Source organism: Mus musculus, chromosome 2, assembly GCF_000001635.26.
Source record: "Mus musculus strain C57BL/6J chromosome 2, GRCm38.p6 C57BL/6J".
NCBI classification, from domain to species: domain Eukaryota; kingdom Metazoa; phylum Chordata; class Mammalia; order Rodentia; family Muridae; genus Mus; species Mus musculus.
The window spans coordinates 37,368,074-38,462,021 of record NC_000068.7 but is presented as its reverse complement, the minus strand read 5'-3'; the positions used below and the strand labels follow the sequence as shown (position 1 = coordinate 38,462,021).

At 42.0% G+C, this 1,093,948-nt stretch overlaps 9 protein-coding genes, 3 long non-coding RNA genes, 2 other non-coding genes and 2 pseudogenes across 77 annotated transcripts; 10 read left to right on the top strand and 6 right to left on the bottom strand.

Annotated features, from left to right (window-relative positions):
• Positions 1–92,284: 92,284 nt before the first annotated feature.
• Positions 92,285–122,751, bottom strand: Lhx2 (LIM homeobox protein 2). Of its 8 annotated transcripts, none has more exons than NM_001290646.1 (5): positions 122,217–122,741; positions 108,509–108,711; positions 107,170–107,573; positions 101,919–102,124; positions 92,285–93,180 (listed from the first exon to the last, which is right to left on the bottom strand). In NM_001290646.1, exons 2-5 carry the CDS (start codon positions 108,706–108,708, stop codon positions 92,893–92,895), a joined length of 1,098 nt encoding a protein of 365 aa, NP_001277575.1. In that variant the 5' UTR covers positions 108,709–108,711; positions 122,217–122,741; the 3' UTR covers positions 92,285–92,892. The 8 variants fall into 8 exon arrangements, with proteins under 8 accessions (NP_001277575.1, NP_034840.1, XP_006497797.1 ...); NM_010710.4 differs by lacking the exon at positions 122,217–122,741 and adding an exon at positions 110,129–110,714; XM_006497734.2 differs by having other exon boundaries at positions 92,286–93,180; positions 107,170–107,597; positions 122,217–122,751.
• Positions 93,177–101,694, top strand: Gm13584. The gene is made up of 2 exons (XR_003953793.1): positions 93,177–98,399; positions 101,084–101,694. It is a non-coding gene; the product is annotated as a predicted gene 13584 (long non-coding RNA).
• Gm27197 lies at positions 111,282–115,716 on the top strand. 2 transcript variants are annotated; one of them, XR_003953792.1, is made up of 2 exons: positions 111,282–113,803; positions 114,285–115,716. It is a non-coding gene; the product is annotated as a predicted gene 27197 (long non-coding RNA). The 2 variants fall into 2 exon arrangements; XR_374289.3 differs by having other exon boundaries at positions 111,282–114,155.
• Positions 122,752–122,811: 60 nt separating the features above from the next.
• Positions 122,812–126,751, top strand: Gm46736. Of its 2 annotated transcripts, none has more exons than XR_001783286.2 (3): positions 122,812–122,973; positions 124,694–124,803; positions 125,603–126,751. It is a non-coding gene; the product is annotated as a predicted gene, 46736 (long non-coding RNA). The 2 variants fall into 2 exon arrangements; XR_001783285.2 differs by having other exon boundaries at positions 125,600–126,751.
• A 47,860-nt stretch (positions 126,752–174,611) lies between these two features.
• Dennd1a (DENN/MADD domain containing 1A) lies at positions 174,612–663,032 on the top strand. 20 transcript variants are annotated; one of them, XM_030250084.1, is made up of 26 exons: positions 174,789–174,909; positions 218,550–218,620; positions 302,172–302,215; positions 325,047–325,096; positions 327,579–327,693; positions 335,374–335,493; positions 413,228–413,297; positions 418,603–418,683; positions 422,817–422,870; positions 440,556–440,666; positions 458,548–458,648; positions 478,917–478,962; positions 489,127–489,290; positions 500,280–500,381; positions 525,278–525,403; positions 603,550–603,654; positions 603,917–604,004; positions 605,866–605,906; positions 607,958–608,029; positions 609,570–609,626; positions 617,114–617,245; positions 639,417–639,473; positions 645,018–645,106; positions 656,822–656,950; positions 659,749–660,007; positions 660,772–663,029. In XM_030250084.1, exons 14-26 carry the CDS (start codon positions 500,292–500,294, stop codon positions 661,984–661,986), a joined length of 2,460 nt encoding a protein of 819 aa, XP_030105944.1. In that variant the 5' UTR covers positions 174,789–174,909; positions 218,550–218,620; positions 302,172–302,215; positions 325,047–325,096; positions 327,579–327,693; positions 335,374–335,493; positions 413,228–413,297; positions 418,603–418,683; positions 422,817–422,870; positions 440,556–440,666; positions 458,548–458,648; positions 478,917–478,962; positions 489,127–489,290; positions 500,280–500,291; the 3' UTR covers positions 661,987–663,029. The 20 variants fall into 20 exon arrangements, with proteins under 20 accessions (XP_006498061.1, XP_006498066.1, XP_006498064.1 ...); XM_030250071.1 differs by lacking the exon at positions 489,127–489,290; XM_006497998.4 differs by lacking the exons at positions 327,579–327,693; positions 489,127–489,290 and having other exon boundaries at positions 174,612–174,909.
• Crb2 (crumbs family member 2) lies at positions 662,919–685,797 on the bottom strand. Of its 4 annotated transcripts, NM_001163566.1 has the most exons (13): positions 685,576–685,773; positions 678,499–678,822; positions 675,388–675,583; positions 675,165–675,304; positions 674,573–674,758; positions 674,250–674,363; positions 671,022–671,894; positions 670,431–670,936; positions 669,803–669,968; positions 668,155–668,923; positions 667,376–667,492; positions 666,521–666,647; positions 662,919–665,574 (listed from the first exon to the last, which is right to left on the bottom strand). In NM_001163566.1, exons 1-13 carry the CDS (start codon positions 685,679–685,681, stop codon positions 665,350–665,352), a joined length of 3,849 nt encoding a protein of 1,282 aa, NP_001157038.1. In that variant the 5' UTR covers positions 685,682–685,773; the 3' UTR covers positions 662,919–665,349. The 4 variants fall into 4 exon arrangements, 1 of the variants encoding a protein (NP_001157038.1); XR_866013.1 differs by lacking the exons at positions 662,919–665,574; positions 666,521–666,647; positions 667,376–667,492 and adding exons at positions 669,042–669,126; positions 669,280–669,399 and having other exon boundaries at positions 668,833–668,923; positions 685,576–685,797; XR_866014.1 differs by lacking the exons at positions 662,919–665,574; positions 666,521–666,647; positions 667,376–667,492 and adding an exon at positions 669,280–669,399 and having other exon boundaries at positions 668,499–668,923; positions 685,576–685,797.
• Positions 685,798–758,143: 72,346 nt separating this feature from the next.
• Positions 758,144–892,154, top strand: Strbp (spermatid perinuclear RNA binding protein). Of its 23 annotated transcripts, none has more exons than XR_866011.3 (20): positions 758,659–758,830; positions 814,737–814,906; positions 816,331–816,551; positions 821,006–821,171; positions 826,454–826,598; positions 834,496–834,587; positions 835,445–835,540; positions 836,733–836,844; positions 837,432–837,529; positions 837,738–837,849; positions 858,008–858,100; positions 858,888–859,087; positions 861,119–861,277; positions 862,767–862,901; positions 865,178–865,318; positions 871,242–871,365; positions 875,468–875,512; positions 880,318–880,421; positions 881,216–881,349; positions 882,554–884,543. XR_866011.3 is itself a non-coding variant. In XM_011239044.3 (20 exons), exons 3-19 carry the CDS (start codon positions 814,904–814,906, stop codon positions 880,410–880,412), a joined length of 2,037 nt encoding a protein of 678 aa, XP_011237346.1. In that variant the 5' UTR covers positions 800,842–801,892; positions 804,283–804,409; positions 814,737–814,903; the 3' UTR covers positions 880,413–880,421; positions 881,216–884,543. The 23 variants fall into 23 exon arrangements, 13 of the variants coding, with proteins under 13 accessions (XP_011237347.1, NP_001366243.1, XP_011237345.1 ...); XR_866010.3 differs by having other exon boundaries at positions 882,273–884,543; XR_866009.3 differs by having other exon boundaries at positions 882,220–884,543.
• On the top strand, positions 773,738–773,821 carry Mir5128 (microRNA 5128). The gene has a single exon (NR_039590.1). It is a non-coding gene; the product is annotated as a microRNA 5128 (primary transcript).
• Gm13543 (predicted gene 13543) lies at positions 789,019–790,092 on the bottom strand (annotated as a pseudogene).
• On the bottom strand, positions 888,602–1,018,759 carry Rabgap1 (RAB GTPase activating protein 1). Of its 9 annotated transcripts, none has more exons than XM_006497995.4 (26): positions 1,018,566–1,018,746; positions 992,446–992,506; positions 989,508–989,727; positions 988,239–988,443; positions 986,556–986,730; positions 978,137–978,294; positions 974,846–974,956; positions 974,444–974,510; positions 972,189–972,291; positions 969,943–970,112; positions 966,265–966,439; positions 959,061–959,154; positions 952,944–953,094; positions 929,393–929,506; positions 924,646–924,720; positions 921,480–921,605; positions 920,846–920,989; positions 919,344–919,385; positions 918,791–918,919; positions 906,224–906,316; positions 905,716–905,826; positions 901,443–901,547; positions 900,570–900,653; positions 900,059–900,130; positions 898,389–898,586; positions 888,602–897,257 (listed from the first exon to the last, which is right to left on the bottom strand). In XM_006497995.4, exons 1-26 carry the CDS (start codon positions 1,018,598–1,018,600, stop codon positions 897,135–897,137), a joined length of 3,141 nt encoding a protein of 1,046 aa, XP_006498058.1. In that variant the 5' UTR covers positions 1,018,601–1,018,746; the 3' UTR covers positions 888,602–897,134. The 9 variants fall into 9 exon arrangements, 8 of the variants coding, with proteins under 8 accessions (XP_006498058.1, NP_666233.2, NP_001349885.1 ...); NR_156419.1 differs by having other exon boundaries at positions 895,585–897,257; positions 906,224–906,542; positions 992,446–992,645; positions 1,018,566–1,018,737; NM_146121.2 differs by having other exon boundaries at positions 895,585–897,257; positions 992,446–992,645; positions 1,018,566–1,018,737.
• Positions 942,741–945,396, bottom strand: Gpr21 (G protein-coupled receptor 21). The gene is made up of 2 exons (NM_177383.4): positions 945,323–945,396; positions 942,741–944,963 (listed from the first exon to the last, which is right to left on the bottom strand). Exon 2 carries the CDS (start codon positions 944,576–944,578, stop codon positions 943,529–943,531), a length of 1,050 nt encoding a protein of 349 aa, NP_796357.1. The 5' UTR covers positions 944,579–944,963; positions 945,323–945,396; the 3' UTR covers positions 942,741–943,528.
• On the bottom strand, positions 972,578–973,347 carry Gm17893 (predicted gene, 17893; annotated as a pseudogene).
• Positions 1,018,760–1,018,849: 90 nt separating the features above from the next.
• Zbtb26 (zinc finger and BTB domain containing 26) lies at positions 1,018,850–1,029,854 on the top strand. The gene is made up of 2 exons (NM_199025.3): positions 1,018,850–1,019,335; positions 1,025,023–1,029,854. The coding sequence occupies exon 2, from the start codon at positions 1,025,033–1,025,035 to the stop codon at positions 1,026,353–1,026,355; it is 1,323 nt and encodes a 440-aa protein (NP_950190.2). The 5' UTR covers positions 1,018,850–1,019,335; positions 1,025,023–1,025,032; the 3' UTR covers positions 1,026,356–1,029,854.
• A 1,248-nt stretch (positions 1,029,855–1,031,102) lies between these two features.
• On the top strand, positions 1,031,103–1,036,522 carry Zbtb6 (zinc finger and BTB domain containing 6). Its single transcript, NM_146253.5, has 2 exons — positions 1,031,103–1,031,213; positions 1,032,099–1,036,522. Exon 2 carries the CDS (start codon positions 1,032,108–1,032,110, stop codon positions 1,033,377–1,033,379), a length of 1,272 nt encoding a protein of 423 aa, NP_666365.1. The 5' UTR covers positions 1,031,103–1,031,213; positions 1,032,099–1,032,107; the 3' UTR covers positions 1,033,380–1,036,522.
• A 1,129-nt stretch (positions 1,036,523–1,037,651) lies between these two features.
• On the top strand, positions 1,037,652–1,093,161 carry Rc3h2 (ring finger and CCCH-type zinc finger domains 2). Of its 3 annotated transcripts, none has more exons than NM_001290642.1 (22): positions 1,039,119–1,039,255; positions 1,042,555–1,042,590; positions 1,047,210–1,047,506; positions 1,050,765–1,050,882; positions 1,052,355–1,052,588; positions 1,056,603–1,056,778; positions 1,061,293–1,061,493; positions 1,062,069–1,062,201; positions 1,062,317–1,062,435; positions 1,063,666–1,063,778; positions 1,072,132–1,072,437; positions 1,076,562–1,076,776; positions 1,078,806–1,079,239; positions 1,079,985–1,080,152; positions 1,083,018–1,083,164; positions 1,083,501–1,083,714; positions 1,084,087–1,084,171; positions 1,084,586–1,084,667; positions 1,084,754–1,084,888; positions 1,085,026–1,085,133; positions 1,085,232–1,085,361; positions 1,086,594–1,091,953. In NM_001290642.1, exons 3-22 carry the CDS (start codon positions 1,047,276–1,047,278, stop codon positions 1,086,620–1,086,622), a joined length of 3,378 nt encoding a protein of 1,125 aa, NP_001277571.1. In that variant the 5' UTR covers positions 1,039,119–1,039,255; positions 1,042,555–1,042,590; positions 1,047,210–1,047,275; the 3' UTR covers positions 1,086,623–1,091,953. The 3 variants fall into 3 exon arrangements, with proteins under 3 accessions (XP_006498187.1, NP_001277571.1, NP_001094061.1); NM_001100591.1 differs by having other exon boundaries at positions 1,085,232–1,085,380; XM_006498124.4 differs by lacking the exon at positions 1,042,555–1,042,590 and having other exon boundaries at positions 1,037,652–1,039,255; positions 1,085,232–1,085,380; positions 1,086,594–1,093,161.
• On the top strand, positions 1,061,894–1,061,961 carry Snord90 (small nucleolar RNA, C/D box 90). Its single transcript, NR_028535.1, has one exon. It is a non-coding gene; the product is annotated as a small nucleolar RNA, C/D box 90 (small nucleolar RNA).
• Positions 1,093,162–1,093,948: the final 787 nt, after the last annotated feature.

The window sequence follows — 1,093,948 nt, the reverse complement described above, 5'->3', positions numbered from 1 at the left end:
TGGGCGGGCTCATGCCACGCTGGAACACTGACACTGGGAGTTGTAAGTTGTGCCTGCTCCTCCACAGTGCTGGGTATTTTATGATGTTGAGATAGTTTATGGACAGATGAAAAGACTGCTCAGAAGGGACACGTAGATTGAACATAAATAGGGGTTGACAAGAAGATCCCTCTATGAAGACAGGAAGTGAGTTTAGAAAAAAAATATGCAGAGGTAGAGGTAAGGATATCCCAGGGACATGGTGGATGTGACCACCATGGAAAAACTGGTGACCTATGCTTCTGGGAACAGTGCTCTGCACAGGTAGCCATGGGCTTCCATCATTGCCACCCCCATTGTTAGAATGTGTGCTTTGATAGGTGATGTGTCTGCAATAGGAAAGGATGTATCCTAGGTAAGACTGGATCTTTTGCCAGATGTGCTGGGACACCCCGTAGTCCCAGCACTTGGGAGGTATAAGCAGGAGGATCAGGAGTTCAGGACCATCGCTGGCTACATAGCAAGTTCTTGAATGGCCAGGGTAAGAGTTTCCACACAGGCTTCTGACATTTTAATCTTCTGACCAATAAAACCAATCATCTCACTGGATTCTAGCACCTCCCCTGTGACTACAACACATGGAGAAGATACACTATACAGAGAGACAGAGAGGACAGGAAACAGGACCCTGGTAAACTGTTTGAGGGCTTGGAAGGGAATGGTCTTCCTCCCAGGGAGGTCTTTAGGCTTTTGGGTTAAGCTGGAACTCAGAGAAGATTCCAGGTAGATATGCAGGTGCACAGAAACAGGGGGACCAAGGAAGGTGGGGGCTCAGATCCCCAGCACCTTCCAGCAGCCCAAGCCCCTTCTCCAGTCCTCCTCACAGCTCTAGCTCCTGGCAGGGGCTGCTGCTAGATTCCCCATGCAGCCGTGACACGGGGCTGTAGCTAAAACATTGGTCTGGCAGTTTTCCCTCTTTAAGTTGAAGTGTGATGTTGGCAGGCAGTGGGCTGTGGTGGCAGGCTGCCAGCGAGAGCATGTGTTGGAAATGCTTGTTCCACGTTGCAGCAATCTGGGGCTCCCCTACCCACAAACTGCTCCAGAGCCAGCCAGCCATGGGGGCCAGAACCTGTCACTGATAAGAAACAGCCACTGAGATCAAGGGGTTGAGGGCACATAGGGGCTTCAAGGACCGGGACAGACAGACCTGAATAGAGATGGAGTCACAGAGAAAGAAACAGGGGCCACGCTCTGGACAGAGAGATGCAGGTAGCTAAAGATACATATAGCACAGAGAACTGAGGTCAGAGATCCAAAGAGGACCCAGGAGTGACAGAATCTCAAAAGGATAAACACAGGATGGCAGAGGATACCCATTGTCCCAGATCCTTAGGAGGCTAGAGCAGAAGGAGTTCAAAGCCAGACTGGCCAGCAGCATAGGGAGACTCCATCTGAGGGGGCGGGGAAGGCAAGTGGATGACTGGATAAAAGACTGGTACACAGTCCTGTCTGAATCTCTAATTACTGTAGAAAAAAGAAACATGTGGGCCCACAAGATGGCTCAGTGGATAAAGGTGCTTGCTGCCAAGACTGGTGGCTTGAATTTTACCCCTGGGACTCACGTGGTAAAAGGAGAGCACCAACTCCCCTAAGTTGTCCTATGATATGAACACCAAACACTCATTATGCTACACACAGCCCCCCTCCAACACACACAAGTAAATAAATAATTGTACATCTAAACAAGTTTTTAAAGAAAAAAATGCATGTACTTATATATTCAGAGTTGTTGTTTTTTTTTTAAAAAGCAAAAACTAAGAAACAAGAGAGGAGTTTGCACTAAGTCAGAGACTTTATGAATTCCCTGAAAGATGGAAGTAAGTAAACTTGTCAGGGCATCTACAATCTATAACACAGGAGAGGAAAGACCCTGTGCTTAGTGAGGCTGGTTTCAGGACTGCCCAAGACCAGAGTGGACAGGACCAGGCCTATCAGGCACAGCAGAGGAGCCCAGAGCCATCCTGAGCATGAACAAGCAGAAGCTGCACTTGTAAATCACCAGATCAGTGAGAGGAAGCACTAGTTCTGAAAGGTGGGGCTGGGCCCCGGGGTAGCCAGTGGTCCACGAGGAAACAGGATGGAGATCACCATCCACACACAGCACCGGTGGCACTCTTTCACTGTGACTGCCAGAGACAAGCCCTCATGGTCCATAGCATCTTTCAGTGATAGACAGATAGGGGAAGAAAACCAAGAATGGTCAACCACTTGAAAGGGAGGCATCAGATTAAGCAAACACAAAGCCCTAGACCCATTGACGTGGTTTGTGTCGTGGTCCCACGCACTCATATATTTGAATGTTTGGTTCCCAGTTGGTGTTTAAAATGGTGTCTCTTCATAGCAATAGAACAGTAACTAAGACACCCATTAAGAGGGCAAATATAACTATAATGAAGCCCTGGTTTCCATCCCTAGCACTGTGTAAAACATGTGCAGGGATGACAGCCACTGCACTCCTGTTATCCCAGAGCTTGGGAGGTAGAAGGAGGAGGATCAAGGTCACCCTCTGCTCCATAGTGAGTTTAAGACCAGTCTGGACCTTGTCTCCAAAATGAAAAAGAGAAAGCAAACATGAGCTGGGGACTTTAAAGTAGAATAATTATTAACCTGGGAGACTGGAGAAGAAAGTGTTCCCATAATCTCAGAATGGGCTGTTATGAAATAAATCTTAAGTGATCTTGGAAATATATATATTGGAGACAGGGTTTCTTTGTGTAGCTCGAGCTGTCCTGGAACTCCCTCTGTAGACCAGGCTGGCCTCAAACTCAGAGATCAACCTGCCTCTGCCTCCCAAGTGCTGGAATTAAAGGTGTGCACCACCACCACCCAGCATAATCTTGGAAATTGAAAATAAGTGCTCAAATGTGAAACGCAGCACTTTAGCTAAATAGTAAGATAAATAGAGCTAAAGAGAAAGTTGGAAAAAATGTCAAGGTCTACAGCTCTGTGCTCTTTCAGGTGTGGGTTAGAAAACATGTGCATGTGTCAGGAGGGAAGCAGGAGGGTTCATTACAGACTGACTATGAGAGGAAAACATAGGGAACACCCAGTCTTAATAATCCAAAAGAGGGTAGATTAATTAATCACGGTTTGACCATGTTACGGAGTCCTATGTAACAGGTAATACGAATGACCAGGGACAAATGTACTCTCAGGAATGACCTAACAATGTGGAAATTGTCCTCTGATCTCCATACTATGCCACAGCATGCATATGTGCACACATATGAAAATTATAACATTGTTATTAAATAAAAATAAAGCAAGAATTAAAAAAAATGAAGAGGGGTGTGTCTAAGATGTATTAAGGATCTTTACAATGTGATGATAAGACAAGAAAACCAACAAATATGATCAATACATTTGAGGAGAAATTTCACAGAAGATGTATAAATGGTTACAGTTACATAAAAGATGGTCAGCCTTTAGTATCAGTTTATAAATACAATTAAAATGATAAGGACATGCCATGATACAGTAAATCTAAAAACAAAAAACAAAAACAAAAAAACTGACAACACCAAGTGCTGGCAAAGACATGGAGTGACTGGAACTCTCATAGGTTGCTGATGGGAAGGTAAAATTGTGACGTGGCCAGTAAGGTCATCTTTACTCAGTTAAACTACACTTATCCTACAGCACAGCCATTCTATTCCAGGAACTTACCCAAGAGAAACAGAGCATCTGTCCACACGAGTGTGGGTAGCAAATGTTCATGGTTACACATAACCCCCATTAGAAAGCAAACAAGATGTCCACCAGCTTATGAATGAAAAAATGAATTACTCTATGGTCACAACTGAAGTTACTGCTCACCAAAAAAAGTAGCAGAATCATAGACATAAAGATGTGCTTGGGGGCTGGAGAGATGGCTCAGTGGTTAAGAGCACTGTCTGCTCTTCCAAAGGTCATGAGTTCAATTCCCACCAACCTCATGGTGGCTCACAACCATCTGTAATTGGACCTGATGCCCTCTTCTGGTGTGCCAACAACAAGATGCTCATATGCATTAAATAAATCTTAATAAAAAATTTTTTTTAAAAAGATGTGTTTGAATCTCAAAACTATGCTGAATGAAAATAATTGAACATAAAAGACAATGTATTTGTATGGTTTTGTTTATAAAAAATTCTAGAAAAGGCAAAACTATAGTGACACAAAACAATGTTTATCCAAGGCCAGAGGAGTGGGGGACTGACAAGGAGCAGAATCAACTTGCAGTGATGGAGTGGCTTTGTGCTTTGATTGTGATAGTTTCACAATTTCATACAAGCATCAGATTCTTCCAATGTCATTAAGAGCAAAGAACCCCATTGTAGTCAAACTACGTCTTAGCAAAAAAGATTTAGGGAAGAGGTGTTTGTTTTCTCACACACACTCTTGCTATGTCCCTGGGGCCGCAGTCTCCCAAGTGCCAGGCTTATAGATGTGTGTGGTGATTTGAGTATGCCTAGGACAGGGAGTGACACTATTTGGAGTGTGGCCTTGTTGGAGTAGGTGTGCCACTGTGGGTGTGGGCTTGGGTTTTAAAATCCCCATCCTAGCTTCCTTGAAGCCAATCTTCTCCCAGCAGTCTTCAGATGAAGATCTTTCAGTTCTGCCTGCACTATGCCTGCCTGGATGCTGCCGTGCTCCCATCTTGATAATAATGGACTGAACCTCTGAACCTGTAAGCCAGCCCCAATTAAATGTTGTCCTTATAAGAGTCGCCTTGGTCATAGTGTCTGTTCACAGCAGTAAAACCCTAACTAAGAGAATGTGCATTACATCTTGCTGAAGAGGTACTTTGAAAACCACAAATCACTCCAGGCAGTGTCACTTATGTCTTCAATCTTAGCACGGGAGGCAGAGGCAGGCAGATCTCTGTGAGTTCGAGGCCAGCCTGGTCTACAGAGTAAATTCCAGGACAGCCAGGGCTGCACATAGAAACTCTTGTCTTGAAGAAACAAAAACAAAAACAAAAAACAACAACAAAAACACCCCCCTCCACACACACAAATCACAAATGCGACACAGCTGTTTCTCTTGGTGGGGTGAAGTTCTGAATGGAGAGATGGGGACACAAAACTTCCATTTTATTGAAAACACATTGGACAACCAGAGACCTGCCGGCCACCAAGCCTTGCAGTGCAGGTTAGGGAGGACTCCCAGAGGCCTGCCTGCCTCCATACCACACAGTGCAGACAAATGAGGTCACACAGAGGCCTGACAGCTGCATGCATCACCCACAGCGGAAGCCACTACAGTGTGCAAGGATGTGTTGGACAGATGGGAGAGAAACAGAAGTGGAACCGTTTGGACATTATGAAGAGATGGGACTGGAGACTCAAGGGTAAAGAGGAGTAGCCTGTTCTGCCACCTGAGGCCATGGTGAAATCCCAGCCCATGAAGTTGTTGAGGGCCATGTCTGGGTCTGTGGCCACGCAGCTGGAGGGGTCTGTGTCCAAGTCTGTGGCTCAGGTTACCACTAAAGGTCATGTGGATGTCTCTGGTCTGGGCTGCCACCTGGGAGCACATTGATATCCAGGGGGTGTGCAGAGCTGGCCCTGCCCCTCACTGGCTGCAGCTTTCAGGAGAGCTGGCTCCATGTCTTACCAGTGCAACACTCTGGAGGGTAGGCCCCACACCTTGACTGGGCACACAGTAGAGCTGGCTCTGGTGGCATGGGTGTGGGTGAGCTGGCCCTGAGGTCATGAGAGCTGACCCTGCCCCTTACCGGCTGCAGCATTGTGTGAGGGTGTAGGAGAGATGGCAAGCTCACCAACTCAGCTACCACCCAGGCCTAGATCCAGGGCTTTGAGTTGGCCCACCCCAACATCTACCCCACCTATGAACTGCTGGAGCTTGTGAAGGGGCCAGTCCTGCAGACCCAAAGCTGCAGGATCTCCATGACACAGGGCAACACAGGTGTCTGAGAAGAGTCTGGATTAGGATTCAGAACTGATAGTGTAGCAAAAGCCAAAGGCCTTAAACCAGACCAATGACTCATTGCAATGGACATTTGCAAGTAAAGATGTATAGACAAAAGATATACAGTGACACACTACTACAGCTTCCACAACTAGATGTTTTTAATGCTTTGTGGGAAGTTTTTGTTTGTTTGTTTGTTTGCTTTTTTATTTTTATTTTTTGAGGAAAAGGCTACAAGGGCAGAGAAGATACTAAGAGATGGGGAGATGAGTGAGATTGGGGCACATGGTGTGAAAACCACAAAGAAGTAATAAAATGTTTCCTTTAAAAAAAGCACACGCCTGGGCATATACCCAGAAGATGTTCCAACATGTAATAAGGACACATGCTCCACTATGTTCATAGCAGTGTTATTTATAATAGCCAGAAGCTAGAAAGAACCCAGATATCCCTCAATAGAGGAATGGATACAGAAAATGTGGTACATTTACACAATGGAGTACTACTCAGCTATTAAAAACAATGAATTTATGAAATTCTTAGGCAAATGGATGAACTAGAAAATATCATCCTGAGTGAGGTAATCCAATCATAAAAGAACACACATGGTATACACTCACTGGTAAGTGGTTATTAGCCCAGAAGCTCAGAATACCCAAGATACAATTCAGAGATCACATGAAGCTCAAGAAGAAAGAAGAACAAAGTGTGGATACTTTGGTCATTCTTTGAAGGGGAAACAAAATACCAATGGGAGGAGATACAGAGACAAAATGTGGAGCAGAGACTGAAGGAAAAGCCATCCAGAGACTGCCCCACCTGGGGATCCATCCCATATGCAGTTACCAAACCCAGACACTATTGTGGATGCCAACAAGAGCTTGCTGACAGGAGCCTGATGTAGCTGTCTCCTGAGAGGCTCTGCCAGTGGATGGGTGGATGTTCTCAGCCAATCACTGGATTGAGCACAGGGTCCCCAATAGAGGAGCTAGAGAAAAGACCCCAGGAGCTGAAGGGGTTTGCAGCCCCATAGGAGGAACAACAATATGAATCAACCAGTACCTCCAGAGCTCCCAGGGACTAAACCACCAATCAAAGAGCACACATGGTGGGACTCATGGCTCCAGCTACATATGTAGCAGAGGATGGCCTTGTCGATCATTAAGGGGAGGAGAGGTCCTTGGTGCTGTGAAGGCTCTAAACCCCAGTGTAGGGGAAGCCAGGACCAGGAAGCAAGAGTGGGTGGGTTAGTGAGCAGAGGGAGCAGGGAGAGGATAGGGGATTTTTGGAGGGGAAACTAGGAAAGGGGATAACATTTGAAATGTAAATAAAGAAAACATCTAATAGAAATTATTTATTTAAAAAAAAGGCACATTGGCTCCTGAAAAGACAGATAGGAGGGGTTGGAGAGCTGGCTCGGCAAGAAAGAACATTTGTTGCTCTTGCAGAGAACCTGGGTGTCAGGGGCGGTTCTGATGCTTTGATTGGGAATGTGCGTATGTATGCTTAAGGTCCTCTTCTCCAGTGCTTTCTTCCTTGATTAATAAAGCGGCCCATAGCTGGGTGGAAGATGCAGGACTTCCAGGTCCCCGCAGGCAGGCTAGGAGACACAAGACGAGGAAAGAGGATTAGCCATGGTTTGGAGGGAGTCACCAGCCATGTGAGATCTTGGGTGTAGTGGCCATTGGCCTCTTCCCCAGGTGGGTGATTAGATCCACAACTAAACTCAGGGCAGATGTAGGATGTTGAGCAAGGAGTGAAGGAAAAGGCATGCTAGCCACCAGAGGCTTAGAAGAGACCAGCTGCTAAGCCATAAGGCAGGTTAAAAATGAGCTCTGTGTGTGTGTGTGTGTGTGTGTGTGTGTGTGTGTGTGTGTGTGTGTGTGTGTGTCTTTCATCTGTGGATCCAAGGGAACAGGGGCAGTGGCTGGTAGCGTGGTCCACCCAAGAGTTTAAAGCAGGAATTACACGCTCCATCTGGGCATGGGCTAGTGTTTCCCATTAAGACTTTTGTTTCTTTTGTTTTCCGAGACAAGGTTTCTCTGTGTGGCCCTGGCTGTCCTGGAACTTGCTCTGTAGCCTTGAGCTCAGAGGTCTACCTGCCTCTGACTCCTGAGTGCCAGAATTAAAAATGTGTGCCATCACTGCCTGGTAGCATTAAGATTTAAAAAAAAAAAAAAAATCTGGGGTTATATAGGAAGTTGAGTGGTTGAGCCAGAAACTTCTGGAAGAGAAGGGTTAAAATTCATAGTTTCATTGTGCTTATAGGGAGGGGACTCTTAGAATAATTGATTCTCACCACATAAAGATTAAAGATCTAAGCCCAAATTCCAATGGAGAGAATTCAGTCAGTCATTCTGTGCTGAGGAGATACAGGTTGTCTTTTCTTTCCATCGGAGAAGCCCGTGAGGGCCAGACCCATCCAACAGGCAGGAAGCCCTAACCCAGCTCCATCCCTGAACATGCTGAAGCAATCCAGTTCCCCATCCCATCTCTCTACCATGGGTTTGGGCAAATCTTTATCCGTCTATGTGTGACATATCTTAGATTGGATTAATAATCTATAAAAAAGGCATTTGAAACAACCCACGGGGGCTGGTGAGATGGCTCAGTGGGTAAGAGCACCCGACTGCTCTTCCGAAGGTCCGAAGTTCAAATCCCAGTAACCACATGGTGGCTCACAACCATCCGTAATGAGATCTGACGCCCTCTTCTGGTGCGTCTGAAGACAGCTACAGTGTACTTATAATAATAAATAAATAAATCTTTTTTTAAAAAAAAAGAAACAACCCACAGATGAGTGACACTTGGAATGACAAGATGATAATGTCACGATAATGAATGAATATTATTATATAAAAATCATAGAAATGGTGGACAAAATGAAAGTTTTCCACAAATATTTAAAATTTCTAAGCATAATGGCATGAAAATAAGAATATGTACAAAATATTGTGAAAGATAAAAGAAGTCAGAAAACTTTCAAACTTTTAGAGGCTGGGGGTCTAGTTCAGTGGTATAACACTTGCTTAACATGGGTACAGTCCCTGGGTTCAATGCCTGCTGTTTCAAAAGCAAAAACAACAACCCTCCCTCTTTAGTGGGATAGTAACAGTCTACATGCTGCTAAAAGAATATGAAATGACGCAGTGCCCAGTTCACAAGCCCCAGAAGACCATGAAGGAGCCAATTCAAATGCAATTGCACTAGGGTCTTGCTATTTAAGCTCAAGCATGGACTCACGCTGACCCTAACACAGCAGGACAGAAAGGTGAAGCCTGCGCCCAGTTTCATGCAAGCATTTATAGAGGTAAGCAAAGAAGCAAGGGGGTTCTAGCCTGGCACATATCTGACTGGGAGGCTATTATGGAATTTTTTTGCCCTTTAAAATGCCAGGGGCAGTTTACTGGGGAGTAACCTGGAAACTGATACTAGATGACGGCTTGTTGGTTAACTCGAGTTCAGCCTTAGGTCAGGTTCTCAAAGATGGAGTCTGAACCCAGGATCTGGTCTCTCAATAGGAATGGTCAGAAGAAAATATTCATATAGGTACAACTGTGTGTAATCATAGTTCTATAAAGAGAGAAAATAGTGTAGGAGCAATAACTAAGGAGATTATAGGGGCTGGAGAGATGGTTTTGTGAGACCCCGACTTAGAGCGTTTCTCCCTGGAAGGTAAAGCCCCTGGATGTTCTCCAAACTTGTTTTCCCTGATCTTTAAAAGTACAGCTAGAAAAAAAGCTCTTTGTTCTCTATAGCCAGCAAAAAGTCTTTTTGTTTCTATACTGTACAACCAGAGATGCCTGCCTTCCTGTGCCGAGGACACGGAGATAAAAATTCAGAAAGAACTCACTCCCCACTCCTGCCTTGTAAATTTCACCAAGGACACCCGGAAGAGAAGAACTCTTCCCAACTTCTCCCAACTCCTCAGCTAGCTGTTAAAAGCCCCCTACTGTCACCGCTCGGGGGTCGAACTCCCTTGCTCTGCAAGGCGCGAGGGGTTCCTCCTCAGCTAGCTGATAATAAAACCTCTTACAGCTTGCATCAGGTGTGGTTTTCTCTCAAGATGTTGGGGTGTTGGCCAGCTCATCCTGGGACTTGAGCGGAAGCCCAGCATGGGGGGGGGGGGTCTTACAGTTTCATCAGTAAAGTGCCTGGCAGGAGCTTGGATTCACAACACCATGCAAAGAGCCAGGTATGAGAGTGAACCGGAAATTATGAGCTATGGGATGCCTTGAGACCTTCTCTCAAAAAATAAGGTGGGGGTGTCAAGAGGCACGTGATAGTGCTTTCTGGCCTACACACACACACACACACACACACACACACACACACACACATACACACACACATACACACACACACACACACACACACACACACACACATACACACACACACACATATATACACACACACACTAGCATCCAAAGACAAGGGCTGAGGGTTTTTGTTGTTGTTATTGCTTTTGGGTTGTTTTTTCTTTTTTTTTTTTTCAAAACTGTTGAAGAGAGTACCTCAAGACAGGAGCTTCATTAAACTTCAGGGTGGAGCACTTGCTCAGAACGGCAGTTAGAGGACTTTTTAGTGGAAACCTCCAAAACCAGAAGATAGAGCAATGAGAATTCTAAACCAGCCTGACGAGCTAGAGTGCCACACAAGGCAAAAATACCCTTCAAAACTTAAATCAAAGTGACAGCATTTCAGGGGCAAGCTGGGGTGACACACACTTTTAATCCCAGCACTCAGGAGGCAGACGTGGGAGGAGCTCTGTGAGTTTGAGGCCAACCTAGTCTACAGAGCAAGTTCTAAGACAGCTGGGGCTACACAGAGAAATCGTTTCTCAAAACAAACAACAAAACAGGAAATAGATACAAGTTGAAAAGTTTCATTGTCAGCAGTCTTTCAGCTATACTTCCTTGCCAGGCATGGTAGTGAAGGCACACCTTTAATCTCAGCACTTGGAAGGGAAGCAGATCTGTGATCTCTGTGAGTTCAAGGCCAGCTTGGTTTGTGTAGTGAGTTCCAGGACAGCCAGAGCTGCAGAGACCCTGTCTGAAACAACACAACAGTCCCTCAATCTGGAAAATGGTCCTAGCTGGGTGCTTGGGACTATGCAGTAGAATGCAGGAAACTGGACAGTATGTTTAATTTGTCTGGAACAACAACATTATACATGTAGTGTGGGGGTTGGAACATCTGTAAAAGGAAAATATATGGCCATGCCACCACAAAGTTCAGATGTGGAAGTGGAGTTAAAGCCTTGTAAGCTCACTGAATGTTCCAGGGAGAGGCTAAAAGGACTGAGACCCGCAGCTGTGGGACAGTATCACATGGCCTAACAGTCATGAGTCAGATTCCCAGAAATATAAGAGAAAGAAGAAAAGAGCTGCAAGAAGCACTTGAAGAGATAATGGCTGGGAATTGCCTCCAAATGAATAAAAGACAAGAAAGAAGAAATCATCGATCCAAGGAGCTCAGATGACAGCAAAGAAAAATACTGAAAGGAAGGAAGGGAAGGGGAGAGGAGAAGGGGGGAAGAGTGAGAGAGAGAGAGAGAGAGAGAGAGAGAGAGAGAGAGAAGGCTAGAGAGAAAAAGAGTAGGAGAGAGGAGAGGAGAAGAGAGGAGGGGAGAAGGGGAGGGGAAGGGGTAGGGAGAGAGGGAAGGAGAGAGGAGAGAGAGTAGGGTTGGGGAAATGGTCACTGAGTGCTTGCAGTCTGGATGTAAGAATCTGAGTTTTAATCTCCAGCCCCCACATTAAGAAGCGTGTTCTCTCCTTCTGTCCTGAGGGTCTTCAGGCTTGGCAGCAGTGGCTTTACACACTGGATCATCTCACTGGCCCTCACAAACTTATTTTCAAGATAGACTTAATGTGTAGCCCTGGCTAGCCTAGAACTCACTTTGTAGACCAAGCTGGCCTCAAAGTCATAGAGACCCCCCCTGCTTCTGACTGTGTCTGAACTAACATAGTTTTTAAATTCTCTGGATGTGTGTATGTATGCTTCTGTATGTTGGGATGTGGATACACATTTATGCTACATGTAAGGGACAACCTTGGATATTAGTGTAAAGCTAGTATTGTGTGTGGGTGGGCTGTGACAGGAGGGTCAGTGGGCCTTTCCGGCTGCTGGTCTAGCTCTAGTTTCAGTGAAAGGCCCCGTCTGAAGGGAGTCAGGTGGACAGGATAAAGCAGGACACCCAGCACTCTCCTTGGGTGTGTAATAGCACACATGTACACACAAAAAATAAAAACACACAAAAACTGTCATATTCAAACTGCTCACAATTAAAGATGAAAAGAAAACCTTGAATCATAGAGGCAACCAGAGATAAAAGCCATTTTACACATAGAGGTACAAAGATGAGGACCACAGACTTCTCAGCAGAAATGACACAAGACAGAGCCCCGAGTGTCATCTCTTTCAAAGTATTAGGGGGTATTAGGGGGAATACCTGTCAACTCAGAGTGATCTACCTAGTGAGAATATCATCCAAACATTCAGGAGACCTAATGATGTTTCTATTCAGAAAACTTATTACCCATACATTTCACACTAAAGACACAGTATAAGTGCTTAGGGAGAAGAAATTACAGGCAACCTATATCTACAGTAAGAGATAAGAATGGAAATAGTGTCAATTAGAGTAAAGAGAAAATGCAATGTACTGTAGGTTTACACTGCTTGTATATTTGACAAAATAATACAGAGAACGAGAAGTCTGCTGCAGTGTGAACTTTGTACTGTACACGAAGCAATATAATTGTTACTGTTCTCAAGATGCCCGAGAGAATAAGGTAATGAGTGGGTGGGACTATTTATTTTGGCTCATACTTTCAGAGAGTTTACTCTATGGTCACGGTCACAGGACGGCATAGGGGCAGGAGTGTGTTCGGTCAATGATGGGGTCTGCTTACCTCAAGACAACAAGAAGCAGAATAAGGCATAGAGGAGGCAGGGATAAGGCACTCCCTACAGACTCATATTCTCTAGTGATCTAACAAATTCCCCCAGTGATATCCTACCTCCTAAAGTTTCTAGAACCTCCCCAATATCTCTACCTCATGGACACCAAGCCCCTAACACATGATCATCTTGGAGAGATGTCACATCAAGGCTTAAACAATCCCAGCACTTGGGAGGCAGAGGCAGGCGGATTTCTGAATTCGAGGCCAGCGTGGCCTACAAAGTGAGTTCCAGGACAGCCAGAGCTATACAGAGAAACCCTGTCTCGAAAAACAAACAAACAAACAAACAAACAAACAAAAACAAAACAAAACAAAAAAAAAGAAAATAGATAGCTAGCAATCAAACATATACAATGTAAGATACGGCAGACAAGGCTGGAGAGATGGCTTAGTGGTCAAGAGCACTGACTGCTCTTCCAGAGGTCCTGAGTTCAATTCCCAGCACCCACATGGTAGCTCACAACCATCTATAAAGGGATTTGATGCTCACTTCTGGTGTGCAGGTGTACATGCAGCAGAGCACTCAACACATACAATAAATAAGCTGGCAAACAAACAAAATGATAGGACAAACATCAAATGTTTTTCTAAAAACCCATAAGGTACTAGGGAGGTGGCTCTGTGGGTAAAAGCGCTTGCCTAGCAAATATGAGGGTCTAGGATCAAATCCTGAGGACCCGTGTAAAAGCTGAATACATAGTGTGAGCACCTGCAATCCAGCATCCAAGGGTGAGATGGGAAGCAGAGACAGGGGGATCCCCAGAAGCTCACAGACCAGCAAGCCTGGCCTGTGCAGTGGGAAAAAACCAACAAAGAGAACCTGACTCAGACAAGGTGAAAGGCAAAGCTAATATCCAAGGTTGTCCCGTACATGTATGCTGTAGCATAAATGTGTACCCACATCCCAACATACAGAAGCATTCATACACACATCCAGAGAATTTAAAAACTATGTTAGTTCAGACACAGTCAGAAGCAGGGGGGTCTCTATGACTTTGAGGCCAGCTTGGTCTACAAAGTGAGTTCTAGGCTAGCCAGGGCTACACATTAAGACTGTCTTGAAAATAAGTTTATGAGGGCCAATGAGATGACCCAGTGTGCAAAACCACTGCTGCCAAGCCTGAAGACCCTCAAGACAGAAGGAGAGAACCCATCTCTGCAAGTTGCCCTCTGGCCTCTACACATGCACCCAGGCATATGCACACGTATACACACATACATATGCACTGTGATGGCTACCCACAGTTGTCAAATTGACCTTGACTACATCTGGAATTAACCCAAGTAGCTGGGTACATCTGTAGGGTGGGAGCCTTTTTTTCCATTTATTTATATTCATTCATTCATTCATTCATTCATTCACTTTACATTCTGATCTCAGCCCCCCCCCCCCAGGGAGTGTTTTTTAATTACTTAAGGTGGGAAAATACATCTTTAATCTGGGCCACACATTCTCTTGGCAGCCTATATAAGGACAAGGAAGAAGGAAGATTTGTTCTTTGCCTGCTTGCTCTCCCTCTCAGTAGCAAGTCCATTTCTTTCTTTCTTTCTTCCTTTCTTCCTTTCTTTCTTTCTTTCTTTCTTTCTTTCTTTCTTTCTTTCTTTCTTTCTTCCTTCCTTCCTTCCTTCCTTCCTTCCTTCCTTCCTTCCTTCTTTCTTTCTTTCTTTCTTTCTTTCTTTTTTTTTTTTGGTTTTTCGAGACAGGGTTTCTCTGTATAGCCCTGGCTGTCCTGGAACTCACTTTGTAGACCAGGCTGGCCTCAAACTCAGAAATCCGCCTGCCTCTGCCTCCTGAGTGCTGGGATTAAAGGTGTGTACTACCACGGCCGGCTGCAAGTCCATTTCTTACTGGCATTAGAGCATACTTCTTTGGGATTCAAGTGTATGCTGAAGACCAACTGAAACACCTAGCCTCATGGGCTAAACAACTATAGGACTCTTGAACTTCTATTGGTATACAAACATTATTGGACTAGCTGTGCCATAGCCTGTTAGCCACTCTAATTTTTATATAAAATAAGATAGCTAGCAAAATGCTGTATTTTAATTAGACTGTTTCAATATTCTCATTAAGGCACACAGTCTAAACCATGTAAAAGTTGTTGGGCCACATTTTTAAAAGCTGCAAGACCAACTACACTCTATCTGCCAGAAATCCACTTTAAGCCAGGGAGAATAATGGGAAAAGATATGCTGCACAGATTCTAATGAAAGAACACTAGAGTCACTGAGTTACTGCTCTCTTATTCAAGGTTACTATTTCTGTGATGAAGCGCCATGACCAAAGCAACTTGGGGAGGAAAGGGTTTATTTGACTTTTCATTGAACATCATTGTCCAGTGTATAAGGAAGTCAGGGCAGGAACCTGGAGGCAGGAGCTGTGGATGAGTGCTGCTTACTGACTTGCTCCTGCTGGCTTACTATGACAACTTTCTGATAGAACCCAGGATCCAGGGATGGTACCATCCACAATGGGCTGGGCTCTCACACTTCAATCAGTAAATAAGAAAATGCCCTACAGGCTTGCCTACAGCCAGACCTTTTGGAGGCAATTTCTCAAAAAAGGTTCCCTCTTCTCAAATGACTTTAGTTTGTGTCAAGTTGATGTAAAACTATCCAGCACATTGTCAAATAGACCAGAACAAGAGAAATTACCTTAAGAAGAATGTCACATAAGGATAAGGGAGTCAACTCACCAAAAACACATAATGCATACTTAGGAATTAAAAATTACACAAGGCAAATTTTAGTAGAATTTTAAAGAACTAAGTAGACAGTCCACCACAATTAGACTTGGAGATTTCAACATTTTCTTAAAAATTGGTAGACAAGAGAGAGAAAGAGGGAGGAAGGGGGTAGGTGGATGTGGGGATGAGGCCAGGCATAACAAACCTATCTATATGGCCTAGCCGGCCATCACTGGAAAGAGAGGCCCATTGGACACGCAAACTGTATATGCCCCAGTACAGGGGAACGCCAGGGCCAAAAAAATGGGAATGGGTGGGTAGGGAAGTGGGGGGGAGGGTATGGGGGACTTTTGGGATAGCATTGGAAATGTAATTGAGGAAAATATGTAATAAAAATATTAAAAAAAAAAACAAAACAAAAAACAAACCTATCTATAATCCCAGCAGCTAGGCGGGGGTGAGGGGAGTGGGGGGAGGGGGAATCACAGGTTTCAGGTCAGCATAGGAAACCCTGGGCTACATAGTAAGACCTTGTCTCAAAAAGTAAATCACAAAGATTATAGATAGCACTATCAACAGACTTGTTCTAATCCTAATTGAATTGTGAAGCTTTTTGTACTTGTTTTGGTTTTGTTTGTTTGTTTGTTTGTTTGTTTTTCAAAAGAGGGGTTTCTCTTTGTAGCCTGGATTGTCCTGGAACTAGCTCTGTAGACCAGGCTGGCCTGAAATTCAAAGAGATCTGCCTGCCTCTGCCTCCCAAGTGCTGAGGGTGGAAGAGGTGCAGCACCACTTCCCTGGTTGTTTTGTTATTGTTGTCTGTTTGTTTGAGTCTCACTGTGCAGCCCTGGCTAGCCTTGCTGTGTAGACCAGGCTGGCCTCTAATTGGTTTTTAAAGGCTATCCCTCCTAGCACCAGACCAATATACATTCTTTTCAAAAAACCAACTTACTAAATTTAAATAAGTAAATTTATACAAAGTGTCTTGTTAGAGTACAATAGAATCAAAGGAAAAATCATTAGCAGCAGGCTAGGAGGAGATCTGCAGAAGTCTGTTTTCTCCTTTCACTATGTGAATTCTGGGGATCAAACACCCGTTATCAGGGTTTGCCCACTGAGCCATCTTACCAGCCCTTAATTTGCTCCTTGTCAGGGAAAGACAATGCCCCAACTAGACACCTCTCACCAGTGCCAGTAATGGACTACATCTAGTTGAGTCATTGGCCAAAGAGTGCCTGTGAAAACACCTAAACATCTCTGCTGGGTGTTGCCAGAACTGTTTGTTGCTCTCCACTAACTGATGGCAATACCCTATTGCTGAACACAACACTTATTGAACACAGAGAAACCTATCTGGTACCTAGACTTAAAGCCTTCACCCCTACTGACTAGTGTTCACGGTACTGGAAGGTACTCTGTGTGCTACCAGAGGAGAAAGTCAACCATCAACCCAGCTACAAATCCTGCTGTCTATAACAGTGACCTGCCTGCAAGATACACTAGTACAATAGTGGCACAAATATTGTGAGAGTGACTGATCACTCTCTGACTGGATTCAAGGCCCACTCTACAAGAAGAACCATTGCCTGACACTGCTTGGGTAATCAAGAACCTGAGACTGGATAGGTCATGGTTTTAAGGGAAAATTAAATACTATTGTTCTGCTAAAGGATTTCAACAATCAAATGACCCCTAATGATGTTCTGCTATACTCATAGGGTGGTAGTGCTCAGCCATCATCAAAGATGCCTCCTCTTGTAGTAGATGGGAACTAACACAGAGACCCAACACCTGAACAGAGTGCAAAAGATTAAGAGATTTTTGAGCACTCATACCTAAATGGGATGTCTTCAACAAAACACTTCCCCTGGGGCTCAGGAAGCTATGCAGAAGAGGAGATGGAATGATTACTGTAAGGGCCAGAGGGAGAGATGACTCCAAGGAAACAGGTCTTCCAGACACAACAGACTGACACACACATGAACTCATAGAGACTATGGTAGCATGCACAGGTTCAAGTCAGTCAGGGTTCCAATGTTGGGAAGGGAGAGTGGACAAGGGTTCCCACCCCTAACCAAGAAGGTACCTGCAGTTCATACCCTCTTACAGAGAAAATAATTAGTTTTCTCAATTGAAGTCCCAATGGGTATATTAATCATATAAGGCAGGCCTCATGGCCAACACAAAATGAACTCAATCGTATTTTTATAGACCTGTTGTTTAATATGGGCTTTTTTTCTGTTTAATTGGTCTTTTGCTTGTATACTATGATGCCTTGTTTTGTGGGTTTTTTTGTGTGTTTCTTTTTTTGAGGGGGAGCATGTCTGGATTTTTTGTTTGTTTGTTTGTTTGTTTGCTGGTTTGTGTTCTAAAGAGAGAGAAGAAAAGACGTGAGTGGAGAGAATCTGGTAAAAGTTAGAGACAGGGAAAAAGCATGGTAAGAATATATCGTATGATAAAAAATATTTTTTCCCAATTAAAAAATGTTGCTTCTTGTCAGGGATTTTGCCACCACAAGGAAAGATGTAACTAACATAGAGCTAACTGAATAGTTATGTGGAGCTGATGGCATCAAATACTTACATCAAAACAGAAGACTAAACAGCATATTAATGATCTAAGCTCCCAACTTAACAAAGAGAAAAAGAGGATCAAGTTAAATGCAAATCAAATAGATGGAGAGAAGAAATGTATGAACGGAAGGCAATAAAGCTGCAGACAGAAATTGATCAGACGTAAGTACAGGCAGGCCTTCGTAAAGATCATTAGCAGTCATCAATTTCTACCCAAAATGGCCCAGACTAGGAGAGAAGACACAGTTACATCAGTAATGAAAGATATGCTAAGAATTCAGATAAGGACATTTGACAAACAAACTGGTCTACGATTTCAACCCCTTAACTAAATGGATAAATTCTTTGAAAGACACCAACCATCAAAACTCTCTTAAGAGATACAAAGCATGCTGAGTCCTATGTTTGTTGAGGAAATGGAATTCGTAGTTTAAAACTCAAAAATAAAGTTGTACATGTGAAGCCAATGTTGAGTCATCTTGATCCTCTCTGACAGGGACTTGGGGGCTGCCTCTCCCTTGCCTGCACTGGAAGTGACAGACACTCCTTTCTGGAGAAAGACAGTTCCAGAGCCTCAAGTTTATATACATGCTTCATGAGCAATGTTCACCTCTCAGTTACTTATCAGACATACAAAGACTAACCCAAGAAGATACACAAGCAGGCTAAACAGGTTACATTTCTACCAATGGCTGAGTGGTTCACTTTCTTGTTGAACCAATCAAGGAAAAAATTTTTTTCTGAATATATATATATTTTTCTGAATATATATATATTCAGAGTATATATACATATACTCTGAAAGTACTGGGAAGTATTCAGAAGGAGGCAGAAGAAATTGGAAAGGAATTGAAGTTGTAGAGAAACAGAGACAGACAGACAGACAGACAAAGAGAAGGAACTGAGTAACTTTTTTCATTTCAACAGCTTTGCCTGAAAGCAGAGCCCAGTCAGCACTTTGTGGAGTTACTGAAATTTACACAGAACACTCAGGCTTGGGATTGGGGCACTGGTTCTGTCAGTAGCATACAGGCAGCACATGCATGAGGACCTGATCCCACTTTCCTGGCATCCATGTAAAAGCCAGGTGTTGTTACTCACATCTGAAAGCCTCATCCTGAGGGAGGCACAGGAAGATAAACTGATCCTGAGAGGTCACTGGCCAATCAGTCCAGTCAGTCAGTGAGCTGGGCTCATGAGAGACCTTGCCTCGAAAGATAAGGTGGAGAGGAATGTCAGAAGACACCTGGCATCAACCTCCAGATGCACACCCACGTGCACACACCTGCATCCACACATATGCACTCACACATGGTACATGCACACAACAACAACAACAAAGAAAACCCAGACTTACTTAAGAACTAAAAGACAGTTTCCACAGCAGTGGAAATTGAGAAAACTTCCAAGGAAAACAGAGACAGACAGGTGGAAGTCCCCTCCCTTGATCCCCTCCCCACTTCTGAGTATAAACTTTGTCCCAATCTCTAGATGACCTCCGGACCTCATAATTATTTTAAAAGTTTCAAGGAACTTATATAGGGCTAGAAAAATTACATAAGTCTCAGCTGCTGCCTACAGAAAAGACAATCTATAGTTTGGGTTTAGATTTAGCCAAAGAAATGCTGCCTTTAAAGACCAACACTTGAGCTGGTGTTGCATACCTTTAATCCTAGCACTGGGGAGGCTGAGGCAGGGGGATCTTTCAGTTTGAGGTCAGCCTGGTCTACAAATCAAGGTCCAGGACATTGAGGTCTACACAGAATAAAATGTAAACAAACAAACAAACGCAACAAAAGGGGCTCAACAGCACTTGCTGCTCTTGCAGAGGACCCAAGTTCAATTCCCAGCACCCACAGTCCCAGGGTCTGATGCCCTCTACTGACTTATGCAGGCACCAGGCATGCATGTGATGCACATACATACATGTGACATGCATGCAGGCAAAACATTCATCCACATAAAATAGATAAATCAAAGAATAAAAACAGCCACAACAACAACTAGAGTGTGGTGGCGCATGGCTTCCATCCCAGCACCCAGGAGGCAGAGGCTAGCAGATCTCTGAGAGTTCCAGGCAGCCAGGGTCTCCTAATCAGACCTTGCTCAAAACAAAACAAACAACAATGGAGTCTGTAGGACTGCCCCCTAGTTAGACTGTTGCTACCACACCTGGTTACTTGAGTGTGCCCCTCAGGGCCCACATGGTGGAAGGAGACAACTAAGTCTTATAAGCTGTTCACTCTACACAGGCACCTGGGCCTGTAACCCCAGCTCTGCAACACAAACACATAAACACAATTCAAAATGTAATAAACAAGTTAGTAAAGAGGCTGGAGAGATGGCTCAGCGGTTGAGAGCACTGACTGCTCTTCCAGAGGTCCTGAGTTCAATTCCCTGCAACCACATGGTGGCTCACAACCGTCTGTAATGGGATCTGATGCCCTCTTCTGGTGTGTCTGAAGACAGCTACAGTGTACTCATATAAAATAAATAAATAAATAAATAAATAAATCTTTAAAAACAAAGTAAATAAATGGAAATGATATATAGATATGGGGAAATTCATAAAAGTTTTATATTATCAAATGAAAGCTAATAGACGAGGGAAACTCATAGCATATAGAACAGGATATTAATAATTAATACATACAAGTACATTAAGAACGAGCCAGCAGAGAAATGAGGGGAATACAAATATTAAATAAGGAAGAAACAAATAATAAAAATAAGATCTCCCCAAAGTTGTCAGTAATCATAGAGCTTAGAATTAAAATAATACTCAATGTGAGTTCCAGGACAGCCCAAGCTAATAGTGAGACCCTGTCTTGAAAAAAACCAAAATAAAATACTCAATGTTATTTTTGTCCCCATATTGAAGAAAATGTAAAATAATACCCATTGGTGGTTAGACTATGAAGAGAACAGTTTCTTTCATTTATGATGGCAGGTTTGTGAAGTTTAGAAAGTATTTTTGCATGGCAATGTGTATTTAAATGTTCATATTCTTCAAGCAATTCAAAATTCAACTCTGTCCTCTGAGCATGGTATGGCCATTGCCACCTTGAAATCAGAAAGGCTATGGAATCAACCACGGGAGACCATCACAAGACAGGGCCCCTTAACATTCTCTGGCCCAAGATCTCAGCCACTCACTCCTTGTACCACCCCACAACTGCATGTAATCCTACCCCAGTTGCATGGTCTTGGACATTCAGAGTACACAGGAGGGAGACGGTTGATTGAAGTTGCATCTCCAGAGATGGAGCTTTTGTAAATAATCATCCATGCTTGGGCAGGGTTGAGACCCCCTGTGAGTAGCCCCCCTCCCCCAGGGCCCCTGTAAGTAATCCCAAAAAATTCATTGGTTCCACTAGCTGGACTTTAATGATATTGTTTCTTTGGTCTATTGGTGCTTATTTGGGGTAAACAGATATTTCTTTATGTCTCCCAAGGAAAAGTCATGCAACTAAATTAGAAGTTTTCAGTATTGAGGGATGTTGGAAAAAGGGGAGGCAGGGGGCACTTAGGGAAGACTCAGCATGGGACTGAGCAGACAAATGGAAACATTGGGGGTGGGGCACAAATCAGAGTCCCAGAGTACTCTGGCATTTAGTTTTGGTCTGGATGGCATCAGCATTCCTAGGGTCTGAACCTTAGATCTACATAAACGAAGACATATGGAGGATTCCAGCTTCTGGGGCTGAGGCGGATAGGCAAACAAGATTAAAGCAAGACTGCTCTTTATAATGTGAGACCCTAAGAGAGAAGAAAACCAAACCGAGACTCAAGTCCAAGGTCTTGGTTGGTGGATTATGACTCAGAAAGCCGAAGAATGGAACAGACGTCACACAGTGGAAGATAACAAAGAACTATCCGCAAACAAGGCACAGTTCCTCGGTGTTCCAACAACACACATTGCAGACGAAACCTGAAATATAAGTAATTAGGATTCCTGAAGGAATTGGGTGCTTATCTAGGTACAATTGCAGGTATCCTGAGGTCTACACAAGAACTGACAAATGTCCAGCAGACGTCTGACAGCTTACTCATTTTCCACCCATGGCAGACATAATCAATCAATCTTGAACTCTTAGAGAAACATTCCTTATAGCTGCAGCAAAATAATCAACGAAAAGAACTTAAGGAAGGGTGGGTCACCAGGGTTTAAATTTAAAGGCACAAGCCTTTAATCCCAGAACTTGGGAGGCAGAGGCAGGCAGATTTCTGAGTTCAAGGCCAGCCTGGTCTACAAAGTGAGTTCCAGGACAGCCAGGGCTATACAGAGAAACCCTGTCTCGAAAAAAACAAGAAAAACAACAACAACAACAACTGAGAATCAGAGATGTATAGAACCACAGGAGAAAGGCTTTGCCGAAATCCATGATGGCTCTTCAAATCAGGATACCACAAAACTGGGCCCTTCGGCATCTGGGCACAGTGAATTAAAAGATCCTGAAAAAGCCAGGTGGTGATGGCGCACACCTTTAGGCCTAGCACTCAAGAGGCAGAGGCAGGAAGATATCTGAGTTGGAGACCACCTTGGCCTACAGAGCAAGCTCCAGGAAAGCCAGGGGCTACATAAAGAAACTCCGTCTTCGAAAAAAAGAAAAAAAAAATGGAAAAAAAAATAACAACCAAAAAACATAAATAAATCTTATTGAAATTTTCCTGAAAAGTTTCTGAAGCAAATTCCCTCTGACCTTCTTCGGTCCTCCCATACTTTGTTCCTCTTCCTCCCTCAAAATGAGTCATAGAAACCAGAATTCCTCTCCTCAGGGTAGGCCATAGAAAAGAACACCTGCCCCACCCAAAGCCCTCACACCTAGAAAAAGCACTGTCCTTTCTCCCTGGAAGGCTCTCATTCTAGAGGGTTCCTGCCCCATTCCTAGGAGGAAAGAATGCTAAAGCCACGTAGGAATATTTGAGCAGAGGCCATGACAGGTTCCCTCCCAACGCTGTCTGTAAACATGCAATCCTGCTGTTCAACCTTGCTCATTTCTGTGTGGCTATCCATTGCTTACCACACCTGATCATAAAACCAGTTTTCTGAAGGCTCCCACGTCACAGGAAACTGTTTGTTTTTTTTTTTTTTTAAGTGTTCTTTTTCTCTTGCTAATTTATCTTCTTTTACAGGGCTGCCTGGTGTGAGAATAGGACCAGAGCCTCCAGTACTTTATTTCAAAATTTCAATTAACCCTATATCATTAGCTTTTATTATGTTAGGAATTCTACATAAAAATCAAGCCAGGCACGATGATATATCCCCGTATTCCTAAAATTTGAGGGGCAGAGAGGGGCAGGATGGTCTCTGTGAGTTCAAGGCCGGCCTGATCTACGTAATAAGTTCCAGGGCAGCCAGGCTACAGTTAAGACCCTGTCTCAGAAAAAAAACAAAAACAAGTCATCTTCACTGGTTGACAGCACAGCTCAGGGATGGGTGAAATATAATCTTTTGATCATTCTCATTGTTTTTGTGTTGCTTTAATTCTTTCTTTATGAAGTCATAGCAAGGGTATATTTGAAGAGACTGGTATGAATATTTCTGCGAGTTTTCTTTTTTTATGTTTATAGCAGCTTTATTTATTTATTTATTTTTAATTTTTTAAAAATATTTTTATTAGGTATTTTCCTCATTTACATTTCCAATGCTATCACAAAAGTCCCCCATACCCTCCCCTCCCCCAACTCCCCTATCCACCCACTCCCACTTTTTGGCCCTGGCATTCCCCTGTACTGAGGCATATAAAGTTTGCAAGTCCAATGGGCCTCTCTTTCCACTGATGGCCGACTAGGCCATCTTTTGATACATATGCAGCTAGAGTCAAGAGCTCCGGGGTACTGGTTCATAACGTTGTTCTACCTATAGGGTTGCAGATCCCTTTAGTTCCTTGGATACTTTCTCTAGCTCCTCCATTGGGGGCCCTGTGACCCATCCAATAGCTGACTGTGAGCATCCACTTCTGTGTTTGCTAGGCCCTGGCATAGTCTCACAAAAGAGAGCTATATCTGGGTCCTTTCAGCAAAATCTTGCTAGTGTGTGCAATGGTGTCAGCGTTTGGAAGCTGATTATGGGATGGATCCCCGGACATGGCAGTCTCTAGATGGTCCATCCTTTCGTCTCAGCTCCAAACTTTGTCTCTGTATCTGCAAGTTTTCTTAAGATGTAAGAAACAAGAGATGTGTTGTTTAAGAACCTGACCTCATCTAATCTCCTTTGAGGACACTATGCCATTTACCCCCTCTCTTCAGCTTGATGGTAGAGAGCTCCATGCATCCGCCCTAAGCTACAAGTACAAGTTAGGGGATAGGACAAGCTGGGCAGCAAAGCCTAGAAAACAACTACTCGTGACAGATGAGGGAGGCAAAGGCCTTTCCTGAAGACATTTAGGCATTTGTGCCTCCTTGTCTCTTCTGTGTCCCTATGGGGTGGTTTCTAAACAGTGGCCAAAGGACTTCCAGTCTCTCATTTGATTTCATTCTGCAAGAAAGGAAAGGGAAAGGAGGGAGTGGGCAGGAAATTTTGTTTAGGGCAAATGAAGTGAATGTTAGCCCCTCTGGATCCATGCTGAATTGGCTCTGCCTCCAGGGACCTGACCTGGATGGATTTGCTTGCTTTCCATCCAGCTCAGTCCATTAGTAAGAGAGCAGAGAGTGGAGAAAAGAATTTCACTGTCTCATTTTCCAACTTGCCTTTGCTGGAGTGGCCTTGTCAATCTCACCGGGTGAGAGTATGACCAGTACCACAATTTCTGAGCCAAATTGGAAGCAAGCTCTGTTAAATATTGGCCAGGATGATGGACACTGGGCATGTCGTCTATACCCAAGATTCCTAGAGTATGGCACTCATTAAGTCAGAGGCTTAAGAAGTCTAAACCTACAAGAGTGTGTGCTTCCTACCTTCATCCACTCAGGAGCAAGCATACATCCTGTCGCACTTCCTGCCTACGTACCTCCCACTGATGTGTGATTATGCATACCCTGTGCAGTTGGAACAACCAAGCTTGTTTACTGAAGTGAAAACATATGGCTTGTTATTTTACATGAACAATATAGCCCCTAGCATTCCAGGAAGTTACCTGTCCTTTAAGCACGTGGGGCTTACAGGTTAAAGGCATTTTTGTTTTATAGATCTCTCAAGCACAGTAATTTAAACTTAAAACATAACTTTAGCCCTCACAGCCTGCGTCCCTTTTTTTAAAGGCTCCATCTCTGCTCTGACTCCGGCATTCTCCGCATTCATCCAGATTTCTTTCTCTGGCTCAGAGGGTGAAGGGAGGGCAGTGGCTCCTCACGGCACCAGCATGTGGAAGTTAGAGAACACATCTTGGGGGTTAGGTATATCCTACCACTATGTGGGTCCCAGGAATCAAACTCAGAATATCAAGTTTGGCAATAGGTACTTTTACCTTCTAAGCTATCTGGCCAAGCCTATCCAGGCTCCTGCACCCTCCTTTCTTCCTTCCCCCAGTCCCTGCCTGCAATCATTTCTGGCTCCACAATTACCCAATGTTTGACAGGTTATAGGTTTAAAAACACAGCTCCCCCAGCACACGCGTGCACGCACGCACACGTGCACGCACGCACGCGCGCACACAGACACACACAAAACTAGTCTTGCTTCAGACATCAACTGCAACTTTGGGGTTCCTTGGGATGTCCTCATTTTGACCATCTGGTAACAAATTGGGGAATTTCCACTTCTCCCTCACAGAGAACTCAGCATAACCTCAGTATGTATGACCACCAAGAAGATGCAAAGCAGAACTATCTAAAGAAGAAGCCAGGAGGATATTGTAAGCTTCCTTCTCCAGGAGGGACTTGTGGTCCTCTCACCACATAAACCTGTGATAATAAGCATGGCCCTGCCAACCAGGGAAGTTCATCTGAGTTAGTGTCTTAGTTAGGGCTTTACTGCTGTGAACAGATACCATGACCAAGGCAACTCTTGTAAAGATGACATTTAATTGGAGCTGGCTTACAGGTTCATAGGTTCAGTCTATTATCATCAAGGCAGGAACATTGCAGCATCCAGGCAGGCATGGTGCAGGAAGAGCTGAAAGTTACACATCTTCATCTGAAGGCTGCTAGCAGAATACTGACTTCCAGGTAGCCAGGAAGAGGGTCTTAAAGCCCACACCCACAATGACACACCTACTCCAACAAAGCCACACCCACTCCAACAAAGCCACACCTCTAAATAGTTCCACTCTCTGGGCCCAGCATATACAAACCATCACAGTCAGCATCCACATTTTATTTGGGTTTCATCAAACAGCGCTGCTTATGGAATTTTGAACCCCACATCTGTCCCCAGATGCTTACACTTTCTGGCATGCTATCCTCCATCCTGAGGCACTAATTAGCATATACAATCTAGAAGTTCTGAGTCAGTTCCTTCTGCGGGAACAATCCGGTGAGGACCAAGAAGCCTGTGTCCCTTTTGAAAAGGGAGTTTATTGCCTTAATAAAGATGCCCCCCCCCCGCCGCCAATCAAGGAGTCCTAGGTTGTTTCTGCTCAAAGGCCATATCAGCACTCAGGAGGTGGGAAGGAGGAACAGAGAAAGGGCTCCTCTTGTCCAGCCTGATGACTTGAATTGGACGTCCATGAGCCACATGGCAGAAGGAGAGAACCAGGCAGTTTCTGGTCCTCTGACTTCCAAATGCTCATTTCCCAGGAATTTGTATGAGCACACACACACACACACACACACACACACACACACACACACACACACACAAAATAAATATAATTAAAAATTAAAAATAAAAACCATAAAGCTTAAGGAAGGAAAGAACACAAGGCACCTCATGTGCTTTTTGTAGAGATCCACAAGTCCTCTAGCACCCACGTTAAAACCCAGGCACTCCAGCAGGCAAATGTGACCCCAGAACTATAGAAACAGACAGATCTCTAAGACTTCCTCTAAATTCAGTGAAACGAACCACAGAAGCCATTGTTCTTATTGTCCCTGTGTCACATGAACTATAGACTATAAACTATTAGAGTATAAACCTTTTGAGGTACAAGTCATATGCAAATGGAGCCATGTCCAAATTAAGGACGGGAGCCCTGGTGGCCCTTCACCCTCCCTAGTCATTCTGAGCAGAGAGAAAGGTGGCCAGGGTCCGTGTGCCTGTCATTGGAAGGCTTTCTCGTGGGTATCTGCCTGTCTCACAGTGACTTCCTTCTCTTCAAACCTCCTCCCCACCCAGACTCAAGCCATCTTCCCAGACTCAGGCTACAGGTTCTGATGGTAGACAGTCTAATTTCATCAGAGAACCATCTTCAAAGACACGAAGGACACCATCAATTAGTGATTGCAAGTGATTCCAGCCTGAACTCAGACTTCATGATGCTGGGAAGGGATCCAGATTAGAATCCAGAATGATGTCTCCTTAACCCGACCCTGATCCTGATCGCTATGCCCTCATGCCTGCCCTGGCCAACCACCTTCCCCATACCCAGCCCCCCTCATCTCACTCTCATTCCTTACTCCCCAGCTCTTCATCTGGCAGCCCCCCTCAGCCTCTTGACTCTCCCCCTCCTTCTCCCTTTCAGCTCATGTCTATTCCACTCTTTAAAAGATTTCTTTTATTTACTTTTTAAGGTTATAATAGAATCACATCATTTTTACCTTCCCTTTTCTCCCTCCAAACCATCTCATATACCCCGCTTTGCTGCTCTCTCTCTCTCTCTCTCTCTCTCTCTCTCTCTGTGTGTGTGTGTGTGTGTGTGTGTGTGTGTGTGTGTGTGTATAGTGTCACTTGTGTATATGTTTTCAGGACTGACCATTTGGTATTAGATAATCAATTAACGTGCTCTTCTGCGAGGAAGAGTATTATAGGCTATTGCTATGGCTCTTGGTTGCCCCCTATAGGTAGAAAGGACGTGTCTGTTCTGAAGACACTATGCACTTCAGACATAGGTCCCAGGGTCCCCTGAGCTGGATCTGACCTGAAAGCTCCCTCCCTAATGTCTCCTTTTCATGGCACTAGAAGACTCCATTCAAGCTTTTAAAGGAGGGAGGCAATCAAAAGACCTACCCAGCTATGACACCTATGAATCACAACAATAACTAGTACAATAACCCTAAGGGTACAGTAGTGGCATGCATACCTTGGCAATACCCAACAGCTCCCAAATTAGACTTAAGACCTACTCAACAAGAGGGAAATCATGCCTGGTACTAGAAACTTAGCCAACTGCCCAAGGCTAGGGAAGTCATGGATCTTAAAGGAGAACCTAAAACTGGCATTTTATTAAACCAGCATAATTCACAACTACACATTTAATATTTGTCTAAATATTTATATTTGGTAAGTATAAATATACCCACAGATGAGTATAGACCTTACTCCTCATCAAAAAATCTTCTCTTTGCAATAGACTGAGAGACCACTTCGGAAAACCACGGCCAGTCAAAATTCAGAGTTCAGAGCCTAGTCCCAACTGATACCACTGTTCTTTTCTTAATTCATCACAGCTCAAGGTCTCAGAACAAGACTGGGAATGATGGACAGAGAGTTGGTAGGGTAAGAAACACACATGACATTGAATGACTAAAAAAAATACAGGCCCTGCGTGTATAGCAGGGACCTAGTATATCAGCCCTAGACCTTCATTTTGTTATCTTTGTAGTCATTCAAGACTATCTCAGCATGCCATTACCATATTCATCCCCAGCTCTTACGGAACTCCTGGAGACATGGGTGAAGGAGCATACACACCCAAACAAATACACCTGAATGCACATGTTCACACTCAGACATGGAGTTCCCAACAATGCATGCCTTGTGCCCTGCTTGAAGAGCTTCATTAAAGCACTGGGATTAGCCCAGTACTCCCTCCCCTGGTGGCCCTCCACAGCCACTGACTGGACTCTAGGCTCCCAGTACCATGGATTGTCCTTGCCTGAGCCCTTTACCCCATCCTGAACACTTTTATGGCTCCTTCCTGAACTCAGCTATGCCACCAAGCTCTGCTGGGACCTTGTTATTTTCACAGCTGCAAGGGCAAACTCCCAGAGCGAAGGGAAGATTTTGTGAAGGGATTGTGTGCCTAATAACCTAAGCCACTGCCAGCCCAGATCTCCAGAGGCAAAGTCCCAGTCTTCACTGAGTGGTGACATTGGTCAGACATGGCCAATCCTGGCTCCCATCAGGGGGACCTTCCTTAGCCAGCAACACCATGCTACTGCCACCCCTTTGTCCCTTTGGGTTAGGAGGCATCTTGGCCTGGCCTTGGGCTGTGTACCAGGAAAGGTTCCTAAACTATCAGCTCCAGAAAGGGGGTTTTGCCCCAGCAGCACTGCAGACAGGGCTCTGAAATGTTCTTTTAATACTCCTCCCATCCCACCCACAGGGCAGGGAGCTGCAGGGTTCCGCCCATCTGTGCTGGTCACTAGTCATAAGATTTGTGATGGGGGAAAAGAGGTATCACAGGACCAAAGGGCCCAGGAAGCAGGGAAGGGAAGAGAGAGGGGGCAAAGATGAATGTGGCAATCAGAGAAAAAGGGGCAAGAGTAGTGAGTGATTCATCATGAGCAGTGTCTCCTGTCAGATGTCAGGACCAGGGAAGGTCACCTCCTGAGGCCACCTTTGCCGTCTTGATTCCTCAAGACCTCATGATACCATTCCCAAAATCTTCCAAGAGAGCTGAGGGTGTCTCAGGCTCACACTACAAGCTCACATCCCCTCTTACCATCTGACCTTTGGTACAAAGGCACAGAAGGACATCAGAGGTTCCCCTTCTAAAGCCCCTCTCTAGTTTTCTCACTCCTCATTCCTGACCCCGTTCTCCTAAGCCCCTGGACCCTTACCAAAAGCTCTAGACAAAGCTGGCACTTCCAAGTCCTTGATTGTGCAAGGAGTATCCCCCAGGAAGGCCAGAGGCAGCTCCTGTAGCCCAGAGCCTGGAGAACACCTTCAAGGGCTCCCTCAACACACCCACCCTTGCCAGGCTGCAGAGCTGGTATGCTGTTGATTTCCACACAAATAACTCATTATTTCATGTTCCAGACCAGAAAGCCCCACACGTGGAGTTAATTCCCATCCTGACAGAGGGCCAGTGCCAGCCAGAACTGGGAGGTTTGCTCAATACCCCCTGGGCACCACTGTTTCCATCACGGGGTTAATTAGTCCCCAGGAGCCCCTGGCCTAGGGAGGCTGTTCAGACTGGGAGGCTAGAGACTCAAATCTGTTTCTGCCTCAGACTGTATGTCCACCAGACACGGACTATGTAACACCCCCCTCGGTTTTCCCATCTGCAAAACATGCAAGTGAATCCGTGTGATCTCCAAAGTACTTCCCGGGCTTGAGGTTCCCATGACATGCTGTGATTTCCCAGCAAACTGCCTATTACAGACCAGGAGGACTGTCCAAGTCATGGTGACATTTATAGTCCTCTGCAGCATTGCCTGGTAGCACTGGAAAGTGGTCCTTGACATCTGACGACTTTGATGACCAAGCAGAGCAGTCTACAGCATCCTTTGACCTTTACAGGAACCCATGATACCCTGTGGCATTCTTTGACATTCCAAAGCATCTTATGACATTCCTCAGCATCCAGCTTCCCTCTGTGCCATTCCAGCTACGGTGTTCGTGACATTCTGTGACAATCTTCATTCCTATCATATGGACTTGTTCTGCTTCCAAGGAGCCCCCATGACATGACTGGAACAGCTATATCTCTACCCAATGCACCCTGAATCTCTCCCACCTGAGGTATATGACGTTTGTGGATAGACATCCTTGAGCTTGGCTATACAGGTTCTTTGGGGGGACTTTGTGGGCCAATTTCTCCAGCAATAGAAATCTCCTATTTCACACCTGAAGAAACCACCCTTTGCCCCTCACTGACACTAAAATAGTTTAAGAATGGTTCCTTCCTTTGGCATGTGTGTGTGTGTGTGTATGTCTCCAAAGCAATAGTTTAAGCATACCAGATATTTAAAATTCTTTGGCCTATGGGAATGGCAATCTTACATAGTTTGACTTAGTATAAAGGAAGTGGGCCCGGAAGTCAGACAGTCCCAGGGACAAACTGTAACCTGTTACCTGTGAACTGGGACACCCTTGCCAGGCCTCCCTTGCTGCAGCCCTAAATGCAGACAGGTATAACTTCATCAAGTCGTGGCAGAGGATACAGTGAGTCAGGGCAGGAGATTTCTCCAGGATGGGGAATAGGGCACAAGAAAGACTTCATGGTCTTCCTCCCCTAGGGCAATTGCTCGAAACAGCTTGGTGAAAAGGAGGAACTGGGTTTGGGTCTCAGGCCCACTCTCTCCTCGATATGGGTCCCTGAGAACAGGATTCTCTTCTGTGGGCCTCAGTTCTCCCATCTATCAAATGGGTAGCAAACAGGTCCTCTAGCTTTGCTAACCTGGACTTCTCGGGCTGGGAGACACAGGAAAGCTTGAGGTTTGGGTGTAAACCATAGTAGGTAAAGCCAGGACACTAGTGAACAGGTTAACACTTCGACCGGTGAGGTCAGGTCAAACCTGACAAAGAGCCACAGTAAAACAGAGTGGCTACGTACAACAGAGTGTAAGGCTCTCTGCCACTGGGTTTCAGGAGAGCAGTACCAAGGTTCTTTAGCCAGAGAGGCAAAGAGACAGGACCTAGTTGTCTGTACCCTTTCAAGTCCCCTGTGGCCCCCAAGTGGCAAGAAGGATTCGAGCCCCTGTAAAAACCTTAAGAGATTTCGCCCCCTAGTGACCAGGATCGGACATTGCAGCTCAGGGCTCCCAGCCCTGGAAGGTGGCCAACTCTGGTCCTGTTAACTTGCCAATTGACCTCTGCAGAGAAAACCCTAAGAAGCAGAGTTTGGGAAGCAGGAGGGATTTGAGGGCTGGAGGTTGTTAAGGATGCTTCATTAATTTCATGGACAAATATTAAGCACCTACTGTGTGCTGGGCAGCATGCTAGTCTTTGGGACCCATTGTTGAATAAGACAGTCACACAGCCCAAGGCTTATTAGCTGGCTGAGGCCCTACTATGTGCCAGGGTTTTAACTCCTGATACTCTTCACAACCACCATGAGAGGTGAAAAATTATAATCTGCATTTTAGGAGGGAAACTGAGGCTTGTGGCTGTTAAAAAGCAGAGCTCCAATTCTGAACTAGATCTAGGTGATTTCAGACTTGAACATCTATCTCATGAGTTCTGTAGTGGAAAGAGCTTGTGGTAGTCATCTCCTCTGGGAAGTGAGGCCAGTGAGGTGCCTGGTGGGTGAAAGGTAAAGGTGTTCTGAGCTCCGTGTCTTCTAACAGCTGAGGACCAGATGCTCTCCGGGAGACAGGACCTGAGATCCGGGATCCTGGCATAACTCTCACTGGCGTGGATTCCTTTGTCTATGCTCGCACCTTTGTTTGCTCTGCTTCCAGGTCAGGCCACATCATGGCCTCCTTAGTCCAGTAACACGGCGCCAGCTCCTGGATAGTGGCAATGGCAGGCCATATCTTGGGTGGGACACCAGGCCCAAACTGGGCTATAGGGTCACCGTGAGCAATGAGCTTGCAGGCAGGACTCTGTGAGTGCTTGTGTGGTTGACAGTGATACTTGATCATTGAGAAGCTCACCATGGGTAGCTGACTTTGTATGTGCTGGGTTGACATGGGGCGGGTCACAGTGAGCAGGGCTGGGTGTGCAGGCTGAGAGTCTGCATAACTCCGACTATGCTGATGACCCTGGGAGAGGAGGCTAATTGTGCAGGTGGCCTTGAAAAGTAAGAGGCCAGAAAATAAATAAATGCCACAGCCCACAGGAGCCTCCCTCCCTCCTAAGGTAACTCAGGTCTCAGGTCCTTCTTTCCTGAGCTCCCTATCAGTCTCTCTCTCTCTCTCTCTCTCTCTCTCTCTCTCTCTCTCTCTCTCTCTGTGTGTGTGTGTGTGTGTCTGTGTGTGTGTGTCTGTGTGTGTGTCTGTGTGTGTGTAGGGATGGACGCAGGGCTTTGCACATATTTTACCAGAGCTCTTTCCATTCAGCTCCGTTCCAGTTTTAAAAGGGAGAATGGTGTCTGGGATTGTAGCTCAGTTGGTAGGGTGCTTTTCCCAGCTTGTCCTGGGTCCGATCCCAAGCACCACATTGGCATATTGGCTCATGCCTGTAATCCCAGACTCCAAAGGGTAGAGGCAAGAGGATCAGAAGTTCAATGTCAAAGGGAGGCAGAAAGATTGTGATTGCTGAAGGACAGAGGCAAGCTCTGTGAAATATCATCTTTTGGATATTATGTGGCAGATAGGGTCACACAGGAGCTGTGGCTACCTGCACACACATACACCACAAATACGTATACAAACAAGGAATTAAATGCATACATACATACATATATCACCCATGTAGGAGGTTGGGAAGATGTAAGTATAAATTGTATACATGCATGAGACTGCTAAAAATTAAATGCAAGGAAAAAATGTCAAGGTCATCCTTGGCTACATAGTGAGTTCAAGGTCAAGTCCAGGCTACATCTCAGAAAATATAATATAAAGTAATAATAAATAAGAGAGCATGCTCGTGCACATATTACTTTGGGAAAGACCTGAAACAGGGCTGGAGGTGGCTCAGCGAGCATGAGCACTTGCTGTTAATGCAACAGACGTGAATGCAGTTCCCAGCACCCACATGGCAGCTCACAACCATCTGTAGCTCCAGTTCCAGAGGATCTGATGCCCTCTTCTGACCTCCACAGGCACCAGGCACGCAAGTATGCACATACATATATGCAAGCAAAACACATAAAATGAATAATTTTTTAAATTTTTAAAAAATAATTTAAACAAATGTGATTAATTATTTGTTGCTACTCTAAATGATCCAACCACACGTGACTCTTACCCTCTCCCTTTGGTAAGTCTGGATTTTTTTTTTCTTTGCTTTGTTGGGAATGAAAAACATAGCCCTTTATCACATGCTAGACAGGCTCTACCACTGAATTCTTTACCCAGGTGCCTTTTAACTCTCAAAATTCTCTCAAAAGGCAATTCATGCCAGAAAGTGTTACCTACCCAAGCTGACTAGGCCACAGAGTGTTCACAACCGGATGAGACACTTTAGTCTTCTGCATTTTGTACGTAGGGAAACCCAGACTCAAGAGATGTGCCTGACCTCTCTCTCACTTCTTCTATAAGTCTCTATTTCTTAAACATTGATCAATAAAACCTCCCCAGGAGCAGTTAGTATTTTTAGTTAATCTGGGACACTTCCAGACATTAAAATGTGCACATGTGTGTCTATGTGTGCATGTCTGTGCACATGTGTGTTCTGTGTGTGCACACGTGTGTCTGTCTGTGTGTGCATGTGTGTGCACATATGTGTAGTGCATACGTGTGTGAATGTACACGTGTGTGCTCTCATAATTCAAAAAACAATTTGTAGGCATTGCTTCTCTCTTTCTAACAAGTGAATACTGGGTTGAACTCAGGCCTTCAGGTTTGGTGGTAAATGCCTTCACCCAGTGAGCCATCTCAGTGCCTCGACATTTCTTGCCTATGTATATACGTGTGTGTTTCACAGAGACACAACTGTTAACATATATCATGGCCTGGAAATGGGGATAGAGTTTGCCAGTCATTCTGTCTTCCGTAGTTCACTGCCTCCAAGACAACCAGACAGACAGAAGCCAGACTGTGAGATGACTCAGTCCATCGCTCACACCATATCCCACTGGCCATGGGGAACTTTACTGGCAGCACAGGTGGGAATGCACGCTGCACAGTTTTCATTGCATTTGTTTATTTTGCAGTGCTGAGGACCAAACGCAGGCCTTTGCATTTTATGCCAGGAAGCACACAGCAGCTTCTATTGACAGTATAATGCGGCTTCCCCTTCTCTCTTCCTTTTAAACTTTCTAAATTTTTTCCATGCAATATATTTTGATCATGTTTCTCTTTTCTCTCCCAATTTCTCCCTGGTCCTCCCTACCTCCTTCCCATCTTACTTTATATTCATTTTTTTCTACTCTCTTTAAAAGCAAGCAAGAAAAAAAAAACATAAAGAAACACAGTTACACACTAAGGACCCTACCAAAACCACAGAAATGGAAATCAAAATAAACAAGCAAAAGACCAGCAATGAAAAAAAAAAATCCCAAACAAAGCAAAATGAGACAAAAGGTCTACAGAAATGCTGTTGTGTATTGAGTTCGTTTTGTGTTGAGCAAATATTCCGCATAGGGCATTTCCTTGTTTAATGGCTCTCCTCACTGCACAGTCCAGATCTGCCACATGCTGCCCATCAGGTCGCCTCTGAATGACGTTCAACCTGCTTCTGAATGCTTTCATGCTCTGCATCCAGTGCTAGTACTCTTATAAGTCAGATTTCTCAAAGTCAGACTGCTAGGATGGAGAATATAGTTTATATCTTGATGATGAGTGCTTAAACATGTGTGTGTGTGTGTGTGTGTGTGTGTGATACAATTTACATTCCAACCAACAACAGCATGTAGACAGGCTCATGCCCCACCTTCTTCCCATTGCTGAAGAGTATGTGTTGTGGTTTGTTTGTTTGTTTTTATAAATTTGTCCAACAAAATATAGTTTTCCACATTTTTATTGTTACTAGAGGGGTTAAGCTGTACCCGTTTGCTCCATTTATAATATTCTTTTGAAACAGCTGACTACTTCCTAGCTCAAATCATTACTGAGTTGTCATTGCACTCTCCTCGCCTTGGGATGGTTGTGCTGTTATTTTTTATTTATTTGTGGGAACTCTTTATGTAGTACAGATAATAATTTCAGTCCATAGCATAATACGTAGATAATTACTTCTGATGAGCTTGTTTGTCTTTTAGGTCTGACTCCTCTCACTGCTTGGAATCTTATTATTTTTAAGATTTATTTATTTAGTCTATGTATGTGAGTACACTGTCTTTATGCACACCAGAAGAGGGCATCAGATCCCACTCCAGATGGTTCTGAGCCACCATGTGGTTGCTGGGAATTGAACTCAGGACCTCTGGAAGAGCAGTCAGTGCTCTTACCCACTGAGCCATCTCTCCAGCCCAGGAATCTAAGAATCTAATTATTTTTATAGAGTTGAATTGCTGGTCATTTGCTTGATTTCTTCTGGGCTTGGTGTCTTTCTTGTATAAATCCTTCACAGAGCAAAGTCTCCTTCAGTAACCCCGAGTCTCACTTTCTGAATATTGTCTGATACTGTAATTTAAGGTCTGTAGCCTTCACTGAACCTAGTTCACCCATTCACCCTCCTTGCACAAGAGAGGTGCAACATCCCAGAAGACAGAATCTGGGAGCCTCCCCTCATTTCCTGCAGTACACACTGATGTATTTGGAACAAAACAAGCTGAACTCTTAGGAGCAGTTCCCCTTGGAGGATGAAGAGCTTCTTCAGAGCCCAGGGGAGCCCAGGAGGAGTGACTTGTTGACCCAGGGCTACCTGGGCTCCAGAGGAGAAGCTTGGGAGGCGATAGCAGCTTCCTTTAAACTGCTGACATGAATCACCCCACAGAAAACACCTGCAAACGCTCTAAAGAGTTACACACATCCACATGGACACGTGCCCAAGTGTTCTTGTGTGCACATGTCAAGATGCTCATACGAAGCACAGGCACACACATGTGGGCACAAATACATGGATGTATGCACACGAATGTCAGGATGAATACAGGCTCATCAAAGATCGCAGTGCTCCCTGTGCATGCACACTCCCCAGACACTGTGCACTGGCTTGGTCAGGCCCAGCAGGAAGTGGAGGTCGCATTCAAGCGCAAGGTCAGGGCCAAGTGACCAGGGAGAGAGCAGGCTGAGAGAGCCAGAAGTCCATAATGAAGCCGGGGGTGGGGGGTTGGGGGTTGGGGTGGGGTTGGGGTAGTGGCTAGCAGTGGCTCAGGGCAGCCCTTGCACAGAACGACCAGAAGGCTGACAGATGTGCTCCTCAGAGCGAGCCTGGAGAAATACTGATCTACTGAGATGAGTTCGGATGTGCAGAATCACATAGTGCAGCCTGCAGAAGTGCCCAGCGCGCTCCTACCCGAGTGAGTGCATAGCGCACAGACCTATGCACACAGCCCCTCTGTGCCAGCCCGTACATACACGTACACGTACAAACACACAGAGAGACACAATAAGCTGGGCCTGAAGCGATGTGCTAAGCAGCCTGGCCAAGCCTGAGCTCCTTGATCCCCACCCCCCTCCGTCCCCTCCCCCACAGCCAGCCCAGAGCCCAGCTCCTGAGCTGAGTTCTTTGTTACTCTCACCAAAGACTAAATCCCAGTAGGACAATGGGCCGACAAGGCCAGCACAAATCACCATCCCCTGCTCTTCGAGGGCCCCAACTGCTTGAGTGACAGCTGAATCAGATCCGGATTGGGCGGGGCGCGGGGGGGGGGCGGGGAGAGAAGAGGAGGCTCTCCTTCAGGCAAGCCCCCAGCCGCAGAGCTGGGAGGTCTCCTTTGCAAACCCCTTCCCCCCACTTCCCACCCACTTTCCTAAGGCGTACGGGGCCTTCAAGGCCTGGCAGCTGGGTCTCAGACTCTCCATTCGCCCTTACTCCTTCCTCACTGGTACACCCCAGCGTCATTACATCTTACCTTCCTAACCACTGCCAGGGCCCTGGCCAGGCCTCCTCTTCTCTTTTCTGGTCTCTGCCAGGGACTGTTTCCCAGAAGCCAGATCCTCCCACCTGGAGGAACCTTTCTGGAGCGTGATTCAAATCAGTTTTTCTCCAGCTTAAGAACCTTCAGTGGTTCCCCAAACCCCCTCAGACAGTCTTGAGCTCCGCTACCCTCGCGAGGCACCATCTGACCACTGGCCCCATTCCCAGCTTCCCCTGGCTCAACCAGAACAGCGGTCCAATGCTAAATCTCCCAGGCTCCCGTGGGCCTCTGCTCTGCAGCTCTCTGCTGGGAACCTTTCCCCACTGCACTAGGGACTTTTCTGAGACTGTGAGGTAAGACCAGGTGTTTTCCTTCCAACCAGCCCATAGTGGGCCGTGTTTGTGTAAAATAAAATAAAAACGAGCTGCTAGAGCAAAAAGTGAATTTAGTACAACGATGCTCACCCACCTGAGACCAGTATAGCAGTTTTCTGTGGCCTTAACCCTTTCCTCACCACAGGAGCCAGCAATCACACTCAGAGATGTTTAACCAGAGGATGCAAGCAAAGCTGATGAAACATGTGTATGTTTGGTGTCTTCATAATTGTCCAAACTGTAAAGGACTTACATAGCCTTCATGGTGGGCAGACATATGGTGCTGTATCTACACACACTGTCTTAGCATGCCATGGCAAGAACTGCAGACATGCATGATGTGGCCACATCTCCAGTGCACTGTACCAAGTGAAACATCCCAGCAAAGCCCCAGGCCCACCTCTGTGGACCCTCCCCTCCCCTCTCCTCCCACCTCCTAGGGCACAGCACTGGGCCTTTCATTCTTGCTTGCCCAGCATCCCTAACCCAAAAATCTGAAGTCCAAAGTGCTCCCAAGTGGGGAAATGTTCACACTTGACTTCATGTGATATCTCACAGACAAAAGGCAGGTATGCCAAAAACATTCTGTAAAATTGCTTCCCCAAAGCTCCAAAGTATTTGGTCCAAAGCATTTCAGATAAAAGATGCTTACGCTTGTATGACGTCAGGGCTGGGGGTGGGACAGATACAGGTTGGTGGAGACAAGATGCAAAGTTGGGATGGGTGACTCATGGTAAGAAGCAAGAAGGATGTTTAGTGGGTGATGAGCACCCGTGCATGGATTTGCTAGGGGCTGCGTGACACCTCACGGTTAAACGCTAGTTCTCTGCTCTCCTCCCACTGGGTTACCGCTATTCTACTTCTGTCTATGATGTGACCATTGTAGGTTTCTTACCTGACTGAAGCCATACCATGCTGACCCTTTCGGGTCCAACTTCTTTCCTTTAACGAAGTGCTTTCAAAGGGTGTGCATAAGAATGACATGGCTTCACTCTTTTCCAAGGCTAAATGTTATCCCCTAAGCACACTGTGTGTATCCTGTCTGTCTATACTGGGACATCTGGATGGTTTCTACATCATGGATACTGCTGTGAACATTGGTGACAAACACAGCCCTGCTTCTTTAAAAATCAACAAACAAAAGAACGTCACCTGTCAATTTGCTAAACATTTACTCTCAGTTTCATTATCCATCTCTCTGGAGTGGCGCAGCAAGCCCTATCTTCACCTTCCCTGAACCTACAGAGTGGATTTCCTCTCCCTTTCAGGCATCCTCCCCAAGCCTTGGGCTATGTCACATCTGCATAGAATGTTCAGAATGCATCACTCCCAAACAGGAAGAATTCTGAGTGTTGTTTAACTGTAGCACTGGGTTGGGTGAGGCCAGAGAGGATGTACAGCTCAGGGCAAGCCCCTCACAGCTGATGAACCAGACAGGGTGAGGGGGCTTGAGCACCCCCGCAGCTGGTTCCAGGGCCATGTTCTCTGCTGTAGGATGTGTGCATATAGCCCGTGTCCTCTGGAGTGAGGGCAGGAGTCAGGGCTTGCCCCCTCTGCTGTCTTATGCTCCTAAGAGTTCTTCTGGCTCATACAGATGTCCACCCCCACTTCAAAGGCAGAGATATTCAGTCAAGAATAGCCAATTTCTGTGTACGTGTGTCCGCACCTGAGACAGATACACAGATAGACCATGATGATCAAGAGATTATGTTCCTATGTTCACATGAATGCATGTGTATGCCACGTTATGTGTTACTTGTGAATGGAGGGCTCACTGTACGTGTGGGACCATGAAAGGTAGCCTGATTCCCAGTTGAGCTAAGGCTAGAAACCCCAGAGACCCTGAAGGGATGGTAGCAGTAGCAGTCTAATCTCCAGTAGAAGTCCTTCTGCACTCCCAGCCACAACCTGTCAAGCCAAAGACTCTCAAGGGACATGCCCCAGCTCCCCCTTCCCCTGACCCTGGCTTCAGGCTAGATTCAGCCTGCAGGGGCTGGGGGCTACTCCTCTTTTCTCAGCTCTTCCATGACTTCCAGTGGTGCCTGGATGTCCAAGACCCTGAGAACCAGACGCCCCGGCCGGCTGCCCAGTGCCTCAGACTGGGCTTTCCCACCTCCAGAGCAGTGTCCCAGGGCTTCCTACAGTTCAACACCTGCCCCAGCACCTGCATGGGGTAAGCCCGCCCCTGTGGCAGAGCAGACACAGGACCCCATAACCCTACGTATGTGCATGAGTGTGTGTGTGTGTGTGTGTGTTTCAGATTTTTTTAAAAATCAAGTTTTGAGTTATAAATAATCTCATTCAAACACCAGGGGTTAAAAGTGTAAACACATACACAATTAATTAAATGCTGAATTAAAGTCAGGACTGCACATATGTTTATACTTAAACACACAAGCGTATACACTCTGCCCAAGGCTGGACCATAAACACGTGCTAGAAACACACATGAACAGCTGCAACAAGCAGTCATTGCCAACATTTGTGATGTGTATCCCATGATTACTGCCTGTTCCATTCTAAGTTCTTTTTGTTTTTCGACACAGGGTTTCTCTGTGTAGCCCTGGCTGTCCTGAAACTCACTTTGTAGACCAGGCTGGCCTTAAACTCAGAGATTCACCTGCCTGCCAAGTGCTAGGATTAAAGGCATGCTGCCTGCCTCTAAGTTATCGCACACACACTTAGGATGAGTGTTTAATTTCCAGTGTTGTTATACAGACAAGGAAAACTAGTCTCACAGAAGTGACCTACCCCAGGTCTCAAAGCAGGGAAGTGGATGAACTGGGACTTGAACTTCCACAGGTGCAAGTCTAGATTCAAAGTGGGTAAGCGTTAGACTCTTCACTAATGTACAGTCATATCCATCGCGTGCTCACGAGTTTACACACAGCTCACATGTACTGACACATACAGATGCACATTCAGATAGTAACTTGTACACAGACATATGACACGTAAACACCTAGGCATAACAGTGGGCTCACGGTGTCAGCTTTGTGCAGTTGGGCACACTGGACTTACTGACATGAATGTATATGGAGTTACATTTTATCACCATCTGGGTCCTGACACAGACTAGCCCAGTTGTCAGGTAAGGGCGTGGGTGTTGGACAGTGCTGTGCTAAGCCCTGCCAGCTGGTGGCTCAGCTCCTCCAGGGACAGGCTGATGCCTTCAACTCCCACCCAATGAGTAAGCAGAGCTACCCTTGGGGCCAGCATCACAAAGCCCCACACCTGGGCCCCTCCCAGGAGAGACGGAGCACAGGAAACCTCCAGGTGGCTGCCTTTGTGGATCTCCCCAGCTGAGGTTCAAGTACCTCCCTAACCACAGGTGTGGCTGGGGAAGAGAAACCATACCCCGCTTCAGTTTCCATCTATCCCCACAAGACACCTGCCCCTCTGCACACATAGAGCATGGAGCAGGATTACCTACCCAGCCAGTGAGCTGACAGGCCTCCGGCTCCTGGTGGAAAGTTGAGCAAGCTCCTACCAGGTAGGCAATTCAGGTGCAGCCAGAGGCAGCAGTGCAGAGCTCTAGGAGGGAAGAAATACCATTCACGGGACTTCAGTTGATTACAAAAGACAGTAAAGTGACCAAAGCCCCTGTTGAGGGGTGCTTTCTGCCATCCAAGATGAGGTCTTCCTGGGCAGCAGGGTGAGCTTAGGACCCAGAGAATACAGACACTCAGCACTCATGTGGACAGATACAGCTACCTAAGACTCCAAAAAAGTAGCATTTATTTCAATCTACCCTGTGCTTTATGGCTGCAACTGGTGTGACCCCTAATTCTAGGGCATGGAGAGGATGCTCCACAGACCCTCTGCTCAGCTCCCAGTTCAGGCCTCTGGACTACTCTGGTCCTTTGCAAAGGCCTGAGTGTAAGGCCTGATGGAAGAGTTCAACCTAATGTGCTTTCTATTGCTGTGATATTTGGTGTGGGCGTGGGGTAAGTGCCACGGGCCTTTGAATGATGGATCACAATCCAGATTTAAGGAAAATCAAGGCAAGAATTCAAGGAAGGAATTAAAGCAGCGCTTTGAGAAAATGCTACTTAATGGCTTGCTCCTCGTGGCTTGCTAAGCCTGCTTTCTTTCTCTTCCTTCTTTTTTTTGCAGGGTGGGGGCAGGAATTTAATCAAACAAGCCAAATCCCATGTCATCATCTGACTCCTTCTTGTCCACAACAGGCAGCAAAAGCCAGCCTGCTTTCCTATACAACCCAGGACCACCTAGCTGCCCAGGAATGGCAGTGCCCACAGTGAGCTAGGCCCTCCCATATCAATAATCAATCAAGAAAATGGCCACTTACAGCCCCTTTCTCAACTGAGGTTCCCTCTTCTCAGATGACCCAGACTTGAGTCAGGTTGACAAAAACCAAACTAAACCAAAACCAAAACTAGCTAGCACAGTTAAGAAAGACACTGGCTCTGTCCTGCTTTGGCTCTGTTCTCAGACCTGGGATAAGTCCCCTTCCATGAGTATCAGTTAGGAAAGGGATGATGCAGCTACCTCAGGAGAGTTCCTGACAAGGTTGTGATGTAGATTACATGAGGAAGTATCTAGAAATGGTCAAGTGCCACTGAGTCAAGACTTTAAAAATGGATGCATAGGGCTGAACTTAGCTCAGTTGGTGGGGAGCTTGTGCAGCTTGCACTGAGCCCTGGCCTCTACCTCCTAGCACTGCATAAACCAACAATGGTGGTGCACATCTGTAGTTCCAGCACTTGGAGGATGGAGGCAGGAAGATCCTTAGCTACACAGTGAGCTCAAGGCCATCCTGTGCTACATGAGAAAAAACGTTGGGTTTTGTTTTACTTTATTTTACTTTTTATTTTTTATTTTCTGTGGGAATGAATCTAGACTTCCAAGATTTCCTAAGTCAGGCCTGAGCTTACCTCTTCAAGCCTCATCTTGCCTGCAGAGAGGGTGGTACCCTTGGCTGTGTATCTCAAGGAGCAGATGGTATGAGACATCTGTTGGGAAGCCCACTGAGGTGGAGCTGAGCCTGTGAAGCCTCTGAGGTAGTTCTGGTTGGGCCAGAGCTGCTGGGTCGGCTCATTCTGTCCATCGGTCTGTCCAGACAGCCTACGTACTCTACTTCTCCAACCACAGTGCTGCTCAAAGCTAGAAGTGTAATTCGGGGACCCTGCTCACAGCACTAACAGCTTTCAAGCCAGCTCCTCACTTGATGTGGCCCAGTATTGCCTGTGCTTGTGACAGTTTTGGAGATGTTCAACGTGGTCTTCCCGCCAAGTGAGACAAGAGAATGGGAGGACCTTGGGGGGACATGTGGAGGAAACATGGAAGGAGGACTAAATCACTACCCAGATAATCACAGATTCACATTCTGTCTCAATCTGGGGGCGGGGAGGATAGACAAGATGTTCTCTGTCACCTATCTTTGCATCTGTAAAATAGAAAGAATTGGCCAGACAGTGGTAGCACACATCTTAATCCTAGAGCTCATGAAGAAGAGAAAGGTGGATTTCTTGAGTTCAAGGCTAGTCTGGTCTACAGAGTGAGTTCCAGGACAGCTAGGGCTACACGGTCTCAGAGAAAACAAACAAACAAACAAACAAGCAAAACAAAACAAAAAAGTGGTGGAGGATAATTGTGCCCACAGCACAGGCCTACTGGTTGTAGTGAATGAGATGATACACCTGCAGCACAGGACTGGTGCCAACACGCCCCAGATATATTAGACCAGAGCAGGATCATACCATCTCTAGACCCAGCACCCAGGACAGCTCCCCAGCCACAGCTGTTTGGTTGCTGTCCGTGGTTCTGATTCAAACTCATTTCCATTTGAGTGCTCGCCTAGCACACATAAAATCCTGGGTTAGATACCTGGTACTATATAAACCAGATGCAATAGTGCTTGCTTGCAACCCAAGATCTTGACACTAGACAGGAGAATCCGAAATTCAAAGCCTTCCTCAGCTACATAGCAAATGAGAGGCCAACCAGGTGACAGAAAACCAGTCTTTAAGAAAAAAAAAAAAAATACACTTTCTCTCATTCTCTAAGTTCAGAATCTTGGTGACTTGGTGACATTCTCAGATCGATAGCGGTGAGCTCAGAGCATTTAAAACATTCCCCCTAAGCATTTGTCAACAAGCCTAAAGTGCAGTTGAAGGATGAAGGCTGCAGGTCCCCATGGTATGTTGATATGCTGTTCTTTCTCTGCACCACCACTCTCATCCCCACCGAGTGTTGTTTGTAATGGTTCAAGAGCTTCAGCGTGGCACTCAGACTTACAATTAAAGAAAAGGACAAACTGCAGTGGCATTTACCTAACCACCAATAGATACATTGTAACTAACCACCAATAGATACATTGTACCTCCCATTCCTTTAGTCTCAAGCTACTGCCCAAAACCCCAAGTATTTTCAACAGCACCTCAAAAACTCTCCCATTTTTCCATTCTTCCAGTTTCTTCATTTCTTATCATATGTAAAAAGAATGGTCAGGGTTATCAAACCCTCAGTTCTACTCATACAACTGGGCAGGGACGAAGTTAAAGTCACAGGGAGTCCCAACATGCTCTCAGCAGGAAGTCAGGTACACAGGTTGCAGGAAGAAAGCATCTGACTTGGCTTTGAATCCTGCACATCTTCCACCAGTTCCGAGGTTTGGGAGCTTCTCTGAGCCTGAGTTTCCTTACCTAGGAATACAGTGCCTAAGTTTATTCTCAGCACCCATAACAGGTGGCTCCTATCCACCTGTAACCCTGGCTTCACGGGATCCTCTCTCTCTTTCTCTCTCTCTCTCTCTCTCTCTCTCTCTCTCTCTCTCTCTCTCACACACACACACACACACAGAAATAAAAAATTTTAAATACCTACAGAGGTTAATATTTCCTATCAATATGAATTTACTGGTAGGACCTAAAGTGAAGGTGCTTCTGAAAACGTTTAGCAATGTCTCAAAAATGCTCCATAAAGTGGCAACATAGTTGCTGTCATCATCGTCATTGTCATTATCATCACCATCATCATCACTGTCATTATTTTCGACATCCAAGTCTCTCTAGGGAGACATGAATTCCTATTAAATCAGTTCTATCCTCCTCAATATTGGGGTTCTCCTGAAGGGCCTGGCCTCCCTCCATTCCTGTGGCCTCTTATATTGCCCCCAAACACCAGCTCCCTCTCCACTCTATCTTTTGTCACTGTAGCAATCACCCCAACCCCATACTTGTTAATTCCTGTGTGGTTTGAGTCTACATCTTCAGAATTTTCAGTGAGGAACACAGTTAATTGAGACACAGATCTCATTGGAATCCCAAGTTGGTCCTCAGTTGCCACGGTCCCTTCTGCAAGACACCAGATCTCTCTAACCTCCTTTCCTCATATGTAAAATGGCAATGATAAATCCACCCCCCTCATGAGAAGGTCACAGAGAGCAACAGAAAAACTACCCAGAGATCTTAGATGCACATTCTCAGTACCCATCACTTGTCAGTCCGAGTTGTCCCGTTTCTGCTGTCCTTCCCTTGGGTTGCCCTTCTTCTTTGAATTGTGAGAGCATAGAGCATTATACCCAAACCTACTATCTCCTCTCTGCAAGCAGATTGTACTGGATCATAGGGAATCCATTTGATGCACTCTCATCTGTTGGGAAAACATGTATGCAATGTGTCCTGCAGAACCCAAAGCCTACTGTCTAGGACAGTTTATCTCTTGACCTGAGTTGAGATCTTTGATGGACTATTCAAAAGCCCTTACAGTGGGGGTGGTGTGTGTGAGTGTGTGAGTGTGTGAGTGTGTGTGTGTGTGTGTGTGTGTGTGTGTGTGTGTGTGTATGTAAGAGTATGTATGCACAAGATGGGACAAGGCGAGTCACATTATTGTGGCTCTGTGAAAGTATACGTACAATAGTGTAGTTAAGGACATGTGAATACATGTGTGTATGGGTTATATGTCTGTGTGCAGCTACTGGACACAATGGCAGCCTATGAGCTAAGAGCAGGTTTGGAGGGTCTCCAGCAGCCCACAGATTGCTGGTTGCTGGCACCTGCCACTCTGTGCAATGTCTTCTACCTATCCATAGTCATGCTTTGGTGGTTCACAGTCCTGCTCCCTTGGGGTTTTTCATCTGAATTAGGCAGGGTATTATGAGCAGGCGGCCAGGCACACCAATCGAACTGGGTGGTAAGCTATTTAAGAAAGTTTTCCAATATATTTTATGAGTTGAGCCCACTTGCTCACAGTGAGTGCTTAATTACCAATAACTCGTGTCTTTTCATTGAAGCTGCCCTCGAGAATCCACATTTTGACAATGCAGGATTAGTCATTAATTCCCATTAATTTGAAAGCAATACAACTTTTTTTTGCAACATCCCATAATTCAGACTTATCACTAATTCACAAACACACTCCCATTAATCCAAACCAGGAAAGTTCTATTATTTAACAGCAATATATACTATGCTCAAGGGAAATAATGGCAAGGTCACTAGTTACAATTCAACAACAATAACATGACATCATAAAGATCTCTTTATCAGAATAGAGTGGAGTGGAACTTTTGCATGTGCCCACAACTCCAGGGTGGGTTTTTTCCCCAAAGCCCTATTGTCTCATAGGACTCCTGTAGCAGAACAGGGTACTGATTGCCATTGGCCAAGGAGATGGTCATGAGGTGAAATGACAGCAAGCAAAGCTCACAGAGTGAGCTAGTGAACTAGAAAAAGCAGACAGTTAAATCCAAAGGGCATAGTTGAGGTTTGTCTCAATGCCTGTACAATACCTACATTCTTGTGCTTGGTTTGATCCTCAGAACAGCAAATAAATGAAAGAAAAGAACCACGGCATGGAATCTCTACAGTCTTGGTTTCTCAAAAGCTGGAAGCAAGTGTCACCCTTGGCTGTAGAAACAGGAAAGATGTCTCAGTTTGTCATCCCAACTACCGTGGGATATTGTTTTAGAGATAGCAAGGGCCAGGCCAGGAGGCTGCTTAACAACCTGTTTCTTTCCTGCTTCTCAGTGCTTCCATCTGTCCTCAGACATATCCTCCAGGCTTGGTGCTGGGAGATATTCAGGCTTTGTCTGCATTCTATGACCTGATAGTCTAAGGAAGGAAGGGGAGTCATAATACAGTTATCCTGACCAGACTGATTTGTGGGGTAGAGAGCAGCGCAAGGGATTGTGTGAGCCATGGAAATGGTGGTTGATATAGTGCTTGGAGTAGGTATTAGGAAAGGGGGGTGTTCATATTGAGAGGAGCCAGCTAGGGCAGGTGTTGTAGACTGTCCTGTGTCCTCCCGAGCTCCATAAGTCTAAGCCCTATCTCTGTTATCCTGGAATGTGGCCCTATTTAGAGATAGGGCCTCTAAAAGGTAATTAGTTAAAATGAGATCATTTTGGTGATGCCAGCCACCATATAGGAAAATATTTTAGTATGAGCACTTACAGAGTGAAAAGACACAGGCAGCAATGACTATCTGTGAGCTCGAGAAGAGACCGGGACAGTTCTTCCCTCAAGGGAATTGTCCTGCTGACAACTTGATCTCGGAGGTCCACTCTTCAGGATGGTGTGGAGGCAAAGCTGTTGTTTAAGCCTTCTTTGTAATGCTGCATTTGCTGAGTAGTTTTATGTCAACCTGATACAAGTTAGGATCACTGGAGAGGAGGAGAAAATGCTTCCATAAAATCAGGCTGAAGGCAAGCCTTGAAGGCATTTTCTTAATTAGTGGTTGACGGGGAAGGGTCCAGCCCAGTGTGGGTAAGGCCACTGCTGGGCTGGTGGTCCTGGATTCTATAAGAAAGTAGCCTGAGCAAGTCACAGGGAGTAAGCTAGTAAGCGGCACCCCTCCATGGCCTCTGCATCAGCTCCTGCCTCCAGGTTCCTCTGAGTCCCTGTCCTGACTTCCTTCACTGATGAATGGTAATGTGGAAGTATAAAATGAATAAACCTTTTCCTCTACAGGTTGCTTTGGTCATGGTGTTTCACCACAGCAATAGTGACCTGACTTAATAGTGCTCCTGGCACCCTGAGACAGACACAGGATGGAGCCTGGCCTTCTAGAGAGTTGCAAGTCCTCAGCTGTCTATATGGGTACCCCTTGGTTAGGGCAGAGGGGCTAGACTGTGGAGTACAGCGTTAGAAGACGAGAACTGGACTTTTCATGCTGAGGAATATAGTTTTTCTTCATATTTTATCATTAAAAAATAAGCAAGAGAGAAACAGATCTCTGAATGTAGGTGAGTCCCTTCAATAAAATGCTGTTTCCATAAGACCACAGCTGAATTTTAGGAATGGCTCCCTGTGGCTTCTGTGGTAGAGAAGAACACAGCAGATAAACACAAGCAAGCTAACAGATCTAGATTTGAATCTTAGCATTTCATTCATTCATTCATTCATTCATTTATTCACTCAATTAGCTAACTAATACTTACATTGCATCTACCGTGTGCTGCACAATTCTGAACACTGGGAGTGTATCAGTTCCCCAAAAAAGGATCTCTCATTTTCCGGGAGCTGTTCATGCTAGTCAGTCAGCAGAATGAAGGCAGGGTCAGCTGATGAGGCAGGGACCATGACGGTGTTGGCTGAACAGGCTCTTCACAGCTTTTCAATCCCTTCCAGAGAGCAGAGTTTAAGGATCCAGAAGCCACAGTTGATGAATTTGACCAGGATGCCCTCGGAGTGGTGGGGATGAAGGTACAAAAGGGATAAGCTGAAGGATGAACAGGAGAGAGGGGTCTCTACCACCTAGGCCTGCTGAGAATGAGATGCATAGATGAGGGGTTATCCGAAGGTATTTCCCCCCACCCATTGTGTCTGAATGCCGATATGTGGAGCAGAGGGAAAAGGGAAGCCAAGAAAGGATGCATGGTAACGGTGATGGGAGGTTCTGGGGGCACCCCGGGGTTAAAACCAGCTCAAAGAGGAGCCGAGCACGTGCTCTGTGCAGGGCAGTCCAGGAGCCAGCTCAGGCAGAAAGGTTCCAGAGCAGGGTTGAGGGAAAGGGGCTGACTGAAAACAGCAGCTGTGTGAACTTTCTGGACTTGTGTTAGATACTTCCAAACCATTAGCAGCTTAAAGCCTGCTGCTATGAGGACATTTCACCACAGAGGTCGTCGCGACTGTTCTGCACAAGGGCTGCTGTCTAGGGAGCCGACCGCTGCTGCTGTGCTCAGTGAATTAAGAAGGTGAGGTCATTGGCTGAGTGTGTGTGTGAGAGAGAGAGAGGGGGAGAGAGGGGGGGGGGGAAGACAGTGGTGTCTTGGAAGGTCAGGAAATGGTCCTCTTGCCCTGAAAACATTCCAAGTTGTCTGGCAGTTGAGAGTCAATGTCCTAGACAAGTTATAAGTCCTGAACCACCTTGTGCCTGTTTGCACATTTGGGTCCAACTTTGGGAGGTTAAAGGAACATGAAATATACCATGGCTTTCTCTGGAGGTGAGGACAGCAACCTAAAAGAAGGAGCTGTGCTCTGGGTCTTGGGTTGGCAGAAAAAGAAAGCGCCTCAACCAGCTTTTGCTTTTAACTCTTGGAGAGCTTGGCTAAGGCCCTCCTGCCCCAGTATGGTACAGCCACACTCCTCTGTAAACCAGGATGAGCCACTCCAGGGACCCATTACCCCAACTTCCCTCATCTACATATTTATCACGATACAGCAACTGCATAATTTGAGGTGACTATTAAAAACAGTCCAATGTGTTGTGTGATTTTTTTTGCATTCCTGGGTAAAGAAAAATTACTGCAAGAAGGTGGTTAATTATTTCAAAAGACAAATTCCATGAAATAAAATAAAAATAGACTCGTTGTCCAGAAAGAATGTGAGAAAACACAGGAGCCATGCAGAGAGCTCCCCCCATAAATAAAAAGTATGAAATAAAATACTGTATTTTCAAATAGTTGGTGTGTGAGGAGGGACAGGTTCCCTTTGAGTCCCTGTCACCTGATGAGTGCACAGACAAGGGAAGAGAGCCAGAGTTCCTGTTACCTGAGGCTGTGGGGTGCTTGCTTAGGAGTTATAGGAAGCCCAGGGCCTCACCCATTCATTCTTCCTAAATTTGTCAACCAGGAAAGTCACTAACTGAAGGTTCTATGAGTGAAGGGAGGGAGGGTGACAGGAGTCATTCCTTAGAAAAGGCAGCTTCAGGCCTCACCCCCATGTTAAGGAAGTGGGGAGCCAGGTTTCCAGAGATGGAGTGTTCAAAGCAGTTGAGACATCTGTGGTGTGGATTTCAGTTCACTGACCTGTGTCCTATGGTATGACTTGAGTCCTTGCTATTTTAATTCCTCCATTAGGAAACCCTCTCGGCTCATTCCTCAGCATCATGTGTCCTTACAGTTGGCTGTCCTATACTGCTGCACGAGCTCTCTGTGTCTGATTTTATGTCTCCTTCTCCAGCAGTCTTTCTAAGTATATGCTGACCAAATCAACTGGATGATGGGTCGTCAGTAGAGAAGCTCTGGTTATCAGCATGAATTTTCTTTATGGGATGAATGTGTAGATATTGAGTAGACTTGCTTGCTCCTCCTACAGGTAGGGCTAGAATGACACCCCAGTTTATCTTCTTACCCACGGGGCAGCCTCCAGTGGCTTAGAGATCAGTCTGTATTGACCATATTGTAATTGTGTCTATAGCAAGTGCTATGTGCTGGTGCAATGAGACAGGAGTCACTGCTTGGGTAAAGGGTGGCAAGAGCCAGGGGAAGCTTACTCCCAGTAGGGGTAGAGCCCCTGTAAGAGGTCAGAGATCCTGCACAAAGGAAGACATCTTTGTGGGCTTGCTTGGGACCCAGAGGAGGCAGGGGTGGGGAGGGGAGGGGCTTCAGAAGTTCTGCCCCCAAAGGAGACACAGTGATCTATGGTGTCAATGAGAAGGGGCTCCAGATGCAGAGTCCACAGGGGTTCTTGCTGCAGCCAAGAGGGGAGACCACACTAAGTTCAGATGACTGAAGCCTGGTTCACGCCACAGCCCTGAATGCGTTGATGGTTGGCGGGTGGTATAAGGAGATGATAGTGCCAGAGATCTGTGCTGTGCCCAGCAGCCATGGGCAGGGGAGAGGGAGCAGGCAAGGTGACAAGGAAATGATCAATGTAGGCTTCACCAGATAGAGTAAAATGACAGAGATACTTTGAGGGGCAGAAGGCAGAGGGCAGAGGCAAAAAGGAGGACAGATCTTGCTGCTGTCAGGATGGAGGTGTTTATGGTCCCTTGACAGGAAGGGCCAGGTGACCTCAGAATGGAGAAGGCACTGGAGCCCGCACAGGGCTGAACAGTTCAGAAAAGCGGGATTAGTTTATGATTGGATCACATGGTTCTCTCTCTATGTGATTTGTTGAATGAGAGAGAAAGGTTAGGCGTGTTAGGGCATGCCCTAAAGTTTACATGTCTCTTGGGTGTGGACATGGCAGATTGAACTGGTAAGGACAGAAGAGGGGACTCAGCGTTTCCCTCCAGTCCCTGTAGATGAGTATGTGTGAGGATGACTAAATCCTATCCTACCGACCAGGGATTTGTGCAGGCGGTCCACTGTGGGCGTGCAAGAAACACACACAGCCCTGCCACAAGACTGGGGGAGCTGATCTGAGGGGTACTGCCTAGTGTGGAGGGGAAACAGATCTACAAGGAGGTGTCTCCTATTTGAAGAAAAGAAAGCTGGTAGGTCTTGGAGGTGTTTTGCGACTGAGACAGCTTGTAGGCAGGCACACATCAGCACATTTGTGGTTAGGGGAAGTGCTGAGTACGTAGAGGTGCTGCATGTCTGAAGCAGAATGGGCCCCATGTGTGCTTGTATGTGGGTGGAGAACATACATTGGCAAGTGTTGTGTGAGTGTGTGTATATATGTGTGTGTGTGTCTATGCCTCTGTGTGTAGACAAACATTTTGAGTGTCTAGTAGTGGCTGTGAGCAGGATGGTGAGAGCTACGGAGAATAACTTTTCAAGAGTGTGTGAATCCTTCCAAGGGTGAGTGTTTGTAGAAGTTGACATATGTGAGTGTACAGACTGGAACTCTGCCTGTTCAGCACTGTAACACGTTGGCAAGTCCTTAACCCTTCTCTGCCTCAGTTTCCTCCCCAATGGAGTGGAGATAATTTGTGTTATCTCGGTAGGTTGTTGTGAGGAGTCAATGGCGTTGTGCATGCCCAGCACTTAGAAGAGGACAAGTCCCTTGCTGGGTACTGTTGTCTTCTGCTGGTTTTCCTACTCAGGTAAATTTGCATCTAGGAGCAGTCACAGTTCTGTTTCTGCATAAGTGGAAGGCCACAGGTCCCAAGTGGGTGATCCCTCGCTACCCCAAGGGAAAAAGGCAAACTGCAACCCAAAGCTGAACCCAAGCCAGCTTCCCAGCCAATGGCACATAGCCCCTTCCCCATGCCCACTGGGAGTCTGGAGTCTGGGGTTCCAGGAACCACCCTGCCCTTCTGCTGTGCCTCCACATACACAAAGGACTGACAAGAGAGGGGGATGTTGAAGTCAGACCAGCCAAGGGACCAATCCCTCCCACTCTGCAACCTGACAGCTGTGGCCCAATTAAAATCAACAGTTCACAGGTGTTCATGTAATGACTCACGCACTGGCGCTCCACTCCCTTTAGGGCTCTTTTTAAAAAATTTAGAGCTCTTTAAATTTTATTCACCCACAACATCAAACCCGGGGAGGAAGTAATAAAAGGGGAGGGGGCAGCACTGCACACGCATGTGTGGTACACGCTTGATCGCTCATAGGCACACATGCAACAACCTTGGCCACATCAACACATGCTTTTGTGGGTATCTACAAACCCAAAACACCCACCCCAGGCACTCACTTGAAAATACATCCAAACGCTCATCTCAAATGACTGCTCACCCAGCCTGGCTGACACACACCTTGCTCACGTTGGCCCTGACCATAGTGGTTACCATTTGACCACAAGCTCAGTGGCCTAAGACAATTCCCACTTTGACCCCACAGTTTTCATGGGTCCCAAGCCCCTGTATGAGGTCTTGGGAAGCTGAGTCAGGGTGCCCACTTCATGTCCATCCAGAGGCTCTACTGGGGAAAATCCATGCCAAGCTTCCTCTGGTCATTGGCAGAGTGCAGAGCTTTGAAGTTTTGGGGACTAGTGGCCCCAGTACTGCAGGCTGAGAACCATCACAGCCTCTTACACAGCTACCCTCCTCTGCAGAGCCACTTCATAAAACCAACAGGAAGAATTTCCCTGGTTTCACTAGCGAGATAGATTTGTAAATATGTGCCTATGTGTACCTTCATAGATGGATGTATGCCTGTGCCTATGTGTGTATATATAGGCATGTGTATAGATGTGTGCTCATATGTACATGTGCATTCACCCTCACGACTATAAAGTAGACATGTATGCTGTGTGTATGCATGCAAATAGATGTATGGTATATTCGAATATGTCATCTTTATGCATGTATGTTTACATATATATATTTATGTGTATGAATGTATACTCTTTTACCTGTGTGCAGATACATGTGTCTTTATGTGCATGAGTATTACATAAGTACCTATGCATGCATGTGTGTATATTTTATGCGTCCATGTGCATATGCATGTAGATATATATGTACATGCATGCATATGCATGTGAATATATACAAATGTGTATACCTGTGTGCATATACATGTGCACTTGCATGTGCCTGTGCATGTGTAGCCACGTGTGCCTATTCAGTTTGTACAGAGCCATTGAAGTGTCCACTTCCAATTTGTGCATGTCACCACATGTTTGCCTTACTTCAGTAATGAGCTTTGAGATACAAAGAGAATGCCTAATGCCTGGCTTGCTGCAGACACACAGCAGCCATGCTGTAAAACAGACCTTCTTCTTCCTGATGAATACACTCCTCCGTGAACACACGGGAAGAACACAGACGCTCTGTCCTCTGTGCGCTTCATCCTTCCTTTTAACAGTGGGGATCTGGGTTGTGTCTCCTTCCCCAGACACACCCGAAAGCCTCTTGCATTCATTCTAAGCGTCTTGCACGGGATTGGCTTCACCCCAGCCTTCGAGCCTCCAAAGCCATGCTCCCACCTTCCTCGGTTCTCCACAGTCCTTCCTAATGATGCCGTTTCTTCCACTGCGGCTGAATGTGGCAGTAGCCTGGGGTGTGTGTACTGATGTCCCCCTGCTCTCTCCTTCTTTCTCGGCCCCTCACACCTGTACCGTCAGGATTGCTTGCAGAGAGCCTGCTATTCCTTGCGTGCTGCAGCTAAATAATAAGCCTCCGCTTTCTGTAGATTCTTTGACATCCACTCTCCACAGGAGCATAAGCAATGGAGTCCAGGTGCTGTGGGGTGGTGGGCACTGTGGTGTGGGAGATGTGCAGGGAGCTATCTACACAAGGACTTACCAGGCCTCCTGGGATACAACCTGGTAATGAACGCTGAAATGGCTTGCTGGGCCCTGGCCAACCAGGACTCACTTTTGGATTAAAAATACAGAGGCTGCCTATGTTCTGCCCTGTGGAAGAAGTGATGCACAGCCTCTGGCTCTGAGACTGGGGGACAATGGCAGTGAGAGGGGAGGGAAGATCCATGGTTGTTGAAAAACCACATAGTGGACATCTTAAGCTTCACAGGCAAAATGATCCATCAAAGAATAGGTCTGGTGTTCAAACAAAGCCATATGCACAAGCCAGGTGTAGCTTGCCAAACTCTGATGAGGAAGGGAGCTCAGCCCAGCAGATCTTAATGTGATGACAGGACTGCTTGGTCATTTCACGAAATTGGGTCCCACACTGTCCATTGTGACTGTGTGTGAACATGAGTGAGTTTCAGATCCTCCCCCTCTTCAGGGGAAAGGGAGGCAGTAGAGCCACATGTGGGTCTTCTCGAGGGTCCTGCTCATCACAGTCCACAGCAACAACTCCCAGGTAATGAACAGGGCTTGTCTAGACTGTTCCGTTCCCCATCATCATCATCATCTTGTCTCACCTCTTCTGCCTGCCTTCTTCAGTATTGGTCTCCATACTTCTCGCCTGACTCTGCAGTGGCTTCTCCTGCCCTCCATTCTTCTGTGCATCACCATGGGAACCACCTTTCCTAAATCCCACCACACCATGCTTCCAGAACCTTCCACAGCTCTGCAGGGCCTGGAAGCCCACACTCCTTGGTTAAGTGCAACTGATGCTATTTTGTTACTTGCATCTCTCGTTTCTGGGGTTTGTGTTTTTTTCCTTCTGGAGAACTTTTTCCTGCCCCCAGCATGAACACAAGACATAGGCACACATCTATACACATGCCTTCCAGTCACAGGGTTATATCATGCCACTGTTTATTGGTCCAGAGATGATTAGATGCTAAAGCTGGCCTAGTCGGAGGCTGTGCTGGTTAACTTTTGCCAACTTGATACAAACTAAAGTCACCTGGGAAGAGGAAGCCTCGACTGAGGAATCTCCTCCATTAGATGGACTGTGGGCATGTCTGTGGGGCATTTGATTGATTAATAATTAATATAGGAGGGTCCAGACCACTGTGGATAGTGTCACACTCAGGCAGGTGGTCCTGGGTTGTATTAGTAACCAAGCTGAGCAAGTCACAGAGAACAAGCCAGTTCTAAGCTATGCTCCTAACACCATGACCAAAGCAGGCTGGGAAGAGTTTATTTCATCTAAGGGTAACAGTCCATCATCAAGGGAAGCAAGGGCAGGAACTCAAGCTGAAACCTGGAGGAAGGGATTAAAGCAGAGACCGTGGAGGAATGCTGCTTACTGGCTTGCTCTGTAAGAGGTCTTCTTAGACTGATCATCCTGATTCAGGGGAAGACAAGGCCAGGTAACAGATAGACAAATGTGGCAGACCTGAAGTCCAGAGGCAAGTGTAGGGTGTAGGACACAGAACATCTACGGGGATAGCTGAGGGGTAAGCCTTATTCCCTCACATAAGCACCCACATTTCACCACCACCATCAGCCAGCCAAGCTTTGATACTCTCACACAATCATTTCCCAGGAGGCTCAAGTTACTAGAAGCCAGGGGTGAAGCTGCCCATATCTAGCTGACAGTCAGTGCCTTTACCCTTAGTAGTCAGAACATTAACCCTTTACTAACTGGAGGAGAGAGAGACACAGATGTCTCAGAGGCAGACCAAGCTGTCCTAGCATCAGAGGTAGCAGTGAGTGGAGTTAGCTACTATTTGCCAACAGAACAGAAGTGTCCCAATAGCTTGTGATGCCACCTAAAGTAAGCCCAGTTGACCTCAGGGCCACCTGTGCATCCAGAACCTATTTTCTCTAAACCACATGCGTCTAAGTTCACTTGTGCTGCCATAACACAAGGCCATAGGCCAGCATGGCTCAACATTTGGAACTTTCCATCCTCTGTTCCGGAGGCTGGGACATCTGTGGTCAAGGTACTAGTCATCTGAGTCCCGAGGGAGGGCTCCTTTCCTGGGGTGTAGACAGATGCCTTTTGGCTATTTTTGTATGCCCTCACATCATGATAAAAGGGGAAGCAGAGAGCCTGGTGGCAGTGGTGGCGCACACCTTTGATCCCAGGGCTTGGGAGGCAGAAGCAGGCAAATCTGTGAGTTCAAGGTCAGCCTGGTCTACAGAGCACATTCCAGGACAGCCAGGGCTATTAAAAAACAACAACAACAACAAATCAAAACAAACAAACAAACAAACAAACAAAAATCAACCCTGTCTCCAGACAAAACAAAAAAGAAGAGAGTGCGAATTCTTCTCTTCTACCCTATGACTTGTTTTTCCCAAAGTTTCATTCTCCATATAGGGTCAAACAGGGCATAAGAACTTCAGTACATGAGCTGGGGAGGACAAAATATCAATGTACCATTAACACTTATTAAACAAACAGTGCCAGCTTTGAGCCAGGCACTGTGGTGGTTGGGGGGTCAGTGGTGTCAGTGGCAGAGTCACTGACAGACCCCTTCATGCAGCCTTAATGGCTGGCCACCATTCTCTTGGCATGCCATTCTCTTCTTTGTCTTCTCTGATGGGTTCAAATCACACCACCCTTTGAACTGCCCCTGGCAGAAACCCTCCTACACCTCCAGTCTGTGGACACACCTCCATCCCCTGTGCTCCATTTATTTCTATTCCAATCTGCTCATAGTCACCTTATCCTGGTCTTTCAGAACCTACCCAGGCCCACAGGTCTGTAGTTCCATAGATCTGTGTGTCTGTCCCCCTTTCACCCAGCCACACATAGAACAGAAGCTTAAAGAACTGGGATGGTGGCAGGGTTATCTCCATGTTTCCAGGCAGCTGCTGGCCTTGGGTGCTACACACAGAAGGGGCATTACCCACCCTCTTCACTGGTTGTCTGAGAGTAGAGGAATATGTGAAATGAGTGATGGTCCCACGGAGCCAAGTCAACCACACCTCCCCAATCCCAGCATGCTTCTCCATTCCCTGCATCCACTCCCGACTCAGTCCTGCTCAAGCTTCTGACTTCACCTAGAATCTCCAGTGACGCTGATATGTCCACTCTACTGCCTCTGGGCCTTTGCACACACCGGTCCCTTTGCCTGCAGCACTCTCTCCAGCACCCCTCCCCCTTCCTTTGACTAAAGCTTAGCCTGTTCCGAGAAGGCTGCCCTAAATCCCCAAAGTCTGGTCCTTTGGTTCCCCGCACCCCTCTGTGAGCTTCCATAGGTCCCTGTACTTCTCGAATGGTATTTATCATTGTCACCATCTGCTTAATTGTCTGTGCCTCTCATAAGAGCCGCACAGACAGCAGCTGCCACCAACTGGTGTGACATGGTGCCCCCAGGAACTCTCCCAGTACCCAGATGCTGGGCTCTAGTGTGGTCCACACACCAGCAACAGCATCACCCAAGGGCTTGTTAGAGATACGGGTGCTTAGCAACCCTGCTCTTCCACCTACTTTGTGTGATATTCTTTAACAAATCCCAGGGGACCACTCCGCACATAAAAGTCTGAGAGCCGCTTATCTAGGTCAGTGATTCTCAGACTCAATTTCACATTGAAGTCACCTGGGAGATTTCAAAAATCTCCCCATGTCTGGATCCTGGGCGGACAGACCTGGAGTGCTTAATCTGACTGAATTGCTGAAAGTACTCCACCCCAAATAACATGCAGCAGGCCTTAAAAACAAGACAAGAACCTAGCCTTAGTAAAATTCTATTGAATGGATGAGGCAGTTTTGTTAAGCATTTTACATGTTCCCAATGTGAATGAGGACTGTTCCCATTGCTCAGATGAGGCAAGGTGAGGCTTGAGGTTGTGTTAAGAATCGCTGAACATAAACAGCAGAGCTCAAATCCCTTTCCTGGACAGGGGCAGAGTCCTTAGGAATCAAGCTGGGCTCTACCCTGGCTCCTCCTCCTTCAACAGAGAGAAGCCCTTGCAGACACAAGGGAAAACAAGTCCCTTGGGGCCCTCAGAGGCAAAAACACACATAAATAAAACTTGAACCCCAGTGCCCGCCGTGAAGATTAGGCATATATTTATAAAAATCCTCTGAGCCACGGTTCTTCAGTTTCACGTTTCATTTACGGAGAACGCAAATAGCTTGGGCAGGAGTCTCTGGAATCCAGACAGCTTCAGGTTCCGCAGCATCTGTGCCACAGGCAGCGCAGGAGGCACCGGGATAATTTTAGCAGAATGTGTTATAAACAAGATCTGCAGAACAGCGCGGCGGGCTGAGTTTTGAAAACTTAGGATTCTAAATGTATAAATTGTTTGGAACATTTAACATCTAGTCATTAAGCAGTCACCCTCTTGCCCTCCGCTTCCAGCGAGAGGCTTGCTGCACGGTAGCTTCCAACTGACACTCCCTCCCCAACTATGAAAGAAGGACCAGCAGGCGGTGAGACACACACATGTACACACTCACCTTGCACGCCCACAGGCACCCATGTGCGCACACAAACACACACATGAACACACATGCGATTACAGGCACCTATGTGTGTACACACCATGCTCACAGGTACTACGTGAACACACACTCTTGGTAACAGGTATATACACACATACAACAGATGCCCATGTGCACACACAGGGTGTTCACAGGCACCCTTGTGGCTCATACACTCACACACACTCATGCTCACAGGCATCTATGAGTTTACACACATATTCTCACACACTTGTAGAAAGAAGCCTCCATACCATGCTCATAGGCACTCCCTACACACTCACGCACTCACACTTACTCACACATTTCTTCACACTCACACATTATTCCTCAGAAGACAGAGCCACACAGAGGCAAAACACCCCCTCACTGATGTCCTGTAAAGAATGTTTCTTGGGAACTGAGGAATTTTTTCTTTTCCAACTGAATTCTTTAAAACCAGTCTTACACCTCAGATTCCACATATTTATTTGTCTAGGATGGAGGAAAAGAACTCGGGCGGGGGAAGCAGGCCCTGGAGTCACATCATAAGCTAGCTGGGTAAAAACTGTGCCCAGTCCCCTTTACAGGAGAGAAAACAGAGGCTGAGGGAGGCTGTTATTAAGTGTGTGTCCCCAAAGTAGAGAGCTGTCAAAGGCAGAGGGGAGATTCGACAGACGGGTGTGGTTACATGGCAGCACTTGACAACCAGGAATCATGGTGGCCCTACAAGGCTTCCATCGCTATGCTGGTGTTCTCCTTCCTGTCAGTTATAATCTTTGATTCTTTTATCTTAAGATGGAGTCTTGAATGTAGTTTGCCCGAAGCTCACTATGTGACTCAGACTGAATTTGAACTCATGACAGTTTTCCTGCCTCAGCCTCCTGAGTTCTGGATCACAGGATCGAGCTACCACACTGGCTAAATGATCCCTTTTGAATGGTGTGTGTGTAGGTGTGGGTGTGTGTGTGGGATGTGTGTGGTGTGGTGTGGTGGAGGTGTGTGAGGGGGATGTGGTGTGTTCCTGCACGCATGCGCGTGCATGTGTGTGTGTGTGTGTGTGTGTGTGGTGTGGGGGAGTAGGGTGGGGTGTGTGTGTGTGGTGTGGTGTGTTTGTATGGTAAGGGGGGTAGGTGGGGTGTGTGTGTGGTATGTGTGGTGGTGGTGGTGGTGGTGTGTGTGTGTGTGTGTGTGTGTGTGTGTGCTGCAGTACAGGCATTGAGGCCAGAGGACAATTTGCATGAGTCAGTTCTTTCCTTTCACCATATGGGTCCCAAGATCAGAATCAATCATCACTGAGCCATCTTTAATGCACACTTTACTATATTTTCAAACTTTTAAAATGTCTCATCCCTCCTCCAGTCAAATTACCAGATCCTCAGAAATTTCCCTTCCACCTCCTTTCTCTCTCCAGACAGACGGTTCACTAACCTGTTCTCAGTGTCTGTAACCCTGGGAATTAAAGGCACTATAGTCTTGGATTGGATCTGACATTCCAGGGCCAATTTTATTCTTTCTTGATTGACTTATTTTGCTAGCATGATTCTTAATTCTCTCTCTCTCTCTCTCTCTCTCTCTCTCTCTCTCTCTCTCTCTCTGTGCATGCATGCGTGTGTGCTAGGGTAGGGGGCCATGCATTCATTAGTTACTTCTTCATCATTGTGAGCAAAACACCTGGCAGACACACGTGAGAGTCATAGTTTCAGAGTGGTTGTTTGTCACAGTGTGGCATGGTGGGGCCACACCAGTCATGTTGGCTGGAACAGTAGAGGCTCTTTATATCTAAATACAGAAGACAGAAAGGAGACTAGGAATAACCTTTAAGACGTAGGTCCACCCCTAATAACCTCTTTGCACTGTATAGACCCTGCTAAAGGCCCACAGCATCCGCATACAGCACTCAAAATAAGAGCCTGCAGGGGACACAGCAGAAGCTAATGTCACAGGCCAGACAGAAATTGGGTTCTGTAAACTGTTGAATCTTTAAAAATACCCCCTGATGGGCGTGGTGGCACATACCATTAATCCCAGCACTGGGGAGGCAGAAGCAGGCAGATCTCTGTGAGTTTGAGGCCAGCCTGGTGTTCTGAGTAGAAAGGCTGTGGTAGCGTGATTCTGGTTCTGTGTCGGTAGACTGAGCTTTCTCTCTGAATGGCATTTGGATCTTTTTACCTGGCTATTTCATGATGTGTCTAAATGAGTATGTGCTGGGTACTTGGTGGCTCCCCTATGTAAACATCCAGTAAGACTGCTGCTGCTGTTTTTGTTTGTTTCTGTCTATCCCCTCGCTCCCTTTAATTCCCCTTGTCTGTTCTAGGACTTGGGGTGGTGCATAAAGATCTCAACCTTCAGTAAATTTTCTAGTTCTTTTTCATCTAGCTCTGTGTTCTAGAAGGTATGTTCCATAACCCTACATGTGTACATGAGTGTGTGTGTGTGTTATCGTGTATTGTGTTTGTGTTTGCTTGTTTGGGGCACACAATTGTGTGCATGTGGAGGACTGAGGTCAATGTTGAGATTTTTTTCCCTTGATCTTGCCTCTATCTTATACTTTGAGTTGGGGGTCTTTCACTCAAACACAGATCTTCCTAATTTAGCTTGTTTGATAGCTATGCAACCCAAGATCTCTTGCATCCATCCTTCAAGGCTGGAATTCCAGGCAGACCATCACATCTTCTCATCATTCATGCAGGTGCTGAAGATCCAAACTCAAGTCTGCTTACTTTAGCCACTGAGCCATCTCTGCAGTTTCCAATGCTAATTTTAATCCTCCAATATTATCTCTGTCCCATGAATTACTTATTTCTGTGTAAAGCTATCTTTATTCTTTGCTGCCCTTGTATTAGCTTTGTCTGGCAGTGAACCCCAGGAATCCTCCTGTCCCCTCTTGCTCAGGGCTGAGATTACAGATGTGCACATACAAACCTGGCTTTTTTTTACATGGATGCTGGAAATCCAAAGTCAGGTCCTGATGTTGGCATGGCAAACACTTTACCAAGTAAACCATTTCAAGCTCCAACAGTTTTAAGTAAATTTAAGAAGGGTCCTGATTACAATCTTGTTAGAAACTGTGTTTAAAAGACGACTTTTCTTTGCTTTCTGTATCCATTTCTCCTTTGAATGAGGTAGAGTGGGCACCTTGCCCTTCCTTCATGTCAGAACTACCTACCTGAACGAATCTCAGAGGTTGTGTTTCTTGCTCAAGAATGCACAATCGGTACCTTCCAGGGAAATTTTAAGTACTAAGCAGGGCTAAGGATATGGTGAAATCCAGACAGGCTCAGGAGACAGAGTGCTCTGAATAGACACTTCTATTCAGAACACAGATGGCCAACAGTTTACAGAAACCTCCTTGCCTTCACAGAAATGTAAGTTCAAACAACAATGAGATACCAGCCCAGTTAAGAACAGCCATTATTAAAAAATGCTGCCTGGGTGTGGTGACACAGGCCCTTAGTACCAACACTCAGAAGGCAGAGTTGGGCAGATCTCTATGAGTTTGAGGCCAGCCTGGTCTATATAGCGAGTTCCCACCTAGCCGGGGCTAGCAAAGGCTACATAATGAGACCCTGTCTCAAAGAAAAAAAAATTGGTGGGGATGTGAGGGGAAGAACGATTTGTACACCTATGAGGACATTGGTACAGACACTATGGACAGTACTACAGAAATAGAAGTACCATGTGATGCAGCCACCCAGCTACTGATTTTGGTGCCAGCAGATCGGAGAGATGCCAGCACACCTGTGTTCAATATTGCTCTGTTCACAATGGCAAAGATCCAGAATCAGTCTAGATGCCATCAATGGATAAGTGAATAAAGAAAACATGTAGGTGTGATGAAACATCATTAGCTATATAAAAAAAAAAAGATGTTCTGTCATTTGCAGCAAATGTGCAGAACCGGAAGATATTATGTCACATGAAGAAAGTCAGTAAGTCAGATACAGAAAGACAAAATATTCTCCCTCATGTGTGGAGGCACTGTCAGGAGTGGTGATTCCTGGTGCTGGGAAGGTGGGGGAGGTAGAGAGATGTTAGACAATAGATCACAAAGCACAGACAAGAGGCTCAAGTTTCAGCCTCTATGGCAGGCACATTGGGGCAATTACAGTTCACAGTGACCTGCTACTGACTGAGGAGTCATGTTGGAGACAGACAGGTCCCAGCCCCTGATGTGATGATGACACAGCCGTTGTTGGAGTATCACACCCTTCCCCATAACATGAACACTTAAATAGTAATTACTAGTAACAATTGAAATTTAAAACTTTAAGGATATGAAACGGAAGAAAGTATTTGTAATCTTATATTTCACAAAGGGTATGTTTCCAAAATGTATTTTTAAAAATGCTTCACTCAAAAATGGAAAGTCAAAGATTGGGTAAACAATTTGAATAGACATATTTTCGTGGAAAACTCACATGCCAGGTGTGGTAGAACACACCTGTCACCCAGCACTGGGGACACTGAATCGTGAGGACCAGCAGCTTGAGACTAGCCTAAGATGCATAGCAAGTGTCCGGCCATCCTGAATGACATGTCGTTGGGGTTTGTTTGTTTGCTTGTTTTTGCTTTTGTTTTGTTTTTAAAAGAAAACAATGACAAAAAAAAATGCAAAAGTGGGGTTTGAACATGGGTGCCTGTAATGCTACTACTTAGAAGATGGAGTCAGGAAGATAAGGAATTCCAGGTCATCCTCCTCTACACAGTCAGTTTTAGGCTAGCCTTAGATACAAAATATCAAACAAAATGAAACAAACAAACAACTGATTTAAAACAAACCAGCAAGGGCCAACGGGTAATAATTCAAAAGGATTTTTTTTTTTCATCAAAAGAAAGAGAAAAATTGGGCAGAAGTTAAAACAAAGCATGACACTTTCCTTCATGTCACCTCTTCACTGTGATCCAGTGCGAAGGGAGGACCCGGCCTGGTGAGAAGCAGTGACATCACCAGAGAGGACCGTGGCCTAAGGAAGAGAGCAGAGCCAGGACCAAGCTGTGAGTTCTCCCAACAGCTGCCTGTCCTTTAGAGCTACATAGGTCTTAAAGGAGAACCCCGGCTCCTCCAGGCTGAAGAGGACACCATCGGCTGTGGAGAAGCCCCACCCCTTGCTCACACCCACTCACCCCAGCCTCCCAAGAACAGGCCCTGCTTATAATCATAGCTACGTGTCATGAAAGGCAGCAGGAAAAAAATTATTATGAAAAACCTTAAGATACACAAAAATAGGATAGCATAATGAATCCCCGTGCCCTAGTTTTCACCACGGTGGTAGTTTTGCCAGTCTTGCTTCCTTTTTGAACCCCCACATCACCATGTGCTTACAATGCAGCACTGAACCCTCACAGCAAGCCTGTGCGGTATACCACTCTCCCATTTAGCTCCAGTAACTGAGACCTTCAGTCATTTGCCTGAGGAAGTCCAGCATTGTTAGAAGTCAAACACAGGTCTGCCTGATTCCAGGTCCTGTGCTTCTGTACCGTCCTCAGCAAACGAAGAGTGGTGAAGGATGATCAGAGCCCACACCCGGAAGCGCCAGACCTTGCCTGGCTCTCCTGTCACCCCGCAGTCAGAGGTGGGGCCAGACAGCCATCTTGGAATGTGTATTGATCCAGGGAGACCGGATATAGTGGAGCCTGGAGTGCTACCACCTCAGGCTTGACCTTGAGGGAGCCTCCTTTCATCACATGGGAATGAGACTGTACCTCAAGGGGTCAATGGAGAGTTTCAATGACATAAGTGAGGAAGGTGCCTGGCACACAGTAGTGCTCCACAAATGGCAGCCACGAGTTCATTGTCTAAGGTCAGGAACCGCATGTTGACTTTTTTTTGGGGGGGGGGGTACGTTGTGGAATCAAAGCTGAGGAGCTGGGCAGAGGAGAAACAGCAAAACCCAATAGCTTGGTTACAGTAGAGCTAACTAGAAGCCCAATGCTGGACTGGCTTCAGGTCCCAGCATGAGAGAGAGAGAGAGAGAGAGAGAGAGAGAGAGAGAATGAACAAGAGTGAGAGAGAGAACAAGAGTAAGAGAGAGAGGAGAGGAGAGGGAAAAGGGAGAGGGGAGAGGAGGGAGACAGACAAGAGAGAGACACACATACACAGAGAGACACAGAGAGAAGACTTTCTCCTCCTCCTCCTCCTCCTCCTCCTCCTCCTCCTCCTCCTCCTCCTCCTCCTCCTTCTTCTTTGTAATGTCTCAATAGCTGTAACATCACAGGGAGAGACTGGGTGTTTCCATGGGGCTCCACAGCAGGATGGAATAGTGATACGTAAAAAGTGTCTGCCAGCCGCAAGTCCAACATGGGCTGGCCCTAGGACTTACTCTGACAAACAGGAGACAGGAAGCTAAGGCATAAGTCATCTTCAGCTTCTGTTGCTTCATCCCCACAATGTTCCATGTTATAGCCAGGCCTGTGTTGTGGAACCAGAGGACTGTTCATGCTGAGCCAGGCCCAGCCCACAGCATACTCACCGACAACCTCATGCAGTCCCACAGGTCTCAAAGCATGGCAGAAGCCACCTAGCCAGCCCATGGGAGCCACTAGGTATCTAACACTTCTTGTTTGAATGACATGGGAACCGAGGGGCTCAGTACAGGTAATCCATATACCTAGAAGGTGGCAGGAGCAATGGGGTCTGGATTTAGCTCAAGCTATTCTCGCACAGGGTATCACCTCTACCATTCAATCTTCACATAAGCCAAGACTGACAGGGTAGTTCAGTAGGCATCTCTCAGAAGAGAGAGAGAGAGAGAGAGCGCTGATATCTTTAGGGCTGGAGTTTCTCTCCATCCTGTGCAGAACCCCCATCTGAGTGTGGTAGTGGCATGGTTCTGAATGCAGAATGTGAGTGGTCTCAATAATCTGTGTATGTCACCTGGGTGTGTCTGTGTCTGTGACCCTATGGCATATTACCATAATACCATGGTAATGTAGCCTCTGGTGATTTATGTTTATGGGGTATGTGTGTGTAGGGGGGGGGGGTGTCATGATGGCATGTGTTTATGTGAGAAATATGTAGAGTGTGCATCAGGGATACATATGTGAGGTGTGAAGTCTGTTCTGGTCTGTACCAGGGGTATGGTGTATGTGGAAGTCTGTGGGTGTTGAGTATATAGGGTGTGGTATGCACCTTTCAGATGTGCATGTATGAAGTATATGGTTTATATTGTGTGTTTGTGTATGGGTGTATTATGTGAGATATATGACTCATGTGTGTGTATCTGCATATGTGTGAGATGGGGGGTAGGCAGTGTAGGTGGGTGTTGAGGGTGTTGAGTGTGGAGAGATGTGTTGCGTACTGTGTTGCTGTGTATGGTGTGTATGCTTGTGTTGATATGTGTTTGTGTAAGGGATGTGGTGTATATGGAGGTCCTTGAGTGTTGAATGTGAGAGGGTGTGGCTTGAACTGTGTGTATATGTGTGATGTGTATGTGTGGGGTGTGGGGCTCATGTTAGTATGTGTGTGAGGGGTGTCGTACACGTGGAAGTCTCCAAGAAATGAATGTAAAAGGGTGGAGCATGCATGGTTCACGTTGGTGTGTGAGGTGTTTATGGCTTGAAGCATCGTGTGTGCAACAAGAGAGGAGCCCCGCTGACTGATGGTCTCGGGCGAGTGTTCGTTCCTTGCATCCCAGAATCTTGCTGACACTGATCTGGGCCTGGGAACGTCTTTCCTGAATAAACATGATGTCATTTCCATTCCATTCAGCCTGCGCCGGGACAGCTGCTGTCAGCATCACTGAGGGAAATGCCACCTCGGCCCTGACAGCTGCCACTTGGCACACTTTGTAGAAAGCTTCTCTGGGAAGAAAAAAAAAAAAAAAAAAAAAAAAAACCCCAGCCAGTCATGCAGATGCTATTTAAAGTATGTTGCATCCTGATGAGCCTCGTGGAAGAAGCTAAGTACGCTGAGGGACTGTGGAACCTGGGCTGGGCAGGGAGGTGGGGAGCAAGGCACATGCTCATAGGTCGGGGGGAAAGCTGTCCCTACCTCCCATTTTACAGATGAGCAAACTAGAGTTGAGAGAGGGCAGGGGCTTGTCTGGGACCAAAGAGTAGGTCTCTGACAGAGCACATGGGCAGAGTGTGATGACCAAGACCTTTAAGTCGAACAGAACTTGCTACCAATGGAGAAACTTAGACCCAAAATGGAGGGAAGGTTGGCCCAAGGCCATGCAGATCGCCTCAAAGCTGGGGTAGGAGCTGCTCCATCATCTTAAACACGTGGACATCCTCTGTCTTGTATACAACAGGCGCTAAGCAGGTGCAGATGATGTGATAGTTCATCTTCATGGCCAGCAGACTGGATTTGGAATTGCTTAGGAGACACACTTCTGTGTCTGTCTCTGAGGGATTTTTCAGAAGGTTTGATGGAGGCGGGAAGACCCATGCGGGTGGCTCCATTCTTTGGACCAGGGTCCTGGGCTGAATAGAAAGGAAGCCTCAGCAGTGAGAATGGTTACTGACACAGATGGCTCCTTTATGGTGGCTGTCCCCTGCCATGGCACCAGAGTGCACATCTGCCATCAAATTCAGTGCAGGATTCAGTAAAGTTGGTGAGACAGGGAGCACCTCCTTCTATAACAGGCTGCGTGTGAGATAGCTTCGAACTGTGGGCTAGTGTAGGTGTCTGAGTATGCTTCAGGTGAGCCCAGCTAACTTGACAAATCTCTTTGGCAAAATATCTCAGAAAATACCTTGAGAGAGGAAGGATTTATCTTGGCTCAGTTACAGTTGGGTAACTTGCTCCATTGTTTCATGAGGATAGCACATTGCTATGAACGCCCCTGCTCCCTCCCCATAGCCTGGGACTCAAAGGGAGTGTGACTACAACATTGGGAAGGGGCCTGTGTGTCTTATAAATTTCAGCTGATTTACAGCTTCTTGAATCTGACTAGCCTGCCTCCTCCCTCAGGGTGGATGGTGGGTGGTAGGTGGTGGAATGTTTCAATTCGGAGGAAATTGCTACCAGACAAACACCATGGCAGAAGGGCCAGAGCGAGGGAAAGCTGCTTGCGTCCTGGACACCAGGTACAGAGAGACAGAGAGAAGACCCAGGAGCAAAGTATGTCCTTCAGAAGCAAGGTACCAATGACTGTCCTCCCACCAGTACCTCCCAACCTTGATCATCTATCTGTGGATCTGGCCAACCATGGGATTAGATGAGTAATCACCTATTGGTGAAGCTGTTTTCACCTCAGTGTTTAACCAAATCTCCCGAGTTAGCTGCATTCCTTCCGTACATTTGATTTTCGTAGAAGGTCCATTCTCTGCCTGTCAAACTCCTATCCATCCTTCAAGACCCTACTTCAGTATCAGCTTGTTGATGCGATGGAGCAGATAATTTATGGCTCTGGACATTCCTTGTTGTCACACTAGTGGGTTCTAGTTCCAGGGGAGCCAAATGGAGGAACATTCCTGGTGTGGTTCTGAGTTTTGGGCCTAACTAAGAAGGCCTCCCTCTTTGGATTTATAGACTTCAGCCTGTGAGCTTCTCTTGACTCAGTGGACCAACTAAACTCTCAGCTCATGGCCTGCTTGTGTATGTCAGATGCCAAAAGCACAAACTTGTGGATCCCAGGATTGAACTCGGGTTCCCAGGTTTGGCTGTAGTACCTTCACCTGCTGAGGCATTTAGCCGCCCCTCTGTACGCTTTTTTTGTTAACAGGCTGGGTGACTCAGGGGGATAAGTACACAGAGCTCTTCTGCTGCAAGAGACAACACAAAGGCTGTCTCCAACAAAAACACACATATGTGTACACACACACGTACACGCAAGCAAGCTGGGCTAGTGTGTTTCTCAGCAGTAGCAGACTTGTCTGGTGTCTTTAAGGTCCTGGATTTAATTTCCAGCACCAAACTTTTAGATGGTATGGTCTGGAACCTCCATTTAACTAACCTCTTAAAAAGTCTCCTACCTGTCATGCTGTGATGGAAGATCAAGAAATAATACAATCATCTTGTTTAAAACTATGACAAAGCCCTCCCTCTTCCAGCTGTGTATTTGCATGAGACCAGATGTTTTGCACAGAGTTCAATCAACAGTTTATCACAGCAGACTAAAGACCAGAGCCAGCAAGAGGATCTAGCTTTCTTCCTCACAAGCTTCAAAAATGAAATGAAAACACATTTCTCTTTAAATTTTTCTTTTGGAAACAATCATTTTAATAAAGATTATGTTGGGCTTTTAAAATATTTATTTAATTTCATGTTTATGTGTGTGTGCATGCCTGTAGTTTATGTGTGTATCATGTGTGTGCAGTAGCCCTCAGAAGTAAAAACAGGGCACTGTACCCCGAGCCCTGGAGTCTCAGATAGTGCGAGCTGCCATGTGGGTGCTGGGAACCCAACCTGGGTCTTCTGCAAGAGCAGCCAGTGCTAATCATTGCGCTATCTCTCCAGCCCCAAGTTCTTGTTTGTATTTTTCTTCATTTGCTACTACTGGAGGGTGAAGGCCATGACACAGCACATGTGTGAAGGTCAGAAGGCAACTGCATGGCATTCATGTCTCCTTTCACCTCTACAGGGACAGGTCAGGCTCATGTAGCAAGCTCTCTTTCCAGACCAAGATTCTGTTTTTATGTGAACAGCTAATGGGTTCTTTGTCTTCTTAAAAATAACTCAGTAAATGCTTTGAGTTTTAACTTTCATGTTTTATAGTAAATATCACTTAGCTAATAATGAATCCACTAAGCAATATTAATAGACACTGATTCATAACCATTTTAATACTACAAAGGGGGTCCAACGACCAAATATGTGCACTCTACCTAGTGGAGATTATTGTCCACACTTTCCAGGCAGGGTAACCAGGCTCAGGGAGGCAAAGTGACTTTTCACCTGTCATCTATATCTGAGCTCAGCTGCAGACTCCACAGCCCCCACTGGTCACCGTCATTCCATCAGAGTTGGGATCTGACGTGGCAGTTTTCCGAGAGTTTCTACCTTCATCTCTGCCCTGCCTTCCCCACAGCTGGGTGAGGCTGGCAAACAGTCTGTCTGACCGCACAGGGCTCAGAGAAGGGCAACATCATTCCCCAAGGTCCAGCTGGAACGAGCAAAGCTGGAATCTGAAGTAGGCTGGCCTAAGTGTGGAATTTGCCTCTTCCCAGCATGCTCTGAGGAACCTGTGTATGTCTGCGCCACCAGTCCTTAGTCAGGCTCTTGAGAGGATGACAGCTGCAGGTTGTCCTATAATAACTACTCCATCTGTATTTTGTAATATGTAGTCAGCTGGTTTCCATGTCTTATATGGAGCTGGGAGCACGTCCTATATCCCTGGAGTAAACACTGTATCTCTGATGTTAGAACAACAGGTTGCTAAGATTTAAGCAAAATCGTTCAGTTACACTTGGTGATTGATTCTTTTGGGAGATGATCTAGAGAGGCAGAGTAGACAGGTCAGGGGGAAAGAAGAAGGAAGCTGATGAGGGCACCTCTCAGGGGCGACCCTGCAGGCAACTGAGGCAGGACTTCATTTGTAGTCTATGGTGGGGCTGCTTGGAGCAGGCTTCAGAGAAGCTGGGCTGATGAACAAGGAGGCTGCTAGGTTTACCCACTCATACCTTCCAAGGCTCGATACTTCCAGGAACCCACAGCTTCCTACCCTCTGCACGAGGCCCAGCTTGCTTTGAGACACCACCATAGGTGAAGAGATCCAGGAAGCCCCTACCTGGGAGGAACCTTTCTGGAGGTAGCCTTGGGAGAGGGAGATGAGTTAGGAGCTTGCAGCCCATGCATAGCCCTCAGACACACTTTCCATAGTCAGCCGACAAACCCTCGATGTCCCTCCCATTAAAGCCAAGACTCCATCCTGGGCACTGGAGCCTCAGAAGTGAGAGAAAGCAGTATTGCAAAGACCATGTAATAAACGGGGCATTTACCATTACCTCAGCCACACAGCAGACAGCCCTCGAGTCTGATGACAGGTAACAAGTATTGTCTCTGTACTCAACACACTGTGGCCAGGCTGGGCTCTCCTAGGCTCCTCTGGGACTGCTTGGATTTGGCTCTTGTTTTAGGTAAAGTCCATGTCTGCTCCACATGACTCTCATTTTAAGAACAGTGGGTACCCAGGGCTGTTGCAATGAAGGATGGCAGGTGCTCAAGCGATCAAGGTAAAACACACAAATGACTTTGCAACTCTGCTTTTTCATGGAGAAGTTATCACTGGTTGAAATGAGCCCCATCCAGTGGCAATGGATGCTCTATGGCTTCCCTGAGAGGACTGACCAATCTGGAAGTAGCAGATATGATGCTATTACAGAGAAAATGAAGAGTCAGAGGCTACAATCCTACTTTCTAGAGACTAGGAGCAAGATGGGCTCTGGGCCCAGGGAGTGTGACTGATTCTCAAAAATGGAGGTGAGGCAACTGAATGTGGTGGTTCACACTCTTAATCCTAGCATAAAGGAGGCAGAAACTAGCCTGGCCTACATACCAAAACCCAGGCCAGCCAGGGCTACATAGTAAGAACCTGTCTTATAAAACAAACAAAATGTGGGAATCGGAAAATCCTGCCTTCTGATTATTGTCACCACCGCAGAGATTAGAGAATACTTGTGACACCATTAGGACACAGAGGACAAGACACAATCATGGGCCTCCTGACTGAGTGTGAATCCTGATGGCCACTCTCTGAGCCTCCATCATCCCCACTGGATGAGGCAGACATGGAACAGTGTCACTCTGCCAGTCTCCTGCCACCACTCTGCAGCCTTGGGCCAGTCCTTTAACATCTCCATGCATCACACACATAGAGCAAGATCTAACTTAACTACCTTGACTCACTACAGCTGGCTCATCAGTGTGGTGCCTGACCTGCAGTAAAGCACTCAGCGTACAGTGATGTGTGCATGCACAGCTGTGTGATGCTGGCACGTTTTATTAGCCATGTACATCTCATCTTTCCAAAAAAAAAAAACCTCACTAAGGTATGTTTTGCACATTGTAAAATTCACAAACTTTGAGTATAAAAGTTAGTGAATATTAATAATTTTTCCCAGTAGCACCAACCCTTAGTTTTAGATGACTTCAACATACTTAAGATTTCTCAGGCCTTTTTACTATTGATCCTTTTTCTCACCTTCAGCCTCAGGTGACTAATTAGGGGTCCAATTGGGAGCAGTTAGCCATGTAATATGCTGTCTCAATATCTATATCTTTTGTGGAAACTTCTTACAAATCCAATAGTATATCAGCCAGCACCCTTTACTTAGCATGACACTGTTATAGCTCAGCCTTCAAGCAATGGGAATCTTGGGTCCTCTTCATGGCTAAGTAATATTCCATTGTGTGGCTATATCATTATATTTTGTCTATCCATTCATAGTGATGGCTATTTCCAGGTTTAGGAATTATAAACAATGCTGTTTATAATCATCACAGGAACCTTTGTATAAAAAATGCTTTCTTTCATCTTGGGTGACGACACCAAGGAGTGGCTGAATCATATGGTAGCTTTTTTTGTTAAACTTTTCTAAAAAATTATTTTGTCTATTATTATTGTTGTTGTTGCTAGAAGTAGTAATAGTAATGTATATATGAGAGAGAGAGAGAGAATAATGTATGCCTGAGAGAGCATGGTTGAATACGTGCCACATACTTGTGGAGGTCAAAAGACAATTCTAGGGAGTTGGTGCTCTCCTTCTATTTCAGGTTCCAGGATTTGAACTCAGGACATCAGGCTTGTAAAGCAGGTACATTTACTTTCTGAGTCATAACTCTCAGCCCTGTGTTGAACTTTTGGAGAAACTGCTTTCCAGAGTGGCTTGCACTAGTTTGCAGTCTTCCGAAGTGTCTGAGGGTCCTGCCTCCCCTTGTCCCAACACCCACTCTTCTCTGAAGTGCTGTCTCATCTCAGGTTTGTTTGTGTTAACGACTAATGACTAGATGACAAACCTTTCACGTGCCTATCAAGAGTCTCTTACTTTAGAGATGAGGAAAGAGCCAATAGCGTGCTATCATGAAGGCTACAGGAAGGGAAAACATCTCAGGGATGAACATTGAGGTGCCTAGATGGAGGGATCCAATTAGGGGCAGTTAGCCATATATAGCCATGGGTGTGAGGCTGGCTTAACACAGCACTGTCTGAGCTCAGTCAAGGCTGTGAGACCCACCTCTCAGGCCTCTGTAGGAACCAGGGGCTCATTCCATAGTCTCCAGAAGGCCACCTGACCCTGGTTAGAATGATCCCATCCCTACATATATGTGCCACATGCAATGTAGTAATCAAGAGCTCTGGCTTAGCTAGACATCACACCAATAAGTCACTGGGACCCAAGGGCAAGAGGAAGATCTGTTCCTACCTGCAAGAACCCCCTATAGCACAGGGAATCAGCCCTTGTAGGCCAGAGCTATGACAGTATATTTAGAGGACTTGGGTGTAGGTTGGTAGACCTCTTAGTTGGGATGGCTAAAGCTCTAAGTTCAATCCCCAACATTTTGAAAACAACCAACCAAACAGCAAGTAGATGGTGGGTACAAAGGACTTGGGGTGCAAGGCAGCATGGAGGATCCTTGTGTATTGGGCAGAGCCCTAAGTGGTTTCTGATGGTCTCAGCAGCCTTGTGACCTAAATCCAGCAGAAGATATTGACACTGTCCCACTGGACTCACGGCTATTCTCTAGTCACAAGCCCAAACACTCTGACCCTGCCCAGAAATACCTATGGTTAGAGCTTCTGGAACCTTCCCCACCGAACCTTTCTTCCCACCGACTGAGCTGTGCTACCAGAATCAGTGAAGTCTGTAGCCAACCAGCGCTGGCTGTGTTGTCTGAATTGTTGTAATTACATCATTTAGCTAGATAAAACACAAAGAAATGAACCCTGTATAACAAAAGGAATGTGTTGAGAAGAACTAAATCGAGTGCTTTGGAAAATTTGCAATAAGGACGGATTGCTAAAAATAAATCTGTTCGCTTGGGTTCGGGAGAGATTTGGGGTGGGAGGGAAGGATAACTTTTCAGGATTCCAAATTCCAATTGTTGCAACATATTCTTGTATGCAGCTCACAGGAGGAAGGATTGCCACACTGTGTGGAGCAGTCTACACACACAGACAGAGCCAGACCCTAGCCAAAACCCTTTAGCCTACAGTGATGGCTTTGGCCTACGCACTGGCTGAACGTTAGAATAAGCATTCTGGGCGCCTGTAAGTCTGGTCCTTTTTGTTGTTGTTTGTTTCTTCATTTGTATTTAAAGACTAGGCTGGCCCTGAATTCACAGAGATCTGCCTGCCTCTGCCAGTGCTGGGATTAAAGGCCTGCACTGCCAATGCCTGGCTCCTTTCCCTGAGCCCTTCCTTACTACTCTTGATTCCCTAGGCAAGTGCCCGGAACCTGTCAGGCAGCTGATGGGCTGGCTCTGCTGGGTTACTATGATGAATGTGAATGATGGCAAGCTGTGTGTTGAGTACATGATAGTGAGTCTGGGCGGGGAAAATGTGTGTGAGGTCGTGTTCAGATGCCTCCCTGGTCTCTCTGGCAGGGCTCCATCTCCACAGCTCTTTGCAGATAGATCTAAATAATCCCTGAGCATTACCACAGAGATCTGTACTCTGAGGAAGAGGCTGAACATGGCTGTGAGACCCCTATGATAGGCACGTGAAAGGTTTGTCATCTAGTCATTAGTCGTTAACACAAACAAACCTGAGATGAGACAGCACTTCAGAGAAGAGTGGGTGTTGGGACAAGGGGAGGCAGGAACCTCAGCACCGACCTTGCTCACCCTTCGACTTCTAAAGGCCCTGGTGATCCCAGGCCCTGCTCTTCAACACCCCAGAGGCTGTCCACACAGGCACCACCCATCTCTCCCCCTGTCCTGGGGCAATGGTGCACCAAGATCCTACTCTTCAGCTTTCCCATAGGCCAGAAAGGACCTGGAGTTGAGTGAAGCAGGGTAGGGCCCTGACTGAAGCCACCTGGCTTTACACTGTCATCAGGCACCTGGAATCCATGTCTGCTCTAAGGCTCCATCTACTCACCTGGGAGGTGGGAATGACAGCATCCACATTGAGAAATGCAGGAAAAGCTCACCTGGGGCCATACCACTTGTTCTGACCTTTAGCTCTGTGTATGTTTGGATATGTGACAAAACTATTCTAGTCTGTGTACCCTGCCCCAGTGAGAAAATAGTACCTATTTCACAGGAATACTGGATGAGCTAAGTATGTGAAGTAGTTACAACATAGCTCACAAGCAGCATCGGTACTGTGTGGAGGAGTTATTACATTTATTGTCATTTTCTTGTTTGAATTCTCAAGGTTTGCATTAGGCACAGGGTTCACCAGACCCTCCAAGCCTGGAGAGAAGGTGGCATAGGTACAGCCTATCAGCAGATGGGCTAGAGGGTCCTCACTCCCACTTTCCAGATGGGGTAACTGAGAGCTTCCAGGGGTCACTCCTACCAAGAGGCTAAGGTCCCAGAACATCTAAATCAGAGGGACCTTGAGGGCTGGGCCACTCCAGGGATGGGTCTATCTCTCCAAGGCCACAGTGGCTGTTCAGCACGGACCTCTGGGAACGCATGATCTTGAGTTGCTCAGAAAGAAAGGTGGATAGTGCCTGAAGAAGGACACCTGAGGTTGGCCTCCAGCCTTTACAGGCATGTGCATGCATACCTGCACACTCTCGCAGAGATGGCCATGATCAGTCAGAGAGCTCTCCTGCTCTGCTTTTCCTTTGTTTTTGTTGCTGTTTTGGAGCCAGAGTCTCCCTGTGAAGCCCTGGTAGAACTCCCTATGTAGACTGGGCTGGCCTTGAGTTCATAGAGATCTGCCTGCCTCTGACCCCTGGATTGCTGGGATTAAGGGTGTGTGCCTCCACACCTAGCTAGTCTACTTTTTCAAATCTAGAAACAATGTAGATATTTTCTGTGTGTGTTTTTAATTTTGGGATCAATAGTGTGATTTTATACTTATCATCTTTCAACTCATAGTTCTTTCCTAAGGTGGTGCTAACGAAGAATCCCAAATTGAACAGCTTCAACCCCAGCGCTGAGTTCTTTCATAGTTCAGGAGGTTAGAGGTCAGTTGCTAAGGTCAGTGGTAAGCGGGGGTCAGCCTCCCTCTGAGACTCAAGGCAGAATCCTTCCCGGTCTCTTCTACCATCCAGCAGCTATCAGAGCTGTGTCCCTTGACGATCTCTGCCTTTGGTGCTGTGTGGCATTTCCTCTGTCCATATCTGTGTCCAGATAGCCTGCTTCTTATAAGGACAGCAGTCATAATGACCAGCTAGTTTCTCTCCTCATGGCCTCTCACCTGAAAGGAGACAATTTCCAAATACAGCCACATCTACAGATACCTATAGTTAGAACTTCAACGTATGGAATAGTGTGTGTGTGTGTGTGTGTGTGTGTGTGTGTGTGTGTGTGTGTGTAGTGCATGTACATGCATGTGTGGACGTTCACTCTCATGTGCACCCTCTCAGAGGACAGAGCATGTTGTCAAGCACCGTTCTCTGTTATTCTCACTGCCTTGAGGCAGGTCTCACACTAACAGGAAGCTTGCCATTTCAGCCAGCCTGGCCGATGAGCTCTGCCACCTCCACCCTCTGATGCTGGGGTTATATAGGTTTGTGCAGCCGTGCCTGGCTTTTCTGTTGGTGCTGAGGATTTGAACTCAGAATCTCATGCTTTCCAAGCAGGCGCTCTTACCAACCCCAGCACACAACCCTTTTAAAATTCAAAATTAAGAGCCAGGTAAGTCAGCCAGTGAGTAAGACTGACGGTTATACAATCTTGATAACCGAGTTCCAGCCCCAGAACCTGTGTAAAGGTGAAGAGGAGAACCAATTCCTGGCCTCTGAGATCTTGGCAGCTGACAGCTAACCTGTCCTATGATCCCCACACATTAGCCAAGGCACATGTGTACCCCCCCCCCTACACACACAAACTGAATTTTAAAAGAAAATAAGAGTTTGTGTCGGTGGCATACACCTCTAATCCCAATACTTGAGAGGTAGAGGCAGGAGGACTAGAAGTTCAAGATCAGCCTCGCTACCTAGTGAATTAGAAGCCAGTTGGGCTATATAAGACTCTGTCTCAATAAAACTAAAAACCAAAACAAACAAAAGCCCTAAGTGTGGTGGTACATACATGCCTATGATCCCAGCACTCGGAGGGCAGAAGGAACTGGGTCTCCATGATCTCCAGGCCACCTTAGACACTTGTGTGAAGATCAGAAGACACCCCATGAAGTTAGTTCTTGTCATAAATCACGTGTATGATGTAACACAGGGACTGATTTTAGTTCCTGTAGGGAAAGCTGCTTGTCAAAATGTTGTTTTTCAACAGTCCATCTCCCACCCAAAGGCTTTTTTTTTTTTAGGCATAAAATGATTGTTTTCCAGGTTACTCTCAAATTCCTGAACTCAGGAGATTCTTCTGCCTCCATCTTCTGAGTGCTGGAATGGCCCCTAGAGATACATAATGCTGCATCATTTCCCATGGGCACCCTGGGTAACCTGGTCTATATTCTAGTGGTTCATATGCACACTAGCAGTGTGCCAGGCTCGATTCATCAACCAGGCTCTGCGTATGAGCCAGTCTATTTCCCAGGTCAAACTCCATCCCTGTTGTAGCTTAAATTGCTCCTAACCAATTTGTTTTGTTTTTTGTTTTTGTTTGTTTGTTTGTTTTTGTTTTTCGAAACAGGGTTTCTCTATGTAGCTGTGGCTGTCCTGGAACTCACTTTGTAGACCAGGCTGGCCTCAAACTCAGAAATCTGCCTGCTTCTGCCTCCCAAGTGCTGGGATTAAAGATGTGTGCCACCACCACCTGGCACTTCTAACCAATTTTAAAATCAGGTTAGCAGATTTAATAAGCAACATCATTGGAAGTGAACTGTATTGATTTTATGAGTATGTGGCGAAGGATGGTCTTGAATTTGTGATCCTTCTGCCTCAACTCCCACAGTTCTGTGATTTCAGGTGCGCCACCATGCCTGGTTTTATTCGGTGTTAAGGATTGAACCCAGGATCTTATGCATGGAGCTATCAACTGAGCTACATCCCCAGCCCTGCCTTTATTGCTTTCTTGAATATGTGTGTGTGTGTGTGTGTGTGTGTGTGTGTGTGTTTTGTGATGTATATGTGTATATCTGTAAGTATCTGTGCTTGTGTGTCTATGTGTGTGTGTGTGTGTGTGTGTGTGTGTTTGCATGGTGTGTGAGTGTGTGTGGTATACGTGTGTACGTGTGTGTGTATGTGTTTTTATGTCAATGTGTATCTATGTGTGTATGTGAGTGTGTGAGTGTATATCTATGTGATATATATGTGTTTGTGTGTCTCTGTGTGTGTGGTGTATGTTTGTGTGTATATCTGTGGTATATATTTTTATATCTATGTGTGCCTATGTGTGCATGTGAATGTGTATATGTGTGTGTTTATCACTTGTATTTACATTTTCTCCATAGCATGAGCACACAGTTTTGGTCAGTCACTGCTAAACTCTGACAGTTTTCACATCCCATCTTATTTTAGTAGGGTGACATTTTCTCATCAGTCGCTGCTGGGAAATAAGCATGCTGTGGATTTTCTATGTTGATCTCATAGCCCCACTTCCAGAGGATTTCCTCACTCTCCAGTCACCAGGAGGAGCTTTGAATGTGGTCATTTGCAGGGTCTCAGGGAAAGATGCAGTGAAGGCTAGATATGTAGAATATGGGCTAGGCAGCTGGCAGACCAGTCTGGGTTCAAATATACTCATGTGCCATGTACTAGCTGGGGAAGTTACTCAACCTAAGATAGTGCTCATGCCCAGTCTACCCTGCACTGCTGCAAGAGTCTCAGGAGGAGACGACTCAAGTCAAGCTCCCTATGTAGTGTCTGCTGTCATGTAAGAGCTCCCCTGGTGCTGCACTGGGCATGAAACTGGGCATAGTGTAATCTTGAGATAAAGGCAGGAGGTTTAGACATTCAAGGCCATCCTAAGCTCAAGGCCATCTAGAGACACAAGAGACTTTATCTCAATACAAAATTAAACACATAGGACATGAACAAACCCAAATTATCATCTCTGTTGTTGTTACTACAAGCCACATGGCTCCCAGCCAGCAAGCTGTGGTTGTTGACTGTTCATTTGAACACATGGTAGGGGCATCTGCATATGCCTGTGACATTGCCCTCTGTTCCTGTGACCTGAATGTTCTGAGGATTCCATGGTCCCAGAGATGGACCACACCAAACATACTTTCCAAACTGCTCATGCAGCTTCTTGCCCCTGGTGGGGAAACAGTCAAATGGACAGGTAGGAACCTAATAATGTTTGTGTGATGACTCACTTCGTTACACTCAAGTCACCTGTGTACACAGGGCCCAGTTCAGTGCCTAGAGACCACAGTGGGTGGTTAAGAGGAGGGTGGGAAGGCAGGAGATGAAATCAGGGCTTCTGACCTCCATGGGAAAGGGACCAGAAGTGCCCTGGAGAAGGCGCTTTAGAGCTCATGCACATTTAGTCACATTGATTTTTACAAATGTGTAACCAAGCTGGGCGTAGTGGTGCACGCCTTTAATCCCAGCACTCAGGAGGCAGAGGCAGGCAGATTTCTGAATTCGAGGCCAAGCCTGGTCTACAAAGTGAGTTCCAGGACAGCCAGAGCTACACAGAGAAACCCTGTCTCGAACCACCCCCCCCCCAAAAATGTGTAACCAAAGTAGTAAGTACCTGCTCTTTCTAAACATATACATGACCCAGCAATTCAAAGTTGAATATAGGCCCAAGGTATAAATGCATGAAACCACCATAAGACCTGATACACACGGTCACTGAAGCCTTGTTCAAAGTGATCCTATGGTTTGAATGACAATGGCCCCCATAGGTTCATATGTTTGTTTTGTTTTTCAGTTGACTGGCTGTTTGGGAAGGATAAGGAAGTGTGGTCCTGTTGAAGGAGGTGTGTCACTAGGGTGGCCTTTGAGGTTTTAGAAGTCCACGTCAGACCCAGTCTCACTCTCTATAACTGCTGCTGTGTATCAGGATTATAAATTCTTAGCTACTGCTCCAGCACCGTGCCTACCCACCTGCCACCATGTTCCTTGTCATGGTGATCATGAATTAACCCTCTAAAACTGAAAGCAAGCCAACATATAGACCTTTCTTTTCTAAGTTGTCTTGGTCACGGTGTCTCTTCACAGCAATAAAAAAGTAACTAACACAGGTCCCGAACTGGAAGTAACTTAAACACCCACAGGAAAAGACTAGATAAAAGACTTGTAGTGGGCTTCTATAATGAAGTATTATATAGCAACGAAATGGAAATGATCTATCACAGTAGCAAGAGCATCCATGTAAGGGACCCCACCATTCCTGTTCACTTAGGAGTACTCACTGTGTAATTCCACAAATACAAAGTTCAAGAAGAGGTGTGCTGGAACCACCTGTGATCTCAGTTTGGGAAGTGTAAAGGCAGGGTTATGAACCTACAGTCTCAGGTATTTGTGTGTGTGTCCACTTGTTTGCACCACTAGAAAGAAAAAAAAAAAGATATATATGGTTGAGAGGAAGCCAGATAGCCACCTACGGAGAAATAGCCAAATCCCAGCCTCACACCATACAACAGAACAAACTCTGGAATAAAGACAATGAGAATTTGTTTTTAAAGCCATTCCTGTGGTGAACTCTTATTTTATTTTATTTTATTTTATTTTATTTTATTTTATTTTATTTTATTTTATTTTTGTTTTTCCAGACAGGTTTTCTCTGTGTGGCTCTGATTGCCATGAAACTCACTCTGTAGACCAGGCTGGCCTCGAACTCTAGTGATCCTCCTGCCTCTGCCTCCTGAATGCTAAGATTAAAAGCTTGCACTACCGCTGTCAGCTTTCTTTTTTCTTTTTTTTTCCTGAAGTCCTTTGGAAAATGAATTTCAAACAAAACTCTGAATCTATAAATGAAAAGATGGATACGTTTAGCCACATAAAATTATTTCTATTTCCACAAGAGAAAATGATATAAACAAAGTCAAAAGGCACATACATTACAGACATATCATATGTTATTGACAAAAGGCTGCTATCTCTGTTATTTTAAGAGCTCCTACGTATTGGGGGGGGGGGAATGACAACCTAATTAAAAAGATAGGCAGAGGAGATAGACAAACAGTTCCCAGGAAAGGAAACGTAAATGATTCTTAGTCAGATGAAAACACGGTCAACCTCCCTTGTAGCAGGAGAGAAGAGATTACAGCTCTGAGATACCATTTTCTATCTAACAGATTGACAAAGATCAGAAAGTTTGATAACACGCTGTGTTGGCACGGGTGTGGGAGAGAAGCATTTCCATTCATTGTAAGTGGGAGGGAACACTGGGGCACCCTCCCGGAGGAGAGATTTGGCAATATCTGAGTAAATTAAAAATCTGCATACCCTTTAACCCACAATTTTCATCTCTAGGAATCCACCATGCAAATATCCCCATACATACACAGTTCGCTGTCCTAATGCAGATCATTTGCCACAGTTCTGCTTATGCTAACAGTCTGGAAGCAGCCTGGTTCCTCACCCACAGGGAGCTAGTGAAGGGCGCATATTCAACTGTCTATTCAGTGGAATAATATACACTGGTTTAAAGGAACAGAGGAGTTTTTAATTTCCTATATGGAAAAATCTCTATGGCAAAGCTCAGAGTCGTGCACACTGAACAAAAGCCCTGTGTGAAGGGTGTCTGTGGAAAGATCTTGATAAGGAAACTGATAGGAAAAGCTCTGGGTATCTGCATAGACTATGTGTATAGTAGTCATGGGGGAAGTAGGGGAATATAACTTTAAAAATGCAAAGTGAGTGTACGGGTGTGTGGGGGTGGTGGGGAGATAGGGAAGTTGAGGGGAGGGGGAGGGACAGAGGTGGGGAGGGCTGAGTTGTCTCAGCAGATAAAGGTGCTTGCCATCTTAGCCCCCACCTGATGGGAGGTAGGTACAGACTCTGGAAAGTTGTCCTCTGACCACCATATGCACTCAGATGGGGTCTCTCTCTCTCTCTCTCTCTCTCTCTCTCTCTCTCTCACACACACACACACACACACACACACACACATACACACACACAAATGTAGTTCTAAAAATTAAGAAAAACACAGGGTAAACTGTTTTTCAGCTGAGATGTGTAAGTCTAATTCCAGCTCCCCTGGGTCTTTTGGAGAAATTACTTCAACTTCAACGTCACCATCTGTAAAATGGGAATAATAATATGCCCTTGATTCAAAGATACCTTGGAGAAGGGGTTGGAAAGAGGCAAAAGTTTAAAAACTGGGAACTTTAGGATGGGCATGTTCATGGTCTATAATGACTTTTCTATGATTTTGAAAAGTTTTCTAAACAAAACACGTTTTTTGTTTTCTTTGTGGGTTTCTTTTTTATTGCTGCTCTGGTCTTCACTATCAGATACCAATCTGCTCCCCAACCCCCATGCCCCACTAAGAAGGAGTGCAGAGCAGGTGAGCTGGTGGCTGGCCATCTGGCCGTCTCTCTAGGACATGCTCTTCATTGCGGGCAGGTGAAGAGGTTTTCCTTGCAGGACAGGACAGTGGAATCGCAAGATGAAGGTGGGGTCCCCCAAGTGGGTGTGGGGAAGGGGACCTTGCTCTCCCTCCTGAGTGCTGGTGGCCTGTGTCTGGGCACGCAGGATACCCCTACACTGGCTGAGACCCGATCAGATAGGGCGCCTCCCCCGCGCTGGCAGCCCTGGGAGGCGGCGGGGAGTTTACGTAAGCCGCTTGTTGATGGAAAAACAACGCACTGGCTCGGTGGTAGGCGGTTCCTGGCTTGCTTTGAGGAAGCCCCAGGGGGTACTCAGCAGGCCACAGCACACACACCCCTTCGCCTCTCCGCCCCCCACCCTCCGTCTCTGGGTTCGGCCGGTCGAGGAGTAGGGGCTACATCCAGGCTGCAAGAGCGGCTCTCGGGGTTCATCTAAATCCAGGCCACCCTGCAGGTGTCATCTGATATTTCACCCTGGACCTAGGTGCCCGACCCAGTTATCCTGCTGCAAGCCCAGCCCTGCTTGGGGCAGCGGGGGTGAGAGCTGTGGGAACCCCGAGTGAGCCAAGAGGAAAGTGGGGGGCCGTCATAGTTACACCTGGAGCCTCCTTTCCTGGTTCTAGAAGCCAAGGAGAGCCAGGCCAGGCCCGCAGTTTTGCAGGGGCACTTCTCAGTTCCCTCCTGGCTTTGGCAGAAGGCGTGTGGATGACCAGAGTTCCGGTCCAGCTCAGCTAGCTGCGTAGCCTTGTGGGCTCGGACCCAAAGTTCTTTATCTGGAAAACCAGGTTGATGTTACTTGTACTAAACAAGTTTTCAGAATTACATGAAACATTCTGAGGATTAAAAGAGATGACTACAAAGCCCTTAAATCACACCCAACTGTGTCTAGCACACTAGCACGTGTCACTGTAGATATAGATTGTGTGTGTGTGTAGGGGTGTGTGTCACACCTGCCCCTTCCACTCCAACTCAGACATTTGCTTTTCAGGTGGCTTCTCTCAAATCTCTGCCCTGGCTCGGGTGTCCAGTGTCCTTCATTCACAAGTCTACATTAGTTCCCTCTGCGCCCTATACCTAGAGTACCTAGAAGTGGATGAATTTCCGATACTGTACTCTAGGGGGCACAAGCCAGGAAGGGAGGGAGAGCAACATGTGGGTAATGTTAAATACCCTTCTTAAGGATCTGGACAGAATCAAATAAGTGATTCATGGGGAAACCCTTTCTTGGCTCAGAGAGTTGTACCAACCAGTTAGGAACTGCCCGGTCAATGCTACAAACAGGAACCATTTGAGACCAAACTTTGTATCAGGCTAGAGTCAAGGCTCAGCTTGGGCAGTCCTTTTTAAGAGACTGTTTCAAATAGATCAGTCTGTTACTTCATCATCAAGTGAAGATAACAAGACCTACCATCTAGGTGGCCACAAGGCACCAAGGAGATCCCCAAATAGGAGCTACTGTTAAACTTAATTTCTTTTTTTTTAATTTTAAAGATTTTTAAAATTTGATATATATGGGTGTTTTTGCCCGCTTGTATGTGCACCACATGTGTGCAGTGCCCAGGGGCCCAGGATTAGGCTTTGGATCTTCTGGACCTGGAGTTATAGACGGTTATTCATCTGTGTGTGGGTACTGGGTACTGAACCTTAAACTCTAGAAAAATAATAGCCTGTACTTTTAACTGCTGAACCATCTCTCCAGCCTTTCTACTCCTACCCGCATTTTGAGACAAGGTCTTACTATGTAACCCTGGCTTGGCCTGGAATTCACAATGTAGACCAGGCTGACCTCAGAGTACCACCTGCCTTTGCCTCCTACGTGCTGGGATTAGAGCCATGAGCCACCACACCTGGCTTGACTATTTATATATATATATATATATATATATATATATATATATATATATATATAATAATTTGTTGTTTTAAAGCAGAGGAAACTGAGGCAAAGCAATGTTAAGCAACTTGCCCAAATGTCACAGAGCTGGGAAGCAGGCTGTCCGAGACCCTAATATTGGGTCTCCTAGCCTTCCAGAGCCCGTATACAGCGCCCAACAGGGGCTCAAAGTCAGGCCTCAGCAAACAGTAGCGGTGAACATGCTCCTATTAGTACATTCTGTTGGTATCATCCTGATCTCAATTACTCATCTATCCCTCCTCAGAACAGGACAAGCTGGAGCACTTTGGGTCTGGGTGAGCGCCAGCCAAGAGCTGGCGCCGGAGCCCCAAATTCAGGCAGGAGCTGTGCTTCCTCATCCCACCCATGAAGAGTCATCTGAAGGCTGGTGTGGGCAAGTGAGTCCACTACCCAGACTGGTCCCTTGCTGAGCAGGAATGTCACACACCTCTCTGCAGCCTGGTGATGGACATTCCCTCACCTCCCCAAGAAGAGCAGGGCCAGGAGAGGGAGGCAGGGCAGACACTGGGCCTTTTGTGTACTTCTCTCTGCAGAGCCCAGCCCTGAAACCTGTCCCCACCCCTTCTCCAGACTGGGCAGAGGGTGCCCAGGGCCCTTCTGGGAGAGGAAAGAATTCAGGCTGAGACCTGGAGGCTGAGCAGGGATCTGCTCGGTGACCTCTGCCCAAGGGTCCTTAAACTCTACCCTGTAAACCTTGATTTCTCATCTTTCAAAGGAAACTTGAAGTGCTAAACATGGAAGGGAGGTGGGGGAGGGGGACGACGAGGGTGATCCTCGGGCAGGGCAGGGGATCAGCTAGCCGTATGCTGTGTGGAAGGTGATAATGGTGGTCACCCCTCCTTGCCGTCAATACACTAACCCCCACCCAGTATGCCATGAACAGGTAGTGTCCTGTGGCCCATACAGACCTGAGTAGTCAGCCGGAATCAACACCGACTTGACAGATGATGAGCCCAGATTCAGGAACACACTGGACCCAAACACATACAAACACTCTTGCACTTTGGTGTGCTTTATCACAAACATGCTCCTAGATGTGGAAACACACACCGGACACACACACATCATATGTATATGCATATGCATCTCTGCAAATGCAAGCAGCCCTGCACACTAAGCAACACACACACACACACACACACACACACACACACTGCTCAGCAGGGAGACTACTAATAGCAGAGTATCCCACAGGCCAAGGATAATAACTTGCAGCTCTCCATCCCTCCCATTTTTGGGGTGTCCCTCACACTGGGGTCCAGAAAAGCTCTGCCCAAAGGCTTGGAGAAGGGGTCTAAAAGTTAGGCAGACATGTGGAAATCTGTGTGCCAGTCCAGACGCCCTGGGTTTGGCACTCTCTCAGCTCTCCACTTCACCTATTGCAGAAGTTGGTACACTCAGGCACTTAACCATGATCCATGATCACTCCAGGTTTGCTGATGACAGTACCCTCAGCCTGGAAAGGGTCTCCTGTTTCTGATGTCTCTGGGGGATTTCACCCTGAGACCTTCCTTAGGCTACCAAGGAAGAGGAGAAACTAGAGACTCGGGGCAATGCCGAGGTGCACCGCCAGGGGGCGCTCTCTGCCCGGCTGCGACGCTCCCAGGCAGGACCCCAGGTCCCACCTCCGATGCCTGCGGCTCTTGTCTCCCTAGGGAGCTGACCTGTCTGTTGGCAGTCGCCCCCGCAGGATGTCTGCGCTCCTCACTCCGCCGGATCCCACCTCTGCTCCGGCTTCCGCCCCCTCCCCAGTCCCTAGGGCCTTGCCTCCTGGGATAGCTCCAAGACAGGCAGCCACCCTCTCTGCCGGAACAGCCCCAAAGCCCCACCCTGCCCCCTAACCCCCAACCCCCAGGCTCTATCTGAGAACCACCAAGGCCATGCCCCTGCGGGACTGCCTCCCACACCTCTCTCTCGGTGGAGCAAAGACACATAAAGGAGTACTAGCTGACAGATGGCAAACAAAACAGCCTTTGCTCCAAGGCAAGAGCCTGTCCAGGCTACAGGCTCTCCACAAAATGCTGTGGCTGTGAGTTACACTCTACAGGGGCCACAAACTATGAAGCAGGTGTTATTACCTGACACCACCCCATTACAGATTCTAGAAGCTCGGAGAGGTGGGTGTTTGTCCAGAATCTGCAGTAGATTCTGGTTCCAATGCTGTAAGGACTGCTCTCTGACACTGGATGCCCCAGCTTTAGGACATGTCTATTAAGGATCTGCCATGTGCCAGGCACTGTACTGGGTACAAAGAAGAAGGATGTGGAATTTTGAACCTTTCAGCAGCTGGAAGGAGAGTTGAGTTACATCTGTGGACTTGTCCTCACATGCCAATTAGATGCTCCTGGCTGTGCTATGCTGGCCACACAGGGCTGGCTGGTGGACATTGGCTGATCTGAAGTGGAGTCAAGTCAAAAAACAGTCACTGTGTTTAGAAGCAAAGAGATATGCTAAGCAGGGGAGTTTCGGGGGGGTATGTGCATATTTGGGCTGGAGTTTGGAGAACAGGACCCCAGGGCAGAGCCCACCCAGTGTGCAACAGTCTGGCACACCTGGCTGGCTTCATGCCCAGAGACTGGTGCAGGTCCCAAGTCCTGCATCAGATATATGGGCAGGGACTGACTGTCAAAGAGCCACCAATGCCAGCCTATGACCACCTCACTCAGGAGGGGTAGGAGACACAGAAGAGTGCCTCCCACATCTGCTTGGGAGTCTCTGGGGTGGGGGTGGAATGGACCTATACTTGATGTCTTAAAGGTACTGAAACTTCAAGTCCCAAGTCTGTGGACCCTGTTCCCTTCTGCCTGCTCTTCCCAAGTTTTCTCCCACTGGATGGAGGGTCGTGTGACCCCATCTGCCCAGGCATGATCCTACTCCCTGTCTTCCACCTCCTCTTACAGCTAGATAATTTCCTCTTACTGAGCAAGCCATGAGGAGCAAGCCAGTAAGCAGCACCCCTCCATGGCCTCTGCATCAGCTCCTGCCTCCAGGTTCCAGGCCTGCTTGAGTTCCTACCCTGACTTCCTTCAGTGCTGGAGTCTGTCGTGTAAACCAAATAAACCTTTCCTACCCAACTTGCTTTTTTTTTTATTTTTTGGTCAAGGTGTTTCATCACAGCAATAGTAACCCTAACTAGGACTTCTACCGGACTCTGAAATCCCCCTTTGACTCCACCCACTCAACCCCTCCTGACCTGACTTGACTCAGTATTCACACATTCTTGGTACTCTTAAAATAATGGCCCAAGCATGCTGCCACGTTTCCTGCCTCACCTCCCACCATCTTGGCCTTCCATATGAAAACTCCAGACACGCAGTGCCTTGAACTCTCTGGATCTCGGGGCCTTTGCACACGCAGTTGCTCCTTTCTTCTACTTGCAGAGTCACTTTCACTCTTTTATCCAACTTGTGAGTGGGTCTTTATGCCAAAATGTTATCCCTTGTCTGGCCTGCGTGCTGCCATGGTTACCCATGGGCATCAGCACATTGTTCAATAGATGTTTTGGGAGCCCTTTGAGCCAAGTTTGCTTTGCAGATGTGAAAAGACTCCTTCCTTGGGGTCTGTGAGATATCTTTGGCTAGGCTTCTCCACAGGAAGGGATGAAGGGCCGGTTAGAACACATATTTGTTGTCTTCTTGTTTCCAGGGCTGGCTTTGAACTTCCTGTGGAGGGTGACCTTTAGCTCCAGATCCTCTTGGCTCTTCCTCATGAATTCTGTGCTTACAGGCATCCACCCATGTCTAGGGATTGAACCCAGGGCTTGGTACATGCTAGGTCAGCGCTCTACCAATTGAGCTGCATTCCCACTCTGACCATTTGGGAAATCTGCAAGAGTGGCAGGAGAGCTTGAACCCTTCCTCTGCACCCTCCTGCAGACCCCAGCCACCTTAAACACTGCAGTCTGCTGCTGCTGCTGCCTGATCTTGCAACTCAAAAAGTCCTCCATTCCTCCTGAGAAGGCAGCCTCTTACAGCTCTCCACTTTCTCAGAAACCCATCTCCTGCTCCTCCGGTACATCCTCCACTTCTGCAAGATGCCAGAAGGGGTTTGAACTGCCCATGTGCTGCAGCACGGTAGCTGGTATGGGGTGGGGGGGTGTTTGGATTCATCTGAGCTGTGAGTATCCCATGGAGCCTATGCTGGGTGATACTGCTCAGCCGGTCAGGTTGACCCTGGCTGGTTAGGTCGACTGGCTGTTGCTTCATTTGTCTCCCAGATAGCCCAGGAGCCCAAAGGAGACACTGTAAGTCAGATCTTCTCTGTCTGGGTCCACACTCACTGGGACAAGGGGAGAACGAAGACATATAGAGAGATGGAAGCTGGACTACTGCCCAGGGAACTGCCCTAGCTTCCTGTGTTTTCCCTGTTTCACTTGCTCTCCATCTCAACAGTCACCAGAACTTCCCAATATGAGTGAGGTACCACCCATGAGTGAGCAACCCACCGTTCAAGGTCTTCATAATCCATCTGCTGTCCTCTCTGAGCTGGACTCCCATCTCCACTGTGACCTCTCTAGGACTTAGACAACCTTCAATAGAGAAGGTTCGTAGTATTCCCTCACAGAGAAATTCTTTAGAAATATTGCCACTACAGTTGAAGGAACTAAGGCCAGAGTAGCTAAGTGCCTCATCATGGCCCTCAAGGCTAAGAAGATTGCAGAAGAGCTTGCCCAGGACCTCCGTACTCTGTGGACAGGGAGTAGCAGAGTGGGATAGGCTTATGATGGAGAGAGACTGCTTGTGCTATGCCTCTGTATAGATCTCAGGACAAGGGGGAACCCCATTTTCACCAAGTGTGTGATCAGCAGCCAGAGTGCCACCTGCTTTTCCTGTCTCTTCCTTGCTCTGACATAGGTTCCACTTCCTTATTCTCTATGTATCTCTTCAACTGCCCTAAGAGACTCATGTCTCCTGGTTCATCCCTCAGAATGGCCTCCTTCAGCCTCTGAGCCTGTGCTAGGATCTCCCTCCATTTCCAAGTCTACCTTTCTCTGTCCCAATCTTTTTGTCTCCCTGTCTTTTTCTGTCACTCCTACTCTATCTTTTCAGTGTGGTGTCATTTCTCTGCCTAATGCCCATGTGTGTGTCTCTTCCCTGCCTTCTGCCCGGCATCTCTGTCTCTATATATGTCTGTCATTGTCTTTCTGTCCTAGTATCCCTGCTGGTCACCCTCCCCACCTCTTTGATTCTGGATCTAGAGAGAGAAACTCCTCCCACACCTCACTCCAGGGTCCCCCCATCTCTGGCCCAGTAGCAGACCTGACTTCTAAACCTGCTCCTGTAGCAGGGCGGGGGACCCCGGGGCACCATTCCCAGGCCCTCTCCATCTGGGTGGCAGTGCTGACAGATGAGATAGTAATCAGGCTCAGCTCTGCCCAGGCCTGAGCAAGGGGCACCACAGGGCTATGCGGGGGTGTCTGGGTACTGCTCACATTCACGTGTGTGCACGTCTGAGGCTGAGTGCACGTCCCCCCATGTGGGGTGGTCTGATGTCTGGCTGAGTCTACACGGGAGCGTCTGGGCCTGTTTATGTCTGTCTACAGGCATCTGGCCTGAGTCTCCGTGAGGTGCTGTCTGGGTAGAAACATCTTAGCTGGTGGGTCTGTCCCTCTAGGGTCCCCTGACAATGTGCTTGGGTATGTATGTGTTTCTGGGGTTGATTGGAGTCCTTGTGTTTGTGTGGCCATCCATTAGCAGGCCCTCGGCTGCCATCCTCATGTGGTCCTAGTAGAGAATGCACAGGTGAAAAAAAAAAAAAAAAGGTGATGTCCCTTGCTGCTCTCCTCTCTTGCTTGCATGTGTAACTATGAATGCAGCGTCTGCTTAAGTCTGAAGCTTGGGATCTGGGCCTGGTTATGGGACCTCAAGCAAGTGAACTAATCTTACTAAGTCTCCTTTGTTGATCAAAACCAGATTAAAATTAATCTCAAGGGTTGGAGAGATGACTCAGTACTTAAAAGCACGGGTTGTTCTTCTAGGGGACTAGGGTTCAATTCTCAGCACCCACAGGGCAGCTCACAGCCATCTAGTCCCAGGGGATCTAACACCTCTTCTGACCTTTGTGAACATCGAGCATGCACGTGTTGCACAGACATATATGCAGGCAAACTACACACGCACATGCTTTAGATATTTTTAATATTTTTTAATGATTTAAAAAAAAAAACAAAACCTCAAGTGTGAGTTGTGGGAATGAGTGCTACCAGGGTGCTTCCCTAGCAGGTCGGGGAGGGACCAGGAGAAACTCAGGGTGTAATAACATCCCATGTTTTGGCTTAGGTGGCAGCATCATGGGTGTGTGCACATGGAAATCATTAATCAATCTCTTTTGTTCAGGTACGTACATGTTACACTTCTAGAAGCCTCCCCAAACTTTACCAGGCTCCTATTTGCTGAATCTTAAATGATGGTAATGATAGTGATATGTGTGCATTTGGTTTCTTAAAAATATGTCCGAACAGTTCAGGCTGGGCTTCTAGCACTCAGCCCAGGCCTGCCTCATTGCCCCCTGCCTCCACTCCTTTCTATGATGGCCGAAGAAGGAAAGAGAGAGACCCCAGACCTGCTCAGTCTGCCCTAGCCACCATGTCCCTCTGGGTCTTCCAATCTATGGGTTACTGCCGGCATGTCAGGGGTGACTGCTGGCATCCAGAGAGTCAGCAAGAGGAATGAGCCTGAGAAGCACTCATCTGGCCCACCTGCAGGTATTCTGAAGTCCCAGGTAAGAAGTGCCTGGATACACAATATCAACTCCGCTCTCCTTCTCCTCCTCTTCCATCAGCTACATTCAATAAAAGACACTGAGCAGCCACACATACCACACCTTGAATATCCTTTCTTTGTCCTCACCCCTTAATTGTATCTTACAGCAGAAGAAACCAAAACGGTAAGGGGCAGAATAGCCTTCCTGGCTCAGTGGTCCAGATTCAGGTTTGCTTGATCTGGCTCCAAAGCTCCATCCTTTTGGTTGTCTCCTCTCTGGATTCTTAGTAGAGAAACTAAATTCACTTGCTTTCTTTTCCTCCTGAAGAAATTTTGTAAAGATGTTATTTTTTTATCTTTATTAGATTTAGCTTGAGTTTTGTGTGCATCTGAGCCATGTGTGTGCTTGGTGCTGGTCTGAGGTCAGAAGAGGGCATCAGATCCTCTGGAACTGGAGTTATGGATGGCTGTGATCCACCACATGGGTGCTGGGAATCAAATTCAGGTCCTCTTGCAAGAGCAACATACACTCTAAACCACGGATTCATCTCAATCCCCTTCACTATTTTAAGATATGCGTGTGTGCATGTGCATGCATGTGTGTGTGTGTGTGTGTGTGTGTGTGTGTGTGTGTGTAAATGTTCTCATGAGTCTAGGTTCCTAGGAAGGGTAGAAGCATTGGATTTCCTGGAACTGGAGTTACAGGTGTTTGTACACTACATGATGTAGACGCTGGGAATTGAACTCAGGTCTTCAGGAACAGCAAGTGCTTTTAACCACTGAACCATCACCTCTCCATCTATAGGAGAAATGTAAAAAAAAAAAAAAAAAAATCTGTGTGTATGTGAGAGAGAGAGAGAGAGAGAGAGATTAGGAAAACTGGGGCTTAGGTTGCTCTTGAATGACAGCATAGACTTCTTCCAGGGAAAAGCTGCACATTTTCAAGAGGCCCCTTGCAGCACAGAGTGTATTCTCAGCCCTGCCAAGGGCAGAAGAGATAGGTGTGAGGGCCTCTGACCTCCACATATCAAACATGCGAACCAGAATGAACAAATGCATGCATGAATGAACAAAAGGCAGCTAACACACACACAACACACACACACTTGCCTCTTTCTGCTGTTAATGCTTCAAGTGCAAGACCTGGATGCCTGTGGATTGCCATCAACCATCCCTAACCCCGGCACAGAGAAATGGCCTCGAGAACATTTGGTAGGCAGGCAAATACCCTGGAATTGGTCTCTGAGCTTCAGAAAACACTCACCTCATACACTAGATAGTACCAGCACTGAGTCTTTTCGATAAGTGATTTTATTACTGGTTAGGTTTTACAAATTCTGATATCCGAACAGACTTCCACCTTAAAATTCTAAAACAAGAAAGCGACCGTTGGAGGGGATTTGATTTTTTTTTCCTTATTTTTTTTTCCTTTTTCTTTTTAGGACTATTCAAAGTAACAAACATTTTTTGTTTTTTCCTTTTTTACATTTTGCTCTGGTCATAAATATACAGAGAGAAAAAGAGGGAGAGGAAAAAAAACGAACAATTCATCCAAAGTATGAAGATAAAACAGTATTCCTAAGGCACGTGGCAGTCTTTGAAAATACGGAAGCTCTCAGCCAACTTAAATTATTTGTTGTTTTCCTCGCTCAGTCCACAAAACTGTACAGGGACACAAATGTTGTGTTGCAGATATATCTCCCAAGTAATTCCTCAGCACACACCGCTGCGTTAGCCCGACGCACAATTCTTTTTTCCCTCTGTTTCCAGGCGAGATCCTAAAACGTGGTTAGTTAGTTGCTCAAACCTCTATTTTTAAAATACACTTGGAATTCAACTAAAGATAATTTCTTTTTTAAAGAAATCGTGGGGGCTCGGGGAGAAGGGGGTGGCGAGTCATTAGAAAAGGTTGGTAAGAGTCGTTTGTGAAGGGCTGTGGGGCTCGTGGCCCTCCAGGTTGCCAGGCACAGAAGTTAAGACTGACGTCACAGTCGGCAGGGTGGGGCTAGTCAAGTCTGTGAGGGTTGTAGGCGTGCTGGAGGGGCTGAGCGAGGCGTTGGACAGCTCCGAGGCGGGCCCTGACGGCGTCCCTGTCTGCAGCGTGGCATCTGACGTCTTGTCCACGCCCGTGTTTTCCTGCCGTAAAAGGTTGCGCCTGAACTTGGCCCGGGCATTCTGAAACCAGACCTGTGTGGAACGACAGGGGAGGACTGGTTATGGGAAGGCGGAGACCGACAAGGGAAACACCGACAAAGGGAAAGCTGCAGCTCATTGATGCTCAACTCAGTTCAACCTGGCCTTAGCAGGAGGTCTAGAGAGCCCATGCCACATTCTCTTCACAAAAGTAAAATAAAGTTTTAGTTTCTCTGGTGGCTATGACCGGGTTACCTTCCTACCAGGTCACTTGCCGTGGTGCTGAGACTGAGGCCTTGAAAATGACACTACATTGAGGCCAATGTAGAAAGGACAGCAGAGACTTGAAGATTTTGCAAGAAAGAAAGAAAGATTGAGATCATAGTGAGAAAAACATTTTGGATGTGTTGGATTAAACAATAAATATTAAAATTTATTTTATCGGTTCCCTTGTGCTTTTTTTCATTGTAACCACTAAAACTGTTAAAATATGTGACTTTCGTCACATCTGTCATTGAAAACAAAAACCAGACAAATTTGGGCCACAGACAATTGAAAGCTTGGGGTGGACAGTATGTCCCACAAGATCATATGAGTACAATTTTTCTTCTTTGTAATGTTTGATGGTGAGTGTCCATAAATACTACAATGTCATGAAGAACATGAGAATGAATGAATCAGTTATGAATAGGAAGGCAGCGGTCAGAAGCCCACTTCTTGCTCTCAGCCGGAGAAGCACTGAAGTGCAGAGAATACCAGAGAGACAGTCTGAAGGATTACTTTTTCTGGGGCACATCACACACATGCACACCGAGATACATCACACTCCTAGCTACACCCACATGCACACCCACACACATCCCTGTTCATCAGTAAAGATGTGCACAGAACTCATCCCCATTCCCCCGAGCCCTCTCTCCACAGCAGAGACTTTGTGGTACGAAGAAGCCCATGCAGTGCTAAAGAAAATCCAGGGCACTATTGGGGACTGGGTAGTTATTCCTCCCAAAGGAAAAAAGTCCAAAAGGCAAGGCCCCTCCACTTCCTTCTGCGTAAGAGAGCCCCTGGCCAGACGCTTCCCCATAAAACAGAGTGCCTTGGGGATTCTGAAGACTCCAGGCTGTCCAGCTGCGTGTTTCCAGATGTGTCTACATCTGCCTGTCTTCCCAGTGTCTCTGGCAGGGGTGGGATGGGCCAGCTCTTGACTTCACCCTCCCCTCAGGACCACCCCAGCTGCAAGAAGCCTATGGCCTCAAGCCCCCCTTCAGATGTCCTGACACAATTTGGGCTCAATTAGGAGCTCAGTCTGGCAGGCAGGAAAGAGATGTTCCCCATGAAATAGGGAACAAAGCTCACTCCCTGGAACACTGATCCCCTCAAGGAGAAAGCACATTTCTCCAGCTCTGTGCCTAAAGGAAGCTTATCAGTCCTTTGCCGGGCTAACAGATGAGTGTGAAGCTTCAAAGACCACCCTCAGCACTGCCCATCTAGGACAGTCAGGTCCTTCCCGGCTGGCTCTAGAGTCTGCAGTGGGAGACCCTGTTCATCTGGCCTAGCGGGTAGCTGGGGATGGATGCAGACAGGCCTAAGGACGAGGACATGACTTCCTCAGTCTCATGAAGGTCACCAGAGCCTGCCTGCTGCTCCCCAGCCTCTGTGCTGGCCAGTGCATGTGGGCGGGAGCTGGAGTGGAGGAGCCCTTTGGGTCCCGGGAGTGCGTTCACTGTTCATCCTCAGGGGCCCCAGGACCTTAGGAAGGCTGGAAGCCCTAAGCTGCCGCCTGTTAGCTATTTCCCAGGCGTTGCCCCAACAGCTCATGTGTAAACAATGACACCATCTTCACAGCTGCGATTCTCAGCTTTATAGGATCCCAGGCACTAGGAATCTGCTCAGTGGAAATCTAAAGTCAACTCTAAACCTGGCTATTCGGTATAGCCCCTCCGTGTGAAACTTTACCAAAATCATAAGCATTTCAAAAAGTCCCCTCCCTAAAGAATATTGGGGGCAGGGACTCTGTGCAACCCTAGGGATATGACCGAGAAGGTAAAAATTAAATGTTGGTAATATGCATGATGCCACAGCTGAGGGTCAAACTCTAGAAATGGTGCCCTGCTAACATGTGACTTGTGTTGTGTCAGGTACTTTGCCACCCTGTACCATCCCTGGTTAACGCCCCTGGTGAGCCGGTCACATGGTTTCTATTATTAGCTCCACTTTATAGATTTAAAAGTTACATACTCATGATCATACAGAGGCTATGCTGATTGAAAGCAGGACTGTTTGCCATAGAAATGCCCATGCTCTCCCAACCACGCGGCCCTGAGTAGGTCAGCAAGTAAACAGGTGAATGAATGGAAGAGCAAATGATCAAAGCAGCTTGGGCAGTAGAAAGCGCACAGAACGTATCGTCTAGGCCTGCCTCTGCCGCTGACCAGCCAAGTGAACTTTGGCCAGTCCCTTTCCTCTGAGCCTGTTTCCTATTTATACAAAAAAGAAGGCTGGAGCCCAGTCTCTGTGGCTTCTTGGGGTTCACATGGGCTGGGATCCCAGGGCAACTGTGATTAGCATACAAATGATCTGTTCTATCTACCCATCCTCCTAAAGCCAGAGCCCTGGCTGGTCAGCTGCCCCAAGCTCCACTCTACACGCAGAGTTCCAGGGTTATATTTTTGGGACAGTGGGGACAAGTGCAGACATAGAATCATCAGGGCACAGCTAACACCGGGCCTCTCCGAGCCAGTGTCTTAGCCTGGCACAGCATGGATCCTGCTAAGTCCCGGGAGAGTGAAGATACACCATCATGGTGTGGCCCTTGTCTAGGCTCCAACAGTCTAGGAGCTGTTTTTTTAGGCTGGCTAACCTCTTTTCTTGATCACTTTCATTGAGAAGGCTGGGAGAGACAGGCATAATGGCACATGCCTGCAACCCCAGCACTCGGAAGACAAAAGCAAGGAGATGGCAAGATCATGAGCTCTAGGTCAGCTTGGCTGACAAAAACGAGGCCCGATGGAACCCCCAACAAATCTCCCGGAACACTAAAGAAGCCATCCAAAAGGCCACCACCCCTCGTACCCAAAGATGCTGACTGTGACATTTCTTAGCACTTCAATGGTTATGTCCAATGTCAACCAGATAGGCTGTGGAAGCATGACCCCGCAGCTCAACCAAGTCCTGGGGGGAAACGTCTTCCAACAAAAAGAGAAGGGACAAAAAATTATAGCACCCGAGGAAAGAGGATTGCCATGAGTTTGAGGCCAGCCTGAGGTACAGGAGGAGAAACGAAGCTCCTCCCCCAGATCTGGGGATCTAGATCAGTGTATGGAGCACTTGACTAGCACATACTAAATCCTGAGCTGGATCTCCAGCACAGCATAGACCCAACAGGGTAGCACGTGTCCAGATAAGTGGAGGAAGGAGGACCAGGACTTCAAGGTCATCCCAGGCTACCTATCATGCTCAAGGTCATTCTACAACGTGTCTCAAAAGAACCAAAAACCCTGCTTTAGAAATAAATACCAGGGGGCTGGTGAGATGGCTCAGTGGGTAAGAGCACCCAACTGCTCTTCCGAAGGTCCAGAGTTCAAATCCCAGCAACCACATGGTGGCTCACAACCATCTGTAACGAAATCTGACGCCCTCTTCTGGTGTGTCTGAAGACAGCTACAGTGTACTTACATATAATAAATAAATAAATCTTTAAAAAAAAAAAAAATAAATAAATAAATACCAACAACTCAATCACAGCCTCTGCTGTTACAATTCATGAAGAAGGTATTAACGGTGGCCGTTATCACTCTGTAGTTAAGCCAGGCTCTGGCCCAGCAGACCTCTAAGCGTTGGGTCCTGTAATAATCCTGCGGGGTAGGCCTACATATTAGTGCCAGAGCCAGAGGTCGGCAGAACTGACACATAGATCCTTTAAGCCCCTTCTTTGCCCCTGCCTACTTAGCTTCAAACTTAGAAATCACTGGGCCTGTGTTCTCAACAGTGACAATTCTCCGTATTTGTCTTAAGGATCTGAATAATGGTTCTATTATTTTGTGATCTAAAAAAAGGGGGGGGGTTAATTCAGAGTTTGGAGAGATGTGTCAGCAGGTAGGAGCACTGACAGCTCCAGTTCCAGAGGCTCTGGTATCCTTACACAGACATCCATGCAGGCAAAACATCAATACATGTAAAAATAAATCTTTTTTCATACTTTTTTTTCCCCAAAGAACTAAAAATAGTGAGCACTGGGTAGAACAGAAGAGCTCTTAGTTTCAGCTCCAGGTCTGTCACTGAATTGCTGTGACACGTTGGGAAATCTCTCCACCTCTCTGGGCTGATGTTCCGTCTCCTGCACAGCTCCGTGGAAGAACACTTGCTTAGCGTGTGCAAGGTCCTGGCTTGGATCCCCGTGACCATAAGAAACGAAACAAAAGATTCAAGGCCTGTCATCTGTGAAACTCCCTGCCAGTGTATTTACATCTGGCCTCAAGTTGTCTAAAGCCAGGCAGGACAATGACCATCTTGTAAGTGGGAACCAGAGCCTCAGGGAAATGAAGTCATTCACCTGTCCTTCAGGGAAGTCTTTGCTACTGCCTGCACCAGCTCAGATTCCCACTCCACATTCTTACTGCACCTCTCTGAATTCTCTCCTGGGCTAATGACAACTATCTAGTGATGGGGAAAATGTTTTTGAGACATTGGCACTTAAAATGTTCTTTTAAAGTGACACCAGGAATCCCTGCAGAGACTTTACCTACACAGGATCAATCAGCTGACCACCCCTCAGGAAGCCCAGGGCATCTGCATGTCCTCCAAGAACAAGAGGCATGGATGTGGTTAGGAGTCCACACACAGTGGCAAGGCATGTCATAACAAACCTCTGTTGAGGAAGCCACTGTGACTCCTCCAGGTCACCTTTCCCAACACTGGACCATGAGTGTTGTGGCTGTAATGTGCTGGTGGTGACAAATGGAATTTTTGACGTGATGAAAGCTTTGCTATGTATTGCCGGAACCCTCCTGCTCTGTCTTCTGCATTCTGCAGCTGGGTCCAAGTGACAATCCCGCGCTTTGAAAGATCCCTGGACTCAAGAACAGTCTGGGCTTAACTCCTGGCTTCATTACTAACTGTAAACCAAAGCTCACTGAACCTCAGTTTCCCCAACTATAAAATAAGGGGGGGGAGGATGTTGAAATCCCTACCAAAGACACAATGCTATGTGACATTAACATACGTGCATGGATCCAATCACATCATTTCATTTTCTCCTTTTGATATCCAGTAAGGTAAGTGCCAGGGTTATCATTATTGTTATTACTGTTATTTGAGACAGGGGCTCACATAGTCGAGGCTGGTTTTGAACTCACTTGAATTGATTCTCCTGTCTCTGTCTACTGAATACTAGAGTAACAGATGTGCTCGACCACATGCAGCTTACAGAATGCTGGGGATCACACCTGGGGGATCACTCCTGGGGCTTCCTGCATGCTATGTAAGCACTCTACCAACTGTGCCACAGCTAAGGCCACCGAAGCTTGGAGCCGTTAACACCAAAGACTTTTCCGAGTGGGAGTGGGAGAGCTAAACTAGGACCTCATTGCAGCAGCCTCCAGATTCCAACAGAGATGCTGTACCCCCTGGCCTACAATGTTGGTGGGGCTCACACTGTATATACGGAATACAACATAGGGCCACCATTCTCCCTCACGCACATCATGCATTGCCCAGTTCTGGGAACACAACTCAGTTTCAATGCCCTTTGTCCTGCAAACCCCCTGAAGGATTGAGGCGAACCATGACCATGACCGTGGGAGAAAAGCGTTAGGGAACATGAAAGGATCTAGTACCACTAAGCTGGTGAACTGACTCTGGAATCATTTTATCTGTTTTTATTTTGTAACATAGCTTTGTTTGTTCGTGGTGCTGGTGATCTACCCAGGGCTGTGTATAATATGTTAATTCCTCTCCCAGACCAGGTTCTTAACTATGCAACCTACCTACTCAGGGTCAGAAAGGAGCACCAAACCTTAGGGCAGGTAACTCAGGGGGGATTTCAACTAGTCCATCACCTTCCAAAGACACATTAACAATTGTCTCACTGCAAATCACCCCCAGCCTAGGTTCCCAAGATGTTCCATTGACAGTCAGGCAATGAGAAGCAAGTCCTACCCTGACCATGCCTGGCTCTATAACCCACAACGAACCATTTTATCTTGCTAAGTCTTAAAAACCTCCTCAGCTGCCAGGTGGTAGTGTACACACCTTTGGTCCCAGTGCCTGAGAGTTCGAGGGGATCTCTGAGAGTTCGAGGCCAGCCTGGTCTACACAGCAAATTCCAGTACAACCAGGGCTACCTAGAGAAACCCTGTCTTGAAAAACAAAAACAAATCTAAATGTTCTCAACTGTAAAACAGGCAGGAAAAGATTAAGGTGAGGTAGCTACATGGTTAAATAGATGCTTTGCAGTCATCACCAGTCAGGCTCTTAGGAAAGAAAAAATGATTTGTGTAGAGGAGATGGAGAGAGGTGTGGAATGAAGAGAGACCCTATCCCAAGCTACAGGCCCCAAGTGATGCTTACACTCTTGAGAACTCCAGCCTGGGTTGGCTCAGCGGAGAGGGTACTCTGCCCATTGGCTGGACAGTTGCCAGCAAAGTGTGGCTTTGGGCAGGCCATCATTTGAGCCTTCATGTGCTCATCTGCACTGTGGGGAGGGAAGTCCTAACCCTTGATGTGGAGAGCCTGGCCCATTCCATCACTATCCCGAACTAATTACCCCAAGGAGAAACTGATTGTTATGTAGCTGTCTCTAACCAACAGATGAGTTTCTTCTGGGTCAGGACCAGTTCATATATAAGTGCCCTAAAGCCTGGTTCCAAGAGATAGGCAGATAAAAGAATAAGAGAGAGCTAAGCTGGAAATCGTACATGTTTCTAAGCCAGGAAACCCTACCTCCTGCCTCCAAAGAAGCAGGCTCAGACTCTTCTGTATCATGACTATTAAGACTGAACCGTGAGTTTAATCGCAATAGCTGGGAGAGAGATGTGCCCTAATTGGGGGCCTTTTTACAAATGGGAAAGCCATGGCTCAGAGAAGGTAACTGATCTGTCCAAGACACACAGCAGGTAAAATAAACCACGGGGTCATTTGTGAGCCCAGGTTTTCTGAACTCCAGATCTCCCCCACTTCTCAGCATCCCAGAAGGCATCTGGAAAGAGAGTGAAGCTACTAACCAGAGAAAAGTACTAAGTCCTCACTCAGTCCAGGCTATGCCGAACTAAAGGAGAAGCTCTGGGGGGTGCGTAGCAGGAGGTCTCCAAGGAGAGTGGGGACCCCAAGAAACGAAAAGTTTGAACGAACTGACCAGAGTAACTTAAACACTGACCACAGCAGTGTGCCTGCCCCACCCCACCCCCCACCCCACCCGCGCTACCCCAGAGTCCAGGCCAGAAGAACCGAAGGCTACCTAGCACAGACCAAATAGTGAGGGGCAGACTCAAAGAGAGGCGCAGCAACATGCCATTGGATCTCCCTTACCTCCCTTGATACATCACCAGTCGCTGAAGGGATGCCTAGAGACTTCCCAGGTGCCCACCTGGTAGGCTCTACCACCATCTGAAGATCTCTGAGGTCGTCACCCTCGCTCCAGCCAAAGTTGGTCACACCCTGTCACCACCCCATTAAGTTTTGTTTTGCTTTCTGACAGTCACTGAAACTTCCTGAAGAGAGGCTATGCAACTCTTCTGATTTGCCACTCACTTATCTTTCAATATCCAGGACCTGTCCTAGCTGTGACACAGTGAGGCTGCATAGTTTCTCATATTTTCTTTTGTTTGGGGTTTTGGTTAAACTTCTACTGGAGCGGGGAGGTTCTGCCTTGTATGATGGGGAAACTTAAGCTCTAACAACCAGGACTGTTCATCCCAGTTAATCACATAACAAACTAACTTAATGTTATTTTTTTAACTAGCATCCGCCGAGCACAGAGTATCAAGTTGTCACCCACATCACCTCAGTAGCACCTCCCATCAGTGGCACGGCTGGGTGAGTCTTGGTGCATTTCACATATTGTAAACTGAAGCTCAGGATGCAGATGCAGATGAGGTTTGTCATCTAGCGCTATCAATGAGTACCAGAAAAGCAGAAAGTTTGAAATTTGCTGTCCCAACATGGTGCCTCAAGTGTGGGCCTGAGGCTAGAGTTTTCAACATCTTTGGGGGGTGTGGAAATCCCATGAAAGTTCCAGATCCTGTCTAGCACACCACACCATCTCCAACCCTTGTTTCCTATAAAGTCTGGGAGGCAGACAACATAAAACAAACAAACCAACGAACGAACAACAACTCAGGAGATAAGTCAGAACTGCCAGAAGAAATTCCAAGAAAGGGAAGGATGACATGGGGGCAAATGGACAGAGGAACAACTTATGGCACTGAAAGTCCCATGGGTGGGGACAGAGCAGGAGGGCTCTGGATTCATCTGAAACACTTGGGCCTCTTAAAACATGAGCACGTTGGAGAGTCATTTGAGTAAAAGATGATAACTAAGAATGGTTTACCACCAGGAGAAAAAAAAAAAAAAGTCAAGTATGGAGACAGAGGACCACACAAAGAGAAAAAAAATGAGGATGAAAACTGGAAATATGGGATGGCAGGCAAAAAGGCTGACATTCTAAGACAAACTACAAAGGGATAAAAAGAAGGCAAAGGCAGACAGGCAGAAGGTTCTTCCAAAAGTCCTGGTCCATGTGAGATTCAGCCTCAGGACTTGGCAGCTACAGATGCCCCCACCCTGGCCCAGCTGACCTGGAGGACTCTCTTGGTGAGGCCGGTCTTTTGCGCAAGCTGCTTCAAGTCCTTGGCATCGGGATTGTGGTTAATGGCAAAGTAAGACTTCATTGTCCGAAGCTGGTGGTGCTTGAAGGAGGTGCGCATGCGCTTTGTCTTTTGGCTGCTGGGGTAGGGCTGGTCACGATCCAGGTGTTCAGCATCGTTCTCGTTACAGCTAAGCGCTGGGAAAGGGACGCAGAAGCAGCAGGTGAATTTCCTGACTCTGCGTGGTCGCCAAGTCCACACCACCCACTGACAAACACATCTAGTCCGGGAACCCGGTTATGTGCACTCACAATGCTGAGATGGTAATAATATCCCCATTTTAGATATGGAGAAAATGAAGCTCACTGAAAATGGGACCTGTCTAGGAAGCAGTGGATTGAACCTTGGAAAACAAAACGAAACACCCAGAAGCCATCATGTCGCAAGAATAATTTCAAGAGCAGCAGTGGAGTCTTTTTGGATGCCAGAGGCTGCACTAAATGTCTTTCTCCTTACTCTTTTACGTGTATTTATTTTGTGTGGGGGTGGGGAAAGGGGTTCTGGGGATTGAACTCAAGTCTGCAAACTTGGCAGCAAGCCCCTTGACCCACTGAACTAGCTTGCCGGCCCCTAAAAGGCGTTCTTTGCAAGCACACAGCTGCTGGACAGTTAAAGCAACTCTTTTTACAGATGTTGAGACACAAAGGGAAGGCAGCAAGCCAGGCTCTGACAGCAGTGTGGGCCTGCCATCCGTGGTCCTGCGCTCTTTTGTTTCCCAAGTTACTCTCCAAGAAAAACCCTACCGCCTCTATCTCCCTTTAGCAGTCAGTGAACGCTGGCACCCAGAAGTTACTGACAGCCTCGATTTCATTCCGCTTTCATCAACACTCCCTCCCCGAAGGACCCAGTGGGCTCCAGGGCCCCCAGCGCCAGGTCTACAGCTGGGAATTGCATTTTGTAGTTTTTGTCTTCAGCACTGTCCTGTGAGCTGCTTCCCAGGTTTGCAGAAGAAGCAAATGGAGTTCAGGGAAGCTATAAGAAGCTTATCCATCCTCGGGAGAGAGAGCAGTCTGTAGACTGTAGACTGGGAGGGAAAGAAGTTGGAGGAAGATTGCAACTTATCTTTGACTCCCACCTTAGGCTCTGGCTTTATGTCTGTCCCACCACTAAGGTTCCCGTTTTAGAGGAAGAAAATAAAGCCAAGGAAAGGAAGCCACTCTCACACTCTGGTAAAGGCTGAGCCCTGAGTCAACACTGGAGCCCCCCTCCTGTTTCCTGCTACAACGCCTCTGGGAGAGGCGAGAAAGCCTGACTCTTTAGGGAGTCTATCCCCATCCCAAGGGGTTTTACTAGGGTTTGTGGAGGAGTCATGGTTGGGAAAGGGTTAGAAACTTTGGGTGTCAATAACTGCTCAGCTGAAGAGGACATGCATCCCAATCACCCCATCTTTACAGACTGAAAGGTATCTTTCAACATAGTCCATGCCTAGAAATAGAGGTGCCAAAATTAGCAAATAAATGTAAACAGTGCCCAGTTAGATTTGATTTTCTGATAAACAACAGATCATTTTTTTTTACCATCAACCATCACATGTCTCAAAAGATTGCACGGACCCAAAGGAAACTAAAATTTTATCTAACATTTATATGCTGCTTAGGATACTTTTAAAATTTTGCCCAAAATTCAGAATTAAGTGGCTATCCCGACACCACTACTTAGAAAGCCCTCTCTGGGGACCCCCCCTTACCCTTACCCAAAAGCCACTGCCTCAATGGTTCCTACTTCAAAACCTGAGCTGTAAATCAGGAACGACCTTATATCAGTTTGTATCCACGTGTACCAAAGCATCCAGATACCCCATCCAGAACATTCAGCGTGAAGAATTTAAAGGGGGATCAGACTACCACTCCTGAGAGCCAGCAGCACTAAACAGCACAGGGAATGGACCCTCCTCTTTCTCCCAGCCCCCAGTTCTGCCGGGTTGGGGCAGGCCTCCCCCAGGGGGAATCTCTGGGCTCATCCCTCTGCCCAGCCCCCACCTGGGCCTCACTGCTGTTAATGAGCTCCGTGGGGACCCTGGCGCCCTGTAGGCCCAAGGGAGGTGCCCTGAGAGCGGCCTACTATGGGGGAAGGTGGTACCGAGGAGGAGTGGGGGTGGGAGAGACGACAGAGGTAGAAAGCTAGAGAACTGGCAACCAGGAGAACGGGAAAGCGGGGTGGGGGCAGTGGGGGGGGGAAAGGGAGCTGAATGGAGAGTATGGAGAGTCTCGGAAATAAAGGGGATGTGTGGTGGGGAGTCCTCGTGACAGAACTAATCCTGGGCTCAAGGAGACAAGGACCCTATGGAGAAGACTTTTCCAAACGTCTACTGGCTAGGAAGTCGAGCCAGGAGGAAAGAGCTTGGGAGCCCTAGGTGACCCGGCCGAGGCCCCGCCGGGCGGGCGTGAAGGCCGGGGTTGCAGCTGGAGCTGGACCTGGAGGAGCCAGGATGGTGGAGGAGGCGCCGATACCCAGACCCCCCTCACTCGCGCCCCTAAAGCCCGGGGCCGTGTGGGGATTCCCCAAGATCAGTTCTGGGGAGGAGCGAGGGGGCTGAGAGAAGTGGGGAGGACCAGGGCTTTCTCCCCCCCCTTTTCCTCTCAATTAGGCCGATTCAATGGAGCTAAAGAGCTCGTAAAATCATGAATAATTTACTCGTGATCTGTTATTAACCCATCGGGTTTCGAGCTCTTGTCGCTGGGACTGAACCTGTAATCAAATCTGACTTCGCCTCATTTTACTAAAGACGAGACTGTAGGTTCAATTGTCTAAATAATGGATTGGAATCAAATCAGTAATTACGCAGCCAGGCACACACACACACACACACACACACACACACACACACACACACACACACACACAAAGCTGGGGCTCAGGGAGGCCGAGCCGGCCAGCCGATCTCCTCAAGACTCCCGCGGCTGTGGCGCGCAAATAGCTCCGCAAAGTGCATGTCCGGGGCCCCTCGCGGGCTCCGACCACCGATCATGAGCCCCAAGCTGACCTGCAGCCCCGCTCGGGTTTCGGGGAGATTTGCATCCTGCCTCTGGAGCGAGGTCAGCGCGCCAAGACCAGAGGGTCCGTGGGAGGCGGGCGGCCACAGCTCTCGCCCCGGAAGAACTTTACGACCCTAAGACCTGAGGCCTGGGTCACTCTTCCAGAAGCCCCGGGCCCAGGGACACCCACACCCACACACCCGCTACTCCCCTTCCTACCAAGCGTCCAGATCTACCTCCCTCGATAGGACAGCCCTCCCCCTCCCCCGCGCCCCCAGCCGATTTGCAAAGTGTCCGTGTGTCTGGCCCCTGGGTACAGGGCGCTTACACACGCAAACTGGTGTCCTCGCAATCCGAAGCCTTCTTCCACGAGCACGCACACAGAGCCCACAGCCTCACGCTCAACTCTCTGGGTCCCATGTTCCAACCCCAGATATCCCAAGGCCCACAGTGCAGCCATTTCTCTCCTGCGGGCGCTGGGAGGTGAAGGAGGAGGCGGAAAGAAAGATCTAGGGAAGTCTGGCTACGCCGGGCAAACAACTTAGTCCCGGGAGCCCCGAAAAACTGAGCCGCACAGCTACTGCCTGTGGGCCCGAGCGCCGTTCCTCCCAGGACTGAGTCCAGGCGGGATAAGGCCGAGACCCACACACGCAATTGGAGCAGACAAACCGAGAAACACAGAGGCGGAAAGAACAGAACAGAAAAGACTGGAATGAGTGTGGGGCCCAAAGAGAAAAATGAGGTAGCAGAGGGGCCTCTCCGGAACTCAGCTACCAGCCACATCTTCCCGCTGCCTCCTGGGAAGGACAAGACTGATCAACAAAAAGCAAAAATAAATCCCGAAACCTCTCACCCTCTTTTTGCTCAGTCACAAACCGGGTGCCAACCTGGTGCGTCCAAGAAAACTCCCTACACACCAGATACCCGGGAGCAGACCCCACCTCACCTCTTTCTTAAGGAAGCTGACCCAGCTGATAAATAAGAGGCCACTTGGTTTGGGGAGAAATGGGCCTGGACCGAATCTACTGTATTTTAAGGCTAGTGGGTGAGCTCTAAGGAACGTTATCTTTAGTAGTACTTTTGCCAAATTTTAAATCGCTGAACCAACCACCACTTTATCACTTATCCAACCGGGGGTTGCATTTTTCCCTTCCCTAGTAGGTCCCAGGACCCTCTATCCCGAAATTTCGTTGGACCGAAAAAGGACCTCCTCTACTAGCCCACATTTCCCTTCGCATGCAGTTCAGACTATTTAAAATCCTAAAGAACCTAATTTCTGCTTTGACCCATAGCCGATCTACAACCTTGGTTTGTTTTGGTTTTCCAACCCCCCCCCCCCCATCTTGTGATTTACCCTAGGGGGAAAAGGAGAAGAAAAAAAAATTGAGCATCGGATTTGTTGTTACAAACTTAAGAGAGGAAACGACTACAAATAAACTAAACTAAACTAAAAAGCCAGGCGAGTCCTAAACCTTTCCTGGCCCTGCAGACTTCGGGCAGATGTTGCTGGGCCTCAGAACCTTCGCAACTGTTCAGAGCCAGGATGGTGTGGGAGTCCGCTGGAAAGCCCCCCGGACGACAAAGAAATGCGAATTGAGCCCCTCACAGCCTACTGTGAGGACCCTCCAGCTCCAGTGTCTTTGGTAGAGCTGCTTGCTAGGAGGGGAAGGGAAATCCCCGAGACCTGGAGGTGCCGGGTGCCTGAAGATCCGGCTGGACAGAAGGACCCATAGCCCTTGCTAGTAACAGATCCAAGCCTGTGGCCCTGGGGACATTCCATATAACCGGGCTGCAAGCCAAACCCAATGGTGCTCTCGGCCACTGCCAACCTTTTCTCTTGGGACCCTCGCTGCCTAGAGCTGTTGGTCTCCCCACCCTCGGCCACTCCGAGCCTGTTTGGTGTCGGCACCGCCTTTCTCCCCCGCACAACCCCCTCCCCCCCGCACTTTCTGCACAGCAAAGCCGGTGAGGCAAACCAAAGGCAACTCCAAAATACAATTTCTCAGCGACAAGGTCCTGCACCTGGATCACCAATGAACTAATGCATTCTCTCCTAATGCTTGCTTCAACCGAAGGAGCACGGACTGGAAGCCAGAGTGCTAAAGCCCTTTCTATCAGAACACTGGTGCGTAGGTACCCACTGTACAACAAGCACACTGAAATCTTTCCCGCGACACCGCCAAGGCTTCAGACGGTCTTGCACTCACCGGCGTTGTAAGCTGCCAGATCTGCCCCGGGTCCTGGACTCTTGCGCTTTCTCGGCCTCCCCTTTTGCACAGTGCCCACGCCGTTGTAGTAGGGAAGACCCAGCGGATTAGCCCCGGCTGAGCCCAATCCTGCACTCTTAGCTGCTGCGGCTGCGGCTGCCGCCGCTGCCACGTCGGCATGGTTAAAGTGTGCTGGGTATTCGCCCTGCAGCAGAGCCTCGAAGTGCAAGCGGCAATAGACCAGGCTGTCCTTCATGCCGAAATGGTCGCCGGTCGTCAGCATCTTGTTACACGTTGTGCATGTGAAGCAGTTGAGGTGATAAACCAAGTCCCGAGCGCGCATCACCATCTCTGAGGCCGAGATGCCCAGGTGGCAGCGGGCGCAGCGCTGCACAGAGAACCGCCTGTGGGGACCATGGAGGGAGGGGCTGTGGGGACAAATGGTTGGGTATCCCCCCCATATCCCTATACCCCTCCTCCAGGTGCTGTTGCTGTCACTGGGGAGTGGGGTGGGGTCCCCTCCTCAAGACAGACAGCCTGGACTCCAGTTAGAGGGTTAGTGAGGAGGGAACTAGATTTTAACCCAGGCCTGGCCCTGCCTGAAATAGTTTTCCTTAGCCATCTTCACACCCACAGGAAAGTCTACTTTATTCAGGATCTGAGCAAGTCTTAAGAAAGACTTTACTTAGAATGGGGAGCAACTCCCTCACTTACCCCTTCCTCAACCTTTGCCCCTTCCCTCTAGACCAGCACCTGGGAATTCTACACACCGCTGTAATTTGGAAGAAACAGAGATGGGAAAAGAGAGAAATAGAGATAGAGACACACAGAGAGAATCTATAAATAGACCCTAACTCTAAGGCTGGGGAAGAGAAAGACGACCGTGGCCCTTACTTTTTAACCCTGGCCACCTTTTACTATAGGCCTCACCCCCAACCCCAAAGACCCCAAGCTGCTGAACTATTCTAGCTCCCCCTCCAATGTGCTCTCACGTCAGCCAGGCTGCCAGAGTTTGGGGTGTCTTATTTCTGTCTCCTCTGGTTGAGTCAAGAAACTTCAAAAGGGAAAGTAGCATGAAGACCCCACCCACCCAGGCTGACTTTTTAAGCACCCTAAACTCAGAAAGGAGGGTAACATTGGTTTTTCTGTTCCTACACTTCATGATTCTTTCCAAGGGTGCCCCGAATTGCTAATTTAGAAAGTTGTCACCAAATTTTGGTGGGTGCTGGCTTGGAGAAGAAGGGTCTTGGGTGGGGCAACCTGGACTGGGAGTGAAAGCCAAGGAGGTGGAAGGTGTGGGTCCCTGAAGGCCAATGGGCAGGGTCTGGGTAGGATCTACCTGTAGTAGTCTTCTTTGCAGTAGATGCTGCCATCCTTGCTGAAGCAGGTGAGTTCCGACTCCAGGTTGAGCTTGCATTCACAGCACTTGAGGCAGCGCATGTGCCATTGCTTGTCTACTGCCAGCAGGTAGTAGCGGTCAGAGATCTTGCCCCCACAGCCAGCACACAACGCTGCCCGGTCACTGCTGATGGACGGCATGGTCTACAAAAGGAGAAAGACAGAACACTGCCATAAGGGACAGCCTACAGCTATGCTCCCACCAAGAAAACTCTCCCTGAGCTCCTTCCCTGGCCCTGGTTATATCTGAATCCGCCTAGAGGACGGTCTAACTGGGCAGCCCATTTTCTCCATCTACCAGGCCCAAGCTGCACAGCTCAGCTCCAGGCAACCACCGAGCCAAGCCGCTGCAGCAACACTTTACAGTTCTAAGTTGTTCTCAGGCCTTAGGTCTCCCTATTCCTGCCCTCGTGCCCTTGCCCCAGGATATCCTCACAGCGGTTAAGTATTGGGACAGAGGGGTCTCTTCCCCCAAGCTCTCCAAGGGAATTCCTCAAAGTGTTTATTAAAGGTGCTGGGCCTCAGAAAAGAACCAAGACAGTAAAGTAAGGTGAGTATTAAAAGTCTTCCTCCACCGGTACTCCTCTTCAGAGGCAGCAGGGTTCCTGGCCCCAAGCCTCAGTAGCCTCTTGATCCTTAGACCAAAGGTTCAGCCCAGGGCAAGTCCAGCAACTTCTGGTTCCCGCTTGGGTCTTGCGAGTAGGTTAAGTGGGATACAGGGCGACCTTCCAGGAGGGTGCAAGGCAGGCCCATGTGAAATTTTTTTCCTAATAAAACTGAGCAGCGGAGGTTTATCCGGAAAGAAAGGCTTAGGGGAAACCCGGAGGTCACGGAGCTGTGGCTCTAGAAGGGAGAAACTCGGGCCAGGCTTCCCACCTCCTCGGTCTCTAAAGGTCACTGCAGCCGCTGCTTAGGCAGCGTCTGCTAGTCTGGCCCCGGGGGAGGCTATTTGGGGCCGGGACAGCAGAGCCAGGTACAGAGAACCTAATGGAGTCTCCTTCCGCAGAAGCCAGGCCGGTGACTGAACTCCGAACCATTGCCTGGCCAAATCTAGCCAGTTAGGAACACGGGTCACGATCAACGGAAAGTGCTGGCCCAGATGTCGCAGGGCCCTGAAACTGAGCTAAGGAGAGAATCCCAGACTGCCAGAAGACTGAAAGCGATTCAAACCAGCTAGGGCTTCCACCGGTTCTCCCTTTTCCCGAGGCGTCGGCGCCAGCACCAGGAGCAAAGTAGTGGAGAGTCAGGTCTGTGGACCGGAGCGCCTCCGGGAGCGGAGAGAAGAGAGTGGCCTCCACTTCCACTCCCCTTCCACTTCTAGAACAACGTTCTCCTCCACCCTCGCAGTCCAGATCTGGGTTTCAACCTTGACTCCCTCCTCCTCTCTAGCAGCTGAGTTTCCCCTGAGTCTGGTGCCCCGGGCCTTGCACCCTGTCCGAGGATTCCCCAGCCTTGGTCCCGTGCGTCTCGGAGGACTCTACCTAAAGTTCGGGGAACAGAGGCGCTGGCTGGCCCCGCCAGGTCCCAGCTCTCAGCCCCAACTCCACAGCCGCGCGCCTACCGTCTCCGTGTCGCCGCGGTCGATGGCGGAGCTGATGGCCGGAGCCTCGCTCTTGGCCCTGCGGTCCATCTCGTCGATGACCCCGTGCACCTCGGGGCCCGACAGACTGTGGAACAGCATCGCGGCGGGACCGGGGATGCGGCTGCCCCGAGGAAGGGCTTGCCCCCCGCCTCAGCTGCCTGGCGCTCCCGGCGTTAACCGGCCCAGTGCATCGCCACCGCGGCCCCGGCCCCGCCCGAGCTCGGCTGCGCCCCCAGGCTGGGCTCCGGGCCGCGGGCGCCTGCGGGCCAGGACGCCTCCCGCCGAGGCGTGGGGGCAGCTACATCGCGGGGCGCCTGGACGGCGGCGCCGAAGCCAGGGTCACAAGGGCAGGGGGTGAGGTGGGGGCGGGAGACCAGGGCAGAGGTCGGCGCCCGCTGTGGGCGCTTTCACGCCGCAGGCATCGCTAGCTGGGTTCTGGCGCCCAGGGCGCAAATCAGGGGCGCAAACTCTGCCCCAGGCGGCGGTGGCTGCAGTCGGGGTTCACCCAGGAACAGCTAGGTGCCCGCGGCGGCCCAGATGCCTGCACGTCTCTTCCCCCCGGGGTGTGTTCCCAACCAAAGGCGAACTGGAGTAGGGGGTCTCCGCGAAGCCTGCGAGCTGAGCCGAGCCACTGGGAGAATTGAAGAGGAGGAGGAGGAAGAGGAGGAGGAGGCGGCGGCGGAGGAGGTGGAGGAGGAGGAAAAAGGAGGAGGAGCAGAGTGGGAGGAGGAGCCGACGGCCGCGGGCCCAGCCGCGCGCAACGCTACCCAAGCGCGCGCCGAGCTCAGCCTCGGCTCTGCAGTCCGCGCCAGCGCAAGCCTCCGCGCCTTTTCTACAGCCGCGCCTGACATCACGTCCTGCCGCCGTGCCATTGGCCGCCCGCCGCCCCAGGCCTTGGCAGCGCGTGCTCCGGGAAGGCGGGAGACCCAAAGGGAGGGGAAAGGCTAGAGGAGGAGAGGAGCGGAGAGAGGAGGTGGTGGGAGCTGGTGGGCGAGGCTGGAGGAGGAGGCGCAAGGGAGGGAGAAGGGAGAGCGCGGGGTTTGGAGTTTTCTAGGCTGCGAACAGTTTCCTGTGTTTCTTCAGGAAGAAAAATTAAACCTTTCCTGGAGTCTCTGTCCTAAAAAAGCGCTGCCAAAGGATGCTTGAGGAAGTCTCCATTCTCCCCCTTGGCCTCTGGAACCTGGGGTTGAGGAGGGGCAGAGAAGACAGACCAGGAGTACTGTTTCAAGAGCCTTCGGCTGCTTCCCGCCCATCTGGGCTTCGGTCTGGGGCGCTACTCTCTGCGCTGCGTTTAGCAGCGCAGCCCTCCCGGGGACCAGGCGCAAGTGCCACCAGAGCAATGACTCCCAAGGGTAGCGGGCCGGCCAGCATATCCTCTCTTCAAGTGAGCTAGGGACTATACTGCCAGGCGTGTAGCTCCTGGATTTCTCCAAAGCTCTGCAGTCTGGAGGCATGTCTTTAGGAACTCAGAAAAAGAAACAAGGAGTCCATAGCTCTCTCCCATGTACGTGCAGTGTGATCCGGAGACAGTGACTCAACCTCCTTTACAATGTTTGACTTTCTCAAAGGGAAACAAGAAGGCCCCCTCCTTTTAGGTGTTTGGGTGTGATGAAAGAAATGAGTGGAAAATATATAGAGCATAGTAGGCACTCAGCGAATTTCTTAATCGCTCCCTCTTTTTCTTTTCCTATTTGGATCTTCTCACTCCGGGATATACTTGGCAGTTCTTAAAGACCAGAGGCCTATTCTCTTCCTTCCTATGGGGTACTCCATCCCACTAGCTCTCCCACTCTGGACCCACCCTGCCACCTGGTTGCACAAGAACTAACAATAACATGGCCTGCCCAGCAAATCCCAACTGCCAGCCCTGAGTCTCGTGGCTGAACCCGGGGCAATGGCTAGGTGTCTGGTGGAACAGGAAGGGATTCGGGAAGAAGAAAAAAAGAAAAGAAAATGTGATTTGGGGTGAAAAAGAAAAAGGGCAAGACAGTTACTGAAACTCCTTTCTAGGTCCGTTTTACAAGTTGCTTTCTTTCCATGTGATAGTGGGGAGAAATGAAGTCTGAAATGTCTGCTTGCCTGGCACAATTAAAGGGAAGCCAGGACCTCTGTAGTTTATCTCACAGGACACACAGTTGAGGCAGCATGAAGTCATACTTTTTACATAGTGTACATAACTTTTGCTCACAAGTAGGTGTTGCACTGGTGTTGCCTAAGCTCGTGCCCATGTGTGAAAATGTTCATGCTCGTCTCTTTTTGGCAAAAATACAGCCAGCACGAATTTTATCTTTGTTAATAACCAGCACAACAGTACAGGAGGTATACAGGTGGGCATCATACGGAGGAGGCATCTGAACATCCAGGACTAACACTTGTGTGCTAAGGCGAGCCTACTTGATCTTCTGTGAGCTCCTATCAGGTGTATTTGCAAAAACTCTTTAAGTTATGCATGTGTATGTACACACTGCATGTGTAAAGATGCTCTAACTTTAGGGAGAGACCATCAATCTAAAGACAGGCATGTGCATGTGCAACCACACAGACAGTCCTTCAGTGCCCACATAGACGCTGGCCCACGATCAACTCTAGGAATATATTAGCACGTTATACTGGGGTATCTGGGACAGTTTTGTGGGGTTTTTTCTTTTCTCAAAGAAAGTAGGAAATGAAAATTGAATCTGGGAGTCACCAGTGTTGGTCTGGAGGTTGTTCAAGGGGCAGGAAACTTTGTAGGAAGCCTGGGGTGATGTCCTTGGTGCTGGCTGGACTCAAGGGGCTGCCTTCAGAGCTGGGGAGGGGATACTTGGTGATTCTTGTTAAAAGCTGCCCAGAGGGTAGGGAATTATACCCATAAAGAGATGTACACCACTCGGTACCCACCTCTCTGACCGGCAGTCCCCACCCATCCTTGGCCTCAACTTTCCGGCTGTTGGGATCCCCATGGGGCACTTCTCTATTTATTCCTCGCATCTGGTTAGGACGCAATAGTGTCTATTGGAGGCTCAAGCTCATATCCCGCCGCGGGGAGGCATCTGGGCACCCCGGCCCAGGGTTCAGAGGCCGCTAAGTTTGTTAATCATTGGGAGACGTCGCTTTGCCCTGTCCTGGGAGACTAGGCAAGGCGAGGAACAGGCTGTAAACACAGATCCTGACACGTGAGTGACATTTACACAGTGCGAGGAAACGCAGCCTAGAGAAATGCAGGGGGGTGGGGTGGGGATGGGGTGAGGATCAGGCTAGGACAGGTAACTGAAACATTCACAAATGTCCTCGACCCTCTCCCCCTGTCAGGGGTAAAGCACCCTCAGTTCCGGGTACCCTGTGTTTTGTGGAAGGTGACAGGTGAACGGGATTCAGGTCTGGCCACTGCAGCCACTGCCTACCTCCCTACCATCTGCTTCCCCGCAGACTAGCAGACCCGCCGCATAATGAGGTAGCAGCCTCCAGCCGGCCACCGTGACTAACTCAGAACAAAAGCGCGCCTCCACGCCTTCTCCAACAAAAGGGCCACCAGCCCTGGCGCTCCCCGAAGGCTGCGGGGCTCCCGGCTGCCGGCTGCGGAGATGCCGCGCGCAAACTTCCCGGGGCTCCCGGGGCAGGCGGCGCCACCCGGCCGGGGCCGCGGAGGGAGGAAGCGCCCAGCCCAGGGAGAAAGTGAGGCCAGGCTGGAGGAGGGGAGAAGGGGGGAGGAGGGCGCCGGCCGCAGCGGAACCAGGGTGATTGATCTGCGCGCTGTTCCCGGCGCTCTGTCCCGTTATTAGAGCGGCCAAAGCAGGGCCACGCAAATACCCTCGGAATCGCCAACTAATTGACGCTGCAGGCAACTATTTCATTGTGCGCGCTGGTTTTATGTCTTCATAGCCGGTGATTGACAAGGTGTAATTAGTCATCTCACTCGGTGATAAACATGGGCACCCTCCTCCCGCGGCATCAGGCCGAGTGTACCAGCAGAGGAAGCGATAGTTGACGCTGATATACCATTAAATCAAAATGAAGACGTTCAGAAGTGTGTGTTTGCTGTGACGCTCTCGTGGTTTATTTCTCAAATACGGCACCAACAGATTTACTTGATTTGCAAGTTAACTACAACATTAACTGGTTTTATTTATTTTGCCTCTTTCCTTCCTCTTCCTAGGCAGGGATGTTACTCTTGGAGTATGTGAAGACAGTTTGCTTTTTGACAAGCGAGCAAGCGGGCGCCCAGATTTCTACAGCCTTTGGAGTCTCCCCGGAGGGAAAGGCAGATAGAACAAACCTCGGACTGGGGAGCCATCCTGGAAGGGCTCTGCGCAGGGGAACCGCCCCACCCTTTGGCCCCAGACTCTCCTGCCTGGGGCTCCGGTGGTACTACTAAAGGATTGCCTCAAGCTCTGAGGATGAAGCTGGGGTTTAGGGTTCCGGAAACCTCTCGAATAACAACTGTGGGGGAGAAAGAGACTCTGCCAACATTTCTTCCTGGCCTCACAACGGAAAGGACTGTTTTCTTAAAGCTGTTGACTTCAGTCACAGAGCCAGTGGCCCACCACTATTTCCCCTGTCCCCCGCGTAAAGCATAACTTCTCTGTGTTTGCTTGTACCGTTCAGCAAATTACATTCCTTGCTTATATAAATATTCTCTCTCTCTCTCTCTCTCTCTCTCTCTCTCTCTGTGTGTGTGTGTGTGTGTGTGTGTGTGTGTGTTGTTACTGTTACTGATGCTGGTTACTCATTTCAGAAACCTGGGTGCTTACATTTTAAGTGGGAAGAGGCCTGATCTGTTATGAGAGCATCAACTGAACAAAGCCACCAGCATCTGAAAATCCGTCTCCAGGTTACCCCATGTGCCCCCAGGAGACCCCACTGGGGAATGGTTCCTGCACTTTTGCCTTCTTTCTAACCTGTTTCTTTCCTATAGAGCAGAAAAATGAAATGATTTTCCCCCACCAGGAAAAGGAATGTGGGGAGGAGACAGCACTAGGAGAAGCTGGGGTGAGGGTCACAGAGACAGTCAAGGAGCCCTGCATCTTCAGGGAGGACTGTCTTCACCCCACAAGGCTTGCGGGCCTTGTTTGGACAAGGGAAGGCTGCTTTATATTGATGAGAGAGGTTTTCTGCAGCAGCAAATGTGCTCAGGCATGGCTCTTTCACTATGAAATCTGTTCATTGTTTTGGTCATACCATACAGAGATCTGCTGATCACCAGTATTGACAGTACAAGTCAGTGGGACCTTCATTATTTCCAAGAGGAGTCCCGTGTCTGTGACACTAGAACAGAGAAGTAGCTTGGCCCATGGCAGGCAGACAGGAGCCCAATTCCTCCTCCTCTTCTCCCTGCAGCGATCTGAACAATTCGGAAAAAAAAAAATGCCTCCCTGGGCGTCAGCTGAGAAGGTTGGGGAACTAACCAGGGCTCCGCTCTCTCTCTCTCTAGGGCCCTGTTAAATGCACTGAACTTAAAATGAAACACGAAGTGTGAATTTCAGGTTTGAACATGATGCATCGGGAAATGTGAAGGTTGGCAGCCCTTTCCTCCCTCCTGCCTTTCGGTAGCAGGTATTAATATTGTATTAAATGTTATGAGAAAGTAAGGGCTGTGGAGAGGAATGTGCTCAGATGCAATTTTGTCAAGGTTTTTATCTGTGATTATGGTTCCAGATGTAGAAACTCCCGGAGGAGAGAAATGAGGGGCTGCTGGCATGTGACATGTGTTTTAAGGTGTTTGGCAGTGTTTCTCAAAGTGGTGACAAAATGTTCAATTTTATTACAGGGAATTGGTAAAAGGAATATGAATTCTAGGTCAGAGATTATTCACCTTCAGCAAAAACAATTTACCATTATTGATTAGGGTGTGGAAAGTTTGTATCTGGACCCTCCTCAAATCACATTGTCAACAATATAAATCTGTCAGATCAAATTATTCTTAAAGAACAATCGCAACAAAATACACAATAGCTAATTGCATTCTCCTCCTTCCTCCAGCTAATTTCCACAAAAAGGTACACACTGCCCTGGAATGGAAAGTGAATATTACAACAAGAGGCCTTGCATTTCTTATGCTACAAGGACACCTTGTATCTAGAGGGTCAGTTCTTTTTAACTTAGCCAGTCCTAAAAAGGACATTTTGCAACCCCTGCTTTCAGTCTTTCAGATTAAAGACAGCAATAAATTTTCCCACATAGGAAAACTTAGTTTCTTAAATAAGAATCAGGAAGATTCTGTAGGAGGAAGTAGGGATGGTGGTGATGGGAGAGGAAGTAGAAAAACCACCAGGTGGCTGACATCTCTTTTAATTGCATACATTTGATACTGGAAAATTTTCCCACCAGTCTTTCTTTATTCAAAGGCATCTCCACTATCCTTCTCAGAATGCAAGACACCCTAAACTCCATTTTGAACACAAGTTTCTCTAATAAATCTTTTATGAGCTTCACATACACCAGCATTAATAGATTGAGGTGCCCAGCTATGGCTCACTAGCCTGAAGGTGGGTTTGGTAACTACTTCCATAGAAGAGAAAGAGGTTTTGCCTCAAGATTCTGGATTTTTTAAAAAATTTCTCCCAGGATCCCCTACCAAAGGCCAAAAGACTGCACCCACTTACAGACCCTACTGCTAGTTATAAATCATCCCACACCTAGCACATCCATTCAAACCCATCCTTTCTGTCATCCTAACCAAGGGACACTGCTTTGTGCTCTCCAGCCTTGATATGATTTTACCATCACAGATCATACCAGGCTTCAACTCAAATTACACCTTCCTCGGGAGTCCAGAAGCTTCCTCTCTTTAGTGTAGGTTCAGGTACATTTCCAACCTTCCAACAGGAATAGTGAGTTTGGGAGAGAAATAGTCATCATGACCATCATCTCATCCAGGGCTCTTAGCAAAAGACCTGTAAGTATCCCCAGTCCAACTTTTCCCTGGGTCTGATTGGCAAATCTTTATTGCTATCCAGGGAAGTTGCCATTGTCTCTTTAGGTGAGAAATGAGTCATTTCCCACAGATGCTTCAGCTAAAGCCCAGCCTCTAGGCACCCCCTCCCCCAACATTTTTTTTAATTCTTCCATTAATTAAAACAACTAATGTCCCATTGATTATCTTTGCATGAATGGAAATCATTAGAGCCCTTGCAGGTATATGGGAAATTCTGTTTGCTTAAGTATTCACACTTTGATTTCCTATAGACTCATTTTTTCTCAAGCATAAAGAGATTCAAACAAAACAAAACAAAAACAAATCTCTGACACTTTGCAATGAAATATGAAAACTAGTCTTCAATGAGCTTGTGGGGATCTCTGGCAGGAAGAGGTATTCAGATGGCCCCGTACTATCACTGACGTTGACCCTCCAATAAAGGGGTCCTAGACAGTTAAGGCAGACATTGGTAGGTTGGCAGACTCAGGTTTTTAATTTGTGCTTGTTTGGAGTCATACAAGCTCTTCCAAATTGACTTTCAAACAACTGTATCAGCCCTCAAAAGTGAATAAGAAAAAAAAAAGGAAGAGGAGGAGGAAGAGAGGAAGAGGAGGAAGGGGAGGAGGAGGAAGGGGAGGAGGAGGAGGAGGAGGGGAGGGGGTGGGGTAAAGGCACTGGACAATTGGATCTGTTTGAAACTTCCCAATCAGTTGACCAGTTCAGCTTGCATCCATTTCTGTGGGCAGCCATAATTAGAGCGATCTATTTTGCATTTACTTCTCTGTGCAAGCACTACATTACCCACTCTTCCCTTGCTTATTAAACAGTGCCACCTGCACCAGACTCAACAAAGATCTTCCATCAGTCAGGCCCAGCTAAGGTCCCAGACCATATATTACCATTAACTGAAGCTTGGCTGAATAGTTGATGACAAGTAAAAGCAGTTTCTGGGACCTGTTTTTGAACAACCTTTTCAGCAAAAAATTATGAATTCCTCAAATTGTCATCTTTTATAAACCCATTTTATTTTCTCTATATAGTAACTTAAACAGCAATTAGCAAGTTGTTTAATTAATGTACTATCCCCTGCATGTCACCAAGGTGCCTCCAGCACACTTGTTCATAGGTACTAGCCAATGCGGTCAATATTTTGTCACTCAAAGCCTCTGAAGCTGACCACCTTGATAGCTCTAATGGTATAAAAAGGATCTGAAGAGCCCAATACAAGGCTAAGAAGCAAAGGGCAGTTTTTAGGAAACTAGCCAGGGAGAGTCTGAGTCTAGACAGAGGGACAGGCAGAAGAAAGTGAGGCAGGAACAGAGAGGGGAGAGGCAGAAAATGAATCTACATAGACATCAGTGGCTTAAGAAAGGCACAGGAAGTTTCCAGCAAACATGGGACCATTTCTGACATTCAGCTATGTTCTAACAAACTCGGCTTTCCAAAGCTGATGATTTACACATCTTTAAGAGCCTCAAACCTCACTGTGGCTTGTTCTTTTAAAAGCTTCCTGCTTTGTTCCAAATACTGCTTATCGTTGGCATTGTCAACAGCTCTGCATCTGGGAGAGATTAATTAAGTGATAGGTCAGACACAATAAGGTGAAAGGGCATGTCCACCCAATCAGAGCAGATTCATCCATTTCAGGATGGATCTACTTTTTTTCTTTTGAGAGAGAGAGGGGGGGGGGCAATTTTGGTTCCATCTCAAGGGAGGATTTGTCAATAGGGATGTCTGAGCTCCTCTGGTGAGGTGCACATAGCTGAAAAGAATGTTTTGCAAATAGAAAAATATCTAAAACTCTACATTCTGTCTTTTTAAGGTATTGAAATAAATCTCAACTATCAATTCTGTCTGTATGCTTAAGTTTCACAATCTGCGTGAGAGGTGATTTTCCTGAATATGAGTCTCTTACAAAATAGCTAATTGGATGGTTATGAATAAGATTGCTATTAACAATAAAAATTTAAAAGTTCACTTTCACTTCCTTCCCCCCCCACCCCAGTGTCTGATGAAATGCAACTCCTTCATTTCAAGTTCACCTTTTAATTTCTAGAAGGAAAAATGAGAAAAGACATAGGAAAAGGAGCCAGAGAGATGGGGATGAAAGAAGGAAAAGGGAGGGGGTGTTTCTAGGTATCATGGACTAAATTTTCCAGACCAATTAGAGATTATCTTTAAACCTCTATCTTCCACCCCCTCCACACCTTCTAAATAGATCTTTAGATTAATGAGAAATTAGTTAATTGGGGGAAAGCCATGTGGCCAGTTAGCTTGGTTCCTAAGCAGAATGGGTGGAGGACTTTAGATCCTACCCCAAGAAATGGTTCCCTCTGCATCTCTTCAGTTGTGAATCAGCGTGGGTCAAAACTGGTTGCAAAATTGTGGTGTGTGTGTATGTGTGTGTGTGTGTGTGTGTGTGTGTGTGTGTGTGTGTGTGACAGATGAATGGCCATGCAGACAGATGTAAACTCTGAGCCTGTGAACAAGGCTGGGTCAAGTAAAGTGGTTGCTCTGGGAAGACTACAGATAAGATATTTGGAATATTTTTACATCGTTTTTTGAACATGTCTGCAATAAAATTCTCATTTTCTAAGGTCTTTCTTTCTTTCTTTTCAGATGGGTGTTAAACAGTGGTAGGGATGTTTTCAGTTGACCAGCCATTCATTTCTCTTTGCCAAAGAAACCAAATGCTAGTATCTTAGTTATCCAATTCTTTAAATCATCTGGGATCTATCTTTATTTCTAAAACTGAGCAGAAATACTTAACAGCCTGATCAATAACCATTGACCGTCAGCACACCTCGCCACCCTAACATGCACAGCTTGATCATGTATATTTGATCATTGAAAAATTCAAAGCATCTATTGCAGTATATCAAGCTTCCCATAAAATAGTCTGCCTGTGGTCTTAAAAAGAATGTGAGTTGTTCTCTCTCCTGCATTCATCTATCCATTCATTTACACACACACACACACACACACACACACACAGAGAGAGAGAGAGAGAGAGAGAGAGAGAGAGAGAGAGAGAGGAGGGAGAGGGAGAAAGAAACACACACACACACACACACACACACACACACACACACACACACACACACCTCCTTCCTGGAGAATTAATGCTCATATATTTGATGAAGAACAAGGTAATTGACTGCGAGACTGTACATCTGGGCAGCACTTCATATCCATTGCAATAATAAAATACTTTTTTCACATTTTAGCAGAAGAAAGGCTTACTTCTGCCCACAGATTCAGAGGACCCCAGAGTCTCTGTCTGCAAAGCCTTCTTGTTATAAATCCTGCCTTCCTCTTAAGTGATGGCACACACAATTGCACCAAGGGGCACTAAGTTTACTGTGCAAAAGCATTGCCAAAAAAAAAAAAAAATGCTGGTTTCTTCTCAAAGCTTTAGTATTAGTATGTGGTAGTATGAAATATATACATCTGGGTTCCTCAATACCCAATCTGCTTGGCAGCAAACTGGGGCAAGGGTCCAAGGACTTGTCCTGTAAAGGGTCACAGGTACAAAGTGCATTTTAGAATCCCAAGGGCTGGTTTCCTGAGCATGTACCACTATGATATAGGTTACCCCAAAAGGAACCAGTTATATAGAATTTTCTCATATCCAGGGCTCAAAGAACTGATTCTAAGTTTCTCCATAAGGGAACCTACAGACCCATTCAAATAACTCTAGAGATCTGATCCAAAAAATACATCTGGTAAACCTACTCCAAGTTCCCAGCACAAGTCCTTAGAACCTTAACCCCAGAGACCACCCCTACCCCCAGCTAGGAAAAAAAAATTACCTGCAGAACCTCCCATCTCCGGAGTCCCCTGTCCTGTATTGCACACTGTGCCCAGCACAAATTATTCGGGGGCCCTTCCTTCTAAAAGCAGCAGCATCTGGGCCAAGGCTCCCTCCTTTAAAGGAGGAGGACTTCATATGATAATACGTGTAATATGATATGGAATGACAGAATGCATGACAGTTGCCCATAATACAGAGAAGTCAGTCAAAGGACAGAGGGGACATTTGGATAATTACCATCCATTGGCTAGTCAATCACTCGAACAGAGAGAAACTGCACAAAACCCACAATGGAGTTGGGAAACAAAAGAGACCCGAGCCAGACTCAGGATTAACCGGTCTAAAGCGATCTAAATGCTTTTGTGTCTGAAGAACTGAGGCTCCCGGGTTGCTCCCCCCTCATCCCAGGGAACTAATTGCGGGGATCAGAGTTAAGGCTTTCTCCCTCCTTTCCTATTTCTCTTTGTAGACTGCTCACCACGCAGTGAAAAACAAATGATTTCTCTCTGTGTGTTCATTAAAGTACTTTAAAGTTAAGGAGGTGCAGGAGGAAAGCGAGATGTGACCCCCTGTTCAGAGGCTGAGAGTCTTCTACCATGGAAGATGCTAAAATAGTCTCCCTTAGCCTTAATTCTTTGTTCGAGGGTAAGGTCTTTCCTTCTTGCCCCTTGGAAACAAATACTCATGCACCTGACTGGGACTGGGCAGCTGTCTTCGCTCTGGCAGAGATGGACTTGTGGTACCCAGCTTTGAGTGAGAAGTATCTCTGCGTTGCCTCCACACCAGTAAAAACACCAGGTCTCCTGTCCTGAGTTAAAGAACTGCACATAATTAAGTGGGGGAAAGGGACAACAGAAAAGCTCCTTCAATGGGAGGGTGCTACTGGACTTCGATGGTTGTAAATTGTGGGTAGAGAGAAAATCTTTGTAAATTGAGGAGTGAGAAAGAGGGAACAACCTCTTCTAAATTGAAAGAGAAAATAGGCTTGTTTGGGAAGACGAATAGAAACCTATTTCTTGTTCAGGAAAAGGGGATGAAATGGGATGATTCCTCTAAAGAGACATCAGGAAATGATGTTTAGAGACTGAAAGAGGATAGTGAGAGAGAATTCCTTAAAAGAAATGGATACTAGAACTCCGTATCCAAAAGCCAGACTCTCCTCGCCCAGGACTGGAAGACTGGTAACTATTACCCAGTTCCTTCTAGGGTCTCAATCCACAATTCATCTCATATCCCTGACCGGCCCTTGCAAGTTCCAGGCTGGGTGGCAGCCGCAGCTTCAGTGACGACCTGCGGGTGCCCGCGGTGGCCCAGCCCCGTGCCCTACGCGCAGCCCTCCCAGTCCCGGCGCCTCTTACCTTCGTGAGCCCTCGGCAGCGGGTGTGGCCGGCTCTGCGGGCGGCCCCGGGCCAGGGCCAGGGCGCAGGGGGCAGCGGTGCGGGACTGGGGGGCAGCAGCAGGGTGAACGCTGGAGGGGCTGGCACGGTGCCCTGAGGAGGGGACGGGGCGGATGGCAGCCCTGGGGCCTGGCGATGCCCGCAGGGGGCCGGGGAGGGGCGCCGGGGCGCGGGTCGGGGGACCAGGGGCTCCCTCCTGGGGCCAGTAGGGCGCTCCAGCCTGAGGGGCCGGCCCGGGAGTCCGGGCCGCTCAGGGATCGGAGTGGCTGCTGGCTCGCCTGAGCTGACAAATCAATCAGGGTCCGTGGAGTCCCGGGAGTTGCCACCCTGACTGCGGCACGCGGTCCCCGTGAGCCCCGAGCTGCCAGCTGACGGTCGCCTCCAGTGGGCTAGGGCCGGCCGCGGTCATTAGGCTGCGGGCGCGGGCGGGGGCGGCCGGGCTGGCGGGAGCGCCGGGAGGAGGCGACCGCGCCGCAGCGTCCTGGCCTGGGCGCCCCGCCCGCCGCCGTCCCGCGCCCGCTGGGCTCCTCGCTGCCACCCACCCCCGCCCCCGCTCCCGCCCCGTCACTGGCTTCGCCCGCTCCGCTCCCCGTTTGGCTCGGCCCGCCCCCCTCCGTCTCCCTCCATCCCCGGTGTCTGTCGATCTTCTTGTCTGCTGTCCTCCCCGGATCCCTCCCTGCGTCTCCAGCTCTTCCTTGCTGCGCCTCTCTTTCCCAAGGTGGGGCTGCCTCTCTTACCCCTCGCTCCTCGCTCATTCTCACCATTTTCTCCCTCCCTCTCATTTCTACGCCCCCCCCCCCCCGCCCCGTCGGTCCCCTGCCACTCACTACCCCTTTTTCCCTCTGCTCAGAAAGATTGGTTGTTCTTTCCTATTCCTGTTTGAAGCAGAGGTCCCCAGAATTCAACTCAAGTCGTTTCCCTGCCCTGGGACTTCGGACAAGTCACACACCCCCTACCCCGTTGCAGTTTCATTATCTTTAATACAGGCTAATAAATAAGGAAGGTTGTGAAGCAGGGTATGGAAGCAGGATGTGCCAGTGGCTCTGGATCCCCTTCTGAACCTCACACATTTGCAAATGCAGCAGCCACAGTGGCAGCTGCTTGGCGACCAAGGCACCCTGAGACCAATTTAGCAGGGAGTGTCAAGGGTGATTTCTTCTGGGGTCTCCAAAGCCTCTCCTGAATCGTGACTGTGGTTTCTTAATGCCTACTCCAGATTTTGGTTGGGCACAGTCCAGAGCTGGGTCTGATATCCCAGGTGGTCACCTGCTGGATTTTCCTTACTAGGCCCCATGATTGGCTTTTAAGCACCAAGAGGTGTTTCCTAGACTGAGTCTTCAGAGTCAAACAGTAGTGAGTTCAAGATCACTTACTTGGGCAGGAAACACCACTCCAAGCTTGCTTCTTGGGTCTAGGAAATAGAAACAATTGCCAGTTTTCCTTTCAGAGTTGTGAGTTAGATTATTCGTGGTTTGTCTAAAGTGTCAGTCCATGGAGGTTTCCACTCTGCCCTAGCTTTTATTCAGGTTCTTTGGGAGAGACGGCAATTCACAAGCAGGGATGGTTTCTGCTTTATGCCCTGGCTTCTAGTTGGGGAGGCAGGCTGACATGCAGGGATACTGCATATCATGATAGCAGATGAGTGTGGTGAGATCAAGTATTCTGGGAAAGTGGTTTGGAAGTGGGATGGGATCAGGAAGGACTTTCTCAAGGTGTGATCATAAAAGCAGAGACCTGAGGGGGTAGAGTAGAATGTAGTCAACTAGAAGGGGTTACTAAAGGAATGGGGGAAAGCTGTGGAATGCGCAGAGACAGAATCGCCAAGGCCAGAATGCCCCCAGCGAGACTGGGGTGTGTGGGAGGAGAATGGGGCTGAAGAAGTGATCCAGGCTGAGGGGGCAGGCCCAATGCATCTGTAGAACTCTGGACCTCAGTGGTGGGAACTACTCATATTAATCTACCAGTTCAGTCACGGTTTCATGTTTCTGTACTGGAAGAAGCCAGGTCTAGGCAAAGACATACTTTTGCCTTTAGTCTTTCTAGTTCTCCACCGGCCTATCTCAAACACTCTCTATCTCAAGGTGCCACCACTTTCTCTACCCAAGTGACCATCCTAAGAGTACATATTCAGGGTTAGTTCTCTGTGTCATCAAGTCAGGCACATAGGAGCTGTACCAATGGCCAGGGATCCTCTGCTGTGTGCCAGGCTATGCATTGGCCATTGTTCCTGCACTCACAAAAACAATTATAGACACTTTGGAACACAGGACATCTATGAGGAAGTCTCATAGAGTGCTTGAGACTGGAAGTTATCTGAGGGTAAGCCTGTCTTGAGAATTGGTTTACTTACCAGAGAGTAGCACACACCCAGTGCAAGGCAGACACTCAGTAACACCTACTGGGAGGATGGAAACAAAATAAAGCTTCCTTCCATTCAGAGCGTTGAGAGAAGAAAGCAGAACTCAAATGAGCCCCGGAGCAGGAGACCTGTGGAGAAGCAAGCAGCAGGCAGAAAGGTCTATAGAGTTCTGGAGCTCTTCTGTGCCAGGTAAGTAGGTGTCAGGCACTTTCCTGCAGTAACCTGCCGGTCTTCAAGTCGTCCCTGCCTCTTGGGCACGGTTACCATCCCTTTTCTGATAAACGGCTAGGGTCCAGAAAGGTGAACCCCCCTGGCCCAGAGTCACACGGCCTGTTCTAGGGTTTGAACTCGGGCCTGCTGGTTCTTTTTCCGCTAAAAGGAAGAAGCAAAGAAAGAGAAGGCAGAGCGAAGAAGGAGACAGCTGAGAACAAAAGAAGGGCGGTGGTAAAGGAGTTAGCTCCTTTAGCAAGTAATTTTTCAACTTAAAAACAATTCCCATTTCCCAGCCCTGCGGAGGCAGGCACGGCGGATCTGAGGCAAGGCCGGCCCTCTGACTCGCAGGAGCCTGCCGAGGGGCCCGCGAGCTGCTTCAAAGCCGGCCTCTCCGGCACAGGCGCTTTTAAACTTCACACGGGGAAACTTTCCAGGGCTGACTTTCTGCACTTTGTTTCCAAATCAAGAGATGGGGAAGTCCCTCTCAGCCCAGCGGGGAGGAGAGCTCACTTGCCCTGGGGTCTGGGCTTTGGAGGGACTCCCCAGGCTGGGTGACCTGGCCCTCCCCGTACACACAGATGGGGGCGGGGACCTGTCCCCTGCTTATAGTGGTCTCCAGAAGGGAATCAGGATGTGGACTGCCCTTGGTTTCTTAGTGGGTGATAGGGCCTCTTTTCCCCCGCCCCACATCTGCTTCTTCCTAGTTTCCCCTAGAAACAAAGTGGGACCTTCTTAGGAGGATCATAATATTCTGCGTGTTTTTTTTTCTCAGCAGCAGCTTCAAAACCGGGATCAGTCTGTCATCTTCTGATCCTCATGTCCAGAGGCAGCAAGGGTCTTTCTAACCCTCAGCTTCTTCTGATTTTTGGAATCCAGATTTGGTTTTTGGATGTTCATCAAGAGGCTGGCTCCGTGAATTTTAATTAAGCTGTCTCCCCCCCCCCATTTATTACTAATACACTCCTCTTAACTATGATTTATTTGTTAAACAAAGCACCATAAGCCGTCACTTATTCATCTTAATTTCAACAAAATTAAAGTAGTCGCTGTTAGATTGCACCTAATTGCACTTGCAATGAAAAGAACGGAGATGTTAATCAAAATAAATTGAAGATAAACAATAAAATCATTACATCTTGCGACGGTAAGTGTAACTAATCAGTTTTGACTCGAAGCGACTGAACAGGAATAATGAATGTGCCACCGAAGGCTGGTTCATTAAGAGAAGCCACAGAGACCTGGTCCTTGGGGCAACAGACAGACACCCTGCCAATGTGGCCCTAAGGGTTCTTGCCCCCTGGTTGGGCAAAGGGGCTCTAAGGAGCAATGGGAGCTAGTGGGTAGCTCTCAGGAGGGATGTCATGGGTAGAAGGGCTCAGAAGCTGCCCTGCCACAGAAGGATTCTCTCATTCTGTTAAGGCAGCAAGAAATCCCGTGCTCATTCCTGGACATGCCAGGTAACCATGAAAAGAGCAAGTTGAGTTGAGAGACAGACAGACAACAGCTCTGCCAAGGACACAGAGAAAGACACACCCCAGGGGATGTAGTAGAGAAGAAGGACAGGCAGATGGAGTCTAGGAGAAAGAAAGAAATGGAAATAGAAAGGACCATGAGAAGAAAGAGAAACTGAGGCATCCCCTGTACTCCCTGGGAGTGAGGGGAGGAAAGAAGCAGGTGGCTCTGCACAAATGGAGGCAAATGGAGACAGAGCTCAGGAAGTCTCAAAATCCCAGAGTCCTCAGGAGTCCAGGCAGGCACCTGACTTCTGGGGATGAGACCACAGAGGGATGCTAAGGATCCCTAAGTGAAGAGACAGGAGCATATACCTCACAGAGGCCCTATACTGGGGCCTTTCCTCAAGGCATGTGGATATGACAGCAGAACCAGAGAGAGGCCAGCTTGCATTGAAAACCCCCTATGTTGCCTTGACCACACCCTTTTTTCAGTCCCCAGAAGTTGAAAAGTGGAAAACTCTAAAGATGCAGACACCTCCTCTGAGACTGCAAACAGACAGAGGAGCCAACCTGAAAAACATTAAATTTTTTTTTGGTTCTGTGTGGGTGCTGGGGTCAAACCAAGGCCTTGTATATGCTAGGCAACACTCTACCAATGCACCACACACATTGTTTTGTCTTTTAAATATCTAACTTGTGCTTAGCCTTGAGCTTTTCATAGGAAATACACTGAAGAATTAGCTCTAGTGTTGCTGTGCCCTAGTTTCCTCATCTTTAAGTCACATTTAATAATAGAAGTGACTGCATATGCTTACCATAAGGATCTATCTATCTAGTGTCTATCTATCTATAGGGCCTTGCTATGTAGCTCGGTCTGGCCTCATCCTCACAATCCTTCATTCTTCTAAATACAGACAGGGTAACAGACATATGTCATCATGTCCAGCTTAAAAGAGTTCATGTTGGGGCTGGTGAGATGGCTCAGTGGGTAAGAGCACCCGACTGCTCTTCCGAAGGTCAGAAGTTCAAATCCCAGCAACCACATGGTGGCTCACAACCATCCGTAATGAGATCTGACTCCCTCTTCTGGTGTGTCTGAAGACAGCTACAGTGTACTTACATATAATAAATAAATAAATCTTTAAAAAAAAAAAAAAAAAAAAAAAAAAAAAAAAAAAAAGAGTTCATGTTTGCAAAGGCTCAGAATGGTGTTCAGCTTTTGGAATAGGCTTTATATGTTTGTTAAATAAACTTAAGTGAATTCATGCTTTGCTGGGGCATGATTCAGCAGAGAAAATTGGTCCTGAACAGTGAGTTCAGTCCAACAAGCAAGGGTCATAATAGATGAATTTCAGGATGTTTTGAGGCCCAGCATGGAGATGAATACTCCTGTCAAGTAAATTCTGGAAGAAGTCAAAATTAGATAAGGGTAAAGGGAAGGAGAAAGGAAAAAAAAAAAGGTAGGCAAAAGTACCTATGTGGACAAATGGCAAGACACAGCTTGGGAGATTGAGCAAAATTGAAGTGGCAGTTGAGTAGAGATGGGGAACTTGTATCATGATCCTTTTACTAAAGAACATCGGAGAACATGGGGGGGGGGAACACAGTTGGTTGTTTTTAAACTTTATTATTTTTAATATTGCTTCCAATGCATTTGTTATACCTAAAAGTGAGAAGTGTGACCTTTTTGTATGAGGTTTTACTCCTTCCCTCCTTTCCTCCCTCAGTCCACATGCTTTTGATAGAGGCAAGTCCTCCATGATATGGGAGGGAACATGCGACCCAAGCCAATCAGTGCATCCCACTCTAGTGGCTACAGTGATTGGAGAAGGGATGATAATTCTACCCAATGGGAGCTGATCCAGGGTTTGGGCTTGAGGACCTGGGAGAGGTCTTTAATCCTTTCTGCGGGTCTCTAATCTGACAGGATTTAGGCTTTGGGGCTGCTGTCACAATCTCAGGACCATGGGGATTCTGAGACCAAAGCCAGCGCAGCAGAAGGCTTCGCCACGGAGCAAAAGGAGCCCCAGTGACATCGTTTGAGCCCCAGATCCAGCCAAGATGAAGGCAGCTCTAGCCCCTGGCCCTTTTAGTTTCACGAGCCAATAAATTCCTTTTTGTTCAAGCCAGTTTGGGTTAGGTTTTCTGTCACTTGGAACAGACGTCCAGGCTTCTGACAAGAATGATACAAGGTCGTGTGTTTTAGTAACATGACTCTGGCAGCCACTGCTAGGTACAGGAGCCTAAAGGAGCAAGCTTTGAGGCCACCTCCAAAGAGGGCTTATGACAAAGGGCAGGCAGAGCAGGAGACTGTCACAGTTTATCACCATAATGTGAGGCTCAAAACAATGGAAATGATTTTTTTTTCTTGTTTGGGGTGTGTCCAAATGCTTCCCCACCCCCAGCCCCACCCCCAGCCCCACCCCCACACAACTAGGGCTCACGAGCAGTGCTTTGCTACAGATCCATTCCCAAGGGAGGATTATTTCCTCCCATCTTCCCTTTCTTTTTCTGTGTGGTACTGGGGTCAAAGCTCAAAGAGCTACCACTATGCTATACTCCCAGATCTTGGTTCTTTCTGTATAGCTCAGGATGATCTGGAACTGAAGCTCCTCCTGTCTCACCGTCCTGAGCGTTCAGGGGAGAGTTTACCTATTTAATTTTGATAACCTGGCCTCGGACTTGCTATGCTTCAGATGATGACCTTGAACTCTCCTAGCTCTAACTCCTGAGCTCTGAAATTACAGGTGTGTGCTTCCATGCCCAGTATATGGGATGCTGGGAATTGAACTCAGAGCTGTGTATGCTAGGCAAGCACTCTATCAACTGAGCTGTATCCCTAGCCCCAAGAGTGGGTTCTTTAAAAATAATTTCTCTTTCAGCTTCTGCAGATCGCAGGTGAAGCTTGTCGCTGAATAACTTCTATGTCTGCTTCCTCCCTCACATGACATCCACACCCTGCATCTGTGTCTATCTCTGATAAGGATACTGGTTATCAGTTTTCTGGTTTACTTGTATAATACAGGATGATCCTATCTCAAGGTCTTAACTTAATTATATCTGCAATGGTTCAGGGAGCAATTCTGACTCAAAGAAACAGGCAGAAGTCAGTAGAAGAGGATATTCAGTGTTCTCTTCTAGTCTCCATGCATATATATATATATATATATATATATATATATATATATATATATATATACTCATAAAGATACACACACATATCAATCAATCAATCAATCAGTTTTTAAAATGCATGTTTAATTTCCCATGTGGAACTCAGAATAAAGATAGGAATTTTAAGTTTTTATTTTATTATTTTTTGAGATTATAATATAATTACATCATTTCTCTGTTCATTTTCCTACCTCCAAACTCTCTCTCCCATGTATCCTTCCCTGGTCTCTTTCAAATACATGGCTTCTTTTTCTTTAATTGTTTTACACACACACACACACACACACACACACACACACACACTTCCCCCTCAATATATAAATGCAACCTGTTCAGTCTGTAAATGTTACTTGTATCCTGTTTTCAGGGCTAACCATTTAGTATTTGACAACCAATTGGTGTTCTTTTCTCTGTGGAAGAATATTTCTTCTGCTCTTAACATTACTTAGTTCCCGTGGCCTTTTGTCTAGAGTTGTGGCCTCATGAGTTTTCCCCCTTCCACATTAACATATCTGTTGACATCATCCTTGTTCAGGTCATGTCTAAGCATCCATGTTGGTGAGACTCTATGGTGTAGCTTCTGACATTTCTAGGAGACTCAAACTCCCTGTTTCTCCTTATCTTACAATCTTTCCTTCTCTTCCACAATGACTCTTGAGCCTTAGGTATAGGAGTTGTGAAGGAATTGTATCAGTTGGGACTGGACTCCACAACTCTGTATTTTGACCAATTGTGGTTTTCTGTGATGGTCACCATCTGTTGCAAAGAATAATGCTTTAGTTTACATCTGTTTATTGTGTGTAAGTGTGTGTGTGGGGGGGCACAGGTATAGAAGTAAGACAACAGCTTGAGGGATGTGGTTCTCTTCTTTCACCATGTGGGAGTCTAGGATTGATCTTAAGTCTTCAGGCTTGAAGGCAAGGGCCTTCACTCTCTGCCCCATCTTGACAGCCCAAGGATAGGAACTTTAAGTGAAGATAGACTTTAGAGAGGGGAAGAGTTTGTCTTGATCAGCCTAGAATCTTCACTGCTATCAGCCAGGCCTCTGTGAAATGTCCTTCAACCTTGGGTATTGAGTCTCGACTTCCCTCAGTCTTTGTACATAGCCAGCTTCTGATCCTAAGCATGACAGGTGAACTTGCTGACATTTGCTCTGCGCCAGGCAAACAGCTCAGGGATTTCATGCATCAGCTCACCTTTACTCTCTTTTCTTTCTTTCTTTCTTTTTTTTTTTTTTTTTTTTTTTGTGGCTTTTCGAGATAGGGTTTCTCTGTGTAGCCCTGGCTGTCCTGGAACTCACTCTGTAGACCTGGCTGGCGTCGAACTCAGAAATCTGCCTGCCTCTGCCTCCCAAGTGCTAGGATTAAAGGTGTGCGCCACCACGCCTGGCCAGCTCAGCTTTTCTACTCAGAGTTGGCTACTGTTCCCTTTTACAGGTATGGAAACTGAGGCTCTGAGGGAGAAGTGGCTTTCTTAAACTTGTAACTGTCAAACCCAGCCTCAAGCCCACATATCTCTGATTTCAAAGCCCATGCTTATACCTAAGATACCAGTCAGCTGGGAGCAGCCTTTGGGGGTTCTGCAGTGGACATAGAAAGATGTCCTTGGGCTGGATCCTCAGAGTTAGCAGCAGACAGAGGTGGTCATTAGAGATGCAGTGCTCTAAAGAAGGGCTTCTGAGATGCTTTCTTTTCTTTACGCCTGAGGGAAAAAATTAACTAAAAGCAATTTACATTGACTTATTTACTTAATTTATTTTGTGTGTGTATGTACATGCAAGTGTATGTCTGTTCTCTCTCTCCACCATGGGAGTCTTGGTGACCAAACTCAGGTTGTCAGGCTTAGTGCCAAGCGAGCACCTTTAACTGAGCCAACTCACTGGCCCTCACCTGAGAAACTTTTAGGGGATCTCAGGTATATAGATATATGCATAGGTGTCTAAGTCAAATGCCAACTGATAAAAAAGCATGACACACTTATGTTAAAAGTTCTTTGAGATATACATACATATATATATATTATTTATTACAAATGAAAGCAGAATTGCATGTATGCATATGCTTGTTTATTTTTACTTAAAAATCAATTCTTAGCTGAGTATTTGATACAGCAGAATGTAAAGCAGTTTCAACATTTTCAGAGTTAATTTATATATATATATATATATATATATATATATATATATATTTTTTTTTTTTTTTTTTTTTTTTTCAAGACAGGGTTTCTCTGTGTAGCCCTGGCTGTCCTGGAACTCACTTTGTAGGCCAGGCTGACCTCAAACTCAGAAATCCACCTGCCTCTGCCTCCCAAGTGCTGGGATTAAAGACGTGCGCCACCACCACCCGGCTTAATATTTTGATTTTATAATTGTTGGTGCTGAGAACATAAGCACACAGCAAAATGACAGAAGTATCTTTAAGGTCACTTCAGAAATTACTGGAAATTCTGTCCTAATTCCAAGTCAAATTTCACTGAATGAGTGTGTGTATGTGTGTGTGTGTGTGCGCGGGTGTGGGTGTGTTGTATCTTTAAAGAGGCCAGAGGTTGGTCTTGGTGTCTTCTTCAATTACTCTCCATATTACTAGTGATTAATTAATTAATTAATTATATGTGTATGAGTGTTTTGCTTACATAAATGCTTGTGTACCACATGCATGCCTAGGGCCCAGAGAAGCATAGAAAAGGGCATCAGAAGAACATCTGGAACTTTCATGTGGGTTTTAAGAACCGAACCTGGGTCTTCAGGAAGAGAAGGCAGTATTCTTTTTTTTTTCTTTTTTTTTTTCTTTTTAAGATTTATTTATCTTATGTATATGAGTACACTTCAGCTGTTCTCAGACACACCAGAAGAGGGCATCAGATCCCATTACAGATGGTTGTGAGCCACCATGTGGTTGCTGGGAGTTGAACTCAGGACCTCTGGAAGAGCAGTCAGTGTTCTTAACCGGCTGAGCCATCTCTCCAGCCCCAGCTAATAGTCTTAACCACTGAATCATTTCTCCAGTTTTAGTTTTTGGTATGAAATCTCTCACTGAACCTAGACCTCACCAACCAGCTTGGCTGCCTGGCCAGGGAGCTCTTGGGATTTGCCTGTCTCCATCCCCAGTGCTGAAGTTACAGGTACACATGGCCAGGCCTTGCTTTTTACATGCACGATGATGATTTGAATTCAGGTCCTCATGCTTGCAAACAACTGTTCTTACCCACTGATTACTCTCCCCATCCCTCAAATAGAAATCTTTTTACAAAAACTGTTGCTTTAAAGAGTCTTTGTGTATGTGTATGAGTGCTTTTGAGGTCAGAAAAGGATTGTAGATCCTAAGGAGCTGGAATTACATACAGTTGAGAAGCAACATATTGAGTTCTGGGAACCAAACCCAAGTTATCTGTACAAGCAACAATGCTCTTAATGGCTAAGATACCTCTCAAACTTCATTTGTTTTTTTGTTTTGAGACAGGGTCTCACTATGTTGTCCAGACTGATCTGGGGCTCAGTATGCAGACCAAGTATGTTGAACTCTGTCTTTACATCTTGAGTATTGGAATTAAAGGCATGTGCACATTCTAACATTCTAATGCAATACAAACCAAAGATATACCAAATTGATGCTTTTATGCTGAGAATTGATGTTAGGAAAGTATCAGAAGTTTTTGTTTTCCATAATTAACCACTTATGTTTCTAACTATGCATATTATAATAATAACACTGCAATGGGTAACATACACTCTTCTCAGGTCTGAGCTCTTGCATGGTATGATTGCATACACAAGGAAAAAGCTATAGAAATCCACTTTCCATTCCCATGGGGCACTGCTCACTGAGTCATTACAGATCTTTATGGTGACTCTCTCTGGTAAAGGCCATCAGGAATGGACCCCTGCCTTCCCTTCAGTAGCATCTCATCTATCCTTTGCACCTCTGTCCCCAGCTCTGCCAACCACTGCATCTTCCTCATTCAGTCCTTGCCTCTGAGCCTCCTCTACAAATCCACCACCATCTTGGTTGCCTGTTCACTTCTCAGGCCTTGGACCCTGATGAACAGCATTGCTTAGGAGAAATCTTCCCTGACTTTGGTGTGGCCAATTTAAGTTCTACCAGGCTCATTCCAAAACTGGCCTTTGAGACCCACAGAGCACATCTGGGCACTCCATGATACTTTTATAAAGACATCCTCGGGAATAGCTGGGGGTATCATCACCCGTGTAGACATGGCTGCCCAAGGCAAGGGCATCAAGGCCTCTGTCCACACATCAAAGATGCCCATCCTTGGTCTGTTTTATGGCTGAGATGCCTGCGGAGCCATCCTTTCTGTCACCAGGATTGTCTGCCCTCCAGCTCACAGGGAGGTGAAGTCACACTGGGCTCAGTTTTGAGGAATGATGTGTCAGTTCCTCCCAGCACTGTACATGCACTTAACCTCACCTTTGTCCTCTGTGCTGTCACACTTAGTTTGTAATAACCATGTCCGTCACCCAAAGCTTTAACTTCTGTGCAGCTCCCTTACTAGGGGCCTCCCTTGGAGTGGCTCTCTTTGCCACACTATGAGGTGCACACTATTGTCAGGTCACAGGCGAAGAAACTGAGGCCCAGGTCACATCATTTGTCAAAGTCATCTTTGGGCTGGGAACTAGGGGTTTGATACTTCCTATAACCAAAGTCTCTCTTCTCTGCCATAGACTGCTAAGGAACTGCCCATAGACACTGGGACAAAGTCCAGGAGCCCTAAGATGGTTCTGTGGCTCCTGTATGATAGTGTCTCACGATATCTGTGGTACTCAACCACCTGAGGGCTTTGCATTTGGAGGAACCATAGCCATTGATTCCATTTATCTTGCACATATACTCTCTGTCCTGCCTTATACAATTAATGAACTCTGATGTAGTCTTTTTTCTCTCCCTTTGGATGGTGCTGGGGACTAAACCAGGCTCTCACACATGCTAGGCAAGTGCTCTACCATGACTTGTACCCTCAGCCTCCTTTAAAAAAATCTTTTAAAATTATGTGCACTTTCATGTGTGTCTGTGTGTAGGTTTGTATATGTATGTATGCAGGTACCTATAGAGGCCAGATACATTGGATTCCCTGGAACTGAAGTGACAGGGGTTATGAGCTACCTTATATGTGTGCTGGGAACTGAACTCAGGTCCCCTGGAAGAGAAGACTGTGCTCATAACCACTAAGCTATCTCTCCAACCCTCTTAACAACTGTCGTGTCCCCTCCCCCCCAGGGTTTCACTATGTTGCCCAGGCTTGCCTAGAACTTTTTATTCCAGACTGGCCTTAACTTTTAATCTTCCTGCTTCAGCTTCCCAAGTAGCTGGGATCACAATTCTGCCACAAGAGTCCCAGCCTCTGTCCATTCTTCAACATCTAGAGAAACTGGTTACATCACTTTTAATTGGACAACTGCCGTGCATAGGTATGCATGGGCACATGTGTTCTTTCATGTTGCAGTGTGTTACATGTCTACAATGAAACGCCGCAAACCTCTCCTTCAGGTGGCCAGAGAGCACTTTGTTTGGGAGCAAAGAGAACCTCTGGATTCGGCTCTTCCAGCTCCTCCTCACACCAAACCTGGCTCAGGGCCAGCCCTGCCCACTCTGTTCAGGTGAAGCATTCCTTCCAACATTCAGAATCAGGATGGGTGTTCCTCCCTGGTCTGCCTTTGAGGAGAAGGCAGGAGTGTCCACATTGAGGCTGGCTGGGCAGACAAAGACTTCAAAGGCTTCCCTTTTAATTGCTGGCTGTCAGGCAGCTAGGAGGCCAAGGGGCCAGAGGCAAGGTGAGGTACAACAGGGAGTGGACAGCCATGACTAGGCTGGGAGGGGGGTGCTAGCCTCTCTAGCTGGAGCAGAGCATGTACAGCTTTTCTTTAGCTCTGGGGAGCATGTGAGAACTCTACAATGGTAAGGTGCAGAAGAGTCTCCCTTGGTTCTTTAGCACCCGGGATGGGACTAGATGGACTAGGTCTCTGAACTCTCTTGTTCCCTAAAATGTCTTCCTTGCAACGTGAGAACAGTCCACCACCCGTCCCCTTCTGCTGGCTCCCTGTTTTCAAAAGACAAGTTGAAAGCTAAAGAATAAAAGAAAGCAAAATGCAACCACCTCCAACACACATATCCTTTGACGTGACATTTTTTTTTTCCTTTTAGGAATGTGCTCCATAGTTGGGAGGAGACTCAAGCATACATGGATCCATCCAGCAGTTACGTTGTCCTTTAGCAGTTATGTTGTCCTTTAGATGCTTGTGGGAAATGATCTGTTGAAATCCAGCGAGTTCCAGGCACTGAATGGGGCTCTGAGATAGTCTTTTCAAAAAACACACATGACCCCTTGAGTCCCTCTAGAAATTATAGAGTCAGTAGGAGAAAAGGATCTTGAATAGCCATTTATGGAACTCCTTAGCTGAAATTACATTAAGTATTTTAAGTGAAGTATTTGAGGTGAAGGTCAAATGACTTTCTAGTGGGAGAGCTGGTGAGATGGCTCAGTGCTTAAGAGGACTTGTTCTTATGGAGGACTCTGGTTGGTTCCCAGCTCCAACATATCAGCTAACTCCAGCTCCAGAGGATCAGGCCCCTACTCTGGCCTCAACAGAGGCACTGTAGGCATATGGTGCAGAAACACACATGCATGCAAAAATAGTCATAAATAAAATAAAATAAAAATAAATAAATCTTGAGGGAAAAAAATCCTTCTAATGGTACTCATTGCCAGAAAAAATTAGGCAGTATCCCAAATATTCACCCGAAGAGGAATGGTGAGAATCTCTTATATGATGGGTTAGTGTGTGCTATTGAAAATGATGAAGTAAGGCTGCGGATGCAGCTCAGGACTGGAGGATTTGCCTAACATAGAAGCCCTAGACACCCAGTACTTCAAAAAGCAAAAGCCACCAGGCATGGTACCTTACACCTTTAATCCCAGTACTCAGGAAGCAGAGGCAGGCAGATCTCTGAGAGTTCAAGGCCAGCCTGGTCTAAGGAACTAGTTCTAGGACAGCTAAGGCTACACAGAGAAACCCTGTCTGGAAAAACAAAACAAAACATAACAAAACAAACAACAAAAAGCAAAAGCTAACCACCAACAACAAAAGGCTCAGGGGCTTTTGGAGATGGCAAGGTACCTGCTTCACAATCTTGAGAATTTGGCTCAGGCTCTGTAAAAAGCTAGGTGTTGTGAAGTGAACCTGTCTAGTGCTGGAGAGACAGAGACAGGAGGATCTCAAGGTTTGCTGGCCTGCCAGTCTGGTCAAATTGGTGAGTTCTGGGTTCAGTGAGAAACCCTGTCAAGCACACACACACACACAGATGATTTTTAGATTCTCTTAAACTAAAAGAGGCAGGTTATGTTATCATGATGTGAAAGACATCCTCAATATAGCATTAGATTTTTTTTTTTAAAAAAAGCAAGGTGTGTTCTGTGCTTGAATACTAACAAGCAGTATGATTTTTGTGTGCATTATTAATATTTTCATAGCAAAAGACTGGGAGAATATGTCCCATATTGTTAGCAGCTGTTATTTTGGGGGAGGGCAATACCTGTGACTTTTATTTTTTAAACATTCCAATAACATTAGAATGGTTAAAAATAGGCATGTATTACCTTGGTATAGAGGGGGAAAAGGTATTGGGGGAAAATATGCCGATTTATTTCTTCTGGTCCTAGGCAGAGAGGAAATCAAGCAAGTTTCCCCCCACTGAGTCAAGACCTCAGCCCTATAGATTGTTGTTGCAGTTTCCATAGTATGGTATGCACACTCTGTATGTGTATTCTGGGGCACATGGCATGTCGTGCATGTGGAGGTCAGTGGACAAGTTGGTGGAGTCAGTTCTCTCTATCCACCTTTCTTGGGTTCTGAGGATCAAACTCAGGTTGTCAGGTTTGCTTGGCAAGAGCTTTTATCTGTTGAGTCATCTAGATGACCCTCATAAGACCCTGCTTTGAAATGGCTATCTTTAATAGAGTCTTAACATGGGTCCTGTCTTCTTCCTTTCCTCTCTTCTTCATTCCCATCTCTCTTTCTCTCTCTTTCTTTCCTTCCTTCCTTGCTTTTCATGTAGCCCAGGATAGCCTTGAACTTACTTTGTAGCCAAGGAGGGTCTTGTACTTCAGATTCTTTTGCTGGGGTTACATGCCTGAGACACCCACACCCTACTTGAGATGCTTTTCCTCCTCCTCCTCTTCTTCCTCCTCCTCCTCTTCTTCCTCCTCCTCCTCCCCCTCCTCCTCCTTCTCCTCCCCCCCCTCCTCCTTCCTTTTCTTGGTTATTCAATACAGGGTTTCTCTGTGTAGTCCTGAATGTCCAGGAACATACTCCATAGACCAGGCTAGCCTCAAATTCAATGATCTGCCTGCCTCTCTCTGTCTCCTGAGTGCTGGAATTAAAGGTGTTTGACATGCTATTAGGTCTTCCTTCTTACAGACAATCCCCAACCAGGGCTAGAATTTCATAAGAGAAAAAAAAATCATGGTAAGTAGGGAATAGAAATGCTAGCATGGTACACTGTGAAGTTTGGTGTCCTGCCCTTCCCTTTAGCTGGCGACTTGGGTAGGTCAGAGGCTTCAGTCTCTGCCTTCAGAAAGGACACACTTCTTCCCCCCACAGGGCTGTTTTCTACTTTAGAATTCTTTTGGAAAGCAACTATGTGGTGGTTCTAAACAGAGGGAATGCTTTTGCCAGACCTGGAAGCATCATATGGAATTGTTGGAAGAGGAGAAATAATTTTGCTCTTGGCTCTTTTCTCAGAGACGTGAAGTTTGCTTATATCATCTACCTAGGAAAAGCCAGTAACACGTCTGCTTGCCGATAAGCAGCAGTGATTTCTTCGAGCTTCCCTTGGCAGCACCCGCCCCCCCCCAACTACCCACCCCCGTCAAGAGACAGCATCAGGGGTTGTTGACTGAGTAAATGAACGGCCCACTTCCACCCAGAGTTTCTTTCAGCATCTTAAGGTGTGAAGCTCAGTTGAATAATTCACTGAACACAATCCACATCTCACTCCTCAAATAGACTTGGTAGGATTGATTGTGAAATGCCAGCAGGCACGCTTCACATCTAACGCCTGAGCTAAGGGAAAAGTCAGCAAGGTTGGCTCAAGCTATGCACCAGTTTACAATAGCTGACATGCTATTCATGGCTGCAGTTTGAAGGACAGGGCAGAAAGTGAAAGCCCTTAAGGCAGGTACTGGCCTTAAGGTGGGGGTTGGTGGGGGGGGGGAGAGATTATAGGACATAGCTAGCCTTGACTCTCAGACTCTTTCTAAGATACTGAGGCATGTTGGATCCTCAGGGCTAAGACAGTGAGAAAGTAAAGGTCTGGTACACCCAAGGTGGGGTTCTAGGTCCAAAGCAGTGTAATAAACAGGTGAGAGATGGTGGGTGTTGCGGGGTGGGGGGTGGGTGGGGCTGCAGCATGAACTGAAATCTGGCAAGCCATGAAGCCAGGAAGTAAAGTGGTCAGTTTATCCACAGCAGGAGTTCAGCCAGCCTCTACAGCTCAAGATCTGGTCTATCACAGATGATTAAGCCACAGTTGCTTGTGGTATTATTAAGTTGTGTTCTATGGAAGCTAGGAGAGACTTGGACCTATACTGATTCTCAGGATATTATCCGCAGGTCCTGGCTTCAGTGGTGAGTTCCAAAAATTGGGATTCTCTAGAGAAACTCAAATAACAAGGTACAGCAGCAGGCTTGCTGCAATACACATAAAGTGCTACTGCGAGCTTGCTGTGTGCCTGCCTGCCAGACACTGTGGGAAGTCCTTTACTTGTAGTGGCTCACACTTCCCCACAGAACAGTGGGGAGACTCAGTCCCACCTGAGGGTAAGGTGCCCACCATCACATCATGAAGGGGGATGCCTACCCAGGGCCACTCGAGAAGACAAGAATGACACTGCTCACAAGGATCTGACTTTCAGCCAAACCTTTAACATTATCTTGGGGGAAACCTTCCAGGTCCCCAGGGTAAATACCAGAACTTTGTGTTACATGCGAGGAAAGCAGCCCCAAAGTGCAGTAACATGCCACACTCACACATTCAAAAGGCAGTGCTGCAGGAGGGAGCCTGGAGCCTGCTGGGAGTCAGAAGCTGATTTGGAGACCTTCCTAACTAGGACAGCATTTTGAAAACTGAGCAGAAGGGCCACTGGGGACTGCCACACTCCCCTAGACACAAGGGTACCAGATGAGTGATATGGCTACTTCTGAACCTCACCTGCCAGAGTGGTGGGTTGTGTCCCTCCTCTAGACCCCAACACTGGTCAAGTTTAAGCAGCCACCTGGCAGCTAAGATTACATCCTCGGGCCAGAGTGGCCAGTTTAGGCTGCCTCTTCCAGAGCTCTGAAGGTCTACATAGAGAGAGGTGTGTATGTCTCAGGTACTGGCTCCCATGGTTCTCAGAGAGAGGCAAGTACTCCTTATGGATTCCCTGCTACTCCTTCCTGCTCCTATTTTAGCTTCAAGCTGTAGGGATCATTTGAAAACACAACTGGATGCTTACACACTGTGGAGAGGGCCTCAGTAACCCCCTTATCTCTGAAGACCAAGGTCTTGGTGTTTAGCTTCACATTTGACTTTCTGATGTGACCCCCTTCTTGCCTTCCTCTCTAGCCCCACTTCGTATCCCTCCTCCAAACAACACACACACATACTATACACACATTCCACACAAACACCCCCCATATACACACACATAGCCACACATACACTTGTCTCATGTATCCCACACATACATTATATACACACAACAGCCACACACACCACACACATACACCATATACATACCACACACACACACATACCACACTCCACACACACACACACACACACTGCCACAGTCATATTGAATACAGGTTCCTGGATATGATATGCTCTTTATAAGCATCTAAGTCTTTCCACCCGTTTCTTCTTTTGTATATAGAGTGTCCTGTCTTTATTCTTGCTTGTCTAGACCCTACTGTCTTTCATGCTGATCCTCCAGCTCAGTCCTGGAAATACCTCTTGGTCTAGGCTTGCCTAAACCAAACTGGAATTACATGTCTACATGGTGTTCAGCTCAGCTCCCACCATGACACATGTCAGACTGCATCAGCGGTACCTTGCTATCTGTCTCCCTTATTAGACTAGCAGCCTCCTGTCTCAGGCTATGCCTTGCCTGCCTCACCTCTGCCTCTCTGAACTCAGGCAGGTCTTGCACTGGGCAAGTTGGGGCTGGCCAGTGGTGGTTGAGTGACTGGGTGAAAGATTAGAAAGAATCACACATGTTCTCCACTCTCTCCTCTGCCTCTCTTTTCCAGACCGTACAGCTGGCAGCAGGGGGTTAAACATGGAGATGCTCTAATGTCTCAGGAGCATGAGGACCAGGTGAAAACAAATGGTTACCAGCCTGCCTCACCACATCCGCCAGGCTCCTGCCTGTTCTTGCCACCACAGATGGTCTCCAAGCCTGTCTGGGGAAACGGCTCAGCTGAGGAAGATTCTTAGGGGCTAAGAGCTCAGAGGGTGTGGATGATTGCCCCTCCCCCCCGTGCATGTAAGAGAGAGACAGAGGCAGACAGACAGACAGACAGTCAGACAGACAGACACATACACACACATACACACACACAGAGAAAGAGAGAGAGAGAGAGAGAGAGTGAGAGAGAGAGAGAGAGAACTACATGCCTAAATGGTGCTCTGCCCCAATCACATCACTGTACATGTCAGGCTGGATTGTGGGTGCTTTGCTGTCTTTGTTATTAGACCAGGAGCCCCTGTCTCAGGCTGGACCTTCTCTGCCTCACTTCTGCTTCCCTGAGCTCATCCAGTGTATTGAGAAAGGGAAGCAAGGCAGGGAATGGGAACATGTTTTCTCTGGGAAGAGTCAATATTCTTGTTCTCTATGATGTGTGTACTTTACTGCCTGCATGTTGTACTACAAACAAAAGTTTAGTTAGAGCCAGACCTTGTGGTACAGGCCTCATTGAGAAACAAAGGCAGGAGAATCGAAAGTTCAAGACTTGCCTTGGCTATAGACAAGGACATGAATTTGGATGTCCAGCACCACATAACTGTAGGGCCTGGTGGCAGGGGCTTGTAATCTCAGTGCTGGGGAACTTGTTTTGATGGCTAGTCAGTTCAGGTTCAGTGAGGAGCCTCATCTTAGGAAGTAGGGTGGAGAGCAAAAGAGAAAGACACGGGACAGAGATACTCTGGCCTCCACACATGCACAGTAAGTGTGCGCTCCTCTGCCACACTCACATGTACACATGCATATTAAACAGCAGTAGGAATAATAATTAATAATAACACTAAGGGCTGGGGATGTAGCTCAGCACAGAACAATACTGCCTGGGGTGCATGAGGCCCCAGGTTCACCTCTTCCTCCCATATTTAAAACCAAACATCTAGGCAAAAAGGAAAGAAAACACCAATTTAAAAAAGAGGACTTGAATAAACATGTCTTCCCAAAAGATCTACAAAACACAGAAAAATAACAAATTTTCTGGTGAAACTATGGAGAAATTGGTGGAGTAGTGGTATATTTTGAGCTTGGGTTCATCCTGGGCTACATAGTGAGACCTTTGTCTCAGAAAATAAAACAGAATATGGTATTTAGTCCTTTCTATGTTTTATAAACTCAATGTTTCGAATTTTAAGAAACATCCTGTCCTAAGTATGGTACACATAAGAACTCACACGGGGGTGTTAATTCTTTCTAATTGGGAGGGGCAGAAGAAAAGGAAGGTGAGGCTGGCCACAGTTCAGCTTGACTCTCCAACCAGGGTGTGGATTAGCTTCAGGGACAAGGCAGGGCAGAACATTCCAGTTGGCTCAAGCAGGACTAAAAAGAGATAGAGATTAGAGAGACGGAAGTGCTCAGTAGAGCAGTGGGGAGGGACCATAGCACCCAAGACTGGGAATTGGGCAAACACCAAATCCCCTGTGGCCCTGCACACATGAGTTCCATCTGTCTTGCAGGCAATGTGGAGCCCTGGGTTCTAGCAGGGGAAGGATTGGGTCAGATGACCACTCTAGGGAGGCTCAGGTGAGTGAGATGCCACCCTTCCAAGCCATGTTGCTGAAATCGGAGCGATTCTGCCTGCAGCCTCCCCCAATCCACCCAGACCACACATGGAAATGAGATTGCTTTGGCACAGTTTGCCTGGCACCACTCAACTTCTAGAGAAATGTATCTGTAAGAATCGATCATGTTGTGGCAGGAAACCAACGAGGAAGCAGGCAAGTGTGGCTTTGAGGAGTCGGTAAACAAGCTTCTGTGGGCAACCTCCAACCACGATTTCCATTGCTGCCCCATGGCTTCCGGAGTGGGCCCGGCAGCCAGGCCTGGCCGAGGAAGGGCTCGTGGCTCAGCTGCTCTTGGTCCCGACTCCATGAAGGCTGTCACACGCTTTCGGCACCCATGTGCAGCCCAAACACACTGTTCACTTCTCAAGTTGGTTTCAGACTTTGCTCTTTTTATTCCTGTTTTTCATTTAGAATTTTTTTTTTGGCTGGTTCAAGTTCGAAAGGCAATTTCAACACTGAGATTGAAGGCAGCAAACAGAGCCTGCAAAAGAGCAGTGGGTGTATGCTTGCTGGTGTTGGTTTTAGGGAGGCACATCCATGCATTTAGTTTATCAGCTAGTCCTTGGTTTATGGGAATTGAATTTTTAGGACGTCTGCTCACTCGGGTCAACTCCTTGCTCGCTCTGGCCCAAAGATTTATTTATTATTATATATAAGTACACTGTAGCTGACTTCAGACACACCAGAAGAGGGCATCAGATCTTATTACGGGTGGTCTTGAGCCACCATGTAGTTGCTGGGATTTGAACTCATGACCTTCGGAACAGCAGTCAGTGCTCTTATCCACTAGAGCCATCTCGCCAGCCCCCTTCACTTCTGTTATACCTTCAATGTGACACAAGATAGGTATTCAATAAGTAAAACCTGGACCAAAATGATTGTCATAAAGATCACCTGAAATGTTGTGTAGAAAAGAGCTTTTGAAATGCTCAGTGTGAGTGTGGAAATATATGCTGTTCTTATTTATTGTTATTTAAATAAAGTTAATGTATAATACCAATAAAGTCAACCATATTTAAATAGTGATAACACCAGGGCTTGGATTTTGTCTGTATCTCCAGGTTTCTCCTCCTTCCAGGGCCTGCTTTGCCATCAGGAAATACTTTCTGAAGATTAATCGAGAAGGTCTGGTTTGGGGTTGGGGAATATGGGACCTGCCTGCCAGGCTGAGGTGGGGCAGTTTAATTGTCCCTTTTGTGTCAAGTGTCCAAGGGTCATTCACCATCCAAAAGTCTCCCCTGGGCTACCTTGGCCTATAAAACCTAGGTAATGCTGTGTACCCAGCTCACTTAGGTGTTGTGAAGATTAATTATGGCTTGTAAAGGGCTTTGAAGATGAAAAGTCCTTGTTATGAAAATAAATGGCTTCAGACACAAGCTTTCTTCAAGCCTTTAGTGCCTTCTATCCAAGGACCCTGGGTGAGTTCAGAGGTGAGGGTAGCCTCACCCCCACCCTCACAAGAAGCAAAACTTAGACACAGGCTTCTTCTGAAGATGCAGTGCCTCATTGCTGCTTGTTTTCATTTTGAACTCCTGATGGATTTTCTAGCTAGGTGAATTAAGCTGGTTCAAAATACATTAAACGGATTCAGCAATGGAGCGGTGAAATGTATTTCCCGTACTGAACTTTTTGCTGTCAAATTTAATTATTCAAATTGGTTTTTAAAATTGGGTTACTCCCTTCCCTGTGCCTTCCCAGATGTAGAGGCATTTAAAAGTGGAGAGCTATGAACCAAATGGGCATTGGAAACTGGCCATGAGTTCTGGTGCTAGCTCAGTCAGTCCTTTACCAGCTTTGGACTTCAGTTCCCCAATCTGTCAACTGAGGATAACGATAAGTCACTAGGATGTCATCTCCACTTGGTAAGTAAGGACTCTGATACAAGATGGGGAATGTGGTCATACTTATTCAGAGGTTGGTGATGTGCCAGGATTTGAACCTGGATCTGGGAGCTGGTGAGGAGGCTCAGCGGGTAGATTCACTTGTAGAACAAACCTGGTGACTTGAGTTCAATCTCCAGAACCCATGTAAGGATGGAGGAAAGAACCATACTACGAAATTGTCCTCTGGCCTCTATCTGCATGTTGTGGCAAAAGTGCCCCTGTCCCAATAAAATAACAACTTTAAAACCTGGATTTGCCTCACTGTACTCTGGCAACCTACATAATGTCCTTATCTCTGAATAGAAGCTGGGTTTGATCTATCTATCTATCTATCTATCTATCTATCTATCTATCTATCTATCTATCCATCTATCTATCTATCTACCTACCTATCTATCTAGTTTTCTTCTTTTAAACGTGTGCATGTGTGCGAGTACATATATTTATGTGCAAGCACATGGAGACCTGAAAATCACATTCTGGTATCTTCCTTGATGTTTCTTTACTTTGTGTATTGAAGCAGAATCTCTAATTTGAACCCAGACTATACCAATCCAACTAGTGTAAGCTGTCTGGCTTGTTGCAGAGATCCCCTGTCTCTTCCAACGGTTGGGATTACAGGCAGCTGCTACACCTGCTTGGCTTTCAATAGGTCATAGGGACCTGAAGCTCTTAGTCCTCTTGCTTGTGTGACAAGCACTGCATCTACCAAGCCATTTCCCCAACCTGAAGATTATTTCCTTTTTTCTTGCTTTGTTTTTGTTTTTTGAGACAGGGTTTACTTTCTCCCAGACTGACTTCAAACTTGATATCTAGCCAAAATGAACTTGAACTCCCATTTCCACTGGGATTACAGGAGTGATACTATGCCATTAATGGCATGTTGTGGATAGAACCTTATGCATGATAGACACTCTAACAACTGAGATACACCCCCAATCCCTGTCTTCCCTGTAAGCATGTCCTCTTACACTACAGCACGGGACCAAAATGTCTTGGTGGCTTTCAAGGTCTCCAGACCCTTGGGGACCTTCTACATTTAAAGGGGGTAGGGCTAAGCTCAGCAGCCTCCCTTCATTCCTATCAAGGTCAGCCTCGATAGATCCCTCCTTTTTCCATACAACTTTCTATCCTTCTTTCAACCAAACATTTATAGAGCTCCCACTATGCCTAAAACACAGGTTAATCACAATAGCCCATCTGACATTTAATATCCATCAGGCACTTACTTTCTGGGCATCACCTCATCTAACCCTCACAGTGTTAACTCTGAGGCAAAAACATTGATGCCATCACCATTTTGGATGCAAAGAAAAAGACCTTCAGGGTGAAAACAAGTGCCAAAATACAGAATGGAACCCCAATTTTCTGGATGCCGTCACAGGACCTTCCCTAAGACACCATACTTTTTCCTAGACAGCATATACAACAATATATTCATTCCTATTATCTCCAGCCCTTAGCCCAGAATACAGTGATGCTCAATAAATGTTTGCTGTTGAAGACACATTTAAAGCACTAGAAAATTGCTAATCTGTGTCTAAATGATACAGTGTTGGCAAAAGGATTTTCATTTATGCCTGACTTTTGCGTTAGACAGGGGAGGTTGATTTTACCATTCTCCTTCAAATAAAATTTGTAACAATAAACAGCATTATTTGGGGCCACAGAAAGACTAAGATGTGGAAATTAGATAAGACTCCAAAGTAAATTCACAGAGAAGACACAACACTCAACAGAGCTGCAGGGCAGAGACACGTCTGTCTGGTTGGAAAAAAAAAAAAAAAAAAACAAAAAAAACTCAGATCTTACAAAGCGCTGAAGCTTAAGCCAAGATCATATGCCTAGCACATGTTTTCTGAGAACACTCACATCACTTACACGGTTGGTGTGAGGTTTCAGATAGTAAGATTATGAGAAAGCAAAGCAAGATGTGAGAGGGAGAGATGGACAGAGAACAAAGTAAGTTCAGTCTTGTCACCACTTCCCTCAAGCACAGCTCCCTTCCCAGAAATCTCCCAAAGGCCCAACCTGCCAGCTTGACTCCATCTTAGATGGTGCAGCTGTGGCTGGGAGCCATGCTCTAAAGAAGCAGAGCTGGTTCAAGGCTGGACTCAGTTGCATCCAGTGTGCGCCTTTAGATAAATGTGCTTGCTCTCGTTGCCCGCACTGGTGTAACCACAGGCTTGTGAGGGTGACAGATCCATTACTTTTCAGGCTTCCTTTTAGAACTGTAGGAGGTAAACATTTTAATCATTGTTAAGTTCAGCTATTGCACAGGTTAGATAGAGTGAGCAAGATTTTGCTATAATACAAGCAACCGATACCTTAAGCTGTTCACACAAGGAGCTTACTTCTCACTCCTGTTTGTGTTCATTGTAGTCACAAATGAATTCTGGCTGAGGGAGTAATACCACCTTGTGTGTGGCCATTGTGTCCAATGGGCAAGGGTAGTCTGCATGGTCCTCCAGTGAAAGGAGGGATTTTTGCTTGGACGCAGCCCATGCCACTTTAAAATTTTTATTTATGTATCTATTCTTTGAGGATTTCATGTGTACATAATGCACTTTGATCATATCCATCCGCACCCCCATCCTCCCTTGCATCTCCCTTTCAACCTCATATCTTCTTTTTTCCGGCTAGTGTTGTTTGTATCCATTGCATATCTATGACAAAGGCATGTCACACAACCTCTCCAAGTACTAAAAGGCCAAGAAGTGCAGCCTTACCGTGTTTCTAGAATATTCAGAAATACTTGTTTTATAAATGATATTTGCCATTCATGGAACAATGCCCTCAGAAATCCCCTAAAGCAAAGATTGTAGTGTGTTTGTGTATGTGTGTGTGTACGACTTTCATGAGTGTACATGAGTGTATGTGGGTTAGCATGCTGTATATGTGTGTGGCTAGATGCCAATGTCAGAGGACATTCTTTGGAAGCTATACACCTTATTTTTGAGACAGAGTCTCTTATTTGGCAATTAGTCCAGGCTGACCTCCCTGGTACTGGGATCACAAACGTATGCTGTCTATATCCGCGTTTCAACATGGTTCTGAGGATCAAACATGAGCTTATGAAACAGGAACCTGTGTTTTCAGTTTATTTTTCAAACAATCTGATACTAAGAGGTATAATGTGACTTGTCTGGGTAATGAAAAGATGGTATGGTCAGAGTTGTTATCTCTGAGCTGTGTTTCTGCAGCTGGGCAGGTGTCAGATATAGAAGAAAAAAAAACTACATTGCTGAAGAACTAGCATTAACTGAGCCCTTCCTGTGCATTTTGCCTTTGCCATCTCTGTTATGTATAAGGGATCTTTTCCAAATTAGTAATAAAAGACCTGAGGCTTATGGGTTCAACAATTTCCTAGGGTCCACAACAGAGGTAACACTTGAACTCAAGAATTTCTGGGTCTGAATTTTCCATTTAATATTTTTCTTTCATTTCTTTTTTATTATTTATCACCCATTGTTATACTATGGCCCTGAATAGTGGGAGGCAGAGTGTGTGTGAGTGTGGGTATTAGTTAGATTGTAGCTGGGTTTGAATCTGTACCCTGCTGTTTATTGTGTCTTACTTTCTAAGCCTACCACCTATGGCTGACAACTGAACTATCTCTTAGGGTTGCTGTACAGAATAAATGGGGTCATCATTATGATAAAAATAATTACTTACATTTAAAAGAAATTAACTAGGTCTAGCGCTCAGAGCTTTATCTGCACAGCTGGTCCTCCCCCACCTCCCGCATTCATTTACTTTGGATGTTTAGGTTGCAGGCAACACAAAGAGATCTTCCCAGCTTTCCCTAAGGTTAGGACTGGGTATTATAATCAAAGCACATTTACCCAAAGAAATTAAGATTGGTATGATACCACATCTAAATTATACTTGTTGTGTTTCATCTCTTGTCCCACTAACATCTTCCTTTTCTGTTCCAAGGCTCAATCTGAATTGCAACACTGCATCTGGCTGTCATATCTCCTTGGTCTCTTCCTTTTTTTCTTTTCTTAGCAGTGGTGAACCCAGAGCCATCTTCCTCTGAGTATGCCAAGCAAACCCCGTTGCTGAGCCACGCCCTCCCTGATGATCTACTTTTATTTCCATTTACTGTTGAGGAAAACTGATGCTCAAGTGATTAAGTCATACAGAGTTAGAATTCAGCTCCAGCCCCGGCTGACTCAAAGCCCAAGGCTTTACCACTGGTAAAGAAATGATCAGCAAAAAAGCCAGTGTTGGAAGGAAGAGCAGCACACAGAGAGTAAGAGGCTCTTGCGGGAGACACTGGCACACAGAGAACTGGCTCTGCCGCTTTAGAATACTAACTCAGCAGGATCTTCTCCCACCTCAGCCAAGCCCAGGTAATCTGTTTTGAGAGGAGAGCACAACTGGGGAAGCATGTGGGGGAAGGCAAACTAAGCTCAGGCTTAGACACTGGCAGAACGGCTTCTTGGAGAGTCAGGCCATAGTAGCTGCTCCTTGGCAGCAAAGCCAGATCCAGCATCCTGAGCCAGGTTGGGGGTTCAGTAGCACTGGGCATCAAGACAGGACGAGAATCCACTTAACAAGGGCTTCCAGCAGCTCAGTGCCCTGAGCACACAGCAGAGCCATTGTAACCAAACCAACTACTGAATATTGACCTTATTAATACTCAGCATGCCTTATTCTGCAAGCCTGTCATTTTACTGTCCAAACTCCAGGGAGAGAGAGAGAAATAAGAACTAGAAGGAGATAAGGCAGGGAAAGCACACACCTATAACCATAGCATTTGGGATGTTGAGGCTGGAGGATTGTCTCAAATTCAAGGCCAGCCAGGGCTGTATAGCAAGATCTGGTCACCACCACCACCAAACAACAACAACAAAAACCACCACAACAAAACAAAAGCCACAAACAGGTTCTTTAGCTACTTTTCCTGTAGCGACCACCCCCTCATCAAAGAAACCTCTCTTTATATCAAATGTTGACCAACTCAGAAAACACACAGCTGAATACAGTGGATCAGGGGAAGCTCAGCCCCAACGGTCACATGTATACTACAGATCCATGATTCAGGAAACATTGAAGAAGAGTGGTGCAGAAAGATTGTAAGAGCCAGAATACCAGGAAGTCAGGTGTGAAACAGTCTTGACTAGAAACGGCTGCGTAAAGAACACTAAACAATGGCAATATTTATAGACATGCTAATGTGGAATTGGGGAAATCTGGACAAAGAAGCCCAGAGAACTAATGACTACTGGGAGAAGGAGAAATGGTCTCTTCTAGGGATGGGCCACTTGCTGGTTGTCGAATTCAGAGTGGTCAGCCTCGAAACAACACACTACACATGCAGTTGATGAAAGTGGATTTAGTGGGTTGTACATATTTTTTTTATTTTTTTAAACTTTTTATTAATTCTCTGTGAATTTCACATCATGTACCCCAATTCCATTCATCTTCCTGTCCCTCCATGTCTGCCCCCTGCCCCTGCAACCTCCCCACAATGGAAAACCAAAACCAAACCAAACCAAAACCTCACTGTAGAAGTTGCAGCATGTCACAGTGTTGTCACACAGTGTCACCCTTTTGCCCAAACAGCTTTCCTTGGAAATGATCATGACAGTGAGTCATTGGTCTGGTTCAAGGCCTCTGGCTACACTATCAATACTGAATCCTCACAAGGATATCTGCATATCCTGTTCTTCTTCAGGGTCTCTCAGTATATCCTGATATACTCTTCTCAGATATCCTGTTCTAGCCCTGTGTCATGGAGCTCCTGCAGCTTTGAATCTTTAGGACCACCAGCTCTTGCACAGGCTCCAGCAGTTCATAGATGGAGGAGATATTGGGATGGGCCAAATCAAAGCCCTGGGTCTTGGCCTGGGTGGTATCTTAGCTGGTCAGCCTGCTAACTCCCCTGCATTCATGTCATCAGGACAAGCTCTCCTGTACCCACATCACCAGGGTCATCTCTCCTGCGCTACTCCAGGGAGGGTTGAGGCTAACTCTGCACAGTCCTCAAACATCAACACAACCCCAAGCAGCAGCTCAGATCAGGGACATCTGTATGATATTTGGTGATAACATGGGCCACAGACACTAGTACAGACAGACACAACCCCCGTCTCCCAAGTTTCTGCAGGGCTACACAACTAGACATGGCCCTTGGCAGCAGCGCCGGTCAGGACCTCACCATAACTTCAGGTGGCTGTGTAGGCTACTCACATCAGGCTGTTCCTCACTACCCTGGAGTCTCCAGTTCCATCTCTCTCCACTGTACACACACTGTTATATTTCTTGTACACACACTGTTCTATTTCTCTTTCCCATATCTCCACCACATATTACTTATCTTAGTGGCACTTGGGCCTCTGAGTGTCTTCTGCCCTGCCCATGCCTGGTGGCAGGCAGGGGTCATCTGGGGTGTGCTTTAGTAGGTTGTGTTTATATATTGTGAACACACACAGCCATATATGTGTATGTATATGTATCAATAATAATCAAAGGAAAAGAGGCTATCAACTTGAGAGTGAAGGAAGGAGACATGGAAGGAGTATGTGTTGAAAGGGCTAAGGGGAAGCAAGGGAGGGTTTTTTATTTCAATTAAAATATATAAAAATGTAAATTAATTAAAAGCAAAGCAAAACAAAACAAAAACATATAAACTACATGCAGGGCTAGAGAAATCGCCCCATTGATAATGTGCTATCCTGGCAAGCACAAAGCTCTGAGTTCCACCCTGGAATCCATGCTTAAAACCAGTGGGTTATGGAGCCCAGGGATCGGCTTTGTATGTAGGGGTACTCACTATCAAACCTGATGACCTGGGAGTTTATCCCAGGGACCATGTGGGGTGGAACAAGAGACTGACTCCCACAGGTATCCCCTGTCATGGCTCATAGGTGCCTCATCCCCAGTAAATAAATTTTAAAACATTTTTAAAAAATAGTGGGTGTGGTAGAATTCATTTGTAATCCCAGTACTATGGAAGCAGAGACAGAGGGAACCCTGGGTTTGCTGCCCAGCCAGTCTAGCCTACTTGGCAAAGTCTTGCTCACTGAGAGACCCTGCCTGCAAAACAAGGTGGGGCCAGTGAGATGGCTCAGCAGGTTTTAATAAAAATGTAGGGGTTTAGTTCAATGTCCATTCAGAGAGGAAAGACTCATTTTCCACAAGTTATCCTTTGACCTCAAAACACACATACAGGTGCACTTACACACATACACGCACATGCACACGAGAAACACACACACACACACACACACACACACACACACACACACACACACACACACACAGAGAGAGAGAGAGAGAGAGAGAGAGAGAGAGAGAGAGAGAGAGAGAGAATAAATGTGTGACAAATCTATTCATCTGAAATTTATCTCAATTTTATAGCTGAGTCAAATTCATTGCAAGCATCTCACAGGATTAACTAATATATGAAAATTTCCCTGTCTCTTCTCTCTTCTAGCACCAATTTTGACTTAAATATCTACAAATAACAGACACAGACATATGCACATTCACATGTACACACCTTACACAGACACTCACAGACAGACACTCATATGCACACATCACACAGACACAAAGAAACAGACACAGACACAGAGAAACACAGACACACACACTGAAACACACACACACAGAAACAAACACACACACACATAGACACATAGAAACAAACACAAAGACACACACAGAGACACATATACAGACACACATGCACACATCCACACATTACACTGACACACACACACAGAAACACAGACACAGGTACACACATGCACACACACACATGCACAGAGCAAGAGGGAAAAGCATAAGAGACCTCCTCAGCAGAGGAGAGGTCAGGCTAACTTCAGAAGGGCCACAGCATCTTCTCTCTTCAGACCTCTGTTGAGTTGTCTGTGGCAGGAAGGCTTCTCTTCCCTTGCAGAGTGCCTACCTACCAGGTCCATGGTTTATGTAGACTGAACAAAGCCTAGCCTGGAGCTGCCCTGGGCTTTCTATACACTTTACCTCAAATCATTCTTCCCATTAGCTTATGAGCTTGGTTCTCAAACAAGTACTGCCAACAGCATCAGCATCCACTAGTGCCTTCTTAGAGATGTATGTCCCCATCCCAGACCAGCAGACACAAATTGTGTGGCCCAGCAGCCTGAATTTACCAAGATCTCCAGGTCATTCTAATGGTACCTCTAGTCTGCCAGTTGCTGCCACGTGTGTAAACTGCCTTTTCTTTAGGAAATTGAGGCCCAGAGAAAGGAAGTGACTTCTCCAAGACCCTAGGATTCTGTGTCCTTCGAATATTGCAACTGGTTAAGTATTTATTCTTCTTACTAGACAATGAGCCCTCATCAGGGTCCAAGACTGATTTGTATTTATTTCACTTTCTACTTTTAAGTTAATTACTTAAAACATGTTGTGCATATGTGTACGTTCATGTACATGTGGTTTTAAGTACATATGTGCTCACACGTGTGCATACCTGTGGAAGTCAACCTCAGTTGAAGGATTTCTATAAGATGCATCCACTTTCTTACCACATCTCTATCTATCTATCTATCTATCTATCTATCTATCTATCTATCTATCTATCTATCTATCTATCTACCTACCTACCCATCCATCCATCCATCCATCCATCCATCCATCCATCCATCCATCCATCCATTATCTATGTATCTATCCATCTATTTTTACCTGTGTATGGGGCATACCATAAGTGCCACACCACCCTGTGAGTCCTGTGGATTTAACTCAGATCACTAGGCTTGGCAGGGAACACCTTTACCCCCTGAGCCACCTTGGTGGTTTCTATCTACCTTATCTTCTGACTGGATGATCATTGATCTTTGCCACTCCAGCTGTGGAATGAGTGTATATCACAATGCCTGGCTTTTAAAATGTGGGTTCTGAGGTCTGAACTTGGGTCTGTGGCTGAGTTTTCTTGCCGACTCTCCTTTCTATCATGTAGGTCAAGCCTTATGTACAAAGACCCTGTGACCTCTGCTGACTGGGTGAAAAAAAATCACAAATGTCACTTAAGATTTGGCCCAGATGATTTGTCAGTTCAGATGAGAAAAAAGTCCTAAGTAGATACTGGAGCTGGGAGCCAGGAAATAGTTAACAATATGAAAAATTAAAAGAAAAATCGTCTACTAGTTGTGAGACTTTCAAATAATGAGAAGTCAACACAATTAGACAAGGCATTAACTTCTTGTGCAGACTGCCAGCTGTCATTCTTCTTGACTAGCTCAGATCAAAGGAACGTATTTTATCTTCTAAGTTATTAGACATGACAGGGCCATTAAGTGGAGATATTGTCATAAGAAATATGTTGCTTGCTTTGAAAATAAACATCTCACCTTTGCTTCTTTTTCTCGGTGAAAGCTGAAAGAAATCAAACTATTTAACTTGGGACTTTCCAACACACTGTACCCTAAACAGCTTTTCCAGGATTTCAGCCGCTGCCCTTCCTCCATTCCCAAGATAACTATGCAAATTGGAACTCTGGGACCAGGGCTTCAAAAGCTGTTTGTTGGCCTTGCTTTCCTTACTCGAACTCAAATGAGATGCTTTCCCAAGCTTGCTTCATAGGGAGACAGATGTGTCTCAACCAGATAGAGCATGGCTGTACACACACACACACACACACACACCCCTTCATGGAGGTCAGAGAACATCTTGTGGCGGTCACTTCTCTCCTTCTACTATAGGAGGTCCCAGGGACTGAACTCAGGTCTCCAGACTTGCATAGCAAGCACATTTACCAGCTGCCTCCTCAAGGTGGATTTCTGTCTACCATTTTTACAAATGTAGACTCAGTTCAGAGAGAGCATTCCAGGCAGCCCCAGGATTCTCCATCTTCTACTCCCTTCCTTATTCCATCTGCTTCTATCACAGCCATACTGGCTAGGGCACACCAAGGCTCACGCTTGCTCCTGCACCTTCAAGCCTGCTCTTCTGGAATGTTCTCCCCTCAGATGCCTCATCGTTTCTTCCTTCTACTTAAATGCAACCTCCTCAGAAAGCCCTCCCTTGAACATGTGACCTAAGTCACCCCTAAGAACCCCTGCCCACCTTGTCTTTACTCTGAGTTAGCTGGACCACAAGCTGAAATGATTCTGTCTTGTTTTGACTAACATTTACTCATTTATCAATAGCCCGTCCAAAGCTAAAGAGGCAGAGGTTTGTGTCATTCTTAGGACTGTGCTAACCCCTGGGGAGTTAAGATTTATAATTGAAATAAAATCTACCTGACCTGAGATGAACCATTTAAAAGTATACATTTAGTGAAATGTACTACATTGGCCCTGCTGCATAACCATTGCTTCTTAGTCCAAAAGCATTACTACCTCCACAGGTGAGGCCTTGCACCCACGAAGCAATTGTCTTCCCTATTCTTACTACCCCCTCATTCTTTCCTGCCCTAATGCCTGGTACACACTGTGCATTAATATTCTTTCTTTCTCTCTGGATTTTTTCCACTCTGGACATTTCATGCAAATAGAATCATATAATCAATACACGACCATTCAGTCTGGTTTATTCAACTAAGCATGATATATATGAGGTTCTTCTGTAGTATAGCACATATCTGTACTTAGGTCTTTTTATAGAAGGTTAATGTTCCATATATATGCACATCAGCTAATGGGAATGTTTCCATATTTTGGATTCTATGAGTGTTGCTGATAAGAACATTTGTATGTAAGTGATTGTTTGGATTCCTGTTTCCAACTATCTGGGGGATACATGTATATGTACAAAATTACTGGGTCATATGATAATTCTATGCTTACACACAAGAACTTTTAAATAAATATTTGTATAATGAATGAGCCATACCAACTTCCTAAGAAGAACAGGGTCTGACTATCTCTGGACATCCTGAGGTCTCATCAATTTCAGGACAATATCCTGCCTTGAGTGTAACACAGGTGTCCAATGAGATTGAGACCTATCACTAAGATACAATCACTATTTTCTGCATTTATTTATATTTTGAGACAGGTTCTCATGTATCCCAAGCCTTGAATTCTTTGAATAGCCAGAGATGACCTTGAATTTATGATCCTCCTTTGTTGACCTCCTGAGTGCTAGGATTATAGGCATACATCTATCACCCCTAGTTTATGAAGTGCTGAAGAGTAAACCTAGGGCTTTGTGCATACTAGGCAATGACTCTATCAACTGAGCCACATTCCCAGGACTCCTTTGTATGTTTATTTTGTTCCCATCATTGATCGTCAATTTCAGGCAGATTCTCTGAGAAGAAATGATTGTACCAAAGATCAAAGCTTGTAAAATGTGGTCCAGCATCTATACTATATTGCTGTCTGGAGAGACTGTACAGAATGTTCATCAGCAGTCTTGAGAGTGTCTAGACTTGGTCTATATTGTTCTAAGTAGTGGCCATTGCCTTACATTTGTTGAGTGTTTCTTGCATTGTTTCAAGCTAGGTAGTTAGGTGTGTCCTTGTTTTATTTGTGTTTTGTTTTGTTTTTAGTGTTGGGTATTGTTCTAGTTAGCTTTAATTGTCAACTTGACAAAACCTAGAGTCATCTGAGAGGGAAACCATGATCTAGGCATTGTCTAAATCAGATTGGCCCATGAGTGATTGTAATGACTATTACCTGATGGCCAGTGCCATCTTTAGGCAGATGGTCCTGGGCTGTATGAGAAGTCAAGCAAAGTACAAGCCTTCTAAGTGAGCCAGGAAGTACTGTGCCCCATAGTTTTTGCTTTAAATTCCAGCCTTGACTTTTGTCAGGGATGAACTATGACCTGAAAGTGTAAGCCAATTAAGTCCTTTCCTCCCCTAAGGTGCTTTTGCCCAGTGTGTTATGATAACAATACAAAGGACTAAAGTAGGTTTCAACTCAAAGGCCTTGAGCACACTTAACATGCACTCTGGCTATATCCATGGTCCTAGGACTATTTATTAGTTTTCCTTCTTTGTTTTCCCTCTCCTTGGACCTTTTTCCCAATTGTAGGTTTTAGCCCAGCATTCTTGGGGGTGAGGGTCTTTTTTCCTTTTGAATAATGGATTCTGCATGAGCCTGAAAAATACTCCAGCTATCTAGTATCCCTGTACTTAAATAGGTAATACAGCCTCCTGGAAATGAGGCTAAATTAGTTCTTCCAAAGTAAATGCCCATTGGGAAAATGAGTTCCTATGTCTGAGCAGCCTCAGGCTTGCCTTCCTAGGGAGACATGTCAGAATGTGTCATACTTGGCAGTAAATGAAGGTTGGGTGGTTTATTACTGCTATTAGTGATCATTTGTATGTGGCTGGAGATATGCAATGATTCCACAATGACTAGAGGAAGCAGGAGCAGAGGGCAATGTTTCAACCCTGAAGCGTCACCTTACCTTGATTTGTAGATAAGATTGGGTACCCACAGGAACCAGTTGGATTCTTACAAGCTGAGAAGGTCTCACTGGCTAGTTAGAATGAGTTAGAAGAAGGGAGCAAAGAATGAGTTTCTAAGTCCCTATGTGTGTCCAGCATCACTCAGATTGGATTCCATTCATTCTTCAAAGTAATCTTAGCATTGAAGGACTTTTACCTTCATTTCCAACTCTAAGGATCACAGTGTACACTGGATGTATTCTCCCACATGTCCTGAGTTTCTCGAGGTATATGTGGGAGAGATCAGCCAGCTCTGAACATAGGGTAGGGACTCATGAACAGGTGGGGGCTAGAAAGAAGGAGCCAAGGGTCCTATTGCCTCTGCTCTGGAATCTTGTCTGACTTGGGAGTTGGGCTGAGTATATGGAATCAAGCAGGCCTGAGTTCAAGATCTTTGACCCATAAGGCTGGATGAGTTTCTCTTCTCTTTCTAAGTCCCATTTTTCTTCTATAAGTCAGGTTTTAAAACCACTGACTCCCAGTGGTCCATGGGAAGAGTAAAGGAAATCGTGTTTGCACCATGTCTGGTGCATTGAAGGTGATGACAGACACTGCGTCACTACCAGAAAGGGGTGAGGAGGGACAAGGGATGGGAGGTATGTTGGGTGCTGTCATCCATAGTCATTCAAAATTATAGTGCCTTAAGATTGGGGAGGTGCTCAGCAGCTAAAGTGCTTGCACAAGTGTGTGGACTAGAGTTCAGAATGCCAGAATCCATGTGAAAGACAGATGGGCGTGCTGGCACATTGTAACTTCCATACTCGGAAGGTAAAGACCAGGGGATCCCCTGAGCGAGCCAGCTAGCCAGAAGAGCTGTACAGAAGAGCTGTGGATTCAGTTGAGGAACCCTACCTAAATGAAAAAGGTGGTGAGAAATTGAGGAAGACTCCCACTGAACACTAGTTCCAGGTCTCCACACACATGCACACTAATACATTGATCACATACATGGGAGCACACATATCACACACATACACATGAGAAAAAAGTTTTTGATACTTTAGTTTCTGTCTGTAAAAGGGAGATAGATGATCAAGTGCCTTCCTTGTGAGGTGAGAGGACTGGATGAGTTAATACAAGCAACAGGTTTAGGAAATGTCTCAGAGTACTGACCAAGTTCCTTGCACATCTCTGCTAACAACAGTGCCTTATCCCTTTTGCCTTGGCATGCATATGGAGGTAAGTCAGAAGGCAAGTTTGAGTGTTGTCCTTGCCTTGTTAAGAGACTGGATTGTCTCCTGTTTTGCCACTGCGTATATCAATCAAACTGGCCTAAAAACTTCTGGGAATTCTCTTGTTTCTGCTTCCCATTCTACTGTAGGAGCACCAGAGTAACACTCATAGCATCATTGGACCTGGCCTTGGGTGGCTTCTGGGGATCTGAACTCAGGTCCTTACACCTGCCTAGCAAGCACTTTTATCTACAAAGCCATATTCCTAACTGCTCCTGTATTCCTTTGGGTCTCAATTTCCAAAGAAAGCTAAAGGGTCCCATGTCATATAAAACTATTTTTGGGGGTGAGGGGTGGGGGGACAGGATCTCTCTATTCTGTAGCCCTAGCTATCTTGGAACTTGCTATGCAGACCAGGCTGGCCTTGTCTGTTTCTGCTGAGTATCTTCCACTATTGCTCTTTGCCTTATTCTTTTATGACAGGGCCATTTACTGAACTGGAGCTATCTATTGCATCCAGGCTGTCTGGCCAATAAGCTCTCAAAGATCTGTCAGTCTCTGCTTCCCCACACTGGGGACCATGCCCAGCTTTTTACATAGGTGCTAAGGTTTTACACTCAGATCCTCAGGTCCTCATGCTAGCAAGTGCTTTTACTCACTGAGCAACCTCAGTCCCTATCCTATTCATGAATAGTACCCTCAAGAGAAATGGGCAGAAGTGGAAGCTTTCTGAGGACAGTGATGGAATATAAAGTAAATTCAATTTTGGTTAGGTGTAATTTAAAAGACCCTGGCTTCTTCCTGAGCTGCTAAGATAAGCAGCAGGGATTTGGTTTCAGGGCCAACTTAAGAAGAAAGACAACAGGGCTGGAGAGATGGCTCAGCAGTTAAGAGTTTGTTACTCTTCCAGAATTCAGTTCCCAGCACCCATGCTGGGTGGCTCACAACTGCCTGCAAATCACCTCTAGGGAATCTGATAGCTTGTTTTAGATTTTGTGTGCTTCCACATGTGCACATACACATAACTAAAAATACAACACATCTCTTAAAAAGGCAATTTTCTCACCTATTTCTTTTGTGCTGGCTTCCTGGGTCTTTGCTGGGTCCAGGGAAGAGATCGGCAGGGACCATCACTTGTTCCCTGGCCATGCCTATTCTGTACTTCGGTCTGGAGTTCTATCCTGTCTGTTAGGTCTGATCCTGACTCTTTGCCTTCACATTTGAAGAATCTCTGTGTCTTCTTCTCTCTCTCTCTCTCTCTCTCTCTCTCTCTCTCTCTTTCTTTCTTTCTTTCTTTCTCTTTCTTTCTCTTCTCTCCTTCCTTCCTTCCTTCCTTCCTTCCTTCTCTCTCTCTCTCTCTCTTTTTCTTTTCTTTTCTTTTTTTAAGATTTATTTATATATTATATGTAAGTACATTGTAGCTGTCTTCAGACACTACAGAAGAGGGAGTCAGATCTCGTTACGGATGGTTGTGAGCCACCATGTGGTTGCTGGGATTTGAACTCAGGACCTTTGGAAGAGCAGTCGGGTGCTCTTACCCACTGAGCCATCTCACCAGCCCTCTCTCTCTTTTTCTTAAAGTTTTATTTTACAAATTTTCTGTGTGTCTGTGTGTGAGATTGAGCACATGTGTAAATTTACAGGAGAACTTTGGATATCAATACCTTGTTCGAGACAGGGTCTCTGGTTTGCCACTGAACACACGTCAGCTGGCTTGAAAGCTCCCAGGTATTCTCCTGTCTTAACTTTGCATCTTGTTGCAGGAATGCTGGGAGTGTAACTGAGAGCTACCAGGGCTGGCTTTATGTGGATTCTGTGGAATGAACTCAGGCCCTCATGCCTACTTGGCAAACACTTTACCCACTGAGATCCTGTGTACCTTTGTTTTCTACAAAGCACAGTCTCTTTCCCAGGAGGAAGAGCCCTGTCTCTTCCCAGGCTGGAGCCCTTGGCTTGTTCTTGCCAGCCAGCTGTCTTATGCTCAGTTGCCCTCCTCCCCCAGACCCCAGGAGTGCTCAGCATTCTTCCTGAGAGGCCCTGCTAGCTAGGCCTAGTGGGATCCTGTGGCACCAAACTCCCAAGCTGACTGCAGACATTTGTGCTGTCAACAGAATTGCAGAAAATGCAATCCGTGTTGTTAATGAGCAGCTTGTTTGGGTAAACAAACCAGGTGAGGTGAAAAAAGTGACACTCTCCAGCAGGAAACACGGGCGAACACTAACCAGATGGAGAGCCACACATTTCTGCACGCTTCCTAGTCTACAGGCTCTGAGCAGCAGGAAGGGACATTCCTGTAGTGTGTGTGCGAGCTGGGACTGCACACCTCCTGTCTGATCTGGCACTTCTTTTCTAGGTATAAGAGCCACCTGTACCAGGATCACCCTGAGTCTGACTCTGTGCCTCATGCCCTGTCCAGCCTTCACTTCATTTATCATCAGTCTTCACAGCACTGTGCAAGCTATGTGTGACAGCTGGGGAAATTGAGGCTTGGAGATGAGAAAGAGCCTTGCTCAAAATCAGCTTGGTGGTCTTGGACCCACATCATCCTAATTCTTTAAGACCACGATTGCACCAATATTTTAGAATCTTTTGCCCTCCTCTCTGCCTTCAAGCCCCTCTTCATGTAATGAAAGTCCCAGTGGCTGCTGCTCACAATTTCCTCTTTGAGACTATGGTTTTGAGGAATGTTTGGACTTTCTCCACAGAAGGAGTCCTTGCCTAACTGGCCAGGATGATATAGCTTTCTAGAAAATTGTGCATAAGAACTCTATGTCCTGTGTGCATATGCACATGTGTGCATGTTCTCATGTGCACACGTGCATGCTTATCTTTGGAAAACCAGTAACTTAGAGGTATTCACAAGTCACCTCATAATAAGCTGACTATGCAATATATACAGTTAGCTGCTATCTTCCAGGATAATAACACACACATACAAACAGAGATAAGGCGACATTGTACAAACATGACTGACTTGGGTAACTGCCATGGTTAAGTTTATTACCATGCAGACAGGGTCAGGAAAAGGGAGGCTCCAGCTGTAAGCTCAAACACACATGTTTCTGGCTCTCTCTGTCCACATTGTTCAAGAAAAAAAGGAAAAATACATCACATTCATATGTTAAAATGCCATGAGTTATTTCCTCTTTAGCTTTCAAGGGTGAAGAGTCCATTAAATTGTCATCAGTCACATAATCAGAAGTTGGGACAGACAGTTTGGTTTGAACTATCCAGAGCACACATGTTTTGCCCTTCTCTAGTGTCTGCGTGAATTTTGCCCTGGAAGCGGGACTCAATTACTCTGACACTGGGTAGAGAGGCTCGCTGTGAATGCAGCCACCATTCGTTACTGAGCCTTTTACAAGGATTCTGTCTTCTTCACTACAAGAAAACTCAGCCTTGGAGATGCATCCCAGAATCCAAGCATGAAACATGCTGGGGTTTGAACTACAATCTTTCTGGTCCTAAGCTCTGGGTTTTTCAACTACTATATTATCGTATTTTTCCTGTTTCTAAGCAATATCACTTTTCTTGTTTGTTTGTTATTTTTTGAGATGGACTTTTGCTAGGCAGCCTGGGATGACCTTGAACTTCATGATCCTTCTTCCTCAGCCTCCCAAGTGTGCATCACCATGCCCTGGCTGTCTTCCGGCTTTCCAGGGGCCACATGTACCCTGTAAGACCTCAAGGATGATCTCATTTGTCTTCAGAGAAACCCTACAGGGTAAATGCCTCTTGTTAACAGCTGAAAGCCTAATGCTTGGGAAACAGGAAGAGACTTGCCCCAAGTCCCCCAGCTCCGATGTGGCAGGTGTGGGTGAAGGAAGGGAGCTTGTTTTCCACTCTGCCACCCAGCTAGTGACACAAGCCCAGCGGCAGCGGGGCATCCACAGGCAGCACCTTTGCTGAATTCAGAAGATCTTCACTGAGCAGTTTGGTTCCTTTCAAGTAGGTGGAAGCCTTTCCTTTGAATGAACCAATTATGTTAAAAAAAAAGCAAAAATAATTTATGCGTATTAGCTAATGAGGATGTTGTTCAGGATATTTTTAGCTGTAGAGGGAGGGAGAGGGAGGGGAGGGAGGGAGGGAGAGAGGGAGGGAAGGAGAGAGAGGGAGAGGGAGAGGGAGGGAGGGAGGGCGGGAGGGGGGGGGGAATATGAATGTGGAGAGTTTGAGTTTGAAAGCTCTGTATAAATTACTTTGGAAGAGGCTGCCTGAGAATCGGCACAGGCCCATTTCTTACCCCTTTTGGCTGCATGTAAGGGATGGGGGTAGATTATATTCTTTCCTGCAAATGTGTGACAATGTGTATACGGTACCAACCTCTCAAGAGTATTATAAAAACTGAAACTGGCTTTTCTGTAGGCATTTAGAGGTTTGTAAAAGCAGGATACTTCTATTCATTAGACCCAGAAGCCCTGAAAAAAAAAATCATGCAAACTGATAGGTCCAATTCTTCACACCCACTTCAAGGATACTGAGAAACAGCTTGATGTATGAATACCCCAAATGTACCACATTTCTGAATGATGTCACTTTTAAGAAGCAGCTCGTAGGTGCTTATAAGGTGGTACTGTCAGTAAAATGCTTTCTGTGTAAACCTAAAGACCTGAGTTTGATTCTCAGCACTCACATAAAAATGTTGGCTATGGTAGTATATGCCTGTAATCCCAGCACTGGGAAAGTAGAGATGAGAGGAGCCCTCAGGCTTGTGGGCCAGGCAGTCTAGCTGAGTTGGTGAGCTCTACGTTCATGAGAAAATATCTCAAAATATATGGTAGAAAATAATTGAGGAAGACACTTGACATCTATTCTAGCCTCCATATGCATACACAAGAGCACATGCATACACATACAAACACATAACATGTTTCACGCAAAGAAGCAATGTGTATCAATTTGGTGCCATAATGGTAGAGGCAGTGGGAATATCTAGGCCAATAGTGTATTGATGACTAAAAAAACCGCTGAATTTTTGCCGAATTTGCAAAGTGGTGTTGACTTTAAAAGTTTACATGTAGGTCATTGGACTATCCAGGAGAACAGAGAACCCAAGAGGCACCATTTAGAAAATGGAAGGTGGTCAGTTACAAGATAGAAGATTAATTATTGGGTATATCAGGTAGAAATGGAAACAGCCTTAAGTCAGGGGGTTCTAGAACATCTGACAAATATAATCAATAACCAAAGTAGGTTGAGGAATGTCAAGTCTGGCTGGGAAGCCTATACATAGCCAATCCTCAGGCTGCAGTGAGAACAGTGTGGAAGAAAGAATGTCTGTCAGAGGAGGAAACAGGTGAGCCCAGGGACAAGGAAGGAACAAGCTAGGAACTCAGGGGTTCTCTTACATGGTGTTCAGTGTGAGCCATCAGGGATAAGCAAGGCAAGTAAAGGGGCCACACCAGGCAAGATCCTGGACTATATCTAACCCATACAAACCTTTATAATAGCCATTACCCAGCATCAAGCACACAGTGAATCCTTGGGGAATTTCTGCTGAGTGACAGGACCAGAAAAAGGCCTGTGCAGGAAACAAGAAAGTTTCTCAGCACAGAGCCTGACACATAGGAGAGAACTGGCAAATGGGTGAATGGTTTTTGACAGTTAGCCAGTTCTCTCTGGCTTTTCTTAGATTTGGCTTTTGTTCATTGATTGGTTGTTAAAAAGAGAATATATAGCCACTATGACTGAGCCATCACAAAATGCAAGGTTAATTTACTCCACATGTAGTAATACATTTAATTATTATAGTGACCCACTGAGGAAGGTACTGTTGTCTACACTTTGCAAATAAGTTACAGAATGTTTAACAGTTTTTCCAAGATTCTACACAGAGCCAGGAAGTCTGGCTCCAAAACCTATCCTCTTAGTTTCTCTAATAGCAATCAGTTTAAATCCATGGATAGGCAGTTGAAAACACTGCCAGAAAATTACATTTGCTATTTATTCTCAGAGTATGTATATGTATATATACATACTATGTCAATATATATATATATATATGTATATATGTCATATATGACATATATGTCATTCTATATACATATACTTCTCTCTCTCTCTCTCTCTCTCTCTCTCTCTCTCTCACACACACACACACACACACACACACACGATTGAACTCAGAGCTTCACATGTGCTAAGCATAGACAACCAATGAGCTATATATTGTTCACTATTCAATGATCTTAACACTAGGATCCTATCAAGTTTGTTGTTGTTGTTGTTGTTGTTTTGTTTGCTTTGCTTTCTCATTGTGTAGCTCTGGCCTAGAACTCACTGTGTACATCAGCTGGCCTTCAATCAGATCTGCCTGCCTCTGTCTTTAGGATGTTGAGATTAAAGGCATGAGCCACCACAAGATCTTTGCCTGTTTTTAAACACCACAGAGATTGCTTGGGTCTTTCTTTGTATATGGCCAGAAGTCCTGACCAGGGTGCCCCCTGCTCTCCAAATCTGTCACTATTGATTTACTATGGTCAACTAGATTACCTTGCAAATGCTCAATGGCTTACATCTCTCCCACTTCTCAATAGTAAAGGAGGGTTGTAGTCTTGCTTCAAAGGTGAAGATGGTGCTACAGAGTGTTTGACTGAGCTCAAAAACCAGCTGGATGTGATGGTGCATGCCTTTAATCCTGCACTGAAAGACACGGGCAGGCTGATCTTTGTGGGTTTGAAGCCAGCCTGGTCTACGAGTTCTAGGATAGTCAGAGGTAGACACACACACACACACACACACACACTAAATAAATAAATAAATAAATAAATAAATAAATAAATAAATAAATAAATGGCAAAGATCTCCATTCTAGGCTGGCAATGTGTCGTAGTGGAAACAGTTGGCTTGATGATCTGAGTTGAATTCCTGGGGCCCACATGGTAGAAGAAGAGAACTGACTTCTACAAGTGTTCTCTCATCTCCACAAATGTGCTATGGCATGCATACATGTTCTTCCCACTTACCCCCTCAGCCAACAAATAAATGCGGTATTGGGGGAGGGAGAGGAAAGGGGGGGGAGAGGAAAGAGGGGGTGAGAAAGAGAGAGAGAGAGGAGTCACCACCTTTTACTTGATACAAAAGATTTACTCACAATGACAAAAGACCTAAATGTAAGATCTAAAACAACTCAATTCTCAGAAGAAAACAGGAGAGAAACTTCTTGATACTAGATTTGGCAGTGATTTATTGAATATGACTACAAAGGCATAGACAAGAAAAGAAAAAATAAATTGGACTACATCAAGTTCTTAAAAATAAAAGTGGTTTTCTTTTTGGTATTTTATAAAGGACTCTGTTAAAAAGTCAACCCATAGAATGAGAGAAAATACTTGCAAGCCATGTATGTCATAAGAGGGTCTTTCATATTCAGAATATAAGAAACTCTCTTATAGCTCAAACACAAAGCAAAACAGTAGCTTGGTTGGTAGAGTGCTTGTCATTTTATGTACAATAGCATGTTAGAAGCCTTAGGTTTAAACCAGCACCACATTAATGAGGTATGGTTGTACATGCCTGTGAGCCTAGCACAGGGCAATTCATGAGGCGAGTGGTTCTTTGTGAGTTTGAGGTCCGTTTGGGTGCCATGAGACTCTGTCTCAGAAAAAGATAACACAAAGAAACCTAGCACAACCATATTAACAAATGAGCAAAGGACTGGAATAGTCATTTCTTTCTCCAAAGATGATATATTTACAAATGGCCAATAAATACATAAAAGATGCTCAATATTACTAGTAGCAGAGAAGTGTGAATCAGAATCACAATGAGGTACCCAATTCACATAGTCTAGGAAACTCATACATGTAAAATAGAAGTGGCAAGGACTAGAGAGTATGTGAAAACATTCCAACTTTGGCGCACTGTTAAATGGTTCAACGGTTACGGCAAACAATATGCTAGTTCCTCAAAAAGTTAAAAATAGAATTATCATATGATCCAGAAATTTCACTTCTGGGTATATAACCAAAATAACTGAATGTGAGGCCCACCGACAGATTCATGAATAAATACAATGTGATGTATGCACACAGTGAAATTCTACTCAGCTTTAAGAAAGGACATGCTGACAGGATAACTGAACCTGGGAGACACTGTGCCAAGTGAAACACACCAGTCACTTACTTGATCATACAGAAGAAAAGACCCGCTCATAAAGGTACAAAGTATAAAAATGTTTAGTGGGTACAGAGTTTCTGTTTGGGGAGATGAAGAAAGTTTTGGAGATGTAGGGTACTGATGTTTGCATCAGTTCAAAAGCACCAAAAACTACTGAATGGCACACTTAAAAGTGACTAAGTCAAACACTTTTTAACAACAGTCAGTCAATTTACCACAATTAAAAAGGCATAAAAGTAAAAATAAACAAATGCACTAATTTATTCGTGCATGTGTGTGTGTGTGTGTGTGTGTGTGTGTGTGTGTGTAGACATCAGACAACTTAGCGGAGTCAGTTCTCTCTTTCAACCATGTTTCTTCTACCATGTAGGGATCTCAGGGGTTGAACTTAGGTTGTCAGGCTTAGCAGTAGCTACATTTGCCCTCTGATGCATTTTGCCAGCACCTCCAATGCAGTAATCCAATATACTAAGCCCAAATTTAGTAGTTTTGAAACAGATTCTCATGTATCATTAGAGAATGGGTATGTGCTACCACACCCAATTTTAAGTGGTGCTGGGGAATCAAACCTAGGACCTTTTACTTAATAGGTAAGCACTCTATCAACTGAACTATTTCCCACACCCTTGATTGGTGTGTGTGTGTGTGGGGGACATGCATATATGGTTGCCAGATTGGGAGGAGAGTGACTACTAGTGGGGATGCAGTTTCTTTGGGTGGGTGGAGAAAGTATATGTGCCACAGTGTGTTTGTGAAAGCCAGAAGACAACTTCTGGAAATTGGTTCTTTCATTCCACCATGAGTTCTGGAGATCAAACTTAGGTCAGGCTTCTGTGGTAAACAGTAAGCCCAAACTTAAGAAAGCAGTTTTCAAATTTTGTTCTATGGACTTGTTCTTAGGATAAGTGCCTCAAAATGAGGGATTTGAGGCCATTTATTTACACATTCAATAAATATTTATTGGCCACTGCATGCATTCTGAGATTGGTATTCAATGTTGAGATCTGGATATTGACAAAGTTAACGTGGTGCTTGTCTTTAGCAATTAGAAAATTTAGTAGAAATAACATTCTTTTTGGTTGAATACCAAATATACAGCAAGAAGCTCATATATTTTCACCAATTCATCTTTACAAGGTGGGAATCCCCTTGATAAAGAAGAAATCAAGGCTTAGAGAATTTAAGAAACTTCTTTCAAGCTTATTCAACTAGCAGGGTCTTCTTGATTCCTGAACCTATCCCTTGAGCTACTGGTATACCTGTCTGTGTTCTCATTCTAGGAGAGTCACAGTGTATTTAGCTAAACACAAAAGGCAGAGAAATTCTAAAATTAAGAAACCCACTAAACTAGTTATGATTGTGCATTTCACAAGCTCCTTTTGTGGGGAGGGGAGCAGCACCCCTATTAATGAGCTATGGATTCTTTCTGCAGAATAGAATCACAACACCCAAGAGAATTGAAAACATATGTCTACACAAAACTGTGTACACAAATGTTCACAGCAGCATTAATTACCCATAATATATATATATATATAAAAAACCTACCCAAAACAAAACAGAAAACAACCCAAATGTCCATCTACAATATGTGGATCAATAAAATGTGTCATGGCCAGCCAAAAGACATTATTTGACAACAAAGAAGAATTACTCACCCATGCCATGACACAGATGGATCTTGAAAACCTTACACGAAGTGCAAGAGGCTGCAGACCATGTGATTCTACCTGCTCAATGTATCTGGAATAGACCCCTCCATAGAGGCAGGATGTAGACCCTTGGTTGCCAGATTGGGAGGCGAGTGACTACTCGTGGGGATGTGGTTTCTTTGGGTGGGTGGAGAAAGTCTTCTATAATTAGGTATGATGAGAGATTAAACTAAAATCCACTGATATGCACATTTTCCAGTGATGATTTTGTTTCTTCTTTTGAGACAAAGTCTCAATGTGCCATCCAGGCTGGCCTCAGACTTACAGCAATTCTCTGGCTTCAGCTTAAGTGCTAGAATTATAGGTGTCAGCCACTATATCCAGCTTAAAGTGATATATTTGATGATGCATTAACTACTACATCAGATTTAAAAAAAACAATGTACTTGAAACAACAGACCACAGAGCCCTGACTCATAGACCGTTTATTCTGCCACTTAGTGCTGTATAATTATGGTGCATGGTAGCTGCTCTGCTAACTAATACAGCTACCTAAGTTCTAAGTAGAAAACCAAAAGGAATGGTGGTGGTTTGAGGCAAGCTTGGACACTTTGGTGCGTCAGAGTATCAGTGCAGGAAGATTCACTATGCTCTGGACTTTTATTTTAACAACAGACTGGAAGGCAAAGTTTCCAGTCCTCTTCTCACTGGAATTTTTTTTTTTTACTCATTTTACAACTTGCTCACTGCCCCTCCTACTGGTTACCTCCTTCCACAACCCTTTCCCCCATCTGCCCTCCCATTCTCCACTGAGAGGATGGAGCCCCCCTCTCCTTGTGTGTCCCCCTACTCTGGCACTCCAAGTCTCTGCGGGGTTAGGTGCATCCTCTCCCACTGAGGCCAGACAAGGCAGCCCAGCTAGAAGAACACATCCTATGAACAGGCAACATCTTTTAAGATATCTTCAGCTCCAGCTGTTCAGGACAAACATGAAGACCAAGCTGCACATCTGCTACATATGTGCAGGGGTATCTAGGCACAGCCTATATATGTTCTTTGGTTGGTGGTTCAGTTTTTGAAAGCCCCAAGGATCCAGGTTAGATGACTCTGTTGGTCTTCCTGTAGAGTTCCTATCTCCTTCAGGGCCCACAATCCTTCCTCCTACTCTTCCATGAGTCCCCAAGCTTCATCCAGTGTTTGGCTATGGGTCTCTGCATCCATCTGAGTCAGCTGCAAGATGGAGCCTCTCAGAGGACAGTCATGCCAGACTCCTGTCTGCAAGCATAACAGATCATCACTGATAGTATGGGTGCTTGCCCATGGGATAGGTCTCAAGTTGGGCCTGTTATTGGTCCACTGCCCCCTCAGTTTCTGCTCCATCTCCCTTCCCTGCATTTCTTGTAGATAAATTTACAAACCTTTTGTGAGTGGGTTGGTGTCTTTATGACTTCATTCCCCAATATCACCTGTCCCTTCTCACACCTGATCCTGACACCCCATCCCCTTAAGTTAGACTCCAACCACCCAAATAACCCAATTAAAATGGGGTACAGAGCTAAACAGAGAATTTTCAACAGATGAATCTCAAATGGCTGAGAAACACTTAAAGAAATGTTCAAAGTCCTTAGTCATCAGGGAAATGCAAATATCAAAACAACTCTGAGATTCCATCTTACATTGGTTAGAATGGCTAGATAAAAAACTCAAGTGAAAGCACATGCTGGTGAGGATGTGGAGCAAGAGGAACATTCCTCCATTGCTGGCAGGACTGCAAACTTGTTCAACCACTGTAGAAATAAATTTGGTGGTCTCCAAGAAAACTGGGAATAGTTCTACCTCAAGACACATCTATGCCACTCTTGGGCATTACCCAAAAGATGCTCTACCATCCCACAAAGACATTTGCTCAACTATGTTCATAGAAACTTTATTCGTAATAGCCAGAAACAAGAAACAACCTAGATGTCCCTCAACTGAAGAATGGATAAAGAAAATGTGTTACTTTCAGCTATTAAATGGAACACTATTCAGCTATTAAAAACAAAGACATAATGAATTTTGCAAGCAAATGGACTTGAGAATACCATCCTGAGTGAGGTAACTCAGACTCAAAAGGACATGCATGGTATGTACTCACATGTAAGTGAATATTAGCCATAAAATACAGGATACCAATGCTACACTCTACAGACCCAAGAAGCTAAACAAGAAGGAAGCCCAAGCAGGGATGCTTGAATCTCACTTAGAAGGGGGTATAAAATAGTCATGGGAGGCAGACAGAGGGAGGGAATGGGGAGGAGAATGGGGGCATTCACTGGAAGATTTTAATTCTGACAATTGATTATGCCATGTACTTGGCAGGGAGATCTCATTTTATGTGAATGACATCAGATAAATGAATCATAGATTCATAGATTGTGGCCTGATCCTTCTGCTTTGAGTGTGAGGAAATAGACTTGGAAAAATGCAGTGTCCTGTCCAATGTCATGAAACTAAATGTAGCCAACACTGGTTGTCTTGCAATATTTGCCCTCCCCTTGTTTCTCAGAAATGCTAATCCTGCCTTTAGCTGTGCACATGACTGTCTGGAATGAAGCCCATATTTCCCAGTAAGATGAGGTTTCATGACTAAGTTTTGGGCTAAGTGGTGTGAGCACATGTGAGTGGCGTGGGAAATATGTTTATAGGTCAGAGTTTGGGGAGGATGTGTTCTTGCTTCTGGGTTGCAAACTGACATCTGCAAGTTCAAGTAGCCAGCCTGGACAACGAAGTGGAAGATGTGTTTGTAAATCAGAAAGAGAGCAGCAAGATGGAATTCTAGAGCTTTGATGATAGGGAATTCTAGAACTTTGATGATAGGGAATTGTCATCTTAGTTCTGCAATTTTCATTTCCACTCTTTACTCCATTTCTTTACAGGAAAGAGAAACCAGTTTCTATTTTTGTTTCAGTTACTGTTATTTCTGATTTTTATCCTTTACAGTTGAGTTGAGTTGAAACTGACAGAGTATAAACAGTAAAGGACGGTTAGGGATTTTGGATTCCTGAACCCAAGTACAGAACTATTATGTTTATCTCTATGTGAGCATGTGTCCATATTTATGTGTATGCTGGAGCACATGTTTTTGTGTGTGTTTGTGTGTGTGTGTAGGTTAAAGGGAAACCTCAGATGGCATTCCTCAGGCACCATCCACCTTTTCCTTGAGGCAAGGTCTAGAACTTACATAGCTCTAGGGAACAGCCTCTTTCTGCCTTTCCAGTACTGGGATTACATGTACATAACTATGCCCGACTCCCCCCCGCCCCCCTCCTTTAAACATGGATTCTGGCAATCAAACTCAGGTTCTCATGCAAAGAGAACTAATTGAACTCTCTTCACAATCCTTATTATGCTTACTATTATTAATAACTAACAAATGTGAGGGCTAGGGATATACTAGGACTAGAGTGCTTACAAACACAAGGCCCTACGTTTATCTCCCAGCAATGCAAACAAACAAAGGAAGATAAACATTAAGCTGTGCTAAGAGTTTGTACATACTAGTTGCCAATATTTTTTGGGTGCTTACTACATGCTAGTCATTAATTTAATTTTCATGTTCACTATAGGATATTATCATCTCTCACATTTTAGAAAGAACTGAGATAGAACTTGTCCAAGCTCACATATGTTCTAAGAGGTAGATGTGAGATTTGAACCCAGGCAGCCTGGTTCCAGGTTCTGCAGTGTTAGATCCTACATTACCATCTGTCTTATGATTTCAGCTCCTCCTCATCCTCTCTTCCCATTTTACAGAGGAGGAAGTGGAAACAGATTATTGCCCAATCTTTTGGTTAAATTCACAGTGCGGCAACCGGCATTACAGACCAGATTCCTACTCCCACTCTATGTTCTTTCCCTGGACCACCCTGCTGTCTAGAGGCCACCTGGGCAGATACATAAGCCCCACCCTTTGCCTCCCCTTCCAACATACAACACACATATATACACACACGCAACCACCCAGTAGGCATTCAGACATTTATACACACACGCAACCACCCAGTAGGCATTCAGACATTTTTGTGGCCAGGCTGGCTACAACCTTCTTTGAAAAGCAGCCAGCTTTTGCCCTCCACCAAATAACTTTGTTTTATTTATAGTCTCCTGCACAGAGCTTTTGAACTGACTGCTCATTCCAGAGAAGATCTTGATAACAACTGCTCCTTGGAGAGGTTTCATAGAAAACAAGGTGAGTAAACACATGGAGCCCTTGCCTGTCTAGCAGAACATTGCTCCTGGGGGTGTTTACAAGTCTGTGTTGGTGTCTGGGTGCAAAGACTTTGAATTCAAAATGGCAGTTTGGACATTTCATTTTTTGTTTTTTAATTCAAAAAGGTTCACCCTTTACCTTCAACAACCTCAAGGCATAGACAAAAGGGAGATGGTGTTTTTATCCAGGAGGTAACTCCCAAATAGGAGTTTTTTTTACTATTTATTGTATTTTCTTTGTTCCCTGCCTGGCTGTTAGCCTAGGATGTTACTGTAGTGACTGAGATGAGTGGGGTGGGGAGCACTTTATGGATTTATAAAGGTTACAATGGTGGAAGGGATGAACAACATTTCAGAAGAGAAAATTGAAAGAGGCAAGGAAGAAAGAGAAAAGGCCCAGGACCAAAAGGGACCCGCAGGCTGGTAGCATCTTCTGACTAGTGTCCAAAAGTACCACCTCAAGAGTGTCTAGGTCTATCATGTGACTGGAATTATTAACACTGATGTTGACCCCCTTGGCTTCACTTGCCGTCACTTGTATCACCTGGGGAATATGCCTCAATTTCCTTTTTGCCAGTGGAAGGAAAATTTCCAGGACCACCATGAGGATTGGCATGAGCCAGGCCTGGGGAATACTATGCCTAATTCATAGAGGGCATGCACTTGTGCCTTCACTAAATGGATCTGTCATTATTGCTTCTGTTGTGGCCTCCAGGCCTAGAAGACATGAAACTGCAGTTCATGAAAGTGAGTCTCTCTGGGGCCTGGCAGGGACAGGTAGCAGGTTGATATTCCTGGCTCTCAAATATTTTCTTTTTTTGTTAATTTCTGCCAGGGACTGTTGTGATCAGAGTACTGGAGTCCTCATAATGACCAATAAAGGAAGGAGGGGCCCTTGCTGAGCCACCCTTCAGTACCTCTATTAGTCCTGCTTTCCTTGTGATGAAATATCTGATTAAAGTAAGTGAAGCAAGCCAAGGGCAGGTGTGGTGGTGCATGCCTTTCAGGCCAGCAGCACTCAAGAAATAGAGGCAGGCATGTCTCTGTGTTTGTCTGAGCCAACCTAGGCTGGGTAACTGGATAGTGTCGCAAAAACAAAACAAAACAAACAAAACAAAAACAAAAACAAAAAACCCCCCAACTCAACCCAACCCAACCCAACCAAACAAAACCAAAAACCCCCAAACAAACACAAAAACATCCCAAAATAAAAAACAATGTAGGGTTTAATTTGGCTCACAGTTTGAGGGTACAGTACAGTTTAACATGGTAGAAGGAGAAGACATGGCAGCAGAAAAGTGAGGCTGCTAGTCACAATGACTGAATCCAGTCAGAAAGCACAGAGAGAGATGAATGCTGCCTTCCCCGTTCATTTAAGCCAGCCCATGGAAGAGGCCACCCTCCTGAATTAAACTAATCTGGAAACTCCCTCAGATATTTCCAGAATTTTCTCACCTAGGTGATTGGTTATAGAATCTGGTCCTCACAGCAAAATAGCCACCATCTTCACATCAGCTGTGCCTGCTTGCAGAAGGTCATCAGGAGCAGGCCTGTTGGCTGTTAACAGTTTCTCAGAGGGGACTCCACCCGGTTCTCCCAGCCATTTGTATGCAATCTACTCTAATTGCACATTCCTCTGGGCCCAGGGAGGTGCTGTAGTACACAGATTGTAGTAGTTTATAGGAGGTTAACTAAAGAAAACTGTATATATGTCTACAGGAAGCTTTCGGTCATAGAAGGGTAGGTTTTTGTTTTTGTTTTTCAAGACAGGGTTTCACTGTGTAGCCCTGGCTCTCTTGGAACTAGTTCTGTAGACCAGGCTGGCCTCAAATTCACAGAGATCCACTAGCCTCCCCTACTCAAATGCTGGGATTAAAGAGTCTTGGGGGGAGGGGGGCGGGAACACGGACAACGACGACGATGATGGTGTGCACTTTCCAGTGCAGCTGCTTTGGAGTCACCCACACTCCTGTAAGCAACCCCCACTCATGCTTTCTAAGAAAGTCCAATAAAGTCATTGGTTCCACAGGTTAAACATTTGGACTAACTCACCCTCAGCACCTGGCATGCAGTTCTATGATACCCCATTTCCTGGGATGGGCCGGCTTTTCTCCCAAGCTCCTACTTATGGAGGTATTAAAAAAACAAAACCAAAAACAAAACCAAAAAAACAAACAAAAAAACCAACTCTTTAAAGCTAAACATCCATGGTCTGTGAACTTCAGTTTTCAAATTCGGGAAACCAGAACCCTGAAGCCTGACTCAGTGAAACTGGAGTCATTGTGAGTTCCTGAGAGGGGAGGACAACTGTTTCCTCCAATTCAGACACCCCCCTCCCCGAATTTTAGCCTGTCAAAAATTCTCCACTTGAGGAGTGGACGAAGGCTTCTTTAGTGGCCTCTGGGGACACGATGGAAGTTCCTTCAGGTCGCTTTGGGTGGATTCTGATGAAAAGCAGTGGGACAAAGGTCCCTAGGTCTCTTCTCAGAGAAGCCACAGACCTTTCGGGTAGACCACTGTCCTGCTGCGCGCTTCCCGCCCCCCGGGGCCACCCTCACGCGAGTGGACTACACTTCCCAGCAGCCCCCGCGGTCAGCGGCGCGGGCGGGAGGGGGCGGCGGTGTGAGAGACGGAGGGGGCGGCGCGCGCCGGGTACGCGCGCGGGCGACCATGGCGCTCGCCCGGCTGGAGCGAGTACTTTAACCCCGGGAGGCGACAGCAGCTGCGGCGGCCGGGGAGCGAGCCTCGAGCGGGCGGGCCCCTGCCTGAGGGAAGGGAGGAAGGGGCGGGGAGAGCTCCTGAGGGAGGCCTGTCGGCCGCGGGCGGGCGGGCAGTGCAGTGCAGCGCAGCACCGAGCGGGGCCCGCGGGTCCATGAGGAGGCCCCGGGACCATGGGCTCCAGGATCAAGTGAGTGCGGCCGGGCGGAGCCGGGCGCGGGGGAGGCGAGGCTGGGCTAGAGCTGCAGGCCGTGGGCCGCGCTTGGGGGACTTGTTGCCCAGACCGGAGGGGCGCCCCGCGTGGAGGCGTCAAGCGGGGAGGGGGACGGTTGCCATGGTGATGCGGGAAGGCTCGGGGACGGGGTGCGTGTGGGGTGGAGGGGCGCGGATGATCAGATGCCCCCTCCTCACCTGAGGGCGGGAACTGCTGACGCGGTGGCTCCCTAGGCGGGATGTACAGAGCCCCAGAAAACTGTCAGACTGCTGCTGGGAGAGGGGAGGTCTCCGGAAGCAAGTCTTCATAAGGGTGTGTTTGGGGGCGACCCCGAGAGTTGGCAGGTCCTGAGAGGTTGCAGCCTGTCTGCGTGAGGCCTGTAATCATTCCAGAAGTGGTGTGAGGTTCTTAGAGGGAGGGGGCTTCTGGGACATTTAAGGCCTGGATGGCCTGCCTGCACAGGAAGGCGCTTTGCCTTTGCTGACTCTTCCTCTTATCTGAGTCTGCACACAAGCCAGGGCCAAAGGCTATGAAGGAAGACACCTTTAGCTGTCACTGAGCACCTGATTTTGAAAAGGTTTTGCAATCCAGTCAGGCACATTCCCTTACTCCTTCTTCATTTGCTTGGAGCCCCTGGTTGAGGCTTCGTTTTCTCGTGAAAATGCTGATACTTGTAACTTAAGTACCCACCGAAACATTAGAAGTTGTCTTTGGGAATTACAACTTTTCTGTGGTCCAATTTGGGTGTTGTTGCCTTGGTCTCTATCTCCCCTCCCAGCTAAGACCAATTCTGGCCACTCCCTTCCTCAGCCCTAGGACTCAGATGCTTACTCTCTTTCTCTCTCTCTCTCTAATCATTAGCAAATGCTCACTTTTTCTCTATGACTAATAGAATTGCTTAAGGACATTGAAAAACAAAGTTGACAGCATAGGCTTTTCTGGAAAACAGCATTCATAAGACACCATAAACCCTCTTATAGGAAAGTCCGTGGAATGTGATTATTTCAGCATTTTGAGAATTGTACTAGGGAAGTTTGAAAGAGGAAGGGCCTCAAGGGCAAAAAATCTAATAATTATTCAAACATTGCATCGCATGTCCAAGTGATGCACATGCAGTGTGACCCTTGCCCAGCTGTTCAGTCTCTTCAGCGGTTAGAGTTCTCATTTACAAAAGGTGTCTTGTAAGTTTTGCAGAAATCCTGTGACACCTGCTGAATGACATTAGAAAAGTTTGCTCATGAAAATGGATGTGGAAGCATAAGAAGACCTTTATTTTATTTTTATAGAAAAGGGAGAAGGTTAGAATATAACACAAGAGTTTGAGAATCTGGGGAGGTAAAGTGATTTAGTTTGTGAACTATTGGGGTTAAAAAAGGAGTTCCAGGCTAAATTCCCCCCTTCAGGTAAGAGTTGTGAACTTGGACTTTCAACAGCATGTAGAAACACTTTCTGGAAGTCACCTCAGAGTTGCAGAGAAAGCACTAGGATGTGTCTTAACTTTCTTGTTCCAGAGAAGTTCAGAGACTTGTTGGACTGGAGGCATCAAGTATTCGAGTGAACATTAAAATAGAACAAGTTCAGATTATGTGTTCTCACTCTTGACAGTAGCAGGTTGACAAGTTTGTTTTGTAAGTGTGTTTGGTGGAATGCATCACTGTACTATCTGAGCACTTGAGTAAGGGAATTTACCAAAGCATGAAATTGCATTAAGTGTGAAATTAGTATGAAGAATGGCCTTATTAATCTTCAAACTAGACTGCTCAGTGGTTAAAAGAAAAAAAAGAAAAAGGTCTGGGAAATATGTTAGCCTGTGGTGAGATTGAAAGAGAATATGAAAATAGGAGTTATGAAAATTAGTTGTGACTATAGCAAGTGTTAATTGTGCAGTTTCTGTTCATAGCTAGGAGTATGGATGGACAGGAGATAAGGGGATAATCAATTTAGGTACCGCCCTTGTCGTTGGAGAAAACAGCTTTGGTTGCTACTGGCCATTCTGTCAGGCAGAACAGAAGGTGGTCAGGGTATTTATTTGGCTGAAGTGAAAGCTAAGTGTGCAGGCCCCTTTGAGTAAGTAGGTAGTAGGTTGTTGGGGGGCAGACTGAGCATTCTCTAGACCTTTCTTTCTTTTGCTTATCTCTGATGTCTTGTGCCATTATAAGGGCAATGTAGATCAGATCTGGGTTCAAATTCCAGCTCTTTCTCATGCTATGTGTTTTTTGTTTGTTTGTTTGTTTGTTTTTTGTTTGTTTGTTTTTTCTGAGACAGGGTTTCTCTGTATAGCCCTGGCTGTCCTGGAACTCACTTTGTAGATCAGGTTGGCCTCTAACACAGAAATCTGCCTGCCTCTGCCTCCCAAGTGCTGGGATTAAAGTATGCCACCACCGCCTGGCTCTCATGATATGAAACAGTGTATCCAAACAGTGAATCTGGATTTTCCTAAAGTAGAAGGGGCCTGAAGGATTGTTATGAGCAGTTAACACAGGATCATTGTGATTGCCAGGCCCATATTAGGAACTTAGTGTTTTACACCTTCTTGTCAAATGATTAAAGAATATCTGATGTATTTTATGCCAGAAATGTCAGAGAAAGGCACGCACGTTTCAGGTAACAGAGAACAAGGTTTTAAGGGCCAAGGGTTAAGATTGATTTAACACTGTCACAATATTAAAAAATAAAAATGGATTAAAAAACAATACTGTGCATAATTGTGAAGCTGGTGTCTGCAGTATGATGAGTGATAAAATGTGTATTATTAGATTCAGGAGGTGATTTCCCATTTGTTCAGGGTGGGACGCTGGGGCTGCTGGAGCAGTGTCTGTGCTGGCACCATGGTAATGTTTAATGTGAATCATTTTCTAAAACACAACTGTCCACTGGTACTACTTATTAATTGCAGTTTTCACTTGAGAGAGCAGGAGTCCACACATTTAAGGTCAGATAGATGTTAGTTCCCTACCAGCTCTCTGCACCCCCATCCTAGGTCAGGTGCCTCTCTGTTTTTGTAACCACATTAGGATGGTAGTGCTAAGTTTTGTTCCTCAGTTTGCTTATATTAAGTGAGACACAAACTTCTTGAGAGCAAGGACAATCAGATTTGCTTTTTAGTTCCCTGTGAACTGGTTCATGATTGTCTAGGAAGAATTTATGAGCTGTGTTTAATAGATAGAATCTGAATTAAGATGCTTAGACATTAAATTCTCAGATTGAAATGTATATAGAATTAAAAAAGAGCAATTCGCTATTAGAACTCTTAAAAGTTTTTGTATTTAATAAGTATAAGGCAGATTGGGCAGAACATTACTTATTTTTACTGACAAGAGTTTGTTTAGTCTGTGTTCATTTTAAATAATGACACATTGTTTTGAATCAAAGCAAATATCTAAAGTGACAAAAGGAAAGAGGTCACCCATATTCAGGTGACTCACTGGAAATGTAAACATTCAGCCCAAGCAGAGATTGTCTAGCGGCATAAAAGGAGTGGTGCTGAGTGACATCTTGGACAGGTATATTTTAATCTTATTTAGTGTTTCAGTGATCCCCGTGGAGTGGAATGTGGTTAATATGAGGCACTTTAACTGATAATGCAGATGCACAGCAGGAAATCATGAGGCAGTTTAATATTGCTTGTGGTGACATCCTAGAAATTGCTTCCAGGCACCAAGTCCAGGAAGTGGGTTATAAGTAATGGAAGGAAGTGTTTTAAGTGAGTTTGAAGAGACCTGACATTAATGGATTCTGAGAAAAGCATACTTTGAGGTTTGAAGGCATAGGAACAGGGTAGGCCAACAGCTTTGGCCTTGTGGTGGTCTGCATTAGCCCTTATGCTATTCTGCTGTCCCCATCAGATCGACCTTGAGGTTGGTATTGGAGGAATCCATTAATTCATTTACTCTCTTACTACACAACCAGGAAGTGTCAAGCACACATTAAGCATTTAATAAATGTTAGCTGTTAACAGTTATAGTAGTATTGTGCCTGACAGTGTGCCAAGTACTAGAGGTACAAAAATGAAAAAATTTTCTTTTGCCCTAAGGCTTTCTAAAGTAGTAGGCACAAGTACAAAATATATGTACACTGCCTCTTCCTCTTCTCCCTCAAGCCCTAGGCATAATTGAACATAATTGCTATGGTATCAGGGCTACCAGTAATGACTAGGTGGTGAGACTGGGTGTGGGAAGAAGTGTCAAGAGAGGGTGGCTTTGGGGAGAGAATGCTTTAGTTGCAAGATGAATAGGGCCCTAAAAGGGTAAGGGTGGTGGTGGTAGCTGTGATATCAACCAAGATGGTACATATGAGGACAGGCCTATTAGGGAAATAAAAATATTATTTAAATGTGAGGAACTGTGTTAGCATCTGGGATTATAGTGTGTGGGGGTGACATATGGTTCTGTTTGTTTGTTTGTGCTTTGAGTATTCTGTGTATTTCTGGCTGTCCTGTTCTGTAGACCAGGCTGGCTTTGAACTCACAGAGATCTGCCTACCTCTGCTTCTGGAGTGCTGGGATTAAAGGCATGTGCCACCATGCCTGGCAGGTAGATGGATCTTGTTTTGTGGTACTGGCAGACTGGTGGGTCTGATAGGTAAATTGAGTAAATTCACATAAAGTAATGTGGATGTGTTGAAAAGCAGTCCAGATGCTGAGTGAGGAAGATGCCAAGTGGCTGTCCTAGTTTGGATAGAGTGGTGGGGGAATAACCTTACTGTAGAGATGATGCTTGAATTTAGAATTAAAGGATGAAGAGGTATTAGTCATAGTCATAGTCATAAGTTTGGGCAAGAAATTATTTCAAGCAGAGGGTAAAGCAAGAGAACCCTGGGGAAGATTTTAGAAGCTGATGATGTAAAAAGGGGTTTAGGTGAGGTCAGAATGAGAGCATGATTAATACTATCACACTTATTAATTTATTTTTGAGGCAGGATCTCTCTGTGTACTCCTGGCTGGCCTGGAACTCTTTGTAGATCAGCCTGGTTGTGAACTCATAGACGTCCAATTGCATCTGCATCCTGGTGCTGGGAATAAAAGTGTGCAGCACTCTAGGTCTTATAAAATCTTTTAAACTAAATTTCTTTTTTTTTTTTTTTTTTTTTTTTTAGTATGTCTATCGAGTCATGAGTAAACACCATGCTATAATTCTTCAGCATTCTATTACCCTAGAAAGAAACAGTAGCAGTCACTCCTCATTCTTTCACACTCTTCCAACCCTAGGTAATCAATCTAATTTCATTTACTATAGATTTACTTGTTCTGGGCATTTCATATACATGAAATAATACCTAAGCCTTTGTGTATATAGCTACGTTTCCTTTGTATAATTGTTTCCAGGATTATTGTAGTTTCTTTGTGGGTAAAATTTCTTTTATTTGTTTGTTTGGAAACAGGGTTTCTCTTGTAGCCCTGGCTGACCTGGAACGTCCTCTGTAGACAAGCTGTAACTCACATAAATCCACCTGCCTCTGCCTCTGGAGTGCTGGGATTGAAGGTGTACGCCACCACTGCCTGGATTTTAACTATTTATTTATTTATTTATTTATTTATTTATTTATTTATATTTCAACACAGAGTTTCTCTGTGTAGCCTTTGCTGTAACTCTTTAGACCAGGCTGTCCTGTGGCTCATATTCCATTGTGTACATGTATCACATTTTACTCCTTCTTTCATCAGTTATTAGGTGTTTTGGCTAATTTTCCTTTTTCACTGCTAAAATGTTAATATGAACATCTAGTATGAGCCTGTGCTTCATCTCTTCTGAGTATTTATACTTCAGTAGAATTGCTAGGTTTTATTTGATAACTCTTAAAATAATTTTCCAAAGCAGTTGTGCCACCTGATGTAAATTGGTATCTCCATGTGGCTCTGATTTAATCCAGATTGAATCTGTAGAAAACATAGGGTCAAAGCAGAAAAGATAGGTTTCTCAGAAGAGGCTGAGGCTTGAACTGAAAGAAAGGGAAGACTTGGAGAAAGAAGGGGGTTCTTAAAGGAAGAGTAATGGAAATCCTATGGCTTGAAAGTGGACATGAACCCATCTCATTGTTGTCAAGCATAGAGAAACAGCCTTGCTTCTTTTTAAAAGGTGAACAGCTTGTTTGCTTGTTTGTTTGCTTGCTTCCTTACATCCTTCCTTCCTTCTTTCCTTCCTTCCTTCCTCACTAGGAGTTGAGATGTGACTTTTCTTGTGCTTTCCCCATCTAATGCCTCTCCCCTTTCCAGTACAGTGCTTCCATCTCAGCCCCAGTAGATGTTAGAAGGACCTGGAATGGTGAAAGATAAAGTCTTCTCAGAGATTGGGCTTTCTGTTACTAGAGCCTGGAGTCAGCCTGTTGAATTTTTATGAATTTTTGAACAGTGTGTTTGTATTATTCTGTGCTTCCAGTCTGAGCTCTTACAGTCAGGAAGGTTGAAACAGGGAAGATAAATGTTTTTATTCAGGCTGTTAAATCTGAATGAGTTCCTAGCTGGAATGCTGGTTGCAGTTTCAAAGGTTAACCTTTTTTTTTTTCCATGGCCCTTGGAGAATTAATCCCTGGATTTGCAACATCCTTTTTGCTTAGGAGAACTTTGTTGGAACTTGGAAAGATAAATAAGGAAGAAACAACCAGCCAACCAACCAACCAACCAACCAGAGTTGATCTCTGTTACTCTTACTGAGTTTATTCATTCCAGGCACAGTCATGTGTCACACAGGACATTTTGAATAAGGACTGATGGATCTGATACACAATAAAATACTATAGTAGCTTTTCTGATGGTCAAATATTACCCAACAACACATTTCTCCAGAATATATTTCCATTAAGCATTTAACTATTGAGAAGAAACTAGATTCTTTTCTTTTGCTTTTTGTTTTTTTGAGTCAGGGTTTCTCTATGTAGTCATGGCTGTCCCTGGAACTCATTTTAATTTTGTAGACCTTGAACTCAGATGAAATCCACCTGCCTCTGCCACCTGAGTGCTGAGATTAAAGGTGTGTGCCACTACCACTAAATACCAGATTTAAAAAAAAAAAAAAAAACATGTTCCAAATAAAAGCAGGAAAGAATTATGTTTAGGATGTATTTGTTCCTGTTGAAAAGACAGATGACATTCCAAGAATTTGTCTGTTAGGTTATATTCCATTTAGTTAAATACACATCAGCAGCTGTCATGAGCAATGGCATTCCAGACTTTGCAAAAGTCAGAGGGAGATAAAAAGCATAGCTGAAATACAGGGAGGACATGATTTTCTCACACACACACACACACACACACACACACACACACACACACACACACACACACACACAGATTACAGGATGTGGACTTGAAAAAAAATAGGCTTGTGCAATTGAATTCAGTGAGCACTGCAATGGGATCTTGCTGGGGCTTTTAAGTAGACTACTAGCAGCAGCAGACTAGAGTGCAGTGGCCAAACAGTGGCATCCCTGGGTTGTGCAAGGTGATCCATTGGAACATGGGGAAAAGACTTAGTTTAATGATAACTTTAAGGACTTCTGTACTTTCTAATTTATTGATGTAACTATAAACCATTAGAGTATATATGGATATGTGTAAAGTGTGTTGCTTAGTTTTTACTGACAGGAATGTGTGTGGGAAAAGGAATGCTGAAGGATTGTGGAAGGAACTATGCAATAGTTTATGTTGCAGGAGATGAAGGCCTGATCTGAGGTTTTGGTATTGAAAAGAAAAGAATGGGTTTCAGAGAAATTTTAGGTAGATGTGACAGGAGGTTGTAGACTCTAGAAATGAGTGAAGATGATCTAGTAAACTTAGCTAAGTTATATTTTAAATAAGATGTTCATAAGGTGAGGATCCGTGTACGATGTATTTACATTTGGGAGAAGGTGTTTTGGTCTGCAGTGAGGATTTTTGTTTGTTTGTTTTGTTTTGTTTATGTGTAACCCTGGCTGTACTGGAGCTCATTCTGCAAATCAGGTTGGCCTTGAACAGAGATTCATCTGCCTCTGTCTCCCTGGTGCTGGGGTTAAAGGTGCTCACCACTACCATCTGGGGAAAGGGAAAGAACTTTTAAGAGCCCCATGGTGAAGGCATGAGCTCTGCTAGACAAGTAAGACTTAAAGTGGGCAAGAAGGAAATCTATCCCTGGCAATTTTAGAAAGAGAAAGCAACAGAAAGAAACCGTTTTTGAACTTGTTAGCCTTAGGAAAGGTTTCCTGGATGTTGCATTGATATTGCTTAGGCCTTGTGAATAAACAGACAGAAGGAAATTGGTCTAGAGTAAGTGCTGTTTGAGTCCTAGCTGAGTTTGTACTCCAGGGTGTGAGTGAGGCTGGAATAAGGGGTATAATGCTGAAGCAGCAACCCCTTCCCCAAATGTGTATATGACATAGCCAGCTTGTATACTGTCTCCCAAATTCTGAGTCTCTCTTCTAACTCCTCCCCCCTGGTGTGTGTGTGTGTGTATAAGTGTATAATTTGTAAAAGAAAGTGAATATGTCATGTAAAGAGCTGTGAGGATCAAAAGATGTCTGTAGCCCTCAGCAGAGATGTAATTATCTAGATAGCTATCAGGAGTATTGATTGTTGAGGAAAAAGCATGCTGACATGGAAAATCTGAAGTTTAAAATGGTTGAAAGAAAGCAAATACATATATGTATATCAATCAATGTATTTTTTTTTTGAAAAACATATTTACTTTAGTTAGTGAGACAGTTAAGATGCATGGTATATTTTCCTGGATTTATTTGAAGCCCTGAGACCCACTATCTGCAAATGATTCTTCTTCTGTTAGCTGGGGAAGTCAGATGAACATTTAAATAGTCAGAATTGCAATACTTTAGAACATTTTATGTTCTCATAAATACTGGGCATTTTTATTCCATTTTCTAAAAGACATCAATAATTTATATTTTATTTTAGCTGGTATCAATGTTCAGTCATTTCCCATGGTACTTATATTTCCAATATATAACCATTTAAAAATGGTTATATATTGGAAAATAAACATTTGTAAAAATAGTGCAGCATAATGAGCTCCCAAATCACTCTCATTACTCAGTTTCAACCCATTAATTTATAGCTTTAGTTTCATTAATAGGTAATGGTTTATAATTCCCTCTGCTACCTTCTAGTGTCCTGGATTATTCTGAATCAAATTCCAAATGACAAATTTCATTCTTAAATATTTCCCTGTCCCTGGAAGATCTGAAAGATCTTTTTAAACAATAATGCCACACCTAAAATATCTAGAAGAGTTCTTTAGTATTATTAAATACCTATTCAACATTTCATGATTTTTTGGCTTAAAATGTTTAGTTTATTAGGAGTTTGTGTGTGATGTATGGGTACATCATGGGTGATACGACATGTGTGTGTAAGTCAGAGGACAACTTTGTAGAGTTGGTTTTCTCCTTGCATCTGTGGGTCCTAGGAATAGAACTCAATGCTCAGACTTGTTCAGATAGCAAGCACCTTTATTTACTGTTCTATCTTGACCATCTCCCCATTTAAAGAAAAAAAAAAAAAACAGATTTGTTTGAATACACTGATGTCATTACACTGTATCTGGTTGGTATTTCATAAATCTTTTTTCCTTTTTGCAATTTCTTTTTGTTTTTGTTTTTTATGAGATAGCCCTAGCTATCTTAGAAATCACTATGTAGACTAGGCTGGCCCTGAGTTCATAGAGATCTGCCTGCCTCTGCTTCTCAAGTGCTAGGATTTGAGGTGTATGCCACTATTCCTGGCTTTGCAATTTAGTTCTTACAGAAAAATTAACTATTGGTTCTATGTAATTTCCATTAAATCCTCATGGATTATTTAATATGTTCCTGTATCTTTGATACTTCCTATAACTTGGTAATTAGAATGAGTTATTTGCTGAAATTCAAGTTTCTTTTCTTGGCAAGAATACATACGTGGCAATGGGCTTCTACCAGGCGGCACATGGTAGGTTTCTGGTTCACTCTCCTGGTTTAACTGGCTAGAGTGGTCAAATACCATAGTTTGTTTCTGTTATATCTTCTTCTGTTAGTTGGACTGCTTGAATGCTTCTATAAAGAAAACCTTTTCCATATCAATCTTTCAATGCCATAACATACAGTTCTCACCAGAAATACAGGATGGATGTTTGCTTTCCTTTATGAATCTTCATACAGATTCTTTGAATTTTTAGAAGGCAATTTTTTTATTGGGGGGGTGTCACTTTAAATGCACTTATGTAATTGTATTTGGCCCCCCAAGCTATCACAGTTATTATCTTTGCTGATGTTGAATTTGTCCCTTTTTTGGTTATTTATTGGGAGTTTCAAGTAAATGCTTGGAGTCCTTTTGACAGGGTCCTAGGAGTTTCTGAGAGTTTTTTGCTTTTGTCATAAGATGTTCTAGGGTCATTTTAAGTGTTTCTTGCTCTAGATCTGTATTCTCTTGGGAGTTCTACCTACCTACTTATGGCGGAAAATGGCCTTAGTAATCTTGATTTGGGCTTTAGGAGTTTAATTTTTCATGTGGGAAGGCTTGCTATTATGTCAGTTGTTATTTCTAGGGTTTTCCAGAAGTCAAAACTAGGAGACAGACAGACAGAGTGTGTGTACTTAAAGATGAACTATAATATTCTGGCATGGTGCTGTACACTTTTTAAAAAGCCCAGCTCTTGAGAGGCTGAAACAAAAGACTTTTTGAGTTTCTGGCTAGTCTGAGCTACATAGTGAGGCCTGCCTTGACAATAGAAGTGTGAATTGTTTGCTATGCTCATATCAATCTTTCCCATTTCCAGATACAGCAGGTTTTTTTGTTTGTTTGTTTTTTTTTTTACCTTCATCACCCTTACAGCTCAGATTCCCAAACTGTGCTCAAAGACTTAATTTCTCACAAGTCTTTGGCTTTTTCCATAATGCCCAGGCTATTCAGCAGCACCAGCTTTGCCTCTAGCAGCTGGACTGCTGAAACTATTTATTATTATTTTAATACTATTTATTATTGTTGTGCATGTGTCCATGGGCTTGTGTGCCACAATGTTCATTTGGAGGTCAGAAGACAACTTTGTGGAGTTTGAGCTCATCTTCTACCTTTATGTGGGTTCCAGGAACTGAACCCAGGTGGCCAGGCTTACAAATCATGTTCTTTTACCTGCTGAGCCATCTCTCTTGGAACTGGCATTACAAGTGGTTGTAAACTGCTCAGTATTGGTGTTGGGAACTGAACTTGAGTCCTATGAAGCTTGTTAACTGCTCTTAATCACTGTGCTATCTCTGGACTATTATTTATTATTATAGATTTACGCTTATTCGCCTCCCGCTTGCCCACCCAGGAAGGGAGAGGGAGAGAGAAAAAGTAAAAGAAAGTGAGGTAGTCAAGTCCCATGGTGCATATATGGAGGTCAGAGAAAAGCTCTTGGGAATTGGTTCACTCTTTTTACCTTGTTTTTGAGTAGGGTCTCTAGTCCTTTCTGCCACTGCACTGTATAGGTAAGCTTTCAGCCAATGCAGTTGAGGCCTCCTGTTTCACTATACTGAGTACTGGGGCTAGGATTACAAATGCAGCCACCGTTTAGTTTTTTACATAGGTAGTTTAGGAAGTACTTTTAACCACTGAGTCATCTTGAAGGCTCATTATTATTTAATTTGGTAGGTTTTTGTTTGTTTTGGTCCATGGTTATAAAGAATGTATAGTCAAATTACTTCTTTGTGGTTGTGTCACCAACTTGAAATATAGTTGGCTTTAAACAGTTTTAATCTTTTGGGGAGTTGCTTTTTTACATTTTTAAGCTTAAGTATAATTTTATTAGAGTTTAAAAGAATAACCCTAGGGCAGGCAAGCTGTAAATCTTAGCACCCGCCCAAGGAGGAAGATGGAGAAGACATCCACATAGTGGAAGTGGGAGATAGATAGCTTCAGAGAAAAAGAGAAATCAAGAGGTTCCGGCCAGCACTGCAAAGAAAAAGAGAAAAAGAAGAGAAACAGAAAGTAAAGCTTCTGAGTTAGAAAGGTGGGCAGACCTAACAGAGCTATATGCTGCAGCTCTATAAGGAACTGCTGGAATTGCTTTTAAAAGACAATTGAACTTGTTTTTACCATCACATATAATATAGCTTCAAAGATAAAGCTACAGAAGAGGTATATTCTTAAAAGTATCCTTGCTCTGTACTCCTTTGCTTCTCCTCTCCATAGGTAACTAGTTCGATTTTAGACTTTTATTTGTCATTCCACTAAAAGTAGATACAAAAGGCAAACATGATGTATATTCATGCATTTTCATGCCAGGCCTTCAAGTGAGTAGTAGTAGCATTCTGCTTTTGATTTTTTTCTCTTCCTATAAAGAGATGGCTCTTAGCAGTGCGTAGAAACCACCCTTCCTTCTCTATACACAGCATAGTATTCCCTTAAGTAGGTGGACCGTGGTTTATTCACCCTGTCTCAAAAGATGGGTGCTTAAGTTACAAATGTTGCAGAATTAAATACTCTTGAGTACAATATGTGTATTGTACATTTTAGGATGGAATAGTGGGTCAAATGAAAGTTTAGGGCTGATAGTATTATAACTAATTGGTGAAACTTGGGTAGCATGCCCAAAACTTTTGGTTTGGTCTCCAGTGCTGGAAGAAAAACAGTAAGTCAATTTTGTAATTTTGCTAGATGTTCTTCTCCATATGATTTGTGTTAGTTCACACGGTCACAGGAAAGTGCTGTTAAGCTTATAGCTTTGTCAACACAATGTATTTGTCACACATTAAAAGGCGTTTTGATTGGGCTGGGGATATAACTCAGTAGAGTGCTAGCCTGGCATGGGTTTGATCCTCAGCATGGCACAGAACAGGTGCTCTGATGTGTATTTTTAATCCTAGTACTAAATAGATTAAGGCAGGAAGATCAGAAGTTCAAGGTCATCTTCTGCTATATAGTGAGTTGGAGGCCTGTTGGGACATCCTGAGAATGTCTAAAAAATTTTTTTTTTAATTTATTTTTTTAATTAGGTATTTTCTTCATTTACATTTCAAATACTATCCCAAAAGTCCCCCAGCCCCCCCCCCCATTCACCCACTCCCATTTCTTGCCCCTGGCGTTCCCCGTACTGAGGTATATAAAGTTTGCAAGACCAAGGGGCCTCTCTTCCCAATGATGGCCGACTAAGCCATCTTCTGATACATATGCAGCTAGAGACACGAGCTCTGGGGGTACTGGTTAGTTCATATTGTTGTTCCACCTATAGGGTTGCAGACCCCTTTAGCTCCTTGGGTACTTTCTCTAGCTCCTCCATTGGGGGCCCTGTGTTCCATCCAGTAGCTGACTGTGAGCATCCACTTCTGTGTTTGCCAGGCCCCGGCAGAGTCTCACAAATGACATCTATATCAGGGTCCTTTCAGCAAAATCTTGCAGGTGTATGCAATTAAAAAAAATTTAAATCAGTTTTAAGTACACAAAATCAAATCTTTTATACGTTCATAAAGAACAAGCCCTTTACCCTGCTCTTTTCCAGTCCTATTTGGAGATAAACTCTGTTAACCAATCCTATTTTTAGTTGTGTTGATTCACCCCTAACCCTAGATAAATCTGTCTGTTAATTAATCTTAGACAGTAACTACTGATTCCCTAAGATGAAAATTGAGTGCCTTTATAGTGCCTCTTTGTATTTTGTTTTCCTTCCTTCCTTTTTCCTTTCCTTCCTTCTTCCCTTTTCCCTCCTTCCCTTTTCCCTCCTTCCTTTTTCTTTTTTAAAGATTTATTTATTTATTATATGTAAATACACTGTAGCTGTCTTCAGACACTCCAGAAAAGGGCATCTGATCTCATTACAGATGGTTGTGAGCCACCATGTGGTTGCTGGGATTTGAACTCAGGACCTCTGGAAGAGCAGCCAGTGCTCTTAACTGCTGAGCCATCTCTCCAGCCCTCTTTCTTCTTTTCTTTTCTCTTCTCTACTTTTCTTTCTTTCTTTCTTTTTTTTTTTTCTTCTTTTGTCCTAAGAATTGAACCGAGAACCTTCAGGAACCATATTATCCCAGCCTTTGCTGTTTTCTATATTATGTTAATTATGCTATTGGGTAATTATACTTAAAACCTCTTTATTGTTTCTGAATCAGTGTTTTTTTTTGTTTTTTTGGTTTTTTTTTTTTTTAATTTAGTAATTTGTAAGGCAGGGAGAAGTATTACCCAGGCTTACTGGTCTACATTCTGTAAGCTAGACTTATACTTTATGTGATAACTTGATTTTTAAAATGTATTTATTTATTTTAGTGTTTTGAGACAGGATTTCACTTATATAGCCCAGATTAGCCTTGTATTTATGATCCTCCTGCCTCTGCCTCATGAGTGTTGAAATCATAGGAATGTGCCATTATTTAAGTTTTGGTGTATGACCAGAGCCAAGTTTTCAATGCTTCATCTTTGTTTTAACTCTAGAAATAGAATGTTTGTTGTGAATATTTAAAAATAAGAATTTAATTCTATTAGGGTATATAGGGCATTAGGATAATTTTTTTTTCCCTGTTTGGAGAAGAATGTTAACATTAGGGCCTAGTGAACTTTTTTTTTATAGTTCATCCAGAATTTAACATTATCTTAATTCTACCTTTATTATTAGCTTCATGTCTATATTTAAACAGTTTTGCATTTATTTGTGCAAGACAGTAAAGTCTGCCATTTCTTTGGAGATCTTTGTTTCCTAAAATAGTATTCTTTTTCTTCCTTTCCTCTTCCTGGATTTTCTAGTCTACCTTTTTCTGTTTTCTTTTTTTTTGCTCCTTACATTATTTGCTTTTATCATATCCTTTTTAACTCAAACGTGAAATGGTTCTTGAGTGAGTCTGGGCATAGTAGTGCACACTTTTAATGTCAGCACTCCAGAGGCATAGCCTGTTCTGTTTCAGAAAGGGGGGGGGGAGAGACACAGAGAGAGAGAGAGAGAGGGAGAGAGGGAGGGAGGGAGAGAGGGAAAGGGAGAGAGGGAGAGAGGGAGAAACAGAGAGAGACAGAGAGAGACAGAGAGAGGCACAGAGAGACACAGAGAGACAGACAGAGATTGATTGATTTTTGGAAGTTCCTCCCCTTGCCTTCTAGGGTCCCCTCCCCTGCTCTCTCTTTCAGTCTTATAGTCATCTGTATTGCAATCCTGGCAGGCCTTTGTCACTACTTTACTGAGTTGATTCCATTATCTCCTAGTCCCTGGGCTATCATTTTTTTGGTTTAATTTGCCTACTGGAACACAAGTTCAAGTTGTAGGAAACACTGCAAAAGCAAGCCTGTAGGAGTGCTTAAAAAGTAAACTGAGTTCTTGACAACAGCTAACAAATGCCTTCATTCTCAACCTTGATTAGTAATTTATATGGGCATGGATGAATTTCCCCTCAACTTTACCTTTGGGGATGTAGAGTACTTGCAAGGTACCCAGCACCACATACACACACACACACACACACACACACACACACACACGCGCACACACACACAAATAAGAATGCCAGGAGATATGGGCCATAGGGGAAGGAAGGGTATAAAGCATTTGAGATTTCCTGGAGCAAATGACTGTGTTAAGTGTCATGTTACTGTCCATGGGGAACTTTTAGAGTTAAAAGTTTTTGGGCCCATGTTCACTGAGTTGTGATATTTAGGTGGGTACCTAGCTGCTTCCAGAGCAGAGCTAGCAGAGGAATGTCTGAATGAAGTACTCAATTAAAAAGAAACAATTTCTATCTGAAAAAAAAAAAAAGTTGGACCTGAAGCTCATGAGCAGGATGAGAACTGTGCTGGTAGTTTTATATGAATTTGACACAAGCTAAACTCACCTGAGAGGAGGGAGCCTCAATTGAGAAATGCTTCTGTAAGATCATGCTGTAGGCAAGCTGTTAGGGCATTTTCCTAATTAGTGATTGGTAGAGGAGGGCCTGGTCCATTGTGGATGGTGCCATCCCTGGGCTGGTGTTTCAGGGTTCTATAAGAAAGCAGGCTGAGCAGATCAAGTGGAGGAAACCAGTAAGCAGCACTTCACCATGGCTTCTGTACCAGTTCCTGCCTCCAGGTTCCTGCCCTGTTTGAGTTCCTCTTCGTGCCTTGGATGATGAACTATGGCATGGAAGTATAAGCCTCCCCAATTTGCTTTTGGTCATGTTTGATCACAGCAATAGAAACCCAAACAGGAACTGAAGATAGTTTGGGAATCAGTTTTCCCGTGATGGGTAGGGACCAAAGGGACTTTAGGACTCTTTAATTGGCAGATAGAGGGGTGGGAGGAAGGGCAAACTTGTTATATATAGAGGACATCTTAAAAGACATCATATCTTTTATTTTTTTAGTTTTTCTAGACAGGGTTTCTCTGTGTCGTACTGGCTGTCCTGGAATTCTTTCTGTGGATCAGGATGGCCTCAAACTCAGATCTGCCTTTCTCTGCCTCCTGAGTGCTGAGATTAAAGAATTGTGCCATTAGGGCTGGAGAGATGGCTCAGTGGTTAAGAGCACTGACTGCTTTTCCAGAGGTCCTGAGTTCAATTCCCAGCTAACACTTGGAGCCTCACAACCATCTGTAATGGAATCTGATGTCCTCTTCTGGTGTGTCTGAAGAAAGCGACAGTGTACTCATATAAAATCAATCAATCAATTAATCAATCTTTAAAAAAGAAAAGAATTGTGCCATCATGCCTGGCTGATGTTGACTTTTTAAAACATTTATAATATTTATGTGTGTTGTATGTGTGCATGTGCACTTGCCACGGTATATGTGTAGTGGTCAGAGGTCAGATTTTCTAGATTTTTCTTCTTTCACTATGTAGGTTTTGGAGATCAAACTCAAGTAAGTCATTAGGCTTATCATAAAATGTCTTTATCTACTGAGTCATCTCACTATCTTTGGGTTTCATTTATTTATATATTAGAGACAGGGTATCACTTTGTAGCTCAGTTAGACCTGGAATTTACTTTGTAGACTAGTCTGGCCTCAGACTCAAAGAGATCCACCTGCCTCTGCTTTGAAAGTTCTGGGATTAAAGGTGTGCGTCTTAACATATAACCCTGGGTTTTGTTTTTAAGAACATTAAATTAGGAATCTATATACAATTTTAACTCATTCTATTTGTGTCTGTCATAGTTCCATATGACTTAACCTTAAATCATTTGGTTTTAGCAATTCTCTTTGGGATTATAAATATGTCTTTTGTTTTTGTTTTTGATTGTGTTATGCTGTATCTGTGCAGTAAATACTGGGGATTAACAGAGAATGGTGATCTAGAACATGCTCGTCCAGGTTATTTTGATTGTTTTGACCAGAATATAAAACCCAGCCACTCGTCCACTCATCACTGAAAGTTACTTCTGTCTACCTGTCTGCTGGTTGGCACTACAGGATTGTGTAGTTAGAGTCTGGAATTAAGGAGGAAGAAATTTATGGTGTCCTGGTGGCCTACTTCTTAGTATTTTCTCAAGTAAATTGGACTGACCTTCTACCTTGGTCTGACTTCTTCATAGGAAAAGTTTCACATTGCACAGGCAAGAACAATTTAGCAGAATATAAGTTGGAAATTATTAGTTCAGTGTTGCTTAAGCATGCTCAGGTGGTGGAATATCTCAGCGTCATGGTATTCTGTGGAATGCTATGAAATATTTATACTTTAAACTTCAAACTACATTTTCTCTCTAAATGAGATGCTATTTTATATTGTATTTCAGAATAGAGAGGAACAGGTGAGGATGGGTTAGGAACAACTTATAGTAAGAAAAATTTAAATTATCTTACCTTATTTTAAAATGCAAATTGGAAAAGGGCCATTTTGGACCTTAATCTATCTTTAAAACCTCCAGCACTTCTGGAAAGTTTATTGGAGAATCATTAAATTAATTGACTGTGGGAGAGGGACAAGAAGCTGGAATAAATGAAGACAGACCACACCTTCCCATTGGTAAGCTATTAAATGCTGTTCTCTGAGCACAACTGCCATTATCATTTTCACCAGAAGCATCTGTGACTACTCAAGAGTGCCTCTTGAGCTTGGGCATATTAACCCTGTCTCATAGGAGGAGTTAGGTCAGACCCTCACCTGAGAAGTCTCTGCCAGCTTTATATATACTTCTATTCTACCTACATGTGGTCTTGTGGTCTCATGAGATGCCAGCCTATACAGAGGGTAGAAGATTAACTGAAGTAAAGAATCCATGCATCTAAGGAGAAGTCGTTATCCATGCTGGGTTGAGACCCATATTGGTATGGCTGCTTTCAAGTCACCCATGTTCTGTAAGAAAGCCCAGGAAATTTACTGGTTCCCAAAGTTGGACTTTGGTAGACTTGTATACCTATTGTTGGTCCCCTATCTCAGGGGGTATCAGCATTTGTTTATTTCTTTCCATAGAAACTAATAAGTGAGAAAGAAGAACTGGCCTTGATCCAGAGGGATAGATTTGGTTGAGTGTAAGTGATGATATTCTAGGAAAGATCTACAACATACAGTTAGAAAATAGTTTGGGGCCTGCCACATAGTAAGGCTGTTAATAAATGTTGGCTGCCACTGTTGTGCCACTGTTCTTGGGTAGAGAGGTAGATATTTAGAAATTATTGGCATGGTTAAAAGAGCTGAATTTGTGAGAATTATTTTAAGACTGAGTAGAGCAAAGTGAGGTTCAAGGTTTGAATCGAGGGTAAGGGACAGATTTTAATAGTTTGTGTGCTTAATGGAAGTAGGAATCTAACAAGGGTAACTTAGTTTCATGGTGGTTTGTTGATGTCCTTTGAGGAGATAGTTTTGATGGTAGGTGCTCATTTATTTACTAAATCAATGCAGAAAGCATTGTCTTTGATACCTCCCTCCCCCCGTTTATCCCCTCTGCTATTCTAAACTACTGCTAAATTTAATTTTAAAAAAGATTTATTTTCATATGTATGTATGTATGTATGTATGTATGTATGTATGAATGTATCCACTGAGGCCAGAAGAGGACATTGGATCATCTGGAGCTGGAGGTGGTTGTAAGCTGCCCAATGTAGGTGCTGGGAACTGAAGTCCAGTTTTCTTGTAAGGTCAGCAAGTATTCTTAACCACTGGGCTATCTCTTCAGCCTCAAATTTACATTAAGTAAATATAAAATGTAAGTATAAGAGAATAATTTGGGCCATATCAAAAATAAGATCTTTTGCTTTTCAAAATATGCCATTAAAATAATGAAAAGAACAAACAGATTTCTAAAAATCTCACATATTTTCTTAGCTCTTACAATTTTTACTGCTTCCTTCATATATAACATTTGATGGCTATGACTTGCTAAGATCAACAATCCAAGATCTGAATAGACATAATTAAGGGAGCGTGTTATGGCAAATAAACACATGAAAAACTTCTCAGTATCACTGTTTATTAGGAAAATGCCAATTAAAAGTTCAATGAGAGAGTGTGCACACTCATGATATGATGACAAAAATGAAGAAGGACTGGCAATTTCATTAGTGAAGATGTAGCAGACAATGAGCCCTAATATGGTTCACTACATTCAGAGGTGAGATCTGGAGTTGAATTTCCAACTGTGCTCTTTCCTCAGCCCTCAGTTTTGGTCATGGCACACAGTGTTGGATGTTTTTTAGCCCTGTTCAGTGGTACCCTCATGCATCCTCTTGTCTGTACCTATAGTCTGTGAGTCGAGCGCAGGAGGAGAAGATGCATTTCCTCTCCTTGGAGAGAAGGTCCTTCTCTGCAAGACCTGTTTCTCTCCTCTCCGTGCATTGCAGTTAGCTGGCCTCACAGTTTTGGGGCTGATTTGATTTCATCTTGTGGGATAATGGAGAAAGAGTGGCCAGTTCACCATTGCTTCATTGGACTGAGTTGAAGTCGTCTACCCCAGACAGTCTGCTACTGTTTACTTTCTAGGTTTTATGAATTTTACCCTGGTCTTACTGATACATAGCTGTGGGCACAGGTGGGATGTGCCTATGACATTTACCTGAAACACAAGTATATTAATTTCTTTTAAAAAATCTTGCAATGTAGTCATTGGACTGCCCCAGGATGTGATTGTGTTGTTATGGAAAATGATCATCTACTTCCCAACAAACAACTCTGGGAAGGTGGGAACCTGGAAAGGTAGATAAGACATTTAAAGCAGTTGTTGGTTGTTCACCATGCCTTTCTCTCCTTGGGAATAGTGATAAATCTTATGCTACATGAACCTTTTTGCCTCCCCTCACCCCCTTCAGGTAGGCTTTTACTAAGTTGTCCAAACTGGCCTCCAGTTCCCAGATCTTCCTGCCTCAGCTTTTTAAGTAGTAGGCTTATAGGCATGCAATGCCATACTCTGTCCCTTTCGTGGCTTTTATTTTTATGCTTTCTCATTCTGAGCCCTATTTAATATAATTTCTTCAGATTCACTAATTCTCTCTCTCTGATTGTATCTTTTCTGTAGCCATTTGGTTGAAACATTTTTTTTTTTTGAGTTATTCTTAATTTGAGAAGCTTTTTGTTTTGGTTTTATTTGGTTATGTCATAGTTTATTACTCTTTGCCCATTTCAGTCTCTTATTTCTTTAAGCTAACTAAAAATCCCATTTCCATATCCAATAATCCTAGTACCTGAAGGTTTGATTCAGTCTCCTTTTATTTTTGAGCCTCTTATTGATGGTATTGTTCTTTATTATTATTATTATTATTATTATTATCATTACATATATATATATATGTATACATGTATGTATGTAATAGTGGCCACTTTTAGTTGAGCAGTACTTCAAATTAAGTTTTGGGTGGAGGGATTTTCGTTTGTTTTTGACCATTTTGTAGCAGTCTTGTAGCTAGCAGGAATATTTTCTTTCTGAGTGTCACATTTTGAGACTAGTGGTTTTTATTTCAGTTCTTGAGATACATGCACATGGGATTCTTTCTAATCAGTTTCACAGTCCCTGTTTAAATGGTAGAAAAGAATTCTTAGTTATACTTTGTACCAGGACTAGTGACTTTTGCACTGCTATGAAGTAGTACCTGACAGAAGTGATTATTGAAGAAGGAAAGATTGGCCTTGGCTTGTCATTTCAGAGGCCCTCAGTCTGGTGTGGTGAGGAGTGCATGATGCAGCAGCTCAGGTCATAGCAGCTGAGCATATGAAGGAGGCTGTTCACGTTATGGAGGACCAAGAAGCAGGGAGAAGAGGAGGAGGCCCATGCTCTGCTGGCTTTCTTCTTTTCCCTTTTTACCTCATCTGTGTCCTTAGCCTAGTGGGTAGTACTACCTACATGCAGGGCAGATCTTTTTTCCCAGTTAATTCTCTCAGCTCTTGCATCAGCTGTTCTTAACCTTTGGGGTTGAACAACCCTTTCACAGGTGTCACCTAAGACCATCAGCAAACACAGACATTTACATTACAATTTATAACAGTAACAAAATTATAGTTATGAAGTAGCAACAAAAGTAATTTTATTGCAGGGAGTCACCACAACATGAAGAACTGTATTAAAGAAACACAGCATTGGGAAGGTCTTGGGTGAGTCTAAATCCAGTCAAACTGACAGTGAAAATTAACTATTACCAACTTAGGTTGAATCTCAGTTTTGTTGGTATTCCTTGGAGCCTCATCAGAGGAGGAGAATGAAGCTTGCTTTGGATTGAATAACATCTGCTAGCTAGTTTAAGTTAGGTTCCCCTCCCCCCACCCCCTGGTCAACTTGACCCAAGCTAGAATCATCTTGGAAGCAGAAACCATAACTGAGAAAATGCTTCCCTCAACTTGGCCTGTAGGCAAGCCAGCTAGCAGTATTCCTCTGTGGACTCTGTTTCAGTTTTTGTCTCTAGATTCCTGCCTTGAGTTCTTGCATTGACTTCTCTTCAAGCTATAAGAAGAAACAAACCCTTTTCTCTCCAAGTTGAAGCCCAATTAAAACAATACCTTTTGGGAACAGACTAGTCTTTATATTTTGACTATCTTACTATATTCATTCTCCTCTTCGTTCTTCTGAATCTTCCTCATTTCTTGCAAGATCCTCAATATACCTGAGAAGATAGGAAACTGAGGAGATGGGGAAAATCCATTATATATGGTTGTTTCCTATGGGGTCAGAGGGTACTTAATACTGGCAGATTGACACATTTGCAGCTGTAGGTTTTCCAATTTACAGTCAGGTTGATTTAGGTTCTGTTCATTAGCTTCTTCATGGCACCCACATCTTCATGGGGATCCATAGCTATGGGCACCCACATCTTCATGGGCATCCACAGCTATGGGCACCCACATCTTCATGGGCATCCACAGCTATGGGCACCCACATCTTCATGGGCATCCACAGCTATGGGCACCCACATCTTCATGGGCATCCACAGCTATGGGGACCCACATCTTCATGGGCATCCACAGCTATGGGCACCCACATCTTCATGGGCATCCACAGCTATGGGCACCCACATCTTCATGGGCATCCACAGCTATGGGGACCCACATCTTCATGGGCATCCACAGCTATGGGCACCCACATCTTCATGGGGATCCACAGTTTTGCTCATAATCTTCTCCCTCTTAAAATGTCTACTTCATGTTCCATCTCTTCAGGATGCTTCTGTTGAGTGCTTGCAAAGTTTGTATCAATAGAAACTTGAAAATAGCCGGACATGGTGGCTCACACCTTTAATCCCAGCACTTGGGAGGCTGAGACAGGCGGGTTTCTGAGTTTGAGGCCAGCCTGGTCTACAAAGTGAGTTCCAGGGCAGCCAGGGCTACAACAGAGAAACCCTGTCTCGAAAAAACCAAACCAAACCAAACCAAACAAAAACTTGAAAATAGAATCATGCAAAAACAATTATCTCCTGTCATCAACATTTTTGAAAAGAAATTATATATTTTTTAAATATTACAAGGGCAGGAGAAAGATGTCAGATTTAGCAGGGGTTTTATAATTGAATTAAATACTTCATGTAGAAAACACTCTGTACTGTTCATTTTCCGCATTTTGTTGCAGACCATGAAGGACCTTGTTCCTTCAGTGTAGACTGTCCATAGATAACTAGGACCATGGACTTCAATTGGAATGATATCTTCAGTTTGCAAACCCACAGCATTTGGTTTTACCAATTACTTAGACCCCAGTTGTGTATTTTCTTATGACAGTACTCACAGTTGCCTGTTTTCTTTCATATTTTATTATGTTTTGTCTCCTTGACTGGTCTGTAAGCTCCTTAGAAGCTATTATCTGTATGTATTTAGATTACTCATAAGTATGTGTTGAATGAGTTAAATTTAGATGCTTCGGATGATAGCTGAAACCTAGAAATATTTATAGAGTGCATGGTTGAGTGTATCACAGCTCTGAATATTGTTTATTTCTCCAGGAAAAAGAAGTTTTAGTATGAATCATGGATTGCTTACTCATTGTTCTCCTCAGGGAATTTCATTCGGTTAACAAACTTACTGAGTGCTTGTTAAAAGCCAGTCCTTTTGTTAGGGGCTTGGGAATACAGGGATAAAGCAAAGCAAGATTGCCAGTCTAGTGGATAATATTACATATGTACATGTAAGTAGGTAGCATAGCATACCACCTGGGAAGCTATATCATAAAGCTTTGAAAACGAGCCTGGTGAGGATGTGGAGAGAGCAACTGGGTTTTGTAAGGGAGTCAAGAGAAGCCTCCAGAGAGGAGGAGGCATTTGTTATCCGCTTACCAACTCATTCAGCAAATCTCTTTTAAGTGTCTTCAACTTGGCAAACAGTGGTCTAGATGCATCCTGAAAAAGATACTGTTAAGAGAGAAGATATTTGAGGCAGGAAAACTGATCAAAATCATTCACTTTGAAGGAAGTTTTATGTTTGAGCTTGTACTACCTCTTTAGAGGCAAGCTACTGTTTTCATTTCTATAGGACAGTGAATGTATATGTACATATGTGTGTGCAGGTGTGTTTGTAGTGTGTGTGCATGTGGAGATCAGAGGTTGATGCTGCTAATTCTTTTCTATTGCTCTTTGCCTTGTTTTTTTTTTTTTTTTTGTTTTTTTTTTTTTGTTTTTTTTTTTGTTTTTTTTTTTTTTTTTGAGATAGGGCTTCTCATTAAGCCTGGAGTGCTTGTTAAAAGACTGTTCTTTTGTTAGGGGCTTGGGATACAGGGATAAAGCAAAGCCAGGTTTGCTAACATTGCTAACATTGAGCTAGTCTTTCTCAAATAGCTTAATAGGTAGTAATGCAGGCACAAGGCACGTGAGCGAGTTAGACCTGATGGGACTCAAAATGACTATGGCAGGGGTGGTAGGCAGATAAGATTGAAGGTCTCTGAGGATGAACTGCAAATAGTCTTGCATATCATGCTTTGATTATTATTTTTTCTTGTTCTTAGACTTCTGAATACGTTGGGATTTTATGCTTTTGCCTTTGGTTTTTATATTGTGTGGTGACATCGTAGGCTGTAGCATGTCAGGAGCCTGGATTTTGGAGCCAATGGCCTGGATTCTAGTTCCAGTGGCCTTACACTTGATCCTAACTGACCTATACCCTACTTTTCCATCAGTATAATTGATAATAAACACACCTGCCTTGTATATTTGCTTTGTTTTCTGTTCGTTATGCTCTTTGAACCTTTTGGATTTGAGTCTATGGAATATTTAGTCTGAGGAAGTCATAGTTGGTAGTATGCTTGGCTAGCATCTGTTTCTTAGTCACTGTTCTGTTGCTGTGAAGTGACAGCATGACCAAGGTAACTCTTATAAAAGAAAGCATTTAATTGGGGGCTGACTTAAAGTTTCAAAGGCATGAAGCATAGGGGAAGGCTGATAAGGTACTAGAGAAGTAGGTGAGAGCTACATTCTGATCTGCAAGCAGAGAGAGAAAACTGGACCTGGCATGGGCTCCCCACCTATTTATTTAAAACACACACACACACACACACACACCCCTATTTATTTAAAACACGCACGTACATATATCTTACATAATATATCCTGTTAATTGTTTCCTATCCCTCTACTCCTGCAAGTTCCCCCTACCTCCTTCCCCTCCCATCTGGATTCTTTTCTGTCTTTTATAGACAAGGACATTCTTCTAAGAGATAATAAAATAAAGAAAAATAAAGTAAGAAAAAAATCTGTCACATCAGTGTTGGACAAGATAAGTCAACTGAAGGAAAAGAGCCCAAGAGAAGGTGCAAGAAGCAGAGACCCACTTTTTCCACACACTCAGGAATCCTATAAAATCACTAAACTGGAAGCCATAATATATATGTAGAGCTACAGACTCATGCAGGCCTGTGCATGCAACTTGAGTTTCTGAGTTTATGTGAACTTTGCTCATGTTGATTTAAAGGGCCTTATTTTTTTGGTGTCCTGGCATGGGCTTTTAAAACCTCAAAGGCCATGCCCAGTGACACACTTTTTTCCAACAAGGCCATACCTACTCCAAAAAGGCTATAACCCCTAATCCTTCTAATTCTATCAAAGAGTTCCTTCTACTCCTTGGTGACCAAACATTTAAATATATGAGCCTATGGGGGACTGTTCTTATTCAGACCAGCACAATTATGAAGCCTTGGATTCAATCAGCACCTTATAAGCTGGGCATGATGGTGTGTGTCTATAATCCTAACCCTTGGAAGGTAGAGGAAAAAGATGTGAAGTTCAAGGTGTTTGGTGGCTGGAGAGATGGCTCAGTGGTTAAGAGCACTAACTGCCTTCCAGAGATTCTGAGTTCAATTCCTAGTGACCACATGGTGGCCCACAACCATCTGTAAGGGAATCCAATGTCCTCTTCTGGTATGTCTGAAGACATCTACAGTGTACTCATATAAATGAAATAAATAAGAATGCTTGTTTTTTGTTTTTTTTTTTAAAGGTGTTTGGTGGCTATATAGTGAGTTTGAGGTGAGCCTGGGCCACATGAGAACCTGTCTCAAAAAAACCAAAATAACAAAAACCAAACTAAAACAAAAAAAACCACCAGTGAAAAAACCCACACCACCACCAGCAGCACCATAACAAAAACCATTTAGACATGGAAAATAAAAGAAGTTCTGTTTAGCTGGACTTTTACTAGTTAGGAACTTGGGAAGTTAGCATTTATTTATTTATTTATTTATTTTGCTATTTTTTTTTTAATTAGGTATTTTCTTCGTTTACATTTTCAATGCTATCCCAAAGGTTCCCCCATACCCCCCCCCCCCCCAAATCCCCTATCCACCCACTGCCCCTTTTTGGCCCTGGCGTTCCCCTGTACTGGGGCATATAAAGTTTGCAAGTCCAATGGGCCTCTCTTTGCAGTGATGACCGACTAGGCCATCTTTTGATACATATGCAGCTAAAGACAAGAGCTCCCGGGTACTGGTTAGTTCATATTGTTGTTCCACCTATAGGGTTGCAGTTCCCTTTAGCTCCTTGGGTAATTTCTCTAGCTCCTCCATTAGGGGCCGTGTGACCCATCCAATAGCTGACTGTGATCATCCACTTCTGTGTTTGCTAGGCCCCGGCATAGTCTCACAAGAGAGAGCTATATCTGGGTCCTTTCAGCAAAATCTTGCTAGTGTATGCAATGGTGTCAGCATTTGGAAGCTGATTATGGGGAAGTTAGCATTTAAATTGACCTAAATCATGAATCTTCATAATAATGCCTTGAATGTTACTTAATATTTTACAAGTAGGTAAAAGATTTAGAATAATAGAGTACTCTCCTTAGAGTTGAGGACATTGGATTCTATAGAGAGGAGTCCTTCAGACCATGTTCTAGACAGGTAGCACCTGTCCACATTTAGACTTGTTAGCCTGCCCAGAACCAAGGCAAACATTTTCCACCATTCTAACCTGCATTCCTTCAGCTGTACCTCCTGCTGCTTTTGTCGCAACTCTCCTCTGAAGGATTTCTTTGCAAGTTTGTCTTGTTTTCTAAGTTGAGCTTGAAGGTCTTTGGATTTGGACTAAGATTGCCTTATTTGTACCAGTAGGATTGAATAGCTGTGGCTAAATACTGTATCGGAGTAAAGCTAGAACAGGGAATGAAATGAAAAGTAAAAATATTACAAGTTAAAAATGAGTATTTTGTGATCAACTTAGATGAGTGAGCAGACCTACTGTAGCTGAAGATTTTATTGAAAATTAAGATTCTCAGGCTGGAGAGATGACTCAGTGGTTAAGAGCACTGACTGCTCTTCCAAAGGTCCTGAGTTCAAATTCCAGCAACCACATGGTGGCTCACAACCATCCGTAACGAGATCTGACACCCTCTTCTGGAGGGTCTGAAGACAGCTACAGTGTTCTTACATATAATAAATAAATAAATCTTAAAAAAAAAAAGAAAATTAAGATTCCCTCTTCCCTTTTGTCAACATTTTTGGAGGCAATACTTGAGTAGGTATCTAGAAAGGGTCATGGAGCATTGATATGGAAACACTCTGGAGTTGAGGTTGTACAATCACTTAGCATCCCCACAGCTCCTAGACCCCTCTTTGGGTCTCTCAGAAAACAGAGACTCAATTTGGCTTTCTCCTCTCCCTCCATTCCCATGTGCTCTCTCTGCTTCACGTTGTGTCCCATGGCTCCCCTGTCAGTTTTAAACACTTATTTAACAAAGAGTGTCTCAAACTTGGCTGGTAATGCACAGCATTTGGGGGGGGTTCTTAACAGTTTTCTAGGCCTCCCTTCAGAGCCTCTGCATCAGAGTCATTGGAACCCAGGCATCTTCAGTCTCTTAAGTGTCCCAGGTGGTCCATGAAGGCAGCTCTCAGATCTGAGCTCCAGAACCAGTCCTGGGGCCCCCTCATCTCTGAGACTCAGATGGACTCTTTTGGAGTCTCACATATTCTTAACCCAATTTGATGGTGTAGACTTTTGGATACCTTTAGGGAAGGAGCAGTAGGAAGAACTCTCCAAAGATTAGACAGAAATGGAAGAACAGTAGACAGGCAAAGAGGAATGAAATAACCTCAACCTTAATATCAAAGTCTTGTATACTGTGTGGTCTGTAGAGATAAGCTTATTTCTCTTCCTCCCTTCACCTTTTCCCCACTTCCCTTTCCTTTCTTCCTAAGCTCTCCAGTGTAATAAAAGGGATTTCCTTGTGCTGTTCCCAATTACAGAACAGATTCAGTCTTTTAACTTTAACTGTAATATTAACTGCAGTGTCCTTTTGGTGGTGGTGTTTTTAATTTCTGTTTTATGTGTATGAGTGTTTTGCTTGCATATATGACTGTATACCATGTACACTCCTAGTGCCCACAGAAGCCAAAAGAGGATGTTGGATCTTTTGGAACTGGAGTTACAGATGGTTGTGAATTGCCATATGGGTGCTAGGAACTGAACCCAGGTTCTCTGGAAAAATAGCCAGTGTTCTTATCTGCTGAACTTTTTCTCCAGCTTCAAACAAAGGTTTTTGTTAGATGTCCTTTATCAGGATGAGGAATGTTTCTTTTAGGTTTTTAAAGTTTTAAAAATTGTGGTGTTGATTTTTGTCAAATGCTTTTTCCTGCATTTGGACTGTGCAATCATGACCAAATTTAGAATTTTTCATTATTCTTTCCTTCAGATGCTTTTTTCCCTTTTCACTTCACCTTTCTTGTTTGGAGAGTCCAGTATGGTAGGTGGTATGCAGTTGACTCGTGGGTCAGTGTAAGGTTTTGCTTACCCTTAAGTCTCCTCTCCCTGTTCTCACTTCATTTTAGATAGGTTTTGTTGTTACATTCTTTATTTTTCCGAGGCAGGGTCTTCCTTTGTGGCTTAAGTTGGGCTTAGCTTACTATATAGCCCAGCCTTAACTCCTGGCCATCTTTTCCCTTAGCCTCTTGAGTGTGGGGATTGCAAAACATGCATTTTCATGCCCAGCAGCTTGTTGCATTTTAAGTTCACTAGTCTTTTCTTCTGTAGTGTTTAATTTGCCGTTAATTCTACTTAGTACATTTTTCAGGGTTGAATGTTCGGCCTTATTTGTATGAATTAAGTGCTCTACCACTGAGCTGATTCTCTAGCCCATCTCTTTTCTTTATATTTTACTTTGAGACAAAGTCTCACCAAATTGTTTGGAGTAATCTTTAATTCTTGAGCTTTCAATGTTTCATCTTTCTAAGGCATTAATATGATAGAACCATTAGTCATGCTTTAATTTTTTTTAAACTCAAGAAATTTAGGTTAGACCAATTTAGTTTTGAATCTTCTACATCTTAAGGTTTTTTTTTAAATAGGTAGGATGAAGTTATTAGTAACTATTTGAAAGTTATTTCTGCTAGTTCTAATTGATATATTTGTTATAAGTTGTATTTTTCCAATTTATTGAATGCCCTAAAGGTTTTGATTGAATGTCTGTTGCTGTATATTTTATCTTGTTGAGTGCTGGTTCTTTTAATATTCTTTTAAAATATTTATTATTATTATTATTATTATTATTATTATTATTATTATTATTATTATTATTATTTGTGTATGTGCATTGGGAACAGGTACCTAAGGGGAACATGGGTGTCAGATCCCTCTGGAGCTGAAATTAAAAGTGGTTGTGAGCTGCCTAATGAAGGTGCTGGGAGATGAACTCAGGTTCTCTCTAAGAGTAGCACATGTCTTTAACATCTGAGTCATCTCTCTAGTTCCTGAGTCTTCCTGACCTGGGTCCTCAGTTCTCTGGGAGGTTTGACTGCTCACTTCTGAAGGCCTTTACAATTGCCTTCAGGTAATGACATTATGGTTTTTGAAGGGAGTATATACATATATATTTCTTGAAAATAAAAATCAGTAGAAGTAGGGATTTCAAAAGTGTATGCAGTTGCCCAAACTTGTAGAGCTGTGCAGTTATAGTATGTGTATTCTGGTGTGTGCACACTAGAATAGGTACAGCTGTGTAGCTGCAATTGCATAGTGTAGGCATCAAGTTAATTTAATAAAAAGAGGATGGTGTCTGATACTCACACTGCTTGGACTCTAATCTCTGTCTTTTGCAAGCTAGGGGGCAGCCTTTTTTTTTTTTTTTTTAAACTTTGTTGTATTTCAGTGGCCTCTCCTATAAAGTGAGAATAAATATGATGAACTCTTTAGTGGGGTTACTAGGAAGAGTAAAGATAATATAGAGGTGCTTACAACAATACCTGATATATAGTCATACTTAACTCTTAACAAGGGCTAGAAACTTTTTGCTCTTGTGTAGATTATCCACCATTATTAACGGGACTAATGGTGATATACCTCCCTTCATATGATTGGCTTAAGGCTAAAGATAGACTGTGGAAGCCATCAGTGAAACAAGTAGTTTGTATTGCACATTTTTCTAAGTAGCTTTGTGAACACCTGAAAATAGTATGTCAGATACTTTACTCTAGGAACACATTTTTGGGGAGGTAGTGAAGCTTTTGGTGACCTGTCAGTGGCATCTGCTTCTCCCTGCTGCCTGCTTGTCCAGGCCTCTCCAGTATCACTGCTCTAAACATTACTGAGGAGTTTGGGGATAGGTAGCATGATGTGGCAGAAAGATATAGATTTTAGTCTGAACATCAGCCTTTTGTTGGAGTTCTGCTTCTCCTTATACCCAGTTTCCCTTACTGTACAACAGAGAAAATGATAGGTGCAAATACCTATCAGGCTTTGGCAGTCAGCATCAGAAGCCCATGGCTCCCAAGTTAAGCATGCAGTGCTGTACAGATACATTGCTCTTGACTCGGGGCTAGAAGCTGAGTCTCCAGACCATTGATTTTCTTACATTGCTTTTGTTCAGTATTTTTTTCCTTTGTAGAGGAATGACTTTCTTTTAGTTTTGGTAAAATGTGAATTTTTTTCTCTTGTGCCACAGTCTATCTCTTGATCTTAAAAGTCAGTTTGCTGAATCCCTAGACTAATGTTTCTGTTTAGTTTCTTCTTCATTCTCTGGGTTGCATTTAGTAATAGTATTTGAAAGTATAAGTTTGAAATATACAATAATGTATAGATTCACTTACAAGAACTATCATTGGTAAGGAGAAGAGATTTATTTATTTTTGTTTTTGATTAGAGAGACAGGGTGGGGGAGGGAAAGAACACTTTTTTCCTTTTCTTTTAATTAATTTATTTTTTAACACCTCATATTTTATTCCTCCCCACCCTCAAACCCCCCCCCCCCAGCCACTGTTCCACATCCCATACCTCCTCCCTACCCTGCTGTCTCCATGTGGATGTTCCCACCCCCGACCCCACCTGACCTCTAAACTCCCTGGGGCCTCCAGTCTCTTGAGGGTTAGGTGCATCATGTCTGAATGAACACAGACCTGGCAGTCCTCTACTGTATGTATGTTGGGGGCCTCATATCAGCTGGTGTATGCTGCTTGGTTGGTGATCCATTGTTTGAGAGATCTCGGGAGTCCAGATTAATTAAGACTGCTGGTTCTCTTACAAGATCACCCTTCTCCTCAGCTTCTTTTAGCCTTCCCTAATTCAACAACAGGGGTCAGCTGCCTCTGTTCTTTGGTTGGGTCCAAATATTTGCATCTGACTCTTTCATCTATTTGTTGGGTCTTTCGGAGGGCATGATAGATCCCTTTTTGTGAGCGCTCCATAGCCTCAGTGTCAAGCCTTGGGACCTCCCCTTGAGCTGGATCCCACTTTGGGCCTGTCGCTGGACCTTCGTTTCCTCAGGCACCTCTCCATTTTCATCCCTGTAATTCTTTCAGACAGGAACAATTATGTGTCAGAGTTGTGACTGTGGGAAGGCAACCCCATCCCTTACTTGTTGCCCTGTCTTTCTGCTGGAGGTGGGCTCTACAAGTTCCATCTCTTCAATGTAGGGCATTTCATCTAAGGTCCCTTTGAGTCCTGAGAGTTTCTCACCTCCCAGATCTCTGGTGCATTTTGGAGGGTCCCCTCAACCTCCTATTTCCTGAGGTTGCCTATTTCCATTCTTTCTGCTGGCCTCAGGACTTCAGTCCTTTTTCCTCATGCAATACCAGGTCAGGTTCTCCCCCGACCTTTCCCTCCCAGGTCCCTCCCTCTCCACTCGTGATTGCTTTCTTCTCCCTCCCAAGTGGGACTGAGGTGTCCTCATTTGGGCTCTTCAGCTTGTTGACCTTTTTGAGTTCTGTGGACTGTATCTTGGGTATTCTGTACTTTAAAAAAATTTTTATTGGCTAATATCCACTTATTAGTGAGTATATACCATGCATGTCTGGAAAGAACACTTTTTTGAAGTCATAGGATGACTCTAGGGAGTGGCTGCTTTCCTGCCATTTTGTTTTTAGGCAAGGTTTCTCTTGTTTCTGGGTACTATAGGCTGGCTGGCACATGAGTTTCCAGGCTAGTCTTCTGTCTTCGCCTTCCATGTCAAAATAGGAGTTGGGGTTACAGATGCACATGGCTGCATTTGGCATTTTTAAATGAAGGTTTTGGAAAAATTGAACTTTTTTATGTAGGTTCAGTTGCCAGGATGGCCCAACAGAATTATTTTTTACAAATAATAGCTTTTATACCAATTTAGTATGTAAAACACTTTATCTTTCCTCTTCTCTTCTCTTCTCTTCTCTTCTCTTCTCTTCTCTTCTCTTCTCTTCTCTTCTCTTCTTTCTTTCTTTCTTTCTTTCTTTCTTTCTTTCTTTTTCTTGATTTTTGTTTTTTGAGATAGGATCTCCACATAGCTCTGGCTGTCTTGGAACCCACTCTGTAGACCAAGCTGGCCTCTAAGTCACAGAGGTCCACCTACCTCCCAAGTGCTGGGATTAAAGGCATACTCTGCTATACCTGGCTACTTTCTCATTTTTTTTCTTTTTTTGTTTTTGTTTTTGTTTTCTAGACAGGGTTTCTCTGTGTAGTAGCCCTGGCTGTCTTGGAACTCACTTTGTAGTCCAGGCTGGCCTCAAACTCAGAAATCCGCCTGCCTCTGCCTTCCAAGTGCTGGGATTAAAGGCGTGCACCACCACCATCTGGCTTACTTTCTCATTTTTCTGGTTTGTTATCCTTGAAAGAATTTTTCTGAAGAGCAGGGCAGATGTCACCTCTGGATAGAGAGGAAACTGAATGATAAGATGATTTGTACCAATTGCATTGCAAGTGAGGAATCTAGCTGTAATTTTGAACTCAAGCTTTGTGATATTTTGTAATTAAACCACAGATTAATATCATGAGAAAATCCTTTAAGCAGGTCAAGGAAATTAGTATTAATGAAGGTTCCTGTTAAAAAGACTTTTTTTTTAAACGATTAAGATGTAGAGAAAAGTTGTGAATATAAAATATAGAAGTTTTTAACAGAGAAAAGCACTAGTTTAGAGTGATGTGCAAAAGTGGTGCCCCAGCAACTCTGAATACTTCAGGTGCTTGGTCTTTTAAGCAAGATCAGTGTCCTGTGTAACAACAGTGCAACAGTAGAATCAGTACTACACCTAATCCTTAGACCCTACTCAAATTTCAGTAATTGTCCCAAAGATACCCTTGATATCCAGTTCAGACTGACACCTTACAGCCTTTAGCTATAATGTCTCCTTTTTTTTCCTTCAGCGGGAAGAGACCTTGCTTCTTTCCTTGGTTTTCAGAAGACACCTTGAAGATTACAGACTGGATTTTTTTAAAAAAAGATTCTTCTGCTTGAATTTTTATCAGGCTAATTGTCTCTGCCAGGACTGCCCCACAAGCCTGGCTCTGCCCCTCTCATTGCATCCAAAGACTTTGCCTAATTACCAGTATCTGTCACTTTGATGACTTTATTTAGGTTGGTTTTTATTTTTATTTTTTTTTTTCACCAAGTTTTACCTTGAAAAGTCACTTTTTTTTTTTTTTTTGTATTCAGTGTTTTGTGGGGTGATACTTGGAAACAATATCAATGCCTGAATTTTCACTTAAACTTACAACTCCTTCATTTATATCAATATGGTTTTCTGTTGTATCTAGTAGGTTGGACTTTGTTATTAAGGATATCATTATTGATTTTGATACTTAATTTGCCCCAAGTTTGACCAATGGAAGCCCTTTCAGCTTCTGTCCTTTTTGATATATCTTTGCCATTCTTTGAACTCTGCTTTCTGGTACAATAAGATATTCCAAGTTCATCTTGTGCTTTGTTTCTCCAGTCCTGCAATCAACTATGTCTCTGAAGAGCTTCCTGGTCCTTTTTAGATTGTATTTAGAAGCCAGTGTTTTGGTACACAGTGTGCTCATTCTACTGGGGTATTGATCCTCTTAGGCTGTCTCAGTAGATAGAGCCAAGAAATACATGGCTGTTAAAAATCATTTACAGTTCATTTTTATAACCTAACTATATATATTTATATAGAGAGAATATGTTGAGTACTAAATATATTGACTAAGACATATATCTATATCTATCTATCTTGAATATTAAGTATATTGACTAAGACATACATCTATATCTATCTCCTTGTATCTATCTGTCTGTCTGTCTGTTTGCCTGCCTGCCTGCCTGCCTGCCTGCCTGTCTTAGTGTTTCTATTGCTGCAACAAAACACCATGGCTAAAAAGCCAGTTGGGGAGGAACGGGTTTATTTGGCTTACATTTCCAGATTGTAATCCATCATTGGAGGACATCTGAAAAGGAACTCAAGCAGGGCTGGAACCTGGAGGCAGGAGCTGATGCTGAGGCCCTTAGAGAGGTACTGGCTTGCATCTTACAGCTTGCTTGCTTAGCCTGTCTTCTTCTTTTTTTTTTTTTTTTTTGGTTTTTCGAGACAGGGTTTCTCTGTGTAGCCCTGGCTGTTCTGGAACTCACTCTGTAGACCAGGCTGGCCTCGAACTCAGAAATCCACCTGCCTCTGCCTCCCGAGGGACTAAAGGTGTGCGCCACCACGCCCGGCTCATCCTGTCTTCTTATAGAATCCAAGACTACAAAGCTACAATGGGCTGGGCTCTCCCTCATTGATCACTAATTGAGAAAATGCTTTACAGTTGGAACTCATGTAGGCATTTCCCCAACTGATGCTCCATTCTCTGTAGTGAACTCTAGCTTGTGTCAAATTAACATACAAAACCAGCCTGTATGTACATAAAATACATGCTTGTGTGCATTCATGCCTGAATATGTTCATGCCTGTATGTATATATACATGCCATGGCACAGATGTGGTCAGAAGACTACTTAATGGAATCTGTTTTCTCTTTCTGTTTTTACTTGTGTTCTGTGGATTGAACGCACATCATCAGGCCATGTATAGCAAGTGCTTTTATCTGCTGGGCCATCTCACTGACTCCAGTTTTTACATTTTTAAAGGGCAAATGTATTTATTGGTAGTGAAATACTGTCTTTGCATATGCTGATACTACTGTTGATATGCCTAAATTATCCATGGAATCTTGGCCTGTGAAAGAATTTGTGAACACTGTGTGGAGCTCTGCACATTTTCTGAGGGATGCTCAGCTTCTGGGCCCCTGTTTGGAATGCAGCTGGACTCCTCTAGTCACCCTGGTAGCATTGAGTGGTGAAAGACTCTTTCCTTAGTGATATATGGAAGGTGAAGCTTGTAACTCCTTTTATAGCAGTACCTATGTATCTTTATTAATGTGATCTTGAGAATATTATTAGAAATGAAGAGTGAAGTGTAAAGTCCTAAAATGGCTTGTTTGTGTAATTGTACAACTAAGTTAATCACTTTTAACAAGTCTCAACAATGACTGCATTCTCCTAGGGAGGTGTTAACTTGTTATGGGGTAGAAAGCACCCTTTGATACAGCATTTTCAGCCTGGAAAAACGGCTTTAATTTTAGAGTCCACTGAAACAAATGGAGACTTGTTGGGAATATTAACACTACCTTTTTCTTGTTTGTTTAGTTTAACAGGATCAGTGTTTATTAGGTGATGTTTGCTAGCAAGCTCTGATGTGTATACCATTTCTGTTGACCATGTTATCAATGTTCAGACAGTGCCAGTTGGTATGAGTTTCATACCTTGGCTCTTCACGTCTCAGTTTGTAAGAAGCACTGTGTCAAAATGGCTTGGAGTTGTTAAAGGCAGTGACATGAGAGCTCTGAATAGTGCATTTTAGGGTTGTTCACTTAAAAGAACAAGGGCTCAGCACTGTGGCCCAGACACATTTTCTGAGGAGTTAGTGTAACATTTTTCTGTTAACCTCCTAATATGTTCTAATTGAAGGAAAGCAGATCTTAATTGAAAGCTGATGATCCCGCAGAATGATCAATATAGCATGATGCTTTCTTTGGGTAGAGTGTAGTAGGGAAACAACCAGTAAATTATCCTGCTGCGTGAATCTTGTCAACGTTTTTGTCTGTCTGGTGGCTTCAAGTTGATCATATGTAGTCATTCTGAGACCATGGTCCTGAGCACTGAGCAAGGGTCTTCCTGTGAATCACTGAGAACTATCTTTACTGGAGAGGTAGTGAATAGAATGTTGTCTTGACTTAATTCTTGTCTTCATTCTCCCAGAAGCAAGAACTGAACAGACTTCTGTCAAACACATTTTAGCTGTTTGTGTCTGTCACTTTCTGGTGTGTAAGAGCTGTAGTTGTTGTCAGCAGGTGTGATTTATTGATACTTTTGACTCCAAAGGAAAACATCTTTAAAGAGTAATAGGTGAGAGCAGTGAGCTCTGTAAATTACTTCTTGTCAGAGAAAGAGAGGGTAGAAAGTACTTGTCAGGCTGGACGAAAACTCATTCAGGAAATATTTATTGTGCCAGTTGTCAGACCAGGGTTATGAGTGCCCTCAAGGAGCTACCAGTCTGTTGGGGTGGACAGATGCTTAATCGAGACACCACGGTGTTTCTCAACCTTAGATGCACTTTGGAATAAACTAAAGAGTTAAAAAGAATTTGGATGCTGGACTGGAGGAATGGCTCAGCAGTTAAGAGCACTGACTGTTCTTCCAGAGGTCCTGAGTTCAATTCCCAACAACCACATGGTGGCTCACAACCATCTGTAATGGAATCTGATGCCCTTTTCTGGTGTGTCTGAAGACAGCTACACTGTACTCATATAAATGATTATAAAAAAATTGCACATGCTTGGGATTTTTGTGGTTTAAGGCAGAGAGGTTCTCAAGCTGTGGGTTTTGAATCTATTTTGGAATTGTCGAATGACCCTTTATGTATCCTGATATGTATCCTGCATATCAGATATTTACATTATAGTTCATAACAGCAGCAAAATTACAGTTACGAAGTAGCATTGAAAATAATTTTATGATTGGGATCATCACAGCATGAGGAACTATATTTAAGGGTCATGGCATTAGGAAGCTTGAGAACCATAGGTCTATGTACCGTACATCATGGGCATCAAGATTCTTAAAACTCTCTAGGTAGCCATAATTGTATCCAGGTTGAATTCAATAAGAGCCTGGAGAGTGGGAAGCACAGTACAGAGGAGGGGCACTTAAACTTGGCAGAAAACTTCAAGGCATAAGGAGTGTCTTAGTTAGGGTTTCTATTGCTGTGTTGAAACATCATGACCAAAGCAACTTGGGAGAGGAAAGGGTTTATTTGGCTTGCATTTCCACATCACTGTTCACCACTGAAGGAAGTCAGGGCTGGAATTCAAACAGGGCAGACACCCGGAGTCAGGAACTGATGCAGAGGACATGGAGGAGTGCTGTTAACTGGCTTGCGTCACATGGTTTGCTCAGCCTACTTTCTTATAGAACCCAGGACCACCAGCCCAGGGGTGACACCAGCCACCATGGGCTGTGTCCTCCTCCACCAATTACTAATTAAGAAAATACCCTACTGGTTTGCCTCAACCAGATCTTATGGAGGCATTTTCTCAATTGAGGCTCCATCCCTGCCAGTGACTCTAGCTTGTGTCAAGTTGACATAAAACTAGCCATCATAGGAGACTTGAGCTGAAGTTTGAGATTAGAAACTTCTTGAAAGGCTGAGAAGATAGGTCCTTGTTGAAGGGAAGAGCAGCTGAGTAATTTAGGACAGGCAAGTGCCTGGTGCCTTATGTGTCAGTTCCATGGTCTTTTGCTGTTTCCTTGCCTTGTCTTTAGCATTTGTGCTATTTGTGGGCCTTAGTGGTTCTAATCTCCAATCCAGGGCTAAATGTAACCTATATTAGGAGTTGTAGAAAATTATTTGTGGTCCTGCAAAAGCACTGTTTATGATCACAGAATCCAAGAAATATTTAGTAAATGATGGTCGTTGTACAGTAATAATACTATTACTAGAATCGGAACATGGTTTGATAGAGACATCCTGGTTCTTTATGGCTAGAATTTACGGTGCAACACCATAGGATATGCTAGTGAGTGGCAAAGAATATGTTTGGCAGGCAGAGTCCCAGATGAGGGCACGTATAAGAGTAAAAGGCAATTAATAATGGGGCATCATGGCAGAACCAGGACATTTCCATGGTAATATGCTAAGATGTATCACAAAGGGCTCTGGGAAAACTTGGGTCCATATTGGAAAATTGGCTCTGAACATGGTATTCTCAGCATCATTACGTGTTCTAAATTAGCAGTGAGTGTTAATAGGACAGAAATAGGATTTTCAGCTTCTTTAGCCAAGTAGTTAAAAATACTGAGTGTCTTGAAGAGTGTTGGAGGAATAAGCGGTCTCAAGGTGCTCTCAGATCCTGTGCAAGTTGCTATGGCCTTTATTGTTTACAGGTTTAATGAGAAAATTAAGAAAGGATTGCTTGGCCACTTGCATTTAGAGGAGGCACTTTTTAATTTACTTTTTGATTTGCAGAGAAATAAAAAAATGTCTCCATCTGCACTGGCTTCATTGGCCCTTAAAATAACTTATGTATATTTGTTATGTTATGTAACCTGTCACAACATTAGTCACCACTTCTTCCATAAGGCAACATGTAAACCATCATGGGTAAGCATGACTAGAGCTTATAATTATAGACCAGTTTGTTCTTAGCATTTTAGTCAGCTTCTGCTTTCTTTCTTTTGAGAGAGAGAGAGAGAGAGAAAGAGAGAGAGAGAGAGAGACAGACAGACAGACAGACAGACACACACACACAGAGACAGAGACAGACAGACAACACTGGCTGGCTGACTGATTGACTGGCTGACAGGCTGGCTGTTATAATCTTTGGCTCCACACAGTAGAACTCTGCCTGCTGAGCTAAGAATCTTAGGCTTATTACTTAATCCATTGGAGTGAGGGGAGGAGGGAGAGACAGAAAGGCAGGAATACTCACTCCCTCTTTCTCTCTCTCTCTCTCTCTCTCTCTCTCTCTCTTTCTTTCTACTTGTATTCTTGGGATACTTGTTTCTACAAATGACCTTTTTCTTTGAAACATACCTTTCATTAGAAAAATAACATTGAAAGGTACTGAGATGTACTCTATTCATTTTATGTACAATTTAGTAGTATACACTAAATTATTTGGGAGAATTCCAGTTGACTGGATCAGTGGTTCTAAAATATGGTCACAAGTCAAGTAGAACTGCTATGAGCTACTGGCTACTTGTTAGGAAGATTCTGGGAGGAAGAAGTCTGTCTTTTAATTAGTCCTCTAATTAATTGTAGTCCATACTAAAGATTGAAGCATGTGGACCTGGATGATCATACCTTTCATTTCTTTTAGACTCCTGGAAGACTAGTTTCCACTTCCTTTGTCCCTTACAAATATCTACGTGGTTAGGTATGGAGGAAACACTACCTGACATGAGAGACCATACCCTGTTCTTCAGCAGCTTATGTGTAGAAGAGGAAAGCTAACCATAACCAGTGTTGAGACTGGTATAATGTGGAGAATTAAATTAGGTGCTGGACAGTGTGATGGAGTTGGTCTTTCTGAGTAGGGTTTTGAGTGACAGAAAGAATCACTATGTGAAAATTTCTGTGAAGGGTCTTAACATAGGGGTGAGTGAGCGGCAGAAGACCAGTGTGCCTGGGTCTAGTGAGCCAGAAGAAAGAAATCAGATAGGTATGCAGAGGCCAGATCATGTAGGCTCTGCCTCCCCTTTGTCTTTAACTCTATTTTAAAAAATTATGGCAATATACATAAAATAAAAATGTTTATTCTAACCATTTAAAAGTGCTCAGTTCAATGGCATTAGATGCATCTGTATTGTTCTGCATCCATCTGGCACTAGAATTTGAAGTTTGTGGGGTTTGTGTATGTGGAATGCTTTGGATACATTTAGCATGAAGGGCTGACATGGTCTGAATTTTAGAATGAACGGACCGCTGCATGAAAAATAGAGGTATAATCATATGGAGGAAAGAATGGAAGTAGGGAGACTGTCAGGAGAGTAATGCATTAACTGTGGGTACCACGAAGCACACTGCTCTGGATTTTTATTTACTTAATTTTTTGGAGTATGTGTGTGCTGGAGCAGAACATAGAGGCATGGGTCCACTAAGCTAAATGTTAATTTCCACTCAGCTATTAAAAAGAATGAATTATGAAATTCCTAGGCAAATGGATGGACCTGAAGGGCATCATCCTGAGTGAGATAACCCAGTCATAAAAGAACTCACATGATATGTGCTCACTGATAAGTGGATATTAGCCCAGAAACTTAGAATACCCAAGATATAAGATACAATTTGCAAAACACATGAAACTCAAGAAGAACAAAGACCAAAGTGTGGACACTTTGCCCCTTCTTAGAATTGGGAACAAAACACCCATGGAAAGAGTTACAGAGACAAAGTTTGGAGCTGAGACGAAAGGATGGACCATCTAGAGACTGCCATATCCGGGGATCTATCCCATAATCAGCCTCCAAACCCTGACACCATTGCATACACTAGCAAGATTTTGCTGAAAGGACCCTGATATAGCTGTCTCTTGTGAGGCTATGCGGGGGCCTAGCAAACACAGAAATGGATGCTCACAGTCAGCTATTGGATGGAACACAGGGCCCCCAATGGAGGAGGTAGAGAAAGTACCCAAGGAGCTGAAGGGGTCTGCAACCCTATAGGTGGAACAACAATATGAACTAACCAGTACCCCGGAGCTCTTGTCTCTAGCTGCATATGTATCAGAAGATGGCCTAGTTGGCCATCATTGGAAAGAGAGGCCCCTCGGTCTTGCAAACTTTATATGCCTCAGTACAGGGGAATGCCAGGGCCAAGAAGTGGGAGAGGGTAAGTAGGAGAGTGGTGGGGGGGCATGGGGGACTTTTGGGATAGCATTGGAAATGTAAATGAAGAAAATACCTAATTTAAAAAATGTTAATTTCCCAACTCACCTGGATACATTTTGGTAGTAGAATCTGATAGCAGCAAGCAGAGCTGGCTGACTAGTTGGCAATGACATATAAAGAGGTCAGAGAAAGTAAGTTTTGTTGGTTTGGATAGCTGGTAGAGTTCAGGAGGTAGAATTTTGGGAAATAAAAACATATGTTAAATTAAAATGTGTTTGAGGTGTCTAAGCATAAGTGTTGAGTAGGCTTAAGAAATCTGGAATCAGGGAAGAAGTCAGGTTGAAGATAGGATTTAGGGGCTTGCCAGCATTTGCTCAGTAATTAAAGCCCTGAGACTGAATGAGATCATCTAGGTAATGAGTATAGACAGCAGAGTCTTGATCAGGTTCAAGAGTGAGTTCAGCAGAGAAGCACCAGTAAGAAAGGCAGAGAACCATCAGAGGGGATCTCCTGGAACGGAAAGGAAGAATATGTTTGAAGGAGGAAGGCAATTGATCAGCTGTTCCAAAGCTGCTTGGAGGATAAGGCAAGCACTCAGAACTGTGCATTTTAATGCAGATGCATGTGTAAGTCTTTGGTGTCCACGGCAAGTTATTGCAGTGATACAATGGTTTTCTGCTGTCTGCTTGAAATATGTTCCAGGAAGAAAGACGGACCAGAAGCAATGAGAACAGCTAGTTAGGGCTTCCTTTCCTTAGAGTAGGCCTGTACAAATGTGCTGTGACACAGGTTAAGGCGTGGTTTGTAATTGTTTCAGAATTTGAATGTAGCACTTTCACATGCTCATCATTTTAATTTTAATAACATCTAAAAACAAGTTGAAGAAGTGGAAATGAAGTTAAAAAAATGTGTGGAAGCTCTGAAGAGTATCCACAGGGACCTAGGGCTGCTTAGAACACATTTTTACTTTATTTTATTTTTTGAAACAGGGTCTCTATGTATCCCTGGCTGTCCTAGAACTTACTATGCAGACCAAGCTGACCTCGAACTCACAGAGATCCTCCCGATTAAAAGGGTGTGCCACTACTTCCAGCTTTGTGCAAAAGTACATCTTGAAATCTGTTTTAATCCAGAAAAACAATGTTCTGAGATGAAATCCAGCCATTTGTCAAAGAAAGGTTTTTAGGTGGCAATCTTCCTAATGCTTTTCACATTCTACCATCTACTGTTTGTGACAGAAAAGCACCCCTTTTGTCAAATGCTCTACCTTGAGGTTTCTGACTGGAAGGGATGTTTCCGTGTGGTATTTCATATACATTTTGGTGCCAATTTTAAAGGTCATTTCTACCCTTTTGGTGGTGGTGGGGAAAGCAAGCTTTTTAAGCCCTAAAGACTTAAGTTTACTTTATTATTTTTCATTTTTTTAAGTAAGATGATCTGATTTAGTATCTTATTTTTTGGTAACTATATTTAACAAAATATATTTAAATACCTTGAATTTTAGAACAGTCAACTCTCTCTACTCAAGGCACTTATTTAAAGCTAAAGCTTCAGGTTTTTTTTTATAGCGAAAAACTGATCTTTCACAAATTAGAAAACATTTTTCTTTCTACTACAGAAATAGAGCAAGCATTACCTTATTTTCTTGACTCTTAAGATGCTACTATTTATATGATGGATGGTTATTTTATGAGTTACTAAGAAAAATGTTACCATTTACAATGGCAACTGTTTACAGTGGGCTGAGGATGTGAAAGTATCAGGGACCAAAGGTCATTGTCTAGTCAATGAAACATGGACAACCAGCTAAGGGAGGCAGATAAGTTCTTTAGACTGTATTTCATTAGGCCCCTCACTTGCACAGTGAGAGTGACAGCCCCACACCTTACAGTGCCACATTAAGGATTGCATGAGATAAAATTTATCTCATGTAGGAAATGTAGGTTTTTCTGGGAACATTCTAAGTATTTCTTTGGTTTAAATTTAGGCCCTTAGATATTATTAAATAACTTAGAAAAGTTCATATTTGAGCTTTATTGTCAGGTTTCAAATATAGTTTACTTAGGTATTTATCACTGTGCCTGGTTTGCTAAATGATTTTTATTCAGTCTGGAAGTAGTTATCTTTTTGTTATAGCAGAAAAGATAATAAAACCATACATTTTTATAAAGCAGAACTAACAACTATAAACATTCTGGTAGTGCTCTGGTCTTCCATGAGTTTATTATGAATGCTCATGACATTAAAAAGGTAAAGGAATATAATAGTAAGCATTCATACACATGCTATTGCCAATGCAGGCAAATGATGTCTTAAATTTAGATTAACTTCTCACGTTCAGAATAGTCTAGTGAGGTGATTGTTTCTCTAGTTTGGTATTCCAAAGCTGTATTAGTAACACACCATTTTTTGTCATATGTGTGCTTTATCTAGTAATGTAGCAAAGTGTGCTGCTTTTAACTGTTGTTGCTTTGAGCTGAATTTCCTCAGAAATTCTCCCTACAGCTTTGGAGATGCGGTAGAAGTTAGAAATGACACAGGTTAAGTCATAGTCATGGTTAACTTACTATGTCCAGACATTGTGTCCAGATTACTGCTGTGTATTTTCTTAAAGTTTCACAGTGCTTGGGGATAGCTATTTTTATCTTGTATGCTATGAAGGTTGTGGCCCAGAAGTTAAATACCCTGCCCAAACTTTCACAGCTATTCAATTGAAATCTACTTCACACCGAATTCCATATGTTTTGCATAATGTTGCCTCAATCAGTAATCATGATATGTTTCCTTTGTAGGCAAAACCCAGAGACTACATTTGAAGTGTATGTGGAAGTGGCTTATCCTAGGACAGGTGGCACTCTTTCAGGTACTCATTCATTTAATTATGATAATGATATGTGTCTTCATTGTATGGAATAGCTGTACACAGCAGAAAATAGATGAATAATGTGATGTCTTTAAGTTTTTTCTAAGTGTCTTTCATTGTTTCTCATACTCATGTCATCCTGGAAAGGTGGGAGAATAAAAAGCACAGTGAATACTTTGGGATCCACTGCTTTAGCAGGCTTGAAATATGGCTTTATTTATTTTTATCATTGAGTGTTGGTTTGCATCTATCACGGATGCTTGGAAACCAACTTATTAGGCCTTGCTAATGAGCAATGCAATTTAATGGAATTAGACTGCAGGACTCAAATTAATAGAAAGGGAATTCTTTGCCATTAAACTGCTCAAAATAGACTGAATTTAGCAAAACTGTTGATAAAAGAAGGTTGGAGACTAGTTAGAGGAAACTCCTCTGGCCCTAGCATTTATTCTATTTCCTAAGTGCCCTAAACAGTGGGGTCTCAGATGAGGTTACAACGTCTTGTACAGCTGTGTACATCACTTCTTCTTTTTTTATTTTTGCTTTTTCAGGATAGGGTTTCTCTATAGCCCTGGATGTCCTGGAACCCATTCTGTAGACCAGACTGGCCTCAAACTCAGAGATCTGCCTGGCTCTGTCTACCAAGTGCTGGGATTAAAGGCGTGTGCCACCACTGCCCAGCTCGTGCAGATCACTTCTTGCCCTAAAATCCTTTCACTTAGTGAGAAAACTAATGTTGTACCTTTTTTCTTGGTGCCATTTGCCGAATGTTAGGAGCTCTTGGTCCTTGCACCCAAACATTTGTGTCTATTATTTGATGTTTAGGGAGAGTAAATTTACTTGGATTAGAAATTTGAAGTAATAACTTATGGCTTTAATTGACTTTATTATGCCTTTGGTACTGTTTTCTATTGCCTTATTCTCATTAGATTTTTTTTCATTAGATTCTTATATACATAGTGACTTTTGATCAAAGCTCTTTATTCTGTTATACATATGCTATCATCTGTCAACACTTACAATGTAATCCTTAAAGATAGTTGAGAAAGTCCTATTGAGAAATTAGAATCTCAGGTGTAAAGCAGGCCATAGAGCACTGTGTGGAATAGCTGGGATTCTTGTTTAAATTCCACTTTATACTGCTAAGTTACCTTCTTGAGGGCAGTACTTGTGTTGCATGCGTCTCTCCACGTTTTCTGCAGGGCTTTGCATGGCATCACTGGTATTTATTAAAATGAAGGATTTCCCTCCATGTGAAGTAGATTACAAATTTATGCTTGTTTGGAAGTAGAAAGTTAAGATCCTTGTTAAGCCATGTTTTATTGTACAGGGAGAGTACTGAATTTAGAAGCAATAATCAGGTGTGCATTGCAGCTACTTCTCTGTAGGAGGGCCTCATTCAGTACCCATTTGATGCCAGCTGTGACCTTACAGATAAATTCAAGGATGAACGTTTTATTATATCTGTAGTTAATTTTCCCTCTTCAGTGTTGTGGAATTTTCCCTAAAGTTAAATTTTATTTTTTGAAAGATGAAAAAAAAAAAGAAAGCCACAAAGTGAGCTGGAAGAATAAGCATCGAAGCCTTTATCCTGTCTGCTATTATAGCTGTCTGGGTACAGAGCCTAGCAAAGTTACAAAAGGAGACCTGTAGACCACATATCAAAATATTGCAGTATTTAAAGGATGTGTAGCTGGGCATCGTGGTGCTTGCTTGTAATCCTGGCACGTGGGAGGTGAACCCATTATTTTGAAAATATTTTGAAGTTACCAGAGCAGTTTGCTGCATGTGCCCTTTCTTAGAGCCCATTATTACCATTGTGTTACAGTTGCTTTGTCACTACATAAGCAATCTTTGTTGCAGATGTGGCTCTTTACCCCTAAATTTTTCAAGGGTAGATATTGTAAGAATAAGGACATTTTCTTTTATACTTCTAGTCCAGTTGTTGAAATAAGAAAATTTAACATTGATTTAACGTTAGTTGTTATATTTAAATTGAATCGATTGTTTCAAGAATGTTCTTTATGACATTTTCCCTTCTGATCCAGAATCTAGTACATGTTTATGGAAGCCGATAGTTTTATGTTTGAAATGTTGTAGAATAGTTTTGTAGCTATATTCATCTTCTCTAATGACGTGTCAAAAATATAGGCCTTTTGTTTCATCCCTGTATTTGTATCCATTTGACTGTGTCTTCATGGTTACACCCAGGTTGTGTGTTGGTGATTTTTTCCCTCCGTGTATCTTATCAGCAAGTGTATGATAGCTATCCTATTATTTGTATTAAAAAATGTATAAAACTTACAAGTGTGGGTTAACAAAATAACACAAATGACTACATGACTGTTATTCAGGTTAAGAATGTTGTGTGTTTTTTGCCAAACCTAGTCTTGGCAACAAAGATCCCTGCCCCTATCTTATGCTATGCCTTAGGAGTTCCATGTTGGCTCTCCTTTCATATTGCCACTTTAGGAGGAGCACAAAGTTACTGGGCCTATAAAGCATGCCATTTGATGCTTGAACCATTTCACCCTAGACAGTTCTGGGAGAATTTAAGATCTTAGGATTCCTTACCCAAATGGATTTGAGCTCCTTTCCAGAGCCTGTATGAGTCTGTTCTGTAGGATCTGTCCTCCTGAGGGTGACCTGTGCTGCTAGTGTACTCACCCCAAGGCCTTAGGGTGCTCCTACATGGGGAGTGGGAACAGGACAGATAATAGGTATAGCAGAACTTGGGGTTGGGTAATTTTGTATTTGTGTGAAAGCTCCCTTGCTGTGTGGGATCTGGAAGGGGCTGTGGGTAGTCAGCCAATTGCTAGTCTTTTCTCTGCTACTACTTTTCTGCATCAAATGCTAAGCAGGTAAAAAATGCACACTGTGTCTCACTTTTTAGTTAGTTCTAAAGGTATATTTATCATGGTAGGAGGTAAAATATATCTAATAGTTGTAAGCTTGATTTATAACTTTTTGCTTTTTTAAAAATGGTTTTTGTTTTTTGTTTAGGTTTCTGGGCTGGCCTTAAATTCATTCTGTAGCTGAGGATGACCTTGAACTTAGGTTCTCCTGCATCTACTTTCCAAGCACTGGGATTATAGACATGTACTACCATACCCAGATAGCTGACTTAAAGGCATATTTAGATCTATGGTCTGTAGATCTTTTTTGTATCTTTGCTAGATCTGTAAATGTTAGAGATGGCCTTAGTCATACCCTAGAGCTCCCTTCCTTCCTTTCTTTAGAGGTGACCACCATCGTTCTATGAGAGTCATTCCTTTGTTGTGTTCATAAGTTTTATTACATGTGTATGACTCCCTGAAAAAATAATTTAATTGTGCCTGTTTCTTAATTCTATAGACATAGAATTATTCTTTATGTAGTTTTGTTATGTTTTTGCTCAGTTATGTTTATAAGGACCCTTCGTGTTACATGTCACTGCAGTCACTTACTTTTATCATTGTGATATTTATAGAGCTGTACTCCAGTTTTTCTGTTGCCACTGTTATTACTGGTGCTGAGGATCAAATCTTGGGCCTTGAACATGCAAGGCAAGCATTCTGCCACTGAGCTCTTAGACACACACACACACACACACACACACACACACACACACACACACACACACACACACACAAGTGTAGCTGAATTCTTTAGTTACACTTTTCTCTACTTAAAACAGTTCTTGCCGGGAGGTGGTGGCGCACGCCTTTAATCCCAGCACTCGGGAGGCAGAGGCAGGCGAATTTCTGAGTTCGAGGCCAGCCTGATCTACAGAGTGAGTTCCAGGACAGCCAGGGCTACACAGAGAAACTCTGTCTTGAAAAACAAAACAAAAAACAAAAACAAAAACAAAAAAACCCCAAAAAACCCAAAAACCAGTTCTTAAAGTAATAAGATATTTTAACGTGTTCCTTAAAAATCAGCTAATATTACAAAAATGAGAAAGAATAGAAATATCATTATCTTTAAAGACAGGCCTTTTTTCCATCAGTGAAGATCTTTTACTGATAAGTGTGCTGTGCGCTGAGAAATGGAAAGAGGCATGTGGTTTGTCAGTACTGTATAGAAGCTACATCAAGAACCTTAACACTGCAGGGATGGGTATCTTCCTAAGGCTGTACAGAGCTTGAGTTGGAAATGAACATGTGCTTTGTGGAAATTTGTCAGATTTCCTTTTGCTGTTCCTAGTGAGTGAACTATAGCTGAATATATGACTTCAGACACCTTTGCTCCTTCTACAACTTTCTTGTTGATAGTTCTTTGTGTATTTTCTTTTTTTTTTTTCTTTTTTCTTTTTGTTCTGTTGCTATTTTAGGCATTAATTTGGCTGTTTTAGATGATTGCAAGGAATCTACCTTTGTTCCTCAGATCTGCATCTCTGTGTTTCCGGGCAAACTTACATATAAACCTTACATTGCACAGTGCTAGTGTCTGGGCCTAATCTTCTCTTTGAAGTTTGTTTGCACCCCCCTGGAGGGATTAAATCCCTGCTGTGAGAAGGTGGGCTAAAAAGCACTGCGACCACTTTAATGGGTCTTTAATTGAAAGGTTTAGTATACATTTGTTCTATAAATGTCTGTGAGAGTTCAATTCTTACAATTTTTGCTTACATTGTCATAGATTTTTGTTGTAAATAAAAAAATGTATATAGTAAAATTTTTCTCAAGGCATTTAATATTTACTGGCAGATTATTCTGGTGTATGTGTTTTGACTGTTCATCTTTAAAACTTTAGCATCTTGTTTAGCTTGTATAAAATTTTTTTAATTTTTGAAAGGTTATAAAGACCATTTAATAATAGCTGTCATTAATATTTTGGTATACTTGTTTCTTTATAATCTGTGTGTGTGTGTATGTAGATAAAGTAAATAACCATTTTTCTAAACTTCTCCTATATATGTATTTTTGTTTCCTTCGATTAAGGCTTTCTTAAAAATTATTAATAAATTAATAATTAATTTGTGAAACCATTTTAGTTGTTATAAGTTATTGTACCAATTGTCTACTTACAATTAAATCTTTATGTGCTTCTAGGGTTCTTTTGTAAATGATAGCATTTTTGTGTATAAAGCTTGTCATTTGGGCACCAGATTTTGACCTTTTAAACAGAAGGTGAAATCCAGTCATGATAATGATAATGATAATAATTCCTGCTTTTGGGATCATTGGCGTGCACTGTGCAGTATGGTGAGGAGTTCAAGGTCTTCCCTTGGTTGTATAGTGACACCAGCCTGGGTTACATGAGATCCTGACTCCAAACCACAGAGTCAAAAAACCCCAAATAAAACACTAACAAATAAAACTCTAAACAACCTACTCCCTTAAAATTGGTATGTTTTGAGTAGATTTTTGGTATATTTTGTTATATATTTTTAATGCTTTCTAATTGGCCAGTTTGCTGGAAAACTCATACTTCCATAAGGCTTCCAAGATAGGCATCCCACACTGCAGAAGCACCCAACACTGAATTTAGGCTCTCTTGCAAGAAATAATCAGCTTATCCCATGATCAGATGGTGCTGGGCATGCAGAAGCTCTGGAATGCATTTCCACACAAGTGTCTCATTACAGTTGGCCTTTCTGAGCCTGCTGCAGGCACTCTGCCTGGGTAGATGGCTTAGAGTTGGGAGAGTGGCAGTATCAGGTTTTTTAGGGCTACCCAGCAGATCAGCTTCCTTTTGCGTGCACTCCCTCTGCAGCATTTGTAATGTATTAGCCCAATGGCCACTTTTTAAAAAGATGAGGGTGACAAAGTTGAGAAACTGTTGGGATTTTGTGAAAGCAGTGTTAGTCACAATGCTTTGGGAAGCTGACTTGTTCAGTTACCCAGGTGTTAGGCAGCAACCCTAAGAAAAAAATTCTTCATTAAAAGTTGCTCACATTTTTGTTTGAGCAACTTTGTGAAGAACACTGAGACTTTGTCAACTTAATGATTTTGAGAAACAGGTCTATGATTTAGAACTTCAGCTTTCATTGCACCATGATTGTGGTCTTGGAGTCACATCTGAATCTGTGCTGACAACAGATGCTCCATATTATTAGAGATTAAAAAAGAAAGTTGAGAGGCTGGAGCAATGGATCAGCAGTGTCTCAGGGTTTCTATTGCTGTGATGAAACACCATAACCAAAGCAACTTGGAGACAGAAGGGTTTATTTCGGCAAAAAGCTTACAGTTCAACAGCACAGTGCATCACTGAAGGAAGTCAGAGCAGGAACTCAAACATGGCAGGAACCTGGAGGCAGGAGCTGATTGAGGTAGGAGCCATGGCGAGTACTGTTTACTTACTGGCTTTCTCAGCCTGCTTCCTTATAGGATCTCCTGCCCAGAGGGGGCACCACCCACAATGTGTTGCCCCCCACCCCCCATCAATCATTAATTAAGAAAGTGTACTCTATGAAAATACCCATGAGAGGAGATACAGAGACAAAGTTTGGAGCAAAAACTGAAGGAAAGGCCATCTAGTGACTATTCTACCTGGGGATCCATCCCATATATAGGTCCTAGTTTTTAATTAGAAAATATCTAATTAAAAAATCCAGGAAAAAAAAAAAGAAAAAAAGAAAGTGCACTATAGACTTGCTTACAGGCTAGTTTTATGGAGGCGTTCCTTTCAATTGAGGTTCCCTCTAGTCAGGGTGTAAGATCATAGATACTCTTCCAGAAGACTCAGGTTTGGTGCTTAGCACCCATATAGGTTGTTTGCACCCATATAGGTTGTTCACAACCATCAGAGGATCTGACCCATATACCTCAACATAATTAAAATTAATGAAGATAAAAGAAAAACCCATAAGGGACTCGATGTGGTGGCACACACTTTTAATCCCAGCACTCAGGTGGCAGAGGCAGGTGCAGGTGGATCTCTTAAGGTCAAGGGCAGCCTGGTCTACAGAGTAAGTTCCTAGACAGCTAGGGCTACACAGGGAAACCCTGTCTCAAATAGAAAAACAGACACAAAACATCCCCCCCTTCTCCATCCCCCCCCCCGCCCCCCGCCAAAAAAACAAAAACAAAAACAAAAAAGCCCAACAGCAACAAAAATCACAAGGAAAGAAAGTTAAACTGTGCTATCTGGTATATATGGGCACTGTGAGAACATGGAAGACTTTTGTTGGTGTGCTTTTGTTTTTTTTGTCTTTGTTTTTCTGAGACTGCGTTTTGTTGTGTAGCTTTATCCTGGAACTCCCTATGAGGATTATGCTGGACTTGCATTTGTGTTGATCTTGGAGTGCTGGAATTATAAGCATGCACCCACAATGCCTAGCATGTGGGCTCTCTTTTCAGAATCGAGTTTTATTTTAGTTTAAAATATTCTTGAGGGAGATCATCTAAAATTACTCTCATATTCTTGCATTAACAGCAGAGTGAACCCAGCAAACCTAAAGAATGGTAGTAATATAGCTGTCTTTTAAGCTCTTATTCTAGTCATTTTTTTCAATATAGTTTTCTGTATGCATGTGTGTGTTCGTGTGTGTATTGAAGCCAGAGATCAGTATCATTGTTGATTACTCTCTAATTTATTTTTTAAGCCACAGACCTCCCACTGAACCTGGAGCTTATCAAATTGACTAGATTGGTGGACCAGGGCGGGGGGCTCTGTCTCTACAGGGCTGGGGTTATAGATATGCACTTCTGTACCCAGTTATTATGTGGGTGTATGCTTCTGTGTTAGGAACTTTATCCACTGAGCCATCTCCCTAGCTACTAAGTTTTCTTTAATCTTAAATTCTCTAAACTGGTCCTAGGTTTGAGAAATTAAGATGAATTTGCACAGTCTGGGCAACCTCCCAGTTGTAGATCATGTGTTTAACTTCATCTGAATGGCAATTTCCTTACAGTAGCTGCCTAATGGCACATGTACATGCAGTGGTTAGGGAAATCAGAAGATTTTATTTTATTTATTTTATTTTTTTCTATTAGGTATTTTCCTCATTTACATTTTCAATGCTATCCCAAAGGTCCCCCATACCCACCCCCCCAATCCCCTACCCACCCACTCCCCCTTTTTGGCCCTGGCGTTCCCCTGTACTGGGGCATATAAAGTTTGCAAGTCCAATGGGCCTCTCTTTGCAGTGATGGCCCACTAGGCCATCTTTTGATACATATGCAGCTAGAGACAAGAGCTCCGGGGTACTGGTTAGTTCATATTGTTGTTCCACCTATAGGGTTGCAGTTCCCATTAGCTCCTTGGGTAATTTCTCTAGCTCCTCCATTGGGGGCCGTGTGACCCATCCAATAGCTGACTGTGATCATCCACTTCTGTGTTTGCTAGGCCCCGGCATAGTCTCACAAGAGAGAGCTATATCTGGGTCCTTTCAGCAAAATCTTGCTAGTGTATGCAATGGTATCAGCATTTGGAAGCTGATTATGGGATGGATCCCTGCATATTGCAATCACTAGATGGTCCATCCTTTCGTCACAGCTCCAAATTTTGTCTCTGTAACTCCTTCCATGGGTGTTTTGTTCCCATTTCTAAGAAAGGGTAAAGTGTCCACACTTTGGTCTTCGTTCTTCTTGAATTTCATGCGTTTGGCAAGTTGTATCTTATATCTTGGGTATCCTAAGTTTCTGGGCTAATATCCACTTATCAGTGAGTACATATTGTGCGAGTTCCTTTGTGATTGGGTTACCTCACTCAGGATGATACCCTCCAGGTCCATCCATTTGCCTAGGAATTTCATAAATTCATTCTTTTTAATAGCTGATTAGTATTCCATTGTGTAAATGTACCACATTTTCTGTATCCATTCCTCTGTTGAGGGGCATCTGGATTCTTTCCAGCTTCTGGCTATTATAAACAAGGCTGCTATGAACATAGTGGAGCATGTGTCCTTCTTACCGGTTGGGACATCTTCTGGATATATGCCCAGGAGAGGTATTGTGGGATCCTCCGGTAGTACTATGTCCAATTTTCTGAGGAACCGCCAGACTGATTTCCAGAGTGGTTGTACAAGCTTGCAATCCCACCAACAATGGAGGAGTGTTCCCCTTTCTCCACATCCTCGCCAGCATCTGCTGTCACCTGAGTTTTTGATCTTAGCCATTCTGACTGGAGTGAAGTGGAATCTCAGGGTTGTTTTGATTTGCATTTCTCTGATGATTAAGGATGTTGAACATTTTTTCAGGTGTTTCTCTGCCATTCGGTATTCCTCAGGTGAGAATTCTTTGTTCAGCTCTGAGCCCCATTTTTTAATGGGGTTATTTGATTTTCTGGAGTCCACCTTCTTGAGTTCTTTATATATATTGAATATTAGTCCCCTATCCGATTTGGGATAGGTAAAGATCCTTTCCCAATCTGTTGGTGGCCTTTTTGATTTTAATGTGGGGAAGAGAAACCAGGCTTGTCGAAAATCGTTAGAGAAAAAGCTTTATTCATGATGGACAAAGACATTTTACTTTTTCTGGCAAGTTTCTTAGTCTCATAGTCAGATCAAATTATTATTCACTCAAAGATTGATTACTTAAAACGTTTATTCAAAGGTTGGTCCATGGTGGTACTCGCCTTTAATCCCAGCACTCAGGAGACAGAGGTAGGCACAACTTTGTAGATTTGAGGCCAGTCTGGTCTACAGTGTGAGTTCCAGGACAGCCAAGGCTTTGAAGAGAAACTGTCTTGAAAAACAACAAAACAGAATCAAAACCAAAAAACCAAAAACATTTCTTTAACTTTTTTCCCAGTTAAGTACACTTGACATGGTAGTTAGGAAAAGTTTCGTTTGGGTCTGGGGAAATGGCTCAGCTGGTAAAGTACTTGCTGCTTAAGCATGGCCATGAGTTCCATTTCTAGCACTCATGGGAAAGGAAAACCTGAGTGTTGTAGTATGCTTTTGTTTTCCACTGGGAAGGTGGAGGCAGGTGGAACCCTAGGGCCTGCTTACCAGCCAGTATAGTCTAATCTATCCTAATCTACCCTGTCTCCAAAAGGAAACAAAGGTGTACAGTTTAGGAGGAATATCATTTGAGGTCAACTCCTGGACTACAGGCCTTGCATCTCCCTCAGCAACAAAAGAAAGCATTAAACAAAAACAGGCAAGTCTTGTTTGTGGTATAGTCTAGAACCTCTCTCTGAGCTGTTTTGTTGTTTGTTTGTTTTGTTTTGAGATAGGATTGCACTTTCCAAGTGCTGAGATTGTAGGTGTTCATGTGTGACCACAGCTACTTATCACTGTAGTTCTAAAACTGGTTTATAGAGTCAGGGGAAATGTTGAGCATTGCAGTGCTGTCCTGTTTCTGTTTTAAGATGGCTACAATAATGCTTTCTTCTTTAAGCTAACGTTGAGCTTAATAGTTTATAATAATAAATTGGTTGCCAAGCGTGCAATGAAATAAGCATAATCTCAAATTATATAGGTCCAAAATAGGGCCACACAAGGATAGACATTACTTCTTTGCTTGATCCTTGTAGTTCAGTCTTTAGCAGAAGGAGAGACACTCAGCCTAGGAAGTGACCTGTCCAATGATGGCTTGAATTCTAGTTTGAATATATTCTTTAAGAAATTATAAATGCTGTGATAGAAATAATATATTACATATGCATGTATGTATGCATACATTTTAGAGAATAAATGAAAACACATGTATTTGCCACTCAGCTTAAGAAATAGAACATTTGGAGCCAGGCGTGGTGGTGCACGCCTTTAATCCCAGCACTCGGGAGGCAGAGGCAGGTGGATTTCTGAGTTCGAGGCCAGCCTGGTCTACAGAGTGAGTTCCAGGATCAGCCAGGACTATACAGAGAAACCCTGTCTCGGAAAAAAAAAAAAGAAAAAAAAAAAAGGAAAAAAAAAGTTAAAGAAATAGAACATTTTGTGCCTCCCTCAATTTGCTTTTCTCTATCAAGATCACATTTTGAATTTTGCATTAATTGTATATCTGTGCTTGGAGCTGGTGCTTTTTATTGTATTGTTGCTACTTCAAATTACTCCTATTGAGGGAGTTTGAACTGCTGTTCTTGGGAAGAAACAGAAAATGAGCCTTGCCTTTCCTTTCCTTTCCTTTCCTTTCCTTTCCTTTCCTTTCCTTTCCTTTCCTTTCCTTTCCTTTCCTTTCCTTTCCTTTCCTCCTCCCTCCCTTTCTTTCTATTTTTAATGATATATTTTATGTATATGAGTACACTGTCCCTGTCTTCAGTCACACCAGAAGAGAGCATCAGATCCCGTTACAGATGGTTGTGAACCATCACATGGTTGCTGGGAATTGAATTCAGGACCTCTGGAAGAGCAGAAGTGCTCTAACCTCTGAGCCATCTTTCCAGCCCTATTTTCTTTTCTTAATTAATGCTTACTTTTTGGGAAGCAGATTCCAGACTTTTTTTTCTTGTTAGTAAAGTATGCATTTTAGGGGCCATCTAGGCCAAGAGATGCCAAGAGCATCTTAAATTATTCCCTTTATTCACAACAATGGCCTTTCTTGCTGTCTTTGTGATTTACAGTATCAGGTCTTGGGACTTTAGGTGGGCCAGGAGTACAAGTGTTAAAACCCATGTAAGCAAGGAGGTGTTGAAATAAATTTTTTAATAGATTTCTATGTGTTTGTTTTTGAGGTGGTTTGTTTGTTTGTTTGTTTTAATATTTTCTCAGCTATAAAAGGGAATACAAAGAGCACTTGCTCCATGCAATTGAGGGGTTAATGAGAGTGTACATTTCATAGGACATGGAGAGTTCTTTATCAACGTGAACTGTTATTTTAAGTTATTTGTGTTTAAGGCAGTAGTTCATATCTCAGTACTCCGCTATTCAGCAACTGTTATCAGTGAGACCTAGCTGGAGAATAGCAATGAAATAAAAGTAGCTTAAGTGGATTTCTGAATCTTTGCATTTAAACTCAAGCCTTTTATTCATAGAAATGCCCTTAGCTTATGCCCTAAGTGTTCTTGTATACCCTAAACATTTGTTTGTACTAGGTTTCTCATCACAGTTATTGATCATGCTCAAACTTATTGTTTTATTCAGGAGTCTTTTATTAGAAGTGGCAGAACTCAGATTAAATCAGTCTCTAGTATAAAAGGGAGTCTATTAGTGCTCTATACAGACAAATCCAGTGGTGAAAATGTCTTCAGATTTCCCCAGATCTAGGCCTTCTATTTGTGCTTTCAGAGATTTGCCTCCTTAATCTGCTCTTGGTCATCTTTATTGAGTCCCTATGCTACCTATGATAAAGTTATCTATGAAGAAATTCCAACCTACATACCAATACTTTAATCACCCACATGATAAAAGAGCATCTTATAGGGTTTTGAGCCATCATTTCAGGTGTAACACATATCAATATCTGAGTTGAACTAACCAGTTGGTAGGTAACCTTAGGGAGAAAAATCATTGTTTAATTTGCTTTTTAAAAACTACCTATATCCAGCCATGGTGGTGGATACTTAAATCCCAGCTCTTGGGATGCTAAGACAGATGGATCTCTGTGAGTTGGAGGCCAGCCTGGTCTACAAAGCAAGTTCCAGGACAACCAGGACTGTTATATAGAGACACCCTGACTCAAAAAACAAAAACAAAAAGCTACCCATGTTTCTCTGTTGGCAACATTGCAAAGAAAACTTGAGACTGTCTACTTAATATATTGAGAGCCAGGTCTGTGATTTGTAGCAGGTCCCATTTGGGTCATGTACTCACCTTTGAACCACATTTAAAGTTTTTTTTTTTTTTTTTAAACAACAACAACAACATCTCTCATTGTTGCCTTGGCTGTCTTGGAATATGTTATATAGATCAGGCTGGCCTCAAAGTCATAGAGATCTGCATGTGTCTTCCAAAGGTGTGTGCCACCACATCTGGCTAAGGGGGTTTTAATCTGGTGATTGGTATGAGTGTGTACATGTACATGCCCATATATACACATGGGCATGGTGGCAATTCAATGCCATTTGGATGCCATGGATTTCCTTCAAAGAAAGTCTGGTGAAGGGAGGAATGAATGTTAGGCAGCTAAAAGAGATGTCTGTTTCAGCAATGAAGAAAATGTGTATTCAAAATATGCTTTGCAAAGAGCAGCAAGCTGTTTAGTTTGGAAAGATTTTCAACCCAAATAATTAAGGTATGGTTTCAGGGTTTAGAAATGTGAATCTTCAACGGAGTTGTCCCATGATTCTAGCATGTGGGAGGCTGCAGCAGGAGAGATACTGGTTTGATGACTGCATAGTGAGATCCTGTCTAAAAAGAAACAAGGTTGCTTTTCAACTTCCTTGAAAGCCATCATGTAAGGCAGGTTTCCATGACTATCCATGACCAAAATCAGCTGCCATTGAACTCTGATCCCCTGTCCTGTACACATCCCTCCAGACTCGGCCCGTGCTGGACTGTAGATTAGCAGCTGTGCTAGCTACACATCCCCTCCAGACTCGGCCCGTGCTGGACTGTAGATTAGCAGCTGTGCTAGCTCTGTAGAACAGATCCAGAACTTGCGTTTTAGATGCATAGAAGGCTTACAACAACAACAACAACAACAACAACAACAACAACAACAACAACAACAACACCAGAAACCTTTAGGAAATGATATTATTGCCTTTGAACTTTTGGTGCTATTTCACAATGTATTTGCATTCCTTCTTTATGTTGAAGACGGTCTGTTCAAGGCTTTGATTAGAAGCAGCAAGCTTTGCGAAAAGATCACCATGGGCCTACTTTGTCCAGCAGGAGGCTTTAATAACTTCCTCCCTAGATCTAGGTCCCCCCCCCCAACCCCCATTTAGTATGTTCTCACATAGTAGAAATTTTTGCTATCATGAACCTCACTTGAAGAGAGAATATAGATGGATTCTGCCTTTGTTATAAGGCAGAATGAAGGTACTATGAAGCTTTGAGGATAATCTGTACTAAAAACAATGTAATGGTAACTCTGTAGGTTTTGAAATCATAAGTCTTGAGTTCAGATTTGTTTTTTTGCCACTCACCAATTATTTGACATTGAGAAAGTTATTTAAAATGAATGCCAGAGCTGGGCGTTGGTGGCGTACGCCTTTTATCCCAGCACTCGGGAGGCAGAGGCAGGCGGATTTCTGAGTTTGAAGCCAGCCTGGTCTACAGAGTGAGTTCCAGGACAGCCAGGGCTACACAGAGAAACCCTGTCTCGAAAAACAACAACAACAACAACAACAACAACAACAACAACAACAACAACAACAGCCCTCCAAAAAAGGCATGCTTCATCATGCCTTGTTTTAAAAAAAAAAATGAATGCCAGATTGTCATTATTGAAATGTGACTTATATCTTTCTACTTGACATTTTTTTTAAACTTTGTATTGATTTTTTTGTGAGTTTCACATCATGCACCCCAATCCTGCTTATCTCCCAGTCCCTCCATATCTGCCCTTGCAACCTCTTCTTCTCTCAAAACAAAACAAAAAAATAAAACATCTTGCTGTGGAAGTTGTGGTGTGTCACAGTGTGTCACACAGTATATACCAAACAGCTTTACTCCCAAATATTGATTGTAGTGAGTCATTGGTCTTGTTCAAGGCCCCTGGCTTCTGTTATACTATCAATACTGGATCCTTGCTGGAACCCCTTTTGGATATCCTGTTGTTCTGTATCATGGAGATCCTTCAGCTTTTGTTCTGCAGGACCTGCCTCTTCATAGATGGGGTTCATGTTGGAGTGGGTCAACTCAAAGCCCTAGATCTGGTCCTAGATGGTATCTGAGTTGGTCAGCCCACCACTTCTCCCACACCCATGCCACCAGGGCCAGGTATCCAGCACTACTCAGATGAGGGACATGGCTTGTTCACCCTGAGTACCACAGTTGGCAAGGGGCAGGGCCAGCTCTCCCATGCTGCACAGGTGATGGGCCGGCTTTCTCAAATGCTGCAATTGGTGAGGGTCAGAGCCAGCTCAGCTTAGCCCTCAGATATTAACATGGCTCCAGGTGGCAGCACAAACATCAATATAAGCCCCTGCTCTGGTAGGGCTATGGAACCAGATATGGCCCTTGGTGGCAACATGGGTCTGGACATCACCATGGTCTCAGGTGGCAGCACAGGCTACTCTAATGCTGTTTCTCACAGGCCTTTGGGTCTCTAGTTTTGTATCTCTTCACAGTTCACAAACTATTCTGCTTCTCTTTCTCTTCCATCTCTCCACCACATACTTGTGCATTGAGGTGGGCAGGCCTCTAGTTATCTTCTGCCCACTTTTCCCACCTTGGTGGCAGGTTGGCCTCACTTTTTTTTTTTTTTTTTAAATTTGAGATAGTATGTACTAAAATGGCTAACATGGAAACTAGTATAGATTAGATATTCTTGTACAGACTTACTTTGCAATATCCAATTTAAAAAAGTTAAAAAAAACCCCAAAAGCCCAAAACCCTCTTCACAACCAAACTTCAGCAGTTGTAATAAAGAGATTAAACCTTCCTTTTGATAGAATTTCTTTTTGAAAGGGTTCAAATATTAGAATTATTTGTGTGAAAGGCATGATGGAGAGAGAAAACTTCGTGGGTTTCAGATAACAGAGGACTAATTCTGAGCTCTGTGTATAATAATCAGCCTCTGGATTTTCCCTTACATTTGTGTGTCACATTTAAACTTTAACAAGAACTGTGTGAGCCTTTATTACCAGTGTTCTTATTCACACTATCTACCTATGAGAAGACCCAGATGCCAAGAAAGTAAACTGGTGTTAGAGACTTATTAAAATAGTCCTTTCCTGGAATGTGGTCCCTAGTTGGTATATGGTTAGCCCAGTTGTATTCTGAGAAGTAATGATCACTGATATTCAGAATGATGGAAGTAGCTTTTTGAACATCAAAGGAAATCTCTATTAGTTTATTTGGGTGTACTTAAAAAAGAAAAAGTGACATGAATATTTGGAAAGATTTTTCTACACAGGCTGAAATGAAGAATTAGTTTTTCTCATAGTCTCCAATGAAGTTGAAAATCAGCAATCATTTAGTTTATCTTCTGTTCCTACTTAAATATTTTGGTTAATAGAAGACACCCCACCCCCCAAAGCCCCTCAAGAATATTATTGGCAAAATCTGATTGGGAATGTGTTTTCTAGAGGAGGTTGGCTGGGTTGCTTTAGAGTATTTGATTTCGAGCAAATGATTTAAGCTCTCTTCTTGTACAGTGGTTTTCAATCTGTGGGTCATGATTTAAGCTCTTTCTAGTTCAGGGGTTCTCAAATGACACTTTCACAGAGGTCGCATATCAGATATCCTGTATGTCAGATATTTGCATTACAGTTTATAACAGTAGCAAAATTACAGTTGTAAAGTAGCAATGAAAATAATTCTGTGGTTGGGGGAGAGGTTACCACAGCATAAGGAACTATATTAAAAAGGGTTAGGAAGGTTGAGAACCTTAGACCGCTTTAGTCCCTAGACTGTAAAATGGACATGGTGACAGTATCTTATAGTGTTTGTTCTAAGAATTAATTATGAGAAAACAAACCCCCCACAAAACATATGGCAGAACACCTCTTATTTTGACAAAGTGTGTTAGATTTGGCTTGATCCTTCAGACTAGACAAGGAGAGGTTACCAGGGATGTGAGCTAAGAAAGCATCGCCTGTCCTATGGTGGCCTCTGACTTCACCCTTTGGAGGCTGGGCTCTGGGATGACTAAGGAGATCCAGGGCTAGGACTCTGGAGAGGCTTCAGTAAGTTTCTTTCTTGCCTTTAACAGCCCCAGCACAACCATTTTAGGCTTGTAAAAGGATCCTTTTTCCTGGGGTACACGCCTTTAATGGAGATGGGGGTAAAGTTTATTTGGGCTCCTCTGGATCTACTACAGAACCAGTGCTCAGCTAAATAAAGCCATCTAGGGAGTCTTGATCAGGCTCATTTTCTCTGCCAGTTAAAGAATTAAAAGGTGGGAAAAAATTTTCAAGAGCAACAGGTAGCAGCAGAGAAATCTGAAAAACCAGCAGACAGAATCAGCAGTTGAAGAATTTATTGAGTGTAAGGAAACACACACATGCAGCAGGCACACAGAGAAAAAGACTCTTCACAGCAGAGGGGACACTCTGCAAGCCAAAAGCTCCAATCTCTTCTCAAGGGGTTTCAGCCTCTGAAGTGTCCCCTTCCTCTAATGTAGGGTTGGTCATTTTGAAGATAGATAGGATGCTGATTGGCCATCAGCTCTTCTGTGGCATGTTCTGACCAGACCTTAAACTTGTCCATCAGCAGGAGCCTGCAGGTGGGAGAGAAAAGCCAACAAAGCTTTTGTTTTAAGCTGCCAGGCTTATGTCTCAAGTCAGGAGGGTTAATATGAAACTAGCCATTTTGGAAATTTGCCACCTCTTCTCAACTCCTCTCTTCCTATTTCTGCCTAATTCCTAGTCTCTCATGTAGATCCATTCATTGTAAGTCATATAAAACTGACCTCTGCCACATGTTCCCTTATTTTGGAAGACTTAAAAATTGATCACAGGGGAGACATCTCTGTTAGTAAAGTGCTTGCATTGAGGACCTGAGTTTAATCTCAGAATTTACATAAGAGAGGCTTGCCATTGTGATAAATACTTGTAATCCCAGTGCTGGGGAGGTGGAGACAAGTTGATCTCTGATACTCACTGACCAGCCATTCTAGCCAAGTCAGTGAGTTCTAGTCCAATGAGAGACCCTGTTTCAAATACAAGATGAATGGTGTCTGAGAAAGAACATCTGTGGTTGCATACAAGTGCATGCCTACACATAGGCATTTATACGAACATATATTCATACACATAAAAGATCACAATGAATCCATTTGGAAATATTTTATTATAATAATATTATGTGGGTACTGTTCTAGGTGGGTCCTAGAACATCTTTTTATGCCATTATGATACAGCTAAGATCAGCTGTGAAGAAGAAATCCTAATTGAGAAAATGGCTCTATAGGATTGACCTGTAAGCAAATCTGAGAGTGATGTTCTTGATTGATGGTTGATGTGGATGGCTCACTATGGGCAGTTCTACTCCTGGGCTGTTTAAGAAATCAGGCTTAGCAAAACCTGAGAAGCAAGCCAGTATGCAGCATTTCTCCATGGTCTCTGCTTCAGTTCCCACCACTGGGTTCCTGCTTTAATCTCTGCCCTGACTTCCTTAAGTAAACCCCTTTCTTCCCAAATTGCTTATGCTCAGAGTACTTTATCACAATAATAGATAACGAAACTAAGACACAGGGGGGGAAATGTTTGCAGAGGTGTGGGGCAATAGGTATTTGTTTTTATTAATCAGATATGACTTTGAATCAGGTTTTGATTGAAGGAGTGACCCTGTTCATTCAGGCATAGTCTGAGAATGTCAGCTCCTTAGGGCAGATTGCTTTCTTTGTCTCACTAGTGTATCCCCAGCATTTAGAGCATGGATTGGCACCTAGTAGGTACTTAGGACATGTTTGTTGGTTCATTGAGTTGACGTCATTGGAGCTGAACACAAAGAACCTGGATAGTTCTGTGAGCCCTTGCACTTTTATTGTTTATAAATATTTCATTTTCAGTAGGCTGAATGGTTGCTTCATTTATTGTATTCTCTTTTTTTAATGGATAGATTAGGGAGGGAGGGTATCTATGTGAAGCATGTGTTCTGATGTGGGCTTTTCTCCAACAGTTTTTCTAGAAGACACTATTCTGTCTTTTCTATGAGCAGATGTGCTTAGGATAAAAAGTTTAAAGGCAGGCATGCTTACATTTGTCCTACAGGAGAGGAATGCCTTTCCCCTCTGTTTAATACATGTGTCCATCAGACTTTCCAGAGGACAATGAGGCATTTACCAACCCTGCACAGCAGCCTGTGTTTCTTACATTATAGACTTGTTTCTGCCACCTCTGGGAAACAGCCTGGTGGTCTGGCATCATGGAAATTTGTGTCACTAAAAGCTATTTCCCTATCCTATCTTGTAGTAAAGCAGCCATTGTAATGGTTTGTATCTGCAAGTTCAACGGCTAGCCAGGGGGTGGGAGGGTGGGGGTCTACCCTTGGGAAGATATGCTTTCTCCTTTTATTTATTTATTTATTTATTTATTTATTTATTTTTAGTTTTCTCTTTGCAAAGATAAACTTGATAATGTTATCTTGTAGGGCTGCCTGAAGATTCAGTAGGGCACTAAGCAAGTAATTCACAGTGCCTAGTTAGTTTTCTTTACTCCCTTGTCAGATGAAATCATTGTTCTTCACTCTTCAGTCTCTTGACACAAAAGTACAGCTGTATCATTTTTCACAGCTTGGAGGATTATAAGGTTTGAAACTCTTGGTTTCAAGGGCTTTTTTGTTCATATATTTCCAATGGCATGGGGAAACTATTTTTTTTTAAAAGCTCCGTATACTTAATTAAAAAGGTTTCCAGAGTTTGATCTCAAAGTTAGTGCCTTTAGAGAGAGAGAGAGAGAGAGAGAGAGAGAGAGACTGATAGAGATGACTGTGTGGTAACAGAGATATTTTAGCCTGGTTTTGTAACTTCAGCTTGCTATGTGAGGTGCCAGAAGTTATTTCTCCCTGGGGAGTGCCTCTTTCAACAGTTTGTGAAGGCTGTGTAAATTCTCACTGTGTTCAAGGAAGATAGTAATACAGTTTAGTACAACCAAAGTTTTTATTTTATTTTTTTCAAGTTGTTAGAAACCAAAATGCGATTGCAGTGGGCAACTTGTCAGCACACTGGAGCTTAACAAGTGTCTGAAGGATTAGTAAAGGAAATGCAGTTTACTCTGCAGCTTTTATGACAAAGAATTTAAAAGGTTTTGCTCTAAGCCCCACCATGTGTTTCTTCCTTTTCTCCAAAATATACCTCTAGGTTGAAAAGCAAGATGAATCTCTCCGGGAGAAACTATTAACTCTGAGGGAGTTTATCATTGTTAGAGAGGCAGCCGGGCATTTCCATTTGAATCCCCTCTTGTGCCCTAATCTTGTCCTAGAGGTTGGTAAAGAGTTTAAGTACTTCCTACTTTGTGTTTGTGTCCTTGTAGTGCCACCTTAATTTTCTTGGGACCATAAATTTTCTAATTCGGAAGTAAGTAAACTTTTGGAACCCTGCACCCTTGGCTATGCTTGGAAATACTTAATTGCTGCCGGTCTTCTAAGCAGGGGCATTGGCCAGAGTTGTCTGTTTTAACAGTAGCTGCTACTCCATTAAAAATGTTACAAAGACAAAATGTGGCAGAAAGTTTGAAAAAGAGGTAGAGTATCATCACTTTCCCATCTCTAAGCTTGATTATTCCTGTGTTAAGTAGCTGTTATTGGTGTACAGTTCATATAAGGAAGAATTAGATCTTAATGTTTATCATGAAACCTTATAATTTGTTTGCTGCAGAAGAGTTTTAGTCTCAGCAGATGGTTCCCTATGATTCCCTATCAAGTTCTGTGCCTTTTGAAATGAGACAGATTTATATTTCTTAAATTTGTTGACATTTTTTGGCATTTTTTTTTTTTTTTTTTTGTTGCTTTTGGGGGAGGGAAGTGGGCAGGTGGAGAGGAAGTTAGCTGAGTAAAAAGAAGGCTGAAGTAGCTATGCAAAGGTAAGTTATATTCCACATGACAGTGTTTTCTCCAGTCATACCCATAACAAACCTTAATGTGTGGCTCCTCCCCCCACAATTGGTTTATTTACATGTACATTTGTGTGTGCTTGCCTGCATGCCATCATGTGAATGTGGAGGTCAGAGTGCATTTTGTAGGCGTTAGTTCTCTCCTTCCACCATGTGGGTTTGTGAGGTCCGGGATCAGGAACTCTGATTTTCAGGTTTGGTGACAAGTGTCTTCACCCACTGAGCCATTTTGTCTGCTCACATAAGACAAAGCAAAGCAAAAAGTATTATAAAAAGTAAATTAAAGTAGCAGTATTAGGGGGTTGGAGAGATGGATCAGCCCTGGCTGCTCTTGTAGGGAACCTAGGTTTGATTCCAAGCATCCACATGATGGCTCATAATTGTCTGTAACTCCAGTCCTGGGGGGATCTGACACCCCCTTCTGGTTTTCTCAGGCACCAGGCATTCAAGTGGTACAGACAAACATGCAAGCAAAATATCCACATACATAAAAGTAAATCAAAACATAACAGCATACTAATATTTTAAAAGCAGTTATATCATAATTGTTTGGCTGCATTTAATGCTTGCTTCTTGTTTCCTCCTTATTTTATAATGAGGAATATTTCTGCTGATGGAGTATTTAGGTCATGTTAGTCTAAAGAGAATAGAAGGCACTTACCTAGAGACCTGATGATGGAGAAAAGTCTTTGTACTGCTATCATGTTTTGCTATGGTCTGGGCCCAGGGCTGGACTTGGGCAGTAGCTGTGAGAGAGATAAAGTGTTCCTGGTGAAGGTTTGCTTCTGGGGTGAGGGAATGCCATTCAAATCCATCCAAAGAGACTGGGTATAAATGATGCTTACACCACACTTGCTGGATCTATAGTTTCATTACATCCAATATTTCTATGTAAGTATTTTTGAAACAGCATCTTTCTGTCTGTTTAAGTCACACTGATCTGGAGCTCATCATGATCGTCTTGACTCAGCTTCCCTAGTGTTAGAGCTATAGCCCTATATTACCATGTCTAGCTTTCCAGAGTTCTATTTTTTTGTTTTTGTTTTTGTTTCCAAGACAGGAGTTCTTTTTAACAAACCAAAAAAAAAAATTAAAAATTAAGATTTGTAAGTTAGAGCCAGTGGAGTAGCTTGTGTTTCTTAGAGATTGAGACAGAATTTTTTCTTTTGCTGAAAGGGCCTGTGTAGTGCAGTACTTGGTTGAAAACACTTTGCCTGGCATTTGCACTGGGCATATTTGGAGAAGAAAGCCTCCCTACATTGTGCATTTTAAAAAGTGTTTGTAAGTGTGCTTAGAAAATGGCAGCATGTATTGGTCTTGGCTGTCAATGTCTGCTGCTCCTGACTGTGTTTAACCAGAAAGGGAAACTCAGAGTAGAAAAAGTCTCACTCCCAAGATTTTACAAGAAAACCCTTCTTTGTTGAGTTATATATATATATTTTAAAGGAGCTTGACATCTTCATCAAGTTCACAGTGGGCTTGCTTTGTTTGCTTTCTCTTGAATGCTTGATAAGATTTTTCTTCTATTGTTTTGTGCAGCAAGAACAGATCTTTCCCTGGCTGGGGTGGGTTTTTTGTAAATCCACAATATGGTCATTGTCTGGTGGTGAATAATTGTGGCTGCTTTTTGTACAACCAGAACTAAGGCTTTGGCTGTGAACAGATTCCTTCTTAGCGTGAAAAGGGACTAATCCATGTAAATACAGCCCCAAAATAAAGCTTTACAGAAAAAGGGGAAGGCCGCTAAGCAGGAGGGCACAGGTCAGCAATTTAACCTTTAACCTAACAAATAAGAAGCATGAAAGTTCCAGAATTGGTTTACAAAAGAAAGCTCCTGTGATCTGTCAGTTTTTCTTTTCAGGAGGGGGCTGGGGGAGAGATCTGACTGACAGCTAGTGCCTTTTAACTGCAGTCTGAAATTAACTGCTAAATCGAAACTTGAATATTTGAGGGAGAAGTTTTCTTAAAGAAATGAAGGTGGCAGAATAGACTATATAAGCCTCAGCCAGGGCCTTGCGTGGGATTTTAGCCTGGAAGTAGGGTGAAAAGCTTAGGACTGGACTGTTGTTAGGATCCTCCATCCAAGATTGTCAGTCTGTGATCTGACCCTTATGTCAAATTAGACATGAACTTTGCAGTTTCAGGCCAGATGAAACTCTTTCCCCTTTTATTGTAGTATCACTGATATCCTTTGTAGATTCTTCAGGCTTCCATAAATTAATTGCAGCTTTTACCAAGGATGTAAGAGCTTCTTGTAAATGAAATGAATTTGTTTTCTACAGAAGGGCCTTCTTGAGATTTCAGTGTCTATAGCTGTCACAACCTGGTGGATTTTGAGACTCAGTGTAGTGTGTAGCTGTGAGGCAGAAGATACAGGCATGTGCTCAACCACTGTTCTTTAACTCTCTGAGCAGACCTAGTTGAGACTGAGCTGCAGAAAGTGGGTAAATTTTTATCAGACACTGAATTAAGGAGATCAGAAACTGTGGCAAAGAAAGGACTGCTTCATCTCCTATACAGACTAGGAAGTGAGGTTTGTGCTAAGGGGTAATTTTTACTTTAATGCTGTTTTACCTATTTATAAACTTTGCAAACAGTTTGTATTTATTTAATCACAACAGGTAATCTTGCTAATGAGTGTTAGTTTTTGCTGAAAGCATAAAGCTTCTGAAATCGGAGGTTCCATCTCACTGTGAAGAATTTTTGTAACTGGTAAAAACTTTAATTACTTAGACTTATTCAGATTAAGAGAAACAATGAACTAATGACTTTAAAGTAGGCTCCTCATAGATGAGTAAGAATAGTAATTACACTGTGTTATTTATTCCCTTGTAGAACCAAAGGCCCAGGGATGAGACTGAGTTCTCCAGTTGTCTTTAAAGGAGTTGTTTTCAGCTTATTTGATGCTGTTTAATAGAGTTTTCTCATGTTGTGGTGACTCCTAGCCATAAGATTATTTTTGTTGTTACTTTCAGAACTATAGTTTTGCTACTGTAATGAATTGTAAATATATGATATACAGGATATTTGGCATACACCCCCATGAAAGAGTTGTTTAGTCCCCAAGGGGTTATGACTCACAGATTGAGAACCACAGCCTTAGAGCATTGGTATTAGTTAACACTTGTTTCTCCTAAGGTGCTTATAGGACTCGCTCAGTTTCCGCAGACATCAGAGAAACTCCATAAAGCTGACCTGTAGAATGTGTCAGAGTGCAGTGGCTTCTCTCATTTTGCTCCTGTATATATCCTCTCTTTCCTTGCTAGGTCCCATAGCCTCCAATTTGGCCTTTCTGCATTTTCTGATCTATTCTTAATGGTGCTGTCTGTCTGTCAGTCTGTCTGTCTCTTTTCTTGAGACAGGGTTTCTCTGTATAGCTCTGGCTGTCCTAGAACTTACTCTGTAGACCAGGCTGGCCTCTAACTCAGAAAGCTGCCTGCTTCTGCCTCTCAAGTTCTGGGATTAAAGCTATGCACTACCACTGCCTGGCATGTTCAGTCTTTAAAACACACAGCTAAAAACACGTTTTCCTTCTTTATACATTTCTGTGGTCCTCTGTCATCTAGGCTAATGTCCAGCTTGCCACAAAGTTTTCTGTGATCCAATCCCGAATGTGTCTGACTTTATCTCAGCCATTTCTGACTCACCAAAAAATGTATTTTTCAACATGTTTCAACCAAATTTTGTGCTTGTTTTAGTTATACATTACATTTGGAAGCTATAAGAGGCTAATATTTCTAATATGGGGCATGTAGTATTGATGTTTTTGAAATTGTTAATGTTTGTATGGGCTTCATACTATGTTCTCTTATTTAATCCTCACAGCAACCTTGCAAGACATTGGACAGTGTTTTCTGAGAAGTACTCAATGAATATCTGAATTAGTAGATGTCTTAGTTAGGGTTCTATTGCTGTGAAGAGACACCATGACCAAGGCAACTCTTACAAAGGAAAACATTTAATTAGGGCTGGCTTACAGTTGCAGAGGCTTAGCTCATTTTTGTCATGGCAGGAAGCATGGCAGCATGCAGGCAGACATAGGGCTGGACAAGGAGCTGAGAGTTCTACATCTTGATCTGCAGGCAGCAGAAGCAAATGTGTCCACCTGGATATAGCTTGAGCATATATAAGACCTCAGAGCCTGCCTACACAGTGATACACTTCCTCCACAAAGCAACACCTATTCCAACAAGGCCACACCAACTAAAAGTGCCACACCTTTGGCCAAGCCTTCAAACACAGTAGTCTATGGGGGCCATTACATATTCAAACAACCACACTGGATGAATAAATGAATAAGTGGACTGTGGAGTAAAAAAAAAAAAACCTGGATGCCTATTCAGTTCTTGTGCTTACTAGATATGATTTTCATTAGTAATCTATCATCTCTGAACCTATTTGCTAACCTCTGAATTTAGGTCGGTTCCCTGTTTATCTTACTAGACAGTATGAGGACTGAGTGAAATGATACATAGTAGATAAAACTGTTTTCAAATTACTATAAACTCTATGCAAATACTATTGTTTATATTATTTACTTAATCCAGGTTCTATAAGCAAAGAAGAAAAAAAAAAAAAAACCACTTGTAGGTACCAGCATACCAGCATATTTTTATAACTGGGAGAACACCAGAACTGTTTCATTTATATAATGTTGATGTTTATGTCTTCTGTGATAGAAGACAGAAAATGCCATGCTCTTGTTTTATTATTGGTAGTGAAGGGAAATGCTGTGATGTAGAGAGATGCTCAGGTGTAATGTCTGGCAGGGCCATGTGCTCTTTGTGAGCCACAGAAGGTTGTTTGATGTACTGTTGTTGCTGTGCCCCGTGTGTACTTGCTGCCTGTTAGCTGCTTCTTATAGCCTTCCATTGTCCCCACTCTTCTACTTTACTCGTGGATCCTTTTCTGTTATATTTTTACCCAGACATATTTTTGTAAGCTATCAGACTGTTTATGTTGAGAGCTTGGTTACCTGTGGGTTTCTCTTAACCTAATAGTCTCACTGTTGCTCAGTGATCTTTTGTCCAGACCCCAAATGCTAGCGTTGGGTCCTTGGCCCTGCCAGCAGCTGTTTCTGCATGTCCCACTGGTACCTCAAGTAGAATGTAACACACACACACAGAGTGTTTTTCTTTACATTTTATTTATCTGGCTTTAGATTTAATGTTTCCTTTTCAATTCAGGTCACTTGTTGAGTTGTTGAAGTTATTGTTTGAATAAATTGTAGTACTCAGTTTGTTATAGTTTTGGTCATCAGGAGCCAGTGTTTAGGAAAGTGGTTCTTAACCTTCTTAATGTTTCAAGCTCTTTAATATAGCTCCTCATGTGGTGACCTCCTTGCTACTTCGTAACTGTAATTTTGCTACTGTTTTGAATCATTATTCAGATATCTGATATGTGACCCATGTAAAAGGGTTGTTCAACCTCCAAAGGGGTCAATGACCCACATGTTGAGAACTGCTGGTTTAGAAAGTTGTGATTTTAAATCTGCCCTTGTTATTGTTTGAGTGTACTTTTTTGCTTTCTGGCACAATTGCTGTTTGCTTATCTTTTCCTTAGCCCTAAAACCTGTCGTTTCTTCAAGAAGCTTAAGGCCCCAAATTTGGATACAAGCTATCTGTTGTTTGGGTGTGACCCTTCCTAGGCCATCTTGGTAGACAGAGGTAGGAGGCAGATGATGTGTATTTGGACTTTCCAAGTTGATCCCTGCCTCTCTTACTTAGATCTGACATTCAGATGTTCCCTGTATGAAAAGTCTCCCTACACTGTCCCTAAACTATTCAGATTCTGTGACACTTTATACTGGAGTAATATTTAATGTGCATGCTTTTTCAGATTGCTTTGAAACCTTGTATCTGGCAACTGCTTCTTATGGGTGTCCACTTCTTGGTTGGGCTTTGATTATCCACACTGGATCACTCTCCCTGAGTAAACATTTCTGTCATTCTCAAACTATGGAACACCCTATATTAGATTACTGCTTGAGCCCAGGAACCCTCCTCACACCACTTGGATTCTTCTCCATTTTGGCACATTTTTTAAAAAAAATATTTTTTATTATTACGTATTTTCCTCAATTACATTTAGAATGCTATCCCAAAAGTCCCCCATACCCCCCCCCCCCACTTCCCTACCCACCCACTCCCATTTTTTGGCCCTGGCATTCCCCTGTACTGGGGCATATAAAGTTTGCGTGTCCAATGGGCCTCTCTTTCCAGTGATGGCTGACTAGGCCATCTTCTGCTACATATACAGCTAGAGTCAAGAGCTCTGGGGTACTGGTTAGTTCATAATGTTGTTGCACCTACAGGGTTGCAAATCTCTTTAGCTCCTTGGATACTTTCTCTAGCTCCTCCATTGGAGGCCCAGTGTTCCATCCAATAGCTGACTGTGAGCATCCACTTATGTATTTGCTAGGCCCCGGCCTAGTCTCACAAGAGACAGCTATATCAGGGTCCGTTCAGCCAACACTTGCTAGTGTATGCAATGGTGTCATCGTTTGGAGGCTAATTATGGGATGGATCCCTGGATATGGCAGTCTCTAGATGGTCCATCCTTTTGTTTCAGCTCCAAACTTTGTCTCTGTAACTCCTTCCATGGGTGGTTGTTTCCATTTCTAAGAAGGGGCAAAGTGTCCACACTTTGGTCTTCGTTCTTCTTCAGTTTCATGTGTTTTGCAAATTGTATCTTATATCTCAGGTATACTAAGTTTCTGGGCTAATATCCACTTATCAGTGAGTACATATCATTTGAGTTCTTTTGTGATTGTGTTACCTCACTCAGGATGATGCCCTCCAGGTCCATCCATTTGCCTAGGAATTTCATAAATTCATTCTTTTTAAAAGCTGAGTAGTACTCCATTGTGTAAATGTACTACATTTTTTGTATCCATTCCTCTGTTGAGGGCCATCTGGTTTCTTTCCAGCTTCTGGCTATTATAAATAAGGCTGCTATGAACATAGTGGAGCATGTGTCCTTCTTACCGGTTGGGACCTCTTCTGGATATATGCCCAGGAGAGATATTGTGGGATCCTCCGGTAGTACTATGTACAATTTTCTGAGGAACCGCCAGACTGATTTTCAGAGTGGTTGTACAAGCTTGCAATCCCACCAACAATGGAGGAGTGTTCCTCTTTCTCCACATCCTCGCCAGCATCTGCTGTCACCTGAATTTTTGATCTTAGCTATTCTGACTGGTGTGAGATGGAATCTCAGGGTAGTTTTGATTTGCATTTCCCTGATGATTAAGGATGCTGAGCATTTTTTCAGGTGCTTCTTAGCCATTCGGTATTCCTCAGGTGAAAATTCTTTGTTTAGCTCTGAGCCCCATTTTTTAATGGGGTTATTTGATTTTCTGGAGTCCACCTTCTTGAGTTCTTTATATATATTGGATATTAGTCCCCTATCTGATTTAGGATAGGTAAAGATCCTTTCCCAATCTGTTGGTGGCCTTTTTGTCTTATTGACGGTGTCTTTTGCCTTACAGAAGCTTTGCAGTTTCATGAGGTCCCATTTGTCAATTCTCGATCTTACAGCACAAGCCATTGCTGTTCTATTCAGGAATTTTCCCCCTGTGCCCATATCTTCGAGGCTTTTCCCTACTTTCTCCTCTATAAGTTTCAGTGTCTCTGGTTTTATGTGAAGTTCCTTGATCCGCTTAGATTTGACCTTAGTACAAGGAGATAGGAATGGATCGATTCACATTCTTCTACATGTTAACAACCAGTTGTGCCAGCACCATTTTTTGAAAATGCTGTCTTTCTTCCACTGGATGGTTTTAGCTCCCTTGTTGAAGATCAAGTGACCATAGGTGTGTGGGTTCATTTCTGGGTCTTCAATTCCATTCCATTGGTCTACTTGTCTGTCAGTATACCAGTACCGTGCAGTTTTCATCACAATTGCTCTGTAGTACAGCTTTAGGTCAGGCATGGTGATTCCACCAGAGGTTCTTTTATCCTTGAGAAGAGTTTTTGCTATCCTAGGTTTTTTGTTATTCCAGATGAATTTGCAGATTGCTCTTTCTAATTCGTTGAAGAATTGAGTTGGAATTTTGATGGGGATTGCATTGAATCTGTAGATTGCTTTTGGCAAGATAGCCATTTTTACAATGTTGATCCTGCCAATCCATGAGCATGGGAGATCTTTCCATCTTCTGAGATCTTCTTTAATTTCTTTCTTCAGAGACTTGAAGTTCTTATCATACAGATCTTTTACTTCCTTAGTTAGAGTCACGCCAAGATATTTTATATTATTTGTGACTATTGAGAAGGGTGTTGTTTCCCTAATTTCTTTCTCAGCCTGTTTATTCTTTGTGTAGAGAAAGCATGTTGGCACTTCTTATGTAAACACTGTGTTCTCCTCTGAACCACAGTGGCTATTTCTTGCGATCTGTGAACATGTACCTCGACTTTAGGATTAAATTATCTGTTAGGAAGAGGAGGAGAAATTAATTTCCTGGACTTTTTTTTTTTAAATGCGCAACTTTATTGCTTTTACTTTAGTTCTGGTATTCCTTATTCTTCCTTTAACAGCTGCCACTTAATTAATTTCCTTTGTCTAGATACATCTTCTACCATGCTTTCAGATTGTGTTTGAAATAGATGTAATTGTGCTGTCCTCTGCGTAACCCTGATAATACAGCGTAATACTTCTTACATGGCACTCAAGGCCTTTTGCAGCTTAGCTGACCTCTCTTCCCTGTCCTGTTGCTGACCTTGTGCTCTAGATCAGTCACTTCAGGCTCTTTGTCTCCCCATCTCGGCTCCTGATTTTTCTCTTTCCTGTTATCTTCCTGCTTCGATTTCATCATCAACTGAAATTCAGGTAAGATGCCACCTCTTACCTTTTTCAGTCTAACCTTGTCTTCTGTATCTGCCATTTTGAATCGCTTTGTTACATACCTGCTGTCTTTGAATCTTGCTGTTTGAATTCTTCCATATGGGCTAACTTATCCTATAGGTAGCTAGCTAAATAAGAAGACATTTGGCTGGCAAGATGGCTCAGTGGGTAAAGACACTTGCTCCTAAGTCTGATGACCTGAGTTTGAGCTCTGGGACCAAAATGGTGGAAAGACTAGAGAAGAGAAGCAACTCCTGAACGTTGTCCTATGACTTCTACACCCATGCCGTAGTATGTCCCCCATCCTGAGTTAATAATCTAATTTAAAAAGAGACATTTAAAGATACTTCTATTTTAGAGAATTCTCATTCAGTGGGGTCTGTTGGTCTTCATAAGTAATGTAGTGTTACTATGTATGGTCTCATTTACAGAGAACTGCAGGTTATAACTGCCATTTTAAAGGGAATTTCACCGGTCAGTCACTCTATGGCTGCAAGCACTTTCTGAGTGACTCTAGGGATTTACTTTTGTTTTTTTTTTTGTTTTTTTTTTTTATAGTATGGTAAAAAAGAAATTTAGATTGTATTATGTATTCATTCATGTACTACTCAGGGTTCTCTAGAAGAACAGGAATGATAGAATGAATATTTTTTGAAAAGGGATTTATTAGATTGGCTTACATGTTATGGTTTGGATTGTCCAGCAATGGTCACTTTCAGTCAGGAGAGACTGAGAACCTAGCAGCTGCTCAGTCTGAGACTCAGTGCTTCAGCAGCCCCACTCTGGCACTGTGGGCTTGGAGGATTCCTGGAGATCGATTGGTGGCAGAAGAAGCTGAGTTCTGCTATCAGTGGAGCTGTCAGCAGAAGTGGCAGAGGTGGAAGCAGATTAGATGAACTTGCAAACAAGACATGAAGATAAGCAGGCAAAAAGCAAAAGCTTTTTCCCTAAACCTTGTATCTGGGTTGATGCTGGAAGGTGACACCCACATTTAAGATGAAGCTTCCCATTTCAATTAACCTAATTAAGAACATACCTCACAGATGTGCCCAGAGACTTGTCTCTTATTTGATTCCAGATCTAGTCAAGTTGACAACCAAGATTAACCATGACAGTTCATTACCTTCTATTTCCCATCTGCTATGTTTATTACCACTGGGCGGTTGCAATTCCCAGGACCATCCAAGTACCTATGTTAAAAACACCAAGAGACCAAAAAGGAGAGAGAAAGTGATCAGGCAGCTAGTAGTTGCTTCCATTGATTAAATCAGTGGCTTGCTTGGATGAACTTTTTTGTTTTGAATTCTGAACATTTGTTTGTTGTTTGGATTCTGAACATTTTGAATTTTATTTTATATTTTAAGATCTCAGGTAAAATATTAAGCCTCTGATCTAATAATGTACAGTAGCTCTCTGCAGAAGAGCATAATTAATCAGTTCAGAGTAGAAGATTTGGTTGAGAGCTGAGGTGAAACTTAACCTGTCACCTGTTAAGAGCAACTGGAAATGTTGATTCCTCAGCTGAGAATGATCAGGCTAAAGTCCTGACATCATAAAAACTGAAAAATTGAGTTGTTGCAGAGTATTTGTTTCTCCTAACATTTCTTGTTTTAGATAACATGAGCCACTTTTTTTTTTTTTTTACGTCAAGTCTTTTATTTTTTTCACTTTCTGATTTTTTTTTTCCATTTTTTATTAGGTATTTAGCTCATTTACATTTCCAATGCTATACCAAAAGTCCCCCATAGCCACCCACCCCCACTCCCCTACCCACCCACTCCCCTTTTTTGGCCCTGGCGTTCCCCTGTACTGGGGCATATAAAGTTTGCGTGTCCAATGGGCCTCTCTTTCCAGTGATGGCCGACTAGGCCATCTTTTGATACATATGCAGCTAAAGTCAAGAGCTCCGGGGTACTGGTTAGTTCATAATGTTGTTCCACCTATAGGGTTGCAGATCCCTTTAGCTTCTTGGGTACTTTCTCTAGCTCCTTCATTGGGGGCCATGTGATCCATCCAATAGCCGACTGTGAGCATCCACTTCTATGTTTGCTAGGCCCAGGCCACTTTCTAAAAGTGATCATGTATACTTATGTGTTTTCCATGAAAATATATGGGAAGTAGCTCATTTAGGAACATTATAATAATTATTGAAAGGTATGCTTTTTAATCTGAGAAATGTTTTAGCTCAGTGACTTTTTTTTTTATATACTGACATTTTATAGAGGTGTTATCATTATTGCTATCCTGTCATGATCTAAAATGGGCATAGTTTGGATATGAAGTATCACCACAAAGATTCATATATTGAATGAAGCCTTGGTGTCTGCGGGGAGATGCACTCACTGAGTAATGACTGGATCAGGAAGACTATGAGCTCAACAATGGAAGCATCCATTTGCGGTTCAGTACTTGGATAACATTATTGTGAAGTAGTGGAAACTTGAGAGTAGGCTGATTTGGAGGAAGTAGGTCACTGGGGCAGTCCCTTAAGAGATATACTTTGTCCCCAGCTTCCTCTTCCTGTGGCTCTCTTTTACCTCAGTGTTCTCAGTACAATAATGTTCTCATCATCACAGGAACATGCCAAGGAGCTACCTACCAACCAAAAATTAGAATCTTTGAAATGAACTATTAGGCAAAATGCATGTTTTCACATTTTTAAGTTGTGAATTGTTTACATTAGGAATTTTGTCATAGTGACAGAAGGCTATCACGGAAAATTGGTCCTGAAGAAATGGGGCTGTTATGACTACTTGATCCTATGGTTCAGAGCCTTTGGAAGCTATGTGGTCAGAAATCTGAAAATTTAGGAGAGTCAACCTAGAAAAGATCTAGAATTCTGTGAGTGGAGCTTAACAGGCTAATCTTGTGAGAGTTACGAAGACCAGAAAGGTCATAGGAACTAGGAGTAAAGGTTGTGCTCAAGAAGTTTTGGAGCCGGGCGTGGTGGCACACGCCTTTAATCCCAGCACGAGGGAGGCAGAGGCAGGCGGATTTCTGAGTTCGAGGTCAACCTGGTCTACAGAGTGAGTTCCAGGACAGCCAGGGCTACACAGAGAAACCCTGTCTCGAAAAACCAAAAAAAAAAAAAGAAGTAGTTTTGGATGGTGACCAGGATTCTTGGTATTTGGACTGTAGGCCCCTGCTTACTTTCTGGCACAGTAATTGTCTACATTTTGTTCATTCCCAAACCCTTCTTGGGAGGTTAAGTTTGTGATGATAAACATGAAGCTAGAAGTTTCAAGTTAGTCTTCTGTGTAGGCTGTTGCATGTATATTACTGGCTGATTTTAGCCAATATAGCAAGACTGAGGAGCACAGAGATTTGAAAACCTTGCAGTTTAGCTAGAAAGAAGAACATTTAAAGTTGTGGACAAGGAGAGGATGGTTGTTAAGAGGGATTAAAGCTGCCTAAGAAGGCAGTTGCAGTGCACTGGGATAGGAGGAAAGATGCCTTGAGGCAGTTTCAGGAGTCAGGAAGGGTCCTCAGGAATCTACAGCTATAAATGCCCTTTAAAGACTTCCCCCCCCCCCCCCCGCCCCCCAGACAGGGTTTCTCTGTGTAGCCCTGGCTGTCCTGGAACTCACTCTGTAGACCAGGCTGGCCTCGAACTCAGAAATCTACCTGCCTCTGCCTCCCGAGTGCTGGGATTAAAGGCGTGTGCTACCATGCCTGGCTTTTGGTTTTGTTTCATTTTGTTTTTTTGTTTTTGTTTGTGGAGAGAACACTGCAGGAGGCACCTGCCTTTTCTGAGCTACCTAGGAAGTTAGATTCATTTCACTATGTTTAACCACTTAGGCACTCAGGAAGCTGCTACAGCCATGGAGCAAGGGTGGATACTGTGCCAGTTGATGACAGACTTTGTATTACCTGTGTGGTACTAGGCTTGCAGCCATTTATAATGCAAAACATTAAGGTCGTGAAAGTTCCATTTAGATTTAAAAGAAAGCCTTGGAGGCCAGGTAGTAGATAGCAGAGGCAGAATGCCCAGTGGGCAGTCCCTGAGACAGTAATACATGAAGCCAAAGATTCAGTGAAGTCTTCAAGAAATTAGAGATACCTGGAATATGGGACATCATCTTGAGGAAAGCTGTGAATAGCAAGAGGAGCCAGCACAAGAGAGAGGCCATGTGGGTTGCAGACATAGTACCTATCCATTTGTATCTTACACTCTACCACCAAGTGCTTCAAATAGTACCCACCTTGGAGCATAGGATTCAGTGTTTGTCCTACTTTTCATACTCTTGCACTGGTCTCGTTTTCCTTTCTGTTCCCCTTTCTTCCCTTTTAGATTGGGATTATTCACTCTGTAGCATTGTATTTGGGGCGTTTATAAGTTGTTGACTTTTCTAGTGGCTCATAGCTAAGAATTCATACTAACCTTCACAAGAGACTTTGGCCATGAACTGCTAAATAGTATTTAACTTAAAATTTGGGGAAACTTAAAAAAAAACAACTAAAGGCAATTTTCATTGTGAGATGACTAAGACCTTTGGAGGTTAGGGAAGATTGTTATAGATTAGATGTTGTGGAGCTTCCTTCCCAAAGTTCATGTGTTGAAGGTGTGCTTCCCAGCTGATGAAGCCAATCATTAGGAGTCTGGTATAATCCATTGATAGATTATTCATTTTATTTTATATTTTGTGTTGGAAATGATAGGAAGTGGGGTGGAATTACTTAGAGGAAGTTGATGTCTGAGGATGTGTTCAGGAAAAAGATTTGTGCTGCTTCCCTATATACTAACTTACCCTCCCTGCTTACTGGCTACCACAAAGTGAGCAACTCCTCTTCCACAGAGCTCCTGCCACCATGATGTTCTGTTTTATTCAGACACAAAGCAATAAAGCCTGCCAGTGCTGAAGTTCCACAAAATCATCAAAGTATACTTACCACTTTTATGTTGTAAATTATTTATGCCAAGGCTTATGAAAGACTGATTAACCCAAGCATTAAATATTTACACTGTTAAAATGAAATCCCTTAAGATTTTATAGAAAGGTTTGTTTCTTAAAATCTGAGTATTGGGTAGAATGAGTTAGATAAAGTTCATAATTTTCTATTTAAGGTTTGTTTTGTTTCTGTTTTCCTATAAAAGTATTGTTTAAAATGAAATATTTTCCCCTTCCTTTCTGCTCTTTTGCACAATAGTCATGGAATCAAATCATGACTATGGTAGTTATTGGTTATTTTTAATAAAAAATATTGATCCTTAGGATTTTTTTTTTTAAAGCCAGTTTAATTCTGCTTAATGAATGGTTTTGGGTTGTGTCTTAGCTGCTGTGAAGAGACACCATGACCAAGACAACTCTTATCAAAGGAAACATTTAACTGGGGCTTGTTTATAGTTCAGCGGCTTCATCATCATGGAGGGGAGCATGGTGCTGGAGAAGTACCAGAAAGTTCTACATTCTAATCTGCAGGCAACAGGAAGAGAGATTGGGTCTGGTATGGGCTTTTGAAACTTCAGAGCCCACTCCAATGACATCCTTCCTTCAACAAGGCCATAACTCCTAATCCTTCTCAAACAGTGCCACTCTGATGACTAAGCATTCAAAAAATATATGTGCCAGTGGGGGCCATTTATTTCAAACTACCACAGGTTGTACTATGCAGTTTTTGGTCTATTTGTTTGTTTGCTTTATTTGTTTGCTTGTTTTTCTAGACAGGGTTGGTTTCTCTGTGTAGCCTTGGCTGTCCTAGAACTTGTTTTATAGACCAGGCTGGTCTCAAATGCAAGATCTGCTTGTTTCTGTCTCCTGACTAAAGGTTGTACACCACCACTGCCTGGCTGGTTAACATTTTCTTAATAGTGTCATCTGAAACACAAACTTTTTAATTCTAGTGAAGTGTATTTTATTTAAGTTTTCTTTTGCTATTTGTATTTTGTATCTGAGAAATCAGTCTCCATCCCAAAGTTTGGAAGACTTAATCCTATGTTTTTCTCAAAGACTCTTAAAATTGTGGTGCTTATATTTTTGGGCCATAATTCATTTTGAATTGATTTTCATGTATGCTGTGAAGGAAGCAAATATGCTTGGTGCTGTGCCTGTACTCATAAAGCTTGGAGGCTGAGGAGAGAGGATCTTCTCAAGTTGAGGACTGCCTGGGCTACATAATGAGTTCTATACTAGCTTAGTCTGCAGTGTGAGACTTCCTGTTTCACATCCCTCCTGTCTACCCTGAAGAAAGAGTCTCAGACATTCTTTTGCATGTGAATATACATTTGCCATAATACTATCTGTTGGAAAGACTGTTTTTCCGCCATTGAGTTATTTTGACTTTTTTTTGTTAAAAACAAAAACAACCAATTGATAATTATAATGAGAATGCCTCAATCTTTCTGGGCTCAGTCCTGTTTATGTCTTTTTACTGCTACTACATTGTCTTCATTACTTTGTCTTTGTAGTAAATTAGGAAATTGATTTATGTGAATTCTTATGTTCTTTTCAAGATTGTTGGGCTATTTCCATACAGACTTTGACATCAGTTTGCCAGTTTCTACAAAGGTCACCTAGACTTCAGTAGGGGTAATAGAAAGTGTGGGTCTGCCGGGTGTGGTGGCGCACACCTTTAATCCCAGCACTCAGGAGGCAGAGGCAGGTGGATTTCTGAGTTCGAGGCCAGCCTGGTCTACAGAGTGAGTTCCAGGACAGCCAAGGCTACACAGAGAAACCCTGTCTCGAAAAACAAACAAACAAACAAACAAACAAACAAACAAACAGGAAAGTGTGGGTCTGTTTCAGAAGCACTGCACCTTAGCCATGGTCACTCTGTGAGTGGGTAACTGTAGGATATTTTTCAACAGACTTAGGTAGCCTTTTTTTTTTCTATTGTGTTTGTTTTTAGAATAGAAGATTTACCATGGTATATATTAAATTTATGTTTCTTTTTTGATGTTATTTTAGTTGGAATTTAAATTAAATTTAAATGTTTCCTTTTTTATTTGCTGATGTATAGAAATGTGCTTGATTATATATTTATTCTTTATCCTGCAACCTCACTGAATTAGTTTACTAGTTCTAACTGGCCTTGTGGGTAAAGCTTTTTGTAGGTATTGTTTGTTGAAGTTACTCATTGATTTGTAGCATTAAGTACATGATATAGACTTTGTGAAATGCCTCTCTGTGTCTATTGAGATTTTGTTTATCCTCTTGATGTGGTTTAGTAATCATTTCTCAATTTTAACCGAACCTTGCATTCTTAGGATGAAGGTTACTTGTCATCGTGTATTATCCTCCTTATGACTTGCTAGGTTTTGTTTGCTGGTATATTGTTGAGAGTTAATTGTATTTATTATTAATCCCACCAGGAGAGAGTAAGACCATTACCACAATTTGAGCCAAATTTGGAGCAATTTTGATTTTATTGGATTTTATTGGGGTGCACCCAAGAGCTGGCCAGGGATTGCTTCCTAAGTTCAGTTGAAGAGAAAAGTCCCAAAATCATTTCTTGGGCTCCTTTTAAAGAGTGAAATCATGAGTAGTTGCAAAGCAGGTTTATAGAAGAAAGATAATAGGGCAGTAAGCAAAATCAGAAAAATCTCAAGGAAAAAAACCTTACTGAATGGTTTTTATGTGATTAGGAGGGGGAGGGAGGGGGAGGGAGGGTAGGGTGTTCTCAGAACACGTCAAGGTCATGGCTTGGGGCAGGTCAGGCTCCAGGAAACCTACTTAAATTGGGCAACTCAGCTCTTAACAGTAAATGGAAACTTATTTTTAACAATATAGCATAATGGTTCCTGCCTTCAAAATGGAGTTATGCAGGTTCTGTAGCTCACTGTCAGTCAGTCTAATATTGGCTTTACTGATGAACTGGGAAGTTATTCTTTTCTGAGTTTTGAAGGCATTTACAATGAATTCTTCAAATGTTTGCTGTACAGTCTAGGAAGTTTTCGGGTTAGTAATACAATTTCTTTGTTCTATGTCAGTTCAGATTTTTATTTCTTCTTGAGTCAGTTTCAGTAGTTTGTTCAGTTCATTTAACTTATTTTTTTGGAATCATTTATTAATTTATAATCTTTAACTATGTAAGTTTAGTTTTTATGGTTTCTTTGACATTTCTGTTGCAGTTTGCACTCAGCCACTGTGAGCTGACTGTCGTTTCTAGAAGCTGTTGTTGTGTTTAAATTGCCTTTTTCTCTTACTCTATTTCAGGAATTGCTGTTTGTTGTCAAGATAATTTTTCTTATATTGGCGTGCCTGATTGTCCAAGTAGACTAAGTCTGTCTTTCCTTTGATTTTTCAATAAATTCCTATATCTCTCCATTTCCTTTGTCTTTTAAAGGGGTTGCTTAGGAAATTCACTTCCTTGCCCCTAATGGGCACACAGTTCAAATTGTTTTTTAGGAGACACATGCTGAATAAATGGGGTACCCACACCGTTCCTCTGAACTCTCTAGCCACTCTGATGCTTCAGAGGCATCTGAAATCAAAATGTCTGTGTCCGTTAATCCCAGATCTGGCCCCTTCTAATATTCATCACATTAAAAAACAAAAACCCGCCACCATTCTGTTAACTGAAATCTATTGCCTTTATTGTGGTGACCTGCCTTCCTGTTCTCTCTTCACAGTCAGCGTTACAGAAGAATTCGACTGACTTATCTTAATGTCTTTCAGACATTCCTCCCATGTCAGCTAGCATCCTACTGATACTGTTGCTACTTTTTTTTTTTTTTTTTTTTTTAAATCAGTTTTCTTAGGTCTTATCTTAGCTATCACCTCTTCCAGGAAACCTTCCCAGCTCACCGAAGTAAACTTGTTGTCTACTGTTTGCTCTTACAGAACTGACTTTGTCTTGTAATTAACTCATTTGTGTGGTCATCAGTTAATCTGAGCTTTTCTAATGGATTTTAAGCCCTGTAAAGATATGGGCCTCTCACTACGTTCTTAACTTTGCTGTAAGTAGTGGTGTAGGAAGATGTAATGCATATTTATGGAATAACTGAAGCAGGGACAATGAAATACTTTATGTGGGAATGCCTTTAAAATGAAAATTGCCAGAGAAACATTTGTTATTCCTGTCTCTTAACATTTAAACTGATTATTTTATTGAATTGATAGGTTTGTTGGTTTGTTTGGGTGAAAAGAAATGCCAAATATTTGTGTTGTTTAAGGACTGGTGCCCTTATTTTGTATTAGACATTGTTTATTGAGATTGTAGAGCTGGTGTAACAGTAACCACTGCAGGGCAAAGTCTCTCTGGAAACTACCAGAATACGTTCTTGGTAATTATCACGTCTGGGTTAAGATTTTACTTAGCACAAAATGGGTTGCAGAAATCATTGTGTATTTTCAAGTCAAGGTGATGACTTTCTTCAAGATAGAGCAGAGATGAAATAGCTCCTACATTTGTTATTCTGAATGGAGCCTTGGGAGGAAATTCCAAGCAGCAGAATGCCACTTAACATTCTGCATGTTATTTTGCTCTTTAGTAGTGTAATTGTAAAATGAGGCAATAAAACTGGAGAGGATATAATATTTATACCTGTGCAGGCAGTTCACATGATAAAATGTCACTTGGGACTGTTTACTCCATACTGGTTATTTGGATAAGCCCCACCTGCCTGGTGACAGGAGGTGCCGAGTGTTGCATAAATCTTGGAAGAAAGGTTAGGGTTAATATAGTAAATTTTGCAGCAGGAAAGAGAATGCATCATATGTGGTAATAATAATGGCTACTATCTAAGTATGGCTTTTGCACCAGCACTTCCCTAGGCCTCTGGGGACCAGAGGGACAGAAAAGGAGAGAATATTTTGGACCTTCTTTGCATCAGTGGTCCCACTGAACACTTCATTCATAACAACTCTACCAGGTAGGTATTGTCTCTCCCTTGCTCTGTGTACGCATGAGCGTGTATGAACTGCTTCTTGCTTTTTTCTGTAAAAATATTCTGATGACCTCATTGGAGTTCTGTTATAATTATCATGTTTAAACTTTGGTGCATTTTTTTTAAGCTTGGGTTTTTTTTTTTAAAGACAAAAAAAAAATTAATGAGAAGAGACAAAGAGACATCAAAGAGCTTTTCCTTCTGATTGCTGTGTTAGAACTTTTGCCTGAAAATAGGTTACATTCCTTCTGTTTTCAGCTGAATCCTCATTAACTTTACATTTTAATGATGTCCAGGGCAAATTATACCATTTATGGTCAGCACCTTAAAGGGATGCTTAAAGGAGACTTAATTTTTTTTTTAAGAATGGTGGATATATTTATTCCAGGAATATAAATTGATCCTGGGTTCTTAAAAATATAAATAGGGTGACAAAATGGAGTTATTTTCTATTTCCATGTATTAAAATAACATAATTCTGAAGTAATTACTTTAATCTTAAGTAGATTAACCTTTGAAAAACTTACTTATAATGTTGGGGAGTATTTAGCTAGAACCATAGTCCTACATTTATCTTTGAAAATAGTTCTGGTTTCTTATTTACTTAGATTTAAATTGAAGTTTACTGCTTAGTTTCAGAAATAATTCATAGACAGTACATGCTCAATAGGAATAATGAAGGAACCTCTTCCAGTTGTGGAAAAAGCAAGGGTGATTGAAATTCTAATATGTTGATAGATAGCATGTATTTGCACAAGAACGAGGGAATATGCTGAAGGTAGAACTTTTCACAGGCATCTACATTATTTGATTTAGAAGAGCAATATGAACTGTAGAGCCGAGTTTTCATCATATGCTTTGAATGCTCAATGACTAGATGACAAATCAGAATAAAATGTCACATTGTGTCAGATATTGTTTTTTTTTTCCTCAGCAATTAGTTGGTAAAGCAGAGTAAGGAAAATTTGACCTATTGAGTGAGGAAACTGTAATTATGAGAGTGTCTACCCAATACCAGGTGCTTTATAAAGTGGGCTGTAGTCCATTTTTTTCCTTGGCTTTTAATGTGCCAAGTTGAATCCTTCTGTGTGCTGGACAGTGGTTTAATATCTTGGTTAAGTTGTCTTGGATGCAAGTAGTGCAGTTTCAATGAAACTACCTTAAGAAGGCTAGGGTTGGAGGTGGAGGGGTCCATTGTACAGTAGAGGACAGGGAGCAGAATGCAGTGGACTTCATGAGGACAGACTGTACCTGGAGCATTACCAGCCAGGAGGACCCTTTGATTTCTGTTTTCCTGGCTTTCTTTGCTGAATAGTTGGTTCAAAGTTGTGTCTATGCCATCTTTCAAGCGTGACTTCCTACTACCAGTAGACAACTTCCTGTGTCTATTTCCAGTGCTCTTTGTGGTCATTCAAGTGCTGTGGGCATAAGAATAAACATAAAAATGATAACTTTTACCTAATATGTTAAAGACATTATGAAAATCTCTATCAATAGCCTTTAATATTTACAAATTGAAGAACCAGTGGGAGGGTTTGGGTGATGCCCTTAAGGGCAGTTGGCATGATTTTATTTTGGAATGGATTTTCTTTTTAGGTAGTATGCTAAATAGTTGGCAGAAATACTTTATATATAGCTTTAGGAGCTGTAGTCTTTGGTTTGGTCCATTATGCCTAATGACTCTTGGAATAGATGTTATCAACATCTTTGTTTTTAATAACCAGTAAAGTACTGGTGGAGCCTGCAGTCAACTCACCAGTATGTGTTATATTATTGCTTTTCTTGTCTCTATGGTTTAATATTCTGGTTTCTGTTATCTGCAGTTACCTGCAGCCTCAAATACTAGTGTTTGTCACTTTCAAGGGAAAGGGACCATATTTGTGTGACTTTATATTATGTTGGTATACCTGTTCTATTGTTCTATTAGCTATTAATCTGTTACTGTCTCTAGTTTGTAAGTTAAACTTAAAAAGATTATTTATTCATTTATTATGTATTCATTCATCTATATTCTATCTTATCTGTCTATCTATTTATTCATGTGTGACTACTGTATGTACAGGTACCTGTGGAAGCCAGAAGAGAACATTGAGCTCTCTTGGAGCCAGAGTTACAGGGGGTTGCAGGTACTGGGAACCAAACTTAAGTCTTTCACATGAGTAATGGGTGTTCTTAGTTACTGAACCATTGTTCCAGCCTCTTGTTAATTTTTATCATAAGTAATTGTACATGCACACACACACACACACACACACACACACACACACACATATATATATATATATATATATATATAGAGAGAGAGAGAGAGAGAGAGAGAGAGACCGAGAAACAGACAGACAGACAGGCAGATCCTCCCACCCCCAGTGACAGTCTAAGTCTCTCTATTAATAAAAAAGGAATAGTGTATTAAAATGAGTTCAAGGAGTAGATGAGTGCTAAATTAACCTTTGTTGACTTTTTCTATATATATAGATAGTATACAACATATAAATACATGTGATTACATGTATTTGGTTGTAGTTTTTTTCTTATTTCCTAGGCCCATTGGAGATGATGGAAATAGTACAGAATGAGGCACTGATAATAAGTTCCCCCAAGGCAATACAGGTAGTAAGTAATGGATTCTAGGTTTTATATTGTTCTTTCAAGAGAACATACCTATATCTCCAAAGATAATGGCTCAGTGTTATTTCTAGAATGTTCAGATTCTAAGTTGGAACAAGATTTTTTGTTTTTTCCTTTAGTTGCTTTGGTAAAAAGTGCATGTTGTAGTTCAGGTGCTGGTATTAGTAAGAGGCTGTGTGAGTTAGCTTTTGCTTATTACTATTATCATTCTTATGTTAAAGTGAGATTATTAATGGGCTCACCCTAGAAGCTTGGCTTGTGGAAGGAAATAAAGTGCAGTCTTCCACCTGCTCTTTTTTGTAATGCAAATTAGATAATTGCTAAGAGGAAACTTGTCAGAAGAATTTAGTTGGATTGGTTTGTGAGTTTTGCTTGCATACCATCATGCCTGAAGTCAAAGCAGACCAAGTGTTCTTCCTGGCCATTGCAGTTAAGCAGGCTTTCCTGCTTTCTTAAGTTTATCCTTCTTTTAGATGTCTTTACTGAGCTTCTGGCTGTGAGGATTGGAATAGAAGAGATATCAGTAGAATCTGATTGCAGCTTTTAAAAATGTAATTAAAATAATTTTAAAGTTAGTATGTTTTTTCCAATTTTCAGAAAAACTACTTATATATAATATTTTAATTTACATATTTTAAAAAGTTTTTCTTTTATGAGTATTTGATTGTGTATATATTTTGCTGTTTTGTTTTGTTTTTGTTTTTGTTTTTGTTTTTTGAGACAGGGTTTCTCTGTATAGCCCTGGCTGTCCTGGAACTCACTTTGTAGACCAGGCTGGCCTCGAACTCAGAAATTTGCCTGCCTCTGCCTCCCAAGTGCTGGGATTAAAGGCGTGTGCCACCACTGCCCGGCGATTGCACATATATGAACTGTGTGTGTGTGTGTGCTTGGTGCCTAGTTCCTGCACAGGCTGGAAGAGGTTGTTGGATTGTCTGGAACTGGAGTGGGTGCTGAGAACCAAAGCAGGATCCTCTGCAGGAGCAGATAGTGCTCTTATGTTGAGCCAGTTCTTCAGCCCCATTATTACACTATTTTGAAGAAGTTTTCACCTTTAAGTTGACCTTTTTTTGCTTTTCTGGAAGGATGCTTAATCGTTTGGGGGAACAAAGTGGGTACTAATTGTGCTTTTGTTGAGCAATGAGATCCTGTTGTCTGTGCATGTAGGTGACTTACATCCCTTAGGTCAGTTTCATGGAATATGGAAACTGGCCCCAGCGAGTTCATAGTCTGTCTTAGGACCAAGACTTCAACTCTAATCCCCACAACATGCTCCTTTCTTATGTTCAATTTTCTCATCAATAATATGGAATTAACTTCACCTGCCTATTTTATTATTTTCAGAATTTAACTGTATAAGAAATTTAATGTTATGAAGTGTTCAAAGTGCTTTAAAAATATGTAGTAAAGGAACTGCAGAACATTACAGAAATATTACTGTAGCCTGCTTTATGTAGTAAATATTCTGAAACATCATTATAGCAAATTAGCCACTGTAGTGAACTGAAAGGAAGCTGCTTTTGGAAAAATGCGGTCAATTTTGTAACATAAGTACTCCTACTCTATTTGTAATATAGTATTAGGATTTCCTTAAAAGGCTATCTCTGCTTAAAAATTTTGTTACTTGCAATAGTATTTTATTGTTTTCTCAATCTTGAACAGTATATGATATTAAGCCATTTAAAACATTTTGTAATATAAAATATTAAAAACTTAGACTTAAATTATAATGCGTTTTACCTCTGACTTCTTAGATATATTTCTTGTGGTATTTTAATGAATATTATCTTTCCTTTCTCCTCCTCCTTCTCTTTCAGAAGCTACTAGGCCTTTTTTAAAAACCATACCTTTTCTTTTCCTAGTTATTTTGAAAAAAACCAAACAAACCGTATATGCTTGTTTTTTCTGTATAGGTTACTAAAATCCAGTAAATAAAACACCCTTACTCATGAATTTTATATGAACCTTGCTCTACTGTTAACCTGCATATATTTTAGACTTGTTAATTTGTCTTAGGTGTCTTGTAGAATTGTACAATTGACACATGAGTGCTTATGAACATAGGACCTTGGACAAAGATGGACAGATAGTACAAACTTTTATATAATTGTCATTAAATTTCAGGTTCAGGAAAAAACCAAAAAACAGTGTTGTACTTGAAACAACATAACTGTTTGGAAATCTAGTGAGAAGTAATAATAAGTACTGAACAGCTACTGTGTGTCAGGCAGCCGGCTGGCCACTTCACACAGTCTTTTAACCCTCAGTATTCTATGAAGTACATTCTGTCTACCTGTCTAACTGGTGAAGGTTCAGAAGATTTCTCTTAACCGCACTAGGCTTGGTAGCTGAAGTTCTTTCCCATTTTATTTCTTTTTGTTGTTGTTGTTTTTTAGAAGGGTGTCTCATTTGTGACCCAGGCTAGTCTGGAACTCTGTAGCCCAGTTTGTCTCAGCCTAATGCTGTGACCCTTTGATACAGTTCCTCATGTTGCAGTGATCCTCAACCATAATTATTTTTGTTGCTTCTTTATAACTATAATTTTGCTACTGTTACAAATCATAATGTAACTATTTGATGTTCAGGATATCTGATATGTGACCTCTCTGAAATAATTGTTTGACCCCCAAGGGGGTCATGACCCATAGGTTGATAACTGCTGCTCTAGACCAAGGTGGCTTCAGACTTGCAATGATACCCTTTCTCAGTCTTCTGAATGCCTACATTCTTGGTGTGTTGCCATGTTTATATTTTACATTCATAGAAGCTCTGAGACATTTAAAGGCAGAATATATTTGATGGGAAGTTAATTATTCTATTTTATTGCCCTACACCTCACCTACTCCCTACTCCCTGCCACTATAATGAGTGAAGTGTCATGGAGGATTTTTTTTAATAGAAAGATTATTAGATTCCACCTCCCTTCTTTTGTTTAAATTAAGATGAAAGTTCAAAGATATCCAAGAAAAAGAATGAGAGCAATAAGTAGTTTGTGATTTTTGACTTTGTTTAGATGCAACACAAGTAAGATCATATTTGTCTTACAATGCCTGGCATATTACATATAGTGTAGTAACTTCAAGGTTCACCCAGTATCTTAGGGTTTCTATTGCTGTCTGAAGAGATACCACACTAAAGCAAAAAAAAAAATTGTGTGAAAAACAAACATGTATTTGAGGCTGACTTACAATTACAGAGTCCATTATTGTAAGGCTGGAAGCATAGCAGCCTGCAGGCAGACATGGTGCTAGAGAAGGAGCGGAGAGTTCTACATTCAGATTGGCAGGCAGGAAGGGAGAGAGACTCCAGGCTTTGTTTGATTTTCTGAGCCTCAAAGCCCTCTTCCAACTTGTCCTCCAACAAAGACCACACCCACTCTAGTAAGACCACACCTCCTATAATGCCACTCCCTGTGAGCCTATGGGGCCATTTCCATTCAAACCACCACACCCATTTTTATATGTCAGAATCCCTCTGCCCTTTAAAAAAGAAAAAATAAAAATAAAAAGAGCAGTATTTCATTGTATATATAATACCAGGGAAATTGGGGTACTCTCTTGAGATTCTTAGTGCGATTAAAACAATTTAAGGAAGGATGCAAACAGAAGCTCAAGGAAAAATTATTAAGAGTTTAAAAAAAAACACACACACAGGGCAGGACAGCTGTGAATCTCTTCAGTTAGCTGGAGGAGGAGAATGAATGAGAGAAAGAAAAGCCATGTCATTTAAGCCAGTATAGAGGTCAGATCCATGGAACACAAGCAGCTACATGGCAGGGAGGGGAGCTTTAGAGTATACTTAGGTTTTCATCAGCATCCAAAAGAAAGACAGAAAAATTTAAAAGTTGTGCTTTTCTGACTCCGGGTTCAAAAGGTGAGCAGACCCTCATAGTGACTCCTAAGGACAGTACTGGTGGGGTGGGAATTTTGGGAAGGAAAAGTACACTATCATTAAAGAAGAATATTTTTGCCTCTTTCTTCAGTGAGAAAGTGAGCTCATCTCCCTGGGGTGATTGATCCCATGGCCAGGTGATTTGATTAACTGGGTTTAACTGGAGCGTCAGATCTCTACATAGGCCAGAGATTCTTTTTTTTTTTAAGCAGAAATTTCCCTTCCTTTATATCTCTAGCATATAAAATCCATATTTTAAGATCCATTTCTCCCTCAGTGGGCACTTCATTTGTTTCTTGTGAATAGCTGTGACGAACTTGGGCGTGCAGGCTAACCTCCCTTCCACCCTCTCGGTCTTTGACATGCTGGTCTTAGACTTGTGAAGATCTTCTTGTCTCAGCCTCTCAAACACTGGGATTGTTAAGTGTGCACTACCATGCCTGGCTGCAAACATCTTTTGAAGATTCCTTTGGCTATATATCCCAGTGTGGGATTACTAGATCATATGATAGCAACTTTGTTTTTCTGAGGAACATTTGTGTTGTTTTCTAAAATGGCGTCCTAATTTGCAGTATACCAACAGCTTGCCAGGGTTCTCTTTTCAGCCATTAACTTTGAGTTTGTGTTGAATTTGTGTGTTGTGGGGGTGGTGAGGGTGCTTGGCCTTTCAAAGATGCCTTCAAGGTGCAGCAGATGCCCTCTTCCCATCACTGTGCTTGTGGAATCAGAGCTTTCTTTTATCATTTTGTTGCCACATGTATATGTGGAAAATCAGTTGCATTGTAAAAATTCTTACTTCCTGGAAACTAGAAATGCATCCAGCAGTGTCCCTGCCCTGACACTTCCTTTTCGTTATTTCTAAATGGTAGCGCCGTTCCCCGGGCATTCCAGGCATTCATCTGGCTAGGATTCCTGTTTCACATTTTCTGTTTGCTGCGTTTTCTCCTGTCTTATTTTACTTCTTTGTCCTGATTAGTTCACAGAGTATAATGGCAGGGACATTTGCGCTTTTTTTCTCCAGTTATTCTAGAGGGAGAGTGAGCCAGTGATAAGAGCTGTTTATATCCTAAGCAGTTGATTTGTAATTAATGTTGCCTGGGCTCTCGCATGTTGGCAGAATTGGTAACAGCTTGTAGTATTTGTATTTTTTTTAAAAATTCTTTTCTTTTTGGTATTTTGACAATGTCATTCATATCTCATGAAAAAATACCTCAGACTTAAAGGTTAAGTGTGCTAAAACATGGATGGACAAGGAAGGAAGGAGACCCGGTGCTGCCTAGAGACCTTGATCTTTTGCCAAAGTATTTAAACAATTTAGTGTTTTGGTTTCCTAGCTCCAAGCTGCTTCTCAAATCCCTGGCTAATTAATCCAGTTAATGCTTTGTAGACTTGCTATATGCAGTGCTTTGGCTTGCTGCTCTATCACTGAGGAGTCCGTTTTGTTTTACTGAGTAAACCCAAGCAAGCAGGTCTAAACTTCTTTGGGTGCAGTGCTGCCCAGGAGGCTTGTGGATGCATGCAATTTTAAGCCTTCATATGTGTGGCTCTATGTACAAATATGGATATTCCTTACAATTTATAGTCTTTAGGTTCAGAATTTAAAGGTTAAAGAAATGGTGTAAAATAAAAATTACAAATAGAAAATAGGTATTTTGCATGGGACCAAAAGACCCAATCCATAGACTGAATGGCCTATCTACTACTTACTGTGTGATTTGTGTAAAATCTTCTAAACCTTAACTTTTCTAAGTCTTAGTTTTCATATGTATGAAATGGGGAAAGTAGTTCTATCTTATGGTTTGTGTGGATAGAGAAAATTTAAACGCAAGTGCTCAGTGCAGGCTAAAACTTAGCAAATGACAAATGCGTTGTAAGTCTGTGGAGATCTGCATGTGTTCAATACTTTGGTTTCTTTTGGTGTTTGCTAAATTTTGGAGTAGATAATGCCTTTATCTTTTTTTTTTCCCCTTGGTAAAGGAACTTTAAATATCTCAATTTGCGTTAAGGGTATAAAAATTAAGTGCTTATTCTATAACAGTAGTGATAAAACACAAATAGATGCATTTGGTTTGAATATTGGTTTTAGAATCATGGTTATGAGTTGTCAATAATAATGATCTTTTTTAAGACTGAAGGGTAAATTGTGTTTGTGTGTGAGCACATGTGTACCACTACCATGTGGAGGTCAGGGGATAAGTTGTCAGCTTCCCTTCTCTTTCTCACCATGTGGATTCCTGGATCTAACTGAAGTTTCCAGCCTTGGTAGCAGGCACCTCTGCCCTTTGGGACAACTCATAGGCCCTATTTGTTTTTAATTTGTGTTTTGTTTTTCCCTCTAGTTAAATAGTTAAACTCAATCTCAGACTATTTAATGCAAATGAAACTGATAATATTCCCTGCTAACTCCTTTCTGAAAGCATCTTTTATTGTTACAGATAGCGGGGAGTGATCTGGGGAGTAACAAAGCAGCCTGAGGATTCTTTTCAGAGACTTCTTTTTTGGCAAAGCCAGGATTCTTGACTGCCACAGAAAGGAATTGCAGGAGGAGTCAGTATGAAGTAGAATTGGAGTTTATTAAGATGAGATTTTAGGAACTGTTGAGATAGCAGGTAAAATGCTTGTTATGCAAGCCCAGTGACCTGAGTTTGCTTCGCAGAACACCGACTGAAAGGAGAGAACTGTGGCACAGAAGTGCCTGCATTCACTTACATAGCACACAGTAATAAATAAATGTTAATGAAAATGAAATTTTTAATGTGCAGTTAAGCACAAAGGTTAATAGAAAGAGAAGTTTTCAGAGAAAGTAAGACACACTCAAGCATGGTATGTGCTTCCCAGAGAAATTATCTTGTCTTCATCTTTGCCTTATGAACCTCAAAATTACTGAAGAATCTCCTCACCCCTGGTTTCTCCTTTCTCAATAAATGAGGTTACAGGATGGCCCTAGAGGTGCTTTGCATAGGATTTCAATCTGATAAGATAAAATGAGGAACACTCAGGCAGTGCAAGGGAGTTAAGACATGTCTTGCTGTAAATGTTATTTCTTAGGAGAGGCCTAAAAAGTCTTTGCAAGTGTGCAGCTGGAAAGAGAGAAACACCACATACACTTAGGTCTTCAGTATGCTTCATTGCTATTTTAATATTTCTTATTTGAAACATCTCTCTACAAAAAGGAGTATTATCTCTGTGTGGACAATCTTCAAGCTAATGTGGTTAATTGTGCTTGAATTCTTGAGTCAGCTGGTGAGAAGCTTCCATTAGACTTGGGTGAGGGACTTTTTTTTTTTTTTCCTCCTATAACCCCCGAATTTCCCCTGGTTTTCTGTTTATTTACTTATTTATTTTAGGACAGGGTTGCATTACATAGTCCTAGCTGACCTGAAACTCATAGAGATCCACCTATCTCTGACTCCTGAGTGCTGGGATTAATGTACACCACCATGCTTGGCTCATCTCATTACAATTTCTAAATTCAGAATATATCTTGGTGATTAGGAATTACCAGGCCCAGATTTTGATTGTTAAAGGGAATTTTACCACCAGCTCTATTCCAAAGGAACTGATGTACTAAAACATTTAACATTCTTCGTTTTACTTTTATTTTTGGAGACAGGGTCTCACTGCATAGTAGCTCTGCCTGTTCTGGAACTCAGTTTGTAGGCCTGGCTGGTCTTGAATTCACAGATGCCTGCCTCTGCCTCCCATTTACTGAGATTAAAGTTGTACATCACCATGTCTAGCTTTAAAAAAAAATATAGCTAATAACTTTTTGTTTATGAATTTAAAATATAAATATACCTATAAAATAAAACACAGGAGCAAACATGCAGACAAATAAAGATATCACTTAACCTAATGATATAAAAAAATTAAAACATTAGTGGATTCCCATTCAGGCCAAGGAGTAGAATATTGCTAAGCATCTTAAAACCTTACTGCTTCTTCTTCCCTTTTAGTAGCCTCTAAGTTCTCTTTAAAAAACAACTAGTCTTTGTTTTCAGAGTTTAACTTTTTACTGAACATACTACAAAAAAAGATTTATAGTGTAAAGGACCAATGCCCACATCATCATCAGACTCCTCCAATTTTTTTTTTTTTTTCCTTTGCTTCTACTTTGTTCCCCTCAGCTGCTGCAATAGCATGGAGGGGGCAGGACACTTTCTAAAGCAAATAAGGCTCCCAGCATTGACTTTGCCAACAAACTGGGCCCAAAAGGTTCAGCATTGACACTAGCTGCCTTAACAAGGGCAGTGATCTTATTCTCTGTGATGGTCACCATGTCATCATGCACAGTGAGAGCAGGATAGATGACAGGGAATCTAGAAGATGGAGGCCATGGTGTGGTCTGCCTGTGGTGCTGGGTGCTAGATGAAGTGAGACAGTCACTCAGGCATGCATGGGCTTTGGCTTAATTGGAAGAAGAGTGGACCTTGGGGAGGAGCTGAGGAAAAGCTGTGTTATCTTGACTTCAATAGCATCTAGGAGTTTTGCCTGTTTTTGAACACATATAAAAGGAATTATATAGTTTTGTAAATTAAGTCATGGATATTTTAAATGTTTTGGTTCCTGTTGTTGAAGATTGTATTTATGAGGTCATCTATGTGTGTACCTCTTCCTTACTCATCTTCAGTATATGTCACAATTTGAGTGTACCACAGTTGATCTAAAGAGAGCTTTTTATGAATATTTCTGGGGAGTATATCTTTGAGTTACGTATGTTCATATGAGTGAAATTACTGAGTCCTAGTGTACGTGTATATTTAACTTGAGCATAGATTGCCAAGCTGTTTTCCACTGTGGTTGGACCAGTTTGCATTCCCATCTGCTGTGTGTGAATGCCTCTTGCTCCATGTCCTCACTAGTACTCTATTAAAAATCTTTTCAGGACTGGGTGCATACACACTGCAGTGGTAGAGCAGGCATGAGGCCTCAGGTTTGATTCCCAGAACAAAAGATGAAACAAAGGATTTCAATTTTTTTGTCTTCTTGGTGAATATGCGTGGTTTTCATTTAGTTTTTAATTACATTTTATTGTCATTAATGAAGTTGACATCTTTAAATGTACTTGTTGATTATATGTGCCACTATGCCATATATCTTAAAACTTAAATTCCTTTTTGTCTCTGTCAAATTCCGTATCAGTTAACCAACAATAATGTCTTCTCCCTATCCTAACTACAAAACTCTATATGTAAGTTCAACTTTTCTTTTTCCCATCAAAGTTTGAACTCAGGGCCTTACAGATTGAAACCAAGTGTTCTACTCCAGCTGAAGTTTAACTTTAAAAAATATCTATAAGTGAGTTCATGTGGTGTTTTAGTTTCTGTACCTGGCTTATTTCCTCTAACACAGTGTTCATCCATATTGTGTCAGATGTCAGAATTTCCTCCTCTGTCTCCTCTTTTTTTAAACTTAGAAATTTTATTCCTTCTCTTCCTTCCCCTCTTCTGGGTGTGTGTATGTTCATGACAAGACTAGCCTTGAACTTCATTTTTTAGGAGCTCACTTTATCTAGCACCCAGCACCACAGGCAGACCACACCATGACCTCTATCTCCTAGATTCCTGTCATCTATCCTGCTCTCACTTGTGGGTCTCTCACTGGGATCTGGGGCTCACTGTTGAGCCACTGTATTTCTTTTTGTTGAATATTATTTTGTACGGTGCATTCCAAGTCTCAGCTCATACCTTTAACATAACCACTGTCTTAGTTGTACAGTAGTCACTATTTTGTGTTTGGTCCAGCCCAGTCTCAGCTTGCACCTTTAACATAACCACTGTCTTAATTGTCACTTTTTTGTGCTTGCCATTTTCTCATTTAAATGCCTTCACAGAGGATAGTGCATTTGTTCTCATTTGGATGTTAGGATATCTTTTAAAATTTCTTTTAATTTGGAAGCTGCACTGGTTGGTTTGTGCATCAACTTGACACAGGCTGGGCTTATCACAGAGATCCAGCTGTGGGGCATTTTCTCAATTAGGGACCAAGGGGGAAAGGCCCCTTGTGGGTGGTGCCATCCCTGGGCTGGTAGTCTTGGGTTTTATAAAAAAGCAAACTGAGCAAGCCAGGGAAAGCAAGCCAGTAAGTAACATCCCTCCATGGCCTCTGCATCAGCTCCTGCTTCCTGTCCTGTGTGAGTTCCTGCCCTGACTTCCTTTGGTGAGGAATATCAATGTGAATGTGTAAGCTGAATAAATCCCTTCCTCCCCAACTTGTTTCTTGGTCATGATGTTTTGTGCAGGAATAGAAACCCTGACTAAGACAGAAGCTTACCCATCTCCTTTTTCTTGTTAAATTTGAGTCATGTGGAGGTAAATACTGAAGAAGGTAGGAGGAGGTTAAAAGGGCATGTAACCGTATACAAGTTGTTTTTATCATTCTGTCCCATGAATGAGAAAAGTGAGCAGTTATGCCCCATAAGGCTCATCACGTAAGATTCTTGACCTCTCAGGGTTGCCTCTTTTCTTTCCAAGGTTCTTTTTGAAGTGAGACTTACATGATCTGCTGTCAAACAAAATAGGTTGATTTCTTTTGCGGTAGGTGTAAGTCAGGAAAGTGATATCCTGAGGCTTGTTGATTGCTTTGGAAAACTTTTATCCCTCCTGCCCCCTAAGAAAGGATTTCTTTGTGTAGCCCTGACTGTCCTGGAACTTATTCTGTAGACCAGACTGGCCTGGAACTTGTGGAGATCTACCTGCCTCTGCTTCCCAAGTGCTGAGATTAAAGGCATGAACTGGAACTAACTAAGGAAGAGAAATTCAGTTTCTATGCCTTGTCCTGGGTCAGGAGGAAGAAAGGAGAGCAATAAGGAAAGGAAGATGGATGCAGGTCAGAGAGGACCTTGACTTATTAGCTTTTTTTTTTTTTTTTTTTTTTTTTTTTGGTTGTATTTGATGCCACTAAATTGAACTCTTTCTGGGTCTGTTTTTTTCATGTCTATGAGGCTTTTTAATTTTTAGTCTTCTTGTTTTTGTCCTTGTTTGCTAGGTTATCTTTTATTTCATGCAAATTATTGTATATTGAAAAGTATAAATATATTTTAAGGCCTTTAAGGCCTAGGGGGTAATATCCTTCTTTAGAGAGGATTTTATTTGGCTTTTATGCTGTTTGTTATACTAAAAATCTCCATCTCCCCCTCCATCTCCCACTTTTATCTCCTGCTTCCATCTCCCCCTCCATCTCTCTATCTCCCTTTTCCAATTTCCCTTTTACTCCCCACTCCTTTTCTCCCACCCTTATTTTGCCTTCTCCTTCCCTTCACCCTCCCTACCTTTCTCCCCTCTCCCTTCTCAGGAATTTATAGACAAGCCATCTCTGAGGTTTGTGTGTTTCCATTTTGTCTCTCTCATAATTTTGAGCGACCAAAACTTTGACCACTGGGACCTCCTCTATTTTGGACCTTATTAAATAAAGTTTTGTCCTTTTTACCTTTTTTGGTAGATTCTTTTCTGGCTTTATAGAATTTTACACTTAAAAATGCTTTGCTATTCTTGAACAGTTTTTTCTTTATTCATTTGTTCTATTTTTAGAAATGTTAATACCAATATAAATCATGGTTTCTCTTCACTGGGAATGGAAATCTAGCTAGAATTAACACTCATTCTATGAGAAAGATAATATTATCTCAATTCCTTATAAAGCAACTAATACCTAAATGGTTAATCGAATTGCCCAAAGGTCATAAGAAAATCTATTTTCTTAGGCACCCTGATTTGAGCCTTCTCTTTCTGAGTTTGGGCTTTGAGATAACAAGTATCCTTTCATTTTATGGCAGGTACACAGAAAAATATAAGAGTGATAGAGGCCAAAGAGGGCATCATGTGGGTGTTTCTGTGTAATATAGACTTTTGAAAACCTGTAATTTATATTTATGAATAATTGTGTGTGAATTCTCTTCTAATAATTTGTTGAGTCATGGAAATATTTCTCTTTCTCTTTAACTTTTTCTTTTGAGATAGTGTCTTATTATGTATGCTTGTCTGTGTTGGTACTGACTGTGTAGCTCAGATAGCTTTGAATTCATGACAATTCTCCTGCCTTAGTCTCCTGTGTTCTATGCCCAAATCTTTTTTCTAGTATTTGGCATGAATTATAAGAGATTTTTTTCACAATGTCTAAAACCATTTTTTATTACATTAAAAGATTATTTGTTTTTCCTCTCCCCCTCCCCCCTCCCCGTGTGTGTGTGTGTGTGTGTGTGTGTGTGTGTATGTGTGTGTGTGTGTGAGAGAGAGAGAGAGAGAGAGAGAGAGAGAGAGAGAGAGAGAGAGAGAATATGAATGAATGAGAATATGGACAAGTGTGTAGAGATTAGAGAGCTAGGTTTCTTTCCTTCTACCGTGTGTGGATATGTGGATACTGGAGATCAAATTCAGGTTGTCAGGCTTGATAACAAGCACTTTATCTGCTGAGCCATCTCACCAAGAGTTTGGGGAGATCTTTATGTGCCTGCATATTTATTACATACATTTTAATCCATGATATATGGTTGATCAGTTTTGCTAGAATTATGAAGTTGTCTCCCAGCTTCTAGTCATGAAATCATTGCCATAGTTACTCTACTTTGCAGCCTGTTTGTGCACTGCTTTGGAGCATCAACAGTTTGAGAGGGGAGTTTTTAAATTTTAATTTTCATGATGCTAAGGATCAATCCAAGGTGTTGTACATGCAAGCTTGTTACAAGGTAAGTCCTTGCCACTGACCTATAGCCCCAGCCTTTTAACTCAATCCACCAGTCAAATCCATTTCCTTCCCTCCCTCCTTCTCCCCCTCCTTCTTTCCCATCTTCCCTTCCCTTGTTCTATCCCTCCTTCCTCCTTTATTGGTGGTGGTGCTAGGGTTTGAACCTAGGGGTTCCTGAGTGGTAAAAAAGCATTTGTCACAATACCACCTCCTAGTCCGAGCTCTTGAATTCTCAAAATATCTTTTGATATGCTTCCAGCAAAGACAGAATAGTTGGTGTTTGAGCCTTATAGCTGACAGTAGTGAAATGCTTGTGTTAAAGTTGCAGGATTCTGGGGACAGATGGGGCAGAGTGGAGAAGAGAAATAGCCAGATGGGAGCTCAGGGGAAGTGGTACTTTGAACCATGTAAGTGGGACAAAAGGTAAAAGGTGTAAATGTTCAGGAGAGCATTGAGAGGCTTCAAAGGCCATGAGACTGTAGGGTGAAGAAGGGTTTGATAGTGTAGCTGGGGAGGAAGCTAAAGGAAAGGAGGGAGTTGGGGCCAAGAGTCGGGGAGGAGAACATGTAGAGAGGTTAGAAAAACCCTTCTCAGTCATACATGTGAGAATATGATTTTAGAATCTATAGATTATCCTTGAATCTTCAGTGTTAGCTAACTTTCTCTGTGTTATGCTGCTTTATAAACTAAACAAAAGGGGGAAAAAAAGCTAACCAAAAGGTCTACTCTAGAAATCCTAGTAGTCAAGAAAAACAAGTTTGTTACTTCCTTCTGGTATGTATCTTTTGGTTTTGTCTGTGCTCATTGTCAGCTCAGCCCTCATTTAGAGACCGTGCTAAAACAATCCTCATGTAGGAATTGCCTTTCTCTTGGATTTTAAAACTTTGCATGAGAATTGGCATGGGCCATTTATATTCACTTTTTAAAAAAATATATTTTATTTATTTATTTATTTATTTATTTATTTATTTATTTATTTTTGGTGCTGTTGTCCTCTTAGAGAACACGGAAAACTCATGCTGACCACATTTTTCTTTCTAGTCAAGGCATTACACATATGCACTCATTGAGAATTAGATAAAATTCATCATTTCTCCTATAGTTAGTTGGAAATTGGGAAGCATCTTACAATAGATAAAATCTTAAAATTGCTGTGAGCCAGGCAGTTCAATGTTGTGAGGTTATTGCCTCAAAGTGGGCAAACTTGTCTGTCTGTCCTGGTAGTATGATTGGACAGCTGCAAACTGACATTTTAGGATCATTGATAAGTGAATGTGAGTCTAAAATATCAACTGAAGATTCTGTTGACAACCTCTAGCCTTTGTCACAGACGACCATTTGCAGCTTGGTACAAAGTCTTGGAGACAATAGTGGAGTTTTTGATCTTTCCTGTTGTTGCTTTAAAATATAAAACGTGTCACTAGTGCTGTCTGTGGCAAAGCCTGGGATGTGCAGAAAACCGGAGGAGATTTGGAGTATGAAGACATTTTAGGAATGCTTTTATTTTTATGTTTATATTAGAGTGTATATAAATTCTTTTCTAAATTTTATTTGTTAATTTTACTCAGTAAGAAATTATTGTGTCTAAATTTAACTGCTGCTTTTTTGTTTTCTAATGAGACTAAGCAAGCATTTTATTCTCTCTCTCTCTTTCTCTCTCTCTCTCTCTCTCTCTCTCTCTCTCTCTCTCTCTGTCTATCTATCTGTGTCTGCCTGTCTCTGACTGCCTTTTCTGCCTCAGTGTTGGAATTACAAGCACACCCACACTCTGTTTTGTTCCTTGGGTTCTGTGAATCGAACTCAGGTCTTCATGTATGTGCAACAAGTACTTCACCACTGAGCTGCCTAAGCCTCCAACATTTTCTGTCACTGGTATTTTAGATTCTATGAAATATGGTCACTTGCTTCTTGTACACTTAAAAATGTTGAGGCAAAGTATGGTGGTATAAACCTTTAATCCCAGAACTCAGGATGCAGAGGTAGGTGGATCTCTGAGTTTGAAATTAGCCTGGTCTATTTAAAGTGTTCAGGCCAGCCAGGACCACATAGATCTTGTCTCAAGAAAGCAAGCAAGCAAGCAAGCAAGCAAGCAAGCAAGCAAGCAAGCAAGCAAGCAAGCAAACAAACAAACATGCAAATAAAAAAAGTGGAAGTATTTATTTGGCAAATGGAGCTCAGGTTTCTTTGTTATGTTGTCTTATAATACATACCTGGGATTGCCTTTCTACTCTCTTTATTCTTTCTGGCTTTAAGAAAAATTTATAAAAGATAAATCAGTAATGCTTTTTGCTCTTGAAATCTCATTCCTTCAAAGGGCATTGTTGGGTCTTTGTGTCTACTAATCTACTTGTATTATTTATTTGACTTGTTTTTTCGCCTGTGTCATGGTATGCATGTGGAGGTCAGTGGACAACCCTCACTGGTTGGGGCTCTTCTGCCACCTGGTGGGATCCAGGGATTGAGCTCAGACCCAAGGGCAAGCTCTATCTGCTGAGCTGTCTTGCTTGCCTCTTTGTATTCTTTCTAATTAGTTAACCACATGGAGAAAGCCCCTTCTTGAGATGTACAAGTTCCTGAAAATATCAGCTGAGACAGAAACTCATGGTAGAACTTTCAACATTTCGCCTTCATTCTTAATCTTGTCAGCTCTGAAGCTACTAGTGTTTAAAAAGAACACTTTAAATATATTGTAAAAGAAATATTATGTATCTCATTGATAATTTTCAAGTCTGAAGACTGATTAGAGAATAATGAGATATACAATTTATTCATAGTGTGTTCATTAAACAACTTCTGAGGCTTTGTGCTAAAGCCTATTTGAGAGATGTATGGAGCAACACTCTGCTTTCAGAAGCACTTGAGTCTGCCAGTGGCCAGCACCTGAGAGCTCAGATACTGGCCTTCCTACTCAGATGTGATACTCTCGAGGGCGAGGGCTTACGTTCTGAACCTGAGAAGACTGACTTTAAATTCTGGTACTTCTACCACTTAATGTCTTCCTGTGTGGACTCTTGTTTTTTATTGCTGAGCTATCCTGAGTCCATGACTTGACACATAGTAAGTACTTTGTCAGCCTCTGTAATTCATCTCACCCCTCCAGGCTTCAGTCTCTTCAGTAGTTATTGTAAGAGCCATCATATGTGGGTTTTCAGTAAATGTGACCCTTTGCAGTGGGGATTCCCCTTTACTACCATAGCAATCACTGTGCTTACCTGGGTGTTGTGAAAGAATTTTGATTGTGGTACCATGTAAACATGGCTTGGTTGCAGTTCACTCTTAGCCATTTATTAGATGTGTCCAGTGACTGTAACTTTAATTTTTTTTAAAGTTTACTTTTAATGATGTTTATTAAATGCTTTAATCTCTCTTTTGGCTCATTGCCCATCAGGAATAGTGAAAAAGAAAGAATATGGGGGAAGTGGACCTGTTTAGAAAGGGCTTTTTTTCCCCCCTTTTTTTTTTAAAGGCTTCTTTATTTATTTTATGTATATGAGTACACTGTAGCTGTACAGTGAGCCATCAGAGGTTGTGAGCCATCATGTGGTTGCTGGGAATTGAACTCTGGACCTCTTCTCGCTCCTGTCCAAAGATTTATTTATTTATTATATATAAGTACACTGTAGCTGTTTTCAGACACACCAGAAGAGGGTGTCAGATCTCATTACCGATGGTTGTGAGCCACTGTGTGGTTGCTGGGATTTGAACTCAGAACTTTTGGCAGAGCAGTTACTGCTCTTAACCGGCTGAGCCATCTCTCCCTCCCCTAGAAAGAGTTTCTTTGGAGCAAATCTTATCTTTGTTGTCAGAAAATCAGCAGTTCAGTTCAGCAGCCCCTGAATCTATTTCCACTTTATGGATATATCAGCTGTTCAGCAGTAGTCAGGAGAGCAAACATGAATGAATCAGCAGCAGTGGCAGTACCTAGCAGAGACAGCCAGGCCTCAGCCTTGGCACGAGTCAGCAATAGGGACCCTGAGGGATGCCAGGAGAAGTTCTCCACTGTGCCTCTCACAGGGAAGCAAAGATCAGGGAAGACTCGAGACCCACAAGCATTGCACAGCTAGTTCTATGAGCAGTACAAGCTCAGCCTCCACCACTGTCCATTGAGTCCTGTTTATCCCCTCCAAAGATCATGTGTCCTTCATGGGTCTTGCCTCAGCACGTCTCTCTCAGCTAATATCACTCTGCCGATCAGCCTGAGGCCTGGGAATCAGTCACAAACTGCAGCACACCACCAGAGCTTTTTGGTGCATTATTTTCTGTGGAGTCCTGACAAATGGAGCTCAATTATGTAATGTAAGGCGGACCAAAACATGGGTGTCGTTTTGTCGTTAGCGAAGAATCCTTTATCATGAGTCTTTTCACCCGTGTATGCTTCAGGAAAACACTCCTTCATGTGTTTACCCCAGCAAAACACCATTCAACTCAACTGACTTTCCAAAGAACTTCTACTTCAAGTGACTTCTGATGTCCTTGCTGAATTTCCTCATGAACACCTCAGACTCAGCTAAACTTCGCTCCTTCTATATTCTGCTTGTGTTAAGTAGCATAACCAGATATCTGGCCTTTTGCTCACAATTTTGAAGATTACAATCTGTAATTGTTTGGCACTGTGGCAAGGTGGCACATTGTGGGAGTATATGGTGGAACAATTTGCAGAAGAGAGAAAGAGGAAGGATTCAGACCCTTAAGACCTGAATCCTTTACAATGCTTCTTTACAATGCTCCACATCTTAAAAGTTGTGCCACCTGGGGACCAAGACTGGGAGACATTTTAAGAGCCCAGTTATACCCCAGTTTTAAGTTTTTTTGTATTGCATTCTGGGAGCTGAGCTACGTTATCATCATCTTCCTCATGTCCCACCCTCCAGCCTCTGCTGTCCTGTCTCAGGCTTGTACTTTCCAGCACCATTGCCATTAGCTGTACTGTTTCTCACACTGCTGTGGGCTTTTTACTAACTCTGCTTCCTGCTTGCTCAATTTGAGTTTGTTTCCTACAGAGTCCCTACTGTTTTCCTCTCCTGGATAAACATCTGTGGCTCCCATTTACAACTGAATGAAAGCCAGAGTCTTTATTTTGCCCTTGAAGGCATGGTTTGGAACTAGCAGCCTTCTTCAGCCTGATTCTACTACTAGCTCCCCAGTATATAGTGAGAGATATATTGATCTTTTAAAAATCTTATCTGACAAAAGTTTCCTTCGCAAAGCTGCTACTTTCTTAGCCATTGCTGTTTCCTCTGCACAGTTAGTTTTTGCCTACTTTTGTTTATTCCATTTCTTTGTATCCTTGAGGTCTGTGACCCTGTGACAACTCCTTCAGGAAAACTCTAGCCTTCAGAGAGACCACAGACTTTGCTAAGACATGCTATGCGTCTCCATTTTTTTTGCACTTACTTCCCAGTCAATGTCTTCATGTGGATTCAGTTTATGGCTGAGCTGTTCTGACTGCTTAGCACAGAAGTTGACACTGAGTAAATACTTCGTAAATATTGGTTAAAGGGATGAATAGATAAATGAATATCACTTGCTCTATGAGGTTAGTGTGAGAGTAACATTGGAGCATAGATGGAAACTTACAGGGGTTTACGGCATGAGTTTACTGATTTTTTTCTTTTTTGGGCAGGGGTTTCATCTTTATTTCCCCCTGTACATATGAAACTATTGATTATGGCCCACTAGTTGGCAGTTTACTATATCTAAATGAATTTTAGCACATTTTAAAATGTGGGTAATAGCATAAAAATCAACTTGAAACCCACTTTCTTGACTTACACATAGCATGGGCTAGTGCAGTCTTTGGACAACACTGTTTAAGTAAGGGCAGTGAAGTGAGCTAAAGCTTGCTTCTAAAGAAATATAATTTTGCTCTTGCTCTAGTACCCTTCTTTCTTATAAATGCCATGTATGAAGTCTTTTGAAATAATTGCTTTACCTTCTTTTACAGACACAGTCTATTTCTAACCCAAAATAATTTTCACTTTTTTGCTTATGTGCCAACAGCACTTTCCTTTCTAATACCTTGAAAACTTATCTGCAGTATTGTTGAATTTAGTGTGGGGACATCTGTCTTATGTATACTATGTGATGATGGTGTTAATATTATATTGTATCTGTCACAATGAAACTCTAATAGTTTAAATTATTGCTCTTATTAACTTTTATCATTTTTCATAGGGTCTTGGTCTTAAGTATTATTAGTTTGATAAACTCAGATGCTATACAGATACACAAATACCCAGATTATACACAAGGTTCTCTAAAGCTAGACCCATACAAAAGGAAGACAAAGCATTTAAGGATTAAGACAATAGTATTTACCATTGTATTGGTTCTGTAACTAATTTCATTTTTTAGTGAATGTTTTATATTAATTTGATAAACATTTGTGTAACTAAGATTTTCTTTTTTAAAGCTAGTGTGGTCAATTCAAAACCTTTGATGCTGTTGACTTTCTCAGTATTAACCATTGTTTTATAAGACGGTCTCCAAGGATGCATAAATTATGATAATAGAAGCTAAGGCAGGTCTGGAGCTGGTGGTGGTTGCTGCTGTGTTATTGTGTCCACTGGGATGGCACTTTGTGTGCTTGTCCTCTGTGTATTGTTGGGAAAGGAGCTGAGTTCTGTCCCTCACAAAGCTGGAGACAGCAGTGAATTATAAAAGGCACAGAGAGCAATCCTGCTAAGTAGTTTGTTTGGAACTCTTAGACTTGATGGTGAGCTCATGAAAGCTTAAGTAGTCCTTTCCATATAGCTACTCTGTTTTGTTGGTGTTAGTGACAAATGCTCAAATAAAACAGTTCTCTGTAATCCACCATAAAGAAAGATATGGCCAAATCACAGAGTGCAGTTTTCATGTCTTATTACTGAGTTTTATGAGACATTGCAGACTGATCAATAACAGATGCTATTGTCTTAGAGTAAGAACCAAATGATAATTTCTTATTAGCTGTTATTTTTTTAAATAAGTATTGTATTGTATTGGAAAATTATAATGAAATTTAATTTGAAAAAATGGAATGTAATACAAAAATTTCTCAACATTGAGATACTTCCAATAATCTTATTTTATCTATATTTCAATCTGTTTATATATAAGAGAATACTTTTCCTGAAGAATTTAAAAGGAATTGTATTTTTAGGTAAGCTACACATTATCAAGTTAATTGAAAAGTATAGAAAATTACCTAAATTAATATTCATAGCAGAATTTGATAAGTTACTTAAATATCATTTCTGAAGGATCGCCTGCTCTGATGGCTTTGTTTGTTATCATGCATATCTTTGCAGACAATGCCTATGTTATCCAGGGAATTCTGAAATGCCCTTTCTTGTTCTTCTTCATTGTACAAGGCCGTTGTAACAAAATATGAAAAATATTATATATATACCATAAATGTGATATATATATTATATACATCACAAATGTTTTATTTTTATTTTTTCAAGACAGTGTTTCTCTGTGTAGCTTTGGCTGTCCTGGGACTCACTCTATAGACCAGGATGGCTCAAACTCGTAGAGATTGGCCTGCTTCTGCCTCCTAAGTGCTCCAATTAAAGGCATGGCCACTATGGCCCCACAATATATATTTTGAGTATTCAATACTATTGTACTACTCAATTGATTTATACCGGCAAAAGATTATCACCATAAAGTATGGAAAACAACAAAAACAACAACATTATCAACAACAACAACAACAACAACAACAAAATCTTTGGTGACTTCACATAATTGTTTAACAATTTTTCCTGTTTGTGGTTTTTTTGGGCTTCCCTTGACAGTTCTATTCCATGCAGTGTTGGGTCGGTAAGTTATTCATCAGAAACTGGTATGTGGAAGATGGTTCCACTTGGGTGCTTCTTGTGTGCCATGGTGCATGTGTAAACAGTACCATCTTGATGGGTCTCTAGTAGTCTATGTGTTCTTTCTTCATTCAGAAGTCCATGGCATCAAGTTTCTAAAAAGACAGAAAGAGAAACTGTCAGTTGCTAATGGCTTAGGCTGAGAAGAGACCCAGTATGATTTCTTCTGCAGTCTATTGTTCAGAACCAATCAGAGCCCATCCTATTAAAGAAGAAGGGGTGTAAACTCCTTAGTCTGATGAGACAAGGGGCATGTGATAAAACTAGCTGGTGATATCTTTGGAGATACTGCACTGTAGTAGCTAATGCCTTGGGGCCCCTGTGTGCTGTTGCCCTTCTCATCGTGTCTTTTGAGGTTAAGTAGCCAAGTCACTGTGTTACCTGAGTCCACAGCATTCAGCTTCTGAATTTTGGATTATAACTTGCAAGAAATTTTTGATAGTTTTACTCAAACATTTGTTTGTGCTTTGTTGTCATGGTAAGAGTTAAAGATAGTGGAAGTATCCGTGTGTGTTATTGTGAGTACATATATGCATGTGTTTGTGTAGTGAATATTTTTTGTTTTTAAGAGATGGATATTATATAATAGTGGTTTTTAAAATTTTTTAAATGGCAGTCTCTAGATGGTCCATCCTTTCGTCTCAGCTCTAAACTGTGTCTCTGTAACTCCTTCCATGGGTGTTTTGTTCCCAATTCTAAGAAGGGGCAAAGTGTCCACACTTTGGTCTTCATTCTTCTTGAGTTTCATGTGTTTAGCAAATTGTATTTTATATCTTGGGTATTCTAAGTTTCTGGGCTAATATCCACTTATTAGTGAGTACATATCATGTGAGTTCTTTTGTGATTGGGTTATCTCACTCAGGATGATGCCCTCCAGGTCCATCCATTTGCCTAGGAATTTCATAAATTCATTCTTTTTAATAGCTGAGTAGTACTCCATTGTGTAAATGTACCACATTTTCTGTGTCCATTCCTCTGTTGAGGGGCATCTGGTTTCTTTCCAGCTTCTGGCTATTATAAATAAGGCTGCTATGAACATAGTGGAGCATGTGTCCTTCTTACTGGTTGGGACCTCTTCTGGATATATGCCCAGGAGAGGTATTATGGGATCCTCCGGTAGTACTATGTCCAATTTTCTGAGGAACCGCCAGACTGATTTCCAGAGTGGTTGTACAAGCTTGCAATCCCACCAACAATGGAGGAGTGTTCCCCTTTCTCCACATCCTCGCCAGCATCTGCTGTCACCTGAGTTTTTGATCTTAGCCATTCTGACTGGAGTGAAGTGGAATCTCAGGGTTGTTTTGATTTGCATTTCCCTGATGATTAAGGATGCTGAGCATTTTTTCAGGTGCTTCTCAGCCATTCGGTATTCCTCAGGTGAGAATTTTTTGTTTAGCTCTGAGCCCCATTTTTTAATGGGGTTATTTGATTTTCTGGAGTCCACCTTCTTGAGTTCTTTATATATATTGGATATTAGTCCCCTATCTGATTTAGGATAGGTAAAGATCCTTTCCCAATCTGTTGGTGGCCTTTTTTGTCTTATTGACGGTGTCTTTTGCCTTGCAGAAGCTTTGCAGTTTCATGAGGTCCCATTTGTCAATTCTCGATCTTACAACACAAGCCATTGCTGTTCTATTCAGGAATTTTCCCCCTGTACCCATATCTTCGAGGCTTTTCCCTACTTTCTCCTCTATAAGTTTCAGTGTCTCTGGTTTTATGTGGAGTTCCTTAATCCACTTAGATTTGACCTTAATACAAGGAGATAGGAATGGATCAATTTGCATTCTTCTACATGATAACAACCAGTTGTGCCAGCACCATTTGTTGAAAATGCTGTCTTTTTTCCACTGGATGGTTTTTGCTCCCTTGTCAAAGATCAAGTGACCATAGGTGTGTGGGTTCATTTCTGGGTCTTCAATTCTATTCCATTGGTCTACTTGTCTGTTGCTATACCAGTACCATGCAGTTTTTATCACAATTGCTCTGTAGTACAGCTTTATCCCATAATCAGCCTCCAAACGCTGACACCATTGCATACACTAGCAAGATTTTGCTGAAAGGACCCAGATATAGCTGTCTCTTGTGAGACTATGCTGGGGACCTAGCAAACACAGAAGTGGATGCTCACAGTCAGCTAATGGATGGATCATAGGGCTCCCAATGGAGGAGCTAGAGAAAGTACCCAAGGAGCTAAAGGGATCTGCAACCCTATTGGTGGAACAACAATATGAACTAACCAGTACCCCGGAGCTCGTGTCTTTAGCTGCATTTGTATCAGAAGATGGCCTAGTAGGCCATCAGTGGAAAGAGAGGCCCATTGGTCGTGCAAACTTTTATCTGCCTCAGTACAAGGGAACACCAGGGCCAAGAAGTGGGAGTGGGTGGGTGGGGGAGTGGTGGGCGACTTTTGGGATAGCATTGGAAATGTAAATGAAATAAATACCTAATAAAAAATAAAATTAAAAAAATAAAAATTTTAAAATGGAGAAATAATTTCAGTAGATGGCTGTTAAATATCATTCTGACATAACCTAAAACTCTAATGTACATGACAGATACTTGGTGAACCTGTTAAAGCTGGACCCCAAGTCCAGAGTTTAGGTAGTGCTGTAAGCTTAATAATTTATTAAAGTCTTATAGACTTTTTGGGCAATGCCAACTCTGCTGGCTTAGGGCTCACAATTTGGGAAGATCTGTGATATGATTTTTAATGGCTTTATTACAGTTTTTTATGTAGATGTATCATTATTTAGTCACTTTATTCTAAGACAGGTTGTGTAAATACTTTTGCTATTGTAAACAGTATTCTAATGACCATCATTATATGCACATGTATTAGCATTTCTTTATAGCATATTTCTAGAATTTGAATTACCTGGTCAAAGGGTCAGCACATTCTTAGGACCTTTAGTGTGCAATGCTGAATTATGTTCTAGAAGATTGTACACATTATATTTCTCCTAAAAGGTGAAACAAGTCAACATCACAATGTTTTTCAAGAAGATTTTCAGAGGGGACTCTGAAAATAGCTTAACATTAAAATAAGTACACTGACTTATGAAAGTTATTAGATTGTGAAGGCAGTAGTCATTTGAATATAAAATTATATTAAAAATCTGGAGTTGGTGATATGGCTTAAAAGGTACCTAGTGACATGAATTCAATTCCTACATGGTGGAAGGAGAGAACCAACTTATTTAAGTTGTCCTTTGACCTCCACACTTAAGCTGTGGCATGTTTATGTGCATGCACAAGCATGCATGTACACACATACACCCTCCCCACCACACACACAGTGTAAAAATCTGACCCAAACTTATATTTTAGTTTTACTATGGATGTGGATAATTAGCACTAAGTCACAACTATTCAGATAAGAGGATCTTCTTCCTTAACCCCCAAGTATGTGCATGGCCAGGCCAGGCTAGCCAGGCTGTTCAGTATTGTAACCTTAGTGCTGAAATCCCACTACAATCTTAGGTTTTCTGTTGCTTTTTGTATACAGTTTTATAGCAGAGCAATTTTAGGGAAGGTGATAGCAGCCCCTAATCATAAGGGACCAAGACTGGATATGAATCTTGTTCCTAAAAGTTGGATAGTGACATTGGAGACCATCTTGTCTTTAAGACATCAGTGCTGTTATCCCTGGGATGATCATAGTAAGTTGGAGTTTAAGAAGAGGTTGGATAATTCTGGGTACAGCACTGTTCTCTTGTCAGAGTCCATGCAATTCTGCTAAGAATGGCCTTCTTTCAGCTTTGAGAGAGGACCCCAGGAAAGATCAGTTAGCTATTTATAGATTGTCTCATGCTAAGGGCCAGGACCAAGGTGTAGTTTAGTGATAGTGTGTTTGCCTAGCATGAATTAGGTCCCGAGAGTTTGATCCCTTAGTAACACAAAAACACGACATACAACTTCAGAGATATAATTTTGGCCCTGAAAAGATGAATGAGTGGAACTGATGATACTACACTGTAAGTTTAGAACGCTTTGTTTTTTGTCTTGACATGTCCACTCTGTTCCCTTCACTTTTCTACTGGGTTTTGGGAGGATTTCATGAATTCTAAAGCATACTTAAAAAACTACAAAAGTGCTATTTCTAAACTCAAAGTTACATGATATTTGACTGTTGAAATGAGCCAGCTGTGATGGTGAATGCCTTTATTTTCAGCACTTGAAGGCGGAGACAGGCAGATCATTGTGAATTCAAGGCCAGCAAATTCTAGGACTGTCAGGGCTATGTAGAGAGACCCTAAGGGCAGTGTTGGAGGCCAGATAATTTTCTTCTGCTTCAGATTGTTTTCTGATATTTTTTATGAACTTAGACATTCTTAGTTTTAGAAGGATATTATACAAATTTGTAATGTGGCATTTAGCTTCTTTGTCTAGTCCATAAAGCCTATGGTGGGTAGGGTGAAGGGAACTTGATGCAGATTAAGTCCCGGACTTCAGAGTCATACAAAATTGGAATTTAGTCTTAGTTCTGTCCCTTAATAGCTGGATAACTAAGGAGAAAACAATTAACCTCTAAGTGGGATGACTTCAGCTCTAAGTTAGGGATGATGGTTGCCAATGTAGGAGTGACTATAAAGATGGAAAAGGAATATTACTATATTACTATATTCCTTTGGGGTCCAGTGCCACCAAAGTCTTTTCTCTTCCTTTTTTCTTTGAACAGATGGGCCTAACATTCCTGTTGTTGAGTTATAGCAGTTTTGGTTTTAGTATATGTACAAATAGCTATGTTGCCCTGAAAAGCTAAATTATAGTTATGCTTTCATGTCCTCCCAGTTTAAGGATTTTATATAATAAGGCAGAGTAAGGTCTGTTAGTAAATGTAATTTAATAAGGTAAAACTGTACCTTTTCCTCTCTTTTTTGGAGGCAGGAGAGAGTGTGTTGTATTAGAAGTTATTCCTGATCTTCAGAACAAAGATCGTTTGCCATGGCTTGCTTTTCTGTCATCTCCAAACTGGGTCTGTACAGTGTGCTACAGTTTTTTATAGTCATGTGAATTTATTGAGACAGTTATGTGGTCAAATGTGCTTGGAGGGGTGGTGTTGGACTTTACACATTTGCTGATTATCTAGTTAGGAATTCTGCTTATGCTGGTCCATGATTCCTGCTGATTGAAAAACAGAAGGTACATCTGGAGGCAGTGATTAGATCGTATAAAATCAGTTGCTTTGACACTGCAGGGGAGCAAATAATATCTTGAAGGAATATTTTCAAACAATATAGCTGCTTATAGTATTTTTGTTATTAAGGTTCTCTTTTATTTGAACCCTCACTTTGATTATTATTTAATCTCCTGCCTAGCCATAATCTTTTTTTTTTTTCAGTAACAGGAATTGGTCTTTTATAGGTTAGATTAGTTTTAGTTTTAATTTTAATGAAGACTGTTAGTGTTAGGACTTCCTTTAAGGAATTTTAATGTGTTTGCTTTCAGTAAAGTTGCATCATTGTTAGAGTCACAAAACTATCATACAGTGAATAATATGTAATTGATCAGTTTTTAAAGTATGTTATTCCTATTGATGTTAAACTAGGTAATGCATCTTTAGCTTTCCTTTCATTTGTTTTAAGGTAGCATCACTTGGTCACAGAAAAGTAGTGTGCATTGTTTTGATAATAAAGAAGCTGTTGTCTGAGGGTTGATTGTTTGAATTGTGTGAATTGGGGAGTGGTGTTTTTTTAGCATGACACTTTGGGAACTGCTGCTTGGTTAGGATACTTTTGTTCCAAGATCTCTTTGAGTCAGTTCCTATTAAAAGTGAAATGTGACAAGCTTGTATAACAATGAAAATTTATGAACAATACAATACTTGGGTTATTATTGTATGGCTTTGAGGAAACCTCATACTGTGTCTAGTTGAATTTATTATGCTTAATGAAGTTTTGAAACCAAAGAATACCTTTTTTGTTTACTTGACCATTGAGTTTACATTCTTTAGTGTTTGTAACTACACTATAAAGTATGCAAAATGCTGAAAATTTGCAGCCTGGGAGATAATTATACAGTAGTTGCCCTATACCATTTTCAGAGAATGCCATTAAAAATGATACTCTCTATGAGTTAAGTTCCAGTAAATAGCTGGAGTAGGAAGGGTAAAAATAGTAAATTAACATTTGCTTTCATTAATAGTCTCTGTGAATTTTTAGAATAGAACTGATCGCAGTAAATTTATTTGGTAAATTATCAATGTCCCTATTATGAACCTCCTTAAAAATACCTGATAGGATTGTATTCAGAAGTGTATCATTAATTTAAAATGCCGTGCTGTTTCTTTTTAAAGAGAACAAAGAATTGGAATATGGCTGCTTTATATGAGTTATGTAAATTATCATGGTAAATGTAACACTGTAAAAAGGATCTGTAGAGTAGTACTACACACGATATTTATCATGAATTGTGAAATAATTTTTGTTGGCTTCTACAGGTATACCTCTCTGAGTCCAGTTCAGTAATGATCACAGTGGCAACTGTGAGATATTTCTTTCCCTTACCACTGTAGCTATTAGGAAAAACACACACCAGGTAGTCCTTTCTAATATAAGCTTTGGAAAGACATGGCAAGCTGGTGTGTGGGGTGGTGGATTTTGAGGGCTAGGTAAAAGTTTTGTTTTGTGTCCTTGTGAAACCTGGTATTTAGCTACAAAGGAAAGCTGGAGGTGCCTGGCTCCCTGGATTTTGTGTAGCTTCTTTTATTTGCCAGATGATCTGGTATCTATTTGGAGCTACTGTACTTTTTTGTTGTATAAAGATGAATCATCTCTTTTCATACCCCCTGTCCCCCACATGTGATAAAAATCAACCCAGTATATTCTTTTTTATAACTAGATATACTTGTCATATTTAAGTGATATTAAGAAATATAAATTCCCCTTTTTGAACTTACATAATTAACCAAGTTATACTGAAGCTCACAGCTACTCATAGATTTACAGCAAGGTTGTCAGTGCAATTGCATGCTTGTCCCAGCCCCAGTCCCATAAAGGGACAGGTGAAAAGCTGTGTTTAACAATGTTCAGGCTTTGGCCCAGGAAGGAAAACAAAGTGAGGCTGGGCACAGAAGTAGAGGATGTGTATTAAGGGATAGTTTTAATAATGGACTGTAAGTTGGTGAAGGAAGGCAGCATGGACCTGAACAGATGAAAGCAGTGGGGAGATTGAGAGTGTACACTCATGTGGGATTGAGGGGCATTGAGACAGAGAAGGTGGTTGGGCATGCTAGGCACTGAGACATTTGCAACAGGAGCCTTGAGGGTTTTAGTGCAGCAGTGTGGTAACATTTAAAGTATGGGGCCCTATTATTAGCTCCTTTCTAGTTGTTGTGATAAAAGATGAGAAAACAAAAGAAAAGAGGGGTTATTTTGACACACAGGATTAGAAAATTTACATTATGGAGGTGGTTACATATAGTAGAGGTAGTTCACATCATGATGGACAGGAAGCCCAGAGAAAAGAGAGGCAGCAACTAGACAGGAGCAGTTACAAACTTAAAAAGCACACATACATTTATCCTAGTTCTGTAGATAGGGCCACCTTGTGAATTTTCCAGAACTTTCTCATAAGAGGATCAGTAGCCATGAACCAAGTGAAGCATTTAACACATGATCCTGAGTGGGATACTTCATTTTCAGCATACCCAAGTGAGTAGATGAGGTTGAATGAGGACAAGATTGTGGGGAGGGAAGCCAGGGAATGAAAAGTCCTAGAATTTGAATGGATTGTAAGCCAATGGCAGTGATGGGAAGTGTGTCAGAGTGAGAGTCTACAGGTTCTGGGGAGTAGGGCTGGCCTTGGAATTAGTATATGATACAAAACAGTAGTGTGGGGTATAGTCTGAGGAGCTGAGGGCAAAGGCTTGAGTTTGGAGAGTAAGACAGAATAGCTAGAAGTGGCAACAAGAGGACATATACTTTACCGCTAGGCCAGTGGGAGGAGAGTAGAGAATGAATTTCCATAGAAATTTCTCCTAAAGTAGACATCATTGGATAGCAGTAAGAATAAGGAGGACATCTCTGGAGAAGTGGCTAGAAAGTTGTGGATGCTGGGCCTTGAAAGGGTCAGTCAGGAACACTGTATGTGAGTAGGCCACATGCTTATTATACACTCATATGTATGTGATCATGCTGTATGCTTACATAAGCTTATGTTTTGGCAGCCATATTTAAAATCTATTGTACTTTTGATTGTGGACACAGTTCTTTGTGTTTAGATTTTTAAAAAGGTGTTAGTGTGGTTAAATGCTGACATGTATAAGCACATATCTATACCTTGTGATAGCATAGTTTGAAAGGCTCTGATTTGGAGGGTGAGGAAGAGAAGAAAGATGCCAATATTTTCTCTTTTTTTAAATAGATATTTTCTTCATTTATATTTCAAATGCTATCCCCAAAGCCCCCTATACCCTCCCCCCACCCTGCTCCACAACCCACTCACTCTTGCTTCCTGGCCCTGGCATTCCTCTGTACTGGGGCATATGATCTTTGCAATACCAGTGGCCTCACCTCCCATTGATGGCAGACTAGGCCATCCTTTGCTACATATGCAACTAGAGACACAAGCTCTGGGGGATACTGGTTAGTTCATATCGTTGTTCCTCCTATAGGGCTGCAAGCCCCTTTAGCTCCTTGGATACTTTCTCTAACTCCTTCATTAGGGGCCCTGTGTTCCATCCAATAGATGACTGAGCATTCACTTCTGTATATGGCAGGCATTGGCATAAACTCACAAGAGAGAGCTATGTCAGGATCCTGTCAGCAAAATCTTTCTGGCATATGCAATAGTGCCTGGGTTTGGTGGTTGTATATGGGATGGATCCCCGGGTGGGGCAGTCTCTGGATGGTCTTTCCTTCCTTCTTAGCTCCAAACTTTATCTCTGAAACTCCGTCCATGGGTATTTTGTTCCCCATTCTAAGAAGGAACAAAGTATTCACACTTTGGTCTTCCTTCTTCTTGAGTTTCATGTGTTTTGCAAATTGTATCTTGGATATTCTAAGTTTCTGGGCTATTATCTGCTTATCAGTGAGTACATACCATGTGAGTTCTTTTGTGATTGGATTACCTTACTCAGGATGATATCTTCCAGATGCATCCATTTGTCTAAGAATTTCATGAATTCATTGTTCTTAATTGCTGAGTAGTACTCCATTGTGTAAATGTACCACATTTTCTGTAACCATTCCTCTGTTGAGGGACAACTGGGTTCTTTCCAGCTTCTGGCTATTATAAATAAGGCTGCTATGAACATAGTGGGTCATGTGTCCTTATTACAAGTTGGAACATCTTCTGGGTATATGCCCAGGAGAGGAATTGCTGGATCTTCCGGTAGTACTATGCTCAATTTTCTGAGGAACCATCAGACTGATTTCCAGAGTGGTTGTACAAGCTTGCTATCCCACCAGCAATGGAGGAGTGTCCCTCTTTCTCCACATCCTCGCCAGCACACCTGAATTTTTGATCCTAGCCATTCTGACTGGTGTGAGGTGGAATCTCAGGGTTGTTTTGATTTGCATTTCCCTGATGATTAAGGATGCTGAAGGTGCTTCTCAGCCATTCTATATTCCTCAGTTGAGAATTTTTTGTTTAGTTCTGAGCCCCATTTTTTAATAGGGTTATTTGATTTTCTGGAGTCCATCTTCTTGAGTTCTTTATATATATTGGATATTAGTCCCCTATCTGATTTAGGATTGGTAAAAATCCTTTTCCAATCTGTTGGTGGTCTTTTTGTCTTATTGACAGTGTCTTTTGCCTTACAGAAGCTTTGCAATTTTATGAGGTCCCATTTGTCAATTCTCGATCTTACAGCACAAGCCATTACAGTTCTGTTTAGGAATTTTTCTTCTGTGCCCATATCTTGGAGGCTTTTCCCCACTTTCTCCTCTATAAGCTTCAGTGTCTCTGGTTTTATGTGGAGTTCCTTGATCCACGTTGACTTGACTTTAGTACAAGGAGATAAGAATGGAATGAAGCCACAACATACCCAAACTTATGGGACACAATGAAAGCATTCCTAAGAAGAAAACTCATAGCTCTGAGTGTCTCCAAAAAGAAACTAGAGAGAGCATACATGAGCAGCTTGACAGCAAACCTAAAAGTTCTAGAACAAAAGGAAGCAAACTCACCCAAGAGGAGTAGAAGACACCAAATAATCAAACTCAGGGCTGAAATCAACCAAATAGAAACAAAAAGAACTGTTCAAAGAATCAACCATACCAGAAGCTGGTTCTTTGAGAAAATCAACAAGATAGATAAACCCTTAGCCAGACTAACTAGAGGGCACAGGGACAATATCCTAATTAACAAAATCAGAAATGAAAAGGGAGACATAACAACAGAACCTGAGGAAATCCAAAACACCATCAGATCCTACTACAAAAGACTATACTCAACAAAACTGGAAAACCTGGATGAAATGGATAAATTTCTAGACAGATACCAGGTGCCAAAGTTAAATCAGGATCAGATTAATGATCTAAACAGTCCCATATCCCCTAAAGAAATAGAAGCAGTCATTAATAGTCTCCCAACCAAAAAAAGCCCAGGACCAGATGGGTTTAGTGCAGAATTCTATCAGACCTTCAAAGAAGACCTAATTCCAGTTCTCCTCAAACTATTCCACAAAATAGAAACAGAAGGTACTCTACCCTATTCATTCTATGAGGCCACAATTACTCTGATACCTAAACCACATAAAGACCCAACAAAGATAGAGAACTTCAGACCAATTTCCCTTATGAATATTGATGCAAAAATACTCAATAAAGTTCTTGCTAACCCAATCCAAGAACATATTAAAACTATCATCCATCATGATCAAGTAGGCTTCATTACAGGGATGCAGGGATGGTTTAATATTTGGAAATCCATCACTGTAATCTACTATATAAACAATATTTTCTAGGAAACGAAATTGATTTAGCTCATTAGGGATTGATAGTTAAGAAACAGAAGTTGGGTGGGTTGCTCATAATTCTAAACTGTTGGTGACAATTTAAAAAAATGTTCATTTATTTTAAATGTTTTGGTGTTTTGTCTGCATGTATGTCTGTGAATTACTTGCATGCCGTATTCACAGATGAGAGTGTCATATCCCCTGGCAGATGGTTATGAGTTGCCACGTGGGTGCTGGGAATCAAACTTAAGTCCTCTAAAGAACAGCCAATATCTGTTACTCCTGAGCCATCCTTTTAATTCCTCATAGTAACAGTTTCATAGCAGAAAGGTCATGAAGCATGTGAATAGGAGTATAGGTCTTTAAATTTTTGTTGTTGTTTTGTTTGTTGGTTTTGAGACAGGTTCTCTCTATGTAGACCTAGGGGCCTGGAATTTTCTATGTAGATAAAACTGATTTACATGCCTTTGCCTACTGTTAAGGGCCTAGGTCACCATGAATGGTTAAAAAGTTTAAGATAGAACTCTATTATGCAATAATTCTAGTGGACATATACCCAATAGCAGTAAAAGCAGTCACTGGACAGATGATTGCACATCTAAGTTTATAGTGTGTTATATACAACATCAAAAGGAAAATAACCCAAGCTCCAAGATGGGATAGGAGGCAGACAATATGCCTACAGATGCAGAGTAGTTTTCATTTTTAAAAGGAAAACAATTGTTACTTATAAGACAGACTTTAAAGTCATTAGGCCACATTAAACATACCATTGCAAAAGAACAAATACTGCATGATTCCATTTACATGGGCTGCCTAATCATATTAATTAATAGAGGTACAAAGTCAAATGAGAAGAAGGAATAAAAAGTGGTGGTGGTGTACACCTTTAATCCCAGTACCCAGGAAACAGAGATAGGAGAGGTAGGTGGGAATCTCTGAGTTTAAGGCCAGCCTGGTCTACAGAGTGAGTTGCAGGACAGCCAAGGCTATACACAGAGAAACCCTGTCTCAAAAAATATAACAACAACAAGCAAACAAAGAGACAACACACACACACACACACACACACAAATACAGAAAAGAAAAGAAAAGAAAAGAAAAGAAAAGAAAAGAAAAAGGAAGAGGTGGTAGTTAATGGGTTCAGAGCTTCTGCTGGAAAAGGTGAAACATTCTGGAGATAAGTGGTAACTGTTGAAGCAGCAGTGAGTGTACTCAGTGTATGGTACAGGCACAGTGAAGAGTCTTGGAACTGTAAATTTTATGTTACATATATTTTAGTATAAAAACCTGTGGTTAGGTATCCATTCTCTGATGGTACAGCTAGGGGTAGGCAATAGTTTTCCCAGGGACAGAGAATCCCTCCATTAAGAAGTTTGTTCCACTTTGGCTTTTTGAGACGGTCTCACCAACTACCTTGGCTGGCCTGGAGCTCTCTATGTACCCAAGCCTGCCGTAAACTCTTACCCTCCTTCCTTAGTCTCCCGAGTGCTTGGATTGCAGGTGAGTCACTGTGTCTAAGAATATCTTGGTGACAGCTCTGCTCTCAGGGATAACACCTTTTATTATTTACCTTGTGTGCACTAGTTTAGTCCAGTCTCTCAGGTTCTCAGTGTTATTTAGAGGTCCTTGGAAATATTTCCTTGAGTCAGAAAACCATTTTTTAAACTCCCCTTTGGTTTGTTTGTTTATAGCAAAAAGATTTCCCATTGATGATACAAGAAGAACCTCTAACTTTCAAAAATTCTTCTAAGTTTTGTACACGAATCCATATCTCTTAACTATTGTATTTGTTATAACTGAATGCTAACTATTTTGCAATCATTTTCTTTATATTATGAACTTGGCAAAGGAGTCGAGGTAGAGGGATTGGAAAGCTCTCATTCATAGTCTGCTAAGGCCTGTTCCATGACAACATGTTGTTGTTATTTGTCCAGATGTATTCTTATTGTTGAGTCACAATAATGATGAGAAGACAGATCAACAGGAGGATGTAAATAAATAAAGCCAAAGAAGAAAGCTAGCGATGGATTCTTTGGTGTTTGACAGGCCTTGGCCGAATCCTGCCTATGTTACTTAGTTGTTGATTTGCTCCCAGTGAGCTTCATAGTTTGCATTTTTAAGTAGATACTTTTCTTTCTTTTTTCTTTTTTAAACTTTGCAGGGCCATTTTCATTAAACAAGGTTAAACTGCTGAAGTTACATAAAATAATAAAATAATAAAAAATAATAAAAGTTTAGTTGGTGTGCCTCACCCAGTAAATGGTAGCTAGTGGGGTTATAGTTGTTCTGCAAATGTTTTGAGTGGGATTCTGTTTCTAAAACTGAGTTTGTAAACTCATAAAGCAAAGAAATGAACAGAAAGAGCCTTCAGTTTAAAAAGATTCACCTCAGGGTTTCTGAAAATCAGTGTAGTCCCTAGTGCATGATGTTTACAGATCATTAGCAAACAGATGCCAGGAGGCAAATAAATGGTGGCTTGAAGATCTGCAATCACTGAACATAGAGAAACCCGGTTCTTAGACAGTTATAACTTTCTAGGTAAGTATTAGAAGGCAATGGGAACATTTTTAATTAGGTTTATAAAATTTTACTTCAGGAACACCCTTATTTCCAATATGAGGTACACCTATACGTCTATAGTCATCTCATTTATAGTGCTTGCTTATTTCTCCTTTGGGGTTAACAATATCCCAGCAATTAATATTTATTGTGTTTTTACCACATGCCAACATGATCTTAGGAAGCACATGGCAGTCAAAGGCTTTTCTTCAATTGGATGTTTTGAAATAGGCCTTTTTATCCACTTGAAGAGACAGGGTATTTAATTAGCTTATTCTTTTCTATTCTATTTGTTGTTTATTTGTAACAGAAGAGATTTTTGTGGGAAACAAGCTAAGTAAAGCATGGGACCTGACTCCATGACATATTTTGGCTCTGTTCTGTTCAGAATGAGGGTGGTGCATTATGGCCTTGACTATTGATCTAGATCTAGACTCCCCTACTTCTCTGTCTCTCTTCCAAGAAGACTTTGCTCTTCTCTTTTGGACAAGGCTCCATGCCTCTAGGCTAATCTCTGCTTTAGCTCTTGGTCAGCTCCAAGGCAGCTACTTGTTAAGTACTGTGTTCTCCATTTATGCTCTTTTAAATTTAAACTCTTGGGGGGCTTGTTCATCACCTGGGCTGGGTGTGTAGCATTTGTACCTCAAATGCATACTGACTTTTAAATGTTGGCCAAGTTAGTTTAAAACCCTAGACAAACTTATTGCTTTCTTTATAATAAAACTGACACGATAGTTCCCAAGGATAACTTTGTTATGAAAGTAAAAAACAGAAATTTTGTATAACACACCTGTCATAGTGCTACTGACATATAGCTGGTAGTCCATCAGTAGTTTTGAATAAATAATAGTCTCATTTTCCCCACACAATCACAGATATTATATATCTATAAAATATGTAATAATGCCACCTTTGGTGTATAAAAGGCACAGCTATAATGTAAGTCTAAAATAGTTACATAAACATAAAAATGCGATATTCAAAAAGGACAGGATAGGGCCAAGGCTGTGTAGAGGACTTGGTTTGCATGCCTGAGGCCCCAGGTTCTAGTCTCAATTCTGCAGAGAACAACATCAAGCTATGATAAAATAAATTGTAACTCATGGGAAAACTCCCATGAAATTGAGATTGTAACTATTTAAAAAGGTGATATCTATCTAAATGTGTTATTGATCAACTTTATAGATCTTGGAAATTAGCTTCAAACTCTGAACTAAATAACAGAAATTATAACTTTGTATGTAAATGACTGGGTTGAAAACTGGGGTATAGTAAGGGAAATGGTAACATTTAACTGAGAACATCCCTTTGTGCATATGTGGTGTAAATTTTAAGGATCTGAGTTATATTCCTTTTGTAAGTGAAATTAGTTATGTGACACATTTTAAGTTATCAGTAACTGGGGAAGTTAAAATATTTTCACCTTCTGTAGACAGCAAGATGAATTCTTTGGATTTTGCTCTATGATGTCAAAGGACGCATTATTTGCAGAGCAGCTGATGCATTTAGGACTTGTTGATTCACTTAATTGGTAACTGTACTACATTCATAACTCCAACAGCTGAAAACAATAGGTTAGTGTCTGCTGTTTATGCACTAATAGCCACGGCGGAGCAGAGTATGTCGGAAGAGCAGAGTCTGTTAGTCTGAGGAGGAATCCGCACATGAATGCACTATTGCTAATCACAGAGGTGGGTTTTCTGTTCTTCATTGAGAAGCACTGTTTGTCTTTTTTTCTTTTCTTTTCTCTTCTCTTTCTCTTTTTCTTTTTCTTTCTCTCTCTCTCTTTTTTTAATATATGTCAGTGGCCAAGTATGTTGTGTCTATGTAATTAGACTGACTGCTGTGAAATAGTATGTAATTGAATTTGAAATTTTAGTGCTGAGAGGAAATGCTTCCTAGAAATGAGTCATGGTTGAAATCAGCTCAGTGTTTTTATGTCTTTCAGTTTTCATGTTTTAGAGCAAAAAGTGAATACATACAGTAGGTGATAAAAATTTTTTAGGGGACAATTCCATTGGGATATAGAAACCAATAAATGTTCATTTGAAGAAATTAGAGATACTGTACTTCTCATTAGTGGGCTATTTATTTATTTATTTCTTCTGAGTTTTTAGGATCAAATTTCCATTTTAGGACTAGTAATTTTTAAATTAAAACATAAAAATATGACAAACTCTTCCTGTTTCATTGTCAAGAAAAGGAACACTGATTTTTTTTATTGAATATTTTCTTTATTCACATTTCAAATGGGAAAACTGATTTTTAAACTATGTAAAGTATTTAAAATATTCCTTTTAAAATTTGACTTTATAAATAGGTAAGATTTAACTATGATAGAAGTGAGTGCATTCCTAGAATAATTATGTTCACTTAAAATGCTAAACCAACAATTTGAGTATTTTATGGTTATAAAGTAAACATAGTAAGTTTTTGTAGCTTTAATAGGTTTAATGAGAATATCCATCTTTGAAGCTTTCTATTTGTGTCAGTCTAGTTTATAATCACACTGTCAGGAAACTTTTAGCTTCCCATTATAGAAGGAATTCTTGAACATAAAATTTACCTCTAAATTGTTTAGAGAAAGGTTGAACTGATCCTCAAAAGCTCTTACAATTTTTTGGACTATTTTCTTAGCCTACAGTTTTGGTGTATAAAATTGGAAAATACCATTAGATAAAGAACAGTGGAGTGTATGATTACTCTGTTTGCAGCAGATTCCCATCTTCTCATCTGGAAAATTAAATCTGATTACAGCTTGGATTAGCATTTATGGTTGTAGGAGAGAAAGATAGTATCTTAAACTCCATGAAATCGAGCAATGAGATTATATGGCTGATAGTTTATGTTTAAACCCTGACTTTTAAAGGGCAGGCCTTTCTAATTATAGGAATCAAAGGTGTTGAGTAGTTTGTCTTTTCTTGCCTAAGACATCCTAGAGACAAAGATTGGATAGCTCAGTAGGCATTAGATCTAAATTTTCCTGCCTTGACCCCTGGTATGTTAAAAGTGAAAGCAGTGCAAGCTCCGCCCGAGTGAACTGCCACGAGAGCAGCTTCTTTCAGAGGCCTCCAGAGAGCCCCAGTTATGGAAGTTGGTGACAGTTAGTTAGTATACAGTTTTTATACACTTCATACAAATTGTGATGGCATATTTTTCAATAATTGATTTGAAAGTATGCCATGCCTTCTTCAAATGTAGTCAGCCATGGGTGAGGGACAGAGAACCAGAAATAATTTGTGTGGGTGTGTGTTTACGTACTAGTTACCAATGTGCAAATGAGACCTCATATATAACCACAGCATTTTTATGATTTATTTTGTATTTTTGTTGTAAAAACTCTGTCTACCAGGTTTTCTAGGAACTTTAAGCCTAAGGCAAATGCAAGGGTTTGGGAGCTGTATAAAATAATTTATAGCACCTTTCCATTGAGTCTTGCCCAAACTCTTATTCTATTAATTAAACATCCTGTGGCAATCTGGTATATCTTATTAAATATTTAAAAGTATGTACAGTTGGAGACTAGAAAACATAGGTTGAGACTGAAGAAGGCCAGTCTTTTCTTTCTGGAGCTCTCTGTTTTCAGCACAGCCATGTTCTCTGCTGGAACGAATTTGTATTGCTGAGAGTCCTACACTATGACAGTGTTGTCTTGTGGCCTTTACAAAAATGGTATTATTGTGGAGACAGACCTGTAGTGCCCATACTGCTTCGAGAAGGCAGTGTCCTTCACACTGTTGTGACAGGGAACCTTGTCAGGAGCCTCTTATAGACCTTTTTGGTTAAAAGATGTGTGGGCTCTTATCAGATGGTCTATATTGTTGACAAGGTATTTTAAATACAGAAGTAAAATAAATTAATTGAAAAGTGTTTTCCTGCTGGGTATGGTGGTGTATGCCTAAAGCACTCAGGAGGCAGAGGCAGGAGGGTCTCTATGATTTTGAGGTCAGCCTGGGCTACATTGTGAGTTCTAAGACAGCCTGGAACCCTGTCTCAGAACAACAATAAAAAAAGAAAAGTGTTTACTTGGGAGATAATATAATTGATTTTTAAATTTGAATCAGAAGAAAGTTGTCAAGACAGGAGGTTAAAGAAAAGTGTATGTTGTTTTGTTCTTAATTTTCTGTCTGACAGACATTACTCAGGGAATAGGATGACGTGTACTTCTTACTGTTCATATGGCCACCTGCATCAGCACATTGTTGGTTTGTGCTCTTCTGTGGCGATACTCTGACCTGAAGATTTTCTCATTAAGAGTTAGCTAGTTTGTGAAACTGCATTTGGTGCTGTGTTTCTGAGTGAAAAGGTATTTTGGAACATTAGAAATTATAGTGCTAGATGGTGGATTTAAAAAATGTATATGTAAATATCAGACTGATGCTGTTTTCCAGTGTGCATTATTTTCCATATAAATATATAGAACATTTCATAAAATGATCCCAGACCATTTAAAACTCAAAGAAATGCAGCTGACGCAATGAAATACATAGAGTACTTGTAAAAACATACAGACATGCATGTGGATTGCTGCCAGACAGAAAATTTAAAGGCGGTTTGCTTAACTGCAGGGTGCTATGTTTTGTATGTGCCATGCTGAAAGTGTTAGTAAGGCGGGGTGTTGTGTTTCCTGAGAAAAGCAGATTGTCTTTGGACCTTTGTAACTCACATGTTTCCAATGTCAGTATTTTGGTGACATTATGGCATCCTGATCAACTCAATGTTAAAAAACATTGCAGCCTCTTGTGCAGAATAGATGTTTTAAGACAAACAAATTGTTTGCAGTCTCTGTCTTAAGTTTTACAAAATGGCTTTCATAGTTTTATCAGCTATCACACTGGATCTTTGAACTAATTCAATGGAATGTTATAGATTGGACTTTGGTTTTAAAAAGCATTGGCTTAAAAAAAAGTATTGTTTTAGAGAATGTTAAGGACCCGTGAAGTTTGCTTTCTGTAAACCTCTGGGGCCTTAAAGAATACCAAACAAAAGTCTCATGCTTGAATTGTAGTAAACAATAGTGGGTGTATTGTCCTGGAACATTGTTCTGTTACAATCTGGGACTTTCACTTTAGGCATGGCCTTGGACCAGATGCTGCCAACTGTTGAAGCAATGTTTGCTGTAATGTGCTTGGGATGCCTTCTTACGCGCTGGCTTGGCATGTTCATTTCTAGTGTGTGAAACTCTTCCATCTATTTTCTTTTCTTAATCCCAGTCTACTATATATATGAAAAAACATTTAAAATGTTAATTTAAAGTAATGGATTTCTTATTAATATTGTTTCTTATTACTAGAGGTTTAAAATAGAGATTTAAGGACTTTGTCTAACATATAAACAAGAAAGTTTGAAGAATATACCACAAATTTTGATTTCTATTGCTTATCCTTTCACAAGATGGTGGTAAAAAAATAAAGCTTTTATTTCTGCTGGTATTTTATGATTCCCAAGAAGCATAAATTACCTTAACAAAGATGGCATGCTAGTAAAGATCCAATAATGCAGTCATATGAATGAATTTTTCTGGTTGAAGAATTACGTTAACCACATTGCATTTGGGAGAAAAGGAGCAAGTTGTGGGTGACTCTGGCTTTCCTGCCTTCTGGTTGGTTGTGCCTCTTAGTGACACTGAGCTGCTGCTTTTGGGTTTGTTACTAGACACACATCAGGGAGTTTTGTTTGTTTCAGGGGACAGTAGTCATTGTGCTGCTGCTGCTGCTCTTCCTCTTCCTCCTCCTCTTCTTCCTTCTCCTTTTCTTCCTCCTCTTTCTCCTCCTCTTTCTCCTCCTCCTCCTTTTAAAGCTCTGCCAACCACCAGGTTTCTTGGGCTGTCTGTCACATCTTGCTGCTAACTTTTCTTTGTTAGACGCACATAGTTTGAACATGTATAGATCTGAAATACTCCAATATCAGATGTTGGCATTTTAGGTTAAGAATGTTCAACCCATAAAGTCAATACAAATAGTTCAAAAATATGAAAACCTCACAGATCTTTATCACTCTGGTAAATTTAGACTTTGCCTGCCAGCTTAGCTAGTGCCCTCTGACCTCTTATCTTGGGAGAGCAGAATTCTGCCTAGGTCAAGCCTGCAGGCTGAAGACAGGCAATGCTTTTGCTCCCTGGCTCAGGAGGGGAACTCCCAATGGTGCTGCAGGGAACATTACTCTAGAACTCTCCAGCTCACAACCTAGACACACCATTAGTCTCAGTAGTTGAAGGCCAAAGTAAGGAGAGAAGGTGATTTTCACTTGTCTTTTTTAAAATTTCATTTTTAATTTTATTTTTGATATTATAATTTAATTACATTATTTTCTCATTCCCTTTTCTTCCTCCAAACTTTCCCATATACCCTTCCTTGCTCTCTTTCAAATTCATGGACTCTTTTTCACTAACTGTTTATATGTATATGCACACATACTACACACACACACGTGTGTGTATGTATATATGTATGTATATATATACCTAAATATAACCTGCACAGTCTGTATTATGTTCCTTGTGTATGTTTTCAGGACTCATCACTTAGCATTGGATAACCAGTTGCCTGTGCTCTTCCCTGTGGAAGACTTTCCCCCCTTCCAGCATTCCTTAGTTGTGTATAATTCTTTGGTAGGATTGAGACCTTGTGGTCTTCCCCCATTCACTTTGGCATGCCTATTGGTTGTTGTACATGTTCAGCTCATGTTTAGGTAGTCATGTTGGTGAGACTTTATGGGTGTACTCTGAGATTATTGTTAAAGGTGAGATCACCAAACATTATAGACGATTTCCCAAATATATACACTGTTCTGTTCCCTGGTCCCTTGTAGCATATCTCCGAGAAGCCAAATCTTTTTCTTTTCTCTTCTTTTTTTAATTATGTGTTTATTACACACAGACACAGACACAGACACACACACACACACACACACACACACACACACACACACACACACACACACTGTAGCTATCTTCAGACATACCAGAAGAGAGTATCGGATCTCATTGCAGATGGTTGTGATCCACTATGTGGTTGCTGGGAATTGAACTCAGGACCTCTGGAAGAGCAGTTGAGCGCTCTTAACTGCTGAGGCATTGCTCCAGCCCGAAATCTTTTTCTTACTGAAAAGCTTACATGCTTTCCTAATGGGTTGTAGTTGGAATGCTATTAACTGTTACATGGTATATGTCTGTGTTGACTTAACAGACTTAGCGCTGTCTTACAGTTACAACCTAAGAATGAAGTGGCCCCTTTAGTAACTACAGAGGTGGTCAGAAGAGAGATTTTCACCTTTATATTTTTATACTTTCTACCCAAGTCTAATTATGTCACTTCTTATAATATTTGATTTTATATTGACAGACCAAAAGTGCTGGTTTTGTTTTGAAAGAAACTTCCTAGTTGTGGCATTGTTTTCATAAGCACTCGGGGAAGAATATGTTTTATTTTCTGAAGTGCTGACTTTTACATTTGTTCCTTGAAAAAATTCTTCCCTTGCTGTCCTTTTCTCCCGAGTCTGTCTGGTACTTAAGGTTTATCAGGCCAACATCTGTAATGATGAAAAGGAGGCTGCTATTAGAGAAGAAAAGTCAAGCAGGTTTAAGACTCATTTTTCTTTGGAAAAAATATTGAAGGCAATTTGCAGCTGGCAAAATTTTCACATTAGGTAATAGTCTAAAGTTAACAGAAGCATCAGGCCTTTAAATTTTTTCTTTTTTGTATTTCTGGAGGAGGGCAGTGGGAGTGCCTTGCTGAGGCCTTCCTTGTGCTCATCAACATAGCAGCCTCAGCTGCCCCCCTTGGATCCCCTGCCAGGGCTGCTATCATCTTCTGATCAAATATTAATGTGTGATCCTCTGCTTGCTCACTAATCCAAAGCCAATTAATATTATCTGTCAATTATTTACAGATCCTGAGGTGCAGAGGCAATTCCCAGAGGACTACAGTGACCAGGTTTGGAATGCGTAATTAATTTTTTACATGACAAAATTTATTTCAGAGTTGTTCAACATATTATTACTGTTCTTTTTAACTGAAAGAGATAAATGAAGTTTTAGGAAGGAATAGAAATGGTAATTAGGAACCAAAGACAAAAAGTAAAGCACAGTGAAGTGGGATTGAAAATATTAATGCTAAATTTGGGGTGTTTCCTTCAGAGGGCTATGTATAGCAACTAAGCAAGAGATACCATGTCAGGTGTGTTGCTGCCTATGGGTTAGTAGGAAATTCTTTCAGAGCTGCCCGTAAACTGGTGTTTTTTTGTTTTTGTTTTTAAATATACTGTTTAAGTAGTCAAGCAGTCTGACCAAAAAGGGGGGAAGGATTATAATGATTTGCAGTAGAGGTGACACTGTCTGTTGTCATCCTGGAATAAAAAGGTATTTGTAGGGAGAAAGTAGCACTGCCCAAGAGAGGGAGTATTGATGCTACCCCAGGTGTTCCTTCACTTTTCAAAGTTCCAGCTCTTTGCAAACAACAACAGTGCTGATGGTCTCATATCTCTCTTCTTTTTATAGCTCGTTCCAGGTTATACATCGATTCTCCATTTTCTACCCCAAGGAATACTGAAAGCACTTTGTAGCTTTGTTTGGCTCTTTGCATTTTTAGTTCAAATTTGCAATTTGACATACTTTTTAAATATTAAAAAAAAGCATCATTAACAACAATGCTATCACACTTTATCTTTGACAACTTTATCTGAGCTTTCACACAAGCACAATATTGTACACAAAGCTTGTTCCTAATGCATTCATTCAAGGTTTTCTGTTACTAGTCCTTGATTGAGGGTAAATATCATAGGAAAGAACCATTCAGGGCAATGGTAGTATCTTTGTATTGTGGCCTGTCATAGAGAGAGCTTAAGGTGATAAGAATCTAGGAGAGCTGATCTGGTTTACTTTGTGTCTGACCTCAAGATTAAAATAAGATTTAAAAAATAAATTAAAATCTTACCTCACCTCTCCTTCATCTTCTACTAGTAGAGTTAAATTTTTAATTATGCTTGAAGTTGCTATGAGATTGTCCTTTCAATTAAATAATACAATCCAAAGATTATAGGACTTTAATACAACTACTGAACATCTTTCTTTAAGTAATTAGCTATAGGTTGAAAAACTATTGTTTGTAATTCACTGATGGTCATAGCTCTTAAGAAAATGATTGTTCTTAAATCTTTTAAGTAGTAAATAACGTTCATGATCCCTGATCTGCATTTTGCAGGGAGAGACTGTTCTGTAGGAGAAAGCTTAGAGTGACATGATGGTTTTTTAAGTACATAACTTTAGAGATTGCATAGGTAATAAGTTTGTAACAAAATTCTAGAAAATAGAGGTCAAACAAAAGTAAAGCTTAAGAAGCATAAAGAAAATACAAACCATTCCAGTATTTTACTACTCAGAAGAAACTACTGGAACAAATCAGGAGTTTTAGCATCTGTGTTCATTTCTCCTGAGTGCATGTGTGTATTCATCATGTGTCTGAGGAGGGTGTGTGTGTGTATGTGCTATCCTTGCATATGAGTCTAGAGAAATCTAGATTGTTTTCTGCACTGCCATTGTATGTGGAGTCTAGTTGGCTAATGTGATGTTAACTGTGTAGTAAATTTAGTCCTTTACTCTTGTCAATAGATGGCCTTACACACATTTCCTGTATGATTAAAATTATAGTAAGCATTTATGAAGTAATAGTTGTGGTTATCTTTAAAGGGGCTCACAGGATAGAGGTATCTGGCTCCTTTGTTTGAAGGAGTGACACAGTGTTGGATCTGAGATCCAGACCTGTGGGATAAGGGAAACCTACAAGAATATACACAAGATCGTGTTGTTTCGCATCTTCTCAAACTTTTAAGATGTATACTTTCCCTTCTTGACCCCAAACAACTCAGGAAATGAGACATTTCTACTTGGTTTTTGAAGATATTATTTTCAACTTTCCAAAAATGTACTTGAGGTATCATATCTACTATGAAAGAGAATGAAGAATGCTTATTTTTATTTGCCTTTAAAATCATTATATTCTAAATTCATAAGCTTTGTTTACATTATCATTTGTTTGAGTATACCAAATTATGTCTCTCCTGTATACTGTTCAGATTATCTGTCTCTCCCATATACCATTATAAAAGATTCTTGGAAATATTTCTATTATGTGTAAACTTTAACTACAGCATTTCAGATATTAAAACATTTACATTGTAGTCCTTAAGGAACATTTAAGATAATGCTCCATCCAATATAGTGCTTATTACTGTGTGGGTGGAAGTGAACACTCTGGTTCCCTCCTCCCCAAACTCTCTCCCTCCAGTTTTCTCTCCTCATTCGCCTAAACTACCATAGCTTGTTTTTACATATAGTGTATTTTCCATGTTCCCTCACACTTGATCAGAGACGCTGGCTGATGCTAGATGTTTTATTCTGTGTGTTCTTTGTACCTTACAGTAAAAGAATCTGTCACAAATTATTGTGCCTCACTGCTTTAGAAACTGAGAAAAAAGGGAGGTTAGATTGACATCTGTGACTGAATAATGATGACCAGCCTTTTGGCTCTCCTTGAGCCACAAAGCTAGCACTGCCTTTAGAGTGGAAAAAGAAGTAAGAAGAAAGGGGAGGGATAAAAGAGAGTTACAAATCTGTGGTCTCAGAGATGTATTACTGTTGGGCCAGTTGTCTGCATGGTATGATAATCCATTTTGATCTTCTCTGTCTTAATTGTCTGCTAAAGACAAATGGGCAGTAAAAGTTCATCAGTTTCATCTTTTGCTCCTCGTTTAGAAGCAGAATAAATGATCCATCACTATAGAGGAAGCCTTTCTTTCTGTCACGGAAGTAATGCAGACCCAACACGTTTTATTAAAATGTTTTCCCCTCATTATTTCGGTCCTCTCAGCTCTGATAGATCTTACTGTTTCATAAAAAATGTAATCTGAAATGTAAATAAGGGTCTTGATACAGAAAGAAGAAGTAATGAGCAGCCTGAGCCACATTTTAGGGCTCTTGATTGTAATTACTGACAAAGTGATTTCTCTGTGCCCCATTTTTTTTCTTCTTTAACTTGTCTGTGACACAGTCAGACCACAATGACATCTATGGTTTAAAACCATTAAATCACTGCAGCATTCAATATTTCACTAAAAGTCTAGTAAGCCGGCTATTTTTAAGCCTGAAAATAGAGGCTTTGTTAATTCCTGGAAGATGTGTACCCTCTATATATTTTTTTAAAAGAGCAAAACAAACAACGAAAATCGGGATAAGCAAGGGCTTTTCAGAGTTCCTGTTACTTACTCATCTGTTTTTGCTCAAGCTCAGTAGTTTAAATACTAAACTATCAACAGTGGTAGGCTTCTGACTTGAAAAGGATCTCATAGTTCTAACAGCTTATTGTGAGATGAAAATTATCTCTCTCATAAATATATAATAAAATAAGCAATTTTTGAAGAGTTAGGTTATGAAATTGAGGATGGACTTGGGCTCACTTTGGGCTATGGGGAAAGTCTCTTCTTTTCACCCTTCAACAATTAGCAGAGTAATGCAGCTCTCTCGGTTCTCAAAGATAGCACGCCAGTCAGACACAGGAAGTAAGAGAAGCCAGGAGTGGTTTTGAATCATGATTAAAACTATAGTTCTATAGTCAACCAGGTGCAGGTTTTTACTTTTGTCATTTTGTTTACTCTATTCATTTCTAATTATGGAAAGAATTGGTAAAACTTTGTTGTCTTAGAACCATTTTAGTGAATACTAATTGAATTAAGGGTAAAACAATAGTTAAATTTACATGTTTGCAAACAGTTGCTACTCTCTTCAAAAGCCCATTATTGGCTTTAAAACAATACATATTTATTCCAGATTAAAAACTGGTAATAGTTATTGATAGATGGCATAAAATATTATGAAATAAATAGTAACCTATCTGATATTTTCATAAGGAGCATTGTACTATATCAAGTGAAACAGGCATTACATTGATTTTAAAGCACACTAGTCACAATATGATTATTTCTTATCATAAAACATATAATTATTTTGTTCTCATAATTTTGCACTTTTTATAAGCCCATTTGTTCTAACAGTGACAATCAGATTTGAGGATGCTAGAAGTTTCTTTTAGCAAGTGCACATATACATTTTGATGAAATAGTATCAGAGTATCCTGCAAAAAACGCGGTCTATGCACACCTGCCTACTCCCATATCTACAGATTGCTAATAGAGTCACAGGTAATTTTTCTTTCCACTGGCCCCAAAACACAGGCTATAATGAAACCAGTAATTTTTATGCATTTATAGAAACTATAAAAAATTTATGGAAATCTTTATATAGAAACTAACAATGTTTCTTGTACAACTTGTGTAAGCAGTATAGAAACATGGTGCACTGGGAAGATAAAATGGTGCTCTTCCTTTTGTGGTTTCATATGACCCAGGTGATTTCAAAATTTCACAATCGACAAGCAAATTAAAAAAATAAATATCAATACTAAAAACTACAAATATTCTACATAATTTGGGCTAATTGTGATGGAAATAGTGATATTTAAAGTAGCATGCAGTTGCTTAAATATGGATTTTTATGTTTGTATTATAGATATGCTGTAAAGAAAACATTTCCTAAATTGCTAATTATCCACAGATAACCTTGGTAAATTGATTAGAAGATTCTGATTAGAGATATAGAAGTGATAGTATTTAAATGAGCATTTCTACTTGGCTACTGATGATTGCTTCATTCTTTTGATGTGGTCAACATATGAAAAGTTTCATGTTACTTTGCTTCAAATATTTATAGATAAAATAGATAAAGCATTCTGTTGCAGAATTTCTTATATATTGACTGAGTGAATAATCCTATTTAATAAGAAAATTATATATGTAATCCACATGTCCTACAATTTTTACTAAAAAGGTAGCCCTGTTTTACTTTATATAATACTATGTATAATTCTTACACAAAATACAAAACAAAGGACATTATCTGACTTGTCTTGTTATTATCAGGCAGGCAAACATGGAGAAGAGGGCCCTCATCTGTTACAGTCATAAGTAGAGGCTGAGGTTGGAACTGAGATATGGGCTTTGTGACACACACAGAAGAAGGAATTAGACTTGGCCATACCTCATTTCTCTGGAAACTCCAGAACTTCTTTGCTTTTGCAAAGTTCTTCTTCAGCCTGGAGGCTCTTAAGCTACAGCCCACTGATGCAGTCTACTCAGATTTGGTTCACTTTGAATTTTGAGTTTCATGTGATCTTGGAAACTTACCTTTTTTTTTTTTTTTTTTTAAATCAGCGCACTTAGTATTGCTTTTAATTAAGACATTTAAAAATAAAATTAATAATACAAAATAAAATAAAATTAATTCTTGGTGATCTCCTCTTCTCCCTTCTGGGCCCCCTTGCTTTCCTCTTGCCTTCCTGCCCACTTCCCTCCATGGCTTCATTTTCATGTTTGAAAACTTTCTCTCTGTCCGTCTGTGACCAGGATCTCACTGATTGGTCTTATACTTGTCTGCCTTCCATATAGCTGGAAATGGCAAGTGTTTTATGGCACTTGGCACCACAGAATAGAATCAGGATGCATTTGCATTTCATTCATAGGATTTGCTTAAGTGATGGTGAAGTAGATTAAGCTTTAAAACAATTCAACATCCCAGTCTTTTTTTTTTAAAATAAAGATTTATTTATTTATTTTATGTATATGGGTACATTGTAGTTGTCCTCAGAAACACCAGAAGAGAGCATCAGACCCCATTGCAGATGGTTGTGAGCCACCGTGTGGTTGCTGGGAATTGAATTCAGGACCTCTGGAAGAGCAGTTAGTACTCTTAACTACCGAGCCATCTCCCCAGCCCCCACAACAGCCAAGTCTTAACATTAATGTAGTAATAAGGAACTACCCTTTCTGCCTTTTCCTCCTTATTGATGTTTTTTGATGGTAAAAGCCAGTCTAGGAGAGTAGGTTTGATTTGTACAGAGATTGGTAAATTTGTAGAGCATGGGCCAGAAACTATGTAAGGAGGGAGAAAGAAAAGAGCATAGACTATAGCTCTGGTCAGTAGTAGGCTGTACAAGTAACTTATGGCTAGAGTGCACTGATACTCATGGAACAGTGGCCTGGTCAGAATACTATCGGAGAATCATCAAGAGTGGTACAGAGAAGCTCACGTGGAAAATCTTAGAGAGCTACCCTAAAGAAATACCATGATTTAGACCCATGTTACATATGTGCTTTCTAAGATTGGCTGTTGACTTATGGGGCTTTTAACTAAATACTCCAGTCACTTTTCATAGATCTGAATCTACATCTATATCAGCTGCTATCTGTCCTTCCTTCCTTCCTATCCCATCTATCCCATCTATCCCATCCATCCATCCATCCATCCATCCATCCATCCATCCATCCACCCATCCATCAATGTGATTTCTTAGAGTAGGGTAGGATAGGGTAGCCCTGGCTGCTCTGGAGCTCACTTGCTGGGGATTAAAGGAGTGCATGACCACACCCAACTCTGTACTCTTTTTTTTAAAAAAAGATTTATTTATTTATTATACGTAAATAGCTGTCTTCAGACACTCCAGAAGAGGGCATCAGATTTCGTTACGGATGGTTGTGAGCCACCATGTGGTTGCTGGGATTTGAACTCGGGACCTTTGGAAGAGCACCAACTCTATACTCTTATAAGTAGTTAGACTATTTTGTGAAAATTGAGGTACTGTTTTTACTACTTTGGCTTTAGTTGGATGAAATGCAACATTAATCAAGCTTCAGATATTGTCATATATTCTAAGATTCCAACTGTAACTATACCAAGGAAATATGAGTTAAGATGATGAAGATGAAAATGGAGGAAGAAACCACCACAGTGAGAACTACCACAGTACAAAACCAAATAGATAGATAGATAGATAGATAGATAGATAGATAGATAGATAGAATGAATGGTTGAACGAAGAATGAAAGTAAATAAAAAGTAATTTGGCGTTCTGGCACTGTAGGTGGAATTGCAATTTTTGTATGCACAAATATAAATTCTTAATCCCTTCAACCTGAGAGGGGTTGTAAACCTAATAGCTATAAAAGTGCCTTGCTGCAGTTTTCTTGGAACAGGGTATTGGGTCCCATGCTTGTACATAATGAAACTGTTTTAGTATGTTGTATTGCAGCTCTTGAAACAATTCATTGGCTTGAGGATGGATGCATGTATGGTCCATATATGATTTATTCATTAATTTATTTGTTGAGGCAGAGTTTTGCCTTGTAGTCAGGTTCTCTTCGAAGTTGTGGCCCTTTGCCTCATTCTGGGATTATAGCCATGCCATCATGTAATCCTTACTTATGTATTGTTAATAGAAGTGTTGTTTTGTTTTTATTCTCCCCCCCCCCCGACCAAAAAACATTAAAATGTTAGTGTTGTGGCTGGATAGATAGCTTGATGTTTAAAAGCATTGGCTGCTCTTCCAGAGGACCCAGGTTCAATTACCAGCAAACATATGGAAGTTTACAGCTCTTTGTTCTAGGGGAGCCAGTGTCCTCTTCTAGACTCTATAGAAACCAGGCACCCACATGGTACACAGACGTAAATGCAGACAAAATATCTATACACATAAAATAATAAAAATAAAGCAAACCCAGCCAGGGCTATACAGAGAAACCCTGTCTCGGAAAACCAAAAAACAAACAAAAAAAAAAAAACCTAAAAAACAAACAAAAAAACAGCAAACTTTTAAAAATTTAAGTGTCTGAGGTTACTTTAGAGATGGTTGGCCATATTTTTAGCAAATTACCCAATAATATTATCAGTGAGCTAAGTCTAGTTTTTGATGAATTTTAAATTAAATAATTAAATTACTTATATTAATTTGTTTTGAGTATGTGTGCTTGTGTGGGAAGGCTACAAGACAACTTATGGCAATCGGTTCTATCCACTATGTGGGCACTATAGATGGAGGAGCATAGGTAGGCCTGCTTGACAGCAAGTGTCTTTATTGGCTGCAACAATTCCCTGGCCCTGCTTTTGAGAGTGTTTCTAGGCATAGAAATGGCTATGGACAGTGTTAGACTGGGGAGGGGCTTGGTGAATAGTATCACCTATGTGAGTGCTGAAGCGTGAGAATGATAATTACGAACATGTACATTGGATGCAGGCTATGTTTGAGGTTAAAGCTCAGCTCTGCCATTTACATGTTGAGATTTCACTTCCTCCCTTGTAAACTAGAGATTGGCACAGTAAAGACCTTACTGGATCTGGGTCAGGATTAAGTGAATAAAAGTTCATTGGTGGCACACGCCTTTAATCCCAGCACTTGATTAGGGAGGCAGAGGCAGGCAAATTTCTGAGTTCCAGGACAGCCAGGGCTACACAGAAATCCTGTCTTGAGCCACCCTCCCCCGCCAAAAAAAATTCATGAAGTGGAAACAGAACCAGAAAAGAAAACAACCTGGTGTCTAATTGTAACCAGCAATTGCAGATTCTCTATTGTTATTAGAAGTAGATTTAAGGTGGCAAGCTAATGTTGGATGCTTTTATAATTTGCTGAGGCTGAGTATGATAGATACCCTTTGCTTCTAGATTTCCAGATCCATCTATGGAAGGATCTGGAAAAGTCCTCCTTGATAAACCTATACTGTTCAGAATGAACTTTGAAGTCATAAAGGAGATCACAAGTTATTTGCCAAGGAAAGAAAGAATGGGGAACCATCCTTGCATATTTATGTACTGAGATGTACTAAAAATGTAAAAGCTTTTAAAATGGTGACAAAGGGGTTTCAAGTAGTTTAAACTTTTTATTGAAGTTATAAAATCTATATGTCAAGGCTCTGGTGCTGAAAACCTCAGAAATTTAGTAATAGGTCCCACTATCCTTGTAAATGAGCCTTTTTGGTTGTATATGGTCTTTGTATTACTAGGGTACCTTTCATTTTGAAATGGTTATATGTAGTACGGTAAAGATTCCTCTGGCCATTATAATTTCTAACTAACTTCAGCCAGTTTCAGATTTCAAATGTGACATAATAACAAGTCCAGACTGTGGGCATGGCATAGGGCTTGGTGAGTGGAAATGAAAGGAATTTATAAAAATATTGAGATTGTTTCTTTTGTGTGTGTATGTGGTACTAGAAATCATACATAGTGTTGTCTTTGAAGAAAATTTTATTTATCAAGGATTATTTATTACCTATCAACCTTGGCAAACATGAGACATAATGTTTCACATTGCTTTTATCTATTAAGTCATCTTACACAGCTCACCTACCTGGCAAATACTGACTCATTTTTAAAGGTGGTGATTTACAAGTCACCTCTTTAGTATCTCTAGAGTACTTTCCTTTTGCCATGATTGTATTTCTTTTACTTAAGTAAAATTATTTTATGTGCATGGATATTTTACCCACATGTATATCTGTATACCATGTGCCTGGTGCTAAAAAAGTGCATAAAAAGTGCTGGACTTCCTGAAACTGGAGTTACAGAAGGTTGTGAGCTACCATGTGGGTTCTTGGAATTGAAGGGTAGCCAATGATCTTAATTGCTAAGACAATTCTCTATTCCCTGCCTTGTCTCTATTTCTATCAGAAGACCCAAAACTTGCCTGTGTAACTTCCTCCTCCAGACAGGAAGCTAGGATGCCTACCTGCTTTATATTCATGGCTCTTGGATTGTGGTACTGTGCATGTATGTTAAGATAAAATTTTTTATAATAATAATAGACAACTAAATAGTATCCACACTGTGACCCATCAGTCTAAAATTTAAGCAAGATAGGACAAATAAAAAATTTATGAAATCTCCATTTGTGCCAGGCAGTGGTGGCTCACGCCTTAAATCCCAGCACTTGGGAGGCAGAGACAGGTGTATTTCTGGGTTGAAGGCCAGCCTGGTCTACAGAGTGAGTTTCAGGACAGCTAGGGCTACACAGAGAAACCCTGTCTTGGAAAAAAAAAAAAAAAAAGAAATCTCGAAATCTCCATTTGTAACACAAGGGAAATAAAACACAGAGAAGTTTTTTTTTTTTTTAAATTTAATTTACTCAGTTAGTTAGCTATTAATAATTATTTACTTTTTTCAATTTTTTTATTAGATATTTTCTTCATTACATTTCAAATGCTATCCCGAAAGTCCACTGTACCTTCCCTCCGCCCTGCTCCCCTACCCACCCACTCCCACTTCTTGGCCCTTCGTTCCCCTGTACTGGGACATATAAAGTTTGCAAGACCAAGGGGCCTCTCTTCCCAGTGATGGCCGACTAGGCCATCTTCTGCTACATATGCAGCTAGAGACACGGACTCTGGGAGTACTGGTTAGTTCATATTGTTGTTTTACCTATCGAGTTGCAGACCCCTTCAGCTCCTTGGGTACTTTCTCTAGCTCCTCCACCGGGGACCCTGTGTTCCATCCAATAGATGACTGTGAGCATCCACTTCTGTATTTGCCAGGCACTGGCATAGCCTCACATGAGACAACTATAACAGGGTCCTGTTAGCAAAATCTTGCTGGCATGTGCAATAGTGTCTGCGTTTGGTGGCTGATTATGGGACGGATTCCCCGCCCCCCCCCCCCCCTGTGGGGTAGTCTCTGGATGGTCTATCCTTTTGTCTTAGCTCCAAATTGTCTCTGTAACTCCTTCCATGGGTATTTTGTTCCCTATTCTAAGAAGGGGCGAAGTATCCACATGTTGGTCTTCCTTCTTCTTGATTTTTGTGTGTTTTGCAAATTGTATCTTGAGTATTCTAAGTTTCTGGGTAATATCCAGTTATCAGTGAGTCAGTTAATATGCACTCACTGATAAGAAGAGAAGATTTTGATGCTCCATATGAAGGTGATGATATCTGAAATTGTATTAAGACCTAGAATGCAAAGAAATAATTTAGATGATGAGCCTGACATCAGGTGATTGAAAACTAAGCTTTCCAACATTCTTTTTCAGTTTCTCATCTCAAGTCAGCTAGGTGAACTAGTCACTCTATCTTTGTCTTCCAGACAAGCTATTCTCTCTTTCTTTTAACTCTGGTATACCACAGCATGTAACCTAAAACTTGTAAGCATCCTAGGCTATTTATTACACGGAAACACAAGTATGGTAGAGGAGTAAGTTTGCTCCTTTGTAAGACCCTTTAGCATAAATCTTTAATTCCACAGTTGCAACTAGAAAGTAAGGTAGGTGACAGGCTTTAGCTTCAGTGAGCATGCTGTAGCTATCTTATGTATTTGAAACTGGGGAGACAGAATGCTAATCAAGGTATGAGATGCACAGTGCCTTCTGTTCCTCCACCAGTCTATATGAAGCTAATTTTATTCATGTTCAAGGTCGAATTCATCTACAAGAGGATAACTTCTTTATGGGATTAGTAATAGACTCATTGAACATAGGTAGAACTTTTAATATAGGATCTGAGTCTCAGTTTCTTTGTAGTAGCCACTTACATACCTCCCAAAAAACAAATAACCACTGGCATATGAGAAAAAAAAAAAACCAAAGTTTAGATATGCTGGTTCCATACTCAGATAAAATTTATACTTTATACCAGTATAATCTTTGAAATTATCTATATAATCCATATTCTTAGACATGAGTGATAAACAATATAAACTACTAATACACATATTGGCTTGAATAGTCTTCTCCATTTATTTCATTTTTGATGTCATGTATAAATTTTAACTTTTAACACTTGATTTTCTAGTAAATTCAAGTCTCTGGATTTGCAGCTATATTCACTGATTGTTATAGTAACTCAAGAGACAGGAAGTGCCTAGAGCCTGTATGGGCTGAGAATGGGTCTGAGTTGAAAAGTTATGTGTAGGTGGGATGCAAAAGGCCCTACACTCTCCAGTGAGTCCCAGTGCATGAGGTCAACACTACCTTCCAGGACATAGGATCCCTTGGGCTGTGACCTGTGCCAACCCATCCGTTTGTTTTTACATTCCCTCTTTTCTTGCCAGGCTTCCTGAAAGCTCATGTCCTGGGATCTCTTGCTCAGTAGCCTTTGCTCCTGCTGCTGCTCTTGCCTCCCTCTTTCTATGTCTTCCCCATTCTTGCCTTGTGAATTTCTGCTCACTCCTTGAGCTTCTCTCACTCTGTCACTTTCTGAGAAGTTATTCATGACCCTTATGTCTAAATTCAGATATGAAAATCAGAATATACATAAACTTTGCTGTTTTGTTTAGAGCTTTCCATTCTTTTCTCTCAGCTCCTGTGCAGTTTAAATGATCTATCCATGCATTTATTTCATTAGCCTCTCTCTTCAGTTAGATCTTACATTCCATGTGGATAAGGGTCACACCATACCTGGTGTCTGTCTCATTCCTAGTTTGTAGCACATTGTTTGCTACTAAATAACCTGTTCAGCAACATGCTTAAGTGATACACTTAGGAAAATATTGCCATTTCTTTCTAAGATGGTCTTAAAGTAGATCTGACCTGATTTTAGGGGCTGCTTTACTCTCTGCCATATTTTCAAACACTTTTAAAGGTTTCGGGGACCTTAAGGTGTTTCTTCATAAGTTATCTTGAAATCCAACAGCCATGGTGAGTGTTTGAATCTTAGTCACACAAATAGATCATCTACCCCCAGAAAGAATCAGTGGTACTCCAAGAACCTTTCTTGTTCAGATGGAATGGGTCAGAGTTGTATAGGTGGTAAGCCTGGATCTTTGACATGTTGAAATTGGGCCTAGAACTGGGGAGGCTTTCCAGAACAGAGGACTGAGCCTACTAATTTACCTGTGGAAGCTACAGCGTAGGTAGAGGAGGCTGCAAAGAGGGAAGAAAGTGAAAGTCCCAGGAAATGGATTAAATGGAAAAGGGTTTGAGAGGGGTCCAAGAAGTAGGCTGTCCACTTTCTTCATCTAACAGAACATTGGACAAGTAATGGAATAGGACAGAGTAGTGAGTGGGGCATTAGGAAAACAGTTCCCCTCCTCTAATGCTGCTTCAGAAGTAATTACAAACAGAATGAATCTCAAGTGGAAAGACGGTGACAAATTCATAGACTGTGGAATTGTTGGCTTAGAAAAGCCATGGACCTCACTTGGGGATTGTGAAGGAAAGGAGGAAATGCTTTTATGATAGGTCCAGCCACAAAACATTTGTGAATGCTAGGTGTTGAAAAAGAATCTTACAGTTTTGTTGTATATTTTAAGAAGTTTTCTGATTTAAAGGCCTTTAGTAGACATTTGGCCACTTAGCAACTGTCACATGTGATTGCCGGTTCACCATGGAACCAGTATGGTTAACAATGTCCTTTTACCTCCTAGGAAAGTGCTTCTCAGCTTTTCTAATGCTGTGACCCTGTAATACAATTCTCATGTTGTGGTAACTAACTGTTCACTATAAAATGAATTCATTGCTATTTCATAACTATAATTTTGTTACTGTTTGACTCATTATGTATATCTGATATGCAGGATATGTGACCCCTGTGAAAGGATTATTTGATCCCCAAAGAGGTCATGACCCACAGGTTAATAATCATTGTCTTAGGGTTTCTAGAGTTTGGGATACTGCTGAGTCTTTGTAATATTAGTTCTCATTATCTCTCTCTCTCCTGTTTTCTTTTTTCACCCTCCTCCTCCTCTTGTTCTTCTTTTTCCTCTTTCTCCTCATTCGCCTCTTCAGTTTTGTATGGCTGGCATTTTACTCAGGTTTGCTCACTGTAGTCAGCTGGTCAGATTCTGACTAGAAACCTGGCACTAGTGTTTTCAGTAATACTTTTTTTAAAAAAAAATGTGTATGTTGGAGTGATTAGGTGGGTAGGTGTGTTGGCAGTGGTGTTTTGAGACAGTGCCTCACTGTGTAGCTTAGTTTTGTTTTGTTTTGTTTTGTTTTGTTTTTTCTCAAGTTTGCGATCCTTGTGCCTCGGCTTCCTGAGTACTAGGGTTGCAAGTGTGTACTACCACGCCTGGCTGTGGGAATGTGCTGGTGCTGCTTTTTTTTTTTTTTTAATGTCACTTTCAAATTACGTTATTGTTTTCCTTTTGACCCTTTTTAGTAGTTTTAAAAGTAGACTATGTGCTAGAAAGTGTAACTGATCCCAAGCCCTGGGATATTTGCTGCAGGCTTTTAGAGAAAAAGTGGTATGTTCTTAAACAGATCTTTATGTTGTAAGTTATCCAAGAAATGAAGCCCATGACAATGAGCTTTAGAATAGCTTCAGTACTTAGGGCTTCTCTTTGAAATAGTGACCTAAGCTGCTGACTCCTGAGAATACATGATGATGAGTGAAAGATTTGATTGAAAGCTGCCTTGTGTGAGTTGACATTGTAAGGGAAAAGGACTTACAAACATTATGGGTCACAGAAAAAAATCTAGAAAATGTTCTAGAAAAGCCTTTGCTGGTCGCAAGCAGCCACAGGTAATTGCTAGTTTGTGTGTGTTGAAACTAAAGTAAATTAAACATATATATGAGGTTGAATTATTTTCTTATATTTTGCTAGCCTTTTGAAGAGATTAAAAAAGTGTAAAATATTGAATGCTAGATTTTAGGAAACCTCTTACATAGTTTTCTTATTTTGCTAGTGTTTCATATCACCTGCCTTCTGTCTCAGTAACAGAATGCCATCAGTGTGTTCTGACTGTAAGTTTCCTCAGTCCTAACTCCTCCTCCTGTCCTCCTTTCATTATAAGATTGGAGAAATATTAGTTGTGAAATAGAGATGGCTGTGCAGTGGAACCCTGTTTAATCATTCCTAAATAATACTCTTTCCAAAGCAGGTCTAATATTTACACTTTGATTCCTGTTTTCTGCTTGCAGTGTTTGTTGATGGTATCTTTCTAACATTCCCTGGCACTGGATAAATAAAGACTGCTATTTCCTTTTCAACATTTTCAGCTATTATCCTCATGTAAGAGCTAATAAGTGGAGGTTAGGTGAATACTAAACCATGATCCTGTCTATCAGAATAAGCTAGGAGCCTTGATTAACATGCCTTGTTAACTGATAGGTTCAGTTCCATACTGGTAGTGCTAGAATAATTTGTATAAACCAAGCAGTACAGATTCCTTATTTTAGCACTAAGACTTACAAAGGCTTCTTTTAGCAGCCTTTAATTTTGTACTTATGTATGTGACATAGCCTGTGGCTGTGATAGCTACTGTGAATCTGCAGTTGTTTGGGGATGAAAGGAGGAGGCAGCTGGAAACTCGGTAGCTACATCTAGCTGTCTACCTAGAGAAGGCCTTGATTTCAAGTTTATCCAAACAAGCTCGACTAATCCCAACTATCTAGGGGGATCCACTGTCAAAACAAGCAGCGTGGCCCTGAGGCAAACACAGCCATACAGAAATGAAGGCTGGGGCTTCCAATACTCTGATGACTGCATACTGGAGGCTTTTTTCCCCCCTGAAAGAGGGTAAGAGAGGTAGAATTTGCATAATGCCTTTTCATTGGAAACTTTTGGAAAGCTGACAGACCCCCAGCTTATAGATCTGTAGCCACAATACAGAGTCTATAGGAGAATCCTTGAATGACCTAACCATATTGAAAGGAAATATAAAAGCGTCCAAGTATAGCCAAGTGAGAGAGGAAAAGAGGCCGATGCATTGTCTAACATCTGCTGCACTTCTCGTTAGTTTTGTTCTTTGCTATTCTATGTGGACTTTGGAGAAGCCTAAGACAGCCTAACATGAATCCTATAATCTTCCTTCTGAATATTTATGTAGCGTGCCAGCTTCTAAGCTGTCCTTTGCGTTTTTCTACTTCCCCCTCATTTTCATGCTCTCAAATGAGGCCAACATTTCAAAAGCTAAATAAATGTTTGTGAATGTTTATAAAAGATTTGCATAAATTTGTCCTTGTCTGACAAAGATCACTTTTTTCTTATGCCAGTTCTGAAAAAAAAAAAAATTTTTTTTTAAAGGTTTTGGTGCTTGTCTTGACAACAAAGTCCCACATCCCAGAACAATGATTGCTGATTAAGTGGGTATGCAATTGTGGCTGAATAGGCTTTCAAGATACTGGGTTAAAAGACCCATCATCTGAAGGCTGAATTATAGAATTTAGAAAATGTTATCAGAGGTACACATTTAAATAGATTTTTATGGTACCATATCATTAGATAAGACAAAGAGTTCTTATGAGTTAAAAGAAAAGTATAACCGCCTATGGTTTAAGAAATTGTCCTGTATAAATTTTAATAATTAGAATGTTTCATTAACTTGGAATATCACCTCTCTTATGTTTGAACATGTTTAAAAATAATCTTTAGACCTTGAAGCATTTTTTTTTTTGGAGGCTGTAAATCTCCCAGCGGTATATGTGAATATGGGTACTGGGGTGGTGATCAGAGGGAGTTTAGTAGGCAGTCTTTTATGACATCTGAATGTTCAATCATACCTTGAGAAAATACAAACTCTATGAAATATGTGTCAGCGTTTAATTATAGGACATCCACACACACAGCACCCAGACACTTGTGCCACCAGTGTGTTTTCTGAACTCATTTATCTTTTAAAATTAGAATAGGTTTTGAGGGGTGGCAGGGGAAGTTGTGGGGAGAGGCGCTAATTTAGTTCCAAGGTATTGGAAGATTGGCAGCAGAGAGAGGTAACAGGCAGCTCTGTTCATCTCTTGGTTGTATTGGTGTAGAGGTTTAAGTTGTCATTAAGGCACAAACTAGAGCCACTTCTCTGACACAGTTTTTATCACATCTGCTAGGCTTGTGTCCCAAGAGGAGACGTGGGGAGCAGTGAATTCAGCATGGGCCCATTATCGACTGCTTTTTCGTGTGTTGTAAAAGGAGTGAGACCTCAGGGAGGCTTGGAGCCTCCTCCCGTGTAATGTCCAAGTCAGATTTGAAGGACTGGTGGCAGGAAAGCTTTGGCCTTGGGGTGTGAATTCTAAGAAATAGAGGCACAATTAAGTTTAAAAAATTCAAGGACTTTGAGCTTGATAATGAAAGATTTTTTTTTCTAGACTAATGTGAGCAGAAAAGATGCCCATCTGTGCACATTTTTGTGTGCATTTAAAATATTTAAAAGCTGACAGCTTTTAATATGCTTACAAAATAGTATTTTATCAGTGCTCTTTTTCCTTCATTTCTCTCTCTCTCTCTCTCTCTCTCTCTCTCTCTCTCTCTCTCTCTCTCTCTCTCTCTCTCTCTCTCTCTCTTTCTCTCTCTCTCTCTTTCTTCCTTTCTCTAAATAGTATTTTCCTGAGGGCAAATAACTTCTTGGGGGAAATTGTGTTTGTAGTTTTACTGCATCTACCCTGTTGCTTTGGTATTTGCTGACTTGAGACCTTTTCCCTTTCCTTTTAGAATTGTTGGTAACACACTTGCTCAGATAACAGGAATATAAATGATTAAGGAAACGATCAAGCTAAAACAGTTTAGAAGGGTAAAGTGAAGTCTATTTCTGTACCACTGATGTCACAAAATGTGAATTGTATGAAATGGTAACCAAATCATTTGTTTACTTTGGAACTGTTTGACACCAGCCCTAAAAATTGTATTGGCATTTGGCACAGGCCTCTCTGGTTTTTAACTCTTTGCTGTGGAGTTTAAAGTTGGTTAGATAAACTTTTGAAATCGAGGATGCTCTTTAACACTGTGACCACAGAATAACTGTCTGCAGGGGTTAGTTGGATGAAAGGAAAGATGTTAAACTAAATTTGTTTTTTTAAAAAACATGGATTTTTTTTTTTTACTTTGAACTTGAGGTCATACACTATTGTGCAAACGTGGATCTTTAAAAGTCTTTGATAGTGTATGTAAAAAGTTAACATATGTTTAGAATATTAGGAAGGTCATTCTCTGGTAGAGTACTCACTTGAAATGCCAAGGCTATGGGCTTGGTCCCAGCATGAATTTAAAAAAAAGATTATATGAAAGAAATTGCATGATACACTTATAGGTTATGATGAATTTACTTGATTCTAATGTTATCTTTACATTACCACATTGATTCTAATGTTAGGTATAATTCAAAATTACATGTATTGCTAAAAACTAAAATTTATAAAAAGTAAGCTGGGAGTAAATATTGAATATTCCTAAAAGAGAACATTAGCACAGCGCATTTGAGCAGTGTTGCTAAAAACTGACCTGGCTTTCATGTTCATGTTGAAAGACCATTCTGTGAAACCCCTTATTCAAAGCCTCTTTTTCTCACTGGGAGATGAAAAATAAGAGATTTTAACCATGGTATGGATCTTGAATTTAATTTGATGCTTCTATTGAAAAATAAAATTTTATTTACTGATTTTACAGTTAGGAAACTTGTGATTAACATCCTTGAACTTTATGCTAATTAAGCTTCCAGGAGCCTCTGCTTTACTGTTCTTAATCATAAACACTAAAAACCTTTGTTAGCTTTTCCTTGGAGTCCCTGGCCTTAGCTTGAAATGGCCTAAAGTACAAATCCTGTTAGCTTTTTGTATGTTTGGATCATGTGTGCTCTGTAACTTTCAGCTTGGGTTTTTCCCGTGCCGTCAGTGATGCTGCTCTTGCTTGGAGGAGTGGGAAGGTCGGCTTTTCCTCACGCGTCTAAAAACCAATCTGAACACAGTATGCTAGGAATTTGAGCTTCTCTTTTCCTCATGTACCTATGATTTTGAAATTAACAAACAAATTAAATATAAAGCTGAGGAAATGTTCTCCCACTGGCTGCCTTCCTTTTTATCCTCTCTCCCCCAAGGTAAATGGTCAGCTGCTCTGTAAGCTTTTAGGATGCCCTGAAAGGCTAATTGTAGTTTTATATATTTTAAAATACATTTATTTATTCACAATACTTCTTAGATGTTTTCTTGCACATCTTTCCCCCTCCCTTCTTTTAATTATGGGGGCTATGCCTCATTTCAGTGTACTTTACTGACAGACACTGTAAGGTCAGCTGGCACATTTGTCCTTCAGAGGGTAGTTACTTGTGGGGTATGTATGTCTGTGTCTGACTGCTGTTTTCATCTGCGAAATAGAAGTTATTTTTGTTTATAGGTTTCATTGAAGATGAAAACAAAGTATTTGGCTTAGGAAAGGATGTCTGTTACAGGATTACCCATATCCCTTCAAAGCCTACATTTAGAGAGACACGGTGAAACTTCATGATTAACAGTCTCAGATAAATTCATTGAGTTTGGTCTTCAAAGCTTTACTCCCACATAGGACTCTATAATAGATATTATAAATATAAAACTTTACTTAGTTCTTCAGAGAATGTCTCAGTGTTGGAACATACCCCTCTTTCTCTACAGTGAGGAAAATTCTCTTGATGGGCTTTCTGACCTAAGGTGAGATTTTCCATTAGGTAAGATGAACCCAGAGTGGACCAAGATTAGCCCTGAGTTCATTTCTGATTTCCGTTGCCTTGGCTGTGTTGACTTGGTCTCCTGGTGGACAGAGCTTTGTGGAGGTTGCTTTCCTGCTCCCATACAGCTGGCTGCTTAATATATGCATAACTGAAAGGGTTGTGTGACTGCTCCCCTCCCCGCTCCTGCTTCTTCTCACATGAAAACTCATATATTTCTTTAGAAAGAAAAGCATTTTGAAAATTGCCTATTTCATAAATTGTCTGGTGACACAAAGAGGTTGACTGCTATTTTCTTGTCTCATTTATTTTGAAAACTTTGCTACCAAACTCACCTTAATCAATGAGCTCAGTGTTGTCTCCAATAAGTTATGTGTTGGATCTATTGATTGGGAGGGATTTTAGAAAACCCATCTGGGGTTTATAATGTCAGCAGTGTTTTGATTATGAAAAGAGTTGGAACCTGGGGACATGGAACCAGGTGGCGAATGTCCTAAAGCCAGTGGTGACACGGTGTACTGGTTCCCTCCTGGGATCTAGTTCATGCCCTGCACTTTAGCTGTGGTGACTAGCTACTATAGATTCTTATTTATTTATTTATTTATTTATTTATTTATTTATTTATTTATGCTCATTAAAATGTTAAAAATCAAACTGTATATTAAAAAGATTTATGAAAATATAAACTTGGGAATTGATCTAGAGAACCTGCACACAGTCCTCCCCACCCCCGCCTTTGCAATGAGGTCGTTTACATTTCATCCACTGCCCTGCATTTCTGAGATCCCCTTTATGTTACAGGAGTGGAGGCTGAGCTGAGGCTGGCTGGCTGAAAAAGCTTGTGAGGGGGAGAAAAACAGCAAAATTGACATCTACAAACCAAGTTCCCTAGCCAAACATAGTTGTTGAGAGAAAGGGGGGTTGGTAACTGGTCGATGATTATTTCCTCAGTAAAATTAGTGTTGAAAGATTCTGGTTTACTCTGCAATAACTAGAAGGCTCAAAAAATATTCAAATCAGGGTTTTATTCCCCCCTCCTTTGGAGAGTGGTCTTTCCATATCTGAATAATTGTGTTTTTCTTTGGACAAAGAGGATAAGGTAACTGAATATTTATATATAATGCAAGCATCAGAATGCAGAAAATTGGTTTATTTTGGCAGCTTTTATTTACAAAGAACATTGGTTGTTTTCCTTTCTTGTCTTTCTCTCCCCAAACTCAGAAGTAGATATTTAGTTCTGATTGAAATCATGTGATTATGCCTATTACCAGATAGATGCTCATTTTGCCCCTCTGACAGCACACTACCATCTTGTTTGACTTAAATTGAAATATCAAGCTCTTGTGGCATCACAAACATGAAGAAACATACGGTAATATGCAAACACGAAGCCTGCATTTTCCCTACATACCCTCTTTCCTCTTACCCTACTACTTTGTTGTATAGAAAGGAGAGTTTGTGGGAGGTGGGTTATACTCAGCCTATACTGGTCATTTCCATATTTGTTCTAATATTATTTGTCAGTTAAGTTCATGTTTGGTTATTACTTTTGACATAAGAAAGTGGCAAGTAGTTTCTATATTGTAGTGAGTAATAAGTTGGGCATATTCGATTTCTTTGACTCTGCTGTAGAGCACAATGCTTTCTTGTAGCCATGGGGGTCCTTTCTTTCAAAAATCTTTTGAGGTCTTTTGCCAGAGCAACTCCAGCATAGAGTAGAGAAGTGCTTTCTGTACCTGAAACTTTTGAGGAGTAAAAGATGGCTGCCTTTGTAGCTGCTGATGTTGGCAATGAATGAACACATGGTATTTTAAAAGAATGTGTATTAAGTTAAAATATGCCTTTTGGTGTCATGGTATCATGGGAGTTTTGTATGTGGCTAATTTATTTTTATAATTCCATTAAAATGGGTGTTTTATACAGTCTCTTTTCCAGCATCTGACTGATAATAATATGTACAGAGAAGCTGATCCCTATATAATGCTCTATTTTAGCTACACATTACTGGATTAAAACCACAATAGGTAGACTACTGAATGCCTCCAAGAATGTCCAGTTGGTAGGTAATTCCTCTCAAAATATGCTTATATTCTTAGCTACTTTTTCAGACATTAATGTTTTATGGCATGCCTTAACAGTGCTTTGATGTATGTAGACCCAATCCAAGATGAAATTAAAACTAGGATATGCGTAGTTGAACTGTGTTGGCAGAACACACACTGCAGAGCAAGTCAATGTGATTTCTGCTTCACTGAGTGGGTTATTAGATTGATGTGGTTTATTTCTTGAATGATAGAACTGGTTTTAAAAATAAATGAAGCGAGAAACATCAATTCAGTTAGCATTGATAATTCATTATTATTGGTTAGAAAAGTGCTACATTTGTAAACTGATCTTTAATTTATCACTTGGGTTAGTATTTGCAACAGGCAGGATTGTTTTAATTTGAACCAGTTTCCCAGTGACGCCCCCCCTCCCCAAAGTGTTCTTCATTTTGTCTTAAGGTTGGGATTTTAAATAGTTAAAAACAAAATCAGATTCATGAAAGGAATACTTTTTAAAAATATATAACTTTTATGACACTGGTCAGTGACCTTATGTTAAATACCAACTGTAGGCTGTTCAAGCCTGTGGTCAAATTAAGTCAAGCTATAGAAAATTCTATGAAGGGAGTAATAGTTATTACTTGTATATGTGGTTAGCTGTGCTTGTGTGTGTGTGTGTAAATCGTGTCTATTATGAAAAGTTCCCCACCCATGTTGTGTTACATGTCCCAGTGTTCTCCTCTTAATGTAAGAGCACTGTCTTTTATAAATAAGTTTTCGAGATGCTGCTATTCTTGTGCCTTTTCCTGAAGAGTGTGTTTGCCTTGATGTGCCTCAGCATTTGTAAAAACACTTTCATGCCTTTCAAACAGGTAAGTATGTCTAATTAAGATAATGATATTTTACTAAAAACAGTGGTCATAGTTTAATTCCAAAATTCCTATATGACAACTTCTTGATAAAGCAACCAAATGAAGTTTTAAACTCTAAAAATGAAGTTAAAAATTTCCAGGAACAATTATCTTCAAGTTGGCTTTCTACTCTGCTATAATTTGGCCTATTGAAGCTGGGAAGCCTTGTCTAATCCTGGCCCCCTCTGTTCCTAGGTAACAGGCAAAAACAGTGCCAGCAACAGCGGCCCTGCCAGGCCAAACCCATGTGGCTCAGTGTTATTCACTCTGATCCATATGGTCAGGCTGGAGATGGTCCCTGGAGGGGTGTTAACACGCGGCAACCCAAGCACCTCCCTCCCCTCGGAGCTTTCCTGCATGGCTCCTGCTGCTTGCCCATGTGTGATTCTTGATTAATTTTTCATTTTTAATGAAGTTTGATCATGTTTATTATTTCTCATGATTGACTGCCTGGTACTCCTTCCGTGTAATTGATAAAGCACATATTTCTTCATCTGTCTCCTCTTTCTTAACGGTAAAGTTGCTAGATGGTGTTCTGTGATTAATGTTAGATTTATTGGTCCCAATAGATGTTTAAATTATCTCTCTTTCTTTCCACAGGAAGTTCTACAGACTTTGACCAAGTTTTGTTTTCCCTTCTATGTGGACAGGTAGTGTCAGATTTTCAAACTTTATTAGTCAAAAAAAAAAAAAGAGTAGTAGTAATAAACCTGCTATAGAAAATAAAAGCCATGCCATTCTTAACATTCTGTCTGTTTAACCATGATTTAACGTACCTCTGCTCCAAGGAGAGTTGCAATATTCTCCTTTCTTGGGAATTTTATTGATACTATCAAAACCAAAAACAATCAAACAAGCAAATAAAACAAAACTTAGAGCTGTGTTTGTGAGATGTGTTTTGTGTGGCACCAACTTTTTGATTTTGGTTATCAGACGTAAACTATGATTAAGAATGGTTGGTATATAATGCAATACTGTTGAATTTGCATTTAAATATTAAGTATATTTGGCTTAAACAAATAACCTATGACTGTCTGGCTTTATGGTTTGTTAACTCTTGGTTTCAGCTCTGAATTTAAATAGATGTGGACCTATCTTGTTAAGAAGCATTTTGGTACTTAAAAGATTTGTTGCTAGGTAGTTTTACATTTGGTTTAAGTGACTGAAGATAGTGTCTCTGGGGAATTGGCATTTTCTATAGGCATGAATACTAAAACAAATACAACTCCTAAGCAGTCCTTAGTATTCATAGTTTTAGTATTCACAAGGAGTGATTTATGGGGAAAGGTACAAATTTAAGAACTCTGGGATAACTGAAATGTGATGAGGCTCGTTTTTTTGTAAATAATCCAGGGCAGGGCACAATGGCAACATTTTAAAAAAAACTTAATTTTAACTTCCTTTAATTGTAACCTTTTAATGTTAACAAAATGGCAAGGTGATGACCTTTATTTTATTTTCAAGAACTGTTTGCTGTAGTCTCCATTCCAGTGAAGCATTATTTTTGTGATCATTTGTCTAGTTTTTGTCTCGTTTTGTTTTTTTCTTGGGAAATTGAACTGAGACTGTATGTACATTATGTCCCCCCCCCCCAATCCCACTTTTAGAGTTATCGAGCTTGTAGAAAATGCATAAATTATAACTAATAAATTTCATAACATATTCCAAGAAAGTTGTATAAGTGTAAGCCTTCTTTAGGAAGATTCTATGGTGTATGTGTAGCTTCCACAAGTAAGGCATGATCTAAAGGGTCTGAGTGGTTTAGAGAGCATGCGGAGAGAATGCTACTGAGTTCATTTCTATATGTTGTAAGGCCAGTATCCTGGTTCATTTGGCATAAATGAAGCCTAAGAGTGGTGTGGGATGAGACTTAGTAGCCACAGGAGTCCTGAAAGCAGCTCTGGAATGCTGCCAGCCACTCAGCATCAGTGTACTCCCTGCTTCTCACGTGTGGATTTTAAGCCAATCAGCCATTGCAGTGCTTTCAGACTTAGAGCTTTTAAAACCCAGCACCAGCATGTTTTAGTAGCAGGTCCCTGCTCAGAACAGAATAGCCTTGATTTTAAGAGGGTCTGTCTTTGTAATGAGAGTCTCTTCTCCCCTCCGTATCCTAGAGCATGCATGCATATATATATGCATGCATATATATATATATATATATATATATATAATAGCAAGAAGTATAGAGTATTGTTGAGAGATGTTCAATACAAATTTTGTATTTATGTGTATGAGTCAGGAACATATAAAATTTCTAGACACCTAAGAACTGTATTACAAATTATGAAAAACCACAGTTATACAAATTAATGTAGCTAGACATTTAACAAAATATATAAGAAGACATCTTGATAGGACTGTTTGTTAGAATGGTGATTTTCTTGGATAAGTGTTCTTTAATTAACTTTGTAAACTAATATTAGGCGACACTTCCCACTGAAATGTAGTATGTACATGAGTACATACAAATACATAGCTCTCATTTATTCTGCACATACCATCCTAATTACCTGATCATCTGGATGATTTTGTTCTGAAATAGAATAAAAGTAGCACCCCTTCAGGGATAGTTCTGAAATATCTTCCCCCTCTCTGTCTTTCTGTCTCTTTTTTGTTACCTGTAACATTGGAGGTTTCCTTACTGTTACCGGAAAACTACTTTTCTTGTAAAACACATCTGTGCAAATCACTCATACAAGTGGTGCTCTTTATTTTTTTCTTTTGCAACATTATTTTGATATTCAATATGCAATAGTTTGTCTTAATATTGTATTATATTCCTTAAAATGACTTCTACAGATGCTTCAAAAAAGCAAAATAAAAAATATCCCACTTTATTTGGGAGATTGTATTTTCTCTTCTTTTGTACCTCTTAGGTTGACATACTTTAATATAGAAGAGATCATCACAATTAGACTCATTTATGAGAAATACAGAGGTTTTGATGTCAGGTTTTTTTTTTTAATTAGTTGTTAGCAGTGTCAAATAAATGAACCCAAATTCTGAGGTCTACAAGTGTGCTCAGGTCTATGGAACTGATTGACTTAGCGGATAGAGCAGCATGGGCGAGAGATGAGCAGTGCCTGGGTAATGGCTCTTCCTGATCTCTGCTTCTGTGTCTTTCTACCTTAGGGAACAGCCATGCAACCTTCTGACACTCTATTCTGTACCAAGAGTGGGACTTGCACAGTCATCATCAAATCTCCTGTCAGCACTGATGTCTTGCCATCTCTTGTGCTGTTTTAAGGTTGTTCTCTCTGAAACTAGGACTTATCAAAAATAATAATGCTGGTAGCTCTGTAGAAGAGAGCCTTTCTCATGTATTACCTCATTTTATCATCTGGCTGTAAGAGAGAAGAGCAACAACGTGTTCTTCATTTGAAATTGTCTGAGTGTGGAGGATTATGACTCATCCAATGTCCTATTAGGCTTATAATCTGTCCTAAATTTCATCTCCCACTAGACTACCTTGTAGAGAAAGAGTAGTCACCAAAAATAGAGAGAGTAGGGGGTGGGGGAAAGGAAGAAAAATTAGCTCTGAGTGCCTGATTCTAGTCAAGTGCTTCCCTGACTGGTTACTCCTTCCCCTACTCTTTCAGCAGTGGCCAGATTTCCACCTGTTATGTAATCAAATGCTTATTCAGGACAGGTCCCATTGTGTTGAGGTAGATGCAGAATATAGAAATGGTCTCAAATTTGAAGCTCTTTGCTCTGTGCATTTCCCAGTTTTAATTCAAGACATTCTGTAAAGGCATTTTAAACACTGTTTGAAAGGATGGGGTGGTAACAGAAGAGTAACATGCTCACAGAGGACTTGTTGTAGTGGGTGAGACTTGTGTTGAGTCTGCCAGGCCAGTAAGAAGTAGGTATGGAGAAAAGTGAGCCTAACACCCCATATGCACCACAGAGCAAAGCAGAGGAGAAAACCCTGAGTGAGCCTGGAGATGTACAGCCAGAGCAGATGGAGCCTGCTGGGGAGGCTGCCATGTACCATGAGAGACTAGGGACGGGAGGCTCTTAAGAATGCGACTACAGGGTCTGAGAGTGCAGCATCTGCCTAGGACATTCCATTTTACAGGAGAGAGGTCAAGATCCATCATAACCACAGTCACAGTGCTGGGGAAGGAATTCATTCCTGCCCAGGTTTCTTTCTACCCACTACTGTCTTCAAGCCCTTGGTGCCAGAGGAGTAAAGTAACCACTGAGTCCTTGCATTGTCTCAAGAAGGGTTCACTGTTAGTGCTGAAAGCACTTTCTCAGAGGATGTGAGAGGCATGCCTCTGTTCTATAGTCACCAACGACAGGCGTACAAAATGAAATGACACCATTTTGTGGTTTTGGATGCAGCCACAAATGCAGAGAGGCTCAGCTACTACTTGACACTTGAACTGGTATCTGCTATCTGCTGGGCGCTGTGTACAGTGTTCTTATGTTGAAACATAAGCTATTTATATTGTCACCATGCTTGATGTTCTGCATGTGAGCAGCAAAGGCCCAGCTAGGTTCACATATGTGCTGTGTTCAAGGTTCTGCTTTTACTTTGTGGAGGAAACTGTTTTTCAAGCCCCTCATTTTGCTGCTACCTCTAATTCTACATTTTTTTTCCTCCTTACCATACTGCAGCCATTAACTAACACAGCATAAAGTAATTTATTTTGAAAACAATATATAGAAACAACATGTAGAAAAGTAGAAAATTTAGGTAACTGAAGAAATGGCTCCCCCATAGGTACAGTGTTGTCTTGGTTAGTGCATTAGTGTAGACCTTCATGTATTTCTGTTTCTGTTTCATATGTTTGTTCTGCTGGATTTTAGTCCTTTAGTGTAAATGGTAGATTGAGTTGTGGCTTATGGTCACTTCCACAGCATTAGAGAGTAGCATGGCTATTGGCCCTGCTGACAGGGTGTGGGGTGGCCTAACGAGCAATGCCCTTGGGATGTTCCCCTTGACATGTCACATCCAGGAGGGAGGCAAATGACTCCTGTCCTTTGAGCTAGGTTCTCTATAGTTCCTCTAGTTTTGATATGTTTAAATTTTGTGGTTAGTGATAATTTAATTTGTCAGACTTAGGTAGATAAGGTCTGGGCAGATCTTTGTTTTTTCTTAGAAATGTCTGGTGGTTTTCTTGAGCAGATAAGGGCTACACTCTTTCTAGCAGTTGGTAAATTTATTGCTCCTGTCCAGAACTCTTGGGAGGGTGCTGTTCTCAACACTTGGTCTTCTGAGCAGGGATGATAAAAAGCTTGAGGCTCTGGCAAATGCAACATGTGTATATATAGGAAAGTTTTGTGGTCCACAAACTCCAGGACAGGATAGTTTGGTAGTAGACAGCTAGCTATTCAGGTGATTCTAAGTAAGCTACAGTGGGCAAGAGTGACAGTGTTTTAGTTCGGGCCATGCATTTTATAATTATACTAGTCTAGGTAGTTTTCATTGTGTACTATGTGCTAGTTGCTCTGTATTCTTGATTTATAAACCTTAAAATCACTTTGCAGTGTGATGGTTGATTTTTACAGAAGAGATCAGAGATATACAGTAGCTTGTCCTTACACAGTTTATGCATAGAAGATCTTATATAAAACACAGCTCTCACTATTTTGTCTTCTCTCTTCTGTGTTATTCTCAGTGGCTTAAAATCAACTTTTGGTATTTCTCATCCCAAAGCAGTACGGGCCTTTGACTCACCTCACCCAATTACTGTCTGGTTCTGTAGTGCTTGCAAAAATCCTCTATAACAGCTAACTTGCTCCTCAGCCCCATTCAGCTTCTCCTGCTTTTTGTCTTTCAGCTATAACTGTTCTTATCATGGCCACCCAAGGCCTTCTTATCACTCACAGAGATAGACATTTTCCTTTCCCATCTTGATATATCAGGACAGGTGACCTTCCCTTCTGTTTGTTCTGCCTGGAGGTAGTTTCTTTTTCCTTTTATGGTCCCTTTTCCATCTACTGCTCAACTGATATTTCTGTAAATGAGTCCTAGATACTCTTCTGTCTCTCTGAGTTATTTTACTCATCATTTCTGTAGTGTTCAGTATTACCTGTGTTCAAATGACTTCTGAATATTTGCCTCCAACTCAAACATTTTTGTGGCTTTCCTAACTAGTATGTTCAACTCTGTGCTTGACGTTGTTTTAGAAATTTGAGATGAGTGCTTTTCTTTTGATTAGAAGTATTAAGTAGCCTTTTATTACTCCAAACACCCACCGCATCCACATTCACCCAAAAGAGGTAATATCTAATATGACTCATGTTTGAGGTATTCTGCATGGCCTGGTTCTCAATTTATGTAGCAACGCATGTGATGCTACTGATCGTCTTTTGTGCTTTAGGGTGACCCCCATATGCTTTTCTTTCCTACACGTGCCCAGTTCCTTTCAACTCCAAAGATCTTTGCATAGCTTTTTCCTTTGCTGGAAATACCCAGTTTCTTGAGCCTGGTGTGGCCATTCCATCTCAGCCTTTGAGTCAGTGTTGACATCTCTGAGAAGCTGCTGTCCAATTTGATAGTCAGCCATGTGAGTTATAAGGTTTTTGTTTTTGTTGTTTAGCATATATTTCCAGCACATACTATATCACCCTGTGTAGTTGTAGTTCAGTATGTAAAATGGGTAAGCTTAAAGTAAGTCTGACATGTAAAAATCTCATTTCTTACTGAATGACTGGACTCACTCACACTTTGTCTCCACATACTTCATGCTGTTCTTGCAACTCTGATACTAAACAAAATAGGGTGAGAAGGACCTTGAACAGCTGATGAGCATTAATAGAGTAGCATGACAGTTACAATCTGGGCTTCGTTCTTGATCTGTTCCCTTGTTTTGTACATTCTAAGTGTGGGAGGAGTACCTAAGGGTGATCCGGGTCCTGGTCAGCTAGGCTTATTTTTGCTGGTGTTCAAATATGCTTTCTGGAGCTTAATGAGATGCACAGTCCATTTGCCAAGACAACTTTGCATTCTTATCATAATTTAGTTCCTTAACCCGAGGTGAGACTTCTAGGGGAGGGCTGGCCTAGTGTTTAGAGCAGCATGGCAGGATGGAAAGGACATTGAACCACAATGTGGCTTGGATTTTTGACCTAGTCCTAATTACTTTGAAAACCAAAACAAAACCCTAAGCCTCAGTTTTCCCACCCATAAAACAAGAAAATTGGATCAGTGGTTCCTATGGTTCCTTTAGCTTTAATCATTGGGAAGTCTCTGATTCTTGTAGAAATTACAGATGCTAATATTAAAAGGAAACGAATTGTAGTTTTTGAGGAAGCAGACCCCCTAGTCATTTTTTATGAAAAACAGTGAATACTTTCCTAGACTACCACAGTTAGCGGAGCGAGTGATACATTCCCTGGAGATTCAGAACCCTTCAAGTTAACCTCTGTTTGACTGCCCCTGACAGATTTAGTTTCTTGGATGTTGTCCAAGGGGAGAGAAAAAAATTGAGTCTACTGCTTTTGTGTTCTTGATGACCTGTACTTCAACTCTTCTAGGAATTAAAAAGGTGACTTGATTGAGAATAATAAGTGTCTCCTTCTAAATTGCAACATCCCATAAAGAATCATTCATTTTAATGCAAACTTGAATCATTTGGTCCCCCAGAGGACTGCTCAGGTGTTAAAAAGCTGAATTGGTCAGGGAGTCTCTGTAAATCATGACCTTCCTGTGAATTTTATCTTCAATAAGTTAAAGCAGCTTGCCTCCTACCTTTTATTAATTATTTCTACTAAGGATTGGCCTTTTAAGATAAATGATTATCCCACTGATTCCTAAAACATACTTTGGGTTGAGTGATAGCTCCTCACGATTATTCCATGTATAGAAACTGAGTTGCTGAAAGCTGTTTTTAAGGAACTTGCTAAGTTAAGGGCCAGGTAGAGGTAACTGGGCTGGGCTTTGTATCAAGCTGATCAGTAATGAATCTTTCTTTGATCTTATAGTGTGGTCATGCATACTTTTTTAAAGACCATTTTTTTTTTTTCCATTTTTTATTAGGTATTTAGCTCATTTACATTTCCAATGCTATACCAAAAGTCCCCCTTACCCACCCACCCCCACTCCCCTACCCACCCACTCCCCCCCTTTGGCCCTGGCGTTCCCCTGTACCGGGGCACACAAAGTCTGCGTGTCCAATGGGCCTCTCTTTCCAGTGATGGCCGACTAGGCCATCTTTTGATACATATGCAGCTAGAGTCAAGAGCTCAGGGGTACTGGTTAGTTCATAATGTTGTTCCACCTATAGGGTTGAAGATCCCTTTAGCTCCTTGGGTACTTTCTCTAGCTCCTCCATTGGGAGCCCTGTGATCCATCCATTAGCTGACTGTGAGCATCCACTTCTGTGTTTGCTAGGCCCCGGCATAGTCTCACAAGAGACAGCTACATCTGGGTCCTTTCGATAAAATCTTGCTAGTATATGCAATGGTGTCAGCGTTTGGATGCTGATTATGGGGTGGATCCCTGGATATGGCAGTCTCTACATGGTCCATCCTTTCATCTCAGCTCCAAACTTTGTTTCTGTAACTCCTTCCATGGGTGTTTTGTTCCCACTTCTAAGGAGGGGCATAGTGTCCACACTTCAGTCTTCATTTTTCTTGAGTTTCATGTGTTTAGGAAATTGTATCTTATATCGTGGGTATCCTAGGTTTTGGGCTAGTATCCACTTATCAGTGAGTACATATTGTGTGAGGTCCTTTGTGATTGTGTTACCTCACTCAGGATGATGCTCTCCAGGTCCATCCATTTGGCTAGGAATTAAAGACCATTTTTTAATGGTAGTGAGAAGAGTAGGAAATTAATGGAAGCCAATTTGCAGGTCAAGTCGTTTTCATACTGGGTCCTTTTCCTAGAGATCGTTTTTTGTTTTGTTTTTTAGTCCTACCAATAGCCTTCTTTTCTAGTTTTCATTTTGCACATTCTAGGAATAACATCAAGTCTCAAAAGCAAAATAATGAATCACATTTGGTAGGATCACATAGTAACAGTTCACAAAAACGTGACCTTATTTGTATCTTGGACTTTTCTAAACCTGTTGCATTAAGTATTTTAATAAAAACAGGCTTCCCCTCCCCCACTGAGGCTCACTTTTCTCCTGGATCACTTTAATTATGTGAGCTAGAATCTTGTTTCTCACACATCTTCACTTTTCAACCTTGTTAAAATTAATCATATAATCCCCCTTTAAAACATAGTATTAAATCACCATAGTAACACCGTTTCCAAGCTTTACAGATAAAACATAACAGCCATAAGAAGGGAGCATTTGGTGTCCCCCTGACAGCTCTATAACTTTTATGGAAATGTGTTCCTTCCCCTAGCTGTAAGGTGGGGGATAGCATTACTTACACCTGCTTTATTACCACATGGCTTTGAAATTGTCACCTTGTTTTTTTCACCCCCCTAGTTAAATAAGGAGAGTGGAACACTTCCTTGTCTTTCTGGGCCTTTTTCCTGTGCTTGAAGCACTCTCCAAGCAGGTAGACTTGTTTCCTTAAATATAACTAGGCAAGGCCCTTGACCTTTGTGCTGGGATACCTTAAAAATCTCTTTAATTTTACTTTTCTTTTGTGTCTTGTATGAGGGAGCTTTATAAAGTCAGTCTATTCTATATTTGAAATTTTAATTCATAGCCCACCCAAAGACAATATAGTCTTGTTTTTGAAAAAGGCCTGTTAAGAAATGTTTTCTCATTTCTACTGACAATTGGTAACTTGGCATCAGTTTGAATATTTTAACAAAGTCAGTGTCTTATCAACTTGAGTATACTTTGAAAAATATAGTATATGTGTGATCCGTACAAGTTGCTGAATTCCATGGTTTAATTCACTGCCAAATTCTAAAATATTAGTGTAAACTTATATATTAGAGTTTGGAATAAATGTTTTACATTTTTTAAAAAAGTGATATACTGGATAACTGGTAAATGGATTTTTAAAAATGTGTATTTTGAAGCATTTGTAACCTAAAGAGTTTTAGATTATTCTGGTTGCTAGTATTCTTTTAAATTGTTTACTAGATAGTTTCTGCTTTACATTGTTTTTATATGTAGTTGGCTTATTTTATACTGATGCAAGAATTTTTGCCTGTTTAATAGCTTGAAACATTGCTTTAATTTGTTAACTTGCTTAACATTTTGGTATTCCTGCCCTCTAAGATAATATGTTCCTCAAAGTTCAGAAAGTGTCAAAGGTTCAAGGGGACATAGCCTTTTCCCCTTTCCTTTCCAGTATTTATGATGCTCTTCTTAGAACTCACTGGGCCTGACTCAGTTCCCAAACTACTCTTGAGGTTTTTGGGTTTTTTTGTTTTTGTTTTTGTTTTTTCTGAATAAAAAGGGGACATTGCTGAAATTCCAAACTCATCTTAGGGATAGATGAAATGATACATTAAACATTTGACTGAAGCTGGTGCATAGTAGACACTGTAATACCTCTGGTGTTGTGAACTGGTGCTGTGGCCATGGGAGTCACAGCAAGGCTTAAAAAAAAACAGCGTTTTGCCAGTCACCAAGTTGTATCTTAGGCAGCACTTGTCCCAGCTCTCATCTTCTATAAAAAAATGAGGTAGATAGAGTGCCTCTTTTAACATTGATGGCTGATTCACCTAGGTACCTGGGGCCCGAATTCTATCAGGCACATTGGAAAGTAGTGATGATTTTGATTTTTGGGGGACATTAGAGCAGACTCCTTTCTCTCCTTATATTCTTCCCCCTCCTTTCCTCTCTCCTTTTCCTCCATCCCCTTCTGTCCTTGCTTCCTCTCTCCCTTTCCTTTCCCTCCACTTTCTTGTCTGCTCCCTTGAAGTGTGTAAAATTTTAGCTCATTTACAAAGTTCCACAAAGGAAATGTAACAGGTTCAATGACTTGTGGTGATTAGATACTTTATCTGGAAACTTAGCACACATTCATCTCTCCCTTTGTTCTGTCTTCTCTACAGCCTCACAGTTAGCCAAGTTGGCCAGAACTTCACATTTGTGCTCACTGACATTGACAGCAAACAGAGATTCGGGTTCTGCCGCTTATCTTCAGGAGCCAAGAGCTGCTTCTGTATCTTAAGGTAAGGGAGAAGTGCCTCAGCCGTTGGCTGGTTCTTTGAAACAGTTGTCAGCTTTTGCATAGTCTTTCTGTAATTAAGTTTTCCAGCTGTTGTTTTGGTATCCTATCTGTTCCCCACAAGTCACTGGACTTGGGGAGAAGGACTTTGTGGTGTTACTCTTGCACTTGAGGCCCTGCAGATAATTGTATTTATTTATTTGCATCGCATCCCTTGGGTGGGAAGGGCTCATTGCTCCTTAGTGGTATGCAGAAACTGGAGAGTTGTCAGGGCTTCAGTCCCTCCTACTGTTATCTGGAGCTGTCAGAAATTAGTCTGTTAGGCTTCCCTGTGGACATTTTGTGTATGTAAGATTATTAATAAAGTATGTGTCTAGCTCAGGACAACCTGCAGGCGCTGATTGTGTGCTCCTTGGAGTAGCATACTTGCCCTCTTTGGGTCATTGTCTGAATAACTTCCCAATCTGGCTACCTCTGTAGAAGTTCCAGAAAAGTGCAGAAGTGTGAGAAGACATCTTCAGGCCTTCTGAAATCCCCTTGAACACCAGAGCCACACTTGCTTAATGCTCTGTTTCCTCTTGTTAGAGGGGTAAGGCATTCTGGGGTGGGAGGATGTGTGGAAATCCGATTTTGGAGCTGCTGGCTCTGTGGGCTCCTGCTGGGCGCCTCCTGAGGGGGAGGTAAAGGCATCCCACGCACTCTCTCCTCCTCTCTCCTCTCCTCTCCATCTGCCTCTCTTAAGTAGGTGTTACAGGGCTTTCTCTCTCTCTCTCTCTCTCTCTCTCTCTCTCTCTCTCTCTCTCTCTCTCTCTCTCTCTCTCTCTCTGTTGTGGAACAGCCAGTATGGGCATCAGAGAGGCATCCATGACACAACCCTGGCCCCATGCTTGGGCCCAGCCAGAGGTAAAAGGCCAGGCTCTATGTGGATTCTAGAAGGAGCATTTCTCTTCTGTAATAGTCTGCACTTTGTTCACCTTCTCACTGAGTAAAGGACCTCCCAACATATCTCACTCCCCAAAGCCACACACCAAACTAGGACAAAAGGGCCCAATTTATGAGGTTTCTTTGCTCCTGTCAGCCTGGTCCACAGCTCTACATTTCTCTACAAAGATCTCAGTGTTTTTCTTCCTAGCTAGTGAAGTCAACTTCTTAGCATTTCTGGTTTGGGGACCAGAGTCTTCAGGATGGGTGTTTTTTTTTTTCCCCCAAACGTCTGGGAATGGACAACCATTTATTTAAAACTGTGAATTTAATATTCCAAGAGTGTGGCTTAGTGTTGTAGGGCTTGCCTATATGCATAGGCCCTGTGCTTGATCCCCAGCATCACCACCAAAAATAAACAAATAGGTATATCAGTAAGTGTATGTGCCTTTGATTCTGGTGTTCAGTTTTATATGTCCACTATGGATTTTGTGTTTGAGAGAAGCCAGGTATGATGGCTATTTTTGGTTGTCAACTTGACTATATCTGGAATTAACTATAACCCGAATGGCAAGACACAACTGTGAGAGTTTTTCTTAATTAAATCTTTTGAAGTGGGGTCTCACTTCCACTCTGGATATTTGAGGTGGGAAGACACACTTTAAATCTGGACCACACCTTCTGCTGTAAGCCCAGATAAAGGACACAGAAGAAGGAAGCTCTCTTTTTACAGCTTGCTCAAGTTCATTCCTTTACTGGCATCTACTTCTTCCAGGATTCTGCAATATACTGAGGACCAGCTGAGACATCCAGCCTTGTAGACTGAACAACTACTGGATTCTTAGACCTTAGACAGCCATTGTTGGGCTTATTCTCTGGACTACTTCCTTTAAGTCATTCTACTAAATTCCCCTTTCTCTATATATTCACCCTGACCAATACAGATTGTGGTACCAGCATCAGAAGTGTAAGGTTGAATTTTTTTAATTATCTGGAACAGATTTTCCAATTTGCCAACACCTACAGATACTAAAGCCCCCAGTTACTGAAACCTTTCCTGGGAGCTCAGAGAGTACTGAAAGCCCATGCTGTGAACTGTTTTACAAACTTAAGGATCCAAATTCACCGAATTCACCAAATGTCCTGATTCACCAAATGTGAGAGGCAGTGGTATTCCAAACAGTATTGCTTCTGAGCAAAGAACTCACTTCACAACCAGAGAAGTGCAGCAGCACTGGTCTTAACTGTGTTCCCCATCATCCTGAAGCAACTGGCCTGATAGAAAGACGGAATCAGCTTTTAAAAACACGTTTACAGCACCAAGTAGGTGGCAGAAGCCTGAAGGGCTTAGGGAAGGTTCTCCAGAAGTCTTTGAATAAGCAATCTAGCATATGGTATGGTTTCTTTCATAACCATAATCCATAGGTCCAGAAATTAGGGGGTGGGAAAGGCAGTAGTACTTACTAGAAAATGCTTGCCTTCTATGCTGTGACCTTTTAAGTTCTGCTGGCCTAGAAGTTTTGGTTCTGGAGGAGGGAGTAGTGCTCTCACCAAGAGACACTACGAATGGTCTATCAAACTGGAAGCTCAGACTTTTCCTTGGCCAGTTACGGCGGCTTCTGATATCCTTAGGCCAAGACATGAAGGAAGGAATAACACTGTTAGGAGGTATGATTAGTCCAGGTTACCAAGGGGAAATTATATTGCTTCTCCATAATGGAGGTAAGAAGAATTCTGGCTGGCATGTAGGAGATCCTATAGAGCTTCTCTTGGTGCTACCATGTTCTGTGATTAAAGTCAATGGGAAACTACAGCAGCCTACTCCAGGCAGGATGACAATGAGCACAGACCTTTCAGGAATGAAGTTATCAGTCAGTCCTCCAGGCAGTGACTTAGCTAAGACCTGCTAAGTTGCTTGCTGAGAGTGGAAGAAATACAGAATGGGTAGTGGAGGGAGGTAGTTATAAATACCAGCTAAGGCCACATGATCAATTGTAGAAAGAAGATTGCAATTTACATTAGTGTTTTTGTTGTATTTTGTTAAGATGTTTTTGTACAGAAAGAAAAACAGTTTGTGTTTTCTTTCAAAAATTTTATTAGATAATGTAAGGTCAATTAAGAGAATATTTGTGTTTACTATATTTAAGTTTGAGATACCAAAAGATTGTCCCTCAAGGGTCATTGTCATCTATTCTAATTTTATAATGCATTTATTGTTATAAAAAGGGATAGTTTTTTTTTATCATGTTAGGCATAATTATGACCTCATTAAATATATGAGTTTATGTTTGTATATCAGCTAGTTATATCATGTTTGGAGTAATTATGACGTGGTTATTGCTTTTGATTGGAAATTAAACATGAAATAAGGATAAGTTGACAAGAGGTAGACTTGTGATGGCTATTTTTGGTTGTCACCTTGACTATGTCTGAAATTAACTAAAACCCAAATGTCTGGGTATACTTTGGAGGCTCCCCCCAATTAAATTATTAGAACTGGAGTCCCACTTTTAATCCAGATCTTTGAGGTGGGAAGATTCACCTTTAATGTGGGCCATGTCCTCTTCTGGCAGCCTATATAAATATCACAAAAGAAAGAAGCTTGCTTTCTTTGCCTGCTTACTCTTGCCCTCACTAGCAAAGTCTGTTCCTTCACTGGCATTAGACCCAACTTCTTCAGGATTCCAGTGTGTACTGAAGACCAGCTGAGACATCTTCATGGACTGAACAACTACTGGACTCGACCTTCTGTTGCTTGACAACCATTGTTGAATTAGCTGGATCATAGCCTGTGTGCGTGTGTGCGCACGCGTGCGCTCCCACACATACATACATACACACACACACACACACACACACATACACACACACACACTCATTCTATAAGTTCTCTCCTTCTAGAGAACCCAGACTAATTCATTAAATGAGCAGCTTCTTATGCTGTTGTTATTTATTTACAATGAAACTGGCAGCAATTGTTTTATTTTCTTGCTTAGAACCTTTGAGAAAAATATGGTGGTATAATCCATTGATTTGCAAGTCTTTAGCTGAATACTTACTATATTATCTGTTTCTGCTTTGAAAGGCTTCCAGACTAGCTAGGGATACGGATGACCATAAGTTGTATGCAATATATAATACATAGTGTTCCCAAGGTCTAGTGTCTCTGTTCTGTTGAATTTCTAGTGCCAACAAACCACAACTGTGGTTAAGAATGGTACTTTAAAATATTTTTATTATTTATTTTATGTATACACATATGTATATAATTGTAGATACAGGTCATATGGCATCTTGTAGGAATCAGTTCTCTTATTTCACTATATGGGTTCCAGGAATCAAACTTAGGTCATCAAGCTTGACAGCAAGTGCCTTAACTTGCTGAGCTACCTTACTAGCCAGTAAACGTCTTGGGTGCAAAAGGGTATGGCATGAAAAGAGAGCTCAATGTTTAAGAGTGTGTACTGCTCTTGCATAAAACAAAGCTTTCATTTCCTGCATCCATGACAGGAGTTCCCAAATATTTTTAACTCCAGCTTCAGGGAAATGTGATGCCTATGGCCTCAGAGGTATCTGCACTCATATGCTTATACCTGTTAAAAGATATATACACATATTTTAAAACAAATGTTACAAACAAGTCACTAAAAATGTGTGTGTGTTGTTTGCATAGTGTATGTACTTGTTTGTATGTGTACATGCAGTTGGTTCAGACATATGTGTACACATGCCTGTGTAGACCAGAGGTCAATTTGAGCCTTTTCCTGGATTGCTTTTCTGTATTTTTTGTTTTGGGTTTTTAAGATAGGGTCTCTCATCAAATCTGGAGCTTATTGCCTCTCAAGGCTAGGGGGACAAGGATTCACCTATTTCTGTCCCCCAAGTGCTAAGATTATAGAAGGTTTCTGCTTTTCTGGGAATCCAAATTCTGGTTCTTGTGTTCTTACAACTGGCATTTTGTCAATTTTGCTCCCCCCCCCCCCCCCGCCCCAAAAAACAAACGATCTTATGTGAATTTGGAAGGTGTTTTTTAAGGAATTTAATGAAAGTAGGAAAATGACCATGCAGTCTATATAAAGGGTAGCACTTCCTCTATGTTGATTTGAGAACATTGCTAAATTGAGACTAGCATATAAAATGGAAGATCTGCTGTTAGTACCATGTCCAGTGGAGACTGGAGAGGGTTGCCTAAAGACAGAGGCTACGGTTTGTGGCTAGCTCAAATATTAGTCTTATCCCTGTTGCTATTTTCTTTGAGTAAGCCTGATGTCCAGGCACTGGTTACAGTGTGCCAAGTGCTGTGACTCAAATATGTGCATTAGCCATTTTTACTTTGAACTTCCATTCTTCTCCTGAGGGATGCCACTCCCAGTAATGGTAGCTGTGTGGACATAGCCTCTACTGTAGGTAAATTTTGCTTCTTAGGATTTCTTCCTATCTGGCTGCTCTCCCAGTCTTACTTATTATACTTTGGGTACCTGTGAGCCATTGCATCTCCTCACCTTCACATGTCTCTCATCTTCCCAGAGTAGTCTTCCCTGGGCAAAGGTCATTGTTACTTCCTCTGGACACACCTTTCCATCTTTACCTACTGAAGTCATCTGTTTATAATCCTTGATTTCCCTTTATCTTTTTCCGGTTGTATAGTCAATTCTTCATAGGTAAAGACTATGTCTTAATCAACTGTGTATCTCCAACCTGTAGAGTAATACTTGACTGAGATAGTTTATCTGCCATTCAGAAAAGAGAGGTGCATCTAGAAAAAAAAAAGAGAGTAATCAAGACTTGAAATGAAAGGATGGGTCTAATTATTTAATAGAATAAAAGTAAAATATTTGCTGGTGCAAGTGAAGTTCCTATTACTAAAGTTATTTTATACTAATTACAACTTAAAGCAGGTAAGTGCTCCTTTGAGACTTCCAGAGATTAATTTTTGAATATAGAGGAGAAAGATAGCTATTAGAAAATAAACTTTACTAGATTTACTTTTAGTTTTTCTTTCCTTACTAAAATGTACCCAGGAAGGTTGAGAATTTCTATTCTTTGATTTTTGAGATAGAATCTTATTATATATAGCTTGTGCTTATTAAAAAAAAAACTTGAAATATTCAGTTGATTTTGAAAGAAATGTAATTTTCCTGGAGTGTGAACAAGTTTCATTAATGCCCAGCTACTGTTCCATCAAATTCATTATATCCTGCCATGTTTACTAGTTCTTACCACAAAAGAATAGATGATAGTTAATATGAAATTTCTGGGGTTTTTGTTTGGTTTGGTTTGGTTTGGTTGGTTTTGGTTTGTTTTCAGGACACAGTTTCTCTGTGTAGACCTGGAACTCACTCTGTAGAACAGGCTAACTGCCCTCGAACTCAGAGATTTTGCCTAATGCTAGGATTAAAGGCATGCACCAGCACCACCCACTGTTAATACTAAATTTCAAATATCAACTTTGAGAACTGTTATGAGTCAGTCTGTTGTTCTTCATTATGAGGTCACAAAAGTTATTGTAATGTTTTTAGATTATGCCATTTGGGTATGCTACATTACAAATACAGATCTCAGAAATCTTTTGAAGTTATTAAACAAAATAACCTGGAATTGCAATTAGTCATGGCCCCAAATTTCCCAACTGCCACATCCCTTATTAATGCTAGAACTATAACAAAATGTGCTATTTCTAACCAAGTTCTGCTTTGTAGCCTACAGAAAGAATGCAAGAGCTCTAAGTCATGAGGTTGTTTAGAGTGGAGGAGAGAGATGTCATATAAGCATTCCATTTCTTTAGCCTTCATAAAAAGGACCTTATAGACAGTTGTCTTTTTTTTTTTCAATTTTTTTATTAGCTATTGTCTTCATTTACGTTGCAAATGCTATCCCGAAAGTCCCCTATACCCTCGCCTGCCCTGCTCCCCTACCCACCCACTCCCACTTCTTGGCTCTGGCATTCCCCTGTACGGGGGCATATAAAGTTTGCAAGACCAAGGGGCCTCTCTTCCCAATGATGGCTGACTAGGCCATCTTCTGCTACATATGCAGCTAGAGACATGAGCTCCGGGGGTACTGGTTAGTTCGTATTGTTGTTCCACCTATAGGGTTGCAGACCCCTTCAGCTCCTTGGGTACTTTCTCTAGCTCCTCCATTGGGGGCCCTGTGTTCCATCCAATAGATGACTGTGAGCATCCACTTCTGTATTTGCCAGGCACTGGCATAGCCTCACATGAGACAACTATAACAGGGTCCTGTTAGCAAAATCTTGCTGGCATGTACAATAGTGTCTGCATTTGGTGTCTGATTATGGGATGGATCCCCGGGTGGGGTAGTCTCTGGATGGTCCATCCTTTCCTCTTAGCTCTCAACTTTGTAACACCTTCCATGGGTATTTTGTTCCCTATTCTAAGGAGGAATGAAGTATCCACATGTTGGTCTTCCTTCTTCTTGATTTTCTTATGTTTTGCAAATTGTATCTTAGGTATTCTAAGTTTCTGGGCTAATAACCAATTAATCAGTGAGTGCATATCATGTGACTTCTTTTGTGATTGGGTTGCCTCACTCAGGATGATATCCTCCAGATACATCCATTTGCCCAAGAATTTCATATATTCATTGGGTTTTTTTGTTTGTTTGTTTGTTTTTTGTTTTGTTTTTTCGAGACGGGGTTTCTCTGTGTAGTCCTGGCTGTCCTGGAACTCACTCTGTAGACCAGGCTGGCTTCGAACTCAGAAATCCGCCTGCCTCTGCCTCCCAAGTGCTGGGATTAAAGGTGTGCACCACCAGGCCTGGCTTAATTCATTGTTTTTAATAGCTGAGTAGTACTCCATTGTGTAAATGTAACACATTTTCTGTATCCATTCCTCTGTTGAGGGACAACTGGGTTCTTTCCAGCTTCTGGCTATTATAAATAAGGCTGCTATGAACATAGTGGAGCATGTGTCCTTATTACCACTTGGAACATCTTCTGGGTATATGCCCAGGAGAGGTATTTCTGGATCTTCTGGTAGTACTATGTCCAATTTTCTGAGGAACCACCAGACTGATTTCCAGAGTGGTTGTACAAGCTTGCAATCCCACCAACAATGGAGGAGTGTTTCCTCTTTCTCCACATCCTCGCCAGCATCTGCTGTCACCTGAATTTTTGATCTTAGCCATTCTGACTGGTGTGAGGTGGAATCTCAGGGTTGTTTTGATTTGCATTTCCCTGATGATTAAGGATGTTGAACATTTTTTCAAATGCTTCTCAGCCCTTCAGTATTCCTCAGTTGAGAATTCTTTGTTTAGCTCTACCCCATTTTTTAATGGGGTTATTTGAATTTCTGGAGTCCAGCTTCTTGAGCTCTTTGTATATATTGGATATTAGTCCCCTATAAGATTTAGGATTGGTAAAAATTCTTTCCCAATCTGTTGGTGGCCTTTTTGTCCTATTGACAGTATCTTTTGCCTTACAGAAGCTTTGCAATTTTATGAGGTCCCATTTGTCGATTCTTGATCTTACATCACAAGCCATTGCTGTTCTGTTCAGGAATTTTTCCCCTGTGCCCATATCTTGGAGGCTTTTCCCCACTTTCTCCTCTATAAGTTTCAGTGTCTCTGGTTTTATGTAGAGGTCTTTGATCCACTTAGACTTGAGTTTTGTACAAGGAGATAAGAATGGATCAGTTCGCATTCTTCTACATGATAACCACTAGATGTGCCAGCGCCATTTGTTGAAAATTCTTTTTTCCACTGGATGGTTTTAGCTTCTTTATAGACCGTTTTCTTAATTATATTTATAAATCTTATTTCAGCTTTTTGAGAAAAAACTCAACTAATTGTCCTTATCCCCAAATAAAACTGCTTGGAACTTTGTATAAATTTTGGGAAGAAATAATCTTTTTTAAAAATTTAAAGGTGTGTGTGTGTGTCTGTCTATGTGTGTGTGTGTCTGTGTGTTGTGGTGTGTGATTCCATATGCAGGTAACCATAGAGGGATAATATGTCAGATCTACTGGAGTTGGAGTTGCAAGTGGGTTTGAGCTGGCCAGTAGGTGTTGAGGAACTTAACCCCTGTGCCTCTGCAAGAGCAACAAGTGCTCTTAGTCAGAGCCACTTCTTCAGCCCCAGAAACAACCCCTTTTATTAAGGGATCATCTCAGATAGTTTTAGTTTAGATCTTTATTCGGGTAAGTATCTGAGAATGAATTCGTATCTGGCAGGAACCATCCATAATACTTGGTCTTTGCTCTTTCTTTATGTCAAACTGCTCAGAGGTCTGTCTACAGGTCCCATTTAAAAACCTCACATTTGCCCAAAATTTTGTTATTACAAAATGAAAGCAGTAAGTACTTCTCAGCGTTTACGAAATTCTAAAGTGATTATGTCTTTAAATACAATTATACTAACTGGGAGATTCCGAATTTTTCTCCCAATTCAGTTCTGCATTTCTTTCTACCTAAGGGAAAGGATTATGTTGAAAATATATTATTTAATGTGTGTGTGTTTATGCAGAGTGCTTTTGGGTCACAAATTAGACAGTGTTCATTTCTAAGTGTTGCTAATGGAATTTGGTTAAACCCAGGGAGTAGATAGGAGAAAAGCTTCTTACCAGTGAGAAGTGGCATGTAAGGCCCTGAAAAACGTGTGTATCTACACGAAAGAACTAAGCTCATCAGTTCATAACTGAAAAATCTGACTGCAAATGCTGGTAGAACATCACTAAGATTTGAAGCCTCTTCTGTATCCCAGCTTTTAGACTTAGTGCTTTGGAGTACAATCAGATTGAGGGTTGAGGTGGGCATTTCAACTGCTGCTGTTTGTTCAAGGTAATTCTGAATATGATGCTGTGTGTCACTTTGGGAATAATACCTTGATTTCCACAGGACTTCTCATCCCTGCTCCTGAGTCCCCATTGGTGTCAGGTTGTCCTCTTCTGTGGATGGACTTATGAACCTGAGTAGTGCTTCGTGGAATCTGCTTCCATCAACAGTTTGTTCTACCTGAATGGCAGAAATGGCCATGGTCTCCATACTCTTTGGTATTGAGCTCAGATTTTGTTTTTGATTTTTTTAACCATAAACCTTGTAAAGTTCAGTTTGCACAGAGAGAAACTCTAGAGGTAGCATGGAGTCTGACTTTCAGCTTTGGTTCTGTCTTCTAGCTGTTTCCGTGTTCTTTAAACAACAGGTACAGTCAAGGAAAAAGGTGAAGGGGGACCATTGCCTTAGGTGCAGTGGCAGACATTCTTTTGGGTTCTGTGAGAGATGTTTCAGTTTAAAACAAGTGTTTGAAGCTAGGGAAGAAAGCTGTAGAGACAGGTCCCAGATTTTTACCTTGAAAGCAGGTGCTGCTGGAATATCTAGAAGCAGATGGAATCTCCAGTTTAAGCTATTTATGGTTGTCTTGCCCGAGGGTACTCTACTCTATAAAATATATAGCCTGATGGTTTAGGGTAGTTTGGGCATCAAAGCTGAGAGACCTCAGCTTTTCTGCCCAGTGCCCTAAAGGAAATCTTAGACACCTAGGTGTTTCAGTCTGTTCAACAGAGGGCTTTCCCCTCTCCTTTAGCGTTTCTGTTTCTCTCTCCAGCTATGTGATTTCTTCTGTCATTCTTTCCTTAAAAGTAAAATGCACACCATGCTGTTGTTGTTTTCTGGATGATCATTCAGGAGAAAGGAGCCCTGTTGGCATGGCAGGTTAATAATTTCACTGGCTATGAGGCCTGAAACATAATTTTTATCAGTGTACAATCCCTGGGATTGCCTGCAGTTGCTCTTGTCTCTACACCAGGGCCCTTCTTTGGCCCTCAGGATTTTTAAACAATTCACGGTGATGGGTTCTGAGCAGATCACCACTTTGTTGGACACATGACTTCCTTATTTTAATTAATAGGACAATGAAGTGGTTGAGAGTGGTATGCATTTTCCCTATATAGATGCCTACACACTTAGAACATAATCCCCTAGGGAGTCACAACTCACCAGCAGTAACAAGCTGTACAGTTTAAAAAGAAAATCACCTTTGAAGAGAAGAAAGAAAAGTAAATAAAAAGCAGCCTTCTTTCCCAGTGACCTGCTATTGAAGCAGGAGTCTGTATGGTGAGAAAGACAGATGTGCCTTCTGATGTGGGAGCAGCAGTAGCTGGCATTGGCAGCCAGCCTTAGGCCATCTCTTCCTCCTTCCCCAGCCTTCTCTCAGGTGACCAAAGCCCAGAGTCATGAGGAATTGGAACTTCAAGTCTTTTGCTAGCAAAAGAGTTCATTTCTGAGATGGAACACACTGCAGAGAAATGAGAAATTGCTACTCCTTTGCTCTTACTGTATTTCCTTGGTGCGGCCAAAGTCTACAAGGCAGCAAGGAGCAGCTGAACTCCAGGGGGCAGCTTTATTTCTTCTCTGCCTTATCTTTGCTTTTGGCTGGACAAGAGGTAGAAGTGGCTTAATCTATGCAGTACACGTAAAATCACCCTTTGTGACCAAGCTGCACTCTTAAGGGCAAGGCATTCTTGCAAATGCAGAGCAGGTCTAGATTTAGATTGTCTGTTTGAACCCTTAGTGATTAGTTTGAGAAGCAATAAGGAAGTCTGGTGTCTCCTGGAGGATGAAAATGTTAGACCTCTCTTCCAGTGTACATTGCACTGTCTGAAGCTGAAAATTTTATAGTTCTAACATTCAACTGTGAACTATTTATTTTTATGAGATTTTATTATTTTTGTTTATAGGAAAAATCTATTCAACTATTTTTCAAGTTAGCATGCAAACTATTAGCTAATCTTGAAAATGAGAAACAATTTGTAGCTTTTGAAAACAATGAATATAAAACTACAGAACATTTTAGATAAATAAAGTAGGAAATAACCAGCTTAATTTACTTTCCGGGATTTTACTCTTTTTAGAGCAAATTGTGCTTTGCAGTATGGAGAATAATGTAGCATATGCCCATTCTAATTGTACCCTGGTCCATATTACATTAGGAAAGACAACATGTTTTCTTAAGGTCTTATTAAAAACTCGAGAAATTTAAAATATTGAAGAGAAAACAATAGCCTATATTAATGTTCTCAGTGGAAATTAAATAGGGTTTTCTTTTCATAGGACTTGAAACTATCAACAATCTCAGGCCAAAGGAAGGATGTTGTTCTTTAACTTAGTTCCTAAGTGTTGGACTACCAGAGAGTGACATCTAACCCTTTCTTATAACATCAAGCAATATTAATTGCAGAATTAATCCAGGGTGGCATCATTTATGGTTTCTAATCAATTCTGTTTTAGATGCCTTTGAAGTAAAGTGGGTGAAGCTGTATAGTAGGATTAATTGTCCTATTCATATATTCAGCCTATTATTTTAAATATATATTTATATGTGTGTATGTGTATATGCCCAAAATATATTTAAAAAATGTTTAGCTCTAAAATACTTGATTTAAAAAAAATTTAAAGTTAGAAAAAAAAATCCTTGGATGCCTGGCTCTGACAGTGGGCCAAACTATTTAGGAAAGAAAACAAACTACAACAACATGGATAAATCTCAAAAGTGAGGGGAGAGTGATGGAGACAGCTCAGGAAGTAAAAACACTTTCTGTGCAAGCCTGAGACCTGAGTTCAACCCCCAGAACTCTCATAATAACCAGGATGCATGTGTAGGGTCTTGGCAAGGCAATCATTGGTTCCTCACAACACCACTTACAGCAGTAGTGACTAACAGGTTAGAGCAATTGTATTCTTTTTGTCACGTCATAAATGAGATGTGTATGGGCTTATGTGCCATCAAGTGCCCATGAGCCTGATAACAGCAGCCTGAAAAGGACACTTGATAGCACCTAAATTTGTTGGTCAATATATACAATAGTCCAGTGTTCCTATATAAACAGAAATATTCAGTTAAAACCTTTAAGTTTCTTCCCACTTTTGGGAATATATTCTAGGAAAATATATTCTAGAACTATATTTACAAGCAAGGCTTGAATTGTGCTCTGACTGTATGTCATAGTTTTTATGTCATTTGTATTATACATAATTTATCAACATTTTTGTAAGGGCATATAGCATAGTGTATAGAATAAAAATTAAAATTTACAAGCATAGAATTATAGAATTAGATAGTTATATTAGATACCATGAACTATTACATTTGTTGTAGATGGTTCTTTGATGACATGGAAAACATTTAGGGTGTAATTGCTATATAGAAAAGAGGAAGCAAGAGACAGATTTTTATATATGATATGATCTCTATTTTATAAAGCAATATATAAGAAAAATGGCTTGGATCATTGAGCATTAACCATGAGTGGGCTGCAGCGATGGCTTAGTGTTTATGAGCACTTGCTGCTCTTGCAGAGAGCCTGGGTTTGGTTCTGAGCATAAACATGGAAGCTTATAATTATCTGTAACTCTAGTTTTAAGGGCTCCCATGCCATCTTCGGACCTCTGTGTGCACTGCATGTACATGGTGCACTTACATATATGTAAACAGAACACCTACACACATAAAATAAAAATAATTAAGTATTAACAGTGGGCGTAGTTAGGTAATTTCTTGAGCATTTGAAAAAAAATTTTCTTTGGGTTTCTTTAAGAAAATAGCTGTTCTGGGAGTTTCCATTTGTTCATCTTGATCTAAGCACTCATTTTATCATAGTTTACAAATTTTTAACTTAGAAAAATTGCGTTTTCAATGCATGTCACCATTCTAAGTTCAGAATGTCAGGGAAGGGAAGCAGCACAGTGATACACGGTGCTGTTTCCCCTTAAGTCCGTAGAAGAGATTTGACCTTGCGGATCCACTTGGCTTTACATTTTCCACCTTGCTAGCTCTCAAACCATGAGCAAGTCACATCACTTCCTAAGCCTCAGTTTTATTTATGGACACATGTCAGACACATTATATGGTGTATCTTTGGTGCTCAAACTCATGTGGTCTTACAAGATTTAAAGCTGCTATCATTATAAAATGTGTTGTTGCTGCAAAGCATCTTTTGCCAGAGGTGGTGGTGAGGGTGTTGCCCACAAATTGCAGTAAAATATCATATTGATTTCAATAAGCATTTGGTTTCAGATATGTTCAAAGTTCATCTGCATTGTGGAATCATTCTGCAGTTGCAGTGGCAGTGTTCAGCATCTGCCCTTTTCATTGTCATCATTCTCTACCCACCTGACTGACCTTTTAATTTTCTTAGAAGTTTGTGTCTTGTTTGTGTAAAATGACGAGGAGCCTGTTCCCAATATGTGCCTCAAACCTGCTTTTTTATGGCCTCAGGATCTCTGTCAATAACCCGCTTTATGTTTTCAAAAACTGAGCCCCCGGGGAGCTGTCTGCACTGTTCAGTGTGATCCAGCTGAATTCCTTCCCTTCCCCACTCAAACCCTTTGATTTGCCAGGTTTTTGTTCATCCACCCTAAGGATGGTCTGAGATTACAAGTATGGCCTCTCTTGTGGTGAGAAGTGAGAATTGTTTTTAATTGAGCAGAAACATGTGGAGGGATCAGGAATATCTCAAGGGATTACAGAAAAATTTCAAATTTGTACTATGTACAGCTTGTGTTTAGAACAGGGTCTGCTGGGAATAAATGTTAGTTAGTGTGGCCTGTGACCTTAAAAACTGTTGACATGGACTTCAGCCAGAAACTAGCCACAGACCTCCTTTGTTAAACTCATTCACAGCCCCTTGAAAATTCTAGTCAGTGGAAGTTGCCAGCTCCAATCTAAGCACAGCCTTTTTTTTTTTTTTTCTTTTTTCCCATGCTTTGGAAACAGAGGATGCCCCTTAACCAGCAAGCCTTCTTTAATAGGACTACATGGCCTAAACGCAATTGGAATTGACAACTTCCTGGCTTGGGTTTGCCAACTGGCAGTGCTGGAAGGCTGAGGGGACAACAGCATTGGGGCGCTGTGCACTTGTGTTTATGTGTGTGCAGAGGAGACTGAACTCCAGGGCAGTGTGATAGCCGTTCACTCCAGAAGCAATGCTGTGGCCCTAATTGAACGTGTCTTTCAAGTGTTCTGGCTGGGACCAACACATCGGAGTTATCTTGAGATATTAATTTCTTGTTGAAGACAAGAAAGAAGCGGGAGGGCAGGAGGCAGCCTTTTCTTCTCTCATGGATGATGTCATCTTGTCAATGCTGGAGCAAATCCTCTGGTGTTGGGTTGCTCCAGTGTTTGGGGTCATCCCCATATCCCATTCACAATGCAGCTCTACGTGACAAAGTTGAGCTTCCCTCAAGCTAAAAGGGCAACCAGATATTTTTTCATTTTCTTCCCTTACTGAGGAAACTGATGAGCGAAATAGGTTAAGCAATTTCTCCTGTCAAAGGGACAAAAATAGGCCTTACATACAGAGGAGACAAGAAACAAATACCTCCTCTGGTTCTTCTCTGTGATTCAGAAGATTATATTGTCTTCAGCTGGTAGTTGATTTCAGTATTGTTGAGATGCTGATGGTGAACCAGGAGGCTGTTTTAGCTATCTGTTATCATCTTGAGGTACCATAAAGATGGTTGATACTTCTTCTTATCAGTGTGTGAAAGTTTGGTTGTTGGAGTAGAATATTTGTTTACATTATGGTGTTGAAATTGTTATTATTTTTTAGCAATTCTGCAACAGACTTAATACTTCAAAAAGCTGCTGAGGTTTGGCATGATTTCAGCCAGGCATGTGTGATGAGAAAACAGGGATGTCACATGGGCCCAGGAATATGGAAACTTTGCAAGGAAGAAATGATAGGATTTTCTAGGAGGGCACAAAAACTTACTTGCAAGAGAGAGAACCTGGAAAAGTACAACCCCCCAAATTAGGTACTTTCAAAATGAGGCTATTTTGCTAAGATAACTTATTTCCATGTCAGTATTTACCTACTCATATACACATGCACAGATAAATGCTGCACACATGCTTGTGTATGTGGAATTTCTCTTCCTCTACCTTAAAACACATTTTTCATAGAATGTAGCTGACACTATTGTGTTTAATTACCTGACAGTCTATAAAGAGAGAGAGCTTTTAGTTTTAGCCAAACTAGATTCAGTTCTGACTTATGTATCAATTTATCATACTGTAATTCATAAATACAAATAATTATGTGCCAGTTAAAACTAAGTTCTGATTTATTAGTTATCTATCACATCTCACCTCTTGACTTGTCTAATCTTCATTTCCCCATATCTGTAAAATAAAGATATTGAGACCTACTTTGTAAAGTCATTCACATATATGTAATATGTAATGATGTTATATAATAACGTAATTTAGGGGTTAGCAGTTTTTTTTTCTAATAACAAACTTAATAATTTTATGTGCTTTTCTCCTGGTCTTCCATCAAAAGAAATCATAAGAAAAGGTCTGATGCAATTGCTTCCTCTACAACTCCTGTCTTTCAGGCAAAACAGTTATTTTGTAGGCTAGTTGAGAGGGATGGGAAGCAGCTTGGTGATGTTGTTGAATCCTTGTTTTGTTTTTCCTTTGTATTGTGCTGGGAGTAAATTAGATTGTCAGTAAAATCATTAAATGGGTAGGTGGTTAAGAAAGCCTGGTTTTCTTCTTTCCTCTCTCTTCTGACAGTGAGAGGAGCACAGCCTCAGAGCATTAGCAGGCAGAGATTATTGCAGACATCTCAGAACCGTGCTGAGGTCTCCTTTGCCCAGATTTTACTGTGCGTGCTCATGTTCTTACACAAACATAGTTCTTGTTTTTTAAAGAATTTATTGTAAAATTCTCACATGGGGGAGCTGCTGATTGATTCTGTTGGGTTTTATGGCCTAAGTGCCATTTGGAATGTTGGTTTCACCCTTGATGTTTTGTTGAGAAGCAAATTCTCTGAAGCCCGTTTTCGGTCATAACATGGGATTAAGAATATGTTCTGGATTAGGTGGAAGAGGGTGAAGAACTCTGGTATGTACAAGAGGGAAGATTATTTGTTAGATTTTATATTATTGAAACAGTCTCCACTAAGATTTTTCAGGGTGAGGACATACCATCTCTTTCTAAAGATTTCTCTCCTAATGCTACTTCATTTTCTAAACTTTCATTAATGGCTCTCTGCAGCTGAAGCAAATATATGAGATCTTTCTTATGCTTTCCTCCAGCTGGGAATGTCTTTCATACATCAAAGTCAGATACAAGCCTATTATTAAAAGATAGTGTGAGTTCGTCATCTCAGAAGAGTGGAACCAAAAACCTGAAAGAACTTTCAGCTACATGTCCTATCAAAGCTGGCCTGAGATTTTTTTTTTCTTTCTATGAGTGACCACATTTCTTTCTCAGTTTGTCCCTCCCAGGTGCTTTCAAATCTGCTTTCTCTCTTAGTTTTATTTATATCCAGTAATTTTCTTTGCTCAGAGGTTAATTGTGTAAGTTAGGAAAGATAAATGCTTTAACTTTAAGTTTTAATAAGGAAACCCAGAATCCTGACAATTAGGACAAAAGCTGGGACCTTGTTACTTGCTTCTCTTACCTTTTCCCATAGTGCTTGCTCAGTATCAACAAGGTAATTATTTGAAACAGGTTAGTTCTGAAAATATGATGGAGTTCTTTTCCTAACTACTGAAGAAAAGCAATGTTGACATCAGAGGAAAGTTGGGTTGGGTCCTTAAAAACATTTTGTTCTTAAAAACACTTCTGGATCCTGGTGAAGACTACGTATTATGTTCTGGCTAAAAGCTCAGTTGGCTGTTTAGAGCATGCATGTATACAAAAGTACACATGAGTATGCTATAGGAAAGCTTTGTAGGCGCCATCATTTCAGTAAGCACCCCAGAGAGTCCACAGTAAGTCTTGCAGTAGTATTTACTTTTCTTACTTTGGTCAGTTTCAAGCTCTGTGTTAGTATTTTCTAGCCAAAGGTGAAAGTTGTCCCCAGATAAATATTGGAATGGTCTGCCAACCAAATCCCAGGCAACCCAGTGAATTACTCTCTTTGATAGTAGAAAGGTTCAGTTCAAGTTGCTCTGAATGGCATTTGACTATAAAACAACAGCCTTAACAAAAGTTGCTGGTGTTTTTCAAATGGTTTCTTACCCGTGGCCAAAGTTCCTTTGGCACTTAAAGATATAAGACTTATTCCATTAATGCACTGAGTGAAGATTTTGGAGCATTGCAGTGCTATTGACTGGTGAAAGGGGGAAGAGTAAAGCACACAAATGTGTTGAAAAATGCCTGAAATAAAAAAACGAAAAACAACAAAACAAATAAAAAACATCACTACATGCATGCACTCGTACAGACACACACGTGCCCACACATACCCAGAAGCTGTTGATTCAGCAGTTTCTCATTCTTTGCGGCTATAGGGACAGGTTTTATTTATCTATCTATCTATTTATTTTAAATTCTCTTGTGCTGTGTAGATGGAAGATGGCGCTTGATGTAATCTGGCCCAGATGCCAGCACTGTGCAGACTTGTGATGATTATTATCTTCAGGTTTTACTTAATTATAGTTCTTGACTGATTTTGCTATTTTGAATCTGTACTGAACAAATGTACATTAATTTATATATGTCCTAAATTTAACTTCATTTTGTCTATTAATCTTAAAGTCCTCTTACCAAATTCTGGTTTTGAGTCCCCTGGTGGCTGTTAAGATGGTCAGGGTTTTGCATTCTGGATATTGTTTCTCGTTTCAATTTCTTATTCTTCTGGGAAGTTTTCTCAGCTGAACATGTTGAACTAGTAGGCTCTTAAATGGTTTTTGACAGGATTTTTTCATATAACTTTCTCAGAAAGGTATTTGCGTTTGTTGGTACCAGTGGATCGGAATGCAAGTGATAAAATGTGAATAGCATTTCTCACCTGTGCTCTCATCACTCCTTCTGAGGCATGGGTTGCTGTGAGAGGCAGGTATATTCAAGAGTATTGTTTTCAAAATGTTTCATAAAGCGAGAGTTACTTGTGATTTATGCTCATTCACTGTCTGCCTCCTTTGAAGTGCTGCTGATGGCTGCAAAATCCTTTGGGAAGAATGGGGTTTGAAATGTTCTTCTGCGGGTAGAGCAAGTGAGTGAGACCTTCAGTTGTTATATAATACTATTTTAAAGATCAAGGGATGCACTTGAAAATCTTTGATTCTGTTATGTCCATACCCACTTCCCCAAACTCAACTTGGATTTTTTTTTAAGTAAAAATAATTTGAACTATCCAGTTACATAGTTAGTTATCTTTTAAGGACCAGATTCGACTCAAATTAAGAGACAAAAATCTAAAACCTTTTTTCATATTAGATGTTAAAAATAATTCTAATCTAGCACAAAAATAATTGTAACTCTGGAAGGGTTACTATACTCCACTAGCTAACCAAATGAAACAATAAAACTTTTGTCTAAAACTATTTGAGTTGATATCCTGTAATTGACTTTAAGGTTGCTGATTTCATGGCATTGATGATCAGTAAAGGCAGGGACCATTGGCATCAAAGTGTTTCGCAAGAAAGATTTGGGGCTTGAAGACTTGGTCTAAGTCCTATGTGCTCTGCTAATCAAATGATACTAAGTGTGGCGCCTGACTTGATCAACTACAAGACTATACATGAGGAAATTGGACTGATATTTGTAAAACATTCAAATCAAAGCCATCTTATGAAGGTCCAGTGAGCTTATTAGGCCCTTATTGCCATAATTCATGTTTCTTGACTATTTCCTTTCTTATTTCCATGAGTATGTTTGTAATTAATGATAAGGAAGCTAGGATAAGTTTTGTGCTGTCTTCCTAATGCACAACCATACCATCAATTTAAATTGCTTTTGATTGTTAGCATTTTTGTGACCTCACTTGTTTTTCAACATAGATAAGGCCCCTGTTATCTTCTCTTTCCTCTTAGCTATCCGTCCAGTCTTCAGAGCACTCAGGATTTTTTCCTTGCATCATTATAGAATAGTGTAACCTGGCCTCCTGAGCTAGCCAGCTACCAGGTCAGCAGTGGAGAGATTCCAGTGTCACCGCACTCAGCCTAGTGAGCTATATGACTTCAGGGGTACACTGAGTTTCCTCCCTCTGTAAGTTCCAAGTCTTCCACACCTGTGACTCAGCTCTCAAACACTCCAGAAAAGCTTTTCAAATTATTGGTGTCTTTGCATCATTAAATGGCCTCATTAACTGAACTGCTATTAGTGGAGAAAGTTCAATCTCATGGAAGTAGCTAGTTCCATGATTTTGGTTTTATTAAGGTACGGATCTTCTGATGATTTGGAAGTCTTGGTTGATGATAAAAACTTTGAAAATAATATGTGGCCTCGAAGAATTATTTAAAATATATATTATAAATGACCATAGTAGAAAAGGGGATACTTTGATTTTTTTTACCAGATAGTTAATATTGGAAAGTTCACCAGCCTTTTAAGTGAATGCCATTTGTTCCTTGTGAGGGGTCAGGTCCCATCTCTTCTTTTCCTAGCTACTACTGCATAAGCACATCCTCACTTTCCTGGACTTTTGTTTCCAATCTTTTTAAAAAAAAAATTGAGGATAGTAATGTATCCCGCAAGGAACTGTTTTGAGGGACAAATAATAGCATGATGTTGCCTCACAGCAATCCATCCTAGCACAGGTTTTGTAATCTAATAAGACAAATAAAATAAAAGTAATACTTTTTCCGTGCTTTATTCCCAAGGCTCTTTTGGAGTGTTGTAGTATCAAGTACTAAGGTAGAACTTTTCATGATGGAAGCTAGTGGTATTTAGAGGAGTGCTTCTGTGCATTTGTGCACATTCCTCCCTTCAGTAGCTCTTCCAGGGACACATAGCTTTGTTTTATAGAAAGGAAAGGAAGGGTGGGCATGGAGGCAAACACTTACAGCTCTAGCACTTAGGAATCGGAGACGGAAGAATCACAACTTCTAGACCACTGTTAGCTACATAGAGAACCTGTCTCATAAAACCCAGCAAAACAATTAGCAGGAGGGTGTATCATGGAATAGGCATTACTTATTTGTCAGTACTTGAAGTTAGCTCTGACTCTAGAATTCATATTTTTCCTCCCATATATACTTCTCCATCTGGGTGCTGGCAGGTGTTGAGTATGAAAGTGTAGACTCCAAGAAGTCAGTGGCATATGGAACATCAACTTTTTCCACATTTACCTGGCACAGGATCTGAAGACAGGCACACAAGTTTCAATTAGCTATAATGTTGACCCTTGATAAGGAAATGTAGATGAGGGTGCCAAGAGGGCAGGATCCCACTCAGCTAAGCTTCTGACTTGTGAAAGAGCCTAGGAGTTTTCTGCTGCTAGAAATCAACTGAATTTAAAAATAAAAATGCTGCTTATATCAAGGGAGACAGGGCCCATTCCAGGTGATGGCCAAACTTTGCAGTGTCATCCACGTGGTTCTGCCTTTAGATGCAACAGTAAAGGTGTCATGGATTCTTCCTTCATAGTTTTAAAAAGTCATTGAAACTAGGGAGAGAGAGTGTGGCAACAGAGTTCATGTGGGAAGACCCTGAGAGGGTTACAGGCCTTGAAAGCCCATGGTGTAAAGCTATGAAAGGAAAGCCTGGGTTGCAGTGGAGACCCCAAGATATTGGAGATGCCAGAGATATGTGATATTTGCTGTGGAGAGACCTGTAGACAGGGAGTGGAACCAGCCCAAGAGAGAGAGATATGTTATAGGCAGCAAAGGTGCCTACAAAGGAGGCATCTAAATGCTTTGACAATGGATATTGACCTCTTGGATTTGGAATTTATCTTTCTGGATTTGGTTTTGGTTTAATTTAGTGTTTCCCTATGTGACCTATCCTCTTGTTTAGAATGGTAATGTATATTTTGTGCCATTATGTGGTGAATATATATAATTTATTTTCTGACTTTATGAGGTCTACAATTAAGAAATTGCCTTGAGAGCTGAGAGGGCTTGCAGCCCCATGGAGGGAGCAACAATGTCAACCAGCCAGACCCCCCGGAGCTCCTGAGGACTGGACCACCAACCTAAGGGTACACATGGAGAGAGCCATGGCTCTGGGCGTATATGTGTCAGAGGATGGCCTTGTTGAACATCGATGGGAGGAGAGGCCCTTGGGCCTGAGGATTCTCAATGTCCCAGTCAGTGTAGGGGAATGCCATGGCAGGGAGACAGGAGTGTGTGTGTGTGTGTGTGGGGGGGGGGGGGGCAATCTCATAGAGGCAGTGGGAGCGGGGATGGGATACAGGGTTTCTGAAGGGGAGACCTGGAAAGGGGAAAACATTCAAAATGTAAATAAAGAAAATATCCAAGAAAGAAGGAAAGCAAAGGAAAGGAAGGAAGAAAAGAAAAGAAAAGAAAAGAGGAAAGGAAAGGAAAAAGGAAAGAAAAGAGAAGAAAAGAAGAGAAAAGAAAAGAAAAAAGAAAAGAAAAAAAATGCACACACAAAAGAAATTGCCTTTAGGCTCAGAAGAGACTTTGGACTTTTAAACAGTGTTGAGACTGTTGAAGATTATGGGGACTTTAAAAGTTGAACTAAGTGCATTTTGCATTATGATATAGCCATGGATCAATGTGGTCAGAGAGTGGAATGCAATGATTTGAATGAGAAATGTCCTCCCTAGGCTCAGGCATATGAACACTTGGTGCTCATTTGTTGGCACCGGTTGGAGAAGTTATAGGGAGATGCTAGAAAAGTAAGTTACTAGGAGAGGCTTTGGGAGGTTAGATGCCTCATACCACTTCCACTTGCTCATTCAGCTCTCTGCTTGCTGTAGAAGACCCGAGTTCTTGGTTTCCTACTCCTCCTACCCTGTGCCTGCCACTCGCAATCATACTTCTCCACCATGATGAATTCTTAATACTCTGGAACCATAATCCCAAATAAACTCTAATAAAGCTCAAGATATTTTACCACAGCAACAGAAAAGTAACTAAAATGAAAAATGGTGGGCATGCTTGGTGCTATGGTGTGTTTATAGAGGTCATAGGATAACTTCCAGGGGTTTGTTCTTGCCTTCCTCAGTGTATTACAGGAATCAAACTCAGGTTACCAGACTTGTTGGTGAGCACCATCACTGGCTGAGCCATAGCAGTGTCTATCAATCTTAATTTTTGTAAAATAAATCTCCAGGATCTGTTTGCCTAACTCTAGATCACAATGACTGTTGCATTTTATTTCCTAAAAGTTTTGTCATCTTATGCTTTACTTGTAGAACTTAGCTTCATTCTAATGTGGTTTTGATAGTTTTTTGCTTGTTTAGCTTTGCCTGTCCTGTAGCTTGCTATTTAGATTAGGCTGGCCTCAAACTCACAGAGATCCACTTGCCTCTGAGCTAGAATTAAAGTTGTGTACTAACATGTATGTCACCATACCTGTCTCTATAGTTTTTTTGTTTTGTCTTATCTTTTTTATTTGATTGATTTTTAAAGATGTATGAAGTATAAGTTGAGTTATTCTTCTCCCCCACATATACACATGGGAGAATAACTCTCTCTCTCTCTCTCTCTCTCTCTCTCTCTCTCTCTCTCTCTGTCTCTCTCTCTCACACACACACACACACACTCTACTTGAAAAGATTCCTCTCTTAAATAATCTTTGCACTTTTGGAAATTGACTCTGTGGAAGTCTGTTTCAGGGCCTTCCTATTCCATGATCCTTTGTGTCTATCACTATCAGACAGATTAGCAGGGCTTATAACAAGTCTTGAAATCAGATAGCATGAGTTTTCTAGCAGGATTTTTTCAAAACTGTCATCTAGTTCTTTTGCTTTCTATAAATATTTTTTCTCTTCTACTTCTATCCTGGAGGCATCTAGATTGATATTGGGATAAATGTATACATCAACTGGAGAAAGTTGTTGTACCGGTTTTTCAGTCTTCCTCTTCTAAGAGCATACATAGTACATCTGCCCATGTGTTCTTTGATTCTTTCTTTAGTGTTTGTGGGTTTTGGTGTACACCTGTTTTGTTAGATTTATAGCAAGGTTTCTTTCCTAGTTCTTTGCATTTTCTTTGGCTTGCCAGTGTAAATCATATAATTGAGAACCTGAATGCTGAGTTTTCATTGTGTTTTGTTCTACCTTTGCAATTTTTTTCCCCTGATGGTGTTTTTCTCCTATCATTTGGAAGGTCTTTGGCAAGAAAAAGATTGTTTCTTGATGTTTGTTCTTCTTTGAGTCATCATCTGTTTGTGATCTCACAGCCCTTGCACCATTTTGTAATTATGATGTCAAAAGCAAACAGCTTCAAAGGATGCAGCCCGGTAGATGTGAAATCTTGTCTGGGCAGGAGCTGGTCAGAAAGCCTGTGCTTTCCTCCTTCCTTCACTGGTGTCAGGGCCTCAGCACTGCTTTCTTTTCCTTTGTGTATGGGAATGACATTCAGTTTCTCTTCTAAAAATCTAGCCTGAACTACGAATTAAAATTAACTTCTATTTGATAGAAACGAAGTTGCATCATAAACATGCAAGGAACTTCAATGTTTTCTGCTTTTAACTTTAGACAATCAAATAACTAAGAAGTTTTGGGAAAAATAAGAGCAGCTGTTACCCTCATTAGATTCCCTCCAGTGGTTTTGTACCAGCCCATCTGTATTTTATTGCTGTGTACCTCACTCACTTGGAGCACAGCATGCCTAATACTTTTAGCATTCACCATCCTACTCAGTTCTTGTGACAACTGGGTAAATGACAGATGACAATGCAGAGTTCAGTGATCTGAGGTTCTGTGGCTGCTCTGTTGGCAGGACTTGAACACAGATCCTCAGTGCTGATCCCTGGACCTTTTTATTTTGTCCTCTAAGACTGTTTCCAACTTTATTAGCTCATGGAACATTTTGGGGGGTGGGGGTGGGGTGATGAAATACATTTTCAAATCTGTAAAAATTTCTTGGAGCTGTCTCCTCAAAATTGCTTTGAATGTCCTTATAAAGTTTTACAGGCACTAAGTGTTTTCAAAGGTCTGTTTCTATGGTCTCTCTGGATAATCTATATTGTGGGACCTGGAGAGATGGCTTATTGGTTAAGAGCACTTGTTTCTCTTGTGGAGGACCTGGGTTCAGTTTCCCAGCACCAGCTTACAAGTACCAGTAGCCAGTTCCAGGGAATATGATGGTTTCTTCTGATTTCTACCATTTGCACAGAATGCACACAAGCATTCTTGTCTGTGAACACACACAGAACAGATACTGTATTTATAAATTGCGCGCACACACACACACACACACACAAATATGCAGGTAAAACATTTATACATAAAACAAGTAAATCTTAAAATCTCTTCACTTGCTCTCTATTTTTTTTTTTTTTTGATATTCCTTATTGGCTGTTGGGCACAAATTTATTACTGCCTATCTTGAGTGCTTGTACCTGGGTAATTGCCAAAGCCAGAGGCTCTTCCTTCTGCTATCATTATTCCTTCATGTTCATAAGATAGAGACAGGCACATAGATTCTGTGAGCTTCTTCAGATTTAGATTTAATTTTAGGTAAGTTACTACTGAGCTGTCTTGGCTCTTTGTGTAATGGGATTCCTGATGATAGCAGCTACCCTATATCATTTCAAAACAAGAACTAAGCCACTGATAAAGACTAGTCATTAGTAACAACTTGAAGTTTTTATTGCACAAATATGTGTGGATGGGCCACACTTGAGCCAGGCCTCATATACAGAGATGGACTCATGAAGGAACATTGTACCACAGCGCAAACTTTGAAGTTGAAGTCTGCATTCACTCATAAGAAATCAGATTTTGGGCTGGAGAGATGGATCAGTTATTAAAGGCTAGGCTCACAACCAAAAATATAAGAAATCAAATTTTGCTGAAAATTAGTTTAAGCAAAAAATAGCAACTACATTTGGCTGTACAGTATTTCCTGCTTGCTAAATGCCCTGCCTAACTTTCCTTTTGTTATTTGTCATTTACCTGCAAGAAACCAGTTTTAAGCGATCACATAATTGCTCAAGTAAAAAAATCAACCTGAAGATGTACATGGCATAATTTGTGACTGGATTAAGTTATTCCCCCTTTGAAGTTGGCCACAGCCTAAAAGCACAAGTTGTTTACAAAGGAACCCATCGATTCTCCTTCTTTCTCTGGAAGCATCCGAGCAGTGAGACCCCGCACAGTCTGTTTGGCACAGTGGTGGCTCTCAGCTGGCCAGGCCCTCCTGCTGCTGAGCAGAGGATGCACCAGAGCTGGTTTGTGGCAGGGAACAGCCCACCTGCAGATCTGCTTGTGCTTAACTGGGGCCTTGCGACCGCGCACTACTACAGCCTGCTGTTTCAGTTGCAATATCTTTCCCTTAATATTTTCCATCTGGCCAACAATGACCTATAAAGACAGACACAAACCAGGATTTGAGTTATGAGGAGAGCGATGCTGAACCACTTCCAAAGCACACTGTAGAGCCTGTGGTCTAGGAAGCTGCCTTTGCATGCTGGAGAGAAGCAGACTTTTTTTCCCCAGGTCAGTTTGCAAAGCATTGTCACATCAGAGACCTGGGCTTTAAAGCTTTCAAGCATTTTAAAAGGCTTTGTAAAATCTGTCTGTGAATATCACTGAATGTTAGCATTTAACTCACAATTACACTACTGATAGTGAAGATTTTGAACAAGAATATAATGAGGGTCACAAGAGTGTTTCATATTCAACTTCTAAATTTTCAGTTCTAGCTGAAGCTTTGACAATTAGGCTTATGGCATAATTGGTGTCTTGTACTGAGAGGTCCTGCAATGGCAGGTATGTTTGATGGTAAAAGTAAAAGTGGGTTGAAATTGTGACTTCCGTAAGAATTTCCTGAAGATGGATTTGTTCCTAGCTTTTTTTTTTTCCAGCCATTTTAAATGGTAATCTATAAAGCTAATTTTATGCTTCTAAATTATTAAAAACCCATTGAAAATACTAGTCAAAATCTGAATTTCAAGTTTGGGTTTTGACAGTTTTGTCAAAGGCCTTGGGGATGATCTCTGTTTATCTGCTGTTTGGTTGTTGGGGGGCGGGTTATTGTTGTTCTCCTCAGGCTTTTAGTTGTTAGACTGTCCTTTAGAGGAAAGAGCAAACTGTACCTCTCCTGGTAGAGTACTACCTGCTCTCTAAGAGAATAGGATCCAGATTCTGAGCACCGAAGCACAGGCTCTGCAGCCTTGGGAGCTCTGCTACTCAGTCCTCAAGTCCATGCTGCCCCCCTCCGCCCCTCTCCAGTCTGTAGCCTCCCTTTTGTTTTGAATAAACCCAGCCTCTTGGAAGGAAGCTTGGGAGATGTTCTTGGTTTTGTTTTGTTTTTGTTTTTCTGTTTTATGATTTTGTGTTCCCCCTTCTTCCCTGCTTCTCCTCCCTGTCCACCCTTTCCTCCCTACTCCTCCTCCCTGATCATGCCTGGTGGTTGACTCTTTGTATCAGAGTTGAAGTCACATTTGGCCTGGAGCCAGCCACATTGAGCACACACTGTTTGCTTTTCAGTGCCATTAAAGAGTGAAATTCCTACTTCAGGCTCATTAGGAAATTTAGGTGTGCTAGTTTAGAGGTTGATTAGATATTCCACAGGTGTGCACTCTTGGATCCTCCCTCTTTTGGTCTGTCTTGATGAATGGGGCTCGTTTTATAGTGTGGCTGAATTATATCTGAGGGCTAAGATGAGAAATGCAGGTTAATTAGAAGAGCCCAATTGACTCTAAAAAATGGGAGTGGGTACCAAGTGCTAAGAATACAAAGCCTAGACTAGTCCAGTGCCTTTAAGAATAATGAACTAAGGAAAACCTGGAATTTTCTTAGTATTTTGACCAGAAGCAAAGGTCATACTAGAGTAGATTTGATGTTAGATAATAGTCTGTTTATCAGGAATGGCAAATCATCAGGTCAGTAACTGTTGCCTGCATTCTACCTTGAGCCTAGCTGCAGTTAACAGTGGAGATAAAGAGATAAGTTGTGGATTATAGGAGCTATGATCAAACCAGTGATCTGAACATGTTAAAACTTGAATGCTTGTAAAAGCCTGAAGCCCTGCTGGGAGGAAGTATGCCTCACTTAGTAATGGTGGGAGGTGAGACCTCAAGGGCTACTAAGAGGATTCCCCAACATGGCTGGCAAATTGGAACAGAGATGATGATAAGGAAAATCACTCTGGGTAGGTTAGATAGCACAGGCCTATAACCAGGAGAGCCCAGAGTTTCTGCAGTGTCAAGCCATTCAGTCCCTGAACTGAGGGAGGAGGTTAAGAGCCCCCCCCCCCCTTCCTAAGATCAAGGATTTCACATGCTGTGGACATGGACTTGTAGCTTGATTCAGAAGTCAGTGAAGAACAGTCTGGGAAATCACCAGTCAGAGAGTGTCATAGTCATATTTACGTGTTACTACTTTGGTGACAGTTTTAGGACCCAGTTATAAGTGAGGTAAGAAGCCATGGGATCAAGATAAAGAGGAGAAGACATACCAGTGTGGAGAGAGAGAGAAGCCCAGCAAGTTTGCTATTTGAAGTGGAATCTGTACATTTGGAAGGAGAATCACCCCCTGATTTTTGTACTTAAATCCCTTTTAAATGCTCATGGAATATTTGATGGGAGGATGAGTGCTCTTTCTTTTAAGTGATAGTAGCTGCTGCTTCTTGTAATTGCATTTTGCCTGAGGTAACGCTGGGTTGTTGGTGTCCCTCATGTATGAGCTCTCAAACAGCAGACTAAAGCAGCATACTTGAATCCTGGGTGGCAACAGGATTTCAAACATCTCCATAGATAAGCGAGAGTCATCTGTAAATAATCATGGCTCAGCATAGCAGAAAACGTTGACAGTGATGAAGTTGACTTCCCAAGGTTCTTCTGAAAAGCATTTGAATGTATTATAAATAGCCTCATAGTCAGAAAAGTGAGTGTTTGTCTGTAGTTGCTGGGCCTTGTGAAAAGAATGGGTTTCCGTTAATGAAAGGATCAGAGAGCGATTCTTCTGATCCTTTGCTAGACAGAACTGAGGCCCCTACTTTGATTATATTTGAAGTTGCAGGCCATTAATGAGAACACTTTAGCTGGTCTCAGACCAATCTTTCTTACTCTTCTCTTTACCTTTGTTCATTTGGGGCTCCCCTTTGCCCCCTCAGCAGGCACAGCCCCTCCTCCATTGAAGAGTAAGGGCCTTTTCCCTTAGATTTCAGGCTGAGACAGCTGCCTCTTCTGTCCCTTTGCCCCTGTCTCTCTCTTGTTTTCTTCAAGACTTAGCTGGTGGGTGAAGAAAACGGTTTTTCCCCTCTTGCCAATCCATTACACCTTCCTGTTGGAATACATGATGTTATGGAGCTATGTTTAAATGTAGTAGATGTACTCTTCAAAGAAACTTTGTGGTTTTAATTGACAGTCGTGGCATAGTACAAAACAGAGTAATTGTCTATTTTCAGCATGGAAATTAAATTAGGGCAAGCCTTTAATTATGAGCGGTAGCTGTTACTGAGGCCATGCGGCAGAATGAATAGGGAGCAAGCTTCACAGATAGGATTCAAGGGCTGGCTTCCTCACTTAATATTTGAACCAAGCCTCATTCCTTTTAATTTTTTTAAGTGAATTTAAGATAATTTAAGATGATAGCTATTTAAGGAAGGGCTTTGTGCTTTGATACCTGCATTGAACCTGACAGCAGATATCTTCCTGATCAGCATCCACCAGTGACAGTATGTTCATGACAGGACTGAGGAAGAAGGCTTAGAGTCCAGAACAGACTTTGAACTCTGGTCTAGGAAAGCTCAAGATGTTATGTAGCACTAGTGGGGAGCTCAGTGGAGTGGGAAGCTTAGCTATTGGTCCTGAGTCCTTTTCACTGCCACCTGAACTTGTTTTTGAAAAGTATTTTTCTTTCCTACTACCCCCCCCCCCAAAAAAAAAAAAAGCTAGTTCTATGGGCAATCTAGTTTGGTCCCAAATTTTGACTATTCTGTGGTGTTTCCACAGCAGAAGGGCACACAGAAAGGAGCCACTGTCACGGTCTGGTAGGTCTGGCTCATCAGAGGAACAAAATGCAAGCATACCTTCCCCTGTATGAACCTGCAGGAGGCTGTAGTTTCTGCCATGAGTATGGAAAGGATGTCAGGACTTCAGCCAGTACTGCAACTATCATCACATTATTTTGTTGCTGCTCAGTGGAGCTAAGAAAGCTTAAGAACATTACCATCTGGGCAGAGCCAACCAATGGTGAACTGTGAACTGCTTACCAACTTAACAGAAACTCTTGCTACCTCATTCATTAATTAGGCCTTTATGGCACACCTTCTCTGTGTTGCTTGGCAACCATAATAGCAGTCATTAAATTCTGTCATTTTATATTAACCCTTTGGCCCTGGGTGGATTGGGAGCCCCCACCTTAACACTAATGCATTTTACATTAGTACATCTACCTGGGAAATCTCATTCCCTTGACACCTTCAGCTGCAAAGAGCAAATAGCCAGAGTCCAAAACCAGAAGAATTTCCTTTTTTCCTTCACATTAGTGTGTGTGCTTTTAAGGCATTTATAAAATGTATCTGTCAGGATGGAGACCATTCCCCAATCTGCTGACAGACAGACATAATATATACTCAGCAACATGAAAAGACAGCTAGCATCCCAGAGAAACAGGAGCTGACTGTGACTTCTTTGGGCTCTGGAGGAAGGGCTGCTGTGAAAACCAGATGGAAGAGTTGTTAAGAAAACTGCCTCTGTAGCTGCTCTGCAAAAATTTGGACTATGCATGCTGGAGGGACAGGGGCCATTTCAGCAACACACTTCCAACATTTAAGTGAGGCAGGGAGGACTGAACCATGTATTCTGGCAAAAGCTAGTGGACAACTAGAGTTCTCCCCAGGCAGTCTCTGAGAAACTGTAAAGGCTTCCTATAGTGGTCCCCTCATCCATGAGGCTACTCAAAATTACGTTAGTGTAAACAATGTAAAAATCCAAAATTAAAATGGGACCTAGATATATAATGGTGTCATGACCCCCTTTTATGATATGGACTAAGATTTTGAAGTGTCAGTGATACAATTCAGCCTTACAGAAATATTTATATTTTTCTTAATGGAAGAAAATAGGAAGGTAGATTTTGCTAGACTGTGTAGGATTGAATCTCCATCCTACCCAGAAGCTGTGATTTTGGACAGTGGCTCTCTTTTTGAAAGCCTTAGGTTTATTATTATCCTTTATAGCAGTTTTACAGATAAAATGAGCCCCTGTTTAATATGCATCACCTAGTCAACATCTGGCCCATAGTATAGACTTTATTCATTGGACAGGCAAATAGTAGGTCTACTACTGTTGCTATCAGGAAGCCTTCTGCTCTAACAATTTTACAGTCAGGTTTAATATCTGATCCCCATTTGTCCTTCAGTATGCCAGGAAGGCCCAGAGAAACTTCTTACCGGGATATGGTTGCTCATACCATAATCCCAATACAGAAAGCTGAGGCAAGAGGACTGGAAGTTCAAGACTGCCTGGGCTTCACACTGAGAGCTCAAAACAAAACAAATAAGGGAGGCATTACTTTCCCAAGGTATTTGACAAGATCTGAGAGCATGCAGTCACTCATCTACAGGTCTTGTGTCTCTCCATGAATCATTCTACATGGCATTGTGCGGCACTGCTGAGTTTCCTGATGGATGAAGTAACCAGTATTTAGCCTTAGAATAATTTGGATAGTAATTGTGCCTGGCAAAGGAAAAGAGTAGTCATGTTCATTCACTCAGGCAAAGTTATATTGCACTAGACTTGCAAGCCAGCTTATACATTACTACTGACAGCTTGTGTGAGTATTGTAAGGTAGCTGGCCTTGTGGTTTATTGAGCTTAAATAAACATTTATCTCTCTCTCTCTGTCCCATCAAGCATGCATGCATCTAGGATCTTAAGTGGCTTCTGTTTGTTAACAAAACTTCCCTGGGAGAACTCAAAAAGGCAATTAGTCTTGTTCTTTGGAGCAGTGCCTCCACTGTATTAGATTTCACTGTATGCAAGCTTAAATGATAACCCAGAAGCAAGCTGTACCATGATCCAATTTGATATTTAGTTTTGATTTTATTAGTAGTTGTCTTTAATGGATGTCTTGTCATGTAGGTTTCCTGATTATTAGTAATTTAAATTGAATGAGAATGAAATGAAACCACAGGCGTGAAACTGATGGACTGTGGCTGCAGCAGTCTGCAGCTTTCAAGGCAGCCATAATGCCGGCAGGCTCCCACACTCCCCCTCCCTTTTAAGGCTTTGAACACCCTTTCTGCTAATGCTGAGGATGAGAGCTTAATACTGTTGCTATCTGGGAACCTTTAAAAGCAAATGGGCATTGTGAGTGTTCCTTCCTCTTTGAAGGTAAGTGTTGTCCATGTGCTCACTCTCTACTTGATCAGCTCAAATTTGACCCAGGAGTAGAGATCTGTGAAGATGCTAACTGAAAAACAATGATTGCAGAAGTAATTTTCCTTGCCCTTATGTGTGCTTTCCTACCACTCTCAAGGATTGCTGGCCTGGTCTTGAGAAAAAGGACAGCCAAAAATGTGCTTTTTTCTGTGGGCTCTGTGGAGTAGCCAGGATCATATACCAGGCTTAGACCCAGCATGGTCCAGAGCAGCACAAGTCCCACAGCTGCTAGGTCCAGATAAGAGCTTTCATTCTCTGAGCACCTTGGTCTTAGTATTATTGGTTTGTGTAAGTGCTGAGATACTGGACACCTTCAGTTAGGTTTAATTTAAATCAAACAAACAAACTTGAAAGAAAGTAATTTTAGGTCACTTACTAAATGTCTACTAATAATCAAGCATGTGTTTGTTTGTTACCTGCTCTGTTCAGGCATTGATGTGGATGAGTGATGAAAGAATGACTGAACGGAGGAATAATTGAAAGGGAGCTGTGCTTTCTTTCTGTCTTTCTGACCAAGACAGTTTTTATGTGTAAGCTTTAGAATTTCCAACCAGTGTGATACACTGCTAGCCCCGGTGTTGAAGCTGTAGAGCCACTTCTTACAGAAACTTTTTTACTCTTATTTCTCTTGCTAATCCATAAAGTATACATTTTGAGCAAAATTTATTTTTTAATTCATTGAAAATTCAATGAAATCTTTTATAAGAAAATATTTGCTTCTGACTTTTTTGTGTGTGAAGGAACCATGCAGTCTATGTGCAGTGTAGTGTCCTCCCATCACCCATTCTTAGATAGCTACATTCATCCCCAGAGTGGGAAAGTGTCTGAAACTGCCACTTTTCTCATGCCAGAGCTCTTCCGCTCTCTTGTAAGTAGGGCCAACTCTGAAAGTGTTACTCCCCCATGCCACAGACTGGTGATAGACAGGGTGGCCTGGAGGGAACCATCTGCATACCTTCTCAGTGTCCTCTGCTGCTCAGGCTGGCGTCTATGATCAAGGCCAGCTTCAATGCAGGAGGACACTTGCCCCAGCCTACTAGAATGACTTGGAGTGACCTGCAGAATGTCGAGGTACTGCTTGCCACCAGTTATCCTTCATTCTAAAATGCTCCTGTATTGCTTCTCCTTAAATTGATCACTTTCAGGACACCTGCAGAGCAAGATGCATTTAATTTTACACATTAATTTTTAAGTCTTACTAAACTTCTGAATGGCTGTGTTGTGTACCACTGTGTGGGTTATGCAGTACTAGTCCTGTGATCAAATGAAAAGGTACCTTGGCAAAGGCTGGCAGGTGTAGAGCCACAGCTGTTGAGCTCTGCTTTCCATGAACTGGGTGAGCCTCCATGAACTCTTCATCTGCCTAAACACAACTGCCCCTTGATAATAAAGTTATCCACAATCACTCTCTCCAATGTTAGAATTAAATACAGCATGTAGTGACTAGTGGGGTAGTGTGCTTGCATAGTCTAGGTTTTTTTTTTTTTAATCTTACTTTATCTCTTCATTTCAAAATGTCTTTAAATGCAGTTTAAAATGACCCACTGAGGAGTTTATGTTAGGGACCGATGAAAAGCCTGCAGTCACACTCTTCCCTCCATAGTCGCCATGGAGAGATGGAAATGCTGTTCTGAGCTGACCTGAACCAGTGGTCCTGGGCTCTAATCTCTTGATTCCCAGATGACAGCAGATGTCTCTTTAGTGATTCCAGGTGTTCAGAACAGAGTACAATCTCTTATCTGACACAGCCACAGCGACTCCTTAGAGTTCTTTCATATTACCTCTTTATAACATTTGAAGGATCAGGATTTCTTGACAGCTGCTGGAATGCTAACTCCCCACTTAAAGGGACTCTGCTTCAAGTCCTCAGGTGATCTGTGGACTTTCATGCTGTACTGTTTGATTCATGCCCACATACCAAATAGTTTTAATATGTTCTCTTTTTTCATTAAACAGATTTTGTCATGTCCAAGAGACTTCCTGCTGGCAGCAGCTCTAACTCTTTCTTGCCATGCAGGCATTGCCTGCCCCTTGTTAACTCTGCATATGTCCCTTCAGAATATCCCCACTGACTTCTTCTTGGTATCAAGATAGAGGCAGCTTTCCCTGCCTCCTTCAGAAAGCAGCACTTCTTTCATAATTTCTGGAGTGGTGTGCCCATTTTTGCTTTGAGGGGATTTCTTATTGGTCAGACCTGAGCTTCACTGTTATAATAGGAGCTGAAGTATTTAGCTAGACCTTTCTGCCAAATTAAATGTTAGAAATGTTGAAGGCAGAGTAGGATAGTTACAAAAACGAACTGATGAATAATCTCAACTCTGCATTTCAATATCCTTTTGATTTGGGGCTAATAAGTTAGTCATCTGACTTTTCTTACAGCATGCTGCATTTAATTTTGTTCTGTTAAATCCTTTTCTAAACCCAGTTTAAAAAATGCAACATTACCTCTGTTACATAGAAGTCAGGGGAGATACACATCTGTGTATATACATATCTAGTGTATGGTGCAAGTAGGTATCATCATGGATGCAGTACTAGTTAATAGTTATGATTTTCTTACCTTGTATCAGCCTCCATTCTTAATTTTAAAACTCTAAAAATATTTACTGAGTGTGTATACATGGGGGAGGGGCATGGGTATACAACACTGTACGTGTAGAAGCCTGTACAATTTAAAGGAGTTGGTTCTCACCTTTTATCATGTGGAATCCAAGGATGGAACTCAAATTAGTAGCTTAGCAGTAACCTCTTTTGCCCATTGATCCATCTTGCCAGGCTTCAGGAGCCATTCTAAATGCTCCAAATACACTTAGCTTTTTTAAGCTCACCACAAGTCTGTGACGTCGGGACAGTTATATCTCTAGCTTGTAAATGGATGAACATAAGCACAGAGGGATTAATTTACAAAAGAATGAAACTAGAATAAGGATGCTAATGGTCTGGCCCACAGTGTTTGGGTTTCTGATTATATTTAACACTTCATGATTATATTGTTTAAAAGTTGAGGCCATGTCTGTCTGATGGTTTCCATTTTCTTAATGAGTAAGTGTTAGAATACTGAGTTGGAAAGAAAGTGTATGGAGACCAGAAGTTTGAATAGACAGAAGATTTAAAATACTTATGGAGAGTAGCAAAAAAGAAGGGCTGGGTGGCATTGAAACCTTAGTTGATATGGTAAACAGTAGTCGAGGAATTTTTAGAAATATATCTCTGTGGAGTTTCCCCCCAGCCGTGTGCAACAGTCTAAAGGCAGGCACAGAGAAGGTGAATAGTTAGAGCTTTTTACAGTCAGCCATGCTCATGCATGAAAGGAAGAGAAACCTGGGCCTTTAGTCTTGGTGTGAGTCATAGGACTAGCTGGGAAGCAGGAGTGAATCAAGGGCTAAGGACAGGTGGAGTAGGAGTAGGAGTTATAAGATGAACCACACATTTGGCTCAGAGTTCAAGAGTCTTAAGCAGTGGTTTCAGAGGCAAAGCAGACTTGGTAATGGCGGTCAAGTGTAGACTAAAGGATGAGGTGGAAGAGATACAGTAAACAGGTAGGTTGCTGACATACATGAAAGGCCAGGTGTTAGTCTTTGCCCCTCTTCAGTATGCATGAAGTATTTCTGCTTTGCACCACATAGTATTTCCTAGTAGTAGTGGAGTTGGAAGACATTGCTGAGTTTGTATGTGAAAATGTATATATATTTAATTTTAATTGGCAGAATGATATGTATTTGTGATATAATGTGTAATATTCTGATAAATTATAAATTATGTTATAAAATTGTCAAGTAATTTGACTTGTGAATATTAATACATATTTGTCGATTCCTTGTGTGTAAACATTCTCAAATTCATACTCAGAGGGAGAGAGAGTTTCTTCCAAGATATTTTAGTTTGATTTATATGTAGTACAGGTTGCCCTCACCACTACATACAAATGACTAGAACTTGTTAAAAACTCAAACCAAGTTAGTATGATGCTGAAGTTTTTTTCAGTGAGCCTTCATTAGCTGACTCAAGAGTACAGCTGCGCTTGGATTTTCTTTTCTTGGCTGGAAAGTGACTAGAAAAGATTCCCTAGAGATAGTTTTGTTGAACTCAACCTCACATTTTGGCATGCAGGCTCTGACAGTGATTTCCCAATTAATTGATTGCTTCCTAAAGCTGAACAGAAAGCTTTTAAAATTCTTATTATATAGTGCCTTGTTAGATATCTGGTTGATGGTATAAAAGTACAGACTGGGATAAACAAAAATCTCTCATACCAAAATACCCTGTTTTTTTTTTTTAAAGAATTGTTTCTTTTATGTATATGCATACAGCTCTCTTCAGACACACCAGAAAGGATATCAGACCCCATTACAGATGGTTGTGAGCCACCATGTGGTTTCTGGGACTTGAACTCAGGACCTCTGGAAGAGCAGTCAGTGCCAGTGTTCTTAACCACTGAGCCATCTCCCCAGCCCCCCGCCCCCAAAACCCTGTTGCTGTCTTTTCCTACTTTTGTATATTGTGATATGTGCTTTTTAAACTTGGAACTGGAGACATGACTCAGTGGCTAAGAGCACTTGGTGCTCTTGCTGGGGACCTGGGTTTGGTTCCCAGCACCAACACAGTGGCTCACAATTGTCAATAACTCAAGCTCCACAGAAATTAACACGTTCTTCTGGCCACTGTGGGTCCAGGTATGCATGTGGTAGTATGTAGACATACATGAAAGCAAATTACTCATCCACATGAATAAAATAAGTGAAGAGAAATAACAAATGGCAGAGCCTGCGTATCACTGACATCGTTGAATGACGATGTTGGCAGTGCTTTGGCAGCCTTGGTGTACTGAGATTTGTGTGGCGGGATGAAAAGAGAATTAACTAGGAAGTCAGAAAGTTCATATTCTGATATTAGACCCACCAAACAGTTGCTAAAATTTTCTAAACCTTTCTAAGTGTCAGTTTTGTTTTTTTTTTAATCAATAGTGGCAATCCTTAATTTATATCCTGACTAGTTTAGGCAAATGTCTGGCACAAGTGATTACTGAAAAAAAAAGGTAAATTTTGTCTTTTTAATACCTCCACCGTATCCACCCCCCGTTGTTCCAGTACATTTTTAGATCATTTGCTCTGAGGGAAGTATTCGTTTTCCATGTTTCCTAGAAACTCTAAGTGTCAGTTCACCATACATTTTCCAATTTTCATGAGTGTGCATAGCTTTTGGGAGATAACACTTCAGGTCATAGAGTTGTATTTGCCAGAATTGAGGTTATGACTAGGTGTTGTTGAGGAGCAGGTATGCATATATCTTATGCATGAATTTACACATAAGATTTAAAACGTTTTAATTCTAGACAAAGGTATTTGCAGAAATTAAACAGGGACATGGGGAAGTGGAGATGGGAATGTGTGAAGAGTACGAGTAGGAGCCTTTGGCTCTCTGAGGTCAATTTCAGAATATAATGAAGCTGACTCAATGGCAGCTATGTGCAGAGACTCAAGGAATTTAAGGCTAGGAATTTGTGATGAAAATGGATCCCAGTGAGAGTTAGTCCTTGATCTTTATGAGAATCACACCTGAAGGGCATGAGAGTGGAACACATACCTTCTTCTTGGAGACTGGGACATTGGTGCTCAGACAGGGCAAGAGGAAAGTTGGAAAGAGAAGTCCTGTAAGCTGAGTTGGCTTCACGTAGAGGAGCTACTGAGCTGGCAGGAGACCTGTGTGCTCAGTTAAGCTTCTTCCTTCAAAGGGTTGCAGAAAGGCTAGCATTGCCACTCTCAGACACAGAACAGTTTGACCCCTTAGTCCTGCTGGGCTGTGGCATGGCAGCTTTTTCTATGTTGACCAGCTGGCTAAAGGTCAGTGCCACAGAACAGTAGGCAGCTTACTGACAGCCAACAGGGGCTGAGACTGGGCTAGTTGTCCTGGCACTTTAAGTTAATTTCAAGTTATATGTTTATTCCAGGGTCATTTATTTTCTGTGACATACTTGAAAGCAAACTGCCTGAGCCAGTGGCATCATGAAAAAACTTAGATGGTCATTTATTAACAATCCAGTTATTGAGTTAAAAGCCAGAACCTAGTTAAAAGTACAGCCCCATGGCCATTGAAAGTTCTTAAAGAGAAGACAACTGAAGGCGTCAGGAATTTTACTTCCCTCTGGTTTAAATTTCTTGTTCTAAATTATATAATAAGTATTTGTTCCTTACTCACCCAACTTCCTCTTGCCCAACTGAAAAGGTGCTACAAAGGAACAGAAGAAAGTCACGGATAACCCTACCATCTGGATGCAACTATGAGGCAGATCCTTGTTTTTTCACATGCTCACATTTTATACATGGTTGTTTAAAATTTATTTTTCAAGTCATGAATGTGTTTAGGCTCTGAAATAAGTACACAGCATACCAAAATATGAGAAACATTATTCATATTTTTCCTACACCAGAATTTAGATTTTAAGCACATCAACATTTTTTGTAAATAACTATAATAATATACATATTTAATTAAACAAATAATGGTAAATGCAAGTCTCCTTTAACCACTCCTTATCTCCAATCCTCCATCCATAAGACAACTGCATGATCTGAGTGTGGCTGGCGCATGTATGGGTATGTACACATGCTTGTACATGTGTGCAAATAGATATGGAGCCAAAGGCATGACATCGTGTATTTTCTTAGATTGGTCTGTTCCTTCTTTTTGAGACAGGGTCTTTCAGTGAACCCAGAACCAATCATTTCAGCTAGATTCCTTAAGCCAGTGGGCTCCAGGGATCTACTTGTCTTTGTGTATACAACTTCCCCAGTGCTGGGATTCACGTTGTACCTGTTTGTTTGTTTGTTTGTTTGTTTTTTTAACAGATTCTGGGAATCCAAACCCTTGTCTTCTTGGTTTTAAGGCAGGCATTCACTCACCAAATAATCTCTCCAGCCCCAGAAAAGAACTTTCATAAGTAAATAATTATAACATGTATTGCTTGATGCATATGTGAGAATCTAACTTATTTGTAAAGAAAGTTATAAAATGAATACTCAAAATCTGTTTATTTCTCAGCCTTTCTCGTCCATTTAATGGCAACACCATTAATGGTGTTAAAACCTTAAAGCTGCCCTAGACTTCTCTACTCTGCTCACACACTCTGGTTCCCACTCCACAGCCTCACTGTATACTTTCTACCTCCAGCATTAAGCTACTGATCCAAAACAACACCATTTGCTTTCTTTGTTGTTTTTTGCTTCTTTGTTTATTTGATACAGGGTTTCTCTGTGTATCCCTCGCTGTCCAGACACAGAGATCTGCCTATCTCTGCCTACTGAGTGCTAGTATTAAAGGTTTGTGGCACCACTGCCTGGCAATACCATTTCCTTATGGTGAGGTAGTGTTGTTAGTATTCCTATTCTAGTTTTAACCACTGTCCTGGTGGGCTTTAACTGTTAGCTTGACACATTATCTAGAGAGAGAATCTCAACTGAAGAATTCCCTAGATCATGGGGATTGTCTTGGTTATTAATTGATATATGAGGGCCCAGCCCACTGTAGGTGTCAACATTCCCTTGGCAAGTGGTCCCAAACTGTATAAGAAAGCTAGCTGAGTATAAGTCTGCCTGCTAACCAACAAATAGCATCTTCTATGATTCCTGTCCATTGCTGCTTTGGCTATGAAGTAAGTTCCATGGTCAGAAATAATGCTATGTAGAATAGCAAGCAGGCCTGCCTTTAAGTTCCTGCCTCATTGATGGACTGTGACCTGGAATTTAAGCCACATAAATCTTTGACTCCCCTAAGTTGCTTTTAATTAGAGTGTTTTATCACACCAACTGGAAGGAAATGAGAACAACCTCCTAGATGCATTTTCTTTCATTGGTGTTCTTCATCTGTAGCACAGAAAGGGCTTTTTATGATCTTTCTCCATTCTCCCAAGTAGGTTACATAAGCCAGTGTCATTTCAGCTCTGTAGGAGAGTAGCTGAGGCATCAGGCTTAGTTCTTCCCTTCTCTTACCTAACTATATTCTTTAATAGTATTCATTACTTGTAATTTATTCTTTGAAAATTCCATACGTGTATACAGTACGTTCCTTTTTTGTTTTGTTTTGCTTTGTTTTGTTTTGTTTTTCGAGACAGGGTTTCTCTGTATAGCCCTGGCTGTCCTGGATCTCACTCTGTAGACCTGGCTGGCCTCGAACTCAGAAATCCACCTGCCTCTGCCTCCTTAGCGCTGGGATTAAAGGCGTGCACCACCACACCTGGCTGGGCTTTCATTTCTTAAAGACTGTTTGAATTATGAGAATGGCATGGGATGGATCCCTGGGTGGGGTAGTCTCTGGATGGTCTTAGCTCCCAACTTTGTAACTCCTTCCATGGGTATTTTGTTCCCTATTCTAAGGAGGAATGAAGTATCCACATGTTGGTCTTCCTTCTTCTTGATTTTCTTATGTTTTGCAAATTGTATCTTAGGTATTCTAAGTTTCTCAGCTAATAACCAATTATCAGTGAGTGCATATCATGGGATTTCTTTTGTGATTGGGTTGCCTCACTCATGATGATATCCTCCAGATACATCCATTTGCCCAAGAATTTCATAAATTCATTGGGTTTTTGTTGTTGTTGTTGTTTTGTTTGTTTTTTGTTTGTGTTTTTGAGACAGGGTTTCTCTGTGTAGCCCTGGCTGTCCTGGAACTCACTCTGTAGACCAGGCTGGCTTGCCTGCCTCTGCCTCCCAAGTGCTGGGATTAAAGGTGTGCACCACCACGCTCGGCCTTTACAGTACATTCTTATTACTCAATTCCCACCTTCTCTTACCTCTCTTCCACACTTGTCCATTCCACTTCCCCCTGTAAGTCTCTTTCTCATGATCACATCTTTCTGTTTTGTTTTGTGGCATACAAAGTTTAACTAGGGCTTTAGACCCTATTTGTATGACCCTGATTTTGAAATGTATCTAGGAGCCTGGTTGAGTCACAGATAAGTACACAACTAAAGACTATGATTCTCCCACTGAATACATTGTAGCCAATCATTCAGCAAGGTGGGATAGGGTTCCCTAGCCCCTCCTCTTTCCATGTGTGATATTCAAGCCTAGTCTTGTGCAAATCTAGTGCAGCTACAACTACTGTGAGTTCATGCCTGCAGTGGCTGTGTTGGACCTTGAAGGTAGCATGTAGCAGTCTTTCTCCTTATCTTCTGACTCACATTCTTTCCATGCCTCTTCTGCAGCGCTCCCTGAGTAGAGAAGCTTTTACTTATCTCAGGTCACAAACTAGTGAATAGTTGAAGACTGACCTTTAACTTTTGATCATCCTGCCTTTAGCTCCCTAGTGCTGGGACTAACAGGTGTGTGCACTGGGCATTGAGCCGAGGGCTTTGTGCATGCTAGGCAAGCATGTAACTAAATGAACATACATGCCAGTCTCATTATCTACCTGTATTTAACAAGCATCTAGTTGTTTAAAAGTTCTTGGCTTCTCTTTGGAGAAATCTCTGCAGAACGAGGTCCTTCATTATCTGACCCTGTTTACCTCTTCCTATTTCTTGTCCCTGCTTCATTTTACTCACTGTCAGCTGGGCATACTGTGTTCTGTGTTCCATCTATCTAGATTCTCTTCTGGGTAACTAACTGTATGACTCTCTCCTCCACCTGGCTCTGCTCAAATATGAACTGGTTAGGAAAGCCTTCCAGACCACTCTACTTAGAATCAACCCTAGTCTCCCTTGTCTGGTTTATTTTTTAATATGCCATTTTCCCAGTGTTGTTACCTATAATTCCTGTCATCATTTCATTTGCTCCCCTTTACATAGGAAATTTGATGTCAGTATTAGCATCAACGAACCATAGCTCAACAATTATTTTCTTAGTCTTTCAAGGTCTTTATGGAGGAAAAATTATGTGCAATTAAGTATCTTTTACCCCAACCTACTATTTTTATTGATTCTTTGGGAATTTCATATCATCTACCCCATTTCACTCACTTCCCAGGAAAAAGAAAACACACACACACACACACACACACACACACACACACACACACACAAATCAACCAAACAAAAATAAAACAAGCCCAATTTGTATTGCCTTTATACTCACTGGAGCATGGTCAAACTCTCAGTGACTTTCCTCTTCAATAGATCTGAGTCCTTCCCTCCCACACTAATGCCAGAAGCCAAAAGTTTTGGAGAGCTAACTTTAACATCTATCACACTTTTTGAGTTGTCTTCAATGGCTTCCTGTTTAGGCTATTACTTGTTGTGGGGTGAGGTTGAGGGGGGAGTAGGGATCATCACAGAAGCCTTCCATGTCCCTCTTTCTCATCTGTGTACCTGCAGTCATCAATATCACTGCAAAAGTAGCTTCCTTGCACTTTATAGTTAGTGGGATCATGGATCATGGACTTCCACATGGTTTCTGGTGACAGCACAAACCAGAACATGGCCTCTGGCTTCAGTAGGCCCATAGATCCAGACAAGACCCTTGGAGGCAGCTTAGACCATGGATATCAACATGGCCTCAGGTGACAGCCTAGGCTACTCATATAAATATGGCCCTCAGTGCAGCAAAGCTAGAGAACATCACAAAGCTTCAGTCAGTGGCACAGACTGAGTATGTCCACATGGATCTTGGGCTACAGCATGGACTACAGATACCAACATGTTCTCCTGTAGCTTTACGAACCACAGTGGTCCTTTATAAGGAGGTCTAATCCTCTGTCACTGCTAAGAGCCAAGGTAATCCCACAGCCAGGTGGCTTGTTTAGGGGCTGAGTTTGTATAAGCTCCATGTGCTGCACAGCACCCCGTTGACCCCACTGGGCAACCACATGTTCTACAGTAGGCCTCTCAGCCCTCGGTCACACCTGCCACTGAGACATGTCTCTAGTTCTGCCTCTCTCCATAGTGCATGCACAGCTCTGCTATTCATCTTTCCCCCTGTCCATCAAACTCTGTCCATCATGGTGTCATCTGCCCTATGTGGGCCAGGGCAGGCAGCCAGGATGGGTCAGGTCAGCCTGGCTGACTTCTGCAGCCTGCCCAAATGGGGTTAGGCAGTCAGCCTGGCTGATTGGAAATACAAAATCTTAATTCTGTCATTTCTATATCTTGCCAAACAGGGAAGCCTTTGTGATACAAATCATTATCAAAAGATGAAGTGTTACTACCCCCCCCCACGTCCCCAGAATATTCCCTGTCTTCATTGTCCCTCTTGCATCTCTCCTGGCTTATAAATGAAATCATATGTATTCTTGTGCAAGGCTTCTTTACAGCCAGCATTTGTTTTGAGATGTACCTATGCTGTTGGGTTAACAGTTCCTTCTTTTATATTTCTGAATGTTAGTTCACTGCATGGTTACATTGCTGTTTATATTGTTCTTGTTGCATTTCCAGTTATTGATGGCTAAGGAGCAAAGCTTCTGTAAACTTTCTGATGCAAGGCTGTCTGCAGACATGCATTTTTATTCTTAGGTAAACCAAAATAAATTGCTACATCACATGATGGAACTTTTCTTGTCATTTTAAAGTTAGTGTATATTGTAGAAAATCCACTCCAGTATTCCCATGCCATTTATATATGGTACATTGTTGTCTATTTAACATTCTTATCAGTAGGGTTCGAGAGTTCCAGTTGCTCTGTACCTTTTGTGTTGATGGGTTTTATCTTAGAAATTCATTTTGTCTCATGGTGGTTTTAATTTACATTTCTCTGGTGACTAATGAACATTTTAAAAATATGTTTATTGGCACATGAAAAATCTGGTCCAATCTTTGATTATTTTTAGTGTTTGAGTTCTAGGTCTTTACAGTTGGGAAATACTTTCTTTCAGAATAGAAATTGCTTATTCATTCTCTTTTTCCTTTTTGTTTCTTAGGATTCATTTTTATTTTATATGGATGAGTGTTTTGTCTATATTTATGTTTGTGCACCATGTGTATGCCTAAAAACTCTGGAAGCTAGAAGAGAACATTGGTTTCTTTGAAACTGGAGTTACAGGCAGTTATGGGTGGCCTTTGAGTACCAGGAACTAAACTCAGGTTCTTTGCAACAGCAGCATATATTCATAACCACCCTGCAGCCCCATTTAGTTTCTTAATAGTGTCTTTTGATGAGCAGAACTTTTTAGGTTGATAAATTTTATCAGTATTATCCTTTTATGATTAATTTTGTTTTTGCTATAAGAAAACTTTGTCCATGTCTTGAAATATTTTCTTGTTTTATATTCTGCAAAATCTATATATAGGCCAAAAAACTATCTAAAACTAACATTTGCATTTGATATGAGGCAATATGTTCACTGTTTGGTTTGCAGTTCCTCAGTCTTTTTAATCCTCTTGTAAACACCTTTTCCTGATTGGATTGCTTTGGCTCCCTGGTACTGAATGTGTCCTATGGGTATAGCCTATGATATTTGTTAGTCCCTATACCTTGGTGTCTTTGTTATTGTGGCTTTAGAGTGAGAAATTACTTTTGGTCATATATATCTTCCTTCTATAGTTGTTTTTCAAGATTTAAAAAAAATAAACTATTTTTCTTATTTTGAGAGAGGGTATTTTACAGGTAGTTTAATTAGTTTCTGTAAAAATATCTGGGGAAATTTGGATTGAAATTGTATTGACCTCACACCTCAGTTTATAGAGAATATCAACAACACTGAGCATTTTAACCCCTGAACATGGTATCTATCCTCATTTATGGTGCCTTTACTCTTGTCAGCCTTTCTTCACCTACTGGTTGCATGTCTTCTGTCACTTATTTGTGGGTATTTTATTTTTTAACTATATAAATAGAAACTTTCTGGATATGGCAGTCTCTACATGGTCCATCCTTTCATCTCAGCTCCAAATTTTGTCTCTGTAACTCCTTCCGAGGGTGTTTTGTTCTCACTTCTAAGGAGGGGCATAGTGTCCACACTTCAGTCTTCATTTTTCTTGAGTTTCATGTGTTTAGGAAATTGTATCTTATATCTTGGGTATCCTAGGTTTTGGGCTAATATCCACTTATCAGTGAGTACATATTGTGTGAGTTCCTTTGTGAATGTGTTACCTCACTCAGGTTGATGCCCTCTAGGTCCATCCATTTGGCTAGGAATTTCATAAATTCATTCTTTTTAATAGCTGAGTAGTACTCCATTGTGTAGATGTACCACATTTTCTGTATCCATTCCTCTGTTGAGGGGCATCTGGGTTCTTTCCAGCTTCTGGCTATTATAAATAAGGCTGCTATGAACATAGTGGAGCATGTGTCCTTCTTACCAGTTGGGGCATCTTCTAGATATAAGATACAATTTCCTAAACACATGAAACTCAAGAAAAATGAAGACTGAAGTGTGGACACTATGCCCCTCCTTAGAAGTGGGAACAAAACACCTATGGAAGGAGTTACAGAGACAAAGTTTGGAGCTGAGATGAAAGGATGGACCATGTAGAGACTGCCATATCCAGGGATCCACCCTATAATCAGCATCCAAACGCTGACACCATTGCATACACTAGCAAGATTTTATCGAAAGGACCCAGATGTAGCTGTCTCTTGTGAGACTATGCCGGGGCCTAGCAAACACAGAAGTGGATGCTCACAGTCAGCTAATGGATGGATCACAGGGCTCCCAATGGAGGAGCTAGAGAAAGTACCCAAGGAGCTAAAGGGATCTGCAACTATAGGTGGAACAACATTATGAACTAACCAGTACCCCGGAGCTCTTGACTCTAGCTGCATATGTATCAAAAGATGGCCTAGTCGGCCATCACTGGAAAGAGAGGCCCATTGGACACGCCAACTTTATATGCCCCAGTACAGGGGAACGCCAGGGCCAAAAAGGGGGAGTGGGTGGGTAGGGGAGTGGGGGTGGGTGGGTATGGGGGACTTTTGGTATAGCATTGGAAATGTAAATGAGCTAAATACCTAATAAAAAATTAAAAAAAAAAAAAAGAAACTTTCCTTTCTATTGCTGTGTTTACAATTACTTCCTGTTGTATGCACAGTCAGTGTTTTGGTGTTGACCCTGTATCCTTGACCTTACTAATGTCAGTTATGAGTTCTACTTCCAAGATTCTCTGGGAAGTGTAAACAGTAATGCCTCCTGTGTGTGTGGTGATTTTTCCTTTTGGATTTTATGGTTCTCATTTCTATTTCTTTCCTGTTGCTGTGGATAGGCCCTTGAGCGCTATGTTGAATGCTGAACAGAAATGTGGAGAGCCAATATTTTTTTCTTGTTCCCAGTTGTAAAGAGAACAGCATCATAAGTGTAATAATATAAACTATAGATTGTTTTCCAGAAGTGCCCTTTAATTCGAAGTAGTTCTCTCCTGTCCTAGTTCACTGAGAAGGTTGTAAAATTCTAAGGAGGTTCTAGATGTTGGTACATCTGTTATAAACATTGCTTTCTTTCTTCTTGATTCTTAATGTTAACAGCCCATTTTTATAATGTCTTTTTTTTTATGTATTATCAGTCTTGGTGTATTTTAGAATTTTGTCTTCATTCCTGAGAGAGATGAGATAATATATCTTTTGTAATATTTTTGTCCTCTATTGTGACAAAGATTTTAAAATTTTGTCTTCCATATTTAAATTTTAATCCAGCTGGATTTTTTTTTTTTGTTGTTATGGCTAGTACACAGTTGGGATCCAGTTTTATTTATTTTGTTCCCACTTACATATTGAGTTCGGCTCTAACACATGTTCAGTATCCTCTCTTTCCCTTGGGTTTTCTTGGTGTTTTGTTTTGTTCTTGTGCCAACCCTGTCATATATCAAGTTTCCCTGTATGCCTGGGTCTTATTTCTGTCCTGTATTAGTTAATGTGTTTATCTCGGTGTCAATATCTTGTTGTGTTAATTAACTATAGTCCTTGTAGCTTTCAAGAAAGTTTTCCACCCTGTTTGTTCACATAATGTTTTAATTTTCTTGGTTTCTGCCTTCCTATACAAACTTAACTGCTGTTGACTTTCATCAAATCCAGGTTGACATTTTGATTGGACTTCACTGAGGTGAATCAACAGCTCTATGTTGAACATGGTATCAATTTATTTAAGTTTTATTTTGATGACATTTAAAATACTCCATAATGATCCATATCTTTAGCTCATTTTCCCCTTAAGAATGATTTTCTATAGATTCTGTAAGTATATTTTAAATTACATATTCTATTTTTCTTTTGTATAAAAATGAATTTGATTTAAAATATCAATCTTTGCCAACGTCCCTAATAAATTTTAGCAGTTTTTACACCTTTTGAATTTCATATAGAAAACTTCATGACTTCTAACTGGCTTTGTCTGTCTGTCCCTGTCTCTCTCTCTCTCTCTCTCTCTCTCTCTCTCTCTCTCTCCTCTATACCTTTCCTTCCTTGTCTGAACTGTCTGTGCTTTGGTGTCATTGCTGTGGTGGGCCTGAGAGATAGCTTAGTGAAGGCTGTTGCCTCCAAGCCTATCAGTCTTACCTCAGGTTCCAGGACCACTGTGTAGAAGGAGAGAAACAACTCCTGCAGGTTGGTTTTGTTTTGTTTTGTTTTGGACAGGGTCTCTCTGTGTGGCCCTGCAGATCAGATTGGTCTGCAGCTTATAGAGATCCACCTGCCTCTGCCTACCAAGTGCTGAGATTGGAAGAATGTACCACCATGTTTGGCTAAACAAATGCAATTATTTAAAATATTTGAAAAAGAAGGTGTTGAACTTTCTTATGTTGCTCCTAAGATAAAGCAAGTACTTTACCTCTGCTAAGACAGGTCAGAGGTGTTCTTCATTACTCAGAGGAGTTCCTTCCTGTTTGATTTTTTTGTTGTTGTTTGTTTGCCATAGATGTCTAATTGCTGCCCTTAAGCTGCTTCACTTATTCTCACTTGCTGTTTTTAATTTGGGATTTTGTCCTTTCCTCAGTGCTTTCTCTCTGATGTGGATTTTTTTTTTTTTAAATCTTGTATGAGATTTCTGGTCCAGTTATTCTAGACTCTCCTAGGCTGTTAATTCTTCATAGTCTGACTTGTTTCCTTCTGGTTTTATGTTCGTGAAGTCTGATTAGGATAGGTTAGACTTTTTTTTTTTTTTTTTTGCCTCTGAAGTATTTAATTTTCACCATGTAGCAAGTTTTTCAAGCTTATGGGACTGGAAACATGGTGCAGTGGCTAAAAGTGCTTGCTGCTCTAACATGAGAATCAGAATGTAGATCCTAGTGTCTGTGTCTATAGGTTCACAAGCATCATAACTCTAGGTAGAAGAACTCTGACACCTTCTTCTGGCCACAGAGAGCATCCACGTGCATATGCTCATGTGCACCTACACTCGAATAGGCATATACAAATTAAATAATTTAAAAATCCAAAAAAATGTGTGTGAACACAGTCTAGAATTTAATTGTAGTATTGGGAGAATTTTAAAAATTACCTCATCTTTGAATTTACACACACACACACACACACACACACACACACACATACATTATTAAACTACTGAAAAAGTAGGAAACCTTATCTTATAATATGGATGGCTCTGTGAGCTAATCAAGTTAAGTGAGATTAGTCAAGAACAGGTAGATAATTACCACATGCTATCACTCGTGGGAGAAAACAATATCCTAGAAGGAACATGTGGTATAGTGCTCACTATTGTCTAGAAGGGGAGGCTAGAGAGGGCTGAGAAAAATTATATAAAAGATGCCAAAACACAGTCAGATGGGGAGGGGGATTGCTCTGGTGTTCTGTAGCACACCTGGGTAATTCAGCCTATAACAATTTATGATATATTTCAAAAATAAATAGAGGACTAATGAAGATTTTAAAACATAAAATGACCCATGTTGGGTTTACAAGATGGCTCACATGGTAAAAGTACTTACCTCCAAGCTTGACAATTTGAGTTCAGTCCTCAGTAGAAGGAGAGAACTGAGTTTCATAAGCTGCCCTTAGATCCCACACATGTGTCATGGTACATCTCTGTGTGCAGACTTGCATGCATGAATAAATAAAGACAATTAAATTTTTAAATAAAGAAGAAATGATAGATGTTTGAGAACATGGGACTATTAATTACCAATTAACCAATTAGATAGCCAGTTACCAATTAAATAACCAATCATTTTATATTATATATACATTGAGTTATCAACAGTATTTCACAAATATTGTCATGTTGTGTTCAAAAAAGAGCTAAATAAATGAAGAGACACAGCACACCTTTGGAACCAAAGACTCACTGTTGTCAGATACACAATGGTCTGTATCACATGCCAGCATAGCTGGGTTGTGATGGTAAACGTAAATTTGTAAAAGGAGTAAACCAAACACTCGGGAGGATGAGACAAGAGGGTTGTAGTGAGTTGAAGGTCAATCTGAGCTATAGTACAAATAATCTATACAACACTCATTACCTAATTTAAAGTCTTACTATAGAGCCATAAACAAAAAATTGTGGTATCAGCACAAAGATAGATTCATCCAGCAGTAGGAATGAATAGATTAACCAAAACCACAAAAAATGTTTTAAAATGATGATGGCTAAAGTGAGAAGGCTCAGTGGGTAAAGGTGCTTGCCTCACAAGCCTAGCCACCTGAGTTCAAGCCCTGGAGTCCACTTAAAAGTGAAAAAGAAAGGACCAGCTGTTTACTGACCTCTCCTTGCTCTCTCAATGCCTGACCTCTTTTTTATTTATTGTTACATGCATATACATACATATATACATATACATATATATTCCTAAATATAACCTGCTCAGTCTGTATATGTTATTTGTGTGTGTGTGTGTGTATGTATGTGTATGTGTGTGTGTATGTATGTATGTATGTATGTATTTTTCAGACTGATCATTGGCATTGGATAACCAATTGGTGTACTCTTCCTTGGGGGAAGGAAGACTATTTCTCCCACTTTTAGCACTCCTTAGTTGCCTATATCTTCTTTGTGTACAATTAAGATCTGGCAGTTTTTACGCCATCTACTTTGGTGTGTATGTTGTTTTTATCCACATTTGGCTTATGTTTGGGTAGTAATGTTGTTGAGACTTTTTGGGTGTAGCTTCTGGGGTTGCTAGGAGACACATACTCACAGCAAACTCCCTAATTCTTTGACTGTCTTTCTGCCTGCTCTTTTTCAATGTTCCCTGAACCTTAGTTATGGGAGTTACTTTTAGATGTGCATTTTGATGAGTATGCATAGATTCTTAAAAAAAAATATTCAACAGTTGATATCCACAGCAAATAAATAAAACTGACTTTGAATAAATGTAATTTTTGATACTATAAGAAGAAAATCATTAGCTTTGTTTGTTTATTTACTTGTCTTTTGAGAAGCCCAGACTGGCCTTGAACCCAGTAATCCCTGTCTTACCTTCCTGAGTGCTGGAATTACAGGCATGCTCACATACTCAGTAAACCTAATTACTTTGAATAATTCCTTCAAAAGTAGAAATTCTGCTGTGTTTCCTTTTAGTTATTTGGTAAATATACATATGTACATACTTTAAAAGTCATGTTTATGATCATACACCTTTATTTGCTAACTTTTCTGTATATACTGATTTTCTCCCTTAGGACAGCTCCTCATTTTACCTAGGGACTATTGGAGTCATTAGGAACAGTGACTGCAGCTGCCGTTGATTACTTTCAGCCTGGAAACTGTATTGAACTTGTGATATTAACTGTACTGTTATGACAACCCTTTTGAGTAGATAACTCCATCTTATAGAAAAGAAAGCAAGGTTAAGTAACTTGCCAAGTTTGAACCTGTAGAACTTTGTTTTATAATATCTGCCCCCACAAGTCGCCCAAGATTCTAAGAAGTTGCTCATTTCTACCTCTTCTGTCCTGTCTGGCTTGGTAATGGCAAAGTTCGTTTCTCTTGGTCCTCAGGTGTTTGTGTTTCTCCTCTACATTCTTTTCTTTGGTTGGGAGTAGAGTGTCTGAAAAGTCCTCAGAGTTTGTGAAAAGCCGTTTCTGTGGGTCATGCCCTTTCCTTTTCAAGTTTAAGGGTCAGGTATTGTTGGTGTTGCCATGTCTCTCACTCCCCAGTCTTTGGGTTTTGTACTGAAGCTCCAGAAATCCTGGAAACTCATAACAGAAGGAAGGGGCAGAGAATAGGGAAGGGTAGAAGGAGAAAACTTGGAGGCTGATTGATAAGTTGAAGAGAATCTAGTAGGCTATATAATAAAAAGAACATATACCTTTAAATGAACTTTTCATCAGTTTCTCAGGCACAGAACCTCCTTTAGACATGGTGCAAGGAAGAAGAGGAATATGGAACCCAGGGCCGTGAAACAACTACATGTATGTGTAATTGCTTAATGGAAAACTGGAAATCTGGGAAACAACAATGCACTCTGCAAGCTGATCTTCATTGGGTTAGAATTTCAAGCTCTCTCTTAATGCAAAAGGAAAGACCCTTTTCTTGTCTGTAGAGGTTTAATTTCCTTCAGATAGAACAGGCCTGAACTGACATAATGTGGCAGTGTTTAGGAAGAGGTGGCCTTTACACGGCACTTTCTGAAGTCTCCTTGAGGTGACGCACAGGGTGCTGGCATAGAAGCTTCTCTCTCTCCGTGTTTTTTCCTTCTTTGTTTTCCAGTGTCCAGCCTACCTAACCTTGAGCAACTGACCCAGAGAAGATAGCCATAGTAATTTAGAGAGGAACACGTTCAGTCTTTGCCTCTTCTCTGTCTAATGAGTCCCTGTAAAAAATATATCAAAAGAAATTCTCATCTCAGAGTCCTCACATTTCAAAGTCGGCTGTATGTATTATAAGAACTGCTGATTCATTAGGAATGCTTCCTAATTCCAGTGCAACAGCTGCTTCTGGTTAGAACAAACTCCTGCTCTTTTGTGCCCTGTCCCTCTGAGGAGATCTTAAATTTTGGGCTTAAGATTTTCCTCTTGCTTCATTCAGCCTTTCTCTCCACTCTGATTTTGCCCCTTTATTATAGTGTTTTATTTTTCTCAGTATTCATGCAGCCTGAACAGCCTACTGTACCCGTACCTTACCTTTAAAATGGCTTTTTTTAAAAGATTACAAACACTAATAAAACTCTTGTGGTAATGCTTTTTGTTTGCATTCACAGTGACAGCGGAATATATTGTACAGCAATAAAGAAAAAAGTTGAGATGTGTTGTAGTCATGAATTCTAAGTGCAGTGATTTAAAGTACTGGGAACATTTCAAAAACTGCCATTGTCTGTTAAATGAAACCTCTGTATTAGCGTATCATAGCATGCTGTTATAATCACTTTCTTCCAAATACCAGCTTTTGAAAGAAACATGTATGTATGTATGTATATAAAATCTGCAATAGTGTAATTGAACAGCTCCGCAGAATAGGGAAATGAATGTAGCAATGTGCATTCAAATATGTCTCTTTGGTCTGTAATGAGCTGATTGAAGTTCACAGTAGTAAGACTTGCCATTTATTTTCTGATTTTATATTCTGGACCCAGACAAAAGTGCCTTAAAAAAAAAACTAACAGAAAAAGGTAGAAGAAAATTGTTCATAAAAATCAGAAAGCCTTTTGTGGAGACCACTAATGGATTTGGGGTTCTCATGGTCTTCATTCAGCTATCAATCTATAAAGTAGATGATCTTCTGCTGTCATCTTGTTAAATACACACACACACACACACACACACACACACACACATACATATATGGGGGGGCTGGAAATGTAACTGAATGGTAGAGTGCCTAGCATTTGCAAAGTTCAGGGTTCAGTTCCCAGTACTGTCTACTCCTAATAAAAGGTAATAAAAATGAAATAAAGTTTTCCTGTGTAACCATTTCAAATTTTAGAATTTTTGAATTTATTTATTTTAATTTTATGTGTGTAGATGTTTTGTCTGCATGCATATTTGTGTAGCACGTTTGTAGTGCCCACAGAAGCCAGAAAAAGAAGACATCAGATCCCCAGATCTGGAGTTACATACAAATGGTTGTCAGCCACCATGTGAGGCTGAGAACTGAACTTGGGTCTCTGGAAGAATAGCCAGTGCTCTTACCTGCTGAGCCAGCTCTGCAGCCCCTTCTTTTTATAACTGTTGACAACTTCTGTTGGTGGGGTAGGGAGCCTCCCATGTTCATGGGATCACACTCATGAGAGATCTTGGATGCCTATGCTTCTTCCTTCATAGAATTTGCTCAGTCATGACACTTGATGACTTGCAGGTCTGACTCCCCACTAGACACTGAGACTGGAGATTGTGTTTGATTTACCCACTTCCTTCAAAGGGTCTTACTACCAATACATGTTTGGTGACCAAATGAGTCATAGAAGTCTAAGACCTGTAGATGGCAGAGAAGTTATCAAACTGTGCAGAAGACTGAGATGAACAGATATCATTTCAAATCCTGGTTAGGACAAGGCTATGCAGATTCAATACAGAAGTAATTTTGAGCTTCAGGGCAGTTCTAGTCATTGAAGGAGACCCTTCAGTTCTTTCTCCTAGGAAGAGAACTTTCCTCCTTTTTTTACTTGGTGGGAGAAAGAGCAAGAATAGGAAGGAGATAGAGTAGTGTTAGAGAGCTGCCCCTCACTTGGGACAGTTGACTGTGAGCTTGTTTGGGTGTCCTTTAGATTCTGAGGATATGTTGCTTCAGGGAAGTCACTTATATTATCTGTGTTTATATTCCTTCTACAAAATGAGAACCAAACAATTTTGAGTAACTGGCTGACTCAGGGTTGGGTCTTAGCTAATTAGTTTAGTTAAGTACAATATATGTTATTTCTTCACTTAGAAAAGCATAAGGAAGCATTTGTAGTGTTAGCTTGCAAAAGTCATTCATTCCTTAATTCTGTTAATGTATGTGTGCTCACATCTTAAAACTTTTTTCTTTGCTTTTATTCTGTCTTTGAAATAAAATCTTTATCTTATGTTAAGTGCATAAATATTAATTTAGAAATTCCCCATTAGCTCAGCCTACTCTTCCTTTTAAATCTTAAAGAATATCCATATACTTGCAGCACTGAGCATTTTACAAGCATTTAAAAGCTGTTGCAAATATGGCTGGGCACCATTCTTTCTCCTGAGGGAGCAGCTAGGCATCACTACCCTAATAATCAAAGCAGAAGCTACCTATTTTTCAGTGCTTGATATATTCCTTGAACTGTAGCAGGTACTTTTGTGGTACTTTGCTTAACTTGTTCCAAACCTCCACCCTGTCAGGTAAACAGGAAGTCTGTCCTTTTGCAAAGGGAAGTGACTCTGGGGAAACCACCATTACCATACACACACAGGACTTCCACTGCTGTGCTGGTCTTAAGCCTTGTAGTCTCCCTAGTTCCAGACATGTACACCTTCTGTTCTGTCCTTTATCTGATCTCTCTTCTGCTCTCAGTTTAGAGTCCAGCCTGGAAGGTTCCTTAGAAGTGGACCCCCCACCCCCACCCTTTATACCCAAGATTCCTCCTTCTACTGCCATCTTCCCTCTCCAAAACCATCATATGGAGCAACATCCTCACCCACCCCACCAACCCCCATCCTGCACACACCCTAAGTGAGCCATTTGTAGCTTTTTGGATCTTTGTTATATCTTGTTCCCTCTAGATGGAAGTAACTTCTCATTCATCTAGCTTGCTTTGCAGATTTGGCTTCTCTCTCTTCCCTCAGGAAAAAAAGTGTCAGGGTTTACTGCAGACATCTCTACCAACCCTAAGGAAAGTCACTGAAAAACTTAGATATCAACTTCTGTTCTAGAGCTACAACTGATAGGAGCTGTTCAGGGAAAGAGCAGTAGGCTTGGGCATGCGCGATTATTAGAGCATCAGTTGCCATTTTTTTTCCATTTTTTATTAGGTATTTAGCTCATTTACATTTCCAATGCTATACCAAAAGTTCCCCATACCCACCCACCCCCACTCCCCTACCCACCCACTCCCCCTTTTTGGCCCTGGCGTTCCCCTGTACTGGGGCATATAAAGTTGGCGTGTCCAATGGGCCTCTCTTTCCAGTGATGGCCGACTAGGCCATCTTTTGATACATATGCAGCTAGAGTCAAGAGCTCCGGGGTACTGGTTAGTTCATAATGTTGTTCCACCTATAGTTGCAGATCCCTTTAGCTCCTTGGGTACTTTCTCTAGCTCCTCCATTGGGAGCCCTGTGATCCATCCATTAGCTGACTGTGAGCATCCACTTCTGTGTTTGCTAGGCCCCGGCATAGTCTCACAAGAGACAGCTACATCTGGGTCCTTTCGATAAAATCTTGCTAGTGTATGCAATGGTGTCAGCGTTTGGATGCTGATTATAGGGTGGATCCCTGGATATGGCAGTCTCTACATGGTCCATCCTTTCATCTCAGCTCCAAACTTTGTCTCTGTAACTCCTTCCATAGGTGTTTTGTTCCCACTTCTAAGGAGGGGCATAGTGTCCACACTTCAGTCTTCATTTTTCTTGAGTTTCATGTGTTTAGGAAATTGTATCTTATATCTAGAAGATGCCCCAACTGGTAAGAAGGACACATGCTCCACTATGTTCATAGCAGCCTTATTTATAATAGCCAGAAGCTGGAAAGAACCCAGATGCCCCTCAACAGAGGAATGGATACAGAAAATGTGGTACATCTACACAATGGAGTACTACTCAGCTATTAAAAAGAATCAGTTGCCATTTTATCTGGGGGCTTGTTTGGGAACTGGGTCATCACAGAAGTGAAGATACGTAATGAAGCAGGAAAACAGGCTTCCACTTTGCTCCCTTACAGCCTGCCTCCCCAACTCCAAGAAGAACACCAGTAGTTGGAAGCCTAGAGGAGTTTGTTTCAAGGAGGCTTTCTTTAAATTAATATAGTAATAAATAAAAACTGTTTGTTTATTGGTATTAGATTTTGAGTCCAGGGCATCTACCAGTGACCTTCACTGCCATCCAAAAAGTGATATGTATTTGTTCTAGGACACTGGGATAATATGAGAAAAAATTATACATAATACAGAGCCTGCTTTATATCTAAATATATTATTATTATTTTGTGTACTAAATACTTTTCTAGACAGAAATCTCATAACTCATTATAACCATTATTATTGTACACTTAGGATGCTTTCAATTGTGAGTAGCATGAGAAAAGGCTTTCCTTTTTAACTTTTAAAATACCATGTGCTCGGGACACAAACCATAGAAGATCTAGGGAAAAATGTGGGATAAAGAAAAGGTTTTCTATAGTTCATAGCCTTGAAATGAACACTAATAGTGTTTTATTTTGTCTTTCTGAGAGTGTGCATGCCTGTGTATAGTAAAGTGAGCATGGCTGTCTCCTCCTCCTCTTCTCCTTCCTCCTCCCCCTCTTCCTCTTCCTCCTCCTCTTCCTTCTCCTTCTATCTTTTCTTTTTCTATCTTATTTTATAGGTATTTTCTCACATGACTACAAAACAAGCCAAAACATAATTTCATGTTGCCTGGATTAAATACAATTTATTTAAATCTTCTCTTAGCATATGTTTAGATGTCTGTGTGTTTTATGATGATAAGAAATAGCTATTTATATAATATACTACCAAAAATTAAGTCATAAGATTTATGCAGATAAAATAAGGAAAATAAAGTTCCCAAAAGAAATAAAAAGGTTAAAATATACTCATTTTCTGGTCTTCATGTAAATTTTTGTAGTTACTCATGTTACTCATTAGAAGGCAACTGTCTTGCTCTTTCCTACTGTATGACTTTAAGAAATTATATTAGAGGATCTGGTTTCTGCCAAGAATTTTACTGACTGGGTATCCTTTTCCAAAGTTGGATTTTTAATGTTTCTTTTTCAAAGTTTGTAATTATAGTCATATCTTGAGAGGGTTTTATAATGTGAATTTTTGGCTTTTGTAATATTGCAAAGGTCTTCCCCTGGCTTCTAATAAACAACAATCCCTAAACATAAAAAAATCAGGATGGCTGAGTGGTGGAGCTTCTGTCATGGTTGCAGCAGAAAGTGACTAATGGCAATCTGGTATTGCACTTCTGATCACTATGTCCTGGATTCCCAATTCCTCTGGTGTTCAGGTCTGAGTTCATCTGTTCTGCTGAAGTGTGCAGTAGAGGAAAGTTCAGCTTCACCAAGTGGCTATTTTTAATTATGGTACAGGATGTATGGCTTTCTCCCTGTGGCTGCTTAGATTTCCCCAAGTATTGCACTTTTTGCCTCTTTTTGGACATTCCTAACTTTACCATAGCTCCACATGCAGAAACTTAGCCTTAGTGGTCATTTAGCACCTCTGCCCAGGAACCTGAATTATGTTAGGAAATGAATGAAAGATTGCTGCTAGACAATTTGTTCCATTTTTGCCAACAGCTTAAAAACACTAATGGAGTTAGTGTACTGTGTGTAAACTGTCCAGAGGACAATTGACTATAGTACTTCTTTGGAGAATGACTACCTGTTGGAATAGCAACTCATGGAGACTAAGTTGTTACCCTGATCTTTGAAGCCATGTGCTTTCAGCAAGTTACCTAGCTTTTCTATGCTCTACTTTCCTAAACCATTTTCTGGCATCTACTTGAAATCACTGAGTCAAATTCTAGATGATTTCCTGGCATTGGTAAATCCCTAAATTAACAGAAGTCCTTATGATATTTTAATCGCTTTGCTGTATCTTGAGCAGCACAGCAGCAAAGGTTCTTGGAGCTAGGATCTTGTCATGCTTGGACAGATTATGTTTTCTTATTCAAGATTACTGTGGAGAATTCTGCTTTCCTCTGCCCAGCACAGAATTGCTGCTACGAAATTGGGTAGAGGCAGAGGTTTTCTTCTGAGTAGCACAGTCTAACGGATGGGACGGATTGCTGTGGCCTAGGGAAACAAGAGAGAGTTTACCCGGCTTGCACAGGTTCTTCCTTTACTTTCCTTAAAACCTTCAGCTTTACTTACAGAAACACTATGAGAACTGTCTTAGTGAGAGAGCCATGCAGTCACCAGAAGTAACTGAGAGCAGACCAGCTTCCTGTCTGACTTTGTTGTCAACTCTCCTTGCTCAGGTCTGCCTTGTACCCAAAGGAGCCTTTGAACATGAGCTGTCTGGAGCAATCTCTGGCCTTATCACTTATTTTAATGTTTCTTGCACAGGGTCACTCTTGGATGTGGTGCTCTGGGCAGTCTCACCCCAGAGTGCTTCCCTTCCTTTATTTAACCTCTGACCTGTGAAAACAAGAGTTAATCAAGAGTTCTAAGGTAGCTAAGAGGAAGGGGAAGTGTTTGGTTACAAATTAAATATGAACAAGTCATAAGTCATAAATCCCCAGTAGTGCTACCCGTTGTGCGTCTCAAGTTGCATATGGCCCAGAGTGTTTGAGTTATAAATTCAAGTTCAGAGCCCTCTGATTGCTTGGGGGTAGGTGCTAGATTCATTTTCTCTTGGCTCCAAGCTTTTTGCCTTCCAAAACATTAGTTTTAATGGGCTAGCTACCTTCATACTTTGCCTTTTCACCTCATGCTTGCCTCTCTTTTCTCCCTTTACCTGCCTGCCTGCTTATGCTGATTGGTGTGCTGTTCTGTGAATTGAGACAGAAATGTTTCTCTGAAAGAAGTTAAGCATATGGAAAAAGTCGCCAAGGAAAGGCACTGAAGCATTGAACATAAATGGCTTTAAGAGACAGCTAGACACTTTTATAGAGAGATTTGCGATGGAATGAGAGAGCATTCAAGCAGAGATGTGGGTGCCGATGAAATAAATGAGTGCTGTTCATGGAAACTGGGTACCTTGTTTAATCTAATGCTTCCTTAAATGTCACCACAGCATGCACACAGAGCTTCATGCATTAGATTTAAGAAGACTACACAGCTTAAGAACCTGTGACATAAGCTATGGTCTTTCTACTAAGTTCTTGAAAATGTACATCTAGGTCACAACTTCAGGCACTGGAAACTTGAAATTCCCCCAAGATGTGCTCCCCCCACCCCCCGCATCTCCAATATAATGTGCACTCTAATTCCTAAAGCAAGGAAGAGTAGGGACATGACAGGTATCCCTGGGGCTGGCAAAGTAAGAAAACACACTGAATTGTTGGGAGGTAGCCAAAGTTGGGTTGCTCAAGGTACTTTATAGCTTCAGAGTTTTAGAGGCAAGCTTTGATTGTACCAGGGTGTTGCAGTGAGAATTGCAAGATAAGAATTCCATGTCTCATTTCAGTTTCACTACTCTTATGGAGCAAATAGGACTGAGAATACAAACTGGGCTAGTTTTGTGCTTTAATAGCCATACCATCATAAAAAAAGGTCATTCTGCTTCTGAGACTCAGTTTTATCTTCTGTAAAACAGGACAGTCCTCATACAGCTGCTACAACAAGTACTATATCAAGGCACCTAACACTTGATAAGTGTCTCCCTTCCCTATTAACTTTCACTTCTTCTAAAATGATGTCAAGTAGCATCTCCATGGGATAATTAGTTTTGTTACTACTAAAAGTAGGACAGAACTTCTTATGGAACTGTTTCTTGCCTTTGTCTTTTTTTCTGTTTTTTGTTCTAGTTGTAGAGAGAGAATATGTCTCTCTTAGGCTATGAAAACTTCAGTAAGGTGGGCCTGGCTTAGAACCTCACTGGACCATTATATTATATTATAGTTGTAATTTCAGCCATAAAGTCAGATGATCTGAATGGGGAAACTTGCAGGTGTGTGAGTACAGGAGTGGGCCGCCCCATAAACTCCTGGGAACATGATGAAAGGCCTGTGTGCTCACCCTCTCTGGACTCAGTGGAAATACCAAAACTTACAGCTTGCTGTCAGTGCAGGTGATGTTATTCCTAAGGTCTCCCAATAGCAGCATTCACCAGTGGAAACAGCAGCATGCCCTGTACTCTCTTCTAGAGCAATATCCCTCAATCACAGTCATACTATCTCAGGAAAGAAGACAACAGACACTCCCTCTAAAAGCACCAATTATTGAGTACCCATCAAGAGAGAAAGGAGCCTTGTTTCCAAAATCAAATCCAAGTGTATGTTTCAGCAGGTCTATATAAGCGCGGGTGTTTGACAGGAGGGGTGTGTGTGTGTGTGTGTGTGTGTGTGTGTGTGTGTGTGTGTGTGTGTGTCTGTTTGTCTGTTGTGAACACTCACTCCATAATACAAATTAATATTTGTACTCATTCAACACATACAATACATTTTCCTGTGCACATATAATAGCTATCACAATGGGATATTAATTATGGTCATAAATCAGAGATTCTGAGCTTAACTGGATACCATAATAAATTTACAATTCAAGATTAGCAGCTGTGAGCAAAGCAAAAGGATCAGGTTGGGCAGGACTGGCTTTGATCTCCCAAAGGGGGTGTGTTTTTTTCTTTGACTTTTGGTCTCATTAACAGTAAGAGTTGCAGCAATATCAGGGTGAAGGAAGTTAGTGCTGCTCCAAGCACAGCTGGAGATGTATTTCAACACTATACTCAGCCATATCATAGCTTCCAAACAGCCATTCAAGGATAGGTGTGGCATCCCCATTCCACAGATGGGGAAGGAGGAACACGCTTGGGCCACAACTTCCTGCTGTGCAGTTGGTAGAGTCACTTCTCTGGGAAAGCTTTTGAAATCTTTGCTCTGCCCCCTTGTGATCCTCTATCACTGTACTGACCCAGTGCTGCTGTATGCTCTGCTGGTGTGAGGTGTTCACACTGTGCAGAACACCAGTCACACACTAGAAAACATGTAACATGTGATGCTGGGCTGGAAACTGCTATTTCAAACTCCACAGAGGTCTTTACTGAAGCTGAAGTATTAGTTCAGGAAAGAGCTGTGTGCTTACCTCCTGGAGAGGAGTATGCACAGCTCAGTACTAAGGCTTGAGTTAGTAAACTTAGGCCAGCACCCATGATCCATTTCTGTTGTGCCTAAAGGTGAGAGTATTTTGGGGATGGATATGATGGGGAAGGAGGTTTGTCTTATGGAAGGTTCTTATGGGGCCCCACCCATCACCAGTCAGGAAGAAGGGAAAGGATGGAAGGTGGAGAAGTGGATAAGAGGAATCATGTCAGAGCTTTTCTCTTCAGTACATTTGGAGGAAAGAGCAGTAAAAAAATAAATGTACTGCCTACTACAGGATGCTTTAAGGGCTTGTCAGCACTTGCAAAATTAGGTTTCCAATAAGACAATGAGAAGAGGAATAATCGATGGGCTGATTTAGGGAAGGGGTAAGAAGTCTTTTGTAGCTATTCTTTGGCCTACTCTAAGCATATGCATCACCAATGTTCTAATTATTTGTCAGATTCCAACAAGCTTTTGGCATGTTTGGTTTTTAATCCTGGGTTATTTTCCTAACCAAAATGCAGCCTGCTAAGTTGGGGTCCCCATCTAAAAAGAGCAGACTGATTGTTATCCTCTGGTGCCAATAGTCCTGGCCTTTGTAGTGACTATAGCAATGATTGCTTTCTGTCACAGGAAGCTGTGTCATAGAATGTGTGGCATAGCCAAGCACACACAGAGTTGAACAGTTAAGTATTAATAGAGGAGTGAAAAAGACAAGCATGTAGAGTCAACTCTGGGGAGTCCTCATATAGGGAAGCCTGATACACCTTCATGTTCCTGGATTAAAATTTATCGAGTTAAACAGATAATACAAGTGCATAATAAAAATGGGGGGTGGATTTAGAATTTTATCTAGGAAGAATGGATCTAAGAGTTTGAAAATAAATTGACTTCAACAAAATCTAGTTTTTAATTTTAACAATGCTTTAATTCTTAGACAGAATAATTCATGAGTCAGATGGGTTTCTAAGGGAAGGGGTTGTGGTTTCTCTGCCTTGGTAACACTTCATGTTTTACTTGCATAGCATAACCAGAAAAGAACTCTTTTTTTTTTCTTTAAGTATTTGAGAATTTTCGTTTCCCAAAGGCTTCTCTTGTCCTTTGATATTGAAATCATTTCCTTTTGATGTAGCTGTTGTGTCACCATGCTTGTTTTTATCTTGTTTCTCTTGGTTGTTTGTTATCTGGGCTGGTGCTGCCAGGTCTTCATTTGTCAGCACTGAGCAGGTGTCCAGCTCTCTAAAGTGTCTCTGTGAAATTCTGCGTCCTGAGTGTGGGTTATGATTTACCCCATGGACAGCTGATGTCTGTCTGATTCAAACACTGACAGACACTAGCAGAGGATCAGGGGTAGATGCTCGGTCCCACAAGAAGGACAGAGTAGCAACTTCTGTTTGAGGTAGCCACATCTTGTTGAATTTTTTTTTTCTTCTTCTTATGATTCTGCTTTCTGATGCACTCTGCTTGACATAGGATGTATGACTCCTGTAGTGTGTGTGCATGAAGAACCCCTGACTCTGAAACCAGGACTCCAAAGAAAATTAAGATCATAGCTAAGATCAGCAAGAGCAATAATCAGGGAAGCCCAGGAGTGGTTTAAGCACTGGACTGGGCTCCTCTCATTGTATGTCAGCTCTGTAAGTTAGGTACTGATCCTTAAACTATGGCTGAATGTTGAGGACATACATTCAAGTATGCATACAGTTGTCAACAGTAAAGACTTTTGAACACCCAAAAATCAAACAGTAACTCAAGACCAAATGTGAAATGGATCTTAGTGTTTCTGGCCAGCTTGTCTATATCACACTGATCATCCGTCATGACACAGCCAGCAATGCTGTGGGGAGCACATCAGCTTAGACTCTGAGCTGTTAGGTCATGAACTGCAGGCTTTTCACTGTCTTTTCTTTTCTGCTCTTATTGGAACAGTGGCTTAGTTATATAAGGAAAGCAAATGCTTTTAATGCTTTCCTACCGTCAATAAGTATCAAATTAGCATATCATCAGATTGTATAGTATTAGAATATTTGATTTTACAAAATTGTTTGAACTGCTGCTATTTTGTACCAAGTATTTGTGTGAAGCAGCATTCTCCATGCTGACGATTATAAAGTAAAAATATTGATTACTCCATGCTGATGATTATAAAGTGAAAATTTGATTATAACAAAGCGATACCCTGTCTTAAAAAAACAAAAATAATGATAAACCCTGAAAATCATTAATGATACTCTATCTGTGGTATCAAATATTTAATCGGGATTTAATTTTTTATCTGAAAATAAGCAAATATGTCCATCTGATTAGAATGCAAATTTGCTTTTATATTTAGTAAATGGTAAAATTACAAGTTTACTAAAGAATAATTAAGGTGAATTTCTTTGTGATTTATTGTTAAATGTTTAGTTTGTACACCTATTTTGCACAGTGTTATGCCTAGGTCACATAGAAATTTCTCGGGCAAAAAATTAACTGTCAGTACAAAAGCTTAAACTATGATATGGCCAGACGGTGGTGGCACACACCTTTAATCTCTGTACTCAGGAAGCAGAGGCAGGCAAATCTCTGAGTTCAAGACCAACTTGGTCTACAGAGTGAGTTCTAGGACAGCTAGGGCTACACAGAGAAACCTTGTCAAGAAGGAAAGAGAAAGAAAGAGAGAGAGACTGACTTGGAGCAATGTGGCTGGTTGCATTCTTAATAAAATATTTTAAAATATGTGTAGGTGTGTGCCTATGTCTAGGCATATCCACATGTAACTACAGATATCCACTGAGTCTGGAAGGGAGTGTCAGATCCCTTGAAGCTGGAGTTGCAGGTGGTTGTGAGACACCTGAGTTGGAGGCTCAGGCACTCTAGAAAAGCAGCTAATGTTCCTAACCATTGGGCCATCTCTCAGCCCTGTTGCTTCTTTTTATTGATAAGGTCCTCAAGTCTTTGAGAACTATTCTCAAGTTGCCATAGCCATATGTCCAGTGCCCTGCCAGGAAGTTATTATTTCACTTTATCTTCCCATATAATATGCCCCAAGTATTTATTTGCTAAAATTTTACAATAAATTCTTTTTATTATTTTCTTCTAAACTAGAGCCAGGATATTTTACTGATCTTTTTCAAGTTTTAAGGATGACTGGATTATATTAGCTAAGGTTTTCATTTCAGGAAAGCAAGTCAGACAGTGGTTTTTCTAGAGCTGAGTTTACTAAGAGAGGTAGCCACTTTCTCCTGGTTTTAAATACTCATCCCTAGGATGTTACTTCTCTTTCCTTGTCCCGTTGGTCCCTCCCCATCTTAGTTGCTGAGTAACCAAGTAGCCATTAGTTTGGTCCTTCAGAGTCCAGCCCTGGATGCTCTCCAGCTTTCACAATTACCCTTGCTCCAGCCCTATTTATGAGAGGTATTTTTCTGTTTGTGCTGATCTTTGTGCCCATTGCTTCCAGCTTTCCCACCTCCCTGGGTCCCAGCTCACTCAGAGTCCAGCTGAAGCTCAGCCTCTCTGAGATGAAGTATAGCTTCCACAGCTGCCACTCAGTGTTCTCAGTGTGGCTGACTCTCTGGCCATGCTTTAAACTTTTCTTTTGCTTTTCAACTAAAGCCATTATGGTGTGCAGTCTAGATGATGTCTTCATACTCTTTCTGATAGAGGAAGACACTATTTTGAACGTACTGTTTTAAATACTAGCCAAACTTACACAAAAAATTGGAAGCTCAACACACAAGGCAGCCTTTTTCCTCCCCTGTTTGGGACATATGGTTAAAATAGTAATAAAGGCAAACATTTTAGTATGCATTTTAAAAAAATTTTTCTTCTACATAACTACATACCAATCATAAAAATGAAAATGTTAGTGAAATCCTTGGATTCACATTTTTAAGAAATCAAGTGAGAATTAACTTTGCAGTTATTAGTTATATCTGTGCTTTAGTCTGGCCCAGCTCCTCAATGTTTATCCACCTTTATGAACAGGACAGCAAGGCTCTTATATTGGAGAATAGCCGCCTGTGTGATATATCTAATGCTTCCTCAAGATAAGGCTCTGCTTCCCTGCCAAGAAGGTGATAAAGTTGTGCTGTTTTCTATGGCGTTCTGTCTGGTGACACACTATTTTGTACTTTTCTGTTATTTGATGAAGGTTGTAACCTTGGGGTTTTCCTTTCTGTTTCCCCTGTGATTTACAACTTGATTGTGAAGACTCTTCCAGACTATGCAAGTAGCCTCATCACTCAGCAAATGTTCTGTTTGTCATTTTTATCTGCCAGGACTCTGTATAATCCCTTTGTTAGTACGTGCTTTGATTGTCACAGATCCTGTCAGTAGGATTTCTTCACCAACTTTTGTGTCCTGTTGATATGTCCATACCACGAAGTAAACACAGCCTTGCTTGATATGGCTTAAAGCACTTCTTAGCTCTTGCCTTGGAAGCAGACATTTCTATAGAGAACCCTCATTCTTAATAAAGAATGCTATTTAGAAGAAACCAATATCTAGACCCTGAGAGTGCCCATTATAATAGAAACATTTCTTCCCACCGGCCTTTCCTGCCATTTACTCTACTATGTGTATATGAGTGTACGTACCTGTAATCTGATTGTGCACATTTATATTTATATTTCTGTATCTTAGCTATCTCTATGTGTCATGATTTCACAGCTGTATCTAGCCAGGATTCATTCTTACTTCTTCCCTAGCCATATTTCTAATTCACATATCTGGTATCAAGACCCTTGGTTTCTATTGCACGCTTAGCTACTTGATCATTCCCCTAGTATGTCACCAGGCTCCTGCTACATCTTCCCGCACAACTGCATTCCCTCACTGTATTTGGACCAACACTTTAAATGAAACTGCCACCTCCTCCTACCATAGACATCTTTCTCATCTCATTTGCACAATTCCTGGGTGTCCTGCACTGATGCCTTCCTGTCATCCTTCCCATACAGGGCTGCCTTCCAGATGATCTCTCTGCTCGCCTTGACTTTTCCCCACCATTTCTGTTGCTGCCATCACTTCTTTTTTTTTTTTTTTTTTTTTTTTTTTTTTTTTTTTTTTTTTCCATTTTTTATTAGGGATTTAGCTCATTTACATTTCCAATGCTATACCAAAAGTCCCCCTTACCCACCCACCCCCACTCCCCTACCCACCCACTCCCCCCCTTTGGCCCTGGCGTTCCCCTGTACCGGGGCACACAAAGTCTGCGTGTCCAATGGGCCTCTCTTTCCAGTGATGGCCGACTAGGCCATCTTTTGATACATATGCAGCTAGAGTCAAGAGCTCAGGGGTACTGGTTAGTTCATAATGTTGTTCCACCTATAGGGTTGAAGATCCCTTTAGCTCCTTGGGTACTTTCTCTAGCTCCTCCATTGGGAGCCCTGTGATCCATCCATTAGCTGACTGTGAGCATCCACTTCTGTGTTTGCTAGGCCCCGGCATAGTCTCACAAGAGACAGCTACATCTGGGTCCTTTCGATAAAATCTTGCTAGTATATGCAATGGTGTCAGCGTTTGGATGCTGATTATGGGGTGGATCCCTGGATATGGCAGTCTCTACATGGTCCATCCTTTCATCTCAGCTCCAAATTTTGTCTCTGTAACTCCTTCCGAGGGTGTTTTGTTCCCACTTCTAAGGAGGGGCATAGTGTCCACACTTCAGTCTTCATTTTTCTTGAGTTTCATGTGTTTAGGAAATTGTATCTTATATCGTGGGTATCCTAGGTTTTGGGCTAGTATCCACTTATCAGTGAGTACATATTGTGTGAGTTCCTTTGTGATTGTGTTACCTCACTCAGGATGATGCTCTCCAGGTCCATCCATTTGGCTAGGAATTTCATAAATTCATTCTTTTTAATAGCTGAGTAGTACTCCATTGTGTAGATGTACCACATTTTCTGTATCCATTCCTCTGTTGAGGGGCATCTGGGTTCTTTCCAGTTTCTGGCTATTATAAATAAGGCTGCTATGAACATAGTGGAGCATGTGTCCTTCTTACCAGTTGGGGCTTCTTCTGGATATATGCCCAGGAGAGGTATTGCTGGATCCTCCGGTAGTACTATGTCCAATTTTCTGAGGAACCGCCAGACTGATTTCCAGAGTGGTTGTACAAGCCTGCAATCCCACCAACAATGGAGGAGTGTTCCTCTTTCTCCACATCCTCGCCAGCATCTGCTGTCACCTGAATTTTTGATCTTAGCCATTCTCACTGGTGTGAGGTGGAATCTCAGGGTTGTTTTGATTTGCATTTCCCTGATGATTAAGGATGTTGAACATTTTTTCAGGTGCTTCTCTGCCATTCGGTATTCCTCAGGTGAGAATTCTTTGTTCAGTTCTGAGCCCCATTTTTTAAGGGGGTTATTTGATTTTCTGAGGTCCACCTTCTTGAGTTCTTTATATATGTTGGATATTAGTCCCCTATCTGATTTAGGATAGGTAAAGATCCTTTCCCAGTCTGTTGGTGGTCTTTTTGTCTTATAGACAGTGTCTTTTGACTTGCAGAAACTTTGGAGTTTCATTAGGTCCCATTTGTCAATTCTCGATCTTACAGCACAAGCCATTGCTGTTCTGTTCAGGAATTTTTCCCCTGTGCCCATATCTTCAAGGCTTTTCCCCACTTTCTCCTCTATAAGTTTCAGTGTCTCTGGTTTTATGTGAAGTTCCTTGATCCACTTAGATTTGACCTTAGTACAAGGAGATAAGTATGGATCGATTCGCATTCTTCTACATGATAACAACCAGTTGTGCCAGCACCAATTGTTGAAAATGCTGTCTTTCTTCCACTGGATGGTTTTGGCTCCCTTGTCGAAGATCAAGTGACCATAGGTGTGTGGGTTCATTTCTGGGTCTTCAATTCTATTCCATTGGTCCACTTGTCTGTCTCTATACCAGTACCATGCAGTTTTTATCACAATTGCTCTGTAGTAAAGCTTTAGGTCAGGCATGGTGATTCCACCAGAGGTTCTTTTATCCTTGAGAAGAGTTTTTGCTATCCTCGGTTTTTTGTTATTCCAGATGAATTTGCAAATTGCTCCTTCTAATTCGTTGAAGAATTGAGTTGGAATTTTAATGGGGATTGCATTGAATCTGTAGATTGCTTTTGGCAAGATAGCCATTTTTACAATGTTGGTCCTGCCAATCCATGAGCATGGGAGATCTTTCCATCTTCTGAGATCTTCTTTAATTTCTTTCTTCAGGGACTTGAAGTTTTTATCATACAGATCTTTCACTTCCTTCGTTAGAGTCACGCCGAGATATTTTATATTATTTGTGGCTATTGAGAAGGGTGTTGTTTCCCTAATTTCTTTCTCAGCCTGTTTATTCTTTGTGTAGAGAAAGGCCATTGACTTGTTTGAGTTAATTTTATATCCAGCTACTTCACCGAAGCTGTTTATCAGGTTTAGGAGTTCTCTGTTGGAATTTTTAGGGTCACTTATATATACTATCATATCATCTGCAAAAAGTGATATTTTGACTTCCTCTTTTCCAATTTGTATCCCCTTGATCTCCTTTTGTTGTCGAATTGCTCTGGCTAATACTTCAAGTACTATGTTGAAAAGGTAGGGAGAAAGTGGGCAGCCTTGTCTAGTCCCTGATTTTAGTGGGATTGCTTCCAGCTTCTCTCCATTTACTTTGATGTTGGCTACTGGTTTGCTGTAGATTGCTTTTATCATGTTTAGGTATTGGCCTTGAATTCCTGATCTTTCCAGAACTTTTATCATGAATGGGTGTTGGATCTTGTCAAATGCTTTTTCTGCATCTAACGAGATGATCATGTGGTTTTTGTCTTTGAGTTTGTTTATATAATGGATTACATTGATGGATTTTCGTATATTAAACCATCCCTGCATCCCTGGAATAAAACCTACTTGGTCAGGATGGATGATTGCTTTAATGTGTTCTTGGATTCGGTTAGCGAGAATTTTATTAAGGATTTTTGCATCGATGTTCATAAGAGAAATTGGTCTGAAGTTCTCTATCTTTGTTGGATCTTTCTGTGGTTTAGGTATCAGAGTAATAGTGGCTTCATAAAATGAGTTGGGTAGAATACCTTCTACTTCTATCTTGTGAAAAAGTTTGTGCAGAACTGGAGTTAGATCTTCTTTGAAGGTCTGATAGAACTCTGCACTAAACCCGTCTGGTCCTGGGCTTTTTTTGGCTGGGAGACTATTAATAACTGCTTCTATTTCTTTAGGGGATATGGGACTGTTTAGAAGGTCAACTTGATCCTGATTCAACTTTGGTACCTGGTATCTGTCCAGAAATTTGTCCATTTCGTCCAGGTTTTCCAGTTTTGTTGAGTATAGCCTTTTGTAGAAGGATCTGATGGTGTTTTGGATTTCTTCAGGATCTGTTGTTATGTCTCCCTTTTCATTTCTGATTTTGTTAATTAGGATTTTGTCCCTGTGCCCTTTAGTGAGTGTAGCTAAGGGTTTATCTATCTTGTTGATTTTCTCAAAGAACCAACTCCTCGTTTGGTTAATTCTTTGAATAGTTCTTCTTGTTTCCACTTGGTTGATTTCACCCCTGAGTTTGATTATTTCCTGCCGTCTACTCCTCTTGGGTGAATTTGCTTCCTTTTTTTCTAGAGCTTTTAGATGTGTTGTCAAGCTGCTAGTATGTGCTCTCTCCCGTTTTTTCTTGAAGGCACTCATAGCTATGAGTTTCCCTCTTAGAAATGCTTTCATTGTGTCCCAAAGGTTTGGGTACGTTGTGGCTTCATTTTCATTAAACTCTAAAAAGTCTTTAATTTCTTTCTTTATTCCTTCCTTGACCAAGGTATCATTGAGAAGAGTGTTGTTCAGTTTCCATGTGAATGTTGGCTTTCTGTTATTTATTTTGTTATTGAAGATCAGCCTTAGTGCATGGTGATCTGATAGGATACATGGGACAATTTCAATATTTTTGAATCTGTTGAGGCCTGATTTGTGACCTATTATGTGGTCAATTTTGGAGAAGGTACCATGAGGTGCTGAGAAGAAGGTATATCCTTTTGTTTTAGGATAAAATGTTCTGTAGATATCTGTCAGATCCATTTGTTTCATCACTTCTGTTAGTTTCAGTGTGTCCCTGTTTAGTTTCTGTTTCCATGATCTGTCCATTGGTGAAAGTGGTGTGTTGAAGTCTCCCACTATTATTGTGTGAGGCGCAATGTGTGCTTTGAGCTTTACTAAAGTTTCTTTAGTGAATGTGGCTGCTCTTGTATTTGGAGCATAGATATTCAGAATTGAGAGTTCCTCTTGGAGGATTTTACCTTTGATGAGAATGAAGTGTCCCTCCTTGTCTTTTTTGATGACTTTGGGTTGGAAGTCAATCTTATCAGATATTAGGATGGCTACTCCTGCTTGTTTCTTCATACCATTTGCTTGGAAAATTGTTTTCCAGCCTTTCATTCTGAGGTAGTGTCTATCTTTTTCTCTGAGATGAGTTTCCTGTAAGCAGCAAAATGTTGGGTCTTGTTTGTGTAGCCAGTTTGTTAGTCTATGTCTTTTTATTGGCGAGTTGAGACCATTGATGTTAAGAGATATTAAGGAAAAGTAATTGTTGCTTCCTGTTATTTTAGTTGTTAAAGGTGGCATTCTGTTCTTGTGGCTGTCTTCTTTTAGGTTTGTTGAGGGATTACCTTCTTGTTTTTTCTAGGGCGTTGTTCCCGTTCTTGTATTGGTTTTTTTTCTGTTATTATCCTTTGAAGGGCTGGATTCGTGGAGAGATAATGCGTGAATTTGGTTTTGTCGTGGAATACTTTGGTTTCTCCCTCTATGATAATTGAGAGTTTGGCTGGGTATAGTAGCCTGGGCTGTAGTTTGTGTTCTCTTAGTGTCTGTATAACATCTGTCCAGGCTCTTCTGGCTTTCATAGTCTCTGGTGAAAAATCTGGTGTAATTCTGATAGGCTTGCCTTTATATGTTACTTGACCTTTTTCCCTTACTGCTTTTAGTATTCTATCTTTATTTAGTGCATTTGATGTTCTGATTATTATGTGTCGGGAGGAATTTCTTTTCTGGTCCAGTCTATTTGGAGTTCTGTAGGCTTCTTGTATGTTCATATGCATCTCATTCTTTAGATTTGGGAAGTTTTCTTCAATAATTTTGTTGAAGATGTTTGCTGGACCTTTGAGTTGAAAATCTTCATTCTCATCCACTCCTATTATCCGTACGTTTGGTCTTCTTATTGTGTCCTGGATTTCCTGGATATTTTGAGTTAGGATCTTTTTGCATTTTCCATTTTCTTTGATTGTTGTGCCGATGTTCTCTATGGAATCTTCTGCACCTGAGATTCTCTCTTCCATCTCTTGTATTCTGTTGCTGATGCTCAAATCTATGGTTCCAGATTTCTTTCCTAGGGTTTCTATCTCTAGTGTTGCCTCGCTTTGAGTTTTCTTTATTGTGTCTACTTCCCTTTTTAGGTCTAGTATGGTTTTGTTCATTTCCATCACCTGTTTGTATGTTTTTTCCTCTTTTTCTGTAAGGACTTCTACCTGTTTGATTGTGTTTTCCTGTTTTTCTTTAAGGACTTGTAACTCTTTAGCAGTGTTCTCCTGTATTTCTTTAAGTGATTTATTAAAGTCCTTCTTGATGTCCTCTACCATCATCATGAGATATGCTTTTAAATCTTGGTCTAGGTTCTCAGGTGTGTTGGGGTTCCCTGGACTGGGCGAAGTGGGTGTGCTGGGTTCTGGTGATGGTGAGTGGTCTTGGTTCCTGTTAGTAAGATTCCTCCGTTTACCTTTCGCCATCTGGTAATCTCTGGAGTTAGTAGTTATAGTTGACTCTGTTTAGAGATTGTTCTTCTGGTGATTCTGTTACCGTCTATCAGCAGACCTGGGAGACAGATTCTCTCCTCTGAGTTTCAGTGCTCAGAGCACTCTCTGCTGGCAAGCTCTCTTACAGGGAAGGTGCGCAGATATCTTGTATTTGGACCTCCTCCTGGCCGAAGAAGAAGGCCCAAAACAGGACCTTTCTCAGACACTGTGTTGCTTTGGCAGTTCCCAGGTGGTACAGACTCTCACCTAAGCAGACTAAATTCCTAAGTTCCTTGGAGTCCCGGGACCAAGATGGCGACCGCTGCTGCTGTGGCTTAGGCCGCCTCCCCAGCCGGGTGGGCACCTGTCCTCCGGTCCGGAAGGTGGCCGGCTGTCCCCGGCCCACACAGGGTGCTGCCTCAGCGCCTCTGTGCTTCTGCCTGTTCCAGAAGTTGTCAGGTTCTCTGGCGCACCCTCTCACCTGTTCAGACTAATTTCCTAAGTTCGGCGGGTCTCGGACCAAGATGGCGACCGCTGCTGCTGTGGCTTACGCGCCTCCCCAGCCGGGCGGGCACCTGTCCTCCGGTCCGGACGGTGGCTGGCTGTCCCCGGCCCACAAAGGGTGCTGCCTCAGCGCCTCTGTGCTTCCGCCTGTTCCAGAAGCTGTCAGGTTCTCTGGCGCACCCTCTCACCTGTTCAGACTAATTTCCTAAGTTTGGCGGGTCCCGGACCAAGATGGCGACCGCTGCTGCTGTGGCTTAGGTCGCCTCCCCAGCCGGGCGGGCACCTGTCCTCTGGTCCGGAAGGTGGCCGGCTGTCCCCGGCCCACACAGGGTGCTGCCTCAGCGCCTCTGTGCTTCTGCCTGTTCCAGAAGCTGTCAGGTTCTCTGGCGCACCCTCTCACCTGTTCAGACTAATTTCCTAAGTTCGGCGGGTCCCGGACCAAGATGGCGACCGCTGCTGCTGTGGCTTAGGTCGCCTCCCCAGCCGGGCGGGCACCTGTCCTCTGGTCCGGAAGGTGGCCGGCTGTCCCCGGCCCACACAGGGTGCTGCCTCAGCGCCTCTGTGCTTCCGCCTGTTCCAGAAGCTGTCAGGTTCTCTGGCGCACCCTCTCACCTGTTCAGACTAATTTCCTAAGTTCGGCGGGTCCCGGACCAAGATGGCGACCGCTGCTGCTGTGGCTTAGGTCGCCTCCCCAGCCGGGCGGGCACCTGTCCTCTGGTCTGGAAGGTGGCCGGCTGTCCCCGGCCCACACAGGGTGCTGCCTCAGCGCCTCTGTGCTTCTTGCCATCACTTCTTTCCCTCTTGAACTCCAGGATCCTGCTACAGCTTTCATTCTCTACCTTAGGTGTTTAGCTGAATAAGTAGTACAGATATGTAATCCCATCACACACACACACACACACACACACACACACACACATCTCAGTAAGATGGCTAGCCTAACCATCATCCATTTAGTGAGGTGAGATCAGAGGACAGAGTCTGATCTCAGTTGGACTCAGTACCTGAGTTCAGCTCTGAAGTAAGCAGCTCATCAAGCTGACACATTGAAAAGTAGAAGGTTTTCATCCAGCCTGTGCTGACTCTCTGGCTACCTACTTTATGTTCATACGAACCATGGTTACTACACCATCAGGCCATTTAAGGACGATTGTGAATTGGGTTATTGTTAAAGTAGTTCCTGGAACATAGGGCTGGACTGCCTTCATGGGCCCACAGTGCTCATCTGGCTACATGGAGAGGTCTCTGTGGCAGTACTTCAGCTCCTTTAACTTTAAGATTTTCTGTGGATTCCCACAAAGCAGCATTTCCCCATTGACAGTTGGATCTAGATGTGAGGGCCAAGCTACCTGAACTGTGAGAGGAACTTGGAACCAGGCTGACAGCTGAGGCAGGTATCTCCCTGCAGCCTTTCCCTCTCTGCTGGTAGGGTCATGATAATGATCCATTAGGATTCTGTATCACTGCAAAGGCCTGAAATAACAGTGCTTGAGGATAGCTGGCTTCTCCCGCCTAGACATCTACTCTTGTGTTTCTTTCTTTTCTGGACCAGGACCATGTCCTTTTTATTATTTGCAATTTAGCCCTAGTGCTTGGACTGAGCCTACCACACTGTGTTCTCCTGCAGGGAGATGCAAGCATACCCCGACCTAAGAGTTTGGGGCCTTGGAGGTGACCAGGAAGGAGCTCTCTGATAGAGTGCTTGTTTCCTGTGTGGACTGGGAAGCACTGTTTACTCACTGCTGACAGACACACACAGGATGGAGTAGGGGCTCCATGTCTTCACCTGCAGCCTCTTGGTAGTGCAGCCGGGTGCAGCACTAATGAAGCAGGGTGGGAAGTGCCAGGTGACAGAGCTCAGCTGTGAATCATGGCCCCCTAGCTGGGAAGCTGAGACACTTTGAAGAAGACAGCTGCAGTTTGATTTCAAAACCCTAGCACTGCCATCCTAGACATTCATCTGTCAGCACACAGGGGACAACATGTGGGGAGCAGTTGTGCCTGGTCAGGCCAAACGAAAAAGAAGTGCTTGGCGTCCTGGGTAACTAACTACCAAGCAGTCCATGGCAAATGATCCTGCCTGCCTAGCCAAAGGAATTGGTTTGTTGAGGCAGAGGCTTGTAAAGTGGGCTGGCTCTGTGGGCCAGATGATCCTCACCAGGTGAGGATACTGAGGCTGCAGGGTACATGCTAGGCTCCAGCTATGAGTTGACTAGTTGTCCCAAACTACTTAGTATGCACTGTTTAAGTTCCAGCAGCTTGGAGAAGCAGGCTGCCCTGCTATACTGCCTCTTGCGTGTATTCATGAAAGGAGCTGAGCTTTGCTTGCCTCTGCTTGGGGCCTGCTTCCCCCTGCTTGCCCTTTCCTCTTTCCTGACTTCCAGTTACCTAGTGATATTACTTTCAGGAAAAGAAATATTTGTAACTGTTGCCTGAATTTGTTTACTAAGATTCCCCTAATCTGTGTGGTTTTCATGGGAGAGGGATTCCTTGTTCTACTCTAATGGCTTTTAGCTCATGGAGGTTTATTTAGCAGAAGAGGAAGAGAGCATGCTATCTAGTGCCTAATCCCCTTTGAATGTTTACATTGCTCCTCCAGAGCTAGTGCTGTGGAGAGTGGCAGCAGCCATTTGCTCTGGAAGAGTCCATATGTGGCTGCCAGAGATGATGGAAACATATTAACATAAGTGATAATGCTGTCATAGAAGTGAAAAGTTAAGTTGCTTATCAGTATATTTTGATAAGCTACTTAAATTTTACAGTAGCATGTTCTGGCTTCAGACAGACGTCACAGATAGGAGCTTGTGCACTTTATCTGTCCTCTCTATTACCTCTCACTTCATTTATTACCCTCAGTGATCCAGCAGTAATCTGTACAGGGTGCTGATCCCCTCTCCTGGGCAGGATGTCACATCTGGGTCCTGCCTTGGGTTCAGGCCTATCTATCAGTAAAAGACTCCATTTGCAGATGTGAGCAAGCCAGAGCAGCAGGCTTCTTTCATGCCTGCTCTCAGAAGTTTTGGGAAGGTTTCTGAGAGAACAAAGCCATTTAAAGTGTGTGGGGGTTGGTGGGGGCAGGGTATGCTTCTTGGGAGTGGGAAATAATTCTCACTAATTTTTCCATGGCACTAAAGGGCCCTTGCTGTCTTCTAGTCTTCATCTAAGTGTGTGTGTGTGTGTGTGTGTGTGTTTCCCAATAAACTCTGAACTCAGAGTGGCCACACTCCATTCTTGGTTTGGTGCTGAGGAAACCATGAAGGAAGTGTGCACCCTTCCCTCTGTCTGTATAGTCTGTTGAGAACACAACCGTGCTGTTAAGCGTTATGCTGTGGGAAGGACATTGTAATAGTATTGTATGCATGACCACCATGGAAGGAATTGGGGCACAAAAGTAGGTTCAAGAGGGCAAAAGGCTATTAGAAGAATGAGCAGAAATCAACTAGACTAGTTTATGAAGGCCAGAGGGAGAAAAGGGCCAAAAGTGTGCTGGCTTGGGCAGGCTCACAAATGCCTGGTATATCCATTGTAAAGCTGCATGTCTCTAGAAAACTGAGACAGTTGATCAAGATCCTGAGAAGAGAAAGCCGAAGAACCCTTTCTGAGAAGTGTAGACTGCTGTGGTCCTATAGCAATGGGATGGCATTGCAATAATTAAATGTGCTTTGCAGAATTGGGTTTGTTTTTGGGGTGGGGAGCTAGCCAGTTCATTTTATGCATTTCTTAGTAACAGGTTATCAGAATGGGAAAGAACAAAAGAGGGTGCTGGGAATCATATTGCTCCAGTGGGAGAGGCTCAAGCTTTCCAAAATTGCAGTTCCACATTCTGTCTTATGCCTCTGGGTTATGTGAACTCAGCTCAGGCATATGAAACAAGAGGTGTTTAGCTATGAATGTAAGCTAAGATGGGGGCCCCAGTGAGGTAAAACAAAACAAAACAAAACAAGACAGTCTGAGGCTTAGGAGACAGGGATTCTCAAACTTCTGGGTGTCCAGTTGCAGCTGGAAACCTTGTGGAGTTGGGAGCCGAGGCTGTGCATGCCTGTGACAAGCCTAGGGCCAGGGGTGAGGGGGAATTACTGACTTAGATCAGAGGTGAGTGCACAGGAACATGGAGGGGCCTTCTGCAGAAGAAGTGGCACAGCTCTGTATGACAAAGGCTTTCCCCCAGAGGTTCTTGATGAGGGAAACAGTTGTTGCTATTCCAAATTGTTTATTGATGGTGAAAATGGATGTGTACAACTTATTCAGGGTAGACCAGAGATTAAATATCTTTTGTAAGAAGGAGCGTTCGGGAAGGGAAGCTTATTGGCTAAACCCTCAGGATGGCCCATCTAGATACCTATTGGCATGGAGAACTCTGTGCTATATGACTTGTAGTCACAATCATCATGTGAGGTGTTGTGGTCACATGCTCTAGGACAGGGACCAGGTCGGGAGCAGATGAAACGCCTACCAGTCTCAGTTATGAGAATACTGGGGTTTCTGAATCCGTTTACCTTCTCAGTTTTTGTCTGGTGACAGGGTTCCACTTGGCCCATACAGAATCCCTTGTTATTCCCTGCTTTGGACACTTGATGTGGGGATTGAGAGGTCAGAGTCTGGGCATGATTGACAAAGCTAACAAGAGTGCAGAAGGCACTAGTGGGTTATCTCTTGGGCCTGTGGGAGGAGAGGGCTTGAGACCAGAGGTTCTGTGATATCTCGGCCTAGCCTCAGTCCTTTCCTTTCTCTTTTTTGGCTTTGTTCTTCACTTGGCTTCCCAGGTGGCCATCAGGCACTGAGTGTTGTACCAAACCTTCTTTAAGATGCCTCTTTGGGCTTTTTTTATGTTCTGGGTCTGGGCCCCACAGGTGCCCTTGCAGACCCATGCCTAGGTCCTTGCTGCTGGGTCACAAGGTCTCCAGGTCTGCTACACGCACTTGCCACTCTCTATCCCCTAGGGCATTCTTCATTTTGTATTTTTGGTAATCTGAGAGTTGAGTGCCAGGAAGGCAAGAAGGACTAGGGGAAGAAACCTCAGGCTACATCTTGTTGGCTGCCTGTGCAGCTTTGCCCTTTCTGGCCAGTCCCATCCAGACTTGCCGTTTTGAAAGGTCATTCTTATAGCCATACAGAGGGTGAATTTCAAGACTGAGCTTTAAGGCAGATCATCTTGTGAGTTGAGGAGAACAATATTCACAATGTGCTAGATGGCAGGGAAACAGAGTTATCCATTTATGCTGCAGCCAGTATAGCACAGGTGCAGTAGAGGCAAAAGGTCTGATATACTAACATGATTGGTTTTTGTAATGAGACATTTGGCAGAGGCCAACAATGGGCATGCTCTGCATTGCTATGTGTCCAGTCATGAGAAATAGAGTAGATGTGTTTCAGGAGGCTGTGGGAATGGTGGGAAAGTTCTGGCTACTGAAATATAGTGCCTGATTGCACTCCAGTTTGAATTTGTTCTCTGTGAACCAGGTCTAGTTTTGAGACACAGGAGTAATTCATAATGGACAATAAATGTTCAGCTTCACAAAGCAAAGGCATGTTTTTTTTTTTTAAAAAAAAAAAAGCCCAGAAATAATTAGCATTTAACCAGTTTGGATTTTAGCAGCCTTGGTTAGAATCTTTAGGATATAAAGAAAACCTGAAATGTTTTGGGCTAAGTCCTCATTTGAGTTTTTGACCTGCATACTAATACTTGTTATGTTTCTTTATTTTCCTCAGCTACCTCCCCTGGTTCGAGGTATTCTATAAGCTCCTTAACATCTTGGCAGATTACACGACGAAACGACAGGTATTTGCCTTTTTACAAAAATAAATTTTTTTAACAAGTAAACTTTAATTTTTATGATTATAAAAGTAGCATGTGTTTTATGTTTCACTAAAACTTTATGAAAAAAGTGATATATGCCTATCATAGAAAGGTTGGGAAATTCAGAAAATGGTGGAAAAGAAAATCAGCTCTTACCTAATATGCCTTATATCATCCATAAAATAAACATAGCTAAAATTTTTATTTTTTTCTAGCTTATTTGTTGTTTTTCCTTCTGAGATTAGGAAATAGCTAGGCTGCTCCTGTTCACAGTGTTAATGTCATATTTTCCTAACAACCCTGAGAGTTCACAATGTATGTCTGAATTGCTCATGCCATATAACAAATTACTTAATTGGCAGGTGACTTACCAGCTGCCTCAATCCCCATTTTGATAAAGCTTTGTGGTATTTTTATACTAATTTTTGTAAGGGTCTGAAATTTCTTCCACAGTTCTGCTATACCTTAATCAAGTTTGGAAGAAATGGTATGTTAACCTAAGCTCTCACCATCAGTAACAGGCTGTCTGTCTATATTTCTATTTAAGCTCATAGATTTGGGAAGTATTATCACAGAATCATTTCTTCCACACTATTGAAAATACTGGTTAAATATTTTTGTGGGCAACATTATATCCTATATCTTTGCTTACTAAAATGAGGCCTTGTAATTATTTGAGTTTTTGTTTTCATTATAAGAAGAAGTACAAAGAACTGGGGAGCTGACTTGGTGGAAGAGTGGTTGCTGTGCAAGCCTGGGAACCTTAGTTTAAAATCCTAGGAGAACTATGAGGGTCAGATGTAGCAATGTATGCACCTGTGTCCCCAGCAGTGTGGGTGCTAGAGGCAGGATCAGGCATGGTGGACATGGTAACTACCAGCCTAGGTCCAACTTCAATTGCAGACCCTGTTTCAAGAGAAAAAAAAAGTTAAGAGTAGGACACTCTGACCCCTGTGAGTGTAATGTATACTCATATGTGCAAACACACACACACACACACACACACACACACACACACACACAACCCCCTTATACATAGGCAGACACACAGAGAGGAGCATATAGAAAAAGAAGACCAACCACTCAAATCTTTGTATATAAAACATTTTCTTCAGTTTTTATTATTCCTCTATTAAGAGAATCCCAGATAGGCAGTTGTAAACTAAGTATTTATATGTTTGTTTGTTGTTGCATGTTGCTAGCTTGCCTAAGTTCTGGGAATAGGCCATGCTACCAGCCCCTACCCAGCTTCCCTTGAATCCATGGATAGAAGACATGCACACACAGTTATTCAATTTCAACTTGCCTTTGTTGGGCACTACTATATCCTACCTGGAAAAGTGTACCCTTAACACTATTCTTATTTCCATACCTCCCACCTTCCCTAAACTTTAGTTGCTAAGATACATCTAGTCCCTACCAAACATCCCTGACCACCCACCTATAGGAGCAGCTTCAAGCCCCCACTCTTCCCAAGACCTCACATAGCTGCTTGGCTTTTCTCTCTCCAAAGCATGGCGAACCTCCTCCCTGTCTCTTTTTCTCCAGGGACCCAGAAGTTCAGTCTACTCCTTTCACCCAACAGTCAGCCCATGGTTTCTTTACTGACAGATCAAGAGCCAATTGAGGAAGTGGACCATCAGATCCACCCCTACATTTGCTAAACTACTCTCCAAAAGATTTGCAATACAGCCGAGTCCCACACTGTCACTGATACCATTTGTTAAACTTGCCATTTGTTTGACTGTTAAAAATCTCACTGTTATTAGTGAATTGAATATTTGCCTGTGTATCTAAGTTCGAGTTCTTTTTTTTAAAGGGCAACTTTTAAGTTAAAGTGACATAGCATGATTATTAAATGTCTTTTCTTTCCATTTTTCTATAGAAGCCTAATTCTGAAAATGTTCTATTAAAAATTATTGTTCCGTATTTTTGATCTTTTTGTTTGTTTGTTTGTTTGGTTTTGTTTTTGTTTTTTTTGAGACAGGGTTTCTCTGTATAGCCCTGGCTGTCCTGGAACTCACTCTGTACACCAGGCTGGCCTCGAACTCAGAAATCCACCTGCCTCTGCCTCCCAAGTGCTGGGATTAAAGGCATGCGCCACCACTGCCCGGCCGTATTTTTGATCTTAAAGGGCCCCAAGTCAATGGTTGTGTTTTTTTGTTTTTGTTTTTGTTTTCTCCTTTCCTCTTTCACATATGTGTAATGTAGGCCCTCAGAAGGCCCACAGTGGGCACTTTTGTTACTTAGTCCTTTCTTTCTCATTTTACCCCAAATGCATTTTAGTCCACAACAAACAGAATTCTGATTTGCAGGGTTCCCTAGAACATACTTTAGAAAATGTCATTTGGGAAGGGGGATGTTGGAAAATGAGTGTATAATGGATAAATCTTTTCTTTGAGTGAGTTGTACTCACTGGCAAATGTATTCCAGAGGTCACAACAGATGGTAGGGATGGTTCATAGAAATAACTTCTCTCTTGTTTACCACACTCAGTGTGAAAGGGAGCATCAGGTCAAGAATTCTATCATAGAAGAACTGGTGTCTTTGATGAATGAGGTAGCAGGCTGCCTTGGGATCTGTTCATTGATTTCTGATGCACATTTAGCTTTGGTAAGGCATTCAGGTTTCCACTCAATTTGAAAGGTGTCTTTAATAAATAGAAGCATGTAATGCATCTCTAAACTGCAGACTGATTCATGCTTTTGTACCCCACATGTATATTCCATTCAGTGTTTAAACTGACAGTACAACCTACTATTCTTTTAAAAATGTATCTTAAAACGTGCATATATATATATATAATCCTAGCATTTGAGAGGCAGCTAGGAAGATCAGGATTCAAAACCATCCCTCCTACAGTGGACATTCAGGCAGCTAGCAGCTCACTTGCCCGTTAAGTTAGTTTGAAGCCATGAGACCTTGTCTCAAAACAATTAAAAAGGAAGGAAAGCTTAGGAAAGGAGACGTACAATAAGCTGAGCATAACCCTATGGGATCAGTGCTTCTGTCCTTTGGGCCTGGTGAGGCCCCTGCCTGATGCTGTATAGGAAGCTGAGATCAGTCACATGGCTTACGGTTTTTCCTGACCCATGATGCCTACAAAGTTTGTTCTGGCTAAAGGAATTATGATAACAGAGAGCAGACACTCTGTCTACAACTAGCTTGTTCAAAAAATATTGATTACCAAATTAGAACAGGGTGAAAAGAAGGGTTCAGTTGATTATGTACCTGGTCAACAAGCATGAGGACACTAGTTTGGATCGCCAGCACCCACGTAAGAGACAGGCGGGCAGCTTTTGCATCTAATCCTAGCACTCAGGGGAAGGGCAGGCAGATCTCTGGAACTCATTAGACATAAAACCTAGCTGAGTAAATGAGGTCTGAATTCACTGAGAGACCTTGTCTTACAAACTAAAATAGACAGCAATCTAGGAAGACATCTAACATTGGCCAATGACTTCCACATACACATGCACACATAAAAACACATACATGCAATTTATATCCATGGAAACAAACCCAGCATATTTGTTCCCTAAAATCTGCCTTCTCCCAATCAGAAGTGTTACAATTGTTGAATGAGCTAAAGCTTCTATTTGGGGAAGTTTATGTGTGACCATGAGAGTCACCAGGTATTATAGCCTAAGGTGGGGCATGAGCACTGGGTCCTGGCCACAGTGTTGTCAGATCCTTAATATGGCAGAAAGGGAATCTGCATGGAAGGGAGCGTCAAATCAAATACTGAAGGCATATGAAAGCTATGCACTTGAAGCAAAATAAATAAACACCTAGACTCAAAACTTGAGGGATTCCATAACATGTTTGCTACAAAATGCTTTTTAAATGCCTGTGTAGGAAGGTGCCCAGTAGAGATATGAGATGATATAGTCAAGTGGTAAGGACACATCATCAATAAAGGACAAGTTGAGATTCATGAAGAAATGTCTGACAGCTGAGACTCATTCTGCAAAATAGTTAAGGTCCTGTAGATCTAAGAAAGAGCTTTCTAGCAGAACTCAAGACTTACCCTGCTGAAGGCCACTCATGCCTCTAAACTGATTTGATTGCCATGAGAATATGCAGAGCACAGCTGGCACAACTGGACAGGATTAAATGGCACACTGTGCTGAGACATACACACTTCCTGGTTGTGATTAAACATGATTGTTCAGAGAAGAATGAGTGTGTGTGTGTGTGTGTGTGTGTGTGTGTGTGTGTGTGTGTGTGTGTGATACCAACAACTCACTCTCAAACAGTGGAAAAACTGAAAAGGCCTTGGTCTGTTTCTAAAATTGTTCTGTGGGTGTGAGACTGCTTCAGAGCAAAATTCACCCTGTGCACACATGTTCACACACCTGTGTCCTCTATGAAACTGGATTGTCAGAGCACAGACCTAAACAAGCTTGTAAGCTAGGTGCATCCATTTCATCTCAGGCACCTTGCCAGAGGCAGATAGGGCTGTGGACTTGGATACAGCAATCCTTCCTCCCTCTCTGGGCTGTGCAGCCTACTATCCAATGGGACACTAGAGCTTCACAGTTCAGACCTTCATTCTTCACACCTAAGTGTGTGGCTAGAAGGATCCAGTAGTGAGGACATGGCTGCCCATGTAAATGTAACCTTTTATTAGCACACAAGAATTCCCACAGAAAGAAGTGGCTTTTGGATCATTTTATAAGCACTGTTGTTTTGAGCATCTTAAAGGCGAATCTGTTTTGAGTCGAATAATTTGTGTTGCTTTGTATGTTGTTCAGCTGCTCAGTTTCCCTAATTAAAATGCACGGCTGCTGTCCTATATCACATGTTGGTGAACTTGCTTCATTTCTAACTTTCCATAATTGGAGGCTGCTACATGTACCCAGTGAACACTCAATAAAATTAATTGAGGGTAATGATGATGAAGACTAGATCCATGGTGTCAAAGTTATTTCTCCCAACCACCCCCGCCCTGGAAGCTCAGATTGTTTGCATTTAGAAGTTGTTGCTATGGAGTTGAAGGAATAGATTTGCTGAGAGCTTATGGTATATGATCCATAAAAGGTGGTCATGGTAGGTGTCTGACTGAATAGAAAATGTCAAACTTGATGTGGGAGGATCAGTTTGGCTCTTGTGTTTGAGCAGTGTCTTTTATCCAACTCTACTTGAATATCAAACCTATACTTGAATATACTTGAATATCAAACCTATTTTTGTCTTGGGGCCAGCATCTCCCACCTGTCTCTCTGTGGGTCTAGACCTCACCATAGGTCCAGCTTTTATTACTAGGACCCTTTCTTTCTTTCAGGAAAGTCAGTGGAATGAACTTCTTGAAACTCTGCACAGACTTCCCATCCCTGATCCTGGAGTGTCTGTTCACCTCAGTGTGGTAAGTGGGGCAAGTTCAAGGCAGGCTCAGGTATGGGATTCTTCCTTTCTCTGAGATTCACTGAAGAATAGATGCTTCCCAAATGACTAGTCATATCCTTAGTTAAAGATTCAAGGAATAGGATGGCTGGACCTATCAGCCTTGTCATCCCCTATTTTTGGCTACCTGTATTACCCTTTGTCACAGTTAAAGTCCATTCTGGACCTTCAGTCTTCAACACTGCCTCTCTTCTGTTTGCCTGTTAACTCATGCATCCTTCAGAACTATTCTGATTCTGTTTCCTCAGAAATCCTCCCCAAATTCTCAGGCTGAATTAGCCTTTCTTTTTGGCCCTTCCCCTTACATGATCCTGGAAACTTAATTCCTCTGGGAGTAAACTGGTTATCAGTCTCTATGCCATGAAGACAGAGGGAGAGTACTCAGTATAGTTCCTGGTCTACAGCACTCATTATTTAGTTGTTCAGTGCGGGGCAGTGGACATGGGGGAATAAAGGGAGTGGAAGAAAACCTGCATCCAGTCAGAGTTCCAGCGGGTGGATGAGGAAGACTGTCACACACTTTCCACACAGCCCCTGGTGGGTGTCTAGCTGTGGGAAGCCATGGAATACCAACTAGGCGGGGATTGGGCAAGGGGCAGTCCTAGGTAATAGGTTTTTGGTCTCAGGCATCCTAGACATGGCTGGACAACATGGAAGAGCTGAGAACAAAATGGGGGCCCCGGGGGCGGCTCTATCGGCCCCGGGGCCGAAGTGAGAGAAGGGGTGCTGGATGGTTCCCATGCAGGCAAGAGTCCTTGGTCCGGTCTGTGGCTGGAATGCTGGACCTTCTGGTGGGAGGTTAGACACAGCTAGTTATGGGAAAGCCTATCCCATCGTTCAAGCATAGCAGGCCTTGATGAGCAGAGACAGTCTGTGGTTTTAGAGCTTCATTGTAGAAAGGCAGGGGAAAAGACAGAAGGTAGAAAGAGAGGTCGGCCATGGCCACGTGGAGAGAGGGAGGAAGGGAGAGAAAAAAGGAGGTCTAGAGATGAGAGTAAGAAAGGTAAAGCCAAGCAGCTCCTTTTGTAATGGGCTTGTTGCTGTCAGGTAACTGGGGAGGAGCATACCTGGCTATAGTCAGGTAACTGTGGGGGTGAAATCTAGCCAGAATGCCAGAAGCTTGGGACATTGTCTGTGTGACTTATAGTCGCAGAATTATGGAGTTGGGGGCTCTGTGGTATCAAGCACCTGTCTCTGGGAATGTGGCTCGATGTTCCATTCCTTGAGTTTTCTACTGGGTTGCCAGAGCAAGCCTCATTCAACCAAAATAGGCTGCCTTTCACAGCCCCACAGTTTAGTATGCCACCTGATGGGAAATTTCTGTTCCAGTTGTCTATTTTGCTAGTGATTGAAGTGACTTAAATCAAGACCTTTAACTGTATGGGCTCAGCTTCCTTATCTGCCAAATAGGACATCAAAAGAGGTGTGTAGAATCTTTTCCATAATTCATTTACTAAATTCTTTATCTCTTAGTTGGAAGCTGCCATTGCCTTAATCAGAATTCTGTGGTGGACACCATTTGGCCAGGCACCTATTGTCATGCAGACCCGTCTTCCTATCACAGAGCCCTGGCAGATTAGAGAGTTTTCTCCTCCAGCTTCTCAAGAAGCAGTTACAGTACTGGTTTCAGGGATCAGGAAGGTGTCTGACTTCATAAGGAAAAGTAATGGGTTTTACCAGAATGGTATTAAAAGCCATAGTATTGCCAGTAATAATAACAATAACAATAACAAATCTATTTTAAGTTTCTAATTTATACTAATGTATACCTGTGATGTTCAAAATCGTTCCCAATGTAGGTATTAACATTCTCATGTCATAGAGGAAAGGTTTAGAGAGGAAAGGGCATGTATGTAAAGTCATGCAATTTACAAATGATGAACTAGCCTTTACAATGCTAAGGTAATAGGGAAAAGGAATGGACACAGGGAAGGAGGGAAGGAATTTACTTATGGAGGATTTGCTCTTAGGGAAGTAGAGGCTGCCTGAAAAGATGAGCAAGTGAGCTTTAGACCCAGTCATCACTGAAGCAGAGCAACCCTGCCTTTGTCTCAAGTCTTTTTTCTGAAACACTTGATGTCACTGCTTCAGCCTGTAATAGCATCCGACAGGTAGCTGTGGAGTAGCCAGGCTAGGTCACCAGCTGCCTGGGAGGAAGGGCCACTCCTTCCCCAAATGTCTGCACTGGCAGCATGCTGTCAGGCCTCAAGGACAAGCCAGCTCGGGCAGGAGGAACTATTGGGTGTGCAGCTGTTTCATTCCAGTGGATTCTAGGAATGTTTCTGACCTCCCCTGATCCCCAGCATTTCATGGGCAATGGAGCAAGACAGAATCTCAAAGGACAGCCTGGGGACTGGTTGGTTTGGAGTTATGCTGGCTCACTCTTTACAATCCACTGCATCTGTAAAGGCGGATGTCCCCCCTCTCCACTAGACATTCTTCTTCCCAAAATGCATTTCTGATTTGAAGGTCTGGTATTTCATTTGGAATAGAAATCCTAACATATTTGTGAAATGCCTTATAAAGATACAGCCTGGGCTTTGAATCTTTAACCACTTTCCACAATAGAATGTTTCTGTGTGTCTAATGTTAGGTGATTGAGTAAAGTAGAAATGCAAATTAACAGTTTGAATTATAATAATTGTAAAATAAAAATCCAGTTGTTAATCCTGGTGTGGTAGTGTATTCTGGAAGCAGAAGTAGGGAAGAATCAGTGCAAGCCCAAAGCCCAGTCTGGGCTATGTAGCAATTTCTAGACTAGCTGAAGCTACATAGTGAAACACTGTGTCAAAATCAATAAAATAGTAAGTAAGTAAAGTACCACTTTTTGGTAAGCTAAGTGCTTCATGTAGAAGTGTTTTCTCAGGTTATTGTGTATAAATGCAGAGACATAAAGAGTCTGTGGATACAGTGGATAGGGCCTGGGTATGGCATGACTGGCTCCAGCGTAGATCCTCCACATGTTCACTGATCTTAGACTATCTGCCTCTCTGAACATTAATCATGTCCATTTGTAATATGGAGATAATATCTATCTTCAAATTTTATTGTGGCAACTAGAAATGATGTTTATAAAGTATTTAATATAAAATTTTCCATAAGCAGGTGTTCAATAAATATCTTTTAAGTGTCAGACTAGCAGCTCATTATTACCATCATTGGCACAGCTTGTCTCCAGGACCTTTTATTTTAGAACGAAGATACGACTCACTTTTCAAGAAACCTACTTATTCTTCCATTACCCAGGAGTATAAGGGGTTGGGGGGGAGGTCCAGATTGGAACTTAGGCCATGGCTGAGCTGAACCTTTCTGCCCATGACCTTTCCTGGCCTTTCACAATCCATCTTTAATTGGCCAGCACAAGGCTCCTTCCAGTGCCACTTACCATTATCTTCTGAGCCTTTAACTGCAGCCAAGGAGGTGGCATTAGTTCAGCCAGTTTTCATTTAACTTGGAGATATGAGCTTGTTACAAACATGGAGATGTCTCATTGCAAGTCTTTGAAGTCAAGTCTTCAACCTCTCCCAGGCTTCATGACAATCGCACTGCAAGTGAGGAGCTTATTCTCCATTGGCAACCATCTGTAGCCCTTTCATGTGGCATGAGTAGCCTTTGGCTGGAACTGTCCTGAGCAGATTTTGATTACAGTATAGATTGATGTGACCTTAGATGCTAAAATGGAGTAGCAGGATTGGTTGGGATATCCTGTCACTTAATGAGTGATTGTAGTGTTATTTGGTTGCTAAGAGTCCTCTGCCTTATTGAACAGCAAACTATAGAACTGGCTACTTTCTTGTGTTCAGAAACTCACAAAATATCACATTGAGAATTTAGACTTACCCTTCTTTGATTCTTTTTTTTTTTTTTTTTCATTCATGTTCACAAGACATTCATTCTCCTGCTGATGAGTTAATGCTCCTAGCTTGGTCCAACATTAGCCTAAGCAGCTCTAATATGGATATTTTCTTACAACAGCCATGTGGCTTCCTCATCTGAGTAAGGAAGATGCTTTAGAACATTTACCTAAATTTGGAATAAAGTTCTAGTTAAAACATCTTGAAAAAAAATATGCAGCTCGTGTCTTTTCTTTTCCAGCATTCTTACTTCACTGTGCCTGATAGCAGAGAGCTTCCCAGCATACCTGAGAATGTGAGTACCTGGAAAATGACCACTACACTTATTTATTTACTGTTTATGTTTTTAAAAGAAAAGGGTATGTTTTCAAATGTAGTTACAGTGGATTGCTGAAACAAATATATATATATATATATATATATAAAACCCAATGGGTTATAATAGCAAAAACAAATTGAAAATATCTCCAAAGTATAGACACAAGGTTTTCTTCATATTTCTCAAAGTAATCACTTATTAATGGTTGATATGAATTTATTCTGTTCTTTCTAGGGCATACTAATATAGCTTTAAATTACCTATTAGAAAAGCATCTTAGCATTTTCACTGATAAGAATCATTGTTGTCTACTGCAAAAATCTCTATTTGAGGGAACTTAGGTGTTCCCTCACAATAGAGACTTAGATTCTCCTTTCTGTTATAAGATGGAATGTTCTTAGCAAAGAAATTCCCCTGTGAAAGTTTACAAAGGCAGGTGTTCAGAGTAGAACCACGCTTCTGTGCTCATGTCTCAAGAAGCTTGTAGTAAGTGAAGGAGGACAGTGCCTTCTAAGGGCTGAGAAGCAGCGAGCTAAATTGGCAGATCTGTTTGCCCTCTGAAGAAGCTGAGTGACATGTCTACGTTAGGACACAATATATTATTGTGATTATAAATTGTAAAATGTAGAATGGAGCCTAAAGCAGCCATCAGAGAGGCCTGTGGTGAAATATAAGTAGCATGAGATCAGCTCTCCTTAACTTCAGAAGACACAGTGCAGTGGGTTTGAGTGCATTCACCTCTCCTGCTCCTCAAAAGTTGTCATCTTTCAAAATTACAGTGTGTGGAAACCATCATTCTACTCTCTGACTGTGATTGTTGCCTACTTTCCAGCACCAAATATTCAGTGGAATTATAAGCTGTTTGTCCTTTTCTGCTGGCTTATTTCACTTAACATAATGCCTTTAAAGTTTACCTGTTTGTAGCAAGTGCCATAGTTCCTTTTCATTTAAAAAGATGTGATTAAAAGCACCCCAAAGAGGAAATTTCATAGTCTGGAATGCATTTGTAAGAACAATGAAGTTGAATTTGAGTTTGAGAAATCAAAAGGGCTGGGTATATAGCTCGGTGATCAGCACTTGCTTGATGTGTACAAGGGTCTAGTTTTCTATAAAGCACTATAGAAAAGCAGCTCAAGAAATTAGAAAAAGTAACAAAAAAAGTAGAAAAATAATTTATTGTTTAGGTTACAAACCAAGACTTTTTAAGGACTTACAAAGATGAATTAGGAGAGTCTGGAGGGGGGAAAGGGAAGGAGAAAAGTGACAAGATCAGATTGTAATCAAGATATATTAAAGTAAAACTTTAAAAGATAAGGAAACATCTCTAACACATTCGGAAAGTAAAAATTTTTCTAGAAAATTGTGGCTGAAGTTAAGATAAATGTAATATGGATAGAAAATGACTTGGAAAGATGAAAACATTGTCATCTCCATTCCTGTTTCTATAAGAAAACAGCAGTGTTTCATTTATTTTGTCAGCGTGTTCAAGATTTTAGTTGAGAGAGAGAGAGGGAGAGCTCAGATCACTTCATTTCAGAAGTGCTTCTCAAGCTTTGCCTTCCTTCTTTGTCGCCTCAGACAGTGCTGTCCAGAGCCCTGGGGTGCTCATGGATCCCTAGAGAGATAGATGGATGGGTAACCATGGTGCTGGTTGCCCGCTCTTCTGTTATTTAGATCTGGTTAATTTATCACTACTTAAATTGGGAGTTGGGTACTACTTGAGACCAAAAGATTCCTTTGATTTATTTAAAACAACAACAACAACAACAAAACACCCTAAGTTTAGAAGGTACAATTTAACAACACGCAGTGGGGAATATATTAACTGCACACCTCCAAAGATGCATCTTTATCTAATGATATATTAAAAATATTTGCGCATCTCATTCAAAATCCATCACAAAAAATCAACACAGAAGTGTATATTAAAAACAATGCAAACCCGATTGTGGCTCTTGTCCAACTTGTTGTAGGTGAGATCTTGGTTAACATCTTCCTCTTTCTTTGTTTTATTCCACCATTCTCAAGAATCATTTTCCAGAGACAGTATGTTGCTGGAGGCAACAGTTTTGAACTTGCATGATTACGTAGTGTAAGTGTGGAATTCTAGTTTGCAAAATAACTCTCCGTTCAGAAATATGAAGGCTAGCTTCTTTTTACTCTTGTAGCTTAGGAGTTTTGACCAATTTAATCCCTATTATCTTTTAAGATCTATTGGCTTCTAATATCCTGAAATTGAACCATGAGGTACCTTAATGGGCTCATTTTCACCCATTGTCCTGGGCATTGATCATCTTATCCACTATGAAAACTCACTCCTTATGCATACAAATATTTTCACACACTATTATTTTGTTTTACTTTGCTTTGTTATTCTCTCTCTCTCTCTCTCTCTCTCTCTCTATATATATATATATATATATATATATAATTTCTTTTCTTTTTACTGTTTTCCACATTTCTCTTTTAGACCAACCTCTACTTTATTCAACTATTTTTACATTCTGTAAAATTTTCTACTTTGGCCATCTTTTTTTTTAATTAGGTATTTTCCTCATTTACATTTCCAATGCTATCCCAAAAGTCCCCCATACCCACCCCCCACTCCCCTACCCACCCACTCCCCCTTTTTGTCACTGGCGTTCCCCTGTACTGGGGTATATAAAGTTTGCAAGTCCAATGTGCCTCTCTTTCCAGTTATGGCCGACTAGGCCATCTTTTGATACATATGCAGCTAGAGACAAGAACTCCAGGGTACTGTTTAGTTCATATTGTGGTTCCACCTATAGGGTTGCAGATCCCTTTAGCTCCTTGGGTACTTTCTCTACCTCCTCCATTGGGGACCCTGTGATCCATCCAATAGCTGACTGTGAGCATCCACTTCTGTGTTTGCTAGGTCCCGGCATAGTCTCACAAGAGACAGCTATATCTGGGTCCTTTCAGCAAAATCTTGCTAGTGTATGCAATGGTGTCAGTGTTGGAAGCTGATTATGGGATGGATCCCTGGATATGGCAATCACTAGATGGTCCATTCTTTGATCACAGCTCCAAATTTTGTCTCTGTAACTCCTTCCATGGGTGTTTTGTTCCTAATTCTAAGAAGGGGCAAAGTGTCCACACTTTGGTCTTCATTCTTCTTGAGTTTCATGCATTTAGCAACCTGTATCTTATATCTTGGGTATCCTAAGTTTCTGGGCTAATATCCACTTATCAGTGAGTACGTATCATATGAGTTCTTTTGTGATTGGGTTACCTCACTCAGGATGATGCCCTCCAGGTCCATCCATTTGCCTAGGAATTTCAGAAATCCATTCTTTTTAATAGCTGAGTAGTACTCCATTGTGTAAATGTACCACATTTTCTGTATCCATTCCTCTGTTGAGGGGCATCTGGGTTCTTTCCAGCTTCTGGCTATTATAAATAAGGCTGCTATGAACATAGTGGAGCATGTGTCCTTCTTACCGGTTGGGACATCTTCTGGATCTATGCCCAGGAGGGGTATTATGGGATCCTTCGGTAGTACTATGTCCAATTTTCTGAGAAACCGCCAGACTGATTTCCAGAGTGGTTGTACAAACTTGCAATCCCACCAACAATGGAGGAGTGTTCCTCTTTCTCCACATCCTTGCCAGCATCTGCTGTCACCTGAATTTTTGATCTTAGCCATTCTGACTGGTGTGAGATGGAATCTCAGGGTAGTTTTGATTTGCATTTCCCTGATGATTAAGGATGTTGAACATTTTTTCAGGTGCTTCTCTGCCATTCGGTATTCCTCAGGTGAGAATTCTTTTTTCAGCTCTGAGCCCCATTTTTTAATGGGGTTATTTGATTTTCTGGAGTCTACCTTCTTGAGTTCTTTATATATATTGGATATTAGTCCTCTATCCGATTTGGGATAGGTAAAGATCCTTTCCCAATCTGTTGGTGGTCTTTTTGTCTTATTGACGGTGTCTTTTGCCTTGCAGAAGCTTTGCAATTTTATGAGGTCCCATTTATCGATTTTCGATCTTACAGCACAAGCCATTGCTGTTCTATTCAGGAATTTTCCCCTGTACCCATATCTTCGAGGCTTTTCCCTACTTTCTCCTCTATAAGTTTCAGTGTCTCTGGTTTTATGTAAAGGTCTTTGATCCACTTAGACTTGAGTTTTGTACGAGGAGATAAGAATGGATCAATTCACATTCTTCTACATGATAACCGCCAGTTGTGCCAGCACCATTTGTTGAAAATGCTGTCTTTTTTCCACTGGATGGTTTTTGCTCCTTTGTCAAAGATCAAGTGACCATAGGTGTGTGCGTTCATCTCTGGGTCTTCAATTCTGTTCCATTGGTCTACTTGTCTCTCACTATACCAGTACCATGCAGTTTTTATCACAATTGCTCTGTAGTACAGCTTTAGGTCAGGCATGGTGATTCCACCAGAGGTTCTTTTATCCTTGAGAAGAGTTTTTGCTATCCTAGGTTTTTTGTTATTCCAGATGAATCTGCTGATTGCCCTTTCTAATTCGTTGAAGAATTGAGTTGGAATTTTGATGGGGATTTCATTGAAATCTGTAGATTACTTTTGGCAAGATAGCCATTTTTACTATTTTGATCCTGCCAATCCATGAGCATGGGAGGATCTTTCCATCTTCTGAGATCTTCTTTAATTTCTTTCTTCAGAGAGTTGAAGTTCTTATCATACAGATCTTTCACTTCCTTAGTTAGAGTCACGCCAAGGTATTTTATATTATTTGTGACTATTGAGAAGGGTGTTGTTTCCCTAATTTCTTTCTCAGCCTATTTATCCTTTGTGTACAGAAAGGCCATTGACTTATTTGAGTTAATTTTATATCAAGCTACTTCATTGAAGCTGTTTATCAGGCTTAGGAGTTCTCTGGTGGAATTTTTAGGGTCACTTATATATACTATCATATCATCTGCAAAAAGTGATATTTTGACTTCTTCCTTTCCAATTTGTATCCCCTTGATCTCCTTTTGTTGTCTAATTGCTCTGGCTAGGACTTCAAGTACAATGTTGAATAGGTAGGGCGAGAGTGGACAGCCTTGTCTACTCCCTGATTTTAGTGGGATTGCTTCCAGCTTCTCACCATTTACTTTGATGTTGGCTACTGGTTTGCTGTAGATTGCTTTTATCATGTTTAGGTATGGGCCTTGAATTTCTGATCTTTCCAAGACTTTTATCATGAATGGGTGTTGGATTTTGTCAAATGCTTTCTCAGCATCTAACGAGATGATCATGTGTTTTTTGTCTTTGAGTTTGTTTATATACTGGATTATGTTGATGGATTTCCATATATTGAACCATCCCTGCATCCCTGGGATGAAGCCTACTTGGTCAGGATAGATGATTGTTTTGATGTGTTCTTGGATTCAGTTAGTGAGAACGTTATTGAGGATTTTTGCATCGATATTCATAAGGGAAATTGGTCTGAAGTTCTCTATCTTTGTTGGGTCTTTTTGTGGTTTAGGTATCAGAGTAATTGTGGCTTCATAGAATGCTTTGTGTAGAGTACCTTCTGTTTATATTTTGTGGAATAGTTTGTGAAGAACTGGGATTAGATCTTCTTTGAAGGTCTGATAGAACTCTGCACTAAACCCATCTGGTCCTGGGCTTTTTTTGGTTGGGAGACTATTAATAACTGCTTCTATTTCTTTAGGGGATATAGGATTGTTTAGATCATTAACCTGATCTTGATTTAACTTTGGTACCTGGTATCTGTCTAGTAACTTGTCCATTTCATCCAGGTTCTCCAGTTTTGTTGAGTATAGCCTTTTGTAGAAGGATCTGATGGTGTTTTGGATTTCTTCACGGTCTGTTGTTATGTCTCCCTTTTCATTTCTGATTTTGTTAATTAGGATGCTTTCCCTGTGCCCTCTAGTGAGTCTGGCTAAGGGTTTTTCTATCTTGTTGATTTTCTCAAAGAACCAGCTCCTCGATTGGTTGATTCTTTGAATAGTTCTTCTTTGTTCCACTTAGTTGATTTCGCCCCTGAGTTTGATTATTTACTCCTCTTGGGTGAATTTGCTTCCTGTTGTTCTAGAGCTTTTCGGTGTGTTGTCAAGCTGCTAATGTGTGCTCTCTCTAGTTTCTTTTTGGAGGCACTCAGAGCTATGGGTTTTCCTCCTAGAAATGCTTTCATTGTGCCCCATAAGTTTGGGTATGTTGTGGCTTCATTTTTATTAAACTCCAAAAAGTCCTTAATTTCTTTCTTTATTCCTTCCTTGACCAAGGTATCATTGAGAAGAGTGTTGTTCAGTTTCCACGTGAATGTTGGCTTTCTATTATTTAGTTATTGAAGATCAGCCTTAGTCCATTGTGATCTGATAGGATGCATGGGACAATTTCAATATTTTTGTATATGTTGAGGCTTGTTTTGTGACCAATTATGTGTTCAATTTTGGAGAAGGTACCATGAGGTGCATAGAAGAAGGTATATCCTTTTGTTTTAGGATAAAATGTTCTGTAGATATCTGTCAGATCCATTTGTTTCATAACTTCTGTTAGTTTCACTGTGTCCCTGTTTAGTTTCTGTTTCCATGATCTGTCTATTGGTGAAAGAGGTGTGTTGAAGTCTCCCACTGTTATTGTGTGAGATGCAATATGTGCTTTGAACTTTACTAAAGTGTCTTTAATGAATGTGGCTGCCCTTGTATTTGGAGCATAGATATTCAGAATTGAGAGTTACTCTTGGAGGATTTTACCTTTCATGAGTATGAAGTGCCCCTCCTTGTCTTTTTTGATGACTTTGGGTTGGAAGTCGATTTTATTAAATATTAGAATGGCTACTCCAGCTTGTTTCTTCATACCATTTGCTTGGAAAATTGTTTTCCAGCCTTTCATTCTAAGGTAGTGTCTATCTTTTTCTCTGAGATGAGTTTCCTGTAAGCAGCAAAATGTTGGGTCTTGATTGTGTAGCCAGTTTGTTAGTCTATGTCTTTTTATTGGGGAGTTGAGTCCATTGATATTAAGGAAAAGTAATTTTTGCTTACTTTATTAATTAATTAAATTATTTATTTATTTATTAAGTAATTTATTTTTGTTGTTAAAGTTGGCATTCTGTTCTTGTGGCTGTCTTCTTTTAGGTTTGTTGAGGAATTACCTTCTTGATTTTTCTAGGGCGTGGTTTCCGTCCTTGTATTGGTTTTTTTCTATTATTATCCTTTGAAGGGCTGGATTCGTGGAAAGATAATGTGTGAATTTGGTTTTGTCGTGGAATACTTTGGTTTCTCCATCTATGGTAATTGAGAGTTTGGCTGGGTATAGTAGCCTGGGCTGGAATTTGCGTTCTCTTAGTGTCTGTATAACATCTGTCCAGGCTCTTCTAGCTTTCATAGTCTCTGGTGAAAAGTCTGGTGTAATTCTGATAGGCCTGCCTTTATATGTTACTTGACCTTTCTCCCTTGCTGCTTTTAATATTCTATCTTTATTTAGTGCATGTGTTGTTCTGATTATTATGTGTCAGGAGGAATTTCTTTTCTGGTCCAGTCTATTTGGAGTTCTTTAGGCTTCTTGTATGTTCATGGGCATCTCTTTCTTTAGATTTGGGAAGTTTTCTTCTATAATTTTGTTGAAGATATTTGCTGGTCCTTTGAGTTGAAAATCTTCATTCTCATCCACTCCTATTATCCGTAGTTTTGCTCTTCTCATTGTGTCCTGGATTTCCTGAATGTTTTGAGTTAGGATCTTTTTGCATTTTCCATTTTCTTTGATTGTGGTGCCGATGTTCTCTATCGAATCTTCTGCACCTGAGATACTCTCTTCCATATCTTGTATTCTCTTGCTGATGCTTGCGTCTATGGTTCCAGATTTCTTTCCTTGGGTTTCTTTCTCCAACGTTGCCTCACTTTGGGTTTTCTTTATTGTGTCTACTTCCCTTTTTAGGTCTTGGATGGTTTTATTCAATTCCATCACCTGTTTGGTTGTGTTTTCCTGCAATTCTTTAAGGGATTTTTGTGCTTCCTCTTTAATGTCTTCTTCCTGTTTAGCAGTGTTCTCCTGTATTTCTTTAAGTGAGTTATTAAAGTCCTTCTTGATGTCCTCTACCATCATCATGAGATATGCTTTTAAATCCAGGTCTAGCTTTTCAGGTGTGTTGGGGTGCTCTGGACTGGGCAAAGTGGGAGTGCTTGGTTCTGATGATGGTGAGTGGTCTTGGTTTCTGTTAGTAAGATTCTTAAGTTTACCTTTCGTCATCTGGTAATTTCTGGAGTGAGTTGTTATAGTTGTCCCTGTTTAGAGATTGTTCCTCTGGTGATTCTGTTACCCTCTATCAGCAGACCTGGTAGACAAGCTCTCTCCTCTGAGTTTCAGTGGTCAGAGCAGTCTCTGCAGGTAAGCTCTCCTCTTACAGGGAAGGTGCACAGTTATCTGGAGTTTGGACCTCCTCCTGGCCTAAGATGAAGGCCCAAAAGAGGACCTTTCACAGAAGCTGTGTTTCTTTGGCCTGTCACAGAAGGTGTTAGTTTCAGTAGTCCACACTCTCACCTGTGCAGACTACTTTCTGCGGAGTCCCGGAACCAAGATATCTCCCGTGGATTCTGAGGCTAAAGCCTCCTGTGCCGGGTGGACACCTGTCTTCTGGCCGGGAAGGTGGCCAGATGTCTGGAGCCTGAAAATGGCGCTGCCTCAGAAGCTCTGTGGCTCTCGCCTGTCCCAGAAACTGTTAGCTTCTGTAGTCCACACTCACACCTGTGCAGACTACTTTCTGTGGAGTCCCAGCAACTTTGACCATCTTACTGTTAATTTTTTTTATCTTTTCTGTGAGACTATAATTCCCAGATTTAAAAAACATTTTCTTTTTCCTCCTCTCCCTCCTGTACACACCAGCAACCATCCAAGTTCACAACCCTCCCAGTTCACAACCCTCCCTGCTCACAACCTTCCCAACACAGCCCTCCCTGCTCACAGCCCTCCCTGCTCACAGCCTTCCCAGCTCACAGCCCTCCCAACTCACAACCCTCCCAATGCAGCCCTCCCAGCTTACAGTCCTCCCAGTTCACAACCCTCCCTGCTCACAACTCTCCCAGCTCACCCTCCTGAGAAGCTGGTGCTACACAATCTGCATCACCACACCAGCTCCTTCACCATTCTCACACCACAGTCCTAGCTCCTGTCTTGTGAATCTCTTGTTGAGCTCTGGCTGACATGTGCCTTGTCACATTTTAAAGTAGGTACTGAACATCTCGCCCAAAGTAATATGCTCATCAGCAGAGCTTGACAGAGTACAGAGGTGGAGACTCTCACATATCATCAGAACCTTTTCCTTAGGGTTAGTCAGTTTTCTTCTGGAGAGTGAGTGTTTTATTACCAGTGCTAAGGAAGGTGAGTGGGTTATGAAATGACCACATGTGCTCTGGTTACCTTGGGTTCATCCCTTTTTTCTAATTAGTGCTTTTGGAACCATTCTCAGCTTTACCTGTTATCCCCAAGCCCTTCTTCCTCAGAGCTTCTAATCAGATTACTCCCTCTGGACAGGTGCAGGAAGCCAGCTGAGGAACTGGGGGCTGGAGAGAAAAAATTTGGGAATGAATCACTTGTGCCTGTTTCTAACCTTTGGAGGCTGAGCAGCTTCACTTCCTGTGCTTCCCTGCACTCTGTGTGTGAGCTGGGCTTGGTGCTTTTTGTCATGTCCACCCACCCACCTCACCCTTAGTCTCCAGCTTTTCCTTTATCCTCCATCAACTTTTATGCCACCTTGGCCCAGGTAATCTTTTGTTGTCTGTGTCTGTCTCTGGATTGGTTTTTTTGTTTGTTCGTTTGGTTGGTTGGTTGGGTTTCTTGTTTGTTTGTTTGTTTTGTTTTGTTTTAACATCCTTGGGTGTCACTTACTATATGGTGGTATCAGTCTCCTCCTTGGACTATCCTCTAAGCTTTGACAGCCTGCCCAGTGTGCCCTCAGACAAACCAGTTTATTAGTAACATCATTTTACCATTTTAGAAGACAGACGTATCTCTCCTATTCTTCAGGATTCCTAACTTTAAAAATGCGTTTACTTGACTTTTCCGGGAGGGTGGTGTCAGAGGAGAAGAGAGAAACTTGGAGTTTCTTATTGAGGAAACGCCTAGATGGATTGTCATGTTTCTTCTGTGCTAAATACTAACATGATCAGGTACTTAGATATAACTCATCTTTTTATTTTAAGGACCAAGACTTCCTTAAGAACTTGGTTTTTAAAGTAGCTGGAAGTTTGTATAATTTCTCAATTCTCAGCACCTTACCTGCTAAGGTTAGAGATATTTGTTTGAATGGTCTTCAGCTTTTTCAGATATTTGTTTGTAGGTCTTCAAATTTTCAAATATCTTTTTCAGATATTTGTTTGTAGGTCTTCAGACACCTACAGCTCCTGGCTGCACTGTGTGTCACCTCCTCTATCCCCACCATTTTTGAAATTTAGATTTTCTCTTCTGGTTTTTGCCTCTAATGAACTAATTCCCTATATACGACCCATTGTCTCCTAAATCCTCCTTTGCAAACCAGTAAAAGTCTGGTCTTGTTTGTTTCTAAGCAGAATAGTAGTACCAATCTGCCAGTCTCCTAACACACACCATTCCATTTTAATCCCTGCCAGCTACTCTGTGAGAGGTAGACATGAGCTCTATTTCACATGCACAGAGCCCAGCGCTCATAGGCTCTGGTTGCTAGCCTTAGTCTTCAGGTCAGCGGGGTGTAGCAACCCCTGTTCAGAAAGTTTGGCCCCCTAGGGTTGACTTGTGATATTCATGAGGAAAAAAAAAAGAAATGATATTTTATATCTGAAACACAACAAAGCAAGGAAGCTTTTACTCTAAGGAGACTGAACTTTTCTGAGACCAATTTGACACAGAATCACTATAGAGCTCTAGCCATGTTGAAATTTGCATTTTAATCTCTTGGTGATTTTTCAAGGATTAATTTAAAATGACTAAATTGCTGCATTGCAAATTGAAACAAGCAATAACCACAGGGTTGTTAATGTGATACAGTGTGCTGTCATGGATAGAACATGGATTTCAGAGACAGCCAGACACAGGGCCCCACCGGCCTGAGCCCTTGGGCTTCTTGTCTTCTTAGAACCTCAGCATTCTAATCTAATAAAGGGAAGTACAAAGAGCAGAAGTTTTAAATGGTAAGTTTCAAGGACAGTGCTGAGCACCACTAGAACTTTCTTTTTCTCCTCATTGTAGTTTTCCTGGAGATTCAGCCTCCTGAGGTCTCAGTATGACTGCAAGCTGAGGAATGTGATTCCCCATTGCTTGTCCTTTCTGGATGTTAGCTGACATTCTTGGCTGTACAAATTAATGTCTTCCCTCTCTGATATATGTCTTAGTGGCCCATGCCATCACTAGTGTGGTAAATAGAGTGTGGCGGCCCCGTACTTAACATAGAAGAGGTTTCTGCAGACACATTGATTGTCTCTGCTAAAGGACGATCTAAATTTAAGAAAGTAAGCAACTGAAGGACATATGCCCTTTAAAACATGAAATCTAACAACATTATGATTTCTGACGTCAGAGAAAGGTTAGTAGTATAAGTAATGAAGGAAGAGCTAGTACTTTTTTAATGCCCTTCAGTTCTGGTGGCTCAGACCAGACACCATTTGTTATTTCCTAAGCTCTTACACTAGACAGTGATGTGATTGTTAGACCCTTTGAAGAACAGGGAAACACAGAGTTGTAAATTCACTTATTTAGTAGCTGAGTGCAAAACCAGAATTCATACCTGGGTAGGTCTAAGCCCAGTATGGAGAGATGTTTCTACGTCAAGGTTTCAGTACCACCTGTATGTTCCTAAGAGATGATTAGTGTAAGCAATGTGATTAATTGCATGAATAGTTGGTTAGTGCCACTTGTCCTTTAAGGATGGAGGATTAATACCTGGAACTTGTAGATGCATGACTACATGCTACTAATGACTGACTGACTGGTTGGTTGGATGAATGCATGAACTAACTAAGTGCCAGACCCTGAGAGAGGAAAAAGAACAGCTCCTTACAGCTGGCTTTTGGGGCAGTTTGTCTACAAGTTGTTAATGAAAAGCAAATGTGGAAAATTAATTCTTTCCACTTTCAGCTCCTTGTTGAAGTTAATTCTCATTATTTCTCCAATTTCTTTGTAAAAATATTTTCTTGCTTTTCGCTGAAAAACGATTACTATGTAATTGCTCATCAGGGTTTTCTGTGTCTATCAAGATAACACATGTAGGAGTAAATTTTATGCAGTCAGTAATTAAATGAGCATAAATCTTTATAAATTTTAAACAAGTGACCTGCATTTAAGAAAAAGTCACAGATCATGGACAGATGTGTAGTAATAATTACATTGTAAGCTAACTGCATAAGAGATATTTTGTCTTGCACCCAGGTTTTGAAGTTTATTTTTGATTAATGGATAATCATATAGGCCTTAATTTGAAGTATTAAGCAAACCTGTCTTAATTATCTGGTCAGTGTCATACCAAGTAGCTAATGATGCGAGGAAAATGTTTAGCTGGATGGTTATATGCGACATTGCCCAGACTCCACTTTGTCAAAAGATGCACCATGCTCTAGAAAAGATTTATGAAGTTATCGTAGCTTTCACAAATAAACAAAGTTGAGATGGCAGAAGTGGACCTGTTATCAAATACTGAGATTGTTCCTACGAGTTGTTGGATCATTGTTTATTCTAATAGTCTTTTTCCTGTGCACAGAGGATAAAGCTGGCCTCGGTAGCTCTGCTTTCTGTTCTGTAATACACTTTTCTCATTTGACTGTTCAAATTAGTTTGCAGATTTTTTTCTTGGGCAGATTACTTTAGAACCCAAATTTGTAACCCCTTATAAGAATCTGGTACCACTGGTACCACTAAGATAACTTAATTTTTTTTAATTACTTAAAAGCTTAAGCTGTTTTCATATTGTAAAAGTTGGGCCTAATGACAAAGCATACGTGTACTCTCAGTTACTCAGAACACTTAGTTGGGAGGAAGCCTGAAGCTTAAGATCTGGGGACCAGTTTGAACGATGTAGCAAGACTCTGTCTCTCTTTAAAGAAAAAAGTCATATTGTAAAATATTTGAGTAAGAATTATTTTAGGACTTGAGACCCATTTACACAACCAAGCCTTTGACCCAGGAATCAGTCTCTAGAGTGAATGCAATGAGTCTTTATTCCTGTACGGAGATGGAGTCTCAGAGTCTAATCAAATGACAGACTGGGGCAGACTAACATCTGCTTTGAAGGCTCCAAGGAGTACCCAGCTTAGAGTCGGTTCTTTGGTTTGAGGATTATCTCATTTCCCTATGGTATTGAACCTAAGAAGCTTTCTCTCTAAGCCACACGATATCCCCTCCTGGGCCCAGCTCGTTCCAGCCCAACCCCCGACCTCCACCTGCTTCATAACCTCAGGCACGGAGCACAGTGAGTGTGAAGCCCCCAGACACTTAGGCTGGTGCTAGAGCAAACAGAGAGCAAGAAAGGAACAGCTCCTGGGAGGTGCTCCTTGGGGGCATGGGGTTTGCTAGGTGTTGCTCCCCTCTTTGTCTAGATTGAGACCTTTGCCAATGTCTTTTTTGTACAGATGAAAAATAGAAGCTAGGGGTTCAAGAACACGATGCAGCACGTACCTTCCAAAAATTCACCTTTCATGCTGCACTGTCTGGAGTCCCCCTTGGATCTGAATTCAGGCCAGACTGGCACTTTCATATGGATGGACTGCTGTCCATCCATACAGGGAATGGGAGAGGTGAACAGTGTATAATAAAGTCCAAGCAAAGAAAGGAGTTTTCTCAAGCCTAGAAATGCACTGGCACTAAAAAAAAAAACAAACCTAAGACCAGAGTGCAGAGCCCAGGAAACAGTCCTCTAAGCAGGTTGGTCCTCTTTTCCTGGCAGAAGTATTATTACCTGGTAGTAACTGGCACAGGATGAAGGGGTAGGTACTCAGGCTTACCCGTGATAGAGTTGCAGTGGTCCAAAGTTTCATGCTGAGGAAAAGGAAGCAGAAATACCATGTTCAACAGGAATGGTGGTTGTTTAGAAGGAGGGTTGACATTCAAACAAATAGAAATGTTTGGACAAACAGAAGGTGTGGTGCACAGAGCCTTGGAACCAAGGAGGCCATAGTGCCAAAGAGCCTTTCTTCCTTCCCTCTCCAAGTCTAATCCTGTGGTTAAGAGTGGTTTTGTGAGGGTTTTGTTTGTTTGTTTGTTTTAACATATATACGTAAAGTTTTCTTTTGAACTGATTACACATTTGGATTCTTTTCCACTTGGAGTATGGCAGTAACAAGATAAGTGGTTAATAGGTCCTAGGTCCTCCCATTTGCCTTCTTTTTTCCTGCTGTCATAGGCTTTGAGATTTTTGTTTTGTTTTGTTTTGTTTTATGTGTGTAGCTGTTTTGCATGTATGTAGTATGTGCATCACATATGTTCATGGTATCCACAGAGGCCCAAAGAGGGTATCTAATCCTCTATAACTGGAGTTACAGAAGTTAGTGAGCTTCCATGTGGATGCTAGGAATTGAACCTAGGTCCTGTGGAAGAGTAGCCAGTATTCTTAACTGCCTCGCCAGCCTCAAGGAGCTCTTTTTTTGAAACCCAAATGTGATCCTGTCCTTTTTTCTGTGGCCTTTCACTAGCACTGAGTCACCTATCTGACTCAGCCTGAGTTTCTGTCAGGTGCCTTTTTCTTCTTAATATACTGCACTGTCTCTGCTAGACCACTGACCCATGCCCTGCTTACCAGAGCTAAAGGACAGGTAGTCTTCAACCACTTGTTTCCTCTACATACGGATTTATTCTTTCATCAAACTGCGAGAGTGCTGGACTTTGTAATTTGTCCACAGGTACTCAGCCTAGTAGAAAAACATACTTAAATATGAGATAGGGACAAATTGCCATGGAAACACAAAGGAGCATTTGGCAGAGGAGTCCAGGAACCCTTCCAGGAGGAGGTGACACAAGGCTGATCTCCTCAAAGAAATGAACATGTTTAGAACAGAGAAGAGTATTCCGAGAGGAAGTAAAGGCCTGATGGGTGGGAATGATAGAGCAAGTCTGGGAAGTTGAGCTTTGCCATGGAGCTTAAGCTATTGGACACTTAACAACAAGAGGGAGATCCCTGTCTCCAAGGCACTTGTCGGAAACTAAGAGTGAGCCAGGACCCCCTCTGCCCTGCGAGTGCTCCCCTGTCCAAGAAGTTCCTCAGTTGGGGCCGTTGGCACTCCCTCCCACTCTGGCGGGTGGCATCCCAGAAGGAAAGAGGCAGGGGAGGAAGCAGATAAGAGAGACAGCTTCTGTTTAGACACAAATATCTTGGTGATCAGCACAGATGGGATGAGAAATACCAAAAAAAGTACATGACAGTTTAGAAAGAATTTGGCTAAATGTTACATATTTTTAACATACCTGTGTAGAGTTTTGGACCAAGCACCTGAGCCCCTCCAATCTCGACTGGTAATGGGGGCCTGCCTCAGTTGAGTGGTATTTTGTTTCAAAAACACACCCTTTCCCATCCACAAAAGTATCCTTGTAAATTTTTTTTCCTCCCACCAAAATAAGGCACAGGATTTGTCTCTGACGCTGTGTCTCCCTATTTGGACGGCAAGCTGTGTAACATATTTCTCCTCAGCGTGAAGCTTCTTGGCAGACTCTTGAGGCCACGTTTTGGTGGCTTCAGAGTTATCTTTGGATCTGTCAAAAGTGCTAATGGGCTTTCTGGCCTTCTTTAAGCTCCTCATTTCTATTTTCTTGTTACTTCTATCTTCTTCTAAAAGAAAAAAATCATATAATTCATCAGCATTTAAGCTCTCTCTGAAATGCTCAGCTGAGGGCCTTGTATTTTTGTTTGTGAGAACTGCTCTGCCGTGTCACTGTCTCAGGAACAAACCCCACCCTGACATCATTAACTCAGCGCTCCTCAGTCCACTGGGCAGAGAAATGCTTCTTGCCCAGTTTCATCAGACTTTAGTGCTCATTTTATTTTTTTCATCGAGTTTGTTAGGAGGCAAACTGGTATAGCCGTTAACAGATAACTTTTAGATTCAAGAGACCTGCTCTTGGCTCTGCCCTTTCTAACTGGGTGATCTTTATAAACAACTAAGGCTTTGTAAGCTTTTATTTCTCCATTGAGACATGGTAATACCTACCTAAAAGTTATTAGGAGGAAGAGAAAGAACATAGATAAAGCACACATTGCCTGGCATGTAAAGATTCTGCTATAAACAGGGCAACAATTGCCTAAGGGGCAGGTGAGGTCCCTCTTCTTTGCACATATATTTCCTCTTATTTTCCCCTACACTCAATACTTTATGAATGTGATATTTTAACTTACACTTTAAGGTATTATATATTTAAACCCTAAACTGAGTCTTCTGCTGTTCACTTATCATGTGACCCTTGTTATATTACATCACTTTTCTGTGCTTCTGTTTTACAACTTTAAATAGAGAAAGTGACATCTATGTACAAGGAATGGTTTTAGAGTTAAAGCAGGATGACCTGTGTAAAGCCTCATCATGGTAGATAGCGAATGAGCAATATCTAGGAGGGACAGTATAAGAGAGTGGTTAGTGTAGGGGAGAAAAGCTATCAATCCACTTGCTCTTTATTTGTGAAGTTTGGTGGTTAGCCCAATACTCTGGTCAAACAGTAATAAATCATGAGATAAACGCACATTCTTATCCTTAACCATAATATTGTGGAAAAGCACTTTATGGTATTTTGCATATAAAATTTACTGGTTTACTTAAATTATGGGTTGTAGATCTTTAATCGTGATAAACTGCCACTCGTGGCAACAGCTTACCTTCCCTCCTTTCATTTCCTGAGAGTTGCACTGTGCAGTATTGAAACCCTGTAACATTAAAGAAATTAGCGTATTCGTGTGTATTATTAATGTCAGGTGGACATAGAAAGGGTTGTAGAAATGAAATGTTATCCATTTCCCTGCTGAAATCTGAAGAGTTCTAATCCATAATGCTAATTAAAGGAATGAACCCCAGGATACAGGGAAAAACAAAAGCTGTTTAATACATTTTATTGTCACAACTTGCTGCTTATCTACATCTTCTCCCTTTTAAGGGAAATATTTGGGAGTTTAAGTCTTTGAAATTGCTTTCATTCTAGCAGAGCCAGTTTGGAAAGTGTATGCTCTGGATGCAAACAGTAAGGATGAGGCAGGCAATGCCCCACCTTTGTGCTAGGATCTACTGGGTAGTGACTGAAGCTTGGACACTTTCTTTTGCTAGGATACAGGGCAACATATGTTGGAAAAGTTCTAGGACCTTGGGTCCAAAGATGAGAGCAAAGTCCTGTCTTCATTGCTTATTAGATCAATTGATCTCCGAGAATCTTCCTCAGCCTTGGTCTCATCGTTTTTGAGATTGTAGGGTTCCTGTGCTTCTCATCCTTTGGAATGACATGAAAAGCAAACACAGTGCTATGTATGACGACCTCAAGTTGTAACCCATAATCACCACACAAAGATGCAGTTGCTTGGGCTGCTCATCTCCACGGCCTCTTTGAACTTTGCATTTCATGATTTCATACATGAGTGGATCTGGGGCTTCCAGGTAGAAAGTGTGGGACAGGAAGAAGAGCACATGCCTTCTGATTATTTGCTTTCTCCTGCTTTTATGAGATACTGTTCGTAATAAGAACAAACAAAATAAGCCACAAGCCTTGCTTTCTTCTTTTTCCTAGAGAAATCTGACAGAATATTTTGTGGCTGTGGATGTGAACAACATGTTGCATCTGTACGCCAGCATGCTGTATGAACGCCGGATCCTCATCATCTGCAGCAAGCTCAGTACAGTGAGTAGACCGTCTCGAGACGGCTTTGCAGTCATCTAATTTTAATTGAAGGATGTATCGGCAAGATTAAAGAAAATTTTAGGAAAATGAATCAGCCACATTCCCCTCATATGGTAATACATCATCGTCATTAATTATTCATGTCCCTTTACAGTGTCAAAGCCCATTTCATTTATTCTTACAGTCTCATGATCAATTATAAATAGTTTTGTGCCTATCTCCACATAAGCTTATTTTTGTCATTTCTTTAAAATGCCAGCACTATGTTCCATTGTAGTGATATAGCTATGATTTACTAAAGTCTTCTTCTCTTGGTGGCCATTTAAGTTGTTAATAGATAAACCCTCTAGTAGATGATACTGCAGCAAACATCTTTGAGCTCCCTGTTACTGAAACAGCCTACAAGTATATGGGGACTTTGTAAATAATATATATGTTAAGCAGTGGGATTTCTGGTCAAAGGCTTTGATAAGCACCAAGAATTGGGGGCTGCCAGATTGTTTCCCCAGAAGGCTGGGCCTGTGAACACTGAATGTTATCATCTGTATACAAGTGAACTACTTTCATTAACAGCCTTTGCTAGAATTGTCTGTGTCTTTGTATGTATTATCTGTGTGCTTGTGCTACCTTTTAATCTTGCAATAAAAATAGATGTAAAATGATATATTAAGTTTTAACTTTAATATCTTTGGTTAGAGGAAACTATTTTCCATTAATTTCCTCTGTGTATTTTGTTAATATCTTTTGCCATTTATCTTATGGGGGGTTGATGGTTTGTTCTGTTTTGTGGGTTTTGAAGAAATTGGGTGTGTGGTATGTGGTGTGTGTGTGTGTGTGTGCACGTGCGTGTGTCTCTGTGTGTATGTGTGTGTGTTTGTGTGTGTGTATGATTTGCATGTTTAGAAGTAAATGTGTATACATTTGTGTGCATGTAGAAGCTCAAGGATAATGCCAGGTGGCTTTGTCTACTTTATATTTTGAGGCCAAGTCTCTCATTGAACCTGGCACTTGAGGTTTTAGACATCTTGTTTACCCAAGGATTCCCTGTCTCGTCCTCCTGCCTACTGAGATTACTAGCAAGCCACCAACTTATCCAGCTTTTTTATGTGAGATCAGGAAATTTGAACTCTAGTCCTCACATTTAACATGGCAAGTGCTTTACCCACTGAGCCATCTCTCAGTCCCTGCTTTTGTCTGTTTGAGATAGGGTTTCTGCTTTATAATCCAGACTTGCCTTGATCTCACTATATAGTCCAAACTGACCCCAAACTCATGGCTGGCAATACTACTTCATCCTATGACTCAAGTGCCACCATGCTCAGACTGTTTTGGTTTGGTTTGGTTTTTTCTAAGTTAGAGTGAGTTCCTGTATTGTATTAATAATAACTTTTGTTGTATGTTTAACATAAATTTTCTTATTTACATTTTAATTTTTTTACCTGATGTCTTAGTCAGGGTTTCTATTCCTGCACAAACATCATGACCAAGAAGCAAGTTGGGGAGGAAAGGGTTTATTCAGCTTACACTTCCATACTGCTGTTTATCACCAAGGAAGTCAGGACTGGAACTCAAGCAGGTCAGGAAGCAGGAGCTGATGCAGAGGCCATAGAGGGATGTTCTTTACTGGCTTGCCTCCCCTGGCTTGCTCAGCCTGCTCTCTTATACAACCAAGACTACCGGCCCAGAGATGGTCCCACCCACAAGGGGCCTCTCCCCCTTGATCACTAATTGAGAAAATGCCTTACAGTTAGATCTCATGGAGACATTTCCCCAACTCCTTTCTCTGTGATAACTCCAGCTGTGTCAAGTTGACACAAAACTAGCCAGTACACCTGATAAGTATGGTTAATAATTTTATGAAAGTTCTCAGGTTCCAGAAGGTTAAAGTCACTTTATAGTAAATACTGATATTATTTCATCTAGTCACTGGTAGTAATTTAGTGAAACTGCTTTATTACATTTATCCACTTACTCAACTTGTTAGCATGTGTGAGTTAACATAAACCTGTGTTTAGAGGCCAGAGAACATGCTGTGTCTCTTTCTCAAGTTCTGTGCTTCTTCTTTTAAAGGAAAAAAAAATAGATTATTTATTTGTATTTATATGAGTACACTGTAGCTGTCTTCAGACAAACTAGAAGAGGGCATCAGGTCCCATTACAGATGGTTGTGAGCCACCATGTGGTTGCTGAGAATTGAACTTAGGACCTCTGGAAGACTACTGAGCCATTTCTCCAGTCCTTTTTTTCTTTTTCTTTTTCTTTTCTTTTCTTCTTTTTTCTTTTCTTTTTCTTTCTTTGAGACAGGATTTTTTTTTTCAAACCCAGAATCACAGGGTGATTCTAAAATTAGTTGGAAAAGCCAAAAGAAAGAGCCAAAATCATACTTGAAGAAAATGAATGGATTGTGATAGCTTTAGCTTGCTTTAGTAAAACTTTCTGTAAAGCTGTATGTACTGGTCTGCTGTGCTAGTGGTTACACTGGGAATGTAGGCAGGCTAATGGCACAGAATAGAGGCCCAGGAACAGCCCACAAGAATACAAGGGCTCTATAAATAACAAAGGAGGCACTGAACTGTCTGTCAAAACCAGGCAGACATGTCAGCAGTACTTGTCCACCTGTGGAAGGAAAAGAAGAGTGTCTATTTTACTTGTACAAAACTAAATTTCAAATGAATTAATGTTTAAATAGAACAAACCCAGCATACTGAAAAAGCTATCAATGTGGTACACCCTAGCCCATTTTCAGTATTCAGCTGGATTAGGGTCCAACAGTCTCTTCTCAGAATATCAAGTACTAAATACTGTGTTGGACACCATGTGGCCTTCTTTGCAACTGGACTCTGACCCACTCATTTATAGTAGATAAACGAATGGCTAAGACTGACTTCCAACAATGCTTTGGGTACAAGAGTGACAGCAGGCCACACTGGGTCTTGTCACCATTTTATTGTTAATCACTGAGTTAGGTGGCAGGTTTAGGTGGATTAAGTTTTCTTATTTAAAATTTATTTGTATGATGTACTTAATTTTATATGTGGTTCTATTTCAAGAACTTTTATCAGAAAAATAAGATGCCAAGCCTAAGGAATAGAAACAAATAGAATAGAAACCTGTACAAAGGTTAAAGAATCAATGATGTGGAGCTTGAGAAATGGCTCAGCAGTTAAGAGCACTGACTGCTCTTCCAGAGGTCTGGAATTCAAATCCCAGCATCCACATGGTGGCTCACAACCATCTGTAACGTGATCTGATGCCCTCTTCTGATGTGTCTGAAGACAGCTATGGTGTACTGATGTACCTTAAATAAATAAATCTTTTTTAAAAATCAATGATGCCTAAGATTTTATAGCTCTGGAAATGAGAAGATAATGAAGCAGTGTCTCAAACTTCTAACCCAGCATTCTGTACCCAACTAATAGAATTCAGAAGAGAGTCCAACTGCCTTTTCATACCTATCAACATCTGGTATCTGTAGTCTGTACTGTGCCTATCCTTGTGGGTGAACTGTCCTCTATAACCAGTCAGTCTGAATGTCCATGGACTTCGTCCCACAATGTATTTCAATAGTCAACATCAAACAAAAATAGACAAAAGTTCCTGATTTCCTGAAGCTTGCATTTGAGTAAAGGAGACCTTAAATCAGAATGTACACTACCTATAAAGGCCCAGTAGCTACTGAGAAGTACCCAGGAATGGAGAACAGAGGAGACAGTGGAGAGGAGTGAGGAAAGAGATCAGGATTTTCTCTGGCATGAGAAACGCCTTTTGAGAAGGTGCTTCTTAGTGCCTCGTTCTGCCTCCATGCCACCTTGAGGAAGTGCTCCAGCAGAGAAGCAAGAGCTTAGTTCTGCCCAGTCTTTGTTTCTCCTCTGCTTTCAAAAGTGCACACCAAAATGATACAGAGACTCCTAAACCATAATGACAAAACATGGTCAGGGAGGTGTCTCCTAAGGTAAAGGCACTTGCTGCCAAGGCTGATAACCTAAGGTCAGTCTTCAACACTCACGTGGTGGTGGTAGAAGGAAAGAACTTACTACTGCAAGTTGTTCTCCAACCTCCACATGCACATATGCATGCATGCACACACATATAAATGAAAAAAAAAGACAGATTCCTGTGAATCATATCCACTTCATCCCACTTATGTTCTTCCCTTTACACCTTTAATATTCTCCCCTTTAGAACAAAATTCCTTGAAAATCATCTATTTCCTGTCTAGTCTCTCTGCTCTTGTTCGTGCACCATTTTACTGGAGTAGTTTTGAGTGAGCAGTTGACCTCATTTTAGTAAAATTAAAATGAGTTAATACTTGCAAAGTCTTAGGACATGGTCTGCTATGTAGTATGTGTACGTGTTCATAAAATCAATAAATGCTTTAATGAGAGGTCAAATTTTAATATTTCAAATCAAAACCAAAAAAATGATGACTTAGAAATAAGATTAATTCTGTGTTGTGTGATTGAGTTAAGGGTAAGGAGAATCATCATTAAGCAGAATCATTGCTAAGGTTTCAAATGTGTGTTAATTTTACTTTTTTGTGGGTAGGGTTGTTTGGTTTTGTTTGTTTACAAATGGTTGACTGCAGCTGAGATCTGGGTTCTGTGGCTGGTGCTGAAACTACCCTCTTCTTGGGAGATGGGATTCTGCTCCCAGCCAGAAGGCATGCAGTAGCATCCAGGTTCTCTTCTGTATGTGGAGTCTTTGAGGTTGAAGGAGCTGAGCAGACAGGAGTTGGGTTCAAGCCTTTGGTCCTCTCCAGATTCAGCATTTGAATGAAGGTCTTGCCATTGTTGCCTCTGACTTCATCCAGCACAGCTTTTACTTACTCACTGATGAGGCAGATGTGAAGTCTGTTTTAGTCTGAGTTGTCCTGAGGACCCTCATGGGAGAACCTGATGTACCTATATTACCTCAACAAACCACGGTCTCTAGTTTGCCTGATAAGATATAGCTTAATGCTCTTCACAGCTATTGAGGATCTGAAAGATAAAGGTTACTGAGCACTCCAGAGTGCAACTTCTGTAATACAGACTATCTGAAGACAAACCCAGCACTGCTTAGTTCAGAGTCAGATAATGTGTATCCCAGGGTGTCCCGGTCAATAACGTTGTGATATTCTGTATAAGACAAATGTAAGTTTTTGTTCTCTTTGCCCAGTTAATGTTTATTGATTGTTTTCCTTTATAAATGATAAATAGGGAAGGCTTAGCTAAATCTTGTTCTCTGATTTCTTGGAACACAAGAATCCTATTTTTCTCCCATATTTTCACATCCAAGTTTAACTCATTGCTTTTTGGAAATACTGTGGACAGCTAATATATCAAAGATAGGAACATCTTAGAAATTATACCTTGTAATACCATCATTACTCCACGTATTTAGAATTATTTTATAGATTAGTCTGTTCATTTGGGAAGGTGAAAAAAAAAAACTTGCTTGAAGTCAATGTAATAGAGAGAAAGAAAGAAAGAGACGGAGACACAAAATAGATCGTGAAGCTCTGTGTAGGAGGAATTTTCTAGAAAAAAAAAGAAATAGTCAGAAACTATGGGTACAAGGGAATCTCAGCCCCTTCAGAATTCTTATTTTGCCACCAGGTTCTATTATTTGGGACCATTTTGTGTGGGAACCACCACTAGAACCAGATAATAGAATAGGTTGCTAAGTGCATCCACCCCACAAAGAAAATTAGAAAACTCTTATAAAAAGCCAAAATGATAAGAGCTGGTAGCCAAGGTGACTGGATGAACTGGTTGTACTAATCTAGATGAAGAGTAAGCCAGGCTACATAGCAATTAGAGGGTTTGTATAGCTCAGGGACTACTAGAGAAGGTCAGAGATGATATCTCCAGAATAAATGTCTACATCACCTTCATGTAGACCCACACACTCAGTATTTCGTAAAGCAAACCCTTGGCCTTTCTTAAGATACTTTTACATTAACCTTTCTGAGCCATATATTCAGTGTATGAAGTGCTATGTAACATACATTCTTGTGCATACTCATATGTCCACAGGTATATTTGCATGTGTGTATGTCTATGGCATCTGTGATTATCATATTCCCATTAGTTTTTGTAACAACCCCAGGAGCAACTTGGTTTCATTACCCTTTTGTACATAAAAATACTAACAACCAAAAAGTTGAAATGCCTTGTATAAGATGAGCTGAAGAGATAAAATTAAAAACCACTTCTTTTGGGAACAAGACCCTCTGGCTACCTCATACTGCTTCCTTGGTAACTCTCCACTTGTCATGAGTACCTCATGACACTTGTGCACCCAGAAAAATTCTTGGCTTGATTCCAATGACCATAGATCTGAGTGCGTGCTTGCTGTTGCCTTCACATGCACACAGCTAAGCTCTTCACTTCAGATTTCATAAGCAACAGCCCCCCCCCCCACACACACACACACACTACCACCATGTGCCCAGCTCAAATCTTGGCACAAGGGATGCACACCTCCCTCTCTTGGCCAATGCCCCTTCCTCTACCATTGTCAGTGCTTTGTTAGACTTCATGTCTGCCCAGTCTCCCCAGCTACCTTGATCAGAGTGTGGGGGTAGGACTCTGAGCCAGCACAATGGCTTCAGGGGCCATGGGCTGTACTTCTTCCAGCTTTCTGTTTCTTGACTGTAACTGCCCCCATTATAAGTTAGGGGTGCTAGAAGAACTTTCGAAACCCCAGACTCTCCAGCTAATTGATGTAAAGTCATATTTACTTCACTAAGGGATTTATTTAGACTATCCAGGGGATGGGTGAAGAAAGCACTATTCGATGGCAAATCAATTATGCAGTTGAGTTTCCACATGTAATTATGAATAGATCCCATATATAATTACATTAGTATGCATTAATGTAATTATAGTTTACAATTAAAATTTTTCTAGTATACCTCATTTAGAGAAAAGAAAAAAACTAACACAAAGCTATTTTTTCCGTTTCTTCTCAGCTAGACAAACACACATTTTCCCCAGAGAATGTAGGACTTGGGTAGGGTCTGTGTACTGATGCCCTGGACAAGTGGTAGGTGATAATTGTGTCTTGTCGCCACACCCCCAGCTTGGCCTTTGTAGATGTTTCAGTGTTCACGAGAAGTCCTGGATCCTTTCCCAACCTTGCCTGCCCCATCATACTCACTCATACAGACAGCAGTCCATTGTCTGTGCACACCATCTGCTCTGGTGACCTGAGAAAGGACAGTTTGTAGCTGAGACACATTTTCAGATTTGCTTTAATTTTCACTTCTTTTTGGAGGAACTCCACCTTAACATGGCTGTGTCAGCCCAGGCGGTGGCCAGGCATCTTACCAGCATGTGCAAAGCTTTCCTGGTTCTGCACGAGAACAAACTAATCCTGTTTGCTTATCTGTAGCCCTTGAAGCAAAGAAGAGAGTGGCAGTTTAAGGAGGTTTGAAACACTGGACTTGAGCCAGGGCCTCTTTGCCTGCACACTCCACTCTGCATGTTCCAGCCGTAGGAACAAACTGCATTATTTTGTTTCAAACTGTGCTCAAGGGAAGCCAAGACCTTGTAACTGGAAACTTCCCAAACAGTGAAGTCTAAGACTAAATTTAGTGTTCTATTTAAAAAATAAAATAAATCGAACATTTTGTTTGTTCATCTTTTATATGTTGAGAGAGGGGGTGGGGTTGAGATTAACCTAGTCACACTGACAACCTAAGAAGAGTATTCAAAGAAGTGAGAAGCAAGCTAATCCTTTTGGTGAAGAGGGAAATCCTTAACAAAATGTAATGAAGTGGCATGAAATACAGGCTCAGCAGCCAAACTCACGAGTAGCATAGCCTCTCTAATCTCCATTACATAAAATTTTATCGTGGCTCAGAGAATATGAAAAACCATTCAAAGTAAATGAAAGAAACCTCCACTGATAGGAAGCAGGAGAAAAGATTGCTATGTTTTATTTATGTCGGTTTTTAAAACATAAATATAATTCACTGCTTTTTGAACTGTATTCATTTAATTATGTGTAAGTTGGTTTTCTTCTGTTTACCTTGAACTGTAACTGGAGCAAGAAGAGCCTTGTGATGTCGAGGAGACTATAATACAATAGTGTGTTAGCAGTAGAGTGTGTGATTCTTTAATACAACCTCAGCCCACCCCAGTTGCCACACTGATTTTTATCCTCCTCTGTTGCCACTTCTGTAGTTGGAACAAACACTGAACACCTGCTTTGGACTAGACAGAGCATTCAGATTATAAGCAATTCCAAATACTGTTAGAAACACCCAGGATCCATGCTTAAAAAGCAGGTTCACAGACAGCATCTCCAAACACTTCAGTTCAAAAGGTCTAGTGAAGAACCCAGGATGTTTTATTTTGTTTTTCCAGATTTCCCTATTGATTGATATGCAACCAGATTTGGGTTCATGGAGCATACTGTTCTTCCCCTCAGGAACAATATTAATTTGTTGGTATTGTTGGTTATGTACCACTGGTTCATCTCCACTTAGAACTGTATAACTGAGATTGTACATGTTTGTTTAGAAAGCAGTCGTGAAGACAGACTAGCACTTAGTTCTTTGAGAGATCTTCTCTTTGTGAGTTTTGGTTGTGGCCTTGGCCAGTCTAGAGAAGGGCATCTCTAGGCATAATCCAGCTTCTCATAGTGCTGTGGAGGCTAGAGCAACCCACCATGTGACTCAGGATGCATTGGTGAAAATAGATCTAGAAGCAAGATAGGGATTTTTAGCCACTTCGTTAAAACATACCTAAAATTATATTACTTGAGCAATAGGGGCAATTTGCAGAATAAATATATTTTTTTCTGTGGTAGGGGTGGGGAGCAGTGTGTCTGTGTATGTACAGTTGTACTCACCTGAAAGTGTATGTGGTAACTAGAACCTGACACTGGGATGCCTTTTCTCAATCATTTCTCTACATTATTACTATTTGTTATTTTGAGACAATTTATCACTCAACCTGAATCTAGTTGTTTACACTAGGCTGGCTGACCAGTGAGCCCCAGGATCTTCCTGTCTTCAGCCCCCAGCTCTGGGTTGCAAGCATGTACTACCACACCCAGCTTTTTTATGTGTTCTAAAGCTCTAAATTCAAATGTTCAAGCTTATGCAACAATCTGTTTAGCCACTGAAATGTCTCCAGCCCTGGGTATTCTTTAGGTTTTAGCAGAAGAGATTATTTCTTATGACTTATAACTCATACCTCTACCCAAGAAACACAAATGGGCAATATTAAAATTACTTCCCTCTTAATATGTTTGAAAATCTCTAAATGGGGCCCACTTTGGCACACATCTCAAAGGCATTTGTTAAGGAAGCAACACTGAAGCACTTTGTACTATGTTAGTTGGACGAGGATTTATCATTTCCTCTGATGATTTTGAAAGTGGCATATATGGTCACTTTGGAGTGCTGGGAGACCAGGCCATGCACACAAGGATTTGTACAAACATAAGAGAAAATCACAGGTTTGCTTTTCTCCTAGCTTGTTGGCTACTGAATCTCCCAGCTAGGTGCCTCAGACAGTCCTGTGGGTAGAATCTTCCTACGAAAAAGGACAGCAGGGTTGGAGGAGAGAGAATCAGACTTTAAGTCAGGGTCATTATGTTCTGACACTGCCTGTCTCTGCCATATATTTAATCCCCTTACGCCATTTTTAGCCACTTGGCCATGGGCAAATTGACCTCTGACATCTCTCTGCTTCTTACTCTAAAAGTGGGACTGATAAGGGTTCATGATCATAGAAGAGGTAAAACCATAACCCAGCACTGATTATACACTATTCATTCTATGAATGCCACTTGTCACTGAATGTCATCTTTGTAGGCAGTGACCTATGACCTAACTTTCAGAGTCAAAGAAGGTGGTAGAGATCCTGGAACATTTTGCATGCTCTGTGTGTATGACTGATGGTGGTGACAGTGAAATCCTCAAGCCACAAAGAGTAATCATAACAACATGAAGGTTTTGTGTCTCCAGTCATGTCCTACAAGTCACTAAGTCACTGACTGAAGGGTCATTCAACAGAGCTTGAGTGGCCCAAGTAGCTGCTGTGTTCACATGGCTCACCTGGCCTCCTAAAGGAAGGAATATAAGCAGCCTCTCTGTCTTCATTCACACAGCTCAGAAAGCTCTGATGAGCCAATCTCTCCTGCTCGATGCTTGCCCTAGGCAGAATCAGGGATTCCTTCTATATATACTGACATACTTGAACCTCTATTATAGCACCTCTTTCATAATACTTTTGTGTTGAAGTTGATTGTTTGCATTTTGATCTTTCTCTGTCTATTTTAACTTGCTTGAGGGCATGGTGTGTACACATAGTGGATGCTCAGTAATTGTCTGATTAATGTAGATCAGAGCACAGAGGCAGCTTCATGAGAGTAGAGAGCATAAGCTGAGAAGCTGGCTTCCCAAGGTTCATATCCTAGCTCAGACCTGAGCTCTGTGACCATAGGCAAATTTTCTTACCTGCAAAATGGAGACATTAATATAACTCTTAGGGCTATTACGGGAGTTGAATGAGTTAAACACATGTAAAACACATTTCCCATGTAAACATAGTCATGAAAGTGGCTGGTTTGGGCTTTAGTCTTTTTGGGTTTGCTCTAACTTGCTAAGGTTGAGTTTGGGATTTGCTCCATAAGGGAGATTTTTCATCTATTCATGCAATGTTAGGAACTCACCACCCACCTCTCTCTTTTCCCACTGATAGTGCTTATGACTCCTAATTTAATTATGTTAGATTTCTTTTGGTGTGTGTTTGTTTGTTGAGACAGAGTGTTTCTGTGTAGTAGTCCTGGCTGTCCTGGCATTCACTATGTAGACTAGGCTGGCCTCAAACTCAGAAATCTGCCTGCCTCTGCCTTCTGAGTCCTGGAAGTAAAGGTGTGTGTGACCACACCAGCGTGCTAGGCTTTGAAGAAGAAAAAAAGGCATCATTAAAACACTGGTATAAACCTATTAGTTGAACATAAACTATAATCTTAAGAGGTTTGAAAGTAAATATAAATCCACTTAGACTCAGTGAGATGGCCACCTGATTTCTTCCTGAGTGCCAGCTTTGATTCGCTGATGACAGATGCACATTAGGAGGGATCCTGCAGCCATCTCCTTGTTCAGCAATGGCTGTCACAGGCACAGAATAGAGGTGCAACCACACACTTGCTATCTGTTTTTATATGGCTTTTTATTAATCATGCAACCTTGCCTTTTTCTTTTTCACCTTAAAGATGAAAAGAAGTGCTTTCCTCTCTTGTGGTAGCTTCTTCCCGACAACGTAGCTTACCTTGCTGTAGTTTCTGTCTCAGCTTTAGGAGCTAACACTTTTCTCTGGCAGTTTTCTTTGCTTTGATGTTTTGAAGTGTCAAATCTTGGCAGGAAAGCTTTTTACTCTGATTAATAACTTGCTCTAATTACTCTAGCTAGGAGGTAGCTATAAAAAGAAAATGGAAAGAGGAGGAATTAAGTGAGAAAGCTGCTGCTCCACTGGATCATGGCGTTCTCCGAGGCCTGACTCTACTTGACCACATTGGAATTTGTTTGGCTTTGGTTTTCCTTTCCCTAAAGATAATGGAGGAGGAGGAGAGCTAAGCTGAGTTCCACTAACCACAAGAGAAACTACTTGAAGAAAGATTTCTTCCCTTACTCATCTGAATAGGATCACTGCATCTCATCTTTTAAGCAGCGTTCTTTGCTCTTCTTGTCACACATTAGGTGTCTGTCTGAACTAGGGGAAGGCTGATTGACTTTAAAGCCAACTCTTCCACTCCTAATATAGTCAATACAAATGGAGCATAGTCAAACCACTTCTAATTTAACGTTTTTTCTTTACATGACAAGGTTTGCTCACAGAGTACCTGCAAACTTTTTGCTGATTCTATAGTAGAGTTCCCAGTTGAAAATAATTTGTAATTAAAAGCAAAAATCACAGAGCTGTTTGAGTCACAGCAACACTTATTTCCTGACAGCCACAAAGACTGTAAGTAAAGAACCTACTTCTCAAGCTGACAATGCTAATAAGTTCCCCAAGACACAACATTCTCTAAGCCATTGGACAAAGGATGAATCTTGTTGAAAAGCATGGACTTTAAAGTTACAAATCTGCAGCTCTTTCTCAATTCTTTATGTCATCAGTTTGTTTTTGTTTAAACCCAGAGGGGAAATCCAGATGCCTCTCGCCCTGTGAAGCAGGTGTCAGTCTGATTGTTTAACATTCTCAGCTCAAGGATGTGAAGAATGACTGCAACCATCTGATCCCTCTGTGCCAGCCTTTAGATCCTAGAGTCTCAATTCTTTCTCAAAAAATATGCAGTTTCCGGAAGTGATCTATTGAGCTACTGCAGCTTGCAAGAATGTTGGGTGACCTTGCCTAGCATTCTTCTTGACGTTAAGCCAGGACAGTCTCATGTTCCTCAAACACTTGACCCAGCACCTGCCCAGTGTCAGGCAACATAGGAAATAAGGAAACACTTTGAATATGGTCCCTGTCCTTGCGGAACTGCAGCTGAAGCCTTGTTCTGGGTCTTCTCCCACTATCACCTCCTGAGCTCTTCCAAGTGTTGAGGAGAGATGGGGTAGACATAGAGGAAGGTTGTGCTCCCCTCTGGAGTGAAAGGTGGCACTTCTTAGTTCAAGAGTTTGGGAGGGGGGGGTGTCCTTGTAGTAGCAAAGGTGAGAAACAGGCTTTGAAAATGGACCCTAGCTGATTTCTGCTTGGCCAAGCGAGATAGAGGAGGTGCATCCTTCATGTCAAAGGATGGACATTCCTCTAGGGCTAAAGCTACAAGGGCACACGAATCTTGCAGGCCAGCCTCTAACTTTTCATGTTAGGGAAATTAAGACCCATGAGAGGTAGTAGTTTCCTCAAATCAAAAAGACAGTTAGTGGAAGACTCCCTTTTAAGTGTTCAAGAAGGAGCATGGCAAAAAGCATGACATTCTGATTGGTATGTCCAGGCCTACGTGTAAACCTTTCCATGACTAGCAGTCATTACCTAGAATTCCTCTGGGGATTAAAGTCACAGTTAGTTAATTGATAATCCCCAGGAAGAGATTAGATATGTGGTTTTTTAAATGATTATTTTTCTAGTCCAATACTCCTATGCCTTAGGCATGTAATAAAGTTTTTCTGTTCTTTTTCTCATTTAAAAAGAAAAAGAATGATTACTGGTACTCTCTCCTAGATATTTGGCCATTTAACAGCAAGTCAGATGAGTATTTGAATAATTGGGTATTGCTGACAAGGATAGTATTCATACATTTTGGAATGCTCTGTACAGTGATGGCACCAGGTAGACACAAAGATGCTTTCTAATTTAATTTATGTGTTATAGAAATAGGAGCCATTATCATCTGACAGGACCTGTGTGAGAATCCCAATTCTGTCACATTGTCACCATGTGGCCTTGTGCTAGTTATTTCACCTTTGAGACTGTTTCCTGTCTATGAAGTGTGGTAGAGAGTGTGTCTGGGTACCTATGTGAGCATACCTCTAAAACAAGGCTTCCCATGAGCCTCCATCCTAATACTGTGCCTGCTGCATGTACTGCAGGGATTTTTCTTTTAGAATGGAGTCTTATTTTTAATCCTATATTATGGAATCAGATGAAACATTGGAATCTTATGACTTAACCATCAGTTTATCTACTATCTCTGAGAAATACCTTAAACTGAAAACACAAAAGAGCAGGCATGGCATCTTGTGCTTTTTTTCACCTGCATCATTGATCACTCCTCATTCATGTCCTACCCACATTGTTCTTTCTATTTTTCCCAGCCACACAGGAAACTAATGAAGCCAGATATAGAGCTCTAAGATATAACTGACCTTGTGCACCTTTAATTGAGGACAGAATTTGCTAAAGTGCCGCCACCACCCACCAGTGGTTACTTTACAGCCTGTGTCCTGGCTAGACTGGCTGCTGGCTGTATAATTTGTCTAGTTTTGTCTGGAGCCTTAGACTATTCAGCTGCTTCAGGGCAAAATCTTTTGGGGTGTCATTAAATGGGATTGATAATTGGCTTCTGATGAATATTCATTGTAACTAATGACTTTGGGCAAATTTTACACATACAATCTTTCTATTCTCCTACCAAGTGAGATATTTGATAGAATCATTTTCCTCAACTTACACTTCAATTAAATATTCACATACCCCTTTGTTGACTATACTCCTTATTGTATACTTTCATTACATTAAGAATTTATCCTCTATAGGAAATGAGTATAGTTCTTCAGACTCCTATATGTGGCTGGTGATACTATGTAGAACTCTGTATATCATATCTGGGTCAATGTAGATGTACGGAGACCCCATTGCAGTTAGCTTAGCCACTGTTGTTAACAATACACAGATTGAGTGTCACTTTATATTTTGGGAAACAGCCAAATAATCTTCTGCTTGGTTTGTTTGTTTTCTTAATCAAATGGGTGAATGTGTCTTACCCAAATTGTAGAGCTTTGGCCTTAGAAAATCTCTAATGAAATGATGAAACACCCTTAAAAGCTTGTAGGTTTGTCTGTTTGTTTTTAATGAAGTATAACTAGTTTAAAATCTTATCATTTAATCTGGTAGATTTATTTTGAGATTAAGGAGTTAAGTCAAAAATGTTGTCTAGAGCCAGGCACACACCTTTAATCCCAGTACTTGGAAAGCAGAGGCAGGCAGATTTCTGAATTTGAGGCTAGTCTGGTGTACAGAATGAGTTCTAGGATAGCCAGAGCTGCACAGAAAAACCCTGTCTCTGGGGCGGAGGTAGAGGTGGGATATTGTCTAAAGATAAGAATTGGCCTAAAGCAATTTAACAAATAAGAAACAGGGAATCCAGTCCCACGTCAAACAAAATCATCCTAGTGAATAACTTATGATAATTTCAAACATATTCATGTGATGATGTTACCTTAGTACTGAATAGGTTTTGCAGTGCATATATTGCAGTTCATCTATTTATTTAATGTACTGTAGAAATATAGCACAGGCATTTGATTAGATGGATGGATGGATGAACTGATAGGCAGACAGGTGGGTGGATGGGTAGATGGATGATTCAGTTTTTCCAAAAGTGGTATATTTGTATGTCTAAGCTTGTCCTTGTTTTGGAATGAGAGTTTGCTGAACTCCCGTTGTTAATGAAATTGTTAGACAGTGCCTAATATATAAGCTAAGCTACTGGCTATCTTCCCCCCCCCCCCCCGCCCAAGACAGGGTTTCTCTGTGTAGCCTTTGCTGTCCTGGAACTCACTCTGTAGACCAGGCTGGCCTCAAACTCAGAAATCTGCCTGCCTCTGCCTCCCAAGTGCTGGGATTAAAGGCGCACGCCACCATGCCTGGCTGTTACTGGCTATCTTTATGTTGTAAATATAGTCTAAATCAGAATCTGGTTGCTTGTCTGGTTTTTAATTTATTCAGGGTGCACACTGTGTTGACAAACACTTATATGCATGCAGTTGAGAAATGTGGAGATGAAAAAAGATAGGGCCTTTGTGTACATTGTAACTAGGGGACGAACTTCAGTAATTACAGTTCATTTAGTAACAGAGTCAAAGCAAGGCTACAGAGAAGAGAGGAAAGCTTGGTCAGGGGCCTAAGGGAAGAGTTTGCCAGCAGAACTAATCCCTGCAGGTTTGAGAGATGGGTAAAAGAGTGAGGGAAGGGAAGGAGTCCATCACTCCATTACTTCTGCAAATGGTATGTTCCAAGGGCAAGCTGGGGAGGCAGCTGAGTTTGGTTGAAGATGCTGCTTCATAGATAATCCAGATCTGGCACAGGCATTCTATTCTAGCTGTGCCCTAAAGGCTTGCGAGCAAGAAGTGATGTGACTGGACCTGCATGGAGCAAGGATGCTGGTTAAAGATGAGCAGGAGGACTGGTGCTCAGGACCACGGTAATCCTCCAGCCTGACTTGTGGATAGCATCTGAGTAAAGATGGTTTGTTCTCCAAACCACACCACCAACTATGTTTGTCCTTCCAAACTCTGGTGAAAATAGCCATGGCAATAATGTATCCTTACGCAGCTACAGAGAACCTACAGAATGGGATGGGTGATTGATCCTCAATGCCTATGAACAGCCCCCCAAGCTCCTTGGATCTACTCCCCACATGTACCTAATTTAAAGAATGGATTCTGAAGAGAACGGGTGAGGGGCAGAGTATCCTAACTTCAGTACACAGCTTTCACACTGTGAAGCATCAGCAGCGTATTCAGTTTAAAGCTGGTTGTGCTGTAGTAACCTGGATTCTTTTAAGTGGGTCTTGGCACATTACTCTTTCACCACATAAATGTCCTTCTGATGTCCTTCTGTCATCAAAGACCAGTTACTACCAGCTTAAAAAAAAAAAAAAAAAAAAAAAAAAAAAAAAAAAAAAAAAAAAGGACAGGCATCCTAAAACCCAAAGAAACAAAAGGAAAAAGATAGAAATAGGAGTTGTGGGCTGTTGTTACTTAGCTAGATCCCCTGGGTTGCATCCTATTCCTTTTGCCATATTGAATTTTACAGAGATTGTATTGCTTTTCATTACCTTTACCTATCTGTCTTTAATTGTATCAAATACTGCTTTTTTGACATCTCACACTCTTAAAAATAAAGACAAAGAATACTAAGCATGTTGTTGAAAGAAATGGGGAAGGATAAGCCTACAAACTAGAACAATTGATCAACTACTCGAAAGAAGTAAGTTCTCACTGCAGATCTAAAGCCCACATTAATTGCAGATGGATTCAGGAGTTAAATGCTTGCAAACATTTTGGAGGTCTTTCCTTGGACAAGGAGTGAGGCTCATCACAAGGAAGACCTTATCCATACAGTCATTCAAACCTCTACTCTCAGAAACTTGAGGAAAATGAAAGCCAACTTGTCAAAAACATCACATAAGTTGATGACCTTTACAAGTCCTCAATGCTTGCTTATAAATCAATTTAAATGATACCAGCATTCCTTTTAAAGGTCTGCAAAAAAAGGAAAGAAAGAGAGGGAAGCAGGGAGAGGGAGTAGGGGAGAGGGAGAAAGAGAGAGGAAGGAAGGAAGGAAGGAAGGAAGGAAGGAAGGAAGGAAGGAAGGGGCCATCTATGTAAGAAATAGATTCAGGAAACAAGCCAAAAACTATTTACCATTGCTAATCAGAGGAGTGAAAATAGTAAGATGGAAGTAAGTGTAAACTTGACTGCATTGCTTAGTTCTGGCAAAGCGCTCAGTTATACTGACACAAGTAGTCTCTTACCTTCCTCTGCCTGATAAACACTGTAGTATATCTGTAAGCTCTTCAATCATATATCCAAATACAAGTATGTAACTTGAGGATAGAAAGCAGGAAAATGGGTATGAAGAATACACTGGGGATAATGAAAGGGTGTGTTTCCTAAGACCATTTAAGGATATAGGAAAATGATATCAGGAAATAATGCCAAAATAAAAAGAGAAAAGCCATTATTTTTAGAGTTTTAATTTCACTAGAAAAGGAACTATAAGTATTTGCATTATAATAAACTAAAATGTTAATCTTCAAAAATGCTGATTCTTTTATCATATTCTTCTTTTTCTCAATTTTCTACTCTAAAATCTGCATGAGCTTTAAAACCTTTGTGTGTGTGTGTGTGTGTGTGTGTGTGTGTGTGTGTGTGTGTGTAGTCCTGAGGATTAGACTTGACTTCAGACATAGACATGCTAGGCAAAAGCTTCCACTGAGCTGCACATACCCCCACCCCCACCAGCCGTGCATTAGCTTTAAAATCAGGGGATAGGAACAACATGTTTTCAAGAGAAAGTCTGTTGCTTTGCATTGGGGTGGGCATGTCTGACGAGGAACTGTTTCTGCTGTGACTTTGAGTCCTTAACTTGAGTACAAGCCTCCCTCGACTCTGCCTTGTGGTCTGACTGTCTGCCCTTCTTTGTTGCAGTTGACGGCCTGCATCCACGGCTCAGCTGCCATGCTCTACCCTATGTACTGGCAGCATGTGTACATCCCTGTGCTGCCCCCACATCTGCTGGACTACTGCTGGTAAGGCTGCTGAGCGCCTGTCCTTCCTCATTCAGGAAGGGCCCACATATGTGAAGGCTTTAACTTGTAACTGCTGTGGGTTACAACAAATTAAAACCAGTCTTAAAGGTACAGGATGTGGAGTACCTGAGAGCAGCGCGCTTTATGTCATGGCGTTCTGACAGAGTCAAGAGAAAAATCTAATACTTTTAATACTTCTCTCTATAGAGAAGACAAAGCACCAAGAAATTGTGTGGGTTTTTTTTTCCCACTACAACATATTGGAACTGGTGACAGGATCAGGGATCCTCAAGGTCTCCCAGTTTCAGCCATGCCCTGGCATGTCCCACTAGACTTGCTTTTAGATGTGGTTTGGGCCTTCTGGGGTTTTGTTATTTTGTTTTTTATTTTTTCCTCTTTTTATTTCCCCGTGGCCTCTTGCTCCTGACTATTTTTGTTCATTTGTTTGTTTGTTTGTTTGTTTGTTTTATTTTACCTTTTTTGAGACAGAATTTGAGACTGTGTATCCTAAGCAATCGGCAAACTCACAGAATCTTCCTCCCTTCAGCTTCCTGGGTGTTGAGATTACCATGTGTCACCACACCCAGCTGTATAACCCTTTGAAGCTTTGTGAGGAATTCACTGTTGAGCATGGATTAGTGGAGGAAAGGAAAGAAGCAAGATGAAATTGTTCAGACACAATTATAATTTTTAGATAAAATGCCATATAGGGATGGGTGGCTCATGGGAGACTCTGCCTCTGAAGCACCCTCACTGCCATTGGAAGTGGGCCAGAAGAGATGGTCTATTTGGCTGACTTGGATCTGTTTTTCTTATGAATAATTTTTCTCTGTTGTAAGAGGCATTGGCTTGGAACAGCTCATGTTAGTAGATGTTGTAAAGGGAGTATAGTGCATACCTGGAAAAGGCCCTTGGTTGTCTTGCCAGAAATGGAGCTTCAGGGGAAAGAGTCCATTTTGGGGACCATAGCCCTTACTTGTAATCAAATACTTCATGAAATTAACCATTGATTCAGAATGGTAGAGGCCAGCAACCCTATGTTTGCTTTTCTTTAGTCCTTTCTGAAAAGGCTCATGTAAGTAGCCACCTTATGTCCTACAAGCCTTGAGGTATTCATGGTAAACCTGATTTGGATGTTTTAGGTTCAGCCTCTTTCCAAGAAGCCACAGGTATAACGATAAACTGGCCTACTTCTTTATATTGAGATCTTTCCGATCCTGGTGAATTTTCTTGTTCTTTCTTTCTCCAAGTTCCCTGCTAGATGTATGAATTATTAAAGACTAGATTGTTTCTTTTGTGGAGATAAGGGGTTGGGGGTAAGGGGATGTTGATACAGGGTTTCTCTGTGTAGCTCTAGCTGTCTTCGAACTCAGAATCTGCCTGCCTCTGCCTCTGTTCTAGGATTAAAGGCATGCAACACTATCAGCCCTGGCTTTTTTTTTTTTAATTTTTATTTATTTTTATGTGTATGCATGTTTGGTAAATGTATGGTAGTGTCCACAAAAGTCAGAAAAGAATATTGGATTCCCTGGAACTGGAATTACAGATGGTTGTGAGTCATCATGTGGGTGCTGAGGAATTGAACTCGGTCCTCTACAAGAGTGGCCAGTGTTCTTTATCACTGAGCCAATCATCAGGAATGGAGCCCACATTGTGTTTGCCCTGTCTTTTTACATTTTGCTGAATTTTGGAAATTGTTTTTCATTAAAGATTCCTTCTAGATACTCCTGGTCTGGATTCCATTTTTGATCCCTTGTGGAACAGGTAAGGGAGTATTATATGTTTTCAAACAGAAGGATCAATATACAAAGCCCTTGAAATAGTTTTACCTTATTTGGGGTCTCTGATTTCCTCGAATGTTTTCAGACCCCAGTGCCCCCTCAGCACCCCACTTTTAGGCAAGTCCTGTGTCTTCACCCTAGGAAACCATGTAGTGTCTTGCTGTCCCCACTAGCTACCCCTCTGCTCCAAGTCAAGGTGAGGGTCACTGGGCTCCTGTCCCTTTAACTGTGTCATGGTGCCAGAACCTCCATGTCCTTTGGTTCCTAGCCCAGCATCTAGGAACCTCCTTCACTGCCTTTTTGCTGTTGTCTGCTTATCTACAGTATATGTCACACATGTATGTTATTTAGACATCCTCAGCTCTTTTCTCCCGCTATCTCTGTAGCCCTTCCCACTTACTCTGAGCTCACACTGGTTGTGTTTATCATCTATACAGAGGTGACCAACCTCCTTCAGAGAGTCCATGAAATAGCACAAACAAGGCTGAGCTAACAGGACAACACCTTGTCTCAAGTTTATTACTGCTTGGCTACTCAGCTTAGAGAATGTGAATTTGCTTCTGCCCTTACCTAAAGGGGGCTTCCTCAAATCCTTTCCAAACACCTACTTATATAGAAGAACATTTTAACATGAAACACACTGTCAGGCACCCAACAGGATGATTCTTGACACCATGCAACCTTTTGAAAGCCCTTCCACTGCCCCCTTCTCCATCCTGCTTCTCATACCCTCTGAGTTGACTACAGCTTTGTCTGGATCTCCTTGTAACTACCTCTTTGTTGTCCTGTTCACTGACCCTACTAGATTTGCTTGCCTTCCTGCTTACACTGGACCTTCATGGAGGTCTCAGTGTGATGAATAGTTGTACTATATTTCAGACACCGGACAACACCTAGTTGAGGCCAAGATGTTAGTCTCCATCAGTAGGCACTCAGATGATCAGATGATGGGGTGTTGAAGATAGACATGATAAGGGAACACCTCAGCACCTCCCTATCTGCTCTTCCTTTGATAGATTCTGATGGGGAATTCTAAAGGTCACTGTAGGCAGGACCTTTAGAAAATGGTGTCAGCCATCCTGAACTTTCACTAATCCTCTACTCTTATTCCTGACTCCTTTACACCTATCATGGTCAGGCCAAAGATGAGGCTTCTTATTCATGTGAACCTGAGAGGGCAGGTGGCCTGCCTGAATTCCAAGGCTTTCCTGTCCTTGGGGGAAGGAGAAACAGTCTATCCAAAGAGTTTCCGATCTGCTTCCTGAACTTATCTGGAATACATCAGAATTTTTTTTCTCCCTTTTCTGCAATTCCCCTCCTCTCACTACAGAGGTGTGCAAGCCCTGGGTCCTCAGGCAGACCTTTGCTTGTCTTTTTTTGAGCTTCTAAACCAATTAGTTCTTCATTTTTCCATTGACAAGTACATCAGTGGAAAGAACATGTTTGTCATCTAGTAGTGCGTGTTGTCACTGTTTAGATGAAAGATTGTAGGACTGAACAGAAGATCAAAGAGAAGAGGACAGAGAAGTTGGAAGGAAAGAAAAAGCATAAGACACACCCAAGAAAGGGAAAGGGGAGGAAGAAAAGAGAGGGAAGGCTGAGGAAGGTAGGAGACAGCCTCACAGAGTGACCCCCAGCACGGTTACATGGAGAACCCCTCCCCCTTATATAACAGCCTCACAGACACAACATTGCTTACCACACATACAGACAGACAGACAGACAGACAGACACTTGCACGTACGCGCACACACTCTCTTTGGCACAGCCCTGAGTGTATTTAAAGACAACTCGGAGTCCTCCACAAAGAGCTGCCTGGAGTACTGAGTGCATGGGCTTTGGAGTTCAAGGATGGCAGGGCTCAGGAATTGAGAGTGTCCCTTTGCCAAAAAGTTCAACTTCAGCATTTCATTGTTTGCAAAGATTTGTTGCTAAATTACTAGCTATTTTAAAACTATCAGCTTAAGCTTTGTGTGGTAGCACACACTTATGTAATCTTAGTCCTCAGAAATCTGGGACAGAAGGTTTGCTTCAAATCCAAGGCTAGCCTGGGTTACATATTAAGTACCAAATCCTCCAAAGATTGCATAGCAAGACACACACACACACACACACACACACATACACACACACACACACATGTACACACCACCCTGCAGCTCTGTGATTCAAATCACAGAGAGGAAAAAAGTCTTCTGGTGACACTAGTGATGACAGCCTGGAGGCCCCAGTCACTGGACCATCTCTTTTACCTCTGTGATCACATTCCATTTTTCTTATAGCCCAGCATATAAATAGATATGATTAGCTCTACTTCACAGGTCATTAAACCAAGGCCCCAAATGGTTTAGTAACTTGTTCCAGAATATATACTCTGACCTGTGTGATTCCAATCTCAGGATCACAAGCAAGAACTATGCACATATATGTACACGTCCTAAAAGTCAGGTATAGTTGTGTACATGGAAAAACACCAAGATCTGCAAACGTATCAAAATATTTAACAATGACTTGTGATGGAGAAGAGATTATTTCAGCATGCTTTTTGTTATACTTTCTATTATTTCTATAATAAAGTGTAATTTTAAAAATTGAATGCTTTCTTTTGGAAAATAGTTAACATAGCTAGTTGTTCATTCTAGCCACTGCCTGTCCTGCCTTTTCATTCTGCCTTTTCAGTGAAGACTGTCCCCAGATCCTCTTTCCAATGCCATCTCTCACTTCAGAGTTGAAGAGTGTCATTGTCTGCTGAGCCACAGGCATGGTAGCAGCTCAATCTTGGAATAGAAGGCTTGCTGAGGAAGGGCGCTGAATCTTCCAGTTCAACTCCGCTTTGTGTGTGTGTGTGTAAATAGCTTTGTGATGAGTCCTCCTCGTGTTTATAGAATAGGTACCTTTTTCCTAGTCTTCTGTATTCACAAAGAAGTTCCTGACATCTGACCAAAGGTTGATTTCAGGCCAGTAGGGGTTGGCATCTGCTTGTAACTGTAAAATGTAAGTGTGATGAAAGGAAAGACCACAAAAGAAGAAGGCAGACCCCCACCCCCTAGTCAAGGCTTAAATTGATCACTTTAGTCTGATGTAACTGCTCTGGGCAGAAAGTAAAAATGTCATGAAAATGGAGTCAGTGTTAATTACTTTATTCTACTGAGATCCTTCCCTTGAAAGTCACCAGGTTAAGTTGAGTCCTTGGTGGCTAGAGCCAGCAGGGATAACTAGCATTTAAGCAAAGGGCTGGGAGCCCTCAACACGTAAATCTGAGGGAGGTTTGTTCCTCTGCAGATGATTTAAATGTTAAGTACATCCCCTTGCAGGGGATACACAAGTGGAATCTGAAAACTATTATCTCCTGTAGAAATGAACTCTCAATTTGCTCACTGCACAGGAAGGGCGGATTCTAGTCATTTTCACTGCCAGCAGGTGCCCTTTCTATGCATAATAGACTTCACAAGTGTAATTAACACATGAGGACCACTGCTGCCAGTTTTTCTTCAGGTGCATGCTGCTAGGAGTTTTCAGGACAACAGTGCTGGCCACACGAGCCTCTCTCATGGTGCTTGAAGATGAGATACTCATTGACCTCTAGACAAAGACATGTTAAATGGGGCTGAACCTATCCCCTGCTGTGAGCACCACAGGTCATGGTCCTAGGACTCCTGGGACCCCAAAGCTGTACCCAGCCTCTGGTTGAGCAGAAGCTAGAAGAGCAAAGCTGTAGTTTGCATGCAGTTAATAAATGAAAGGGTGATGCTGAGCACCCTGCAATTATGTGGAAGACTCTAATTGCACATTCACAAATACAACAACCAATTATCTGAGTTAACTTTAATTAGAGCTATAATCACAAATTTTAATTATCGGAATAAATCAGTTTAGTACAAATGGCTTCCCTTAAATATTTTCCAAATTAATTTTTTCCATGTCCCTTCCCCATTTTGACAAAGCAATGGAGTAGAGAGTACTTAGGATTTGAGCTCATCCAAATCTGGATTCAAATCTCAGTCTCATCTCTTATTTCACCTCTGATGCACACTGGCTTTTTCTGGGAAATGGGTACAATTTACCTATTTTGAGGAGTAGCTATGTGAGTTACAGGCATAGTTACCAGCTATTACAGGGCAGCTACATATTTATAGTGATTGCTCTTCTCACCATCACTTCAAACATAGGATATGAAGGTCTAGTTGACATCAAATGTTTCTCTTGCTTCTGCTGCCTCATGAGCTCAAGAGTCAAACTTTATAACTCCTTTTCTCTTTTACCCATGAGATTGTTTTTATTTTGACTTTTGTATTTAACTTGAGTTATTGTATGGTTGTTTTCATTTGCAGCTGTGGCATAAGAATGAAAAGAAAAGAAACAAAAGCAGATGGCAGAGAAAGCGGAAGGAGTAAGACATTTCCAGCCCTTATGAATATTTAAAAGCATGTGCTGCTGGTTCCTTTAGATCTGTGCCATTCCCCTGACTCTGAAAGTGAGAATGAGCATGTTTCCTACCTTAGCTGACTGCCTCTCTGAGTTTGGCCCATCCTGAAAAGCCTTCCATTGGGGACAAAAGGATTTACTTGCTGATGAGAGTCAGTACTGCTTTTCATAATCTTACTCACCATCTATGGAAAATGTGCGTGCGGTGAGCCCTTTCTAAACATCATCGTAAGTTTTCAGAATTGAGCTATAGGTTTTTAGCACCTTTGTATATGGGAGGAAATGGAGGTTCAGAGAGATTAAGACTGCATTACTCTCACTCATGGAAGGAATAATAGGGACTTCACTTGAAATCCAAGGCCTTCCCATGCCAATGATTTTCTTACTAGTGTCTGAGTGTCAGAACAAGTACAGCTATCACCAAGGTTTATGAAGAAGTTCATGTAGTCTTCTTGACATCGTACATTGTATTGTCATTATTTATTTATTTATGTTCATTCAACAATGTTTGTAGAGCACTTAATAAGTAGCAAGTACCATGCTGATTGGGTAGAAAGTAAAAAGTAAAATCCATGTGAGATTGCCTATGGGCTTAACTTTTCCTCCCTTTCCCCTTCAGAAGTAGCCCAAAATAAGTGCCACAAGCCAACCCTAAGCTGAACTTTTGTATTTGATATATTCTAGATGCTTGTTTACATACTTTAGTGATAAAATATTTGCAAGGCATAGAAAGACAGGTTCATCTTCCCACCCCAAAGGACAGCTAGGTCAAGAGCCAAGTTGCTAATACTTTCTAAGCTTATGATTGAACTGAAATGTCAAATGAGTGTGTAGGGGTCAGACAATTTCCTGGTATTGTAGAAGCTTTTCTTTGCCCCAGGGCAGAGGTGTACAAATTCTCTGAGAGATGCTGATTTGTGCTAGGCTCCCTACCTGGCCTGCAGGTGGATTCTGAATCAACCCCACCTGTGACTCTCCTATTCAATCCAGGAAATTTACCAAAAAACAAAACCCTGTTCAGTGCCTCTGACTGAAGGATGCACAGTCTGAGTGGGTGACAGGTCATCAGCCTACATATAGTAAAATAACATCCAGCAAATCATAACTGCATCTCTTCTAGCCATCATCATTGAGGCCATAAAATTTCACGGAGGAATAAATCAGTGTTCAACTAAGTGGAATAGTTCACAGTCTTGTTACCAAAGACAAAAATAGAATGAAAGGATGGTCTGGTGGTGGCCTCACAGTTCGGCTTTCACCAAAGCATTCCTGTTTACTACCTCCAAGGAGGCCAGACCCCTTAGACTTTCTATTTTGCTAAGGGGACAATAGTCATTACTACTAACACAATGGTTCTCTTCCCTAAACAATAGATTTTGTCTTTGTGTTAGTCAATACTATTCTGATGTCTCTATTGTTGAAATATACTTGTGTGTGTGTGTGTGTGTGTGTGTGGTGTGTGTATGTTTGAGGGAGTTGGGGAAAGAGACATCGCCAACAAAATCCAGTTGAGATTCATAGCTTGGTGCTGGACATGTATGGCTAAAAATTCCCTTCTGTATGTTCAATTCTTGGCCGTTTAGATTGTATTAAAGAATTTTATCATGTACACAAAAGCTATGTGTTTCCTTCTTGCATTAAGAACTCATAAATACTTACTGTGTACTTGGCACTGGGCATAGGAAGATAGGAGCTCATAAATAGTTTTGGATTTAAGAAGACACTACTTCACAAAAGGAATTGGGCATCCCAACAAGAGAGGGGGAATGGAGATTCGTGGCTGGTTTTGTTAAGGGGAGAAGTAGCCAGGGACTTAGAGGACCAGTCCTGTGCTCAGAGAGGCCTCAGATGTAAAGAGTCCACAGAGAAGTGATGAGGGGCAAGGAAAAAGATCAGAATTCCAGGTTAAGACATCCGAGGGAAGTTGGGTCTGTAGTGGCCTGATGGTCAAATAGTCTGCACACACACACACACACACACACACACACACACGTGTATTAGTTGAACAAAGGAAAATTATAGATTTCTAAGTAGATTTTCAACAATGATTTGACTGAACTTGACCCCAAGGTTTGAGTAGAGAGCCTGACTGGGAAAGCAGTCAAGACTGTAAATCAAAGTCCTGGGTCTAAATTGTGGTGATAACTGAGTATGTGCTACCTGAGCGTGTAGCTTCTCTAAGCCCCATTTTCTTCACCTCCAAAGCCTGGAATATAGTTAAATGTCTTCCTGCTCTACTCAAAGAATCTAATACCAAGTGGGCAAAAATAAGTTAGGTGCTAATAGTCGCCGAGCCCTCAACTAAAATACACCTCCACTTTCGTCATTGACACTAAAACACAACACCCCTGCAGCTCTCAGAGGACGCTTTTTGTACTTCCTGAGTAAACTGCCCTCTAGAAGGAAAATGAAGGGAGAAGACTGGGCTTTTATCTTTGCTATACATTCTTTGGATCTCAGTAACTAGTACCTTGTGGACTCTATAAGAAAACTGACTTTTCAATAATCCATTCAGGTTTTTTTTCCCCTGTCAAAATAGAACTTACATATCACAAAATTTACCCATTTGAAAATATGCAGTCAGTTTTCTTTCTGAGGACCCAGGTTTGGTTCACAGCATCCATATATTTGCTCACAACTACCTCTAAATCCATTTCTGGGGGCATCTGACTCCTTCTTCTGGCCCCCACAGGCTCCTGTGTACACAGGCACACACAAATAATACATAAATAAAACGTTTTTAAAAAGGAAACTTTTTATTACAGGAAAAGAAAGTATATAATTGAATGATTTACAGTATGTTTCAACTATCTCACTAGACTGTATAGATTTAATAGCTGTGTAGTTCTAATGTATGTAATATAACTGAAACCACTAATTCCAAATACAATCAATGTTAATTCTTTATTGCTATTAAAAAGTCAGTATATTCTTGTCATAATATTTTAATCTTTGGAAAGGATATACAGCAAAGAACAGTGCTGTACAGACATGATCAATCTGCAGCAGACCTTCAGCATGGCTCCTGCAGAACTGCCTGCATACACAGGTGTCTAGGGTACAGCAAGTCAGCCATCATCAGCTGTCATCAGCCTCAAAAGTATTACTTCTTGATGTTGCTAGAGTTTCAGTATATCTCTCTTGGTCCTTTCTTTTTGCAGAACCAACACTGGGTAACCAGTCTACTTTCATGAGCCCTGGCATTAATTTATTTATGAGAGCTCTTTTCTCATCACCAGTGGACCCCACCCCTAAACACTGCCACATTGAGTATGTAAGCCTTAACATGAGCTGGTGTGGAAACTCTTCTTCAGGCCATAGAGTTAGATAACACAGGAGCACACCTATCAGGCTTTGATGATAGAGCTCACTGGCTTTGAGCATTCCTGTAACCATCCCAGTGGTCTTGTGCTTCCTTATTAAACCTCTAGATGTGCCCTGCCAGACCATTTCCTAACCCCACCTGCTGCCCAGTGTCATGGAACAGCTAGCTCTAACTTACACTTATTTGCTTATGCTTAACCTGGTTTTCCAGTTTTCATGACATGCCCTGGTGTGCTTCTTCCTTCTCCATGGAACTGATGAGACACAATGTTGCAGTCTCTACAGCAAATCATTTGGGCAATCACTGTGAACAAAAGGAAGGCAGGAATCACAGACCAGGGAATAAGGGAACAAGGGATGCTTCTTCAGTGCATCAGTGCACTTTGTAACAGGGCTGTTTTATATACCTCTGTCCCCACAGTGATTAACACCGGGGACAATATCAGCAGTACTAGAATGGCTTTAGATTCGGAGTAACCTCAGGAATTGTAATGTCTCCCATAAACATTTCATCTGAGAAACTATGTTGCACAGGTCATTGGCTGGGAAGCATCCTGGCATTTGGGATGTCTCAGAGCTAAAAGAAAAAAACACAAAGAAAAAATCTGGTGCTTACCAGTTGCATTTGTGGTTTTTAGCATACATTTATATTTCTCCATAGATCCCTTTCTCTTATTTAACTTGTACCTTGTTCATTCCTGCATTTCTACCAGGTGTTCGTAGACTGCCATAACTACCATCAGAGACTTCTCTTTAGGAGCTAATTCTGACTGCCCTGGTTCCGATTGACTTCTCTGTGGCTGCAGAGAGCCCTGTCTCTTGACCTTTCTCTCCATGACTAACTTCTCCTGCTGCTGCAGTCTTAGCCATGGAGCTTTCCTGATGCTTTCTGTGTCCATTTGCTTTTGGTAGACTGAGGAGACACAAAGGGCAGAGTTTTCCAGGCTTTGGTGTAGATCTTGCATATTTTCATCTTGTAATGAACATTCATTCATTTATTTGGTTGGAACCACTGATATGGAACTCCCAAAAAGCTTCTCCACACACCCCCTGTGGGCCAGCCCCCAGGAACTGAAGAGGGGCACTGGTCTCCCTCTCTCCATTTTCATTGATCTGCTAGTGAAATGTGTGTGTCTTTCAACCTTTCAACCATCTTCAGCTCTGAGTTTGGCTCACTCTGAGCCTGCCTCCACAGTCAAGTTTCAGAGGCCCTTCACCTCCTCCTGCATGTAGAAGATAGACTCCCTTCTGCCTCCTTTTCCAACCTGGAATTGTTGATGAACTCCTCTTGGGGCCCCTCCTCTACACAAATCAGGGAGGCCCATGTTGAGAACCAAAAAGGAAGATCAATACCTTTATCCTCAGAAATCTTTCTAAAGCCATGGCATTTGTGCCAGTTCTACACTTCAAGCAGTATTCTATGCCTCTCTCCAGCTGTGACTTTTGCCAAGCTGCTTAACCTCTCTGATCCAGTTTCCTGTAATTTATGAGGACCAGCCTTTCATAGCTGCTGCAAAGAAGAAATGCAGTCTTCTTTGTATCTCTTGTCAAATACCAAACTTACCTCAAATCTCCTTGCAAGAGATGTGTATACTGATAGTAATGTGCTTATTTAATATGCTGCTAGCTCTAGGATACAAATAGACCAGAACTAGATGGATCTCTGTTCCTGTTCCTTTCCTCAGCCCAGGGTCATGCTCAACATATGCTAATTAGTTCGTTTAGTGAGACTGATAGGCACGTGAAAAGTACCACACAGTAGAGGCACAAAAAGAGTTCTTTTCCTTTTCCATTATCCAGAGATTAAAAATCAAGCCTATTGAGTGACTAGTAGTTCTATTCTGTTGTAGAATATATCAAAACCTATAGGTGCTCAAGTCCCATGTGTACTGTGGTGCATATGCGTACCTAGCCCTGCACATACTGTAAGCCATCTCTAGATTACTTATGGTACCTAATGTAGACATGTAAATAGTTCCTACTTTGTATTGTTGAGAAATGGTGGCAAGAAAAAAAGTATACAGTATAGAGGCAGGCATACCTAACTATACAGCACAGAACAACCCAAACAGTGCAAAGACCACAACAGACAGCGAGACCAGGGTCTATGAAGTGGTAGGAGGCCATGGCAGGCTGCCACACTTTTCCACCTGGATTCAGCAGTGCTAAGCTTACAGCAAATTCAAGTTTTGCTTTTTAGAAATTTCAAGAATTTTATTTTTAGAACATTTTTGATCCACATTTGGTTAAATCTTTGGATGTAGGACATGTGGACATGAGGACTGACTGTAGTTTATTTTTTCTTTGTGGCTTCTAAGCATCACCTTCTAATCCTGTTTACTTCTTTCTGTTGGCAGCCAGAGTGCTCAGAGCTCAATTTGTGGCCATCAGCAAGTATCACTACATGAAATCCTGTTACAAACATCACTGTGGCTTCTGTTGTTCTCTTGGCAGCTATTTTTCTTACTTTGGAGACTGTATTGAACATATTCCTATAAGTTGCTTTAGATAACTTTTTAGAACAAAAGAGAACATCAAGGTTCAGGAGATGGTTACCAGGTAAAATACTCGCCATCCACGCATGAAGACTAGAGTCCAGATTCCCAAATCCCACATAAATATCAGACAAGCCTGGAGGGACACCTGTAATTCCAGCCCCAAGGAGGCAAAACTAGGGAATCTCTGGATCAGGCTTATTGATCAAATTAGCCCAATTGGTAAGCTCTGGATTTCATTGAGAGATTCTGCCTAATGAATAAGGTAGAAAGCAATTGAGAAGGATGCCCAAGAGTATTCTTAGGCCTATACATACACATATACATGTGAACATATATACATATACGGTTACACATATGAAGGCAAGAGTAATAGTCAATTCTAGTTAGTAAGGTAACCTTTTGTTGTTGCTAAATGTAGCATAAGGGTTGAGTCATTCTTAACTAGTAAGAGACCATGGAAAATAAGGATTGGGATGGTATCACTGTTAATAGAGTGACTGGATGAATTTCTGAGAGTGCCTTTTAAGTCTATAAAACAGTAGTATCAGTTGGATGATCTGAGGATTCCCACACAGCCCTTGGTGTCCAGTGTGTGCAGAGCTTTTCAGCTGTCTTTGTTCTTCCTGTTCTCCACATGGCACCACTGTACACCTCAAAGAAACCAAGTCCTGTTTTCCTATTGCTGACATCAAGAGGAACATGCAGACTTGCATATTATGTGTCTGCAGTGAGGAGCCAGGCTCAAGCCTGTTACAGGGAAGGTGTGAGCACTAGGGTGATCTGAGGAGTGACCCCCTGTGGGACTTTAGACAAAAAGGGGGAACACAGGCCTGAGAGCTCAGAGGCCATTTGGGACTGGAGAGCTCCTATGATGAAAGGGCCTTGGAGAAAGGTGCATAGATGTGGCACCACCTCAGACAAGTGTCAGGGAGCAGGTAGGAGGAGGCCATCCTCCTGCTGCCTGCTTCTCTCTCTTAGTAATGCCAATATTTGTCTCCTGAAACATGATGAACTTGGATTACCCCAGAGTAGGTCGTGTGATTTTCAATCTGCAGCTATTACCTACATAACCTCAGCTTCCTGAGATAAGCCTTCCTGAAACCTAGCTTTCATGGTCCTTCACTATCATGAGGACTGTACGAGATACCACCAGGCTTCAGCCTCACACCAACTCGTGGCACACGTTCAGCTAATGGTGGTCAGGCCTTAGCCTCACACCGACTCACACCATACAGCCAGCTAATGTTGACTGCCCTTATATTTTGTGCTACTCTGACCACCATGGTAGCTTGAAGAGCCCTCACTCTGTCACTCTGAGCCAGAACTGTAGTGGTCTGTGTTCTTCAATAGGATGTGCTATAGTCTTTGTTTTGATCCTTTCCCTTTTTGTCCTTTTACCTCTCTTATAAACCAGGCCTCTTTATTTAGAGCAGAATTTAAAACTGTAAGGGAAGATGTGTTTATACTTTTGTTTCTTTTCAAGACAAAGAATGAGAAAGTGAGGCCTCTTTCAGGTCTTTCCTGAGGGCAGCCTCATGGGCTTCCATTTTCCTGAAAAGGGCTTTGAGAAGGAAGGCAGGATGACTCTAAGAGCAAAGATGACACATCACATAAGAAGGCGAAGCTCACTGCATGGTTTTATGGGGGTTGGACTGGGACAATGGGCTTCCCAAATCCCTGGGTCGCCCCAGGCTGTATTCCTACCTGATATCTAGGCAGACTTGCTCACCTTGGGTGGGCTTTCCTCCACAGCCACCCCTTCCCCATTGTCTAGGGAGCTGTGTGTTATGTTTGAGCAGCCAGTGTTCCTTTATTTCACCTGCCTCATTTCCAATTAGTAGCAGCTCACCTCAGGGGAACATAATTAAGAGGGCTCTGGTTATCTGGGGGAAAGGAATTAAACAAATTGTGGAAGTGCAGTGATAATGAATGGATAGCAGGACCATTAATAAGTCTTCAGTTTATATGAATGGCTGTTCCAGGAGAAAGGCTGTACCTAGATGAACTGTACTGACTGTCCCAGGCCAGAGTCCATACCAGGGGCAGGAGTGGAGAAGCCTCTCAGGTACCCACGTCTTCCCTTTAGGCCTCAGTACAGAGAAGGTGCTGCATGACATCATGAGCGAGTGCATCCTGGCTTGAGCTTCCAAACTGTGTGACCTTGGCAAGTTACTTCACCTTTCAGAGTGTTTCCTCAGCAAGAACGAGGATAATAGCACTATCTTGCAGAGTTGCCTTGAGAATTGTGTATGCAGTGCATGAAAGTGGCTGGATTATAGTCACTCAATAATATCAGTTCCTTTTCCCCCTTAGGATTCAAAATAAAGATACCTGTCAGGTAAAGGTCATTATATTGTCATTGCCTTGACACCAGCAACGAAGGAAAGAAAGAAGAAAGAGTAGAGTAGGCTGCGCTCTCCCAGAATATAACTAAGGAAGTCAGGTAGTGCAGTAATTCCCAGAGAACAAAGAGCCAGTGTAGACATCCCGTATTCTGCTATTCACAGATGAACAATGGCATCCCACAATCACTGTCAGGCACATAGCAGTTGTTACACAGTTGTCATGGCCTGCCTATACACGAACTTGGTCATAACTGCTAATATTATCAGACTTTAATTTAATTATAAGTGTTGTTGGTTTTGTATGTGTTGTGTTAATTGCTGTTTAAACTGTCTTCAAAATGGCAGTGAGATCTGCCTTGGAATTTAAAGACCTGTGAATGTTGCATATAAGCTGAATGTAGTTGACATTACTGAGGCAAGAGCATTTGTATTTGTGTTTTCTAAAAGAACAGCAAACAAGACAGGAAGATGCTCGTAGTGGTGGACTTTGGTTTTGTTTTGTTACTCAGTTACCCTAGAGAAACATGCACACTGATGACCTAAGTAAAGAAAATCACTCAGGTAAGTAGGCCCCCCAGTGTGGACATTTGTAGGAGTAAGTTGCCAAATTTATTTTTCCATATTTTTCTTTTAATATATGCCTAGGGGTGAGAAAGGAACATTTAAATGTCCCATTCTAAGTGGTCAGAAAGCAGCAAATCACTGATTTCTCCATTATATTAAAGAGAAAGGGCCTCTGTGAGAAAGTGACGTGCAACTCTACCGAACAGAGTGGAGTACACAGGTACCAAGAGTGTGTACCCAAAAGACAGGTGTGCAGAGGAAATAGTAGTTAGTATCTCCTGATACTCATGGAATATTCTCCCACTGGTGGCCTGCCAGGTGCCCATCAGGACCTAGGATAAACAAGAAACCCTTGTCTGAGCTAGGCATGATATCCTGCATCTATGATCCCAGTACTCAGGAGGCTGAGACAGAAGAATTCTTATGAGTTTGAAGCCAGCCTAAGCTATACAGTGAGACCATCACAAACAACAGGATGGACAGACGGAAGGAAGGAAGGAAGGGAAGGGAAAGGGAAAGGGAAAGGGAAAGGGAAAGGGAAAGGGAAAGGGAGAAAGAAGGAGAAACCATTGTGGGGGTTGGGGTGGGGGGTCAGTCCAGGGCTGCCAGCCACTATGAGAACCCCTTTGGACTTCAGAAAGGAAAGGAAAGGAAAGGAAAGGAAAGGAAAGGAAAGGAAAGGAAAGGAAAGGAAAGGAAAGGAAAGGAAGGGAGGAAGGAAAGAAGGAGAAACCATTGTGGGGGTTGGGGTGGGGGGTCAGTCCAGGGCTGCCAGCCACTATGAGAACCCCTTTGGACTTCAGAGTCACTTACTGAGTGTCCAACAGTGCTGACCACCTTATGGACTGTCTCCAGTCTTTGCAGTAATCCTGAAAGATCTCCATTGAACAGGCACTGACCTTTTGAAAACACCTGGCTAGGATACAGCAAAAGGTAAATGGCAATCATTCCAACACTTTGTTTAGTAATCTCTATCTGGGAACTCATGTACTCCATGTATGAAGTGGTTTTCTTTTTTTTTTTTTTAAGATTTATTTATTTATTTATTTATTTTATGCATATGAGCACACTGTAGCTATCTTCAGACACACCAGAAGAGGGCATCAGATCTTATTACAGATGGTGTGAGGCACCATGTGTTGCTGGGAATTGAACTCAGGACCTCTGGAAGAGCAGTCAGTGCCCTTAACCATTGAGCCATCTCTCCAGCCCAGAAGTTGTTTGTTTTCATTACAGTGTTTCTTATATTAATGAAAAGTTAGGAACAACTTAGTGTCTAATTCCAGGAATTAGACTCAATAAATTATGGCCCACTCTGCTGAGTGGAATATTATACAGCCTTTTAAATAACCATCACAGTGGTTGTAGATACAGAAAATGACAGTGTGCAAAATGAGAAACAATAAAATACATGCAGTTAATTTCAAAGATGTGAAACCATTAGTTTAGGTTAATATTAGAGAGGATGAGCCAAAAAAAAAAAAAAAGTAGATATATTAGATGACCTAATCATGGGTTGCCTCATATAATAAAAAGGCAAAGAAAAAGGTCTCCAAGAAAATGTATACATAGCTGTAATTACTGAGATAAATAGAGACTAGAAATTATGTTCAGAACATACCTAGAATTACCCACTTGTGTACTTGCCACGTTGAAATGTTAAGGAGGCGGCTTCCTTTTTCTTTTCTCTCTCACCCCCACTTAGAATTTGTAATTACATATTTGCAGAGAGAAAAAAATGTAGATTCTGGGAAGCATTTGAGGTGTTGGAAGCAAATGATAACAATAGACGAAGGTATTTGTCCAGATTTGCTTTCCTGCAAAGCACAGAACTGATCAGATTCGGAATGCACGTGCTTTAAATGTTGTCTAAATACAGATCGGGCAGGCGTAACAATGCTTGGCTGCAAAACTGCTTTTTTGGAAGAAGCTGTAATTATTCATCCCAACTGTGTCCGAAGAGTGAGACCTGCTCTGTCCCTTCTGGTATCTTTAAGTCATTTTCATAAGGCTCCCCCGATTCTGTCAGGCTAGCATGCAGACTAAAGTAGCATGGCATTAAAACCTACATATTCCAGTTTCTAGAGAATGTTTCCTCTTTAAAGAACAGCCTGTGGTTAAATTACACCCAGGGCTTTGGCTGTCGGGATTATTTTCACCTTTTTCTCACAGTTGTTTGACTTTCTCTGTTTGTTAACTCACTTGTTGGGATTTTGGTTCTGAAATTCTATTTGAAACACATGGTTACTGGTCAGTTATGTACTTAGATGTGAGAGCCGAGAAGTCAGTAAGATTTAGTTCAATATTGTGAGCTTGTGCTTTTCTCCCTGTGTCAGGCCATACTCTGGACACATTAATGAGTGGTCTTTTTTTTTTTTTTCTGGAATTTTGTGCTCTTCCTGCTTCCTTTCATTACATTAGGCAAGGCTCCACTAGATGAGACATTTGCAGTCTTAAGACTTCCTGCCGGGGTTCAGACTTTGTATTTTTGACATTGAAGCTGTCGTGTTCCTGAAGCTACTTAATTAGAAACACATTCATTTTGGTGTACACTGGAGAAAGCTCAGGCAGCAAAGCCAGGCACACTGGGAAGTTGGAGCATCTGTGTGGCTGGCAGCTAAGCTAATGGTTTACAGTTTCGGGGCAAAAATATCACAGGGCATTTCTTTGCCTCTTGAAGCAAAGAGAAGCTGCATGTGCCCCGCAGGTACCTGGAAGGGGGGAAAAAAGGATGGAAGAAGATGCTAGAAGAAAAGACAGCTCTGTTTCTTTCCACTGTAGTTTGTTTGTATAGTTTTTTTCTTTGGCTATTATCAAATACAAAGTCTAGAAGAATAGTTCTCAGACTGTGAAGCTAATGTTTAAGTCTGTCTTCCAGGCTCCTATGATACCTGATTGCTGAGATCTGTAGTAATAAGGACATTTTGTGTTCTGCTTGAAGAATTGTATTTGTTGAGTTGTAATGAGGGAATTGCAATGTGTGTTCTTTTTTTAGATTTTTGAGCAGTTTTTAAGCAAAAATGTAATGTCTAAGAAACTTAGTTGCCTCCCCACTGGTTTCGAGATGCAGCCTGAGTTCCTGGTTTGCAGTCACCTCCTGCCTCATTGTTTCCCCAGGTCTGCATTCAGGGGGGTATCCTTGTCCCTCCACTGTGACTTCCAAAGCTACCCCTGAGGGAAAGTACCTGGACAGCCCAATTGTCTTGACTCTAATTTCATTACAAACTAAGCCTGCTGGTGTTGTGTAGGATGTGTGACATACTTGAAAAGACAGCCAGAAAAGTTGCCAGTCATTTCTGTCCTCCCTGCTTCCTGCCCTTCCTCCTCTACTCCCAAGGAAGACAAGGCAACCTGGGGACCAAGTCAGAGCCAGCTGGGGCTTACTGCTTGCTTGACTTTGTGGCATTAGATAAATGGTTTTCCTTCTTTTAGTTAATTTTCTCCTTTGTAGAATGGAGATTATTGTGTGAGTAGGGAAAAGTGACTTCATATAACTACTATCACATTTAACACCAGAGGGAAACACCATAAATGAGTGTATGAGTGCAGCGGTAACTCTGGAATCTACGAAAGTGACCATGGTGATGTCTCCTAGTAACTGGGAATACTGAGCCAGAACTGGCCGTCTTCTATAACCAGGCAAGGCTCCTAGTAGTAGAACTGGGACATCAACACAGAAGTAAAACCTTTAACCTATAATCTGTCCTGTCTACAAGTTGTCCTGGAGCAATGGTGGTGCAGAACTTGTGGGATTGGCCTGCCCATGACTGGTACAACTTGAGGCCCACTCCAGGAGAGGGAGCCTATGACTGACACTGTTTGGATGGCCAGGAACCAAAGGCAGGACAGCCCAGAGACCCAGGATAGAACTAAACACTACCGGGTTGGGAAAAAAAAATCAATGAAATGATACCTAATGATATTCTCGCAGATCGGTGCCTAGCCTAATTGTCATCAGAGGGACGTCATCCAGCAACTCATGGGAGCGATGCAGAGACCCACACACAGCCAAGCATTAGGCAGAGCCAGGGGAACCCTGCAGAAGATGGAGAGGAAGGATTAATTGTTAGAGCCAGAGTGGCTGAGGAGGGTACCATGAGAACACAAGACACTGAATCAACTAACCAGAGCTCATAGGGTCTTACAGAAACTGAAGGGACAAGCAGGGTCTCTGGATGGGTCTGAGCTAGGTCCTCTACATGCACCTTAAAGTTATATGGCTTGGAATTCTTGTGGGACTCCCAACAATGAGAGTTGGGGGTGTATTTTGACTCTTTTACTTGCTTTTTGGACCCTTTTCCTCCTACTGGGTTGCCTCATTCAGCCATGATATGAGGGTTCATGCTCGGTTTTATTGCAGTTCTGTCTGTTAGGCCATGTTCAGTGGATATACTTGGGAAGCCCGATCTGTTTGTCCTTCCCCTCCCCTCTTCCCCCTTCTTCCCCCTTCCCCCTTCTTCCCCCTTCCCCCTTCCCGCTCCCACTCCCGCTTCCACTTTGCCTGCCTGCCTGCCTGCCTGCCTGCCTGCCTTCCTTCCTTCCTTCCTAGAAGAGAAACAAGAATTGATCTGGGGGGTGGGGGGAGGCGAGGTGATAGGGAACTGGGAAGAGTGGAGGGAAAGGACTCTTCAGTCGGGATGTAATATATGAGAGGAATAAAAGTGTAAAATGAAAGGAAAAGAACCCTAAAAAATAAATATGTACAGAGAGATAGAGAATACAAAAATGCCCGGATTTTAGAACCTCTGGACTTGCTTCTGCTCAGCAAAGGAAGTGAAGGTCTCTGTTGTCCAGTTACCCAGCAAAATGTGTGCCATGGCATTCAGCTGTATGTGTGCCATGGCATACAAAAGCTTGCTGGATGCTTTCCAAACATTAACCTGTATGTCTTCATTGTGCTCTCTATACACCCTTCACTTTTTTCCATTATAATTGTTGATACCATAGTTTCCATTAGTATCAGGACCTCTGTACTGTGTGTGTTCATCTCCATCTAGTAACAGTAGTTGGGGTTGAGCCAAGAATCCCATTTTAAAGATAAGGTGACTGAGGCCAGAAAGCTGCCTAGCTGCTGTTTGGGGTTGATAGCTGACACAAAGGTTGATGCTCTTCCTGCTACCATGCCATTCCCAGTGCTGCCTGCATTTTTAAATTCTTTGACGTTTCTAGGCTTGGAAACAAAATGTCACATTAAGATTTTTGTTGTGAAAGGAAATGTAACTGTGCATACGTTTATTAAAACAGCTTTTCTCTAAATAGTGAACCATCTGTAATTTTCTGTCGGAAGCAACAGACATTAAAGCAGCTGTGTGTCTCTGTTTCTCTTCACAGTGCTCCCATGCCCTACCTCATAGGAATCCATTTAAGTTTAATGGAGGTAAGTGGGCTTTTTTCCTCCCTGGTCCCTGATGTGGGCTTTGGTTTTGCTTTGTGTAGCAGAAAAATGGGATCTCAGGATGTGTAGCTCTGTACACAGGAGCAGCTGAAGCAACTGCTCATGCGCATCCCCCTGTCCTTCTCCATGCACAAACCCCATCCATCAACCTAGACCCTTCAGACTGTCTCCTGCATTCTGGGCTTCTCTGCTTTGGTTGAAGATGGTGGATTTTTCCCTGGGTGAATAAGAGAGGGTAGGGAGGTAGGAAAAAAGATACCATTTGGGCTTGGATAAGGTTTGTTTGGAAAGGATTTATTTGTTTTTCATGATGACATTTATTCTAAGTCACTGTAACTGTTACATTTTCACGATAGGAAATGTGGTACAAATGATTTATAGAAGTTATGAAGAAGAAAATTAAAATTAGCCACATTGCCATTATTTCTAAATGAACTACTGTTAGCATTTTACTATTCTTCCCTCTAGTCTTTATTCTGTAGATATTTATCTCATATAATGTTGTCTTTACCTATCAGTGTTATAATGTGAGAATCCCTGCCTTTTTTATCCACCCTCAGTAACAACTGTTTTCCATTTGTTCCCTGTTATTCCTACAACTTAACCACTTTTCTGCCATTGAGCACTTAGATTGCCAGATGATTTTTTCACTATTATAAATAGCACTTCAACAAACATCTTTATGCATAAGGCTTTATCTTCATTTTTTTTCTGCATTATATCCCTAGTGCAGAATCCCTAAAGCAGAAAGCTTGGTCAAAGCTCTGAGTCTGCTGCCAGATTGCTTTCCGCATGGCTGTACTAATCATACACAGTGCTTTCAGTGGACTTCCTATGCTTTTGTTCATGCCCTTGGTTTGTAGACTAGACCTCCAAGGTTTTTTTTTTCCCTTCTCGAGGAAAGGACAGACATTAGCACTGCCTAGGGCAGGGTGTGGCTAGGTAGCATTCGTGTGTGACACCGTGTGAGCTCTAGGAGGAAGTCCCCAGCCTCGCCTGCCGTGGTGCTTAGCATGTCTTAAAGGAAATGCTACTTTTCTTCTGTTCCTTTCATTTCACGTTGACGACGACGAGGACCACCTGCTTCGCCGCTAACTGTTGCACGCTCTGCTATTGTGCTTACAAAAATGAAACGAGTTGGTTATCGAAAAACCTGTTTGTTTGACATTGAGAATCTTGATCAAAATAGACCACAGAAATCTGCTCAAATTTCTAATTTGACAGGATGGCCATGTGGCTCCTACATTCTGTTAACAGTCCCTCCCTGTCATCACCCAGCCCTAAGCACATACAGTACACAGTTTATGGACTATCTTGGATGATGTATTTAGATCAGACTGAAGGGATTGCTTGTATGTTTTACCTTTGTTAAGTGTGGGGGCTCTATTCAAAGCTCCCATAAAAAAAAAAAAATTAAAAGTAAATCCTTTCTAATGGACCTTTCATGCCAACTGCTTTAGAGTTTAAAGCACTAAAGACTATTGGGTCTATCAGTGTTCGCAGTTCCCTCCTGCTTCCCCTCCTGCCTTCAAGTCTGCTTTGTCATAGGCTTTTCCAGACCCTTCTTGTGTCCCAGTACCTTCAGCATTCTCCAAAGTATCTAGTCTTGGCTTGCTTTTCTTCTCTATGTGCCCGCCAGCCATCTTGTTCAAGGCTCTTTCTTCAGCCCTGAGTCAAGTCAGTGACACTGCTCTGTGATGATAACACTGCCTGCTCTGCTCTACCTACCCCCCCTTCTCTCATTTCAGGTCCCCACTGATTTCAAGATCCCCTGAACCTGAGCTGTCTCAGGCTTTCTCCAACAGTTTATTATTTGAGTACACACATTTTGAACACTCAGCTCCCTTCTGATGTCTCCAGTTCCTTGAAAGGTATTGCCTGCAGATGCCCCAAAGTTGAGGCACAAGCATTCTCGATAAATACTCACAAGTCTCTATATAAAGCATCTCCAATCTTGTTCCTTTCCCACTGCCTTCCTTGGCTCTTTTCCTTAGCTTTCTTGGATTCTTACAAAGCCCTATTCACTGATTTGATAGCAAAATGTGGGCCTTGTGTGTTCCAAGAATTGTGCTAAGTCCTAGAGGTACAAAAATGAGAATAAGGTTTAGTTCTTAGTCCCCCTATGGTGGCGGTTGTCATGTGGATTGCCAGATGTGGTCACTACGGCACACCTTCCATTCTCATACTGTATTGCCCCCCAAGCTTCCCATGGCTTCTCCACTGTTGTCAAGCCTTCTACCCTGTTACTGTAAGCATGCATATGAGCCAGTGCTTGTACTAAATAGATCCTGTACATCCCCATAGAAGTCCTGCCCTTCTTTGGCAATTACAGAAAGTATTCTATCATGTTCATCTTCTACTTGTGGGGTCTCTTATTCTATTCTACTCTTACTCTAAACAATAGCTATTTGTTTCCAAGCCCCACAGTGTGTCCTATGGAATGTGAATTCCATGAGAGCAAAGACAGCCTCATCTTCTATGGTAGCCTTAGCTTCTTTAGTAGGGTGCCAAGCAGGTGATATTGTCTGAAGGCATAGCTTTCTAAGAAGTATACAGTTAGTTCTTAAGGAGCTGTAACTGAGCATACTTTAAAAGTCTTCCAGCAGGCATCGATGTTTGCAGGTCACCAGTGCCATCATTGCTCATAGAAAACCAGGCCACTGGCACCTATAAACCCGCAGCTATTGGGGACAGAGACCCAAAGATCATGGGGTCTTGTTGGTTTCCGGCCTATCTTTGTGTTATGTGAGAGATCCAGTTTCAGTGGAATAAGGTGGAGAATGATAGAGCAGGTACCTAACATCGTCCTCAGGCTTCCACACATAGGCATTGGCCCTCTTACCTGTGTGCACATGCGTGCACGTACTCAAAAGAGGAGCTTAAAATTTGTTTAACTTTATTTTACTTTAAGTAATACAGAACAAGCCTTTTTGTATAGTAAACAATTTGTGCACAATGCAGAGTATGCTAAAGTTTGAAGCACTTAGGTGAGCAGGTACCAGTTGTTCTGGCCAGTCTTTAAAGGGCTTTAGGTGAGAAGGTTCAGGAAGTAGTGGCCCTGCTGTGCTGAACTCAGATGTGGGCCAGCGCCAAAAGAAAAACAAAACTGGAAGTTGTTCCAGCCTCCAGGTAGTTTTCTAAACCCTAACAAAAATGTTTGCTGTGAGCATTGCCCCTACCCCCACCATACTTCTTTCTCTGGGTCTCCTGGACTTCAGCTCAGGCTCAGGGTCCTATTGTGCATGCTTGCTGATCTTACATAGCTCTGACATGGCCTTCAGTGCTGCAGCATGTCCTGAGATTTTCCTGAAGGTCTCCAGTACCAAGGGAGGAGTGTGGCCTGGAGGCCGAGTAGCTCTGTAAGGAAGGGGCTGGGGAGGCCCAGCTCCTCACTACACTAGTTTTCTTACTGGCAATTCAGCAAAAGGCTTATTTTTGACTGGCTTGTTATTTTTTCTTGAAAGCTATAGGCACCTTATTATGCCTTTGCATATGTGCCAGGATTTTTTAAACTTCAAATGAATGTGGCAGATGTTCATAAAAGTTTAGAAAAAGCTACCATAGGAAGACTTTTTAACCATTTTTATGACACTCAAATTTGTGCACAAAAAGAAACATAAATTATAACCTAGTATTCTCATTGGAAGGAAGGTTATTTTGAGGAAAGACCTACTTCTAGTCTTCAAGATTGAGCAAGATGCCATTGCTGTTTGCTAAATGGTAACCTTGTCACTATAAAGAGTCCACTTTCCTTCCAAAGTGACAAGTTTATAGCTGTTCTTCTTTCCTCTCCCTCCTTCTGCCTCTTGATATTCTTTCTCTCATTTAAGCAATTGGAGGCTAGTGGCAAATGAGCAGAATAGCCGAGGGTATTGGCATAGGCCTAACTGCTTCTTGGAGAGAATGATCATGTTAGTTGGCAGCTAGGAAATCCCAAAACATGGCCAGATTACACACTGACTATTTCCTTTCATTCAACTGATCTCAATTTAGTTCAAGACACATTTATTCAGTCCCCCTTCTGCGCCATATCTGGTAGCAGGTGCCAGGTCATGTCTTGTAGATGATGCTTCTTCTATTTGTAAATGAAGAGCTTTCTCACATGCTTCAAAACGGTGTTCTGTGCAAACCTTAGAGATGAGGAGGGATGCAGCTAGAAGGTAGAATGGTAGAATGGTCAGGAAAGTGGAGGGAAAGGTGATAACAGAGTCCTGTTTCTGAAGAAAGGCTAAGACTAGCTTGTAATTGAGACCTTGCTGTGTGCAGAGGTGGGGTGTTTGGGATTTAGGTCCTGAAGTCTGGCTGTCCTGCTTCCTGCTCAGGTGGTCTTGGGCAAGGATATCAAGTAATGAGCCTCTTGTCTTCTCACCTGCACACTGAGGAATCATTGGAAAGATCTGGTGAGGCAGTATGGGGCCCAGCACATAAAGAACTCCATGGAGTCAGCAACCATGGCTGCCTTGTTTTGTTCAGTGGCTTTGAAATCATTATATGTGAACTCTTATGTTCCCCAGAGAAACAGTTATAGCAAAATTGTCATGCAACTGCTCAGTGCCCCCTGGTTTGCATTGGCCCAGGGTTGGGAATAACACTTCATAAGATGCAATCATTGTCCTTTCAGACCCCTATCTGATCTTGCATTTGACTCTTGTGTTTGTTTTTTTCTTCTGGCACTATATTATTGCTCTGTGTCAGTGCTAGATTTCTTGAACTCACAGGAGGTGAAGGTGGCAATTGTGATATTCCATCTCTCTGGATCTTACTTTCTTCATCTAGGATAGCAGCGTCCTGTAGATGTTCAGCATGTACCATGGTCTGGCCCGTGCCTGGCCCTTTCCATGGTAAGGCAATGAGAAGCTGTTATATTCCAGGTCTGTATATAATAGTGACTGTGCCTAGTCTCTACCTTCTTGGAGGTTTTTCTGGAGCAGATGCAGACAGGTCGAAGTTAACAGTGAATTTAGGCTGATACCAGCTGTGGTAGTAAGCCACTGGTCCTAGACTATCGGGCTTAAGGCAACACTTCTCAGATAAGAAATTTGGAAGCTGAAGCCCAACCAGTGAGTAGACCAGGCCCAGGAAAGCCAGAAGCACAGGGAGCCAACCACATCAGCAGAGCCTGGAGTGGGACCAGGGCTTTGCAGGACCATGAGGAGTTCCATGGTAGCAGGAGCATGAAGGGGGAGGCCGTCCATCCATCCACAGCCTTGTAAGCTGCGTTAAAGAGTCTGAACTTTATGGGGCAACAGAGAGCCATTGAAGGGTGTAAATAGGGGAGGGACATGGTCAGGCCTTCTCCTTGTAAGTCATTAGAACCAGTCCTGCCATATAAAATGCTTGGAAACTGCTTCACACTGTTAATAAAGTAAATTGATATTTGTAAAGATCAAGGTAATTCTTAAGGAAATAACACACCAAAACCCTGTGTATAAAATTCAGATGTGTTAGCATCCCCAACCCATGCTTCTAAATGGTTTCCTTTACTACCAGGCCACAGCTGAGGTGTTTGTAGTGATAGTTTGCTTGAAGGATTTAAACACCACTGTTACTCAATGTTGTCCGCATCTCTCTGGCTGTTATTACTGGTGTTTTGGCTTTTACTTTGCTGCTTTAAAGCAATCCTCCTGCCTCAGCCTCTCACATTCTGGAATCAAAGGCATGGGCCACTGTACTTCAAGTGTTTTTATGCATCAAATATCCATGCTCCACCCTAGTTTGAAATTACAAATTTAGATGATGTCCTCAGTGATAGTTCTAGGCCATAGAAATGGGGAACATGAGATCCAGGACCAAGCTGTATATGCCTAGCCAGCTTTCCTTACTAGCTATTACAGGAAGCATTAAAAAAAAAAAAAAAAAGAAGAAGAAGAAGGAGAAGGAGAAGGAGAAGGAGAAGGAGAAGGAGAAGGAGAAGGAGAAGGAGAAGGAGAAGAAGAAGAAGAAGAAGAAGAAGACGCAGCAGCAGCAGCAACAACAGCAGCAGTAGTATATGATGGCTACTCAGGGCAAACAGCTGGGCTTCCAGTAATCTTACTTCTTTCTGCTGGCCATTCTGCCAATGGCTCCTAGGAGCCTGGTTCTACAAATTCACCAAGGCATCTTTCTGAGGAAAGAATCTAAATTGTCAGGTCCAAGCTTGTCTTGATCTCTGGAATGCAGAGGCCACATTGTCTGTGTCTGCAGTGAAGGTCTTGGTTCACTCTTGGGCTTTGACACAAAATAATGGGATTCTCTTCTAGACAATTTTTGGGGTTATTTTGCATTACAAAGAGCCTGGGTGTCTGTTGTTTAAGTTGGCAGTATTTTACCTAGTTTTTCCTTTTCATGTTTTTCATGGAATACCAAGTCTTTAATCCTTTGTTCACATTTATTTGTTTATTTATTACTTATTTTTAAACCATTCAGTACTGAGAAAAGCTGAGTGTCTCCTGTTAACCATTGAAGCATTCTGCTGCTTCCCAGGATTCCACATGTAGACAGAGGCACAGTATAGTCTATAAAACTCTGAGCCATAATCTTGTGCAAGTACAAATGGTGGCTTATGTGTGTGTGTCCTTTCTCACAATCATAGAAAAATACCATTGGAAGTTCATTGTTGGGACAATAAGAAAGCAAAGTTTGCATGAAAAAAAAATCTTCTTTGGGGGATACAGTCACAGGTTCATGAAGAGGACCTAATCAGGAGAGGGGGTTGGTAGCAGCTACAATGTCCCAAGTCTTTGAGTTACCATAAACTGGGATGTAAGTTATTACACACGGGGCAGGGGGTGAGTTATTAACCACACACTAGGGACTGTATCTCCTTTCCCTTGGGAACATGGTTCACCCTTCTATAAAATACACCCTGCCTGCAAAAGGAAGAGTGAAGGCCTTAAATTAAATGATTCCCTGCAAAAAAAAAAATGGGTCTGTCTACCCCCAGCTACCCCTCTGTGCCATGTCCCACAAGGCTGGGTGGGTTAGGCCTGGTCCTGTCCCACACTTAAGTCGGCCTTTTTTCATCTTAGTACCTCACTCTGGGTGACCTGAGAGGAAATCAATGGGACCCACTTCCTTTCTCTCCAGGGCTCCTTGTCTCATCTGTAGAAATGCAGTAGCATCTCAAAGCTTTGTGAGAATTAACTAGTTTAATGAATGTGAAGAGCTTGGTCTAAGTATTCAGTCAACTGTTCATAGTTGGATAGTACAAATGTAAGAGGCAAAGGTTAGATGATTGAAACCCTAGAGATTGGTTGATTTTGTAAAGAAAGAAGTAATTGAACAGTGGTATGGCAATGCTCAAATTTCCTTAAAATGACATCAGCACCACCATGGAATAAGGAATTCAGAGCACAAGCACACAGGTTTTGTTCGCCTAGGGCATCAAAAGAGGTCTGGTTCAGTGGGTGGGTTTCCCCCTGGAAGCTATCTTCTCTTCACAGTGGCATCTGCCTTTAATATACCACTTAGCCTATGTTGAGATGAGTTCATAGAAAACAGCTTAAAGCCTCCGTGGTACTTTGTGTAATCAAAGGGAGCAAGTACTTCTGACAAAGGAAAGGGTCTCCTAAAGTCCTGCCATTCTCAGTTTAATTCTTGGTGGTTGAGTGTCAGTCATAATGTAGAGCAACTGAGCAAACATGCAGCAGTGGATAATGCTTTTGTTTTCTAGGGTTTTTTTTTTTTTTTTCCTTTCATCTCTTAGTCCACCATTATAAGCAAGGCCCATTCAACAATGTTAAAACTGACTTTAGAGGAAACTCTGAGTTAATAAACCCTTACCAAGAGATGCTTAAATGAAGCAAGTTCTCATCAGATGAAGGCAAGACGTGGGCTGCAGGAGCCCTGGGACATTGTAGAAAGAGCCCTGCAGATCTGAGTCCAACTTTCTTCTAGGACAACAGCCTTATAACCAGGTTCTTGGGGTTTTTTGTTTGTTTGTTTGTTTGGTTGGTTGGTTGGTTGGTTGGTTGGTTGGTTTTTCAAGACAGGGTTTCTCTGCGTAGCCCTGGCTATCCTGGAATTCACTCTGTAGACCAGGTTGGCCTCGAACTCAGAAATCCGCCTGCCTCTGCCTCCCGAGTGCTGGGATTAAAGGCATGCACCACCACGCCCGGCTTCAGGTTCTTGATTAAAATAGGAATCAGATTAACAGGGGACAGGTATGAGTCATTTCATAATCTGTCCCCTAAGTGCAAAATGCTTTTAATCCTGGCTTCTTTGCAGATACCTCTTAGAAACAAATAATAGGTGAGTTAGATCTACTAATGTGCACAATGCTTCAGCTTCCTGGTCACTGCTTTAAAAGGGCTTCTGGCTGTGTTAAGATGGCCCTTTAAAGCTTACCCTTGTATAAGTACATTCCTCACGTCACAGAAATTTTTAATGAGAAGCAAGTGAAGAAATGTGTGTACACCATATCCATCACATGATAGGTGCAAAACAAATGGAAGTGACTACCAGTATTTTGTAGCTGTGGAATGGAATACTTTTTTTAAAGAAAGAGTCACTTTTAACTGAGGCCAGCCTCATGGGCCTGAGGACTTCTTTTCATAAAATCCTTGGGGGTGATTGGGGTATACCCTGATGGGAGTGTTTCGATGGCAGTGATGATTGAAGAGAGACTCCCTTGGCCTAGGCAAATCCCACTTGGGATCTGGGCACATGTGGTTCTATTTAACACCATGCTCAGCAGCTCATGGTACGAATTTGTGACCATCAGGCATTTACTGTTGATATGTGAGGTCACCACAGTAGGGGTGTTTGTCAACCAAATTAAACTTCCTCTTAATGACCTAAAATAATTGATTCGGAAGGCATTTAAATGGGCCAGGGCAATGTGTAAGCAAGCTGAAATCTGGCATTTTCTGCACAAATTACTATGTGTCATTTGGCTTGTGTTTTGCTTTTGTTGAGAATAATGTGGATGGACTGTGGCTTTTGGAGCAGTAGTTGAGCCAGATTTGAATCCCAGCTCCAATATTGTCTCTATAACTAGTACAAGTCACTCGTGCCATTCAGACCCCCATCAGCTAAATGCAGGCATCTACTCAAAGAGTGGCCATTAAGTCTCAGGCACACGAGCAAGCTCTCACTCAATGGCAAATATTATTACTGAGTATTTTTAATAATTTGTACCAAGTGGCCCAGCTGTGCTGAATAACTACATCTCACCTACTCCTTGCTAACCACTCTCTCCATGAACCGTTGTCTGTAATAAACAAATAAAAACAGTGAATAAAACTGAAATGGTAAACCTCTTTTTCCCTATTGTTTGGTTCTCAGTTGAGCTCAAGATTAATCTAAAGTTGAAGAGAAAGATTTAGGCTATGAAAGGATCTTCCATAAGCTGTACATTAATAAGGATAGGCCTTGGCAGGGAAAGCTTGGGACCTCATCCTGTGTTTGTATGAATACTGGGCTTTGGCTTGACGCTTGAGTGTGCTACCATTAAATCTTGTTGGAAGCCACCAACACCCCCAGGGTGTTTCCTGATAAAATGTTTTGCTCCATAAACCAGTACCTTAAAGAAACTAAAAGGACCAGACTGAGGCTCATCGATACTTCTCCAGCCCATGCCAAATCCCAGTGCCCAGCAGCCAGCCCTGGGAAAGGTCTTCTTCAGTGTGTGTCTGCAAAGATTCTGCACTGACCAAATGAGTTAAATTGTGAAGCTTGATTGTGAAGCTTGATAGGCACTACCCATCCCTAACTTTGGGGGGTGGGGGGGAAGAGAGAGAGAGACGCTATGATTTTTGGAAGTCATCCCAATTTTTAAAAATAAGAGAATTTGGACATTTTGGCATATGGGGTTTTTTAAATGAAATTTCATGGAACTGAAAACAGTCAATTTTAGGTTTCCAAAAATTGTTTTGATTTTCGTTGGTATAAATTTGCTGCACATGGTTTTGGGGGAAGTTCTAAGAGATACATTTAGGACTTAAGGGCTGGGGGTTTTTTCCCCTTTTTTTCTTTCTGTTTTTAGATTTAGTTTTAAAAGGTGAGTTGTTGTGTTTTGGGGGCGGGGATAGGTTGCAGGAGGGCAGAGTTTCACTTTTATGGACAGTTTCTGGAAACGATAGCCATTACCCATTGCTGAGCAGTGGCCACAGTACATGCTTTCAGCACAACTGGACCCTGACTGTCCAATCCTCTTCTCCCACCTAGGAGCAGAGTGTTCCATTAGCAGCAGCTGCTGGTGATCAGCGCACGTGAGTCACCTGTATAGGGTCAGGCTTATTGCACGGCAAGGATCAACAGTGTCGGAAGAGAGGGAGATGCCCAGGAAGGGCTTCAGGCCACCTGCTGTGAGAGGATCAAAGGGTTGAAAGGTCAGAGGGCACAACTCCCTTAACCATATCTGTCTGTGCAATAGCTGTTTCAGATTGTAAATCTTAGCGATTTCATTAAGTCCTCCTGGCTGCTACTGGGGCATTGAAATAATAAAATTTTATATCTGCTGCCTTTCCTGCCTCTGGCAGCCAGACTGATACATTCTGTACAAGGTAGATGTCTTATGAAAACCTTTCCTAGAGTGATCAGAGCTGCACTAATGAACCCTCATTCTGGGAAGTTGGGGTTCCCAGACCTCGTCCTTTGCAAATGGTTGTTTTAAAGGGAAAACAGTTTCCACAAAGGCCATGCAGCATTCTTTTGTTTTTACAGAATACCTTTCCTCCAGAAAGGAGATGCCCAAACCTTCTCTCTTGCCACATGCTTCCTTAAGCACTCAGGAGGTGAGGTGGGCTCCGTCAGCCCAGCTGCGTATTACACGGCCTTGTCATGGTGCTGGATCCTCACTGGTCAACTCTTGACATCTAGTGATGTCCTTCTTCCCACCCAGCAGAGCATTGTTGTATTTTTGAGCCATGTCTCCTAAATATGATTTCCAGCTATTTTTCCTACATCTTCAAAGTACTGTGGATCTTCAGGGTTCAGAGAAATCACAGCACTGGCCATCCCTTAACTACCCACATATTTAAGGCCACCTATAGTTTGTTTGCAAAGTTAAGAGATTTTCATGGTGAAGGTGGTGTTTCTGAAATTCCAAGGGCTCCTTTTCATGGGAGATCAGTTCCCTCTGATTAAGTCCGTAATTCTCACTAAGCCATGTTTATGGGGGCAATAAACAATGTTTCAGCATGCTTGTTAAATTGGGTCTCCAACCTCTCCACTCTTTAAAAATTGACATTTCAAATAAAAGGCAGGTGGAGATGGGAGTTGGGGTTTGCTGCACTTAGTGATGAATGAATGATGGCCAGTGGCAGTTGAGTAGAAGGAGTGAGGCCTTGTTTTATGGTAGGGAGGCCCCAACCATTTTGGGATTAGGGGGTCCACATCCTCTTACACTCCTGGTGAAGCTCCTAAATCCACTCCTCGTTGTTTCAAATCGGATGGGTACTGTTATGAAGTAGCAGATAGATACATTACAAACTCACTATTTAATTTTCCTAACAAGTCTGTTCTGGTATTGATAGCTCTGTTTTCCAGGTGATAAAGTTTACACACAGAGGGGTTATGTCACTTGTCCAAAGTCACACAGTGAAAGGCAAGGATTTGAGTCATGTTGCTACTCTGTATGAAATATTTTAACATGCAAAAGCAGTTATTATACTAATCTTAATTTAGGGCCCACTTACCTATTTAGCAACCTATCTGTGGTGGCCAGAAGAGGTAGGTATGACGCAGCTACTGTCCTCAGTGTTTGCTCAGCACCAGCTGTGTCATCTTATAATAAATGGCCCAGGCTCTATGTGGGACATTCCCAAGCTCAGTCACTTATTTTAGAACTTTAGTTTGTTGTTTATGAATTGAGACCCCAATGTCTACTGCACAAGGATATGGGAAGACTTTAAATTAGATTATAATATAAAGCCATTTTCTAGGTGCAGGTCTGTATGGAAAAGGGTAGGTTAAAACCATAATTTTAAGGGGCTAGTAATCAAGCACATGAAGAACACCATGGGAAGTATCACTGAACCTGTTGTCCCTTGTACTTGACTAAGGAGTTGGAAACCATAACTTGTTATAGGAGCTAGAGTCAGGAAGAGTTCCTAGAAAAGCAGGGAGGAGCCAGGCTGTCTCACTAAATACTCTCTCCCCGGTCCCACCAACAGAAAAAGGGAATAAAGAATGTCAATTTCTTGACTCTTACATGAAAGTTTCCAGCAATGATGGAGTAAAGGGTATGAAGTTTCACTCTCTACTCCACTGTATAGAGGCTGTTTTGGGATAGACTTGGAAGATTGTGGCTTAAGGAGAAATGGCAGAACTCAGCTTAAAGGGGGGAGGGCCTACCAATATTGAACTGGCTGTCTCTGGAGAGAACCTGTGCATTTGTCAGTGATTCCCCCCAGTCTTGTTTCCCAGCCCACAAAGAGGGGAGCCAGAGCTGTGTGCCTTGTCTAGAGGTGGCAGGTGAAAAGCTGAAACACCAACCTTGGGGCTTTCTGGCCACCCAAACAAGCTCCAGGTACCTGTGGGTACTCTACTGAGGCAAGGTCTACTCTGTGTCAGATTTTCCTAGGGCCCATCACAAAGGAGGCCAACAGCCCCTGAAGTTCAGAGATCATGGTATAATTGTCCCTGAGTTCTTTTAGCCCAACAGCTCTTGTGAATGACTAACCAATGTGAGTGGCCACTCAGAAGAGGCCCCACTGGAGAGCAGGCCCTCTGCTGGTCTGGGATGAGGTCTCAAGCTGGGTTAATGAGCATCAGTGCTTACTACCATGTGAGGTGGGGTGGCCCTGACCTGGGAGTGTTTGTCCCACTTCCCTCCCCTGCCAAGCTTCTGTTTCTATTTAAAGCATGCTGGGAAATTCCAGTGGGTTCTTAAGGCTCTCTGAGCTGTGGACTTCGATTTTAATTTTGTGGGGCAGGAAGGAGTCCATCAGTGACTCCTGGCTCCAAAACAAAGCTACCACGTTTATCAACTGCTTGGCAGCTTGGTGACCTCTGGGTCAGAGAAAGGGAAGAAACATGTCACATTTCCTCTATTCGTACCCAAGATTTCAGGAGAATCAAGAGCTTAGGTTCCCATTTGCCTCTCCTCTTCCCATCTATACTTGCCTCTTTCCTCTTATTTCTTTGCTTTCCTCCTAGGAGGCCACCGGATCCCCAAGCTGTTCTTTGTTATGTGCTCATATATATGCGCATGCATTTGGCTACATTTTATATGTGCTGAGTAGTACAAAGAACACTGCAACCATGTGCTTCTAACAACACAGACATACTATTTCATCTCTTTAGCCTTGGTTTTCTCATCTATCAAATGGGTTTGATACTCCAGCAAAAGCTCTTGAGGTCTATTATATTTGTCAGAAGAAACAGTTGTGTCAGAGTAAGTAGGGAGTGGTGTCGGTGTAAGCTGAATCCCATGCTCCTGAGCTATGTGTTTTTACTCTCAGACCCTGAGGATCCCTCTTTGTCATATAAGGGTATCCGAGATTAAGATGATATACACAAACGGTTGGGCCACACAAGTGCACAACGAGTGGCTATCATTGTGTTGCTGCAGACATCAGACAGAGGTGATGGATACAGAATGCATAGGAGCTTCTGTCACTTGCCAGTCCCTCAAGATTTTCTGTGACCTTCAAGTTCTGTAATCCCAGGCATCCAATTAGCAGGAGAAATGACTACATAAAACCCAGAAGTAGTCACTCAGTATAAATTTTTGATAACAAACTATTGAGATGTCATTTGGGTTGGGTTTCATTTTAACTATATCCTCTACCTTCAAAATTAAAAACAAAGAAACAAACAAACAAATGCAACCCACTATTGAAAAGACTTGCTTGAGAGGGCATCTTAGCTGAGCAGGAGGCAAGTCATTTACCCTTTCCCAAAGGGATGAACTGAGTGAGCCATGGTGGCCATGGTAATGAGGATATGAGTTCTATCAAAACAGTGTGTTTCTGGGTGGTGGTAGTACACGCCTTTAATGCCAACACTCCAGAGACAGAGGCAGCTGGATCTCTGAGGTCGAAGCTAGCCTTGTCTACATAGTGAATTCCTGGATAGCCAAGCCTACATAGAGAAACCCTGTCTGGAAATAACAAACAAACAAACAAAGCATAGTATGCAGGAACCCGAGAGACGACTTGGTAGATAAAAGCAGTTACTGTGCAAGCCTGAGATTCTGAGTTTAATCCCGGAGTCCACATGGCAGAAGGAAAGAGCTGACCCTCCAGGGTTGCCCTCGAAATGCTGATCCATAGCATACATACATACAACAACAATAATAGTAAACAAGATAAAAAAGAAAAACTAAGTTCCATCCTGCACACCTTTCCCACCCCCAGTTATCCCATGTTGGGCTCTTTGGTGCTGCCACTGGGAGCCTGTGCAGAGTAGATGTCCAAAATTACTCTGGTCATGACTGACTACACAGACACAAAATACATATTTGTTCTTTTAAAAATGCACTTATGATCATATGTAGCAAGTATCTATGTACCTATATTACAGATGACACGGGATTCAACTGTTTTTAAAAAGCCTGTCCTAGGCCCCTAAGATCCAGACCAGCCTCTCTTGTTCCTGCTGCTGCTCCTCCATCCTACTGCTGCCTCACACCAGGCTATCTTGGGAACATGAAAGTGTCTCGGTAGAACCCCAGTCAATCTCTGCTTTACACCTCTCTGAAGGAAGGCAGGATAGCCTAAAGAAGCAGTTGTAGCCTATAGGTATCTGTCTTTGCCTACATGTTTTCTGACAGTATTGTGTACTGTCTATGAAATTGTTAATAGAATTGTTTTATTTTTATAGCAAGGACAGTTTAGTAACTAGTACTAAATATACCAGGCACTATCCTAAATATCATAATACATATTTACTCATTTAATTCTCAAAATAAGCCGGTGGGACTATGTTACTAATTTTTGCTAATGTATGAGATTTAATGGGGAAAGTGTACCTGTCCTAAGTATATGGTGAGTCTTTGATGGGGACACAACATGTACCCACTACTCAGATGGAGAGATGGCATTACAACGCCAGCAGCTCTACCCAGCCTCCTCTAGCCTCCTGGTAACCACTGTCCTAGATGTGGGTATCACTTCTTCATTGAGTACCAATTCAACAGATACAAGGGCTAAGAGACTTCCACAGCATGGAAGCTGAATTGGAGCTCAGACATAGTGTAGCCTCAGAGCATGAGCCAGAGTCAGGAGAACAGGCTACTCTACTGGGAGTCTTAATTTTAATAGCATAAAATTCTGACAGTAGAGTCTTACTAGTGTCTATCTTCCTCAGAAAATATGCTTAACTCTGTTTCCTCAGAACTGTAACCCCCCCCTTATTGGCATACTTGTCAAATCACAAGTAGAGAAACTTTCTAAAGTAGCTCATGTGCTGGTACTTAGTACAGTCAGACTTGGTGCTGAGCTCCTGACACACATGCTGCACTAGCCACAACACAGCTGGGCAGCTCAGGAGAACTTGCTGGAAGTCACAGTCCTGATGCAAGGCTTGGATGAAGTGGTCTGATTCCAAGACCTGCCATCTTCATTCCTGAGTTAATGCCTGCTGTCCCTGTCCACTGTGAATTCATCCTGTGCTAATTAATCATGGTAATTTTACATGGTTGTTATCATTGCCATCATCATTGTTATTCCCATTGCACTTCTTGGAGCAGACTCCAGTTTGCTTACAGTGGGTTCACATTGACATCTGCTGTAAGTCTGGACTCCCAGTAGAATGGAGCCAGTCACAGCTGGTCTGCTCTTTCCCCAGCTAAGGAATATGTGCCTGTGTCAGACTCTGTGTTACACACTGCAGACCAATGAACTAGGGTCCTGCCACAAAGGTGGTCCTGGTATAAGAATGACCCCCAACACCTCCATCCTGGTGCAGGAGCACTGCTGTCCATTGCAGTCCATCAGAGGAAACTGACTTGATTAGAGCTGGGCCTTGCTCTTCAACTTACAGGCAGTTGGCTTCCCGTGCCAGCACTGCTATCTATATTCGAGCATTTACATCTCTTCATTCTATGAAGAACCATCATTTCCTCTTAATTTTATATGGCCATGCTGTGATTCCTGCCATTTCATCAACTGCCCAATTCCCTTCCCATGCATTAGGCATTTAGACACAAGAGGGCATAAGAGGGCACAAGATCCGAACATTTTTTTAAAGCTCTCACATTGACGTAAAGGGCTCCGGAGTCAGAGTCTTCAGGGTGGCCTTGGAAAGTGCCTCCTTGTCCTGAGGACCCATTCACAATCATGCACCCAATCCTGCCTTTCCTACTGTGAGTTTATTCTCTCTTCTGCATATCATTCTGATGAGTTTATCAGCTACACTGAGGTATAGTTTATGTCAACAAACCATCTATTTAAAGCAATGGTTCAATGAATTTTAACAGTTTTGAAGCCACCACCATAATAAAGATTTGGCACATTCTTATCACTCCCAAAAGAACATTAGTTTTTAACTTAGCAAACACTTACCTTACACTTCCTGTGTGCCATGCACTAAATACTTTTTAAATGTTAGCCCATTTAATATTCATAGCAAGCTGATAGGATAGTGTCTTTATGTGAACCCAGAAGAAAGAAAAACAGGAAGGCACAGGAAGATTGACTTGGCCAGGTTGGTATAGCTGGTGTGGTTAGATAGAACTCAGCAGACTAGATGTGCAATCTGTGCTGCTCACCTATGGGTTCTGAGCCTTCTCTCTCCCATCCCCCACCTTCATTCATTTATTCATTCACTCATTTAAGAATTGCCTGCTTGTGGGCCAAATACTGGGGTAGAAACTAAAGTAGGAAACCCAGAGACAGGGCAGAGGATCAGTGAGTTAGTACTATATAGGTAAACCTAGATCAGTGTGTTGTTCTGATTGTGGGAAGCTAGGTCCTAATAACAGCACTATGCAGCAGGCTCTCAGAGTCCCTGAGCCCAGAGTCATCAAGTTCTGGAAATCATGCAAACTCTTTACCAGACATCAGCATCTCTAAATACCACTATGAGTTTCTTTCTTTCCTTTTTTTTAAAAAAAAAAAAAAAAAAAAAACACAAAACACTAAATTCACTTTTCTTTCTTTTTTTTTTTTTAAAGATTTATTTTTATTATATGTAAATACACTGTAGCTGTCTTCAGACACTCCAGAAGAGAGCATCAAATTTTGTTACAGATGGATGTGAGCCACCATGTGGTTGCTGGGATTTGAACTCAGGATCTTTGGAAGAGCAGTCAGCCCTCTTATCTGCTGAGCCATCTCACCAACCCCACAATGAGTTTCTTAATCAGGGTTTCTGTTGCTGCAACAAAACACTATGACTAAAAAGTAAGTTGAAGAAGGGAGGGTCTCTTCAGCTTACACTTCTAGATCATAGTCTACTATTAAAGAAAGTCAGAACAGGTACTCAAGCAAGTCGGAACCTGGAGGCAGGAGCTGATGCTGAAGCTGTGGAAGGGTGCTGCTTACTGGCTTGTTTTTATGGCTTACTCAGCCTGCTTTCTTATGACACTCAGGATGACCAGCCCAGCAGTGGTGCCACCCACAATGGACTGGGCCCTCCCCCATCAATCACTAAATAAGAAAATGCCTTAAACAGGCTTGCCTGCCTGATCTTATGAAGAGCATTTCATTTGTTTGTTTTGGTTCGGTTTGATTCGGTTTCTGTTTTTGTTGTTGTTGTTGTTGTTTTGTTTTGTTTTTTGTTTTTTGAGACAGGGTTTTTTGTATGTCCTGGAACTAGCACTGTAGCCCAGGCTGGCATCAAACTCACAGAAATCCACCTGTCTCTGCTTCCTGGGTGCTGGGATTAAATGCAGTCACTACCACCACCATCACCCAACATGAAGGCATTACTTAATTAAGGTTCCCTCCCTATCCAGTGACTCTGGCTTGTGTTGAATTGACATAAAATTAAACAGCACAATGAGCATACAGCTAGTATTGTCCTGTTCTCTTTTCCTAACTGGGAACCTGGAAGATTTGTAATGTTCTGTCTAGTACAGTGCTAAAGGTGACTCTGAGAAAACTGGTGTCCTCTTGGCTACTCGTGAGCTTCTCATGTGCTGTAAGTTGTCCCTTGCCTGGCCCAAAGAAAGGGGTCAAGCTAAGACTGTGACAAAAGTACACAGGAAAGACATCTTAATATTTTAATGAATAATATGATGGAGTGCTGCTGTTTTTGTGTTTCTAGATTTTAAAAAAATGTCATTTGGACAATGTACATCAATGTTATTTGAGGGTTTTTGTTGTTGTTGCTTTTTCCCCCTTCTTCCCATTCTGAGGAGAAGCCTATGGAGTCTGGTGGGGGAAGGGTTTGCAGCTGGCAGGAGCCTTGGCATATGCTGTAACTAAAAAGAGAGGGAATGTGTTGGTGGGACAAGCTACCGGAGAGCTGTCTCGGTGTGCTGCGGTACTCGTAAGTGTTCTAATTGGGAAGAATTTTTGGAGGACTATTTTGACATCTGCTCATGTCTTTGCTGATTTTTCTTCACTTAGAGTAGGAAACACAAGCTGTGGATAAAATGGCTTTAAAATAATTAGAAGAAAAGATATCTCTCCAAGTTGAATTCACCAGGGACACTTCTTAAGGAATGGGAACTAAAATCCACTTCTAGGAATCTGTCCTGAAACACAGAACTTCCAGCCTTCAGACTTTATGACCATGTGATATATATTAATGTCTTAAACACTTGAGGTAATTTTCAGCCAAGTGGCCTTGGTTGAGTTTGCTTCCATGTAGCAGAACACTCTGGAGCAATTAGTAACTGTCACTTAGCTTTTAATGAAGTGGAGTATTGCTTATGCTGTAATCAACATGAAAAACCAAGGGGGGCGTGGGGGGGGGGGGCGACGCAGTGCAAAGGATTTAGAGCAGAGGTAGAAAGAAGAAACGCAAAAGGGAATAGTTTAGAGTGATGGCTCCAAATGGTAAGCTCCGGCTTTCTGTAGAGGAAGCATATGTAATTTTTATATTACAAAAGGCAAGTCTGGTTTCGCACAACAGAAAGCAGGCCCAGAGAATCAGCTGTGACTGCCCACATGTAAAGGTGCTCAGTATGAATCCTGGGATTCTGGATCCATGAATCTGCTCTCTTCAGAAAAGTGTTAGAGTTAGACTAACCACAACCAGGACTGCTATCCTCCCTAGCTATGTGGCATTAGGCAGTTTGCTTTGTCTCTGAGCCTCCACCTTTGCCTTGAAGATAATAGGCTCTTGCCAGCATGATGTTGAAGAGAAGTGAGCTAACACACTCAGGAACCATCCTTCTCCACCAACACTCGCAACCACAGCCTTTCAGGAGAGAGCATCCTCTAGCCAAGATGCCTGTGATTCTTTCCTTGGGAACTATGAGCTTCAGGAAGCCCCTTGAGCCCATGCCAGCCCCTTTAGAAGAGGCCTTGCCACCGGCAGGGCAGCATTGTCCCATGAGAGGAAACTGCCGACCCAGCTCCTGCCTGGAGCCCAGTGCTGGAGACAATTCGGTTACTAAGGGGACCCTGGCCTGCTAAGTCAAGAAAGGAGGCCAGGGTTTTTCCTCTTCTTCAGCCTGCAGCCATTGTTGAAAAAGTAAACACTCCACACAGCTTAACCGGCAAGTCCTCCAGCCAGGAGTGGAAGGAAATCAAAAGCCTGTTCCAGCCCAGCCTCATAGAGCCTACAAGGGCTGATCTGTGCTGCTGAGGCAGCTCTGGGAACACAGAGAGAAGGCCCAATTCTGACCCACTCTCAACACCCACTCACAGAACCTTTAAGCCCAGGACTGCTCTCCAGTGGCCATTGCCTCCTGCCCCTTCTGTTTGGAGCTATTGGGAGGGTCAGATGAGGCAAGGCAAGAGATACTGGGGTATAGTGGTCCTCAGTTCAGTACCTGCAGCCTGGTGTCCCTCATCTATGCTCTCTGATCCTACCTCTGATGATAATCATCAGCCTTTGAAGTAAGAGCCAAGATGTTGCTTCCAATAGGCTACAGCTCTTCTGTCAACACATTACAAAGTAATAACTGCCATGTATAAGACCTCCTGAGTGCCTAACCCAGGGCATGTATGAACTCTGCTCTTTATAACAGCCTAGAACAGTGTTTCTCAGTCTGTGGGTCATGACCACTTTGGCAAACTTCTATCTTCAAAAAAATATTTATATTAAGATTCATAACAGTAGCAAAGTTACAGTTATGAAGTAGCAACAAAAATAATCATATGGTTGGGGTCACCACAACATGAAGAGTCACAGCACTAGGACAGTTGAGAACCATTTGTCTAGAGGGGACTGGTAAGAAGTGAGGGGCACATATATTCTAGTTTCACAGATAAAGCCACTCAGTCAGATGTGCCACTGTAAACAAGCTTTGTCACTTCATGGAGCCTCCCTTTCTTATCTCTGAAATGAGTGGTAACATCACTCCTTCCACCTTCTAATGGAAAAGAAAACACCAGTGGAGCAGGCATTTGTGAACTCTGAAATGTGTATGTCTTTAGTGGCCGAGATGATTGTGGTTGACCTTCCTGTAACTTCCTTATGATAAGGTTGCTAAGTCCTGAAGTCCTCTGTGAGTCTCAGTGTGCTCCTCTGCAAACAGGGCCTGTGCTTGCTAAGTCACAGTTCTACACAGCGCTCAGCAGCTGTGTTATTAACATCTTCTCATTTGCACCCAGCCTTCGAATAAAGCAGCAGTTAATAGAACCGTGGGCTTCAGAAGAGAGAGGAAATACATCTTGTTGAACCTCTCTGGTTCTCCACCAATGGAAAGTACTTAGTAGATGCTTGCAAGATGATGCATAGGCTCCTGGAAACGTCTATAGCAGGAGTTAGAGACTTTGTTACATGGAAAGATTCTAGGATTCAGTTTCTTGAGATTTTTTTTTTTAATCAGCTGTTAATGACATGTTCTTTTATCAACTGTTTAAAAGTCTCTGACAAGCATAAGCCATCCCCCCCATAGGAAATTCCTTGAAATGTTTATTTAGGTACCTTGATGTCCTAGAAGCTAGGATCAGAATATCAGCAACAATTTTCATATATATACACGCACACACACTGTGTGTGTGTGTGTATACACATACATGTAAAATGACAACAGAGTGTCATTTTTCTAGCTGTTTGGCTTAAGGAATGTTACCTAGCCTCTGTGAAATGGCTTTTATCCCTGAGATTTATTGGTGGAAGGGGCAGGTGATGATGCAAATCAGAGAATTTTTATGACAGTTAAAAGAACAACAAAGATGAGCCATGTATTTCTGGGGCTATGGCAGAGGACGCCTTTATCCAGCAGAGCTACTCTTCCCTAAAGACGCCCAAGGGGAAGGAACTATGTCCTGGTGGCAGGTCCAGTGATTCTGGATTTTCTTTACTTGCAGAAGGTCAGGAACATGGCCCTCGATGATGTTGTGATCTTGAACGTGGACACCAACACCCTGGAAACCCCTTTTGATGACCTCCAGAGCCTCCCAAATGATGTGGTAGGTACCATGTGTGAGTTCTGACTCCTGAGTGCTTGGGTTGTGACTCTGGGGCTGGGAGAGGTGGAAGACAGTGTGGTTCAGGGCCTAGTGTGCATCACGGTAGCAGTGGACACTGCTCAATGACATTGTTAAGAACATCTCCTTACGCTGCAGGACTTCCTGAGGATGGCAAACAGCAAGGTGCCCTTTTCATGTAATAAAGTGGCTATGAAGATGGAAAGGAACTTGAGTAAATGATTTTCCCCTCTTGGCCGCAGTTTCCTACCTTGAAAGAAAAATGCCAGGAAGGTGCATTGGCAGATGTGTGACAACAATAACAAAAAGCAAAGGTGAAACATTCACCTCGAGAGGGCTAACATACATGCAGTTGGGATCCTGAAAAGTGAGGAAAGCTGGGGAAGACAGAAATAAGTGTAAAGAGTTTATAGTCAGCTTTCAAAGGTTCTGATGAAAATGAGAAGTCAAGAGCTCTGGGAAGCTCAGTGAATGTGATGGTTTGTATGAAATGTCCCTCATAAGTCTCAGCATTTGAACACACAGTCCCCACTAGGTGGCTTTTTGAAGGGATTAGGTGTGGCTTGGCTGAAAGAAGTATGTCATTTGGGGCAGGTTTCAAAAAACCGGCACCATTTCATGTTGGTTCTCTGTGCCTCGTACTTGTGGATCAAGATGTGAGCTCTCGGCTGTTTGTCCAGCTGCCTGCTACCATGCCTTCACTCCTCCACAATAGCCTAACTCTCAGAACCACAAACCCAGTTAAACTGTCATTTATAGATTACCTTTGTCATGATGTTTGATGACAGCAAAAGAAGTGTAACTAAGACAGAGAGCCTGATAGAAATCCACTGAACTGAACAAAATCCACACAGTGGCACATTGTGATGGTCTCTCAGAGCCCGTGAGGCAAGTTCAAGGTTAGCTAGAGAAAAGGGGGGAAAGTTTCTAAGACAAAGAAGTAGTACCAGCAGGCTTCTTGTCAGGAACTATGTAAGCCAGAACATTGTGGAATAATATTTTTTTAAGTGATAAAAGACAAGTTTTCTTTTCTCTTTTCTTTGTTTTTGTTTTGTTTAGTTTTGTTTTTGGAAACAGGGTTTCTCTGTGTAGCCCTGGCTGTCCTGGAACTCGCTCTGTAGACCAGGCTGGCCTCAAACTCAGAAATCCACCTGCCTCTGCCTCTCGAGTGCTGGCATTACCACCACTCATCGAAAGACAAGTTTTCAATCTTACTACTCTATCCACTAAAAGTGTGCTTTCAAAGATGAAGGCAAACTTTTTAAAACATTTTTTCAGATTAAAAAATACTGAGAGAAGTATATGTCATCAGATCTGAGCTATAAGATATGTCAAAGGAAGCTCTTGGGTGGTGGGTGCTAACATAAGGAAGCATATATGACAGATGAATGAAGATAGCCAGAAACAGTACATGTGTAGGTCAATGTAAGATGTGTATCAAGTACTCAAGTAAAAATAATAGCGATATAGTATCTGTTACTGCATAAACAGAAGTAAAGCACACAACAGCACGTTCACAAAGTAGGGCATGGGAGTGTGCTTCACTGGTTGTTAGGTTCTGTAGAAACTGTTGTGATGTTGTAGGAACATGGCTGGTATCAAGTCAAAGATGTATATTTTTAGCTCAGAAACCACCAGAGGAAAAAGAAGACAGGTTCATAAAACTAGTCAACCAGCCAGGAGGTGATGGCGCACGCCTTTAGTCCCAGCACGTTGGGAGGCAGAGGCAGGCAGATTTCTGAGTTCAAGGCCAGCCTGGTCTACAGAATGAGTTCCAGGACAGCCGGGGCTACACAGAGAAACCCTGTCTCAGAAAACCAAAAAAAAAAAAAAAAAAAAAAAAAAAACAAAACAAAACAAAACAAAACAAAACAAAAAAAACAAAACTAGCCAACCAATGCTGAGTGTACAGCATGTTTTCCAAGAAGAATAAAAGAAGCACATCAGCCCAGAAGTGGGGTGGCGGTGGCGGTGGTGGTAGCAGCACACACCTTTAATCCCAGCACTCAGTAGGCAAAGACAGGCAGATCTCTGTGAGTTAGAGGCCAGCATGGTCTACAGAGTGAGTTCCAGGACAGCCCAGGTTACACAGAGAAACTGAAGGACCTGTTTAGCACAAGACACCCCAAGACTAAGTTTTCACCACAAAGGAGATTTATTTGTCCCAAAGGGACAAAAGGCAAGGAAAAAGTTAGAGAATGACACAGAAGGGGAAGGGAACAAGGGAGAGGGCAATGGATGTTTGTGCCAGAGGGACAAAGAACTGCTTCTGAATAGACAGGTGACAGACATGGCCCATAGGCAAATGGTAGTTTATAAAGGTAAAAGGGGAAACCCCATGTTAGAGTGAGGCTTTAATATTCATTGGCATACTGATTAGAGCAGCCAATGGGGGGCTTTTTGATTGCTGGACTTCAATACTTTAATAGTCGGACCTTGGTAGTTGGCTTCAAAGGAAGTGGCCAAATAAGGGAATAGACCATGCAGAGCTAGCTTTAGGAATGTCATCTAATGATTTTTAGCAAGGCAGAGGGAATAGGGGAGAAGGAAAAGGCCTGCCAGAGCCATGTATGTCATACTCAGGATGGCTAGAGTCCCTTTAGAAACCCTGTCTCAAAAACAGCAACAACAAAATCACACACAAACGGAATCAATAGTAGGATGGTGGGTTTATCTTGCTATTGGCAGTAGCATTAAACATGCCTTTTATGAATTACTTTTCTTGTTACTGTGACAAAATTCCTGACAGAATCAACTTAATGGAGTTAAAATTTATTCTGGTTCATAGTTTCAGAGGGTTACTCTTCATAATGACTGGAAAAGCAAAACAATATGCCTTGAGTCAGATGTGTGGGCTAGTCCTCTAAACATGAGCCTATGAATGACACTCCAGATTGGAACCACACCACACATCTAAATATTCCATTCAAGCAGTTAATTACTTCGGGTTGTATACCATCTATAAAAATCTCTGTGTCTATGATATGTGTATTTGTTTGCACATGTACTTGTTTATGCATACACATGAAGGCTAAAGTTCAGTGTTGAGTATCTTTCCATCAGTGGCTTTCCACCTCTTAAGATTTTATTTTAAATGTATGTGATGTTTTGCCTGCATGTATGTAGTTATACCTTCTGCTGTAGTTCCCAAAGAGGCCAAAAGAGTTGCTCTATCACCTGGAACTGGAGTTACAGACAGTGGTTAAGTTGTTGTGTGGGTGCTAGGAATCAAATTCAGGTCCTGTGGAAGAGCAGCCAGTGCTTTTAGCTTCTGAGCTATCTCTCTAACCCTGACCTTATTTTTGTGAGACAGGGCTGCCACTCAATCTGAAGCTCACTGATTCAACTAGACTGGCTGGCCAGTGAGCTCCAGAGATTCACCAGTCTCTGCACTCTCAGTACTGGGGTTTGAGATGTCTGTTGCCATATCCAACTTTTATTTTAAGTACTAGGATCCAAACTTAAGTCATCATGCTTGCTTATTGAATCATTTCCCCAACTCCATGAATTCCTCTTTCAATATAAAGATTAAGGTTAAAAAGTGAAAGAATCGGACTGGAGAGATAGCTTAGCAGTTAAGAGAGCTGTTTCATGCTACTCAACCATGAATCAGGTTTTGGATCTTGGCACCATCACCCACATCAGGTAGCTCACAAACGTCTGTAACTTCAGCTCCAAGGGACTGTGGGTACCCATGCACAAGCATGTATATAACACAGACATGCCACATTAATAAAATAAAAATTCTTAAGTAAACAAATGGAAAAACACATACTGTGTAGACACTAATTAAAAAACAGTTGAGAAGAAGAAACCAGTCTTCCATACAAAGGAAAGACAAGGAATATCTGACAGTGCTCTTCTTTCCAGGAGGGCATTTACACTAACATGTAGGCTGAAGCGATTTGCTTTTTTTTTAAAGATATTTTCTTTGTTTACATTTCAAATATTATCCCCTTTCCTAGTTTCCCCTCCGGAAATCTTCTATCCTCTTCCCCCTTCCCCTGCTCCCCAACCCACCCACTCCTGCTTCCTGGCCCAGGCATTCCATTATACTGGGGCATAGACCCTTCACAGGACCAAGGGCCTCTCTTCCCATTGATGACTGACTAGGCCATCTTCTACATATGCAGCCAGAGCCATGAGTCCCTCTGTATGTTTCCTTTGATTGGTGGTTTCGTCCCAGGGAGCTCTGGGGTTACTGGTTAGTTCATATTGTTGTTCCTTCTAGGGGGCTGCAAACCCCTTCAGCTCCTTGGGAACTGTCTCTAGCTCCTTCATTGGGGACCCTGTGCTCCATCCAATGAATGACTGTGAGCATTCACTTCTGTATTAGTCAGGCACTGGCAGAGCCTCTCAGGAGACATCTATATCAGGGTCCTGTCAGCAAGCTCTTGTTGGCATCTGTAATAGTGTCTGGGTTTGCAGGTTGTTTATGGGATGGATCCCCAGGTAGGGCAGTTTCTGGATGCTCATTCCTTCAGTCTCTGCTCTGAACTTTGTCTCTGTATCTCCACTTTGGTCTTCCTTCTTCTTGAGTTTCATGTGTTTTGCAAATTGTATTTTGAGTATTCTGAGTTTCTGGGCTTATATCCATTTATCAGTGAGTGCATATCATGTGTATTCTTTTGTGATTGGGTTACCTCACTCAGGATAATATCCTCCAGATACATCCATTTGCCTAAGAATTTCATAAATTCATTGTTTTTAATAGATGAGTAATACTCCATTGTGTAAATGTAACACATTTTCTGTATCCATTCCTCTGTTGAAGGACATCTGGGTTCTTTCCAGCTTCTGGCTATTATAAATAAGGCTGCTATGAACATAGTGGAGCATGTGTCCTTATTACAAGTTGGAACATCTTCTAGGTATATGCCCAGAAGAAGTATTGCTGGATCTTTTGGTAGTACTATGTCCAATTTTCTGAGGAACCGCCAGACTGATTTCCAGAGTGGTTGTACCAGCTTGCAATCCCACCAGCAATGGAGGAGTGTTCCTCTTTCTCCACATCCTCGCCAGCATCTGCTGTCACCTGAGTTTTTGATCTTAGCCATTCTGACTGGTGTGAGGTGGAATCTCAGGTTTGTTTTGATTTGCATTTCCCTGATGATTAAGGATGTTGAACATTTTTTTAGGTGCTTCTCAGCCATTCAGTATTACTCAGTTGAAATTTCTTTGTTTAGCTCTGTACCCCATTTTTAATAGGGTTATGTGGTTTTCTGAAGTCCAACTTTTAGAGTTCTTTATATATATTGGATAATAGCCCCCTATCAAATTTAGGATTCGTAAAGATCCTTTCCCAATCTCTTGATGGTCTTTTTGTCTTATTGACAGTATCTTTTGCCTTACAGAAGCTTTGCAATTTTATGAGGTCCCATTTGTCCATTCTCAATCTTACAGCACAAGCCATTGCTGTTCTGTTCAGGAATTTTTTCTCTGTGCCCATATCTTGGAGGCTTTTCCCTACTTTCTCCTCTACAAGTTTCAATATCACTGGTTTTGTGTGGAGTGTCTTGATCCACTTAGACTTGAGCTTAGTACAAGGAGATAAGGATGGATCAATTTGCATTCTTCTACATGCTAACCACCATTTGAGCCAGCACCATTTGTTGAAAATGCTGTCTTTCCACTGGATGGTTTTAGCTCCTTTGTCAAAGATCAAGAGACCATAGGTGTGTGGGTTCATTTCTGGGTCTTCAATTCTATTCCATTGATCTACCTGTGTGTCACTGTACTAGTACCATGCAGTTTTTATCACAATTGCTCTGTAGTACAGCTTGAGGTCAGGGATGGTGATTCCACCAGAGGTTCTTTTATTGCTGCGAATAGTTTTTGCTATCCTAGGTTTTTTGTTATTTCAGATGAATTTGCAAATTGCCCTTTCTAACTCAGTGAAGAATTGAGTTGGAATTTTGATGGGGATTACATTGAATCTGTAGATTGCTTTTGGCAAGATAGCCATTTTTACTTTATTAATCCTGCAAATCCATGAGCATCTTCTGAGATCTTCTTTGATTTCTTTCTTAAGAGACTTGAAGTTCTTATCATACAAATCTTTCACTTCCTTAGTTAGAGTCACACCAAGGTATTTTATATTATTTATGACCTTTTTTATTTTTTTGTTTTTCGTGACAGGGTTTCTCTGTATAGCTCTGGCTGTCCTGGAACTCACTTTTTAGACCAGGCTGGCCTCACACTCAGAAATCCGCCTGCCTCTGCCTCTCGAGTGCTGAGATTAAAGGTGTGCGCTATCACACCCGGCTCTCTTTATGACTATTTTGAAGAGTGTTGTTTCCCTAATTTTTTTCTCAGCCTGTTTATCCTTTGTGTAGAGAAAGGCCACTGATTTGTTTGAGTTAATTTTATATCCAACTACTTCACTGAAGTTGTTTAGGAGTTCTCTGATAGAATTTTGGGGTGACTTAAATATACTATCATATCATCTGCAAATAGTGATATTTTGACTTCTTCCTTTCCGATTTGTATTCCTTTGATCTCCTTTTGTTGTCTAATTGCTCTAGCTAGGACTTCAAGTACTATATTGAATAGGTAGGGAAAGAGTGGGCAGCCTTGTTTAGTCCCTGATTTTAGAGGGGTTGCTTCAAGTTTCTCTCCATTTAGTCTGATGTTGGCTACTGGTTTGCTGTATATTGCTTTTATTATGATTAGGTATGGGCCTTGAATTCCTGATCTTTCCAAGACTTTTATCATCAACGGAGGTTGGAATTTGTCAAATTCTTTCTCAGCGTCCAAAGAGATGATCATGTGGTTTTTGTCTTTGAGTTTGTTTATCTAGTGGATTATGTTGATAGATTTCTGTAAATTGAACCATCCCTGCATCCCTGGGATGAAACCCACTTGATCATGATAGATGATCGTTTTGACGTGTTCTTGGATTTGGTTTTCGAGAATTTTATTGAGTATTTTTGTATTGATATTCATAAGGGAAATTGGTCTGAAGTTCTCTTTCTTTGTTGGGTGTGGTTTAGATATCAGAGTAGTTGTGACTTCATAGAACAAACTGGGTAGAGTACCTTCTGTTTCTATTTTATGGTATAGTTTGAGGAGTATTAGAATTAGGTCCTTTTTGAAGGTCTGATAGAGCTCTGCACTAAACCCATCAGGTTCTGGGCTTTTTTTTGGTTGGGAGACTATTAATGACTGTTTCTATTTCTTTAGGGGATATGGGACTGTTTAGATCATTAATCTGATCCTGATTTTACTTTGGCACCTGGTATCTGTCTAGAAACTTGTCCATTTCATCCAGGTTTTCCAGTTTTGTTGAGTATAGGCTTTCGTAGTAGGATCTGATGATTTTTTGGATTTCCTCAGATTCTGTTGTTATGTCTCCTTTTTCATTTCTGATTTTGTTAATTAGTATACTGTCCCTGTGCCCTCTAGTTAGTCTGGCTAAGGGTTTATCTATCTTGTTGATTTTTCTCAAAGAATCAGCTTCTGGTATGGTTGATTCTTTGAATAGTTCTTTTTGTTTCTATTTGGTTGATTTCAGCCCTGAGTTTGATTATTTGGTGCCTTCTACTCCTCTTGGGTGAGTTTGCTTCCTTTTGTTCTAGAGCTTTTAGGTTTGCTGTCAAGCTCCTCGTGTATGCTCTCTCCAGATTCTTTTTGAAGGCACTCAGAGCTATGATTCTAACTTTTAGGGACTGCTTCATTGTGTTTCATAAGTTTGGATATGTTGTGGCCCCTTCTCATTAAACTCTAAAAAGTCTTTAACTTCTCTCTTTATAACCAGTCTTCCAAACAAAGGAAAGATAAGGAATATCTGACTGTGCTCTTCTTTCCAGGGGGGCATTCACACTAATATGTAGGCTTAAGTGATTTGCTTCTTTAAAAGGAAAAAAATAAAAATAAAAAGGATAATTAGATGAATGCAAAGGAAGGTCATTGAAGGGAAGGAGGGACACCCAGCAAGAGGGGCCATGTAAATGGGGAGGGCCATAAGTATGAATGATAGGAACTGCACACAATTCAAGGCCAGTCTGGTCTACAGAGTGAGTTCCAGGACAACCAGGGCTATACAGAGAAATGCTATCCCAAAAATACAAAAAAACAAACAAACAAAAACAAAAAAAAGAACTGCACACAAAAATGCCATCAGGAAACCCATTTGCTAATACAAACATAAAAAATAATTTAAAAATAGGGTTAGCAAAGAAAACTATAAGTTTCATGGGTTTGGGTTTAGTTTAACATCACAATAGTATTATGTGGCTGTCATGTGACCCAATGATAGAAAAGAGTCTTCATGTATGGTATTCTTTCCCCCAATGTATTCTAATTATGAAAAAAATTTTACACATACTCAAATTTTGGTGCATTCTACACCATAGCTGATCAGTGTGTGTCAGTCTCATTAAAAAACAGAGTCTGAGGAACCAGTTATTCAGCAGAGGAGACAGACGTGTACAACAAAGTACAGTGTGGGATCCTGAGACAGAAAGGAACAGTATGGGGAGAAACTGAGGAATCGCATTGGGGCAGAGACCTTAACTCAGAGCAGTGCACCAAAGGACTCCTGCTTTCAGTGAACTTCCAGTGATGATACAAGAAACATCATGGGGGGAGCTGAGTGAAACAGATGTGGGTATTCTTTGTACTGACTTCACAGCTTTCTGTAATTTGCAAAATTCCAAAATAAGTGCTTATTTTTTAAAAAAGAAAAATAAAATGAAGTTATTAAGACTATCTTTATACCTATAATTTTGGCAATTTAGATGAAATGTACAATTTCCTCAAATGTATAAATTTATAAAGTGACTCAAGAGAAAATGTAAATGCCATTTTTCTGATTTAAATGAAATTGCATTTGTGAACTTTTGAAGGCAAATATATACGTAGTTTTTTAGAACATTAAAGTAAAAAAAAAAAAAAAAAAAGAACAAAACCAACCCTCAATTTTATTTCGTGAAGTCAGCATAACTCTGAGATAAAACCAGGCCCCTCCCCCCCAAAATGGAACTAATGGAACTACAGACTGACATGACTTATAAAGATGTGAAATTTTAAAACAAAATATTAACAAATTGAATCCAGTAAAATAAGATGATAATAAGACACAGTGATCAAGTTAATACAGATTGGAAATCAGTTTCAGTGATCTGCCCAATAAAAACAGTAGGAGAGGAGCCTAGATCAAGCGAGCTGCAAAAAGCACATGTATTTTTAGGAAAAATTCAGTGCCCATTCTTATGAAAGCTCTTAGCGACTAGGAATCCTCATGGTAAGAGAACCTTCCTACTTAAGTCATACCTGGTGGGGAAACTGAAGTGTAGACCCCAAAAGGGATGTCTCCTTTTTCCATTCAGCACTAAACTAGAGTCTCAGACCAGCTAACTAACTAGGACAAAGGAGAAAAAAAAAAAAAACAAGAGTAAAATTTTTGAAGATTAGAAGAGTAAGCAGGGGTTGAGGGAATCCTTTATCAAAGTCCCACTGCAAGCATGAGGACCTGAGTTCAGTCCCCAGCACTCATGTTTAAAAAGCCCAGAGGTAATGGCGTGCACTGTTCATTGTCTGCACAGCCTAGTTGATTGAGCCCTAGATTCAGTGAGAGACCCTGACTTAAAAGAAGTAAAACCCGAAGTGAGGAAGACATTGGAGATCAACAGTTGGCCTGCACTTATACACAAAGAAGTAAGTAAAACTGTCATCACTCACACAACATGATCCGGTAAATGGAAAATCTTTAAGAGTTTCAAAACTGGATTTAGCAAGGATACAGGAAAATGTCACTGTACAAAATTGAAATATATTCCTATATACTTGAAATGAGCAATTGAAAATGAGATTTTTTTCCAGTGCCATTTAAAATAGCATACAAAACAAAATACATTTAACAAAAAAAAAAAGTGTAAGATTTGTATGCTGCAAGCTATAAAACATTTGAGGAAAAAAATTTGAAAGACCTAAATAAATGGAGAGATATTCCATGTTTTGCATTGGAAGACTCAATATTTCTTATTCAATATTTTTAAGATGTTAATTTGCCTAAATTGATCTATAGATTCAATATAATCCCAGCCCAAATTCCAGATGGCTTTTTTGGGGGAAGCTTGACAAGCTAGTTCTAAAATGTATATATGTGAATATGCTAAAGAACTAGAGCAGAGACTACAATGTAGAAAGGGAAAGCTAAAGGCACAGTTCTGTATTACCTGCCTGCAAGACCTATGGCACAGTGACAGTAACCAAGACAAAGGAGATGGACTCAAAGGAAGAGAGCAGAAATAAACCTGCACATGAGTAAGTACAGGTTTGGTCTTGTTTGGGTTTGCTGTCCCCAAAATAAATGAGCTAAAACAACTCTATCTATATCTTGGAGAAAAGTAACCTTGACTTCTACTTCAAGCAAATGTTAGCTCAAAACAGATTAAGTGTAGAAACATGGATGAAACTACAAAACAAGTAGAAGAAAACATGAGAGAATCTTCATGAATATGCGGTAGGCAAAGATCTCTCAGCTAGGTCACCAGAGACATGCATCATAAAGGGAAAAGTTGTGAAGTAGACCTCAGGATGGCAAATGCTTACCTCCTACAAACATGGGCACTTAACAAAACAGACAAACTACAGGCATAGAAAACATTCTCAAAATTCTGTCTATAAAGAAAAAGGCTTTGGGGCAGGAAAGTTTGCTCAATAGATAAAAGTGATTGCTGCCAAGCCCTAGCTGGGTTTGTTCAGAGACCCACATGGTAGAAGAAGAAAACTGATTCCTGCAAGCTATCCTCTAACCTCCACACACAATGTGACACATGTGCAACCCCTCTGCCACAGCACACATACAAAATGAGTAAATGTAATTTAAGATTTTAAAGAAAGAAAAAGGTGCTGTCCAAAATATGTAAAGAAACACTAAGGCTCAATAATATGAAACTCTTAGTAATTAAGGTGTACAAAAGACCCAAGGAGAACACCACAGAGATGTTCACTTAGCCAACAGGCACATAAAAAGATGTGTAGCATCATTAGGTGGAGAGTAAAAATGAATACCACAACTGTGGGTTACTATAAACTATTGGTATGGTAAAATAAACTTACAACCCTACATCTTGTGCATACATTTACTATATGACCAAACCTAGTAGTACTAGGTATCTACTGAAGAAAATAAAACTTATGTACACACACAAATATTTTCAGCAGTTTTATTTATATTTACCCCATTTTTTTCTCCCAATTTTTAAAAAAGATCTACATGTCCTTTATCAGACAAGCACATAACCAAGTTCATGCTCATAAAATGGGATACTACCCATCAAAAACAAAAGGAAAAAAAAGAAACTAGAGATTCTTACCCAACAAAATAGATATCACCAGTATTTTATGATTGTGAAAGGATCTAGGAAGACATTCTGATACAGTCACAACTAGAGGTAGGTATCAGATGAGTATATTTCCAGGACTTTATTGCCCAAAGGAAATATGAAGGGAATGGAGTTGTTCTGAATCTTGATTGTCATGGTGAACATGTATTTGCTTCTTTAAAAACTGTGTAGGAGCTGGGGTTGGGGGGGGGGGGCTATTTTAGTAAAGAAGTTGCCACTCAAGCATCAGAACCTGAATCCAATCCCTAGAACCCACTTTAAAGCCAGATGTAGCAGCTCATACTTGAGGTATAGAGGGAGGTCTCTGGAGGCTCACTGCCCAGCCAGCATAGCTTGATTAGCAAGTTCCAGGTCCCAGAGAGATTCTGTCTCAGAAAGCAAGATAGTCCAGGTGTAGGCTGATCTCTGTGAATTCCAGGCCAGCTGAGGTACTCAGTGAGACTCTGTCTCATTAAGTGTGTGCGAGTGCGCACACACACAAACACACCACCAGCAGCAGCAAAAATATATAGTAGACTTCTAAGGAACAACATCCTAGATTGACTGCTACCTTATACTCAAGTGTGCGTGTGTGTGTGTGTGTGTGTGCGCGCATGCACTCACACACACACAAATCATAGAACTATTTGCTGAAAGTGGTAAGTCGTAACATGTATATCACACCCCAATTAGGCTGACTTTAAAATTTTTTAAGAACTGACACCACAAGTTGTTGGCTATTTACACCATCTGGTGGACTCCCTTTGTAAACTTTTTAAACTCTTTCAAGGCATGACAGGCCTCCACCTAAGAAGCTCCAGCAGATAGGCCCCTCCCCCAGACTTCTTTAACTGTTACAACAATAACTCAAGTTTCCATCTTCTCTGTCACAAAGATCATATCCAGCTATCACCAAGGTCATCTCTGGCTCCTCCTCAGTAGGACTCTTTCCAGATTATGCTAATCTCAAGTCAAAAGTCTGAAGAGGAAAACCCACCAATCTCCCACAGAAATCCACCAGCCCCTGAACTTCATGTTCACCAATCCCTGAGCTCCCAAACTCAAGACTTGAAATCCCACCAATTTTCATCCTGGAAATCTCTACTGTACAAAGCTCCGCCCCCTAAGAAATCCTATATAAGCCTTACCTACTGTTCAGTTCCCCGCTGTTTTCACCGGGAAGCAGAAGCAGCCCATCCTGGATTCATTCCCTCCCAATAAATCTCTTTTATGAGATTTTTCTGCCCCATGTGACTCTCTCATCTCAAGAAACCAAGAAACAAAGAAGAGTGGGGCTGAGGCGCCTGTGCACCTCGCTCAGCTGGGGATCCCCTCCCCATGGGAGCTGTAACACTAAAGAAGAGGGGAAGAAGAGCTGCAAAGCTGGAGTCCTTACCCTGTAGCACTCCAGCTCGGCCAGGGATAGCCTCCCTCGGGGCAGCAACTCCTCTGTTGAAGAGGCATCCTCTCAGAGCTATGTGATTCCTGGGTTCCTGGGTCTTAGGTTACTTTTCCACCTGAGCAGGAACTCCAACACAAGTATCTTTTTTAATCGTTTTGAAGTTTATTTGTTTTAATTTGTGTGGGAATTTTACCTGCATGTATGTCTATGCACCACATGCATGTAGTGTCTTAAAAGGCCAGAAGAGGGCGCTGAATCCCTAGCACTGAAGTCACACACAGGTGTGAGCCACCATGTGGATGCCAGAAATCAAACATAGGTCCTCTCCAAGAAGAGCCAGTGCTCTTAACCACTGAGCCATCTCCTTAGGCCTGACACCAGAAGTATCTGAGATGGAGAGCAACTTGCCCAGGAGCTGTTACCATAGCTCATGGGGGTAGGAAATGGCCTAGCCACTTAATAAAAGCAGTTGGTTTTCTAGGAAGTTTACACAGGCCTACCACAATGCCAGGCAGCTCTACTCCTTCCTGTTTATCTGAGAGAAGGAAAAGCAAGCATCCAGCAGGCTTTTCAGTGAGTGTGAGTGCTGCTCATGGCACACAGGAACTGGCAACAGTGAATGCCGGCCTATGTAGATCAACTATTGTAGCCTATAGTTCTTTATTATTAAGCCACACCTTAGCAAACTCTGGACTCACAAAACAATATGAGACTCTCTAAATGAACTACAGTGAGTGAAGAGAAACCAGAGTCAAGAAGATAGATATGATTTCATTCATGAACATTGTAGAGAGTGGGCCTAGAAGAGGCAGCCTGGATATAGAAATAGAAATAGCTCACCAGCTAGCTAGTGGGGTAAAGGGGTGACCTGACCCTTGACCTTGGTGAGATGCATAGAATGTCAAAACTCATTAGACTGTCCATCCAAATACATGCATTCTCTTACCTTACGTTTTGATTTAATGAAGTTAAAAAGAAGAGGCCTTAGAAATTAATTTAGAGCAGATTTCAGAATTAAGCTTTGGGGCCAGCTGATTTCTTGTGATTTATGAACTTAGGCAACAGGTAAGTTTGGAACAGGATGGCTCTTGATTTCTGTGGCTGCCCAGACCATTTACTCGTGAGTTGATAATCTTGTCTGTTAGCTTTTCTGCCCTTATATAGAAAGGGAGGGGGCTGCCCCTGTTGCTGCTGCCTACTCTGCTAGTGTCTATGTAACTTGCAATATACTGTTTCCCTGACAATATGCATTGTTTCCTGGCTGTGAACTTGGCAGGAGAAATACAGCAAGAGTATTCCATTCTTACTGATCTAAAGTCAGCTTACAGGCTTCATGTTCATCTCAAGCCCTAACCAGAGTTTCTTAATGCCATGCTCTTCCCCCAGCCCATGGAGATGTCCTGAGAGCTCCCTTGTTCTGCAGGTGATCCTAACCATGCACAGCAACAGCATGCTATGTTGCAGGAATGAATCCTCCTCCAGTTCCGATCCTTTAGGTGTGTTTGCATGTGTCTAATGGACCAGTGAGTGATTTGGGGGTATTTACTGGGTCCAGGTTTTACAGTTAAGACACAACTCTTCTCCATGATGTCGCAGGCTGGTTGGTTAGATGAGCTAGTGGATAGCAAGATGGCTTATTTTGTCCCTTTTTCTCTGGTTGCAACCCACCCTCATACTATCCATAATTCTCCAGCACAGAAGTAGCACACCCTGATTCACAGTCCTACGATGATGTCCCATCTTTCTCTGTGTGGAGTTAAAGTGTCACATGTAGCTCTTTAGGGTATCTTGTCTCTTGTGACCACCTTTATTTCAGTCAAAGCATCTCCAGTAGGTATATCTGTGGCTAATTTAGAAATGAACATTTTTTTTTTATTCTTTATTTGTTCAAAGACTTTTGGGTGTGTGCTCAGTGTGCTGGGGATACAGGGACCTAAAACCAAATCAGAAGCACCAGTCACCGTCCTGCCCGAAGAAAATATGGCTGAGTGCTGGTGCTGTCAATGAGCATGATGAGCTTGGGAAGGGCATCACAGTCTGGTACAACCAGAGGAGACATGTGGGAAGGACTAAGACGTAGAAAGACCAGAGAAGTGTGATCATAAGCACAAATTTGACTTTAAGTGGGGCAATGGGAAATGAACTGAGAATCCAGTGACATGCTGAGTTCTATGCTATGGTGTACCACAAACTAAGGGGATCTGCTTTTCACTGTTTCTCAGTTTCCCAAAATCTGGCCAGAGCTTCCTTCCCTCTGTCTCACATCTACCAATACATGGCTTGAGGTTGGGGGGCAGTTTGCATGAATTGTGTCACTCTGTCTGCTCTTAAGGAATTGTCTTCATTCTGCACTGGGCTGCCCACTACCAGTGTACATTCCATGCAGGAAGCAAAAGAGCATCATGATCCAGTGCACCTTGGCCAGTGTGTGTGTATATGATTTGTCAACAATTGAGGACTTTATGGGGCTTCATTAAAGATGCTGGGGCAGGAGCACTGTGGGACATCAGAAGAGCCCTCAGCAGTAAACCACAACGCCGAGCTTTGGAACGCAGTAAATGTTTAAGAGACTTCCTTCCTTTCATTACTGAATTTTACTTCACTTTTATACCAGTAAAGAGTTGTGTTTTATTGGTTGAAATTTCTTGATTCCGTTTTCCCCAGGTCTGTTTAAAGCTACATTTTATCTTTGAGGATGTTTGGCTCGCCGTGGAGGAAGTGCTGCCAGCGAATTCAATTAACTGGCAGAGCTCACAGATATTGTACATGGATTTCTTTTTTTTCCTCCTTTTTCACAACTGCGACATAAACACAGCTGGGTTTAATATTTGTTGTAACAAAGATTTAACTTGAATCATTTTACTCTGGGTAGTTAATGCTTGGAATGTGGGTTCCTCTGCTTGGCTTGTAATCCTCTGCGTCTTCTTGCTCAGGCTATCTAGATAATGAAGTGTGCTCCTTCAGGTCTTTGCCCTGCCTTAAAACTGCTTCATATTTGGCCGTTCCCACTAGAGAGCAGATGCTTTTCTTTGCAAGAATTGAATTTCTGTCAGCTCTTTTATGCATCATGTGTTTGGAACTGTAAGTGGATCAAGTTGTTCATCACAGCAGGGACACTGTGAAACACATCTATTATACACACTTCCCACCCCCCACCCTGCTTCCTGATTTTTTTTTCCCTCCCCCGAGGAGGTGGAGATGCCCAGATCCCCTTGGGAGATATCTCTCTCTGTGTGGATATACTCATGTGATCCACCATGGATCCGGCCTGGCTGCCTCCCTAAGCATGTAAATCTATATTCCTTCAGCCCAGTCTTGTTGCTGAGACAGACTACTCTTTTATCTTGATAAACACCAAGCACTTCATTAACTCCCAAATACACACCAAGTTCAGGTCACTAAATAAATCCACTAAGCCCAGCATAATGAGTGACAGAAATTCCCAGTAATTGATGCCCTAGAAAATGTTTATTGTGAACCTATGACTTTCATGCTATAGAGTTGGGCTAATGTAGAAGAAAGCCACCATCTATTAGGCACCTAATGTGTGCCTGTCACTGTGCTAGAGGCTTTGAAAGTCTTGACATTTGATCTGCATAACCATTCTATCAAAAAAAAAAAAAAAAAGTGAAAGTAGGGAGGGTACAGGGGACTTTCAGGATAACATTTGAAATGTAAATGAAGAAAATATCTAATAAAAATTGAAGAAAAAAGTGAAAGCACTTTATCACCTTGTTACTTAAAAAGAAAAAGAAGAGGTTAAGTGCCTACTTATAGGCATCTAGATAATAACTAGCAGCCATGGCAGAATTTGAACTCAGATCTGTCTAAACAACAGAGTATATCAGTAGACTCTAACAGATTTACTAAACATACATTTTTTGGTTGTTCATTCAAGGCATTGTTTTTTGATTGGTTTGTTCTGAGACATCTGTATAGCACAAGCTGGCCTTAAACTTGCTGTTACCCAAGTTGCTTGCTTACTCTTAAATTAAAATGATTCTCCTGCCTCAGCCTCCTAAGTTCTGGACCTGAGATATGCACCTATGCCTAACTTGAAGGCACTGATTTACAGTTTTTGTTTGTTTGTTTGTTTGCACACTAAAATTGTTCATTTTCACTATCCATTCTACACCAAGTCTCAAGGCCAATGACATTTCTGAACATCTTTGTGTCCATCTAAACCAGAACTCATGGTTGCAATTGAAATTAATTTTCCTTTTTTCTCAGAGCTCAGTGCAAGTGTACCCCGGTTTCTCAAAGCAAGCCACCATGTTCTCATGGTGCTATTTTCTACATTTTGAGTCCCAGAATCTACAGTGAGCTGATGATAGAAATTCCCAGATGTGTGTGGTTTAGTTTGTTAACTCAACACAGCATTGAAAAACATGTCTTAGGGGTGCTCCTGCAACACAGGGGCCCCCTTGGCCTCATTGAGGCATGCTTTTAGTCACTTAGTTTTGCAGGTATTGCCTGGCACATTCACTGGTCTGCCAGAGAAATGCTTATATATAGAAGTCATTACAGTGAACTCGTAAGACAGATTTTACTTTTGAAGAAACTCATCAGTCTTTCAACAAACATTTGTAGTCATGGTTATCTTGAGCCTTCCTCTAAGCACTTTTCCTTAGGGCTCTGCAGTCGTATCCTGAATCAGGAGACATCCGTGAACCCTTACTTTTGTTTCCTAGGCTGGCTGTTGTTGAATGGTTTTAGAAAGTGATAGAGGTTAGGTTTTTTTGTTTTTTTAAAATGTCTAACTTTCCTTTTGAAAGCACTTCTGCTTTTTTCAAAGGTAACTTACATTTTTATTTTGTGTGTTCTGTTTGCAAGCGAATGCTTCTTGGTTTATTCATGTTGACAACTGAAAAGCCTTGGACCTAATTAAAAGAATTTCCATGAGCACCTTTACTGAACCATTTCATTACGCAGCACTGCACAGATTGCATTGTGAAGCATGGTGATGGTTTAAATCTGACCTTTAATCCTGAACTGCCAGGAATTTTAGGGGGAGCCCTGCATTGAGAAGATTCCCCCCAAAGCATGTATATGCTTATACATATTTGGCTAGAAATAATCTTTTTATTGAATGGCCACCTACTAGTATAAATATATGTCACTTTGAGCTCAGATCCTGTAATCTATAGTTGTTAGGATTTTCTAGCTGCAGCGTGTGTGTGTGTGTGTGTGTGTGTGTGTGTGTGTGTGTGTGTGTGTGTGTGGTGTTAAAGCTGAATTGTTTTATAGAAAAAGCAAAGACAATTTTACTTACTCTGGACCAAAAAATAAAAGGGATGGGGGGTTGGAGCAGGTGGATTTTACTGGAGGGTAGGAAAGTATAAGCACCTCAGCCACTGTGTGGGCGCGCCTTTCAGTGGAGAGGGGCTGGAGTGTGTGAGGGTATGATAGACCCTTTCTGAACCTTCTTTGGTAGCTAGTGAAAGTAGGACTCTTTTGGTTTTGTTTTTAAGTTATACTTTTTACTCCAAGAATAGCATTCTAAGTATTTGAAGGTTTTTCATGGGATGCTAACCAGAACCATTATGGCACAGTAGAGTAAGCATTCACATAATGAAAATTGATCCTTTTGTCTGACAAAAGGCTGGTTAGAATTAGGACATTGCCTCTAACTTTCTGACTTACATGTAGCCGATGAGTTGTCAAGAGAGAAGGTGGGAACGGAGATCAGGATCCCCAGGGTCATCACCTGCACCAGCACAGAGCTCTGCATAACTAGCATAGCCCTACACTCCCCCACAGAGAAACAAGATTTTTGTGGGAAAAAAATGGGATGCAGAAGAAGCAATTAAACTCAACTGAGGTCAAGGTCCAACCATGTTCTCAAGAAAGAAATAGAAAAGCAGGGAATGAGCAGAAGCAGTAATGGAGATATATTAGGTTGGGAGAAAGTAAGCCAGAGTCATGGGCAAGTGTAATTTGCTGTCCTAAGAAACCCTGGCAGCAGTGAAAGTTAACTGGCTAGCACAGGTTGTGGGGTAGAACAGACCCAGCCTTGACTCTGGTTTCTGCCTACCACTGGACCATCTACTAGATGAGATCTGAGTCTCAGTTTCCTCATCTGTATAGTGGGGATAACAGTAACTACCTCACCCAGTGTTTCTGAAGGCTTCATCCAATGCTGGGCATAGAAACACTTGCCCTGTCATCCACTAACTAGTAGGGTGTTCCTGTTTCTTTCTCTTGATGATCCATAATTCTTTCAAAGGTTATCATTGGGAAGAGTGTGCTGTGAGATTACCCTTACATAGCAAGACTTTTTGTTTCAGTTTTGAGACAAGAGCTAACAAAGGCATAGAGATGAACTGGGAGCTGAGGAGATGGCTCAGTAGTGACATATTTGCCATGTACACCTGAGGGCCTGAGCTGGGAAGCCCAGCAACCACTTAAAAGACTCCAGAAACAACAGCACACAGGAGTTCCAGAGCTGGTGAGGCAGAGACTGGAGGATCCCTGAGACTTAGGGGCCATCCAGTCTAGCCAAACAAGTTCAGTAAAAAACTGTTCAAAAATAAGGTGTATGGGTTAGGGAGATGGTTCAGCAGATTACAGTGTTTGCTTCACAAATACAAGGACCAGAGTTTGTATCCCAGAAGATCCACATAAAATCCACGAGGGCTTGGTGGCCCACTTGTAATCTCAGGGTGCAGGTAGTGGAGATGGGATCCCCAAAGCAAGCCAGCTAGCAAGACTAACCAAATCCATGAGTAGGAAGTGATCAGTGAAGACACCCTCACATATGCACACCAAAAGGGGGTGCAGGACAATAAAGAGGGACACCCAGCATTAGTCTCTGATCTTAGTCAGTAAGTGCACTCACCAATAAATACATAGACTAGTCTATTTTTTACTGCTAGTGGCAAGAGGACAAAATAAGCTAGTATTTTCACATCTCTGCAGAGAAGAAAACAGTCACTTTGCCCTCTGAACCCAGCTATGCCCCAGGGATTTTGGAACAAAGTCTAATGTCTAGTTTATTCAAAAAAGCAAGACAACCAATTTGCTTGGAGGAAAATATGACTCTGTCCCTTCTTAAATTTAATTTGTCAAAATAGCAAATACTGAACTCCACAATTGACACACCCAGTAATTAGTACAACTTTGTACAGGGCTTCTGCACAGACTGGCTTGAACCAGGCTTGAGAACTGTTTTTCTATTTAGGTGATGTGCCCATCCTGCAGGGGACCTTGGTGCTACTGGATAGTATTAGAACATAGACCTGAATTGCTGTTGTCAAATCATCATTACTCATGACCGTGTGGTGGTGGAGAGAGTATAGTTGATCCGTGGCAGTAGAACCTTGGTCTAGCCTGAGGTATCAGAATGAAGATATAGCACTGAACAGGGCCCTGTGTCATCCAATATGGTATCTGCTAGTCACAGATGGCCATTTAAATTCAAATTGAATAAAGTAAAATACAGCCTTCAGTTTCTCAGTCATACCAGCCACATTTCGAGTGCTCTGAGCAATCTGCTTTTGCATAGCACCAGGCAAGAGGTAGATCATTCCCATCAGTGTATAAAATTTAGTTAAGCTGTTCTAAACTGTAAGTTAAGAGGGTAATGGTAGGTAAGAACACTCCAAATAGGAGTAGAGATCAGTGAGTAACCATGGAGGTGGCAGAACCTTATCTGAATGACATAGGTCTAGGCCTTGTTGGGACTCCTCAGAGCAATACCAAAATGTTTGAAATATCGTAAGGTGTCAGCACTGGTAGCAAAAGGAGGTTAGAAATATCTTGGATATGGCATATAACTCTCCTACCCACAAGCCTCAAGTTGCAACCAAGCGAGGAGATATGTGTGTTGTTATTGAGTGCTGCTGGGTGTTATAACGTTTATCTACCTCGTGCATAGGATAAAGATATGTAATCTGCTATTATATAAAGAGCTAAAGGAAGTTGGTTGTGATAGTATATATTTTTAATTCCAGCATTGGAGTGGGGGTGGGAGGAGCAAGGGCAGATCTCTGAGAGTTTGAGGGCTACCTTGTCTACATAGTTAGTTTCAGGACAGACAGGACTACATAGACACTTTATTTATATATATATATACACACACACACATATATATACATACATACATATGAGTGTGTAATGGTTCTACACTGTGTATGTATGTATAATATATATATTATATGTATGTGTATGTAAATTATATGTATGTATATATTATATATACATACACAGTGTAGAACTCCCTTTTAAATCAGTAATGAGCTCATTTCTACTGGTTGCTGGGAACTGGATTAAAAGACCCAGGAGCTCTGCCTCATTCATTCATGGTATAGCTCCAACCCAGCACATCTTCAGCCTTGGTTATTAGCAAAGAAGAGGCTAGTGAGCCCCAAGAATGTTGAACAAGGCTTGATATGGTACCTCACAGAAGTTTGAAGGCTCTAAAAAATTGATTATTGTGGATTTGGCTTATTGTGGTTTCAATAAGGAATATTAGTAATAGGATGTAAAGAACCTGAAGTTCAACAGGTGAAGAAAGCAGGAAGCCAGGTCACCAATCCCAGGCCTCAGCTGTGCAGATTGCACCCCTGTGCTACAGCCTGAGGAGTCTGTGGAACTGGAGGAGCTGGTGAAATCAAGAGATCTGAGAGAGAGAGAGAGAGAGAGAGAGAGAGAGAGAGAGAGAGAGAGAGAGAGAGAGAGAGATATGCTGAGGACTCAGCACAGAGGCACAATACAGAAGTAGGCTGAAGAAGGGCAATGCCACCTGTGTGGCTCTACCTACAGTGACTAACTGCTGTCTGTGTTCCCTCCCACTCAGTATGCAGCCACTTGTTTGTCTTGCTGCTGAGCTAAATCTCATTCAATGGATGGGTATCGGTCCTGTTTACTACCCCCTCCCCCACTCAGGGTCCTTTCCAGCTGAGATCAGCTCCTAATCCTGAGGAATGTGGTCCTAGCTCATGCAATTGTAAAAGCCTTTCCAAGCTTATTCACTTTCAGTTTACTTGAGGGCTCTAGGACTCACAAGAGACATGGTAGACCGCAGCTCATGGCAGAACCACCTACATGGTCCACAGGCCTAGCTTAATGGTCAAAAAAGGTATCACAGATAGGGGAACATCTGGATACCTTCTTTCCCTTACCCCAAGGCAGTGGCTAATTTGACTATTAAAGAAAAATACCTCACTCTACTTCCTTATAATGAAAATAACATGCCTTTTAAAAAGGGATAATCAAAACAATCAATTTTATAAAACAAAGTATCCTTACATAGCTAATGGTTGGTGCATGACACTTCTGGCTTTTACTGCATACATATATATTACATGAGTTATTAAATGATTCATACTATACACACTGTTTTGCAATTTGAGTCCCATCTCCCCCTATTTGACAGTGTTTGGGGAACATCTTTTTACGATGGTTCAGAATTCTGCCATTCCCAACTATGCAGCACTGTATCATGAGGCTGTGGTGACTTCATGGACCCTGGTGATACAGAAGCAGGCAGTTTTTTAAGAGTGAGTGGATGTCCACAGCAAGACAAGCACAAACAAAAAATCAAGTCTGTGAGCATGCTCTGGAGTGCATGAAGTGATTTCATATCAGTTAGTATAAAGTCATGCAGGACAGCCAGTCCAACCTGGACTAAGCAGCCCAGTTATTCCAAAGGTGGTAATGGGAAGGGCCCAGGTGCCAGAGGATTTGCCCCAGGATAAAGTTGTTATATTTGGTTATTTACAAGATTACCAGGACAGCAGTTAGTAGGTGGCATTGAGAAGAGGTAAAAGCAGACAGCCCACCCAGATAATGAATTGAGCTGCACCTCCCAGGGCCAAGGTTGTGTGCACTGAAAGGTGAAGCCAGGTTCAGGGTGGTGCTGATGAGATGTCAGAGTAGCTGTGAGCAGGGATGAAGAGGCAGGGTCTGGCCTGGGGCCCAGGAGCTGGCTTGATGGTGCTGCAGTACCCAAGGTGGATCACAGAGGAGGAAGGCTACTGCAGAGAGGAACTGTTGAGTGCAGTCTTGTGCCCTTTGTTTTCGGTCTTCCTCCTGTGACAACTGATTAAAGGAGGAAGCCATCCTCACTGACACTTATACCACCCCAAATTACCCCTGACAAGCCCCTATGTAGTGATATGGCCAGCACCCCAGGAGCACTCAGGGCAAGTTCAGCTTTAGATGTATGATGGCGGGTTATTTAAGCCTTCCATTTTCTTCCTTTGCTTTTATTTAAGAGACAGAATGCAATTCTGAGCCATTAGATACACATAGACTTGCAGTTTCAAAGTTTGAAGCGCTGGCAGGTCAAGACAAAAGCTTCTTCATGGTGCGGGATGAGCGAAGTCTTCAGAAGTCTTGGCCTAGGTGCTCACGGGGTGTCAGGAGCCTGGGACCACTTGGCTAGCGTCAGACCAGCGGGGGCTGACAGGAAGGAGCTCACTTGTGTTTGCTCAGTTACCATCAGCGACTCCTTCTTTGTGTAAGATGGTAATGAGGCCATTAGGAGAGGCTCACCTGAAGTGCAGCTTGTGAATCCAAGGTAATTAAACACCTCCTGAATGAAAGGGAAAGGCCAGGGAAGGTTAAGTGAGGAATAATCCGCAGCACAGGTGGCGCAAGGCCTTTGAGGAGCCAGAAGAAGAGTGACAGTGGCAGGCACCATTTCAAAGGATGGAAATGTCACCCTAGTCCTCAAGAGGGACAGGGTTTTTATTATTTGGGGGGTTGGGAGTAGGTAATATTTTTTAAAACATTTTAGTAAAACATGTTTTTTCATACTTCTATCTCAAGTTGAAAATTTATGGCAGAACCTTCCTAGAGGTCAAGGATCCAAGGGCCTGCATCACTCCTCAGGACCCTTCAGTACTTTGAAGTACTTTTGTGGCCTTTGAGTCTGTGGTCCCAGAAAGGGAAGCAGAGCAGAGGACTACATGCTTGTGTACAACATACACGCACACACGTGCACATGGCTGATACGATAGATGTCCAGTTACTTTCAGATGAAGACTGTATTGTTTCCCCTCACTTCATAGAAGTGGAGTGGCTGACTCCGGTATGCTTGTTCCTGCCCCTTCTGACTTGGATGTAGCCCAGCAAATGACCCTCTCCTATAGCCACCTCACAGGTTAGCTCCTGTACTCAGTTGCAGGTCCTTTCAGCTGATCTTCACTACACAAGCAACTTTTGCTATTCAGGTTCTTGCCTCCAAACCTCTGCTGTCTCCATACCATGAATCTGTATAATAGCTACTAGGATTCATCACCACAAAGCAGAAAGTGGTAAATAAAGTATGGTATGCAGTAGAATATTGTTCAACCACAGAAAGGAATGAAGACTTGATATGTATTGCCATATAGAAAACTGAGCATTGGACTGGAGAGATGGCTCAGTGGTTAAGAGCACTGACTGCTCTTCTGAAGGTCCTGAGTTCAATCCCAGCAACCACATGGTGGCTCACAACCATCTGTAGTGAGATCTGATGCCCTCTTCTGGTGCATCTGAAGACAGCTACAGTGTACTTAGATATAATAATAAATACATCTTAAAAAAAAGAAAAAGAAAACTGAGCATTGTGATGCATGAAAGAATCTGGTCACGTGAGCTACCTACTGGTCCTGTAGTTCCATGTATTTGACTTATGCAGGATGGTTTGGGTAGGTGCATGGTTGTCTGGGATTAGGGTGGGAACATGAGGTTTCTTCTGGAAGTGGTGAAAATGTTCTAGAATTGGATGGTTTTGATTGTTACATTTACATTTATACCACCAAACTATATTCTCTAATGAGTACATTTAGAGATTTGTGAAATATACCACAGCAATTCCTAATGCTGAGGACACCTTTTTTTTTTTTTTTTTTTTTTTTAGATTTATTTATTATATGTAAGTACACTGAAGCTGTCTTCAGACACTCCAGAAGAGGGCGCCAGATCTCGTTACGGATGGTTGTGAGCCACCATGTGGTTGCTGGGATTTGAACTCCTGACCTTCGGAAGAGCAGTCGGGTGCTCTTACCCACTGAGCCATCTCACCAGCCCAACACCTTTTTTTTTTCCCCACTAAACCGACCCCTTCCTGGAATTGTCTGAGGCCCTCTTGGTGCCAGGCTCAGCCATCTGTCCCTCTATGACCTGCTCTCACACTGTCTTCTTTTATGTTTCACCAGATCTCCTCCCTGAAGAACAGGCTGAAGAAGGTCTCTACAACCACAGGTGATGGGGTGGCCAGAGCCTTCCTCAAGGCCCAGGCTGCTTTCTTTGGCAGCTACCGGAATGCACTGAAAATTGAGCCAGTAAGTAGCCTCTTGGCATGTAACAGCATCTGTGTTTGATTAGGGACCAAGAAGCCACTTCTGGATATGAGAAATCCTTGGTTCACCTTGAGAAGGTTCTGTGAGTGTGTGCGTGCGTGTGTGTGTGTGTGTGTGTGTGTGTGTGTGTGTGTGTAATGGAGGGTCTTGGATAAGGAGTTTTACATGAATCCCTCCCTCTTACAATAAAGGGAAGACAAGAATGTACCCCAGTGCCTGTGTGTTAAATGCTATGCCAGTCCCTTCATGGTTGTCTAGCTCTCATGAAGACTCACAGGACAACTATGGGATAGTGACAACCAAGTCCACATTTCAGATGAGGATACCAAGGCTTCAGGGAAGAGAAATGATTTACCAACAGCCCCAAAGCTTATGATTTTGCCCTACACTTCACTGTCCCTTGCCTTTTAAAGGGTTCCTTCATCCTAGGAAGTCACATTTTGGTGGCTCCCTATATATAGTCATGATTTAAATGAGCACAACATAGTAAGTACTGAGCAATAGTGTTACCTACATACCTAGCTCTTCTACTTCCCTGAGCCTGATGACCAACCGTTTCCCTTGCCTGCCCTGTGAGGTAATGTTGAATAGTTACAAAGAGGTCAGGTCTTTCCTCAAATCAAAGGCAGCTCCACAACTTCTTACTGCTTCCACTTGAAGCTTCCACTGATGTCCCTCTACTCGGCCTACTTTTGCCTTCTGGCTGAGCACAATGCATGTCTAGCCCAGGAAGACTCTGTGTGAGAGACCAACTGTGGTCATACTGATCCAGGTCAACATAATCTGTTTCTAGTCTCTTCCTAGGTCTTCCTAATGTCTATCAGCTTAAAACAAGTCCCCATGTCCTCCTTGTCTGAAAGGGAGCTGGCTCCAACTCTGACATGATCTTGGGCCCAGCCAAGCCAATCAAGGTTTAAAAGTTAGTGTAACTAAAGGAAATATTAGCCTCACCCCTCTCTAAAAGGAGAGTGGGAAAGCTGGCCCAGTCCTTCCCCAGGCCTGGGGGGGTGGAGATGGGGGTACCCAGAAAGCTGGACACATTTTCACCCTGGTACTTGCCTCATGGTTGTCACATGCCTAGAATCCAGAGTTTATTGAATCCAGTGCATAGTTCTGGATCTGAGCTGGACACACACACCTCCAGAAGAGGAATTGCTGGTTGCCCCTGACTGACAGGCTCTGGGTTAAAGCACTGAAACTTAAGGATTTAAACCTGGCTCAGGGCTTCTTAGCTGCATAAAACTTCAAGAAGTCCCCCTGTGTGGCTAAACTTTACTTTCTTTACCTACAAAAGTGGATACACCTTGCTTCTTCCTTCTGGTTCGTCTTAGCCTCAAACAGCCCTGAAGTGTCTTAGGAAAGGTGAGACCTAATGAGTGAGGCTAGAAAGAACAGAACAGAGGTGCCATACCCTGTCACAAGTATGGGCTGTCGAGCATACTAAGGCTTGTGGTCTGAAGGTGGAGATGGACTGAGATTCAACAGAGGCTTGGCTGCTGGTATAGGAATGTGTGCTTTACTCTGCAGGAACATAAAGTTCAGCATGGAGATATGCTACCATTGATGGCAGGGTTGAGTCTTAAGGCAGTGATAGGCTACACCAGAATGTTCCATGGTGGAAAAAGAGGCTTAGCCTAGTAATAGATGAAACATAGTAGACAAATGGCATATAATGTCAAAGTGGCTCCAGAGATTGGGAACCTGAGAGAGGATGGTGGTGCCTCTGGTACAAACAGGAAAGCCTGATGCCCTGGCATTCATACCATGTGGTATGGTATGGATTTGTGGTGGAAATGAATTGGCACAGACTAAATGGTCACAGTATATACTTGTGAAATGCCTATGTATCTCTGTAACCCCACGTGATGCATACTACATAGACATTAAAGCATCATCTAGAACTAATGATAGGTTTGGCTATAGATGTTTTCTTGAATCTAAGTTGTCATTTGGTCATTTACTGTAGATATTATGGAGAAGAGAGCACAACTTTGTGTTTTGGTGGGGAGAAGTTTTCATTTTAGAATCCATGGGCTGTGGCAGGCCTGTCACATTTTCACTTGCATTCATCTGTACAAGAATGGCTTTTGTCTGTGAAAGGGACACCGGAAGGCCCGTAGTTTCCCAATTAAGAATTGCACCAACAGTGGTTACTGTGTTACCTACGTGATTTTTAAATCATAAATTTAATTCTACTAGTTCTCCTCATTGAAAAATGAGGCAATACCTCATGCAAGATTGTTTACAATGGCTGCCGAGCACACATGAGCATGAGAAGCAGCTGCAAGGCAGGGAGAGTGAATGGAGTGTTGGGTGATGATGGGGGGGGGGGGGGGGCAGCAGTACTATGGGATGGGAATGCTTCCCAGCGACTATACATTTTTTAGTGGTCTGCTCATAAAATTGCACAAATTAGTGCTCAGAAGATGGCTCAGCAGTTAAAAATGCATACTGTTCTTGCAGAGGACCTGAGTTCAGTTCCTAGCACCCACATTAGGAGACTCATAACAACCTGTAAGTCCAGCACCAGAAGAATTGATACCTTCTTCTAGCCTCAATGAGCCACAATATTCAAGCACATAGACACACCCACATACACTCATAATGAGACAGACAGACAGACAGACAGACAGGCAGGCAGGCAGACTGTATTTTGGGGATTTAGCTCAGTGTAGCCTGCATGATATACACACAAGGCTTTGAGATCTATCCATTGCACTAAGAGAATAAAATAAAATCGCACTCGATCTTGGTTAAAATGTTTAAAGAAACAGAAATAAGAAGCACCCTGGTCCCATCATCTAGAGTTGAAGTGGTGTCAGCAGGCCTCCACCCTATTTTTTGTCTTTGATTTGCTTTTGGTTCATATTGCTTGGGTCTTGGGTTTTAGTTTAGTTTTGTTGTTTTCTTCTGTTAGGCAGTTGAGCTATCCTTGACAAAGCAACTCAGCATCCCACTTACGAGTCTGTTTTTGCCGTTAGTCTGAGTAAGCACTTTAACATCATATAAAATCTCTTATCAAATGTCATTGAGGACAGCCTGGTTGTGGACCACAGTTACCTGGGAGGCTTCCAGAGGGTGAATATATAAGCCCACTGACAGGGTTTTATCTAGTACCTCTGATTTAAAATAAGGGCCAAAGCCCACTCATTATCCTGATGCTGGTCTTATTGGCTGTTGTTAACATCCCCCAATTTTAAGCCACACTAATAAGAACAGCTTTTTCTATCTTCATATGTAGTTTGAATGATTTTTCTTTTTTTCTTTTTTAGTTCTTTCTATTGGAATATTTTTAACTTTTTTATTGATCCTTTGTTAATTTCACATCAGTACCCCAATTTCATTCATCCCTCCATTCCTCCATATCTGCCCTTTGCCCTTGCAACCTCCCTATCTAAAGAAAAAAACAAAAACAAAAAACCAAAACAACATCTTGCAGTGGAAGCTGCTATGTATCTCACAGTATATACCCTTTTACCAACACTTCTTTGCTTGCAAATGATCTTTGCAATGAGCCATTGGTCTGGTTTGAGGTCTCTGACTTCTGCCACACTGTCAATACTGGATCCTTACTGAGACGCCTCTTAGTTAATGCCCTGTGTCATGGACATCCTTCAGCTTTGGTTCTGTAGGACTGACCCCTTCACCAGCTCCAGCACTTCATAGATGGAGTAGATGTTGGGGTAGATCTGGGCCTGGGTGGTAGCTGAATTGGTCAGCCTGCCAGCGCTCCTGCACCCATACCACTAGGGCCTGCTCTCCTGCTCCCATGCTTTCCAGGTACAGCTCACTGCACCATCTACCAGGGCCAGCTCTACTGTGCTGCCCAGGCAAGGTGTGGGGCTCACTCTTCCGAGTGCTGTAGCCCATGAGAGGTAGGACCAGCTCTCCCACAGTGCCCAGTTGAGGGGCAGGGCCAGCTCTATTCAACACTCAGAATCAACACTCAGGATCCAAGAACATTTCAAGCTTTGGTGCTGAGGGGAGGAAGAAATGGGTGGCCATGTGCAGAGCAGTTGCAGAGAGACTGAGAGCAGAGAGCGCCTGCAGAAAGGAGGGCCCTGAGCAACCTGGAAGTCACTGCCCAACCCTCTGCCACACTTGCCATTACTACTTGTGCTGTGTTGCTGTCCAAATGGCTATGGTATCTTCCCACCCAGACTAGTGCTGTGCTGTGGTAGGAAACTGGTGACCTCAGAGTAACCACTTGCATTGCTCTGAAAGCATGAGCTGCTGCTGTCTGCTCTGCTCCTTGGCAGCTGTGACTTAGGACTCCTTCAGACCTCTGAGCCTCAGTTTCTTTCCATGTGGAGCCTGATCCTTGCAGGATTGTAGTGAAACTTGGATAAGCCTAGTCCAGGGCCTGCCTGCCAGCCCTTGGACAGCAGCTTGTCTCCTGTTCTTGCTAGGATTCCTTTCCAGCCAGAAGTATTTGGGATGCAGCTCCTGTAGGGCCAGTTGATCCTTGCCTGCCTATGTAGAAGCCTGGCCTAAAAGGGTCCTGCCTATGACTTAGAGCTCACTTGAGAGCCTTTGTAGGTTTTTTATTTGTTTATTTTGTTTTGCTTATGTTTTTCCCTTACTGGAAACATTCAGAGTGCCTTTGAGCTTTGTTTTACCCGTGTCCAAAGGAAAGGGAAGGGCCATCTTGCTGAGGCTTCTCTATACTGAGCCTAGCCTGGTCTAGGTGGGTCTTTTCAGGGCCAGATGTTTCAAAGGGACTTCCTGTAGTCAGAAAGTGAAAGTGAGGAATAACTGTCTACCCCTCCTCAGTGGCTCCCACAAATCAGTCATAGTTCACCTTCAAGTGGCTTCCCAGCCACGATCTTTCCTGTTTACCTGACCTTTGTCTTGTCCATTTACAGATGGGGCAGAGGCTCTACTTGGCAATGACTTCCCAGAATGTAGGAGAGCCAGGAGGAGACTCCAAGACAAGGTTCCTCCCACTGCACTCTCCTGCCTGTCTTCTAGTTCTCACAAGTTTCATCCTAGGCAGGCCATGGCACAGAGTGTAGGTGTTAGCCAGTGTATTTTGGACTAATGGACAGAGAATGGATAGGGGAGTGCGGGAGGCACAGGTTAGCCCCAGGCCTGTGTTCCGTGTGCATGCATTGCTCCTTATCCTGTCTGGAGTCTCTGGAAATAGCTTTTTCCTGGAAGAGAGGAGGTGTCTGCAAATCACAGGGGTATGTGACCCACTTTTCAGTTACCTGGAAAAAATCAGTGGCAAAGCCTAGGGCATTTAACAGTGTTGCCCAAGCCAACTTGTTCTTCCCACTTAAATGACAGAACCACAAGCAGCCAGGAAGCCCCATTCGGAGAACCTCTTTATCCATGTCAAGCACAGCACAGGCTCCAGCTCATTTATTTAGGCCTTTCTTGCTCTCTGACACGCCTCCTGGTAGTTGCCAGGCAACTCTGGGAGCAGCAGTGTGTGTTGGGGATTAACTAGTTAGGGCTGGGGTCCTTTTTGGCAAGAAGGGGATAAAAGACAAATGATTTTAATTGCTAGGCCAAGGATCCATTATCTGCTTGGTAGAAGAATACAACTTTCACAGGATGTGGATAGTAGTGTGATTCTTGAGTTTGCCTTGAGTCCCCTTTTCTCTCCTAGGGAGAAGGCATGCTTTTTAAAAAGAATATTCTACCTTGCTCCTTTGTTCAAAATGATATCATCAGGAAATCTGAGCAAGACTGATCCACCCCCTTTGAAATGCACTGGCCTGTTTTGACGAACTCTTGAAGATAGTTTAAGCTTTCATTTGATCCTTCTATGCAGTCTCTTAACTCCTCCTCTACATGGAGTCACCTTGAGGCAGTGCATATGAGGATACATCTCCTGTATCTGGCCATATGGGTCCTGGAAATGTCTACTCAAAGAGCACATTTGCTTGGTACCTAGGGAAGTGGCCTGTTCTGTGTATTGGCTGTGGAAACACGGCTTGGTGAAACATTACGGGTACTCTTATTTAGTTAGCCAGTGTGGCTCTCTCAGGGCCAACCCACTGGCCAGCCTTCCCTGTGGTGACAGGAGCCTAGACCCTGCCCTTAGTGCTGGAGTGAATGCTATAAACAAGCTGTATGAACACTCAGCATCCATCTCAGTCAGTCCATTCTAGATGCTGATAAAGAACACTCATGTCGTTCACCTTATATCCCTTGATTTTATACATGGTTTTTGCTGAGTCATATTTATCCACCTAAAACCCCTCAAAGGCATAGAAGTTAAGATAAAGGCAGATTGATAGCTTGGTTTTCAAGCATGAATGCACCAGACTGTGTTGTACCAGGTCAGAACTGTACCACAGGTTTCAGAATTCTGCTTAAGTAACATTGCCCATCTCCTGAGCTGGCAGAGAGAAACCTGTGTTTATGTTTACTTTTGGAGAGATGAAAAATAAGAAATACTCGTAAATAAAGAAATTAAGGCATCACCACAACTCCACCAAACGTGTTTGTGTGTGTATGTGTATATGCAATTTATGAATGCATTGCATCTGCTTGTTTCCCATGATACAAAGGGTATCCAGAGCTCAACAGATTAACGAATAAAGTCTGTTTGTCCCACACTGAATGTGGCATCTTATACATTTTACACTGTATGTCACTGAGTAAGCCACAGCCATTGTTGCCCTGGCCATACTCCCCTGCTGGGCTGTTAAGTTGTTCTTACCTTTCAATATTTTAGGTAATAATCTACCAACATTTCAGTTAATAAAACTTTGAGATGCTCTTACTCCTAAGCTTTCTGGGTAAAAGAAATTCAGGTGTGTGCAGGAGCCTGACTCTAGGGGCCTATTTGTTCCACTGTGGGGAAAGGCCATTTTCAGCTCACTCATATGAGAGAAGCTGAGTGGGGCACACCGAAGCCCACATGATGGGGTGTGGTGTATAAAGGATTCCTAGAACTCGGATAGGGTAGTGACTAATTGCCCATGTTTCCATCTTGAACCCAGAAGGACTTGAGCAGCCTTAAGACACTACACTCAGCACAGATGAGGAACAGGGAAACAAGACTGGAATGAGTACCTGTGACCAAGCACAGGCCCTGTGACTCTATATATATCATTTGAATGGGGAAGCCTAGAATGGACCTGAAGTCTGTCTTTAGACTATTTCAATTGTGGAAAATACAAGCTTTGTTGTTGAGACCATTGCCAGTTGCACAGCTGAGGGATGGCTGCACTCACAGGACTACACAACCCTCACCCTGAAAGTTCTTATAATCTCCCATTCCAGTCAGCTGATCCTGAAAGTTCATTACCAGGAACTTCCTGTCTGTCTCCTGCAGTACTTAGTAACCTCTAATCTACCATCTATGTTCCCACTGATTTTTTTCTAGAAGTAGAATATCACTGTGTTTGTCCTCCTTTGTCTTAATTCATGTGACACAAACTCAAAGTTTATCAAACTTGCAATAGATATCAAAATGCCATCCCTTTTCAAGACTGAGTTATAGTCTGTACATGAACAAACCCCATTGTGTTTTCCCTTCATCTGTTGACTATTCACAAATGTTTCCTACAAACCTGGACTTCATAAAGGTGAGTAGTCTCACCTCTTGGCTCCTGTGACCAATTCTATGGCATGTGCACAAGCATGATGCCTGGTGTGGAGGCGCTGTCTCGTGGTAATACAGTGTTTAACATTGTGCTTTGAGGGGCTCAGATGGACTTTATACAGAGATGCTTCTCTGCTGAGCATCCCTGTCACCGTGGAACTCTTCACAGAACCCGTGCTTTTGTTACATGCTTAGCAGTAACTTTATGAAGCCCAGATTTGGGAAAGGCTTGTGAAAAGCTATCTTGTTTTCCCACCTGTGGGCAAGCAGTCTGGGAATTACAGCCTGAACCACCAGCCTAAGCCAAGGAAGTGCCCTAAGAACACGAGTTCAGAATAGACTGCACTGGGCTCCCCTCTCTCTTTCTCTCTCCTCCCTCTCCCCTGCCTCTGTCTGGACTACTAGTCATCTGAATTCAAGATCATGTCCTGAGAATGGAGTAGGGAGTGACACTCCCCTCCTGGCAGTGGGCTCTCAGAGCCACCACAGCAGCTCTGTGACTCTAGGGAGCTGAGGAGGTCACAGCCTGAGGGCAAGCATGGCTGTGGGTACCTGGCTTTGACTCTCTCATCTATTAGTGGATGCATTTGAAAGTCCTTCCACTCTTGAGTCTCACAATTCTTATCTGTAAGTGGAAATAGCACCTATTTTGTATGAATATTGAGAAAAATGTTATGCATATAAAACGCCTACACAGTGCCATGCTGATAAAGATACTGGCACTTTCCTGGATGACAGGGAGGTAAAGTGGGAAGAAGAGAGAAAGGGACAGCTGCACTCTAGCACAATGGCATGTGTGTGCAACAGGGCACCTGTAGCCATTCAGAGCACAGAGCCCACAGCCATTCTGACTCCACTTTTGAGCTAGCAGAGGAAATACATCTTTTATCTCAAATTCTGTGTGCCAAAATTGAATAAAATCTCACATTAAATGATTTCCTTTAATAAGCATTTGCTATTTGTTCATCTGTCATTGCTCCCAGCACTTACAGGTAGGTGTAGTTCAAGATAAGGACAATCATTTTTTAAAATGAGGACAGTCAGTTTTAAAAATATATTAAAGAAAATATAATTGGAACTTTTAAAGAGAGAGAAAGCTTTTGCCATTGAGGAAAGGACTGTGGTTCACCAAATCAGCCACAGCACAGACACTGGTACAGTTCTGGAGGCTTTGTACCTCAGACTCACACGATGAATCTAGAAGTAGATTGCCCAGTTGAAAAATGTAAGCCCCCAAGTGTGAGAAGATGTGAAAAAGTAAAATGTAGTAGCGTGTTACAGGTTGTCTCAGCAGAACACCAAACCCTCACTAGATTCCATTTGATAATCCTGCCTCCTTTCTCATGTTGTTCCTTTAGAATGAGTTTGACAGGCCTGGTGTCCCTCACGTAGCATCAGTCCATGTTCAGCCAGTGACTGTTAGTGAGCATATGAATGGCTAATGCCTGCTTTCTATGCTTGGAGTGGTGGTCATATTTTAGTGTAGCCACTTAGTTTTTTGTTTTTTGTTTTGTTTTGTTTTGTTTTGTTTTGTTTTGTTTTAATGTAGCCAGGCGGTGGTGGCACATGCTTTAATCCCAGCACTCAGAAGGCAGAGGCAGGCTGATCTCTAAATGTGAGGCCAGCCTGGACTACATATTGAGTTCCAGGACAGCCAAGGCTACACAGAGAAACCTTGTCTTCAAAACAAACAAACAACCAAGAAAGTATCCCCTACAACATCATCTGAGGGTACACACACAAGCTAACACACACAGCAAGCATATCAACATAAAACAAAGGCCTGGCCAGGCAGCTGTTTGGAAACTGACCAGAGTCATTTAGGATCTGGAAAGGATCATGTGTAAAGTCATCGTGCAGTCTGTATTCTCTTCTAGGTTATGTGTGCATGAAGAGAGCTTGACCCCAGGATTGGCTGTGACAGCAGTAAATGTATCTTTATTGGAAGTAGGAGCAAGCATAGGTGGTTACAGTTACCATGTTTAAATCAAACAGTTTAATTATATGACCTTTTGCCTTTTCAATGAAACCCTGAAAAGGAAATCTTTCTGATTCGTTTCCAATAACACCTAACAGTCTGCCTACATAGCCAGGCTGTGAGCTTCTCAAGTGCAGGACAGCATACCATTCTTTCCTACACCTGCATACAGTAGAGGACTGTAACATTCATGGAGCCATGGTGTTTGTGGTAATAATGATAAGTAGAAGAGAAAATGGTAGATCCCGATCCCCCCCCCCCCACACACACACACACTAGGCTTCCAAGCACATTGGTTTTCTAGGGGCCAGGTTGTTGGATACATTCTGCAGTAGATAATGACACTACAGTCTGTCACCACAGAGACCTGGTCAGGAGAGCATGAAGTGTCATGTTTGCACAAGTGTCCCTGACACAGAGCCTTCTCAATACCTAGGACATTCTCATCAGCTATCCTTTGAATGAATGAATGGTCCTAGCTCTTATAATCTCACTTTTTGTTTGGGATCTGCAAAGCAGTTTTGTTACATAGATCATTAAGACTTAAAGGAAAATAAAAGACTAGAACATTTATTCTGTTGGGGCTTTTAACGTACTACAGTCCCTTTGTTGTTTTTCAGTCCCCATGCAGAGAGTCAGATAGCCCCATTTTACTGACAAGAAACCGAGGCTGGGAAAGATGGCGTCACATTTGTTTTCAGAATGGCAGAACTGGGATCCAACCCCTCCATGTGCCTAACTGTGGGGGCAATGCACTTTGCTCTGCACACGCTCCACAGTGGGGGTGACCATATGGTCTGTGTTATATACAGTTTGGGGGCCTTTCTGAAGAAAAGCGAGTTGGTTTTCCTCTTAGGAGTTAGTTCCTCTAATCTGTGCAAATGTTTCTTGACAAATACAGGTTAAAATAACACCATTTATAAACTATTCTGCAAAGGGGAAATGTCAAAATTTTATATATCTTTTTAAAAACATTCCCTTAATAAATAATTTTAATTGCCTAATATTTTGTTGTTTAAATATTTGATATTTATAGTGATAATTGGATGAATAAGTAAAACACGAGTTTGAATACAGCCTTCCTCCTCTGTTCCTGGGCTGACACCTAGTGGTGGGAAGCTTTCTCACGGTAGCATTAGCCCATGTTTTTCATGGCTGTGTTCAGGCAATTTTAGGATTTTAAAAAATCAATTATTCTCATCATAATAAAAGTAAGTACATTCATAAAAGTTGACTTAGTAAAGATGCCTGTAACAATAGTTTTTATTTTAATTTGTAAATTAAATTTTTAAGTCAATTATTAAACCTTGATAGTAGAAAGTGCTACAAGCATTTGAAATGTATGACCCTCTGATGACCCTGGCCAGCTACCCACCCTGTCCTACACGCTAGCTGTTGTGCTGTGACAAATCAGACTCAGTCACTATTCTTTAGAACACTGCAGGGGAGGAGGCAGGAAATGAGCAGAGAGCTGCGGTCAGAGGAGTGGAGTATTGTGGAAGGTAGCAGGGATTTTCATGGCTGTTGGAAACAGGGGCACAAGGAAAGCTTCCCAGGGAAGGTGGCACCTGGATGGGAAACCCTGGAAGCAGGAAGGAAGCAGAGCATGCAGAGAGTCGGGGCCTGAAAGGAGCGTGGCATTGACAGGACGGAGTGTGACTGCGGATGAAGATGTCTGGCTAGCTCCCAGCCTATAAGAAGGCCAGGAAAGAATGCGCCCATGATCTAGCACTTCTAGCAGTGTTCCTTGAAGAGTTGGAGGTTGATAGGTTTCTAATCCCACAGACTTTGGAATGTCCATGACACCTATACAACTGTATTATATATTTATAGTGCACCTTATAGAAGCCCTGCAGCTCAGAAAAGAACAATGAAAGGTTAATTCTGCCTAGCCCAGTACTTTTCAGAAGCCCTTCCCTCCCCTGCCTGGCTCTTACTCCTCATGGCAGTTTGGGGGAAACAGTGTGGCTGATGTGGAGTGTGCAATTAGGATACCAGCTGTGTTCTTCCTACTCCAGTCCTGTCTGTGAAGCTTGGAAAAGGACAAACAAACTCATTCTTTTCCCAAAGCTTTTGTTGTCTGATCAGTTTGGGCCAACAGGTGATATTGAGACCCAATTCCCAGCCATCACTGGGCTTTCATAGCTTGGGGCCATAAGCTATGCTGTTTGTTCCCTAGGTCCGGTAACTTAGTCACATGTCAGGTTTTATCCTGGACAACAGAAAGGGGTAATAATACAAAAAAAAAAAAAATGGCTGAACACATTACAGAAGAGCTGTGACTCAAAGTGGCAGAGGGAACCTAGAGACCAGCAGTGGCTATGGTGCTGTTCCCAAAGAGGAAGACCAGTTGACTGGATTGAAGCATATAATTGAGATGAGACCCCCAGAAGCAAGATTAGGATATAGCACCTGCAGAAGCAAGGAGAAGCCTGGCATAGTGGTCTGGGTGCCAGAGGGGGCTGAATCACACAAGGACAAGCCGTTGCTGGGCAGCCTATCTACACTGGTAGTAAGAGTGGAGTAGCGGCATGCAAGCTTTCCCTTCCTGTGCGTCCCCCTCCATGTCTCACTGATGCTTTATTTAAGCAAAACCAGGTGAGCAGCAGACCCTGTTAAATGGCAGGTTGGCCATGTCTATGCAAAGCAGAGCAGGAGTATAGGGGCAAGTTTCAACCAGACACAGACAGTTGGCTATTTATGGACCCTCTTCCTTAGCAGTTAATACATGGTGAGTAACATAATGTAGCCCCTTGGGTTTTCATTCGACCTGATGCAAATCCAGACTCTACCTCTTCTACCTGTGTGGCTCCAACAAGTTATCATACCTTCCTGAACCCTGTTTTCTCAATTATAAATTAAGGAAGCGAAAAATACCTTCAGGCCTCAGTGATCTATGTCTGGCTTGTTCCTACCTCATTATGAAACAAGAGAGAGATATCTCAAATTTCTTGGGGCTGACCCAGTGCTAAACATAATGTCAGAAACCTGCACATGTTGATTGACTACCTCCAAACTTCAGTGAATTTGCTGGCATCTATTGCCTAGCAATGATCAGTGAGCAAATGTTCAATTTGTTATTGTATGTGGCCTCCTCCTAGAGGCTGGCAGGTAAGGAAATCTTATAAAACATACTCTGGGTAATCCATCCCAGTGTTAGAGAAGTTCTCTGTATGTATTATTGAAGCCATTTGGAACAAGTTAAAGAAAAATGGGATTCTGGGAGAGCCAGCGTTAAAAAGCTGTGAAGCCATGAGCACCCTCCCCCCAAAACCACAGGATTTTCATTTGTTAAGTGGGGCTAAGAATGCCACTGTCATAAAATTGCTTTGAGAATCAAATGCAACAGCAGATGTAAAGTCCCAGTCCATGTTCTTCCCTGCTTGCCACAAGAAGCCTTTTATCCAGCGATGCCCAAATCACCAGCAGTCACATTCCATGGAGGCGTGGCGGGAGTTTGGAAAGCCTTTAGCTGGAGATTATTTTATGTTTGGTTTGCTGGTCCCTGTTAGTGATGTGACCTGGCAGGTCTCCACTCAGCCCTGTTCTATCAGTGCACAGCCCACTGGTATTACACATATGCCACTTGCTTAGCCTCCCTTCGCCCATTCTCCTACTGTGCGGCATTTTTGCTCTCATCTTCCAGCATTAACAATGGCATGGAGGGAGTGAGGTTGTCCTAAACAAGTTCCCATCATCTAGTCCTGAAGGGAACTTTTATACTGAGGTGACTGGTGTTACCCTTCATGGACAAGTGTCAAACAAAAGTAGCATGAGAGAAAGGCACTTGATGCTTATGGGTTTCTACTGTTTTTCAGTTGTTTATATTTTCTTGGGTAAATATGCAGTGTTATGCCTGATATGCTAGATATAAAACTTGAAGCATGGAGTGTTGGAATCACTTAAACAAGTGGGAGCAACTGTTTTCAAAGGCTCTCCTCTACACACCTTCTTCTTGGTGCTTGGATATATAATAGTGAGCAAAATAAAGTCCCTGAGCTAGGTATGCACATCTATAGTTGAAAGTACCCCAGAGGCTGAGATGGGCAGATCCCTTGAGCTCAGGAATTCAAGGCCAGCCTGGATAATAGAAGAAAGATCCTACACATACCCAAAATAAATTATATCCAGCCTTCAAAACTTATGTATTCCAGGAAGGCATAGGTAGGAGCAATGAAAGTGAGTAAGGTATGCTTTAAATCGCAAAATGTACCCAAAAAAGCAAATGGAGTAAGAGACTGGCAAAAATGCCCAGGTGATGAGGTAGCGGCTGGGAGAGAAACTGGAACCTAGTGTGTCTGTGTCTACGATGTTGCAAATGCTGCTTGTGGTCTTGGTGATGGTTTCCAGAGCCTGGCATCTGTGCCCTCCTGTGGAGTGAGCCTTCAGTCCGCCACTTGGAATGTTATTGTTTGCCTCTGTAATATTTGTGTCACTGTTGATGGTCAAACCTTGCAATGCCAGGCATTACTGTAGTGCACAGAGTTCAAAGCTGGGTTGGATGTTGATGACCTTTCTCCAACATCCTACATAAGCTGCCTCTGGCATTATGAAAGCCATCAGGGAAGAAGCTTCCTATAGAGTACCAGCTTGATTTTTCCGTGTCTTGTGACCCGAGTAATATATAAAAATTTCAAAAACACAAGTTGCCCTAGTTTGCTTTCTATTGCTGTACTTAATGCCATGACCAAAAGTATCTTAGTGAGGAAGGGTTTATCTATCCCAGTCATAGCTGATGATTGAGAGAAGTCAGGGCAGAGACTCAAGAACAGGAGCCATGGAAGATCACTGCTTGCTTACTGCTTGCTCGCCATGACTTGCCCAGCCTACTTTCTTACCAAGGACCACCCTGTTCAGGGCGGTCCCACAATGGGCTGGGACCTCCTAGTAATCAAGTAATCAACCAGTAGTAAAGAAAATGCCAGTCTGATAGAAGCAGTTCCTCAGTTGAGAGTTTATTTTCAGATATGTCTAGGTTTGTGTCAAGTTGACAAAATCAGTCCAAAATTAAATGCTGGTAAGATCTTTTCTGTGCCCTTTATACGTAGAAGTCATTTTTCTGGCTAGAAACTGTGGCTTATACTTCCTTGAGTATTGTCTAAGTGTCTCTAAATCTGGCAAATGTGTTAAAAATCCTAAGGGAATCAATTTTCTTTCTTTCTTCAGGCACATGTTCTTCCTCACTAGGTGCCAATGGGTTTATTTGTTTCTCTCTTCGTTCTCCCCCTTTTCTAATGTCTAGCAGATTGACTAGACTGTCTGGAGTGGTCATTCAGGTTCTGTAGTCTCATGTATGCTATATAGTCCCTCAAGATATTTGAAATAAGTTTTAATTATGGGGAAAACATACATTATTGTATGTCTTTTCCTTATTTCAAGAAATGTTTCAGGCTGGAAATGGTTGGCTGTGAGCATCTGCATCTGTATTGGTCAGGATCTGGAAGAGCCACCTAAGAGACAGCTGGAGAGATGTATTGGTGGTTAAGAGCACTGATTGCTCTTCCAGAGGTCCTGAGTTCAATTCCCAGCAACCACATGGTAGCTCATGACCATCTGTAATGTGATCTGATTCCCTTTTTAGGAAGGTAGCATGGCCAAGTGGTCTAAAGCACTGAATTTAGGCTCCAGTCATTTCGATAGCATGGGTTCGAGTCCCACCACTGCCATATCCCTAGGCTTTTAGAGCTGGAGAGATGGCTCAACCGTTAAAAGCTAGGCTCACAAGCAAAATATAAAGTTTTTTTTTTAAGAATTTTTTCTTTTTTTCCCCCACAGAGTCTAACTAGTCATGTTTTTAGTTTTCTTTGCTTATCTTCAATCTGTCTTAGTTTCTTTAAAATCCTTAGTTTTCCATCTTAGTATTTCATAGTACTATTTAAATTACTAATAATTTCCTTAAGACATTCTTTGATGAGTAGATTATTCTCTAATTTCAAAATGTTTTTCCTTCTTAGATTTCTAAGTTATTTATTTATTTATTTATTTATTTATTTATTTATTTATTATATGTAAGTACACTGTAGCTGTCTTCAGACACTCCAGAAGAGGAGTCAGATCTCGTTACGGGATGGTTGTGAGCCACCATGTGATTGCTGGGATTTGAACTCAGGATCTTCGCTGAGCCATCTCACTAGCCCCAGATTTCTAAGTTCTAATGGTTAAGATATATGCAGTTCTTTTGTTTCTTGGTGTCTTTAGATAGTTTTAACATGGTATGTAATTTTTTATTATTTTATTTTTATTATGTATAGATGGATATTTTGCCAATATGTATATGTACCATTTGTATGCAGTGTCCATAGAGAGCAGTAGATCTCTAGAAACTTAAGTTGTAGACAATTGTGAATTGCCATGTGGGTGCTGGGAACTGAACCAGATCTGCTAGAAGAACATCCAGTGTTGTTAATCACTGAGCCATTTCTCTAGCCTCATATTTTTATTATTTTAAAATTATGTGTATTTATGTGGGTCTGTGTGCAGATAAGCTTAGAAACCAGAAGCATCTGATCCCAGAGCTGGAAGTACAAATGATCATGAGCCTCCTTCCATGCATGCTAGGAAGAGAACTCAGGTCCTGTGGAAAGGCAGTGCATGCTCTAACCCCCTGAGCCATCTTTCCAGCACCAGGATATAGTTTTAATATATTTTGTGGTCATATCTTTTAGACAAATTTCATGGTCCATAAGAGTATTATTCTGGCCTCTTTTCGCCCCATAATAGTTTTATGTAAGGTTTGGCCTTGGTGCTTTCTTATTATTTGTCTTATGAAGTTCAAGAAAGCCATTTTGAATCTCAGAGCTGGCAGTCCTGATGGTGCTGGAAAGATCAGAAGCAGTCCTCTGCTGTTATCTAGGCTACCCCCCTGTTTTGATCTAGAACTTCTTCTCCCTTCTCTCTGGCCTGTGAGCTACTTGGTAAACTCCCCCCAGGAGGGCTCTCACTCCTGGAAAGGAGCCCTGACACTTTCCCCTGAGAAGCCAGAGGTCTCGTGGGGCTGCTAGGATAAGACCATGCCAGCCCCTTAATCTTCTTGCCACTGTAGGTTTTTTTTTTTTTTTTAATTAGGAGATTTGAATAGACATTCCACAGGAGAAGCAGCATGGATGATGCATAAACTGAGAAAGATATGCCCAGCTTTTCAGTGATAAGGAAAACTAGACCAAGGCAGTGATAAATTTTGTGTACATTAGATCAGCAAAGATTATGAAGTCGGTACTTTACAACGATGAATATGGAGAGATAAGCGCTCAAGCTAGTAGAAAAGTAAATTAAACCACAATTTTGGCAAATAGTTTGGCATTATAAAGTTGAAATTCTTGCTCATTTGGGCTAAAAGACATGAAAATGTTCTTATTCTTGAGAATTTGAGAATAATCCAAATATCCACTATATGGTAGTGTCTGTGTGTTATAGTAGATGGCCGGGATAATTAGAGTGCTCCAGATCTACCATGCCTGGCTCCTACACATATGCTATGATAGTGACTTTAAGCCTCAGCAGTTAGCAGAATGCAAATGATCTTAGGCCATATACGCCTGTGATAAAACGTGTGCTAATGAACCTTAGGGAGTAAGGAACTAAACTATTAAAGAATGGATAGGGTGGGTCTGGAGCCATAGCTCAGCAGTTACAGCACTGCTGCTCTTGTGGAAGACCTGAGTTTGGCTCCCAACACCCATGTCAGGCAGCTCACAACCACCCAGTTCCAACTAGGAGAGCTGGTGCCTTTTGGCCTCCACAGGCATGCAAGCCCCCCACACAGAGCACACATACAAAATGCATATGCAGATACATAAGTAAAACAGAATCTTAGAAACGATGAATTGGTGGGGTGTAGGAGAAGTGGCAGGGGATGGTGGCAAAGCATCAAGACACTGTCAGGAGATGGGAAGGCTGTTTCTTTAGGTACAAATCTCAGGTATCTATCTTGCTATGCTATATAACTTAGTTTCATATAGTCTATCATCAATAAAGAAATAAATATCATAAATATAAATTGCATAACAAATTAGGTCAAACTGGCTGACATTACAAAATAGATGGTGCATTAGCTTTCATGTTGTATCTTTTGTGATATTATGCTTAAAACCTAGATTAGTTTCCACTACTCTCCAATTTCAGCTGCTTCAGACTTCACAAGGACCCCAAAATGCTGACCTTACTTAGTATGTTGAATTTAAGATTGCCTAAGTGGCTGTGGACATGATAGAATGACTCAACTTGACTATAAGTTAACATTCTTCCCTGTTTTGAGTCATTATTCTCAGACCTTGACCCTTACTTAACGGGTCTTTCAAAGGAAGAATTGCAGGCCTCTTTAGGACCAGCAGATTGCCCCTGCAGCTTTGAACAGTTTTAGATGTTGTGTGGTTCCTCTGAAGTAAAGTATCGAGTGCTCTACTCCAGTAGCTCCAAAATTGGGGGGAGTGTTCCTCACTCCCTGAGACACCCCACAAGACAAGCACACACACAACTTATCACAAGTCTGCGTGTCCCTCTCTAGGAGATCCATCTTGCTGAAGTTGCAGACAGCACAGCTGACAGCAGGTCATCACTGGAACCAAGAAAGCCAGGCCCTGTGTCTTTCCACCCCTCTCTGCTGTGCTCTAAACCTCAGAATGGTCCTGGAATATTGCTGTGAGCCCCATAGCCCTGGGATGGGTGGACTTACTGTCTTTCCCTCACCTGTATGTTTGTTTGTTTGTTTGTGTTTTTGGTGGGAATATTGGTTGCTACTTATGAAACAGCATCTTGAACTATATGTAGCTCAATCTGGCCTAGAGTTCACTTACTAACCCAGTTTGGCCTTGTACTCCAGGCGTTCTCCCTGCCTCAGCTTCTGGAGTACTAGGATTACAGTGTGAGCCACCACACCCATCTCACCATTTTCATTTTAATCAAAGTAAAGTTCAGGTGGGTGGAAGAATCCTAAAACTACGATGAATAAAAGCATTTCTCACATATTTTCTGAAACTTACCATTCACCCCTGCTGTGTTCTGGACACAGATCTGGGCTCCTGACAGCCAACGGCAGTGAGTGGAAGAATTACAACCCAGACATGGGGCTTGGTTCCCTAGAAAATATTTCCAGGACAGGGTATGGCTGAGCATGCATGAAGCCTGGCAGCACTCACCCTGCAGGGAGGCTGCTGTGTTTCCTTTTTGTAGGTGTAATAATTCCACATTGCCACAGAGACTAAGGAAGCCAGAATGAGATGGTTCATTCACACATTAGCTTGTAACTGAGTCTCTACCATGAGGCATCCTAGATATGCTTGTGCACACGATTGCTGTTTCTGCGTGTGGGAAGCCGACACTCTGCATTATTTATCCACGTCTAAGACGCAGCATCTTTGATGCATGCTGTGCCCTAGGCTGCAGACTTCATAGCTCCTTTTTCTGTTGATTAATATACATTGAAGTTCTTAGAAGATATGGCCAGACCGCTAAAGATGAGTGGGGAGTATGTAGGTCCTATGATGTGGAGGGATATGTTAGGCCAATTTCTTTCTATGGTGGATGAGTTTTTTGATACCTTGTAGTTTCTAATTCTCATAAAAATAGAAACTTTTTCAGGGCAGTTGGGTAACTTCCATTTTCTAGATTTCCCAATGTAGATTTCACTTGATTTTTTTTCAAAGGTTACAGTCATAAAAGAAGGCCCTACCTCCTCCACCCTTGAATCACATTCAGGAAGGTTTCAGTCATTAATGGCACGTTACCAACAGTGACAGATTAAGAGACAAGCAGAAGGTTTGACCTGAAGTAAAGGACATTCTACCAGATTGCAGGCCTGTATTCTTCAAAAGGTTAATATCTCACAACAAAGGAAGGCTCAAGATCTATTTCAGATTAAAGCACACTGGAGAGGCAGGATACCTGAATGGAATGTGGGAACCAGCATTTTCTTTGGTATAAGAAGACATTTGGGGACAGTTGGTGAATTCTGAATCAGATCACATCTGAGATGAGATTTTCATCTTATGATGATTTCCTGCTTTTGATCTTTGCACTCCAGTTATGTAAGAGAACATTCTTTTTTTTTTAAAGGGTTTATTTATTTATGTAAGTACACTGTAGCTGTCTTCAGACACTCCAGAAGAGGGTGTCAGATCTCATTATGGATGGTTGTGAGCCACCATGTGGTTGCTGGGATTTGAACTCAGGACCTTCGGAAGAGCAGTCAATGCTCATAACCGCTGAGCCATCTCTCCAGCCACGTAAGAGAACATTCTTTTTTTTTTTTTTTTTTTTTCCATTTTTTATTAGGTATTTAACTCATTTACATTTCCAATGCTATACCAAAAGTCCCCCATATCCACCCACCCCCACTCCCCTGCCCACCCACTCCCCCTTTTTGGCCCTGGTATTCCCCTGTACTGGGGCATATAAAGTTTGCAAGTCCAATGGGCCTCTCTTTCCAGTGATGGCCGACTAGGCCATCTTTTGATATATATGCAGCTAGAGTCAAGAGCTCCGGGGTACTGGTTAGCTCATAATGTTGTTCCACCTATAGGGTTGCAGATCCCTTTAGCTCCTTGGCTACTTTCTCTAGCTCCTCCATTGGGAGCCCTATGATCCATCCATTAGCTGACTGTGAGCATCCACTTCTGTGTTTGCTGGGCCCCGGCATAGTGAGAGAACATTCTTGACTTTAGAAAAGATATCAACATACTGTAACACTTGTCTTGATGACATGAAATTGTTCTAGTAGAATCAATGTCAGAGAATAATTTGTGTATAACATGAATTTCATTTGACTTGGTTTATTAGGATATACAGGATTTCATTCATGAAAATACACATCACCCTGGAATATCTGCAGTTAACTCCATTCAGCATGTGTGCGTTTGGAGATAGGTACATCGTCTCTACCTCCTGTTCCTCAAGGTTTGTTTATCTAAGGGCTGTGCCACATCATGTGTATAGAGGACTAGAGGACTGAGGAGAACTTATGCTTATGACCCAGGGTTGAACGCTGCTAGCCAGGCTTGTGTGCAAGCCCCTCTGCCCACATGCCATCTCGCCAGCCCAGTGTTACAGTCTTACCATCCCTCATCATTACCCTCTTTCATTATTACATGACAAGTTCAGAAGCTATTCTGTTCTGCCAACCGGCTCCATGGGCACAGTAGATCTTGAGGGTAAAGTGGCATGCTCATGTAGTGTTTATGTGTCTTACCCACTTAAGTGACAAAACATGCTGCTGTTTTTATACTGTTATATTTCTGACAGGACAGTGATGCAGTTTTGTGTCATGTCACAGAGCACAGCAATCTAGGTAAAAGGTGAAGGATAACTTTTCCTTCTATTCTTGCATCTCTTCTGTAAATATGTAGTTCTATCAGAGAAGTTTCCTTAAAAATCAAAATTCATATGAGAAATTAAACAAAGGAAAGAGAAACAATTCAGATGAGGAAATAACCAAAGCACAACCCAAGAAATGGTCCCGAACATAACTTCTATAGAATAGATAAGAACATGAGTTTAGCTTAGTGCAAGCTATTTGTAAATGTTACCAGTAAACTACATCTATAGAACAGGGGAAAGACACATTTTGGCCCAAATAAAAGCTTTTTAGGAGAGTGTACTTTTTTTAGAAGAGATTATCACAGAATATTAACAAAAAATACATGTATGAAAATCATATAAATTAACTATTTTAAAATTTAGTGTTCTGTGGAATAATGCAAAGACTTTAACCTATTATACTCATTGGATACCCTAAATACTAATCTTACTGTTACTATAACTTTAATTACACTTTAAAAAAGAAACAACAAAATTCTGACAGAAGTTCACCAGTTATTTTATAATTGATCAACCTCTGTACAAACTATAATTTCCCTGTGGGCTTTTTTCCTTTTCTTGTTAAATTACTTCTTAGTATTTCTTTCTAGGAGATCTGCAAACTCTTTTGATCTCCCTGTAACTGAAATTCTTATGCTTAGAGGATAGTTTATCTGGTTATGAAATTATATATTACCAATTTTTTTCTTTTATACTTTAAAGGCTTATTTTCTTTCATGTTTTTATTGATGAACAGTCTGTTATCAATCCATTTGTCATTTTATAAAAGCTTACCTTTTCTCTGAGCTTTTCTTTCTCACTTGATCTCTACAGTTTTACTGTAACATATGAAAGCATTTTTATCTTGCTTGGTATTTAATGCCTTTTCAGTCCTAGTGCTTATGGCTTTTTAAATACTGGAATATTCTTGGTCATTTTCCCCCCTCAAATATTAACTTTATCTCTAACCCAACTTCTTTGTTTGACAATGGTGATGGGTGTGTTTTCTGATTCTAGACACTCCTACACAGACTCATAGGCATTTTCCAGTTTGTCATTCATGTTCCTAGCTGCTATCTTTGTAAACATTTACATGTCAGGGGTGCAAGTGCATATGTGTGCCATGGCACATGTCTGGCAGCTCTAGTTAACAGAAGAACAATAATCTGAATCGGACTCCATACCTGCTTACTCATGACTTGGTTCATCTCTTGTGAATTCATGGGTCTAATCCAAAAACTAAGCCCCTAGAACAATGAAGTAGCTTCAGACCCCAGTGCTCTCCTGTCATACGGGTAGATATGATTGGGAGGATGAATGTGATGTCATGCCCTAGACTGAAGATGCCATGTGAGAAGTGTTAGGAGCTGTATTTGGCCATTTCATTCTGTTGTTTCTAAGAAAGAGGACTTCAGTTACTTCTTCCTTTTCATGATATACACAGTTCTCATCTTCCCCATTCTTTTGGCTATGTTCACTATTTACCAAAATGTGTTTGTGTCCCACTTGTCTCTTTCCAGTAGCAGAATTTTGATTTAATTTATCAGGCAGATGCTATTAAACTTAGAAATTTTCAGCAAGAGAGAAGTGATAAAATGTTTACAGCAATACTCTGTATAATAAATAAATAAATAAATAAATATAAAAAGTCCATTGTTACTATTCAACATGTGTTAAACACCCACAGAGTGCCTTTCTCAATCACACCACACATGTAGGGTGTGCCAGACATATGCCTTGGCACACACATGCACTTGCACCCCTGACATGTAAATTTTTTAAAAATATAGCAGCTAGGAACATGAATGACATGGAGAATGCCTATGAGTCTGTGTAGGAGTGTCTAGAATCAGAAGACACACCCATCACCACTGTCACACAAAGAATTGTCACAAATTGTGGAGGTGGGAAGGGAGTCGGGGTTCACAGACTGTTGCTGCACAAAGTAGCCCTCATAGTTTTTTTGTTTTTCTAATCCTAAAAAACATATCTGAAATTTTCTTCAGGAGTTCAGTAATATTTAAGGAGAGTCACCTTGCTTGGGCATTAGAGCCAAAGATGAGGTTCACATAGCTGTATCACTATTGGCTTGGAAGTGCTGATCGTCTGTTATTTGACAGAAGATGCGTGGACTCAAAAGGAAAACAAACATTCACAAAGTTGAAGTGTGCTGTTAGAAGAGACTACACTGGACGTGCTGGCCAAGAGACTGGTGTAGAGGAGGATGGGATCCATTTTGTGTGGCTAGGTCAAGGGCAGCTTCCCAGAGGAGGAACGGGTCAGCTGAAATGGACCTGGAGAAGGAGTCAGTGAAAGGTTCCCTTTAAGACCAAGGTGTTGTACTGGGCTGTTAGTATCATGTGTTTCTGAAAGGTAACAGCAAGAATCCTGCCCAGCCTTACAGAGAACTCAGGGCCAGCCACTCTATGAATTAAATCAGAGAACATTTTCACCTTGAGAATGTCATCATTGCTGTCTGTAACGAGATGAATCCTAGGTAGAGGTCAACAGGAAGACAAACTGTTCCTCAGCCCTGGAAAGAATCGTGATGGCAGTGAAGCAAAGAGGCCAGCTGTAGGCAGTCTGGAGAGACAGAGGCCATGCCCATATAGTGGTGCATGTCTCTAAGGCCGAAAGCACTGGCAAAGGAGGACCTTGAGTCTAGGTTAGCCTGAACTACATAGTAAGACCCTGTCTCAATAGTAAGGAAGAAGCAGAATCCATTGAGGAAGAAAATTTAGGAGTCGGGTGACAAGGACAGAGTCAGAGAGTAGCTGAGGATGACGAGCATGTTCTAGGAGCTCTGGTTTCTTGGAAGCCTGTAGAAAAATTCTGTTGTTGTTCCAGCCATAAATGTATGGCAGCTATTTCTTTTTTATCTATTTCTGTCAAGTATCCTGAGGAAAATAAACAATATTGGTTTTCCTGAAGAACGTGCCTGAAGAGAGGCCTAGGAAAAGAATGGTCCCGTCATCTTGGTGGCTTGTTAGGAACATAATGAGAATAACATGGGAAACTTAGTCCCCTAATTTAACATCGTTGGGGGAATCATCTCCTTTGCAGGGAATGGCTTTGATACTGAGTTCATGGCTCCCTTTCATCACTGTAGGTGGAGCGTGGTCACGTGTCCTGGCAGTCAGCACTGCTCATGCTCCTCAGAATGTGATTTCTGAATAATTAGGTGTTTTCATTTAATTTTGAGGCATTTTCCAGACCTATTATGCAACAGGCAGAGTGGCGGGCACAGTCATGGGTCTTCTCCTTCAACACCCACAGCAACCTGAAAGATAGGTGGTAGCCTTGGAGTTACAGAAGAGGAGCTGACATTCCAGACAAAGCATGCCAGCCACAGAGTTGAGGGTTGGTAATAGTAAAGCAAGTGAGAAAAGCAAAGCAAGGCCCACTCCAGTGACTGGGCGGGGCTTTTCCATCCACACAGGTAAAAGGGGAAGGACATCAACTTTACTTGTGTTGATGGGACCCATCAGTTGGTAACCAAAAGCTTTCCCTTTGAAAACTTAGGTATGTGTCTGGGGTAGGGGTGGGGTTTAGGTTTAAGAGGTGTCAGATGTCTAGATGCTAATTCACCAAAGAGAGTGCATGAAGCCAAGAAGGAAACACAAAGAACCAGCAAAGAGGAATTGACAAGAAAGTCAGCAAGCTATATCCAGCGGAGTGAGATGAAAACCCAGAGAACACCTCAGCCCATGGGGGAAGACTAAGCAACAACTTGGACTAGAAAGATGGCTTAGTCTATAAATCACTGCCTTATAAGCCATGAAGACTGGGGTTCAGATCTTCAGAACACACATACAAAGCTAAATGTAGAGACTAGAGAGGTGCTCAACAGTTAGGAGCACTGGCTGTTCTTCCAAAGGATGAGGGTTCGATTCCCAGCACCACGTGGCAGCTCACAGCTGTCTGTAATTCCAGCTTCAGGGAATCTGACACCCTCACACAGACATACATGTTGGCAAAACACTAATGTACATAAAATAAAAATAAATAATAAATTACTTTTTAAACCTGGTTGTTATGGTGTGTGTGGGCACACACAAACAGCAGTGTTAAGATGGGAGGCAGAAAGAAAGAGAGAGAAGGGATGTTGGGAGCTCACATACCAGCTAGCCCAGCCTACATGACAATTTTTTTTTAAAGATTTATTTATTTGTTTTATGTAAGTACATTGTAGCTGTCTTCAGACACTTCAGAAGAGGGCACCAGATCTTGTTACTGATGATTGTCAGCCACCATGTGGTTTCTGGGAATTGAACTCAGGACCTGCAGAAGAGCAGTCTTATCCACTGAGCCATCTCTCCAGCCCCTAGTGTACCTTGTTTTGGCCTGTGCTTGACACATGTTCTTAAATCCATTTGCCCTGTGGCTCCTGTGATTATTGTTCAGTTATTGGTAAGAATTGGCCATTAGCTAAAGAGGGGTCCTACTAAAGATACCTTGGCTAGCTGTATTTGTCTGCCACCTACTCACGTAAATTGGTGAGTGCTGCTCTGATGGCGTGCTGTCCCGTGGCATTTTTATGGTGGCATGGCTTCCACAGATACCCTTCAGAGGCCACTGGGGCTCCAGGTGAATTCTCCCTAATAGTAGTGAGCACTACTCACCAACACAGAGCTCTTTCTGAAGGTTGCCCCACTGCCTAGGTACCCTTGCCACTACTCTGACTGATACACATGGGTAAGTGGGAGGCTTGCCTGGCTTCAGATCCTTATTCTACTGCTCCGGAAAGTATGACCTAGATACACACCTCTTCTGAGCATCAGATTTATTATCTATGAGACAAGTAAGTAACATTTCCTCTCTTAAACCGGTGTCTAAGAGGCTAAACAATACAAGCTGTATGGTAGTTAGTTGTTTATCCTTTTCCCAGTTACAGGATAGTTCTCTGTGCAAAATTTTAGGCTGAAATGACCAGCTTTCTCTTGCAAGGTAACTATGTTGGAGGTACACACTTGGTTTTGCTCCTCAGTTTCCACAGCAGGTGCCAACAACTATCACAGCCACTCCCACTCCCACCTCAGCCTGAGCCCTCCATCAGTCTGAGGTGTTTCTTGTAGAAACAGGACAGAAGGTCCATCCATTCCTCTCTCAGAAGGCTGACTATTTACCCATGGGTGACACATTGAAAACTCTGCACTTAATGTGTTTGATCTGTCAAGCAGTGTATTGTGAGCATGTGATTGGTGGCCTCCAAACAGTTGAAGACAGGGTGCATCTAGCCTGTATTTTCCACTACTTATTGCCTTACACCTCAGTGCCTTTGCTTGTTTGTATTCGCTGTGGACCTTCAACCTTTATGTCTAGGTGCATACTGACTTTATCCCCACAGCAAGCCAGGCCATCAAGCCCACAGGCAAAACTGAAACAGATTTGGACTCCTTTCTTTGTGTTTCAAGCATATTTTTGAGGGGTTTGTCTATTTATCCAAATACCATTTTTGAATGCCTACTATGTGTAGCTATGTCAGAGGCCCCATGACAAGGTTGACATGAGCAGCCTTCTTCAGACAGACACCAGTCAGTCAGTGCCAAGGCAGCCCATTATGGTTGCGTGACTCCACCCACATAATGCCTGTGGATCCTTCATTCTCCTTTTCCCTCACTGCATCTTCTAGTCCCCACCTTTATCTTGCTGCTTCTTCAAGAACAAAGAGCTGACTGAATGAAGAGTTTCCTCATTCATGGAGTCTCATGACTTAACTGTGGTCACCTCAGAAGAGCTCAGACTTCTAGCCTGAGAGACCAGTCACTATTCACTATGATGTCAGTTATGTGGAGCACACCAGAATGGCCCCTGAACCTGTCTCACACACTGAGGGGACAAGGGGAACAGAGAGCCCTTTGCTCAGAGCGCTTCGGCAACAGCCACTCAGGTTTTCACTGGCCCTTTTTGTGGCTAATTTTATGATCACAAAGGGCCTCTTGGCTTCAAATGTCCTGTTCCAGGAATAAGCTATGTACCTAAACTGCAACCCTTCTGCCAGAAGCTACAACAGAGTAAACACTACAAGTGTGTTATCAGGGTGACTTGGATTCAGGCAAGTCACAGTTGTGTGAGGTTTGATTCCACATCTTAGTCCACCCATGAATAAGCACTGCCTTCTATGGTCTTGAGAGGTGCTCTTGACAGGATTGTAAAATGCTCCACAAAGCACAGGGCATGTTGCTGGAACTCAGTCTAAGCACTCAGTTCCTTGTGCTATCACTTGTATGGCTACAGAGCTAACAGATTACCCATCAGCTGATGGGAGGTGGTATCCTCCTCATGGACATCTTGCCTGTTTCCTCCACTGGATGATCTTTCTGAGGGGAAGAACTTCCTAGTCATCTGTGTCCCTAGCACACAACTGGGCTTGTGAGATGCTGGTTTAAGGCTCAACTAAAGCTGACCCTCTCAAGCAACTGTGCTGTGACTCCATCTCTCTAGCCTTCAGGGATGGTATCCAGGACTTTGATTGTCCCCAGTGCAGATACAGTTACACACAGTAATGCCAGCTGGTGGAATCATTAAATGATATTTTCACCAGCCCAGGGCCCAGGACATAGTAGGAGCTCATTAAAAGGCTGCTATCATCGTTAATACCTAAAATAAAATAAAAGCAAGAAGGCAAAAATGAGGATGGGCATTGGTCACCCACTTTGGTATAAAGTGTGGACATTGATTGGAAGGCCATTTCAGAGAAGCAAAATGGCCCTTTATTCGTTTTGGGGAAGGGAGGAGGGTTAACGAGAGAGTCTTTTTCAAGTGTTTGCTCCATCTTGCTGCCACTTTACTATGTGTGGCTGCTGTTGCCATGGCAATTCTTTAAGCAATTGAATAGAGCAGCACTGAGTTGTTGCAAACTGGCTCTAATTGCTCCCATGCACCAGGCCTGCCCACATGACACGCTCCACACAGCACTCCCTCTTTCTCATGCGTATTTTCATAAATCTCTGGGCATTGTGCAGCTCCCTTGCCCTTGTGACATTGCCATCCTTGGGCAGAGGGCACAAGAAGCAAGTCTGAGTGGGAGAGAGGGCACCACCAATTTTCCCTGTGTGAGAAGCCTTGCAGACCCCAGGTTTAAGGGGATAGCAGGATGTGGGCTCAGCAGGGCCTTGAAACCAAATAAAACACTCATGGGATAGGTTTATTATATGTATTTGCCATTGTTGGATAATTTAGTCATCTTTTTAAATCCAGCTGTACCATTCCTGTGGCCTCCTGCCATGAGGACCCTGTGAATTGTGTAGTAAGAACTTCTGGCTTTACCCTCAGCAGGACTGGGGAGAACCAGCTTGGGGGAGGGGACGCTGGTGGTTTCGGTACCTTCTAGCGTGTCAGGCAGTGAGCTGGGTATTTCCCATGGATCACTTAGTTCACCAGGACATTGTTCATGGGGTGAAGATAAGGGAGCCAGTATTTCAGAACCATGACTAGTGAGGAAACAGAAGCACAGATATTTATTGTGAACCTTTGTAGCCTGGGCATGTATGACTTAACTAGGCACTAACCTGATTGATCCTAAGCCTGTGCCCTTTCTACTGACACACTGTCTCCCAGTAAAGAGATCAGGCTTAGGTGGCCTGTTTCTGTTTATTTCTTTTGTTTTTGTTTGAGATAAGATCTCAATACTGGGGGGCTGGTGAGATGGCTCAACAGGTAAAAGCACCCGACTGCTCTTCCGAAGGTCCTGAGTTCAAATCTCAGCAACCACATGGTGGCTCACAACCATCCATAACGAAATCTGACTCCCTCTTCTGGTGTGTCTGAAGACAACTACAGTGTACTTACATATAATAAATAAATAAATCTTAAAAAAAAAAATCTCAGTACTATAGTCAGGTTGACTTCAAACTGTGATTTCCCTGCCTCAGTCCCCACAAGAGCCAAGGAACCCTATTGAAGGAAAATTTTAAGCACCAAAGTGTCAATGTGGCCCTCTCTTGATCTTTTTTTTTTTAAAGTAGATTTTTATTCTAGCTCATAATGATTATAGTGTGGGTATCAGAGCCAAGTTAGACACTAAAGCCCTTTTACCACAAGGCTGCCTTCCATGAGTTTACTTGAAAGTGAATATTCCATATGCATTTGAAAACTTGCCTGTCAGTGTTCCAGGAAGCGTGGTAGCCAGTGTAAGCTTTTCTTCCTATTCCTGGGGTATTTGTAAAGTTAATTTGAACCTACAGTGTGCTTCCCCCAAAGCTCAGGGTGGCATGTAGGCAGTAGGGCCTATATCTCTTTTAGCCATTCCAGGGGATAGGGAAGGCTTGACCTACATTAGGGCAGGAGAATCATATTGAATTTTTTTCTTTATTTTCTGCTTTTTTAAAAAATGTTTGTATAATAAAGGGTGGAAGGTGAACAAACTGGCCTGTTCTCATCGAGATAAGAACACTAGCAACAAGGTCCTTTCTTTAATTCTTAATAGTACACTTTAACCAGTCCGAGGCATTGATTCAAACTAGTTTTATTGAATGGAAGAGGGACAGAGAAATGTACAGAGGTTTCTGTTGCATTGCTGTGAGCAGTCTTGACACAGCCAGTGGTGGTCATCAAATCAGTTCTTGACTAATTGTCAACACCTTGCTGCTAACACCATGAGCCTAATTCTGCCCTCCGGTCTTCCAGTCCACCCTGTCAGCCATACTACCTGGACTCAAGGAGGCTGTGTCACAGACTTCAAAGCCCCACCCTTTCCAGTGGCAACATGACCTTGTTTTCCTAGCAGTTCTTTGGGTGGCTTCTCCTGTGCCACTGACTGCTTTTCAGTCACATGACCATACCCTAGGCAGTCACTGGCAGTGGTCTCAGTCTCAGAGATGAGACCACTAGAACTGGCCCAGGAAATGAGACTGGAACACTTGTCCTTGAAGGAGAGGCCAGGGTTATATGAGTCTGTTAGAGACAGGCTAGAGTCTTGGGTAAGTTGTGATCCCAGGCGTGCACACACACAAACACAGACACAGACACACACACACACACACACACACACACACACACACACCCTGGAGCTTTCACTCCAGGGAAGCCAACAGTAGTGAAGGTGACAGGAGCATTCCGTTCTCAAAAGCAAGTCATCAGGCTTCTTTGGAGAGAAAGAAGGTCCCCAGGGCATTTCTGTGGCCTTCCTCTGTGTTCTCTGTGGGTCTGGGCACTCACTGTTCCTGTGAAGCATCACCATGGCCACTTTTCTCAGAAGGGGCCTACAGTGGGGTATCAACAGAGCCAGAGGGAGAGGCTAGAGGCACGCTGGATTCTGGATGTGGGGATGAGTAGGCAGGATCAACCTGATTAGCATTGTGCTGGGGTTGTTTTCCTAGCTGCAGCTTTTGGTTTTGAGGATGATATTTTGAGAACTGCTGTCTCCGTGGGAATATCTTGGTTATGTACAGCAGAGCTATCTCTGTGTCTACATTTTCTTGTTTAACACATGGCTGTCTTTATAATGAGTGCCTTCTTTATGTGGGGTTATCAGAGTAACTCTGAATCTATTTTACAACTAAATTAATGATATCCAGGAAACATTTATTTGGCTCCTTTTCTATTTATAATATTGTTACCAACTAATTGCCTTTGAATGTTCCTACTTACAGGGTCCTTTGTGCTAGTTAAAACCCATCCCACGTAGGTGAATCCCTAATGCCACTCAGGACTCTCCAGTCACTTGTGAAGTTTCTCTTCTTGTCATGATGACAGGAACAATCATAAGAATACATACCAGGGCAAAAGGCCAAGTTGAGACAGCATCTAAAAATAACAATGTGTATTATTGGGTTTATCTGATGATAAAAGTAATATATTTTCATTGTAAAACATTTGTGAAAGACAGAAAAGCGAAAAGAGGGGAAGATCACTCAGTGGCCAACCCCACCCCCAGGCAATCTGCATCAGGGTTAGCACATTTCTTTCCAAATCATTTTATGCCTTCTTATGTAATTAAACTTACATGGTCAATACAATACTTTTCTTCTTTTATATAGTCTTTATTGTACATTTTTCTCATACCCAAGACATTATCCTTACTCACCGATTATGATTCCTTTGTTGAATTTGGTTACCTGTTCCCCACTTAATATACATTTTCCTTTTTGCTGTTTCCTTACTCACATGAACACATGCAAATTTCGTTTTAACTCATTATTTTCATTCAATTTTTTTCTCATGCTGTTTGGCAAGTATCTGTTTTTCTACCATGAATATTGCCCTGTGTCCACTGATCTACTGTCCTCTTGATTTTATTTTGTTTCCTACTGTTTTAAATTCTTATTTACCTGGGTTTTTCCATATACTTTCCACATTAACTTTGTTCTTACAAGTGTATATAACAATTTTTTTAGACTCAGACATTTTTTTCTTAAATAGAAAAGTTCCATATATTGCAGTTCCAGATATTTTATTTTATTCATAAATTATAGTAAGTAAACATCTCTTTAAAATAGAATTTCACCATTTTTCTTTTCTTTTATCTATTTATTTAAAAATCCAAAGCTATGGGAGGATTGGAAACAACATATCGAATACCTATTTATTTTTCTTTTGTGATTCTTGATAACTAACATTTTGTATTCTCTTCCTAAATATGTAGATTCTATATCTTTTGTTTTCTTTCAGGTTTTTTTTTAACCAGTTGGTTGTATCTTACAGGAATTATGACACTTCACTCCTAGAATGACACTTCACTTCTAGACATTCCACTCTCTTAAGAATCGGGGCACATACTCTACTACAACCATAAGGCTATTTACACTCTCAGAAAATATTTTGTTGGTAAGAATAATGTCTGTTGTAAGTAATTAGTGCACAGTCTACATTCAGTCCTCCAAGTAGGATCCAAACTATCTTTCACAACAAACCTCTTTTTTAAAAAAAAAATATACCTGGGCTCAAGCTGGGCATGGTGGTATACACCCTTAATCTGAGCACTTGGAAAGCTGAGGCAGGTGGATTTTTGTGAGTTTTATACCATCACTACATAGTGAGTTCAGGCCAGCCAGACATACATAGTAGGACTCTGTCTCAAAAAATGGATGGATGGATGGATGGATGGATGGATGGATGGATGGATGGATGGATAGAAGGTAAATAAAATAAACTTAGGAAGGATCACATATTACATTTGCTTATGGTATCTTCTTAGCTTCCTTTATCCTGGAGCCAGCCCTCTTCCCTTCTGTTTTATTTTACCTTGGTTTATCTTAACATTGGCATTTTTGAAGAGTCCAAGCTAGCTACTTATCTAGTATCCTACGGGGTAGATGATCTAACTGCTAACTATAATTGTTCCAACAGCCCTAAGGCCTCAGATTTGTTATGTGTACTTCCAGCCCAACACTGAAGGCAGATCTTTCTTCAAGGAGTCAGGATTCCTTTTCCTGGGGTGCTAGTCACAGCCATGTATGCTATGGATTGCTAATGCCAGACCTTCAGGGGTCAGAGCCATTGGCGCCCGCCTTTAGCAATATTTTTTCTACATGAATTTCCTAGTAACACATAGACAGTGTACTAGGAACATAAAAGTGGGTCTTGACCACAGTGAGTTGGTGGTGGATTTGAGCTTCCAAGTTGAATCCTTAACTCTGCAGCCCAAGCCCAACTCCCTGTAGAGCAGGGAGGAATAGATGCACTGGGAGTAAGGTCAGCAGAAAAGTGTACCTTGACACCCAGACACGAGACAAGTGGGTCTCAGGTATCATTTCAGTCCTAATGATTTAGGATGATCCACATTCCTACAGGTGACTGTAACTCAAGTCTCGAGTCCAGGAGACCAGGTGTTTGAAACTATGGCACCATGCATTCTCTGCTGTTTCTAGAAGCCCTGCCCCTTACTTGCCACCAAGCCTGCACCAACTTTCAGGGCCACCCCACACAGTGCTGCTGGGCATTTCTGCTAAGCTTCATATTCCCACTCTGTCGAGGGAGGTCTGTGATGTTACCGCACTGCTGACTGCCAGACTAGCCAGTAGCCATGCAGCAAGGAAGGAGCTAGTTTGAAAAGAGATAAGGAACTTGAGTCCCCACGATGCCGAGAAGGACACTCACCTTTCCTCATTTGAATCCTAGTCCCAGGATGCTGTTCTTGCCTGAGACCGGCATCTGTGGCAGCCTCTGAGCTTTCAAGTGAAGTGAGCCAAGTGCCAGCCCATTCACTCACACCCCACCCCCGTGGCTAGGGGCCATGCTTCCCCTCGAAGCCAGCACAAGGCGAGGTCCTCATGGGGCCTGGCCCTCTGCGTTCATGGAGGAAAAATGAAAGTTGCTTTATTCCCCAGCCTCTTCATGTCTCCCATTATGAGGAGAGGGCTCCACAGTGAGCGCCAGGCTGTGATATTTCTGCTTCAGCGTGAGAGATTCATATGTTTGACTAATCAATTCTCTGGCACTGACTTCCTGGCCTGCATTTTGTTCTCTTGCTTTTGATCGTCTGTTTGCCTTTTTGCCATTCTGCTGCTTCTTGTTTGGAGCTTTTATTTTCCAGGAACACTTTGACCTACTGGATCCGCTATATTCTTCTCCCTCTCTCCCTTTGTCGCTTTTCTCTCTGATTCTGGTTTCCCGCGTGATTGACCGCACACTGCTTCCACATACAAGCAAAGCAGAGACCTCAAGTCACCAGGCCTTGATAACTCCTGGGCTTTGTTTAGGGACCACAGCCCTCAGCCCCCACCCCCACCAGGCTAGGCTGCAGTCCTCTGCTCTGCCATCCCTATTCCAGCCTCACTCGACTACTACAAGCAGATATGGGCTTGGTACCCAAGGAGTCACATTGCCAACTGTAGCACTCACAGCAACTCTAAGTGTGCATACACAAATATGAACACCAACCATGTTTCTCAATAGAGGTAACCAAGGGGCAACTTTTCCAGTGTTCAGGCTTATGAGTGCTCAAGACAGCACTAGAACCAGGTGTGCCCTGAGGGTGACTGTTATTCTGCTGTGAAATTTGTCCACTGACTAAGCTTCACCTCTCTTCAGTCAGCAATGCAGAGCACTTCACCCTCTTTAGCCTGGGATGGAGATAACTCAACCTCAGCAGAGTGAAGTAGTTTCCCAAGGCCACTTCTGTGATGGTTTGTATATGCTTGGCCCAGGGAGTGGTGCTATTAGAAGGTATAGCAAGTGGCCCTGTTGGAGTAGGTGTGGCACTATGGGCTTAAGACTCTCACTTAATTCAGTCTTCCACTAGCAGCCTTCTGATGAAGATGTAGAACTCTCAGCTCTGCCTGCACCATCCCTGCCTGGATGCTGCAATGTTCCTACCTTGATGATAATGGACTGAACCTCTAAACCTGTAACCAGCCCCAAATTAAATGTTGTCCTTTATAAGACTTGCCTTGGTCATAGTGTCTGTTCACTGCAGTAAAACCCTAACTAAGACACCTTTCAAGGTCAAAGGAGGATGAACCCTAAGTCACTGCCTTAGCTACCTGGATTCTTAACTAGATAGCCTCATAAACATGGTGATTTGGTCATAGTGGAGGGATCCATGCGGAGAAGGCCTCTGGGATAGAAGATGTAGGGGCTGAAGGGAGCTTGGCAGGATGAGGAGGGCTTCCACAGTCAGAGGAAAGAGGGCAGTGGGCCTTTGCACAGCCTACTTTCTAGCCTATTCTAAGATGACCATGCCCTAAACAGCATTTGCCTTTGAGATCCCAAGCCCACAAGGATGCTCTTGATTCTCTCTTGTAGCACTTCCCTGAAGCTCTCCAGCATCTCCTATACCTATCAGGTACCAGGGAGCCTATCCCTTTGAAGCAACATATCCCTCCTTTAAAAATGCTTTACTTAGTGTGAGGGATCTCATCTTACTTAGTGGAACTCTCTCCATCTGTTCCCCACCTGATCACTCTGGCCTTGGCAGCAATGAAGCTGCACTATTTCTGTTTGTGCAGAGTGGCAGCATCTGGGTATGGAGTCCAAAAAGCTGGGGCTTCCTCTTTCTGGCCCACTTTTGCTGTGTGCTGTCATACAGTTAGTTTTCCTTCTCTGAACCTACACTGTCTTACCTTTAAACAGGAATGACAGTCCTTACTGTACCAATCCTGTGTGACTCTTTTTCTTCCTAATAACAGAGACAGTGCTACAAAGTAGTTCCCATCCACCCCACCCCACCCTATTCTCTATTTGGTAAAATCCAGTACTCTGCCTGTTTGGCCTCGCACTCATGACTTTCCCATATTTCCTTCTGTTGGTTTAGTTTCTGTCTGTACACAAGGTCTACACAGTTGTGATCAGTAAGACCTGTCCCACTTGCCTGGGCAGCAGTCAGCACTGATGCTGGAGCATAGACTCTGAGGAGCTCTCAAACAATGAGTAAAACAACGGGAAAATAAAATAGGTGCTTTCCAGAACAGGGAAGCAAGGCAGGGAAGTGAGGTCCTGGGCCATCAGTGAGTATGGAAATAAGGACAGTTCTGGACTCTGAAGCTGAGAGTCTTTGAAGGTGAACCTCTGCTGGCCTAGAGAAGAGTAGAATGTAGGATATCCCTGAGATGCAGAGTCATCCAAGGGAAGTTGCAGTCTGCAGCTGGGGCAGCCACAAGATGTGTTGGTAAGGCTGAAGGGCTCTTGCAGCTTGATGAGAAACTTTGCAGATGTTTGTAGCTATTACCAGGAGCAGTAAAGGAACATCCCCTGTGTGGGACCACAGTGGGCTAGGAAGCTGGGTCATGAGGAGAAATAGCACAGAAGTGATGTAATGAAGGTCACTGCTTCATGACCAAACCCTCCTCCCAGCTGCCCTTTCTAAGACTCCTGCCTTCACTTTACATGTGAGTTCTCTAATAGGAGCTTAGAAGAGTCCTGTGTGACCCTGCAGCTCATATGCTACTTAGGCAGATATGTTGCCCGACCAGTGTCCCATCACCTGCCACCCAGGTATTTCCTATAGATAGATGGTCCTCCTCAATAAAGCTAGGTCCTCTCTGAGTTGCCTTTCTGCCTGGTGATAAGAGCCAGAGCCCATTCTTGTACATTCAAAGGTGGCTGGACATCCTGAGTTTTCAGATCTCAGGTTGTGCTACATTGTGAGGAATAATACCGAGGATGTGGTGTGGGAGAGTGACAAAATCACATGACAGTTCCTTGAATCAAACTCCAGAGCAAGTGCATAAGCTCATATACAGTATGTGGGTCCATCCAAAGCCTCCAAATCCTTAGCCACACCATCACCAGGCCTCAATGAAAGCTCTGGCTGATGAGGTTATTCAGAAGGATGGGGCCTGGGAGGGCCATCATCACCTGTTAGGATTTCTTTGAAGATAGAGATGAGGAGTAGGGCAGCCACCACCCTAGCCTCAGTTCCTTTTTGCTGTCTCTTCCAGGAGCCATCTTAGATCTAAAGCTGTGTACCTCAGATCAGGACTCTTTGAGGAGTCACAACAGCCTGTGACGCCTCACTCTCCATCCCATAAAAGTTAACTTCCACATCTCCCACATACATTTGTCTTAACAAGGATCCTCCAGGGAGTAACCTCTGCTCAGAACCCACGTCCCTGCCAGTCAAGAACAAATAGCTTCATTCTCTGGTCCTTCACTGTGCTTTAGGGACAGTCATGGTACGCTCTGACATAGATGTACATTTTGTAAGTTTTAATTTTTTCTGTGTTAATAAGCAGTATGTACAGTTGTGAGCTGTTTGAAGGACATGGCTGGTGGTGCTTTGCTCTAAATCAGCTTCTATGCAATTTTTTTTCAAGTTTCAAAAATGTGTTAGAAATAACATGATGATAATTGGAAGATCAGTGTATCAATCTTTTTTCTCTGTTCTTTTCTACTTTTTTAGATACAATTAACACTTCACACTTCACCTAGTACCTTCTTGGTTATCTTTGATGCTTCTTTGATAATTACTTAGATGTTCATGCTATCTTTGCTTTGAATGAGAATCAATAACTCTTAAAACAAGGGTTTGGTTTTTTTGTCTCCATGGAGTTGCACAATTACAAATTACATACATGTAGATGTCTACTTGAATTTTTGCTTTTAGTTTGTCAAAAGATCTTGACACAATTACATGAACACTATAAAGAAAAGAGATTACCATCCAATCAAAGAACCTGCTGTGAATGTGTGGCAACAGCTTATCCAGGTAGAGTTTCTGGAACAGAGCATTCCTCAGGAGATGGGGAAACGAAATGGAGAGAAAGAACCCCGTGGATGTCAGCTTGGAATTTATGAACCATGAATAATGCATTTCAGTTACAACGGTCGTATTTTCTGTAAATGTGCAAACACTGATTTCAAAGACGTGCTGGCATTTGAGTCTCTCTAATCGGGAGGAGAAAGTGCAACCCCACCATCATCACTGAAAATGAAAGTTAAAAAAAATAATTGTGCTTCTTCCACAACTGCTGCTGCTTTCCCCACACACCTTGGACCCTGACATGATAGCCCTGGCTCTGGCCTTCTTGGTGTCACTGTGGTGGTGTTTTCTTAAGTAGTCTCATCTCCTCTTACCTGTGGTATTCCAGAGCTGTCACATAATGTCATCATTAACCCATTGCCACTATGTTAGAAAAAGAATCCTGAGACTCTAGATGGATTTTGATGCTAGAACTTGAAAGATAAAAAGATGTTTTTTTTCAGAGTGAATATGTTTTACGGGGAGATGAATAAATAAAGTTTGAGGGTGGAGATGGAAAGACCTATCTCTCTCTCTCTCTCTCTCTCTCTCTCTCTCTCTCTCTTCCTCTCCCTCCCTCCACCACTAGTTACTTTAAAACAACAACAACAACAAAAAACCTTTTCTATATTAATTTTTTCTGTTTGAATTCATTTGGGAGGAACAAGTAAAACTCTCACATAATCAAATCAAAGGCTCCTTGCCTAGAACTTTGCATATAAACACACAATGAGCCAGTTAATATATTGAGTTGTGGTTGTTATCTGTGGTGGTGATGATGAAGATGCAGCCTTTGACATCAGAGTCCCTTGCTGTGATAAAAACCACATGGTATTGGTATAGAGACAGCCATGTAGATCAATAGAATAGAAATGAAGTTCCAGAAATGAACCCACACATCTACAGTCACTTGATAATTGACAAAGAAGCTAAAACCACCCAGTGGAAAAAAGACAGCATCTTCAACAAATAATTCTGGCTTAAGTGGAGTTCAGCATTTAGAAGAATGCAAATTGATCCATTATTATCTCCTTGTATCAAGTTCAAGTCCAAGTGCATCATGAACCTCCACATAAAACCAGACACACTGACTCTAATGGAAGAGAAATGTATTATAGTTGAATTGTTAGTTTAGATTTTCTTACTGTAGAGTATTATATCTATCTATTCATTGACTACAAAATATTCTAAAATTATGTGAAATAAATTTAAAATATTAAAAAAAAAGAGTCCTTTGCTACACAGATCATGGGTCATCTTTCTGTAGGCTGAAAGGGCTATTTGGAATTTCCTCTTGAAAAGAAGTGCAGGGCCTTATGACCAAAAGCACTGGTCACTTGTTTGCCTATGCCTGGTTACTATATGAAAATACCCACCATGTAATTCATGCTGGAGATGAGACTCAAGGATAGAATACTAACCTAGCATGCCGTGTGTGTGTGTGTGTGTGTGTGTGTGTGTGTGTGTGTGTGTGTGTGTGTGTGTGTGGTGTGTGTGTGTTCAATGTGTTTCCTTTTTTAAAGGCACATAGAAACAAGTTTTGAACTATCTCCAGGTTCTGAAGTTAGAGTTTATATTTATTCTGCTTGCCCTAAAAGAACATCTTGTAGTAGAAAGACTTGTGATAAGACTGGGTTCAGATCCCACCCATGTGAGCTTCTGGCTGTGTGACTCCTAGATATGTAACTTACCTTCTTGAGACAGTTTCCTCATGAAAGAAATTTTTACCCTAATTTTAGTAAATCATGAGCATAAATGAGGGAATATGAATGAATAATCATAACAGCAACACAGAAGTTGTGCTTACTCCATGCCTGATACCCTATATCATTTAATCATTGTAGCAGCCCCATCAGGTAAATACTATTGTTTTTCTCATGTGTGGATGATGTAAGTATCCAAAGCACAGAAAGGCCCATGACTTGCCTAGCCTCACAAAATTTGTAAGTGATAGGATGGGATTATAACACAGGGCATTCTTTGCTCTTCACAAAAGCCAGAGTGGAGTTTGTTGTTCCTGGAAGTTTTCAGCTCAAGTGTATAGGGGTGGGGGTTACCCTCCCTCACTCTGAGCACCAACCTGTGGACACCATTCTCATGCTCTCCCCGATCCTCAGGCCTTTGTCTATGGTGGTCTTGGTGCAGGATAGAATGAACACTGTCAGTGACCCTCAGCCATCCAGGAGCATCATGTCACTAGGGGGTCTTTAAATGTCCGTTTTTAAATTCAAAGCTAGTTGGGCTGCATTTACAGCATTTAACATGTGAGAAAGTGGGCTTTTAAGTGGAATGGTTGTGCAATGGGATATTTCACGTTCCGGTTCAGCCATGAGGCTGATAAACAAAGCATCCAAAGCCAAATGGCTCCTCATCTGACCCCAATTAAAATACAGACTTCATTTCGTTCCATCCTGACAGGGAGGAACATATTGTTGCCTTTAAGGGAGTTTGGTTTAGTTAATGAAAGAATTTTGTTTTATTCCCCCACCCCCACCCCCTGCCACACACCCAAATACAGTATCTAATTAAATAAGATTCAATTTGTTTAGGACTTCTGGTAGGGACGTGTTAACTCTTTTTAAGCTGCATTGTTTCTGTGTCTCAAGATGTCCAGGACATGCGTGTGACTCCCTGCTCAAATGTCCATTGTTTGAGATAGAGTCACCCGTGTCACATAAGGCAAGCTTTATCTCCTCCAAGGTAGATCTGTGTACAGCTCAGTCCCAACAGCCTGTGTAAGTCATGTGGGTTCCGTGAGAAACACCACATATTTTCATAAAGGCCGTTTCCCACAAGCATGTGTACTCATCCATATTGTAATGTACCAATCACTATAGAGCTGTCCGTATAGGATGTATCACACAGAGAGCTGTAGCTGCTAAAATATGTTAGGTAACATAAGTTGGATATTGATGCCAATTATCACGGAGTTCCTTCAGTTATCTTGAAGAAATATGTAGCTGTCTGAAGACTTCATCATTTCATGTGAAGAGTAAACTGCTTTTGCCAGGCTGTTTTTGCAAGGCAGGCTGGGGTGGGGGTCTTGTGTCGCTTTGTTACTGCTTTCTTGTAGCCTTTTCTTTTCTTTTTATTTTTTTGTTTTGTTTTGTTTTTTTATTAGATATTTTCTTTATATACATTTCAAATTCTATAACGAAAGTTCCCTATACCCCCCCCCCTGCTCCCCTACCCACCCACTCCCACTTCTTGGCCCTGGCATTCCCCTGTACTGGGGCATATAAAGTTTGCAATACCAAGTGGCCTCTCTTCCCAGTGATGGCCGACTAGGCCATCTTCTGCTACATATGCAGCTAGAGATACGACCTCTGGGGGTACTGGTTAGTTCATATTGTTGTTCTACCTATAGGGTTGCAGACCCCTTCAGTTCCTTGGGTGCTTTCTCTAGCTTCTCCATTGGATGCCCCGTGTTCCACTGCTGGTGGGATTGCAAACTTGTACAACCACTCTGGAAGTCAGTCTGGAGGTTCCTCAGAAAATTGGACATAATACTACTGGAAGATCCAGCAATACCTCTCCTGGGCATATACCCAGAAGTTCCAACTGGTAATAAGAACACATACTCCACTATGTTCATAGCAGCCTTATTTGTAGCCTTTTCAATATACATGCCACAGCATACGTGCTACAGCTTATCATGGCAAGTGGGACCACAGACACTAAGCAGAACCCTTGGGGACATGGTAGAGAAATTTGCTGTAGCTCAGCAAGACAAGAGAGACTTTTGGTTTGTGATGGATCACCTACAAGCCCCCTTGGTGGTCCACTGAGTTGCAGGGACAGAAAGCTGGTCTGGACATAGAAGGGCTGGCCACAGGAGAGCCCCTCCTCTCATCAACTTGAATATGTCAGAGTAGGGTCTGCAAGCCTCTCAGGGCCCACTAGCTCTGCCTCTCTCAGATTCTGTATTTAGTAGAGCAGAAAGTACATGATGTTTTTAAATCCACAAAGAATTTACAGTCAGCTGCTTAGGATTTATGTTCTGAGAAACAAAAGGTCTTTAAGTCTATAAACCCTGAGACATTTTAAATGTTTTTTGTTTTTTAAAAAATTCTGTTCCTTTCTAGTGGCTCCTTCTGAGCATTTATTTTGCACCCTTGAGTGCCCACTCTCTGCAGGCCTTGCAGGAGGTGAAGAGAGGCAAGTTACTCATAGTCTGCCTTCCAGAAGCTTCCTCTCGGTGTGTTTGAAAAGCAAGTACAGATGCCATTCTGAAAGGGACCCATACAGTGCACTGAGGAGGAGAGGGTAGGTGGGGAAAGGGGCACAATGGAGGATATTTTGTTGGGCCTTGATGTTTGAGTACAGTTTTTCCAGGTGCTGAAAGGGAGCTTGTGTCTATCATAGACAGACAAGAATTAAGAATACAGCAGAGTAAGTCAAAACAATGAGTCCCACACTGTTGTCACAGAAATGGGCTGCAAGAAACAGTGAGGGATGGAAATGGAAGGAGGAGCCTGGGAAGGAAAGTCTGTGAACAGTATTGGAATCAAGACAGCCCATGCCACTGGCACCAGTGGTTATCTTTGAATAAAGAAGGGTCAAGGGACTTTGGGAAATTATTTGGCTCAGTTACCCTCTTGAAAATATGTAATCTATAATATAGGCTCTGCATGTATAGCAATTACAGTACAGACAGGAACTGCATAACAGCATTGTAGTCAATCGGAGACTGCATACATGCTGATGGCTCCTGAAGATTATAATAGTGTTAAAAGAAATCCTGCCCCTCATGCTGTTACAGCCATTGTAATGTCATCATGCAACACATTGCTGTCGTGTTGTGATGCTGGTGTGAACAAACCTCTACTGCCAGTCACACAAAAGTACACCATGTCCAGTCAAGTACTACCTATAATACTTGATAACAGCGACTGTTGTTGGACAGCATTCACCTACTATACTTTTCATCATTATTTTAGAGTGTGTCCCTTTTACTATTGAAAAAGTTCACTATAAAGCATTCTGCTGTGGTGCACTGGCAGCAGCCTCCTACATCTCACTTTTACCTCATCATCCCTTTAAAGAATATTATTAGTACAAATGTGTGCATGTGCACAATGGGAGGGGCACATGGCACAGTATGTGTGTGGAGGTCAGAAAACAAGTTTATTGCTCTCTCTTTTCATCTTTCAGTGGGTTCCAGAGAGTGAACTCAGACTACCAGGCTTACGCAGCACGTGCCTTCACCCACTGAGTCATTTCACCATCTCCTACTCCCTCTCTTGGTTGACTTATTTTTTTCTTGTGTTTCATTTAGATTAGTGTTGTTTTGTACCATGACACACACTCCACATACCATTGTAAAGGGTTTGGCATTTGTAATAGTTACTTTTTGTTGCTGTGATTAAAACATCATAAACAAAAGCAAGTTATGGACAATAGAGTTCATATGGGCTTACATTTCCAGAGGGAATGCCCATGATGGTGAGCAAGGCATGGCAGTGGGTGGCTGTAGCAAGAAGCTGAGATCATAAAGCAGAAAGAGCAAACTGGAAGTGGGGCAGGATGTGACAGATCCAGCCTGCCCCCAGTGATGGACTCCCATAAGGGCTCCACAGCATCCCCAAACAGCACCACTAACCTGCGGTCAAATGAACCCTATGCAGGACATTTTTAAAATTTAAACCACCATAGTATGCACAGCATGGGCTATGTCATCAATGATTTTCCACATAGAATCACATACAATGTGCTCCTCAGCACAAACCCTGTTGTTATATGGAATATGCCTATATTGAACTTAAACCCATACATCTCAAACTTACTGACCATGAACTCTTCTGAAGCAGAGGACCTGTTAGAGATGGGGGAGAATCCCATAAACATTTTAGAGCTATCTTCCTGGCCTGTGGGAAACACTGGGACTAGATAGGAGTAGCAGAAGGGTTGTGGCAGTATCAGAAAGCCAGACATCTAAGTGCACTTGCAGTTGTCCAAGATCTAACCCTTGGGAACCTGCTCTGAAGAGAATCTGTACCTTCTCTGTGCTGTTGTTAAGGGGAATTTCCACAGGTCCCAAAGATCAAGATAGTGAAAGTTACCTGACGGCAGCCTTTCCAGAAGTCATAGATCCATCAGTGACAGACACCTGACAGAAGCACAATAGGAGGAGGAGAGTTTATTTTTGTTCATAGTCTGAAAGGACATGGTCTACCATGACAGGGGAAACATGGTGGTGAGAACAGCTCATGTCTATGACAGCTGCTTACATCATGTCAGCAGAGAGTGAAGGCTCGACTGGGGCTGGGATATGGACCATAAACACCATTCTATAGTCCCGTCTCTGCCAGCTAAGCCTCATGTTCAAAGGGTTCTCCAAACTCCTCCAAAGTAACCACCAGCTAGGGACCAGGTATTCAAACATACGAGCTTACAGGGAACATTTCTGACTGAAACCATAGCAAATTACATGGGGACTGATACAGAATGGCTGCATGTTAAGAGGTTGGAGGCAGAAGATGAAAGCAGATACTAAAGAATCCCAAAAGCGGCTGGATGGTGGTGGCACGTGTCTTTAATCCCAGCATATGGGAGGCAGAGACGGGTGGACACCTAATCATAAGACTTAAATTTATAAAACATTTAGCAGAGGGCAAGAACTTCATGGGCTGGACTTCTTAAGAACTTCTTGAATGGGATACCAAATACATAGACAATGACAACGAAAATAAAGCATGCAAATTTGACTTCATGGCATACATACTTTAAAAGACATTATCATCAGTATAAAAAGAGAGCCCACAGGAAATGTTTATTAATCATAAATCTAATAAGGGATTAATATCAAGAATATATAAAGAACTTCTAAAATTCAACAACAAAACCCTCTGAATTCAACAATGGAAAAGGACTTGAATCTCTCCTAAGAGAATAAGCACATGAAAACCAACCCAGCCTCAGTGATCATTAGGTAAATACAAACCACAGCTCTAGCCACAGTACTCATTCAGATGCTTAGACCTAAACAACCCCCATAAAAGAAGTGTTATTGACAGTGTAGAGGAGGTGTGTGTGTGCACACGCATGTGCACAAAAGAAGAACATATAGTGCAGGTGTTTGTGGAGGCCCAAGACATCTATCTGGAGTTACAGGCAGTTTGTGAGTCGCCTGACTTTGGATGCTGGACACTGAGCTGATGTCTTCTGTAAGAACAGTATGTACTCTTAGTAGCTGAGTCATCTCTCCAGCCTCTAGAATTGGAATTTTTATTTACTATTGGCAGGGATGTAAGAAGGTACAGTTGCAGCCGGACAGTGGTGGCACACGCCTTTAATCCCAGCACTTGCGAGGCAGAGGCAGGCAGATTTCTGAGTTCGAGGCCAGCCTGGTCTACAGAGTGAGTTCCAGGACAGCCAGGGCTACACAGAGAAATCCTGTCTCAGGAAAACAAAACAAAACAGAAAAAGGTATAGTTGCTATAAAAACAGTTTAATAGTTCCTCATAAACAATGATAGAATCACATATATTTTCCCACAAGTCTGCTTCTGGGCGCATGACCAGAAGAACTGAAAGTAAGTTCTTGAGGTATTTGTACCCTTGCGTCCTTAGCAGTATCACTCATAGTTGTGAAATCTGAATGTAACCCAGGTGTCCCAGAGCTGGTGAGTAATAAGCAAAATGTAGTGTGTGTGTATAGAGCAACATTATACAGCTTGAGGAAGGAACTTGTGGCAGTGTGGGTGAACATGGGGGCATTTTACCACATGACATTAGCCAGTCACAAAAAGACAAGTCAAGATTACAGACATAGATAGTAAATTGGGGATTAGCAGTAGCTGAGGATGGCCCATGGTGGGTCAATCATTTCAGTTTTAAAAGACAGAAGAAGGACTGATCGAGATAGCTGGTGGTGATGATTGTGCTACTTCACAATTCACATCAAAGGACTTAAATATTCACCTTATTGGTTTTAGAAAGCATTCTAGAGTCACTACTGAGTATCAGGTAGGTGAATCTGAGTTCCACACATCAATATAGAAAGTCAGACACCTCCCACACTCCAACATAAAAGCTATTACAGAGGAACGTAGACCTCCTTCAGAAGACATGCCAAACCCAGTCCTCTAGGCAGTCGTCATCATACCTCATGATGAATGTTGTCACTCACCTCTATGGAAAGACCATTCACAAAGGTAAGCAACCATGCTGGCTAGGTGGCGCCTAAGTGGTTAGGAAGGAGCACAGAAATTTATGGATGTCAGCCATGGGAAATCCAAACACGCAGCGTTCAGGTCCTCAACCCCAGACAACCAAAGCAGTGTAAGCTCAGCAAGCATGAGCTGCAGGAAGACAGTGCCCCCAGCAGGGAGTGGGCTCCTGCAGCTTTACTCTGAGTGCAGCAGCGAATGCACAGCAACATCCTGATAGCAGTATCTAATTAAACTGGATTTCTGTCCAGAATGCACCACTAACCTGAGCACTCTTCCAAGTGGATCTGACTCGTAGGGCACTTGTACAGCTCCACAGACCTGAAGATGTGTTCATTCTCAACTTTGCCTTCCCAGGCCTGAAGAAGTTCTCATTTGCAGAAAGTGGCTTTGGTAATAAACAAAGCATGCTCTCTGAGGTAGGCAAGAACTCAGGATGGGACTCTTGCTCAGGATATCTTTAATTTTAGCTATTTTTTGTTGTTGTTGTTGTTGTTGTTAAAATACCAGGATAAGCTGTGTGAGTTTTCAGACTTAAATCTCCTTTTTTGGAAGTGATGACAGTGCTCCCCAAAGTTTCCTTCTTACCTTTCCACCTTTGAACAATTGATTTTGATTAGAAACATTATACCCAGCATTTACTTTGACATCTCTGAATACAAACAGTCACTTTAATGGCTTTTTTTAAAAACAAAATCATGACAGGGACATCAATCCTTCGCCTGGTGTATGAAGGCCTGGTATATTAATTGGCTGTCAGATTCTGAAGAAGTAATGGATTAATGTGCTTGATCGTAACGCTCTGCTCAGAGACTGAAGTTTGATCCTGATGTCCCCAGTCTCTCTGCTTAATGCAATTACAGATATGCATTCAGGACATCTGAGTGGATTGCATTTCATTAATATGATTGGAGCGGACAACATTAGGCTGCTGTCGGGTCCTCTCTGACAGCTAATTACTAGAATGAAGTGTGTATACCACTCAGGAACAATGGTGCCCTTATTGGAGCCATTAAAACAATAGAAAAATATCGCTTTAAGATCCTCAGATAGTTACTTTCCGTATGTGTCATGGGTCATCGAGATAGCTCAGTATGAGAAGGTGGAAGAATGAGATGGGCTAGAGTCTCTAACAGAAGGGCTCCCGACCATCTTTAAAGATACTGGAGTCATCCCATTGTACAGCTATTTATGTGTGGCCTTTTGTGGTCTCAGACCATATAGACCTGGTAATTTTCTCACTCATTTTAGCTTTTATCTCCTCCCATGATAGAAGAGAGTGATGACTTGGAGCAGTCATGGATTGTTATTTTATTTTATTTCATTTTATTTTATTTTATTTTATTTTATTTTGGACAGGGTCTGATATATCCAGTTTGATTTAAACTCCTATGAGTATGGCCTTGAACTTCTGAGCTTCCTGCCTCCAATGCTACAGACACACTGGGATTTGGCATGCATCACCTGGGTTAGATAGTGCTGGGAATCAAGCCCAGGGCTTCAGGCATGCTAGGCAAGCACTGTACCTTCTGAGCTCCATCCCTATCCCGCACTACTACATTATAGGGGAAAAAAAGGGTGGCTTTGTCCTTTGGTGCTGAGACAGCCGTGTGGACCATTTGAATCTCTGAGCATGGAGAGAAGAGATGCCTTAGGGAAGCTAACTCTCCTGGTACTATTTCTTGTTCTTCCAACCCCTAACCTTATTAACACCAGGCATTTCTTTGGTACACAGTATATGATCAGTGCTGTTCATTCCTGACCATTAAAGAAAAATTTTTAAAAAAGAGTAAGACACAGCTCTTTGTCTCTGAGATCCTCAAGCTCTGTTAGAGAAACAGACATGAAAAAATAGATAAATAAAAAATAAATTTAAAAAAAGATTGAGACAATAATAGGATTAATAGATGGACTGAGGGGCTTATCCAAGAAGATGAATAGGAGTTCTCTGAATATCTACAAAGATAGAGTAGGGCTCCTGACAGAGGCCAGTGGTGCAGAGACTGGCAATGGACTACCAGTGTTCTCAATTGGGTTCCTCTAGCTTCCTGCTCTGGCTGAGGCCATTCTTAGCTGCACCATGAGGACATGCTCTGTTCTATTGAGCCATGTTTAGCCAAAGCTCCTCCAGAAGCTTTGGAATTCCCTCTCAGGAGTCCTAGGTTCCAGCCTTAGACCTGCCTTCTTGGAAACTCTGTCAATCTTCCAGGGTCATGTGACCTCAATTTCCTTATCTATACAGCTGAAAGATATGCATGTCCCTCCCCTTCCTCACATATATGCTGCCAATTTGATAGATCAATCCAGTTTGATCTGGGCAGTTCTCCCCCAGTGGGTCACAAATCAGATAATTTGCATATCAGATATTATGATTTGTAACAGTAGCAACATTGCAGTTATGCAGTAACAATACAAGATCATGTAGATTCTTAGCACTGAAACCAGCAACTGTCATTGAAGAGTCTCTCAGAGGCCCTGGCCTAGACAGAACAGTGTGCCGCACCATATTCTAGGGAACACCAAGCCTCTCTAGCTACCTACACACATCCCTGTTTTCTAAGAATGAGTGCCTGGTAGGAGGTACCCCAGAGACCCTAGCAGCATGTTGTAGAGTCCAGAGACAGATCATCTACTTTACCCACAAGAAGTCTGCTGTTCTCACACTGCCATCAGGAGGAAGAACTGGAAGCCACTAAGAAAGTGATGGTGAGACAACTCAGGCCCACTGGTGTCCTGCCTAACTTTCCCCTCTGTTTCTTCACATGCCCTCTTAGCCTCCAGGGCTTCTCAAGCCACTCTTAAGGGGCTGCTGGTTTCTGACTCCCAGATCAGATCCATGGCTCTGGCTAAACTGCTTCAAGATACACATCTGCTTGAGAAGTGCCAGACTTGAGCCAAGCAGTGTAAGGCCTGGGCTGCCTGGAATGGCCATTTTATGAACATTTATAAGACAAAGGAGTCAGACACCTATGAGAATTAGCAAGTGGGGAATCCCTGGTGTGATGGTACCTCTCTCTAGGTATCTCATGTTGATGTCATTTTGACAGGTCCTCACCACCACTACCCCCTCAGAAGTCTGTTTACTGGGAAGGGAGACTAAGCAAAACAGTGGGAAGTAGATGCCAAGGAAGTGAAGTTCCCACCCTCTCTCTCCCATTGCCCAGTCAGGACATGGGAATAGTGAGAGCCGCTCTACCTCCCCTAGACCCTATATCAGACAGTTTGAGCTTCCCCACACCCCACCCAGGTTCTGTGCTTACCTGAAGCCTTCAACTGAACATTGGCAAATCTGTGGCTGCATCCACTCTTTCTGACGCAGGAGCCACAGGTGTCACCATTATTCCCCAGGAGTCTCATAGTGTAAGCACAGAGTCCTGCTTTCTTCTCTGAATTCCATTTACTAATCTCTCCATGGGTACCACAGCTCTCCCCGACCTGTTCCCTCCTGCCACCCGGCTAGTGTAGTTCTAATGGCTCCTCTCCTAATGATCCTCAAACAAAGAGCCCATGGCGGAGGGTAATGCATCAATCCTGCTCCTGCTTCCTGGTCATTCTTGCTAACAGGCTTAGCTGTGCTTCACAGTCATTATCACATGTCGCACAGTCTTTGGGATGCAGAGATGATTTGCCAGCTCCACAATGCTTCGTTTTACTAAAATGAAGGCAGAACAAAAAAATTACATATTTAAAAAATGCACAATTACTCCTGACAGATCTTACAGTAAAAGTCACCTGTGTCTCCAGTGCTTATAAGACTGGGTCTCAGTTCTCTACCCGGCATCATCCAGGAGCTGAACCCCCTTCTCTTCATTTCCTTCATATTCTCCTCCCATCACCCCAAGATCTTTGGCATAGGAACACCCTGAGATGGTTAACATGTTCTCTTTTTGTCTAGAATATCCTTTTTGATTAGCTCACCAGACTGCCAAAATCACCCCTCCCTATTCTCTGTCCTGAGTAGCCCAGGTGAGAGTACTCCCTCTCTTTTGTGAGTCTTTCTACCCAGTGAGCCCCTGTTGCCCTTTCTGTATGCCAGGCTCTCCCATGAAGCCTACAGTCACACTGTGACAAGCATAACCATGTTTTGGGTATATCCACCAAACCTGAATATTATGAAGAGAAAAAGAAAGCTGTATGAAGGGCCTGCCCAGGTAGGAGCACTACCATCTCCTGCTCCAAAGCAGTCCTTTGGAGAGGTCCTATTTTATATGACCCTCTTCTACAGGTAGGAAAAACCCACCCCTGGGGTCAGTAGCTCAGTTAATGGCTCAGTAGTAACCTCACCCAAACCCTGAGTTATATGGGAACAGGCTGAGGTGAGGATAGGAGACCTGTTGATATTGAACCTGCTATGGCACATTTGAGGAAAGAAGAGACAGTTACAGAGAATGTTGGAGAGGTCTGGGCTTCCCTGGAACTTCATTGGACCAACCTCTCTTGCTGAAGCTTCCCATGTAATTTTAAGTATCCTTGCTCCATGAGATAGGAGAGGAGCCCACACACAGGGCTTCACATGGACAGGTGCCAGAGGACCTTTCCTCAGGGCTGAGGCAGCAAAGTCCCCATTTATTCAGCACATTCACTTGCAAGCTCTCCAAAGGCATGAGCTACAAAGTACAGTGTCCATGTAGCATCTGACAGAGAGACTCCACAAGTACCTCCAGTCCAACAGTACCTGAAGGGCATCGCCATATGGGTGTGCTCTGGTTTCCCGACTAGACTCAGCATTATTCCTTAATAGTTGCACTCAGTATCTGAAAGTCTCGAGCTTCTTCTATTAATCTTTAGTTAATAGGGACCTCAGAGGATGTCCATTTTCTGTCAGCATATTTATCCTCTGGCTTCTGCTTATACACAATTTCAGTACACTGTGTACACTATACAGTATCAAGAAGACTCATCTAAAGCAGCACAGCTTTTGGCATCTAGTCCTTGTGTAATGTTCTGCAACCCCACAGTACCAGTGTCATTTGCTTTGATTGTCCCAGCAGTGTCAGGGGAGGGTGGTCCTCGCCATCAGGACTTGGTAGGCTCTAGTTGAGAAGGAGTCCACATACCATATATTTCAAAAGAGGTCTCCAGAACAAACTTGTTAGATTTAGTCCAATTTCTCCTCTAGCCTTCTAGGACCATATAGCAGCTCTATGTGTGGCTACAGGAATCTTAAAATATGCCTAGTCCATGTGGAAATGGCCTCTGAGGAGACGTGCACACCAGTTTTCTAAGGATTAGTATGTGCATATATGTCTGTGTGCTTATCTATATGTGCACTCTGAGTGCAAGTGCATATAGAGGCAGAAGAGGGTGTCAGATTCCCTGGAACTGGCATTATCAGCAGTTGTGAATTGCCATGTGCATGCTGGGAACCAAACCCAGGTCCTCTGCAAGAGCAGCAGGTGCTCTGAACCACTGAGCCATCTATATTTACTACTTACTTATATCTTTCTCTTTTTTGGTTTCTGTTTTGTTTTGTTTTTTTGTCTTTTAAGACAGCATTTCTCTGTGTAACAACTCTAGCTATTCTGGAACTCACTTTGTAGGTCAGGCTGTCTTTGAACTCACAAAGATCTACCTGCCTCTGCCTCCCAAGTGCTGGGATCAAAGATGTGTTCTACCACCGACTGGCTGTTTACATGTTTGTATTGGACTTTCCTGTACCTGAATGTTGCCAAGGCCTTCTGTCCTCAGTAGTACAGTGGTTGTCATGCATTACTCTCCTTGAAGCATATTGCACACTGACCGTTGTTAAGAATGCATTGAACATGAAATTCGGCCTCTTACACCCAGCAAATAAAGTACTTTGATACAGGTTGGCCTTCACTAGGAACTTCTGAAGTTGATTTTTTAAACCAAAATACAGAATTTATAATTGTTCCAAATACATTTCAGCTTGTTAGTTTCAGCCAGTTATTCCAATCTCCTGAGAATGTTGTAACCTTCCTGCTACTAAATTCCAGCCACTGTTCATGACGGTGGCTGGAATGGAAACAGGTAGAGTTCAACTACATTTAAAGCTCCTGACCTGCCATGCTGACTGCCGCTTCCCACCCACCTGTCTGTCAGCTGTGGTTGTTCAACCCACAAGGAGACTGTTTTCTGCCACCTTACTGGCATTAGGCTGTATTTGAATTAGACCCCTTCTCAGCCTGAGCTCTACCCCAAGCTACCTAACCACTAGAAAAAGGAAGACGAAAACTGGGGGTGCATGCAGCACAGTGGTAAATTTTAGTATATAATCACTAGAAAAAGGAAAACAAAAACTGGGGGTGCATGTAGCACAGTGGTAACGTTTAGTATATAATCATGAGGCCCTGGTTTAATCTCCAACACCACCAAAGAGAGAGAAAGAAGCAAAGCCATGAGCATATACCTGTAATCCTAGAACTCAGGAAGCTGAGGCAGGAAGATTAAGAGTTCAAATCCAAGGCTGGGGAGATGGTTCAGTATTTAAGAGCACTTGTTGTGCTTCCAGAGGACCCAGGTTCAATTCTCAGCACTCATGAGGCATCTTACAACTGTCTGTAATCCCATTGCAGGAAGATCTGATGCCCACTTCTGGTCTCTGAAGGTACTGCACATACATGGTACACAGATATATATCCAGGTGATACACAAATATGATAAATAAAGTGTCACACAAAAAAAGAGTCCTTTGAGGCAAACTGCACTATATCATAAGGCCCTACCTCAAAAAGGAAAAGATGGGAGAGAATAGAAAGAGAAACACAATATTTAGTATGACTACTGTTCTTCATTACTTTTAGATTACAAATGAACTAATTTTTATTAAAGTGTTAGTGACTGATAATAATCTTCCCCCTTGTATTAACAAAGACAGAACTTAGCTGGACCTTTCCATACCACATGGAAAAGAACTATATTTGGAGCTCATAAACTAAGGTAGAGTGAATAGGAGAGAAACTGAGGGGCTTAGGTAAAGAAGGCCAGAGGTCTTGTCAAGTGCCTTTGAAGTCATTTCTCAGGTTGTTTCTGAGGTTGATGGAGAACCTACCAATGTCACCTGATGATGACTGGCATTCACAGCAGGTTCCCTGTCGTGTGTGTGCCCCTGCTATGCTAAGGGTCCTCATACTGTACTTCTTTCTGCCCTCTGTCTCCTTTAATCCTAGTAGTTTGAGTGACGGATCCAGACCTGTAACATCAGATCGAATGTGTGACCTTCATCTGTGCTCTCAACACAATCCCTTCTTCCAGCCCTTGGGTCTTTCCTGCAGGGGATTGTGTGGGTGCACATATATGAGCATGTGTGAGACAGGGAACAGAAAGACATTCTCTCCACAGGCACAGGGCAGAGGGGAAATCTCTTTTCACTTGTCTACCTTTGAAGCTTTCACCATAGGAGCTGTTTTGAGCATGGGGGTTAGGAGGGAGCCTCTGCAGGCCTCCTGCCTGGCCAATTGTAAGCATTAGCCAGTTCTCCCGGGTGGCTCGGCAGGCCCTCTCTTTCTTTAGGGATGATAGATGAAGGCAGGTGCCACATGAAGGGGTCTGTTTTCAAGCATGAAGGATGCTCACTTCAGCTCTAGCTTGTGGACTGTCCCCCCCCCATCCCCCAAGGACATCTTACTGTATAGTAATAAGTCCTCTTAACTGTATCTTTAAGAGAACCATGGCCTCTTCTCTCCAGGGTTTAAGATTTGTGACTAGAAAGTCACACCCAGAGCCATTTGGGTACCTCTTGGGGACCTCAGAAAAATACCTTGTGAATTTGCCACAAAGGCTGCCTAGGGCTGGCCCCTTGGTCACAGAAAGGATAGAGAGCTGTGAGCTTTGTGGGTATCTTGCCACCAAGAAGAGAATGATTTTGTGAGTTGGACTGAACAGTTTGGGCCCATTTTCTAAATTGTCTGCTTTAAACCTGGCTCTGCCGGACTCTGTCTCAGAGGACATGGCGTCTGTTGCATTTAGAATTAGCTAGAGATAATGAATTCTGGATTTTACATATTTATTACCATTGTCCAGGCTCCCTCTGGTCTTGTAACCACTGCTGCTACCCAACCTGGCCCCCTCTGGGGAGAGCATGAGGCTCAGAGGTGCCAGCAGTCACAGAGGCAATGGGAGGGGAAGCACAATCAGGCTTACTGTAGAAGCAGTTTGAATCATGAGTGTACATCCACAGCTCTGGCCTGAGCCAATCGCTGTGCCAGCAGGTGGGATCTGGAGTGAATGAGAAATTCAGTATTCTCCCTCTAGTTCAGCACAGCTAGGTCATACAAGGCAGCATGAATCCCATGTATAGATTGTTTTCTTCCTCTACATATATCCAGTGACAAAGTTTAGTCTGTAAATTAGACACAGAAGAAATTAGCAAAAACTAGTAATAATGTACAACAGATATAGCTGAGACTATACTAAAGGCTGTGTGATGGCTGTGCTTCTCCAAAGCAACTGGTTGTGGTCCAGTCACCACCCTCTGGTGATGTGAGTTGACATGCCTGCATGGAGAGGTGAAGTCTGTATGTTAGGTGTCTGGCCACAAGCTCTGCCACACCATGACAGAAATTCAAGAAACAGCTAGTAAGTGACTAGCTAGTAAGTGGACCTGTACATCATGAACACATGGGACAAAGGTGATTCACATCGTGGGTAAGATAGAATGGGATGAGCACATTTTCTCGTGCAACTCAGAACAACACACAATCTAAAACTTATAGATTGTTTATTCCTGGAATCTTCCATGTGATGTTTTCAGACCATAGTTTTCCACAGGAATGTGAAACATGGACTATTAGCGTTAGCACATGCCTCAAGATCCCACCTATTAGCTGCTTTCGCCCTCTGGCTAACAAGATGGGTTCTGGAAGGCAGGCATGTCCCATGAAGACACTTGAACTGAGCCTTGGAGGGTAAAGAGATATTTGTCAGACTGTATGTGTGGCAGCTTCTTTGGTCCTCTCTGGGCCTCAGGTTTTCTCAGACTACAGTACAGGTGGCACTATATGTGTGAAACATGACCTTGAGGTATCGACAATCAAGCTCTCTGTTGGGTTTGCTTACATAATCTTAAAGAGCGTGTCTTTTGATCCATATTCCTTTTCTTGAATTATTTTAACATAAAACATATGTAAGATGTATATGTGTTTATAATTTGATGGTCTTGTTCAAAACCGGGGTGGGGGGGGATTTTAGGAACATCCCAAGGGGATGTTTGTAAAACAGGCTACAAAGTGTCCAAAGATCATTTTTATCCAGGAAAGCCAGCTGTATTCATTACGGGGTCAGAGAGCAGCCTTGGGTCCTGCCCTGTGGATCAGTGAGAAGACAGCCAAGAACTGTGCCTTAGATTCTAACTGAAAATCTCAAGAAAGAGAAATACTTTAAGATGGGATGAAAGCAGCCATAATACTGGGTAGAAACAGACAAGGCTGCAGGTTGGCTGGAGGAGCCTCAGGCTTAGTTGAATACTTTGCTGGCATCCTTCCTTTTATGACTATAGATGGTAGAAGCACCACTGGAACTGACAAAGGGTTGGGAGAGGTCCTCTGCCTCTGCTTGAGAAGTTCAGGATATCTCCTGCTCCCAACATGGCTGGATCTGAGAGCTCCAACTGTGCTGTCTAGCCTCTCATTGCTGGCCCATTGTTTCGGCTTTGCTTTTCTTTGTTTCATTTTCACACAACTTGCTCTGCAATCAGGGTAAAAGGATCTTTGTGGTCCTTTAGCTTGAAGTGAATCACGCCTCTGTGTCATGAGTCAGTTTGCACAAGATATGGTGGACCTGTGTAGTCAAACATGAGTGACCCTGGGCCAATTACTGTGATTGGAGCATGGAGTGCCCTAGCTGGCCCCAGGGGTCAAACACCACCGCCTTTCTGTCTAGGTGGGGTCTAACAACCCTGGAAGATTGACAGAGTTTCTAAGAAGGCAGGTCTAAGGCTGGAAAAGCGAATTTCATTGCTGTATTAGTTACTTTCCTCTTTTCTGTACCCAATTACATGTAACAGCTGACATGAGTGTTTGCTTTGGCTACAGTTTGAGGGGATACCATCCATCATGCTAGGGAAGTCATGGCTGCAAGATGTGAAGAGGCTGGACACTACATAAGCAGAAAGCTGGGAGCAGACAGACGTGGAACTCAGCTATCAGCTGCAGGGCACCACCTCCAGAACCCACTTCCTTCAGCAAGGCCCCTCCTCTAAAGGTTCATAACCTTTAAAACAGCCACACCAGCTAGAAACCAGTGTGCAAATACACCAGACAAAGGGGACGTTTCACACTGAAATCACAGTTAGAATCCATAGTGGATCTAAATAGATGAAAGTTGTGAAAGTGGTAGTCAGCAGTACCCAGAGGGTTGAAGGCCACAGAAGATAGGTACTAATGGAGCTAGAGGAGTGAGGAGTTGGAAGGCTTCACCAAGTGGCTCATTGTAGCACTAGGGCCTCAAGAAGATGACTCCCACAAGCCAGTGCTCAAAGCCGGCTGGCTGTACAAATGGAGATTCATTGGCACCGACTTGCTGAGAGGTTCCTGTGGGCTGTGGCTGCAGGTTCAGGTGAAAAGGTGTTTTGAGTAGTCTCCAGGGCAGGGCACTAGCCAGCTGCTTTCTCCCTTGCCTCTCAAGTAGGGGAAGTGGCAGAGCCTAAAGCCAGAAGGGCATGCTATAGAAACAACTTGAATGCTCCCATGGTGCCAGCCTTCACAGAGCTTAGTGTCTCACAGGCCTTACTCAAGCCCCATATGGGGGACTTTGGAGTTGCTTGCCCATAGTCCTGGTGATGAGCTACACAAGCTCACAGTAACTGACAGCAAGCCCCTTCTTTAGACGCTTCTCTCTTGCACACTCCATCACCTTCTAGTCCTCTGACAAGTGAGGACTTTATAGGTTCAAGGGTGAACCTCAAAGTCAAATGGGAAAAGTGGCAGAGCCCACCCAAATCTGCCCATTTTAACCATTCCCACTTACCCATTAGTTCCCCATGCACCCAGCACAGCCATCGAGAAGTGGTGGTACCTGGAATGTGGTAGAAGGAGTCAGCATCTGTCCCCAGACCAAGGAGGAGAGTCATAATTCAGCCCCCTGGACTGGCTTAACCCTGGTGGTAACTAGAAAATATGGACGTCTAGACATTAGAGCCTATCCTCCACATGTGGAAGCTAAGAAGATTCTTTGATCAGTTCCTTATGTTCATACTGCCTTGCTGTAAACCAGTGCATGCTCCACAGAGGTAAGGAGCCCTGAGAAGAGTCTTTTGGGTGAACTGGGGTAAAGTGGCTTAGCTGAGCCCATGCTCGTGTGTGTGTGTGTGTGTGTGTGTGTGTGTGTGTGTGTGTGTGTGTGTGTGTGTGTGTGTGACAGAGAGAGAGAGAATATGAGAATGCGTGTGCTTGGGGTGGGTGGGGGGGGCGGCAAGGTCTCCCAGCAGAACATGGCAGGGGCTGGGTGAGGCCCCTCAGCCCTCCAAAGCATGTGCTTGGGTTCTCAGGTGCGGGAGCCCCTACTCATCCTGAGCCTGGTCTGCCTCTGCTCCACAGAGGAGATTACAGAGCTTAATGATTCGCTCCTCGGAGCTGCAGCTGATGCCAGCCTCTACCCCCTTTCCACCTAATTAGTCTCATTAATGAGCTCCTCTGCTCTCCATAGAGAGAGTTTCCTCTTTGGAATAAGAGGCAAAAATACCTTGCCCAGGTAGATTGCTGAAGCCTTTAATTATTGCCCACACCTGCTAAGCCTTGTGACTCACACCCAGTGATAGTGCTGAGCACAAGTGGAGCTTGCTTACAATATCGAGCTCAGCTTAACTCTTTCAGCACCAGACAGAATAGTTTCATTCTGAGGGGCACAGTTTCCCCAGCAGTTGATGCTTGCTTATCTCAAGGCTGCAGAGCCCTCTCCTCACACTGGAAATCCTGAGATCCAAGGGAACAAACAGTTCCTGGCCAGAGGAGTTCCCACTCCGAGGCAAGAAACTGCAGATCACTATAGCAGCCACCGTTACCTCACACTGACTTACGTCTTCTGTAGGCTTCAAAATGCAACTTTTCTGTGGGCATGCCTAGCTCTATATTTCAAAAGAGGTGGAAGAACACAGGGATGGGAACACCACCTGCCCCAGGTACTGACACTGGGAGAAGGTAGAGACAGTAAAGACAGGTCTGAAGCCTCCACCACCTCTTGCTTTGGGCTCCTGTCACATAACACACATTGAGAACCTATTTTGAAGCTGGAGCAAGATGCTGTCACATAGAGAGGGGGCAGGATTCACAGGGGCCAGGCAAATGGACCATGACCACCCAGGTTGATGCAGTGTGAGCAGAAGAGGCTTAGTGATGGCGAGCTGGATCATGCAAGGTGAGAGGGGGAAAGGCAGGTGAGGTGGGCAGGGCTCGAACAGGCAAATCCTCCCGTGAGGAGTCAAGCCCTCCTCCCTCTGTCCTACTGCACCTTTCTAGCGCATAGTGCAGCATGCAGTACAGAGAAGGTGCACAGTGACTAGAGGGTGGCTGCAGCGAGGACAGGGAGATTATCAGACAACTTCGGGGAAGAATCCTGGATGGTGTCCATGTACAAGTTCTGATGCCCACAAGTACTTGTGCAAGGGCAGAGTCCTCCATCCCCACAGAGAGGTTTGTGGGTTCACCCTAGGCTGCCCAGTGGCCAGAGGGTGGGATTGCAGTCCAGATCCATCTCTTTTCCCCCTTCACCTCATGGCTTGCTGGATAGTGGCTCACTAAATGTCTTGGAACACAAAGACTGGTTTCCTGGCATAGGCTCCTTGGATATGAAACATTTAGGATAGGAATACAGGCTTCCAAGAGACCAGAGATGCCAACTCAGACAGAACCAAGTGACTCTGACCAGATTTAGTCACATTGTAAAATGAATAAATATAATATTTTAATAGAACTTACTGAATGTGGCAACAAATACTAGGAGAACCAACCAGTTTGGTATTTAGTCCTAAGAGACTAAGTTTTGTTTGTTTTAAGAAAAATGTGTCTCAAAGAAAGACAATAACAACATATACCAACCTAGAGGTCTTTGTGGCATGTCTAGTCCAGAATAAGACACTTCATATAAAGTCACCTGACCTTCTCTACAGCCCTGTGAGGTGCGTTTGAATCAGCCCTTTTCACACAAGGCAAACTGAGGCTTGGAGAACTCCTGACTCTCCCAGTCACACAGATAGTAAGTGACAGAGTCAGGGGCCTCAGCCTAGACCATACCAGAACCTGCATTGCCCCATACCATGCATACCTCATGGGAACAGCAGTCCCAACAGATAGATCACCTGGTAGAGCTATGTGTGTAAGCACTAGGCTAGCCAATATCTGAGCCCCAAGGCCCATCTGGGACCCTATGCTTTTTAGGTAGTCTGTAATGTCCAGGCTGTTCTGAGTGAACATTTCTGTGTTGTTCTGACAACCTGGGGGTCTCCAGGCAGTAGACAGAGGAGCTCAGAGGACAGCTTAACATGACCCTCCTGCTCCTATAGAGCACTTCTGAGTGCCAGGCCCTACTCTTGGGGATTCCTCCATGTCCCAAACACAATCCTATTCCAGGCCTTGGCTGGGCTCAGGAAGGAGGCAGCAGCAGTGAAATTGCATGCTCCTACTTGCCTCTCCAGGACTCTTGCCTAACATTGAGATGGTCAGTCTGCTAGATCCAGGCTGTGGTGACTATCAACTCACACCTAAAATCACTCTCGATCCCATTGCTTTCCTACCCTAGCTTCTTCTCCTCTTGCCATATTCCCTAGGCAGTCTATGGAACAGGAGCCCTGCTTCTACCCTGTCTCCTCAGAAGAGCAGAGGCCAGGGGATCCTTCCAAACTGTGGCCATCTATACCCCTACCTCCTCCCTGGCCACTCAAGCTTTAGAGTCCCTGGTGCCTTAGGATAATGGCAGTTCCCTCTTGCCCTGTGACCTATGTCCATACCCTGCTCTCTGTGTCTTAGCCACTTGGCCATCTCATGTCCTTTCTATCCCTCCATCCCACTCAGCTTACTCTCCACTTTTAGACACATGTCATTTTCCCCAGGAGGTTTTTGCAAGCCCCAGACCTGCCCTTGGCACCCTGCTGCATGCAAGCTCTCCCAGCAAGTCACAGGCAGTAACTCTGTGTCTGTCTGTAAGATAAATTGGCCTTCTCTAGACCCATGCTATTTCAGATAGGCTCTGTGCATCTGCCTACTAACATAATTGGGAGGGGGGACTACGGAATCTCCCCTACTTTGCAGACATGCAGTAGGCTTCCCAAAGGCTGAGCTGTGGAACATGAGTACATGCTTGCTAGGCTAAGGGGAGGAGAGATGAGGAGCCTAAACTGGACACTGTCTAAAATATTGTGTTTAAAAATGAATCAGGCATTGTAGCTCACACCCATAATCCTATCACTTGGAAGTCTGAGGCAGGAGAATTGCCAGGAGTTCAAGGCCAGACTGCAGCTACATAGTAAGTTACAGGCTGGCCTGAACTACAAGTTGAGACACTGTCGATGTCTATACTGTGTTCCAGGTGTTGGTGATCTATTAAAAGCTGATGATCTATTCCTAAGCTGCCTCTGCCAACATACACACACACACACACACACACACACAGAGAGAGAGAGAGAGAGAGAGAGAGAGAGAGAGAGAGTGAGTCACACAATCCACTCAGCATAAGGGCTCCATGTGCAAGGCTCCTTCACTGACCATTTCACCTCTAATTAGTAGGAACAGGAATGCTTGTTACAAACCTCTCCTGAGTGACTGACCAGCTAATGGTGGGGTAACTGATAGAAGGAATCTACCCACTATTCCCTGTTTGGGAATAGTCTCACAGAAGCACAGTTGAATCCCTTTAGAGCAGAGATAATGGTAGCTGTTGGGCAGAGGCTGGACAGGGCCATAGCCAGCTCCCTTGCCCTGGGAGGAGAGCAAGAAAGTGTCCATGTGCTTCCTGTGTCCTCAGCTTTCCCTGCCACTTTGCTCTCTGGGCCCTGTCTCTTGTCCCCACTCTTGCTGTGCCTGCTCATCACTCTGGTAGGTTTCTAGGTGGTAGGTGGCTGCCACCCCACCCCCTCCATCTCCACCACTAATAGCTGCTGTTTAGCTCACCCTCACATATTTTAGCCTCATAATTTTTCCTCCTGAATCAGCCACTGCAGATTCTAATCACCTCACTTTTTCTTCCTCCCTGAATTCCCTCCAATTTGGAGATTCAAAAGAGGTGCTTCCCTGCATGAACATGCTGTGATTCAATTTGAAAATAAATTCCTCCTGGCAGCAGCCATCTTTCTGGAGAGTGGCATTTAAGACTGACAGTGGACAAGATTGTAAACAGGTTTCCAATAAGAAAAAAAATCCAAGTTAAGTGCATTCTGTGAATTTTTTTTAAAATGATGTGTGCATGTGTGTGCGTTCATGTCTATAATTGCAGCCTTGCTGGGGCACCGTCTGCTATAGGAAGAATTCAGGGACCATGTGGGTCTCTTGTTAGCACTGTTGGTGTTCTTTCGCTTTACTGAAAGCCACTTCATTTCATGAGACTCATTCCCATAAAAGAGAATGGACAGTTCATTCAACACACCCTGTGTTTAGTCTTACTTTGTACACCACGTCTTGTGCTGAGTAAGAGAGCGCTGGACCCAGGAAGACAGTTTACCCCTGTAAAGAGCTCGTGTCCTTGAGAGAAAACAGGAATAGACAGGTACCTGATAGTGTGGTGTGATAGAAGTAAGCTTAGGGCCCTCGGGAGTTCAGAGGAAGACCCAAAAGTGTATGAAAAAGGAAAGTTTTGTGGAGGTCATGATGCTAAACTTTACCTGTAGGATGAGGAGTGGTTAGCCTGATACAGAAAAGAGGATGATTCATAAAGATGCCAGAAAAAGAGGATGGCATGAGCCGAATGGACTAACACATAGCCTGGGGTACAGCTTGCAGGAAGCTGGGAGCAGCTGGCAGGAAAGGAGACTTCTGGTATGCAGGAGTGGTGGCTGGAGAGACGTTGAGGGTTGGCATACCCTAGAAACAGCCTTAGAGCTTGTCACAGAGGTAGGATAGATGGAAGCTAAAGTAATATTCACAGTCCCTCTCAGGTGGGGAGATAGCAGGAAGAGGTGAAGCAAGCCTGAAGCAGCATCCCAGAGAGGAGACACCTGTGCTTGTTGGGGTGGAAGAGGAAGCTTGGAGGCAGCCTAGACAGGCAGGCAGGGTCTGGAGAGCCTCGGGATAAGAGCCTTGGCATGTGAGATAACCCATCTGCAGGAATAGTTGTTACTGTGTACCTCTTCTAAAGCAAACATGTTCAGTGTTCATAAACCCAACTACCAGCTCCTACTTGGAGCCTAGGGAGACTCTATCCTGAAACCAGATAATATATGGCCAGTAAAATTAAGGTAGCTGACATTCTGCCTTCCCCAGTCATCGCTTGTAAATAAAGCTCTTTCCAGGAGTCAGTTTTCTCTTTTCACCATGTAGGTCTCAGGGATCAAATTCAGACTGTCAGACTTGACAGTAAGTGACTTAACCCACTGAGCCATCTTACTGACCCTATAACTAAATCACTTTTAATACCACCCCCATCACTGCATTAACATTAAATAAACTAGAGTAGCAATGTGCCGTGTGTGGCCTCCTGTCCACTTGTGGAGTACCCATCCTGCTACCATGATTCCCCTCCTGGGGGTTCTGGCACTGACTCTTATCCTGTGGGCTTTTTGTCTCCCAAGAATTTCATAATGAAAATTAGAAAACACACACAAATGTAAGTATTTTCAGTAACACACAGGCAAGAATGTTGCAGTGTAGGTTACCCATCCGCATTTCTGTACATATGCTTGATCCCAAGCACTGTTGGAAATGTGGCTTGGTAGCAGATCCTTCACCTAGTATGCAAGGAGCCCTGGGCTTAAATCTCAGAGCTGAAGAAAAACAAACCTATATTATGCATGTATGAATGCACTGTATCTTTATGCTTTTCAGAGTAAGAAGACATTGGGATCCTCCCCCCAAAAGCTTTCAGCATATCTACAGATAACTAGAATAAATACTGTTGGAATATGAAAAGCAGGCTCTCAGAAACCTATCATTATCATTGTCATCATTGTTACTAGGAATGCATGATGGTTGTAGTGATTCGGTATTTCCAATGGCAAGGCACTCTTAGCCACATGGTGAGAAGGGCTGCCCTATCCTTTATTTCCTTTATTCCATATGTTGGCCTCAACAAGGAGATTGCCAGAAGTCTAACCACCATATATCCCAGGCACAGATTTTCACCCCATTCCCTAAATGCTTATCCTCCTGACCATCCCTAAAGGCCTTTTGAAGGCTCAGTAATGTGGCCATACAGTTTCTGAAGCACATGGTCCAGTTTGGTCCACCCCAGTCTGAAAGGATCAAATGAAGCGCTCCCTCCTCTCTCAGGACCATCTCTAAAGGGACTTGGTACATGGTAACACGACCCAGGCGTTCAAAACCAGAGTCTAGAAAGTCAGCACCTGGGGCTACCCAGCACAGACCTTGGCCTCGGGTGGGACTGCTTCTTTCTACACCTCCTGGGCCTAGAGCATAGTCATGTGGAATCACTGAATCTGCCCGCATGCCTCCCATCTCTGTAGCTCAGCTTCCCAACTGTAAAATGGAACATTGATGATGTCTACTTCATGGGGTTGCTGTGAGTATTAAATAATTATATACAGATGAAGGAAATGCCCAGAAAGGCTCTAGCTCAGGAAACTGAAGAGTATCCTTGTCAACACATACCACTGCTGCCAGCACTCTACTTGCTACCTGGGATTACAGTGCCTCAAAATGGCATGAGCAGCTGTGCGCAGGCCATGCCATTGCTCAGGAGTAAATGACAAAACTGCCCTGCGTGAATATTCGTGGCGTCCAAGAGCTGAGGAAAAAAAAAAAAAAAAAAAACAACTTCTCAAAGTGATCAGCAAATATTAGCTTCCCACCCAGGTGAGGAACAGAAGTGTGGGGGTAGAAAACATAGCCATGAGAGCACAAAGTTCTAGAATATCATTGCAGATAAGTAGCCCTTATGAGTAAGTTCTTAGGGCCACACTTGCCCAAAATCTTCATGCCAGCATGCTGGACTTTAAATCAAATCTGGGTTTTCTATAGCGTATTCATGGAAATTTTGGTTCAGTAGAGCTGAACCAGCTATTTGGTCCAGGGAACTGTCACAAAAAGAAATTCCTGCTCACTGCTTATCAAGACACCGCCAATTATTTTAACCAGGAACCCACACACAGTCAGAGCCTCCAAGTCCTTGAACTTCCCAGAGGAGTGGTATAAGAAGCCGTTTCCCTAAATGATTGCTTCACCTACATATGTAGACACAGAAGTGTGCATGCCACTCTGGCACTGTCTGGGTAACTCATAATTAATATTTACTTAAAACAATCATTAGTCTCTGCTGGGTTACGTTAAACCCATATTCACAGTATTTTTAGCCAGGCCTTCCCTACACCTGCGATTGGCAGGCAACTGTGTGGCAGCAGGAGCCCCACAGTGCTTCATAAACAAGCCTGTACACCTGGACAGGCCATGCTGCTCACCACTCAGGCAGCCGTCTGGAACCTCGGACAGCCCCCACCCCCTTCACCAGTGGCATCCTTCCTTCCCTTTGCTTTCTAGACATCAAAAACAAAGCACATTTCCCCTTAGTTGATGTAGCATCAATGCCCAGACCACACCCACAGAAAAGGCAATGGCTTTTCCTGGACCATGTAGGATTTATCCAGTTGTTAGGACAGCTGTGAGTGGATACTAAACTTTCCGTAGTCACTATTTCCTTTAAACTATGCAACATCGTGGCAAGGCAGCTCCTCCCACTGCCTCGCTTTTTCAGAAGAGGAAACTAAGCCCCATCTGACTGAACCTGTGCTTTCCAGTGTCCTACTCAGCCTCAGTTGTAATTGATCCCATCAAATAGCAGGAAGGATTAAAATGAAACTAATAGGTACTGAATGCTCCCAGGTGCTCAGCAGGTTACCACAGGAATATGCAAATTCTCTCCATATACAGATGGGTAAATTGAGGATATAGAGTTAAATTGCCTGGCTTATAACACAAGAAACAAATTTTACCTTGCAGCCTGACTCTCCAACAAGAAACATTTCCCCCACCTTACCAAGACATTGAGAGAGATTTGCTACGCACACAGCCAGTAACGTCACCTTTTGTACAGACCCTAAGATCTGGTCATTTCCCTTCTCAGCTGATGTGAGCAGTCAGTCTGCTTGACACAATTTAGGTTTGGAATGCTGAAGATGCTCTACAGCTAAAGGCACTTGCTACCCAGCCCGATGACCTGAGTTCAATGCCCAGGACTGGAGTAATAGAAGGAGAAAAGCAAGTCCTATAAGTGGCTTCTGACCTCCACATGTTCCCAAGCACACCATACACACAGTTAACATTTAAAAGAAAAATACTAAGTCAGGTATGGTAGTAATTGGGAGGCAGAAAGGATCTCTGTGAGTTCAAGGTTAGCCCAGTCTACAGATCAAGCTCAAAACAGCTAGGGCTACATTACAAAGAAGCCCTGTCTCAGGGAAAAAATAAAAGTTAAAAAAACAAGCAAAGTTCTTCAAGTTCATGACCAGCCTAGTCTGCATAGACAAGCCAGGATTATGTAGTGAGACCGTTTCTCAGTGATATATGTATATACATGAAAGAGTTGATGTCAGATAAATTCATTTTTTAAACAATGAAAAAGAAAAAAAAGAAGAGAAAAACCCATAAATTCAGTTTTTTAAAAAATGAAAAAGAAGAACTAACCAGTAACCTCAGAGCTCGTATCTCTAGCTGCATATATAGCAGAAGATGGCCTAGTCGGCCATCAGTGGGAAGAGAGGCCCCTTGGTATTGCAAACTTTATATGCCCCAGTACAGGGGAACACCAGGGCCAAGAAGCGGGAGTGGGTGGGTAGGGGAGCAGGGCAGAGGGAGTGTATAGGGAACTTTCGGGATAGCATCTGAAATGTATATAAAGAAAATATCTAATAAAAAATGAAAAAGAGAGAAAAACCCATAAATTCATTTTTCAAAAAATGAAAAAGAAAAAAGGAAGAGAAAAACCCATAAATTCATTTTTTTAAAAATGAAAAAAAGAAAAACTCATAAATTCATTTTTAAAAAAGGAAAAAGGAAAAAAAAGAAGAGAAAGAGTTGATGTTATATTTCAAAAAGAATCTTTAAATTTTAAAAAAATTTTGTCCAAGTGAAAAGAAACTATTATAAAAATAGCTTAACATTTATTCAGGAATTTATAATTTCAGGGTTCTTCCATTATTATTGCATTGACTCCTTTAAAACAAATCTGTGAAGATAGATGTTACAAAACCCACTTTACAGAGCATTAACCTGAATTTAGAGTGGCTGGCAGCATGTCCAAGACCAGTGCAGATAGAATAGGAGCTCAGCCACTGGAGGCTGACATAACAAAGGATTGCCTATTCTGCTAGGTAAGACCACAGAGTTGGGAGATTTATACACTTTGCAACAGGGAGCCTGGCTTTAAGAGCCCCTTTGGTTTTTTTTGTTTGTTTGTTTGTTTTTGTTTTTTTTTTTCTTTTTCTTTTTTTTTCTTTTTCCATTTTTTATTAGGTATTTAGCTCATTTACATTTCCAATGCTATACCAAAAGTCCCCCATATCCACCCACCCCCACTCCCCTGCCCACCCACTCCCCCTTTTTGGCCCTGGTATTCCCCTGTACTGGGGCATATAAAGTTTGCAAGTCCAATGGGCCTCTCTTTCCAGTGATGGCCGACTAGGCCATCTTTTGATATATATGCAGCTAGAGTCAAGAGCTCCGGGGTACTGGTTAGTTCATAATGTTGTTCCACCTATAGGGTTGCAGATCCCTTTAGCTCCTTGGCTACTTTCTCTAGCTCCTCCATTGGGAGCCCTATGATCCATCCATTAGCTGACTGTGAGCATCCACTTCTGTGTTTGCTAGGCCCCGGCATAGTCTCACAAGAGACAGCTACATCTGGGTCCTTTCAATAAAATCTTGCTAGTGTATGCAATGGTGTCAGCGTTTGGATGCTGATTATGAGGTGGATCCCTGGATATGGCAGTCTCTACATGGTCCATCCTTTCATCTCAGCTCCAAACTTTGAAGAGCCCCTTTGTTAAAAGTGGTAACATCTCCTCACTTATGCCACAGGACCAGGCTGTTGAGGTGGGTACACAAGTAGTGGTGCCCACACTGATCTGTGAGAGAACCAGTGGATGGGGGTCATTCAGAGTGAGTTTACACTGGGACTAGAGAAATGGCTCATCAGATAAGAGCACTGGCTGCTCTTCAGAAGACTCTGGTTCTATTTCCAGCATCTACATGGTGGCTCACTACTGTCTATAACTCCAGGTCCAGAAAATCTGACATCCACTTCTAGACTCTGTGGGTACAGACATCCATGCAAGAAAAAAACACCCACACATATACATACATACATACATACATACATACATACATACATACAATAGAAAAATTGAGGTAAATTTTAAAAAGTGACTTTACACAATGAAAATTATCATCGAGGGCATACAGGGTCTGGAGGGGAGAGAAGCTGGCATTTTTTGGCCCAGCAAATAGCTGTCCATCTGCTCTCTGTCAGAATATGTTAGGAGTGCATCTGGATTGCTGCCCCAGAGCCTCAGCTCCGGGCGGGTCATGTGGTCGTCTCCACGACAACTCCAGGAGTGCTGGAAACTGCTGTACTTGGAGCCAGATGCTGCTCTGCACATGTGGTCTAATTAGCCGGGGTTCCCTGCCTCCTCTGCCTCTCACCCCTCCCTGCATACACTACCTTTTCTTTTCCCTGCCTCCCTCCTTTCCTAGCCTTCCTTGCATCCTCTGGCTGGCTGTGTACTCTGTTTGCCTTCTCTTCCAGCATCCCTGTTATCCTATGCAGGAAGCTAGTGATACTCCAGACACCTCTGCCCCTGAGAAAGACACCTCTGGAGTGGGAACTGACAGGTGACTAGGCAAGGCAATGACTAGCCCCAAATGCTCTTGCAGTGGAAAGCTTGGGTGCTCAAGACCTACAGAAGGTTCAGCAAAGACCATGACAAGTGTCCCATCCCAAGTCTGCTAGATTTTTGAGTTAGGTTTTATAAGACATGAAAAATTCCCCAGGAGAAGATGTGGCACGTGAAAAAGCAGAGGTCAATGGAACCTTCTGGAGAACTGGTTACTGGAACCAAGGTATTTGGAGAATGAGAAGCTGAGGTGGGGTATCAGGCTTCTCTCCACCTCTGAACTTTACTTGGTTCTACAGGCACTAGGAGCCAGTAAATGGGGGTGACATGGCAGCTGTTGTGGGTGAGCCAAGCCCCTTCAGAAATGTGCTGCAAAGCCTCCGTAGGACTCTTTCATTGCTGGATGGGAAATGCTTGGGAAAGAATAGTCAGAATGTGCTGAGAAGTGAATTTTTGTGTCTTCTGCAGAGCCAGCACCCACCATTTCTTGAATCATTAGCTCTCAGGAAAATGTGCCCAATGAGGAAGGAGCATCTTCCTTTCTCATCCTATATATGATGTGCTTGTATACCCCAGACAGCAGCTCCTATCTGCTTCCTGCCCAACCCAGCCTGCTCTCTGCTCACAGCCTTTCATCCCACTCCACTTAACCCACCCCTGCCCTTCGTGGGTGCTCTGCTTTCACATCACCCCTCCCTTGGCAGCCTCTCCCTACTTTGTCTGGACAGGATCACCTTGACCATAGGTATTTGTTGAAGGGAGGGTTCTGGCATTGCCACCTCAGATGTGATATGAACCTCAAATGATATCTAAAAAGAACCGGGAAGGACATTACTGGCCCTTTGCATGTTCCTATAGGTAATTTCTGTCAACATCCTTGACAGAGATGTGATTTAAGACCTTCAATATGAAGTGAAGGGTCTCTCCCTTGTACGCCTAAGGAAACAGACTTAGAGAGGCTCTCTAGCTTCTCTCCTGGAGTTCTGGGCTGCACTGAGCCCTTCTGAGGCTGAGGCTGAGGCTTCAGGTCATCTAAGCTCAGCACCAAAGACACTGGACTCTAAACTAGGTGATGGCCATAGTGTACAGAGAAGGTACCTGCATTGGAAGATTATTGGCAGTCACATGGTTCTCCAGAAATCCACAAGAAAGCCTTGTCTGGGCAAGTGAGACTGTTCTGAGGGTTTTACAGTGCTGTGGAAGAAATCTGGGCCTGTGGTTCTTCCTAGTCTATAGACCTGAGCCAGGCATATCTTCACTCCCTGAAGGAAAGGGTTAAAGGGCCTTTCACCATAGAGCTGTCACAAGAAGCCAATCTTCAACAAGAATCATCATGTAGCCCCAGGCAGGGCTGCACTCCGGACAGCTTTTGTGGAAGTCCACTTTCCTATGGCTCTTCCAGACCCCATCATATGCTGGGTATAGATTGTACATATCATATGCATGGAGTCAGGGTTGCATGCAGTAGAATCAATGTGTACAGCAGACAGAGAACTACCAGAAGTTAGCTGTACCCTCAGCAAAGCACTTTGCATGAATCACCTGTGATACCCCACACAGCTGGGAAGCAAGGTTACCATGAGAAACCATCTCAGAGGACTTGGGGCCTGTCCTGAGTTCTAGACCCCATGGGTGGTGGACCCTCCAGTTTCTTCCATTCCTACATCTGCATGGAATGCTGATGTGGTGGTCTGTTTCCCTATGGAGCTAGGAATGATCTCACAGAGAAACACCTTCCCCCCCCCCTCCCCCATGTATAGAAAGAACATATATCAGCATTTGAAAGTTCCTTGAAGATTTTCCAGCCACCCAACTTAACAGAGGAAGATCCTGAGGCCTAGGTAAGGAAAGGAAGCAAGGCCGGGTCGAGTGTTGATTCCACGCTCTTTACACTTCACAGTGCTGCTGTTCACAGCTAGAGACTTCCTGCTTCCTGGGCACCAGGCCAGTGCCAGGTACAGGAGATGCAGCACGAGACAGAGCACACCTAAGAGAGGGGTGATAATGAACAGAAGAGCCGGGAGTTAACAGGCTAGCCATATGGTCAGTATGTGGACACTGCTCTGACAACTCCTCCAAGGGTCATGTCACCAAGGGACTAGTGGCTGACTGCTCCTTGCATGACTCAGGAAGTGGGGCTTCTTCTCTTTTATTCACCAAGTCTCTTTGTCTTTGAATATGTGAGCTGCAGATTTGCATAGCCACTGCCAGCACTGGCTCTCTCCCAAGGACCCATAAGGCCCTTAAACCTATCCCATCTCCAGTAGGCTTTCTCAAACTATGTTTCCCCTTCCCCCACTGCCAGGACACAGATCTTCATCTCTATCCTGTATAAGGAAGCATTAAAACTTAATAATTACTGTGTTATACCAGACCTGGCCCCCAGTAGCACTGAGTTGACTCTGTCTGACACCACCTAGGTGTCATAGCCACCAGCTACTTGATCCTGGTACCTCTGTATGTCCCACTTGGTTTCCACCCTGAGAGAGAGCTATCAGTGTACTGCAGGAATGAGCCACCACTGCTCCATGGATCTTACTCCACATAGTGAGTATACCACTCAGAGCACCAGTTAGAAATTGGTTCTGTGTTGTATCAGTGAGGCTTCAAGAGGTGAACAGCTAATCAGGCATAGTGGAACCACAGACTACTCAGCGTCACTGCCCTATGATCCATCTCTTTGGGTTGCCTCTAGAGCAGCTCCAGCTGGCAGCTAGGTGATAAATATAATCCTGTGATTATGTCTCTTTATGCAACACAAATACTATCCTGTTATATATACCAGAACCAGGAAGACTTTGCCTCCAAACACTGGCCAGGCCCCTGCCCAACTAAGTAACCTCAGGCAGGTAATCTCACCTGGCAGAGCCTCGATTTCCTTGTCTGTGAAATGGAGGTCATCATAAAGCCTACCTCACAGGTTGCCATAGAGAATAAGCAGGATAATGCATGTAAAACCAGCCAACACTCTGAGTGCTCAGCAAGAGGTAGTTGGTTTTAATCACTGCACCTGCTTTCCTCCAAGAGCTGATTCCCATCTGCATGTCTTAGGGGAGGAAAATCTTGAGCTAGTATGCACGAAGACCAACTTCATTGTGTCTCTTCGCCTTCACAGGCCTCTCCGCTCATCTGCGTTCCTGTGCTAATCAGAATTTCCTGACTTCTCCCTGTTTGTCTCCGTTAATGCTGAAAAAAGGGGCTCCTGGCACAGATGAGCTGAGGCGTGGGCTGACGCGCCTGTGATTGGAATGTCTTTACTATAATCTAGCGAGTGTGTGCAGGGGGCCTGTCAATACTGGAGCTGTGGCCAGAATGGGCAAATACCAGAAGCCCGGCCATCTCTGGCCCACAAATCATCTGAAGAGCTCTGGGTGGGCGCCCACATTTGCCCTAACTTAAAATCATCCGAATAGCGAGGAGACTTCACAAGGAGACATTGATTCTTTATTTAGGGCTTGTTACAGAGAGTCAGCCCCCAGCATGCCTCAGCTACTCCATACTTGCTACAGAAAGCTCTTTTGGTCCTGTCAAGGGTGGCTTGTCCCAGCCCTGTCAGGGTTATCTGTTTGGCTGTGGGGTGATCCTTCTTCCTACATCCACCTCAAGACCCCAATGTGTACTGTGCTCAGACTTGAACTTGGGAGTCATTAAACTGGAGATCTCTGAGACTTTAGGCTACAGGCTTCTCCATGTGGGTGTTCCTCCCTCATGGATGGGGATGATAAGTGAAGGCCTTAGCAGGGGTGGGACATGCTGGCTGTCACAGAGTGAGTCCTCCACTGACAGGATCCTTTCTCTCTGTGCTCTTGCTGCCAGTGTTATAGCGAGGGAGCCCACTCCTCCCTCCCCCAATAAACACACACACCCGCTCCACAGCACAAGGGAAGTCACTTGGGCAGCTGCCCAGCTGACCTGTGAGGGGCAGCCTTCAGACCAGCACAGCCTATCTAGGAGGGCTGCTGAAGGTCCTGCAGGGAATTTGGAAGTATTTCAGTAAAATGCAACCACGATGGGGACTATTTGTAATGAATGCTGCCAGAGTCTCCGGCTTTCTTAGGATTGGCCTAGGCTGGTCGCTCTCACCCCTGCCAGTGGTTCTTGGCTTCTACACTGCAGTTAGTTTGTAATGTCATTGGGGAGTTAGAAGTATCCCAGGTAATTGCCAAGGTAAGACTGATTGACCTAGAGCATTCTGTCTATCCCAGCCTGGTTGCCAGCAATCCCATGAGGCAGGTAGTTATACCTGTGCTAAAGATGGCTAAGTATGGAACATGGGGACAGCTGGGTCAGGAAGCATCTGTGTGTCCCTCTCTCCATGCACCTGCCATGTCATCTAGGAGCTTGCAGTGGTCTGGGAAAGCATGTCTGCCCATGGGTAGTATTTATGAAAGAGCTGGAGCCCTCTTACCTGAGCCAGCTAGCAAGGTTTTCTGAGGAAAATGACAGAGGCTCTGGAAAAGGAGGGAAGGAGGTAGATTAGATCCCACTAACAAGGGGAAGGCAGCTGTGGAAGACCCAATCCAGCTAAGACCCTAAGTCAGAAAGGCAGGTAAGTCAGCTGCAGAGCTACCTGCTAAGCATGTAACCTAGAAGAAATGCGGTAGGATGGGTGTGGGAATGAGCCCCTGGGTTGGTCTTGATAGCCTGTACTTTATGCAGTCAATCAAGGCCTGCGCTCACATTGATAATCTGCCATCATATTATAATTCTTAAGATTTTCCCTGTGTGTACTTTCTATGAAGTCCCGTGTGACACTGGGGATGGATACCAGCAAAGGAGCTAAGCCTGGCCATCTCAGTCGCATAGCATCACTAGCATCACCATGCCCACGTAGCACACATGGTATGTGAGATCAGCAAGAGGTCTTCAGTGGAATAAGTGGGACCATCAGCCCATGGCCAGCCACACTGTGGTTCATACCAGAACTTGCTTCAAGCACAGCAGGACTGTGGTTTCTTGGTGAGCAATATAGGGTCTGATACAGGCGCTGTCGTGCACTGTGCTCACATTTCTTGTCCTTAGCCAACTGTGAAAATGACATAAAGGAAAGAAACAGAGCAATCATGGCCCCCTCTTCCTTTCTGATCACTAAGGCAGAAATGTATGGACTGTAGCTGTATCAAGAAGTAAAATTAAGCTGGGCGTATTGGCGCACGCCTTTAATCCCAGCACACGGGAGGCAGAGGCAGAGGCAGAGGCAGAGGCAGAGGCAGGCGGATTTCTGAGTTTGAGGCCAGCCTGGTCTACAGAATGAGTTCCAGGACAGCCAGGGCTACACAGAGAAACCCTGTCTCAAAAAAACAAAAGAAGAAGAAGAAGAAGGAGAAGGAGAAGGAAGAAGAAGGAAGAAGAAGTAAAATTAAATCTGATAAGAACACAGGAACTGGAGAGATTGCCCAGTGGTTAAGAACATGTAATATTCTTCCAAAGGACCAGGGTTCCATTCCCAGCACCCACAGTCTTGTACACATACACAGAATCAAAAACAAAATCTTTAAAAGAAAGAAAAAAAACACAGATGCATGTACCAGCTATGAAATATGATGCCCATCCAAGTTAGTATTTTTAAAACCATTATCACATGATGTAAAATTGAACAGCAGAAGGCATGCTAATAACTTAACATTGATTTTCTTCTTTTCTTGGAATGTCAGCAAATAATACACAACACCATGAGAGATTTTAAAAGAAAGAAATAGGACGTAAGGGAAGGTAGGGAGAAAGGTTAGATTTTAGCAGCACTTCTTTCAAGAGTGTTTATTTTACACTGGGCTCTGCTTGTCACACTACCAGCCATGACAAGACCAGTCCCTGCCCTCAAGGAGGACCCTAATTTGTGGGAAATCCATTGTGGAATCATCCATCTGTGGTTAGTGATGCTGTGGCATGGCATCGGCACTGTTATCACCACTCATGAAAGACAGGTTGAGTAGCCGGAGATTGTGTGGCTGACAGCTGAGAGAGGGATCAGAACTGGCCTTTTGACTCCAGGACGCGTTCATTCTTTACCATGTTGAGTGTCCTTATGGAGACTAAATCCAAAGTTTCAAGTTTTTGTAATGGTTCCTTTAGCAAAAGCAATCCCAGTCCTCTGGTGTGCCAGGCGCACCTCCACACTGTAGTCTGTCTCCTGAACTTGACAGGATTCCTTTGAATGAAACAGCTAACTTTCTATTATGGAAAATTTCAAGCCAAATATTCATACCAAATAAACAGTCACCTTCTACCCTGACATGTTCTGTTGATCTTTTAAAATTGTAATTAAGAAATACTTATTATAAAATTTCCCCTTAACTATTTCATACATGCAGTACCATGCCCTTCAGTACGCTCACGCTGGCATGCAGCCATATCCATCTCCCAAACCTTATCATCTTCTAAATCTTAAATAGCTCTTCGACTCCCCTCTTGCCCCAGAAGCCACCATTTTTTCCTCTCTCTATGAATTTGATCACTCATAATTACCGGTCTTTTTAACAGTCTTATTTCTCTTAACATAATATCGCTGAGGTACCCATGCTGTAACGTGTTAGGTTCCTATTTAAGGCATGTGTAATGTATGTAAACACCACATTTTGGCTCAACAGGTAAAGCACCTGCTGCACAAGCATGAGGATCTGAGTTCAGGTCCTTAGCACCTGCACAACAGTAGAGCCTGTCCACTTCCCTGAAATCTCAGCAATGAAAGGCAGATACAGCAGGATCTCAGAGCTTGCTGGCCTCCCGATCTAGTTGAAACAGCACAATACAGGCTTGATGAGAAATGGTGTCTCAGAAAGTGGAGAGGGGCCAGCAAGATGGCTAAGCAGGTAAAGGCACTTAAGTTTCAGTACCCAGGACCCACATAGTGGAAGAAGAGAAACAATTCCCACAGGTTATCCACTGACCTATGCACACAATTGCACATACTTACTCCTCCCACATATACAAATATATATGCTTTTTATTTAAAAACTATTTTAAAAATAAGATAGAAAGTCATTGAGGGAATGCCTCCACACACCCAAAAGCATAGGCTCACACACCTATATACCCCCCCCACACACACACAAATAATGTTGCCATGGACAGAATAGTCTCTCATTCATACATAATCTATACTTCCCAACCTGTGCCTGGTATTTTTAGGACCTGTATTTTGTATTTTTATTCTTCTTACACAGAATCTAGCTGATAAGAGCTATTTTTAAATGTTTGACTATATAGATGAGTCTTCCAAAAATAATGGGTTTTAAATTTAAACAGCCTATAAAGAGGAGAGTCCTGTTTTTGTCTTAAAATCATATAGTAAAAATAAGATTTTGATAACAATTAAATTTGTTAAGGAACAGAGGAGTCAGCAGGACAAAGAAAGTTGTTTGAAGAACCTGGTGGGGGTTGTATTTTCACACCAGCACTGAAGATGCTATGTGGATGAAGCCATTATTTCTGAAAGACTCAAACCTTTGGAGTCACAGGCTTCACCTGCTAACAAAGATTCAACTCATTAGTGATGGAGTTTTCGATTGATTCCATATGTCAAGAAGATAATCCAAGAGGGAAAACTTGTCTTTTTGTAACAGAGTCCTTGATGGGGTTGAGCAGCTGTGTTTTACTGTCCTTGGGGTCATAGATGGAAAACTCTCTACTAATGCCATCCAAGCGCAAATGCTCACGGCCTGACTCCCCAGAATTAACGTTGCCATCAGCAGGTTGCTCCAGCACCTAGAGTGTCACCTAAGAAGACGAAAGGTTTAATCAATCAAATAAGAGAACTAAAGCAGCAATTCCTGCAATTTTTGTAAAGGAGAGAATAACAAGACACTCTTCTGTGGTCTATTGAAGATTGGAATGGGGGTAGCCATGATAGCTGTAAGGCACTGGTGTGCAAAATAGAAGGGATGAGTTTCATTTGCTTGCCCTGCTCCTACGGCAGGGCACTTCACTGAGTCCTGCTTATCTCCCAGGGGGTTTCTGTCTGAAGGGCTGGTGTTCTGCATCCTGAAGGTTTGACCTTTTGTGTTGTCCATCTTAGACACTTTTATAGGGCATCTACAGGAGCCCACTTGTGAAGTGGACCACTGTCGGTATCTTGGAAGGAGAGTCACTCCAGGGACAGGCTCCGGGCAACTGCGCCTTCTAGCAGTGTTTGCTTCCATCCCTGACACCACTGAAGTTTTTAAGTCCTTTTCAGAAAAAGCCCCTGTTGTCACATTTCCCCATGGATTTCCTATCCATGCCTATGTCCTTTAGTCAGTTTTTATAACATGGATATCTGATCGAGGGGGATATCACCTCCAATGAGTGTATAAGAAACCCAAAATATTCATATCTCCTAGAATGTGAGACTCTCTGCTCTCCTGCAACTAAACCCTGCCTCAGGCTAGCCTCACACACAAATCCAGTTGCCAACTTTCTTGAACTTACTCTAAGCAACTGTGTTCCTGGCAAGGCTGTGCCAAGGCTCCAGTATAAGTGCTCATCTGAGCAACTCTAACAACCTCTACCCTAAATACATGCCCACCAACCAACCCCACATGGTGCCTTCAGACTTCTTTACCATTAGGCCAAGCAGGGTCTATGTCAAACCAAGGCCACGAATCCTGTGCCAGAAACCAGGGTTGAGCTCATTCTGTAGCTGCTTAACTGGCATGCCTGCACTTATAACTAGGGCCCAGGCTCTACACTGTCCCCATGGAATGTGGAGATGTGTTCAGGACAGACTTGCCCTCAGAGAGGACACTGGGAAAGACCGTTCTAGCACTAAGGGTAATGATGTCCCATAACACCAAGCAAGGATGAATGACTGCCACACCCAGGCCTGAGTTCAGGCAGAAAGAAAAGGATTTTTTTTAAAAAGAAAGAAAGGAAGGAAGGAAGGAAAAAGGGTAGACAATGGTAGACAATATGGCTGGTGACCAGAAGATGCTTTTGGAACAACAGGTGTGGAGGAGGGACGCAAAGGGACTTGGAGGGACTGTCTGAAAGGGCTGCTCGCCTGCCCGATGTTTCCCATCCTCTCCCACACAAGAAAGACCCTTGGGTGTCACACACATTGTGATGCAAATAAGTCTGTCTTCTCACAAGAAACACAGCAGAAAGAACACAAATCCAGTCATGAAGGCAGCACCAAGAGAACCAGAAATCTTGAGTAGGATAGTGATGTCGTTGAACTTTGACCAAAATTGATGATGACCAGAATGAATGAGATAGGACAGAGCATAAAGGTGCACCCCTACCATTGCAGTCTTGTCCCGTGCCAAGGTCATGGATGGAAAGTGAGTGAATGTATGAGATACCTCCCAGGATGGATGGGAAGGACATTGGAAATCTGACGGGTCAACTGTGGATCAGTGAGGCTCTGACAACCAAGAAAAGGAGGCACTAATTTGAATGGAGATAATGGATCTGTAATTGAGAGTGCACACAGTGAGGTTTAGGTGCCTGATGTGGATCAAGACAGACATTAGAGGTCTAGTAAGGTTCTGAGCTAGTGATACGTGTCAGACGTCATCAGTATGTGTAAAATCACCAAGAGAGAATATTGCCCTGCTGTGCTGGCCCCAACAATGTTCCCTGCCATGGCCCTAATAGTGAGGAGAAAGACTTGCAGAGGATGAGGTCTACCTGGACTTAGTTTGGCAGAGAAGGGGCAATCCTTGATGTGAGCAGCTGCACGTCCTTCCCTGGGGATGAGTAGCTTACCCTGCTCATGCACAGCATGAGTCTGCAGTGCTCTCCTGCTTCACCAGCCCAGAAGCTCCAGAATGATTCCATAGCTTAAGTTGAGAAACTGAGAAGCAGCTCATCCAGGACTGTTTCTAAACCATTTCACAACGTGTGTTTCTCAGCATTCACACTTCTTATTTGTTGTCTTAGGTGCTTGCATAGAGTGCCTCAGATCCTTTGTAAAATTAGGGAGAGATGAACTATATAAAAGTGCATTTCCTCCATTGTTGTGTTCTGGGCCACCCCCGAAGCTTGAGGAGAAGGACTGCCCAGTTGCTGAGTTAATATTGGCTAGATTGAAGCAGAAGAAGTTTTTGGAACTTTTAGGAGCCAGACAGTAAATTTAACACATAACTCATTATAACAGGATAAAAGCAGAGCTTCAAACATCTTTATGTTTGCCACCAAGTTCAAGAAAGGAGGGAGTACCGTTAACACAGCTCAAGATGTAAAAGTCAGATCTTTCAGAACCAGGAATGCAAAACAAAATTAAAGGCATGTATGCATAAACAAGTACTGCAGATGAGTTCAAAGAAAGTGAAGTGTTAACTACATAGGGCCTGTTTGTTTGGTTGTTTGTTTGTTTGGTTGGTTGGTTGGTTGGTTGTTTTAAACTTGTATCATTTACTTGATTCAAAATGTAATTTCTGAACAAAAATTTGCTCATCAAATATCTTAAACACAAACTTGTGCAGTAAATTTTGTTTTTGATCAGTCAGTATTTTGTAAATTATAACTTGCTCAGGATCAAGCAGTGTGAGCCAGGCATGGCAGGTACACACCTGTAATCCCAACATCTGGAAGGTTGAAGTAGGAAGCACACAAGTTCAAGACCAGCTTGAAATATATAGCAAGACTCTGTCTCAATAACAAACAAGCAAAATACTCATTTTGTAAAATGAGTTTAAAACTGCTTTCCTCAGTTGATACCTGTGAAAAGGTCTCCGACAAGGAAAGCCCAGTGCCACCCCCTGCTCAGCTCTGAAAGGTGCAGCTCTGCCTTATAGGGCTCTTCAACATGAGATATTGGCCGACATCAGCACTCTGCCTCTAAATACAGAAGGGAAAGTGTGGAAATCATCATACTAGCAGGCACAGCACTAACTTGCTCCAGGTTGTGATTGTCAGTAACAGGGGAGGGTTGAATGCACAGCTGATCTTGGCTGTTGGCCCTGCCAACCAGCCTCTCTGACCTGGTAGATGTATAATCCTTCCTCCCAGAAACAGCTTCCCCACCATAAACTAGAGCACTTGATGATGATCACACTTGTGTAGTGAGGTAAAGGAGCAGGCAGATGTGGAAACCTGAAGAAGTGATGCTTCCTGCTCTGACCATCATGTCCCTTCTCCATTTCCCAGGAAGAACCCATCACTTTCAGTGAGGAAGCCTTTGTATCCCACTACCGCTCTGGAGCCATGAAACAGTTCCTACAGAATGCCACACAGTTGCAGCTCTTCAAGCAGGTGCTCAGCCTCCCTCAGGGCCTGTACCAGGTCCCTAGTAGGCATTTCTGCAGTGGTTTCTACCTTTGGCACTAAGAATGGGGGGCAGGGGGCAATGGGCCTAGAGAGGACCAGTGGGGAAGGGTTTTGTAGAAAGGGTTTCTGGTGCCAGACAGGCCTTTCCTTGCCTCTTGGCTGGTTTTGGGCATATACCACTTTGCCCAGTTGGATGGCTCCCTTGTCCATAAACAATCTGTGGTATATTTGCTTTTTCTCTGCCCAGTTTATCGATGGCCGACTAGACCTTCTCAATTCCGGTGAAGGTTTCAGCGATGTCTTTGAGGAGGAAATCAACATGGGAGAGTATGCCGGTAAGAAGCTGCCTGTGGCCCTCTTTTTTCAGGAGAGGTAGGAGGGAGACTAACTTCAACCTTGGCCTTGGAAGAGTTGGGAAATTCCCTGTTTTGTGACAGGATGCACATAGCTTGGCCCATGTGAAGCCTCTGATCTCAGAGCAGTTGCTTCTCCTGGGTAGAAGTCTGGCAGGGTGTCATGACCAGCATGATACAAGGGACACTTACCAGATTCTGAAGTAGGGGAGCTGAACTCAACTGGGGTCTCTGCCTCATTGCTAGCTGTGACACCTGGGACAAGTCACTGATGGTGCTATAGACTACTTCGCAGGGCTTCTGTATCAAGAAAGTGAGTCATTCCAAAGTGTTGCACAATACCCCAAAACAGTCTTTGCTCTAGGGTCAAGCTCAACACATGTTTCTGTGCAGTGTGAAACATCATCAAGTCAGACACAGTGATATAAAGTCACAGCCACTGGGAGACTGAAGCAGGTGATCACTTGAGCCCAGGATTTGAGACCAGCCTGCACAATACAGTGAGACCCTTTTCTCAAACAAACAAATAAGTAAATAAGATATGAGCATCATTGCTGGGTGGCAAGTCTCAGAAGGATCATTCTCTCAGTTTTCAGGGAAAGCATCTAGAGCACTGGGAGGTGTCAGTAATAAAGCTGAGTCCCAGTCTGGCCATTGGTTTGTTCTTTGATGGCAGAGATAAAATACATGTAGTTTCAGTCTTTGGAGTCAGAATAATAATGCCCTCTTGCTACTGAGCCTGTCTAGTCTGAGCTGCACTGATGACCTTGGGGGCAGAGGCAGCTTCACATCCACCTGTTGATGATACAGACCCAGCCAGCCCACACCACAGTTGTTAAAACCAGTACAGAGTTTCTGGCCAGTCACGGCAGACTGTTGACAAGCTTTCCATGAATACTACACCCAGAGCTGAGCAAACAGTGTGAGCACCAGCTTTGACCCTCGGGGAAAGAGATGCGTTACTAAGACAAACATGAACTAAGCCAGCTCAGGAGGAGGAAGACTGACTTGTGGGTGGTTAGAATAGTGCTCTGTTAAATCTCTCTGCACCATTCAAGAGCTAATGAAGAAGCAGACCTCCTGGACCCTCAGGATGCAATGAACAGGGTTCACTCACAACATCTGTCATCAGGCAAATCACTACCTGGTAGCTTGTATGTCCACAGTGTTCCTACACTGGGACAGTCAGCTCTGGTGCATCAAAGAATATAGATGTGACCTGAGCTAGAGGTCTGTTCTTAGTGAAGAAAGCCAGAGATGGTAGAGTGCTTACCTAACATCCATAATGTCCTACACTCAAGCCCCAGTACCACGTAAACTTGCATTGTATCAGAAGGATCAGAAGTTCAAGGTCATCTTGAATAACATAGAAAGCCAGAAGCCAACACAAACTACATAACACTCTTTCTCTCACACACACCCAAACAAAGATTCATGGAAAGAAGAGAAAGAAGGTTCCAGAGGACATAACATTTTAGCTGCCTGTTCAGTTCACTGATAGCAGTTCACAGATGTCAGGGCATGGCGGGAAGAGAAGGGAAGCACAGTTTTACTGCCTTGAGGATGGACAGATAGTTTGCTCGGGAGCCCAAGGGAGCTCCCTGCAGTCAGGGTTTCAGGCTGTGGCAATGAAGCTCCGAAGGGAGAGGTGGGAGCTTTGGGCACTTATACAAAACCTCCCAGAGAATGAAAACCCGTGGCCTGACTCACTGCCTCAAACTGAGGCAGAGAATGAGACACGCAAATCTTCTGGCCTTTCTCTACATTGTGAACTTTCCAGGCACATTAAAGGCAATTTAAGGACATCTTTAAATGACAGCATCTCTCACTTCTCTTCCCCTAGGCAGTGATAAACTGTACCATCAGTGGCTGTCCACAGTCAGGGTAAGTATGCCCCACTCAGAGCCACCTGGTTTCCTCTGTGGCCTCCTGGCAGCCTCTACTCCATGGCCACCTACAAAGCTGCCTCAACATAGCTTTCCTTGTCCTCTCAGCTGAAGATGCTTTTGTCTTAATGCCAGGCCACCATCCTGTGGAAGGGACTAGAAGGTGATGGTCTTCCTTAATGGGAAAAATGAGGCAGGAGAGGCTCCCTCCTCTTCAGGCCAGCCAAGTCAGGTGGAGTGAAGTATTGTTCTAGAACATTCCCTTACATGGCCAGGCAGTTGTGATCACAACAAAGCCAGAGATGTATCTCCCTTGCTTTGCTGCAGTGTCTTTCACTGCAAGGGCTCCTGAGAAAGTGGAAAACATATCTGGGAGACATTTCTTTCCTCCTTACTGCAATTGTGAAGTGTCTTGTTGAATTGGGAGCCAGGTGCTCAGGGCTCCTGTGGCCTCTAAGGAGTTCAAAGTTTTCCTGACTTTTCCATGACTTTCTAATGAGTATGTTCTCAAGGCCTACTGTGTGCCAGGGACAGCTGGCCCCTGGGAATCCAGAGGGGGGCGGGTCCTGCCCTGGGGGAACTCCCCATCTCATTAGGGAGGCAGGTATGTAAACAGGCAACTCCAGCATAATGTGATAAGTGTTCTCCCCTGCTCTTGGCCAACCACAGCTGCTGCCAAGGCTGGTCCCATGGAAGTGGCTGCAGTTGGCCAGAGTAAGCAGCTCCCCCATGAAAGACTGCCTTTGTTCTTGGATGGCCAAACACAGCACTTGGCACATCAGAAGCAAGCAATAAGGACCTGCTGATTGATTGATAAAGGGAGTTTCAGTACTCCAAAGGACCCTTTAAACAGTGTTCTGAGTAATTTTGGAAGCCAGCACGGAATAGATGAGTGGGTGAAATTTTCCTATTGTCCTACAACATAGAATGCTTTCTAGGTCAAACTATGTTGTTTTTCATTGAAACTCAAAATCTTTAAGGCAAACTGTTGTGCTAAAAGTTAAACTCAATATTTACTGTCATCTCTTACATGACATGTTTGACTAAAAGTCCTCCAGAACATGATCCCCTGGGCCCAGCAGTCCCGGCTCTGTCCATGCCACCCCATCTGGCCTCCTAGCCTCGTTTCCACCACGGGTCAAGAACCCCTGTCCCTCTCAAGAGCACACCCATAGCTCTCAACCTTTGTACTTCATTATGTGCTGTTTCATACTCTGAGAATATTCATACCTGCTATGTTTCATATCAACCTGCACTCACCCGCCATGGCCTAGGTCATGTTTTCTCCTCCGAGGCCCTCCTCAGTCTTCTGGACTCCAAACTCCCTGCAGATAACCAGTGTAGCTCTCACCATCCAAATGTGCTCATTTACCTGCTGTGTCTCTCACCCATACACACAAAGCCTGGTGGTCTCCAAAGAAACCCCTCCCTTGACTCAGAGCACTTACAGCCATATAACATGCTACAGGGGTACGATTCCCCTGATGGCCTGAGCACTTCACTTGGCTGCCTCCTAAGCAATAGAAACCCTTCATCCATATCTTCCTCCCATGCTCCCCAGGGAAAGTGACAAACCATATTGCCAGGGGCTTCTGCTTGATCAGGACCCTGTTTTCTTCCCTAGTGTGGAGTCAGCGAGGTGGTTCACAGCTATGAAATATGACAGAACACTATCTGTGGTAATTAGAAAAATTTTTTAAAGAGCTTCTGATGATCATAAAGAAACTCATGCCTCAAATAGCCTGGACAGGGGCAGGTGCTGGGTGAAACATTGAGCCTACTGTCTCCCCTTGACAAGTTATCACATGCCTCTTTCCCAGCCCCCACACATGTGTGTGCATGTGTATACACAGAGGAGGAGGGAAAGAGAGACAGAGAGTCAGAGTCTGCCATAGCCCTAACTGACCCCAGTAACCACCTGGGCCTGCTTCTCTTCTCACATCACATGCTCTGGAAATGTTGTCTGGCTTGATTAAAGAGAAACCCTTTTTGTTGGTGCTGGCCCACTCTCCCTCCAGCCCACATTGCTGATTGACATTTTTATTACAGAAAGGAAGTGGTGCGATTCTGAATACTGTAAAAACAAAAGCTAACCCAGCCATGAAGACTGTCTACAAGTTTGTAAGTACTGGGTGAAGTCTGGAAGCCATGGATGGGTTCCTTCATAAAACTAGACTCTTCTTGTTTGTTTCTGTTTTGTTTGTTTGGGGGTTTTATGGTGGTGGTGGTGATGGTGGTGGTGGTGGTTTGGTTGGGGTTTCTCTGTTGATTTGGTTTAGTTTGTTGTTGTTGTTGCTGTTGTTGTTGTTTTTGAGACAGTCTCATCATATAGCCCTGGCTGTCCTGGAACTCACTATGTAGACCAGGCTGGCCTCAAACTCGCAGAGATTCCTCTGCGTCTTCCTGCCAAGTGCTGGATGTATGCCACTATGCCTGATACAACTTGACTCTCAAGTGTATCAAGACCTCGATTGCAGAAGTGGCCAAACGGTGGCCATGCCATTTCTTAGCAGTCTCAATGTTCTGAGAATTGATTGGCATTGCTGATTTATAACCAGGACTGTGTGTGTGTTGAAGAGATGACCCCTCATTTTTAACTTCCCCATGGCAGGTTATATGTATGGTTATATACAGGAAGTGTAGAGACCAGAGGATTGGGAAGCTGTCTGTTTTATAACCATGGGCACAGTGGGGAGAACACCCTCAGTTTTGTCCCGATTCTTCATCCCCTTTCTTACCATTGTCCTATAGGAAGTGTGTTGTGAGACGCATGCCCACAGGAGATACATCTGTTCCTGACTCCATCTCTCACAAACCTCAAGCATTTGTTCTTGTGTTTTTCCCTACTTGCTTGTTTTGACCATGAGCCACATACATGGGGTGGTTTTGTTTTGTTTTGTTTTGTTTTGTTTTGTTTGTTTGTTTGTTTGTTTATCTTTTCGAGACAGGGTTTCTCTGTATAGCCCTGGCTGTCCTGAAACTCACTTTGAAGACCAGGCTGACCTCAAACTCAGAAATCCACCTGCCTCTGCCTCCCAAGTGCTGAGATTAAAGGCGTGTGCCACCACCGCCCAGCTTATTTTTATTTTTAATCGTGTTAGTATTTCCTGTGCTTAAACTCTAGTTCCCATACTGGATGAGTGGCTACCAGCAGAGATGCGCAGGTCAAAACTGGCAGAAAATAGAAGCCAGGGTGTCTTCTAAAATGAAATTTAGGAAATGGTGCTATAAGAACCTAGCAACTGCTTTGTTTCAACCTGGAAAGGTGATGGACCCTGAGGCCTGGCCCTGGTAAAGTATAGTGGGGTTCTGAGTCTTGTGACAGGTAAAGCTACTGTTCTTTTACTGGTAGCTGTCACCAGGCTGCTGAGGTAAATAATTATAGAGAGCAGAAGAAAGGCCTGGGAAGGGAAAGAAGAAAAACAGTCTCTGCCATCAAAATGCAGAAAATGAAATCTCTGCCGCTCCTTTAAGGGATTTTTTTTAAGCCTTTTACCTTAGTATTTGTTTTCATGGCCATTATATTTTTCAACTTGATGATCCCATTTTTTTCTTCGTTTTTCTAGTAATCAGAGAAGGTGATTCATGGTGGACTGAAATCAAGCATAGACCCGGCTGGAAACAGAAAGGGAATCTTAACTTAAATTAATTTTTCATGCAGGCAAAAGATCATGCAAAAATGGGAATAAAGGAGGTGAAAAACCGCTTGAAGCAAAAGGTACTTGAAGTTCTTATTCAAAATGTATAAGCACCGTGTATGAAATGCGTGGCCACAAAAAAGTAGGATGTGATCAATAGAAGGCTGTTTGATACAGTGTTGTTAGCACACTTCAAAATGCATTACCAGCTGTCCGGGAGTTTCACACTGTTATAAATATTCACAGACAAAAAAATGTCTTCAAATAACATTAAGACTCTTTGTGGGCTTAAACCCACAAAGGCGAGTGAGTTCAGAGTTACCACTGTCTCCCAACCCACCCCACCAGGCCTGGGATTTGCAGGAACCCAGCAACACTGGCTCCCTCATACATACTCTCCACCATCCCGGTGTCACTCTGTTCCTACAGCCACCCTGCCTACGCTCTGGTCTAACTTAAACCCAAAAGCATACCCAGAGAAAGGACCACCCTGTTTCCAAGCAGATACACACAATGAGCAAGCAGGAAGGGAATACCATAGGTCTCCCCCAACGCTGCACAGAGCAAGAGTAGCCTAGCCTATGCATAAGGTACATGCAAGCAAGCAGAGGCTCGGATTGTCTCTATGGTCCATCAAAAAATTTGCATGTAGTGGCTGTGGCTGGAATTTCTATAACTTGGGTCCCAGGGGGGTACAGCTGTGTAACCAGAGCCGGGCAGTGGTGTGCGTGTAACACCATTGTAGCATGCCTGCCAATACTGTGATTGCCACTCCATGTTCAAGATGAGCCAGAGTAGAAGCTGTCACCCCAAATCCCTAGAACAAAGCTGTGAGTAAAGAGACTAATTCACAGGTGAGGTAATTCGCCCAAGGCCACATTGTATGAGCCTAGCAAAGACAGGATTAGATGTCAGATCTGTTGACCTCTGCTGTCAGAATACTTCCACTCTGTACCGCCTACTGCTTCCCCCAAACGTGTATTTTCTTTTGCAAAAGATATCTGGGGCCATTTCCCCCAAACCCCTAATTGTACCACTATCTAGGCAGTGTGTGTTGGTTCTGTTTTAATTGAAAGCAGTTTCAACTTTATAAAGTTGGGGAAATCCTCATTAACTTGAAATGGGTCGAAGGAATTGATTCCTTTCTTTTAATTGGAAAATAATTTGCTCTTACTAAGCATTTAAATTCCCGCTTTGGCTGACAATGAATTCTTAACAACTGAGGTTCTCATCCTGTGCTACAAACCATGTAACACAATCCACAGACTGCATGGCAGTCTGCTCACCCTGGCAGACAATGGCAGGTGGGACTCTACATAGATATTATCTGAGTCACTGATGATACCTTTCATCCCCTGTCCCAGTCGCGTGGAGATGAATTACATGTGTCCAGGCGGGGGCTCCCCACCCCCCAGCGTCTAAATTGTAGGCTATGATTATTTGGTATAATGCCTGAAATAAGCAAAGGTGGGGTCCCTCCTCAGGTGCCAGACAAAAGGCCTCATGGGTCTCCTTGCTCCTGCTGACCATGAAGCCAGAGACTGCCATCAGAGTTCCTTCCCCGCTCACAGTCTCTCTACAGCAGCTAGCAGAGCTCAGCTTTTTTCCTGTGTTTACCTAAAGGCTCATTTACACAGTCTAGAGCATGTTCCCTACACACAGTCCACCTTTCCTTCCTTCACAGACTGTAAAGAGTTTTCCCCTCCCCCCATCCTCAGCCTGCACCAGTCTTTTCAAGAATAGCTTCAGGAGATAATGTTCTACAGAGTCAGTGTCTCTCAGGTGACACAAATGGTGAAGGCATTTTATAGAAATGTGGCTTGTCACCACTGGACTGTTGACAGATCTATTAGTGCACCCTTTTCAATTTTCACTTTTCCCCCCTTGGCTCTTACAGATTTCCACAGACTTGATATTTCACAGTTGTTCTTGGAAGAGCTGTTTTGTAATTGAAACCCCAGCATTGTTCAGTACATACAGGCCCCTTGTCTCTGGTACTCTCCAGCTCTTTTTCTTGAGCTAATTTAGGATTTAGCTTCTCCTGACCTATCTCACTGTAGTGGAAAATATTTCCTTGGCTTTTTTCTCCCCTTCCATCCACCCGCTTCATGCAATATGGAACCTGTCTCTATGACTCCCCATACACCTAACACAGGCATCAGAAGTTTGGTTTCTACTATAAAATTGAGGCAGTCGCCAGCAAAGACCCAATTTTCCAATGTGCTGGGTTGCCACCTGGCCTCCTCTAACTCTGCATAGCAATGGTGACCTCGCACACATAATCAAGAACCCAATCTTGCCCTCTTTGCTCTTGCCTTGGGTTTGAATTGCAAATAGAGAATGTGGGGCCGACCTATGAAGAGGTCACCACCATGTGTGGAGAGTCCATCTCTAATATAACTGAGCAAGGCCCCTTTTCCATCCCTTGTTCATCTGTGATAGATTTTTCAAAGCCTCTGAAATAGCTTTCAGGGAATCTGTGACCATTGGCAAGTGATTGTTCGTAGATCCTATAGTGCTGCTTTATTCCATGCCTGCTCTGCTTCATCCCTAGAACAAAAAAAAAAAAAAGATGGAGAACATTATTTCTCTGGATAAATGGCACAAAGGGGCCAAGTTCTGCTGTAGCCTAGCCTCCTTTGAAGTTCAGTTTGCTCAGAGTTAGGAAGGAGAAATGACAGGGATTCCAGCCGTAGCTTCCTAAGCGAGACAGTGGCACTTCCCTAGGAGTATGTCCCCACCAGGCTTGACCTGCAGAAGAATATTGCCAAATTGCGTTCTGTTTCCCTGGTTCAGGCTGTCTAGAGAATGCACTTTTGGGCTAGAGAGCTCAGCCGTTAAAAGCTAGACTTACAACCAAAAATATAAGAGAATGCACTTTTAATCCAGTAGCTGCACACTTTCTCTTTACCTGTAGGGGGCACTAAAAACTTCCTACCCTATGGTGGCCTCTTGAGTTGTAGTTCTGTCTTCCTCCTTCCTCCTGTGTGACCCTTCAGAAAGGAGTGACCCACCCCTCCCTGAAGCTCCTTGTTTTGCCTTTTAAAATGACATTTAGAAAGACAAGTTGTCCTTGCCCCCATCTCCCACCCCCGTTTGCCAACAAATTGTATGTTTATTGTATGTGTATTTGAGTGCCCTTCAGAAATCCCTGATTTTTTTCCCCTAGTTTCAAAATGCTTAACCAAATGGGCCCATTTCATAGCCATTTGGAGAGTTTGTAAATCACTGTTCTTTAAACGACAAGTTGAGCTTGATTAGTGTCTGTGATTGAAAGGAGCAAACTCACAGTTGGCTTGACTTTCCAGCCAAACGCTCGCAACCGTAATGAAGGGCGTGAGCAAGCATGTGGGGGCAGGGAGAGCAGGTAGACTCATAGAACAGACATTTTCACACCGTATCACACAGCTGTCAGCTCCCTGACTTTAGACACATTAAAATATGCTGCAGCCTCAATCACCAAGACTCCAATTTTGGCTACTGATTTAGTATCAATATTCATATTTTAATTTACATTCGCTGTTATGGGAAGTAGACTGGAATAAGACAGGTACAACACAAATCTCAAAGTGGAAATAACTTCTCTCACAGGAAATGAGAAGGCACTGGCCTTAACCATACACACCCACTCCACCTCCAGGGCCCTCTCATGGGGATGTGGCATTTAAGCTTTGGAGGTCAATCAGAAGATTCAGTCTGGTTGTGTAGGATATTAACTGTGTGGCCCTGGGGGAGTTACCAACCATCTCTGTTTTCCTCATCCATAAACTAGGAAGCATCTTAGAAGAGGTGAGGTGTTTTAACAGTAGTACTTAGTAGCAGCTCCATGAATGGGAATATATATTCTCTCCATTTCATACCTAGAACAAGACAGTCTGCCCAAACACCATGGGACCCACCTCCTATAGGTTGTTCCCACAGCCACAGGAGGAATTTTTCCAAACCATTTCTTTGGTTAAAGCTGACCTCAGCCTGCTCAGCAGAAAGTGAGGTACTCTATGCATTCTTGAAATGCTAGGCCCTACTCCCAACTACAGTTGTGAATGCCTCCCGTGGCTTTGCTTCTTGGCTGCAGGAAGCCTATCCCCAGCTCCTCTTAAGGTCATTTGAGTTGGCCTCTTAAGTTGCGTAGCTCTGTTTTCCTCCTCTGTGAACCTTCAGGAAGGAGTGGCCCACCCCTTCCCTGCAGCCCCTTGTTTTGCTTTTTAAAAATAGCATTTGGAAGGTCAAGTTTATTTTTTCTATTTGCCAACAATTCACATGTTTATTGGGAAATTCAGCAAATCAAGAAGAAAAATAATGTCCCTTTTCTTCTGCATTTTCATATAGCATGCCCTGAACTTGTCCTTCTAAAAATGTTTTTTCCATCCATCTTGTTTTAAATGGCTCATAAGTTTATTAGATTGGCATATTTAGACAAATACTACACATAGCCACACATATATACACACACACTACACATGCACACACATACACACACACCTTAACCAATTCTGTTGAACACCCGCGTTACTTCTAGGTTTCTTCATTTGAAAACATTCCTAGAAATGGAATTAGTGAACCACAGAACATTTGCATCTTGTGGCATTTTTCTATAAACTTCTAGCTCGCCTTTCTCCAAGGAGGGTATCAGGGTACCCATATCCCAGTTCCTTCACTGATGGATCAGTTAGTTCTTGGGCCACAGTTTCTTTAATCAAGAAATAGAGTTTTTCCTTTGGTTCCTACTCATGAAGTATGTCTGCTGGTAGATAGAAAAGTTCACTGTTCTCTTTGCTCCTCCCCCTCTGCTACCTGTGGCATCCTTAAAGGAAGCAGTTGTCCTTCCCCAGATGAAGGAAATAGTGAAGAAGCCAAGCACTTTGTGGGAGAGCCATGAGAAAGTACAGAAATTTTGGGGTGTCTGGAGATTCTAACTAAACAAAATGTGGCTTTTAGACACCCAGGCACATTTACCTTACAAATGTTTGGTTCAGCTTAATAGAGATTTATGGAAAAGCTGTGCTAGACTCAAGAATACCCAGATTCCAAGGAACTCACAACTTCACAATAGATGGCCAAGGTTTGGTGGCCTGTGACCAGTTTAGCAAGAAGGGGTGCCAAGGAGGGAGAGGAATTCATTTCTGATGGCCAAGCATAGCATGTACCCACCCCCTCAGGCCAGGATACCTTCACTTGGGCTTTAGTTAGGAATTGATATGATTTAGATGTCACCAGTCCTAATTTTAGGTTCCTCCACTGTATAGCTCCATGGTCTTGAATAGGTTACCCTATCTGAATCCTATTGCCTCATCAGTAAAGGAAGTATAATCCTGTTTATTTCATGATCATCCTGAACACTAAGTATGAGAATGGAAATCTAGAATCTAGAAAAGTAGCCACCAGGACTAGGTGCCCCCCCCCACACACACACACAAACATAGGGAAGCATTGTGTCCTTTCTGTTTGCACAATATTGGACTCTGTCAAAGCCTCCTCATGGCTCATCTCATTTAAACCATCCTCCATGGACCTTTGCCATAGGAATCTTCCCTGTTGTAAAAACAAAGAAACCGTTGCAGATGGTAGATGAGTCTGAAAGATCAGGTAGCTAGTTGATAGAACAGATAAGACCAAAATACTGCACTTTTTACTTAAAGCTTAAGATAAGGCACTTTTCCCTAAAACTATCGTGTTTTTTTTTAAATAATTATTTAGTAGTTTCCTAGTTAATATATTTTCCTACCATGCACACATGATAGAGGGATATTTTCCAGGACCAAAAATGAATGTATTAAGGTTTGGCCTCATTCACCCTGTGTTAATCCTCTAGACGCACCCACACACACCCGACGTGCCCCTCTTGGCCTTTAGTTGCTCTCTGACACAGAAGGAGCCCCTCCTCTACTTTGTTCCATTTGACCCAGGCACCTTAGGGCAGTCCCTTTCCAAACAATCCATTTCTAATTGGCTGTCAGCAGCCCCTTTCATCACTGAGCCTTAGCTTAGCTGAGATTGGCCAATCCAATGTGGGCCACAAGCCTAAGCCCAGTTTGTAAGGCCAAAAGGTCATCACCTTCCTATATCATTGACCAAGCAGAGACTCTTCTAGGTTGGCTTGTATGGCAGCTGATTCCTTAGGAAAGGAAGCCAGGAAGTAGGCAGTTAGGTATGTAACACTGAACATTCACACACACAGGCACACATTTGCATACACACACATTATAGATACACACATTTTATTCCAGTAGTTTATTGAGTAGCTAATGATGCTCTAGACACTTGTGTTACATTACCTATCTCTTTTCACCCCTAGTTCCCATGTCCCCACTTACAGGGAAACTGAGGCTCAGAGATCTTACCTAGGTCTCCTTCTTAGTACATAATTACTTCCTAAGTAGCCACTTTCCTTCTGTCTCATCATTCTCTCAGTTGAGAAAGAGTGGCCAATGATCAGAAGCCTCCTCTGTTGACTGAAATGTATAATTGTTTTTACAATGGGAAAAGTTAGATATTATGATATTTAATTCAGGGCGTGAATAATTTTTATTGTGAAAAAAAAAAATGACGACCTCAGTGTTATTTACCCGCACCTTTACTCTCTGGCTCGTCTCACGCGACTTGCTTGACCTCAATACAATGTATAGTGCTTACTTGTCTCCACTAGCCCACACCAGTGCACAGCTGACACACACAGCCGATACTCTGCAGGTCACGGAGACCCTTAGGCCCCTCCAGAAACACAAGGAAGAGAAAAGAGAGCCAGGAAAATGGTCTGGAGTGCCACCAGAAAGCAGACAGAGAAAAAAGGCCACACTCACAAATAATCAAAGTAATGCAAATTAAAACAACAATGAGGTCTAATTTTTCACCTATTAAATTAGCAATACATTTTTAAAATGATAAGGCTAACAAGTACCGTGAAACTGATAACATACCCATTGCGGGTAGTTGGTGTAAATTGGGAAGCAATTTGGTAGAATGAATAAAAAGCTTTAGAAAGTGTTTATATTTGACCTCATGCTTTCATTCCTAGGGATTTCCACAAAAGCAGTAATACAAAAGGAAAGAAAAATGTGACATGTATTGCTAGCATTTAGAAAGAAAGAAAAAAAAAAAACACCCAATAGTGATGGGATGAGTTATTAAATCATTAGATGTCTGCTCAATGAAAATATTATGCATCCATTAAAATTATTATTATAATGACTGTGTGGCACCATGGTGATGCTTATATTGGAGAAAAACAGGATATAAAATTATGCATGAGCTGTGATTACAAGTAATTTTTAAATGTCTGCATATAGACAAAGTGAATGTGTGAAAATGAAAATAGCCATAGAAGAATGCAGAATGAAATAGGTTTTTCACTGTAAATTATTATGTTTATAGTTTCATGTGGATGGTTTTGGCTTCTTTGGTGCATCAGTGTCAGAAGGCCAAGTTAGCGTCTATGTCTTCTGCCTCTCCCAGGGGGCCAGGCTTAGAACGCCTGGGGCAGTTATTAACAGACCTCTTGGCTTGGGATGACGCAAGAGGGCAAAGGGCCAGGACCCCAGTGCAACCCTAGACCTTCCTTCTTCCATAGGACATCACGGAGAACGGCTGTGTGTCCTCTGCAGAAGATCCACTGCCAAAGACCATGCCATCCCCACAGGCAGAGACCCAGGACCCCAGACTTCGAGAAGACCGGAGACCAATCACAGTCCACTTTGGGCAGGTATGTGTTCTGCACATCCACGGGGCTGTTTGGTTTTTATGGTTTTGTTTGTATCAGAAGCTGGAGTGTGAGCAGGTCACGGGTTTGCACCCAGCTCTTCAGCAAAGCAGCTCCATGCTCTTCACACCCTCAAGTGTTTGACATAAACATATTTTGAAGGTAAATTTTCAAAACTCTGGATGGGAACAACATGGCATTGGACATCACTAACTCCACTGTTAGATGGAGTCATTAAGTGTACCCGCTCTCCACCCACTCCTAAGGCACTGCATTTAAGGTGTCTGTTAGCTAAGCATCTCATTAGAACACTTTGGCATCCCAAGCCCCTCTTTGCACTTTCAACTAAAAAGCAACAAGCAAAGGCTTTTTAAAAAAAAAAAAGTCAATTAGGCGTTCTTTATTAATGTACTCCCTGAAAATCAATATTGGGGGTTGCATTTCTCTGAGTAAACACCCTTGTATTGGTTCTAGAGATCCAACTCTTTAACCAACTGCTTTCAAGGACCCAAGTGCTTAAAAAATTGTCTATTCATTTGATTTTATTTCTTTCCTCTTAATTAATACATTGTACTCTTTACAGAAATTGAAATTTTCATCCATTTCCTACCTATGGTTATATTTTCTCAAGTAAAAGGATTATGTAGCCTTCCCTACCTGTCTTAATCAACTAGTCAAATTTATCAAACATAAATGTGTGTATAGTGTATGAGGTTTGGTGCTTTTGGTTTGATTTGGTATCTGAAACATGGCTCCATTAGGTATGGTTGTAACAAGAATTTGCAAGGTTCCTTGTTGTAGTCGTCATTTGTTTTTCTGGTACTAGGGCTCTAACCAAGGGTCTAGTGCTTGTTCAGCAAGCTATGTTGTACTATTGAGCTTAAATCATCTGATTCCTTAGCCATTCCTTAAATGAAGTATGATAAAGCTAGTCTGTATGAGTTTTTCTTTTTTAGATTCTACTTTCTATGTTTATTTTTATTTTATTTTCCCCTATTTATTTATTCACTTTACATCCCAATCACAGCCCTCCTCTCCTCCCAGTCCACCCCTCACATGACTCCTCCCCCATCCCTCCCCACCTCCTTCATCTCTGAGAAAGGAGAGGTCTCTTCCCCCCTCCCCCCCACCCCGGGTACAGAATCCCTCCAGTTATTGGAGGACCAGCATGAAACCAAGCTACCTGTCTGCTACATATGTGCAGGGGACCTGTCTGTATGACTTCTATTTACTGTTAATAGGATTGCTATTTTACCTCAAAAAGGACCTAGAATCCTTCATTTAAAACATTTCTTATTTTGAGACATTTATCAGGTGCCATTATGTATCAGGCATTGAACTACTTAAAAATAAAGTGAACCAGCCCCTTCAGATGGCTCAGCACGGCCAAACCTGACAATCTAAGCTCAGTCTCCAGCTACTGCATCATAAAATGAGAAAAGCACCTCTCCCAATTTGTCCTCTGACTTCCACATTTGGGCCTAGGCACACACAGCCCCCACATACATAAGTATATGTTTACACAAACAAAAATAAATAAAAACATAAGAGGAAAAGGAACTAGCAAAACAGCCGCTGTGGGTTCTTTTTGCAGAACATAACTGACGAATGAAATCATTCTCTTCTAGTCAGTCTTTTCCAGTAAACGTCCAAACCTCATCAATTGGGGAAAGCTGCACCTCTTCTAATTTTATACTTAAAGGAATGTCATAGAACCTGGCACATCCTGTAAAGCAGAAGTGCTGACTAACTGCCGTTCTCTTCAAAGCGCACCAGTGTCTGCACCCCGAGGACCTGCCTCTCTCCTCTGGGGCTTGGGCCCTTGTTGGAGCAATCCTCATCCTAGTTCCTGGCCATGTGTGCTGAAAGCACAGCCCTGGCTGTCACCAGCATGGCATTCCAGAGTCAGCTTCCTGCTTTCCTTTGTCCTCATTCCTGCACATGCGAACCTGCCCATGAAAGGAACCCTCACTGGAGTTGGGAGCCCATTACAGAGAAAGAGGAGGCAGAGGGGGGAGGGAATTCATGGTGTTAAACATTCCATTTTCAAAACACACAAAAAAGGAGGCCCTATTTGAAATAGAGAGACCTTCTTTCCATTTCAGCAAGAAATAGAGAGATGCTTTAATGTCATTCCCAGCTAAATGCAGAATAAGAGTGTGTGTGCTCACACGGGTGGGGGATAAACAATTAAAAAGCCACCCCAAACTCTGTTGAAATAAGAGCTGTCTGTGCCTTCACAGGTCTGCAAACTGGGGAGGATGAAAGTGGCTTTCCCCCACCCCCCACCCCCATTTGTCACTTCCCTCACGTGGCTGCCAGCATTATGCAAGTGTACAGGAAGGCAGGAATTTTTTTTAATGCATGCATACGGATTAAGGTCAAGCCCCTAGTATCAGCCGTGCAGCAGGCTCTCCCTTCCAGCTGCAGCCACAGAGCCTACCCACAGCCGCGAGATGCCTTAATTGAGACGTGCTGTCAAAGTGACAAACACATTTGCATACAGTCTACACTCTATTTATTTTCTCTGGAAAGGTCTACAGTCTGCTGTTGGTTGAACATTCTTAATCAGTTTGCTGCAAGTGAACCGCCAGCCAGCTCACTTGAGCCAGGCCCCTTCTTATTAGGTGACAGATTAGCAGGGAGGAGGGGGATAGAGAAACCACCAGCACCCCCCCCCTTTTTTTTTTTTAATTCTTTCCAGACTTGCCCCTTGGATTGTCCTTCAGTCCTTCCCTGGGACCTTCTCTGATGAGTCATTGATCGAAGGAGTACAGTCTTTCTGGGCAGTCTGAGTTTTAAGAGTTCTAACAGTTTAAAAATGTACATTTTTCTGTGTTTTCCTTACTTGGCATTGTTCTCTAAACCATTTGAACCTGATATGCATCCAAACTGTAGCTTCATCTTACAGTGTCTCTAAAGTCACAGATTTAGCATACTAATCCAGTTTTTTTCTAATCCATAATAACATTTAATGTTCACTTACGATTCACCAGTGCTACACATATAACCCTAGTATGTAAATCCTCTCCTTGGGGCTGGAGGAACAGGCCTCACAATATCTTATATGAAGGCAGGGACCATGACCTTATTTTATGGATCAAAAGCTGAAAGACCTGAAGGGACCTGCTCAGATGTATGAAGACTCCAAGCAGTCTGACTCAAACCCCAGTCATAACCCTCAACATTCCCACTCTGGTCTTACATTCCTCAAGTCCACTTTCTTAGCTAGAGTTGGTTTAGTAATACAAGTCTATAATCTTAGGCCTTGGGAAGCTAAGGCAGGAACAACACAAGCTTGAAGCCAGTCTGGGATACATATAACATTGTGACTCAAAAGTAAGTAATAAGATGAAACAAAATAAAACTAACAAAAGTTCACTTCTCTGGCCTGTGAAAACCAGGACTGTTGTAATAGTGACATTAATCCTTCTACATTACAGCCCTGGTGCTGGTGCCTAGGCAGGACAGTCCCGGTGGACACATCCTACAGGGCGACAGCAAAAGGCCCTCTACAAAGTCCTCAGTGCCAAGAGAAGCCACTGTCAGGGAGAAAAAAATAGTTTCTTACCCGATGCTCTCCTCAAGGCTGGGACTGGGCCCCTATTTGCATACACACTGTTTCATCCACACACTGTAAGATAAGTAAGGGCCCTGTCTCCATCCTTGTAAGACATGATGGAGACAGGCCGACAAATGAAGAGGGGAAGAGAAGAGAGGGGGGAGGGGGAAGGAGAGAGAGAGAGAGAGAGAGAGAGTGAGTGTGTGTGTCAGAATCAGAGGACAACTTGCAGATATTAGTTGTCGCCACCATGTGAACCTGTAGATCAAATAAGTTGTTAGGGTGGGCAGCAAGCACCCCTACCCACAGAACCATCTCGCCAGCCCCTAAAATGCAAACCTTTTAAATAAAGACTAAAGCTAGGCAGAATGTAACACCCCTGTAATCCTAGCACTTGAGGGGGTATGGAGGTAGGAAGGCAGAGTTCAAGTCCAGCCTGGGCTACATAGGATGCTGACTCAAAAGAAATAACAAGTAAAAGGAGAATACTTCACAAGTCCTAAGGCCAAATGGTTGCTAAGTCGTTGCTTCTGAATTGGAAGGACTGAGTTACTCCTCACAGGATCAGTAAACAGTGGCACAGCTGCTCCAAAACACCTCCTAAGAGGGATCTATAGAAGGGAGGACAGGGCATGTCCACTCCCTTCCCAGACCCCCCAGGTAGAGGTAAAAAGACAGAACACAGGCTAGAGATTCAGATCCTATGTTTCACTCTTCTGAGATGGGGAGAGGGATTTCCTTCCTGTCCCTGGCTTTAGAAGGGGTGAAGAAGCAGGGTCCTCCCCAACAGAGTGGGAGCACCCATAGGAATAACATCATGCTATGACCCTTCTCCCTTGGCAGAAGTCATTAGAGGTGGCACCTTCTATAGAAGCTGTTCTCTGCATCTAGTCAAATGGCCAAGCTAGCAGGTACTTTGAATATCTGTGCTCACTGAAATGTGTCATGGCCATGAGCTAGCTGGTAAGGAAACCAGTTTGGCTGTGCTGCCATGGTTCACTCATGTCTACTCTTGAACCAGCACAACTCCTCTGCTTCTCTTGGCTGAGTGCAACCCTCCCTCCCTGCTAGAGAACTGGACAAATGCTGGAGTCCAGGGATGCTTGCTGCTAGCCCTGAGTGCAGGCTGCCAAGGCTCATTGAGAAAGAAGTGGGAGGACCAGTTCTCAGACCTTCCAGACTTGCTTTGTTTCCCACAATTCAATGATCTGCAAAATGAATAATTGCTTGTTGTCCAATGTCCAGATTCCAAAACATACATCTTAAAATGTACCTCTCCCTCCATTTTAACAAGGGAATATGAACTTTTTTAATGTAAAGTTTCAAAAGCTGTTTAGAGGCTAAAGTGTTGTCTTAATGGTTTAAAGCACTGGCTGCTCTTCCAAAGGACCTGGGTTTAATTCCCAGCACCCACATAGAGGCTCATAACCATCTGTACCTCCAGTTCCAAAGGATCTAACATCCATTTCTGGCTTCCATGGGCACCAGACATACACATGGGGCATAGACATGCATACAAGCAAAATACCCATTCATATGAATAATTTAAAAGTTGTTTTGTTTTGTGGAAGTAAGATCCTGGCTATCCTGGAACTTGCTCACTGCATAGACCAGGCTGGCCCTGAACTTGCTGAGATCTTCCTCCTCTGCCTGGGATTAAGGCATAGACCACCATGCCTGATCCTTAATTTAAAATTTTTAAAACTGTTTAAACCAGAATCCTAATCAAGTACCATAGTAGCTCTGTGATGAGCTGTGACAGAGGTTTGAGCACCATCCTAAGACCAGTTCTGAAAATACAGTCATAAGCATGAGCCTGCCCTTTACTGCCAGTTTTATGCTGGGCTGAAAAATGCTACCGAGCCAACAAATGCCCTCAAAACCCTTGGTTATGAGTGTGCTGAGAAGTTCCTTCTGCCCATTGAGCTTGGAAGTACCACTCCTCACTCATACCTTCAGAAGTGTCCTGTGTTCTCATGACACCTCAAACACAGACACCCCCAACTCGAACATACAGTCCCTGCCAGACTCCTTCCACATCCTCATCTCCCACCTCAGAACCTGACCCACACCAACCCTGAACACTGCTCAGTCCTCTGCTCTCCATTACCCCTCCCACAGCCCTGATAACAGGCCAAATGACCACTCACATGCACTGTGCCTGCTGATCAATACTCCTACTGCAGTACCCCATGGCCTTGCAGACAGCCATCTCACTACCATGTTCCCTATTGATTCCATCCTCCCCCTTGACCTGACCGGGGAGGTCCTTTGCCTCTGTTCTAAGCTCAGAAAATGTGTCTTTGTAAGCCTCCTGGCGACCGTAGGAAGCCAGGAGAAGAACTTCTAGGTCCTTGTCTGTACCCCACCCAAGGACTCTGCACACACCAGTCTCTCACAGAGTCAGTCTTGTGATCATTTCTTTAGTACCTGTCTTCCCCCATGATAACATAAACTTCTTTGAGGTCCGAAGTCTTCAACAGGACCTGCATGGAGCTAGCAGTCTGTAAACACACACTGGTTTTATTATTACCATAGATGTTTAAATTGGATCATAACTAATTAACTATTGTTTGACTTCTCCCTATGTGTACCTGAAGTTATTTGGTTTCATTTCAGTTGCTATACTTATAATTCTGTTCATTTGGGAGGAAAATGAATAATCCATTAGTGTTCAAAAACTACTTGCAAATTCCCTTTCCATAAATAAGGATCCATTTACAAGGCAGCTTAGAGTGTTAAGAACTTGGATCCTGTCACATTGTACTGCTTGTGTCTTTATGAGGTCCTAAGGTCAATCATAAATGCCCTGTGGGAAAGTGAGGACAAGTCAGAAGACTGAGACACTCTTCTACACCCCAAGGTCACATGGACCTGTTCAAGAGGGAGAAGGACGAGCTGTCAGAGGAAGAGGCCCCCATCCCTGAGTTACATAGAATATAAATTACAGACATCAGGCCTGCAATCCGAGAACTTCGAGGCTGAAACAGAAAGATTGCCATAAGTTTGAAGGCAGCTTAGGCCACATAGGGAAGACTCTAAAAAACTCTATTTGGAGGCTAGAGAATTAGCTCAGTTGCTAAAGTGCTTGCCATGCAAACATGATGATCTGAATCTGATCCCTAGTGCCCTTGTAAAACGTTAGTAAGGTGTGTGTATATGTCAATATCCCCAGGGGACTTACCTGCAGCCAGTCTAGCCAAAACTTCAAACACTAGGCTCACTGAGAGACTTTGTCTCAAAACACAAGGTGGGGAGTAGTTGTAGAAGACAGCAGCCATTGACATCTGGCCTCCATATATACACAGGCAGGTAAATGTGCGCACCTACACACATGCATGTACACACACTATACATGTGCTCACCAGTGAGTCAGTCAGTCATAATAATAGAGCTCAGATGACGGAAACTCAGAAGCTGAGATGGAAAGTCAGGAGATTTCTGTTGCAACATGCAGCATGGACTCCTTAAGAAGCACTCTTCTTGTTTGGGGAGCTAGCAGTACTAGAGAACTCAGAAGTGTGGGCAGAGCTCCTGGTGTAGTATGGTATGGAAGCAGCCTTCAGAACCCCACCTCAACAGCACCTGTCAAACTGCACCAGTTCACTCAGCCCAGGTGAAGGATGGATGCAGAAAGTCAAGGTGACAGTCCATCTCCGCTGCTACCCACTTCTCCTGGGACCTAAGGGCACCTATCTTACGTACTTGGCATCTGGCCATTCTTCAGAGCATCTGAGGGAGAAGGGTAGCACTGAGTTTCTCACTAGCTGCCAGGTGCTGTACTGAAACCTGGGCTCTCTGTTCTGGCTTCAGCTGCCACAGTTGCCACTGCCATTGCAGTGGATCAAGCCATGTGATCCACCAGGCCATCTTGTTGGGGCTGGATCTCAAGACTTATCCTAACTCTTTCTGAGAACAGGACAAGTGTGGCAATAATGACTTGTCCTAGAGTGTGCAGCTCAGAAGCAGAAGTCAGAGTTTGTTTCAGGCCATGTTCTGGCCTGAAGCTTGGATCTTCCCCAGCTCTGCTTAGAACATGGTGATTTCTCGATGGGTGCATACTGTTAATCTGGTGCAGAAGCTGAGCCAGTGGCCCAGGATCTTGGGATATGGAGCCACAATAAGGCTTTGTTTCTGGTTACTTTCCAGACCTTAGGCCCTCCTTAACATTTCTGTGTCTCAGTTGGTGCCAAGACAAGTATACTGGCATCCTGCACCTGGTGGAGATACCAGAAGCCAAATCCACCGTTAATCTCAAAAGCATGCTGGGTACGCTCCTGGTGTCTGTGAAGAAGATGAATACAGGAGAAGTGTGTGGGCATGTGTAGGAGTTGACTGGTGTTGGCTAGGTCCGGTACCAGTCTAGCTCTGACCAAGAAAGAGCTTCTAGTAGAAATTTGTATTGATTAGGGTATGTGGACTCTCAAGAGATATTTCCAAATTCCAGTTTCAAAAAAAAAAATTGTTGGTCCATATCTGCTGTGATTGTGGTCTAATTCTGGTACCAAATCAAGTTAGCCAGGCCTTTCCCCCACTTTTTCAAGTGCCACTCTTAACTCTCTCCTATGGTTGCATGACTTAGCACTGAAGAACACATCCTGCCAGCTATAAGATGAACGTGAAAAGAGTAACTTCCACACAAGGTGTGACTGAGACTGACTGAGCTAGCTCTGTTCTGAACCTGTCTCCTAGCCAGTCACCATGGCTAAGGGGTCTCCTGCATGTGGTGGGCAAATCCCATGCATACACATACCTCAGAGGTCAAGGAGTCATTCCTGCAAAAGAGCTGGAAGGTTCTCAAAGGGAGGAGGACTAGATCGTGCAGTGTGCAGAAGACCCTACAGGAAATTGTCCTTGTCTCTTGTCCTGTACCAGAGACAAGTTCTTACCCAGAGCTGAGGGGATCCCTATGATCGAGCATGCAGAGTCAAAGGCAGACATCAAGTAGAATCAAATTTAAAAAAAAAAAAGTACCAGGCCATGGTGGTGCATGCCCCTTTATTCTCAGCACTCAGGAGGCAGAGACAGGTGGATCTCTGAGTTCAAGGCCATCTTACAGAGCTAGTTCCAGGATAGCCAGGGCTACACAGAGAAATCCTGTCTCAAAAAAAAAAAAAAGTGGGGGAAGACAGGGGAAAGAGGACAGACGTGCAGGCCTGTCAGTGTGTGCCAGCCAGGGAGATTAGAACTGAGGGTCCCAGGTGAAAGAAGTGAGCATGCTTCTTGAGATTGAAAGTGGCAGGGTTGGCAGCAGTCCTAGCCAGGACTGTGCTACTCTGTAAAAGCAGGCATTGAAACTACTGGACCCCTTACGTCACAGAACCTGTAGCTCCCAATTCTAAGTCCGTGAGCTAAGAGGCATCCCCAAGGCCTGATGTTTGCATTTAAACCTCAACTCTTTTGGTCTCAGTCTTGTTCTCCTACCCAGCCCATAAGGACCTGTCACTTCCCCAGTGTCAACTTGAACATGTCACTAGAACCTGTCTGCAGTGGTCAGTAACTAGACTACAATCTTTAACCTAACACCAATGGAAGCAGCTTCTCCCCGCTGTGTCCTAGTTACACAGGGAAGGCTCCAAGCTGAAGAAACTACACTTGGCTGCTGTTTAGACCTTTCTAAAGTGAGCAGTAGACTTCCTAGTCCTAGACTACCCTGGGTAGTCAGCACTTACTTTGTCCAGTGTTTAATTGGAGAATGCTTACCTTTTAAATGGTTGTATTAGCCCAAAGTATGACCACAAAAAAGGGCCAACTAAAACTACCAAGGAAAAAAATCTGAGTGTCCTGGCCGATTGAAATTCTTGTTCTAAGCAGGAAGAAAGTCTGCATGGGCTATGTACCTAGGAACTGTATCTTGTCTTCCCTTCCCATAGATGGTGCCTTTCCAAGGTGCTGGCCTCTAACATCATCTGGTGGAGAGTCCTAGGACTGACATGCCTTCAGTTTCTAGGGCCACTTTTATTATGTCATCTCCAAATGTCACTTTCTTCTCGTTTTTTTTTTTCTTTTTGGTTTTTCAAGACAGGGTTTCTCTGTGCAGCTCTGGGTGTTCTAGAACTCCCTCTGTAGACCAGGCTGACCTCAAACTCAGAGATCCCAAGTACTAGGTAGGATTAAAGGTGTACGCCACCACTGTCTGCCTCTCAGGGTCCTTGGCTAGGCAGAAAGTTCTGCTCAGTGACCATTATGTATGCCAGGAGCTACCTTTCTTGCTTGCAATCGTGATCTGGGCGCTGCTGATGGACCAGGGGAATTATTAACCTACCTATGCCCTTGAGAAGGGAGTCACATGACCAAGAGATGTAGTATAGGAAGGGATCAGATGCACTGAGGATGTTCTCATAATAGCATGGATCTGCTGTGCTGGAAGAGACCCCTCTCCAAGCCTCGTGTTACTTAATCTTTCAACAGCCATACACAGTGGGTGCAAGTGTTTTTCCTAGCGAGGTCAAGCAACCTGATCAAGGCAAGAGTTCAAGCTAGGCATACCCATGTAATGCCAGATCCTGGGCTCTCATCACCTTCCACCAAGCCCTCTTCATCAACTCTGCCTAGTTCCCCAGGCATTTAGTTGACTCTCTAGGTCAAGGTCACTTTGCTGCATTTCTCCCTTTTCTGTCTAAGATTCATGCCTTCTGCCTGTACTTAGAACTTTACTTTGTCCCAACACCAGTTGTTTTAACACAGGTGTTTTCTGAATGCCCATCAGGTGCCTAGCAATGTGCTCAGCAAAGACCTGTGTGTTCTCATTTGCTCTTCCCCACCTGGCTGAGCTGGGGGTTAGCAGCAGTTTTCTATATCCAAGGCTACATGCCAACCTTCTGTACATCACTCCCATCTTAGGAACAGACAATCTGAGGCCTTGGTCTTTCTGCCAACACAACACTAATCTTTTCAGGGCTTCATGAACTCACCCCTTCTCTCATCTGACATGTTTGAGGCATGGCAGATGCAGAGGCCCCTGGGTCACAGAAAATGAGATGTTTTCTGCCTTCATGGCCCAGTGGCTGGGAGAAGCAGTCCACAAAGTGGAAAAGTTAATGGACACAAATATACTGGTCACAGTGAGCACAAGAGCTGGAAGTAGAGGACAGAGCAGTCATCTCAGAAGAGAGAGCATTCCAACTGGATCTAGAGAGGCTCCTCATAACACTCACCATGGGTTGAATAGAGCCAGAGGCCAGCAAGTAAGACCTGTGCAGTAACCAAGCCTTGGGGGAGCTTAAATTACACTCCATGAGTGACTTAGAGCCAGGAACAGGTTGTGCTCAAGAGACTGACAACGGGGTCCTGAATTACTGGGACAGAATAGGTAAGTTAGAAAGACCACTAATGGCATCACTAATACTTCAGGAGCTTGGGGAACTCAACCAAGGGTGCTTATCCCATGATGGAGACCACAGACAGAGCAGAGCTCTCAGTCAGCTAAGTGCCCTCCACAGGAGCTATTGGACTTTGAGGCAGAGTGACACAAAGTTAGACACTAGCTGTGTCTCCTCAACATACTCGGCTGAGGTTTGCAGCATAACCTGGGAGAGAGAGACTGCACTCACGGCCCAGGCCAGCTGAGAGCTCCAGTGCTTCCTTCAGTGAAATGGGTGCAGCCCTTCTGTCCTTACTGCCCTGTTTGTTCTCCCTGTCAGGTGCCTTTTTATTCAACTTCTCATGGTTTCCTCCTTCCATCCCAGGCTGCTGTGATCCCCCCCCCCCCAAGATGGTCAGCTATTCACCATCCCAGGATGCTATGCTAAACCAACTTATAGATATGACTTTAAAAATGTAAGCCCATTCCATGCTGGGTAGAGAACATGGGTCGTTTCAAGCCAGCCACGGCCATTTTTGCAAACCCATAGGTACCACACAGGGCAGCTTGTTAAGCCTTTTACACCAAGAATCCTATAAATAAATCTTGGTGCATACAGGCTGGAGTATGGATATAGAGGCACTGTATAAATAATGCATATTTACAAAATAAATGCATCAATATATTAGTGTGCAGCCGTAACCAAATCGCCTAGTTTAATAGTTGTAGGGTCTGCAAGGAGCTGCCAGGTGACTGGCTTCCATCCATCAGCATGCATCAGCATTAGAAATGACCACTAGAAGGGAGGGAGAGTCCTCCTGCCTGGTGACCTTGAGGCCTCTGGTTTGAGGCAACTGGTGAGATCACAGGTGGGTACCCTGACACACAGACTCTCTGCCAAGGTGTGACACCTACTGTGGCCACGTGTTCCTGCAGATGTCTTGAGGTCTGCTGCCGAGCAGAAGGCTGATTAGCACCAAGTTGCAGGATGTAATGGGTTGCACCTCCAGGAAGATGGCTGGCTGGGCCAAAAGGATTTTCTAATTATGCAGATTCACTTTGGCTTGCTAGTGAGTAGACTTCCTAAGTGACTCTTCTGGGAACCCTATAACTTCAGCCCCCCACTATGAAAGTAGGGCTGGGTTTTCACAGAGTCTGTGTCCATCTCTTCCACCCCTCTCTGAGCTCTGAATCCCACTGGGCATCTGGCTCCAACATCTGGAGCTCAGGAGAAGTAGCTGACAGAATGGCTGGAGTGGGCACCCCTCCCCTTGGTTGTAATGGCACAATGCTGGATCTCAGTATTTTAAATGAAAAATATATGCAGTTAGCTGTGCGCTGACAGTGTCCTTGAGGATTTGACAGTGAGATTTTCCAGCAGTTGGTCTTCGTTAGGATCCTGGCAGTGTTTAATAAGGCAGTGGAACTGCTGGCACCTTGGGCTCCTGTTTGTTCTCCAAGGGCTCGGGGCTGCTGCGGTAAGCACACCGACCAGAGCTGATCATTACAAGGGCGTACGCCACCATGAATAAAAATGTCACACGTTTTCCCATCTCACAGCGGTACAAAATGTCAGTCCTGTCAAACACACATTGCAGGGAGCTGTGTGCAGTCCGTACAAATTGGAAAGCTGCATATTCCCCCAGCCTTCTGATATTCTTCATTTGAAGCTGAAGAAAAACAGTTGTTAACCTATTAGCTGGGATTTTAAACTCTGCTGAGGCTCTGGATGGTAGACTCTGACACAGATAGGAATGTATTCCAGGGTCCAGGAATTTTAAAACAAGTTCTCCATCCATTTGTTCCTAGACATTGGGGGAAAAAAAAAAAAAGATCCACTCCCCTGTCTAACAAACCCAACTCTTTCTTTAACAGACACACTGGGGAAATTTTGGGATATTTCATATCTAAGCTTCCTAATGCTTCCATACCTGCATTCCACTAAAGGAATAGAAAAGAAAGAAAGAGAAAGGTTCTTGCTCTGGGAAATAGCCCTAGAGCTCAGCCTGATAAGTTAAGATACCTCTAGGTTAAGGTCGTTCCTGGCTTGACAGTGATGGCTCATGCCTTTAATCCCAACACTCAAGAGGTATAGGCAGCTGGATCTCTGAGTTTGAGGCCAGCCTGGTCTACAGATTTCCCTGACAGCCAGTAATACACACAGAGAAACTCTGTCTCAGAAAGGGAGAGCGGGGAGTTCCTGATTAGAAGCAAGCCAGGAATGTTACTAGTACTAAAGACAAATAACCCAAGTGATGAGAATAACCTGTTGATGCAGGTGCTTGGTTAAGGCCTCATTCATGGGTGGACATTTGTACTGTTGTTACCATAGGCAGGTCTATACCAGAAACCAGAAGTTGCTATGTGAACCCCTAACCCCACCACCACCGAAGACTGCCTCTCTTAGGGAAGAGAAGCAAGATGTACTGCTCTTAGGGGTGGGAAGAATGGAGAGCACTCAGGGAGAGCAGCTCTGAGGGTAGCAATATTCCATCAGGTGGGTGAGTGAGGGCTGATGTAGGACCAGTGTATGTTGAGGACATAGGCACATGCGAGATAGAGCAGCTGCTCTGAAGGATGGCAAACGTGAGCCACTGTGATATGGGCTAAGAGGTGAGGCCATGGGGATAAGGCCTGGGTCCTGACAGCTTGCTGAGCATAGGGGTATTTTTTTTTTCCAATTTTTCAAACAAGTTTTATTCCCATACAATCCTGAGACTTTACTTTTGCTTAAGATATACACAGGGAACATGATTCTTTAATGTGAACAATAACTTATGTCCTGGCTCCACCCCTTGGGTGGCTTCATGACTGGGTAATAGTGCCTCTAGCCTTAGCGTCTCTGTAGTGTTCCTGGCTGCTGTGAGCACAGGGATTTGATCAGTTCTCTTGGGCTGGGAAGTGAGAGATTATGGAGTTTTCTTATCTGTACCAATGCAAAATTAGGTGGAAGCTTTTGTTTTTATTTCCTATTGCTGTACTGTTTGGAGTGGACACTATTCCAGAGATGATAAATGAGTCTTGCTTTTGCTGAGCTGGCTCTGGCCCTTAATATACTGAACAAACTCTCACCAAGCAGGGCACAGACCTAGAGAAATGCAGGCAGCTTTTCAGACAGGCCTTCCCGTGGGGTTGAGGAGACTTCACGGTACATAGAGCTCCAGGATGTCAGGGAGCAACATCATGGGGGTTGGGAAAGCTGTGCCCTGGGCTCACAGAGCGTATGTCACCATCTGCCTTCCACTGCTCTGTGTGTGTTGTGTATCATGGAAAGTGTGTGCACTCGTGGGCATACCTGGGCTTGAATTGTGTCTGTGCCACCTGTTAGCTGTGAAGCTTGGTCTAGATGAGTCACTGAGCCTCATTGCCTTATCGTTTCTGCCTTTTTAAGCAAGGTTGCCTTCTCTGTAGCATTCTCGAGACCAGTTATCTGCTTAGCACCTAGCATGGACCTGGTGCACAGCATGTGCCAAGAGCCAGCAGCCCCTCCTGGTATCGAGGAACATCTGGAGGTCTTTCCTCTCACCTCACCACCAGTGAGACTCCTGGACAATGTCACCCAGGCACCCTCGATGGTGTCCCAGATGGCCATCAAGTGGAGGGAGCAGAAAGGCACCTGCCTCCTGCTTCTGTTTGGGTGAAGAATAGTACAGTCAGCAGAGCCCCCTGCCCCTGCCCAGCCACCAGCCGCATCTGGTACCCGACCTCCAACAGCCAATGGGATGCCACCTATTCAGGCCCTGCACCTGCACCAACTAAAAACAAAGGGCTCCCCTCCCCCTGGCCCTCGCCTGGGCCTCCTCCCTCCCCTGCCACTGTCCCCCAAGCTGGCTGGGTCACCCAGCCACCATGCAGTCTTCCCTCCCAGCTGCTTGGCTGCTTTTGTTCAGCATGTGAACTTCCCCGTCAGTGGAGCTCCTTGCACGGGAAGTAATCAGGAATCTTGACAAGGCTTCAAACCACAAATGCCACTACAAATTAACCAGCACCACTACAAAATACTACTCCTGTCAACATTGGAAAGAGTGCAGGGCTATTCAGAGCAGCCTGAGAGGCTTTCAGCACAGCACGCACGCGTGGAAGGCAGGGTATGGCAGAGAGCCCTCTCGAGACCACTTGCCCAGACCCTCTCTGCAAGTGCTGTACCTATCCTTCAGGACCACCTTCAGTCCCAGATGCCCTCTCATCCCTCGCACAGGTGGCACCTCAAGACAGCAAGCAGTGGGTATATGAAAACCACCCTGTAGGCAACAAACAGGCAAAGGCTGACGTGCATGCCAGGTGTCTGTCTTCCATTATGCTGTGAGGGAAGATGAGAGACTTCTGTTTCCCTGCCTATACAATAGGACCCTGGCAGAGCCTTTATCCCAGGCTGTTCAGCACCCCTGGCATGTTCTGGGTACCCCTAGCCCTTCAAGGGAGCTCCTAACCCCCTACTTCTCCTCTGCAGAGAGCCCCTTCCTACCATGTTGTGTGAGTGAACTCTCAGCAAGCAGATGGCCACTTTATCCTCAGCCATGAGGTCAGGGTCCTTCCTGTTCAGCATTTTTGCAAGACTATCCACCACACAAAAGCTTGTTACCTCTGCAAATGCTTTGGGTCCAAGAATCCCCCACTTCTTTCTCATGTCCTGCTGAGCCACTCAGGTCCAGAACACATCACCGGGGCCTGGTATGCTCCAGCTGGCCTGGCTGAAACTCTGAAGCAGAGACACGCATTTGATCCTCCCCAGCAAGCAGGATCAGCTCAGTCATGGCTGTGTAAAGAGAACTGGAAATAATGACAGGAGTTGGGGGACAGAAGAGAGCCATGCCTCTGAGAGCTGGTTGGGCATTTCAAAGGAAACACTCCACAAAAATATCACTTCAATACACTCCCCTTTGGAGGCATATCAAAAGAAGCCCTCTTTTATTTCCATACCTTGCATAATAGCAGATTTCCAGTCCCAAAGAGTAGCAGAGCCTTGCTCCTGGCCCAGAGACCCTTTGTAAAGCCATAGAAAGCTTTGTCTTCCCCTCCCAACAGGGTCTGCTTCACACACAGGTCAGAGTATTGATGTGAATACTAGCCAGGAAAATTAACCAGGTGAACTCTTCCCTCGTTAAATAGCAACAGAGTATAATTGTGAATTCTTTCACGCCTGCTCTGTTCCCAGCACATTCCCAGGACAAACTGAGAAGCCCAGGCCCCATCCAGCTTCCCCTCAGCCTCTTCGGTGGAGCCAATGGGGTCTGTAGAGGAGAAATGATGCAGATCACGAATGGCACAGAAATGATTGAGGTCATCTTTAGGACCATCCTTGGAGACCAGTTCTCACAGGCAACTGCCCTGTTAGTCATGCCCACCTTTTCTGTCAGAGGTTCCTCCCAGGGAAAGTTGTTTCTTCTCCCTCTCCCTTGCATACCCCAAGCTTGGTATACCCAGTCCTTGGGTTTGTCTTCTTTGACCTCAGTGACTACCCCACCTCCTAACTAACATTTCATATCCTTTTGCATCCGTTTTTTTCTCCACAGTGAAATGTGACTTTTACCTCATAAGGACATTAAAGGGTTAGTCCTAGAATGGTCATCCATTAAGGATGGAGGGATTTCATATGCATTCCTAAACACCCCCTATCCCAATGTAGACATCATAAAACTCCCCCTCCACAAGCAGCCAATAATTGTCTTAAGATGGTGACCCTCTTCTGCAGGCCTGTCTCCTGCTTCTCTGGGTGTCCCTATGCAAGACCTCAACTCCCCTCAGCTATATAACCCAAAGCAGGAGCCCTCACTCCCTGTAGAGGACTCTCTGAGGTAGCAAATGTGCCAGGTGGACAGGCAATGCCCATGACACATACAAGCTGCTCCCCAGACATCCGAGATGCCCCTCCTTTCTCATGTATACTAAGCTGCCTGCCCCCTGTCCAAATCAGTGCCTAGCAGATAAACATTTTCCATCCCATAGCCATGCACAGGGTGCCCACTCATCCATGCCGCCCAGGTAATTAAGTTGATATTCTAACGCCACTTCCCCCCTGACCTTTTAGAAACAATGTATTTTGCTGCATCAACAAATTAACTGCAAATCAGATGCTGTCCTTGTAAATGTGGATTTCTTATCCAATGAGCATACTTACCTGGCCCACACAGCTGACAGAAAAATATCCAGGGCCAGGCCAAGACTGACAAAGGCCACAGAGTCCTGCTCTTCTCTGGGACCTCTATGCCAATCACACTTTCAGACCTCCCTACTCTTGTGCTCACATCTTCCAGAGGTCCAGGACTAGAATTTGGACAGACCTCCATGACTAAAGAGGAGCATTTGGCTTCCTATCCATTTTATGCTCCAAGAACACTAACGTTTCTTGTGTTCTGACTGCATCCCTCCCACTAGATTGGAAGAAAAACTACCCTTCATAGCCCAACTCTCAAGGCTTTCTTGTATTTGACTCCCTCCAGTCCCTCCAAGTCTAAGCCTGCCACATCTGCATACTCAGCCTCAATCTCCTCTTCCTGGAGCATTGCAGCCTCCCCTGTACCATGCACCCAAAATCTCTACCACTCACATCTGGTAAAAAGAATGGTTCCTCTGCACCTGTGCTAACCGTGGCATCCCTGTGTCCCCCTGCCTTGTGATTGACCCCTCTACTCTAGGCCCATCCTCCCATGGATCCTGCAACTAGTACAATCTGGTGAATGATTGGAAACGAAGGGAAAGACAATGGTCACCTGTTGCCAATGTTTTCTCTTAAGGCACACATCCCTAACATGGATGGGATAAGGGGGTTCCAGATGACTTGGGAAACTCAGTTGGACCAGAACAGAACAGTCATTGGACTAAGAGTGTCTGCCTTGATTCTTGCTGCTATGTGATCTTATACCAGTAATGTAACCTCTTTGAGCCTCTGTTTCCTGTCTTTAAACTAGAAATAAACGTTCTAACTTGCTTCATCAGGAACTAGGGGGCTCAAAAGGCAGAACCAAGATAGAAATTCTTTAATTATGTCTAAAGTCCAGTGTCCTTCAGCAGAGCCTGCCTAGTTGACAGCACATACCTTGAAAAACCAAGATTCTTGTGTCCCCAGAATTTTTCTGGAAAGACATGAGAATATGACAGGAATATACAATTGGGTGACCCTGTCTCACCCTCAAGACTCCACTCTGAGCCGCCCATGGCTCTAATTGTGCTCTTGGAATGCATACAACAGTGGCCTGATAGAGGAGTTGTTTGCAGCTCCAGAGTGGTCAGCTGAGACCTAACACATACCCATGCACAGAGCCCAATTCTGACTGCCCAGCAGAGCTGTGAAGATGAGAGTCCTCTTAACCCAAAGACTTTTTCCCTGATGGAAGTCAGATCTCACTGGAGTATCCACTGCTGGAGGGAATGTACTGTCTTGTTCTTCCATGAGCCTTAGCCCTACATAGTTGTTCCATCAGCATCCAGATAAAGAGCCCTTCCAATGTGTGGTCTTTGGGAAGGCGGGTATGCTGTGCTAACTGACCTTCAGGACCTCAAGCCCCCACCCTTCTTACCATAGCCCAGCTCAGGAAGTGCCAAGTGCACCATTAACAAACCAGTGATCCCCATAGCTTATGTAACTGCATGTCCATCATCAAGAGTGTGAAGGTTCACATACAGTGTGATTGCTGCGCCCCACTTGGCCCTGTTCTGCCTCCCATTGTGCCTATGAGAATGTGAACTTGAAATTAAGAGGCCTGAGCCTACACTGCTTCCAAATCTTGTTCCATACCAGTAGGAGCACTTAGTAGATCTGCCTCTCACTTTTGTTCCTTGTGAGCAGGTCCCACTGTGGCTCTGTACCGTAAGCCACAGGGAGCCACAGCTGGTGGAGCAGGGGTTCTGAGAGCTGCAGTTCATGGTAATGACTGTCACTAACCCTGCCCAGCTCTTCAGTCTCCTTGAGCCCCAACTCATGCTGCTCGTGAGCCATGTTCCCTCAATCCATGGTAGGCTTCCCACTGATGCTGCCTTCTGGACAGCAGTGTGGTTTTCTACATTCATCTTTCTTTGTCCCCTCTTCCCACCCGAACTGCAACCATTCATTTACCTCTTGCAGCCTATTCTCAGCACTTGCTCATGCCCATCTTTGTCCTCTGGGACAACCCCCCAAGGATATTTGGGAAACTGTAGCCCCCATAGCCCAGGAGTCCTGCCACTTCTTCCCTCAGGAGGCAGAAGCCTTCTCCTCCCCTGCCTTGCTTGTACTCATGGATGAGGACACTGAGGCCCAAGGTTTACCACGATAGCCTGGATGGAGCCCAGCCTCTGTGGGAGAATCAGGAGGGCACCCCACAAAGAAGCCCAAGAAAGACTGTTTGAGTCAGTCTTCTGTCAGTCCTTCAGATGCCTGCTTGCTTCCCACTGGTCCCCAGACTCCCATAGACATGCTGTGTTTCCACATGATGTCTCCTGATTTGTGTGTCCACCTGCCTCTCACATGTAGCTCCCTGGAGCTCTGTCCTCAGTGATGTCCTCAGGTTCTCTACAAGGGAAACTGTTTTCAGAGGAGCAGCAGGGGGTCCTGTTCTTGGTTGCTTAGGTTGGGCTCTATCTGGTCATGTCAGGACAGCTGTATTACATTATCCCTTCTTGGCATCTTTAAGTTCCTGCCAGCTTCTAGACTGGGCATGGCTACCAAGCTGTTGTCCCACCCCCTTATAATAAGTTCAGCTGTAAAAGAACCAGCACATGGAAGAAGAGTCTGTTCTAAAGAATTTAGAGTGAGCCAAGTGGTAGTGGTACACGCCTTTAATCACAGCACTCAGGAGGCAGAAGCAGGTGGGTCTTTGTAAGTTCCAGCCCAGCCTGATCTACAGAGCTAGTTCCAGGACAGCCAAAGCCACACACACACACAAATGCTGTCTTGGAAAAAAAAATGTAAGTTTTTAAGTTGATGCTGTTTGGTGGTGTTGAGTGTTTGTTTGCATGACACAGCAGCTCCAGCTGTGCTGACGAACACGGGGAGTCTCCAGAAGAGACCAGACAGTGCACAGCATTTCCCATATGGCCAGAGAACGCCAACTCTCATTTGGACAATGCACCTCACAGGGCCAGTTTCTCAGACTCCTTGAGAGATAGCCACCTTCCACTGGGATGACTTAAGACGGCAAGCAGAGTAATTGGACATGCTTTTTATTTTTTATTTCTTTAGGCATAGAAGATAGGATTGGGAGAGGGGAGAATGGAAGTGGAGGAAACCTGATAACGGTGGCAGCTACTGGTATCCACAGCCAGGAATATGCAAGATCTCACTAACCTTTTCTAACAGCCCTCTAGGGTAGAGATGTAGATGCCCATGCTGCTTATATGGGAGCAGGGAAGCTTGAAAATCGTTATGTCATGGCCCATGGAGAGTAAGTGGATAGCTAGGGTTCTATCTGAAGCTATCTAACCCAGAGGCTGCCTGCTGAGCCCTCTGCCACCAGCAGGGATGGAAATAACACTAAGACTAAAGGTGACACACAGTGAGGACTATGAGAAAAGGTGGTTATGCAATATTAAAACTCCAAATGCACCAGGCAGTGGTGGTGCACACCTTTAATCCCAGCACTTGGGAGGCAGAGGCAGGTGGATTTCTGAGTTCGAGGCCAGCCTAGTCTACAGAGTGAGTTCTAGGACAGCCAGGGATACACAGTCTTGAAGGAAAAAAAAAATTCCAAACGTGACAGAAACAGGAGAGGCAGCAGGGTCAGGACAGGGCACCTGGCCAGAGAGACCCATGCACCCTCTTCATCTTTTTCCTTAGAAGTGACATAGAAGCTCTGTGCCCTTCTGTCTTACACACTTCCTGTAAGCCATGAAGAGGACGAAACATGGCAGCTATGCCCATCTGTCTAGGCAACATTCCCAACTACAGAAGGGACACCAGGCAGGCAGCTTGGCCCTCGTCCAGCTAATGACCAAAGGTCATCTTCCACCCACACCTGCTCTCTGGGTGCTGCTCTACCAAGACCCTCAGGCTACAGGGATGCCTGCCACATAGGCCCAGCCTTCTAGGGGTCAGGTGCAGAGACCATACCAAGTGAGGCCAAGTCAGCACTGGTGAGAAAACATGTAATGTAAGCCCATACCTCTGAATCATGTGGGAAATTCTAAGTAAGGCATGTAAGAAGTAAAAGAAACAAATGGGGTTGATTTTAATAACATATTTCACCCAAAGTTCCCAAAGTGTTCCCATCAACATGAAATCAGTATAAAAATTAGTAATGAGATATTTTATATTCTTTCCTAAGTCCCTGAGATCTAGTGAATATTCTACACTTTCAGCACATCTTGGTGCTAAATGTCTACCAGTGTGGCCATTGGCTCCTATGCTGGCCATTGCTGCCATAGTCATTATCAAATGGTGGCATAGCTTTGTGAAATAACTGACAAAATGGATGAAAGCTAATTAGAGGTCCTCAGTCTTGAACTTAGATCTTTTCTGACCCTTGCTCTGCCTGCCTTTTCCTACTTGTATTACATGTTGTCGGGCTGTTGTGAGGACAAAGTCATGAGGAAAGCTAAGAAGTTAGCCTACTGTTGATCCACATCCCGACTGCCAAAGCCAAGCACGTTCTTCAAATTGTTTTTGTTCAGCAGAGCAGGCTCCTCCCTCTCCAAGTCCCATTCAGCCGCCTGTAGGCACAGCAATAGATCCCTCCAAGAAACAAACTGTTTAAAATGGGGGCATGAGGCTAGGGGGCCAGATGATCTCCCATAAGCCAGTCACATGTCAACAGAGGCCCTGTGCACTTACAGTACTGGAGACAGCATCTGACCTGCACTGGGCCTTAAAGATCAAGACCACATTTGCCAGGCCAATCAGAATAGGGAAGTCACTCCTCCTCTAGGGGCAGATAGGAAGTGAGGCATCAGAGCCCAGTACCACTTGAAGGTCTTCCCACATTAAGCATGAATTGAACTTTGGGAAAAATCTATATAGTGCAACTAGCAGAATCTAGGCATGCCATCTAAGATCAGGAACATCCACTGATGGTTTTAAAAGTGGGTGTGGTATGGTGTGGTATGGTGTGGTGTAGTATCATGCTGCAGTTTACAAAGTGTCCCTGACCTGAGAAGAAAATGAAAGATCAGAGCAAGAGAGCTTGCTGAGGAGACAGTTGTGATGATCCAGGCCATAGAGAGGCCAGGACTAGAAAGTTAACAGAGGGAGGGCAGGACAGTGCGGGGAGGAACAGCAGGTACCCCACGGACTCCAGGCTCTAGTGTGGATACCTCAAGGCTTTTTCCCAGGCCATGTGTAGAGGTGCATAGGGCCATCTCATTGTGAACTGATGTTTTAAGTTTCCACTTTAATGCAGCAACAAAGACTTCATCCCACTCGGCCGCCGCCTCCCAAGATCCAGCGCTCAAGGCCCGTGAGTAGCCGGTGGTGTGTTCTCCCTATCTAACACTGCCTGTTCCCACTCCCCTGGCCTCACTAAACCTCGAGAGTGTGGACTCTCCTGCCTGGCACAAGGAAACTGGGAAATGGGGTTTTCAGCTTCCCCCGCTCCGTGGCATGAGCTGGAACTTGCATATTCTGGGCTTCTCTCTCCTTTTCCTGAATCAGCTCAGTGACTTGCAGGCTGTAGCTGTGGGTAGCCAGGCTGCTGTGTGCAGCTTCGCATCATTTAAGCAAATCTCCCAGGGAGAGCTGTATTTCTAGCCACTGAGCTTTAATGGCTCACTGCAAATGCCTTTTCCTCACAGAGGAAGCCGCAGTCTGACAGCAGGGGTCTTATTCCCCCTAGGTCTTGGTTAGAAAATATCTTTTACTGTATCTTCCCAAGAGTAGAAAACATAGTGCCCTGTTAAATGGATACAGGTACTGTCCCCCTGCTAAGCTTTACGAGGAGAGATGCCTACCCACAAAAAGTACTAAGGAAGGCTAGGAAAACAACAAAGTACAGTACCAACCAGCCAACACATATGAACAGAGTAGGACATGGAGAAAAGCCCATGTGTTTTAAAGAGAAATGCCTTGGCTGGAGGTATGGCCCAGTGATAGAATGCTTGCCTAACATGAACAGGGTCCTTGGTTTGACTTCTGGCATCAGTGCTGAGCATCTGTGAGCTTCTTTCCCCATGTACACAGACCTTGTCCATAGTATATATAACTTTATCAGAGTGAGAAACCTACTAGGTTGTTTCAATGGTGCTACTTCCAAAGGGAAGGATTACAAATCTACTGTCTGAAGCAGCCGGGGTCAGCTATAGTCAGAAACCTCAAAAAGTAGTTCGGAGGCCCTTCCCAGTACATCTCTCCAGAACCATCTTATGAAGGCACAAAGATCATGCTGTGCTAGGATAAGCCTAAGCCAGATGTCTGTTTGAATCTGGTGTTATCTACCCAGCATCCATGGGTAGCTACTGTCTGGGTAAATGTCAGATGTCCTGTGCTTCTGTTTCTTCCTCTTCCCCCACTGAGTGCAGAAGTTAAAATTTTGGGTTAGGAAAGGGGGATTTAAATAGCTCCATCTGTAAGCTGGGAATCTACCATCCAACCATATGAAGTGGTAGAGCCATTCAGTGCCCCTATGAAAATGGAATCAACACAAACTCCAGGAGACATAGCTGCCAACGGGTTGGAATTTTCTACTCCCTGACAGCAGAAGGAAGGAACAAGCAGCAAAAAGACACACTTGGGGGACAGGAAAGACTTCTGGGTCAAACCTCATATAATATAGCAAATGTTTCAGAACAAACCTTAGCAGTGTGGATTGGGGCTTCATCATAACTGGACTTGAATGCTAAGGGTGTATGACATTGGGGCAAGGACTGAAGCTGTCTAACCCACCTTCCTCTTTTTTATACCAGGCCCTCATTCACAGTGGCCTTCTATAAAGGTAAACATGGATGATATTTGGAAGGCATTCTCTCTAACAGGTTTTCCAACTCACCACTTCCAAATAATGGCCTAGTTTATCAAAAGCCATTGTTTGCCTAGGATTTTTATAGGCACTGAACTTTTTGGGGGACCTCAATCTACCTGGGCCTCACAGTAGTGCTATGTACTAAGTATTGTGGTCACCTATTTCAGAAAAGATGTTTGGTAGCTTAACCCTTACCAAGGATCACCAAACTGTAGAAATGTAAGTTCCTTCTGGTGTCCCCAGTTCCCTAAGTCTCTGTCTTTATGGAAATGAGGTGGCCTTAGCACACAGGACTGGGACAGAGACTGGGCTCTGGCCAGATGGACTTGCAGTGAGGTCTCTGGGCAGCATTCTGTCATGGCAGGGATAAGAGTTGGAAAGTATAAGCACCCTTGAATGTACCCAGGACTGGGCTAGGTACTCCATATCTCATCTATTCTTGTTCCAGCCCACTGAAGGCAGATGTCATTTCCCTTGGTCTTCATAACCAAGACTACAGAGATAGTAAGAGACCAGCTGGCCTTTGAGACCAGACCTACCTCTCAAGTTCTCAACAGATGGCTTTTGGCAGCCATAGGTAGTTGGTAGGGAGCTCCAGGCAGTCTTAGAGGCCTGGGCTCTAGGACAGCCAGGGGTTCAATGTGATTCAAGGCATGGTAGCTCAAGTACTAGAGACAGCTCTTGTGTACTGTAGTCTCATTATTGTGGGAATTGGGTAAACTGTAGGGTGCCCAAGCACCTGAGAACTTGAGGAAGCAATGTTGTCCCAAAAGAAGACTGGGTAGTGTCTGCCTCTGCCCCTAGCCAGGGCAAGAGGTAATTCACTGGCCGTGTTCTTGGGCTTCCCCTCTTCTGCAAGCATACCCACTGAGAGACAGACTAGGAGGCTAGAAGATATGTTGTACGGGACCCAGGGTTCCCAGGCCACAGGGACTATTATGTATTCTGGATGCATTCATAGACACCAGCCCACACTGGATGGAAAGAAACTCGAGAGACCTGGATCATGGAACTCTTAAGGGTCACAGAGAGGACAGCCTGACATGATTCTATGTCAGGATTTGCCAGGTCACTGGCTATAAACATGGCTGAGTACAACAGCTGCTGGCCTGGGTGGAAAAGCCATGGGATGGTAGGCACTCAGCCTTGACAGGAGGGATTGTGTAGCCCAGCACCTGTGGCTGGAGCTTGGCTATGACCAGAGGGTCTGAGGGGTCTTCTTAATAAGGAGAAAGAAAGAGCAAAAGAAAATCATGCTGGTGTCTCCTGGATGAAGGGCAGTGTCTGGAGCCACCAGGGAGAAGGGAGAGGCAGGCTGCTGTGGGCCACATGTGAAGCACTTTATCAGCTATTTATTATTTCTTGCTCACCATTAAAATCAAATGTACTTGGTGCTTTTGTATTCAATACACACTTAACCCTGCCGACTTAGATTTCTCAGGTTTTGAATCCGGTGGGGAATTGGCTGGCTTCCCAACTTTCCTCTCTAGTCCCCCCAAACAGATCTGGAAAGCCCTGTTTAGCATTCTCTCCCCTGGTGCTGCTGAGATCTTAGCAGTGGTGGGCCAGCCCCTGTTGTGTATGAGAGTGGTTTTCCCCTCCACCCAGGCTTCACCCTTGCTAAGCACCCCAGAAGAAGGATGGTACTGCTGAAATACACAGGGGTTTATCTGCATTGTCTTTGATTAAACCAGTTGTCTGTGTGTCTAGGCCTGGTTGTAGCCTGCCACTGCATGGGGTGTGTGTGTGTGTGTGTGTGTGTGTGTGTGTGTGTGTGTGTGTGAGAGAGAGAGAGAGAGAGAGAGAGAGAGAGAGAGAGAGAATGCACCATTACCTCTTAATGCCTGCCTTTGTGGATATCTGTTTGTAAGACTGTATATACACTGCAGTCTCTGAGCCCTGGTGCATTTGGGTGTTTGTCTATAATGATAATCCTACACCAGTGAGGAATGTGTGACTCTGGGTGGGTCTGTAACCACAGGGGTGACTGTCTCTGGTCCGTTGTGTCTTTCCCACCCTCCCTCACCCCTCCCTCCTCTCCCTCCTCTGTCTGTTTTATCATCCCTAATGAAGCAGTCTCCTCCATCGATCCTGCTGATTGCCAACCCATTCCTTTTGTTTGTTGGCGCTGAGCCATTCAGCAGCACTCTGACAGCTCAGCTCGTCTAATTAGCTCTGTTGTTCTTTTTCCCCATGTTTCACCACGTTGCAAGTTCAGTTGAAGTTGCCACAAACTTAATCCCCCCATTTCAGTGGCAAGTTCACATTCTTAACCTGTCTTCATTGTAGTAAGGAGCAGCCCTGTGTGGGACAAGCTGACAGGCCATAATGTCTGACCTTCCTGAACTCAGTCCCCAGGTCCCTGGCAAGGGCAGGAGAGCTCTTCCACCCAGCTGCATTCTCTTCCTTTGTAGGCAGAGTCTCAGGGATCCAAGAAGCCTTGCTGGGGAAACCACTTCCATATGAGAGTGGGGACAGATATAGCCATGTATTTATTCGGCAAATGTTGACCAAATGTCTGTTGAGTGGCAGGCACCTTTCTAATAACAATGACAACCACAGCAGTATTTACTGCTGTTAGATTCCAGACAGTAACATTGGCCTGTCTACAAATCTTGCTGAAGTTCCACTATGTACCAGGCACCTCACAGGATGCTAAAAGGATTAAGACTATCTGCAATCTATCTTCTTACAGGCACCTCCCCTCCTTCCTTTTGCTATTGATAAAAGGGGGCATCTCGATCACAAAGAAGCAGGCAAGCATTTCTGGAGCTCACACTCTGTGCAATGTCCACACCAGTGTGTTACCCACACCCTGTGGTTAAGTCTTAACAATAGCTCCGTGGAAGAAGACAGCATGTTTTGTGGAATGTTCTTGGCCTTTACCACATCTCTGATTTGCCAAAGACGTCTGAGCTCAGACTGGCCGCTCCACAGGAAAATCTTTGGTTTGGTCAGACGTGCGCAGACCTGAGGGTTCCATGAGACTCTATCGAGATTGGTCTTGTATGCAGCCAGCCTCTGTAATCTTGTTCCTAAGCCATTGTTTTGTGTCGCCCACCAGTTGCTGGGGGGCGGGAGGGTTGTTCTGAAGAAGGGTTGTTGTAATGGAGTGTGGGCACTGTCTTTCTCGTCTGTCAGCCAGTGTCTCATTGCAGCTGCAGAGAATGCATGCTCCCTATACCTGCTGCAATGCTGGCTCATCTGCATGAACAGCAGGAGCCACAGAGAGACATTCTCAGCTCTCTTCCCAATCTCTGTGACATTAGAAGTGGTCAGAGGTGATGGTACCATACACAAAGTCACATAATACTGATTAGACCAAATGAGACTCATTCTAAGAGTACCCAGAAATTCACAGCCTAACATCTATCACGGGCTCTGATGGGACAAGGAAGTGGGCATCCTTTCCTCTGTGGCTTCACTATTGTGGCAGCTCAGAATAACCCATCTACCCACAGTGTAGTAAGAGGTGAGTGTAGGAAGCTGCCTGCTGCCCTCGTGTGCCCACTGCCACCGTAAGCTGTGCTTTGTGCAGCATCCACTTTAGCCCTACTGGAAGACAGGGCATACGGTACCCTGAGAAGCAAGTTGGCTTAGCTGGGCACTCTGTGGAGTTGTCAGTTGCTCCCTCCTTCCCTTTAGAGAGGAAAATAAGTATCCTGTAATTCAGCTGTAAAAAAGTATTTTGAGTGTGAGTCCCCCAAACAAATGTGAGTGGAACCTCTTTGTTCCACACACTGAATTCCATAAATAGGGTGTTGCTGTTCTGCCTCCCATGTTGTTCACACCTCAGTCAGCTCTCTGAGAGGCCACTGGGTCTGCAGATGAGGAGAGCCTTTCTGGCTTAAATTCCAGAGAGCATATATATCCATATGCTGTATGTTAAGTGGTGGTGTTTACGTAATAACCAGGAGACCATGGTAGCCCAGGCCTGGAGAACCTGTAACCAAGCCCTCTGGGGCTGTTTACCCAAATGTTCACAGTGGACCTGTGGGGCCTTTTTAACTCACTCCTTCTTGGGGATTTCCCCATGTTCATCCTTAGGTACGGCCTCCTCGTCCACATGTCGTCAGGAGACCCAAGAGCAACATCACTGTGGAAGGCAGGAGGACATCTGTCTCAAGCCCTGAGCAGTGAGTACTATTGCTCCCTCTCATCTCTCCCCAGGAACCCAATGAGCCAGAGCTTTGTGGTGACCAAGCATGTAGCCCCAGCCTTCCTCTTGGAGGCTCCTTTGAAATGCTGAGCAGGTGTTAAATAAGGCCAGACAGGGAACTTGGTCATTGGTGTCAGAGTCTGAGCCTCTGTTGTCACATCAGGAACCTGGGCTGTGCTTTGAGTGGTGCAGCTCAAAGGCAGTCAGCCACATTCCAAAGGAAGCCCCAGGCCTCTTAACACTGAAGAGTCCACAGGTGAGAGTAAGCTGCCTTGTCAAAGAAGCGTTCCTGCAAGGCCAAGCCCCATTGTAGGCTTACTGCTCTTCAGTCTCCACGGCTTGAGCTTATCAGAAAGCATCCTCACCATTGCTCTCTCCTCAGCCATAGCACCTGTGCTATTAGGCCTTTCCTTCAAACTTCCCCCTGACCTAGAGGACCTCTGGACACCCTGTGACCCAGCCTAGAGCCAGCTTCAGTAACATCTTGAGTGGCTGTTAGATAGATGGGAGATGGAACCTGCAAGCTGTAGACAGTTCCAACCTGGAGAGAGAAACACTATTTCCCCTTGTCCTGGTATGCATAGCCCTAGGCTCAGCTATTCACCAGCTTCCTTGGATATCTTTAGAAATACTGTAGATATCACAGATCCATCTTGGCCTAGGGTGGTTTGAGGACTGAGGGGGAAAAACTATTCTTTGTGTGAAAGGGAAGAATGCCTCTCTTTGCAAAGAAGTGGTGCCAAAATAGAAATGATTCCAAAATGTCAGGCTATGGCCTACCTCAGTGTACTTCATTTCTCCCATAATCCTCTGCTTTATAGATCCAGCCTTCCTGAATGGTAAAGACCATTCAGGGAGAACACCAGAGTGGGAAAATATATGTTTATTTCTGGAGATGCTTGGATATGTGAGATTTTGAAGAGGGGATACCTGAAGTGAGGGCATATTTAACTTGGGCTCTACACATTGCTGTGGTGGACATAGTGAGGGACATCTCCTTTGCCGTGGCTTATGACTGCCCCCTTGTGGTGAGAATGCTGCATGGCTCTGGGTTTCCTCTTGCCTTAAAGATTTCTCTTGGAGGGAATGGAATTAGCCACCTCTTCATAGCTGATCTAAGTGTCCTGGGATAGAAACCACGGACCTGTAGCTATTGAGTCTTAAATTAAGGATATCCTTGTATAACACACGCACACATCCCAGACTGGCAGCAGTCCACATCCTATGGAAACGCATTCCCCACTTTGTGGTCCTGATTAGAGATTGGACTCACCACCCACATTTATTTATGCTGTTCCTGTTCCAAACCCAGTGACAGGAGTAATTCTTTAGTGTGTGCAAGAAGCTGGCTGTGTCAAGAAGGTAGCTCTTCCTGGTAATTGCCCTAGCCCGGTCGGCATCACTTCAGTATTTTCGTGTAATGTGCCTGTCTTAGATTTCTTTCCAGAAAGCATCAAGTTGAGATGAACTGGGCAAGAGTGTGGGGGCTGGTTCAGAGGGCTGGCAAACACAGTGACAGGAATCAAAAGACACCTCACTGCAGCTCAGACTGGCCAGCGGGTAGCAAAGGATGTTCTAAGACGTCATCGCTAGGGTTTCTCTTCACATTTTCTTAATGAGGAAGAGGCGAGGCTGTATTCTCATCATGCCAATGACATTTCTGGTGCCACCCGGGTGTTTTCCTGCATCTCTTCCATGCTGCCATCCTCTACCCCCACCCATGCTCCTCCACTTCCAAATGCCATGTCACAACAGCACTTGGATGTGTTTCTCTCAACTGTCACCAGCTCCAGCTGGCAAGACCAAGTTCTTGAAACACAGGAAGCATCCAGCGGAAAATATTTTAATAAAACAGACTCCTCAAATATTGTTCTGGAAGGGAAGGAAAACAGCGCCACCAATCTGTCAGCTCCATGTTGGGAGAGTTGGAAGGAGGGGCTGGGAGGCAGGAGCCAGCATCTAGTGGTCTTTGTGGAGGGTGGCTCCTGGTGGTACACGTGGACTCAGGGCCTGCCCTTTGAACCACTGTGACTTGTCTTGAGTCCTAGTTCTTTATCTCTGCTGAGGATATCAAAGTGTACTGGGCTCTTAGAGGGTTTAGGCTGCAGCTGAAGGGGTGACTCCTTCCTGCCTGTCCCTGAATTCCAACATACTCAATAGTTATCTCTATTCAGCAAGATGGAGCCTTTTAGGAGTTGGGCACTCTGAGGCCCACCAAGCTCCAGCAGTAGCCAGCAGCTCTCAGCTGAGATCCGTTGCTTCCTTTCCTGCTGACACATTTCTGCCCATTGCTCCCTATCTGCATCCATATGTGCACTCATTCAGTAGACATCTCTGAAAACCTGCTAGGCACACATCAAGATGCCGTCAGAGGGATTCCCATGCTGATTCATCTGTTGACTTACATCTGCCCAATCTGAGAGACCATCTCAGAATGATAATATAGAGAGCAGTAAGAGAGGACATCTGAGGTTAGCATCTGGACTCCACACATGTACCACCGAGGCAAGGGCCTATGACCACATTGACATCCAGGTGTCCCCGTATTCCCTATTAGAAGGCTGCAGTGGGATCAGGGGCGGTAGTCCTCACTGAGTGGCTAAGAATATAGGGGGACATCATCTGTGAATAGCCCCTGATTCATCTTCATGGTCCTGAGGTTAGAGACTTGCAGATGGCAGTGGACCTAAAGTGCCCTGTTCTGACCACCTACCCTCTGAGCTCTCTAGACTGCATGGCTTGTTTCTCCAGTCACATGCAGATGTGAATTCTGCTGGCCACACCTATTAGTTAAGTTTCCTCATACTAAAGAAGAGCCCAGATTCAACCAACCACGGAACCGTAAGCCTGCTCACCTCTCCCACCAGATCTCTCTTTTTAAGCAATTTTGCTTGTCAGAATGGTGCAAGTGGCCTTAAAGACAGCCTAGAGGTCAGGAAGGAGACAAGTTCACTCTGATCACATGACTTTGACTCGGCCACACATAAGTATTTGTGTACAGTGCCCTCCAGGCTCTGCCTAGTTATCTTTTTGGAGCTCCTTAGTCTTTGATATCCAATTGTACAGACTTGTCCCTTGTATCTTGATAACTCCTGTCATTTGTGACTACAAGCATGTGTGTGAAGGGGAGTGTTCCTTCTTAACCTGTTCCTATACTATACTTTTAGCTTTTGTTCCCAAGATTTCATTCATTAGAAAAATGCCGGGGGCTTAGAGATGGCTCAGTGGTTAGGAGCACTGACTGCTCTTCTCATAGTCCTGAGTTCAAATCCTAGCAAACCACATGGTGGCCCACAATTATCTATACTGGGATCCGATGCCCTCTTCTGGCGTGCAGGTGTGCATGCAGATAGAGTACTCATATGTAAAATAGATAGATAGATAGATAGATAGATAGATAGATAGATAGATAGACAGATAAATAAATAAATAAATAAATAAATAAATAAATAAATAAATCTTCTTTTAGAAAATGAAGGAAGCTGCTGGGGTAACGCCCCTGCTTGCTGAGAGTCCTCTCATTGTATGTCGCTGTAAGACATGGAAGTGACAGCACCGTCCATGGAAGGCTGCATGCTAGGTTGGCACTTTACACATGGCAGGTCACTACATCCTCGTGAGAAATTGGGAGGTAGGGGACTTGAGCTGTGTTTTATGGTAATGGCTGAAAGTTCAAGAGGTTGATCCTGCCCTTGGTCACATAGCTAGTTAGTAGCACCACTGGTTACACAGCTAGTTAGTAGCAGAGCTGAGCTTCAATTCTACCTCTTGAAAACGAAACCAGTACACCCATCAGTGCTTCGAATATGTCTGTCCTGTCCAACTTAGTGGACAGGAACCACACTGCCTCATCCCTTGTACCAGATCTGCATCCCTTGGGTTCTGAGCAGCCAGCAGCACTGGAAATTCTCTAGGTGGGAACAAGTGCAGGTGTGCCAGCCGCATAGACAGTCTGCACCGATTGGAGCCCACACTGCTGAGTGGCAGCAGTGCATTTGTCTCAAGTGTGCTTTGTGGCCCCTGTACCAAAGCCTCAGAAGGTGAAAACGGATTGGAAGCCATTGCCAGAAGCATTTTGTGAGGACCGTGACCCAAGTCTGCATCTCAGAACACTTCCTCTTGTGTCGCTGTACAGAAGACAAGCTACCCTAGCACTATGGACGTGCTTCACATCCGTCAGTGTCAGATGTCAAAGGAGCCAAGCCCTTTACCTCCTGTATAGCCCAGCACTACCCCAATGCTAGAGTTGGTCATTTGGACAGAGGCCTGGTGCACAGGTGGACTTCCCCATGCTCAAGGTGGCATCCCAGTCTGCCACCTTTGAGGTGCCAAGGCTTCACTTCCTGACAGTATCCAGAGAAGCCACAGTCACATCCTAAATAGGGGGACACATGACCTACCATTCCTCCTCACCTCTTCAACAATGGCCAGTCAGCCCCCAACACCCTGACGGTTACATCACATCACAGACTTTCTCCCTGTGCCCGAGCCCAGAGTGTGAGCCTACACTGATAAATTTCCTCTGGATACACACTTGAAGGCATTTGTTTGTAGAAGCATACATGTAGACAGACACACAAACACACACACTCACACTTATGCGCACACGCACATGGACATGCATATACACATACCTGTGCTCCAAGCTTCTCCAGGGAGAAGTTATATACCTCAACCTTGACTTTGACTGCCAAGCCAGTGCTTATCCAGACTTCTGCTCAAAGGTGTCTCCCGAATGGAGGGATGTAGGAATTGGTGAAGGCAGATGCCTGCCACTCATAGTCCACTAACCCTGGAGATCAACCAGGTGCCAGTAAACAACCACAAACACCTAATGAACATTTACTGTGTGCCAGGTGTGCGTGGAATGTAACTGTGAGGCTGCTAGCACCTCGCCTCCTCTGACCCTGCAAGAGCTGGAAGCTGCCACCAGCCCAGCAGCAAGTCTCTAGGATGCCAGCTGGGCCTGGGCCCCAGGGGGCAGGGGCAGCTGTCTTGGTGCTACCCCCTGGCAGGCTGCCAATTCCCACTGCCTGAGCAGCCAGAAGTCCAAACACCTCACAGAAGGTCACAAACCCAATTAGCAGAGTGAGAGGCCCCTGACCTGACTCACTGCCCTCCCCAGTGGATTCTGGGTGGTAGAGACAAAGAGAAGCCTGAAGCCAGATGAGGCACTGGAACCAGGATTAGAAAAGCAGGAACCAACAGAAGCCCTCATCCAAGAGTGTGTAAACTGGCGGTGTTGCCACGTCCACCTCTACCCCCACTTGACAATGGCTAATGGTGACTAGAGACAGCAGTAGTCCATTTGTTTCAATGGCTATTTATGTGACTGAGTGCAAAAGTCCAGTCAAGAAAAGCTGCGCTCACGTGACAGCATCCTCCACACACACACAGGGAAGCCATTTCCCATCTGCTGTCACTACAGGGGAAGCCTCTAGGAGTCAGCCTCCAAAGGCTGTACCACTTAGCTGAGGCCTCACCCTGGCGTAATAGCTTGTTGGTTAACCATCCCGAGCCCAGCCAGGACAGTGTGAGCCCCTTTCAAATACAAAGGAGCCAACCCACTAGCAAGTGAAACAACTTGCCCTGGGACTGACCGAGTCACACCCCTAGGACTGCCAGTGCCCCATCTCCTGCCTGCTGCTGCCATGGTCCTCAGGCAGGCATGGTTGTCCTAAGGGCAAAGGGCTGAGATAGGTGTCTCCATTCTCCCTCCCGATCTCCACTTTCCCTCCTACACAGACCCCCAAAGAGTAACAATGTCTTATTCCTGTGTGTGTCCACCTGGTAACTTGGCAAGGACCATCTCAGGCCATGCTTAGACCATATGTCAATGCCATGCAGGCATTAGAGAATTCTGTTGGAAGAAAGGATGGCCACAGTGGTTGCATTAGTGGAGACTAGAAATGTCTCCTGTTCCTGATGCAGCCCAGCCACCTGGCCACACATCACCTCCGCCTACCCAACCATCCATCCTTGTGCTATTCTGAGGCCACCAACCCCAGGTCCTCCCTCTCCTGAACACCCCCATCCTTGATGCTCTTAGATGCATTCCTGGCCATCAAGCTACACTTACTCTGCCCAGGATCAAAGTGCGGAGTCTATACCATTGTCCAGGGATCCTCATCGGAGAGTCTGTGAGCCATGGGTACCCTGATCCTCAATCCCTGACCCCTGATCTCCTAGTAGAGCCAGTCTCCAAGGGAGTGGAGTGACCTGGGTTCTTGCTGATGACAGTAGGAATTATCACAGGCAGCAGAATACCCTTGTTCTGATGGTGACTGGTGATGGCAGTGTCCCTTGTTCCTCGTCAGATATTCATGAAACTGAGCACAAAGGTCCCTGTACACCTAGTTCCTCTCTCAGCACAGCAACCCTTGGCTTTCGGGAGCAGCACCAGGTCCAGCTCCCAGAAGTACTCAGCCTTGCTTCAGAGACCCTTCTGCTTTTTTAGCCACTTCCAACCTTGTGGTTGGGGGACTGGCTCTGTATCATAGGGTTGAGGAGATCTGGAAACTATAGGTAAGGCTTGCTGGATGACATCCATGTGCTGGGATACAGCCAGTGTAGGACCATCTCTTCATCCCTGACCAGGAGAGAGGTGCCTGGCATTATCCTATGAAGCAACATGGGACAGCAGTGGAGGGTTTGGTACTTAGTAGGCACCATGCAAAGACCTTGGTGACTATTTCACTTTTCTACTCAAACTTTCTAAAAGACGACAGCATCTCCATTTGCAGAGAACCAAAGGTCCAACGATTTTTCCAAGGTGTCTGGAAAGAAAGGAGGAAAAGAGTGGACGGGTGGGCCTTGTCCAGTGCCTTTGTTGTACACATTACCCCACCAGGGCTGTGTCACCAAGGAACACAGAGTAACCAGAGCATTTACAGAGCGAAGACCCTGTGTGCCGGAGTGAAGCGATTCTTCTAGAATGATCACGGTGTCCCTTCATTACCTCAGGAGACCAAGGCCAGGAGGATTCCTCCCACTTTATCTCAAGTGCATTTAAATGTCAATTAAATTTGAAACATCTACATTTGTCAGCACTTCATTTCGGGCCAGCGTGACGTGCGGCTGATTTGTCCATGCGATGTGACACATAAAAAAAACTCTCGAGATGTAGATCTTCCTCATTAAAAAATAAGCCAGCACGATCCTGGAGCAGCAGAGAGCACAGAGCACATCCCAGCTTCCTGACGCCGTGTCTCTGACATGGTATTTAAAAAGGAACAGCCTCGCCTGTCACCACTGTCACACGCACACGCTAACCAGCGACACGTTAAACCAAACATTAGAAAGGGCTCCGATCATCCGCAGGGAACTCCACTGCAGGTGGACAAGGCAGGGGCAACAGGATGATAGGCCCAAGCCATGATGGACGGAGCCTTTCTCTCTTGCTGTGACATCACAGCCCTTGCTGGGTAGCCAAGTTCAGCGAGGCCTGCCTTTTCCCAGACAGCCCCTTTGTGTGTAATAAAATCCAGGCAAATGGTGGGGGGCAGACTGCAGGATAGTAGCTGAATTGGGTTAATGAGGGAAGAGGTACATTTTTTTTATATTCTGCCTTAAGCTAATAAAAAATTTAAACCTGGACGTTTTCGATGGTTCATCCTTTATCCCTGACAAATATCTGACTGTATCTTTCATGGGAGAACATGAGCAGCTGAATTTAAATAAGTTTATTTTGAAACCACCTTTCATTAAAAGTGGAAGGGGAAACCCCCTGCCTCTCATTCCATTGTTTCAGCTCTAGGAAACAGGTAGCAGGACCCTGTGGTGTTTAGAGACAGGCCAATACAGAGTCCAGCACCACCCTCAGGGAGGGCTGTGTGACCCCAGGCAAGGAACTCCACCTCTCTGAGCCTTGGCTTCTTTGTCATGAAGAATGAGTGAGAAATTTTATGGACAGCATCTGATTCCTTTGAGTCATCACCATCCTTATGGCATGAACATGACAGCACTCTGAGTGACCAAATCACATGGCACATTTCACTCTACTGCCCTGTCACTCAAGAAGTAATGATGTGCAGTGAGCACCCGAGCCTGGCCTGGCCAACAGAGTCAGCTGGAGGAGGCTTGCAGACTGAAAAGTAGAGCTCACTCTCCTGCATCCTGCACTCACAGCATGTGGGAGGCCCTGGTGTCAAAGGTGCCCCTCAATGTAGGACTTTAATGACACCAGAGGTCTTCCAGCACAAAGGCTTAAAGCTCTCTGGGAATGTGACAGACTTCGTGACTGTCAGCCACCATGTGATCTGTGCCAGGGTCTCTCTGACATCCACGCAGTATGCAGGTGTCAGAGAGACATTGACAGTAAATCTGAGGGTCACCCAGCACTTCCAGGTGGGGGCTTAAATTCTCTTGTGTGTATCCACAGGACTGTGATCCTCAGGACAGCCTGGCTCCAGTCACTTCCTGGCTTGGCTATCTGCTTGCTTCTCTGTGCTTCATCAATAGTCCCCAGTGCCTAGCAAGCACTAGATCTGCTTAAACATAGGCGAGAAGTGTTCCTGTAGGTGCTCAGACAAATGGGGAGATGACTAGACAGGTGGACTCCATCAAGTTAGTGTGACAGTCCTACACATTAGGGTGCTTGCTCAGAGCCACTTCAAGTAGTGACAGACTACCTCCAGCAACTTAGATCACAGTACTTCCACCACAGGGCCCTCCCAGGGGCCTGTACCTGAACTCTGCCTTGAGGCATCTGCTCTTGGTCCTGTATACCCTGTGTCTAAGCATCTCAGGACGCAAGTAGAGAATCCGAAGAGGAGGTGCATCTATTAGAGCCTTGAAGTGATGAAAAGACCTGGGTGGTATATTTGGTGCTTAGGGGGAAGAGGAGGAGATAGATCCCCAGCATCCCAGCCTCATTCCTTCATCCTTCTAATGTGGGCCCTGGGAAGAAGAAAAGCAGCAAAGGTCAAGCCCCTGGCCTATAGCCCAGCCAGGAACAGAATTCCAGATTATCTGCGATCCATGAAGCACCAAGAACTACAGCAGGGAGAGCTGGGAAAGCCAGGTCCTTCCCTAGGGGGTAATATTAAGGTCAGGTCTTCAGGATGGAAGAGCAGTCAGTGTGCTGAGGATAGACAGGCACAAGAGCTGAGGGGCAGAGGATGTCCTTCAGAGATGGTTCTCAAGCTGAAGTGCCGAGGATGGATTGGAAAGGGGCCCCAGGGCTTGGCCCTCCAACCCACCCATCCCTGGCATGCACCTCAAGCTGCCCAGAGTGAAGTGAACACAGAGCTTCCTGTCTCAGTTAGAGGCTGCCCCATTGTAGAAAGCAGGGGCAATGGGAGGCGGGCGGGAGAGCAGATTACTCCAGCATCTGAGTATTCCTCCTCAGTCATTCTGCAGTGGATTAGCCTCATTGCCTATGAGAGCAGCAGGGACCTAGTTTTGTGCCAGGCCAGATGAGACATGTTTCATCATGCAGAACCTTCTGCCATGAGCTGGTCCTCCTCCAGTTGTGGAAGAGCTGAGGCATCTCATCCTAGGGATATCCAGGTGGTCTGCAAGTGGAGGCTATCACAGCCCTGCACCTGCTACCCGTGGTGCATGGCCCTGGGCTAGCCACAACTTCCACTGCAGTTTGAGGATAAAACTCATGACCAGCCTTCAGGGACAGGGGAGAAAATGAGGGTGTAATGGCTAGAAGGGCTGAGGCTGTGGATGGCTCTGGGAGCTACTTCAAGTAATAACAGGTTAGCTCTAGGAATGGAAATCAGAACACTGGCCATCCCAGGGCTCTCCCCAGCCTCCTGTTCAGACTTTCCTGTACTCGTTTCAAATGTGTTGCCCTTTCCTAAATAAAACCTGAAAGGAATTCCAACAGGGAAAGTGTAGGAAGGCTGCTCCCAAGAACAGGTGGCCCTGCCTACTACCCTGTCTCTCCTCTCTGTCTCCTCAAAACTTCATTGTTCCCTCTCAGGTCTCTTCACAGTGAGCCCAACCATTGACAGAGGCAGAGGTGTTAGTTACAAAGGCATTCATGGTGAGGTCAGGATTTGAACCTGCCACAGTTGGAGATTTCCTCTCCTGGGCCTGTGACCTCTCCTGGGCACTGCTGGTCAGTATATAATTGATAGGAGCCAGGTGTGGACTCTCTGGACTGTGTGTGTTTGTTTATAGAGCTAGAGCACACAGGTGGCTGACAAGGGAGATATATTTTTTATAACAATGAATATTTAATTTCCACATCACAGATGAAAAAGACTCTCTGAAGAAGCATCCAAGGGAGACTCAAGAGAGGGCAGCTAATCAGAAGAGGGTCTTCTCGGGGGCTGCTTCCACATAGCTCACTTTTTCCTTAACTTTTCCCCCTTGATTACTGAAGTAGAGATATGCATGCTGCAGGAAAAAAAAGAAGAAGAAGAAGAAGCATAAGGCGGGGTCATCCACAATCCCACTAGCCACTGCTGGAATTTAAGCACTTGCTTTTCTAGTCTTTCTCCTGTGCAGTTTCCCACAAGAGATGAGGGATGTAGTATCCTCAGGGAACCAGGTCTGGATGGCAAAATCCAGGATGCTCATGCCTGTTCTGTGAAATGGTATGGTGTCTGCAGAGAGCCCATACACACCCTCCAGTACACTGAAACCATCTCTAGGTTACATTTTTTATACCTAATCCAGCATGCATGCTGTGTAGATGCCGTTGAGCTGTGTTGAGGAAGAACGTGATGATGGTACAGACCGCACATGCTCAGTACAGATGCAGTTTTTCCAAGCATTTTCTTTGTTTTGTTTTGCAAGACAGGGTTTCTCTGTGTAGCTCTGGCTGTTCTAGAACTTGCTCTGTAGACCAGGCTGGCCTTAAGCTCACCGAGATCCACCTGCCTCTACCTACCATTGCTGGGATTAAAGGCCTGCACCACCACACCCACACATTTGTAACTCACAGCTGATTGGAACTATAGAGATGGAGCCTACAGGTGTGGGAAGCCCAATCATAAAGAGAGCAACTGTGCCATGCTTTTACATTCTCTTCATTAGCATTATATTTAATGGGAAGATAGCTTTCAGCCAGCAGTTCCTAGCTCTGCTTGCTGGGAGTGTTTAGTACTTTAAGCATAAGAGATGGCTCAGCGGTTAAGAATACTTGACTACTCTTCCAGAGGTCCTGAGTTCAATTCCCAGCAACCACATGGTGGCTCACAACCATCTGTAATGAGATCCAATGCCCTCTTCTGATGTGTCTGAAGACCAAGACAGTGTACTCATATACATAAAATAAATAAAATTTATTTTAAGAAAAAAAAATTAAGCCGGGCATGGTGGCGCACACCTTTAATCCCAGCACTCAGGAGGCAGAGGTAGGTGGATTTCTGAGTTCAAGGCCAGCCTGGTCTACAAAGTGAGTTCCAGGACAGCCAGGGCTATACAGAGAAACTCTGTCTCGAAAACCCCCTCCCAAAAAAAAAAAAAAAAAAAAAAAAAAAAAGGAAGAAAGAAAAGAAAAGAAAAAAATTTTAAAAAAAAGAAAGTAGTGTTATTTTAGGGTTAGCCTGCTAGAAGTGGGTAACCAGGTCAGACATTCTGGGTGAGAGTTCAAAGCCCTCGGCACACATAGCAAATGCAGCTTCCTCTCGGCTTGGAGGCAGCCTCCTTACCCCAGTGGATGCCCTGGGCCTTCCCCTCACCCTGTGCTCTCATGGTGTCCTAACTGCCTCTTCTTTTCTCTCTTGTCCAGCCTGGTAAAGCCCTTGCGACACTATGCTGTCTTCCTCTCTGAAGACTCCTCTGATGAGGAATGCCGACGGGAAGAGGCCCCCAGCACTGGCTTCACTGAAAGCCTTCTCTTCTCTGCTCCCTTTGAATGGTCTCTCTTCCTCTTTCCAGCTCCTTGGGCTCAGCCTGGTGACTCTTTGGGTGCAGTGGGGAGCATGGGGGACTGGGGCTGCTTGCTGCCATGGGGAGAAACGTTCCTGGGTGCCAACTTTCAGGGTGGCTGCCATGTCTACAGGCCTTCTCTCAGGCTCGTACTGTGCCGGCCCCACAGGGCTGTGACAGCAAAGGTATCAGGTGAGACTGAAGCACTGATCCCCATTCCTTACAAGGGGAGACGACTCCATCAGTGGAACTGGCGACCACAGTAAGCCTGACTCCTGACCCTCCTTTTCTCAGTGCATCTTAGAAAGCCATGGAGATAGGAAGGCAGATGTAAAGTAAAAGGCCATATACATATACATCTGTCGTCTCTGCTGAGGTAGAAGGACTGTGAGTTTGAGGCTAGCCTGGGATACATAGCAAATTCCAGGCCAGTCTGAGCTATATACATGAGCCTTTCTAAATATATATACTATGCATACACACACACACACACACACACACACACACACGTTATGATCTACTTGGGTTTCTTTCTTTTTCTTTTTTTTCTGAGACAGGGTTTCTCTGTGTAGCCCTGGCTGTCCTGGAACACATTCTAAAACTCAGAGATCTGCCTGCCTCTGCCTCCTGAGTGCTGGGTTTAAAGGCATACACACCACCAGCACTACCTAGGTTTCCTAAAAGTAATTTCATCTTAACTCTATTATTTTATGACGTAAGTTACATACAAATTCCAAACACCATTTTTCTTTTCAAGGAAAAGAAGGCTTACCTTACATACAAATGGACTTCCCAGGAGCCTCAGCGATGTGCCCACAACTACCAGAGTGCCAGCTGCTGTCCACCTCACAGTCAGGGGTCCTTGTCGCCCTCCACTGTCCCCATCCTCAGCCCCTCCCAGCTCTCTGACCTTAGCAAGTTCCCAGCATCAGATCTGCTCCCTATGGCTTCATCCTGGACCTTCTAAGTCAAGGCTGCTCTGCCCCCTGCTCGTTTCCTGCTGCCAGCTCACTGGTACAATAGCAGTGGTTTGTCCCTGTTAGTTCACAGTCCCTGGGCTTCACACATACCTTTTTAGTAATTTCATTCTCTCTTTGATCTTTTTCTTTTAAATGTTTGAAGATTCAGCTTCTCCCCAGCAGGAATGTCAGTGCTATCACAGGTCTAATGTGTCCACTGATGTAGCTATTACTAGTGGGAGCAAAAAGAGCTATTGAAACAACACATGCTCATCTAAGTGGCAACTGCGACTCACCCTGCAGGAAAGCAACCTACTTGGAAGACTCCCACCGACTCTGCCCTAAGCCTTACCCCAACAGGCCTCTGAACTAAATGATTGACTGGCATTTTTCCCCGAATTTTACAATGTTAGGAATGGAACCCAGGACCTCACATGCTGCACATTCTACCACTGAGAAGCAGTGGTTAAAATTCATTTCCTTAGCCTGTACCCAGAGCCAGTTCAAGGCTTCCTGTGTGTTTTTAAAGGGGGATGTCCCATCCTAATTCACAACACAAAAGGGCTAAGAAAACTGTCTCCTGTTTAGGAAGGAGGGACTCTTCCTAACCCCAGCCCTTCCTTTGTGCTCAGCTTAGATTAAAGGCTCTTGAGTTCCTTGGTCACAGTGAGGAAAAGACTTTGAAGAGCCAAGCCTGGCGTGGTGGCGCACGCCTTTCATCCCAGCACTTGGGAGGCAGAGGCAGGTGGATTTCTGAGTTCGAGGCCAGCCTGGTCTACAGAGTGAGCTCCAGGACTGCCAGGGCTACACAGAGAAACCCTGTCTCGGAAAAAACAAAAACAAAAAACAAAACAAAACAAAAAGACTTTGAAGAGCCTCCAACTTTGCTTCCATTCCACCCCTTGCTGGGTGCTGGGACACACAGAATTGTTTTACTTAACTTCTCTGGGTTTCCCTGCTCTCATCTGTAAGGTAGGGTGTAAGTCCTAAACAGAAAAGTCTGATGAATGGAGTTGGGACTTCCTCCTCTTTCAGTGGACCTTTGGTGTCAGCCTGCTTGTGACCAGCAGGTGGAGCCCTCAGTCCACTTCACCAACACCATGTGCACAGCCAGCCTGACCCTAAAAGGGAGGCATTCATTGCACTGGCCAGCCTTCACCAGAGGTCAGGGCTGGTGCTGCCTCCCGCAGATCAGTGGTGCCCTAAAACTCAGTGGGAAAGCAAAACGAGTCAGCTGTTACTTACCCCAGCTCTCCCAAAAAGTTGTGTGGCTACACAGAGCTCACAGAGGGTGGGCTGCTGGCTGGTGCTTTGCTCCAGCCTCAGCCTACCCTCTGCGCTTGTTTATGGAACCACACCACCACTTGAGCAGCTGAGATTTACAAAGGTTAACTGACTCAGCCAGGTTCCCCTGGCAAGGTATGGAACCAGGGCTCAAACATAAATCATATAAGCTAAGGCCTAGAAGTTTCGCTAGAGATGCTAGGGCTCCTGGTTCATGCTCTGGACCTGACTCTAAAGCTAAGGTTGGCCACTACTCAGGAAGCAGGTGGGACAAAGGAATGCATGCATCTGCCTGCTATGTCCCTCCACTCCTACCTGGGCTGTATGTTATAGACCTTGGGCCCTAGGGCGCTTCACCATCTCCTCAGAGAAAGTGAGAGTTGGAGCATCCCGTCCAAGGCACCAATCATACTAAAGAACCCAATCCGGCCCCAGGAGCACCACAAAACATTGGTCCTGGGGCTTGGTGTCGCAAGGGCTAGAGCCACTTGCTCCTCCCACAGATTCCCTAGAAGAAAATCCAGCTGGCTTTGTCTCCTCCTAGGCCACAGCCATACCGGACATTGAAAGAATCAGACAGCGCAGAAGGTGATGAGACCGAGAGTCCAGAGCAGCTAGTTCGAGAACCCTGGGGACCTACCCCTGCTCCACCTGACCGAGCTGCCAGCATTGACCTTCTAGAAGATGTCTTCAGCAGCCTAGACGTGGAGGCACCACTGCAGCCGCTGGGCCAAGCCAAGAGCCTGGAGGATCTCCGGGCCCCCAAAGACTTGCGGGAACAGCCAGGGAGCTTTGATTACCAGGTATGATGGGAGTAGGGAACAGTAGTTGATGGGGTGTCTCCTAATGAGCAAGGTCCTCCTAGTCACAGTGGAAGGGGCCAGGGAGATAGGACATCACATCCCCACCCCTGTGTTAGTACTCCAACCCCACCCAATTTGGAGCAGTACACTGTTACCAGCTATCACGGGGAGCTATCTATCATGCTAGCACAGCAGGGGGTGTCTGCCTGCCTCCATTCTTATCTGATAGTTGGCTGCTGCAAGGCTTGTCCAAGCCCACCAGGCTCCTTGGATCAAACTCCTGGGTTATGGATTGGTTCTCCCAGTGCGACTATCAGTCAGCTCCCCTCTCTGGGATTCATAGATTATCCCACCTTCTGGGAATGAAGCAGCTCTAGTCTAGCCCAGGTCAAATGGAGGCATGGTCAGGACTCAAATACAATCTCTTCTCTGGCTCCTGTCCCTTCAGCCAGGCCTAGAGTTACACTTGCCCCTTTGAGGGTAATCAAAGACACCACAATCTCTGAACAGCAAAAAGGCTCAAGCCATTGTTAGGTGGCCCACAGATGGAAACATTTTCCTGAAACTGCTTGGCAAGCATAGGCATTTGTAAAAAGACAGGAGATTCCTTTGTATTCCTTTTGTGGAACACAGTAGGGCTTGGATCTCTGCAGGTGTCTTGGGTACCTGCAACTCCTCCCAGTCCCAGGAGCAATGTGCTTGGCATGCAGGAAGGGTTGCCTGGGCTAACCAGTGGTCATCACTTCCTCCCTCCTTCCCCACAGAGACTGGACCTGTGCAGAAGTGAGAGGGGCCTTAGCATGGCTGCAGCCTTGAAGCTTGCTCATCCATATACTAAGCTCTGGAGTCTGGGTCAGGACGACATGGCCATCCCCAGCAAGCCCTCCATAACCTCCCCTGAGAAGCCCTCAGCTCTGCTTGGTACTTCCCCAGCCCTGCCTCTCAGACCCCAGAACCAGGAGGGCATCCTGAGCCCCAGCATCAAGGAGGAGACTCCCATCCCAACTCCGGGCAGCATCACCATTCCCAGGCCACAAGGCAGAAAGACCCCTGAGCTGGGCATCGTGCCTCCACCACCCACTGCCCGGCCAGCCAAGCTCCAGGCTGCTGGCGGCCCACTTGGTGACTTCTCTTCAGAGCCACTGCAGATGGACCGGGAAAGACAAGCCGCTCTGAGTCCAGCCCTCCTGTCAGGGCTGCTCCCCAGAGCTGTCCCCCAAGGTCCCACAGAACTTCTGCAGCCACCCAGCCCAGCCCCAGGAGCTGCAGGCACAGGCAGCGATGCCCTGCTCGCTCTCCTGGATCCACTTAACACAGCCTGGTCAGGCAGCACCATCCCATCACATCCTGCTACCCCCAGTGCAGCCACCCCATTCATCCCTCAGCTCAGCTTCCCCCCAACAGTGACACCCACCCCTTTTGTACAGACACCACTCAATCCCTTTGTCCCATCTGTGCCAGTAGTACCACCCTCCATGCCCCTGAGCTCTACACCAGCCAGGCCTTTTGGGACCCCTCCAGCATCCCTAGGGCCAGCATATGCACCTAGCATTCTATTGTCTAGTTCTGGCTTCTATGCCCCTCACAGGTCTCAGCCCAACCTCTCTGCTCTCTCCATGCCCAACCTCTTTGGCCAGATCCCAATGGGTGCCCACACTAGTCCCCTGCAGCCACTTGGCCCCCCAGCCGTTGCCCCCTCCAGGATCCGAACATTGCCTCTGGCCCGCTCAAGTGCCAGGGCTGCTGAGGCCAAGCAGGGGTTGGCCCTGAGGCCTGGTGAATCCCCACTGTTGCCTCCCAGACCGCCCCAGAGCCTACAGCCAACCCCGCAGCCCTCTGTTCCTACACAGGCCAGAGACCCCTTTGAGGATTTGCTGCGAAAAACCAAGCAAGATGTGAGCCCAAGCCCAGCCCCGGCCCTGGCCCCAGCCTCCACCTCCGTGGAGCAGCTCCGCAGACAGTGGGAGACCTTTGAGTGAGCAGGCCTGTGCCACTGTCTAATACTGTGCCTCCCCAACGTCCCATTTCTAGCCAGGCTTCATGGGGCAAAGGGACTCTGCCCCCTCCTCCACAGCCCATCTCTGAGGCCTGGCCCTGGGAATGGCCATCCCAGAAGAGCTGCCTGCCGCCACCCTTGGCACCCTGTGTGGGTTTTGCACTATATGTCAACTGGACCAGCTGTATCCTATCCTCCCATAGCCCAAGAGGAGTCAAGAAGCTCAAGGCTGCTTTCAAGCCCAGCTCTCCTCCTTTGCTGGGCCCCACCCCACAGGGCAGATGTCAGTAACAACCTGTGTAAGCACAGCTTTGGGGGACATGGGTGTTTGGGGGGCTGAAATGAGGCCCACTCCTAGGCTGGCATTTCTCCCTGGTGGTCATCTCCAAACCTCTCTAGCAATATACTCTTTCCTGAGTCTTCACCTAACCACCAACTGGAGTTGTTCCTGAAGGGTCAGGGGTCTGGAGACCTAATGGTCAGCAAACCCAGCCCCAGCCAGCTCTTCCAGGGGTTGGGAACACCAGCAACTCTAACTTATAAGAGAAGCTCCAAACCTGAGTCTTAGGAGCCGCCCTCAGCTCTCTGCCACCCTCATACCTCTGGGCTCTCGTGTCAGTCAAAGCTCAGGCCCAGCCTCCTGCCACTTGGAGCTTTATGGGCAGAGCTGGGCAGCAGTGACCCAGATTCCAACTCAAAGGACAAGCTTCCTGCCACAGACAAAGGGAGGGAGGCACAGCTGTTAGAGCTCCTGGGTCAGGACCAGGTGGGGCCCCAGGGCTCCCCAGGTTCCCCCATGGAGTGAAGATACACGTGGCCTCTGAGCGTGCGGCAAGTGGGGGCCTGGAAGCCAGCCCTCCCCACTCTCTCCAGCTTCTCGACAGCGCAGAAATTCCTGAGCCCAAGTCACCAAAGTTATAATGAAATGTTTTGTTATTTTTTCTTTGATCTTGCTTTTCCTTTTTACCTTATTGATTTGATGAATCTTGAAAATTGATTCCTTTCAATAAACCAAGGTAAAACACAGACTGACCGTTTAAGAAAACATCCATCAGAGACATGCAGGAAATTGTGCACATTTGACCTGATTTCTCATTTCCTATGTGTAAATGGTCAGACAGCCTACCCCAGGGTTTCTGGGGGTTGGGAACAAGGGGGTGGGGTCATCAGAGGTACCTGTTACTTTAGGGACCCTCTCTGTCTGAGAGGTTGTTTATGGGTCCCTGAGGTCTAGGCCAGAGAGGTAGCCCTCCTTCCCCAGGGCTCTGTCTTGGTGGTGTGCTCAGCTACCAGGGAGCGGAGTCTCACTGGGTCGTGGGAAGCCTTCTGGCATTCTGGTGTCCCAGGACAGGCCTCAGCCCCACTTCCTCCATCCTAACAAATTCCGGGTTCCACCCAAGATGAGGCAGTGCCACAGCCTAGTGGGCCAATAGGGTGACAGGGTGTCGGGCAGCCTAAGAAGGCACACACCTGTAGTTCACATGTTTGTTGTCATCTGTCCATTTCACTGGGTAGACTTTGCAATCCAACGATGAATTCTATATGTGGTCAATAAAACTGGGGAGAGGGCTGTAGTCCTGAGTCCTACAAGGAGCTCTGGGGGATGGCTGCCTGAGCAGGCACTTGGCCACCTCCACCAGCCATCCTGCAGAAGCAGAGGCCACTGTCCTCCAGCCTATGCATGCTTGAGGCTCTGAGCCACTTACACCATCCCTCCCCATGAGGGAATCATAGTGGACACTACATCATGGGCAGGACTACACAAAGGAACAAGCTCCACTCCTCCCCCTTGTCTCAGCAAGAACACCATCTCCCCCAAGTGAGAGTACTTGTGTAGGCCACATTGGTGACACTGACGTGGAACTGGGATGTTTCGTTCCGTTGGCATTCCACAAGAATCATCTTAGGAGCTGGCAACTGAAACAGTTCACCCAAGAGCCTGTTTCCTCTCCCCTCTCCCAAGGGGCATGGAGATAGCTCGGGGCAAAGTGGCCTCACCACTACAGAGTAAGAACCAAGTAGGCCTTCTCGCTTAGCATCCAGGGTCTCTTAACAAAGCTTCTACTGATCTCCTGGTTCCCCCAAGTCTGTGCCTTGGGAGGCAGCTGAAACCTGGAGACACCGAGCTTCCTTGTGTAAAAGTCACCTGGCGTTTGCACATGGGAACTCCTGTGAGAAGGCACTGCCTGATAAACAAAGATGACAAAGGACACATCTCCAAGTCAGAGGCCTCTGGAAAGTTCAAGGGAGGCTAAACCTTCAGGCCAATGCCCTGGGAGAGGAGTTGTCAGAAGTCACTTGCACTGAGTGTCCACAGGATGTAATCGGCTTCTGCAGCCTGAGCGCCAATGCAGAAGCTGCCTGATGTCCATCTGCTGGACACTGTTGTTTGGCACACAACAGAGCCTTCCTTGGCAACAGAACTGCAGGCAAAGGGGTGAGTTTGCAGGGGTCAGGGACAGAAGATAATAGCATCTCCGTTCTTCCACCTCTCTGGCCTTCTTGCTAGGGTCCCAAGAAGCCTTTTCAACTCTAGGTGGGCAAGACACTTTCCAACACCCAAGGGCAGCCAGTTCTTCCCACCAGACTGGAGTTTTCTGCCTGTTTGTCTCTCGGATCCTCAGAATAGCCGTGTGATGTGAGGTAGGCAGACAGGTTGGTTGCTCCACTCTGGCAAATGCCCACAGCAGGCAGGGCAACCCAGGGCAGCCGCTCCTTGGTTCCTACAGACCTGCCCAAAGGGCTTTTGTTCTGGAAACCAAGGAGACTCCTCCCTATCCCAGCTTCTGGCTGTTCTTGGAGGTTGAACAAGATGTCAAGACCAAAGTCTAGGTGCTTGGGTAAGCTCTGGCCTGTCCAGTGCTAGAGAACGTGCAGCCTTGGGCTGCCCCTGTCCCAGAGGTAACCATCTGGGTGGTTCCCAGACATGAAGCCCTTACCACAGTCATAACACATTACAATCTGCAGACCAACACATCCCTATGTATAGTCTCCTTCTCCTTCTCCTCTCTCTTTCCTCCTCTTCCCCAAACAGAAAGATGCACACACATACACAAACACATATGCACAGAAGCACATGCACACACCCTGTCATATCATGGGCACCAACATGTGCCCTGTATCCAGCCCAGCAGGTCAGAGAAGTACACACTCTCACAGCCTCCTCTGCTTCCCTGAGTTGTTCCCCATTTCCTGAGTCCATGATGGACAGAGCAAGGGCTGCCAACCATGGGGGCACATCCTGTGGATGTCCCAGCTCTGGAAACAGTCTCCTTGGGTCTCCAGGTAGAAGTCCTGTGGTGACCCTTTAGGACCTTCAGGACATGGCACCAGCAGCCAGGCAAACCTAAATAAGTCTCTCCTCTGGTGGCACCTTGAGGACACTGTCCATCTCCAGACGAGCCCCAGCCACCTCCTGCTGACTTGGGCTGTAAGTGCCCTCAGACTGGCGGCGCTTTCTGGCAGCCAGGATTCCTGAGAGGAGGCCCAGGAGGAGAAGGAGGAGGCAGGCACAGGCTGCAGGCACTGCTACCTCCAGCAGTGGGAACGGCAGAGGCAGAGGTAGGGTTTTCTGCAATAGATGGAAGACAAGAAAACTTAGAAAAGTGTCCCAGAGTTAGAGAGAGAGAGACGGCCCCTGGGATGTCCAAGCAAAGAAGCCAATGTTAGCCTGGGAGTGTTGCATAGCCTGGCTAGGAGGATAGACAGTAGACATTCCAGGAGTGCCTGGGGGGTGGGGGGGAGTCACAGAATTCAACAGTCAGCTGAAGTGAAGCAGGAACAGAAAGCAGAGCTGGAATGAACTGAGCATTCAGCCCTGAAGAAGGGGGCCCCAAAGCTATAAAGTTCACACCTTCCCTCTCTCCAGCACTTCAGCAGGAGCTGTAAAGCCATTTCCTCCCCCTGGTGTGTGTGTGGGGGGGGGGGGGGGGGGATGTTATAGTGGGAAGGTGAAGAGGCAAAGGCTATAAAGGTCACCTTGACAGGAACTCTTCCCAGAAGCAAAGGGGACTCCCCGGGAGCCTCCCAGCCTGTCCTTTCAAAACACCCGATATCAGCACCCCCCATGGGCTCAGAGCCTCTCCAAAGCTCTGTGCTGATCACCACAGGGCCCAGACCTCTGTCAGCTGAGCCTCCTTGGGGTGAGGGATACCTACAGTGCCCAAGCCTGATCCGCTTCAGAAACTGGGCTCTGGAACCCAGGGACTCCATGTTCCCATAGTCTCAGAAGCCAGTCCCAGAGTACACTTGGAAGATCCTAGCCTGTTTCCACTGCTACTACCCTGGATACCATTGGGACGCTCCAGACTGTGTCTGATGGATGGGGGCTCCCTCAACTCTCCCTAAGGTGAAAATAACCCCTACATTGGGTACTAGAAAGGGCCTAAGTATTCTCTCCCCACCCTCAGCAAAGCCTGTCCACTGTCAAATCCACAAAGGCCACAAGTCCTCCCTGCCCACTGTCCTCTTGCTAAGGTCTAAAGAGGCCTTGCCACCCAGCCCTGGGTACCACTCACCACCACTTCACAGAACTGGCCAGAGAATCCTGCACTGCAAGTACATTCAAATATGCCACTGGCCACCCGGCAAGTGCCCCCATTCAAGCAAGGGCTGGCTTCACAGGGTTTGTCGAGACTCTGACATCTGGAAGAGACAACGGCTGAGAACGCAAAGTCCTCCCACCCACGGCTGCCTCCTATTCCCCTAGCTGGTCCCCACCTCCAGCATCAAGGTTTATCCAGACCCTGCTCCTGCTTGGCCCAGCCTTGCCAAGTGACCAGAGCTGAGGGTGAGGGTACCCATCTCCTACCCACTCCCCTTGTGCCCAGGGTTCATGGGCTGAGAAGGCTCCTACTCCATTGTGTGTGGGGGAGGGGGAGATAATGCTGCAGGACAGGGATGCCAACTAACACCTCCTAGGGGCCTAGAAGTTGCATTTTGGCCATGTCCATTAAGGACCAACGGGCTTTGAGAAACTGGGTGTGTCAGCAGTGGTCGTGCATGCCTTTAATCCCAGCATTTGAAGGCAGAGGCAGGTGAATCTCTTGAGTTTGAGGCCAGCCTGGTCTACAGATTAAGTTCCAGAGACAGTCAGCTACATAATGAAACCCTGCCTAAAAAAAAATAATAAAAATAAATAAAAATAAAAAAACAAAGAAAAAAGGAAGAAACTGGGTGACAGTTACTGCCCAGCCAGTGTCTGCCTAACAGATAATGGTCTGGGAAGTCCTAAAAGAACCAAAAGATACTGATGGATCTGGCACTTAAGTCAATGGGAAGAAGACAAGGAGGACCTCATTTCTCCCGCCCAGGCTGGGCGTCCCAGGGGCAAGCTCCCAGTCAACACCACAGGCCCTGGTCTCCAGACCCACCTGAGGCCAGCAAGACCTTCCTGGCAACTGCAGTTGGTGCCTAAGGGGCCGCCTTCACAAGGGGCGCCATCCTTGCATGTGGAGTTGAGGTTGCATCCCTGAGGCAGGACAGGCAACCTGCAGAGAAAAGCAAGTCCAGTGAGGTGCTGGGAGCTGGCCATAGTGGTGCTCTCTGGGGAATGCAGGCCTGCCTTCAACAGCCTTCCCCAGGAAGCAAAGGAACGCAGGGCTGTCATTCTGCCGCTTCCCCCAACTCCACAAGAGCTGAGGCCTTTGATTCGTGCTGACTTTAAAGGGCAGCGCAAAACAGTTGCTAAACATGAGGAGAGAGGAGAGCTAGACAGCTCTGGACCGGAAGGAAACGGGAGTTTCAAAGGCAGCTTGCTGCAAACCATGCTCCCTGATTCGTCCTGCCCTCCTAATTCTACCCAAGCCACAACATCGTCCTGAAATTCAAATTTTGCCAACTATTATAACCTGTATTTTGTCTTTTTTTTTTTTTTTTTTTTTTAAGACAGGGTTTCTCTGTATAGCCCTGGCTGTCCTGGAACCCACTTTGTAGACCAGGCTGGCCTCGAACTCAGAAATCCGCCTGCCTCTGCCTCCCAGGTGCTGGGATTAAAGGCGTGCACCACCACGCCCGGCTTGTATTTTATCTTTATGGACACCAAACTGAACAAGCTATGAAGAACTTTTTCCCTCCAAACTCCACCCACGGTAAATCAGCAGTCATCTCTACCCACTGCTATGCCCAGGTCAGGTCCCCTTGTCACCCGCACCTGCAGCGCGGGCCGGAGAAGCCCGGAGGGCAGCGACACTCGAAGCGGCCGTCGGGGCGCGCATGGCATTGGCCCCGGACACAGGGAGTGGAGCGACATGGGTCAGCGCGGATCTCGCAGCGGGGTCCTTCCCAGGCGGGGCCGCAGGAGCAAGCAAAGGCGTCGAAGAGGTCGCGGCAGGCGCCACCGTGCAGGCAGGGCGAGGGTGAACATACGGGTCCGCCACGGCAGCCGAGACTCACGGCCGGAGACCCGGGCCAGGCCACGAAGTGCTCGCGCGCCCCAGACACCGTGCCAGACCGCGGTGGCGCCAAGGGTAACGGGAAGTCGCCAAGTGCCACGCGGCCCAGGCAGCCCGTGAAGTTCTCAGCCAGTAGCAGAGGCACTGCACCCGGACCCTGCAGAAAGCCCAGGTCGCCGCCCAAGCCGTGCAAGGCCACGGGTGTCGCCGCGCCGTCCAGCCACAGCAGCCAGCGCGAGGCAGCGGCCTGTGGGAACTCCCGGGCTAGGCGCACGCGATGCCAGGCGCCGTCGGCCACGCGCGGCCCGGGCGCGGGCAGCACCGAACCCGCCACATCTCCTGCCAGCGAGCCGTTGCGCACCGCCAACCAGATATTGGAGTGGGCACCTGCGGCGGAGACGGCGCGCAGTAGCCCAGCCTCGGAGTCGCGCGTGCGGAAGGCCAGGGTGAGCCCGCTGAGCGATGAGGACACGTTGTGGCCTGTGAACACAGCAGGAGGGCCCTCGCGGAACGTGGCCTCGGCCACACCTGCAGAGAGAGAGCCGCTGGGAAATGACCTGCCAGACTTCTCCTACACCACCCTGTCCCCAGGCATTCAGGTGGTAGGGTCCACAATCCATAACTGTTGACCAGGGCAGTCACCCACCTGTCACCTGATCTCAGAAACTGCAGCTCCCTCTTCCACCCCTTATGCATTCTCCTCCTGGGAGGGAATCAGTTCCGGGGTAGTCCTAGGGGGACCACAATACCTGCTACCTTGAAGGCCCTAGACATATTAATAATCTTAGCTCCTCCTAAATCTAACCTGCTCCCCTCCTCCCTGAAGGAGGCTCGCTCTTCACTGCACACAGGTGCTGGTCCAGTCATATCCTTCTCCTCCTCACCTTCTGTAAGGCTGGCAGAGTAGCTTCGGTTGGTAGACTGCCTAGCTTGTAGGAGGCTTTGGGTTCCATCCCTAGCACCCAACAAATGGGGTGTAGGGGCCCATATCCATAGTCCCTAAACTGGGGAAGTAGAGGCAGGAGAATCACAAGTTCAGATCAAGATCACCCTTTGCTACATGGTGAGTTCAGGGCTAGCCTGAGCAACATGAGACCCCTTGGTCTCTGAGCTACTTGGTGGGCTTCAAATTCTATCTCGTGCAGCACTTTTAGTAACCTTGTGTTTCAGCTGTCCATAGGAACTTTAAAACCTCACACATGCCTCACACTCCTTCCTCTCCTGTGGCTCCCTTGAAGTTGCCTTAGAAACCCCAGCATATGCTCACCTTCCCTAAGAGTGTTTCTCAGAATGCAGTAACCCACCATATTGGGGCTGTTGGCATTCCTGGTCCACCACCCAACATCCCATAAACCCTAAGGGATCTCTAACCATCTTCCGTACCCAGCACCCAGGACACAAACTCACACACAAAGCCATCTGGAACCTCCTCACAGGTGGCAGGAGGCAGGCATGGCTGCCTGGGGCACCATCGCTGCTGGGCACAGGTGGGCCCCGTGAAGTTCTCGGAGCAGGTGCAGTAGAAGTCATTCCAGGTGACGTGGCACGTGCCACCATTGAAACAGGGATTGGGCTACAGAAGAGTCAGGACACCAATGAGCACTCATAAAAGCAGTGCCCCACCCCCAAGACCACCACATCACAGAGTTGAGGGAAACCCGTCACCACCCCTACATTACAGATGAGATAGTAGGCCCAGAAAGGTGAAGCCACTGGTCCAAGGGCCCAGCCACTAAAGAGGCTAGTCTAGCTCGTAGTAGGTTATTCCAGCTAATGAACCCCCATGCCTCTTTCGGCCAAACAGTAGCTATAGAAAGGCTGAGGCCCATCCTCTGTCTGGGTCAGGATGCCATCTGAGACTGATACAAAAGGGACCATGGGAAGGAAAAAAACAACTGGACAGGGAGGAGATGGGGCACTGCCATCTGCCATTCTGGTGACAGGAATGTGAGCAGCTCATGTGGCTGTCTTGAGCCTCAGCTTGCCCTATGTCACAGCACAGATCCTAGCTAAGGACTCTCTCCAAGCCACTCACATTGCACGTGTCCTCAGAGACACAACCCTGGGTGAGGTTGGAGGACTGGCCAGCTTCCAGTTCACTGGGCCAACTTGAGTTCTCCATCGGGGAAGAGAAGAAGGGGAGGTGGATGCTGTTGAGTTGTAGGTCCTGGAGACAGCCTCGGAAGGGCCCACCCCAGAGCTGGGTGTCATCAGGGTAGAACCTCCCACCCACATACAGCCGCTGGCCCAGGTCCTGCAGCTGGTCAGGCCCAAAGCTGAGCATCACCAAGTGGGGGAGTCCATCATCCCAGCGCCCAGGGAGGACCACAGCAGGGTGACCCAGCCCCTCAGCCCGGATCTGGCCCTCACTCAGGAACACAGTCAGGCTCGCAACTGAATCATTGGCAAACTGGAGCAACAGGCCGGCAGGTTCGCGGGTGCGGAGGAAAAATGACACGGTGAGGTTTGGGCCTAGTTGGTGGAGCAGAAAAGAGGCTGAGCTCGTGGCTCCACCCAAGCCAAAAGTGGCAGCAGGAACCTCTGTAGGGAGAAACAGCACTGGTGTGAGGCCAGCAGGCTTAGGGGCCCAGCATTTACGCTACCTCCCCACCTGCTAACCCCTCACCATCAGTGCATGTGGCTCCACGGTAAGGTCTCGGGCAGTCGCAGCGGAAGTGAGTCCACAGGTCCACGCAGGCCCCTCCATGGGCACAAGGCAGAGGCTGGCAAGGTTCCCTGCGCTCACAACCCAGAAGCACAGTTCCCTTGAGCTCCTCAGGCAGCAGAAGGTGCCCTTCCACACGCACATCCTGGAAGCAGCCGGCAAAGACCCCGCCGCCCAGATAGATGGAGTAGGATCCCGGAGGCCCAGAGGCCACCGAGGCTGTAGGGCCTGTAGCCACCGGACCAGAGGCCACACAGAGCTGGCCAGGGCAGCCCTCGTGCCAGAGCCGCAGCTCCAGGGTTCCCAGGTGGAGCGTCACTTCCACCTGGTGCCAATGCCCATCATTTAAGGCTAGGTCAGGCAGTGTAAGGATGAGCACCGCAGTGCCATGTCTCGAGAGTGTGGCTTGGAGCACGGCCCCCACCAGAACCAGCTCCAAGCTGTCCCGAGTGTCTTTGAGAGTAGCCAGGGTTCCGGCAAGCAGGGTGGTACGAAATCTCAGTGCCAGACCCAGGGAGGCAGCAGCTGGCACCAATCCCCACACAGAACTCCCAGACACAACCGAGAAGGTCGTATTCTGGCCACAGAAAGGCCCATAGGTCCCCGGTGGGCAGCGGCAGAAGTAACCGTGGAGGCCAGACTTGAAGGTGGGGATGCAGGTGGCAGCCAGTGGGCAGGTATGGCCCTGGCAGCCTGTGAGCTGCACAGAACAGTCATGTCCACCCCAGGCCTCAGGGCACTGGCAGATGTAGCCTGCTACAGTGTCGCTGCAGGTTCCACCATGCAGGCATGGTTCCGACTGGCATTCATCCATATCTTCCTGACATGTCAGGCCTAAAGGGGCGATCAGCCAAGGGTCAGCACATCAAGCCCGAGCCAGAATCTCCAACCAGAGCTCACATGCCTCATGGTGGTGCTGACCTCGGCACCTACACACCAGGTGCCCGCCCCACCCCCACCCTGGGTTCCCTTCCCTGGCCATGTCTGATAAGTCTCCATGCCCTGTGGGCCTGACTTGGGAAGGTACTCCCTGGTTCCACCTCTTCTTCCACCCCATGCTTCTTGCTCTGATAAACCTGGCAGCCTCCAGGTCAGCTGCCTTCAGAAGTTTCTCCACACCCATCTCCAGAGTAACCAGAAGTCTCTTCCCAAGGTGTCACCTGGCTATACACCTTTGCTGCATATGACCCAGCCACTCACCTTGGTATTCGAGACTGTCATAGTCTAGGCCTACCAGGCTCTCAAGCCTCAGCCTGAAAGCCTTGAACTTGCTCTTATTCTAAGTATTTCCTGGAAAGTCATGCCTCGACTTCCCTTACTATTTTCAAACTCCTCCTGGTCATTCAGAGCCCACAGAGGGTTCAAGCTTGCCCTCACAGAGAAGGTTTGCAGGTGAGTGGCTGGGTCATGTGCAGCAAAGGAGCACAGCCCAATGACACCTTGGGAAGAGACCTCTGATTACTCTGGAGACAGGTGGAGAGGAACTTCTAAAGGTAGGTGCCCCGATGGCTGCCAGATCAGCTCAAAGACCCAATCCCACCATTGCTCAAACAGGGCTCCCCAGAACCCTAGTTTCCCTCTGGAGCCTGAATCTGTCCTTGGTGCCCAGTGAAAGGGCTTGGCAGAGCCTTTGTAGATATGGGACAGCCATGGCAATACACCTGGAACACACTGAGCACCCCAGGGCTCACTCCTCCGTCCCTCTACCCTGGGGTGTGCCCAAGGACGCTGCCTGGGAAGGTGCCAGCCCATCTTCCCTTTCACAGTCAAGAGGCCAAAGAGCAACCACAGTTCAGCCAGATCCTCCACAACACAACCAGAGGCCATTCTCACCCCACACCTCAACCGTACAGACCCAGGCCAGGAGGGGTCCGTGAGAATAGATCAGCCCACACACCTATACCATCCTCCTCACAATCACCAGGCACCCGCTGTAAATTCTTCCTTCAAGACACCCCAGTCCTCCTACCTGCCAAGAGCCACAGGCTCCCCAGAAAAGGGCCCAGCACCCACAGTCCCATCGTCACCTACAGAGGCACCAAGGCTTAGGAACAGGGCTCCCAGTCTGGCCTGCCTGAGTTCTTCTGAGCCAACTCAGGAATTCCAGGCTGACCTTCCAGTCCAGAGCCTTCTGGTGTCTCAAAGGAGGCTGGGCAGAGAGCCCAGCCTCACAGCTAGGATCGCTCCCCCAGGACTCTGAACTCAGAGCTCCCCCTCCCTGTCACTCACTGTTTAATTGGAAGGATCCAGGTTCCCATAGACACTGTTTATGACGCCCCCTCCAGGCTTCACTGCCATGTCCATGAGATGGGCGTGGTAACCCTTGTGAGACTATGGAGGAGTGGGCCATTGCAGGAGGATATGGAAGGGAGGGGCTCAAGCAATAGGAACAGTGCAGAGGGCATGGGCCACCCAACATGGGCAGGGGGAGGCAGTGAGCCCCAATATGTTTGAGTGTCCAAGACAGGAGAGAGGGAATGTATCTCCAGTCCCTTCCCCAAGCAAAGGAAAATGCCTCCAGACACCTGCAGGGAAAAGAGCTAGGCAGGAATGCTACGTGTGGGGGAGTGCCACCCACATTCCAGTGGGGGCAGGGACACTAGAGAGGGAAAATCTGTGTGCAGTTCCCGGGCCTTTTTGCCAGGAGAACTTTCACACTCCAGCCACTGACAACAGACACAGCCCCCTAGAGCCAAAGTGTGTCCTTCTGAAGGCATGTGCCTGCACCCAGTGCTGCCTCCTTCTGTCTTGAACTAAGGCTCTGTCCCTCTTTGATTTGATAGCGGAGTTCAGGGCCCCGACCACCATACATCCATAAATGAGCCCCAGTTCTGACTCCAGTCCAGGCCCCTCTCTTGGGGTTAGTCCCTTGTCCCCCCACCCTCACCCCCAGATGGTCCTGGCTTCACAGACAGTACTTACAGGGCTGAAGTCACCAGCCAACATTCTCCAAGGCAGAGGGTCACCTGGCAGCCTTGGTACCACCCACTCCACCCTTTCCTCCTGACTGTACTCAAACTGACCAGTTTCTCCCCTTTCACAAAGTTGGAGTTCTGGCTCAGCACCCCCACCTCAGCTGTCACCTGTGCCACCATGGCCACCTTTAGCCTCATTTCCAGTATGCATCAATCCACATTCAGCCAAAAGGAACCATATCACCTCCATGCCAGAGCCACCCCAGCCAAGCACCTGTGTATCCATCCTGGCAGTAGCACTGGAAACCATTGGGCAGGTCCTGGCAGCTACCTCCATTGAGGCACGGCCCTGAGGCACACTCATCCACATCCATGCTGCAGTCATTCCCTGTAAAATAAATAAATAAATAGCTCCTCTGTGACGGCTGCCTGCACCCTCAGAGTCAGACCAGAACCAAAAGGGTCCATTTTACAACTGGGGAGATTGAGATCCATGAGAAAGAGAGAGAGGAGGGTATGGACTCAGGCATTGGCCAGGCTGGATCCATCCTTGGGGTTCTAGACCCTGGCTGAGTGCTTCTCCAGCAGGTAACTCACCAGCAAAGCCCAGAGGACAGCTGCAAAGGAAGCCAGCGGCGTGGCTGAAGCTGAAGGCTCCCGGGAAGATGGCCTGAACACCCCCGTACAAGGTCGGGTCAGAGCGCTGCAAGCACTGGCCCCCATTTTGACAGGGGCCCGATGCACATTCGTCCTCATCCACTTCGCACCGCTCTCCACTGAAGCCTGGAAGACATCAGGAAGCACAAGTGTCTAGGCAGCTTCCCCTCCATGACCTAAGCCAACCCAGGGCGAACAGGGACATCAGGATGCAGATACTGACAGAGGGACAACAGGGACTAGTAATAGCAAGCTACCAATTGCTACGAATTCTTTATACTAACATTCAGACACCCTTCTTGTGTGCCAGGTACATCGCCACTCCTCACTGCAACCCAAGGGGCAGGTGCTGTTAGCAACCCTGTTTGCAGATCAGGAAACTGCAGGTGTCAGAGGGCCCAGGCTGCACTCACACATGCACACGGCTTCACACCTGGCACACACACACACACACACACACACACACACACACACACACACACACACACACAGAGTGTTCGGGGTTGGGGGAACACGGCAGGCGCGCACACACCTGGCCAGCAGAGGCAGCGGAAGCTCCGGAAGCCGTCGAGGCAGGACGCGTTGTGCGCGCAGGGCGCAGAGGCGCACTCCAGCACCTCCTGCTCGCAGCGCGCGCCTTCGTAACCCGTGTCCGCGCAGTCGCACCGGAAACTGGCGTGGGCGGGCGGGAGCTGAGCGCGTGCACATCCCGCAGCCCACCTCCCCGCCGCCAGGGCACCCCGCCAAGGGCTCACCCGTTGACCAGGTCGTGACACACGCCACCGTGCGCGCACGGCTGGCTCTGGCACTCGTCCACGTCCAGCTGACAGTTCGCACCGGCGTATCCCGGCGCGCACACGCAGCGGTAGGAACCCACACCGTCCAGGCACGAGCCTCCGTGCAGGCAGGGCGCTGACGAGCACTCGTCCACCTCGGCCTCACAGGTCACGCCTGGACAGGGACAAGAGACATGGAGACCACATCTAGAGGGGCAAAAGGGGCCCAACCAGCAGCCCCAGTCTGCTCCAGTTACCCATATGTTCCGCTCTTTCAGAGGAAATGCTGTCCATAGACCAGAAAGAAACAAGAAGACCCTCCTTGCCCTGACAGTCCCACCGCGGGGTGGGTCCGGAAAAGGCTACTGTTTAATAATGTTGACCTCAATAAGAGAGACAGCTAGATCCTGTTAGGGCAGGAGCCAAGGTCTGTTCTAGGGTGCTGGGAACAGGCTTCTTCAGGAACAGCTTTTTGAAAGCTGAATAAGGCCAGTGATGACAGTTGGTGGCATCCCTCTTGAGGCAGAGGCATAATGCCCTGGGGGAAAGATGGAGAAAAGACAGAACCTGGGGAGAGTGGCGGAGAAAGGCGTGAGGGCATCAGGTACTAGAGCCCAATCAGACTTCTGCCCATCAAGAAAGGTCAGGTTTGGGGCCTGGAGAGGGCTCATCTCTAAAGAGAGCTTCCTGCTCTTCCAGAGGACCAGAGCTCCGTTCCCAGCACCCGCTTTAAGCAGTTCACACCTACCCTAAGAGCAGACCTGCTTGGTTTAGCTTTCGTGAAGATGTTCAGATAGCATTTCTAGAATCCTCTCACCCGGGTGCCTCTTCTAGTACCCGCATACACATGACATAATTAAATATTTTTTTAAAATTAAGCTGTTGGTAGGGATAATAATAGTGGATCTTTATGGTCAGCCACCTTGACCAGATTTGGAACCCTCCAGAGGAGAGACCTCTGGCTATATCTGTAAGGGAGTTTACAGGGGGGTTCGACTGAAGAAAGAGGATCCACCCTGAGTCTGGGGAGCACCATCCCCAGGACTGAGGTCCTGGATTGAATACAAGCAGGGGGAAAAACAAACAAACAAAAGGAAGACAGCAGTCAGAGCGCCAGCCTCAGAGGACACAATGTGACCAGGTGACTCTTCCTTATGACGGACAACATCCCCACAAGTATACCCGTCCTTGCTTTACTTACTTCTTGTTAAGTATTTAACCACAGCAATGAAAAGGGCAACCAACCTAGGAGCTCAGCAGTGCGGTTCAGAAGATCACTGGTAGCTTGGAGAAGGATGTGAGGAAGGAACCCCACAGAAGAGGGCCACTCTGGACAGGACACACTGGAGTAGGGTCACCAATCCCTATGCTGTCTTGACTTTAAAACTGGAAGTTCAGGGGGCTGGAGAGATGGCTCAGCGGATAAAAGCACCGACTGCTCTTCCAAAGGTCCTGAGTTCAAATCCCAGCAGCCACATGGTGGCTCACAACCATCCGTAACAAAATCTGATGCCCTCTTCTGGAGTGTCTGAAGACAGCTACAGTGTACTTACATATAATAATAATAATAATAATAATAATAATAATAATAATTTTTTTAAAACTGGAAGTTTCTGGTTCTACCTAGGAATTCCCATGCCTCTGGGGAAACCCAGAGTACATGTTGGCCCTCCCCTGGATAGGGGTAGAGACAGAGGGAGATGGAGAATCTCCAGGTGTGGGGATTTATGAGGCAGGTCCTGTCAGTGTAGGCGTCCACAGCCTTTCCCCTGCCACCTAAGTAGGTTTTGTCATGGGGGCTCAGGAGCCAGCTGACCCCAGCTGGAGCCCTCCCTACTTCCCTGTCCAGCCAGCCCCAGGACTCCTCCTTCCCATGACCCTCCTGCCCCACTCCTATCCTCTGTGCCAGGGAGAGCCAGGCCCAGGCGGCCTGGAATCCCAACTCCCCCACCCTGCTGGGAGCAGGAGGGAAATGAGTCACGCAAAGCTGCCTGCTCACATCACATTCGGAGGACTGCTGCATAGACAGTGCTCACTTGCCTGCTGACAGACACACAGACAATTCCCACAGAAGCATACACCGATTATGACACAAGCAAGGACTCAGAGCACCCTTAGAGCAACCATATATATGCAAATGGCTGGGACAAGAAGTCTCACCTGCACAGATATTCAGATACCAAGAGGGCAAAGATGCAGAGACCGGTGTCTTAACCAACTCTCATCCCACGGTGCCATCTCATCCCTCCATGTCCTTCCTGAACTTGCCCCCCAGTCTGTATCATTTGCTCAGAGGGAACTTGAAACTGCCTCACGGTTTGAGAGCAATGCCTGAATTCAGGGTTGGTGGAGATCCCAGTGTCTATACTGCAGATTCCAGACTGCACTAAATTAAACATCCTTTGAAGATCTGTCCCCAGCTGTCCCCTCCCTCCTGACATGAGGCAGCTCTAGAAAGCAGATGTAGGAGTAGGAAGTGACCGGGGTGAGGTGTCCCCTGGAAGAGAGAGACATGTGTGTCCATGCCGGTCGTGCTTCTGAGCATGTGTGTCTACATCATTCCTCTCTTGGGAACAAGGATGGCGAGGGACTCATTCCCCATCACAAACAGGAAAGAATCCCAGTGGGCTAGAATTCAGGATGCCCAGAGGACTGAGGTCCAAATTACATCCTGAGCCTTGCCAGGGCCCATCAGGTGAGCCATACAGGGAATACACGGCAGCTTGACACATGTCTAGACTGAAGGAATGCTAGAGATAACCCTCTGGGCATCCTCCAGAAAGCCAAACCAGGCAGGTGTGCCCTGCAAGGGATGCATGAGGCTCATTCCCCATCTCCAGTGGGGACCACACTCAGTTCTGTGGCAGGGACAAAAAGCAATATTTGTCAAGTAATTGCTATGTGCGGGGCCCCACATTAACACACAAACATACAAGTACTGATCCCACCTGCCAGATTAACCCAAGAAATGTCAGCTGTGCAGCCAACCCAAGAGTGGTTAACAAAGCTGCCAGCCAGCTGGAGCATTCCGGGACTTGACCGATGGGCCCCTTGCCCATCCGTGGTCCAGTCCTCCAAGGTGACCAGTACCTGCATATCCCAGGGGACAGTGGCACTCGTAGTGATCTGCCAGATTTTGGCAGGTGCCCCCATGCTGGCAAGGCCGGGACGCACACTCATCGATGTCCAGTTCACAGTGGGGTCCCTGGAATCCAGGCACACAGTAGCAACGGAAGCTGTTAGGATCTGGGCCCTGGGGCACACACAGTGCCCCGTGGTGGCATGGCTGAGTAGCACAGCCTCCAAGCTCTGAGGGCTCACAGGTATAGCCACCACTTTCTGTAGCCTGGCACTTGGTCCCTGGAGCACATGGGTCTGAGGCACAGACACTTGGAGTCTCTGGAGGAACCAGCCCTGTAAAACAGAAAGCAACTTGGCAATATGGGCAGGGTCTGCAGGATACACTCTTCCCCTACTGATAGCCACAAGTCTAACACAGGTCTGTCCATGTTCAAGAACCTGTGTGCACACCAAGGGCATCTGCAAGCTGATTACTAATGAAGATATCTACACCTGAAACGGAGATGTTTTTTTTTTTAAGATTTTTTAAATTATTATTATACATAAGTACACTGTAGCTGACTTCAGACACACCAGAAGAGGGCATCAGATCTCAAGATCTCATTACGGGTGGTTGGTTGTGAGCCACCACGTGGTTGCTGGGATTCAAACTCAGAACCTTTGGAAGAGCAGTCAGTGCTCTTACCCGCTGAGCCATCTTGCCAGCCCGAGGAGGATTTATTTACTTATTTTTGTGCTTATTTTTGAGGACTATCTTATAGTCCAAGCTGATCTTGGATCAAGATATACTTGTTATATATCCAAGGATGACCTTAAACTTGTGATCCTCCTGCTTCAGCTCCCAAGTGTCAGGATTATAGGCATACCCTACCAATCCAAGCCTATGGAGTACTGGAGAATCAAGCCCAGGGTTTCCTTGGTGAAAGGCAACCATTTTCTGGACTGGGCTACAACCTGAGCCCTTGAGGACATTTTTGTTGTTGTTGTTGTTGTTGTTGTTGTTGTATCTATAGAGCAGAGATAGTGGACTGAGTGAGTGGTTCCCCTGTGACAGTATTTCCTAACAAATACTGCCCAAGCTCTCTGGTAACCCTCCTGCAGTACCCTTAGGAGGCTTGGACTGTCCTATATTCTCTTTACAGACAAGCAATAGAGGCTCAAGGAAGTAAAGACGTGCTGACATCACAGGATAAATTAACAAGGAATAGCCGGCAATGCCAGGTTGTTCCCGCTGCTCGCCAGGCCTTTCCATTCTACAGGCCTGTGTCCCCTCAGCAGCCTGAAGTGGGGTGGAGGATCTAAGGAGGGGGTAGCTTCCATCCCCCTCAACCCCCCGCTGGGGGTCTGGTAACTCCATCCCTCACTGAAACCTGAGACTCTGATCTCAGCCCCGGGAAAAGAATGGGCGACTTCAAAGGCAGGACCTGGCTCAGCCTCTCTCACTCCTAAACCCATCCTGGTCCCTCCTTCTTGCCAGCTTGCCTGAGGACTTCCAGAGGATCCCTACACTCACACCATCCCCCACAAGCAAATACCTGAAGCAAAGCAGGTATAGTGACTTGAACCTACATACCTGACCAGGGTCTACACACTTGGAGCACCCGGGGTTGACTAGAAGACAAATCCAGTGAGTCTTGTTCCTTCCTGCCATCCCAGTTTGAAAACCTTGTCACTATTAGGCCTGAGTCCAAACCCAGCTCAGAGACCTTGGGTGGGAGGCCTCTACCAAACACCCTCTTCCTTTTGGTAAAAGAAGGATTGAAAGCCTCAGGTGCCAGACACAAATGTGAGGGAGAGGAGCCCTTCTACCCACCACCTGGAGTCCCAGGACCTACCCTCCCCCCAAGTTGTCATGCAGACACTAACCAGACCTGAGAGTGAGCAGCATCAGGCCCTGCACCTTCCCTTCCCCCAGACCATGAAGACCCCCTCCCCTCCAGATAAGGTTGGCAGCCTCTCAGGCGTCATCCACATTCCATGCAGCAGGGCGTCTGCCGGCCAGATTCCCAAACTCCTCAGCAGACCAAGCAAGATGGAGGACAGTAAGCCACAGACCCAGGGAGACATGGCTGTGTAGTGCCATCTCAAGTGTCCAGGGTCCTTCCTTCCACACAAGGACCTAGCATCTACCAGAGGCAAATAGGGGATCAAGTTCTGGAGTCTGAGATTGTTTCTGGTTAAGAGACCCCTTGGCTCACACCTGTCCCAACCCTCTGCCAAGCCTGAACATTTGGGTTGGAATTGTCCAGAATAGGTGGGGCCTTCTGCTTCTGTGACTGGACAGACAAGGAAGTCTGGGTGTCCCAGAATAGATGCCCTAGGGTAAGAAGAAGGGTATGGGAGATGGAAAGACGGTCGGGACCTGCGGCAGGAAGTGGATGGAACACCTTCAGGAAAAAGCATGGTTTGAAGCATCAGACAGATTCAGTGTTGTGAGGAGCCCCAAAATGATGTGTATGATGCCTTGACATCTAGAGAGCCCCCTGGAGAGGCAGTGATAGTCAGAGGCCCTTGGCCCAAAAGGCCCCAAGAGGACAGTGGTTATAATTCCTCTTATAAAGCGCCTGAACACTGGCCCCATGCCAACAGCTCCCACTGTAATCCCATCAAATTACAGATTCTTATTTATCTCTGTGGCCCAAGGAATCCCTCAACACAACCTGGAGTTTGGCCCCTAGCTTTGAGCCCACTATATTAGTGGCCACAGCATCGGGGGAAGGAAGCTTTGCCCTTCTATGGTCCTCCCAGAGCCCAGCAGAGGGCTGTTACTGTGAGAAATCCCTGCGAGGCAGAGCCCAGCCCACAGTTAGAAAGGCTGTCTCGAGAGGAGCAGAGCTGGAGGGTACAAACAAGCCCAGAGCCTGCGCAGCCAGGACCGTCATATGTCAGCAGTTTTATCTGCCGTTTTACAACTCAAGGGACTCATCACTTCCAGTCCCATCGCACTCCAGGGTGTCCGGAGGGACCTACAGTAAACCCAGGAGGCCGATTGGGCAGGGGAGGGGAGGAGCTCTCCCTAGGGACTAGCTGTAGGGGCGGAGCCTTGTCACCAGGGCAACAAGGGGCCACTGCTTATCTTTACAAATCCCTCCTGACCTCTCAGACTGCCTGGGCTGACCTGGCAGAGGAGAGATTAACAGACACAGACACAGGATGCTGGCCCTTTCCTTAGACCTGCTCCCTGCCCCACCCTGAGGAGAGCAGGCGGGAAACAGACGCATGCAGTCATTGCCTGCAGTCACCTCGTGAGCCGCTGTGTACTAGGGCCAGGCATCTTTTGCCATCTTGGTATATTTGGTTCACGCTAGAAAAGGGAAACTTTTAAGAAGACTAACTGCTTCCTATCATAAAGCGCCTGCAAACTTGGATCTTCAGGAGCATATGAAATTGTGTGCCAAAGAATTGTCAACCTAATATGCCCCCAGCCCTCCTTCCCCTCACCAGGAAGTCTTAGAGGTCTGAGGAATGGTCTCCTTGGTGCCGCACTTGCCTAGCTTATGAGAAAGCGCTGGGTTGCATGCCCAGCATGAGGGAAAGGTTGAGGTTACCCTGGGAGAGCAGCACCCTCTCTGCCCTGAGCCTGGCAGCTGGCATACCACTGCATTAGTCCCAGCTTAGGAACTCCTACTCTACCTGAGCCAGTTCGTGCCTGAGTTTCCTCAGGTTCTCTGTGCCTCAGCAGCTTCGGGCTGGTTTTGCTGCAATGAAGCACCACAATGAAAAGCAAACTGGGGAGGAAAGGGTGTGTATTTGGCTCACATTTCCACATGACTGTTCATCACTGGAAGAAGTCAGGACAGAAATTCAAACAGGGGGCAGAAGCCATGGAGGGGTGCTGCTTACGGCTTGCTTCCCATAGTTGGCTCAGCCTGCTTTCTTATAAAACTCAGGACCACCAGCCCAGGGGTGACACCACCCATGATGGGCTGGGGCCCTCCCCTCACCAATCACCAATCAAGAAAGTGCTCTACAGTTTGTCTACAGCCCAATCTTACAGAAACATTTTCTCAAAATCCCAGAGGCTCCCTCCCCTCTGATGACTCTAGCCTGTGTCAAGTTGGCATAAAACTATCCAACACAGGACCCCAGGGGGTGCAGTGCAGTAAAGGGTCATTGACACTCAACATCCACTTGTCAGGAAAAAGGAAAGACACCCCGGAAGGCCGAGAAGCCTAGACATACTTTCAGAGATACTCATCCCTGAGGCCAAAAGGCATAACTGAATAACAGTCATGGCAAGCATAGGTGCTCTGTCTGATGCAGTGCCCACGATGGTACAGTACTGGGATTGCTAGTCCCTAGCCACCAAGCTCTGAGTGAGGAGAAGACATACAGGGAGGCCACTTGTGCTGTGAACAGTTCCCCTGCCGGGCGTGGTGGCGCACGCCTTTAATCCCAGCACTTGGGAGGCAGAGGCAGGTGGATTTCTGAGTTCGAAGCCAGCCTGGTCTACAGAGTGAGTTCCAGAACAGCCACGGCTATACAGAGAAACCCTGTCTCGAAAAAAAAAAACAAAACAAACAAAAAAAACAAAAAACAAAAAAAAAAAATAGTTCCCCTAATGCTTCCGTCTAAAATTATATTTTTTATTTATTTATTTATTTATTTATTTATTCATTTATTTATTTATTTTTGAGGACTAATAAGATGTCTCTGCAGCTCTTGGCACTTGCTGTGGAAGCTGATGACCTGAGTCTGACCCTCAGGACCCACGTAAAGGTGGAAGGGGGGAACTTGCTCCACAGTCCCTCTGGCCTCCACACTTGGGTTTGTGTGTGCGCAAATGCTCACACGCACTCACACTAATAATAATAATAATAATAATAATACACAACAATACAGTCTCCGTGAGGTTGAGGGGGTCCTGCCCATCCCCTACATTACGGATTCAGATCACTGGTGCATTTAGTCTGGAAACAATCCTTGGAACGAATGATGACTCATTTAACAGAGGTACAAGGAAGAGCTGTAACCAACCACCTAGAGTACCACTCCTGCTGTGGTCCAGGCCCTGCTGCAGCATGCTGCTCTTGTGACCTTAAACAAGTTGGGATCTTCTCTGGACTTTGCCTAACTGTTCTGTAAACAGAGAGGTAGAAAGCCAGCTTCCCTGGATGCCGGGAGGGTTAAAATCTCTCTACACAGTGGATCACGCATCAGCAAACCTTCCCTGGAGCCCAGTAGCCAGCAGACCCCACATTATTTAGAAGTATACAGAGTCCCTGTTGCTCTCCTACCGCCCCACCTCTTAAGTTGGAGGAGGGGCCAGGTTTGGGGAAGACTGGCTGCCCCTTTGTGCACTGCACTCCCTGGGTGTTCAGGGAAGGGGTGGGGGTGGGAACAACTCGACATGTTCCATTGTAGTCCAAGATGCCTTATCCTCTCCATAGCAACCAGCAATCCTCTGCTGTGGAGTGGCTGGGATGGAGGGGCCCAGCTCAGAGCCTGGCAGGGAGGGCATCGGGTCTGGTCCAGAACTTTCATCTCCTCTGGGATGGAAATTAGCTTTCAAGTCACAAAGTCCCTAGCACCGCCCTTTGCTCAGTCAGCTCTGGGTAATCGTGCTTGTAGAGCCCCCAACTCTAGCTTCAGGGATCCCCAGAGATGGACTCTGCACACAGAATTCCCGGGGCAATGGCCCCTGAGAGCCTGTTGGAGTTCTGGGGAAATATACACCACTGTTTGCCAATCTCACAGACCATATGTGTGTAAGTGCATATAAGTCAATGCAGGCCTGCTGGTGTGTACCTAGTGGGTGAATGCAGCCATGTGCTATGTATATGATGATACACAGTAGGTTCATTAGCAAGTTCACCAGTGAGCTCACAGGGGAGACCTGGCATGTGCCTGTGGACACCTGTCCTGTTGTAGTATGTACCCTAGTCCCTGCCACACATCTGTGCAGCTGCCATGGGCATCTGTGTACTGCATGTGGAACAGATCCAAAGTGCACAGCCCAGAACCTCACGCCCTAATGTACAGACAGCCTGGAGTTGCCTGGTTTCTCCACCCTCATTTGCCTCAGGTACCAGCTTCTTCTAGGTCCCTTCCCTCCTCAACCTTCATTTGGTTTCCTCCCTAAAACAGGTCCTCGCTGTACCCAGGGTCCTCATCCTCCCCCTTTCCACAGAGAAGAGGCAATAACGGCTTTGTAGGCAGGCAGGGGGAATGCCACTGGTGGGGTTCACCTATTGCAGGGGAAGCCGGGCCCTCCCTACTGCCCTCGTAACTATAGTGACCAAGCCAAAGCGTCCTCCAGACCCCCCAGTAGGAATTCCAGGCTCAGTGTTGAATGCACTTGGACAAAGCCAATGTACTGGCTGCCTGGGCTGGCTTCAGGGAGCCCTTCCAGCATAGTTGAGGAATGCCAGAAACCTGCTGCAGGGACACACACGTATGATCCCGAATCCCTAGCCATTCCAAAGACCCGGAACAGCTCTACCGGTTGCCCCTCAAGTGCTGGCAGAGGACCCATAGAAGGGAGCAATGAGGGCAAGCTCTCCCCTAACCCTGGTTCTCTTCCCCCTCCCCTATCTTAATCTAGCCCCACCCACACCCACACCTCCCGTTGCCAGGAAAGGCCAGTTGAACATGCCGGACAACTTACAGCTAGTTCAGCGAGGACACAACTCTCAACAATCAATCCCCTCAAACAGAACGTCCACCCACCGGGCAACTTTACATGTCACCTGCATCCCAGGTCAACACGTGACTCCGGCAGACTCTATGGAGATTGCCTGAGTTTGCTGAAACTTCTCCAATTCACGCATTTCCATCTATCCCGGCACGCTTTCCCTAAGTGGCTCCTCACACCAAGATTCCCAGCTTTTCCCTCAACACACTACGCCACACCACACCAGCTCTCCCAGACTGGCTTCTACAGACCACACCAGCCCTCATCCTCCTGGCCCCACCGCATAGACTCCTCAGTCTGAAGCCTCCAGAACACTCCGAGCTCTCCAAGTGAGTCCCAAGACACCCGCACTGTCCCCACACTGTCTAGGGCCCGGGACACTCTTGCCTCTAGCATCACCATTCTCTCAGGCCAGCCCAGCCACGCTCACCCCCAGGCCCAGCCACACTCACCAGCCGGGACCCAAGGCAGCAGCAGCAGCAGCAGCAGTAGCAGTAGCAGCAACAGGGGGTAAATATCTCGTCTAGGGCCCCAAATCCTAGGCCCCACCAGCGCCATGGCAGCCGGCTCTGCCTGCCTGCCTGCCTGCCTGCCTGCGGGAACCCTCTGCTCGGCGGGCTCCGCGCCCCTGCGTCCCTCCAACCAGCACTGACGAGGTGGACAGAGGCCCGGCCCCTCCTCCAGCCCTCCCCCTCCGCCCCGCCTCCCACTGCTCCTCCCCGGACAGGATCCTCCCGGAGGGTCTGACCCACCGCTCCTCACAAACACCAGCCCCTTCGGAGGCCTCAGCTCCATCCAGGCAAGGCCCTGGGCCTGACCCTGGGTCTCAGTGCACAAGCCCTCTTGCCAGGCGGTCCAGTCCATGGGGCCAGCCAAGATTCCTGGGGCTTGTCCGACTACCCCGCAGTTTCAGGCCTGCCTTGCTTGAGCTCAGAAGCGCTCCCATCCGTCCTCACTTAACCTGCCCCTTCCACACCTGAGATAACAAGGCTCCTCCCCTCCTATCACAGGGGCTCCTGTCCTCGCTGCCCACTAGGTCCTACCCAGCCACACAGATCCTGTTCTTGTGACTATCAGTAAGGTAGTAACTGGGCCCCAGAGCACGTGCCCCCTGACTCCCTTCTATCCTTCCCACCCCCTCACCAGCCAAACGGAGCCCTTTCGTCTCCCCATTTGCCCTTGATCTTTGTCTCTGGTGTTTGCAACTTTAGAAATGTCCCTGCTGTCCAAGGCGGACCTTTCCGCTGAGTGGCTGCTCTACCGAAAATAGTGCTCCGATGCTGTTCCCACCCTTCTTCCTGAAAAGTCCTTCTCTTTGTCTAACCTCACAGTCACATGTTGCACTGGGTGGAGCCAGGAGTTCTCATCATCTCAAAACACACTGGCACATAAAAAAGCATCTCTTCTTCCATGGCCTGCTGCCCCAAGTGGGGCAGCATCTTATTTTAAAGGGAACTACCTTCTTGAAATGAGCCCCTGGCAGATGACAATGTCTGGCCCAGGTCAGTGATGGTGGATTCTGTCCCTGAAGGCTCTGGACTCTGCTGTGTCTGGCAAAGTAGCAATTGGGGGCTATGGCATGTCCTTGGAGAAACATCAGGTGAGACAATGAGCATCACAGGGTATCGGTAGCCAGCCAGAGGGCTGCTGGTTCCCCTGGGTCCCCAGAGCTCAGGAAGAGACTGAAACCATAGGCCTGGCTAACCAGCCCTGTAGCCTCTCCAGAATTAGAGGCCTGCCCTGTTTTCTGGGACACCCACTCCAGTTGTCTCTTGACCTGGAACTCCCATCGCTAATCTTGAGGAAGTCATGCTCCACTCTTGGGGGAGCACAGCTAAACATATAGGCACCTAACATGCCTGAATGACACGGAGTTTACTCGCTCTCAGTCTATTGTGTCTGTCATCTGTAAAATAGGAGTAACAGCTCCAGCCTCGTGAGACTTTACAGGGCAGTTGTGCTTTGCTCCAGGAATATGAATGGCGCCAAGAATATTAAATAGCAGGACCCTGGGGGGTAGCTACAGGGATGGGAGACAGGGGAGTGGGCTGTGAAGAGGAGCCAGGCAACAGACAGGGACTGGTTCACCCAGGAGCCCACCCCCAAGCACTAATCCCGAAGCTGCCACCTGGTGGTCCTTTGAAGAATGCAGTGGACAGAGCGCGCCTGGAGCTTGGATTGTCATAGGAGGTCAAGGAATTCAGGGATACATCTGAGAGCATGGAACTGACTGCTAGTGGTTGACTTGGTAGAACTAACACATCAGAGAGGAATACAGTGGTGAGGGCATAGATACCAATTCAAATCCCCAGCATCCACTTTCCAGCTCTGTAAGTCACTAAGTCTCTTAATGTCTCTGAGCCTCATTAACTTCCAAGTTAAAAAAAGGTGGAGGAGGAGGAGAAGGAGGAGGAGGAGGAGGAGGAGGAGGAGGAGGAGGAGGAGGAGGAGGAGGAGGAAAGAAAGAAAGAAAGAAAGAAAGAAAGAAAGAAAGAAAGAAAGAAAGAAAGAAAGAAAGAAAAAATAATAGCCCTCACTAGGTGGAACTGTCTTTTTTTTTTTTCATTTGTTTATTTATTTATTTATTTATTTAGGGCTTTTTGAGACAGGGTTTCTCCAGCTAGGTGGAACTGTCTTATGGATAAACTGTGTTTAAGGATTAAAGTGTTTGAAACAGCCAAGCAAGTGCTAGTTAAATTAAAAATGAGAAAGTAATTTTAAGCTATATGGATTTCAAATTGGAAATAAATTTATTGGCTACACTGGGGAACATAATGAAATAAGAAATTTGCTTCTACCCATAGAATCCTGGAATGTGGCAGACAGCTTTCAAGGCCACAAGATAAGGAGTGTGTCCTGTCACAATTCAAATGCCTGAGTACTTCTGTGGTAGGTATATATAATTTCCCCAAAGAACGATAGGGACAAGAAGCCATCTTTCTGCATTTTGTGTGGTGGTTGTATTTCTAGCACTTTCTATGTGTAATAACAACTATGGGAAATACTCCTTATTCTTTTGTTTGGTTTTGTTTTATTTGGTTTCGAGACAGGGTTTCTCTGTGTAGCTGTAATGGAACTTACTCTATAGACCAGGCTGGCCTTGAACTCACAGAGCTATGCCTACCCCTGCCTCCCAAATGTTGGTATTACAGGTGTGTGCCACCACTGTCCAGCTAATACTCCCTATCCCTAGGCAAGCCACTTGATGCTCTGAGCACTGCCCATCAAAAATATCACTCCAGGGGCAGAAGAGATGGCTCAGTGGTTAAGAGCACTGGCTGCTCTCCCAAATGATTTGGGATCAATTCCCAGCGTGCAAATGGCAGCTCACAATTAATGGGTTAAAAAGCCAGTTCTAGAGGATCCAGCACTCTGGCCTCCACATGACGCAAGAAAAATACTAAAAAACATAAAATATTTTTCATTTATCATTTGAAATAGCACTTCATATGAAAGGTCCATGGGCAATTACTAAGTTGGGTGGTCTGTGGGCTGTCCTACAAACAATTCACCCTGAGTCTAAACCCCACTCACAGCCAGAGGCACCCATGTCTCATGATCAACAAAAGACCCAGCAAAGGGCTACATTCAGAAGAGGGCTTACCTAGCATGGCTGAAGCCCTGGCTTCTACTCCTGACACATAAGCAGGGTGTGGTGGTGCACATCTGTGACCGAAGCGCTTCGGAGGCGGAGGCAGGAGGATTAGAAATTCAAGATTGGGTTCTGTGCCAGCTGCTGGAGGGGTTTTTCCAACTGGAAATGTTGTCTATTTTGTCTGTTAACCCTAAGCCCATGGTTAGCCAAAGCCAAGCTGTGCCAGTGGTCTCCTTCCCTACCTCGCAGCTCTCCTTCCTCCTCCAGTGAAGGTGACAAAGATGAGGGTAGGGGTTGCTTCCAGAAGCACCCACCCCAGCTCAAATGACAGGTCACCATGATGAACTGCTGACACCCTGCTGATGTTTTGCTGCTGGGTTCTAGAGTCACCACCCCAGGGAAGAGTTCAGATCCACATCCAGACTCGGTCAGAGCCTCCACAGGCCTTGCATGGACTGCAGTCACCAGTGTAGACACACCTGTCAAGGCTCCAGTGAGAATCACTCAGTTAGTCACTCTTGCAGAGAACTCTCTCATCTGGTGAAGAAGACAGACATACCGACAGAGCAGGAAGGTACTGACTGAGAGCCCATGGAGCCTCAAGGACAGAGACAAACTCTCTGGGGACAATTTTCCATGGGACTTGGAACCATGAAGTATGAATAGGAGTTTTTCAAGTGAAGAAGCAGAAGCTACAGCTGGATAAAATTTAGGCTGGGCGAATGTCAGTAATGACAGAGTCTGAGGACACCAGCATTGCCCAAAAGCAGAGTAAGATAAGAATGGGGTTAAAAGAGTGGGACTGGGGCTGGTGAGATGGCTCAGTGGGTAAGAGCACCCGACTGCTCTTCTGAAGGTCCAGAGTTCAAATACCAGCAACCACATGGTGGCTTACAACCATCTGTAATGAGATCAGACTCCCTCTTCTGGTGTGTCTGAAGACAGCTACAGTGTACTTACATATAATAAATAAATAAATCTTAAATAAATAAATAAATCTTAAAAAAAAAAAAGAGTGAGACTGTTGGTGCAGAGCCTGAAGGTACCAAAGAAATTAAATTTGGTCCTAGGGCCACTAGGGGGAGCCGAGGTAAAGGATAAAGCTGGAAATGGCGTGGTCAATTAGAATGGAAAGATTGTGGAAGATGTGTTGTACGGTAGGACCAAGAGAAACTGGGAGACGTCTGGGTTGAGACATTGGATGCCTTCGAGGGCTGGGGAGATGGAGACGGAAGGAGCAGAACCAAGAGTTCTGCTAGGTAAATCATGATGAAGGGGGTAGGGGCAGGCGGGACAAGGGTTGACTAGAGGAAGATGACAAAGATAAAGGACAAACTGCAGGTCCCTATTTAGCCACCAGAGGGCGCTTCAAGACAGCACAGGCTACACTTTTCCCCGAGGTACCTTCAATAGACTCTTTATTCTTCAGTGGGATTTGCATGTGGGGATTGGCCTTCCTGGAGTAAGGTGGAGGTAAGCAGAGGTCGAGCGTTGCAGGCAAATTTACAGCTTCCCTTTCTATCCTTCTCGCTGTGGACTGACTCACCAAGGTCGCCTCAGGGTCAGATCCAAGTAGTCCTGCTGCCCCTGTCGGGAGAGAAAGAGACTGCAGCGCCCCACATCGGATAGACTAGAGGAATGGGCTCTCCCTGCGAGTTCCAGAAAAAGCATAGTTGGGCGTTTCCCACGAGCTGCTGTATATACCCTGCCCCCACCTCTCAGTATTTCGGGTCTAGGAATGGTGACTGTTTGGGGCTGGGTAAAGTGAAAATACAGACTCTCCTAGCCCAGTCTGGTGAGAGAACCTCGAGTTGGTGAAGCTCAGGCTGTTTTTGGAGTCATGGCTAAGTGTCTCAGATCCAGGCTCAGTACAGGATTCAGTAATCCAGTAACTCAGCTGTTTAAGCTAGAAGTTATATGCCATTTGGGATTCTGAACCCTGCGCTTGCAGCTTAACATCCTGTGTGCCGGCCACCCGCAGGAGAACCAGCTTTCCCCAGCCTCCCCTCTCAGGCCTGCAGGGGCTGATGATGGCCAGAGAAGTGCTAGAATGCAGTGTGTCCTGTCGGACAGGTGGACAAGAAGCAGTTAACCTGAGGGATAGACATGAGGCATGAGAACGGATTGCCAGGGCCGAGGTGGCCTCAAGCAAAGGAGGCCACAGAGGTCCAGGGAAAGGACCTAAGGTAGTGGAGCTAGGACAAGACACACATGGCAGCCCACGGGCAGTTAGGAGGGAGGGAGGGTGCAGACAGCCCCTGTGAGAAGGTCTGAAAGGATGGGGGAGCTGAGGGAGGGGAGAGAGTGGCAGGGGAAACTTTTGGGAGAGTGACTGACATCTCTACTTGCATCTAAACGGAGCAATCTTTTCAATTTTTTATGGAAAAAAAAAGTAACAAATGGAGTCGCTGAAATCGGAAACTCTTTCCTATTCGATCTGACTGAAGCAACAATGTAAGCCGAAAATAATTCCAGCCGGTTTTTTCACTAACCTGGAAAGAACCGGCCCTTGGGCCTGCAGGCCTATCTCCTCAGCTGAACTGAAGGAATGTATCATGTTGGCGCTACCTAGGCAGCACAGCTCCTGTTTCTCAGGAAGGCTGCAGCTTAGAGGGAGGGGACCCACACGCTACTGTGTAGCAGCCTGAAATGGAAGACTCTTGGCTGTCAAGTTTGCTAGGGTCTCTCTACACAATTTATGGCTGCCTACGTGCCTTCACGTGCACACATGACACACCACGCCATTCACATCTCTGCTCCCATGTCACACCACACACACAGAGACACATAGAGAAAATACTCTCCAAACACCTGCACACATGTAATTCAAGATCCCAGAAGCCACACACATTCCTCACACAGACGCGGGCTCAGTGCTATTCATTCACACGCTGACCTCTGAGTGCCCAAACATATGAACCTAATCATATTCGCATACATATGTGCAAAAACATGTATGTATATCTTATCTCACCCCACACTTAAATGCTCATAGACATGTAGTGACTCTAACAGAGTATCCCCAGTACTTGTATAGACAGGGCACATATGATATGGGACACTCATGAATTCCAGAAACATCTGCAGGACACATCTAAAGACTCAATCTTGATATACCCGTAGGCATATCCTCCCCCTCACCACGCATTCAGAAACACTCACATGCACGCATGCAACCTCACACAAGCAAGCGCATGTGTGCATGTACATAGCAGACCACAGAGCCGTGTGCAATAGCATCAGAATACAGCTGTACCACCTGGGTCACCCCAAGCTCTTTTGGCTGAGTCAGAGTGATAAGTTTGGCCCTGTCTCACCCCTCCAAGAGCCTGGGAGTTCCCAACAGTGAACAGTAGCCTCCTGTACAAAGGCCAAGGCCACAAGCCCTCTGGAAAGCCCCAGGGCTAGTTATTAGCAAGTGCCTAGCAGCTCGGAGGTGCAAGAGGCTCCGTTTCTCTCTCTCTCAGCTCAATGCCAGCTATCGCTGCCTGCCCATTGTATGTGATTTTGGAGAGTGGGAGAGTTGGGCAAAATGAAAACTTTGTCATCTGTTTGGGCTGAGGACTCCTCCCAGTTAGTTTGCCTTTATCTGCCTCGGATGGTCCTAATGTCCATCAGCGGCCATTAGGATCCTTGCCTGAGCCTCAGTTTCCTAATTTGGAACACTGTATGTAATCTCTTAGCATGGGGCAGGCCACAAAGTACATGGTTGGTTAAATCAAGTCACATTATTATATATAAGTGTTCCTTTGTGCACGGGACAAACTTACAACCCAGCTACAGTTGCAGGGGTCCTCCATTTCACAGCCACAGAAACTGAGGCACAGAGTCCAGGCTCGTGTTCAAGGTCACACAGATGGAGGGAGTCAGAGCTGGGGTTGGAAAGCCAGGCCTGTCTGTCTCTTTAAATCCAGCTAGGAGACTTATGCTTCCCTTTTATAGTTCAAAGCCCTCCTCCCCTCTCCCTAGAAGCGGGCCCCCTGCTAAATAAATCATCTAGGATGGGTTTCTAATTCCCAGACTTGGTTGCAAATGAATTATTCACATTGTAAGGCCTGCAAACCACAGGCTGGGCCTCATTACCCAAGAAGGGTTGCCTGCCCACAACATACCACTCCCTCTCCTGGGCAGCATGCCTGGTGGGCTGGCCAGAGAGGCTGGAGTTGGTGGGTGCCAGGGCCCTGTGCCTGTACCCTGTTCCTGCTCTGGGAACTAGGGGGTGGGGGTTGTTCCTCCCCTCAGGCCTGTGCTTTCTAATAAGCTCACTGCCCGCAGTTAAGAGTGCACAGGACTCGGGACTCAGCCAGTTGGGCTTCCATCTGGGTCAGCCTGCAGCTGTGTGAAGCCAGGCATGTAGCCTGCCCTCTTGGGGCTTCTTAGGAAGGTTGAATGGCCAGCCTACTCTGGGCTTTTCTTTTTGGGCTTATGATGTCTGGCCAAAACCCTTGTTAGACACTAGGGACTGGAGTTCTGTCCTATCAGGATGCCCAGTGTCCCAGGTGTGAGGCAGAACCCTAAGAGGGATGGAACGAACACAGTGGCACAGAACCCATGTCTAGGAAAGAGCTGCTGGAAATGCTGACCAGCAAGGCCCAGTGAGGTTGGGACTTTGCTAGGGACAGCTGGTGGCCAGTGCATAACCAATACTGAGCAAGAACGGCCAGCCTCCCTCACTTGCAAGGCACAGCTCCCAGGACCCTTGTAAGGTAGACCAATATTTTCTGCCTTCTTTGCCCCTTCCTTTCAGGCCCTCTTCTGAGGGCACAGGCCACAAGACCTACATTGAAAACATGCCTCCTCTTGACTCAAAATAGACCCTAATCCTGATCACTAATCCTGGTTCAAAGTGGAGCCCAATTCTCCTCCCAGGTGGACTGAGCCTCGATCCTGTTCAGATAGAGCCCAGACCTCCCGTGGGATGCTGAGGCCACTGGTGCCAGGGGATGCAGAGGTGGTAACCTGGGGAAAGAGGATGCAGAGTCTGGCTGAGTCAGAGCTGCAGCAGACAAACCAACAGCCAGTCAGGAAGTTAGTCTCAGGACCTCAAGGCACTCAGATGACTTTTCCAGAAATACCTCAGTGGGTTGCTTAGCTGGGAGAACCACGCAAATCAGAGCGGAGGAGGGTTAGGAGAAGCTTCATAGCTGCCACATTGTGTGCTAAGTACTGGTGTGAGACCCTGCAGTCCCTCAGGAGAGCCCCTGGGGCTCTGTCCCAACATCCTCAGGTGAGGAAATGACCAGGGACAGATAATTCACCTTTCTGCTTCAGCACTAGCCAATCAGCTCTCTTCCTGGGCTCCACCCACCCACCCATGGCCCTAAGGCCCAGGCTGTGGTGGGTCTCCACAGGCCATGCTCCGGAGCAGGTCCTGGGCAACAGGGGAGGTAAAGAGGAAGAGTGGCAGGTCATGGTAACCAAACCATCTAGTCTGTAGAAGTGGCCAGCCTCAGCCTCAGGCAAGTCACCATTTCTCCCAGGAATGCCTGGGCAAGATCACTTGGCTGTCGCCAAGCATGGCTACTTACTGTAAGCACTGAAACCGAGGCCTAGAAAGAGGATCCTACTTTTTTCCAGAACTCTAGCTATTTGCCTCCAACATCTGTCCATATCAGTGGAAGAACGAAGACCATCTCCCCCCTGATACTCCATCCATCCACCCATTAATCTGCATGACCACTTTTCCACCCAACTACCTGCCCACCATGGGCTTGCGATTGCAGAGGCAGAGTTGTGTTGGGACAACCAAGGGAGCCAATCGTTAAACAAACATGCCCACAAAACTGAATGCAGTGTATGCTAAGTGCCTGGAGAGGCTGCCGGATGTCTTCAGCATAACAAAGACTGTCTCCCCTGGGGGTGCTCTCCGGGCCCCAAGGCACTGTGAGCAGAAACACAGCAGAGACAGCCCATGGGCTTGGCCTCCAGATACAGCGGCTTCTTAAAAAAAAAAATTGGTAAGAGTCATCTAGGGAGCCAGCTGGCTTGCTGCAGCTGCATGCAGCTCATGTGACCTTTGCAAGGAGTTGGGGTCCACGGGTGTGTGGCTGGAGCAGGGGTTAAGTAGGAGGGGATCTTTGAAAGTCTGCCCCTGGAGAGTCCTCTTTGGGAGCCAGCCAGCCGGTGCCTGAAGCTTCCAGGAGAAATAAGGAATGCAGTTATTTCCGGAGGAGCGACAGCAGGAGCAGACGGCTGGAGGAGGGAACAGCAGGCAGACCAGGAAGGAAGAGTGGAAGAGAAAAAGGGGGAGACGCAGGGTGGGTGCATGGGGATTTCATGGCTTTGGGGGGGGGGCTGAGGGGGGATCAGTTCCCACCCTACACTGGTCACAACAATGAATTCCTGTGTCACTAGCCAACCATGTGCCTAGAAGGAGGGTTGGCTAGACACAGGGTCTCATCCAAGAAAGTCACTTTCGCTTGATCCCATTATACAGGCTGTAAAAGCGAGGCCAGACACTAATTCCATTGCCAGGGGAGGCAGCATTAAGTGAAGGATCAGAACATAAACTCGTGGTGCTTGGTTCCTCAGCCCACCCTGGGTCACTCCCTTGTCGGGTCTGTGAAGTGATCAGACATGGATAGAGGCAGGATCTGAGGTGGCTCCTTGAAGTTTTGCTTGTCCCAAGAGCTCATGGGCTCTGTCCCCACAGAAGAAGGAAGCACTGCAAACAAATCAGCACCAGGAGAGAAAAGCCCAGGTGCTGAGCATCCGTGCCAGGTTGGGGAACCTGAGATGTCTCGGGCGAGAGGCACACCTGTACCTCAGGCCGGGAACCAATGGGTGGAAGAGTGGGTGAGGGGTGAGGGCATGGAGAGTGGGGTGTGAGATCAGATGAGGTTGCCCTTCCCCCTCCCTTCCTTCCTCCCTCCCTCCCTCCCTCCCTCCCTCCTTCCGTCCCTCTATCTCTAGCTCCCAAGGAAAAGCCCCCTTGTCTTTCCCCTCAAGGAGATTTCCAGCTTCTTTGCCAGGCTGTTGCCTAGAAACAGTGCCCTAGCTGGCCAGCCACACCCACTGCAGTCAGTCAGGATCAGGGTTGTACCGTACAGCCAGCTTTGAGGGCCTGAGTCCAGGCAGGAAGGGGAACGGGACCCTGGGCTCAGATACCAGGGGCTGGCCCCGGAGGAAGTTAGAGTCTGGGAACGCAGGGCTGTATGAACAGGAAGGGTGGAGCATTGGTCAGGAGACACTGGGCCTGAAACTGCGGAGGGTTGGTGTGCACAGGGTTGACACCAAAGGACTCATTCTGAAGTCATGGCTCTGATATCTGAGAGAAGCTGAGTCCCCTCCTGCACTGGTTTCATTGGTGTAGATGTGGGGGACAATGCCCATGCCACTCAGGAACAGATGGGGACGAGTCAGACACACAAAGCTTGGTATTGAAGGAACAACTGTCCTCATACCGACCAAAAGCTCCACCAGGACCTTCCAGGAGAGGGTCGGTGACCAGTGACTGAGAGCTGACCTTGGAGTCTCTCAGGAAAGATGGTCCCTGACTGACTTCTCTGGGTGGAGAAAGAGAGGGGATTGGAAGGTAACTCCAGGCAGCTGGGTGAAGTTACATGAAATCTCTCCCTTAGTTGCGTGGTTGGAATTAGGGAATCTCATGGTTCAGAGAAAACAAGGGACCTACCCAGGGTCAAACAGCACAGACTCATAGAACTAAGTCCAACTGGCTTTCCCTCTGAAGGCTGACCGTTCACAAAAGAAAGTGGCTTCCCTGTGGGGAACAAAGAGAACCAACCGCAGTGGTGGGCCTGAAATCACATTAAAGGAGACTGAACTCTAGGCAGGGCTTTGGGAAGCCATGTCTGAGATGGGAGAGAAGTGACCCAGGCTGAGCTCTCAGGTCCCTGGGTAATGTCCTGGGCCATCTGTCGCCACCTCCTACACTTGCGAAGCTGGGGAGCTCGGCATCGATTCGCCCCACCCTCCACCCCCGCTGCTTCTCAGCCACTGCGAGGAACCATGTGCGACGGTGGAGAATGTAAAAATATATATGCAACCGAAAAACAACAACGGCTCACAGCACACAGCTATAAATACTCCGCGGTGCGGAAGCTCACTCTTCGAGCTGGCTGCCTGCTGCCTGGGGCCCGGCCTCTCTGACAGGTGTAGGGGCTCTCGGGAAGGAGCAGGAACAGATCCACCAGCGCTAGACCTGCAATGTACCGAGGGCTTTGAAAGTGTGACATCACGTTTCCCCCACACGTTCTCAACCAATCACTCCTGTTGTGCCAGTGGTACACATAAGAAAGCCTAAGTTCAGAGAAGTAGGTTATCTGGTGAAGGTCACACATCCAAGGAACAGAGGAGCCAGAGAGAGAGGCAAAGGCCCTCCATGGGCCAACTGTAGGAGAGAGCCAGTGTCAAGCCCTGCCTCTCTCAGTCCTTGTCCAATGCCAGAGACAGCTTGAGACTCCAGGCATTTTTCAATCCACGCACCTATGGCTCCTTGATCCCTACCATATGAAGAGCATATTTCTTAGCATGGGTTTAAACATCTGGCTTCTGGCATCTGCCAACACCAGAAGCCACCTGACCCACATATGGCCTTGCTGACCTAGCAAAGGACCATTACAGGGTTCAGTGCTCTGCGTCTGTACTCACTGTTTCCTCACAGGTGTGCTGATCACCATGGTTGCTTCTGCTTACACACACACACACACACACACACACACACACACACACACACACACACACACACACACCAGGGGCTTCTACCCAAGTCCCACCTCCTCAGGGAAGACTCACTAGGTTCATCCTTTGGCCAGACCCTCCCATTAACCTGCTTTCCGGGCAAGATCTGGGGCACCGTTGTACTTGTCTGGACCACTGTGAGTGCTGGGTCACAGCTGTGAATGGGCAGAACCAAATCCACAGTGATCTGTTGCCAGGCAAGTGCTTGATGGCTTAGGAATGGCCAGTTGGTGCCCCAACCAATGATGCAGAGTAGATGCAAAACTACTGTCACAAACCAAACCGTCTTAGCATAGGCAGCAGGGCCCAGGTGTGTACCCAAGCTCAGATCCTCTCGCTCCCCACCCCACAATCAGAGTTAGAAAGGCCAGGGACAAGTCATCCCTAAGATTCAGCGGAGACGGAGAAGGAAAACCAGAGTGTGGCCTCACAGGAAGCAGGGCAGAAGAGGCCATTGTCCTGACCCTCTGTTTTCATGGGTCCAGATCTTATCAAGGGGTCAGTGCCTCCCTCAAACCCAAACTCTACCTACCAGCTCAGCAATGCTTCGCTCATCTGTGACTTAATGTCTTTGCTTGTAAATAGGGCTCAGAACTACCCCAGGTTGCAGAGCCAATGTGATGAGCCAGCATGCCCATGGAAGCAGCACTCAGCTCACTGCGGGCTTGAAAGGCCTCTCTTGAAGGCTGCATGGGACTTCCAAAACTACCAGCTGTGTTGTTCTTACAAAGCCCTTTGTCAATGTCGACACAGTGGGGGAGGCTCTTGTGGATTAGCTTTTTGTAATCCCCAAAGCACTTTAGAATCATAAATCACTTTGGGACCACAGAGTTCCTTGTAAGTGCTTTCTAAACTGTTGAGTGCTGTACAAGTCAGACAAGTGGCCTTTCCAAGGATGGACAGGGACTGTTGGTAGAGTGCTTGCCTAGCAGACACAGAGCCCTGGGGTCCGTGCACAGCACTGTATAAGCCAGGCTTTGTGGTGCATGCCTGCAACTCCAGCATTTGGAAGGTAAAGGCAGGAAGATCAGAAATCCAAAGTCCTCCTGTGCTACATAGTAAGTTTGAGGCCAGCCTGGGATAAATGAGACCCTGTATGTCTTTTTTAAATGAGCAGGAAGGGAAAGCTTTGGGGTGGCTCAGCAGGTTAAGGTGCTTGCTGCCAGGCCTGATGACCTGACTTCAGTGTCTGGAAGCCACACAGCAGACAGAAAAACTGACTTCTGCAAGTTGTCCTCTGACCTCCACACGTATGCCCCTATACACATCTACATTGTGCACACAACACAGGTAGATGTAAAAAAAGATTATTTTAATTACATGGGCAATAAGCAATGTTGGGGAGGGGAAAGAGAAGATGACCCCAGAGCATAAAACCAGGCATGTTTGCTGGTGGTGATGGTGCACACCTTTAATCCCAGCTCTTGGGAGGCAGAGGCAGGCAGATCTCTGAGTTTGAGGCCAACTGGGTCTACAGCATTAGTTCTAGAACAGCCAGGGCTACACAGAGAAACCCTGTCTTCAAAACAAAACAAAACAAAGAAACCAGGCACCCTCCACCATTGCATAAGCCAGTGTTGGGCCACACTTGTCCTTTCACCTGCCCCAAAATTGTTGCAGGTCATCAGAACCATGCCTGCCCTAAGGCTGGGTGGGCCCTGTGCCTGGCGATTCCACAGCGTTCTCTTACTGATTTCTCTCAGACAGCCTGGGAGGTGGGAACTCCAATTGCAAATTTGAGAAGCAGGTGGAAGAATGTCAGAGGTCCTGGAATTGGGACTAAACCCGGATCTATGTGGCTGTGGAGTCTATGCAGGTCCCTGTCCACCAAATGGCCTGGTCCTTACCTGTCGATGGACAGCTCAGTCAGTGGAGGGCATTATGTGGTAACCCATGGACACGCACAGCCATCTACTTAAAGCCCAGGCCTCTCACTGCCTCACGGGTGGATATTTAATCACCTAGGATACCTCACAAAATAAATCCACAGGCATCACACCAGACCACTTCATTCAGAGTCTCTGGGGACAGGACGACATCTGAGTGGCTCTGGTGTTCACAGCTTTCCACAAGGCTCTGGTGTGTAGATGGCTCCTGTGTTCTGATAACTCTTGGTGGAAGCTGCCGACTGTAAGGTGTCAGACTGAGGGCAAAAGGTAAATCTGTAATAATAACCTCCATGTGACCCCACAGAGGCGCTCTGCAGGCTCTTCCTGGACCTGAAATGGTCATACACGGGTATCAGTTGCTGTTCCGGTCTGGGTGCTGGATACATGTGTCCCCAAAGAGCCCCACTGTTGGAAACTGAGGCACAGTTGAGGTGGTGTGGTCTGCCTATCTCAGTGCTTTAAGAGGTAAGGCCCCATCACTAGAAGTCCCACTGTCAGAAGATAAGGTAGTTTGGGAGAGATGGTTGTTACATGGTAGCTGTGGGAAGCTGCGAAGAACTCACCAGCAGTAACTGGTCTTCCAAGCTCCCTGTTTGATTCCCAGAATGTGTACAGCTCTCAACTAAATGTTTCCTTTTATAAGAGTTGCCTTGGTCAGTGTCTCTTCACGGTAATAGGACAGTGAGTGAGATATTCTTCATGTGTCTGGGAGTTACCTTTAAAAGTAGCCATGGGGCTGTGTGCTGTGCACGCAATCACCAAAAGAATCAGCAACCACTCCAGGGTATAGACTCGAGGCAGTGATGGCCGAGCAAGTGCATTGGCTCAGAGGATGGACACACATACTGTATGATCCGTGTTTGTTAACATTAACTTGTTTATTGTGTAAGAGAATATCAGAGGCCAACTTTCCAAAGCCACTTTTCTCCTTGCCTCGCCCCATGTTGGTGCTTAGGGTTAACCTGAGGTCATCAGGCCTGACAGCAGGGCCTTCTAGACGACCCACCTGACTCCGGGATCGGGTCTCTGTATGCTTGCACATTTGGAAGCTTCCTCCTTCTTCCCCTTTTTTGGGGGATACTGGTGATTAAACCTCTAGCTTTGTGTGTGCCAGACAAATGCTCTACCGTTGAGCTGTGCTCCTAGCCCCGTTTCGAGCATTTTGTGAGGCAGAGGCCATTATTATATCCATTTACAGCAGAGAAAATAGATACTCAGGGAGATAATGTGACTTGCCTGAAGAAACACATATGTCACGAAGGTAAAATTAGAAACTGAGTCTTTTTTTTTCTTTATTGATTTTTTTGTGAATTTTACATCATGAGCCTCAATTCCACTCATCTTCCCATCCTTCCATATCCACCCTCTGCAACCTTCCCCCAAAAGCAAGCAAGCAAACGGAAATCTCACGGTGGAAGCAGCAGTGTGCCACGGTGTCTTACACCCTTTTGTCCAAATCGCTGTTCTTGCAAATGATCTTTGCAGTGAATCATTGGTCTGGCTTTAGGCCTCTGGCTTCTGCTGCACTGTCAGTACTGGATTCTCACAAGGACTCCTCTCAGATATCTTATCACTACCCTAGAGCACAGAGATCCTGCAGCTTCGGATCTGCAGGATTAGGCCTTTCACAAACTCCAGCTCGTTCATAGATGGGGTAGATGCTGGAGTGGGTCAGCTCACAACCTTGTATTTGAGTGGTAGCTGCATTGGTTAGCCTGACAACTCTCCCACACTCATGCTATCAGGGTCAGCTCACCAACAGGGCCAGCTCTACTGTCTGCCCAGATGGGGTTCCAGGTGTGGGGTAGGGGATAGCACTCTCCTAAGTGCAGCAACAGGTAAGGGGCGGGGCCATCTCTGCACAGCCCAGCCATCAAACAACACCGGCCCCAGCTGGCAGATGAGGCGCGTCTGCATAACCTTTGATGGTAACAGACCCCTGCTGCTGCAGAGCTACTTGCTCATTTTAGGGACTCTGGGTGCCTGGGGTCGTTTCAGGACTGCTATGCCTCACCTGTGCCATGTAGCACAGACTGTCTTGGGCTTGTTCTGCCCTCCTGGGCTGCGTAGTGCCAGGTGAGGGTCCTCGAGTCTTCTTGATTTGAAAATCCATTCTTAGGAAAGCCACCAGTTTTGGTTGGAGATCGCCTGTAATCCCAGCACTTGGGAGGCAAAGGCAGGTGGAGTTTGAGGTCAGCCTGGGCTGAAAGGGTGAGTTCCAGGACAGCCAAGGCTGTGTGAGTGCACGCACATGCACAGACACACAAAGATAGAGAGACAGAAACACACACACACACACAGAAACAGAATGAGAGAGAGAGAGCGAGTGAGAGAGAGAGAGAGAGAGAGAGAGAGAGAACAGCAAAGCAAAGCCTTGCTTATTTAGGACCATGTTTAACCCTTGCCAGAAAGTGTCAGGCCTGGTGTTAGAGGAAGAGACAGAACTTGATTGTGTGCCTGGCTGTCCGGTCACATAGTACCCTATGTATTATGAACTACTGAGGAGCTCTGGCTTAGTGAAGGCAAGGCTCTTGACCAGGGTCACAGATGAGAAGGTGGCAGAACTGAGATCAGGTCCAGGAGCCTCCCCACTCAGACAGGGCATTCTCTTCACCCTTGGTGCTTCAGAGGAAGACAGCCAAGGCATGACCTTCAGCTGCCCTTGGCTTTCATGCAGGGCAGCTCCCATCCATCCAACAGCCCAGATGCTCACTACTCCCTTGGCCCAGGAAGGCAATCTTTAAACGGAGTCAAGTTCATTGTCTTTGTTTAGACAGCAGAAGGGAGAAAACTCTACGGTAAAGGGAATGGTTGGTTCCCGCTGGCCTCACAAGTACACACAAGATTGTCTGAGTCAGCATGCAGACCTCCCTGGCCTCAGCACACCTCCCAGGCTGTCTGAGAGAATACAGTAAGAGAACGCTGTGGAATCGCCAGGCACAGGGCCCACCCAGCCTTAGGGCAGGCGTGGTTTTGGTGACCTTCTGCAACAATTTTGGGGCAGGGGAAAGGACAAGTGTGGCCCAACACTGGCTTATGCAAAGTGCTCAACAGGAAGATCATTCCCTGCGGAAGGAAGGAAGGAAGGAAGGAAGGAAGGAAGGAAGGAAGGAAGGGAGGGAGGGAGGGAGGGAGGAAGAAAGAAAGAAAGGAAGGAAGGAAGGAAAGAAGGAAGGAAGGAAGGGAGGGAGGGAGGGATGAAGGAAAATTCAGAAGGAAGCTTTAGGCCAATTATCTGGGCCAAGGCCTATAATCTCTGTGATCCTCAGTTTCCACATCTGTAAGACTGGTGTGCACATTCTCTTCTCAGCTCCACATCACTGATGCCTTACTGGTACTTCAGCCACAGCAGTTTACTGCAGAGTCGTCAGCAAATGTGAGACCCCCACACCCAACTGTCATCTTTCCAGGAAAAGGCCCCACACCCATCTGTCATATTCCAGTGCATCTCTAGCCTCAGGTAATAAATACCTTTCACAATGGGTGCTATTGCCTGTTTATGCAGTTTTCACTCAGTAAAAGCTAACACATGCTAGCTGGCTGGGAATGTAGTTTGAAAACCGCTAGGACTACAAGAGACCATGTTTTAAAACAAAACAAAAATCCCCCATGCTAGTAAAACATACTTAACATTTGCCGGCCATCACCTGGCTCCCGTGTCACATCATATAACTTTACAGGACTATGGAATTTCCAGAGGATGAAGCCCTGAATGAGACAGACAGGCTGATTCCCAGGCAATTCAGTCTTGCAGGTTTACTGTGTGCAGTATGGTGACCACCTCGTTTCAGCCTCCTAGTTCCTGTCGGTCCTTACAAGGCCCAGAAAGTCCTCTAGGGACCCTCTCCAGGTTGCACAATTTTGTGTGAGCCTGTATCCTGTTGAACCTGCACCTTTCCCATCTGGGCACTCCCCCCTCCCCCCAGGGTCTCAACTGCACCTCCTGGATGAGAGCTGGCTTTGCTGATGTGATTCACTGTCCCTTTCCGGCTCTGACATCGTCGGTATTTAAATCAGCACATGAATATTTCACAAGCATCCCGGGCGAAAATAACCCCCTGCCTGGTTATGTCAGGCCGCAGCTCCAGTCGCTAGGCCGCGGCTCCCTTGCTATTTACGAGACATGCGATTCCGCCAGGCCTCCCAGCAGCAGCCCAAGGAATCGATATTCTTTAAATAAGTAATTAGAGGAGCTGAAGACTTGGGCAAGGCCTGGACGAAGCCGGCCGGCAAGTATCTGTGAAGAGCTCTTCTAGGTTCCCTGCAACGGGCCTCTCTGTCAAACCTTGTGACAGGGTCTGGGGGTGGAGTGAGTGAGACAGGGCGGAACAAGACCCAGCCGTAGAGTTGCTGGCATTTTTCAGGCTCTCCCTTCCTGCCAGGCTTTGTCTCATTACTGCTACCCCAAATTGTTCTCCCGAAGTCACAGAGGCTCAGAGAGGGGAGGTGAGTCTCCCAGCACCATACAGCAAGGGAAAGTCATAGGTCCATGTCCATCCTGCTTAAGCAGGGTGTTTTTCAGCCTTGAGCTCTTGCTATTTGAGGCTGGACCACAGTTCGTGGCTCAGAGAGGGGAGGTGAGTCTCCCAGCACCACACAGCAAGGGAAAGTCATAGGTCCATGTCCATCCTGCTTAAGCAGAGCGTTTTTCCACCTTGAGCTCTTGCTATTTGAGGCTGGACCACAGTTGGTGGCGGGAGACCAGCCTGCGCATTGTGTGATGGTTACAACAGTGACTGAGTAAAATACAGTGACATGCACATATGAAAATGTCATAAGGAAGCTCATTGTTTTGTATGCCAATTATAATAATTAGTGGTGCTAAAAATAACCCAGGGGAGAGGGAACTGCACTCCTCTTGGGCTCTCCCATTTACCAGCCTCAACTGAGCTGGAAGCTATCAACAGGACTGCCTTTGGCTCCAAAGGACCCCACCACCACCACCAAATGCCACATTTTTAGCTTCTGCTGTGCCTACAGGGTTGGAGGGAGTGCCGCTCAGCCCCTTCCCAGTGCATGGGCTCAAAGGCTGCACTTTTGATTACCCAGGAAGCGGTAAAACACACAGAAGCAAGCATATTTTTTTTTCAATGCACATTTTATTGGTCTGTAGTGTGGGTGTTTCTTCCACCAATGATGATCAAAAGCAGGGATCTGACCACCATCCTTGTTTAGGTGTTTGTGAGAAAAGGTATCTAGAAAGGCCTGTCCCTGTAGACACAGCCTCCAGGACAGGGCTCAAGGGTGTTTGTGCATACCGCTTTATCCTTTCCACCACATTGTCCTTGGGTCTCCTAGGGTATCTGGACATCCCCCAGCTAGCCTCATCTTGTGGCTAAGGAAACTGAGGCTAGGTGGGGTGGAGTTTTGTCCAGAATACATTGTTGAGCAGCCATTTTCTGAGGGGCTACTGTCACCCTAGTAGCCGTGGGAAAGCTCCTTCTCAGTGGTACCACGAATGATTCTGGTTGGTGGCTATCCCTCCAGGAAGTGATCAAGCATGCTTCTTGAAGGCACACTTCCTCTTTCTGGGGACACACCTCCCAGAGCCACAGAACTGTCCAGGTCAGAGAAGGATTTGCAGGACTGCATGACAGTAGTGGCAGGTGGTAGTTTCTGTGAGCCTAGAAGTGACACAGGTCACCTTTGTCCATGTTTCATCCGCCAGTCATGTTCAAAGCGAACCTAGCTTCGACCCCAGGAAGAGAACACAGATGGATAGACCTTGAGCTGTGTCTCTGTGTTTGGTCTCAAGGTGCCAGGGTTAAGTCGACACAGATAGGGTAGGGACCCACACCCTGGCAGGAGATGGAGTGACACGACTGTGTTATACCCAGGGAACCAGTGTCCCTAGCTGGAGGTTAGAATAAGTCCTCATCCCATGTTTCAGCAGGAGTCCCTGTCAGTAAATGTAACTGTAGGCCTGAGGTCCCAGCAGATGGCACAGAAGAGGTAAATGGCTGAGTTCATTCTGTACACAGACTCGCACTCCCCACCCCACCCCACTCACACACACACACTGAGGCACATGCATGTACACACACACACACACACACACACACACACACACACACCCCAGCTATTATAACATTTTACCACCACAGTTAATAGGCATCTGCTTGAGGGACTTAGGGACTCTGGGCTGGGGGGCTAAGTGTGCATGTCCTTCCAAGGGTTTGCTTCTTTAGTGACACCAGGGCCCAGAGCCCATGAGACATTTAAAGACTGCTACAGCAGTGGACTGTGATGTGTCATCTCTGTGGCTGTAGGTACCAGCAGGGGCCTTAGGGACCAGCTGGTAGGCACTGGCCTCCCACAGGCACCTTGGCAGGCTTAGCACTTTGTCTCTGTCAAGCCTGTTTCTCCAGTTTCTCTGTCAGGGGCCACCTGATCATCTTCCAAAGGGCTGCTTCTGGAACACTGGGGCCAGCTCTCCCAGGCAGCAAGCCCCTGCAGAAGCTAGCCTTGGACCACAGCACACCTCAGGTCTCAGTGGTTCTCCCCCCTTTCCTACCAGCTCGAACCCCACGTGGGTCTTATGCCTTTTGCTCTAATTACAAGGTCTTTGCAGAAGATTTGGAGTAAATATCCATCCTGTCTTTTTACATTCTTCCAATATTCAAGGTCAAGGGGACTCATGGGCAGAATCAATGTAACTGCTGTTTTCTGGCATCCCATGCTTTTGATTTTATGCATTTAAAAAGCACGATTCTGAGAAAGGATCTGTAGGCTTTACTTGATGTCAGAGGGACCTGGGTTGCTGGAAAAGCAAGTGTCACCTTAGGCTGTGGCCTCCTGCTGTGGAACAGGATTCCTTCCCTGCTCCACAGTATGCATGCCTTGCTCTCCAAGGCTCCTATTGGTGTGAGGATATACCCACCACCTCCCTTCCTCTAGACGCTAGCGCTAGCGCCCCTGAGCACCTTCTAAAGTGGGTGGTCCCACAGGAGTGTTATTCCAGGTGGTCTTCTTCCACCTGTCTAATTAAGGGGACTTCTCCCTAAGCCAGATAAAGCAGGAGTCTCCGGTGAACACTCTGCACTGAGACAAGCTGTGTCCCACAGGGCAGAAGCCAATCTGGGAGGAGGGGGAGGGAGCTGGCTGCATAGTCCAGATGTGGTCCCATCCTCAGGCAACACGGTTCCTCATGGCCTCCTCTGTCTGACTCCTGCCCAAATCCCACAGAGACGCACAGAGACGGGTGTAAGCAAGGCTGGCAGCTGTGAATAAGTGAATGTGGAGACAAACTAAGAGAAACCTCACAGGCACAGAGGAGGAGGAGGAGGATGTCCATTGTGGACCTGTAAGCCACTGCCTGGGGTGGGAGGTGGCGTCCAAAGTGGGTGTTTCTGTATGCCAACAGTGGGAAGCCAGAGACAGGTGGTAGTGGCTGAGCCTGAGGAAGCCAGCAGGAACTAGGCTAGAAGAGGCTTACCTGTCATGATGGTAGCATCAATGGTTGCTGTAAGTCAAAGCTGGAGTCCCTCTGATCATGGCCAGGACCTCATGCAGGGTCCGTATAGAAGTCCGTATGTGGGAGCCTGATATCCCCTCATCAATCCTGTCTCAAGCTATCTCAAGATTCCAGGAAGGAATCAGGCTCTCCCCCTGTACCCAGCAGACATCCTTAAACTACTTTTATGGGGCCACCCATCAGCTCACTTGTTAAATCTAGCTTTCCTTAGCTCTGACTCCCCCTGACCTCCATGTCCCCTTCTCTATTCTGGCATTGACCGGCTGCTTCTTTGTCCTTAGGGTCTCCTCTCCTTGTGCTCATCCCTAAGAAGGTGGTGGCTTCCCAGTGCCCGTTCCTCATCCCCTCCTTAATCATTGTCTACCCTAGACAACCCCAATCCTTTCCTGTGACTTCAGGAACCACATAGAGCTGGGGTCCCCAGTTTCCACTTTCTGTCACTCCTGACTCAGTCGTTCACCTGCTGAACTTTCTCAGAGCTCCCCATGGACACCTCAGTCCTAGAGACACCCTCAAGTCAGACTTCACTTCCCCCCACAACCCATATAATGTCGGCATAGTGCAGTCCTGTGCAGCTGCCCATGAGGAACTGAATCCAGCTTTCTTTTGGACACAAGGAAGGGGCTGGGAATGTAGCTCAGTTGACAGAGTTCTTGACTAGCATATGAGAAGCCCTGGGTTTGATTCCTAGTAGTGCCTAAAGCTTTTGACACTTGTCTGAGGCAGGAGGATCAAAAGTTCAAGGTCACTTATCTGTGAATCAGCAGCCAGTTTGGGATACATGAGATCTCTCTCTCTCTCTCTCTCTCTCTCTCTCTCTCTCTCTCTCTCTCTCTCCCTCCCTCCCCTCCCCCCTTCTTGTTTTGTTTTGTTTTGAGATGGGGTTTCTCTGTGTAGCCCTGGCTGTCCTGGAACTCACTCTGTAGACCAGGCTGGCCTCGAACTCAGAAATCCGCCTGCCTCTGCCTCCCGAGTGCTGGGATTAAAGTCGTGTGCCACCAAGCCTGGCTTCCTTCTTTCTTTTTTTAATTGCAGATAATACTGAGCAGGGCAGAAGTGAGCCACTCTACTGACTCTCAGGTGTCACTGTGTGATTAGGACCCAGGAAGGAGAAGCGCATCTCACCTCTGACCTCTGGGTCTGCTGGGACTGAGCAGTAAATGTTGATCAGATTGATTCACGCCACCCTTGGAAGTCAGTGGTCAGCTGCTGACCACACTGTCAATTATTCAGGCTCCCAGGGATTGCATGGAGAGCATAGATGGCTTAAATAAAACATGGCTCCATTGCCCTTCCCTCAGAGGCCTGGGCAGGGTGGACAGCCAGCACCCAGCACCTCCCTGGATAGCCATGAGCACACATGCCTGGGATCCCACCCAGAAATCAGTTCACATATGGTTCTGAAGGCCTTCCAGAGCCAGGAGACTGGATCCCAAGGGCAGGACAGGCTACGGGAGTCACCTGAGTCGAGTTTCAGTTCTATTCCAATAGTCACAGGCTTTCCTTGTCACTAGAGACAAACAGACACTGTGGGAGCCTGGGAGCCATGAGACCATGGGCAGGAGAGTCACACCCCAGAGAGGTCAGTCCCTTGGGAACAAAGCTGATGACACAGGCCACCTCATGCCCTCAGGTCTTTCTGGAACCAGGTGATCGAGAATGAAGGTGCATTCCTGCAATAGCTTCTCCCTGTGTGCTTGGCACTTTGTGAGGTTCCTCAAGGTGCAGTGAGAAGGCTGATTTCTGCCCCAAGTAAATCCTAGCTGAACACTAACAACAGAAAGGATGGTGAGTTGGGCACAGTTCTAACCTCCATGTGCCTCCTCACACATTCTAACATTCATCAAGGTGGCTGCTGGTGGCATCTCCATCATTCAGCCGAGGGAGACGTTTTACAGACGAGGCTATGAAAATGTGCCCACCACCCATTCTGTGTAAATGATGGGACTTCAAGTTCCTACTGTCCACTTCTGTTTAGAGTCACGGGATGGAGATGGATGGACACTAGATAGATGGTCCTCTACAGGCAGTGCTGTGGAGGGGAAACCAGAGGGACTATAACAGAGGGGCCAGTGTATCCATGATGAATCATGGGAGAGTGACAGAGAAGACCTTTTAGAAGGTCATAGACTTCTGAAAAAGGAGGTCCTGAGGAAAGTCTGTTCTGAGCCTGGAAGGAGATCTGGTAGTGGTAGGAACAGATGAGCCAGGGCTTCCCTCGGCCCCATGATACACACTTCCTCTTTGTTGCTGCTTTTAGATCTTAGTTTCCAAAGCCAACAGGTAGGCTTGAGCCTTCTTGTTGAGTTGATCATATTCTCCCCTGTGGTTGTCTCTGTCATGGCCCCTCCCCTGAAGACCTGAACTGCAGGCCACTGGAAGCCAGGTTCCTTCTCTGGTTCCTTTTCCTCTGATCACACAGGGATCCACATTCTAAAGCTAGTCAGCACCGGAGATCCTACCTCACTCCCCTCCTGTCAGCTTCCTCTCCTCCCAACAGTTTGAATCCATTGCACTCCAGCAGTCCCTGAGATATCTAACCACAACACAAGGACTTTCAGTGTCGCCCATGCTGGATTTATAGGTAAAGTGTTTACGATTCACAGTACAAACCAGGACATGTCTGAATGTGAAAGGATGCTACTAGTAATTGTGAATTAATTCTGCCAGCAGCACAGTGCAAGGCCAGGCAGACAGAGTCATGGTCACTCCAATTCATCAGAAGGATGGGAAAATGTGCAGAGTCTTGACAACTTGATGGCTGGTAGAATTGTGGCGAATCTGACAGCAAGTTTAGGGAAGACTAGAACTTGTGGTGCTAACGGCCTAGATTATGGATTCCAATGTCCCAATTCGGAGCTAAGAGGAGTCAGAGAGTCCTGGAAAAATCATGGATGATTTGAAGCAAGTAGAACAGGGAAGCAAAAGCCTTGCAACTTTGCCATTGCTGTGTTCATGACAGGCATTACTAATGGATCACAGTCCCTTCTTTCCCACCACCTTGATTCAAGATCACAGCTCTCAGTATAGTGCTCTGGAATTTAGGACTCATAAATATTATCAATCCGTTATTGGGTGCCAGGATATAGATTCAAGGGAGACTAACTTTCTCTTGTGGTTAGAAGCCTAGAATTTTTCACAAAGATGTGGTGTGGGTGATTAGGCTGGGCTGGCTGGCTAGCAAGTCCAGGATCCTCTGCCTCCCTAGTGTTGTGATTACAAGCACTTCATCATTCCCAGCTTCCTACATGGACTCTAGGGATCAAACTCAGGTTTTCAAGTGTGTGTGGCAGACACCTTATCCACTGAGCTATTTTCCCAGGCTCTAGAAGCCTGGCCTTTGAAAGGAATAATCTGTGTGCTCTTCTCTAGGCAATAGGAAGCCACTGGAGGATGTGAAGGGGCAGTGAACCAACTGTTAGGAAAGGGCAGAGCAGGAACTGGAGCAGAGAAATCAGTGAGGAGCATTCTTGTGTCTAAATGCCAAGCGGTCAGAAGACCAAGGTGTGGGCAAAGAGGAGAACACAGCAAGGATGGCTTGCAGTTTCTGGTTTTTGTTTGTCCATTTGGGTTTTTTTATTTGTTTTTGTTTGTTTTTATTTTGCTTTGTTCTGTTTTGCTTTGTTTTTTGAAACAGGATCTCACCTAACCCAGGCTGACTTTGAACTCTTGATCCTCTTGTCTCCACCTCCCAAGTGTTGGGATTGCAGGTGTGCACCACCACACCAAGTTTAATCAGTCCTGGGGATCAAACCCATATCTTGTGAATGCTAGAGATGCACTCTTCCAGTAGAGCTATAACTCCATCCTGTTTCTGGGTCTCTCAGCTGGGTTCTGGGATGGCGCCTTCAGCTAGGCAGGCATCATACATTGGATATCCTGATAAGAACCTTCAGCCTGGGTACTCACCACACTAAGACTATGCCCTCAAAGGAAGACAGGTCCAACTGGTTTGGTGGGGTTGACCAGCACAACTGAGAGCCTGGAAAATTCTGCAGAGGAAATTAACTCTCTGAATATCTTTTCCTCTCTGCAAAGGAGGGCAGGGTTCCTCCCCCAAACTAAGAAATAGAGAAAAGGGGTCCAGGGGTCCTACTGAGCTCTTGGTAGTTTATGAAGTGACCTCATGAGGAAAACACTAATATGTCATCCATTTCCTAGTGAGATTTCTATTCAGTTGTGAGCGGCCATGTGTCCCAAAGTCACCGGAAGTGGGGTCTCAGTGAGGCAGTGCTGGTGAGAGTCCCTTGGGTCCTGGCTCCTGGGAGTGACTTTAAAGGGCAGAAGAGCTTGAAAGCTTCAGGCTTGAAGGCTTCTGTCTTGGAGCTGAAGGGATTTGCTGAGGGGCTAGCTGAGGATTAACTGGAAGGTATTGCTGGCCTGGAGAGGAACCCCAGCGACCTGAGGAAGCTTCACCTACTTCCTCCAGGGAAACCAGGACCTTCTGGACAGGTGTCAGAGGGATAGACGGTTCCTTCTACTCCGGTCCCAGGGGGTAGGCAGGTGCGCACATTCATGCATGTGCATGTTCCTGTGTGAATGTGCATGTATGTGTTGGTGTGTGTGTGTGAGGCTCTGTCTATGTGGGGATAGGGGGCTGTGGGTATAGGTGTGGTATCACACATAAAAGTTTAAAACACCACACCTTAAGCAAAACTATTATTATTATTATTATTATTATTATTATTATTATTATTTAGATGGGATTTCTCTGTGTAGCTCTGGCTGTCTTAGAACTCACTCTGCAGACCAGGCTGGCCTTGAACTCACCAAGATCTGCCTGCCTCTGTCTCCTGAGTATGGGGATTAAAGGTACAAGCTACCACTCCCCAGCAAAACAATTGCCAAAACAAGTGTCTGAGAGTTTTAATCTGTAAGTTTTAAAGTGGGCAAAGGTATCAGCAGAGGTTCCTGGTGCCTGGAGAGGTGACAAAGTCCACTTGGTGACTGTGATGGCTATTCCTGGTTGTCAACTTGACTACGTCTGGAATAAACTACAATTGAGAAATGGAGGGCACACCATCCATTGCGACTGAAAGACACAGGCTTCTAACCAGATCTTGACATGGAGATCTTGAAGCATAGTGGCCATAAAAAGGTTAGTCCCAGGCAAAGTAGTACATGCCTGGGAAACTGAAGCAAGCAGATCTCTGAGTTCAAGGTCAGCCTGGGACAAAGCAAGTTCCAGATCCAGGTGTGGTGGTACACACTTTTAATCTGAGCCACCTCAGATTAACCTTTTATTGGAGGCTACATAAGGACACTGGGAGAAGGAAGATTCTCTTCTTTGCTTTCCTGCACTTACTTTGCCAGCACATCTGTTGGAATCTACTTCTTCAGGATTCTAGCTTATACAGAAAAGCAGCTGAAACACCTAGCCTCGTGGGACCGAGCAACTACTAGACTCTTGCATTTCCATTCATAGCTGCCCATTGTTAGGTTAGTTGGACTGCAGACTGTAAATCATTACAACAAATTCCCTTACTATATAGATACATTCCATTAGTTCTGTGACTCCAGAGAACCCTGACTAATACAGTGACTATTAGAAGAAAACTATGTCTGAGTCTTGTGGGGAACCACTCTATAAGCTATTCGCCACAGGAACACAGAAGACGCTAGGATCGGCAAGGAGGTGACTGCTAGTAATAAAACAGGAAGAGGCTGCGTGGAGTGGTATGTGAATAATGTGGCACTGCCTCACCGTGTGCTCTTGCCTACACGGTCTTGAGAGTCATAGCTACAGGACATAAGTCCCATGGGCAATATGAGTCACTGTGAGGTTGGTTGGTTTAGGGCTCAGATCCATGCCAGGCCCTCTGGATGTTGTTGTGAGTTATGTGGAAGCCTTCCCTTCCAAGAGCAAACTTAACTCTTAGAACCCATGCTGTAAGTGAGCTGTTCTGGTGGAGGGAGCAGGTTGTAAGCCTGTGCCCAAGCCTGACAACCACCTCCCAGCACAGTAAGAAGGCAGAACAGAACCGAGTCCACATAGCTGTAAAGGAAGCAGGGTCTCAGAACCACAGCAGTTCATGGTCAAGTGTCTGAGGATTCCTGGGGACTGCGTCTGCAAGCTCTGAGCCCTGAGGAGCATCCTTGCCCAGAGGGGTCAACGAGGAGAAGGGAACACTTCTAAAACTGCACCCTATACCAGGAGCTACACTGCAGGCAAGCAGTCAGGTCTGGGACTCTGCAGAGAGACCCCTGGGCAGGAATGAGCACAAGGGAGTGACAGGGGACACAGACGTACGGAGAAGAGAGGCTTGAGGAACTCGGAGCCTTGGAGAAGCTGGCCTAAGGAAAGGGAGAGTCAGAACCGGGGTGGGGTGGGGGAGCTCCACAGCTGCAGACCCAGGCCTGCTCAGGACCAGGCCCTCCTCTGGCAGCTGACCACTGTGGGGAATCTAATGCCTCTGAGACAGCCCAGGTGGGCAGCAGATCAAGTTTACCTCTCTGTTTCCTTTATCCTTTCCTCCTGGCCTTGGCTGCTGCTCGGAGCAGCCTGAGCTGCCCTGCAGGCCTTCAGGCCTGAGCTGCCCTCCCGCTCCAGCCCTTTTCCTCATCATTTTACCAGGCTACTCGGCTTCCTTCTTCCCAGGCTCTTGCCAAGTCCTTCCTGGCTCCCTGCCCTCTACTCTTAGAGGCACAGAGGCCTGTCTGCAGATGAAGCCAGGCTAGCCCTGGGACCCTTCCCACCTTCATCTGACTGACGGTCACACCCAGTTGTGACCCAAGGCTTTATGGTGCCCATAGATTCCAAGCCCCTCCTCCCTTGGATCGTAGTAATGTCGTTAACCCACCCCACAGTTTCAGTCGGCACATTCCAGCCCAGTTGGAGTTGCAGGCACTTGGAGGATTTTTTGATGGGGGAGGTTCTCTGAACCTCAGCTTACCCTTCCTTCATTTATCAGCTTGGCCTTCCTTCCCTGCCCAGTTCAAATGCATGTGCTCAAATCTCCATCTCATATACCATGGAAGGACAGAGCTAGTCTGAGTATTTTGGAGAGTTCTGGAATAGCCTGCATTTTCACACCCCTCCTCCCCTTTGCACTGAAGCTGTTAAATTCATTTAGTGTCTGGGTTGGCGGCTGACCTGGACCTGATGTTTCATTCTTCCTGAGTTCTGAGACCTGGGTCTCAGCCAACACCCTCTCCCGTCTGCTCCCAAACCCACTGTGAAAGGTATTTGTGCATGAGGCAGCAGAGGCAGACTTAGACAAGTCATGGGGATGCTTCTTTTAAGAGATAAATTCACACAACTTCAAAGGCTCCTTGGACTATCCTGCTTTAAAAGGTTCCTTTGACAGCCCACCCCTGGGAAGCTTTCACAAGCCCCTTTATCTCACAGGCACCACAGTTCTCCAGCTTCCTTCTGTCCCTTCCCTTCATCTTCCTTTTTTCACCTTTCTGCCCTGAGAAGCAAAATCCTCCAGAGCTTTGCCCAGATGTCCTTCCTCGGTTCTGTGAACCTCACCCTGCATCTTATCAGTTGTGTAATCAGAGGAGAGTTACCTAATCTCTCTGGACCTCAATTGTATCTGCAAACTTAGATATGAAGATATATCTAAAATAATAGATACATATTATGGAAATAAAGGTAGTGGGGCTGGAGGGGAGACTTGGAGGATAAAGTGATTGCCAAACAAGTACAAGGTCCTCAGTTTAGATACACAGAAATTGGAATTCAAAATGCCAGAACATGTCTGCAATCCCAGTGCTCCTATGGTGAGATGGGAGACAGGTCATGGGCCAGATAGGCCTGGTATACAGTGGCCAGCAACAAAGGACAATGTCTTAGCCACTCTTCTACTGCAATGAAGACACACCATGACTATGGCAACCCTTACAAAAGAAAGCATTTAACTGGGGGCTGGCTTACAGTTTCAAAGGCTTAGTCCATTGTCTTTATGGAAGGAAGCATGGCAGTATATAGGCAGTCACAGTGCTTTCATCAGCAAGCAGAGAGAAAAAGAGAAATCCTGGGCCTGGCATGGGCCTTTTAAATCAGAAAGCTGGATGGGGCTTTTGCACTGGTGTTTTGCTTACATTTATGTCTGTGTGAGGGGGTCAGATCTTGGAGTTATGCAACGAGTTGTGATGCTGGGAACTGAACCTGGATCTTCTGGAAGAGCAGCCAGTGTGCTCTTACTACTGAGCCATAAGGAGTGCTTTTCTCAGTAAGCTCTCTCTATGTCTGTTCCTGACCGTATGCCCCAATACGGTTATTTGCACCAGCACAAGTAGCCTGGAACTAGGTAGCATCTGAACTCACAACTGTGACTGGGCACCTCTGTGCATGTTTTCCTGTCACTCTCTGAAGCCTCCTTCCCTTTCTGCCATGTGGCCACTTGCCAATTTCCTCTGCAAAGGGCATGGCTTGCTTTCTTCCTTTTCTCCATCTCCCTTCTCCAGGCAGCTGCCAAGATTTATAGCATGTCTGCCCTCAAAACCCCAATAAAATTGTCCTTGAGCTTAAAAGAGTCCTGGCAGCTCACCTGCCTCAGCACTCAGGAGGCAGAAACAGGGGTCACTAGGGCAACCTGGCTAACTAGACTAGCCAGTTCAGAGAGACTCCGCCTCAGTAAATTAAGTGCACAGTGATAGAGGAAGACACTTGATGTCTGCCTCCATAAGCCTACACACATACATGTGTTCAGACCCACATGGACCCACACACCTGAGAACACACACACACACACTCACAATACCAAACAGAGAGGCACACACTTGTCATCTCGGTGCTAGGGAAGTGGAGATAGAAGGATCTGCACATGAATGCTCACACATGTGCAGGCTCAATTGTGTTTGCTGCTACAGTTATTATTGTTTAATACTTACCCCTAGCCCTGAGGACTTGACTCAGGCACTGAACCACTAAGAGGTGAAGAATGGCGTTGATCATAATGGACACTGTCTCTGGGACCATGGAGAGTGAGTATCAGAGAGATAAAACCTATGCATGGTGACCAGTGTCACTCAATGATTTCTGTCTTACACCCAATCCAGCCTGATCAAAAAGAGCATACTTCAGGGGTATTCCATCACCTGTACCAAGGCTCTGAGAGGTAGTTGCCTTGTTAAATAGTGTGTACATGTATGTGAGCTTGGACACTCGTTTTCTTAAATTGTGTATACAGCATGTGTGTGTGTGTGTGTGTGTGTGTGTGTGTGTGTGTGTGGTATATGTTTATGTGTGTGTGTCTGAGAACACTTGCCAATATTTGTGTCTGTGGAGGCCAGAACTAGACTCTCAATATCTTCCACTACTGTGTGGGCTCTGAGCATCCAAACTCACATCATCATGCTTGCATGGCAAGGACTTTACCTTTGAACCATCTGCCCTGGATCTTCTTTAATACCGTCTGATTCAGATGTATCAGAAGAGGCTGGTCTCAGTGTCCCAATTCATGGAATCACTGTGGGAAAGGCCATTTCTGGGGTTTGTCCCAATTCATAGAATCACTGTGGTCATCTCTGGGGTCCCCCAGGAAGCCTCGGGGACAAGGAAAGCTGGTCACACAGGCCCCGTTCTCTTTCCACCTCACTCATAGTTGCTGACTTTCTTGAGTGTCAAAAGCATCACTGGGGTTGTCTGCGAGGCTCTCAATGACCCCTTTCAACCACTACCCACTTAGAGGTGGGCTCCTGTCAGCCACTGCAGTGTGGTCTGGGATCATTGTTCTGGTATGGCTTGTGACCGGTGCTATACCGATTGATTTGAACTGGGACAAAGGAAGAGTCTTTCTTCTCCGTGGGCCTGGCATGTATCAGCTGGGGTTATGGGCAGTGCTAAGGAGAGAACAAGATTCTTCCGTGGCCTTTTGGCACACTGTGTCCCCAGTGAAAGTGATCCTAAAGTGAAAGGGCCCAGGAACCCTGAGGAGCCTAAAGGTGATGTGGACTGAGCTCTGTGTGTGTAGGAGTGGGGCGCGGGGAGTGCCGAGTGCCCAGCAGCTCTGGTGATGACAAGCAAAAGGTTCAGAGGAATCAGAAGAAGCAAGCCCCACCCCTGGGAGATGTGCACTTTGGGATCTAATATTGTGGCACTCTGCGACTACCACCTTTGAGCCTTAGGTTCCAGAAAAGCAGAACTTCCTCCAGTTGACACAATAATGGTCTAGTTAATGCCATCAATAATTAATGATATTCTGTGCCAAGGCAGCCCTCTGTGCTTTTCAAGGCAAATCCGCCTCCACAGTCTCATTTGTTCCTTCTCCGTCTATATTGGAAGATGATGGATTATTCTAGGAGCTGCCACGCCCACAGCCCCCGCTAGACAGAAACTGCTGTCTGGTCCATCTGACCTACTTCTTGAACAGTGAATTAAGGTATGCTCTGATGTAAAGACAGCCACCACAGGTGCAGCGCCTCTGGAGAGCCAGATCCCAACTGCTTTGACGCATCTCTCAGGGTTGGAGAATGAGCCTCAGAGAGAACAGAGGTTCTGTTCCTGCAAGGGCAGAAGCCAAGAGACAGGAAGAGAAGCCAGTAACAGCAAGTGGAGAATGAGGGTGATGAGTCTGGAGGTGTAGTACACTTGTTAGAGTGCTTGCTTAGCTGGAAGGAAGCTTGCTATCCAGGACTTCCTAAAGATGTGCCATGGACTGACGCACAAGCAGTCATCCACCAGTCAGTCTCTTCACTCCTGACTACAGAAGGGATGTGTGCTGCTGAGGCCTGCCACGACGGGGAAGTCACCTCGAACTTCTTTGAACTGTGAAATAAAGCAAATGCTTTCTTCCTAAGGTTGCTTTTTATCATTGCGATAAGAAAAGGAAGACACAGGTCAAATTAAAACAAAGTCCGGTGAAGGACCTACTCACAAAGTGTGGTAACATGTTATCCACATAAAAACTTGTACATGAATTTTCACAGAAGCATTTTGTAATAGTTAAAACGTAGGAAGAACTTAAATGTTGATAGCTGATGAGTGGATATACAAAATGTGGTATATCTGTATAAACCATTTGTCCATTAAACAGACTATAGTACAACATGGACGAGCCTTAAAAGCATTAAATTCAGTACACACAGAGACTCTGTTTCAACAAAACAGACAAAATTATACTCAGGAAAAACAGCCAGGCACCAATGACTGCCTGCTGTATGATCCCACTTGTCCAGAATAGGCAAATCCACAGATTAAAAAAAAAAAGTCATTTCTAGGGTAAACAGGAAGGGAGTATATTCTAGAAATAGAGATGATGGTCGTACAACTCTGAATATACCATTGAATTATACTTTAAAAGCATGAGTTGTTTTTTTTTTAAGATCTGTTTATTTATTATATGTAAGTACGCTGTAGCTGTCTTCAGACACTCCAGAAGAGGGCATCAGATCTCGTTACGGATGGTTGTGAGCCACCATGTGGTTGCTGGGATTTGAACTCAGGACCTCCAGAAGAGCAGTTTGTGCTCTTACCTGCTGAGCCATCTCACCAGCCCTTTTTTTGTTTGTTTGTTTGTTTTTGGTTTTTTGAGATAAGGTTTCTCTGTGTAGCCCTGGCTGTCCTGGAACTCACTTTGTAGATAGACCAGGCTGGCCTCGAACTCAGAAATTCACCTGCCTCTGCCTCCTGAGTGCTGGGATTAAAGGCGTGCACCACCACTCACAGCCCTAAAAGCATAAGTTTTATGGTACATGGATTAGAGTTCCTGTGTAACCCTGGCTGTTCTGGAACTCTGCAACCAGGATGGTCTCAAACTCGGAGATCTGCCTGCCTCTGCCTCTGAGTGCTGGGATTAAAGGCATGTACTACAACTGTGGGGCTACGTGGATTACAGTTTCAGTGAAGACAGCATTTAAGGGTCTGGGAATCTAGCTCATTTGGTAGAGCGTTTGGGTATCATGAAGTAAACCCTGGGCTCAATCCCAGCATGATTAAATCAGGTATGGAGGTGCATACCTCTAATGTCAACTACTCAGGAGTTGGAATCAGAAAGATCAAAGTTCAAGGTCATCTTCAGCTATGTAGTGTATTTAAGACCATCTCAGACTACATGAGAAACTTTAAAATATATATATATATATGTATTTATATATGTATATATACTGTTTACACAATATATATGTATTTATATATTTATATATACTGTTTATACAGTATATATATGTATATATACTGTTTATACAGTATATATATGTATATATACTGTTTATATATATTCTATCTGTCTATCTATCTATCATCTATCTATCTATCTATCTATCTATCTATCTGTCTGTCTGTCTGTCTATCCATAGCTGGTCTTTGACGCCTCACTCTGTGCTAGCAGGTAGGTTGAGCACTGTCCACACTTTAGCATGTCAGCCAGGCTTGGGAACAGAGATGACTTACTGGAGACCTAAGCTTGAATCCTACCACCTTGGAGTCAGGAGAGGTAGGGAGAGCCAGCCAGCTTGATGGCAGGTATGTGAGGACTGAACATGGCTCTGTTTGTCACTGGAATGAGTTCTGAAGCATATAGGGATGAGCAGCTCCAAGATGGGAGTCACCTGGAGCAGAGTGAAATGTCTTGAGCAAGAGGGTTTTGGAAGTGCTTCCTTCTGTATTGTGCAGGAGCCAAGAACAGGGAGCTCGGGCAATTCTCTTTTATTCCTCCAGGCAAAAACTTTTAAGTTGTTTCTGGACAAGAATGGAAAGGAGTTGGAGGAGAAGCAAGGAGGTAACCAGGGTGGTGGAGCTGTCCTATCCTCTGGTGAATGCGCTAGGGCAGACTTGTGCCCTCCAGAAGTTGGCATCATGGCCAGGAGGGCAGCAGTGAGCACAGCACATCCAGGGAGCAGTAGGAGCGGAAGGAACAGGAGGATGAACAAAACGAAGGGCGAGGGGCCAAAGAACAGAGCGTACAAATGATAGGCAGACACGGTGTCCAGAATCAATATTTGCTCGATGGGCGGCTCAGTCCCACACCTTTCCAGCTGGTGTTCTTTTGCCTCATCCTGACTGCGTTGTCTGGGATCAAGCCTTCATTCCTACGGCCTCCACAGTTGCCTGCACTAAGGTGTTTTCTGCCTTGCTTTGCTTTGCTTTGCTTCTCTTTTCTTTTCTCTTCTTTGAAAATCTAAGGCTTCAAAGATGCCCTGTTCACACATTCTTTGGGAATGTCACATTTGATCTGGCCGCTGGACGTGTTTGACTGCTGTATTTATGAATTTCTGGCACTTTTCCTCTGTGGCTGCTCAGAATAGCTTCTGATCCTGCTCGCTCGCAGACACGGTGAAATCGAATCTTCCTGTGCTCGCCCTGATCTAAGCAGTTTTGCTTATGTAAGCTTCCAGGTCCTCCAGAGGAACCAGGCGGCGAGTCTTGCACCAGCTGAGCCCCGCATAGATGTCAAATGTGTTTCTCCTCTCTTGTACATCTTTAACTTGTGTGCTGTCTTTCTGGTAAAGCCATTCCTTTCCAGAAATTGTGTGGCTATCAATAGAAGCCATGCTGGGCCATTTGTACTCCTTTAAGATATTTTAGCCCTTGATAATATTCAAATATTATATTCTTTGGCAATTTCATCTCCCTTAGTGTCATAGGACTTCTTTTTGTTTCTCTGTTGAACTACCACATTCTAGAAGAGCAAATGGGTTCAAAGAAGTATTTTCTGTGTCGATATGATGTGTGTGTGTGTGTGTGTGTGAATTATTTTTCTTATTTCTTTTTTCTCTGACAAAATGCCTGACATACCCAGATTAAGGTGGGAAGGGGGTTATTTGAATCCACAGTTTATCATGTCAGAAAGGGCATGCAGCAAGAACTTGAGGCCACTGGCTAGTCAAATGGCAACTTTAGCAGCAAGGAGAGAGATGAACACTGGGCTTAGCTTCCTTTCTTCCTTTCTTCTCTCTCTGTCTCTCTGTCTGTCTCTCTCTGTCTCTCTGTCTCTCTCTCTCTCTGTCTCTTTGTCTCTGTCTCTCTCTCTCTCTCTGTTTTTCTCCTGTTCATTCAGAGCAGGACCCCAGCCCATGGGATGATGCCGCCCACACCTCAATTAACCTAATCTAGAATCTTCTTCACAGAAAGCCTCAGAGGTCTGTTTCCATGGTGATTCTAAATCCCAGCAAGACAACAATGGAGATTAACTGTCATAATATGTGTGTGAATGAATGACATGAACCCCACCCCCCAACGTGTGTGTGTGTGTGTGTGTGTGTGTGTGTGTGTGTATGTGTGTGTTACTTGAATGGTCTCTGAGTTTAAAATAAATCATCCTCATGAGAGGGGCAGTCATTTTAAGTTCTAGCTGGTAATTTAGTCAAGTCTGCGAGCTCAGTAAACATGGTCATATAAAAACTTTTACTTGAATGTGTATAGCAGCATTTATTACATAACAGCCATCAAATTGGAAACTATTCAAAAGTTGGTTACCTGATAAGTGGCTAAATGGATGTGGTATAGCCACATAGAAGAATATTACTCTGCCATAAAAAGAAAAATACTTATTCATGCTCCAATATGGTTAAACTCTAAGAACATTATACTCAATGAAAAAAGCCAGACACAAAACAACATGTCTACTAGTGTCTTAGAGCTGCTATACGACAGTATCACAAACTGGGTGGCTTAAGCTATTATACTAAAAGTATATTCACACACTTTTAGGAACTACAAACCCAAGATGAAGGTGTTGGCTGGACTGTTCCCTTCTGAGTCTGTGAGACTTCTTATGTAGCTTCTGTCAGTTGCTGTCAGTCTCTGGTGCTCCTTGCCCTCATCCTCCCACACTGTTCTCCCTATCTGTCTCCATATCTGGTTTTCCTCTTTGGGTACAAATATCAGTCATATTGGATTAAGGCCCATTCTACTGACCTCATCGTAAACCCTCCCATCTTCTAGGACTTTATTTTCAAAGATCATGTTCTGAGGTTCTAGAGTTAGGACTTCAGAGTATGAAGTTCTATAAAACCACACATTACATGATTTTTTTTTTCTATAAAGTGTCCCAAATAGGTAAATCCAGGAAGACAGAAAATAGATCCGTGGTTGCCAGAGGCTGGTAGAAAGAAGGAATTGGGAACAACTGTTCATGGATACAGAGTTTATTTTTGAAAATGTTCTGAATCAGAACAACTCTGAGAATACACTAAAATCCAACCAACCATGCCCTATAGGAGGGTGAACTGCATGGTCTGTGAATTACACCTTCTCAAAGCTGTTATTTTAGGTGCAATGCTTGCCACACTTTTACCACAGCAGGATCAGGCAGAGCATATGATACCACAGGAGCAAATAAGTTAAAAAAAAAATCAGCAAAGGCAAAAAAGCTGTAGCCTCAGGTCTTTAATTTCTCAAAAACATTTGCATATGCTGTATGCATCCCACCAGCTACATGGTGGAGAACCTGTTCTATCCTAACCTTTCTCATGGAATAAGGAGGCTCCAGATCTGTCTGGAAGCCACTACCAGCAGCTGAACTTCACTTTTTGTTGCTTAGGAAAACATAGTCTCTTAAGCCTCCCTAGGCTTCCTGCAAAATGCTTGTTTATTCTGAGGGGTGGGGTTAGGGTGGAGATGTGACTTTCCTCAGAGGCCAAATAAAATTTTATGGCATTTTCAGGACTCCAGAGGCTAACAAAATCCTTGTCTGTTCCTTGAGTTGCCACCATGCATTTCAGCTGATGCCTAAGCCACCCCAAGAGGAGCTGACAGAGCCCCAGTACCTAGCTCTGGAATAGACAACCACTCACACACTCTACTAATAATAATCACAAGAAGCAAAGGGTGTCCTACTGATTGTGACTTTGGATAGCCAATATAGATGGGGTGAACTGTCTGTTGTGAATTCTTCAGCCTGTACTTGGTCTGCGGTGTGTGTGTGTGTGTGTGTGTTACTGCATCCACATGAGCAGGTTATAGGTGAATAGCATAGCTGGCAAATCCTACTCAGTAAATCCTGTGATTTACTCTATTGCCCTCACCTATCTGCATGCTGGACTCGAATGCTTTGGGACCTGAGGAGCCGAACCCACATCCTTCATCCTACCTCACCATTGATTTGCTGTGTGTTTTTGGCCGAGTTCCTTAATCCATCTGGGCCTCAGTTTCATCACTCGGCCAAAAACACACAGCAAGTCAGTGGTGAGGTAGCATGAAGGATTTGGGTATAATGATCCTTTTCATGTAAGCTGTGACAAGAATGAAATGAGTCTTGTCTGACTTTTGGTTGTCCCTTCCCATGAGGACAGCAAGGTCTGATTGGTAAGGTTCATCCTGGCCAGACTAGAACAAAGAGGGAGTAGAATGGATACAGGTTCCCTTACAGCTAGTCTGAACGACAGGTTCAGCTCTGAGATCCTCTGTAGATGGTGCACCCTGCAACATCTTGTGCTGCTGAGGTTGGGCCAAGGTGAAGAACAGTGGGATCATGGGAAAGAAATGTATTAGAAGCTGGATGGGGTTGGAGCAAGGGTGATGGACCTGAGTTCCTACGATTCCTAGAATGCACATGAAAAACCTAAGGCCAGGCTGGTGAGTTTGTTGAGCAGATAAAGGCACTTGCTTCCCAACCTGGAACCTATGTACAGGTGGAAGGAGAGAACCAACTCCACAAAGTCATTCTATTGAAACCCTGGTGGTTCACGCCCCCCCACATAACACATGCACACATATAACACACACACATATAACACACACATATAACACACACATATAACACACATATAACACACACATATAACACACACACACATATAACACACACACACATAACACACACACATATAACACACACACATAACACACACACACACATATAACACACACACACATAACACACACACACACACATAACACACACACACATAACACACACACACATAACACACACACATATAACACACACACACATATAACACACACACACACACACACACACACACACACACAGACACACAGTTTTTTGGTTTTGTTTTTTTTTTAAAGATTTATTTATTTATTAATTATATGTAAGTACACTGTAGCTGTCTTCAGACACTCCAGAAGAGGGAGTCAGATCTCGTTATGGATGGTTGTGAGCCACCATGTGGTTGCTGGGATTTGAACTCGGGACCTTTGGAAGAGCAGTCGGGTGCTCTTACCCACTGAGCCATCTCACCAGCCCGGTTTTGTTTTTTTTTAAGCTGGACATGTTGGTATGCACTGTAATCCCATTGTTGTGAAGGCAGAGACAGAAGCATCCCTGGGGCTCACTTGGCCAGCCAGCCTTCTCTAGTTGATAAGTTCCAGGGCAGTGAGGAGCAAATAAACAAGAGGCTGAAAAGATGGCTAATCAGCTAAAAGTGCCTGCTGATCTTACAGAGGACCCAGGTTCAGGTCCCAGCACTCAAATGGGCAGCTCACAACTGCCCTAATGCCAACTTCAGGGGTTTTGACATCATCTTCTGGCCTTCAAAAGCACATGTCTACATACACACAGACACAGAAATAATAAAAACAGAATATATATCTTTTTCAAAAGCTCCTTTGTTGTTGTTGTTTTGAGCCATGGTCTCCTGGAGCACAGATTGGCTTCTAACTCACTGCATAACCAAACACAACTTTTTTTTAAAAAAGATTTTTTTATTGTTATATGTAAGTACACTGTAGCTGTCTTCAGACACACCAGAAGAGGGCATCAGATCTCATTGCGGATGGTTGTGAGCCACCATGTGGTTGCTGGGACTTGAACTCAGGACCTTTGGAAGAGCAGTAAGTGCTCTTACCTGCTGAGCCATCTCACCAGCCCCAAACACAACTTTTAACCAACCCTGCTGCTTCTACCTCTCAGATACTGGAATTATGGGTGTTTGTCACCATTCTCAGATATTTCTCTCATATTTTAGCAATGCTTAACATACTTCTCTTACTGTATAAGTAAAAAAGAAACCATCCCACAAGGCACTGTGTAAACACCTGGAATTCTAGCACTCAAGAGGCTGAGGCAGGAGGGATAGTTTGAAGACCAACCTGGGCTACAGAGCAAGATCTGGTCAAAAAAAAAAAAAAAAAAAAAAAAGCAAACCAACCAGTCAAACAACAACAACAAAATTAAAAGTGGGCAGGAGGAGCTGTAACTCATAAAGAAGTTGGATCTGAGTTTAGCTCACAGTAAACACTCAGTAGATATTTGATATCACTCTTGCTTACTCATTCAGTTGTTCACTGGGAAGCCCCTCCTGGTGCATATATCTGCTGGTGATAAAGACATAGTGAGCCAGGTAGAAGCCCTGAGGCCATGGAATAGACAGGCAAGACCACTGTCCGCCATCATACGAGGAGACAGCCGAGTTGGGAGAAGGCAAGTTGGCGCTATGGAAGCTGGGAGGTGGCAGCTCCCTGGTCTGAAGAAGCCTAGTAGAGGAGAATGTTCCCTGGGCTACACGGGATGTATAGGAGTTCATTGCTGGTAAAGAACCCCAAGGAAGCAGGGGCTGGGAGAGTAGGGTATACATTCAAATAAGCCTGGAGGCCCCCCCATTCCCCCCCCCCACCCCGTTGCAGCCTTGCTGACCCCATCCTGTTTATCCTGAAGTTGGAGTGAGTGTCTGTGATTCATACCACAGGCTAACCTGGGACTTGGGCAAAGTCACCCAAACATTTCTTTCAGCCAAAGGTGGGAAGCTGGAGACAGATACCAAACAGTCCTGTTTCCCAGTAGGCTGTCACCCCTTGCAGTGATAACCACTCTTGAATGTACCCTGGCGTGTGCTCCATTCTGGCTACGTGATTGGTGTTTCTGGCAATTGTCGGTAGCCAGCATGGGGATCCATGTTCCAGGTTCTGCAGTGTTAGAGATACCATGGTTCCTCAGCATACTAAGTATGCTCTCTACAGCCTCCTTACAACCCAGTTTCTGGGCTCCACATATGGGGACGCTGTGACATTCATGGGATGACTATGGTCAACAGTGAAAACGTGGGGCTATTCCAAAGTCACTATGAGTAGCAGGGATTTCCTGACACAAAGAAATGATAAATGTCTGAGGTGGCCAAGTATGGTGGCTCACACCTTTATTCAGGTAGGCAGATCTCTGAGTTCCAGGTCAGCTTGGTCTATGCAGTGAATTCCGGGACAGTCAAGCGCTGGCTATACAGAGAAACCCTGTCTGAAAAAAAGAAAGAAAGAAAGAAAGAAAGAAAGAAAGAAAGAAAGAGAGAGAGAGAAAAAGGAAAAAAAACCAGAGTTGATTAAAAATAGATACATTTTTAAAAAAAGAATGTACTATTTGAGGAAGTGTCAACACATATCCGTGAAAAGGAGAACATTTAAAAAGGGGAAGGCAGAGTTCATTTAGGGAAGGTTGGTGTCTGGTCCTGAGAATGTACCTCAGTGTAGAAGGCTTGCTTACAATGTGCAAGGTCCTGGGTTCAATACCCCTGTCTGTAAAACAAAACAAAAGTTCAGCCTGGAATATAGCACTTTGATCCCACAGAAGTCTGAAAGTCCTCTCCTGGATGCCTCTCTATTCTCTATGCCCTTAGGAGCCATTGTGGGAGGAATTGAATTGTGTTGTGAGGAATTGAAGGAGTAGAAACCAGATTCAAGTGGAGGAAAATGACGAAGGGAGAGGCCGGACTATGCTGTGAGCCCAGCTTAGTCTCAGCTGCTGGGCTCTCGACGCCACCCACACAGCCCCCACCACATCTCCCAACCCCCACCCGGGCTCTGAAGGTCCCTGCTCACAAGCCACGCCTACCTTCTCACCCTTCCTTTCAGCCCTGCTTCCAGCTTGGCTTTCGAACCTATTCTCACCCCTCCTAACTTTTCCCATTATTTCTGCTTTCAAGATGCTTGCCCTGTCTCCCTGTGTCCCTCAACTGCTCTCCGCAGTGGGTACTCAGTGGAAAGAAAACAAAACAACACTACACAACCCCCTCTCCTTCCTGCAAGCTGGCTCAGAATCACGCACTGGAGCAGGGATTGTCTTCTTTCTACTTTAAGTAAACAGAATTGAAGCAACCTTGGCCTTGGACAACAGTCCTGTCTCTAACGACTTTCCTTCAAAACCACAAATGCATTTTGTCTCGATTTGAGGCGGTTCTTGCCTCTTGTCTGGGCAACCTCAGGGAGGGTGTGAAGCAGCATCTGGCAGCCTGAAGATTTCACCGCAGATGCTGCGCTTTTGTGAAAAGTCAATGCCTATGCAAGCCAGACAAGAGGGCGAAGATAGCACAGGGCCGCACCCCGTTAGCAAAAGTGAGAGCCAGAGAGACAGGAGACAGAAAAAGACAGCTTATCTCAGGGAGCCCCTCAGGTCTGATGGGGGAGAGACCAGGAGTCTAGCCCTATGGAATTGTTCAAGGTACCACCTGAGCCTGGGCAAGTTACTAGAACCTCCTGCCTCGGTTTCCTAACCTACGAAATCCAGGCAATAAGGGTTCTTCCCTTAGAGGGCTGGTGTGGGGATTCGCTAACACTGAACACAGGGAGAGACACACACAGAACCCAAGAGTAAGCACAGAGGGATGCGTTCCCAGGCTGGTAGGGGGCTGCTTGCATCACCAGGAGCTCTGAGTAGATTCCCAACAGCAAATTAAAAAGGGTGGTGGTGGCGCATGCCTTTAATCCCAGCACTCTGGAGGCAGAGGCAGGTGGATTTCTGAGTTTGAGGCCAGCCTCGTCTACAAAGTGAGTTCCAGGACAGCCAGAGCTATAGAGAGAAACCCTGTCTCGAAAAACCAAAAAAAAAAAAAAAAAAAAAAAAAAAAAAGTGGTGGTATATGCCTCTAATCTCTGCACTCCAGAGATGGGGTCATTCTCAGCTATGCACTCAGTTTGAGGTCAGGTCAGCTGGTCACTCAGTGGGAGAGAGTTTAGCTTATATTTGTGAGGCCCTGAGGGGCTCAGTCCCAGCCCAACTTAATGTCCTCAAGTGATTCCTCCCTAAAAGTGTACGATTCAGTGTTTTAGCATAGGTCGTAAACCCATAGTCACCCCTTCCAAATATCAAATCAATCTCCCCACCACCCCTCCCCACGTGTGTGTGTGTGTCTTGTATGTACATGGCAGGGTGTGCCTGTGAAGGTAGGAGGACAACTTGCGATCGCCTTTTCTTTTCTTTTCTTTTCTTTTCTTTTCTTTTCTTTCTTTCTTCCTTCCTTCCTTCCTTCCTTTCTTTCTTTCTTTCTAAGATTTCTTTATTTATTATATGTAAGTACACTGTAGCTGTCTTCAGACACACCAGAAGAGGACGTCAGATCTCATTACGGATGGTCCTGAGGCACCATGTGGTTGCTGGGATTTGAACTCAGGACCTTCAGAAAGAGCAATCAATGCTCTTAACCGCTAAGCCATCTCTCCAGCCCGTGATTGGCATTTCTTTTCTTCTACTTTGTGGGTTCCAGGAATCAAATGTAGGCTATCAGGCTTGTCAGCAAGTGGGTTTACCTGTTGAGCCATCTTTTTGGTCCCCTAAAATATTTTCAGAACTTAGAAAGACACTTTATACCTACCAGCAACTTACCTACCACCGCTTCAACTTCCCTGCTCAAAACAACCACACTCTGCTTTCTAGAAGTCTCTCCGGTTTGCCTGGCCCTTTCCTGCAAAGGAATGTGATTAATAAATTTTGTGTCTGGCATTCTGAGCATAGACTTTTCAAGTTTCATTCTTTTTGTAGCACAGGTCAGTCCTTCCATTTTTATGGCAGAGTAATATTTCTATTGTGTAGATATGTCACATTTTGTTTGTGGATGAAAAAAAAAATAAAAAGAGAAAGGAGCATGACTGTTCCTAGGTATGGTGGAGGAGAAAACTTATTATAGATTTGAGGAAAAGTCCAGAATGGATGTGAACAGATTGATCTGGGCCATGTGGGGAAAGAAGGTGGCAGGGGCAGGGGGGAAGGAGAGACTGTAACAGCCAGGAGGCCCAAAGGAACAGAGAGGGCAGCGGGCAGGATGCCAACGTTGCTGGATTATATAGGAAGAGCAGACCAGATCCCTGGGCTACAGAGTTCAGGGTAGGGGGTGGGTTATGCCAGCCATGAGGGCGGTAACAGGGATGCTGGGAGAACCTAGTGGCCCTGTCCGCTGTGATATGTTAAATAGGTACCTCAGCCGTCCATCCCGGGTTTGAAATCTAACAGTTTCTCTCTTTGACAGTTGATGGACGTTTAGGTTGTTCCCACTTTTTGACTGTTGTGAACAGAGCTGTTAGCATTCATGTGCACAGATATTTTTTCCTTCTTTTGGGTGTCTACCGTGGATTATACGGGGCTGCTATGTTTAACTTCTGGGGGAACTGCCAGACTGGTTTCTAGAACCTCAGCCCCTGTTTTTCTTGACTCTTAGTTCTCCAAACAGTTTCCCACACTCCATTACCCTACAGCCCCCAGGGGAGTCGTGACAGCACTGGGAGAGCAAATTAAAGACAGTTCCAGGACCTCAGCCAAGAACTCCAGGCCTGGGTCCACCTTGCTGCCTCAGGCAGGTGAAGTTTCCTTGAGTTGGGTTTATTTATTTACTTATTTATTTATTTGGTTTTTCGAAACAGGGTTTCTCTGTATAGCCCTGGCTGTCCTGGAACTCACTTTGTAGACGAGGCTGGCCTCAAACTCAGAAATCCACCTGCCTCTGCCTCCAGAGTGCTGGGATTAAAGGCATGTGCCACCACACCCGGCTTGAGTTGGGATTTTTGAGACAGGGTTTTTCTGTGTAGCCTTGGCTGTCCTGGAACTAGCTCTTGCTCTATAGACCAGGTTGGCTTCGAACTCACAGAGATCCACCTGCCTCTGCTTCCTCTCCAGAGCTGGGATTAAAGTGTGTACCACCGTGGCTCCACTTTTATTTTATTTAATATTTTATTTGCTTTATTTATTTATTTATTTATCTTCCCGACTTTATGTTTTCTGAATGTGTGTAGGTGCCTGTGGAGGCCATACAGTGTCACATGCCAGAGCTTTGGCATTACAGGCAGTTGATACCCCCAGATGTGGGTTCTGGGAACTGAACTGAACCCAGGTCCTTCGCAAAAGCAATAGGCATTTTTTGTTTGTTTGTTTGTTTGTTTTTGTTGTTGTTGTTTGTTTGTTTGTTGTTTTTGTTTTTTGAAGGCACTCTTAACTCCTAGCAGATGGAGTTTTTAATTGTATCTCTGAAGCATGAGAGGTACCATTCCTTCTGCCTATGACATCACAGGACAAGCCGTTGGAGAATGACAATCTTAACTCTACCTATCTCAGCAGTAAGAGCTTGATACGGTCCTTGAGCCTTAGGTCAAAGGGACGGGGCAGGTATGATCTAGAATTTCTGGCACAGAGGGGACCTTGGAAAGCTCCTTCCTAGCCTGTACTTCTCTTACAGGTCCACCTTTCTGGAGGGGCTCAGTCTTCACTCTCGTCGTATATATCTGCTTTCCTGCCTGGACCTTATGTGACCATGGTCAAGATTCCAGATACTTCTGCATTCAGGTGAAATGACCTTGAACCATTTAATTTTGATGGGGTTTACTCGAAATCTTTCCTGCTGTTCGTGGCCATGAGAGAAGCAGCGGGTAGTGGCTGGGCCACGGAGCTGGCAGTTACACAAGGACTGGTGTGAAATGAGACTCCAGCAGTAGCTCTTCCACTTTGGACAGCTTGCATTACCTTTCAGAGCCTCTCTGTAATACTCTAGGGAATGCAGGTGCATGCAGAGTGAGTGCTGTTGGGGCTGGTATAGAATGATGCGGAAAAAGGGAAGCTGTGGTTATGATTGTTTTTTTTCAGACTAAAACAACTGTATGTTGACGCTGTGTGTCTAGCATACAGTTTGTGTGTAGTATGCAAGAGCCATGGTTTTTCATCAGCCTTGGCCTTTGCATGACTGATTAATAAAAGGTTGAAGGCCTGAAAGAGGGTGGCCTTGGCTGTGACCCAGAGTATTGATATAAGCAAAAGATATGCTCTTAAGAGGTTGGGACACAGCAAACCACAGGGTTGGGACAGAGCTGAGGGAATAGCAAGCCAAGCATGAACTGAGTGAGATCCTGGTGTAGGAGAGCTTTGAGTGAAGGCCACTGGGAGGAGCCTCTGAGAGCTGTTGGGGTTTCAGGTACCCAAATACCTGCTGTGTAAACAGCCAGAGCTATTTAAAGATTCAGAGACCAAGCAGCCACTTGGGAGAGACCATAAGCTTTCCTGGGAGATGAACTGACTTTGGAAGCAAAAGTCTCACGACCATAGGCAGCAAGCCTAGTGTGAACCATACATCAAGGACTCAGAAGCCAGTCCAGATGACAACAGGCTTCTTGGAAGGGCTGACTTCAGGAGATGGCCAGAATAGATTGTTGAGAGAGCCTCAATCTAGGAGAGAGAGGGAAGCACAAAGGCTGGGCCACAAAAACTTGTTTTAGGAGAAAGAGATGAATCTTTAAAAATTATGTGGGTCAGCCGGAAATGGTGGCGTACGCCTTTGATCTCAGCACTCAGGAGGCAGAGGCAGGCAGATTTCTGAGTTCGAGGCCAGCCTGGTCTACAGAGTGAGTTCCAGGACAGCCAGGGCTACACAGAGAAACCCTGTCTCAAAAAACCAAAAAAAAAAAAAAAAAAAAAAAAGAAAAAAAAAAGGAGAAAAAATTATGTGGATCATAGTGGTGCAAGCTTTTAATCCCAGCTCTTGGGAGGCAGAGGCAAGTGGGTCTCCATGAGTTTGAGGCCAGCCTGGTCTACAGAGCAAGTTCCAGGACAGCTAGGGCTACACAGAAAAAACTTGTCTCAAAATAAATACTACTACTACTAATACTACTACTAATAATAATACTGGGTGAGACTGAGACCAAGTTTGAACCTCAGAACCCAGGGAAAGGTAGGAGAGAAATGACTCTAAAAATGTGTCTTCTGACCTCCACATATGGACTGTGGAGTGTACACATTAATGGGTATGTGTGCTTGTGTGCTCGCTCTCTCTTTCTCTCTCTCCTCTCCCCTTGTCCCCCTCCCCACAATAATTTTTGAAGGAGTTACTAGAAAATAATCCCAGGTCATGCTAAGTATATTGAGATACACATTTTTTTCTTATTCCAACAGATGCACTTTTACTGCAAGGAATTTAGCTGTGGGGGAGAGAAGGCTGATGCTGAAAACACAATTTTAAAGGGGAGGGGGCGGTGAAAGGACCTCTCTCAGCTGCACTCAAAGGATGAGAGAACTAGTGCTCACACCCAGAGTGCTTGCTTCACCTGTTTTCTATGCAGGCTGCTACTGATGCTTTCTTTCTTTCTTTCTTTCTTTTTTTTTTAAAGCAAAAATGGACTCCTGTAATACAAACTGCGTGTGACCTACTTTTTAGAATGTATCATGAACTGTGCTCCTCATCATTAAATGAGCTTCTTTGCCACCATTTAATGACTTTATAGTAACTCTCATATGAATGGAACATAATTTATTTAAGTAATTTTCTATTCTTGGATATTTAAGTGGTTTCTAATTTTTCAGTATCATGAGCATCTTCCAAATGATTATCCTAGCGGCTGAAACTCTATGCACATCCTAATTGTGTCCTTGGGATGCATTTGTAGCAAAAGAATCACTAGAATAAAGACTATGCAGAGTCTAAAGAATTTTGATACATATTGTCAAATTGCTCCCCAGAAGGTTTGTACAGATTTATGCTGTTAGCAGCAAAATATGTTGCCTATTTTCTAGCATTTTTACTAACATTAGTTATATATTTTTTCCTTTGTGTTTAACAAAGACCAGAATTCACAAACCAGACCGGTGAGATGGACATGATAACAAGGGACTCTTTTCACAGGTCTATTGTGGCAATCAAGCCACATAATGGATGTGATGTGCTTGGAAAGAAAACACAGTTTACAGTCAGGAAGCTTCGTGAAACAAATGTAGTGGGGGAGCCAGCTAAACAAAGGGCTTTATTTTCCCCTGTAAGTACAATATTAGTGACTATTTAGATAGCCCATAGGTCTGATGGTAAGAAGTGAACACTCCTTGGCCTCCCCCATAGGTCTCTCCCCAGAGATAAAATGTGTTTTCAGCTAGATTGTCTCCTATATGTTTAACTCTGTGTGTATGATCATGTGCATGTGTGTGGGTATGCATCTGTGTGCATATACACTCACCCATATGATTTTTAAAGGTTTATTTATTTGTGTGTGAGAGTGTATGTGCATATAAATGCTAGAAAACAGTGTCAGATGTTCTCCTCAGCTGCTTTGAGGCAGGGTCTATCCCTGATCTCAGGCTCTTGTTTTTTCAGCCAGGCTAGGAGCCAGCAAGCCCCAGAGATCCTCCTTGTCTTAGTCTGGGTTTCATTACTGTGAAGAGACACCACAATCAATGCAACTCTTATAAAGGACATCACTAAATTGGGGCTGGCTTACAGTTTTAGAGGTTCAGTTCATTATCATCATGATGGGAAGCATGGCAGCCTACAGGCAGACATGGTACTAGAGGAGCCCAGAGTTCTACATCTTGATCCATAGGCAGTAAAAGGGGACTTTAGTCAGCACTAGGCAGAGCTTGAGCAAAGTCCAAACTCAACCCAACAGTGATGAACTTCCTCCAATAAGGCCACACCTACTCTAACAAGGCTACACCTACTCTAACAAAGTCACTCCTCCTAATAGTGACACTTCCCATGGGCCAAGCATATTCAAACCACCACACTCTTGTTATCACCTCCCTGAGAGCAGGGTTATAGGTATGTGCAAGTTACCAGACTTATTACTTGGATGCTGGTATCCAAACTTTGGTCCTCAGGATTATACAACAAGCATTCTTTTAAAAAATATATATTTATTTATTTTTTTATTTATATGAGTACTCTTCAGACACACACTAGAAGAGTGCATCGGATCCCATTACAGATGGTTGTGGACCACCATGTGGTTGCTGGGAATTGAACTCAGGACCTCTGGCAGAGCAGTCAGTGCTCTTAACTGCTGAGCCATCTCTCCAGCCCCACAACAAACATTCTTAATGTATAGCTCCAACCTACCACATTTTGTTGCTGTTGTACATGGGTATGTGGGTTCATGTCTGAGAGTATGGGCACACAGATCCACAGTTCATACATGGAAGTCAGAGAATAACCTTTGGTGTTGGTCCTGGCTTCCACCTAACCCAGGTCCTCACACCTGTACAGCCACCTTCACATCCTGTGTTGTTTTGATAAAAGGAAATTCATGTAGGATTTTATTTTCATCTGAAACAGCACCACCTAATTCTTTTGTAAGGTCTGCTTGTTTCTATTCTTTTCTTTGAATGGTGTGATAATAACTCAGATTCACGTCTTTTTTCCTTGCACACCTGAGCAAGATCTTTTGGATCTCATGTGGCAGAATGCTAGGTGAAAGTCGAAAGTTGCTCACTAAAGAGCAAAGGCCAATATGTCTTCAATTCTGGAGCATGTAGAGAGCTGGGGTATCCAGACTGGGATTTCTGGCTGTTCTTCAGTAGCCTAGCCTGGGTCAGAACCAGCTGGTCATCTTCTGACTCTTGACTACCAAGCTTCTGAAAGAAACCTTCAGTGAAGTATGGCTCTGTCTACGGCACACTTCTTGTTGCCCTCTCCTGTGAAGCAAATCACTGAGGAATCTTTCTCTTGTTAATTAACTGGGGCTTTATTAAACACCTTAGCAGCTAGCCAACTGCTCTGACCTAGTCACTCCTGGGAGACATTCTGATGAGAAATTTTGTGTTCTAATTTGTACATCTTCAGTGACAGCTTTTGTGTCAGAGCACACACTGATTAATTGAACGTGTCAGTATCAGCTCAACCTGGTTCTGCAACCTCAAATGTTTTTCAGGTTCTTGCTCCCTCCTAGGTACCGGCCTAGGAATTTATGTCTAGAATGATAGTAAAAAATGATGATAAAGATACTTATCACTCTGTTACTAATGAGAACAAAAATCAGAAGGGACCTAAATGTCCTAATTAGGGCAGTGATTAAGCATGCCTTTACAGGGGCTGGAGAGACGGCTCAGTGGTTAAGAGCACTGCTCTTCCAGAGGATCCAGGTTTGGTTCCCAGCACCCACATGATGGCTCACAACCATCTGTACCTCCAGTTCCAAGGGATCTGACACCCACTTCTGAATTCCATCTGTACTAGGCATATATGTGGTTTACACACATACCTGCAGGCAAAACACTCGCACAAAATAAATAAAAATCATTTAAGTCTGTACTTATGTACATTTGTGCATACATTAAAATTACGTTTATATAAGAATGCCTAATAACAAGAAGATTACTGCTATTTGTTTCTTTGTTTTTGCTTCCGGGTTCTGGGAATCCAAAAGAGGGCTGCAAGTGCTTTACACCTGGAGGCTGAGCTGAGTGTAGCGCCACATGCCTGGACTCCAGCCTTGGGAGGTGGGGGATGAGGACATCCTTGGCTATGTAGTAAGGTTAAGATCAGCCTGGGCTACGTGCAAATGAAAAAAGAAAAAGAAAGAGAGAGAGAGAGAGAGAGAGAGAGAGAGAGAGAGAGAGAGAGAGAGAGAGAGAGAGAGGAAGAAAGGAAGGAAGGAAGGAAGGAAGGAAGGAAGGAAGGAAGGAAGGAAGGAAGGAAGGAAGGAAGGGAATAAATCAGTAAGCGCATGCCCAGCCTGCTGTCTATAATTTAAAGGCAGTCTACGAGGTGCGCCAGGAATGATCTCCTTTTGCTTTTCTATACTTATATGTGCAGTCTCTGAACCCAACTTTCTCTGTAATCTCTGTCTCCATCTTCTCTATCTAAAAAGAAATATACCATGGTCCGCTGTGGCTATCACGCTGGATTTATCTTTTTCATAGTGTGATCTAAATTTTCTGCAACAAGCATGTAGTGATAGAGTATGTAAAAGAAATTACTTTTTAAAAAGTTTGTGGAAAAGGTAAAGAAATCTGTGAAAGGAGAAGTGATGCAAATGACTAATAAACATGCAAACGCACACACTTGCTAATTATTAAAATGCAAATTAAAGCAGTGTGTGATGCTCTATTTTAGCCTATCAACTTTAGAAGAAGAAAAATCTGCTAGTGACCAATATGTCCTGACAGCAGTGTGGCTTGGGAAACACTGTCGAATGCACATTTGAGGTTGATCCTGATTGGTCTTTCTAAAGAGCTCTTTGGCTAGATGTCAAAACCCTTTAAAATATGCAATTTATCAATAAAGTTGATTTAAAGATCTATGTTTCTATTCTTCAAATATCTTAAGGAAATTATGGAATTGTATACAGATGTATGATGGGGAGAAACTGTCACAGCACTTTTTCTCCCCTGTTAAATACAGAAGTAAAAAATTGTTTAAGGTGGACCTGACAGCCAGTGCCTGTAGGACCAGCACTAGTGTGGCAGAGGCAGGATGACCCTGTGCAAGTCTGAGACCAGCCTAGTCTACATGGAGAGTTAGCTAGTTGGAGCTGCATGGTGAGATACCCAGTCAGGGCTGCAGGGTGAGTTAGCTAGTCAGGACTACATGGTGAGGTAACTAGTCAGAACTACATGGTAAGTTAGCTAGTCAGGGCTACATGGTGAGTTAACCAGCCAGGGCTACCAAGTAAGACTCTACCTTGAAAGAAAAAAAAACAGGGGACTAGAGAGATGGCTCAACAGCTAAGAGTACTTGCTGCTCTTATAGAAGATTCCTAGCACCCACACAGTGGTTCACAACTGTCTGTAACTCCAGTTTCACAGGATCTGGAGGCCTCTTCTGGCCTATGTGAGTGTCAGGCACACAAATGGCATATAGATAGGCACACAGGCAAAACACCTAAAAATGCAAACTAAGCTTTAAAAAGGAAATGTTTTGGCCGGTCGTGGTGGGGTGGCGCACGCTTTTAATCCCAGCACTTGGGAGGCAGAGGCAGGCAGATTTCTGAGTTCGAGGCCAGCCTGGTCTACAGAGTGAGTTTTAGGACAGCCAGGGCTACACAGAGAAACCCTGTCTCGAAAAACAAACAAACAAACAAAAAAAACCAAAACAGCAACAACAAAAAACAAAAAAACAAAACAAAACAAAAAAGATGTTTTAAAAGGCAAGGAAACAACAAGTAAAGAATTGTTTAAAAGAATACTTCAGCATTCTTCCAGGTGTGTTCCAGAATAGCCAGGGCTACACAGTGAAACCTTGTCTTGGTGGAGGGGTGGGGAGTCTGAGATGGAGAACTTGAGTCAGTTAGCTAGAGGCTCTGAGTGTGGAGAACGTGCCTCTAGTATAAACGGTTGCAGGAGCTTCTGGGGGACAGAGTTCTGCTCTTTTGGTCTATGAGGAATGTTTCCCTAGCCTGCATCCCAGAATCCAGGGGTAAAGGAGGCTGGGAGACACCCAGACCAAGAGGACTGGCTTGACCCTATAGACTGGGCCCAGGGAAGGCTGACCATAAAATTAATCCCGGAAATGGCCTTTTCTTTCTCACTTCCCAAAATTGCATTTTTTAAATTAAATTTTATTTATTTATTTATTTATTTATTTGCCATTTTGACCTCCTCATTTGGACGGCAGGAGAGATAACTTGAGAACTTGGTTTTGCAGACAGCCTGGGTTCGATTCCCAGCACGTGTGGTGGTTCACAACCATCTGTAATCCCAGTTCCAAGGGGATCTAGCAGGCATACACTTGGCACACACAAGTGTGTGCAAGCAGAACATTTATAACATGAAGTAAAATAAGTAAATCTAAAAATTAAAACAAAAGAGTTTCTCATTTGAAAGCTGCTTTTTCTCATTTCAGAATCTGAGTTGGAGGATGGTATCTTCTCCCTAACACAGCCTTCCCTCTCTGCGCCCCACCCCCAGTCTGCTCCATTCTGTTCCATGGTGTACATGTGCAGTTAGTTATCAAGTGTTAATTATACCTCAACAGAGCCAAAGGACAGAGTATTTTCCCAAGGAGGCCGGTCTTGAACTTGACCTCTGCCCCTCTGTACCTCTCAGCCATTTTTTACTGTTCTCTAGCATAAAGCACGGGGTATGAGTCAACGTTTTACAAGTGAGTGAGTGAGGAATGAGTTAGTGAGTGAGTGAGGAGAGGGTGCCAGCCTGTGGATGAGGCTAAGAACCTCTAAGTCAGAGGCAGGCAAAGAGAGAATAGCAGAGTCTGTAAAGAGAAGAGAGACAGTCAGAAGGGAAACTGGTGGTAGCACCCGAATGGAGACAATCCCCACCCGGCATTGACTCAGGTGAAGGCCAAGCTGAATTCTGAGGGTCCCATCATCTGGGAGAGGGTAAGGACTCTGGGTTTAACCAGACTAAGTAGTAATAACAATAAAATAATATCTGCTGTATTGTTGAAAGTTAAACTAGGAGGTTAAGAACGAGGCCTGGCCTGTTAGAGGTGTTCACTTCTTAAACTGAAGCTTATTTGGTACTGACTAGCCATAGTGGAGAGGGGCAGGTATAAAGCTTGGGTGAGTGTGGATATGGGTGAGTGATTAGTGGGTCCAGGGTTGTCCTTCCTTCCTAAGAGACAGCATCTTATCTCCTGTAACCCGCCCCCTCCCCGAGGATGCCATCTATCCCTTAATCTTTCCTGCAGTGCTTAGAACCCCTGCCAATTTTGCTTTTCCTTTGCAAGGCTGTCTTTCTGAAACCTCCTGTCGCCTAACGACAGAGAGGCACATATGTTTCGGCTTATGCTTCTATTTAGAGCTAAGGATTAAAAGGGTGTGCCTGTACATGTGGGACAAGCATTTGTATGCACACTCGTGTGGGCTTGTGATTGTGCACACACACGTGCATGCGTCTCTGCTTGCCAAACCTGTACTGTTGTATGCTTGCATTCGTTCACGTGCATATGATCTTCTGCATGACTGCCTGTGCACAAAGATGAGTTTGTGTTTAAAGTGTACATGCACACATGTTAACAAGCCTATACACCCGTGTTGGTGTGTATGTTTGTGGTATAGCAAGGTATACTTGTGTATCTAGGGTGGCAGCCAAATGCATATGTATGTGTTTGTGCATTAGAGTGCTTATGGAGTGCGTTTGCTGCCCTCCTGCCCCAGGAGGCACCAAGGCAAGTGCAAACTACAAGGAACAAAGGAATAATCTACATAATTTAGCCTTTGATCTCTGTTTCCCCTGAGTCCTCTTCACTCTCACCCCAGCTGCCAAGCTGCTTCCCTGCCCACTAGACTCCACCTTTGAGCTTCCTCATGTAGGAGCTTTGGCCTCTTCTTGCCAGCTGACAAGGCTAACAGCATCAGGGAGATCCGAGCATTTACTATGAATGCTTGGTGTATGAGGCAGCCATAGCAGACATCTTACATGCGCTTGCAAGTCTTCATGAACCTTGCAAAGTATGGCAGGTTGAGGTTTAATTTGAAGAAATTAAAGATCGGGGGATAAAGCCATTTACCACAGCGATTCATTCGCTGAAGTGCGAGAATGTTGAACCTGTGCTCTTACATGCTATCACAAGGTACTCCTGGAGCATGCGCAGATACTACGCACTGAGACGTTAGCCAGAACTGCGACCAGCTGCAGTGAGGGAAGAGAGGTCGGTCATGGCAAATGCAGTTTGATGTGGGAGGAAAAGGGGTGAAGGTGGGAGTCAGTGGAAGTCTCCAGAAGAGCACACCCAGAGTTCAAAAGACTGAAAAGTTCCAGGTGTCTACGTAGTCCTCAGGTACACAGAGCAGAGAAGGAAAGTCTTATTTATGCTAACATTGTATGCAGAACCGAAGCTAGATCACATCAACAACACTAAGCCTAAATTTCCTAATCTGTAAGATGTGGCACAATGTTTTCTTTTTTGTTTGTTTGTTTGTTTTTGTTTTTTATTTCCTGGACAGTGTCTCTACATAGCTCTGGCTATCCTGGAACTCACTGTATAGACCAGGCTGGCCTCAAACTCACAGAGATCCACCTGCCTCTGCCTCTCAGTGCTTGGATTAAAGGCATGTACCACTACCACCTGGCTGCACAAGTTCATTGAAACTGATGTTTGTTGATCTCTTACACACCCAACTAATGCTGCCTTGTGATGATTCTGTAAGATGTTTCCCAATATCATCCCTATTTTACTGTGAGCTGAGGCTCAGAGATGGTCACACTGCATTGAATGACTTAGAAACTGAGCCAAAGCCTGGCAGTGTTGGTACATTCCTACAATCCTAGCACTCAGAGGCAGAGGCAGGTGGATCTCTGTGAGTTCAAAGCCAACTTGGTCTACATAGTGAGTTCCAGGACAGCCAGGAAAACCCAAACCAAAGGGCTGGAGAGGTGGCCCAACAAGTTAAGAGCACTAACTGCTCTTCCAGAGGGCCAGAGTTCAATTCCCAGCAACTACATGGTGGCTTACAACCATCTGTAATGGGATCCAATGCCCTCTTCCGGCGTGTTTAAACTTAAAACTCTGTTTAAGAGAGTAACAGTGTACTCATATACATAAAATAAATAAATAAATAAATAAATAAATAAATAAATAAATAAACAAACAAACCTTTAGAAAAATCGAACCAACCAGACAAAAAGACCAAAACAAACAAACAAACAAACAGAAATAGAGCCTACTACAAACCTAGGCACGAATGCTAAAAGCTTTCACAGGACCTTCTAGGGTGTGTTTTGCTTTCATTTTTAAAATTATTAATATTGTTTTTGTTGTTTTGAGACAGGGTTTCTCTGTGTAGCCTTAGCTTTCCTGGAACTCACTCTGTAGATCAGGCTGGCCTCGAATTCACAGAGGTCCTCCTGCCTCTGTCTCCCAATCTCAGTCCCCTCTGGGGATTAAATGCTTGCACCACAAACCTCATGGCCTACTTATTTACTTTTATGTATATGGGCATTTTAAATGTTTAAAGAATTTTAAATTATGTATATTGAGGGGTATGTGCAGGTGAGTGCAAGTGCCCTTAAGGCTGGAAGTATCAGATCCCCTGTAACTGGAGTTAGGTGTTTGTGAGCTGAGGATAGTACTAGGAATCAAACAAGTGGCTTCTGGAAGGTCTCTTAATTGCTGAATAATCTCTCCAGCTTAGCCTTCCAGCCTTAAAGCTCAGAGAATGGTAGTTACTAATAATAGGTTAATAAGGATGAACATATTGATTTATCAGATACCAAAATTGCTGATAAATCATATATTTTAGTAGTTATTTACTTATATGTTCATTTATTTGTTTTGTTTTGTTTTGTTTTTTGTTTTGGACAGGGTTTCATATAGCCCAGGCTGGCCTTTAACTCACTAAGTAGCTGAGGACAACCTTGAATGTCTGATCCTATTGCTACCTCAGATCAGGTTGCCAAGCTTGGTTGGTGTAATACTAGGGGTTGAACCCAGGGCTTTGTGCATGTTAGACAAGTCCCAGGCATAGTGATTGTTTTTAGAACAAGAAATGCTGTCTCCACGGAAGACAGTGATATATATTATTGGTTACTTAAGGCAGTCAGACCAGTCTCAAAACTTAGCCATGCATTTTAGTTGTGTGGCTTTAAGAGACCTAGTTCACAGGGTCTCATTTCCTTATCTATTATAGAGGGTAAGAATAGCCTTACTTAGTTCTTCAAAAGACAACCACGGAATTACTATATGACTGAGCAATTCCACTCACAGGTATACATCCAGGAGAACTGAAAGCGCACAAACACTGGCTGGCCACATGAGAACTTGAATTGAAATCTCTGCAGAATTGTTCACAACAGCCCCACAGCAGGAGCAATCTAAGCCTCTCCCATTGATGAATGAATGAACAAAATGTAGACTATTCATATTATAGGATATTATCTAGTCATAAAAGGAATCAAGTATTACAAAAAGCACTGGGAGACACTGCTGTACATATTCTGGGCTGTCAGTATGAAGACTGGGACTGGAGAGAGAGCTCAGGAGTTAAGGGCGTTTGTTGCACTTGCAGAGAACCCAGGTTTGGTTCCCAGACCCCATACAGTGGCTCACCACCCTCACGACTCCAGTTCTAGGCAATCCATTGTTTTCTTCTGGCCTCCATGGGCATCAGACATGCATGAGGTATATATATATATATATATGATACACACATATACATATACACATTATATATATATATATATATATATATATATATATATATACACACTTGCAGGCAAAACACTTAAACACACATAAAATGAAGTAAATATATTTTTAAAAATTTAGTAAATGGAATATAAGGCTGGTAAGATGGCTCAGTGGGTAAATTTACTTCATGCAAAGCCTGATGACTTGAATTTAATACCTGGGACCTACATGGTGGAAGGGAAGAACCGACTGCCAAAAATTTTCCTCTGACTTTCATCCATGTGCTACAGCATGTCCCCCCATATACACACAAAATAAAGTATAATTTTAAAGTTTTTAACTAGAAAATAGCAGTTACAATGACTACAGAGCCACCACACGATGCTGACGGAAATATAAAATGGCAAGGCCACTGTGAACAACTGTGGCGACAGATCCAAGAAATTACATGAAGCTACCATGTGACCCAGGGACTCCAGAAGAATTAGAATCAGGACTGAACCATTGCTCATAGCAGTATTATTGATAAGAGCTGAAAGGTAGAAAAGCCTCAAGTATCAGTTAACAGATTAGTGGAGTAACAAAATGTGGCTGTGGAATATGGAAGGACATCTTGATACATGGCACAACATAAATGAACCCAGAGAACGTTCTGCTGTGGGAAAATAAAGGCAGGTGTAAATGAAATACATGACTCCACTTGATGAAGAACAGGCAACTTCACAGGAATGAAAAATGGAGGTTACCAAGGGCAGGGGCAAAGAAAGAATAAGGAATTGCTGTAAATTGGCACAGAATTAATATTGGAGACTTAAAAATAAATTGTAGGTATTGCTGTGGTTTGGGTAACTGTCCCGGACATGCTCACAGGTTAAAGGTATATATAGAGTTGATTGTTGATGGTGCACACTGCCTTTAATTCCAGCACTCAGGAGGCAGAGAGAAGTGGATCTCTGTGTTACAGGCCAGCCTGGTCTGCATAGTGAGTTCCAGGACAGCTAGAGCCATATAGTAAGATTCTGTCTGGAAAAACAAAAACAAACAAAACAACAACAACAAAAGGACAAAGTATAGGTGTGTGTGTGTGTGTGTGTGTGTGTGTGTGTGTGTGTGTGTAGTGCTATTGGAAGATGTAGACCTTTAAGAGGAGGGACCTTTTGGAAGGTCCTTAGGTGACTGAGAAAATGCCAGTGAATGGAGATTGTGGGACTCTGGCCTTTATTCCTTTCTCTTTGTTCCCTGGATCATGATGTAAGTAGTCAAATACTCTGCCATGATGCCTTACTACCATATCCAGCAGATCTTGAACTAGGACCTCCAAAACCTTGAGACAACCAACTTTTCCTCTGCAAGTCCATTATCTTAGATATTTCATTAGAGTGATGGAGAGCTGACAAGCTATAGATACTAGTAATCATTGTATGATGTTATGAGTTATTTAATGCCACTGAATTATATGTTTGTAAATAATTAAACTGATAAATACTTTATATAGTTTACCACAGTAAAGAAGAGGAGGGGTTGGGGAGACTGTGTAGTCATGAAGTACTCCTTGAGCTCCTTAAGAATGAGGACTTGAAGCCGGGAGTGGTGGCGCATGCCTTTAATCCCAGCACTTGGGAGGCAGAGGCAGGCGGATTTCTGAGTTTGAGGCCAGCCCGGTCTACAGAGTGAGTTCCAGGACAGCCAGGGCTACACAGAGAAACCCTGTCTCGAGAAGAAAAAAAAAGAAAAAAAAGAAAAAAGAAAAAAGAATGAGGATTTGAGTTTACAAGTTTACCAGCACTGAGTAAAAAGCTGGGCATGGGACACATGGCTTGTAATCTCAGTGTTGGGGAGGCAGAGATGGACAGATCCCTGAGGCTTGCTGGCTAGGCCAAGTTAGCTGAATCAGTGAGCTCCAGGATTACTGAGAGCACAGATATACTCAAGCATACAAGCACTCATACCCACATATATGAACATGTACACACACGAACACATAAACACAAAAAAAGCAAATTAATTAATAGAATATAAAGAATGTAAGCTTGAGGGCTGGTGAGATGGCTCAGTGGGTAAGAGCACCCGACTGCTCTTCCGAAGGTCTGAAGTTCAAATCCCAAATCTTTAAAAAAAAAAAAAAAAGAATGTAAGCTTGAGCGGAGCAGTGGTGGCGCATGCCTTCAATACCAGCACTCTGGAGGCAGAGGCAGGCAGATCTCTGAGTTGGAAGACAGCAGGGCTACACTGAGAAACCCTGTCTCGAAAAACAAAGTAACTTAGGCATGGTAGCTTATGTCTGTAAATCCACTTGGGAGGCAGAGGCAAGAGGATTGACAACAGTTTGAAAACAGCTTGAGTTACATAGTTTCATATCAGCCTGGATAACTGTGAGAGGCAGATCCCTTCTCGAAAAGACCCCAACCAGACGAACATGCACCTTGTTCCCATCAGTGGGTTACATTCCTAACACTACATAGATCTAGCATACTTACAATCCTAGTTCTTGGGACATGGAGGCAGGCAGAAGGATCAGAAGTTAAGGACAGCCTTGCAAATTGAGTTTGAATTTACGCTGGTTGCATGAGATCCTGTCTCTAAAAAAATCAAACAAACCAACAATCCAAAACCAAGCTTCAAATCCTATGGGGTGTGAAGGGCCTGGTTAGTGTCTCTGGACCACTCCTTCACAAGGGAGGGTGGATGGGGAAAGTCTTGACTGACAGACAGTCTTGCCAAGACTACAAATGTAGAGGAATGAGTGGTGATACCCAAAGGAAAATCCAGAAGCAAGTTGAGGAGTGCCTAGCAGCAAAATCAGCCATGCTGCTGCAAATGCCCTCATCGCAGGTTCCAGGGAGGGTCAGACGTGCTGTGCTCATGCAATAAGTGCACAGAGATTGAGGTCCCAGTTCCCAGCTTTCTACGCCAGCAGCTTTAGATTTGTATGACCTTTGCCTTACAGGTTTGGAAAGTCTGAAAAAGGGATCAGATACCATATTAAAGGATCTGTACTTTATTTGGAGAAACAAAGATGATCTCCTCCTCCCAAACCTCCTAGCTATGCAGTCAACATCTCTGGGCTTCAGCTTCCCTGTGCATAAAACCTGGGCACATTTTGGGTTGTTGTGGGACTTAAATGAGATATTTGCGATGCCCCTAGGATGGTGGTAAATGCTCAGTAAGTTGTAGTAGTTACATATAAGATGAGATTTAAAAGCTCAGCCCTGTAGGCCAAGGGGCAATCGATGGGCATCAGGAAAGCCATAGCACTTTGCACACAGAAAAAAGCAGCTGCATCTCACAGATGTTTTTCTGGTTACGATCACTGCCATCGATAAGGCTTGCCTGCACTTACACTACTGCTTTTCATGGAAGAAAGACATGTTAGATGTATACATTGGTGATAAGATTAAAGCCTGCTCCAGAAACATCAAGTTTACAAGACAGATGAGTCTTAAAATTGAGGATATAAAATATTGATAATTTACTGTTTCAAATAATTAAGAAACATTCTCCCACAGTCTATTACCAATTTCCCAAAACTTAGAACACAATATCGCTTACTTAATGCTAAGCAGGCACAGAGGATAATTTGATATTTCCTTGAAGCTTTAGAATTTCCTTGATGGCAAGGTCAGCAATTTTGAAATCCACTTTTGGATCTCTCTAGCTGAACAGTTCTCAACCCTGTCTACACATTAGCATCCACTTGGGAGCTTTTTACAAATGCTGTTGCCTGGGTCCCATTTCAAGCCAATTAAATCTAAGTCTCTGGGGGAGGAGACTGAGCACTGGAATTTTTTGAAACTCCCCGAGTGATTCAGTTTCAGAGAGTGTTTGAGAACCATGTCTCTCAGCAGGGGACTAACCTTCAGAGGGTGCCAAATGCACACACAGGTGAGGTCATGGAAAACATGGTAAGGCACAGAACAGAAGCGTGACATCATCTTAGAAAACAGGAAGTTCTAAAGGCTTTGAATGAAATACTCGCTCCAATGGGAGGTCATGTTGGCATGACTGTCCTGGTGATCTTCCGAGTTTAAATGGAGTTGGTCAAATTGGAGAAGCAGAACCGTAGGTTGGAGACCAAATTGTATCAGTTGTGTTCGCTGTGTAACAAAAGAGCCCTCAAGTCTAGGAGACATGCTTTATTGTGCGTGGGGATTCTGTGTGTTGACAGGGCAGTTCTGTTCTGTAGGCTTTCCTGTGCTCCCTCAGCTAGCTCTGGCATGTCAGCTGGGGGCAGCAGTCTATCACGTAGCACGATACTCTCAGGGCATAAGAACAGGGATAACTATCTGCACAGTCTCTTAAGGCTGACCCTTGGCAGTCATAGAGTAGCCATTTGTATCTCATTCTGTTGTGTTCACTTAGCCAATCAGTGAGGTCAGTTATTCAACAGGTGGCTATTGCTAGTCCTGTCTAGGAGACACCCTTCTAGGCACTGGGGAGAAAGCTGTGATTGACAGTGACAAAGCTCTCATGGAGCTAATAGGTCTAGGGATTTGTGGAGGCATGCAGTAAGGAGCAAATCAATGCATCAAGAAAGTGCAATTCATAAGTACTTATGAAGAAATAGGAAGCAGAATAAGGGTCAGAGAGGGCTTCCAATGTGGCGTTTGTACTCTGAATAGATAAAATGAGAGCAGAAGTCTGAATGAAGTGAGGGAGTGAGGCAAGCATGTTTGGAGGTGGCAAGGAAAGTGTTCCAGGCAGAGAAAAGTTCAAAGGCGCTGAGGCAGAAGTTGAGCCATCATCTGTTTGAGAACTAGCAAAAGCCACGTGTGGTCATGCCACAGAGGAGGAAGAAAGTGAAAGATGGTGAGGTGGAAGGGGCGTGAGGCAGAGTGTGTGGACTTTGCAAACCATAATAGTGAGTCTGAGTTTTCTTTCAAGTGTGCAGAGAGAAGTTATTGGCAGGTGGTGTGTGAGTCTGACCTTGTTCTTGTGTTTCTAAGCTTCATTCTAGATGCTGGGATGATAAAGACTGAAAGCAGGAGGACCAATGATAAGATTGTTGCTTGGATATAAAGCATTTGCAGCAGGGGAAGTGGGAAACAAAGGTCAGGTTCGGGGTGTACTCTCAGGGCAGAGGGAACAAAACTTCCTGAACTGCTGTGTGTGGTGTGTGGAGACGGTGAGACAGAGGTGAGATGAAGGTGTTGTACCTAGATGAAGTGTGCTGTTCTTCACTGAGATTCAAATGGAGGCAGGAAGGGGTCGGTAAGTTGTGGGGCACCCGAGTTTGGCTTTGGACAGAGTAAATATGAAATACCTATTAGTGCTCCAAGAAAGGAAGTAGCTGGCCGTGGAGTATGAGTTAGGCTGAGTGTATGCATAGAAATTTGAGTGTTGGCCTGGAGAACTGGCTTAGCAGTAAAGAGTCCTCTTGTAGAGGACCCAAATTCGATGGCAGTTCACAACCACGCGTTACTCCAGCTCCAGGAGGATCAGATGCTTCTGGCCTCTGTGGGCAGCACTCACCATGCACATCCTCACTCACAGGCACACACGTGTACACATAATCTAAAATGATAAAGTAAATTGTAAAAATGAAAGTTGAGTAGCTGGAGAGATGGCTCAGTGGTTAAGAGCACTTGAGACTCTAACAGAAGGCCAGGATTTCCAACACCTACCTGGCAGCTCACAGTCATCTGTAACTCCCGATTTCAGAGGATACAATAGCCCTTATTGGCCACTGCAGGCATTTCATGTTAACGGTGTTCAGATATATATGCAGGTAAAGCATCTATAGACATAAATTAAATTCTTCAATAAAAAGGATATTTGAGGGCCGGGCGTGGTGGCGTATGCCTTTAATCCCAGCACTTGGAAGACAGAGACAGGCGAAATTCTGAGTTCAAGGCCAGCCTGGTCTACAGAGTGAGTTCCAGGACAGCCAGGGCTACACAAGAAACCCTGTCTTGAAAAACAAACAAACAAACAAACAAAAAGGAAATTTGAGTCAGCAGTGTTGGCGCTCACTCGCCTTTAGTCCCAGTACTTGGGAAACAGAAGCAGGTGGATCTTTGTGAGTTTGAAGCCAGCCTAGTTTACAGAGTGAGTTCTAGAACAGTCAAGGCTACACAAAGAAACCTCTTGAAAAACAAAACAAAACAGCAAAAAAAGAAAAAACTGAATGTAATCAACAATTTTTATCAAGTCGTAGACAGAATAGAGGACTCTAGAAGGAGTTTGATAGCGAGGAAAACATCCCCGAAGCCTTTTCTTTGGGTTATTTCACTGTGCAGAAGGGGGAATGGGAGAAGATCTGGCCCAGGCTAAGGCTCTGCAAAGTGGAAAGTTTGGGGAGGGAGGTGGTTTATTGAGTCTTGGAAGTAAGAGTTTCCAAAGAGAACAAGTGAGATAGATGGTATGGAATACTGCTGAGGAGCCAGGTAAACTGAGGCAGAGACAGACCTGACCATTTCAAGATAGCAATGTGGATGGAAGTCACTAGTGCTGCAGACTTGGAGCAGAGAAGATTTTTTTTTTCAAGATCAGGATGATTGCAGAGATAAGAGTCTGCAATATTTTTGCCTACAAAGCATAGAAAGGTTTGGGTTGGGCTGAAGCTCACTTGGTTGGGTGCTTGCCTTGCATGCATTATGACCCCTGGGTTTAATCTGTAGCACTGCAAAGAAAAAAAAATAAAAAGAAGTAAAGAGACAATTACCAATGATATGGGATGAGGAATGATAACCACAGGAATTATGGGCCTGGACTCAGGGTATAGGGGAGCAGTCTGCCTTAGGTAGCAGTGGGAACAGAGCTCCCATTGTCTGTAAGTGGAGGCCCAACTTGGGATGAATGCAGTCATTTCAAGATCTAAAGCATCCAGACCCACCTCGTATCACATGTTCCCTCAGCACCTGCTCTGTGCCAGGCAGAGGGGTTCACAGATGACTCACCTTGTGTCTCTGACTGTTTGGGAGACAGATTTGTAAGCTGACAATTTCAGTGCAATGCAGTAATCACAAATGTGCGTACAAAGTGTTTTGAGAAGAGAGAGCATGACTAACTGCTCGGAGGGTCACAGAAGGCTGTACAGAGGTGACATTGGAACAAGGCTTCAGGGAGGACCAGCTCACACCCTGTTTGCTGGAGGAGGAAGGTCATGCAAGGTGGATGCATTCAGAGCATTTGAAAACCTCGGAGATAAGACTCCTGGCTGCTTTGCTCTTGGCTCCACCTGTCTCTTTTCTTCTTTCTGCTTCCTTCTTTCCTTTTCCCAAACTGTCACCTCTCATGCTTCCTTAGTTCAAGAGAATTTTCCCCCCTTTGGAAAGTTTAATAAACTTCCGTTCAGCATGTACTGAGTCATGACAAAGGTGTGTTTCACACTTAAACAAATGTCTCAGATGTTATTTTTTTGCACTTGAAGAATGAGCTATTTTTAAAGAAAGTCAAACTCGTTGGAACGCAGAAAGGGCAGTAGTTTCTGTGACCCCCTTTGAAGAAGTGAGCTGTGCGAAGGAGCGTAGTGACAGGAGTAGCAAGACCATAGGGTCTGGCGATGCTTTCCCTTAAATGTTTCAGTAAGTCACTGAGCGGCTTTACCTTTCGAAGCCGCTTATTTGATCTTGCCTGTCTGGTCTTCTGGAAAACTCCAAGGGGGTGCACAGCAATTAGCCAATAGCAGAATGAGGAGAGCTGACAGCATACTACTCTCTTGGGGTGTACTAGGACAATGGCACCAGAGGTAGAGAGAACGGGAGGGATTTAAGAGACATTCATAGTGTTGGGCCTGCAGCTCAGTGGTTCAGCACTTGCCTAGCATCCCTAGTTCTATGGGGAGGGGAATGCAGTAAGTCATGAAGGAAAAGCATCTTTCAATTGTTGTTTCTGTCTATGGGTCTTGTCTCCTTTATGCCTGGCAATTAACTCCCAGATATCACTGCAGCCCCCCAATTTGAGTTCTATCATCCATTCCTTTGCATCTGAACCATCTGGTGACTACTTGAACCAACTGAGTGTAAAAGAGCATTGGGGTCAGTCCTAGGTTCGATTTTGTTGTTGCTGCTGTTGTTTTGTTTTGTTGTTTTGTTTTTGTTTTTAAAATGATGTTCTGTATTTATTGCTGTGAGAAGCCTCAGACATCAGGGAGGGTCAGGTGAAAGTCATGCAATTTTCAGTTGGATTCCTTTGAAATACAGCTCTCTTTTTCTAAGATTTATTTTGTTTTTTATTTCTATGTATGAGCGTGGGTATATACACACAAATGCACAGAGAGAAGAAGGAAGCATTAGATTCCCTGGAACTGGAGTTACAGTTGTATCTAGTCAAGTGGGATCTGGGATCTGAACCCAGATGAGCATGTCATGACAGGGACAAGAAATATTCTGTTAAACACTGAGTCATTTTCCAGCTCCACATAACACAGGAGTATTTGTTGTTGGATTTTTTTGCTTGTTTGTTTTTTTGTTTTTTGAGACAGAGTTTTTCTGTGTAGCTCTGGCTATCCTAGAACTCACTCTGTAGACCAGGCTGGTCTCAAACTCACAGAGATCTGTCTGCATCTGCCTCCCAAGCACTAGAATCAAAGGCCAGTTTTTAATGAATAAAAAAAAATCTTTCTTCAACTTGCTTTCTTTTCTTTAAAAAAAGAAAAAAGAAAAATCTTTAAGGGACTGGGAAAATAGCTCAGTAGGTAACGGTGTCCGCTGGCAGGCCTGATGACCTGAATGAGGGTCTCAGGACCCACATGGTTGAAGACGAGAGCTGACTCCCTGACTCCCCTAAAAGTTGTTCTCTGACTTTCATATGCATGCCTAGACACACAATAAACAAATACACCAAGCAGAGCTCTCCAGTTTTTGTTAAATTTACCATTTAGTGGCACTCATGCCCTTAGTGATCTGAAGGAGATGCTGTACTTCTCAGAGAATCTGAGAATGTCTGCATACAGGCAGTAGTGGGATGCAGTACAGGAAAATGCTCTGTAAACTACAGGGCATTGAATAAAAGGCCATTGTTATTGTTAGAATTCTTCTTCCATAAAAAATGTACCCCAACCCCTCATCCTGTCTGGTTAGTGTGTACTGCTCACATCCCCCTACCCCCCCATCCCCTGAATCTATTTTTGCAGTGTGTGGATGAAACCCAACTCTTTGAACTTGCTAGGTAAGGACTCTAGCACTGAGCCACTCCCCCCTCCATCCCCTTAAATGCTTACCATAAATGGAATGATAAATTTTTACATAACAAATTGGAGCCCTAGAAACATCTGGTCCAGTGAACTGTTTTGTTTCTTTGTTGCTGGTTTAAAAACAATAGCATCATTATAAATTCCTGGCTCCATCTATAGTCAAAGTCTTTTTATTATGTGTGACAGTTATAATTCTTCATGACCTCATTGTCTGGTCTTTGCCAGGTGAGAGACCCCTTAAACTGATTCATTATGCCTTTGAGAGTGGCTTTGTTCAGCTTTTGAGTGTGTTCTTGATTTTTGACATGACTGCATGTCCCAAGGTTCAGGCTCAGCTTACATATTTTCTGCTTATGTTGGTGGAATGAACCATTGCACCAAAGGATCCTGGTCCAGTTTTTGTATAGAATGACATGTAGAGACTTCTTTGTGGACATGCTTTGGACCTCATATAACATGATGTTCATGTTTGGGCTTGTGTTTGGCTTAGGGATTATTTAAAATTTATAAGATTTAATGATTTAAATATTTGCATGAATCATTTATGTGATCTCAAAGTCAAAGCTATTGTACAAGTTTCATTGAAGGAAGCCTTATTTCCATTTTTTTCTTCCATGTTATTTTTTTTTCTTGTGGCAGGGATTTTTACACACCCTGCCTGTCTTAGAGTGGGTCTTCCAGTAAGAGCAAAGACCCTCCAAAGGCTTCTGTGTGAAGCACCCCATCTCTGTCTCACCCCCACTTATTTTGTAGAAGTCCTTACTGAAAGGAGGACACTGTGGCACAGCAACAAAGGGACTGGGGTAAGATTCAGGGGGACACTCTGGAAATAGGTCCAGAGATCTACCATTCATCAGAAACCATCTTGAAGTCTGACCATTTGCATTTTAGTCCAGAAGATTCCAGTGCGCTGTCTCACTCAGGGTTGCAGCTTCACTGGCTCCTGCCTAATAAGGCTGACGTGTTATAACCAGCAGTAGCTAGACAATCTGAAAGGAGAGACACTGAGTGTACTGTACACACCTCTAGTGTCACCACTTGGGAATCTGAGGCCAATCTGGTCAGCCATGGGTACACAGTGAAACTGTTTCAAAAAGAAAAAGAAAGAAAATGAAGGGAAGGAGGAACAGAGAGACAGAGGGAGGGATTAGAAGAAACTCATTATTTAACATGATTTAGAATCTAGAGTCTAGATAATCACTTGGATCTAACAGAATCACTGAAAATTGATTTCTAGAAATCCTTTACAAGGGGTCTGGAGATTTAGCTCAGGCTCACCCTGAAAACAGTATGTAGCCCAGGCTGCCTTTGAATGTGTGACAATCTTCCTGCCTCAATCTCCCAAGTGCTGGGATTGTAAGCATGTACCACATGCCTAGCTCTAGTAGATGTATCCAGACTGCTAGAACCAACTGTGGAAGAATTAGAGGCTTCCTGACCTCAAGTCCCTGTTTTGTTCTTGTAGATTCTTCTCTCTTGAAGTCACTTTGTCATCCAAAAAAATGGAATGCAGCTGTGTGTGGTAATGTATACCTTTAATCCCAACACTTAGGAGTCAGAATTTGGAGTTTGAGGCCAGGCTAGACTACAGAGTAAGTTCCAGGATAGCCAGGACTACAAAGAAAATTCCTATCTTGAAAAAAAAAAATAGTAGATAGATAGATAGATAGATAGTAGATAGATAGATAGATAGATAGATAGATAGATAGATAGATAGAAAGTAGGTGACTTTTGTAACATATTAGCCCAACAGAGTTATATGGATAAGCAGAATGTGTCTCTAAGGATGTGTCTATGGTACAAGAAAACAATAAGTTCTGTTAACATAGGGCCTATAGTCTATGGCTTATTCAAGATCAGTGGTTAACATGATCTCTATTAGGGATCTGACTTGGGTTTGAGTTTAGGGGAAAGATTCAGTAGTTAGGAACAATTGACAGAAGCATAGTAGACATCCAGATATGTCCAAATAGCCACTGGGTGATAGCCAGGAGCTCTGGATTCTTGGTTGCAGCTTCTAGACATTGTGCTGAAGCTGGGCAGTCACCGTGACACTTATTAAAGTGGAAGGAAGCCAAATATGCTTGATGTCCTACAGTGTGTGCATAACATTGCATGACTTTTGAATACATATGTAGGGGAAAGTTTACTATGTAATTACCTAAGGGTAACAACTCACTCCAGTTTTCAAATGAACAAAGTCCATTTCAGCATGACTTAGTATTCCAGGAAGGCAAACGCTATGCAAAGTGAATGAAGGTTGTGCCTGGCTTTGTTCGGACTGTACCAGAGGTTATTTACCATTTGGAGCCTCTTGTCAGCAACAGCAATTGTACCTAGGCACTGGAGACCTCATTTGATCTGTATCTGTCCTTGTTGCATTTGGGCCAGTGCTTCTCAGGCTGTAGCATGCACATGAATGACCTGGAGATCTTGTTTCATTTAAAAAAAAAAAAAGAAACAAAAAACAATGAAAGGGACTGTTTAATAATGGAAAGAATCCAGTAGAGAGAGACTGGCCACATCAAAGAGGGACAAGCTATGGAGTGATGTCCCTTAGAGAGTAGGAAAGGGGGGCATCCAGGCGCCAGAGAGAGACCTGGCTGTTGTTCAGTATCTGATTTTGTAAAAGAAGAGAAGGAAGACAGGAGTGGTGAGGAGAGAAGAATAGAGATGGCTAGACCTACCTCGGTTTGCTAGGACCAGGGCTTTGGAAGGTCTTAAACAAGGGAGGTGTGGCTGGTGGCTGTTACTGCTTTTGCTAAGTTGTTATCGAGCCCTTGGGTCAGTGCTGACCTAATTGTGGAGAACTTTAACTGTGCCCAGTGCTTTTCTAGTTTAAAATTTCTCCCCCTCCTCCATCTGTCTTTCTTTCTTTTTTCTTTCTATTTTTTTTTTTTTTTTTTGGACAGGATCTCAAGTAGCCCAGGCTGGCCTGGAACTTGCTATTTAACTAAGGACAACCTTGAACTCTTTCTTGATCCTTCTGCCTCTACTTCTCAAACTCTGGGATTACAGGCACAGGCTATATATAGATACACTGCTTGATTTTATGCTGTGGTGGGGATTGAACCCAGGACTTTCTGTATGCTATGTAAGTACTCTACCCACTGAGATATACCATCCCCTAGACCAACATTTTATTTACTTTTATATATGTTAAATTTAAATGCCACATCTCTTAGATTGGATTGCTCTGGATGTTTCTTTCCTTGGCCACAGTGTCTTTTTTTTTTTTAATTAGATATTTTCTTTATTTACCTTTCAAATGCTATCCTGAAAGTCCCCTATACCCTCCCCCCCACCCTACTCCCCTACTCACCCACTCCCCTTCTTGGCCCTGGTGTTCCCCTGTACTGGGGCATATAAAGTTTGCAAGACCAAAGGGCCTCTCTTCCTAATGATGGCCGACTAGGCCATCTTCTGCTACATATGCAGCTAGAGACACGAGCGCTGGGGGTACTGGTTAGTTCATATTGTTGTTCCACCTATAGGGTTGCAGATTCTTTTAGCTCCTTGGATACTTTCTCTAGCTCCTCCATTGGGGGCCCTGTATTCCATCCTATAGCTGACTGTGAGCATCCACTTCTGTATTTGCCAGGCACCACAGTGTCATCTTTCAGTATCTTTTGGATCAAATATGTGTCTGGAAGTTAAACTGGAGTCCACTTACTCCTCCTTTCAAAAACATGTAAAAACACATTTATTTGTGTCTTTCTTCCCTCTTGTGAGGATGGGGACAGCATAGCTGTTTGTTTCCTTAAAAATAAAACAAAAAACAAAAAAACCAAACCTCTAAGGATTTCCACACATCAGATATCAGTTAGTACTTGAGCTAAGAATGGCTGAAACAGCCAATGCTGCTCTTTGAACTTAGGTGTGATTATGAAGTAGTCTAAGCTTTAGGATGTTACAGCATCCATTATCTTCCCACTGTTTATAGTAATGTAAATACTGGGAGGAACGTAATACCCACTATAGGGAGTGTAGTTTAATTAAATGATCCTTAAGATACAATGTTATGCAAAAAAGTACAAAAGACGAATACAAAAACAAAGAGATGTATTCAGTCAGATGTGGCAGTACATGCCCCCCATCCCAGCACTCAAGGCAAACTCTGTGAGTTCATGCCAGCTAGCATTACATAGTGACACCCTGTATTAAAAAGAATAAGAATAAGAACAAGAACAAGAACAAGAACAACAACAACAACAACAACAACAACAACAACAGCCAATCAGGTGTATTCTCTTTATACTAAATGAAAAACACCCATGCAGACAGAATACAATAATCTTCCCCCATCTTTTTTTCCTCTTGAGACTTTTTTTGTTTGTTTGTTTTTTGTTTTGTATACTGTGCTGTCCTGGAAGTCTCTCTGTAGATCAGATGGCCTTAAACTCAAAGAAATCCACTTGCCTCTGCCTCCCAAGTGCTGGGATTAAAGTGTGCACCACTAATGCCTGGCTGTTTGTATTCTTAAAGAGTTTAAAGCAGAACAAAACTTCTAAAGCAGGAGCTAGAGAGATGGTCAGTGGTTAAGAGCAGCTGTTGCTCTTGTAGGACCTGAGTTTGGTTTCCAGCAATCACAGTGGGTGGCTTACAACTGCCTGTAACTCCAAATCCAAGTTCTGACACTTTTAGTCTCTCTGGGCACCTCCACTCACATGCACACCCACAAAAAGTTAACTATACATATACATAATTTAAATATATATACTTATAAAAATTTAAGGCAATGTGGAAGTAAAGTTCTCTGCTTTTATATCCAATACTAGTTTCTAGGCGAGATCAGTAGTGACTGATGTTTAGAACTTTCTGATGTTTTATTAATGCAAATATAACATATATATCATAGCACATGAGCTGTTTGTAACCTTCTTTTTCCTTCTTTCCTTAAAAAACATAAAACCTGGGAGGCAGAGTCAAGAGAATCACTAAGGTCAGCTTTATCTACAGAGAGAGTTCTGGAACGGCCAGGACTGTACAGAGAAACCTTGTCTTGTAAACCAAACCAAACCAAACCAACCAACCAACCAACCAACCAAACTAACCCAAAACATAAAACCAAACCAATGAAACAATGTCAGTAAGAACAACAATACCACCACTACCACCACCACCACCCAGGTCTCATGTAGCCCAGCTGGCTTTAGACTTTGAGCTTACCAAATACCTGTGGATGGCATTGAATTCCTGATCTTCCTGCCTCTACCTGTCATTTGCTAGGATTACAGGCTTGCTTCTTGCAATCCTGGGTATGGAACCCAGGACTTCACATATGCTCTAGGCAAGCAGCGAGGCACACATTCTACAGCTGAACCACACCTCGTCCCCTAAGAGAGTTCCACATGGCCCAGGCTGGCCAACAACTCTCTATGAAGCAGAGTCTAGCTTTGAGGTTCTGATCCTTCCTCGTTGGCTTTCCAAATGTTAGGATTGCAAGAGGCACCACCATACTTGGTTACAACTTTCATATTTCTCTGGACATGTAAAGTGAGACATGACAAAATTTTCTTTGCAAGTAGCAGATGGAGTGGAGTGAGGGACAGAGAATGTGATGGTCATTTTAAATGTGAACTTTTACACTCTCCTTACTTTTGTATTATTTACTTGTTTTTCAATGTTTTACTTAATTTTTTAAAAACATTTTTTTACTTCTATGCTGTGCATATATGAATATTGGCACATATGTGCATATCACTCCTGTGGAAGTAGGTTAGAGGATAACATGTAAGGTCTTTCCTTAAACCATGTGGGCTCTGGGATTTTAACTCAGGTTTGTCAGGCTGGGCAGCAACACCTATACCTGCTGAGACATCTAGCCTACCCTCACTTGCTTGTTTTTGTCCTGAGTGTTTGGAGTTAAAAGTTCAATAAAAAACAAAACAAGAGATACTATTGAATCCTTAATGCCATATATTCTGCCTACTTAAAAAATATAATTTATAAGTGTTAGAATTCTAAGGGCCACATATGTTAAATGTAGTCTCACTGACTCCTAGTAACAGTACTCTGAGGTATGCAAAATGACAGATGAGGGCTCTAAGACCTAGATCTGTCAAGGTCACACAGCTAGTGCACAGCAAACCTGTATTGTGCACTGCAGTGTCTCTTCTCCCCTGGCAGACTTCCTTTTATACTGTAAAACCCAGCTTTAGTGATCTCATCCTCTGTGTATGTGGTCTTTCCTAACTTTACTCAGGCAGAGGGATGAACCTTTCCTCAAGATGCTTACAATCCAGGGAAGAGACTGAGCTAAACTACAGCTTGGTGACATAACAAGGCATTGTTGAACTGGTGATGCACAAGCAGGAAGAGTCTGGACCTGTGTCTCAGGGCAGTCAAGGGGCTCCAGATGGAGTATGTTCTAAACTGATAGAACAACCAGGTTTCCAGAAGGCTAGAATGAGGTGCCAATCAGACATAGTGATCTGGGGCTTAGCATAGACTTCAGGGATATGTTACAGACCTGGGGATAGCTAGGAAAGGACAGCTTTGTTGTTAATGAAGTGTCAAGGAGGGGCAATGGGAAGTGTGTATGTCCTGAAGTTGAAGGCCATACTCAAAGCTTTTTAACTCTAAGTATTAACATATTCTGTGAATGAAGTACTGAGGTCATATATTTTGGTAGTGCTGTGGATGCAACCCTGGACTTTGTCCATGTCAGGCAAGTATTATTGAGAATCATTTCCAGTCCAGAGCTGTTAATATTTGAGTCTGGTACAGGAGCAAGATGAGAAGGGGACCTACCAGGGGGAGTGTGGGAGGTCAGTCCCCTACTGTCTGCTCAAATTAAGTGGGGTTCTTTGCTAGGTTTGCTTTAGGCTAAGGACCTTGACTTATTCTTCAGTGCATTCTAGCACCCTGCCGAGTGTGGAGCATGCAACACACACTAAGCATGGGCTGAACCCCCTGGGAGAATGCTAGGCACTAAGAAGATGCCAACGTAGAGCTGTAAAATAAAACTTGAACCTTTTATTTCTTTCCCAGTACCACCGTTGGAACAAAGTGGGTAGGTGTTTAGCTAGACTACTCCAGACCTAAGGAGGGAAATAAGGAGGGAAAGGATTTCCCGGGCCATTAAGGGTGGAGTAGGGAGAGGAGATTTTGATTTTTGTTCAGTGCTTGCTATGTGCCAGGAAAATTCATATCTATTGTTTTATGCCATCTGCTCAACGGCTCTTAAATAGGAATTACAGTTTTAGTTTTTGTGAAGTGGAAACTGAAGCTCGAGCGGTTCGGTAACTTGGCCAAGGTCACACAACCGGCAAGTGGGAGGGGGAGCGAATCAAGGAGGGATCGGAGTCTCTTACTCAGCCAAGGTACTGCCTGCCCCTCCTCCACCCGGGAGGCATTGCGGCGCTTACTCCGTTAGCGTAAAGGCCGAGGCTGGAGCTGGAGAAGCATCCCGCACCGGGACGCAGAACCTGGGGAAGCCGGCTCTCATTGCGGCCGGGAGCAGCTCTCAGAACCTGCAGTTACGAAGTTAATGCGCGCTTAGCTCTTTTCAGCAGTTGGCCTCCGCCCAGCAACGCTTACCGCCGCAGGCACAGCGGGGCTCAGGTACGGTTTGCGGCCCGGGCTAGGCGCCGCGAGGTGGGCGGGACGCAGTTTACGTAAGCGGTCTCGCAGGTGCAGGCGGCGGCCGCGGGCCTGAGCGCCCTGCGCGCTCCCAGGTGCGCAGTTGACGCAGGCGACAGCGCGGCGCGGCGGCGGCGGGCGCTGGCCGGAGCTCTCAGGTGCGGCAGAGCGCGCGTGCAGGGGGCGCGCGGAGGGCGATGGGGCGGGCTTTCCGTTCCCCAGCAGCCGCGGGCCCCGCCCCCTGGATCGGCCAATGGGCGTGCTCGGCGGCGTCACGTGCTTGCCGCCGCCGCCGCGGTCGCTGCCGAAGCCGAGCTCGGATCCGCGAGCGCCACCAAGGCAGCAGCCGCCGCAGCCGCCGCCGCTGTGCTGAGGAGCCGGAGACGCGGGCGGACGAGGTGGCGGCGGCGGCGGAGCGGGAGCGGGGAGCGGACGCGGGCGGAGCGCGGCGGCGCGGGTAGGCTGCGGCGGGGCCGGCGCCTGCGCGGCGGGCCGTCCCGGGCGGGCGGCGGTTGAGGCGGCGGTTGAGGCAGTTGGCGGAGGCTGCCCGGGCCCCGCATTGTTTGTTGTGCGTCCTTAGCAGCGGCGGCGGCTGCTGAGGCGAGGAGCGCGGCGCAATCCCAGCCCCGCGGCTTGAGCTTTGTGGTCGCCGCCGCGGTACCCGGCCGGTCCGCGTCAGGACTGCGGGTCGCCTTGCTTGCTTTCGGGGTCGGGGTCGCGGGTCCCGGCCCTGAACCTCCCGAGGGCGTGGGCAGCGTGCGGGGCGCCAGCTCTGGGGAGGTGGGAGGGTTCCGGACTCGGGGCAGGTGCTGGAGGACGTTGCGGGCAAGAGCTGGGGAGAGGCTCGGGGGGCGGGCACAGGGTGTGGGCAGATTTGGGTGTAAGGGAGCGTTGAGGGACCCGGCCCCACGGTGACCAGGGCCTCAAGGGCACGCCTGGGGGACCCATGGGGGCCTAGGTCGGGCTCGAGAGGGAAGGAGGACGTTCCGTTTGGGGATTCGGATGGGTGTGTAGGGGGATTTGGGGCGGGCAGGGGCAAGTGAGGTGGTGGAGGGAGGGACAAGATGGGCACCTCTAGGCAGAAATGGAAGGAGCAGATGCCCTGGTTAGCGCTGCTTGTGAGGGGCAGAGAATGGGGCAGGCAGCGGGAAGGCCACCGGACGCCTGAAGGGAAATGGCGGAGGAGGGGTCCGTAGCTGGGAGTGTGGCGAGCAGGCTGAGCCCCAAAAGATGGAGGGAAGGAGTGTCAGAGGAGGGGGTTCTCTCAAATGGTGGCGGTTGAAATTGAGGGTATTCAGGCAGGAGATGTCTGTCTGTGTGTGTGCGCCCAGGACGTCAGGAGTTCCCTAGTGAGTATCTGGCTGGGAAGTATGGAAGGAGACAGGAAGGGGTTGACAGGCTTGGGGAAAATGGCTTGGTTCTGTATTCAGGGTAGAGGAGGATAGAGCAAGTGGGAGGAGGAGTGGTTTACACAGGTACTGAGTTTGAGGGCTTTGGGAGAGAAATGGGGATAAGGAGGTTATGTGGAGGTTTTAGGTTGGGTGGAGAGAGATGTCAAGGCAGGAGGTGTGTGTAGCAGTAAAAGGGCAGCAGAAGTGAGTGAAGCGGAGGGTGTTTGTGTGAGAAATTCTAGTGGGCACCAGCAGAAGAGGAAACCTTGAGGTTGGGAGCACCCTGGAAAGGGATGGGGTGTGTGGCAGGATGGAGAGTGGGGTGGTGAGCAGAAGGGAGGGAGAGGAAATATGGGAGTGGTAGGTAAGGTGTGTGTGTGTGTAAATGGAAATATTCCCAGGGCAGGAGGTGTGGAGAGAAGTTGGGAATGAGGAGGAAGATGGAAGCGGGGGTATGTTTGAAGGGAAATCAGTAGTAGGATGTAGGGGGTATGTTTGAAGGGAAATCAGTAGTAGGATGTAGAGGAAATGAAAGGAGTAGGCAGGGGACAGAAGAAAGGGTATTTTGTAGTAGAAAATGTAAAGGAATAGTACTTATACTGAAGGAAAGGAGAGGTGTTTATGGGTTTATGGCTGTAGCTAGAAGGACAGTTGTATGGAGTTGGTGTGCTGAGGGAAGTAGGATGCTCATGTTTAAAGCAGGAAATGACTGTCAGAGAGGGTTCAGAAGTAGGTTACTTAATTAAGATTTTGGAAGATTCAAGGTGTGGAAGTGTGAGGAAAGATTGGAGTTTTACAGTGTTAAGACATTAAAGGTGGTTGCCTTTAATCTCAGTGCTTGAGAGGCAGAGGCAGGTAGAGCTCTGAGTTAGAGGCCAGCCTAGTCAGTTATAGGAGAGCCAGGGCCACACAGAGAAACACTGTCTTGAAAAACAAAACAAAGACAAGCAAACAAGCAACAACAACAAACCCAAAAGACAGTAAAGGGTCCAAAATTAAGTCACTGAGAGATAATAAAGGGTAGAGTGCAGATGTCCAATGGGAGGAGAAAACTAGGGAGGATTATTTTCAGGCTTAGAGGAACTAGAAATTTGGGACAGTGGACACAGGATGTGGATCCTAGACTGATTAACAGAGAATAAAGGACTTTCAATTGCATACAATATCTTTTTTTAAAATTTTTTTTAATTAGTTATTTTCTTCATTTACATTTCCAATGCTATCCCAAAAGTCCCCCCTCCCCTCCCCCCTCCCCTCCTCCCTGCATATAATATTTTAAAGTTAATTTTTTTAGGATCAAAGAGGTGATGAGCCCCACTTTTAGTTTTACAGCAAGTGAATGGGAAAGGAATAAGGAAGAGCTGACCACCTACTTTCAAATTGGGCAGTATGTGGTGTGTATTCACTTAGCTCTGTTGACTGAGTAGACATGTGGCTATACATTGTGAAGAATACACCCAAAAGGTAAAGGAAATGGAATTGCAGTAGGTGCATAGTAGATGTCTTTGTGAAGCTTCCTGAAAGCAGGTCCCAGAGGCCAGTAACATCAAGAGCTCAAGAGAATATGCAGTTGATATGTTGTGTCTCAGGTACCCAGAAGCTTCCTGGGACAGTATTTGGGTGCTGGATGATGTAATATCAGAGTCTCATGCTACAGGCTGACAAATATAATGTAAGCTTCTAAAAGTGGGAGAAATAGAGCCTTTGGATTCTAACCTTTAAAATGTTAATAACCAACACTGGATTGTCAGCTCTTTTTTTAACCAAGTAATTGAAGTAAACTTTAGCTGAGGCCTTTAGGTTCTTATGTATTTTGGTTTGCTTTGATGGTGTATGTAATGTTAGCTTTAAATGAGAGAAGACACTTCTGGAGTTGGGTGGATGTAAGTCTACCATCAGCTTGCCAGGTACATGGGAATTAAACTTCAGGATTTTGAACCAACATTTCAGTGCCTTGTCTCCTTTAGTGATCTGTAGCTTATGTTAGAATTTGTGTGTGTGTGTGTGTGTGTGTGTGTGTGTGTGTGTGTGTGTGTGAGAGAGAGAGAGAGAGAGAGAGAGAGAGAGAGAGAGAGAAAGAGACAGAGACTGATTGATTGATTGGGAAGATTAAGGAAACTGCCTTGAGACTGTTTTATAGTAAGCTCTGTTTCCTAGAATCCTGGAAAGTGAATTCCCCTTTGACAGTTGAAATTTTTGCCTTGTCAGATTTTGCTAAAAAGTAAATTTTATCTGGTTATAGAAGTACCTTGAATTGCTATTCAATGAACTTCATATAGTATATAGTACTACTATGATTTCAAAGAAAAGGTCTGTTTTGGACAATTTCTGGGTTGATCCTTTTGTCAGTTGGGAAGTATCTTTGTGTACTTCCAAATAACAAGTTTGAGGGTGAGTGGGAATCTTGCCTAAACATAACGAGAGGAACAGAACACCAAATTTTAAAGTTGTAGTTTGAGTCTTAATTATAAATATTTCAAAATAAAAAGGTAATGATTTTTAAAATCCAGATTTGAAATGTTTAACATAGGGAGTAGTGTTCAGAAGGCATTGTTATAGGATTTTTGGAGGGAAGTGTATTTTAGTATGTCTTTGATTGAAACTTGGAGTTTGTTGAGAATTGATGTATGTATAGAATATAATTATAGTGAGCCTATCTGCCCTTCCATTGCTCTTTGGCAGAAAATTTGAGTAGTAGGATATCCTTTGAAAAATTCTAATATGGCCACTGCTTTTTCCTTTTGTCACTTTACCTGTTTTTAGAGATAGTGACTCATTCTGTTTGTAGCCCAGGGTAGCCTTGAAATCCTTGTCACTCAGGCTGGCCTGAAACTTAAGAAGCACCCTCCAGCCTGCTAGGTTACAGACATGAGCTATCACACCTGCCACCTTATGAATAGGTTTTAAAGTCCATCCTTTTCATTTTACTCTTTTTTGGGGTAAACAATGTTTCCTTGCTCATAATAACTCAATTCTGAAATAGTGTTTTGATGAAATGTATTATTGGGTGAAAACCTTCGTCTTGTGATAGTTTGCAGGTACTTTTAAAGAAAGGTAGGCTATTTAGATTTGCAGACTAAATAATTGAATTCTGGTTTTATGTTCACTGACAACTTGCTGGACAAGACACTTAATCCTTTTGTGCTTGTTTCTCTTCCAGAAATCTGACTCCTTATCTACCTTCCAAGAGTATTGAGGTGTTTATAGAAAACAAGTTTGTCTGTCTGTTTTTATTTATTTATTTTTTTGGTTTTTTGAGACAGGGTTTCTCTGTGTAGCCTTGGCTGTCTTGGAACTCTCTCTGTAGACCAGGCTGGTCTCGAACTCGGAAATTTGCCTGCCTCTGCTTCCCAAGTGCTGGGATTAAAGGCGTGCGATACCATGGCCGGCTGTTTTTATTTATTTTTTAATGTTTATATATTTTAAAGACTGCCTGTGTAGTCTTGGCTATCCTGACACTCAATACATAGATCTGGCTGGCCTCCATCTCACAGAGATCCACCTGCCTCTGCCTCCTGAGTGGTGGGATATAGATATATAAGGCATGTATCACAAGTTTAAGTCTTATAAAGCCTATTATTGGAACACTTTGCTTCTGTTAATATGAAGATAGGTTCCCTCCCTCTGTCCCTCCCTCCCTCCCTCCCTCCCTCCCTCCCTCCCTCCCTCCTTCCTTCCTTCCTTCCTTCCTTCCTTTTGGTGTTGTGAGACAAGAGTTTTTCTGTGTAGCCCTGGCTGTTCTGGGACACATTTTGTAGACCAGGCTGGGCTTGAACTCACACACATCTGCCTGCTTCTGCCTCTTGGGATTAAAGGTGTGCCCTGCCACTGACTGGCTCCATATTTCTTTTATCCCTGTGGTCTTTAGATTGATCAAATATTTGTATTGGTCATTAGCCTGGCAAGGTGGCACATTCCTTTACTCCTTACACTTGGGAGGCAGATCTCTGTGTTAGAGACTAGCTTGATCTATCTACATAGTGAATTACTCTGTCTCAAAAATTTTGTCATTAGATAAGTTTGTTGTGAGGAACTTGGAAGTGAGAATTTTGTGCACACCAGTGGGGATGTCTTTTAATTCATTTTTTGTCATTGTTGTTCTACTGTGTAGTTACCTTTCCTCCATTACTTTTGCAGTTGAATATACTGTTTATTTGAATTCTGCTGTAATTGAAGTATGCTGCAGACATTAAGTTTTAGCTTAAGTCCAAGATTCTTTCTAAACATGATTTTTAGAAGCATTACTTTCCCAGTTTCAGAGCTTTTCTTTTTTAAAAAAGTATTTTGTCTTTATTAATTTTAAGTAATAGTGTGTGTATGTGTGTCTCTGTCTGTCTTGAGTGTAGGTTGTACAGAGGCGAGGAGAGTATTGAATCCACTGGAGCCGGAGTTGGACAGTTGTGACAGAGTGTGTGCTGCAAGTTAAGTTGGGTCCTTTGCAGGAGCAGTATGTATCTGATCTTATCTGTTGAGGCATCTCTTTAGCTTTTTATTGATGGGCAGTATATGTTCTGCCTAAAAGGGAGAAATTTGTAAAAATTTAAAGTCTTTTCAATGTTGTCCTTAGTTATAAAGAACCTACTTACAACTGCCAAAGCAAACATGTAAATAGTGAATTGCTTTATTAGACATTAATTTGCTTTGGTTGTGATAATTTCTGTCTTTAATAGTGGTCTTACTGTACCAGCTGATCTGTTTACTGGTTTACTGTCTGATCTAGGACTTGTTACCTATCTTACTGCTCTTCTGTTTGAAAGATTGGCTTTTTAAAATTAGTTTAGCTATTGAAAAACTTTTTTGACAGGTAGAGATGAGTAACTTTATACTATAATTTTATGAAAGTTTATTTAGAAATATTTATACATATAAATTAAATTTATAGTCACTTGAAACAATGAGATCAGATTAGTGGTGATCTAACAAATGGTTTATGCTCAAACCTGTTAATTTTAATCTAGTTTTGAGTTTGTACACTGTATAGTGACTTGACCAAAAAATCTGACTGGTCACTTTCATTCATAATTTGAATTATTGCCCTACAAGTCATTTAGGTACACTGTATTTAGGAAGTACAATTCCTGCTCTACAGAAGACTTTATTTATATGTGTGCAGATGTATGAAGGAAGAAGCTCTAAATTTTTGTTATTTGGTATTCAAGTTCTCTCTTAACATAACTAACACTGTATACACCTGCTTTCTCTAGTTAACTTTAGCACCACTTGAAAGGGTATAGTTGATTATATCACAGCATTTTGTGATTTCATGGTTCCTTTACATGTGAAAAATGAGAATTCTACAGTAAATTGTATACTTTCTGAGGTGTTTTGGGTCATGAATAGGATGTAGTTTGTTACAGCACCTGCAGAACTTCTTTGTATTTCCCAGATGCTAGGCTTTGTACATTTCAGTGGCTTGTTGGGCAAATCAGAAATTTATGAATTTAACCAGCTTAGTCCTGTTGACATGCTAACTAGTTATTGTTCAAAAGGAGCATGCCCTCCTGCCCTCCAATGCCTGTTTTAGAGTGCCATTGCTAAACTTGCATTTACGTTCTAAGGCATGTTTTATGCCAGACCTAAAATTTCTTAGGACTCAGAAATACTGTGTTGAGTAAAGAACAGATCTTTACTAGATAGATTGGCCATGAAAGCTGTAGCTTATGAAACTGGGCTGTGGTGGTGTGTGCCTTTGGAGGTAGAGGCAGGCAATCTCTGAGTTTGAGGTCAGCCTGTCTACAGAGCAAGTTCCAGGACTGCCAGGGTGACACAGAGAAACCCTGTCTCAAAAAAGAAAAAGAAAAAGCACACCCTCCCCAACCAAAAAACCAAACCCAAAACAAACTATAGCTTGTGACTTTGGTTATGTTTAGTTAGTCTTACTGGAAAAGTCCATTTTAAGATAGTAAGGCTGTAACCTTATAGTAGGTGGTTTATTTTTGAAAGTTAAAATGGAGGCAGTAACTTAAAAAAAAAGGTTATTTTTGTATGTGTGTGTGTGTTCATGGTGTGTTTGTACTGCAGTGGTGTGTTGAGGTCAGAGGACTAACAACATGAGAGGGTCTCTTTTTCTCCTACCATGCAGGAGCCAAGGCTTTCAGATCATCAGGAGGCAAGGAGAGCCTTTACCTGATGAACTATCTCTCTAGCCATGTTTTTTTTTTTTTTTGGTAGTGAGACAAGGTCTCATTCTAGCAAATCTGGAACCTACTGTGTAGCCTTGATAATTCATGGTAGCCTTGAATCATCCTGCCTCAGCCTCCTGAGTGTTAGGATTACAGAAATGAGCTACCACATCTGGTTTTGATTTTTGTTTTTGAGGAGACAGGGTCTCGATACTAGGCTGGCCTTGAAGCTGGATTCTCCTACCTCAGTTTCCCAAGAAGCTGTCATTACAGTAGTGTGTGCTTGCTGCCTTTCCCTGCTAGCCGGTGTTCATGTGTACTTGTGTCTGTAGTTCAAAGAATTTTGAAGCTAATCAATCAGCACACTGACTTACTGGCTTTTGTGCAGCGTAGGCCATCTACATCTTAGCCTTTTGAGGTTTTAGATACTGAATAGCTCTGAATTACACATCTATGGGTAACTGGTAATTTCAGTTAGCAAAGCTAGTGAACTAAAGGGAAAGATGGTTTAATTTTTGTGTAAGCTAGCACTAGGGAGAATAAACAGTGTAAGCCATCAGTGTGTGTATCTCTAGTTTTTGTGAACTGTGAGGTCAAGGTTAGCATGGATGAGTAGATACCACATGTATTAATAATGAAGGCTTTAAATGGTGTTTTATCTGCTAGCTTTTTGATAAACAGAATTATATAAAAATCAGCTATATTTGTTATAGATTTCATATTAAAAATTGGAAAACATCCTCTAGTTTACAGTTAGAGTGGAGATTAAAGAAGATACTTGTTGTGATGGGAGAGAAAGTTCAACTTTTAAGAATAGTTGTTCTGTAGAGAGAAGATCCAGGCTTGGTTCCCAGCACCTACATGATGGTTACCATCTGAAAATGGCCAGTTCCTGGGGAATCCAGTAAGCTGTTTTGTGAACTCTGAGGGCACTGGGCACTGGGCACACATGTGGAAGTAGGAAAAATACCAAGACATATAAAAATAAAATCTAAAAATAAAAAAATTTATGTTATGAAACATACAATGCTTTTATTTTATTGTTTTTTTTTTTTCAAGACAGGGTTTCATTATGTAGCTGACTGTCCTAGAGCTCACTATGTAGACTAAACTAGGCTGTCCTTAAAGTTGAGATTTGCCTGTCTTTGCCACAAGTGCTGGGATTGAAAGATGAGTGCTACCACCATCTGGCTATAATGTTTGCTTTTAAAGGAAGAATTAGGTACAATATAAGTTAAGGTCTGAGAAGCAAACTCGGGGCCTCTGGAAGAGTAGCAAGCACTTTTAGCTACTGAGCTGTCTCTCCAGCCCCCAAGTTTAATTTTTATTTTACCTAGTAGCAGCATTTGGCATGGTGGATGCCTTGCCTATGGAGGTTAGAAGAGGCTTTGAAATTGAACCAGCATCCTCTGGAAGAACAGCCAATGAATGCTCTTAGCTATTGAGCCATTTCTTTAGTCTCTGATCTCATGATTTTTTAAAAAAATTTTTTTTATTAGGTATTTTCCTCGTTTACATTTTCAATGCTATCCCAAAAGTCCACCATACCCACCCCCCCAATCCCCTGATCTCATGATTTTAAGTGCCCAACTTTTCTTTAGCTTGGAACTTTGGGCTTCTTATAGCCCACTGCCAATGTGATATTTCCCACTTACATGCCTTCCCTCCCCCCCAAAGACAGGGTTTCTCTGTGTAGTCCTGACTGTCCTGGAACTGGAACTCACAGAGATCTACCTGCCTTCTTCTGAGTGCTGGGACTAAAGAGAATGTCCCACCCACTGCTTGCTTACGTGCTTTATTGACTTTTTTTTTTTAAGATTTATATATTTATTATACGTAAGTTCTCGTTACAGATGATTGTGAGCCATCATGTGGTTGCTGGGATTTGAACTCAGGACCTTTGGAAGAGCAGTCGGGTGCTCTTCTTACCTGTTGAGCCATCTCACCAGCCCCACTTTATTGACTTCTTAAAGTGAATTTTTTTCAGACCAAATTTCCAACTTTTGCCCAATCTTTGATAGACTATAAATCTAGCTAATTGATTTTGAAGATTTCTGCTAAGTTACCTGAGTGGTCAGTGGTTCAACTTATTTCACTAAATCTGTTCCAAACTTGCTCCATAGTGTAAAAACAGTTCATATATTTTCAGTGGCTGGATATAACTCTGAACTCTCCTTTACTGCTGCTTCACTGGCTATAGGTATCTAAGTAGTGTCTGTCTTATTTGAAGTCAGATGATGAGAATCCTTGACTACTTTGTCAATATGAAGTTACTGCTTATTTGAATTAAAAAGTTTGAATGATAGGCTATATATATTCCTTTTAAACTAAAAGTTACACTTTTTTTGTGATAGGCTATATATATTCCTTTTAAACTAAAAGTTACACTTTTTTTTTTTGTTTTGTTTTGTTTTGTTTTCGAGACAGGGTTTCTCTGTATAGCCCTGGCTGTCCTAGAACTCACTTTGTAGACCACGCTGGCCTCGAACTCAGAAATCCACCTGCCTCTGCCTCCTGAGTGCTGGGATTAAAGGCATGTATCACCACTCCCGGCCAGGTTACACTTTTTTATGTATGTGTGTGTTTGTATGGGTGCCCTTAAGCATGGTGTGCATATGGAGGCCAGAGAACAGAGTAATCTATTCTTTGCTTCTACTATGTGGGTAGTACTTCTTCTACTCTGGAGACCTTTTTTTCCCAAGTGCTAGGTAGGATTACAGGTGTGCCTCACATATGCAATAGATTCTTGACTTTCAGTTAAGCATGCTCCAGGCTTAACCTCGCTCAAGCTTCTGATTTACAAATACAAAGGAGTAACCCAGGAGTGTTCTTTTCTTGAAACCTCTCATACTTTCAGGAGAGGTTTTCCTTATTAAATCTATTTTCTTTGTTTTAAAAAAGAAAAAAAAGTTAGAAATAAAGACATTTGGATCAGAAAATCTTCATGACATATCACTAGCATTGATAATGTTGAAAAGCAATAAATATTTTTCCTGAAAAGTCATTTAAAATGAACACATACTTAGTACATTCACATGGCCAAGCAAACTTTGTTATGTAGTTTGAAAACACGTCTGTTATTTTAAGGTAAAAAAAAATTAAGCAGTTTAAACCATTAGAATTATTAAAAAAAAAAAAAAAAGGAAAAGAAAAGAAAAAGCAGGGTGTGATGGCACATGCTTGTAAACCCCAGATCATCTGAGGCAGAGGCAGGTGGATCTCTGAGTTCAAGGTTAATTTGGTCTGTATAGCATGCTCAGGCCAGCCAGGGCTACAGAGTAAAGTACTATTTCAAACATGAAATAAAACCAAGCAAGTAAACAAACAAATTTTGCAAAGTAAAGGTGACTGTTGGAAGTTTTGTATTAGAGATTATCCACTTTTGGTGCTTTACTGCTGTCTGATACTTTTAAGGAATAAAGAAAATCTTTCATTTGCTATTTAATAGTGGATGTATTATACTTGTAAAACTTTATAGAAGAGTCAGTCATATTAATACTGATAGCAGATATGCATTGTGCGTTTCTCAGTCTTTACTTTTTCAGAATGATTACTGTTTCCCAGAGGAGAAAACTAAAGCTTCAATAACTCCTGATTGATTAATTTCAGAATTAAAATCTATATGAATTTGCCTCAAAAAGTTGAGTCTCTTTACTAAACCTGGGAGTGAGATGGCAAAAACAAAAAAATGGAGGAGTCATCCTGTATGGGGGATTAAGTAGTGCCTTAGAAGATGGTGTGTTTGCCTTAAGAGCTCCTCAGACCAGGAGGGAAAACAATATAGGAAGCAGCTGTCAGAACTCTTATTAGTCATTAATATAGGAATAAGAAATTTGTAGTGTAGTGTCTGAGGTTTGTTTGCAGACATTATCCACCCTGCCCCATTTATGTCTAGTGACTGTTATTTAAGTTACAAACTTAAATAAGTTTATATACAGAGTGCTTAGAGTAGACTTACCAGTATTGGAACTTGTTTCCAGATTTAAGATATTTATTTACATGTGGGTAGGCTAGAAGACAGACAGCCTCAGATAGAATCAAGAGATTTATCCACTTCCTCTAAGATGATTTCTTATTGGTCCAGAGCTCATCAATTAGGCAGGACTAGTTGGCCAGTTATTAACCTTAGGGATCCATCTGCCTATTTCTCTGTAGTGCTCAGATGACAAGCAAGTGCCACTATGCCTAGCCTAGCATTTTTTTTTTTTTTTCTCCTCTGAGTTCTAGGGATGGAACTAAGATCCTTGCATTTGGAAGGTAGGTGCTTTTACCAAATGAGCCTCCTTAATCCCTCGAAGAGTTATAGTTCCTATGAAGAATCGGAACAACTATTTTTTAAAAACAGTCTTTGGGCTGGAGAAAGAATTAACAGTTACGAGTGCTTGCTGTTTTTTTCAGAGGACCTGAGTTCAGTTTCAGCCCCTGTGCTAGATGGCTCACAACTGCCTGCAGTTACTTGTGTATACATACACACACACTCTCACATGGATTAAACTAGACATGCCCTCATACTGTGTTTTGAAGACTTTCAAAATAACATTTCTAGCCTTGTTTTGTATGTGTTTTAAGAATTCTCTTATTTTTAAAATTTGAAAGAACTTCTCTCTCCCTCCTTCCCCCAATTCCTCCTCCCTCCCTCCCTCCCTTCCTCCCTCCCTCCCTCTCCCCTTCCTTCCGTCCCTCTTTTATGTAGTCCTTCCTGGCCTGGAACTCACTTTTGTAGACCAAATTGGCCTTTAACTCAGAGATCCTTTTGCCTCTACCTCCTGAATACTGAGAGTCAAGACTTGCACCACCATGTCTGGCAAGAACTTAAAAAGAAAAAAATTATGTGTGTGTATAATAATTGTGTTGAATCCCCTGGTTGTAAGCTGTCTGAGGTGGCTTCTAGGAACCAAATTCTAGTTCTTTATAGAGCGGTTAGTGCTCGTAACCACTGAGCCATTTCTTCAGCCTTTAAAAGAACTTTTAGTAGGTTTGTTTTCACCTATTCTTCTGAAGCTCCTTGGTAAGTCACCCCACAGAATAGGCAGTTGTGTAATATGCTTCAGTATACAGGGTTTGGGGTGAAAAAGGATATAAGAGCTTCCTGGATCCTTTGGATAGGTTTTCTTTTCCTTAAGATTTTATTAATTTTATGTGTGTATTTGCCTGCAGATATATGTATATATGCACCTTGTGCACATCTGGTGCCTTCAGAGGTTATAATTTCCTGGAATTGGAGTTAGGGTTGTTATGAGATCCATCCTTGTGAACTCTGCTTCTGTCTCCTGAGTGTTGGGATTAAAGGTGTGATCCACCATGCCAAATTGTAAATTGGATTTTTGAGGCAGGGTCAAGATTATTCTCAGAATTGTGGTGATCCTCCTGCCTCATCTTCTGTAGTTCTGTGATTACAGATGTTAGTTGCTATGCCCAGCTTTCACCTTCCCCCCCAGGGTTTCTCTGTGTAGCCTTGGCTGTCATAGAACTCTGTGCAGACAGACTGGCCTCAAATGGAGAGATCTGTAGCTTTTAGAGACAGAAAGCCTCAATTTTGGTAGTTTAGACAAAATCAACATTGCATAAACTAGTAAAACTTCACTTATACAGTGTCTTTACCCTTTCTCTCTCTTTTCTTTTCCCTCTCTTTGTTGTGGATGTGTCATTGTGCCAAATTCAGTTTCCTGCAGCTTACCCTTCTTTTCTCAAAAATATTTAGCAAATGTCTCCATGTCTGCACTGATAATTGTACATTTACTTCAAAGGATAATTGGTGTTAAACAAGCTGATGAGGAGGCATTTGCCCCTTAGACCAAACCCTATATATAATTCAGTGATAACTGTATCATGGTAATGTTGTTTACCACCCTTAGAGATGTCTCAGTGATCAGGATGCCCAGCCCCCCTCGCTACCACTCCTTTTTTGAAGTAATTTATTTCAGTTTATGTTTCTGAATATATTTATGTATACCATGTATGTGTGTATGGAGGCCTCAAGAGGGTATCAAGACCTCTGGAATTGGAGTTACATATAGTTGTTAGCTCCCATATGGATGTTGGGAATTGAACCCTGGTTGTCTGAAAGAACAGCTAGTGATCTTAACAGCTGAACCATTTCTCCAGCTTCAAGGATACCCAATCTAATGTAAAAGAAGGAAAGTTTGGTTGTTTGGAATGAATGAAAAGTATATACTTCATGGTAATCTATTTTATGATAGTGATTAATGATAAACCATGGAAAGCTATATTCTGGCCTATTAATTTTCTCATTAATATTATATATATATATATGTATGTGTATATATATATATTTTTTTTTCTAGTTCAGCAAAACATACCAAAGGCCTTTTTAAAATTGTGGGGTTGAGGTTATGGGAAATCAATCTAAGAATATTAGCTGTGGAGGAGACTTTGGAGATCAACCAGGCTACCCCCCCACCCCCCACCCCCCCCTTTTTGTTTTTTTTAAAGACTTTATTTTATGAGTTCACTGTAGCTGTCTTCAGACACACCAGAAGAGGGCAACAGATCCCATTACAGATGATTGTGAGCCACCATGTGGTTGCCGGAGATTTGACCTCAGGACCTCTGGAAGAGCAGTGCTCTTAACCCCTGAGCCATCTCTCCAGCCCTTGGCTAACCCCCTTATCTTGTTGATGAGAAAGCTGTTTCAGAGAAGTAGTGGGTTGGTCAAGGACATAGAAAGTTAAGTGAAGGTTTGATTTCTCGAATCTGTATTGATTTCAGTACAATGAAGGTAACTGGTAAAAGTAGAGAGCCCTGGACTCTGGAGTCACACAGACTTGATTTTAAGTCCAGATTCCACTGCTTATTCCCTGTGGCCTTTGGCAAATAAATCTGTGTCTGTTTCCTGTTCTGTGCTACTTTGTGGGGTCCTGAGAATGAAGAGATAATGTAAATATAGCACTGTGCCAGGCAGGCATTTGATCAGAGCACAGTAAGTGCTGTCTGGTCTTTTTTTTTTTTTTTTTTTTGATTACTTAGAACAGGTCATATGGCTAAGTGATTGTTATCTTTATGAAATAGGATCGATGACAATGCTTTTATGTCAAAGTCCTTCACTGAAAATTTGAGTTGTTGGTTGATTGGAGGAGGACACTGCTCACTGCAAAATGGTCAGACATTTTTATCACCTGCTCCCAAATTGTATGGTGTCAACATACCTGTCTGTCTACCTACCTACCTACCTACCTACCTATCTTCCTTCCTTCCTCTTAGTTTTTTTTTTTTTTTTTCTCGGGACAGGGTTTCTTTGTATAGCCTTTGCTGTCCTAGAACTAGCTCTATAGACCAGGACGGCCTCAAACCCACAGAGATCTGCCTGCCTCTTTCTCCAAAGAGCTGGGATTAAAGGTGTGCATCATTATCACCTGGCTGTCATAGTCATTTTGTTTGTGTATTTTTATATTTTAAATTTTAATTTATTTTGAATTATTTTTATTTATTTATATTTTTGGAGACAGAGTTACTATATAACTGTCCTGGAACTTGCTATGTAGACCCAACTGGTCTTGAACTCAGAGATCTGACTGCCTCTCATGTACTTCCACGTGTGGATTCAAGCTTTTTTTTGGACCCTTTTATACTCTTAAAAAATTGAGGATCTTAAAGATCTTTTGTTTATGTGTTATTATTTATTGATATCTAGAAAGTATATACTGGAAATTATTTTCATTTTATTAAATGAATAATTAAAAAAATTTGTGTGCTTTTAAGAGTGCATGCATGGCCTTATATGACTATGGAGGCTGTTGGAGAACTCCCTGAGAACTGGAGTTAAGACAGTTGTGAGCATCCTAATGTGAGTGCTGGGATCCAAATTTTGGTCCTCATAGTTACAGTAAACATTCTTAATTACTGAGGTCTTTCTAGCTCCTGTTTTACTAATTTAAAAAGTGCAATTGGGGCTGGCGAGATGGCTTAGTGGTTAAGAGCACCCGACTGCTCTTCTGAAGGTCCAGAGTTCAAATCCCAGCAACCACATGGTGGCTCACAACCATCCGTAATGAGATCTGACTCCCTCTTCTGGAGTGTCTGAAGATAGCTACAGTGTACTTACATATAATAAATAAATAAATCTTAAAAAAAAAAAAAAGTGCAATTGATGGTGGGTGGCAGCAGTAGCTGTGGCGACTACAAAAAACAAACAAACAACAAAACTCAGGAAAATTGGGTGAGAAAAGTAGCAGTTGATTTTTACGTTTTAATTTAGTATAGCTTAATAGAAGATCTACTTCTGTGTTTAGTCTGTTTTGTTTGAAGTATGTGAAGATGAACAATTTACCTTACACAGATAGGTAGCTAGAAAAGACAGTTTCTCAGACAATTTTAGATAATTTAATACTATCTAGTATTTGAGAGATGGTAGGCTTTTAAGATTTATTTAAAAAAAAATATGAATGTTAGCCTTCAGGAGTTCATGACTATCATGTACATGCATAAGTCCTCAGAGGCCACAAAGAGGGCATAGGATCCCCAGGAACTGGAGTTATATATAGGTGGTTGTGAACCGACATGTTGATATTGGGAACTGAACTTAGGTCCTCTGTAAGAATGGTCAGTGATCTTAACAGCTGAGCCCAGGCGTTAGTTTTTTTTTTTTTTTTTTAATATTATTTATTTACATGTACAAAACAGATCAAAGTATGGATATTATCAAAGTCCAGCTTGGTGAACAAATGGGCTTTATTGGAGTTACTTACAGGAGCAGAATTGACTCAGAGTCAGCTGCATCATCAAAGCCCACCCCAGCACAGGTGACATTTTGCAAAAGCTGGGAACCTGGAGCACATTGCACAGCCTGTAGATTACTCAATAGGTTTCATAGTGTCCTTTCCAAGTAACTCTTGTCTAAACCTTGTCTAAGCAGCTCAGCTGGTTTCTGCGACTTTTAGGCAGCTGGTCTGGTCTCAAGAGTCTTTGCAGCTTAGCTTCTCAGAGTCTGCTTTGCACCACAGCTTCTTGTTTAAGAGTGACTTTAAAGTTTTTATTGCTTAATCTGGCAGGGAGGGGCCTAGTGAATCTGGTCAGTTTCAGGGACTTCCTGAGGCTATTTTGAGTTGTTTACTTTTCCTGTTTAAAGAGCTGCTCAGAAGGATGGAGGAAACTTATACTGTATCCTAGCATTAGAACACACTCAGGGGCTGTTACAGTTCTTTTTCAGATCAGTAGTATCTCTGATACACTATTTATACAAAAACATGTAGGCTTCTTAATATTTTGGGTATGTTGAGGTACTGTGCTAATCTACTTCATGTATATTGCATATCTATGGCATAAACCTCACCATTAAGTAACAAAAATATTTCTGTTTTAATAAATAACACTGAGGTGTGCAATGGCTAGCTGTTCAAGTTACTTCTGAGAGAGAACAACAGAAGTAGAACTGGGAATTATATCTATTCTGTTCTATTTTCACGATTGCCTTTTTACTATTTTTTTACTTAGAGAATAAATTGAAGGAAATATTTTTTGGATTGTAATGGAAGTTTTGCTGTTTTTGAGGGATAGCTGTGTGTGGGAACATGTTAATTTTAAACATACCAATTAACTTAATTCCAAGGCTGGATGCTTTACAATATCTGTCCATCCATCTCTACATCTCTACTTGTGTATAAATGCTCTTGTGGAAGCCAGAGAACAACTTTTGGTAGTTGGTTCTCTCCTTCCACTATGCTGGTCTCAGTGACTGAGCTTAAGTTGTCATGTCTGCTTGTATGTACATCCACTGAGCCATCTTATTGGCTCCTAACACTGGTTTCAAAAAAGTTAAAAGGTGCTTAATTCATTACCTAAGAAAATTATGGTAAAATGGTAATGTTAAAAAAATTTGAGAGCCGGGCAGTGGTGGCTCCCGCCTTTAATCCCAGCGCTTGGGAAGCAGAGGCAGGTGGATTTTTGAGTTCGAGGCCAGCCTGGTCTACAGAGTGAGTTCCAGGACAGCCAGGGCTACACAGAGAAACCCTGTCTGTAAACAAACAAACAAACAAAACTGAGATCTCTTTTCAAAAGTGACAGCATAGAGTATTTATAAGGAGCAGTTTGTAGGCTTATACAAATGTTTTTTTAGGCCAAGCAGTCCCATCTAGTAGCTTTGCCTCTTGATTGAATAATATGGTTATAGTCACATTTGAAAGACTATTGTGGCTTACAAAGCTTGAGGAAAAAACTCATTTGTACTGGCAGTCAGCCAGTATTTTATAGGCTACAATTTTCCTTAGAAAAACTGGTGGTTTGTAGCCCCATAATTTGTGGTTGTTCTGAACTTGTAAAAAGAGTACACATTTAAAAATGACCTTATTACTTTAATATTTTAAGTGACATCTAACTGTCAGATATTTGTTACATTATATTATTTATTTAAATAAAATTTCCTGGCTTGACAATCTCCTCTAAGGCAATAATTTATGTAGCATGATTAGGTCCTCCCATCCCCCATTCCCAACAAACCTAAAAATCAAAAATGCTTTCAGTAAAGTCACAGGCACAATTAAAGTAAAAAAGATGTGTCTGTGTTAAATCCTGTGTTGGTAAAATCCTTGTAGAATCCCTGAGATCTCATTACGTACCCACTGCTTCCTGGATGTGTTGAATTAAGTTGTGGTATGTGGTTTGTTTGGGTTTGTTCAGTGTTCTTCATTTTTAAATTTCTCTCTCTCTGTCTCTGTCTCTTTCTTTCTGGCTTTTTCCCCCGAGGCAGGTTGTTGTTGGTGTGTGTGTGTGTGTGTGTGTGTGTGTGTGCGCGCACGTGCGCGTGCGCGTGCAATTTTGGCTGTCCTGGCTCAGTAGACCAGGCTGGCCTCAAACTCAGAGACAATCTGTCTCTGCCTGGCAAGCTGGCATTACACTACCACTGCCCAGCTGTTTGTGTTCTGCTGCCGTCACTGTTGCTTTCTCCCCACACAGATGGAAAAGAACACCATACCTGAAATACACACTTGATATTCATGAAAAATACAATTTTAGTGGTTGGTGAGATGGCTCATTGGTTAAGAGAATACTAGCTGCTCTCTTCCAGAGGCCCTGAGTTCAACTCCCATCAACCATGTGGTGGTGGCTCACAACCATCTATTATGGGATCTGATGCCCTCTTCTGGCATGCAGGTGTGCATGCAGATAGAGTGCTCATATACATAAATAAATAAAACAAACAAAAAAAGAAATACTTCCCCTTATGTACTTTATTGTAATGGTTGTGTGTTAAATTTATGGGAATAAGTCCTTTTGATTTTAGGCTAACCAAATGGGGTATAATATCCTTTCTGTTTGAAAGATTTTGACAAGTCAAATTAATAGTTCCATTTTTATGTCCATGGAGGTATCTTCGAGTCTTTTTGTTTTTTGAAGACAGATGAAATTTGTAATTAAGATTTTAGCAAAAATATTAGTAGCTAGATCTTTAGAAACTGTTGATAAGGTCCAGGGTCTCTCTCCTCACCAATATTGTCTAGGCTGACCTTAAACCCTGGGCCCAACTCATCAATTCTCAGGGTTTGAGAGTTTGCTTTTAAAATGTATTCTATACTCTCTAGCTCTGGGGGCTACTCAGTCTCATTCTTGATTGAACACTGGAATTACTTGGAAGATTGGAAAACCACAGATGCTTGAGTTTTGCTTTTCTTGAGGGATTGTTATTTAATTGGTCTAATATTATGGTATCTAAACATTTACAGAGTTTATAGGTAATACCAATGTGAATCAGAGGCTGAGAATCCAGTTTATAAGCCCGTTTAAGGGGGAAATACTTGATTTCAGAGGATATATTATCACCTTTAGAATTTACAAAAGTTTTATTTTTGAGATAAAGTGTCACATGCTGTTACATAAGAAATTATAAGTCCATTTTTGTGATGTCATCATTTTAAGAATGTTACATAAATGGAATCCTTTAGTATAGTGGTTTTCCAGCTGTAGGTCCTACCTCCTTTGAGGTCAAACGACCTTTTCACAGGGGTTGCATATCATATAACCTGGATACCAGATATTTACATTAGGATTTATAACTGTAGTAAAGTTATAGTTATGAAGTAGCAATGGGATAATTTTATTGTTGTGGTCACCACAATATGAGGAACTATATTATAGGGCACTTCACATTCAAACCACAACAGTAACATCTCTAATTCATAAAATTTATTGGGCTCTGCTGCTTCTACCTCTACTGGAATATTGAAATGGAATTATACAATTTTGAAATTATATGCAATTGTATACAAATCAAAATGGAAATATGCAATTTTCTTTGTTTTTTTTTAGACAGGGTTTCTCTGTTCTAGGTACTAGAATATAGTGGTGAATAAGATAGACATGATTCCTTCTCTCTCTCTCTCTCTCTTTCCTTTATGGTTTTAGAACTTTATTGGAGAGAAGGTAGAAAGAGAGAGAGACTGGTCATGGCCATGTGTGGGGGGGGGGGGAGGGAAAGAGGAAAGAGAGAAGGAGGGCTAGAGAGTAAGAAAGATGAGGGCTTAAAGAGCATGATTCCTTCTCTTACTGACCTTAACATTCTAGTGGAAGGGAGGCAGGAGAGCCCAATACATACAATGTATTAGTGAGGTACTATTGTTGTTTGAATATGAAGGGCCCTCCATAGGCTCATGTATTTGGACACTTGGGTCCCCAGCTGGTGGTGCTATTTGGGAAGTTATGGAACCTGTAGAGAGTTGAACTTTAATGAAGGAAATATGTCATTAAGGGCAGGCCTTGAGAGTTTATAAAGCCTGTCCTCATTTTCTGCATTTTCTCAGCTTCTAGACAGCTGATACCATGGGCTGGACTCAAACTCTTGATGCCATGCCTTCCTTGCTGTGATGGACTGTATCCCCTTTGGAACTGTAACCCAAATAAACCCTTTCTCCAATAAGTTGCTTTTGTCACACTATTTTATCACACTAGCAAGCAAGTAATTAATATAGTTACTGTGCTTGTGGCAAAAGTTACCAAAAGATAAGGATGTAGAAAAACAAAATTTAAGTGCTTTCTGGAAATGGAATGGAATTTTGTGTTCAATATTGATAATGCTGACTAGGAGAAGAACAAATGGTAGTGAAAAAGTAGGATGTAATTTGTTAGAAAATGAGCTTAGTGATACTTGCTTTGATCTCTTCATAAAGTTACATCCTGTGGGGTTCCTGTTACTCCTCCACCAATTCATTGACTTGATAATATTAAAGAAAATGAAGGGTTCTTTAGGTTTTAATGTGGCTTGAAAAAATGTGTGTGTGTGTGTGTACACACACGTACGTACCTACTTACATGTGGAGGTCAAGTGTCTTCATCACTTTCCTTATTTTTAGAGACTATTTCTCACTGAATCTGGGACTTATTTTTTCAGCTGAACTGGCTGCCAGTGAGCTTCAGGTATTCATTTGCCTTTCCTCCTCCATAGTTGTGTGTATTATAGAAATGTGCTAACACTCTTGTTTTTTATGTGAATGTTGAATTTAGGTCCTCAAGCTTGTGTGGCAGGCACTTTTACTGACTAACTTACCTTCCCAGCCTTCAGTTAATATTTAACACTAAAGTGGTTTTATTTAGAAAGCATCACATGTAGTCCCAGCACTTGTAAAATTGAGACAGGGATTGAAGTTTCAAAGCTAGCTTGAGATCAGTTGGGGCTACGTAATGAGAACAGACTGACTTACCTGGTATCTTATCTCAAAAACTAAAAAACAGGCTGGAGGGAGTCATGGTTGATTTGCTGCTCTTATAGAGAGCCTGGGTTTGTTCCCAGAACTCAAATGATGACTCACAACCATCCATAACTCTAATTCCAGGGGATCTGGCACCTTCTTCTGGTCACAGGCACCAGGCATACACATGGTACACATACATACATGCAGGCAAAATACCCCAATACATAAATAGAAACAGCCGGGCGTGGTGGCGCACGCCTTTAGTCCCAGCACTCGGGAGGCAGAGGCAGGCGGATTTCTGAGTTCCGAGGCCAGCCTGGTGTACAAAGTGAGCTCCAGGACAGCCAGGGCTATACAGAGAAACCATGTTTCGAAAAACCAAAAAAAAAAAAAAAGAAACAAAACAACAGAAAAAGCATCAAGATGTAGTATATGTATAACTCTGGATCTGACATACTGCTGAATTTGGTGTAAGACAACTGGAGTGTAAGACATAGATCTTACTTTCAGTTAACTTCTGTGTGAAGAGAAGTCCAAAAGAATAATTGGAGAAGATTTTTGTGGAGGAAGGTTTGAAGAGTGACTAGGACTTGAGAAGAACAAATGGCTAGAAACAAAATAGGCTTCTGGTAGAAGATCTGGTTTGAGTGAGGACAGTTATTTACTAGTTCTGTGACCTTAGAAGTCCCTTAGAGTCCCTTGATGCTTTCTTTCCTCTTTCTTTTAAAAAAAGATTTATGTGTATGAATATTTTGCCTGGATGTATGTATATTCAACCATATGAGTGCCTGGTGCCTGGAAAGGCTAGAAGAGAGCTTTGGATACTTTATTAACATATTTAATAATTCAGATACATAGTAGTAAATCACATTTTCATGACTTCTTTTTCTTTTTTTTTTAAGATTTACTTATTTTATATATGTGAGTACACTTTTGCTCTCTTCAGACACATCAGATTCCATTACAAATGTTTGTAAGCCACCATGTGGTTACTGGGAATTGAACTCAGGACCTCTGGAAAAGCAGTCAGTGCTCTTAACCACTGAGCCAGCTCTCTAGCCCATGACTTTTCTTTTAAAATTGTACACGGTTCCTAGTTCATCGCTAGGCTGTAGGTGATATATTACTTTACTGTTCTTAAAAGAATGGTAAATCCCAGCACTCGGGAGGCAGAGGCAGGTGGATCTCTGAGTTCGAGGCCAGCCTGGTCTATAGAGTGAGTTCCAGGACAGCCAGGGCTATACAGAGAAACTCTGTCTGGGGGGGGGGGGGGGGAAGAATGGTATAACAGAAAGATGTCATTGGTCTTCTCTCAGTCATAAGCCATATACATTCATTCACAAGACATATGCTGTTGTAAAATGTATGCTATTGGGCCTAAGTTTTGGTATGATTGCTAGTAAAGTCAGAATACCTAATGTTATCAGTTAGACTAGATGTAATATAGGAAAAACACAATAGATGGCATCATACTAAGAAAATGTGTCATGCTGTTTGTTTTTAGAGGCGAAAATGCATGAATATGTCTGCCACTGCTGCAGAAATTTTATCTATCATCTCTATCTATCTATCTATCTATCTATCTATCTATCTATCTATCTATCTATCTATCTATCTATCAGTCATCTATTAAGACAAGGTCTTCTTATGTAGCCTCAGCTGGCCTAGAACTCGGAGATGCTTGTCTCTGCCTCCTCAGTGCTAGGGTCAGAGGTGCCTGCTACCACACTAGACTTTTGTTTAAATTTAGAAAAATTACTGTTTTGTGTATGCCCCCTCCCCACATATGTATGTGTTTGTGTGTGTGTGTGTGTGTATGCACATGCACTACTTGGATGCCTGGTGCCCAAGGAGGCCAGAAGAGGGAGGCCAGTCTCCTGGAACTGGAGTTACATGTAGTTGTGAACCACTATGTGGGTGTGGGGAATTGAATTCAGGTCTTACAGAAGAGGAGCCAGTGCTCTTTTCCTTCTTTCCTTCTCTGCCTCCCTCCTTCTGCTGGTTAGTTTTAATTACCAACTTGACACAAGGTTGAATGAATCACCTGTGAAGATACTCTTAGGGATTGTCTACCTTGGATTGGCCTGTGAGTCTGTTTGAGATTGCCTTAATTGTTAATTGATATGACTCATCCCATTGGCGACATTCCCTAGACAAAGGGGTACTGAACTCTTCCAGTAGAGAAATTGAGCTGAGCCCAAGCAAGTGAGCATACATTATATTAATTTCTCCCCGCTTTTAACTATGCATGTGATATAACTGACTGCTTCAGACCCTTGCTACTGGACAATAATCTGCAATTGTAAATTGTTTTAGTACAGAAAAAAAAAAGAATCTAGGACTTTTTTTTTTGAGTTTTTATGACAGACATGTCTCTTGTGGCTTTCCTGTTGTATATGTGTAAATTACTGAACTTCTGTTGATTTTATGCATTGTGATTTACTGTTAGAGGCAGTGTGAAAATTTTTTGGATAGTTTCTTCATATCTTTGGATTTCAACTCTTTTATAAATCCATGAACATATGCGTGATGCTAGGATATAGTTTTCTCTTGAAAACTAGTTCTATCAGAGTTCTAGACAATCTATGTAAAAATTGGGCTTTCCTGCACAATTCTGTTGACTGTTATGATTTGATTAAATAGATAGAACCTACGATATGCATCTTTTAAGTAGCTGTCTTTTTTTGTTACTGGCAATTAGATGGCTTTTAGTTTGTAGAGGAATCTTCATTTAATTGTGTATCTCCTAGAACACATCACATCACACTATGTCAAGGATAATCTTTGACAGTATATTAGTGCTTCACTGATACATGATTAGCTTTGTGAAATTGCAGGATCATGGTAGACTATAATTTTAATAAGAACTGCTTCACATTTACTATTGAGTGCCATGCATTCTGTTGAGCAGCTTTAAGTCATGTGTTTAAATTTAAACACAGTAGTTTGGTGACATGTTAATATTGCTTTTATTCCTACTTTTGGTATAATATCCTTAGAAGTGATAAGAGAGGTTGAATTCCATTATAAAGTCACACAGTTAGCAATGGTGGAGCAGGGATTTGAACCTGAGTTGCTTTGACTTCAGAGCCTATTTACTTTCCTACCACTATGCTTTACTCTCTCCTCAAATAATACCTGTTTGGGAAACTATCAGCATAGGGATTTTATCTTTTATAAGTTTCTGTATGAGTACATTAGAAAACTTCTATTTGGATTCTATAGTTATACTCTTTTTGCATAATGTGTTACCTGCTTTATTCAATAGACCTGAAAATACAGTGAGTAAACTCCCTGATTTCAATGAATTACAGCCTAGGACAGGTTTTTCACATTAGTATTTGACTCTCCTTTATAAAAGCATTTAGGTACCAAAGTGAATTGGGGATTCTATCTTCAGTGTATTCCCCATGGTTTTTCTTATTGGAAATGTGGGACAAGAAATTTTCTTATAAGCATGTGAGGTGAACATTGCACAGGATCATTTCTTAGCACTTAGTATCATTTACTCACAGGATCTTAATGTAAGAGGTCTCTTTGCAGGTGTCATTGAGAAGTAGTAGAGAGTAGAATTTGGTGTAAAGGTAGCAGTCTATACAAAAGCTATAATAGTTTCAGTAGAAATGCTAGAATAGAGTCGGTTGTAGTGTACACTTTTAATTCCAGTACCAGGGAGGCAGAGGCAGGTGTATTGCTGTGAGTTCAAGGCCAGCCTGGTTTGAGTGAATTACAGGACAGCAAGGACTACACAAAGAAACTCTGTCTTAACAACAACAACTTAACCAAACAAATGCTACAGCAGTTCTGCTTCACTTTGTAAAGTATTTTTGTACACATTGAACTCTTGATTCTTGTTACAGTTTTTTCAGTCAAGTGAGTAGATAAATAGGTTCCTACAGCACAGGAGACAATTGAGATTCAAACACGAAACAGCAAATTAGCTGGGAAGTTGCAAAGTCAGAACAGTCTATATAACATCTTTGTGAATTTTTTTTTGATCAGAAAATTATGTGCAACAATTTTTATACTTGCTGTGGTCTCCATTTTTGTATTGTTAATAATATGGCTTATTTATTGATCTTATTTTAAAAATTCAGGAAGTATTTTAGGAATTTGCATTGCCTTATAGTCATCATTACATTAATAAACAAGACAATTCTTTAGATATGCCACTTAATGGAATACTTGCACACCTTAGAAATTACACTTTATAGCCTTGCTTCCAGGAGATAAAATGACACATAAAATAAGGAAATATAGAAATTAGGAAATAGAAGATAGAAATAACAGATTAGAACAGTAATGCTTTCTTTGACTGCATATGTCTCCTTTTTTCTTCCTTTCTTGAGAAATATTAGAACAGTTACACTTTCTTTTTTAAATGTGTCTCTTCTCTTCCTTTCTTGTTTGAGATTGTTTCTATCTCACACTGTTGCCTAAGCTGACCTGGATCTCACAATATAGCCCAGGCTGTCTTTGGACTCTATTACAGACATGAGCCATTGGTCCTTAGTAAATGTATTCCTTGTGAAATACAGAGTTTATTTGGATAGTTTCAATTTTTTTTTTTTTTTTTTTTTTTTTTTTTTTTTTTTTTTGAGAGACAGAGTTTGGCTACATAGATCAGGCTAGCTTTAAACTCACAGAGATGTATCTACCTCTCCCTTTCAAATGCTACAATAAAAGTTGTGTGCCAGCATACACAGCTTTTAAAATGTCTTTAAGACAGTGTCTTTCTATGTATTCCAGGTTAGCTTTGAACTAGTAGTGATCTTCCTGCCTTAGCCTTCTGGGTGCTTAGGTAATGGCATATGCCACCACATCTAGAATTTTCCTCGGTATTAAAGTATTGTGGCTAGTGTATTTTCAGTTCAGACTTTTTGGTAACTTGAATTAGGTATTGGAAGCTCAGGGCTGTTGCAGAATGTTAAGTCTTTGACCAGATGGGTTATTAATCAGAAAATAACATGGGAACTTCAGGGCATCCCTTACCCTCCCCCCTCCCCCTTTTTTAAAAAAGAATTATTTATTTTATGTGAGTACATTGTCTCTGTCTTCAGACACACCAGAAGAGGGCATCAGATTCCATTATAGATAGTTGTAAGCCACCATGTGGTTGCTGGGAATTGAACTCAGGACTTCTGGAAGTACAATTAGTGCTCTTAACTGCTGAGCCATCCTCTCTCTAGCCCCCCTTACCCCTTTTTGAGACAAGTCCTTACTATGTAGCCATGGCTTGGAACTTGTTATGTGCATCAGACAGCCCCCAAACACAAAGAGATCTTCCTGCCTCTGTTTCCCAAGTGCTGGGATTAAAGGTGCCACCATATCTGTATATTCCATTTTAACATACCAAACTTTGTAAACTTCTGTTTTTGTTTTTTGTTTTTTTTTTTTTAACATTTTTGATTATTTTTCTTGGAACCCTATCTTGTTAGCAGATTCTTTAATTTATTCAGAAAAGATGACTTCAGTGTAGCTGAATTTTAATAGAATTGTAATTTTATTTTTTATTGTATATAATAAAGGGTACTTTAAAGCTAAAGGGTACTTTAGCCTTAGTTTTGCTATTATTGGGAATAGATCAGAGAAATAAATACCATCTTCATTCTCCATGCCAATGTGTTCTTCAACATCAAACCCAGGGCCTTGTTACATGCTTGGTCTGCTTCTGAGCTATAGCCAAATCTTCAAGAACTCTTCTTTTTGTATCTGGTTTATGACCTATAATCTTTAGGATAACAGTGTGCTATACTGAAGATTCATTAGTTTTTTGCTTTTAGTTTGATATGTTTTCTATAAATTAGTAGGTTATATCATACATTTTCTGAAGTTTGAGGTTTACATCATTCAGGCTAGCATTGTTTGGATGGTTTTGCAAGAATATAGTTACTCAAGTCTTAATATAGCCTGTTATTTTAACATATGCATATTGAATAAAAAGTAAAACTTGATTAAAGAAAACTTATATATAGAATTTTTCCTACCATTGGCTAGGAATAGAACATTCTGTCATTCCCTCTTTATTTGCCTGAAATGACCTTTAAGTCATTTTACTAAAGCTCAGCTATTATCAGTTATAAGATAATGTCATTTGAATCCTGGCCATAATGTGATTTCTGGTATTCACCTGTATGAATGTCTAGTAAAAATAGAAATTAAGTCATTAAATAGATGCAAAATATTTACCTAGATGAAGTTAATACTTGGTATAATAGTACTCTCCTGAGAAAAGGGGAGGAAAATATTAAGGGTAAACTAGGGAAAAAGGTTGATGGACCAAGAGTATTTTGCTCTGCAAGCATAAGGACCGGAGCACAAAATACCAGTCCCTTGTAAAATGGTGTACATTGCTGTGTGTTCCTGTAACCCCAGCATTGGGGGAGGAAAGCAGGCAGGTCTGAGAACTTGTTGGTCAGTCAGCCTAGGTGACTGTTCCAGTTTAGGGGGAGACCTTGTCTGAAGGCAGTAAGACAGAGTAGGACTCCAATGCTCTGTCCTTTGCGTGTGGTATGTAGGCATCTCATGTACGTGTATCACACATAGCAATCCCCTTCCCTACAAACAAAACATACCAAAAAACCTCACTAAAAAACGAGTGTGGACAACGGAAAGAGCATTGGATGAGCCTAGGATTTGGGCATTGTTACAGAGAAGTCATTGGTGATCTTTGCTAGATACATCACCACTCTGAGAGACTTTTTTTTTTTTTGAGAAATGTTGTGGCTTTTTGACCAGTTTTAGAAGTTTGTGATTATGTCTGTTTTGCCTTGTGAAAAAAATTAATAGCATAAAGCTTCAAGGTCTTTTTTGATTGTTTTGATGAATAATTTTAGAAGACTGATTTGGATTATTCTTTGTAAAACTAGTTTTAAAGGAGGCATGAAACTGGAATTATTTAGTTTTATATTTATTTGTACTTCACTATTGTCTTTTTCTTTGTTTGCTTATTTGAGACAGCCTCACTGTGTAGCCCTGGCTGGCCTGGAATTTGCTATGTAGCCTAAGTTAGCCTCAAACTCTCTTTTGAGTGAATAGAGATTGACCCACTTCTACTGCCTGTGTGCTAGGATTAAACAAACTGTACTGGCTAGTTTAGTGTCAACCTGACACAGCTGGAGTTATCACAGAAAAATGAGCTTCAGTTGAGGAAATGCCACCATGAGATCCAACTGTAAGGCATTTTCTCAATTAGTGATCAAGGGGGAAAGGCCCTTTGTGGGTGGGACCATCTCTGGGCTGGTAGTCTTGGTTCTATAAGAGAGCAGGCTGAGCAAGCCAAGGGAAGCAAGCCAGTAAAGAACATCCCTCCATGGTCTCTGCATCAGCTCCTGCTTCCTGACCTGTTTGAGTTCCAGTCCTGACTTCCTTGCTGATAAACAAAAGTATGGAAGTGTAAGCCGAATCCTTTCCTCCCCAACTTGCTTCTTGGTCATGATATTTGTGCAGGAATAGAAACCCTGACTAAGACACAAACCATGACTGCTTCATAGTGTCACTTTAAAAGAAGCAACTAAATGAGAAAAGTAGAACCTACTGCCCAAAGAAAAGAATCTTTTTGGATTTTCATTGTAAGAGTGAGGGCCACATATGTAATCTGTTAGCCAGAGTACATGTATTTATATATAAATTGTTTCTGTACAAGTCAGTGTATTACTGTTATAATTCTCCCTGATTTTGTTATGAAAATATTAGCCATTCAAAAAGCTGAAATAATTATTTATACTCTATAATCAATGCATCAATTATAGTCCTAATTTTTCCTTTTATTTATCTCACATTTCCTATCAGTCTTTTTTTTTTATTTACTTTTTATTTTTTGAGATAGGGTTTCTCTCTATAATAGCTCTGGCTATCCTGGACTTGCTTTGTAGACCAGGTTGGCCTCGAACTCACTGAGATTTCCCTGCCTCTGCCTGAATGTTGGAATTAAAGGCGTGTGCCACCACTCCTGGCTGAGTCTATTTCTTTTTACATTCTATTTTATATTCTGTTTATAGTCTTTTTTATATTCATCTATTTTGATGAGTTTAAAAATTAATTTTGGTTGGCAGTGGTGAATGTCTTTAATCTCAGTACTCAGGAGGCAGAAACAGGTGGGTCTCTGAGTTTGAGGCCAGTCTAGTATATAGAGCTAGTTTCAGAAAATCCAGGGCTACACAGAGAAGCACTGTTTTGAAAAACAAAACAATTTTATTTCTCATAGCATTTCATAATTCTAGTTTTCTGTTTTAGATTTATGTGTAACGAGTATCTGTACACTCAGGCAAATATGTATTTCTAAATATATTATATTTGCCTCACATGTGCCTGGTGCTTGTGGAGGTTTGAAGAATGTGGCATATCCCCTGAAACTGGAGTTGCCTGTGGTTGTAAATGGCCATGTGAGTCCCAGAAACGGAACCTGGGTCCTCTGCAAGAGTAACAAGTGCTCTTATCCACGGAGCCATCTCTCCAGCTCCTCATTTCATCATTCTTTCAATTAAAGAACAGTACATTTTTATACATTTTTGTAAAAGTTTATATGGAAAATGCACAGTTCTTAGTATGTCTGAGTAGTACTTAATGGTGATCATTAAGCACCTGATGTTTCTAAAGGTCTGCTAGTCCTGCAGATGAAGACATGAATGAGTAAGATTCTGTCTGCCTTCTTCGTGCTAGTAGGAAAGAGACATAGTAAAGAAGGTTTGGTACAATTCCATTTGGAACTTCTAGCTGTGAATAATAGAAATAGAGGTCTTGGTTACAGATGCCATAGGCATGAATTTGAAGAGGCTTAGGTAAAACTAAAGCAACAGTCCAAAGGCCTTTAATATTGTGTTTTCTTAAACCATTTCACTCTGCCCACCCATGATAGATTCTTTTTGAGGATTTGCTTGCTTTTTCTTTCCAGTAAAAATGTGTGACTGTTCTCACAGCCTTTATTTTCATCTTAACATTTTTCAGCCACACAGATATACCAGCTTTCCATTTTAATTTAATGTCTGTATTTCTGTGAGGTAGACCCTGATTGGCTCAGTCCTTCCTCAATCCTTTTTTCCCCCCTTGATTCCCTCAAACACCTTTTTATTAGTTTCTCTTAAAGTCTAATTGAAAATTCCACCTGTCATCTGAATCCCCAATACAAAACATAAAGGAGAGAGTATAGAGAGTACAGATATAGTTTAAATGACACAGCAAGCACTTATTAAGTGACTGTGTACTAAAAAGGAGATAATTTAAAAAGTTGGCACTAGAACTAAGGATGTAAACAAGGCCGACTTGCAATCTCCAGAACTACAACAAACAAACAAATCGTCTCTAGGAATCGTAAGAGCACTAAAAAATATGTCACCACTCTTTCCAGCCTTTGTGTGGGTATGGCCAAGAGGAGGGGGTCAATGAATATTCTTACGGATGCTTGGCAGTATTCCCACTTTTTTTGGTGGCAATATTTATACCACTAAGCCTTTAGGGACTCTTCAGCAGAGGTAATTGAGCAGGATGGACTTAGCTTCTTTTGTTTCCTGCCACATGATGCCTACAAGGTTGAAGCTGATTCCAGGCTCACAGGGGCCTAAGCACTCAGGCACTGTGGGTAGAGCCACGTCGCATGTGTTGACTCCAACTGATCGGGTATGGACCATGATCTGCTCACAGGGAGGTGAGATATCATTATTGACCACTGGCACTATCAGGTGCAGTGGCAGCGCTGCTGTGGTGAAGATTTCGTCTTTTCAGACTTGACTTTCTTTAGTGGCCAGCACTCATTCTCCCTTTCCTCTGGCTCCAGCTTAGTTCCTGAAGGATTGAGCGCTGCTATACTCCCAGTGGCTCCACGGTTCCTGTGTCCATCCCTGCACTTCCATCATACTGACTATCCCGTCCTCCCAAGGGAACTGACTGGAGGTCCCCAGGATCCTTTTCTGAACAAGTCACCACACCTTCACTTCTGTCCTTGCTCTTAGATGAGCTGTTCTCTTTTTCCTTTTTGGAGCCAGCTACACTGCGTGATGCCTTAGCAGTCTTCTCTGAGCCCTTGGGAGCAACAGCAGCAACCAGGCCTCCTGCATTGGTACCATCACCTGAGTGACCCTGTACCTCTTTCTTGTTTGCTGCTTCCTCACTTGGAGAGAACAAGGAAGTCGCTGGAGTGGGTTTGCCTAGTGGCTTTGTTACTCTTACTCCTTTTAGATTTTGATTTGCCTTTCTTCCCTTGAGAACCTGGCACTTGGGTGACAAACTTGATGTTGTCTGGTAGTGTGGCCAAAGCATTGGGAGCTGGTATCCCCACCTCCTTGGAGCCTGACATTTCTAGTTTCTGCTGGTCCTTTTCCAGATCCTTGTCCAGGTCAGGGATGAGTGATTCCCTACTCCAATGTCCCATTCATCCCCACTGTCGTATGTCTCAACCGGGTTTGCATCCATTCCTTTCCCTCCGCAGGCTCCACTGCTCAAGGACATCTTAGAGTCAACGTCCCACCTCAAGATTGATTCAAGGCTCTTCCTTGCCTCCAGCTTTCCTATTTTGACCTTCAGCTACGTTCTCAGACCTGCCTCCTTGGTCAGAACACGTCCAAGTATCATTGCTAGAAACACCAGCAACCAATGTGTACCATTCAGGAGTTATTTTATGATTAAGTCAAAAGTTTTGTTCTTGCATATTTCTCTGTGCACCACCTTTCTGTATCGTGAGGCTGGTCCCTGGGAGTTGCCACCTCTGTCTGCCTAGGGCCCTGGGACCACAGAGCTGTTCCTCAATAATTCTTGAGCACAGGATTTTGGAATCAGTATCTCCTGATGGAAACTTGGTTTTGTGTTTGTTCTAAGGTGTCCTTGTGTTGTGGAAGGGTAAAAGAGACCATTCCCAGAATAGGTATTTGTGTGTGGGCTGTTTTTAAGCTCGGTAGACACTGAAAACCATTTCTAGCTACAAGTGTGATAATTTTCTAGATATGACTAGGGTATAGAAATAGCATAGGAGGGAAGGAGATGAATTATTATTTAGGTTGGAGTAGGGTTAATAACTTCCTGGAGAAATGGGTATCTGATTGGGTTTTTGAAAGACAAAAATCAAATGCAGCAGTGTGAAGGAGCTATATGCCTCATAGAAGCACAACAGGAGAAAGATGGAGAATGGTGTGCTTTGTTCATGTAACTTAACTGTAAGCAAGCCTATATACTTTTGTAGGATACCTTTGGCAGGATGGTTTTGGTAGACTGCAGAGAAACAGGGAGATTGGGCTAATTCATGGGGAGTCCTAGCCAAGGAAAGGTGACAGATTTGTTTCTTTTAAGAAAGGATCATTGTTTTTAGTTGGGTGTTGTAACACACACCTTTAATCTTAGAACTAGGAGACTGAGGCAGGTGGATCTCTAGGCCAGTTTGCTCTATTAAAAGTAAAAAGATCATTTCACTGTATTTAATTTTAAAGGCAAGTAGGATAGATAGAGCACATATTTTGAGAGCATTGCATTGAGGGAAAAAGGCCATGTAAAAAAGAAGAGGGGAAAGCTCTGTACATTAAATCTTCAGTACTTGGTAGTTTATTTGATGTTGGGCGTGGATAGGTTCTTAAGGTTATGTACTTCCTGGTCTTCTGACTTCTGACTTTGAATTGGAGTGAAATTTAGGAGAGCTGGGTGTTGGTGTTGGATGCCTTTAATCTTATCACTTAGGAAGTAGGCGGCAGAGTGGATCTCAGATCTGAGTTCTTGGGCCATCCTGGTCTACAGAGCTAGTTCCAGGGCAACCAGGGCTTTACAGAGGAACACTGTCTTGACTCTGCTGTCCCCCCCAATCCCCTCCCCCCCCAAAGAAGTAGGAGCGGGCTGGAGAGGTTGTTCAGCAGTTAACAGCACTTGTTGCTTTTAAAAAAGACTCAGGGGCTGGTGAGATGGCTCAGTAGGTAAGAGCACCCGACTGCTCTTCCGAAGGTCTGAAGTTCAAATCCCAGCAACCACATGGTGGCTCACAACCATCTGTAACAAGATCTGACACCCTCTTCTGGAGTGTCTGAAGACAGCTACAGTGTACTTACATATAATAAATAAATAAATCTTAAAAAAAAAAAAAAAGATTAAAGAATCAAAAAAAAAAAAAAAAAGACTCAGGTTTGGTTTCTAGCACTGTTCATTTGAACATAGCTGGAAACACACATAGACAGCCATGCTGACTGACCATATTTTCAAATTCTTGAGATTAAAAATCTCTGTGGACCTTTAATGCTGCCAGACAATCAACACTTAGTCCACACACTGTCATTCTCCTAGATAGTTATTGGGTTATAAGATTCTTTTTCTCTCTCCACCTTACATACAGTCCAGATTGTATAACTCATGCTGGCTTTTAGCTTAAGATCATCTTGCCTCTTTCTTCTCTATGGGGAAAAGCTATGCACCACAATGGACTTGTTTTTCTTTTTTCTTTTTAAAAGTAACACTATCACTTATATTCAACCTTGTTCCCACTTTACTAAAGACAATAAAATACTATATACTGATTTTTTTCCTTTTTTTTTTAATGTAGAAGTGCTCTGTCTGCTTGTACTCCTACACACCAGAAGAAGGGCAGAGCCCTTTATAGATGGACCTCCCGAAGGAGCAGCCCCACTTTCATTCTTCTTAACCATAGAACTATCTGGGCTTTCATTAAATGAAACTCTAATGTACTGCGTGTTATCCCCTTTCTAACTTCAGGATAGTGGTATAGGAATCCCCTTACTCAATTTTCTTGCATCGCTATATTTTGTTTTGTTTTTTTATTTTTCCAGACAGAGTTTATCTACATAAAAGGTAATTTTTCTCATGTAATGACAATTGAATTGACCTCTGGGGCTAGAGAGATGGTTCAGTGGTTAGGAGCACTGGCTGCTCTTCCAGAGGTCCTGAGTTCAGTTCCCAGTAACTACATGGTGACTCACAACCATCTGTTATGGGATCTGATGCCCTCTTCTGGTGTGTCTGAAGATAGCGACAGTGTAGTCATATACATAAAGTAAATCTTAAAAATCAAAACAAAGAAAAAAAACCCACGGTTGACTTCACTTTAACCAACTGACATTTAAGCTACCATTTTCTACCATTTCTTTCTCTGTCTCTCTCCATCCCTTTTTTTCCCTCTTTCTTTCAAGACAGGGTCTCACTAAGTAGCCTGGGCTGACCTGGAGCTTGCTATGTACTTCAGGCTGGCTTCTAAGTCAAGAGCCTTCTGCTTCCCAAGTGCTGAGATTAAAGGAGTACACCATCACACCCAGCTCTTTGCCCTCTTTTGTAATAAAATGACTAAGATACCATATAATATAAAATTCTAGGGTATGATTCTGTGCCTTAGTATATTTCATTCTTGTACATCCATTACCACTGATTCTAGAATATTTTTTTATCACCCCTATAAAGCCCTGAGCAGTTGGACTGTTTCCTCTCCAGACTCTGGAAATCACTGATTGACATGCCATATCTATAGGATTTACCTGTTCTGGACATTTTAAATAAGTGAAATCATGTAATACATGGACTTTGTGTCTGTTTTTTTTGCCTAATTTTGTTTTTGTTTAATGTTCTTGTACTAAAGAAGGAAAGGATTAGTTTTGGCTTACAGTTTCATGTTGGTATAGTCCATCATAGATAGAGTAGATGGCAGGGTAGCAAGAAGTTGTCAGGTCTCACACATTATATCCATACTCAGGAAGCAGAGTAAACAGAAAGTGAGACAAGAATATAAAACTTTAAGGCCTTCCCTCCATTGACTCATTTCTTCAAGCAAGATTTTACTTCCTAAAGGCTCTAGAACCTTCCCAAGCAGAACTATCAGTGATGACCAGGTGTTCAAACTGTGATCCTATGAGGGACATTTTACATTCAAACCTTAGAGGTTTTCAGGCTCATTCATATTACATACATGTTATCAACTCTTTGTTATTGTTTTATGACCAGGTAATAATACTCCATTATATAGATATACCATGTTTTGCTTATCTGTTCATTAGTTGATGACATTAGACTTGTTTTCATGTTTTGGCTATTATGAAAAATAGTTTAATTTTATTATTTTAAGCTTTAATTTTCTTTTTTTTTGTCTTTTTGTTTTTTTGTTTTTTGTTTTTTTGTTTTTTTTTTTTTTTTTTTGGTTTTTCGAGACAGGGTTTCTCTGTATATCCCTGGCTGTCCAGGAACTTACTCTGTAGACCATACTGACCTTGAATTCAGGTGCACCTACCTTTGCCTCCTGAGTGTTCGGATTAAAGGCATGTACTGTACCATCCAACAATTTTTTGAACATATTTTAAAAATGTGCATGAGTCTATACTTAGCAATTTATATTTGCTGTTTTGAAGAACTTTATTTAATCTGTTTTGCAGAAATGATTGCATGATTTTATAGTTCTGTTGTTCTTATATGACTACTTAAGAGTTTCTCCATGTTCTTAAGCCCATTTGTATCAGGGTTTTCTGCTTTTGAACTGAAAGTGCCCTAGACAAGGTCATGAGTAACGCCAGCATGCCTACATTTAGTAGTCAGTTTTCAGTCATTTGGTTTGATGTAAAAGCAGCAGTTGGCAGTTGAGTACTCTTATACCTCCTTAACTCTTGGCTTTCAGGATGGTGTGTTTTCTACCTTCTGTCTTCTTTCTACTTCTTATCTTATTGACAAGTCCTTATCAGTTTATTTTTCCTTTGTTGTTTCACATGTTTCTTTTTTCATCTTAAAACTTCAAAGTTTATTGAGGACATCTAGACTTGTATGTCTTCAAGTACCATTTTCAAAAACTGCATTTACCTTGGCTTATAAGTTAGTATCTCTTGTTGAGATATTTCAGTTGGAGAATGTTTATTCAAAGTCATGTATTCAACTGCCTAATCACTAGGGTGTCTAATATACATTTAGAGTGGAACATGGTTGCAAATCAGTCTTTTCCAAAAAATGACCTCATAATTTTATAGTCCCATAGGCAGTGCGTGACCTTTCCGGTTCAGATTTCCATTAAAAATACACTCTAGTCATGTTACCATGTTTGATGAAGGCAGTGCTATCCACTAGTTGTTTGGTTCAATAACCATGGGGTTAAACATATTCTTCTTACATCCTATATCCAATCTTCTAGGAAATCCTGTGACCTTACCTTCAAAATGTTTGAAAATGTTTACTAAATTGTAACAGTTTTGCTGAGCTGTCCCATCAGCTTATTTTCTGAGATCTTGCTTTGCTATACTGTCCAGGCTAGGCATGAACAACTTCTCTTCCTCCTACCTTCTCAGCCCTGTGCTATTATGTTGTCCTTGAATTAGCTTTTTAGTCACTATCTGGACTTTGGCTCTGCTTCATTATGATTCGGGATTCAGATATGACCAAAGAAATGATAAAGTATTCACCACAAATTGCAGAGGCAGTTGTGACTAGTGGAAATAATTTCTTAATTTACTAGGTGCTTCCAATTTAGCATAGAAATGCTAGTTTACTTCCCCACAGTCCTCTTTCTGAACTGTCTTTTGTAAAATACATTTAACATTTTGTTAACATTGTATTTAGCTTTTTATACATTTAACATTTTGTTAGCTAACATTGTATTTAGTTTTTTTGTATTTCCTTTGTGTGCCAGAGAGCACACACTGATGTATATGCCACAACCCACATATGGAAGTCAGGAGACCACTTGCAGGATTCAGTCCTCTTTCCAACTAAGGAATAGAATTTAGGCCCTAGGTCATCTCATTGGTCTCTAAATAAATTCAATAATATCCAAAATTAAGTTTTTAATATCCATATAAGTTTTTTCCTGCTTATCACCACCAGTAGTGTTGTAAAGTGTATGTGTGTGTGTGTGTGTCTGTAGAGGTCAGTGGACAAATTGTGGTAGTTTCTCCATCTACCATGTGGGTTCTGGGTATTGAACTCAGTGATAATCACTTTTACCTGAGGAGTCATTTTTACTGGTCCATGTGTTTAAAGCCTTTTTGAATACAAGAATTGGGGCTTTCGAGAAGTTGGCTTTCTGGTTTCATTTGAGCATTTTGTATTTTGCCATTTTGACTTCTAGGATTTTTTTTTTTTTTTTTGGACAGAGTTTCTCCATATAGCCATGGCTGTCCTGGAACTCACTTTGTAGACCAGGATGGCCTCGAACTCAGAAATCCGCCTGCAGAGGCCTTCCGAGTGCTGGGATTAAAGGTGTGTGCCACCACACCTGGCTGACTTTTAGGATTTTAAACATCAGATTTTGGTGTTATGAGATTTCAGCATTTGGATTAAGGCATTTGAGAATATGTTTTTTAGGAGTGTATTTTGTGGATTATGACCAATAACGGTGTGGTTTATCTCTTTGTCAAAATCAAAGCTACTAGTGGTTTGTGTCTGAGGGATACAGGAGCTCATTTATAAAGGTTATTATTACAGGCAAATATTGAAATAGCTCCTAGTGAAACTAAGTGAAATATGTGTACAAGTGGTATGGTAATATTTACATTTTTCTGAAAGATTGAAAATAAAAAGTAAATTGAAAAAAAAACTATTAGTAATAAGAGTCTGAACTATCTTCTAAAGTTATTTAATTCAGCTTCTCATTTTATATATGGGGAAGCAAAGGTCTATGGAGATGAAACTTGTTATATACAAATGATTACTGAGGGTATAACATGTTACTATTTTCACTTGCTGCTGCCCAAGGAGACTTAGGTGGCAGTATATAGGACACAGGCAGAGGAATAGGGATTCAGGGAAGAAGAATTCATTGGAGTTGTAGAAGGAGACACCTCTTACTGTGGCACATTTTATGTAGGTCACAGCTACACAGTCCGCATGGGAGGAGATGATCTGACCCAAATGGCAGGACGGAGAGACTGAAGACCCAAAATGTTACTCAGTTTAACTCCTTTTGATGTCTTTTTCTTCTTCTAACCTAAATACTCATCAACATTCTATGTTTTTAAATTTTTTTGTCACTTGATTATTTTGTTTTCCTTCAAGAATAAACTTGATATCATTGAAATATATATTTTAGAACTAAGAAAACCTGATTTCATGTCTTGACCTTGTCTACTTGCTCCACAACTTGGATTAGACACTTAATCCCACTAAATTTTCACCTTTTGAACTTTAAAAGTTACAACTTCCTAGTTTGAAAGGATGGACAGTGTAATACCCTCCTCCTCCGCTTCCTGCTCCTCCTCCTCCACCACTACCACCAACCACCACCACCACTCCGGTTGTTGGGTGGGGAGATGTGGTTTCTCCTTAGTTTCTTTGGAAGTTTTTAAGGTTGTTTTCCTAAAAAAATACAGTTTTATATTTTGACTTTATTAGGATATTAATTGATATGATGTGCCATTTAAAATTTGGACAATGCATAGATTATATAGTAATTTGCCCTCTTCTTAACTTATAGCCTATTTTAGTTGTATAATTGATTATATATCAACATTAACATAGAGAAAGGTTTAAATATTAGACATGCAGTAATATTAAAACTTAATGTTTGAATTTATTCAGAAACATAGCAGTTCTTAGTCCCCCATTTGGCTTAATTCCTGAGGACCCCCTCCCCTCCCCTCTCCTCTCTTCTCTTTTCTTTTTCTTTTTTTCTTGCTCTCTCTCTCTCTCTCTTTCTCTCTCTCTCTCTCTTTCTCCTCCCTCCCCTCTCACTTTTGAGAAAGTCTCATGTAACCTAAGCTGGCCTCAACTAATTATGTACTTAGTTGAGGTTGATCTTGACCTTCTGATTCTCCTGTCCCAATTCAAGAAAGCTACCACACCTAGCTGCCTTCCTTTTTTCCATTTACATTTGTATAATATATGTAGCATATTATATATAAATTTAAAAAGTATTTTTTTAAGATTATTTATTTTTATGTATATGAATACACTGTAGCTGTACAGATGGTTGTGGTTGCTGGGATTTGAACTCAGGACCTTTGGAAGAGCAGTCAGTGATCTTAACCGCTGAGCCATCTCTCCAGCCCAAAAAAAGTATTATTTTGAGACAGGGTTTTTCTGTGTAACTCTGACGACTGTCATGGAACTTGCTCTGTAGACTAGGCTGGCTTCAAACTCAGTTCTGCCTGCCTCTGCCTCTCCAGTACTGGGATTAAAGGCATGTAATAACTTTGTGTATATGTATGCATGCCTGCTTATTTGTATATGGACCATATGTATGCAAATACCATGGAGGCCAAAAGTTAGATCCTTTGAAATTGGATTTATAGGTAGTTGTAAACTGTTGATGTTGGTGCTGGAAACTGAACCCATGTCCCCTGCAGTTATCAGCAAGTATTAACTCCTGAGCTGTCTCTCCAACCCCTATATTCATGTTAAATGCATTGAAAATACCATTCTTCTGTTTTCTGGCTTCACTATTGAGAGTGCTCAGAGATCTCATATTTGAAGGCAATTTTTAGAAAATCACATTTTAAAATAATCTCATGAAATGTACATTTAATTTTATTATAAATAAGGATTGAAGCTCAGCTTTACGTGCTACTGTCAAACAGCTAGAAGATAGTAGATTAAAATCCAGCTCTATCAAACAGTGTACTTACTGATATTTATTGATCTCATATTTATGCAGTGAGTTGGATTCTATATTTTGACATTACTTATGGTTCTCAATTTATAGATTGGAAAAAAGCATGCTGTTGGAGTATAAGGAAGGATATTATTAATAGCTAAAATAGTTGTAGATTCTATAGGAAAGATGATGCAAAGATTTTATATTTGGACTTACTAGAGACTTTGTAAATGTGATAGGATTTGCTTTGAATCCCCAAGTTTGAGATTAAAATTTAGAAGCTGTTTTAGTCAGAAGTAGATGACATGATAGAGTGATGAGAGTTGAGAGGTTGAAAGCAAAATTGCTTCAGTATAACTGGTTTATTAATACTATACCAAAAGTAAGATTGTCTGCAGTAATGCTTTCTTGGGAAGAACTTTGGATCTCTATGGTTAATGGGGAGTTCTTCAAGAGTTGTTTGGAAATGGAGTCTGGGACAGGTACATAGATCAAACCTTTTTTTTTTCTTTTTTTTTTTTTTTTTAAACACAGGTTCTCTTTGTAGTCCTGACTGTCCTGACACTTGTTCTGTAGACCATGCTGGCCTCAAGATCTGCCGGCCTCTGCTTCCCAACACCACTCAGTTTAACAGAACATTAAAAAAAAAAAAAAAAAAAAAAAAAAAAAGGTTTATTTAGGGGTCTGCAGAGATGACCTATTTAGAGTGAGATTAGCTGTTAAGAGCGAGTGTTACTCTTGTAGAGGACCTGAGTGTGTTTCTTAGCACTCACGCTAGATGGCTAACAATCTGTAACTCCAGATCCAGAGGGATCTGATGTCCCTGGCCTTTTCAGGTGTCTGCATTTAAATACATATACTTTTCTACCTACATATACATAATTAAAAATAAAAATCTAAGAATTTTAAATAGTTTTTTTTTTTTTTTTTTGTTTTTTTAATGTGAATCTCTGTAAGTATACTTGTGGACAAATGTGGCATGTGGATAGGTGCTCATGGAGACCAGAAGAGGGCATTGAATTTCCCTGGAGTTGACATTATAAGGCATTGTGAGCTGTCCAACATGGGTGCTGAGAACTGAACTTGGTTCCTTTGCAAGAGTAGGAGGTACTCTTAAATGCTGAACTCTCTCCAACAGAACTTTCAGATTATGGCTTTGCCACTTTCTTACTTATATTTTGGGTAATTTTTTAAAAAACTTATTTGGGAGTTTTGACTAAGAACTAGCAACTATGTCTCAGCCTCACAGGTTTTGGGATTATACGTGGTTATGTTTCACCATACGTGGCTGTTGTGGATAATTTGTCTTGTCTTGACTTGACTTGACTTGTCTCATCTTCTTTGTTTTGTTTTCTTTTTTTCGAGACAGGGTTTCTCTGTGTAGCCCTGGCTGTCCTGGAACTCACTCTGTAGACCAGGCTGACCTCGAACTCAGAAATTCGCCTGCCTCTGCCTCCCAAGTGCTGGGATTAAAGGCATGCGCCACCACGCCCGTTGTCTCATCTTCTTGTCTTGTCTTGCCTCTTCTTCTTGTCTTCGTCTTCTCTTTTCTTCTCTTTCCTCCTGTTCTCCCCCCACCCCCTTTTCTAGGTTTAGTTTTATTTATGTGTATGTGTGTGTGTGTGTGTGTGTGTGTATGTGTATATATATATATATATATATATTTTTTTTTTTTTTTTTTGGTTAGTAAACTGGTGCCTATGGAACCAGAAGAGGGCATCAGATCCTCTGGAGCTAGAATTACAGGTAATTGTGAGCTGCCTGATAGGATTATGAGAACTGAATTTAGGTCCTGTAGAAGAGCAGCTAGTGCTCTTAAAACCACTGGTCCATCTCTTTAAATCCCACTATCCTATAAAAATCTCCCAAGTTTGGGTCTGTGAATTATAAATAAAAGTCCTCATTAATTTTGTAAAGATTAATGTGTGCATTGTGTTTACAATAATGCCAAGTAAATGGTAAACAGTGTTCTACATAATATGTTATTGTAATTAAATGCTTGTTAATATTCATTCCAGAGCCTACAACATGGGAAATCACAATTCTGGTCACCAGCAGAATGTATATAGGATACATATTTTTAACCAAATTTTATTTTCATCTTTGTACCTAACTGGGAATGTAATACCATGAAGTTGTATTAACTGTAAATAATGATGTGATTTGTTTAGAGTCTTTCCATACCACATTGGAATCTTTTTAAAAAAATAATTTATTTTTATTTTATGTGCATTGGTGTTTTGTCTGCCTGTGTGTCTGTGTGAAGGTGTTATATTCCCTAGAACTGGAGTGACAGACAGTTGTGAACTGCCATATAGGTGCTAGGATTTGAATTCAGGTCTTTTTCAATAGCAGCCAGTACTCTTAACCTCTGAGCCGTCTTTCTAGCTCACATTGGCGTTTTAAAATTGCATATTATATATCATTTCTAGTTCACATTTCAGTTAATTCATTTTGTAGATAATAATGAGGAAAACAGTCTATGTTAAGAATACTTAGTAAAAAGAGAGGGAAGAAGTTACTATTGAATTTGTGATGAAGCAGTGTATCATGGAAGGAGGCTTTAAAGTTGACATAGGAAAAATTATTAATTAAAGCAATTATTTTAGTTGCCAGATTTAGAAATGTTATCCAAAGGAACTGTTTAAACTGCATGTAATATATATAACCTGAGGATGCTAATCAAAGTTCTGTCATAAGTAAGAAACATAAAGATTGTCTCCTGTTAAACTTTTATTTCAAGGGAAATAGTATAAAGCCATTGAAGCATCAGGACTGATAAGCAAGAATTACATTTAAATAAAGTATTTTGTTGTTGTTGTTGTTTTGTTGTTGTTTTTTTTTTTTTTTTTTTTTTTGAGACAGGGTCTCTGTAGCTTTGGCTGTCTGGAATTCTTTTGCCTCTGCCTCTTGAGTGCTGGGATTAAAGATGTCTGCCACTACTGCCTGACAAAGGTTTGAAGTTGAAATGCAAATTACATGTCAGAGAAGCTGGTATAAACTTGCAGTATTAAAATGCCAGTGTCTTTAGGTGATATCAGTAAAGGACAATGGAAAATAATAACAGGCACCATGTATATATTTATTTTACTGTTTGGAGAGTTAAGCCTTAAATCAGATGTCTTTAGGGAAAGTGACCTAACAAGTTGTTAATGTGGAAGTGTATATTACCTTTTATCTGGTAACTGTTTATTGAGTTATGTAGATTTGCATTTAAGGAATGATTTCATTAGAAATATGCCTTTTAGTGGAACATAATGTAAGTCCAGAGAATCAACACTTGGGGACCCCAAGATTGATTTATTTATTATATGTAAGTACACTGTAGCTGTCTTTAGACCCTTTTTTTCCTCTCTCCAGCCCCGCTCGCTCATTGTAGCTGTCTTTAGACACCCTAGAAGTGGATGGTTGTGAGCCATCATATGGTTGCTGGGATTTGAACTCACAACCTTTGGAAGAGCAGTTGGCGCTCTTAACCACTGAGCCATCTCTCCAGGCCCTTGGTATTGTTTCTTAGATTATACTTTAATCTTTAGTGGTTCTTCCTAATGCTGCAACCCTTTAGTACAGTTCCTTATGTTGTGATGACTCCAACCATAAAATTACTTTTGTTGCTACTTCATAACTGTAATTTTGCTACTGTTAATCATAATGTAAATATGATATGTATGATATGTAGGATATCTGATATATGTGACCCCTGTGAAAGGGTCTTTTGACCCCAAAGGAGTCATGACTCACAGGTTGAGAGCCATTGCTTTAGATCTTTTATGGTCTGATTACTGGTGTTTTAATTGGCAACTTAAAAGAATATTAAATATGATTATATTTTTCCATTTGTTTTTTGTTATCTTTATATTTCTTATAGAGTTGGAAACATTTTTGTATATGGTAAGTGATTCTTGAAATACAATGCTTTTATTTCTGATGCTTTTTCAGTCTTCACTTGATCTTATGCAGTTACATACGAGGGATTATCAACAGAGTGGGTCAACCCCACTCTTTCTGGTCAACTCCACTCGCTCCAGCCCAAAGATTCATTATACATAAGTACACTGTAGCTGACTTCTGACACACCAGAAGAGGGCATCAGATCTCATTACACATGGTTGTGAGCTACCATGTGGTTGCTGGTATTTGAACTTAGGACCTTTGGAAGAGTAACCCACTGAGCCATCTTGCCAGCCCTTCTTTTTTCAACACAGTGTTTCTTTGTGTTGCCCTGGCTGTCCTGGAACTCACTCTAGACCAGGTTCGTTTCGAACTTAAGAGATCCGGCTGCCTTTGTCTCCTGAATGCTGGGATTAAAGTTGTGTTCCACTACTGCTCAGCATTTTTTCAATGTTAATTGATATTTTATATTTTATTTACAATCATTTTCTATTCTCATGACACTTTAAAAAATTAGACAAAACCAGTTTGAACAAATGATTGGGACTGGTGATACAGCATAGTGGTAGAGCATTTGATTAGAAGACAAGAAGCGCTTGGTTGAAGATTATTTCTTAATCCTTATGGTTTATTCACACTTGGGCAACTTTTGATAGATGCTGAAATGTTCTTAAGAGACTGTTTTTCATTTTAAGTCCAACTTTGTAAACTTTTTCTTTAGCTCCTTCATTTGTAGCTGACATTTTCTGTGTGTTGTGATCATTATATGTTGCCTTCTTTGCAATTCTTTCACCAGTCAGGTTCTCTTCTTATAAATCCAGATACCTTCTGACTGGTACATAAGACTTAGAAGTACTGTCAGAAACTGCACCACCATTTAATATAGAATGTATGTCCATTGAGCCTTCATCATTGTTTTTAAGAGGAGAGACAGATACTGATATAAAACAAACTTGTTCTGTCACTGTTATCATCATCATCTGCTGCCTTGATCCTACATCCTTTTGATAGGTATCACTGCCTTTCCAGGCCCAAGATAACTCATCTCAGTTCTGAACACAAAGATCTCCTTCTCTCCTTCTTGTTTTGCCTGCCTTTCTCTTTCCTTCTTCTTGGTCTCCCTTCTTCCCTTCATCCTTTCCTCCCTATGGGTTTTTTTTCTCTCTACTTAACCTTTATGGTGCCAGTGTGGCAGGATTTTCCTTGTCCAATTACATTAAATATTAGTTTCCTCTGTTAGTTTCTTAGGTTTTTTGTACAGTGTTTAAAATGATTGTATTGCAAAATAATATACTTTTAAAGAATAAGTCTGTTCATATAAGATATACTTGGAGAGTTGTCATTTATCATAGAGTCAAGTTTAAAGAAGCTACGTAAAAAATAATTTGAGTATAGTCTAACTTTAAAAAAAGTCACATTTATTTATTGTATATGGGTGTACATGTATGTATTAGGTCATGTCTGTGGAGGTCAGAAAATATGAGTTGTTGCTCTCCTTCCATTATGGGAATTCCAGAGATGAGTTCAGGTTGCCAGGCTGTCTGCAAACATCTTTACCTGCTGAGTCATTGTACTATCTCACTCTGTAATCTTATGAATGAAGGAATTGAGACTCAAAGAAGTTAGGTTTTGTTTAGAACTACTAGCTCATTCCTCAGCCGTAGCTACAAATATATTGCTTTTACATTAATTATATAGCCTGTCATATTTTTCATTTGCTTATAATGTCTGACAGTATTCAGCTTTTTTTTTTTTCTCTGTGGCTTTTCACAGATTACTAGTAGTGCTAATCTTGTGATTTATGTCACAATTCGTATTAAAAGGAGCTGGGGAAAGGCTGAGTTATATACTGACACATGAGCTGGAGTTACCAAGTTGTCCTGAAAAGGTCTCATGTCTTTTCTGATCCAGATTCATAGCTTTTAACCTTGTGAGCAGTGCTGGAAAGGGGAGTGAGTACTGACAAGAGCTGGAAGTTAAGATGTATTATTGAATGGTCTAATGATACATACATACATATATGTGTGTATGTGTGTGTGTATATATATATGTGTGTGTGTGTGTATTTTTTTTTTTTTTTCTTTTTTGGTTTTTCGAGACAGGGTTTCTCTGTGTAGCCTTGGCTGTCCTGGAACTCACTTTGTAGACCAGGCTGGCCTCGAACTCAGAAATCCGACTGCCTCTGCCTCCTACTAATGCTATTTTTTAATATTCAGCACTTTTGTATAAATGAAACCTTTTTTATTTTTCTCAAGGTGCAAACAAAACAATTTTTTCTTTTAAATTGCTAATTTAGCCTTATTGGGTGTTGAGAGCTAGATTGCAGGTTCTTGAATCAATTTTGCAAACTGCCTAATTAAGAGAAATATTTGTGTTTATTTCATATTCAGAGAGTTGGTCATGCTGTTCTGCAGAATGCCAGCTGAAGATTATTTAAGAATTAATACTGTTGGCTTATTTACCAGGGGTTGGTTTACCCTTCTGGGATAAGTGTGATTCATCAGGTGCAGGGGACAGGTAATACTGTAGCACTTAACTGTTTTTTGACTTATACTCCTCTTTTTCTTTTGGTCAGAATTTTCACAAGATCTGTAAATTCTAAAGATAATCTCACAGCCTTTTAGTGAGAATAAACAGATGGTATGGATTACACAGTTCAGTTGCTGTTTCATGCTTAGGTATAGTTTAAAGAAAAAGATGTCAAGTTGAGCTTTTATAGATTATTATGCAAAATTAAATGCACACCTGCTTTATCATATACTCCTGGAAACATTTGATATGAACTCAGGATTCTAGAGACATTGCATGGATGACTGCCAGTACCAATCACATTGTAGTTGTAGAAAGGCCATTGAACATGTTTGTGTATCTGTACTTTCATATTATAAAATATATTTATGCTAATTATTTTTTCCTACAACTTTTCAGTACTTTTGTGGGCATTAAATACAGTGCTGTATAAGAAAATACTTTGAGAAATTCTAATTTTTCCTTTGTGCCAGGAACTCTTAATAGCGGTAGAAAACAGGTAAACAATAAAGTTTTCATGTACCAATGATATATCTGTTTGAGACTAATACAGCAGATATATGTTGAAGGGTGATTCTATTGTCTGTAGACTGTTAAGTAATTGGGTTTATGATAATATGCATTTGAGCAAATTCCTGAGACGATGGGGGATGGAATTACATGGTTATGAAGGGTAAAATACTACAAAGAAAGAGGTCTGAGGGTAGGAACCGTAAGCAGAGATTCCAGTGTGGATGTAATACAGCAAGTCAGGATAGTGAGGAGGCAAAAATGGGGAGTCAGACTACTGGAGATTGATAGTCTTAATTATTAACAAGTGTTTACTCTGACATAGGAAGCAGCTATTAGAAAGTTTTAAGCAGAGACATGCCATAGCCTAATTTGAGATTTTGTAAAAAGAAACTCCGTGTTCAGAACAAATACTATGTGGGGACTTAAGACAGGTTGGAACCAATAGTATAGTTCACATGAGGGATTTGGTGGTAGAAGATGGGATTGCTCAGATATTGACAGCCAGAAGGTAAAAATGAAAGGATCTTTTTTTTTTTTTTTTTTTTTTTTTTTTTTTTTTGATGGATCAGATGTGGGAGGAAGAGAGAAGTTAGGGATGATTCCTTTGTTTTTGTCCTGAGCAGTTAGAGGGATGTAGTTGTTGAGTAGCTGTCACCAAGAAGTAGAAGGAGAAAGAAAGGAGGAGGAAGAAGAAGAGGAAGTGGAAGAAGAAAAGGAGGAGAAAGAGGAAGAGGAGGGGAGGAGGATGAGAGACCTAGCCTAGGATTGGAGAAATGAACTCTTGTTGTGTTTGTAGAATTGATACTAGGTAGGCATCCAGGCTTCTCTGGTTATGCGCTTGTCTTGGAGCCTGAAACTTGGGTTGATAAAAATTTTGGAGTCTTTAGTGTACAAATGGCATTTTCAGGGGTGTAGCTGCTGAGTTCTGAGATACCTATGGGTCATGACTCCTTTGGGGTTAAGCATATTAGATATCCTGCATATCAAATATTTATATTATGATTCATAACAGTATCAAAATTACACTTAAAAGTAGCAACAAAATAATTTCATGGTTGGGGTCACCACAACATAAGGGACTATATTAAAGGGTGAAAGCATTAGGAAGGTTGAGAACCACTGACTCAGTTTTTAAGATCTATTATTATATCTAAGTATACTGTAGCTGTCTTGAGATGCAGTCGTCAGATCTCATTACAGATGGTCGTGTGCTCTTAACCACTGAGCCATCTCTCCAGCCCAACTCAGAGGTTTTAAAGATAAGGCAGTAGAATAACTTATAAAGTTGGGAGAGAATAGAGTGACTGACTAGTATCTTGGATGGAAGGATGATACCAAGGGATTAAAAGTGAGACAAGTTAGGAACACTCTATTCTGTCACCTGCTGTTGAAATGTCAACTAAGAGAATTAAATCATTTACAGCACTAAACATAATGCAAATTCTAGGGATTCATGACCAGACCTGTTTGTAGAAGTACTGTGGCTACAAGTTGATTGGGGTGGATTTTAGAGGAACATGAAAGGAGGAAAGAGTCAATCAAAAGTATAAGCTCAAAAAATTGGGCCCTTAAAAGGGGAAGAGAGAAATTGGTTTGTAGCTATAGCCATGCAACAGGTCAAGATTTGTGAAATTTTCTTTGTAAAGATGGGTGCCATTGTGATATGGGATTGCTGATAGAAGATGGTCCAATAGAATGGAGGAAATGATAAAGATGACAGGAGTGTTAGGCTCATTTTCTAGATACAAAAGGATGGACACTAGTATAGTAGGATTGAAGTTGAGGATTGTATTAGGAGTGGAGGCAGTTTATTCGTAATACTAGGAAGAAAGGGAAAAATACATGGTTTAAAATGTACTTCTTCTGGGCATGTGGAGTGAAATAGGAAGCAGGGTGACTTGTTGACTGTGAGGTGGTAGGAAAAGCTTTCCATGTTCAAGAGAAGATATGAAGAAATCATTACGATTTCAGAAAGTTCAGCTATTCAAGACCCACCCAGTAGGAGAGACTCAATTTTGGCTTTCCCATGTGTGCTGTGGCATGTGCCACACTTTCCTTTCCCCTTTACACAAAATAAAAATGTAATAAAAATAATGATTGAAAAAGTTGAACATTTAGCTTTTTTCAGTAAGATTCTTGTTTGGGGCAGTCCTTGAACACTGGAGCATATCTTAGAGCACCAGATTTCTGGTAACCACCAAGGATCTTGTTTTTCCTAATACCAGGATAGTACAATAGGAAATTAGCATTTTATTTAAAAGAAAAACTTATTAGTATACCCACTTTTGTGGAACCTTCTGGTTTTACTGAAAACTGCCATATTTACTAATTTAGACTAATTTTCTTAAATCTGTGTACATATTCAGCTTGCTTACTTGGATATATAATAAATACCCCAAAGTGGGTCCTAAATTCATTCTCAATCTCTCCCTCTCCCTTCCCCCCTCTCCCCTCCCCTCCCCCTTCTTTCTTCTTCCTTCTTTCTTCCTCCTCCTCCTCCTCCTCCTCCTCCTCCTCCTTCTTCCCTCCCTCCCTCCCTCCCTCCCTCCCTCCCTCCCTCCCTCCCTCCTCTGGAGCTGGAGTTACTGGTGGTGGATAAGTTGCCTGATGTGGGTACTGGGACCTGAATTCCTGAGTCTTACTTTAAGAAGAACTAGTGTTTGGAGCCATTTTTCCAGGCACAGATTTAGCTTTTTAAATACCCCCAGGGGTATAGCACCACCACTGTTTGAGGGAAATCTTTCTTATTAGTCTTGGAAGGTTAAAACTAATTGTTAAAAAAAGACCCACTAGTAGCCAGATGGTGGTGGCACATGCATTTCTTATTAGTTTGCTGGTGAGTCTCCTGTTCCTCCCATTTTTAGCTTCCAAAGGTTACTGATGATATAGCTAAGAGGCTTGGATTTAACCAGGCCTACTATTCTGTCAGGTGAGGAAAGGAATTGCTGATGTGAATCTCAAATGATTATAAAAATTGAATTGGGTAAGGGTTAGAAGTGAGGGTGTGAAAAGGGAGGAACTGTGAAAAAATCGTAGCCATGTTAGACTACAAGTACTGACTTAGTGAGGAGTAGTTATCTAAAATAGGAAAGAAAATGAGGACAGAATTATAAAATAACAGGACAGACTTTTAGAAGGGTCATCTTTGTGTTTTTAAAATTCCAAGGGCTGGTGAGATGGCTCAGTGGGTAAGGGCACCCGACTGCTCTTCCAAAGGTCCGGAGTTCAAATCCCAGCAACCACATGGTGGCTCACAACCATCCGTAACAAGATCTGACTCCCTCTTCTGGAGTGTCTGAAGACAGCTACAGTGTACTTACATATAATAAATAAATAAATCTTTAAAAAAAAATAAAATAAAATTCCAAGATTTTTGACAAGAATAGATAGAGCTAAATATGTATCAATGAATCACTAAATATTATCCTGGGGCATCGAGAAGAGTTTTTAGAGAACTTTCTAAGTCAAACAATGTAATTTGTACTGATGGAAGAAGGGCCAAAAGTTTACTGAAGGCACTAGGAATAATTGCTTACCACCTACATGAAAAGATGCTGTCCTTCAAATGAATCCTCTGAATGCTACAGTTAATAGCATTCTTTTTTTGAGAGAGTCAGATCTCGTTACGAGATGGTTGTGAGCCACCATGTGGTTGCTGGGATTTGAACTCCTGAGATGGTGTGAGCCACCATGTGGTTGCTGGGATTTTAATAGCATTCTTTAAGGATAGGATCTAATGAGTCCCCCAAGTATAAGATGTACCTAGGTATTATGAAGATATAGGTGTAAGCAATTTTAGTTAAAATCCAGCAATAGAAGTGTCATAAAAGAGTTTAAAAGGTGTTTGGAAGAAATACCTTATATTGTCAGGAACTACTTAAATTTATGGAGAGGTAGATTTGATATATATCTGAATTTGTCCGTTCCCTTTATGGCCTGGAACTATAGCTGTATGAGAAGTGGCAGGTAGAGAATTTTGTTAGCGTTCCATCTTTTTTTGTTGTTGTTTTTTTGTTTTGTTTTGGTTTTGGTTTTTTTTTCGAGACAGGGTTTCTCTGTGTAGTCCTGGCTGTTCTGGAACTCACTTTGTAGACCAGGCTGGCCTCGAACTCAGAAATCCACCTGCCTCTGCCTCCCAAGTGCTGGGATTAAAGGCATGCACCACCACTGCCCGGTTCCATCTTAAAAGACCTTGGTTAGATGCCATTCTTACTGAGTGGATGCTATTTATTTAGCTAATGAAAAGTCATTGAAGGTTTGAAAAGGCACCTGAGGTTTTTCAAACATAGACTGAAGTGTTGGGATTGAGTAGTATAGAAGACTGAATTCCTGTTTATGGCAAGACTACTTTGATAGTATATAGGGCTCCCATAGAGGTATCTTTGAATTAATAGACATCCATAGTTGAAAACAGTCTAAAATTTGGGATTTAAGCCATGTGTGATCTTAGCACTTGGGATGCTGAGACAGGAGAACCAAAGTCCCAGACCAGGACCAAGAAACTATAGGGAGACCATACTTATTCACATACCTCAGGAATTCCATTTACCTGCTGCATTCATTATCTTCCTTTTTAGATCTTGATCTTTCTATCATTTCTCCAGTTTCTGAGCAGCACAGTTCATGTTTTTCTTTTTACTTCTCAGGTCACACTTACCCCCCTCCTATAATTCTATCTTGTCTTTTTATTTTATTTCTCACACATTAGTAAACCCACTTTTGTGGAACCTTCTGGTTTTACTGAAAACTGCCGTGTTGACTAATTTAGACTTTTCTTCTTAAATCTGTGTACATATCCAGCTTACTTACTTTGAATATGTAATAAATTATTCTCAAGGTGTTCAAAATTATATTTCTGATTTTACTCCTACATTCTATGCTTCTTGCACATTTTATAAATGATCTAGAACTGATTTATAGTATATGAGGTCATTACACCCTATATCACTTTATCACAAGGACTCCAACATCTGTGGATTTTGTTATTAAGGGGGTGTTTCCTGGAAGCAATTCCCTAAAAATACTGAGAAGTCACTGTGCTGCTAGACTGATCACTAAGTATTTGAAGTGGTCTCCTCTTCCCATTCTCTGTCCCCCACAAGATTATTAAAAAAAAGAAAAGCTGTGTTCATGTATGTGTGCCTTTGTGTGTACGTGCATCACACATTTGCATGTACCCATGGAGGCCAGAGATGCCATATCCCCTGGAACTGGGATTATGGATAGTTGTGAGCCATCTGCTTGTGGGTACTGGGAACCAAATCCTGGTCTTATTCTTAACTTCTGAGCCATCTAAGAACTTTTTATAACAGGAATCATAGCTTGTCATTTCTCATACTTAAAACTCTTGAGATCAATTTTCCAAAGATATGTGTGTGTGTGGGTGTGTATGTATATATGTGTGTGGGTATAATATATGTATATGAATGACATCTTGTCTTTGTAGAGGACTCTGTATTAGGACAGACTGATCAGGACTCAGATTTGCCATACACTTGGTGATGGATTTTATTTTTTTTTTAAAAGACAAGGTCCTACTATGTAGCTCAGATATCCCTGAACTGACAAACCTGAGTGTCAGGATTATATGTTTTTATGTTTATGCTATCATACCTATCTGTCTTTATTTGATGCCCTTTTTGGGTGTGGTGCAGGATTTTGCTGTATAACCCTGGCTAAAATTTGCTATATAGACTAGGCTGGCCTAGTTGTCTTGCATCATCTCCTGATTGCTGGGACCTGGCTCTCACAATGTGCTTTTGTATGACCAGTACACCGAGTTTCTTAAAAGTTTGTTTTTGTTTTTCTAAGACAGGATTTCTCTGTGTCTCTGGCTGTTCAGCAACTTATTCTGTAGACCAGGCTGGCATGATCTACATAGAGTTCCACTTTACTCTGTCTCCCAAGTACTGTGATTTAAAGGCATGTGCCACTGCTGCCTGGCATACTTGGTATTTTGTGATGTGGAAATTATTTAGAAATTTCAGTGTTCATAAATAAAATCTAATTGGAATACAGTTATTAATTCATGTTTTCTGTACTTCCACTTGTACTATGAAGACAGAGTTGAGTAGTAGAAAAATTAGTCTCTTGCATATTTGTTAACTTTTATCCTTCATGTTCCAGCTGTGACTACCTAGATAATCCCTGAAATTCTTGTTTGGTGCTGCCTTTTCCGTGCAGCCTGATGGTTGTGTTTTGTGTTTCAGAATGTTCCTACTTGCTCAGTCTTAGATTCTGAGTGCCTACAATTTTTAACATTCAGCTTCAATTACTTATTTTTATATTTGTCATTTTCAGTTTTCTCACTTGTGAACTTGTTACATGGGCAACAGTTGGTTTCTTTGTTTATTTTGTCTTTTTTGACATCTTTTTAAATTCTCAGGAGAGTTCTTAGGTTATTATAGATGATCCATAAATATTTGTTGAAATTTATTAACATGTTGATGCTTCCCTAAAATAAATAATGTCACTGACAGAAAGTTGTCCAGTCAAATGTGGAAAGGTGTGCCAAGTATAGAAAAGGCTAGAGACCATTTTAGGGAAAGAATGTGCTTTCTTGACCCTGTCTGTGATGTGAAGATCTTACCTGTTTTGCTCCTCAACTAAGATGGCTTGTACAGTGTATTTTGGATTAGCATTGCAGCCTTTGTTGTTCATTGTTCATATTGTTAATTCAGAAAGGACCTTTTGGCTTCTGTCCAGTGTTGCAAGTGTTAAAACCATATGATGGAATTAAGTCTTCACATTTTTATAGGAAAAGTTTTGTTTTGTCTGTTTTGTTTTTGTTTTTTTGAAACAGGGTTTCTCTGTATAGCCCTGGCTGTCCTGGAGTTCACTCTGTAGACCAGGCTGTCCTTGAACTCAGAAATCTGCCTGCCTTTGCCTCCTAAGTACTGGGATTAAAGGCGTGCGCCCCCACTGCCTGGCTTGTCCGTTTTTTGGTGCAGATGATAGCTGGATCTTTTTAAAATAAGTGAAAGGACCAGAGTTGGCACAGGACACACCAAGACCAAGTTTTTAACAAAGGGAGATTTTTTTTGCCCCAGAGAGATGAAGACAGGGGCTAGGAGACAAGGGAGAGGGAAGGGAGGGGGTAAGGGAGAAAGAAGGGGATAAGGGATATTTGTATTTGCTCTAAGGAATGCAAAGGACTATCTTTGGATAGAGAGGAGGCAGACAAGGTCCATAGGCAAATGGCAGTTTATAAAGAGAAAAAGGGAAACCCCGTGTCAGGATGAGCTGGTTTGTTTTGGTTGGGCATGTTAATTAGGTGAGCCAAAGGGGACTGGACTTTAATACTTTGATAGTTTGACCTTGATAGCCTCAGGAGTGGGGAAGGAGTTGCCAAATAGAGGAATAGACTAATAAGTGGACTAGGTTTATTAATGTAATCTAACGTAGAATAGTAGAGGCTGGCCATGAGCAGAGAGAGAGACATTGGGGAAGGGAATGGGGAGAGAGGTGGGAAGGGAAGAGCAAGGGAGCAAGAGAAGAGCAAGAGAAATGAGAGAAGCAAGAGAGTAAGGAGGGGGCAAGCAGCCCCTTTTATAGTGTCAGGCCTACCTGGCTGTTGCCAGGTATCTGTGGGGTGGAGCATACCTGGCTGTTGCCAGGTAACTGTGGGGTGGAGCTTAGACAGAATGTGAACAACCTCAATTTATTATTTTATTTCTTTTGTAAACTGAAGTTTAGTGAAATTTGTAAGTTCATTTCATGCCCCCCCTCCAGCAATATGATCTTATAGACACTGCTTCTATTATGAGTTACTGTGTTATATTGTCATACTGTGAAGTTATAAGAGGTTCTTGTGTGTAAAGAGGAGTTGCTCTTTGCAAATTAACTGGCAAGCCAATGGTCAGTTTCCTTCAAAACATCAGAAGTTGCCTTGTCATGGTGGTCTTGCTTTGTTTGCTTTCAGTCTTCTTTCCTAATGTTGTTGGTTTAATGGCTTCATCCTGTTACAGAGTAAAGTTTATGGACTTTCAGTTCTTGATATCTTTTTGGTTGTGAGCCTAGCCTTTTCTGGCTGAGCCATGTGTCCAGCCTGTGGACTTTCAATTTTTACTGAACGGAAAGCAGTTTTTATTTTAATTTAATTTTTTAATTTTTTAATTTTTCTATTTTTTAAAAAAGTTACTGGGTTCACAGCTATATAGTGAATGGTTGACTTCCTTAGAATAAAATAGTGTTGAAAATGGGAGGTTGCTGAACACTACATGGATTTTTATAGAATCTTAGTTTTAGTGAGGACATTTTTAAGATAACCTCTTTTCAAGAAATTGTTTTAGTAGTATGTATACATTCTCTTTGTCATATGATATATGCAATAACCATACTTTATTTGAACTGGTGTGTGTATTTATGTGTGTGTTTGTCTTTGTGTCTATGTCTTTGTGTGTGTGTGTGTGTCTATGTCTGTCTAAATTTCTTTTGTTTATTTCAGGGAGATTTTATAAACTGGTTATAGGAATCTATGTAGGGCATAGATCGCAGAGTACCATTTGTGGTCAGCTCTAGTTCTATGTTTTCATATAAAAAGTGTCTTATTTCTAAAAGTCCAATAATTTCTTTGTTTAAAAGAGCAACTATAATATTAGAAAACCTACTAATAGTCGTAGTAAAGGGTTTCCATATTTGAAGCACACCTAAAGACTACTGCTTAGAAGAGGAGGAAACTACTTTTGCATCTCATGTATGTAGTTTCCTATTCTGATAGTTGCATTGTTTATACACGATCCATCTTGATCTAACCCCCGTTGTTTATATAGCCAGGACATAATTCATCCACCCTCACAATTTACTTTTTTCTTTTTTAAATAAAAAAATAAAGTCTCACTGGCTACATTCAGGAGCAGAATGATTATGGCTTCTGGCAGGAAAAAGGATATATCTAGGAGTAATGAAGTAAGGCAAAAACTTAGTGATTCTTTAAGTCTGGTACATGAATGATATATAGGTGAAGGGTGTGCTTAAGGGTTTTTTTGTTTGTTTGTTTGCTTGTTTGATTTTGTTTTTGGAGTTAAGGGGACACATTGGAAAGGCATTCCTAATTTTAATTCTAAAAACAAAGGATAAATATTATGCCAATATGTGCTATCAGTCTAATGACAGTATTAAGTGGAAAAGCATCATTGTAAATCAGTGGTATTGTTAATATTAAAATGCTTTATGCGTTGAATTTTCATGTAAGTCAGACAAAGTACCGATTTTTAATGGTAGATTTGATTAAGGTTAGTTGAAGCATTGTTACCATCAGTAGCAGTATTGCATTTTTAGATGGTTTCCCTTGGGTGTGTCTTCCTTTGTAAGTAATACATTTATGTCAAGAAGGTCTAGGGAATTTAGGTGCCACACTCTAGTTACCAGGAGGGTTGCTTTTCTGCTCATATCACTTTTTACTTTAGGACATAGGTCAAGTTTTGTTTGCAATAATGTAATTATTTAAATAAAAAGTAAAGGGGATGAAGAGATGACTTAATGGCTAAGAACAAATGCTGTTTTCCAGAGGAAATATGCTTAGTTCCTATCACTTATAGCTTGGAACTACTTATAACCCCAGCTCTAAGAGATCCAGGGTTCTCTTCTGGCTTCCTTGAGCACCCACGTAAGCATGGCACACACAGAGACACAAACACACACATAAATACAAGTAAATAAATAGTAAAGGAGATAAAGTGATAGAAAAATCTGTAAAGTGTTTTTTTTTATTATTTAAGTCAACATGAGTCATGTGTATGGGTTCCACATTTAGATTTGAAACTAACTGTAAATTGAGAAGTTGTTTTTCTTGTTTCTGCAGGTGTATTCCAGAGAACAATTTTGAGATATCTTTGCTTATATTTGACATTGAGCAGTCAGGGGATTTAGGCATATGAGGAGGTACTGTCACATAAAACAGTGTCTAGTGAAGACGACAAGAAAGAGAGAAAAGGATCGGAAAAAGAAGCTAAAATACCATAGGAAACCATGGTGAGTGGTGACTGATTGCTTTCATTTTTTTAGTCATAAACGATTATATAATGTTAAATTGCAAATGTTAACAGTGAGAGTAGAAACCTTAGATAAACATGGTTGCTCTTCTGGTAAAGAAAAGATTAGAGGGAGCTGGGGATCACATGATGGTTCACAATCATTTGTAACTCCAGTTCAAAAAGATCCAATGCCCTCTTCTGTTTCCTTGACAAAGCACCTCTACACATAAAATTAATAAAAAACAAATTAAAAAAAAAAAGCCCGGCAGTGGTGGTGCACGCCTTTAACCCCAGCACTTGGGAGGCAGAGGCAGTCAGATTTCTGAGTTCCAGGCCAGTCTGGTCTACAGAGTGAGTTCCAGGACGGCCAGGGCTACACAGAGAAACCCTGTCTCGAAAAACCAATTTAAAAAAAAAAAGAAAAATTACATTGTGACTTGCTTTTCTGGTGAATTACCTGCTTTTAGGAGAATATAGCTTTACTATAATTGTAGTTTTTATAGTCCTTTGACTTAATGTCGTCATACATCTATGTATGTGTGTATATATACACACCCAAGCTTTCTTCTGTTTGTTTGTTTGTTTGTTTATTTATTTATTTAGATTCACCCTTAGATGTTTGTAACATTTTTGTGTTTTGATATAATTTGATTCATTTTTCTTTATTGCTGCTTCTGAGTTTAAAGATTTGTATGATCATTTTTCTGTTTTTTTTTTTTTTGGGTATAGTTCTTCTGGTCTAATTATTTTAATACTTAAATATGTTTATCCAGAGCTTATTTGAATAATTTTTTAGTGATTTTGATATGAATGCAATACATATGTTAACTTAGATGGATAAGTTGATTGTTTTTGAATTATGTATTTTCCCTATTATGAAATTTGGAATGCTTCTCGTTCAAAGGATCCTACCAAAGATTTGGGTGCCAAATGCTAGACATTACTCTATTGTTATATAGTTCAGATTATAAATTTGTATCTTGATTATTACTATATTATATAGCCTTAATGAAAGGTGTGAGAATTTCTAGCACTTTGGGAGATAGGAGTTGGCTGGGTGATGTCACATTGTGAATTACCATCATTTATTTCTAGAGTGACTCTTAAAACTACAATGTTATGTAGTATGGATAATGGTCTGTTTTGTTTTGTTTTTTGAAGGGGTAATCAGAAAGTCACAAATTTAGCTGAAAGACAGAGTGTTTACATTGTGACTTATATGAATCCTACCAAGTGAAATACCTCCTGTTTTGGGATATGCCATTTGAATAAAATAGAACTCTACTTATCATTCATGATTATTGTTTGAACATTAACTGCCTTATAGTGGTTATCAGTTGGTGTTATGTTGACTAAAAATACACTTATTTTTAGGAGGTCACATTCTTTTTCCTTTTTCTTTTGTTTTCCTCCCTTTGATAGAGATCTATTAGATCTTTTGCCAATGATGATCGCCATGTTATGGTGAAACATTCAACAATCTATCCATCTCCAGAGGAACTTGAAGCTGTGCAAAATATGGTGTCTACTGTTGAATGTGCTCTTAAACATGTCTCAGATTGGCTGGACGAAACAAACAAAGGCACAAAACCTGAGGGGGAAACAGAAGTAAAGAAAGATGAAGCTGTGGAAAACTATTCCAAGTGAGTGTTGAAGCTTTTTGTCAAGCTTTGTCTACAAAAGCTTATGGAACCTCTGGATTGAGTTGGTGATGTGTTTGCTGTTCTTTGAATCTTATCATAAGTGATATAACCAAGGTAGTAAATCTTTCATGGTGTTTTTTTTATTTTATTTTTTTTTATTTTTATTTTTTTCTGAGTTAAATTCTTTAGGAAAGCCAGGAGGAGTAATGAGTAGTATCAAAAACGAAGATAATTCTTTTAGGACCTCTTTTGATAGTATACTAATATCTGAGAGTTATATCATTTGCTGTGTTGGTTCAGCCTCTTAATTCTAAAATAAATAGTAATGTTTTTTATTTTAAGAAAGTAGTAAAAATACTGTTTCTAGAGGAAGTCATAAAGATACTGCTTCTAGCTAGGCATGGTAGCACACGCATTTAGTCCCAGCATGAGGCAGAAGTATGTGGATCTCTGACTTCCAGGGCAGCCTCCTCTACATAGCTTTAGGACAGCCAAGAGAGACCCTGTCTCAAAACAAAACAAAAAATATTGTTTCTATTAAACGTTTTGAAATCATGGTATAGGAAGAGTATAGGACAGTGTACTAGCAGCACTAACTATACTTTCTCTGTGTACTGGCTAGTTTTGTGTCAACTTGACACAGCTGGAGTTATCACAGAGAAAGGAGCTTCAGTTGAGGAAATGCCTCCATGAGATCCAAATGTAAGGCATTTTCTCAATTAGTGATCAAGGGGGAAAGGCCCCTTGTGGGTGGTGCCATCTCTGGCTGGTAGTCTTGGGTTCTATAAGAGAGCAGGCTGAGCAAGCCAGGGGAAGCAAGCCAGTAAGGAACATCCCTCCATGGCCTCTGCATCAGCTCCTGCTTCCTGACCTGCTTGAGTTCCAGTCCTGACTTCCTTTGGGGATAAACAGCAGTATGGAAGTGTAAGCTGAATAAACCCTTTCCTCCCCAACTTGCTTCTTGGTCATGATGTTTGTGCAGGAATAGAAACCCTGACTAAAAAACCCTGTAAATTCACAGGACATACACCATCTTTGTTGCATATTAGTAACAGACATTTTGTGTATTTGTTGAAGAAGCCAGAACTTCTAACAGTTACAAGAGAAGTGTTGTGAGGTAGCAATAGTAGTTATATATAAGACGAAACCACAGTGCTGCATGCAATTAGATTATGAGATTTTTATGTCATTCCAGTGTGGAGGTACTGTTTTGAGCACTGTTACTATGATTATAGTAACTCTATACCTACTTTGGAAAATGAAGTTTATTTGATTGGTTATTCCATATTTATAGGTTTTAAAACATTACCTTAACTATGACTTAATGTAAGTGGAAAATAGAGGCTTCAGAATTTCCTTCCAGCTTTCAGTTCTGTCTACAAATTACTGTGTTAAGTAGACAAGGAACAGTAAGAGAGGAACGATGAATAGATGGTCTGTACTGAAAGACAGTGCAGTCGTTTCCTCCAAGATAAACAGTGAGCGTCTGAAGAGCATGGCGATTGACTGTAGGTTTTTGTAAGTACTCAGTTTTTCTCAACTTTGATGGTTTAAAATGGTAATTGCTAATTAATATTTTCCAGTGGTTGTATTACTGCATACGTGGATTGCTCTGTATAATAGTTTCTGTGCAAGTTAAATCATTAATGGTTTCCGGATTTAAATTGTAGTATTTCTGTTGCTTTTTCAAATTTTTGGAAAATTGTGGTTTTGCAAGTATACACATATATACAACATGCTCTTCACTACTCTATTATTTTTGAGTATATATTTCTTAGAAGTTTGTACCTTTGGTGGCATCTGATTTTTTTTTTTCAAGGTTGTCTGTAATTTCTCTTACATGATGGAACTCAAGGAGTACAGACTAGATCTGTTTTTACTCACTGTAAACCAGGGGCTGAAGTGTCTTTCAGGTTTATAGCTGTGTTCCATAGATACATGTATATGGGCTCCTGGTCTATCATAAGTGCTCCAAAGAGTGTAAATACATGAGATAGGCACTTTTGCACAGCCACTGTCTGTGCTTTCTTACAGACTGACTCCAAAGTCAAATCAATGGCAACAGGTCTCAGGTTTTATATCATTAGGAATATTACTACTGTCTTAAGAAATTATATTAGTTTGCTTGTTTTCCAGTAACTTTTATATTCAAATTCATTAAGTTCAGGACTTTTGAATTTGAACTTAGTTTTCCTGCTCAGTCACGCTGTCATTTGCATGTAGATGATAATAATATCAAACACACCATGATTATAATTTAGAATTTTAATGAGTGAGCTAACAATGTCTACTTTTATTGTGCACCAACTGCTATTCAATATTATTTTTGTATTAGATTCAACAAATCAAGTAGTCTGTTATTGTTTCTCTTTTTATGCTTACATTTTACTTACTAAATTTTCACAATTTCACATTAGCCGATGGAGAGAGCTAACTCAGAGTTATTAATGAACTTCTAACTTGAAGATTACTGGGGTGGGGAGGGGAAGGGGGAGAGGGGAAAGAACAAAAGTGCCTTCAGGTTCCCTTCTGCCTTTTCTCTTTATGCTGTGAATGGACTTGAGCATTTTAGTTAAGTGCTTTGCCATTGAGCTATACTTTATTTTATTTTAGTATCTACTTCAGTTTCATCTAGGTAAATTAAAGTACAGAGCAGGGAGAGATAAAGTGCTGCTGTTTCTAGTAATCAGATAAAGCTTTTTATAAGCCTGATGTGTTGCCACATGCCTTTAATCTTAGCAGTTGGGAGACAGAGGCAGGTGGATCTCTTGAGTTTAAGGCTAATCTGGTCTACATAGCTAGTTCAGTTCCAGGATAGCCAGGGCCACACCAAGAAACTTTGTCTTAAAGAAAAGAAAAAGAAATAGCTTTATTAAGGAAGTAATATTTGGAAATGGCTCAGAGGATCTGGTGGGTAACAGTGCAGGCAAAAGCAAAGGCATAGATGTGAAGTAAATATAGGGACTGTTTAAGAAACAACAATTAGGTCTGGAGAGATGGCTCAGTGGTTAGGAGCACTGACTGCTCTTCCAAGGTCCTGAGTTCAATTCCCAGCAACCACAAGGTGGCTCACAGCCATTTGTAATAGGATCTGATGCTCTCTTCTGGTGTGTCTGAAGACAGCTACAGTGTACTCATATAAATAAAAATAAATCTTTAAAGAGACAGCAGTTGTTTACTGAGGTTTTAATGTATGTTGTGCCCTGCCAAAGTTCAAAGTTTATTGCTTACATTAAATTATATTAGAACAGCTATATGAGAAAAGGATTAGTCTTATCTTATGAATGGGGAAGCAGGCTCAAAGAAGTCAAGTATTGGTAATGTTGAATGTCCAAATGTTCACAGGGACATGACGGGAAAAATATGTGGGATGCCATCCAAAATTGTGGTTTTGCGAGATTATGCAGTATTCTATATGTAGTAGATTAAAGGTAGTAGAGCTATAAAACTGGTAGGTAAAGAAGGATTTATTGAAGTAGTCTATTTGAGAACTTTAACAGAGTAGTTTGAAGGCAAAGTTTGGGCATGATTATGGAGAAGGGACTATACACATTAGGGAGCCAGAGAGGATAAGGCAGTAGAGTAAGAAATAATGTATGGCAGATTCTAATGGTTGCCTGCATTCTTGGGTCACTTATCTCTATCCCCACTTACACTGACTTTATAGGTTTAAGGTTTATTGAATCTTCAAGATGGTTCAGGCTCTGAGTGGCAACTTATTTATAACTCCCTGTCTACTTTGCACTACCATATATTTTTTTCTCAATTTACCTCACTTTGAATTAACTGCTTCTAAAGCACACCCCCTTCTCCCATCTAGCCATTTCCCATCTAGCTATATACTATCTACCAACTAACATATTACTTTTTTAAAAATAAGTTTATTTAGAATGTGTGTTGGGGTGGTGGTGGGGGCTATAGGAGCATGATGTGTATATATGCATGCATGAATACATGGTGTATATGCTTCACATGGTGGGGCCAGAGTGTGTCTGTCTCTGTGTTCTCTCTCTCTCTCTCTCTCTCTCTCTCTCTCTCCCTCCCTCCCTCCTCCCCTCCCCCCCTCCCTCCCTCCCTCCCTCCCTCCCCCCCCCCCTCTCTCTGCAAGAACTTTTTACCCACGGGACTATTTCCATTACTCTTTCATTTTTTTCTCAAAATTATGGAAATTTAAAAAGAACAGTTTGAAAAAATGTTCTTGGGATTTGTAAGTAATAGAGATGTCATAATGAATTAAAATATCCATAATGTGAAATAATGATGTGTTCAGTCATTAGGAAAAAGTAACTTTAAATATGTAAGCCTTAAATCTGAGTTTTACCTTGTAAATTTTTGGATGTTTGGTTGTACATAATAGTTTATCCACTTATGTAGGTATTCAGGAAGCCAAGTGATGATTAATTGTAGCTTGGGAAATATGTTATAGAGGTAATAATATAGGTTTTTATTTGTAGGGATCAAGGTGGCCGGACATTGTGTGGTGTAATGAGGATTGGCTTGGTTGCAAAAGGCTTGCTGATTAAAGATGATATGGACCTGGAGCTAGTCTTAATGTGCAAAGACAAACCCACGGAAACCCTGTTAAATACAGTTAAAGATAACCTTCCTATTCAGATTCAGGTAAGTACTGTTTAACTGCATTTGAGAATTTATAGAGCTAAGAAACAGTGACCTTGGTGACTGTTAAGAAGAATTGGTAAGTAAGGGATAGGATTGAAAAAAAAAAAAAGAATTTGGTCTGAGGGATCCACATTTCTGGTGATTATACTCAGGATTATTTACCAAAATAAAGCCATTAACATATAGTCTTAAACCTTTCAGATGTAACTTACTGAGATCCTACATCTCCCCACCTATAGCCTTTGTATTTTAGTATTATAAAACTTTTAGAAGAGTTGGTGACGTATGACAAAAAGTTGAAAGATTTAAAAAAAGGCCCAAGAGATAATTTCATAATGATACTTTTAAAAATTGAAGATTTGGTTAAGGTTTTTAGTTTATTAATTATTTTGTGTGTGTTTGCAGATGTGAGGCCACAGGATTACTTTGTGAGGCCAGTTCTTTTCCATTTATGTGGACTCTGAACTCAGCCTGTGAAGCTAGCATGCCAAACAGTTTGACTTGTTGAATCTTCTTGCAAGTCATAGTTAAAGTCACCTACCTGCTAAGTTTATGAGAAGTCACTATTCCTGTTTAGTTTCCAAATTTCACATTGGGTTGAGTTTAAAAAGTTTTAATGATGTCATACTTTTGTGCTCTAGTTAATCTAAATCTAACCTTGCTCATCTATCCTAGAGATGTGTGCACCACTGATTAGGAAGCTGACATTGTCTTTCATTTCAGTTATGTGTTACTTGTAATTAATTGGATTGTAGCTTCTTGATAATTTTTCATCTTATGTTTTAGTTAGGGTTTTTGTTGCTGTAAAGAGACACCATGATCAATGGATCTATAACTTCCATTATAGATGTTGTGAGCCCACAGTGTGGTTGCTGGGAATTGAACTCAGTACTTCTAGAAGTCAGTGTTATTAATTGCTGAGCCATGTCTCCAGCCCTTTTTTTTAAGTTTTAAAAATAAAGTTTAAAAAGACAAAAACCCGTGTATATTCATTGTATAAACTATTAGATTTTATTGGGTCATTCTGATCCATATCGACCATGTACTTTTATCCTATTCATCTATCTATTTCCTTCTTTTGCTATTCTCTCTCTTCTTGTCCTTTCCCAAATAATCTGGCTGTTGGTTTTAAGTCTTAAAAACAAACAAACAAATAACTCCTTCCTCAACTATGCATTTATTTGCTTGTTGTGAAATGCAAAAGACAACTTGCAAACCTTAGTTTTCTACTATGTAGGTTCTGAGGCTTGAATTCAGGTTGTCAGCCATGGCAGCAAGCATCTTTAAGACACTCAACTATCTAGCCTCCTTTTTTAAGTTGTCCCCCCCCCTTTTTTTTAAAGTTTAGAATCTTATAAGAAAGAGGTCATGGAGGTTTGGGACTGGAGAGTTGGCTCAGTGGTTAATAACAGTTGCTCCTTTTCAGAGAATCTAGGTTAGTTTCCAGCACAACTATCTGTAACTCTAGTTCCAGGTGATCTGATGCTCTCTTTTAGCTTCCATGGGTAATGCATACATGGTGTTGACATATATACACTCAGGCAAACCATTCATACACACAAGTAAAAATAAGTAAAACCTTAAAAAATGAAATGCACATATGATTTGTCTTGTGGCTTTGCCCTACATGATGCTCTATGGTCCCATCCATGTTCTTGCAAATGATATAACTTAGTACTTCTTGAGTAATATTCTCTTATGTATAACTTAGTATACAATTAGGGTGAGATGCTTACAATCTCTGACTTGCTGAGTGCTGGGTTTAAAAAAATGCTTGTTACGACCCCACCCATCTGGGATCATTTTTTGGCTTTGAAGATACAGCAGATTTGATACAGTTTACATTTTTGTGGCATGGAAGATACAGCAGATTTGATACAGTTCTGTCTACACACTAGTGCTTTCTCTATGCAGGTTGAACTTGATTTCTTTTTCAAGTGAGGATCTTTATTTCTAAGCACCACAGTTTTAAAATATTACTGTTGGGTCGGTGAGATGGCTCAGTTGGTAAGAGCAGTGGCTGCTCTTCTGAAGGTCCTGAGTTCAAATTCCAGCAACCACATGGTGGCTCACAACCACTCATAATGAGATCTGATGCCCTCTTCTGGTCTGTCTGAAGACAGCTACAGTGTACTTATTTATAATAATAAATAAATCTTAAAAAAAGGGTAGTTCCCTTCTTTCTTTAAAATGTTACTGTTAATCTAGTAAATCTTCAAGGGAAAATTCCAAGAGAAAAATATTGGTTTTTGCAGACCACCTCAAATTTTAGGAACTTTGTGCTTTCCAGGATAGCAAAGACTAAAATGATTCTGAGGTCTTTTAAGGGTTAAGCTAGAAGAGATGAAAGAGACTTGAACAGCCAGGGGTGGATATTATGAGACATGTATTTCCATTTAAAATAGTCATAGCTTTCTAACAATAAATTTTCTGTATCTGGGTAAAGGTATGTTTCATTGGAAAGTGGTAATCTTAATTTTCCAGTGATGTTAAGAATAAGTTATATACATGTACACACATTTCCCTCTAAGTGTATATCAAATCACACGTGTATTATTATTGTAATATTTCAAAAATAATTTTTAGTGTTCATATATTTCTTACTACACTTAGTTTTTTTGTGTGTGTATGTGTGTAAAATAATCTCTAGTAGGACCTTTCTTGCAGGCTAAATACCTTTTCTGAACAGTTACTATAGGAACTGTTCAGTTATTTACTATTTTTTTTATTAGATCATTTTCTTTATTTACATTTCAAATGTTATCTCCTTTCCTGGTTTCTCCTCCGCAAACCTATCCCCTGTCCCCTAAACACCCCACCCCCCCACCCCCACCCCGCTCACCAAACCACCACTCCTGCTTCCTGGCCCTGGTATTCCCCTACACTGGGGCTTAGAGCCTTCATAGGACCAAAGGCCTCTCCTCCCATTGATGACCGACTAGGAGTTATTTACTATCTTAATTGAGATGGAAATACACCTTTTTCTCTCTACTGTTTTCCAGGGTGATTTTAGAACTTCTTTGAACAAAGGAGGCAGAGGATGACAAACCCAGTAATCTTTGAAGTTAGTGCTTGAAGATAGTCTAGACCAAACTCATTATATTTTTGACTTTTGATAGATCTTAAAATTGAACATTTTAATTTTTTAATAGATATCTTTAAAAAACCTATTTACTTTCACTTTATGTGCATTAGTATTTTGCCTACATTTATGTTTGTTTGAGGGTGTCAGATCCCCTTAACTGGAGTTATAGAAATGTGTGAGCAGCTAGGTGGGTGTTGGGAAGTGAACTCTGGTCCTCTGGAAGAACAGTCAGTGATTTAACAACTGTTAATCTTTCCAGATCCAATTGTTTTGTGTGTGTGTGTGTGTGTGTGTATCTGTATGTATCTGTGTCCGTGCAAGCACTTACATGTGGAGATCAGAGGAGTATTTGATGTATTCTTCCTCAAAAACTCTTCACCTTGCTTTTTGGGACAGAATCTCTTGATGTGATCTGGGGTTTTCTATCAGGAGAGGCAGGCAGGCTGGCCATCAAGCCCCTGGGCATCTATCTGTACCCATTTTTCCCAGTTCAGGGATTCTAGACATACACTACTGTGCCTGTTATTTGTATTTTATGTTGTGTGCACCATATATGTGATGCCTGAGGAACTAGAAGAAGGTATTAGGTGCCCTGGACCTGGAGTTACTGATGGTTGTGTGCCACTCTGTGTGCTGGGTGCTGAACCCTTGTCCTCTGCCAGAGCAGCAAGTACTGTTAACCCCTGAGCCAGGTCTCCAGCCCTGTCTATTTTATGTGAGTACTGGGATCAAACATGAGTCTTCTTGCTTGTGTGGTCAGCACTCTATAATAAACTCATCTCTCTATCCCTCTAATACATAACTTTAATGTCCCCTCCACTCCCATTGGCAAAATGATTTGAACAGTTTTTGTTGTTCATTTCACTTCTGGGTGTTTCATTCATGGTGTATTCTTTTCTTTCTTTGACTTTTGTTCAATATTAGTGTAATGAGTTTCTTTTTCTTGCTTTTTTTTGAAGTATTTAATAATAAAGTGGTATTTTAAAAATAAATAACTGAGTTTTATTAGAGCATAACTCGTATTATTTTCCTCATTCTATTTTATGTCAGTTAATATATATTAAGCTTGTTTGTTAAGAAATTCCTTGTGCTCAGTGTGGTGGCGTACACCTTTAATCCCAGCACTTGGGAGGCAGAGGCTGGTTCTGAGTTCAAGGCTAACAAAGCAAGTTTCAGGACAGCCAGAGCTACACACAGAAATCTTTTCTTGAATCCATTCTCCACCTCCATCCCCCGCAAAAAAAGAAAAGAAAAAAGAGCAAGGAAAAAAATTGCTTTATATGATTTATTTAATTATATACTTAATGTCTAATATTCAATTTATGATTTTGGATAGTTTATGAAAGCCCAAGGATTATATGGTTATATCATTGTATGTTTAAAAATATGGCAGTGTAGCCAGATGGTGGTGCCACATGCTTTTAACCCTAGCACTTAAGAGGTAGGCAGTTCCCTGAATTTGAGGCCCACCTAGTCTACAGAGTAAATTCTCGGATAGCCATAACTACATAGAGAAACCCTGTCTCAACAAACAAGCAAAAAAATCAAGAAGAGGAGGAAGAAGAGGAGGAGAAGGAAGGGGGGAGAAGGGAGAAGTGCAAAGCCCTGCAATATAAATTCCCTGTTTATGTTAGTTGGCTTATTTCATAATGATGTCTCAATGGAATGATTTCTGAGATTATTTTAATTATACAAGACAACTATTTATACTCATTCTTTTATGTGACTATAAGTGGACATCTTTTTCATTCATACTTTCTTGGTTTACATTAGAAATTTGTATTTTCTGAATTCATAAATCCTTGGCAAGTAGGTGTTTAGATTGTTCTGTCAACAGCACTATTATTTCAGAGAGCATTTCAGCTGCCTATATTTATATAATACTTTACTGTAATAATTTCAAATATACTTACTTACACTTTACTGTAACATTGCTACTCAATATTTTATATGGAAGCAAAATGGCTTTAAATATTGTAATTGTCTGCATGGTTGACATTATGGTCCTTTTATGAGGGATGGTTTGCTTAAGTTGAAAGAGAAGTTATCTCCAAAGCAAGGAACTAATTTCAGTTGTGGGTCTTATATGCTCTTTGGAAAGTGATACTAATTGTTAATATTCACTAATTTAGCACAAGTGTTTCCGTTTAGAGATTTTAATGTGATTGAGTGGTTTTGAAATCTTGGTGACTTTCAGAAACTAACAGAAGAGAAATACCAAGTGGAACAATGTATAAATGAAGCATCCATTATAATTCGGAACACGAAAGAGCCAACACTGACTTTGAAGGTGATACTTACTTCCCCTCTAATTAGGGACGAATTGGAGAAGAAGGATGGAGGTACATGTGTGTATATATATACACATACATATCTATGTTTTGTTTTGTTCATGTAATAGTTTTTGCTCCAGTACTGTTTTAACTATGTCTTGGGATTTAGGAAGTCACAGACTTAATTTGCTTGTGCAAGCCACCTATGATATTTAAAGTTTTGTTTTACATAATATATTTTGCAGTTTCAGATACCTGTGTTTATCATGTAGACTTTTTAGACTATGCTTTAATTTTTCTACCATTTTGGTGATTTGCTTTCCTTCATCTAGTATAACTTCAAGTCATTGGTATCAGCTAACCTGCTCTACTATACTGGCTTAGTGGTCAGATTTCAGGATTTAATGTATAAATCAGAATTATTTAAAAAAATTTTTTTGATTTTGATTTTTGTTGATTTTGAAATTACTCCTTGCATGTTCTGTTTGACTTCTAATAATTGTATACCCTTGTAAAGTTTAATTGTGTGTAGATTTGGCTTATAGAATAAAGGAAAAGAATTAGTGAATATATTTTACTCAATTTTTAATCTTCAAATGTGATTTAAAATATATAACATGTAATCTGTATATTGTACATATAATATACAATGTATATATATATACACATATATAATACATGTATTCTCTCTCTCTCTCTCTCTCTCTCTCACACACACACACACACACACATACACACACAAACACACACACTTTTTTATTTTGTAAACAGTGTCTCATTACATAGCCGTGGTTGACCTGAACCTCAGCATGTAGAGTTGGATGGCCTCAAACTCACAGAGATCTGCCTGCCTCTAACTCTTTAGTGCTGGGATTAAAGGTATTCGCCAGTCTGCTTGCCTTCAGTAAATTTTTGAGAAGCTTTTAAACCCTGTTAACAGTTTGAATAAGATACATGTTTAAAAGAATTGGTGTATGACATTGTCACCCTCATAAATGTAGAATGAGATATTAACCATTGGTAGTTTTGAGAAGTTGGTGAATATGTGGTGAGCTTCATTTTCTTAATGTTTTTTTATCTTGTTAAGTACTTGTTTAAGAGTACAAGTTAACTTGTTTGTACTCTTTGTCCTATTCAAAGAAACATGCCATATGATATTTCTCATTGTTGGACTCTTTACAACTGGCCACTCTGTCATAATGATTTAGAGACACAATATCTGACCAGTAGGATATTTTTCATCTGTCCTATTTTAGCATGTGTTGTTGTATACCTCTTTTTCATAAGTACCATTAAAGTGGAAAGGAGTATAGATCATTTTTGTAGTTTATTTTAAATTGTTAATAAGGATAGAGAAAGGCACATGTAACTGTGGTAGATTTTTGACTTTTGGTTTCTAGATATGAATCATAAAATCCTGGAATTAAATACTCACCTTTTTTTAAAAAAAATGCTTTTGTGTGTATATGATGGTGTCAGGAGGCTAACTGAAATCTGAAACAGTATAGTTATTAAAAATCAGATAAGTTTTTGAGTTGTATTTAAAGTATATCCCATCTGAAATTGGGTTTAATGCCTGTACTTTACTCTTTATATAGCATGTCTGTAGTATCTCAGAAGAACTGGTCTCTTAAATGGCTTAATTTTTTTTAACAGCAGATTTCTGCTTTCTGATTTCTGGTGTATCAAGATAGGTGTTAATTCTGGTAAGCTGTATTCTCCTTGACACTGTAGTAGGAAACCAACCATTTCTATGTAACCATTTGTAATTATAGGTGTTACTAAATTTTGTTTTGAGAGTTGTTTGTATATGCTTCTTCCTTTACTTCTTTGAAGGTATCAGAAAGATATAAAGCTTTTTTTTTTTCTCATGTGGTTTTGTGTAGGATTTTGTCATAGCTTTCAGTGTTGATTCTCTCAAGTTTTACCAAGTTAAACCAAGTTTTTAAAACCTTGGTTTTGGTTGAGAGAAGTTGAAAAGTGGCTCTTAGTGTATTGTGCCTTTCTGAAACACTATTAACCACAGAATGGGATTTATATCATTTAATATACTCAAAGTCTTTTTGTAAGGTGTTTTACGTAACTAAGGTTCTAAAGGACTTTCTCTGTGTGCTGACTCTCATTAGCTTGGCGAGGTCAGGTAAGACTAAGGGATCAGCTAATGTTACTCCTACTTTTGATGGGAGAAAGATTTGCTTTGGAGCTGTTCTTAATATCCCAGCTGTGATGACCAGTTTGGTATTTTATAGATTATTCATTCTGTCTATTCTGGCTTTGTCATAGATGCCTTTTTTTATATATTCCTGTGCAGTTTGGAGCAGCTAGCATAATTTGGTATCTGCAATCTGGATTTTACAGTGTTTGTTTACTTGGTCATGACTATTTCCTTTGATGTAATTTTCTGCATCTACATGGAATGGAAACAGAAGGCACATTTAGCTCTCAGGGATACCTAGCACTGAAAAATAGCATCTTCTTCCTTTTTATTCGTTTTCTTTTTCAAAGTTAACAAGGTCTTGTAGGCACCTGTCCTCTACCCTGAGACTTTTTTTTTTTTTTTTTTTTTTACTATTGTGACTTGCTTCCACCACTCCCAAATACATAGTTTACAGTAGATACACAAATCAACTATTTTTCTTCCCTCTCTTAACTTGCTAAATGATTTTGGCTAAATCTAAACTCATTTAATGATTTAGAGACACTAAAGGAAAGTTGAGACCAGGCAGAGCCAGAGGACTAGGCTAGGGTAGGACATTAAGTTTATCTTTAATATTTCCTCTGTAGAAGTGTATATAACCATTTGCATCAAACCACCATTTATGTTTTAAGTTGTTGAGAGTACATAAAGAATATCCCTTTTTGAAAGAATGATGTTACAAGTAAGAGTTCCCCTATGCTGTAAGTATTTACACACTCTAACCCTTTACTAGGGTTAGGGTTAGGAGACCATGTGGAAATGGACACTTCCCTAGTAGTGTGTATTTCCTTTAAAAAAGGCACAGAAGAAAAAGCACAGATCTTGCTGCATAACATGTGTGTTCAGTTCTTCGCTCTATTATTGTTGTGTGACATCGGCAAGCATCTTAATTTCAGAGTATAGATAATACAGAAACAGTAAATTGTTTGCAGGGCTCAATGAGTGAATTTATATACAGTGATGTTCAAAGTAGTAAAGTGCAGAAACCACTCAGCTACTAAAAGTGAGATAATGTGTACACACTAGATTCAGATAGCCAACCTTAACACAGCCAAACTATTTATTGTTTATTTGTATTTAATTTAATTTAATTTAATTTAATTTTTTGAGACAAGAACTTACTGTGTAGTTCTGGCTGTCCTGGAACTCAATTTTTTGTAAGAATACCAGCTTGAGAGCCTCCTGCTTAAGCATATCGAGTGTTAGGATTAAGGATGTGCTCTATTATCCCTGTCCATATAGCTAAACTTTAAACCACACTTGAAATCCAGTATTATGAGTATAGAGAATACTCTGTGGTACTAATTATGAGTTGGCTTATTGTGTAGCTTATGCTCTTTGGAAGGCAGGTATCTTTTTTCCCCCTCTTCTTACCTTCTATGCTTGATCTAGAATGGTACCTGATACAGAAGTATGTTACTAGAGAATATCACATATGAATTTGCACAGTGAATTTTCCATCAGCAGAGAAAATGCAGTCCAGTATATAAAAAAGAAATGTTAAGAATGGGTGGTATCTTATATCGCTTGAGTAATATTTCTGTTATGTTTTTTTATGGCTCACCATGTTAAAAGCTTTTCCTTATATATGATTTATTTAAAAATTATAAGCAGGATATATCATATTTTGCCCAGCTAACTTGGCATTCTTGTATGGAATCCTTTTTCTCATTCCTGCCTAGGTTGGTACATGGATGCTTTAGCTGAATGTTTCTTTCTGACTATTGCACAACTTCAACTTTGGTGGTTGTAATTTTAAATTAGAAATGTCCTTGCTATTGGGGGGGGTGATAAATTGTTTATAAAATTATATTTGCATTGTATTTTTAAACTAAGCAGATGGTGAAAATAAAGCATTTTCTGGTTTATTAAAATCAACTTTTGTTCTTGGTATTGAGGTAGATTCAGAACTTGAAAGAGAAGTCTTAGAGTTAGTTCCTTTTCACCTGTTGATGTCAAGATGAACTTCTGACTTTTTTTTGCAGAAGTTCACTGACATATGTCCCACTAAGTTCAGGACAGTAGATTGTTGCAGTCCATAATTGTGCTGCAGGCTTCATTTTTCTGCCTTCTCCCGGTGCTAGATTTACACTGTGCAGAGCAAACCTATGGCCGTTTTCTTTCCATTGCTTGATAGTGTTTGTGGCATAATTAGGCAAATTAAGAAGACAGTGCTTCTTGCATCTACCTTACTGCTGCATCTGTTTGTTCACATTACTGTGTCCTTATGTTATTCATGAACAATAGCGTAAGCATAATGTCTTTCCAGAAAGCTTCAAGGAATTGAGAGAAAAGAGGTTTCAGGATTTCTTCAGACATACTAAAAACAATTATGCTCAGCTTTATGCAGATTTCCTTGGAGCCTGCCATGATGCCCCAGCTCAGTTATTTAATTTTGAAGAGCCAGGTTCTAGACATACAGTTAGTCATGCCTGGCTTTCCCTCTGTTCTTCCTCTATAGGCTAGTGTTCACAGGGCCAGATAGCTTGCATGTACGACACTGAGAAAAGATGACTGTCTGCAGCAGAATGGTGTTTACTGGTCACTGACGAACGAGCAGGGCTAGGCATAGTAGACTTCTTTCTAATGTTTCCATTATTCAGAATGCTCATGTACCGTCATACACTGATGGTAGATTGAAAAACATTTTTAAAAATAGTTTTCTTTGCATTTGGCATTTTTGTCAGTATTTGTTCATCTTCCTGTGCTATTTCTTATGTTTCCTACAAAGCAAGTAAAATGGATCATAGTTGTATACTTAAATTTTCCCTCCCTCCCTCCCTTCTTCCCTCTTTTTTTTCTTTTCTTCTCCCTCCCCTCCCTCCCTCCCTCCCTCCCTCCCTCCCTCCCTCCCTTTCCCCCTTTTCCCCCTTTCCCCCCTTTCCCCCCTTTCTCCCCTTTCTCCCTTTCCCTTTCCCTTTCCCTTTCCCTTTCCCTTTCCCTTTCCTTCCTTCCTTCTGTTCTTTCCTTTCTTTCTTCCCTACAGGATTTCTCTATGTATCCCTGGCTTGGAATTCACTTTGTAGACCAGGCTAATCTGGAATGCACAGATATCTATCCACCTGCCCTGATTTTCTGTTGTTTTTACTTGATGAATTTTTTCAAAAAAGAAAATCTTGGCTTACCTAATAAAGTTGAAGTGCACACACACACTGCACACACAACTGCATACCCATATTAAGGTTCCATTGGGAGTGGTATTTTTTTCCCCAGCAGTTTTGTGATTACTATATTAATGAATTTTTAATCAGTGAAAATATGTAAAACTATATCATTATCCATATAGAGGGAATAGACAAGCTGGGCTGATAAGTAGCACTATAGTGCCATATGCTTATGTATCGCATAATACAAAAATCTCTCAAGATAAAATAAATGTATTGTTACACCTCTGCTGTTTCCAGCCTCATGAACAGTGAAACATTTTGGATCTTTTGACTGTTAGAACATGAAGAAACATGGCCACTTTGATGTTGATGTAAAGGGAATCTGCTGCAAGTCCTCAGTGCTTTTCTTTTTCATCTCTTTTTAGTAAAATCTGTTGTTTCCAAATGTTGGCTGTCTGTAGCAAGCTGATGTCTTGAGTTTTTTTTCCAGTAAGAGTTTGTGGTTATAATCTAATTTTGTGATGAAAGAAGTCATCAAAAATATCTTTCTCTTGTCTCTGTTACAAATTTGTGTCACAGTTAGGGGGTATACATATAATCTCTGACCATTGACTAAAATACTAGGAGGTGACTGAAGAGTTCTGGCTTCCCAGATCTTTCCTCTGTCCCTTCTTCCTATGCCCTCTTCTTTTGTTTCCCTTCATCTTGACTCCATAAGATGGAAGAATAAAATTTAACTTGCTTTACTATTAATTTAAAATTGAAGTTGTAAAAAAAAAATAAGCAATCTGGATTGTGTTCCTTAGCAGTTAGTCAACATTTGTTTGGGAATCTACCTTGTTTTTGGTTTTTCCAGACAGGGTTTCTCTATGTAGCTCTGGCTGTCCTGGAGCTCACTTTATAGACCAGGCTGGCCTGGAACTCAGAAATCCGCCTGCCTCTGCCTCCTTAGTGCTGGGATTAAAGGTCTGCGCCACCACCGCCCGCCGCCTTTTAAGAGATTCTAATAATTCATTTAGAGATGTTTTATTTTTTACTGAGCTTCACACAGATGCTTGTATTAACTACAATTAAACAATTTGATGACAAAACATTAAAATGACTCAGTTGTACGTTTTGTTTTGTGTCTGTCAAAAGTCCACATTCATAATTCTTTTTAAGGCTTCTGATTTTATGAGTAGAACTGAGTAATAAAATGAGATTGTGATTTTTGTTGGCAGGTGTTAATGGGAAACAATGTAGACATCTGCTGTGGAGCTCACTTAGCAGAAAATAAGTGTGTACCATTTTGTCTTTTAATGTTGCAGCAGTACAGGGAACCCACAGTTCTTTTAGTTGTGGTTTAAGCCGGGCAGTGGTTTTATGCCTTCAGATTTAGTAACATTGTAGCTAGTAGAATAAACACTATATTTGCCACTGTAGAGTCACTGATAACCAAGGAAACAAACGAAAAAGTATCCATGTTCTTGTATGCCATTTAAAAGTATTTGCATCCCTTGAATCATGCAGTGTACTCCATATTTGCTGTTAGCAGAATATTGAGAGGGAATGTTGGTGGGACTCATAACTCATATATTTAAAAGCTTTTTTTTTTTTTTTTTTTGAGACAGGGTTTCTCTGTGTAGCTCTGGCTGTCCTGGAATTCACTCTGTACACCAGATATCTGCCTACCTTTGCCTCTCAAGTACTGGAATTAAAGGCATGCATCACCACTGCCTGGCTTAAAAGCGTTCTTAAGAGAGAATAATAAATCTGTTTTAGGGGCTAGACAAACCTTTTTGTTGGGGTCTATTTAAGGAACTATGCTTTTAAGCAATTCATCGAGACTTAAAAATTAAAAATCCCGCTTTTTCATAGCTCAGTGGAAATGAATTTGGTGATAGAAACTTGGATTTAGTGTCATGTGACATCTCAAGTATGTGGGTTTTATTGTTAATTATGATTAACTTTTGCTGCTTTTGACGACCTCAACCAATTGTGAAATTATGTAGCAGTTATTATGAGTTGCCTTAAAAAAAAGAGAAAAGATCAATAAATAAGAAATATATTTTTATTTATTTTACATATGTAGTTTTAAAATTTGGGCTTCAGAAAGGAATAGTGAATGAACCTTAAGGTAACGTTTGCGATCTCATTACTGGAATCACATTTCTAGTGTTATTATTCTAGTGACTAGGTTGTCTAGAAGCAAATTTATATTTTAGCTACACACATATATTTAACACATCTAATTTTACTATTGTATAAGAGTTACGACTTTTTTAGACCCTGCTCAGTTATCCAATTTTTTTCTATTAAAAAAAGTTTTTATTGCTATTGTTCCCAGATGTCCTTCTTTGTAGCTTGCCAAAAGAAACAGTGCTTGTATTTATTTTGTTAATCTATGATGGTGTACATGTTCATTAATAAGATCTGAGATTGATTATGAGAAGCAGTAGTCACTGATTACTTTGCTGAATGAATTCCTTTACTTTTGCACAGAATCTGATGACTATTGATGTTAAATAATGTTTTCTTAATTTTAAAAAGAAGCAACAAAATTATTATAAAATTTTCTGTCTTATAAGTACACTCAAATGCTGCTTTCTTTTTGTTGTTATTGATAATTTTTTAAGAACACCCTTTCAAACTGTTTGTTTTCCTTTATCCCATTTACTATTAGAAAATGTTATGATGAAAGACCCTCCGGACTTATTGGACAGGCAAAAATGCCTGAATGCCTTGGCTTCTCTTCGACATGCCAAATGGTTCCAGGTTGGCGCTCTATTATTTCTTTACTGTTTCTGTATAGCCATGTGTAGATTATATGTGGACCACTTTTCACTTAGTGTGATGTGTGTGCTATATGAAATGGGAAGTTTGTAGCTCATTGAGTTATTGTCAGGGTGAATCGGTTCCTTTGGATACAGTGCCTAGAATAGCTTTCAGTGTGTGTGTGTGTGTGTGTGTCTCTGTGTGTGTGTGTGTCTGTGTGTGTGTGTGTGTGTGTGTGTGTGTGTGTCTGTGTGTGTCTGGCATTGTACACCACAGGTCAACTTCAAATGTCATTTCTCAGGAGTTATACATGTTGCCATTTTTGGGATAGGGTCTCTCATGGGGTTCTGCAACTCAACACACAGGCTAGTCTGACTGGTCAGCAAGCCCATGGATCCTCCTATTTCTGCTTCTTCAGTACTGATAGTCTAAGTGGCTTTTAAAACACAGGTTCTGAAGGTTGGACTCAAGCCTGCATACTTGCATAGGAAACACTTTATACACTTGCTGTCTCTCCATGTTGTTTTGTTATCATGTAATTCTTTTTGACTTACTATTCTCAATAGTAGAGGGTGGCTTGTAAAATATATAGAAAAGATATATGTTAATATAGTACCTGGAATAGGGTTGTTATGAGTTTACAAAAGGAATATTTCTATACTCCTTTTAATTAAAAACCCACCTTTTTGGACCAATAACTTGCTATTTTTCATAACTTGATTTTTGTTTTTAGTTTGCTTGAATACTAGTATATTATTTGCTAGTTGGTATTCATTTTAAAAAAGTTATCTATGATCAGTGTGTTTCAAATGAGAAATGGATTTCTACAGGGATATTGGCATCATTTTTTGTTTTAGGCAAGGGCAAATGGATTAAAATCATGTGTAATTGTCCTCCGCATTCTGCGTGATTTGTGCAACAGAGTACCCACATGGGCACCATTGAAAGGATGGGTAAGTACTTTAAATGTGATTAAAAAACAAATATGAAGCTATAGCAGAGGAAATTCTTGAAATAATGTTACTATGACGATATTCTGAGTTAGTTATGGCAAATGTCTGTTTTTTGCCCTAGAAATAATTATTCAGTTTTATGAAATCTTTTATGCATATAACTTCTCTTTTGTTTTGTCATTTAAGTTTAGACCTGTTATTTATATAAATTGTAAAGACTATCTTCTTATTGTTGTTGTTTTCTGACTTAAAGGTTCTATACCTTTTAGAAGTAGGTGCTGTTCTCCTTTGAATTCTATATGGATCATTGATCACTTATGGATGGATCACTTGCTGCTTATGATGGCCTTTATGGCTGGCCCATTGCCGTTAGTGTGGCGTTCCATTTGTGTGGAGATTATTTGATAGAATGGTGTCTTTTAAATTTCTCATGAAATGTAAACACAAATCCTAACATGTTAAGTGTAATGTTACAGTATATACTCTGCTATTAGGTTAAGTGCAGTGTTTGCCTGATACTAATACTAACTATGGATATAACATATATTGTGATATTGATTTAATTTGGAAATTATGCTTGATCCAGTCAGGACTAGAATTTAAAAATTTGTAAAAATAATGATTTAAAGGCTTATTTATAAAATAATGAACAAATATGAATATTTGTGCAGCACCATGAGTTCTAATATAGAGATGGGTTTCTTTGTTTATTCTAATTTTTGCTCTTGAAGTAGCCTGTTTGACTGAACTCTTTATAGTTGAGTGTTTCCTAATTTAAGTAGGATTTAGATAGATCAATTTGTACCTTGATTATTTATTAGCTATTACATATGTGAAAACATGTTAATTGTAAATTAATTATATGACTAGTTTTTTTTTTAAAGTAGGGTAATTAAAAATTGTAAGATTTTTATCTCAAATGTCTTTAGAAAATATCTAAAATTACTTGGTTTAAAAAATGATTAGGTACTGGAGAGGTGTCTCAGCTGTTAAAGTCTAGGTTCACAACCAAAATTATAAAAACTGGTTGGATTAGAGTAGATAATCATGGGGGAAGAGTTAAATGCTCCTTAAATGCTAAATTGTCTACACTTTTTTGGCTTCTCTTTTAGATAGAAATGTCAGCTCACATTTAACTGGAATCCTTTTAACACTTGGTGCATGTACTAATTTGTAATTTAATATCTTCTAGCCACTAGAGCTTATATGTGAAAAGTCTATAGGTACTTGTAATAGACCTTTGGGCGCTGGGGAGGCCTTGAGACGAGTAATGGAGTGTTTGGCATCTGGAATACTACTTCCTGGTAAGGGTTTCAAACTCTAGGCAGAAGAATAAGAACAATCTCAATGTAGTTAATTTATCTAAGCATATGCTAAATGTTTGTCCTCTGCAGAGGAGAATGATGTGTAGGAGTTCTGTTCTTTAGAATTTCAGCAACTAGAATGTTTATGAGTGGAAGAGTGCTGTAAAGCTTTTTCAGTAATTCTAATTTGTGTTTTATATTTACTAACATAAAAGGTACTAATAGAAATGGCTATAAATTTGCTTCACTTGGAAATCTGAATTTGGAAATGTAAATCCTTATTTTAAAAGTATGAATTTCATTTTAATTGTAGTCCAGTATTAAATACGGAAAAATCAAATATAAAATCCATTTAAAGATCAGGAATGATTCCTCAGTGGTGTTCTAAATTCTTGGAGTATGACTCAACTTGGCATTAGGTTATTTTCATATAAAATAAGGACAGTTAAGTGCTAGAACTGCGAATGTCCTTAATATCCACTTAATTGAGCAGACTTTTAATTCTTTAGCTTTTCCCCCTTCTCTCTTTTATTTCCTATATCCTAAACTCAGTTCTAAATTTTTATTTTTCCTTTCTTTTGCCAAAGGTGGCCCTGGTCTTCATGATCCTTGTGAGCGAGACCCAACAGATGCTCTAAGCTATATGACCACTCAGCAAAAAGAAGATATTACCCATAGTGCACAGGTATGCACTGTTATATTACTCATTGTTGAGAAAGATACTGTAATTTCCATTTTCTGAATTGTTCTATGAGGTAGCTTTTTTTTTGTATGCTTAAATTAGGCAATTCTATCAGTATAACAAAGTATATAATGAATGTCATTTGAGTTAAATGTTATATAAGTTAGAATGTTTATTGAGATTGGATTAAATATGATGTTTTATTCTTTAGCATGCACTTAGACTATCAGCCTTTGGCCAGATTTATAAAGTGCTGGAGATGGACCCTCTTCCGTCTAGTAAGCCTTTTCAGAAGTATTCCTGGTCAGTTACTGATAAAGAAGGTGAGTATGAAAGTTTTGTTTTTTTAATTAGAGTTGATAGTTGTGGTGTGTGCTTTGTTTAGGGAACTTAAAGCATTGTTCATCCAAATCACTGCTTTTCTTCTTAATTTAGTTGGCTTCTATCCCAAACATTAGTGACATGAGCTGGCTGTATAATTTGTTTTTATTAGTGATCAGCTCATTTTCCAATGTTGATAGATTTTGTTGAGTCTATGAGACTACATACTTAAGGACCATACATACCTTAGACTTCTGGTCTAAGGAGAGGAGATAAACCATAACCTAAGAAGAGACATTATTATCTTTGTCACTAGTCAGTATGATGAACTTTCTGAAGCTTGCAGGTTTTCCTAGAAAGAAAGAAAACAAATTCAGGGAATAAGAAAAGTGTATTGGAAAATTCATGACCACCTTTCATTTGTATTTGTCTGCTTGTACTCATTGTTGTGTGACAAAACTTCTTGAGTAGGTGAAACTACTTGTCTTCTTAGCACAGATAGGGAGACCACAACAGACCAAAGTATGGATACCACCAGAGTCCAGCTTGGTGAACCAATGAGTTTTATTGGGGTTATGTATGGCACTGTGAGTGAAGGGTCACTTACAGGAACAGAGATGACTCAGACAGCTGTGTCATAAACGCCTACCCCAGTACATGTGACAGCTCATAAAAGCTGGGGACCTGGAGCATACTACACAGCCTATAGATAATGCAACAGGTCGGAGAATGTCTTTCTGGATGCCTCAGTTTTTCCAAATCTCTTCCATGTAGTTAGTCCTTCTTGTCTAAGAGTTTTCTTTATAGTTGGGCTCTGCTTACCCTGAAAGGAAAGGGCCCTAGTGAATCTAATCAGTTTTAATGAGTTCTAGAGGCTATTTTGTTGTTGTTGTGTCACTTCTCTGCTTAAGGAGTTTCCCTGCAGGATGGAATGGTTTAATCTTGAAGGAGACTGTTAAAAACTCAACTACTCTGATTGGGGGGTATAAATAGAAAAATGGTCAATTTCTGTAGTAGGATTCTAATTTATATCTTTATTATGTACTAGTTTGAGGCTTTGACTACAATTTTTCTCAGTAGAGATATTACCATCTTTTTTTACTTTATTTAAAGGCTGGTTTTAGGTTAAAATGTCTAATACAGGGCCTAGAATAGAATACATACTCAAATGTGAATTTATATACCCAGTATGCCCTCATTGTACCCCAGAAAACATTTCATTTTTTTCTATCTTCTCATAAGTCATAAGAAAGGTTATTTGATAATAGATATTCTTTATCCAAGATGTAGCCTACCTCCTATAATTAATACTATTACAATAATTCTGACATTACAAAATTAAATACCCAATGTATTTATTTGGACAACATTAGTCTAGTCTAGTCTAGTCTAGTCTAAAGTCCACAAGATCAGAATTGTTGCTTAGCTGGCTGTGGTAGCACATCACTGTTACCCTAGTATTTTCAAGGCAGAGGCAAGTACTTTAAGGATTTGAAGGCAGCTGCGCTTATAGCAACATTTTGTCTCCAAAAACAAACAATAAAATTCAAAGCTGTTACATAAAAATAATAAGAATTTTGAGGGAAAAGGGTATCTTTTTTGCCTTTTATGAAAACACAGTTTTCTAGGAGATCCTATGATGTCTCTTGGCTATTGGAATATTCTTTTGTGTTCTGTTTTAATACTTTTGTTTTGATTTCTATTATATTTTGTGTGGACACATAAAAAAGAAGTGCTGAGCCTCAGCAACTCTTTAAGCACATAGGTAGTCATGAGCTAAGAAGTCTTAAGAATCACTGCCTTGTATTCTAAGCTCCTGAGGAAAGAAATACAATCTGCAGGAGGTCAATACTTGTTTCTTTCATTGTTGGTGAAAGTACTGGAAAAGACATGTCCAATGTAACATCGGACATTTTCTATAAACTGAATAAATAAAAAAAATCAACTATTTAGTATTAGTAATAGATTTTTATTTCAGTCATTTTATTCACAACAGTACTCTCCCCTTAGCAGGTAGTAAAACTATGTATCTGTTGTTATGTTACTTAGGGTTTTTTATTTTAAAATGTAAAGATCTTAATCATAATTTGAGAACTACATGTTACTCAACTCACAGCATAAAACAGATCCAGAGAAGCAGTTTCTATCTTAGGTGTCAGTTGCTAGCTGTATGACTAGGTGAAAACAGTTAATTAGTTTGTGCTTTGGTTGAAAGATGATCTCCCTTATAGTTTGATGCTTTTATCACCAGGTTTCCAGACATTTAAGTTTGTTTCTGTAATTCCTTTTTTTCCTTCACATGAAGTATTCTTTTCTTTTTGTTTTTTTGAAAACATTTTTAAAAGATTTATTTATTTATTTATTTATTTATTTATTTATTTATTTATTATATGTAAGTACACTGCAGCTGTCTTCAGACACACCCGAAGAGGGAGTTAGATCTCCTTACGGATGGTTGTGAGCCACCATGTGGTTGCTGGGACTTGAACTCAGGACCTTCAGAAGAGCAGTCGGGTGTTCTTACCCACTGAGCCATCTCACCAGCCCGAAGTATTCTTTTCTTAAAATAATGTTTTTATTAATTCTTTGAGAATTTCATAGAATGTAGTTTTGATCATATCCATCACACTGGAGATTCAGATCTTCCCTCACTTTCTTACCCACCCAACTTCACGGTTTCTTTCTCTCATGTTTGTTCTCTCTCCACCTCTTTATTCCTGTCTCCTTGTTCCCCTCAACCCCAAAAGACTTCCTGTCTTCCCCTCTCCCTGTCTCCCTCTCTCTCCTTTTCCAGCAAGTCCAGTTTCTATTGGCTGACTACTCCTAGGTATAGGGTCTGCACAGGAGTGTTGTCTGTGTATCAAGTGTGACACTATTAAAGAAAGCTGTTTTTCCCTCTTCTAGCAGCAATCAATTGCTGATAGGGGTGGGACTGCATGCCTACCATGTCTCTTCCATGCTGAGATTTTTGTGGCTTGATCCTGTTTTTTTGTTTAGTTTTGTTTTTTGTTTGTTTTTGTTTTGTTATTTACATTTGCCACAATCCCTGTGATTTCAGATCTGCATTTGCCTTATTATAGTTGGAACAATGTTTTGCAATCCACTATCTTTGGCTCTAATCTTTCCACACTGTTTTCTATACAAATCTCTTAGCCTGGAGTAGAAAGTTCTGATCATAGGATGTTGTAGGGCTGAGAATTCCAAAGTGCCTGCATGTTGAACAGTTGTCGATCTGTGTGTTAATTGCTGTCTTCCAAGAAAAAGCTTCTGTGGTGAGAGTTGAACAATGCACTGATCTGTGGGTATATCAATAAGTCATTAGGAGTTGTTTTACTGATATGTCCATTTAGCAGATTAATAAATAGTAGGAAGTTTTCTGTTAGGGCTTGTACCTGTCTAGTCACAGGTTCTCGTTGTTGTTAACAGTGTCAGGTGTGGGGTCCATTTTGTAGAGTGGGCTGTCGATCAAACTTTAAAAAGAGGTTGTTTACTCCTATGATGTTTGTGCAGGAGTTGTACTATGAGGCATGTTTTGTCAGGCCAGTTGTTATTGTAGCTCACAGACTATATTATAGCTTGCAGTTGGATGACTTTGATAATTAACTTTTTTCCTCTGGTCATGAATATAGATAGCACTTTCTATCACCATGAAAGCTGTCTAGCAGTGATGAAGTTTCCAGTTGAGTACCAGCTAGAATTCTCTATGTTCTGTTGCACAAGTGTGTGTGTTTTTCAGCAATAGTGTCTTACCCTCAAGTTCTGGAGAGTATCTGATAACATTGTCAATGACCTGCAATGCTTATGAAATGCCATCTTTCCTGGTACTGGGGGTTTTATCCACTATCCAATAGTGTATGCTTTCTAAGTGGGGTATTGTTCCCCATTATAGTATAGTTCCATTTAAACTGTTTTTTTATATGTGTATATATTTTGGAACCTAGAGGAGTATCTTTCAGTCTTGCCTTTTTTGTGCATTATGCCTCCCCCATTCCATCTTCTACCATCTCATTTAATCCTTCCTGTCTCATGTTTTTCCTTTCCCCCTTTATAACACTGTATTCTATTGGCCTTCTATTAAAATATCCCCTCCTCTCCTATGGCCTCTTACTAGTTACTTAACTAATTTCTGTGGGTATTCCAAATGAAATACATGTATCTAAAGCTGAAAAGGTAACATCCATATATGAGATGTTTGCCATTCTTTGATGATTATTTCCAGTTACATATATTAACAGTTGAATAATATTCTGGTTTGGAAATATATACCACATTTTTTATTATCCATTCATCAGTTGCTGGCCATCTAGACTGTTTCTAATTTCTGGCTATTATAAATATTGCAGCAACAAACAAGGATGAACAAGTATCTCTGTAATAAGATAGTGAGTCCTTTGGATATAGCCCAAGAGGTGGGTATAGGTGGATCTTGTGCTAGATCTATGTACTGGCTGGTAACTTGACATAGGCTGGAGTTATCACAGACAAAGGAGCTTCAGTTGGGGAAATGCCTCCATGAGATCCAGCTGTGGGGCATTTTCTCAATTAGTGATCAAGGGGAAGAGGCCCCTTGTGGGTGGAACCATCTCTGGCCTGGCAGTCTTGGATTCTGTAAGAGAGCAGGCTGAGCAAGCCAGGGGAAGCAAGCCAGTAAGAAACATCCCTCCATGGCCTCTGCATCAGCTCCTGCTTCCTGACCTGCTTGAGTTCCAGTCTTGACTTCCTTGGTGATGAACAGCAATGCGGAAGTGTAAGCTGAATAAACCCTTTCCTCCCCAACTTGCTTCTTGGTCATGATGTTTGTGCAGGAATAGAAACCCTGACTAAGACAATCTACTTTCAGCTTTTAGAGGAAATGCCACATATAATTTCTATAGTGGCTATATCAGTTGTACTCCCACCAGCAGTGAGTAAGTGTTTCTTTTTTCATACACTTCTAGCATTTGCTGGTCATTGCTGGTCATTTTGATCTTGGACATTCTCACTGGGATAAAATTAAATCTCAAGGTAGTTTTAATTCACATTTCCCTGATGATCAAGAGAGTTTACCATTTTGAAATAAAGTGTTTCTTAGCTACTTGTGTGATCTTTTGAAATCTCTGTTTAGTTCAAGGTCCCATTTTTATAGTTGGGTTACATATTTCCTTGATGTTTAGTTTTTCGAGCTCTTTATATGTTCTAGATGTTTACACTTTGTCAGGTGTGTGGGTTCTTTCCCCATACTGTAGGTTGCCTCTTAGTCAAATGATGGTGTTTTTGTCCTTTGCTTGTACAAATGTTTTAGCTTCATGTGGTCCTATTTGTCAGTTGTTGGTCTTAATGTGCATACTGTCTAGGTATGCTTTACAAAGCTCTTTCTTGAGTCAGTATGTTCTTACTTTTTGTCTATCAGAGTGTTAATATCAGGTCTTATGTTTAAGTCTTTGATTTGTTTGGAGTTGAGTTTTGTACATATTAAGAAATAGGAATCTAATTTCATTGTTATATATGTAGTTATCCAGTTTTCCTAGCACCATTAACGATACTGCCATTCCTCCAGTGTGCATTTTTGACCCGTTTGTCAAAAGTCAAGATGTTCATAGGTTCATGGTCTTATGTCTGGGTTCTCAGTCCTGTTTACTTTGTATTTATTTTTATGACAGTAACATGCTAGTTTAATTTTTTTTAAATATGTGTGGGTATTTTGCCTGAATGTATGTATATTTGTATACTACATATTTGTCCTGGTGTCTGTAGAAGTCAGAAGAACGTATCAGATCTAGAACTGGAGTTACAGGTAGATGGTTGTGAACCATCATGTGCTTGCTAATATTTGAACACAGGTTCCCTGCAAGAGCAGCCAGTGCTTTCAACTGCTGAGCCACTTTTTGCTGTTGTTTTTGTTTTTATGAATCAGGGTATTTCTGTGTAGCCCCGGCTATCCTAGAACACACTCTGTAGACCAGGCTATAGAGATCCACCCACTTCTGCCTCCTAAGTGCTGAGTGCTGGATGGAGTTAAAGGCATGCTCAACAATGCTGAGGTACTTTTTAAGCCTTGTTTTTGTTTCTATAATTCTTTATAACTTAAATTCAGGAATATTGACACCTGCATTTCTTTGTTTAGCTCTTTATCCTAGACTTTTATATTTGCATATGAAATTTAAGATAATTTTTTATTTAATATGAATAATTATGTTGGAATTTTGTTGGAGTTTATATTAAATCAGATTACATTTGGTAGAATAGTCATTATCACAATATTAACTCATCAATCCATGAGAATAGGAGGTTTTCCATTTTCTACTATAGTCTATGATTCTTCTTTTCCATGTCTTTATGTTTATGTCTTTTACTTTCATCCTTAAGATGTTCTGAGATTGCATGTGTGCACATGTGAGTATCTGTTTTATTTCTCTCTTGGCATGTTTGTTTCTTTATAGGGAGTCTCTTGATTTGTGAGTTAATTTTGTATCCGGCCAATTTGCAAAATGTATTTCTGGTCTGTAGAAATTTCCTGGTGATGTCTCTAGGGTCTTTTATGCATAAAATCATACTGTCTGAGCATACGTAATTTTTTTTTTTTTTAGTGTTTTGACTTTTTCTTTTATTTGTATTTTCTTGATTCCTTCAGTTGTCTTATTGCCCTACCTAAGATTATGAATTGAATGACAGTGGAGATAGCTGTCTTGTTTTTGATTTTAGTGGAAATACTTTTCTCTCGGGTTAGTTGTAAATTGCCTTTATTATGTTGAGATATGTCCCTTGTAACCCTAGTTTCTTCAGGATGTTTATCATGAAGGGATGTTTGATTTTGGTAAAGGCCTTTTCTATCTCTAATGAGATAGAAGATCATTTGTTTTCTGTCCTTTAGTCTATTTATATGATGGCTTATATTTATTGATTTATAGATGCTGAACCATTCACACATCTCTGGGATGATCATGATTGATGAACTTTTTGATAAATGCCTATATTCAGCTTGCAAATATTATATTAAAGATTTCAACATCTATGCCCATCAGAGATATTAATTTATTGTCTTCTTTTGTTGGGTCCTTGCCTGATTTGGGAAATAGTGATTTTTAAAATCGATTTTTAAATGTTCTTTCTGTTTCAATTTTGTGGAACAATTTGTGAGGTATTGGTATAGTACCTTATGATTCGCTAAATTTGCTCAGTGTATTTTTTTTCTTTCTTTTTTTTTTTTTTTTGGTTTTAAAGACAGGGTTTCTCTTTGTAGCCGTGGCTGTCCTGGAATTAACTCTGTAGACCAGGCTGACCTCGAACTCAGAAATCCACCTGTCTCTGCCTCTCAAGTGCTGGGATTAAAGGCATGCACTACTACTGCCTGGCTACTGTCTTTTTTTTTTAATTGGATATTTTCTTTATTTACATTTCAAATGTTATCCCCTTTCCTGGTTCCCCTTGACCCCTGCAGAGATTCCCCTATCCCATCCCCCAAACCCCTGCTTCTATGAGGGTGTTTTCCTACCTAACTACTCACCCCCCTCCTTGCCCTGGCATTCCCCTACACTGGGGAATTTCACCTTCACAGTACCAAGGACCTCTCCTTCCTTTGATGCCCGATAAGGCCATTCTCTATATGCAGCTGGAGCCATGGGTCCTTCTATGTGTACTCTTTGGTCAGTGGTTTAGTCCCTGGGAGCTCGGGTGGGGGGGAGGGTCTGGTTGGTTGATATTGTTGTTCTTCCTATGGAGTTGTAAACCCCTTCATCTCCTTCAGTCCTTTCTCTAACTCCTTCATTGGGGACCCTGTGCATCCACCTGTGTATTGGTCAGGCTCTGGCAGAGCCTCTCAGGAGACAGCTATATCAAGTCCTGTCAGCAAGCGTTTCATGGCCTCCACAGTAGTGTCTGGGTTTGGTGACTGCATATGAGATGAATCCCCAGGTGGGTCAGTCTCTGGATGAGCTTTCTTTCAGTCTCTGCTCTACACTTTGTCTCTGTATTTCCTCCCATGAGTATTTTGTTCCTCGTTGTAAGAAGGACTGAAGCATCCACATTTTGGTTTTCCTTCTTCTTGAGCTTCATGTGGTCTGTGAATTGTATCTTGAGTATTCTGATCTTTTGGGCTAGTATCCACTTATCAGTGAATGCATACCTTGTGCGTTCTAGGATACCTCACTCATGATGATTTATTCTTGTTCCATCCATTTACGTAAGAATTTCATAAAGTCATTGTTTTTAAAAGCTTAGTAGTACTCCATTATGTAAATGTACCACATTTTCTGTATCCATTCCTCTGTTGAAGGACATCTGGGTTCTTTCCAGCTTCTGGCTATTCAAAGAAGACCTAATACCAATATTCAAACCTTTTCACAAAATAGAAACAGAAGGCACACTACCCAATTTGTTTTATGAAGCCACAATTATGCTTATACCTAAGCCACACAAAGACCCAACAAAGAAAGAGAACTTCAAACCAATTTCCCTTATGAATATTGATGCAAAAATACTCAATAAAATTCTTGTAAACCGAATCCAAGAACATATCAAAAACAATCATCCATCTTGAAGTAGGATTCATCCCAGTGATGCAGGGTTGGTTCAATATTTGATTTGAAAGTAATCCAGTATATAAACAAACTCAAAGGAAACAAAACCACATGACCATCTCAATTTTTTTCTTTTTCTTAGATATTTTCATTTACATTTCAAATGCTATCCTGAAAGTCCCCTATACCCTCTCCCCGCCCTGCTTCCCAACCCACCCACTCCCGCTTTCTGGTCCTGGCATTCCCCTGTACTGTGGCATATGATCTTCACAAGACCAAGGGCCTGTCCTCCCATTGATAGCCAACTAGGCCATCTTCTGCTACGTATGCAGCTAGAGACACAAGCTCTGGGAGGTACTGGTTAGTTCATATTGTTGTTCCACCTATAGGGTTGCAGACCCCTTTAGCTCCTTGGCTACTTTATCTAGCTCCTTCTTTGGGGGCTCTGTGTTCCATCCAATAGATGACTGTGCGCATCCACTTATGTGTTTGCCAGGCACTGGCATAGCCTAACAAGAGACAGCTATATCAGGGTCCTTTCAGCAAAATCTTGTGGGCATATGCCATAGGGTTTGGGTTTGGTGGCTGTATATGGGATGGATTCCCAGGTGGGGCAGTCTCTGGATGGTCCTTCATTTCATCTCAGCTCCGGACTTTGGCTTTGTAACTCTTTCCATTGGTATTTTGTCCCCATTCTAAGAAGGAATGAAGTATCCACTTGTTGGTCTTCCTTGTTCTTGAGTTTCATGTGTATTGCAAATTTTATCTTGTGTATTCTAAGTTTCTGAGCTAATATCCACTTATCAGTGAGTGCATATCATGTGTGTTCTTTTGTGGTTGGGTTACTTCACTCAGGATGATATCCTCCAGATCCATCCATTTGCTGAAGAATTTCATAGATTCATTTCATTAAATGCTGAGAACGCATTTGACAAAATTCAACACCCTTTCATGATAAAAGTCTTGGAAAGAACAGGAATTCAAAGCCCATACCTAAACATAGTAAAGGCAATATACAGCAATGGAGGGAAACTTGAAGCAGTCCCTCTAAAATCAGGGACTAGACAAGGCTGACCACTTTCTCGATACCTATTCAACATAGTACTTAAAGTCCTAGCCAGAGCAATTACACAACAAAAGGAGATCAAAGGGATACCAATTGGAAAGGAAGAAGTCAAAATATCACTATTTGCAGATGATATGATAGTATACTTAAGTGACCCCAAATATTCCATCAGAGAACTCCTAAACCTGATGAACAATGTCAGCAAAGAAGCTGGATATAAAATTAACTTAGCCAGACTAACTAGAGGGCACAGGGACAGTATCCTAATTAACTAAATCAGAAATGAAAAGGGAGACATAGCAACAGAACACGAGGAAATCTAAAATATTATCAGATCCTACTACAAAAGGCTATACTCAGCAAAACTGGAAAACCTGGATGAAATGGACAAATTTCTAGACAGATACCAGTTACCAAAATTAAATCAGGATCAGATTAGTGATCTAAACAGTCCCATATCCCCTAAAGAAATAGTCTATTAATTGTCTTTCAACCAAAAAAAAAAAAAAAAATACACCAAAGTAACTTGGATATAAAATTAACTCAAATCAGTGGCCTTTCTCTACACAAAGGATAAATAGGCTGAGAAAGAAATTAGGGCACCAACCCCCTTCTCAATAGTCACAAATAATATAAAATACCTTGGTGTGTCTAACTATGGAAGTGAAAGATCTGTGTGATCCAAACTTCAAGTCTCTGAAGAAAGAAATCGAAGAAGATCTTAGATGATGGAAAGATTTTCCAGGCTCATGGATTGGCAGGATTAATATAGTAAAAATGGCTATCTTGCCGAAAGCAATCTACAGATTCAATGCAATCCCCATCAAAATCCAGATTCAATTTTTCACAGAGTTAGAAAGGGCAATTTGCAAATTAATCTGAAATAACAAAACATCTAGGATAGCAAAAACTATTCTCAACAATAAAATAACCTCTGGAGGAATTACCATGCCTGACCTCAAGCTGTACTACAGAGTAATTGTCATAAAAACTGCATGGTACTGGTACAGCGACAGACAGGTAGATCAATGAATAGAATTGAAGACCCAGAAATGAACCCACACAGCTATGGTCACTTGATCTTTGACAAGGGAGCTAAAACCATCCAGTGGGGAAAATACAGCATTTTCAACAAATGCTGGCACAACTTGCAGTTATCATGTAGAAGAATGCAAATTGATCCATTCTTATCTCCTTGTACTAAGCTCAAGTCTAAGTGGATCAAGACACTCCATATAAAACCAGAGACACTGAAACTTATAGAGGAGAAAGTGGGGAAGAGCCTCCAAGATATGGGCACAGAGAAAAAATTCCTGAACAGAACAGCAATGGCTTGTGCTGTAAGATCGAGAATGGACAAATGGGACCTCATAAAATTGCAAAGCTTCTGTAAGGCAAAAGACACTGTCAACAAGACAAAAAAACCACCAAGAGATTGGGAAAGGATCTTTACCAATCCTAAATCAGATAGGGGGACTAATATCTAATATAAATACAGAACTCAAGAAGGTGGACTCTAGAACATCAAATAACCCTATTAAAAAATGGGGTACAGAGCTAAACAAAGAATTTTCAACTGAGGAATATGGAATGGCTGAGAAACACTTGAAAAAAATGTTCAACATCCTCAATCATCAGGGAAATGCAAATCAAAACAACCCTGAGATTCCACCTCACACCAGTCAGAATGGCTAAGATCAAAAACTCAGGTGACAGCAGATGCTGGTGAGGATCTGGAGAAAGAGGAACACTCCTCCATTGTTGGTGGGATTGCAAGCTGGTACAAACCCCTATGGAAATTAAGTCTTGGCAGTTCCTCAGAAAATTGGACATAGTACTTCTGGAGGATCTGGCAATATGTCTCCTGGGCATATACCTAGAAGATGTTCCAACTTGTAATAAGGACACAAGCTCCCCTACGTTCATAGCAGCCTTATTTATAATAGCCAGAAGCGGGGAAGAACCAGAGGTCCCTCAACAGAGGAATGGATACAGAAAATGTGGTACATTTATACAGTGGAGTACTACTCATCAATTAAAAACAAAGAACTTATGAAATCCTTAGGCAAATGGATGGATCTGGAGGATATCCTGAATGAGGTAACACAATCACAAAAGAACACACATGATATATACTCACTGATAAGTGGATATTAGCCCAGGAACTTAGAATATACAAGATAAAATTTGCAAAACACATGAAACTCAAGAAGAAGGAAGACCAAAAAGAGGAACACTCCTCCATTGAATGGGGGACAAAATGCCAATGGAAGGAGTTGCAGAGAGAAAGTCCGGAGCTGAGACGGAATGAAGGATCACCCAGAGACTGCCCCACCTGGGGATCCATCCCATATACAACCACCAAACCCAGATATTATTGCATATGCCTGCAAGATTTTGCTAATAGGACCCTGATATAGCTGTCTCTGGTGAGATTATGCCAGTGCCTGGCAAATACAGAAGTGGATGCGCACAGTTATCTATTGGATGGAACACAGAGCCCCCAAAGAAGTAGCTAGATAAAGTACCCAAGGAGCTAAAGGGGTATGCAGCCCTATAGGAGGAACAACAATATGAACTTACAAGGACCCCTCAAAACTTGTGACTCTTGCTGCATATGTAGCAGAAGATGGCCTAGTTAGCTATTAAAGGGAGGACAGACCCTTCCTTGGTCTTGTGAAGATCATATGCCACAGTACAGGGGAATGCCAGGACCAGAAAGCGGGAGTGGGTGGGTTGGGAAGCAGGGTGGGGAGAGGGTATAGGGGACTTTCAGGATATCATTTGAAATGTAAATGAAGAACATATCCAATTAAGAAAAAAGAAAGAATTCAAGAAGCTGGACTCCAGAGAAATAACCCTATTAAAACATAGAGCACAGAGCTAAACAAAGAATTCTCAATTGAGGAATGTTGAATGGTGGAGAAGCACCTAAAGAATGTTCAACATCCTTAGTCATCAGGGAAATGCAAATCAAAACATCCCTGAGATTCCACCTCACACCAGTTAGAATTGCTAAGATTAAAAACTCAGGTGACAGCAGATGCTGATGAGGATTTGGAGAAAGAGGAACACTTCTCCATTGCTAGTGGGATTGCAAGCTGGCACAACCATTCTCTAAATCAGTCTGGAGGTTCCTCAGAAAATTGGACATAGTAACCTGAGGACCCAGCTATACCACTCCTGGGCATATATCCAAACAATGTTCCAACATATAACAAGCACATATGCTCCACTGTGGTCATTGTTCAGTATATTATAATGTCTTCCTTTTCCTTTGTAATTACAATTAAAATTATATGTATGAATGTTTATTTTTGTGTGTTAGTTTTGCATGCATGTTTGTTTATCATATGCTTGCCTTGTGTTATCCAGGGAAAGGCATTGGGTCCTTAGTACTGGAATTATTATGAGCCACCATGTTGGAAATGAATCCAATTCCTTTGCAACAGTACCTAGTAGTCTTAACTTCTGAGCTGTCTCTCTATCCCTCATCTCTAAATTTGGGTCTTCTCTTCCTTATAGTCAATTAGATAAAGGTTTGCCAATCTCGTTGTTTTTTGTCCCCACCAGCATTTTTCAAGAACCACCTGTTCATATCATTGATTATTATTGATATTGCTTTTCTTTCCTCATTTATTAATTTCAGCCCTGTATTGATTATTTCTTCCTTTCTACTCTGGCTATTTGTTCATGTTTTTCTTAAGCTTTCAAGTATATCATTTACTTACTAATATTTAATTTTTCCTAATTTCTTGATGGTAGGCACAGTGTTAAGAGCTTTCCTCTGAGGACTGCCTGCGGTGTATCATTCAGTTTTGTTATGTTCATATGTTGTATTTCTATTTTTGTTCAATAAATAACCCCATTCACCCCCACATTTCTCTGTGTTGTCCTGGATTTCTCTGTACACGACGTTGGCTTTGAACTTAAGAGATCTGCCTGCCTTTGCCTCCTGAGTTCTTGGATTTAAGATGTGCACCACCATTGCATGGCTTAAATTCTATTTTCTTCCCTTTTCTACTTTTCCCCTTTTTCTCTTCTTTCCCCTTCCCTTTAAAAAAAAAAAACAAAACAAAACTCTGAAACAGTGTTTCTCCATATAGCTCTGGCTACTCACTCTGTAAATCAGGCTGGCCTTGAACTCATAGAGATCTGCCTGCCTCTGCCTCCCAAGTTCTGGGATCAAAGTTGCACAACCTATCACCATCCAGCATAGTTCCTTCTTGATTTTCTCACCTGATCCAATTTTCATTTAATACTGTCATCTTGTTTTATGAGTTTTTCTATTTTCTGCCATTTCTATTGTTGTTGAACATACCTTTTGATACCTGATAGCATACAGGATATTCAGTTTTCCTGTATTGTTGAGACTTATATTGTATCTTAATATATGGTTAATTTTGGGAAAAGTTTCATGGACTGCTGAGAAAAAAGTGAATTCTTTAGTTTTTAGAATAGAATTTTCTGTTAGGTCCATATTATTTATGATGTCATTTAACTCCAGAGTTTATTAAGTTTGTGTCTGGATAACCTATTGGTAAAAGTGGGTATTGAAATCATACTTTTATTGTTAGAGTTAACCTGTGAGTTTTAGGATTTAGTTTGTTTTACAAAATTGGGTGCCCCTTGTTTGTTGTATAAATCTTAGTATCATAATATACTCTTGGTGAATTTTTCTTTTAATGAGTATAAATTACCGTTCCCATCTGTTCTGTCCATTTTGGTTAGAAAAGTCCTTTTTCTTAGTTTTATTTGCTTTGAATATCTTTTTCTAAATTTTTAGCCTAAAGTATCTGCCTTTAATATGGAGAAGTGTGTTTTTTGTAGGTAATAAAGAGTCATCCTGTTTTCTAATCCCTCTGTTAGTCTGTTTTTGTTGGGAAATTAAGACTGCTGCTATTTAGAGTTACTATTGAGTAGTGTTTATTTTTGTTGTGGTGGTATTGATTCTTTTAGACTTCTTATGGCTAACTGTTCTGGGATTATTTGTTCTTCGTATCTCTTGGGTATGTTTAATCTTCTCTTAAGATCAGACTATTTCTTCTAGTATCCTCTGTTGAATTGACTTAGTAGACATGAAGTCCTCAAATTTACTTTAATTGTGAAGCGTTTTTCTTTTTCTTTCAGTTATGACTGATCATTTTTCTGGGCTGACATCTGTGGTCATTCAGAATGGGTAGAACATCAGACCAGGTCTTTCTTGCTGTTAAATTCTCTGTTGTAAAATTGGTTAAGACCTCTGGCTGTTCTTCCGGAGAGCCTGGGTTCAATTCCCAGCACCCAGATGGCAGGTCACAACTGTTTGTGACTCCAGTTTCAAGGGATCTTGCACCCTTACACCAATGCATATAAAATCAAATCAATTGTCTTAGGAAAAACCAGTTGTTGCTATGATAGGCCTGCCTTTATATGTGACTTGGTCTCAATATCTTTCCTTTGTTCTGTGTATTTATTGTTTTCATCATTGTGTGTCACGGTGTGATCTGTGTGCTTGCCATCCCCACCCTTGACTCCTTCATGCCTATTTGGTTTTCTGTATGCTTCTTATACCTTGATACCATCTCTTTCCTTAGGTTTGGGAAATGTTCTTTTACTGTGTTTGGAAAATATTTTTTATGCCTTTGACCTGGGTATTTTTTTTTTAATTTTTTTATTTTATACTTTGGATTCATAGGTTTGGTCTTTTCATAGTATCCCACATTTCTTGGATAATTTGTTCTTTGGTTTTTTAGACTTAACTTTTTTTTTCCCCCAGCTGAGTGATTCATTCATTCTACCTCATCTTTGAGATATGTTATTTTCCCCTTCAATATGATTCAGTATGTTGGTGAGCTTTTGTCCTAAAGTTTTTCACTGAGTTTTTCATAATTAATTTTATTTGTTTGGCTTTTCTTCAGAGAGTATACATCAAATTGTATTTTCATATTTGTTCTCATTCAACTCTTTGGTTTGTTTTTTTAATTTTATTTAGACATGTATTTATTCATATCATCTTTGAGCTCCTTGAATATATTTATAATGCCATTTTTAAAGTCCTTATTTTGTGCATCAGCAGAATTGCTTTTCACAGGGAATATTATGTTGGGGTGTTAATTTCAAGACAGGGCATACTCTCTTAGTTGTTCTTGTTTGTGGTTTTGTGATGATATCTAGGCAACTTGACTTAGGCTTTTTGAGGTGTTTAGGATACCTGGTCTTGTCTTTGTTGAATAGGTGTTTAGATCTTTGCTGTTTATTCTAACTTGACAGGTTGTGGATCCATTGAGTAATACTTGAATTTCAGGGAAGGTCAATAGATTATCTCCAGGAGTTTCTTCTATCTAGAGTTCTGGTTTAGATTCTGGGTTTGGACATCATGTGGTTCTAGCTTGCTCAGTGGCTGGGGTGGGTGGTTTCAGGGAGAGGATTATATTTATATAATTTTTAATTTCTGTGTTCACTTATAGTGCTTTTCTTTCATATTCCAGTTCCCTGCCATAGACTTTATCTTTCCTGCACTTTAGCCCCTCTCTGTAGAGACTGTGTGGGCTCATTTTCAGCAGTGATAGTCCCTCATTTCTCTTCATGGTCTTACTTATGTCTTTACTCCGTGTTCTCTGGCTTATCATTATAATCCCTCCCTGCAATACAGCTTCTATTTCTTGATCCTTCTTACTGGATCTGTAGTTGAAATCTATTTTCTATCCATAGCACATTGCTAAACATGATTGCAGAAAAAACACATGGGGACTATTTGTGAGAGTTGTCTCATTCCTCAAAAACTCTTTAAACACCTCTCATTTCATAGCTCCTCAGTTACCTCCTCCTCTCATTGGTTGACCTTTCTTGCTTCTCTCTTTATCGAGCAATAGTGTGTACAGTAACTTGTACATATTCTCACCATTCTGTCTACTATCTTATCTATGTAGCATCTTATTTGATGATAAGACTTTTGGTTTGTGTAGTATGTTGTATTTTCTTGCTCTATAAATAGATATTTTAGCAGTTATCTCTTCTTTTGCAACATGAGTTATATTCGCTGTTATTTTCATAAACCAAAGTAAATTCCCTCTTAATTTCTACCCCTCACAAAGTCCCATTTCTCAGATCTTGAAAAACACCACTTTTGGCAAACAACAGCCTCGTATTTTAGCTCTTCATTTTTGAACTTTTTCTTGTGATTTGAGCATGTTCTATTAAGCTTTCTTCTTTATCACTACTCAAGTATTGCCTGTAACCTTTGCCTTACCACATTCAGTGATTTGTTTAGAACCCTATCCTGCTGCAACTTTGACACAGTGAGTACTTTTAAAAATAGTATGTATATGGCTGTTTTGCCTGCATTTATGTCTGTGTATCACATGCCTTCCAGGTGCCTGCTGAGACCAGAAGGCAGGCATCACATCCCCTGGATCAGGAGTTCATAGTTTGCTGTTATGTGGGTGCTGAGAATTGAACTCAGGTCTTTAGGAAGAGCACCTGATGCTCTTAACCATAGAGTCATCTCTCTAGCCCTCCAAAGAATTATTTTAAAAAGTTATTTATATAATCACTGCCATAATTAAGAGATACAGTGTTGTCTGTTCCTCAGGTACCATCCTATTATGTGCTTGCAATGTGAATTAACGGTTCTGATTTCTGGACAGTATTTTCCTAGATTCTCTAGCTGTACCACCTAAATGTGCTTTCTTCAGTAATTTAATTTGCCTTAAACTTTCTAGAAATTGAGCTGTACCAGCTTAATCTTTTGTTGACTTCATCTTTTTGTCTACTATTGTTTGAAATTATTCTAAGTGTTGCATTAGTTTTTCATCTTAATAGCTCTGTAGTATCTTTTATGAATATGTCATGATTTATTTGTCTGAGTTTTGAACAATATTTATGTTATTTAGTACTTTTCAGCCACCCATAGAATTGTTATGACTACTTTCTTTGAGGACACAGGGGTATGTTTGTCTCTGTTACATGTTAAATACTTGTAATTGCCTGCACACAGCAAATGCTGAAAATGCTTCTTATTGAATAAATGCATTCATGAGTTTATATTGGGAATGATAAAGAGGTATTGGCTTTTGAGTGTTTGTGAGGATTAAGTTATTCCATGTAAATGATTTAAGGGGATGGCATCAGACCTATGTTGGTGAGCACTTATATTTTATGAAAAATATTTTGCCTTAGAAGTGATTTCATTACTAGATTAGGAAGGTTAAAATGTCTTGCTAAATGTAAGCCTGTGTTTTTCCTGATTACTGTGATCATGAGCTCTTTTCCAGTGGTAGGTTGATAAGATGAAGCCACAGTGTTCTTTACATGGAGCTGGAATACTTAAATCCATGTATTCAACCAGGTTAGAATTTCTAGTCAGTTAAAGAACTGCTTTTAATACAGGTAATGAGTGGGGAAAAGATTGAATAAACATAGTTCCTTTTTAAAGCTCCAGAAGACTGACATACTTACAGTTGTATGCAGACGAGACAGTAACACTAAGCAGACATTGGTTTTTTTGTTGGTGAACATCAAGATTGAGCTGATTATAAAATAATTGACTCAAACAACTGCTCAACTCAGTGATTATGCCAAGGGACAATAAATCTTGATAATGAAAAAATAGAGAATTTCACTGTTATATATTTTTTCTTGAAGTAACTTATTTTTAAATTGAAGACAGAATTCATTAATGTTCTTAGGCAGGCTGATCACCTTTTCTCTCCCTCTGTTTGAAACTTGGGCAACAAAGCTCTTTTTTTTCCTCAATTTTTTTTATTAGATATTTTCTTCATTTACATTTCAAATGCTATCCCGAAAGTCCCCTATACCCTCCCCCGGCCTTGCTCCCCTACCCACCCACTCCCACATTCTGGCCCTGACGTTCCCCTGTACTGGGGGATATAAAGTTTGTAAGACCAAGGGGCCTTTCTTCCCAATGATGGCCGACTAGGCCATCTTCTGCTACATATGTGGCTAGAGACAGGAGTTCTGGGGGTACTGGTTAGTTCATATTGTTGTTTCACCTATAGGGTTGCAGACCCCTTCAGCTCTTTGGGTATTTTCTCTAGCTCCTCCATTGGGGGTCCTGTGTTCCATCCAATAGATGACTGTGAGCATCCACTTCTGTATTTGCCAGGCACTGGCATAGTCTCACCAGAGACAGCTATATCAGGGTCCTTTCAGCAAAATCTTGCTGGCATATGAAATAGTGTCTGCGTTTGGTGGCTGGTTGTGGGATGGATCCCCAGGTGGGGTAGTCTCTGGGCAACAAAGCTCTTATTTTCATCTGGGGGCATTGTTAAGTGGTTGCTTTTATCAATCAGTTTCTTCTTCTTATGTTGTTCCTAAGTATTCCTAAGTGAAAATAGAAGGTTATTTATAAAATAGAAGAGAAATAAGAAATACCTTTTATCTGCAAAATGCAGTTAAGGACACAGAAAATGTTTATTCACAATGTTCTTCTAGTAAAGTAAGAAGTTGATAATGGGAGAAAAGCCCCATAGAAAACTGCATAAAATCTTGCAGAAGAGTTATAATTATAATTGCAAAAGTACTTATAATTTGATGATCAGACTTATAAAAAAGCACAAGGTTTTAATATGTTTACTATTGCTATAAGCAATTTAGAAATAATTGAAAGGATAGATAAATTCTTCTAACAGTAACTACTTTTAATCATCTGATACATAGATGACAGACTTTCTGTTCATGTTTATAACAGATGTGATGAATATATGCCATTCTAGTCTGCTTGGTCTCAGTACTAAAGGACCTAAAACTGGGTAATTTATAATGATAAAGGGTTATTACTAAACAGTTATGCAAGCTGGAAGTCTATAAGCTTAAGACTGAGCTCAGCGGGGTTGATGTCTGGCTACCTGGTTATGTGTTTTTTTTTTTTTTTCTACACTATGTAGACCAAGCTGGCCTACATACATACATACAAGAGATCTGCTTGTCTTTGCCTCTTGAGTGTCGAGATTAAAGTTTTCACCATCACTGCCCAGTCTTCCTCCCCCAAGCCCCCATTCACTTTCTCCCTCTTGGTCTGGCCCTGCTCCCTGAGGCCCATAGGTTCTTCTCTTTTTGGTTTCTCATTAAAAGTGGTTGTGAGCCACCATGTGGTTGCTGGGATTTGAATTCATGACCTCCGGAAGAGCAGTCAGTGCTCTTAACCGCTGAGCTATCTCACCAGCCCCTGCCCAGTCTTAGTACTAGTTTATTTTTACAAATGGTACCTATTGTATGTCTTCACATTAGGGAACAGGCAGTCTGTTTCAGGCATCTTTTACAAGCTCACTAATGTTTATTATGATTTTGTCTCTCGCATAAACTCCTTCTCAACCATCATTGCATAGGGAATTAATATTCTGCATATAAGTTTTAGTATAGTATATTCAGATTATAGCATAGTCATAAACGTGGGCATACCTGAATAAATATTGAATAGGTATTTACAAAATGTTAATAAATGATTTCAAAAGAACATTGCACATTCTAGATTATAAATACGGCTTTAATTGCACACTTAGAAAACTTGTGTGATCTTTTTGTGATTTTTGAGATTTTTTCACTCAAACATTAAATAAGGATCATGGTTATAACTGAAGCTCTTGTAATTGTTTATAGGTGCTGGGTCTTCAGCTCTAAAGAGGCCATTTGAAGATGGATTGGGGGATGATAAAGATCCCAACAAGAAGATGAAACGAAACTTAAGGAAAAGTTTGTAAATCTTTATTCTTATGGTGGGAAGTAGAGAAGGTTTATAGCTCAGAAAAAATAAGAAAGGAAGAATTGCATTGACTTTGAATTTTAAGAATAGACCTTAGTCAACAAAATTGGTAATTGAAGAACTTTGAACTTCTAAATTTCATTGCTTAAGACATCAATGCTGACAAATAGAAATTAATGTGATAGGCTGGAAAGATGGCTCAGCAGTTAAGGGCACTGACTGCTTTTCCAGAAGTCCTGAGTTTGATTCCCGGCAACCACATGGTGGCTCACAACCATCTGTAGTGAGATCTGATGCTTTCTTCTGGTGTGTCTGAAGACAGCTCCAATGTACTTATATATAATAAATCTTTGAAAAAAAAAACCTATTATAATGTATAAGAAATTTAAAGATTACTTTTGGATTGAATTTGTAATTGTTTTCTCATTTATACATGAGAAATGTAAAAACATTCTTTAGATTTGTTTATTTTATGTCTGAATATTTTACCTGTGTGTATGTATTTTTACCATGTGCATGCCTGGTACATGCAGAGATCAGAAGAAGGCCTCAGGTACTCTAGCAATGGAGTTACTGATGTGATAAGTCTCCATGTGGATGCTGGGGACTGAACTCAGATCTTCTGCAAGAGTAGTAAGTGCTCTTAAGTGCGGATCCATCTTTCTAGATGGATCACATGGGTAATTTATAGTAGTTAATAGAATCTACAAATGTATAGTTTGAAGCAAAATGGCTTTCTAGTTTTATTTTTAATCTTAATTTCTCTTTCTTTCATAGTTCTAGATAGTAAAGCAATAGACCTTATGAATGCACTAATGAGATTAAATCAGATCAGGCCCGGGCTTCAGTATAAGCTTTTGTCACAATCTGGCCCGGTCCATGCCCCAGTCTTCACAATGTCTGTAGATGTGGATGGCACAACATATGAAGCCTCAGGACCATCCAAGAAAACAGCAAAGCTTCATGTGGCAGTGAAGGTACAGTATTCTTTTACTGACTAGTACTTCCTTTGTTTAGTTCTTATAAAATGCTTACCTGTGTCTTTAAAACTTTAAGGACAGTAACATAGAAACCTTTTTCACCTGTGGATCATATTTGTTGTTGTAACATAATATGCAGTCTAGAAAATAGAAAAAAACCAAATATGTCAGTATTATATTTCCAAGGCAAAGATATTTTACATGATACATTGTTCGTGGTGATGCTCTGTTCTTTTTTTTTTAAATAAAGATTTATTTATTATTATGTCTAAGTACACTGTAGCTGTCTTCAGATGCACCAGAAGAGGGCATCAGATCTCATTACAGATAGTTGTGAGCCACCATGTGGTTTCGGGGATTTGAACTCAGGACCTTTGGAAGAGCAGTCAGTGCTTTTAACCGCTGAGCCATCTTTCCAGCCCATGCTCTGTTCTTGAGAATATTTTTTTTTTAGAGAGAATGATTTTGAGGATTTTATCTGAGTACTTTTATAACTTAAAGATGCTAAAAGGAATTATTGGCCTTAGTGCCAAATAAACACAAGGAATTTATATATGATGAGAATACTAGGTTCTCCATATATGAACCAGATGAGTTAATTTCAAATTTGCTTTGTACAGAGTTCAATTTAAGCACCCTTCTTTGTTTGGTGTATTACTGTTTTATCTATACAGATAAAATATTATATACAGGTGCCATTTTCTACAAAGGTTTTTTTTATTTGGCCACTGTAACAGCTTTTTGAGTCACCTGTTAAGTATAGTTGGTATAATGGATAAGTATGACATTGCTTATATACTCACCAACTAAAAGCTGATCTTTTAGACCCTAACCCTCTATCTGTGGACATACTGCTTTATTTAAAGGCTGAGAGAATAACTCAGTTGTGAGCATGGCAAGACCCTGAAATAAAGTAGAAAGGCTTTAATAACTCACAAAGTATTATTAACCTACTTTTTTTTTTTTTTTTTTTTTTTTTGGTTTTTCGAGAGAGGGTTTCTCTGTATAGCCCTGGCTGTCCTGGACCTCACTTTGTAGACCAGGCTGGCCTCGAACTCAGAAATCCACCTGCCTCTGCCTCCCGAGTGCTGGGATTAAAGGTGTGCGCCACCACGCCTGGCTTATTAACCTACTTTGAAAGAGATTTAAAAACATACTAGTGAATGTCATTATTTCTAGCTGGATACAGTATACGCTTTCCCTTTTTGTTTGTTTTTGGATTTTGGAGACAAAGTTTCTCTGTAGCTTTGAAACTAGTTCTGTAGACCAGGCTGGCCCTTTTTTTTTTTTAATTATAAAAGCAGTGCAATCTGGAAAGAGAGTTCAAAAATGATTGTGCCTTGCACATCCATGCTTGCATACAAGCACAAATAGGCAGTACGTGAAAGCTTTGTTTCAGAAAACTGAGAAACCCCAGAACCAAAAAGCTATGAAGTCTTCAGAGATGGATAAAAACACACCTGTAAACTGATTTGAAGGTAAAACCCAAAACAAAATCAGCCAAATACAACAAAAAAAAGCAATAACAAAAAAAACCTCTCAGTTCTATTCTTTGCCTAATTTTTCTTCATGGTTGTGTCATAGATTTTAGAGATCAGCTGATCTAATCTTCATCTTTTCCAGTTGCAAAAATTGAAGACCAAAGGCGAGTGATAGTATTAGGCTTTCAAGTCTTCTTTCTAGTTTAATTTTTTTTTTTTCAGGTGCTATTTTTCGTTGGATGAGCTTGACTGTGCTGTACGTTCTCTTTCATTCACCTCCAGATTAAATGAAGTAGCAGTACCTTTAGGCTTGTATTTCTTAAGTCTTTAGGCTAGGTACTCTGAGTATGTGTTCCCATTTTCATGTAGTGCTACCTTGAAGTGTGGACTGGACTAAACCAAGCTTTTACATTTGTAGCACCATTCTTGTTCTTCATAGGGGTTTTAGTAAACTGTTACAGATTCTGAAACTTTTTATCTCAGAATTTCAGCTATCCTTTTTCATATTTGGTAACCCAATAAAAATGTTTTAATGGAATTTGTACAGGTTTTACAGGCAATGGGATACCCAACAGGTTTTGATGCAGATATTGAATGTATCAGTTCCGATGAAAAATCAGATAATGAAAGCAAAAATGATACAGTATCTTCAAACTCAAGCAATAATACTGGAAATTCTACAACTGAGACCTCCAGTACCTTAGAGGTATACTTGTAAATTTTTCTTCTTGAGAATAAAGTAGTGTGAGTGCTATGGAAAACCTTAGAGATGTGGAAAAAATAAGCTCTTTCACATAGAGGCATATATTACTAATTTTCTGCCTTATTTCTTTGGATGGTGCTTGGTATCAAACCCTAGATCTTGTGCACATTAGGCAAACACTACACCACTGAGTCACAGTTGGAACTCTCTGATTACTTTTTTGTTTTGTTTTGTTTTGTTTTGTTTTTGAGATTGAGCTTCTAGTTTTTCAGGCTGGCCTCCTCCAATTCCCTGTGTGGTGGAGGTTGACATTGAACTAGTAACCCTCCTGCTTCCACCTTCCAAATGCTGGGATTATAGGAGCATTGCCACATTTGGATGTTCGACCTTAATTGTGTTAGATTTATTTCTGAATATATTTATAAAGACAATCATTTTCATGTAGCTTTTCATCTTGATCTTCTTTTACTGAATTCCTGAAAAGAATCTGTCAACATACCTATGCAGAAATACATACACTTTAATTTAGAGCACATACTGGCCATGGGAATACTTCTAAAATGTCATAATGATATGTATCAAGACTAACACTATTAACCTTAGGATAAAAACTTAAAAAACATCTCGTAGAGGAAACAGATTTTTTTGAGGTGTCTGCCAAGCTGTGGTACATGAGGTGCACAAGTTCACCATTTAATGTGTGAATAGACTGCCCACTGTGTATTTCAGAATAAGAGTTAGTCCTGGATTGTGTGGACTAGTGATTCCAGATAATAGAATGGAATAAACCTAAGTTTTGGGAGGAGCCTGTGTTGACTGCATCCTCTCTAAAGAATTGGCTTTGGAATAATAGCAAGAAGTCACATATTTTTGAAGAAATGATCTTTTGTGGGGTAAGGAAACACATACACATAGCAGACATTCAAAGGTTTCACCTCAGCAGTCTAAAACAGAAATCGATCTCTTGCATTTCTACAGCAGGCACCTACCTCCTCTGTAACACATATACCAGGGAATGTATGCCTTTATTTTTATTTCTTCAGAATCTGTAGTTTATATCCTGTATTTTTACATTAGGTGTCTTCAGATTGTTTAGGGGGACCAAAAGGCTTATAGAGACATTGCTTCCCACATGCAAAATGGAGAGTTATTTCTTGCATACCTAAAAATAAACAATAATAAACCTTCAAGGCATCAAGCAAATTGCTGTTATTGTCTCTGCTTTGTTAGTTCCCTGCCGTGTCAGGACATGAACAATTATAGCTCAAACCTTAGAGGTTGAATGGGACAGTTCTCCTTCAAAGGCAGACTGTTCAGGTTACTACAATATTTACACCTTACAGAGTTTTCCTCACCTATGATTAATGTCTTGCTATCAGGTGATTCATTTTTGTTCTTAAATGTTTTAAAGTAGAATTAATGAGTTTACTTTTTAACATAATTATGTTGAAAAGAAATTCAGTGTTCAACCTCTCTTCCCTGTCCCTTTTAGGTAAGAACTCAGGGTCCTATCCTCACAGCAAGTGGCAAAAATCCTGTGATGGAGCTCAATGAAAAAAGAAGAGGTCTCAAATATGAACTCATCTCAGAAACTGGTGGAAGCCATGACAAGCGCTTTGTAATGGAGGTATGTACCTAGATATATGCCCACTTTACTTTTTATTTTCTTGAAGTTTATTTTTAATTATTTATTTTATTTTACTTTTAGTAAACTAATAAAATCTATTTTAACATATATAGCTCAGTATTGACATTTTTTAAGTCATCAAAATAGTTTATAATAGTTAAGGCCTCTTAAATATACATGATATTTTCTGAAGCTAAAAGTAATATTGACTCAACCAGTTTTTAAAATCTATTGGGAACATAAAACATGATAGAAGTAGAAAAAAAATCTCTTTTGAAGTCCTCAATGAAAGGAAATTTTGACAAGTTCCTGATTAGGCAGAAACTGTTCTATCTTCAAGGGAGAATACTCAGTCTAGCTGAGTATTCTTAGAATGAATTGGGTATTGTTCCTTCTGTTTCTATTTTGTGAAATAGTTTGAAGGGTATTGATATTGGTCTTTTTTTTGAAGATCTGAGAGACTTCTGCACTAAACCCATCTGTTCCTGGGCTTTTTTTGGTTGGGAGACTTGTAATACTGCTTCTCTTTCTTTAGGGGTTATGGGACTGTTTAGGTGGTTTATCTGATCCTGATTAAACTTTGGGACCTCGTATCTATATAGAAAATTGTCCATTTCATCCAGAATTTCCAGTTTTGTTGTGTATAGGCTTTTGTGGTAGGATCTGATGACTTTTTGAATTTCCCCAGTTTCTGTTGTTATATCTCCCTTTTAATTTATGATTTTGTTAATTTGGATATTGTCTCTGTGCCTTCTGGTTAATCTGGCTAAGGGTTTATCTATCTTGTTGAATTTCTCAAAAAACCAGCTCCTGGTTTTGATTCTTTGTATAGTTCTTTTTGTTTCTATTTGCTTGGTTTCAGCCCTGAGTTTGATTATTTTCTGTTTTCTACTCCTCTAGATGTGTATTTGCCTCTTTTTGTTCTAGAGCTTTCAGGTGTGCTGTTAAGCTGCTATGCTCTCTCCAGTTTCTTTTTGGAGGCACTTGGAGCTGATTTTTCCTCTTAGCACTGCTTTCATTGTGTCCCATAAATTTGGGTATGTTGTACCTTAATTTTCACTAAATTCTAGAAAGTCTTTAATTTCTTTATTTCTTCTTTTACCAAGTTATCATTGAGTAGAGCGTTGCTCAGCTTCCATGTGTATGTGGGATTTCTGTTGTTTTTGTTGCTATAATTGCAATTTTCTTATATCTGTTGAGGTCTGTTTTGTGATTGATATGGTCAGTTTTGGAGAAGGCACCATGACGTGCTGAGAAGAAGGTATATTCTTTTGTTTTAGGATAAAGTGTTCTGCAGATATCTGTTAAATCCATTTGTTTCATAACTTCTGTTAGTTTCCATGTGTCTCTGTTGAGTTTCTGTTTCCATGACCCGCCCATTAATGAGAATGTGGTGTTGAAGTCTTCCACTATTATTGTGTGAGGTGCAGTGTGTGCTTTGAGCTTTAGTAAAGTTTCCTTTATGAATGTGGGTGCCCTTGCCTTTGAAACATAGATGTTCAGAATTGAGAGTTCTTCTTGATAGATTTTTTTTTTCCTTTGATGAGTATGAAGTGTCCTTCCTTTCCTTTTTGATAACTTTTGGTTGGAAGTTGCTTTTATTCGATATAGAATGGCTGCTCCAGCTTGTTTCTTGAGACCATTTGCTTGGAAAATTGTTTTCCAGCTTTTACTCTGAGGTAGTGTCTGTCTTTGTCACTGAGGTGCATTTCCTGTATGCAGTAAAATGCTGGGTCCTGTTTACGAATTCAGTCTGTTAGCCTATGTCTTTTTATTGGGGGAATTGAGTCCATGGATATTAAGAAATACTAAGGAATAGTAATTATTGCTTCTTGTTATCTTTGATGTTATTTTTGTCTGTGTGGCTATCTCTTTTGGATTTGTTGAAAGGTTACTTTCTTGCTTTTTCTAGGGTTTAGTAAAATGCATTTTAGACTTCCATTAGCTTTCATTATTTTAAGAACACTATTTTTCTTAACTTATTTTCTTCCTTATGATTTTTAAGCTTTTCATTGTTCAGATTTGTTTATTTTACTTTATGTTTTGCCTGCATGCATATATGTGTATCATTGGTCTGTCTTTTGGATCCCCTTCCATTGGAGTTACAGATGGTTGTAAACCCCAATGTGAGTGCTGAGAACTGAGCCTGGGTCCTCTGCAAGAGCATCAAGTACTCTTAACGGCTGAACTATCTCTCTAGCCCTAGGATGGTTTTAATTAAAACTACACAGAGGGGGTTGTTAGATATAACTCTAAAGTGCTGTTTTTAATTTCAGGTAGAAGTAGATGGACAGAAATTCAGAGGTGCAGGTCCAAACAAGAAAGTGGCCAAGGCAAGTGCAGCACTAGCTGCCCTGGAGAAGCTGTTTTCTGGACCCAATGCGGCAAATAATAAGAAAAAGAAGATCATTCCTCAGGTTTGAATTAAGCAACCTTTGTAATAATCTCAAATTTTCCATTTATTTCCTCTTTTATTGTCTTCTTAAATTTTATTTTTTTTAAACCCAGCAGTTGGGATGTTAGGTAGATAGATTCCTGTGAGTTCTAGGCTAGCCTAGTCTACATATCAAGTTCCAACCAACCAATATTTATTTTTGTCTTTCTGAATGTATGTCATAGTGTGTGGGTGCCTATAGATCCCAGAATACGGTGTGGGATCTCTTGAAGCTGGAGGTGCAGATGTTAGACGCAGCTGTGAGCAACCGGAAGTAGATAGTGAGAACAAAAGTCAGCAGTAAGCTGAGCCATTTCCATACCCCCATCATGTTTTTAGTTGATATATATGGTAATGGGTTTCATTATGACATTTCTATACATATTTTTCATTGTACTTTGTTTTTTTCCCAACCCATTGCCATCACTCTGTTTCAATCCTCTTCCCCACTGCTGGTACATTTCCTTCTTCCAAATTGTCCTATTTTGGGTAACATAATGATCTCCATTTTTCTGGAAATAACATAATGTCGTTTTCTTTACAGCTAAATATAATACCCCTGTGTATGTATGTATATGTGTGTATTTGTATACACATACCCATACACCCATCATATTTTCTTTATCCATTAGTCTGTTGATGGACTTCTATGCTGATTCTGTATCCTGACTATTGTAGATACTACAGCAATAGATAGAGATGTACAAGTATCTTTTTAGTATCCATACTTAGAATTTAGAATCCTTTGGGTATATACTTATATGTATGGTATAGCTGTGCTACATATTGTAGTTTTATTTTTAGTATCTTGTAGAACCTCTATATGATTTCCATAGTAGCTACCAAACTTATGTTACTACTAGCAGTGAATAAATATTCTTTTAAAAATATTTATTTTATGTGTATGGGTATTTTACCTACATGCGTATATATGTGCACAATGTATATACCTGGTACTGTCGATCCCCTGGAATTTAGTTAAAGGCAATTGTGAATCGCCATGAAGATCCTAGAAATGACTCTGGATCCTCTAGGGGACTAGCCAGTGCTCCCAACTGCTGAGCTGTTTCTTCAGGCCCTATGAATAATGATTCTTAGTCTATATTGTTGCTAGAATTTGTTGTTTCTGTGTATGTTATTAGGGTGGTAGAGTAGTACTGATGGGATAAATCTGAAGACGTTGGGCATGCTCGGAAGATGCTCTAGTACTTACCCACATTTCTAGCCCTGCTTTCTTGACAGTAGTTTTTCTGATTTGGGTGAGATGACACCTCAGTGTAGTTATTGTTATTTTCTGATGGTTAAGAATGTGTTGAACACCCAGCACTCGGGAGGCAGAGGCAAGTGGAATACTGAGTTCAAGGCCAGCCTGGTCTACTGAGGGAGTTCCAGGACAGCCAGGAATACACAGAGAAACCCTGTCTCGAAGAAAAAAAAAAAAAAAAAGAAGAAAAAAAAGAAAAAAGAATGTGTTGAACATTTATTTAAAACATTTATGACCATTCATAATTTCCCTTTATAACTGTCTATTCAGATCATTAGCCTATGTTTTTAAGTACTTTTTTTTGCATTTAATTTTTAGAGTTTTTTTACAAATTGTTGATAATTCCCTATCTTATATATATTTGGCCTAGACTTTTTTCATTCTACACACTGTCTAAGCACCATTTTTATGACAGTTTCTTTGCTGTGTAGTGGATGGTTTTTAATCTCACGCAGCCCTATTTGCTTATTCTTTAGTTTATTTCCTATGCCAGTGGAGTTTGACGTCATATATCCCAGTCCCACTCATCTCCCTGTCCCCTCATGTCTGCCTCCTGCCTTGCAACTTCCTCCAAATACAACACAAACAAAATAAATGAAAGTATAGAAAACTCATCATGGGGGCTGGAGAGATGGCTCAGTGGTTAAGAGCACTGACTGAATTTAAATTCCAGCAACCACATGGTGGCTCACAACCATCTTTAATGAGATCTGACGCCCTCTTCTGGGTTATCCGAAGACAGCTACAGTGTACTTACATACAATCAATCAATCAATCAATCAATCTTAAAAAAAATGACTCATCATGGAAGCTGTAGTGTGTCACAGTTTGTCCTATGATATATACCTGTGTCCATGTATCTTTACTTTTGAAATGTTCATTGCAATGAGTCATTGGTCTGGTTTGAGGTTTCTGGCTCCTGTCACACTATCAATATTAGATCCTCACCAGGCCTCCTACTGTTTATTCTGTTGTTGCCCTGTGTTATGGAGAACCTTCAGCTTTGGAACAGCAGGGCTGGCCCTTTCACAAGCCTCAACAGTTCATCGACGATGTAGATATTGGGTTGGGTCAACTCCTTGGATCTGGGCCTGGGTGATAGCTGAGCTGGTAAACTTCCTAGCTCTCCCTCATCTGCACTACCAGGGCAAGCTTTCCAGCACTGCCCTGGCTAGGCTATCCATTGCCACCATAGGCAGAAGGCAGGCTTACCTGTTCCCCCTCTACCCAGGCCAGCTCTACTGTGCTGCCCAGGTGAGGTATAGGGCCTCTTGCTTTTATGACCCAATGACCAACTCTCCTGATTGCTGCAGGTGGCAAGGGGGGTGGGTGTCACCTTCATACCTGTGTCACTTCATAGGCCACCTCAGCAGGCAGATGGGACCAGGGCCAGCTTGGTAAGGCCAGCACTGTCCAAGTGCTGCCCCTGTTGAGGAGAGACCTCATCACTGACCTCAGCACAGCAGCCGGAGGTCCCAGTCCATGGCAAGTAAGATTGAAATTTTTAAAAAATTTTTAAATCATGAAGAGATATTTAACGTTTTGAAAAGCATTTTCTGTATCTATTGAGATGATCTTGCGATTTCTGTCTTCACATTTGTTTTTGTGCCACTTTGGTCTTTTGTGAAATTGTTTACTGGCTTTTTTTGAGGTAAGATTTTTCTGTGTAGCCCTGGCTATCTTGGAAGTACCTCTTTGTAGACCTAGGTGGCCTTGAACTCTACCTCCCTAGTAATGGTATAAAAAACAGGTGCCATTACCACTTGGCTAAAATTACTTACTCTTAGTGACTTGACACTTTTTTCTCTGGGATATGTTGTGAATAATACATATTAAGACAATACTTATCTTTTCAGTGGACTTTTGATTTATGCCCATAATTTTATGGGGAGTGAAGTTATTGTTGGTATAGTGAATAATGGAGGTGATTTGGGAATTGTAGTGCCATGCTCTTCTACAGGGGTAGGGTGGGAGGGTAAAGAAAGGACAGAGAGAGTGTGTGTAGCTAATTATATACATTAGCACAAGATTTTTCCACCCTCTCGTTTTTATATCACAAAGACATTTTTAGACACGAGGGGAAAAGATAATCAGAGTAAAATATAAGACAAATTGTCTTCCTCATATTGAATGTTGGGGGTGATACTAATGTCTGAATACATTTGTATGATAGAAATAAATACGTTAGGTATTTAAACCAAAAAAAAAAAGGCACCTAGGATGTTTCTCAGAGTGTTTATAGTACTGTGATCTGAAATGTAAGATAAACAGAGATAGAGAACAATTGAGAAAATCATGGAATCAATTACACATTCCTTTAGTTTCCCATTGTTAAATCTTTCTTGTCCTTCCTCCTCCTCTTCCTCCTCCTGCTGCTGCTGCTGCTTATTATTAATTTTTTTCCATTTAGCTTTGCTTTAGGTGGCTGGGTTGGTTAGTTAGCTGGTAGATTGGAATTTTTGAGACAAGTTCTCACTCCACAGCACAGGCCAATCTTTAACTTAGGATCCTGCTGCCTCAGTCTTCTATGTTCTGGAATTCTGGATATGCACCCATTCTCAGATCTTTTCTATTTTTCTTAGATGTTGATCATAAATATTTCTAGCTGATTAGATAATGTTGGTCTTATGGAAGTAAGACTGACAATGAGAAACTGTTCATCTAGCTTTTTTTTTTTTTTTTTTTTTTTTTTGAGATAGCTGATCTTCTACATCTAAGGTGATAGAAACAGGACAATCACCAGTCTCTCTTTTTTTTTTTCCACCTCTGGTGCTTAGCCTTAATAATTGTAGTTAAAGTGAGATTGCTGGTACATGGCAAATGGCTTTTCCAAGTAGGAGGAGTTCCTCCCAGCGTACCACTACTTTCCAATTCAGTTATAAGACAAGGAGGGTTAGTATGGTTCCCATGATCCATAGCCACTCTGTGTGTTACCGGGTGGGTACCATTATTTAAAGAAAGCTTTTCTGATTGAACTATGGAGACTTACAGTGATAACAGTATTGCACATTTGTTAAAGAGCTTAATCCACTAGGGAGCCCTGTGTGAGTTTTTTAGATTTTGAATCATAGAAACAGTTGGACTTGTTACACTGTCTTTGCAGCCAGCTCCCCTCCACGCCCCCCCCACCCCCCAAGCTTCCCTTCTGTACTCTGAAATGTTGGTATATGCTCTTGTATTAGAGCACAGATTATTTTCCTTGATTGTAAGTATTTTTATGAATCTCCTGCTTCGAAAAAGGAAGACTAGGTAATTCCCATGATGTAGTAGAAAATGTATTCTCTTTGGCTTGAGATCTGACTTGAAACTCTAGTTTGGCTGCTTTGAGTTTTCTAGGGCAGTCTGCCATTCTCTTAGAGAGGGTGAAGGTGATCTCTGCAACAGTGACCCCTGTGATGGGTTTAAAGAATCTGCAAACAACAGTGATTTTAATTTTGGTTGTTTGAGATGTCTTGTGTGTTAAATTGATATTTGAAATCAGCTAGTTAGAAATTCAGTAATCCATGGCCCAGCAAGGTGAGTGCTGGTGGTGTCTTTCTTATTCAAATGTAGTCACTTCTCCATAAACATTCTCAGATGGCAGGTGACACTGACTCATCTTTAGTCTATCTCAGTAGGGTGATGAAAGCATAAGAGGAGGAGGAGGAAAGGGAGGAAGGGAGTGGGAGGAGGTGGTGGTGGAGGAGGAGGAGGAGGCGGCGGCGGCTGGCCCAGTGTAGTCACAGCCAGGAAGCTGAGAGCAGAGATAGATTCCTTTTAAACCAGGGAGTCCTGTGGCAAAAGGCCATGGACATTTTGTTGCATGTTTCATCCACCTGGATAGTGGTTTTTTTTTTTTTTTTTTTGATTCACTTAAAAAGTAGGATAAGGTATTTTCTAGATAAGTAGAAAGATCATTGTCAACTTGGTTTGTTTTTACCACATAAGACATCATACACTTCATTAGTAAATTTTAGTATTTCAAAGCCTACATTCAGGTACTCAGTAGTTAAGAGCACTTGTTCTTGAAAACAACTTGCATTTGGTTCTCAGCACCCACCTGGTGGCTCTGGTTCCAGGGGACCTGATGCCTTCTTTTGACCTCCACAAGCACCAGTCATGCATGTGGTGTGTACACATGCACACAGAGACACATATGCATGCATGATCAGCATTCTAAAAAAGTTGTTTATTCTAGGTTAAACTATTTATTAATTGGCTACTGAAGTCTAGTTGGATTTATGTTGAGTCACTGCAATCTGATTACTTTGATTACTTGAAGATAGACTGTGTCTTTCCCACTTTGTTTCAGAAAATCTCCACACTAGAAGCCATAAAATTCATGTGCTTAATACAAGAAACAATGTTTTATGTATGAGACCTAAAAATGACTTTGGGTATAATTTGGCCACTCATATTTGTGTATTGAATGTTAATTGTTTTCTAGGTAACCCACTAGTGAAACATAGTTACTCAAATATTTTCATATGGTTAACACATTCTTCAGAATAGTTCTTTAAGTTAGGTGCCATATCTGTTTTGCAGATGGTCAACTGAAGAGACTAACTATAGATGTTTTACTGTCTTAGCTGAAGCCCCGTAGTAGATGAGAATTAGAAAGTTCTTTTTCTCCATGATGAAATTATTATTGCTGTTATTACAGGCAAAAGGTGTTGTGAATACAGCAGTATCTGCGGCAGTCCAGGCAGTTCGGGGCAGAGGAAGAGGAACTCTGACAAGGGGAGCATTCGTGGGGGCTACAGCAGCTCCTGGATATATAGCTCCAGGTTGGTGCCATTTACTAAAGATCAAATGACCTCCTTGATTTCAGGCCTGAACAGCATTTCCTTATTCTCTGGAGTTCTATGTGGTTTCTGGAAATACTGCACATGTGTAGGAGTATATAGAACTTCAGAAGGGATCTGCTAAGTAACTATAGCCTTTCTGGAGGGAAAAGAAAGAATCATGGCTGACCTTGGGTATAGGAATATATTTTGACAGGAGAATCTAAAAACCTGTTCTACAAATTATGGTGTTTGGGCAGTAGAATGGAGTGTGTTCTGTGAGGATACCATACCAGAATTGCTATGGAGTTCCGAGTTTTTTAATAGAGATGAATCCTGACTTATAAATTAGCATTTATGAAATTCAGTATTTGAGAATAGTCAAAGGAAAGAAACACAAAACAAAAAAGAGGGGTGTGTGTGTGTGTGTGTGTGTGTGTGTGTGTGTGTGTGTTTGTTAGGGGTTACAGGGTAGACACAACTTACTTAGAGCCTGTTATATTCCAAGTGTTTCCATATAAGTTACTTTACTTGTTCACCCTCTATGTTTCCTTCGGTGGAAGTTAGTTTACAGGTAAGGCAGACAGGTCTGGGTGAAACAAGCAGCAGAGTAAGGACTTCGACGCAGGTAATAGCATTGCTAAAGCTATTGGCCTTTTTGTTTTTCCTAGTCTAAGATCGCCCTTAGAATTGCTTCACTGTGCATGTTGTTGACATTTGGGAAGTATGATGAATAATACTACTTTGGAATTACTAGTTCACTGTGTTTTTGCATCCCTGGATGAAATGTCTTACACAGAGTTTTCTTGCTTTATAAGACACCAGATATAGATTTTACTCTTGTTGAGCTTACATTGTGGAAGGTGAGGCATGGTAAGAAAGTAACCAAACTTAAAACTGGGAAAGTCTGAGGAGGATAATGAACATAGTATTATGGGAACGTAAAAGACCTACCTGGTCCATGAAGGCTTCCCTGAAGAATTGACACTGGAGTGCATTGTGGAGAGTTAGTAGGAATTCACCAAGAAGGCTGGCATGAAAGAACAAACTCCATGTGTAGAGACCCACTATTGTTATAGGCTTTCTGATCGAGAATTGAGACCCTTTCATAGGCAAGTTTATTGAATGCTAGCACAATTTCTGGAAATTTCCTAAATGTCAGGAAGCCCTGAACATCTCAGAAAAGAGTGCTGTATACAGTTTGCGTTCTTTATTTTCCATATGAAGTTACTTAGATTCTGATCCATGGTTTGGATTTTGTCTTCAGATCTTAAGTACAGTGGAAAGTCATCAGGGGTTTGAAGGAGCGAACAGCAAAATCAGATGTTATTTATAAATATTCCTCCTCCTATAGGGCAAAGAGGAGATGCAATGACATAATGGGCATAATGGCACAAGCTTTGAAGGCTGTGGTAGATGTGTTACTGTGGTGGAAACTGGTAGATGGATAAAAAGATGTGAACAAATTATTGAAAGCAGCATTGTTCATAGATGAAGTATTTAGACTGAAGAGTAAAAAGTTTGAAGGATGCTGTCATGGCTTTCAGCTAGATGAACTAGGGGTTCAATTGTGCTTTTTCATGGGAATAAGGAATACTAAAATATGTGTGAAAGGAAATAGGCATGGATTTTTTTTTAATTCATTTTGTGTCTAACATTAAGATACTTTTCTATACTTTCTTTATTGAAAATTAATAGCTTTAGACTTATTTGGGAATGGTTATTGAGATGAGCCTGTGTTTTGGTAGTGTGTTCCTTTGGGGCTCAAGTCTGGTAACAATCTACCATTGCCAGATCTTCTGTTATTTGCTTCCTGCCTCAGGGTTATGGAGCTATGTTTAGTATAGTGATGAGAGGGATTATGTGTGTATCCTTATTGTCAGCTTCTGTTCATAAAGGGCTTTTGTCTTAAACCATTACTTTGACCTCTGTACAAGGCCTGTCTTCTGAAGCTTTAAAAAAAATTAACCAGACCAAAAAGAAAATAATTCTTTTATTGGACAAAAAATTAACTTTATGTTAATCTAGATCTTGAATGAATTTCTGTCATTTGTTTTGGGGACTGGCATAGGTGTTTTATATATACTTTAACTTTCTTGTCTATTTAGCTGCTGTGTATAACACTGAGGCTCAGAGAATCTTAGTGACCTGATCAATGGCCAACTTAACTAGTAGTTTCATTTCTTTCAGGAGGTTTTATTAAAATTTTTGACATTGTAGCTTAAGGAAATAGCTTTCATTCCCTGGAATACATTTATAAAATATGAAAACACAAAGTTTTATTTTGCCCTCTGCTACTCTCTGCTTTTCCTTATGTTTATCTTAGCTATTGCTGTATCCTTTTGAAATCTACAGTTTTAGTATGGACTGTGATTGAGTCCCCAGTTAAATAGTTTAAATGTAGTGCAAAGTGAAAAGTGGTCATCTCTCTGTCATACACTTTAGTGCTTTATAAAAACTGAGCAAAGGTGACTAAGAGCTAACCTGTGGCCCAGTGAATGCTCAGGGTCAGATGAGGCAAGGAACTGATGTTTGACTGAGCATGATGCAATATAGGGAAAAAGAGGAGGTAGTAGTCCTGGGGAGTTGATACTTGATTCTAGTCTCAATGATAAGCTGTTCTGATCAGCATAAACATAAATAGTTCCAGAACAAACAGTTGAGATTAAAAAAAAAAAAAAATCTAGATTTCAGTAAGTATTTATGTAGTGTTAATGAGGTATTGTACCTTTAGTCAGGATCTTAGTATAGCCCTAGCTGACCTGGAATTTGTTAGGTTATAGACCTTGTATATACAGAGATCCACCTGCCTCTGCCTCCCAACTCTGATATTTAAGGTTTGAGCCACCACACCCAGGCTGCTTTGTTTCTGTATATTATTTTCAGACGGGATTTATAGTCTAAGATGCCCTGGAACCTTACTGCATGAAGCCTACGTAACCTGGCTTCAAACTTGGATCCTTCTGCCTCAGCATTTGTGGTGCTTGGATTACTGTTGTGCACTTTGTCATAGTTAAGAGACAAGTTACAGTGTTTCCCCTGGAACTTGGCCAAACCATTTCATATTTATATAATTTTAGGTTGTTTGCCCAGAAAGACCCCAGAAAATTACAGTTTTTGTTAACATGGTGTAGCTAAACCTTACCAGAACAGCCAGGCATGGTGGTGCACGCCTTTAATCCCAGCACCCGGGAGGCAGAGGCAGGCGGATTTCTGAGTTTGAGGCCAGCCTGGTCTACAAAGTGAGTTCCAGGTCAGCCAGGGCTATACAAAGAAACCCTGTCTCGAAAAACAAACAAACAACTTTACTGGAACACTATAAAGAAGCCTGGGTTTACCAATTGAAAAGATGGGAATATGGCAAATTAGGTGCTCTTTTGTATAAGGATATGTGAGCAATTACTGTGAGAATTAACTAATTCAAAAACATTTGTGTTCTTATTAGTAGTTTTTACTTATAATACACACACACACACACACAAACACACACATATCTAAGAGAAACTGATCTATCAAGTTACCAACTTTCAGGGAGAGACTTTGTGTTAGGACTTGGTGTTCAGATGCTTTAAGTAATGTCCCTTATCACTGGGCTAATGACCTGACCCATGCATTCTCTTTAGCGGCATTTCAGGCTACAGCATGCTCTGGCATTGTTTTCTAAAAGGAGCCATGGGAAGTCCTGTGCTCCATTTTTAGGAAATTGGTAATTGCAATGGTTCTAAGTATTATTTTGGTTAACAGTTGTTTATTATGTTAGGTATAGGTGATGCAAAGATAAAATTTGATGTCTGCCACTTTAGTGGGGCATAGAGACAAGTACATAAATTATAGTACAGCGTAGAAGTACAGATGGAGGAGGAATAAAAGAAGAAAGGGAGGAGAAAGAAAAGGGAGAGAGGAGAGAACACAGATGAACAAGAGCAGATGGGGAGGATAAGTAAGTTAAGAAGATCTGTGTAGGTCACAGTGTGAGGAGGCTTCTGCAACTAAGCAGGACTAGGACTACTCTGTAGTGTGTTATTAGCCTTCCAGAGTCTGCAGGTCTCCAGGTTGTGTTTGACAATTGGGCCTGGACTGATTGCTGCCCTCTTCTTTACACCAGGTTACGGAACCCCATATGGTTACAGCACAGCTGCCCCTGCATATGGTATGTACACTTCCTTACTGATTCCTCCTCTTAGCAAATTTGTCACAGCAACTCAAAACATTGTACCCAGAGTTTCAGTAAACATGTTCGAGGATCTCAGATCTGATCATTCAAGGGGCCCAACTTAAATTCCCTCTGAAAATGCCACAACCTTGTGGTTCTTGGTTTGGTCGAAGTTGCTCTTCTCTCTGCTTTGCCTGATTGGAGAACTGCTTGTTCTTATTGCCTGTTTCTGACCATATTGAAATTATATATTTGAAGTAATTATTCTTACAGCCAGCCTATACTCCATTCAAAGGCTACTGAAGGGCCACACTCCAGTTTCTAGCCCAACCACCTGCCAGTTACATGGCCACATTGTTAGTTTGTGTATAGAACTTTATGAATGTGGGTGATTTGAGTCAAGAAAACAAAGTCATCATTTCAAATTTGTACCCATTAGTCTTTGCTATACCTTTTGCTTTGGGAATAGATAGATGTCATTAGTCCCACAGAGATAATGGGTTTCATTGCCAATGTTACCTGTTTTTTTGCAGAAAGTCAGTTTTTTGCAGAAAGTTAGTAGCTGATGCTAGAAAATCCTAGGCCTATTGCTTGGTTTTTTTTTTTTTTTTTTTTTTTTTTTTTGGTTGGTTGGTTGGTTAGTTTTTTTGTCAAAATAAAAAATACCAGCAGATATGTGAATGAATCCTAATGGCCCTTTGGATAACTTTTGAATGAGGTTTATGTGGCAATGGAGGCAGTAGGTTTGGAGTCAGTGATATGCTCTTAGACATTTTTTGTAACTCAGGTGCTCTATGTTACGGAATCAGCCATCATCTATAGGATGCTTGTCACTGAGAAAGAGAGCAAAGGGTGTGTGTGTGAGCGTGTGTCTGTCTGTCTGTCCACACAGCCCAACCAGGTGTGCATGCACACGGAAGGCAAAGGTCCTTCATGCATTGCTGTTTGTGGCATGGATCCTCTACATGAGCCTTCACATTGTGCCTTTTCCTCTTCACACATCAGCTTTACCATTTTTATTTTGATGACAATTATAGGTCCTTAAGACATTGCTATACTGAAGTGTAGAATTTGAATAGTTTGGCAAGGTTCAAATGTGTTCAAGAAGTTTTGTTTGGGCAAAATGCAGAGCCCAGATTTAAGTCCTTTGCCTGGTTGTATCCCTCGCCCACTCATGTGACCCAGGCTTCTCCATATTCTGAACTATAGGAATCACAGATGTGGGAGTTCAGGATTAGTATTTGTTTTTATCTATATTTCCTTCTGAATTCAGACTGGCTCTTTTTGTTTTGACCATTGGCATTTGCCCTTTCTCCAGCTTCTTAATGTCCTGAACACCTCATCCTGACAAATTGGGGCCAGCTGATTAACCTAGGCGTAGCACACTTGACTTACTTGCTATACCTGAGTCTGTGTGCCAGTCACAAAATAACAAGATGAATTCTACTAAAGCATTGCTAGAGACTTTCTTTAAAAAATTTGGGTTTTAGACTCTTCAGTTACATCCATGTTTTCCTCAAGTCTTTTTAATTTTTCTTTTCTGGTCCTTCCTTAACATTCTTTCACCCTGTGGCTTCTGAGCCTCAGAAGGCGCCTCTCTTCCATGTGCCATATACTGACTTCCAAAGCTGGTGTAATTTGATGCCCCATTTTTCACATAAAAGATTGGGTTTTTAAATGTTACTGTGATGCAAATCTACTAAAACAATGCTTTATTTTGGCTGTAAGGTAAATATGTCTTTTGGCCTTTGTAAAGCTGTTGCATGTGGGGTTATCTCCCTCTGATCATCTGGTGCTCTTGAATACCTGCTGTTGCTGCTTTGTGATTTCTCCTAGGGTAAACATCAGCATAAAGGCAGGGGCAGATTTCAAATCCTCCTTAGTATGCAGGAGTTTGTGAGGCCACAAGAACGTATTAATTACAAATTAAGTAAACAATTAATCTTTCCAGATTTGCCATGCCAAATTAATGGTAGCCACTGAGATGACAAATACCTGGTGGTGCCTTGATTGAAGCTGTCTTTCTGGGAGTTGAGGCCCACACAGAAAACCTTATATCTTGACATATTTTTTCCTTTAAAATGTCATGTGCCATATGTATTTCTTGAGTCACTTTAGGACAAAAATGTTAATCACTACCATTGCTTTACATCTTTAGAATTCATGCCTGCTCACTCAGATGTCATTCTGAGTGTCATTCTATAATACAGGCTTTTTATTTTAGAGCAGAAAACATTATGTATCAAGATAGAAGAGCAATTGATTTGTGAGAGATTTGTGGGCCTCTTCCAAAATGGTATGAAGTGGACTGACTAATCTGGAAATGGTTAATGATAATTACTGTAAGAATTTTTAACCTGAAATTTTTATTGGAGTCCTCTCCGTTTCTTTTCTCTGTAGGTTTGCCCAAGAGAATGGTTCTGTTACCCGTTATGAAATTCCCAACATATCCTGTTCCCCACTACTCATTCTTTTAGTAAATGACAGAAGCTCATTCCTATTGAACAACAATACAGTACAATGCAGAATGTTAGAGAAAAAGCCTTTTTATCCTGCTTTCTTTGAACACATACTTACTTGATCAAAATTATTTGTAAAGAACATCTTTCCTACTTTTTGATTTTAACAAATGCAAATTCAGTTCTCTAAAACTTGAAAACAAACAAAAGAAACCAGTTCTGTGAAACGGTACCTCATTCCTGGAAATAATTTATACCAGCCCCTTCGTTGTAGGGAAGTCTAGCAGCTCAAAGTTGACGTTTTAAGAGAGTATCAGATTATGTAAAGTTAAATTTGTGAAGGATGTATAGAGTCTCAACACTGATTACAAATAAACTGCTTTGTTGTAACACAGAGTACTGCCTGGTTCCTGATGCAGTCACTGATTGGTAGCTGAGTGATATGTGCTTACTCCAGGGCACTTGAATTTGGGCTGTAGTTATTTTTTTTTTAAATACAGTAGAAACTTTTCATTTAAACTTTAACTTTGTAAATAACGAAGTGTGTAATTAAAGCCAATAAAATATGGGTTTGAATATTGTTTTATCTTATTATTTTTGATATGTTTTGGTATCAAATTTCAAGGAATTGAAAACTAGTAATAACTTGGCCCTAGAAACCCATTTATTTGTAAGCAAGCTGCTAAAACAAAGCAAAGATGATTTCTCAATCTATTCATTTTGTAAGCTCTTTGTACTCCATTTGTACAAGAGCATCCCCATGATAAGGTTACATTCTGTTATTCCAGCATTGCTTATTAAAATGATGGCACCATCCAAAGATGGGGAAGGAGGATTGTGATTATTTTAGTTTACGAATTTCCAAGTTAAAAAAATAAATTAATCAATCACCCTCTTTTGTTCTTGTGGCCTTCTTCACTCTGTAAGACTCTGTGTTCACTCCTTGACTTTTTCCATGTAGATAGATGATTAGCAGGTTTTTTTTTTTTTTTGGAATTCCTTGAAGAGTCTCCTTTCCTCTTCTTTGATATCAGAATCTAAAGCAGCAACAGGATCCCCATAAAAACTCGCTCTCTGATTGTCCCAGTTCTTGTTGAGTGCTGCTGTGAAAAGTGACAGATTTCAGCCATGGGTCAGCATTTACTTTTAAGACACCTGATTATACTGGTAGAAACTGGGAGCCAGTAACATTGTGCTGGTCTGTGAAGGGTGCAGACCCAAGTCCTTCCTTGCATTCTCACCATGTTTGGAAAGCTGATGATGTTACTAGAAGGTAATGGTTTCATTAAGGTACTCACCCCCATTCAGGCACAAGTGTAGTCCTCTGCAGACACAAGTCACTATTCTTAAAAATGATTTAGGAAGTAACTACTTTTCTGTTAAATTCCTTTTCAAAACTTCAAGCAGTGCCCATCACTTGAAAGTGGTCTTACTAAACTTAATGTACCAGGCTCCTTTGGAAGGGAATGCGAGATGAGCCTGCGGGCACAAATACTGCTCAGATGTGTATCACACAGTCATTTGTTCCTTTCCTTGACCTTTGTTTTCTAATAGTGGTGGGTGATACTTTAATAAAACCTTGTCACTTGCTGAAAATAGCTTTAACTTGTCATTCTCATCATGTGTGTTAGTGGCAAGACATAATGGAGCAGGGCCCTTTTCAGCTGGGAATTTTCATGTTCATTGGTTTGTTTTGCTGACCTATGGATGAAACAGAGCCATCACTGAGAAGAAAAAGCATGGCTGCTAGTATCTAGTTTTTAATTAATTAAATATTTACAATGGTTCTGTTTTTGAAATACTATTAATTGGCAGTTGCAGTTGTATTGTTATTTGAAATTGACCATCAAATTTGGACTCTAGGCTGGAATCTGCCTTGAGATTTCTCTTTAGAAAAGACTTTTGCAGTCTCTGACTCTGCCTCATAACTCACCCCCTCTCTGATGGAGGAGGAAGCTGTGCTGTTCTCCAACATGATGGCCGTCATTTCAAATGGTTCCTACCAAGTCTTCCCTCTTTCTTCTTAATTTTGTTGTTTGTTGGAAGTTACTAACCATGTTGTAAACCTGCCCAGTTGCTGCAAACTTTTACATTTCTCTGCTTTACTTAAAACAATGGAGCTGTTGACCCTATGTTAGAAGTGGTAACCATGCAAGTTCAATTGTTTAAATTCTGTAATGAATTAAGTGTCCTCCCACCTTTTGCCCGTCCCACCCTTCATTTTGTAATGAAAATTCCACTTACAGTTGAAAGAGCAGAGAAATATAAATGAAGCTCTTAGCTTCGTCCAATTGTATGAGATTAACATAAAGTTCTGCTTCTCTGCTCTTTTCTCCACTGTAGGTGGTTTTTTCATTGACAGCCCCTATTGCCAGCCTCTGAGCGTCGCACCATTTATTATTCACTTGGGCCCTCAAGATTTCTTCTCTGACTTCTAGAACCATCAGGTTGTCTGGCTTGAATGGCAATTTTATATCTTGGTCTTAAGAGCAATGTGACCCCTAAGGCTTTCCAGCTTTCAGATCCACTCTAACCCTTTTTGAAATCAATGACTAAGAATTTTAAAAAAGAGCAATACTTTGTCCAAAGCCACGATGTCTGTTTTAAAGCTCTCCTTTTGGACATGTAGCAATATCTAGATGTAAACCCTTCAGTGTGTAGCTCTTGTCAGGGAGTTTACAGACCAATGTAGAATTTAGAATCTATGTGAGCAGTGCTATATCCTCTGACACTTTTTAATCGTTTTTAGTACATAACTTGAGCTTTTACTTTTCTGACTTTGCCAGCTAGCAGTATTATAATTAATCCGAGACAGGTGTCCTCCTTAAGCCATATCTTTTGGTGGGGGCCGACGCTTCACCAGAGGTGTGGCTGGCAACCTGTGCCCCTTAAGGCTGCAGGAGCGCCACATCTCTTGTGCCTCATAATGGCTCCATAGATTTCCAACATACCTCATGCTGATGAGGTTTGGTGCATAGTATGGCAAAGTAAGGGGTTGGGTTAAGTAGCTCCTGAGATTGTTTGTAATCCCTCAAACTGTTACCCTCTGGGAATGAAATACTTAATGGTTTTGCTTGGATTAGCATTTTCTTTTTTCTTCTTCTTCTCCTTTTTTTTTCTTTTTTTTTTAAATGGGTGAATGTTTGAAAATCATGAATCAGTCACCGTAATTAATTGAAGAGCTGGGAATACCTTGTTAATGTATTTTTAAAACTGGTGTTGGACCCTCTGTGTATTTCAGGTTAATACTTTTAAGCAGTTTTCAGCACGTTTATCTCACTTTATTCTCGTTCTCCTCGGACCTCCGTAGCCATATCACTTGTATAAAATAGGCTGAGATATAGTGACTGTAAGCTGTGATCTCAGTATTCAAAGGTAAGCTCTTTTATTTTCTGATTAAAGAAAACAATAACCAATTAACACAACCTGCATATATGACAATCATATGATGTATTTGATCTCTTAGGTCTTATGTCACTGCATTAACTTTAAATTTTTATGGTCTAAATGTAAAATAGTAATTTCCAGCATTTGTTTTAATACTCTTGTAAACGCTTTATATTCAAGAGAAACATTACACATTCACTGAGTCCAGTGTATGTGGGTAGAATTGTAGGATTTAATGTATATGTAATTTATACATAACAGAGGCACCTGCTTGAATATAACAATTCAGTTGTAGGAACACTATCTAAGGAGAGTCAAAATGACAGGGCACTGTCTTGTTCAAGGAGCTAGGATATCAGAATCAGTAATGCTGGTGACATGCTGTAGAATTCATGTGCATTTGCTGCACAGGCTGAGGGATACAAGTGCCAATCTCAAGAAGATCACCTCCTCTGACCTGTGTTGCATGCTCCAATACAGCAACAGCAAGAAGCCATTTAAAAAAGCAATAGAGAATCAAAGACAAAACTATAAACTGTGGGAAATATATGTAATTGGCTGAGTTAAGCTAATTATTTGCAGAATCAACTTCAGCAAGTTACTGAGTCTGCAGAAACCAAATCTGCTTAAGGAATCGGATAATCTGTCTGTCCGTCTGACTGTCTGTCTCAAGTTAGGAAGCTAGAATATTATTTCTCACTGTATTCAGTCATGAACAGAGTTCATTTATAGGATATCAGTATTAGGCCAAACCTTAATCCACAAATACACCTTATTATGTTAGCTGTTAAGTGCTAAAGCTGTATGTGTGTGTGTGTATGTATAAATGAATTTTATGCTTTACATTTCTTTCTATAGCAGTTTCTGTTCATCTCTAGCATTAAGGCTGCTGAAACTTTGTTCTCACACAGAACCTGCAGTTCATGAGGTCGGCTTCTGTTAAAGGCTGTACAAAGCAGAGCAGAGAAGTGCAGTGCACTGTAATCCTGTTCCTGCTGATGCCAGGTCCTTTTTCTGGGACCAGGGAACAGAGGCTATGATCAGTGCAAGTATCTTAAGTTTTCTGATGGAATTCCTGATGGAATTGGCCTTGTTGTAAATAAATACCCTACTTTGGAAGATAGTGTATTAACAGTGGCAAAAGTTATTAATTCATTTAGTAGTGTAATTATAAAATACTGAATATTTGTAGGTTTTTCAACACCACAAAATTGGTGTTACTTGAGGATTTCCTCAAGTAGCATATTTTCTCTGGCATTCGTGATGGACTGAACTTCGCTCTGGTTATGCTACTCATGTTCTGTCCAAGTGGGTGTTGAGAAGATGAGAAGCTCAGCACCACTGCAGCCCTGCTTTTGGCATCTCTATGTATAGTCCTGCAAAGAACTCAATGGGAAATGTAAACCCTGACTACATTCTTTCAATGGCAGGTGAATGTTACTGTTATAAGAAATCACTTGCTGTAATTGTCCTGGTTTTTATTTTTCACTAATGATAGGCGTCGAGAAGAAGAGTCAGTACTAAGTTTTTCTTCCCAAGCTGTTTGGAGCCTGTAACCAGGGACATTGTAAACAGAGTGACATGTGAAAGCAGCCTACTCTGAATGGTCTGCCTTTCATTTCCACTCTTTGAATGCCCCCTCAAGTCACCTAGAGATAGAAAGATGCCATGTTATTTAGCTTTGTTCTCTGCAACATCTGGTATCATACAGCTAGGCATCATGATTCCTTAGTGTGACTAGGAGGCTTGTGGAAGGAAATGGGTGGAGTGTCAATGAGAACAGCAGGCCCAAGTACCTGCTGTCATGATGAACTTCAGCACGGGTGTGTGTTTCTGTACCACCTAACTTACAGAGCACAGTACAGCTGATTTAAGATGAGTTCCCCCTTTTACAAAATAGTATTTTGCAAAAAGACTTTTTTAAGTAAAGAATTCATGTTGGGTTAATTATATAAATAAGTATCCTTTTCCACATACCACTATTTCAGTTAGGAGCTAACAGCTTCCATTAATGTTTGAAGTTTTTAAAAATAGAATTATAATATAAATTTGTCTTATGTAAGATTTACAGCACAGCTAGAGATACAGAATAGAAAACATATGAGAATCTGGGCCAAAGCATTTCTCTCACTCCAGCTCATTTCTGTGGAACTCGGATATCTCATGACTTTATATATTCAAAGCTTTTAATGGTACCTGTTACACAGCAAGTACTCTGTGAATGCTGACTCTGCTGTTCTGATCGAGGTGGGGGAAGGATGTGAGGGAAGTGAGACTATGCTGGTTAAGCAACAGGTGCATGGCCTGCTTAGGGCAGAGTTGTGCTTACTCCTTTGCTCACAGACTTGGCAGAACAGATTTGCCCATATTTGTGCTGCAGCAGTTAAATCAGCCAACTTGCAGCCCAGGGTTTGTAAATACTTGTTTAGGATTTATGGGTGCTTAGAATTTCACAAGGGCTGACCTTAGACCATCTACCTGCCAATTCAAGTTTCCTACCCATACTTTAGTAATAAAAAAATCTACAACAGCCAGAATCAAGTTTTCAAGGCTTGTGTGTTTGTTGGTAAAGAACAAGTTATTATAGGAAGCATGCTTAGGATGCTGTTGACTCATTTTCTTTGAGGAGTTCTTGTACCTTGTGTTATGCTGGGGCATTCGATTTCTTGTACCTTATTTCATGCTGGGACATTCGGTGGAACACATGTACACTCATCAGCATATGATGCCTTCCTTCTATCTGATACTCTTAGGGCATTACTATTCTATTTCTATCTCTATCTGTTTATCTACCTATTTGGATACAATTGGGAAGTTTCTTTTTATTACAAGGACAAGTGTGTTGATGGTGAAGTTACTGCTGCTCAACTGAGTAAAGGGCTTGTATCTACCATGGAAGTGCTGGCTCACACATGCTTGCAAAGACTTGATCACAGAAGAGGGTGGACAGGTTGAGTCCCAGGCTGGTAGGAGGTGAGTTATGTGGAAACATAGATTGAATTCCAAGATGCTGTAGTTTTAGAAAAAACTCTGGACAAGGATTAACTTTAAGGAGGCCAGCTGAAACTGTTGGTAGGTTCTTCATCTCACTTATCCAACATTTGAAGCAAGGTTCTTAATGTAGGTATGCATGCATACACATCAAAAAACAACCCCTGCCAATAATAACAACAATCTTAAAAAAAAACAAAAAACAAACAAACAAACAAAAAAAAACAACAAACTACAACAAAAAAAGCCCTGACCAGTTATCAGAGGAGGATCATGGCCTTTCTTCTTAGAACTTTACCATTTGTGTAAGTGGCTTTGTTGCCTCACAAAGGGGTGTCGTAAAGATTGCCCCCATTGCAGTGAAGAGGAATGGTTCACATCTTCTCTTTGCTGCTGCATGGCCATCAGTGGCACATCGCCTCAGCACAGTTGCAATTGGGATGTTGCTGGCCCTCTTCTTCATTCGATATTCTCCTTCCTAGTTTCCTTTATACAACAACTAACTATTCCAAGTAGTTCAGTTAGTGGCAGTCTTTGTGTAGGACTTAGGCTTGGCCAACATTTTGACATCATAACATATTGTCATCTACAGTGTTCATGTGACAACTGTATAAAATAACACTGAAATTGACAGGAACTATTTTGGGGTCAGGAAGAGCTATTTTGGAGTGTGAGTAGCAGATTTAAGAAGCCAGATTGGGAATGAGGAAGGAACATTGCTAGAATTGGTATTGTGGGCATATGTGGCACTGGGGCAGTCTTAATTCTCAGGCAGCCCTCCTGGAGGTGCTGTTATTTCTGATCTAGACATGAATCTAATATTCAGGGTTAACTGCTAGAGACAGGAATGAATCCCATCTGTTTTTTGTACCAAAGCTCCTCTCTGCTCAGCAGGCTACAAATTAGAAGGCAGCAGCGAAAGCTGGCCTGATTTCTAGGCCTCCTGTATTAAACATATTTCTGAGCAGAACAGAATACAGGGATTTTTGCTTCTTGGGAGTGGGGTGGGGTCACTGATGATAAAAGGATATCTAACAAACAGAGAATGAAGAGAAAGTGGACTGTTGAACAGAGGAAGCTTTTGTGTCGAAAGCTTGTTTTGTTTGGATGAAGTATCAAGAGACTGGGATACCTATTTTCTAATAAGTTCTTCTTCCTGGGAATTTATTCTCTGCTTGAGAAAGGTAATGATGGAGTTTGAGGGATTTGCTCCTGGGATCTGGTATAAAGAGGTAGACCTGGTCAGGTGTAGTTAAGGTAGGTAGCCCATCAAAAGACCCATGCTGAGCACTTGACAGTTTGGAATGTGAGTCTTTCCTCCATCTTGGGCCTAAGGTTCAGTGAACATTACTTGAGAGCTGCAGGCTCTGTGGATATATTTGCTTCTCACCATGTTGTTTACAGGCCACTTCCCAATTTCATAACCAATTGCTTAGGGGCAGGAAGATGTGGGGATCCCACCTTGCCAGAGCTCTTACCATCTTTGCCAACTGACACTTTTTCTGCAAAGCATGCTGTGCTCCATTGGGAAATAGGAAGAAAGAATCTTATTCTAACCAAGTTCTAGAGCATCAAAGTGTGAAGGAATGAGAGGTCTGGATGGCACGCAGAGCACTGCAGAGCCCTCTCACTTTCTGTGGTCCATTTCTAGCTCTAAAGAAATAGTGATGCAAGGAATATTGTTTTTCATGGAACTAAAACCCCAGAGGTCTTTGCAAACCACCCTGCTTGTTTGTGGCAAAACACTGTGGCTTCTAATTAGTGAGTATTGAACCACACAGAGGAAATTACATCTCTGTGCTGCTCTTAGGGTTAACAGAAACTCTACTAGGAATTGGCTTTGAATCCTGTAACTGAAGGACTTAGAAGTTTGCTCTTACTAGGAAAGGGCCTTAAGTAAAGTGACTTTACTCAATTACATAGTGCTTGGTGGCAGAGTCCTCATGCTCTTGAATATGTTCTGCTTACCTGGTCCTGTGCATTCCTCACTACCCTGCTTCCTTCTCAAAGGCCATTTAACTCTTCTTCTAGACTTTGAGACTATACAGTGTGTGCCTTACAAAATGGAATAAACAGAAACCAATGCAGCTCTTCTTTTCCCTTTCCTGTCCTAGCTCATGCTCTCCCTGGTTCCTGTGGAAATGGCACAGTGGAATATTTATAGTCTTGTGCTGTTACCAAAACTGTATATAATGAAGTGCAACTTAGTGGATGCTGCTTGAGAGATCCTGGGCTTTTAGAAATGTGGTCTTTGGGGGGAAGTTGGCTAGTCTGCATGTGCTTATTTAACCAAAGGATCATCCTCACAGTGGTACTTTCTGGAGCAGTCTCACACAGGGATCTGCTTTTTTTTTTTTTTTTTCGAGACAGGGGTTCTCTGTGTAGCCCTGGCTGTCCTGGAACTCACTTTGTAGACCAGGCTGCCCTTGAACTCAGAAATTCGCCTGCCTTTGCCTCCCGAGTGCTGGGATTAAAGGCGGGCACCACCACGCCCAGCTAGGGCTCTGCTTTGTAGGATCTGTCATACGTACTTTAGTCTACATTAAGAAAAATCATGGATATCCTCCTTTGAGATGTTAAAACAAAAGTATGGAGAATGTCACTTGAGGAACTTAGAAAGGCTTACATCACTTGGAAACAAGATCAAAGGACCAGGATGTCAAGGCTAGTGAAGGGGTGGCCTTAGGCAAACCTGAATAAGTCTTACCGGTTATTTTAAAGGATTTTATTTACTTGTATGTGGTTCCAGAAGGGTGAAGACAACTATGAGTAGACAAGTGGGCATTTTGATGTGAAGGTGCCACATGAGGGCAGGTGAGGTGCTTTGGAAGAACAGAAGGTAAGAAGTGTACTGTGGGATGTGATAGCATATGCTGAAGCTATGAGCTGCCTTTGGTGGTGCATGAGGAAGACTGAGTTCATGCCAGCCTTAGCTATGCAATGAGAAGCTGTCAAAAGCCACAGGATGTCCATTGTGATCACCTGTGACAGGACTGGGAGACAGTGCTGGGAGTAGCTTCTCTTTCTTTTTCTTTTTCCTTTTCCTTTTCCTTTTCCTTTTTTTTTTTTTTTTTTTTTTTTTTTGAGACAGGGTTTCTCTGTGTAGCCCTGGCTGTCCTGGAACTCAGAAATCCACCTGCCTCTGCCTCCCGAGTGCTGGGATTAAAGGTGGGAGCCACCACTGCCTGGCTTCATTCTACTTTGTAACCCTCTATTTGGCTCTGCTCAGTGTTGGGAATGTCACAAGTTTTTCAGCTTAGGAGGATGGCCATGTATGTGTAAGGTGCAGGAAAGGGAGAGAGTGCATGGCAAGAGGTGTGAGCAGAATCAGAGCTGTAGTGGAATTGCTAAAGCCAGCTGTTCTGCTCTTCCGCTCATAGAGATGCTAGTCCTGGCTTCAGGATGCCTAATAGACCTGTTTTCAGTTTTGCAGACCACTGGGAGAAGACGCAGGTGGGTGAGTTGACTTACAGCATAGGAAGTGCATAGAGCTGAGTCACAATTGCAGTAGCCCTGGTCCAAGTCCGCAGGCCTTTAGATGGGACAGCACAGAGCAATGAGGGGATTCTGGAAGGGTCCTTGGCAGGGACATCTGTGAGCAGAAGAAAGTGCAGCCTGCTAGTCCTCATGAAATGCTTCAGCATGGTTAGTAGGGCGAGATGGTAGGTGGGAGGTATTTCCCAGAACCACTGTTTGAAGATCCCTGGGTGCTGTGCCCTTTGTGATTACAATTCTTCAGTGTGGTGAGAAAATTGTGAAAGAACATCCAGACAGCCAAGAACCTTGTTGTGACTGATGAGAAAGGGGCTGTTGCCATGCCCAGATAAGGATGAAGGGATTTGCTTGAGTTGTAGTAGAGATGGGGTAGCAGTCTCTTCATAAGCAGATCTGATAGATCTCTCTCCTATCGGAGAGAGTGGTGCTGCCTCTGACCAGGAAGGCAATGGTAGTGTTTATAGCCACTGGGGTGGAGCAAGGGCTCAAAATGGACTGGGTAGTTTGATGCCAGCCAGTTGATATCTTTACTCTTTTTTTTTTTTTTTTTTTTTTTTTAAATAAGGCTAATTCTGCCCATCACAACATGATAGGTATTGAATATTCCTTTATACTGGGGTCTGTCTTTTTGCTTTCATATAGATTTTTTTTTTTTTTAATTTTAAAGATTTAGCCTGTAAAAGGGCTAGTGCCTTTTGGGAATCAGCATCTGTAGAGTATAGTCTTTAGCCATTGGAAAGGTACATTTTCTTTACAGAGTTTCTTACAGAGGAAAAAGGTATGTGGTTACTGAAAGATTTACTCTGGGCTTTAGCTGTGAGTTAATATCCATCTAGCCATGTCTCCTGGGTGTTATGGACAGGAAACCAGGTGGGAATCACAAGGAGGTGTATTTTTTTCAGTGCTGGGAATGAGAGAGTGTCACGCTTCAAAACTAGGGCCTTGTACATAGTAGGCTGTTACTTCACCAGTGAATGAATCAGGATAGATTTCTGCACTATTGAATTTATGTACCTCTGCTGGGGACTAGACTGCTATTATTTGGAGGCCTTAGGTCAGATCTTTGGAAAGGTTAAAGGTATTTGGGACACCAAGTCTGTCAGTTTTTGAGCAGTGAGAACTCCAGGGACATACAGATATCACCTTCTCATTGGTTACAGTGAAAATCTTTTGGCAGCCCTCCTCCTATCCTATGCCGATAGCCTTTTCCTTTCCAGAATCCTTCCATAATTTACTCACCACACTGGAGAATGGTAAACAGCTGGATGGATGGATGGGAGTGAGCATGTAGGGCACATAGTTGCTGTCACATTCTAAACTCTGCCACTGTAGCATGAAAGCACCTCAGAATGGTATAGGCATTGGTGAGTGTGGCTGTGTTCAATCACATATTACTTACATACCAAAGTGAGTAGGGCTCAGGAAGGTCCATGATGAGCTCCAAATGGAGGGAAGACATTTGAGTGGGGAAAGCCCAAGGGAGGCAGCAGCTATGTTGTTAGACCTAGAGGGACTATGTGGTTCCTCCCAGAAAGAACAGCTCTAGATGGTAGAGAGGTTGTGTCCCAGCTACAAGTTTTTGTTTTCAGAGGCACTTGGGCTAGATTGGGGCTGCTTGGGTGACAGGCTGAGGGGCACAGATTATTCTCTAGGTGGTGGGTAACGTGACCACAGACACATTACATTCAATAATGTCGTTCTGATTATGGTAGACCAATGCCTGGAACTACAAATTACACTTTTCTGCTTAGTATGGACTAGATGTGTAAGGGCTGAGGTGCTCTTAGAATTCTGATGAAAAGTGCAGTTGGAATGTTGGAAGGTTTTCTTGCCAGGATGACTTAGTGATGAATGAGTGCTGTTACATGACAATTTCACTAACAGTGTTTCATTGCCTTGCTCTTTTTTTGTATCCAGGCCAATTTGGGTTTTGGGCCTTGGTGTGCAAAGGAAAAATTGTGAATGTACCCCTGTGTCCCCCCCCCCCCCCCCACACCCTTTAGAACCAAATCACAGAGCAAGAAAGCTGTATGTAATGCAAACTCACTTAAAGCCAGGCCTTGCAGCTTTCTACTGAAAGTTGAGTGCTGCCCTGGTGCATCCTGGACCTTGAGGGCACCCTGCTCTCCTCTAGGTAATTTCCTCAGGGCAGTTTTTAGCCAGGTTGAGAAGCATCTTTCATTTAGAAAGTTCCAACAACAACTGCTTGCTTTCAGTGAGCTTTTGTGATCTGCAGCCATCCTTCAAGGTGATGTGCCTAGGAGACATGTTGGCCTTGCTTAGCTTCCTCTAGTGCAATGGTTCTCAACCTTCCTAATACTGCTGTCTCTTTAATGCAGTTCCTCACATTGAGGTGACCCCCAGCCAGGAGATCATTTTTGTTACTACTTCATAATTATAATTTTGCTACTGTTAAGAATCATGCCAGAGCGGGCTCGACCCACAGGTTGAGAATCAATGTTCTTATACAGATATGCTGCCTTGGATTTTGCTGCCTCGTAAGATATGGGATAGCTCTGATGCTGATAGTAGTATTCTTCAAAATTTTCTAGAGAAGTTTCTGAGTTCATGGAAGGGAATATGATTTGAGTATGGAATAGATGGAAACTGGCTCAGTCTTGGCAGTGTGCAGTCTGTCCTTAGCTGATAGCAGGAATATATTTTCTTTCTCTCTGGCTTTTCAAGACAGGGTTTCTCTGTGTATCTCTGGCTGTCCTGGAACTCGATCTATATAGACCTGGCTGCTCTCAAACTCATAGAGATCTGCCTGCCCCTGCCTCCCATGTGCTGGGATTACAGGGTGTGCACCACCACATTCGGCTCAGGAATATTCTCTTATTTGGTAGCCAAGTTCTGAAAAGTGCTCTAGCTTATAGGGTGGTTCCTGTCACTTGGCATGGTCAGTCAATGATAGAACTTTGCCTGTTGACTGTGTCATAGCCTTCAGTTAATGCCATGATGATGATCAAAATTAAAAAATAAGTGAAAAACTACGTCCCTTAGCTATTTATGCTGTAGTAGGAGCCAGAAAAAATGTTTTTGTACCTTGTCAATCGGTCAAGGAAATGAATCAAGAGTAAGGATAGGAGTCTTTAGAAAGACTGCCTTCGTTTCTTCCTGTAATTTAGAAAGTTGCATTTCTAGTTTCTGGCTTCTTGCCTTTGGCTGAGTGGTTGATATGCTCTACCCTTCCTTGCTGAGCATACCTTTCCACTCTGGCCAAGGAACTTGGTTCTTGTTGACATAAACATTCTGGTTTAGTGAATAAGTAACAGGACACAAGGCTCTAAGTAAACTTGTCCCCTGAACACAGTCATGCCCTAAGGTATCGATGGTATCCATCTGTGAAGAAGGATTTGGATGTGAGCCCACATTTCACAAGTACTCTACTGGACTGAAGTGTTGCTGCTACCAGATACAGGAAGCCCCTTCTCTAACATTCATCTTTTATGCTCAGGCTGCCTGGTGCCATCACGTAGCAATTACTCCTCACAAGAAATCTAAAGAGATGAAGCGCTGTTTTCCTCCTAACTCATTTCACATGACAGCTTTTTAGTGACAGGCCACCCTGTAGTCTTTACTGATGGGCTTATCTACCCTTATTCCTGTTTCTGGAAAGGATACTTAGTTGTAGAAACTGCCAGACTGGGGCAGAGCATCCTCAGCCTGTCTAGGGTCCTTGCTCTATATCCCAGGAATTGGGAGTAGCACTGGGCTCATGAAGCACACCAAGGCTCAAAACAAGTACTTTGTTCAGGTCCAGGAGGTGAAAACCTATGTTTTGCAAAGATACAGGTGGCATTTTTCTCCAGGCTTTAGCTTACTCGGTTCTGATGTTGGCCAAGTTAGTGCTTAGAAGTCTGTTTAAAATACCCATTTGTATTTACTGTTTTCCCAAGTACACAGTGTAAATAGTATAATTTGCAGTGCAAAGTCTTTGGCAATAATTTTATGATGTATATACTATGTTAAACATTGGAAACCACAAGCACCATGGACTGCCCCATGTCTTCTGGGCCTGTGGTGACATGTAGACTTTGGACTTTCCAAGTATCAGCGTGCTTGAAGCAGCAGCCTGCATGTGTGGACTATCATCAGTGCCTCGCCCAGAGATGCCTGGCCTTCATCCAAAGGGACCCTGCTGCTCCGAGCCCAGCGAGCAGCACCCACACTGCGGCTCCTTTGTGTTGAATATGTTGGACTCTGCCATAGACTCCTTGTTTGGCTGCTGCACTTTGTAATGCCTTGACATGTTGCATTTCTTTTCCATTTGGATGAATAAAAATAAACGCTGTGTCAAATAGGAATGGCCTGGACTGTTCTGTACAGGACTCACTTTACTGAAAAGTTACAGTGCTAGCTGCAGAGATGCTTCAGCAGTTAAAAGGGCTCACTGTTCTTTTAGAGGGCCTGAGTTCAGTCTCATCACTTACCCAGTAGATCCAATGCTCTCTTCTGGCCTCTACACATACATACTTACCCAAGCACATACAGACATACCAATAAAATTGAATCAAATGCAAGCTTCACTCCCTTTCCTCAAACTCATTTCATCTCAGAGGTTTTTCACTTCATACAGAGGGAGTAGGTGCATGCATCCTGACATGGTCAGTGATTTGGAGCCTGTGTAGTTTCTAACATTTCAAACTTCCAGTTGGCCCTAAGTGGTGTGTCATGTTATATGGGTGCTCAATCTAAATCTTTTAGATTCTTCACTTCTAACCCTCAAAACTGGTCCATGAGTTAGCAAGATGCAGGCATTACCAGAAACAGAAGAGTAGAGCATTACAGGGCAGCAGCAAGCAGTTGACTCCAAAGGTGGTGAAGCTCTTCCTCAAGCAGCCAGCTCTGGGAAACCTGCTGGAATCTACTGTGACACCTGGTCCACTGGTTAGGTAAGTAGACAGTTGCACTGGGTGTTGTGTTTTGAAGCACCGTTAAACTTAGGGCTCCATGTTTTCTCTGCACACCATCAGCTTGCACTTAAGACTTGCTGGTTGGGACTCAGAAGAGCCAGCTTGTTTCCACTGCAACTGCATTCTCAGGGCCTGAGAGAACATTCTTGCTTGTAATGGGCACAAGGCTCAATCCACAGTAAAAGGTTGTTGGGTAGGGAAGGGAACAGAGGATAAGGATTGTGTGAAAGGAGTTAAGGGCCTCCTGCAGTGATAACCCATATGAGGTAGGCAGGCAGTCAGAGAAAGGTTGAGTGGGGTGTATGCTCATGGCCATGTCTTCTAATGGCTCCAAATTTCTATGTAATGTACATATAGGGAACAGATCCTGGCTGTTGGTAGTTAGAACTGTAGGGCAACATTACAGCAGTGTGACCTTGTCCAGACTCTTCACGTATAAATAGGGGAGTGAAGAGCCTAGCACTTGTGCCCTTTATTCTTTTTTTAAATTTCTAACCTTTTTATTTTCTGCCTTTTAAAAAAATTAGGTATTTTCTTCATTTACATTTCAAGTGCTATCCTGAACGTTCCCTATACCCTACCTACCCACTTCTTGGCCCTGGCGTTCCCCTGTACTGGAGCATATAAAGTTTGCAAGTCCAAGGGGCCTCTTTAAGCCATCATCACAGGTCCCCCTCCCCCCCACTCATGCTCCAGCTCAAGTCCTCACTCCCTCCCCTCACTTTAGAAGGTATTTTAGCATCTGGTACTCTAAGCCAATGGCTCTTGTCACATACCACGATGTCCCTTCACAAAGGCTCAGGTTTTGTTACTTTTGGGTCATTTAGATCTGTGCTTAATTGGGGTTTGTGTGGATTATCCTTTTTTCCCCTTCTTACATTGTTTTCCTCTCCAACTTGGCTTTGCACTTTAGAGTTCTTGTCCAGTGTTTTAAGCCTCTTCCTCCCTCTCCCCACTTAGAATTGCTGACGTACTCTTATTTGTCCTTCAGCCTGCAGATTGTATTTAACTACCTTTGAACACAGTGGGCCAGCTCTTAACTGCCTGACATGTTCATTCTCTTAAGTGCCTGCTACCACCTGTCACAGTACAGTTTTGCTATCTGCAATGCTATGTTAAACCTGCCTCACCAACAGCATAATGAACTCTGCTTCCATATCTCACTAAAAACAAGGTTCATCTGTGACCTGTTCCATCCTTATACATCTGTCCTGGTACTTGCTTACTCTCCATATTTTCTGCATGTGTCTCTTCCCCCACCCCATGACCCCCCAGCCTCCAGTCATGTTACAAGTGAAGAACATTTAGTGCTCTGAGCCTTCTAGGGAATATTCAGCAATACCTGAAGATATTTTGGGTTGTATGCTTTTGGCATCCAGTAGGTAGAGACCAAGTAAGTTGCTGAATACTGCCACACAGGACACCAAAACTGCCAACAGTGTTGAAATTGAGAAGTTTTGCATTATAGATGACCCACTCACTAGCAAATGTATATCCCACACATCTGCAGCTCTTCTGTCCAAGGCTATCTAGGACCAAAACAGTGAAAGCTAAATTTATCTTCCTACTGCTTATGTAGAATTGAGTTTCGAGACTCCTTTTCCCATCTTTCTGTTCTATTACCTCCGTTCATACTCTTCTTTCTCTTTCCATTTCCCTCCATAAAGGATCAGCAGAGAACTACCCAAATACAAACTACCTTTAATCTCTGCAGCAGTTTGTTCCCCACATCTTCCAGGTCATTTGCATGGGCCTCCACCTGACTTAGACTACTTTTTCCAATCCTTCCTTAACATTTTCCTCTTGCTTCTACCCAAGAAATCCAGTCACTGCAGAGTTTATCACTACCTTCTTGTCTTGCTTATAAAACTGTACCTCCAGTGGTCCAGTGTATCCCATACACTTATAAGGTATATTCCCAATTATAAATTTTAGTATCTTGAGTTGTTTTAGGCTCACACACTAAGATTGACTGGCATATGGATCCCTTTCTTAGATGGTGGTGTATAGCTTCAAGATGGAGATTTCTCCCTAACATGGGAGCCTTGAACAGCTAGCCAGCCAGCAAATGTAGACCCAAGAAGCATGTCTTTCACCCTGTGAACTGTGCTTTGGAGCCATTTCCTGGCCTTTCCAAGAGTACTTACCACAGCTTAGGCCTAAGGATCAGCAACTATGTAGAAGTCAGGCAGGGACTACTTGACCAGGCCCAGATTCTGGCTTGTGGCAAGTGGAGGGTTACAAAGCAATAGTTGAGATTCAGAGAAGGGAGGTGTAGTAAAAAGTGTAAAGGACCTAGGGTGTTGAGATGTTGAGATGACCAGCTAGGGAGAGAAAGGAACCTCAGTGAAGATATACCCACCCTTGTTACTGCTTTTCCTGTGTCTGAGCAAACACTTGCTCTTTTCAGTTGCTTCCCTTCTTAAACTACCAGCTACTTGCTGTTCTTTCTCCGATCTTCAACTGGTGAGACCATTTTTTTTTTTTTTGTTTGTTTTTTTTTGTTTTATCGAGACAGGGTTTCTCTGTGTAGCCCTGAAAGTCCTGGAACTTACTTTGTAGACCAGGCTGGCCTCAAACTCAGAAATCCGCCTGCCTCTGCCTCCCAAGTGCTGGGATTAAAGGCGAGCATCATCACGCCCGGCCCAAGACTTAATTTTAAGCACTGTGACCCACAGCACTACACTTCTCAGTAAGGGCCATGGGCAGGCATCTCTTGCATAACACAACCTTTACTTAATATGTTCTTCCCATATGCACTTCTGGGGAATGGGTGGGAAAGGAATATGCAAACATAAAACTACTTTTGTATGAAGCAATGCTGTTTGTACCAAAATATTTAATGAATATGCTGTTAAAACAAACAAAAGAAATAGTAATACAGTTTTACTGATTTATATTTCAGTTCATGGAGTTGACACACAAACTACCCTAGCACACAATGTCCACACACCTAGTTTAAGATGGGCTTATACTGTTTGGGTTAACTGAACGAGACAGACACAGGAAGTGGTGTAGGGGATGGTCTGGGGAAGAGCAGGCCACTTATTATCTCCCCACTGTAGATGACCTCATCAAGCATTAGAAAAGCCAACAGGGAAAGAAAAAATAACTAGTGTCCTTATATACAAACCCAAGCTACCTGCACACAGAGCAGAGAGGATGAGCCACTTGTGACACCACTTGTCAGCATATAAATTAAGAGTCAAAAGGTTTTGTTTTTAATTAAAAAAAAGGTGCTAAAACTGCCATTTCATAGCTTTAAAGTGAGAATCCACAGCCCATCACCTGACCAGTGAGATGTACACCTGGCCCCCCTGGAGGCTTCAGAGGCCTGACAGAGATCCAGCCAGGAAAGTAGGACTTTACAGTGTGTAGGGACTTTCATGTATTCAGTCTTGCTCTCTTGAACGACCTGCTATGCACACATTAGAGGTCATGGAGCTCTTGCCAGCTCCTACATTGGCAGGAAGAACAAAGCCCAATAAACCTCAAGTGAAAGGAAGTGCCCCATGACCACAGACGGCAGTGGTAGATTAGCAGGTTGTCTGGGACTTAAACACTGTCAGTTCAGGGTACTGGGAAATGTATCTATATATATATCTATATATATATATATATTTATACACACACACATATATATACACACACATATATATGTACACTTTAAACAAAATAAGAGCTGTCCGTGTCATGATTGATTCAGTCTCACAGTCATGTGGCCCATTCCAGCCTTTAGAAGTAGTTTGGCAGCTAATGTTTTGTTTTGTTTAAAAAAAAAAAAAAGACACGACTATGAGAGTTGCATAGAATTGCTCAGCAATATGAATAATTCCAAATCAAAACCTATGCACTATATTAGTTTAAAAAAAAATTAGGTGACTTGAACTGTGACTATGAGACCCTTCTACTCAAAGTGCTTCTCATCTCCTAGGGGCTTTTGCTGGCACTGATAGATAAGAATTACTCAAATTTCTGAACCCCTGCTCCCCAACTCAAAGGATAGAGTGTGTGCATGTGTGTATATGTGTACACATACACACACACACACACAATTTTTTTAAAGGGTTTAGAAAAAGAAAACCCAATACATTGGGGTATTCCCCAAGTCTGGCTGTGTGAAGTGTTCCTTCCTATACAGAAAAGAGGCCTGAATGGCACTAGGAGGAAGGACTCTGGTGCATACCCAAAGCATCAGTTGGGTTGGCAGCCTGCTGCAGGAGCCCTAGCCCACTGACCTAACAATATACTATACAGCTCTGACCTAGGTTCATTCTGGTCCTGCAACATATCACAGAATCACACATCTGGCCAAAGAAGGCAACAAAAGGTGGTGTGTTTTCTGGAGGTGTCTGGAGGCAGCAGCTGTTCTCAACATGTCTCTTTCCCTTGAACACCAGTTGCTGTCTTTATGGAGCTCAGTGTTCGGTTAAACCAGGTCTTCTTGGCTGCCTGCACCTCACTGAGGGCAAGGCCCAAGTGGTGTTCCAAGTCCTGTAGAAATAACAGCGAAGTGTGAGAATTTTTGGAATCTTATCTGCTCTTCTGAGGCAGGCATACAATGCCTAAGGATTTGGGAACTCTCTAATCTGAAATTACAGCCTCTCAAATCACTGTCTTGGCATACCACCATTCAGTTAAAATTCCTGTAAGTCCACGTCACTTAGTATGGCACCTGTTTTCATCCCTTTACTGAGGCTCCTTAGCTGGTAGGCCTCTCGTCCCATTGGTTGTGGTCTGAGACCAACCAGAATGCTGATCTTGATTTTCTGCAGTTGCTCTCTGTCCATTCTCTGACCACAGCTTAGATTTTGCTATCTTGGTGATGATTTTTTTCTTTGTCTTCTTCTTATTGTCCTGGGCAGTCCTACAAACCCTCTTTCAGTACCTAGGTATGACCCTGACAAAAGAGGATGTGTCCACCAGTAATATACTTTGGCATGGGAAAGCTGTTCTGAAGTTTTAGACCTGAACTACATTCTTGCCACTTACGGTGCCTCAGTGATAAGGACGAGTGGAGGCTCATAATCATTGGGAAATATGCTCAAGGTCACAAAATGAGGTTAGTGATGGTGTCAGAAGAAAAAGGGTTGCATTCTGTTAAGTTACCATCCTCATGTATACCTAAATATTTTTAGTATTTAATATAACCTGACAAAAGATTAAGGCTATTTATTTCTCTCCTCCTCCCCATCTCCCTTTTGTGTTTTTCAACACAGGGTTCTTGGCTGTCCTGGAACTAGCTCTTTAGACTAAGCTTAGGCACAGAGATGTACTTTTTTCTATCTCCCAAGTGCCGGGATTAAAGGTGTGTACTACCACCACTGGTCTAAGACTCATATTTCTATAGGGGCACCAGAAGCCTAACCTGGATTGAGTTGGGGAGAGGTATTTATTAAATACTGTCTTAAGTTCTGTTAATTCTTAGTATGTTGAAATTGTTAAACACACTCTGGTAGGATAAGTGTTCTCCGCAGGAGGGCTGTGGTCAGAGTTTAAGTGGTGGTGGGGTTGAGGGGGAAGATATGACATCCCAAATCACAAAAGTCATTTCTGGTGTTTCTAGTCCATCCCGTAAATTTGACTGTTAAAGGGGTATGTGTGCCTTCAGGGCACTGCTATTACCTGGATCTTGCATTCAGCTTCTACCAGCTGCAGTTTGGTTTGTGCCAGCTCTAGCTCCATCTCCCGAAGCTGGTTCTTGAGTGTCTCTTTTTCTTCATCTGTGTCCTCATCTGAAACTCCCTTGGCTGAGCTGATACCCTTCACTCGCCCTTCTTTGTTGAAGAAGTCTCGGCAGCGGTCACAGTCATCTACCTTTTGCTGAAGTGAACACCAGAAGTGAAAAGACCTCCAAAGATGGTACTCTGTCAGATGCTATTAGTTTGTGCCTCAATGTCCCTTTTGAGTACTAGAAAAGTCTGGTGACCTTGGAAAAATGTCAGACAACCTACTTCAAAGACTACCTGGTTGGTGTTTTATACCAAAAGCAATAAAAATATCCTCTTGATCCACTGTACACTGTGAGGAATTCTAGGCTAAGAAAACAAAGTTGCATATATTCAAAGGCGCAAGGATCTTCACTAACTGGCATACAGAGAAAATATCCAACTGGGAACAATAAAATATGCTGGTTTATGCTTGTTCAGGGGAGTTTCCAGATTCTAAACACTTGATGAAAAAATGTCCATATTAGGGAAAAATGGGTAAATACTAATACTAGTATAAAGAAGTAAGATGCAAATCTGAATACAGATGCTGGAGAAAAATCAGTCAGTAGGTCAGAATATGTAATGCTCTTCCAGGGGCCTGAGTTTGAGTCCCAGCACTATAACACATGAACATGTGAATTACAACTGCTCAAAACTCCAGCTCTAGGGGGGATCCAATGCCTCTGGCCTCTATCAGCACCTGTGTTCACACCTACCCCCATAAACATAACTCATTAAAAATAAGTCTTCAAAAAAGATATGTAAAGCTACCCCCCCCAAAAAAAAACCCAACAGAAAAAAAAAAAACAAAAACAAAACAAAAAAAAAAAAACCCAAAAAACAGGATGCCCCTGAGGGAAAAAAATTCTATATCTCAAATTTAGAAATAGAAATGTTTAAAGAAAGCCTAACCTGAGATGAATACAATTTTATATCTTAATCTAAGATCAGGAAAGGCTGAAGAATATGCAACATACTCTTAACTGTGGTATGAGGGGATTAACTAAGTCAGAAAACAGGTGCTTTTAGTGTGTATATTGGGACTGAATTCAATATCCATGAGAGGAAAAAAGATTTTGTTATTGGTTTTTGAGTCTTTGTATTATAAGGTTTTACCTCTTATTTCTCAAATTTATTTGGAAGCACAGAAGGCATATTTAAACACGTTAGTAAGAAACAGATCAGAAAATTGTTGGTGGCCTTTGTAAGGTTTGAGAGATGCTTTAAAGAAAGCCTTGAGTTACAAAAAACCCCAACCTCGTAATAAAATATTAAAAATATTCATTGTGTTCAGATCTCTTAGAGCAGAAGGGATCTTCAGGATGATGAATTAAGAATCCCCGCCTCAAGCAACACTTAATATAGCTTTCCCAGTGATATTTGTGATCCTGGGCACCCAAGTATGAGATCTAAAACTACAGCACATTTGGTCTTATTCTTAGTTCTTTTAGACAAACAAGCAAGTAAGTTGTTGAACCTGAACCAGGCCTGTGAAATGCTAAGCTTGGCTCACTTGTACCTGCTATGTCAAGGATAGGTCATACATTGAACTAGAGGGTACAAAATTTCTTTAGTAAGTCTTACCCGGATTTTCTCAATTTCCACTTTATTGGCTGTCTGTTGCTTTTCCAGTCTTTCACTCAATTGAGAACAAATCTAAACAAATATAAAACCAGAGACTTTGGCTCAATGTCATCTGCATAAGTTGGACTTTGGGTAAATTCTATTCCAGTAGCAGAAGGAATATGCTGTGACTACATAGGTGAGGTTGACAGCAGCACAGATGGGAACTGACCTACAAAGTTCTCTATAGACCACTGTGAGATCAATCTGGTTCTGTCTGCAGAAAATTTACCAGCTTTAGAGGGAGTGGTTTGCTAATATTCAGACTCCATCACCTGACATCTTACATGCTGCCTTTTGTGTACCTCCTATATGCTGGGCACTCTGCATGCATGCCTAGTTAGAACTTAACAATCTTCCTAGGTGGAGATAAACTTCCTTATTGTGACACTAAAGAAAGAGCAGGGGCTTGAAAACAGAGTGCACATTCTACCCACAATGTGCCCAGCCCAGCCCCTGGTACAAAACTCACCTGCTTATAGTCACCAATGATAGAGCTGTTTTTTTTAATCTCTGATTCTGCCTTGTCAAGTTCCCGGCGGCACATTTCCTTTAACTGCACACATTTAAAAAAAAAAAGAATATTTCAAATGACAGAGGAAGCTTGGTTATTAACTACATAGTACTGAGCCTTCCAGAAAATACCTAATTCTGGCTGGGCTTAGTTCCCTCACACCCACCTCCTTCCTCTTCCCAATGCAACACTAACCCTCTGTATTTAACACCAATAGTAGGAGAAATTCACATTTCTAAAAATGCCACTTCCAATGGGGCTTCTACTGGAGTTGTTCTAGCCATTGTACGAGGAGACACTGCAGGCCAAACAGACCAGAAAAGAAAAAAAAAAAAAAAAGCCCATGAAAAGATGGCAGTGTTACAGGCAGTGCTTGTTCAGGCTCATCCTGGCTAGGCCTACATGAGATGAATAGTTGTGAAGGTTCTGTGCAAGTCCAGAGGGAAAGGGGTGGGGGCTTGTTCTGGGTCCCATGGCACCCATGCCTCTCACAGAATATTCTATTAGAGGCATCAGAGGACAAGGATGGGAGGACTAGACATTCTGAGATGTACCCTCTCCTGCATCCTTCTATTGTTTTTCATGCAGATACACAGGAGCTGGTCCCACCTCAAATGATGTACTAACTCATGCTTTAGTTTTTAGGGAAGATAGGGATAGACTTAAGTTTTTAGGAGCCATTACATTTTATAGAGGAAATTAAAATGGCCTTTGACAAGTAACTGGAGCCAGTGTCTCCAGGTTCTCTAGCACCAAGAGAGCACCTCTAGCAGCACTGACCAGAATTGTCAAAACTCAGAGATGAATAGGAGGAGGCAAGGATCCCCTCACCTGTGCAGACTCCTCTTCTAACCTCCTCTTCTCGTCTTCTGCATCAATCAGCTTCTGCTTGGTCATCAGCAGCTCCTTATTCAATGCATCTGCCTTTTCCTCTGCCTGAGACACCAAGAAGCCATTACTAGCACTCATTATGAGCTCAGAACTTGGGGCTCCTATTGTGAGAAGGTAGAGTGAGCTGATCCAGATGGAGGAATGGCACACTCAAGGTCACCCCTAGGCTACTCAGTGTGTGGTTAGTGCAGGGCAGTGGTCAGGGACTGAGGTTTTTTTTTTTTTTTTTTTTTTTTTTAAATTACCTCCTTGTTGAGTGACTTGTGCTACTTGAGTAAGTTACAGAGACCTTTTCTAAGTTGTAGGTTATCCAGCATCCAGCATAACATTTATCCAGTACAGTGCCTAGCTAGCATGAACAATGGGATTGCAACTGAATTAGTCATTGTTTTCCAAATGGTTTGTATTTCTTCCATGCATCTGACTAGTCCTGTATGTTTTCTTGCTAAAGTTATTCAACAGAGAGAACAACTTTCTCAGAAATTTTGAATGGCCATAGTATTTTTCTAGCACATAAAATTGTCTGGTGAGTAGAGATGTGAATCCAGGGGAAAACAATCCCCATGGTTCCTGACACAGATCCCTTCACAGATAACTGAAGAGTAACTATTATGTTGGAGAACAATCAAGGAAGCTAGGGAGCTAGGGATAGTCTTTTTTTTTTTTTTTTTTTGTCCCTTCCTGGACAACTTTCCCCTGCTTCTCTGATATTAAGCAGTGTTGACATCACTTAGACAAGTACTGTAGCTAGGGCTGAGCTAGCTATTCATTGTATTCTTGGGCCTTCACACATGGAACCGAGACAGGCATGGCATGAACAAACTTAAAACAACTGCTGACTACTTGCAGAATGTGCAGGCACTGAGGATAGTTCACTACTTATTCCTCCATTGCAAACTCAAGAGGCAATCATAAGTAAAATGAAGACAGCAGAACACAAGGAAACAGTAAGAGAGCACAGGTGATAGATAGCACTTGCACTTGAGCACTGTGACTTGTGCCCATTATCAGTGCCACGGAGTAGGTGGCTCATAAGAGGCTGACTCCAAAAGTGGGTCATCGAGGGGAAAGCTGATCCAGCTGGAAGCTTTGCTTCCACAGGAGCAAGGTGAGGGAGTCTCTCCTGATGTCTCAGTCTAGACTCTGCAGTACTTGCTCCAGTTCCACTCTTGCTGGCTCTCAGCACTGTCAATGGGAAGGCACACACAGCCTACTGGACTGCCCCAGCTATAGTCCATTTGCTACAGTCATTCTTATTTATATAAGCAACTGAGATGAGAATACCTAGGGATAACATACATAAATCTAGGCTTCTACTTCCAGTCATCTGGGGGTAAATAGGAAGCAGATTCACCTTTCTACTCTAACCAGAATTCTGAACAGTATCTGGGAAACAATGGAGGAGAAAAGAAACCATCTACATTCTCCTATTACTGGGGCTTCTGTCAAGAGTGTCAAGCAGAGAACGTCTGCAAAGGTTAGGGTCCTGGGTGGCTGAGGCAGCAGAAATTGGGGCAGAGAGAAGGAAGTCAGAATAGTCTATAAGGTGACAGAAGACCAAGCAAATATCAAATGATGCAGCAAAGAAAAAAAAAAAAAAAGCAAAACAGGACAGAAAAGCAATTCCTATCTGGATATAATTGAGCATTGAGGACTTGTGTTCACAACAAAGGAGAAACAGTGGAAATAGATGTGGATGCTCCCATGATGTTAAACCATACTCCATAGAGTTGGAAGTAAAATAGATAAATAGCTAACATGGCTGTCATAAAAACACTGCCTATCCAGAATTTCTGATGCTGATTTTTAAAAAGCTTTTCAGTAAATTATAAAAATCTTCAAGATAGTAAAAAAATGTACAAACTAAATCTCTCCCAAAGTAGGAAGAAATAACTCAAAATAGATATTAACAGAACAAATACTACAGAAAAATAAGTAGAAAAAAAAAGCTGGCTTTGGAAAGATCAGCTGTGCTGGTAAACAGAGGTAGGGTGGAGGTGGGCATATCCCAGTATCAGAAGTGTAAAGGGGACACTGCTAGAGATGTACAAACATCAGCAAAGAAGCCCCAGCATCTTCAGATACACACTTGGCCATCAAGAACAAGGTGTGGGAAGACAATTTGATAAAAAGAACATCTAGGTGGTGTACACCTCTAAGCCCAGCATTTGGGGGAATAGACCCATGGGAATCACCTTAAATTCCAGGCTAGCCCTGGCAATTTTACAAGTACCAGATTAGCCAGGTCCAACTTAATTAATCACAGTGAGACTATCTTCAAAACAAATCCAAATGAATTCTAGCAGTTGTCACCTGAAGAATCAGACATTCTCTAATTGGTATAGCTCCATTAACCAGGACATCAACTCATAATTTCCTGAAAATTAAGTTGTAAGCCTCATGACTAAGTTCATTAGATCATAAGCCTGCGTGAACAATTTAGTAAGACCCCTATCTCAAAATAAGAAAATGAAAGCTCAGCTGCAGTTCACCAGTGGAGTGCCAGGCTGGCACATGTGAAGCCTCAGGTTCAGTCCTCACTATTATAATGGCCTGAAGAAAGCCGGGCGTGGTGGCGCACACCCTTAATCCCAGCACTTGGGAGGCAGAGGCAGGCAGATTTCTGAGTTTGAGGCCAGCCTGGTCTACAAAATGAGTTCCAGGACAGCCAGGGCTACACAGAGAAACCCTGTCTCGAAACAAACAAACAAACAAACAAACAAACAAAACCAAACAAAACAACAACAACAAAAACAAAACAAAAAACAAAATAATGGCCTGGAGAACTAACAAATGATGCCATTCTACCTGTTCTCTACCTAAGATTGGTCTAAAGGCCTTGGGAAGTGTGGATGGCAGTGGAAAAGACAGAAGAGTCTGAAGTTACAGTCTTCATTCAGAAATATAATAGTGTATGTGGAAATCTTAAAAAACAAAACAAACAAAAACAAAAATGAAACAAACAAAAATGTATCCCAACTAGAGTAGTCACAGATTTTGGCAAGGTCAGAGTCTACAAAATACTGCACAGAACCATTTTCCATTACTAATGACTGGAAAGTACAATTAAGAGTACACCATTTATAAGAGACTAAAATGGGCAAGTCTGTGAACTGAAAACCTCAAAGTGGTGCTGAGAGGAGCTGAAGGAATGTTAACACAAAGGTGACATGCCATGGGCAGGGGCTCAGAGGCTGTTCACATGTCCAATCTCTCTGAGAATTGACAGATTCCACGAAACCTTGTTTAAAATCCCAGAAGGCATCTATGACTTTAAGTCCTTTGCATTTCTGTAAAAGTCTCCATCAAAACAGCCAAGTGAGGTTTAAAAACAAACCCAGATGCCATAATAACTTAATTTTAAGATTCATTATAAAGCTCTGTAATCAAGACACTGTAGTCCTGGCATAAGGATGTGGGAGCTAGAATGTCAATTAGACCAACCCATGCAGAGTCAGCTGATATTTGGCAAAGAAGCTGAGAAGTGAAATGAAGTCTAGCCACGTGCTGGACCTAGCTGTTCTGCTTTTTTTGTTTTAATGACATATAGTCTCAAGGCAGAGGAGCAACCATGCTTCAGAGGACTGAGACATGGTCTGTCAGCCCCATGTCATGGACCTTTTATAGGTTCCCTCTCCTCATAGCCCCAATGTTACTTCCAGTTGTCAACCTATGCACAGAGGAGAAAGCTGTTCTGGGGTCACCAAGGAGTTAAGTGACTTGGAAATTTCTCTACAGCTGTGTAAACAAAAGCACAAAGAGGCAGAAGGACAACAAAAGTGATAGGGTTGAGATGTGAGGAAATAATAAAAAGAACTTCTTTTAAAAACTGAGTCTCTGAAGTCAAAAGAATGTGAGAGTACCCTACCTTCTTCACCTTCAGTAATGGTTTGGAAGAGTATCTGCTGTCCAGGTGCTCGTGAGTCCTATTTGGCAGTATTTCTGCTTAGAGTGTAAGCATTGAACTCAGGCCATCTGGGTTTTCACTGTGATGGGTGTGCTCTGTGACTAGCTGGGCAACCTACGTGTTAACTTGCTTTGCTCCCATTTTGTGATCTGTGAAAGGGGTCATGGTTTCTTTGAAAGAAAGGCTGACAAATGAGAGGAATCCTAAGGGAAGGGCTGAAAGAATCTACAGTAGTCAACACTAAACTTCAAAGGAGGGATCAAATGTCCTTAGTATGAACTTTCTCTTCAGATCTGTCACACTCACATTATCCAGGTCCTTCCGCAATGCAATTTTGCTGGTGACTAGTTCATGAGCTAAGTCATCGTTTTCCTGTTCCAACCTCATGTTAGCTTCTTGCAGCCGCCTATTTTCCCGCTGCAGCAGGAGGAAAAAAGTCAGTTATGGACATAAATAACAAATCAAATGGAAATGACAGTCTTTAAGAGTTAAGCTTCAAAGTAGGTCTCCAAGACCTGTAGAATAGAGAGACATGGCTCACACAATCATGTTTCTAAACAAATAATTTCTAATTTTCTGTCTCCTCAAAGAAGTGTATAACTGACTATGGTGACCTGTCAAGCAGTTGTCTCTGACTGACTGAGGAAAGAACATCCAACCTGGGCAGCTGGTTTGCAGCAAAACAGCTCTTACTTAGTTTTTGTAAACTCAATCTGAAAACCAGTCTTGAAACAGTGGAAGTAAGTTTTTAAAATGAGTCAATAAAGCTAGCTGTGGGCATAAGTCTATGATATTAAAAGGCTGTAAAACAAACCTCAAATCGCTCGATGGGGTCTTCCTGTTGGGCCTGCTGCTCCCTCATGGTATGGTACTCTTTTTCAAACTTCTTCAGCTTCTTCTGGCTAATCTGCCGAGGAAGTCACAGCACAGATGAAGAACCTGACCATGGTGGTGCTTACTGACCTGGGCAGACCCAATTAATGTGGCATGGCATTTACTAATTTGGATGGAAATCTTCATAGACAAACATAAGCCCAAGACTGCCAGGAATATAGTTACTGCATAACTGGTCTTCTGTTACTTTATGGGTTCTTCTTTCTTCCACCTTTCTCCACTCTTTCAACCCTCTAACACTAGATAGGAGAGAAAAAAGGGATAGAGAGGAAAGGAAAGAGATCCCTGAATAAAGTCAGGGAAGGTAGCCATGTTATTGTTAGACTACTGCCTGCATCCCTTATTCATTTGTCCAGAGGCACTGCTTTTGCCTTTAATGGTCTAATAACAATTTACATTTGGTATTTCCATTTTCATATGCCAAGGTATCTATCAGTACCTGCTTTGAGTCAGAGTCTGATACAGCTTTGTTCACAGGTGAGACTAATCTTTGTAAAAAAAAAATCAGTAAGGGCTTCTCCAGAGCCTGTAAAATCTTTGTAAACAAGGTATATTCTTCCGGGGCTCCTCCACTTTGTCCCAAGCTCTTACCACTAAATGACATTGTTCTATGTAGGGTCATCAAATTGAATCTATTTTTTTTTTTTGTACTGCCCTTCTCCCAGCAACTGATCCTTTACTATATTCCTTCCCTTCACTCGATTTCACTGTTCAATATTCACAGCTTCTTCCCTCTAGCATGTTAACCATTGCAATTTGTAGACTGGTCTCTAGTACAGCTGTCACCAATCCCTTCCATTATTGGGAAATAATTCTATTTTGAGTAACCCAGTTATTTAGAATTTGTTTCACTTAAGGCAAATGCATCCCATATAATACTAGAGCCTCTTTAAACCACCTTCATTTCTATAGTAAGCCATCCTATCTTGTCATAACCTTGTTTCACACCATAGCAAGCATATGCTAGCTGTATGTCTACTGAGGAAGTTGATGGTGATCTCATAATTTTGGGTCACTCCTCTTCCCACTGTGGTGGCATGGCTGTTTTTATCAGATTGTCCTCCACCTTTTCAGTTTTTCTATGACCCAACTGCCCTCAGCTCACTTTCTTTCCCTCTCTTCATCCTGCAGGAAACTCCCATTTTCTTGTTCAGTCTCTGGTACAGAGCCTTTTTGCACTCCGTTTTCCAGTGCTCCTCACCACCCCAGAGCTTCCATTTCCACCCACAAGATTTTTCAGTTGCACAACCAATTCTTCAACCCTTTCAGAAATGAGAGCTGAGTGAATCCTTTTGTTGCTATATTTCAACCTTTATGTTTGTTTCTCAGGCCCCTCCATTTTCACCTGCAATTTTTCCAGTTGCACAGACATTCTCTCAATCTCCTTTGAAAGAGACTACAGAAAGGAGAAGAAAAAAAAGCAAAAACAAAACAAACAAACAAAAAACCCAGAAAGTACACGCCTGCGAGCAAACCAGAGGATATCCCAGCAGTAACAGTCACAATAAATTTTTTTGCTGGACTCCTGAAAAAAATATCCATTCCTTTGTCCCCTGCAATTTCCTCTATGGCATTTGAAATCAAATTTCCCATTCTGCCACATTAGGTGCCACTTGTCTTTTGCTACTTTGATTCTTTTGTCTTCTACCATTCTCCCACCTTTTCAACTCCCTAACACTAGATAGGAGGGACAAAAGGATAGAGAGGAAAGGGAAAGGGAAAGGGAGAAAGGGAAAGGGAGAAACTGCTATGGACCATATGAAGCAGCCCCTCATCCCATACCTGAGATTAAAACAAAACCAAATTCTTATATTTGTGTGTGTGTGTGTGTTTGTGTTTTTTAAAGGAATCAAGATTCTCACAACAGTGTTCTACAGAACACCTTTGCTCACATGAATTCGTGGCTGTACTTGCCCCTAGTAGTATTAGTTGTCATTATTGTTGTTGTCCTAGTAGTAGCAATAATGCCACCATTTTCTATAGGACATACCAGCAGTGTTGCTAAACACAAAATGCATCCCCAGTCTCAGTCATCATCTGAGGGATCTAGAGGTTCTGTTTTATGAGTAAAGTTGTCAAGAAGAGATTGTAGTGCCAGTTGGTGGTAGTTCCAGCTCTTTGGAGGCAGAGGCAGTGACCTCAGAGGCCAGCCAGGAAAACCCTGTCTTGAAAACAAAACAGAGGAGGAGGAAGAAAAAGGGAAAAAGAAGGAAGAAAAAAGAAGAAAGAAAAGGAAAAAGAAAGAGGAAAGAGAGTAGGGGGAAGAAAAGCAGTAATTGTAAAATCGGGGCCTGAAGGCCTGGTTACTGGATTCCATTCAAAGCCCAAGTCCACCAAAGTTCTAAAACTCCCTAGGCCTCTTTCCACTGCATTACCCTCTTCTGTGTTGCCTCCAACAGGCACAATTCTCTTTGCCATTAGAAACAGATTTCACAATGCCACTGTCTGTTCTCAAGCCTCCTCTTCTTGTAAGCCACAAGGTGAAACCTTCTACCTTCCTGAAGCCACTGTGCTTCCTTTCCACTCACTCTCTCAGTGATCCTACTTCTCTAGATTTTCATGCTCCATCAGGACTAACCACTTCTCTTTCTCCTGCAGAATCTTCATTCTTTCCCTTTCGGCTTTCTTCTCATGCCTGTCAGGAGTTCCCTCTGTACTGGCATGTACTTCTTTTGCAGCAATTCTAACCACAATTATGAGTGAACCTTTCCCCTCTGGAAGAGTTAGGAGAAGGATTGTAGAAACGGAAGGGAATGGCAACCTCATAGGAAGACACACAGTATCTAGACACCCAGACTCCTGGGAAGTCCCAGAGACTAAGCCACCAACACAAAGAGCATACATGAGCTGGTTTGTGCCCCCCAGCACATGTATAGCAGAGGACTGCCTTGTCTTGCCTCAGTGAGAGAGGATGTACCTGGTCCTGTAGAGCCTCAGGAAAGGGATGCTGGAGGAGGGAGGTGGGGGGGGGGGAGGTAGGTGGATGAGGGAGTACCCTTTCAGAGGCAAAGGGGAGGGGGAATGGGGTGAAAACCTCTGGGAGGGGGGACCTGGAAGGGGAGCAACATTTGGAATGTAAGATAAATTTTTTTTTTTAAAAAAGTGAATCTTCAGGATGCATCTCTCCTTTGTTTAACTCCTTTTGAACAGCTAACTCATTCTCTGTTTCAAAAACTAAATTTAAAAACTATGAGCTATAACAGCTTGATAAAGCAGACATGTTCAGTTTAGAAAATGATTATAAACCTTAGTGCTTATTTGTTCTCAAACCATCAATTTTCAACATTAAATTACTCATTTTCCAACCACAGGTCCAGGTAAGTACAGATAAATCTAAGCAGAATGGGTGAGCTGGATGTATGTCTGCAACATGGCAGTAGTAGTGCTTGTGCATCTTTCCGGTCATCCTCTGATGTAGCTCAAGCATCCTGGTGGGTCCTTTATCACTGGCTCTGGCCTTCTGTATGGGTTGTAAGCAGATGTGTCTGAACTGGAGCTTTGTTTCTGGAATCCTGGCATTGCTATCCTTAAGCCACTGGCCAGGTACAACCTTTAGCTCTGGCTACAGTCTCCACAAAGATGCCCATTAAACATAGGAGTCCACAAGCTGGAGAGTGAGTGGTGTCTCTACCACATATCTCTGCACTGTTCTCCTAAGTCACTCACCACAAACAAACATACACACAAACCAGAAACCACACGTACACAAACATCTGTGTGATCAGTGAACTTATGTACCAGCTCTATTAGAAAGTGATGAAATAACGTAGCTGAGGCTTTTGGGCAGCATACTCTTCCACCCACTCTTTGCAGTCTGGGCAAAAGAGAAGTGAGGGCAGGCAGTAAAGACAAGTCTCCTCGAGCACCTTCTAAAAGAAGACCAGACACCATCTCTTGTACATCTTCACAGACCTTCAGGATACTTCAATGTTTCACTCTCATTCAAGGCCAAGAAAGAATTAATACTTTCTTCTTAACTAAAACTTTGAAAAGTTAATTTCAAAATAAGTCCTATATTTTATTATCTTTGATTAAAGCTGGCCTGACTCAGCACCCTTGATGTCCAGTGAGTGTGGTGAATGCTGGGTCCACCTCATGCACACTACGTTTTGCTCTTCAGTATTTTATGCATAGGAGTGAATTACCTTTATTATTTATTTTTATAATTTAAAAGTACTATAAGAATTATTTTGGGTTAGCCAGCCAGTGGTGGTGCATGCCTTTAATCTCAGCACTTGGAAGGCAGAGGCAGGCAAATTTCTGAGTTAGAGGCCAGCCTGGTCTACAGAGTGAGTACCAGTACAGCCAGAGCTACACAGGGAAACCATGTCAAAAAAAAAAAAAAAAAAAAAAAAAGAATTATTTTGGGTTAAGATAGTCGTTTCTTGTCTAATGATGATGCGATCTACTCAGTCTATCACCAAGGTGTCCCATCTAGAACTAGATGCAGACAAAGCCTCCTCACCTTCCCTAGAGTTTCCAGTTCTAAAATTCCAATCTCTCTACCAGCTTAGTCTCTTCCCATCCTTCAGCCTCAGTTGTTGTCTCTCCCACAAACTCTTGCCTCACTGTGCCTTCCTCCATCAATGATACATGTGCTTCCTTCCAGCTCTCACTAGTGCTAACTTTAGGAGCTTGGATGTCTTCATACCAGAACCAGCTAGTTCAGGCTGCCCCCACAGCTGAGCTCCCAGGAAACAGAGTTGGTCCCTGCTAACTGAAGGGCAGAAGCCCTTGAAGCAAGAACAGTGATTGTGATGGCAGTTCACACATATCAGACCAGCTCTTCTCTATGTCCTTAAAGCACCAACTCAACTCCTTCATGGAACCTCCCAAGTCCACAGCTTCTTAATTACTGCATCCTTACTGTTATGTTGTGTTCTGTGTCTGTTTTGCTTGCCACCATACCACCAGTGCCTAGTTAATGCTTGAACAGGATTAGGTCTTCCTTCATAGTCTGCCATCAACCATGTTTTTTGTAAAGCATTAGATACATAAATTCTGCAAAGACAGAACGCTATTCTTTACTAAATTCTGTCACAAAGTAAGCATGAAAATACTTATGCCAAAAGAGACATAGTCTCTACTCAAATATCCAGACTCATTTTTTCTTGTACTTAAACTCAGGAGAGAGGATGGGCTATGTATTCTGCTTCAGAGCTCAGAAAGATCTAGTAGCTAACTCCTATAAGAAGGCTTTGAAAATTATAGCATCACACAAAGAGGTAATGTTACCCTCAGCAAGACTAAAACTGAAATTGAACCCTTGTTCTGTTTAAGGTTTCTTTCAAGAAAAATAAACCAAACTTCTGGACTAAGTGTGGGTTGTAACTTAAGTGGAACAAGTTCATGTTAGCACTTGACTCTGAGAAGTAGCACTACTGAGAGGTTCCTCAGCACAGGGCTTAGGGGTAGAGCCCTGCGCTCATCCCTTCAGTCAAACTCTGAATACTAACTCTTTTATTTTCCATTTATTTAGTTACACTCTTTCTGTGTATGGAGACATATATCAATGTGTGCCATTTCCACATGCACCATGTGTCACTTATGTAGGTCAGAGGATAGACTCAGGAGTTAGCTCTTTACTTCTACCATGTGAATTCTGGGGCCCGGACTCAGGCTGTCAGGTTTGGCGGCAAGCACCTTTACCTGCTGAGTTATCTCAATGTCCCTAAGCTTGGTATTTTGGTGTAAGTTCCAATGTAGTCCTAAACACCTCTCTCCTTTAGTCATTAATCTGTCACAAGAACTGAATAATGCACTCTTAAATATAAATACATGCTATCTGCCCTAGTGAAGCTGGTTCTTGGTATTAAGGCCTATGCAGATGGAGAGAGAATGAGGGTAGCTGCTGACCTGGTCTCTAGGTGCACCCTGCTTACTTAGCTCAGTGAATAATATTCCATAGCTCCAGTCTTGGCTTGGCTGATAACTTACTTATCTGTGAAATACTAATAGTGCTTCTGTGTGTTAAGAGGATACCCTGACAGAAAACTATCATATACAGTGCTCAGAAGGCTCTGTAGCACATAGGGAGTTCTTTTCAATAAACTGTAATTATTCCTTGCTGTTGCAGTCATTATTTGGCAACCTATCTGAAAGGGTTTGTATATGCTTGGCCCAGGAAGTGGCACTGTTGGCAGGTGTGGCCTTGTGGGTGTGTGCTTCAATACCCTTGTCCTAGTTGCCTGGGAGCCAATCTTCCACTAGCAGACTTCAGATAAAGATGTAGAACTCTCAGCTCTGCCTGCAGCATGCCTGCCTAGATGGTAATGACTAGATGATAATGGACTGAACCTCTGAACCTGTAAGCCAGCCCCAAATTAAATGTTGTCCTTTATAAGACTTGCCTTGGTCGTGGTGTCTGTTCATAGCAATAGAAGTAAAATCCTAACTAAGACACTATCTGAATTAGGAAACAGAGCAGGGAGCAGTCCTCTGAAAAGGCACTGCATACATCAAACTATATAAATAAAGTCCATTTACACAGAAATATATGAGTTAGCCTGGCCTCTGGAAAAGGAGCAGGTTTCCAGAATGCCTTCAATGTTTTACAGAGATAAAAGGTATGCTGCTGTATGGGGAGGGTGGGTGTGTGTGCGGGAAACAGAGGGATTGGTAAAGGTAGGAGGTTGACTGTTAGAGCTACATGGTCAGATTGAAGCCTAGTTAGTGTCTGGGTGATCAGGTGGGCTGTGGGGAACAAATAAGAGGTCTGGTGCAGGAGGGATCCTGATGCAGGGCAGAGTTGATGAAGACAACTCAAGAAATTGGACTATGGTCCACCTTCTAGCTACAGAACGCTTAGGGCAGTGTTGTCTTTTGACTTACCATCTCTCTCTAGACAGTGAGATGCCTCTATTCCTACTTTATGCCTCAAACAATTTTTGAAGATGGTTGGGGTTATCACCTCATTTTACTATCAGTTGTGACATGTATAAATAGCCAGTGTTTACCGGCAACACAACAAGAAATGTCTGGGTGACTCATTTCCTGCCATCTCTGTAACATGATTGTTACTGAACACATTTTTCGTCCCTCAGAACATCTATAACTGTGCTGACCTGAACACTCTAACACCTCACTTGATGGAGACAGGCTAGGTAGGCCACAGAGCCACGAGCAGCAGCTGTTTAAGTTATCATCTATCTACAATACTGCTGTCTAATCTACCCTGCATCACACAAGCAGATAGAGGCCCAAGGCTGGCAGTCTAGAATATCTTATGTAATTAACCTTTATATTAAAGCTCCTAACATTTTATTTGTTCAAATAGTTCATACTCAGATTCCTTTAAAGCTTTCCTGTCATGAGTGAGTTTGAGTCTGACCTGAATGTTTTTCTACAGCAAAAGAAAGAATTAGTAGCCAAGGCCCCAAGAACAGTCATAGGAATGTAGCTTTATTAAACGAGGAGGCAAGTGCGCTGCTGCCTGTGCACTAGCCAGCAGCATTGGAGGGGGCTCACTGGAAAAAAGAGGCACTAGAAATACACATACTTCCTCACAGAAATCTAGTTCTAAAATGTATGAATTAATGAACAAAACACTAGTCTTACTAGCCTTAGAGGTAGTGTAACTTTGGGTACAGTGTTCAGAGAGAAAGTTTCCACTCTTCTTTCTAGAACCAGATCTGAGTTCTAATCTCAACTCCATCATTTACTGACACCTTTGGTTTAGGCATCACTAAACAGACCCTACAGGTCACCATGAAGATTCATTTCATTATGTGAAGCATTATGTTTAAGAGTCTGAGAGGAAATAATGGGGGGAGGCTTTGAGGACACTACCCACCTAACACTTAAAATTCTACTACTGGATAACCACACAAATGATCTGGATAGAGAATGAAGCACAAGCTAGTGTTGCTCTCAGCTCATGAGTAAGTACCTCCTGCAAGGCAAAGGGTTTTTTTCAACAGCAAATGGTTAAGACTGCATTGGTATGGAGATGCTGATCATCTTCTTTTTTTTTTTCCAAGACAGGGTTTCTCTTTGTAGCCCTGGCTGTTCTGGAACTTAGAAATCCATCCGCTTCTGCCTCCCAAGTGCTGAGATTAAAAGGCTTGCACCACCACTGCTTGGCTCTCCTGTTTTCTTTTCTTATACTCATTTCATGCCTGAAATGTCGGCTTCCACAGATACATGGTTCAGAGGCTCCACAGCCACAGCAGGATTCTGTTGTAAAGGAGCAGAGTGTTCACACTTTACCTTGGGAACTAGCTCACAGCATGACTCTTTTTATCTAAACTAGTCTTACTAGTTTAGATACTAGTCTATACTTGTTGGGACCCTACTCTTCCTCTCCCTCTACAGCAAACAACACCTATGCAGCTTAGCCAAGACTAGTCAGAAACTACGGATCCTCCTGCCTCTAGCCTCCCAATTCTGATGCCCAACCCTTTCATATTTCTTGAATCAAAACTTGAAAGGGCTAGAAACTTTTTTTCACTTTCCTTACTCTTAGAAATTATGCATGACACACAAGTATGAAAGTGTCATGGAGCTCCTAGGAAACTCATGAGGGGGATATCCTCAAATGGTATTAAGATACTGTATAGCAGTGGGGACAGTTTCCTGTTTACTGACTCATAAACAAACTGAATGCATAGTGGATTAGTTGGTGAGCGTTGATACAACCTAAGTGTTACATTAAGAGCATGAGGCCTTGTCAAGAGGCAAAACATTTCAATCCCATCTAAGGACGGGGGTGGGGGGCAGTGGAGTAAAAGTCCCAAGAAACCAAATGAATGGGCACAGAATATAGAGAAAATTAAGGCTCATGGGGCCCAGAGAATTTGGTGCTTTTTAAGCAACATAGTCATCTTGTGGCCATTTCAGATACTGCCATATCAAACTTATTCCTGCAGTCTTGCAGGAAGAACAGGAAGCTTAAGAGAGAATATCAGGAGTGCAGGGTCAGAAGCCACCTGTCACTGTCCTAACAGTACACTTGCCTCAGATCCATGCCTGCTGTGCCCTCCCTACCTGACACTAAGTTGTGAAGAGTAGGATGCTTGTAAACTAACTATGCAGATACTAAAAGTCACAGCATTATTACAGAACTGAAAAACAATAACACACAAGTATTTGTTGCAGGCACATGAGGCAATGTTCTTATTAATCCGGAGGTACAACCCAATAGACAAAGCACAATTTTAAACATTTAAAAATAACAGGATACCAAAGAATGGTAGAAGACTCCAAAACCAGAGAGCATTGTGTCTATTTTCTGTGCTGCCTCAGGCCTCCTTCCACAGGTAGTGCACAGGACACAGGGCTCAGGATGCATTTGCCAGTAAATCCATAATACATAGTTCCACTAAGCCAATAGCTTAAGCTTAATTCGACCACTCTCTCCGTTTTCCTCAGTATGTGTTGTTGTTTAATACAGCAACAAGACGGAATTACCCCTGTGCATTCTTTACTCCATCTTTTAGCAGAAAATTCTTATGTCCTACAGCCTGGTGAAGCTGCAGACTTCCTGTTCTGAGTGAATTTCAAGAATAAGTACCTAGAATAAGTACAAATAAGGGGATCCATCTAAAATATACCACAAACATGCAAAGTTCTTCAGGTCCATAAGGGATTTCATATTCAAAATGAAATAGACATTGTATACAACTACTTCAAAGGCAGGGTGTTAGCCTTACTTCACTGAAAAGGATAGGCAAGGACAAAGACATATGTCACCTCGTAACTGAACTACAGAAATAAAATATCAGTCTACTAATATATTTCCAACTAATGGCACTTAGAGCTGGAGCCTCTTTTTAAGTCTTGTTCAAATCATTCTAAAATAAGAAGTTGAAAATAAACAACATATTCAGCCAGCCAGCCAGGCAGGCAAGCAGTATTTATATGTCAGATACTACTATTAATATTTAAGGACTCAGCAAGAACTAGTCTGCTGTTGACTTATCTTTCAATGAGGTCAGAGGGCTGGGGAAATCTGTTACTGTGACTCGAAGACATCTCTGATGTTTGAGGTGAAGACAGGATGAAGCAGTGGTGGAACCATGCTCATAGCTAGCACAAGGAGAAAGATTAGCTGGTGTAAGGTATGGAGGTGTGAGCATGCTTAGTGTATATCTGAGAACACGAGGAAGCCAGGGGGGAATCTGAGGGCAGAAAGTAAGACTTAAAAAAAAAAGTAAGAAAGTGGCCGACAAGGTCTTGTATAGGAACTGTGGGAGACCTTGAGAGTCTTGGTGGGAACCCAAGTCTGAGTCCCACAGTAAGATAAGATGCCTTTAAGAGTTTTCAATAGGCCGGGCGTGGTGGCACACGCCTTTAATCCCAGCACTTGGGAGGGGCAGGCGAATTTCTGAGTTCGAGGCCAGCCTGGTCTACAGAGTGAGTTCCAGGACAGCCAGGGCTACACAGAGAAACCCTGTCTCGAAAAACCAAAAAAAAAAAAAAAAATTTCAATAAAGGAAAAAGGGAAACCACAGATAGAAGGTCCCTATAGAAAGGAAATGGCAGTGAGGTGGGGTGGTCAGAGTCAGTGTATACTTTAGTGACAGGCTGGGGAGTGTAAAGATATAGGAATCAAAAGTGGAAGCACTGTTCTTGTCCTAGGACCCTAGGAGCATCAAGACAGGGACAGAGTAAGCAGAATGGATGTGGCCTTCTCACATACTGAACCAAGGTGAGGAACATGAGTGTTTTTCAGTGTCAGAGCTTGCTTGGGTGTTTGCCATTCACACCCGACTGTACAATTTATATATATATATATATAAATTAAATATATATTTATATTTATTTATTTATTTATTTATTTATCTGATTGAAGAAACAGAGATAAGCAAATCCTAGCAGTAGCAATCATTTCATGAACATTTAATAATTGTTAGGCAGTATATTAATCAATGTACATACTATCATGGTTAACCCACATATAGAAACACTTAGCCAGGGCATCTGGCATGTTGTGAACAATCTCTCAGAGAATATTACTTTTCTTATGCTAATAGGAATTATTTTATCATTCCTTTAAGAGACAAGAAGGCCATTCCAAACCCTAGCTGCATCCTCTAGTCAGTCCAGTGTCTGCTCTACAGTGACACAGAACTTAGCACAGGGCAACATGAAACTCTGCACTGTACTTTATATGAGCCTAAATACAATCTTTGTTCTGACACTGTCTCTACCTTGAATTCCTAATTAAAGCATCTTGAATGTATTTTCTCTTTGAAAATACAAACTTATAAGAACATTAGTACATTGGGATCATTTATTTTTTGACCATAAAAAACCTGTAAAAATGATAAAGCCATGTGAAATTATAAGATTATGAGGCTTCTCCATATTTTAGTTCTTTTTAGAGAATTTCTGATCACAATAAATGTGTCAAAGGGTGAAGACAGTAGAGTGGAAATCAAGAAAATGAAATTCTGTCCTTGACCAGGTCAAAGTCTAAAGAGCTTCTGTTTCAGTCTGTCTTTAAACTGGACAGTAACACTCTTTCTATAGCGTAGATGGTAAGGGCCAATGAGGTTCAACAACTCAAAAATGTTAAGATACAGTCACCCCTAAGGGTTCACAGACAGCTGGGTCTACGAAGCCCTTAGATACTGAAATCAGAGCATGCGCAGTTCCTTATATTATGTCATGAAGTATTTGTGTAGAACCTGTGTGCATACTACCTCACAGAGACAACCTCTAGACTGGTTGGTAATAAATACCCAGATAAAATATTTAGGGAATATTGACAATGAAGAAAAAAAATGCACATGTGTATTTTTCTCCAAATATCTTCAATTCACAATTGATTGAACCCATAAACAGGAAATGCACAGATACAAAAAAGTCAAAGTATATATGAAGGTGTTTTGAAACCAGAAAGGTACAAAGGTATACAACACAACATACTTATTATGGGATATAATTCCATAATCTGATAATGGGAGATACTGCATGTTCTCAGAATTGTCACCATTTTGTTTATTTTGGTTTTGTGAGTTAGAGTTGCTATGTGGATCAGGTTTGCTTGGTGCTCATATGTAGCCCAGGCAAGCCTGAAACTAATGATTCTCTTGCCTTTTGGCCTCCCAAGTGCTGATACTACAGTGTATATCACCAAGCTAAGTAAATATGATTTTGTTTTTTATTACTGACATGACGTTACACCTGACTCCATGAGACACCACAGCCAAAACACCAAGTCTTATACAACAATATCCTGAAATTATCCTGTATATATGAGCTATATATGAAATACACATGAATTCGGAAAGTAATACACTTGAGTTCTAACCCCAAGATTGTGCAGTAAAAATATAAAAAGCAACAACACTACTCCCACCAAAACAACAAATACAACAAAGAGCTTCCAATAGTTTCCAATATACTCTGGCAGCAACCATTTACAAAAAGGGGCACTTGATGTGAAATATCAATTATATATTATAAGCATTAACAATTTTATCAGAAAATCTGAGGCATCAACTGAAAAAGGAAGACTAAGTTAGAGCAAACGTTGCTGTACCTTTGTGTTACAGGCAAGCTCCATGAGCCTCTTTGCATTTTCTTCTGAGCGGTATCTTTTAGGGAGCTGAACCCTGAAGAACTTCAAGGCACCCTCAAAGTCTGTCAACAGCAAGTCATCCTTGGAAGTCTTGAAAAAACAAAAACAAAAACAAAAAACATCTACATGTATGGAAAAAGGTCTGTTACGAAGATACATAAGAAACATTTTACCCCGGGCAGTGGTGGCGAACGCCTTTAATCCCAGCACTTGGGAGGCAGAGGCAGGTGGATTTCTGAGTTCGAGACCAGCCTGGTCAACAGAGTTCCAGGACAGCCAGACAGCCAGGGCTACACGGAAAAACCCTGTCTTGAAAAACCAAAAAAAAAAAAAATTTTTTTTTACAATCTCAGCAATATTTTTTAGTTTTGGTAGAGTAACTTGCATATATATATTCCATCAGGGAAAATAGCAGACCACAGGAGCACAATGACCTCTTAGCATAAGATGAAGACTAAATACACAACAGCATAGGGCCGGACAGCAGACACCTCAGCTCAGCACAGGCATGTACCTTTAGTAATCCAAGGGCGACATTAAAGATGACACTTATTCCCTAAAAGAGAAGAGACAACACAGTTTTATTCTCTGTACCTGCTCTGTTCTGTTAGCTTCAGGGACATCAAGGAAAGGTACTTAAAGTAGACCCAGTCTCCAGGCCTCCTCAGAGAAGCTCTTTACCAGTCCTATCCTTATATTTAAGAAGAATGAATGCTGTTCCGACACCATGGTCCATGGCACCAAACCCAAATGTTATAGTCATTAAATAGTAACCTACAAATACGGCAATCCCAGGTGCACCAGGACTGGATTCTCCTTGAGGCCTCTAATTTGTCTTCCTCATCTCAACAAAGTGGGAATCGTGGGCTAAAGAACAGGTGAGGGAAAGGGCTAATGACTGTCTTCAAACAGCGTTTGGGTCTTCGCTCCTATAACCAATGCTTTTCTTTTTCTTTCTCCCCCCACTTTGGGTTGTTGTTTTTTTATTTTTGAGACACGGTTTCTCTGTGTAGCTTTGAGAGTCTTAGAACTCTTTCTGTAGACCAGGCTTGTCCTTGAACTCAGAGATCTACTTGTCTTTGCTTTCTAAGTGATGGGATTAAAGATTTGTTTCAAAATATAAAAACAGAACTGTGATACATCATAATATCACAGCGGAAAAATGTAATATATATATATATGTGTGTATATATATGTGTGTGTGTGTGTGTGTGTGTGTGTGTGTGTGTGTGTGCGCGCGTGAGTGCTGGGCAGAAATGCATTATCTTTTGAAATGCTCCTTTGGGTCCAGTGCAAAAATGTTGAAAGAATATACACTAAAAATTTGTAAGTAAATGTAGAGACAGTGAAATTAAATCATTTTCAATTGTTTTTAATCACATTTCCTAAAGTTTCTGCCATAAGCACATTATTTATAATTAGTTGTTTTTTTCTTAACACATACACACCTTTCAAATCTCAAGCTATGTCATGGATAAGGGCATTTTTCACACTGCCTTGTTCCTTTTAGTGATAATCTTTAGCAAATTCCTACCCAGCCTCAAAACATTTCCCTTTCAGCTGGCACGGTCATATAACTCAGCCCACCCCTACCCAGGAAAGCCTCCAGGCAGGAGATGTGGCACACACCTGAGCTCTCTGCATCCAGGAAACCCTAAACAAACAAATAAGGTACCAATCCCCAATACAAATACAGGTATGAGAGTTATGGCCTAATTCTAAGAATAAGACTCTGAGAAAGCAGGGTACTGCCAATCTGTCTTCCTGTACACAAGAAAGAAACCTCTTATTTCACTTGGCAGCACAGAGCCAAACCGAATACTGTCTAGTCTAAATGTCTGATGTGCCTTTTTAGCAGAGAGCCTCTGTGACAAAGGTGAGCAGAACACTATCATCAGGAAGAACCACCTCAACCCAGACTTGGCAATACCAAAAGAAAACAGAAGACAAGAGATTTGATAGAGCTTATATGTATACTTCACACTCAAATTTAAGTCCTGTGCCTCTGATACATACCTCACATAAGAGCAGGTCGATGATATGGAAGACCATGTAGAGAGGGAATTTTGCAGTGAAAAGTGTAAGGAACCACTGGGAGGCGTACATGTGTGCTTCAAGGCTGATATCCAGGAAGTGGTTGTACAGGTCAGGAATGTATTCCTGAAATAGCAAACTTATTAGTTCTGGGCACATATGCAGTTATGCTATCACTTCTCAGGAGCTCATAAATCTGCCAGCAGTTGCCTAGAAAATCATATACTTGTGTAAATATCTCTTAAGTGATCATAGCATTTACCAGTTCTTTTCAGACTACAAACTAGTTGAAAGAAAGAGAAATTCCCACAGAATAGTGACAAGTATTTAGAAAGCTAGTTTTTACTTCTAAGTTGTGAAATGTTTTGTTTGGGAAAGCTTGTTTAACTTTGGTAAGAGACTCCTAAACAGACACTTTTGTAGCCTTTGTGAACACTTCCTCCCTGAATTTGCTATAGAAAAGGGCTCTTTTGATCATTTCTAAGACCGACTTAAACACATCAGATTCTCATCCTCATCACACAGTAAGAAACAACAGAAATAAAAGCCATTGTTTCCCAGTCTTTCTGCCACTAGTTTGCACCTATTCATCCAATCCAGTCTGAGCTCCCTTTACCTGCATAAGGCGCTCCAACTGGTAGAACTTGCAATGAAGATCTTCAAAATTTTGTTTGAAAAGTTCCCTGAGACCATAGTCAAACATGATCTTGACCAGAACACTGAATGCCTGTTCTTCGGGCATCTGTAACAGAGGCAGTGGATGGGTGGGAAACAAAACAATTACTTCAGTATCTTCAGCTTGTCCTCCATTGTCTTATCAGGAAATGGAGTGGTGCACAGAAACCCAACATTAACTGACTCAGGCAAGGAATGTTTAAGAATGCCTATTCTGTTCTGCCACTGCCTCTCCCAAAGCAGGAGTGTAATGATGGATGATTAACCACTAGAAGAACTAATGAGTACCCAGGACAGCAAAGCTTGTACATTCCGTAGAGTCAGGAACGGGCCCCTCAACTGGATTGGTGGTGGTGCATGCTTTTAGCCCCAGCACTTGGGAGGCAGAGGCAGGCAGATCTTTGTGAGTTTGAGTCTAGCCTGGTCTAGAGAACAAGTTGCATGACAGCCAAGGCTACAGAGAAAAACCCTGTCTCAATAGAAACAAAACAATAGAAAATAAAACAAAAACAGAACAGGCCCCTCTGGGAGCACAGGATTAGAGGTGGGTACAAACAGTATGGTACATGCTATGTTTCAGCTTTCTGAATAATTGTTCAATTGTTTTTCTTCTCCTTGCCAAAATGTCATTCTGGTAAATTGTTTTTCCTTTCCTATTATTGTAAAAACACAAACAAAACGACTCATGAGGGTGGAGGGGTTCCAGTGGTTAGGAACACTTACTACTCTTGGCAGAGACCCTGGGTTTGGTTCCTACCACTCAAATAGTGGCTCACAAACACCTGTATATCTAGTTCCTGGGGATCTACTGTATTCTTCTAGGTTCTATAAGTACCTACATGCATATAAGCGCGCGCACACACACACACATACACACACACACACAGATACACATAAATTAAAAATAAATCTTAAAAAAACCAAACAAACAAAAAACAAAGCAAAACAGTAAGTTTGTTCTAGAAGAGCCCTTCCCCATTCTCAGTCTAATGCTGTCACTCAACAGCAACAGCAGTGTAGCAGCAGTGGTGGGCAGCGGAGTTGAATTGCCAAAGACCCGCCTGCAGTTCTGTCTACAAACATCCTCCATGGCTTTATGGAGCATTCCTCCAAGAGTATGGAGAGATGTCTACATTTCAAACAGAAGGAAAGCACTGGCAATGTTTTTAGCTTCATGTGACTGTAGCAAGGTTTAGAAAGGACAAGATGGTAGACAGCTTCTGTGGAATATGACGTTGGAGGTGGCTAGAACACAGGTCCCAGAGAGAAAAAAAGTACAGCCCAAGAGTAATACAAGACAAAGCCTAGCAGATTCTAATTGGAAAGGACAGGGTATATAGGGCAAAACGCTAGCTTTTCTGAATCTTTGGTGTGGAATGTGGCTCCCCTTTCCCACATGTGAGGGAAGTGGCTCGATTTGTGTGGCATTTCTGATGCCGCGTTGCCCATTTTTCCTTGTAGGGAAACATTTAAAACTAAGGCAAGCTGGAGTTCTAAACAGAAGTGGGATTTTATCAAGGGGTGATACTTAAATGGGTATAAGTGTTCTTTGAGTGAAACTATAGTAAAGAAACAAATAGATGAACCCCATAGGTGTGCAAAACAGATAGTCTGGCTAACACAACAAATCATAAAGAAAAATAGGACTTGACCTGTTTATTAATGTCACAGCATTAGCATATTCCAAATCACATGGAACCTTGCTTTTCTCTGTTTACTCTGCTGTGCCTGCTACAGACACCACCAAGCTGAGTTCACACTAGAGAAAATAGTAGTTTTCCTTTTTACATGTAAAGCCATTTTCACGAAATGGCTTAAAATCCTAAGAGTTCTTGCCCTCTCAGAGCAAACGTGGGGTTTATTTTGGCTTGCATGGTTGTTCCCACGGGAGCCCATATTTTTTCCCTAGCTCTGTCTCTTTCTCCCCTCCTACTGTAGTCATACTTATATCTCTTTAAATTCCATACATGTGAAATTCTTCAGCTTCTAATTAATCTATGCTCCCTTTGGCAGCAGCGATGTTCTATTCTATTTTCATGATTTTAAAGTATCTCCACAGCAATGTTATACAGAGGGTTAACTGACACTGAAGAGAAGCCCATGGTTTTCAGGTTCACTGCACTGTAATGGTTTGTCTGCCAAGAGGAAGGAGCCTTTCATCTAGACAAGGTCCCTGTTACAGTCTTGCACTCACTGTTCATGGATGTATGGAGCCATTACAATCCGTAAAGGCATGCTTGCGCAGCCATCTGCTTACAGATGATGGCATCACTAGCTTTGTACTGTGCTCACTCTTAAGCTTCCTATTTCCAGCAGTACTCAGAACTGCTGACACTACATGGGTAGTATTCTTGCCACAGACAGACTTTTAAGTTAAATAATGAGAAAATGATTGGGGAAATTAAGAATATGACATATTTTATGAAACAATATGGTTAAATCTTTTTTTGGAAACAAACAGAGGTATTATGGTGGTTTAGATGAAGTGTAAGGATAGAATACAAACAAATGCAGCACCTGACTTGTTGCTGGATCACAGTCAGAGTAACGGCCATAAAGGAACCACATATGGGCAGGGGATATAGCTCACTGCTAAAACATTCACCTAGTATGTTTGATGCAACAGAATAACCAATAGCTAATGAAGCACACATCTGCTGGGAGGGGCACTGACTGGGGACTGTGTGCCAGGCAGGACGTCAGTGTGGGATGTGATCATACTACACTTATGATGCAGAATGCCCTGGTCCGTACAAGACACAAGCTCAAATGTTCACTACTTTCATTTAAAAGATAGTAAGTTATTTTTGTTGAAAAGAAAAATGAAGACAAAGATAAATCAGTAACTAACAGTCAAATGAAGACTACTTAATATGGCTGTTTAGCTGACATTATTCTGAAAAAAAAAAAAAAAACTGAAGAAGTTGTAGAGTAAAGGTCTTTACCACTCATCCTCGTTATATTTTTTTCATAGTGCCATTAAAGTTAATTAAGTTTGTAAATACACAAGCTAAAGATTCTATCTAAGGATGTGGCCAAGCCCAACCTCAAGCCTTCCTTAAGTCTAGGCAGGCACATGGATCAGTGACACAGACCCAGCTACTCACGTGGAGAAGCAGTACAGCTGCGAGGAAGGACTGGCCCTGGCAGTAACCAATCTCTTCATCATACACAGAATATGCCTGCATGGGGGGGGAAAAAGGTGCTTAAATGAATTAGACATTCATGGGCCACACCTGCTCTCTCAGATTTTTTTTTCCCTCATTAATCTCTCAGATCTTAAAAGAAGAACCAAAAGGATGCTACCCAAGCCTCACTAAAACACTTTGAGGTTAAAAGAATGAAGCTAATATATCTTTCCAATCCCAATGTCTTCATGGTAAGAGGCACTGTCACCATACTGTCTCCTGTGGTCAAGAGGAAAGTCTATCAGAAATGAGTTGAGCATTAAGTCAAGTACTAACAGCTCCTAGTTCTAAACTCCCAAAGCATTCTAATTCAACCACAATGAATTCCCTCTTTCCCTGTGACTCTGTGGTTCTCACTAAACATGCATGGCTATTATAGCATCTACTGGGCTACATTTTAAATGTCCATCTTCTCTAGGACTCTACAGTGCTCTGAGGGCTGGGATGAGTTTACTCAATCATCCACCTGGATAAGAGGCTTTGGTGAAGACAGTGAGAGCCTTTCTGATAAGAGTGATGGCTCTAAAATCATAATTTCCTTGGCAGTACACAAGTATTCCCATTGCCTATGAACATTAATTATCTTGATACCTAACTTTCCCCAGGGTCCATTCTCTGCCCCCCCCCCCCCCTTCTCTCGGTGGTTAGCATTAGTATTTTTCATGTAAGCTGTGGTAGAAAGGAGGAATACCAGTAAAACAGTGGTTCTCAACCTGTGGGTTGAGACCACTTTGGGGATTGATATCCTACATATCAGATATTTTACTTTATAATTTATAACAATAGCAAGACTACAGTTTCTAAGTAGCAATGAAAATAACTGCATGGTTGGGGTCACTACAACATGAGATACTGTATTAAAGGGTGACAGCATCAGGAAGGGTGTGAACCATTTCCATAAAGTAATGATGTATGAGCCTATGATTTCTATCTTCTGTATGATAAATTTATTTCTGTTGAAACTTCCCTTATCGTTCCAATTCTTTGAACCAAGGTTCCTGTGTCCTAAGAAAGGAATTCAAAATTAGGTGTTTTGGAATTTGTCGTTTGGGCTGTTTATCAGATGATAGGTTTTATCATTAGCATAGAGACACATACAGATACAATCCTCTCTTCATAAACGCAGGTAGAATTCACTGTAATTTTATTAGGGTTCCTGGCTTATCACTTCTTGTTTGATGAGAGGGCTACAAGATGAGAAGCATGTATAATTTTTTCTAAAGACAAGATACAAAAAGAGGGTTTCAGAAAGAATCTGTTTATAATACCAGGAAACACACTATTTTCCACACCTTAAAATAAAAATTAGTGTTAGGGCTAATATTGCTAAGACTATGTTGAGAATCATCATGGCTAATCACTATCACAGTTCTCTGGAAAGCATTTGGTAATGCCTTTGCAGGTATTATCAATAGCTCATCGGTGACAACTCAAGAGGCTTGTGCTTGTCAGTTTTGCTGGATTGTGTGCACATTACTTATACCCACTGCTAATATCATAGTATTGACTTACTATCCTCACTCAATCTTCTCTAGCAACAGGCTCAGCATAGCTTAAGCAATTTTATGTACCAGGATGAAATACATATATATGGAATCTTCACAGGTAGACAGTAGAGGGGAATATACTATTCAGGCTGATAAGTGGACGAAATGAATGTACATAGGTACTAAAAGTAGATGGCATACTTTGGGAAACAGTTGAGAGTATAAAGCCCAAGGATCTATAATGAAGAAAGGGAGAACAAGTAATTTCATTAGTTCATTTGTGTTTATTTATGTATATTAGTTCATTTATTACAGAACATCTGTAATATGCTCAGCAGTGTGCCAAAGGCTACTGTCCCTGAGAACTTAAGTCAGTAAGGGGATTCCAACACATGAATCAAGCTGTATAAAGTAAGACATCTGGCGAAGCAAGTAACAAACCATGAATCAGGATATATTACAAAATGTCACCAAGGGTTTTTTTGGGTTTTTTTTGTTTTCCACCAAGAGGTTTTTGTTTCATTCTACTATGTTATGACTGTAGCACTCATGATTTTTGTGGAAGCTGCACAAATGAGCTAATTCTGGGATAAATAAGCAAATTTTGAAGTAAAAAAGCAGGCTAGACCCCAAAGGCAGTTTTTTATAATTGCCAGCAACATAAGAGGGTAAGCGATGAGCAAGCATGCACAGAGGGACAATACAACTCTAAAGGCCATCAGCCATCATCTCAAACCCGGGAGTGTGAAATGGTGTGGAAAAGGACCCTAATCAATCTAGGGCTGCAGAAACTGAGATGAGGCTCCTCATGGATCCTGATACCGCCGGCTGGGTGAAAGCATTTAGGGAATTCTGGATATACAGCTAGTACTGGAGGGCTGAGAGAGACAATAGTCCACACTGAAGTATAAAAGGGCAATAAAGCAATGTGGAGAGAGACATGAAGGGAATGTACAGAAATTCATCACAATAATCAACTCCTCTGTGTTGAAAGCTTTCACAATAAACATTTTTTTTTAATAAACTGGAAAGACCAAATTTGTTCTATGATTCTGAGACTAACTGGCACCTAGGAATTTAGACCTCAAGCTAAGGCAGGTCTGGCACATCTATCCAGTACTGAGAGCTGCTGGTCTGAGAGTGAGAGGGACCACGGAGATAGAGCTGGGGAACTGCCTGCCATCTTAGCTCCTGGGGAAAGTCTCTGTGGTAAGGCAGGCAGAATCAAAGAGAGCAAAGTTACTGGTTAGGCTGAGATGTAGAAGGAAATCAAGGGATAGGAAGTATGAGGCAGAGACATTGAACACAAGGACACTTTCTGAGAACTCTGCAATATGGTAAGAAGTGGTTGGAGGCAATGTGTGGAAGATATAACCAAGAAGCGGCAGAAGGACCTAAGAAAATTACACAAGAGTAACAGCTTTGAGTGTCCTGGAGAAATTAAAACTATAAACTCAAGAATGACTTCTCTAAAGTTTAACTGTCCTTAATAGATCATCCAATCACCTAATGTGTCTCCTGGAAGCCTATCTGAAAAACTAGCCGATAGTTTTCTCTCATCAATTCTAAGTGGAGGTTTTTTAAGAACACATTTTTAGCTTTGCCTGGACATACTACAAAAAAAATCTATCTTATTCTGAGAAGAAAAATATCAAAGACTGGTTCTGAAGTTAGGACAAGGCTGAAAAGTCCAGTCCCAACCTCTTTTAGCACTGTAGCTCTGATGTACTACGCTACTTATACTCTGTATAAGATGAGAAATATATTATTTAAAATAGATTACAACTATATAGGCTTTCACTTTTACAGTGTTCAAATATAGGTCTTTTTAACAGAAATGAGTATTTACCATCACTTAACTTATGAAGCCGCAGCGCTACAATCCCACCTGAATGGGCATTCACTGGTACTCTTGTTGGGTCATATCTATGGAGCCAACTCTAGCACTTACAATGTGCATAAATATTCTATGGCTCCTAGGTGCTTTACAAACCACATTTGAAAAATCTAAATATGTACTATCAAAAACTGGGAAAACACAGAGAACTGTATAAGGAAAGTTCATAGCCTTTGTCTTGCTAGACTTCACATTTAGCTATACTGGCTTAAGTTAATCTGTGTCTTTTTCTGGTTATCAAACTTGTTCTCTGACAATCTTGTGCATATATCATTCATCCTAATTATTTCCACTCTACTCTTCTTATATCCCTCTATACCTGTCAACAGCATTGTGACAAATTCCTTTCCCACATTTATATATTTTTGGTTTTGTGACCCACTTACCTGAACTAGGATTCTGTATGACTTCGGGTTTGAAACTCTTCACTGGAGCCTGGTGGGCTCACCAGTGGGTATAGAACTAAAGAGGACTCTCCCACGATCTTTCAGTAACCAACAGTTTAGTAGAGAAGAATAAGGTTCCATAGAATAAGGGTCCTATCCATGATTAGCTGTTGATAGAGACAGTCCTGTGCAGACCCAGTGGTTTTGAGTTCGTAATGCAATGGCTTTTCTCGTCCAGTAGATAGTACTGTACAGGCCTTCACTCAATCTTTTGTCTCTTATGTCCTGTTTTCTATTTATTTCCTTATTACATTTAAAAATGACACTGGCTGAGAGATTTTCAACACAACAACATGACCTATATGAATACAGGTACTTGCAGAGTCCAGAGGCACTGTATTCTGTAGCTCTAGAGATCATGAAATTGTAAGGCGCTAGGTGTGCATGCTGGGAACCGAACTCAGGTCCTCTGAATAGCAGTGCATGCTGTTATACTGAGTCATTTTTCCAGCCTCATTACTTCCTGATTTTTGGTGAGTCTAAAATTGTGTTATCTTTGGCTTTCAGATCCTGTCTTTCTTTTCCAATTCTGAACATCAAATACAAATTATACTTTTTAGACAGCATAATGAAATGCATCTGTACGCCCATGATTTGGGAACTGGAGACAAGAGGAACACAAATTTAAGACCAGCCTCTGGTACATAATGAGATTGAAGACAGTCTAGACAACATGAAGCCCTGTTTTCAAAAAAAAAAAAAAAAAAAAAAAAAAAAAAAACCAAACAAAAACCCTCAAACAAGCAAATTACATTTTGTAGTTTGTCTTGTATATAATTTCAAAGATTCAGAACCGCCATTCAAAACCAATGGTTTTATATTTTAATATGAAATACCTTGCATATTTTATATAAAGAATCTTGTCCATCTCCTCCTGTGTCCTTGAAGTAGTCATGAGCTGGAAATGTGCGGTTAATATCTCTGGTGATAGCACTGTCTTGAGGAGACTCCTGTAGAAATAGAGGAAGAGGGGAACGGGAGCACTCGTAAGATAAATATCTATTTGGATCCATATAAAAGGGTTCCATTATTTATGTACTTAAAGTGCTATAACATATTCATGCCTGTACTTTTTACTACCTTTTCAGGGGGCTAATCACTTAAGTAAGAGTAATAAGGGTGGACAAGATGGAAGAAAGGCACCATTTCACTGTACATACCTGATGCTACATTCCCTATGCATTGTGAGCAAGTGAGGCTAATGGCCTTTCTACTGTATAAAGGAAAATGACCTGCTAAAAATCAGTTTTCCACAGAAAAACATTTAAGTTTACCACAAAGGAGAAGGCAATATGATTATGATAGAAAAACCAAGCTGAAATAACGCTTAACCTACAGACACAAAGCTCTCATGCCCATTATCTAATGGAACAGCTAAGCCCCTTAACCAGAGTTTCTAAGGGACACATGGCACAAGAATGCAGAAGACGACCAAAAAATGGCCCAGGGTTCAAATGCCCTATGAGAAACTTCCCATTTCTTCCTCCAGAAGAGAAAAATGGTCTCTGAATCAACAAAAAAGTAAACAGGTGTCAATAATGCTTGCAGTTGTCCATGAGGCATACCAGCGCTCTGATGGGTCTAACCTCCCTAACAGTTTTCATCCAACTACTGCCCCCTCCCATTGATCATGGGAACAGACAATGAGAACTCACATGGTAAATTTCTGAAGCCTGCAAAAAAATGATAACAAACTAGAGTCCCTCGGGAAGCACTGGCTTAAAATACTTGGTCTTACAAAATATGCTGAGGAACTTGGAACTAATCCATTTGATTTGCTATAGGCCAACCCATATGAACCCACCCACCAAAATTCTAATGATGAATTTAGTAAGTTCTTGTCAGAATAATAACATTACAAATCTCACAGAGTTCTGAAAACAAACCCATGTCCTTGACAATGTACCAGAGAGATTTGTTTGTTGATTTTAAATTCACCTAACTGCTGCTGCTGCCAACTGAAGTTTATGTGTGTTCAGCCCAGAAACAATGTTAGACCCTGCTGTAACTTGTATGCCCTTTTGAATACTTGGTCTTTCATATGAGTGTTAAAAATACTTTTTGTAGTTTACAAAAATCAATTATCAAGAAACTGTCTCTTGTACTTTAAGCAGCAAAATAAGGCAGTTGAAATAGCTCAGAAACTACACACATTAGGCTGGTTAAAATTAAAATACCAAGTGTTGGTAAAGTAATGCAACAACTGGATAATGACTAGGCTGTACCATCATGCAATCACTCTGGTAAATTACACAGCACACTCAACATCTACACGTTTACTATTTGCTAATAAAAGGCTAATGAATGACTCTAAGACCAAGGCAAAACACCCAGAAAACCATGCAGCATTTTGTATTGCCAAAAAAGACAAAAATAAACAAGCAGGTTTCTTTCTTTTATTACTACCACAAACCATGCCACCAACCCATAACAGTAATGCTACCCACAAGACAATACCGACACTGATAGCATCTGTCAGAAAGACACTGACAGCCAAGGAAAATGTTTCTAATGCCAAATAACTTAAGCAACAAAGGGATAAAGTAATACTGAGTTACAGTCTTGAGTATGAGAGAAATATCTGTGAGTCTCTACATTTAAAAAAAAAAATGGATTAAATAAGTAGGGTAAAGAAATACATCACCCAGGCAGGCCAATCTCAAGTAACTTGTGTACATACTATGCCCTCAAGGAATCCTCCACTACTCAAGCATGGACACACTTCCTTTGCAGGACAGAAGTACAGTATGGAATGAGGGCTGGGTGCAAAGAATAACTGTGCAGGGGAGAAACCCAGAAACCTGGTCTCACAAAGACAACCAAGATTAATATTAACAGTAAGTCATTCTGCTAGCAGGCACTCCTCGTGTTACAAAAATGGCTTTTACTATATCTTCATCTTTCGTATTCGTAACTTCATGAGAAAAATACCAGATGATTTCTTGAAGGACAGTGTATGAAATGTCTGACCAGTATCCCTTAAAACCACCACAGTTTGTGTTCCTTTCATGAGTACATGTCACTAAAGCAAAATCTAGATGCTAGGTGGGCTCATTTCTAGTGACTCTTCCTTAGCTCTGTCATGATGCTTGATATGTGGCGGTGAGACTGGGAGAAAGGCTCCTTTAAAACAGTTTGTGGATTAAAATTTAAGGAAGTTATAGTAAGTGGTATTTCCTTGTTCCCACATCAAAATTGTTTTAGTTCAAACCATAGTGGTACTGAAGTCTGTAATCTCTCTGGATGTCTGTTTTTATACCTTATTGTGAGAACAGGGCAACTGGGTAACTTCTCAAGATTAATAAGGCCCTGGGAACTGGAGGAAGTGTTTTGAATACATACTCTTTGTAAACTCAAGCTGGAAAATAGAAAGCTAAGAATGGCAGGAAGAAAAAGTAGTACCCAAACAAAGAAAGTGCAGTGGAAGGCTGCCATGAGAAATAAAAAGGAAGGGGATCGTAATTCCCAAGTAGTTTGTTGCCCAAATGAAAAGTTCTCAGGAATAATGTTATCAATGCCATAAAACTGTATGGATCACTTCATAAAACAGAAAAGCAGCCCACTCAAATACATTATTTATCTAGGAGACAGGGTCTTACTATATAGCTCAGGCTGGCCTCAGCTTTCTGGTCCTAAGATTACAGGTATGTGTCAATCATACCTTGCCCATGTCCTATCTTTAAAATGTATTTTCATGAATAAAATATGTTATACTGGTTGCATAGCCTTGTTTTTGTTTTTTTGGTGTGTGTGCGCGTGAGTGTGTGTCAATACAGGTAAAGCATGTGGCACAGCACACTGTGGAAGTCAGAGGACAACTTTCTAGTCACTTCTTCTTTCTACTGTTGAGGCAGCACCATTCATATCTGCTATCACTGTAAACTTTGGCCTAGATGCTCTACCACACTACTGAATGTCCTTATCACAACTGACTTCTAAGAATTATAAGCATTTTCTACACCATGGAGAGTGAACCAGTGTCTATTATCTTTTCAGTGCCAAAACAAGAATCCTAGAAATAAATCTAAATAATGACCTCATTTAATAACAATAAAAAACTAAAAAAAATAAAGCAAACATCTCCATGGTTAATTTGAGTTTCAAGAACTAAATACACACATTATGTATCTGTGCAAATGCAAGATTACTGGTTCCCCGTGGCTATCACAATTGCTCTTTAAGTCCTTACTTGCTTTTCAACTAGGAAACATGGGATTTCTGTCCTAGAGTACTGTCCTTCCATACCAATGCAAGAGAAGGGATCTGGGTAGAAATCAAAGTTGTTGGATTTTAGTAGAAAATAAATTTGTTAGTAGAGACTGCTTTTCACATTTTACATTTTTACATTAGGAGAACGGATTCCAGAGGGGGCTGGGTGGGGGGACCCATGACAATAAAACTGGCACCAGTTTAAAGTTAACAGCACAATTTAAAAGCTAAACCAAAGAAAGGGAAATTGATCTACACATATTTAAATATATGAAATACTATAAAGGCACCCTGTAGTTAATGTTTTAAAGGTTTCCCTTCCAAAGCTCAATTACCTAAAACACAGAGCAGCCTAGGAATACATTTCCATGAACATAGAACACATAGGTAACTGGAGGTACTAAAATCAGGCCACTCTGTGGATTCTGGAGTTGTTCTACTTAGACAACAGTACAATGGACAAGATTTAAACTCTGTAGTAGGCAATTTTGTTTCTGTGTGCGCCTCTGTTGTTTTGATTTAGTTTTCACAACCCTGGGCAGCCAGCCCACTTACCTAAGCTAGATCCTGCAGTATTTCTAGCCCTCTGATTATAAGCCTAGCCTATTTGCCTGGGTTTGTAAGAAGAAACACTAAGTGGAAAAAAGTGGGAGAGACAAGGTCTAGTACATCAGTGCTAACCTTTCCCACCCGATTTGAGATAGACGTTGTTGGCAGAGAAACCAAAAGACAAAATTTATATTTGGCATGTTGTGCTGTTTGGGACTTACAACTGGTCTGGAGAGAAGAAAAGGTCTGTAATCAGACAGTATGTAATTCAAAAAAATCTATTGTATGCTACCAATATCATACTTTATTACAATCAAATTAATTTATAGGGAAGAGACAACAGAAACACTGATACTTCAAATACAAATGACAGAATAAGATTTTTTCTTTTAACCTATGAATCACCTGACCCAAACACTGTAGTACTCAACAAGTATTTGTGCTGGTTAGATTTATTTTGTTTTAAACCAGTCTTCAAGGTAGAGATCTACTTCAGATTTTCTATTATCGTCTCATTTAGTGTGTTCTTCCTTTTCAAGACAAACAATTATAGTGAACTTCAAATGCCTCTGCCTCTTCATTCCCATCCCTAACATCCAATAAAACAAACAACTCTCCCCAAACAGGGAACACAAAAGACAACCATGTAATGTGACCAGAGTCTTTAACTATAAAAACTATGCTTAGCATGCCTGTTGTAGAAATATCTGCTTAAGAAGCACTTTTCATCTGCATGTATAAAACTGTACCAACTGGATGAATATGTAAGCATTATTCTGACATTATGGATCTATCTATGATAGACAATGTAAGAGGAAAGTGGCTGACTTCAGAAAAGACATCTCTGTATTTAATAAAATAATGGACCACTGTCACATTGTTTCAGACCAAATATGGCATTATAATGCCTTTCTAAAAATAAACCCAAGTCCCATGTGACATGTAGCCCTTTAGCTATGTCCATTTCCTTTTAGGGCTCAAGTTTCCCACAGGAAAACTGGCCAATGTTTGGCAAAATAGCCTGAAATCATGTATAGATAAGGCATAAATACTAACAGTGTGATCAACCTTTTCCTGCTTGACTATTGTTGATTCTCCTGCATAGCAACACATCTGAAGAGCCCAAGGACCAGGCAATCTAAAAACTGTTACTGACAAAAGTGGACAGGCAGAGAATCATTCCGAGTAAAAACGTGGTGGTGTTGGTAAGGGCAGCAAGTTAAGAATTAAATCAGAAGGTACAAAATCATGTGCAAAGCCATACTGTAAACATTTTTCTGATAACTAAATACTTCTAAACACTTATTTCAATGCACACCAAATAAGTAGTAAGATTAACAGCTTAGTATTACTGTATTATGTTGGATGCTTAAAATTTTACAGGGTATCACATGCTAAGAACAAAATCTTGGGCTTGCATGGTCTATGCAGTGAATTTCAGGTAAGCTAGGGAGTTATTATAAAGTAAGACTCTATCTCAATCAGTCAACCAACCATCACCACCAACAAAATAACTAAAAAATCTGCTGCCAAGCCTGATGCCAGTTCAGTTCTTAGGACCCATACAGTAGAAAAGGAGAACTGGGTTATCCGGACTGCTCTCTGACCTCTATACTGCCACTCCCCACAAATGCACACAAAATTAATAAAAACACAGTTATCATAAAGTACATAGAACATAATACAAAACCCAAGTCAATTCTTATATTCCTCAAGTTATATTTTTATATAACTTAATCCATTAAATTACAATTACTAAAATGGTTCTCTTTTAAACATTCAACAAAAACTCAACTCTTTTTTTCATAAAGCTCATTTCTTCTGGAAATAATGTCTTAAGTCAGAGATTTGAGAGTGCAGCAAAAACTATGCAGCTGTGAAGCAGCTATATTCTTTAAGATGGAATGTTACAACTCCATGCTAGTTCCTTGCTCTGAAAAGTGCTTAATGAGAACCACAATACATCACAGAACATCTCCAAGCTGCCAGACAGCATTCAGAATTCAGGAAGAGGTCTGCATTTTCTTGCAGAAAAAAAAAAATTAACCTTGAAAGACTTGTCAAGAGACAACTACTTAAGTATTTAAAGGCTATCTTGTTTCATCACTAACATACCTAAAGCCACTCACCATACATGGAGCATGGCTAGGCAGGCCTGTTGTAATCTCTGGGGACCTATAGTATAAGTCCCAGGCTGTCTGTGGTGCTGGGGAACCACACTCATGTCCTCATGCTTGTGCAGTAAGCACTTTACTCACCAAACCATCTATCTCGGTAGCCCCCAACTTCATTTTTAAAATATTTTTTTTTAAAAAGGAGACCTGCTAGTTCCCTGCTCTGAAAAGGACACATTGTCCTCAAGCCTTCTTAGCTCTAACTATAACCCCCAGAATTTTCCAATGAAGTACATCTACACAGTGAATGTATAGGTCAGTGTTTCCAAACAGACAGCGTTAACCCCAATGCATTCTCTAAAAGCAAGAAAGAAATACCTAAGGCTTCAGTACAGAGGTTCTGCAAATCATCCGGAGAAGACTTCAGAGATGTGAGGGTGTGGTGTTTCTAGCAATAAGACTTATCATTATAAGACTACAATTATAGTAATTTATGAAAGGATAATTCTTTATTTTTAACCTGCAACAGGTTTTCTCACATCATACATTGTTTGGTATATTACAGATGAATTTACTAGGGTCTTACTGACTTTTGTGTTTGCTTAATCTTGCCCAGCTAGATGCTTTCTACATCACCATTATGCCTGGAGAGAGGGGAATAGGGAGGGCAGAAGAGTACAGACCTACAGAAAAACCCTATCCCAGAGCCTATGCACCGACTTCTATGGAAACTCACTTGATACACATCTCTATCACTTACACGTTCCAAGCAACATTTTGTACTCTCTCACCACCTCTATCCCAGCTAAGGAAACATCTATCACCACACAGACATCTGTTTTAATGCATTACTTCCCATGATATAAATTGCTTCTCATGGTATAAAAAGAATGCATTTCAATAGCTGTTGTAGTCTCTCAATGAAAATTAAACATTAAAAACCTGGAGGGAGCTACACACAGAACATATCATAGTTGACTAGGAACCAAAAGGCCTTATGAATTCTCCAGAATTCTCCACAATTCCCATAGGGACACACTGACCTTGCCAGTCTTTCTGGGAGAAGGATGTAAGATGAGTAACAGGAAACTGCATCTTAAAGGCTACAGGTAAGGTGGTGCTAGCCACACACACTTCCTACAAACCAGCAGCTAGTTAACTCCTCTCTGACTTCTCTTTTGTTAAAATTCACTGCCTTTGGCTGAACACAGTTTATGTTCTTTGTTATAAACAACCCTCCCTTAAAGATCAGGGGACACAAAGTTTACAATCACTCACACACACACACACACACACACACACACACACACACCTCAAAGGTAGCCCCCCCCCCCTTTTTACAGCTGGTTGTCTTTCTTAATTCTGAATGGAATGCTTAAGTGCTATTTTTGCTGGCTCTTCTATTGTTGACATTACCTATAGATTTCTAAGTTATGGGAGAAGATATTGCAGCTCTGCCCACTCACAGGTCTACATCCACAATTCTTTTCCCCCTAATTCTCAATAGTTTTGCTACCAACTTTGGCTAAGTCAATATAATTTATAATGAGTCAGAGTACATCTATGATGCTACTCCTTTACCTTTTGTTTCTTCTCATAAACTGTCCTATTTTCCTTTCGTCTGGTTTTCTCTGTATCTAAGTACACTATGCAAATATCAGTGTATAATTCCTTTCAAAGTCTGAAAGAGTCTTAAACCCAGGTGTATATAGCTCAGTGATAATGTATAGCTTTGTCATTGATGATGTATTGCTCAGTAATAATGTATAGCTCTCTTGAATGTCTGAGGCTCCCTTGTATCCACAATATACCAAGATAAACCAACTCTAACATCTACTCCTTAAGATCAGACCTCTAGCTGAGATGTCTTTTTTCCTGCTTATTTTTGACCAGCTACTCTCTAATTCACCTTTACAGCCTCTTCCCCAGTGTTTTCTCTTTTTGTGGGAATTCTTCCTCCCTGGAGACATTTTCCTGGATTTTATTTATTTCTCCTTTCTCGTTCTGAGGAGATACATTGTTCAGCAACTCTCTAAGAATGTATGTAAGGCTGGTGAATATATTCAAATATACCATATGTTATAAAGTGGGTTTATATTCACATTTTTATATTCACATTTGAATAATAGTTTAACTGGACATAAAATTCTGGCTTCCTTCCTCATACCAAGCTTCTAGAGCTTTTCACCATCCTCAGTGTTTTGATCTTTCAATGAAAAGTACCATGTTGTCTCCTTATGCCTGCACTGAGCCTTAACATTACGACTCCCTGCTACTCACTTATCCTTAACTGAGCCTGTTTCTCTCTTCACTTACTATCCTGCCTCTGTCTTTCTTATTTTACTAGCTACCCCTACTTAAGTTTTATTTTTGAGCTTGTCTGATGTTTAAAAATATCTTTTACACTTGAATTTCAGACCTTTTTGCTTGTTTGTTTAAAGAGTGCCTTGTTCTACAATAATGAACTCTTTTCAGGTTGTATCAGTTGGACTTTAATTTCAAGGGTTCCTTAGGAAGCCCACATCGGTGTTTGTTTCGGCCTCTGGTTACTTTCCAAGAAGCTGTAGTATTAAAGGAGAAGCATCCAGGGACAAGTGCATACCTACAGCCCCAGTTACTGTAGTAGTTTCAGGAGCCTAAGGCAGAAATTCAAGGGCAGTCTGGGTAATACAGGGCAAACTGTTCTCAAAAATATATGAGGCAAATATATGAACAAGGTAGCTCAGTGGGTACAGTGCTTTCATTTACTCTGTGAAAGTTCCGAACTATGCAAGTTCTTAACCTGTCTAAGCCTGAACATTCCTGACCAACAAAAGGAGAAAATTAAAAACCAATACTTGTTAGGTTCCCCTGGGAAGTAAATGAAGTAACCACCTGGACATTGTTGTCAGAAAGGCCTGGGTTATAATCAAGGTTCTCCAATTAGACGCTCCGTGTATTTTTGCTTCCTAATTTGCTTTAAGTAAGGTTAAAAGTAATCACTTGCTTGTACCATCTGTTGGGCAGATTGAATAAGGTGCTCATGAAATTCTCCTAAAACCTAACAGCCTGGGGTTTACATGTTTATCGTTGCTTATACTCCTTTTGACTAGATTTAGGCACGTGTGTAGCTGTGCATGTCCAGGTGATGGCCCGTTCAAACTAAATTCTAACTCTTTGCAACACAAAGTACCAGAAGGGGGCAACAATCGAGAAGCAGATGTCTGAATTCTGGTCACAGCACATGGGAGCAGCTGGGCTTGGTTCCCATGTAAAAGTCAGAATAAGAACAAGTATTTCTAATCCTTTACTACCCCTCTTTTCTTTGATACACATGACCTTATGGCCTAAGTATCTGCTCTTTCACCAATGCCCAAATGATACTATAAATTCCCCAAGAGACCCCATATACTTTGCTTTTCCAAATAGACACTATGTCAAGACCAAGACAAGCTGCCCCAGAAGCAAACTAATGAAATTAGCTGCTCTTTGGATCACCAAACAGAAAGCTGTAAAATGATGAATTATAAATCAGTGACATAAAATAATCTTAAAAGAAGACTTTCAAAGGCTAGCATGACTTGCAAGGGGTCTGATGAGAAGACAAGTGACAAGAGAACTAGATGAAAGCAACACAGTACTCAACAGCACAGGCAGGTCAGCACTGGCCAGAGATTCCTCCTGTGTCTGAATAGCAAGGCTTCTGCAATCACAACGCTGATCCCTCACATGCCAGAACGGTGTTTTGAACTTCCTTCTCCACCAGGCAACCATCTGCACAAGGTGTGCTTAATGATATACTTGCAGAAAACAGACTGCCATTATGTGAACTTATCCTAAATAAAAACCAACCATGTGTCTCTCTCCTAAGGATGCCTTGATAAATTCCTCCAGGTGGGGTTGTCTGTGAGGTCCCTTGAAATTACAGACTTACCATACAAAACATCTCAAGAATAAAATTTTCTGCAAGACAGAGATGACACCTCACTGGAAATGCCCTCTTCTGGATACAAAAGCCCCCAATGTCAGGAAAAGAGGACAGAGCTAGAAAACTGTTATTTTAATTTTACTGTTTACTAAGACTTGTGCTCTAGAGCAGGTTCTGTGTTAGACTCTGGGGATGTAGCTATCAGGGGTACTGTCTCTTGCACTCACTAAATGTTCAGACAATAAAAGTAAACAAGTTGTCATATGGTCTTCAGGGGTTGCTAAATAGCATGGAGTAGTGATCTAGCATTGAGCCTGCACGATAGAAATGTATGGAAGCACACCATAACATATTGCATAAATGTGAAACAATGGCAGATATATTTATATAAGAGTAATCACTTTTATTCATGAAGCATTAAATGGTACACCCACATTTGTTATCAGTTCTATGGATCCCTATGATGGATGAAAGAACCTTTAGCATCTTTTTCTTTTCCTACTTTACTAACCAGCTAATCAGGTTTCTACATTCTCAGTTCAAAGTTCACTGTTACTATGTCAGATGTCCTTTTATCACCCAAATTTTTAAAGAAATGCCAGTGACTCACTTGCAGCCAGTCATAAGAAACAGTTACCTCAACAATATGTATCAACACTGTATATAATTTAGTATATTTACATTTGATTATTCTTTAGGCTGGCTGAGACAGGAAAATGATACAAAACTACATTATTCCATGACTTACAGGCTTCAAAAGCAAAACAAAACAAAACAAAACAAAAAACAAACTTACAATGCTACTATTTCCCCACATGAAATGTCTTCCAAACTGATCATTTAACAACAAACCCTGGTTTGCCAGTAACGTATTTCACAGATCTTCTTAATACAGAAGCACATGGCCAATGCAATTAAGATATTTCCTACAAAGTCACTGCACATTTTCCTAATGGATCTTTGAAAAGCCGAGGAAACCCTTCCCATATCATTCTACCATCTGAGCCTGTAGACCTGCTGTTACACTCAAAGAGATAGTTCATTTATGGTATGAAAGTTCAAGTTTCTCCAATCCTAAAAATATTACATAAACTATTTAAGTACAAAGGAAAAGCCACTATAAAAGACTCAAATAGAATTTATCCAGCAATACTGCTAAAAAGAAAACCTGTCCAAAACAGGACTTTGAGTATGAAGAAGCAAGCTTGTGAATAATTCTAGTACCCATTTGGGCTACTCAGTGCTCTGTCTTGAGGTGGGTACTGGCTCAAGTGCAACTACTTCCTCACTTCCAAGTGGCACAAATATTTTCACTGAAATCACTGTATAAAAACATAATTCTTTTACAAGTTAAACAATTAGTATGTTCTTACTTCAAACTTTACTACAAAGTAATTTTACACTATCTCTAAAAGCATATGTGTATTCTGACGCTAGTGAAATACCAGAGTTAAATGAGCTATCTGAGGTATAAAAGTATGCATTTTTTCTGACTCTGAACTAGTCAGATTGGTATTCAAACAAAATGTCATCAAATGTTGCCATAAATGTGGCAGAATAAAAAGATTAAACACCAACTGAGTCTATGATGCAGAGAATCTCCCCCTCCCCAAGATTATGTAACTATGCCCTTCATTTCTTCTTACCCAGCAAATTATAAATAAAATGGCCATGCAGACAATGAATGGAGCTATAGAATCGATTCCTTAAGCCTTAACATTTACACAGCACAATGGAGATGAGACAATCTGAAAAGACGTCTGTTAGTACCTCGGGTAATAGAAGGTCTATCTGGATGTTTTCCTTTACCTTACTTAGTTTCTTTAGTCTGTGCACCAAAAAGCAATATAAATTCTACCCTTTTAAAAAATGTCTTTAATAAAACCAGAAATTAATACTAGTAAAACTAAGCATCTGCTTTAAAAAAAAAAAAACTTATTTAAAAAGCTGTGTTTAGATTAACATATCAGCTTGGTTAGATATTACCAGAACAATTTTCTTTTTCACTGTTACAAAATGGAATCCCAGAACAAAAAACAAAAGGGACTTAACTCCTTCTAAGAGTGAAGTCAACTCTCTTATTACAGTTTTTTTAAAAAAATTTATTTATTTTATTTGAGTACACTGTAGCTGTGTTCAGACCTAGCAGAAGAGGGCATTGCATCCCATTAGCGATGGTTGTGAGCCACCATGTGGAAATGAAACCAAATCCAAACCAAATCTATAGAGCTGTGCAATGCAAGGAGAAATGTATTACAAACTGTTTTTCAGAAGCCAGGGGAAAAGATTTTCTCCTTGAAGCTGAAATCCAACAAAGCTATTTCTAACCCTGCATTTTCAGCATGAGCTCTAAATTCTGAATCATCAGAGCCAAACTTGGCTAATACTACATATAAAGAACAAGCAAGATTTGGAGAACTCAGAATCTATTTCTCTCTTCCTCTCAGCAGCTGACCTTGAACTCAAGAGACCCACCTGCCAATAGAACTTGGAATCTGAAGTTTAAATGGTTTTATAATTCTCAGTCACTTAAAAAACTTAAAGCAGAACACATATGAGGTTAAAATAAAATCAATGTCTAAAACATAAAATCAAAATTGGCTGGAAGTAGGGTAGGGTGGATCTTTAATCCCAGCAGAGACAGGTGGATTTTTGTGAGTTCAGTCCAGTCTGGTCTAGATAGTGAGTTTTAGGAAAATCAGAAAACACAGCAAACAGAACAAATAAATTCTGCTATGGATATACAAGTAAAATTTACTTGCCTTGTTTGCAAGGGTGCAATACCAGAATGGTGTGTGTGTGTAAGGAAAGAAACATGTCTTCTTTTTTAAAAGAACAGTCTTTTAACATCAGGGTGAAAAGCCGAGGCATATCTGCCTATTTTATAAAGTATCTGTGTCCTTTTTTGGGTTTCCTCCATTGTCCACTTCACTAAATATAACTGTTGTATGCACACTACAACCTCTAGCCAAAGGCAGAGGCCAATTAATTTTTCTGACAATAAAAATGACACTTTTAAAAAGTTAACTCTACATATAAACACAGAACATTTGAGTTCTAAACAATAAAATTCTATACATTTGTTAATGCTTTGAAAAAACAAAACCAGACAAGTGAGGCAAGAAATGTATCTCAAAGGATTTTTTTCCAAAAATAGGATAGCATGAAGGAGACTTGGCCCAACCAGAGTCCCCTTCTCCCCTTCCAGGAGGCCTCCTTAATAGGGTCCAAAAAATGTTTTCCAAAACTGTGATGCTAGCTGACTATTTAGAAGACAGACAGTTTACATTGACCCTGGGCTGATTGCGTCAGTGGACTCAGTTCTCATTGAAGACTTTGGATTAGAACAGAAAACACTACAGTCACTTTAAAAAACATATTTTCACATTACAATTGGACAGCTGTCCCTCTATTATTTATTTAGATTAAATACATTTTGTTATAAAAAATCCAACTCAGTGTACACATTCTCAATATTTACAGACAGAGGCCCAGAAAGAGCACTGTAATGTCATTACTGCACACATGCTCACGATGCTCAGAAGCATGTCGTGAAAGCAGCTGGCTCTCACACACTGTATGGCTTCACTGCACAGTTGCTTCATTTCAAAACTCTATAAAGTAATATTCCGTGCTCACATTACTCATCCTATGGAGATTGCTCTCAAAAGGCAAGAAAAGAAAATATTTCACTATCCAAATGAATGCTGAAACTTGCAGTACAGTTATATTTTGGCACAGATAAAGAAAATCCTTGCTAGTTCATCAATATATGTTAATATTTTCTGTTAGAAGATAACCAATTGCACATAAATTCCAACTTGCATTTAAGAATCCAGAAAGGGGCAAGAAAATGGTTATTTTTAACATGCTGATGCTTTTCACACCCAGATTCAGCCACGCCAGTGGGGAGAGGTGTCAACTATGGCTTTACTCCTTTTGAATCTGAGAACTGTAGTCACTTCCATGACATTTCAAAAACTGGATCAAGAGTGATTCTTTTTATGATCCTGATTCTTCTAATTTTAAATCTCATTTAGGAAGCAACTTCTGCAAACTATGAAGGTTATCTGGATAGTCTGTAGCTGCTCTTACTTCTCTAGTGAACTGGAAGCAGAGATGGAGAGAAAAAAAACTGAACCAAAGCCATCCTTTCTCCTTGAAAATAGAGCGACTGAATATATGAGCCCCCCTCAGATATGAGATCCATTAGGGGGTCCTTTGCACCTAACTGTGTAAGGGTCCTTGGCTGTGGTGTGACTTGCACAAGAAGTACACAGAGACCCTGAAAGGCCCTTTAGTCCTCGCTGGAAAACACTGTTGGAGAGACTGTAAATGATACAGTTGCAGAAACTGTTACTAATAGCAAGCCAGGTAGTCAGGAAGGATGCAAGGCGGCTGCTGCAGCCAGTAGAACTCTCCAGCAAGAAGTAGATGATGTATGGCAACCAGAGGACATAAAACACACTGGTGATTCTGAATAGGACCATGGCATAGCGCTTATCTGGACAGGTCTGGGGTTCCCCAGTCTCCCCATTCTGGCTGCTGAATCGGGCTTGCCTTTCGCTGATTTCTTTTGTGTGCTGCTGGCAGATGCGGAAGATGTTGAAATACGTGAAGCAGACAATGAGGGCAGCTGGGGCGTACAGCATCATCACGATGAACAATGTGAAGTAGGAGTTGGTGTGCCAGGACTCTGCACACCACTGAAATACATCTCCATGATATCCGGGTTTACCCCAGTGGAAGAAGGAAGGCAGGAAGACCAGGGTGGAATACAGCCAAATCAGAAAAATACAGAGGCGTAGTCTCCAGGGAGTAACCAGGGTATTATAGGTTAAAGGCTTAGTGATGGCAATATATCTATCAATGCTGATACAGGCCAGAGAAGCCATAGAGATACTCTTCAGAACTGACACTACAAAACCAAATACTTGGCAAGTCATGGCCTCCTCAATCGGAAGAGGGTAGTAGAGGAGTGATAAGGAAGGGACCAGGCAGCTTACCCCAACCAAGAGGTCAGCATATGCCATTGTCTGAATAAAATAACTTGTAGAATGATGGTTCAACAGAGGTGCACAGTGAAACACAAAAATCACAATGATGTTGCCAGAAATAATCAATACAGTTAGAAAGACAATAATCAGCACTTCCAAAAGACAGAACCTGACAGTTTCCAAGTAGCCCAGTGCCAGAAGACAGAAAGGATGGCTGCTCTGATTACCATCCCAGGTGGAGTTCATCTCGTGCTCAGGAACTGGCTCTCACTTCATGCTGCCACCTGGCTGCTGTCTCAGTTCTCAGGAGCAGCTACTGTCACTGCAGTCAGCTTTGCATGCCTGTGACAAAGCCAGGGAGCCCTAGTCATCACGTTCCTGAGGTTGCTGCTGTGGTGGGTATACTGCCTGCTGTACAATTTCCCTTTAAATTCTTCCTGGAATAGGGAAAGCCAACAGCAGTTGTCTGGCCAGTCCCAGACGCAGCCATACTGCCAGTTTCACCAAACACATAGCAAGGGAGTAAGGCAAACTGGGGACAGTGTCTTCAGGCCAAGTGTGGGTGGGGGAGGGGCAGAGGGAGGAAGATTAGTAGCTTCAGCAGGAGTTGTAATGAGTCTCCTCTGAACAGCTGATAGAAGAAAAGGAGAGAGCATTTTACATTTTGCATTCCACATCCTAGACAAAGAACCTAGCTAGCTCTGACTGCCAGCACCCCTCCCACTTCACCCTAAGCAGCCTCCTCCATAAACGGCCCTTACTTTGGAGGAACAGCAATACCATGCTTCCAAGATCAACATAAAGAAATTATAAACCCTCATTTTCTTTTATTTTACGTGTTGTAGGAGAATCTCCTTATGGTAATCCTGAAGACATTATCATTGATAAAAATTAACCAAGATTATTTTCTCCATTAAATCCAATGTACTATTATATCTCTGCAAACACCTTAATACAATTTATCTGCTTAGCTCAATTTCAGAGTGTTACCTGTGATTCTGCATGCTGAAATCCAAACAAAAGCCACAATACATCCTTAACCGAAAGCCTTGCAATGCAGGAATGTTCGTAAAGCCAGCCTACTGCAGAACTAAGGCACAGAGGGAGGGGCTAAAGGAGTAGGAGGAGAAGCAGAGAGAGGGGCTTGGGAAAAGGAAGAAAGGGGGTGGGGCAGGGCAGGGCAGGGCAGGGCAACTTGTGTGCTAGGGCACACACACACTCTAGCGTGCTGGACAACTCATTACCATTTATTCCCATAGAGGAATTCCCGACGGCACAGTAGGCGCTGGCTTGGTGCGCCCACAGGATGTATCTGAAAGCTGTTTCCTTGTCGGTCGGCAATCTTCCTCATAGGTAAATGAGCAGAATTCAGATTGCCAGTAAGAAACATGGGCAGAGGTGGGGATGGAGAGAGGGAGGAGTTGGGATTTGGGCTGAAGTACAGTACCAGAGGAGAGAGGGGGGAAAGTCCTATTTTTTTGTGTCCCTAAGAACAAAGGACAGTGTCACAGGAAGGAAGCATGGTAACAGTACATGGCACCCGAGGAAGTCTAATTCAGCTGCACAAGACGTTACAGCTGAGAGACAATATTCAGCCTCAATTTTCCTTTATCATTTATTAGATATTGGCTAATATTTGGAAATGGTGCTATTTGTTCTCTCCTTCTTCCTCAGTTTAGTTAGGTACTCCACTTGAGTGGAGTGACAGTACACAGATATTTAGGTACCAAGTCTTTGAATCTTACAGTTCAATCTTGTTTCTACTTATCTAAAACAATGCAAATTGAAATAACACACTACTTTTTTGGATAATGTCATAAAGGGTGCTTTCCGTTTTCATAAACTGGGTGCTGTGGGAATGGTATAATTTTGCCTGAATAAAGCCTCACATCATCAGTAAAGGAAAACAAATGCTGCAACTGTAGTAATCCTAGGAGATCTGTACACTTGAACAAAGAACCATGTGATCCAACTTGTATTTTTATTTATTTTTATCCATGCTTTCTTACTGTGGGCAAAGGATGCTTACAATCACAGCTCAGTGAAGTGTGAACACTTTAATTCAGGAAAGTAAGGACCCCCGAGACATGTTCAAGGAGACAAATAACATAATGTGACAGGCCTCAGTAGAGAAGAGCAGCACAGAAGGGACAGCCTCCTGCCTCAGAGATTTTTGTATTTAAGTCACTGTCACTCACAGATAACTTGAGGTACTCCTGTTCCTACTCTCCCAGTCCCTAGCACATGTATGCTGAGGGTTCTACCCCTGAGAACCTCTTACACAATATATCCATCAGTCTCTTGATCTGCAATTTTATAATCCAGTATATCAGCACAGCTGTAGTCTGAAAACACTGGATGAAAAAAAACCCTACAGTTTGAGACAGCCAACATTCACATAATATCGCAACACATACTGTTATAGCTATTTTATGGTTATCTATTACTTTTAACCTCTCCCTATGACTACTTTGTAAATTATACTTTATTTAAGGTAAGGAATAGATAAAATAATGACAGGTCTGGCACCATCTAATGCTTTAATCACCTACTGAAGGTCTTAAAAAGTGTTGCCAGCACCCCAATTCAAGCCACACTTATCTTTTGCCACATTTTCACTGAAGCCAAAATAATATTCTAAAACTAAAATAATAGATAAGTAAATAACAGTAACTAGGCAGTAGCTTACACTTATTATGACTATGAATTATCCTTATTAATACTAATAGTCAAGGTTCAATTATCACATTTTATGCCAAGAGATACTAAATTGTCCAACAAAGACAGATAGAAAACAGGGAAGCTAGGACTTGAAGCAAGACAAACTGCCTTTTGTCAGACATATGAAATGTTACATGCTTGTTTAAAATTTTCATTTATTTATTTTATTTTATTTTTGAGGCAGAGTCACACTATATAGAGCAGGCTGTTCTCAAACTCAAAGAAACTGGCTTGCCTCTGCACTAGCATAATCTATTGTGTTATACTGTTTTTTAAACCTAAATGTATGGCTTTAGTTGGGACTAGAATCACACTTGAACAGTAGAACTCTTGACTTGCATGTATAAAAGCCAGCATTAGAAAAACAAACTATAAAATAAACATGAAATAAAATGATTCAACTTGCTGGGTGATGGTGGCGCACGCCTTTAATCCCAGCACTTGGGAGGCAGAGGCAGGCGGATTTCTGTGTTCGAGGCCAGCCTGGTCTACAAAGTGATTTTTCAGGACAGCCAGGGTTATACAGAGAAACCCTGTCTGGAAAAACCAAAAAAAAAAAAAAAAAAAAAAAAAAAAAAAGATTCAACTTTCTTTTCCTGCTACACAAAACCATTAATATGTCACTTTCTAAGGTTTGGCCCCTACTGGCTTCCAGCCTCAGCCCAGTCTCACTCTGGGTCACCCAGCACTCCTCACATTGAACAGAGCTCCTCCCAGCACCTGCAGCACCACAATCCCACACTCTACCCAGACTACAACCTAAAGACCTTTTAGAAAGCTTAGATGAGAAACCTTCAATGTCATCTGAATTCAGTTGTTATGTACTTTTTTCTAAAACTCTCATGAAATTTTGTTTATAGATGATTGAAACAGAGACAATCCTTTTTTTTTTTTTTTTTTTTAAAAAAAACCTGCCAAATACAATAAAAATTGTTTTTAGGTTTCAAAAGCTTTTAAATGAAGCTGCAATAACTAGGTATGCATTCCTATTCTTAAAGTTCAGGACCTAGAAGGAAGTGCTAAAAGTCTTGCAATAGCCTAAGGTTTCAGAGCACTTCAAATTTCCTATCGTGGTGGTTTAACTGATAAGTCAACATAATCCAAACCAAATCAAACCAAGACAGACAAAACCATCACCACCACCACCAGGAAACAGAAAACAAGTCAGAAACAGTTCTGATCCCAAGCTTTTAGACCAGGCTAAATGACATAAAACTTCTGTGGGTTAAACAAAAGGAAACAAAACAAAAAAACAAACCCACTAACAACTTCAAAATGGTCAAGACAATATATCAACATTCTTGGAATGCAGGAAACCCTGGAACTTCTTAGCCATGATTTGACAGATGGAATGGAAATGTTTTCACAAAGATATGTGGGGGTGGTCACATAGCTTTAATTTCCTGTTGCCTTATAAGGTCATGCCTAGCAGCACCTGAAATTCCTACTAATGTTAATGAGGCCTCCCCAGCACCCTGGCCCCTGACAATGATGTCCACTAAGCCTGGTGGTCCCTACTCACCCCTCAAAGGTTTAAATACCCTTTGCTCCCCACACTAAAATGAGCTGTCTCACTGAAGCTGCCAGGGAGTCAGTTCTCATGGTGCTTGCCTGAGGTTTCTTTTGCTCCTGGCTGTTCTGGCATCCTCTCCTAGGATCTATGGTTGTGATCACAGGCTGATCATGAGATATTTCAGGGAGGAGGAGCCTGAATGACATCTTAGTATCCATAGAAAATTGGTCCCAGGACCTCTATTGAATATAAAATTCATGGATGCTAAATCCCTAATATAAAATGGTACAGCAGGAAAATGAGGAATATGGTAGAATGCTTGCCTACCTTGACCAAGATCCTGAGTTCAATCTCTAGCACTGAGGGAGGAAGAAGTATTTATATATGGCACTCCTGTACACATCAATTCTTTGTAAATTACTTACAATATATAATACAAAGTAAATGTTAAGCAAATATTTGTTAGATTTTATTATTTGGGAAATAATGATAAGAAAGAAAAGTTGATAGATCTCTATCACTGATGGTTAAATCTGTGCATATAGAATCCAAAACTATAGAAACCACAGACATTTGATATCCCAATGACTGGTCCAAGGTGAAGAACCTCACAGAGTTTATAAATGGAAGAGTGAGAACTCTAGGTCAGAGCTCAGGCTTCCTACCTCCATGTGCTTCCTGCTCAACAGACAACTTTTCACCACTGAGTGCCCAGAGGTACCTTCCCATGATTTCAGTCCTTGCCTATCAAGTTCCAGAGAGAGAATTTTATTTAAAAAGGAAACAATCTGCTCAGTGATGACGCTGTCATTGGTGCATTCTATTTCCAGACTTACTTGAGATGTGGATGGGCCTTCATGGCGTCTACTGCACATGCAACTTAGAGATAAAATACTAGTGACATATAAGTGCTGCTAGTTTAGGGTCTGGATATAAGTTTGTAACTGTAGCAAAGCCTTACACATGGCTTTGTTCAGCACAGAAAAGGAGACAGACACACAGTAAAAAGGAACGAGTAGGTGGGAAGGAGAACATCAGCGTGTGATGTGACCCACTAGTTTCTAATTATAAAGTGAATTTACTGTAGAGGCACTTTTCCTATAAATTTTGAAAACTAAACATTAAATCAAAAGGAACAGTAAGAGATACTGACATAAAATATAAGATATTTTAAAAAAACACAGCTAAAGACAGAAGGCACTAAGGCAGGTTCTGGGAGCTGCAAATTGGAAAGTGCCTTCTTTTCCTTTCATGCCCAGCTCCAGCTGACATGCTACCAGATTCAAACACAGCGATAAGACAAGAAGCAGTGAAGCAGCCTGAGGGGATCACTTCCTGAGACCAGGAGGACTCTTCAAGTGCTTGTTCTGGTGTGGTAGTTTAGTCCCAGAACTTGGGAAGCAGAAGTAGGTTGATTTCTGTAAGGCCAGCCTGGTGTACAGGTCAAGTTCAGGCTAGCAAAGGCTACATAGTGAGACTCTGTCTCAAAAAAAAAAAAAAAAAAAAAACAAAATCAATAAACAAAACAACCTTCAAGTGCATATTTTATACAATGGATTCCATGGGAAAAAAAGAAAAGAAAAAAGAAAAGAAAAGAAAAGAAGAAAGCCTTGGAAACATTTAACATTTCTTCTTCTTTTTTTTTTTTCTTTTGAGGTTTTATTACTTTATGCAGAGTAGAGATTGAGATAGGGAGGCCATACTAAGACTAGCTTCAAAACTTACTATGTAGTTAAGGATTAACTTGAATTGCTCCTGCCTCTACATATGTAGTGTTGGGATTACAGGAGTGAGCTATCAATACATGGCACAAGATTTTATAAGTACAAAGAACACACTCTAAAACAATCATAAAAGTACAATAAATATATAAGCCAGGGACACCATCTCATTACTACCAAGCTTTATGCACTGTGTGCAACTGTGTATGCTACACTTTCGGTAGCTCTTGATTTTTCATTTAACCAGACAACAGCACAGGAAGACCCTGAACCAAAGATTATTGGTTTTGTTTTGTTTTGTTGTGTGTGTGTGTGGCCGGGGGTGGTGGTGGTGGTGGTGGTGGGGTGTGTTTCTGAAACAGGGTTTCTCTGTGTAGCCCTGGTTGCCCTGGAGCTCACTCTGTAGACTGGGCTGGCCTTAAACTCAAGAGATTTCCCCTGCCTCTGCCTCCTGAGTGCTGGGATTAAAGGCATGCATCGCCAGTACCCAGTGACTCTTAACCTTTAATAAGGAGAGAACTTTTTCGACTGTAATACTTTTGTTTTGTAGGTATGTGAGCATGTATGAATTATACATAATGACATTATAATATATAACATTTTCATACACATATTCATCCTCCCATTGTCCTTTCTTCTTCCCCACTCTTATTCCTGTTGACTTCTTTTCTCTTCTCAACTACTATGGTCTTTCAACTACCATAAATTTTTTTCTTCCTGTAAACCAACAAATTAAGGTAGGGTCACTCACAGAAGCAAAAGTGGAGGGTTATTTTCAGGAGCTGGGCCACTAGCTAGTGCTAGTGACTGCATCACTGAAAAAAACATGTCTCTGCCACAGTGATCTTTAACTGTTATAGATACAAGAAGGGGTAGGACCTTGTCTCTTCCTACCTGATAAAATGAATTCATAAGGCCACAATCATGTGCAAGTCTTGGGCAGATGGTCCAACTCTCAGCTGCTGAGAGTTCAAGAGCTACAATTTGCCTGGAAGACACTGAAGTCCATCCCTTCCCACCCTCCTCTTCTGCAGTGTTCCCTGAGCCCTAGAGAGGGTGGCACAAACAGACTCTCTCCTGGAACCTGCCTCAAAAGCTGTATATCAGATAAAAAGACACAGATGGTTCTACCACTCCTTTATAACTCCCACTGTGATCTGTCAGGCACATTCAACAAAGGGCCTTCAACTATTCTTTTGTTTTATTTTGTTTTGTTTTTCCAGACAAGGTTTCTCTGTATAGCCCTGGCTGTCCTGGAACTCACTTTGTAGACCAGGCTGGCCTCGAACTCAGAAACCCTACTGCCTCTGCCTCCCACGTGCTGGTATTAAAGGCATTTGCCAACACTGCCTGGCAACTATTCTTGAGATTGACTTCTTAGGCCTACAATTCTGTTTATGTTGTACATAACATTTTCTTTTGAAGATCATGTCCTTTCTGTATGTTGTTTCCATATAAGATTATTTTAACAGTTTCAAAAAGATAATATAATAAAATAAATTTTAATAAAATTTAAATATTTTCTTTACAAAGACTTTATACCTCTTTCTCTTATCAAAAATTCACAGGTGGTACAGAGTGGTTAAAAGAACCTAGACCTGAGAACCTAAGAATGGCCCTTGGGCACCACAAAAAAGACAGATAAAAAGAATGGACCCCTAACTGTTTTCCTCTGCTCCTTGCCCACACACGTACATGGGCACTAGCATCCCACATACTCACACAAAACAAATAAAATGGATCGGTATCTTCATAACCCAGGTTTCAAATTTACCTATTACCTATCAGAGAAGCTGTTTCCTATCAGATAAACTCCCATAATTTTTAGAAAACTAAAACCAAACCCAGTAATATGGGTACAAAAGGCACAAATCCTGGCTAACTTGTAAGAAACCACTCTACATGTTTATATGGCATAAGTGGAATACTTTCTTTTCTTGCTTTGTTTGTGAAACTTTGAAGAATGCCTTAACCTGAGTAGTTTCACTTTAGAGGATTGAATTATGTTACATGTAAGACTATAGATTATTTTCTTATTAAGTATAGAAACTAAAAGAAGGCCTTCTTTATCAAAAGCATTTTTTAAGGAAAATAAATCTATAGCTGAGGGTGGTAGCTCATGCCAACAGTTTAGAGCCTTAGGTAGGAGAACTGCCACAGGTCCAAGGCTAAGGCACAGGTCTTGCCTGCACTGTGAGCTTTAGACAGGCCAGGGCCCCTTTTAAAAAGCCCCCCCCCCAAAAAAAAAAAAAAAACCAAAAAGCCAGGCTTAGTGCTGCACATCTTTAATCCCAGTGCTTAGGAGGCATAAACAGGTGAATCTCTGAGTTCCTGGTCTACAGAATGAGTTCCAGGACTGTCAGGACTAGCTACACAGAGAAACCCTGTCTCAAAAACCAAAAGAAAAAAAAAAAAGGAAAACAAGTGAACAAAAACCCACCCCAACAAAACGAAACATTGTAAATACTGCACTGCATATACAGCCTGGCTCAAAACTTATTCCAGGTGGGAAAGCTGAGATAAACTCAACTGAGGAAGTAAACTTTGTGCATTCATCTTTGTGACAAAAGAAAAAGACATTTTTTTTGGCTATACTTATTTAAGATAAAGTATAAAACATTTGACCATTCACTCTAAACTTTATAACCTCTCTGACCTTTGTGATGAGAATTCGGTACTTTTCTACTAAGTGATCGTTGTTGTGGCAGCCTGCTAGCAGCTGCCAGACTTCTCCACGAAGAGCTTCAGGAACACCACTTCTCACTAAGGATGACAACTGCTTCGGTCTCACACTCAAGTTGAGATGCCTAAAAATAAAGCCATAATTCATTACTTTGGCCAGGGAAGAGGCTCTGAAAGATCCTTTACTGAAAATAAAATGGTGTACAAAGAAATAAGAAGGTAACAGAGTTATAATAAAAAAATGAATCATTAACATGGCACCTATAAACCACTGTGTCTAAGTATCATTAAATCATTATCTAAAAAAGATCTGAAAGCTAGGAAGTGGTGGTGCATGCTATTAATCCTAGCACTTGGGAGGCAGAGGCAGATAAATCTCTGAGTTTGAGGCCAGCCTGGTCTACAGAGTGAGTTCCAAGACAGCCAGGGCTACTCACAGAGCAACCTTATTGTAATAAAAACCAAGCAATCAACCAAACAACCAAAAAGTAACTGGAAACTACAGGGTTGTTTTTTGGTTACAGCTTATGTACAAGTTAGAGCAAAAGTACAATTAGATGCTAGAGAAATGCTTTGCTGCTTCCACAGAGACTATCACTTGGTTCACAAATGTGTAACTTCAGTTTTCCCTTTTGCCCACCTCTAACCTTGCACCCAAATGGCAAAAACACATATACACATGAAAAAATAAATAAAGATAAAGTCTTTGAAAAATTTCAATTAATGGGCATCAAGAAACAACAGCAGCAACAATGAATTGCATATTTATATATTCTCAGTTACAATATTTCAAGTATGTTTTCAACAGATTTTATGTCTCTTTCTTAAAGTAACAGCTTAAATCTATGTAGTGGCTAAGAACATTTACAAAAGCCTTGGGTTTCAGATTTCATGTGTAAAATGAACAAAATAAAGCCTGTCGCCAAACACTGACTTGATCTCAGTGCTTTGTGTATTAAACTGACCCTATTATAAAGTCAGATGTTATGTCCATAATACAGAAAGGTCAAGGAGGCTGGTCAGATCACTGAAAGCATGGGTGATCCTGAGACATGTCACAGCTCCTCTGTGACTGGAAATCCATGATTAATAAGTCACTAAAGCAGTATCCTGACCCAGAAATGCTCCCGTGACTACCAGATTGAAGCACAAGTCACTGATACAAAGAACCACCAGTACATTATAAATATGTCTGAGACTTTTCACATCACCCAAATTCTATGAGAATAATATACAGTGTATTTAAAAACTGCTCATTACTTGTTTTAGGATTCTACACCCTGATGCGAGAGATAAGGGCAATTTATATAAATTTTTCCTTGGTTGTGTACATATATGGAGAGTTGCCAGCAAAAAACAGTATTAGTCTTTATGCTATTAATTAAAGGTTTGAAACATTATGGCTTTGGGGTAAATAAACTTTAACTGACACACAATTATGTGTCCTTTTCCAATTATTATTTATGATTGTTTTGATTTTCAATAGTAGAGGTAGTTGTGACAGAGTATCATTGGCCCACAAAGACTTCAGAAATATTTGCTATTTGACTCTTCACAGGAATATTTGCTAACCATAACTTAAGACTAGTAAAATTTCTTTCAGAATAATTTTAGCCATTGACAATATTAACTCTACATATAACTAGCACAGTATTTTATACTGAGCACATTAGTGCTCCTATCTTCCAAGAGTCACAGTCAACTGAACCTGGAGAATGACACACAGATCCTAGTGCTGTTATTAAAATCTACCTTAGGGGGGCTGGAGAGATAGCTGAGTAGATAAGGGCATATTCTGCTCCTCCTGAGGACTAACTTAAATTCCCAGCATCCATATCAGGTGGCTGACAACTGCCTATAACTCCAGCTCCAGGGGGATCAGGCTCATTCATGTGAACACGTCCCCCCCATCACCTGCCCCCATAATTAATCATTTTTTAGACTTTACTTTTTTATTTTATGTATGTGAGTACACTGTTGCTCTCTTCAGACACACCAGAAGAGGATAATGAATCCCATTGCAGATGGTTGTGGGCCACCATGTGGTTGCTGGGAACTGAACTCAGAACCTCCAGAAGAGCAGTCAGTGCTCTTAACTGCTGAGACTTCTCTCCAGCCAAATGAAAATAATTTTTTAAAAATCTACTTTCAGTAAATAAATTAGCATCAGGACCAGACCGGCTATGTTAACAAATTCTGGGTTTGCCAGTTTAGTTATCAGAATGCCTAACCTGTGTGTAAAAATGTACAAGTCTGTAATATTGTTATAGTTGAAAGAGTGCACCCAATTTGATGCTGTGCTAAGTGTCTGGTAAATATTTAAAATATCAACCCTAAGATCCTAGAACATATAGGATGGGCAACAATGTTCAGATGGATGAAACAGACTAGATTATATATATCTGAAGACATTAAAAAAAAAAAAAAAAAAAACAAGCAAAAGTATTTGAAACTGCCATACCACCTCCAATAGGATCTGTGTGACAAGTTCCACAGACTGAGGCAATCGACCTCAAAAGTGGGAGGCCAGTTGTGGAACCAGTTGTGGAACTCTTTGCTGGAGAAAAAATATTGAGCTGCAGTTCTTATGGCAATCTATCTGTTTTGTTTTCTCTTATTCCTTTTCTTATTTACATGTTCCTGGTAGCCTAGGCCAAGATCTTAAGCGAGAATAATGGGTAAGAAACCATCCCTAGAGATGGGGCCACTAACATGACCTTATCCCCAGGGAAACCAACGCTTTACTTTCTAAATCATTTACAAAACTATTATGATAAAAACTTACCCAACAATAAAATTTCATATGGCTACACGTGTGTCATTGAAGGTGGATTTTGGTATATGGTAAAGAAAGCCTTAATTAGAAAGAATTAAAATAGTTTAAATTTATACATTGAAGATTATAAAAAAATCAGGCACTAGATGTTAAATAATTGACCACGGGGCTGGAAAGTTAGTTCAGTGGTTAAGAGCACTGACTGTTAAAGATTTATTAACCTGCTCCTGGAAATATGCCACTAGCCTTGGATGACAGCCCCCACTGAATACATCCTTTTAGAATTGATATATTTAATGATTTATAATGATGTTACCTGTTCTGTTTGTGATTCACTGAATACATAGTTTTAGAGTTGTAATGCTTGGATGATTTTTTTGTGCTTTACTGTGCCAAATGATTTTTGTTGGTATCTGTAATTGTTTTATTGGATATAGTTTCTAAGAGATATAATGTTTGGTTTAATGTATAAAATCCCCTGCTTGAGAGCTGCAGAGTACACACTCAGATTCAAACTGCCTCTGATTTTGTTTCTTTTTGTCACCGCCGATCCTTACCCACCTAGCTTCAAGGACTCTCATTCCAGGGACCCCCATACCTGACTGGGGTGGTCCGTGGCATGAAACAATCTTAGGACAGCAGAAACAGATGGGAATTCCATTAATGTATTTAAGAGAATGGTAGGACACAGCTGATTATGTTAACAAAGTTTGACAACAAAACAAACGAAGGCATTATACAAAATGTGCTGGATTCACAGAAATGGAATGAGGCCTTACCAGGTATGGTGACACATGACAAACCCAGCACTTGGAGGCAGAGGCCCTTGGACCTCTGTGAGTTCTAGACCAGTCTGGTCTATAGAATAAGCCCAGGACCAAAAAAAAAAAAAAAAAAAAAAAAAAAAAAAAAAAGAGCTCTGGACTGTGAACACTGTAGAGATGGTATTAACTATATTTTTATGAAGTCTTGTCAACATTGAATTACAATGCTGGTTTACCCACAAACATTTCACACATATAAAATTCCTGTAGAAGCAGTCCACACACTCCAGCTTACTGAGCTGAAACTGAAACTGACAAGTATCAGCAATCCTGTCTCTTATTATTAAAGAAATATAAAATTTAAGACGAGACATTTCCAAGGGCTTTTGCACAGTTCTTGTATTACAGTCATGCGTCTAAAGACAACCACGCTTTAGTTTGCCATTTTCTTTTGTACATATTTGACATTTCCCAATGCAGACAGTGTTTTGTCCAAAGTGTAAAGCAGTGTCAAGAGTATCAGAGCAGATCATGTCCATGTGAAGTGCTAACCCTGAGGAGATGACATCTGCTGAGACACAACTTTACCAAAAATACAGTTAAGTTTAATAGTCAAAACCTGTAAGGGGAAAAAAACCTTAATGTATAAGGCCCCTAAGGAACATTAATGATAATAACCAGAACATCAGAATAGAGACACGATCAGATCACTTTCAAATTTAGCTTTTTCCTCCCAGGACATCCTACCAAGGAAGAAAAGATATGCTATATATGTCTCACCAGAGCACCTCTAGTTATGCTAATCAGCAACCAAAGGTAATATACTGTTTGTAAACAGGCTTCCTAACACTGCTGTCAAACTCTTTTTGTTCTTTTTCTTTTAGACAGGGTCTCTTTGTGCATCCCTGGCTGGCTTTGAACTCATTATATAGGCCAGGCTAGCCTTCATTTCAGGGAAATCCTCTGTCTCTGCATCCCGAGTGCTGGGATTTAAAGGGCACCACGCGCAGCCAAATTCTTTGAGATACAATTTTGCACTATAGCCCAGGCTGGACTTGAAGTCTTAATCTTCCTCCTTCCACATCCCATCTCTGAGATTGGAGACATGTTCTACCATGCTTAGTTTGTAGGAATCAGTCACATTTTGTTTTGCAGTTTTGATGTTTAAACTGAAAGCTTCAAGCATGCCCAGCAAGTGCCCCACTACAGAGTTATATTCCCAGCCTAAGCCTAAACTATTTATTTTAGTAGTAAAAATAATGGATACAGCAAGGCACTCATATCATGCTCAGGATACTCAGCATTGCCATTTCAGGTATTATATGTATCAAAGGTAAGGAAAAACCCTACCTCTGTCTGTCTGTCTGTCTGTCTGTCTGTCTCTCTCTCTCTCTCTCTCTCTCTCACACACACACACACACACACACACACACACACACAGAGCACGACTATCTTCTAAACTCCCCTGATCATTGGATATTAACAATGGAGTGTATTTTTTTCTTCATAACAATTTAACAGATTTATTTAAAATTGTTATAAAGATGAACTGCTGTTCTACTCACTGAAGTACTCTGACATTAATGCTTTTTTGGGGGTCTAACTTTTATATTAAAATTTCCCACACAAATGGCAATTAAAAAACTGACAATATCTGATTTCTGTCCCCTACTTTTCTACTTGCCAACTATACTTAGATATCTTTAAACTTCATGGGGAAATTTATCTAACACTGAGAATAACTAATAATTGGAAGAGAGGAAAACAGACTGAAAAAGAACCATCTCCAATTGTAGTAGATTTTTAAGCCAGTTCACCAAGTCTGTGGCCTGCTAACAGTTAAACATTTGGCCTGAATAGCATGCAGGTTGGTATCTTCAAAAGGGCAAACAAGACAGGTCTCACCTGTCTCCCACATAGCACCAATAGCTGCATTTTAGAAGTATATATCTGAAACCCTAAGGAGTTCCTTGCACCAGAGGTTGTAGGGGATGTCTAAATTTTGAGTTAAACAGAGTTCTGATTGCATCTAATTTCAGAGTACCATAGAACCACACCTGTATTCATTACATTTCCTCATCCCTCTAGTGAGGGCACACTGCTGAAAACAGATTTTATAGCCACACGTAGACTTGTGGAGCAGTCTCATTTGGACAAAGCCATTGTAGAGAAACCTCCTTATACTCCTTCAGTTAGAACTTGGCAAGCAAGAGGCAGCTCTGGCTTTAAGAGTGAAGGTGGAGGAGGCAAGTTCTGTGGTTATAATTGACTAACTAGTCATTCCTATCTTCTCCAATGTACAGGACCAAATGACCTTTCTCCTCTTCCTCTCTGCCTATGAATTCCATGTCTGGACATTTTTCTTATCAGTGAGACTTTATTAGGTTTCTAATGATCTCAAACTGATTCATGTGTTTGTTATTATCCTTATAAATGTCTAATAGATTCCTGAGTGAGATCTTATTTGCAGATCTCTGTTATTGGTTCCAGATTGCAAATTAGGTAAGAATTGAGAGTGACAGGTGAGAAGCAGAGTGAATCTATAACTCACCATTTTGACAGCAGTTCTCCCCATGTTTCAAGAATTTTTTCTGCACATTCTTTGGATACATCCCCAAATCCACTCAAGAGAGGTTCATCATTATCTGTAATAAGCAAAGAAAGAAAGGAAGAAAGAAAGAAAGAAAGAAACAAACAAACAAACGAAGAGAAGAGAAAAAAAGAGAAAAGAAAAAAACATGGGATTATAAAAGGCAAATGTAAACATTTATTGGGAACATGAAGCTATAATGTATGTTCTCAATATTTATGCACAATGCTTTTATAATCTGTTTAATTCTCTCTTGCTTTCTATATGTCATTATTATCTCAATTATAGAAAAGTCATTTATGTATAAAATACAGAACTCAAAATGTGAAATGTGATTTTCCAAAGTAATCAGTTTTATGTTCAAAACCATGTCACAGTTTTTTCTAAAATAGTAAAGAACAAAACTAGCCCCCCCAAGAGTCTAGTAAAGGAACGTGGTAAATGGTGGAATAAATGATGGTTTTATTGAATCATTTCTCATTTTTGTTTCTCAAGCTCACTTCCCAACTGTTACCTTTATGTGTCTGAAAATGCTCTAATGACATTTAATACTTTGCATACTAATTTAAAAAATATTGAATTATGTCAGTTATGTAAGGTAAACAAATCAAGTGTTTGTATTTACATAATGATATAAGAAGATGAAGAGGTAAATCATCAGTATGATCTGTTAAAACACCAAACAAATGGAGCATAATCAAGAAATTAATAATCACTGCATGAGTGAATGATTAACTATCATGAATATTATTTCTGGTCTTTAATGGCATTATGACTTTATAGATGTTCTTTAGAAAGACATTTTAAGTTAGAACAGAAAACAAAATATTAATGAATAATTTAAAATTTAAGTAATGAAACTTAAGAATATATAGGAGACTGGAGAGATGGCACAGAGGTTGAGAACAGTAACTACTCTTTCAGAGAACCTGGATTCAGTTTTCAACACCCATCTGTGGCTCACAACCACCCTGTAAATCCAATTGCAAGGGCTCTGAAGCCTTCTTTTCTTCTTGGACAACAGGCATGCCCATGGTGCACAGACATATATGCAGGCAAAACACCCACAGACATTGAAATCAATAATAAAATTAATTTCAATTTAATTAATCAGAATTTAGAGACTATAAAATATGAAAGTGGTAAAGAAAATGACAGTGAGGGGCTGAGGACATAGCTCAGTGACAGACAAGTAGTACACTTAGCATATTTGAGGCCCTGATTCACACCCAGCACCAAAGAAGAGAAAACAGAAGGTAAAATGGAACATTTCCACTTAACCCTCTGAGTACTGGTGCATTTGTAACCGTTTGCTATCTGCAGCATTAGGATTATGCTGATTTTCACTGCTTTATTGTGCATATGCCTAGAAATGATTGTCCCAAGTTAAAAACCATTATTTTCAAGGATTTAATAATTGTCTGGTCAACTGTGTTTTTAAATAGTTATGAAAATCTATATTCTCATTTTAACTGGGTGCAACAGTCCTTGCATTTACATCCTCACTCAGCAAAACTGTGAGGACAGCAGGACCGTGTACTCCTCCTTCAGAGATTACTGCCTCAAAGCAGCAACTTTAAAAGTAAGCACATAAATCTTTGACACCTATTACTGTTAGTATTTTGGATATTTTCATAATTATGATTGTGAGACAAGGGAAAGACAGACTGAATATAAATATTTCTGTATGTGAATAATGGAGAGCAGAAAAAACCTCAAGACTCTAAGGACAATTTCCCCCAAACCCATTCATTAGTATGCCAGAATGATACTACTTTGTAATTTCTCAATTTTCCATTCTCCATTCATTAAAACATCCACCACATACAACCTGTGATGGAAAATATAAAAAAATGTGCTAAAATGGGCTGGATCTCTATGGTGAACCTAATTATACAATGAATCTTTGCAATGTAAGGAAAATTTACATTTTACATGGTGTGGTAAGTCCTTCCAGAGAATCTTCCACAATTCTCTCCTATTGCTCTAGACTCTTTCAATAAATCCTGATAGCAATACCATGGAATTTGTCATTAGAATCCAAGGTACTCAAGTTATGGGTAGAGAAAGGGAATGTGAAGTCATTTCAAGTGTCAGAATATTATTTTGTACGTTCAGCTTTCTAGTCAAATGTCCTCTAGGTGAGAAACCTCTGTGGAATATTGTCATTTTCCCCAAGGAGCAAACATCACAGTACAATAGCTTTCCTGGTGGGAAAGCTGGATTAGAAAGAAGGCATGGCCAAGATCCCTGCACTACAGATTTGTCACAAATGTCCTGTTATATGCGTGGATCCTAGGACTTAACTCCTGCCAGTGAGGAAACAACATAGGGCAAATAGACTCTTATTCCTTTGTAGAGTTTATATTCTAGCATTTACTACCTTCCCCATGGACTATCAGGTAATAATAGTCCTAATTTCTCTCTATTTAAGAACTCTCAGTAAAGACTCCATAACCCACCCAAAAATTTGAATCTCTCTTCCACAACTTAGTGTTAGGTATTTGTGTTAGTGTCCTGATGTCATTATTTAGTAGGGCGAAAATTTATTTTCACCAGTAGATATTCCTCAAACTCTATGGAAAGGAAACTGAACGGTTTCCCTGCACAACAGTCTTTCTTAAATCTAAGTTGTTTGTACTGCTGAGTTTCAACGAGGTTTATGTAGACATTTTTCTATTCTTCAACTGTAGAAGATGTTGACCTAAAAGAGAAACTGCAAGTTTTTTTGTTTTGTTTTGTTTTTTAAGATTTATTTATTATTATACATAAGTACACGGCAGCTGTCTTCAGATGTGCCAGAAGAGGGCATCAGATCTCATTATGGGTGGTTGTGAGCCACCATGTGGTTGCTGGGATTTGAACTCAGGACCTTTGGAAGAACGGTCAAGTGCTCCTATCCGCTGAGCCATCTCACCAGCCTGAAACTGCAAGTTTTAAATCTACCAGATATATAGCTGACAATCCCAAACAGGGAGAATGTTCTATGTCCCCATGAAAAACACATTTGAGGGGCTGGAGAGATGGCTCAGCACTTAAGATTACTCTGGGCTATTCTTCCACAGGTCCTGGTTTCTATTCCCAGAACATAGTGGCTCATAAGCATTTATAACTTGTAGTCCCACTGAATCCAATGCCCTCTTCAGATGTACAGACATACAGGTAGACAAGACAGCCTTATACATAAAATAAATACATGAATAAATCTAAAAGAATGACAGACAGGAAGGAAGGAAGGCAGGCAGGCAGGCCAACCACAATTTGGAATGGTATGGCAGAGGAATGCCAATTTAAAAAGAATACATGGGCCTTTATGCATGTCAATGATTTATGAGAGCCAAATGTAGAAGATAACAGATTTTAGGTCAGAGTCAAAGCACACAAATTCAGACTCACATTATGACTGCCAATTTCTATCTGTGTAGCCTGTGGCAAATTTATTTATTTCTGATTCTACTTCTTTATATGAAAAACAAGGATAATAATAATTACTATTTTTCAGGTTTACTGTGAGGCTTATGAGAATCAGGCACTTTGCTTCCACACAATAACCATTTAATCATTAAAAATTAATAGTCCTAAAAACTGACCATAAGGTGATTAATCACAAGACAGTGGGACTTAAACAAACAAACAAACAAACAAACAAAAAAAGAACTGAAAAGTCAGTGCTTATTCTCATCTTGAAAAAGCAGAAGAGGGATTGGAGAGATGGCTCAGCGGTTAAGAGCACTGACTGCACTTCCAGGGATCCTGAGTTCAATTCCCAGCAACCACATGGTGGCTCACAACCATCTGTAATGGGATCTGATGCACTCTTCTAGTATGTTTGAAGAAAGCAATGGTATACTCATATACATAAAATAAATTTAAAAAAAAAGAAAAAGAAAAAGCAGAAGTGAACCCACACACCTATGGTCACTTGATCTTTGACAAAGGAGCTAAAACCATCCAGTGGAAAGAAGACAGCATTTTCAACAAATGGTTCTGGTCAACTGGAGGTTATCATGTGGAAGAATGCAAACTGATCCATTCTTATCTGCTTGTACAACGCTCAAGTCCAAGTGGATCAAGAACTCCACATAAAACCAGAGACACTGAAACTTATAAAGGAGAAAGTGGGGAAGAGCCATTATGATATGGGCACAGGGGAAAAATTCCTGAAAAGAACAGCAATGGCCTGTGCTGTAAGATCAGGAATCCACAAATGGGACCTCATAAAATCGCAAAGCTTCTGTAAGGCAAAAAACAATGTTAATAAGACAAAATGGCAACCAATAGATTGGGAAAAGAACTTTCCCAATCCTAAATCTGATAGGGGGCTAATATCTAATATATATAAAGAACTTAAGAAGGTAGATTCCAGAAAAAATGGGGTACGAAGCTAAACAAAGAATTCTCAACTGAGGAATACCCAATGGCTGAGAAGCACCTAAAAAATGTTCAAGATTCTTAATCATCAGGGAAATGCAAATCAAAACAACCCGGAGATTCCACCTCACACCAGTCAGAATGGCTAAGATCAAAAACTCAGGTGACAGAAGATGCTGGAGAGAATGTGGAGAAAGAGGAACATTCCTTCATTCCTGGTGCGATTGCAAGCTGGTACAACCACTCTGGAAATCAGTTTGGTGGTTCCTCAGAAAATTGGACATAGTACTACTGGAAGATCCAGCAATATCACTCCTGGGCATATACCCAAAAGATGCTCCAACATGTAATAAGGACACATTCTCCTCTATGTTCATAGCAGCTTTATTTACAATAGCAAGAAGCTGGAAAGAACCCAGGTGTCCCCCAACAGAGGAATGGATACAGAAAATGTGGTACATTTATACAATGTAGTACTAATCACTATTAAAAACAATGGATTTATGAAATTCCTAGGCAAATGGATGGATCTGGAGGATATCATCCTTAGTGAGGTAATTCAATCACAAAAGATCACACATGATATGCACTCACTGATAAGTGGATATTAGGCCAGAAGCTCAGAATACCCAAGACACAATTTGCAAAACACATGAATCTCAAGAAGAAGGAAGACCAAAGTGTGGACACTTTGAACCTTCTTAAAAGAGGGAACAAAATACTCATGGAAGGAGTTACAGAGACAACATTAGGAGCAAAGACTGAAGTCATGACCATCCAGAGACTGCCCCACCTGGGGATCCATCCCATAAACAACCACCAAACCCAGACACTACTGCAGATGCCAACAAGAGCTTGCTGACAGGAGAATGATATAGCTGTCTCCTGAGAGCCTCTGTGAGTGCCTGACTAATACAGAAGTCATCCATTAGACAGAGCAGAGAGTAGTCACTGAAGGAGCTAGAGAAAGTACCCAAGGAGCTAAAGGGGTTTGCAGCTCCATAGGAGAAACAACAATATGATCTAATCAGTAACTCCAGAGCTGCCTGCGACTAAACCACCAATCAAAGAAAGAACATGGCACGACTCATGGCTCTAGCTGCGTATGTAGCTAAGGATAGCCTAGTTGGTCATTAATGGGAAGAACAGCCCTTTGTCTTGGCCCCAGTATAGGGGAATGCCTAGGCTAGGAAGCGGGAGAGGGTGGGTTTGGGAGCAAGGGGAGTGGGGAGAGGGGAGGGGATTTTCAGAGTGGAAACTAGGAAAGGGGATAACATTTGAAATGTAAGTAAAGAAAATATCTAATAAAATTTTTTTTTAAAAAAACCAAAAACAATAAATAGAAAGAAAAAGCACACATAATTATAAATATTTACTTTTTAATGAAGTTAATCATTTCTTTATTTTTGTTAATGTGATTGTTCTGCCAGAAGTGTTCAAGGCAGCCTATTTATCAGAGTTTTGCACTTTAAATCCCAGCTCAAAACAACTCTTAGGATGTCCAACAAACTCTCCAAAATGAAAAAACAAATTTAATAAACATCATGAATTTTAGATACAAACTCAAATAACTTTCTATCATCACAGTGTCATTCATTAAAAATAAAGCCCTTGCACTGTTATGACAGCCACTGTGAAATGTTCATTTTTTTCCTATGTCAAAAACTTCCTTCTAGTTGGTGAGATGGCTCAGCGGGTGTACTGGCTAGTTTTGTGTCAACTTGACACAGCTGGAGTTATCACAGAGAAAGGAGCTTCAGTTGAGGAAATGCCTCCATGAGATCCAAATGTAAGGCATTTTCTCAATTAGTGATCAAGGGGGAAAGGCCCGTTGTGGGTGGGACCATCTCTGGGTTGGTAATCTTGGTTCTATGAGAGAGCAGGCTGAGCAAGCCAGGGGAAGCAAGCCAGTAAAGAGCATCCCTCCATGGCCTCTGCATCAGCTCCTGCTTCCTGACCTGCTTGAGTTCCAGTCCTGACTTCCTTTGGTGATGAACAGCAATATGGAAGAGTAAACCCTTTCCCTCCCAAGTGCTTCTTGGTCATGATGTTTGTGCAGGAATAGAAACCTTGACTAAGACAGCGGGTAAGAACACTGACTATTCTTCCAAAGGTCCTGAGTTCAAATCCCAGCAAACACGTGGTGGCTCACAACCACGCGTAATGAGATCTGACGTCCTCTTCTGGTGTACTTATGTACAATAATAAATAAATCTTTGGGCCGAAGCGAGCAGGGCCGGTCAGAGCGAGCAGAGATCCTAAATTCAATTCCCAACAACCACATGAAAGCTCACAACCATCTGTACAGCTACTCATATACATAAATAAATAAATCTTACAAAAAAACTTCCTTTAGCTCCTACTTCTTTGTGACCAATATATTATAAAATCTCATTTTCCAAATGTAATTACAAATATCTTAAAGAATGCCCAAATGTGGGCTGGTGGGATGGCTCACTGGGTAAAGGTGCTTGCTGTTAAGCCTGTTGATCTCAGGGTAATTCCTGAAACCCATAGAGTAAAAGGAAAGAAGAGATTGCTGCCAAGTTTTCCTGACCTTCACTGGTACACTGTGGTGCAAATATAAAACATACACACAGAAATAAATGCCAGAGAGGGTGTGCATAACAACTTCAGTGATTTTCTAACATCTCCTAGTTGTTTGTCTATGAAAAACTCTCATGAGTGCTCACTGAATTCTAAAGCCACATCCCACTGCCAGCCCCTGATAAAGATGAAGATGCAGCAGTATGCACAGCCCTCCCTATACATAAACCAACCTCTCTACACTTACCTTCTTCTTCATCATCTTCTGGGGGAGAGGGGATCATGGAGCTCTGGGATCCAGACTGTGGCAGGCGAACTGAAGGACTGGCTGTGGTTTTCCTCCTCTCTCTCTCTGACTCACTCTCCAAACACACAACTTCATATAAAGTGTCAGCATTATTCTTTTTCTCCTTTTGCTTTATCTTGATGACAAAAAAGAATGTATTATGTAGCAAACGTCTTTGTTTTAATTATCATTTTTAGTTTTGTATTGGATGCAAGAACAAGTGGTGTTTCTTGAATCCACACTAAATGTAACCGTTATCAAGTAGAGAAGTGTAAGTTAAAGGCCTGACATGGTCTTTTAATCCCAGCACATGGGAATCAGAAGCACTACAGTTTTATAGTTTTATATGTCATTAAAATAAATCATCGAATATTTAATCACCAATAAATATTGACAAAAGTCAATGTGAAAGTCAACTGTCCTGTGTCTTTCCAACAAATTTAAGGTGTCTTTTCAGGTTTCCTACTTAAAACCACATATCAAAACCATTGATAAATTCTAAAAGTTTAGCACGAAGAAATCCCTTTCCTTCTTTTGCTTAGTTCAAACAGTAGACAAACGTTTTTCTTAGCTGGGTAGGAGGACAGTAGGTGGAGATGAACAGCAGGCAAGACATCAATAAAATTCCTAACAATTTGTGCCAAGCAACTTCCAACCTACACTCTGGTTTTTACTTTTAGGCAAGCATCATAAACAATTTATATGGGCCTAATTAAAAAATAATTAGACACGGGCTGGAGAGAGGGCTCAGTAGTTAAGAGCACTGACTGCTCTTCCAGAGGTCCTGAGTTCAACTCCCAGCAACCACATGGTGGCTCACAACCATCTGTAATGGGGACCCATTGCCCTCTTTTGGTATGTCTGAAGACAGCTACAGGGTACTCACATATATAAAGTAAATAAATAAATCTTAAAAAAAGTTTAAAAAAATTAGATATTCTATCAACATAATACATATTTTGAGCACCTTAATATTCCTATTATTGCCAGTTGAAGAAGAGAAAGTTAACTTGAAATAAGGATCATGGGGGAGATGAAGGCTGTAAAAAGCACAACAAAGGATGCTGAAAGCACAGAAAGGTGCAAAGCATAGTAGATGGACGGTGGAGGACAAGGACATCTACAGGGTACAGGAACACCAGAGTAGATTCTACCATCCTAGCCTCTACCTGGCTTTTCATTAAAATCATTACTCCAACCTTAGGATTAAGGCCAAGATTATAGCAATGTGTCCTTTCAAAGTGCTATTTAAAATAGGAGTCTTAGACTGAAGGCCAGGAATCCCTGCTGCATTAAGCGTCTCTGCCAGTAGAGGCCAAGCACAACCAAAAGAATAAGTACAACAAAACCTTGCCAAGTCAGACCACAGGATATCTATTTAGTTTAGCAACTGTTTTTAGGGTTGCTAGACAAATATATTTGTCTCTAACCCAGCTGCTTATTATTAGTTAAGGACTCTGGCTCTGTGCAGTTACCAAGTGGCCTGCAGGTTTGTGTCTAGGAGATATGCAAATAATTTCTGTCGGATAGAAAGGATGACCCAAAGGTTACCTACCTATAGCATAGTAACCTTAGATCCACTCCCCCAACCCCCAGATAGGGTTTCTCCATTTTGCTTTGGCTGTCCTTCGGCTATGTAGACACCAGGCTGGCCTCAAACTCAAGAGTTCTGCCTGCCTTTGCCTTCTGAGTGCTGGTATTAAATTAATGGCCTGCTGTACCATCACTGTCTGGCAGTGATCTTAATCTAACAGCTATTGATTTTTTTTTTTAATAGAAGAACCAAATAGGCCCAAGTTCTTAAGTACTTAAGTAGTACTTAGTGTTATCATCTTTATGACTAATGAACAAAATTAAAATCCTCGATATATATCATCCCTAAATTGAAAACAGTGTGATTTTGAGAACTAGAATGATAGGAAAATACTATCTAAATCTTTTGATGTAAGTTTGTTAAATTACTTAAAAACAAACAAAACAAAACAAAAAGAAAACAAGGACCTCACTGTGTGGCCCCACCTAGCCTCAAAGTCAAGAGGGATTCATGCGATGCTGCCTTCTGAATGCTGGGATTAAAGATGGGTATCAACATGCCCGGCCTATATTGCTCTTTGAAACATCACCTAAGTTAATAACTCCATATGTGAAAATATTCACTGTTCAAGCACATGGGATTCATTATACTATTTTAAAAACCTCTCTCTGAATTTTCTATAATCAAAAGCTTTGAAATTTATGTGTTATAATACATATTTTTATAAATATTAAATAATCTAAATATTTACTAAGATGAATGTTCAAAAATGCAGTGAGCTCAAGAGTTTGTGCTGTTGTCCCTGACTCATAAGTTTCTGCTGCCTAAATCAAATACAGATCTTGTTTTGCTGGACTCTTGTGACTGCTTGGGCTGCTTTGGACTTCTCAGACCCCAACAGTTAGAACTACTATGTTCTATGTCCTTAGGATAAATCAGTGAATAGCGCCTTAGTAGATATTATAAAAAGGCCAAGAAACATAAGAGTAAATATATTACATAATATACACTATACCATAAAAAATGGCAGCTGGTCATATACATGTTATATTATACACAAAGACACACGCACCCACGTACTTGCTCACTCATAGTACTAAATGGGGAGAGAAGAAGGATGGAGAGATGAGCATTACCCAGTAGAATACAAAGGAAAGTATTCCAAGAAGTAGTTGATAAAAAACAGCTAAGACTGAGTCCTTAAGAATGTGACTAGTCAGGTAGATTTCTGAGTTTGAGGCCAGCCTGGTCTACAAAGTGAGTTCCAGGACAGCCAGGGCTACACAGAGAAACCCTGTCTCGGAAAAAAACAAAAAACAAAAAACAACAACAACAACAAAAAACCCCAAGAACACAACAGAATCTAAGCTGTCAGAAATAATTAATCTGAAATTACAACAAACAGAAATGAAGAGGAAGATGTTACTCATTGTTCCATAAGGATCATTCAGTGATTTTTGAAGGAGCTAATAGTATATTATGCTCAACTGTGTCAAAGAAAATCTGCTCAAAAAACAACAAAAGTTTCAGGAAAAAACAAAAACCACTACAACAAAAGAAAAGCACACTAAAGAATTAGCAGAACATTCCAGAAATGAAAAATGCAAGTATAAAATTAAAAAACAAAAAACCCAAAAACAACAACAAAAATCCTTTCAATAGACAAAGTAGTAGGCTGAAAAAGTAAAAAAAAACAAAAAAAACAAAAAACTTTACATTCGGGCTGGAGAGATGGCTTGAGGTTAAGAGCACTGACTGCTCTTCCAGAGGTGCTGAGTTCAATTCCCAGCAACCACATGGTGGCTCAGAACCATCTGTAATGGGATCTGATGCCCTCTTCTGGTGTGTCTGACGACAGCCACAGTGTACTCACATAACTTGAGGAATGCTAAATGTTCTTCAGGATGAGGCCAAATGAGGATATAAAGAACCCTGGAGCTTTAGAAAATGTGAAGATTATCCAATGTGAGCAAAAATTAAGAGACGATTTCCCTTCTTAATACACTAAAAAGGCATATGGTTGTTTAGAAGCTCTAACAATAAACCATCAACCATCCTCGGGTGTGATCCTCCTTTCTTATCCTCTCGGCACCCAGGTGAAGTACCTGCTTCAGTTTCAGAAAGAAGTTTTCAGTAGTGCTTCGTTTGCTGAAGGGCCAGAATAACCTTTCATTAGGTGAGCACACTCGAACTTTTGTCTCTAGAAGAAATCGAACAGGTTCCTGTACTTCAGTTATCACCAAATCCACAGCTGTTGTCATGAACAGCACTTTATCTAGAGAGGGAGAAACAAGAGAGAGAAAAGGAATGAAAATATATTTGTTCATGTAATCAGATAAGTAAGTGCTCTTGTTATAAGTTTTCAAGATATCTTAAGGTCAATCATAAAAATTCTGTCAGTAAACCAGACTAGTAACCAAAATTAGTTTCCACTGAGAATTCTGAGCCTAGGTAGGATCCCAGAAGTGGGATTAGAAGTAGCAGTACAATAGTAGAAAATGTATAGTCAGAAGGTCTGCAAAGGTACTGTAAGTCTCTGAGTCAGCTTTACAAATACTGTAAATTCTCAAACCTAAATGTGGTTAATAGTAACTTTGGGAAAAAACAGGTTGTCACTACTGTAGCCCACCTTGACCTAGAACTCACAGACATCTGCCTGCCTCAGCCTCCAGAGTGCTTCACCAGCAGGGCATTCCATTCTTTAGAGCAATCTATCTGCTTATATCATTTATCCATTAATATATAACATAAAAGCTGAAGAGAAACGGCATTCAGTACAACAGTTGCACATAGCATCATATTTTCAAGATGGAATACACACTATATATAAAGGTCATTCAGGAGGCAAAAAAAGTTTTGGGTTTTGTTTTGTTTTTCCCTCCCTTCCATCCTTCCTTTTTTTCTCTTTCTTTTCTCTTCTTTTCTTTTCTTTTTTCTTTTTTTTTTTTTTTTTTTTTTTTTTTTTTTTGACACAAGGTATCACTTTGAGCTCTATCTTGGAACTCACTTTGTAGACCTGGCTTGCCCAGAATTTACGAAATCTACCTGTCTTTGCCTCCTGAGTGTTGGGATTAAAGGTGTGTACCACCATGTTTGGATGAGAAAAGCTGTTCACTAGGCTGAAAACTGACTTAGAAAAATATTCCTACAGAAACTATTTTAGAAATCTACATAAGATAAAAGAGAGGCCAGCAATGATGGCTCAGCAGGAAAGGGTGCCTGCCACCTAGCCTGATGACCTGAGTTCAATTCCGAGAATGATGCTGGAAGAAGAGGACCAACTCCCACTGACCTTTACATGCACCCTGGCTAACACCCCCCCCCAACACATACACATACATACATGCACACACTCATTCACACACACACACACACATACATATACTCACATACATAAATGTTATGAAAAAAGGGAAGGGAAAAAGGAAGAGAGAAGGAAAGGAAAATAAATAAGCAAAAATTTTACTGTTTTTAGATTAAATTTAGTAAGAAATTCAAGAATTATTCAAATTATTTGTTTCACCAAGATTTCCTAATTAAAAACAAAAATGTGTATATCAAAAATGTCGGGGCTGGAGAGACGGCTCAGCAGTTAAGAGCACCGACTGCTCTTCTAAAGTCCTGAGTTCAAATACCAGCCACCACATGGTGGCTCACAACCATCTGTAATGAGATCTGACGCCCTCTTCTACAGTGTCTGAAGACAGCTACAGTATACTTACATATAATAAATAAATAAATCTTTTTTTTTTTTAAATGTCTATGACCAGGCCAGGTGTGGTGGTGAGTTCCATTAATCTTGGCACTTGAAAGTTAAAGCAAGATCTCTGTGAATTTGAGGTAAGCCTGGTCTACCAGTAAGTTCCAGGACACCAAGGGCTACACAGTGATCATGTCTCAAAACCCCAAATCCCAAACTAAAAAATATCAGTATGAGCTAGGCAGTGGTGGTGCACACCTTTAATCCCAGGACTTGGGAGGCAGAGGCAGGCGAATTTCTGAGTTCGAGGCCAGCCTGGTCTACAATGTGAGTTCCAGGACAGCCAGAGCTACACAGAGAAACCCTGTCTTGAAAAACAAAAAACAAAACAAAAAAAATTTTCAGTATGATCTCAGGGCTCTAGTGGCAGTTCAGTGGTAAAGAGGACTTGCTCTTTTGGAGGACCCAAGTTTAACTCCCAGCACCCACACTGTAGCATAATTATCTGTTACTGCAGTTTCAAGAGATTTGACCCTCTCTTCTGACCTCTACTGGTACCAGGCATGAAGGTGCTGTACAGACATACATGTAGCCAAAACATCCATACATGTAAAATAAGAATGAATAAGGCCTAAAAATATTCTGTACTACCTTTAGGAGTTTCTTCATTCACAACTTGAAAATGTGGGGATTTCGGGTTCCAGCTTCCAGTAATAACATATGATTTTCCATCTGAACTTTTGCCCATAGACTCCTAAGGAAGAGTAAACATAAACCTTAATGCTAAAGGCAGCTCACCCTCATCTTGAGGCTTTTCAAAACTAGGATTTCAGAACACACAACGTTAATAAGGATTGTACTGAGTTTTTCAAGTTTATAGTGTATATAATAACACTATCTACCTACCTACCTACCTACCTACCTAAGATGGAAGTCTACAGGAATCTACACTGCAGCAAAGACTTTAAGTTTCATGTTACCCACAACAACTACTGTTCTTTGCTAGGAAAGAAGGGGATGACAGTGTCTCATAATCAATGATGACCAGTGGTTGCAACCAAGTTCTAGTAATTGCAGATCACCTGACAATGACTAACTAGACTGGGTCCATGTGAAAAGTCTAACTGACCACGTTGTATCCCAAATTAAACAACTGCTTCCTATAACAGCAACTTTGACGGTGTTTATGAAGCACCAGTGCTCTGATATAAGGGATAAATTCTGCTGCAAAAGCATAAAACCAGACCATTGCATTTGCCTCTGCAACCATCAACTTAAAAGTCTCCTCTCAGGATGCCAGCACTCTCATTCCAGAGGAGAGAATACAATGAGTTGTTTGTCTTCCTTCCAAGTTCATCACTGCAGATACAGTAATTACTCACACTTGCAATTGCTTGGCCTTCTCTGGGATGAAACAGCAAACCATTAATGAAATCTGAATGGCCCTCTAAAACCTTATATTCATTTTTATCTTGATGATCTGAAATAAATAAACCTAATTTTCATATTAGCAACTGAAGTACAAAATTTGATTAGTGGAGGACATGATTCAAGGCTAGTTTCTGACTCCTATGCTATTAATAATGATTCTAAGATGAAATAATGTATAGTGTTTAGTATTCAACTCTTTCCGTGTTTTTTCTTCTGGACATGAACACTGTCAACAGCCAAATAAACACAGCCGCTATAGTTGATTAGATTTATTGATTCTCCAGTATAGAAGGCATGTACTCTAATATAAGGGATAAATTGCTCTGATATAAGGGATATCATTCATAGTGTAGACAGCTTTTCATGTGGCATCTTGCTTAGTAATTTATGTTGAAACTCAAAAGACAACAAAACAGCCTTCTACTGAACAGTGTGTGAAACAGAGACGTCACTGATGTATGTAGCCTTGAGTAAAGATGCTCAAGTATCAGAGATTGTTTAAAGGCAGAGAGAGGAGCACTTGAATGATTTCAGTTAAGATTAGCACATCAATTACTTGCATAACTGGTTCTAAAGTTATATGTAAGATAAATGTACATAAAGCATTGGTGAAATTTATAACTTTTAGTTTTATAAATAATGACTTTCATATACTTGCAAAAATAATACCTCCTACTATTTTCTTTCTTTCTTTTTTTTTTTTTTTTTTCTTTTTTGGTTTTTCGAGACAGGGTTTCTCTGTATAGCCCTGGCTGTCCTGGAACTCACTTTATAGACCAGGCTGGCCTCGAACTCAGAAATCCCCCTGCCTCTGCCTCCCAAGTGCTGGGATTAAAGGTGTGCACCACCACGCCCGACTATTTTCATTTTTTATTTTATTTTATTTTATTTTATTTTATTTTATTTTAAATAAGGTCTTGTGTGATTGCCCCTACCTCCCAAGGGATCTTATAGGCTTATGCTACAATTACTCCTACTTGGGTTCTTTTGTTGTTGGTGGTGGTGTTTTGTTTTGATTTTGAGTCAGGGTTTCTCTGTATAGCTCTGGCTGTCCTGGAACTCACTCTGTACAGACCAAGCTAGCCTCAAACTCAGAGATCTGCCTGCCTCTGCGTCCCAAGTGTATGTGCCACTGTGCCTAGTCCCTACGTGTAAAGTAAAGGATCTGACAGTTTGATTCTTACATCAATCCTACCTCATAAGTAGACAAAAAATATTATTCCCACTACACAGGTCAAGACACCAAGGCTGACCTACACATTCAAGGTCAGACTTGTAACTCCCATGTCCCTTTGTGCATTGCTTTGTTGCTTACACAAACACTTTTATATAAGTGTTTATATATAAGACATGTTTTGAGTCTAATGTGATAAGGTAAATCAATAGACAAACAAGATAGAAGTAGTTTATAGATTTCTAATAAAAACCAACCACAACCAAAAGAGCCCACAACAACAACAACAACAAAATCTCACCAAATCCAGCAAGTGCATATCACTGTTTCGGACATCTTTTCCTGGGCTAAGGAGAAGACCAAAGCACCTGTTTAAAAAAAAAAAAAAGAGAGAGAGAGAGAGAACTGACATAAACTTGTAATAAAACTAAGAATATAACTTAAACCAATATTGTCATCATAATCATCTTTACCTGAGCTAAGCAATTTTTTTCTTTTATTATCACATACTAGAGATCAGCAGTAATAACTAAAGATTTATCAGAGTGATTTTGAGAGTAAGAAACACTGCAAAAAGCACAAAATAATTACCAAGAGTCAATATACTCTGTAAGTAAAATTCTAATAAAGTGTATGACTACTCTACTAGACAGATTAAAAAACAAAACTCATATTTACACTAAACATAAAAAAATATGTTTACCTTTCAATGGCAAGTTCTTTGTTAGCTGTTTGCTGCACACAGATAACAATCTTCTTATCAATTCCTTGTCGAAGTTTAAAGCATTGCCTGTCCTTGTCTTTGGGAACAGCACTGTAAGAAGGCCAGCATATTTCATTAATGTTGCTAACAATTATCTTGTCAGATACAGTGGTAACAAAGACCTTAAATTTCTGATTCTTTCCTCTGGTTTACAAGTAATAGCAAGAAAGAAACTAGAACTGAATGTGAATAACAGGATGAAAAAAATGTGACCAATTTCTTATTGCCTAGCCATGACAAGTTACTAATCTTATTGCCTAGCCATGACAAGTTACTAATCTTAGGTAGTGCTGACCTTGTGTTATTAATACTAATGTTGTTATTATTAAAACAAGGAAAGGAGCTAATAAATACCAGCTTAATAAAGATGAAAAAGCCACTTTACAAAATTAATCACCAAATGTACCATCTATTCTCTAGCTCTAGGGGCACTTTTTTCAAAGGTAACAGTGACAGAGGTGACCAGCCATGATGCAGGAACTCTTATCACTGTAAAACACTAACTTAACACCAATGGGACTATTGGTAGATAAAATAATGAGTAGCTGAACACTGTTAAGTATTTATCACTTAGATACTCCCTTGATGTGCTGTGCATTTGTGTTAGTTGCCAATCTAATATTCTCTAATACTTTTATTACAAAGCAAAGAATTCTAGCAAAGGAATCTTCAAATGATAAACATGTTCAAAGAAAAATTTCATACTCCAAACTGTTAAGTATTTCTGGCAAACAGGCCTCATTTTCATCTGTCCTTATGTACCTTAGTCCCTCTCATTTTAAAAAATATTTACTATGTATATAGTGTTCTGCCTGTATGTATGCTTCCATGTCAGAAGAGGGTACCAGGTCTCATTATGGAAGGTTGTGAGCCACCATGTGGCTACTGTAAATTGAACACAGACTTTTGGAGAGGCAGAGGTTTTAAGCCTCAGAGCTGTCTCTCCAGCCCCTAACTTAGTCTTTTATAGTCTAAGGATAGTTAAGTATAAGTAAACATAACTCTCTCAGCAGTTTGAAACAGCAATGAGCTGAGTAAATTACAACTCAGAAGTTGCCTTGGGTTCAACTTCTGAGTTGAACAATACAACTCAGTGCTTGCCAAATATGCCTTGGGTTCAATCTTCAGTGCCAAATAACAATACAAACTCAGTAAAGTCACCTGACGCAGAACTATTTGGTCTGCATTAATTGGAAGCAAAATGGAAAGTGTAACCAGTGGGAATTCACTCTATTGAACATTGGGGGCCAATTTGTACTTCTTGTCCTGTTAGCTATGTTACCTTTACATTTAATCCTCACTGTATACCTTAAAGAAAGATGATCAAGACTTGGGAAGCTGAGGCACAATTCTATCTGGTTGAGTTGCTTGTAACGTTAAATGAGACCAAATCAATTAATCAAGCAGGCAAGTAAACAGCCAGGCAACCAACCTGAACCAATCATTTTGAAAGTTTCTCAGGGGTAAATTTTTACAAGTTGCTTGGTAATAATTATAACAATGTAAGACTGATTTCTTTTTTCTAATAATAAAACTGGCCACCAGGTGGCACTGCAATTCCAAACAGACACTAGTTTCAGACAAAACTAGTCAGCTACTATTTTTTTTACTGGAAAGTGATTTTTAGAGATCATATATTTTCTCATAATTTGATTTTGCCCATGTTATGAGGAAGACATATGTACATATGATTATTAATTATGACCACTCATTTTATGATATGAGCTATATGGGAAAAAATCCAGTCATCTTGCAAACATTTAGACACAAAGGATTTGTGTGTAGCCACTGCATCTTACAAATAAGGGAATTATAGACTGGAGAGGTAAAGGAACTTCAAAATGGCCACACTGTTAAAATTAGCAACAATTAAACAAAAGTTTTAATGTTTATTTCAGGGTCCTTCCTATTATTCAAAGAAATATTTCACTTAAAAAACCAAACCAGCCAGGCATGGCAGCTCAGACCTATACTATCAGCGGCTGGGAAGCTAAGACTGGAGGGCTACTGTGAATCTGTGGCCGGCTGGAGCTTCATTCTGAGGTGATTTTGTTGCTGGTGTTGCTATTGTTTTTTGATCCCCATTGGTTTTTCAGACAAGCTTTCTCTGATTAGCCCTGACTGCCCTGAAGTCACTCTGTAGACCTGGCTGTTAGGCTGGCCTCAAACTCAGCCATCCTCCTGCTTCTGCCTCCCAAGTGTTAGCTTATATTCTGAGTTCTAAGCTACACAATGATTTCCAGTTTCAAAGGATAAATGAGTGAATTAGTAAAATGAAATAATGAGAGATGAACACCAATCGTAGGGTTTTTTTTTTTTTAACTGTATATAGAAGGCTCGACTTGGGACAAAGCCCATTATTTCCCTTTTTATGTGTTTAGACAAACTTTAATGGTAAAACTGGATGTCAAAAAGCTCTTTAAATAAAAATCAGACAACCAAACTAACAAAAAAAGCAAGACAAATTGTGCTGGACAGTTTCATGCCAACTTGACATGAGTTGAAGCTGTATAAGGAAACCTCAGTTAAGACAATGGCTCCATAAAATCTGCTGTAGGCAAGCTTGTAGGATATTTTCTTTAGTGATTTATGGAAAAAGGTACAGTCCATTGTGGGTGGTGTCATCCCAGGGCTGGTAGTCCCGGGTTCTATTTAGAAAGCAGGCTGGGTAAACATGAGGAACAAGCCAGTAAGCAGCACCCTTCCATGGCCTCTGCATCAGCTTCTGCTTTCAGGTTTTGGCCTTGTTTGAGTTCCTGTTTTGACTTCCACCACAGCAATTGTAACCCTAACTAAGATACCAATATCGCTATAAATGTAGTCTACCTAACTTTGGCCACCTTGAGTCCTAATTTTTATCAGCTGTCAGTCAACCATTCTGACTTAAAATAAAAGATAGTCATAAGATGAACTTTTCTAATGCTTTAAACATTAACACTGTAGCCAGGCAGTGGTGGCACATGTCTTTAATCTTAGCATATGGGAGGAAGAGGCAGGTGGATCTCTGTGCGTTCGAGGTCAGACTGGGCTACAAGAAAAACCTGTCTCTAAAAACAAAAAGAAAAAAATTAAAGTAAATCTTTCTTTTCTCCCTTTATTACTGCATAAACGTATTCCCTGTAGAAGTAATCATTTTAAGTATCAAATATATCTAGTCTGACCTAGTTTCTTCTGTACCACAAATAATAGTATACTAAAATTAAGCAAAATAAATAATTTGAGATGGCCTACCTAAAATAACCTTTACCATCATCTTCTTTTATTTCTAAAGACACAGAGAAGGTAAAGATGTCGCTGTCAGGAGTCTGTGGTGCAGCTGTGGCTGAGAGTGGGGTCTGCTTGGCAGAGCGGCGGAAGGCGGTGGCAAAACTGTAAAGTATCCGGCTCACCTATAAGCAGAGATGTCAGGAAATTGGCTGTTATCAGTAAGACAGAAACACTCTCCCTCCAGTGGCCAGTGACTCACAAAAGCATTTGCTGCTAGACTTCTTTTACATGAAACAAGCAAAATCAACTTTTAAGGATACAGTTCAGAACAGCAGTTGTTTTTGTGTCTGGGTGTGTGTGTGTGTGTGTGTGTGTGTGTGTGTGTGTAACAAAAGGGATCACTCTTGAATGCTAGACATGCTCTCTCTCTTAATCTGGGCAATGGTAGAAACTCATGCAGGCTGCCACTGAGGAGGTCTGCACTTTATACAGAGTCCTTTTCGGGTTCAATGAGATAATGCAGCAAGTGAAGGCTTTCTGAGCAAGTCTGGTGACTAGACCTGGATTCCCGAAACTCCATAGGGTAGAAGGAGAGGACCAATGCCAAGTTGTTAACTGAATTGTATACCCCTACTCCCTGTATCATGTACAAAAACATGCAATCATAATAAATATATAAAAATAAATAGGAAGTACTTTATTAGGGTTAGATGTTTACTTACTTGGGAGAAGGTAATCACTTGTCTTTCCCTTAGAGTTTTTTTTTTTTTTTCAGTTAAAATTACCTAATTTGTTAGATTTCTAAATTAAAACCATCAAAGAGGGATTTTTTAAAAAAAATAACAGAAATAGTTAATATTAGAAACCTAAACCTGGAGAAAGGTTGACTCCCAGGTGCTCTAAAATGCCTAGGATAACAGGTGAAGAGACCACAACATCTGTCCCAATACCCAGAGTAACTGGTCCCACAGGATCCAGGGACATAGGAACCCTAGTCAGCCCAGTGGCACGGGTTCCTTCTGGTCTGAACCTGCACCTGGAGCAGACCTGGGGTACTGGCTCTGCACCCACTCTTACAACACCCAGAGGGACCCAACTCCCAGGTGCTCTGAAATGCCCCAGATCACAGAATCAGGAGGAAGCTAGACTTTGAACAAAACCATCCAGAATCTAAAGATGGAAATACAAACAATAAAGAAATCACAAAGGGATACAAGCTTGGAGACAGAAAACCTAGGAAAGAGATTAGGAGTCATAGACATAAACATCACCAACAGAATACAAGAGATGGAAGAGAGAATCTCAGGTGCAGAAGATACCATAGAAAACAGTGACACAACAATCAAAGAAAATACAAAATGCAAAAAACTCCTAACCCAAAACATCCAGGAAATCCAGGAAACAATGAGAAGACCAAACCTAAAGATAATAAGAAGAGAATGAAAATTCCCAACATAAAGGGCCAGTAAATATCTTCAACAAAATTATAGAAGAAAACTTCCCTAACCTAAAGAAAGAGATGCCCATGAACATACAAGAAGCCTAAAGAACTCCAAATAGACTGGACCAGAAAAGAAATTCCTCCCGATACATAATAATCAGAACAACAAATGCACAAAACAAAAAAAGAATATTAAAAGCAATAAGGGGAAAATGTTAAGTACCATATAAAGGCAGACCTATCAGAATTACACCAGACTTCTCACCAGACTCTGAAACCCAGAAAATCCTGGACAGATGTCATACAGACCCTAAGAGAACACAAATGCCAGCCCAGGCTACTATACCCAGTGAAACTCTCAATTACCATAGATGGAGAAACTAAGATATTACATGACAAACCCAAATTTACAGAATATCTTTCCACAAATCCAGCGCTACAAAGGATAATAGGTAGAAAACTCCAACATAAGGAGGGAAATTACTCCCTAGAAAAAGCAAGAAGTAATCTTCTTTCAAAAAGCCCCAAAGATAATAGCCACACAAACATAATTCTACCTCTAACAACGAAAAGAGCAGAAAGGAACAATCATTTTCCTTACTATCTCTTAACATCAACAGACTCCATTCTCCCAATAAAAAGACATAGACTTTTAAGTCAGATCTGGTATTGGGTGAGGAAAAATGACTGAAGCCCTGAGGGCCAGAAGAAAGAATTGAAGCAGGCAACCTCAGGAAATAGGAGGTTGGGGGGACCCTCCAGAATGCACCAGAGACCTGGGAGGTAAGAGACTCTCAGTAATCAAAGGGAGGGACCTTAGATGAAATGTCCAACAGTAAGGAGAGGGAACTTATAGAGCCTACCTCCAGCAGAAAGACAGGACATCAAGTGAGGGATGGGGTTGTCATCCCATAGTCACATCTCTGACCAATAATTGTTCCTGTCTAAAAAATTTACAGGGATGGAAATAGAGAAGAGCCTGAGGAAGGGAAGGTTCAGCAACAGGCCCAAAGTGAGATCCACCTCAAAGGGGAGGTGGTGGTGGTGTCTTAAGGCCTGACACTATTACTGAGGCTATGGAGCGCTCACAAAAAGGGATCTACCATGACTGCACTCTGAAAGACCAAAAAAGCAGCTGAAAGAGTCATGCAGATATTTGCACCCAACCAAAGACAGAAGCAGCTGACTCCTGTTGTTGTGGCTGAAAGAGCTGAGGAAAGGGCAATCTATAAGAGGACCAGCAGTCTCAATTAATCTGGAACCCTGAGATCTCTCAAATACTGGACCACCAAACAAACAGCATACACCAGCTGATAGGAGGCCCCCAACACACATACAGTAGAGGACTTCTGGGTCTGTGTTCATTTAGAGATGATGCACCTAACCCTCAAAGAGACTGGAGGCCCCAGGAAGTTTAGAGGTCATGTGGAGTGGGGGTGGGGGCATTCACATGGAGACAGGGTGGGGTGGGGAAGAGGTGTGGGATGTGGAGCAGTTGGAAGGCAGATGGGGGTGGGGTAGGAAATGGAATATGGAGTGTAGAAAATAAATTAAAAATAATATAAAATTTTAAAAAAGAATAAAGAATGTTACTAATTATAAAAAAAAAAGACATATACTAACAGACTAGATATGTAAAGAGGACCCAGCATTTTGCTGCATGCAGGAAATGCACCTCAGTGACAAAGTCAGACGCTACCTTAGAGTAAAAGGCTAGAAAACAATTTTCCAAGCAAATGGTCCCAAGAAACAAGCTGGAGAGGAAGGAGGGTTAAAAAAAAAAAAAGAAAAGAAACAAAAAAAGAAAAAGTAGCCATTCTAATATTGAATAAAATCGACGTTTAATAAAAAGATAAGGAAGAATACTTCCTTTCTTTGAAGGACTCTTCAAAGGAAAAATCTACCAAGACGAACTCTCAATTCTGGACATCTATGCTACAAATGCAAGGGTACACAAACTCACTTTACTAAAGCGCAAAGCACACATTGCACCTCACACAATAATAGTGGGAGACTTCAACGCCCCACTCTTCTCAATGGACATATCATGGAAACAGAAACTAAACAGAGACACAGTGAAACTAACAAGTTACGAATCAAACGGATTAAAAACATATCTATAGAACATTTCACCCTAAAACAAAAGACTATACCATCTCTGAACCTTATAGTACCTTCTCCAAAATTGACCATCTAATCAGTCACAAAACAGACCTCAACAATCAGTTTGAAATAATCACATGCACCCTATCAGATTGCCACAGACTAAGGCTGGTCTTGTATAACAACAAAAACAACAGAAAGCCCACATATACATGGAAGCTGAACAACACTCTACTCAGTGATAACTTGTTCAAGGAAGAAACAAAGAAATTAAAGGCATTTTAGGATTTAATGAAAATGAAGGCACAACATATCAAAACTTACAGGATACAATGAAAGCAGTGCTAAGAGGAAAACTAATAGCTCTGAGTGCCTCCAAAAACAAACTGTAAAGAGCATACACTAGCAGCTTGACAGCACACCTGAAAGTTCTAGGATAAAAAGAAGCAAATACACCTAAGAGGAGTAGATGGCAGGAAATAATCAAACTCTTAACTGAAATTATCCAAGTAGAAACAATAAGAACTATACAAAGAACCAACAAAACCAGGAACTGGTTCAACAAGATAAGATATAAACCCTTAGTCAGACTAACCAGAGGGCACAGAGACAATATGCTAATTAACAAAATCAGAAATGAAAAGGGAGACATAACCACAGAACCTGAGAAAATTTAAAAAAAAAAAAATCATCAGATCCTACTACAAAGCCTATGCTCAACAAAACTGGAAAATGGATGAAATGGTAAATTTTTCTATACAGATACCAGGTACCAAAGTTAAATCAGGATCACATAAACCATCTAAACAGTCCCATAACCCCAGAAATAGAAGCAGTCATTAAAAGTCTCCCAACCAAAACAAGCCAAGGACCAGATGGGTTTAGTGCAGAATTCTACCAGACCATCAGAGAAGACCTAATACCAATACTCTTCAAACTATTCCACAAAGTAGAAATAGAAGGAACACTATCCAATTTGTTCTATGAAGCCACAGCTAAACCATAAAAGACCCAACACAGAAAGAGAACTTCAGACCAATTTTCCTTATGAATATCAATACAAAAATACTCAATAAAATTCTCACAAACCCAATCCAAGAACACATCAAAACGATCATCCACCATAATCAAGTAGGCTTCATCCCAGGGATGCAGGGATGGTTCAATATACAGAAATCCATCAACGTAATCCACTATATAAACAAATTCAAAGACAAAAACCACATGATCATCTCATTATATGCTGAGAAAGCATTTGACAAAATTCAACACCCCTTCTTGGTAAAAGTCTTGGAAAGATCAGGAATTCAAGGCCCATACTTAACATAGAAAAAGCAATATACAGCAAACCAGTAGCCAACATCAAACTAAATGGAGAGAAAGTTGAAGCAATCCCACTAAAATCAGGGACTAGACAAGGCTGCCTACTCTCTCCCTACCTGTTCAATACAGTACTTGAAGTCCTAGCCAGAGCAATTAGACAACAAAAGAAGATCAAAGGGATACAAATTAAATAGGAAGAGGTCAGAACATCACTATTTGCAGATGATATGATAGTATACTTAAGTTACCTCAAAAATTCCAACAGAGAACTCCTAAACTTGATAAACAACTTCAGCAAAGTGGCTGGATATAAAATTAACTCAAATTAGTAGTCTTCCTCTACTCAAAGGACAAACAGGCTAAGAAAGAAATTAGGGAAAGGACACCTTTCACAATAGTCACAAATAATATAAAATACCTTGGTGTGACTCTAAGCAAGCAAGTGAAAGATCTATATGACAAAAATTTCAAGTCTCTGAAGAAAGAAATCGAAGATCTCAGAAGATGGAAAAATCTCTCATAATAGTGGATCGGCAAGATTAATATAATAAAAATGGCCATCTTACCAAAAGCAATCTACAGATTCAATGTAATCCCCATCAAAATTCCAACTCAATTTTTTTATCCAGTTAAAAAGAACAATTTGCAAATTCATTTGGAATAACAAAAAACCTAGGATAGCGAAAACCATTCTCAAAAATAAAAGAAATTTTGCGCGGATCAGCATCCCTGACCTCAAGATGTACTACAGAGCAATAGCAATAAAAACTGTATGGTATTGGTACAGAGAAAGGCAGGTAGATCAATGGAATAGAATTGAAGACCCAGAAATGAACCCACACAACTATGGTCACTTTATTTTTAACAAAGGAGCTAAAACCATCCAGTAGAAAAAAGCATTTTCAACAAATGGTGTTGGTTCAAGAGGCGGTTATCATGTAGAAAAATGCAGATCAATCCATTCTTATCTGCTTGTACAAAGATCAAGTGTGGAGAGCCGTGCCTTGAGCAATCGCCATTATAAGATGGCGCTGGCCTCCACTGTGCCTAACTAGTAAACAAGCCTTGTACGCAGGTGCGAGAGTGAACTCATGCCTAGACACTGCCCATCTCGGGGCGTAGTAATGGGGTGATGGGCGAGCAACGAATCAGGAGCTGTCACGCCACATCAGGTGCTGAAACGTCACGATGCGGGCTATATAAGCAGCGCCATTTTCTGGGTTCGGGGTCTTCTTGAGAAGTAAGCAATAAAAGCTTTGCCATAGAAGGATCCGGTTGTCCGAGTGAATTCTTGCCGGCGAGAATCAAGTTCAAGTGGATCAAGGACCTCCACATAAAACCAGATACATTGAAACTAATGAAAGTGGGGAAGAGCCTTGAACTCATGGGCACAGGGGGAAATTTCTTGAACAGAACACCAATGGCTAATGCTCTAACATCAACAATAGACAAATAGGACCTCATAAAATCCCAAAGCTTCTGTAAGGCAAAAGACACTGTCAATAGGACAAAACAGTAACCAACAGATTGGGAAAAGATCTTTAACAATCCTATAGCTGATAGAAGGCTAATATCCATTATGTATAAAGAACTCAAGAAGTTAGACTCCAGAGAATCAAATAACCCAATCAAAAAATGGGTTACAGAGCTAAAGAAAGAATCCTCAACTGAGGAATATCGAATGGCTGAGAAGCAGCTAAAGAAACATCCAACATCCTTTAGTCATCAGAGAAATGCAAATCAAAACAACCTTGAGATTTCACCTCACACCCGTCAGAATGGCTAAGATAAAAAACTCAGTGATAGCAGATGCTGGCAAGGATGTAGAAAAAGAGGAACACTCCTCTTTTGCTGATGGAATTGTAAGCAGGTATAGCCACTCTGGAAACCAGTCTGGTGGTTTTTCAGAAAATTGGACATAGTGCAACCTGAGGGTGGCTCTCCACACACAGCTATATCAATCCTGGACATATACACAGAAGATGCTCCAACATATAACAAGGACACATGTTCCACTATGTTCATAGCAGCCTTACTTATAATAGCTAGAAGGTGGAAAGAACCCAGAATTCCTTCAACAGAGTAATGGAAACAGACAATGTGGTACATTTACACAATTGAGTACTACTAAACTATTAAAATAATGACTTCATGAAATTCTTAACACAAATGGTGGAACTAGAATATATCATCCTGAGTGAGGTAACCCAATCACAAGAGAAAACACATGGTTTGCACTCACTGATAAGTGGATATTAGCCCAAAAGTTCAGAACACCCAAGATATTATTCACAGATCACAAGAAGCTCAAAAAGAAGGAAGACCATAGTGTGGATGCTTCAGTCCTTCTTAGAAGGGAGAACAAAATACTCACAGGAGCAAATACAGAGACAAAATGTGAAGCAGAGATGGAAGGAAAGGCCATCCTGAGACTGCCCCACCTGGGGATCCATCCCATATATAGTCACTAAAACTAGCCACTGTTGTGGATGTCAAGAAGTGCTGACAGGAGCCTGATATAGCTGTGTCCTGAGAGGATCTGCTCTGACAAGTATAGAGGTGGATGCTCGCAGCCAACCATTTGATTGTGCACAGGGTCCCCAATGGAGGAGTTAGAGAAAGGACTGAAGGAGCTGAAAGGATTTGCAACCCCATAGGAAAAACAACATTATCAACCAGCCACACCCCCAGAGCTCCCAGGGAGTGAACCACCAACCAAAGAGTACACTTGGAGGGACTCATATGTTACAGAGGATGGCCTTGTCGGGCATCAATGGGAGGAGAGGCACTTTGTCCTGTGAAAGATCGATGCCCCAGTGTAGGAAAATGACAGGGTAGGAAGGTGGGAGTGGGTGGGTGATGGGGGGAGCACCCTCATAGAAGCAGGGGGTTTCAGGAGGAGAAAGCGGAAAAGGGGATAACATTTTAAATGTAAATAAAGAAAATATCCAATAAAAGAAAAAATATATTAGAAAACTAATAAAAAATACTCCCTAAATGCTAGAATTTATGTAAATACACATGTTAATAACCACATGTGGCTCTAACAAGTTTAGGACCTACTAATAACAAAACAACTTGCAAATGTCTCACTGTTTGGATAAGGTTGTGAATCTATTCAACCAACAGACCACACCTACTGCAGCACTGTATGTGCAAGTGCACAAGTGTGCTCACTGGTGTGTATGTACATGGAGGCCAGAAGTTGCAATTGGGTGTCTTCACCTATTTTCTATTTTTTGAGGCAGCGTCTCTTACTGAACCTAGAACCCTCTGTTTAGGCTACAATGGCTGGCCAGCAAGCCCCAGGATCTGCCTATGCTGGGGTTACTGACATGTACCATGACTAGCTTGTTAGTGTGGGTGCTGGGGATGGTTTTCAGGTCCTCATGTTTGTGCAGCAAGCATCTTACTCACTGAACCATCTGCCCGTCTGTGGCACTTGTAGCAACAGAGATAGTGGTGAAATCTCATTTGCATTTCTCTCTTCTGAGGCCTGCCTGGTCTATGAAATCAGTGACAGGACATCCAGAGGTATACAGGGAATCACGTCTCAAAACAAAACAAAACACTTACAGCTTCTTGTATTTCACAGCGAAAGACATGTATCCTGAAGAGCTCTGCGTTGTAGTGACTTTCAGTGAATGCAAAACAGTCACTCTCAGGAGTCCCATCATGTCCTCTGACACAGAAGAGGATTTTGTAGATAGGGTAGTTTGCTATTTCAGTGTTTGTTTGAGGATCTAAAAGTCTATCCAGACAAAAAGGCAAGAGATTAATAATGAGCAACTTGTATTTATAACAGGACTTAATTTATTTTTATTATTTTTATTATGTTATATATATACTATATATTATTATTTGTTATGTTTACATTAGGGTATTTGTCCAGAGAGATGATTATATAAGCTACTTCTAGTATACTAGCCATGTTGATGTTGAATTGTGATACATAATTCATATGTGGATGTTGAGGTTGTATCACATAATTCTATGATACTAAATCTAGACAGTTTTATGTTTGGGACACACATGTAGAAAGGTATAAATATCAGCAAATCTGGTTCTTTTTGTTTGGTTTTGGGTTTTTGTTTTTGTGACAGTTTCTCTGTGCAGTCCTGGCAATCCTGGAAATTAAGCTGTAGACCAGGCTGGCCTCTGCTTTCCAACTACTGGGATTAAGCTGCCACTGCTGGGGCAGCAAATATATAATTCTTATAGCCTACTAACTAAATAAAGACAAGATCAGTACATAAATTAAGACTACCAAAACAGACTAAGACCTTTGCATATGATTATCTTCTTAAAAGAATGTCCTGTTTGTAAAAGTAAAAAAATAACAGTTCATAACAAAGCAGAAAAACTGACAACACATAAAACCTCAAAGGATGCTTGCAAAAGGACATCATTAAATAAAACCTATTCATGTGACAGGTACAATATTCTAGTCTCTCTTCAGACCATTAAAGACAGAAGTATGAAAGGTCAAGAAGACACTTTGTAAATGGCATATTGCAGGGCAAAGCTAACCATGGGGAAAGGTCCTGGCAACACTGTTAAAAGTGGAAGAACCCCAAGGAGCTCTAACTTATGCTGTGAGAGTAAGTGAGAGAATGTAAGACACATTTACCCAAAGAAATTTACTGATTTGCTGTCTTGGAACTTGCCAAGTAGGTTAGGCTGGCGAGCCAGTGAGACCTAGGGATCCATTTGTCCCTGCCTCTCCAGCACTGGGATCATAAGCAAGAGCCAAAATGCTTTGAATTTATATTACCCTGTGAGAACACAGCTATTTCCTCAGCCTGTATAAAGAGTATTGATGAGCCAAGATTTTTGACTGTGTTTATCAATAGGAAAGTAAAATTAAGAGGGTTTTTTTAAAACGCATATTATTTTGTTACTTTTCTGAAACACATTTCCTGTAATTATTTAGCAATTTTGTATTTAATTAGTTGGTAACAATCATCAAACTTAGTTATCTTTATTAGTTTGAATTAGTATAACCAATACTCATTTCCAGGACTTCTCTGGTCTCTGATTTCATTTCTGATTTTAAAATATAAGGGGACCTCTTTCATGGTCACTATAGATCGACTATCTACAAGTCATTTAAATTTATAATATTTCATTGAGGATTGGGATATGGAGAACGAACAAATGAGCATTTTTCATGAGGGTTGCAATTCAAGTAGATAAGTATGGCATATACTATCTACCGTGCTCCCTTGTGCAGCAGCACTTCACAGGGGCCACTCTCACCTCACAGTTCCTTCAGATACATTCGGCACTGAGAGGGTTACATCCAGAGAAATCTGACACTGACTTCTCAAGATGGACATCATCCTCAAGGCTTCCACTTCACTCCGGGGAGCATTTACTGAAGCACAGCCTAAGTAAGTTAGTTTATTGAAAACCACACTATCCTCATCAGCCACTGGTGTAAAAGGACTTGATACTTCAGAATCTGAAAGAAACCAAAAACAATAGTATTGATATGAACAGCAAGTAAACATCTAAAAGAATTATCAGGTTCGAAAATCAAGTGCTAATTAAGACAGTATGTTATATTCCAGGGGGCAAAAACATGTCCATGGGAGCCAAGCAACTCATACTAGATGGAACTCTAATACCAAGATTTTTACAAATTGATGTTAATTCCAAACTGAAAATGTGACCTGAGAGTCATATCTGATTCCTGATTAATACCATCTCCTCACTTGTTTTTGATTTTATAACTTACATTTAAACCAAATATATGTGTAGTATCCAAGTATTCTGAAAATGCTGATGTCTTCTGGTTGCAGCTACAATGTTTCCAATACACAGCTAGCTTCTTCATTACATCCTTTAACACTCTGCTTCCAAGTTAATAAACTGTTCTTGCAGATGAGCTTTCCTAACTGTTCAGGCCTTCTGCTCTGTACCTCCCACTTCCACCTTGCATTCTGAGAGGTTATGCCTGGAGCAAACATTTATTTTCTAACACCGTAATCAAAATTCTTCTTTCCTGGAAAATTTTGGTTGTTTCTGATTTTCTGAAACAAGGTTTTATAGTAATGTCTGGATTTGAACTCATCAGATTTCCATTTCCTGGAAGACTCTTTAAGCCACCTGAAAAAAGGATAGACTTCCTTCTCAGTATACTGTAACTACTGTTTTTAATTCTTTGTTGTAACAGAAATACAGTTAAAGGAGAAATCAGAATGTCATATACATCTGACAACATCTCAAATCTAGAATATGGAGCTTTAGAGAACTTATGATGGTTTTCATTCTGTTCTTGAATCTAGTACAGAAGACACAAGTATTCAAAACAATAATCTTAAGCTGGGCGTGGTGGCGCATGCCTTTAATCCCAGCACCAGGGAGGCAGAGGCAGGCGGATTTCTGAGTACGAGGCCAGCCTGGTCTACAGAGTGAGTTCCAGGACAGCCATGGCTATATAGAGAAACTCTGTCTTTAAAAAAAACAAAAGACAAACAAAAAAACAATAACATCAGATTACACAAGCAAGATAGTAATCCTAACCTCCTTGTCCAGGTTTCACTGGCAGGCTCATCTCTGGTTTCGGAAGCCCTACCAGAGGCACAGGATTAATGGTGGATGAAGCTGAGAGTTGATTAGAAAGAGGCCCATCTCCTTCACCATCCAGTTGTGACCTTTCCCCTGGCTGGTCGTCCATGGGAGGATCCATCAGCACATCTGCTAGCTCTTTCTGAAGCTGCTGCTCACTTCCATTTCCTACAATCTAAGCACAAATACATGCAATCAGTAAAATGAGAGGCCAGCACTAATTTAAGTGGGTCCATGTTCTAAAGCAAAGTATCACCATTTCTTTTATTATAAGGATATCTTTAAATTGTTGTAAATGGATGATCTGTAACAAATAAAGGCTGTAGTTGTTGTTTTACGTAAAAAGTATACAATGAATCTAAAAATAATGTTCAGAAATAGGTAACATAGCAACATTAACATTGTCTGTTTAATAGCTTTACTTAAGGAAATGTTCTTCCTTTTAAAAGTTGAAAGAAATGTCAACTACAGTAAAATTTTACATATATTTTATGACTACTCCAATAAATAAATCTCCTTTATTTCTGTGGAAGACTTATTTGATACAAATGGGTCTTCAAAGTGCTGAGACACATGAGTAAATGTGTCTGACAATGTAGGACAGTCAGTCCTGAGAAATAAAAGTACTGTATTGGAATACTTACTTTATCTTTTTCTGTTTTTTGTTTCTTTTGTTTTTTACTAAGTTATATCATGGGCTGTAATAGTTTATCATTAGTTGCTCATAAAAGAAAGTGAACAAATGCAAGACTGCTCAGTGTTGAAAAACAAGCAACAGGTAACAAAACCAAGTATTGGTACTAATTACAAAATACAAAGATAATAATAATAATCAATATAGAAAAAAGTTAAGGGTTGGCGAGATGGCTCAGTGGTTAAGAGCACTGACTGCTCTTCCGAAGGCTCTGAGTTCAAATCCCAGCAACCACATGGTGGCTCACAACCACCTGAAATGAGATCTGACGCCCTCTTCTGGAGTATCTGAGGACAGTTACAGTGTACTTACATATAATAAATAAATAAATCTTTAAAAAAAAAAAAAAAAAGAAAAAGAAAAAAGTTAAAAGAGCAAGCTACATTAGAGGACATTCTGAAGACTAAAATCACCAAACATTTATGCTTATTATTCACTTTTTAGTTCTGAAATTTTCAGCCAGCTCTTTATTTCCTTATGGCTAGTTTGGACAAAAGAGGTCAGCAGAGTTCCTGAAATTAAAGCTACAGACAGCTGTGAGTCACTCCGTCGGTGCTGGGAATCTAACCTGGGTCCTTTGAAAGAGTAGCCAGTGCTCTTACCTGCTAATCCATCTTTCCAGCAGCCCCCTTACTGATATTATCTGTAGTAGTTGATGTCACTGCTAAGCATACATCTGTTCTGTAAGCATGATACTATTTAATATGCTGGTCATAGCAGAAAAGACTACTTTGAAAAACTTCATTTGTTTTGTTTTGTTTTGTCTGTGTAGCTCTGGCTGTCCTGGAAGCACTGCACATTAGATTCAATGGTCATTGACTAGAAGTTTCTGTTGTCTGCTTTTTTTCTTCTCAGTGTATGGATAATAATGTCTCACTTGTTTTTCTGTTTTGGGGGTTTTGTTTGGTTGAATTAGACACTGTAGCCAAGATATATGACTAAAGACCCTGATAAGCCCCCCTCAAGGCTTCTTATTGTTTACATTTGTTGACAGTGAAGACACTGAGAGCTGTTTTATGGCTCTCCAGTTGCCTAAGGACAAACTCTGAGTCAGTGCTCTGGAACAGTGGGGACAATGACCCTGCTGAACCCCATTTTCTTTCTAGCTTATTACTTTTTCCCATGCAGTATGTTTTAATACCATTCCTCCATTCCTCCCTGGCCATCTTCTTGATTATGCTATAGAGAGCAGATATAACTTTTTTCTCTCAGTCAGGTAAGAGAAAGAACAAGATGGGGATGCTTAAAGTAAGAGATTCTTACAGTTTCATGATTAAGACTTTTCATTTGCTGCATTTCTTTTCAAAGTTCTCCAAAGACTTTAATGCTCTTTTTTATTTTTGTTTTAATAATTGTCACCAGTGCTTCTGGGGAGTAGGTCATGCTGTTATGATGGAAGCTGCTCTCAGCAAGTTAGCTTTTTAAAATGTAAATTAGATCATGTTCCCATTCAAAACTTCCAAAATTTCTCCTTACATTTAGAACAAAGTTCAAGTTTGCCATCAAGCTCCAATAGAACCAAACATGCAAGAAGCTTGCAGGCCCTCAGATCATACATGATGTTCCATGTTACTCTGCTGGAGACTCTGCTGCTGCCTTTGGAAAGCTTCCGGTCTTGTACAGTTTTCTTCTTTTCATTTGGAACTCACCATAAATATCATCCCCCGCCCTTCCTTCCTGTTCTCTCCTTTGTTACCACTCCCCCTCCCCTGAATGCTCGAACTCATGCTTCCACATGTTCCCGCTCTCTCTCTCTCTCTCTCTCTCTCTCTCTCTCTCTCTCTCTCTCTCTCTCCCCTTCTCCTACCCTCTCCTTCTCTCTCTCTTCCCCCCCCCCCTCCCCAAACAGGGTTTCTCTGTGTAACAGCCTTGACTACCATAGAAATCACTTTGTAGACCAGGCTGTCCTCAAACAAGAGATCTGCCTGCTTCTGCCTCCTGAGTACTGGGAAAAGGGAGCAATCCTAAAGTTTAAAAAGTTTATACCATAAGAGTTTTGGTAGGAGCTTTAAAAAATTTAAGAAGCTAATCAAAATAAAAATCCTTAAAATAAGAGTAACTCATTAAGTATATGCAAAACTCAACACCATTGAAAAGTATATCTATCAATCCTGTGTTCTCCGTAGCTTACTCTTTTATTTATTAGCTCCAAGTTGTGCACAGGGTTTAGCAAGGCACACTTTGGCTGTCAAACTTTACCTTGAGTCCCGTCTTCTCATCATCACTCCCATTATTTGTAGATGGTGTCTCATCTCCTTGCCTGGAAACCAAGACAAAATCTTCACTATTAAGAGTAGACACTGAGTCTGATGAGACACTGATTTTTCCAACAGAGGCCTTGTCATCCATAACTCAAGAATGAGGCTCAACTCATGAATGGTTAAATATTTTTTTAATGCCTGAAAAACAAAAACCATAAAGATTCATATAAAATGTCTGCCATATATTTAGTTATGCTCTATTCTTTAAAAAAAAAAGCTTTTCATTCATTCTGATAAGGATATTCTGTGCTATGTAGGTCAAGATATTTCAGATTCCATATAATTAAAACACTCCTCTTACAATAACACCACCTACTTATAGGGCTGCCTTTGGCACATATTGCAACTCAGGTCTTGGCTTACAGAAGCAAAGATGAACTCAACAGTATTCTGGACTTTAATTTGTATTGCTTTACACATAAATGAAGTTAAAACACTTGGTTATTGTGAAAGTGTAATAACTACGGTTCCCTAGCATTATTAATACTAAAATTTAAAATACTAGGATGGTATAGCAAACTGTATTTCACATTAATATATAAGAGATAAATTCAAGACAGAGAAAGCAGAAACTCTACAACTGGGAAATATACATTAAAACTTGAACCTTCCTCTATCTTAATTTCTTAGGACTCGAATCAATAAAAACATTATAAAAAGAAATAGGTACAGTTCTATGTTCAACAACATCAATAAAGCTAAGTGTTTAACCTTTCCAACTTAAGTGTTCGTTTACACTTTGGAATTTTTTAAGATTATCATTTTATTTGTGTATATATACATGTGTATAGACCAGAGGGCTTCAGATCCCCTGGAACTGAAGTTAATGATGATGGTTGTAAGCTAACCTGTGTACACTGAGAACTGATCCTCTCCAAGACCAATAAGTGCTCTTAACCACTGAGCCATCGCTCCAACCTGTGCTTTAAATTTTTAATTGAATATATACAAAGCACACATCATATGCCAAATACTATTTGCTCTTCTAAGGTTTAACCTATCATCTAGAATTGCACCATTTCTAAGTATTAAGCAGAAAAACACACACAAAAATCATCAATAATATTGAACATAAGAAAATAGCAACCCCAAGGAAAATCATTTAACCAGCTAATGGCACAGATAAGGAGGATAAACTCTATTCTGGACATTCTGTTGTCTTTTAGTTATTCTTCTCCTGCTTAAAGATTAAAGAGTCAGAACTGAACAATGTTGGCTCATGCCTTTAATCCTAGCACCAGAAGGCAAAGGCAGGTGGATCTCTGTGACTTCAAGGTCAGCCTGGTCTGCAAAGTGAGTTCTAGGACAGTAAAAGCTACATGTAGAAACCTCATTTTGAAAAACAGAACAAAATGAGAGAAAGACAGAAAGACAGACAGACAGACAGACAGACAGACAGAAAGAAGGACTAGACAGTCTGGAGGTGAAAACAGGCAGATCTTTCTGTGTTCCAGGACTGCCTGGTCTATGTAGCTATGAATTCTAGGCCAAACAGAGCTGCACTGGTAGACTCTGTTACAATAAAATAAACAAAATATATTTACAAGACCATATATAACTTTATAGCGAGGAAGGGTACAGTGATGTTCACTCATAATCCTAATAGGATGATGAGACAGGAGGACTGTGTATGTCTGAGGTCAGACTTGGGCATATAGTAAGTCCTTGTTACAAAAATGATCAAATGAGGGCGAAGAACATAGTTCAACAGTGGAGAGCACTGTCCGTTCCTACAGAAGACTCAGGTTCTCTTCCTAGCATACACATGGTAATTCATAACATCTATAATTCCTGTTCCAGGGGGCCACATGTCTTCTATCCTCTGTGGGTACCAGGCCCATATGTGGTGTATATACATAATATAGGCAGACAAAATACTCAAAAACATAAACCAAAAATTTTATAAATTAACACACACATACACACACACACACCCTCAAAGAATACATTGTTCAAGACTGAAAATTATCCAGCACTCAGGAGGCAGAGGCAAGCAGATCTCTAAGTTTGAGGCCAGCCTGGTCTACAGTGCAAGTTTCAGGACAGCCAGGGCCATACAGAAATTGACAAGTATAAAAATAGTCTTCTGAAAACCCAAAAGAAAAATGTCTTCATCCATCCACTGAATGGATACAAATTAAATATCTGGTAAAGGGAATGTTAGGAAAATAAATCAAAACTTTAGCAGAGAGACAAATTTATACAGTCTAATAGATGCAGATTTAGGGTACCAAACTAAAAGACATGTTGGGTAAATATTAACTTAGAGCTTTGCTGGGAATACAGACTTCAGTACCTTTAGGATTTGACTTAGTAACTCACCCTACAGTGGCTTCCTCCTTCTGTACATGATCAGCTCCATGTTTCTGTACAGTAGATGTTTAAATGTTTATTAAACAATTAGGATAAACAGTTTAGCCTGTTCCCTCTACTTTCAGTAGTTTCTCAGCTGACTTGCTCATTTTTACTTGAGTCAAAGGCATTGTTTCCCCTGTGATGTTCTCATTGCAGTCAAGATTTTTTTTTAATTTATTTATTTATTATATGTAAGTACACTGTAGCTGTCTTCAGACATCCCAGAAGAGGGCTTCAGATCTCATTACAAATGGTTGTCAGCCACCATGTGGTTACTGGGATTTGAACTCAGGACCTTTGGAAGAGCACTCAGTGCTCTTAACCTCTGAGCCATCTCTCCAGCCCCAAGATTTTTTTAAAAAAAGATTTTATTTATTATTTTACTTATTATTATATGTAAGAACACTATAGCTGTCTTCAGACACACCAGAGGAGGGCATCAGATCTCATTATGGATGGCTATGAGCCATCACGTGGTTGCTGGGATTTGAATTCAGGACCTTCGGAAGAGCAGTCAGTGCTCTTAACCGCCAAGCCATCTCTCCAGCCCCGCAGTCAAGATTTTTGTTATAACATTATGCTGCTTTTTAATGTTGTGGTGAATGTACTCAAATTTAATCTTCACACTGCTATTTTACAGATAACAAAATTAATCGTGGGTGAGGTGGTGTGTCTTGGTCAAAGTACTGCAACTGACAGAAACCAAGACAAAAACTGTATTGTTATCTATAGGTCCTAAAGCAGAGACAAACATGCCTGTTTAATATCTAATGTCTCAGTACTGAGAAGTCTCTTTTAGAGCTTGTATTTTAAATTAGTTTTCATGCTGAATTAGTCTACAGTCTATTTTAAATTGAAGCTAATAGTGCAACAATAGCAGAAGGCCTAAGAAAACTGTCTAAAACTGTCATTCAGTGGGAATGTGGTTTATTGAAACACTACACAGGAAGTAGACTCCTTCTCTCCAGTCTCCATTGATAGGTAAGAGCCCTTCCCAGCATCCACCTTGAAGAGGCCCCACAGAAAGTGCTATATATTTCTGTCAATACTCTAGAGACTTTACAGCCTTTGTCTTAAGACACTGTGGACTAATGTTTTATTTTCAGATTTTATTTTCACCAGTTACGAGACACCGCTCCACTATTTAATACATTTTATCCTCTTGCCTTTAAATACCATGTAAACTGAAACCTAAGCTTCTTTTTGTATTTCATGAATGGCTGTTATCTTTAGATCCTAGAATAATGTAGATGTTTAAATGTTTATTAAACAAGTAGGATAAACATCAGATAAAGATAGGAAAGACATGGGTACCCAGTGAGAAGGTAATACTATTTAAATTTTATTTGGGGAGATGTAAACAGGAATGGAGACCGGTCTTGTTATATTACCCAGGTTTGCCTCAAACCTATGACTTCCTGAATGCTGTCCTTATCTACGACAGTAAAGCTTGCGATTTTAAGCTAGGAAAAACCCAAATTAGAATACTAGACCTAGGGTTGGGGTTATAGCTTAGTGGAACATCACTTGCATAGCATGTGAGAGGTACAGAGTTTGATCCTCCAGCACGAAAACAAACAATTAAAAAAACCTTACTACACATCAGTTGTACTATGTACACTGGTTATACTACTCCTTAATTATTCAGTCTAGTTATACAGTTTCTGTAAGAGAAAATGATACGATATCTATCTCACAGAGCTACTGTATATTGACTAAGGGCTTTATGTGGATATATATACAAAAAACTTAATACACGCACAATATTATATGCACTCAAATACTAAGTAAGGCTTTTTAAAATTCAAAAATATATTAGCTAAAAAATTAAACAATCTAATTTAGACAGCATATTACTAAAACAAAACATACAGACTTCTTTTTTTTTTTTTAAAAGATTTATTAATATATGTAAGTACACTGTAGCTAGCTGTCTTCAGACACACCAGAAGAGGGAGTCAGATCTTGTTACGGATGGTTGTGAGCCACCATGTGGTTGCTGGGATTTGAACTCTGGACCTTCAGAAGAGCAGTCGGGTGCTCTTACCCACTGAGCCATCTCACCAGCCCCACATACAGACTTCTTAATTGCACATTTGTTGATGGTTGGTCTGTCGCTGTGTGTTGTAATGTTAAATACTGGCCCTGGTCACCTCAGGAATGAGAGAATCCCCACTTACATCAAGTAATGCTATGACCTTGCTCTTTAATTTAAAATTATTGGTTGAATAAAGATACTGACAGCCTATAACTGGATAGAAAAGAGGTAGGTGGGGTTTCAGTTCCTGGACTTGGGGTCTGAGAGGGACCTGAGAAGACAGGAGGAAATGCAGAGGTGGAGAGAAGGTGAGGTAGAAACCCTCATCTGAGATTATGTATTTACTGTAACACACACTGTAATTTATCTTAATCTAAATAAATATAAAGGAATACTTGGAAGAGAAAATCTTGTTTTTTTTACAGTGCAACAATACATCCTAGTTACAGAAAAAACAATGTCAGGACTTTGGGGGAGGGAACAGTAACAGTGTCCTATGTTGCTCAGGATGGTCACTAACTCACTTTGTAGCAGAGAATAACTATGACACCCCTAGGATTACAGGTGATGCCTCACTGGGTTTATAAAGTGTTATGGATCAAATCCCAAACTGCATGCATGATGCACATGCAAGTTAAGAATAGTACTACAGCCCCAGGCCTCCCATCTTTATGTAATATATATGACATGAACAGTATGTCATGGTGTTTGGTAGACACTAAGAGAGATTGTTTTCTTTCACAAGAGTGATAAGCTTCAAACATGTTACCAAGAGCCCCGTGTTGGTAAGCAGAACTCTGGGATATTTCCTTTTCTACATATCTTAATAAAATCAGGCTGGGCATGGTGGTACATGTCTTTAATCCCAGTACTGGGAAGGTAGAGGCAGTTGGATTTTTCTGAGTGCAAAGACAAATCTTGTCTACATACATAGTGAGCTTTAGGCCAGTCAGCTTATATACATAGTGAGACTATTTCAAAACAAACCCAAAAAGCCAAAAAAGAAAATAAGTAAAAATAAACTCAACTAAGGTAGAAGTCTTCACTTATGCATCCTTCTACATATTTCAAAGTCCAATGGTGTTATATTTTTCATATCATCTAACCTTTCGTTACTTTTTTTTTTTCCCCAGACAGGCCTTTCGTTACTTTTATCCTACTAATACATGAAAGACCACTGGAGATTTTGATTGAAATAGTCTCAGCTAGGCCAGGCCAGGCGATGAATGGTGGTTCATGCCAGTAATCCCAGCACTTAGAAAGCTGAGGCAGGGTTATTAAAAGTTCAAATTTAGCAGGGAATGTAGGACTCTCTATTATAAAATTTTAAAAAGAAGAAAGGTAGGAAGGAAGGAAGGTGTCTATGCACTCAAGAGTTTAAAATAGCTGGGTATGGTGGCGCACACCTTTAATCCCAGCATTTGGGAGGCAGAGGCAGGCGGATTTCTGAGTTCGAGGCCAGCCTGGTCTACAAAGTGAGTTCCAGGACAGTCAGGGCTATACAGAGAAACCCTGTCTCGAAAACCCAAAAAAAAAAAAAAAAAAAAAAGAAAAAAAAAGTTTGAAATACAACACTGTTAAGTTCACAGAAAGCCTGGGCTACATCATGACTCTTCGCTTTAAATAAACAAATAAAATGAGAGGGGAACAACATCAAATCTCTTTATAAACTTTTTGCCCAGATTCAATGCTATGTGACATTAAATGACAATTTTATGTTCAACTTTGACTTCTACAAAAAAACACAGAAAACAATGCACCTGAGGGGCAGTGAGATGGCTTGGTGGGTAAAAGCATTTGACACTAAGCCTAGTTACCTGAGTTCTATTCCCAAAACCAGTGGAAGAAAATAACCAACTCCCAGGAGTCATCCCTCTGACTTCTACATACATCGTGGTTCCCTCCACACACAAAGGAAATGATTTTTTTTTTTTTTTTGAGTTTTTTGAGACAGGGTTTCTCTGTGTATCCCTGGCTGTCTTGGAACTCACTCTGTAGACCAGGCTGGCCTCGAACACAGAAATCCGCCTGCCTCTGCCTCCCAAGTGCTGGGATTAAAGGCATGGGCCATCAAATGATTTTTGAATGTATCTAAGGCTTGCTGAATGAAGACTTTCATTCTCATTCTCTTATAGAGTCCATTAATGTGTTTCGAAATGGAAAGCAGTACTCACAATAGAAATTACTGATACTTTTTTGATACAAATTAAATTTTTGTATTGTCTCTAGTTTCTAAAATTAATCTTATCCATTAACAGTGAGTTTACTTGTGGCCAGGCATGGTGGTACAGGCCTTTAATGTCAGCACTTGGGAGGTAGAGGCAAGTGGATAGTTTGAGGCCAGCCTGGTCTACATAATGAGTTCCAGGACAGCTATGGTAATACATATGGCTACATAGTAAGACCTTGTCATCCAAACCAACCAAACCCTGACTTCCTAGGTAGGTATGATGGCTCATATAATAGACCCAGTTATTCAGAAGGCTTAGGCAGAAGAGTACCTGACTACAGGGTTTGAACTAACATGAATAACATGTCATGATCCCAACTCCCCAAACAAGAAATAACAAAAACTAAAAAGCAACACTTCCAAATATTTTTCCTTTTCACTCTCATTAAATTTCCACTTTTAAAAACTATCCACCGATGCCAGGAATTGTGCTCATGCCTTTAATCCCAGCATTTGGAAGGCAGAAGCAATCAGATCTCTGAGTTTGAAGTCAACCTGGTCTACAACCTGGGCTACACAGAGAAACCCTGTCTTGAAAAAAAAACAAACCAACCAAACAAAAACTATCCACAGACACAGGAGAGATGGATGGCTCAGAGGTTAAGAGAACTTTCCTAGGTTCAGTTCTGAGCACTCATATGGTTGCCAACACCCATCTGTAACATCTAGTGGAAATCTGATAGCATATTATATTATACTATATCCTATGGATCTATTGGCCTCCATGGTACCAGACACTAGCAAGGTGCATAGACATACATTTAGGCAAAACAACCACATACATATCTAATAACAATAATTCTTAAAAAATAAAACAAAAACAAAACTAACCCCACAATGCGCTGGGTAGTGGTGGTACACACCTTTAATTTCAGCACCCAGGATGCAGAGGCAGGCAGATCTCTGAATTTGAGGCCAGCCAGGTCTACAGACATTAAGGGCTACACAGAGAAACCCTGTCTTGAACAAAAGCAAGCAACTAACCAAAAACCAAACCAAACCAACCAACCAAAAAAGCAATAGTAAAATTTTAAAACCCAAAGTAAATAAAAATGACCATTTTCTTATTCTGAAACTATCACTTTAGCTTTGGTTCCTACCTGCCTACCATTGCATATTTAGGTTGCTTTCTTTCTGACTGTACTAGACACTCCACCCTCTCCCTATTACCTTTGCTATCTCATTACACACTAATACTACCATAGACCTATCTTTTCTCTGAGTTCCACATAAGCACCTGTGTTGCAGATTCTTTTTTATTCACTATCAAGTGTCTGATACCCTTCCTCTAGCCTTCAAAAAAGTCTCTCTCTTTAGAGCACTGGTTCAACGTTCCTAATGCTGTGACCCTTTAATATAGTTCTTCATGTTATACTGACCACAACCATAAAATTATTTTCATTGCTACTTCATAATTGTAATTTTGCTACTGTTATAAATCATAATGGAAATATATAAACATGTTTTCAGATGGTCTTAGATGACATGACCCCTCTGAAAGAATTGTTTAACCCCCAAAAGGGGTCTTGACCCACAGGTTGAGAACCACTGTTCTAGACTCTCTTAGTTGTTAATTCCTTAGTTACAGAATTTCTAAATATTACATATGACCCTATAGCTAATCCTTTTCCACCTTCCTCAAAATCCCTGCTAACTCCTGAATGAAAATAGAATGAGGTATGGTGAGATGATTCAGGGGATAAAGGTACTTACTGCCTTACCTGAGTACTTGTGTTGATCTCAGGAACCTAATTGATGGGAGAAGAGAACAGATCCTAAAAACTAGTCCTCTGACCACCCCCATGCACGCATAAAATAAGTAAAATAAGATAGATAGACAGACCGACTGACCGACTGATAGATCAGAGTTGGCTGGAGACATGGCTCAGTAGTTACGAATACTGAAGCTATTCCAGAGGGATTCTGGTTCCCATCACTCACATGATAGCTTACAACCATCTTTAACTCCAGTTCCAGGGGATCTGATGCCCTCTTGTGGCCTCTACAGGCATGCAGCATGTACATGATAGACATGCATGCAAACAGAACACCAATACACACAAAATAAAATAATGGCTTCTCCTTTGGCATGTTTAATTGTAGTGTTTAACAGACACCCTTACAGTTTAAGATTACACTTTAACAAATTCTCTAATGAAAACAAAATAAAAAATAAAATGGGCCTGGAGAGGTAGCTCAACTGTTACAAACACTAGCTGCTCCCAGCACCAACCTGATAATTCACAACTGTCTGTAACTCCAGTTTTAGAGGATCTGATACCCTCCTTCTAGCTTAGACGGTGTGTATGTGGCACACGGGCATACATGAAGGCAAAACACTCACACACATGAAAATTATTTTAAAAATTAAAAAAATTTAAATAGAAAAGAAAAATAAATGAAACCCAATTTCTTTGAATCACTTAGTCTTCAAAGTCTTGAGCCCAGCTATCATTTTAATCTTACTACACAATCAAATCATACCACACAATCTTCAAAATAAGTCTGCTAACTTTTAGGCTCTTAAGTCTTTGAACACGGATGTTCCTAAGTGAGAAATGTGTTTCTATTTCCCCAGTGAGCTTTTTCCCCTCTAATAAAATTTAATCACCTAGTTAAGAAGTCAGTCCTCCCATTCTCCTTCTGAAATGTTCATTATTTCATGTTAGTGCTTCTAAGTCTTTTTGTTTGCTTTTATGTCTTAACACAAGATTTATGGTATATACCATATTTACTTTGTAGTCATTTTAGAAATAAATATCAACTATAAACCACCATGTTACATGTTGGAAATACTATGTCTTATTAATATTATCTTCATATGCTTGCTTACTGGAAGTGCTCAGTAAAGCTGAATGGTTGATTTACTGCCCTCCAAATCCATGTATTCCTCATCTATGTATTCAACTGAGGATCAAAAATATATATAAAAAAATTACATGCATACCCAACATGTACTTGCCCCCCACAGAACCTAAAGATACAGCATAACAAAAGAAAAGCATTTACATTGTATCACGTATTCTAAGAAATGAGTTAAAGTATATGGGATATGCAATGTCCAGATTATATGCAAATATTATACCATTTTTGCATGAGCAGGGGTCTTTGAGCGACTCTCATACCCTGTAAGATATTAGGGAACAGCTACTGCATGAGTGTAATTGGTAGGGTATAGTAATAGAAAGACAAGTGACCAATACGCTACACTATATGCAAGTACTTGGAAACATAACTACAGAAAACTAATAAGGAAAAGAAAAAAAAAAAAAAAACAAACCCAACAAAAATCTCATGACATATCCAGCCCCAATTGGGCCTTAAAATCCTAGTTCCTTATCTCAGCCGTCAGGGTGCTAGGATTACAGGAGTATGCCAACTGCCCCAGCTACTACCTTGATCATCTCTGACTCTATCAAAACCTCAAATGTCATGGCCAAGATAATTAAGCAGCACTGAGTCTCAAAATATACCCTGGAATTCTTTTGGACCATAGACACTCATCACTTCCTTCTTACTCGCCACCATTTTTTGTTGCTCAGTAAGTACTATGTTGTTCAATAAGCACCTAGGTGTTCTGCTCTTTTCCGAGCTGTATCTCACTCCTTGGTATCCCTATCTCCATTCTTTATGTATTCCAGTTCAGTAACTACAACAGAAAGTAACAAGACAAGACTCAAAAGATACCATAGCAGGCCAATTCCCACATGATTTGTATCTTTTAAAGTAAAATAAGTACTGGGAGATGGGTCAGCAGCAAAAGTCACTATTGCCATGACAATTACAAGGATATGAATTCAGATCCTTATGACCCATTTTAAAGAACAGAAGCCAGGCAATGTGGCATGTGCCCACAACCCCAACACCAGGGTGTGGATGAAGAATACTGAAGCTCACTGACCAGGTAACTTAACTGATGAGCTTCAGATTCAGCAAGAGAACCTACCTTAAAACATGAATGCAAGAAAGCAAATGAGGACAACCCCCAATGTCCACCTCCAGCTTCCATAGGCACATGTGCACCTCATACCCCCCAAAACCAGTAAGGGCTTATGGCGGGGCTCAGTTACAGAGCACTGGCTTAGGTAATGTGAGGCTTTGGGTTTGATCCTGAACACTAAAACTAAATAAGCAGACTAATAAGGGAACACATACATTGATTGCTCTTAGTTTTTCTTGAACTAGTTTTCACATGCATTTCTCATAGCCTACCCTGAAAAGGAAGGAACAGATCTATTAACTCAATGGAAACCTCTCCCTACCTTTAAAAATATATATTATTTTCCACCACTAATTGCTAAACAATAGGTATGGCTTGGTTTAACGTCTGACTCTTAACTTAGGGCTGCTGCTTTGAACTGTATTAAGTGAAGTAACAGAATCATGCGAAAGCAAGCCTTCTCATTAATTGCAGCTTAAATTGAAAAACCAAAAAGAACAACAAAAAAACATTATTGTGGGCATACCTGAAATTAAAAATTAGAAAAGTCAACTTAGCTACACTTCAGCACTTGAGACATGTTTAAGTGTCAGGTTCTGTGGCACTAAGCCCATCCACACCACTACCATTTAGGACTTCTCTTATCTCCAGTCCCTTGGAGCCACCATTCTATCTTCTGTTACCATGACTGTTGTACCCCTGGGAACCTCTTAGGCAACTGGATTATGGAATATCTATATTTTTCTAAGTGGATTCTTTCATTACTATAATGTCATTAAAGTTAATCAATGTTGTAGAAGACATGCAATCCTTTTAAGAAAAAGGATTTTGTTTAAAGGCTTAATCACAAGTCTCAAATATAAATTTGTATATCTCAAGTTTAAACTCTGAAAAGTCACAAAACAAGGGGCTAGAGAGAAGGCTCACCAACTAAGAGTACTTATTGTTCTTACAGAGGACTTGGTTTTGCATCCAGCACCATATGATCTTACACCCCCTAGAACTCCAGTTCCAAGGAATTTGACAGTCTCTTCTGGCCTCCACAGGGATCAGGCAGACAATAAAACAATGCCCTTACAAAAATGAATATTAAAAAAAAATGCCTACAGAAAGTCAATGTTTTCAGTTATTGTTCATTTTTTCAGGAGTAATCAAGCCTTGTTTACCTAAAAGTAGTAATGTTTATTGGTTAAAAAAAAAAGAGTAAGACTTAAAGTTTGATTTTTTTTTTCCTTAAAACCTTACACAATGTTGTGATTTTAGTTATGTACATGAGGGGACTGAATTGTACTATTTTATGAATTATCTAAGAAAGGAGAAAACACCAGATACTTCACAGTACAATATTGAGTAGGTCTATTTTAATCAATGAAGAAACTGAATCTCAAATTTATTGAGTAGCTTTATCTCCAATCACATATTAAATTAAGTATAACATTTTGGGGTGTTCATGTCTTTCTGTTCCCACAGTTAATACTCCTCCCACTATACCGAGATATGACAATTTTCTTACCTGTGTTGATTAGCTGAATGCAATAATGCTGATACTGAAGATATGAAAGGCTAAAATGGTCTTCCAATGTCCCTATGGCTACTTCAGGAAACTACATTTTCTTCCCTCTACAATTCTCAATATGCTGGCTTCATACCACTTCTAAGCAGTATCTCTAAAACTAAATATTTAAATTGCTATTTGAAAGCCACTTCCACAATCGTTGGAAACAATAGGAAAATAGCTCAATATTAATGAATTACTAGTGCTTATTGTCAGGGTCATTTTATCCTTCCAAGCTCTGCTAGCAAATTTTTTCATTTTTTTTCTAAACAGATTTAAGAAGCATAATATAATTTACATTAGCAGTGTATAAATATAAAAATATAAATGCTGTAAATTAAAGCATTGTAAGGCCTTTCAAAGTTTTTTTTTTTTTTACCCTTTTAGGAAATTAGTCAACATAACTCCTCCTTATAATTAAGAAAATTAATCTATTACATTTAGAATATCCACCTACTGTACTTGAGATCTGAAACGTCTGATTATTCACCCCTTTACGGTCTGTGAACTTAATATCAAGCAAACAAGTCATTCAGTAGAAGAAAACTAAATCCTAAGAACAATGTAATGTAGTTTCTCTTTCTGTAACTTGTTTGTTTGATAGAAGCCTGGTCAATACTGACAAAGGGATGGAGAACATTAAGGAAGTGTACCAAGTACATGGTAGGCATCTCACACTACTTAATTGGCATTTGTGCAAGAAGATACAAAATTCACATATATTTAACTTCTATTCATGTATTAAATCTATCTGAAAAAAATCTTTTCTTAAAACCAAAACCAGAATACTGTAAACACACATCTGGTTAAGTATTAGCATTTCAAGATTAGACAGAACTCAGCTTTTTACCTGAATATACAGAGGATGCAATAGATAATTCACTACAATAAAGATACCATTTGCAAAATACAAGAAAGTCAAGAAGGAAGACCAACGAGTGGATACTTCATTCCTCCTTAGAATAGGGAATAAAAGACCCATGAAAGGAGTTACAGAGACAAAGTTTGGAACTAAGACGATTGCATATGCCAGCAAGATTTTGCTGAAAGGACCCTGATATAGCTGTCTCTTGTGAGGCTATGCCAGTGCCTAGCAAATACAGAAGTGGATGCTCACAGTCATCTATAGGCTGGAACACAGGACCCCCAATGGATTAGCTAGAAAAAATACCCAAGGAGCTGAAGGAGTCTGCAATCCTATAGGTGGAACAACAATATGAACTAACCAGTACCCCCAGAGCTTGTGTCTCTAGCTACATATGTAGCAGAAGATGGCCTAGTCTGCCATCATTGGGAAGAAAGGCCCCTTAGTCTTGCAAACTTTATATGGCCCAGTACAGGGAACACCAGGGCCAAGAAGTGGGAGTGGGTGGGGTGGGTGAGTAGGGGAGGGGGGAGGTTATAGGGGACTTTCGGGATAGCATTTCAAATGTAAATGAAGAAAATATCTAATAAAAAAAAGTCCAGTGTCACTGAACAGTTCACTAATCAGGACACCTTCAAAGGCACTGAGCTCAAAATATTAAAAACATTAGCCACTTCCATAAATATTGTACATATACTCAATATTTAATCTAACATACTTATGATACTTCTAACATTCTCAGAGTTGAGTTGGCATAGTAGCTCACCTTTAATCCCAGGTTTTTTTTTTTTTTTTTTTTTGGTTTTTCGAGACAGGGTTTCTCTGTGTAGCCCTGGCTGTCCTGGAACTCACTTTGTAGACCAAGCTGGCCTGAAACTCAGAAATCTGCCTGCCTACCCCTCCCCACCCCCCCCAAGTGCTGGGATTAAAGGTGTGCACCACCACACCCGGCTAATCCCAGCTCTTGAGGAGCAGAGGCAGGTGGATCCCTTTGAGTTCAAGGCTAGCATGGACTACATACTAGATTCCAAGAGCTACATGAGACTGTGAGATTCTATATAAAAAACCAACAGCAATAACAAAACCCCATTCTCAGTCTGCATAATACAAGACTCATCCTTAGAAGTAGATCAAGACTGTACACTGTAGGCTGTATCTCCCAAAAAGGCTAATGGAAAATGGGAAGAGAATGTTCAAAAACAAATTACTACTAAACTTTGAGTAACACTATGTTAAATTTATCACAGAACTCATAGTTAATGTACCATAACAAGCCCAACACAAGCTACCAGTGAAGTGCTGTTTAGTATTTCCAGCAGCAAACAGAAGACTGTACTGGCCAGGCTGGCCTAGAAACAGACTACTGGCTTATGATGGAAGTACTGATCTGATAAGGTCTTAATCAGAAATCCCCAACAACTATGCATTGGGCTCTTAGGAAAGTAGACATCTAAGTTTGGCAACATAGCCAAACAAAATCTATTTTCATATTGTACTACCAAGGTAATACTATTGATCAACCATCATGAACTTACAAGACAGAATTGGGGTTTTTTTACTTTTTAGTGACCGAAAGAAGGGATGGGGTACTAGGCGAGGAATCTTCAGAGTATTATGGTAAATGTAGATGGGGAAAGGAAACATCCAGACCAAACTCTATAAAGTAACATGTTCATGACTTGCACACATTCATATTTGGCCAGTTTTTGCACATGAAGAGAAAGGGCTTTTAAGAGTCATCAACAGTGGCTGCAATCTAAGTGTAAATACCCATGCTAATGTTGATTTGCTTACTTAAAAAAAAACAAAACAAACAAAAAAACACTAACACTACAAGGAGAGGACAGAAGTGGAGGAAGATGACCAGGTGAAAAACAAAAATCAAAAAAACATTCCTAAGCAGCTTTAGGTGAGGTAGGATTTTCCTTTCAGAAATTTACGTAAGTATCTATTCCTTATCTTTGAATTTTCTTTTCTTAGTATCTATGAATAATTGGTTTAAAAAGAGAAAACAATACATACAAAGTACCCAAAATGATTTAGGTACATGGTTAAAGGATCTAAAGATAAATAATGTTTCAGTTCCAAGAAAATATTGACTCTTGTCTATTTATTTATTTATTTACTTGATGAAAAAAAAGTCTAATGATGTATGACAATATGGGAAGTTGCAACGATACTTATGGGCAGCCTATGCCATAACATTAGGACATAAATAACCCCTTGAAAGTGACTTGTTATAACAGTTACTAGGGAATTATCTTTCATAGTAGGCTTTATCTAGCTGGAAGTTTACTAAATAAAATGACTTTAAAAGCTCACTTATTTATAAAACCATGCCTCTATTGTGGATAATGTTCACAATACACTTCTCATTATGAAGGAGAAAAGGGAAGAGCCCATGTTTAAGATCATGCTGTGCTGCTAATCTCTTGTAAATTATAAACAAAATACCATCCCAAAATTCGCACAGTTGATAAATTCCCAAAGATATAGCTTAGTAAGGCCAGTGAATTAAATGAAAACTGAGTTTAAAAGGTAAAATCAAAGCAAAATTGTACAGTGTAGTGTATCTTGGTGGCAGATCACAGAATTGCATCACTAGCCATGTAGACTCACATACACTCATACACACACAGCTGATGAAACTGAAAAATGTACCACAACATAGCAATATGGTAACTTTAATCATGAAACTGATCTGATAGTTTGCATTAAACATGTAAATTTTATTTATTTTTTTGGTGGTTGTTCTTTGAGACAGGGTCTAGCTATGTGGTCCAGGCCAGCCATGAACTCATGATCCTCCTACTTCAGCTGGTGAGCATGGCATGTAAATTAAAATGTACATACATACAAATTAATCATTCAAATTTTAATTCAAATTCTGACCGTTAAGGAAGATCATAAATCCTATTCTTTGTTCATTCTCATTTCCTATTTAAGCTTTGGCTAAATCTTCAACATACAATATAAACTACAGTATTATGAAAAGATATGGATTAATACAACAGGTCCTTTGCTTTCATTAAAAAGTTATACATGCACTTCTTTGGCACCAGCGCTTTTTTTCCAAAGACTTTTCAGTTTGACAATTTCACTATCATCCATTGTTTCTCTGCCTAAATAAACAAAGTAGCTGGAAGCCCACATACTTACATCACGCTCTATTCACAAGAATGTAAATACAGGTATTGATCTAAATGAAAATAGTAAATACAATGCGAACTCTGTATTGATATTCTTCTGTCCCTGATATTCTTCTCCCGTGGTAGGGGGACCATACCCCGCTGACCGTCCCCACCTTGTCCTCCAATCTCAAATTCAAGTTGGAGCAGTTTTTAAAAGGAGCGCTACAAGCATGGTCATGAGTTTAAGTCTGCTTAGGACACTTGCTTCCGAGATAAATGGATCCTTAGGGCACCACAGGTATTGAGTATAGTTGTAAAAGCAGGTGCAGACCACAAATGTAGGTATTAGTAAAGACAAGGAACCTGACTACCATCAGGGGATGGACAGCGCACCCCTGGAAGGTCGGAGAAAGCTTTTGGACTGACTCACGTAACCCTGAAGGGTGCTGAAAATCAAGACACAAGGCAGGAACAGGCAGGTGTTTCTTTTAGACAGAAAGAGTGCGATGCCAGAGGAGACACTTTAAACGCAGGTGGAGAGAATGAGGGAGAAAATACCAGTAAGAGAAAGCAGAGCGACGCTGAAAGTCTTTCAAATTAGGCGCATCCAGGGAGGCCAGCCCGAGGCCCAAGGCAACAATCAGTCACATACACACCGACACAGTGGGCAACCGGAGAAACTGAGGCAGAGGACAACGGCAGGTCTCCAAACAAGACCAAGACAAAAACACAAGAGTGAAGAGAAACCGGCTTTGTTGGGAGGGGAGAGATCGCGCACAAGGGAGCAGCAGTAGCAAGACTTGGGAGACAGACACCCACCCAGACAGGGGGAACCGGTTTGGGCAGGGGTTCCTGGGGGTTGGGGGGTGGCGGGGTAGGGCCCGCGCGTGCGCCATCTGCCCTCCGTGGCCGCTCCCCCACACCCAATCTCCGCTCCCCTCAGGGCTCGGTCGGTCGAGAGAGCCCCCCGCCATCCCCGGCCTGACCCCGCCCGGCGGGGAGAGAAGGCAGCCGGATTCTAACTGGGGCGGCGGGAGGACCCCCGCCTCCGGGGAAAGGAGAGCAGGGTGAAAGGAGGGGAACGGCGACTGTACCGGACCTGCTGCCGCCGAGCGCCGTCAGGGAGGCTCCGCCGCCTGGGCCTCCCTGCTGCCCAGCCCCCTGCTCACGTGAAGTGGCTCCTTCCGCCCTCCGGCCCGCCCCCCGCCCCACTTCATAGGCCCCGCGTTCTCCCGCGAGGCGGAGCTTCCTTCCCGCAGCCCCACCCGGGCTCGGAGCCTGCCCCAGGATCCGCGCCTGCGCGCAGGGCTGAGCCTCAGCTAACACAGCGACTGCGGCGGAGCGGTAGCCAGAGGGCCAGGAGACATCTCTGTGTCCACCTTTCTGAAGGAAGCCCTGTTTGCCAGGCAGCACTTAACGCCGACTCAACTCCCCCAACATTTACTGAGGCGCACAGAACCAAGGATTGTGATAGTTTATTTTATAAAAACATGTCTCTCAGTTTAGCTTTACCTCAAACTTGCAAAGATGTGACCGAACTCCATCTACAAATCAAACTTCAGACTCCATACAGTGACCGGGTTTCAGATACTGAGGAAACTAGGACTCGAAGATGAGGATTTTATTTGAAAAGGTATTACAAGCTGAATACAAAGCAACAGCAACAAAGCGAAATTTAAAGGTCCTGTCGGGGCCGGGCCGTGGTGGGGCAGGCCTTTAATCCCAGCATGTTGGGAGGCAGAGGCATGCAGATTTCTGAGTTCGAGGCCAGCCTGGTCTACAAAGTGAGTTCCAGGACAGCCAGGGCAATACAGGAAAATCTTGTCTCGAAAATACCAAAATAAATAAATAAATAAATAAATAAATAAATAAAATAAAAAAGTCCTGTCCGGAATGAACACACAATGTAGCTGAGAACAAAACAGTGCAAGCTTTGTTGTTACTGAACCTAACATTTCATGCATTTACCCCGCAGCTAAACCCCAGACTTATTTTTAATTTTGAGGCACTTTGTATAGCACGCAAGCCTACATCAAGTCTTGAGACCCAGAGTAGCTAGGAGCACAGGTCTTTGCCGCTAGGCCAGGCACTGCTGCGACACAAGATATTACTAGACTGGTATGCTATTTAGGAGATGGAGGCAGGAGGATCAAGTGTTTGAGGCTAGCCTAAGTTTCATGAGGCTACAAGTCACAAGACTTAGTAATTTATACTTATAGAGCCGCTTATTATTCTTTTGTTTGTTTGTTTTGTGTTTTTTTGTTTTTGGAGACAGGGTTTCTCTGTTTAGCCCTGGCTGTCCTGGAACTCACTTTGTAGACCAGGCTGGCCTCGAACTCAGAAATCTGCCTGTCTCTGCCTCCCATGTGCTGGGATTAAAGGCTTGCGCCACCACGCCCCGCTCGCTTATTCTTTATTTGAACGTGGTACACTCTTTTCCTAGTGAGTCATTCACATTGTGAACCAGGAAAGCAATTAAAAAGAAGAAAACCTTTGCTGCTACAGTTCCCCTTTGTGTCTTGTTCTTCACAAAACACCTAGACTCCTGTGGGACAAGAATGATGCTTCCTTTTCCTTATACACACCCATTTTTAAGTATACAAATAATATGAGAACTAAACTATAATCTCGTGCACTCCTATCAAAATGTTTACTAGTTTGGTGGTCAACTTCCATGTATTTCTTGATTCGTAAGTATAGTCAAAGTACATGAGTAAATTAAGTTTTCTTAAATAAAACTATTACGTAATTAGAATGTTTGGAGAAAAAAATTAAAAAATAGAAACAAGTTAAAACAAATTAGGAACGTCACATTTCACCACCAATGCTAACATTTCAGTTTACAAGATCAATTTAATAATCTGATGTCTTTTTTTGACACAAGGCCTCATTGTAACTCAGGCTAGCTGCAAACTTTTGATCCTCCTGCCTCCATTTCCCAAATGCTGGAATACTATTCCAGTAAGTAGTGTCATTTTTTAATTAATAACACCTACCTTTCTTCTGATTACTAGATTTAATTAATTGACCATCAGTTGCATCTAGTTATGCCTTTTAAGTGTTTTTAAAATGTGCTCTTTGAAGCACATTTGAAAATGAATGGCTCTTTGCAGATAACTAAAAAAATGAAATAAGTTACTGAGTTTGTCTTCTAAACCCTGTATTTTTGCAAACTAGAAGCTGTATCAGAAGGTTCATTGAATGTCACCTAGGATATTGTGCTAGATTTGTTTCCTGATACAATGCAATTTAGCACATAGTATCACTGATTGCATAGAGCATGGGATGTTGATTTAGTAAGGATGCTTGTTTGCAGACTCTAACTCTTCTTTTTTTCTCTCTGTATCTCATGTCTATCCAGCTAACCTCAAATTCAATTTAGCAGATGATGATCTTGGATCTCTGATCCTATTAAATCTACCTCCCTATGCTTGGGATTACAGGCATACACCCATACACCCAGTGTTATACATGGTGTGTGGTATCAAACAGAGGGTGTTTTTGCCTGCTAGGCAAGCACTCTACCACCTGGGCTAACTTCTCAGCTCCTGTACAGTCTTTGTATTGTTGCTGTTTTGAGACAGGGACACCATGTAATCAGAGTCCCTTTAAAATATAGACTTTAGTCTATTTTGATGCCTATGAATGCCATTAAGTAACATTCACAGAAAACTAATTTGGAGTTTTTAATATGCTTAGTTTTAACCAGCAGGTGGCTTTGAAACCTTATATTGTATGAATACAGTGTATATGTAGAATTTGGGGCTGTTATGAGGTACAAGAGCCAGAACACTAAGATCTCTGAATGCTAAAAAGGAGGGAAATGCAGCTCAATCTATAGACAGAGGCAGCAACAATATCATATTTGGGGTTTTCAAGAGAAAACTCTGGTAATACTAGTGGGCAAAACAGGAGGTAATTAAGAGTCTGGAGGCTGTTTAAGATCGAAAAAGGTAAATATAAGGAAGAAGGAACTAGGGTATTTAACATACACCCCATCCAAACTTTCAAGCTTCCTGATTACTTTCTGTTGCTTGCTCAAATATGCCTTAGAAGTGCTCCAATCATTTTTGTGTGCGTGGAGCATATATATGTGTACAAGTGTGTGTGTGTGTGTGTGTGTGTATGAATGACATGTGCTGTGGAAGACAGAGGACATAATATGTTGTTACTCAGGTACTGCGCACTTTTTTGAAAGAGGGTCTCTCATTGTCCTGGTGTTCCCTGATCAGGATTCACTGTCTGGCCATCAAACTATAGGAATCCAGCAGATGCTATCTCCTCATCACTGGGACTCCAGGCATTCACTGTAAGGCTTGGCTTATTTTTTTAGGGATTGAACTTGGGTCCTTCTGCTTGTACACCTAACTCTTGAACAACTGAGTGTACCATCTACCCAACCGCATCAATGAATATTTTACTTCCATTGCTGTACTTTTCAAAGCCACAATTTTATCTTGGTTCCTTTTCATAATTTCTTTCTCTTTCATGATATTCTTATTTTGTTCATATAACTGCTTTCTTGATTTCATTCATGACTCCCAATTTTCTGAGTAACCACAACACAGTTGTTTTAAAGTCTTTGTCAAATGTGACTAAAATGCATGGGTCATTGGGTTTGATCAACACCAACACTTCATATTATTTTTATATATTTCTTGGGGACAATTTGTGGACTTATTTTTTCCCCCTTTGGAATTGGCCATAATTTACTGTTTCTTTATAGGCGTCATGCTTTCTATATACTTATAAGGAAAAATGTATTTACTTTTATTTTTATGTGTTTTGCTTTTTGCCTGCACGAATGTTAAATGCACCACATGTGTGTCTGGTGCCTGCAGGGGCAAGAAGGAGGAGTCAGATCTCCTGGAACTAGAGTGTCCCAGTGAGGGTTACTATTGCTGTGAGAAAGCACCATGACCAAAGCAACTTGGGAAGGAAAGGGTTTATTTAGCTTATGCTTCCACATCACTGTTCATCATTGAAGAAAGTCAGGACAGGAATTCAAACAGGGCAGGTGCCTGGAGTTAGGAGCTAATGCAGAGGCCAGAAGATAAGCTGCTTACTGACTTTCCCATAGCTTGCTCAGCCTGCTTTCTTATAGAACCCATGAGCACCAGCCCAAGGGTAGCCCCACCCACCCTGGACCAGGTCCTCCTATATCAATCTTTAATTAAGAAAATGCCCTACAGACTTGCTTACAGCACCATCTTTTTTTTTCTTTAATTATTTTTAATTTATTTTTATGTATATGAGTGCTCTATCTGCATGTACACCTGCATGCCAGAAAAGGGCATCAGATCTCATTACAGATGGTTGTGAGCCACCATGCGGTTGCTTGGGAATTGAACTCCGGACCTCTGGAAGAATAGCCAGTGCTCTTAACCGTTGAGCCATCTCTCCAGCCCCTTATAGTGTAATCTTATGGGGGCATTTTCTCAATTGAGGCTCCCTTCTTTCCAGTCTCTGTAGCTTGTGTCAAATTGACATGAAATCATCACACAGAGTTATATATGGTTGTATAAGGTACCATGTGCTGGGACCTGAACCTGGGCCCTCTCCTAGAGCAGCAAGTGCTCTTAAATTAACCATTGGGCAATCTCTCCAGCCCTGGTTTTTGTTTGTTTTGTTTTGAAAGACAGGATCTCACTATGTAACCTTGGCTGTCCTGGAACTCTGTCATGGAGACCATGCTGCCAGATCTGCCTGCCTCTATCTCCCAAATCCTGGGATTAAAGGTGTGTGACACCACTCCCCGCCCTGCTTTGTGATATTTGAATTTACTAAAAACTAAGACATTTGAGTCATATGTGGTTGTTATAGAAAGTCAAAGCCTCCTCCATCCTCATCCAGTTTTTATGTATATGGGTGGTAAGCCAGTCTGTGTGCTTAGTGACCCCCCCATAGGTCTTTGTTTCCAAATAGAGTAAAAAGGAAACAACACAAATGCTATTCCCTTAAAATTCCTAAAAGTTCTGTCAAAATATAGAGTTAAACAATGGTAGCTAGACTGTGTTTACACCTCAGTGACTAAAGCAAGCAAGGGGCAGTGGACAGTGACAAGGCCGTGGGTCAGTCCCCAACACTGAAAATAAAAAACTAGAAGAGTACTCATTTTCTGGCTGCTCTGGTCCATCACATCCTGGTGGTCACGATACACTGAAAATTCTGAAACCAAGATAAGTCTTTCCAAAATAAAGCAAACAATTAGAATATTATATGTTCAATGATGGGTAGAATAGACATATGGAAGAAAAGTAAAGTGGGGAATTGAACACACACACACAAAAAAAACCCAACTGTATTTAACATACATGTATGGACTATTCCATACAGTAAAAGCACTTACGAGAGTTACCAGAAGAGACAACATGCTAGTCCACAAAACAGGCCTCAATGTATTTTAAGTCCACATAAAGAGTCTTCTCAACATAACAAGATGAAGTTAGAAATCAAGAAGAAACTTCACAAACATGTAGAAACAAAACAAAACAAAACAAAAAAAAATGGGTTAGAGAAAAAAAAAAGCCAAAGGCAATTATAGACTACTCAGAAATAAATATAGCATATATACTAAAGTTTATAAGCTGTTGTTATGACAATCATCAGAGGGAAATTTAGTTGTCAGTCTACATTTTAAAAAATACTTCAGAGGTGGGTGTGGTAGAGTAGAAGGTGCATATTTGTAATCCCAGTACTGGACAAATAGAGACAGGGGGGGTTACTGATTCAAGGCTAAGCTCTGCCTAAATATTAAGATTAAGACCAATCTGGACTAGACCTTGTTTCAAAATTCAAAAGCACAATAAAAGAAACCAACCAACAATAACAAAACACTCAGATCAATAACCTAAAGCTTATACTTCAAGGATATACAAAATGTGTACGAGTGTGTATATGTGCATATACACACACATATACATACAAGCAAGCTAGGCATGGTGGTGCATGGCTTTAATCTCAGCACTTGGGAGGCAGAGGAGGATCTCTGTGAGTTTGAGGCCAGACTGATTTATACAGTGAGCTATAGGACAACCAGCCAGGTTATAATAGAAACCCTGTCTCAAAACAAACAAAACAGAACAAAACAAAACAAAGAACCAAAACTAACACAAAAAAAAACCCTTTTTTAATTATTAAAAAAAAAAAATGAAAAGGAGCAAGGGGAAAAAAAATCAACAAAAATTCTGAAAAAGACCTACAAAATTGACAAACCTTTAGCCAGACTAATGAAGAAAAGAGACAAAATACAAATAACTATAATAAGAAATGCAACTAGGGGGGCTGGAGAGATGGCTCAGTGGTTAAGAACTTTGAGTGCTCTTCCAGAGGTCCTGAGTTCAAATCCCAGCAACCACATGGTGGCTGACAACCATCTGTAATGAGATTTGGCACCCTCTTCTAGTGTGTCTGAAGACAGCTACAGTGTACTTAACATATAATAAATAAATAAATCTTAAAAAAAAGAAATGCAACTAGGGATATATTACTATCAACATTAAAAGTTTTAAAAAATGAGATATTGTAATAATTATATATGAAAAAGTAGAGAGCAAAAAAAGAAAAGGACAGATTTCTAGAAACAATAAATAACCTAAACTGGTTCAAGAAGAGAAGATAGCCCTATACCAAGTAAAGACTGTCTTAGCAATCAAAATTTCCCAACAAGGAAAATCTCATATCATACAGTCTTATCAGTGAGTTCTATTAAATATTTAAAGACAGAGCAAACAGGTTTGTTTTTTTTTCCTGAAAAGTTTGCAAAAATTTGAAGAATCAATGCTTCCTAACACATTCTGTAGATCCAGCATTGGGACAGGAAAACCAGACAAATGCATTCTAGCTAAATAAAAATATAACTCAAGAGTAGATATAAAAATAACCAACAAAATATAAACATATTAAATCCAAGGGCATATTAAAAGAATTTTGCCATGACCAAGTAGGATTCAGCCTAATGTAGGATCAACAAAATAAATGAAAGGAATACATTGGTACAAGGAGTGGGGCATATGATCACCTCAACTGATGTAGAGCAGCATCTATTCAAGATAGCATGCTGCATAAAGCTTGGAATTGGCAGAAAATTCTTCAACATGAAGAATTCATAGTGAAACATATGTACTCAATATAAAGCCAAAAAAAAATTCCTGTGCTGGACGTGGTGGTGCACGCCTTTAATCCCAGCACTCAGGAGACAGAGGCAGGCAGATTTCTGAGTTCGAGGCCACCCTGGTCTACAAAGTGAGTTCCAGGACAGCCAGGGCTATACAGAGAAACCTTGTCTCGAAAAACAAAAAACAAAAAACAAAAACCAACCAACCAAAAAAATCCTCTTTGCATTTGGAATAAAACAAGGATGTCCACTTCTACTTTATTGTTACTACTCCTGTTCAACATTGTATTAAAACTGTTTGCCCTATTAGGAAAAAAAAAGCATCCTGCTGGAAAAGAAGTAAATGATTTCTGTTCATAGACTACACCAACGTGTAATAGAAAGATCAAAAGAGTCCACAAGAGGGGCTACCTGAATAAATGAATTGCAAGAGCTATGCAAACACACTTTTAAAAAGCAGTGCTTTGTTTGTTTGTTTGCTTGTTTGTTTTTCGAGACAGGGTTTCTCGGTATAGCAGTGGCTGTCCTGGTACTCATTCTGTAGACCAGGCTGGCTTCGAACTCAGAAATCCACCTGCCTCTGTCTCCCGAGTGCTGGGATTAAAGGCGTGCACCACCATGCCCGGCTAAAAGCAGTGCTTTTTTTAAATGTATTTTTTAGACACTAGCAATAAGCACTATGAAAATTGAGGCAGACCCTGATAAAAATGTGTGAATGAACCAAGAATGCAGAAAACTAAGAAGACATTTCTGAAAATAATTTATATAAAAGGCCTGAAGAGGCACCTTGTGTTTATGGGCAAGAAGACATAAAATAATAATAATAATAATAATACTATTCAAAGCAACCTACAGATTTACAAAAACGGAAAAAAAAAAAAAACGTTCCAAAAGCCGTTTCCCAAGAAATGGTAGTCAATCCTCAAATCAATACAAAAGTATGGCTGAAGATGTAGCTCAGTAATACAGTATTTGCGTATCATGAAAAGTCCTAGGTCCAGTTCCTGATACTAAATTCAGATGGAAGTGAAAAACATCTCGAAGAACCAAAACAGTCTTGAATAAAGATGGAGCACTCACAGTAAATGCCAAACTGCCTGCAAAGTTACGATTATTAAAGCAGTATGGTACTAGCACAAGAATAAACATAGACCACCGTACTCTAGACAGCCCAATAAGAAACTCTCATAAAGCGAACTGATTTCCAAAAAGTCCACTCAATGGGCAAAAAGTTCACCTTTTCAACAGATATTACGGAAAATGGATATCCACAAAATAATACAAGGAGTTAATGCGGGAATAGCTAGCAGTGGTTATACAACATTGTACAAAGCCACTTAGCTTTAAGCTTGGAAAAAGATTAAATTGATAATTATTTCTGTTTCCTATAATAACACCACCAAACGGTAAATAAAACAAATGTAGAGAAAGCAATAACTAAGTGGATGGGCAAAGTAAAGGGAATTCAGAATGATTTCCAGATTTTCTCTTTGGGAAGAGGCCCTGTATGATTGTTTCACCAAACAAGAACTATAGCTAGGTAGGCCTGGGCATGAACTTGTTACGAAAAAGGCACACTAAACACTGGACAACAGGAAATCGGTCTAAGTGGCTGGCTCCAGTGCTCAAGAGAGGTATTCAGGTTAACCACAGATTTGTGAACGGCTAGGGTAACCAAAGATAAGGAAGGCAAGAGATTGACCTGGGAACATAAAAGGAAGATTTCCTAAGAAACACCAGTATCCACAAGGGACGGGACCCAACAACAGCTTTCTGCATTCCAGGCTCCCACGCAGCGAGTCCACATCCCTGGGCGGGAGGGACTTACCACGGCTTGTTCGCAGACAGGCTGCTCAGGCCCATGCAGGCAACGGTCAGCGGGAGCACTTCGTGACTGCAGCCGCGAAGAAGAGAGCTCGGGCCCGCCTTCTACCGAAGAACCACAAGCAGCAGAGCTCACGAAGCCGACCCTCCGCAGCCCGATTCCCTGGCCTCGCCCCGCCCACAACGCGGAAAGTCCCTCTCAGGGGCCCGTCGTCCTCCGAGCATTCCGATTGGCGGAGATGACCATGGGACCTGGAAGTTGTCTTTGTCCGGCCAGGGCTGCCCTTCCGGTTCCGTTGGGTCCCCCTTTGGCTCAGGTTGCCTGCCCCTCCCCCTTCCCGGAGCCCCGAGGGGCCGCAGCTCCTGGTTTTGCCAGATGTAGATGGCGACCTTCCCCCCGGGTCTGTAAGTTCGGAGGCCACCCGAGAGCCGGGCTAGGGTGCGGGGTCTCTGGAAATGGAGCCCCCGTGGGGACCTGGATCGGCCGCAACCTGCCCTGGGATGGGAGCCAAGGAGCTGGTCTAGGCCCCCAGACTTTTGAGCCATTGGACTGGCCCATGCTGCATCCCACTTTCTTCCCCTTCCCGAATCTGCAGTGGGGAATCTCAGGATGCCCCAGGGACCGCTTCCTGAGACCCTCTATATAGGGCCCTGTAGCTGGCCAGGAAGCCAGACTCTGGCATTTTGTAAAAAGTGCTGCAGTTGAGGCCGGCAGAAAACTGAACGGCGGGAGCTAGCCAAGGCAAGGCCTTCAGTGCCAACCGCGAGTCTACTGTAAGTGCCAGGTTTTGATGGGTTTTACCCTTGCTCAACCGCGGATTACAGCACCTTTTGAATTACTGGTGTTATGCCATTCAATAGAGGTTCATCAAATATCCAGTGTTCATCTCCAGTTTGGAAGCGACATTTATAAGCAAATTGATGTTCGTAAGAGGGTGGAGGGTATGCAATATGTTACTTTAATCAACTGCTCTAAGGACAGTTGCTGGGAAGCCTGTAGAAGAGAGTGGCCTCTAAATCCTACTTCTTGATAAAGAGAACTCGTGAAATTACTTTTTCCAAAAAAAGAAAAGTTGTAGTGGTACTGAGACGTTACAGACTATGAGAAAAAGGAATAGGGACAGGGAGGTTGTGTACATAAGAGTTTGAGTTGGAGAAGTAAAGTGAAATCCAAATAGTGAAAAGTTTAACCAACACTAAATGAGATGAATTATCTTTTTGAAGCTCTTTGAGCAGGAAACTGATATGGTCAGATTTGTACTACAGAAAGTAATTTTGTTCTCTGGGAAGCCTGTAGAATAGAAATAGCTGACTCTGGGTTCTCTTAGCTAAAGTCTAGGTACTTATATTTGAGATTATTTTGAAAAGGTGATGACGTCCTGGTGAGATGCATTAAAATCTAAAGTAGAGTTACGGTATTGTTACAAGAAAGGAGGCAAGTGCTAATGTGTCATAGATAATTATACGCTGAAAGAGAAGAAAAAGTAAGTCTTAGAATTTAAGCAGTTGACATTTGAAGAATAGCAATGCCATAATCAGAAATAAAACCACAAAGAATTACAAATTCAGTTTTTGAGTTTGAATTTATGTCTAAAGGGATAGTGACATACAGCTGCCCAGTGTAGGAGCTGGGGACACAGATATGGAGATGAGCCTCAGCGTCATAGCATGTAGACCATAAGAAGATCTGGCATCCTAGAGGGTGCACTGAGAAAGAAGGTTACTGGGAGGACAATGGCTACGCTAATGAAGCAGGAACTCCAATTGGAGCCAACAGTAAAAGGGAGAAAAGAACACAGGGTTGAAGCAACTAGGGTGACCCAAATATCAGAAGAGGATTTTGAAGAGAATCCCTTGGATCTTTTTTGTTAACAGGATGGGTAAGAAGCAATTTTAGTAGATGAGGTAATGAAATATAAAATATCAGAGGCCTCAACTGGTTTGATATTCCATTGGAGAAACGTGAAAGATTTGTTTATTTACTGAACATGTTTAAAGAGCACATAGCAGGCACCATTCTAAGTTCATTTGAAAATTAACTAATAGGCTGGAACGATAGTCAGTAGATACAGCTCTTGCAGAAGATGTGGGTTCCGTTCTCAGAGCTCACACGGTGTCTCAGAATTATCATAATTCCAGTTCCAGGGGATCTCCTACCTTCTGGCCTCCATGCGCCAGGCATGCGAGTGGTGCACATACACACATGCAGGCAGACACTCATAAAACAATTACTTCTTTAATGATGAACTTACTTAATTTTCCTTAGCAGCCCCATTTATTATTGGTTGAAAAGAATCCTGAAACAGACTGGATAAGTAAGTGGCTGAACAGAGTTCTAACTGTAGAAATACGACTCCAGAGTCCGTGCTGTACTCACTGTACTGTGTTATGACTAGATGGGAGTCAAGGAGTGGGAGAGTGTAAGGAAAAATTGGCTTCTTGATTAAAAAGGAGACCTCTAAGCATAGCGAGGGTGAGAAGAGGTAAGTGATGAGTTTATGTTGTATTGTGTATATGTTTTTTCTTTCTTCTGTCCTAAGGTCCACTTCCATTCTATGCAAACTTAGGTGTACTTTTTGTACTCTAATGTTTTCATTTACAATCTGCTTACCATTTCAGTGAGGTTTCTTCTACAGCTTTTGATGTGTGGTGTGTTTCTAACCAGCTCCCCTGGTGGTGCCAGGAAGGCTCTTTTGGTGGATTTTGATAAGCAGCCTATGATCATCTCCTCTAGTAGTCGCTAGGTTAACTGAATGACATACCAAGAGATCCAGCCACTAAAGCCAAATATCTTAGAGTTATTTGGATAGTTTCTCTCTTGTTCTTCACCTTGATGAGCATGGTCATTGTTTAGCTGATTCTTTGTTTTAAATTCTTTTTTAAATTTCTCTAGATAGTCACAATCTCATCATTTCTGTTTTGATCTGTTAAAATGATGGCATTAGTAAAAGGCTGTTCACTTAGCCATTTCCTATATATTCTTCAAATTGCAGAGTTTTGGCTAGTGCAAGAGTATAAGCATCATCATTTTTAAATATTAAATACCTAGAACAGTATCTCCTAGTATATTGTTGAGATTAAAGTTGATTAAATTTAGTAATGAGGATAGGGACTTAAGAATTCTTACCATAGTAATAAGTAATGACCTCTTGGGAAAGGAAACTAATGACAGGAAATAACTAATGGCTAAAGTGTGTGACCTAGGACTACATTATTAAGGGATAATTGGGCTGATAGGTATTGGGAAAAGTTTCCTAAAGGAAACCACAGACTTCCCTAACTTTTTTGGACTAAAGCAGAAAGATAAAAAAGCAGGCTTTTTCTTGAGACACCTCTTCAGCTGCTCATGTTGATAAGTTTCTGGAGAACTCAGGAGTGGGATGCAAATGAACCTGAATTCTAGTTTATCTGTAGAAAAACAAGGGACAAGTTTCCAAACTGAATACATTTGTCATAAAACATTCTAAGTGCTACCTCACTCTAGCTGAAAACAATGTTCACTTTTGACTATGACTAGGAAAATACTGGTCAGCTTCATGAATTCAAGATCAGCTCAACTCGAAAAAATGAATGGCACTTTTGTTTGGGCACTTGACATAATGGTCATTTTTATTATTTCTGGCTAAACTGGAACATTCAACATTTTCAACATTCACTTTTGAAATTACAGAATGAATATTTTAAAGCTACTGCCACTAAAACTGACTGCTTTTTTGAAGTTTGGCTGCTTCAAAATACTGATAATATTCCCAGTGTTTGAAACCTATTGATTTCTCTGCCACATTCACTTCTTTGTATTTAGAATGCCACACAGGAAGAAAAGTCACACTTTGTGATTATTAGCATGCACATGCCCCACCCTTCTGAAGGTTACTTCTTTCAGCTAAATTATAAGATTGAAGATATATATATATGTGTGTGTGTGTGTGTGTGTGTGTGTGTGTGTGTGTGTGTATGTGTGTGTGTGTATATGTATATGTATTGTTGTTGTTTGTTTTTTCCAGACAGGGTTTCTCTGTGTAGCCCTGGCTGTCCTGGAACTCACTCTGTAGACCAGACTGGCCTTGAACTCAGAAATCTGCCTGCCTCTGCCTCTGGAGTGCTGGGATTAAAGGCGTGAGCCACCACGCCCAGCGATATTTTTTTATTGTTGAGGTTTGATCTCACAATGTAGCTCAGGCTGGCTAGAACTTGAATTCTAACCCCCTCAGCCTCTGGGTACTGTGTGCATAGATTTGTGCCTTCAGGCCCAGCTTGAGGTTTTGTTTTTGTTTTTAATATTCTTCTCATTATCAGTTATCAAGGTCCCTGAAAAAGCTTTTACTATTTTTTGCTTGTTTCTTATTACTATTTTCATTCCTTTCTAGTCCCTTGTGGCCCCAAACCCATAATGCCTCCAATCTGTTCTATGTAACAAGGTTATTTTTATTGTAAACCTAACTCTGTAGGCTCAACTACTGCATACTGAGCCTTCCTGTGTGTTTGGTTTGGTACTAGGTGATAATAGTCTGCACCAGTTTGAATAGAAGAGAGATAGGATGTGGGTGTTGCCGCCTAATGCCAGGGAATTTGTAGTTTGGACAGGAAGGAAGTTTCTGATGAAGCAGTGTGAGTGTTATATAGAAGTACTGTGCTGTGGGCTCTACAGACAACACTTCTCTTAAGTGGAAAGAACTAGAGAGCCAGGCTGGCTAGAATGCAGTGTTCTAGAGTAGTCAATGTGACAAACTTAGAGCAAGTAGATATATTGTGTACCTGTCAGAGAGGAATAAGAATAACATCTGGACTCTTGTCATCAGGAACTGTTACTCTGAAAAATTAAGATTATGAATTTTGTGCTTCAGAATCTAGATGTGATGCCAGGCATAGTGATGCACGCACACCTTTAATCCCAGCACTCAGGAGGCAGAGGCAGGTGGATCTCTGTGAGTTCTAGACCAGAGTGAGTTCCAGAACAGCTGGGGCTACACAGATCTTGCCTCAAAAAAAAAAAAAAAAAAAAGAAAGAAAATCTAGATTTGACCAGGAAAAGCTGGTTGTCTCACTTGACTATGAGGAAGAGACTGTTGAGTACACAAAATTCAAGCTGGATTTCCTAACATACCAAGTTTATAGAACTGTTTCTCAGAGACAGAACTGACATATATTGAGCTGATAGAAGACAGGTTTATAAAAAGAGAATGCCAGTTACTTTTAGTGAAGACTGGAATTATGGTAGTGGTGTGGCTAATTCACCCTTCCTATTTTTTAACAGTGTTGAGGATTGAATCCAGGGCTTCACATGTGGTGAGGCAAATTGTCTACTGCTAACCTATATATGTCCTCAATCCTATGCAGAATCTCCTCTGTGTGGACTGTATTACACCACAATTTACCCTTATTAGTTTTAGTTAGTTGACTTATAACCAAGAAGCTAGCCTAGCATTTTTGAACTGTACTGTTTGAGAGAAGAGGAGCTAGCAGCCAAGGAGAACATTTAGGAATTAATTCTAGTAGTTCACATGATGAAAAATGACAGACACGTGGGGTAAGAAGGAAAGAACAACTTAATAAATAGTGATGTATCTTATTCCCACTCACACCCCCATAGTAGGGTCATTGTTTTTTCTCCATTTATAAAGAAATGTTTCTTATAAGAGAGTTTAGATTTATCCATAATGCACAGGATAAAGAATTGTGTGTTTTGGCAGTGACCAAAATTGTCTCTTTAAATCTCTGACTTTTATCACAGAATGGTTATATAAATAAATTCATACCAAAAAGTAGGGAGTGATTCTTAGTAAGCAATATCCCTGTAGACTCTTTACAATAGAAAGCAAGGGCCTGGAGAGAGAAAGCTTAGTGTTTAAGAACACTTGCTGTTTTTCCAGGGGGCTCCAGTTCTATTCCCAGTATCCGTACAACCATCTTTAACTCCAGTTCCCGTTTATCTGACACCCTCTTCTGGCCTCTGGGGATACACACATGGCACACAGATGTGCATACTGGCAAAACAGCCATACGCATACATACAGCAAAACAGACTGACATCATCATCATAGGAAACAAAGGAAAACAAAGCAGTTGCTTTAGGAAACAGTAGATGAACTATGCTGTATGTCTTCTTGTTACTTGGGTTCTGATGTTTTTGTTTGAATAGAATTCTCATTTGATAGTGAAAAACTTTTTGGACTAACTCAAGCATTGCTTTGGACTAACTCAAGCATTGCTCTTGTGTTAAGTGTATTAAAAGATTGAGCGAATGCCCAGTTATTTACATTTCTATATTTCTACTCCTTGGGTACAGTTGACACCTGTTAATGGTAAGAAATAACTTTTAGCAGCCATTGAAAGCTGTTATCATAGGTTTTTGGAGACATATAAAACAAGCATGACAACACATTTGGTTTTGAAAGGTAAATCCAGATTTCTAAATTGTTTAAATTTTTACATTCCACCTTTTTTACATTTCTGTCCTTTAGGTCTGCCAAAATGTCTGAAAGATCAGATCTCCTTCACTTCAAGTTTGAAAATTATGGAGATTCAATGTTACAAAAAATGAACAAATTAAGAGAAGAGAATAAATTTTGTGATGTTACAGTTCTCATAGATGATGTTGAGGTGCAGGGGCATAAAATTGTTTTTGCTGCAGGTTCCCCCTTCTTAAGAGACCAGTTTTTACTGAATGATTCCCGAGAGGTGAAAATCTCCATATTACAGAGTTCTGAAGTGGGGAGACAATTGCTCTTGTCCTGTTATAGTGGTGTGCTGGAATTCCCTGAGATGGAACTGGTAAATTACTTGACTGCTGCGAGTTTTCTTCAGATGAGCCACATTGTAGAACGGTGCACACAGGCGCTGTGGAAGTTTATAAAGCCAAAACAACCAATGGATAGTAAAGAGGGATCTGAACCACAGAGCGCTTCTCCCCAGTCGAAAGAACAGCAGGGAGATGCCAGAGGCTCTCCAAAGCAGGACTTACCTTGTATTCATCCATCTGAAGACAGTATGGATATGGAGGACAGTGATATTCAGATTGTTAAGGTAGAATCTATTGGGGATGTATCAGAGGATAGAAGTAAAAAAGATGAGAACCAGTACATTTCTTCTGAACCCACTGCTTTGCACTCATCAGAGCCCCAGCACTCCCTGATAAACTCAACTGTGGAAAACAGAGTTAATGAACTAGACCAGAGCCATCTCCACAATTACGCCCTCTCTTACACAGGCAATGATGACATCATCATGACCTCTAAAGATGTCTTTGGGCCTAATATTCGAGGTGTAGACAAAGGCTTACAGTGGCATCACCAGTGCCCAAAGTGTACCAGGGTATTCCGTCACCTGGAGAACTACGCCAACCATTTAAAAATGCACAAACTGTTTATGTGTCTACTCTGCGGCAAGACTTTCACTCAGAAAGGCAATCTTCATCGACACATGCGTGTACATGCCGGAATTAAACCTTTCCAGTGTAAAATCTGTGGGAAAACCTTTTCTCAGAAGTGTTCCTTACAGGACCATCTTAACCTTCACAGTGGAGATAAGCCCCATAAATGTAACTATTGTGACATGGTTTTTGCACATAAGCCAGTTTTGAGGAAACACCTTAAACAGCTGCATGGCAAAAACAGCTTTGATAATGCCAATGAGAGGAGTGTACAAGACCTCACAGTGGATTTTGACTCTTTTGCATGTACAACAGTCACAGACTCTAATTGCCAGCCACAACCTGATGCAACACAGGTCCTGGATGCAGGTAAACTGACCCAAGCTGTCCTCAGCTTAAGGAGTGACAGTACATGTGTGAATTGAACAGGGCTTAGTGCTCACAGCCAGAGCTGGCAGTATGGCAATAGTCGCTGAGTCTCTTTAGAAGTCACTTGGTAGTTTCTTCTACAAAGCCTCCAAGCAGGTGGTAGTGAGTGAGTTGAAGCACTAGCAGACTAGGTGACTCCCTCTTATGGTAGCTTTGCTTTCCTTTGGCCCTCTCCTGGTTCCTTTTTGAGTTATTTAACCTGTGATTTCTGTTTTCCTTTTCTAAGGAATAATTCCATTTGTCTACCTAGTGTTGATATATGTCTTAGACTGGCACTATTTTAAATTTTTTACCAAGCACATTCTGAAGGTACCAACAAATGACATTATCTACTTCCTACTAGTAAACTGTGTTTAGGAAAGTTAATATTTCTCCTTGGGGGAAAAATGAGGCTGGGATAGAAGGTGATACTGCTGTTGACCTAAATATGTGATAGAGTTTCTGTTTGTCTACTGTGATTCATCCAAGGCTGATGAGTGAATCTGCTTCCTGCCGTTTGTACTTTTTTGGAGCTGCTGTGGAGAAGTGTGTGGGTTTGTACTTTAAACACTAACTGCCCATTGAAATTTTCTTAAAACCCAGAATACAATTTTTTTCAGCAACTTCTACAGACAAAAAGGGACTGCCATGGGGCGGATAATCAGTAAATGATAGAAATATAATAAAACAAGAGTGGGCATATGGAAGTTTTCCTAAATATTATGACCTAACAAGAGGCCATCTGCGTACATATATATCCTGTTGATGCTTTAATAATTGGAAATGTTTTAGGCATGCTCAGGTGAGCTAAAGAATAATGGATTATGTTGGAGTCTAAATGATGTATCATTTTATACATAAGAAAGGTGCATTTGGCCATAACTTGTCCAGTATAGAATTAATGTCTCCAGCCAGTCTTTCCTTTTCACATGGACCTTCATCTTAGAAATCGATGAAAAAAATTAAATGTGATACAGAGGAACTACCAGAATTTCTGCATTTAGATAGCCTTAGAGATACACAATACGCTGTCTACTTTTGCTACCTTTGATAGTTGATCTTGAAGGATGGGGGAAAAAAAAACAAACAATTCTTTATCCTGAAGTAAATTTTAGACATTTGTTTGAGCCTGCTTCTTACCCAAGGGTTACAGGGAGGTGATAGGATTGCTAGAGATCTTAGAAACTTTCAAAAGATTGCTTACACTATCTGCCATTTTAAATAGGGGCATTTAGAGTCAAACAGGTAGCCTGGCCACTATTGGCCCAAATACACTTGACAAAATATGATTATCCCAATACATCTCTTCCACATACCTTGTCTTTAACGATGGGGAATAGTAACACATTAACAGAAAGTTTCCAATTCTGTTTCACTATTGTATAATTGTCCCTTTTGGTTTTCAGAGACAGCCAAGAATTCACCAACAAAATGTCATAGAAGGACTTGTAAGAATTACTTTTTAAACTTTATTTTATTTTGGTGGTTTGTGCCTGTAACCTCAGAATTTACAAAGTTACAAGAAGGTTGCCTGGGCTATAGAATGAGGCCCTCCTTCAAAAGACCTAAATAAATATAATTATTTTATAGTAGTGGTGCTGGAAGTCGAACCCAGTGTCTCATAGGCACTGGACAAGCACTGTACCACCTAGATACAGCTCTAGCCTGATCATTGTTCTTAGCTAGATGAACATTATACTATTTCTAAATGACTGGTTTGGCTATCAAGGGAACGGCAGGTTAGAATAATGCGAAAATAATCCAAATATGAAACTGATTTTGTCTAAAAAACTTTATTTCTACCAGACTTTTGTTTTTTATTTTTAAGCTATGAGAGCACATGGACAGAAAAATCCAAAAATTTATATTAATTTATATATAGACATAATTTGATATATTTACACATAGCTCAGATTTGAGGCATAATTTTTACTAAATATTTAAATGTGAGTACAGTTAGCTAACATGTGTGCTAGGTACTTCATGCCCAACATCACTCAGTATAGTCCTAATAATGCCTCCTAGCATTCCAAATTTTGCATGATTCATCCAAAGAGCACCAGTTCTATGCAACAGTGGGACTCTAATCATCCCATGTTTTAAATATTTTCTCTGAACATCATTTGAAGATGGTGGGGCTCCATATACTTATTCTTGTCCAGTTACTGTTAGTAGTTTGAAGACTTAAGAACGGCATGGGTTTAAATAGCACTGGTCTCTCTAGTTGGAGGCTATTTCTTGATTAATTTCAGTCACTCAGAAGGCCTTTTTTCTTTTCTTTTTTTTTTTTTCCCCTTTTTAAAAAATGCCCGAGACTTTGAATCCAAGGCCTCATGCACATTAAACATGTACTCCAGCACTGAGCTACTCCCACAGCCTCAAGAAGTATTAGTAACCAACTGGAATTTCCAGGTACTGTGTTATATTCTGAGGATAGGAAGGTAAGATTGATATATATGGTCCCTGTCCTTATAGGGCAAGCGATTTTAGTGAGATGATGTCTCAAATTTATATCCTAACAAGAATAAAATTGCCTCGTTTTCTTTAATCACTTAAAGCAGTGGTTTTCTACCTGTGGAATCAAGTGATTTTTTTTTTCACAGAGGTTGCCTAAGACCATAGAAATTGTTTTTGTTTATATTACAATTTAATTACATTATAATTCAAAACAGCAGAAATGCAGTTATGAAATAATGAAAATATTTTTATGGTTGGGCTCACCACAGCATGAGGAACTGTATTAAAGGATCTCACAATATTAGGAAGGTTGAGAACCCTGACTTAAAGTCCACTTTCTTAGGGGTTTCTGTTAGTAAAATTTTTGGTTCTGTTTGTAAGTGTAAACCATTTGCATAATTTGTGATCTCTTCCATTTCTTGGCTGGAGAGGTCTTATTTTTGTGTGAGATATTTAATTTTGGTGGAACTTGGTTTCTTTGCTTACGTGTTTCTCAGATTTTAAAGCAAAGAGAAGAGGCATATATTTTATTGTGGAAGAAGGCTTTTCACACTAGTAATTATATGAGGCAGAGGTGAGCCTTAGTTACTCAGCATTTGGTTTAATTTGGCTTTTTGTTTTTGTTTTTGTTTTTTTGAGGCAGGATCTTACTATGTGGCCCTGGCTGCCTCTGCCTCTGCTGGGATCACAGGTATAGGCCACGATGCCAGCCTCAGTGTTTGTGTTGTATGGATTCCTAGGAAAACCTCAAAAGAAAGAGGACCCTCTTTACTGTAGTTTGTTTTTTTTAAAATTACTGTTATTTATTTATTATTTAATATGAAAACAATCTCCAAACTGAAGTGGCTCTGAGGTAAATCAGGTGTGATTTTGCATTAGTTTAGAAGATGTGTAAGTGAAAGGTGACTAATGTCACTATTTCTAAAATATTGTCCTAAACAACTTAGAACATTTTATTTCAGCTCATGAATGGCTGTTCTAAATCTGTTGTATGTTAGACATACTTGAACTACCTCTTTACTTAATGGGGAAGTTTCCTTAATAAAAGTTAACCATTAACCTGTGGTGTCATTGACTTCTTATTCTACTCTCTTCCCTCCTTATTTCTCAGTTGTTTGAATTTAAGGATTCTTTAAGGATGGCAAAGGGCTGAAAATGCAGCTCAATAGTAGTGTTTTCTGGAGGCCCAGGCTTAATCATCAGCCATCCCTACACTTCGCAAATAGGGACTTTCTGAATAACTGTGAGAATGCAAAGAAAGATAAATATTGTCCTAAATAATCCCCCTCCCTTGGTTGTGGCATATATTTCGATATGGGTATGTACGTGCAGTTTTGAAGATAGATCATTTCCAACTGAATCCCAACTAATTGAGGTGCAACTCAGAAATAATGTGCAATCGGTATAAAATGGCCGACCGGCCACGATGTTCCCCTGAGGAATCACCACCATGAGACAGGTCTAGTACAAAAAGAAGTTTATTGAGTGAAGTGAAGGGGACCTGGAAAGGGGGTAGAGGCAGAGAAGGATATAAAGAGGAGGAGGCTTGAGGGAAGTCCTGGGACTATTGCTAGTCCCATTGTAATTGGCCATTGTAATGACTTACCACGTCTCCTAGCAGAGCACTTTAAATATTCTTAATTATCTTCTTAAATTCCCATCCGAGTTAACATTATGATTAAAAATAAGGAGAAGGAGGAATGAAAAAAAATGCTCTTATGCTTAAATGGTCCGTCATCTAACGGGGCGGGGGAGCGGGGGGGGGGGGAGAGAAGCACAAAACAGCTCCCTCATGCCTGGCAGGTGACTATGCAAACTGTTGCTAGGAGCTGTTGGGCGGAGCCTAGAGGAATCGCTGACAAAGGGTAATTGGGGAGGAAAGCAAGGCTTTACTTTCATAAAGCCCTGTGTTTAATTCCCATCACCCAAAGAGAAGAATCTTTTAGGGGTAGGCTGTCAAAAGCAGCAGGGTGAAGAGGATGCCATTGGAAACGACAGAGGAGGGGAGGGCAAAGAGACTGGTGGAGCTGTGTCCTGAGGTTAGGGCCAGGTCCTGATGGGAGTAGCCCAGCTACAATACATTGCTGCGAGGTCCTTTCCTTCGGCTCCGCCCCTCAACTCCTTGGCTCCTTGGCGGTTCCGGCCCTGAGCGTTCTTCGCTCGCAGCAAACAGCTTCATACCGGAGCAGGAACGGCCAGAAAGACCCGGCTCGCTGATATTTAGATATTTTTCTGTCTTTCCTGCAGCGGAAAAAGAGAGGAAGAAAGAGCATCTCAGGATGTTCTTCCGGGGCGTCCAGACAGTCTCCGCGAAGAATAAAGCTGGTTGACTCCGGAAGCGTTTCCTTCCAGGCTAAGTCCATCTTCCGGCCTGGGCTGCCATTGCCGCGGAAGCCTCAAAGCCAGTTTTGCTAGTCGGTAAGTGAAAGTGACGGAGACATGCTGGGGTTTGAGGCTGAAGGAGTGAGTACACCCCGCGGTGGCCTCCGCTCTAGCCTGGCACCGCACCCACCTGACCAGTCGGGCCCGACTTCGGAAGGCTCGACTTGGGAACCGTGTGCCTCGTTGGAGGGAGTTGGCAGGCAGGCGGTCTAGGATTCCAGTCAGCTCCTCTTGCTGTATGGGACCCTTTACCCACTGGGAGAACACAGAACCAGGAGGAAAAGAGTCCCTGGGAGAGGAGGAGTCACGTTAGTTTGGGCTCAACGGAGCTAAAGCACAAGTTGGGAAATGGAGCTGAAATCGTGAATGTAATAGATAGGCAAATGGGCGTTCCCGTGTTTTATTTGTACAATGATGAACAATTTAACATTAAGGAGCTGGGTGTATGAAAAACGGACCAAGATCAATCAATAAAAGGTGGGTTAGGGTGAAATCCTGAAGGAGTTTGAATTCTTTTTAAGAACGAAAGGCTGTCTAGGAAGTGGGGGAGATGCTGGACGATTTAAGCATAAGAGCATTAAAGAGTGCTTTGCTAGGAGACCTGTGGGAAGTCATTACAATGGCCAATTACAATGGGACTAGCAATAGTGGTGGGACAATTTGAAGATTGTGTTTTCTAACTTAAGGGGTTAAGTGTACTTTTTTGGTGTCACTACTGTACTGGTATTTAAAAACTTACGTACCATGATACAGAAATGCATTTTGAGTTTCTGAGTTTATAGATGGTTATTGGGAAACAGTTTTACTCCTAGCACTCAAAGTTTGGGTCTCCATTATTCCCAATACATGCTGGGAAGTGGGGGACTCAGTACCATAAAGCATTGCCTATCCAGTATCAATGCTGTGCTCTGTTTTGCATAGATCGTGACCATGGCTGCTGAGTCTGATGTTCTACACTTCCAGTTTGAACAGCAAGGAGATGTGGTCCTACAGAAAATGAATCTCTTGAGACAGCAGAATTTATTTTGTGATGTATCCATTTATATTAACGATACTGAGTTCCAGGGGCACAAGGTGATTTTGGCTGCTTGCTCCACTTTCATGAGAGATCAGTTTTTACTCACACAGTCAAAACATGTCAGAATCACCATTCTACAGAGTGCAGAAGTAGGCTGGAAGTTGCTGTTGTCCTGCTATACTGGAGCACTTGAAGTAAAAAGAAAAGAGCTTTTGAAATACTTGACTGCTGCCAGTTACCTTCAGATGGTTCACATTGTAGAAAAATGCACAGAAGCTTTGTCAAAGTATTTGGAAATTGACCTTTCTATGAAAAATAACCAACACACTGACTTGTGTCAGTCTTCAGATACAGATGTTAAGAATGAAGAAGAAAATTCTGATAAAGACTGTGAGATCATTGAAATTTCAGAAGATAGTCCTGTAAACCTAGATTTCCATGTCAAAGAGGAGGAAAGCAATGCATTACAATCTGCTGCAGAGACACTGACATCAGAGCGGATGAGAATGCAGTCACCGGAGCTCTCTGCAGTAGATGGTGGCTTTAAAGAGAATGAAATTTGTATCCTCCATGTAGAATCCATTAGTACAGATGATGTAGAAAATGGGCAGTTTTCACAGCCTTGTACCTCATCCAAAGCAGGCATATATTTCCCTGAAACACAGCATTCATTGATCAATTCTACAGTTGAGAACAGAGTGACAGAAGTTCCTGGAAATACAAATCAGGGGTTATTTTCTGAGAATTCTGATGGAAGTCATGGTACGGTAAATGAGATCCAGAATCTGGATGAGAATTTTTCCTTGAGGCATCAGTGCCCCAGGTGTCCAAGGGGATTTCTTCATGTAGAAAACTATCTGCGACACCTTAAGATGCATAAACTCTTTTTGTGCTTGCAGTGTGGGAAAACATTTACACAGAAGAAAAATCTTAATCGGCATATTCGAGGACACATGGGTATAAGGCCCTTTCAGTGTACTGTGTGTTTAAAGACCTTTACTGCTAAAAGCACACTTCAGGACCACTTGAACATACACAGTGGGGATCGGCCATATAAATGCCATTGTTGTGATATGGATTTCAAACACAAATCTGCTCTCAAAAAGCACTTAACCTCTGTTCATGGCAGGAGCAGTGGTGAAAAATTATCTAGGCCTGATCTCAAACGGCAGAATCTACTGTAATCAAATCAATGACTTTTTTAGACACATTTTATAAAAATGCAGCACATGTAGTGTTGCCCCCCACCCAATCTGTATCATTTATTTTTGTTCTTACATGTTATTCATTCTGAACTTCTAATAATTCCAAAGTTGGTGGTGTGATTAAGTTTATGAGATTCTACATTGTCTCAAACATTATGTATTAGTCCTCTGTTCAGGAGTAATTGCAGATTCTGATTTGTAGTTTTTAGATAAGTGATTTATTGTTGACCTATATAGAATTTTAAGGAAGTAAGATGGCAAGAAAATAGATTTGAAAGCATAGTGTTGCACATCGCTATTAATATTGAAAGCAGATAGGACTAGCAGTTTTTTTTTTTTTTAATTTAACCAGTGTTCTTGATTTATAACCAGAACACCAAGGTACTGTCTTAAAACTAAAGGAGCACAATTCAAATTCACATGGGGCCAGCAAAATGTCTTTAGAAATACATTACTTAAATGTCCAAAAGAATATGTGATTAGACCCTTTTCCTGATTATATATATTGTAGCCTCCCTCAGCCTTGAAGCAGGCTGATCCAGACTTTGACCTTGCTGCCACTAAGAAGGAGAGGCTAGAGCCTTCTGACCTTGATGGCTCTATTTGCTCTTCTCCAAGACTGCTTCCTGCTGAAAGGTCTTTGAGACCGTCCGACCTGTAGATCACCTACTGGCTGGCTCCAGGCACCAAGAATGGGCTGGCAGGGAATGGGCCTACCCTCTTTATAAGCATGGACTCTCAGTAAACTTCAGAGGCTTTGAACAGAAAGGTTTGTCTTGGCCTAGTTCTTTTCTTGCCTCTGGTCTCTTTCAGCCCCAGCACGCCTTTCAGGGGAACCCAGTTCTCGTTCAGCAGGCGGCTACAATATATAACATGGTTGGATTAAGAACTCTGGCCAATGCAAGTATTTTCTTAAATTGACAATTTTCTTAGATTGGCAAGTTACTTTTCTTAAATAGTCCACTTTCATCAAAGACATTGTTACACTGTTTACTTAGGGTTTCTTTTGGTGTTTGTTTTGGTTTACATGCACTAAAATTGACCTCTGTGGAATTACATTTCTACGAATTTAGTACATATCTAATTGTCTGCAATTGGGACACAGAATAGTTCCACCAGCTTCCAAAATTCCCTTATGCTGCTCTTTTGTAGTCCACCCTTTCTAACTCTAAATTCTACTAAGAGTTCTTCATTAATATAATTTGTTCTAATCTGAGGTGATAATAAAACTGGAATCTTATGTTCCCTTTTGATATTTTTTAACCCCACATAGTGCCATTGAGCTCGATTTATATTTGTGAATATTTGTGTATATTATCAAGTCATTAAGTTTTCATATCTCTTATTTTACTTTTGGCATGATTTGTGCAGCTCGGGCTGGCCTCGAGTTTGCCTTGATTCTTGAGCACTGAGATTATGTCTTTGTTTTGAATTGCCTCTGTATGCATTTTCTTTTCGAGCAGTCATCAGGTGAATAGTTTTAATTTTTAAAAGCTACTAGAATTAGTTATAATGTCTCATTATATGTATGAATATCTGTACATTCAATTTTTTTGTCCTTACAATGAAGAGCAAAATTTACTGCCAGGCAAATCACCTTCTCTGACCACAAGAAGTCACTTTCAAACTGTCCTATTTCTCTACATAACTCAGCTCTGTGTAGAGTTTCTACAGTATTTAAGTTTTATTGACTCTTTTCTATATTTTAACATGTAAAATACTTTGTACTATATAAGAGGTTTGTGAAAATTATGTGGTATTATATATAATTTTTGTGATACTTTTGTGGGAATAATGCTCTACATTGAATTTTTAACTCTGGGAGAGACTTTAAAGAATATAAGTCTCAAAGTCACTTCATAAACCAAGTCACTAATTAATCACATTAAGCAGGTCACCTGTCCTTCAACATTCTTTTTGTTTTTTTTTGTTTTTTTTTGTTTTTTTTTTGTTTTCGAGACAGGGTTTCTCTGTATAGCCCTGGCTGTCCTGGAACTCACTCTGTAGACCAGGCTGGCCTCGAACTCAGAAATCCGCCTGCCTCTGTCCCCTGAGTGCTGGGATTAAAGGTGTGTGCCACCATGCCCCGCAACTTTTCTTAATTTTATATAAAATAACTTTGATCTTCCTAATTTGTAGAGTTATTTCTAAGTAAATTTCTACAAATTTATATTCTTCATGTGAACAGAGGAGACATGTCTTTTCAAACACTGCTATTTGCTATTTGAGTACTCTCTTGGAAACAGAACTTTTTTAAAAGTAAACATTTTGTTCCACTTTATAATGGATTGGTTCAGTGGCTAATTTCCTTTCGCACATAACTTAAGAATGGCCAGTTATAGTTGTGAGCGTATTCCCCTCAGAGAAACAGTTTGTGACTGAAGTGCTTCTCTTATTTTTGCTTCCTGAATTGATTTTTGGAAGGGAGGGTTAGGGATGGGTGGAGTAAACAGTGAGTTCTTGGGGGAAGTGGTATGTACTATACTGGGTGTTCAGAACATTTTGAATGTGTTTTAAGTTTTATTCGTGCCTTGTAAGATTGTTGTAAAATCAAAATTTGTGAGCACTTTGAAAGTTTTGCTTGTGGGGAGGGTGTTTTATAATGTGGTTGTTATTTATATTATTTATTTCCATTACGTGGACAAATTGATCCTAGGAGCTGGGCAAAGTGCACATGCCTATAATTCTAGCACTTGGGAGATAGAGGCAAGAGATTCAGTTCAGGGCCAGCCTTTCTTATATATAGCTAAGTTTTAGGCCAGCCTCATATACAGGAGACATTGTTTTAAGGAAAACAAAATAAAAAAGTAAAACAAAACAAAAACATTCCTGGGAGAGCATCCGCTTGCATGACATTTCTGAAAAATTCAGCAAAGTAGAATCTGTAAAGATATGAAGGTATGACAAAGTAAAGTGTAGCATTTATTCATTTTAAATACTTTTAGCTGTTTGTTTATGTCAGAAAAAGCAGTATATTTGGGTTGAACCTAGTATGTACTGCATTTAAATGTGTAAAAGATCTTGAAAAGGTTGTTACTTTGTTGTAGAGAAAATCCTTTCCTCTTTTCATTGGATGTAATTATGTTTGTATGAAACAATAAACCGGAGGTGGGAATGGAGAACTTTGGGCTTGTGTATTTCTATGAATTTTAAAGGAATCATTTTCTCTTTAGTAATAATGTTTTTTAAAATTATGTGTGTGGGGTTATGTGTACATAAGATTTATTATTATATTTTTAGTTATGTGTATGTGTGGGCATATGCTTGCTAGCAGCTTTGGATCCCCTCCTGGAGCTGCAGTGAAGGCAGCTGTGAGCTGGGAACTGCACTCAGTTGCTGTGCAAGAGTAGTCAGCTACATTAACCACCTGGTAATCTATGAAGCCCAAAGACTCACTCTCTCCTGCCTGTTTAATGTACCACCACCTGGCACATTTCTGTTATTTTCAACTGGACAGTGAAAAGTAGAACTACCTACTGGGGCTGGAGAGATGGCTCAGTGGTTAAGAGCATGGACTGCTCTTCCAAAGGTCCTGAGTTCAAATCCTAGCAACCACATAGTGGCTCACAACCATCCATAATGAGATCTGACGCCCTCTTCTGGTGCATCTGAAGACAGGTACAGTGTACTTATAATAATAAATAAATCTTAAAAAAAAAAAAGAACCTACCTACTGGTTTATATATGTACTAAAAGGTAGATAAACAGATTACCAACTGTCATAGGGCTTGTATTTTAATGGAGGTAGACAAACAATTGTTAAGTTTTTGAAATTAATTTGGAAAAATGCCAGTGATTAAAAAATGATAGGGAAAGCTGGGTCGTGCAGATATCAAGGATCAAGGCCAGCCTGGTCTATAGAGTGATTCCAGGACAGCCAAGACTATACAGGTTTTTGAGCCCTGTCTAAAAAACATAATAGGGAAAGGAAGGTGTGATTGTTAACTTTTAATGTGGTTTTCCATGTTTGGGGAATGTTTCCTGTGTGAAATGGAAAAATATCAAATGGAAGTAGAATGGAAAATGCACACACAGTAGGTTAGGGAACATGTATATATAAAATTACTCATCACTGTCCAGTTGAAAAGAACAGAAATGTGCCAGGTGGTGATGGTGCACACCTTTGAGCCCAGCACTCCAGAGGCAGAGTGAGTTCCAGGAAAGCCAGGGCTACACAAGAAACCCTGTCTTGAAACAAAAACAAAAAGAAAATACCAAAATGTACACCTGATTGTTGGGAAACTTTCTTTTTTGATTAACATAATTGGATGAAATTATGAATAATGAGTTATTAATGTATAGCTGGTGGGGCTGCCAGGTGGTGGTACATGCCTTTAATCCCAGCACTTGGGAAGCAGTCAGATCTCTGCGTTTGAGGCCAGCCTGGTCTACAGAGCTAGTTACAGGCTAGCCAAGGCACCAGAAAACAAAACAAACAACAAACAGGTGGGGCCAATGGATCTTTCACAAAAAAAAACAAAATGCAAAAACTAAAAAGCCGATCTTGTCACACTTGCCAGAAGCTTTGTGTCACTGGAGCTGCAGTTGTAAGCAGTTCAGTCTATGATTCTGCCTGGACCTTTCAATTGCTGGGTTCACAGGGATGCACCATCACATCTGCATTTTTTTTTAAAGATTTATTTATTTATTATATGTAAGTACACTGTAGCTGTCTTCAGACACTCCAGAAGAGGGCATCAGATGTGAGCCACGGTGTGGTTGCTGGGATTTGAATTCAGGAACTTCAGAAGAACAGTCGGTGCTTTTAACCACTGAGCCATCTCGCCAGCCCCACATCTGGATTATAACTCATGTATATTTAAAGCTTCATTAGAGAAATTTCCATATTCTAACTTACATACAGATTATTATCATGGATGTTGCTGAACATTTTGTTTCACATTCAGTTGCACATCATTAGCATAGATTCACAATATTAACCTTTTAGGATTACTTTGATAAATTAACTATAAAACTAAAATGCTTTTAAAATATCAGTTATCATACAGCCTGGCATATTTGTTTATAATTGTTGCTTTTCTCATCCTTATTTTCAGTCTTTCTTCATAATTCCTACCTTACAGGTTGCCATAAGTCCTCTAACAAATATTGAGTTATAATTCCAAAACTTGTAAAATTTGATCCTTCTCACTTTTGAGGCATCTGGGATTTTAGATGAGGTAGGTGGGTTTGCCAAACGTTTTCACTTTGGTCCTGGTTTTTGTAAACTGGAGAATTATTTGCTAATCTGGTTAGTATCTCACTACAAAGAGAGTAAAGTAGACTGTAACATAGATGAAGCAGGTTCTGCTCTATGGATGATAAATTTAACGTTGGCTCAATCTTGCAAGCCTCCTGGTCAAGGCTTAGATGTGCAGGGAGTTTCCCATAAGGCCCTTCGTCTTGCCTAGTCCTCGCATCATCTCCCACAGTACTCTGGGGTTCCTTTGTCATGTGACGAGGGTGGCTTTCTTCTTCAGAGGGAAACTGATGCGCAGTTCTGGTGGCCGGGCCACTACGCTTCCCTTCTGCCCCAACTCCCGGGCTTGCGTAATCTCGCGTGAAGTGAACAGTATCTTCTCGCGAGAGCTAAATCGGGATCCCTCCAGGTCCGCCTCCGTGGTGAGGAGGAGGAGGAGAAGGAGGAGGAGGAGGCGGAGGGAGGGAGGAGGAGGAGGCCCCGTCGCGGCCTTCGCCGCCGCCAACGGGGCTGTCCCTGTAGCTCCCGATGGAGTTTGAGGCCCTGAAACCGCCGCCGAGCTCTGCCCCGGCGAGACGAGGCGCCTCCGTCGCCGAGCCGCGCCGTCGCGGGGCCCCCGGGAGCGGCCCTTAGCGACCCCGCCCGGGCCCCTCAGGTAGGGCGGGGGCGGGCAAGATGCGGCTGGGGCCCTGGCCCGGCTGCCGGGTCCTCAGAGGTGGGGCGGGGAGCTGTCTCTGCCCGGCGGCCTGTGCACGGTGGCCGCCGGTACCCCGAGGGTTGGGAGTCGCGGGCCGCACCTGACACGACAGAGAGGCCCCTCGCTCTGGTAGGGCTTTTTGATGCGAAGCGAAACGCTCAGATGGCCACCTTTCTCCAGCACCGGCTGAAGGGACGCCTCTGACCACTGAGGATCCCACCCGAACAGAGGCCGGCTTCCTTCTTTGCTTAACCCATGTAGGAAGAGGGGCTTTCGAAAAGGTCCCCGAGATCAGGTCCTGTCTTAGCGTTTTCTTTTCAGCCCTTGGGCTTACCGAGACCACAGCGCTGGGATGGAGGCGATCTGAGTGTTGTAAATAGGGACCCTGGCTAAACAATGCCCAGGGAGGGCTTAACCTCCCTGGAGGGAGATGGCTGGACCAGGGGATGTGACTAGGAGCGATGGCATGAAGCACAGCCAGGGAATTCTGCTATAGTTTTCTTTCCCCCTTTCTTATTATTTTCCTTGGGGGAGCCTCATAAGGAGACTCTTCCACCATCTTAGGAGAATGGTAGAAAGCATCTTTGTTTCTAAGAGAAACAGCTGTACTTTTCTGTCGTTAGGAAGGAGATAAGGGTAGCTGTCATTTCCATCCTTGAAATCACCAGAGTTTTTAAGATACTGGCAGACACAGCCTTCAGACCAAAATAGTCTAAAGTAATCACAGACATTAAGTATTCAAATTCAGTGATTCTCAACCTGTTTAGATTTTTGTTTAAGCTCCACCTCGGTTCTTTTTAATCCCACTGTCCTCCTAACCTTAGGACCCTAAGGAATTTCTTCTCATCTTGACCCACTGTAATTAGAGTTGACTTTATATCCCGAATAAAGTGTTAAAAGTGTTTTACAAATCTTCCTGTCATTTTTAGTAGTCAGGCTTTAAAGTTCCAGTAAAAACTTGGAGTTAACCAGAGAAAGCTAATAATGGCACACTAAAGTGATATTATTTGACAGAAGGAAAGAAACGAATGTTCTAGTTGGTGGGTCTAGTCTCTTTGTGGTTAACTTGTATACACAGCCTAAGACTTGGACTCATTAAGAATAGTTTGTAGATTCCTGTTTTTACCTTTTATGTGGTTAAAAAACTACATCACTGATCTGACATCAATATCCATGTTAAATTGTTTACTTAAATTGTTTACTAACACAGTCAGTTCTTGAAAACCCAGAGACTATTCTATCCTATTAAAGGCTATTTTCCAATATTACCATTGTTTTGTTGATTTGGTGATTCATGTTTCCCACATTCAGAGTTTGGAAAATTGCTTGAAGGACAAAACACTTAATATATTTTCTAGTCTTGTTTAGGGAAGACAGGTACCATAATTAAACAGGCTTTTATTCTTCGAGAATTGAATTGAAATCTAATTCATTAGTGGAGCCTTTGAATTACCCCATGAGTTATTGTTGTGTTAGTATGACATGCAAGAAGACGTTCTTGTTCATGTTTTCATTAATTTAGTTTCTGTGTTTGTAATTTGCTGCCTTCCAGTTGTCAGAGGCATTATTTTCTACACTTAGGATTTTATATTTTAAGACTAGAGCCTGTACGTTATGTGATGGGTAAAAATGCTATAAATTTGTAAAAAGTTTTGTTTATTTTGTTTTTTGTTTTGTTTTGTTCTGTTCTTTGAGACAAGATTCCCCTTCACAAGTAGCCCTGACTGTCCTGTAACTCACTATGTAGACAAGGCTAATATTGAACTCAAGAGAACACCTGTTTCTGCCTCATGAACACTGGGACTAAAGGTGTGCACCACCATCCCTGGCTTAACAAGGCTGTAATAAGTACATGCTTATTTTTGGTTGGACCTGGTTGAAATTTCATTTCCTAGAGATGGAAAAGGGAAGTCTATGATTAAAAATAAAGCTAGTTGGAAATTAAAGATGATTTGTACCCAGTCTCGTGAGAATTGTTGATTACATCTCTAATTTCTAATTCCATTTCTAAATCCTTAAGTGTGTGACTCGTACCTCAAAATTTCTAATAAAAATCAGATCTTGAGTATTATTTTATATTATTTGTAGTCGAGATTTGCTTTTACTACTTGATAGCCACATGTGACAGTTAAGGACTTAAAATGGAGTTAGTGTAATTTGAAATGTGTTGTTAAATGCAAAATGTATACTACATTTCAAAGACTTAATGGAATATTCTATAACATTTTAATATTTAGGTTTTTACATGATTACATGTTAAAATGATATTTTACTTATAAAATAAACCACCAAAATTGATTCCGCTATGGTTTTTTCTTTTTGAAAACCAGAGATTGTTGTATTTTTTTGTGGGTTTTTTTTTTATTTATTTATTTATTTTTTTTATGTGTAATCCATCCTGGCCTTGAACTCACAGAAATCCACCTACTTCTGCCTCCTGAGTGCTGGGATAAAAGGCATGTGCCACCACTGCTGGAAGTTTTTTGATATTTTTGATTCAGGGTCTCATTTGACCCAGCCTAGGGTGGAACTTGCTCTGTAGCCTAGGCTAACCTTTAGCTTGCTAACTGTCCTCTTGCCCTGAACTTCCTTCGTATTTATAGGACTCAACTGCCATGCGGTGGCACCATACATACATACATACATACATAAAAATATACATACATACATGTGGAACCCAAAACTTTCCCAATGGTATCCTTTTAGAGTCAGAATAATTAGAGTAACTAAGAACTTCAGTAATAAGAAAGATAAGGTTAGCCACATGGTGGCGTGAGCCTTTGGTCCCAGTACTTGGGGAGGCAGAAACAGGTGTATCTCTGAATGTAAAGCCAGCCTGGTCTACAAATTGAGTTCCAGGACAGCTAGGAATGGAGAAAGAAGAAAAGAAAAGAAAGATAAAGTTATTTAGAGGCAGAATAAGTAAGTTCAGTCTTGAAGTATTTCATGTTTAGCCATCATTAAGAAGCCTATTAGAATGCATTGAAAGCTCTATCTTATTTTAAAAATTGGGTTCAGCCCCTAATTTGAAGAGTAAAATTTGATCTCATCAATTTTATAGATTAAAACAGAACAACAGTTGTTGTGATATAGCTCTTTTTTTATCCAAAATCTCTTTCTTGAGAGCTGAGATGTAGAATTTGCTTCTATTAGCTCTGTTTGCTTGTTGTTTTTAGGTTAAATCTTACATTGTACTTCTGATGCTTTTAGTATGATTTTAAGTCTAAAGCTGTGTTTTGTTTTGTTTTGTTTTGCAGTACCGGGGATTGAATTTAAAGCTTCACAAACATTAGGCAAGTGTTCTACAACTGAGCTACATCCTTGAACAAAACTAATTACTTTGATATGTTCTATATGGGGAAGTGTCAGTGTAGTCCACTATAGTACTCAAATGTAAATAATGATTGTTTAACAACCAACCTCTAAGTGTATAAGTGTATAAACAGAATTATAAAATACTGTGTTACACTATTATGTTTTACACACAAAGTAGTGAAAAAGACATATGCTCTATTCTGACTTTTTAAAAGTGTCATGGTTCTGAACTGACTATGTAATACGAGTAACAGAAAATGAAAGTATTTTGCTAGTACACTGTTTATTTCGGTAAAGAAGTTTGTAATTTACATCTATAAAACAAGTCTGTTACTCTTTGTATATTATGAATTTGGACTTATATCAAGGAACTTATAGCTTGGGAGTCTGAGCCTGTTTAAGGTTCTGCCTCTACTTGAGTATTTCTCCTTCTGTGCTTTATCTTACGCCTTGTCAGTGTTAAAAACTAGGTACTGAAATTAGTTAATAGTGAGAATGTTTTCTCAATCTCTGTAGGCATCTAGATTTTTGGGCTTTTTAGTCTATTTTATCTCAACTTGAAACATGTGGGAAGTATATTTGGGATAAGTGCTTTGCTAGTCACTATAAATGTTAGCAGTTATGATGTCATATCTACTGAATCAAATAAGTTATTGTAAAATATGTTACTATAAGCCTAAAAGTTCTATAAATTAGTATACTGAGCTCTTGATTGTTTATTTATATGCTTTTAAAACTATAAAAATAGTAAGAGGTTGGGCATATTAAAAAAATAGGAGGCTGGATGGTAGTGGTGCACACTTTTTAGCCCCAGTACTCAAGAAGCAGAGGCAGGAGTATCTCTGAGTTCAAGGCCACCGTAGTTTATGAGCTCCAGGACAACTAGGCTGTTAGAAAGAAACCCTGCTTCAAAAAAAAAATTTGGGGGGGATAATTGTAAAAGTATTTAGATAAACTCAAGAAGTACCTTTCAAATAGAGAGCTGAAACTCCTATGCCACCAATGAAATATTTTAATGGTTATGCATGTTTCTCTGTTTTGGATAAAATGTTCATTTTTTTATTTGCATAACTTAGAATTTATTGACCATAATACTAAAGGAAAGCATCTTTAGGAATCAAATCATATTGTGTAAAGAAAGTTTAGTAAGTTTACTATCAGAATCTGTGATATAGCAGGGGAAAAAAATTGACAGTGTGGTCAGTTTCATTTGAGCTATTCTTTACATTTTACAGGCATTTATTTAGTTTTTAATATGAATTAGTATTAAAAGCTCTTGTCTAGATAAATATATGTATGTGTGTATGTATGTGTGTGTGTATACACATATATTAAAGAACTGTCAGGTGCATCTGGAGCACTGTCCCAATAGTCTTGGAGAAATAAGGAAAAGGGTGTTAGTTCTTTGTTTGCTGTTACCAAGCAGTTTGTGAAACCCTAATGCAGTAGAGTCTGTGTTTCTACACAAATGTCTGTCTAGCAAAATACCAATTTATGTTATTAATTTGGCTTTCCAGTTGTAGATTTAAATGAAATTCATCTTTTGCCTGGATTTATAATTCTATAACCAGAAAATAGAACATCAAATATGTTAGTTTCAAAAAGTATTTGCTCACTTGCTTATTGGCAATCTCTACACGTGGTAGTAGACTAACTGGTTTCAGATTGGTGGCTCTAATCAGTTTGAGGATAAAGTGTAAAAATTTATATCTTGACAAATTTGAGTTGCTTAGAAGTAAATATATTGATATTAATATATAATTTTTTCATTAAAGCTGTTTAGTAAAGATTTGTACATTATATGGGATACTTTTTTTGTATATTAAGACCTGTTTCAAGTTTACCAAGTAAATTTTAATTTTTTAAAAAAATTTTTAAAAAAGTCTTACTTTTTACTTTTTTGTAAAAAAAATTTTTCGAGACAGGGTTTCTCTGTGTAGCCCTGGCTGTCCTGGAACTCACTCTGTAGACCAGGCTGGCCTCGAACTCAGAAATCCGCCTGCCTCTGCCTCACAAGTGGTGGGATTAAAGGCGTGAGCCACCACGCCTGGCACTTTTTAATTTTTTAAGACAGATTTTCTCTATGTAGTCCTGGCTGTCCTGGAACTTGTTCTTGTGCAAGGCTGGTTTTGAATTCACATAAATGCCTGTGCCTCTGAGTGCTGAGATTAAAGGCATGTGCCACTACTGCTTGTCTTAAAAAAAAAAAAAAAGAGCCAGGCATGGTTGGGCATGCCTTTAATCCCAGCACTCGGGAGGCAGAGGCAGGCGGATTTGAGTTCGAGGGCAGCCTGGTCTACAGAGTGAGTTCCAGGACAGCCACGGCTACACAGAGAAACCCTGTCTGGAAAACCAAAAAGAAAAAAAGAAAAACTAAAACATTTCATTTGTCTCTTGGGGTTCTGGGGAGTGCTTACTGTTACATGTTTCTCTTTCCTGATGCTAACTACTCTTTCTGAGCATCTAGCATTCTGTATATCTAATGTATTTTGTAAGCATTTGTATGAAATAAAGTATTTGGTGGTTTAATTATCCTAAATACCTATATTTAATGTTTATCTGATGGCCTTTGTCATACTAATGTAAGTTTTGAATTGGAACATATTAAGGATGTGTGAGTTATAAGTAGTGTAGTTTCGATTGTGACTCTTGCTAGGCAATGGTGTTATACACCTTTAATCCTAGCACTTGGAAGGCAGAGGAGGTGGATCTCTGAGTTCAAGGCCAGCCTGGTCTACAGAGTGAATTCCAGGACAGCCAGGGCTACACAGAGAAAACCTGTTTCAGAAACAAACAAAAAACAAAACAAAAACAAAAAAAAGAAAGAAAGAAAAAAGAAAAGTCAAAAGAAACAAAGCAAAACAAAAACCCAAAAAGTAGATTGTGACTCTTGCTTGCTTTACTAAATGCTATACAATTACTAATCAAACAAGAAAATATGTAAAATGATTCTCTTATAGTTATTTTTCTGTGTTTGTACTATAATTCAGTGCAAAGATAAATATTTTATACCTTGTTTTCTGCTTAGAACTATTCCAAGAGAATAATGTTTTATTTTTCTAAGCCAACTCTATTGGGCCTGACAAGTTTTAAAAACACAGATACATACTTTTGTCAAAATTATTATGAACTATGACAAAAAATTCTAGGTAATTTTTTTTCCATTTTATTTTATAGAGGGGCGAGATGCATTGGAGCCATGCGCATGTTAACGGACAGCTTGTGAGAGTTTGTTCTCTCTTACCACAATGTTGGTCCCAGGGATGGAACTTGAGTTGCCAAGTTGAATTGTACATGCTTTTTTCTGTTGAGCTGTCTTACTGGCCATAGACAGTGTTTTCTTTGCTTTTGTCATTATTCTTTATTTTTTCAGTTATAGACAACATCCCTGTCATCACAGTCATCCGTAGATTTTCAGTAACTCACTAAGCTGAGGCACATCCTAATGTAGCATAGACTTCCTCCTTTAGATGCCAAGGTGACAGCTCACAAACAAATGTAGCACATTGTTTTGATGATTGTGGTGCTAGGAATTGAATCAGGGTCTCCTGCCTGCTGAGCAGACTGACAGAGCTACATCTCCATCCCTACAGTATTATTTTGATCAATAGTTTCTGAAGCTTAGCAGCTATTAAGACATATCAATATATTTTGAGGTAGTGGTTATCCAAAGAAAACACTTCAATCTTCAAACGGTCCAGTAATTTGTGTTCTTTGGTTTTCCCTTTTTTTTTATTTGTTTGTTTGTTTGCTTGCTTGTTTAGGTTTTTCTTTTTCCTTTTTCTTTTTTTAAAGATTTATTTATTTATAATATGTAAGTACACTGCAACTGTCTTCAGACACACCAGAAGCGGGCATCTGATGTCATTACGGATGGCTGTGAGCCACCATGTTGTTTTGCTGGGTTGAACTCAGTCCCTCCAGAGCAGTAGTCAGTGCTCTTAACCACTGAGCCATCTTTTCAGCTCTTGTTTAGGTTTTTCAAGACAGGGTTTCACTGTATAGCTTTGGCTGTCCTGGAACTCACTCTGTAGACATACTAACCTTGACCTGACAAAGATCCACCTACCTCTGCCTCCCAAGTGCTGGGGTTAAAGGCATGTGTGCCACCATGAACACATTGTTGGTGTTCTTAAGTAGAGAGTGGGAGGTAGGGGCTGTGAGATGTAAAGATGCTGCCAAGCTAGATGATCTGTGTGTCCTCAGACCCCACGTTAGAAGGAGAGAACTAACTAGCATGCACACATGGCACACATGGGCCCACATACATACACATAAACCCACACACAAAATAAAAACATTAAGCAATAAAAAATAGAATGTATTAGTCACTAAGAAAAATACACCAAAGTTTTGATTACTATTGCATGAACAAGCAGTAGAGTTTAGTTGAAAGGAATAGTATTAATAAATTGTCTCTGGGTAAATGTGCAAAATGTAATTCAACTTACAGTTTTGTTATTTATTGTTTGTTATAGAGACATCTAAATCCTATATTTAGAAATGTTTTAGATTCTGGAGTGGTGGTAGTTGATTTTAACAGTTAAGTGAATGACTAATAAATATATTGTTAATGCTTGCTTTTGTCCATTTGCAGCTTAAAAAACACTACACATCAAAATAATGATCTGCTAGACTGCTAACCCGAGCATCAGCTTCCACAATGCCTGTGCAGGCAGCTCAATGGACAGAGTTTCTGTCCTGTCCAATCTGCTATAATGAATTTGATGAGAATGTGCACAAACCCATCAGTTTAGGTTGTTCACACACAGTTTGCAAGACCTGCTTGAATAAACTTCACCGAAAAGCGTGTCCTTTTGACCAGACTGCCATAAACACAGACATTGATGTGCTCCCTGTCAACTTTGCACTTCTTCAGTTAGTTGGAGCCCAGGTAAGTGTCCAGTATTTTTACTGGTTTATTATATCAGTTGTCAAAATTAGTTCTTTAGCTGGTACAGAGCATGTTGAAAGGTAGTCGAAACCTAAAAGGTGTATTTACTTTTTGTGATGTGTTCCTACAAAGATTTTTCTCACTGCTATAAATTCTTAAGCAAAATAATGAATCCCATTACAGTTATATATTTCTTTGTTCTGGCTTCAATACCAAAGCCAGAATTTAGATATCTAAGTCCTTTGGTAGTTGAGAAACTGTGTGACTATATCAGTATTTATTTGTTAAGTCATGAAAAGAAGTAAAATCAGAGGTTTAGTTAGAAAAAAAACTATCTAAAGCCCTTAGATGGAGATTTTGTTGATCTTATTTGTAACTTCAGTTGGTTGATCGTATTATCACAAATACAAAATAACAAATTCTGTGCAACATCTTATGCCCTTATATGTTGTGCAATGACTGTTCCATTTTATATAATTTTACTGAATCCTAGCAAGAATGTAGATTTGATAAACAACTTTTATTTGATGAGGGTCTGTTCTATTGTACATATGAAAATAAATATTCTTTTTTTGTGTGTTTTTGTTTTTGTTTTTCGAGACAGGGTTTCTCTGCATAGCCCTGGCTGTCCTGGAATTCACTCTGTAGACCAGGCTGGCCTCAAACTCAGAAATCTGCCTGCCTCTGCCTCCCAAGTGCTGGGATTAAAGGCATGTACCACCACGCCCGGCGAAAATAAATATTCTAAATGTTCTTTCTGCTTTTTACCTTAGCTCTTTAGGTACCTTTTACCCCTACTTACAAATGAGGAGAAGATGAAATTTCATACATGCCATAGTAAATGTTAAAGTAAGAAAGAAGTAGCCGCGCCTGGTGGCACATGCTTGGAAACTCAGCACTTGAGACAGGAAGATAGAGTTCAGGGCCATTCTGGCCTACACAGGAAAACCCTGTCTCAAAACTCAAGTGAAAGGAATAACATCTAAAAAAAGAAGAAAACAAAAACCCAAAACTAAAGCAAGGAGTTTACAGTTTTATAAGAAAATTTCCAGGCTTATTTAGTAAATTTAATAACCCACTGTGTTCATTTTTTTAATATCTTGATAGATGAAGTTGTCTTTTTAAATACTCAAAATCTGTTTTCACTGTTTTAGAATCTTGGCAGTAACTCTGTAGTTAGTAGGGTCATAGCTTAATTGGCAGCATACTTTTCTAGTGGGTCATAAAATAATGATATCTCTTGCCAAAATCACACTTTAAAATCCAATAAAATACTTACTTTTTTGCAGTAGTGCTAACTACTGCCTGTCTTCTATAGTGCAGGCAGTCTTAGTGTTCCTTCTGAATAAATGTGTTATTTTAGTATGTAAAATAACCTATGGATCTATGCATTGTAACACAATCTTTTCAGGCTCATCTCTTCACTATCTCTACTTATATTGGTCTCCTGACCAGTTCTTAGATATGTTATGTATATTAATGTATAGGGATTTTGAAAATGTCTTTGCTTACAACGATTCTTTCCTCTCTACTTTCAAGAAATTACAAATGTTGCAGTTCTCCAGAAAGTTTATTATGAACTACACTAGTAAATTGCAACCCTTCTCTAGTTCTTTCTTGTGTGAGTGTGTCTATCCATGTATGTATCTGTATGTAGGGATGTGCACAGCTTTAAATCCTTACCTTTATTTTTGTGTCTCTGTGTGAATGTCACATGCATACAGTTGCTCTAAAAAGGGTGTAAGTTCCTTGAAGCTGGAGTTACAGCTATTGACTGTTGCCCAACATAGCTGAACCTGCAACATCTGGGAGAGCACCAAGAGCTCTTAACCACCAAGCCATCTCTCCAGTCCTCTCCATATTATATTTCATTTCATTTACAGTTGCATTGTATTTTCATTGATTGCCTTCTAACATAGTATTTGTTTATTTGTTTATTTATTGGCTTGTCTCTTATCTCTGTAGAATTTGAACTCTTTGAAGCAAGACATTTTCATTTTCTCTTTTGATTATTAATAGATCCATACATAGTGTAGACACATGAGAAATGGTCTATAAATGTCAGTGTTTGTAGGACTGGATTGAACTTTCATAATAACATTATAAAACATGTAGAGTTATTTTTATTTTGCATATGTGGAATTTGATACCAAGTAAATAATTTTTGCAAGGTCAAGTTTACCTACATTTTTCATTTTTTAATTTTTCCTTTTTCTGGTGGTAGAGGTTAGACTGACTGCCTAATCTCTGCTAGATGGGAATTCTCATCATTGAGTTACATCTCTGATACTATCTATCAAGGGAGTATAGGTCATAAGTTATAAATTTAATAGGTAAATCATATAGATGCAGTACTAAATGGTATGTGGTAGAGACAGACTCCTGACACTTTCTTTTTTGTTTTGAAATACTTTTAGATTTACAAAGAAGTTGAAATAAAGTAGTACCAAGAACACTTGTATAATGTTCCACAACTTCCCCTTATATTAGCATCTTTTGAAAATTTTTAATTTTATGTGTTGTTTCTGTGTGTGCATATGTACATCTAAGTACAGTACCTGCCAATGCCAAAGATCTTGGATCCCTAGGAGCTGGATTTACAGGTGGCTGTGAGCTGCCCAATGTGGGTGCTGGGAATTGCACTTGCATTCTCTGGAAAAGTAATGTATGCTCTTAATATCTAAGCTATCTTCTGCAGCCACCTCATATTAACATTTTTCATAATTATGACATAGTTATGAACTATAAAAAATTAACATTTATAAAATATTGTTAAATTTAAAGCTTTGTTTTAAGTTGACTTATGGCTTTGACGTAGTGTCTTAGTTGGGGTTTTACTGCTGTGAACAGACACCATGACCAAGGCAAGTCTTATAAAAAACCATTTAATTGGGGCTGGCTTACAGGGTCAGAGGTTCAGTCCATTATCATCAAGGCGGGAGCATGGCAGTTTCAGGCAGGCATGGCACAGGCAGAGCTGTGAGTTCTACATCTTCATCCAAAGGCTGCTAGTGGAAGACTGACTTCCAGGCAACTAGGGTGAGGGTCTTAAGCCCACAACCACAGTGACATCTACTCCAACCAGGTCACACCTATTCCAACAAGGCCACACCTCCAAATGGTGCCACACCCTGGTCCAAGAATATACAAACCATGACACTTATTTCTGTATTACAATTTTATATTAAGATTATTAGCAGATTTATAAAGAGAAGGTGCATGAGCTGAATGAATGGACCTCTGCATATTTTTTTGTAGGTACCAGATCATCAGTCAATAAAGTTAAGTAATCTAGGTGAGAATAAACACTATGAAGTGGCAAAAAAATGCGTAGAGGACTTGGCACTCTACTTAAAACCACTAAGTGGAGGTAAAGGTAAGTTCATAAGAAGTGTTGTATTGCTGTGGATGACCTGACCAAGTGTTAAATGTTGAGCTCTTAACAGTTGTTTGAATCACTGCCTGTCATTGAGCCCACAGTCTTATTGGATGAATATACAGGTATAATAAATTATTTTAATTGCTTTGACAAAAGCAGAATTATAGTTTATCACTGTTTTCCTGTTAGCTAGCTATTCCTTATAAATGTAATAGTTTTTGAATGAGTCAAATATTTGTTTTGTGCCTGCTAATAAAACATGGACTTGGGATGATTTCAATACTTTACAGGAAAATACATCCTTGACCTACATGTAAAACGTATTATTTCAGTAAAAGGAAAAACTATAATAAATAGTATGATGAACTAGGTTATATAGTGTAAATGATAATTGATATAAAAAGAAAATACGTAGGGTTTAGAATATCAGTGAAAGAATAATGACTCTTAAAAGTCTGTAAATTTTTAAGAAGGTCTAATGATGTTCTTGTTTAGAGTGTGGCTTTTGAAATTGAATTGAGGTAAAACAGGTGAAGTAGGTACCCATGTAGTTCCTGGAAAAGTGTTTTCTAGGCAGAAGGAATAGCCATCCAGGGTATTGTCCCCTTGGCCAGAGGAGAGTGTGCTTGCAGTAATGTGAGTGAGGAAACTGTCATAAGAAAAGTTGAGGTGAAATATAGTGAGGCAAGGTAACATACTGACTTTCAAACCATTTAAAGACTTGAACCTTTGTTCTGAGTAAAGTTGGGAAGTGGTGTTGAACAGTGATTTTGGTTTTCAAGACAGGCTTTTTCTTTGTAGCTCTGACTGTCCTAGAACTCACTCTATAGACCAGGCTGGCCTTTAACTCAGAAATCTGCTTGCCTCTTCCTCCCAAGTGCTGGGATTAAAGGCATGCGCCACCACTGCCCAGCTTATTGTTATTTTTTTAAGATTTAAATTTATATTCACTTATCAGAAATTTACCTCTAGTTCCTTTATTAAGACAGAGAGTAAAGTAAGTATCAATATATATTTGGACAGATCCAGCCTATAGAACAAGGCACCAAGATGAAATCTGAAGCACTTAAGAATTAAGTTCTTTATTACTACAGAAAGGTAATAAACAGGGACAGAATATTCACTTAAAAATAAAATTATCGGGCTGGAGAAATGGTTCAGTGGTAAGGAGCACTGACTACTCTTCCAGGGGTCCTGAGTTCAATTCCCAGCAACCACATGGTGGCTCACAATCATCTGTAACGAACGGGATCTGATGCCCTCTTCTGGTGTGTCTGAAGACAGCTACAGTGTACTTAAATAAATAAATAAAAATAAATAAATCTTTTTTAAAAATTATAAAAATAAGTAAATAAAATTATTAGACAAGGGACTCATAAAGAGCTATTATTTAAGAATTAAATACAGGTGATGAAAATTGTCTTTATTTTAATTGAAAATGTTGTTTCTTTTGTCTCCGTTTGTTAAAGGTGTAGCTAGTTTGAACCAGAGTGCCCTGAGCCGTCCAATGCAAAGGAAACTAGTTACACTTGTAAACTGTCAACTGGTGGAAGAAGAAGGTCGTGTCAGAGCTATGCGAGCGGCCCGTTCACTAGGAGAAAGAACTGTGACAGAACTGATACTGCAGCACCAGAACCCTCAGCAGCTGTCTGCCAACCTGTGGGCTGCTGTCAGGGCTCGAGGATGCCAGTTTCTAGGGCCAGGTAAAATAGATCCCCATTTTAGTGTTTTTATTGGTTATCAGACTTTGAAGACACCAATTTTTAGGGCCAAGTAAAAATGCTATGTATCCTGACATAGTATAGTCTATTCTGACATAGTATATCCTGACAAAGAATCAGTCTATTCTTATAGCCAGTGCTTTGGAAGAAATTTCTCATTTAATCCTCAGGCATCAGTGAGATAAAGGGCTCATCTCCAATTTGCAAATTTATTAAACTGATCTAAGAAGCAACCTACAACTGCACAGGATGGCCTCGAGCTCAGAAATCCGCCTGCCTCTGCCTCCCGAGTGCTGGGATTAAAGGTGTGAGCCACCAACGCCCGGCTATGCTTTAAATTTTGCACAGTAAAAAGTTTAATTTTTTTTTTTAAAACCTTATTCTTTATGGTTTTATTTTAAGGATGTTACTTTTGGATACTTGTTCATGTTTGCTTTTTATCTGTAAAAGCACTAGATACCAATATTATTGTACTTCAAAGAGACAAAAACCTGATTCAAAAGTATACCAAAGGACTTAAATAAAAAAGAGAGAGATGGAAAACAAGCCTATCTAGGTGTAGTTCTCAAGCTTCCTAATGCTGCAACCCTTTAATGCATGTACCATCATGTACCTCAGCCATAAAATTACTTCATCTCATTAAAATTAATAAAATTCAATTTATAAAATCAGTTCATAAAATTACTATAATTCTGCTACTGTTAGGAATGTAATATAAGTATCTGATAGGATACATGGGAGGCGATACCAAAGTGGTTATAACCCACACAGGTTGAGAACAACTCTCACAGAAGATACTGAAAGTCTTTAGTTAGTATGGGATGTAAATCAGAACCAGCAAGGGGCTTCAGGGCAGAGCTCTGTTGAAATTCTCTCTCTCTTCAGGGCAGAGCTCTGTTGAAATTCTCTCTCTCTCTCTCTCTCTCTCTCTCTCTCTTTTTTTTTTTTTTTTTTTGAGACAGGGTTTCTCTGTGTAGCCCTGGCTGTCCTGGAACTCACCTTGTAGACCAGGCTGGCCTCGAACTCAGAAATCCGCCTACCTATGCCTCCCGAGCGCTGGGATTAAAGGCGTGCACCACTACGCCCGGCTCTCTCTCTTTTTTTAAAAGATGTCTTGAGACAGGTTTCTCTCTGTAGCCTTGGGTGCTCTGGAACTTGCCCTATAAACCAGGCCATCCTCGAACTTACAGAGATCTGCTGCCTAAATGTTAGACTTCAAGGCATGTGCCATCACCATTTGGCAGCTCTCTGGTAATTGTTACCTAGCATATTGCTAGGCCATGACTGAGGTTACCCCACAACACACACACACACACACACACACACACACACACACACACACACACACACACACAAAATGAGATACTACTTCATACATGTTTTATTTGTTATGATTAAAACCAAATATCTACCTGACAAGTTAGTAATGATGTGGAAAATATGACATAGAAAATGTTTTCCTGTACAGAAAAGATTTTGGCAATCCTACTACAATTAAACATGACTGAGGAGTTTACTGGGCCTTCTGATACTTGGACACAAGTGTTTATTGCAATAATATTTATAATATTTGAGAGGTGTACACAAGCTGGTCATGATCATGCATACATGTAATTGCACTTGGGGGGATCAAGTAGAAAGATGTATTGGAGGCCAGCCTGGGATATATTGAGGACCCTGTCTCAAGGGCTCTCACTGTTGATTTCACTAATGTGCCACCATGCTTGGTCTTAATGCTGTTTTTTTTCCCCCATTTATTCATTTTACATCCGGATTACTGTTCCATCCTTCCCCTTCCCAGTGATCTTTAGTGTTCTTTTATCTGGAACCATTCCCTGTATTATCTTGGTAGGAATAGTCTCAAATATAGGACATTTATTTTATAGTATAAAAAAGGTAAAAGCATTCTTCTTGTCAGTCACAATAAAAACATAATGTATTCATAAAGTACTGTCTAACCATATAACAAAATGAAGTAAACCAACATTTGATATATCCATAGAGTGATACATGCTGCTTATAGATGATGTTTGAAAATGTGATAGGAAATAAGTGATTGCCGAGGAAAAAAGATTGCCAGAAATGACTTCTGGATAACCGAGTTTCCTTTGGAACAGTGAAAAATGTCTTTAAACTACATACAGTTAATGGTTTTACAGCATTGTGAATGTACTAAATGCCACTTGGATATTGCAAAACACCTTTTTGTTTTACATTGCTGAGATGGAATTAAGGGCCTTGCATTATACTAGGTAAAAAAAACTCTATGGCTAAGTTAATAGCTATATTAACTTGTGTCTGTTTGTTTTTTCTTTTCTTTTCTTTTTTTTCCTAGACAGTTTCTCTGTGTAGAATTGACAGTCCTGAAACTCAATTTGTAGATCAGGCAGGCCTCAAACTCGTCTGTCCTGAGAGAAATAGAGACAGGAAGGGAGGGAAGGAGATAGAGAGTGAGCAAGCACGAGCACACAAGCAAGCAAGCAGTATAAATGAAATTAATGTCTTCTTTAGGTACTCTATCCAAAGGCCATTATTATTTAAAATTATAGACAAAATAGTTTTTGACAGGCACAGAAACCGTCTTGTGCATAAACCAAGTTTGTATGTCCTTATATTACTGTCAAAGCAGTATTCTGTTTTTATGAATTACATTCTCATGAAAATCATTATCTAATTGATTGTTGTATACCTACAGAAGATATTTTATTAAAAGTTCTGTTCTCTGGGTTGGAGCGATGACTCGGTGGTTAAAAGCAGTTACTGTTTGAATCCTAGAATCTACATCTAGTTTGAAATCTAGTTTGAATCCTAGAATCTACCTCCAGTGACTCATTTGTAATTTAGTCTCTCAAGTGATCAGACCTCTCTGGCCTAATAATGCAGCTGTATGCAATATGCATAAGCTCATACTGAGGCATACAGAATTTTAAAAAATAATAATAATAAAAGATAGGATGGGGGCTGGTGAGATGGCTCAGTGGGTAAGAGCACCCGACTGCTCTTCCAAAGGTCTGGAGTTCAAATCCCAGCAACCACATGGTGGCTCGCAACCATCCTAACGAGATCTGATTCCCTCTTCTGGAGTGTCTGAAGACAGCTACAGTGTACTTACATATAAATAAATAAATCTTAAAAAAAAAAAAAAAAAAGTATGACTGGCTACCCTTTTAAAAAAAAAAAAAAAAAGATAGGATGTTCTGTTCACATCTGTGTTCTGATTGGTTATTTAGTGCAAAGTTCCCCCCCTCCCCCTTTGGTAACTTTTAAATCTTTTATTTATATAGCTGTAAAGGTGACTCAGTGGTCAAGATCAGTCTTTGTTTTTGCCAAGGACCTCAGGTTCAATTCCCAGTACCCATATGGTGGCTTACCATCTGTAAACTCCACTTCTAGGAGTCCTATATCCTTTTCTAACCGCCATGGGCACTAGGCACACACATGGAACATGCACACACATGAAGGGAAGACTTTGATTCACATATATATGTAAACATTTTTAAAAATTTTATTATTATGAGCTGAACATGATGGCGTATGTTTTTAATTCCAGTACTTGGAAGGCAGAGGCAAGCAATTCTGTGAGTATGAGACCAGCCTGGTCTACAGAGCAAGTTTCAGGACAGCCAGGGCTACATGGAGAAATCCTGTCTTGAAAAACCAAAAGAAACAAATTTAATATTGTATGTGTATATGTTGGATCTGTTTAACTGCATCATGACCTGAGTGGACCTCAGGACAATTTTGTGGAGTCTTTTCTTTCACATTTACCTGGGTTCTGGGGATTAAACTCAAGATTGCTAGCCTTGATCAACAAACATCTTTACCTCATGAGTTGCTTTGCTGGCACTTGATTGATTTAAAAATGAATTGTTTTTGTATATTGTCATTTCCTTTTTCCATTCTAATTAGATGTAGATTATATCACCATAAGTTAATACCCAAGTATAATTTTGACAGACATCATCAGTATAATCTTTACTTCTTTACTATTTCTAGCTATGCAAGAAGAAGCCTTGAAGTTGGTATTGCTGGCATTAGAAGATGGTTCTGCTCTCTCTAGGAAAGTTCTAGTACTTTTTGTTGTGCAAAGACTAGAACCAAGATTTCCTCAGGCATCAAAAACAAGTATTGGCCATGTTGTGCAGCTATTGTACCGAGCTTCTTGTTTTAAGGTAAGCCCTGTACAACTGTCCAAAGACCATGGGTTTATACCTGAGATGGAGGCTTCTGAGAATTTATGTTGCCAATCTAGTGACCCTCAGAAATACAGAACACTTCTAAAGTAAAGAGGAGTGGTTTTTCACTTTTCCTTATTCATTAATTCATCTTTGACACCAGATACTTGTTATTACCAGTTGGTTTCAGAAATATTGAATTGAACATATGTAAAATCCTAACTTTAGACTCTTCGAGGAACTTGTAAAAATGAATTGAGACATCTCACTTCTTTACATCAATTGCTTTAACAAATATTGCAGACTTCGATAGAGGAGGAAATTTTTTTAATTCATTATTTTCTTTATCTTTTTTGTACTGATTAAAGTCTTCAATATAAAATTAGTCCACAAGAAATTCAAAAGTTGAGAAGATTGCCATGCTGTATGGTATTTTGTTTGATGGGATGTGAAAACTATTTTTTAATGGAATTTTTAGGTCATTGATAGATGAGAAAAGTTACCTGAATCCCTGTTTTCTATCTGTTAACAGTTGTGGAAAATATTTCATCTGTATCAGGGGCTTCTACCCTGCCTTTGATTATTCAGTTCCCTGATAAAAGACAAACAACTTTTTTTAATTGTAATAACCTTTAAAGGGGCTAGAGAAATGGCTCAGCAGTTAAGAGCACTGACAGTTCCTCCTGAGGTCTTGAGTTCAATTCCAAGCAACCACATGGTGGCTCACAACCATCTGTATTGGGATCCAATGCCCTCTTCTGATATGTCTGAAGACAGCTACACTGTACTTACATACATTGAAAAGAAAGAAAAGAATAAGCACTAGAACTGGGTGGATATCTACTCTCTAAGCTAATAAAATCTATTTTCCCATCAATAACCCTGAAATATAATTTGCCATGTTCCATCTAGGCTGCTTTGACTCACATTACCCATAGCATGAAAACACCTTTCTATCTCTTCTTGTGGTTCTCCTCATACCCCAAACCTGCCTATGTCTCTTCTGCATAGCTATTAACCATAGTTTTAGATTAAGAAGCAAGGTCACATTGTATGTGTCAATTCTCTGGTCCCTGGGAGCAATCAGGCCTTGGGGGCCAGTATTTAGCTTAACATACATAGCAAAAGAGCAAACCTCAATAGTTATTCAAGTGTAGGTTGTTATCTAGCACCTGAAAAACCACAGAAATTTATAAATCTCACTGTTTTTGTGAAAGTAAATCACACGTTACCTTCCTTTGCTCGTTTTCAGGCTCTAAGATTTAAAAAGGTTTCCTTGGAAGTACTCTAATTTAGAAAACAGGTAGTTGATGATGGAAGTATGTTCAAGTGGATTTATTTACCTTTGCTAATGAAGTTTGGATACTTTTGCCTGATAGTTGTAGTGCTTGAGTTCATGTCCTTAAAGGAGATAAGGATTTAAGTGATGCTCTGGTTCTTCAAACATAATGTTTTCAAGCTGAGTAGCCAAATTAAAGAGATCATTTGTCATTCTCATTTGTCATAAGCAACCAGATTTTTGTGATTGTATGATCTTTCCTCAGAATTAAGATCGCTATAATCATGATCAAATACAACAGATTATCAGTTAAAGTGATTTCTAATAAGAATTGTAATTCATGGCAATGAAATAACTTTGTGGATAAAGGTGCTTTGTCTTCTGAGCCTGAGGACAAGTTTGATGCCTGAATCCCACATGATAGAAGGAGAGTGCTGATGGCTGCTACTTTTCCTCTCATGTCCACACACGTGCAGGCATGTACATGCCCACATATATACTTACCAAATAAATAATATCCCTATATTGATAGATACTTTTATATGCAGATTCTTTGCTTACTGGACATGGAATCAGAACAAGGAGAATTAAGATACATGCATGGTGTGGTGGTTCCCAACTGAAAGCACAGCATTCGAATCATCTGCATTATGTTTCTGGGCTCTAATACCAGGAATTCTTATTCAGTAGATTTGAGAGTGTGTCTTTCAAAGCTTCATAAATAAGATGTGATTGCTTTGTGTTGGTTTTAAAGACATGTTCTCCTGTATCCTAGACTGACCTTGACCTTGTTATTTGGTGAGGATGACTTTAAACTTTTGATCCTCTTCTTTTTTACCTCTCAACTGCTGGGATAATGGGTGTGCATCACTGCAATGTTTATTTTTTAATGTAGTGCTGGGGATCAAACGTCCCCTTTGTTCATGCTAGGGAAGCATTCCACCAACTTAGCTACAACTTTAGCCCTTCACAAATGATTTTGGTGCATATTAGTATTTTAAATGGCTCGGACTCTCTTTATTACTGAAGTCTTCAACTGCTTAGGTGCTTTTTGCTATCCATGGGGCACATGTACACTATATGGTGCTTAGGTTTGTGCTATAATCCTCTAGATAGTTAGTTTTCTCCTCCCATTTAGGTTAATAATTACCCCCTTTACTTTCTGATATTCTCTTAAAGTGGGTTATAGAAGAATACAAACTTTCTAAGTTACATTTACCTGCCCACTCACTATCAAATGTTTAAGATTGTATTGATTGGGGCTGGAGTGACGAATGGCTCAGTGGTTAAGAATACTTGCTGCTCTTAAAGAAGACCTGGGTTTGATTTTCAGTATCTGTATGGTGGTTCTGGGGAATCTTGATACCCTTTTCTGGCCTCCATGGACACAAAGTAACACCTGTGATGTACAAATATACATGCAGGTGAATACTCATTCACATAAAATAAAAGAGCATATTAATTACAATCTATAATATCTCAAACTATATTTTTAGATTCCCAAATTTATGGCCTTTCTGAAGTGATGACTGACTTTTCTCAGTCTCATGTTATTGGGGCATATTACCACTGTCTGATATACCAGCAGCAGAAATAAAAATCATTACTAAAGCAGGACATAGAAGTCTACACCCCATAATCCCAGTACCTGGGAGGTTCAGCCAAGGGAATTTCTGCAGTTTTGAGGCTATGTTAGGTGACAGAGTAAGACCCTCAATACACACATAACCACTAAGATAGCTGGAGGGTTTTTTTTTTTTTCATTTTTTTTCTTTTACCAATTAGGAAAACAAAATTATGTTGTTATGACAGGGTCTTATTATATAATACAAGCCAAACTTTGTGCTCATGATTCTTCTGTTTCGGCCTCTTGAATGCTCGTATTTTAGGCATGCAGCATCATGCTCAGCAGGAAAATTTGAGTTTTGAATAGATAAATGATTTGTCCAGTCTGAATCTCAAATTTTGGTGTGGTTTTATGTGCTTTGAGTCTTAAGTCTCGGAGCTCATACAGTGAGATGGATGAAAGACAAAAGAAAGTTCCCAGAAGCTATGGCCAATACAAACAAAATCGAAGATGAAGATTCATTCCCAAGGTTATCCTCTGACCTACACACAGACATATACAGACACACACAGACTTAATCGCAGTTAAAACAAGGAAAACACTTACTTCGCGTAGCACTGTTCTAGGTACACAGTTTCAATCTTAGGAATTCTAATCTCCTTTCTGAAACTACAATATCTATCTGGATTTCTCAAAGAACCACAGTAAATAATGCTCCTACTAATCTACCCCAGCCCTCTTAGAAAAGTTGTGATGTACTCAGCCTGTTCCTCCTCAAACAAGAAAGCAGTAGTCTTTTTCACTAAAACAGTTAAACAAAACAAAACAAGACAAGAAACCCCCACTTTCTAAGCAAGGAAAATGATAGTGTTTTTGAGACATGTGTCTAATCATAGTGCTTCTGTAACAACTCTCAGTGACTTTTCATTCCCTTCAGAATTTAATATCTAATTTACCATAGTACTTACGGTCATCTGTGAGTCTTTTCTTGCATATATGAGAACTTTTAATTCTGTCCTCTGCTCATTTGGGGTGGTTGGTTGGTTTGTTTGTTTAGTAGGTTGCTGTTTTGTTTTATTTTCTCCCATCTTCTAGACAGGGTTTCTCTATGTAGCTCTGGCTGTTCTAGAAATCACTGTGTAGACCAGGCTGTCCTTGAACTTATAGAGAATTGTCTGCCTCTGCCTCCTGAGTGGAGTGCTGGGATCAAAGGCATATTTTACCACTGCCTGGCATTGTTTTTTAGAATTTGATTTTCCTCTTTTTCCTAAAGAAATTCTATTTTTAGAGATGTAGCTCACATAGTCGTGAGCCAAGAGAAAACATTTTCTGAAAATTTTCCTTCTATTTACTTGTCGTATTTATTTGGCTTTGTTTATGTTGCTGTAGACCCTATAACTACACCCTTACTATAATTTTTTGTTTCTAAATCTTTCTTTCCTGCCAAATGCTGATGAACTCAATGAAGAAAAGGATTGCGTACATAATTATATACTTTCTGTTTTGTTCTGAAAAGGAGTTTCTATTGGCATTTTGTACTTTTTGTGGTGTCTGGTATATAACCCCTTCAGCCCAATCCCCACACCCACAGTAAATGAACTGGATAAGAGAAAAAGGCAGACCAATTCTAATGAGTTTGATTTTTTTTTTCCTTCCCATTTTTAGGTTACTAAAAGGGATGAAGACTCTTCCCTGATGCAGCTAAAGGAGGAATTTCGGAGTTACGAGGCACTACGCAGAGAACATGATGCCCAGATTGTTCATATTGCCATGGAAGCAGGACTCCGTATTTCACCTGAGCAGTGGTCTTCACTGCTGTATGGGGACTTGGCTCATAAATCACACATGCAGTCTATCATTGATAAGGTTTGTAAGGTTAGATTTTGTACCCTTCCTGTCTCAGAAAATACTGTAGCATAGATCCTTCCTTCTCTGTTAATAACCTAATATGCCTGCCTGAGTAGAAAATACACGTATCTAACCTAGTGAACTTGATGACTTAGAACATTGTCCACGCTGGTCTTTGTGGAGTATTAGCTACTTATGTGCTCACTGAGAGCTGTAGGTCAGTGCCATTGTCTCATGACAGTGTGACTACTGTACTTCACATCACTCCCCTTGATGAAATTAAATGTAAAATGTGGAACACTCTCTACTGAATATATTTTGCCTTTGTAGCATTGTAAAGTTGAAAACTTTTATCAACATTCTCACCCCAGAGAGCTAATATAGCTGATAAATAATGTTTTTAAGTGTCTAGTGATGAATTTCATAGGGCAGATTCTGAGGTGAAAATTTAGTTCATCATTGATTGTCCTATTATGAAATCTGAAGACACTTGAAAACTATTAAGTAAGGTGATTCATTGGAAAACATTTTGAATATAGGTATGTTCAAAAATCCAGAGTAAAAAATCCCTTTTTTTCTTTTTCCCCTGTTAGCTACAGTCTCCAGAATCATTTGCAAAGAGTGTCCAGGAATTGACAATTGTTTTGCAGCGAACTGGTGACCCTGCTAATTTAAATAGGCTGAGACCTCATTTAGAGCTTCTTGCAAACATAGACCCTAATCCAGGTATGTGGGAAAAGTGCTTATACTTTATGGAACTTTGAGGTAAATAGCACCAGGAATGACTGTTGATATGTTGTCTCTTCCAACCCCAACCCCATCCCTTTGACTCTTAATTTAGATGCTGTTTCACCAACTTGGGAGCAACTGGAAAATGCAATGGTAGCTGTTAAAACAGTTGTTCATGGTCTTGTGGACTTCATACAAAATTATAGTAGAAAAGGCCATGAGACACCTCAGGTAAATTGACTACATTTCTAACTACTGCTGTGTCCAAGACAGCTTCATCCTGAACGTACTAACAATCTTATTGGCAAATGGACTATGTATATAACCCTTCCCTATTAGAAGTTATGTGTGTGAAAGGAGGGTGTTCATGTGTATGTGCATGTGTAGCTGCACAGGCTTTGAGCCCAGGGCTTCCTGTCTGACACTGAGTGACATGCATAGCATTCTTGCAAATTTTTATTTTGTACTTTTGAGAGAAACTCCCTTTTTATTGTACTTGGTTGGCATTTCTTTTTATAAGGAATTTAGAGGGTATTTTTATAGCTGAAAGTTTTTTTTTCTTTGCTGTCTCTCAAATGAATTTGTTTTATAATATATTTGGAATTTGAAATTCCTAAATATTTGTAGTGTACTTTAGAAGAGGAAGTTCAAATATAATCCCTTATCCAAATGTCTTTTCAGTTGAGTTAAATATCATATTAAAAGTTATGCTATCAATATCTAACAAGGTAGGGCTAAAAGTACTCCAAAATCTGTTAACTTTTTATTCTATTCATATTTTATTTAGAAACTACTATATTATTTAGTGTCAACTGAATGATAATTTTTTTATTTTTTAAGGTCACAATAGTAAGAGCAATTTCTTAAGAATTTGATGCATATTATGGTTTTTTTTTTTAGTTTCTTTTTTTTTAGTTTTTTGAGACAGGGTTTCTCTGTGTAGCCCTGTCTGTCCTGAAACTCTCACAGAGATTTGTCTGCCTTGCTTCCTGAGTGCTGGGATTATAAGTATGCACCACTACCACAGGGTCTGTCTGATGGTGCATTTTATTGTTTTCCCTCATTGTTTGCCTATGAATAGAGTTGTGCCTGTAAATCAACTAATAATGTAATAATTTTTTACTTCAACTTTTTGGGGGAAGCTTTTAAATGGGTAAAGATCATAGCTTCCCATTTTCTTAAGTTCCTTTAAAAATTATTTTGTTACTACAATTTGAAGATTGAGAAATAGGTAGGTATAAATTTGAATCAATTTCAGATAACCTTCAGAAAGAAGGCCTGAAGGCTTCCTTAAGGATCTCTATTACTCTTCCAGTAGGAAATGGTGAATGGAACTTGTTTCTGCATGCATGAGAATTATGTGTCTGATGTGAAAAAGACTTAAGTCTTTTAAGTTCTGAAGTCTAATGAGTGAATAATAATTGATAGCTTTTCCATTTGCTAAATATTTTGTTTGTGTAGCCACAGCCAAACAGCAAGTATAAAACTAGTATGTGCCGAGATTTACGACAACAAGGGGGTTGTCCACGAGGAACAAATTGTACATTTGCCCATTCTCAGGAAGAGCTTGAAAAGTAAGTCTGGAAAAATGTTGTTGTTTTTTTTATGTAGGGTCATTGAGGGAGTGCTATATACAGTATTAACTTTTGTGATGTTTCAAAGATACAGGTAATGTGAATTGCAAAATAACCATTTTTATGAATCCATCAGATTAAACTAGGTATAAGATTAGTGTTAACAAGTCATATTTGAAAAAGTCATATTTAGAAACTGGAATCCGTGTTTCCATTACCAATGTAGAATGAAAGTACTGTTATTTGTCTTATTTGCTCAGGTTCAGTTGAACATACCAGCAAAATCTCAGGCAAAATGTTAAATATAGATAATTTTTCTTATTCTGGAGATTGCTCTTTTTAACATTTTCCTATAAGTTACTGAATAAAAACAAAGTAAAAAGGAGGACATGACTGCTCCTAGGTAGGGTGGAGGAGAAGGCTTATTTTAGATAAAAGAGAGCATAGCCAGAAGCAGAGACATTTGGGAGAGTCCAAAGTGAACAAGACCCTGAGCCAGGCCTTATGAGGTGATGGGGGAGGGGTGGGAGGCCAAGAAACGCAGAGGCCAGGAGAGTAAATGGTAGTCAAAAGGGCCAGGTAAACCAAAATGGCTGGATTATTTAGGCAAAGGCAGCTCTGGGTATAGAATTTATATCAACAAAAATTTTAAATATTTATTTTTACTTATACATGTGTATGTATCTCTGTATGAATGCCAATGGAAGCCAGAAGAGTACATATGCCCCTTGGAGCTAGAGTTCTAGGCAATTGTGAGTCTTTCCCAGTGGGTATTCAGATCTGAACTTTGGAAGAGCAGTAGATGCTCTCTTAACCACTGTGCCATTTTTTTAGGTTCTAGGACAGTGGTTCTCCACCTCCCTAGTGCTGCGACCCTTTAATACAGTTCCTCATGTTGTAACGACCTCCAACCGTAAACTTGTTTTCACTGCTACTGTAATTTTGCTACTGTTAAGAATCGTAAATATCAGCTGGGTGTGGTGGCACACGCCTTTAATCCCAGCACTAGGGGGCAGAGGCAGGCGGATTTCTGAGTTTGAGGCCAGCCTGGTCTACAAAGTGAGTTCCAGGACAGCCAGGGCTACACAGAGAAACCCTGTCTCGAAAAACCAAAAAAAAAAAAAAAAAAAAGAATCGTAAATATCTGTATTTTGCAATGGTCTTCTTAGGTGATTCCTGTGAAAGAGTTATTCAACGACCCCAAAGGGGTTAAGACCCACAGGTTAAGAATTGCTGCTCTAGGAAATATGTTCAGCTTATTCATACCTGAAATAGAGTATTTTAGCTTTTAAACACTAATTTTAAAACACTCATTGTTAAAAATAACTAAAGATTTTGTGGTTTTAAGAACTTTAAAAAAAAAATGAAATAATGTATTTACATGTGGCATATGCTAGCATGTCCATGCACATTCTCTGACAGTTATGTGGAAGTCATAAGTCAGCTTCTTGGAAGTCAGTTCCTTCCTTTTGTTTTCCTTCCTTCCTTCCTTCCTTCCTTCCTTCCTTCCTTCCTTCCTCCCTTCCTCCCTTCCTCTCCTTCCTCTCCTTCCTCTCCCTTCTCTCCTTCCTCTCCCTTCTCTCCCTTCCTTTCCTTCCTTTCCTTCTTTTCCTTCCTTCCACTTTGTACTCTGGGTTACCTGGCCAGTTCTCAGGTGCTTCCCATCTTGGTCATGAGAATGCCAGGGTTACAGATATCCACAATCACATTTTTCTTTTTTTTTATGGATTTTTGGTTTTAAAGTCAGATTGTTATAGGTGTGTGTGGCCAGCATGTTTACCCAGAGTCATCTTGCCAGCTCTATGATACAGTTCTTTTGAAAGAACTTGGCTTGAGTTTAATTAGAACAAAACAAGCCAGAAAGGAATCTGTAGGTTCAGTGTCGTTTCACACTCACCTAGAACCCGTGTGTGTGTGTGTTTGTGTGTGTGTGTGTGTGTGTATGTATATATACCTATAAATCAGCTATACCTTTCTTTTATCCTCTCTGATCTTTATCCTTTTTGGTCGTACAAAAACAGTAATTAAGAGAACAGTAATTATAATACCCAGTTTATTGGTTATATTCTGTACTAGGTACCATTTTTACTTATCAGTTAATATATCAACTCATCCATTTTACTACTTCTTCATCTATTTACCCTTCTCATTTTTATTGAAAATGCCTTGTAAGGTACCTGTCTAGTCATTTCTAGCCTTTGTTTTAAATTGTTAATTGATGCTTTACTATACTACATGATTGGTTCAATCCTTCCTTTCAAGCCATGATTCATCTTTTAGATAATATACCAATAAAGCACTAAGTACTACTTGTCTTACTTTCCTTGGTGATGTAATACATTATGTGACAAATGCAGTTGGAGGATGGAAGCCTTACAATATAGAGGTACAGTTCACCATCATGGGGTGAAATCATGAGGGACATTACATTCACAGTCAGGAAGTAGGGATATGTAAATGCTGAGTCGACTTGCATTCTTCTTTTTATTCAGTCTGGGACTCTACTCCATGTTATGGTGCCACCTGCTGTTATGGTGAGTCTTTCCACCCAATTAATCAACAAAATCCCTCATAGACTCTCTGAAATGTTTCTAGATTTTGTAAAGCTTTCAGTCAATATTAACTATCAGGAGTCCACCCTTCAGTTTGATGCTGAAACATCATTTTTAAACTTACCCTTTGTTTTTTAGAGGCTTGTGACTATTTCATAATGTAAAGTGCATTCAGTTCAACTTCAAAGGGCCCTCTGGTTTTTGACAGCTCCAACAACTCTTTAAATTTTCAAAGTTTCACCCCACTCGGGGATCCATCCCATAATCAGCCACCAAACCCAGACACTATTGCATATGCCAGCAAGATTTTGCTGAAAGGACCCTGATATAGCTGTCTTGTGTGAGGCTTTGCCAGTGCCTGGCAAATACAGAAGTGGATGCTCACAGTCAGCTATTAGATGGATCACAGGGCCCCCAATGGAGGAGCTAGAGAAAGTACCCAAGGAGCTAAAGGGATCTGCAGCCCTATAGGTGGAACAACATTATAAACTAACCAGTACCCCGGAGCTCTTGACTCTAGCTGCATATGAATCAGAAGATGGCCTAGTCGGCCATCACTGGAAAGAGAGGCCCATTGGTCTTGCAAACTTTATATGCCCCAGTACAGGGGAACACCAGGGCCAAGAAGTGGGAGTGGGTGGGTAGGGGAGCAGGGCTGGGGAGGAAATAGGGAAACTTTCAGGATAGCATTTGAAATGTAAATAAAGAAAACATCTAATAAAAAATACAATAAAAACTTTGTTTTCAAAGTCTCATCTGAGTTTTAGGCAATTAAAAATTTTAAATTTACCTTTTATATATGAATGTTTCATTTGCATGTTTGTGTATGTACATGTGTGCAGTTTCCATAGAGGAGCTGGATCCCCAGGTACTGGAGTTATAACTGAACACCTTGTGGGTACTGGGAACTGAACTCAGATCCTTTGCAAGAGCAGCAAGTGTTCTTTGTTGCAGAGCCACCTCTTTAGCCTTTTAGGCAACCTCTTAAATTTTGAACCCTATACAATTAAAAATAAAAAAAATGTGTCAAGTAGTTTCAACCTAAAATCACACAGAGCAAACATTTTCACTCCAAAAAAGAGGAACTAGGTCACTACAAGGAAAAGTAAAACCAAACTGAAACTCAGCAGGTAAACTTCAAACCTATAACTGTATGTGTGCATCTGGGGTTTTAATGAGTCCCATGAACTCCAAGCATTTGAGTAGTCTCATCTGTCTAGCTCAAGCATATAGCCTCTGTCTTGGGCCAGCTCCATACTTATTATAGCTAAATACCAATTTGGCTAATCAATCAGATTTAGATTCCTGGCAACTCCAAAATCTTGGGAGTCGCCATCTTAGCTTTGTTTACATTTTCACTGCTTCATGTAATGGCCCTTTGAAGTTCATCTTTGAATTTCATGAAAGAAATTCATATTTGGGAAGCAGTATCAATTGCATCTTTGTGAACTGGAGGCCAGCCTGGTCTACATAGCAAATTTTAAGCCATTAAAGGCTACAAGGAAACCCTGTCTCAAAGGGAAAAAAACAACATTCCTAAAAATACATTGCCTGGCCTTAATGGCTAACTCTGAACTCCGTGACACTGAAAGGCTACAGCCTGGCCCCTTGGACCATGGTAGCAGTAGTTTCTGTGTGTGTTGCCCTAGGGAAATACTTCCGTGAGTAGTGGCTATGAAGGAGCAGAAGATCCTTTCCGCCAGCCTTCTCTGTTTAGTCTGTTTCTTCCAACTGAGTTGTTCTTTGAGAAGGTGAACCTGTACCATACTGGTTTTCCTAACCAAGTATTTAGGGTGTCTCACCACTTAAAACTTTGAGGATTAAGATTCCAACCTTGAGTCCAGGGTGGTGAGACGAACCTTTAATCCTATCACTCTGGAGGCAAAGACAGGCAGATCTCTCAGTTCAAGGCCAGCCTGGTCTACAGAGTGAGTAGTCCACAGGATAGTCAGGATTTTCATACAGAGAAATCCTATCTTGGAAAAAAAAATTCTAACCTTGAACTTTGAAGAACACATTGAAATAGCAATGTTCTTTACACAGTTACTAATATTGTAAACTTGTTTTTTTCTTTTTCTTTTCTTCTGGTTCTTCCAGACAGGGTTTCTCTGTATAGCTTTGGCCATCCTAGAACTCAGTCTGTAGACCAGGCTGGCCTCGAATTCCTAAATCCGCCTGCCTCTGCCTCCCAAGTGTTGGAATTTGCCACCACCACCCTGCTGACTTGCTTTTTCTTAATTATTCATTTACCTGTATATTTCCATTGGACATCATTTATCTCTTGGGTTATTCATTTTTATCTTCCTTGTACCTAGACAGTATTTCACATATAAACTCAGTGTTTCCAATGAAGAACCAGATAATTTCCGGTTTGTTCATATTTCCAGTTAGCCTTATTCTTTGTATTGTGCTGCAAACAAACAGAGGTTGTACAAAGGGTTAAAAAAGAAACAATGTATATGTAGCATGTTGGCTTTTAAAAATTATATATTACTGCCTCACTGAGATTTATATGCATATAATTATTATGTTCCTGTGTATATACATGTTTGTGGAGGTGCATTCCATGTGTGCGCATGTGTGTGTGATTGTGCACCTCTCCACTTCAATTTTTTAAGTCAGGGTCTCTCACTGAACCCAGTCTCACCAGTTTGGTTCAGCCAAATAAAATGTAGACACTCAAGAGTCTGTCCGTGTTTTAGGTCCTTGTAAATTGTTGTGATAGCATTTACCTTTAATCCTAACACCCAGGAGGCGGTGGCCGTTGCATCTCTATCTCTGAGCTGCAGGCCAGCTTAGTTTACTTAGCAAATTTTCACCCAGCAAAGGCTATATAGAGATCCTGTCTCAAGGGGGAAAAAAATCTCTAAAAACTGCCTTCTGAGAAATAGAAAAACCCAAGATAGTTAATTCAAGAAATATTTATAATAATAGGTTGCTTCACGCTCAATATCATGAGAGGTGCTTTTAATAATTTAAGAGGAACAGTAAATGAATTCAAATAGATGATTTTAAACATTTAGTGGCCACAGTGTATTGTATTCTGGTCATAGAAGAAAGCTACTACAAAGCTTTATTCATTTGAAATGAGAAATATTGCTCTAATGTGTATATGGTTGGGAGCCATTTTAACTTTATGATGGTCCAGGTACAAGATTGGAAATGTAAGTTTTGGGGACTATAGCAATAGGAATGATGAAAAATCGTTATTAGAATTTACTTTGAAAGTGGAACTGATAAGATAGCTAGCTATATTAAGTATATGTTTAAAAAAGAAACAGGCCAGATGTGGTGGTGCATGCCTTTAATCTCAGCACTTGGGAGGCAGAGGCAGGTGGATCTCTCTGTGGTTGATGCTAGCTTGGTCCTACAAAACTTACAAAGTTCCAGTAAGGCCAGGGCTACACAGAGAAGCCCTGTGGTGGGGGTTGGGAATGGGGAGATGAAGAGATGGCGCAGCAGTTAATAGTTTAAGTGTAGTGATGCCAGATGTTTTTTGTTGCGTTGACCACGAATGTTGAGGGAACATTATATAGGAATTAAGGGCCAAGACTAAGCTATATAATAATGAGAATTTTTTTTTTTTTTAAATTTAAGTAATTCTGTTAGGTGTTTGCTTGCTTGGTTACTGGGCATGCAGTGAGTGCAGAGGCCAGAAGATGTTGGATCTCCTGGAACTGGAGTTACAGTTGTGAGCTGTCATGTGGGGTCTGGGAACTTAACCTGGGTCCTTTTAAGAAAGCAGCCTTCAGCCATCTCTCCAGTCCCATAATAAATTTTTGGTATATGTCTTAGTCAGGGTTTCTATTCCTGCACAAACATCATGACCAAGAAACAAGTTGGGGAAGAAGGGGTTTATTCGGCTTACACTTCCATACTGCTGTTCATCACCAAGGAAGCCAGGACTGGAACTCAAGCAGGTCAGGAAGCAGGAGCTGATGCAGAGGCCATGGAGGGATGTTCTTTACTGGCTTGCCTCACCTGGCTTGCTCAGCCTGCTCTCTTATAGAACCCAAGACTACCAGCCCAGAGATGGTCCCACCCACAAGGGGATCTCCCCCTTGATCACTAATTGAGAAAATGCCTTACAGTTGGATCTCATGGAGGCATTTCCTCAACTGAAGCTTCTTTCTCTATGATAGCTCCAGCTGTGTCAAGTTGACACAAAACTAGCCAGTACAATTGACCCCTTGTCAACTTGACACACAAAAACATCACTAGTAAGCCTCAACCCTTACAATCTTATTCATCCCCAAGATCTAAATAACTTTAAAAGTCCCACAGTCTTTACATATTCTTAAAATTTCAATCTCTTTAAAATATCCATCTCTTTTAAAATCCAAAGTCTTTTTACAATTAAAAGTCTCTTAACTGTGGGCTCCACTAAAACAGTTTCTTCCTTCAAGAGGGAAAATATCAGGGCACAGCCACAACCAAAAGCAAAAGTCAATCTCCAACCGTCCAATATCTGGGATCCAACTTACGATCTTCTGGACTCCTCCAAGGGCTTGGGTCACTTCTCCAGCCATGCCCTTTGTAGCACACACATCGTCCTCTAAGCTCCAGATGCCTGTACTCCACTGCTGCTGCTGCTCTTGGTGGTCATCTCATGGTACTGGCATCTCCAAAACACTGCATGACCCCTTCAGTCCTGGGCCATCAATTGCAACTGAGGCTGGACTTTCACCAATGGCCTTCCATGGCCTCTCACAGTGCCAAGCCTCAGCTGCTCTGCTCAACTTCTTCATGCCTTCAAAACCAGTACCACCTGGGTGACCCTTACACATTACCAAGTCCAGCCACAGCACAAGGTACAACTTTGGCTATATCTGGAATACAGCCACTGTGCTTTCAGAAAACACTTCCCAGAAGATGTCACCTCAATGATGCTGGTCTCTTCTTAATCACCGCTAATTTCTTAGCTCCAGCTAACCAGCATCAGTAGTCCCAGTAATGCAAAGTCTTTGCTTTAGTAGTTCTGGTATCTTGTTAATCACAGCTGATTCTTCAGCCCCAGCTAACCAGAACTACAGAATCTTCACAATCAAAACAGCAATGGCCCTGAAAAGAGTCTTTAATTTTCCCTCTGAAATTTCACAAGCCAGGCCTCCATCTTCTGCACTGTTCTCAACATTATCTTCCAAGGTCCTACACAACATCCCACAGAGCTCTTAACAACGGATGGATCTTCAAGCCCAAAGTTCCAAAGTCCTTCCACAGTCCTCCCCAAAACATGGTCAGCTTGTCACAGGAATACCCCACTCTGCTGGTACCAATTTGTACCAGTATACAAATGGAAGTATTTTTATATGAAATCCAAGATCAAACAGTTTTGTATATTATAATTTATATAAATGTAATATCAGAAAAATCTGTGATCTTTATAAACATAAACTTATTTAGGAATATAAAATTTCTACATTTTGATAAAGTTTAAGTATGAGTTTGAGTTTTTTTTAATTATAATCTGCTTGTATAATTTAATAACAATAAAGAATGCTTTCATCTCTTGAATCCTATCCTGTTTATTCTGTGTTACTTTTAGGATTTGGTGCTTTTTTTTTTTTGTATCACATAAAATAAAATTTCAAACCCCACTCTTTTCAGAAAGCTTCAAGTGCATGTGTACTTGGCTTGCTATATTAGTTATGTGCCTGCATTTGTATGTGACATGTATATGTAACATGTAGAGTTTTTGATATTTAGCTGAAGAAAGTTCTCAGAGCTGTTTCCTTTTTAAAACACATTTTCATATTAAAATTGAGAGCAGTATTACAAACATGCTGATTATTTTTAAACAGGTACCGATTAAGGAACAAAAAGATGAGCGCGACTGTAAGAACATTTCCTCTTCTGAATAAAGTTGGTGTAAACAGCACTGTCACAACCACAGCCGGAAATGTCATTTCTGTCATAGGAAGTACTGAAACAACTGGGAAAATTGTTGCAAGTACAAATGGAATTTCAAATACAGAAAGCAGTGTTTCTCAGCTAATCCCACGAGGCACTGACAGTGCAGTAAGGACTTTGGAGACTGTGAAGAAAGTCGGGAAGGTTGGCACTAATGCTCAGAATGCTGGGCCCTCTGCAGAGTCCGTGTCTGAAAAGTAGGTATGGGGTGAAAATGATGGAGTTCCTTATCCCTTTTAGAAATGACCTTCTTTTTTCATTCTGAGATACCGTAGTAAATTGAAATTTTTATGCAATTATTCATGTAATAGAAGAAAACACTAAATACCACAAAATTTGAGTTCTAATCCTCACAAGGCAGCCAACTAGTTCTATAAACTTGAAAGCTCCTACTCTTGAGTTTTGTTTTTTCAAATATATTAAGTTTGGATCAGAATTAGGCTTTCCATAAGTTATTTTCTAGCGTTTCAGTATTAATTCCATAGAGACGTTAAAAAGGAACTAAGTAGAAACCTAAACAGGTGAGAAGTTTGAATGTCTAGCCCCATTTTAGTCAGCTTCTATGGCTTTCTCTGTCGTGGTGTGTGTGTGTGTGTGTGTGTGTGTGTGTGTGTGTGTGTGTGTGTCTATGGGGCTCTTTGGGCTCAAATTGTGGCTCGGTTTTTTTCTACTATTTGATATTGACCAGTCTACCTGCCTCCAAGTATTAAAAAATTACTTCATATATTGATTGTGAAACTTAAACGAGTTAATATCGTACTAAATTTTGAACAGTGCCTGCAACATCACATTTCATTTGACAAGGGATTATTTTTTTACCTTATGAAAAGTGTTGGGACTTTCAAATTGGAAGTTACTCCCAGTTTTGAAATACCATATTTTAGAAATCTCAAATTTAGAAGTTTAAATTTAAAAATTGAAGGTAAAAGCATTTTCAAATTTCATTGTCTTTGAGTAAGTTTGTCAGTATATGCCTACTGGGGATAAAAGCATCATGCTTGGCACACAGCAAACTTTAAATGACTTAATGTTGGAGACTGTATAAAATAAATATGATATTTTCAACTTGAATAGTTAAGTTAGAAAAATTTTTATTAAAAGTATGATCTTCACTGGGAGGTATTTGAGAAAAAAAGAGGTTAAAAATATTGACTACTTCACAAGTGTTACTGAGTACCCATTTGCAGACATTGTCACTGGTACTGTTAGATATAGCTGAAAAATAGATATCTCTGCCTTTAAAGGACTCATATTGCTATTGGATGTGGACATAGCATTTATACAAATGAAGCACATTAGTTAAAAGATAAGGGCAATTGTATGTTTCTAGTGTAGTATAGAAGTTTTGAGGGCAAAATCTAGTATGGTTTAAGCTTGTTTGTGAATATGTGAAGTATTAGGGCTAGCCTTAGAGAACTGACTGTTTTGGTAGCTAGATAGCTCAATGCTAGAGTGCTTGCTTAGTACTCACAATGTCCTGGGTTTGATCCCTAATATCAGATACACATTTATATATCTGAAGGGTTATGTTACTGACTGATACATAAGGTTACAAATACTGATTGTTACTAGGTTATGGAAACCTTATGAGGATATTAATAGTAAAGATTTGGCGAGGTAAGAATATGAAACCTTATACAATGGGTTATGTTATTCAGCCATAAAAACAATCACCAGGCCTAGTGGGGCATGTTTGTAGTCTCAGGCACTTGGTAGGTTGAGTTAATAGGATCCTATGATCAAGCTTAGCCTTAGGCTCACAGTAAATTCAAGGCCAGCTTAGACAACTTTGTAAGACATTGTCACACACACCCAACTCCAAAAAGAAAAGGAAAAAGAAGAACAATGGAGAACAATTTTAAAAATGGGTCATGAATATATAGGGCAAGGCCCCACTTTCAGTATCCAGTTCCAAGAGAAAAAAATGTATGCTGACTGAAAGAAGGTAGATACAAAATGCCATTTTAATGGAAATGCCCAAAATAGGCAAACCCATAGAGACAGAAATAAATGCAGTAGTCACTGCTGGGAGCTAAGGTTGGAGTGGAAATAGGGAGTGAATGTTAATGGGTACAGATTTCTGATAACAGGTAGAAAATCTTAGGGGTATATCAAAAGGCAGTGACACATATCTTAAAATTATGAATTACAGTTAACGTTTGAATTTTTAACTTTCTTATTTTCTTCTGGTCTGGGAATCAAGCCCAGGAATTTCTACATTTGAGGTACCTATTCTACTGCTGGAGAAATGGACGGGGCTGCTAAAATGATTGAGTGCTTTGATAAAGTCTCTTGCTGCCTAGCCTGAGGACTGAAGTTTAGTCCCCTGAAACCATATGGGAGACGGAGAGAATGGACCCCCAAAAGTTATCCTCCTGTTCTTCATATGTACTCTTTGCCATATACATGTCAGTGAATACACAAAACAAATGATTAGGAAAAAAGTAAAAGTGTTTATAAGTGCTGGCAAGATGATTTGGGCAAGGGAAAATCTGCTGCTGCCAAGTTGACAACTGGTATTTGGTCCTGAGGACAGAGTGTTGTAAGGAGAGAATGTACTACAGGCTGTTCTGGCTTCTACATGTGTATGCACACATGAGTAGATTAAGTGTAATGAAATATTTCAAAAATTTAAAGATACAAGAAAACTACTTAATCATTTAAATATATGGATCACTTGATACATGCCAAACTTGAGACTAACTGATGTCCTTAATGGAAATGAACCAGATACAATCTCTGCCTCTAAGAGTCTTCTTGTGTAGTTTTGGTGTTAGATATTTGTAAGTAGATAGATGCTATATGATAAACTTTGAAAGGTTTTGTGTTACTGGAACTCAGGAATATGTGTACTCAGTTCTTTTGAAAGAGGTTTATAATGATGAAGTTACGTTACCTGCATTGTTTCCCAAAGTGTGAATAATAAATAGTAGGGAGATCTTTATGAATAGAGGAAGCAGCACAGATAAAATCATGGAGGGAACATGAAGGGAACTGATTGGGATAATGAAATCATAGTCATCTGGTTCCCTGTGAGAATAGGACAGCAGATCTACTTTGCCCTTACAGCCTAATGTTTAGGATGGCTTGTGTGATGGTTTCATAAGCCTATGAATTAAGTTACTTTGTCATTAATTTTGTTTTTGGTAAGTTAAGAATCTGCCATTTCAGAGTACTAACTTATGTTTTATAGTATATAACATTGTGGCATGGAAGGAACAGATAAAACATAGAAAACGTTTAACCTAGGATCTGCTAGCTGCTCAGTAATAAATAGTTTCATAAATGTTCACTGTTTTATAAGAAACCTTAGTTTTCTTACTATTGTGTTTAATTTATTAAAAGACTATCTTTAAACATTAGTACACAACTTTCTAGTTATCTACACTTATTTACTTTTGATACAGACTACCACAGAAGTAAACTCTGGCTACACGAATGTCTTGTGGTATATTAAAAGGCAGCCCATATACCTCTACTATTTACTGGTTTTTCAAGGTCTTTTCTACTTTGGGGAAAAAAACTTAAAATGTGATTGGTTTGTAATACATTGAATTCTTATATAATTAGCAACATCACCTCTTGGGACAAAACATTTTTAAAGCTCTCTGGAGTGTAAAATTTTGAAAGTGATCAGAATTATCCTGATAAGATTATCTGGGATCATTATTTGCTTATTCAACCAAGAAAATCCTTTTATATTAAAACAAAAAATTATGTCCTCCCAACAAATATTTATTAAGTACTTATTTTGTGCTGAAATATATTTTATTTCTTCAATGAATGTTTACTTAGTGTCTGTTCCAAGCTGGGAACTGTTTTCTAGAAGCCAGATACTTAAGAGTTAACAGAATAGACAAAAGTGGGCTTTTTTGGATTACGTTTTAGCTAATCAGATTGTTTTTTATTATTTGTCTTTTTACCCCAAAGACTTACACTGTTAGACTGTATTGTTTACCTTGGAAACTTACTAAGTGGGATTATTGTTTTTTGTTTTTTATGTTTTTTGTTTTTCTATTTTTCCAACCGGAAAATCTTTAAAAGAATGAGTCAAGTCAACTGAAAAGTCACGTTAGTACCTGGAGTTGATTTTTATATCCTGTCACCCTCACCAGAACATGAGATCTGTTATTATGTGGTCTAAGGAATTGCAGTATGAGGGGGCAGAGAAATTTCTTGCCAGATATATTTGCCCCTGTCAAAATACCTGACTTGTTTTCTGTTGATAGTTTTGCTGTATAATTTTATAATTTTTTTTCCTAAGAAAGACTCCGTGATGATAGTGAATTATCCTTTGTTTTTTGTTGTATTCTCTCTCCAGTAAAATTGGTTCTCCACCCAAGACTCCTGTAAGTAATGCAGCAGCTACCTCCGCTGGGCCCTCTAATTTTGGAACAGAGCTGAATTCCCTGCCTCCCAAATCCAGCCCATTTCTAACTAGAGTTCCAGTATATCCTCAGCATTCTGAAAGCATTCAGTATTTTCAAGATCCAAGGACTCAGATACCTTTTGAAGTCCCACAATACCCACAAACAGGCAAGTAATTTTAGTCAAATCTAAGAAGCAAATGTATGTATTTATTACCTTAAATAAATGTGTGTCTAGACTATCTACATTAATAAGTGAATTTCACTCTGTGATCCATGAGTTTTCTTCCTGTTCTAAGAAATCTTTGCTTCAAGTTAGCAGTTTTGTCACTTGGCAGATGGTGGTGGGAAAGATCAAGAAGGCAAAGCTAGCCTTATCTACAGAAGTGAGTTCAAAGCAGACAAAAAACTAAAACAGAACAATAAAGGCTATTCTAATACTGGTATATTTTCATTAATATTTGTACCATTAATATACCTAAGTGAAAATGATTTTTACATTTGTATCAGTAATATACAGGGATTCATATTGCTATATATCCTGGTCAATACTTATTACCTTTGGTTTTGTGTGTGTGTGCTTGTGTGGGGTAGAGTTAGATAAAGGGAGTACATGTATGCCACATTATACTTATTATAGTCACAGGCCAATTTATGAGTCAGTCCTTTTGTTTCCCCTATGTGGGTTTTGGTTTTGAACTTGGATTGAATTTATGTCCACATAATAGGCGCTCTTACCAACTGAGCCATGTTGTTGTTTTGGCTTTTTTTTTTTTTTTTAATAATAACCATTCTTACTGGAGTGAGGTGATATTTCATTTTGATTTTTATTTATATATTCTAAAATATTACTGATGTTAAACATTCTTATTGTACTGGTTGGCCATTTGAATGTCTTCTTTCGACAAACGTTTATTTAACTTACTTCTTATACTTAACAAGTTGATTTGTTTTGAATTGCATTTGTCATATATATAGCTTGCAAATATTTTCTTTCATTCTCTGGGTTGCCTCCTCAGTCTGATGATTTTTTTTTTCAATGATTTGATATAGTTCCGCTTACCTGATTTGCCTTTGTTTTTGTGTTTTCCAGTACCTTAGGTATTTCTCATGCTTGCTTCTAGTAGGTTTATAGTTCCAGGTGATCCATACCAAATTCATACCAAATTAATTTTTATAACTGGTTAGAGATAGAGTCTATTTCACTCTTCTGCCCAGGTACTACTAGTTGTCATTTGTAAGAATCAAATAGAGAATCTATGAATGACCTTGATGAAATGGTGTATAAAATATGACGTCTGTGTTTTTTGTGTGCTGTTAAAAAAAAGGTTTAGGCCGGGCAGTGGTGGCTCACGCCTTTAATCCCAGCACTTGGGAGGCAGAGGCAGGCGGATTTCTGAGTTCAAGGCCAGCCTGGTCTACAAAGTGAGTTCCAGAACAGCCAGGGCTACACAGAGAAAAACCCTGTCTCAAAAAAAAAAAAAAAAAAAAAGGTTTAATTTTACTCTTATATATACATAAGCATTGGCCTCTATAAATGTGTAACACATGTTTGCAGTGTTCTTGGAGCTGGGGTTACAAATGGCTGTGAGCTCTCTGTAGGTGCTGGGAACTGAATTCAGGTTCTTTGTAAGAACAGAAAGTGGTCTTGACCACCGAGCCATCTCTAAAACCCTGCTTTTATAATTTTTATTTATTTTGAGACAGGATCCCACTATATATATAACCCTGGCTGGTCTGAAAATCATAGACTTAAGCTGGCCTCAGACTTAAGAGATCCACCTGCTTCTGCCTCTTGAATTAAAGGAGAGTACCACTACACTTTTTTTTTTTTTTTTGGTACAATTTGAAAAGAAAATGAATAATATAAATTCTGAAAGAGGTCTTTTAATCTCTGAACCCAAAATGCTTCATAAGAGTCAGTGATATGAAACCTCATGCAAAAGATTCACTAAATGGAAATCAGTCTGTCATTTGCCAACTTCACTGTAGTTTTATTTTTAAGGAATAGTTCTAAGAATGTTGAATGTTCTTATTAGTATAATTGTATCTTGACAGTAATACAGTTTGTATACCAAGATAAAGATCAATGCTGATTATATTTTCCCACATTCAGGGCTGCCTTAAATTTAAACCATTTTAAAATGTTGGTTTTTACTAAGGTATTACATTGAATATTCTTCTTTTCAATTTTCAAGGATACTACCCACCACCTCCAACGGTACCAGCTGGTGTGACTCCCTGTGTTCCTCGCTTTGTGAGGTCCAGTAATGTTCCAGAGTCCTCCCTCCCACCTGCTTCCATGCCATATGCTGATCATTACAGTACATTCTCCCCTCGAGATCGAATGAATTCTTCTCCTTACCAACCTCCTCCTCCGCAGCAGTATGGACCAGTTCCTCCAGTACCCTCTGGAATGTATGCTCCGGTGTATGACAGCAGGCGCATCTGGCGCCCAGCTATGTACCAACGAGATGACATTATTAGAAGCAATTCTTTACCTCCAATGGATGTGATGCACTCATCTGTCTATCAGACATCTTTACGGGAAAGATACAACTCATTAGATGGATATTATTCAGTGGCTTGTCAGCCACCGAATGACCCAAGGACAACTGTGCCTTTACCAAGGGTGAGTAATGTTGAAAATAGAAATGTTGCTGTCATGCCGGGCAGTGGTAGCGCACACCTTTAATTCCAGCACTTGGAAGGCAGAGGCAGGGTATTTCTGAGTTCGAGGCCAGCCTGGTCTACAAAGTGAGTTCCAGGACAGCCAGGGCTACACAGAGAAACCCTGTCTCGAAAAACCAAGGGGAAAAAAAATGTTGCTATCATGTGTTAGTTGAGATCCTTGTGTCTTGAATCAAACCAGACAGACTCTTACTGTGTGATTTAGAGAAGTTACTTGCCCTTTGCATGGCACAGGGTTTTTTGTTTTTTCATGTTTGATGGAAATAAGAATAGTACTTATTAATAAGGCTGTTGTGAGAATTAAATTCAAAAACAATAAAGCTCCTAGAACAAGACTTGATACATACCAGTGTTCAATGTTATGTTCAATTAGGAACTGATATAGAAATTTTAAAACAAGGCCTCTTTTCAGTAGCTTCACATTTACACACACACACAACTTCTAACCTAGAAAAATGAGTTCTCACATTTGACTTGACATCAGCTGAGTATGTTACCCTTTTTTATTGAATATATGGAGAAAACACTAGGTACTAAGGCAATTTTTCCTCCCCCACCCCTCACCTCTGTGTTTGTGTGTGTGTGTGTCCTAACAAGATTAAACTTGTTTACATTATTCTCACAACATCATTAAATTTATTTACCACTCGAAGGGTGACCAACAATTTTTCTTTTATTCCTCTTAGGAACCTTGTGGTCATTTGAAGACCAGTTGTGAGGAACAGTTAAGAAGAAAGCCAGATCAGTGGACACAGTATCATACCCAGAAAACACCTGTCTCTTCAACTCTTCCTGTGGCCACACAGTCACCAACACCACCTTCTCCTCTATTCAGTGTAGACTTCCGATCGGATGTAAGAAAGGTTTTATTTAACCTAATGGTCAAACAGCTTTAACTAAGGCAACTTTGGATATTTTGGAATAGTTTTATATGGAGTTTAATTTAGTTTGGTAAACAGTGTGTAGACTATGGCTAAATGTTAGGAGAGTCTCAAGGTAAGAGTTCACTACCAGGATTTCAAAAGCTTTGCAGCATAGACTTTAATATTTCCTATTTCTATTGTTATGTTTGTGTTTTGGTTTTAGGCTAAGTCCAAACCTAGAGCCTTGAGTATCCTCTACCACTGAGCTTCACTCTAACCCCTGATTGGTGCATGCTTCAAAATCATATCTATACCTACCATATACCTAGTAACTACTTTTAAAAATGCTATTTTATTTAATTTTTACAAAACCTTAGAGGTTAGCCGGGCATGGTGGCGCACGCCTTTAATCCCAGCACTCAGGAGGCAGAGGCAGGCGGATTTCTGAGTTCGAGGCTAGCCTGGTCTACAAAGTGAGTTCCAGGACAGCCAGGACTACACAGAGAAACCCTGTCTCAAAAACACCAAAAAAAAAAAAAAAAAAAAAAAAAACCTTAGAGGTTGAGTATTATCCATATCTTATAGGTTATAACTCAGGGAGGTTATGTAATTACTTAAGTAAGATCTTTCTGCTTATAAGAAGCTGCTATTTGAATTCTAATTTTTTTTTCTGTTTCATAAGAAGTAGAGAAACGCCTGCTGTATTACTTCTGCTATTTATATTTCTGTTAATTATTCTTGTTATAACAAAACAAGAAAACAAGGCTATGACAGAATGATTTCTATTCTACCTGTCTCTTTTAATGTATGTTATGTGTGTGTTTCATTTCTCTAAATACAATATATTTATAGAAAAAAAAAAACCCTTTATTTATTTTTAAGACAGCATTTCACTGTGTAACCCTGACTGTCCTGGAACTATCTTTGTAGACCAGACTGGCCTGGATCTGCCTGCCTCTGCCTCCCAAGTACAGGAATTCTTAAAAGGTGTGTGCCACCATCATCTGGCTGGAGAAAAATTTTTTAACACACACACATTCTCTGATTTATTCCTGACCCCTAGTGTTTCCAGTACAAAAACAAAAACAAAAACAACAAAAAAAAAAAAACCCACAGTTTGTAAAATACCTTTTATTAGGAAAAGCTTCAGACATACAAAATTGTAGACTCACAATAAATTGCACATAATTATCATATCATTTCCATAATTATCAACTTGTTCAGATTTGTTTCATTTGTACTTCTTGCCACTGGGTTGTTTTGTTACAGTCCTAAGTATACATACATATTTGTTTTTAATTTAATTTGTTGGGTTTTATTTGGTTTGGTTTGGTTGTTTATGATTTACTTTTACTTTCTAATATTTGTGTGTTTGTGCTTGTGTATGTGAATGAGAGAGAGCAGGGTGGGGAGAGGGCGTGGGTATATGCCAAATGTACTGATGCCCACATTGCCTGGAGTTAGAGAAGGTTGTTTGCTGCCCCCCTGTGGTAGAAACCAAACAGGTACTCTGGAATAGCAACAACAGCAAGCACATGTAACTGCTCAGCCATTTCTCCAGTCTCCTAATTTTGTGTTTCACTAGGTAGCCCAGGATGTCCTCAGATGCATAGTAATTCTCCTGCATTAGCCTTCCTAGTGCTGCATGTACACGTGTTAAGTGAAACTACCATGATTAGATTCGTACTTGTGTTCATGAGTGTGTCATAAAACACTGCATTTTTAACTTATTCATATTCATCTCACTAAACTAAGACTGCCTCAAATCAGGTAAACAGCATGGCAATGATTGATAGAGATATCATTTAATAGGAAGATATATTTTCACTGTTTTATGCAGCATACTTTAAGAAATAAGTATTTCTCTGATATTCAGCTCTTCTATTGGCAAATTGCATTAATTAGGACAAAATGTTTGACTTTTCCTCAGTTTCCCTATCTCTATAATTAGTAAACTAGATTTAATGATTCTTACTTTTGGGTCCTGTTAATATTACTATATTGCCTTATTTCCTTTCACATCTGTTCTTTTCCTTTCTTAGCTTCAGAGCTGCCATTAAATTCCTTTTACTATTTAATACTGTATGATTTATTATGTTCCTTTTTTTGCTACATGATCTTTTCTCGAGAGTTACAGATCACTTTTAGACATGAACCGTTTTGTGTTTATTTTTTCTCATTGTTCCCAAGTATATTACACCATGTTAGTGTGTCATTGTTAATTGATTTTGATAGTACTGGTCAGGAATTTTGTAAGAGAACTAAATCAGTAAGACATCTTAGGAAGTAGGGGTGCTTGCAGCAGCAGTTTTCTGGGACTCGCATGGTAGAGGGAGAGAACCAACTCCTACAGGTTGTCTTCTGGCTTCTATTCACACATAATGACACTTGTGTACATATATAATAAATAATTAACATTTAAATTTTTTAAAAAAATTAAAGATCACTTAATAGGACCAAAGTGAAAAAAGGTATAGAATAAATAACTTATGAGACAAAGGGAAAAAAGCTGTGATATTTTCTATTATATATGGATATTATTGCTTAGAGCTGATTTCTTTATTTATTTGCTTCATTCATTTTGAGAGAAGTTTTGCTTTGTGCAGCCAGGCTGGAGTGGAACTCAAATATATATCCCAGTTGACCTTGAACTCCATGCCTTAGACTACCAAATGATGTTTGTTACGGAAGTGAGCCAACATACCCAACTGTTATTTAGTTATGGGAAAGAGTTTACTTATTAACTACATGATCCTTTAATTGTATGATAGTTACTTAGTATTAGTTAGTTTACAAGCTTGTAAAGTTAGGTTTCATACTAATTTACCTTCTTTCCCCCCTTCTTTTTTTAATCAGTTCTCTGAGAGTGTGAGTGGCGCAAAATTTGAGGAAGACCATCTTTCCCATTATTCTCCCTGGTCTTGTGGTACCATAGGCTCTTGTATAAATGCCATTGATTCGGAGCCCAAAGACGTAATTGCTAATTCAAATGCTGTATTGATGGTATGATTTGCTTGATTGGGGAAGGGGGTGGTGGAGGTAGGGAAGATAATGTTGGTATCTGAAGTTTTTAAATGAATACTTTAGTCTTTCATATTCTGGCTATGTATAACTTACCTGTAAGTATCAGGGTAATATTTCAACAAAACTAATTTTATGTAATGTTTAAATTATTTAACCGTAGTTTGGTAGTTTAATATAGTTGTTATATACCATTGAGATCTAAAGTTAGTATAAAGTTGACCAGAAAAACCTAATTATGTGTTTTGAGAACATACTTTATCTTTAGCTACAGCAATCGTCAGCAGCTCTTTCATGGGTATTTTTTGGTCTGTGTAGGACCTGGACAGTGGGGATGTAAAGAGAAGAGTGCATTTATTTGAAGCTCAGAGAAGGACAAAAGAAGAAGACCCAATTATTCCCTTTAGTGACGGACCCATTATCTCAAAATGGGGTGCAATTTCCCGATCCTCCCGAACAGGTTACCATACAACAGATCCCGTCCAGGCAACTGCTTCCCAAGGAAGTGCAACTAAGCCCATCAGCGTATCAGGTAAGCCATTTTACTAATACCAAGGAATTTTTTTTACCATGTACTGTTTATTCCTAACCTCTGAGGTAGAAAACTTAATAATATGAGAATGAAATGGTTTAAGTAGAATTTTTGGCTAGTGGGAAAAAATACATTGCCATTTTAAATAGTACATATTTATATTCTGATTTTTAAATTTTCTTTCTTTCTTTCTTTCTTTTTTTTTTTTTTTTAGTTTTTTGAGACAGGTTCTCACTATATCCCAGCTGGCCTCAAAGCATAGCTGTGGCAGTGCTTCTGCCTTAGCCTCCTGAGTGCTGGGATTGCAGATGTGTACCACCTTGTCTGGCTTATTTTCTGCCTTTCTAAACTGTTTTTCTGTGTTCCATGCAGATTATGTCCCTTACGTGAATGCTGTCGATTCAAGGTGGAGTTCATATGGCAACGATGCTACATCATCAGCACACTATATTGAACGGTAACTATACTCTCATTTCCTTTACTCTCAAACTTACATGCACCTAAAATAGAAAAATCATTACTGGTTGTCCATGGATTAAGCCTTGCTAATTTGAGCTGTGTAAAAACTTTCTGAATGCTGGGCGTGGTGGCGCACGCCTTTAATCCCAGCACCTGGGAGGCAGAGGCAGGCGGATTTCTGAGTTCGAGGCCAGCCTGGTCTACAGAGTGAGTTCCAGGACAGCCAGGGCTACACAGAGAAACCCTGTCTCAAAAAAAAAAAAAAAAAAAAAAAAAACTTTCTGGAACAAATTTTACATTTGGAATAGTGACTAAAACACATTCAGTGATCGTTACAAAGAACATAGAGTCATTATTGCTTTGGCTCCTTTATGTCTCACTTTAACTACAGTAAATATAATTCTTTTTAAAGGGACAGATTCATTGTTACTGATTTATCTGGTCATAGAAAGCATTCTAGTACCGGAGACCTTTTGAGCATTGAACTTCAGCAGGTAGGCTCTATATATTTAGCTTTGATTTTTAAAACGTAAAATAATAATTGAAAGCTAAGCTTATGTTTTCTTCTCTCTTCATGGAGGCCAAGAGTAACTCATTACTTCTTCAGAGGGAAGCTAATGCTCTGGCCATGCAACAAAAGTGGAATTCCCTGGATGAAGGCCGTCACCTTACTTTAAATCTTCTAAGCAAGGAAATTGAACTAAGAAATGGAGAGGTAAGGGAACCGAACCTCTCAGCAATACACTCTCAGACTTCTGAACTAAATCTTTAACTGTACCATTAGGCTTCTTATTTTTATTTAAAAGAGATTCTGCAGGTATAAAATTAATATAATTTTTTTTTAATTTATAGAATGACTACACAGAAGACACTGTAGATACAAAGCCTGATAGGGATATTGAGTTAGAGCTTTCAGCCCTTGATACTGATGAACCTGATGGCCAGAGTGAACAAATTGAAGTAAGTTCCTCAATTGGATAAGTAGTGGCTTTGTTTTGTTGCAAATTAAAATACATAAAATACTGTCATATTGAAGGATTAACATTTTATTTTCTCAGGAAATTTTGGACATACAACTTGGTATCAGTTCTCAAAATGACCAGTTGCTCAATGGAACAGCAGTGGAAAATGGTCATCCAGCCCAGCAGCACCAGAAGGACCCAGGAAAGCCGAAGAGACAGAGTTTAGGTGAAGACCATGTGATTCTGTGAGTGTTAGACAGACCCTTCATAATCAGAGGGTAGAGGCGATCAATACTTAGCGCTAGATGTGCTGGTAGATTCTTGGTTTTTTGTTTTTTTTTTGTTTTTTTTTTTTTTTGCCTTTTTCTATTTATGGGGAAACCTTGTATAATAAAGTAATGATTTGGTCAGTCTGTGTTTTTAGAGGAATTTGAACTAGTAAAGCAGTTTATTTTAAAACCAAAACTCAATTTGGGAATGAAAGTTCTCTTATCTCTAACATCAGGTTATAGTTCTTCAATTTGACCAAACTTGAAGATCATAGGATGGAAAAATAAATCCTAGATTATTTCAGTATTTGGGAAGCACAGGCAGAATCTGCTATTTATATGCTCTAAGTTGTCATGGACTCCAGAGGAAGACAAACCACAAAGTCTAAAAAGCAAACCACAAGGGGCTGGAGAGGTGACTCAGCAGTTAAGCGCACTTGTTTTTTGTAGAAGACTCAGGTTTGTTCCTGAGCCTAAGCATTCACATGGTGGCTTATGACCATCCATAACTCTTGTTTCAAGTGATTCAACCCCCCTCTTGCAACCTCCAAGGGCATTGTACACATGTGGTGCACATACATACATGAAAGCAAAATACTGTATACATAAATTTTATTTTAAAAAACCTTAAAAACTAAAGCAAACAAAAACCTGTGCTGAATGTTTCTTGTTTTAAAAAATCTTGTTATGATGTTCTTGGCTATTATATTGCTATTTTGTATAATTTTTGCCAAATATTTGGTCCTGGTCTTAAAATACTGATTAGATGACACAAATTATCAAGTTTAATTTTTAAATTTTGAAAATATGACCTTTTTAGTGACTTGTAATACTTTAAAAATTATTTAATTTTTATTTATTAGCTTTTATGTGTATGGGTGTTTTGACTGCATATATGTCTATGTGTGTGCAAGCTTTGTGCCCAAAGAGGCCCGGAAGGACATTGCTTCCTCTGAGATTGGAGTTACAGACTGCTGTGTGGTTTTGGCTGTTGAACCCCCAGGTCCTCTGGAGTAGCAGTTGTGCTTTAACTTCTGAGCCTTCTCTTTAGCCCCTACTTAATACATTTTTTAATAAAGAAGATAGGCTTTTCTGTGGGCTTAGAGTTTGAAGTAGCTTTCAGAGAGCAAATGTGATAACTCTTAAATTGTACATAAGTTAATTTGCTTTCACTGTCATTTTCTCTCAGGGAGGAGCAAAAACCAATTCTGCCGGTAACATCTTGCTTTAGCCAGCCACGTCCAATGTCTATTAGCAGTGCAAGCTGCCTCCCCATCACCACATCTGTCAGTGTTGGCAACCTCATTCTGAAAACTCACGTTATGTCTGAAGATAAAAACGACTTTTTAAAACCTATTGCAAATGGGAAGATGGTTAACAGCTGAAAGGAGGCTCAGCTTTCAAATCTGTGACCACACCATGGAAGCATTTACACTAGCTTTTTATATATATAATATATATTATATAATGTATATTTTTTTTAAAAAAAAAGATATTACTGGGGGCATCCATTTCCTGTGGACTCTTTGATACTTCAAGCCCTCTTGCATTAGCATTATGAAAAAAAAGAAAATTTACTTTACTAGGGTAATGTTCACTTTCCAGAAATTATTGGAATTTGGACAACATTTAACTTAAGCTTCAAGCAGCTTTTTATGAGTTTGTAGCAATCCGGTGCAGTAACTGAGCCATTTCCTATTTTAAATGGCTTCTACAGTAAATTAACAACTCAGTTATTAAACTAGCAGGATCCTACAATGATACATCTAGTGAAAGTAGAGTTAATTAACTTATTTCTATTTTATGTTTCACTGAGAGAAATTTCCATCTCATTCCAGCTGCTTTATTTATCTTTTTCATTGGACTTTGCATGGATTTTTCTTTCTTTCTTTTTTTGTTTTGTTTTGTTTTGTTTTTCCTTTTCTTTTCTGTCTTTTTTTTTTTTTTTTGAGAGTGGAGTTAGATGTTCTTACCATAGAGTTTTACAGGGTTATAATAGCTTTCTTTACTGCATTATATGTAGAAGTGTAGTGCAGTGCTTTTATCTGTAGCATTTAATTTTTTAATTTTCCATTTTTCAAGAATAGTTTCTGCTTTGTTAATATTTATACACAGGCTACTTGTTGAAGTAATTAATTAAAAATATAACCAAGTGCCTAAGTCTTTCAGCTGATGTACTAGATATTAAATTCTCCTAAGTTATGCAGAATCGTTTTTACAATTTTGATAAATTATGCACTAATGTAATGGCAATTTTTTAAAATGCAGATTTAAGCCTGTACATTATTGAATCTGATGACTTGGCAAAAGAATCAGGTGCTTTCAGCTTTCTTGAGAAAACCCTGTATGTAGCGTTTGCACTGACTAACAAGATGGTATTGCTGGGTCTTTAATTTAAAGAAATTAATTTGGGTGTTCATTGCATTATTTAGTTAGATATTGTTTATTGTTACTTCATGTTGGGTTTAATTTTCTTGTTTTCTGACTGTTAGGTTGATAAGACTTTGAACCATGTAGTAGTAGAACATTGGCTAACATTACCCATACTTAAAAACATGAATAATTTCTGCCCTGCCATAATGTGACTGAAATTTTCACTTGGCATCTGAAAGTATGCAGTATGTTCAACCAGCTCTGCCCCAGATTTGTGGGTAGTAGTTTATTGAAGCTTAAATTTCAGTCAATATTTAAAAACAAAAGCAGGGCATGCCTTTCTGGTAGTAATCTAATAGTTTATCTTTTTGTTTTTCTTCCATTTCTTTAAGATTAGTTTGACTTTTATTATTTTTTAATTAACTTCTGTGAAGTTGTTTACTCTGAAAATTGTACTGGAATATTTTAAGCCAAGCTGATCTTTCACCAGGTGTACTGTATGTAAGGGCTTCTCCTGCTAGCAAGATGCTTAAACAGGATCATGTTATTGGTCGTCTGAGCTATTTAGTTATTTTACAAAAACCACAGCATTGTATCAGAGAAGATTTTGATAAAAGTTTTGTGCACATTTCCAGGGGTGGGAGGGTTAACATTTCCCTGAAATTTCTTGATTGGAATGAGTAAATACTGGTGTTTGATACCTGTCTTAATGAACATGCTCATAAGGTGACTGATACGTTGTAAATAATACCTGAGAAACAAAGGGGTAGTTTTGATATTCTGGTGTCAGTATGGAAGATCTTACACATTTATTTAATACTCAAGTGTATGAAGATGTTTGTTTATAACATAACAGCACAGTAGCCTTGACTTAGTTTTATTTGGTTAGTACTGTACCTTTTTGCCATGGCCAGTGCTCCCCATCCCTACAAAGACATTTTATTTATTTTACTCTGTAACCTGAAATGAAGAGGAACAAGAGTTTTAAACCATGTTACATTAACTTATTTCTGACATTATAAATTAGCCTAGGATATTACAGGAACATGATTGTTATATAATTTATATCAGAACCTTTCTATAAATATGAGCTTATTACATTTGAAATGTTTCCAATGTATTTTTCTTTTCCTTCTCTTCTCTTCTCTTCTCTTCTCTCTTCTCTCTTCTCTCTTCTCTCTTCTCTCTTCTTTTCTTTTCTTTTCTTTTCTTTTCTTTTCTTTTCTTTTCTTTTCTTTTCTTTTCTTTCTGTTTGTAATTCCAAAAAGGTTATGTAAACCAGTCTGTCTATTTCATGGATATTTAATAGTGAGATCTTCCATGTTGAAGGTAATGTATTTTTTTTTAAGATTTTAAAATTGCTATTTTGTTACAAAATAGAGACCTATTAACAGTTGAGAGCTCCTTATGTGCCCTCAGGGAAAGAACCCTCTGTGCAGCAGAGCTACACGAACATCTTCAGCACTTTCTGAGGGTGATTATATACTACATAAATTGATCTTGTGTATTTAACCTTATCTTTTTAATTTTAAAGTTGAAATTTTGAAACGTGGTTGTGCTCTTCTGGAGGGGTTGGGATGCTTAGGTGTTTGCCTACTTGTTCAGTAAACTGCATTTCATCAGTGTATGTGTACACCTGCCAACCTTATTGGTGTGTCTCAAACATTTATAGGAAAATAGTGCTTGTCTTGCAGCAGATGATCCCATAAAACAATAACTTCTAATTCTTAAATGTTTACTCTTTCTCACTAACAACACAGGAATTGTTTCTGTGTTCACATTATTCTGTATTGCATTTTTTATGTGGTGACAGCTTACTGTATGTTTTAGTGGGTATAATTTGAAATAAGGCTATTGGATCTCTGCCACTTAAGAAGAAAGAACAGTTCATCTGACCTTTCTTCAAAATGATACCTGCTGATGTCACAGAGGAAAATAGTACAAACAGACCTAGAATGTGTTTTTTTTTAATTGGGGCAATCATCACTTTGACCCTTTATCAAGATGACATGATGAACACATTTGGAATCAGAGGCTACAAAACAATAGAAGAGAAACTTTGTAATGTCGGTATCTAAAATGCTTGTAAAGCCTATGGGTCTAATCAGGAATCAGTAGTATGAAGTCTGAAAAAAAGCAGGGAAATGGTGTAGGTTTCCTTATATTTTTTACCTGTCAGTTTTCGGAGTCCCAATTCCTAGTCTGTGTGCTGCATTCAGATGCTGTGAATATATCATTAGTTTTGTGTGGGCTTCTTTTATTTTATGAATTCTAAGAGTTCTGTGTATATTTCTTCTAGTTGGTACCTACACAAATTAGATTTCTCTTGCTTTTGCCACTATGACTTATTTCAGTGCCATGCAACGAGTCAGTGTATGTAGGGACAGGGACATTGTACATTGTAATTTTCAAGAAAAGGTATCTCTTAAGGCCCGTGGCACTGATTCTGCTTTCATAGCTACTTACTCTACTAAGAGAATTCAATGAAACTTCATTTAAAAACTAAAATTTCCCATTGGTATGGATCGTAGTCACTTTGACCCAGATTTCAAGTTGATGCTAAGTTTACAAAGCACATCCTGATTTTATATACAGAAGATTACAGAATGCAATGATTTGTAGGACCTTTGAGTGGGATCATTTAACTATTTGAAAAAATTGTTTAAAAACCATCTACCCTATTTTTGCATTTTAGATGTGTTAAAGCCCATGTTGTCTTTTTAGCCAGGGATAGAACTTGTAACATCCAGATTCAGTATGTTAGTTGTAAATCTGAGTATTTCTTCCCTTGCATCTTTGAGTCATTTTCTAAGCAGACTGTCACCAATATTGGTAATTAATCATTAAAGAGAAAAGTTGCATTGCAGCTATATATTAGTGTCTTAGAACTGTTCTTTTGTTTTAGTGAATAAAGAGTACCAATGGGATCACTTACTGTTAACTCCTTCTACTGAAGGGCCCCTTCTGCAAGCAGAACACAAATGAACATGCTCAAGGAGTATCCCGTTTTCTAGAGATTAAGTTTGCTAGTAACTCCTTTACACTAGCTATTTCTTTGTATCCCTTTGCTGGCAAGGGAGTACAAGGAGTCAAACCACAGATCAGAACACCCCACATTTGAGTGGAGACTTATTTTTACTCTAAGGGGAGTTATTCCCCCAAGTCTGAAACTGGCAATTATTTTTTTTTCTCTTACATAAAAATTTAAAAATATCCCCCAAACCAGTGGAAAACAGACACTGGCTGCACTTAGTACTGCCAAGAGCCAAGGTCATTTGCACATATTCCATCAACCTGTCAAAAATTAGGCCTCACTTTATAACCCAAGGCATGGAAGTGCATGCATTCTCTTAGCTGGGCAAGCAATTATACTGTAGTTGTGATACAACACATGTGGCTTTTATTTGTACTGCACATACCCACTGTACAGCCACTTGGGAGTATCGTGGTTAGCTTGCAGCAACTGCCGTCTGCATTTATACTGTTTATTGCATATTCTTTTCCCTGGAAGTGAAAGAGAAATGTTTTTCTTGTTGCATTGATTACATTTTATAAATTTGCTTAGCTGGAAAGTTTGGGAAAAGAGGCCTGTTTGTCAATTGTACAACCGATTGTGAAGCTTAGTGTGAATATTTTTACGTCTGTATTAGACATTTTCTTTGCAAATCTATTGTTCGATTGAAATGTAAATGAAATTAAAGATGGTGTACACCCATCATGTAAAACGCAGGCACCATCTCTAAGATGGATTTAATGCTCATTTTTAAGGCATATACTCAGCTTCTATTTAAAACTATAAAATAATTCTGTACAATGAAATGGGGAATATATATGGGAATAAATTCTATTCCATTTATTTCAATTTGAATTTCCAAATTGTAATGTTTCCCTTTGTGCTATAGGAATAGGATTAAATGGGGGAAGGCTAGGACTTATAAGGCCTGTATATGGGGGGAGGGCAGAGATGGAACAATGAGGGTTGTGATGATAGTGAATAGCAAAGAGTGAATTCTGTGTGTTTTTGCTGTAGCACTGAAGTGAAGAGATATTAGCTTTGGCTGTTCACAAAATAGAGCATCATGATTTTCAGTGTTTGAGAGAAAATTGATGGAAAAAGTTTGCAGTACTTGACATGTATTTGCATGCACAAAATAAAATTATTTGTCCACCTTAAAAGTTGTTTTCTTAGTGTCAATGTTAAGTTTATGGTATGTTTTAGTTGTCCTGATTTTCTTGATATATCTTAATAAAACTAGAAAGACACTACTAAACTAGGGACTTAATTGATCACCTACTTCATTGGTATATCATTGGGAAGTAAATAGACCCAAAGAAGTTGAAATACTTCTTAATTCTGTCTGGCATTTCATTCAATAGAGAGCGCTTTCTAAATGGGGGAATGGTGTAAAATAGATAATACTGAACTTACAGTCTTTGGGACAGATAAAGAGAGATGCATAAATAAAACAAAGTCATTCTGTAGGCTTCAGAAAAAATTTTAAAGATGGCCTAAATCTCAGCACCATTTTTAATGACCCCAGAGTACCTTTATTTATTCACCCAGCTGATGTGTCCTAAGCCCCCATCTCTCCTGGTCTTTTAAGACTAGGTTAATGAAATGAGCCCTTTCCCTGGATGCTCATAGTGTAGAAATGGGAAAGACCAGATTGAATAGCTCTGAGAGCTACATACAAAGGGGCCAGTTGTTATGTTGAGCAAGAGGAGGTACTTCTGTGAGAGACCCTCTGGCTAGACTTTAAATCTTGCATAACCTTTTTACCAGTAGCAGATTACCTTCCTGACCCACTTGATCTTTACACCTGTTTTGTATTTTCATTGTTTTATATTTGAGATGTTATATAATTTGCCAAAATCTTACAATCAGAAAGTAATAGAGTCAGAGTTCTGCTGTCTTTCTGTCTCTCAAAAAGGTAATGGTGATGGTAGTTGGATCCATTTTCACTTAAGTAGAAAGTGTGATTAAGAGATAGGGCTTCACTGACTAATAAACAGCCAATTCTCAGAATTCTAAGTGTTATACTGTAGACTGTTGTCACCATTTCCAGACAAGAAAAGGGATACAGATACTTTTGAGAATTTTCCTAAGTTTACACTGCTAGAAGAGGTAGATGGGCATTGAAAGCCATGGAAGTTAAATAATCTGAATGATTTAAGATTTTAGAAAGGATACTTTGGCATTGATGTAAAATGTAGCTAGAGATAGGCCAGCAAGGTGGCCAGGTCAACACTGTAGGTAAAAAGTGTTGACTACATGACCAAGCAGGGGTAGAGGAAGAGATGAGCTTCAAGACTGGGGATAGGGGAGAACAACCGACAAATTTCCTATGCAAAAAAAAAAAAAAAAAAAAAAAAAAAAAAAAAAAGGATTAGACATCTATACATTATTAGGAATTAAAACTTGTTTAAAGATTACAAACTAAGGACAGATATAATTGTAACATGCAGTCTTGAATAAGCCACAGAGTGACTTCAGAGTATAGGAAAAAGGAAGAAAAGCCATGAAGAAATAAATGATCCAGGCAGAGAATGGGAGTTATTACAAGGGTAGGATCTTGTGTAGCTCAGGTTGGCCTCAAACTTATAGTTTCCTGAGTGCTGAGGTTATAGGTTTATACCCTTGCACCCAGCAAGAAAGGAAGTGTCATGAAGGAAATGAAATTTCAGGGAGATTTATGGTTAATACTTGTTGAAATAATTATATGCTTCAGCAGGACAGTGGTGATGCACACCTTTAGTCCCAGCACTTGGGAGGCAGAGAGAGGTGGATCTCTGAGTTCAAGGCCAGTCTAGTCTACAAAGTTAGTTCCAGGACAGCCAGAACTTCCCAGAGAAATTTTGTCAGTAAACAAATGAATAGACAAAATTATATACTTAACAGAGTAGCTCAGATGCTCATATGCCCAGGTCTTCAAGTCTTTTCTCAAAACCCAACCTCAGTGAGGATCATATGTAAAGTAAGGAAAGGTGTAGTTTAAAATAGATACCTAAGTCCAAGAGAATGGAGATCAATAGAAGTATTTTTTTAAACTGTATTTTTAAATAGTTACAGATTCAGAGGAGGTTACAGAAAGTACAGACATTACCATGTACCCTTTACATAGTTTGTCCCATGGTAGTATCCTACATAACTAGTAGAATATCAGAACCAGG

What these genes read in the sequence shown, in the direction of transcription:
- Rc3h2 (XM_006498124.4), top strand. Translation starts at nt 1,047,276, where the DNA reads ATGCCTGTGCAGGCAGCTCAATGGACAGAGTTTCTGTCCTGTCCAATC. An exon ending in TCTCAGGAAGAGCTTGAAAA is followed by an intron (nt 1,063,779 to 1,072,131) that starts GTAAGTCTGGAA and finishes ATTTTTAAACAG; the next exon opens with GTACCGATTAAGGAACAAAA. An exon ending in GCCAGAGTGAACAAATTGAA is followed by an intron (nt 1,085,134 to 1,085,231) that starts GTAAGTTCCTCA and finishes TTATTTTCTCAG; the next exon opens with GAAATTTTGGACATACAACT.
- Strbp (XM_011239045.3), top strand. An exon ending in ATCTGGAATACTACTTCCTG is followed by an intron (nt 836,845 to 837,431) that starts GTAAGGGTTTCA and finishes CTTTTGCCAAAG; the next exon opens with GTGGCCCTGGTCTTCATGAT. An exon ending in CACAGCTGCCCCTGCATATG is followed by an intron (nt 875,513 to 880,317) that starts GTATGTACACTT and finishes TCTCCACTGTAG; the next exon opens with GTGGTTTTTTCATTGACAGC.
- Rabgap1 (NM_146121.2), bottom strand. Translation starts at nt 992,595, where the DNA reads ATGGATGACAAGGCCTCTGTTGGAAAAATCAGTGTCTCATCAGACTCA. An exon ending in ATATGCACTTGCTGGATTTG is followed by an intron (nt 972,292 to 974,443) that starts GTGAGATTTTGT and finishes ACTCTTCCTTAG; the next exon opens with GAGTCTATGGGCAAAAGTTC. An exon ending in TCTTTCTGAAACTGAAGCAG is followed by an intron (nt 966,440 to 969,942) that starts GTACTTCACCTG and finishes TTTGTCATCAAG; the next exon opens with ATAAAGCAAAAGGAGAAAAA.
- Dennd1a (XM_006497998.4), top strand. An exon ending in CATCTGCTGGACTACTGCTG is followed by an intron (nt 458,649 to 478,916) that starts GTAAGGCTGCTG and finishes TTCTCTTCACAG; the next exon opens with TGCTCCCATGCCCTACCTCA. An exon ending in AGTGGCTGTCCACAGTCAGG is followed by an intron (nt 605,907 to 607,957) that starts GTAAGTATGCCC and finishes TTTTTATTACAG; the next exon opens with AAAGGAAGTGGTGCGATTCT.
- Lhx2 (XM_006497733.1), bottom strand. Translation starts at nt 110,248, where the DNA reads ATGCTGTTCCACAGTCTGTCGGGCCCCGAGGTGCACGGGGTCATCGAC. An exon ending in ACCGCGGCGACACGGAGACG is followed by an intron (nt 108,712 to 110,128) that starts GTAGGCGCGCGG and finishes CTCCTTTTGTAG; the next exon opens with ACCATGCCGTCCATCAGCAG. An exon ending in TCACCAAGAGAGTCCTCCAG is followed by an intron (nt 93,181 to 101,918) that starts GTCAGCTGGGCC and finishes CGTTCCACACAG; the next exon opens with GTCTGGTTTCAGAATGCCCG.
- Zbtb6 (NM_146253.5), top strand. Translation starts at nt 1,032,108, where the DNA reads ATGGCTGCTGAGTCTGATGTTCTACACTTCCAGTTTGAACAGCAAGGA.
- Gpr21 (NM_177383.4), bottom strand. Translation starts at nt 944,578, where the DNA reads ATGAACTCCACCTGGGATGGTAATCAGAGCAGCCATCCTTTCTGTCTT.
- Crb2 (NM_001163566.1), bottom strand. Translation starts at nt 685,681, where the DNA reads ATGGCGCTGGTGGGGCCTAGGATTTGGGGCCCTAGACGAGATATTTAC. An exon ending in TCTCTGAGGACACGTGCAAT is followed by an intron (nt 669,969 to 670,430) that starts GTGAGTGGCTTG and finishes ACTCTTCTGTAG; the next exon opens with CCCAATCCCTGTTTCAATGG. An exon ending in GCCAGTTCTGTGAAGTGGTG is followed by an intron (nt 665,575 to 666,520) that starts GTGAGTGGTACC and finishes CATCTATTGCAG; the next exon opens with AAAACCCTACCTCTGCCTCT.
- Zbtb26 (NM_199025.3), top strand. Translation starts at nt 1,025,033, where the DNA reads ATGTCTGAAAGATCAGATCTCCTTCACTTCAAGTTTGAAAATTATGGA.